The 1,153,433-nt window shown below is 49.1% G+C and overlaps 1 protein-coding gene and 1 pseudogene across 3 annotated transcripts; one reads left to right on the top strand and one right to left on the bottom strand.

Annotated features, from left to right (window-relative positions):
• Window positions 1–202,607: 202,607 nt before the first annotated feature.
• Window positions 202,608–205,611, bottom strand: LOC138481025 (coatomer subunit beta pseudogene; annotated as a pseudogene).
• Window positions 205,612–335,918: 130,307 nt separating this feature from the next.
• LOC138481024 (UAP56-interacting factor-like) lies at window positions 335,919–1,138,065 on the top strand. 3 transcript variants are annotated; one of them, XM_069612876.1, is made up of 10 exons: window positions 335,936–336,088; window positions 485,880–486,014; window positions 687,169–687,287; window positions 712,962–713,077; window positions 816,096–816,249; window positions 976,164–976,216; window positions 976,292–976,358; window positions 1,003,375–1,003,402; window positions 1,004,294–1,004,414; window positions 1,137,362–1,138,065. In XM_069612876.1, exons 1-9 carry the CDS (start codon window positions 336,019–336,021, stop codon window positions 1,004,404–1,004,406), a joined length of 855 nt encoding a protein of 284 aa, XP_069468977.1. In that variant the 5' UTR covers window positions 335,936–336,018; the 3' UTR covers window positions 1,004,407–1,004,414; window positions 1,137,362–1,138,065. The 3 variants fall into 3 exon arrangements, 2 of the variants coding, with proteins under 2 accessions (XP_069468976.1, XP_069468977.1); XM_069612875.1 differs by lacking the exon at window positions 1,003,375–1,003,402 and having other exon boundaries at window positions 335,919–336,088; window positions 976,292–976,366; XR_011274186.1 differs by lacking the exon at window positions 1,003,375–1,003,402.
• The last annotated feature ends 15,368 nt before the right edge of the window (window positions 1,138,066–1,153,433 follow it).

Raw genomic sequence — 1,153,433 nt, 5'->3', positions numbered from 1 at the left:
TGCTCCAGCACTGACGGGAGAAGCCACTGAAATTCTCCACACGGACAGAAAAAGAACATCCCAATCTCCCGACTTCCCCTTGATGGGAGGTCAAAATCAAGTCGGGAGGGGAGGCTCTGTGGGATGTACTGACCTACTCCGCTATGCTATGCGGCATTACCCTGCCAGTTAAGATGAAAGAAACTGCAACAATGGCGGCAAAACCCTTGTGCGCACCAAAAACCTACAAAAACTGCATTCTCAAGCCCACAAAAAGATGGATTCCCAACCAACCATCCATGGGGCATGTGTGGTGGAATAGAGCACACTCTGCAGAAAATGTGTCGGGGGACTCCATGACCAGCAAACAGGGTGCAGAGAGAGAAGCAGCACTCTGTAAGTGAAACCCCAAAATGGGCCTATAATTGACATTTGCTTTGTTGCTAAAAACTCCAAAATGCCTATAACACAACACTTTTCAACATTCAAAATCTTGCCTGGCGCTAAAATTCATGTTATCTATGGAAGCATTGCGAACATACAAAGTCCTAATGTGAAGAGCAAAACATTCATAAAAACAAACTGGATTGTCTGTAAACTGACAGCCTCTGTCAAAATCTGGGTGCAGTACCCTGGGCTACCTGAATGACAGCTGTCAGATGAGTTACTGATGAAACTTTAAAGGGATCTAAAACTAAAAAGTCTGCTGGATTAGCAAACATAGAAAGGATTTTTGCTAAAAGGAATATAGATCTCAGTTGCTTTTTATCCCACAGATTTTAAGGCCTTGAAAGCAGTGTATTTATGTTTGATGCAACAAATTTGGGTTTTGATGGGTTTAAGAAGTTAATTAGCCTGGCTGAGCTGCAAGAACTGGAAAAGCAGGTTTCTCCCAGGAGGCGGGCCTTCCTCTCAACAGAAACGCACTGGGAGATGTTAATTGCGGGTTAGCCCAGACTTTTTATTTTTTTATTTTTTTTATTGTTCAATCAAAATAAGATTTTTACAATATGATTCAACTTCAACGTTTTAAGAAGCTTATTATCATGCCATATTCGAAGTTTGGACACAACATCAAAGCAGATACAAGTGAGAGAAAAGAAGTGGCTGTATGGAATTTGTCTCAAGTTAGTGCTGCCAATCACAAGAATCTCTGTAGTCTATCAGACTAACTGGGGATGTTAACATTTAACAAATTATTGTCAATCGATTCTATCATGTTGGCCATGGCTAATTGCCATGTCGTCTTTTCCCCACCAATTAGTCTGCCCCACCATAAGTGTTCTTCTGGAAAAATGTGAAAAAAGCCTGCCATACGCAATAAGTACTGCTGCCTGAGTGAGGCGGTGGCAGAGCATTCCATGACTAGGTGCCGTAGAGTCTCTTTTGGTGGTTGTGTTCTATTTTCACAGAAGCGGCAGCTATTTGTTGGGGCTTGGCCTCGAATATATAGAATCTCATTTGTTTTGCAAAGGTTGAGACGTGCTCGCAGAATGAGGTTCCTAGCCTGTTTACTTGGAAATTGTCTTATGTAGCTTTGAGTGAGTTTCAGTTTAGCCGCAAAAACAATTGTTGTGCCCCAGTCGGCATCTTTTATTTTTCTTAAGATTTTGCATGGATTGGCAATGAGTTCTTCTTCATTTGATGTAATTCTCGATAGCACAGCTTAGTTTTCAGTTTGCCAGGTCTTTAGCATAACACAGTTTTTGTTATCCATTTCATGTCGTAGCATCGCAAAGATCTTATTGCTGTCAGGCATTCTGTATTTTCGATATAGCATGATGGTATTGCAAATCACTGTACATTCTAAAGATTGTAGACTCAGTTCTCGCCTGATCGCTACTCCTGGAGTGGCATTGGGTAGTCTTAGCACCTTGCGCCATAAGAATGCTTCCAGCTTAGCCCATATTTGTTTTGGAATCGTGGGCATTGCTTCCATTCCATATGTAATGGCAGGCACTACCTTCATCTTGTAGAAATTTATAGTGGGTACAAGAGAAAATTTCCCAAATTTGGTATCAATGGCTTTGGCCTGTGCCGCCAGGTTCCTGATCTTTGCATGTAGTTCCAATTGCATGGCGGACTCCTGCCTTGAACTGTCCATGGTAACTCCCAGGTATTTGAACCTTGGTACAATCTCGATTTTTATGTTACCTAGATACCACTGGAATTTGTTTTCTCTTTTTTCTTTTTTTTCATGATTTCGAAGAATCATGATCTTTGTTTTACTTATGTTAATTTCGAGATGGTTGATCGTGGTTGATCGTGGCATATGCTTGTAACGCGTTCAACTTGCGCTGGAGTCCTATTTCCATCTGGTCGAAGATTGTTAGGTCATCGGCATATAGAAGGTGGCCGATCTGTGTTGTCCCCAATTTTGGCGGGAAGGCATTTACTTTGTTTTCTATTTCTTGTAGATCGCCAATGTATGCCAAAAAGAGTACTGATGCAAACGGGCACCCTTGTTTCATTCCTCGTGAGCTCTTAATTTCTGATGACAAGTCTCCTGCTCGACTGAGTCGGACTTGCATTGAGGTGTTGCAATGCAGCGCTTGTATTGGAGCTAGTATGTCTTCAGGACAGTTCCAGATTTTTAGCTTATGCCATAGTAAAGGTCTTTCCACGCGATCAAAGGCTTGTGTGAAGTCTATATAGACTATCTACAGTTGCTGTTTTTTTTGCAGAGTTCTTGCTTTTAGCGTGCTACACACCAGAATGTTACATGTTGTGCCCGCGTTTTTCTTGAAGCCAGCTTGAAGATCATCATTACATTCGGCTGAAGCTGCCCAGGCTTGGAATTTGATCATCAATAATGAGGCATAGACCTTGCCCATCACATCGAGTAGCGCTATCGGGTCGAAAATTAGCCGGGTCCGTTAGGCTACCCTTCTTATAAATCGGGACTATGATGGCTTTTGTCCACGATTGAGGAATTGATCTTGTTTCAGTACACCGAGCAAATATGGCACTCAGCAGTCTGGCCCATTCTGCTGGATGTTTTTTTAGTTCCGCGTTGGTAATGCCATCTGGTCCTAGAGCACGTGAGTTTTTTAACTTCTTGATGATATCTAGAATGTCCTCTTCTTTTTCAAGGTTTACCCATTCGGCTTCTACCGTTTGCAGTTCTTTCGTGGTGTTTGTTAACGTTGATGTAAATACTGTTTCGAAATGGGTTTCCCAAGTCTGTTGGCAGATGTTATTCAGAATTTGATTGTCTAACGACGTGTCCACGTCTCTTATTAGTGACCAAAAGTCTCTGTTGTTATTCGTGATAATTGCTCTGGTTATTTTCTCCACGTCTGCTTGAGTGAGTTTGTTTCTATGAAATCTTACGCATGCTTTGTACCTGTTTTTGATACCTTTTATATCTTCAAACCCTTCTGACGTCAGGTGCTTACATGCTGCACGTAATTCTCGTCTATATGCACGCCTTTTTTCAATTAGCTCTTTATTATAGACGTGTTTTGTGGTTTTTCTTGATCTACACCCATACCCTTGTTTTTGTTTTATGTACGGGATCAAGAGAGGATGGTAATCAATGCTATTGCCTGATTCACAATATGCAGCTGCATGGTAATTTGCCGTCACATTACTAATGCCTGCGGCGCTTATTCTTAACCTTGTGCCCTGTGCAGTCGGTTCAATTTGTGTGCTGAATTGTGGGTTTTTTTTGGTTTTGAATTGCCACGTTTCCAGTAGGTTGTGATCACTGGTGGACGTACGCCGCACGTTGAAAGATTTGATGGCGTGCAGTAGCGGCTGAGAGACAAAGATGTAATCTATTGTCGAAGCGGAAGGTAAGCGCTCCCAAGTCGGAATTCTGCCTACTCCAGGAAATGCCTCAGCTAGATTGTACAGTCCACGCGAATCGGCAAACTTTAGCCATGCTGTGCCTCGTTGTGCGGATGCTTGTTGGGCAATTGATGTATTCTTTGTAACTGTGCATGTGGCATTTAGATCTCCGCACACAAGTATAGTTGACATAGGATGCTCAGCCATGGCTACTTCAATCACATCTTCACATAGGCTAATGATTTCTTTTGCACTCAGCATCGCCGGATTCAAATATGAATTGATGATAACCATCTGTCTATTTTCCATTTTGGCATTATTTACATCTTGCCAAGAAATTAGTACTGCTAGAAATGACTGATTTGCAGTTATGGCTTTTGTTATCGAGGCTCCGGATCCGTTACGGCAGGCTATCATTAGTCCTGAAGTTGGTCGCCCTTTGCTTCCTCTTGCTGCTGGAGCGAGACAGATCTGGGAGCTTTCCATCGTCGGCGCATGCTGGAGCCAGGTCTCCTGGAGACAAATGAGATCAAATTCTCCGAGATTTGGGCCCCCTAATGCCGTTAGGTGCGAGTGTCCCCTTGTATTCCAGGAGCACAGCGTAAAATCATTTTCTCCTTCCTCCGACGGGTCGCTTGTCGCTGTCGCAACCTGCAGGCATGGCTATGTCTTGCGATGTGCTGTAAGCACTTTCGGTAACCAGGCCCAAAGCCCAGTTTTGCTGTTGTCAGTTGTTTCTTTTTTGCTTTGCACTGTTGTAGTGTTATCTGTTGTTCGCGTGCATGTTCTTCTCATTGCTCTTGGAGTCTTGTTTGTCTGTTGCTGTTTTATCCCTAGAAACTACTTGAAGTACCGTTATTTGTGTTGAGGTGCTTGTCGCTATTTCTTGCATTGGGAGATTTATAATAACTTCGAGCATAGTTTCTCCCTCTTATTGTATCATGTGTTTTCTGTGAATTTTCGACATGCTCTTTATTGTCTGATTTGATATGATTGGACCTAGTAGCTCTTTCTGGCCTATTTAAGCCAGTATCTGTGTGCTTGTGATCTTGTTGCAACGATGCATCTTCAATGTGATATCCACAGTTGTAGATGTCAAGTTTGTGCTTTTGGATCTTTTTGTGCATCCTGAATGAATCCAGATGGAGCAGAGCAACTGCCCCGTTTCTGTTATGCCAGGGTTCCACGATTCTAATGTCTGCGGATTGAATTTCTTGTAGTTTATCAACTTGGTGAAGTATAGTCAAGACGGATCTTCTATTTAGGATGACATCTTCTTTGTTACAACTTCTTTGAGTCATCCTGGTGATCCATCTATGGTTCTTGTTCCTCTTGTCTTTGTTATGTGAATCGGCTTCTGATTTTCTTCTCGCGGGTGCTGGCGAGCGATTTCTGCCTAGGTCTCTTTGCTCTCTTTTATCTGATCGTATGTTACTGGATTTGTTGTTAGTCTTTTTTGCTATTTTTGCATCTTGTTTCTCATGCGACTCGTTATCTGATTTTCTCCTTGACTCTTGGTGTGAAGTTTGTGATTTACTTTAATTCAGCGAGTTAGTCGTCAACTTCTTTTGTGTGACTTCTCTCTTACTTCTGGATTTATTGTCGCGGATGCATTCAGTTCTGGTCTTATTTTGTGTCTAAGTATCGCTTTCCGTCTCAGTGTTGTGTTCCAAGGTGTGCGTTTCGCGGTGCCACCTTTCTGTCTCAGAAATTTGAAATCGATGTATCAGGCGATTTCGTTTTTCCTCAAGCGTTTCGAAATCGCGCTCTTTTGGTCCTTTGTTTTTGTTCAAGATTTTGTGTGCTTTGTGAACTGTACGCTGTGTGTTGTCGGTGGTTTGTTTAGGTTGAACTGACGTCGCGACGCTGTTGGTGTCATCATCCGGGTACACACTAAGGTTCATTAGTGTGTCTTCTATATCTGACCTCTCAGACGGATTCCTTATCATTATGGGTCTTTCTTCTTCTTCATTTTCTCTCATCATGTTGTCTATTACCGTTACTTGTCTGGCAATAGTCTTCTTTGGTGTCTTATCTAATGGCAATGAAGTAGCGCCCAGCGAGTGCCCCGTTTTCTGGGCTTTGCCTGACACTTGTTTATTAATGCAGTTCCTTTGAGGGATTACATTGCTGCGTACTGTGGTAGTTCCAGTACTCCCTTTATCCTTGTCTTTAGATGGATCAAAAATTGCATATGTAGGTTCTTCTACTACTGCATCAATTTTATTACTTGTCGATGCTTTACTTAGGACCATCATTATCTTGGCGGCCTGTTTTTGGGTGCTCACGGCTGTTTTATCTTTGGTACTGGGCCCTTCAATTGTGACCTTTCATTGTGTCGGTACTTCCACATTTTCAGGTCTATTCCTTTCAATGTTAGATCAATATAGATCTTAGTCTGTGTTCCCGCGTCATTTGTGTTGTTTGTCTTACATTTCGATTTGAGGTGAGTTGACTCATGCAGTAAAGCTGGGATTTTGTTCATCATGTCATCTATCAAATGATCTGTCGTTTCTTTGTTAGGTGCTGTTTTTTCTTCAGCCGTTACGTAACCCTCTAAATACAGCAGCTTGGCAGGATCGTGGCTAAGATTACTTGTTGATCTTTAACTGACTCATTCATAGTCTCATACAGCTTGCAGAATGGATTAAGGGCAATAGTGATGACCGACATTATACCTTGCAAGTCTATTTTCTTTGTTGCGGATTCTTGTGTTGAGGTTGGTGTTTGTGGGGTCATATATCTGCCGGGGAAATTTGAGAAATCACTATGCCTCCTGCTCGAAGTTTGTGGTAAACTCATAGGTCTACCTTTTTTCACTGGCGACATCGGGTGCTCCACCAATGTCTGATGTGCTTTCATTCCTTGTTGGTTTGGTGGTATTTCCTTTTCCCCCATAACTGGCTTATTCAGTGATTCCGCCATGTCTCTGACATAGGGACTGGAGGATGTGTTTCCTACCTCACGTCGTGGAGATATCAATTCTCTACTGATGACTACTGGAGAGCACTGTGACGGATAGTGTTGCTCCTGTTGTGGAGGTCTAGTGAGGCCCTCACGATGTTGCCTGGAATTCGGACCCTGTGACTGATCTGTATTATTAAGGGTTGCAGGAATTTGGGTTTCCAGGGTTGCAGGAATTTGGGTTTCCAGGTGGAGTATACCATTGGAGTTTACCTCACAGTCCTGTACTTGGTGTGGAAGGTTTGACTGATTGTCTCTATGTGATAACAAGTTGGTAATTGAGGCATTTGCCATTGATGTTCCGCTTTCGCCGGGGCTAGCGCCTAGAAATGCTTCTGTCATTGGTGCCACAATATCCTGTACATGCTCCGGTCCTTTCTTGATCGAGCAATCAATTCTTCTTTGTTTTGCTTGTGGCGTGTGTTCATTTAGTACGTCAAGCATTTCTTCATCAGAGACTTCGGTAAATCGTTTAGATTTCATTGTCAGCTGGTTTTCAAACAAATCTGTTAGCATTTGCCGTACATTATTTTTCCTTGTTGGTACAGCATAAAGAATGCTGTTTGCACTTGCGCTCATGTTTTGTTTTACATTCATGTTTTGCTTTGTGTGTTTCTTAGTAATGCTCTTTTTATTTTTTAGTTGTCCACTTTGTTTCCTGCTTTGTTTATTCTTGTTTAGGATCTTGGTCTTTCGAGTAGTAATTGCACCTGAGTCCCTAGCTCTCTTCTTTAGATTTTGAGCTTTGGATAGTGAACTGTGTGTGGAGCTTTCTAAGTACGCATCTTCTTGTTGCGTGTGTGAACGATTTACGCCTCGTGCTCCAACTTGGAGGTCATTATTTGGAAACGTGGCGTGTACTTGGGCAACCACGGCCAGAGTCAATCTACTTTCGTTTTCGTTTTCAGTTTTTGATGTTGTCATAACCACATCACCCTCTACGGGAGCTGCCATGGGGCTGCTCAATGTCGTCACACTCCCCAGCATGCAGCCGCGCCCAAGTTCAGCCCTTTGCCGTGAGTCATCCGACGTTCTGTCGGGCAGCTGCAGCTCGCCCTGAGCCCCATCCGAGACCGCTCCGGCAGGCGCGTGCTCAGTGCGGACATTCTCTGCCTCGCTCGTCCGAGTAGCGCGAACACTGCCCTGCCCAGACCCCCCTCCGGGAGATTGCAACACGACAGACCCGTCCGCGACATTCCACGGCGCACCACAATATTCTACCAGCTCGGCACCTTGCATAGATGCGGGCTTCACTCTCTCCGCACCCGCTCCGTCTGTTGCTGATAGGGTATTCAAACTTTCAGCTAAGGTATTTAAACTGCTTGGGGGTAAGATGATGTTATGTTTTCTTGCCGGCATGATGTTAGAGTCTGTGTGCTTCATTTGAGTGTTAAACATGCTGGGGATGTGAGGAGTGATTTGGTGCTTCATTACAATCCCTGTTCTTCCGTTTCCACCCCCTTTTTTCGAGCTGCGCAAGCAGCAAGCGTCCTCTTCCTCCATAGGGAGGGTGTGGGTGGTGAACAGTGCGTGTTTATGTGGAATAAGGCAAGTTCAGCGGGGAGTGAGCGCAAGTATTACAGTCTTACCGTGGCAGTTTCTCTAAAATGTCCAATGGCAGATTTCGGCTTCTCCCCCGGGCCACGCGGCCCCCTGCCGGACCACGACAGACCACTTCTTCACCACTTCCACTCCGTGCGCGCTCCGTGCTGCGAGTGGTGCTTTATGCTGTTGCTCCAAAATGCGAGTAGTGCAGCTCCTCCTTCCTCGCCAGAATGAATAGAAAGGGATGAAAGACTTCTCCTGAGCAGCCCACGACAGACCACTTCATCACCACTTCCACTTAGCCCAGACTTTTGTCTCTAGAAAGAGAAGGAACAATGACAGAGCTTCAGCCCAGGAAACTGGAGGTTTGAAGGTGGTCGTAAATGGCTCCAGGAAGGAACAAACAAGGAGGGGGATGCCCCTGGACTGCAGGGAGACAAAAAGGGGCGGACCATCTGTTGCCAAACATGAACAAAGAACAATTCTTAAAAGACTCATAACTTGTCATCCAAAATGGTGAAAAATATGACAAGGACAGAGTTGTGAATCTAATTTTCGGCTGCACGTTTTAAGAGGCGGCAAAACCGTGTAACATGTTCTGGACAGGAATGGCAATATGTGTGGTTTTATGCAAAAAATGTATAAATGTTAGAATTGTGAAAATGTACACGCACATCCCTATGTTAAACACACACATTTGTGGAAAGTTGCATAAAATTTGGAAATTGTGTTCATAGCAAAAAGGAAAACATTCTGTAGAAAGTTGAAACAAGACCCCACAGCTACAGGATTCTGAGCAACAGATGCTACATAAAATATGGCATCTTTGTGTATGATTTGTGCAAAGGTAACCAATGTAGAAATGTGTATTTAGTATAAATCCGATTTTGAGACCAGTGTGTAAAGGGAGGTCTCTGAGGACTGTAAAGCAAACCATAAAATGTGACATCACCCAGCCTTGATCCAATTACTCAAATGCAAGGTGGAGATGAATTTTGTATCCAATCCCAACTCACAGGGGCAAGCTTAGCTAAGCCGGCCCACACACCCACTTTGTGATGTCATTTTAAAACATAAATAGAGACAGCTGACAACAAACGGGGACACACAGATCCACTCACTTTCCTGATTCCGGCAAAGCACTCTGATCCAGCATTCTACATCCAGCTTTCACATCCTTCCAGATCCAGATGCCAAACTCTTGCCAGAAATAGAGAACTATTGATTTCAGCAAGGCCCAAATTCGCCAATTTATTCTCTCCACCCAGTGAAGCGCTGTGTGGTGTGAGAAGGCCTTTTGAACCAGTATCCTGAAATTCTCTAGGCTTGCCTGAGGAACTCGCTATCCAGCTGACTGAAATATTCACAAACAAGAAGGACAGATCCTGTGCAAAACCGGTGACCGGCCTAGCTGATCCAATCCCGTGCCTGAGGTGCTGTTCTTCCTAGACCAGATCCAATCCATGACCAGAACTGACAGTCCAATTTAATAACTTATTTTGTAAGTATTAATAGGAACAAATGTGACCCTAATATCTCTGCATAGTTTTATCCCAATCTCAATTCATCCTATCTTTAAATTCAGAATCATAGTGTTGTCAGAAACTTTCCTGCGCTGATTTTTCTCATTTGTTTTATGAAATCATAAGTCATTAGTGATTTTAAGTAAGAAACATAAATGCCAGAACGGAAACTAGAGTATCACACGTGAAGGGTTACGCTGGCCAAGTAACTGTGGAAATCCCTGTGTGACATTCTCTTTTTCATAGTCATAATCTAGTGCAAGCAAACCCATCTTTCATTTTCAAAGTGCATCTCTGTTTTCCATCCTCGTGCCTATTTTACAAAAACGACCTTTGCTAAAACCTCTTTAACTCCCTCAGTTTTTGTGATAGAAACTCTTACTTGTACCCAACATCTGTAGCTATCCATAGATCCCAAAACCGCATTGCAAAACCTGGTGATTCTCCCGTTATTGCGAATATCGTGCAAGGAAAGGTTTGCTGCGAATGACAATTCTGAGAAATTTTATACGTGTGAAATAGCTTTAATTTGTTTCTGACTTGTGCTTCAAGATTTCAAATGTTTTCTGCTGACTAAATCATTGCTTGTGCTTGTGTGCAACTGTTCAAAGTGGCTCCCATCGGAATGTATAACAATTTCAGTATTTTTGGTGTTTTTGCCCAGTCAATTCTAAATACAGTTTAAAAGCCATTCTTACAACTGAAAAGTTAATTCAGTTTTTCTCTTGTGTTTGAAGGGGGAACGGGGACTTGTATTCTGTTTGATTTGTGCTATTCCTGAATACCTGCTCTCCTCCCATCTCTTAACATTACCTATGGCAGGTTGAAGGGTGTTGCATGGGGAACCTCTAACCATAGTGCCATCTGTCCAAACCAACACAAAAGTATTCTTTTCTCTGTTGCATTTCTTTTTGTGTGCTCATTCCTTGATCCATAGTGTATTAAACATATTATTCTGTGTTCTATCACCCCATTGGTGATTGTTGTTTACCTATTAAAATATACTGTGATTACATTTTAAATACATAAATAAATATGTACCTTTGCAAACTAGCCTGATTCCTGGTTCAGTGTGACCGGGGGGGTCTCAGGAGAAGGGTGTGATATGAGTGGTATATCGTTCAGAATATTGAACTTATAGACAAAAATAAATAAGGGTTTCAATTGTGCACTACATGCTGGGCTTGACTTGGGTGTGTGCCGGATTGAAATCACTTACATAGTTGAGAAGGGAAACCTGCACTAGACTGGTGCATGCTGTACTTGTACCAGTGTGTGAGTGCATCTTGCATTGATCCTGTTTGTGCCAGAAATGTACCAATGTGAGTGAAGTGTGCACATGCCCTTGCATTCAGTGGCTCTGCGAATATTGTACTTGTGCATATTTCTGAGGGAAATGTACAATGACCCTGACATACTGTGCGAGTACCTGTTTCTACAGGACTTACGCTGACCCTGTCCATGCTGTACCTGTTTGTTAGGGAAGCTTGGCCGTGACCCTACACATACTGTGTATATTTGTGAGGGAAGTGTGTCTGGCCTTACCCATGCTGTCCATGTTTCCATTTGTTAAGGTATAACCACAAAAGTGACGGGTGGAAGGTTTTGAACGAATCTTAACCACTGGCATTGCTCTGGGCAACCTTCCACACCACTGTTTTTTAGCCTGTTTGTGCCATTGCAAAAGGATTCCAGCCATATGCAAATCAGTCACGTACTGCCACCAATGGTAGCAGCTGAGCCCGAACTGCTAGGCCAGGTCGCTCTGAATGGAAACACACGCAGCCCCAGACATGTTTCGGCCTTGTTGGACCTCCTCAGTGAGGTGCAGCTTGGGTCCTTATGGCGAAGCGAGCAAGGGACCCACGTCTGGGTATACCCCCTCTCACATAGTGAGACAAACTATAACCACATATGCAAATCAGTCAGGTACTGCCACCAATGGTAGCAGCCCAGCCCTAACTGCTAGGCCAGGTCCCCTCTGCACGGAAACACAAGCAACCCCAGACATGTTTTGGCCTTGTTGGGCCTCCTCAGTGAGGTGCAGCTTGGGTCCCTAAGGCGTAGCGAGCAAGGGACCCACATCTGGGCATACCCTCTCTCACATAGTCAGATAAACTATAACTAAAAAAGTGACGTGTGAAAGGTTTTGAATGAATCTTAACCACTGCCATTGCTCTGGGCAACCTTCCACACCACCATTTTTTAGCCCGTCTGCGCCATTGCAAAAGGGGTCCAGCAATATGCAAATCAGTCAAGTACTGCCACCAATGGTAGCAGCCCAGCCCAAACTGCTAGGCCAGGTCCCCTCTGCACAGAAACACAAGCAACCCCAGACATGTTTGGCCTTGTTGGACCTCCTCAGTGAGGTGCAGCTTGGGTCCCCATGGCGCGGCGAGCAAGGGTCCCACTTCTGGGCATACCCTTTCTCACATAGTGAGACAAACTATAACCACAAAAGTGATGCGTCGAAGGTTTTGAATGAATCTTAACCACTGGCATTGCTCTGGGAAACCTTCCACAGAACTGTTTTTTAGCCTCTCTGCGCCATTGCAAAAGCGGTCCAGCCATATGCAAATCAGTTAGGTGCTGCTACCAACGGTAGCAGCCCAGCCCAAACTGCTAGGCCAGGTCCCCTCTGCACAGAAACACAAGCAAACCCAAACATGATTTGGCCTTGTTGGGCCTCCTCAGTGAGGTGCAGCTTGGGTCCCTAAGGCGCAGCGAGCAAGGGACCCACTTCTGGGCATACCCTCTCTCACATAGTGAGACAAACAATAACCACAAAAGTGATGGGTGGAAGGTCTTGAATGAATCTTAACCACTGGCATTGCTCTGGGCAACTTTCCACACCACCGTTTTCTATCCCGTCTGCGCCATTGCAAAAGGGGTCCAGCCATATGCAAATCAGTCAGGTACTGCCACCAATGGTAGCAACCCAGCCGGAACTGCTAGGCCAGGTCCCTTCTGCACGGAAACACACGCAATCCCAGACATGTTTCGGCCTTGTTGGATCTCCTCAGTGAGGTGCAGCTTGGGTCCTTATGGCGAAGCGAGCAAGGGACCCACGTCTGGGCAAACCCTCTCTCACATAGTGAGACAAACTATAACCACATAGTGATGGGTGGAAGGTTTTGAATGAATCTTAACCACTGGCATTGCTCTGGGCAACCTTCCACACCACCATTTTTTAGCCCGTCTGCGCCATTGCAAAAGGGGTCCAGCAATATGCAAATCAGTCAGGTACTGCCACCAATGGTAGCAGCCCAGCCCGAACTGCTAGGCCAGGTCCCCTCTGCACAGAAACACAAGCAACCCCAGACATGTTTGGCCCTGTTGGACCTCCTCAGTGAGGTGCTGTCACACCGCTTCCTAGACCACGGACACACCTTTCCGCTCGCCCCTCCTTGTCTATCCATTCCCGCACTCCCCGACACTCGTGCATTATGTCCCCCACTCACGTCGCACACATCAGGGCACGGCATGGCATGTTTGGGGGAGCGGGTGTTTATCGCCCTTCACAGCGGTGGCAGATCAACTGGAGGCTCCGTCATTTCAGGAACTCACATCCCTTGCGGAGACCGGCGCCTCCCGGCGCTACACGGATCACGTGACTTTGGTTGCCTAGCAACATTGCAACGCTTTCGGTTCGCTTCACACGTGACTCTACGTGCGTCCCTTCCAGGGATGAAAGGAGTCTGTGAACCGAAGGCGTTGCTTCACAGCTGTTTCGTTTTGGATCACGTGACGTTCTCTCTTCGTTCAAGGACCTGCTCTGTTACCGACCCTCGCTTGCTTCACGGATTGCTCTTGCTTAACCCTTCAAGTACTCTTGGATTTGCCTGTTACCGACCCTCGCTTGCTTCACGGATTGCTCTTGCTTAACCCTTCAAGTACTCTTGGATTTGCCTGTTACCGACCCTCGCTTGCTTCACGGATTGCTCTTGCTTAACCCTTCAAGTACTCTTGGATTTGCCTGTTACCGACCCTCGCTTGCTTCACGGATTGCTCTTGCTTAACCCTTCAAGTACTTTTGGATTTTGCCTACTACGACCCTCGCCTGCTCCACGGATTGTTCTTGCTTAACCCTTCACTGGCTAGGACCTCGAGCCTGCAAATAGGTGGTTACCTGTTCTACCCTACAGCTCGTTCCAGCTACAGCTAAGAGACCCACGCCTTGACCCAAGATCTCACAGGTATTCTGGTATTTTGGGTTTATGCACATGGAGGTATTCGGGCCCTGTTTCTTTACTTAACCACTGTACCTTGCCTTACAGCGCTCAAGGGGTTCTTCCGGCTGTTCCCGCGTCCTGGTTTTCCGGACTTCCACCTGTGGCCTTAATATTCACACTGACAATATATCTATTATCGTCAGGGTGTTTCTTGGGGACAGAGGGGTTGTTCATACTCTACACGACCAACAAACTTCGTAACAGGTGCAGCTTGGGTCCCTATGGCGCGGCGATCAAGGGACCCACTTCTGGGCATACCCTTTCTCACATAGTCAGACAAACTATAACCACAAAAGTGATGCGTTGAAGGTTTTGAATGAATCTTAACCACTGGCATTGCTCTGGGAAACCTTCCACAGCACTGTTTTTTAGCCTCTCTGTGCCATTGCAAAAGGGGTCCAGCGACATGCAAATCAGTTAGGTGCTGCTACCAACGGTAGCAGCCCAGCCCAAACTGCTAGGCCAGGTCCCCTCTGCACAGAAACACAAGCAAACCCAAACATGATTTGGCCTTGTTGGGCCTCCTCAGTGAGGTGCAGCTTGGATCCCTAAGGCGCAGCGAGCAAGGGACCCACGTCTGGGCATACCCTCTCTCACATAGTGAGACAAACTATAACCATAAAAGTAATGGGTGGAAGGTTTTGAATGAATCTTAACCACTGGCATTGCTCTGGGCAACCTTCCACACCACCGTTTTTTAGCCCGTCTGCGCCATTGCAAAAGCGGTCCAGCCATATGCAAATCAGTCATGTACTGCCACCAATGGTAGCAGCCCAGCCCGAACTGCTAGGCCAGGTCACCTCTGCACAGAAACACAAGCAACCCAGACATGTTTTGGCCTTGTTGGACCTCCTCAGTGAGGTGCAGCTTGGGTCCCTATGGCGCGGCGAGCAAGGGACCTACGTCTGGGCATGTCCTCTCTCACATAGTGAGACAAACTATAACCACAAAAGTGATGGGTGGAAGGTCTTGAATGAATCTTAACCACTGGCATTGCTCTGGGCAACTTTCCACACCACCGTTTTTTATCCCGTCTGCGCCATTGCAAAACGGGTCCAGCCATATGCAAATCAGTCACGTACTGCCACCAATGGTAGCAACCCAGCCGGAACTGCTAGGCCAGGTCCCTTCTGCACATAAACACAAGCAACCCCAGACATGTTCCGGCTTTGGTGAGCCTCCTCAGTGAGGTGCAGCTTTGGTCCCTATGGCGCAGCGAACAGGGGACCCACATCTGAACATACCCTCTCTCACATAGTGAGACAAACTATCACCACAAAAGTGATGGGTGGAAGGTTTTGAATGAATCCTAACCACTGCTCTAGGCAAGCTTCCGCACCACCATTTTGTTAGCCCGTCTGCGCCATTGCAAAAGGGATCCAGCCGTATGCAAATCAGTCAGGTACTGCAACCAATGGTAGCAACCCAGCCCGAACTGCTAGGCCAGGTACCCTCTGCACGGAAACACAAGCAACCCTAGACATGTTTCAGCCTTGTTGGGCCTCCTCGGTGAGGTGCAGCTTGGGTCCCTATTGCACAGCGAGCAAGGGACCCACGTCTGGGCATACCCTCTCTCACATCGTTTGACAAACTAGAACCACAAAAGTGATGGGTGGAAGGTTAAGAATGAATCTTAACCACTGGCATTGCTCTGGGCAACCTTCTACACTACCGTTTTTTAGCCAGCCGTCTGCGCCATTGCAAAAGGGATCCAGCCATATGCAAATTAGTCAGGTACTGCCACTAATGGTAGCAGCCCAGCCCGAACTGCTAGGCCAGGTCCCCTCTGCAAGTAAACACAAGCAACCCCAGGCATGTTCCGGCCTTGTTGGGCCTCCTCAGTGAGGTGCAGCTTGGGTCCCTATGGCGCAGCGAGCAGGGGACCCACGTCTGGACGAACCCTCTCTCACATAGTGAGACAAACTATAACCACGAAAGTGATAGGTGGAAGGTTTTGAATGAATCTTAACCACTGGCATTGATCTGGGCAACTTTCTGCACCACCGTTTTTTAGCCCGTCTGAGCCATTGCAAAAGGGGTCCAGCCATATGAAAATCAGTCAGGTACTGCCACCAATGGTAGCAGCCCAGCCCGAATGTTAGGGAGAATTCTCATAAATGGCTATTTTCCCTTATCTAATGAGTCCCTCAGCAGCCTTGCTGGATTTCTAGGGTTTATTTTTTTTCACGTGGTAAGAGTGTGAGCCCTTTTTCCCACTCTTACATGTGTTTTACTGTGTGTATTTCTATTGTTTGTGTGATATTGGGCAGTGGAGCCTCACCTACTCCATAGCATCATTTTTTCATGTGCGTTACACAGCACCTTCAGTGCAGTGACAAAGGGTGGTCTATGAGACTTCCCCCTGACTCCATTTTCTGGGGCTGACTACTGTCCCCCAGAAAAGATAAAGTTGCCATTAACTTTATGTTAGTCTCTTTAAACCACAGACCCAGTACACGCCATCTTACTCTTTAAACCACAGACCCAGTACACGCCATCTTACATGGAGTATTGGAAAGGGTTCATTCGTATCCCTTTTTGTTTGTGTCTCTTGGAACATTGTTTCGCTCCCTTTACATTAAGACTTGGCTGGTAGCAGTGGTATCTACCCTATTTTTTATACCGCGGTTATCTTAAATAACTATGGTATTGTTTTAGGCTATTATATTAGCCTCAAACATAAACCCGCATGACCATATATATTTTATTATGGTTCCAGCTGGGCTTATTCGCCATTTATTTTTGTAAATGTCTTTCTCGTGTTTTAGTCTGCGTGCCAAACCAGGTTTGGTCCCTTTGTTCGACTTTTTTCGCAGGCTTAAGCACCAAGCCCTCCTTAAGGTGTCTGAAAGTCTGGGTAGGCAGGATGTGAGGGAGGGGTCTTACGTTTAAATTTAGGCTTAAGCAATACAAGCTGTCTTTTGATGTTGCTTGATGCTCCATCAGGCTGTAATGGGAGGGTTGTCGTGCTGCGTGTACCTTGATGTCAAATGATTTTAAGATTTGTATTTTGTTTTATCTCTGTATGATGTGGGTCTGTTATTTGAATGGTTGGTCTTGTGCTAAGTGATATCTGTGCCTGGATACTGTGTATGTGGTGATAAGCCCTACAAATACATTTTACCCCAACTATTACTAGTAAATTGATTAAAACGTTCAGCTAAATAGCACAGTAAAGCCACCATTCAGAAAACCTGCTGGAAGCAGAGCTTTCACCACATCTTTATTCAATCTCATGGCGGCCTGGCCGGGAAGCAATGCCACTGCCCCATTTTCGAATATGACCATAATGACATCGCAGTGGCAGTCATCAAACATGCAAAATAATTTGGTGGTTTTCCTGAAACACCATATAGTGCTTTCCACTTGCTTGATGATGGTTGGGTGGCTCATTCCTGTTCTCCTCTGCATGTCTGCAATGCCAAAGGAATTCCCTCAACGCGCCTGCAAATGCAATCGAACAAAGGGCATTTTTCTACCATCCCTGACATCTGGAAAGAGGACGGGAGGGGACTACCAGAAAGCACAGCTAGCAGTGGCTGTAGCAAAGCTACAGGCAGCCACAGCCACTAACACCCTCTCACGTTTAGTGTCTCGAGCATCGGTTTCTGCCACTACCTTTAGTGGAGGCTTAATGGATATGGATATAAGTGGAGCCACGGCAGAGACAGAGATATGGCAAGCATGGCCAGTAGTAGTTCCACATCCAAATTGGTGTTGTTCTGATCACAGAGGGCCAGTGGAGTTGGGGGAAGGAAGTATTTGCTTCCTTCAAACAACCTTTAAATAGACGCCCAGCTTAGAATACTGCCTCACAGAGCCACACATGTGTGTGTTTTGGGGGGGGAGGAGGTTGGGAAGGGGATGCCTGAGGTACATTATTTTAAATTCTACTGATGACATAGATTGTTTTTGTGTGTTTCTGTTTTTTTTTGTATATAATCAAAAGAAACAAATGATTTTTACAAGGAGGAAAGTCAAATCAGATCAAATCGAATGTACTTCTGCTTTCATGTAGATACGGAAGCTCACGCAGGCCGTTCAAGCAGCTCAGAGTAGTTTGCATGTTAGTGCGGGCTGTTAGAGCCCAAGAAGTCTAAATGTGACACAAAGTCAGAAGAAGCCGAACTTCAGTGCAGCACTTGTGGTACTTTTGGTATCTCAATGGATCAGTAGTGTCATGCTTGCTAAGAGGCGTCTTTGGCGTTTATTTTTGTAAAGGCAGCTTCCAGTAGTTTGCATGCCGCTACAGCCCAGCGTGCTTTTTCCCCGGAGATAAGGCGGCACCACCATGTATCTTCTTCCACCAGCACAGAATTAACCCATAGGGGTTCAAAGTAGGCTAAGCGCTCAGCGTTGAGAGCGTGGCAGTTTAACAGAAGATGGCGAACTGTCTCTGTCGCGGCCTCAGATTGACACAGTCTACATGTAGTTATACTGGCCTGACTTCTAATCCCCATGGTTGAGTCATGCTCTTAAGAAATAGCTTCGAAGCTTTCTGTTTGGGAATTTTACGCAGTAGGACAGTGGACATTTAAGCCTGTTGTATGTTGGTGGGAGATGTTTTAGGAATTTGATCGCTGTTGTTTGTTCACCTGTGGTGATCCAATCTTGGTTTTTCAGTTTTTCGGACACTCTTTGTGGGTTTCATTTCAAATCCTCTGAGGAGCATGCCACATCTTCCAATTTCTTTTCTTGACAGGTGATCCACTTCCTAATTTCCTCACATTTTGTTGATTCCAGCTCTTTGCCAATGATGTTAAAAATTGGAAGACCGTCTTGGATCAGTGGCTTTCTGAAAATAGCCAGAGAGGAGAGACTAACCGTTGCACCCAGCGAAAGTAGACCCAGCTCTCTTCTGACGGCTGCGATCGGGATAGAGTTCGGTAAACCCAGAGTCGTCTTCCAAATGTAACCCTCCAGCTTAGGCCAGATGGCGCTGGGCATGTTAATCTGGCATCCATGCCATATGTTAGTGCGGAGACTACTTTGCCTTTGTAGAAGTTGATTGCGGGAATCCATGAAAATTTGCGATCAATCATCTTCATTTGTGAGGTAAGGTTTTTCGCTTTCTCCCAGAGGTGCAGTTGCATTTTTATCTCCTGTGGTGACCCATCGATGAGAACTCCCAACTATTTGAAATGGTGGACAACTTCGATGCGGCAATTATTCACTGACCAGGACTGAGCTGATTTCTTCAGTTGGCGATTCTTGGCGAAGATCATGATTTTTGTCTTGGCATTATTTATTGTAAGATTGTTAGCGGCCATGTACTCTGCCAGATTGTCTAACTGACGTTGAAGACCTATTTGGGTCTGATATAGAAGGATCATGTCGTCAGCATAGAGGATACGGGACAGCACGGTGTTGCCCAGCTTCGGTGGGAAGCTCCGAACAGTCGCTTCAGATTCTTGAAAGTCTCCCAGACATGCTACAAAGAGGGCCGGAGCGACCGGGCATCCTTGTTTCACTCCTCTTTCTGTGGGAATTTCTTTTGTGAGAGAGCCTTGTTTATTCAAGCGGACACGTAGAATGGTGTTCGAGTGAAGAGCTATGATCGGCTGAAGGATGTCTTGTGGGCAGCTCCATACTTTTAGCTTTTTCCATAGGCGCATTCTGTCAACTTTGTCAAAAGCCTGCAACAGATCTATAAGAGCTGCATAGACGGTTGGCGCGCCCTGCTTTACCTTGGCTTTTAGAATACTGAGTATGAAGATGTTCACTGCTGTCCCGCCATACTTCTTGAAGCCCAACTGGAATTGATCTTCACATGGAGCAGTTTTGGCCCATCGATGGAAGTGTTCAAGAAGAAGCGTGGCAAATAGTTTGCCCATGATGTCCAGTAGGGCTATAGGCCGATAGTTTTCTGGGTCTTCTCTGCTTCCCTTTTTAAAGATTGGGATAACAGTGGCTTTTGTCCATGACGCTGGGATCATTCTGCTGGTTCTGCAGAGACTGAACAAAAGGCTGATGAAGTCTGTCCACTCAGCGATATATTTTTTTAGGTCAATGTTCGTGAGGCCGTCGGGTCCCGGGGCTCTAGATGTTTTTAGCTTCTGAATGGACGCATATATGTCTGCTTTTGTGGAGAGGTCAACCCAGGGAGTCCGGTTGGGATCCGGGCCCAGGGGCATGTTTGTAGCCGGAGTAGCAAAGCGCTCTGTGATGAAATCTACCCAAGATGATTCAGAAACGGAGTTGATCATATTTGACCTTGTAATGCCTTGCGAGATGTTAATCAAGGCCCAGAAGTCAGCTGATTTTTTGGACGACAGGGTTCTCATCATAGTTTCTGTGTCGTTTTGGTACAGTGATGCCCTACGTAGTTTGATCCACGATTTATAGCTTTTGTTTTCTTTTGCCCATAGTTCCCATCCCAGTGTGGTATTTTCAGCTTTAGCAGTGCATTTCATTTTTCTCAGAGCCTTTTTTTTCTGCTATGACTTTATCGTAAGTGTGGTTGAAAATGATGGGAGGACTCTTTCCCTCTTTCTGGCTGGACTTATGTTTAATCAAGAGTGGAATATAGTTGGGTCTCAGAAGTGTCTCAGCAGTTGTTGTGTCAGCCCCAACTGTAGCGTATTGCTGAATCATAGCTCTGACACTGGCGGCTGTCAGGCGTAGTCGGATTTGTTGGGGATTTGCCTCAACCGAAGTTGTGTAGCTGTTGGTTTCTTGGGAAACAGAAGACCAGTCAAGGGTGAGCATATTGTGGTCACTCGGAAGCGTTTTAATCACCTTGAAGCTTTCGATTTCTGGGCACATGGCGTTAGAAATTAAAATGTAGTCCAAAGTGGCCTTCGTGGAGCCTCTTTCCCAAGTTGGAATTTGCGGGTGCCAGTCTTTGATCCATGCAGCGTTGTGTATGTCCTTGTCGACATCAGTGTCATCCATGCTTGGCCTCTTGATTCCGTTGACAAAACAGCAGCAGATTTCAAAGGAGCTTCTTTTGGGTGGAGACAATTGGCATTCAGATCTCTGCATATTATGAAATGGGTGGTGTTCCACTCAATTGCGATTGCGTCTATAGTTTCGGCCATAGATTGGCAAAAGGCCGTAGATGACGTTCTTTGTGGGTTCCAGTAGGTAGTGATGACTGCCAGGGGGTCGCCGCCCATTGCTTAGTTGTTTCCGAAAAGTGAGTCCATTCAATGAGTGTTGCCAGTATCCCGTAGGATCTCACAATAGTTTTGACAATCTTCAGATTTTGGCCTCTTCTCACGGCGATAAGTAGGCCTGCCAAGGGCCAGCCCAGCAGGCCTCTGACCACCGGGGAAGTCTCGATCTCGAATCGTCCATGGATGGATGCTCTAGAAGCCAAGTCTCTTGGAGACAGAGAATGTCAAAACGTCCCAGGTCCTCACTGTAGGGATCAGTTAGGTGAGCGGGGCCTCTGGTGTTCCACGAGGCTAATGGCAGCGTCTTTGAAAGGGATAATTCTTTGGCTTCGTTGGGTAATTGCTATCTACTTCGGTTTGTGGTGAGCGCTCCTTTTAGCCAATTCCATGGTGCCCGAGGACGAGTCTTTGTTTGTCTGGGGCAGTGTCATGGAGTCTGATGGTCGGCGATTGATTCCTGTGGTTTCTGTAGCTGTTGAGTCTTCTCCGCTGCGGGGAATGATCTCGTATCCTTTCTCTTCTTTGGAATCCATGCTGTCTTGGGAAAGAAGATTGGAACGGGCTGTACCTGCTTCTATTTTGTGGGTCTCGAGTTGAAAAGACCTCCGGTGCATCTGTTGAGTTTTTTCGATGGTGGTTCTCTGCTGGTCTCCTCGTAGGAGTCTTCTGAGCTGATCTTCGAGCTTTAGTTCTTTCTTCACCGTGATGGGCCTTTTCCCTGTCTGGAGTCACCCTGAAGTGGGCCTTCAGCTCAGCTCTTCGAGTATGATGATGGTTCGTTGAGTTAGAATTGTCTTTTCTCTTATTGACTGAGTGGTCTTCCTGGTATCCTTTTTTGGGCGATGTGGCTGAGCTTTTTATTTCAGATAGAAAGAATCCGGCTGCTTTTAATTCAGTTCCAGCTTTCCTACTCAAGTGTTGAATTGCATCTGGTTTAGTATGAAGGTATGCTTTCGCCTTATTATCTCTGTGGTATGGCTCGATTAATTTGAAGTCATCCGTTTTCATAGTCTTTAGCTCCGATATAGATGCTATGATGTGTAGCACCGTTTGAGAACCATGTATTTATCTCCATTTGAAATCTGCTCAATTTTGAATATGCAAGTGGATTTGTCATTGTTAACAAACACTTGTGTTTTTCCTGGCGCTGTGTGCGGTATCAGAGGCTGCGTCATCAGGCTTCTGTGTGCAGATTCATTTATCAGAGCTGTGGGCCGTGCGTGCAATGGTGTTCTTGTGGATGAGGAAGGGCATTCGTCTTGCCTAGGTTGTCGGAGTGGAAGACCGTCCCTTTTTGGGGCTTTTGAGGGATGTTGGATTGTGGACTTCTCAATGAGGTTGATGTTCTGTAGTGTTTCCTTTTGTCCACTGTCCTCCTTATGCCTAGAGTCCGTGTAGAGGTCTCGTTCAGAGTGCTGAGAGACGTTGGTTAGAAGGCTGGGATCTAAGAATTCACTGGTTGTTTTAGGTGAGTGAGTTAGATCTATTGCTTGGACAGTAGTCGTTTGCACTGGGTCTGGAATGGCAGTGTCCTTTGCTAGCATGGACTCCAGTGTGGGCGCAGGCGGATCCGCGTTGAAATGGTGTCGAATTGGGGGGTTTGTTTGCTTCTTCTCTGCCAATTTGAGAGCTTTTTTCTCCTGCCCCTGCCTTTGTGGTTGTCCAGCAATGTTGGTGGACGTAGAAATGGTCTTCAAATGCGTTCTGTTCGGAGTTGGTGCGACTTTGGTTTTACTGTGAAAAATAGATGCAATTTCATCATTGCCTTTTGGCATGAAAGTCTGAGTTAATTTTGATTCTTGCTGCCCTAATGGAGCGGCTTTTGGGCTTGTGATGGATGTGCCGTTCACAGCTCACCTTTTGTAGGGCTGTAGGGGTGTTTTTGTAATCAGTTGGGCTTGTTTTTCTTAAAGGAGCACTTCCACGTAGAAAAGCAGCAGCTGAGCAGGAAAGCACAGAAAGCACGTCCTCTCCCTCTGGTGCAGACTGGTACTCTGCACGGTACTCCGCCTCTGTCATTTGTATTGCGAATCCTTCCTTATCTGGACATAGTTTCTAATGCAGCCTGTATATTGTGTGTGTAAGAGAGAGTGATTTAATTGTATCCTATGAAAATGTCTAAAACATGATGGTAAAACTGCAGCTTATGTACAGGGTGGGCAAGACATGCATTTGAAGTGGTGAGGATGCATCTGGGGCGAAGTGACTGTATAGTCAGGCGTCTGGACCACATCTATCGCTCGCCATCACAGACAAATACTCTATCCTCAGAGCTGATAGACCTAACGCTAGAGGTGGAGGGGCAGCGATCATTTCCAAATCCTCCCTAGACCTCAGACTAGCATCTACAGTCTCACTCACATCCTGCGAGATACTCATAGCCAAACTACAAACCTCCCCCACAACCACGATCACCCTCCACCTCATATATAGACCCTCAGGTCTCCCTGGGACCTTTTAAGAAGACATCACATCCCTCATCACCGAAAATTCCAAACCATCAGCACAAATCATGATCCTTGGGGACTTCAACCTCGGTTACCAAGACCCGAACGATGCACATGCTGCATCCCTAGCCAATGTCCTAACTGAACATGATTTCACTCAACTCATTGTACTCCCCACCCACCAAAAAGGCAGAACCCTCGATTGGGTAACAATCTACAACTGCAATTCAACCTGCAAAGACCCCCAACCCCTGGCATGGACCGATCATCATATGATCTCTTTTGAGGTCAACACCAATCAGGTACTGCCCAATAAACACCGCCTGGCACCAGCCTGTCCCACCAGGAATAAACGCAACATCACTGCGGAAGCCCTACTACCACTGGTCCTACCTACCCTCAATGCTCTCCCAGCCAACGCTGACTTAAACCTGCTGATCGACACCTTCAATGATTCCATGGCTAGGGCAATGGATACCGTTGCCCCCCTGAAAATACGCAAAGTCAAACATAAAGCTCATCTGAACTCATGGTACAGCCCTGAGCTCCAATTACTCAGAAAAGAGAAAGCCAAGGCACAACACACTTGGAAGACTAGCCCCACCGCGGAAAACAAAGCCAACCTCACAAACCTATCCTCACTTTACAAAAGCGAGATAATCTGCACCAAAAAAGATGTATACAACACCAGGATTGTTCAGGCAGGATCCTCCACCAAAGAATTATTTAAAATTCTGAAGCAACTAGAAAACCCTATCTCACCTCCAGACACCTGCCTGAAAGACAAATCCTGTTGTACCAGCATCCAAAACACCCTCAACAATAAAATTTCAGGACTCCAAACTAAAATTGAGGACAAACGCCAACAACTCTCCAATAACAAAGTCACCAACCCTAGCCTACCCACGCCTAACATTACTAGTTCGGGATTCTCGTTTAAGAGAGTCACCATCCCGGAAGTTCAAAAAATCATCACCTCCTTGAAACCCTCAAACTGCAAAGGAGACAGCTGCCCTGCACAGATCATAAAAGATGCAGCCAGAGAGCTCTCCCCCTTTATCACCAAACGTATCAATTTATCCTTCACCAATAACTCGATCCCTAGCAACTTAAAACAATCATGGGTTCTCCCACTCCTAAAAAAACAATCCCTCGACCCAGCCATACCCACCAACTACAGGCCCATCACCACAGTGCCCTTCCTACTAAAAATCCTGGACAGAGTTGCCTACATCCAAATTCAGGAATACTTGGAATCCACCAACTGCTAGGAATACGTCAATCTGGCGTCAGACCTCAACACAGAACAGAACCAGCCCTTGTTGATCTCAAAAGTCAGATTGATGAAATTAAGGATAAAGGCAAGGCCGCAATCCTACACCTACTAGACCTCTAAGCGGCCTTCGACCTGGTCAGCCACAAAATCCTCTGTAATCACCTTGCCACCGCAGCCCACTTCTCCTCCTCTGCCATCACATGGATACAATCCTTCCTAGCAAACAGAACCATGCGGGTCTTCTCTACAACAGCTGCAGCAGTCCCCATCACATGCGGGGTCCCACAATGATCCTGTGTATCCCCCACTTTGTACAATATATTTACAAAGCCTCTATTTGACCAACTGGACCGTCTGGGTGTCACCTACACACATTACGCAGATGACACCCAGATACTCCTCACCATCACAGGCAATTACCAAGCAGACGCCGCCCGGATCAACAAAATATTCTCTATCATTCAGACATGGATGGCCTCAAATGGCCTCTGCCTGAATGATGAGAAGACAGAGCTCCTCATCGTCGGCTCCCCCAACACCCTAACTAAACTCAATCCTAGCTATAATAACATCACCATCGACGGCCACACCATCCCTATTGCCAAAAGCGTGAAAACCCTTGGCTTCTATCTAGATGCCAACATCAACCTCTCCAAACACACCAATATGACTGCCTCAGCCGCTGCCTACACCGGCAAGCTCATTAGGGCCAGCAGACCATTCCTATCACCCAACAGCTGCCTCACCCTTGCCAGGGCCCTCATACAATCCAAACTTGATTACTGCAACAGCCTGTATCTAGGTGCTAACCAATCCGTACTCAACAAGCTGCAGGTAATACAAAATAATGCTCTGCGCGCAGCCCTCAACATTCCCAGACGAGAGCATATCTCTGCTACTAGGAAAGTCTGCAAGTGGCTATCCATACTCCAAAAAATTGATTTTAAAACCATCTGCCTCACGTACAAGTCCCTCAATCACCTAGCACCACCTTATCTAGTTAACAAATTCACCATGAAACCTGCTCCTAGATCTACCAGATCCTCCAACACTCCAACACTCTATGTACCACCAGGTGCCTTCCTGCTTCCTGCTCTTTTTCACCACTTAGCAAGCCCCGCCCACCTGGTGCTTTCCTGCCTGCTCTTTTTCACCACTTAGCAAGCCCCGCCCACCTGGTACCTTCCTGCTTGCTGCTCTTTTTCACCACTTAGCAACCCCCGGCCACCTGGTGCCTTCCTGCTTCCCGCTCTTTTTCACCACTTAGCAAGCCCCGCCCACCTGGTGCCTTCCTTCTTCCCGCTCTTTTTCACCACTTAGCAAGCCACGCCCACATGGTGCCTTCCTGTTTGCCGCTCTGTTTCCCTACTTAAGGAGCCCTCCAGCTTCTTTTCCTTTGCAGATGGGGAGCAGGTGCAAGTGGATCTAGGTCACCTGGCCTAAGCCCCGCGCACCTGGTACCTTCCTGCCTGCTGTTCTTTTTCACCACTTAGCAAGCCCTGCTCACCTGGTGCCTTCCTTCACCATCACTGTCTTGTGGCCAATGCTGGATTTTACTTTTATGGACTTCATTCATTCACGGTGCGTCACTCTTTCTCAACTCTCATGCTGGACTTCCTTTGCATCTTGTACTCATGGTGACCCTGAATCATGCTGTTCCCATCTTCATCTTGTATCCTGGCTTGCAACATTATGTGTTACTACTGACTTCTGCAATTGTATTCGCTCTCCACGCTTGCTTCTCCACTCTTGTTGACTGCTTAATCTCTTTTCTCTCCTCCTTTCCCTTCTCCCTTTTCCTATCTCCTCCCCTTACTTTCTTCTATGCGATTACTCTATCAGAATTGTCCCTGGACCTAATATGATAGCAACCTCGTCAGTTTCCTCCACCCTCCCATTACTGTTTTTTTCCTCCCCACCACCCCTACAGCACTATCTGAAATATCGTCAGGCCTAGCATGATAGTCGCTTGTTTTGTTCCTCCCCTCCCTTTCTGCACCCCTCTCCCTCACCTTTTGTTTTTCTCCGGCTCTACCAGAAATGTTGTCAGGCCTAGTACGGTAGTCGCCTGTCTGTTTTCATTTCCTTCCCACTCTCCCCCTCCCTTCCTTATCTATGTCTTAGCTCTTGCACTATCTGAAATGTCGTCAGGCCGAGTACGATAGTTAATTTCACATCCTTACTGTTCATGGCCTGTAAGAATGTGGTTGTATTTTCCCTTGTTCCCTCCCTTGCCTAGAAGCGCTTTGAAACACATTGTGTATAGGTGCTATATAAATAAACGATCATATCATAAACGATCATATGCTTGTCAGTGCCCAGATTCCACCTAAAAAGAGCTGGAGGGGCAAGCTTCACAGTACTTGGCCCCCAACTCTGGAACACCCTACCTCTCAACATCACGACTATCGAATCCTTCCAGATCTTCAGGAAGCAGGTCATCAGCTGGCTCCTAAACAAAGAGTAGCCCCTCTAACACCAGACCCTACACCCCCCTTGCGGTAACTGGTTTATGTGCTGTATTTTTATTGAAAATTGTATATTGTGCGTATTTATGTGCACTGTATATTGATAACTGCCTATATATGTATGCATTATAAGCATGTACGAAGTATGTAACACAAAGATACTTCTCAACGCTGTAACTGTATTCTTAAGCGCCCTTCTACCCCTGGGTTTGGAGCACTATACAAATAAAATAAACAAACAAACAAACAAACAAACAAACATGGGGCTAATAGTGGAGGCGCCAAAAATGATCTTTTGATTAGGGTGACAAAAATCCTTGCACCAGCCCTGATGTCCTACTCCCATCGAGCTTTCTTCCATAGTACTGATTGTTCAGACACTAGATTGAATGAAGAATGAAATGAAGTGCGAATCGGCAAGTGCAGTCTGCTGCACGGACCTATTTTCCTGTTCTATTGTTGCTGGAGGACTTGTGAGTGGGGAGCACTCAGAGGAGGAGTAGTGGGCTACTTACACGGTGACTAGCGCTGCTGACCCCGCACAGTCACATCTATCAGCCCGGCCAGGTCTTCCACGTTCCCCCTCTCCTGCACTCCAACTTGGTTATCACAGCTGCTGCTCCATTTCTGGTCAGCGCTTCCCTTCTCCAGCTGGGATCTTCAGCCTACTCGAGCTCCGAACACTCCGCCCCCAGACCGATGCTCCCTTTCTTATACGCACGCCTCACGCTCTATTTTTCAGCCACAAACGAACCTCTGCTCTCCACCTTGCAGCCGTACACTCCTCGAAGGATCACCCGCGCCTCGGTTCGTTCCCTGGCTATGCTTTTCCCTCAGAGCTTACATTTACTTCGGATCATTCAGGATACGCGGTGGGAGCAGTCACAGAGGCTGACCTACACCATCTGCTGCAAGCCATGCCCCCCAGTCCATAGTATAATTGTGCATTTTAAAGATGTATTGCTTTGGATTCTTGTCTAACTCAAAACCATCATAAACAGGAGGTGTTAAGTGAGCATTATGTGTAATAATGGGAACAGATTGACAGTATGCCATCAGTATTTTCACATAGGTTTTTATTGACATTTTCATACAACAAAACATTTTCAAAGTGTTAGGGAGAATTCTCATTCTGTGGCTAATTTCCCTTACCTATATAGTCCCCCAGGAGCTTTGTTGGATTTGAAGGGTTTGTTTCTTTTTCCTGCTAAGAGTGAGACTCTTTTTCCCCACTCGTAGGCATTTTTGCTATGTGTGTTCTAGGCTATTTTTGTGTTTAATGTCTATGGGATTTTCTCAACCCCATAGGAACCATCTTTATTCACATGTGTTACACAGCACCCTCAGTGCAATGACACAGGGGTGTCGTAGCGACCCCCAAACATAGACTCCATACCCTGGGACTGACTACTGTCTCCCAGGGCATGTAATGTCCCAATTGACTTTACTAAGTCATTTTTATGAACTAAACCAGCACAACCCATCTTACTATGGAAGTACTGAAAAGGGTTAATAATTTTTCCCTTATGTTCATTTTCGAGAGGGTATCGTACAGTCCCTCTCTCAAAAGTTTCTGGCTGGTGGCAGTGGGTACTACCGTAAATATTCGACCGCAAATATTTCCCTATGGGATTTTCCCATTGTTCGAAGCTACCACTTTTTCTGACAGCCTCTAACATACCGCTGATTACATTTTAATATTAACTTGACTCCGATAGGTTTTATTTGCCAGAACTTTAATATAACTTTTTTCTCGTGTCTTTCTCTAAACTCCTAACCCAGGTCGGGGATCCTTTGTTCGTCCTTTTGGCGGGTTTCTGCCAAGAAGACCTCCTTTCGGCGCCACTGACTCTGGGGTGGGTCCATTGTGTGGTAGGGGGAGTAGGACCCCCGGACAGGGTTGCCTCCGCAACCCATGTCGCACTCTATCCTGATAGGCTGGAGGGTCTCCCGCCAAGATGACCACTCCACTGTGTGAGTGACAGCTAGGCTGTATGAATGGGGATCTTTTTGCATGAAAGCAGGCTCCTGAGGACTGGAAGAGCAAGATGTTGCCACTGGAACTAAGAAGCCGAAGAGGAGAGAAGCCAAAGACACCTGCAACGACTGAACTACCGGTGAAGCCCTGCTGCAGCGTCTCACCACTTTTCTCCACGCGACGAGAGAAGATCTTCATCTGAAAGAGCCTTTTTCCCTTGAGCTGGTGGGGCCAACCAGTTTGCCAATCATCTTATCGGACCCGCCTTGGTCGAATCACCTGTACCCTGTACTCAGAAGCCGGATAGCCAGGCACCAGTCCACCCGGCCCGCGATTTAAAGGAGCGTACCTTTATTCGTCGGGCAGCACCGCGGCTGGTTTCATCCCTGGGTAGTGCAGTAATTCGAACCTTCCTCCACGAAGAGAGCCTCTCTTCCTCTGCTGGATCACCCGAACTGCAGGAACTACCAGGAACAACTGCCACCGCATGAGCCACTTCTTCATTTGAAGGTACATTGTTCCGCCAGGCCGCCCTTTCTTTGCGGTAGCATGAAAGGTGTTTTAAATCCTTTACCTACCTGTTGGGTTGGCCGCCCCTCTGTAACGCTCACCTGGTATCCACGGGGACGTCACTCAGCCTGTTCTGACCTCTTACAAACTCGAACCCTTCCCTGGAGGTTATTCGACTGGAGACTGGGCCTTAAACACAGGATTGGTAGAGTTTAACTCCCTATTGTCTCTGTGTGCTTGAACCCCTTCTTCCCCGGGGTCCAACCCTTCCCTTTGATCCACAGCTCACCTTGTTTTCTTGGATAGTGTGTTCTCCGTCCTGCTTTCAGCGCAGGGGCACGTTGATTGATGCAGGCTCGTTGCTGCCTAGTTACTTCACTGGCAAGAGTCTGACAGGTAAGTATAATGAGTCTTTTGAACAGTTCTCTAACTTCGTTCCTTTCCTTCCTTAGATGATGGCCAGCGTCCGGGGATGGCGGCGTGCTGCTGAGATGAGTAGCGCTGAAGGTGAGTGAGAGCGCGATGCGCGATGCACCCCTTTTGTATTTGCATTGAACTGAGTTCTTTTTCTGTGTCTTTTAGGTGCTGCAACGTTTTCAGCGTGGATGCCGGTTATGAAGAACAAATGCGGTGGGTAAGCGCAGTATGCGGCGCCTCTAGATGTTTCCACGCTAACCTGGAGTGTCTTTTCCCTCTTGCAGATGGATGAGAAGTTCCAGAGACAGAGTTCCCCCAGAGCGGCTGGGATTCAGGTAAGTGTTTGAAGCTCCTACAGTTTTTAAAAATAAGCAAAGATTTGCAGAATGCTTACTAATGCCTTTTTTCTGTTCTTTTCCCTTTTCCTTAGGAAGCGGCGTGCCGGGATGGGAATGACACTGCCGAAGATGCCTGCAGAACAGAAGGAGCGATGAATGATGGGCAGAAGCGCCGCAAGGTAAGGCTGTTCCTAACGGTGTTCTTTTTCTTGCAGGAGCTGAGCGCAGAAGAAAGATGCAGGCCTACTGGAGACCAATCCGAACACGGTGAGTGTCACGCTGCAGGTGCAGAAAACGCAAAGCATGTTTCTCAGCCTGGGTGTGGCTTAAATAGTCTCTGGGTATCCCAGGTGTCTCTGGACTGAACCACACCCAAAAGACTAGACCGCATATGCAGTTCTGGGAACCGAAATATGTGGGGGCATCCATCTTGTCCCCATCAATGCACTACAAGTCCAATCCCCAATGTTATCCTATGGGAGTGAGTGAGTCTGGTGCCACAAGCGCCAAGTCTGACTCCAAGTGGGTCTTTGGAGGGATGGAGAGGCCCTTGAGGGCAATGTAGGTAATCGTGGCCTGGTTCTAGCCTGACATCTTGGAGGGCTGGGGACATGAGGGGCAGGAATCATGACAGCACTCCCCCCAAGGCCCCTCTCAAGGTGGCTCTTCTGTCTGGTCCTGGTTTGGTTGGATGGTTTTGATGAAATCGTCTAAGCAAGCGAGGTGCATGGATGTACTCACAAGGCTCCTAAGCCCTGTCTTGTGGACCATACCCCTTCCAGTCTACTAAGTAGTATAATTTGGATCTGACGTACTTTGAATCTAGGATGTCCTTGACTTCGAATTCTGGCTCTCCGGCGACTACTACTGGCTGCGGTGGAGTTGCTACCCGGGTCCCAGGTTGAACAGGTTTAAGGGGAGACACGTGGAACACAGGATGAATCTGCATGTTTGACGGCAAAGTTAGTCTGACCGCCACAGGATTTATCACGGAGTTGACGGTGAATGGACCCAGGTATCTTGGACGGAAAGTTCGGGCTCCTTTAATGGACACGTGTTTAGACGCCAGCCAGACTTTGTCTCCCACTTGGTAGTTGGGGGCCTTTGCTCGTTGTTGATCAGCAAATGTCTTTTGGCGATTCTTAGCTTGAAGTAGGTGTTCAGCGGCCCTTTTAAAGGTTTGAGAAATGGTTGTGTGCAAGGTTTTGACTGCTGGCATTTCCAGGGTTGTAGGAACGTCCAACTCAGAAGTACGTGGGTGCCTGCCATACATGGTATAAAAGGGTGTCTGCCCAGTGCTGGTGTGTAGGGAATTATTATAAGCATATTCAGCTATCCATAATAGGTCGAACCAGCTTCCTTCAGCTTGGGGTAACATGCAACGCAGATACTGCTCGAGCGTCTGATTTGTCCTCTCAGTTTGACCATCTGTTTGGGGATGGTGACTGGTGGACAGCCAGATGTTGATCTGGGCCATAGAGCAGCATTTTCTCCAGAAGTTAGATACGAATTGAGTACCTCGGTCTGAGACCAAAACTGAAGGAAACCCATGGAGCCGGACGATGCCTTCAAGAAATACCTTTGCCAGAGTGGAAGCATTTGGGAGCTCCTTAAGAGGAATGAAATGTGCCATTTTTGAAAATAGGTCCACGACCACAAGAATAGTGTTAAACCCTTGACTGGGTGGTAAGTCAATAATGAAATTGAGGGACAACATGTGCCAGGGTGCTGGTGGGATTTCCAATGGCTGTAATAACCCAGCCGGTTTCTGCTTGGATGACTTGTTTTGAGCACACACTCCAAGAGATAGGATGAATTGGATAATGTCTTTACGCCACGTGGGCCACCAATAATTTTGTTTAACTTAGCTAGGGTTTTAGCGATTCCGGGGTGGCCCTCGATCAAGGAATCATGATAACCGGACATGACTTGTTCTTGTAGTTCTTGGTTTGGTAACAATACACGATTCCTGAAGTAGGGAAACTGATCTTTTATCATGTAATGTTCTTCTTGTGCACTCCACGCTTGTAATTGCTCCGGAATCATCAGGTTTTGGATTTCTTCATGTAATTCTTTCTGAGTTATGGTTGCTGTGATTCCTAGGAGCTTGTCACTCGGGATGATTGCTATTGGGTCAGGGGTCTGATACCCTTGCTCTTCCACCCCCATACGGGAAAAGGCATCTGCCTTCCCGTTTTTCACCCCTGGTCGAAATGTAATCACGTAGTCATATTCAGCAAGGTAAGGCTGTTCCTAACAGTGTTCTTGTTCTTGCAGGAGCTGAGCGCAGAAGAAAGATGCAGGCCTACCGATCCGAACACAGTGAGTGTCACGCTGCAGGTACACAACGCAAAGTATGTTTCTCAGCCTGGTTGTGGCTTAAATAGTCTCTGGGCTGAACCACACCCAAAAGACTAGACTGCACATGCACTTCTGGGAACCGAAATATGTGGGGGCATCCATCTTGTCCCCATCAATGCACTACAAGTCCAATCCCCAATGTTATCCTATGGGTATGAGTGAGTCTGGTGCCACAAGCGCCAAGTCTGACTCCAAGTGGGTCTTTGGAGGGATGGAGAGGCCCTTGAGGGCCATGTAGATGATTGTGGCCTGACATCAAATTCGTTAACCAAAGACTTGACTGCAGCTACAAGAACATTTTGCTCCTGGGCCCTTGCTCTGTACCACTGACTCTGGTACAGGCCTACTGACTCTGGCTACATTTGTTAGACCTGCCTTCTTTAGATTGATTCTCATCTAGAACTGTGTGGTGCACCTATTTCTTACAACTACCCTTTCCTTCCCATTTTTAAACCTTGTTCAATGCCATTTTGCTCAGTTTTCATTTAAGTATTGCCTATACTGATGCACTGTCTTGCTTAAACTGGTTCACAAACTTATGGGAAGTGTTGCTAGGGTGTGTAAGAAGGTATTTCTGAATTACTTGTGTTTTCCCTCTCTTGTGAGAAATTGCTAGAGCATCCCTTGTGTGTGGGTTTCACTGTGCCGTTTTGCTCAGTTTTCACTCTGGTTCACTTGGTCTATAATTTAACTTGGGAGTGTGTATATTTTTCCTTTGACTTAATTTAACTTGCTTGATGACTGTGATACATGTGTTTTATTAGAAGTGTATAAAATAAATATATAACTACTTTTTAACCCTTTAAGTGCCAAGGGCGAGGCATCTCGTCCTTGACAGTGCACACGCAGTGCCAAGGACGAGATAGCTCGTCCTTTTCGGCACCTTGTTTTGAGCGATCCCTGCAAAGCAGGGATCGCTCAAAACTGTAATCCAACCCCCGGGCTATGTGAGGGGGAGGTCCCCCCTCACTGCCAGGGGGCTGGATTACCTTCAGTTTCACGTCGGCGTGCGTAACGCATGTCGGCGTGAAACTTTTCGGCTGCTGCGGGGAAGAGAGAAGGTAAGAGACCTTTTTTGTCCGCCTCGATCTCTGGCTGTATTTCAAGCCGGAGATCGAGGCGGGTATCGTTGGAAAGGGGAGATTCTCCCCTTTCCAATGATACCCATTGTGTGGCATTGCTGCCCGCGGATCGGGCGCAGGGCGCGCGATCCGTGGGCAGCAATGCCACCGGATCAATACAGATCCGTTTGTGACGCAGGGGGAGGAGGGGGCTGCTTACTAGGTAAGCGCCCCCCCTCCCCCGTGGCCCCAAGGCATGGGGCCACAGCGGCAGAGACCCCTGGGGGCAGATGATCACTGCCCCCAGGGGTTAAATAAAAAATAAAAAATAAAAAATAAAAAAATCGAGGGATGGAGGGAGGTGGGAGGGGTTTTGGGGCCCTGGGGCCCACTGGACAACCAGGGATGGAACAAAAGTGGTGTCCCTGGAAAGGGGACTTTCTCCCCTTTCCAAGGACACCACATATGAGGCATTGCTGCCCGCGGATCGGGCGCAGGGCGTGCGAGCCACGGGCAGCAATGCCAGTGGATCAATGAAGATCCATTTGTGACGCAGGAGGAGGGGGGGCTGCTTACTAGGTAAGCGCCCCCCCTCCCCCGTGGCCCCAAGGCCTGGGGCCACAGCGGCAGAGACCCCTGGGGGCAGATGATCACTGCCCCCAGGGGTGAATACGGGTGGGGAGGGAAAAAAAATAATCAGAGGGAAGGGGGAGGTGGGAGGGGGTTTGGGGCCCTGGGGCCCACTAGACCACCAGGGATTTTGTAAAAAATGGTGTCCTTGGAAAGGGGGGGTTCCCCCCTTTCCAAGGACACCACATATATGAGGCATTGCAGGTCACGGATCGGCGCAGAGCGATCCGTTTGTGAGGGGGGGAGGGGGCTGCCTCAAGTAAGCAGCCCTCTCCCCCCTCCCGGCCCCCAAAGCATGGGGGCACATGCATGAGAACCCTGGGGCAGATGGCTGACCATCTGCCCCAGGGGAATGAAAAAAAAAAAAAATTGAAAGTATGTGGAAAGGGGGTGGGGGAAGGGGTGGGGGTGGGGGGTCACTAGCCACCATGGATTTTTTATTGAATGAAAGGGGGGGAGGGATGCCCCCCCCAACCAAAGCAGAAAGGGACACCCCTTGTAACCCTCCCTGGGGGCAGATATCTGCTCCTAGGAAGGGGCATCTGACCCCAGGGAGGGATGCATGAGGTGGGGCCCCCCTATCTGCCCCCAGGGTGGGTTGCATGAGGTGGGGCCCTCCATTTGGGGTGGGGGCGGGTTGAGGGCCACCCCCCGTTGCGGTACATCATGGCCCTCAGCCCCCCCTAAAAAGCAGCCTATGAATTTGCATTTTGTTTTTTGTTTACCCTACTGTCATGATCACTGCTTCCAAGGAGTCAGGAACAACCCAACATCCTTGGAAGCAGGCCCCTAACCGTTATCTTAGGCACCAGCCGGTCCCCACTGGGACCTTTTGGGCCTCGTCCTGGCGCCGGTGGCACCAGGCTCATCACAGTCATCGGTCCCGGCACTGGAAGCGCCGGGCTCATATTATGGATAAAGATGCTTGGGTGGACTTACCTGCAGCAGACCATGCTGCTTACTTACCAGCCACTTAGAAGTCCTCTGTGAACAGGAACTACTTTCTTACCTGGGTGAGGCAAGCTCCACTCCCTGGATACAGCACTGGAACACTTCTGGAACTGGAACTCTTTTCTTACCTAGGCGGGGCCGTGGAGGAAGATGCCTCATCACTCCAAGGCTATTTAAACCACACCCGATAGATGAAACGTGCTTCGCGTTATTCTGCATCTGCAGCAGAACGCTCACCGAGTCTGTTCCGGCCTTTCTTCTTTCGATCCTGAACCTGCAAGAATTATACTTACCATTCCTGTATCCAGTCGACAACAGCACCTGCAAGGACAAGAAACAACAGGTTAGCAAGGCAACCTTTACACGCAGTGCTTACTCACCTGATCCATCGGCTGCGGCCAGTTCTTCACGCTGCATCTCCGCCTGTGAAGACAAAAGCATTGTTGTTACTTACCGGCACTCCGCGAATTCCGGATTTCTTTACGCTGCACCACCGCCTGTGAAGACAAAAGCATTGTTATCACTCACCGGCACTCCGCGAATTCCGGATTTCTTCAAGCTGCACCGCCGCCTGTGAAAACAAAAGAAGAGACATTAGACAGGTATTTACTTACGCCCATCGCGCTCGCCACAATAAGAACGCATGCAAATACTCCAGCGTCTCTTCAGCACGGACTAAGCAGCAAGGGAAAAAGACAGTTAGAGCGCTTGCATTTACTTACTCATTTCCAGGCGCTTCACTCCATCTTCCGTCTCCAGAGTCCTGCAAGACAAAAGGGAAAGCATTATACAGAGTCCTGTTCAATATTAACGTGCCACGCACCTAAAGACTATAAAGACTAAAAAGGTGCCCAGAAACTCACCGCTCGTGCAGTTAACGACGGTAACGATCCTCTGAGTTCAAGAGGCCTATGTTTCACCAGTGAAGGAACTGGCAACGGCACCCTGCACCAGACGCAGATGGAGAGTCCAGCATTCACCTATCTAAGGTGAGCACGTGACCTGGGGGGGCTCTACGGAGAAGCTAGGAAGAGAGGGAGAGGGAGAGGAACATTCAACAGCCCAGACCTTTAACCCCCATATTCTTTTACCTACAGAAACCTCACCCTTCGGGTTCGACACACAGTGAGAAGAGGTTCGACCCCAGAAGCCAATCGAGTCCTGCACATCACTTTTCGAGTCACAGACACCTTCCTGCCAAGACCAGCGCCTCCGTGGGAATCAGGTGAGCGTTACAGAACGCGAAGCCCACCGCAAAACTCCTACCCAGGCGCAATGGAAACCTCAGACACTGATCAATTAGCCCAGTTGCTCGGGGAATTAAGAGCAGAAGTACATGCTGCTTGTCAGGAAACAAACTCTCTAAGAAGAGAGCTGATAATTTCCAAGGAGCGAACAGAGGACCTCGCTAGGCAAGTGCTACAAACGCAGGCAGGACAGACACCTTTGCCCGCTCCAGGAGGAAGTTATCCTTCTGCATCATCTTTAAATCCAGTGCAAATCAATCTACCCGGTAATGTGCCCTTGGCTCCGCCCGAGCGCTTTTCTGGTGACCCAAAGAAATTTGCAGTGTTCATCAACCAGTGCTGCCTACACTTCTTATGTCGACCAGCTACATTCCCAACAGATCAGACCAAGGTGGCTTTCGTGCTTTCTTATCTCAGTGGCAGCGCAGCAGATTGGTCGATCCCTTTAGTCACCCAGGATGATCCGGTTTTACATGATTTCCAGGCCTTCCAGTCCAGCATGGAGAAACTGTTCGCAAGACACACACAAGGGCAGGCCTTGGACAATGAACTTCTTTCATTACGACAGGGTAATCAAGACCTCTTGACTTATATCGTCTCATTTAACAGACTTTTAGTGGAAACTCAATGGCCCGAGGATAAGAGAATAACGCTTTTCTACCGAGGCTTGCGTGGAGAGCTCAAGGAAGTGTTAGCTCAAGTTGTGAATCCTCCACAAGAATGCTCAGACTATATTGACTTAGTTGTCCAATTGGACCACAGATTACAGAAGAGGAAGGCTGATCGTTCCAAATTTGATACCCGAGTGTTTTCTAAACTACAGACCTCTACTAGGGGAGCTGACACTGTGGAACCCATGCAAATAGGGGGCATGAAAGGACCTTTAACCCAAAAGGAGCGGGAAAGAAGAAGACAGCTGCAATTATGCCTCTATTGCGGAAACTCAGGGCACTTTCTTCGAGACTGTCCAGTGAAACCAGCTAAGAAGGCTGTAGGAGCCGCAGATACCTGTGCCACAAATTCTGAGCAGGGAAACGACCTAGCCCGACAAGTGTAGAGGTCCTCTTGCCGATCTGTCCCGTGACCTCGCATTTCGTGGTGCCCATGGTCCTCATTAGTCCTGATCGTCCGGATCGTTTGCATGCAATTGAAGCTTACATCGACAGCGGAGCAATCGGTAATTATGTGGACCGTGAAATGGTATCAAGGATGAACCTACCCCTTGTCCCTAAGGCAGTAAAAGACGTCATTACTACAGTGGATGGCACGGAGATCACCTCCGGACCAGTAACGCACGCCACCCAAGAAGTGACGCTAGTGAGCCAAGATGGACACCGGGAGAAAATCGTGTTCGATTTGATCAAGGCCCCTCAGTTCCAGATCATTCTGGGAATTCCTTGGTTAGAGAAGCACAATCCTCAGATCGATTGGCGAGCAAAGACGGTTCAGTTTCCAGAATGTTTTACCACTTGTTATCCTCGGCCTGAGGTTTCACTGGCGGCAATCTCTTCTGAGGTTCCCAAATTACCTCCCGAATACCAGGAATTCCAAGACGTCTTTCGGAAGGATCAAGCTAACACCCTGCCTCCTCATAGGTCGTACGACTGTCAAATAGATCTGATACCCGGAACAACTCCTCCTTGCAGTAGGATTTATGCCCTCACCGAGCCAGAGAATCTTCACCTCAGACAATATCTGGACCAATACCTAGCCAACGGGTTTATCCGTCCTTCAAAATCTCCAGCTTCCTCGGCTTTGTTCTTCGTTACGAAAAAGGAAGGAGACCTTAGGACTTGTATAGATTACCGCGCTCTGAATCAAATCACCGTTAAAAACAGATACCCGTTACCTTTGATCCCTGAACTCCTGGATCAAGTCAAAGACGCATGTATATATACAAAGTTGGATCTCAGAGGAGCCTACCACTTGGTACGAATAAAAGAGGGCGATGAATGGAAGACGGCCTTCCGCACCAAGTATGGGCTGTTTGAATATCAAGTTATGCCCTTTGGACTTTGCAACGCTCCTACCGCCTTCCAGTATTTAATAAATGATGTCCTTAGAGAACTCATAGATGTGTGTGTTGTTGTCTACATTGATGACATCCTCGTCTATTCATCATCTAAAGAAGAACATCAGAAACATGTTAGAGAGGTCCTCAAGAGACTACGTCAACATAACCTTTTTGCTAAACTCGAAAAATGCGTTTTTAACGTAACTGAAGTTGAGTTCCTGGGATTCATATTGTCACCGAATGGAGTCCATATGGATTCAAAGAAAGTCGATGCAATTATCAAGTGGCCTTCACCAACCTCTATAAAGGGAGTCCAAAGCATGTTAGGCTTCGCTAATTTTTAACGCAGATTCATTCCTGAATTCTCTCGAATAGTCCAGCCCATCACTGCTCTGTTAAAGAAAAACAAACGTTTTGAGTGGTCTACTGAGGCGGAACAAGCTTTTCGGGACTTAAAAACTAAATTCATTTCTGCACCTGTTCTAGAACATCCTCGTCCAGAACTCCCCTACATCGTAGAAACAGATGCTTCAAGTCTTGCTATGGGGGCAGTTTTATCACAAAGAGTTCCGGTCACACATCAATTACATCCTATAGCCTTTTGGTCCCGCAAATTCTCGGCTCCCGAGATCAACTATTCAATTACAGACAAGGAACTTTTAGCTATCAGATCGGCCTTTAAAGCCTGGCGGCATTATCTTTTGGGAGCCAGACACACAGTCACCGTAATGACTGATCACCGCAACTTACAGTATCTGAAGACGGCCAAAGCTCAGTCTTCCAGGCAGCTTCGCTGGGCTCTGTTTTTGGCGGAATTTGACTTTATAATTACTTATCGACCTGGCAGTAAAAATGGAAAAGCAGATGCCCTTTCCCGGATGGGAATAGATGAACATTTGACCAATCCAGAACCAATACCCATAATCCCTGAACAAAGGATTTTGGGTTTGGTCAGCGCTCAATCCTTTGAAGACATCAAGACCACAGTCAAATCACTTCTAACTCCGGCCGACTTACAGAACTGGCAATTAAGGGGAAAAGAATTTTCAGTGGATCAAGATCTACCTTTTTTCCGAGGACGATTATACTTACCCAGTGAGAAGATACAAAGACAGGTAATCTCCTGTTATCACGATTCACTAATGGAGGGTCACCCTGGCATAACCAAAACCATGGAAAAGGTCAAAAGACATTTCTGGTGGCCATCATGGAAAAAGGATATTAGAGACTTTGTAATCTCTTGCGGTGTATGCGCCCAAAATAAAAGTCTGAAGGAGAAACCAGCCGGCCTCTTACACCCACTAGACATCCCTCCCTGTCCATGGCATACCCTGTCCATGGATTTCATCACGGACTTACCTCCATGCTCAGGGTATAATACCATTTTAGTAGTCGTGGATCTATTCTCCAAGATGGCTCACTTCATTCCCCTGAAGGGCCTACCTTCAGCTTCAGTATTGGCCCGAGAATTCTTAGAAAACATCGTTCGGTTACACGGGTTTCCCTCGGTTTTGGTTTCCGATAGGGGAAGTCAATTCATCTCCCACTTTTGGCGAAGTTGCTGTCATTTAACACAAATAGATGTGAGACTTTCTACCAGTCATCATCCCCAGACTGACAGACAAACCGAGAGGACAAATCAAACTCTAGAGCAATATCTACGTTGCATGCTCCAAGAAACTGAAAACCCTTGGAAGGACATTCTTTGGATTGCTGAATACGCTTATAACAATTCGACTCATTCTGGAACCGGAAAGGCTCCCTTCTTCTTATTATACGGACACCATCCTAGAACCTCTAACCTGGATCCTCCCCAAGAATTCGAGGCACCTGCTGTGGATCACTTGCACTCGGAGATCACTCGTGCTTTTAAGGAAGCCACTGACCATCTGCAAAGAGCTAAAGCTCAATTCAAGAAAGGAGCAGATCAGCACCGTAAAGAGGCCCCTCACTACGCAGTGGGAGAGCAGGTCTGGTTATCCACTAAGCACCTACCTCTAAAAGGACCCCGCACTTTTAACCCGAGATACCTTGGACCCTATCTTATCTCTGCCATAATTAATCCAGTGGCTGTTAAATTGGAATTGCCTTTGCATATGAAAATACATCCAGTATTCCATGTCTCCTTACTAAAACCAGTACAACCAGGAACCCGGTTGACCGAACTCCCAGAACCTGTTTTAGTAGATGGAGAAATTGAGTTTGAAGTAAAGAACATCCTAGTCTCCAAAATCTCCAAATCTAAATTATATTACCTGGTTGATTGGAAAGGATACGGCCCCCAGGAAAGGTCTTGGGAACCCTCAGAACATGTCCACGCACCTCGTCTGGTCAAGAAATTCCATTTGAATCACCCCGACAAGCCAAAACCCCCGGAAAAAGACACACTTAGGAGGGGCCTTGAGGGGGGGTGCTGTCATGATCACTGCTTCGAAGGAGTCAGGAACAACCCAACATCCTTGGAAGCAGGCCCCTAACCGTTATCTTAAGCACCAGCCGGTCCCCACTGGGACCTTTTGGGCCTCGTCCTGGCGCCGGTGGCACCAGGCTCATCACAGTCATCGGTCCCGGCACTGGAAGCGCCGGGCTCATATTATGGATAAAGATGCTTGGGTGGACTTACCTGCAGCAGACCATGCTGCTTACTTACCAGCCACTTAGAAGTCCTCTGTGAACAGGAACTAATTTCTTACCTGGGTGGGGCAAGCTCCACTCCCTGGATACAGCACTGGAACACTTCTGGAACTGGAACTCTTTTCTTACCTAGGCGGGGCCGTGGAGGAAGACGCCTCATCACTCCAAGGCTATTTAAACCACACCCGATAGATGAAACGTGCTTCGCGTCATTCTGCATCTGCAGCAGAACGCTCACCGAGTCTGTTCCGGCCTTTCTTCTTTCGATCCTGAACCTGCAAGAATTATACTTACCATTCCTGTATCCAGTCGACAACAGCACCTGCAAGGACAAGAAACAACAGGTTAGCAAGGCAACCTTTACACGCAGTGCTTACTCACCTGATCCATCGGCTGCGGCCAGTTCTTCACGCTGCATCTCCGCCTGTGAAGACAAAAGTATTGTTGTTACTTACCGGCACTCCGCGAATTCCGGATTTCTTCACGCTGCACCACCGCCTGTGAAGACAAAAGCATTGTTATCACTCACCGGCACTCCGCGAATTCCGGATTTCTTCAAGCTGCACCGCCGCCTGTGAAAACAAAAGAAGAGACATTAGACAGGTATTTACTTACGCCCATCGCGCTCGCCACAATAACAACGCATGCAAATACTCCAGCGTCTCTTCAGCACGGACTAAGCAGCAAGGGAAAAAGACAGTTGGAGCGCTTGCATTTACTTACTCATTTCCAGGCGCTTCACTCCATCTTCCGTCTTCAGAGTCCTGCAAGACAAAAGGGAAAGCATTATACAGAGTCCTGTTCAATATTAACGTGCCACGCACCTAAAGACTATAAAGACTAAAAAGGTGCCCAGAAACTCACCGCTCGTGCAGTTAACGACGGTAACGATCCTCTAAGTTCAAGAGGCCTATGTTTCACCAGTGAAGGAACTGGCAACGGCACCCTGCACCAGACGCAGATGGAGAGTCCAGCATTCACCTATCTAAGGTGAGCACGTGACCTGGGGGGGGCTCTACGGAGAAGCTAGGAAGAGAGGGAGAGGAACATTCAACAGCCCAGACCCTTAACCCCCATATTCTTTCACCTACAGAAACCTCACCCTTCGGGTTCGACACACAGTGAGAAGAGGTTTGACCCCAGAAGCCAATCGAGTCCTGCACATCACTTTTCGAGTCACAGACACCTTCCTGCCAAGACCAGCGCCTCCGTGGGAATCAGGTGAGCGTTACACCTACTTTGCTTGGTGCAGATGGCCACATTAGTGTGGCTATCTGCCCCCAGGGTGCCCAAACCCTACTGCCCCATCTATTGGGGGTCCTGCCCCACCTTTTGGGGTGGCCCTCTCCCCCCTCACCCCAAATGGAGGTGGGGTGTACCTCACACAGCCGTTTGGAGGAGGCCCAGGGAGGCCTGCATGAGGTGTGTCCCCCAGCCTTTGGGGGTGGGGGGGGCACCCCAAAAGGTGGGGCAGGACCCCCAATAGATGGGGCAGTAGGGTTTGGGCACCCTGGGGGCAGATAGCCACACTAATGTGGCCATCTGCACCAAGCGAAGTAGGGTAAACAAAAAACAAAATGCAAATTCACAGGCTGCTTTTTAGGGGGGGCTGAGGGCCACCCTAAATTGGCAGCGAATGATGTACCGCAACGGGGGGTGGCCCTCAACCCCACCCACCCCAAATGGAGGGCCCCACCTCATGCAACCCTACCTGGGGGCAGATATCAGCTCCTAGGAAGGGGCATCTGACCCCGGGGAGGGATGCATGAGGTGGGGCCCCCCTATCTGCCCCCAGGGTGGGTTGCATGAGGTGGGGCCCTCCATTTGGGGTGGGGGGGGTTCAGGGCCACCCCCCTTTGCGGTACATCATGCGCTGCCGATTTAGGGTGGCCCTCAGCCACCCCTAAAAAGCAGCCTGTGAATTTGTATTTTGTTTTTTGTTTACCCTACTTCGCTTGGTGCAGATGGCCACATTATGGAGGGCCCCACCTCATGCAACCCTCCCTGGGGGCAGATATCTGCTCCTAGGAAGGGGCATCTGACCCCAGGGAGGGATGCAAGAGGTGGGGCCTCCCCTATCTGTCCCCAGGGTGGGTTGCATGAGGTGGGGCCCTCCATTAGGGGTGGGGGGGGTTGAGGGCCACCCCCCGTTGCAGTACATCATTCGCTGCCAATTTAGGGTGGCCCTCAGCCCCCCCTAAAAAGCAGCCTGTGAATTTGTATTTTGTTTTTTTGTTTACCCTACTTTGCTTGGTGCAGATGGCCACATTAGTGTGGCTATCTGCCCCCAGGGTGCCCAAACCCTACTGCCCCATCTATTGGGGGTCCTGTCCCACCTTTTGGGGTGGCCTTCTCCCCCCTCACCCCAAATGGAGGTGGGGTGTACCTCACGCAGCCTTTTGGAGGAGGCCCAGGGAGGCCTGCATGAGGTGTCCCCCCCAGCCATTGGGGGTGAGGGAGGGGGGGCCACCCCAAAAGGTGGGGCAGGACCCCCAATAGATGGGGCAGTAGGGTTTGGGGACCCTGGGGAAGATAGCCACACTAATGGGCCCATCTGCACCAAGCGAAGTTGGGTAAACAAAAAAAAATATACAAAATCACAGGCTGCTTTTTAGGGGGGGCTGAGGGCCACCCTAAATTGGCAGCGAATGATGTACCGCAACGGGGGGTGGCCCTCAACCCTCCCCACCCCAAATGGAGGGCCCCACCTCATGCAACCCACCCTGGGGGCAGATAGGGGGGGCCCACCTCATGCATCCCTCCCTGGGGTCAGATGCCCCTTCCTAGGAGCAGATATCTGCCCCCAGGGAGGCCTGCATGAGGTGTCCCCCCCAGCCATTGGGGGTGGGGGGGACCCCAAAAGGTGGGGCAGGACCCCCAATAGATGGGGCAGTAAGGTTTGGGCACTCCGGCGCCAGATTGGCACACCAATGTGCCCCTGTGCACAAAGGGGAGTTGGGTTACCAAAGGAAATAAGTGAAATTGTTGGAAGGTTTTTTAGGGGGGGCGGTGGGGCACCCCAAAGGGTTGGGAAAGTTTCTAAAGGAATGGGGCGTTAACCCCCCACCCCCTGCCCACAATGGAGTGGGTGCCATGTCATGCAGCCCTCCCTGGGACCAGATATCTGCTCCTAGGAACGGACGCCTGAGCCCAGGGAGGAGTGCAGGACAGCCTCCCCCTTATCTGCCCCTTGGGAGGGCTACATGAGATGGGCCGCCCCTCAAATTGGGGTGGTGGTGGAGAGGTGCAACCCCCTTCACGTTAGAAAATTCCACAGCGGTGTAGGGGGCCCCTCCGCCCCCACAAAAGGGCAGCCTGCCATATTGAATTGGGTTCTTCGTTTACTACACCTGCCTTGGCGTAGAGGGGCACATTGGTGTGCCAGTCTGGCGCCGGGGTGCCCAAAACGTACAGGCCAATGCAACAGGGGGGGGCCAATATGGGTGGTCTGGTATTTGGGTGGGCTGACACAGATAATTTATGTTTTGTTATTCCCTTTACAGGTCTTGAGCAGTTCAAGCTTCTCCCTTGTTATGTACGTATGAAATTTTGCTTATTCCAACATTTTATAGTGGGTGGAGGGCACATTGCTATTGGGATGGGGGTGAACAGGGCCTGTAGTGTTCTGTTGTGAAGGAAGTGGGTGCTCTGGGGAGGTATTGGGGTGGCCAGGAACACACTTGCCCGGGTTGCGGACAAAACACCCCCCAGTGCAGCTGAACAGTGCTGTTTCCCTGGGAGGGAAGTTTGCCACTTAGCCATCTGTGCAATGTTTTTTTTGTGTGCTGGGGGTTGCCATACACCCATTGGCTTATGCCAGTTTGCTATCACTGTGCAGTCCAGCCTTCTGTGGAGGTAGATGACTGAGAAGTTTCATGTATGTGGTGGAAGGAGCTGAAAAATGTACAGATATATGCCAGACAGTTTGGATGTGTTATTGGTAGGCAAAGCACTGAATGTAATTCTTTTATGTTTCTGTTGCAGTTGCGGCTACTGAAAAGCTTATGCTGACTTATGTAAGTACCACATATATTACTTGGTAATGTGCGGGTGGAGGGTTACTGTGGTGGGAGAAACTGTGGCTGCAGTGTAAGTGGTATGGGTGAGAAAGGGTAGTAGGGCGGTTCGGGGGCCAGTGATGGGAGTGCCTTGCATTGAGGAAGGTGGCTGCTTTGCAGAAGGAAAAATTGGCCGACATAAGTAGCAGCTCCTTTTTAAAAATGTTGCCGGTAGTAATGCAGATGGTCATTTTGTTCTGAGCATGGTACGCGTACTTGATACAGAGAACACTACTTTTACTGCAACGATCACCATTTCTGTGGTCCTTTTCCAGCAGTCGTCCCAGTGAGCCCCGCCAGGCTCCCCATCCTTTTGCAGGGGGAAAAGCTGTAACACAGGGTAGCTAGAGGGGCAGGAGGAGTGGGGGGTGAAGTCATTGGCCTTGGGCGTCCATCTCCCAGATGGATATTTTGTCCCTCAAAAGCAGCAGTGGGTGCAGGGTGCCCCGGCACGGTCCCCATCCCGTCCTAGAGGGGACAGCTGCAGTGCTGGCCAGGCAGAGATGTAGGGTGGTGGTGGTTGATGTGTGTGACCTTGGCTGCCTCTCTGCCTTGGTAGTCGAATGGCCCCAAGTTCACCAGTACTTTAGGAGCTGCGCCCCAATTTCTCACAATCAAAGTGTCCAAATTTGCATGCATGTGTAATGAATGGCGCACATTCTGTCAGAGTAACTATATTCGGAGAGGTTACAAAGCACCCTTGCTGCACAGGTCATATCCTCTGTCAGACTAGTCACCCTGCCAAAGTGTAATGGTGTAGCATGTGGAAGTCACCTTACCACCGTGCAGTGCAGGCGGTGGGCCACAGGAGCAGACAACCTTTACTGATTACAATTGCCCCAGCACAACTGTGTTATTGGCACAAGGTGACATACTGTCTTCTTCACCTCTTTCCCACCTCCTTCCCCTAAAACACAAGTGCCAATTACGTAATGACCTACTGTAAATTCACATGAGAGGTGCATGTCCGAATGGGTGAAGTGTGTGTCTGGGATTGTTACAAGAGCCATGTGTTCACACAATCAATCAGCTAGTTGGTAAACTGTATGTATAGGCATATTCATGGGGGTTCACTTGTTTCCATATCATAGTGACGATGAGGGTTGTGTAGATAATTGCCTACTCTTTCACCCAAAGGGCTGCATGATTTTCCGAGGGCCAACCATATCTGGCTCTCAAAGGGATGCCCTCCTGGTGCATTGGTTTGGGGTTAGGGGGAAGTGCTTTCACCAGCTCAGAGGAGCCATCAGCGATGTCCATGCAAAAGGAGATGCAACCCCCCCACCCTACAGTGGTGCACCTGGGAGGAAAAGATTTAGCGTCTGTGGGAGGGGAAGGGATACATGAGCTGCTAATGGAGGAACTGGAATGGATAGCACAGATGTTTCCAAACAGTGATGGTTTGGTGCCAGATTTCTGGGATTTATTTATTTTTATTTTTTTTCTGCAGGATGCCATATACCCACTTGTCTTATTTCCATTTCCAATCCATGTGCAGTCTAGCCTTCCGTAGTGGTAGATGACTGAGAAGTGTCAAGGAACTGGTGGAAGGAAGTGAAAAATGTACAGATAGTTGCCAGACAGTTTGGATGTGTAATTGGTAGGCAAAGCATTGATTTTAATTCTTTTATGTTTCCTTTGCAGTTGCGGCTACTGAAAAGCTATTGCTGACTTATGTAAGTACAACATTTATTACTTGGTAATGTGGGGGCGGAGGGTTACTGCGGTGGAAGGAATTGTGGCTGCATTGTCAGTGATAAGGGTGGGAAAGGGTAGTGGGGAGGGTCGGGGGCCAGTGATGGGTGTGCCTTGCATTGAGTAAGGCAGCTGCTTTGCAGAAGGAAAGGTTTGGCCGACATAAGTAGCAGCAAATTTAAAAAAAATGTTTCCAGTAGTTATATAGATGGTCATTTTTTCAGAGCATGCTATGCACACTTGTTACAGAGCTCATTCCTTTCACTGCAAAGTTCACCATTTCTGTGGTCCAATTCCAGCAGTGGTCCCAGTGTGCCCTGTCAGGGTCCCCATCCTTTTGCAGGGGGAAAAACTGTAACGCAGGGTAGCTAGAGAGGGGGGTGTCATTGGCCTTGGGCGTCCGTCCCCCAGATGGATATTTTGTCCTCCAAATTCAGCAGTGGGTGCAGGGTGCCCTGGCAGGGTCCAATCCCTTCCAGGAGAGGAAAGCTGTAGTGCTGACCAGGAAGCTATGTAGGGTAGTGGTGGGTGATGGGTGTGACCTTGGCCACCTCCCTTCCTTGGTAGTGAAGTGCCCCCAAGTTCACTAGTGGTCCTGGAGCTATGGCCGAAACACTCACATTGAAAGTGTCTGAAGGTGCACCCATTTGTGGTAAATGTGGCACATTCTGTCAGGGTACCTATATTCAGAGAGCGTACAAAGCACACTTCCTGTGGACTTCATATCCTCTGTGAGACTAGTCACCCTGCCAAATTGTAACGATGTAGCATGTGCAAGTCACCTTACCACCGTGCTGGGCAGGCGGTGTGCCACAGGAGCAGACAACTTTTGCTGATTACAATTGCGCCAGCACAACTGTGTTATTGGCACAAGGTGACATACTATCTTCTTCACCTCCTTCCCCTGAAAATAATGTGGCAATTATGTGTCGACCTACTGTTATCTTAAATGAGAGGTGGTTTCCGAATGGGTGAAGTGTGTGTCTGGGATTGTTACAAGAGTCATGTATTGGCGCAATTGTTGTGTAATTTGGTAAAATGTATGTGTAGCCATAATCATGGGGGTTTTCCTGTTTCCATTTCCTAGTGAGGATGAGGGTTGTGTGGATTTTCGGCCACTCTTATATCCAAAGGGCTGCACGACTTTTCCGAGGGCCACCTACATCTGGGTCTGGAAGGGATGGCCTTGCAGTGCATTGGTTTGGGGTGGGGGGGATGCGCCTTCACCAGCTCCGAGGAGCCATCATCGCTGCCCAAGCAAAAGGAAAGGCCCCCCCCCTGACCTTATAGTGGTTCACCTGGGAGGAAATGATTTTGCGTCTGTGGGACGGAAGGGGGTACGGGAGCAGCTCATGGCAGACCTTGAATGGATTGCACAGAGGTTTCCAAACACTGTGGTAGCCTGGTTCCAGATGATTCCCAGGATGGATTGGAGAACTCAAGGGAATAGAAGGGCCATCAACCGCTCGGTGTGGAAACTGAATGGCGAGTTCACTAGACTGACAGAGGGCAACACCAGAATACGGACCATTCACCATGGCAATATCAAAGGTGCTGTGATGTTTCACAGAGATGGGGTGCACCTTTCCAAAACAGGCATGGAGCTGTTCATTGGAAACATAATGGATTTTGCCCAGACGCTATTTTAGGGGGGGTTTGCCCAGTGACTGATGGACGCACTGGAAGATGTGAAAAGTGAATAGAAATGGTAGTAAGTATGTTGGCAGTGAGACTTCCACTTTCTAGCAATTGTTTGCATTCATGGCATGTCAAAGCATTCAGTATGTTTCTGCTACTTATTTCTTAGGTACCCATCACTACTTGCTTCAGCCTACATCAATTTGCTTGGCCTTGCAATAATTTTGTCCTTGTGAGCTTTCCCCTTACAATAGACACCCCTATTTGAATGAGCAGGTGTTTTTTGTCAAAAGTGTGCCAGCAGTTGCCCGGAAGGGCCAGCCGTGTACTTTATTTATCTTCCCTTTCTGCTTCTTCATTGCCTATGGCTTTTCAACTCACCCAATCTCTAATACGTTGCATGGTTCCTTCTCACCTCGATTTCCCATCCACAAGCATCCCATGGAGGAGGGCATGGTGCAAAGCATGTTGGCTGTTTCTGAATAGGTAGTGTGGCTGAAATTCTCGTCCCCACGCTTGTATTTCTGTACAGTTTAGCGGAATAGTACATTGTCCATAGATTTTTTGTTCTCTTTCTTTTAGGTGCAGGTGTGTTGTAGCTGTCTACCCACTTGTAGGAAAGCAGTCAGCTGGTCCTTAGCATTTCACGTGAGTGTTTGCAAAGTACTACTCCGTTTATTGTAGCGTGCAGGGAGTACATCATATTGCAGAGGGCTGCTACAGTTTGTGAGCAAAGTCTGGACCTTTTGGTGTACTTGTGTGGAGTAGGTTTGTGGCACTGAATACCACTTACTGTGCTATGTTCCATACTTTCAGAAGCACACATACTTCTTGTTTCAGTCTTCATCTGGTCTTTGGGCAGTGAAGGGTTCCATAGCGAAGGTACTCATGGCTTCTCGGCGATCAATGTCTGGTGCGGAGGCATTAGCTGCAGTGATGGAGTCTGGCTCAGAGCAAGGCACAGATGTGTACATGCATTCTGAAACAGATAGTGCTTCTGAGGGGCACGAGGGAAGTGATTGGGGAAGTGAGATGGCCATTGACGAAAGTCCCTCCTCCCACTCATCATCGTCATCATCTGATGATGAAGAGGAAGGAAGAGTGCGTCCACCTTTTCGCACACTTCCCACACGCAGGGGACCTGTAAGGGGGAGGGGACGTGCAAGACGGCCACGCAATGTGGCAGTTCCTGACATGACTCAAGAGTCGCTCTGGGTGCCTCCAGCAATGGCCCAGCCTGTTGTGCCCCCTTTCACTGGTATATCAGGGTGGACAGTGAATACAGAAGGGTTTCAGCCTATTGATTTTCTCAACCTTTTTGTTGATGATGGGTTCATTGCAGATGTGGTTCAGCAAACCAATTTATACGCTGCACAGTTCATGAGGTCTAGGTGTCCCACTCTGAAACCCCACTCCAGAGCACAAGCATGGGTACCCACAAACGATGTTGAAATGAGACAGTTTTGGGGTCTCATTTTGCTCATGGGAATTGGACACAAGCCGTCTGTCGCAATATACTGGTCTACTGTAGCACCACTTTATTGCCCGTTTTTTTCAGCTACAATGAGCAGAAATCGCTTTCAAGCACTGCACCCTATGTTGCACTTCAATGACAACTCGGCAGCATTACCCAAAACGGACCCAAACTTTGATAGGCTGTTCAAACTTAAGCCATTTCTGGACCACTTCACTCACCGATTTGCAGAGGTGTATGTTCCTAGCCAGAACATATCCATTGATGAATCGTTGGTGTTGTTCAAAGGTCGCCTTGTATTCAGGCAATACATTCCTAGTAAGAGATCACGATATGGGATTAAAATGTACATGTTGTGTGAAAGTACCACTGGGTATGTCAGCAGCATGAGAGTCTACACCGGTAAAGACTCTAGCCTAAACACTCCGGGCTGCCCAGCCCATTTAGGGACAAGTGAGAAGATTGTTTGGGATCTTCTCACACCATGGCTCCACAAGGGACATCATTTGTATGTAGACAATTTCTACACCGGAATTCCACTGTTCAAGGAATTGTTCAATGTGGGCACACTGGCATGCGGTACAATCCGCAGTAACCGCAAAGGCTTCCCCAGACAACTTGTGTGTAAGAAGTTGGCCAAGGGACAATGTATGGCATTGCGGCAGGATGAATTGTTAGCAGTGAAATTCTGAGACAAAAGGAATGTGTACATGCTAAGTACTATTCATGATGAAAGTACTTCAGCTGTCCCTCTGCGCAGGCAGACTCAGCAAGTGTTGAAGCCCAATTGCATTCTGGATTACAACAAGTACATGGGTGGAGTAGACAAAAATGACCAAGTGCTTGAGTCATACCACGCTGAACGCAAGTCGCGTTTCTGGTACAAAAAGTTAGCCACACACATTGTGCATATGGCAACGTACAATGCTTATGTGGTGTACCGTGCAGCTACTCCAGAAAACAAGCTCTCCTTTTTGGATTTTGAATTAGAAATTGTTCAATCTCTGGCTAATGTTCATGTACAAATTCCCTCCTTTCCAGAGATCGAAGATGTGGCTAGATTGCAAGAGCGACACTTTGGTGATTATGTTCCTCCCACTGCCACGAAGGCACAACCGTACCAAAATGCCCTTCCCAGCCTGCCCTCTGCTTTCAGCCTTGTTTCCTTTTGTATCATACAAAGGAAAATTATTGGGAGATCGACTGATTTCCGAAAATGCCCATCATTCCTTGAAAGGGACCCTTAGCCAATGAAATCGTGCATGTCTTGTAAAGGAATGGCACTCTTGCACCCTGCCCTGGAGGTGTACCTTCAATGAAAATGCAACAGGATGTCAACTCACTTCACTTGATTTAGCGTGCATTCACGAGCATCGCTAGTCCTGCTTCCTCCACTTGAGGCCTGCCTTGGAAAGGCAACCACAGCCGTAGCTTTCCCTTGAGGCCTGCCAAGAAAATGTACATCGGTCTAGATCCCTCAGCTCAAAGCGTGACTTGCAAAGGAACGCTAATCAGGCTCCTTCCATTGGAGGCGTGCCTACGAAATAGTAATCATTATGAGTCCCTGTAATTGAGTTGTGCCATGCGGGTCTTTCCCCTTTGGCGTGCTTTGGCAAGCGATGCTAGTCCTGCCCCCTCCACTTGAGGCCTGCCTGGGAAAGAGACATCACCCCCGGTACCTTTCACTTCAGGTCTGCCTCATAAGGAAAAGGCAGTCTAGCTCCCTCTGCGCGTGGTGTGCCTTGCAAAGTAACGCAATGCTTGTTTCTTCCAAAGCAGGCGCATCTTGGAAAGGAATGCCACTCCACCGCCTCTAGTTGAGGCGGGCCATGGAGAAGACGGGTGGAGCACTCTGGGTCACTCCCCTATGGGAGTGCAGCTTGCTCCTGTTCGGGATTCCCTTACAAAAAAAAACGTCTGGAAAACCCCATCCGCTTCCGGCGTACTTTGGACAGGAACCCAAATCTGGCTCCTTCCACCTAAGGTTTGGCAAGCAAAGAAAGGCCAGTCCTGCTCCCTCTACTCAAGCCGTGCGTTGTGGAAGACCAGAACACCATTCAGGTTCCCTCCACTCAAGGGGTGTCTTTTCAAAATAATACACGCCACTTTGGCTCCCTCCCTTGAGGTCTAAGTGTCATGAAAGTGGTACTTGGGCACCAACTATATGGCAGCGGTGTCTTGCGTACCTCGTAAGATCCTGCCTTGTTTATTGTTTTACTGCGAGTAATGTTATGTGTGGTGTAAGTGACACGTCTTCTGTAGGAATGAATTGGATATGATTGGTGTGTGAATTAGGTAAAGATACAAAGAACATACAGATGCACTTTCTGTGAATGGACTTTTCCAGCACTGCCGAAATGATTGTCATGTTGCAGGATGGCTGTTTTGTGTGGGTACGGTGGAACATAAGAATGTTTGCCAATAGTTGCTATGGGCATACTCAAAGCTGGTGTGGAAGATAGCGCCTGTAGGGCAGGGCAGCGAAGTAAGCCAGTATGCACTTGCTATCACTGTCCACATGTGATTGCCGGCACATAAAGTTTGCATGCAGACACAGTTGGTATGAAATTGATGCCAAATGATAGTTAAGATATTGCTAGAGACACAGTTGCATTGTACACACATGTCCATGTGGTATAAGTGTGTAGATATGCTCATGTGTAGATACACTTGCTCTGGTGCTAGTGATTTGGTAGAAGTGCAACTGCTGAAATGGATGCCAACTGACTGCAGACACGGAAGGGATACGAATGGCCAGTGATCCGGTGGGTGCCTTGTCGTGGCATCACTGCTCACAAGGACAAACCTTCTTGTGCAAAAGAACCGGGGGTGCAAAAGGAAAAGGGTAACCCGCTGGTAACCCCAAGCCTTTCGCCACAGCAAAATTTGTTCATGTGGGCAACCTACAGATTTGGGCCTAGGGTGTCGAAGCCAGCAAGGAAAACAGGGAACCCCATGCATTTCCCAAAAGAGGACACCCGTGGGAAAGCACAGAGGTCTAATTTGCGCGAAGCGGGCCAGAATTTATTACCCAGAACCCCAGACAAAGTGAACATTGAGTTTTTTCCCCACCAAATATCACACTTTGTCGGGGATTGTGGCTAATAAAAACTGGGGCAATTTGCGCAAGGCAGACCTCTGTGGATTCCCACGGGTGTCCTCTTTTGGGAAATGCATGGGGTTCCCTGTTTCCCTTGCTGGCTGCGACACCCTAGGCCCAAATCTGTAGGTTGCCCACATGAACAAAATGGGCAGTGGCGAATGGCTTGGGGTTCCCAGTCGGTTACCCTTTTCCTTTTGGGCCCCCGGTAGGTGCACCCACACATGTGAGGTACCGTTTTCATCGGGACACGGGTGGGGACGCGGGAAGGTAGGCCACGTGTTGTTGGCGGTGTGTTTCGGTGGGTGGCCAGAGCGAAATATCTGAGAATTGTCTTCATTTCCGGCCAATTTCAGAGACATTTCCCTGTGTCCACTCACCGAAACACATCGCCAACAGCAGATGTCATACCTTCTCGTGTTCCCACAGGTGTCCCGACGAAAAAGGTACCTCACATGTGTGGGTGCACCTACCTGGCTGGCAAGGGGCAAGCCGAAAACGCAAGCAACCCCCAGTCTGTTTGCAGAGGGGAATCTCAGCCATTCTGCCGACCGGCACAACATACAGATATGGGCCTCGGGTGTCCAAGCCACCGAGGAAAACAGGGAACCCCATGCATTTCCGAAAAGAGGACACCCGTGGGAATCCGCAGAGGTATGATTTGCGCACATCGCCCCAGAATTTATTACCCAGACACCCCCGCAAAGTCCGAAATGTGGGGAAAAAAACGCATTTTCCGCACATTTCGCTCGACGCACCCATCGAAACACGCCCCCAACAACACATGGCCTACCGTCCCGCTTTCCCACAGGTGTCCCGATGAAAACGGTACCTCACATGTGTGGGTGCACCTACCTGGCCGCCAAGGGGAAAGCCTAAAACACTGCTATCCCCCCCAAAGGGTTTGGGGAGGCAACCGACAGATTTAGGCCTGGGGTGCTTCAGCCACCAAGAAAAACAGGAACCCCCATGCATTTCCGAAAAGAGGACACCCATGGGAATCCGCAGAGGTATGATTTGCGCACATCGGCCCAGAATTTATTACCCCGACAGCCCTGCAAAGTCCGAAATGTGGGGAAAAAACGCTTTTTCCGCACATTTCGCTCGACGCACCCAACGAAACACGCCCCCAAAAACACATGGCCTACCGTCCCGCGTTCCCACAGGTGTCCCGATGAAAACGGTACCTCACATGCGTGGGTGCACCTACCTGGCTGGCAAGGGGCAAGCCGAAAACGCAAGCAACCCCCAGTCTGTTTGCAGTGGGGAATCTCAGCCATTCTGCCGACCGGCACAACATACAGATATGGGCCTCGGGTGTCCAAGCCACCAAGGAAAACAGGGAGCCCCATGCATTTCCGAAAAGAGGACACAGGGGCACATTTCGGACTTTGCGGGGGTGTCTGGGTAATAAATTCTGGGGGGATGTGCGCAAATCATACCTCTGCGGATTCCCACGGGTGTCCTCTTTTCGGAAATGCATGGGGTTCCCTGTTTTCCTCGGTGGCTTGGACACCCGAGGCCCATATCTGTATGTTGTGCCGGTCGGCAGAATGGCTGAGATTCCCCTCTGCAAACAGACTGGGGGTTGCTTGCGTTTTCGGCTTGCCCCTTGCCAGCCAGGTAGGTGCACCCACGCATGTGAGGTACCGTTTTCATCGGGACACCTGTGGGAACGCGGGACGGTAGGCCATGTGTTGTTGGGGGCGTGTTTTGATGGGTGCGTCGAGCGAAATGTGCGGAAAAAGCGTTTTTTCCCCACATTTTGGACTTTGCAGGGCTGTCGGGGTAATAAATTCTGGGCCGATGTGCGCAAATCATACCTCTGCGGATTCCCACAGGTGTCCTCTTTTCGGAAATGCATGGGGGTTCCTGTTTTTCTTGGTGGCTGAAGCACCCCAGGCCTAAATCTGTCAGTTGCCTCCCCAAACCCTTTGGGGGGGATAGCAGTGTTTTAGGCTTTCCCCTTGGCGGCCAGGTAGGTGCACCCACACATGTGAGGTACCGTTTTCATCGGGACACCTGTGGGAATGCGTGACTGTAGGCCATGTGTTGTTGGGGGCGTGTTTCGATGGGTGCGTCGAGCGAAATGTGCGGAAAATGCGTTTTGTTCCCCACATTTCGGATTTTGCGGGGGTGTCTGGGTAATAAATTCTGGGGCGATGTGCGCAAATCATACCTCTGCGGATTCCCACGGGTGTCCTCTTTTCGGAAATGCATGGGGTTCCCTGTTTTCCTCGGTGGCTTGGACACCCGAGGCCCATATCTGTATGTTGTGCCGGTCGGCAGAATGGCTGAGATTCCCCTCTGCAAACAGACTGGGGGTTGCTTGCGTTTTCGGCTTGCCCCTTGCCAGCCAGGTAGGTGCACCCACGCATGTGAGGTACCGTTTTCATTGGGACACCTGTGGGAACGCGGGACGGTAGGCCATATGTTGTTGGGGGCGTGTTTCGATGGGTGCGTCGAGCGAAATGTGCGGAAAAAGCGTTTTTTCCCCACATTTCGGACTTTGCAGGGCTGTTGGGGTAATACATTCTGGGCCGATGTGCGCAAATCATACCTCTGCGGATTCCCACGGGTGTCCTCTTTTCGGAAATGCATGGGGCTCCCTGTTTTCCTTGGTGGCTTGGACACCCGAGGCCCATATCTGTATGTTGTGCCGGTCGGCAGAATGGCTGAGATTCCCCTCTGCAAACAGACTGGGGGTTGCTTGCGTTTTCGGCTTGCCCCTTGCCAGCCAGGTAGGTGCACCCACGCATGTGAGGTACCGTTTTCATCGGGACACCTGTGGGAACGCGTGATGGTAGGCCATGTGTTGTTGGGGGCGTGTTTCGATGGGTGCGTCGAGCGAAATGTGCGGAAAAAGCGTTTTTTTCCCCACATTTTGGACTTTGCAGGGGTAAAAAAATCTGGGGCGATGTGCGCAAATCATACCTCTGCGGATTCCCACGGGTGTCCTCTTTTCGGAAATGCATGGGGTTCCCTGTTTTCCTCGGTGGCTTGGACACCCGAGGCCCATATCTGTACGTTGTGCCGGTCGGCAGAATGTCTGAGATTTCCCTCTGAAAACAGACTTGGGGTTACTTGTGTTTTAGGCTTTCCCCTTCGCGGCCAGGTAGGTGCACCCACACATGTGAGGTACCGTTTTCATCGGGACACCTGTGGAAACGCGTGACGGTAGGCCATGTGTTGTTGGGGGCGTGTTTTGATGGGTGCGTCGAGCGAAATATGCGGAAAAAGCATTTTTTCCCCACATTTCGGACTTTGCAGGGGTGTCTGGGTAAAAAAATCTGGGGCGATGTGCGCAAATCATACCTCTGCGGATTCCCACGGGTGTCCTCTTTTCGGAAATGCATGGGGCTCCCTGTTTTCCTCGGTGGCTTGGACACCCGAGGCCCATATCTGTATGTTGTGCCGGTCGGCAGAATGGCTGAGATTCCCCTCTGCAAACAGACTGGGGGTTGCTTGCGTTTTCGGCTTGCCCCTTGCCAGCCAGGTAGGTGCACCCACGCATGTGAGGTACCGTTTTCATCGGGACACCTGTGGGAACGCGGGACGGTAGGCCATGTGTTGTTGGGGGCGTGTTTCGATGGGTGCGTCGAGCGAAATGTGCGGAAAAATTGTTTTTTCCCCACATTTCGGACTTTGCAGGGCTGTCGGGGTAATAAATTCTGGGCCGATGTGCGCAAATCATACCTCTGCGGATTCCCACAGGTGTCCTCTTTTCGGAAATGCATGGGGGTTCCTGTTTTTCTTGGTGGCTGAAGCACCCCAGGCCTAAATCTGTCGGTTGCCTCCCCAAACCCTTTGGGGGGGATAGCAGTGTTTTAGGCTTTCCCCTTGGCGGCCAGGTAGGTGCACCCACACATGTGAGGTAGCGTTCTCATCGGGACACCTGTGGGAAAGCGGGACGGTAGGCCATGTGTTGTTGGGGGCGTGTTTCTATGGGTGCGTCGAGCGAAATGTAAGGAAAATGCGTTTTTTTCCCCACATTTCGGACTTTGCGGGGGTGTCTGGGTAATAAATTCTGTGGCGATGTGCGCAAATCATACCTCTGCGGATTCCCACGGGTGTCCTCTTTTCGGAAATGCATGGGGCTCCCTGTTTTCCTTGGTGGCTTGGACACCCGAGGCCCATATCTGTATGTTGTGCCGGTCGGCAGAATGGCTGAGATTCCCCTCTGCAAACAGACTGGGGTTGCTTGCATTTTCGGCTTGCCCCTTGCCAGCCAGGTAGGTGCACCCACGCATGTGAGGTACCGTTTTCATCGGGAAACCTGTGGGAACGCGGGACGGTAGGCCATGTGTTGTTGGGGGCGTGTTTCGATGGGTGCGTTGAGCGAAATGTGCGGAAAAAGCGTTTTTTCCCCACATTTCGGACTTTGCAGGGCTGTCGGGGTAATAAATTCTGGGCCGATGTGCGCAAATCATACCTCTGCGGATTCCCACGGGTGTCCTCTTTTCGGAAATGCATGGGGGTTCCTGTTTTTCTTGGTGGCTGAAGCACCCCAGGCCTAAATCTGTCGGTTGCCTCCCCAAACCCTTTGGGGGGATAGCAGTGTTTTAGGCTTTCCCCTTGGCGGCCAGGTAGGTGCACCCACACATGTGAGGTACCGTTTTCATCGGGACACCTGTGGGAATGGGTGACGGTAGGCCATGTGTTGTTGGGGGCGTGTTTCTATGGGTGCGTCGAGCGAAATGTGCGGAAAATGCGTTTTTTTCCCCACATTTCGGATTTGCGGGGGTGTCTGGGTAATAAATTCTGGGGCGATGTGCGCAAATCATACCTCTGCTGATTCCCACGGGTGTCCTCTTTTCAGAAATGCATGGGGTTCCCTGTTTTCCTCGGTGGCTTGGACACCCGAGGCCCATATCTGTATGTTGTGCCGGTCGGCAGAATGGCTGAGATTCCCCTCTGCAAACAGACTGGGGGTTGCTTGCGTTTTCGGCTTGCCCCTTGCCAGCCAGGTAGGTGCACCCACGCATGTGAGGTACCGTTTTCATCGGGACACCTGTGGGAACGCGGGACGGTAGGCCATGTGTTGTTGGGGGCGTGTTTCGATGGGTGCGTCGAGCGAAATGTGCGGAAAAAGCGTTTTTTCCCCACATTTCGGACTTTGCAGGGCTGTCGGGGTAATAAATTCTGGGACGATGTGCGCAAATCATACCTCTGCGGATTCCCACGGGTGTCCTCTTTTCGGAAATGCATGGGGCTCCCTGTGTTCCTTGGTGGCTTGGACATCCGAGGCCCATATCTGTATGTTGTGCCAGTCGGCAGAATGGCTGAGATTCCCCTCTGCAAACAGACTGGGGGTTGCTTGCGTTTTCGGCTTGCCCCTTGCCAGCCAGGTAGGTGCACCCACGCATGTGAGGTACCGTTTTCATCGGGACACCTGTGGGAACGCGTGACAGTAGGCCATGTGTTGTTGGGGGCGTGTTTCGATGGGTGCGTCGAGCGAAATGTGCGGAAAAAGCGTTTTTTTCCCCACATTTCGGACTTTGCAGGGGTGTCTGGGTAAAAAAATCTGGGGCGATGTGCGCAAATCATACCTCTGCGGATTCCCACGGGTGTCCTCTTTTCGGAAATGCATGGGGTTCCCTGTTTTCCTCGGTGGCTTGGACACCCGAGGCCCATATCTGTACGTTGTGCCGGTCGGCAGAATGTCTGAGATTTCCCTCTGAAAACAGACTTGCGGTTACTTGTGTTTTAGGCTTTCCCTTTGGCGGCCAGGTAGGTGCACCCACACATGTGAGGTACCGTTTTCATCGGGACACCTGTGGGAACGCGTGACGGTAGGCCATGTGTTGTTGGGGGCGTGTTTTGATGGGTGCGTCGAGCGAAATGTGCGAAAAAAGTGTTTTTTTCCCCACATTTCGGACTTTGCAGGGGTGTCTGGGTAAAAAAATCTGGGGCGATGTGCCAAATCATACCTCTGCGGATTCCCACGGGTGTCCTCTTTTCGGAAATGCATGGGGTTCCCTGTTTTCCTCGGTGGCTTGGACACCCGAGGCCCATATCTGTATGATGTGAGAGTGTTTCATTTCCGGTGTGAAAACAGACTTGGGGTTACTTGTGTTCTAGGCTTTCCCCTTGGCGGCCAGGTAGGTGCACCCACACATGTGAGGTACCGTTTTCATCGGGACACCTGTGGGAACGCAGGACAGTAGGCCATGTGTTGTTGGGGGCGTGTTTCGATGGGTGAGTCGAGCGAAATGTGCAGAAAAAGCGTTTTTTTCTCGACATTTCGGACTTTGCGGGGCTGTCTGGGTAAAAATTTCTGGGGCGATGTGCACAAATCATACCTCTGCGGATTCCCACGGCTGTCCTCTTTTCGGAAATGCATGGGGTTCCCTGTTTTCCTCAGTGGCTTGGACACCCGAGGCCCATATCTGTACGTTGTGCCAGTCGGCAGAATGTCTGAGATTTCGCTCTGAAAACAGACTTGGGGTTACTTGTGTTTTAGGCTTTCCCCTTGGCGGCCAGGTAGGTGCACCCACACATGTGGGGTACCGTTTTCATCGGGACACCTGTGGGAACGCGGGACGGTAGGCCATGTGTTGTGTTTGTGTGGTTTTCATAACGTTTTGACCCATTTGCTGGAGCCCTTTGTCTCACAACCCTTTCTTTTCCCAAATGTGACCTACATTTAGTCGCTGCTTTAGCCACCATACACTTTTGTAACCTGCACAAGTCACCTACCCTTGAAAAGGTCTGCCTGTGCTCTTTCAAAAAATGTATGGCTGCCGTTCCTCACCACATTGGTTTTCCCAATTTACACATGCTAAGTGCGTCTGGTCAGGCCGTGAGCATAAAACTCCTGCGTACCATGGCTCAGTGTTTGGCTTGTGATATTGCTTTTTTTGCAAAAACACTACAAAAGTGGTATGCTCTCCTAACTGCAAGAGTCGGGGGAATGTAGCGGAGCATTGCTTTTCTCAAAATTCATAGAAGCCATTGCCGTACCAAGCCAACCATGTCCAACACATACCTTTTTTTTCAGTCATTTTCCCGCTTTTCCCCCATTCGATGGCAGTTCCCCTACCTAGTTGTTGCCTGACCTATGCAAATCACCCCTTCCTAAACTTAGAATTTTGTCTACTTTTCAGAAATATATGCCTTTCTGTCCTCCAATTTGGCTTTCCTGCCCTTTTCTTCCATTCTGTCCATGCATGTCCAATTGGCAAAAATGGCAAAAATCGCCTACCTCTCACAAAACGGTTGATAACCCTATCAAAATAATTTTTTTCCATTTCCACTCAACCTGTTCCTGAAAGCCAACACATTGGGGAACTCAGCACAGCAAACCATTTATTCCTAGCTCTTACAAGGAAAAAACCACAGGCTTCTTTGTACATCATTTTATTGGTATTTTTTGAAAAAACCCCAAATTTTCGCACTTTTTCCTTATTTTCTCTCACCCCCCTACAGCAACCTGGGATTCCTGGGTGGCGTTACGACCGCCTACATGTGGGGAAAAAAGGAGCCAAATTTGGCCGAGATATCTCATGTAACAAAAAAGTTACAAGCCATTGAATGGCCACATACCAAAATCACCAAAAAAGGCTCTGGCACTGGGGAGAAATACCCATGGCACTTAAAGGGTTAATACAAAACTTTGGTCAGTGTTTCCTTGTGCCATAGTACTGTAGGCCTATTGTGTAAACCCTGAATACTGCTCATCTCCCTCTTGAGATAAGTCTGACTGCTCAGCCACGGCTACCAACTAAATCTTTGCGGTACAGACTGATACCAAAGGGGATTTATTGCTCTCACTTGTAGTCTTAATCTTCTGTAGTGCTCCCTAAGGGAACTGCACAGGATTCTGCCTAACACTGGTGTACAGCAGTGAGGATAAAAATATTGGATTTACATTTTAGAGTTCTGCTAGTACCTTGGTTCAAATAACCACAAGGCTAACTATCACAACAAGTTTATTTTAAACAAAAGTCAAAAATATGGAAAGTTACAGCCAGGAGACCCTCATTACTAATACTGCTGATTATTTAAGGGATCTGTGTAGACAGAAAAGTCTTCCTGTCAAAGGTAAGAAATTAGAAATGATTGATAGATTGCTAGAGAAACAAAGTCTGGATAGTGGTGCTGTAGTGCCCACTACTGCAGCAAATGTAGCAAACCTTGAGGAAAATAATTTTGAAAATGTTATTGTTGAAACAGATGAGGAAGAGGAGGACAATGTCACCCCCTCTGGCCCTCTACCTGCTCAAAGGCCTCAACCTATGGCTACTGGACCCTTACCAGGTCCCACATTAAGTCCTGAATTTATCTCACTAGAAAAAATTAGACTTGAACTAGAATTCAAAATAATTAGTGCCCAAACTGAACAGAGACATCAATAACTACGGCTCAAAGAAATGGAGCTCAACCTTGAGCTTAAGATGAAGAAATAGTCTTTGGAAAATGCTTCTCTCCCCGAATCCTCTAGATCTTCCAATCCAAAAATACCCCGGATGCCTAAAGAGATTGTGGGTGTGTATGAACCTAAGTTGGATGTATTAGATTGGTTAGCTATGTTTGAATACAATTATGGGCTCCAGGACATCACAGGGAATCAGTTGATCCCCTGGTTATTCTCTAGGCTCCCCCTGTTGCATCTGACATGGTAATGGCGTTGGGGGAGGTGGATAGGGTGGATTATGAATGTGTAAAGCTAGCTTTGATAGCTAGATTTGGGAAGACTCCTTCCCAGTACCTTAAGAGGTTTAGGACCCTCAAAAAGCATGATAGTACCCCTTGGGCTACTTGGGTGAATGAGTGTTTGAAGAACTTAGAGGGATGGATTAAGGGTTATAGAGTTAACACTTATGAAGGAATGAGAAATATTGTAATAATGGAGTCTATCTATGATGCCTGCTCTCCTGAGCTCAGACAGCACTTGGCTGATTCTAAAGAACTGGATTCTTAGAAGCTATCTAAGGCTGCTGACATGTGGGTTGCCAACAGGGCTACTCACAAGGATTCAGGGGTAATTCAGAAAAGGATGAGGTAAAGCAGCCAAAGAAAGACAACAAAGAGAATTCAAATAATTCCAATTCCAAAGAGGGCCCCAAACAAAATTCTAAGGGTAAGCCACAAGGGAAACCTAATCAGGCTAGTGCACCTTCTGGTCCCAGTCAGAACAAGCCACCATTCATAAAGACATTTGGAAAATGTTATGTTTGTGGCTCTACTGATCATGTGAAAGAGGATCCCAGATGTAAGGGTAAACCTTCAGGGGTCCACACTGTCTCCTTAGCCTGTGCTCCAGAGGAGGAAGTACATATGGCCAGTGGAAACTTTCAACTACTAGCTGAAGATCCCATTGGAGTCTCAGCTAGTGTATCTTTAGTATCTCTAGAGTTGTGGTAACAACAGAATTTAGATGTGTATAATTCTATCCATCCTAATACTAAAGAGTATTATAAAGACAGTGTCCTAGTCAATGGTGAGGAGACTCCTGCCTTTAGAGACACTGGGGCCAGCATAACTGTGGTGGACAAATCTTTTTTCAAGGTGGAGGATGTTGCTAAGGCACCCAAACGCCTCACCAGGTTAGCTGGAGGGCCTTTGCAGATGCTTCCCCAATTACCAGCTCTCATCCAGTGCAGTTAAATGACTGTCAGGATACCTGTGAGTGTACAATCTGAAGTACCAGGAAGGGTTCTGTTGGGCAATGATCTGAAAGACCTGGGAGTAGTGTCAAGTACTCCCAGGCCTCCTAGTAAGAGATTACAGGAGCTTACCAGACCTGCAAGGGAGAGGACCTTGAGGGGCTCTCCTGAGGAGATGATAGAAAAAGAAATCACTCCTACTCCACTGGAGTTACTAACTGCTATTTCAAAGCAACCAGAAGCAAAGGGGAAACCCAAGACTTCAAAGAAGAAACCAGACGAAAGCACTCCAGTGCTGCCAACCAGGAAATCTCCTAGGTTTTCAAAAATCACACATGTGATTCCTCCTCCAGCTGAGGCTGAGAGTGAGGTACAACCCTGTGTGGTTGAACTAGAGCCTGAGGACTCAGATCTAGTAGGAGGCCGGGAACTCATTGGAGATCTTGACCCTGTGGACCATCCTGAGCTGCAGTCTTTACTGGCAGAAGGTGGCCCCAACAGGACAGACTTCAGTAAGGAACAAAGAGAACGTCCAACTCTGGAAGGTCTTCGCCACCAGGCAGCTTCTCAGCTTGAAGGCCAAGAACCTGGGAAGTATAGGTTACACTGGGAGAATGGCCTCTTCTATAGTGAACCAACAGAGTCAATCCCTGGGGACTACAAAAGACTTGTAGTGCCTCAAGCAAACCGACTCCAATTCTTGCAACTAGCCCATGAGATACCTTTGGCTGGTCACTTGAATTTCAAGAAGACCAAGGAAAGGCTCTCTCTCTACTTTTAGTGGCCTAAAATGGGGGCTGAGGTAGATAAGTATTGCAAGAGTTGCCACATTTGCCAAACCTCTGGTTAAAGTGGCTCCAGGAACGTAGCACCTCTAGTGCCTCTCCCTGTGGTAGAAGTACCATTTGAGATGGTAGGAATCGACATTTTTGGTCCCCTTGATCCTCCAACTTCTTCAGGCAACAGGTTTATACTTGTTGTAGTAGACCATGCTACTAGGTTCCCTGAAGCAATTCCTATGAGGACTGTTACAGCTCCGGCTGTGGCTAAGGCCCTCCTTGGTATTTTTTACCAGGGTTTGGTTTCCTAAGGAGGTAATATCCGACAGGGGGTCAGATTTTATGTCCCACTACATGAAGGCCATGTGGAAAAACTGTGGAGTTACCTACAAGTTCTCAACAGCATACCACCCTCAGACAAATGGATTGGTAGAAAGGTTTAACAGAACCATGAAGAGCATGATAGGAGCTTTAGAGGACCCCCTTAAGAAAAAGTGGGCTATTCTACTGCCATGCCTTCTCTATGCATATAGAGAAGTCCCTCAGGTGGGAGTGGGTTACAATCCCTTTGAACTTCTCTATGGCCATCCGGTCAGAGGTCCATTGGCCCTGATCAAGGAGGGGTTGGAGAGTGCTCCTTCCCCCACCCCAGTAAGAGTCACTGACTATGTGATAGGACTCCGGAGGAGAATGTCACACATGATGGCTGAGGCAAGTGATAACTTGAAAGCAGGTCAGGCTTTGGTCAAACATTGGCATGACCAGAAGGCCAACATGGTTGAGTTTGCTCAAGACCAGCTAGTTCTTGTTATGGTTCCAACAAGGCAGAGGGCCTTGCAGGACAAATGGATGGGACCCTTCAAGGTTGTGGGAAAACTTGGAGAGGTGAACTATCTGGTGGATTTAGGCAATCCTAAGGAGGCTCCTAGAGTCTTTCACATCAACCGTCTAAAAGCTTATGTCTCGAGACCAGAACTGGGAGCTCTGCTTCTAGCTTCAGCTCAAGAGGAGGAGGAGAGTGAACCTCTATCTGACCTCCTCAGAGGCAAACCTTTAGAAAGGAAAAATAGAAGGAGTTAATCTCTCTTCTAATCTGACACCTGAGCAACAGGAGGAGTGCAAAATTTTGTTAAATCAATTTGCCTCCCTGTTCTCTCTAGCACCAGGCTTGACCCCTTGCGGCCAGCATGATATCCAAACTGGTGACTGTTTACCTGTCAAGAGCAGGGGCTACAGGATGTCAGAAACTGTAAGAACCCACATTAAAGGAGAGGTCAACAAGATGCTTGATCTCGGGGTAATAGAGCCCTCTACTAGTCCATGGTCTAGCCAAGTTGTGTTAGTACCAAAGGCAGGATCCAAGGAGTTGAGATTCTGTGTGGACTATAGAGCTCTAAATGCAGTCACTAAGACTGATGCCCATCCTTTGCCAAGAACAGATGAGCTGGTGGATAGACTTGGTTCAGCCAAGTTCCTCAGCACATTTGATCTCACGTCAGGCTATTGGCAAATAGCCCTGACTGACCATGCCAAGGAGAAAACTGCATTCTCCACCCGAGTTGGCTTATACCAGTTTAAGGTTATGCCTTTTGGATTAAAGAATGCACCTACTACATTCCAAAGGATCGTTAATCAAGTTCTGAATGGGATGGAGGACTTCTGCATGGCATACACTTGGATGACATCGCAGTGTTCAGCCCTACTTGGAAGGAACATGTTGACCACCTAGGATATGTTTTGCAGGCTCTGGAACAGGCCCATCTGACCATAAAGTAAATGCCAAATTGGTCAGAGTAAAGTGTCCTACCTTGGGCATGAGGTAGGAGGTGGTGAAATAAGGAGGCGGAAAGTGGGCAACAAGTGGTCTGTCGTGGAGTCGTGGGACAGTCTGCTTACCACTTTCATTGCTTGAGGAGGCGGAGACTCTGACCCACAGAGTCCAACAGAGACTATTTCAGAGCATTTACAGCGCGGAGCGCACGTGGAAAGTGGGCGACAAGTAGTCTGTCGTGGTCCGTCGGGTGCCGAAGGACGGAGGGGCCCTTCATATAGTATCTCCAGGACAACATTCCATCCCACCACCCACAAAACACAACTGACCCCGGTAAGCGGTGTGAGTGGAACTTGAACGTTTGTTCCCCTGCTAATGCACACACGACAGCAAACAAATTGATACTCCCACTTGCAATCACCCTCACATCTATTGTCACTAGTAAACTTGTCCACGCTCCAAAGAAAATGGCGACTAAAAATACAAGAGCTGTCTCATCTAGTCTGGAACCCGAGGAAGTAGACAGGCGTTGTCTCAGAAGCTCAAGACTGAGAGCTGATGGAGGTAAACCTCACGGTAATCCCCCAAGTGAAAAGGAAACGCACACTTCAATAAGTTTACAAGGACTTCATGCCAATAATAAATCTGTAGGTCACCCCAAACAGCCGAGCGGTTCTCTAAATCCATTAGGCTCAGCACTCACTACAGTTGGCAAACCATGCACTACCTACCGACCTAGAACCCGCAGAGATCGAGAGAAATTGAATGCAAGATGTATGCTCGCGCTGCTGCTCTCCCAAGCCCCCAGAGCGGAGAGCACAGTGCCACAGCCTAGCGTCTCGGCAGTCGCCTCGCTAACGCCCTCCAGAGGGAGGGCGGAGCGAGCTGGAGCAGCCAACACCGAGCCAGTTGGCGAAAAGAACTCTGGGGTCTCGCTGGAGGGCTTGGGTGGAAGCACAGCGGCAGGACACTGTAGCTCCGTGTCAATAATATATGCCCAAATTCACGCCGGAGCGAACAGCTTGCATGAGCTGATCATTGTCAATACACCAGATCTGTCACTGACAGATTAATCACTCACAGAGGCAACTTCAATACGAAATGCAAAAAAGAGAGCCAGGGAGGACAGCGAGCAGCAATCAAGACATAGGAAAACCAATAAAAAAAGAAATGGAGTTCGCCCTGAACGAAAAAGTACGCGCAAAAATGTAGATTTGCAAAATAAAAAAGGCAGAGCATTTATCACCACAAGCTCTGGATCTGCAACAAAACCAACCACAATGCGGATATTAACCGACTTCTTCAAAGCTCAGCTGTCAACAAAAAATAAAGACTATAGAGAACTTTCCGACGCTGAAATGCTTGCCGCTGTAAAGGAAAATTTCCCATGCCCTAAACATTGCAAAATTGATGACGGCAAAATTATAACCCAGGAATCTCTGGGGGCGCCGCAAACATCCTCATCGACAACAACATGTGAGGCTCCGCTAGAAGCATGACCAGGGATAAACACCTCTCACAGTCCTAACAGCGAAACAGCAGAAGAAATTCGCCCAGTCACTTCAAAACAACAGAATGCGATAAAGACAGTGATAGACGGCGAGGCTAATAGCGCCATCGCATGCAACGAGAAATGCACAAAGGAGAGGCGGATTGACCCCAATGAAGCCACAACTGGTCTTGAAATGGCCATTGAGAGTCCCAGGGCAGTGACTGAAAATAATGCTTCTGCCTTGCCACTCCCAGGCAGCTCTCCACAAGCGCACGATATGCAACAAAACGCGGGACATCTCCCTGCTGAAGAAAACCAAGGGGGGTGGCAACTTTAACACCACTGTTGGAAGCAGAGCCAACTGTAGAGAAAGCCTCTCCCATCACAATCTCAGATGTTGGAAGTCCACGATTGGATGAAGAAACACAACAAGCCAAGATCTTTGACAAAAGGAGAAACTCCCTAGAATTCCCCGGCATCAGCTCAGCTCACAAAACACACAGCCCTACCAACCAGTTCCAAACGCCAAGAAGAAGTGTCAGTGATCAGTTACAACCTCCTGGAAAGTGCCTCTCTTTGCAGTCTGTTCTTCCCATTCCTGAGACACCTACCAGGAAACCGGACGTGTTAAGTGTAATGTCCGCAGTTACAATAGCCCTTGTCCCGTTTTGTAAACTGTATGAGGCGATTAATGATACTACAAAGGACCAACAAACCATGTGAGCTATGATCCTGACAAAAGTAACTTATCTGGAGGGCTACATTGCAGCTAAAGAAGAGCATAACGCCCATGACAACATAGTGGACAACTTGGCGACTCACCTAATAGACAAAATTACAACAAAAATGGCAAACCATGTTGTCCATAACAACAAGACGAATACTACAACAACAACTAAAGACTTAGGTTCACAAACGGCAACAGTCATCGATCTAACTAGAGACAATAAAACGAAACTCACCTCTGGACAGAATCCTACAAGAACTTGAACTGAAGCTAAAGTAACAGCCAACATTTCTGCTACATCCAACACACCCACGGTGGTATTAGTCGTGGATAAAACAACTACAAGCACCAAGACTGACATTAAGGTTCCCGAGCCGGCATACCTAATTTTTGGAAAAGCAAACCAAAAGATCAAGGAAGCTCCGATTAACATCAGCAGGTCAACACACGATGATGCTGACCAATCAAAATATGCAATCGACACGCAGACCCAAGTGCAAAAATCGAGCAGTTCAAACAGTAATGCGGTGGTACACTCCACATGCAGCATGGTCCAGCAACCTGACTCAAATCACGTGGAACCAGATTCACCTAATTCAGTAGCAGATTTCCTAAGAGATGACGTCCTTATGAACGTCAGTGTCTATTCAGATGATGAATCACCACAACAACATCTGTCGTAAATCCAAAAGACAAGACGCAAAGACAATTCCTTGACACCGAAGCCTCATTAATCCTAAAAGGAAAAAAAAGAGAGGCATGCTGTGAATGAGACTTCGAAACACTAGAAGAAAGATGTAATCGTTTATCCAATCAATCACACCAAGGTAAAAACGAGAAGTCCCAAGACCATACCCCCAAACAACAACGAGAACTAGATGCAAAACGACCTGCTCCTCAAAATGAAAGACAAACTTCAATGAAACGGACCACGAAAGTCGTCGAAGCTTGCAGAAGTGATTCAAAGTTACAAACAAGGGCCAGAAAAGAATCGGATAGAGTCGCCAAGAAGGTCCACTATAGATCAAGAACAGACGTTCTCGAGAGACTCAATGACAAACGTTCAGAATCAAAGTGGACACTTAAAATAGAACAACGATCTAGCAACAAGGACGAAGTCACTCTAAACAGAAGAGCAGTCATGGCTATCTTTCGCCAGATCTCTAAACTAAAAGACATAAAAACAGAAGATCTGATCATTGTCGAACCTTGGCACGACAAGTACAAAGTGACAACACTTTTTCATATTGGTTCTCCCACAATTTATAAACAGATCTACAAAAGCAAATATGAAATCTACAGTCTTGGCTTTAACCTTGAAGGCACAATGCGTCAAGAAGATCACACAAAGAGAGAGACCAACAGGACAAATCAAAACAACGATGAATACACAACGCACATGAATGACTACGACAAAAACCATCAGTGCAAACCCGCCCAAGGGTATGAAAAACACGATGCAACGAACAAGAACCACAATGACCGAAAATCCACCAACATAAGACAGGAACTGCAAAAAAGCAAAGACAATTTGGGCCTCATCACGAGTTGGGCGGTAACGCCAGCGCTATAAGCGCCGGCGTTAATAGCCCTATCGCCAAACCCCCGGCACTAATAGCGCGGGATCACGGGTTTGGCAGAACGGGTATTGCCCATTCCCCACTGAGCCCATTCGGGAATTCCCCATTCCCCATTGAGCTCAATGGGGAATTTTCGCGCTCTTACCGCCAGCGGTAATAGCGCAAATTTTCAGCAGATTTCCCCCCAGCTCAGAGCTGGGGAGAAATCCGCCGAAGCCCTGATTTGGCGGACACTTAAATCCGGCGGTAATAGCGCTAGCGGCGGATTTAAGGGTTACCGCAAAACTCGTGATGAGGCCCAAAGTCACGACGGAAGAAAGTTCTAACCAAGGGGAGAGAGAACAGAGCTCAACAAGTAAACCGAATGCAACAATAAGGACCATTTTGCAAAAAGTGCAAAACAGTCCCACATATCAGCAACCGATTCACCACGCAGGCGATAAACAAGGAATCTGGGCCTGGGTGCCAAAAGCTCTCACAATGCATCGAAAAAAATAGCAATCTATCCACAGCGAGCATAAGCCAACATCAACGCCACAAGAAGAAGACCCTCACCGCAAAGTAAAGATATGCTTGTGGAACACAAGAGGGCACTCACATCTAACGGTACCAGGAGACGTCAACCTTCGGGAATATGATATCATATGTCTCCAGGAGACCTGGTTAACAAACCCTCCAACAATGGAGGGATATCAAATCACACTAGCTCCAGCAACTAAGGGTCATCTCGGACGGCCGATGTCAGGGCTCATGATCGCTTGCCGCACCGGATGTGGACTCTCAATCGGTCCAACCTTGATTGCAAACCTGTCAATCTTGGCAGTAAGTTTTACCTGGAAACAGGACAGAAGGTTGTTTGCCTGATATCTGCGCACAAAGACACAAATCAACTAAAATTAGCATAAAGTTTAATTGTAGAATTCTTGAACAGCCTTTGGGAAATTCATAAAGCAGCCTGACATGTGTTTCGAGCTGAGGTGCGCGTCATCAGAGGCTGGTGATTCTATACATGATTATACAAAGATCCAAAACATCAAAACAAAGCAAGGATCAACAAAGATAAAACATAAAAGGTTGGCATTGTTATACCAACAGCCACAGTTCCAAGCAAGGGGTACATGTGTGGCCGCACCCGCAAAATGTTAAATCACAAAAATCAACAAAGACAACGGATAAACATAATATGCCAACATGTGAGAGCATAAATAAAATTATAAACAATTAATCGAGTTGCATATTTTATGAAATAAAGGATATAGTAAATGCATCCATAATTACCAGAGTCGTTGCAAGATAAATAGTTTGGAAGAGAGACAAAAATAAAAACGAATTGACATCAATTAGTAGTCCAAAGACATATTCAACAATAGCATGAGAGGTAATGTCTCTCCCTCTCAATGGGCATACCAAAGAATCAGTTAACTGAAAAAAGAAGTACCTTATTTTTCTTGTGAATCAGCCTAGACTGAGGAATTTGTTGGAAAATATAACATGTAGTTAAAGAAAGTCCATGTAGGGTAAGACACTCATAAAATGGTGCTATCTAAAAAGGCATTACTGAGGATAAAAGTGCTTACCAATAAATGATTAGTCATCCAGATCAATAAATAACGTGGGCTTAACTGTTGGAGAAAGGCAAATAGATCCCATTCACTATGACTATTCGTCATTGCCACTGGTTTTTACTGTATCGTTCGACCTCTGGCATTATATAACATCATAACAATTGAGCGCGTTACGCGCGAGTAAACATACTACAACATGGCGGCTATCAAGAGCCAGCCACGCGAACAACCGCGTACGCTCCAGCTCTTGGCGTGAGCGCTGCACTGTTTATTTTTGGCGGTGTCAGCCGCGGAGCTTCGGCTCCAGTTTACATCGGCGGAGACGCTGGTGAGTGCAGGTCTTTCGCGTATGCCCCTAGACTTCTTATCAGTCTGAGGGGCTACGCATGTGACCAATCAATCCTCATTATATATCACATTGTTAGCTAATTAGCCTTTCTCTCTTTTTTCTTCCTTTCTGCCCCATTCAATCGTCTCTGTGAAAATTGCTTACTCACGTGGCATGCAGATCTCTCACGCATCGGAAGCGTTTAATTTAGGTATGCATTGCTTCACCTATTTTTGTACGTTCGCATCATGAACTTTACAGTGCTCAGTTGTATGCAATGACGAATAGTCATAGTGAATGGGATCTATTTGCCTTTCTCCAACAGTTGAGCCCACATTATTCATTGATCTGGATGACTAATCATTTATTGGTAAGCACTTTTATCCTCAGTAATGCCTTTTTAGATAGCACCATTTTATGAGTGTCTTACCCTACATGGACTTTCTTTAACTACATGTTATATTTTCCAACAAATTCCTCAGTCTAGGATGATTCACAAGAAAAATAAGGTACTTCTTTTTTCAGTTAACTGATTCTTTGGTATGCCCATTGAGAGGGAGAGACATTACCTCTCATGCTATTGTTAAATATGTCTTTGGACTACTAATTGATGTCAATTCGTTTTTTTTTTGTTTCTCTTCCAAACTATTTATCTTGCAACGACTGTGGTAATTATGGATGCATTTACTATATCCATTATTTCATAAAATATGCAACTCGATTAATTGTTTATAATTTTATTTATGCTCTCACATGTTGGCATATTATGTTTATCCGTTGTCTTTGTTGATTTTTGTGATTTAACATTTTGCGGGTGCAGCCACACATTTACCCCTTGCTTGGAACTGTGGCTGTTGGTATAACAATGCCAACCTTTTATGTTTTATCTTTGTTGATCCTTGCTTTGTTTTGATGTTTTGGATCTTTGTATAATCATGTATAGAATCACCAGCCTCTGATGACGAGCACCTCAGCTCGAAACATGTGTCAGGCTGCTTTATGAATTTCCCAAAGGCTGTTCAAGTATTATACAATTAAACTTTATGCTAATTTTAGTTGATGTGTGTCTTTGTGCGCAGATATCAGGCAAACAACCTTCTGTCTTATTTACATACCATTGGCAACGTTGGGAGGTTGCCCTCAACCGTTGCCTCAATCTGTAGCCCTTGCTCAACATATTTAACTGTCAGGGCGCCTGTATCTCACAATAATCCTTTTCTGCCAAATAAAAGGTTGTCATTACCTGGAAACAGACAAACAACACCAAAGACACAGTAAACACAGTACTCATCGCCAACACATATTGGAACCCAGCGGCAATCAGTGAGGAAAGATTTATCACAATGTGTGAACATGTAATTGACAAAGCAATGGCCAAGCTGTTAGTGACCTCCCTAATGATATGCGGCGATCTAAACGCAGTCTGCAAAACCCAGACAAGAATTTGTGCAAAAAACCAGCATTCGGCAGCTGAACAGCGAGGAAGAGCATGGCTTGATTTAACTCAATCACACGAATTGCACAATCTCGATGCCGCCTTCCCATAACCAAATAGAATACCTACTTGGGAACGAGCAGACTCGGTTGAGACAATCGACTACATATTTGTCCCCAAACTGCTGCTTTGCGCCACAGTCTCTTTTAACGTGTGACGCACAACTGCCAGCGACCACAATCTCTTGGAGACTTGCTGGCTAATCCCAAGTACAAAGAACCCCCGAGCAGGCATGCACATCGAGAACAATGTTCAGGGAACACGGCTAAAACTAAGTGTCACAGCAATCAAAGACCTAACGCATAGATACAAAGGAAACGTCAAGAGGGTAGAAACCAAAGCAGTCGACTACCAACCACTATTAGTGGCATACACACGTCTAAAAACAAGCTTGAAGACCACAAGTGCCATCAAAAATCACACTTAAAATAAACATCTGGTCAAGAGAAGACGTGAGCACAGAAGAGCCACGAGGATCATAAAAAATGCCATCCTAATGCAGAGGGCAATACCATACTCAAAGCCCTGAAATCAGAGTACAAAGCCTGGGTCCGAGTCCATCGAAGTAAACTCTATCAGATGGACGCAGAAAACATCACTAAATCACTAAGAACGAACAATGCCAGAGACTTTTGGTCCCTAATGAGAGCCACAGAAACCCCTTTGGAAAATTTGATAATAATAAAATAATAAAATAACAAACAACATCAGTCAGTTTACCTGGGAAACACATTTTGCTGAAGTGTTCAAATCTGTTACACCTGAATACACAGGGGAGCCCCAACACACTAACGTAAAATGGATCAATCTCGAAGATAAAGAAGATATTCTGGAGGTCATCAAAAAAATAAAAAACTCACAAGCTCCCGGTCCCGAGGGGATCACCAACTTCGAACTAAAAGCACACCCCGAAGAATGGGCTGACTTGATCAGCGAAATCTTGCGACGCTGTGCAGACACGAGTTCAGTGCCGAAATCATGGACTACAGCAGCGATAATTCCCATCTATAAAAAGGGAGACATAAAGGACCCTCTGAATTTTCGGCCAATCGCGCTGCTCGATACCATAGGGAAGTCTATGGAACCTTACTCCTAAGGAAATGTCAAAACTGGGCTGCAACTGCAAATTGCAATAACCATCTGCAAGCAGGCTTTAAAAAAAAAGCTGGGACAGCAGGTAACATATTAATTTTCAGTATACTGAAAAGTAAAGCCCACCAACTTGGTCAACGTCTCTTCGTCGTGTTCGTAGATTTCATGCAAGCTTTCGATCGCATTGAGAGGCACTGACTCTGGAGGAAACTAAGTGACTGGAATTGTCCAGAAGATATATTGGCTCCCATTCATGCCCTGCATCACAACACCTCGATGAGGGTGCGTCTAAGCCGAGAAGGAGAACTATCGGATGAAATCGCGATCACATGGGGAGTCAAACAGGGCTGCCCACTGGCTTCAGCTCTATTCTTAGCCTACATAGGCGACCTCCAAGAAAGCACAACCACCACGCATGCCTTTCCGCCTAAAATTGGAAAGACTGTGATTGAACGACTTCTTTACGCCGATGACCTTACATTATTCGATTAGACTCCAGTAGGCCTACAACGACAACTTAACAGTCTCCAACATTACGCAAGCAAAAACTTCCTTGACATCAACATAGGAAAAACCAAGGCCCTGATTCTGGAAAAAAAGAAAAAGAAAATCGAAGATCTAAAATGGTACCTTGGTTACTCAAAAATTGAAACCGTTCAGAACTTCAAGTACCTGGGGCTACATCTCGACAGTACAAAATGCGAAATCACCATGCAAACGGTACTGCAAAAAAAGATTAAAAAACTAGCTGCACAGGCGAAGGCAATTGATCGCAAATTTTGAAAATTTTTGTTGCAACCGACAATCAATTTCTATAAAATGAAAGTGGTGCCTGCTGTAACATATGGCACCGAAGCCATGCCAACCATTCCAAAGAACATCTGGACTAAACTAGAAGCCTCATTCTGGAGATCAGTGCTCAAGCTACCAAACTCTACCTCAGGAGTGGCAATAAGACGAGAGCTGAGTCCTCAGTCTATGGAGTGCCCAGTGGGCTGCAACACTCTAATGCTCTAGAGGAAGTGCAGAATGAACGACGGAAATGAAATGTTTAAAACGATTAAGCTCGAGATGGATGCAGGAAAATCAGAGATGTTATCAAATTGCCAAAAGAAAAACACCTTACTTCTCGATTCCATCGCCTCAGATGAAGATGAGCTCATCCATAATCCATGCAGAATCCTGCGTAAAATCAAGGAAGCAGATTGGGCAAAGACGACCGAACTAGCCGCTAAAAAAACTCACCTCTCATCTGCCTGTTAACACAAAGAAATTGAACGAGTTGCAAAATTTCATAAAGAGATTTCCAAACAAACAGGCACGCAACTTGATACTAAGGGCACGCCTAAACATATTACCAACGAATGAAATCTTGTACATTAGAGGTTTATCACTAACAGCCAGCTCCCGGAGGAAGGTAGGGCGGCACTTGCCGCATCAAGTAGGAGCTTCCCGGGTCGGCAAATCAATCTCTCTACTCCGGCTCCGGGCGAGGGGGGGGGGCGCCCTCCTTAGGAGAGACCTGTGCACAGACTGTGGGGGGAACCTGTTTCTATTCTCACCCGCCGAGCCCCGCAGCCCCGATGGTTCCCTTGTACCCTCTTCCTGAGACTACCCGGGCCCCCTGGAGAAATGACCCGTCTGAAGAGGGCCCGGAGTTTGCCCCCCCTCCACCAGATTCCAAGACTCTGTAAGGCTCAACTACCAACTATTCGTCTGGCCCCGCAGCAGAGCCACGACACAAACCTGCCCAGCAGGGGGTTAAAATTGTGGGGGGACCCTGAGTGCCCTAAAACAACCAACTCAGGGGTGGGTCGGACGAGCTCCTGCCTAGGTCAGAAGGAGTTATGGCCAGGAATCAAAAATCAGCCAAGCAAACCGACATAGCGACCCTACTATCTACTACCATGGGTGAAAAGTCCAAGAAAGGGGAGCGTAATGACACCACGGGTGCGTCCACAGACCCCCACAACGAGCCACCAACCGAGTGAGTGACGAAAGCTGACCTCCAGGAGCTCCTATCGGCCATAACTAAGGAGTATCACAAGGGCACAGAAGAACTGAAAGGTAAAATTGCGTCCCTGGACAAAAGAGTCGGGGAAGTCGAAACCAGAACAGAAGAAATCGAGACCACCCTGTTCGAGCAAAACTTCGAGATAGGGGAAGGGGCTGACGGACTCGCCTCACTAGAGGCCAGATGCGAAGCTCTCGAGAACAAGCAAGAAGAAGCTGAAAACAGGTCCAGGTGCAATAATATCCGCATGAGGGGCATTCCGGGCTCGGTTCCCGACGAAGAACTGGCCTCCTACGTCAACAACCTATTTCGCTTCATCCTAACGCTCCCAGATGGAGCCCCCCTGGAACTGGATAGGGTACACCGGGTTAGAGCCAGACAAAACGCAAACTCGGTGCTGGACGTTCTAGCGAGAGTTCACTTTTACAAAGTCAAGTAAGAAATAATGCACGAAGCCAGAAGCTCGGCCCGTATCGGCTTCCGAGATGCTGAAGTATCCCTTTACCAGGACCTGGCTGCGTCCACCCTCGCAAAGAGGAAAGCCCTCAAGCCCCTCGCCGAATGGCTGCGTGAGAGGAAAACAACCTACCACTGGGGCTTTCCCACAGCTCTAATCTTCAATTGGGAGGGCAGACCTCAGATAATCCCCTCTCCTAAAGAAGCTGAGCGATTCATGAACCCAGAGGCCGAGAAGGAGCCCCCCGCTGAAACTGCAGAGACCCCGGGGAGACCCCGTGAAGACCCCACCAGAGCTTGGAACAAAATAGCGGGGCGTTGCAGACCCCAAGGCCCACCGGGCAAGCCCAAAGGGGACAACAACCGCTGAGTGGGACGCCGATAGGCCTCAAGCTGACTCCATTAAATGAACCCTTTAGCCTCTACCTGAACTTTACTGATCAACAGAAGAGGCAATGCTTGCATCCAAACAGAGGTACTACACCGGTCCAGCCGAATGCCCCGTTGGTTGAAGGCTGGTCCGGAAACCTGGTTATTGTTGGGGGGGGGATGAGAGAAGGGAGGGAGGGAGGAGGAGGGGGGTGACCCTCATAAAACGGGGCACATGGCGGAAAACAATACTTGACGACAGGGAACAGGAAATCTCCAGGGAAGACTACGAAGCGTCCTACCTAGGACTTAAAGGATGGGTTCGCTAGACAAGACACTCTCTATCACGACGTGGAACGTGCAGGAGCTCAATGCACCAAGAAAGCGTAAATCAGTGGAGCACAAACTAGACCAACTGGCAACGGACATCGTCTTCCTCCAAGAAACCCACTTGATTGCAGAGGATGAAAAGCGTATACGTTTTCGACGCTACCTGAAATGCTACTTCGCCTCAGCTACACAGAAAAAGAGGGGTGTCGCTATCCTCTTAACCCAAAATCTCCCACTATCACAGATCACCATCAAAAGAGATCCAGAAGGCAGATTCCTGCTCCTGAAAGGCCTCTTAGTCGAACTACCGATCACCCTGATGGCAATCTACGGGCCGAACAAAGATCAGGACCAATTCCTCCGGAGCCTCCTCCCAGCCATCACGACCTTCGCCACAGGCCACCTGCTAATCGGAGGGGATTTCAACCTCTCCCCAGACCCGAGGGTAGATAAGACGCTCCCAGCCTCGAGGGAAGACTTCGGCAAATCCTTGGCTCTGGCGGAATTCCTGTGGGAAACCGAGACCATAGACATCTGGAGACTACGCTTCCAGGGAGAAAGAGATTACACATTCTTATTGTCATGAGCGCTACTCCCGAGGAGCCAAGATTGGCCCAGCGTCCCCGGAAGCAGGCTCATCATCCACACCCCCGGTTCCAGCAGACCCCTACAGGGGCCCTTTGGACCATGTCCTGGCACCTCTGGCACCAGGCTCATAAGGAACCACAGTCCGGGCGCCATGGGCGCCGGGCTCATATTCTTAAAGTGTGCAGTAGTGATTGGGTGGACTTAACCTGTGGCAGACCATGCTGCATACTCACCTAGAACAATCCAAGCTGGGTGAAGTCCCAGCCACTGGCTGGGAGGGACCAATCCTCTGTTACAGGAACTCTTTTCTTACCTGGGTGAGGCACCAAAGCACTTCTCCGCTATTTAAACCACGCCCGATAGAATTCACGTGCTTCGCGTTATTCTGCAACAGCAGCAGGACGCTCACCGAGTCGGCTCCTGCATTCCAGGTCCAGACACACCCTCAGCTTCTCGAGCAGCAACCTGTGGATGAAGAAAAGGCACAGGAACATCTACTCACCAGAATTCAGCCACAAGAGTCCAGTCTCCGACAACCTGCAAATAAAGACATAAGGTTAGAAAACGGGCAACACGCTCACAGCTGCGCTCGCTTACCTTATCCATCCGTGATCACACCGGAGTTCACCGCGGCCTTCGCTTCGGCAGCATCCCAGCACCTGGAAGACAAATGACATTGTTAGTGGTGTCCGAGCCGAAGGGTTCGCAACTCAGTTATACTTACGCGCTTCTTCACGCGCAGCAGCGGCAGCATCGCCCTCAGCATTTCGGCATCTGAAAGAAAAGAAAAGACATTATTAGAGGTGCCCATTTTGAAGTGGCCACAATTCAGTAATACTTACATGCTTCTTCATGCGCAGCAGCGGCAGCATCGCCCTCAGCATTTCGGCACCTGAAAGGAAGGAAAAGACATTATCAGAGGCGCCCATTTGGAAACGGCCACAATTCAGTTATACTTACGTGCCACCGCACGTGCAACAGCGGCGGCATCGCCCACAGCATCTCGGCACCTGAAAGAAAGAAAAGGACATTATAAAAGGGTGCTCCTTCAGAAGCGGCCTCAGATCTTCTATACTCACGAGCCTCTTCTTGCACAGCAGTGGTGGTGTCGCCAACAGCTCCTCGGCACCTAAAGGTCTATTACAAGCCACAAAAGGACACTGAGCCTAAACACTGAAATCATCCAGTGACGTAACTGGATTCCACGCGCCCCTGCACCAGAAGCAGGATGGAGAGCTCGGCTTTACTAAACCAAAGGTGAGAGTTCGTAGAGACCAGTCGAGAACCAAGAAGTGGGAAAAGCAGAAGATTGGTGGGAGAACTTATCCAACCAGCTTGTAATTACCCCTTTTTCTTCCACCTGCAGAAAACCCACCTTACAAGCCAGACAGTCAATATTCGGAGGTCCTGCCCAGAGCGTCTTCCGAGTTCTTCGCCTCATCATAGTCATAGAAGCAACTGTAGCAGTCCAGTTTGGGTCAGCGCCTCCGTGGGAATCAGGTGAGCGTTACAGAACACGAAGCCTACCCATAATCTCCTACCCAGGCGCTATGGAAACCTCCGACACAGACCAATTGGCCCAGTTGTTGGGGGAATTAAGAGCTGAAGTCCATGCTGCTCGCCAGGAAACGAACGCCCTTAAGAGGGAATTGATAATGTCAAAAGAACGAACTGACGATCTCGCCAGACAGTTATTACAGAGTCAAGCGGGGCAAACTCCTCTACCTAACTCAGGGGGGAATTATACCCAAGTTACTTCAACCAATCCCGTTCAAATCAACCTACCTGGAAATGTGCCATTGGCACCACCTGAACGCTTTTCTGGTGACCCTAAAAGATTTGCAGTGTTTATAAATCAATGCCGACTGCACTTTCTTTGTAGACCCGCAGCCTTTCCAACTGACCAGACCAAGGGAGCCTTTGTACTTTTGTATCTTAGCGGCAGTGCCGCTGATTGGTCGATCCCTCTGGTTACACAGGATGACCCAATTCTTCGGAACTTCTCAGCCTTCCAGGCGAGTATGGAGAGACTTTTTGCAAGACATTCCCAAGGGCAGGCCCTGGACAACGAACTCCTCTCCCTGCGACAGGGCAACCAGGACCTCTTAGCCTACATTGCATCTTTTAATGGGTTAATCGTGGAAACTAGATGGCCCGAGGATAAAAGGATCACGCTATTTCACAAAGGTCTGCATGGTGAACTTAAAGACGTCCTTGCCCAGGTCGTGAATCCTCCTCAGGACTGTTCGGAATATATTGATTTGGTGGTCCAATTGGATCATAGGCTCCAAAACAGAAAGGCGGACCGATCCAGGTTTGAAACCCGAGTATTCACGAAAACACAAAGCAACGACAAAGGGGTCAACACCGTTGAACCTATGCAGATTGGGGCCGTAAAGGGTCCCTTAACCCAGAAAGAGCGTGACAGAAGACGACAAATGCAATTGTGCCTCTATTGTGGAAACTGGACATTTTCTTCGAGAGTGCCCGGTAAAACCACCTAAGAAGACAGTAGGAGCTTCTGACAAGAACTCTAAAAAGCCTGAGCCGGGAAACGACCTCGCCCGACAAGTGTAGAGGTCCGCTTGCCGAGCTTAAAAACCAGTTCTTTGACCTCGCACTTCATAATGCCTATGGTCCTCGTAAACCCAAAGCAACCGGAACGTTTGCATGCTATTAAGGCATACATTGATAGTGGAGCAATAGGAAATTATGTGGACCGCGAATTGGCTTCCAGGATGAACCTACCTCTTTGTCCAAAGGCGGTTAAAGACGTCATTACCACGGTGGATGGGACCGAAATCGCCTCCGGACCGGTAACCCATACCACTGCTGAAGTGACGTTACTAGGCCAAGACGGGCATCGGGAGGTAATTGTGTTCGACGTGATCAAGGCTCCTCAATTCCAAGTAATCCTATGAATCCCTTGGTTGGAGAAACACAACCCTCAGATTGATTGGCGAGCAAAGACGATAATGTTCCCTGAGTGTGCACCAACCTGCTATCCACGACCCAGCATTGGCCTAGCGTCAGCAACGACTGACGGTCCACAATTACCTCAAGAGTATCGAGAGTTCCAAGATGTTTTTCAAAAGGAACAGGCTAACACCTTGCCACCTCACAGATCATACGATTGTCAGATAGATCTGCTACCCGGTGCAACTCCCCCTTGCAGTAGGATTTACGCCCTCACCGAGCCTGAGAACCTTCATCTGCGACAGTATTTAGACCAGTATCTGGCCAATGGCTTTATCCGTCCGTCAAAGTCTCCTGCATCCTCGGCTCTGTTCTTCGTACCAAAAAAAGAAGGTGACCTCAGAACCTGTATTGATTACCGTGCTCTGAATCAGATAACAGTAAAAAACAGATACCCCTTACCTCTGATCCCGGAACTCCTCGACCAGGTGAAAAACGCCTGCATTTATACCAAGCTTGATCTCCGGGGAGCTTATCATTTGGTACGGATCAAGGAAGGTGATGAATGGAAGACGGCATTTCGCACTAAGTATGGGCTATTTGAATACCAAGTGATGCCCTTTGGACTATGCAATGCGCCGGCCGCCTTCCAATATTTCATGAATGACGTCCTCAGAGAACTCATTGATGTCTGTGTTGTCGTCTACATAGACGACATTCTTATGTACTCATCTTCGGAAGCTGATCATCGAAATCATGTTAGGGCGGTCCTTGAAAAACTTCGCCAACATAAACTCTTTGCCAAGCTCGAGAAATGTGCCTTTCATGTCACCGAGGTCGAATTTCTGGGATTATTCTGACACCCAAAGGAGTCCACATGGACTCGAGAAAAGTTGACGCAATCCTCAAATGGCCATCTCCTACTTCCGTGAAAGGCGTTCAAAGCATGCTAGGCTTTGCCAATTTTTACCGCAGATTTATTCCAGAGTTTTCACGAGTGGTACAACCCATCACATCCCTCTTAAGAAAAAATAAGCACTTTGAATGGTCTGCAGAAGCTGAACAAGCCTTCCAAGAGCTAAAGGCCAAGTTCACCTCGGCGCCAATACTGAAACACCCACGCCCGGATCTCCCTTACATCGTTGAAACCGACGCCTCCAGCTTAGCAATGGGAGCAGTTCTATCACAAAGGGATCCAGAGACTAACCAACTGCATCCTGTGGCGTTTTGGTCTCGAAAGTTCTCGGCGCCTGAGATTAATTACACCATCATGGACAAAGAGCTTTTAGCTATTAAATCCGCCTTTAAGGCTTGGCGGCATTATCTCCTCGGGGCCGAACACACCGTTACGGTGATCACCGATCATCGAAATCTACAGTATCTGAAAACCGCCAAAGCTCAATCCTCCAGACAGCTTCGCTGGGCTCTATTCTTTGCTGAATTTGACTTCGTGATCACTTACCGCCCGTGCAACAAGAACGGCAAAGCGGATGCTCTTTCCCGAATTGGAATGGGAGATAACGTTGTCAATCCCGAACCCGTACCAATAATTCCTGAACAAAGGATCTTGGGTCTGATTTCTTCGCAATCCATCGAGGATATTGAGGCAAAAACTAAACAACTTGTGACCCCATCAGACTTACAGAGCTGGTTACAAAGAGGAGAGAACTTCACCGTAAACAATGACTTGCCTTATTTCCAAGGACGATTATTCCTACCACACGCCGATTTACAAAAACAGGTAATCTCCTGTTATCATGATTCATTAATGGAGGGTCACCCTGGCATCGCCAAAACCACAGAAAAAGTGAAGAGACACTTCTGGTGGCCTTCATGGAAAAAAGACATAAAGGAATTTGTGATGTCCTGTGGTGTGTGCGCTCAAAACAAGGGTCAAAAGAAAAGGCCGGCTGGTCTTCTGCAACCATTAGACATTCCACCGTGTCCCTGGCATACCCTTTCCATGGACTTCATCACAGACTTACCCTCTTGTTCCGGGTACAACACTATTCTCGTTATTGTGGATTTGTTTTCTAAAATGGCCCACTTCATTCCGCTAAAAGGCTTACCTTCAGCTTCAGTACTAGCCAGAGAATTCCTTGAAAACATTGTCCGGTTACACGGCTTCCCGTCGGTACTAATCTCTGATAGAGGAAGCCAGTTTATTTCTCACTTTTGGCGTAGTTGTTGTCGGTCAGCTCAAATCGATGTAAGACTTTCAACCAGCCATCACCCCCAGACCGACAGGCAAACCAAGAGAACAAACCAGACTCTCAAACAATATTTACGATGCATGCTACAACAGTCTGAAAGCAACTGGAAGGACATCCTTTGGATAGCTGAATATGCATTCAACAATTCAGTTCATTCGGGAACCGGGAAGAGTCCCTTCTACATCTTGTATGGAATTCATCCCCGAACCTCCAACCTCGACCCACCTCAAGATCTTGGAACACCCGCCGTAGATCAGTTGCACTCTGTTATTACCCAAGCTTTCAAGGAAGCGACTGCACATCTACAACAAGCTAAAGAAAGGTACAAAAAAGGAGCAGACCAACACCGAAGCGATGCCCCTCAATACCAGGTTGGGGATCAAGTCTGGTTGTCCACCAAACATTTATCGCTAAAAGGACCTCGCACCTTCAACCCCAAATACCTGGGACCATATTCAATTACGGCCATAATTAATCCAGTGGCCGTTAAATTAGATTTGCCAACCCATATGAGAATACATCCTGTGTTTCACGTATCTCTTTTGAAACCCATGCAACCTGGAACCAGACTGACCAGACCTCCAGAACCCATTCAGGTGAATGGAGAGCCCGAATTTGAAGTTAAAAACATTTTGGACTCCAAGATCATCAAATCAAAACTATTCTACCTAATCGACTGGAAAGGCTACGGACCCCAGGAAAGATCCTGGGAACCCTATGACTACGTCCATGCTCCTCGTCTAGTCAGGAAATTCCACCGAACCTTTCCCGATAAACCAAAACCCCCGGGGAGGACAAGTTTGGGAGGGGCCTTGAGGGGGGGTGCTGTCATGAGCGCTACTCCCGAGGAGCCAAGACTGGCCCAGTGTCCCCGGAAGCAGGCTCATCATCCACACCCCCGGTTCCAGCAGACCCCTACAGGGGCCCTTTGGACCAAGTCCTGGCGCCTCTGGCGCCAAGCTCATAAGGAACCACAGTCCATGGCGCCGGGCTCATATTCTTAAAGTGTGCAGTAGTGATTGGGTGGACTTACCTGTGGCAGACCATGCTGCATACTCACCTAGAACAATCCAAGCTGGGTGAAGTCCCAGCCACTGGCTGGGAGGGACCAATCCTCTGTTACAGGAACTCTTTTCTTACCTGGGTAAGGCTGGAGGAAGAATACGCATCAAAGCACTTCTCCACTATTTAAACCACGCCCGATAGAATTCACGTGCTTCGCGTTATTCTGCAACAGCAGCAGGACGCTCACCGAGTCGGCTCCTGCATTCCAGGTCCAGACACACCCTCAGCTTCTTGAGCAGCAACCTGTGGATGAAGAAAAGGCACAGGAACATCTACTCACCAGAATTCAGCCACAAGAGTCCAGTCTCCGACAACCTGCAAATAAAGACATAAGGTTAGATAACGGGCAACACGCTCGCAGCTGCGCTCGCTTACCTTATCCATCCGTGATCACACCGGAGTTCACCGCAGCCTTCGCTTCGGCAGCATCCCAGCACCTGGAAGACAAAAGACATTGTTAGTGGTGTCCGAGCCGAAGGGTTCGCAACTCAGTTATACTTACGCGCTTCTTCACGCGCAGCAGCGGCAGCATCGCCCTCAGCATTTCGGCATCTGAAAGAAAGGAAAAGACATTATTAGAGGTGCCCATTTTGAAGTGGCCACAATTCAGTAATACTTACGTGCTTCTTCATGCGCAGCAGCGGCAGCATCGCCCTCAGCATTTCGGCACCTGAAAGAAAGGAAAAGACATTATCAGAGGCGCCCATTTGGAAACGGCCACAATTCAGTTATACTTACGTGCCACCGCACGTGCAACAGCGGCAGCATCGCCCACAGCATCTCGGCACCTGAAAGACAGAAAAGGACATTATAAAAGGGTGCTCCTTCAGAAGTGGCCTCAGATCTTCTATACTCACGAGCCTCTTCTTGCACAGCAGTGGTGGTGTCGCCAACAGCTCCTCGGCACCTGAAGGACAATTACAAGCCACAAAAGGACACTGAGCCTAAACACTGAAATCATCCAGTGATGTAACTGGATTCCACGCGCCCCTGCACCAGAAGCAGGATGGAGAGCTCGGCTTTACTAAACCAAAGGTGAGAGTTCGTGGAGACCAGTTGAGAACCAAGAAGTGGGAAAAGCAGAAAATTGGTGGGAGAACTTATCCAACCAGCTTGTAATTACCCCTTTTTCTTCCACCTGCAGAAAACTCACCTTACAAGCCAGACAGTCAATATTCGGAGGTCCTGCCCAGAGCGTCTTCCGAGTTCTACGCCTCATCATAGTCATAGAAGCAACTGTAGCAGTCCAGTTTGGGTCAGCGCCTCCGTGGGAATCAGGTGAGCGTTACACTTATCACATGTACATCGAGGCTATTCGCGGATTGACCTCCTGCTCGCTGCTAACACCATAGCCCCCCGCATGGAGAACATCTAAATCGGACCCATTGCAATCTCGGACCACGCGCCAGTCACGATGACGCTGCTGCTGCACGGAGCACCCAAACTCACTCAGAGGCAATGGAAGTTGCAAGACTACATCCTCATCCGACCTAGCGGCCAGTTCTGACCTGGGGGAGGCGATTCAGAACTATTTCAGAGAGAACACAACCCCAGACACTCCAATAGCAACAGTGTGGGACGCCATGAAGCCGGTAATCCGAGGGGTGGCGATGGATTTGTCAGTGAGACTCAAGCGCCAAAACCTGCTGAAGCAACGAAAGCTGGAGGAAAGACTTGTAGAATTAGAAACCAAGCTCAAACAACGCTATACAAAAACAACGCAGCGAGAACTAAAAAGAGCAAAAAGGGAGCTGGAGATCCACTTAGCAGACCGAGCCGCCAGAGCACTGACCTATACGAAACAGTATTACTACCTCAACAGCAACAAAGCAAACCGGCTCCTAGCACATAAACTGAAAAGGCTCCAAACCAGGAACCACATCCAAACCCTGCTGGACAAAAAAGGCTCCCAGCACCACCTGGAACCTGAAAATCTTGAAATAATGGTGCAGCACCACAAGGAAATTATGGGAGGACCCCCGACGTCGACTCCAGCCATTACTCAATTCTTGGCCCCCATCCCAAAACCACAGCCATCCTCCGCACTTCTGGACATGGAGGGCCTAATCTCAGCGGAGGAAGTTAGCGAAACAATCCGCTACCTGAAAAACACAACGCCCGGGCCAGATGGGCTATCCTCAAAATTTTACAAGACGTTTGCGCACCTGCTAGAACCGCAACTAGCCAATCTATTCAACTCATTCCTCTCCACCGGCTCCATGACAGCATCAATGAACGAATCAATAACAGTACTGATCCCAAAGCCGGGGAAAGACCGAATGTTATGCGCATCTTACAGACCCATAACGCTTCTAAACAACGACGCAAAAATATTCGCCAAAATTCTGGCAAATCGATTGGCCCCCTCCCTCCCAAAGATCATTCACCCAGATCAAACAGGCTTCACCCCGGGACAGGGCACCCAAGACAACATCCGCAGAACCATCAACATCATAGAGTCAGCAAACAGACTGAGCTCAAGACTAGCAGTCCTCTCCTTAGATGCGCATAAGGCGTTCGATATGCTCAACTGGGGCTACGTGGAGGAAATATTACAGCATTTTGGCTTCGGCCCAAACTTCAGGAAATGGGTCCTAGCCATCTATCAAAGTCCTTCTACGAGCCGACGCCTCAACGGGGCCAAATACGGCAGCATATACAAAACCCGGGGCACGAGACAAGGATGTCCACTCTCCCCGCTCATCTTTGCCCTATCAATGGAACCATTCCCAGACAGGGTCTGCCGAAATCCATCAATACACGGCCTCACGCACAAAAGCAAAACCTACAAAATCGCCCTATATGCAGATGATGTGCTCCTCACACTCACCCGCCCGGCAGACTCACTAAGAGCTCTATGGCGAACTCTCGAGGAATTTAGGGCGGCCTCAGGATTCACTATAAACATATCCAAATCAGTGGTGTTGGGCATCAATATTCCAAATAAGTTGAAATCCAACCTCGAAGAGGAGTTCGGGATCCCTTGGGCAAGAAGCAGTATGAGCTACCTGGGAGTCCAGATACCCAACAAAACTGAGAAGCTGTATAAAACAAACTTCCCGGCACTCTTCAGAGACTTAAAAATCGACATCAACCGCTGGGAGAAACAAGAAATCTCCTGGTTCAGCCGAATTACAGCAATAAAGATGAACCTGACTCCACGGATGCTATATTACGCACAAGCACTGCCTGTGACGATCCGGGAGGAAGCCCTGCGAAAACTGCAAAGGGAGATCTTAAACCTCGTCTGGGAAGGGAAGAAGTCTTGTATCCCGAAACGCATCATGCTCCGAAGTACAGCTCTGGGTGGCCTGGGGGTCCCCGATGTAGCAAGGTATTGCTTAGCAGCCCAGTTGGCCCCCGCGTTTGCCTGGAAGCTCAGCAGTAACCGCCCCAGGTGGTTGCAACTAGAAGAAGATTGGAGTAAGGCCCCGCTAGAAGCTCTGCCCCACTCCAAAGAATCCAAAGGAACCCAAGAGTTAGGCCCCCTACCAGCATCAAGGAACACGGTTGCCAGCTGGAAAACTGCAGCCCGCCGGTGTAAATGTAGGGGCACAACGGGCCCCCTCACCCCAATCTGGGAGAACCCAGACTTCTCCCCGGGAGTCTCACCAAACCAGTTCACAGAGTGGAGAGCCGGTGGCTTAGAAACTATGGCAGATTTCTTCGAGAATGGGCGGCCTTTAAACTTTGAGGAGTGTTAGCAAAATTCAAGATCCCGGAAACGGAAAGGTTTCACTATACGCAACTGAGACACTGGCTGTCGAACCCCCAGGTCAGGAAACAGGGCAGCAGAGAGCTAACGGCATTAGAACTCACCCCCTCATCAAATCCCCCGAAAGGGAAAATCTCTGCACTGTATAAAATACTGGACAGAACAGACCCCACTAAAAAAGAACCATATATGTTGAAATGGGAAGAAGACATCGGAAGACCGATCGAACCAGAGGAATGGCACCATATATGCTCTTGAGCACAAAAAAGCTCAAAGTGTGTAACAAACAAAGAAAGTGTGTTTAAAGTCTGCTACAGATGGTACCGAACTCCGGTCATCCTAAATAAGGGCAACCCAGCGATCCCCGCCCAGTGCTGGAGAGGGTGCGCAGAACAGGGAACTCTGTTCCACCTCTTCTTGTCTTGCCCAAAAACCACCCTATTCTGGAAAAATACTCTGGAGCAGATCAAAGCAATCACCGGGCTTACCATTCCCTGGGACCCAGGAATCGTGCTGCTAGGGGCCACAGGAGACGGCCAATTCTCCCTCACAGGCTGCATGGTGGACCTATGCTCCCACCTCCTCACAGCTGCCAAGATCGCCATCGCCAGACTTTGGAAAAATCCGGAGGGCCCGTCCACGCACATGATGGGCCAAATGTTGGCAAATTGTTGCTGCCGAGAAAGTAACAGCCATCAGAGTAGGCAACAAGCCTAAATTCAAACGCATATGGGCCCCCTTTCAGGATTATGTGCAACAATTCACAGGGGTAGCAAGACAGCCCCCAAGTCTACGCTGGATAGAAACCCAAGACTGAAAATAAAACAAGGCTAAATCTAGGCTCGAGAAGCACCCCTGAGTCACAGGCAGCCAAGCAAACTAACCCCCCTAACTCCGCCGAACCCACTGCAAAGAGCCCGTCCTAAACATAGCTGGAGAGCCACACTGAGCCACACTGACCCTCTGAAACGACCCTAAGAACAAACTAAGCAGTCTTCTGTTCCCATTGTGTAGACAGCTCCATGTCCCCCCACTTCTCTTCCCTCTCCTCAGTTGTTATGAACAGTTTTGTTTTGTTTTTGAAGACAATGTATAATTTGCTAAGACTCAGTTACATCCAATGCCGCTTACTGTTATAACCAGTTTACCAAATATGTAACAATCTAAGAAACTGTATGTCTTGTTATGCCAAAATTAATAAAAATAATGTTAGAAAAAATCTTACAATAAAAAAAATAAAAAAATATAAGGCCTTTGCTCAGCAAGATTGAAGCTGTGCAAAATTGGACAACCCCTTCTACTCAAACCCAGGTGAGAGCCTTCCTAGGCCTCGCTGGGTATTACAGGAATTTCATTGAGAACTATGGATCCATAGCTTCTCCACTGAATGTAATCTCTTCTTCTAAATTCCCTAAAAAGATCAAATGGAATGAGGAGTGCAATCAGGCCTTTGAAAGCCTGAAGAAAGCCCTTTGTCAAGCTCCAGTTCTCAGAGCTCCTGACTACCACCAACACTTCATTGTACAAACAGATGCTTCCAATATAGGGATAGGTGCAGTACTCAGTCAACTGGATGGGAAAGATAGGGAGCACCCCATTTGCTTCATCATTAGCAAACTGAAGGAACCTGAAACAAGGTGGGGAACTATTGAGAGAGAATGTTTTGCCATTGTGTGGGCTTTGAAGAAGTTTAGACCATACTTGTATGGATCTACTTTCATCATTCAAACAGACCACCAACCCTTGAGATGGTTGATGCAAATGAAAGGGGAAAACCCAAAACTGCTAAGATGGTCAATCTGCCTCCAAGGTTTTGATTTTACCATTGAGCATAGGTCAGGATGTCACCACCAAAATGCTGATGGTCTCTCTAGGATGTTTATAACCGACTAGAGGTAAGAGACTCATCCAGGAGTGGATTAGATCCTCCTGTCCCTTAGTCTGGGGGGGAGGGGTGAGTGTTAGGGAGAATTCCCATTCTATGGCTAATTTCCCTTAACTATAGAGTCCCCCAGCAGCTTTGCTGGATTTGAGGGCTTTGTTTCTTTTTCCTGCTAAGAGTGAGACTATTTTTCCCACTCTTAGGCATTTTTGCTATGTGTGTTCTAGGCTATTTTTGTGTTTAATGTCTATGGGATTTTCTCAACCCCATAGGAACCATCTTTATTCACAAGTGTTACACAGCATCCTCAGTGCAGTGACACAGGGGTGTCATAGCGACCCCCAAACATAGACTCCATACCCTGGGACTGACTACTGTCTCCCAGGGCATGTAAAGTCCCAATTGACTTTTCTAGTCAATTTTTATGAACTAAACCAGCACAACCCATCTTACTATGGAAGTACTGAAAAGGGTTAATAGTTTTTCCCTTATGTTCATTTTCGAGAGGGTACCATACAGTCCCTCTCTCAAAAGTTTCTGGCTGGTGGCAGTGGTTACTACCGTAAATATTCGACTATGAATATTTCCCTATAGGATTTTCCCATTGTTCGAGGCTACCACTTTTTCTGACAGCCTCTAACATACCGCCGGTGCATTTTAATATTAACTTAATAATTATTACTATTATTATTATTATTATTATTATTATTATTATTATTATTATTATTATTGACTCTGGTAGGTTTTATTTGCCAGAACTTTAATATAACTTCTTTCTAGTGTCTTTCTCTAAACTCCTAACCCAGGTCGGGGATCCTTTGTTCGTCCTTTTGGCGGGCTTCTGCCATGAAGCCCTCCTTTCGGCGCCACTGAGTCTGGGGTGGGTCCATTGTGTGGGTGGGGGAGTAGGACCCCTGGACAGGGTTGCCTCCGCAACCCATGTCGCACTCTATCCTGATAGGCTGGAGGGTCTCCCGCCAAGATGACCACTCCACTGTGTGAGTGATAGCTAGGCTGTATGAATGGGGATCTTTTTTGCATAAAAGCAGAGTCCTGAGGACTGGAAGAGCAAGACGTCGCCACTGGAACTAAGAAGCCAAAGAGGAGAGAAGCCAAAGACACCTGCAATGACTGAACCACCAGTGAAGCCCTGCTGCAGCGTCTCACCACTTTTCTCCACACGACGACAGAAGATCTTCATCTGAATGAGCCTTCTTCCCTTGAGCTGGTGGGGCCAACCAGTTTGCCAATCGCCTTCCGAATCTCCCGTCCCCTGTACTCGGAGGCCGGATAGCCAGGCACCAGTCCACCCGGACCGCGATTTAAAGGAGCGTACCTTTTATTCAACGGGCAGCACTGCGGCTCGTTTCATCCCTGGGTAGTGCAGTAACTCGAACCTTCCTCCAAGACGAAAGCCTCTCTTCCTCTGCTGGATCACCCGAACTGCAGGAACTACCAGGAACAACCGCCACCGCAGGAGCCACTTCTTCATGTGAAAGTACATTGTTCCGCCAGGCCGCCCTTTGTTCGCGGTAGCACGAAAGGTGTTTTAAATCCTTTACCTACCTGTTGGGTTGGCCGCCCCTCTCTCTTAATATTGTCTTTTCAACTTCTGCATCCACCTTTTCAAATTCGTTAACCAAAGACTTGACTGCAGCTACGAGAACATTTTGCTCCTGGGCCCTTGCCCTGTACCACTGACTCTGGCACAGGCCTACTGACTGGCTACATTTGTTAGACCTGCCTTCTTTAGATTGATTCTCATCTAGAACTGTGTGGTGCACCTATTTCTTACAACTACCCTTTCCTTCCCATTTTTAAACCTTGTGAAATGCCATTTTGCTCAGTTTTCATTTAAGTATTGCCTATACTGATGCACTGTCTTGCTTAAACTGGTTCACAAACTTATGGGAAGTGTTGCTAGGGTGTGTAAGAAGGTATTTCTGAATAACTTGTGTTTTCCCTCCCTTGTGAGAAATTGCTAGAGCATCCCTTGTGTGTGATTTTCACTGTGCCGTTTTGCTCAGTTTTCACTCTGGTTCACTTGGTCTACAATTTAACTTGGGAGTGTGTATATTTTTCCTTTGACTTAATTTAACTTGCTTGATGACTGTGATACATGTGTTTTATTAGAAGTGTATAAAATAAATATATAACTACTTTTTAATACAAAACTTTGGTCAGTGTTTCCTTGTGCCATAGTACTGTAGGCCTATTGTGTAAACCCTGAATACTGCTCACCTCCCTCTTGAGATAAGTCTGACTGCTCAGCCACGGGTACCAAATAAATCTTTGTGGTACAGACTGATATCAAAGGGGATTTATTGCTCCCACCTGTAGTCTTAATCTTCTGTAATGCTCCCTAAGGGAACTGCACAGGATTCTGCCTAACACAAACCCCCTCCTCCCCGTTTCCCCTCCTACCCCCACCCCCTTTCTGTCTCGTCTCCATCAATCTCCTGTGTCCTTAATGTAACTTTTTCCCATTTGAAGTGACCCCTCCCCCTATAACAATCTCTTCATGATCCCTCCTCTACTTCCCCTGTTGTCCTACCCCATGCACCCAACTTGATGTGGAGAGTATGTGTGCTTTTGAGTCATATCACCCTGTCAAGGGTTTTGACCCATGTTGAATTATTAGACGGGGTAGATGTGGGGATGAGCTGTCGCCGCCCATCATTCTATCTCAGAACAAAACTAAATCAATAGACTGGGTGGATGTGGGGATGACCTGTCGCCACCCATCATTCCATCCCAGAACCAGGAAAACCGCGCAGTTGTGCGCACACCAAAATGGTTGTCTAACCTGCCACCCACCAGTGCCAGCATGATGGACCGGAAGCGCCAGGGGTGAAAGGTGGTGTGAAAGGAAAAATAACAGGCCTGTTAGCTTAAAAGCGCTTTAAAATCACCTTTGTTTCCCTGAATGCAAGCTCAAAATGCCTATTTTAAACATTACAAGATATTCAAAAATCTCAATGAACACCAGCAGACATTTGGCAGAATGTATTCATGTGTGCATACAAAATCTGGGAAGATAAAGAGCCCAAAACAATATTTATAACAAAACTGGCTGAGCTGTGGATGTCAGCAGCTTAATTGAAATTGGATTTAAAACCACTAAAATCGAAATGTTTAAATTAAATGAGTGACCTACTTTTGAGTGTCACATAGTTTGCAACTGTTAAATGTCATGGTTTTGAACTTAGAATCAGCATTCTAGCTGCATGTGTAAAAATTGTCAGTTTGATTTAAACTGGGAACAAACAGGACATTTAGCTGAAGCTTGGCTTAAAGAAATTGAATTCTGCCTGACAACTACCCCCGACAGGAGTTGAACTGGCTCAACAACTCTTCCCAGGCCTGGCTGCATCCTGCTGCCCCCACCAAAAGGAGATCACACCTCTCTGATTGAATTAAGGGAGGGGTACCTGCAAACTGCAGGAAGTTGAACAAAGCCCTGTCCTGGGCTCAGGCTAATGTTATATTGGGGGGGGTCGTAAAATGGCTTCCTCTTGGGAGAAACTGGGAGGGGCAGTGCCTGTGAGAGCCAGCTGAGCTTGGGGGAAGTGGATAAACCAGTTATTCCACCATGTGATGTGGGAAGCCACACCCCTTTTGACCAGGGCATAATTTTAAAAAGATAGATAACTCATAGTGCGGACTGGTCAAAATTATATAAATAATATCATTATTCTTGGGATTTTTCCGTGCACATTTTAAAAGGCATTAGGACTCTGTACCATGTTCTGAGGCAGAACCCCGCTATTTATTGATATTGCAGACACTGGCCCTCATTACAACTGAGGTGCTAAGTGCACCAACTTTACCACCATGGTGTAAACTACGTTTACACCATGGTGGATGGCGGATTTACCGCCCCATTACAAGGTGAGTGGGGCGGTAAATCCCCATTTCCCATTTTCCCTTCCCCATTCCCATTTTTGCCCCATAGGGCATAATGGGAGTGGGGAAGGCGCTAATTACGGCACCGTAAATTACGGTGCCGTAATTAGCACCAAGGTGCCTTAGCACCATGGAACTTAACGCCTGCAAAAAGCAGGCGTTAAGGTGGGAATCAGGCGTTAAGGGTTAACGGTGGCGTTAACCCTTAACGCCTGAGTTGTAATGAGGGCCACTGTGTTTAAGCTAGACAAACGAAAATTTACTGGAATGTGTGTAGAAGGGGGGTGTATAGTTGTGTCAAATCTGGAAAGGTTTAAAGGTCGTTATCTGGATGAAAAGGGGCTTTTGTCCATGTCAAAAGTGGACATGACATCGTACAAAGACAGGGATCGGATGGTTTGGTACTACAGAAAATATGTTAACTGGACCTATAATATTAGAAAAATGGTACATAGATAAATGTGTGTTTGGATCAAATATAGATTTGTATGCTATTTGACAGGGGAAGGATCCTCGGACCATAAAACCTACAGCATCACTCTGACTCACATTTCCTTCCCCCAATCAAGGGAGAGAGGAGGAATTGGCCAATGATAAGTGAGAGGGGCAGGTTTAGTTATGACCAACACACACACCCACTTTCTAAAGACATAAAAAGGACCACTGAAAGACAGGCAGGACATTCACTTTCCACTTTCTTGCGGGATGCTTTGCCGGGAGACTCCAGACTTCAAATCCATCAACCTCCAGAGACCAGAGATCGAGAGAGACCAGAGATCCAGAGAGACCAGAGATCCAGAGAGACCAGAACTGTGTAGTGCTGAGAGCAGAACCAGAGACCAGACCACTGTGAAGAACCGCTAGCAGAAGTCCAGCCAATCCTGACCCGATCGGTGACGAAGCCATTCCTGTCCAAAAGATAGTGTGAGTACTCTAGGACTGTGCCAGACTAATCTCTTAGTTTAAAATAATCTAATTAAAACTATTTTAACCTATTTAAAACTACCTCATAGGAATCGTGTGTGTCATTCTGTCCTTTTTAAAGCTGAAAACTGTCACCTGTCATTTTGAACTTTTAAATTTCAAATCCGAAAAACTACCTTCACAAAATCGTCCATATCTCCGGAACCATTTGTGCTAGGAGCAAAATTTTATCTTAAAGCTAAGATTTTAGGCTTTCCAACGAACCTAGAACCGACTTACTACTCCTTATAGGGCCTCCGTAATTACGCTCGACGCATGCGATTAAATTTGCCGCGATTTGACATTTTGCACAATTTCAGCCACGTGTAAATATCAGCAGCTCCTTGCTTTCCTTTATTAAAATTCGTTTTAACCTGCTAGTTACTCATAGAGCATTGCTAAAGTGAGCCTGAACTAATATAAACTAGATATCACCCACCCTGAACCCCCTATAGGGAATTAAAATCCTTTTTTGCATATCTTTCACTTAATTGCAACCACATCAAAGTATCTTGCCTGTGTTAAAACTCATACCTGTTTTCCTCTAAGCTTGCTAGGGGGGAACTGAATTATATTTGATTGCATTCCTGAGAACTGTGTGTTTTTTTTTTCCCATCTCCTTATATTGCATAAAGGGGGGGAGTGAATTGTCAAGGAAAAGTGATTAAATTGTCTTTTGTTGAAGCCATATCAAGTTATTTTCTGTACTGCATTTCATTCATCATTGCGTTTCTTTGAACCATATAAAGCATTCTTTCCCACCGTATTCTTCTGTTCCTATTCAAAAGTAACCAAGAACTGTGCTACTGTAGGATTACCTCTTGCTGATTACTGCTCATATTCACAAGTGTACTATCCATTATCAATTTATTTATAGAAGTGTGATATATATATAGATTGTTTAATTTTTCAAATAAACCTTTTAAATTTGCAAAACAAGCCTACTTCTTGGCTCAGTGGGGTCAAGGGGGATTCTAAGAGAGGGGTGTTATACAAGGGTTCATCATCCAGATTATAACTTGCCATAAAAATACATAAATAAGGGCTTCCCTTGGGCATCCCAGACAAGGCACTGACTTAGTGGGATTGCTTGATCAGAGTCACTTGCAAACCCCAACAGTCTCACTTTCCTCGGGCACCAAGCTCCTCTAGAGTCTTTCTGTAAGAATTTCAACAATAGTTTCCAGTCCGCCAAGAAGCCCTTGTGGTCTCCTTGTATATAGTAGGTAACCCATTCTAGCGATGCAAAGTGCCACACCTTTCCCACCCATTCTTGCTCCGTGGGAGCTTCCCTCGCTTTCTATTTCTACGCCACCACTAGGGCACCCGCCATCATTAGGATCACGCAAACCGTGCGTTGCGCTTTCAATGGTAGCTCCTCTAGACTTTCTCCCAGTCCCAAAATAGAGAGGCCTCTGCTTCCCTTCCCCATGACCCCCAGTGTCTCCTCGATCGCTTCTTGGATGTTTTCCCAGAAGGGTTGTATAAGAGGGCATTCCCACCATATATGACCCGATCTCCCATCTGCTCTGCCCTCCCTCCAACAGGTCTTGTGGACAGTACAGTAAAATGTATGGAGTCTCACTAGTTTGGGATACCATTGGCACATCATCTTTAGCCATATCTCCTGCAGCTGTATCGATCTAATGAGCTTAGGGATACTTAGGGATACTCGCCCACAGACGTCATCACTGTTCCTCCTCGATCGGGTGCCCCATAGATTCTTCCCACTTAGCCGTATATCGTCTAGCCCCCCGGTTCCTCACCTTGTTTGATGTGTCCGTAAAATTGCCCCTACCAGATGCTTATCCCCTGTGTCTCTACTAAGAAACTTCCCAAAGGGTGTTAATTCGCTTCTTGCCGACTTCTTTATGCCTGGATGTAATAGCCAGCGTCTCATCTGGGTATATCAGAATCTTTCCCCCTCTCCCACTCCAAAGTCTGCCTTGCATTGTATGTAAGACTTGATCTCCCTGCCATTAAACATGTCCCTTATCTTGTGGCAACCGCCTGCCTGCCAAATACCGAACCCTGACCCCGTGATCCCCAGGGCGAATTGGGGATTATAAAATATCAGGGTGAACTGGGACAGAAAGGTAGTCAACCCTGCACGTTTTACTATTTCATGTCAGGAGTCTCCTACCAAGGTCCCTATTTTACTACAATACATGTTATATGGTCTGTCCCTCTTGTGTTCCCAGAGCATTTCCTCAAGCGTCCCCCTACCACTGCCCTATCCATGTCTCTCCAGCGTTTGTTCCCATCGTCCCTTAGCCAGTCCCTGATCACTTTAATCTGTGCAGCTAGATAGCATGCCCTAAAGTCAGGCTCTCCTAGTCCTCCTTTATTTTTTAGCATGGACATCACTCGCCTCGTTATTCTAGGCTTTTTGCGATTCCATATAAAAGTTGAGGTGTATCTTTGTATATTTCTAAAAAAGGCTTTGGGCACAACAATTGGGAGCGTCATAAAATGATATAGGAGCTTCGGAAGGATCACCATCTTAAGGACATCAATCCTTTCCAACCAGGATATCGTAAGCGGGCCCCACTCACGCAGCAATTTCTTAATGGCCTCTCGCAGAGGGGGAAAGTTGGCGTGGAATGCTGCCTTGATATTTTTAGTGATCCTCACCCCTAAGTAGTTTATAGAGTTATCCGCCCAACTGTACGCGAAGGATTTTTTAGCTTGAATTCCCTATCCTCTGACACTGTCATGTTTAGCAGCTCTGATTTATGTATGTTGATTTTCAAGCCCGCCACCTCCTCAAATTGGCCTAGTGCCCTGGTCATTGCTTATTCCCTCTAGTGACCCGGATTGGCCCTGACAAGTTACCATTTATTGTCAGACACAAGGATGGTTCGGCGTAGTTCGCCTTTATCACGGACATAAATGTACCTCCAAACCCTATTTTTTCCATAGTATGGAATAGGAACCTCCACTCTACCCTTTTGAAAGATTTTTTTGCGTCCAGGGCAATTAGAAGGGCCGGGATATTTTTTTTGTTGACTTTCTCCACCAACTGTGCAATCCTCCTTGTGTTATCCCTCATTTGCCTGCCTCGAATAAAGCCTGCTTGGTCTATATGGATGAGATGTGAAAGAAGCTGGTCCAGGCGGGAGGCCAGGATTTTCGAGCATACTTTTGCGTCCATGTTGATTAGTGCTATCGACCTGTATGTGCCGCAAATGGTTGGGTTCTTACTGGGTTTTTGTAGTAATATTACCTTTGCTTCCTCCATGGTTGGCGTGAGCTTCCCACAGCCCCGAATTCATTAAAAAGTTGGACTAGATGAGGGATTAAACTTGCACTAAACGATTTATAAAATTCGGTTGTGAAACCATCGGGACCCGGCGATTTATTTATTGGCAGTGACCTTATAGCTTTACGGACCTCCTCTGTCATAATGTCTTGCTCTAGCTCGTCTGTCTCCTGTCCGGGTATTACGGGCAGGTCGCACTTGGCCAAATATTCTATTTGGGACTGCTCAGGTGGATTGTCTGGTTTATACAGATTTTTGTAATAGTTAGAGAACTCCAGGTATATGTTATGTATGTCCATGCTCTCTCCCCCCTTGCGTTTTAATCTTTAGAACGGTTCTAGATGGGGGGTGCTGTTGCGCCCAATTAAGATGGCTGCCCGATCGGAGTGCTCCGATCCCACGAACATCCTGAACTTGAATTAATCCTTTCTGGAGCTGTAACGAGAAGAAACGGCTTTACCAGCTGATGTCTCAATACCGGCGGCACATTTTGTGCAAGTTTGGCCCGAAAACGCGGATGCACTGAGGAGTTTGCAGCTCTCCCGATATCGACGGCTTGCCCAGCAGACCGCGAGCCGCCACAGAGATCCAGGAGAATCTCGCGCCACACCGAGGCTGCACCAGCAACACGAGGCAATGTGGGGGAGGAGCGCTGATCACCGCGCTGCAGCCTCGCGATTCAGGCTCAAAGGCGGACAATGTGAGCTGACGCCGAACTCCTGAGTGAAGGATTAGCCGCGGGTCTATCCACCACCCGAACAGCAGCTGGCCCTGCGCACCATCTCTCACGCAGGACCCCAGCTGGCTCCGGCTGCAGATCTGTCGCCGAACGGGCCCGCCAGCCGGCGCTGCGATAGCAGGTAAGGGAAGTGGAAGGTGTGTGGCCCCAGCATCACGGCAAGGCTCATGAGGCACGTAATAAGGGGAAGTAGGGATAATATCCCGTGCACACCAGCCGACACCCTGAGACATTAAAGAACGTGGGAGGACACGATTCACCCGTGAAGTGGCTCGTAACTATAAACTACTTGGAATCCCTGGAGGTGGATGATTGATGGTGCTGCCCCGATGATATTTGCCACTGCGGGGGGCCCATACAAAAACCTATTTATCCTGTAATCCCAGCTAACAGACAAGAGGACGAACATGATTCGTGGCCGGACACCATCAAGGCACCCCCGACACCATCGTCCTGAGTGTGCCCATTGGGGAACATCGTGGCGCCCCCCCGCCACCCAGGGAAAAGGTGGGCGGGAAGGGCCGCACTGCGGGGCAAGGCACGGCCCGATTGCATCAAGGAGCTGGCCATCCAGCACCACGAGAACCAGGGCCCTGTGAACGGGGACTACTGGCCACGTAGTGCAACACATGGGGGCCACTGGCTGTTTGTGTGGAGGCCTGCTGGCAGTGGTACCGGTGGAGAGCCATATTGGGGATGCACAAGACCAGAAGTGCAGGCGCGCCGCCGCTAACCACTGCACAGGAACTGGACCCTTATACGCAGCGCCCTGTGTTTAGCCCTGCTCCAATCTAATACTCAGGTGGGCTGCACCTATAGCAGGAGCAGCCCTGTTCTGCAGCTACACGGGCTGCCACGCATCCAAGGCACCGGATATCAGGATCCACGGGTCAGCTGATTGCTCGTTAACAAGGGATGGTACTATGCCTATTACGGGCCAGTTCATACGCTGAAGGACCCCCCGGCAGATAAAGCACTCAAAGCCCCTACATGTGCACTGCCTGCTACAGTAGCCTACAGAGACACAAAACAAACTACGCTGCTATCTGGACTACCACCAAGCAAAGCCCTGATCCCAAAAGGAAATACACCACCCTCTTGAACCTCCGACAAAAACCCAATACACACTGCCGGGGAGTGCCCTGAGGAACACAGCCTAGCTACAGAATACCCAAAGATCTGTGCAGCAACGACGCAGATCGACCAAAAGATTTAATATATTGGGGTCCACCGGATCGCAACATACAGACAGACACGCAAATCCGTACAGACTATACTATATCAGTATAGGCGACCAGCCAAACCCACGTCATCAACCCTACATCTGCACCGGTGACCCATGGGCCGCTACGAGAAGAAAAGCACAAGCGGGAAAAAAACTGGCCCAAAAAACTGGCCCAATGGACTCCTTTGCTAGCTCCCAACCCCAAGGGACGCCTGCCACCACAGGAGACGACAATCCTGCGGGGACATCACCTGACGCCAGAGAAGACCACTTAATGACCATGGTTCAGAACGGCGTCCTAGCAGTGAATGTCAAGTTGGACAATATTGTTTCGACAATCAGCTCCCTTAAGGCTAGAGTGGACAAGGAAAGCTCTCGAATTAGAGAAAATGTGAACAGGATCAGCGCAAATGAAGATGCGATAACACAACATAGCCGGGACATAACGCAATTGAAAGGAGAACTGCGTAAGACCCAAGCAAAATGCGAAGACCTCGAATGGAGATCTAGAAGAAACAATATCTGTATTGTCGGCGTACCGGAATCCTTCTGTAGGGGCCTGATGGAACGACAAGTAGAAGACCTTCTGAAAACTTTTCTAGGCATAGAATCCTTTTCTGACCATCTTCTTGTTGAAAGGGCGCACCGTACCCTGGCACCACCACCCAAACCTGGGCACCACCGCGCACGACCATCGTTCGCCTCCTTAACTACAGGGACCGAGACATGATCCTAAAGCTCTCCAGAGAAAAAGGCACCCTACAATATGAGGAAAGCAGAGTCCACATATACCCGGATTTCTCGACCAGCGTCCAAATGCAACGCAGATCCTATGAACAGGCCAAAAGGCTACTAAGACTGCGCCATGTCCCATACGCCCTTATCTTCCCGGCGGAGCTAAGAATCCAACATGGATGCAGGTTGCATTTCTTCGAGAACCCTGCGGAAGCCATATCGTACATAGAGGCGTCCATCCCCATTCCTCCCAAAGACCATGCACAAGACCAGAACAGGCCGCCGCGACCGGGCAATAATAACCCAGACCCAGCTAACAGAAATGGATTGACGGCGATATCCTTACCTGGGCCGTGAAGACTATCTTCTCGAGAACAATGGCTCTGATTGATATCGATTGAAATGGTTGGGATCGAGAGCCTCTACTGATGGGGGCCATGCGACTGCAACTAGCGACCCTCAGGAAAGTTCCACAGGTTATGGGGGAGGGGTTACATCATCGGGTTGGGGTTGATGGTGCGGGTGGGGGTGGGGGAAGGGCACAAAGTTTTGCCATAATTGGCAACAGTTTAAAAATGGAGAGACAGGTTGCATCGAGTACAGTTGTTAAGGCCAGCGGCATTTGCGAATCAATACACACATTGACATTAAAAGGAAACTATGGTACTGGGTGACAAGGTTATAACCGTTAAACTCCTTTCATGGACCATTCGGGGCCTAAACAACCCGATTAAAGCCAGAAAAACTGCAGTGTACATAACCAGACACAATCCCCAGATCATACTATTGCAAGAGACACATGCATTGGGACAGGTCTGTACCAATTTCCTTTCAAGATGGGACGCACTGCGATACTATACTGAATACTCCTCCCAATTTAGGGGAGTCCTTACCTTAATACATCCAAAGTTGGGCTTCTGTATTCATGATGCCAAAATTGACACACAAGGGAGATACTTTTTGGTCTGGGGAGAGTTGGCGGAACAGAAGATGGTTATAGTCAATACGTATGGCCCCAACATAGAAGACCCCAAATTCTACAACACTATACATAACATGTTAATTGAAGTGGAGGGTACGGCAGTGATTTGGGGGGGGGATTTTTTTTTGTAACTTCCTTTTATTGGTTTTACAACATGGAAGGAAATAAAAGAACATTCTCCAACTCCCCCCATCCCTCCCACCCCCCGAAGGCAGCACTGACGTGTCTGTAGTTCATTAAGACCATGAACCAAAACCCCCAAGTGACCAGTTTGCAACAGAGAAACAGTACCCCCCCAGCCCCCTCCCCCCCTGATACAGCTCTTCCTTGCCATAGTCCATTGCCTTCATAAAGCCGTCACCGACATTTACTGCAAATCAAGTAGACACAGGCGCTGGGGCCGCCAGCCAATTCCAAATTCATCCTTAAGGAATAGCAAGGTTTCCTCCCAGTCTCTCCCAGTCTCCTGCAAAAGCCTTTAAATTGTTGTCCTTTGCGTACGTTGCCCATTCTAAGGCCACAATTTCCCAAAGTTTCCGCAACAAATCTGGGAGAACCGGTACCTCCCTGCTCCTCCATCTCTGTGCTATTACTGACATAGCAGCCAATGTCAAAATCGCACTTGCCTTCCCCCGGGATTTAATCTCCCCCCCCACCTGCGCTCCTCTCAACTCCCAATAGGGTCTCCTCTGGGGGCCTACTGCCTCCCGGACCGAATGCTTGCTCCTGAGCCCTCTGAACCTCTGTCCAAAAAGACCAGATTTTTGGGCATGACCACCAGATGTGTTGCGCCGTTCCCTGCTCCCCACACCTTCTCCAACAGTTCCCAGAGGTATTAGGGTACATCTCCTTAAAATGGGCCGGTGTGTAATGCCACCCAAACAGAATCTTATACTACATTTCCTGCAGTTGGGAGGCTTTAACCAGTTTGGGGATTTTCCTCCATAATCTTTCCCACTCCTCCCGCCCAATGGACCTACCCAGGATCTGTTCCCACCTCTGCATATATTTCCATGGGCTCCTGCCAGGCGTTTCGTCCAAGATCTTGTATAACTTAGATATCAGAACTTTGGATCCATCATTCGAGAGGAGGAATCCTCTCAAACCGCGTTTTCTCCCTTGTTGCGGCGTGTTTGTTCACAGAATTCAGAACCCAGCAGCTTAACTGCGCATATCGAAGCCTCTCACCCTCCTTCACTCCGAACTCCCGCTTACAATCCTCAAAGGAGAGAATCTCCCCCCTCTAAACACATCTCCCAGCCACCTACATCCACCCTCCTGCCATTGCTTAAAGGTGCCTCGTTCCATCCCTGGAGTAAACTCCCCATTGCCAAACAAAGTTGTAAAGGGAGAGGGAAAAGTCGTGATACCCTTGTGCTTCACCAATCTGTCCCAGTTCTCCGCCATTAATGATGTGATGGTACTTTCGTACTGATGCCTGGGCCTATGCTGTTTTTCGGGAGCCACAGGACCTCGGCCAGACTGCGGTGCGCCACTGCTCTGTCCATTGCCACCCATTGCTTAGCCTGTGTGGCCTCACCCTCCGGCAACCAATCCCTAACGGGCCGTAGTTGCGTCGCCTCATAATAACGTTGAAAGTTGGGCAGTGCCAAACCCCCCTCCCGCTTCGCAGCCATCAAGAGTTGCCTACTGACCCGCGGTTTTTTCCCGTCCCACAAAAAATCTTTACTTAGCGAGTCTAGTTTCTTAAAGAAGACTGCGGGGACTGCCTGTGGTATTGCCTGGAAAAGATACAACAGGCACGGGAGGGTTACCATTTTAATCGTTACCAGCCTGCCTAACCACGAGATCGAGAGGCTCCTCCACCTACGGAAATCCTGCTCTATATCCTTTAACAGTGGTAGGTAATTAGCTCGATACCAGCCTGCCAGAGTCGAAGTTATACTCACCCCTAGATATTGGATTCCCCCCCGGGCTCCAAAGGAAAGGGGTAGCCCCCCCTTAGGGTTTCTTGCTCCTCGCCCTTTATAGTTAGGCTCAAGAGTTCCGACTTGGTAAGATTAATTTTGAGACCAGAAGCCTCACCGAAGGCCTCCAACAATTCCCTGCTCGCTCGGATGGACTCCACTGGGGCCATTAAAGTTAGCAGGAGGTCGTCTGCAAATGCTGCCACCTTTTGTTCAACCCCCCCAAATGGGATACCCTTAATCCCCTCCGCTTCCCTAATTGCCTGCAAAAGGGGCTCCAGATAGATTGCGTAAAGCGTAGGGGACAGAGGACAGCCCTGCTTAGTACCCCTGCTCACTCTGAAAGACCTGGACATAGCTCCGTTCACCGCTATCCTTATGCTAGGTGTCTGGTAGTTAGCCTGTACCATACGTAATAAATTGCCCCCAATGCCCATCTTCCTCATCACCTTGAACAGGAAGGATCACTCCACACGGTGAAAAGCCTTCTCTGCAGTGTCCGGGAGTGTCCGTTCTGTGAGCCTTTTCCACTAGATGGGCCACCCTCTGTATGTTGTCTGCTGTCTGCCGACCCTTTATAAACTCTGCCTGATCCGGATGAATCAGATCTGGAAGGAAGCCCTCCAGCCTAGCCGCCAGCACCTTCGTGAAGATCTTGGCGTCGATATTAATCAACGCAATCGGCCTGTAGGACGTTCGCTCCTCCGGATTCTTATTGGGCTTCAAGATAAGAGATAGTCTGGCCTCTTCCATGGAGGGGGTTATTGTCCCTGCGGCCCCAAACGTATTAAAAAGGGTAGTTAGATGTGGGACCAGAACGCTTGCAAAGGTTTTATAAAAAGCCGCAATATAGCCGTCTGGGCCTGGAGCTTTATTCAAAGGAAGACCCCTGATCACCTTCAATACCCCCTCTTCCCTGATCTCCCCGTCCAACCTCTCTGCAGCCTCCTTCCCCAACCGTTCCAACTCAACCTTCTCTAGGCACTCTTCCTGCAGACTATCCCAAGGGGTCTGCGACGTATACAAAGTTTCGTAGAAAGACACCAAGGCCTCTCGTATCTCCCCAGCCTCTGTGACTCTTTTCCCCGAATCTGCCTTTAAGGCCGTGATCGCGTTTTTGGATTTCGCTCCCCTGAGCAACTGCGCAAGGAGAGTATGTGCTTTGTTTGCCTTGGTGTAGAAATATTGGCGCACCCTCAACAGAGCCCCCTCTGCCCTCTTGGTCCTAAGGATCTCCAACTGACCCAATGCCCTACGATATTCCCTCATTGCAAGCCTAGACGGGGTCACTCCCGCCTTCCGCCTCGCCAATTCGACTTCCTCTTCCAGTCGCGCCTCCAGTGCCTTCAATTGCCTCTCACTGTGGGTCGCCGCCGCGATTAGTTCCCCCCTCAGCGTAGCCTTAAAGGCGTCCCATCTGACCTCTTCTCTTGTGTCCCCCCTTTGGTTTATGAAGAAGAAATCCCTAATCTTCTCCTCGATCTCCTGTCTGATTATCGGGTCCCTAAGGAGATGTCCTGGATACCTCCACGTCCAAACCCCTCTCTCCCTGGGCCCTAGGTCCATAATCATAGATACCACCTTATGATCCGCTATGCCAATTGGGCCCGTCACCACCTCCCGCACCCGATCCATCAAGCTTGAGGATACCCAGATGAAGTCGATTCTAGATTGGGATCCATGGACCCCTGACAGGAAAGTATAACCTTCCTCTTCCCCCTTAATCTCCTGCCACACGTCTCTCAGCCCTGCTCCGCAAATCCTATCTATTATATCCGTAGACATCACTGCCCCCCTTCCCCTATCAGGGTGTCCTGACCGGTCCCAACCTTTTTTCCAGGCTATATTGAGGTCACCTAATAAGATGATTTGGCCCCGGGCATTATCCTCTAGTTTGTTCAGGACACGCTTCAAAAAGTGCTCTTGGCCCGCGTTTGGTGCATAGACTACTGCCACAGTATAAAGACTACCCTGATACAACCCAATAGCTATTATGTACCTGCCCTCCTTGTCCCGTATAACCTCAGAGATCCTAAGGCCCACTGAGGTTTTGATGGCTAATGCCACTCCCCCACCCCCAGTCCCGCAGAGGCATGCAAAATCTGGTCAAATCCCCGTAGTTTAAGGTGCCCCTGGTCTTTAGGTCTAAGGTGTGTCTCCTGCAGCCCCAAAATGTCTGGATTCTCTTTTTTCGTAAATTGTTATAACTTTTTGCTCTTAAGAGGGGTGTTTAAGCCCCTCACGTTATGCGTTATCCACTTTAGCATGGGGTAAAATATTTCAGCAAGCTAAGCACTCTGCGATCCCCCGCGACCCCATCAGCCCAAGTCATTGGGTGCCGATGCCTTGCAGCCCTCCCCCCCTGGGTCTCCCACACCTCGCATGTCGTTGAGTAGATCCTCTGCCCACTTGGCCTTGATCCATGTTCCCCCCTCCGTTGCTCTTTGCCCCCCCAAGCCAACACCCCCCCAAAGGGCATGCCCTTCCCGCCTCCCTCACACCCCCCTCTTCGGGTAAACCCACCCTTTCTGATTCAGAGATGGATGCTCCCCCCCCTGCCAATTTCACCCGTTAGTGGCCCACCACCCTTAAAGCAAAGTGGAATTTAGGGTCCTTCCTGTGCAGACCCTCCCGCCTCCCCTGAGCCTTTCTTGTTGGTGTCCGTAGATGGTTTATTACTTAGGTTCACTCTCCTTCTCTTCTCTCCCACTGTTCACCAGGCCCAAGGCCTTGATTCCAGGCCAGTTACCGCCCCCCTCCTCCCCGATCCCGCAGGTGTGTCCTCCAAGTCCAGGCGCAGCATGCTCGCTCCTTCCTGTATTGTAGTTATGCGCCTCTGAGCTCCTTCCCACTCGAACAAGAGACCAAATGGAAAAGTCCATCTGTACCCAATCCCTTTCTCATTCAAAGCTTTGAGGACTGGATCCATTTGCCGCCTCTTCGTAAGCGTAGTGCTCGCTAGATCCTGGAACAGGGCTATACCCTGCCCTTGGTATTTGATAGGCTCTTGCCTCCTCGCCTTCCGGAGGACTGCTTCCTTTTGGGCATACCTAGTAAATGCTGCTAAGACATTGTTACGCTCACCTGGCTCCCACGGGGGCGTCGATCGGAACTGGGCCGCTGTTGTTTCCATCAGCGTGACGCGTAGCGCCGAGATGACTGACTGGACAGGCCCACTCAGCCTAGTTTGTCTGGCTCGCAGGAATATCCTTCTGCAAAGGAGAAAGGGGATTAACCACCCGTGGAATTGAGCGTTAACCCACCTTCTCCACCCCCCGTTGTCTTCCCACAGATCACTCTTGATATCTCCTCTTTAGTCTCACCTGATGGTTTGGACGGATGAGCTCTCCATCCTGCATCGAACGCAGGGGCGCGTAGATGACCAGTTACTTCACTGGTGTGGAGGAATTGGCGAGTTCCAGAGCGCTATTGACTCTAAGAATCCAGGCAAGACGCCGTGAGACGGTAGGTAGAAAGAGTTCAAAATGTCTGATCTTCACTCTGTCCGATTCCTTGCAGGTTGCCGGTTTGCCGTCACGAAGAGTTCCACGTGGCAACCGGTAAGATTTAGGTAAGTCTATTGTGGTTTTCCCCTATAGTCCTTTGTTTTCCCCTTAGGGGCCGGGGTACGGCGAAGATGCAGTGTAAGCTGCGCCGACCCGAGATGAGCTAATTACCCCCCTGTGGTAAATCAGGTAAGTCTTGGGGGAGTAGCTTGCCTTATTGTCCTTTTGTTTCCCCTTAGGGGCCGGGGTACGGCGAAGATGCTGTGTAAGCTGCGCCGACCCGAGATGAGCCAAGCACCCCCTGTGGTAATCAGGTAAGTCTTTGGGGGTAGCTTGCTTACTTGTCCTTTTGTTTTCCCTTAGCTCACCTTGTTGTTCTTGTCTCCCAAGGTGTCGGCGACCGGCCAGGAGATGCTGAAGATCGCGATGGAATGCGGAGATGCAGCGAAGGCCGGTGAGTTCAGCGCGGCGCCGCGAGATGCGAGGCGACGCATGTGTGACTTCTTGCTTCCAGCTCGAGTGCGTGATGGATCAAGGATTCAGGTAAGGATTACTGTGATGCTCCTGTTCTAACATCTTCTCCTTCTTTCTTCTTATTTCTAGGAGCTCCGGGCTTGAAGCGGGCGTGGCAGAAGACTGGAAGCTGCTGCAGGCACGGTGAGCGTTACGCTGCTGGATGCAGAATAACGCGAAGCGTGTGCTGCTGTTCGGGCGTGGCTCAAATAGCCTTGGAAGAAGTCCCAGGTAAGTATCCTTCCATAGCCCCACCCGAGTAAAAAGTAGTCCCTCAGGTAAAATAGTCCCTCCTAAGCCTCATTTGGCTTGAGGCCTTTTGCAGCATGGTCTGCACCAGGTAAGTATGCAGCATGGTCTGCATCAGGTAAGTATGCAGCATGGTCTGCATCAGGTGGGTTTTTCTACGATGAGCCTGGCGCCACAGGCGCCAGGACTGCACCCAAACAGCCCCTAGCTGGGGTCTTTGGGCGCGCTCAAAATGGCATGATGCCTGCTTTCGGGGTTGCTGGGCCTGATCTGGTTTCCCGGGGGCAGGCATCATGGCAGCACTCCCCCTCAAGGCCCCTCCTAAAATCATTCTTCCCCTTGGCTTTGGTTTGTTTGGAAATTCTCTGTGGAATTTCTTCACCAATTGCGGTGCATGCACGTGGTCACTAGGTTCCCAAGACCTTTCCTGTGGTCCGTAACCTTTCCAGTCGATTAGATAAAAGAGTTTTGATCTCACTCTTTTTGAGTCCAAGATGTTTTTAACCTCAAATTCGGGCTCTCCGTCTATGAGGACGCAATCTGGTGGTTTGGTTAGTCTTGTTCCTGGTTGTACTGGCTTCAAAAGGGACACGTGAAAGACGGGATGAATCCGCATATGAGCAGGTAGGTCCAACTTGATAGCCACAGGGTTAATGATGGCCTTGATGGAGTAAGGTCCTAAATACCTGGGGTTAAAGGTCCGTGTTCCCTTGAGTGGGATGTGCTTAGTGGCCAACCATACTTGGTCCCCTATCTGGTATTGCGGTGCTTCACTCCTGTGCAGATCTGCATCTTTCTTGTATTTTTCCTTAGCCTTTCGCAAATGTGCAGTTGCTTCTTTAAAGGCTTGTGTAATAACAGCGTGGAGATGGTCCACCGCAGGCATCTCTAATTGTTGGGGCGAATCAAGGTCCGAGGTTCGAGGATGGTGTCCATAGATGGTAAAAAAAGGACTTTGTCCCGTTCCCGAGTGTACGGAATTATTGTACGCATACTCGGCGATCCAAAGAATGTCTTTCCAAGTACCCTCAGACTGATGTAGCATACAACGCAAGTACTGCTCAAGAGTCTGGTTGGTCCTCTCTGTTTGACCGTCGGTCTGAGGGTGGTGACTGGTGGAAAGCCTAACATCTATCTGCGCCAGTTGGCAACATTTTCTCCAAAAATGCGAAATGAATTGACTACCCCGGTCCGAAATCAACACGGATGGAAAGCCATGTAGGCGAACAATGTTTTCAAGGAACTCTTTGGCCAGGACTAAAGCTGAAGGTATTCCTTTTAAAGGAATAAAGTGGGCCATTTTGGAAAAAAGGTCCACAATAACTAAAATGGTGTTAAAGCCATTGCATGGGGGTAGATCCGTGATAAAGTCTAATGACAAGGTATGCCAAGGAGTTGGTGGGATGGCCAAAGGTTGTAATAGTCCGGCGGGTCTTTTCTTTTGACTTTTATTTTGGGCGCAAATGCCACAAGACATGACAAATAATTGAATGTCTTTTCGCCAGGTGGGCCACCAGAATTGTTTCTTAATTTTAGCTTCAGTTTTTGCAATACCAGGATGACCTTCCAGTAAGGTATCATGGTAACGGGAAATGACTAGTTCTTGTAGTTCCTTTTGTGGCAGAAAAAGCCGGCCTTGGTAATAAGGTAAATCATTGGTGATAGAGTACTCCGGGCCTTTCTTTGCCCAGTCCTGTAAGGCACTTGGATCAAAGAGTAGCTGGATCTTCTCTTGAATGTCCTTCAGTGCCTGTACTGTTGTCAGGCCGAGAACTCTCTGTGCAGTTATTATGGGTATGGGTTCTTGGCTTGTGTCCGTTTCTCCCATTCCAATTCGGGACAAGGCGTCTGTTTTTCCGTTCTTACAACCTGGTCGATAGGTTATCACAAAATCGAACTCGGCGGAAAACAATGCCCAACGGAGTTGGCGCGAAGATTGGGCCTTGGCTGTCTTCAGATATTGAAAGTTTCGGTGATCGGTGATGACCGTAATGGTATGTCTGGCACCCAGTAGGTAATGCCGCCAAGCCTTGAAGGCGGACTTTATGGCTAGCAGCTCCTTGTCGGTAATGGCATAGTTTAATTTGGGAGCCGAAAACTTTCTAGACCAGAATGCCACTGGGTGAAGCTGGTTAGTTTCGGGATCCTTTTGAGAGAGGACAGCTCCCATTGCTAGACTAGATGCATCTGTTTCCACTATGTATGGAAGTTCTGGACGTGGGTGTCTTAAAATAGGGGCAGATGTGAATTTTGCTTTTAACTCCTGGAAGGCGTTTTCGGCTTCTTTTGTCCACAGAAAGCGTTTGTTTTTTCGCAGAAGCGTTGTAATAGGATGTACAACGTGAGAGAAGTCCGGGATAAACCTGCGGTAGAAATTGGCAAAGCCAAGCATACTTTGTACTCCTTTGACTGAACTTGGTGAAGGCCATTTAAGAATAGCGTCTACCTTACGCGTATCCATCCTGATTCCTTTTGGGGTCAGAATAAACCCTAGGAATTCCACTTCGGTAGTGTGAAAGGTGCACTTTTCTAGTTTAGCATATAGTTTGTGCTGGCGTAACTTTTCCAGAACTGCTCAGACATGTTTTACATGATCAGATTCTGACAAGGAGTATACTAGGATATCATCGATGTAAACGACAACACAAACGTCGATAAGTTCTCGGAGGACATCATTCATGAAGAATTGGAAGGCTGCTGGTGCATTACATAGTCCGAAAGGCATCACTTGATGCTCAAATAACCCGTACTTGGTGCGAAAAGCAGTCTTCCATTCATCGCCCTCTTTGACACGTACCAGATGATATGCCCCCCGAAGGTCTAGTTTAGTGTATATGCAAGCGTCCTTTACCTGGTCTAGTAGTTCAGGGATCAAAGGCAATGGGTATCGATTCTTAATGGTTATCTGGTTCAGAGCGCGGTAGTCTATGCATGTTCTGAGGTCACCTTCCTTTTTGGGCACGAAGAACAAAGCTGAAGATGCAGGGGACTTGGACGGGCGAATGAAGCCATTAGCAAGGTATTGGTCTAAGTATTGGCGCAGGTGAAGGTTTTCAGGCTCTGTAAGGGCATAGATCCTGCTGCAAGGAGGTTGTGCGCTGGGTATGAGATCTATTTGACAATCATACGATCTGTGAGGGGGTAAAGTGTTTGCCTGTTCCTTTTGGAAGACGTCCTGAAAATCTTGGTATTCAGCAGGTAGTTGCACGGCGGATGGAGTTACTGGGGCCAGGACTGCGTTTAAAGTTTTCTTTGGATAACAGGTGTGCGCACATTCTGGGAAGGTTATCCTCTTCTCTCGCCAATCAATACAGGGATTATGTTTTTCCAACCAAGGTATCCCCAGTATTACTTGAAACTGTGGGGCCTTGATTAAATCAAACACCATAGCCTCTCGGTGCCCATCCTGACCCAGCAATGTCATCTCAGTGGTGGAATGAGTTACGGGCCCAGAGGCAATTTCCGTTCCATCTACTGTAGTGATGACATCAGAGGTGGTCCTTCGGGTGAGAGGTAGATTCATCCTGGAAGCCAATTCATAGTCCATATAGTTTCCTATGGCTCCGCTATCAACGTATGCTTTTACCCCGTGCATGCGTGACATTTGCTCCGGATCTACAAGGACCATGGGTATGGTGAAATGCGAGGTCTGAGTGTCCTTCTTTAAGCTCGGCAAGCGGAACTCTACGCTTGTCAGGCGTGGTCGTTTCCCAAGTCAGTCTCCAAATGATTTTCATCTGCTGCTCCTATAGTTTTCTTGGGTGGTTTTACTGGGCAGTTCCGTGGAAAATGACCGGTAGTTCCGCAATATAGACATAATTGCATTTGCCGTCTTCTTTCTCTTTCCTTTTGGGTTAAGGGTCCTCTAACCCCTCCGATTTGCATGGGTTCTGAGGCATCTGCTCCCTTGGGACTGGCGTGGGTTTTAACCAACACCCTATTTTCAAATTTGGCTCGATCAGCCTTTCTGTTTTGAAGTCTATGATCTGACTGGACCACTAAGTCTATGGCCCTCATTAGGACCCTGGCGGAAAGGGGTTTACGCCAGCGTAATGCATGGCGTACCTTTCCGCCCTACTACGAGTTTCCGTAGCGCCATGGTGATTTTTACGCCTGCTTTTTGCAAGCGGAAAAATCCATGGCGCTACGGGACTTGATGTTAATTACGCCACCGTAATTTACGGTGGCGTAATTAACGCCTTCCCCACTCCCATTATACCCTATGGGGCAAAAATGGGAATGCGGAAGGGTAAATGGGGATTGGGGACTTACCGCCCCGCCAAGGTCGGAATGGGGCGGTAAGTCCGCCAACCCCCATGGCGGAGTTGGCAGCTTTGCGCCATGGTCCATGGTGCAAATTGCACCATGGACCTCCGCCAGGGTCGTAATGAGGGCCTATGTATTCTGCACAGTCTTGGGGTGGGTTCACGATTTGGGCTAAGACATCTTTGAGTTCTCCCCGAAGCCCTCGATGGAATAAAGTGATTCGCTTTACTTCAGGCCACCCAGTTTCCACTATTAATCTGTTAAAGGTTGCAATATAAGATAAAAGGTCCTGATTCCCCTGCCGCAAGGATAAAAGTTCGTTATCCAGGGCCTGTCCTTGGGAGTGTCGGGCGAATAATCTTTCCATGCTTGTTTGAAAACCCTGGAAATCCCGAAGAATTGGGTCATAGTGATTGACTAGTGGAATAGACCAATCCGCCGCACTGCCGCTGAGATATGACAGTACAAAGGCTACCTTGGCTTGATCGTTTGGGAAGGCTCCAGGTCTGCATAAAAAGTGCAAGCGGCATTGATTCATAAATACGGCGAACCTTTTAGGGTCTCCGGCAAAACGTTCGGGCGGAGCCAATGGAACGGTTCCAGGTAGGTTTATGTGCACTGGGTTACTCGATGGTACAGGAGCTGGGCTTGCCCCGAGTCCTGGTAAAGGTGTTTGCCCAGCCTGGGCTTGCAATAGTTGTCTGGCCAAATCATCTGTTCGTTCTTTTGAGACAATCAGTTCTCTTCTGAGGGCATTCGTTTCTTGGCGGGCGGAGTGCACTTCGGCCCTTAATTCCCCTAATAATTGGGCCAACTGATCAGTTTCAGAAGTCTCCATGACACCCAGGTGGGTGTTTGTGGGTAGGCTTTGCGTTCTGTTACGCTCACCTGGCTCCCACGGGGGTGTCGATCGGAACTGGGCCGCTGTTGTTTCCACCAGCGTGACGTGTAGCGCCGAGATGACTGACTGGACTGGCCCACTCAGCCTAGTTTGTCTGGCTCGCAGGAATATCCTTCTGCAAAGGAGAAAGGGGATTAACCACCCGTGGAATTGAGCGTTAACACACCTTCCCCACCCCCTGTTGTCTTCCCACAGATCACTCTTGATATCTCCTCTTTAGTCTCACCTGATGGTTTGGAAGGATGAGCTCTCCATCCTGCATCGAACGCAGGGGCGCGTAGATGACCAGTTACTTCACTGGTGTGGAGGAATTGGTGAGTTCCAGAGCGGTATTGACTCTAAGAATCCAGGCAAGGCGCCGTGAGACGGTAGGTAGAAAGAGTTCAAAATGTCTGATCTTCACTCTGTCCGATTCCTTGCAGGTTGCCGGTTTGCCGTCACGAAGAGTTCCACGTGGCAACCGGTAAGATTTAGGTAAGTTTATTGTGGAGGTTTTCCCCTATAGTCCTTTGTTTTCCCCTTAGGGGCCGGGGTACGGCGAAGATGCAGTGTAAGCTGCGCCGACCCGAGATGAGCTAATTACCCCCCTGTGGTAAATCAGGTAAGTCTTGGGGGAGTAGCTTGCCTTATTGTCCTTTTGTTTCCCCTTAGGGGCCGGGGTACGGCGAAGATGCTGTGTAAGCTGCGCCGACCCGAGATGAGCCAAGCACCCCCTGTGGTAATCAGGTAAGTCTTTGGGGGGTAGCTTGCTTACTTGTCCTTTTGTTTTCCCTTAGCTCACCTTGTTGTTCTTGTCTCCCTAGGTGTCGGCGAGCGGCCGGGAGATGCTGAAGATCGCGATGGAATGCAGAGGTGCAGCGAAGGCCGGTGAGTTCAGCGCGGTGCCGCGAGATGCGAGGCGACGCACGTGTGACTTCTTGCTTCCAAATCGAGTGCGTGATGGATCAAGGATTCGGGTAAGGATTACTGTGATGCTCCTGTTCTAACCTCTTCTCCTTCTTTCTTCTTATTTCTAGGAGCTCCGGGCTTGAAGCGGGCGTGGCAGAAGACTGGAAGCTGCTGCAGGCACGGTGAGCGTTACGCTGCTGGATGCAGAATAACGCGAAGTGTGTGTTGCTGTTCGGGCGTGGTTTAAATAGCCTTGGAAGAAGTCCCAGGTAAGTATCCTTCCATAGCCCCACCCGAGTAAAAAGTAGTCCCTCAGGTAAAATAGTCCCTCCTAAGCCTCATTTGGCTTGACGCCTTTTGCAGCATGGTCTGCACCAGGTAAGTATGCAGCATGGTCTTCATCAGGTAAGTATGCAGCATGGTCTGCATCAGGTGGGTTTTACTACGATGAGCCTGGCGCCCATGGCGCCAGGACTGACTCTATGTTTATGAGCCTGTCGCCATAGGCGCCAGGACTGCACCCAAACAGCCCCTAGCTAGGGTCTTTTGGCGCGCTCAAAATGGCATGATGCCTGCATGATGCCTGCTTTCGGGGTTGCTGGGCCTGATCTGGTTTCCCGGGGGCAGGCATCATGACAGCCATCCCTGGGCCTTGATTGAGACCCTGCATTACCCCTTCCCACTCTATGAATGCGGTGGAGCTCAATCGCCTACGGTGGCGTAATCCCCAAAATCTCTGCGAAGATGGATTGGGCTACACCTTTTAAGTCTCTATCCTGGACAGATTCCGGAAGCATTTTGATTCTGATGTTGATTCGACGGGATCTATTTTCCATATCCTCCATCTGGATCTCCAGATTGTGCATGGCTGCGTCGAGCCTCTCATTTGCTTCATTACTGGCCGTCACCTCTTTATCCAATTCTTGCAAGCCTCTCTCCAGAAGATCTGTCCTCTCGCCTTGCTGCCGCAGTTCCTGCTTTATTTCCCCCATAGCCGCATTTAGGTCGGACCTGAGGAGCTGAAATTGTTCCTGGAAGGTCTTTGTTAAGCTAGTGTGCAAAGTGTGGATCCCCCCCGAGATCCTGCCTCGTCATCGTAGCTGTGCCAACCTCTTCTGGCAGCGAGACATTCCTTGCCAAGTCCTCCCCCTCAGATCTGATTAGGCCCCTCGCCTCCTGCATCGGCCAAATGGTAGGAAGGGTGCCCGGGGCCTCGCCTAGCGCTGACTGCGCCCTTCTACTTTTGCCTTTGCTCTTCGTGGTCATGTTAACAGAGGGGGCAAGTGCGTAGCACACCTCCAATCCCACCAAATGCTCACAAGCAGGTGACCCAGCTTCCCTTCTTATATTCTGAACTCGATTGCCGGGATCTTTTAGCCTACCAAATTAATGTTCCACCTTCAGTGAGTTACAGGAGGACTCACCAATCTCAATGCCGTGCGAGGAAGGCCACTCGCACACGTCCAACCCAGGAGGCCAGGAACTCAGACAGGCCCCCGGGGCCAGGGAGCCAAAATCTTCTCTTACAGGCCTGAATCCCTTGCAGATCCTCAAGATGGAGCTCCCATGAGAGACTCCGACGCAGGGGCCTCCCCTCTCACTCGGGGGCACTCTTCTCAGTGCCCAGAGGGGGCACACCAACCTGCTCCCAAGAAGGTCAGTCCGCTTGCCGCTGCAGAACCCTCCTCCGCGCCGATCCCCCCTCCACAGACGAAAGGCACTGAACTGGCGAGGCCACACCAGCCACAAGCCGCTCACCGCTCCTGTGCGGGGCCCGCTCCGCCGCTCCCCGCGGTACCGCCTCTGATGTGGGAAGCGCCGCTCAGCGCCCCCCTCCAAGCCGCGTCTGCCTCTGCTCACTCTGCTCCCGCCGGCGCCCGCTGGTCACCCACTGCCGCTCGCCGGGCCCGTCCGAGCCCCGAACTGCCTCCCGGGGGGCCCAGCCGAGCTGCCCTTTGTCCCTCCGCCTCCTTTGTTCGGCGCGGGCCGGGCTACCTGCGCTTCCTTCCCCGCCCGGGCTCAAGGCGGGCCATTTCACCCTCAGCCTCTCAGGCCCTCAGTCCTGGGAAAGCCTCCTCCCGGCGAGCCCTGTCCAGGGCGTAGCTGCCCTCCACATGTGTCTCCGCCTCACCAGCAGGTGCGCCACAGCTCCCGCGGCAGTCCCCCTTGTCCTGGCGCCGGCCGCCGACAAGCCTCCGTGTATGCCAGGGGCTCGTAATCGCCTCTGCTCCCAGTACCAACGCTTCCCCTGACACGATGGCACCCCGGAGCCCAGATTTCAGCTCCGAAGCTCGCTGTAGATACCGGGTGGTGGGCCTCCTCCAGTATCGGTGGCTGGGAGCACCGCAGGTACGTCTACCTCCTACGGACGGCCATCTTGACTCCGGGGGGGAGATTTTAATACGATACTCGACACAGCTCTTGACAGGTCCACAACCTCACATAGAACCTTAACCAAAACCACATTAACTATACGACAGATAATGCAACATATGACCATGGTTGATATCTGGTGAGAATTACATTCCCAAGAAAAGCGCTTTACTTTTTATTCATCAGTGCATGATTCCGAATCCCGAATTGGTAACTGGCTTATTAGTTCAACACTCACAAACATGGTCCTGCACTGCGAAATGTAGCCCTGCACCCTTTCAGATCACTCCCCGGTATCAATCACTCTGGGTGTCAGCGAGGCTGTCCTGCGGGCCAGACGTTGGAGAATGCCCCCTGCCCTACTTAGGGACGGGAACGTTTGCGAATCACTACACATTGAGATAGAAGAATTTTTTCAACTGAATGAGGGTTCGGTAGAACGGTGAGCTACAGTATGGGAAACATTTAAAGTATGGGTACGCGGTGCAATCATGCCAAGGCTACAGGACTACTGAAAGCTGTTAGACAGGAATTGGACTCCATGGAAGCCAAACTTGAGCTCCTGGAGATTGAATATACCTGCACACATAGCAAAGAAGCCCTTTCAGACATCCACACAACACTTGCAGAACTTAATAAACTCGCTGCAAGGAAGGTCCAATACATGGCTGCCCCGGCCAGAGCTCGTAGATACGGGGAAAGCAATAAAGCAGGGAGGTTCCTAGCCCAGATGCTCAAGGCCGAGAACGGCCACCTCCCTATTGCGGCCATCCAGGCACCTGGTGGCGACATAGTAAACGGTGAACAGGAAATAAATTACATGTTTGCCGCGTTTTACAAATCACTATATTCCAATCAGGACATCAAAATCAAAGAAGAAATAACAGAGTACCTGCAAGTACTTGATCTCCCAACTCTGACCCCTGAAACACGTATGCTATTAGATACCCCCATATCACTTGAGGAAATCACGGAGGCAATGAAAGCATTAACCTCAGGTAAAGCCCCCGGATCTGACGGTCTAGGTGCCGAACTATACAAAGAATTCTGTCATGATGCCTACCCGCGGGGACCAGACCACGTCCAGCAACCCCAGAAACAGGCATCAAGTTATCCTAAGCAAGCCCAACAACCCCTGCTAGGGGCTATTTGGGTCCAGTCCTGGCGTCATAGCACCAACATTCTACAGCAAGCATCCAGGCCAGTGGCAAGACAATACAACATTACAACACCCGCCTCGAGTTTGGAGCTCCTAGAAAAATGGAGAAAGAAGGAGAAAAGGTTAGAACAAGAGCAATACCTTTAATCCTTACCTGAATTCCTGATCCATCGCGCCTTCGAGCTGGAAGAAAGAAGTTATTTTTATGCGCGTCGCCTCACCTGCTGCAGCGCCACGCTGAACTCACCGGCCTTCGCAGCATCTTCACATTCCACCGCATCCTCCTGCATGTACCCGCCGCACTCCGGCACCTAAGGAGAAGACAAGAACAGCAAGGTGAGCCAAGGGAATACACAGAGGAATATTAGTTACCCCCCCCATAGACTTACCTGATTTTACCACCGGGGGTACTATTCCTCTTCACAGGTCGGCGCAGCTTCCGCTGCATCTTTGCCAAACCCTGGCCCCTAAGGGGAAACAAAAGGACAGCAAGGTGAAACAAAGGGACTAACAAGGGGAACCCTCCTCACCACAATAGACTTACCTGATTTTACCACCGGAGGTATTATTCCCCAAGACTTCATACTTTCTCTCAGCGCCTGAATAAGGGAGAAAGCAACAGGTTACATATTGACATTATTTTATCGAACTGTGTTGGAAAATACAAATCCTTACCAGAATGCTACCGGTTGCCACGAGGAACTCTTCATTAGGGTCAAGCTGCAACCTGCAAGGAATCGGACAAAAGTGAAAGTCAGGCATTTGAACTCTTACCAACTTTATGCTCACGGCATCTTGCCGGGAATCTCAGAGTCAATATTGTTCTGGAACTCACCAATTTCTTCAAGCCAGTGAAGCAACTAGTTATCAACGCGTCCCTGCGCTCAATGCAGGATGGAGAGCTCATCTTTTCAAACCATCAGAAGAATATTCCTACGGTCCAAGCAAACGAAGCTAGGTGGGCCAGTCCAGTCCGTCATCTCGGCCCTACGCGTCACATTGGTGGAGACCGCAGCTGTCCAGTTCCGATCGACGTCTCTGTGGGAGCAGGTGAGCGTAACAGAACGCGAAGCCTACCCACAAATTCCCACCCGGGCGTTATGGATACCTCAGAGACTGACCAATTGGCCCAATTACTAGGGGAACTGAAGGCTGAAGTGCATTCCGCCCGTCAAGAAACCAATGCTCTTAGGAGAGAACTGATTTTGTCAAAGGAGCGAACTGATGACCTTGCTAGGCAACTATTGCAAAGCCAGGCAGGACAAGCACCCCTACCTGGTTCCGGGAGAAATCCAGCTCCTGTGTTATCGAGTAACCCTGTGCAAATAAACCTACTAGGAAATATTCCATTAGGTCCACCCGAACGCTTTGCCGGAGATCCTAAAAGGTTCGCTGTGTTTATGAACCAATGCCGCTTGCACTTTTGATGCAGACCTGGAGCCTTCCCAAACGATCAAGCCAAGGTAGCCTTTGTATTGTCATATCTCAGCGGCAGTGCAGCTGATTGGTCAATTCCACTAGTTACTCAGGATGACCCAATTCTTCGGGATTTTCAGGGCTTTCTAACGAGCATGGAAAGACTATTTGCCTGGCACTCCCAAGGACAGGCCCTGGATAACAAACTTTTTTCCCTACGACAGGGTAACCAGGACCTTCTATCCTACATCGCGACCTTTAATAGGTTAATAGTGGAAACTGGATGGCCTGAGGTAAAACGAATCACGTTATTTCATCGAGGGCTTCGAGGAGAACTCAAGGATGTCTTGGCTCAAGTCGTGAACCCACCTCAAGACTGCGCTGAATATATAGACTTAGTGGTCCAGTTAGATCACAGACTTCAGAACAGAAAGGCTGATCGAGCCAAGTTTGAGAATCGGGTGTTGGTCAAAACCCACGCTAACCCCAAAGGAGCAGATGCTTCAGAACCCATGCAAATCGGAGGGGTTAAAGGATCCTTAACCCAGAAGGAAAGAGAAAGGAGACGGAAAATGCAATTGTGTCTATATTGTGGAACTTCTGGGCATTTTCTACGGGATTGCCCTGTAAAACCACCCAAGAAGGTGGTAGGAGCTGCTGATAAAAGCCATATGGTGTCAGACTTGGGAAACGACCACGCCCGACAAGCATAGAGGTCTGCTTGCCGAGCTTGAAGAAGGATACTCAGACCTCGCATTTCATCATACCAATGGTCCTCGTAGATCCAGGGCAGCCATCGCGTATGCACGCAGTAAGGACATACATTGATAGCGGGGCCATAGGAAACTATGTGGACTATGAATTGGCTTCCAGATGAATCTACCTCTCTGCCGAAAAACCACCTCAGATGTCATCACCACAGTCGATGGAACTGAAATTGCCTCTGGGCCTGTAACTCATTCCACCGCAGAGATGACACTATTGGGTCAGGATGGGCATCGAGAGACTATTGTGTTTGATCTAATCAAAGCCCCACAGTTCCAAATAATACTGGGGATACCTTGGTTGGAAACACATAATCCTTGTATTGATTGGCGAGAGAAGAGAATAACCTTCCCGGATTGTGCACAAACCTGTTACCCAAAGGAAAGTCAGAACGCAGGCCTGGCCACAGTAACCACAGCTATCATGCAATTACCTCCAGAATACCAAGAATTCCAGGATGTCTTCCAAAAAGAACAGGCAAACATCTTACCTCCTAACAGATCCTACGATTGTCAAATCGATCTCATACCCAGTGCACAACCCCCTTGTAGCAGGATCTATGCCCTTACGGAACCTGAGAACCTTCACCTACGACAATACTTAGACCAGTACCTTGCCAATGGCTTTATTCGCCCATCCAAGTCCCCTGCATCTTCAGCTTTGTTCTTCGTGCCCAAAAAGGAAGGTGACCTCAGAACGTGCATAGACTACCGCGCATTGAACCAGATAACTGTTAAGAACCGATACCCAGTGCCTCTGATCCCTGAACTACTAGACCAAGTGAAGGACGTTTGTATATACACTAAATTAGATCTCCGGGGGGCATACCATCTGGTACGTGTAAAAGAAGGCGACGAATGGAAGACTGCTTCCCGCACTAAGTATGGGTTATTTGAATACCAGGTGATGCCTTTCGGGTTGTGCAATGCACCAGCAGCCTTCCAATACTTCATGAACGATGTCCTTCGTGCACTCATTGACGTTTGTGTTGTCGTATATATTGATGATATTCTAGTATACTCCTCTTCAGAATCTGACCATGTGAAGCACGTCCGAGCAGTCCTTGAAAAATTACACCAGCACAAACTATATGCAAAACTGGAAAAATGCGTTTTTCATGCCACAGAACTTGAATTCCTAGGGTTTATCCTGACCCCAAAAGGAGTCCGAATGGACTCACGAAAGGTGGACGCAATCCTTAAGTGGCCATCACCAAGTTCAGTTAAAGGAGTACAAAGAATGCTCGGCTTTGCCAATTTCTACCGCAGATTCATCCTGGATTTTTCACATATTGTACATCCCATCACAGCACTCTTGCGAAAAAATAAACGCTTTATGTGGACTGAAAAAGCTGAAAATGCCTTCCAAGAGCTGAAAGCGAAATTCACGTCTGCACCTGTATTAAAGCACCCGCGCCCTGAACTTCCATACATAGTGGAAACTGATGCATCCAGTCTAGCCATGGGAGCTGTCCTGTCTCAAAAGGACCCGGAAATTGGCCTGCTTCATCCAGTAGCATTTTGGTCCAGAAAGTTCTCGGCACCCGAGTTAAACTATGCGGTTACCGACAAGGTGTTATTAGCCATTAAATCCGCCTTCAAGGCTTGGCGGCACTATCTTCTCAGTGCCAGGCATACCATTACTGTGATCACCGATCACCGGAACTTACAGTATTTAAAGACAGCCAAGGCCCAATCGTCACGTCAACTCCGATGGGCATTGTTCTTGGCCGACTTCGATTTCGTAATAACCTATCGACCAGGTTGTAAGAATGGTAAAGCAGACGCCTTATCCCGAATAGGGATGGGAGAGGCAGAAGTGAACCCAGAACCAGTACATATAATTTCTGAACAAAGAATTCTTGGCATGACTACTCTACAGACACTATAGGGCATTCAGGTAAAGATCCAGCAACTCTTTGATCCTACAGCCCTGCAGGACTGGGTAAAAAAAGGCCCGGACTACTCTGTTACCAATGATCTGCCTTATTACCAAGGGCGGCTATTTCTGCCACACAAGGAACTACAAGAGCTAGTCATTTCCCGTTATCATGATACCCTAATGGAGGGGCACCCAGGTATTGCAAAAACTGAAGCTAAAATTAAAAGACAATTCTGTTGGCCCACCCGGCGAAAGGATATTAAATCATTTGTGGTGTCTTGTGGCATTTGCGCCCAAAACAAAAGTCAAAAGAAAAAACCAGCTGGACTCTTACAACCTTTAGACATTCCGCCTACACCATGGCACACCTTATCGTTAGACTTTATTACTGATCTACACCCATGCAATGGATTTAACACCATTCTAGTTATTGTGGATCTTTTTTCCAAGATGGCCCACTTTATTCCTTTAAAGGGATTACCTTCCGCTTCAATCCTGGGCAAGGAGTTCCTCGAAAACATTGTTCGCATACACGGATTTCCGTCCATATTGGTCTCTGACCGGTGTATGGGAGGATTGGTCCAAGAGACCCTCCTCCCCTGCTCCCTCTCCCCCTCTGTGAGGTCCATGGCTCGTCAGGGGTTCCCCCTGCCACCAGGGCCCAGGTGGCGGGTGGACCACTGGCTGAAGACATTGACCAAACATGCTGTATTTAGCTAGGCCCTGGAAACCATTTTGTGAAATCAAAATGGTTTGAGCCCTGTGCACCACAGCGCGGCCCCCACCCCTGGAGAGTCTCACTTGTCCCTGCGGCCGCAGCTCCCTGGCAGATCCGCTGAGAGCCCGTTCCCACGAACAGACGGACATGAGCTAGTGCTAGATGCAGACACTGTAACATTTCACCTTCCGCAGTGTATCACTGTTCCCAGTATGACCCGGCCAGCAGGGCCGGGGTAGAAAAGAACTGTTAAATGGTCCCCTGACAAAAGCAGAGCCCCCAAATACTAATGAGCAAACTACCTGTGATGAAACCCTTCTCTACATGACCTTTCTGACTAAAAACATGTAACCTCCATGAAGACGGCAGAATGTGTGTTTATATGGCATTCGGGTTGAAGTACCCACATCCCCGTAGCTATGCGCAAATGGTAAAAGTGTCCTGGGGTTTTCATGTTATATGTCTCACCGAGAAGACTGCACCCCAAGGTCCCATGCCATAACTGAACTAATGCTGCTAGAGTGCAAAGGAAGACAAATACAACCCTATTGGGAGCTCATGTAAATGGTGCACGAAAATGCACAGTATGTATGTCCAAGTTCACCATGTGTCACTGCCATCAGTCTTATTAGCCGGTTGTTCCTGCGTGCTCCACCAACCTTACTACTACCTCGCTTACCGCGCATGTATAGAAATGTAACAAAATGTTGTGGTTGTTAAATACTTAACATATAGGTAACGCATTTGAAATGGCCATGTAAAAGGCACTAACAATGTTGAAAACATAAACTTTGAAAAGACTCAATGAGTATTGTATATTATATGAATGTTTATGCCTCTTCCACTTAAATCTGCAACACACGAGGAAAATACCTTTGTGGGCATATCCAAGGCCATTCCCCCTTCCTCCCCATTGAAGCCTGCCAGACGGAAAGCATAGGCCTGTGCTGCTCTGCTCCACCTCCCCCTATTCGGCTGGAGCCGCTTCAAACATTCACATTCCCCCGCAGCACCCGGGGCCGCAGCCTGCCACCTGAATTATTTACAACCCAGCAGTAAACCCCGGCCATAAACGCAGGCCCAAAGGGGCCCTTTTTTAGGCGCCACGACCCACCGGCTCACCCTAGGTTAATGGCCCCTGTAAAAGTAGGACACCCAATATTATAGCAACACTACAGGAACACATTCATAATGACTTCTAATGGGACATGATAACTCGGACAGCTCGTCCCTTGCCCTGAGACCCAACCTCGCGACCTATGATACCCGGTCAACAAGACGATGGTAACCATGTATTGATGTATCACCAAAAGACCCCACTCTAGGTGCATTCCTCCTGTGTTGTGTTAACCTGTAGAATAACCTATTGGAAGATTTACCGGGGAAGATAATATTGCAATGTTGAATGAATGCGGTGTGCGTGGCCTTAGGGCAGAAAGCCAGGAAAGACGTTCATCACTGACACTGGTCACAGCTGGCACAAGAACACCGTCCGGATGAACCCAGCTACCCTGCCCGGCCCGGCCCGGCCCACGAGGGTAACCAGTGGCGTCCACCAACCACAGCAAACCACATCACAGCGGCACCTATAGTTAGTTGTCGCCACCCAATCCCCACGAACATGTGCCCCCTATAGTATGTAGGATCTTATGACGTTTTTTGTAAATATATACGCCTGTCTTTGCTATTGTCAGACAGAGCGCTCTCTGAGTTTTGCAGAGTCCTTTGCATGCCCTATTCTGATTGATAAACTCCCATTTAAGCTCACCCGCACTTTGTCTTAGCCTCATTGCCATCTTGGGAGAGTCCATTATTGTCTCTCATTGTGGGGAGGATTGTGCTATCTGGGGGACGCTCGCCTTCAGTGGTGACCCCGACATGATGATTATTTTTTCTTAACATATATATATATATCCCTACCGTCCCCTTTGGCACGAAAATCTCTGGTCGAAAAGGGATACGCACGGTGCACCGGCTCCGGAAGTCTGCCCGCCAACGGCGACCGGTACGCTCAGAAGTGCGCACTCAACAGAGAGAGGGTACGGGATCCCGGTTGAAAAATCCCCTTTGAGTACCGCTGGCCGGAGCCGGGGCTGACCGTTGAGCGTACCGCAACACTGCCTGGACGGACCCAGTTCGGAGACTCTCGGTTCAAGACGGGCACGTGAGTGTTAAGTGCGAGCGACCATAAAGGGAGCAGGGGAGGGAGGTCTCTTGGACCAATCCTCCCATACATTTCCCCCCTTTTGTTACTTAAGTAACGAATACTGTAACTCCCTCAACCTCTTGCGTTCTTCTTCTTCAGCTACAGCCTCATCCCAGGCAGGGGTACCTTTTATGGGCATCCATGTCCTGCACACTCCTCGCAGGCTTTCTCCCCTTCTAGCATACTCGTCCGGGGTGCAGGTCAGATATATACACCCTTCATCCTCGTTCAAATCCACCCACACCTCCTCATACCATTCAAGTATACGGGGCTCTTTAATTGTAGTGTGCCACAGCCTGTCTACTACATCTCCGCTGTGGTACCTAGGCACCATCTGGTATCTGGTGTGTTTTCTGTTCCTGTTTGTACCTCTACTTCCTGCATATGTTGTACTGTACCGCGAGCGTTGCCCATTGTCACCATCATCATTGCACCGTTTGGTACTGCGTTTGCACAACATCGAAGGCCCACCTGGCACATACAAAAGATAAAAAGGAGGAACACTACTGTCGGCATCAAAAATTTAACAGTAATTCCCAGCCATGATGGGACCCAGGAGAAGATGTTGTCGAACCATGTGCTTGCTTCTGCTCCCCCTTCCATTTTCGTTCTTTCTCCTAGGTTATGTACTGCTTCGATCACATGGGACAAGGAACCCTCATGGTCAGCCGCTTCTCTAAGCAACGAGCTGGGGGTAGATCTCTCTCCGCAGCAGGGGCCTCCCTCTGGAACAGCCTTCCTGCCTCCCTGAAACTTGAGGAGAACCATCTCCGGTTCCGGAAGCACCTCAAAACCTTCCTCTTCGCTTCTGCCTTCTCTCTCCCTCTCCCCTGCTAAACCTGCTTAACTCCCCACTGAATTCTGCACTAAACTTGCATCTCGGCCACTCTCAGCGACCTCGGTCCAGGACCCAGCCACTCTCCACTTGCACTGCCTCCCTGGCTCCCCCTGCACTGTGGGACTGTCACTGTATCCCTACAGCCCCCTTCCCTGCACTTCCCAGCACTTGCTCTGCACTTACCTCGCACTTGCCACCAGCTGGCCCTTTTTATATATTATTTATTATTTAATATTTATTACACTACTTACCTTGTACTGCACTTTCCCCCCCACCTCCTCCCCCTGCACTTTCTCCTTTTCCCCCTACCTCTGCACTTGCGCGATCTGAATGACACTTGGCCTAGTAGGATCGTTTGTCTGTCTTCCCCTTGTTTTCCCTCCCTCCCTGCCTCGTCGCGCCTTGAAACACCTGTGTATAGGCGCGTTACAAATACCATATCATATCATATCATATCATATCATTATCTGCGTCTTCGGAAGGTACGAAAGTGCAGCAGGCACTTCCAATTTTTCGGCAAACACCTCCGTCCATTGCTGTCAACAGGTCCAGATATACCTATTTTGCATGGTCATTAGCCGCAGTGCTCGCAGTTCCACCTTTATTACGTTAAATCCTTCTTCAGTGTCATTCGCCAGCTGGATCAGCTCCCAGCGTGTAATTTGGAGCCATTTTGCATTTGCTCGTGCCTGGATGCTAGGGATGAGTGAGGCAAAGAAAGTTTCTGCAGAGCTGAATAATCGATATCTATCTGGGATCTGTGCCAGCAGCTCTGATGATGCTTTTGATATGTAGTTCGATGATCGTTTGTTTCGTGACAGCATCTCCTCCTTGTTACCGGAAGACAGGACATATACTTGTGATTCTACAGTTGGCTGGGCCTCACTCTGCTGGGGGGTCTCTCGCATTCTCTTGCTCCCATCAATGTGGCTTTCCGGTATCATCATTAGTGCGGAATGTAGGGTAGCCAATGAGCAGCTGCCACTCCAAGATTGTGGGAGGTGCAGGTATGCCTGGTTGCCACATACCCAATAAGTGTCCATGAGGGCCGCTGTCCCCTTTCTCATATCTGGGATGGTTAGGGTCTTGTTGCAATTTTTGTTTACCCCCATGATGACTTTCCCGTCTGCCTTGAAATACAGTTCATAGTTTATTTCTTTCTGTAGCTTGAAGGGCTTTTCAATGGCCGTCACCCAAGTCAATTTTGAGATGTGCTCCTTCCATACTGGTGTGCATGTTTTTTCTATCCATTGCAATTTCTCTGGTGCCACACCTCGCCGCGCTTCAGCTTTGCACATTATCTCTTCATCTTTCCACTTGTTTTCTGAAAATAGTGTCCCTTGTATTATAAAAAATGGTTCTTCCAAACATATCACTCCTACCGCCTTCGGATAACATGCCTTCTCATTCTGCAGTATTTTAAAGGTTACCTCATGTGCCTGGAAGGTGTTCTTAATTCTGCACAACGTGAGATGAAGGAGACATTGGGCATCGACAATAGGCAACTCTTTGGGCAGCAATACTTTGGGTATACCTGAAGCATGGGGGATGAGGGAGCAAACATAACAGCTCTCATTTGTTGTTTGCTTAGCCGTTGCACTCATGTCCGCATACCATTTATTTGTCTGGTGGGGGTGTCGTGGGTCTTCCATTTTGTCCAGTCCCAACCCGTAATACTCGTCGTATTTTCTCCTTCCCGTCTCCCTTTTCCTCTTGTTATTTCTAAGATATCTCCCAGCTTCATGGGCGAGGAACAGTGTAGGCCCCCCCTTTCTCCCCTTCGCCCCCCTTTCCCCATTCATTGTATAATGCTTCGTATCTCACAGCCATCTTTTCATTCTCTTTCTTTATACTATCTAGCAGTGTGTTTTCTGTTGCGGGAGTGGACACGCTGGTGGGGGTGTTGTATAACCATGATATAACAGAGGGGTTGCGATCATTTAAACTGTGGGCATTGTAATTAGATGCTTTTGGCGGGGACGTTGTGCTGTTTCGCATTTTTCCCTGCAGTCTGTCATTTGGCGAGATAGAAACATTGGGCGGTGTCGTGTAATATCCCCATACAAGTTTAGATCCGTCCCACACCAAAAAATCACCTTCTTTAGTATTTACAGTTGTTGTTGCATTTGTCACATTAATCCCGTTGTTCCCTCCCCCTATTCACGCTCACTCATCATTTTCATTACTTTTGTTTGCTGTTGTCTGTGCCTCCCCATCCACCTCTTCCTGTACACTATTATATGCCTTTCGCACATCTGTCAAATGTATCCAGTACTTGAGCCCCTTTACTTGTACAGCGGTAGGGGTACAAAATACCACTTCGTACGGCCCATGGAATCTTGGGGCATTCCACCGGCGCACAAAGCTCCGGACATAAATGAACTCTCCTGGCATTAATTGTGCCTGTGCTTCATGTTCTGCAAGGGACACCGTTGTGTTTCCTTCTTCCCTTGTGAATTGTGGTGAGAGCTGCTTTGAGATTGCACGTGCTGCCCTAGTTAGCTTCTTCAAGTATTCTGTCAATTCATTTCACATTTTTGGAAAAAATGCTGTCAATTGGCGCAAATCGATGTGAGGTTATCGACCAGTCACCACCCCCAGACCGATGGTCAAACGGAGAGGACCAACCAGACTCTCGAACAATACCTGCGTTGTATGTTACATCAGACTGAGAGTAATTGGAAAGACATTCTTTGGATCGCCGAATATGCATACAATAATTCAGTACACTCTGGAACTGGACAATGCCCCTTTTATACCTTATATGGGCACCATCCTCGAACCTCAGACCTTGACTCACCGCAACACTTAGAAATGCCCACAGTGCACCATCTGCACGCTACGATTACACAAGCCTTTAAGGAAGCAACTACACATTTAAAACAGGCAAAAGAAAAATACAAGAAAGATGCTGATCGGCATAGAAGTGATACTCCACAATACCAGGTAGGGGACCAAGTATGGTTAGCCACAAAACATATACCTCTAAAGGGAACACGGACCTTTAACCCCAGATATTTGGGACCTTACGCTATTAAGGCCATTATCCACCCAGTGGCTGTCAAGTTGGACTTACCTGCTAATATGCAAATTCACCCCGTCTTTCATGTGTCACTTTTGAAGCCAGTGCAACCAGGGACAAGACTAACCAAGCCACCAGACCCTATCTTTGTAGACAGAGAACCCAAATTTGATGTTAAGAACATCCTGGACTCCAAACTGATAAAGTCAAAACTCTTTTATTTAATCGACTGGAAAGGTTACGGACCACAGGAAAGGTCATGGGAACGTTGTGACCATGTTCATGCACCCCGATTGGTGAAATAATTCCACTGAAATTTCCCAGACAAACCGAAACCACAGGGAAGAACGACTTTAGGAGGGGCCTTGGGGGGGGGGGAGTGCTGTCATGATGCCTACCCCCGGGGACCCAGACCACGTCCAGCAACCCCGGAAGCAGGCATCAAGTTATCCTAAGCAAGTCCACCAACTCCTGCTAGGGGCTATTTGGGTCCAGTCCTGGCGCCTATGGCGCCAGGCTGATATAGAGAGTCAGTCCTGGCGCAATAGGCGCCAGGCTCATAGCTTAAAACTTACCTGATGCAGACCATGCTGCAAACTTACCTGATGCAGACCATGCTGCAAGAGCTCCAAGCCAAAAGAGGCTTGGAAGGGACTACTTTACTTAGGGACTATTTTTTACTCGGGCGGGGCTGGGGTGGAATACTTACCTGGGACTACTTTGGCGGCTATTTAAACCACGCCCGAAGAGCAGCACACGCTTCGCCTTATTCTGCATCCAGTAACGTAACGCTCACCGTGCCTGCAAGTCTGCATCCAGCCTTCTGCCACGCCCGCCTCGAGTTTGGAGCTCCTAGAAAAAGGGCGAAAGAAGGAGAAAAGGTTAGAACAAGAGCAATACCTTTAATCCTTACCTGAATTCCCGATCCATCAAGCCTTCAAGCTGGAAGAAAGAAGTTATTTTTATGCGCGTCGCCTCGACCTGCTGCAGCGCCGCGCTGAACTCACCAGCCTTCGCAGCATCTTCACATTCCAGGGCATCCTCCTGCATGTTCCCGCCGCACTCCGAAACCTAAGGAGAAGACAAGGACAGCAAGGTGAGCCAAGGGAATACACAGAGGAATATTAGTTACCCCCCCATAAACTTACCTGATTTTACCACTGGGTGTACTATTCCTCTTCACGGGTTGGCGCAGCTTCCGCTGCATCTTTGCCGAACCCCGGCCCCTAAGTAGAAGCAAAAGGACAGCAAGGTGAAACAAAGGGACTAACAAGGGGAACCCTCCTCACCACAATAGACTTACCTGATTTTACCGCCGGAGGTATTAGTCCCCAAGACTTCATACTTTCTCTCAGCGCCTGAATAAGGGAGAAAGCAACAGGTTACATATTGACATTATTTTATCGAACTGTGTTGGAAAATACAAATCCTTACCAGAATACAACCGGTTGCCACGAGGAACCCTTCAATAGGGTCAGGCTGCAACCTGCAAGGAATCGGACAAGAGTGAAAGTCAGGTATTTGAACTCTTACGAACTTTATACTCATGGCGTCTTGCCGGGAATCTCGGAGTCAATATTGTTCTGGAACTCACCAATTGCTTCGAGCCAGTGAAGCAACTGGTTATCATCGCGCCCCTGCGCTCAATGCAGGATGGAGAGCTCATCTTTTCAAACCATCAGAAGAATATTCCTACGGGCCAAGCAAACGAAGCTAGGTGGGCCAGTCCAGTCCGTCATCTCGGCCCTACGCATCACATTGTTGGAGACCGCAGCTGTCCAGTTCTGATCGACGTCTCTGTGGGAGCCAGGTGAGCGTAACAAATTCCCTGACATACTAGCCCCAGTCTTACTGAAAGTTTGGGAAGAGGCAATGGAACGTGGCGTACTGCCAGGCACTATGCGAGAGGCAGTAATAACTGTTCTCCTTAAACCCTGAAGACCCCCTCAGGACATGGGTTCGTATAGACCCCTCTCACTTATTAACACTGATGCGAAGATTTTCGCAAAATTCCTGTCGACCAGGCTACTGCCCTATATGCCCATACTGGTACACACTGACCAGGCGGGCTTTATACCAACAAGGTCCACTGCCCTTAATATACGCAGACTCTTTGGAGTGATGGCACAAATAGATCCAGATGCGGTTGTGGCATCCCTGGATGCCGAGAAATCTTTCGACTCAGTCTCCTGGGACTACCTATTCCTGGTCCTCGAGAGATTCGGGTTGGGACGATACTTTGTGAATTGTGTTCGACTACTGTACACATGTCCGGGAGCGGAAAATACTATCCAATCAAACCATGTCCTCCCTATTTCACCTAGGTAGAGGCACAAGGCAGGGCTACCCTTTCTCCCCAATTTTATTTGCACTCACAATAGAACCCATGGCTGAATATGTCCGACAAAATCATGCACGCAGGGGTCTTCGTATGACCGGGAAGCCACAAATAGTCTCCCTGTATGCAGATGATACCCTACTATATATCAGGAACCCAGAGGAAAACTTAGCACCGATCATGGCAGAGATTGAGAAGTTCTCTGAATACTCAGGGTACAGGATCAACATTTCTAAGTCGGAGCTGTTCCCGCTTACGCCTAAAACTAGAGACATGTCAGATACACATATATTCAAATGGTCTCCTATGCACATCCGTTATTGGGGATCATGGTATCGAAAGACAAGAGTACACTGTACACAGAAAACCATGGCAAACTACTACAATCCCTCACAGTTAAATTACAACTCTGGAACAAGCTCCCTCTATCCCTATATGGGCGAATCTCGCTGCTTAAGATGGTTGTGCTATCCAAGCTCTTACACCTTTTTTGCAACATACCGATTTGGCCGGGCAGAACATTCTTTAACAAACTCAACACGCTAGCCACTACATTTGTATGGGGAGGGAAGACAGCCAGGTTGAAATGGTCCAAAATGACAGAACCTTTTGACAAGGATGGGATCGTGGCACCGGACTTCGAACTCTATTACCTGGCATCACAGGCACACTTTGCAAGACACTGGTTCGACCCGGAGGACACAGCGGCACATATCCCCCTGTAAAGATATGCGGCATCCCCCTCAGACCTACGTGCGGTGATGTACGACCCCAATCGAAAAGACACATACGAATACGACCTTGTGAGCACCGCCGCACGCGCATGGTTTATGATATATAAGAGAATCGCTCTTACAACCCCATATGATTCGGAGGTGCCGCTGTGGAACTTCCCGGGTATAAGCCCCACATTCGATAAAGCACTCCAGGGTACATGGGATCCACAGAGGCAGTTTGGAATGTGGGACATGTTCCCGGAAGGGAGGTATTGTGAATTAGACGATTTTGTTAGGGCGGTGGGTGGAGATCACCTCAAGCGATTCCAATTTCATAGGATGAAATCTGCCTTTGCAGCTAAATGGCCCTCGTTCCCAGAAGAACCGCCCACACATGAATGTATTGCAGCCATGACGGAACCGGAGGGCACAGGAAAAGCCTGTCCGCGCTATATAACCTTGTTCAAACACACTCCGAGCCATGCAATATTGTTAAAGAGGCCTGGGAACGGGACCTGGGTGTGGAACTATGCGAGGCCACATGGTTGAGATACTGTCAACTGACCAAACACGTTTCCATGAACTCGGGGCTGCATCTCATTTAGTTTAAAGTCCTAAACCAGCTACACTATACCCCGGCCAAGCTAGCTAAGTTTGTACAAGGCCACACGGGGAAATGCCCCAAATGCGATGCCTCTAATGCAGACTCTTACCATATGTACTGGGCTTGCCCATCGATATCTATATTCTGGGGGGAAGTGGCAGAGATTCTAGAAGACATTACGGCAATACCTGCTACACCTTCCCCACGGAAATACATTTTTGGGGATATCGGCAAGGCTGCAGTAACCACTAGACGATTGTTCAACTTGGCATGTGTGGTTGCGAAACGGAATATACTAAAATGTTGGAAATCTGTAGACCCTCCTAGGCGGCTGGACTTTCTGAAAGACCTATCAATGGTCAATGAGCTTGAGTAACAATTTATTATAACATTGCCATCGAGATGCCGCCCCAAGGACCTATGGGCACTGTTCAGACTGTATTTATGCGATATGATACCCGATGAAGATGATAATACGTCAACACCCTTCTAAGTACTGTCAAACAATATGAAAATATGTAACCTATAATGTAAATGTTCACTAATAATGTTGTGCTTTGATGTGATACGCCGACTGCCGGCCAGTTTAGTCTTGATGTAACTCTCTCTGAACAAAGCAAAAAAATTAAAAAACAAACAAAAGAATGGTTCTAGATTCTTCCTCCTTTCTTAGTAACCTTGCTAAGAAACGGTCTGTTTTATTCGCTTTTATGTAATATTTCTGTTTGAAGTATAACAGTGAGTGCTCTGCTGGCTTGGTTTATAGAATTTCCAGTTGACCCCAAATCACCCTATACTCCCTCCTCACTCCCCCACTCACCCCTATCCCTATGCAGGCCATCACTTGTTTTAATTTCTCTTCACTGTCCCTCTCCAGGACTCTACTTTCTCTATTCCGTCAGGCCTTTATTGCTATAATCCGTCCTTTAATCGTAGCTTTAAACGCATCCCAGAGCATAAATTGGCTCAAGTGCCCCTTTTTGTTAATTTGAAAGAACTCCTCTATATCTGCTCTTATCTCTTCCCTCAGAGTCTCATCTTTAAATATATGTGTGGGATAGCTCCACTTACAAATCCCTGGAGAGCCTATTCTCCTCTTTAGGGATACAGGAGCGTGGTCGGATAGTGCCATTGCTCCCACCTCTACCTCCAGGACCAAACCCAACAATGAACTTGACAGCCATATGTAATCGATCCTGGAGGAGGTCTGATGAACATGTGAGTGGTAGGTGTAACCTTTCGTAGATTCCCTCTTTTCCCTTCACACATCCACAAAGCAAAGCCTGGCGATCTTCTCAGTCAATTCTACCGAGGGCTTGCCCTGAGAGCCTACCGTACCCGCACTTCTGTTCACCCCCGGGTTCCAGGCCATGTTGAAGTCCCCCGATGGTATTATTTGACCCTTGGCAAACTCCTCCAGTTTGACCAGCATAGCCTGGTCGAACCTGTCTTGTCCGGTATTGGGAGCATAAATGGTAGCTACCGTTAGACTTCCCCTTTTCCTTGCAGGACTAAAGCAAGGTTTCTCCCCTGTGCGTCTTTCTCTGATGCTGTCACCGTGAGCCCAAGGCTGTTACGGATGGCTATCAACACCCCTCCTTTGTTTCCCGACTGTTTAGAATGAAAAATGTGGCGGTACCCCAGAAGCCTAAGTTTATGTTTATCTCTGAGTTGTATGTGAGTCTCCTGTAGAGTCAGCAGTTCTGGGATCTCCCTTTTTAGATATCACTTGAGTTTTTTCCGTTTCACATGCGAGTTTAGAACATTGATTTTGGTGAGGTAATGGTCAGATTGTTAGTCCTAACCATTGTTAAAGCACTTCAAGTTCGCTGTGGAATCTCTATACACGCAGGACACCTGGACGGGAGCCCTCCAACCTTCCACCTCCCCTTTCCCCACTACTCAACCTCCCCCTCTCAAATCCCCCCCATCCTTGCCTCTCCCTCCTGGGTGAGTTCAACCAGCCTCTAATCCCCCCCCTCACATTGCCCTCACAGGGATTTAACCCACTCTGCCTCCCAGTGTTGTCAAGTGCGGGTTCTCCCAAACCCATTTCGAGATCCAAGCTCCACCCCCCGGATGCTTTTTCAATGAACTGGCCTCCCGCCCAGGTTAGTCCAGTCTTGTGCTCTAAGAATCCCTGTTTTTTAGCATCTCAGCCGGCTGTGGAATCGTTTGAAAGGCCTCCTTGTTCCTCCGACTTTCGCTCTCTGGGCCCACGCCCCTCCATTGGGGTGTGTTTCTTCCTTGATGTTTTTGGTCTTGCTGTGGACCATTCCCAAGCCTTCCTAGGCCTTTCCCTGGTGATTCACCTAGGCCCTGGTCATCCACTTCAATCCCCAGGATTCTTGCTTCCTCATAACAGTATAAGATACAGTGTTGCCGACCTTCCCATTCGAACACCATACCGAAGGGAAATTTCCATGGGTATCAAATGTCCTTTTCCTGGGGAGCATTCACTATCAGTCCCATTTGTCTTCTTTTAAGTACGGTTATTTGGGATAGGTCTTGAAAAAGTTGCACCTCTGTGCCATTGTGTGTAATCGGTTGTGTTCTCCTTGCTGCTACGAAGATTGCTTCCTTCTAAGTGTAGTCATGAAGGGCGGCCAGAACATCTCTCAACTGTGCCCCTGGCTCCCTCCTTAAGGTCCTGGATACTGTCCATTTCTGTCAGGTTTGCAAATATTTGTAGTGTCTTTGTCTTGAGATCCTTGTCTGAATATTTGACCTTCTGGACCTATTCTCAAGGTCCTCTGCTTGTATCTCAAGGTTATGAGTTGCGTTTGCCAGTTGTTCCACCAGCTCCTCTGTTTTTCAGGCATCCTCTGCTAACTCCTGGAGTGCATTCCAATTTGTATCCACTCGCTCCTTAATCTTATTCATGTCCCCTTTTATTTTGTGTAATGCTGAAGCCAGGTCTTACCACATTTTGTCCATTTGTATTTGTACTGTCCCTGCAATCTTGTCCCCGAAGTCTTGGAAGTATTGCTTAAGGATGTCTTGAGTCACTGCCTGGTTTATAACTGCTGTCATTTAGGGCCCTTTGGGTGTCTGACTTTTCTGGACTTTGGCCACCTGTAACGCTCACCTGATTCCCACGGAGGCGCCGGTCTTGGCAGGATGGTGTCTGTGACTCGAAAAGTGAAGTGCAGGACTCGATTGGCTTCCGGGGCTGATCCTCTTCTTACTGTGTGTCTAACTCGAAGAGAGAGATATCTGCAGGTGAAAGAATATGGGGTTAATGATCTGGGGTTGTCGGGTATCTCTCTCCCTTTCCCTTCCTCGGGGTCAACGTGCTCACCTTAGATAGGTGAATGCTGGACTCTCCATCTGCGTCTGGTGCAGGGTGCAGGGTGCAGGGTGCCGTTGCCAGTTCCTTCACTGGATGAAACATAGGCCTCTTGACATCAGAGGATTGCTACCGTCGTTAACTGCACGAGCGGTGAGTTTCCGGACACCTTTTAAGTCCTTACAGTCTTTAGGTGCGTGGGCACGTTAATGTGGAACAGGGCTCTGTATAATGCTTTTTCTATTTGTCTTGCAGGGCGAAGATTGTGTGAAGAAAGCCGAAGTTCGAGCCAGAGTCTTGAATTGACGCGCTTGGAAATGCGTAAGTAAAAGGCCGGAGTATTTGCAGGCGCCCTATGGTGGCGGGCGTGATGGCGCGTAAGTAAAATACCTGTCTAATGTCTCTTCCTTTGTCTTTCAGGTGCAGGATTGCAGCGTTGAAGAAAACCGGAATTCCCGGAGTGCAGGCGGAGGAGCAGCGTGAAGAGATGGTAGCTGCCGATGGATCCAGGTAAGGAAAACGCTGCGCGAGAAGGTTGCCGTGCTAACCTGTTGCTTCTTGTCTTTGCAGGTGCTACTGAAGGCTGGATACAGGAATGGTAAGTGTTTGTTCTTGCAGGTTCAGGATCGGAAAGAAGAAAACTGGAACAGACACGGTGAGTGTTCTGCTGCAGATGCAGAATAACGCGAAGCACGTTTCATCAATCGGGTGTGGTTTAAATAGCCTTGGAGTGATGAGGCGTCTTCCTCCACGGCCTCGCCCTAGTAAGAAAAGAGTTCCTGTTCCAGAAGAGTTCCAGTGTTGTATCCAGGGAGTGGAGCTTGCCCCACCCAGGTAAGAAAGTAGTCCCGGCTCACAGAGGATTTCTATGTGGCTGGTGAGTAAGCAGCATGGTCTGCTGCAGGTAAGTCCACGCAAGCATTTTTATACAAATTATGAGCCCGGCGCTTCCAGTGCCGGGACCAGTGACTCTGATGAGCCTGGTGCCACCGGCGCCAGGACAAGGTCCAAAAGGTCCCAGTGGGGACCGGCTGGTGCCTAGGGTGAAGGTTAGGGGCCTGCTTCCAAGGACGTTGGGCTGGTCCTAGCTCCTTGGAAGCAGTGATCATGACACCACCCTCCAGTGGGATTTCGGCATCTCTCCTCCACATTTTCCTGGGATATTTCCAGTTTGAGCTTCTCTATGGGTGGAAACCCAGATATGTTTTAGACCTGGGAGAAAAGGGAGGAGGCCCTTTTATCAACTTCTCAAACAGCAAAGAAATTAAGAGCCCATAGGGCAGAGCTAAGAGAAATTGTAAAGTAATTCTGGGACTGGCCCAACAACAAAAACATGCTACCAGTAATACAAATGTCATACCCCGTGCCTTCTAAGGTGGACAATCCGTCTTGGTTCTCCTACCCAACTCAGAAAACAAGATGGTTTCCAAGTGGTATGGACCATTTAAAGTCTTTGGAAAAAAAGGCCCTCTAAACTATCTCCTCTCCCAGCCCGATAGAAGACAAAACGCACAAATCTATCATGTCAACTTGCTTAAGAAGTGGAGAACAGACCATAGTGGGAATACCAGTGTTACCATGGTTGCTCTCCTGACTCACTCCGATTGAGAAGGTGCCTTAATTTCCTCCGATCTATCACACTCCCAACAGACCGACGTTGACAACTTGCTTGCACAGTTTCCTGATGTCTTCTTAGAACAACCAGGCAGGGTTGCTAATTTTTTCATTGCATTCGAACCCTGGGAGGGAGAACTGCTCATCTAAAACCCTTCAGAATTCCTGAAGCCGGGAAGAAAATAAATGAAAAAGAAATAGACTCTCTAATCAACACCGACATGAAAATATTTGCTAAGATTATTGCGAGTAGGTTCCTCCCCATAATGACCCCCTTAGTTCACCCCGACCAGAGTGGTTTCGTACCTGGCAGATCCACAGCCCTCAGTATCTGCCGGTTATTCAATGTCATGTCCAGAATCGACCCCAACGCAAGCGCCGTAGCGGTCACCCTCGATGCCCAGAAGGCATTCGACATGGTTTTGTGGCAATATATGTGGGCTGTACTTCACAAAATGGGAATCGGCCCACGTATATCATATATCAAACTGCTCTATATAAACCCCGTAGCCAGAGTCCTTGTCAACTCTAGGGTCTCGCCCCCCTTTGCCCTCCATAGAGGCACCCGCCAAGGCTGTCCGTTCTCCCCGACAATCTTTGCGCTTGCTATTGAACCCATGGCTGACAGTGTCAGAAACAAACATACATGTAAAGGTATATGCCTGTGTGACACCCCGGAGATAATCTCATTATATGCAGATGATGTACTTCTCTATATCAGAGACCCGGCTGTCCACTTGGACCCGATTATAGGGGACATAACAAGAATTGGCACATTTTCGGGCTTCACCATGAATTATACCAAATCTGAAATTCTCCCGCTCACTGTGGCCATTTCTCAACCAGCATGTGAATTCCCCCTTCGCTGGTCACCAAAGGGTATCGGATACCTCGGGGTTCAGGTATCCCTTACTAAACCTTCACTATTGGCCGACAACTACGTGGCTGCGGTGTAGCTTGCGGAGGCCCGTATGTCGAAATGGCGCAACCTCCCGCTCTCCTTATCGAACAGACTGTCCCTAATCAAAATGATAATTGTCCCTAAGCTGCTCTACGTCTTTGTTAATGTGCCGATCTGGCCCGGGAGACGATACTTCAAGAACCTACACACTACACGTGCCCAATTTCTGTGGCACTCTGGCACGGTTCGTAAGAAGTGGCAACATATGACTCTTCCATATGAGAATGGGGGCTTCACTGCCCCAGACTTCGCTAAATACTTGACCGCCGCACAAGCCCAACATGCCACACACTGGTATACATTCACTGATCCTCCCCCACAGGTGAAACTGGAGAAACTAGCAAGTGAAGGAGTTAACACCCTCTCTCTTATTCTCCACCATACATTTCATACTGATGCCCCGGCTGACCACGTAGCAGCAACAACCATGGCTTGGAAACGAATACTACAAACACAACCTGACCACCACCCGTACTACAAATGGCTGCCCATTTGGCAGTTCCCAGGCCTCAGCCCCACGCATGACAAACTCATAATGATACACTGGTATGACTTGGATATCGAGCCCTGACCGACTTATACCCCGAAGGGAAGTTTATCACCCCGAAAACATGGCATCCCGGGCACTCTGGCTCTGCGCTGGAACTATTACAATACTTCAGGTTGAGAGCAGTAGTCCGCGCCTGGTGGCCCTCTTACCCCGACGAACCCCCAGACTCACCTGAAATCCACTATATAACCAACTCTGCTGGGGCTAGAGGTATAATATCCTCGCTATACAAAATGCTGATGGCTAACCCTAAGGATGCACCGCAGACGGCACGCGACATGTGGAGCGGCAAACTGGGCCTGCCCCTCACTGATGCAATGTGGAGAAAGATGTGCATACACACCCGTACGACCGCCATAAATGCCAGATATAGGTGTATACAATATAAGCTCCTGAATCGACTAGACTACACGCCGCACAGGGTGGGCAGATTCGCTCACAGCCAGGCTCACACTTGCCCTAGATGTAAATCTACAGATGCAGACCACATACATATGATCTGGGCTTGTGAATCACTGGGCCCATATTGGAAAGCCATTATAGATGCCCTCTCTGAAATAACAGCGTCCCACATCTCTCCTGAACCATTAGCTGTCCTGTTCGGACTGTGGGATGAGCCCGAATTAAGAAAGGTGTCCACGTTTTTGAATGTCGCCACCATGGTGGCCAAAAAATGCATATTGCAGTCTTGGAAGCCCCGCTCCCCCCCTTCATTTGAGATGTGGCTGAGGGCCCTCACCTGGACTCAAACGTGTGAGAAGGATTACATCAATACCCTCCCACTGACCTCTCGCCCCAAGAATGTATGGACCGAGTTTTGCAGTTATCTGAACGGCAAGGAGGACATAGAACTACTGTCATCCCCCCTCCAGATGAAGTGAACTTGGTCATTGCTGAGACTCACTGAATTGTAAAACTGAATATCTACCTTCATGTGTCTTCCCCATGTACTATATAACCATCCATGTACCTACAACTGTATATATCTTGTGCACTGCGTTGGTTGTCTGTTCTCTCATCATGCCAATAAAGAAAAGTTTTTAAAGAATTTTTTTTTAAAAAAAAGAAAAAGAAATAGAGGAGATGCTCAAGGTGGATATCATCAAGCCCTCTGAAAGTCCTTGGTCCTCCTCTATTGGGCAAGTCACAAAAACCAGATCAGTCTTGGCTGTTCTGCATAGACTTCAGAAAGCTCAACTCAATCTCAATATTTGATAACTACCCAATGCAGAGAATGATGATCTGATTGAAAAGTTGGGATCGCCTAGATATATAATCTAACAAAGATATTGGCAAGTCCCTTTGAATTTATCCGACCAAGAAAAAACAGCCTTTTCAATACTGCAAGGTCTGTTCCAATTTAAGGTTCTACCTTTCGGTCTCCATGGGGCACCAACCACTTCTCAGTGACTAATGGACCTAATCCTGAAACCATACTCAGAATTTTGTGGGGAATTGTTATACCCAGCCGCCACCGCTGCACCTTACCTTCAACAGGCTGGCGCCTGTACTCTCGCTGGTGCTCCTTTCCCTGGCTGCAGTGCTGGTTCTCCATATGGGCTTCTGGGCTGGGAAGATGAAGGCCCAATCAAAGGATTCAGATGAACGTACAATGCCACGTTTAGGACGCAGAATGCTGCTTACGCTCACAACGTGTTCTTGGCATAGTCATGGCAATGGAGACTGCTACCGCAATCCTCCATAAAAGGAAGACACGCTCTGGGCACGACACACATTAACGTTCTGTCCAAGTTGTTTCCTCTGTTCTGCTTGCTTTCTTGTCCTGCCTTTTCCTGCCTGACATTTACTTCCTTGGAAGGTACCGACTCTGCCTAGCCCCCTGTTCTTCATTCCTCCAGGCTGCTGTGCTCTCGACCTGGTATCCGCTCTGTTTCCTTCTCTGTTGTCTTCCCCCTTTCCACTCTCTGGAAAGATCCTGTTCTGTCCTTGACTTGTGCTTCTCTGTTCTGGCTATCCTGCAGGTGGTTCCTCTTCCCTGTTCCTCTGACCTCCTTACCCGGGATGGAAAGATTTCCTCATCTTCCCTCCTACTGCCATTCTGCATTCTTTGGCCTGACTCTGACCTTTCCTCCATTTAAAGTCTATCCTTACTTGGCTCATTTGGCTATACCGTCAGAGCCCTTAACACCTCCTGGTCCAGTGCTCACACTGTCTTCATACCACGGAAATACCAGAAGGTGAGCCTGTTTCCAACCATTCCCGGGTCCCATATTCTCAGTGTGGAAGAGGGCTGGTTCCTCCCACTACTCAATCATCCGAACGAAACCTGGAATCATGTCGGACCACCCCCACCATCAAGACACCAAGCACCCTGCACGGAAGTGATCAGATATTTAACAGGCATAATTAGATGACATTGTAGTTGCCAGGGATACTTGGTCTGAGCACATGCAGCACCTATATGGAATCACCTGTGCTCTTTCTTAGGCAGAATTATATGCAGTACCCTTTAGGAACACCACACACAATTAAGGGTATAAGTGACAGCACAAATTCGCCTTTGGTACAAGCCTGTACTACACAGTTAAAGTGGTACGATGGCTGAGCAGCCAGACTTATCTCGAGAGTAAGTGAGCAGCATCAATTAGTTACACAAAGGACAGCAATTACTATGATTCAGAGAAACACTGACTCAAGGTTTTCAAGTAAAAGAATATACATTTATTTCACTCTTCAGTTGTATAACATTTCACTATTATAAGCAGTTTAAAAATCACAATCTTAATACGCCACTCCCAATAAGTTCCAGACAAGTTAAGCTCACAAAATGAAGTGGGAGCAAAATGGCACTCTAGCAATTTAAAAGGGAGGGAAAAACAAAGATAATAGAAATTGAACCACACCAACAGGTAAGTACTCAGGGCAATTGAGCAAGAGGAACTATAATGATAGAATCAGGTAGAAAAGGCTTAGGGCCAAAGTCAATGGGTCAAAAGTCTTTTGCTCAAGATCACACAGTACAGGGTAGTTTAGGGTAAAGTTCGTGCCACGGATTCCGGATGAGGTTGGTTGGCAGAAAAGTTAGTTCAAAGAGGAAGGACAAGCCCTTGGTTTGGAGACAGATTTCAAACACTTTCACCGCGGCTGAACGAAACGAACAACCGGATTTGCACAGTACCTTAAAATGGAGAGGAAGCTGTAGCTGAGGCGGACGTTCCTGGTAGTTCCTGCAGGCTCACGGTTCCTGAAGCGACTGTCGGACTGACAAGAAGTAGGAAGACAGGAGGGTCCTGCACTACCCAGGGAAGAAACCAGCAGCAGAGCAAAGCAATGAATAAAATGTGCGCTCCTTAAAAACCGAGGAAGGTCCGACCTTCCTGGCTATCCAGCCCACTGTAGCTCTGTACAGCGAATTCGACCAGAGGAGGGGTCCTGGCTTGCAGTTTGGCGAACTGGTTGGTCCCACTAGCTCAAGGGAAGAGGTTTCCTGGAGGATCTTCTCTGTCATCGGATTCTGAAGATTCGGACCTGCAGCAGGGCTTCACCGGGCGGTTCAGTCGTTCTAGGGGTCCTCTTCCATCAGCTCCTCATTGGTTATTTCGTTCCAGTGGTGACTCTGCCTTTCCAGTACCAGAGACCTGCTTTTTATGCAGTTTTCCCTATTCATACAGCCTGGCTCTCAATCACCCAGCCAATCAAAGAGTAGTGCGACTTGGGTTACCAATGGAACCCATGGCAGGGGTCCTAACACCCCTCCCTCACATCCTGCCTACCCCGACTTTCAGGCGCCTTAAGGAGGGTTTCTGTGCAGAAGCCCGCGAAAAGACGGTGAACAAAGGGACCAAACCTGGTTGGCGTGCAGAGTAAAACACGGGAAAGACATTTACAAAAAGAAATGGCGAATAAACCCAGCCGGAACCGTAATAAAATATATATGGTCAAGCGGGTTTATGTTTGAGGCTAATATAATAGCCTAAAACAATACCATGATTATTTAAGATAACTGCTGTAAAAATAATAAGGTAGCTACCACTGCCACCAGCCAAGTTTTGATGTAAAGGGAGCGAAACAATGCTCCAAGAGACACAGACAAAAAGGGATAAAAATGAACCCTTTCCAATACTCCATGTAAGATGGGGTGTACTGGGTCTGTGGTTTAAAGTGACTAAAATAAAGTTAATGGCAACTTTACCTTTTCTGGGGGACAGTAGTCAGCCCCAGAAAATGGAGACAGTGGGAAGTCTCAAAGACAACCCTGTGTCACTGCACTAAAGGTGCTGTATAACACACATGAAAAATGGTGCTCATGGAGTAGGTGAGGCTCCAGAGCCCAAGATCACACAAATGGTAGAAACACACACAGCAAAACACATTTAAGAGTGGGGAAAAGGCTCACACTCTTACCAGGTGAAAAAATGAAACCCTAGAAATCCAGCAAAGCTGCTGAGGGACTCATTAGATAAGGGAAATCAGCCATTTATGAGAATTCTCCCTAACACTCTTAGAAAATTCAGCCTAATATCCAACCCACAAAAAATGTCATCTTGAACAATCTGCAGTGAAGTGCCTCTGATTTTCATCAGGAACGGCCTGATTCAAGCCCAAACCGAAAAAGTAAAGGCTGTCCAAATAACCCCACTCCACCCCACAAGGCCAAGAGAGATCTGCCTGCATTCCTAGGGATAACAGGCTAATATAAATGCTTCATCCCTAATTATTCCAGCATAGCCGTTAACCTGACCAAGAAATTAAAAAATGCTCAACTTCATAAACTCCTATGGGATAAAAAAACGATCGCAAGTTTTGAGGGATTGAAAAATATACTTTTTAACAAATCCGTCTTGTTAGAGAGTTTTTGTTACCAGTGGATGTGTCTAGGATGGGATCAGTTGCCGTACTGTCCCTAGAATACGAAGGAGTGGAAAATCCAGTATTACATACCAGTAGAAAACCTTTTCCCCAGGGAACAATCGTATGCTACGGTTGAACTAGAGGCCTTGGCTATAAAATGGGCTGCCACACACCTAGGATACTATCTTACTTGCAGAAAATTCAGACTTATTATGGACCGCTCCCCCTTGACTTGGGTGAGCTTACGAAAAGGACACCAATGCCAGAGTAATGAGGTGGTTCTTGGACTTGCAATCTTTTTGTTTTACTGTTGAACATCGAAAGGGACAAGAACAAGGGAATGTTGATTTCTTAAGCAGCTCTCCTATACATCAAGAAGGGGAAGCCTGAACACATAAGGGGAAGTGTATGTTACTAATTGAGGGAATTTGTCTCTTCTCACCGGGAGAGAATCCTCTTTAGAGGACAAGAACTCCCGTTCGTGTGAGGAACTCCTGAAGCCAATTCACTTGATGGCATACATGGGATTGTCTAAAATATCAAATAATTCTGAGTACAAAGGCTTGACCGAAGAGAAAGTTAAAATGTGCTATCATGGGGGGCGCTGTCGAGCAGCCAGGAAGATGGCTGCCTAATCTGCGAGCTCTAGTTCCACGGAATCATTATTCTGAATAAATCCTGGAAATATCCACTGTCGGGGTATACTGAAGGTAGCTGTGTGCACCAGATCAGACACGGCACCTGCAGCCCAAGGCTGACATTGAATTGCTGCCAGCTGGCAGTGCAGGGAATGTTCACGGGCTGCACTGGCTGATACGCGGCGTGACCTGCGCAGCTCCTTGCCAGCGCTGCCGTGGTTCTGTGCAGGAGACGACAGTCACGTATGCAAACTGCCCAGTGATCCTGCTGTCAGCCTGCTCGACTGTGATCTGGCCGGTGTGCTGTGACCAGAGCTGAGAGGGTGCCGCTGACCCCACACAGGGCCTGGGGACCTGCAATCCGCATCATCCGACTGTGGCCATAACATCGGTATTGATCTAACAAACGCGGCTGAGACCTACCCTACCCCTCCTGAAGGACGCTCGGCTGAGACCCTTGGTGTGGCGGGATTCCCTGGAGAGTGCCCCGGCTCCTCATTCCACCGGAATGCCCAAATATTTAAACTTGTGCAGGACCCACCTGAATCCCATCAGGTCATTCGGGGAGCTAGTGGCATCGGTCAGCGGAAACAGCTCTGAATTGGATTGTTTTTTTAAAAAAAACATTTTTTATTATTTTATAACAACAAACCAAACATTACAATAATTGGGACTTCCACTTTCAAGTTTAACAAGATAGCATTACAAATTACGTTCTTCAGTCCCGCTCCCTCCCACCCCCTTAACTTGAGCCACTGTGTCCATGTCATCAGCCTGTACTTCATCAGGCGGGTTTATCATCATCATATAATCTGTTTCATCATCACTGTGATCTGGCTGGGGCGGCCCACCATGGTCGCCACCAACTGCCTCCATTCGATTAGGGGTCCTACCTCCTTCTCTCCTCCCCTGCTGACCGCTTCGAACCAAGCAGCCGTTTCTGCCTCTGCCCATTTCATGAGGTCACCCCACCACAACTCTATCCTTGGTCTATGGGCTGCCTTCCAGCTCATTGCAATCCTCCGTTTGGCCAGGATGTATGCCAGGTCTTTCATCTTGCTCATGTGCCTCAGGTTACGTGGCCTAGGGAAACCCCCCAGCATGCATGCCCAGGCCGACTCCACCTCCAGTGTAATGCCTTTACCTTCCAAGCATATCTTTAGTTCTGACCAGAATCTTCCCACCTCCGGACACGCCCAAAACATATGTAACATCCCAGCTTCTTCCTCCCCACACCTGGGGCATCTCTGAGTCGTCCGGCCCCCAAACCTGGCGATCTTACTGGGGGTCAGATATGCTCTATGTGTGACATATAATTGGATCTGCTGGAGCCTTGCGTTCCGGGACACTTTCTTATCATATCTTTGGGCTCTTTCCCATAGCCCATCCGACATGGGCTCTCCCACCTCTTCCTCCCAGAGCTGTCTCACTTGGATCAATTCCTTCCCCACCTTGGATCCCAGAAGCTCATATATGCAGGATATCTCATGACCGCCCTCCGAGATATCATATATCATCTCCATAGTGGCATCCGGTTGTTCTGTAAGCACCAACACTGGCCACTTTTCTCGCATTCGTTTAACCATTCTGGAGTAGGTTATATGTTGCCCTTTATGCACCCTGGTGACCTCTATTAGTTTCTGGAATTCCAGTGCCTCACCTTCCTGCCATATGTCTCTCAGGGTGGCCAGGCCCATCGGTTCCAAGTATCCAAGTGCCTCCCTCTGGAACAGCCTTCCTACCTCCCTGAAACTTGAGGAGAACCACCTCCGGTTCCGGAAGCACCTCAAAACCTTCCTCTTTGCCTCCGCTTTCTCTCCCCCTCTCCCCTGCTAATACTACTGAAACTGCACTGAATCTGCAACTGGGCCATTCACCGTTCTCGGCCCAGCCACTCTCCCCTGCACTGCCTCCACGGCAACCCCTGCACTACGGGACTGTGTCTGTATCCATACAGCCCCCCTTCCCAGCACTTGTTTGCACTTACCTCGCACTTGCCACCAGCTGGCCCTTGTTATTTATCCTGTATGCTGTATGCTTATAACCCTGTACTGCACTTTCCCCTCTCCCTTTCCCCCATGCACTTTTCCCTTCCCCTCTACCCTTGCACTTGCGCGATCTGAATGACACCTGGCCTAGTAAGATCGTTGTCTGTCTCCCCTTGTTCCCCCCCCCCCGCCTCGTCGCGCCTTGAAACACTTGTGTATAGGCGCGTTACAAATGCCATATCATATCATATCATATCTACGGACCCCTTGTATCAATTGAGGGTCCTCTCTACATAGTGCTGCCAGTGGCACCTGCCTAGAGAACGGAGCCGAGTATCCCACCATCTGCCATGCCCTGTGCCACACCTCCCAACCATGCACCAACAGCCTTGCCATCTCTAGTACCTTTGGCTTGGACAGCCACACTACCTCTCTAAGGAAGTAGGGAGCCGGTTCCATGAACAACAGCCTGGTTTCAGCTGTTTCTTCTTCAGACAGCCACCTGGCCAGGTATTGCAGCTGTCCCGCCAAATAATATAACTCAAAATTCGGCAGGTTTATTCCCCCCTTATCACACGAATTCTGTAATTTCCAAAGAGCCACCCTATTCCTGGAGCTGTGCCATATAAAGCCCCTGCACAGGCTGTGGAGACTAGCGAAGAAGCACCTAGGGATCACATGCGGGATATTTATGAAAAAGTGTAACAGTCTGGGCAGGACTACCATCTTAAGTAGAGCAGCTCTCGCCATAATGGCCAGGGGTAGTCTGGACCAAAATCCCATGCTATTTTTAATGCCTTCTACTGCCTTTTCTGTATTGTGTTTATGTTCTTCTCCTGTCGTGTGGTATATGTCTATTCCGAGATATCGGAATGACTTGGTTCGCCAGGGTATTGGCAATATCGGCAGGCCCCTAGGTAGGGCAAATCTATATCTCCCCAAGGGGAACAAACTAGATTTCTTGGGGTTTACCGCTATGCCGGAGAGGATAGCATATCGTTCCATCACCTCCAGGATGTATTGTATGTTCTCTTCTGGGAAACGCAGATAAAAGAGTATATCATCAGCATATAATGAGATAAAATGCGAACCGCTTGCAGTGCGGATCCCTATTTCCCCATATTGTTGCCTAAGACAGACGGCAAATGGTTCCAACGCTAATATATATAACATGGGCGACCAGGGGCAGCCCTGTCTTGTGCCCCTGCTAAGTTGCCATCTGTCTGAGACAGTAGCACCCTGTCATGATGCCTACCTCTAAGGAGCCAGGCCGGGCCCAGCAACCCCATAGGCAGACATCATTTTCCCCAGGGAAGTCTCAGCGGGCCCAAGTCGGGGCCCTTTGGACTCAGTCCTGGCGCCTTAGGCGCCAGGCTCATAGCGGACCCCAGTCCTGGCGCCTTAGGCGCCAGGCTCATAGAAGAGGATATGTGTTTAAGTGCTTGGGTGCACACTTACCTGATGCAGACCTTGCTGCTTCATCCAGGCCCTCTTGAGGCCTGAATGGGACTACTTAACCTGTAGGACTACTTCACCACCCGGGTGTGGTCGGGGAAGGATACATACCTGATTGGTGGAAGGATACATACCAGGAACTTCTTCCAAGGCTATTTAAACCCCACCCGAACAGCCACACATGCTTCGCGTTGTTCTGCACCTAGCAGCTGGACACTCACCGTGTCAGCTCCTGCATCCTGACTTCAGCCACGCCTGCCAGCACCCTGGAACACCTGCAAGGGGAGAAAGGAAGAGAATAGGAGAAGAAAAGCCCTTACCTGCTAAATCTGCATCCCGGAGTCATTTCTCCAACGGCCCTGAAAAGGAAGACATCATTTTAAAGGCATTTCGTTTCGATCGCTGCAGCGCTGCATTTTACTCACCTTTGCAAGGCGCTTCCATCTTCAGCAGCGATCTTCCGGATTCAGCTACGCCCCGGCGCCTAGAGGAAAAAAGACAAGAACAAAGGTGAGAGGGAGAAAAGGAATAAGGAAAGCTTAGTTTCCTTTTAAGTCTTACCTGTTGGATTATTCCCACTGCATTTCGGGTCCTGCCGCTTCCTGGCATCTCCGGACCCCGGCCCCTATGGGGAAAAAAGACAAAGACATTGAATGAGCGAATGCAAAGACATTACCTAAGCGCTCATCCAGAACTGTTTCACTTCGGGTCGGCGCCATATCTCCGGCACTCCGAACCCCGGCCCCTAAGGGGAAAAAGACATAAGCATTAGCGCTTGCTGCAATTAGACAACGAACATTATTATTAAGCTTGAACTTTTGAACAGAACTTTTACAGCGCCTTACCTGAACAGTCAAGCTTACCTGAACTTCCATCAATCCTCAATCCAGTGAAGTAACTGGGTTTCAACGCACCCCTGCATCAGAAGCAGGATGGAGAGCTCATCCTTCCAAGCCCTAAGGTGAGGCTTCACGGGGAATCGTGGAGGAGGTATCGTGGAGGGTTGGAAGGGAGTGGGAGGCTTGAGCTTTGTTCCACAGTTGGTAATACTCCCTTTTCACGCACAGGAGGGTATCCAACGAGCCAGGGAAGCCAGAATAGAGGGGCCCTTCCTGTCCATCTTCAGAGTTCTGCGCCTTCGACGCCGCGCCTCCGTGGGAACCAGGTGAGCGTTACAGAACGCGAAGCCTTACCACAATTTCCCACCTGGGCGCTATGGAGACTTCCGAGACAGATCAGCTGGCCCATCTTTTAGGGGAATTACGGGCTGAAGTGCACTCAGCCCGCCAGGAGACTAATGCTCTCAGAAGGGAACTAATCCTATCCAAGGAAAGAACTGATGATCTGGCCAAAAGGTTATTGCAGGGCCAGGCAGAGCACACTCCTTTACCTGTTTCCGGAGATATTTCTACAACAATGGGTTCGAATAACCCGGTACAAATCAATCTACCTGGACACATGCCTTTGGCCCCGCCGGAACGTTTTGCGGGGGATCCCAAGAAATATGCCGTTTTTATGAACCAATGCCGTTTACACTTTTTATGCAGGCCCGGGGCCTTCCCCAACGACCAGACCAAAGTAGCCTTTGTACTATCTTACCTCAGTGGCTGTGCTGCCGATTGGTCTATTCCATTGGTAAATCAGGATGATCCCATTCTCCGGGATTTCCAGGGCTTCCAGGCCAGCATGGAAAGATTGTTCGCTCGACACTCGCAGGGACAGGCCCTTGAAAACGAACTGCTATCCTTACGACAAGGTAATCAGGATCTTTTGTCCTATATCGCCACCTTTAATAGACTAGTTATGGAAACCGGATGGCCTGAAAATAAAAGGATCACATTGTTTCATCGAGGCCTGCGCGGAGAGCTTAAAGAGGTTATAGCTCAGATAGTAGATCCACCCCAGGCCTGCGCAGACTACATAGACTTAGTGGTTCAACTTGATCACAGACTTCAAAATAGAAAAGCAGATCGGCTCAAGTATGAAACCAGAGTACCTATCAAGACCCACGTTAACTCCAAGAGTACTGACGTTTCCGAACCTATGCAAATTGGCAGTGTTAAAGGACCATTAACGCAGAAGGAACGAGAGAGAAGGCGACAAATGCAACTTTGTCTGTATTGCGGAACTTACGGTCACTTTCTTCAAAGTTGTCCAGTTAAACCACCCAAGAAGGTGGTTGGAGCCACTGATAACGAGTTATTGACACCTGTTTCGGGAAACGACCTAGCCCGACAAGCGTAGAGGTCCGCTTGCCGAGCTTGAAAACAAACTCTTTCACCTCGCATTTTGTCATGCCAATGGTGCTTGTGAACCCAAAACAGCCTCAGCAGTTGCATGCTATAAAAGCATACATAGACAGTGGAGCTATTGGAAATTACATAGACCGTGAATTGGCTTCCAGGATTAAGCTTCCTCTCCGCCCAAAAGTAGCCCAAGATGTAATTACTACAGTTGATGGAACCGAAATAGCCTCAGGGCCTGTAACGCATTCCACAGTTGAAATCACTCTGGTGGGTCAGGACGGACATCGGGAAGCAATCGTGTTTGATGTGATCAAGGCCCCACAATTTCAAGTACTTCTTGGAATCCCTTGGTTAGAAACACATAATCCGAGAATAGACTGGCGAGCAAAGAAGATAACTTTTCCTGATTGTGAACCAACCTGTTACCCAAGGAATCCAGCTATGGGTCTAGCCTCTGTAACTTCCACCCCTGTACAGCTACCATCTGAATACCAAGAATTCCAAGACGTTTTTCAGAAACAGCAGGCTAACTCCTTACCTCCCCATCGATCTTACGATTGCCAAATCGACTTGGTACCCAATGCACAACTACCTTGTAGTAGGATTTATGCTCTTACTGAACCTGAGAACCTGCATTTGCGCCAGTATTTGGATCAATACCTGGCCAATGGTTTCATTCGCCCATCAAAGTCACCAGTCTCTTCCGCTTTGTTCTTGGTACCTAAAAAGGAAGGAGACCTTAGGGCCTGTATTGACTACCGCGCCCTAAATCAGATAACGATTAAGAATCGTTACCCTTTGCCCCTGATACCTGAGCTTATCGACCAAGTAAAAGATGCTCGTGTGTACACCAAGCTAGATCTCCGAGGAGCTTACCACCTGGTACGTATAAAAGAGGGCGACGAGTGGAAGACTGCATTCCGCACCAAATTTGGGCTCTTCGAATATCAAGTAATGCCCTTCGGTTTGTGCAACGCACCTGCCGCCTTTCAGTACTTCATGAATGATGTTCTTCGGGAACTTATCGATGTTTGTGTCATCGTTTATATTGACGACATCCTGGTGTATTCCTCCTCAGAATCTGATCACAGAAACCATGTTAGGGCAGTTCTTGAGAAATTGCGCCAGCACAAATTATTTGCCAAGCTCGAAAAATGCGTTTTTCATACCACAGAAGTGGAGTTTCTCGGATTCATCCTGACACCTCAAGGAATCCGAATGGACTCGCGGAAAGTGGACGCCATTCTCAAATGGCCATCTCCTAGCTCTGTGAAGGGAGTGCAAAGCATGCTTGGCTTTGCCAATTTCTATCGAAGGTTCATCCCGGAATTTTCTCGAACTGTTCAACCCATCACAGCTCTCCTAAAGAAAAACAAACGCTTTGAATGGACTCTTGAGGCTGAACAAGCCTTTCAGGACCTGAAAACCAAATTCACCTCTGCACCTGTATTGAAGCACCCACGCCCAGATCTCCCTTACATTGTGGAAACCGATGCATCCAGTTCGGCCATGGGAGCTGTCCTGTCGCAAAGAGACCCAGAAACTAACCAACTACACCCTGTAGCCATTTGGTCCAGAAAATTCTCTCCACCTGAACTCAATTACGCAATTACCGACAAAGAACTACTGGCTATTAAATCAGCTTTCAAGGCTTGGCGTCACTATCTTCTCGGTGCAAGACACACCATCACCGTAATTACGGACCACAGAAATTTGCAGTATTTAAAGACGGCCAAAGCTCAATCTTCGCGACAACTCCGATGGGCTTTATTCTTTGCGGAATTTGATTTTGTAATTACCTATCGCCCTGGCTGCAAGAATGGTAAGGCAGATGCCTTATCCCGGATAGGCATGGAAGAACCCAATTCGAGTTTAGAACCTGTGCCAATCATACCGGAACAAAGAATTCTGGGCTTGACTTCATTGCAAACCATTGAGGACATCCAAGCTCAAGTAAAACAGCTTTTTGACTCTTCTGCCTTACTGGAATGGAGTCAAAAGGGTCCTCACTACACCGTTAAGGATGATTTACCCTACTTCCAAGAGCGGTTATTTCTGCCAAGTAAAGAATTGCAGGAACTTGTCATTACCCGTCATCATGAATCATTAATGGAAGGACACCCCGGTATCGCGAAAACAGAAGAAAAGATCAAACGCCACTTCTGGTGGCCTTCTTGGAGAAAAGACATTAAGTAATTTGTGTTGTCTTGCGGAATCTGTGCCCAAAATAAGAGTCAAAAGAAAAGGCCAGCCGGCCTACTTCAACCTTTGGACATTCCACCAGCAGCTTGGCACACCTTGTCAATGGACTTTATAACTGACCTGCCTACTTGTGGTGGTTACAACACGATTCTCGTAATAGTGGATCTATTCTCCAAAATGGCCCATTTTATCCCTTTAAAAGAATTGCCGTCAGCTTCCACCTTGGCCAAGGAATTTATGGAAAATATAGTGCGGTTACATGGTTTCCCTTCCATATTAGTCTCAGACCGTGGAAGTCAATTTATCTCCCACTTTTGGAAGAAATGTTGCCAACTAGCACAAATAGACGTGCGGTTATCCACCAGCCACCACCCCCAGACCGACGGACAAACCGAGAGAACCAATCAGACTCTCGAGCAATATCTGCGGTGCATGTTACACCAATCCGAGTTGAATTGGAAGGACATCCTTTGGATTGCAGAATATGCAACAATTCAGTGCATTCTGGAACCGGACAGACTCCTTTTTATACCCTGTATGGTCACCATCCTCGGACCTCTGACCTAGATCCACCTCTGACCCTGGAGATGCCTGCAGTAAATCACCTACATTCCACAATAACCCAAGCCTTCAAAGAAGCTACAACCCACTTACAGCAAGCCAAGAAAAAGTATAAAGAAAACGCTGATTTGCACGTAAAACTCCTCCTTACCAAGTAGGAGATCAGGTATGGCTAGCAACTAAACATCTACCCCTCAAGGGTCAGCGAACTTTTAATCCCAGATTCATTGGGCCTTACCCCATCAAAGCTATTATCAACCCAGTGGCCTTTAAACTCGATTTACCATCCAACATGCGGATTCATCCCGTTTTTCACGCATCTCTTCTAAAACCAGTACAACCTGGAACCAGACTGTCTGAGCCCCCAGGCCCTGTCCAAATTGATGGAGAATTAGAATTCGAAGTGAAAGACATTTTAGATTCCAAGATAGTTAAGTCGAAACTCTTCTATCTTGTTGATTGGAAAGGATATGGACCTCAGGAAAGATTTTGGGAACCCAGTAACTATGTTCACGCACCACGATTAATTCAAAGATTCCATCGAAGATTCCCGCACAAACCAAAACCCCCGGAGGAAAAGACCTTGGGAGGGGCCTTGAGGGGGGGTACTGTCATGATGCCTACCTCTAAGGAGCCAGGCCGGGCCCAGCAACCCCATAGGAAGACATCATTTTCCCCAGGGAAGTCTCAGCGGGCCCAAGTCAGGGCCCTTTGGACTCAGTCCTGGCGCCGTAGGCGCCAGGCTCATAGCGGACCCCAGTCCTGGAGCCTTAGGCGCCAGGCTCATAGAAGAGGATATGTGTTTAAGTGCTTGGGTGCACACTTACCTGATGCAGACCTTGCTGCTTCATCCAGGCCCTCTTGAGGCCTGAATGGGACTACTTAACCTGTAGGACTACTTCACCACCCGGGTGTGGTCGGGGAAGGATACATACCTGATTGGTGGAAGGATACATACCAGGAACTTCTTCCAAGGCTATTTAAACCCCACCCGAACAGCCACACATGCTTCGCGCTGTTCTGCACCTAGCAGCTGGACACTCACCGTGTCAGCTCCTGCATCCTGACTTCAGCCACGCCTGCCAGCACCCTGGAACACCTGCAAGGGGAGAAAGGAAGAGAATAGGAGAAGAAAAGCCCTTACCTGCTAAATCTGCATCCCGGAGTCATTTCTCCAACGGCCCTGAAAAGGAAGACATCATTTTAAAGGCATTTCGTTTCGATCGCTGCAGCGCTGCATTTTACTCACCTTTGCAAGGCGCTTCCATCTTCAGCAGCGATCTTCCGGATTCAGCTACGCCCCGGCGCCTAGAGGAAAAAAGACAAGAACAAAGGTGAGAGGGAGAAAAGGAATAAGGAAAGCTTAGTTTCCTTTTAAGTCTTACCTGTTGGATTATTCCCACTGCATTTCGGGTCCTGCCGCTTCCTGGCATCTCCGGACCCCGGCCCCTATGGGGAAAAAAGACAAAGACATTGAATGAGCGAATGCAAAGACATTACCTGAGCGCTCATCCAGAACTGTTTCACTTCGGGTCGGCGCCATATCTCCGGCACTCCGAACCCCGGCCCCTAAGGGGAAAAAGACATAAGCATTAGCGCTTGCTGCAATTAGACAACGAACATTATTATTAAGCTTGAACTTTTGAACAGAACTTTTACAGCGCCTTACCTGAACAGTCAAGCTTACCTGAACTTCCATCAATCCTCAATCCAGTGAAGTAACTGGGTTTCAACGCACCCCTGCATCAGAAGCAGGATGGAGAGCTCATCCTTCCAAACCCTAAGGTGAGGCTTCACGGGGAATCGTGGAGGAGGTATCGTGGAGGGTTGGAATGGAGTGGGAGGCTTGAGCTTTGTTCCACAGTTGGTAATACTCCCTTTTCACGCACAGGAGGGTATCCAACGAGCCAGGGAAGCCAGAATAGAGGGGCCCTTCCTGTCCATCTTCAGAGTTCTGCGCCTTCGACGCCGCGCCTCCGTGGGAACCAGGTGAGCGTTACACACCCGTTTTGACCCTTGCAATAGGAGCACTGTATAATATCTTGACCCACCTGAGATACCCCGGTCCCATTCCATAGCCTTCTAAAGTCGCCAGCAGCCAGGACCATCTTACTGAATTGAAGGCCTTAACCGTGTCAAGCGAGACAATCACCAGTTCACCCGGGTCCTCCTTTGATTGATCAATAATATGATGCAGTCTTCTATGGTTATCAGTTATGTTCCTAGCAGGGACGTAGCCTGTTTGGTCAGGATGTATCAGTTTACCAATGACTTGCTTAAGCCTGTTTGCCAGCACTGCCGTAAGGATTTTGCTATCTTGGTTAAGCATCGATAGGGGTCTGTATGACCCGCAATCTGTGCTAGGCTTACCCGGCTTTAAAAGCGTAATGATCACCGCCTCTCGCAGGGACTCTGGCAACCTACCATGCTCATACGCCTCATTCAGCATAGCCAGCAACGGGGGAAGCAGCTCTTGTTTGTAGGTTTTGTAGAATTCACTTGGGAGCCCATCTGAACCCAGAGCCTTACAAGTGGGCAGGTGTTGAATCACTACCTCAAATTCTTCTGATGTAATTAGAGCGCCCAGGTCTGCCCGCACCTCATCTAAGGTGGGCAAGCCTATATCTTCCAGCGTTTCCTGGATTTCTTGGTCCCTCGCTCTACCTGGGTCTTCATAGAGACGTTTATAGTAGTCCCGGAACTCCTCATTCACTCCCCCCTGGGTATCCAGGATCCGGCCTCCTTCCCCTATAATTTCCCTGATCACCGACCGAGGTGCCTCGCTCTTATATAACTAGGCCAGCAACCTTTCCGGCTTGTCTCCCCCCGCATGCTGTCTTTCTACATATTTCTTATAGCTTATTTTACATAACCTGTCCCAGTGTTCACTACTAGCTTGTTGTAGCTGTCTCATCCTGACCCCATCCTCCCTAGAGGTGCCTCCCCTATGCATGATGTCCTTCAACTCCTTCTCCGTTCCACGCAGATCTCGCTCTATACCTCCCTGGAGCCCTCTAAATTTTGAAATAGCCGCCTCCTGCAATACCACTGTAAATGCCTCCCACACAGTTCCCATAGATCGAACACTGCCAGTATTAACCTTCGAAGTACTCCGTGATCGCCTCCCTTAAATCCTCCCGGAATCCCGAATCCTGCAGAGCCTCAGCCCTGAGCTTCCATGTCAGAATCCGTGCCCTAGGGGGTTGGTGTCGCCACTCCAGAACCAGGGGGAGTGGTCTGAGAGCAGTCTGGCCTTATATTCCGTGCTTCCAGTATGAGGAATAAGGGCTGGAGGCGCATGAGAGTAACAAGTTTTGCCTCCTGAAACGAGGATGTTGCGTAAGGAGAGAAGACTACAGTTCCCAGCAGCCTGTGGGAGTATGTAGCCCATACACGGGCACGTGATAACGTGTGCGTTGTCAGCTGTAGGGAATTTGGGCAGCTGCAGTGAATTCGGGCAGCATAAAAGAGCCACAGCCCAGGAACAGGTGTGGCTTATTGTTTGTGGGTGCGGTTGGTGGTTGGAGCCGTACAGCGGAGCGCGGCAGGAACTGATGGACGGCGAAGCGCTGTCGGAATTGAGGACAAGCTGACTTTGGAATCGCAGACACTCACGTCCACAGGACTAAGCGAGTGGGCCAGCGGCTGATATCGGCATGCTACCTTTACTCCGAGAAGTCCCGCGGGGCTCTCGGAGTTCAGATAAGTGATCCCTACATTGCGGGGAGGGCCTATGGTCATTCATACGTACCTTGTAGGGAGTAGTATGTCTGCAATAATCCAACGGCAAAAGTCTGTGTCCTAAGGGGCATTAGCTGGGAAGAAAACCACAGAACTGTTATGTCGGCAGTAATGCTATAACGAGTGCTGCTAACTCGTGGCTCGCAGTATTGCTATAACGAGTGCTGCTAACTCGTGGTGATAGGACTACATGGTTTAGTTTTTATGTGAATCATCTTGCGCCTCCCTTTTCATGAATGTGATTACAGAGAAGAGTAGTCTATGGGCCTCATTACTAGGTGGGAGGTAAGGGATTACCAGCACCGGTAAGGGCGCCAGTGCCGGTAATCCCTTAGCTCCCTACTACGAGTTCCCTTTGCGGGTCCTTCCTTAACGCCTGGTTTTTGCAGGCGTTAAGGACTGCAATTTGCGGTACTGTTATTGCCGCCTTCCCATTGAGCCCTATGGGGGCTCAAATGGGAATGGGGAATGGCCCTGGTGAATGGGGAATTACCGGTCCCTCTGACCTCGGAATGGACCGGTAATTACTCCATTCACCAGGCCGGAGTCGGAAGGGTTTTGGAGGCAGCCATGGCGCTAATAGCACCATGGCTATCTCCAACCTCGTAATGAGGCCCTATGTGTTTATATGTTGCTTAAAGCTTGCCCAATGGGCCATGTGTATTGTGCTTCATATATGGGAGATACCCCATTGTCCTGTGTTCATTCTGCTTGCTATGACATGTGTTTGTTATGCTACCCTGTGCTGTGTATGCTTCATGTTCACACGTATTAAGGTGTGTTGATGTACAGTCTAGTTCTGTTCAGTTAGGTGACATTAGGCAGGTAACAGATAGGGAGGGTTTTTTCCTGGTGCTTCCCCCTCTCCCTATCCAACGTAGGAGTTCCCTAACCCTCTTTCCGGTGTACCTAACTTCCCCACCCCATCGACAACCTCTCCCTAACTCCTCTTCCCCCCATTTGCTGCCACGTGGTGTCCTGTGTACTAAGTCAGGCACCTGTGCCAACCACGGTGGGAGGGTCGAATTCATTCGGCTTATGTGGTTCGAGGGAGAGTGTCGATTTCTCTCCTCCATTATTGTGTGATTTTGACATCCCATGTCCTCCAACAGCTCGGAAGCGGCGAACACATAGTCCAGCCTCGTGTGCAGGTCATGTTGTGCCGCATAGTGTGAATATTGCCTATCTGCTGGGTGCTGCTGCCTCCAGACATTAACTAGGTCGAAGTCTCTCAGGAGGGTCTGTAGCACCTTTGCAGCTGGGGTGGGTTTGTCTAGCTTACTATCTGATCTGTTCATCTTGGGATTCAATACACAATTAAAGTCTCCACCCCACAGAATCCCGCCACCTAATAGGGGGCTAATTTTGCCATACAGAGTCCGAAAGTAGGCCACTGTATCCTGGTTGGGGGCGTATAAGTTTACGATACTCACTTCCCGGTTTTCCAGCATCCCCCTCACAACCATCATTCTGCCTTCTGGGTCTCCCGTAGCCTGAAGCAATTGAAATGGTACATGAGGTGCTACCCACGTGATAACTCCTCTTGCATAGGCCGAATATGTGGCTCCCGCCATGCTCCCCCTCCACTTCCTCTTGACCACCTCCAATTTCTCCCTGGTGAGGTGGGTCTCCTGCAATAATGCTATGTCAATTCTCATCCTTTTCAGGTACATCATTACTTTATTACGCTTCAAGTAACTGTTGAGGCCCCTGACGTTCCAGGTGACCACTCTAAGGCACCCCGACGCCACAGATACAATATCCTGCCCTCCCTCTCCGCCCACCCTCCCGCCTGATAAGATTCTCATTTTGGCTCGTCACCCCCTCCCTCTCAACAAACTCACCCTCCCCCCTTTCCCAACAACAAACCCCCACACACCACCCCTTCCCTCCCCCCACTCTTCCCAACCCCAACAAATGCCCAGCTCCATCCCTGGATCTCAGGCGACCCCGCATTTGGTTCTGCCTCGGTATGCAGAGGGCAGAGGCCCGGCAGGGTGTCACCGGACTACCGGTGACCTAACTAAGCTACTCTAAATGGGGGTATGAGGACTAGCTCTGCGAGGCTCCATTAGTATGTTAGAAGTCTCAGTGCTCACGGATCATGTCCTTTTATAGCATAAACATGCCCGCCCATGAGCTACAACTTTTACAATAATCAAGTCCCATTGTGTTAGGCTGTGACACCCTTTGGTGCCGCCTTCACAGATTACTTATCTCTTCCATCTCCTTCTCCCGCCCGGATGCCCGATTCCTGGGGCCAGCTCTGCGTGTCGAGCCACCCCATGGCTTCTTCCGGGGATTCGAAAAACAAGGTTCTGTTTTTGTGGAACAGCTTCAGCTTCGCCGGGTAGAGCAACATATACTTGTGGCCTGCTTCACGCAGTCTTCTCTTCACAGTCCCAAAGTTCATGCGGCTGCGCTGCACCAACAGGGTATAATTTGGGACAGCGGTTATATTTGACGTTCCCCTTTGTATTGTTCCACCCTTCCGAAAGTGTTCAAGGATTCTTTCCCGATCTCGATAGTTCAGGATCTTGGCAATCACCGGCCTAGGTGGGGTTCCCGGCGGCGGCCTCCTCATTAGGGCCCTATGCACTCTTTCCACCGCGAACCCCTGGGGCACCACTCCTCCAGTTATCTCCTGCAGTAACATGGATTCAATGAACTCTGTAGGGTTGGGTCCCTCAGCCCCCTCCGGCAAACCAACAATGCAGATATTGTTCCTTCGGGTGCGTCCCCACGCCTCCTCCGCCCTGCTTTCTAAGTTACCCACGCGTTGCACTAGGGCGTGAAGGTCCGCTTTATGTGTTGTACAGTCCGCTGTGTTCGGGCCCACCTCTTTTTCCAAATTCTCTGTGCGTTCTGCCAGCGACCTGACATCTTGCCGGAGAAGGTTCACTTCCTCCTGCACTGCACCGACTTTGAGCTCCACTGTTGCTTTCAATTCCATCATAGCCAGTCCCAATTTGGTCTCCCAGGCCACTTTCAGGTCCGCAACCGCGGCAAGGATCTCCTGGTTAGTGCCCATGGTGGCTGCGCTCCCAGTGAGGGTTTTGTCTTTGCTCTTGGCTCCCTCCGGGCCCGGTGGTGTTCTGGCGTATTCGTCCAGCGTGGGTTGCTTGCTTTTCGTTCTCAGAGGTTTACTGGACATGGCGTTGAGCCAAAGGCTTATGTACGAGCTTCTCCACCAGTCAGCCCCAGCAGGGTTAGACCACTATTAGCACCCAGGCACGTACAGGCTACACAAGAGGTGTCTTGGAACCACTTATTAGCTACAGGAGTGGGTTGTGTCCTCCCACGTACACCTGTAAGTCTTCACTCTGATCCAGCACCCACCCGTCCTGTGGGCCAGCTGGACTAGGCACCGTGTGTCCAGGCTGGCTGCGGGCCCGAACAGGTCTTCTGGCTCTCCTTGTGTGACCCTCGTGTGTCCCACTTTTTATGCCTGCACTCTCCGCTTCGTGCCCGCTGGGTGGTTGTGGTGGATGGGGTACTTGTATCCAAAAATCAGTCGTGCTTATAATCCCCACAGCACCCTTCTTTGTTCAGGGCCTGCCACCATTTAGGCCTATCAGCTGACCATTATAATATCACTTCCACCGAGGGGTGGGGGAGTGTTCAGAGCCCTTTGTTGTAGGTCCAACAGACTAGCTTAGGGGAGGGGAGCACCAGCGGCTCACAGTTTTATCAGCCCTCCACACTGACCTCCTGGAATCCAGTTGTAGTCGCTCGCCTTTTCGCCCGCTTCGTTTATCAATATACTAATCGTGAGCCTGGACCGCTGTAAATCTATTCTGTGCTACGCAGCAGGCTGCTGTCTCTGTAGCTTCGGTCGAACCACTATAAGGTCAGGTTGCTCCACCCGCCTTCTCTCGCCATAGGGTGCCGCGGCCGCTCCGCTGCTCGGGCCGAGAGGTCTGGCTGCTCGTTCCTCCCATGTGTGCTCCGGTGCGAAGCTCAACCCGGGGGTTTCTCTGTGCAGCCGCCGGGCTCCCCGCCGTACAAGCGTGTCCCTGGAGCCGCAATATTCTTTGGCGGGCGCTTCACGGTGCGACACCGCAATCCCTGGTCTCCGGAGATCAGCTGATGGGCTGGGGTCTATTGTTCACCCCCTCCAGCCCCAGGATGTCTGTGGCGCTATCTCGCTCGGGCCGCGAGGTCTAGCAGCCCCCACCGTGGCACGGATGCGGTCTTATGTGGTGAGTGGTGGTAATAGGTGATGCTGCTCGGGACTGCTCCTGCGTGGAGAATAGGGGGTGTGAGTATGCCAGCTTGTGCGCCTGATCCCCTTCCAGACCCCTTCTCCCAAACCGTGGTACCCGTATGATGCCCTGTCCCTGGAAAGCTCACCTGTTGATTAGTTTTGGCAAGCCCTCTGTCCTGCTGCTTCTGGCAGAGGCGCTTGTATGAACTGAACTGGACTGAGTTCCTTCACTGGTCCCTTGCACATGGTAGTCCAGTCCTGCTGCGACTAAGCCACTACACTTGAGGTGAGTTTTCCTGTTTGCCTTTGTCTTTCCTCATTTGTTTTTGTTGTATTGTAAAGTTTGTTGTTTTGTATTGCTATCTGTTCCACTTTAGATGTTTGCTCTTTTGTTTTCTTCCTGTTACGCTCACCTGATATCCACGGGGACGCCACATGATACTGGATGGGAGGCAGTGCGCTGTCCTGGACCCCTTTCTGCTTGCTTGTATGTTGGCTGGTGGACAGGTCCTTATTTTCTTGTGCGTTAAGCTCTCCGTCCTGCGTCTCAGTGCAGTGGCGCGTGTTAATTGTGGGCGTTCTGAGGGCCTAGTTGCTTCACTGTTCCTGTGCCCTTGTGTCGGGTCCAGTCCGGCTGTGACACCGACTTGTTTAATGCGCTCAGTCTTAGTTCCCTCTCCTGTCTTCTTTCATTCCCTGTGCTTTTCCGTGTTCCTTTTGCTCTTAATGTCTCTTTCTGTCTTCCACAGGGAATGTTGCTGCTGCAGAGCTGCAGTGCCGGATGGTTAAGGCTGAAGTAAGTAGTTAAGCGCGAAGCGCAGCGCTGCACAACGTGAGCCAGATGCTAACCTATATTCCTTTCTCTCCTTCACAAAGGAGGCAGCGCGCTCATGATCCGGAATGCAGTTTGTTCAGTGACCGGGTATGCAGGTAAGAGATTAATGGTGTTTTGCTTGTTTCTCCGTCACCATTGCAGATTAGCATAGTGCAATGTTAGAACCCGCTGTTAATGCTGTCCTTTACTTTGCAGGTTGCGGAGCACTCCGGAGATGGCGAGGCCACCGAGCGCGGACAGATGCCGGAGCTGTTACTCACAAGTAATTGCCCCTTTGTAATGCTGTTCTTGTGCTTGCAGGTTGCAGAATGCTCCGGAGATGGGTGAGCCACCGAGCGCGGACAGATGCGCAGGTGGATGTTGGAGGTGCTACTCACAGTTAAGTGTTTCTTAGTAATGCTGTTCTTGTTCCTGCAGGTTGCCGGTGGAATCCAGGTTGATGCTGCAGATTCAAGCCGCCGGGAGAAGCAGAGGAGCTGGAGCTGGACACGGTGAGCGTTACGCTGCAGGAGTGAAGAATAACGCGAAGCGTGAATTCCAGTTTGGGCATGGCTTATATAGCCAGCCACACCTGAAGATTCGACCACACCCAAAACACTAGTCTGCATGCTTCAGTTCATGGAACTGAGCTGCAGGAAGCACTTCCATGTTGGATTAAGGCCCAAAGTGGGCTTGCCTTATTCTTGATAATGAGCCTGCGCCAAAGGTGCCAGGACTGTCTCCATGTCTGCTGTTGCTGGGTTTTTAAGACCCTTGGAGTCGCTGTGTGGGGCTGTAGCCTCACTGCTGCCAGGGGGCTGTTGCAACTGAGGGGGTCAGGGATAGGGGTCATGACAGCACTCCCCATCAAGGCCCCTCTCACGGTATCCCTTCCGACTGGCCCAGGTTTGGTTGGATGATTCCGATGAAAACTTTTAACCAGGCGTGGTGCATGGAGATACTCGCTAGGCTCCCATGTCCTGTCCTAAGGGCCGTACCCTTTCCAGTCCACTAAATGAAAAAGTTTGCTGACCAACACCGACGAAGAGCCCCAACCTACCAAGTTGGAGATTAAGTATTTTTAGTCTCTCGACACGTGCCCATAAGAGGATCTCGAACATTTCCTCCCAGGTACCTAGGACCTTATACCATCAAGGCTATCATAAACCCTGTGACGGTAAAACTAGCTTTACCATCAAACATTCCACTCATCTATAGGGAGAGGTGGCCTGCAGGTCGCATAATGCTGGGTTCGATAGAGTGAGATTGAGAATTTCGGTTTTGGAGGGATTAACTTTCAGGCCAGCCACGCTCCCAAACTGCGCCAGTTGCACCTCGAGAGCCGGAATGGCCGTGCTTGGACAGGAAAGAGAGAGTATCACATTGTCGGCAAAGGCTGCGATTTTATGTGGTTCCCCTGCGAAGGGGATTCCTGTTATTAGGTGGTTAGAGCGTACCGCTTGGAGGAACGGTTCCAAATGGAGCTCATACAAAATCGGGGAGAGCGGGCATCCCTGTTTGGTACCTCTTCCAACAGGTATCGACTCCGACAGATGAGCGTTCACCACCAGCCTAACGATCGGACTTCTGTAATTGGCTCTGATCCTGTCCATGAATTTAGGGCCGAAACCCATCCGCAGCATAGCCGCGAAGAGGAATCCCCATTCCACCCATTCAAACGCTTTCTCTGCATCTATTGTCATGAGGAGAGCAGGGATTTCTCTTTTATGGACCTTCTCTACCAGATTGGCCAGCCTCCTGACGTTATCGCTAGTTTGTCGCCCTCTAACAAATCAGCTTCGGGACCAGATGGTCTAGCCTCTTAGCTAAAATCTTCACATGGATTTTAGAATCAACATTGATTAAAGCTATGGGACGATAGAAGGCACATTCCGTTGGGTCTTTACCCTTTTTATGTACAAGAACAACTTTCGCCTCCTCCATGGATTTAGTGACTGCGCTATCCCTACCCATTTGATTGAATAATTTGGTTAGTATGGGAATAAGGGCTTCCTTATGGCGCTTATAGAATTCTGCCACATAGCCGTCCGGACCCCGGGACTTAAGGGTGGTCAACTCTCTTATCGGGTCCCTTACTTCGTCCTCTGAGATATCCCTTTCCAAAGCTTTGCTCTCTTCCCGCGTTATGGAGGGTAGCTGCACCTTATCTAGGTACTTCAGCTGATCCGCCTGCTCCGGGGAATCAGACGAGTATAGGGCGGAATAGAAATTCGTGAATTCGGTCAGGATTTCCTCAGTCTTGGTAGTAGTACCTCCGCCCTGCATCTTAATCCTGGTTATTATTTTCCCTGCCTGCTCCTTGCGGAGCATCCTCGAGAGCAGTCGGTCGGCCTTGTTGGCTTTAATGTATTATTTCTGCCAAAGATACAACAGATTCCGCTCGACTGCCGAAGTCTGAATCAAGTCTAGTTGGCCCCGCACTTTTCTATACTCCCTTTTAGTCACCTGAGACTGATTTGGCCCCATTTTGCCCATTATCCCCCTTAAAGCTTCTCTAGGCGCGCCTCCTCTAATCTCAGCTCTCTGTCACGTCTCGCCTTGACTCCTATAATGGAGCCCCGCAGGGTGGCCTTAAAGGCATCCCACCGGACTTGTGGCGTTGTGTCCCCTTCAGGATTCTCAACAAAGAAGTGAGCTATTTCCTCCTCAATTTCGCGGGCCAGTACAGGATCTTTGAAGAGGGAAACAGGGTAGCACCATTTCCACGGCCTCACTGGTTTGACACCCACCCTCAAGGATATGTAGAGGGGGGCATGGTCCGACAACGTCGTAGAGCCCAACGAGATGTCCAACACCCTCCCCAGCAAGTTAAGTGATACCCAGATATAGTCAATTCTCAAATGAGAGCAATGGACATGAGAGTAAAAGGTATGCCCCCCGTCTTCTCCCAGCACCTCCCGCCAGGCGTCTACTAGGGCCAGATTGGCAATTTTCTCCCTCAGGGCCTGGGAAGGATTCCCCTGTGGGCTCCCCCTCCCGGGAAGCGATCCTTCACTGGGTCCCATGCCAAAATGAAGTCACCAGTAAGAACTATTGGGGACCTAGCAAACCTCTCTAACTTCAACAGGGCCTCTTGGAGGAAACTGTCCTGAGCAGAATTAGGGGCGTATAATGTTGCCACCGTAAGTTGGGATTCATTACCCTCAAGAGAAACCCCCAGGAACCTCCCCTGGTCATTCGCTGTCCTCCCCACTATACGTAGGTCCAGCCCATCCTTAAGGGCCAGCAGGACTCCTGCTTTCTTTACCGTTCGCATCGCCTAGAGCACCCTGGTATAGCCCCAAAACCTGACCCATTCCCCTGTCAGCCGTTCTAATATGGGTCTCCTGAAGCAGGTAAATGTATGGCCTTTCTCGCCTGATGTAGCGCTCCACCTTCTTACGCTTGATCGGTGAGTTTAGGCCGTTGACGTTGAGAGATAGTATTGTCAACGTGTGCTGAGTAGACATATCGGGTCAATAAACCAGAGAAAAATTTATGCCACTGAGGTCAGTGGAGCGGGTGGCATTTGCTAGGTGGACTTTCGTTTCCTAACGCTCTGCAGAACCCCTGTATGCCTTATGGACCCATACCTCTCTCAGACCACCCCTCCCCACCGTCTCCCCCTTTCCCCCTCCCTTCCCTGTGGGAGTGTGGGACGACTGACCTCGGTCCCCCTCAAATTAAACCCTCAAAAGTCATCCCATCGAATGCTCCCCAAGAGTTCCAACGCGGGATAACCCAATCCCATTCCAAGACGCCAGTTCCCGAACCCCCCTGCCCTCCAGAACCCGCACCAAGTTAAGCACATGAAACTGGCCTAAACAGTTGAACATTCTCTGCTGTCGTGCCCACCCCAGGCATCACACTTCTGCACTCCTGGGCTTCGTACATGGTGAGAAATCAGCTCTGCGACCCCAGATCACCCCCCGGGTGCTGATTCTGCGGGAGCGACTGGGTCGCATTTTTCTTAGACTTCTTCGAACGGGCCGTGGACCACTCCCAATCCTTCCAAACAGCTTTATGGGGTGACGGCTGGGGCGATGGCGGCGGGGCCTCGTCTTCAAGGCCCAACAGGGCAAGACCCTGGTCACATGTGGTAATCCTGTGAGCAGACCCTCGCCATTCAAAAGCCAAACCAAAGGGGTGAAGCCATCTGTAACGCACCCCTTGTGCTCTGAGATGGGAAAGTACTAGGCCCATTCTCTGTCGTTTATTTAACGTTACTTGTGCCAGGTCCTGATATAACGCGATCTCCGTTCCATTATAGGTGATACGTCCAGCCTTCCGGGCTGCTGCTAGGATTCTCTCCTTCACAGTGAAGCTATGCATTGCAACCAGAAAATCCCGGGGCCTAGTACCCGGGTCCGTACGTTTAGGGCCCACTCTATGAATCCTGTTGAAGACAATGTCATCTGACCCGGGTTCCTCTAGGATGTTGCTAAAAATGTCCTTCACTGCTTAGGGGAGATCTTGATCCAGGGTGGTCTCGGGGAGGGCCTTTATCAGAATGTTCGAGCGCCTACACCTGTTTTCCAGGTCCTCAACCTGGAGTTCCAAGTTATCAGTGGCGGTCGCCAGCGTATCCAGAAAAATCTCAGTTTTCCTTGCATCCTCGGTAATGTCCTGGATCGCCCTCTCATTTGTATCGACCCTTTCCTCTATCTTATTAATGTCCCTTTTGATCTCCTGGAGGCCTTCCGCCAGATCCTCCCTGAGGGCGTCCCTTTGCCTTCGTCCCGCCGTGGTGATCTTATTCACTATGACGGCTAGCAGGAGCTTCAGCGCTGCCTGGGTGACTGGTTGATCCAGCGCATTCGCGTCTGCCGGAGGGTCCGTTGCGGGGACCTCGGTAGAAGACGCTAGTTGGGTCTCCTCTGTATCCTTGGCCCATAGCTTAATGAGAGCATTGTCCTGCGGTCTCCTAGGGGGCCTTTGAGGTACCTGGGGATCCCTGGGCTTGTTCCTAGACGTGCTGCCGGGTGCTTCTGGTGACGTGATCAGCAGCTGGGGCCCCGGACACCCTCCAAGGCCAGACGGGTGTCAACAAGAGCCGTCCAAGCTGCCCAGGCTCCAGGACGCCCGTAGGCCCAGCTGGATATAGATTGATGCAGTTCCAAGGAGCCGAGGGTCCGAGGCTCCCCACCGCGCACGCCACACCTCCACGGGGCCCGCTGCGGTCCAGGTGAGTGGAAGACCGCAAATTATGGTGCTAGGCTGAGGCTGACTGGAGCACCCAAAGATCCAGGAGGCTGCACAGGAACCACAAGGCCACCCCAGCCGTTTCCAGATCGTGTATCTCCCTGCACCAACCAGTTCAAGCAATAAAAGGGGGAAGATGGGGGCCCTGGGGATCCGCAGCATCAGCAGCAAGAAGACGAGTGGCGGGGACCAGGCAGATCCCAAGTTATAATTGCTGCCTGGGGCGGAGGGGTGGCCCCCACTCCCCCCCACCGCCTTGGTGAGCGTACCTGTGATTCTGGTCCTGGGGGGGGCCACAGCCTCCCCCGTCCCTCTCCACCGGCTGCTCCAAGTCCTGTCAGCTAACCGGGGATGGGCAGGGCCGCCGCAGGCCACCTTCTTGGCCCCTCCGCTCTGCCCCGATGTCAGCGGCCGCCCGGGCCCCCAGCCAGGCACAGAGGCGAGGAGGAGCCTCCCAAGACCACCTCTCCCCGCCTCTCCCGAGGCACGGACCACCTCGCAATACCAGCGGGCGGAGGGGCGATGGGCTCCCCCTGCCCTGCAGCCGGAGCGTACCAGGCGTGTGGCAGACGCTGTGTTCTGATATCTGCCGGAGCGCCTCACGGACACACGCCGTCGATGAGCACTGCTTGGCCCTCCGAGCGCCACCGAAAAAGGCACTGAAGGCCCGGAGTTGCTCCTCTGCTGCTGGGGACCCCCGTCCCTGTGTTCCGTCACCTGGGGTGGGCTGCGCCGGTGAAAAAAACAAAGGAGTCGGGGCTCGGGGGCCGGAGGTCAGTGGCCGTGGTGTTCAAAGCATTGCATCCATCTTGGAATCGACCATCATGCTTTTTGAGGGTTCTAAACCTCTGAAGATACTGGGAAGGAGTTTTCCCAAACCTAGCTATCAAAGCTAGTTTCACACTTTCATACTCCATTCTGTCTACTTCTCCCATCTCCATTACAACATCAGATGCAACTGGGGGTAGCCTATAGAAAAGCCAAGGAATCAGCTGATTCCCTGTAATTTCCTGAATCCCATGGTTATATTCAAAAGTTGCCAACCAATCCAAAATATCAAGCTTAACCTCATATATACTTACTGCATCTCTGGGCATGCAAGGCCTCTTAGGACTGGAAGACCTAGAAGACTCTGGGAGAGAACCATTCTCAAGAGACAATTTCTTCATTTCAAGAGCATGTTGTAATTCCATTTCCCTTAGTTTAAGTTCTTAATGTTTACTTTCAGTTTGGGATTGGATTCTTTAGAATTCTAACTCAAGTCTCATCTTCTCAAAAGAGACAAACTCTGGACTCAGTATTGGACCTGGTAGGGACCCTGTGGCAAAAGATTGAGGCCTAAGAGCAGGTAGAGGTAAAGTGAGGCCTACATCTTGAGACTCCTCTGCCTCATCTAACTCTTCAATAACATTTAAACCAGACTCTGAAACATTATCTTCCTCATCATCATTTTCCACATTTTCATCAGAAGTAGGTACAGCAGACCTATTTCTTTGACTTTGACATTCCAACAACATTTCTATCAATTCATTCTTTTTGCCTTTAATAGTGAGGTTCCTAGCTTTACACATTTCTCTCAGCTGATCAACTGTTAAAATGACTAGGGTCCTGTATGTAGCTATCCATATCAGGGATGATAAAACAATTTATTTTCTAGTGGGGCTTAGCCTTGTTTAGTATCTGTGGTCCAGGAGAACAATCAAGAAGCAGTGAAGACTCATAGATATAGGGTATAGAGGTTACAGGCTTTATTGTAAATTGCAGGGAATAAGATAGGGCATTTGGGGAACAACAAGTAAGCACACCATCATAGCTTCATCTCCCATCCTGCAATGACTATCCGAACAACAAGTAAGCACACCATCATAGCTTCATCTTCCATCCTGCAATGACTAACCGTCACGTTTAGAACTCTCAAAGTACACAGAGTTCTAGCCACTCTTACATTCCATGGAATGCACTGCTTGGTGTGAGCCAATACTACACATCCCCTTTCCTTCCAAAGGTTACCAACAAACCTTTCCTTCACAACCCACAACATAAACTAAAGTAAACTAAACAGACAAACACAAAAAACACCAAGAAATACCAGATGAAATGCTAGAGGAACACATCATCATTATTAACATATGCAGATTAAAAAAACCTGCTAAAATGTTAAAATAATAGAAGAATAACATTCATAAGACCGGTAATAAAGTAACTGATAACATGTAACACCTTATATTGGCCATGCGATATTAGCCTCTCATAGAAAATACATATTCTAATATTTACCTCTCCTACCGATACTCGTAGCAAAATAAACATTTTGCAAAATACAAATACAAATACAGTATAATGTACTGTTGGGTCTACCCTACTGATTATAATATGTTGGGTCTACCCTATTAATAATAATATTTGCCCCTTGGTCCCTCCTACCTATATTGTTAGTGAAATACATTTACATTCACTGATACTGGTAATGAAATAACAATTTTCGAAATACACTACCCGTGAATTTGCATTTATAATATTAGGCCCTCTCCTACCGATATTGGTAGTGGCATACATTTACATTCACCTATACTGGTAGTGAAATAACAATTTTCGAAATACATTACCCGTGAATTTGCATTTATAATATTAGGTCCTCTCCTACCGATATTGGTAGTGGCATACATTTACATTCACCCATAGTGGTAGTGAAATAACAATTTTTGAAATACACTACCCGTGAATAACAGTTATAATATTGGTAGTGAAATAAAACTTTTCGAAATACACTACCCGTGAATTTGCATTTATACTATTAGGCCCTCTCCTACCGATATTGGTAGTGAATACATTTCCATTCATCTATACTGGTAGTGAAATAACAATTTTCGAGATACACTACCCGTGAATAACATTTATAATATTGGCCTTCATTTATTTAACATTGGCATTTATAATATTGGCCCCTTGGCCCCTCCTACCGATATTGGTAGTGAATAACATTTATAATATTGGCCCGTGAATAACATTTTATAACCTTGGCCCTCATTTATTTAATATTGGCCCCTCCTACGATATTGGTAGTGAATAACATTTATATTACTGGCCTTCATTTATTTAATATTGGCATTTATAATATTAGGCCCTCTAGTAGTGCAATAACATACATTTATAATATTGGCCCTCATTTATTTAATATTGGCATTTATAATATTTGTATGATATAGGTAATAATATATATATATATATATATATCCCTACGTTAATACTCTACTACTTATGATACAATACCCATTTGCACTACAATAAACATGGATGGAGCATATTCTGCTGTAAACATTTCTTAAATACTCCCGCATAACTAACACTTCACAATTTAGCATCTCCACACTGACATCAGTAATCAAACCGTTCTGATATATATTGGCACATTTGGTAATCTTCCATTCAACGTCAATCCTTGGATACTTGTTAATGTAGTAAATCCTACGTCCTACACGATAAACAACTTATACTGTGCCCGAGGGAACAATGTGTAAACCACTATATACTTGTACGTCGTATATCATACTTATCTGCACACGTGGTCATGCGACACCACAGAGATAGACAACATTCTCTTACAATTCTACTAAATTACTGTCTCATGTTCGATTTGACCATGTTCCAGTATAATCTAATGCAGATAGCAAGACAATTACCCTATAGAAATGTTTCATCTGATAAATAAAAAAAAACTGTTCTTCACATTCAAATATAATATTTTCATTTCACACTGGTGACCTTACTGGTTTGGTAAGGATAACCCTTAAAAGAAATGATGCGCAAAAGTGCCACATGATCTCGCCGAAATGACATTTTACACTGGCTTGTGGTCGATGTACTACAGACATAAATATAGACACTATGATATTACTTGAATTGAAATGCTAAAAGCACATTGTACGCAAAGTTTATGGCCAGATTGACCTAAAAAAAAACGTTAACACATATTCCCAATACCATTCCACAAGTGTCATTATATTCGTCATAAGATCATCACAAACCATGCAAAGCAACGGCATGTGTTGTTCATTCATTACATCAGAAAATCTGGAGCAGTTTTACTCCTCTGCCATTACTCAACTGCCGCATTAAAAATAAACCACATAAACCCTTACTTACAAATACAGATTTCTATGCCTGCACTTCATGTATGACTCAGATTGAATATTCTAACAAAATAAAAGTGTAAGCATCCTTTCTGAAGCTGTAATGTAGGATCACTACCATGAACATGATGTATCATATACTAATATATGCAACACTGCCAGTAATTCACAAGCAGTTGTGTAAACAGATACAACCAAGCTGTCTACAGATATTAAGATCTTGTGCTTATTTGTTAAAGGAACGCTTTAGTTTTGTAACTGTCGATAAATGGTAAAGCACTCGGCGCGCTGCATACATCATATTGCCAGTAGCACACTGCAGCTGTGCCACCAAAATATAATCAGGCTGCCTGCAGGAAATAAAAACTAGTGTACATAGGTGGCTTCACTGAGCGCGCTGCTTATTTTGAAACATAGATCATACGCTTTAAGTGGTGAATCATGTGACTCGGCGTTAGGCTTCCGTAATCAGACTTGCCGCGGCAGCACTCATTTAGATATCTTCAAACTTGTTGAGGCATTATTTATTCATGTATTCATTACCGTGGCTCTGCGTGTGGTGTCGTCACCGTATAGTTAATAAGAGGATGAGTCCTCTGTTTATTGTTACTGTTCAGTGGACTGCGTCCACGTGTTGCGGAGGGGCGGGGTTACCGCTCAAACGGCAAGTCTTGATTGTGTTGGATGAAGTAAAGAGGTGTTGCACCCCAGCTCCTGAGTCGGCTCATCTTTGGGATGAATGTGAATGCTGAATGGTAGCGTGAGGAGGTCCACCCAGAGAATACCACACTGCGATAGGATTCTGTAAACAGACTTGCTGTGGTTTGTTGTGTTTACATAAATAAATGTCATTAGGTAAACATAGAATGAACAAACACTAACAAAGCTATTTAGTTCTGAGCATGGAACTTACATATTCTATGTTCTGTTTATGTACCTCATGTAATGTTCCATGAGTATTCTTAGAGTGTTATGATTAGAGTGTTTTACATGTGAAGTTCTTAAAGAGTCCGTTGGGTCCTGCCTTCAGAGGTGGTGCCTGCTGTCGCTGGAGTTAATCTTCAATAAATAAGTTTGGATATATAAACTTGTATGGTGCGTCTAAACTTTACATTGGCGACGAGGATTTATACCAAGGACCGGGCGCCGCTCACGGCCTTCTTGCAGTTGCTGTGTCTTCTCCGCCGCCAGCGACAGCAGGTGAGGCGGATCGACGGCGGAGAAAAGAAGATGAGAAACAAACTTCGTGTTGAATTGGATGACTTAGTGAAAAAGGGGGTAATTGAGCCCATAACAGCAATGGAATGGCTGTCGCCGGTTGTACTAGTAGCCAAGGCAAATGGAAACCTGAGACTATGTGTGGATTTACGCAGCCTTAATCGGAACATAGTTGTGGAGAGACATCCTCTTCCTAACATATCAGAGACTCTTTCAACCCTGGGGGAACCGAAGGTATTCTCCATTATAGATTTGTCAGCGGCATATCATCAAGTTCCGTTGTCCAAAGAATGCCGGCATCTCACAGCATTCATCACTCCGGAGGGAGTGTTCAAGTACAATCGCATGCCTTTCGGTTTAGCCTCTGCAGCCTCTGTCTTTCAAAGCGTGATGGAGGAGGTGCTGAGGGGGTTAGGAAAAGTAACAGTGTTCCAAGATGACATACTAGTGTTTGCTGAGGATGAAGAGGAACATAATGAAGTATTGAGGGCTGTGTTAACGAGACTTAAAGAATCGGGCTTAACTGTGCAAAGGAAAAAATGCAAGATAGCAGTTAGAGAAGTAGATTATTTGGGACATAGAATTTCTGGCGATGGAATTGCTCCAAAAAAGTCTCTCATTGATAGCATTAGCAGTGCTCCCCAGCCACGTGATAAAGATCAGTTACGTTCATTCATGGGGCTGGTGGAGTACTATCACAAATTTGTGAATGGTTTTGCCTCCATATCAACTCCATTAAGAGAATTGATGAGAAAGAATGTTAAGTTTGAATGGTCAGGTGAATGCCAGGAAGCCTTCAGGAAAATAAAAGAGTGCATAATACAAGCACCCTCTTTGGGAGGTTTTGTGTCAGGAAGGAGAACTGTGTTATCAGTTGATGCAAGCAACATGGGGTTAGGCGCAGCATTATCTCAATTGGATTCTGGTAGGACAGAACATATAATAGCGTTTGCCTCAAGGCCATTAAAGGGAGCGGAAGGAAACTACTCCGTGATTGAGAGGGAGGCGTTAGCGGTCTCATGGGCTGTAGCACATTTCAAGTTTTATTTATGGGGTCAGACGTTCACGATAAAAACTGATCACAAACCATTAGTTCAACTCCTAGGTAGTGTAGAGTGGGCAAAGGGATCACCCAGAATCTCTAGATGGATGATTGAACTACTAGCTTATGACTTCAAGATGGTGTATATAGCTGGTAGAGACAATGTGGTAGCAGACTGTTTATCTAGACTACCAGTGGAGGGAAAGGATCCTGAGGAAGCACCATTAGAACAGGGTGTGAGTATTGCTGAGGTTGAATACAATGCCATAAGCAAAGATGAGTGGGAGATTGCTGATAATGAGGATTCCGTATTAAATCAAGTCAAGGCGTGGACTAGGGCAGGGTGGCCCCACAAAAACGAGGTAGAAAAACAATTCGAATGCTTCTATTGCATAAAAGATGAGCTAAATTTATCGGAAGATGGCATAAGACTCAGGAAGGGCACCAAGGTGATTCCACCTAGCAATGTTAGAGCCAAGCTGGTAGGTATAGCTCATCAAGGTCATCTAGGGATGGGAGGAACCAAAAGATACATCAGAGAATTTTATTGGTGGCCGGCAGTTGACAGCGAAATAGAGAGGTGTGTAAGGAATTGCAGAGAGTGTGAGAGGAGCGATAAAAGTAAAGTGGTGAGGGAAGCACCTATAAGACCGGTTAGTGTTCCGAGTGAACCCTGGAAAAAGGTGGCTGTGGACCTGATGGGTCCAATACAGAATTTAGGTGAGAACCTTAAATATGTGATTGTGTTAGTAGACTATCACTCAAAGTGGATAGAGTGGAAGGCAATTAGTGAAGCAACCACGGCCCAAATGATAACATTTTTTGAAGAGACATTTTACAGGGAAGGATTTCCCACGGAATTAATTTCAGACAATGGTGTTCAATTTTGTTCCGATAAAATGAAGGAATTTTTCAAAAAGTTTGGCATAAGGCATTACAGAACAGCACTCTATCAACCCAGGTCAAATGGGTTGGTAGAGAGAGCTAACAGGTTTATAAAAGGAGGAGTGCAATTGGCCATGGCGGCAGGTCTGGAATGGCAGAATGTGTTGAGGGAAATGGTTTGGAATTACTGCACGACGCCTCACATTGTCACTAAAGTTTCACCATTTATGTCACTCAAGGGCAGGCAGCCGGCAACAAAACTGTGTCCAGGGTGGCTTGACTTGGCCAAGAGTGTAAATATTGATAGAGATAAGATAGTTACATTGATCAAAGAAGCTCAAAATGCATACAAGGAAAGATTTGATTTAGAAAAGAAACCCAGAAGTGTGGTATGGAAAGAAGGTGAGATGGTGTATGTAAAAAACCCCAGGGTCTCTCCCAAATGTATTGAGAGTAAATTTATTGGGCCTAAGAAAATAGCGGTAGTGAGAGGGAATGTGGTTATAATGGAAGGTGGTGAGTGCTGGTCAATGTCAAAACTAGTTAAATGTAACAACAATGGTCAAGCAATGGAGAATAGAGAAAATAGTGAGGAAGATGATGATGGGAATGATAATGAGTTGGTGCAGCATCCTGGAGAAATTAAAGGGAGAGGTCAACAGGATATAATGACTGGTACTAGCACAGAAAGAAGGAGAGATAAACCTCTTTGGTTGAGAGATTATGTGCTAGAGTAAACCAAGTTATTGAAAGGGGGAAGGTGTGTTGTGTTTACATAAATAAATGTCATTAGGTAAACATAGAATGAACAAACACTAACAAAGCTATTTAGTTCTGAGCATGGAACTTACATATTCTATGTTCTGTTTATGTACCTCATGTAATGTTCCATGAGTATTCTTAGAGTGTTATGATTAGAGTGTTTTACATGTGAAGTTCTTAAAGAGTCAGTTGGGTCCTGCCTTCAGAGGTGGTGCCTGCTGTCGCTGGAGTTAATCTTCAATAAATAAGTTTGGATATATAAACTTGTATGGTGCGTCTAAACTTTACATTTGTTGCCGGCTGCCTGCCCTTGAGTGACATAAATGGTGAAACTTTAGTGACAATGTGAGGCGTCGTGTAGTAATTCCAAACCATGGGACACACTTTAAAACAATCCCCCTTCCCCTTTCTGCTAAGTGTCGAAGAGGCACCTCCGACTACTGAAATACCATAACTAAACTTTCCACACATAGAGGCACCCAGACCTCTCATACCAATCCTAACTCCCACATCCCACAATAGAACACACACTTAACTCCCTTACACCCTGCAATCACAAGACCTAGGTGTGCCTAAACACACACCACTTCCAACCAGGCTGAGTATATCTAATACTCGGGTAACTACTTCACAAACTCAGTGACCCCACTACCCCTCATTTGCCCGTGTTGAAAGTTCTCTTCACACAAAAACCTACCTCCGGGAGTACTACACTACATACATACCACTAGTGTATCACATATCACTAGAATCACTCACGTTATACTCATTACCTAATCTTCACATATAATGTTCCTAACATTGCACTTAATAACAATCTGGCTGTGCTGGGGGGACAGCACCAAAGAGAGACACCCACCGCCCCCCTAAGAGAAGTGATTCTCTCTCAGGTAAGAGCGCTGGATGGCTGTGAGGCGCTGCAGGCGCAGTGAGGGCAAGCGTGGCCCAGACAGAGGTGCTATAGAGGCAGTGGCGCAAGAAAGGCCCAGGCAGAGGCGCTGCGAAGGCACTGGAATCAGAGAGCAGCCATGGCTGTCAACAGGTGCTGCAAAGGCAGTGAGGTGCTGCAGAGGCCGTGGAGCGCAGTTATGTGCAAAGAGGTGCTGCAGAGGCAGCGAGGTGCTGCATGAGGCAGTGAACAGGGGCAGTGAAGTGATGCTGCAAGGACAGTGAGGCGCTGCAAGATGCAGTGAAGAGTCGCTGCATAAGGGGTGCTGCAGAGGCAGCAAGGCGCTGTATGGCACAGTGAGGTGCTGCAAATGTGAAGAGGCGCTGCAGATGTGAAGAGGCGCTTTGCTGAAGTATAGCGCTTTGCTGAAGTGAAGATGCGCTTTAGTAAGGGCAAGTGAGCCTCTATGTGATATGCTGCAGTGTGCACTGAGGTGCTGCAAGAGGCTGTCAAGCGCCATTGCAGAGTAAAAGTAATTGGACAGGAGGTCAAGGGAGCTGCTTAAAAGTGCCAGTGGAAAGTCAAGAGGTCCATTGGTTAGGAATGGCAGAGGCTGGAGTCTCAAGGAAGCGCTACAGGGAGCTGTGAGGAGCTGCAGTGGATTGGAGCTCAGTGTAGCGCTACAGGCGCTGTGAGGAGCTGAAAATTGAAGTGACTTTGGTTAAAGTTTAAATGAGAAAATGCTGTGTCAGGGAGTCACGTAGATGAACATTGCAGTGGTTGATGGGAGAAAGGTGCAATGGAAGCACCTTTGTTATGTGGCTGCATTACAGAAGGGGCTGGCTCCTAGTTTTGAAGTTTGGTGGTATTGGCCTGCCACGTGGAGGTTGCTGGGTTCAGTGTATTCAGTACAATGATTGCTGGTAGGAATATTGTGTCTAACAAGTTTTCTCCACAGGTGGACTTTAAAGCTTAAAATTTGATGCACTATTTAGTTTTTGCTTTGACACAAGTGTGATGTTGGATGAGTGTCAAAACAAATGTTTTTGGGAACTGGCTCTTTAACCCTACATTTTCCCACAGGCACATTATCAGTAAAGGTCCTGCAGGCTTGAATTTTGGACATTGATGGGGCGTTTCCTTTACTTGGTTACCATGTTCAATGCTCAATTGGCCTATATGGTATGTGTGTGGGGAATGGTGGTTGTTGACTCAGGTGCAATGTCAACGTTATAGTGTTTAGCTCTTGCAAGAAGAGTGTGGTTTTAAATTCAGCTAAAACAATGTGATATATATGGCAATGCAAATGTAAACTACTCACTGGTGATGTAGCAGGAGTAGGGAGTGGTGCTGTGCATGGATTTTTAGATCTAAGTGTATGATGTGTAGCTTCAGTGGATGGGTGTGAAGGGAGTCAGATGAGATATTAGTGTTATGAGTGTTGATTATTTCTTCATTAGAGTTATTAAGTTGATAACAGTGCTCATCATTAGCTGTTCCATGTAGGTAGATTAATATGTTCTCTCCACAGGTGGACTATTCATTTTATTCCACAGATGGACATTAATGTTAATAGATTTTTGAAGTGGTGACAAGGTCTACACTTTTGGAGTTGTTTTTCGTTATTGTGAAATGCTTTCTTTAATCTTTTGTGTTTCAGGTGGGACTTTACTGGACACATTTTATTGATGAAATATTGATCTTGTCACTCATATTTTACTGCTGTTCTTGTTGTCCCTATGGAGGGAAGATGTGTTGTGATTAACTTTGCATGCATCTGGAGCAAGTGACTAGAATCTTGAGATGGAATGCAGGGCTTAGAATGTTTATCTATGAGTGTGTTCCAGGTTTCTCAGTTGCAAGGATGTAAGCCCTGAGAGAGGATGCCGGTGGGTGTCCTATGTCCCCTTTTACTTACCTGACTCTAAGAACTGTATTTGATGTACCTGAACTTAAGTAAATAACTCAACAGTTCACTGGAGTGTCAGAGTCATTTATGGCCAGACTTTGAATTCAACAGACACCCACCGGCATCCTCTCTCAGGGCTTACATCCTTGCAACTGAGAAACCTGGAACACACTCATAGATAAACATTCTAAGCCCTGCATTCCATCTCAAGATTCTAGTCACTTGCTCCAGATGCATGCAAAGTTCACGTGTTGCGGAGGGGCGGGGTTACCGCTCAAACGGCAGTTCTTGATTGTGTTGGATGAAGTAAAGAGGTGTTGCACCCCAGCTCCTGAGTCGGCTCATCTTTGGGATGAATGTGAATGCTGAATGGTAGCGTGAGGAGGTCCACCCAGAGAATACCACACTGCGATAGGATTCTGTAAACAGACTTCCTGTGGTTGCATTCATTTATGTATCTTCAATTTATCGTTCGGCTTCTGTAATCATACTTGTCGTGGTAGTATTAATTTATGTATCTTCAACTTATCGTGGCAGTATTCATTTGTGTAGTTTTGCGTTGGGCCTCTGTAACCCAAGCCTCGTATATTCGAACTTATCATGGCAGTATTTATTTATGTAATGCTGCGTTGGGCTTCCGTAACCCAAGCCTTGTTACAGTTTTCATTGTTAAGGTGGTTACGCTCATTGTGCGCACAAAGGTGCTTCCCTTAAAAACCTTAGAATGTGGTGAACCAAAGTATTCTCCACTTCGCCAGCTCCCTGCAACATTCCAACCACGTCACCATTATGTTCACAGCTACCATACTGAGTGGAGCTCCGGCACTCCGACCACAACAACGGCATCCATTGGCAGCACGGTAGCATTTCAAATCAAGAATGCAGTTAAATGGAACACTGTTCAATCACCATGTTCACAGCATTGCATGATTTGCACTACTTTTGCGGTCAGTGATATCGAGACTGAAGTCACACTCATCAATGCCTTTGAATTTAAATGATACATGGTGTACTGAACAAAATCTGTTGCTCCCCTTCACTGTAATGCACAGCGCCCCCATTTATTTGCATATATGGGCAGTTTTCATTGCAATAATGTCTAGCATAGTCTCCAGAAACTACACTGACCTGTGTTTCCAATAAATGCTTTCTCGCCTGGATGTAGAACGAATTTCTCATTGCATTTTTATTTGTTCTACTTGTTATTAGATTGCTGAAATCTGCTTCTTCGAATTCATACTCAATATTCCGTAATTATCGTAGTCCTCATCTCTGATCCCGCTTGTCTTCAGTTTTGTATTTCAGAACGTGCTGAATATGAAATTTGGCATCCCATCCTCGTCGCCACTTGTAGTATCTGTGGTCCAGGAGAACAATCAAGAAGCAGTGAAGACGGGGGGGCGTGGCCAACGGACGTGGCATGAAGACGTGAGCTCTCGGTGCTCCTGAAGCCGGCAGCCGTATCCTGCAATATCCTACCAAAAAACTAAACCTCCATGTGAAGAGAAAGGTCTTTCCGAGTGTCGGAACATAACGTCTTTCGCACCCGGAGGTTCGAGTGTGCAACCGACAGCCAGTTCCAGAGAAATAAGCCACCAAAGAGTTGGAGCGACAGCGTCTTGGTAGACTCCAAGATGGCCGCCGGGCGCTGCTGAGCGCGAACCCAGGGACGCTGCAAATACTGATCCCCGAGGAAGTGGTGCTGCGGAGAGACGATTGCCGCTGCGGAGGGAGGAGACTGCCCTTCCTCCCCCTGCGCGGACCAGCTTATCGCCGGAGGGCGGGTGACTGAGGGAACGGACCGACAGAGAGAGGAGACCCGCGCCAGACTCCCCGCCCCCCCTGACCTGGTAAGGAGAGGCGGGGGCGGGCCCTGAATTCAGTCCATCTGCCTGGGGTGCGCTGCCGAGGAGGAACCCCCGCAGCACCCGCGGTCCCCTCTCGATGCGGGCTGGCCCCCCCGCCTGGGATGTCATGTCAGCCTGAGTGATTGCCGGCCGAGGGCTCCGCGATCCGAAAACTGAACTGGGATCCGTCCACTTTCCCGACGCGGGCTCTAAAATCGTATGAGCCCAGCCCACACGCTCTCCCATCCTGGGCTAATACGATTGCGGTCTATCTCCTACTGCTCAAGAGCCCGAGAGAGTGCTACAGCAACAATCACGCAGCGGTAGGAAAGTCAACCACTGCGGGGGGAACCGGGAGTTCCATAAAATAAAAGCGGGAGGGCGGAGAACGTCCCCCCACACCCTGAAGACCACAGGAACTGTGCGCTAAACCCTGGGCACACGCAGGACACTTTTGCAGCTCTGAGACGGGACACCACCATAAAGCAGGCTAGATGCATAGTCACTGACACGGATTGCAGTAAAGAGAATAATCATCTCCTGTCAAGTAGGCAAAGAAACCACAGTGCTCCAAGCAGTGAAGAAAAGGGCATGCCATAACATTAATGACAATCGGGAAGAGCCTGGAAACCATACTTGCTTTTAACAACACGGGAACATAGGACCATTTGCCTGAGCCGTTCACGCCCAGAGAACGTCGTGCCGGCCCGAACACAATGACCTTCTGAACAACTAAGCCAGTTTACCTCCGTGGCGTCACTGTCAGTTCCTCCCAACCGCAGAACGTGCTTTTCCTCGTAATATAAAGCCTGCTTCGCAAGATGGGAAAGGACAAGCCGAGGAAAACCTCCACACAAAGCAGGATAGAACAGTATGTAACCACTCTGCTGTCCCGCTCACCAGAGAGACCAGCACCAGCTGAATCTGGAATTATGGAAGAAGACATCTCCCTCAGGGATGTGATGGGCGCCATTGCCAGCTCCAGGACATCAATGGAAAAGAAAATGGACGCCATAGGGGCTGAGGTATCCCTGTTGAGGCATGACTCGCAGAAGCTGACTGCACGCACTGGAGAGGCGGAAGCACGCATATCGGAGACCGAAGACAATCTGCAAGGAGTTAACCGCCAGATAACCGGCATGTTACAACGTATAAAGTCCCTGGAGGGAAGAGTAGATGAAGGGGAAGGTCGATCACGGTGCAATAACGTCCGCATCCTAGGCCTTCCCGAAAAGGCAGAAGGAGAATGCATGGAGCTGTTCCTTGAAAGATGGCTATTGGATATATATGATGCTGAATCCTTCTCCAAATTCTTTTCTATCGAAAGAGCCCATCGCATCCCAACGGGCAGGATCACCCCGGGTGCACCACCGCGTGCAGTCATAGCAAGACTTGTGAATTATAGAGACAGGGATGCCATACTACAAATGGCAAGAACGAAAGAGTCCATCACCTTCAACGGCTTGAAAATCTCCTTCTTCTCTGACTTCACTAGGGAGGTCCAAAAAGCGCGCCAATCCTTTGACCCACTTAAAAAACGCCTCCAATCGTATGGAATCAAATATGGCCTGATTTTCCCTGCTCAACTTAAAATATATTACAAGGGCACGACAGTACACTTCACGAATCCCAAGGAAGCATGGGATTGGGCAGAAAAGCACATTGAGGGTGACTGGAGTGGAAGGAAGAAGATTGGAAACGACCGTAATAGGCCACATCCAGAAAGACCACCAGACAACGGCTCACCACAGCGACAGGTGGATGTGGCACAACAAGGAAACGCGTGATGGAAAATGGCAATGGATAAAACAAATGAAATCACGGGACATGCAAGAAAGCGAACCCAGACAAAAAGTGTCTCACATTGCAGGAAGAAAGTAATGGCTGACGGCTGATACCGTCCCGCCCCCTCTTTGGCAAGAAACGTACGCATAACAATAGGCAAAGTTCTAGATTGCCTAGATATACTGTTTAAGTAAAGTTTGAACTGTTAAAAGGGCGACAGATGCTTCGGTTGGGGATGAAATATGGGGAGGGGGAGTTTGGCACAAGTTTACAAGTTAGAACTACTCAATGAAATACTACATATTACAGAAGATAGTGATCAATCAGACAGCAATTTATGTTCCCTGCTGCAAATCAAGCGAGTCCAATGCCCCTGCTATAGGAGGCCTTATCGCCTGCTGGAACCATACACACAAACGCGACTCTTCAAGATAACAAGAACAAAACTTTAAAACTACTCACCTGGAATGTAAATGGCCTAGGAAACAGCCTGAAAAGGAGGCTAGTGAGACAGTTCCTGAACCGACACAGCCCGGACATAGCCTTCCTAACAGAAACCCTTTTGGCAGGTACATCCAACGCGCTATTTAAACGATCAAACTACCGCACAATCATACAAGCTGGTTTTACTATGGAAGCCAGAGGGGTATTGATGTTAATCCATAACAGGCTACCGCTCACCCTCACCAAAATAATACAGGACACCGGGGGCAGATTTACATATGCCACGGGCACGCTTTGGAACAGGACGATATCCCTTATGGCGATCTACGCCCCACCGGCTCTTCAGTCCAGACTTATGGAAGATATTACGCCCCTACTAACCAGCGACACCTCATATGTTCTGGTCCTGGGAGGAGATTTCAATGACGTCATGAACAATGTACAAGACCGTACGCATCTATGCAACAGAGCCCCCACCGCCGAACCAATCTGGCCACGTTTGTGGAGGCGTTTGGCATCAGGGATATGTGGCGTGGCCTACACCCGGAAGAAAAGGGGTACTCCTTCCACTTAGGAGTGCATGCATCGCTGTCACGCTTGGATTATTTCTTCATGCCTGCGACATTAACACACACAGTAACGCAAGCTGAATATCTTCTGCGGGGCATCTCGGATCACTCCCCCTACTCATATCACTTACGACGTGCAAACCAGCTCCTCCACCGATGTCGAGATTGAACAACTATTATCTAGGCTCTCCCAAACTAATAGAACGTATACAAAATGTCACAACAGAATACTTTGAGACCAATACGGGAACAGTAGAAAGTCCCGCCGTACTTTGGGAGGCATATAAACCGGTATTACGAGGAGAAATCATCTCCTGGACGACGGCCCAAAGGAAAATACACTTGGAATCACTGCATGAAGCAAAAATGAATGTTAAACAAGCAGAAGACGCACATCTTACCAACGACAATCCAGATACTAATAGAGCACTGATACTGGCTCAAAAGAAACCGCAAAATATCGCACTGGACAACGCCAAACAGGCACATAGTGCAATGAGAGCCAGAATATATGACACTGGAGACAAAGCAGGGAAGGTCCTAGCCTGGCTTGAGCGGAGGGACGAAGGACATTACCATGTGAGATCGATTGTGTCCCAAAACTTGGAATCCTGCCTCGCAGACCAAGACATAGCTGAGGAATTTGCAAAATGTTATAAGGAGCTATACAGGGCCTCCACAACTCCCCCTGATAACTCTATACTAGATGATATCACCCTTCCGATCCTCAATGAGATCCAAATTGCTGGTTTAGAAAGAGACATCACGGAAGATGAAATTGCAGTGGCTATGACCCAGCTCCAGTCTGGGAAGACCCCTGGACCGAACGGTTTCCCCATAGAAACCTGGAAGAAGATCGGCTGTAGCAACCTAGCTCCCCACCTACTACGCATGTTCCAACAGGCCCGGACAATGGGATCCCTCCCGGCAGACCTGAGGAAAGCCACAATAATTGTTATACCCAAAGTGAATAAGACTCCGGAGCAATGTGGGTCATATAGGCCTATCTCCCTTATTAATGTTGAAACCAAGATTCTGGCCACACTTCTAGCGATACATCTACAGCAAGTCATAACATCCCTAGTCCACCCGGACCAATGTGGCTTCATGCCAGGCAGATCCACGAGGATGAACATAAGAAGAATTCATTTAGCCATTGAGTTGGCCCAGACCCTCAATATTCCCCTTGGTGTACTTGCAATAGACTTTGAAAAGGCCTTTGCCTCTGTCCGGTGGGAGGCACTCTGGGCTATCATGCGAAAAATGGGTTTTCAGGAGCAGTTCCTATCCTGGGTCCAATTGCTATATGAGGCACCAATGGCTGAAGTCTGTGTGAACGGTTGGACCTCACGTCCCTTTGCATTGGGAAGAGGGACCCGACAAGGATGGCCACTATCAGCGCTGCTCTTTGCACTGGCCATGGAACCATTGGCTCAGTTGCTAAGAGAGATACCCATTGGAGTGGCATCCCGGGTGGTTTGGAATGGGAAGACAAAGTCTCATTATATGCAGACGACCTATTGCTATACCTGAGGGACCCCAAGACGACATGCCCGGTGGTGACACAGTTGCTCCAGAAATATGGTGCTTTTAGCGGTTTGAGAGTAAACTGGGCTAAATCTACACTATTTGCATTAAATACTCTAGGCAGTGAGGATCCTGAGTCATGCCCATATAGAATAGCTCCTGATCACTTCCAGTATCTAGGAATTAAGATCACGAGGAACCTAGACGATTATACACTGAATAACCTACAACCCATTACGGAGAGATTCACAGGGGATGTACGACATTGGTGGTCCCTGCCTCTGACACTATTAGGCCGAGCTGCACTGTTCAAAATGCTGACACTCCCCCGCTACCTGTATGTGCTCCAAAACGCCCCTTTATATATACCTATGAAAGAATTTCGGAATATAGATAACATACTCAGAAAACTCTTATGGGAGGGACGCCCGAGAATTGCCTTACAAACACTACAAAGATCAATATGGGAAGGTGGGATTGGCCTACCAAGACTACAGACATACTACTGGGCCAGTCACATGTCTGTAGTAAATGATGCGATGCACGCAGATCCAGCATTACCACATGTACGGGCATAGCCCCCCCCCTGGAGCTGTACAAAGCAACGCCCAGAGCGATTTCCCGAAACATTGCGGCACATACGCCCCGTATTTGGGTAGAATCACACATCTTCATAGGATGGGGAGACAAGGTCACACCAATCCAACCACTATGGAATAATAGGAACCTCCACGAAGTAGCCAAATTACCGAGATGGCCAGTATGGAGGGGATGTGGTATAGAGAGAGTGGGCGACATTATAACCAATGGCACCATCAGATCCTACGAAGAGCTGGCTATATCCTTTAACCTCCCAGAGACAGAAAGGTACCATTAGACGCAGCTCCGACACGCACTACAGCAACATCTCCCCACACTAGCTGACATGCCAGATACCACACCAATAGAACGCAATATAATAAAGGATAGCATTCAGGCTAAAGTCACCACAGTCATGTACAATGCCATCACCTCCTTCGCTACAACGGAGCTGGTGCGCCTCAAAACGAAGTGGGAAACCGAAGTTGGGGAGATATTACCGGAAGACTGGGTTCAGATACTGATGTTTCCCAGGGAGGTAGCCATTTCAACCAGACTGCGATTGGTTCAGCTAAAAATATTACATAGAATTTATTACCCGAGGGTAGCATTATACCACTGGGGCAAGATAGCGGAACCCAATTGTTTACGATGCCATAGTGAAGAGGGAACCTTCTTTCACACACTGTGGGAACCCCCGAACATCCGCGAGTATTGGCAGCAATGCTGTGACATCCTAACTAGAGTACTGCATAAAACAATCCCCAGAGACCCGAAACTGTTACTCCTTGGAGCGGACAGTGAAATTGACTTGTCAAGGTATGAAAAACTCTGCTTTATGACAACCACTGCAATTGCTAAAAGGAATATAGCACAACTATGGGGTGCTGCGGAGACGCCGCAAATAAGCCAGTGGATCACTGATGTACAGATTTGCATTGCCATAGAAAGGAGAGTGTTTAAAGGCCGAGGTTGTCCCGAAAAGGCGGACAAGATATGGTGCCAATGGGAAGACGAGGTGTGAATCATGTAACCGGACTCGACATGACACCCCTGAATGTAGAACGTGCTGGCAACAGGGGATCCTTCTTCGTAGTATAGCAACTCTATTGCGATTTTGTATGATTTGCTTGTTTGAGTGTACCACTGTAGGATATTATTGTTTTAGTTTGTTTTGTGTTTTGGTCCGTAAGGACCACAGTTTGTATGTTACAAAACCAATAAAATATAATATTTAAAAAAAGAAGCAGTGAAGACGGTATTTCTCGAGGGATTCCAAGATGGCGACGGATCTGTGAGGTCGCGCTTCCCGGAGCTCCCGCACAACCTTGGACCACTCGCACGAAAAATCTCTGTTGAAGCTGTATGTGCCCTCCCCTCAATTTGGCCTGTGTGGGGGAAGCTCCAGGCGGCGGGACGAGCTGGGAAAAGCTTGCAGGGGCCGCCGCACAGCCTCGGCTGCGGCCGCTTCGTTCTGTGTGAGAGGGTAGAGCCCCGTGCTTGGCCGCCTGCGCGGGCAGAGGCAGGCGTGGACCCGGGGGGTCTGGCCCGGGCCGAGGGGGCAAAGGAGACACTGCGGTCCCCCTGGGGGACCCCTGATCTGGGTCACCCCGGGCGCCGTGACTGCGGGGCAGCTGGACCCGAGGCACGGGTTTGGGGCGGAGGAGGTCGCGCCCTCTACACTGGTGGAGGAGGGGGCCGGAGGCACGGTGCACCCGACCCTGTGAGGAGGCCCGGCTGGGTGACGCCGGACTGAGAGTGCCATCGGCCCGGGGCGGACGCTCTCCATCAGACAAGATTGACCCGCGGTCGTGTGGAGCCCGCAGAGCGTTGGAAGGGCTCCGGGCATAGCAGGCCCGAGGCACGGGCATTGAAGCACGCATCCCGCCGCTAGGCGCGGGGGTCGGTCCCCAGCTCGGCGGTCTCTGGACTGAACACCTAAGTAAGTGCAGGGGGTTCCGGGGGGGCCGATGTAGTTGAGATATATTGAAGGTAGGCCCCTCCCCCCTGCATGCCCCCCCATCGGACTTGAGATAGTTGGCTCTGTGGGGCCCTCTGGTTTGGAGATTCCTTGGGGGGGCGCCCCCCCGGCAGAGCGGTGACCTGTCGGGGGCCTTGGAGGCCGGGTCCAGCTGCCCCTTCATCATTATTATCCGCAAGTCTTGCACCCCAGCGGCAGGACTCCATCGGGGGAGCGGCCTCGGGGGGGATCAGGCGGGCCCCCGGACTGATCTAGCGTTGGAGATTGGCACGCCGGACTGGGCGGGCCCGGTGGTGGTTGGATTGGCACCCGGCCCCAATTTGGAAAATTAGTGGAGTGTTCAGCCCACTTGGGGGACCCTTAACCCAGGCGACATGTCTAGAAATAAATCCAAAGATACCCCCGCCACTGCTAAAATGACAAAGAAGCATCAGGAGGGTTCTCTGACCCAGATCTGGGCCAGAGAGCTCGGTGACCAGAGACCTCAGGGGCCTGGAGACGGGTCCTCCCCGGACGCCTCGGCCTCCACTCGGGATCCGCAGGACCTGCCGGTCACTCAGGCCCAGCTTCGCTCCCTGCTTGGGGAAATCATGGAAAAAATAACAGATGCAGGGCAGAAGCAGATGGATGCGTTAAGAGAGGATCTGGCAGAGGACCTACAAGAAATAAAAAGAGACCTCAACAAAATAGAAGAGAAGGTGAACACCAATGAGAGGGCCCTACAGGATTTGGCGGAGGACTCACGAAAGGCGGACTCCCTCTTGGAGACCTTTGCGACAGCAACTCACAACCTTGAACTGCGTGCCGGAGACTTGGAGAATAGATCCAGGAGGTCTAATATACGGATTAAATCCCTGCCAGAAACTGTCTTAGACCAAGATCTGGCTGACACAATGAAATCAATAGTTGGACTCCTCATGAAACCTGATCAAAACGAAGATATTAAGTTCGACAGGGTTCATCGTGTGGGACCGATGCGTCAGGAAATGGGAGCGCGACCAAGGGATGTACTGGTGGCGTTCCACAGCTATACCCAGAAAGAGAGCATCCTTCAGGCAGCCGGAAGGCGGGACCGATTACCCACAACGGTTCAGAAATCCAGCTCTATCCCAAGCTGCCCTGATTAGGAGACGGCGCATGGCCCCGATCTTGGCTCATCTTAGAGAAAAGCAAGTGTGCTACAGGTGGCTCCATCCATTTGCTCTTAGCTTCCAGTGGCAGGGGAAGCAACAAAGAATCACAACCTGCGACCAAGGACTGGCTCTATTAGGCCTCGAAGACGCCCCACCTATGACAGGACCCACCCAGTCTGAGAGGGTACTACCACGGAAACCTTGGGAATGGTCGGAGGCAGGTCCTAAGAAATCAAAGAGGGAGCGTAAGCAATTTCATTCTGGTGCTCTGGCCCAGGCCCAGACTCTGGACCGGGAGGATACAATGGGGAAAGGGGCTCACAAGGTAAACAAGTTGCGCGTTCATAATCACTGTATTAACCCTGGGGAAGGCACACATAGATCTAAGATTAACGTGCAAAACAAAACTTTAATAGGCAATTGCCTACACATCCGCGGGATGCATTGGGAAGGAGGGAGGGTCCCGACATCTTGGAATGGGATGGGGAGTTCCTGCATTTTCAGACAGGGGTGTTCTAGGTAGGTTATTGAGTTCGGGTCTCGTAATGTTGTAACAAGGGGGGCTTGGTGCCAGTCGGACTCGCCTAGACGGAGGGGTGAGGGGGGGATCCAAGGTCTTAGTTGGGAGCAGTCGCGTAGTGGCCTGCGAGTGGACTGCGCACACTGAGGAGGGTTCGACGGGGGTGGCAGCGGGCATAAAGGAGTGAATCAGGCATCACCTCATCTCTCCTTATGGCTAACTCCAAAGTCCTTAGAGTGCTTTCCTGAAATGTGAACGGCCTTAATTCCCCGGTTAAGAGGAAGAAGGTGGAGAGGTTCCTTGGACGGGAGCATCCTCATGTTGTGGCTATGCAGGAGACACACGTGCACACTAGGGACGCCCACAGGATAAGATTCTGCGGGTACTCACGTGTAGTACAGGCGACTCACACCAGTAAGAAAGGGGGAGTTCTAATAGCCTTGAGGGATGGGCTGTACCTGACAATTGAGAACACTCAGAAGGACAACCAAAGCAGATACTTAGCAGTGATACTTCAGGGACAGGGGGAAGTCCTCACGGTAGCAACTCTATATGCACCAAATCAAGCTCAGGACCCCTACATACAAAACACAGTAGCCCACTTAGGGAAATTTGCAAGGGCAAATATCCTCTTGTTAGGAGACTTTAATTTAGCCTGGGACCCCGCCAGAGACAGGACATCCGCCTCATGGGGAGCACAGAGGGGACCTTCCGGGGACCTAGTTAAGAAAATGGATGATCTAGCCTTGGTCGATGCTTGGCGAGAGCTATACGGTGATGCTCCGGGGTTCACATTCTACTCACATGGCCACAGGTCACACTCACGAATAGACTATGCCTGGATTTCAAAGCCGTTGTTGGACAGAACTGTAGCTCTGGATTTAGGGGCGATTGCTCTGGGAGACCACGCCCCATTTACCATCTCCATATCCAGGCCAAAGGGGCCCCCGGGCATTTGGAAGTGAAGATACCCAACCTCGCTGTTTAGGGACCCAGTCCTGGTCAAAGAGATAGAAGAGGGAATTCTGGACTTCACTAATCACAATAACTGGGACGACACAAATCCCCAAAATTGGTGGAATGCCCTCAAAGCCACTGTAAGGGGAAGGATCGTAGCAACCAAGGCTCGAAGGGAACGGGAGCTGAGACTTGAGGAGTTAAAATTGGAATCCAGACTTAAAGAGGTCATGTCTTGTATGGGCAGCAGGATGACAGCAGCCACTAAGAGGGAATACAGGGTGGTGAGAGCTCAGTTAAACGTTATACAGACAAGCGCCGCAGAGCGTAACCTCCTGGCTATGCGACAGAGGTACTACATTAGAGGCAATAAGGCCGACAGGCTGCTGGCCAGGAGGTTAAGGAAGGAGGCTGGAGACAAGACAATCTTGAAAATTAAGGGGCAGTAGGGGGTCCTCCTTACTAACAATTCAGACATTGGAGGGGAATTTTGCAAATTTTATTCGGACCTTTGCAGATCAGGTGACCCTGCATCTGCGGAACAAGAGTTTTATCTCTCTCGGGTGGGGATCAGCAGCCTTTCACAAGATGAGAGTGATGAGCTCGATCGGCAGATCACAACGGACGAGGTTAGAAGGGTGATCAATACCTTGCCGTCTGGTAAGGCTCCGGGCCCAGACGGGTTTGTATCCGAATTCTATAAGACGCACAAGGAATCTTTGGTCCCAATCCTCACCAAACTCTTCAACTGTGTAGGGTCAACGGGTGTGCTCCCCAGCTCGATGAATGAAGCCAAGGTCGTCTTAATTCATAAGAAGGGCAAAGACCCTAACGACTGCGCTTCCTACCGCCCAATAGCATTGATAAATGTAGATGCTAAAATTCAAACAAAGGTATTGGCCAACTGCTTGGAAACAGTTCTCCCCAAATTAATACATAGTGACCAATCTGGGTTTATTAAAGGGAGGCAGACTTCAGATAATGTCAGACGTCTGGCCCACCGGATTGATAAGGCTCAGAAAAAGAGCGTCCCAGGCCTACTTTTGGCGATTGATGCGGAGAAGGCATTTGACCGGGTTGAGTGGGGGTTCCTGTTTGTGGTCCTTCCCAAAATGGGATTCGGCCCGGGTTTCATTACCAGGGTAAAGGCCAACTACCATAATCCTGTTATTCGTCTAGCAGTCAACGGACACATATCAGCCCCAGTTAGGGTGGGAAGGGGTACCAAGCAGGGTTGCCCGCTGTCACCTCTACTCTACGCACTACACTTGGAACCCTTCCTGCAGACAGTTCGGTCCACTGAGGACATCAAGGGGCTCCCGTTTGGTGGGGAGCTTCATAAGATAGCGGCTTTTGCAGATGACATGATATTTGTAGTGACCAAGCCGGTTACCTCACTGCTAGCGGTGGCAAGGGAGTTAAACAGGTTCGGCCAGGTGGCAGGCATAAAAATCAGCGCCCATAAGTCTGAAGCGTTACCCCTCAATCTGTCCCCAAGTGAGGTCCAGGACCTCAGCAAGGCTTATCCGTACAGGTGAGTTGGCTCCTCATTAAAGTATCTGGGAGTTTCCCTGACGCGGTCCGTGAGTGATCTCTATAAAGCAAACTTCCCTCCACTCCTTCAGAAGGTGAAGTCGAAGTTGGTGGACTGGGGACCCCTGGAGATTTCGTGGCTGGGGAGAATCAACGCCCTAAAAATGATAATCCTGCCCCTTCTCCTTTACCATTTCGTGGCACTCCCCGTACGACTCCCTTCGTCCTTCTTTAAGACCCTACAGAAAATAATCACTAGGTTCGTGTGGAGTCAAACGCGCCCGAGGGTAGCAGCTGCTCTTATGAAAGCTTCCCCCGGAAGGGGTGGGCTGGGAGAGCCGGACTTTAAGGTTTATTATCTTGCGGCTCAGATTAGAGTCATTAGGGACTGGCAGAGGGATGACAGGGGGAAGGTGTGGAGGCGGATGGATCGAGCAGTGGTGGGGAATGATTTGGAGGGGGTTTTGTGGGTCCCGAGGCAGGATAGGCCTTCGCGTATGTACTGCAGTGATATAACTTCAACCACTGGTGATGCATGGGATCAAGCCATTAACAGAGCACACATCACTACCTTCCCTTCTCCTTATACACCCTTACACAGAAATCCACAATTCACTCCAGCTCTTATCGATCCTTTGGCTTTTCTTCCTTGGTTTCAAGGCGGCTGTCGGATGGTACGTGATGTGTTGGACGGGGGAGTGGCGAAAAGATTTGAGCAATGTAAGAAGGAGTTCGGCATAGGGGAAAAGCATAGGTATTCTTACCTCCAGATCAGACACTGGGTCTCCCAGCGGGAGATTAAACAGGCGGCATCGCGCTCTCTCACCACCTTTGAAAAATACTTAGACACAGACTCCGGGGATAGGGGGGTGGTATTGTCCATCTATAAACTGATTAAAGGTCAGGAAACGCTGCCAGCAAGAAGTATATGGCCCTATGGGAGCAGGATGTGGGGGTGGCTATTGAGGAGCAGCAATGGGTAAAACTGTGGTCTCAGATCCCGAAACTCACCATATCGATCCAAATCCGAGAGATATGGCTGAAGCTGATGACGATGTGGCACTTAACCCCAACCAGGTTAAATAAAGTATACCCCAATGTCTCGAGGCTGTGTTGGAGGGAATGCGGCTCGGAGGGTTCCTGGGCTCATGTGTGGTGGGAATGGCCCAAAATTGACTCATTCTGGACTCAGGTCCATTAGGCCGTCGCCCATGTGCTGGGAATTCTGCCGAGCAAAAATAGGGGCTTGGCCTTACTGGGCCTGAACTACTTGTTTACATCTCCTTCCTCGAGAAGGGATTGCAAACTCTATGTAATAATGGTGATGGCAGCGGCGCTAGTACTGGCCCGGAGGTGGAAGTCGAGGGATCCCCCTCAGGAACACAAATGGGTGGCTAAGCTGTGGTCTCTGGTGGCGGTCGAATGGCTCACTTACTCTATTCAGGACCACCACATGCGATTCTTCTCGGACTGGGCCAGTATACTGGCTTTCCTGAAAGCGGGGGCCCGATGCGCGTGGTGCCCCAAAGCTATGGAACTACTGGGCATTATCAGCCCTCAGGACGAATCGGATCTGGGATGAGTTGGGTCACTTATCCACAGCTAATCAAAGAGGAAGTCGGCTTTTGATCCTGACTCCTGGAGATGCCCTGGTACTCTGGCCGAAAGACTTTAGAAGGGTTAGAACCTTGTGTGCAGTTCTTATACATATCAAGACTGGAAATTGGGGACCTGTTGGATCGGGAGGTGGGGAGGCAGGGGGGCTACGGGGGTTGTTTCATTTGATTCTGTTGAAATTCATTTGTTTTCTGTTGAAATTCACAGTTGCATTTATTGGAAAAGTTAATAAAAACCTATGGGAAAAAAAAAGAAGCAGTGAAGACTCGTAGATATAGGGTATAGAGGTTACAGGCGTTATTGTACATTGCAGGGAATAAGATAGGGCATTTGGGGAACAACAAGTAAGCACACCATCATAGCTTCATCTCCCATCCTGCAATGACTAACCGAACAACAAGTAAGCACACCATCATAGCTTCATCTCTCATCCTGCAATGACTAACCGTCACGTTTAGAACTCTCAAAGTACACAGAGTTCTAGCCACTCTTACATTCCATGGAATGCACTGCTTGGTGTGAGCCAAACCAATACTACACCTTGTGAGGGTTATTTGAACAAAGGTAAGAGCAGCACTCTCAGTGTAATAACTATACTTTATCCTCATCACTTGCCAGCAGTGTTAGGCAGAATTACATGCAGTACCTGTAGTATCGTGCATCACTTGTATCGCCGGAGCCTTGGGGAGCCAGGCACGCACGAGATATGAGGACGTCACACAGAATGTGACGTGTGCCTGTGACGGAGGAGAACGCGGCTATTCAAACATCAACGCCAGTATTTGGCAGCTGGTGGGGCCTGATGTAGACACTTATTTATCCCCTGCACAATAAATATATCAATCATAATCCTTACCGTGTCCGCATATGAGTAAGCGTCCGTGACACTACAAGTGGTGATGAGGATTCGGGCTCCACCGCCTCCTGAGGACCTGCGCGTCCGTGGTAGCTGTTCCTGCAATCATCCTCTCCAGGGGCCGCTCCGCTCCACCTCTCCGAGCGTTGCAGCGGCCACACTGCATGATCCCCGGTATCTGAGTAGCAACTCGCTTTCTACAGAGGCCGCTCCGCTTCCTCTAGCGTTGCAGCGGCCACTGCAAGTAAGTCTCCGTCACATACTGTTTCCGGATTGTAGCTCCGCCTCATTAAAGCCTGCCTATCTCAAATGTTCAATTTGACCGTAATACACGGTATAGAGGAGCACTAGGGGAAGTTTAATAGAACATTTATGGAAAGCAAGGTATAGAGGAGCACCGAAGGGGAATACATGTTTTAAGTGCAGAAATATATGTCTGAACATATACTTATTACAAATCTGAAGGAGGGCACCTCTAATTAGGTGCCTATTTAATGTTTCAAAGCACACAACAAGATAATACTGAAAATCATTATCAATTCACACTAATGATGCATGGATTTGTGCTGCTGCAGTAAAAAGAACCACAGCAGAGCTGAACTGCATTGTTCAATAAACAATAAGTCTTGCAATTATAGTCTGCCATGGCATTCAGTGGTGTTCCACCCCCCATGTTCTTCCTGTCAGACGTAGGAGAACCATCAATTCCATGGAAGAGGTGGATTAAAGCCTTCGAGCACTACTCGGGGGTGGTGTGTGGCCAGAACTGCAGCGTAGAAAAAAGAAAGTCACTTTTGATGCATTGCCTAGGACCAGCTGGACAAGAAAAATATGAAGACTTACCTGAACTATTGCCAGAAGAAAGTGCAGATCGGAATGAATATGAATGCTCAGTGAAAAAGATGAGCAAACACTATGAAAAAGAATTGAGCACTATCCTTGAACGTTACAAGTTTGGGAAAAGAGTTCAAGAAGAATGTGAAAGTGTTGAACAGTACATAACTATCTTGAGGAAATTGGCCAGGACCTGCAAATTCAATGCTCAGCTGGACGAGAGATTACGTGATCAATTTATGCTGGAATGCAGGAGCAGCAAGGTGAGGGAAAAGCTGTGGGCTGAAGATGACCCACGCCTCGATATAGTTCTGAGGATAGCCAAAGAAGTTGAACATACTGAGAAATGTGTTCAAGAACTAGAGAACAGAATGCAGTCTGTTGAAGTCAAGCATGACGTCACAAAGAGCAATTGCACCATGAACGCTAACAAAAATGATGAATCAATAGCCCAGGTGATAGATGTTGCCAGTGGAAAGAACAAGTGGGACAAAACTCGAAAACCATTGTGGAATGAGGATAGAAAAGGCAAAGGAGTACCCAAGATACGTGCGAGAAGGACGAGTTCTCCTTCACGAAGACAAAGAAGCAGTCCAAGAAGGAGGAGTACTGGCAAATGCTTTAGATGTGATGGCACAGATCATTGGGCGGATAATCCTGAATGCCCAGCTTTGAAGATCATATGCGGCAAATGCAAAGGCAAGGGCCATTATGCCAGCTGCTGTAGAGCACACAATACCTCCATGAATTGGATCGGCGATGATAATGGCAGCGATGACGGTGATGATGAGTGTGTATTTGTTATATTGGATGAAGAACATGAAGAGGAAATGGAAAGTCCTAAGGCTATGGTGTGTGTAGATGGAGTGAATATGCACATGATGATTGATTCTGGTGCCAAATACACCTTGATGCCGCAAGAGATGTGGGATAAAAGGAGACATGAATATTTACATGAAGCAGACGTAAGGCCGAGAGCCTATGGTGGAATTAAAATTGATGTTATCAGATGGTTTTGGGGTACACTTAAGTTTAAAGATAGGAGGGCCAATGGGAAAATCTACATTACAAGAGCTGGTAGAATTCCCTTATTAAGTTGGACTCATCAAAGTAAAGTTAAAGTGAAGTTAGATGCCAGTGCCGATGAATCGGTGATGAACATTGACAATGAAAAGTCAGGAGAACACGTGAGGATGAGTGGGACAAAGAACAATGAAGAAGTGATGAAAAGTGTTTTCAAGGATGAGATTGGATGTTTGCGAGGGTACTCACATAAAATCAGGATGAAACCTGATTGTGTTCCAGTAGCACAGAAGCTTCGCAGCATTCCTCTATCTATCAGAGAAGAAGTAAAAAAAGAAATAAAGAGCCTAGAAGAACAGGATGTCATAGAAAGTATTGACGCCAGCGAATGGGTATCTCCATTAGTTGTCCTGAGGAAGAAATCGGGGAAACTGAGAATATGTGTTGACATGAGGGAGCTGAATAAATGTGTAATTCCTGACAGACACCCACTCCCTAACATCCAAGAAATAGTTTCCACCATTGGTCCATTGAAGCATTTCTCCACTGTTGATTTGACCTCAGCATACCATCAAGTAAAATTACATAAAGAATCCAGGTGCATGACAGCATTTGTCACGCCAGATGGACTATATCAATATAAGAGATTGCCGTTTGGGCTCATATCAGCTGCAGCTGTCTTTCAGAAGATCATGCATAAACTGTTTGCAGAAGATCAGGGTGTTATATGTTTCCAAGATGACATACTAGTACACGCTATTGATCAAAGGACACATGATGAGAGGCTGCAATATGTGTGCAAGAGACTACGTGAAGCAGGAATGACTTTAAGTAAAGAAAAATGCAAGATTAATTGTTGCGAAATTGAATACTTAGGACATACTATATCGGCTGAAGGAGTACGACCAAGGAAACAACTATTAGATGCTATAGAGAATATGCCAAGACCCAAATCGAAGGAGGAAGTGCGTACCTTCTTTGGCATGGCCGAGTACTACTCTAAATTAATGCGTGATTTTGCCATGCAACCCATTCCACACCGAGAACTTTTGAAGAGGAAGTCCTTTGCATGGAATACGGAATGTGAAGAAGAATTTGGGTGGATAAAACATGAGTTGAATAAAGCACCGTCATTGAGGAATTTCAAGAGCAGAGAGAAAACCGTCATCACAACAGATGCCAGCAATGTAGGTCTTGGTGCAGTCGTTACACAAGAGATTGATGGCAAGGAGAGATTGATAGCTTTTGCATCTAGCCTGTCGGAAGGGGCGGAAAAAACGTATGCAGCCATTGAAAAGGAAACGTTGGCTATCAAATGGGCTGCGGAAAAGTTTTGAAATTGTATTTGGGGTGCAGAAGTAGAGTTCCGAACGGACCCCAAGCCATTGGTCCATGTCATAATGAACAAAGGTTTGGACAATGTTTCGAATCGCATAAAAAGATGGGTCATACTCCTGCAAGAATACAACTGTGTAGTGAAGTATGTACCAGGCACGAAAAACCGTGCTGCTGACTGTCTTTCAAGACTCACTAATGTTTCTGAGATAGATGATGAGGAAGATATGAAATCTGAAGTTGTACTTAATATTGAAGATCTATCCATATCGGAGAAGGAATGGTAAGAGGCAGAGGAATCAGACATTTAATTCAGAAAATTGAGACACATCATATTAAGTGATACTCCATTGGTCAAAACCAAGTATGAAGAAAATGGGCTATTAGAATTTTGGAAAGTTGCAAATGAACTCAAGGTGGAGAATAATAGAATTTATGAGAAATGACAGAATCATTCCACCCACAAGTCTGCGCCAAAGGATCATTGTGTTGGGCCATGAGGGTCATCAGGGTGTTGTGAAGACAAAGAGAAGGATACGTGATGAATTTTGGTGGCCAGGATATGATCTTCATATCGAGAGAATTATACGTGATTGTATCCTTTGTAAAGAGAGTGACAGAGGAGGTATGAATGAGAAATACCCCATGGTAGTTACAGACCTCCCAAGTAATGTATGGAGTGACCTGGGGATGGATATTTTAGGTCCAATTTGCAGTGAGGGTAAGCAACAATATTGTCTAGTAATCATTGATCTGTTGACTAGGTGGGTTGAAGTCATGATCAAGCCATGCATGACTGCCAAAATGGTAGTTGAATTTCTAGCAGGTCTGTGGAAGGGAAGGCTTGCCAAAAAGTATATTAACGGACAATGGGGTCCAGTTCCGTTCGAAAGAAATGCAAAAGTTTTGTACAGAGAATGCCATTATGCACAAAAGAAGTGCTATATACCACCCGCAGACCAATGGGGTGGTCGAACGTTTTAACAGGGTGCTCAAGGATGCGGTGAGATGGGCTTGGGCAAATGGTGTGAGATGGGAAGAAGCTGTCAGACAAAAGATTAATGCTCATCGTTTCACAACACACTGTACTACAGGTTTGTCGCCGTTTGAAATGAGTAGGGGCCGGAAGGCCAACACTAAGTTGACACCATCCTGGATGAAAAGAATTACTGTGATAAAGAAAGATTTTGGAGATGTGTGTGAGAACATCAGAACTATGCAATTGAAGAACAAGAAAGCCCATGATGGGTCCATAGGCGGTAATGGAAAAAAATCACCATTAATGGTTGGAGGTTTGGTGAGGATTAAGCTTCCACCTGTCTTGACAAATGGTCCGTGTAAGTGGTCAAAACCTGTCGTAGTGGTCGAAGTGTTTAAGCATGCAGTGAGGGTTAAGGATGGAAGAGTTTGGAATATGGAGAGAGTATGTGTATGGGATGTACCTAAAGTGAATGTGCCAAAACATAATGGTCATGAGTCAATGGTAATGGTGGTCCTAGTGATGTGGAAGAATGTTGTAGGGATGTAGTGAATAAGAAGAACTTACAAGGTGTTTCCTTGCCAAAGCCTAAAACAGATATCTCACGCAGATCAAGCAGAGGGAGAGTCATTCGTGATCCCCATGGGTTGACGGACTTTGTATGTGAACATTAAACCAATGAAAGACTTTCTATATGTTGAACATTAAATTTGTGTTATCAGATAAGTTAAGAAGGGGAGATGTGTAGTATCGTGCATCACTTGTATCGCCAGAGCCGCGGGGAGCCAGGCACGCACGAGATATGAGGACGTCACACAGAATGTGACGTGTGCCTGTGACGGAGGAGAACGCGGCTATTCAAACATCAACGCCAGTATTTGCCAGCCGGTGGGGCCTGATGTAGACACTTATTTATCCCCTATACAATAAATATATCAATCATAATCCTTACCGTGTCCGCATATGAATAAGCGTCCGTGACACTAACACTACACACAATTAAGACTACAGGTGTAAGCACAATCTCACCTTTGGTACAAGCCTCTACTACACAGTTATGTGGTAGCAGTGGCTGAGCAGCCAGACTTATCTCAAGAGGGATGTGAGCAGAGTCAAGATGTTACACAAAGGACTTGCAATCACAGTAGTACAAACAAACACTTACTCAAGGTTTCTTGGTAAAAGAATATACATTTATTTACACGTTAGTTAGAAAATATTCCACTAGTAAGAATCAGCTAAATATCACACTATAATACACTACAGTACACAACTAATACGTTTCTGAACAAGTTAGGCTACCCTGAAGTGGGAGCAAAATGGCACTTCAGTAACTTTCAAAAGGGGTAGAAAGACAAAGGTTATAAGAATCAAAACACAATTACTTTCAGAGGCATGGAAAATGGTTTCAGTTCACTAAAAGAGGCAATTCAATTTAATAGGCCTGAGCCAAAGTCAATGGTTTGGTGCCTTGGATAGGATAGCACAGTTCTGGTAGTAAACGGTTAAGTCTTTGCCAATGTTCTTAGTAGTTTGCCAGAAAAAGAGTTATATGTCGGGTTAGGATCGAGCAAGACTCCAAAGTTGGGAAAGTTTCACAAACTTTCACTGCGGCAGAAAGCATTTCCACACCGTGTTTGCACAGTACCTTATTGATAAAAAAAACCTGTAGCTGAGGCAGTTGTTCCTGGCAGTTCCTGCAGATCTTGCTGTTCCTGAGCTTCAGTCATGGGGACAAGAAGGAGGACGTCAGGAGGATCCTGCACTGCCCAGGGAAGACGCCACAAGCTTGGCTAAATGTCGGTTTTAAGGTGCGAGTGCCTTAAAGTCCACAAACTGGTATCCTTCTCACTGGCTATCCGGTTTACAACAGCACTCTGATGAAAATTCGACCAGTATGGAGACGGTGTCAGGTGGCTTGCCAGTTGGTTGTTCCCACCAGCTCAAGGGAAGAAGTTGTCCTTGAAGGGCTTCTCTGTCGAGGGAGTTTCAGGCAATTCAGACCTGCAGCAGGGCTTCACCGGGCAAACCAACGGTCCAGGAGTTGCAGCAGTCGTCTTCCTTCAGCTCGTCTTCGGTTCTTTCATTCCAGTGGTCGACTCTGCCTTCCAAGACCCAGAGACCTGCTTTTAAATTGTTTTCTCCCATTCATTCCAGCCTAGCTGTCACTCACCCAGCAGGATGGCTGTCCTTGCCGGACAGTCAGCCAGCCAATCACGCCAGAGTGCATTCAGGTCTCCTAGAAGACTAAGCACAGGGAGTTTTGGGCACCACCTTCACATCCTGTCTACCCCAAACACTCAGTCGCCAGAGGAGGGCTTCAGCACTGAAGCCCGCCAAAGGGCATCGAACAAAGGGACCAAACCCGGTTTGGCGCGCAGAGTTAAACACAAGAAGTGCCTTTCCTAAAAGAAACAGCAAAAAAAGATGACCGGAGTCTGTTTTTACAGAGGGGTCTTGGGCACCATATTGAAAAACAGGGCTGACCCGATTTTTAGCTCCCGGTGTTCGTGGTCGGGAAAAATCATGGTAGTTTGTTCTAAAACCACTGCCACCAGCCATTTCAAGAGGAAAGGGTAACGTTTGACTGTTACACGAGTGTTTAGACATAGGGGATGCCAGGCAACCCCTCCAGCACTCTATAGGAAGATAGTGTGTGCTGGGTCTATGAATTTAAAAAGACTAGCAAAGTCAATTTAACTTTACATGCACCGGGAGACGGTAGTCAGTCCCAGAGAAGGTATTTAAAGCTTGGGAAGTCTGAAAGACATCCCTGTGCCACTGCACGGAAGGTGCTGTGTGACACACAAGAAAAAGATGATGCCTATGGGGTTGTCTACAACTCCATATCCAAAGAACACAAAAGTAAAATACACATCAAAATACATGAAAGAGTGGGAAAAAAGGCTGACACTCTTTCCAGGTAAAAATTTTAATCCTAGAAATCCAGCAAAGTTGCTCGGGGTCTCAAAAGGTAAGGCAAATTAGCACATTCTTCAGAATTCTCCCTAACAGCCACGAGATATGGATGACATTCCAATCCACAGACGACAAAGTCACCAGCTGCAGTAAATGCAAATGATTCTTCATAATTCAGATATGCACAACTTAAATTCACGCTGGCTGTACACGTGACCCGGCCGAAGCAGACAATTAACATCGACTAGCGGTGGGAAAGAGAGCCTATCTCACGCTACGAGACCTAAGACTGCAACAGATATGTTACAATGTGAGACAAGTGTTGCGCCGAGAAGAGGAGCACTCTTATAGACCAATCATTCTTATTACCTTGAAAAGGTACATAGAGAGCTGTGAATCTTTGCAGATCCCAGGCCTGGGGATGTCAGCTGTAGCCAATCACAGTTTAGTATCCTAGGGGTGGGTAGCACCACACTGCAACATTGTTATAGATTGTAACTTGGGGATGGACTAGCCTAGCCACCTGACATGCAAGGACCAGTAGAATAACATGTATAGTGTCCACTATAGGTGGTGAGGTGCTCAACATCCAATCATGGAGCTCGATAGGTTTTCTGGAGAAGGCCCCAGGTTGTGATGTCATGTTGACGAAATATTGCACTAAAACCGGCCTGCGTGCCGAGGAAGTGGGTTGCTTTGCATGTATTTTCTTTGTCCCTGTGTTGATCCCTGTTGGTTTTGCCTATAATAAACCAGAGTTTGAACTTGCCATTGACTGAGTCCTATGTGTGTCTCGGAGGAGGGAGTTTGGCTCTCCAAGTCTGAGTATTCCAGTGTCCGTCTGGCATACCTTGGAGTTCTTCCCAACAAGTGGGACCCAGGGGCGAACCCATCATCCAGCGAACATTGGAAAGGAACTTTCATTTGTTAAAGGATCTTTTGGTTTTGTCATTTGAACACGTCAGGCCCCCGAAGGCAAGAGACTTTCAAAGGAAATGAGACTTGACCATCAACGGTCCTGAGAACTGCCATTGGAACTGTCATCTCGTGCTGAAGAAGCCCAAGACTGTACTGTGATCCAAACTCTCATTTTACCCCGTGCACAAAACGTGGGGAAGGGAGACCCAGGCTACCGCATGCTGACATTTTATTTGAGAAGACTTCTTACTTTTTTTGAAAACTATGCCACACCCCTTTTTGTAATAGTTGTGAGGTTTGGCAATAGGTTTCTTAGTATAAGTCTTTTATTTTGACACAACGTCACTAGGACTGCCTTATTTTTTATTCGATGGTCGCCACTTGCTGCCATCTTAGTTTTAGGTTTAGATTAGCGTTTTTCCAACCTGCATACAGCATTCATTGTTCAATAAACACCCTTGAACTGTGATCACTTGTGTCTGTCTTACTTGTTGTCAACATGAGTTTCCCACAGTACGTAGACCAAATATAGGTGTAATGTGTGTGTTAATTTCTTCCCAATATTTCGTCAGCCCCTGGCAATTCCACCATAGATGCCCCCAGCCCTCTAACACTCCGCATTCTCTCCAGCACCTATCGGAAATCGATGATCTCATTTTGTGTAAACGGACTTGGGTATAGTGCCATTGCTTCATTAACTTATACCAAAACTCTGTGACCTGAATCGACCTGGTGAGTCTGGGTATTTCATTCCATAACTTATCCCATTTGTTATCCAATACTGGCTACCCCAATGTCAGATGCCAGCAATGTTTGTATTTCAGTGGTATTTTGGGAATTGTGTCGGCCATAATTTTATGCAAATGTAAGATGAGAGCTTTGTTTCCCGGGTTGGATGTTATACATTTTTCGAATGGGGTTAGTTCTCTAATTGCTGCTTTCTTGTTTGGGGGAGCCAACATCCAATGCCGCATCTGGAAGTATTGAAATCGATCAGTCTCCTCAAATCCCAGTTCTTTTTTACATTGTGTAAAGGGTTTGGAGTCATTACCTTGAAACATGTCACGTAATTTATTGCAGCCAACCTGTTTCCATTTTACAAATGCACCATATTTGATGCCTGGGGTGAATTGCGGATTAGAGAATATCAGTGTGAGAGGTGAGGGGAAAGTCGTCAATTGGTATTTCTTAACCGCTGTATCCCAGACGTCTTCGAAACCAGGCTCATGATCAAACTCGTGTGCATATTACAGGTCAGAACTTGTTTAGGCAGCCAAAATGTGTCTATGAACTGTGGCCCACCCAACGCCCTCTCCATCTGGACCCATCTTTTCCCGGTATCTTCAGCGCACCAGTCTTTTAGGACCTAGATCTGAGCAGCGTGGGTGAACCTCAAAATATTCGGGAGACCCAGACCACCCATAGTTGTAGGGGTCATTAATGTGCTCAGAGCTAATCACGGAGCCTTATTATTCCATATACATTTAGAGATTGCCCTGTGCAGCTTTTGAAAAAAGGAGGCGGGGACCTGGATTGGTAGCGCTTGGAACATATAAAGGGCTTTGGGCCGGGTGACCATTTTTACTGAGTTAATTCTACCGAGCCAAGAAACCGATAACAGTGCCCATTTCAACAAATTGACCTTTAATTTCTTTTAACAAAGTGGGGTAGTTGCCCTCCTATTGTGGGGGTTATGGTCACTCCAAGCAATTAAATCCCTACTTGAGCCCATCTGAATTGTGTTTGTGGATGTAGAAGCTGCAAGTCATTAGAGGGGAGGGAAAGGTTTAACATTTCTGATTTGGTTACATTCATTTTTAAACCTGCGGCTGTCCCGAACACTTCCAGTTCCTGTACCACTGCTTGCAGTGTAATCAGGGGGTCAGAGGCCAGGAGCAATATATCATCTGCGTATGCCATAATTTTATGTGGGGTCCCTCCGAAGTCTATCCCATGGATGGTGTCTGTCTGTCTGATTTTCGGAAGGAGTGGCTCCATATGGAGTGCATATAAAAGCAGCGTCAAGGGACACCCCTGTTTGGATCTACGTTGTAGGGTGATGGGGAGAGATAATTGACCATTAATGAGTAATCTAGCACTGGGTTCTGTGTAATTAACCTTTATTTTGTCTATACAATTTGGCACAAACTCCATCCTTGCCAAGGTCAGAAAAAGAAACAACCATTCAACCCGGTTGAAAGCTTTCTCAGCGTCCAGAGATAGAAGGACCGCTGGGCTATTATTCTTTTTGACTTTCTCTAGGATATGACACGTTCTTCTTATATTGTTGTGCGTCTGGCGTTGTTTTATGAAGGCTGATTGGTCTGAGTGTATTATTATTATTATTATTTTTTTTTAAATATGAATCTGTTTAATATGTTATGAAACAGTCGCTCTAAAGTTAGAGTGTATACATTAGATAAAATGTAGCAGTAGGCTTTGCTGTATCTTGATATGGATGGGGCGCACTGTGAGAAGATCGGACAGAAGTGCCGTGGAAGAAGGGTTGAAAGTGAGCTATAAAAATCTGCCCGAATGAAGTCTTTTCTCCTACAATTACACAGAACAAAGTATGTAGAATGTTTAGAGTCCACCAGCAGAAACGTGGTCACAAAATAGTTTTGAATAAAACCAGTTGTTTCATACGCAGGATTTCTTCTGAGATAGATTGATTTTATCTCCAAGACTTAGAGCCATTCCCTGACTCTTTGCACGAATTCTTATGTGCCCAGTAACAGGGGCATCTGGTCCAAGGTGAATTGGCTTTTCAATGCTAACATTTGCAAGGGCATCTTCTCCAAATATGGAGCGAGCATAAAGATTGGCAGCCATAAAACCACAGTACCCAGAAAGTGCCTTTTCTGGGGTAAGGCATTTCATGTTGGTTGACTTAAGTATGTGTTGCAAATATTCATTCAGATCAATGATATTAGTGTTCACAGTTACTTTGTTTTCCCATTCAAACTCTGCCCACATCTGGCGGAACTCTGTATCAGTGCATGACGCAGGTTGGATATAGTCCATTATGTCAATATGTATATCACTTAGGACGAAACAATTTCTGTCACTTGCAGCTCCAGACACATCATAAACAATATTTCCAAAAATGATACCATTTTCAGTGGAAGCCACTTTAACGTTGGCCTTAATGTTAGCAAAATCATGAGGAGCAAGAGTTAAAGGAGAAGGTTTTTCCACTAGCTTCAAATAGCCTAGTGTGGCCAGTTCCAATGTGCAGCTCTGTAAAGTATCACTGGTCTGGTTGACTACAAGTACATCTAAGACAATGTCATACTGATTGACATGGACGTATGCTTCAGCATAGACCGGATCTGAGAAACCGGTAAGTTGAGTAACCTTGTTTAGTTTAGATGCCAGAGGATCAGCAGCTTCCTTTCTTTGTGTTGTACCCATTGCTGCCAGCAGACTCAGCTGGAACTGGTCTTCTTTAGATGACATTTCATTTTTAGCAGTGAGCTGCATGAAGGAAATGGGATCGTCTGCCTGCACAGTGACACTCCTCTTCTCTGACTCTTTCTTCTGAGAGAGTTTCTCCTCTTCTAGTTTAGCTGAAAGCATGTGAGAAAGAGATTGCCTGCATTCTTTGTTGAAGATGTCATTCATCAAAGGGGAACACTCTGACAAAACCTTCAGGCAGAGAGAGATACGGTCAATGTCGTCATCTGTGATTGGCTTCTTGGGGAGCGATGATTTTCCCAAGTGAAGAATTGTGGCCATTAGCAGCATGGCCTCAGCAACAAAAGAATTTTGTTGCTTCTTGTCTTGAACTAAGGCTACATAGCGTAAAGCAATCTTAGTCAATGTAGTAGCAAGAGAGGGTGCAACAAAGAAATCCCCTTCCAGAAGAAATCCTCGAAGTGGAGGTCTGACTTCTTCCTTTTTAGCTGGTCGTGAACTGCTTAGAGCACTCTGGGTAGCATAGGTGCCCATCTCTGTCACGAGTTTCTGGGCTGGACCAACTGTCACTTCCTCCTCTGGTTTACTTTCACCAGCTTCTTTCTTTATTTCAGCTTCCACTATAGGAATCTCTCCCAAAGATCTGCGGACCTCAGTCATCACACTTTGAATGTCATCCTTTGTGCTGCAGTACTCCCCAAGGATCCACAAAGCCCCGCGATACATTTTTACAGTCTTGATGGCATGGAAGACATCCAACATCTTTTCAACAATAAGTGGCCGGAGATTATCAAACAGCTGCTGCCTCATTATTATCACTGAGGATCTCCATCGACACAGTGATTACATTTGCAGCCATATCTGGAAACCGAACACTACAGGAGTGTAACGTTCGCACAAGCAGCTGCCTATATTTGTCAGTGTCTTCGTGTTCCGAGGCATTGTTTGTCTTAATCACTTCTTTCTTCAAAACGATCACCAGCTCTTCAACATTCCTGGAAGAAACAAGATCAAGGGCTAACTGAAGAGTTTTCTTGCGGACTTCTAAATCTGGAGTACTTAATACCCTTAGTATGTCCATAACCAGATCCTGGAGTATTCGTTCATGGGCAGGATGGTCCTTTAGCTCAATCAAGCGATCCAATACAATGAGTTTGACATTATTGTCACTCTCCTTAATAATCAAGTCAATATAACACTTGAGCAGCCGCCTTAATAGCCGTTGGTGCACTTGAGAGTGACCAGGGTTCCTGCAGCTTCATATTTCACTGCTGGGCTTGATGACTGCAGTAAATTGAATATGCAACGAATAAACCAAACTCGTTCAGATGGATTAGCATGGCAGACCTTGTAAATCAGTTCAACAATCACCAACTGCAGAATGTCTCCAAAAGTGTGCACTTGATCAATACAAGTGCTCAGATAATCCAATGCACGGTCCTGGTCCGCATGTATGAGCATCATGAAAGCATTTCTCTTGCAGCTGGCATCTTTTTCATTTACCAAGAAATCGTGGATCAGTTCAGGAGCATCCGGGATGAGGTTTTCAAAATTTCTGTAAATTGTATAGATTGCTAGGACAGCATTTCTTCTCACATAGCTGTGGCGATGTTCAAGACAAGCACGTATCGCTGGCATCAAAGGTTCCAGTAATTCTGCCTCTTTCATTTTACACAGAAATCGGAGGGTAGAGCCTCGAATGAATTCGTTAGGGTGTTGAAGATCCTTTCTGTAGGCATCGCAGACTAGAATCATTTCTTCCAAAAGTCGTCCATCTGGAGTCGTTTTAGGGACAATTTCCCAGAAGACGAGCAGAAGCTTTTTGATGTTGTGATCTTGCAGAGGTAGCACAAAACGAATGATGGTCATCAGAAGGCCCGGGAGCTCCTCTCCATTAAGGATCATGATAATTACCTTCTTCAGAGCTTCAGTCTTCGACTTCACATCTCCTTTTTCCAGGTCAGTTTTCAAGCTTATTTCAGATGGAGGCTTGGATTCCAGTGGGACATTGATAAGCGTGTAACATACATTTTCAGCGGCTGTCATGATGGCGGCGTTGTGCTGGGCTTTAAATGCCGTCTTTTATTGCGAATCTCGATGGGACTGCGATGCACTGCGTGTCCTGGGGCCACTGGTAACGACTCCTTCCCCTCCGGTGCTCCTCGCACTATGGTCTGTTCTGTGGCCTCTGGGTGATGTGGAAGCGGTCTGAGTGTATTATTAATATGGGCAATAAATCCTCAATCCTATTAGCTAAGACCTTAGTATACATTTTTGTGTCCCAGTTCATTAAAGTTATAGGACGGTATGACCCACAGCTGATCGGATCCTTGCCGGATTTCGGGAATAATACAATGTTTGCTTCTTCCATAGTGGGAGAAATGCGACCGAATACATACAGGAATTATATAGATGGGTTAGTCTAGGAGCTAATATATTCCGATACGTCCTATAAAATACAGCTATATATCCATCAGCACCTGGTGATTGGTTCAAACGGCAGGTAACATATGACCTTTAGGATTTCATCTTGAGTAATATCCAATTCCAGCTGAGCCTTATCTGCTGGTGCTAATTGGGGAAGAGCGAGACTGCCTCTAGATATGCTTTCTGAAGAAGTGGGTAAGGAGACTCTGACTGATATAGATTTGAGTAGAATGTGTGAAATCGTGAAATGATGTGGGGAGTTTCGGTGGTCGTCCCTCCTGAGGGGAGCTGAATCTTTTGTATAGTCTGGGATGCAGCTTTCTGCCGAAGTTGTCTAGCTAACAGTCGATCTGACTTGTTGGTTTTTACATAGTATTTTTGTTTAAGGCATAGCAGAGATTTTTCTGCTTTTTTTGTTTGAAGTAAGTTTAGTCTGCACACTTCTAAAGGCTTTTTGTGTAGACAGCCCCGGGATTGTTCCCATATTTTCCACTGCTCGTCTTAAGTCCTCCTCTAATTCTATTTCAAGTCCCATTTTTATTTTAACAAATATCTTTATTTTGGTTGCACACATGAATCCAGAATACAAAAACAGATCCTACATTCAACAAGTTTAGGCATAATTACAGACAAATAAAGGTTGACTGGGGTTTTGTTAGTGTCAACTTCTTAGGCCCTGCAACCAATTCAACTTGTAGTATGGATGTGTCGCATGTAAGGGTGTTGGAGGCAAAAACCCCACCTCTGTTTTTAATTGCAAAGAAACGTATTCCCTTCACAAAGTAGCTGCGCCACACTTGTTATTTTGTTGCAAAGTCTTTTTAATAGTCTGAAAATTAGATATATCTCCTAAGGGAGAAAAAACGCCCTATTGATTACACGTGTTTCTGCACTTCATGTGCCTTTCTCAAATCAGGGCAAACCCTGGAACCAGGCAGCCGACGTGAGGAGACAAATTCTCGAATTTGTAGGTGGGATTTGACCCCAAAAAACATTTGCAACATTTGAACAAGCTAACAAGCACAAACTAAGAATACACACACATGTGAACATGTCCGAACATGAATATTTGCCCTGATTTGAGAAAGGCACATGAAGTAGAGAAACATGTGTAATCAACAGGGCGTTTTTTCTCCCTTGGGAGACATATCTAATTTTTAGACTATTAAAAAGACTTTGCAACAAAATAACAAGTATGGCGCAGCTACTTGGTGAAGGGAATACGTTTGTTTATAATTACAGACAAGGTTTAAGGCACTACACAAAGTCACATAACCTCACAAACCTCATCTCTGTCCCATTGCCTCCTCCCTTCTCCACCCCTCAAGCGGCTTCAAGAGCTTTGCAGAACCAGTCTTGCCAGTTTAGGTTTATATGTCACTGCTGGGAACTCCCGATCGTAATCCAGGAAGGGAGCCCAAATGTCCGTAAATTGGTGTAGACGACCTTCTTTGTCCGCTGTGATTTTATCCCCCATCAAAATATCCCATACCTCAACCCACCAAAGAGGCAATGGCAGGGCTTCGGGAGATTTCCAACATCTAGCTATTGTAATCCGGGCCGCCAGCAAAAACTGAGATATTAATTTAGCAATTCTCTCAGAATATGGATAAACCTCTACCACTGGTGCGCCCAAAAGAAGACCCTCAGGGCTCATTGGGAGTTTGGTGTGGGTAACTGCTTCTATTATGGAAACTACCTCTTCCCAGACAGAGTTGATAAGCAGGCAATCCCAACACATATGAAGATATGATCACTGTGATCCACACTTCCGCCAACATAAGGATTTCCATGATGCTTGGAAATGGTGTAACTGGACTGCAGAGTAGTACCAGCACAACATGAGTTTCATGGCACATTCATTATTAGTAACACATCCAGAGGACGTATAGTTCCTAGCCCAAATCTCTAATCAAATCTCTAACCAGAACCAGCCCTCCAATGAGCGCCCTAAGTTATCCTCCCACCAGCACATATATACGGAGGCCGGTTCGCCAGCATGTCACCTTCAAGGAGTTTATATATCCTAGAGACACTTTTACCCTGGATGCCCTCCTGAACCGTCAGCTCAATGGCGCTCAGGTTGTGTTTGGCCCTCAGTTTCACAAATGGCTGTGTTATCCAGTGCTGCAGCTGCCCATAAGAAAATCTATCCGCTTCAGAAAGCTGGAAGGCCATTTTGCACCTGTTAAAGGTATATGGTTGAGCCCCCTCAAAGAGCTGGGATAGCGTTTGCAAACCTCCCCTCCTCCACCTCCAGAAAAAACCCCTGGCTGCATCCCTGTGGAGAATGCCGGGTAATAAAAGATCAGGGAATTGGGATTTAAGCCTCAAAGAACGTTTTTCTGCCATCGTGTCCATTCCCAGGCCTTCAGCATCACTCTGGTAGCGGTGAAGAGCTCTGGATGCCAATGTTTCTGCGCCGAGCGAGAATAAATGGCAGGGACCAAAAAGGGAGTGAGAGTCTAGTCTGTTCAATGGTAGCCCATTTGGGAAGGGGGCGGGAGAGGTCCAAGCCAGGAGATGTGAGGTCTGTGCCGCAATGTAATATTTATAAAGATCTGAAACCCCCAGCCCCACAGTCGAGCACCCCCCAGCATCACCCTTCTGGGAGTTCTAGCCCTCTTGCCCCATCAGACAAAGCACAGCACTTTACGTTGAAGATGGTGCCCGCCTCCCAGCCCTCACATCTACGGTCTGATTGGGCACGAGGCCCAAGCTGCTTGATCTATCCCTCTGTGCATACTCGTGACGGCCACTCCAACGCTGCTTCCACCAGGGTGAGAGCTCCCAGGGGCATTTTGTGTATTTTCTTCTTATTCTGTGTTACGTATTACTGCTACCTTAGCACGCTCGGCGGTGCTTCACCTCGAGGCCTCCCCTACTTCCTGGTCCCAGTGCCCGCCTCCCAGCCCTCCCATCTACGGTCTGATTGGGAGTGTCACCGCTGTTAACCAGCCTCCCCAGGGCAGCCCTCTCCACGTGCAGCCCCTGCGGCTAAGGGTCCCTAGGCAAAGGACGGCTCCAACATTGGTGGCTCCAGCCAGTGTCCGCAGGTGTCAGCGGGGAAGCCAGGGGCTGGCCCTCAACCAGCAGAGACTTAGCAAGGTGGGAGTGGGCCAGGTTAGTAACTAGATCCTGACTCTACCCTGACAACCCTGCCACATAGCAGATTCTCAGGTGTGTTCTAAAATGGCATTGTGAAAGTATTTAAAATTGCATTGTGAAGCCGTAGGCCTTTTCCCACTCTATACAGAACTCTCAGACCTAGGTGTGTTTTTCTCCTGTATCTTAACAACATTGTGTAAGTAGGGCCATTCTGTGGTTTACTTCTTACCAAAGCATTAATCTAGCAAATGTTCTACCATTGTCCGAGTGCCTGTCGTCTTGTCCAATCGTCGACTATTGTTTCATCTCTCCCTTTCTCGTCTGCTTCCTCCCCTTCCTGCGTCCTTCCCCAGTGTTCTCCCTGGCCCTACCCACCCCCCTCCATTTCCCCCTTTCTCTTCTCTCATATCCCCACCAACTCTATGGTGCTCATTGTCTCGCCTATCTTTTCTAACTGCTTCTTTATCGACTATCCTACTCTCCTCACTAAATCTGGTAGGAAGAAGTTTAAAAAGGATATCCTGGTCTCCAACCTAGGCCTCCCTATCGCTGACACCTATACCAGTGCCTCCTCTAGGCAAACCCTCACCGACATCCTCTTTTTCATTCCCTCGCCAGACCAATGACTCTTCATATGGTCTCTGTGCTTTCTCCTCTCTCTTCTTCTCCCATTAATGGTGCCACCCGGTGGGAGGCCCTCCTGGCCTCCTTCGACTCCTCTAAGGTCATCATTAATGTTTACCTGTATGGTACCGTCTTGGTACAAGGCCCTCAGGCCAATCTTCTCCTCTTTGATAGACGCTTCCCGCGCCTCATCAATTTCCTTCCTTCTTCTGCTGTCCCCTCTCTTCCCTCCATGGCTTCCTTGCCTCCCTCTGTTGTCTCCTCCTTGGCTACCTTGACCTCTCTCCCTTCCTCCTCTGCCCCCCCTCGAGCTCCTTCTACACCTCCACAGGGCGAACCTGTGATTTGTACAACTCCCCGGAAGTCTTTCAAGGACGGCAACCTTCTCCATATTGCCAATCTGAACTCTCGTTCAGCTGTCAAACACTCCTCTGACATCTGCCGCCTCCTGGAAGAACTTGACCTTGATGTCCTCGGTCTCACCGAGAGATGGTTCATGGACAGCTCTGTCACGAGCTTTGACACTCTCCTCCCTTATGGTTACAAGATCCAATCCGCGCCCAGGTCCAGACGCTCCGGAGGGGGTGTAGCACTGACCTTCCCTGAGTGTATTCCTGCCTCTGTCATTCCCATACAGGCCTATTCATCTTTCGAATGCCTCGTCTGCAGGCTCTGTCTCTCCTGGCCATTCCCTTACTGTGGCTACCATTTATTGGCCACCCGGTCAGATCTGCTCCTTCCTCTCTGAGTGGGCTGATCTCTCCTGCTCCCTCCTGGTCTCGACCACTCAACTCCTCCTTCTTGGAGACTTTAACATCCACCTGGATGCTTCCTGTCCTTCCTCTGGTCTCTTTCGCGGCCTCTGTGACTCTCTCTCACTCTCTATCCTCCCTTCTGGCCCACTCACTCTGCAGGGCACACTCTGGATGTGCTGATCTCTACAAACCTTCCCCTTTCTATCCCTATCACCACTCCTTTCTCCTGGAGTGATCACTTTCTCCTTTCCTCCCAGCTCACTCTCTCCAGTGCTGGAGTTGGCTTGACCAACTCAGTGCTGGAGTTGGTCAAGCCAACTCCAGCACTGCCACCTACCTTTTCGGTTATCCGACCCATGAAGTGTGTGTCAGCTGAGGCTTTTGCTGCCACTTTCTCACCCCCGCCCCCCCCTTTGGCTGACTCACACCCTGACCTAGCCCTCTCCATGCTCCACTCTGCTATCTCTGATACACTTAATGTTCTTGCCCCTGTCATGAGGATCCGCTTGAAGCCCAAAGCCAAGTGCAACTCCTGGTACAACTCAGACCTCGCTACCCTTAAACGCAAGTGCAGGGGCTCTGAAAGGAACTGGCGTGCTGCTGGTACATCCTCTGACAAACTAGCCTGCCGCCTGCTCCAAAGACAATACCGGCTCTCTGTCAGCACCAAGAAGAGAGCCCACATCCAAGTCTGCATCTCTGCGGCATCTAACAATTCGTCCAAACTCTTTAAAATCTACAAGGAGCTGGCCAATCCTGCTGCAGTCTCTACCTCTCCTGTCCCCTCCCAGGCCCTCTGCATGGCCCTGCCTTCTCATTTCATCTCTAAAACTCAGGACATCCTATCCTCTCTCTCTTCCTCTCACCCCCTCAACTCTCTGCTCTTCCTCTGGCCCTTCTTCGGCCACTTCTCCTCCCTCCTTCTCTTCCTTTGCCCTGTTCTCTGCAGATGAGGTTTCTAGACAAGTCCGATCTATGAAAGTCTTGTCAAAACAGGTTCACCCCTATTCCTCCAAAACCATCAAGGACCACATTGTCACCTTGGACCCTGCTCTGGCTGTCTTCTGCAACCACTCCTTCGCCACTGGGGTCTTCCCTTCCCTCCTGAAGCACTCCTTTGTGCACCCTCTTCTTAAGAAACCCTCTGCTGGCCCATCCTGCCCAGCTAACTATCGCCCAATCTCCATCACTCCTTTCCTGGGCAAACTCCTGGAAAAGCTGGCCATCTCCCACCTTAATCTTCACACTGAATCTGTTGGTTGTCTCCATGACCATCAGTCTGGCTTCAGAGCTGCCAGAAGCATGGGAACTGCTCTCCTGAACATCCGTGAAGACCTGCTCTCCAACCTTGATTCCAACACCCCCTGTGTCCTCATCTTACTTGATCTCTCTTCTGCCTTTGACACGGTCAACCATGCCATCCTGCTCAACCGTCTCCATGATAATCTGGGTATTACTGATCAGGCCTTGGCTTGGCTGACCTCTTTCCTCTCCGATCGACCCTCCCAGGTCCAACTTGGGTCCTTCCTCTCCTCTATCTCTATCTCCGTATGTGGTGTTCCCGAGGGGTCTAACCTCTCTCCCTGGCTTTTCAACCAATACCTGGCACTTCATGCCCACCGCATTGCCGCCCACTACCCCAACTTTCAGTGCTATGCAGATGACACCGAACTCATTTTCAGGCTCCCCTCTGCCACTTCCTCTCCATCTCTCATTTCTGACTGTCCGTCTGCTATCCTGGAGTGATGTGCCGCTCTTAGGGAGAATTCTCTGTTAAGGCTAATTTCCCAAACCTAGTGAGTCCCCCAGCAGCTTTGCTGCATTTTTGGGTATTTTTTTCTCCTGCTAAGAGTGAGACTCTTTTCCTCCCACTCTTAGACATGATTGGAGGTGTTCCTTTGACTTTGAATGTGTTCTATGGGTTATGGGGTCCTTTACCCCATAGGGTTTCATGTGTTTTTGATATGGGGGTTACACAGCACTGTCCATGCCGTAACCCAGGGGTGTCATAGCGACCCCCAAACACAGACTCCATACCCTGGGACTGACTACTGTCTCCCAGGGCATGTAAAGTCACCATTGGCTTTACTAGTCTTAAATTGTGAACAGAACCAGTACAAACCATCATATTGTGGACGTACTGGTCGGGGCAATTCGATTGCCCCGGGGTCTGTTGTTTGATGGGGCACTGTCCAGTCCCCCCCGACCGAGTTTTGGCTGGTTGCAGTGGATACTACTTTTTATATTCGACCGCGAATATATCTCTATGGGATTTTCCCATTGTTCGAGGCTACCACTTTTTAATATAGCCTCGAACATACCGCCGGTTTATTAATTTAATATAAATTCACCAGTTGGTATTTTCTGCCGAAACCTGGTTCCAAAATGGCATTTGTGTTCGCTTCTGTGACTCCAACCCAAGTCGAGCCCTTTGTTCCACTTTTTGGCTGGCTTCTGCACAGAAGCCTCCAAAAGTGGTGCAACTCTCTCTGGGTACCACAAGGAGTTTGGGAGGGGGTTTAGGCACCCTGGACTGAGTTGCCTCGGCAACTCAAGTCGCATTCTTGTGTGATTGGCCCAAGTGGTGAGCCGCCCGGCTCACCACTTAGCATGTTTGAGTGACAGCTAGGCTGAATGAATGGGGGTTTTCTGCATAAAAGCCGGGCTTTGGGGACTGGAACTTCAGAAGTCGCCACAGGACCTAAAGAATCCAAGGAGGGAGAAGCCGAGCCGACCTGCAACGACACCACCGGTGGAGCCCTGCTGAACCGTCTCACCACTTTTCCTAACACTGGTGTACAGCGGTGGGATTTGTATTGAGTATACATTTTAGTGTGCTTATAGATACCGTAGTGCAACTAACCACAAAGCTTAGCACTAAAGAAGTTATTTTCTAAACCTGTCAACTATGGAAAGTTATAGTCAAGAGTCCCTTGCTACAAAAACTGCTGATTGTTTAAGAGTCCTCTGTAAGCATAAGAATCTCCTGACTAAAGGCAAGAAAATGGAGCTAATAGAAAGGTTGTTAGCAAATCAAAGTCTGGATGGCGGTTCAGAGGAACCTACCACTCCAGCAACTGTAGATAACAGCAATGATATTGATATGAATGTTAGTATTGATAACTTTGAGTCAGAAGCAGAAGAGGAGGAGGAAGATGATACAGTTGTCTCCCCTGGGCCTCTACCTGCCCTGCCAGCTGTACCTACTGGACCTTTACCAGGTCCTACACTTAATCCCCAATATATGGAACTAGAAAAACTGAAGCTTGAATTAGAATTCAAAAGAATTAGTGCTCAAACAGAACAACCGCACCAAGAACTAAGGCTCAGAGAAATGGAGCTCAACCATGAGCTAGAAATGAAAAAATTGTCTGTGGAAAGTGCTTCTCTCTCCGAATCCTCTAGGAGTTCCAGTCCCAAAAGACCCCGGATGCCTAAGGAGTTGGTGGGTATGTATGAGCCTAAGTTGGATGTGTTGGATTGGTTGAGTTTGTTTGAATATATTCATGGGCTCCACAACATTACAGGAAATGACTTACTTTCCTGGTTGTTCTCTAGGCTCCACCCTGTTGCAACTGATGTGGTAATGGAGTTGGGGGAGGAGGATAAGAAGGATTATGAATGTGTGAAGCTAGCCTTGATAGCTAGATTTGAGAAGACCCCTTCCCAGTACCTTAAGAGGTTTAGGACCCTCAAAAAGAATGATGGTACCCCTTGGGCTACCTGGGTGAGTGAGTGTTTGAAAAACCTAGAGGGGTGGATTAAGGGTTACAAGGTGAACACTTATGAGGGAATGAGAAATCTTGTAATGTTGGAGTCAATTTATGATGCCTGCTCTCCTGAGCTCAGACAGCACTTGGCTGTTTCTAAGGAATTAGATTCCAGAAAACTAGCTAAGGCTGCTGACTTGTGGGTTGCCAACAAGGCTACTCACAAGGATTCAGGGGTCACTCAGAAAAAGGATGAGGGAAAGCAGCCACCAAAAGGGAACCAAGAGATTTCTCATACCTCCCAACCCAAAGAGGGCCCCAAACAACAAAATAACCATGGTAAGCCCCAGGGTAAACCACAACAGGCTTGTGTAAATTCTGGTCACAAACCAGAAGGAGGTCAGGCCAGGCCACCCTTTCAGAGAGCATTTGGAACATGCTATCTCTGTGGGGCCACTGACCACATGAAAGGAGATCCCAGATGTAAGGGTAAACCTACAGGGATCAGCACAGTCTCCTTAGCCTTCACTCCTGAGGAGGAAGTCCAAATGGCTAGTGCTCACTTTGAAGTCTTTGCTGAAGAACCTTTGGGTCTTCAAGCAAGTGTAACAGTAGAGTCCATGGGTCTGGGCAGTGATCAGAATAGGAGTGGGTAAAACTCCATACCAGCAAACTCTAAAGTTTATTATATGGACAGTGTTCTTGTCAATGGCCAGGATACTCCTGCCAGGCGAGACTCTGGGGCCAGCAGAACAGTAGTCGATGAAAGCTTTTTCAGGCCTGAGGATGTTGCTAAGGCACCCAAAGGTCCCACTAAGATGTCTGGAGGCCCTGTCCAAATGGTTCCAATTCTACCAGCCCTCATTCAGTGTTATGACATGACAGTGTTGATTCCTATCAGTGTTCAGACTGAGGTGCCTGGGAGTGTCCTGTTAGGGAATGATCTAAGAACTGTAGGAGTAGTATCCAGTACCCCCAGGCCCCCAGTATGGAGACCCAGAACCAAACCAAATTGGCTAGAGAGGCCACCTTAAGGAACCACTCTAAGCCTGTCGGAACCTCTACTGAGAACCCCACTGCAAGCCCTGGTGTTGGTAAGTTGACCTCTGACCCAGGCAGATTTCAGGGTAAAATGTTAGGGAAATGGGAGCCCCAACCAAGCTCCATCATTGTTCCCTCAGTTTTAGAGTCTGTGACTCCTCCTGCTTCTGAGGAAGAGGTGGATAGACCTACCGGAACCCTAACTAGGCCTAAGAGAACTGGTAATTCTCAGTGCTGGTGGAAAACCAGGAAAGAAAAGTCTAAGGCCAAAAACCTTCAGACTGTTGGACCTTCCACAGAAGACTCCAACTCAATTCCTAGTCTTACGGGGGAAACTCCTAAAGTAGGTAAGGGTAGATCTAAGAGGAAGGAGAAGCATGTACCTTGCTTATCTTCACCCCCTCCAACCAAGAGGCCTACAACCCAACCTTCTCCCAACAGAGAGGTGGTGAGGACCTCTGGAGGCCCCTCTAGATCTAAGGTAATCCTTTATAAGGACCCCTCAAAAAAGCCTATCACAGGTTCAGAAGTTGTACCAACTTCTGAGGGACTGGTCAACCAGATCCCCTATAACTTTAAAAAGACTGATGTTCCTCAAAGGGTTTGTAGGACATATAACTTACAAAGGAAAACCTTTGACTCTACCATTGGGCACAGGTCAGGGTGTCACCACCAAAATGCTGATGGTCTCTCTAGGATGTATGTCATCGACTAGAGGTATGAGATTCATCCAGGAGTGGATTAAATCCTCCTGTCCCTTAGTCTGGGGGGGCGAGTGTTAGGGAGAATTCTCTGTTAATACTTATTTCCCAAACCTAGGGAGTCCCCCAGCAGCTTTGCTGGATTTTTGGGGTTTATTATTTTCTCCTGCTAACAGTGAGACTCTTTTCCTCCCACTCTTAGACATGATTTGAGGTGTTCCTTTGACTTTGTATGTGTTCTATGGGCTATGGGGTCCTTTACCCCATAGGGATTCATGTGTTTTTGATATGGGGGTTACACAGCACCCTCCGTGCCGTAACCCAGGGGTGTCGTAGTGACCCCCAAACATAGACTCCATGCCCTGGGACTGACTACTGTCTCCCAGGGTATGTAAAGTCACCATTGGCTTTACTAGTCTTAAATTGTGAACAGAACCAGTACAAACCATCATATTGTGGACGTACTGGTCGGGGCAATTCGATTGCTACCACTTTTTAATATCGCCTCGAACATACCACCGGTTTATTAATTTAATATAAATTCACTGGTTGGTATTTTTTGCCGAAACTTGGTTCCAAAATGGCGTTTGTGTTCGCTTCTGTGACTCCAACCCAAGTCGAGCCCTTTGTTCCACTTTTTGGCAGGCTTCTCCACAGAAGCCTCCAAAAGTGGTGCCACTCTGTCTGGGTACCAGAGGGGGTGTGGGAGGGGGTTTAGCACCCTGGACTGAGTTGCCTCAGCAACTCAAGTCGCACTCTTGTGTGATTGGCCCAAGTGGTGAGCCGCCCGGCTCACCACTTAGCATTTTTGACTGACAGCTAGGCTGAATGAATGGGGGTTTTCTGCATAAAAGCAGGGCTTTGGGGACTGGAACTTCAGAAGTCGCCACAGGACCTAAAGAATCAGTGGAGGGAGAAGCCGAGCTGACCTGCAACGACGACACCACTGGTGGAGCCCTGCTGAACCGTTTCACCACTTTTCCCGACGACAGAGAAGATCTCCAATCCGGAGAGTCTTCTTCCTTTGACTGGTGGGGATAACCAGTTTGCCCGTCTTTTCGCCTTCCTGGACCATCTCGTGGCCGCCTTGCCTGTGCCAAGCACCCCGGCAACCGGAATACCACGGTTTGCCATTACCGCGAAGAAAAGGGTAGTACCTTGTAACCGGAGAACTCCGCGGCTGGTTTCTTCCCTGGCAGTGCAACGACCTTCATCTTTCCTCCACGTCGAGACCTCCTCTTCCTCTGGACGAAACACCAACTTGCACCCGCTGCCAGGAACAACTGCCCCCGCTGGAACGTTCTTTCCATTTCAGGTACTGTGTCCCGCCTGGCTTCCCTTGCGACAGATCGTTCGGGGTGACAGTAAATCCTCGACTTTCTAACCTGGGTTAGCCTGGGGCCTGTTAACTAACTTTTCCTGACTTGATCTCAATCTTTTATGAACTATCTACAAAGACTCTTTGGGCATAACCCCACTGTGTGATCCTGGACACATTTTGCTTGCTCTCTCTAAGAGTGGGCCTGGCATTTGAACTTCCTTGCTCTCCAGTAGACTTTGTCTAACCTGCCTCACTGTGGTTCTTTGAAAGGTATTGAAATTGTGTGCTTCCATAACTTTGCCTTTTCCCTCCCTTTTTCTATAACTTATTAGAGTGCCATCTTATGTTAAGCGCTCACCTCTGTCTGAAAATAAGTGGTGTTTCTCATTAAGACTTGTCTAATAAGTAATCAGGGTTGTATATATAATAGTGACTGTGTGTTGAATTTACTTACCTCTTTTTCTGCTAGTGTAATTTACAAGTGTGTCTTTAAATAAATAATTATATACTTTTACACCAAAGCTCTGGTCAGTGTTTGTTTGTGCTACTGTATCTCTGTACCTATTGTCTATACTCTATATACTGCCTAACTCATCTTGAGAGAAGTATGACTGCTCAGCCACAGCTACCAGGTAAATCTGGGTGGTACAGACTGCTACCAATTGGGTTTACTGCCAACCACCTGTAGTCCTAAATCTTTTGCAGTGGTCCCTAAGGGAACTGCACAGGTTTCTGCCTAACAGCCGCTAATGTTACTGATCGGCACACCTGCTCCATCCTTTCCTGTCGCTCTCTGGCCAGCCTCTCTAGGCCCTCTTCCTGCTCCCACCTGTGAGGCTAAAAACCTCAGGGTCATCGTCGACTCCACACTCTCTTTCTCTCCTCACATTTCTGACGTCTCTAAGAAGTCACACTACCAGCTGCACCTCCTCAGAGGTATTCCTCCTTTCCTCTCCTTTCCCCAGAAGCTCACTGTCTCCATGGTTTTGGTTCTCTCTAGGCTGGACTATTGCAGCAGCCTCTTTTTAAATCTGCCTGCTTCTACTCTCCGCCCTCTGCAACTCACCCAGAACAGAACTGCAAGACTTGTCCTTGGCCTCAAGCCCAGGGATCGTATCTCTCAAGGACTGAAATCTCTGCATTTGCTCCCAGTGGCTTTGAGGATTAAGTTCAAAACCCTGTGCATTGTCCACAAGGCCTTCTGGGGGCTGGGGCCTCAATACCTTCAACTCTCTCTTCCTAAATATCTTCCTTCTCGAGATCTTTGCTCATCTGCCTCCAACTCCCTCAGGGGGTCAGTCGCTTCTCCAAGCAACAAGTTGGTGGTAGATCTCTGTCTTCGGCCGGGGCTTCCCTCTGGAACAGCCTCCCTGCCCCCCTGAAACTTGATGAGAACCATCTCCGGTTCCGGAACCACCTCAAAACCTTCCTCTTTGCTTCTGCTTTCTATCCTCCTCTTCACTGCTGAACTCCTGGCTGAAACTGAAACTGCACTGGTCGCCTGGTCTCCCTCTAATCTCGAGCCCAGGTCCCCTCCCCCACCAGTTGCACACCTGCACTGCCTCCCTGGCAACCCCCGCACTTGTGGACTGTTTCTGTATCCCTACAGTCCGCTACCTGCACTTGACACCTGATGTCTGCAGTCACCCTTCCACTTGCCACCAGCTGGACGCACCTTCGACTTATTGCTTTTTTATTTATTCTATTTATTTTTACTGTTGATCTCATGTACTGCACTGCCCCCCCCGACACTTTTACCCTTTCCCCTTCGCCTGTACTTGCACAATCTCAATGTCACCTGGCCTAGTAAGATTGTTGTCTCTGTCTTCCCTCTGTTCCCCCTCCCTTGCCTCGTCGCGCCTTCAAATACTTGTGTATAGGCGCGTTATAACTGCCATATCATATGGTCAATAAACTTTTGTGGGATGTCTACTGGTAGTGACGTATACAAATGCAGGAATCAGGGGAGCAAGTTCATCTTCACTGCCATAATTCATCCCAATAACAAGATTTCCCGTGCTGCCCATCTCTCCAAATCCACCTCCAACCTTTTAAAGAGGGGTGGGAAGTTAGCACCAAACATATATTGTGGAGAGGCGGTAATCTGAACCCCCAAATACTCTATTGACTTTGTCTTATTTATTTTTATTTATTTATTTGTAGGGCGCCGAATGCCTGCAGGCATCGGGGCACCAACATAGAGACAGGGACGAGACAGATGAAAAGTGAAATACGGGACCCTTGGCTGAAAGCCGACCAATAATACATTCAGTTTATCTTCCTATGTGTCGAGTGGCTTTATTCATTTGAACAGGTGTGTTTTCAGCTTTTTTCTGAACACGAGGTGGTTTGACTCCAGTCTTAGGTTTAGGGGCTCCCACCCGATAGGACTAGAGGACTGCAAAGCACGCACCTCCCGTCTGGACAGACCCACCCCTACTGCTACTGATTTACTGTAGTTTATCTCAAAGACTTGCCCAAAGGATTTTAATTCCGCCAGCGCCTGAGGGAGGGAGACTTGGATGTTGGTTAATGTGAGTAACACATCATCAGCATAAAGGGACCTTATGCTGAGAGTCATGATTCTTGTCCCCTTTGATGGAAGGGTTATGTCGGAGGTGCTGAGCCAGTGGTTCCATAATCAGTGCACACTATAATGGAGAGAGAGGGCATCACTGCTGGGTCTCACAGGTAAGGGTGATCGGAGATGAGAGGTATTGGGCGAGACATAATTGGCCATAATCATTTCACAGAAGAGAGGGCCAAAGTGTAAAGCCTCCAAGGTCAATTCCATAAAGGACCAATCCACTTTATCAAACGCTTTAGTGGCATCTAATGCCAAGACAGCTAATTTCCGGTGATTAGTGGTTATTGTTTCTACTGAGTTTAGACCCCGTCGGATAGTATCCCCTTTTTTCACCCCCCAAACGAATCCCGTTTGATCAGAGTCGATAGATAAGTCCCAGTAGTATTGGAGATAGTCGATTGGCTAAGACCTTGGAATAAATATTTGCATCTATGTTTAAAAGGGAAATTGGCCTATAGGAAGCACATTCATTGGGGTCTTTATTAGGTTTCAGTAGCAAAATGGTGGTGGAGGATTGCATGGACGGAGCTGAGGAGCCTACCTCCCTAATAGAATTGAAGAGTGCCGTTAGTGGGGCGACTAACTGGGCTCTAAAGATTTTATAAAATTTGGTTGAAACCCCATCAGGGCCCGGGGCCCTATATTTCAGGGCCTTAATAACTGTGTCCACCTCTTTCACCACTATCAGGGCTTCCAACGCTGGGTTATCTTCCCCTGCAAGACCAGGAAGGGCGGCTCCTCCCTGTAAGGAACTCATGGTGGCAACAGTAAAGACAGACACAAGTGATCACAGATCAAGGGTGTTTATTAAATTTTATAGCTAGGTTGGAAAAACGCCTAATCTAAACGTACATTTTAGATGAGAGCAAGCTTCGACCATCGAACAATAATAAGGCAGTTCGAGTGGTGTCTTTGTCAAATAGTAGGGTCTATACTAAAAAACCTATTGCCGATCCTCACGCTAAATACCAAAAAAAAGAAGTGTGGGACAATGGTCATAAGAAAGAAGGAAGTGTTCACAAATAATAAGTCAGGTTGCAGTAGTTGAGGTCTCCCTTCCACACGTTTTCAGCACGGACAAGGTAGGATTTTGGAGCACAGCACACGTTCCAGCTTTCACAGCACGCGCCAAAAATTCCACTGTCAGCAATCAGGGCCTTTGGTGGTTAAGTCTCTTTTCTATCAAAAAGTCTCTTGTATCCGTGGACCTGATGTAGCCAAAATAATAAACAAAAGTTCCTTTTCTCATGTACATTAGGTGATGCCTTTTCACCCCTGGATTCCCCTCTTCCGTCTCAGATTCACAAAAAGTTCTTAATGATATCAGGACCGGTCGGTAGTTACGTTTTCTTGCTTCCGAGGGCCCGACAGGTTCAAAGTACCAAATCAATAGTTCAACCAAAGTTCTAGAGTTCTTCTCTGGTTATACATGGATAATAGCTCTTGACCCCTCTCGAACATCAGTTTCTGTCTGTTGGGTTCACTCTGGCATAGCATGCATTCAAAGTCTTTCCCTATTGTACTTTTCTTTGTTGCATTCATGGGTCGGTGGGTGTTGGCTTCTCACCCTTGGATCACCCTCTTCTGGGCTCTGGCCATACTCGACTATTCACCTCCCTCCGTCGGGTTCACTGTGGCTTTAAAATGCAATTTTGTCTGTGACATTCACAAATCTTAATTTCCTTTTAACCAGTTCACTGTGGACATCCATTGCCCAGGTTCATTCTTGTCAACACACTGTATATTGGGACCTTTTTAGACTTTGTCCTTTTTCCATTGGCATCCCTCTTTCTGGTTCATTCTTGCCAATTTTGTCAATCGCACACTTTCTCAACTAGTTCTTATGATGCAGGATTCACTTCCCTTAGTTTTACAATCTTTTGTCGGTCAAAGACTTTCGACTGTACAGAGGATTTTATTGGACCCATGTATGACCACTTTGACACCCTTTCTTGCCTTTCCCAAGGCCTTCTGGTACTGGTAGTCTCAACAAACGGGTAATCGCCCATAGTTTTCCTGAGTGAGCACCCATGTGGTGCCTGACTTCTCTGTTGCTGGTTTTCCCCCTTTTAGCATCAATAGCTCTTTATGCGTTCTCAGTTCAATTAGCCGTTTGCTACATTTCGTTTAACATAGTTTGGGTTCTTAACAACTCTCCCCTCGACTCACAGGCTGTGATAAACCGCTTTGCTTTCCTTCTCTTTGGAGTCAAGGTTGGTACTACAGAGACAAGCATTTCTCCCCGGCTTGGTTATCAGCAGAGGAGGGTCTTGTGTACCATTGAAATGTGCTGCAACACATGCTGGCTTTTGTTTGTGGTCTTACGATTCCTTCTGTAGAGGTTTCACTGGCCTTGGTCAGAAAGGGCAAGGTTGCTTCTCTCCTTGTCACCCTCTCGGTTTGAGCCGTGCTGAGTTAGCTCTCTCGTTGTGCGGTCTGCCTTGACCGTCTTGTGCTCTTGTGCTGCACCTTTTATCCCTGTGGGGAAGGGGAAGGGCCGTCAAGTGTGTGTGAGTCAGGTCAATTGCCTGACTTTGCATGACTTTGCCTGACCCTTGCGTTGGGACATATCAGATAATTGGTTTGGGTGTTAGTCCATCGTCCTCTGTGATATGCAAAAGTGTCCGTGTCGGAAAAGGGGGCATTATCACAGAAAATTATATTCTTTGTCCTAGGGGTGTTGAAAGTGAGAAGGGTGGGATTGGTGGGGTTTGCTAACCAAGTGTAAATTACCAGGATTATTAGGGTGGACAGCAGAAACAAGAGGATTCTCGGAGTTGGTCCCGAGAAATTCACAAGGAGGAAGGCAGGTAGATGTTGTATAGCCTCTAAAGTCCTCAGGGTTCTCGTCCCCTTCTGCCTCTTCCTCTGTATAATACTGTGCCTCACCTTGGGCCTTTCTCCAAGCACAACGCCAGGTTCCCCCATCCAGGTGACCCTTTCTCTTGTGTTCGCCCCTGGAGTTGGGGACCGAGAGTATCAGCCCTTCCCAGGCCACCTGAATAAGGTTCTCTCGAGGCTGACTTGGGAGAATACCCTCAGGTTTCCCACATACCCTTCCCTATGCTGGTTGGGTAGAGGTGTTTCACTGAGAGATCTCTCTGTGGGACATCCAGACTGCCGGCGCAAGCCATCCAGCATAGAACTCAATTTGATGTTTCCCTTAAGTACCCAAAGGTTATTGTAGCTGGGGCTTTCCATCTTTGTCTGGTTGTTCAGATCTTGTGGAGAGGGTTCCAAGAGTCCTCTCTTTTCTTTTCCCTTTTATTTATCTTTCCCTTTCTTGAGTTGCCATCAACTCTTTCTCTATAGCTTGAGGGTAGATGTCTATAAGATGGCCCTGATCTACACAAAATAGGCAAGATTCTGATTGCAAGGTTTTGGGCATTGCCAGAGATGTAGATATTTGGCAATGCCCAAAACCTTGCAATCAGAATCTTGCCTATTTTGTGTAGATCAGGGCCATATTACAGAGATCTGCCCTCAAGCTATAGAGGAAGAGTTGATGGCAACTCAAGAAAGGGATTGACGCTCTTGTGTTCTTATTCAGGGGGCTACGAAAAATGTCCAGGGTGTTATTAGTCTGTATGATTTCCCTTCCTAGGTTAACATAGGGTTCATGTTGCATCTTCCTACTTAGATATCTCCCCTTTTCTCTCCCTTGTTCCTCCCTATCGTATCCCTTTAAATAAGGATGGGATTCTGAGATTTTATTTTCAGTAGTAGGGATCTCTATGTTGCCACCTGATGTTTTCTTAGATGATATTTCTCTTAAGATTTCACACATGAGATTTCCCCTAAGTGTTTTCCAATGGGTTTCATATGATAGAATCCCAACTCTATCTCCCCTATGGATGTGTATGGGACTGGGGGAAAGGTTCAGGAAAATGAAGGTTAATTCATCCTCACCTGAAAAAAGAGGTAACACTTTTATTTTACCTTCTATGCAGGGTAGAATGTAAAAGGATAAACCCAAAGGATATTCTAATTTATCTGTAGAGATGAGAGCCTTGTCCTTTCCCTGTAACAAAAAATCCTGTGGGCAAAAAAGATAGTAGGTATTGCCCTCAACCTTATTTCGGAAAGGTGGAATGGCTGGAGAGGTCAGGGAGAAAAGTCGGACTCCCATTTTCTGTTCCAAGGGCTCGAAGGGTGATGTTATGCCTTCCATAGATCTCTCACCTCCCAAGGAAAAAGGGGCCTGACAAGGTCTGCCGCTTGACTCTAAGCTCTCTGAGCTACATTGGGGAGAACCGCCTAGTCGCTCTCCCTCCAACACTGTGGGTAGAGCATGGGAACCCACACTCATTCTCTTATATATAGGTGGATCCTCCAATTATTATCAATTGAATCATATCCCATTTATGATACCATATGTAAGGAACTCATGGTGGCAACAGTAATGACAGACAGAAGTGATCACAGTTCAAGGGTGTTTATTAAACTGTATAGCTAGGTTGGAAAAATGCCTAATCTAAACCTAAATCTCTAAGATCGGAGCAAGCTTCGACTATCAAACAACAATAAGGCAGTCTGAGTGGTGTCTTTGTCAAATAAAAGGGCCTATACTAAAAAACCTATTGCCAATCCTTACGCTAAATACAAAAAAAGAATTGTGGGATAATGTTCATAGGAAAGAAGGAAGTGTTCACAAATAATAAGTCAGGATGCGGTAGTAGGGGTCTCCCTTCCACGCGTTTTCAGCACAGGACAAGGTCGGATTCTGGAGCACAGCACACGCTCAAACTTTACCAGCACAAGCCAACTGCTCCGCTCTCAGCAATCAGGGCCTTCAGTAGTTAAGTCTCTTTTCTATCAAAAAGTCTCTTGCCTGCGTGGACCTGATTTATCCAAAATAATAAACAAAAGGTTCCTTTTCATATGTATATTGGGTGATGCCTTTTCAGCCCTGGATTCCCCTCTTCCGGTCTCAGATTCACAAAAAGTTCTTAATGATATCAGGAATGTTGGTAGTTAAGTTTTCTTTCTTCCGAGGGCTTGACAGGTTCAAAATACAAAAACAAAAGTTCAACAAAAGTTCTAGAGTTCTTCTCTGGTTATACTTGGGTGATAGCTCTTCACCCTTGAGTCCCCTCTTCCGGGCTTAGACCTCTCTCGAATATCAGCTTGTGCCTGTTGGGTTCACTCTGGCATGGCATGCATTCAAAGACTTTCCCTGCTGTACTTTTCTTTGTTGCATTCATGGGTTTGTGGGTGTTGGCTTCTCACCATTGGATCCCCCTCTTCCGGGCTCACACCCTACTCGACTATTCGCCTCCCTCCGTTGGGTTCACTATGGCTTTAAAATGCAATTTTGTCTGTGACATTCACAAATCTTAATGTCATTTCAAACAGTTCACTGTGGACATCCCTCGGCTGGGTTCACTCTTGTCAACACACTGTATATTGGGACTTTTTAGACATTGCCCCCGTTCCATCGGCATCCCTCTTTCAGGTTCATTCTTGCCAACTTTGTCAATCGCACACTTTCTCAAGTAGTTCTTATGATGCAGGATTCACTTCCCTTAGTTTCACAATCTTCTGTCGGTTAAAGATCTTTGACTGTACAGAGGATTTTACTGGATTCTTTTATGACCCCTTTGACCCCCTTTCTTGCCTTTCCCAAGGCCTTCTGGTACTGGTAGTTTCAACAATCGGGTAATCGACCAGATCAAAATCTTTCTTCTATGCCGCGTGCCATTTCGTTTTTTTTTTTTATTTCTTCACTAAAAAAAGAGAAATGTGTTTAGACGATTTTTGAATTATAGGGTACACATACAATTACACAGCGTTGGCCTAGGGAACATTGTTTTATTGAAGTATCAAGGATTTAGTGGGCAAAGAAATTGGATGTAATCAATGGATGATGGTACAATGTGTTGCAGTATGTTTATCCATAAGAGTATTAAAGAACTTGCTTTAACAGGAAGATTGACTTCAAGCAACGTACAGCAGTATGGTTTGATTACTAATAAATTGATTCCCCAGTTGTGTTTGTAATGCCGAGCATTTTGTTGGTATTTGTCTTGCTGCATTTGTCTCCACATTAGCTCTATGTTGGTCCTGATCCCACCAGCACATTGAGAGAGAGGGTGTTTTCATGTTTTGTTTTTGGATAAAACTTGCAGCACGGGGGATTTTATGAATGATTATTTCATTTCATATGGAGAATTTTATTATACACCATGTGGAGAACTTTTTCAGTGTTGTTTTAAATTTCAAAGCAGTAGGAACAGGAAATTTTAGGTTATTTTATCCCTTTGATCCATACACTTAAGGGAAGTGCTCATCAATGGGCGTAGTTTTTTTTATGCACTGTGTTTTCAAAAAGAATAAGTGAGTAACAGTATTGTCATTTACACCGTGATTGGTTTATAAAAAATATTATATTTTGTATCCTATCTCTGCCATGACGGTGTGAGAGGAGTAGGATGAGCGGTGTAGGTATAATGATTTAAGAGTGATTTGGGATTCAATTCCTAAAGTAATGTAGGATTCAAGAGTGACATAGGATTCAATTCTTAATGTGATGTGAGATTCAAAAGTTATATGGGATTGAAGTCCTCAAGTGATGTGAGATTTATTTCTCTCTTGTCCAGTTTTGGGCCATTGTCATGGCATATCAAGTCTAAATGTTGGGTACTTTCATCTATGGACTGACTACACGATTGTCATCCGAACCTGGCACTTCAGGGTTTTATTTGTGCTAGGTCTGCTTAAGGATTGCGGGATTGGACTAAATGCAGTATTTTACATTTGGATTAAATGTGTCAGGGAAATGCTGCCACAGGGGGTAGAGCAGCAGCTAGATTAGGGCTAAAAGTCCAGGATTGACTTCCAAATAGGCATTTAAAAAAAAAGAAGAGGATTTGCCTTCTAGATGGGAATTTCTAAAATAATGTTTTGGCCTGCCTTTTAATAGGCTTTTAAAAGAAAAGAGGATGGACTGCCTGCGTAGTTAGGTACCTTTGAAAAAGGATTTATGGATTATGCATTTTAGTTACATGCAATTATTTGGCTGATTGTATTTTTTTGTAAAGCATTTTTACTGGCAGTTTCAAATAAAACATCATTACCCCACCCTTCCCCCTCCCATACCACCAACTCCATCTTCCCCCAGCCCCCCCTCAGGCAGAGTCAAAGTTACATACTTCTATTGCAAAAATAGGCAACAAATATTCTTGCTTACATAATATTCAATATCCTAAGGATATGTGGACACCATTATTGTACAAAGTCACCATTTAGATAGTCCAAAACCACTGCACATTCTTATTGAAATGTTGTCTGTTCCCATTGGAGGTTGTATGTCATCCACTCCATTGGGATAAACCCCCACAATTTAACTAACCAATTTCTTACCCCTGGTGATCTTTTCTGCTTCCAGGCGCTTGCAATAACCAATCATGCTGCTATCACCATTAACATAAAATCATTGTTTTGGGTTTTAGTAGGTAGGCAAATCTCTGGATCGAACAAGCCTCACATCCATTCCCTAGGTGTCAATATCTCTTCAGGGGAAACCATAATTTTTATTTGGTTCGTAACCTCTTCCCAAAACGTCCTCAAAATTTGGCAATCCTACCATATGTGTCTCCAATCCCCTGCCAATCCACAGCCTCTCCAGCATTTTTCCACAGTTGTCTGGAACATTTTATGTAATCTCTCAAGGGTATAGTGCCATTGGTACATAATCCTATACCACGCTTCCCTGATTTGAATCGACCTTGTCAATTTGGGGATGTTTGCCCATAGATGTTCCCAATGATTTCTCAGAAAATTCATGCCTATAGTAGTCTTTTCCCACTAATGCATATATCCCCAAGACACCATTTGCCTATTACCTGTATGTGTGGTTATACATTTTTCAAACATGGTAAGCTCGCTCCATGCTGCCTCTCTCCCCCCTGACCCAGCTAACCGATTTCTCAATTGATAATACTCAAGCCTGTCCTTCTCTGAGAGGCCAACAAGCTGTTTACAATCCTCAAACGTACAAATATCTCCTCCCTGCATCATGTCCCGCATCTTTACAAGTGAGCGCTGTCACGAGTCTGCCACCCCTTTGCCTTTTCCGATTTAAGGGTCCCCGCCCTCCTTGCTTCTTCACTCACTGAGGCAGCTCCACACCAGCCAATATCCCTAATGCCAGCTCTTTACCCTTGCTCTGTGCATTTATATCCAAGTCCCGGGCCACCAAGCTTTGCCTCCTCCACCTCTGTTCCTCTTGTTGCTGCCAAGCACCCTCAGGGGATGCGCTTTTCGCTCTTTGATTCTTCGGTGGCACTCTGACGCGGAGAAACTTCACCTGCATTGTTCACCCTCACTGCTGGAGAAACGCCACCCGTGTTGTTCTTCCTCACCTCCACCGGGGTCTCTGATACTGTGCTTGCTCTCCCCTGCACGATCGGGGGGCTGCTTATCTCTCCACCTGATTCGCCTCTGTTTTCGCTGCCTCTGCAGTGCTTGCTTCCCGTGGTAGACACCATACTTTATGCTTGGGTGTGTCACTGATTTCGTGTGGGCTGCTCCTCTTCTGGGGGGAGATGGAGGCACCAGCAACCGCAGCGAGGGTCGACACTTTGTTATTTCTGCTTCTGGATACCTTTCCTTGCCCAGTCAGCATCCGACCCTCGGATGCATGGCCTGCTTCTTTTCCGGCCAGGAGCAGAGCAAAGGACAGCACGTCCTTATTCACCGGCAGCCACCTTGGAATCTGGCCGATTGTATTTTAGTTCTGTTGCAGATATGCTGTTAGATGTTGATAAGTTAGAATGTTTCATATCTGTAATGTTCTGTTACCGCTTGCTGCTGTGCGTATGGTGAGGATGTATCGGTATGAGTTGTATTATCTGGAATGATTGTTGCACAGAGCAGTTTGGTGCAGAGTGATGAGGACAGAACGTGATCTTGTGTTCGTTGTGAGTTTCGATGTTGGATGGGAATTGCTGATTTGGGTGTTGAGTGGAGGTGATTGTGTAGTCTGAGTCTTTGCGTGGGAGGGTGGGAGTTGGCGGAATACGTACCCCTTCTGTGTTTACTGTTCTAGGTGATGGGCAGTACCACCTTTCGTTAATGTTAGTGTGTGGACGTTTGTAGCTTGGTTTGTCCGCCCAGGTGTTACTCCGCGAGTTGTGATGCACCCTGGGCCAGTGGTTGGGCAATCCGTGTTACCCTCCGCTGTCATATTTTCCCCACCTACTAGTGTGTAGTTTGTTTCGTGAGTGCTTCCCTTGAGAATGGTTTGTGCTAGGGTGTGGCAGATCCTGTATCTGGGGGTGGCAGCCCTGGATGGTGTGTGTTGGGTTGTAGTGGTGGAATGCTGTGTTTGAATGCAATGCTGTTGTATGCTTTGACAGTGCTTCTGAGTGTGTCGCAAAGTGATTGTGTATGAATGTTGGTTTTGGTGGTGTATGACTTTGTGTATGAAGGGAGATGTTGTGATATAGTCTAGTCCTGGTCTGTCCTGCTGGTCATGGATGCATTCTAGTAGAATGTTGGTGAATGTTATGATAGACAGCTCAGGAGAATGTTGGGTGAGTTTTGTGTGTGAGTGTTCCATGAGTGTGTGGCTGAGCTGGTGTTGTTAGGATGGATGGTGGTTGTACTGCTGATCTGTGTATTGTATACTGTTAAAGATAGCGTCACGTGGGCGCTGCGTACCTGTTCGTCCAGTTAAGGATCTCGAAGAGGATGCCAGGCTGTCAGAAGTCCTGTGCAGATGTGGTGGATGACGCGGGGAACCAGCCCAGCTCCCGCCCGAATGGGGACCGGGTTTGAGCTGAACAAGCTCCCAACGCCATGGGGGCGCTCTCCCCTGATTTGCGTGGTGTCAGGACAGTGCTAGCACTGACAGGGGGAGCCTCTTTGTAGACAGTTCTGAGTCCACTGAAGACAACTGAATCCGGATGGTGGAAGAACCGTAGATCAGATGGCAATAGCAGTTGGGCCCACCAAGGTAATGTACCAAGGCAGGAGGAGGCAGAGCAGGCAGGAAGGCAAGGGACAGCAAGATGGAACTGAAGATCCCAAGACCAACTAAGTGGAGAACTAAGGGGAACCACCCCAGAGCAGGAATGGGATCCGGGACAGGGCAGCGAAAAGTAGGGGGAACCCCTTCCCAAGGACAAGGAGGAAGGAGAGAGAGTCAGGGCAGCACAACCAACAGGTGGGTACCAGGAGGGGACCAGGAACAAGGAAAAAACAGGAATCAGGCAACAGGTATCTCAGGTTTGATAGTAAATATATTCTCAACCTCCAAGTCACCCACCTCCTCCGCCTCCTCACCTGTGGATTCTTCGTCTGAGGAACTTCCGGAGGAAATCTGTCGTCTTTCTCGCCAGGAGTTGTTGGGCTTTTCTTTGCAGATTTTAGGGTATGCTCCTCTGGAAGCCACACTGCCTATTAGCGATAAGCTTGCAGTAGGGGCTCCCAGGGAGTCCACCCCACTTCAGGGAAAAGCCTTAGCAGAAAAACCCTGATGTCGATCCTCTGATGGTTGATAATGGAATGACCGAGTAAATACTCCTCTTTACTGTTGGTAGAACTTGAGAGCGTAGATCTTGAGAGCGTAGATCTTAAGAGCGTAGATACTACAATACCCAGAATGCACCGGACCCGGGAGAAAGATTAACCAGTTGCCGGTGAAACTTCAGGTAGGAACAGGAATAGCCGTGGATAAGGTAGGAAATACTCAGAGGCAAAAGGGCGGAAGAGGAGAGGAGGAAACCAGGAGACCGGCACCGAAGCACCGACGAGACGGCGGCAGAAATGCCAGAGGAGCGTTAAGAGTAACGCAGAAGGAGAAAAACAAAGGCGAAAAGCCTAGAGGGGAAAGTTCAACTGAAGGCAAAGAGCGGAACACTCGAGCAGCGTGTAAACCCGACGGTGAAAGCAGGGTTGCAACGCGCCGAGTGCTAGCTTCGACGCATCTTTAAACACGTCATCGCGAAGTCAGGGTGAAACACTAGAACGTTACACAGACTTCGCCAGAAGCGTAATCAACTCATTTCCTCCTCCATCGTTCCCACAGCTTCCAGGGGGCTCGAATCATGACAAGGTAAGGTAAAGAACAAGGAACCGGCAAAGACACGATCCAAATCAAACCGCTTTGAGACGCGGTTTCAATGAATGGCCGGGCTCCTTATATAGGACTACCAACACCTGGGAGGCTTGGAACGCAAGCCGTGCTGTCTCCCAGGCATTGGTATGCCCAAAGAGAGGCTTGGACCGCAGGTCCGTCCAAACCGAGTGCCCTGTGCACCGCGCATGCACGGAGAGCAGGACACGGCCGCCCACGCATGTGCTGATCAGCGCGCACAGAGAACCCGGAAGCGCCCGAGACCCAAGACAACCCCAGACCCCCCAGACGGAATCGCGGGTACATCCGCCAGGATGGGGCGTGCCGCTTCAGGTAAGGGGACCCCAAGGCAGGCGGCGTGACACTATGCCCCCTCCCAGAAAGACCCGGGCCCCAGGCTTCAAAGAATAACAAAGGAAAAGGTCACGGACAAGACGGGGTGCATGCACATGACAGCGCGGCTCCCACGTGCGATCACAAGCAGCGTATCCCTTCCAATCAACCAGGAATTGGATCACACTCCGACAAATCCGTGAGTCACATATTTCCTGTACTTCAAACTCAGGGACCCCCGCACCTCAACAGAGGATGGACGTGGACTGGAGCGCCCAAAGACATCCTTCACAAAGGGTTTCAAAAGGGAGACATGAAACACAGGATGCACTCGCCAAGATTGGGGTAACACTAGCCAAAAAGCCACTGCGGACAAGCGTTTGGAAATCCTGAAAGGCCCATAGAATCGGGGCGCTAACTTAGTGGGCAAATTGCGTACTGGCAGGTTCTTGGATGACAACCAAACCAAATCACCCACTTGGAAATCAGGTTCGGCGGTCCGACCCTTATCTGCTTGCCTTTTCATGCGCTCTCGTGCGTCTGCCAGGGTACTCCGGGCCAAGTTGTGTTGCTTCTGGATGTTGAAGACCAACTGATCTGCAGACGAAACAGCGCTGGGTAGTGCAGGACAAAAAGGAACCAGCTTGGGATGTTGTCCGGCCGAACAAAAAAAAGGGCTGACACCGGTGGCAGCATGAGTTGCGTTGTTATAGGACACTTCAGCCAGATCCAGATACTTCATCCAGTTGGATTGAGTGGTATTGGCAGAGCAACGTAGGTACTGCTCCAGGGTTTGATTAGTTCTCTCTGTCTGACCATTAGTGTGTGGGTGATAACCAGAACTCAAAGCTCTGCGGATGCCAAGATGATTGCACAACTGATGCCAAAACGAAGAGATAAACTGTGATCCACGATCTGAGATGATCTTCTCCGGCAACCCATGTAACCGGTAGATGTTGTGTAAAAATGCCAAAGCCATCTGGGAGGAGGTAGGGATTTTAAGAAAAGGAATAAAGTGTGCATACTTCGTGAAACAGGCCACTACCACCATAATGCAAGTGTAGCCCTCAGAAGGTGTAAGCTCGACAATAAAGTCTGTGGCGATGGTATGCCATGGGTAGGGCGGTGTGTTCGGTAGGCCGAAGCAGTCCCAAAGGCTTTCTCCTGGGCGTCTTGGTCTGAGCGCAGATAGGACAACTCTCCACATAGTGTTTAATCTCCTTGGCCCAACCGGGCCACCAGAACTGTCTAGAAACCAGCTCCTGGGTAGCCTTGATGCCACGAGGGCCACCAACTTGTGAATCATGGAACCCATGAAGTATGTCCAACCGAAGGGAACTTGTTGGTATGTACAATCGATTCAAAAGGAACAAGAAACCATCGCGTTCTGTGACTTGTGGTCGTTTCAGAAGGTTAGCTCGATCCGGGTCAACCAGAGTTTCTTGCAAGATTCTCTGCAGGTGAGGAGATATCGCCAGTAGAAAATGCTTGGGAGAAATCAATGGGGTGTTCAAACCAATATCTTCCTCTTCTTTCTCCAGAGAGCGAGATAAGGCATTTGCCTTCAGGATCTGAGCGCTGGGAATGTAAGTAATCCTGAAGTCGTAGCGGGAAAAGAAAAAAGCCCATCGGGCTTGACGAGTGGTGCGACACTGCAAAGATCGCAAAAACTGCAAGTTGTGATTATCTGTACGGACTTCTACAGGAAAACGACCACCAAGCAAATGGTGCCTCCACTCCTCAAATGCCGTCTTGATGGCCAGAAGCTCCCTTTCTATGACTGCGTAATTCTGTTCACTAGGAGTGAGTTTTCATGAGAAATAGGCCGATAAAAATTGGCGAATCCCAAGAACCGCTGAAGAGACTTCAAATCGTGAGGTTGTTTCCAGTTTCGGATTACTTGTACCTTATTGGAATCCATGTGTATTCCTGCATTGCTGATCACATATCCCAGGAACTCCATATTATTCTGATGAAACAAAAAAATTTCAGCCTTGACGAACAATTGATTTTATAATAGATGTTGAAGTACTTCTCAGACATGGGAGACATGTTCCTCCAGATTGTCGGAAAAGACCAGGATATCATCCAGATAAACCCAGACCGAGATACCAATCAAGTCGCTGAAGATGTAGATCATAAACCGTTGGAAGACAGCCGGGGCATTACACAACCCAAAGGGCATTACCCTGTATTCATAATGCCCAAATGGAGTCTTAAAGGCTGTCTTCCACTCATCGCCCTCTTTAATTCTGACCAGATGGTAGGCTGTGCGGAGGTCTAATTTGGTGAAGACTTTGGCTGATCGCAAGGACTCCATGATGTTCCGGATCAAAGGTAATGGGTACCTGTCCTTAACGGTGATGTCATTCAGTTGGCGATAATCGATACATGGCCGTAGGGTGCCTTCCTTCTTCTTCACAAAAAACAGCGGGAATCCCACGGGGGATTTGGAAGGTACGATGTATCCTTTCTTAACACAATCGTCAAGGTAGTCCCGGAGTACCTGTCTTTCGGACTGAGTCAAGGCATATACCTTCCCATGAGGAATCACCGGAATCAGATCAACGGAACAAACAAAAGACCTGTGAGGTGGAAGGGGTATGTCTCCGGACTCAGAAAACACAGTCCTCGGGGGTGGCGCTGTGGAGCAGCCCAAGATGGCTGCCTAGCCTTTCAGCTCTGTGTGGTCTCGGCACTCATTTGCTCGCATCTGCGGTCCCCGACATTGTGCAGGACCATCGACTGGCCGTGCTGCTTTCACCAATGTACTGAGCATATTGTGCAATTTTGGACTCGATCTGTCCCCCTTAGACCTGGTTGGCGCCCTTGTTCGCATTCCCCCCGCCCCTGAAGCTGCTGAGGCGGCGGCCTCCTGCATCCCGCTGTCCCCAGAAATTGCTGCAACTGCAGGGGAGACCCGCTGCAGACGCCGCGACCTGCCGTGAACTGCTGGCCCGTTGTTGGGCGGGCGGCGCTGCGGCCGCTTCCAGCTGTGCCGGCGTTCTGCGTGGCCTCCCCCGACACCAGAAACACGGAGGACTTCTACGCCCCGTGGCTGCGGCGGACCAGGTGAGCGGTGCTGGGGAGTGCGGGTGGCGGAGCCTCTGCCTGCTGCGGGTGACTGTGTGGGCCCCCGCTGGGTGCCATTACTGCCAAAAGACCTGTCCTGCCAGCTTCCGCATCTCTCTCCAGGCCGTAACTGCTCCCCTTAACCATCTGAGCCCCGCGGACTCCCGAGCGGATCGAGGATCCTCCTGCCGCGCCTGACCGCGATCCATCTGCGGCCCTCGGTGCCTGGCCCCTAAGAGTGGCAGAGAGCGGCTCTTGACCCCCCCAGTCTGGTGGACCCCTGAGTCGGGCGCTGCGGACCCCCCAGGCGCAGTGTGGATGGACTGTGCACCTCTGGCGCAACTATCAGCGGCCTACCCGCCTACTGGATGCATCATACGACTGCCCCCCAGCAGCTGTGACATGCCCTGCATTGCGCACTCCATCATAACCCCGATACAGCCAGCTCTTTAGGGCCCGGGGGGCCCGCTGTTACTGGGGCATCGGCTTGACAACCCTCAACCAGGCCGCGCCCAGTGATTGTTTCATCTCTGCACCTCCTTCCTATGAGCCTGCGCCACGTCCAGACTTCTCCCTTCCGAGGGCTCCCATGACCCCACTTGCCCGCTGGCATCATTACCAACTTTGTACGGGCCCCTCCCGGGTCAGACCTCGCCGGCCCCCCTGCTTCCCCGTGTGAGCCGCCTGGGACGAAAGCGCAAGACCACCCAGGTTTGCCCATCCGATGCTCCATACACTGCCTGCGTGTCTCCAGGGGCCTGCTCCTTGCTACGGCCCCCATCTCATCGAGCTTCCTCATCACTTGACCACTACACTCCGGACGTGAGGGACTTCCCCCCCCCTCACCTGCCCCGGCTATCCTCGGTGCGACTGTCTGCTGACCCTGCCTGCCAGCCACGTGCAGCCTGAACACATGTGGATGCCGCGCACACCAACCATTATAGCATTGTTCCTCCGCCAGTAACATTCTTCTGACTGCAGCGGTCCCCCAGTTGCCCTGAGGTGCCTGCCGCGACAAGCAACACTACGGTTGGCTCTGTCTGTCCCTGCTGTGATCTGCACACTCTACTGGAGCCGTGTCATAGGTGTGAGGCCTCCGTTCCTACCTGGGCCTGCACCTTCCCCACATCTTCATCCTACTCATAAGCATGCCCTCTCTGCACCCGGGCCTACTACAGCAACAATGCCTACCAAATCCAAGACCGCTGCCCAAGGGGGTACGATTGACAAGTTCACTAAAGTGGTCCCTCGGGATGAGCCAGCCCATGCGTCATCATCACAGGACGAACCAGACCTGAACCCCCACCAAGTGGTCGGAACACCTGACCTCACCCTACTAATGGAATCCATGTCTGAAAACTTTGCCTCCTTCCACGAAAAACTAGACAAAATGAATGCTAATGTTGCTTCGCTAAAGACGGGATCGAGGATCACCCAGGCCGAAAATAGAATCTCGGCAAATGAAGATGGTATTCACGCGCTCCAAGACACTGTGGCCTCCCTAACGCGTGACATGAAAAATGTTAAGGTGAAATGTGATGATTTGGAATCTCGCTCTCGTAGAAATAACCTGCGCATTATCGGAGTCCCAGAGAATGCCCTCAAGGGGCAGATGGAAGACGCAGTGGAGAAACTACTTAAAGACCTGCTGGATAATCCTGCTCTATCACCATATTTCACAGTCGAGCGGGCTCACCGGGCCCTATCGCCGCGCCCCAGACCTGGTGACATCCACAGACCCATTATCGCCAAGATACTCAATTACCGTGACAGAGACCTCATCCTCCGTCTGTCGCGAGAGAAGGGAGACCTGCGATTTGAGGCCCACACCATCACAATCTTCCCAGACTTCTCGCTGGCGGTGCAGGAGGAGAGGCGTCAATTCCTAGGCGTTAAGAAGCTGCTCAGGGAGCGCAACGTCCCATATGCCATCCTGTTCCCGGCACGGCTAAAAATCACTCATGATGGCAAGATCTATTTCTTCACTGTCCCAGATGAGGCAGTGAAGTTCATCGAGTTACAAATACCTCTACATGGGCCACGAGGCGACCACGCACCATAAGCAGCATGGCCCATGGTGTTACATCGTGTCCACTGATCCTTGCCTTAAGATGTGTTGATGGCAACCTCACTGTGTCCACTCAGCAATTATGGCCTCCTATCATATGTATTTGGGCCGCAGACTAGCTCCTAAACTGTACACTCCGCCTTCTCCCCGTCTTGGTTCTCGGAGCTAGCCCCGTGCCCTACACTTTCCTGCAATGTCAACCAACCAGAGTGCACGCCCTGGTTTCAGAGGCTGCTTGCAATACCCGTTTACCGCAGCAACACATTCAGGACAGCACATGCTGCCCCGCACCAAGTTCAAGATGCCGGCCGCACGGCACCAGCGCTCCCCGTTCCAGTTGCAATGTTAGCTTTCAATTAAATTTTGTTCCTCTTAATGACTGGCCCTTGTTGGGCTGGGATGCGGGCCTATCCACGTTGGGTCTGGCCCTCTGACCTTTATCTCCCGGATGGAGCATGCCCAAAGGGCGACATTTGTGTTCTGGGATGGGTGGTCTACACTGCATGTTGGGTTTGGGCAGTGAGGGTGGGGGGTGGCAAAGTTGGGGCTGGGTTAATAGTAAAAAACATGGCAGAGAGATACACGACTTCGACTCAACATAACTGTACATACGGCAAATGCAAAATGCAGAAAGGTAATGAATACTACTGCAGGGATGTTCCATAATGTGAAACTATGGCCCTTAACATCATGACATGGAATATCCGTGGTCTGAGTAATTTCACTAAGGCCCGCAGGATAAATGCCTATGCCCAGAGGCATGGCACTAAAATCCTCTTTCTCCAAGAAACTCATGCCCTTGGGCGCCTAGCGACATACCTCGCCCCCACATGGGGCAACAATAGATAGTATACGAAGTACTCAACCCAGTCCAGGGGGGTCCTAACTTTAATCCATAAGTCAGTACAGTTTTCACTGCGCACCAGCCACATTGACCCTGAGGGCAGATATGTAATACTTCATTGCTCACTTGCTAATATTGAATGCCTCCTTGTGAACACATATGCCCCTAACTTTGATGCCCCAGATTTCTTTGATGTCATCACACCACGCTTCTGAAGTATATTGGTATTCCCATCATATGGGGCGGGGACATGAATTTAATTCTAGATAACGACCTGGACAGATCCGGGACGGGCCGCAGAGCCCCATCACGCGCGGCCCATAGATTACACGCCTACATGGACACACTAGGTCTCAAGGATGTATGGAGAGCTCTCAACCAACAGGCTAGAGAGTACACCTTCTACTCATCAGTACATGATAGCCTCTCCAGGATTGATCTTTTTCTCATATCAGGCTGCATGATGGGCAGGGCCACAGAGACCAAGATATTGCCGCGCACATTATCGGATCACTCACCGGTAACACTTCGTATAACACTAGGACATGACCAGCCCCCCGGCTCCCCCTGGAGATCTAAATCAGAGGTCCTCCAAGACATCGTTTTCAGAGCTGATATCCTAGCTGACATCAACACCTTCTTTGAATGCAACAACAGGCAAGACACCTCTGATGGGGTACGTTGGGAGGCATTCAAGGTCTTCATCAGGGGGATGTGCATCTCTAGAGAGGCTGGGGTCCTCAAAGTCATAAAAAATAGCTTGCAGCAGTCGGAAGCAAAGTTAAAAGAGCTTGAGAGGGAGTACGCCTCTGCCCCTTCCCCGACCATACTGGCACAGATCAGAGCGAAATTGGAAACATTTGAGGCTCATGCTCACAGAGAAGTTCAGTACTACGCCTGTCCTGTAGCGGCCAGGAGATATGGTGAGGGGGATAGGCCGGGTAGGACTCTGTCCAGACTGGTCCGCACTGAGGGGGGCAGAAATCGCATTGACTGTGTCAAAGACACAGGTGGCACCCTGTGCTGGTCCGACCAAGACATCCTTGAGACATTCACCGCATTCTACATGACCCTGTATGGACCTCAGCAAGAACACAGCCTGCAAGACACTGACACCCTGCTAGATCAAATCCCCATGACCCTCCTCTCCCGCGCGACTAGCGACCAACTTGAAGCTCCAATCACCCTTGACGAGATAACCACAGTCATCTCGAACTGCCCTAGGGGCAGGGCACCAGGCCCGGATGGCCTAACTTCGGAGTTTTATCGGGAACATGTAGCCATCCTGGCACCCAGACTCCTGGAGGTGTGGAACGAGTCATTAAAGTTGAACAATCTACCCCAATCCATGCGCGAGGCGCTTATAACTGTGCTACCCAAGCCGGGCAAACCGCTGGACGAATGCGGCTCCTACAGACCCCTTTCCCTAATCAACACTGACACGAAAATATTTGCCAAGATTATTGCTAATAGGTTCCTCCCCATTATGACCCACTTAGTTCATCCCGACCAGAGTGGATTTGTACCCGGCAGATCCACCGCCCTCAATATCCGTCGCTTATTTAACGTCTTGTCCAGAATTGACCCCAACGCAAACGCCGTGGCGGTCACTCTCAATGCCCAGAAGGCATTCGACATGGTGTCATGGCAATATATGTGGCCGGTGCTCCACAAAATGGGAATTGGCCCACGCATGAGATCGTATATTAAACTGCTCTACACAAGCCCCGTGGCCAGAGTCCTAGTCAACTCCAGGGCCTCGGCCCCTATCGCTCTCCATAGAGGTACCCGCCAAGGCTGTCCGTTCTCCCAGATACTCTTTGCGCTCGCTATAGAACCCATGGCTGACAACGTTAGGGACAAACACACACACAAAGGTATACGACTTTGTGATACCCCCAAGATCATTTCACTATATGCTGACGCTGTGCTTCTCTATATCAGAGACCCGGCTGCCCACCTGGACCCGATATTAAGGGACATAACTAAAATTGGCACTTTCTCTGGCTTTTCCATAAATTATACCAAATCTGAAATCATTCCGCTCACCCCGACCACTACACAGCCTCCCTGTGAATTCCCCCTCCGCTGGTCACAGAAGGGCATCAGATCCCTCGGGTGCAGGTGTCCCTCACTAAAGCTTCACTTTTGGCCGACAACTACGTGGCTGAGGCGCAGCTTGCAGAGGCCCAAATGTTGAAATGGCGCAGTCACCCACTCTCCTTGTCGGGTAGACTGTCTCTAATCAAAATGATAACTGTCCCCAAATTACTCTACGTCTTCGCTAATGTACCGATTTGGCCTGGAAAGCGATACTTCAGGAACACCTGCACACTGCATGCGCCCAATTTTTGTGGCACTCTGGCGCGGTTCGTAAGAAATGGAAGCATATGACTCTCCCTTATGAAAATGGGGGCTTCACCGCCCCCGACTTCGCTAAATACTGGACAGCCGCGCAGACCCAACACGCCACATACTGGTACACGTTCACCGACCCTCCCCCGCGTGTGAAGCTCGAGAAACTAGCAAGCGAATGAGTCAACATCCTCTCTCTCACACTCCACCATACATTTCATGCCGAGGCCCCGGCCGACCCCGTAGTGGCTACTATCAGGGCCTGGAAACGCATTCTGCAGACACAACCCGGCCACCACCCATATTACAAATGGCTGCCCATCTGGCATTTCCCAGACCTGAGCCCTACACATGATAAACTCCTAATGAAACACTGGCACGACTTGGGCTACCGGGCCCTGACCGACTTCTACCCCGAAGGGAAGTTTATCACTTCGCAGACATGGCGCACCGGTCACCCAGGCAATGCGCTGGAACTACTACAATACTACAGGTTGAGGGCGGTGTTCCGTGCCTGGTGGCCCTCATACCCCGATGAGCCCCCAGACTCGCCTGAGATTCACTACATATCCAACTCGGCCGGGGCTAGAGGGATAGTGTCCTCGCTATACAAAATGCTGATGGCCGACCCTAAGGATGTGCCACTTACGGCACGTGATACGTGGAGTTTGGAATCTCTGCTCTCTGCTCTCCACGTTTGAAAAGTGAAAGAAAATCGAGCAGGAGGGCATTTTTGAATGCTGCACCGCTTTTGGACTAAAAGCCTGCTGGTCCTTTAAGAAAAATCCTGATCCTTTGATCACGTGATGTCCTTAACCCGCCCTCCAGGAATAGTAAAATACTCTGCTTCCTGCGCACCCTGCGCGCGCGCGCGCCCAAGGAAGTACAGAAAGTACTGTTGGCTGTTTGGAATCTCTGCTCTCTGCTCTCCACGTTTGAAAAGTGAAAGAAAATCGAGCAGGAGGACGTTTTTGAATGCTGCACCGCTTTTGGACTAAAAGCCTGCTGGTCCTTTAAGAAAGTAAATACAAACGAACTTTTTTGAAAACTGTTGTGCTAACACAAGCACTTTGTTTGTAGGTTTGTGCATGTACTGTGTAGGCTGTGTAGTTTGTGTAGTCTGTAGAACCGCCCCTTTTTGGCAGTGTATATTAAAGTCTTTTTTTTTTTTCTCACTGTAGGATCCTGATCCTTTGATCACGTGACGTCCTTAACCCGCCCTCCAGGAATAGTCAAATACTCTGCTTCCTGCGCATCCTGCGCGCGCACCCAAGGAAGTACAGAAAGTACTGTTGGCTGTTCGCTGGTGAGGCTGGGTTGGCTGGGTTGACTCAATTGAAAATTTATGTTTTCTTTGAAGTTTAGAAGGTTGATATGAGTAAGTAAGTGTTTGCTATACCCTGTACTCTGAATTTATTGTGAAGACTTAGCTTCCCGTTGTGTCTAACAGTTGACACGTGACTATTTGGCTGTGCCTCCCCCAGTTAGCCTTCTCCCAACAACTCTACATTAGGAGTAGCACCCGCGCTTTCGTGTGCGTGCATATGTGTTAGGGATTTCAAAAGGGTTGTTTTAGCTGCTAGAGCGGGTGAGTGGTGAGGGGTGAGGCTTGATTACAAGTGTTGACTTGTTTTGTGTACAAATTCATTGTGTAAGTGGCTAGCCATGGTTGATCCTAGTGAAGTGTTGTGAATTCCTCCACTAAATTGAGTAAATGTTTACCTTATGCACAGGCATGCCGTCAAAAGGCGCTAGAAATGATGATTTTGACACTGTACTGGTTACTCCCAAACGTGCTAATAGCATCCCGAGCGCTCCACGCAGGAACGCATCACGTTCCAGATTGATATCCAATATGCCGGATATTCAGAAATTCTACCAAGAATGCCCGTCTTTAAGTGTTTCAACAAAAGTGGTATCTAATGGCGTGCGGGAAGTTCAAAATCTAACTGATAAGGTGGAGGGTGAGGTAAATACTGCAATAGATTTATGCTCCCCCTCTGATTCCCTGATGATGGCCTTCTCTCAGAAGGACCTTTTGGGTGAATTTGTCGTGCCGGCAAAATCAGGGCCGGCCTTATCGCCCGCATTAAATGAAATAACCACTGTCCAGATTCATATACCGGTAACTGCCTGCCCTCAAGATGGTTTTAAAGGGGCGAAAGGAGAGACCGTCGAGATTGAGGAATTACAGAATGGATGTGGGGATATGTGTGTAGAGGAGGCTAATGGACCTCTTGATTCGAACATGAATATTCAGAATATGCAATCAGGCGAACTGGATGAGGGAGATCACCTATCGCAATCCCCAGTGATGTTTCCTGACTCACAACATGAGTCCTCAGTACTTTCAATTTCTTTTACACATCCTACACCACGACAAGGCAGGTCTAAAGAAATGGATATAAACGAAGGTGGAGGGAAAGTCGCACCATTAGGGACAGAAATTACTTTGCAGGCCATGAATACTGCCCTTTTTACACTGGCCAAACAATATGAATCTTTAGACTCTCGTCTTACAGATCAAAACTTTTTATTGAAAGAATTGGTTGAATCAAGATTGATAAATGATCAACGGGAAGTAAGGAATGTGCCGCCAATACAAGGGGACAATAAACAAAATGAAATCATACAAACTCAAATAGTAGAGGCTGTGCCAGCGATAATGCGTTCTGATAAAGAAGAGCAAGCCAATGAGGTGAAGGCAATAGTTACAAAACCAAAAAAGAAAAAATGTAAAGAACAAACAAATGGTTTTGCAATGCATCATGAAAAAGGTGAGGAAATTCTAGAGATAAGTGATCAAAAAGAACAAAATAAGGTAAATATCAATGTTCCGGAGCATAAGGTGGTCACATCAGAAACTCCAGTTTATAACATATTCTCTGCTCAGAATCTGCAGTTACATTCTAAAAAAACTACTCATAGGTCTAAATCATTAACACAAAAGAAAGAAAAGAATCAGAAAATAACGAAGCTGCAGAAAAGCAAAAACTCCAGGCAATTTATAAAGTTATTAACCTTGCCTGATAAACGAGTACAGGATAAAAGTGCGGCAATTGTGAGAAAATATGTGGCAATAGCTAAAATAAAGGGCCTTTCAACGCAACACACTCAGGTTGCGATGGAAAAATCGGATACCCCTCAATCTGAACTAGTTTGGTGCTAGAAATTGGCAAAAAGAACGGGGAACAGGAGGGGGTTTAAAGAATCGAGGTTAGAACTGGTGAGGTTGAACAATCTTCAGAAGTCGGACGACTTGCACTGCTTTGTCAAGAGAAATATCTGACATTAGAAGAGCGCAGAGAAGAAATTGAAAAATCACTACGGCAATATTTGATACAACCGGTAATGACCCCTAAACACATGGCTGAAAACCCCCCAAAGTGGTTGAAAGAGGGGAGAATGAATGTGCCCTTGAAGGCTCCGTTGAGTCATGTGGAATTGAATAGGGGGGGTGCCGGCAGGCAAGTTGAGGTGAGGTTACCTCAGATCCCCTGTGCCCAGAACACTCCCGGCATTAACAGAACTTTTAATGGGAGATACAGTGAAAAGAATGAGAGAATGAACGGCAGAGATGGTAATTGTAATGACTTGACCCATGTAAGTTTGATAATGCAGTACGGGGGGGGGGGAGTTTGAGGTGTACGATCTAAATAGATCATCAGTTCTAAACATTCTGGGAAATGTTCCACGGCTACAAAGTGTGAAATCATCTGATATAGCTCAAATTGAATTCATTCATGAATATGATAGAACGGTGGTTAAGATCTGGATGACATCTAATATGGTAAAGGATACGATTTGGCAGGAAAGAATGGAAATCTATCAGATGGGGTTCACGCTGCTAAATTTGGCTGAGAATACGCAGAGAATTTAACGAACTCAATCGAAATCGTTCAGCATGCCTGAAGGTAAACCTTGGAACCAAACCCAGTTTCAGTCTCGTATTCCAATATGCCTGTCAAACAATCATGAGTAGTGACCTTTGCAGCTAATGATGTAATGCAGAGGAGATGATAGCTAAATAACATCACAGAAAACCAACTTGTAAGGTCAGCATCTTGGAATACGAGAGGTAATGCGCATTTGTCCTCCTCTTCTTGGGTACAATTGGAACAATATGATTTATTAATGCTCCAAGAAGTATGGTTGGAATCTGTGCCAGTCTGGGAAAATCATCAATTGGAATTGATAACAGCGACTAGTAAAAATCGTGGTAGACCTAAGGGGGGGTCTTTTGGTGGTACTTAAGACTGGAAATGGATGGAAGTTGATGCCGTGGCACTCCCCAAACAAGCATATTCAAGTTGTAAAAATTACTTATGGCAAGAAAAACATAGCCTGTGTGAATATCTACTGGAATCATTTCGATATTAAAGATAGTAGCTTTTTAAAAGATATGGGGGACTGTTTAGACTTAATAGCAAGAGATGCCACGATAAACGACACTATTGTGGCGGGTGATTTGAATATGAACTGTTTGAAGAGTGACAGAGGCAAACTATCCGCAACTGCTAGGCAATGGAACTTGCTAATGAGTGAAAGAGGTCTAAATATGGTAAATGGTGCAATATCTGAAGACATTCCCCCTAAGCATACTTAACAGAACCCCTGAGCTGACGACCTCCACCAGCGCGCTTTGGGACTTGGCGCCGGGGTGAAGTGGCATCGCCCGTCAGAGCGGACCCCCGTCTGAAACTGGATCGGAACCGACACCGGCTCCCGGGCTCCTGACCTTCGCCGTGTGTGGGCCGCCCCAGCTGGTCCAACTCGCGCATCGCGCCCAACACACGGGAGCTCCCGCATCGCTGGTGTCCCGCAACACTGCTGCACAACCTGAATCCCGCAGACGGGGCTATACGAGGGGACACACGCAGCCACCTCCGGGAAGCAGAGATAACGGAGGAACCGCTGCCGTGGCACTCCGCCCCACAGGCTCCCCCGGAGGACACGATTTCCAGCCGAAGCAGTCAGAGGCCCTGAAGCTTAAGGTGCGTGAGACCACACAATACCCCCGAGTGGGCCCCTAACCACCGCCGCACCCTTTGGCCGCCTGCACTTGGTTCCTCGGTTGGTCTGCCTTGGGCACATAATTGGCCCCGTGCGTTGGGGGGAGTCAATCCCCATCCCCGAGCCTTGATTCACCGAGGGGCCCCAACTTTCACCCTAACGGCATCCCAGCAATTTAGCCCTGTTATCTTAAGATGGCCACCAAGAACAAGGCTAGGACTGCCACCATGGACTCCTTTGTCTCAGCCAAGGCAAAGACCTCCACCCAGGCCAGAACTAGCCTCTCCGAAATTACTCGTCCAAACGAAGGGGAGGCCAACGATAATCACTCTCAGATATTGGACGCCATTGCCTCATTGAGAACCCATATAGACTCCAAAATCGACGAGTTCAAAATTGATATACAACTCATTCGACAAGATGCCCGCAACTTGGCGGAGAGGGTGACGATCATGGAGAATTCCACAGAGGAAACGTCCGGGGCCACCTCAGCCCTGCAGACCGAAGTCTCAGATCTAAAGAGGAAGGTAGCCTTCCTAGAAGAAAGGGTGGAGGAAGCCGAAGGCCGGGCCAGACGGGGGAACATCAGGATCCTGGGTATCCCGGAGGGAACCGAGGGCTCGAACACCACATCCTATGTTGAAACCCTCCTGTTACAAGAGATTGGGGCCGGAAAGCTGACTCAAGGCTTTGCGGTCGAAAGGGCCCATAGATCCCTCCAGAGACGCCCTCCCCCCGGCTCGCATCCACGGCCAATAATAGCTAAGATATTGAACTTCCAAGATAGAGAAACTATCCTACGACACTCCAGGGAAATAGGTCCTATCGAAAGGGGGGACGCTAAAATCACTATATACCCCGACTACACTCAGAAAGTACAGAGGGAGAGGAATTAATTCGTCCCGATCAAAGCAAGGCTTCGCCAACTGAACCTCAAATACAGGTTGCTTTACCCCTAGCGCCTAAGAGTCGTTCATAATGGGCGAACGATATTTCTCGATAACCCGGAGGCGGCCAACATGTGGCTAGAAGACAATAACTTCGCTGACGGCAAAGATGCCCCTCGGAAAGTAGACTAAATCCCTGAGCCCTTTCGCACCGCCTACATGAGCCCATAAAGTGCAAAAGAACCGCTAGCAACCGGACTCCATTAGGTAATCCAATCAACAGTTTGACTTAAGGAAACGGCCCTCGCCCGGCCCTGCCGCCTCACACCAACCCTACCCCCAGCAGAAAACCCAATAGGGCCAGTTCATCGCCCGACCCAGCTCGCGCCCGATTCCCGGATGGGTTCAGACGGCTCGAGAGCGCCTGAGCACCGCGACAGTGTTGAAGTCGCTGGGCGCACCAGTTTGAGTTATGTTGTTAGTTCTATTAGTTTCGCAGTCTACGCATCATTAATGTTGGTAAAATACAAGATGGTGGCAAGATACGACCCAAGAGTCCATGTTCCGGGGGCCCCCCGCCTGCAGAGCGCCACCTGTGGTTCGTTGTGCCACCAGGCCAAAGGGTTGAAACCCCATGCTGAAACCGAAACACTGACCCGATGGCGTCACAACTTATCGTGATGACATGGAACGTGAGGGGAATGGGCTCGTACCTCAGAAGGAATCGCGTACAGTCCTACCTCAGGAGGAAGAAAGTTTCGATCGCAATATTACAGGAGACCCATCTCATGGAGGACGCTATGTCCAAATTAGCAGTCCGATGGGAAGGGACTATGAGAGGGTCTCCATACTCCAAATATGCGAAAGGTGTACTAATATGGGTGAACCCGAATGTGCCTTTCCAGCTACAAGGATGGGATTCCGACAAGGAAGGAAGATACGTATCAATGTGGGGCACCATAGAACAGACCCCGATCTGCCTCACTAACACATACTTTCCACAGCATGGAATCCCGTCATACCTAAGTGCGTTGAGCGCTAAACTGGCACACCACCGAGGTCGAACCTTCATATGGGGGGGGAGACCTCAACTGCATCATGGACACAAGTATGGACAGATCACGCCCTCCTCCCCAACCAAGCAATCCCGCATCTAGCACTTTGAAGTAAATACTCGACCAACTTAATCTGGTAGACATCTGGAGAGTACAACACCCAGCAGCCAGAATCTACTCACACTACTCAGCCCCACACAGCGTCCACACAAGAATTGATTATTTGTTTGTCGATAAGGAACAGACACCACTGGCTACATCCACAGAATACTTGGGGAGATCTATCTCCGACCATTCCCCGCTGGTCATGCAATGGCAACTAAGGGGACCCAAACCCCCGATCCCCATGTGGAGGATGCCCACCACAGCATTAGAAGACCCAGAGTTCAGAGAGGACCTCGCCGAGAGGTTAGAGGAATATGTCGAAATCAACAAGGGATCGGTGTCTACCTGGAGCACATTGTGGGAGGCCATGAAGGTGGTTACCAGGGGAGAAATCATATCAAGAGCTGGTGGCACCCGCAGACAACTACAGTCGACACTTGAGGCTCAAGAATCAGAGATCACACGCCTGGAGTCCACCCCTGACATCTCCCCAGAGATCGAGAAGAACCTGAAAACAGCCCGTAAAAAATGTCGGGAATCATGGGACAGATTGGAGAAATTTGACTTTGCAACATACACCGCCAGATCCCACAGAGAGTCGGACAAACCGGGTAGATTGCTTGCTTGGCTCTGCAAGCGAGAACACCCCAAACACCTACCAACGGAGATAAGGGACGAAGAAGGAGTATCACACAAGACGCAAATGGAGATCAATGAAGCTTTCGCCAAATTCTACTCTAAATTGTATGCCCACGAATCCCAGTTGCCCACCGCAGAATTAATAGAAACACTGGAGGAGATAGGCCTCCCCCAAATCTCCAGAGAGCAGAGAGAGGAGCTAGACTTGGAGATTACTCCTGAAGATGTGAAAGTGGCCATCAGGTCGCTCGCTAATGGCAAGGCCCCCGGCAGTGATGGTCTCCCGCCTGAGTTTTACAAAACGTACAAATCCATTCTCACCCCCATCCTGCACGAAGTTTATCAGGAAGCCTACACAAATGGTATCTTGCCCAACACCATGAAAGAGACTATAATCATCCCCATGCTTAAGCCGCACAAGTCACCCACCGATTGCGATTCTTATCGACCTTTGGCCATGCTAAATTATGACAGTAAGATTCTCACCTCTATACTGGCCAACAGACTCGCTAGAGTGGTAGGATCCATAATCCATGAAGACCAAAATGGATTCGTCCCAGGACGCAACACCACAGCCAACCTAAGGAGGCTACAACACATCATGGCCGAAACCCATGACCGAGAGGAAGACCTGGCGATACTGTCACTCGACGCCATCAAGGCCTTCGACTCCATCTACTGGGAGTGGCTTGTGGAGGTTTTAAGGAGCTTCGGTTTTGGTGGGGGCTTCATTAGATGGATCCAGGTACTTTATAATTCGCCAATGGCCAGGGTTAAAACAGGCAGAATTGTCTCGGAATCCTGGGCAATACAAAGGGGCACGAGACAGGGGTGACCACTCTCGCCCATGCTGTATATACTGGGTCTGGAGCCGATAGCCATATATTTCCGTCAACAGTTTTTTGATGCTGGCATTAAGGTGGGCAATGTCTACAATATAATCTCATTATATGCGGATGATGTACTTCTATACTTGAGGAACCCCGAGGCCAATGCACCAACAGTACTAGGGGTACTCGACAATTATGCAAAATACTCAGGAATACAATTCAGCAGACACAAATCATCTGCATTCCCCCTAGCCAGACTACGGGGCATTGCAGAAAACAACCTCCCGCCTACTGGGATAAAGTGGCAACTCGACAAGTTCCGGTACTTAGGAATCAATTTGGGCCACACTCTGCAACTCACGCACGAGCACAACACTGTAGTTGCAGTAACCAGCCTTCGGCGATCAATCAGATTTTGGTCCAAACTACCACTGTCAATGGTGGGCAGAGCGGCGATTGCTAAGATGATAATTCTTCCCCGATTCCTGTACTTCTTTGTCAACATTTGCCACTACGTTCGCCCGCCCTTCTTCAAGACACTAGAGGCCATTATTAAGGACTTTTTGTGGGGTCCCCGCAGGCACAAACTGACACTGGCCATGCTGTCTCTCCCACATAAAGAAGGTGGAATAAAACTCCCAGATCTCCAGCTCTACTATTTGGCTGCCCAGCTCAGTCACATCACGAAGTGGCTGTCAGACGAAACATCGGCCGAATTGGGACTACTGAGGCAGTCTCCCACAAACTTAATCCCCAAAGAAACTCTATGGTTCCCTCCTCGGCTACCCTCCGAAACCCCGCTGGCAAATATGGGCCAGGACCTGCCACATAAGGCAAGTGAAACATCCGTACTCTCCAGATAACCCCATAATGGTGGATGTGTGCAAAACGGAGGCGGAACTCCCCACTCCAAGTAGATGGGAGGAAGCAGGCATATACACATGGGGAGACTTGTTCACAGATGGGGAATTTAGGGACTTTGAGTCGCTACAAGACATTGAAGGACTATCCAAGGGCCAGTTCCTCTGGTACCATAGGATCAAACAGATCGCCAAGAAGCAGTGGAACAGCTGGCCAGAAGAACCCACCCCAGACCCGCTGCTACAGGAATTGCACGACCTTTCGGATGGATGGAGACCAGTTTCCAGACTTTACAACAAGCTTATCGACAAACCTAATCCCAAAGGACAGGCACTGAAGGCGAGATGGGAAGCAGATCTTGAATCCCCACTTACCGACAAGGAATGGGAAAGAGCATTGATATACCCCAAGAAAGTGTTGCGGAATTCCAGATTCGGACAAATACAGCTGAATGTCCTCTACCGGACATATATGACTCCCCACAGGGTTGCTTCATTCAACAAGAAGGTATCCCCGGCATGCCCATGGTGCGGGAACGACAAGGCAGACATGATCCACATGTTCTGGACCTGCACTAAAGTGATGTTACTCTGGTCCAAAGCTAAACAATCCTGCATAGAAGCTGGAATGGAAAGGTACGACTGGACACCCGGAGAATGCCTACTAGGTATATACCCTAGACCAAGCAAACTCAAACATGTGGTGAAACTGATGGACATCTCATGCATATTGGTCAAAAGAACTATAGCGATGGCCTGGAAGACTCCGGCAGGCCCCAGGCATGCACGGTGGTTGAACGAAATGGCGTGATGGACGACTGCTGAAACCAGGGCCTGGCAAGACAGAATCACAACCAGCGGAGACGTCACAAGCGGCACTCTGGACTCCTGGAAGGCCCTTCTGAGCGATATGCGCTTCAATGCAGATTACAAGCCTCCCTGAAGAACTACAGCGTCCTACAGAAACTGATTCCTAACACCAACACAGAGAAGAAGTTAATCGAAACAGTCCCCCCTCACTTCCTGAAACACTAGAACTTTATTTTAATTTGTCACCTCATACCCCATATACAATGCCACATGTAGACTGTCGTTGTTTCTGTTGTTCTTATGTTGTTTTTTCTTTTTTTATTTTTTCTTATTATTACAGTTGCAAGTTCGTACTGTTTCGTTATTATTTCAAAAAACTAATAAAATACTTTAAAAAAAAAAAATCAAGGGGGGAACTATCTTCCAGCATTGCATTTATTCAAACATAAAAGTTTTAATGGGGGGCAGAATGATCATAAAACTCGTAGACATGTGAGTGATAATGAGGTGTCCTTAAGAAAAACACAACTCAGGAAGGAGATACGTAGAATTACGACATGGGACCCTGTACTACGTAAAGCAGCAACTATTAAATTGAAGAACTCATACAAAAATTGGCTAAAACATCATCGAGCCCATATGATTTCTCAAGATGCAAAAATCATGCTATATTCACTGACAACTAAAAGCTCTGCTTTGATTTGGGGTTTGATAAAAAGTGTATATGTTCCTGTTCAATCGATTAGCCAAGTCAATGCTGTGCCGGAGGAAGTTTGGACAGAGTATTATTCATCTCTATATGCAAGTAGTGTTTGGGCAAAACATTTACCAGGCCAGGTTCCTAAGGGATTAGTACAACTTAAAATCATGGAGGAAGATAGATTATACTATATAAAGAAATTGAGCTCTTCAAGATCAATTGGCCCTGATGGGCTTTCAAATTCCATGCTAAAAGACCATCCGGAAGCATGGGTTTCCATTCTGCATGTAATATTTGATCAAGTAATATATACAAACAAACTACCAGCCTCATGGCAGAAATCGATACTAATCCCTATATATAAAAAAGGGGATAGAACGAACCCCAGAAATGATAGGCCGGTGGCATTATTGGATGCACCTGGGAAAGTGTTTGCCCATTTTGTGTTGGAAGAATTTAACCAGTGGACCATCAAATCTGGAATTAATGATCCATTTCAGACAGGCTTTCACCCGGGCTAGGAACAGCAGTTAATCTACAGGTCCTTCATGCCATCAAAAAACACGAAATCCAGATGAATCAAAACTTATACATGGCGTTCATAGATTTTGAAACCGCCTTTGACTCTGTGTCTAGGCCCCGGTTATTTAGGAAGTTAGAACTCAGGATGTGTCCAGAACATGTGAAACACTGGATTCAGGAGTTTCACATGAATACCTCGATTCAAGTGAGAATTTCACTTGATGGCACCCTAACTCGCAGCATTCTTACCTATAGAGGGTTGAAGCAGGGGTGCCGAATGGCTTCATCCTTGTTCAATTTCTATATTGCAAACATAGCTGAGGATTTTAAGACCGTGGTGGCGGACTCTCCACGGCTGGCTGCAAGTGTGATCCCCTGGTTGTTTTATGCAGATGATTTGGTTCTGCTATCAAAAACAGCCAGGGGGTTACAGAGGCTGTTGGAAGTAGTAGGAACGTTTGTCAAACAAAATGAATTAAGTATAAACTTGGCAAAGTCAAAGACTATGATGATTGAAAATAAGCACAAGAGAAAGATTGCTCATCTCTCATGGTTTTTGTACGATCAGCGGTTAGAAGATGTCAAGGAATATAAATACCTAGGCCTCAATGTAAATACTACTGAGGCGGACACACCTTATTACAAGGAAATCAGACAAAAAATGAAAACAGCCAATGCCCAGGCTACTTTGTTGAATCATAAATATGGAATGTTTTCATGGAAACCTATTATCATTTTTTACTGCCAGAAAGCAGTACCTACAGTAATCTATGGTGCTGAAACGAGATCCTGGAGAGATGATAGGTTTTGGTCTGTGTTAGAGGGTACTTATTGGAAAGCGCTATTGAAGCTTCCTAAATCGGTGTCAATATATCTAATTCGATATGAGCTCGGGTTGACATCTCTCTACACAATGTTTATGTGGAAACTCTGCGGCATATATCGCAAATGTCTTATCTCAATAGCAGAAAACTCAATCATGTACATATTGTCAACATATATTCTAACGACTGAGCACCATGTGATGGCATTGTGGAGGCGAATGGTTCGAGAATTTTTGATAAAAACTGATGTGTCTGATAATATGTTGATCACTAATCCAGTGAAGGCAAAGACAAAAATTCTATTATGGGATTGGTGTAACACCTATGACCAATGTATAATTAGTAAACATGGAAATGTGTATAAGGTAGAGATAAAAAAAGTTAAGAACAGCTGAATCATATGTAATGAAATTCCCGGGTGCAAGACAGAGACATGTTCTTGAGATTTAGGTTTAATATCTGGCACAGGAGGGATGTATTAGCAAAATGGAAACTAATCCCTGAAAAGATGAGTTATTGTAGATTTTGTAAAATTACTGGAGTGAGGGAAACATTATATCACCTAATAGTCATCTGCCCCTCTCTAATCAAGAAAAGAACTGTGTGCTTTACACCTCATTTTGAAGATTACACACTATTGTCGAAGGAATCACTGTTATGGTATTTATATAATACCAGACTGACCAAAGACAGAATTGCTATAGTCAACTCTCTATTGGCCTTGAATTTAACTAATGACAACAACAGATTCAATGTTTTATGTGTTTTGAGCATGGTCGATAAGCAATATTGTGTTAAACCAATGCCTTGGTCATGTTAAATGTATTTAACTTTGCTTTCGGTAAAGGGAGTCAGCTGCTGAAACAATGAGAATAAATTGTATTATAAGGGCAAAGAAGGGGGGAAGGAATTTCTAATTTAGTTTTCCTTCTCACTTCTCTCTCTTTCCGTTATCTTTCTGGAGGTTGTATTGTAAATAGAGAGTTGAATTTTTGTTAGTTAGGGTCATTAAGGATTGTTCTTGATTGTTCATGAGTTAAGGGTCGATTTTTAATCGCTGGCCAAGGCGTGGATTATGGTTCTTCTTTCTTTTTTAAGTTTTAATCTATGTTGTCATTTTGTCAAGGCGGAATTGTAATGTTTTAATTTGGTATGTATTTTATATTGAAAAGTTGATTTATCAACTGTAACAATAAAACAAACAACAACAAAAAATATTTGTGGAGTGATGAGCTGGGCCTCCCCATCACTGACGCAATGTGGAAGAAAATGTGCATACACACCCGAACCACCTCTCTAAATGCCAGACATAGGTGTATACAATATAAGCTCCTGAATAAATTATACTACACTACACAAAACCCAAGGTTTGTGTAGTGTTATGTACGAGCGTTTCCGCGCGGATGAATTAGTGTTTTCAAACGAAGGTACCCTTTTGACTTTTACAAATCGTGTGCCGCTTTTCTTTGTAGGCTTCTGTGGGTAGCTTCACATTATTGAAGTTAATGTTTGTATTCCCAGTAGATTAGCCTATATTTTGAAGAGTGAGCAATTTTGATGTGCACTAGAGGCGACTGGAGTACAAGTTAGCAGGCCACTGGAACACAAGTTACCAGGCGAACCCAAACGAGGTTTGCAGGTATGTCCACAACAATAATAATAATTTTTAATTTATTGAGTCATGACATATTTGGAGCAGGGATGAGTATAACGTGTGAGATATGGCACTAAACAAAAGGAATTTATGTTTTTTGTGCTTTATACCATTGACCATAAAATTAGTAAAGGGTATATATGGTTTGCCGAAAGTTGTCCTACATTTTTGAGGCATGCTCTTGGTTTATCGGCTGAATTCAGGCATTCAGCTAGCATTTGGACTTGAATTGTGGGTTAACAGATGAATCTGATGGGTAGAGAGATAGATTTGATTGTTTTCTCCCGCAGTCCAACACAATTGCGAGTACTACTGAATGAAGGGAGACAGTAAGCTATTTTAACCACGTTTTATTTGTTTGTTTTTAGAATCTGTTAATGTTCATCCCATCCTGATGAAGACTTATATATTTTGTCAAGTCAAAACTATTTACCAACTGGGAAGCCCGTGTTTTAAAGAAGTACTACATTTATGGGCACTAATAGTCAATACTTTGTCTGGAATGAACTATTGTTAACTGTATATGTGAAATGAATTGTATATTCCTCTTCTATATCGTAAAACCATTGAATGTTTCAGGGATTTATTTAGATTGAATGAATGTATGGATGCATGTTTTATAGGATGTTTTTACAACTAAAACTGATTAAAATGTTTAAGGATTTTTTACATTCAAATCAAAATAAAATTAAATAATGATTTGATTTTCCTAGCTTTCTGCTTTCCCTCTCTAGTTAGTCTCGCTTTCCTGGCATCACTTTGTGTTTCATTAGATTATACTACACACCACACAGATTGGACAGGTTCGCACACACCCAGGCTCGCACCTGCCCTAGATGTAAGTCTCCAGCTGCAGATCACATACATATGTTCTGGTCCTGTGATGCGCTGGGCCCATACTGGAAAGCCATAATAGACGCTCTCTCAGAAATTAAAGCACACCATATCCCTTCAGAACCTCTAGCTATATTGTTCGGCCTGTGGGATAACCCTGAATTGAGGAAGGTGTCCAGGTTTCTGAATGTTGCCACCATAGTAGCCAAAAAATGCATACTACAATGTTGGAAGCGCCGATCCCCCCCTTCGTTTGAGATGTGGTTGGGGGCCCTCACCTGGACTCAAACGTGTGAGGAGGACTACATCAATACCCTCCCGCTGACCTCTCGTCCCAAGAATGTATGGACGGAATTTTGTACATATCTGAACAACAAGGATGACTTAGAACTTCTGCCTTCCCCCCTCCTGGTGAGGTAAACTAGCCCATTGTTGAGCCGCAAAAATGTGTATAATTGTATGTCTGTCCTTGCCGGTATTTCCCATGTATTGCATTACCACCCATGTATCTGCTACCTTTTTCCTTCCCCTGCTCTATCCTGTGCATTGTGTTGATTGTAAATTCTCTCGTCATGCCAGTAAAGAAAGATTTTTAAAAAAAAGAAAACACAGTCCTCAGGTCAGCATACATATGTGGAATCTGGGACAAAGAACACAGACCCGATGAGTCCCTACCAGAAGTAAGAGGGGTTGAGGTTGGCCACTCCAAGGATGTACCGGAACTGCAACATTCTTGAAGGCAAAGAGCAGAGGTAAACACTAGAGTGCGGGACTCCCAATTGATCGTGCGATTGTGTCGTAGAAGCCAAGGTAGTCCCAGCACCACTTGATATGAAGGTGACCTGATAACATAGAGCGCTATTCTTTCCTCATGTCCCTCGATTCGTAATAGCATGCCGACTGTATGCAATCGTATGGGGCCGGAAGCTAAAGGAGTACCATCAATAACCTCCACTGGTATTGCAGTTCTTCTGGTAAGCAATGGTATGCCGCTGTTGGTGGCAAATTCCTCATCAACATAATTTCCGGAAGACCCACAATCCAATAAACCATGGATATCGACTGTCTTATCAAGCCACGTAAAATTGATCTTCAAGATCATCAAGATGGCCGGCTGCATGGGTGGAAGCACAGAACTGGAACAGGAAAGGTCTGGAAGCAAGAAAGGACCTGTCGTAGCCTTTCCAGTAAACGACTGTTAGGCAGAATCCTGTGCAGGGACCACTACACACAATTAAGACTACAGGTGGTGATACAAGTTTTACCTTTGGTACAAGCCTGTACTACTATGTCAGAGTGGTAGCAGTGGCGGAGCAGCCAGGCTTATCTCAAGAGTATATTAGCAGTAGCAGAGATTACACAAAGAGACCACAATTACTGTGAATCAAGCAAACACTGACTCAAGGTTTCAGGTAGAAAAAAAGTACATTTATTTTTAAACCATTCGTTATAAACACAACACTTCTATTAAACTTCAATAAAAACCACAGGTTAAATATACTACACCTAACCAATTCACTTTGTACAGTAAGTCTCAAGGTAAGTACCCTGTGTTGGAATGAACCGGTGTTAGGCACAAAAACACATTCCCGCGTATCTCTGACATGAAATGCTACCGGGGCAAAAACACACTTAGCACCTGAGATACCCAGAGGGAGTTGGAGGCAAAAATGACAGGCAATATTTTGGTTAGGCAGGCAGAATCAAGAAACACTCAGAGACAGGAGTTCAAAAGTCAAAGGGCCGGAGCCAGGGTCGAAAGTCACCAGGGCCAGTTGCTGAAGATCACATGGTCCGACAGTTCACGATTCAACGTAGCCAAAAGTACTTCAATATTGTCAATGTTCGGAAGCAAAAGTTATAAGAAGGAGGGAAGACAAGGGCAAGCCTTGGAAATGAAGAAGAAAGGGATTCACCCAGTTTCCTCAACAGAACACAGTACCTTGTTCCAATGGTGCAGCTGGTGCCCTGGCAGTTGTTCCTGTTGGTTTCCCACAGACCCACCATTCCTGGAGCTTCATCGAGAAGGAGGATGTCTGAAGGGGGTCTGCACCACACAGGGATGAGGCCAGCAGCAGCGACACGGAATAAAAGGTGCGCTCCTTAAAAACAGGAGAGGCTCTTCAGGTGGCTATCCGGACCACTACAGCAGGGTGCAGCGATTTCGACCACGGAAGAGGATCCTTTGGCTGTAGAAGATGAGCTGGTTATCCCCACCAAGCTCAAGGGAAGAAGACTCCGGACTGGATCTTCTCTGAGTCGTTGAAGGGCAGATAGCTCAGGACTGCAGCAGGGTTTCACTGGGACAGGGTAGTTGCAGCAGCCGGCGTTCTCTCTGCTTCTCTTCAGTTCCTTGTAGTTCCAGTGGCGACTCTCTGACTTCTAGCCCAAGAGACCTGCCTTTTATGCGAAAAACCCCCATTCACACAGCCTGGCTGTCAATCACCCAGCAGGGGGGTTGTCCAGCCCGGACAACTACCCTGGCTAATCATGACAAAGTGCGACTTTGGTTTCCTAGGATACCCCGTGCAGGGGGTGACTACACCCCTCCCTCACATTCAGCCCAGCTAGACACCCAGGCGCCTTGAGGAGGGCTTCTGGGCAGAAGCCCGCGAAAAGACAGTGAACAAAGAAGGCAAACCTAGTTTGCCGCGCAAAGTAAAACAAAAGAAGGGCTTTAACAAAAAGAAATGGCGAATAAACCCAACCGGAGCCAAGAGAAAGACGATTTGGTCAAGCGGGTTTATGTTCGAGGCTAATATAATAGCCAAGAACAGTACCGCATTTATATAATATAATCGCGGTAGAAAAGCTAGGGTAGATACCACTGCCACCAGCCAAGTCTAAATGTTAAAAGAGCAAAACAATGCTCTAGGAGGTACAGATAAAAAGGGATACGAGTTAACCCTTTCCAGTACTGCATGGAAGATGGGGTGTACTGGATCTGTGGTAGATTGACTAAGTAAAGTTAATGGTAACTTTACCCTTTTCTGGGGGAAAGTAGTCTCCTCAGAAATGGAGTCGAGGGAAGTCTCAAAGACAACCCTGTGCCACGGAACTGAAGGTGCTGTGTGACACACACAAAGAAGGGGGCTACTGAAGTGGTGTACTTCAGAGTCCACAATCACAAAAACAGATAGAAACACATAGGAAAACAGATGTAAGAGTGGGGGAAAAGCTCTCACTCTTGCCAAGTGGAAAAAAATAAACTCCAGAAGTCCAGCAAAGCTGCTGGGAGGACTCGCTAGGTGAGGGAAATTAGCCATAAATGAGAATTCTCCCTAACACTGGCCCCCCCAGACTAAGGGACAGGAGGATTTAATCCACTCCTGGATGGACCTTATACCTCTAGTCGGTTACAAACATCCTAGAGAGACCATCAACATTTTGGTGGTGACTTCCTGCTCTGTGCTCAATGGAAAAATCAAATCCTTGCAGGCAGATTGACGATCTGAGTAACTTTGGGTTTTCCCCTTTCATTTGCATCAGCCATCTCAAGGGTTGGTGGTCAGTTTGAATGGTGAAGGTAGATCCATACAAGTATGGTCTAAACCTCTTCAGTGCCCACACAATAGCAAAGCATTCTCTTTCTATTGTTGCCCACCTTGTCTCAGGATCTTTTAACTTCCTGCTGATGAAACAAATCGGGGTGTTCCCTACCTTTCTCATCCAATTGACTAAGGACTGCACCTATACCTACATTAGAAGCATCAGTTTGTACAATGAAGGGTTGGTGATAGTCAGGAGCTCTTAGGACTGGAGCCTGACAAAGGGCTTTCTTTAGGCCTTCAAAGGCTTGATTGTACTCCTCATTCCACCTGACCTTTTTAGGTAATTTGGGAGAGGAGATGACATTCAAGAGAGAAGCTATGGTCCCATAATTTTCTATGAAGTTCCTATAATACCATAATACCCAGGGAGACCTAGGAAGGCTCTCACTTGGGTTTGAGTAGTAGGGGTGGCCCAGTTTTGTACAGCTTGTACCTTGCTAGGCAGTGGCCTTATTTCACCTCCTCCTACCTCATGTCCAAGGTAGACCACTGAACTCTGACCAATTTGACATTTGCTTGCCTTTATGGTCAGATGGGCCTGTTCAAGAGCCTGCAATACATAACCTAGGTGTTCAATATGTTCTTTCCATGTAGGGCTGAACACTGCAATGTCATCCAAGTATGCCATGCAGAAGTCCTCCATCCCATTCAGAACTTGATTGACCATCCTCTGAAATGTAGCAGGTGCATTCTTTAATCCAAAAGGCATTACCTTGAATTGGTAGAGGCCAGCTGGGGTGGAGAATGCAGTTTTCTCCTTGGCATGGTCTGTCAGGGCTATTTGCCAATAGCCTGACGTTAGGTCAAATGTGCTGAGGTACTTGGCTGCACCAGGTTTGTCCACCAGCTCATCTGTCCTAGGCAAAGGATGGGCATCAGTCGTGATGACTGCATTTAGAGCTCTATAGTCCACGCAGAATCTCAACTCCTTGGATCCTGCCTTTGGTACAAGCACAACTGGGCTAGACCATGGGCTAGTAGAGGGTTCTATTACCCCGAGTTCAAGCATCTTGTTGACCTCATTCCTTATGTGGGATCTGACATTGTCTGACATTCTCTACCCCCTGCTTTTGACAGGCAAACAGTCACCAGTGTGTATGTCATACTGGCCCCAAGGGGTCAAGCCTGGTGAAAGTGAGAACAGGGAGGCAAACTGATTTAACAGTAACTTGCACTCATCCTGCTGGTCAGATGTGAGACTGGAAGAGAAATTAACTCCTTCCACTTGCTCATCTAAAGGTAAGCCTCTGAGGAGGTCAGGTAGAGGTTCACTCCTCCTCCTGGGCTGAAACTATAAAGCAAAGCTCCTATGTCAGGTCTAGAGACATAAGCCTTTAAACGGTTGGTGTGAAAGACTCTGGGAGCCTCCTTAGGATTGCCTAAGTCCACCAAATAGTTCACCTCTCCAAGTTTACCCACAACCTTGAAGGGTCCTGTCCATTTGTCCTGCAAGGCCCTCTGCCTTGTGGGGACCATAACAAGAACAAGCTGGTCTTGAGTAAACTCAACCATGATAGTCTTCTGGTCATGCCAATTTTTGACCAGAGCTTGACCAGCCTTCAAGTTATCACTTGCCTCTGCCATCTTGTGTGACATTCTCCTCCGGAGACCTATCACATAGTCAGTCACTCTGACTGGCTTGAGGGAAGGAGCACTCTCCAACCCCTCCTTCATCAGGGCCAATGGACCTCTGACTGGATGGCCATAAAGAAGTTCGAAGGGACTAAATCCTACTCCCTCCTGAGGGACTTCTCTATATGCAAAGAGAAGGCATGGCAGTAGAAGGTCCCACTTTCTTCTAAGGGGTTCTTCTAAAGCACCTATCATGCTCTTCATAGTTCTGTTAAACCTCTCTACTAGTCCATTGGTTTGGGGGTGGTAGGCAGTTGAGAACTTGGAGATAACTCCACAGGTTTTCCACATGGTTTGCATGTAGTGGGACATAAAATGTGATCCCCTGTCAGATATCACCTCCTTAGGAAAACCTACTCTGGTAAAAATATCAAGTAGGGCCTTAGCTACAGCCGGAGCCGTAACAGTCTTCATAGGTATAGCTTCAGGAAACCTAGTGGCATGGTCCACTACAACCAGGATAAACCTGTTTCCTGAAGTTGTGGGAGGGTCAAGAGGACCAACAATGTCAATCCCAACCCTCTCAAAAGGAATTCACACCACTGGGAGAGGCACTAAGGGTGCCACATTCTTGGATCCACTCTTGCCAGAGGTTTGGCAAGTGTGGCAGCTTCTGCAGAACTTGTCTACTTCTATACCCATTTTAGGCCAGTAGAAGTGCAGAGATAGCCTTTCTTTGGTCTTCTTAAAACTTAAGTGACCAGCCAAAGGTACCTCATGGGCTAGCTGCAGAAACTGGAGTCGGTTCACTAGAGGTACTACAAGTCTTCTGTGGTCTCCAGGGGTTGACTCAGTTGGTTCACTGTAGAAGAGGCCATCTTCCCAGTGAAACCTATACTTCCCAGGCTCAGTCCCATTGAGCTGAGAAGCTGCCTGTTGGTGAAGACCTTCCAAGGTAGGACACTCTTTGTCCCTTACTGAAATCTTCTCTGTTGGGTCCACCTTCTGCCAGTAAAGACTGCAGCTCAGAATGGTCAACAGGGTCAAGATCTCCTACCAAGGTAAGATCCTTGTCTAGATCTGATTCCTCAGTATCTAGTTTGACCATACAGGGTTGAACCTCACACTCAGCCTCAGCTGGTGTGGGAGTCACAGGTGTGACTTTGGACAGTCTCGGAGATGTCCTTCTGGGCACAGGAGTGCTTGCTGGTTTCTTGCTGGCAGACTTAGGTTTCCCCTTTGTCTTTTCTTGTCCTGCAATGGCAGTAAGTAAGTCCTGTGGACTTGGGGTGATAGCTTCCTCGATCATGTCCCCAGGAGAGCCTCTTGAGGTTCTCTCCCTTGCAGACCTTGTGAGCTCCTGCTTCCTTCTGCTGGGGGTGCTAGACACAACTCCAAGAGTTTTAAGGACATTACCCAACAGGACCCTCCCAGGTATGTTATTTTGCACACTTACAGGTATTCTGACAGTCATTTCATTACACTGAATGAGATCTGGAAACTGGGGAACCATTTGCACAGGGCCTCCAGCTAACTTGGTTAAGTGTTTGGGTGCCTTAGCAACATCTTCCACTTTGAAAAAACATTCATCAACCACAGTTATGCTGGCTCCAGTGTCTCTGATGGCAGGGGTCTCCTGACCATTCACAAGAACACTATCTTTATAATACTCTTTAGTATTATCTGGGATTGAGTTATAGACATCTAAGTTCTGTTGTTGCCAAAGACCCAGGGACACTAAAGAAACACTAGCTGAGACTCTCATGGGCTCATCAGCTAGTAGCTGAAAGTTTCCACTGGTCATAGGTACTTCATCCACCTGGGAGAAGGCTAAGGAGACAGTGTTGGTCCCTGAAGGTTTACCCTTACACTTGGGATCTCATTTCACATGGCCAGGCAACCCACAAACAAAGCATTTTCCAAATGCTTTCTGCAATGGGGGTTTGCCCTGGCCTCCATCTGGTGTGGAACCAGGTGGTACACTAGCCTGATTCGGTTTACCTTGTGGCTTACCCTGGTTATGTTTGGGGCCCTTTTTGGATTGGAATTATTGGAATTCTCTTTGTTGTGTTTCATTGGCTGCTTCCCCTCATCCTTCTTCTGAGTAGCCCCAGAATCCTTGTGAGTAGCCCTGTTGGCAACCCACAAGTCAGCAGTCTTAGCTAGCTACTTAGGATCTATCTCCTTTGAATCAGCCAAGTGCTGTCTAAGCTCAGGAGAGCAGACATCAAAAATAGACTCCAACATTACAAGATTCCTCAAACCTTCATAAGTGTTCACTTTGTAACCCTTAACCCAACCATCTAAGTTTTTCAAACATTCACACACCCAGGTAGCCCAATGGGGTACCATCATGCTTTTTGAGGGTTCTAAACCTCTTAAGATACTGGGAAGGGGTCTTCCCAAACCTAGCTATTAATGCTAGTTTGTGCATAGGATGATGCAGGGTTAGGATGCATGTCCCAACTACTAACATCATGGAATACACAAGGCTTTGCACATTTGTTCCGAGAAGGAAAATCACAGGACATACAAAGTATGTTTATCTGTCTCCAGGAGACTTGGCTCCGGAAGACCCCTTCATGCAACGGCTACACAACTTACTTAAATGCTGCCGGTAAAAACCAAACCGGACGTCCCTTCTCTGGCCTACTGTCAATGATAAAAAACTCCTCAGGCTGGGAAGTGATTGGAATTCAAAATCCTAACCTATTCGTACAGGCTATTACTCTGCAATCATCAGCTTATGCTCTGTTGGGAAATCTACATAAACAACACCTTCTTCTAATAAACACTTATTGGAACCCTGCGATGATTTCAGATGCAGAATATCTGGCGTCTGTAACTGTGCAAATAGACAGTTGTTATGCCTTATTCGACGAGCCATTTATCTTGATCTGCGGTGACTTAAATTATACCTGGTTCGACAAAACTAAGGAATGTCGTTCAAATGTCACATATCAAATTCCTACGGAAGTCTCTGATTGTGGCACCAAGTGGGCGTACGAACTAACAACACGCAATTGCTCAATGCTAAATGGATGTACCAGAGGCGATATTCCTGCAGCTGCAACGTGGCACTGGGGAGATATAAAGAAAACAATAGATTATATCTGGGTCACTGAAAGTTGACATGTCCTTATCTCAGATCTACATGTAAAAAAATCTACAACAAGTGACCACGACGCACTCATTTTATCATGGCTGACCCCGCATAATACAAGCAACTCAAGCTACACCGTGCAATTAGACATTAATAACACTCATAATCGTCTGCGGATAAATAGCAAACAGATCGATAAATTGACAATGGAATTTATTCACTCATGTTCCCTCAGGGTACATATAGAATATGTGGCTCTATTAAAACAGTATACCATCACAAACAAGATCACGCCCAGAGATTATATCCATCCGTTTAGCCCAGAGTTATATGAAGCAAAAAAATAATTATCGAAAGATTTGAAAACACTAAGGAAAGCTGGCGGCAACAATCTAAGGCTGCTAATAACGACGATGCGTCAACGCTATCGAAATTGGCTTAAGTCCTTCAACATCATACGTGGCCAAGAACAAGCCGAATTAATGCTCCGCTTACTGATCCAAAAAGATAGCTCAAATATATGGAAAATAATAAATAATGGCCACTTAAATCAAACCAACACCCTAGCGAATGGAGTGAACGCAGACACCTGGGTGAAACACTACAATGCGGTATTCAACAACGACCACGCCGACCCTCTTCCAAATTCTACACCAGAAGAGTGCAAATGGGACGTCATCAAATCCTCTGCTGAAATCGAAAAGGCAATTCAAAAACTAAAGTCTTCTCGTGCTGCAGGCCCCGACGGGATATCCAATAATATGCTAAAAGCAAATAAAGAAAATTGGGCACAATTTATTAAAGCCTTATTCGTTCAAATTGCCCAAACATCAAAGATCCCTGATTCATGGACTAATGCGATTGTCGTCCCGGTATTCAAAAGAGGTAACCGTGACGACCCAGCAAATTATCGGCCCATTGCGTTGCTAGATAATATGAGCAAGATATTTGCCACTTTCCTGCAAAGAAAAATCTCGCGATGGGCAGAAAACAAGATGATCCACGATGTGAGACAAACTGGATTTACACAAGGAGTTGGCGTGGAACTCAATTTGTTGCTATTAAATCTGGTCAAATTAGATGCAATAAAACACAAAAAAGATTGTTTTTGGCTTTCATCGACTTAAAATAAGCCTTTGATAGCATCAATCGGAAGCTCTTGTGGCAGAAATTGAAGAACTGGGGCTGCCCAAATGAGTTACTATCCCCGCTGATGGCACTCCACGCTAACACTAGCATTCGTGTGCGCCTAAACACAGCAGGCGAACTATCAGAGAATATAAAACCTACAAGAGGTGTAAAACAGGGTTGCCTCCTTGCAGCCCTGCTGTTTAAACTCTTTATAGCCGATTTACCTGAGGCACTCGCACAAACACAGTGTTTTCCTCCAAAAATAAATGGAACCCATGTAAGCCATGTAATCTATGCAGATGACATTGTGCTGATTGACAGCACAAAAATAGGCTTACAAAGATTATTGTCAGCCTTACAGATCTATCTAATGGCAAACCACTTAACTATAAATGTGAAAAAATCGCAAGTGATGGCTTTAGGACTTAAAACCAAATCGAAAAAAGCGATTTTCAATTGGAAACTAGACAATGAGTCATTGACCAAAACTGACGCGATTCGATATTTGGGGGTTTCCTTTAATATCTCGATCAGAGAATGGAGTTGGACCAATGATGTCCAATGTCGTATGCAAATGTTTGCTTTGCAAGGACGAAAACTGCATACAAATTATGGAAAATTTTCCCTCCAACCATTAATGACCTTCTACCTCCAAAAAGTGACCCCGACGGTATGCCTTGGCAGCGAATCAGGGTGGAATATCAGTGCAAGTTTTTGGGCCCAATTAGAAGGTTGTTTTTGGCGCAAGGCTCTCCATCTTCCACAATGTGTCTCAATGGTGGCACTGAGGCACGAATTGGGTCCTGTATCTCTACACACTACCATACTGTGGAAATCTTTAGCACTTCTAAGGAAAATGCGAATATCTCCAGTTTCAAAAGCCTATCTCATTCTAGCGAACAAAAATCACGACACAACTGCCTCACTGATAAATAGTTGGGAGGAGAAATTACTAGCCATTCTGAATGAGGCTGACACAAAAATGTCCTTGGTCATAAAGCTACCACAACTGGCAAAAGAAATATTTAAACAATGGAAGTGGATCATAAACGCTGAACAACACACTGCATCAGCTTCGGCTTTAGACTTAGGCTTGAGCTCGCAAAAAATTGATGAATTGCCAAAGTATCTGACCCAATTTCCTTCTAATTACCATCAGAATCAGTTTTTAAGAGTACGCCTCAATCTCTACAATACAAAAGAGCGGCTGATGAAAATAAAAGATCCCATGACAAAGAATGACACATGCCGCTTCTGTCAAAAAGAGACTGAATAAACCAAACACCTGATAATCGAATGTCCACAAATCACTAGGCAACGTTCTCTGCACCTAGAACGCTATGCCCCGATAAATGGTAACATGGTTGAATGGTGGAGCCATCTGATTATGGGGACTAATGTACAGCTAACCTGCAGTGTGATTAACTTTATGGACACGATATTACCACCACCATCGAAAACATAGGAACCACCAATGGTATAGCCCCAAAATCTGCGAAAAAATAACCCAAGTCTGTACAACCATAGATGTGAAATGTCGAAGGACTTGGGTTTTGGGGATTAGGAATGGAAATGACAAAAAGTTTGTTTTCTTTTACAAAACTAAAAGTCAAATAAAAAAATAAAAAAATAAAAAAATGCTAGTTTCACACACTCATAATCCTGTTTATCCTCCTCCCCCAACTCCATTACAGCTCACTTGCAACAGGGGGAAGCCTAGAGAAAATCCAAGGAATTCCCTGAGATACCTTGAATCCCATTATTGTACTCAAACATTGCTAACCAATCCAAAACATCAAGTTTAGTCTCATACATACCAATCATTTCCTTTGGCATACGGGGTCTCTTAGGGCTTGAAGACCTAGAGGACTCTGGGAGAGAAGCATTTTCTAGAGACAGTTTCTTCATTTCTAGCTCATGGTTCAGCTCCATTTCTCTGAGCCTTAACTCTTGATGTTTCATGGCAGTTTGTGCATCAATACGTTTCACTTCTAATTCAAGTCTCATTTTCTCAAGTGCAATAAACTCAGCAGTAAGTATAGGACCTGTGGGGGTCCCTGTGGACAGAGGTTGTGCATTCTGAGCAGGCAAGGGAGTTGCATGGTTTCCTAGCAAGGACTCATCTACTTCTTCACAATTAACACTCTCAGAATCAGAAACATCAACATCCACATTGGCTGGAGTGGTAGGTCCTTCTGACTCACTCTCCAGACTTTTTCCCATTAACTTTGCAACCAGTTCAGATTTCTTTCCTTTACCAGAGATATTCTTATCCCTACACGTGGTTCTCAGAACCTCAGCAGTATAGAGTAAAAGACTCTCTTCAGTGTAGTTTTTCATATTTGACATGCTTTCTTAGTTAAATAGAATTAGTGGTGTTAGCCTTGTGGTTACTTGAACCCAAGCAACAGCAGCACTCTAAGTGTAATCACTCTACTTCCAAATCCTCACCGCTGTACACCAGTGTTAGGCAGAATCCTGTGCAGTGCCCTTAAGGACCACTACACACAATTAAGACTACAGGTGGTGATACAAGTTTTACCTTTGGTACAAGTACTACTATGTCAGAGTGGTAGCAGTGGCGGAGCAGCCAGGCTTAACTCAAGAGTATATGAGCAGTAGCAGAGATTACACAAAGGGACCACAATTACTGTGACTCAAGCAAACACTGACTCAAGGTTTCAGGTAGAAAAATATAAGTACATTTATTTTTAAACCATTCGTTATAAACACAACACTTCTATTAAACTTCAATAAAAACCACACATTAAATATACTACAATTAACCAATTCACTTTGTACAGTAAGTCTCAAGGTAAGTACCCTGTGTTGGAATGAACCGGTGTTAGGCACAAAAACACGTTACTGCGAATACGATTGCGATAACTTTTTGACAGTTCGGTCTACTAAACAAACGCGTATCCGTGACATGAAATGCTACCAGGGCAAAAACACACTTAGCACCTGAGATACCCAGAGGGAGTTGGAGGCAAAAATCACAGGCAATATTTTGGTTAGGCAGGCAGAATCAAGAAACACTCAGAGACAGATGTTCAAAAGTCAAAGGGCCGGAGCCAGGGTCGAAAGACACCAGGGACAGTTGCAGAAGATCACACGGTCCGACAGTTCACGATTCAATGTAGCCCAAAGTACTTCGATATTGTCAATGTTCAGAAGCAAAAGTTATAAGAAGGAGGGAAGACAAGGGCAAGCCTTGGAAATGAAGAAGAAAGGGATTCACCCAGTTTCCTCAACAGAACAGAATACCTTGTTCCAATGGTGCAGCTGGTGCCCTGGCAGTTGTTCCTGTTGGTTTCCCGCAGACCCACGATTCCTGGAGCTTCATCGAGAAGGAGGACGTCTGAAGGGGGTCTGCACCACACAGGGATGAGGCCGGCAGCAGCGACACGGAATAAAAGGTGCGCTCCTTAAAAACAGGAGAGGCTCTTCAGGTGGCTATCCGGACCACTACAGCAGGGTGAAGCGATTTCGACCACGGAAGAGGATCCTCTCGTTGTAGAAGATGAGCTGCTTATCCCCACCAAGCTCAAGGGAAGAAGACTCCGGACTGGATCTTCACTGAGTCGTTGAAGGGCAGATAGCTCAGGACTGCAGCAGGGCTTCACCGGGATGGGATAGTTGCAGCAGCCGTCGTTCTCTCCGCTTTTCTTCGGTTCCTTGTAGTTCCAATGGCGACTCTCTGTCTTCTAGCCAAAGAGATCTGCCTTTTATGCGAAAAACCCCCATTCACACAGCCTGGCTGTCAATCACCCAGCAGGGGGGTTATCCAGCCAGGACAACTACCCTGGCCAATCATGACAAAGTGCGACTTGGGTTTCCTAGGATACCCTGTGCAGGGGGTGACTACAACCCTCCCTCACATTCAGCCCACCTAGACACCCAAGTGCCTTGAGGAGGGCTTCTGGGCAGAAGCCCACCAAAAGACAGTGAACAAAGAAGGCAAACCTAGTTTGCCGTGCAAAGTAAAACACAAGAAGGACTTTAACAAAAAGAAATGGCGAATAAACCCAACAGGAGCCAAGAGAAAGACGATTTGGTCAAGTGGGTTTATGTTCGAGGCTAATATAATAGCCAAGAACAGTACCACGTTTATCTAATATAATCGCGGTAGAAAAGTTAGGGTAGATACCACTGCCACCAGCCAAGTCTAAATGTTAAAAGAGCAAAACAATGCTCTAGGAGGTACAGATAAAAAGGGATACGAGTTAACCCTTTCCAGTACTCCATGGAAGATGGGGTGTACTGGATCTGTGGTAGATTGACTAAGTAAAGTTAATGATAACTTTACCCTTTTCTGGGGGACAGTAGTCGCCTCAGAAATGGAGTCAATGGAAGTCTCAAAGACAACCCTGTGCCACGGCACTGAAGGTGCTGTGTGACACACACAATGAAGGGGGCTACTGAAGTGGTGTACTTCAGAGTCCACAATCACAAAAACAGATGGAAACCCATAGCAAAACACAGCTAAGAGTGGGGGAAAAGCTCTCACTCTTACCAAGTGGAAAAAAATAAACTCCAGAAGTCCAGCAAAGCTGCTGGGGGACTCGCTAGGTGAGGGAAATTAACCATAAATGAGAATTCTCCCTAACAACGACAGGTCTCATAGTTTCCCCCTTTCTTGATAGGGCACCGAGGACAAGTACCCAGATAGTGACCAGCAGCTCCACAGTATAAACACAGTCGCAGACTTCTCCTGCGCTTCTTTTCTTCATCAGATAACAGGCCTTTTACTGCACCCAATTGCTTAGGCTCTGGAGTAGAATCCGAAGGTGCTGGCATACCAGTTGGTAGAGTCGGCAGCCTGGGGTACACCTTCTCAAACCGACGTCTCTCACCTCTTCTCTCGGCCAATCTCTATCCACAATACTTGTTCAATAAGTTTCTGAAGATTATCAGGTTCAGGAATGTGTAACAACTCGTCCTTGTATTCCTCTCTTAATCCCTGGCGAAACAGGGTCTTCTGTGTTATCTCTGGCCATTGGGAATCAGTTGCCAGTTGACGGAAATGACCGATATAGGTGATTATATCGGTATTGGCCTGTTGACTATCCATCAATTGGTTCTGCGTTGTGGAGGACAGATTAGGAGACTGGAAAACTTCCAGGAATGCCTTTTCAAAGGCCACGAAATCACTTTGAATGGGACTATTAGTAACAACCAGGGGTGTAGCCCAAGCATTTCCAGACAAGTTGCCCAGTATGTAGCCGATCTTGGCCTTATCATTTTTGAAATGAGTTGATCGGTAGAGGAAATGTATCCGACAATGGTTGTAGAATTCACCCACACGTCTGGGATCACCATCGAATTTGATTGGTGCGGTGTGAGCCATGGTGCTTTCGGACTGTGGAATAGCTCCAATGTTCTGTGTCACCATTTGGCGTAATGTTACATTCTCCTGGTGGAGTGCAGTCATCTCAGCACGAAGAGCTTGAACCTCATTACGAAGACCCTGGTCCTCTTCCATCTCAGAGTCCGAAGAATCCGAAGGCAGGCGTCTCAATCTGTTAAAGATAGCGTCACATGGGCGCTGCATACCTGTTCGTCCGGTTAAGGAGAAGAAGAGGCCAGGCTGTCAGAAGTCCTGTGGAGATGTGGTGGATGACGCAGGGAACCAGCCCAGCTCCCGCCCGAATGGGGACCGGGTTGGAGGTGAACCAGCTCCCAACGCCACAAGTGATTTGCGTGGCGTCAGGACTGCAAGCACTGACAGGGGGAGCCTCTTTGTAGACAGTTCTGAGTCCACTGAAGACAACTGGATCCGGATGGTGGAAGAACCATAGATCAGATGGCAATAGCAGTTGGGCCCACCAAGGTAATGTACCAAGGCAGGAGGAGGCAGAGCAGGCAGGAAGTGGTCTGGTCAGCCTTGGCTCTTACCCCTTCATCCTTCCCACTCTCCTCACCTGTCTCGTAGTCTTCCAATTCCTCAGGGTTGAGGTGGCGACGTGTGCAATAATCTCTCCTCTCTTTAGAAGACGTTTGCCTCCCATGAGAGGAAGCCACAGTGTGCTTGAAACAAGCAGTCCTGGGGCTCCTCTCCCGTACACAGACGGCAAGGGAAAAAGCCCCACAGGCAGAAAAAACCCTTTGCACGCAGGGAAACACGAATTCCAGGAGTCTTCCGGTATAGTTGGTAGGAGGTTTTCCACGGGTTGGAGATAGGAGATCTTGTATAGGGAGACCGTGGCTCAGAGGAGGAGGAGAACAGAAGCCGCGAGGAGCGGCCGCAAGAAACCCAAATGCAGAGATGAGGAGCGGAAAGAGTGACTCGTTCCAGGAAACCTGAGCGAGAAGAGTAGCAGCAGGACTGCAAGGTAGGTAGCGAGCGGGAAGAAAAAAGAAAGAGAGGCGGCTCGCAAGGAAGCGATCCAAAAGGGAGTGACAGAGCGGCTTAGGAGCCGTGAAAGCAGAAAAACTAGCGTTATTCACCCAAGAGCAGCAAAGCTGGTAACTAGGGGGTTGCAACGCGGCGATCGCTGGGAGAGGAGTGGTGAAGTACCTCCCAGCGACCGCCATCTTGGATGACAACTAGACCGACAACGCACATATGATGAAACAACGTGCTGGGACTACAGCCTACGCCGGAGCCGCCAACGCGGAAGCAACCGCCAATCGGCTCGGCGGCGTATGACAGTATGCCCCCTTCCAGTGCAGAGCACTCCAGGCTCTCCAGGGAAAAGTCGATGAAATCGACTTAACAACAGAGGGGCATGTATGTGGGAAACGGCTTCCCAAGAGTCCTCCGACTCAGAGTATCCCTTCCACGAAACCAGGTATTCCAAACGTCCCCTGGAATATCTGGAGTCACGAATGGCAGACACTTCGTATTCCTCTGTATTACTAGAACCCGGGACAGTCTGTCGGGGAACTGATCGCTGGTAAGGGTTCGGGACAAAGGGCTTGAGAAGAGAAGAGTGAAAAACAGGATGTATGCGACTGAGAGTGGAGGGTAATTTTAACCTGTAAGAGACAGGGTTAATCTTGGATAGGATAGAAAAAGGTCCCAAAAAGTGAGGTGTAGCTTAGAAGGGTGAACCCATCTCGGTAAGAATTTAGTAGAGAGCCATACTTTGTCCCCTTTCTTCCAATCAGGACAGTCTTTCTGATATTTGTCTGCCTGTTCCTTATTTCGTCTCCTACTCCTCTCCAGACTGTGTTTGGCAATCATATGGGCCTTGGCAATGTATTGGAGTACTGCTTCAGCTGTGGGAGAATTGGTAGGAATGGGAATAATGGGAAAAAAAGATCGAGGATGTACTCCATAAGTACAAAAAATGGAGTAAGACCGATGGCTGAGTGTGTGGAGTTGTTTTACGTAAACTCCGCTGTTGGCAATAATGACAACCAGTTGTCTTGGTATTGGTTGCTGTAGCATGGCAGATACTGCTCCAAGGTAGCATTTAGTCGTTCCGTCTGGCCATTAGATTGAGGGTGGAACCCAGAAGAAAGAGCTCTTTCAATTCCAACTCGGGAACACAGAGCCTTCCAGAAGTTTGAGGTGTACTGACTGCCTCGGTCCGAAATAATCTTGTCTGGTAAGCCATGCAGTCGAAAGATATCACGTGCGAATGTCTCCGCCATCTTGGTAGCCGTAGGTAAGCCCGCTAGTGGAGAAAAATGTGCCAATTTGGTTAAAGTGTCTATCATCACCATAATGCATGTACAAGAATCAGACTCTGGTAGGTCTATAATAAAGTCCGTAGAAACGAGTCCCCATGGACGCGTAGGCATCTCAGATTGGGTTAACAATCCTAAGGGTTTACCAGATGGGTATTTAGCTCTGGCGCAAATCGGACAGGCTTTGAGGTATTCCTTGATGTCTTCTTTTAACTCAGGCCAGAAGAACATTCTAGCAACGAGGTCAAAGTTGTTGTGTACTCCTCTATGGCTAGCTGTTGGTAGGTCGTCACACCAACTAATAATCTTTCCGCGCCAAGGACCGGCAAGAACGTACAGTCGGTTGCCATAAAACACTAAGCGGTTTCTCTCGGTATAGTTCCTCCCTCGTTTTGGCATTTCGGACGTCAAAGTGGTCTTGACTTCTTTAAAGAAGGTATTAACAAGTCCCAGGATCTTGTTCCTTTTAAACATGTTTTCCTGGGGAAGGGGGATACCATCGCCAGAAGCATCCTTCCGAGACAAAGCATCAGCTATCCTGTTGGAGGTACCGGGTAGGTATGTGATATGGAAGTCTTATTGGGCAAAAAAGTAGGCCCAACGAGCTTATCTTGAGTTGACACACTCCATGTTTTGCAAAACTTTCAGATTTTTGTGGTCCGTTCTAATGAGAAAAGGATGCCGTGATCCCATGAGTAAATGTCGCCAATCTTCACAGGCCTGTTTTATAGCGAGTAGTTCTTTCTCCATAACCGAATAGTTCAGTTGGCTGGAAGACAGGGTCTTTGATAGATAGGCTACGAGATGTTCAACTCCCTCGTAAGATTGTAAAAGGACCGCCCTTATGGCCATAGCAGATGCGTCAGTCTCAACGATGAACTGCCGATCTTGGTCAGGATGGCGAAGAATGGGAGCGGAACAGAACAACCTCTTTAATATCCCAAAACTTCGTTCTGCCTCTCGTGACCATTCGAAAGAGCCTATATTCTTCCTGAGTAGTTTTGTGATGGGAAGAACAATCTCCGAGAAGTTGGGAATGAACCTCCTGTAGAAATTAGAGAGTCCGAGGAATCTTTGCACTTCCTTGACATTGCCAGGAGAGGACCAACTGAGTATAGCAGTAACCTTGTCGGGATCCATGGAAATTCCTTCTCCAGAGAGAATGTATCCGAGATAGGGAACAGATGAGACTGCAAAGACGCATTTCTCGGGTTTGACCAAGAGTTGGTACTGTTGAAGGCGCTCCAGGACCTGTTTGACATGAAGGATATGTGTTTCCAAATCTGATGAATAGATTACAATATCATCCAAGTACATAATGACTGTCACCAGTAATAGATCAGAGAATATTCGGTCCATAAACCGCTGAAATATAGCCGGTGCATTCACCAAACCGAACGCCATTACTCTGTATTCGTACAATCCGAAGGGGGTGCGGAATGCAGTCTTCCACTCATCCCCTTTGGCAATACGAAGCAAGTGGTAGGCGTTCCGGAGATCAAGTTTGGTGAATACGCACGCCCCTTGTACGGCCTCTATAATCTCCGATATAAGCGACATGGGGTAGCGGTCTCTGATGGTAACCTTATTAAGGCCCCTGTAGTCTATGCATGGCCGCAATTCGGTGGAATCTCTCTTCTTAATGAAAAACAGAGAATCTCCTGCAGGAGACTTGGAGGGCTGTATAAGACCATTTTGCAAGTTGGCAACCAGATAGTCCCTTAAGACCTGTCTCTCCGTTTGGGTTAAGGAAAACATTCTGCCAAAGGGAACCAGGGCATTAGGTTCCAGGTCCAGAGTACAATCCTCCGGTCTGTGTGGAGATAATGTAGCAGGTCTCCCTTCCTTGAAGACGTCTTGATAAGGTAAACAATATTGTGGTAAGGCGTGAACTCCCACATGATCAATTGTTAATACTATCATGGTTTGGTGGTCATCCTTGTTTGTTTCTGGGAAACAGTGTAGTCTACAAAACGAAGAACAAAAGCTCAACTGATTACTGATCCGGTTTACCTGAGGATTGTGTTTTCGGAGCCAGGTAATTCCTAGTATGATAGGAAAGTGAGCAGCTCGTATGATATCGAATTTAAGGACTTCCGTATGTTTAAAAATGGTGACTCTTAGTTCTTCAGTGGTATGGGTTATAGGTCCCGAAGAGAGAGGAGACCCGTCCACTCCCTCTACCTTCTGATCTTCTTTGCGGACTAACCTGTGAAGGCCTACCTTTTCTGCCCATAGAGTGTCCACAAAGTTTCTGGCAGCCCCACAATCTAGGAGAGCTAGAGTCTCTATGGAATCAGGAAGGTTTACTGCAGGGCGATGTCTGCGACGTTCAGCTCAGCGTTCTTGAAGTCGATATTCTATCTGTAATGCAGTCGATAGTAGGTCTGCAAAGGTCGGTGGTCGAGAGGACCTGGCGAGCTCGTCTTTGGTCTCTTCCTTTAAGCCCCTTCTGAATATGGCGTACTGAGCTTGCTCAGGCCAACCCGCCCCTGCAGCCAGGGTTTTGAAATGAGAAATGTAGGTCAAAACATCTGAGGATTCTTGTTGAACATCCAACAAGTCCTCGCAAGCGGTGAAAGTAAGTTCAGGCCTCTCGAAGGTCTGTTTTAGCAGAGCCTGGAATCCAGAAAAATCATGCAATACGGGGTTGGCGCTGGTCACCAATGGGGTGGCCCACTTAAGAGCATTGCCCGTCATGTTTCAGATCAGGAATCCAACCCTAGATTGGTCGGGAGCAAAGGCGCGAGGTCTAAATGTAAAATATACCACACAGTCTTCCAGAAATTCCTTAATCTTCTTGGGAGAACCATCAAATTTTCCCGAAGGGAGCGACATGATTGGCAGTTCAGCGGGCGGAGATTCGCGAGCAGTGGCTAATTGCTTAAGTACTGCGTTCTCTGCTTTAACTGTCTGCAATTCTTGCGACATGCTCTGAACTGCTTTCCAGAGTTCCTGGATCTGTTCCTCTGCAGACATTCTGGGGCCAATTCATAGAATTCGGCGCACAAGTGGCGCACGCGGCTGGCGCACAGTGTGCGCGTGCGGTATTCTGCGCCAGCCGCGTGCGCCGAAACACATTCAGGCGCACAGCGTATTCATGGATTCCAACATCCACAACCAGCCGTGGCGCAGAGTGGCGCAGCGACCCTGCAGCAGCGTCAGTTACGCCCCCAAGAACGCCCCTTGCGCAGGGAAAAGCCATCAAAATCCCCAATCCAGCGCAAAGGGCAGCAGCAAACGCAGAGCGGGGAGCGTGTATTTCAGGGGTGTGCGAGAAATTCTACACGCGATTGGCCTGGGTACGTGTATTACAGGGGTGCGCGAGAAAATCTACACGCGATTGGGCTGGGTACGTGGATTTCAGGGGTGCGCGAGAAATTCTACACGCGATTGGCCTGGGTACGTGTATTACAGGGGTGCGCGAGAAATTCTACACGCGATTGGGCTGGGTACGTGGATTTCAGGGGTGCGCGAGAAATTCTACACGCGATTGGGCTGGGTACGTGGATTTCAGGGGTGCGCGAGAAATTCTACACGCGATTGGCCTGGGTACGTGGATTTCAGGGGTGCGCGAGAAAATCTACACGCGATTGGGCTGGGTACGTGGATTTCAGGGGTGCGCGAGAAATTCTACACGCGATTGGCCTGGGTACTGTCATGATTACGGGGTTCCCTCGCAAAAGAATTTCCAAGAGTTCCTGGTTGGCCGCTTACAGTTGCTGGTCTAAGAATAGGCAGGTTGACTCTTCCTCATCACTCAACATGGCTGCCTGTAGTTACAACCTCTAGGTGGGCCAGCAGTCTAGTTTTCTGTCACTCGGGAGTATTTAAGCCCCGCCCCTTTGCTCAACGGCGCTTCGCGTCTTCAGCTGTCTCAGCGAACGCTTACCGCGGTTCAGCCCTCTGACAGGAATTCCTCAGCTTCCCTAGTATTCCATGGAAACCCTTTTCTGTAGTGCCCTGGAATAGCTTTTCCCGTCCAGTCCGCTGTCCCAAGTTGTGAATTCTGTGTAAAGTTGGCTTTCTTCAGTGCGGTGTTGGCGGTTACGCTTTTCCAGTTGGCGTTTATTGTGAGGAGAGTTTTCGAGGCGCACCTCCCAGTTCTGTCGCCCCTGTTGTTTTCACAGCAAGTATCTTTCCCTTTTAGTTCTCGCTATAGATTAATGGTTCCTATAGTAGCAACTGCTTTTCACACATTAGTTCTTTCGCGCAAGTGAATGTTCAAACCATATTCACCTCACAGAAGTTAAGAGGGTTGTGTGGAGAATTGTTTCTAGGAACATTAGTGTTCGTTTTTTCTGTCGTCATCAGGTACACTAAGTTTACGCATTTTGGAACCAAAAATGTTGCGGGTTGTGCACTTCAGTTTTTAGACACATTAGGGTGTTTCTGCATTTAGAGGGTTAGTGACACCATTCCTGTCTGACACTGTTAGGAAGTGTACCCCTTTAGACATTTCTGGAAGTTTAAGGATAATTCCATTCTCCTCACGTCCCTTCTTCAGAACACGCACCCCTGCGCAGAAGCAGGATGGAGAGCTAACCAAATCACCAACTAAGGTAACCGAAGAATACAGTTTATTTTGAAGGTGATTCTTTTTTCCCTATTTTAGGAATCACTTAGTTATTGAGTGTGGTAATTGTTTTCATGTATAGATAGAGAGTCCAATTGGGATAAGATAACAGCGCACCCTGAGAAGTTTCCGAATATCAAGTGGTGTCCCCGAGGAGTCTAAGGTAAGCGTTACAGAACGCGAAGCCCGTCATAAAAAATACTCCGCCTGGGCATCATGGGAACTTCTGAGGTAGATCAGTTAGCTCAACTACTGGGAGAACTTAGAGCTGAAGTCCATGCAGCCCGGTCCGAAACCGGCGCTCTTAGAAGGGAACTGGGAATCAATAGGGAACGAACTGAAGAGTTGGCTCGCCAGTTATTACAGAATCAGGCGGGACAGGTTCCCCTTCCCCAAGGTAATGCCCAAGCTTCCTCTTCTACATCGCCCTCAGTTCCGTTCCAAGTGGTAATTCCAGGAAATATTCCCTTAGCCCCTCCTGAGAGATTCACGGGGGACCCGAAAAGGTTTGCCGTGTTTTTAAATCAGTGTAGACTACATTTTTTGTGCAGACCTGGGGTTTTCTCCACTGACCAATCAAAGGTTGCTTTCGTGTTGTCTTATTTGGGTGGTCATGCAGCAGATTGGTCCATTCCTTTGGTTAATCGGGATGATCCCGTGTTGCAGAACTTTTCAGAATTCCAGAGAGAGTTAGAGAAATTGTTTGCTCGCCATTCACAAGGTCAGGCATTGGACAATGAGTTACTGTCACTCAAGCAGGGCAATCAGGAGCTGCTTGCTTACGTGGCTACTTTCAATCGATTAGTGGCAGAAACTAATTGGCCTACAGAAAAGAGAGTGACACTGTTTTATCGTGGTCTGCGCAGTGAGCTGAAGGATGTTCTCGCTCAAGTTGTCAATCCGCCCGAATGTCTCACAGAATTCATAGACCTGACAATCCAGTTGGATCATCGTCTTCAGGATAGGAGAACGGATCGAGCTCGTCAGGACAGTCGACCCTTTGTAGTCCGCTCCCGAGAACCAACGTCGAAGTCAGGATTAGATGTTCCCAATGAACCCATGCAGTTGGGCGGAATTCGAGGCCCAATTTCCCAAGCAGAGAGAGAGAAGAGACGACAGTTGCAGTTGTGTTTGTATTGTGGCAAGGCCGGTCATTTTTTAAAGGATTGTCCAGTAAAACCTTCACGGAGGCCTTTAGGAGGAATCAATCCGGATAAAAAAGAACAGACGGCGGAAAACTCCAGTGCCCGACAAGTTTAGAGGTCCGCTTGTCGAGCATGGAAAAGGTTGCAGCGACCTCACACTTCGTGTGTCCTATTGTCCTTTCTTGCCACAATAACCCCACACAGAGGCATGCATTGGTTGCGTACATAGACTGTGGGGCCATTGGCAACTACATGGATCAACATCTGGCTAGTAAATTGGGATTCCCCTTGAGGAATAAGTTGGAAGCTGAAAACGTCTCCGGAGTGGATGGTACACCTTTGGTGTCAGGTCCCGTGACCCAGTGCACTGACCCCCTCTTAATGCTTTGCCAGGAAGGACACAGGGAGAGGATCTCTTTTGACCTGATTCAAGCTCCTCAATTCCAGATCATCTTGGGAATACCTTGGTTGGAGAAGCATAACCCTGTGATCGATTGGTGTTCCCGGACATTGAAGTTTGACTCCAAGTGCCAAAGTATGTGTTTTTCTGCAGAAGGTCCAAAGGACGCCAGGCAGTCTGAGATGACTATCTACACCACCTTGGGTCTCATAGGTTCATTACCAGTAGAATACAAAAAATTCCAGGATATTTTCCAAAAAGAAAAACAGGCAGAAATTTTGCCCCCTCACAGACCCTATGACTGTCAAATTGATCTCATTCCAGGGGCTCAGCTTCCTTGTAGCAGAATTTATGCCCTCACTGAAAAAGAAAATGCTCATCTAAAGGCTTATCTGGATCAATACCTGGCCAATGGGTTTATTAGACCGTCCAAGTCACCGGTGGCATCTCCTCTCTTTTTTGTGCCCAAAAAGGAAGGGGATTTGCGAACCTGCATAGATTACAGAGCACTGAATCAAATCACGGTGAAGAACCGCTATCCTCTTCCCCTTATTTCGACCTTGCTGGATCAGGTGAAGCAGGCACAAATATTCACCAAGCTTGATCTAAGAGGTGCCTATCATCTCATTCGAATTAAGAAAGGTGAGGAGTGGAAAACCGCCTTTCGGACACGATTCGGGCTCTTCGAATATCAAGTCATGCCCTTCGGGCTTTGCAATGCTCCTGCTGCCTTCCAGGCCTTTATGAATGATATCTTCAGAGATCTACTGGACATCTGTGTGGTGGTCTATGTGGACGACATTTTAATTTTCTCTGCAAACCTGGCGGATCATGTAAGGCACGTGACATCGGTGCTTCAAAGGCTCCAAGACAATTCTCTGTATGTGAAATTGGAAAAGTGTCATTTTCACGTCCCTGAGATTGAATTCTTGGGGTTCATTCTATCTTCTAGTGGAGTCAAAATGGATAACAGAAAGGTTGATGCCATCCTGTCTTGGCCTGCTCCAACTTCTGTCAAAGGAGTTCAGAGTTTTCTGGGATTCGCGAATTTCTATCGGCGTTTTGTTTCTGATTTCTCTGGCCTAGTTCATCCTATCACCTCACTACTTCGAAAAAACAGGAAATTTGAATGGACTAATGAAGCTGATGAGGCATTTAAGAAATTAAAAGAGCAATTTACTGCTGCACCTGTTCTACAACATCCAAGACCTGATCTTCCGTTTGTAGTCGAGACTGATGCCTCTAACGTGGCTATGGGAGCCGTATTGTCTCAGCGTGATCCTGACACCCAAGAATTGCACCCCGTAGCTTTCTGGTCAAGGAAGTTCGCTGCTGCAGAATTAAATTACACCATTACCGATAAGGAGTTTTTGGCTATAATTTGTGCCTTGAAGGAATGGAGGCATCACTTGCTGGGCGCACGACACACGGTGACCATCTTCACCGATCATCGGAACTTGCAATACTTACGCTCTGCAAAGGCACAATCTTCAAGACAGCTACGATGGGCCCTCTTTCTAGCGGAATATGACTTTGTTATTACTTTCAGACCAGGAGTGCGAAATGGTAAGGCTGATGCCTTGTCTCGAATGGGTAATGGAGAAGAAGCCTATGTGCCAGTGAATCCAGTGGAGATCATTTCTGGAGAAAAGATCCTGGGAGTAATGAACACAACGGACTCTGCCTTTGAAGAGTTAAAAAGGGAAATTCAAAACCATCTTACGCAGGATGAATTGTTGAACTGGGAGTCCAGAGGAGTAGGCTTTACAGTGCAGGAGGGTCTTCCCTTTTATCAAGAACGGTTATACTTGCCCACGCCTCAACTACAAGAAAGAGTGGTTACCAACTATCATGACGCTCTTTTGGAAGGTCACCCCGGAATCAAAAAGACCATGGAGAAAGTTAAAAGATCTTATTGGTGGCCTACCTGGAGAAAAGATGTCATTCAGCATTTGAAAACTTGTGGTAACTGCGCTCAAAATAAGAATCAAAAGAGAAAACCTGCAGGCTTGCTTCTTCCATTGAGTGTGCCACCAACCCCCTGGCACACCATCTCCATGGACTTCATCACCGATTTACCTCCTTGTGAAGGGTTTGACACGATCATGGTGGTGGTGGACTTGTTCTCCAAAATGGCACATTTTATCGCATTGAAAGGATTGCCGTCAGCCTCAGTTCTGGCAAAAACCTTTTTGGAGAATATTGTGAAGCTGCATGGCTTTCCTGCGGTGATAATCTCTGATCGAGGTAGCCAATTCGTCGCCAAGTTTTGGAGAAGATGTTGTGAATTGGCCAAAGTTGATGTACGTTTGTCCACCAGTCATCATCCCCAAACTGACGGTCAAACTGAGCGAACCAATCAAACTCTAGAGCAGTACCTCAGATGTATGTTGCATCAATTGGAGAACACCTGGCTAAATGTTTTGTGGATAACCGAATATGCATATAACAATTCTGTTCATTCCTCCACTGGTTTGAGTCCTTTTTACACCTTACATGGCCGACATCCACGCACCTCAGCTTACGATCCACCTGAACCGTTAGAAATGCCAGCAGTAAAATCCCTGCATGAGAAAATCACCTCAGCCATCGCTCAAGCTCGAGAACAATTATCCATGGCCAAAAAATCCCAGAAAAAATTTGCAGATGACAAAAGAAGTGTTGCACCAGAGTATGAGGTGGGGAATTTGGTTTGGTTGGCCACCCGAAACCTGACCTTGAAGGGAGCTAGAAAGTTCCTTCCCCGCTTCCTGGGACCTTTTGCAATTGAAAAAATCATCAATCCCGTGGCCATCAAGTTAACCCTTCCAAAGAACATGAAAATCCATCCAGTATTTCACGTCTCTCTTTTAAAGCCTGTTAATCCAAACACACGAATCTCCGAAGCACCAGCCCCTGTGGTCATTGATGATGACCAACTAGAATACGAGGTCAAGGCCATTTTAGATTCCAAAATTGTGCGTAATAGGCTATTCTACTTAGTGGATTGGAAAGGTTATGGCCCTCAAGACAGAACTTGGGAACCCTGCGAGAATGTTCATGCCCCTAGGCTACTCAGAATGTTTCACCGCAACCACCCATCCAAACCAGGGAGAGGGAATTTCAGTTTTGGAGGGGCCTTGGGGGGGAATACTGTCATGATTACGGGGTTCCCTCGCAAAAGAATTTCCAAGAGTTCCTGGTTGGCCGCTTACAGTTGCTGGTCTAAGAATAGGCAGGTTGACTCTTCCTCATCACTCAACATGGCTGCCTGTAGTTACAACCTCTAGGTGGGCCAGCAGTCTAGTTTTCTGTCACTCGGGAGTATTTAAGCCCCGCCCCTTTGCTCAACGGCGCTTCGCGTCTTCAGCTGTCTCAGCGAACGCTTACCGCGGTTCAGCCCTCTGACAGGAATTCCTCAGCTTCCCTAGTATTCCATGGAAACCCTTTTCTGTAGTGCCCTGGAATAGCTTTTCCCGTCCAGTCCGCTGTCCCAAGTTGTGAATTCTGTGTAAAGTTGGCTTTCTTCAGTGCGGTGTTGGCGGTTACGCTTTTCCAGTTGGCGTTTATTGTGAGGAGAGTTTTCGAGGCGCACCTCCCAGTTCTGTCGCCCCTGTTGTTTTCACAGCAAGTATCTTTCCCTTTTAGTTCTCGCTATAGATTAATGGTTCCTATAGTAGCAACTGCTTTTCACACATTAGTTCTTTCGCGCAAGTGAATGTTCAAACCATATTCACCTCACAGAAGTTAAGAGGGTTGTGTGGAGAATTGTTTCTAGGAACATTAGTGTTCGTTTTTTCTGTCGTCATCAGGTACACTAAGTTTACGCATTTTGGAACCAAAAATGTTGCGGGTTGTGCACTTCAGTTTTTAGACACATTAGGGTGTTTCTGCATTTAGAGGGTTAGTGACACCATTCCTGTCTGACACTGTTAGGAAGTGTACCCCTTTAGACATTTCTGGAAGTTTAAGGATAATTCCATTCTCCTCACGTCCCTTCTTCAGAACACGCACCCCTGCGCAGAAGCAGGATGGAGAGCTAACCAAATCACCAACTAAGGTAACCGAAGAATACAGTTTATTTTGAAGGTGATTCTTTTTTCCCTATTTTAGGAATCACTTAGTTATTGAGTGTGGTAATTGTTTTCATGTATAGATAGAGAGTCCAATTGGGATAAGATAACAGCGCACCCTGAGAAGTTTCCGAATATCAAGTGGTGTCCCCGAGGAGTCTAAGGTAAGCGTTACAGGTACGTGTATTACAGGGGTGCGCGAGAAATTCTACACGCGATTGGGCTGGGTACGTGGATTTCAGGGGTGCGCGAGAAATTCTACACGCGATTGGGCTGGGTACGTGGATTTCAGGGGTGCGCGAGAAATTCTACACGCGATTGGCCTGGGTACGTGGATTTCAGGGGTGCGCGAGAAATACTACACGCGATTGGCCTGTGTACGTGGATTTCAGGGGTGCGCGAGAAATTCTACACGCGATTGGGCTGGGTACGTGGATTTCAGGGGTGCGCGAGAAATTCTACACGCGATTGGCCTGGGTACGTGGATTTCAGGGGTGCGCGAGAAAATCTACACGCGATTGGGCTGGGTACGTGGATTTCAGGGGTGCGCGAGAAATTCTACACGCGATTGGCCTGGGTACGTGTATTACAGGGGTGCGCGAGAAATGCTACACGCGATTGGGCTGGGTACGTGGATTTCAGGGGTGCGCGAGAAATTCTACACGCGATTGGGCTGGGTACGTGGATTTCAGGGGTGCGCGAGAAATTCTACACGCGATTGGCCTGGGTACGTGGATTTCAGGGGTGCGCGAGAAATTGTACACGCGATTGGCCTGGGTACGTGGATTTCAGGGGTGCGCGAGAAATCCTACACGCGATTGGGCCTGTGCGAGTGGGGCAGTGTATTACGGAGGTGTGCGGGAAGTTGAAGAGGTGAATTGCCAGTGTGGGTCCTCCCAGGTCTCCCCTCTACCCCCTCCACGACCTCTGCAGGCAGCCCACACCACAGGGGACTACCCTGCACCCCTGGTCATGTCCCGCAGGCAGCCCATCCACCATGGGCATGCCCCCCAGCCAAGCCACATGTCCCCTTGCACCCCCACCCCCAGCAGGCCCCCACCCATGTCTCCCAGCACCCCCACCCCTCCAGTCACCAGGGGCAGCCTCCACAAGGCCCCCACCCATGTCTCCCACCACCCCCACCCCTCCAGTCACCAGGGGCAGCCTCCACCAGGCCCCCAACCATGTCCCACTCATGTCCCCTTGCACCCCCACCCCCCAGCAGGCCCCACTCATGTCCCCTTGCACCCCCACCCCCCAGCACTGTGGGGCACCTGCCACCAGGCCCCCAACCATGTCCCCTTGCACCCCCACCCCCCAGCAGGCCCCCACTCATGTCCCCTTGCACCCCCACCCCCCAGCACTGTGGGGCACCTGCCACCAGGCCCCCAACCATGTCCCACTCATGTCCCCTTGCACCCCCACCCCCCAGCACTGTGGGGCACCTGCCACCAGGCCCCCAACCATGTCCCCTTGCACCCCCACCCCCAGCAGGCCCCCACTCATGTCCCCTTGCACCCCCACCCCCCCCAGCACTGTGGGGCACCTGCCACCAGGCCCCCAACCATGTCCCACTCATGTCCCCTTGCACCCCCACCCCCCAGCACTGTGGGGCACCTGCCACCAGGCCCCCAACCATGTCCCCCTGCACCCCCACCCCCCAGCACTGTGGGGCACCTGCCAGCAGGCCCCCAACCATGTCCCCTTGCACCCCCACACCCCAGCAGGCCCCCACTCATGTCCCCTTGCACCCCCACCCCCCAGCACTGTGGGGCACCTGCCACCAGGCCCCCAACCATGTCCCCTTGCACCCCCACCCCCCAGCAGGCCCCCACTCATGTCCCCTTGCACCCCCACCCCCCAGCACTGTGGGGCACCTGCCACCAGGCCCCCAACCATGTCCCACTCATGTCCCCTTGCACCCCCACCCCCCAGCACTGTGGGGCACCTGCCACCAGGCCCCCAACCATGTCCCCTTGCACCCCCACCCCCCAGCAGGCCCCCACTCATGTCCCCTTGCACCCCCACCCCCCAGCACTGTGGGGCACCTGCCACCAGGCCCCCAACCATGTCCCCTTGCACCCCCACCCCCCAGCAGGCCCCCACTCATGTCCCCTTGCACCCCCACCCCCCAGCACTGTGGGGCACCTGCCACCAGGCCCCCAACCATGTCCCACTCATGTCCCCTTGCACCCCCACCCCCCAGCACTGTGGGGCACCTGCCACCAGGCCCCCAACCATGTCCCCTTGCACCCCCACCCCCCAGCAGGCCCCCACTCATGTCCCCTTGCACCCCCACCCCCCAGCACTGTGGGGCACCTGCCACCAGGCCCCCAACCATGTCCCACTCATGTCCCCTTGCACCCCCACCCCCCAGCAGGCCCCCACTCATGTCCCCCTGCACCCCCACCCCCCAGCACTGTGGGGCACCTGCCAGCAGGCCCCCAACCATGTCCCCTTGCACCCCCACCCCCCAGCAGGCCCCCACTCATGTCCCCCTGCACCCCCACCCCCCAGCACTGTGGGGCACCTGCCAGCAGGCCCCCAACCATGTCCCACTCATGTCCCCTTGCACCCCCACCCCCCAGCAGGCCCCCACTCATGTCCCCCTGCACCCCCACCCCCCAGCACTGTGGGGCACCTGCCAGCAGGCCCCCAACCATGTCCCACTCATGTCCCCTTGCACCCCCACCCCCCAGCAGTGCAGGGGCAGCCTCCACCAGGCCCCCACCCATGTCCAACTCATGTTCCCCACCCAACATGTCATCACAATCCAGAACCCTGGTCTCTATGGTCAGCCCCCAAATGCAAAACACCCACCCGAGTATTGCATCCACCCACTCATAATTTGCAATCACATCACAGAACACCAATTGGAAGTTCCGAAACAAACACATGTCCCTCACATACACCCAATGGGTGTCAGTGAATCTCAAAACACATAACATGAAATGCATGAAAACAATGAGATACCACACATTGAAGTTCAACAAAAAAATAATGTATTAAAGGAAACATGAATAGAATCAAAAATGAAGAAACAGAAATGTGAATGTAAAAAAATGAAAAGAAGCATGTCCGTTCAAAATAAAAAAAATAAAAATATATTGAAATCCAAAGTAATGTTCTACAAAGTCAATGTCCACAAAACAAAATCCAATGGGAAATAAAAATAAATGCCATTGATCCATGGAGAATGTTAAAAAAGAAAGTATGTACAAGTCTACAACTATGTACAATGCAAGAAGCCAGGGTCCATTATCCCAACAAAATAAAGGAAACCTATCTAACTACACTAACTAATAAAAAAAATATATACAAAAATGTGGCCAATGTCCAAAAGGTCCAAATGAAACAAAAACAAAAATGAAACCTAACACTACCTACATAACTATGTACAAGGGCAGCGGGCTAGTTCCACGGCTCACTTCTGGATGTGCCGGGCCAGGGCATCATCGAACTCCTCCTCAATGTCCCGGAGGAGGTCCTCCTCCATGGCCCCGAGGGTCCGCAGGGCCGTCGACGTGTCCACCTCCAAACCCCTGCGGATTGCCTCGAGGCACTCGGCCCGCCTCAGGGCCCTCTGCATGGAGTTCTCCGCCCTGACCATTGAGAGCCGTGCCTCTTCCGCCCGCTGCCGCTCCGCATCTATGGCGTGGCCCAACCGCTGCCACACGGAAGACACTTTTTGTCCTCCTGGTGGAGTGCAGTCATCTCAGCACGAAGAGCTTGAACCTCATTACGAAGACCCTGGTCCTCTTCCATCTCAGAGTCCGAAGAATCCGAAGGCAGGCGTCTCAATCTGTTAAAGATAGCGTCACATGGGCGCTGCATACCTGTTCGTCCGGTTAAGGAGAAGAAGAGGCCAGGCTGTCAGAAGTCCTGTGGAGATGTGGTGGATGACGCAGGGAACCAGCCCAGCTCCCGCCCGAATGGGGACCGGGTTGGAGGTGAACCAGCTCCCAACGCCACAAGTGATTTGCGTGGCGTCAGGACTGCAAGCACTGACAGGGGGAGCCTCTTTGTAGACAGTTCTGAGTCCACTGAAGACAACTGGATCCGGATGGTGGAAGAACCATAGATCAGATGGCAATAGCAGTTGGGCCCACCAAGGTAATGTACCAAGGCAGGAGGAGGCAGAGCAGGCAGGAAGTGGTCTGGTCAGCCTTGGCTCTTACCCCTTCATCCTTCTCCTCACCTGTCTCGTAGTCTTCCAATTCCTCAGGGTTGAGGTGGCGACGTGTGCAATAATCTCTCCTCTCTTTAGAAGACGTTTGCCTCCCATGAGAGGAAGCCACAGTGTGCTTGAAACAAGCAGTCCTGGGGCTCCTCTCCCGTACACAGACGGCAAGGGAAAAAGCCCCACAGGCAGAAAAAACCCTTTGCACGCAGGGAAACACGAATTCCAGGAGTCTTCCGGTATAGTTGGTAGGAGGTTTTCCACGGGTTGGAGATAGGAGATCTTGTATAGGGAGACCGTGGCTCAGAGGAGGAGGAGAACAGAAGCCGCGAGGAGCGGCCGCAAGAAACCCAAATGCAGAGATGAGGAGCGGAAAGAGTGACTCGTTCCAGGAAACCTGAGCGAGAAGAGTAGCAGCAGGACTGCAAGGTAGGTAGCGAGCGGGAAGAAAAAAGAAAGAGAGGCGGCTCGCAAGGAAGCGATCCAAAAGGGAGTGACAGAGCGGCTTAGGAGCCGTGAAAGCAGAAAAACTAGCGTTATTCACCCAAGAGCAGCAAAGCTGGTAACTAGGGGGTTGCAACGCGGCGATCGCTGGGAGAGGAGTGGTGAAGTACCTCCCAGCGACCGCCATCTTGGATGACAACTAGACCGACAACGCACATATGATGAAACAACGTGCTGGGACTACAGCCTACGCCGGAGCCGCCAACGCGGAAGCAACCGCCAATCGGCTCGGCGGCGTATGACAGTATGCCCCCTTCCAGTGCGGAGCACTCCAGGCTCTCCAGGGAAAAGTCGATGAAATCGACTTAACAACAGAGGGGCATGTATGTGGGAAACGGCTTCCCAAGAGTCCTCCGACTCAGAGTATCCCTTCCACGAAACCAGGTATTCCAAACGTCCCCTGGAATATCTGGAGTCACGAATGGCAGACACTTCGTATTCCTCTGTATTACTAGAACCCGGGACAGTCTGTCGGGGAACTGATCGCTGGTAAGGGTTCGGGACAAAGGGCTTGAGAAGAGAAGAGTGAAAAACAGGATGTATGCGACTGAGAGTGGAGGGTAATTTTAACCTGTAAGAGACAGGGTTAATCTTGGATAGGATAGAAAAAGGTCCCAAAAAGTGAGGTGTAGCTTAGAAGGGTGAACCCATCTCGGTAAGAATTTAGTAGAGAGCCATACTTTGTCCCCTTTCTTCCAATCAGGACAGTCTTTCTGATATTTGTCTGCCTGTTCCTTATTTCGTCTCCTACTCCTCTCCAGACTGTGTTTGGCAATCATATGGGCCTTGGCAATGTATTGGAGTACTGCTTCAGCTGTGGGAGAATTGGTAGGAATGGGAATAATGGGAAAAAAAGATCGAGGATGTACTCCATAAGTACAAAAAATGGAGTAAGACCGATGGCTGAGTGTGTGGAGTTGTTTTACGTAAACTCTGCTGTTGGCAATAATGACAACCAGTTGTCTTGGTATTGGTTGCTGTAGCATGGCAGATACTGCTCCAAGGTAGCATTTAGTTGTTCCGTCTGGCCATTAGATTGAGGGTGGAACCCAGAAGAAAGAGCTCTTTCAATTCCAACTCGGGAACACAGAGCCTTCCAGAAGTTTGAGGTGTACTGACTGCCTCGGTCCGAAATAATCTTGTCTGGTAAGCCATGCAGTCGAAAGATATCACGTGCGAATGTCTCCGCCATCTTGGTAGCCGTAGGTAAGCCCGCTAGTGGAGAAAAATGTGCCAATTTGGTTAAAGTGTCTATCATCACCATAATGCATGTACAAGAATCAGACTCTGGTAGGTCTATAATAAAGTCCGTAGAAACGAGTCCCCATGGACGCGTAGGCATCTCAGATTGGGTTAACAATCCTAAGGGTTTACCAGATGGGTATTTAGCTCTGGCGCAAATCGGACAGGCTTTGAGGTATTCCTTGATGTCTTCTTTTAACTCAGGCCAGAAGAACATTCTAGCAACGAGGTCAAAGTTGTTGTGTACTCCTCTATGGCTAGCTGTTGGTAGGTCGTCACACCAACTAATAATCTTTCCGCGCCAAGGACCGGCAAGAACGTACAGTCGGTTGCCATAAAACACTAAGCGGTTTCTCTCGGTATAGTTCCTCCCTCGTTTTGGCATTTCGGACGTCAAAGTGGTCTTGACTTCTTTAAAGAAGGTATTAACAAGTCCCAGGATCTTGTTCCTTTTAAACATGTTTTCCTGGGGAAGGGGGATACCATCGCCAGAAGCATCCTTCCGAGACAAAGCATCAGCTATCCTGTTGGAGGTACCGGGTAGGTATGTGATATGGAAGTCTTATTGGGCAAAAAAGTAGGCCCAACGAGCTTATCTTGAGTTGACACACTCCATGTTTTGCAAAACTTTCAGATTTTTGTGGTCCGTTCTAATGAGAAAAGGATGCCGTGATCCCATGAGTAAATGTCGCCAATCTTCACAGGCCTGTTTTATAGCGAGTAGTTCTTTCTCCATAACCGAATAGTTCAGTTGGCTGGAAGACAGGGTCTTTGATAGATAGGCTACGAGATGTTCAACTCCCTCGTAAGATTGTAAAAGGACCGCCCTTATGGCCATAGCAGATGCGTCAGTCTCAACGATGAACTGCCGATCTTGGTCAGGATGGCGAAGAATGGGAGCGGAACAGAACAACCTCTTTAATATCCCAAAACTTCGTTCTGCCTCTCGTGACCATTCGAAAGAGCCTGTATTCTTCCTGAGTAGTTTTGTGATGGGAAGAACAATCTCCGAGAAGTTGGGAATGAACCTCCTGTAGAAATTAGAGAGTCCGAGGAATCTTTGCACTTCCTTGACATTGCCAGGAGAGGACCAACTGAGTATAGCAGTAACCTTGTCGGGATCCATGGAAATTCCTTCTCCAGAGAGAATGTATCCGAGATAGGGAACAGATGAGACTGCAAAGACGCATTTCTCGGGTTTGACCAAGAGTTGGTACTGTTGAAGGCGCTCCAGGACCTGTTTGACATGAAGGATATGTGTTTCCAAATCTGATGAATAGATTACAATATCATCCAAGTACATAATGACTGTCACCAGTAATAGATCAGAGAATATTCGGTCCATAAACCGCTGAAATATAGCCGGTGCATTCACCAAACCGAACGCCATTACTCTGTATTCGTACAATCCGAAGGGGGTGCGGAATGCAGTCTTCCACTCATCCCCTTTGGCAATACGAAGCAAGTGGTAGGCGTTCCGGAGATCAAGTTTGGTGAATACGCACGCCCCTTGTACGGCCTCTATAATCTCCGATATAAGCGACATGGGGTAGCGGTCTCTGATGGTAACCTTATTAAGGCCCCTGTAGTCTATGCATGGCCGCAATTCGGTGGAATCTCTCTTCTTAATGAAAAACAGAGAATCTCCTGCAGGAGACTTGGAGGGCTGTATAAGACCATTTTGCAAGTTGGCAACCAGATAGTCCCTTAAGACCTGTCTCTCCGTTTGGGTTAAGGAAAACATTCTGCCAAAGGGAACCAGGGCATTAGGTTCCAGGTCCAGAGTACAATCCTCCGGTCTGTGTGGAGATAATGTAGCAGGTCTCCCTTCCTTGAAGACGTCTTGATAAGGTAAACAATATTGTGGTAAGGCGTGAACTCCCACATGATCAATTGTTAATACTATCATGGTTTGGTGGTCATCCTTGTTTGTTTCTGGGAAACAGTGTAGTCTACAAAACGAAGAACAAAAGCTCAACTGATTACTGATCCGGTTTACCTGAGGATTGTGTTTTCGGAGCCAGGTAATTCCTAGTATGATAGGAAAGTGAGCAGCTCGTATGATATCGAATTTAAGGACTTCCGTATGTTTAAAAATGGTGACTCTTAGTTCTTCAGTGGTATGGGTTATAGGTCCCGAAGAGAGAGGAGACCCGTCCACTCCCTCTACCTTCTGATCTTCTTTGCGGACTAACCTGTGAAGGCCTACCTTTTCTGCCCATAGAGTGTCCACAAAGTTTCTGGCAGCCCCACAATCTAGGAGAGCTAGAGTCTCTATGGAATCAGGAAGGTTTACTGCAGGGCGATGTCTGCGACGTTCAGCTCAGCGTTCTTGAAGTCGATATTCTATCTGTAATGCAGTCGATAGTAGGTCTGCAAAGGTCGGTGGTCGAGAGGACCTGGCGAGCTCGTCTTTGGTCTCTTCCTTTAAGCCCCTTCTGAATATGGCGTACTGAGCTTGCTCAGGCCAACCCGCCCCTGCAGCCAGGGTTTTGAAATGAGAAATGTAGGTCAAAACATCTGAGGATTCTTGTTGAACATCCAACAAGTCCTCGCAAGCGGTGAAAGTAAGTTCAGGCCTCTCGAAGGTCTGTTTTAGCAGAGCCTGGAATCCAGAAAAATCATGCAATACGGGGTTGGCGCTGGTCACCAATGGGGTGGCCCACTTAAGAGCATTGCCCGTCATGTTTCAGATCAGGAATCCAACCCTAGATTGGTCGGGAGCAAAGGCGCGAGGTCTAAATGTAAAATATACCACACAGTCTTCCAGAAATTCCTTAATCTTCTTGGGAGAACCATCAAATTTTCCCGAAGGGAGCGACATGATTGGCAGTTCAGCGGGCGGAGATTCGCGAGCAGTGGCTAATTGCTTAAGTACTGCGTTCTCTGCTTTAACTGTCTGCAATTCTTGCGACATGCTCTGAACTGCTTTCCAGAGTTCCTGGATCTGTTCCTCTGCAGACATTCTGGTGCCAATTCATAGAATTCGGCGCACAAGTGGCGCACGCGGCTGGCGCACAGTGTGCGCGTGCGGTAGTCTGCGCCAGCCGCGTGCGCCGAAACACATTCAGGCGCACAGCGTATTCATGGATTCCAACATCCACAACCAGCCGTGGCGCAGAGTGGCGCAGCGACCCTGCAGCAGCGTCAGTTACGCCCCCAAGAACGCCCCTTGCGCAGGGAAAAGCCATCAAAATCCCCAATCCAGCGCAAAGGGCAGCAGCAAACGCAGAGCGGGGAGCGTGTATTTCAGGGGTGTGCGAGAAATTCTACACGCGATTGGCCTGGGTACGTGTATTACAGGGGTGCGCGAGAAAATCTACACGCGATTGGGCTGGGTACGTGGATTTCAGGGGTGCGCGAGAAATTCTACACGCGATTGGCCTGGGTACGTGTATTACAGGGGTGCGCGAGAAATTCTACACGCGATTGGGCTGGGTACGTGGATTTCAGGGGTGCGCGAGAAATTCTACACGCGATTGGGCTGGGTACGTGGATTTCAGGGGTGCGCGAGAAATTCTACACGCGATTGGCCTGGGTACGTGGATTTCAGGGGTGCGCGAGAAAATCTACACGCGATTGGGCTGGGTACGTGGATTTCAGGGGTGCGCGAGAAATTCTACACGCGATTGGCCTGGGTACGTGTATTACAGGGGTGCGCGAGAAATTCTACACGCGATTGGGCTGGGTACGTGGATTTCAGGGGTGCGCGAGAAATTCTACACGCGATTGGGCTGGGTACGTGGATTTCAGGGGTGCGCGAGAAATTCTACACGCGATTGGCCTGGGTACGTGGATTTCAGGGGTGCGCGAGAAATACTACACGCGATTGGCCTGTGTACGTGGATTTCAGGGGTGCGCGAGAAATTCTACACGCGATTGGGCTGGGTACGTGGATTTCAGGGGTGCGCGAGAAATTCTACACGCGATTGGCCTGGGTACGTGGATTTCAGGGGTGCGCGAGAAAATCTACACGCGATTGGGCTGGGTACGTGGATTTCAGGGGTGCGCGAGAAATTCTACACGCGATTGGCCTGGGTACGTGTATTACAGGGGTGCGCGAGAAATGCTACACGCGATTGGGCTGGGTACGTGGATTTCAGGGGTGCGCGAGAAATTCTACACGCGATTGGGCTGGGTACGTGGATTTCAGGGGTGCGCGAGAAATTCTACACGCGATTGGCCTGGGTACGTGGATTTCAGGGGTGCGCGAGAAATTCTACACGCGATTGGCCTGGGTACGTGGATTTCAGGGGTGCGCGAGAAATCCTACACGCGATTGGGCCTGTGCGAGTGGGGCAGTGTATTACGGAGGTGTGCGGGAAGTTGAAGAGGTGAATTGCCAGTGTGGGTCCTCCCAGGTCTCCCCTCTACCCCCTCCACGACCTCTGCAGGCAGCCCACACCACAGGGGACTACCCTGCACCCCTGGTCATGTCCCGCAGGCAGCCCATCCACCATGGGCATGCCCCCCAGCCAAGCCACATGTCCCCTTGCACCCCCACCCCCCAGCAGGCCCCCACCCATGTCTCCCAGCACCCCCACCCCTCCAGTCACCAGGGGCAGCCTCCACAAGGCCCCCACCCATGTCTCCCACCACCCCCACCCCTCCAGTCACCAGGGGCAGCCTCCACCAGGCCCCCAACCATGTCCCACTCATGTCCCCTTGCACCCCCACCCCCCAGCAGGCCCCCACTCATGTCCCCTTGCACCCCCACCCCCCAGCACTGTGGGGCACCTGCCACCAGGCCCCCAACCATGTCCCCTTGCACCCCCACCCCCCAGCAGGCCCCCACTCATGTCCCCTTGCACCCCCACCCCCCAGCACTGTGGGGCACCTGCCACCAGGCCCCCAACCATGTCCCACTCATGTCCCCTTGCACCCCCACCCCCCAGCACTGTGGGGCACCTGCCACCAGGCCCCCAACCATGTCCCCTTGCACCCCCACCCCCCAGCAGGCCCCCACTCATGTCCCCTTGCACCCCCACCCCCCAGCACTGTGGGGCACCTGCCACCAGGCCCCCAACCATGTCCCACTCATGTCCCCTTGCACCCCCACCCCCCAGCACTGTGGGGCACCTGCCACCAGGCCCCCAACCATGTCCCCCTGCACCCCCACCCCCCAGCACTGTGGGGCACCTGCCAGCAGGCCCCCAACCATGTCCCCTTGCACCCCCACACCCCAGCAGGCCCCCACTCATGTCCCCTTGCACCCCCACCCCCCAGCACTGTGGGGCACCTGCCACCAGGCCCCCAACCATGTCCCCTTGCACCCCCACCCTCCAGCAGGCCCCCACTCATGTCCCCTTGCACCCCCACCCCCCAGCACTGTGGGGCACCTGCCACCAGGCCCCCAACCATGTCCCACTCATGTCCCCTTGCACCCCCACCCCCCAGCACTGTGGGGCACCTGCCACCAGGCCCCCAACCATGTCCCCTTGCACCCCCACCCCCCAGCAGGCCCCCACTCATGTCCCCTTGCACCCCCACCCCCCAGCACTGTGGGGCACCTGCCACCAGGCCCCCAACCATGTCCCCTTGCACCCCCACCCCCCAGCAGGCCCCCACTCATGTCCCCTTGCACCCCCACCCCCCAGCACTGTGGGGCACCTGCCACCAGGCCCCCAACCATGTCCCACTCATGTCCCCTTGCACCCCCAACCCCCAGCACTGTGGGGCACCTGCCACCAGGCCCCCAACCATGTCCCCTTGCACCCCCACCCCCCAGCAGGCCCCCACTCATGTCCCCTTGCACCCCCACCCCCCAGCACTGTGGGGCACCTGCCACCAGGCCCCCAACCATGTCCCACTCATGTCCCCTTGCACCCCCACCCCCCAGCAGGCCCCCACTCATGTCCCCCTGCACCCCCACCCCCCAGCACTGTGGGGCACCTGCCAGCAGGCCCCCAACCATGTCCCCTTGCACCCCCACCCCCCAGCAGGCCCCCACTCATGTCCCCCTGCACCCCCACCCCCCAGCACTGTGGGGCACCTGCCAGCAGGCCCCCAACCATGTCCCACTCATGTCCCCTTGCACCCCCACCCCCCAGCAGGCCCCCACTCATGTCCCCCTGCACCCCCACCCCCCAGCACTGTGGGGCACCTGCCAGCAGGCCCCCAACCATGTCCCACTCATGTCCCCTTGCACCCCCACCCCCCAGCAGTGCAGGGGCAGCCTCCACCAGGCCCCCACCCATGTCCAACTCATGTTCCCCACCCAACATGTCATCACAATCCAGAACCCTGGTCTCTATGGTCAGCCCCCAAATGCAAAACACCCACCCGAGTATTGCATCCACCCACTCATAATTTGCAATCACATCACAGAACACCAATTGGAAGTTCCGAAACAAACACATGTCCCTCACATACACCCAATGGGTGTCAGTGAATCTCAAAACACATAACATGAAATGCATGAAAACAATGAGATACCACACATTGAAGTTCAACAAAAAAATAATGTATTAAAGGAAACATGAATAGAATCAAAAATGAAGAAACAGAAATGTGAATGTAAAAAAATGAAAAGAAGCATGTCCGTTCAAAATAAAAAAAATAAAAATATATTGAAATCCAAAGTAATGTTCTACAAAGTCAATGTCCACAAAACAAAATCCAATGGGAAATAAAAATAAATGCCATTGATCCATGGAGAATGTTAAAAAAGAAAGTATGTACAAGTCTACAACTATGTACAATGCAAGAAGCCAGGGTCCATTATCCCAACAAAATAAAGGAAACCTATCTAACTACACTAACTAATAAAAAAAATATATACAAAAATGTGGCCAATGTCCAAAAGGTCCAAATGAAACAAAAACAAAAATGAAACCTAACACTACCTACATAACTATGTACAAGGGCAGCGGGCTAGTTCCACGGCTCACTTCTGGATGTGCCGGGCCAGGGCATCATCAAACTCCTCCTCAATGTCCCGGAGGCGGTCCTCCTCCATGGCCCCGAGGGTCCGCAGGGCCGTCGACGTGTCCACCTCCAAACCCCTGCGGATTGCCTCGAGGCACTCGGCCCGCCTCAGGGCCCTCTGCATGGAGTTCTCCGCCCTGACCATTGAGAGCCGTGCCTCTTCCGCCCGCTGCCGCTCCGCATCTATGGCGTGGCCCAACCGCTGCCACACGGAAGACACTTTTTGTCCTGGGTCCTCCTGCCCTCCGGCCGATGCCTGCCCCTCCGATGTCGAAGGCCCCGAGCCTTCATGGCTCCCACCATGGTGCTGCTGCTGCTGTGCCTCTGCCCCTGCACTGCCTCCTGCTGCCTGCACATCCTCCGCCGGCTGGGGTGCAGTCGTTGACGTGGCCACCCCTGCTGGACGTCCGACTCCCGACTGTGGCAGGGATGCCTCCTCCACCAGCCTGGCCGCACCGTCAGAGGCAGCTCCACAGGGCACCCAGGTGACTGATGGGTGGGAAGATGGCACAGAGGACGACTGGCGCGTAGGGGGTCCAGCTGAGGAGGGGGTCGTGGCAAGCCCCATCAGACGGAGGAATCCGGCCTGGGTGACCTGTCCCAGCAGGCTGACGTGGTCAACGAGCCATTCGAGATGACGTGCAGTCTCTTCATGAAAAGACTGCAGGTCACCTCGCATGGCCCGTTGACGCAACGCCACACCAGCCAGGACAGGCTCAACCCGGGCCTGGATAGCCACGTCCGCAGGCAGAGGAAGGCCAGTTGACGTCAGCTCATCCCCTGCCTGAAAACTGGTCTGGACATAGGCATCCCTGCTGGTGCAAGATGATGCAGGGACAGGATTGCACACAGGCACCTCCACGGCGGCCTGTGCTGCCTCCTGTCCCTGGTCCTGCACTGCACCACTAGCACCAGTGGGATCCCCACCCCCAGACCCCGTCTCTGGTGCTTGCACGGCCTCCTCCTCCACCAAACCCCCCACCAACCTGGATGACTCTGTGCCATCTTCCCCCGTTGGGCCCTGTGGGGTCCCAGCTGCCCCTTCTGCTGCCGAGGAGTCCAACTGCAACCTCCGCCTCTTGGACCTCCCCCCGGCAGCTGCGGCCTGGGACGCGGCACCGGACTCCTCACTCCCCGACGAGATGACAACATGGGAGGGGAGCCGGGCCTTGCGTCTCCGGCTGGCGGTGGGATCCCCGCTGCTGTGCTCCACAGCACCTTCTCCGCCCTCTTCATCAGTTGACGCTGCAGACAGGGAGAAACAAAACACACGCATCAGGGCAATGTACAATGGACACATACACACATGACAGTTGTACATGAGTGGCATTGGCAAACCTCAGACATGTCATCACGATCCCCAACACACGTCATTACAACTCGCACACACGAGCCATACCACAGCCATATCGCAACTGCCAACACCATCCATACACATACAACAGCATGAGCAGCCAAAGGTGAGCCAGACATCACATGCAACACAGGAAGTGCACCACACATGTACACACACCACCACACTTGCATGCATGTGTACACCTCTGCCAAGTGTCGCAGTGTTCAGACGGGCATCCATGTCACATCTGCCCATCAGGCTTCCACATACCGCTGTCACATGCATCCATGTTGCATCACTGTTGCACCCTTGTCAAATACACACACATGCACATGTACACAGCGCTGATACATGCAGCTGAAAACAACATACATGCGTGACATCACGGACATGTCTACTCACATAACCATTCATACAAACTTGTGTGCCCACACAACTGCATTTGGCATGCAAGCCCACACACACAGGCACCATCCATGTCTCACACATTACAGCCCTCGCATGTGTCAGCCCCACGGACCTGTACACCCGCACCCATACTCGACCCCATACAAACAGATGTGCAACCTGCACACTACTGAACAATCACCACACGCACTGCTCACAATCAGGATGCATGTACACTCACCGCTCGACTCCAGACGGGTCTGCCTCTCAAGGACCTGGACGTGGAGCGCTGGGGATATGTGTTCCAGGACCCCCATCTGTTCTTCCGACAAGTGGCCCCGGCGCCCCTTGGCATCCGCTGCCTTCAAGAGGCGCCGGGCCTTGTTCAGGGTCCTGGACCTGAAGTCCTCCCAGCGCTTCTTGACATGTTGGAAGTCGCGGACTGCCACCCCCTCCGCGTTGATGGCAGTCACGATGTCAGTCCAGATCCGAGTCCGTCCTTCCTTGTCGGCGCGGGAACTTCCGAAGAGGGCATCATACTGCCCCAGGACTTGCTCCACCAGGACACCAACTTCGGTGGCACTGAAGCTGGTGCCCCTCTGCCTCTCTGGCCGGGGGTTGTCAGTGGTCACAGATGGAGTTTGCCCCGACATGACAACCCCAGAGGCAGGAGTGGGTGGGCAACTGGGTCCTGGGGCTGGGCTGTGGAGCGATGGAATCCCAGTCGGGAGTCTTTGGTTCCAGCAGGGGTGGTCACACCAACAGCACCCCTGGCTGATGTGCAGGCAGCAAATGGCAGGGCACGTGGGCAGCAGGCAGTCAGGCAGCAGCAGATGGCAGGTGGGAGCGTGCTCGGGGCTCTGGGGGGCAGTAGTTCGGCCTTCTGGGCAGGAGCGTGGTCTTCCGTGTGCTTACGCGTGGCCAGCTTGATACGGAGTGATTTGGCACATGAAAATTCTGCACGTCAGCGTGTAATTCGAGGAAAGGCCCTTAGCGCGTAAGCGCGTCTGCACGCATACGCATTTTCATTGGACCAAAGGCCCTCAGCGCGTGAGCGCGTCTGTGACGTGACGTGCGAGGGAGTATCCCTCATTGCACGTGATGACAGAACACACGTGGATTTCAGCCAATCGCGTGTGAAAGTTCACGGCACCCCGGAACACACGTACCCAGGCCAATGGCGTCACGTACCCAGGCCAATGGCGTGTGGAACTACCCGCGCACCCCGAAACACACGTACCCAGGCCAATGGCGTGTGGAACTACCCGCGCACCCCGAAACACACGTACCCAGGCCAATGGCGTGTGGAACTACCCGCGCACCCCCCGAAACACACGTACCCAGGCCAATGGCGTGTGGAACTACCCGCGCACCCCGAAACACACGTACCCAGGCCAATCGCGTGTACGCTCGCTCCCCTCCGATCACACGCGATGACACCCGAATACGGGAAACCAACGAGTCCGCCCACACGGAGGCGTCCCGCGCCCGCGCACAGCATAAAAGTGCGCGCAAACAACAAACGCGTATATACAGCGACGATGAATGCCCCATTTGTTGCTGCACTGATTGTGGGACACCGCAGGAGGAGGAGAATAGCCAGGGCACGCATTTTTGCACCACGGACAAGCCTTTTTGGGATGCCTGATGACCAGGTCTATGGCAGGTATATGTTTCCACCCCATATCATCCTAGACCTGGTCAGGGAGTGGGAAGATGACCTCACATCCCCCACCCTTTGCTCCCAAGCATTGAGCCCCTTGGAGAAGCTGCTCAATGTCTTGCATTTTTTGGCCACTGGGTCGTTTCAGCGGACCACTGCCATAGTGGGGGGGGTCTCACAGGCCACGCAGTCACGCTGCCTACACCAGGTACTGGCAATCATGACAGCGCGCCCCTCAGTCCGCAGGCACATATACATGCCCAGAACACCCGCAGAAAGGCAGGCCGTTGTCCTGGATTTTTTCAGGGTGGCACACTTCCCCAAAGTGCTCGGTGCCATAGATTGCACCCATGTGGCCCTACGTCCACCTAGGGCCACTGAGCACATCTACCGAAACCGCAAGCACTGGCATTCCATCAATGTACAGGTGGTATGCGATGCAAAGGGAATCATCACCTCTGTCTATGCAAACTACCCTGGCTCCACCCATGACAGTTTCATATACAGAATGTCCGCCCTGAGCCGGGCCCTGGAAGCTGGGCAGCATGGCGACACATGGCTCCTAGGTCAGTACAAATGCCCTTGCACATGCATGCAAGTCACACACAGACAAATATCCCAACCCTAATAATCTCAATTATTATCACCTCCCCAGGGGACAGTGCCTACCCTCTGAGCAACCACATGATGATGCCAATCCGGAACCCCACCACACCACCCCAGGTAAGATACAACGCCGCCCATATTGCAACCAGGGGTATAGTGGAGCGCACATTCGGAGTGCTCAAGTCACGTTTCCGCTCCCTTGACCGCTCTGGTGGGCAACTACTCTATGCACCACCAGTAGTGTGCAGGATCATTGTGGCAGCATGTGTCCTGCACAATGTTGCAACACGGCAGGGCGTCCCGGTGGACATGGTGGTGCCCCCACATCCCCAACCACAGGCACAGCGCTGCCCATGGGAGGGGACAGGGCACGTGGCGAGGAAGCCCGGACCCAGCTTGTGGCCACATTTTTCACCTAAACTCCCACCCCTGCGGAGTGCACACAGGCCTGGCACATACCAGGTGTCAATCGATGATGACAAAGTGACAGTCAACTGTCACAACCCTACCACCCTGAGATAGTTGCCATGGAAGTGCCACATCGTCTGCATCCCTAGCTACTTAAACACAAGCTATCCTGTGCAACCAAAATGCACACAAATGACATGTGACATGACATGGGCCATACACAAGTATTCCAAGGCCCAATGAGGCAGGGGGGGGGGAACAAGGGAACACAGAGAACGGTACTACTAGGCCAGGTGTCATTGAGATTGTGCAAGTGCAGGGGTAGGGGGAAGGGAAAAGTGCAAGGGGAAGGGTGGGGGGGAGTCCAGTACAGGGGAAGTAGGCCAAAAGAATAATACATAGGTCGCCTGGTGGCAACTGCAAAGATAAGTGCAGACAAGTGCTGGGAAGGGAGGGCTGTAGGGATAGAGAGACAGTACTGCAGTGCAGGGGTTGCCAGGGTGGCAGTGCAAGTGGACAGTGGCTGGGCCAGGGACCGAGGTTGGTGAGAGTGTCCCAGTAGCAGCTCCTGTGCAGTTCCAGTGAAGAATTCTGCAAGGGAGAGGCAGAGAGTAAGCAGAAGCAAAGAGGAAGGTCTTGAGGTGCTTCCAGAACTGGAGATGGTTCCCCTCAAGTTCGAAGTCAGCAAAGGAAGTCTGTTCCAGGGGGAGGGCCCTGCTGCGGAGAGAAACATACCCCCAGCTAGTTGCTCTGAGAAGCGGATGACCTGGACATGCAAGGTGTGCATCACACACACCTGCAAAACAGGCCATGGCCATCACTGTCATGTCACTCAAACCCTCCCAAACATCAACATGACATGGCAAGCAATACCCATACACTGACGCAGTAACAATAAGGTACACATTGCCATGTCCTAAATGTACAGTGGCATCGGACAATGATGCCTGACCCGGAATCAGATGAAATGACAGACCAACAAAATGTCCCACCCAAAATAAGTCGTTTCCAAATGCATTGCAACAGTCGTAGACGTAACATCACAATGAATGCCTGTCTATATGCACATTATGCATTGCAAAATCAACACTGCAGCTCATGTGTGCAGTGTCCCACTCCTGCATCACACTGCTCAGCGCACAGCACAGTGAACAGCCATTGCGTGTGATGCACACCCTGAGCATCACATCTAAGTGACAGACTACATCAAACATCAAATTTTTGGCATGTACTGGAACCATAATCGGTCACAGAACATGTGCTGCCGGGACACAGTGGGCACCAGAAGGCAAACAGTGTACACGTGGATATGCAAGGGTGGGAGTACATGGAGTACATCCGAGTGCAAGTGTGTGGTTCTGCAGGGACATGCACTCCACATATGCATGTGCACTCAAGTGACCATCAGTGTTCCCTACACATCACATGTGAACATCCACCATGTGTAAACCCCAGCATGTCAAACCACAACTATCCCCTCGCACCTGAAAGGAAAACACAACACATGAACAGGCATTGATCAGCAGAACACAACATGTACATAGGACAACAACATTACAATGTCAGAGTTCCCATCACACTGCAGGGCAATGCAACTATCAACAACAACCCCCCCCTCCCGCGCAAATGACCATGACCCGCTGAACAACTGCACCTGGGTCATGGAGCCTCCAACCCTCATTTCCACCTGGCCACAGGATCACCTTTACCCTTCGTGTCCATCTCCCACCTTGTGTGTAAAAAGATGCCTGAACCCTCAGAATCCACACTCATTTACAAAATCACAAAATCCAAGGCATGAAAACGAACCCAAACACCCTCCAGTAGATGACTTGACGTAGCAGTACCTCACAAACGCCAAGTACTACCACAATGATGCAACAACCAAGGTAGCACAGCAGAACAATGTCACGACAGGATGTGAGACATGTGTGGTACATGACATAGGATGATGCACAATGAATGGATGTGTACTGTCACAGGTCCCCTGTACAGGCGCGGGAGTCTCATGAAACAACCACCCACACCATGTCCCGGGTGCCTGCAAGGTCAAACTCACACAGGCCCCTGAGATCATGGTGGGGAATGAGGTTCAGGGATATGCAGTCGGGACAGGTGTAGACACACTGGATGACTGGAATGAGTGGCAGGTGAGGGGAGGAGGAATGACACATGAAACTAGGGAATGCACAAAAATGTACAACCTGCATGAACACATACACAATCCAAACAAACTTGGACATCATTGTCATGACATTCTGTAGTCCAGGCTCAGGAGTGGTACGAACCAACCACCCCCTCTAGGGTTTTGGCGCCTGCAAGTTTGGGGCTTACACAGGCATCCGCAACCCCAGTGGGGAAAGAGGGTCAGGGAACGTTGCTTGGATAGGCACGGGAAGCAGGAACACCGGGTAGAGGGTACAGGTTTCATAATTGCATAGGATCACGGGTGATTAGGGAAAAAAACATACCAAATAGGACCACACATACATCCATGCATCAGTACACTCCCCAGCAAGCCTATGCAGGGCAGTTTGTAAGGAAAACAACAAGACACTTAGCTCTGGTTTTGAGTGCTGGCCTCCTGCCTGCGCACTCTCAGGGCCGGTTACAGGAGCACTCCAATGCTGCAAAGAGAGACACAGTCAACAACCTGTATGTGCCAATTACACAAAAACACAACACAAAACATGCCCCATAGCAACAAACTACTCTACAAACAGACAATCAGTGCTCGATGCTTCGTACCCATATATAACATCACCCCTGTGACGGGTCATACACAGTCAATGCAGTGAGTCAGGCGCTGGTGGGTGCGTGGCAAATGGAACACCAATGTGTCACAATTCACACAACATGCAATGTTCCCTGGGTAAGCAGACAGACCCATATGGCAAGCCATGACTACAGAGCAAGTTGCGTACCACCATGACCAAAACAAAGTTGGCAGTGCATTTATCATGAAGTACGTGGAATAGACATGCACTGCACCCAAGTATGTCCCTTGCTGTATGTCCCTGTGAGCTGCCCCTTTCCATGTCTCTGAAGGCTACATGGTTGATACAAGTGCCTCAATGAACCTTGGTGTACCGCAGGGTATGTGCCACTGCCCCTGCATGTGTCCCAGACAACCCTACTATCAACAGCCATCAGTCCACAAACACATCTGAGCTGCATTGTGTGCTTCAACACCAATATTCGTCTAAGCTCACCCTCAGTGCTGTGACTAAGCCTGCATGTGCAACTCGCCTGGTGCAAGCTTTGCTGTGTCGTGGCCCCCCTGTGATGCTCACCTTGCCTGGAGTTCCTTGGAACATGTCAGCAGTTCTAGGATGTGGGTCTGCAATCACTGTGGCTCTGCTCGTGCACACATGTGCATGTGGGCACCAACAAACGGGTCAGGCATTCCGTCGTCCAATGGGCCATGTCTGCTGCCAAAGGTGCTCTGGTGCCTCATCCCCCTGCAGAAAGTGCATGGAACAAATGATTAATGCATCGAAGTGATCTGTGTGTGTCTCATCAGGCATCTCATTACTTGACCATGTCAGAGAGTCACATCACAAATCACACCATCAGTCCGTCTTTGACTTCCAAAGTGTGGAACACTATCTACAGCATGAATTGCAACAGGCACGTGTACAGGAAAGAAATGAGACATAATACACAATGCATAGCAATCAATGTCCACATTAATCATGACACACCCCATCTAGCAAAAGCTGAACAGTGGACAATTACACCTAAATCATCCCCACTAGGGGTGTCAACACAAGTCACAAAGCACCAGACATGCCACAGATATGACAGTCCAAAGCCCTTGTGTAAAATTCTGTAACACCGAACCATCCTTGCGAGCCCATGGATAAGGGAGGCAGGAGTGGCATATGTGAGTCAAGGAACCCAAGCAGCAAACACATACACAAGACAACCATGAAGGGCCCAGCTGGAACAGACAGTGGATGCCTTCAAAAACCACAAGGCACCGCACTGTCACATGAAAGCACAATAGACTACAAATTTTAAACTAACTCAACTATTAACTAATTACACTAACTATGGAAAACCTACATTACCTATTTAAACTAACTATCAAACAGAAACTTAACTAACTAAACTAAACGAAAAATCAAAAATGGCCACATACGACCCGGGGGGGAGGGGAGGCACCCAGGAGGGGGGAGGTACAGGGTGCTGCTCAACATCCACATGCGATGATGCCGAGCCAAAAAAAAATACCTCCATGGGCTCAACGCCTGCACAGCACGACCTATGTGGGAGATAGATGGTCGTCCGAGTCTGGCTCATCCTGGTAAGGAGGACGTGGCACAGTAGCCTGGCCACGCCTAGCCGCAGCTTGCCCCTCGTCGGCAGCAAGTCTGCCGGACAGGTGAGCCTGGTTCTGTGTGGCGATGTTACATAGGTCTGCATGCAGAACCTCACGTGATACACGTGCTTCCTCTTGCAAGGTAGCACGTGTAACACGGAGTTCCTCCTGCAAGGCCTGGCTGGACAACCGCTGCACCTCCCGGCAAGCCTGTAGCTCAGCCGAGATGGTGCGCTCAAGCTGTGCAAACCTCTCCTCTGCCTGCTGCCTCTGGGACATCATAAGGACACCCAGAGTGGATCTGAGGGAGGCATACTCCTCCCTCAGGGCATCCATGTGCGCCTCTGCGTGAGCAGCAATTGCTTGACGCAGAGACGACATTTCAGCCTGGCGTGTCCTGTCTGAGGCCGCCATGCCCAGCCTGAGCGAGCGGGCCGTGGACCGTGCCGCCTGCTGCTGGAGAAGCACCTGCCTAGCAGGGGGGAGCACAGATCGGGCCACACGCTCCATGCTGTCAGCGATGTTCTCCATTGCTGCCCCCTGCCGTTCGGAATTGGCAGTCATGTCTTGCTCCCACTCAGTATACAGCGGTTGCGCGCGGCGACCGCGTTGCCGGGCTTGACCCCTGCGGGACCCAAGGACCGGAGGTCCTCGCTGTGTTGGCACCGCCTGCGGCTGCACGACTACATGCCCCCGTCGACGTGATGTCCCAGGCACATCAGTGACTGGTGTGGAGGGTGACCCTGCGTCCCGATCCACCACGGGCGGAGGAACCAAGACTGTCTGATCCCTCAGTGCAGGTGTCGCAGACAGAGGAGTGTCCACATCAGAATCACTCACCCCTGACACATGGACTTGATGGTCATCCAACTCAACATGGACGTCAGAGTCGTCATCAAGGCTGGACTCATAGGCAGCCAGAGACAGGATGGACTGCAGCACTTGGGGGTTTTCGTGGCCTACCACCCCACGACCCCCACTAGTGCCGGGTTGATGTGGTCTTACCAACCCTGTGTCTGGCGTGACAACACCATCCTCTGCATCCATTGCGTCATCACCTGAAAAATAGAGAGGAAAAGGTAACTACACATGTCAGAAGCACACAACACACACACACACCGACAGCAAAGGCATCCGGCAGACATGTGACACACAACATATGACCTGGCATGCATGCTGGGTCTACTTAGAATAGCCACTGTGATCAGACCTGTTGAAAGGTGGCAGTTTGCATGGAAGTGGGTCTATGCAGTGCTGAAAATGTGTACGCCACTCACTACCTACATGTACAAGCACTCCATGGTGTGTGCCAGGAAATGTGAAGGCAGTGCAATGTCAAATTCAGACATCACGTGCATTGTGTATTCAATGTGTACCATGTCTAGCAGCCAAGCACCCCTCCACCCCAGTACCAAAGCAGGGATGCCTAGCATGGTATCAAAAGGCTGCCCATACACCTGTGTATTGACAAGCAGTGTTGACTGGCATCAACAGCTTAATGTGAATCAAATTACAACACTGCTAATGATGCTGGGACAGTGGGCAGGACACATGATGGAAGATCCGGAGGCCAGCCACGTGTAAAGAAGACACGACAAGAGTTGGACAGAGTCATTGGCCATTGAACAGGCTGAGGCCTGTGAGCCACACAGATTGTCATTGCCTAAACATGTGTGCAACGCAGGACTGAGCCACAGTTGACATGGGGAGGCCGATAATATGGCAGGCAATGTATGTAACCAAGGACTCATATTACAGTGCTCATCCAGTCAAGGACACATAGGGGCATGCGTGCAATGCACATGGAGCATGAATGGGCACTCATGTCCCTGCGGGACATCTGACCCATGCACAGTACAAGTGGGATACCCTGCATCGAGTACTAAGGCTGTACCACACGGCATATGTCTGGCAGTCTCTAAGCTGGAAGTTAGCATCTACACAGGACACATGAACAAGAAACTACACATTGGCAAGAATGTAGCAGACCAGTGCAAAGGTGGAACTGGGGTGCAGAGTGGCGGAGGAGGGGCAAGGGAGCATGCCCACATGGAGTCCCGCATGCAGGCAGAGGAGACATGCATGACGGTAGCATTGCATTACTTACACCTCAGAACCATGTACACGTCACATGTAGCAGCAATCATGCACAACACATCCCACAAGTGAAACACACACGTCCTCAACAACTACGCTTTAACACTCACTGGACTGGGCATCAAAGTCCAGCATCTCTCCCACACCTTCGACCAATTCTGGTGGTATGAACTCCGCAACGAGAGCCTCATGCGGAGTGAGTTCTTCCTCCTCTGGTGCAGGCCCACCGCCAGTCACCAGAGTCAAGTTGTAATTTGAGGCACGCTTAGCCTTAGTGCTGCGCTTGATGTCATTCCAGCGCTTTTTGCACTCCTGCGCTGTGCGCACCTCATGGCCGAATGAACTGACATGTTCCGCAACATGCTTCCAGTGGGTGTCACGTTGGGCAGCCGTAGTCTGACTATTGGCACCCACTAGCATGTCACGGCTGTGTCCCCGCACGTAGTCCACGAGGAAGTCCAGTTCCTGCTTACAGAAAGGCTTCTTCCTCGACGTGCAGGAGGTCGTGGCTGTGTGTGGGGTCCCAGCCTGTGCTGCAGGTGCAACCTTCCTCCTCTTGGACTGTGGCGCAGACCCTGGCTGGCTAATGCCGCCCTGACCAGTATGGCCAGTGGGTTCGGTGGATTGAGCCGAGGGAGTGGCAGGTGGAGGGATGACCAAAGGCCTGACTTGTGTCAGTGGCAGCTGGGTGCCCACTAATGGACCCTGCGCAGCAACATCAGCTGTGGCAGGGTCATTGACCGCAACGGTCCTGGTTGGCAGACTCACAACCGGGGTGCTGTTGGGTGCATCTGCCCCTGCACTTGCCAACACCCGGCTGTTCGGGGCAGCAGATGACATGACTGCCCCAGGGACACGTGTCTTGGTCTGAGCAGCCCGGCGTGCCCCTATGGTTTCCCCCCTGGCCTGTTGGAGATCTACCAAGGGCTCTTCAAGTGCCAACGCAGCCTGCGCTGGCAGACCCTGAGCCTGGGTGGCGGTGTCCACAGCTGCACCTGCAGCTACCGCTACCCTTGGGCCCGTGGCAGTCGATGGAACGGACTGCTGGGTCATACGGGTGCCAGTGCCAGATGCAGGAGCTGCATCCCCCGGAACCACAGGGGGTGGTGGCATGGCTGCACCGACACATGGCACAACATTGTGCTCAAGTGGCGCACCCCTGCCTCTTCCCCCTGTGTGGCTGCCCTGGACACCCTGGACACCCTGGAGTCCCCCTACTCCCTGGTCACCACGGCCACGTCCCCGACCACGCCCGCCACGAGGAGTACGCCCAGCTGAGGCGCCCCTCACCTTTGGTGGCCTCCCAACCATGGCACAGATGTAATAGTGCTGGCACAGATGGAGTGGTGCCAATGGGAGGTGTACACCACAATTGTCCTGGGCAATTGGGGTGAAGGGGGTGGGAAGCAAGATGTTAACAGCCCCCCTGCACCTGCAAGGCTGTATGTGACCCCGGTGATGTGGTGACGGGTCACGCAACGCTCAGGCACCCCAAAACTGCAGTAAAACCGTGCACGCAACCCTGCAGCCTACGTGCGTGGATTTGACCTCCCGCAGTACGCGGTGGCACCCAGTAACACGAATAACGCGTACGCGTGGGACACGCAGGCTACGATGACATCGCAAATGGGTGCAATACACAGGGGCACCCGCAGTGGGAAAAGGAGCGTTTGCGACTCACCGTCTGACTAGCGCGATGCAGAAAAACACGCGTAGCCAATACCCCCGCCAAAAGAAGAGATACGTCCTTGAGAGCTGTGAAGTAGATGGCGCGCGAAACAACTGGAAGCAGCAACACACGTCGGTCTCCACGGAAGGCACGTACAGCGAACTGCTGGGCCCGCTCACCTTTAACCCGTGCTGAGGGAAACGCACGCGCGCGTCACGTCACATGCGGACGTGCAGTTTTTCATGCGCGATTACGCGCATTACACGTGGACGTGCAGTTTTTCATGCGCGATTACGCGCATTACACGCGGACGTGCAGTTTTTCACGCGCGATTACGCGCATTACACGCGGACGTGCAGTTTTCCACACGCGATTAGCCTGGGTACGTGTGTTCCGGGGTGGCGTGAACTTTCACACGCGATTGATTGTAATCCACGTGTGTTCTGTCATCACGTGCAATGAGGGATACACCCTCGCACGACACGTCACAGACGCGCTCACGCGCTGAGGGCCTTTGGTCCAATGAAAATGCGTATGCGTGCAGACGCGCTTACGCGCTACGGGCCTTTCCTCGAATTACACGCTGACGTGCAGATTTTTCACGTGCCAAATCACTCCGTATCAAGCTGGCCACGAATACACACGGAAGACCACGCTCCTGCCCAGTAGGCCGAATCACTGCCCCCCAGTGCCCCGAGCAGCCTCCCACGTGCCATCTGCTGCTGCCTGCCTGCCTGCCTGCCTGCTGCCACCGTGCCCTGCCATTTGGTGCCTGCACATCAGCCATCTGCAGGGGTCCAGTTGCTGTGTCGACCCCTGCTGGAACAGTAGACTCCCGACTGGGATACCATCGCTCCACAGCCCAGCCCCAGGACCCAGTTGCCCACCCACGCCTGCCTCGGGGGTCGCCATGTCGGGGCAAGCACCATCTGAGACCAGTGGCGACCCCCAGCCAGAGAGGCAGAGGGCCACCAGCTTCAGTGAGAAGGAAGTTGGTGTCCTGGTGGAGCATGTCCTGGGGCATTATGATGCCCTCTTCGGAAGACCACGCGCCAACAAGGAAGGACGGGAGAGGATCTGGGACGATGTAGTGGTTGCCATCAACGCGGAGGGGGTGGCAACCCGCGACATCAAGCACATCAAGAAGCGCTGGGAGGACTTGAGGTCCAGGACCCTCAATAAGGCCCGGCGCCTCGCGGAGGGGGGCCGGGCACGCCTGAGTGACATCCAGATGAGGGTCCTGGAACGCGTAGACCCAGCGCTCCACGCCCAGATCCTTCGGAGGCAGACCCATCTGGAGTTGGCCGGTAAGTGGCCAAGCATTACTGTGTGAGACAGGGCATGTTGCAGTGTGCTGGTTGTCTGATACCTGCCTGTATGTGTGACATAGGCCATGTACGTATGTGTGTGTACAGGGACATCATGGTCAGGCACGTGAGTACAGTGATGTGTGAACCACATGGTTGGTGCATGTGTTCTATTGCAACATGGGGGGCTCTGTGCGGAATGGACACATGGAAGCATGGCAGTCTCTGTTCCTGGACATGGGTGGGGGTGAGGGATGGGTGCTGGTCCCATGTACACGTATGGTGCCCATGTGTGTGTGTCTGAACTGCGTGCCTGTGACTTGTAACTGCCATGGATGCATGACACATGTCTGTGACAATGTTCTGATTCACTGATGCAGCCTAGTCATCCTTGTATCCACTGCGTCTGTGGTGTACGAGGCCAGATGGATGGAACTACGGTGAGGTGTGTGCATGTGATGGCAAGACCCATGATGCATGTGAGTCTAAAACCAACATTGTATGAATCATGAGTCCCTTGGTCATGTATGCCAATGTCCATGGCATGCGCCATGCCTGTTACTGTATGTGTTTTGCCTGCACTGACCCATGTGTTGTGGCGGGACATGATGGAAGTGATGTATGACAGTGCCACTCATCTGCTGTTGCTTCCTGTCTAGGGGACCATTGTACAGTACCCTGATGCTTGTGTTCTATGTCTCCCTCTACACAGTGGCAAGTGAAGAAGAGGGCGGAGAAGGCGCTGTGGAGCAGAGCGGCGGGGATGCCACCACGGCTGCAGTGGAAGGGGTGGGTGAGCCCCCACAGGGGCTTGCACCGGCGGAAGACGGCGTGGAGACATCCAGGTTGGTGGTTTCCACAGAGGGGGAGGAGGCCGCTACTGAGCCACACATGGGGCCTGGTGGGGGCATCCCCGCTGGTGCAAGTGGTGCAGTCCAGGGCCAGGGGCAGGAGGCAGCACAGGTCGCCGTGGAGGTGCCTGTGCATGTCACTGTCCCTGACACTATGACTGCACCACCATGCACCAGCAGGGATGCCCCATCCCAGGGCCGTCCGCAGGTAGGGGAGATGTCCATGTCATCTGACACTCCTCTACCTGCGGACGAGGGGACCCCTGGGCGTGTGGAGAGGGTCCTGATTGGTGTCGCGTTGCGCACGGCTGGCATTCGTGATGAGGTGCATGCGTCCCGGGAGGAGCATGCACATCATCACGAAGAGCACCGTGCGTACGTGAACCATTTGGGAGCCGCCATGGTCGGGGGTTTCCTACATGTGTGTGGCCTTCTGGCGACCCTCTCCTCCTTTGTGGAGGCTATGCGCCAGTCGTGCTCCATGCCGTCTTCCGGCCCAGATGCCACCAGGGCCCCCTGTGGACCTGCCCCGACCAACGCAGCCAGCTCGGTGGGGACCCCATCCCTGCCACAGTCGGGAGTCGAAGGTCCAGCAGGGGTGGACACACCAGCAACTGTCCCCCTGCAGATGGAGGATGTGCCGGCATCATCTGGCAGGGCACGTGCACGACGGCATCGGTGGATTCCATCAGCCTGGATGCCGTCGTGCTGGCAGAGGCAGTGGCGTCGGAGGCAGCAGCAGGCTCGACGTGGGAGGCATCATGGCTCGGGGCCATCAAGATCAGAGGGGCAGGCATCGGCCGGAGGGCAGGGAAACCCTGGGATGGCAGTGTCTTCCGTGTGGGAACAGTTGGTCCAGCGGATAGGTGCGGAGCGGCAGCGGGCGGAAGAGGAGCGGCTCACCATGGTCAGGGCGGAGTTCTCCATGCGTCGGACGTTGAGGCGGGCTGAGTGCCTCGAGGAAGCTCGCAGGGAGTTTGAGGTGGACACGGGGTTGTCCCTGCGAGACCTCGGGGCCAGGACAGAGTCCCGCCTCCGGGACATCGACATGGAGTTCGAGGATGCCCTGGCCGGCAACATCACAGAGTGAGCCGCAGGACTTGCCCGCTGCCATTGTATATAGTTCGTTAGTTAGTTAGTGTTAGGTTTCCTTTATTTTTTAAGTTTTTTTTGGACCGCTCGGACAATGGCCACTTTTCTGTATATATTTTTATTATTAGTTAGTAGTAGTAGGTTTAATTTATGGTGTTGGGCTCATGGACCCTGGGATATTCTTGTACATAGTTTGATGTTTGGTAAACATTTGTTGGATTTATATTTGTGTTCACCATGAGGCAATGGTTTTTCCTTATTTTTCCCCCCATTATTTTGCTTTGGACTACATTATTTTTTGGATTCCTTTGTTTTTTGATTTTTTCTATTTGTTCTCGGACATGGACCATTTGTTTTGTCATCCCCATTGTTGTGTGTTTTATTTCTTTACTTCATTTTCATCTTTAATACATATATTTATTACTTACATTTGTGGTATTTTCTCATTGGTTTCATGCATGTCATGATATGGGTTTTGACATTCACCATTCACTTACACCCATTGTGTATGTGTGTGTGAGGGACATGTGTTCATTTACATACTTGCCATTGGGGTTGTATCATGTAATTGCATCTACTATGTGGGTGGATGCAATCCTTGCCTGGGTGTTTGTGCTGGGTATGCTGCCCATTACTGCCATGATTGTGTTTCGTCAGGACCTGGGGGCAGGGGGACATGAGTGGGGGCCTGCTGGGGGGTGGGGGTGCAAGGGGACATGGTTGGGGGCCTGCTGGCAGGTGCCCCACAGTGCTGGGGGGTGGGGGTGCAAGGGGACATGAGTGGGAAATGGTTGGGGGCCTGGTGGCAGGTGCCCCACAGTGCTGGGGGGTGGGGGTGCAAGGGGACATGAGTGGGGGCCTGCTGGGGGGTGGGGGTGCAAGGGGACATGGTTGGGGGCCTGCTGGCAGGTGCCCCACAGTGCTGGGGGGTGGGGGCACAGGGGGACATGGTTGGGGGCCTGGTGGAGGCTGCCCCTGGTGACTGGAGGGGTGGGGGTGGTGGGAGACATGGTTGGGGGCCTGGTGGAGGCTGCCCCTGGTGACTGGAGGGGTGGGGGTGGTGGGAGACATGGGTGGGGGCCTGGTGGAGGCTGCCCCTGGTGACTGGAGGGGTGGGGGTGGTGGGAGACATGGGTGTGGGCCTGGTGGAGGCTGCCCCTGGTGACTGGAGGGGTGGGGGTGGTGGGAGACATGGGTGGGGGCCTGCTGGCAGGTGCCCCACAGTGCTGGGTGGTGGGGGTGCAAGGGGACATGAGTGGGGGCCTGCTGGGGGGTGGGGGTGCAAGGGGACATGGTTGGGGGCCTGCTGGCAGGTGCCCCACAGTGCTGGGGGGTGGGGGTGCAGGGGGACATGAGTGGGGGCCTGCTGGGGGGTGGGGGTGGTGGGAGACATGGTTGGGGGCCTGGTGGCAGGTGCCCCACAGTGCTGGGGGGTGGGGGTGCAAGGGGACATGAGTGGGACATGGTTGGGGGCCTGCTGGCAGGTGCCCCACAGTGCTGGGGGGTGGGGGTGCAAGGGGACATGAGTGGGGGCCTGCTGGGGGGTGGGGGTGCAAGGGGACATGGTTGGGGGCCTGGTGGCAGGTGCCCCACAGTGCTGGGGGGTGGGGGTGCAGGGGGACATGGTTGGGGGCCTGGTGGCAGGTGCCCCACAGTGCTGGGGGGTGGGGGTGCAAGGGGACATGAGTGGGACATGGTTGGGGGCCTGCTGGCAGGTGCCCCACAGTGCTGGGGGGTGGGGGTGCAAGGGGACATGAGTGGGGGCCTGCTGGGGGGTGGGGGTGCAAGGGGACATGGTTGGGGGCCTGCTGGCAGGTGCCCCACAGTGCTGGGGGGTGGGGGCACAGGGGGACATGGTTGGGGGCCTGGTGGAGGCTGCCCCTGGTGACTGGAGGGGTGGGGGTGGGGGTGGTGGGAGACATGGTTGGGGGCCTGGTGGAGGCTGCCCCTGGTGACTGGAGGGGTGGGGGTGGTGGGAGACATGGGTGGGGGCCTGGTGGAGGCTGCCCCTGGTGACTGGAGGGGTGGGGGTGGTGGGAGACATGGGTGGGGGCCTGGTGGAGGCTGCCCCTGGTGACTGGAGGGGTGGGGGTGGTGGGAGACATGGTTGGGGGCCTGCTGGCAGGTGCCCCACAGTGCTGGGGGGTGGGGGTGCAGGGGGACATGAGTGGGGGCCTGCTGGGGGGTGGGGGTGGTGGGAGACATGGTTGGGGGCCTGGTGGAGGCTGCCCCTGGTGACTGGAGGGGTGGGGGTGGTGGGAGACATGGGTGTGGGCCTGGTGGAGGCTGCCCCTGGTGACTGGAGGGGTGGGGGTGGTGGGAGACATGGGTGGGGGCCTGCTGGCAGGTGCCCCACAGTGCTGGGTGGTGGGGGTGCAAGGGGACATGAGTGGGGGCCTGCTGGGGGGTGGGGGTGCAAGGGGACATGGTTGGGGGCCTGCTGGCAGGTGCCCCACAGTGCTGGGGGGTGGGGGTGCAGGGGGACATGAGTGGGGGCCTGCTGGGGGGTGGGGGTGGTGGGAGACATGGTTGGGGGCCTGGTGGCAGGTGCCCCACAGTGCTGGGGGGTGGGGGTGCAAGGGGACATGAGTGGGACATGGTTGGGGGCCTGCTGGCAGGTGCCCCACAGTGCTGGGGGGTGGGGGTGCAAGGGGACATGAGTGGGGGCCTGCTGGGGGGTGGGGGTGCAAGGGGACATGGTTGGGGGCCTGCTGGCAGGTGCCCCACAGTGCTGGGGGGTGGGGGTGCAGGGGGACATGGTTGGGGGCCTGGTGGCAGGTGCCCCACAGTGCTGGGGGGTGGGGGTGCAAGGGGACATGAGTGGGACATGGTTGGGGGCCTGCTGGCAGGTGCCCCACAGTGCTGGGGGGTGGGGGTGAAAGGGGACATGAGTGGGGGCCTGCTGGGGGGTGGGGGTGCAAGGGGACATGGTTGGGGGCCTGCTGGCAGGTGCCCCACAGTGCTGGGGGGTGGGGGCACAGGGGGACATGGTTGGGGGCCTGGTGGAGGCTGCCCCTGGTGACTGGAGGGGTGGGGGTGGTGGGAGACATGGTTGGGGGCCTGGTGGAGGCTGCCCCTGGTGACTGGAGGGGTGGGGGTGGTGGGAGACATGGGTGGGGGCCTGGTGGAGGCTGCCCCTGGTGACTGGAGGGGTGGGGGTGGTGGGAGACATGGGTGGGGGCCTGGTGGAGGCTGCCCCTGGTGACTGGAGGGGTGGGGGTGGTGGGAGACATGGTTGGGGGCCTGCTGGCAGGTGCCCCACAGTGCTGGGGGGTGGGGATGCAGGGGGACATGAGTGGGGGCCTGCTGGGGGGTGGGGGTGGTGGGAGACATGGTTGGGGGCCTGGTGGAGGCTGCCCCTGGTGACTGGAGGGGTGGGGGTGGTGGGAGACATGGGTGGGGGCCTGGTGGAGGCTGCCCCTGGTGACTGGAGGGGTGGGGGTGGTGGGAGACATGGTTGGGGGCCTGGTGGAGGCTGCCCCTGGTGACTGGAGGGGTGGGGGTGGTGGGAGACATGGGTGGGGGCCTGGTGGAGGCTGCCCCTGGTGACTGGAGGGGTGGGGGTGGTGGGAGACATGGTTGGGGGCCTGCTGGCAGGTGCCCCACAGTGCTGGGGGGTGGGGGTGCAAGGGGACATGAGTGGGGGCCTGCTGGGGGGTGGGGGTGCAAGGGGACATGGTTGGGGGCCTGCTGGCAGGTGCCCCACAGTGCTGGGGGGTGGGGGCACAGGGGGACATGGTTGGGGGCCTGGTGGAGGCTGCCCCTGGTGACTGGAGGGGTGGGGGTGGTGGGAGACATGGGTGGGGGCCTGGTGGAGGCTGCCCCTGGTGACTGGAGGGGTGGGGGTGGTGGGAGACATGGGTGGGGGCCTGGTGGAGGCTGCCCCTGGTGACTGGAGGGGTGGGGGTGGTGGGAGACATGGTTGGGGGCCTGCTGGCAGGTGCCCCACAGTGCTGGGGGGTGGGGGTGCAGGGGGACATGAGTGGGGGCCTGCTGGGGGGTGGGGGTGGTGGGAGACATGGTTGGGGGCCTGGTGGAGGCTGCCCCTGGTGACTGGAGGGGTGGGGGTGGTGGGAGACATGGGTGTGGGCCTGGTGGAGGCTGCCCCTGGTGACTGGAGGGGTGGGGGTGGTGGGAGACATGGGTGGGGGCCTGCTGGCAGGTGCCCCACAGTGCTGGGTGGTGGGGGTGCAAGGGGACATGAGTGGGGGCCTGCTGGGGGGTGGGGGTGCAAGGGGACATGGTTGGGGGCCTGCTGGCAGGTGCCCCACAGTGCTGGGGGGTGGGGGCACAGGGGGACATGAGTGGGGGCCTGGTGGAGGCTGCCCCTGGTGACTGGAGGGGTGGGGGTGGTGGGAGACATGGTTGGGGGCCTGCTGGCAGGTGCCCCACAGTGCTGGGGGGTGGGGGTGCAAGAGGACATGTGGCTTGGCTGGGGGGCATGCCCATGGTGGATGGGCTGCCTGCGGGACATGACCAGGGGTGCAGGGTAGTCCCCTGTGGTGTGGCTTGCCTGCAGAGGTCGTGGAGGGGGTAGAGGGGAGACCTGGGAGGACCCACACTGGCAATTCACCTCTTCAACTTCCCGCACACCCACGTAATACACTGCCCCACTCGCACAGGCCCAATCGCGTGTAGGATTTCTGGCGCACCCCTGTAATACACGTACCCAGGCCAATCGCGTGTAGATTTTCTCGCGCACCCCTGAAATCCACGTACCCAGGCCAATCGCGTGTAGCATTTCTCGCGCACCCCTGAAATCCACGTACCCAGGCCAATCGTGTGTAGATTTTCTCGCGCACCCCTGTAATACACGTACCCAGGCCAATCGCGTGTAGATTTTCTCGCGCACCCCTGAAATACACGTACCCAGGCCAATCGCGTGTAGATTTTCTCGCGCACCCCTGTAATACACGTACCCAGGCCAATCGTGTGTAGATGTTCTCGCGCACCCCTGAAATCCACGTACCCAGGCCAATCGCGTGTAGATTTTCTCGCGCACCCCTGTAATACACGTACCCAGGCCAATCGCGTGTAGAATTTCTTGCACACCCCTGAAATCCACGTACCCGCTCAATCGCGTATTTAACTTCCCGCGCACCACTTTTTTGATGCGCTGGGACTCTACCGCCTGCCTTCGTGTGGCGGCCGTGTTTCAGCTTGTGCGTGTCTTTGGCTGTGCGTGGCTTTGCCCTATTCGATTCCATGAATACGTGTGGTTCGAGTGCGTGTGGGCGTTCCGTCTGCTTCCCTGCAGTACATCCCCAGTTACGCCCTTATTTTCGCGTGTTGTTCCCCATTCCGCGCGTTACGCCCCATGTCCCGCCCACTTTCTGGTGTGTGCGCTGCGGTTGTGCGCTTTCACTGTGCGCGTCGCGCACGCCTTTCACGATGTTGCAGTGACGTGTGCGCCATTCACGGGTTTGGCGCACATCCCGAGGAAGACACGCGCAGGGACTTCCATGAATCGCACGCGTGCGCGTGCGCCTCTTTTTTTCCGCTTGCGCCTGCTTGCGCCTGCTTGCGCGTAGATTTTCGGCGCACGTTTGTTCCATGAATCGGCCCCAAAGTGTTTTCTTTATTGACGCCATCAAGCGTTCCGCCTGCCATTCGCCTGTGGCCACCGTGGTCTTATCTTAAGGTGCTTGAAACCCAGGTGTTTCGCCAGCGCCTCGAATTCATGGTCGTTGAAGGGCGGGCCATTATCTAACTTGATCACTCTTGGGATGCCCCATTCACTGACCACTTCATCCAGGGTGGCTGCTACCTGAGGGAACGCTGTGGTAGCGGTTCTCTTAACGATCAGGAAGCGAGAGTATGATATGATATGATATGGCATTTATAACGCACCTATACACAAGTGTTTCAAGGCGCGACGAGGCAAGGGAGTAGGAACAGAGGGAGGACAGACAACGATCCTGGAAAGGGAACCAGTCATGGCAGCGTAATTGTCTTTTGGTATTTTCAGCTCCTCAGTGTACTTCATGAGCAGTTCGGACAACGTCAGACCTGAGAGCGGCAGGTATGATGATGCGGCAACCTCTCAGAGTATATTGTCGTCCTTTACAGCTAGCTCAGACTGCACCCTTGCCAGTCTCTCCATTTCCTACTTGCACACCCTCGGGTGAGCCAAAATCGCCCTTAGGTAGTCCTTCCATTTGTTGGTATTCGTCAGGCTGATGGCAAGGGAGGTCGTTTGGTCGGCAGCCGACGCGGCCGCAACCATGTCCAAGGACAGCACAGAGGGGAGCGAGCTGGCAGCCACATAGTCGATGTATGCCATGTCACCTCCGTGGGTGGCGGGAGAGGTAGTCCATCGGGTTCAGGTCGCCCCCAGGCCTGTGCACAATGTCGTAGTTGTACTCCTGCAGTCTGATGCCCCAAAGCTCGATCCTCTGGGGCATTTTGGTGCGTGGGTCGCCAAACAAAGACAACAGCACCTGATGATCAGTGATCAAGGTGAACTTCTTGCCGATAATAAAATTGTGGAAATGCTCAAAGGCCCAAATGGCGGCTAAGCCCTCCTTCTCGGCCTGCGAGTAGGCAGACTCCGGCGTGGACAGGGCCCTGCAAGCATATGACACGATGTGTCTAGGGTTGATGTCAGCTCTGCTCGTCTGTGCCAGGTGGGCACCCAGGCCAACAGGACTAGCATCCACTGTTATTTCCGTGTGCGAGGAGGGGACAAAATATGCAAGGCGATGGCCCTCTGTCACGGCTTTCTTGATGGACTCGAACGCCTGTTGGCATGCGGGGGGACACTCGAACACGGCCTCCTTCTGTAGCAGTTTCCTGAGAGGTTCAGTAATCGAATAATAAACGTAAAGTGTGTCAGCGGAAAAAAACAAGTTATGGAGGAACCCGTCTATGGAACTAGGAGGGGGGCACCCAAATTCAGAACCACAGATCAAACCATACCAAGAGCAAAGAAATTTAGAAACCATAAATGTTTTATTTGTATTTCATTATATGTTTAAAATATACATATTGAATCGTGTTTCGAGCTCATTATCTGAATAATACCATTTAATTAGAAAATTGAAAAACACAGTACTTTTCTAAAAACACGACTGATGATTCAGTCAACGCTAACTTGATGTAGCCAAGCAGTGACGGCTACATCAAGTTAGCGTTGACTGAATCATCAGTCGTGTTTTTAGAAAAGTACTGTGTTTTTCAATTTTCTAATTAAATGGTATTATTCAGATAATGAGCTCGAAACACGATTCAATATGTATATTTTAAACATATAATGAAATACAAATAAAACATTTATGGTTTCTAAATTTCTTTGCTCTTGGTATGGTTTGATCTGTGGTTCTGAATTTGGGTGCCCCCCTCCTAGTTCCATAGACGGGTTCCTCCATAACTTGTTTTTTTCCGCTGACACACTTTACGTTTATTATTGTTGTTACTTCCTCTTTGTCAGCGAAGTAGAGGTTCTCCCATCTCCTGTTTCACTAGGTTCAGTAATCGAGGCATAGTGGGGGGATGTATCTCGCACAGTATCCAGCGATCCCCAGAAAAGACCCAACATCGGCCACTTGCTGTGGCTCATTTAGTTTGGTAATTGTGTCGACCTTCTCCGGGTTGGGCGTCATCCCCTCTCCGCAGAATATGTGTCCAAAAAACTTCAACTTGGACTTACTGAAACAACACTTGTTAATATTGAGTGTAAGGCCTGCAGCCTGGGCCGCTGTACAAGCGGCAAGGAGTACAGCGTCGTGAGCCTCTTTAGATGCTCCGAAGATGAGAATCTCATCGCTGTAATTCAATGCACCGGAGATCGGCCTGATGATCGGCCTCACGGCCTCCTGGAAGATCTCTGCCGCTGAGGAGATTGCAAAGTTTAGCCTCCAATATCCGAACAACCCTTCATGGGTGGCGAACGTTGTTATCACTCTTGAGTCAGGATGCAGTTCCAGTTAATGGTACCCCTGTATCAAATTAAGTTTGGAGAACATTCGGGCATTGTTGAGTTGCACAATCATGTCTTCAATGCAAGGGCCGGGGTGTCTCTGCCTCTGGATAGCAGCATTCGTCCATCCTCATGTCGACACACAGACACAGCCTCCCAACCTCTTTTGGCAAAATGACCAGAGGTGAGACCCACGGCGTGGGCCCCGTGGCGGGCTCAATGATGCCATTGGAGAGTAGCTGGTCGAGCTGTCTGGAAACAGCCTCTTGAAGATGGAACCCAACTCTCCTGGGGTGTTGTGGGACCGGTCTCACAGATGGGCCTATGTGCAGCCAATATCGCCCGTCGGTAGTCCTTCCATTTGTTGGTATTCGTCAGGCTGATGGCAAGGGAAGTCGTTGGGTCGGCAGCCGACGCGGCCGCAACGGTGTCCAAGGACAGCACAGGGGTGAGCGAGCTGGCAGCCACATAGTCGATGTACACCACGTCACCCCTGTTAGGGAGAATTCTCATTCTATTGCTAATTTCCCTTCCTATAGAGTCCCCCAGCAGCTTTGCTGGAATTGAAGGGTTTGTTTTTTTCTCACGCTAAGAGTGAGACTCTTTTTCCCACTCTTAGACATTTTTGCTATGTGTGTTCTAGGCTATTTTTGTGTTTAATGTCTATGGGCCTCATTACGAGTTGCCCGGTAAAACCGGGTTCATTACCGGCATGCCCAAATGAGCGGGTCCGTCCTCTTATGAACCCGCTAATAGCAGGTGATTACGAGTGCGCGAGCACGCGCGCCCCCCCATGCCGGTAGTGGCAATACCGCCATGCCGCCAAAGGGCCTCCAACTCCCCTATACCGACATCGCGGGACCCGCCCATAACGGTACCGCCTCATACCAACCCCTAAATACCGGCATGGTAATACCGGCATGGTAATACCGTGTTTGCAAAAAAACTGACCCGGAAATTACGTCATCGCGCAGGAATGGGAAATGGGCTGGCAGCCATCTTTAAAAACACAATCCATTGCCATCCTCCATAACCACCAGCCGATACTCGGAGAGCACAGTGGAAATCCATAGAGGATGTCAAAGGCTACCAGGAAGACCACCCCCCGGCTGCGTAAACAGCGTTACTCAGACGTAGAGCTCACCATATTAGTGGACACTCTAGCTGCACATGCAGAGACAATACAATCCCACGACAAGAAGCGGGAGGTGCAGCAACAAAAGTGGCAAATCTGGCAGGAGGACGCCCGCAAGGTATCAGCCGTAGTGTGAGGGACTGCAGGAAGCGGTGGGATGACCTCCGGTTGAGGGTACGCAATATCATGGCCACCAATCGGAGGGAGGCCATGGCCACAGGCGGGGATGCCCACCCCCCTGCCAAATTGATGCCCTGGGAGGAGACGGCCAGCAGATTCATCAGTCCTGAGTCCACCGAGGGATTATGCGAGATGGAGACGGGTGCGGCATCAACCGCGGAAGGAGGTGAGTGACCCTGCAGATCCCTGTAGGGGAGACCATGAAGTAGCACAAGTGAAGTGGTAGAGAGTCTAGGCAAGGCAATGCATTTCCCAACACCCACATGACCATACCCAAATACAGATGGTGGGACAAACACTGCGACACTGAAATGCATGCTGAGTGCCCATCCCTTAACCAACACACAGCCAACACACCTGGAGCTTGCCCATGTGATACTTCACACAAACCCAAAATCAATGGCATGCCACCTGCCATTAGTGAATGCTTACATGCCCCCTCTGAATACCCTGCGTGACACACCTGTAAGACATGAAAGCATGATCAAATGAATAATGAACAGCACCGCCACTGCCATGTCACACCATCACTGATGCCCTGCATCTCTTCTACCCCCCAGGCACTGATGAGGAAGAAGCAACCCAGGAGACAACTGCGAGGGCATCCACCTCACACCGTAAGAAGAGGGCAACCACCACCACCACCTCCGCTGGAGACAAGCAGGCCACACCCACACCTCTCCAAGGGGAGTCCCTGAAAGCACCCGCCTCCACTGGGGAAGAACTTGATGCCAGTGTGGAGCCTGAGGGAGACACTGAGGTGACATGCCCGGCCACCCCACGCCCCATGCCCACCCCTTCGCCCCAACACCTGCAGTCACCCACCTGCAGTGAAGTTGATCCCTGCCTCTGTGACTGTGACATACCCACCTCTGAGGAGTCCAGTCCCGAAAATGTCATCCACGTGACTGCACAACCCACCACTCCAGCCCCCTCCAGAACTCTGGAGACACGATTGTCGATGGTGGAGGCCCAACAGGAGGCCATGTTAGACCTACTCCGCCAGTACATAGCAGACGGGGAGGAAACCAGGCGGGGTATTGCCACAGCAATTGCAGGGACCACAGCGGCCATCGAAGCAAACACAGCCGCTGTCAATGCATCGGCTCGGCTAATGAGGGACTGCCTGGGGGCGGTGACACAGGTGCTGACTTCAATGCTGCTTCATATGCAGCGGCCACGGCTTGCAGGAGGTGTGGAACCTGCCAGCGAATCACCTACTACCTCCACACCAGCTTCATCTGTCCCCACCAGCCCAGTGCGCCACACATGTAGGAGTGCAAGGCACACTGAAATGCCGCCTCTGGACAGGAAGAAGTCCCGGAAGTAGTGTGGGGGGACAATGGTAGTGGGACACAAGGTTGGGGTGAAGGGGTGCATCTTGTGGAGTCTATTGGGGGTGTTGGTGTTTGTTGGGGGGTCAGGGAGTTTGTTCGGGGGGACTGGGAGTTTGTTGGGGGGTCAGGGAGTTTGTTGGGGGGGTCAGGGAGTTTGTTGGGGGAGTCTGGGAGGGGGAGTGGTCACATTTTTGCTGTTGTAAATAATACACACGTTGTGATAAGAAAAATCCATGGCTGGACATTGTTATTTTTGTGTGCATCCATTTAATGTGGTACAGTGTTCAGTGCCCAACTCCCAACATTCCCTGTGTGCATTTCCACATTGGCCCAGTGTCTGACTGACACGAGTATTTCATAGTCCCTGTATTTCAGAAGTATTTGTGAATTAGTGCTTGGCGTACAGCATAGCCATCCCGTGCATCACGTACTGGCAGGGGGGCTACTTCACCTCCGTCTCCATCCTCATCATCCTCACCCGGCCCATGCATGTCAATGTCAGGTGGCAGTAGTACATTTTTCCAGACGCACATGTTGTGCAGCATGACACAGGCCATGGTGATCTTTGCCACCTTCTCAGGCCTATATAGGAGTGCCCCACCAGACCTGCTGAGGCAGCGGAACCGCCCCTTCAACAGGCCAAAGGTCTGCTCAATCACAACACTGGTACGAGTGTGCACACAATTGTACTCCTCCTCATGGATGTTCTGCGGGTTACGCACAGGGATGAGTAGCCACGGCCTCAAGGGATATCCTCCATCCCCTGCAAGCAGATTCAAATAGGTGTGTGTCACTCTGAACTGCCACATTCAGGGAGCACAGTCATGGCGGCAGCTATTTGGTGTGGCCATGCACATGTCCCTGTAAGCATGAAAAAATGTTATCTAGGTGCAATCTATACTGTCATGAGGTGTGGTAGTCTGGATGGCGTTCAATAGATGATGCAGGGTGTAATCATGCATGCTGAGGCAGATATGCTGTGGTAGTGCAACAATGTTTTGACTCCAATTCATGCTGTTCATTATTTACTATGCATGGTCACACTGCCCACATTGTCACACTTGCCATCCTGTTAATTCATGCATTGCTTGCCATCACCAGGGTTGCCTGGTTGTGCCTCTTACTTGTTCTCATCGATATGCATTATTTGTGAGATGTGGCCCAGTGAAGTGTCATGTACCGTTTGGCTGGGTCAGGTGAGGAGTGTTTAGCTCTGCATTCATTCTCCACTCACTGGCTATTGCCACCCAGGTGTACTATTAACCCCCCCTTTCCCACCCTGGAGAAGTATCCCCCCCTTTCCTACCCGGGTGCAGTAGCCCCCCCTTCTGCATCCGCACACATGAGTACTCCACAGCATGGCCATGGGCCTGTTGTGCAACTCACCGAGCAGCCAGGCACGTGGTCCGGCATGTCGCTCCATGTGACGGGGTAGCGTGGAGTTGCGCAATGGGTGATGATCTTGCTGGAGTCACATACCATTTGCACATTGATGGAGTGGTATTGCTTGTGATTGCGGTACACCGCCTCTATGGCATGGGGGACTACCAATTCCACATGGGTGAAGTCGATGGCACCAACACAATTGGACATGCCTGCCAGTGCATGGAAGCCTACTTTGGTTTCGGCTATCTCCTGGGCAGTCCGTGGTAGGGATATGTGGGTGCTTGCGTGCTTCAGGAGGGCATCCAGCACTTGGTTCAGCATGCGTGAGAATAGTGGTTGTGAAATGCCATGCAGCTGGCCCACTGTGTGTTGGTAGGTGCCTGTGGCCAGGAAGTGTAGCACAGACACCACCTTTAGTAGTGGGGGGATGGCAGTGCGTATTTGTATGTGGCTGGCAATGTCGTTCTGTATCATGTCCACTATGGTGGTGATGGTGTCGCGGTCCAACCGGTACAGGGTGTTGATCTGCTCAGGGGTTAGGTTGAATGGGCTGGGTCTGGTGCGAGGGATTGGTGGCTGCCTACGAGGCGCTGGTGGCTGAGCTGGTGGTAATTGCTGGCCCTGTCTCACCCTCCTTCTCCTCCTGCGTCTCCTCTGTGCTGCCTGTTCTTGCTGCTGTAGTTGTTGTTGTTGTTGCTGTTGTTGCTGTAGTTGTAGCAGTATAGGCATGTCCTCCTGCGCCATGATTGCAAATGCTAGTGGTAGCATTTTGGTGTAGGAAGGGGTGTGGTGTGTAGGTGTGCCCCTTTTGTACTGGGACACTCTACATTGCCTAGACCTGTGTGGGGGGTTGTGGTGTGTGGGTGTGCTCAGTTCATACTGGCACAGCCTCCTTTGACTCCACCTGTGGGGATTGTGTACACCAGCTGCCTTGTATCTTGGTTGCTGTTTTCGGGTGGTCCGCGATGCCTATTTTGCCGGCATCATGCAGCCCGTTATTACCGGGTTCGCGATGCCGGTATTTGCATGTTTGCGTGGGTTGTAATTGGCACCTATTACCGGCATGACGGTATTTCCTGCCCGAAGAGGCGCCTGTACGCGCCTATGCCGCTATTTACGGCACAGTAAATAATGGTGCCGTTAATACCAGGTTTGTGGGTCAGAATGCTACGGAACGTTAAATGATGCCGGTATTTACATACCAGCATCATTTTTCCCTTACCGGCATGACTCGTAATGAGGCCCGATGGGTTTTTCTCACCCCCATAGGAACCATCTTTATTCACATGTGTTACACAGCACCCTCCGTGCAGTGACACAGGGGTGTCGTAGTGACCCCCAAATATAGACTCCATACCCTCGGACTGACTACTGTCTCCCAGGGCATGTAAAGTCCCCATTGACTTTACTAGTGAATTTTTATGAACTAAACCAGTACAACCCATCCATCTTACTATGGAGGTACTGGGAAGGGTTAATAGTTTTTCCCTTATGTTCATTTTCGAGAGGGTACTGTACAGTCCCTCTCTCAAAACGTTGTGGCTGGTGGCAGTGGTTACTACCATAGATATTCGACTGCAAAGATTTTCCTATGGGATTTTCCCATTGTTCGAGGCTACCACATTTTCTGACAGCCTCTAACATACCGCCAGTGTATTTTAATATTAACTTTACTCCGGTAGGTTTTATTTGCCAGAACTTTAATATAACTTCTTTCTCGTGTCTTTCTCTAAACTCCTAACCCAGGTCGGGGATCCTTTGTTCGTCCTTTTGGCAGGCTTCTGCCAAGAAGCCCTCCTTTCGGTGCCACTGAGTCTGGGGGGGATCCATCGTGTGGGAGGGGGAGTAGGACCCCTGGACAGGGTTGCCTCAGCAACCCATGTCGCACTCTATCCTCAAAGGCTGGAGGGTCTCCCGCCAAGATGACCACTCCACTGTGTGAGTGACAGCTAGGCTGTATGAATGGGGATCTTTTTCCATAAAAGCAGGGTCCTGAGGACTGGAAGAGCAAGACGTCACCAGTGGAACTAAGAAGCCGAAGAGGAGAGAAGCCAAAGACATCCGCAACGCTGCAGCGTCTCACCACTTTTCTCCACACGACAAGAGAAGATCTTCACCTGCAAGAGCCTTCTTTCCTTGAGCTGGTGGGGCCAACCAGTTTGCCAATCGCCGTCCCGGACCTGCCTAGGTTGAATCACCAGTACCCTGTACTTGGAGGCTGGATAGCCAGGCAGCAGGCCACCGGGATCACGATTTAAAGGAGCGTACCTTTTATTCCTCGGGCAGCACTGTGGCTGGTTTCATCCCTAGGTAGTGCAGTAACTCGAACCCTCCTCCACAATGAGAGCCTCTCTTTTCCTCTGCTGGATCCCCCGAGCTGCAGGAACTACCAGGAACAACCGCCACCGCAGGAGCCACTTCTTCATTTTAAGGTACATTGTTCCGCCAGGCCGCCCTTTCTGCGTGGTAGAGCTAAAGGTGTTTGAAATCCTTTACCTACCTGTTGGGTTGGCCGCCCCTCTCTTTTAACATTGTCTTTCACCTTTTGCACCCACCTTTTCGAATCGTTAACCAAAGACTTGACTGCAGCTACAAGAATCTTTTGCTCCTGGGCCCTTACTCTGTACCACTGACTCTGGAACAGGCCTATTGACTCTGGCTATATTTGTTAGAACTGCCTTCTCTAGATTTCTTCTCAACTAGAACTGTGTTGGTGCACCTACTTCTTATTTTTATTTATTTATTTTTTTTAAACGGTTTTTATTATTTTTTAAACCAAACAAACAATACACACCAAACTAGCAGCGTTATTTGCAACAAAACACATGAACATCAATAAATGAACACCACTGCACCCCCAATCCCTCCCCCCTCAAGAGCTTGTTTATCTTCCTCATTCCGTATCTGCTGCGTGTGGCAGGGTATCGCTTTCTTCTGAGACTGCAGAATCCGTTATTGTGCTAAACAGTCCTGTTATTAACACTCTCCATGCTAGCAAGGTACTCACTTCTTCTTCCCCACACTTGCTACATGCCTCCTGCCATACCACCGTTTCAGCCTCCGCCCATTTTTGCAAATCCCGCCACCATACCTCGACCAGTGGTTTATGGCACTGCTTCCAGCCCATGGCAATCCTTCGTTTTGCAAGCACATATGCCAAGTCCTTCAGTTTCCCAACATGTTTAGTATTCCGTGGTCTGAGGTAGCGGAATGAGCCAACCGCCCATGGTACCGACAACACTGGCAACCGCTCCAGAGGGGTTCCTCTGTAGCTACCCAATGGGAACATGCTCGATTTTTGGGGGTTCACCGCTATGCCGGACAGTTCAGCATACCTTTCCATTACCTCTAGAATATATTGAAGATTTTCCTCCGGATATTTCAGATATAATAGCAAATCGTCAGCATATAAGGATATTAGGTGTTTCTCTCCCCCCACCTCAATGCCTATCATGGCATATTGTTGTCTAAGGTACACTGCTAGGGGCTCCAGGGCCAGAATATATAACATCGGGGACCAGGGGCACCCTTGTCTGGTGCCTCTGCTAAGTTGCCATCTCTCGGATATCACCGATCCTGTGCGTACCCTAGCCAGCGGTTCACTGTACAGCAATTTCGCCCACCTAACATAGCCCGGCCCCATCCCGTATTCCCTCAGGGCCTCCAGCAACCATGGCCACCTCACTGAATCGAAAGCTTTGACTGCATCTAGGGACACAACCGCCATTTCACCCTCGCTCTTGTTCCCCTCTTCAATCACCCGGTGGAGTCGCCTATGGTTGTGGGTTATATTCCTGTTGAGGACATAACCTGTCTGGTCCGGGTGTATCAGTTTACTAATAACTCTACGCAGCCTATTGGCCAGGACCGCCGTCAATATCTCGCCGTCCTGGTTCAACATTGACAAAGGCCTATAGGAGCCGCAGCTATGCCCTGGCTTGTTGGGCTTAGGAAGCGGTATAATTATCGCTTCTCTAAGCGATTCCAGCAGCCGGCCCACGTCAAAAGACTCATTGAGCATTTCTAGCATGGGGGGGGGGGGGAGTACCTCTTCTCTATATGCTTTATAAAACTCGCTAGGGAGTCCGTCCGCACCCGGGGTCTTACAGGTGGGCAACTGCTTCACCACCTCCTCCAATTCCTCTAGAGTAATCGGTGCGTCCAGCTCCTCCCTTTCTTCGGCACTAATCTTAGGTAATTCCATGTCTCTTAAAGTTTCTCTTATCTCCTCTCGATTGCCCCCCCCTTTGTCATCATATAATGCCCTGTAATAGTCTGAGAATGCCTCATTGACTCCCTCTTGGGTGTCCGCTACCTCCCCATCCTCTCTGGTTATCGTCCTAATCGGGGGCCTAGGGGTTTCGCTCTTATATAACCACGCCAAATGACGGCCGGTTTTATCCCCACCTGCATGTTGTCTCTCAACATACTTCTTATAGTTAAGGTTGCAGAGCCTTTCCCAAAGCTCTGCACACCGCTGCTGCAGTTTGAGTACTAGTTCCGCATCCCCTCCTGCCCTATTGATTTCCCGTTCCAGTTCACCTTCGGCTTCCCCTAACTCCATTAGGACCCCGCCCTGTAGGCCCTTTGATTTAGCAATAGCAGCACCCCGCAATACCACCTTAAAGGCTTCCCACAGCGTGCCCGCTGAATCCACACTGCCAGTGTTTTCCTCAAAATAATGTGTGATCTCATCCCTGATATCCTCTCTGAAGACCGGGTCCCTGAGCGCCTCAGCCCGGAGGCGCCACGTCGGTATCCGCGCTTGGGGCGGCAGTACTATTTGGGTGGTCTCTATCACCACATCTGGCGTGGCAAAAAAATAATCAAGTCTCGTATGCAGTTGTTGCGGGGCTGAGTAATGCGAGTACTGTGTTTCATTAGGATGTTTCAGCCTCCAAACATCTGCCAGCCCGAAGTCATCGAGCAGTGTCTGCAATGCCCTGGCCGCTGGGGTGGGCCTATCAATCTTATCATCGGATCTGTCTACCTTGGGGTTGAGCACACAGTTAAAATCCCATCCCCAAATAACCGCTCCCCCCCATACACGCACCCAGGTTGGTACACAGAGTCCTAAAATATGCCGCCGTATTTTGATTGGGGGCATACGTATTTATAATGCACACCTCCCTATTCTCCAGCAGTGCCTTCAATATAACTAACCTCCCCTCCGTATCCACCACCTCTTGTGTAAATTGGAGCGAAATGTGCGGTGCCACCCAGACCAACACTCCCCTAGCGTAGGCAGAATACGGAGAACCTACTACAGTACCTCTCCACTTCTTCCCCACCAGTTCCAACTTTTGCCGGGTCAGATGCGTCTCTTGCAACAGTGCAATATCAATCTTCTGTCTTTTCAAATACATCATGACTTTGTTCCTCTTTAAGTAACTGCTGAGTACCCTGACATTCCACGTTACGATCTTAAGGTCCCCCATAGATCCTGAGTGTTCTCCCCCCTTCCGTGTAGCGAATCCCACTTACCCACGCGATACAGATACAGCCCTCTAACTTTTACTTGTAGCTTCTTGTACAAACTCAAACTCCCCATAACTATATACACCACAAAATCCCCGCTTCCCTCCCCACCCTCTACCCATCCCTTCCCCAACACCACACACCCCAACTGCTGCCCAGCTCCATCCTCAGAACTCAGGCACTCCCACATCTAGCCCTGCAAGCACCAAACAATGCCCAGAGCTCAGTAGGGTGAAGTTGCCCTAATAGCCACTTAACTAAAGTTACTAAGTGGGGTAAAGAGATCCGCTCTGCAAGGCTCCCCTAAATACAGTAATAGTAACAGTGCTCATAATATCTTGTGCAACAGTCTGACCTTCTCTCCCAAAGGCCGCGCAAATGACTATAATCAAGTCCCATGGATCTATACCGCGCCATCTTGTGGCACCCTCCTCGTGCACTACTTATCTCCTCCATCTCCTCTTCCCGTCCGAACGTCAGGCTCCTGGGGACATCCCTGCGTGTCGAGCCATCCCATGGCGTCCTCCGGAGTCTCAAAAAACAAAGTTTTGTGTTTATGAAAAACTTTCAATTTTGCCGGATACAGCAACATGTATTTATGGCCCGCCTCTCTCAATCTCCGCTTTACCGTCCCAAAGTTCATGCGGCTACGTTGCACAGTCAGGGTATAGTCCGGGTAGGCCGTGATGTTTGCCGCTCCTCGTGTAATCGTTCCTCCCTTGCGGAAGTGTTCCAATATCCTCTCCCGGTCCCGGTAATTAAGGATTTTGGCTATTACTGGCCTAGGCGGGTTTCCTAGCGGCGGCCTCCTTGTTAGAGCTCTATGCGCACGTTCCACTGCAAATCCTTGAGATAAGGCTCCTCTGGGTATCTCTTGCAGCAGCATAGACTCAATGAACTCTGTAGGATTGTGGCCCTCCGATCCCTCCGGCAGGCCCAGAATGCGAATGTTGTTTCGTCGGGCGCGTCCTTCTGTCTCCTCCGCTCTGCTCTCCAAGTTGCCCACTCTCTGTACCAGGGCATGCAATTCGGCCTTATGGGAGGCACAATCCGCGGTATTTGGGCTCACCTCTTTCTCGAGGGTCTCCGTGCGCTCCGCCAAGGCCCTGTGTCATGATCTCTGCTTCCAAAAGATCAGGACTTGCCCGACTCCCTTGGAAGCAGACCCATAACCCCGGTTCCGAGTGCCAGCCAGTCCCAATTGGGACCTTTTGGACCCTGTCCTGGCACCAGTGGCACCAGTGGCACCAGGCTCATAAAGATGCCCAGTCCCAGCGCTGGAAGCGCCGGGCTCATAATGCTTGGGTGGACTTACCTGCAGCAGACCATGCTGCTTACTTACCTGCCAGTTGAACCCCTGATCCTCTTCTGTTTGGGACTACTTTTCCTGTTGGGTGGGGCAGGAGCCACTCCCTAGGTTCAGAACACTGGAACTCTTCTGGAAAGCAGGAACTCTTTTCTTACCTAGGCGTGGCTGTGGAAGGAGACACCTAAGCACTACAGGAGGCTATTTAAACCACACCCGATGGATGAATCTTGCTTTGTGTTATTCTGCATTCTCTGCAGCAGAACGCTCATCGTGTCTTCTGCTTCTGATCCTGGGCCTAAGGGAACAAAGGCTTACCATCCTGGAATCCAGTCTTCAGCAGCACCTGTAAAGACAAAGAAAGAACAGGTTAGCACTACGGTCTTCAGTGGCAGCGCATCTCTTACCTGGTCCATCGGCTGTCACCAACGCCTCGCGCTGCATTCCGGCATCTGAAAGACAAAGGCTTACCTACTCTTCGCATGCTCCGGAGGTCTTCGCACTGCATTCCGGCATCTGAAAGACAAAAGCTTACCAGGTCTTCGCACGCTCCGGAGGCCTTCGGCGCTGCATCCCGCATCTGAAAGACAAAAGAAGGTGCGTTTAAAGACATTGGGCAACTTTATTACTCACGTGCCATTACTCCTTCCCACGCCGAATCCAGTGGGTATTCCAGCACCCTTCAGCTTCTCTAAAGCTCCGAACTTGTACCTGCAAGATAAAAGGGACAGTTAGTGCGCATCGTGAAGCAGGCTACAAGCGCTTACTTACGTGCTTCCAGGCGCTTCTATTCCTCACGCGGGTTCGATCCTCAACTCTCATCAGCCCGCCATCCGCCATCGCCAGAACCCTGCAAAACAAGAGATATCATTACAAAAGACTTTTAAGACATTTGAAGTGCCCAGAACTTACCGTTCGTGCAGTTAACGACGGACAGCAGTCCTCTGAGGTCAAGAGGCCTGCACCCTTATCCAGTGAAGAAACTGGTTACGGCACCCTGCCCCGAGGCAGATGGAGAGCTCGGCGTTCACTTACCTAAGGTGAGGGCGTTAACCTTTGGGGTTCTACAGGAGAAGAGAAAGGGAAGAGGAGAGAGGCACCCAATAAACCCAGTTCATTAATCCCATATTTTCTATCTGCAGACATCTTACTCTTCGAGTCAGACATACAGTGCACAGAGGTCCAGCCCAAAGAGCCAACCGTGTGTTACACATCACCTTTGAAGATACGGCATTCACCCAGTCAAGACCGGTGCCTCTGCGGGAATCAGGTGAGCGTTACACCCTGACGTCCTGCCGGAGTAGATTCACTTCCTCCTGCACCTCACCGACCTTAAGGTCCAATGCCGTTTTCAGCTCAGTTACGGCCAATTCAAGTTTAGCTTCCCAGGCGCCTTTAAGTCCGCAATCGCAGCTAGGACCTCTTGGTTGGTACCCGTCGCCGTCATGCCGCCTGTAGGCGACTTGTCCTTACTCTTGGAATTTTCCGGACCAGGGGACGTCTTAGCGAAGTCGTCCAAGGTGGGCTGCTTCGCCTTCGGCCTCACCGTTCTACTAGACATGACCCAGAGGACCTGTGTTCTGCACAAGTTACAAATGCGCACACAGTAGGCCTCTATCGCTCGATCATAGTGCGGCCTGCTCCTTCCTTTGTTCCGGTCGTTGGTCGGCCATTTTGTGTCGTCTTTCGTCTCCGGCGCTCCTTATCTTTTTTGCACAAAACTCCACCGCCATTCCTCCCACGCCTTCCAAAAGTTCACCAAGCGCGGTCAGACCATTCACACACCGACATGTGTGTTTTCAGAAGTCATAGGCACGTCATTATGCACTATTCCGCCAGGATCATTTCAGGATCTCGGGAGCTCCTCCAGATCACATCCTCCTACATGGCCCTCATAGCCACGCCCCCCCGCACCTACTTCTTATAACCACCTTTTCCTTCCCACTTTTATAACCTGTGAAGTGCCATTTTGCTCGGTTTTCATTTAAGTATTCTTTATGCTAAAGTGCTGCCTTGCCTAAACTGATTCACAAACTTATGGGAAGTGTTGCTAGGGTGTGTAAAAAGATATTTCTGTATAACTTGTGCTTTCCCTCGCTTGTGAGAAATTGCTAGAGTGCCATTTGTGTTTGGTTTACTGTGCCGTTTTGCTCAGTTTTCACTCTTGCTCAAACTTGTCTACAATTTAACTAGGGAGTTGTGTATACTTTCTTTGGCTGAATTTAACTTGCTTTATAACTGTGATAAATGTGTTTAACTAGAAGTGTGTAAAATAAATATATATATTCTTTTTAATACAAAGCTTTGGTCAGTGTTTTCTTGTGCCATAGTACTGAAGGCCTATTGTGTAAACCCTGAATACTGCTCATCTCCCTCTTGAGATAAGTCTGACTGCTTAACAACAGCTACCAACTAAATCTTTGTGGTACAGACTGATACCAAATGGGATTTATTGGTCATACCTGTAGTCCTAAACTTCTGTAGTGCTCCCTAAGGGAACTGCACAGGATTCTGCCTAACAACCCCAGCGGGTGACCGGAGGGCCCGCAGGATGGTGGGAGAGGTAGTCCGCCGGGTTCAGTTCACCCCAGGCCTGTGCACAATGTCGTAGTTGTACTCCTGCAGTCTGATGACCCAACGCTCGATCTTCGGCTGCATTTTGGTGCGTGGGTTGCCAAACAAAGACAACAGCGTCTGATGATCAGTGATTAAGGTGAACTTCTTGCCGATAATAAAATTGTGGAAATGCTCATATGCCCAAATGGCGGCCAAGCTCTCCTTCTCGGCCTGCAAGTAGGCGGACTCCAGCGTGGACAGGGCCCTGCTAGCGTATGCCACAATGTGTCTAGGGTTGATGACATTTCCGTGTGCCAGGAGGGGTCGAAATGTGCAAGGCGATGGGCCTCCATCAGGGCCTTCTTGATGGACTCGAACACCTGTTGGCATGCAGGGGACCACTCGAACAACGGCCTCCTTCTGTAGCAGTTTCCTGAGAGGTTCAGTAATCGAGGCATAATGGGGGATGTATCACGCACAGTATCCAGCCATCCCCAGAAAGGACCGAACATCGGCCACTTGCTGTGGCTCTTTTAGTTTGGTAATTGTGCCGACCTTCTCCGGGTTGGACGTCATCCACTCTCCAGAAAATATGTGTCCAAAAAACTACAACTTGGACTTACTGAACCGACACTTGTCAATATTGAGTGTAAGGTCTGCGGCCTGGACCGCTGTACAAGTGGCAAGGAGTGCAGCGTTGTGAGCCTCTTTGGATGCGCTGAAGATGAGAATGTCATCGCTGTAATTCAATGCCCCGGGGATAGGCCCGATGATCAGCCTCACAGCCTCCTGGAAGATCTCCGCCGCTAAGGAGATTCCATAGTTTAGCCTAGGATATCGAAACAGCCCTTCAAGGGTGGTGAACGTTGTTATCACTCTTGAGTCAGGATGCAGTTCCAGTTGATGGTACCCCTGTATCAAATTAAGTTTGGAGAACATTTGGGCATTGTTGAGTTGCACAAATATGTCCTCAATGCAAGGGCCCGGGTGTCTCTCCCTCTGGATAGCGGTATTTGCCATCCTCATGTCGACACACAGGCGCAGCCTAACGCCCTCTTTTGGCACAATGACCAGGGGTGAGACCCACGACGTGGGTCCCGTGGTGGGCTCAATGATGCCATTGGAGAGTAGCTGGTCGAGCTCTCTGGAAACAGCCTCTTGAAGATGGAACCCAACTCTCCTGGGGTGTTGGGGGACCAGTCTCACAGATGGGTCTATGTGCAGCCAAAATCGCCTGTCGGTAGTCCTTCCATTTGTTACTATTCATCAGGCTGATGGCAAGGGAGGTTGTTGGGTCGGCTGCCGACACAGCTGCAACCGTGTCCAAGGACAGCGCAGGGGGAGCGAGCTGGCAGCCACATAGCCGATGTATGCCACATCACCCCCGTGGGTGTCCTGAGGGCCCGCAGGATGGCAGGAGAGGTAGTCCGCCGGGTTCAGGTCGCCCCCAGGCCTGTGCACAATGTGGTAGTCCTACTCCTGCAGTCTGATGCCCCAACGCTCGATCCTCGGCTGCATTATGGTGCGTGGATTGCCAAACAAACATAACAGCACCTGATGATCGGTGATCAAGGGGAACTCCTTGCCGATAATAAAATTGTGGAAATGCTTGCAGGCCCAAACGGCGGCCAAGCTCTCCTTCTCGGCCTGCGAGTAGTCGGACTCCGGCGTGGACAGGGCGATGCTAGCATATGCCATGATGTGTCTAGGGTTGATGTCAGCTCCGCTCGTCTGTGCCAGGATGGCACCCAGGCCAAGAGGACTAGCATCCACTGTTATTTCCGTGTGCCAAGAGGGGTCGAAATATGCAAGGCGATGGGCCTCCGTCAGGGCCTTCTTGATGAACTCAAACGCCTGTTGGCATGCGGGGGACCACTCGAACACAGCCTCCTTCTGTAGCAGTTTCTTGAGTGATTCAGTAATCGACGCATAGTGGGGGATGTATCTCGCACAGTATCCAGCCATCCCCAGAAAGGACCGAACATCGGCCACTTGCTGTGGCTCTTTTAGTTTGGTAATTGTGTCGACCTTCTCCGGGTTGGGCGTCATCCCCTCTCCGGAGTATATGTATCCAAAAAGCTACAACTTGGACTTACTGAACTGACACTTGTCCATATTGAGTGTAAAGCCTGCGGCCTGGCCCGCTGTACAAGTGGCAAAGAGTGCAGCGTTGTGAGCCTCTTTGGATGTTCGAAGATGAGAATGTCATCGCTGTAATTCAATTCCCCAGGGATAGGCCTGATGATCAGCCTCACGGCCTCCTGGGAGATCTCCGCTGCTAAGGAGATTCCGAAGTTTAGCCTCCGATATCGGAACAACCCTTCATTGGTGGCAAACGTTGTTATCACTCTTGACTCAGGATGCAGTTCCAGTTGATGGTACCCGTGTATCAAATCAAGTTTGGAGAACATTTGGTCATTGTTGAGTTGCACGAACATGTCCTCAATGCAAGGGCCCGGGTGTCTCTCCCTCTGGATAGCGGTATTTGCCATCCTCATGTCGACAAACAGGCGCAGCCTCCCGCCCTCTTTTGGCACAATGACCAGGGGTGAGACCCACGCGTGGGCAATGATGCCATTGGAGAGTAGCTGGTCGAGCTCTCTGGAAACAGCCTCTTGAAGATGGAACCCAACTCTCCTGGGGTGTTGTGGGACCGGTCTCACTGATGGGTCTATGTGCAGCCTGAACGGTGGGCCCTTTAGTCTTCCCAAATCCGTACACAGTTGAGGGAATCTTTCTATGTCACGTTTGGTGATGAGGCCTTGGGTTTCGCTGGTCGCGACGGCTGTCACAGTGTCCTCGTGCCTCTGATTCATTGCAGCTGAGGTTATCACATCGTCAGCACCGACGTGAATGTCAATGAGCCCCAGCCATGAGGCTGTGTAATAGCTCCGGAGGCGTCGCCCTTTTGTGGGACACCGGATGACGTGTATGGTTGTGTCCATTTGCTGTCCTTTGAGGAGGAGTCAGCACTTGAAATGGCCAATGGTCTGCAAGGGTTTGGCCGCACCCCACTGGAAGATTCTGGATTGGGTCATCTCTAGCGCTGGTTTATCGGGGATTCTCAGGTACTCTTGCTCCCCCATGATGTTCACAGTGGCGCCAGAGTCCACCAGGAAGTAAAAAAGGCAGTTACCCATCTTGACTGGGATCCGCAGAGCCTCCTTGGCTTCCTCGCTGTCTTGGATGAGGTTGATATATTCATCCTGTGCTGACAGGTCGTAATACGAGGGGCCTGGGTTGGGCCTGGACGTGCACTGACTTTCTTTCTCTAGGTACCCTTCAGGGGGTTTGTCGTACTCGTCTGCCAGGTGGGACGGCTGTTCATGGTACCCATAGGCTTGTGGATAGTCTGGATAATGGTATTCGTCAACGGCACGGACATACCGCCATTGATTGGGCTGGTAGAACCTCCATTGAAAATAATGAGCTTGCGGTGGCCGGTACGGAATTCTAGTGGGCACATGGGGTCTCAGGGTAGGAAACGTCCTCCCTTCCCTTCAGACAGATTGGAAGCGGCCCTCTCTCCCACAGTTGGCACACCTTTGCGACAGCGCAGGACAGGAGCCTGAGTGGGGGAACGCCATGCTGCATCGTTAGCACTGTCTCTGTTGTCTGGGCGCTGGCAGGTTGGGTTGTCTATATGGAGTGACACCCCTGTCCCCCTGCCGTGGGACTGGCTGTTGAACTGCAGCAATGAGTTCAGTCGTGTCATGCTTTAGTGCTGGTGCGCCTGCTGTCGTCTTGGGCTGTGGCGACCTCAGCGCTCTGTGTTTCCCCACTGCAGAGCTTCTTGGCGTGGTGGGTGGGGCGGACTGCACCGAAAGCAGGATACCATGTGGGCTGGGCCTGTCACTGGAGAAATGAGACGTGGCGGGAATCGCCATCTCTGGAGCGCTGTGCGGCTCTGCGGGGGATGAAGCGGCTTGGTGGGATCACTGGTCGCATGAATTGGAGGATACGTGGTGGGATCATCCGCGGAAGGAGGACTCCGGCTCGCGGGGAGAGATCCTCGTCGCCAGATGTAGCCTGGACTGGGCCTTCATACATGAAAGAAGGATGCGGAGCCGGGAACACAACTTTCTTTATTCAAACTACAACAGGAACTGGCGTATCCACGCCAACACTCCTCCCTCCAGCCCTTCATCATCAAACACACTCCTTAGCCCAGCAGGCGTGTGCCTTAGGGGGCTGTAACATATATCTGTAGATCTATACGATAAAGCTACCCTGGAACTACAGCAGAGGCTCCATGACTGGTGTGTGTACGAGACATCCTCTATTTACAACACGGCACCCTGCTTAAAAACACTATCCATTTCCACCTTCTCATTGAAGGTGGTAATGAGTAGAAAGGGGTGTCATTTCTGGAATACCTTGAGAAGCGATCAAAGAATGTCACTTTCTCCATTGCTATACTCCCAATTAGGTTGGACTTGCAGGAATACTGCCGCAGTGGTGACATTTACGACCAAACGGGCAGTATTGAGACAAAACGTCCACCCAACTGATAATGAGGCTCTTCAAATGATAAAGGATTTATAGGATTGAGATTGATACCAGAGTTCTAGCAGATGGTAGTTAGTTTTGCCAGTAAATAGGTTCAGTATGAGTGTAATACGCACCCGTAGTAGGCATGGGGGTCTGGAGGTGGGCTGCCTTGAATGTGTGCGCATGCGCATGCAGTCACAGCCTGTCAGAGCGGGTCCGGGTGGAGGAGAAGATCTGGACGTGCGTTGGGTAGACAGTTGAATAATTTCCATCCTGCACCGTGAGGGTAATGGAGATCAACGGCTCCGATCCGGTAGACGGGCAATTGAAGGCAGACACTGAGATCGACATGTCTCTAGGTACGTTGCGCTTAGAACTTCACTATCCTTCAAAAGTTAACTGTCTTCACAGGGGCGTGGGGGCGGGCTGCTGGCAGGTGCGTGTCTGCCGCCGCTTTTCGACTGACTGCGACTACCACGATTCCCGAGGGTGGCGGGAGTACGTAAGTAGTAGTTTTCTTTCTCTTAAACTTCATGATATATTGTAGCGGCGAGACCTCGCACTGGGATCGAAGGCAGCTATAAATAGAGGGCGCAGGGTGCCGGAGAGGCTGCGTCACCGGCGGGGGGAGGGAACCTCGTGCCGGCTGCTACAAAATCGAGTGCCGGTAGCCGCCCGCTCGCTGTCCCAAGGAGGGAGGGAGGGATGGAGGGAGACACAGATCTCTGTGGGCAGCCCACTGACGGGGTTCAGAACCCTATCTGCGGATCTTGTTTATGAATTGGAATTGTTTGAGTTAGCGCCGTGAGCCCATGTTACATTGAGGCACGAGGGGTAGGCACGATTGTCGGAGTGATGCCTATCATATAATACAGTGCTAGCCCAGCGGTTCTAGAAGAGCCGAACATTGTATCGCATTAAACTCCCTCATCAATTCCATAGCTTCTAAAACAGCGGAATTAAGAGTCATTTGTAGAACCACCACAATTTTGAGGGATACTGCAACGCAGAAGTACACACTACTCCAACTCAGCCTGTCCCGCCACTCTATAATAACCACTCCACCCTTCCCATATCCCACCCCTAAATCCCACAAACCTCTCATCACTCTTCACGATTCCACCGCAAACCACAATACTCCTCCTCCACCCCACACCAACCCAGGTACTTACACCGCCCCCACACCATACCACTCCCCCACATCACTCTACACTACCCAACAACCCCCTTACACACCATCCGACTATATACTGCCACGCTACTCCATCACATCAGTCTACACCCCGTATCCCATTCCAAACAATTCCACATCACACCACTCTCTTACACTCAATCAGACACAACTTCACCTCACATCCTTACTCTACACCACTACATCAATAGTCAACAACACCCTACTCCATTCAACCCCACAGCACGCCATTCTATGTTAAAACCCTCCACCCCACTTCACCTCACACCACTTCAGACTATTCCACATCATGCCACTTAACTCCACACCAGTGCACTCTGCAGTATTTCAACCCCACGTCTCCACCCCATTCTTCACCACTCCATCCAAAACCACACCACTGCGTACACACTGCTCCACATCACTCTATACCATACCAGTCCACACCACACCAACCTATATCATCCCAAGTCACTCCACCATCACTTAACACCACCCTATTCCATATCACAGCTCCCCACACCATAATACCCTACCCATACCTCTTCCTCATCATTCCTCACCATTCCACCCACCCCCTCCACAGTCTACTCCCCTCCACCCACACCATTCTACACCAATCCACACAACTTTGTACACACTGCTCTACCCTACACAACTCTGCCCCACTCCACACCTCCCTCATGACTGCACCCCAGCCAACACCACCACACTCCATTGCACTCTACGTCCCCAGTCCCCCTTCACTGCACACCACTCGCTACCATACCGCTCTACCACACCCCAGCAAATTCACACAGCTCTGCTCCACCCCATTCTACACAACTCCATCCCAACCTTTCTGCCCGTCTACACCAACAAACCCACCCCAGCTCCCTTCTCACTCACCCTACTCCCTTCAACACTAGCTCACCATTAAAATCACCAAGCTTACTCTAAAAGTTCCAAACATACCTGCAAGTTAGTGTTTCCAACACGTAACTTTACTTATACACATATACTTTTTACTAACGATCTACTATGTTTTTATTACTAATGTGATTTGTCTGCAAACACTAACTTTCAGCCAAGTCCAAGCATTTGCTGCATTCGTACCCATACATTGCATGCATCTCTGTCTGACTAGCGCAGCCCCTTTATTTTTCAAGATGTATTGGGACAGCTAAAATGTATTAGAAAAAATATCCAATGTTGAAGATTTAATCTCAAAACCCAATGAAATCTAAAGTTATTATATAGAATTGGATTATACAACATGAAAAACTACAGAAATGTATATAATTATAAACATATGAGACAACTCGATAATTTACCACATTACTTAACCATCTCTCCAGATGGAAGAATATGCACCACCTTTTTGAGAACAACCCTTCCACCCAGTTCTTCAATTCCCCCAGTCATGGAGGATCTCAGTTTTTCCCGCAGCGACGTAAACAGTTGCTGAAAATTGTAAGCCTCCCTTCCATCTCTCTTAGACAGTCTTTGAGGTCTTCTTTGCTAAAATCCATTTCACCAGCTTCCAGAGTATCCCTTTTCTTCCCCTCCGCAGTGCCCTTCTTATTGAGTCCTGAATTTGTTTCTCCACTTTCTTTCCAACACTTCTCAAACTACCCCTCCTGTTCAACCCGAGGTTGCCCCCTTTTATCCAGGGTAACTTTTATCTTTAGTTTTTGGAATCAGGATTTATTCAGATGTCCACTCACGCTCACTGTATTTATAATGTGTGTCTCTGGTGGTACCCACAAGTGCTATTGAGTAAACAAATATATCACATCCTTGCGTTGCTTAAACTTCCAACATCTGTTCCCATTTGCATTACGATTGTCTCGCTGCCTGCAGTATTAGTCTTTGTCCTGATCCTTTCCTCTACACCTCCACCTCAGTGCCTTGGGCAGCTATCCTGCCAATACATCCAACAGCAGCTTCCCAGTCTCTACGCAGCATCACCCCCTTTCCGCGCTCAGCTCGCGGGCCTCCGAGCCCTGCCCCTCCTCTTCCAGGCTCTGTGCAGCTACCCAATCTTCGATAGGAGCAATCCACTCCTAACACAGCCTTGCTCATTCAACCACTGGGGCAGCACCGTCCTCCAGATCCCCTCTTACCGTCAGAGGGATGTACCTCCACTGTCCCCAACACTCTCTCCCGATGAGCGCCCGTTAATTTCAAACAGGGGCCCTCTCTTCTCCCTCTGACCACGGTATCTCCCCTTCAGATACTGACACCACCGTAGTCGGGCACTCCGTATAGCCACATCTACACAGTCAAAGCCATTTACTTTGATTCACAGCTGGTGATTCCTTCGGTCCCACGTAGAACTAGGGGCTTTACTTCTTGTTTGCTGCTGACTCTCTCAGCACAACCCCGTGCTTCTCAATAGGAATCGCGTACATTCGGGAAATGATTTACTTCCTCACTCTAATAAAAAAGGCACTTCGGGACGCCTCTCACCTCCTTCTCCTCCTGCTGCAATTGTCCAGTTTGTCTTCCGGGTGTAAACTCCAATTATGCTCACGATCACCGGCTTGATCAAGCACCCCCCCTTGGTGTCGATAAAGCAGGGAAGCCCGCTCCAGGTCGCTGTCCCTCACCTCCCAGCGATCACGCGTCAGGACTGCCTCTTCTTATTGCCATATTCCACTTGTCCCTGCGTTCTGTCCCGACACTCTGCTGCCGTTACAGTCGGACTCTCCACCATCAGCATCCGCATCCAAGGGTGACGCCCTTTTCCCCCTCAGTTGGCGAGATCCTCACAACACTTAGAGGGAGATGGTGGCAACTTCCACTCGATGTCCTCTATTGTGCACACGACCTCCGGCGTTTCTCCCTGATGCCCAGCCCAACTCCAAACAATGAAGGTGGGCTTTCTTTCTTTTTGGCCCGGTGCAGAGCCAAGGACCTCACGTCCCTACTCACCAGCGGCCATCTTGGAATTGTCTTGCACTTATTTTGATCAATGTCTTATAAATAAAGGTGTTGTGACATCTCACATGCAGTTGGCGACTTACAACTGTGAATTTAACCCACGTAAACAATATTGAGATATATATTGTATAACGCCATTCTGCCCAAAGATGGGAGACTTTTGGTCCATGTCGCCCAGCCCTATGACCTAGCATTGTTGGGGAGTCTAGATAGTGGGACGTTGTCAAGCAGGTAATGAATACTTGCTTCACCGCTGGGTATGCCACTTCGGTATAGGGCTACGTAAACATTTTTAAATACCAGGTTGGGGCCATATGAGTTAATTCGTAGTACGTACCTCTGTAATGCCAAGTAACAGTGTGTTATTGCATATCGACCATCCGGGTCTGAGTGTGAACCTAATAGTGTAAACTTACAGATTTGTGTATCAAAGTAAGGACCCCTCTGGACTGTGATGGAATAATTTGTGTAGCATCTGTTAAGCCCCCGCGCCTTGGCAAAACCCGAACATACCACTCCCACTGCATGTGTCTCTTGTAGAATGAGGACATTTGCTTTGTGTCTATTTACATAGGCTGTCATCCCCCTAGATTTAGAGTAGGTGCCAAGTCCACAGACATTCCAACACAGTATCCGAATGCCTGTCATTTTCCTGGGTCCCGGAGTGGAAATGGTCAGGACATATCTGCAACCCGTAATGATCCATAGGTTGTGAAATAGTTCCCGATCATGTTTCGTGTCTGCCAAGGCAACTTTTTTACAATAACTTTCCCCAAATATAATGCCTACCCCTTCCTCATCTCCCTCCCAACTAGGGTGATTTCTACCCTCCCAAACCCCAACATTAACCCCCTCGCTGACATGGCAAACTTCAATGGGGGGGTTCACCACCTTTGCCTTGCTGCTGCTTTCCTCCGTTGCCAACAGCCACCACCACCCTTCAGGAAACAAAGAATTAGTTGAAAAATGGTTGCCTCGGCAGTACCCCGCCCAATTGACTCGCTAAACTACCATAAACAAAGTCAAAGTTTCGGTTACCCAAACATGTCCCTGCCTTCCGCTCAGTATCTTCTTTGGCTGCTGGTTGGGCGATACTCGCCTTTGGATTTCTCATGGAGTGAGGATATTACTGTGGGAGCTTTGGGCAGCCTACCGAGGGAGTGGCACATTGGCCTTCATGAAGGATGCTGCTTTTTCTGTCTTGGATCCGCCTAGCTGGGAACAACATTGGGTATGATATCGCTGTTTCTCCAAGCAGCTTTTTGACCCTCATGAAAGACTGTCGTTCTGCCTGGATAGCTGTGGAGAAATTCGGGTACATGTGGATAATGACGGATTCAAAATCCAGCGGGCCCTGCTCTCTTGCCAGCAGCAGGATAGTGTCACGGTCTCTATAATTAAATAGTTGTGCAATGACTGTTCTCGTAGGTGCCCCAGGCTTCGGTTTTGTTGTTAGTGACCTTTGTGACCGTTCTACCAGGAATGTGTCAGAGAGTTTCAGGTTTCCCAGCAATTCTTTAAGTAGGGTCTCATTGGGCTTTGCCCAAATTTATCCAGTAAACCCACAATGTGTATATTATTCCACCTAGAACGGGATTCTAGGTCATGCACTTTTGTAGGGCTTGCCTCCAGTCTTTAGACATCGTGGTTTTTAAGCGTCTGCAGATCATCTTCAGTTGTACTAATTCGAGCTTCTGTTTCCGTACCTTTCGCATTCATTTGCTCAATGTTAATATTTAGAGTTTTGGTGTTATATGTTATGCCTTCTAGTTTATCATTTACGGATGCAAATCCTGATAGCATATTTTCCAGTGTTCGCCTGATGTCTGGAGGATCTGTCTCTCTTGGTGTCAATGTTAAGTGTAGCTCTGGGTCAGACTCTGTCTGGGGTTTGCTGGTTTGACGCGTGAACACCTCCATGGTGGTTTGATTTTTGGAGCCACCCGCTCCGTTTGTCATGGCGGCCTCCTAGTATGTAGGCATGCGGCCATTATATTCACCTCAGGCATGATATAGGGTTCCAAGCAGCTCCTCTCTCCAGCGTGTCACAATCTTAGAAGGACTGGTAAGGTACACAGCATACTTAAGGTCTTCCTGGGGGATCTGGCTATGTGCCCTCAGGATAGGGGTGCATCAATCAGCAGTGTTCCGTTCCAGGCTGCTATTTGTGCCCATGAGTGTAAGACCTCACTGTACTGTGCTGCAGCTCTCAAATCTGGCACCTCTATATAAGTAAAGTAGCATGGCCCAGATTCTGTCCTTAGTTGTGCTCTAGGCTCCTCCCAGTCTACCGCACTCCTCGGTACACCAAATCTGGCATCTTTAAAAAAACAAAATCTTTTTAAATACAGGGTACACAGTCATTAATAAAAGAAAAAGAAACCGGGGTGCGCTGTTGGACGCCGACAAGTATGGCCGCCTGAGAGTGTAGCCGCGCTGTAATATCAAATCCTTCCTATTCATCCTGCAGAACGATACCATTTGGGCGAGCAAGCTGCCCGGAATCCGAAAGCTGAAGCCTTGAGGTGCCTGGGGCTATATTTGGGTCCCTGAACTGCCAACGGTTCCGGAGATATCCGTCATCTGCTGAGCGGAATAACGGTCCATGGGAGTGAAAACACAGGCCGCGCTGCCCATCCCCCACCCGTGGCTCAGCTACATCCAGCCGCCTCATCAGGGCCGCGGTGGGAGATCAGCAGCAGACGCTACCTCTGTCTGACCGCAACACAGAGTTGACCTTGGTGGACAGCTGCAAGGGGAGTCCGGCGGCGAGCCCATCGGTACCGACGAAGACCTCCGGCAGGGACATTAAGTTCTGACATACCTCTCTGCACACTGATATAATACGGGCCCCCCTCCCCGGCGCGCACCGTGTGCGCTGTTTGCGAGCGGTGAGGCGACCTGGGTCGAGGGGAGCCCCGCAGTCACAACTCTCTCCCTGAAAGGTAAATTCGGCGTGCTATACACATCAGTTATTGGTTGGGGGAAGAAAAGACCGGGCCGAGCCCCGTAATCGTGACCGCTGCAGTCACACTCATCAAGAGGCTGCCAAAGGCTGTCAAGCCTTGGTGTGAGTGTTTTTTCAATCGTTTTTGGTGAGCACTGTGTGCTAATCTGGTGGGTGTGTCTAGTGTTTTTATGGCCTTTGACCCTGTTTTTCAGTGCTGGCCTGCATAGAGAGGGTGCAGTGTGTGGGTTGTAGTCCTTTGTTTGTGTCTGGCCTTTTCCCAGTCCCACCCTCCCCTCTTGCAATTGGTTGGAAAAGTCAGGTGTGTTTGTGCCTTGGCTCAAGCAGCCATTTTCCACTTGCCTTGTGGACTGCCATGAGGAAGGATGTGGCAAGAAAACCAGTTTGAAAGCAGCTTTAGGGGCTGGTTAATGCTGAATGAGTAGTTTCACAATGATTGTAATCCGTTTTTGGCCTGCTTTATGTGGTGTGAGTGTTTTTTCAATTGTTTTTGGTGATTACTGTGTGCTAATCTGGTGGGTTTGTCTAGTGTTTTTGTGGCCTTTGACCCTGTTTTTCAGTGCTGGCCTGCATAGAGAGGGTGCAGTGTGTGGGTTGTAGTCCTTTGTTTGTGTCTGGCCTTTTCCCAGTCCCACCCTCCCCTCTTGCAATTGGTTGGGAAAGTTAGGTGTGTTTGTTCCATGGCTCAAGCAGCCATTTTCCACTTGCTTTGTGGACTGCCATGAGGAAGGATGTGGCAAGGAAACCAGTTCGGAAGCACCTTTAGGGGCTGGTTGATGCTGAGTGAGTTGTTACACAATGATTGTAATCCGTTTTTGGCCTGCTTTATTTACTCTATTGGAGTGGTGTGAGTGTTTTTTCAATCGTTTCTGGTGATTACTGTGTGCTAATCTGGTGGGTTTGTCTAGTGTTTTTGTGGCCTTTGACCCTGTTTTTCTGTGCTGGCCTGCATCCAGAGGGTGCTGTCTGTGGGCTGTAGTCCTTTGTTTGTGTCTGGCCTTTTCCCAGTCCCACCCTCCCCTCTTGCAATAAGTCAGGTGTGTTTGTGCCTTGGCTCCAATAGCCATTTTCCACTTGCTTTGTGGACTTCCATGAGGAAGGATGTGGCAAGGAAACCAGTTTGGAAGCAGCTTTAGGGGCTGGTTGATGCTCAGTGAGTAGTTTCACAATGATTGTAATCCGTGTTTGCCCTGCTTTATGTACTCTATTGGACTGGTGTGAGTGTTTTTTCCAATAGTTTTTGGTGATTACTGTGTGCTAATCTGGTGGGTTTGTCTAGTGTTTTTGTGGCAGTTGGCACTGTTTTTCTGTGCTGGCCTGCGGCCAGAGGTTGCAGTCTGTGGGTTGTAGTCCTTTGTTTGTGTCTGGCCTTTTCTCAGTCCCACCCTCCCCTCTTGCAATTGGTTGGAAAAGTCAGGTGTGTTTGTGCCTTGGCTCAAGAAGCCTTTTTCCTCTTGCTTTGTGGACTGCCATGAGGAAGGATGTGGCAAGGAACCCAGTTTGGAAGCAGCTTTAGGGGCTTGTTGATGCTAAGTGAGTAGTTTCACAATGATTGTAATCCGTTTTTGGCCTGCTTTATGCACTCTATTGTAGTGGTGTGAGTGTTTTTTCAATCATTTTTGATTGTGAATGATAGCAATACCACGCTTAGTTAGAATTGCGAACATTAGCCTGCGCCGGACCCAAGATTATGCATATTGGCAATGCCGCACTCAGAATTGTGAACATTAGCCTGCACCAGACCATGACAGAATTGTGAAGGTTAGCCTGAGTCGCTTCTAGATTGAAATACAAATGTTGGCATGTCCCACACTTGAGTGGAGCTGTGAACATTAGCCTGATTTGCAGCTGGATAGAAATGTAAATGTTAAGATGCCCCACACGTGTATCACTGTTTACCCTGCTTTCCTGTTCCCCATGCTGTTGCTATATATTTGTATCCCCCCTCCTTTTGCTGTAAGCCCAGCCCCCTGTCTCTGTGTCCGTGTGTTGCTCTGTTCCCTGCCATCCTGTTCACGTGCCTGCTCTCACGAGCTTTAAAGATAACCATCATATCACTACGCTTACTCTCTACTATACACCATCATTCAACTAGAACACCGCTATACCCCTGATTAATTCGGCCAGCTGTTCACATACGAATACGACCCCATGAACACCTCATCACCCTAATAGAACGTAGCTAGCCGAGCACATTCCGGCCTAGTTGCTCTCACATACGTCCTTTCAGGCCCAGCGCAGCCAGAGCCCAGTCTGGGTGTCCACCCACCAGACTGCACACATCCAACTGATATCTTCAGCACCACACCTAACGCTAGGATGCAGCTACCATCCGGCAATTACATCAGCTGCACACATATCTGGTGCACCCTACGACACTATCTCTCTACTGACCAGAACTACGGTTCCCGAGGGCGTTCAACCTACAAGCGCTTTGAGGTCATACCAATGATATATATAGAGCACTATATAAATGCCAAATAACATAACATAACTTCCCCCAAACTGTCCATATCGCATGGAATATGATCACTTCTGCTATTTGCCGAGCCAGGTGACGGTTGACCTTTCTGAATATCTAACCCACAACTTAAACCCAGTCACCGAATGGTTTGCTAATGATGCCTGGCACTGGGCATTGCTTCCATTGACCTTACTGGGCAGGGCGGCCTGTTTCACAATGCTTGCACTGCCACGCTTTTTATACGTCCTACAACATGCCCCTCTGCGAATCCCCGACCTGGAGTTCCATAAAATAGAGGGTATTCTCGGGGGTCTCCTCTGGGGAGGGGGACATCCACGAATCTCCCATCAAACATTACAACTTTCTATCTGGGAGGGTGGGATAGGATTACCACATCTTCAATCGTACTATTGGGCTAAAGCCTTCTCGGGTGAAGTGACAGGAGTAAGGCTTTCGATCTTGCCCACTGGGCCTTTTTGGCACCCACCTGACATTGTCATAGGCATTCCTATTTGGGATGAACCCTGCCAGATCTGGATCTATCAATCCTGGCAGCGACCTCTCTAACCTCCTAGCCAAAATGCCCATAAATAATTTTGCATCACCATTGATCAGCGAGATGGGTTGATCTTTGGAACACAGCTGAGCATCCTTTCCCTGTTTGGGTATAATAGTGAACTGGGATTCTTCCATTGGGGATATTAGCTGTACTATTTCCCTAATGTGATTAAAGAGCCCCTCAAGTTTAGGAATCAATGCTGATGCAAATGTCTTATAGGAGCCTGCCATAAACTCGTTGATTCCGGGTGGCTTCAACCTTTAATGGCCTCTCCAATTTCCTCTCAGAAGATTGGGAGCTCCATTAGGTCCGGTTGTACCTTTAGTCTCCTCAGGGGGCACCTTGTCTACATAGACTGATTACCGATCTAATTGGTGGGGCTCAGCTGAGTAGAGTGCCTTTGAACAATCCCCTCTTCTCCTCCTTCCCCACCATAGACCCATCCTTCTTCCTAAGAAACTGTATGGACGTTTTCTGTGTTTGCTCCTTAAGCTGCTAGGCCAACTTATTGCCTTTTTGCAAAAAAGTGATGTTTCGCTCTCAAGAGTGGCTTCAGCCCTTGCAATAGTCGGTGTGTCGAGCTGCCACCTTGCCAGTGCCAACTTCTTATATGTTCACGTGCAGCCTGACGTCTTATGCTCCTTTTCCAGTTTTACCACCTCCTTCCTGAGTTCGCCCTCAACTTAAAATCGTATTTTGCGATTTTTGCCCAGCTAGCTCCAGAAATGTGCCCCTGACCACTGTCTCCAACTCGCACAATGTGCCTCACAATGTGTCCCCTGGCTTGTTCTCCCTAAAGAAATCATCCATTGTCTCTATCTCTACCCTGTACAGGGGATCTCTAATTATATTGTCCTCTGCCTTCAATCCTGTACCCCCCTTCTATCATTACGCATCACCAACCACAATGGGGCGTGATTGGATAACAATATAACCCCTATCTCTGCCTCCTCCACTTGCTCCCATAACTCCTGTGTACACAAAATGTGGTCGATCTACAAATCCAACCTATGCAAATGGGAGTGGAATCGCCATCATTGGGGTGCCTCGTCCCCCACACCACAGGTCTACCAGTCCCAGTCTAGCTATTTTCCTGCACAGTTTGGCTGACATGGCCCCCCGCCCCTGCCCACTTCTTCCCAGCGGACCTATCCATGCCCCCTTTAAATACAAGATTGAAATCGCCAGCCAGTATTGGCTCCCCCTGCCCTCTTTCCAAGAGCCCTTGACATTCCATTAGGCTTCCTGCCCCTGGTTAGGCCTGTAAAGTGCCATAATTGTGACATCTGCCCCTGAGCTTCCCCACCATAATGAATCTCTCCCACCCCCTTTTACTCTTTAGCTGAAACCATCCTAAACTGGGAATTCCTTTTTTTTAATCAAGATAGACCCCCCCAATCGCTTCCAGGTAATAATGGCATGCACCTGCACTGAACAATTCCTGATCCCCATCCTATGTAAATCCCTACTTTTCCGGTGTGTTTCCTGCAATAAGATCACTTCTGGCTTTTGAGAGTACACCTCACTCATTAGTGTGCCCCTCCTTGTAGGGGAGTTAAGTCCCATCACATTAAGTGACCAAACTTTAGATGTGTCTAATCCTGTCGGGGCTGTTCATCAGTTTCTGCACTTTCTTAAACCCCCCCACCACCCCCTCATCCCTATCCCTTCCCCAACATTATTGCAGTCTCTGCCCCTGACCCTTATCAATGCAGGATCGGACAAAACTACCACCTCTCCTCTGCACCAACCACAATTATTTAAGGGTCTGCCACCTTCCCGTTGCCTCATTGTGCCTCAGGCGCACCGCTCCTTGGCGAGCTCCCTCATCTGCACCTGGCAGCGAGAAGAGTGCTTGCAGGGGCCTAGACTTCCTGCCACCCCGGTCTCTTCTACTGCGGTCCTCCTTTCACACGTCTGGGTTTCTACCGCCTCCTCACTCCACTGCAGCTCCAAAGTTCCGCGCCATCTTCCATTTGGAAGCTCCTTCACTCCGCTGACCTCTTCTGCTCTGTCGCGACCTCTGCTGCCTACAACTCGCACCTCCTCAGGGGTGATCCCACTGGCCTTCTTTCCTCTGTCTTTTGGGGGCCCAATATTCTTCCCCTAAGAGGGGGATTTCTCAAAATACATACTGTGATCAGTGGAACCACACCCTACAAGATGAATACTTTTGTATTTTGCATTCAGCGATACCCCCTTAGTTTGCTTCATTATGCACAACCAGGCCTCTTCTGAGATCTCAGTTCCTAGATCATTTTCTCATATTAGTTTGGTAACTGCCCTATTCTGTGCAGTCGCGGACCTCACTTTGCCATATATCTGAGACACCAAGTGACCCCTCCCCTTGGGTGTAATCATGTCATGTAAGATTTAAAAGATGGGTGGTTGCTGCTGGAAGGAAGGACATTTCTCCCTGAAATCATTCCTGAAATGGAAATACATAAACCCATCTAATGGTGAAGTTTCATCTTTTCCTTTGAACGCTTCCGATGATAAAGTCCCTCCTTGTAGTAATCACCCGGTGTGCCAATGGCAAGTTTAGTTACTAAGTGTAAGACTTTTTCACGTGTAATCCCCATCCCACTGACATATATGGCCAGAATTGGAGAATATAATGATTCAACTCCCATAGCATCCACCATCTTCTTCAAAGCCGCGCAGGTACAAAAGACATTTACCACCTTCGGTTTATGCTTAATGCGCTCTATTATCGCTGTGCCAAGTAGAGCGGGGGTCACTAGAGCTCTTTCAATCTGAACATGTGGTTGAGAGAGACATGTTTCATACCAAAAGGAATGGACATGGGCCTGAGCCGCTCAGTATTACTTTTCAAAATCCGGGAGTTGCAGACCTCATTTTGTGTTTGTTTGTGACACAATATTCCACTACACTCTGGGTTGCATCCCAGCCCAGAGAAATTCCAAGACTTCCAAGAAGTTGTGTAAAAATTACATTGGAAGATGGAATGGGATGTTCAAAAACAGATGAAGTAATTTCAGTAGGATGACAATCTTTATCACTGCGATGTTACCCATTAAAGGACAGCGGGAGACCCTGCCATCTCTGCACCTTATCCTGGAGTGCATCCACAGCTGTACTGTAGTTTTCCAGGAATGGCACCTCCGGATTTTGAACTTCAATGCCCAGGTATCTGGCATTTCCAACTCTCACTTAAACCGAAAGACATCAACGAAAACCTTTGTATGTGAAGTTAGTGGGACAATCATTGATTTACTATGATTAATTCTCAGGCCTGAGAACTGCTTGCACTGTCTCATTACTTAAATTATCACTTTGAGTGAGTATAATTGAATCCCTCTATGTAGGTGTAGGTCTTGCAGTAGGGCCACTAAAGGCTCTGTGGCTAGAGCAAACAGCGGGGATAGAGGGTATCCTTGCCTTGTCCCTCTACCCATTGACAGGGGATCTGACGCCGTGGCATTCTCAGCTATCTTCGCAGTAAGTTAGTTGTATAAGAGCCACCATGGAAATCTTGAACCCAGCCCCATTTGCCGGTCAATTAAGAAGAGATACCGCCATTCGACTGAGTCGAATGCCTTCTCAGCATCTAACAGGACGGACACTGCTGGAACGTCCTGATTGAGTATATCGAAGTCCAAAGAATCTGCATCAATACTGCATGTGGTATTTCTTCCGGGAACAAATCCTGATTCGTCCGCTATGACCAGGCTCTGTATATATGGGAAGAAGCCTATTTTCTAGCAATTTAGCATAGATCTTATTATCAACGTTATTCAGTGATATTGGTCAGTACGATGCACACTACTCTGGTGGTTTCCCTTTCTTATGTAGCAAGGTTATCGTAGCCTCCCTGTAATTTGGGGGAAATGCACTTTGCCCTCCAGATTCTGCATACATCTGAAGAGGGTGTGGTGCTTAGATGTTTGCATATGTTTTTATAAACCATCTAGGCCAAGATTTTCTCAAGTTATGTCCCGTTGATGGCTTCACTTTGATCCTGGGTCATCCAAAATAGTTCTATCTCTTTCAGGTATTGTTGTGTACTTGCCTCAGAGTGTGATTTCCCTTCGTGCCGTACAGGACGCAATACAATTCTCGAAAACCTCTGGTATGTCTGAGGTCTCATATTTATACTCCCCATCCTGGTTTTTAATGAAGTCTCGGATGTCAGCATCCTTGACAATAGTGCTCCCGGCTTTTGGCCTTCCCCATATTGCCTTCTAAGATGTACCGTGGGGCGTATGTGTTAAGAGTGACCCTGACATCTTCAATGTGACCAGTAACCATCAATGCCTACCCTCTTTCCGAACCTCCTCAGTCAAAACCCAATAGAGCTGTGACTACGTATTGCATGTGGAGTAAGGAGTAGTACCTATGACATCCCCATTGTGAGGCCCATCTGCTTTCCGTGGACTTTATCGGATGCGTCTCTGGCTATATTCTAGCTCATCCAGAGATGCCACTTAAGAAATGAAGGAGAAAGTCGGGGATTGTCATGTACATCGTCCCCATGACTTTTCCTGGTCTTGGCCCTGTGGGCTGCAATTCTGAATGATCCAGGGGCATCAGTCGGGGTGAAAAACAGAACCATCCCATCATATTCTACCCATAGTTTAGTGTTGGGGAGAATTCTCTGTTTAGGCTGAATTTCCTAACCTAGTGAGTCCCCCAGCAGCTTTGCTGGATTTCTGGAGTTTGTTTTTTCCATCCTGCCAAGAGTGAGACTCTTTTTCTCCCACTCTTGGACGGGAATGTGGGTAATTCCTTTGAATGTCAATGTGTTCTATGGGCTATGGGGTCTTTTACTCCATAGGGTCTCATATGTTTTGCTATGTGTGTTACACCGCACCCTCTGTGCCGTAACACAGGGGCGTCCTAGCAGACCTCCATCATAGACTCCATACCCGGGGACTGACTACTGTCTCCCCGGGCATGTAAAGTCACCATTGGCTTTACTAGACCTAAATTTACTAACAGAACTAGTACAAACCATCCTATTGTGGACATACTAGTAGGGGTAATTCGATTACTCCTAGGTCTGTTATTCGAGGGGGCACTGTCCCGTCCCCCCTCGTCGAGTTTTGGCTGGTGGCAGTGGAAACTACTTGTTATGTTCGACCCCGAATATAACCCTATGGGATTCTTCCCATTGTTGGAGATTGATAATGTTTCTCGTTAATCTCTAACATACCTCCGGTCTACTGATGTTATTTTCTGCCAGAACTCGGCTTTTTAAAATGGCGTTCGTGTTCGTCGCTGTGACTCCTAAACCAAAGGTTGAGCCCTTTGTTCCACTTTTGGCAGGCTTCTGTACAGAGACCCTCCAAAGTGGTGCCATTCTGTCTGGGTTACCACAGGGGTGTGGGAGGGGGTTTAGGCACCCTGGACCGAGTTGCCTTGCCAACTCCGGTCGCACTCTGGTGTGATTGGCCCAAGTGGTGAGCCTCCCCGCTCACCACTTAGCGTGTTTTGAGTGACAGCTAGGCTGAATGAATGGGGCTTTTCTGCATAAAAGCAGGGCTTTTGGGACTGGATCTTCAGAAGTCGCCACAGGACCTAAGAATCCGACGAGGGTAAAGCTGAGCCGACCTGCAACGACGACACCTCCGGTGGAGCCCTGCTGAACCGACTCGCCACTTCCCGACGACAGAGGAGATCTCCCTGCCGGAGAGTCTCTTACCGTGACTGGTGGGAACAACCAGTCCCCTTTGCTTTTTCTTCGCCTCAGGACGCAGTGGTCGAATTGCCCGTGCAGAGCACCTCGGCAACCGGAAAGCCACTACCCCTGTACCGCGACCAAAAGGTGGTGCCTTGTGACGGAGCACTCCGCGACTGGTCTCTTCCCTGGTGGTGCAACGATCTTCAACTTTCCTTCGACGACGAGATCATCTCTTCTCTTGGCAAAGACCGGACGTGCATCCACCACCAGGAACAACTGCCCCCGCCGGAGCTGTCTCTCCACAATCAAGGTACTGTGTCCGCCTGGCTTCCCTTGTTGCCGGCTAGAGTGAGGTGTCTTAATCTTCGCCTCTCCATAGGGTCATCTCCAAGCTTTCTCTAGCGTGTTGTTCTGAACTGGTCCAATCTGCCGATAACAATTTGCTTCAAAGACTCGAACGCATTTCCACTAAGATACTTTTTGGGACATATCGCCTCGCCTCTTTCCGAGTGGGCCTGGCCTCTGAACTTTATGATCTACCGTGGTTCTTGTCTTCTTGCCTTGCATTTGTCCGTTAAGTATTGGAACCGTGTTGATTTCGTAACCTGCTTATTTTTCTCTCCCGTCCTAACGAATACTAGAGTGCCATCTAGGTTGAAGCATACGCCTCTGTCTGCAAATAAGTGATGCTGGTAAAACCTAGACTTGTCGAAGTATTAGGGGGATTGATCTTTTTCTTCGTAGAGTAATTGTAAATGAAGTGTTTGCCGTAATAGTGCCAGAGTGTTTTCTATAGATGTGTCGTTATAAATAAATACCTTTTATATCTTTACACTAGGGGTGTCACAGTATTAGTTTTATGACGGTACGATAACTTTCTTGCCAAATGACGGTATATCCTGGTTATCGCGGTATAGCAGGTGGAGTTAACTAATCTTAACAAATATTTTCTAAAAGGTCATAAATTGACAGATTTATCATCACAAACAAAACCAGGCACCCAGGGCCAGAATTGGGCTTTTCAACATACTTTCCACTGAAATGCCTTGCTTCCACCAAACACACGTGTGGAGAGGGGGTGTGGTCCTGCTGCAACTGGCAAAGCAAATTGAATAGCTTTTCTTAAGTGGTCATTTAGGCTTTTTGCTCCCCCACTGGCTACTGGTGAAGATGAACATGTTGCCATCTTGATAACCTGCATGCCACAGATCAATGGAGGCTGATGGTAGCATACGCTTGTGCACATACACACGCACTCTCTCTTTACGTTACAGCCTTTAGTAAAGGGCCAAAAGGTGTTCAGTAATCACGGACATGTTACCCTTTGGTATGGCAGCAGGGAATACCGACAGATCAGTGAATTTCGCAGTGTGACTTATTATATGTAAATTCAATGATAGAACCAGGGAAATCCCCCGTTGCCATATGTTTAGAGAACATTATCCATTATAAATATATAAACCCCAAAACTGCCACCCCAAAGTAAACCCTTTTCCTTCTTGGCACTGTATCTATTCTTCCTATTGCTAACATATTGATTTTGTGTCAAGCATGTGTTGTTTATGGAATAGCATTAAAAACTGCTCTAACTGAAACTACTTGGCAGACGGCACATCCAACAGTGCAAGACCAAGGCCCTCATTACAAGTCAGGCGGTGGACCATGGTGCTATTAGCACCATGGTCCATGCCGGATTCCGCCATGGTGGATGACGGAATTACCGCCCCATTCCAAGGTGAGTGGGGCGGTAATTCCCCATTCACCATTTGCCCTTCCCCATTCCCATTTTTGCCCCATAGGGCATAATGGGGATGGGGAAGGCGCTAATTACGGCACCGTAAATTACGGTGCCGTAATTAGCACCAAGGTCGCTTAGCGCCTTGGACTTTAACGCCTGCAAAAAGCAGGCGTTAAAGTGTGAATCAGGCGTTAAGGGTTAACGGCGCCGACGGCGCCGTTAAACCCTTAACGCCTGACTTGTAATGAGGGCCCAAGACTGCGCAGCACTTGCTTACTGCAGCCTTTCCAAATCGGATTGAAAAGCACACTTAACGGTATGAACGGTATAACGGTATAAACAATGTGATGGTTATTATTGTTCAATTAAGTGGTTCACGGTAGTATTAACGGTATACCGTTATACTGTTACATCCCTACTTTACACTGAAGCCTTGTTGCGTGTTTGCTTGTCTTACGGTGTAGAATTGCCCTATTTTGTATACTCCACATACTGCCTAACTCTTCTTGAGGGAAGTCTGACTGCTCAGCCACAGCTACCAAGTAAATCTGTGTGGTACAGACTGCTACCAAGTGGGTTTACTGCCAAACACCTGTAGTCCTAAATCTTTTGCAGTGGTCCCAGAGGGAACTGCACAGGTTTCCGCCACATTTAGCGACATATAACATAGAGTATTGGATGTTTTTGTCCCAAAGCATATGCTTCACACCTGCAAAGGTTCATCCTGTAAGCCTGCACAGCTGCAGAAAAGTCTGAGAAAATTATGAAGGCGGCCTCCATCGTCGCTATGTTTGTAATACAGGTATGACAGTCTCAGAATTGCATCTCAGGCCCGATAGTCAATCTAGCAATTATGGGTTGAGGCGGAGCGCCTAGTATGAGCGCCTGGTATGAGTCTAAACTGTCGAGACCTTGTGCGCCTGTTCTACAACAAACAACTGGGAGAGCTCACTCTGGGAGAATATAGTTTTACAGATTTTCTCAACAAACTCTTCCATCCATCCATCCTGGTACCTGTGTTTCTCGTATCCCCACCACGCATATAATATTCTGCCGCGCCTGCCCGCCCTGCTGTGTCTTCATTTTTTGCTCTTGCCATCTTGGCAGCCGCCGCCAGTGCTTTCATCTTTGCACGTGTTGTTCCCGAGGTGTGAGATCCGATTCTCTGCCTCATCAATCTTGGCCCCATGCTTATCAAGGCACAGCTGAAGGTCAATTTTGGTATCAAGCTTACCGATAACACGTTTTAAGATGGAGCATAATGTCATTCACGCCCATCTCGTAGTCTTCTGATGCATCCATCGATTCTCTGGCTCCCTCCTGATGCAGGAAAGCACTGCTGGGTTCTTCGGCCGTTTCGCATTTCCCCCACCCCCGTTTTGAATTAGTGTTTACTGTGATGAATCCAGTGGAGTCATCATGGATTCCCCGGCGATGACCTCCTCCCATGTGGTTCTAATTTCCTTCATGTAGAAATCTTCCAAATGGAATCATTGCGAAGGATTCTCCAAGTACTATGCATCAGGGACCATCAATAAACTTCAATTCCCATAACCACTGAAGTACTGAGATGAGGAGGATACAGGAATTGATGCAGAGCAGCAGGAGCTTCAAGCTCAGTGAGATTGTAAGTTGTTTAGTGCAAGCACCTGTACGTGGGACCTTTTTAAAAATGGTAACCAAACTATGAAAGAGGGCTCAGAAAACACGTGGCATCTCCATTGAAGGCATGCGGAAGCTGGAGGCACAAGCCGGTGTGGTGGAGCAAAGAGGCTTGCCAGCAGAGAAGGAAAGTAACATGGTGCGAGTAGGGTTCCTGGACATCCGGCAGAAACAACGTTATCCTTACCGGGACCTGAAGGGAAGCAGGAGTGCAGAAGCGGAGCCGCAGGAGAAGCCGGAGAGACGTCCAAGCCACTCAGGGTGGGAAGCAAGCGACAAAGGTACGCTGCGTAAGCAAGACTGCAGACGTTCCACAGAGCCGACGAGTCAGCCTGAGTAGAGTGGTCACCTTGGGGCGTTTTGGCGTCTGCGCCAAAGACAATTTGAACATTATGAAGTTACGGAAAGTGAAACAAGAAGATTGCGAATCGAAAGGACAGAGTGCCAACCCAAACCCCCAATGACAAATGAGTGCATGAAAAGCAGATGTGGGGAGGCTTAAAAGAACAGTTAAACAAGTAGATAAACCAAGTTGAGAAGGGTTTTTGTTGCTTCGATGTAAAGAGGAACTATAATATGAAGTCCTGGCAAACATACACCAGGCAGTTGGAAGTGCATAAAGATTACTGGCAGAGGAGTATACCCTTCAAATTGAAAACCTAAATACGAAGTGTCAAACAAAGGCAGTATTTGTTGAACAAAGAGTGAACTTTTTTAAAAGAAGAACTTGCAAGGCTAACAGTTTTTTACTAGGGCTAACCAGCCTTTTACCTAACAAGATTGTTGTGGGCCAAGAAAAAGACAAAGAAACTGTTGGACCAAGAGACATTTGTGATACCAGTGAAGAATCCAGGGGAAGGGAATCACCCTCTGCAACGAAGGTCTTTTTCATCTTGCACAACATTTACGTTGGAGCCATTCTATTTTTTAGAACACTTTTGCAAATACTTGGTTAAAGACATTTCCCTTCTCACATTAATATTTTGTTTGTAGTGTGAGGGTCAGGATGTAACGTTTGTACACAAAGACGGCTTTTAATTTCAGACATCCTGACCGATCCTTTATCTTGATTTAGGTAGGGAAACTCCTCTTGGAGCAGGGTCAGAGAGGCATTTTTCCAACACGTTTAAGGTCTTTAACCAAAAACATGACAACTTTGTGTCCGGCTTACATTTCTGACCCCTGACATTAAGTTGGCTTTTATTCCCTTTGCCCATGTTGAAGCCGTACCACCGGTGGAGACATGGATGCCAGCCACCAGAACAAAGGTGCAGTGTTGGAAGTCAACACTCTGTGGGCTGAGTCTCACCTGCAGCCGCGTGATCTTGGGGGCCTGGCTAGTCTGTTACAATTCGGTGCATTTTGTGGCTGCAGGTCAGATTTCAGAGGCACAGCATAGAAGGCATCACCCCCACCCTTGTCTGCCTATTCCAGCTAGCCCTCCTAAACCACGTTTCTCTAGTGGTGCCCGCCTGATGTGCCTTCTGTTCATGCAGAGCCGACTGGTCACTCCGGTATGCCTTTAACTGTTACGCTTCAGCCACTTATCAGGCTTCATTTGTGCCAGGCGGGGGCTCCCCCTTGCCATCTCCAACTCGGCACCCGCTGTCTGAGACACGTGGGCTGGATGCCGCACCCGTCCGACACTGCCGGCCTGCATTCTCAAGAGTTTAACCTCTGTTCTGTTAAGGAACAGAGGCTAAGGACCTCCTGCAGGTCGTACAGTCCACAGCTTCTTTCCTCCTGATGCCGCCTGTCTCATACACGTGCCGCCCCTCTGGAACCGTGACCCGATACCAGATGCTGACTTGCCCGCTGCTACACCCCTTACGGTTTCCGCTTTTCACCTGCTTGATTCGGGAAAGTCTCGCTGCGCTCCGTCTGCTCCTCGGCTGCACCTCAGTTAGGCAAGTCCACCCTGACCAAGGTGGGCCATCTCCCTCACCCCACCAGACTTCAGCACAGGCTGCGGCCTCCTGGCCCAGAAAGCCCAGAAGCATGCCGATTAGACCACTCCATCTGGTTCCCCGGGACCAAAATCTCAGGGTTGCGGTGTGACCATTTCAGGGTTGGACAGGATCTACTTGGGGGGTCGTTACGCCTGTTGTCTGCAGGATATATACAGGATAACACAGCTGGTGAGCTGAGCTCACTCATGAGCCACTGTACTGTATTGTGCTCTCAATCTTGCCCCTTCTCTTAATCTATTAACTTGGAATATATGTTAGGTTAAATACTCTAAAAAGGCCAAGAAAACTATTTTGTACATGAAGCACCACAGAATCAAAATTGCATTTATACAAGAAACCCATCTAACTAAAGCAGGGGAGTCAAAGTATGCAAAAGGATGGAGACCATAGCGGCTTCTCCTCGCTCTTCATACTCCTGGGGAGTGGCAGTGCTGATGCACTTTAATGTAAGATTTCAATTGAAGGGAATCATCGCGCTTAAAGAGGGTACAAAATTAATAGTTATAGGTGAAATTAAAGGGTTTTGGGTCACTTTAATAAATTGCTATGCCCGAATGATGACACTCTGTAGTACTACAACTGGATGATGAACTGATTGGTGAAAGTAATATCCGCCACAATATTATTGGGAGGAGATCTTAACCAGGTATTTGACATGCACAAAGACCGATCGAAGGGATCTCAACTAAAGCTGTCCAGATCTGCATCAGATTAATCAAATCTGTGTACCTTATGGCCTGATAGACCTATGGTGGCTCAGACACCCACATTTTACAGAATTCAAATTTTACTCCCCACTCCTCCAATGACCCTATTACTGGAATCTATTATATATTGATGTCTGACACCAAGGTGGGGTCTGTTACTGAATGTACAGTCCTACCTCGCACTTGGACAGCTCGCCGGTGTTCCTCAAAATACAGATGAAAACACTTGGAAGTTGACAACATATGCCCTCTCTGGTCCGCTGTTTAAAATCGAATTACTGAAGGAAACCAGCAAAGATGAATATTTATTTTAATACAAATGAGCACACTGTCATATCACAAGTGGTGCTGTTGGAAACAATTATTGTCATGTGCATTGAGCAGGTACCCTTCATACAGAAAGCTTGTTGTTCAAGCAATAAACAGATTGACCATATTAATTTGGTTTGATCTGTTCTATGAATTAGTATTGATTATGTTCAATTGAGGATGTGTCTTTCTTTCTCTTTCTTTAGAATGATAAATATCGTTAAGTTGATTGGATACACCGTTTTATGTCCACATAAGTGTCCGGAAATCACGTCATCATTGAATGTCCAATGCAATTAAGTTGTTTTAAGGGCACGAAACATGAAAGACCAGTTTGGACACAATGGGAGCAGTCTTATGTGTGTTTTCCTATTGTACTTTTTGTGTCCTCGTGATTATTTTACGTATGTGTAATAGCAAATGTCTTATGTGATTTTGGACCCATCTTGTGTAGATATACATCTTTTTAATTGTGTTCTTTTTGTTTAATCTTACAATTATAACAGATTGAGAACGATATAACAATGCAGATGATAATACAAACAGTAATGAACATAGTCTGAATGGAGACAATCATACCGAACAATCGGAGATCGAGAAAGAAAGGAGAAAAAAAACACAAGGAAGGCAAGGGAGCTTTTCCGCTAGCTAGCCACAAACCATAAATTACATTATCTTTTTTTTTAAACATATTTTTTATTATTTTTCAACAGAATAAACATCATCACAAGTGTTCTCCCCAACAGTCCTCAGTCCTCTCCCCTCCCTTACCACCCCCCTGGAAGAGTTCGGGTCCTCTGTGAGCTCCTATTTGGGAACTTTACGTGTTGTATATGTCCGATATTTTAATATTATGTGGGCACCATTGTTCCACATAGTCTGAATTCAGGTATTCTAGCACTGGTCCCCATTCCCTCGTGAAAGAGTTGTTCTGGTCCTGGAGGTGGTTCGTGATCTTTTCCTTGGTCATTTGGGACCACACCTTATGCAGCCAGGTGTATGTCAGTGGTGGGTCCCGCTTCTTCCAACTTTGGGCTATTGTTGCCCATGCCGCGATGACCAGACCCATAAAGCTCCTCCATTGTGGTTTGCGAAGTTTCTTGGCATAAGGGTCTTTGAAACCACATAACCACACTCTCGCCCCCATTTGGCCAGCCTCAGGGAATATTTTTGTCTGTACTTCCTTCCAGAAGCTCTTTGCTCCCTGACATTCCCACCAGATGTGTCTCCAGGTTCCTACGTCCTGGCATCCCCTCCAGCAAAGGTTTGACGCATTCGGGTACATTGACCCCAGCCTCTCTGGGGTATAGTGCCATTGGGTGATTATTTTCAGCCACATTTCTCTGGTTTGGACAGCCCTGGTGAGTTTGGGGATGCTTGTCCACAATTTGTCCCATTGCTGCCTGGACATTTCTTCTCCTAGTGTGGTTTCCCATCTTCTCATGTATGTCCATTTAATTTCTTCTTCTGGTGTGGAGATGAAGCTATACAGCGTAGACACCAGTTTTTTATCTCCTGTGTTGGTTATTAAGTACGTCTCAAATGGTGTTAAGTCCCTAGTGGCCACCTGGAATACTTCTGGTGTACTCAGCCAGGTCTTTAACTGTTTGTATTTATATCTGTCTGCTTCTGTTAGCTTCCACATACTTTTACATTCCGCAAAAGACCGTATTTCTTTGTCTTGGATCAGTTCCCTGATTTTCCTACATCCTGCTGCTTCCCACTTCTCAAAGCCGCTGGGCTCTTGTCCTGGTGGGAACTGTGGGTTCCTGTAGATAGGGGTGAAGGGAGCCAGAGAGGTGGTCATGATTGCCTTTCTAGTTTGGACATCCCAGGCATTTAGGGTTGATCTCATGACTTTGCTTACTCGAAGGTTCAGGTGTCTGTGGTGTTTCTTCTTCCACAGTAGGTCCTCAAGGGGGGTCCTAGCTACTGCCCTATCTTGCGTTATCCAGATTGTCTGTTGGTTCTCCCCCAACCATTCCTTCAGGACCCAGAGTTGGGCAGCTTGATAGTATTTCGTAAAGTGGGGAAGGGTCATTCCACCAGCCTTTGTCAGTGCTGTAAGAACGGCTCTGGCAACCCTCGGGGGTTTCTTGTTCCACACAAATTGTGATATAGTTTTTGAGAGAGCTTTGAAGAAGGAGTCAGGGACTGAGACTGGGAGAGCGCGGAAATAGAGTACCCGGGGGAGTATGTTCATTTTAACTGACTGGATTCTTCCCCACCAGGAGATCCTAAGCGAGCACCATCTTTCTAGGTCCTTCTTGATTCTAGCGAGTAGGGGGGTGTAGTTACTTTTATAAATCTTATCCACCCTTTGTGTGAGTGTCACCCCTAGATATTTGATGCCCTCCTCTACTGTTTTTAGACTGAGCTGGTCCGCCTCTGCTTCTAGTGATTCTCTGTTCCCAGCTAGGAGCATAATCTCTGATTTATTCCTATTGATCTTCAGGCCTGAGATCCCCCCCAAATTCCTCAAGTGTTTCTATGATTCTAGGTAAGGAGTTCCCCGGGTCCTCTAAGGCAGCCAGCATGTCGTCCGCGTATGCTATGACTTTGTGTTGCCTGCCCGCCATCTCTATCCCTTTTACCTCCTCTAGTTCCCTTATCTTGATTAGAAGGGGTTCCAAAAATATGTCGTATAGCAGAGGTGAGAGGGGGCAGCCCTGCTTCGTACCCCTTGAGATCCGCACCCTGTCTGTGACTTCTCCGTTTATGGCTATTCTTATCTCTGGGGAGTTGTAGTTAGCTCTTATCATATTTATAAACTGTTCATGAACCCCATGTGCTTCAGTGTTTTGAAGAGGATAGACCACTCAACGCGGTCAAATGCCTTTTCGGCATCCAGGGAGAGTAATATTGCCGGTGTTTGGGTAATGCCTATTTATTTCTATCAGATGGGTTACTCTTCTTATGTTGTCGTGTGTTTGCCTACCGGGGATGAAGCCTGATTGATCTGTGTTTATTAGTGTCGTGAGTAGGGGCGATAGTCTGGCCGCCAACACCTTCGTGTATATTTTGGCGTCCAGATTTATTAGAGCTATCGGACGATATGAGCTCGGGAGAGTCGGGTCTTTACCCGTTTTATGGAACACGAGGACTTTCGCCTCATTCATTGAGGGAGTTACGTTACCACTGTATTTGAATGTATTGAGAAGCCTTGTCAGGACAGGGAGTAATGTATCTGTATATTTCTTGTAAAACTGGGCCGTGAAGCCGTCTGGGCCAGGTGCCTTTGAGATTGGGAGGCTCTTTATTGCCTTACTGACCTCTTCTGTAATCCTGGCTTCCAGGGCCTGCTTGTCCTCATCTGCTATAGTTGGTATGGGGATGGATTGTAGAAACCTTTCTTGAAGCACCTCATCAGGGTGCTCTGTTGCATAAAGCTCTTGATAGTAGGCTTTGAACGCTTTCCCTATGTCCTTTGTGTTCGTGTGGGGAGTCCCTTGTGCGTCTTTGATGTTCAGTATCGTCCTTGTTTTCTGATTTTCCCTGAGTTGCCTCGCTAGGAATTTGTCTGCCTTGTTGGCCCTGATGTAATACCGTTGTTTCAAGTAAAGGAGGGATTTCTCAGCTTTTTTGTTGCGGAGCATCTCTAATTGTCCCTGTACATGTTTCATTGCTTTCTTGAGGCTCCTTGTGGGATGGATTGTGAGCTCCCCTTGAATTTCTGTCAGTTTCTTCTCGAGAGTTTTTTCCCATTCTTGATGTTGTTTGTCTTTGGTGGCCTTTTGCGCTATTATATGTCCCCTGGTTACTGCCTTAAAGGTCTCCCGTACTGTCCCCAGTGGGACTTCTCCGTTGTCATTTAACTCAAAGAATTCCTTAATTTTGTCCCTTAGGTCCTCCCCCAGTACTTGGTCCGTTAAGATGTCGGGTGGCATTCTCCATTTCCAGAGGCCTCTCCCCTTACCGGGGGTTTGAATGTCTAGCCATAGCGGGGCATGATCTCATAGCGCTATTGAACCCTTCTCAACCCCCAGGATCTTTCCAACCAGTCCCACTGACACCCAGAGATAGTCAATCCTCGACATTATGTTGTGCACGTGCGAGTAGTATGTGAATCCGTTGTCTTGACCCTTCAGTTCTCTCCAGGCATCCCGTAGTGCCATTTGTTCCATCCTTTAAGTTGTTTGGATGGGGACCCATACACCTGCTTCCCCCCGCACTCCTGTCCAGGCTGGGTTGCCATGCCAGGTTCAGATCTCCGCCCAGTATTATTTCTCCTTTTGGGAAAACCTCAAGTTTCCCCAGGGTGTCTCTAAGGAAACCATCTTGCCCCGTATTCGGGGAGTAAATTGCCACTAGAGTGTACCTACGACAATCTATTGACACATTAACAAAGGCGTATCTCCCTTCCTTGTCCACTCGAGTATCTAAGAGGTTTGCCACCAGGCCCACTTTTGCTGCAATCATCACGCCTGCTCTTTTATCCCCTGCGTTCGCCTGTGCCCAGATCGTGTAGCCTCTGAGGTGTACTTTCTTTCTGTCCGCAGACTTGATATGTGTTTCCTGGAGGAGAAGAATGTCTGCCTTTTCCCTCCTCACCAAGGCCTCCATTTTTCTGCTTTTCACCGGCGAGTTCAGCCCCCTTACATTTTGTGTATAGATTCTGAGCATCCCCATCCCGTCTAATTTTCTGCTTTTGCTCTCGTTCCCACCTATTGTGACCTCTTCCCTCTTCTGGAGATCCCCCCCCCCCATTCCCCACCCCACACAACTATAAACCAAAATGTAACTTTTATCCTGAGGGCCAGGGCCCCTATGGATGCTTGGGCGTTCCGCCCCACGCTCCCTGCCCTCTCGTGACTCTGGATTAACTGTGCGGGGAGTCCTAAACCCCGCGTCATCCTCTGACCTCCGCAGTGTTGTTCCCGGTTCCCCCACCGGGCCACTGAATACATGGAGTTCCTAGGTTAGCTTATTCTTCTTCCTCCTTATCGTCCCTCTGACGGATGATCCGTCCTACTCTGCTGTGTCTCTTTAAAGGTCCCCTGAGGGATTACACCACCTTCCCCCATCCATTTGATTTCTTTTTTTGTCACACCTCCTCCCATTCTCTTAACCTCTTGTGCTGATCTCCTTTTGACCTGTCAGATCTCGCAACTGTTTCATCTGATTTCATGTCCAGTATTTGGAGGCCTTCTGCACAGGTGGTCACTCTCCTCTGCTTGCCCTCCCACTCAAATAGTAAACCAAAGGGGAATGTCCATTTATATCTTATTTCTTTCTTCACCAATTCCTTCACCAGCGGGCCCATTTCTCTTCTTTTTAGGAGAGTTGCCGATGCCAAATCCTGATACAGTTGGATTTCGACTCCATTCATCCTTATGTGGTCTAGCTGCCGCGCTTTCCTAAATATCAGCTCCTTTTGTGGGTAGGATGTGAGCGCCGCTAGTACGTCCCTTGGTCTTTCCCCTGGGGCACCCGTTCTTTTCGGCCCCACTCTGCGGATTCTGTCAATCCCTATGTCCGCTGAATCTTGAGCCTCGACTATGTCTCTGAACACCTCTTGCATCGAAACCTTGAGATCTTTATCCGACACCGTTTCAGGCACAAACTTGATGTGGATGTTGGATCTGCGAGAACGGTTCTCCAGATCCTCACACTGGATTTCTAGGTTATGGATGAGCCTGTCCAGATGTTCTTGTGTTTCGCTGCTTTGTTTCACCTCCTCTTCTACATTTTGTACTATTCTCTTCACAGTGTCTGTCCTTTCCTCCAATTTAGCCACATCAGTTTTCAGCTCCTGCACCACCTTCTCATTGTGGCAAATTGGTCCTGGACTGTGGACATGAACCTGTCCTGTAGCTCTGCGAACCAGGACCGCATATCATCCTTTGAGGGCGGGAGAGCGCTCTGGTTTGGGGCGTTTGTGTCCATTGTGGGCTCTTCAACTGCCCTGTCTTTTGTGTTTGCCCCTGGATCCGAGGACCACATTTGGAGCAGACTCGCATCCTGTTTGTGGGATTGTGGGGTGGGCTGTGTGGTACCCCCTTCCCCCTTTGCGCGTGACATTTTCCTTGCTTATGAGGGTCTGGTGCCCCACCCCGCACACTTCACCGTGGGACAGTGGTGTAACTGTTTATGTGAGTCCCTTCGTGTCTTCTGGTGATGTTTTCACCTAGTATGGTATTCCTTTCTGGGCCCCTGTGCCCCTTCGGTGAGGCCGGGTCTGGGTCCTGTGGGATTGGGTAGAATTGTCTATCTTGGGGTCTCACTTGTTATGGGAGTAACAGTTGTATTGCCCGTGGAGCCGCGATTCCCCCCCTCTGCTTATTTTCCTTCCGTATTGCTGTGTGGAGATGGGGAGGGGGGGCGGCCAGTGCACCAGGGGAATCGCGGGGGGTCGCCCGCCGGCGCGCTCACCTCTGGCTCTGTGGACTCCGCCGTTGGTGCCTGCAGCGTCTCCCTCTCATCCCGTGTGTCCCGGCCTGCTGGATTGTCTGCGTGGCGTGTCTCAGCTCGGCCCGTGCTCCGGTGCTTCCACTGTCTTGGTCTGTCCCAAGTCGCACCTTCGCTCTTCCGCACCCCTGAGCCGCCTCAGGCTCCCCACTCCGACAGCGGGGGATGAAGGCCTCCCCCGGCGCTCGATCCTGCCGTTGGCGCTCCGCAGCGCCTCCCCTTCGGGCTTCTCAGTCTCTCTCGGAGGGGGAAGGGCGGCCGCTTCTCTCGGCGGGCCGATTCCCCGGAATGGGCGATGCCGGTCTATCTCCGCCCGGTATCGGATTTTAGGAGCTGGGGTATTGTGGCGGTAGGTCCCGTATCTGTTTCTTCGGAACTGCGCTGTTGTCGTGCTTTTTTGTTTTGGGCCCGGCGGGAGCGCAATCTAGACGCCGGCGGCCATCTTCACATCATAAATTACATTATCTGCAAGTAGAAACAAATACTAGAATTAAGGACAACCGGGAACAGACGGGGAGATCAACAAGACACAAATGGAAGGTTGGGGGGAGGGGATGCTCACACATGTAATATCTGAAATCATTAATTTACAGACCAAGAATCGTGTTCTACTTACTAGATTTCTATCAGTTCTTGCTGTGAGCAAGTGATTTATGAATAAGGATTTTTATACTGCACACTTTTCAGTCAATTTATTTCAGGACCAGGTGTGTTTGGTGTTTAGAAAGACGTCGGACATTGTGTCTCTATATAGTGTTTCCCTTTCCTTTAGTTAATATGTAAAATGGGTTGTACCTAGATTTTAGGAAGGGAAGTGTCGATTCTTGAGACTTGGTATTTCTGCGATTATACCAGTGTGTACTATCCTGGGTTGAGATCCCATTCTGTTCTATTTAAAGTATCAACAGGGTCTCCACTGTCCCACTGTATGCGCCCCACCATAAAATCAGTAGTTTCACCGTGTCAGTTCTGAGAGAAGCTGTACGTTTCTGCTGTGGGTGTTTGTATATCGCTAGAAAGTTTAACCAAATACAGGTTGTAACGAGAAAAGGAATAGAAGGGTACTATAGAAAGGTCCCACTAATAAACCATTTACAGCAATGCAGGAGCCAAGACCTTGGGTATCTTGGTCCCTGATCTGGCTACAAACATAACTTCATCAAAATGTTCTGTTGTGTTTTAACAGCAAGGGGGCATGTGATGGTCCTCCAGATGGTACAATGAGTTGTGAGGAGCCAGGAGTGAGACGCGGACACAGGTCTTATAGTGATTGGCATGAACATTTATTAAACAATAAAGCGGTTGGAAAATGTCTCACTGTCCCCAATGGAAGAGGTATTTCCCTACCTCAACAAAGCTAAGGGTCTTTCAAGTGTTGAAGTATAAAGCAAAAATGTCCTCTGTCTGAAATCCTATCCTAGGCCTCGCATTCTAAAACTAACTCTTAAGGGGAGAAGGATATTGTCTTTGGCTTGGTAAGTGCGCAACTGTTCTAGTTCAACACAAGGTATAACTCCAACAAAAGTACCAAATGGATAATGGTGGCAGTTCCAAAGAGATGGACTCAGTTCCCCAGGATTCTCTTCACCAAAACAAAAGTTCAAAGAATAACCAAGTTCTTTATAGCTCAAGAGGATAATTCCCTCCCCTTGTGTTGCGTTTCACTTGAGGAAATTATAGCTCATGAGGATAATTCCCTGCCCTTGTGTTGCATTTCACTCCAGAGGAAATGACTTCCTTCCCCAGGCCTTTTTCCACATTCAATACAATTCAAGTCTTAAGGGCATGAGTCTTCCTTATGATTCTCTTTCCAAGATAACGCAACTTGGGTGCGGGTCCCAGACTTGCAAAGCACCTGGCATACTCCCCTGCCAGGTATTTTTGTACAGTTCCTTTACACAATTTGGGTACAGGTCCAAGACTCGCAAAACACCTCTCTTGCCAGGACTTTCTTTCAGTACAAGGGGTCATGGGTCTTCCCCCAGTTACTTTATGGCTAAATACTGTGCCGATGAAGATGGCACTGATTCCAAATAGAATTGACTCTCTTCCTCACTCTTGGCAACAATTCACTCTTTCAGGGTCTCTTTGCCTCATTGTCAGTGTCCTCTTCTCCCCTCTGGGTTTGCCGACATTATGTGTTCTCTCAATCCAATCGTACACATTTGGGTACTTGTCTGGGTATCCGCTGGACTCGTGCGGCTTTCCCCAGTTAGCAGCAAGGATCATTGTCCCTCCTTGCACTGGAATGAAGCCCGTCCTGGCTTCCAGTTCCCGCCCTGACTTCCTTCTTCGTCTGGTGTTTCCACACTCAACAGGCACCGCTTCACTACGCTCCAGACAGTCTGCACCCCTCCTCTCGCCAGCTCTGCGGCCATGGCTCTTTCCTGTCTGCTTCCTGGTCTGTCCGACCAGCCAGGAGTGCTTGGGTTGGCTCCCTCTTTCGCTGCCTCCACTTGACTGCCCTCTGGGTTCACTCCTGGATTGGGACACTGTCTGCCCTACACTGTAATCTGCGTCTCTTGCCGGTCTCCAAGCCGACACTTGGAAAAGGAAGGTTTAATCCATTTTCTCGCAGCAGCTGATCTTTAAACTGCTGCCTCCAGGCTGACAAAGGTCTTGGACCAGTCACATTCTTCACACCACTAGACTGCACATTATGGTTTGCACTCTTTCTCATGGCAGTCCTCTTCATCGTCTTAGTACATGTTGTTTTACTAAGTGAAACATTTTCACAAGTTCTGTCAACCGCTTTTGCAGGATGTTGAAGGGGATTCTCACAATATCCCATTAAGGCATGGGGAATGGAGGGGATATCCCTACAAGGAAAGGGGTGAATACCATGTCTCATGAGATACCTGTCCATCCCTTTGAGGATCGCCTCCCCTCATGTTATCCTTCCTCGCATAGCCACCCCCAGGGTCAGTATCAGATGCCGACTGCTGTCCCCTGGCCACATGAGGAGAGGCTACCTCCGGGAAAGGAGTGATGGCATCATCAGAGTACAAATCAAGAGGAAAAATAGAACAAAAGAGGAGAAAAAAATTACCTAGAGTCTCTCACAGAGATGTGTGGGGCCCTACCCATAAAGAATCAAGCAAGTATACTTATCAGAGACCGCCTCTATACATAACTTGGGCAGGTGAACAGAGCCTCTGTCATCGTTGGCGTTATTGCCTTTAACTGTCCCCTGAAAGTTCTTTAGAAGAGGGTCGACCACTCATTCTGAGGCTCAGGAGCAAGTTCATGGAAAATTAGTCCACTTGTTTGGGTGCTGTTGCACGATGCTGGAGGAGGACGTGTTTTTCAGCAGCTCCGTAGGAGCCGAGAATATCCTGGTCATTATCCTGCATTTGTCGGTTGGCCGATAACTAATCCTGCTGGTGGTCGGTGCAGCATCTCACAGGAAGCGGAGCAGTGCATTCCCTGGTGGGATTGGGGACGGAGAACCTCCGCGACGCAGCGATCGCTCCGCACGGACCACTTTTTGTTGTCTACCTGCAGAACCGTACGGGGGACTGCCCGACAGGATGTCACGGGCCACCTCCGGCAGCGGAGTGGTAGAGTATAACCGGCGCTGGAGAACCCAGGCCACTCGATCACGCAGCCCGGAGTCCTGGAAACTGCACCAAAGGCGGCGGTGTGGGCCGCTATTCTGAAGCATCTGACGGGCTGCTGGGGAAAAAGGTGCTCCGACCCAGTGTGGCCTCCTGCTGCATTGGGACCTGGGTCTAATCGGACCCTGAGCCATGCATCCGACTGGAAGAAAGGCTGGACACGTGAGTGGGAATCCGCGGAAGACCTTTCCTTAGTGGGCCTGGGCAACGCTCAACACTTGGAAGCCCAAACCAAACGGACTGTACACTGGCACGTGAGGGACCCGGAGCACCCCATGCACTGATCCTATGGAGACCGGGATACCAGCGGAGGCAATCCCCGGATGCAGCTGCTCTATCCGAACGGTGAAGAGTGGCCACTGCCTTGATATGTCATTTATAACGTGCTTAATAGCCAGAGGTTGCAAAGCGCGGACCCGGGGATCGAACCTTTGGTGCTACGTGCCGTTTTGCGTCCAAGGCGAGCACGTTGCCCCTGAGCTATCCCCAGGAACACCCTCCAGCAAACCCGGACCCCTGTGCAAAGCAAATCATGGATGCACCCAAAGATGCTGGAGTGACAACGAAGTGGACTCAGCTGTGCGCTACTGGCGGGGAGACTAAGCTTGGCTGGTAAGGACTGTCGCTGAGCCCATTGGGAGGGTGCATTAAAACCAGACTGCCCCAGTGCGCTGGGGGGGGGGGAATTGGAGCTCGGAGGGACTCCAGGTTGGGAATCTGCCACTACGCAGGGAACAGCCTGCAGAACATGCTGGCCGGAACATACGTTTGATATATATGCACACTGTGGTGCCAAAGTGGTACTGGCTGTGAGACATTTCTGGGCCCTGCGACACTGGCCGCAACCAATACTGTGGTGATATTTGTTTTACCTAGTCAGTGGGTAGCCCCCCCGCCATCCCCCTCTGGTCCAGGAGCGCCAGGTTGCCACAACACATGACCCTTAATTAGATGAGCGTAAACGCTGAACAAATCATACTGCTTGACACCCTGACAAGGCCACAACAACGCTTGATATTATACCCGCCACACCACTGGAGATTTAACTATCTCGGCGACTTACTACCTCTGTGCACAGAACAATAGTTCTGCTCCTCAGTACTACACGCATCATGGTCAAGGATACATTCGAGAAGACCTCCACCGAGAGCAGGATGGAGCAATATGCGACGAATATTACTCCTGTTCCCACTGAGCAAACACCGCCTGGCGACACGGTGGCAATGGAAGAAACCATCTCACTAAAGGATGTGATGAACGCCATAGGTAATTCCCACACTTCCATGGAAAAGAATATGGATGGCATCACTGTTGCTTCTGCGCCATGACCTCCAGAAGCTATCCTCTCGTACAGGAGAAGCAGAACGTCGCATCTCTGAGGCTTCATACTGTGGAACAGATGTTCAGGGTGATGGCACGCCTGAAGACAATGGAGGAACATGTTGACGAAGGTGAGGGTAGATCACAGCGTAATAACGTGCGCATCCTAGGACTGCCCAAGTAAGCATAAAGGCTGAACATTGAGCTCTTTCTTGAACAATGACTGGTGGATATGTTTGTACCCAAAACATTTTAAAATTTATTTTCCATTGAAAGGGCTCACCGCATGCCATCGGGGCAACCCACTCCAGGTGAGCCACCACGCACGGTTATCGCCAGGTTATTAAACTACAGGGATCGTGACGCATTGCTCAAATGGCCCGGACAAAAGTCAATCGCCTACAATGGGTCCTGGATTGCTTTCTTCCGGGATTACACCAGGGAGGTGCAACATGCTAGACAGTCCTTCGATCCTACTTAAGAGGTGCTTAAATTCCATTAACGTCAAATATGACCTGTTGTTCCCGGCGCAATTTATCATAAGGGCACCACAGTGCATTTCACGGATCCCCGAGAGGCTTGGAAATGGGCCGAACAACATCTGGAGGGCGACTGGGGGCCGGAAAGAAACCAAGTGAGTAATAAACCTCAGCTACACCCAGAACACCCCCTCAGGGACAGGTGCCGGCGCCGCAGGAACCAGACCCAGCTTTTCCATGGACAATATTTAACCGAAATGCACTGGAGGAATACTGAGATAGTAATGACACTGCACGTTGACAAGGTCTGGCCAATGGGCAGACAAACTCCTGGGCTCTGAAAGGCTGGGCAGTGGAGCTGCCGAGGCACAAACAGTTGCAGTGCAGCTCAGTGCAAAAGTTTGGTTGGGTTACTACGGTTGACTTGTCTTTGCTATAGAATGCATCATGGATTGTGATTTTATTATTTATTTATTTTTTAAAATAATTTTATACAAACAATACAAACCAAACAAGCAGTGTAATTGTAACAATTCCATTACACATCCTTTTATCTTAATCACTGCTCCCCCAAAACCACCCCCCTTAATGAGCCTATTTGTTGTTCTCATTCAATGTCTGTTACATGCAGCAGGGTCTCATTTTCTTCGGAGTCTGTTGGGTCTGATATTCCTCCAAACAATTCTGCTATTTGTGATTTCCATGCCAACAAGGTGCCCACCTCCTCTTCACCAATCACACTGCTCGCTTCTTGCCATACCACTGTTTCAGCCTCCGTCCATTTCTGCAATTCCTTCCACCATACATCCACCCGTGGCTTATGGCATTTCTTTCATCCCATGGCAATCCTCAGTTTTGCGAGCACATACGCCAGATCTTTCAGTTTCTCAACATGCTTAAGTTTCCGTGATTTGGGGAACCTGCCCAGTAACAGGCCCAGGCCATGTCTATGACGAGCGTAACCCCCTTATCTGCCAATTTCTGCGCTACTTCTCCCCAAAAACACTCAATTATTGGGCATGACCAAAACTTGTGTGCCATGTCAGCGTTTTCTTTACATTTAGGACACGCTTGTCTTCCAGTATTTCGGAACTTAGATATCCTCAAGGAGGTCATGTATGCTCTATGCGTTATATACAGCTGTATTTGTTTTAGTCTGGCGTTTCTCAACACCTTTTTGTGATAGCCCAGGGCACGCTCCCATACCCCATCCTCCACCGGGGCTCCCACTTCAGCCTCCCAGTCCAGTCTCAGATGTATCAATTCCTTCCCAACCTTAGCCATCACCATCTCATATAATCTAGAGATCTCCTGCCCCCTTCTGATATGTCATATATTGCTCCCACAACTGCATCTGGTTCCTCTGTCAAAACTGTTTCAGGCCAGGTTTTCCGAATCATCCGCACCATCGTATTATACGTGACATATTGGCCCGTATGTAGTCCTGCCTCTTCGTTAATTTCTTTAAAATTCTTGATGGTCCCCTCCTGCCAAACATCCCCTAGCGTTACCAACCCCACCGATTCCCAGTAGGTCCTAATAATCACCCTCATCTGTTTATCCCCTCCCGTCAAAGCAACCAGCGGTATCTGCGGGAGGCATGGGCATGGATCCTCCATCAACCGGCATGCCCGACGCCAGATTTTCCACCCAAGCATCATCATCCCAGGGCGCTCCTTCATTTCGGTTTCAGGCAACCAAATAATTTCCCTCAAATAAAACGGGGCACAGTCCTGTCCAAAAGACCTGTCCTCAGGGGTCACTTCGTCAGAGAGCCACTTAGCCACATACTGTAGCTGACCCGCCACATAGTAAACCTCAAAGTTAGGCAGTCTGATACCTCCTTTTTCATAGAAGTTCTGCAATTTCCGTAACGCCACTCTATTTCGGGTACCATGCCACAGGAAGTCCCTACACATACTATTCAACTTACTTGGGTATCATATATGGGATATTACTAAAGTAATGCAGGAGCCTAGGTAGGACCACCATCTTGAGCATAGCCCCTCGTCCCATCATTGCCAAGGGCAGCTTTACCCAAAACTTCATGCTGTTCCTGATTTTCCCAATGGCTATTTCTGTGTTATGTCTATGTTCCTCTTCCACGTGTGGTACATGTCTATGCCAAGGTAACGAAAGGAGCTAGTCGCCCATGGTATTTGTAGTACCGGTAACCTATCTACAGGTGTCCCCTTACAGCTACCTAGCGGAAATATGCTAGACTTTTCGGGGTTCACCACTATACCTGACAGCTCCGCATACCTCTCCATCACTTCAAGTATGTATTGGAGATTTTCTTCCGGGTGTTGCAAGTACAATAACACATCGTCTGCATACAAGGATATCCGGTGTCGTTCTCCCCCTACCTCAATACCTGTTTTTATATCATACTGTTGCCTGAGGTATATTGCCAGGGGTTCCAGGGCTAAAATGTAAAGCATCGGGGACCAGGGTCACCCTTGCCTGGTGCCTCTACTAAGTTGCCATCTCTCAGATATCACCGATCCTGTTCGGACCCTGGCGAGCGGCTCACTGTACAGCATTTTCGCCCACCTGATGTAACCTGGCCCCACTCCGTACCCTCCCAAGGCTGCCAATAACCATGACCACTTGACCGAATCAAAAGCTTTTACTGCGTCTAAAGACACCTGGTTCAGCATCGACAAAGGTCTATAGGAGCCGCAGCTATGCCCTGGTTTGTTAGGCTTGGGAAGCGGTATTATGATCGCTTCTCTGAGCGACTCCGGCAACCTCCCCATCTCAAACGCTTCATTAAGCATGTCTAGCATTGGGGGAGAACTTCCTCTCTGTATACTTTATAGAATTCGCATAGAACCCATCTGCTCCTGGGGTCTTACTGGTAGGCAACTGCTTCACAACCTCCTCTAACTCTTCCAAGGTAATTGGCTCATCAAGCTCCTCCCGCTCCTCTTCACTGATCTTGGGCAGTCCTATGTCTTCTAACATTTCATTTATCTTTTGTTGGTCACTAACCTTGGCCAATGCCCTTGTCATGTCCAGACTGGACTATTGCAATGCCTTATACTCAGGTGCCAACAAGTCGGTCACTGACAAACTCCAGAGATTACAAAATAACGCTCTTAGAGCAGCACTGAACATCCCATGCAGGGAACATATCTCCAAACACCGGACAGAAGCCCATTGGCTAAAAATAAAGGACAGAATCCTACTTAAAACTATTTCCCTCACTTCTAAATGCCTCAACAATCAAGCACCCTCCTACCTAGCGGAAAGAATCAACTGGAGACCCTCTAACCGACTGACGAGATCTGCCAACACCTTCCTACTGGAAGTCCCCAGATTCAAACTCACCACAGCGGGCGGTGCTAGCTTCCCAGTTAGAGCTGCACAAGCATGGAACATACTCCCTTCTGACCTTAGATGCCCCTTACCCTACACAAGATTCAGATCCTACGCTCTCAAATGGCTGCACAACAATGACATGCAACGACCCTCACCCTAGCGGAAACGACACAACCTGCTAAAATGTTACTCTTATATGCTTAACCCTTGTTATTTTATATGCATTGTACCACCCACTGTATGTGACCACTGTTTTTGCTGTGTTAGCCTGTGTCAGGCTTTGTAACTAAGCTTCGAGTCCTCTTGTACTGCTGCGCCTAGATGCCCAAGGGCTCGGAGCGCATTACCAAATAAATAAACAAACAAACAAACAAACCCCCCTCCTCGTCCCCGTATAGCACCCTGTAGTAATCCGCAAACTCCTTGTTAACCCCTTTTTGGGTGGCCACTACATCCCCATCTTCTCTAGTTATGGTCCTAATTGGGGGCCTAGGGGTCTCGCTTTTGTATAGCCAAGCCAAAAGGCGGCCTGTCTTATCCCCACCCGCATGCTTCATCTCAATATACTTCTTATAATTGAGGTTACAAAGCCTTCCCCAGTGCTCTGTACATTGCTGCTGTAGTTTGAGTACCAGCTCCGTGTCCACACCGCCACTCTTTAATGCCGTTTCTAGCTCGTCTTCCGTCCTCTGTAGGTCAGCCAAGACCCCACCCTGTAACCCCTTTGACTTAGCAATGGCCATCCCCCGCATCACCACCTTAAAGGCTTCCCATAAAGTGCATGCAGAATCAACACTACCAGTATTCTCCTCAAAGAAGTTAGTAATCTCCTCCCTTATCTTCTCTAAAGACTGGATCCTTAAGCGCCTCTGCTTAGAGGCGCCATGTAGGGATCGTCGCCCTCGGGGGGCAATATTGCCATCCGAGGATCAGAGGCGAGTGATCCGAGAGGACCCTCACTTTATATTCGATTTGAGTAATCTCTGCCATTACGTCTGCTGTGGCAAAGACATAATCAAGCCTTGTATGCAGTTGATGCGGGCCGAATAATGCGAATATTGCTTCTCATTAGGATGTTTCATTCTCCACACGTCCGTCAAGCCAAAATCCACTAGCAGTGTCTAAAACGCTTTTGCCGCCGGGGTGGGCCTATCCATCCTGCTATCAGATCTGTCCACCATAGGGTTTAACACACAATTAAAGTCCCCACCCCAAATCACCGCACTCCCTACACACATACTAAGGTTGGTGCACAGAGCTCTGAAGTATGCCGCCGTGTTTTGGTTGGGGGCACGCGTATTTACAATGCATACCTCTTTGTTTTCCACCAGCCCTCTCAATATGACCATCCTCCCATCTGTCTCAACCACTTCTTGTATTGGTTGGAACGGGACATGCAGCGCCACCCAGATTAGCACTCCTCGAGCGTATGCGGAGTATGGCGAGCCCACCACAGTCCCCTTCCATTTTTTCCCAACCAGTTCCAGCTTCTCCTGCGTCAAGTGCGTCTCCTGTAATAGTGCAATATCTATTTTTTGCCTTCTCAGATACAGCATGACCTTATTTCTTTTCAAGTAACTGTTAAGGCCCCTGACATTCCACTTTATTATCTTGAGATCTCCCATAGGTCGTTGATATTTTCTCCCCTGATTTCCCGCCGTTCCCGCCCATTCATGTAATGCAAATACAACACTCTGACTCTTCCACATAGGCTCATGATAAAACTTAAACTCCCCATAACCATATACACACTCAACTCCCTGCCTTCCCACCCTACCCTACCCCCGCCCATCCCTTCCCCAATAACACCCTCCTCACCTGTTGCCCAGCTCCATTCCTGGATCTCAGGCACCCCCACATCTAGCCCTGTCTAGCACAAGCTTCTACTCAGGGTTCAGTAGGGTGAAGCCGCCCTAATGGCCGCTAAACTAATATTGTATCGGGGTAGGTTGCCTACGTTCTGTTGCTCCTATTTCAAAAATATTATGCTTTATAGTGAGGCTATACAGTTACCATTTGCATTTTCACCCACTATATTCCAGTCCATGTCGAGCACAAGGCTCGACGTTGCTCAATGTTCAGCTGGTCTCAATTTCCCTTTATAATTAGGATCCCCCTCCCACTTACCCCCTCAGTGTCCGTGTGACAAGGTCTTCACTCGTCGTGCTCCTGCCAGTCACGATCCGCTTCTTGTTCCGGGCAACCCTGCAGGTCCAGCCATGTCACCACGTCCTCCGGGGTATAAAAAAAAAGCGCTCTGCTCTTGTGTAATCCTTTCAATCTTGCTGGGTACAGAAGCATGTATTTAATTCCTGCTGCCCTCAGCCTTCTTTTGACGGCGACGTAACTGTATCTCTGCCTCTGCACCAGCATTGTATAGTCCGGGTATGCTGTGATGTTGGTGGATGCTCTATCGTTCTGCCCTTGTGAAAATATTCCAGGATCTTTTCTCTATCTCTATAGTTCAGGATCCTCGCGATGATCGGTCTCCGCGGGGCCCCCGGTCGAGGTTTCCTCATTAGGGCGCGATGCGCCCGCTCCACCGTGAATCCCTGCGAAAGCTTATCTGCTCCAATCCCTTGTAGGATCATGTTCTCCACCTAGTTTGTGGGGTCCTGGCCCTCTTCCCCCTCCGGCAGGCCGACCACACGTATGTTGTTCCTCCTCACCCTTCCTTCCGCGTCTTCCACACTATTTTCCAGATTAGCAACCTGTTGTTTTAATACATGAACTTCCTTCGCATTGTTCATGCTAACATCTGTGTTGATCTTTAGCTCACTTTCCAGACCACTAGTTCTCTCTGCCAGCGCCCTGACATCCTGAAGTAACAGGGTAAGTTCTGTTCCCACTGCATCAATCTTGTTCTCCAGGGCTGTCCTTAAGTCCGCCATTGCCAAGTCCCATTTAGCACTCAGCTCCGTTATAGCCCCCAGGATCTGGTGCTTATCCCCCTCTGGGGTGTCTTTCGCAGGAGTCACGACCATGCCCTGCACCGATGTTGAGGGGGTCTTCTGCGTTTTCTTGAAGACCACCATCGTGAGTTGCTTGGTCTTGGCTCTCTGTCCTTTCACCGACATAGTGCTACCCTTGTGTGGCTCCGGCTTAGTGCAGTTGTTGCGATGTCTTCAGTTCGTCGGTCGTCTGGATCTCAATTTTCCCACTCGCATTCAATATGGCACCTAGATTTGTCTTTCAGGTGGGTTGTAGCCTCACACGTATTATTTAACATCCGTAGGCCTTGTTGCCCCAAGTATCCACTGCTGCCTCCTCTTGCAGTCAAGTCGCCTAGGCACTGGTGCCAGTTAGAGGAATACATAAATGTTGTACCCCCCTGGCATCCTAGGCCTTCTGGGCCTTTTTTAATAGTTTATCTGGTGCATCCACCTCTGATTGCAGTGATAGTATATTGCCCCGCACCGTGCGGGTTTCTCAGCTGGACCATCTATTAATGTTCATTTATGAGCCTGGTGCAGGTATAATCACCCGGCAGCAAAACCAGCTAGCACGGTGTGCAGCGCCTTCCTCAATCTTCCCACACCGGCACCTCAAATGCGGCTTGTGTCCCGCTGCGGTGGCTCACGCACTGCCGAGCCCCGCAGTTCCTGATGTCCCCAGTGCCACCCGACGCCAGCCCAGCCCGCATCAACGGAAGTTATTGCCGTCTGTATAGTCGGGGACTCCCTGCCCGTGTGTGCTCACGGCTTATTTCGCACAGCTGTTCCTTTCATTCGTCGCATGTCTCAGATGTGCCAGCACTGTTTATCCTGCGCGCGGCTGAGCTCCGCGTGTGCATGCCGCTTCGGTGTGATCCGTTTATATTTGAAAGCGGTCTCATTCATGAAGCACCGAAGTGCTGTCCCGTCCGCACCGAGCAAAGAGTTACTGTAACATTACCCGCCGGCGGTCCGCGTATTCCGCTTCATGTAAGCGGCAGAGCCAGCCTCTCTCTTCTATTGTTGCAGGCTCTCGCCGTTCGCAGAGCTTCTTGCGGCGAACTTGTAACACATTCTAGTCACCACCGCCTTCCAGCCCGGGAGTGTCAGATTAATCCCAGTCTTTTCGGGGAATGCAATACTTGCTCTCCAGGCAATCGTCCGCAGCCGTGTCATGCAATCTCGGGGATTCAGTTTCGTTTCTCCTCTTTGTTCGCCGCCATCTTAGCAACAAAGTAACCACACAGCCGCGTCAAACAAAGTATGTAAAGCTCGCAATCCTCAGGCACAATGAACTTCTTTCTTGAGATACACACAGCATGCAGCCTCCAACGCCTGATCCCCGAATTTCCAGGCGCTCGCTACAGTTTCAAAGGGTCATCAGGAGCCCATCTCGAAGCATGTCCTATTCCATGGCTAGATAGTCATGCCCCCCTTGTATGTTCTTGATTGATGCTGATGGCTGATTGTTTCGGCCATCAACAGCGGTTTGGGCGACAGATGCTACGGGTTGGGGCGGAGTATAGGGTGGGTGGGGGCTGGATTATGTTTTTGTTCTTGTCCTTACACTAACCCGTTCGATTCAGCCACACATTCACTTGCCTGCGCCACTATGTTTACAAATATGATATTTCCTGCATGTCCTCTGACAATTGAATACACCTTCTGTTTCTGGGTTCACAATGGCCAAAGATAACATAAGACCTCTGAGGCTCACATGGAATGTTAATGGTCTAGGTTCAGGGAACAAGCGACGTCTGGTCACACAATTTCTCAACAGACGCTCCCTTGACATTGCCTTTCTCACTGAAACTCACCTGGCTGGTACAACATGCACACTTTTTAGACGAACAGACTATCGAATCGCAATTCATGCTGGTTTCTCTATGGGCTCTAGGGGGATTTTGATCCTGCTCCATAAACGGCTTTCCTTCACTCTATTTTGTGTGCTGCTACAAGGCGAGATATGGGGAGAAACTACGACCATACTCGCAATATAGGCCCCCGCTCCACTCACCGCAGAGCTACTAGATGGCATATTACCTATACTCACAACCCATCGAGCAGACCTATGGGTCCTCGGTGGGGACTTCAATGACGTCATGTATGTGGCACTAAATCGCACACACATGCGTGGGAGGAATCCTAAAGCATGCATGAAGTTAGCAGCCTTTACCACTGCACTTGGTTTAAGTGATGTGTGGTGAGAACTCCTCAAGGCTGGACTACTTTTTTCTCCCAACACCAGATACACATAGAGCGGTCACTGCGTCTGCTTCCCCAGGGAATCTCTGATCACTCGCCCTTAATATTGGAACTAAAAATGAATAGACCCACCCCTCGCATGGCGATTTGAACTAGTACTACCTTGGCTTTCCAGAGTTTGTTGACCACATCCGAGACACAAAACAATTGCCTATTTTGAAATACTTTAGACCGCCCAGAAGTGATGTGGGAAGCGTATAAGGCGATGATCCGAGGGGAGATGTTCTCTTGGATATCTGCCAATAAAAAGGCGCACCAGCCAAAAGTGACAGATGCAGAAAGAGCAATGATTGAAGGGGAGGAAAAACACATACTTATCGGATCGCCCGAAACGCACCAGCCCCTCCTGACCGCAAGAGAACACCTCTGGAATGTTGCCCTAGACAATGCTAGGCAGGCCCATTCAGAAATGCATACATGTATTTATGAAACAGGGGACAAGGCCGGCAAAATACTGGACTGGCTGGAACGACGAGATGAGGGACACCGCCATGTCAGGGGGATTTCAACTGTACAACCTGGGCTGGTGCAGTCGGACTGCAACATTTCTCAAGGTTTAGCGGATTACTATGCTGAATTGGAACCCTGGGCCGGTGAATACGCCTTTCCTGTTCGTCAATTTGCGGTCTATAAGAATGTGTATAGCTTGATTTTTGATCAAATTTGATCTTTGCTTGTTTTGTAGCTCGGAATGTGGAGCATTAACAGTGCTTCACCCCCTCTAGTTGTCGTCTTTAAAATAACATTTGCCTACAAATAGCATGAGTTTTTCATTTTGTTTAAATGCATGACGGCTGGGGGTCGCAGTGAAGTCAGAGAGGGACCCCTTCACTTGTCCCTCACTCGCAGGGCCGGCCGGTGCCCTGTGAAAATTGGCACCCCCTCCACAGCCACCCCTGGTCGGCACCCTATTAAATGCACCTGCTGCTGCAGGCACATTTAATAGGAAAAGGGCGACTGCCGCGCTTCTCCCACTATGCCAGCTCCGGGGAGCCCTTGAAAGACTCCCCTGAGCTGCCGTGGTAGGGGGGTAATGTTTCCCTGGTGGGCACGGCGCCCCGGGCGGTCGCCCGCCCTGTCCAGAGGCCAGCCCTGCTCACTCCCCCCCCCTTCCCCATTCCGTGAGCCTGAGCAAGCACCTCAGGCTATGCCCCCTCCCTCCTCACTGTGCACTCAGTCCCCCCCTCAACTATCCTTTCTCTGCTGTACCTCGCTCTTCTGTGGTCCTCGCTTGGCATCCCTGTACTCCTCCGGTCTCCACTCTGTACTCTGTGGCACACTCACACCTGTTAACTCCTCCCTCTGAGGGCATGTTTCCAACATCCCTACTGTGCCCCTTTATAAACTTAAATATTCCACGTGAAACAAATATTTTAAAAATTTTACATAAACATTTTGTCTTTTTGGCCATGGGTTCTAATGGCGCCCTCGCCCTCGGGCTGTACCGTTGTTATGGGCCCTCATACATTGTTAAAGGCCTTTGCTTCGCTCAGGCCATTAACTCTGTCTGCAGGGCCCGTAACGCCCCGTACGGCCCTCGCTGCAGGTCTATAAAGCTATATTATACAAGAGCCCGACGACACCAATTAATAACAGAACAGCGCTGGGTGGTATTACGCTCCCCTGTCGATCTGTCTCAAAAAGCACAGCTGGACAAAGAAATTACAGAATTCGAAATTGTGGCATCCATTTTTCATTTACACTCTGGCAAAACGCTGGGTCCCAACAGAATCCTTTCCCCTGATAAAGCTAGCATTGTAGTTATTCCTAAACAGGGGAAATCTCCTGAACTTTGCAGCTCATATATAGACCAATTCCAATGATTAATAGCAACGAAAATCCTTGCAGAAGTACTTGCTGCCAGACTGCAAATGGTGATCTCTTCTCTAATTCGCTCAAATCGATGCAGGTTTATGCCGGATAGGTCGATATGTATGAACATCCGCAGACTACATCTGATGCTGGAAAGGTCACCAGTTCTTCGTGAACCCCTTGCACTACTAGCTATTGACTTTGAGAAGGCTTGGGAGAGCCTCTGTGAAATTATGCGCAGGATGGGATTTGGAGAGATCTTTTTTGGGTTGGGTACAATTACTATATGAATCTCCACTGGCAGAAGTTGGTCAACGGGTGGCCTTTCAAAACGTTCCCGTTGGTAAGGGGGATGCGCCAAGAATGCGCCGTTGCTATTTGCAATGGTTATTGTACCCCTTGCCGCACTGCTCGTCATACGGACTCGTGAACAGTATTCTGATGGCCCGAAGGTGCAGAGGATAGGGTATCGCTGTACGCAGATGACCTCTTGATATACTTAAGTGATCCGGTCTGCTCCTGCCCAGTCATTTATGACTACTGGAGCAATATGGGGTATTCAGTGGGTTCCAAGTTAACTGGAGCAAATGTATTTTCTTCCCGACGAAACGGATTGCACACCCACGCCCCCCCATACCGCATGCCCCCAACTGTCATAGCGCATGGAATATGATCACTTCCGCTACTTGGGGATCCAGGTGACGGTTGATCTTTCTGAATATCTAACCCACAATTTACATCCAGTCTCCAAATGGTTTACTACTGATGCCCGGCACTTGACACTGCTTCCATTGACCTTACTGGGCAGGGTGGCCCTTTTACAAATGCTTGCACTGCTACGCTTTTTTAAACGTCCTACACATTGCCCCTCTGCGAATCCCCGAGTTGGAGTTCCATAAAATAGAGGGTATTCTCCGGGGTCTCCTCTGGGGAGGGGGGACATCCACAAATCGCCCATCAAACGTTACAATGTTCTATCTGGGAGGGCGGGATGGGATTACTGTCAAGACCGGTGGGGGGGTCTGTACTTCCGCTCTCTATATGGTAGAGGAGAGGCACAGAAGACCCCAGCCAAGATTCTCGATTACGGTAGCGATGGACGAGCAATCAAGGCCTAGCTTCTCAGGAGGTGATGCAGGCTGGTTCTTAAGTACAGGGTATCCCCAAGCCCCCACAAAGGAATGTCCACACACTGTATTACTGAAAACACAGTCTTTATATAATTAATATTCAAGGGTTATGTACACTTATCACAATAACGCACTTTGTGCTCAGGAAAATCAGCAATGGTAAATATCTACAATTCTAAAGTGGTACCACTAATATTAGACCTCATTAAAGTGCATTCACAATACTGTTAAAATGGCACACAGATCAATAAGAAGGAAACCAGCAATAGAGAGAGGAGAGATAACAGAGGGTTGAAACAATAGGCAGAATACTGGCCCCTACCACTGGACACAGTTCTGTGTGGAGATCCCCCCACCTGGGCAACCTGTAAAATAAAGGGATATGACACAAGCCCAGTCCATATATTGTTCAACAGTCTTATTCTCTCCTACAATGTTTTTACCCCCCCAATGTACCTGGTGGAGTCGAGTTCTTCGAAGAGGCGTCGACAGATCCTTCTTGAATGACCCCCTTTTAAGCAGGAGTCACGGATCGTCGAGAGGCGTAGAGAAACGTCGAAGACCTCGGGGTTCGGCGACGGGGAATCGACGGCCCTTCTTGAATGCCTTCCCTTTCAAGCGGGAGGCACGGGGCGTCGAACGTCCGTCGACGAACGAGGTAGAACGATGTCGAAGAGGCGGCAGCTTCGTCCGAGCGGTGCTCGTCGGCGTCGGGGCGTCGGCGTCCTGCACGGCGGAGGTGTGCGGGGCACCTCGATGACAATAGTTCTGGACCGCAAAGATTGTAGAGACGGGAGCCCAGCAAGGGCGTCGAGTCGCTCGAGTCTTTGGGATCGTGAGGTGGCGGGAAACCCACCGGCGGATTCTCCTCGGCGCGTTGGTCGTCCTCGACTTTCTCCGGCGGGACAAAGCGGCCGACGATGCGGACGAGGGAGTCCTTCAAGGCAAATGTTCTTAGGCAAGGAGCGGACGGCTCCGGTCGTCGGCGGCACGGCGTCAAGTGGTTCCCACGGCTGGGCAACACAACTTCGACGGGCCTCCAGCGGTTACACAGACCTGCGAACCCTGGTCGACGGCAATGGACTTCGACAGCGTCGATGTCCGGGTGCTTCACTTCGATCTCCTCGGCGGTCCCGTCTCGGGTCGGCAGCCTTTCGAGGGTCTGACTTCCAGGGCGCTTCGGCGAAGATTCAGCGGTGCTCGATGGTCCCTCGGAGCACGGGAAGAGGGCGCCTTACCAGGTCCTCTCTCGGGTCAGTCCTCGACGATTTCGACAACCTTCAGTTCCGTCGAAGCAAATGCCACAGCAAGTCTTCTTCTTCCAGCTGGACGTCGAGGATCAGCAAATCCAGTTACTCTTGAGTGGAGACTCAGCTTCTGAATGCTTCTGAACAATTTCCAGTGGTGAGAGGTCCCCAGATATACTATTCTGTCTCTCATCCACACTGCTGGCACACACACAGCAGCCAATCACACAGAAGGGCATTCATGCAGTCAGTCAGCCAATCAGGCACACAGTGCATTCAGGCCACACTCCTCCCTTTCAGACACTCACAACAAGGAATGTGGATTGGGACAAGTACCCAGCCATTCAACACTACACACTGCATTCAGGCCAGTTTCGGGCAGGGCTGTCTCAGTCTTTGTCTCTCATGCCAGAAACCAGACAACCACAACAAGGAGTGTATATTGGTCACACACTCCATTCACCCAGGTCCCACCCACAGGAGGTACCCATAACATACAGTCACTGGGAAGGCTCCAGTCAGTCTAGCTGGGCCTTTACAACAACACCATATATGGAACTTCCACCCAACAGCCAGTCAGGGGGAAGGGACAGAGTCAGGGCTTCCCAGGACTTTGGGAAAAACAAGATAACAGGCAATAGAAAGCAAGAGGCCACAGGGGCCATCTTGTTTCCTATCAGGAATCAACTGATTCCAATGGCAGGGCCTGGGTATCCCAAAATGGAGGACACCCAGAGCACCTGTCAAATTCAGCATGGAGCTGCCACCAGCCCATACCCTGCTCTGTGGGCCACCCACAGGTGCCCAAAAACATACACTAGGGGCACAGGGTTGTACCCCTACCCATGGGTGCCATAAGGGTATCCCATGGGTCTGTTCACCAAACCAAAAGAGAGCTGCACTGCCAGGAGTCCCTCATGGACTCCTGGGCAGAAAACATGACAGAACACACGGTAAAAACAGAAAAAGGACAAGGATTCAGAGGCCCTGTCCCTCAGATGCATTTCCGGCATCACAGTCGCCCCCCCCAGACTGAGGTGGAGGGTGCCTAATCTCCCACGGGATAGACACCCTCATCCAGACGGTCAACATACCTTCTGGAAAGGCCATCTGCATTATCGTGACTCTTCCCTGGTCTGTGCTCTATGGTGAAGTCTAGCCCTTGTAGGCTAATCGACCACCTGAGCAATTTCGGATTCTCACCCTTCATCTGCATAAGCCACTTCAGGGGCTTATGATCTGTTTGGACCTTGAAGGTGGACCCCGTAAGGTAGGGCCTAAAACGCCTAAGGCTCCAAACTATACTAAAACATTCCTTTTCAACAGTAGCCCACCTAAGTTCTCTACCCTTGAGTTGTCTACTGATGAATATGATAGGATGTTCTCTCCCTTTGTCATCTAACTGGGACAAGACAGCTCCAATTCCGGTGTCGCAGGCATCCGTCTGGACGATAAAGGGTCGGCTGTAGTCAGGCGCACTCAACACAGGTGCCCTACACAGACTTTCTTTCAAGCCATCAAAGGCCCTCTGACAGTCTTCAGTCCAATTAACCTTCCTAGGCTGTTTGGGTGAAGTTAGAGCTGTCAGGGGTGCAGCTATGGTTCCATAGTCTGCCATGAAATTGCGATAGTACCCAGTGAGGCCCAAAAAGGCTCTCACCTGGGTTTGAGTAGTGGGAGTCTCCCAGTTCTGTACGTCCTGTACTTTACTGGAGAGAGGTTGGATTTGACCCCCTCCTACCTCATGACCAAGATAGGTAACTTTCCCCTGAGCTATCTGGCACTTGGTGGCCTTGATAGTGAGGTTAGCCCTTTTCAAGGCCTGCAACACCTTATCCAGATGTGTCAAATGCTCTTCCCAGGTGGAACTGTAGACGGCAATGTCGTCTAAGTAAGCCACACAAAAGGCTTCCAGCCCACTGAGCGCATGGTTGACCAATCTCTGGAAGGTGGCAGGGGCATTCTTCAACCCAAAGGGCATGACCCTAAACTGGTAGAGTCCCTCAGGTGTGGAGAATGCCGTCTTTTCCTTGGCATGGTCCGTCAGAGCTATTTGCCAATAGCCTGAGGTAAGGTCAAAGGTGCTCACAAATTTGGCAGCACCTATAGTGTCCACGAGCTCATCAGCCCTGGGCAATGGGTGCGCGTCAGTTTTGGTGACGGCATTGACTCCTCGGTAGTCCACACAGAACCTCCAATCCTTGGTACCCGCCGGGGAACTTGCCTTGGGGACAAGGACCACTGGACTGGACCAGGGACTGGTGGAGGGTTCAATAACACCCAGATCCAACATCTTGGCGACCTCAGCCTGGATGTGGTTTTTGACGGTATCTGACATACGATAGCTCCTGCTTTTGACAGGCACACTGTCACCAGTGTCAATTTCGTGCTTACACCACGGTGTAAGGCCCGGTGTCAGTGAAAACAGAGGGGCATACTGCTGGAGCAAAGCCCGGCAGGCCCTCTGCTGCTCTGTTGTCAAATCGGGAGAGAGTTGTACTCCCTCCACTGAGCCATCCTGAGGGTTGCTATGCAGCAAATCAGGAAGGGGCTCACTCTCATCCTCTTCTTGCCCTGAAGCTAGCAAGAGACATGAGACCTCTGCTCGCCTGTGGAAAGGCTTGAGCCTGTTGACATGGAATACCTGGGGGGCTACCCCAGAGGCTCCCATGTCCACCAGATAATTGACTTCGCCCATCTTGGAGATGATCCTGAAGGGTCCAGTCCACTTGTCTGCCAAAGCTCTAGGCTTGGTAGGCTCCATCACAAGGATTTCCTGTCCCGGAGTCCAATCCACTTGCGAAGCTTTCAGGTCATGCCAGTACTTATTCAATTCCTGGCTGGCCTTGAGATTTGCTGTTGCCTGACCCATCATTTGTGTCATCCTCCGCCTGAGGCCTAACACATAGTCCCCCACTTGCTTGGCGGGACCTGGAGGGGTGGCTTCCAAGCCTTCTCGGATCAAGGCGAGGGGCCCCCTCACGGGATGTCCAAAGAGTAACTCAAAGGGGCTGAAACCAACACCCTCTTGAGGTACCTCTCTGTAAGCAAACAGCAGGCATGGCAGGAGGAGATCCCATTTCCTCCTTAGGGGCTCTTCCAAAGCACCTAGCATGCCCTTGAGAGTTTTGTTAAATCTCTCAACCAGACCATTGGTCTGGGGGTGGTAAGAGGTGGAGAACTTGTAGGTTACCCCGCACTCTTTCCACATGGTTTTCATGTAACTAGACATGAAGTTGGATCCTCGGTCAGAGACAACCTCCTTGGGGAATCCAACACGGGTGAAAATGCCCAGGAGAGCCCTGGCAACCACCTTGGCAGTAACAGTCCGAAGGGGTATTGCCTCAGGGTACCTGGTGGCATGATCTACCAAGACCAGGATGAACCGATGTCCACCTGAAGTGGGAGGGTCAAGGGGACCGACGATGTCGATGCCCACCCTCTCAAATGGTGTGCCAACCACTGGTAATGGCTGCAGTGGGGCAATGACCCTGCCTCCAGTCTTGCCAGACAACTGACAAGTTGGGCAGGTCCTGCAGTGGGACTCCACCTCTACTCCCATCCGTGGCCAGTAGAAATGGGCAGAGAGCCTCTGCTTAGTCTTCTTGGTCCCAAGATGACCAGCCAAGGGCACCTCATGCGCCAACTGCAGTAGGAAGGGCCTGTAAACCTGGGGTACCACCAACCTCTTGCGGGCACCAGGTTCGGGCTTAGTGGGCTCACTAACAAGGAGCTCACCCTCCCAATAAATCTTGAATGTCCTAGGCACTTCACCTTGTGCCTGGGACAGGGCCTGTTTCCTCAGGCCCTCGAGAGAGTGGCACTCTCTCTGTCCCTTACAGAAGTCTGCCCGGGAGGGTCCCCCTTCAGCTAACAAGCATTGAAGGTCGGGATGATCCTCCGGGTTGAGAACCTCTCCCACAGGAGAGTCTTCTGTCTCTTCTCCCACAGGAGTTGAGTTTGGGTTTTCCGCTGGACCCAGCCCGTCCGGAGCATGGATCCCATTGGGTGCTGTCGGAACAGCAGGAAGAGAAGGTGTTCCCTCCACAGAGGTGGCCTTCTTGGTCTTCCTTCTTCTTGCCTTAGGCCTCGCCTTTGGCTCGGATACCTGACTCACAGCCAGACCCGGTGTCACCTGTGACCTAGTGACTGCAGCAGCAGTCATGGGAAGACCATCCGAGATCAACCCCAACTCTACTAGATCATTTCCTAACAGAATGTTAGCAGGGACATTGTCCTGAACCAGGACAGGAAGCTTTGCTGTCTTGTCTCCAATCATGAGTGTGACTAGGGCTACAGGCGATAATTTGGGAGGCCCACCAGCTAACCTGGTGGTTTGCAGAGGAGCACCTTCATAGTCCTCTGGCTTGAGCAGGGTCCTGTCCACCACTGTCATGCTTGCCCCAGTGTCTCTCAAACCAGTAGAAGGCTGGCCATTCAAGAGGACACTTCTCAAAAATCTACGGGTGTTCTGTGGGATAGTTGCCAGTACTTCTGCGTACTGGTCCCAGGCCCCAAGGGACACTAAGGAAATCTCTACCGGAGCACCAAATGTGATTCCTGTAGAGGAGGGGAGGACAGTGGCCTCCACCTCAGCCACGGGGTAAGGGTAGGTCAGGCTGACAGCCTGTACTCCAAGTGCCTTACCTTTACACTTGGGGTCACCCCTTTTGTGATCCAGAGCCCCACAATCCCAACAAGTGCCAGGAGTGCGGGGTACGGTACTGGAACCACTGGGAACCTGCTTTGCAGCAGGTGGACCACTACTCTTATTCCCACCCACAGAGGACTTATCCCCACCAGATTTTTGGGTCTTAGGAGAGGAAGGTTTTGGTTTACCCGACTGTGATTGCTTTTGGGACTCCTCAGCTTTCTGAGAGGTCCCCTTTTCTTTGTCCTTGTCCTTCCCACTGGAGTCCTTAGGGGACACCCGGTGGGAGACCCACTTGTCAGCCAACCTAGCCAGCTTAAAGGGGTCCAAAATGTTCTGGTCAGCCACATACTGACGCAGCTCTGGTGAACAGGCTTCAGAAAAATGCTCAAAAAACAAGAGGTGGGACAACTCAACAAAAGTTTTCACCTTGTAACCGTCAATCCACCCCATCATGTTCATGTGCGCAGTACTCACCCAGTCAACCCAAGACACATTCTCTCTTTTCTTAAAATCCCTGAACCTTTTAAGGTATTGGGTAGGTGTCTTGCCAAACTTGGCAATCAAAGCAGACTTCATACACTCATACTGACCCCTTTCCTCCACACTCAGCTTCAGGATACAGTCATATCCAGTTTGAGGCACTCTGCTTAACAAACACTTAGCCCAATCTCTTTTATCTACATCATGAATTGCACAAGCCATTTCAAACGCTTCAATCCATTGGAGGATATCTGAACCCTCCACAAACACACCAACCAAATCTTTCATAAACTTGGTGGCTGGGGACCTGCCACTCTCAATTGGTCTAGCTGAAGTCTCCACTCTAGCTCTCTCTAGCTGGATTCTCTGACATTCAGTGTCCTTGTCTTTGAGCGCAAGATCCCTATTCTTGAGTTCCACTTGCTGTGCCAGCTCCTCTTTCTTAAGCTCAGCTTCTATTTCCAACTTGCGATATTCAAAGGCCAATTTCATCCTTAATAACTCAAGTTCCATGGAATTGCTGGGGTTTGGAACAGAGGCAGCAGGAATGGTGGCATTCCCAGAAACAGATTCAGTGACAACCCCAGGGGCAGAGTCCTCACTGGTTGCATCCCCCCCTTCATCAAGGGTTTCACCATCAGTCTGGTAGTCCACCAGGGCAGCTATCAGCTCAGCCCTAGACTTATCCACAAAGTCCAACTCCCTGGCTTCACAAGCACTCTGGAGAGCCTCTAAGCTCATCCGAGTCAATTTACCATTTGCAATGGGCTCCATTGCCTGTAATGCAGTTATTTGGTACACACCCAAACCTTAATCTAATAAAGTGCGGATATTTTGTAAGTGGCACGGTTATACACTGAGTCTTAAAACCATAAGCATCCCACCGCTGCCACCAGCTTGTCAAGACCGGTGGGGGGGTCTGTACTTCCGCTCTCTATATGGTAGAGGAGAGGCACAGAAGACCCCAGCCAAGATTCTCGATTACGGTAGCGATGGACGAGCAATCAAGGCCTAGCTTCTCAGGAGGTGATGCAGGCTGGTTCTTAAGTACAGGGTATCCCCAAGCCCCCACAAAGGAATGTCCACACACTGTATTACTGAAAACACAGTCTTTATATAATTAATATTCAAGGGTTATGTACACTTATCACAATAACGCACTTTGTGCTCAGGAAAATCAGCAATGGTAAATATCTACAATTCTAAAGTGGTACCACTAATATTAGACCTCATTAAAGTGCATTCACAATACTGTTAAAATGGCACACAGATCAATAAGAAGGAAACCAGCAATAGAGAGAGGAGAGATAACAGAGGGTTGAAACAATAGGCAGAATACTGGCCCCTACCACTGGACACAGTTCTGTGTGGAGATCCCCCCACCTGGGCAACCTGTAAAATAAAGGGATATGACACAAGCCCAGTCCATATATTGTTCAACAGTCTTATTCTCTCCTACAATGTTTTTACCCCCCCAATGTACCTGGTGGAGTCGAGTTCTTCGAAGAGGCGTCGACAGATCCTTCTTGAATGACCCCCTTTTAAGCAGGAGTCACGGATCGTCGAGAGGCGTAGAGAAACGTCGAAGACCTCGGGGTTCGGCGACGGGGAATCGACGGCCCTTCTTGAATGCCTTCCCTTTCAAGCGGGAGGCACGGGGCGTCGAACGTCCGTCGACGAACGAGGTAGAACGATGTCGAAGAGGCGGCAGCTTCGTCCGAGCGGTGCTCGTCGGCGTCGGGGCGTCGGCGTCCTGCACGGCGGAGGTGTGCGGGGCACCTCGATGACAATAGTTCTGGACCGCAAAGATTGTAGAGACGGGAGCCCAGCAAGGGCGTCGAGTCGCTCGAGTCTTTGGGATCGTGAGGTGGCGGGAAACCCACCGGCGGATTCTCCTCGGCGCGTTGGTCGTCCTCGACTTTCTCCGGCGGGACAAAGCGGCCGACGATGCGGACGAGGGAGTCCTTCAAGGCAAATGTTCTTAGGCAAGGAGCGGACGGCTCCGGTCGTCGGCGGCACGGCGTCAAGTGGTTCCCACGGCTGGGCAACACAACTTCGACGGGCCTCCAGCGGTTACACAGACCTGCGAACCCTGGTCGACGGCAATGGACTTCGACAGCGTCGATGTCCGGGTGCTTCACTTCGATCTCCTCGGCGGTCCCGTCTCGGGTCGGCAGCCTTTCGAGGGTCTGACTTCCAGGGCGCTTCGGCGAAGATTCAGCGGTGCTCGATGGTCCCTCGGAGCACGGGAAGAGGGCGCCTTACCAGGTCCTCTCTCGGGTCAGTCCTCGACGATTTCGACAACCTTCAGTTCCGTCGAAGCAAATGCCACAGCAAGTCTTCTTCTTCCAGCTGGACGTCGAGGATCAGCAAATCCAGTTACTCTTGAGTGGAGACTCAGCTTCTGAATGCTTCTGAACAATTTCCAGTGGTGAGAGGTCCCCAGATATACTATTCTGTCTCTCATCCACACTGCTGGCACACACACAGCAGCCAATCACACAGAAGGGCATTCATGCAGTCAGTCAGCCAATCAGGCACACAGTGCATTCAGGCCACACTCCTCCCTTTCAGACACTCACAACAAGGAATGTGGATTGGGACAAGTACCCAGCCATTCAACACTACACACTGCATTCAGGCCAGTTTCGGGCAGGGCTGTCTCAGTCTTTGTCTCTCATGCCAGAAACCAGACAACCACAACAAGGAGTGTATATTGGTCACACACTCCATTCACCCAGGTCCCACCCACAGGAGGTACCCATAACATACAGTCACTGGGAAGGCTCCAGTCAGTCTAGCTGGGCCTTTACAACAACACCATATATGGAACTTCCACCCAACAGCCAGTCAGGGGGAAGGGACAGAGTCAGGGCTTCCCAGGACTTTGGGAAAAACAAGATAACAGGCAATAGAAAGCAAGAGGCCACAGGGGCCATCTTGTTTCCTATCAGGAATCAACTGATTCCAATGGCAGGGCCTGGGTATCCCAAAATGGAGGACACCCAGAGCACCTGTCAAATTCAGCATGGAGCTGCCACCAGCCCATACCCTGCTCTGTGGGCCACCCACAGGTGCCCAAAAACATACACTAGGGGCACAGGGTTGTACCCCTACCCATGGGTGCCATAAGGGTATCCCATGGGTCTGTTCACCAAACCAAAAGAGAGCTGCACTGCCAGGAGTCCCTCATGGACTCCTGGGCAGAAAACATGACAGAACACACGGTAAAAACAGAAAAAGGACAAGGATTCAGAGGCCCTGTCCCTCAGATGCATTTCCGGCATCACAATTACCACATCTTCAATCGTACTATTGGGCGAGCCAGATGATGGTTATTTTTTTTATTTATTTAACGCGATTTTATGGTTATACATTGGACAACCTTTGATCACATGTTTTGACTTCATATTTAGAGAATAAAGAAAGAGAGAACGAAAAAAGATAAGATGGATACAGAGACCTCAGCATTGTATATATGTCATGTAGGCTATAACAGTTTCCTCTAGTTCAATTTAGATAGGTGATTCTTTATGATGATTAAGAGTTTGATCAATGCTAAGGTTGTTGATGTTTTTTCATTGGCTAGTAGCATTTTCCACCACATGTTAATGTTAAAGGACATTTGTACCGCACACTATCACCACCAGAGTGGTCTCCTGGCGCTCTGGCGGTTCTGAAAGAGGAGGGGAGGTTGAGTTAGTGGGAGGAAGAAGGAAAAGTGCAAGGGAGCAGTGATGTGCTGTTGGCGGCCTCAGCCCGGTGGGTCCGTTGGCTGGGTCTGGGGTGTTTGCGGCCGGTAGTCGTCGTGTACTGTTGTGCAAGAATGTGTGTTTTTGTTTTGTTGTTTGTTGTGCTGTAGGTTTTGGTTGTGTTTGGTTTGGAGTTTAAGAGGTGTATGCAGATAGGGAAATGTGTTAGTAGGGTTGGTTAATTTGCGTCTCTATCCTGAATTGAGGCGCTCGGCTTGCGTAGTCTCCCTTGATGCGGCTCTGTCCTGATCTGGGTCCGACTAGCATATAAGGTTCCTTACTCCTCTGGCCCCCACCTCTCTCATAGCTCCCCTTATCCTCTCTTCCTGCTCCTGTGGCCTGCCAATGTCCACAGGTATTGTGGTGATTGCCAATATCTTGACAATTCCACACCACTGTGGTCCCTGGCGGTAACTAGGGGCAGGCGAAGAGTTGGTGGGATTGTCTGGGGTAGTGGACTCCGTCTTCGTGTGTGCCGCCTGTGTTTATCTGGAGTCACCCGTCCAGGTGCCGTGGGAGTTATCCTCTCGGGTCGGGGATGTCCGTCTCCTTTCCGGTTTAGTCATCCTTTTTCCGGTTTTGGTTTCCATATTTAGTCTGTGTCTGTGATACATGTCCTTTGGTCTATATCCATATTTTTTGATGACATCACACATTATCAATGTTCTTTGATTCTCAAAAGTTGAACAGTCCATTATCAGATGCTGTAGATTTTCAACTGATTTTCTTTCATTACATAGACGGCAAGTTTTTGGCCCTGCTTGTATGGTTTTGGACCATGTAGTTTCTTTAGTTTGAATCAAATTTAACTTGAATTGTAGGAATTGATCCCGAAAGAACCAATGAGGGAATATTTTCAAATGGTTCGAGATTGAATGTGGTTTCTGACTGATTTCCCATATCTTTTGTACCTGCGTCTTTGCTCTTCGGTATTGAACCAATCCAATGAATAAAGTTTCTTTTTGATTTTTATCTGGATTGTTGATTAAGGTTTCATTGGTTTCTTGTAAGGAATGTATAATGGTTAGACACTTTTCTTCCCATTCAATATTGGCTCAGATCTAGTTGCGAGTGCTTTGTGTAAATGTAAGAAGCCTCCTTTTGGTTGATCATCTTTGCATTTCCTGTAAAATGCAAGCATCTTCCATTCCACAATTACCGCTAAGGAACTCGGACCCAATTCCATTCTTATTGATTGTATTAGGGTTCCTTTTGGAAGTCTCAACACAGTTTTCCAAAAACGTCCTTCCAGTGGGGCCCAGTTTTTCATTTCGAAATTGAATGATGTCTCGCGCCATATGTCAGAATGGGAATGACTTTGGCTTTGTAGAATTGAATCAATGGTATGAGACTGTAGTTGCAGTATCTTTTTAGCCAAATTTGCCGTTTTCTTGGTCAAAGCTTGTTGTGTCGGTGCATCTATTTTGCTAGTATTCAAGCAGGCTCCCAGGTAAACAAACAACTTTACTACTGGAATAGTAGTTCCCAGTAACGACCAGCTTAGATTTATAGATTTTGTCTGATGTCGCAAGCCCATGGGTAAAATGGCTGATTTATTTTCGGGTTAATCGTGAGGCCATTAGTTTGTAGGTAGTTTTAAGAGTATTCAGTTGTCGTTGGAGGCCTAATGGGGTCTGGTCTATGAGGACCACAGCGTCCGCATACATAAGCCTATTAACTTTTGTAGTGGCTATTGATGGTGGAAAGTGCCTAATGTCTTCAAAGCTATCACCGGCATCTGAAGTGAAGAGATTGAATAGTTCGGATGCCATAGGGCATCCCTGCTTCAGTCCTTTCTTAGTTGGTATGGATTTAGTAAGAAATCCTGTCTTGTTGAGTCTGACTTGTATTGTGGTGTTTTGATGAAATGCCTGAATTGGGGCTAGTATGGATTGGGGATAACTCCATGGTTGTAATTTTGCCCAAAGTCGTGGTTGTGATACTGTCCAATGCTTGCGTTAAATCAATAACCGCAACGTAGATTTTATAGTTCGCATTTCGCTCCGTTCTGGTCTTCAGTAGATTTAGAATGAATATGTTGAGGGCCGTTCCGATCCCACGAACAAATCCTGCTTGCCATATGTCTATATGATTGGATTTCTTTGCCCAATTGCGTAGTGCCTTAAGAATCAAAGTGCCAAAGATCTTAACAGGGGCATCAAGTAATGCTATAGGATGATAATTTGATGGTTCAGCTCGATCGCCCTTTTTGTGAACAGAGACTATAATGGATTTCTTCCAAGATGATGGAATTTGGTTGACATTAACAATGTGAGTGAACAAGATCGAGAGAAAATTTGCCCATTCGGCAGCGTCTGTTTTCAGTACTACATTGCTGAGGCCGTCTGGACCACAAGCTCGCTGTGTTCTTATTTTTCAATGTGGACAGCGTGGTTTCTGCATCTTTTTGTATTAAGACCTTTTTGTATCGCCGTGTCCAGTTTCGATAGTGTAGGTGAATTCTATGTTTCTGGATCAAAGCTGTCGAGGTTCTGTCATGTTTTAATGCATTCAATTGCTGCCTCATCATTTTCTTTTTTTTTTGTTGCAGTTTGAGCTTCAAAATTGTGGGTCCAATGTCGATACATAATTCTTGTTCCTTTTTTTGTTAATGTCATAGTTTTTTAATAGGTTTATGTATTCAGGTGTGTCAACTGACCCTTTCACTTGTGGTGAATGAATTGAGGTTATCAGAGCATCGGTTAGCTTTGGTAGTTTTGACGATGGTATTCTCAGCCGATTTTTACCCATGGTTACTTCAAGACATAATGGATCCATATGATCATCTCTGCGAGAGATTGGGAACAATGTCGCTGATAACAAGTTGTGATCGCTATCTCGCATTTGGATTACTCACATGTTGTTGTTTGAAGAGATCAATGGGTCTGAGATGAATATATAGTCTAGCATCTGCCCGTTTGTGGAGCTTTCCCTTGTTATTTGTGCTGGGGAATCATCCATAGTTGAACCATTGAGAATTGACATATTTCTTTCTTCCATAGCCATGTTCCACTGGATACCTCTTCGTTCAGCCGCACTGGCCAGTATATTGGCCTTGGTGGGTTCATCATTGATGTTTAAACATTTGCAATTTAAGTCCCCACACAAAATTCAATTTGTGTTCGGCCAATTTTCTTTGCAGTGATCGATCCATCTTTCTACTTGGCCCGGAAAATCCACGCTAATTAATGTATTCAGGTTCCAATATAGGTTACACATGGCAAGTGTTTGCTCTCCCTTGTTGTTGTTATTTGTTAATGTGCCATAAGTATCTGGATTAGACTGGTTGGGTTCAATTCTGCCACAAACATGGTTCTTGACTAGGATTAGGAGACCTGACATAGGGTGACCTTTGACGCCTTTGGGTGCAGGATTTAGGTAAGTTGAATATCCTTCCACAATTGGTAGTTCACAAAGCCAGGTTTCCTGTAGACAACATATATCATGTTCTTCAATGTTGTCATTCTGCTGAGTAAAAAGATGTAAAAAAACCCTAGTGTTCCATGATGCAATCGCTAGGGGTTTATTAGCGATTGTCAGCCTGGCCTATGGCATTTGAATTTTGTCCGCAACTAGATTCATTAGCCATTTCGAGTTATCCTCGGTGCCTTTAGCAGGTAATCTTTGGTCCGGCTTCCTGATGGACCTCAACCCTGGGTACATTTGATCTAGATCGACTTCTTCGGCCTTTTGTTCCTGAAGATCTTCCTTGACGATTTGAGTCTCGATCTAAATGAGATTTTGATCTCTCTCTATGACTACACATACCTCTTTGGTTCTTTTTTCTTGGTGAGCTTCCTCAGCGTTCTGTTTGTCTGATCTAAGGGAGATTTTGATTTCTCTCTGTAGTTGGACCGTCTATAATGATTGGCCGATCTTTGTTCTGGTGTTCTATGCCTTGAGGAGCGACGATAATGGTCACGTCTTTCTCGTGAGTACGTGTGAGTGCCCTCATTGTTATGTGTTTGTTTCTTTCAGCACATTTCTTCTTGGAGATTGCATTCCTGTCTTCAATGCAATCTTACTCGATAAATTTGTTGGCTTGGATATAATTGGCTGATCAATGACTGGGCAGTGGAGCTGCCGAGGCACAAACAGTTGCAGTGCAGCTCAGTGCAAAAGTTTGGTTGGGTTACTACGGTTGACTTGTCTTTGCTATAGAATGCATCATGGATTGTGATTTTATTATTTATTTATTTTTTAAAATAATTTTATACAAACAATACAAACCAAACAAGCAGTGTAATTGTAACAATTCCATTACACATCATTTTATCTTAATCACTGCTCCCCCAAAACCACCCCCCTTAATGAGCCTATTTGTTGTTCTCATTCAATGTCTGTTACATGCAGCAGGGTCTCATTTTCTTCGGAGTCTGTTGGGTCTGATATTCCTCCAAACAATTCTGCTATTTGTGATTTCCATGCCAACAAGGTGCCCACCTCCTCTTCACCAATCACACTGCTCGCTTCTTGCCATACCACTGTTTCAGCCTCCGTCCATTTCTGCAATTCCTTCCACCCGTGGCTTATGGCATTTCTTTCATCCCATGGCAATCCTCAGTTTTGCGAGCACATACGCCAGATCTTTCAGTTTCTCAACATGCTTAAGTTTCCGTGATTTGGGGAACCTGCCCAGTAACAGGCCGTGTCTATGACGAGCGTAACCCCCTTATCTGCCAATTTCTGCGCTACTTCTCCCCAAAAACACTCAATTATTGGGCATGACCAAAACTTGTGTGCCATGTCAGTGTTTTCTTTACATTTAGGACACGCTTGTCTTCCAGTATTTCGGAACTTAGATATCCTCAAGGAGGTCATGTATGCTCTATGCGTTATATACAGCTGTATTTGTTTTAGTCTGGCGTTTCTCGACACCTTTTTGTGATAGCCCAGGGCACGCTCCCATACCCCATCCTCCACCGGGGCTCCCACTTCAGCCTCCCAGTCCAGTCTCAGATGTATCAATTCATTCCCAACCTTAGCCATCACCATCTCATATAATCTAGAGATCTCCTGCCCCCCTCTGATATGTCATATATTGCTCCCACAACTGCATCTGGTTCCTCTGTCAAAACTGTTTCAGGCCAGGTTTTCCGAATCATCCGCACCATCCTATTATACGTGACATATTGGCCCGAATGTAGTCCTGCCTCTTCGTTAATTTCTTTAAAATTCTTGATGGTCCCCTCCTGCCAAACATCCCCTAGCGTTACCAACCCCACCGATTCCCAGTAGGTCCTAATAATCACCCTCATCTGTTTATCCCCTCCCGTCAAAGCAACCAGCGGTATCTGCGGGAGGCATGGGCATGGATCCTCCCTCAACCGGCATGCCCGACGCCAGATTTTCCACCCAAGCATCATCATCCCAGGGCGCTCCTTCATTTCGGTTTCGGGCAACCAAATAATTTCCCTCAAATAAAACGGGGCACAGTCCTGTCCAAACGACCTGTGCTCAGGGGTCACTTCGTCGGAGAGCCACTTAGCCACATACTGTAGCTGACCCGCCACATAGTAAACCTCAAAGTTAGGCAGTCTGATACCTCCTTTTTCATAGAAGTTCTGCAATTTCCATAACGCCACTCTATTTCGGGTACCATGCCACAGGAAGTCCCTACACATACTATTCAACTTACTTGGGTATCATATATGGGATATTACTAAAGTAATGCAGGAGCCTAGGTAGGATCACCATCTTGAGCATAGCCCCTCGTCCCATCATTGCCAAGGGCAGCTTTACCCAAAACTTCATGCTGTTCCTGATTTTCCCAATGGCTATTTCTGTGTTATGTCTATGTTCCTCTTCCACGTGTGGTACATGCCTATGCCAAGGTAACGAAAGGAGCTAGTCGCCCATGGTATTTGTAGTACCGATAACCTATCTACAGGTGTCCCCTTACAGCTACCTAGCGGAAATATGCTAGACTTTTCGGGGTTCACCACTATACCTGACAGCTCCGCATACCTCTCCATCACTTCAAGTATGTATTGGAGATTTTCTTCCGGGTGTTGCAAGTACAATAACAAATCGTCTGCATACAAGGATATCCGGTGTCGTTCTCCCCCTACCTCAATACCTGTTTTTATATCATACTGTTGCCTGAGGTATATTGCCAGGGGTTCCAGGGCTAAAATGTAAAGCATCGGGGACCAGGGTCACCCTTGCCTGGTGCCTCTACTAAGTTGCCATCTCTCAGATATCACCGATCCTGTTCGGACGCTGGCGAGCGGCTCACTGTACAGCATTTTCGCCCACCTGATGTAACCTGGCCCCACTCCGTACCCTCCCAAGGCTGCCAATAACCATGACCACTTGACCGAATCAAAAGCTTTTACTGCGTCTAAAGACACCTGGTTCAGCATCGACAAAGGTCTATAGGAGCCGCAGCTATGCCCTGGTTTGTTAGGCTTGGGAAGCGGTATTATGATCGCTTCTCTGAGCGACTCCGGCAACCTCCCCATCTCAAACGCTTCATTAAGCATGTCTAGCATTGGGGGAGAACTTCCTCTCTGTATACTTTATAGAATTCGCATAGAACCCATCTGCTCCTGGGGTCTTACTGGTAGGCAACTGCTTCACAACCTCCTCTAACTCTTCCAAGGTAATTGGCTCATCAAGCTCCTCCCTCTCCTCTTCACTGATCTTGGGCAGTCCTATGTCTTCTAACATTTCATTTATCTTTTGTTGGTCACTAACCTTGGCCAATGCCCTTGTCATGTCCAGACTGGACTATTGCAACGCCTTATACTCGGGTGCCAACAAGTCGGTCACTGACAAACTCCAGAGATTACAAAATAACGCTCTTAGAGCAGCACTGAACATCCCATGCAGGGAACATATCTCCAAACACCGGACAGAACCCCATTGGCTAAAAATAAAGGACAGAATCCTACTTAAGACTATTTCCCTCACTTCTAAATGCCTCAACAATCAAGCACCCTCCTACCTAGCGGAAAGAATCAACTGGAGACCCTCTAACCGACTGACGAGATCTGCCAACACCTTCCTACTGGAAGTCCCCAGATTCAAACTCACCACAGCGGGCGGTGCTAGCTTCCCAGTTAGAGCTGCACAAGCATGGAACATACTCCCTTCTGACCTTAGATGCCCCTTACCCTACACAAGATTCAGATCCTACGCTCTCAAATGGCTGCACAACAATGACATGCAACGACCCTCACCCTAGCGGAAACGACACAACCTGCTAAAATGTTACTCTTATATGCTTAACCCTTGTTATTTTATATGCATTGTACCACCCACTGTATGTGACCACTGTTTTTGCTGTGTTAGCCTGTGTCAGGCTTTGTAACTAAGCTTCGAGTCCTCTTGTACTGCTGCGCCTAGATGCCCACGGGCTCGGAGCGCATTACCAAATAAATAAACAAACAAACAAACAAACCCCCCTCCTCGTCCCCGTATAGCACCCTGTAGTAATCCGCAAACTCCTTGTTAACCCCTTTTTGGGTGGCCACTACATCCCCATCTTCTCTAGTTATGGTCCTAATTGGGGGCCTAGGGGTCTCGCTTTTGTATAGCCAAGCCAAAAGGCGGCCTGTCTTATCCCCACCCGCATGCTTCATCTCAATATACTTCTTATAATTGAGGTTACAAAGCCTTCCCCAGTGCTCTGTACATTGCTGCTGTAGTTTGAGTACCAGCTCCGTGTCCACACCGCCACTCTTTAATGCCGTTTCTAGCTCGTCTTCCGTCCTCTGTAGGTCAGCCAAGACCCCACCCTGTAACCCCTTTGACTTAGCAATGGCCATCCCCCGCATCACCACCTTAAAGGCTTCCCATAATGTGCCTGCAGAATCAACACTACCAGTATTCTCCTCAAAGAAGTTAGTAATCTCCTCCCTTATCTTCTCTAAAGACTGGATCCTTAAGCGCCTCTGCTTAGAGGCGCCATGTAGGGATCGTCGCCCTCGGGGGGCAATATTGCCATCCGAGGATCAGAGGCGAGTGATCCGAGAGGACCCTCACTTTATATTCGATTTGAGTAATCTCTGCCATTACGTCTGCTGTGGCAAAGACATAATCAAGCCTTGTATGCAGTTGATGCGGGCCGAATAATGCGAATATTGCTTCTCATTAGGATGTTTCATTCTCCACACGTCCGTCAAGCCAAAATCCACTAGCAGTGTCTAAAACGCTTTTGCCGCCGGGGTGGGCCTATCCATCCTGCTATCAGATCTGTCCACCATAGGGTTTAACACACAATTAAAGTCCCCACCCCAAATCACCGCACTCCCTACACACATACTAAGGTTGGTGCACAGAGCTCTGAAGTATGCCGCCGTGTTTTGGTTGGGGGCACGCGTATTTACAATGCATACCTCTTTGTTTTCCACCAGCCCTCTCAATATGACCATCCTCCCATCTGTCTCAACCACTTCTTGTATTGGTTGGAACGGGACATGCAGCGCCACCCAGATTAGCACTCCTCGAGCGTATGCGGAGTATGGCGAGCCCACCACAGTCCCCTTCCATTTTTTCCCAACCAGTTCCAGCTTCTCCTGCGTCAAGTGCGTCTCCTGTAATAGTGCAATATCTATTTTTTGCCTTCTCAGATACAGCATGACCTTATTTCTTTTCAAGTAACTGTTAAGGCCCCTGACATTCCACTTTATTATCTTGAGATCTCCCATAGGTCGTTGATATTCTCTCCCCTGATTTCCCGCCGTTCCCGCCCATTCATGTAATGCAAATACAACACTCTGACTCTTCCACATAGGCTCATGATAAAACTTAAACTCCCCATAACCATATACACACTCAACTCCCTGCCTTCCCACCCTACCCTACCCCCGCCCATCCCTTCCCCAATAACACCCTCCTCACCTGTTGCCTAGCTCCATTCCTGGATCTCAGGCACCCCCACATCTAGCCCTGTCTAGCACAAGCTTCTACTCAGGGTTCAGTAGGGTGAAGCCGCCCTAATGGCCGCTAAACTAATATTGTATCGGGGTAGGTTCCCTACGTTCTGTTGCTCCTATTTCAAAAATATTATGCTTTATAGTGAGGCTATACAGTTACCATTTGCATTTTCACCCACTATATTCCAGTCCATGTCGAGCACAAGGCTCGACGTTGCTCAATGTTCAGCTGGTCTCAATTTCCCTTTATAATTAGGATCCCCCTCCCACTTACCCCCTCAGTGTCCGTGTGACAAGGTCTTCACTCGTCGTGCTCCTGCCAGTCACGATCCGCTTCTTGTTCCGGGCAACCCTGCAGGTCCAGCCATGTCACCACGTCCTACGGGGTATAAAAAAAAAGCGCTCTGCTCTTGTGTAATACTTTCAATCTTGCTGGGTACAGAAGCATGTATTTAATTCCTGCTGCCCTCAGCCTTCTTTTGACGGCGACGTACCTGTATCTCTGCCTCTGCACCAGCATTGTATAGTCCGGGTATGCTGTGATGTTGGTGGATGCTCTATCGTTCTGCCCTTGTGAAAATATTCCAGGATCTTTTCTCTATCTCTATAGTTCAGGATCCTCGCGATGATCGGTCTCCGCGGGGCCCCCGGTCGAGGTTTCCTCATTAGGGCGCGATGCGCCCGCTCCACCGTGAATCCCTGCGAAAGCTTATCTGCTCCAATCCCTTGTAGGATCATGTTCTCCACCTAGTTTGTGGGGTCCTGGCCCTCTTCCCCCTCCGGCAGGCCGACCACACGTATGTTGTTCCTCCTCACCCTTCCTTCCGAGTCTTCCACACTATTTTCCAGATTAGCAACCTGTTGTTTTAATACATGAACTTCCTTCGCATTGTTCATGCTAACATCTGTGTTGATCTTTACCTCACTTTCCAGACCACTAGTTCTCTCTGCCAGCGCCCTGACATCCTGAAGTAACAGGGTAAGTTCTGTTCCCACTGCATCAATTTTGTTCTCCAGGGCTGTCCTTAAGTCCGCCATTGCCAAGTCCCATTTAGCACTCAGCTCCGTTATAGCCCCCAGGATCTGGTGCTTATCCCCCTCTGGGGTGTCTTTCGCAGGAGTCACAACCATGCCCTGCACCGATGTTGAGGGGGTCTTCTGCGTTTTCTTGAAGACCACCATCGTGAGTTGCTTGGTCTTGGCTCTCTGTCCTTTCACCGACATAGTGCTACCCTTGTGTGGCTCCGGCTTAGTGCAGTTGTTGCGATGTCTTCAGTTCGTCGGTCGTCTGGATCTCAATTTTCCCACTCGCATTCAATATGGCACCTAGATTTGTCTTTCAGGTGGGTTGTAGCCTCACACGTATTATTTAACATCCGTAGGCCTTGTTGCCCCAAGTATCCACTGCTGCCTCCTCTTGCAGTCAAGTCGCCTAGGCACTGGTGCCAGTTAGAGGAATACATAAATGTTGTACCCCCCTGGCATCCTAGGCCTTCTGGGCCTTTTTTAATAGTTTATCTGGTGCATTCACCTCTGATTGCAGTGATAGTATATTGCCCCGCACCGTGCGGGTTTCTCAGCTGGACCATCTATTAATGTTCATTTATGAGCCTGGTGCAGGTATAATCACCCGGCAGCAAAACCAGCTAGCACGGTGTGCAGCGCCTTCCTCAATCTTCCCACACCGGCACCTCAAATGCGGCTTGTGTCCCGCTGCGGTGGCTCACGCACTGCCGAGCCCCGCAGTTCCTGATGTCCCCAGTACCACCCGACGCCAGCCCAGCCCGCATCAACAGAAGTTATTGCCGTCTGTATAGTCGGGGACTCCCTGCCCGTGTGTGCTCACGGCTTATTTCGCACAGCTGTTCCTTTCATTCGTCGCATGTCTCAGATGTGCCAGCACTGTTTATCCTGCGCGCGGCTGAGCTCCGCGTGTGCATGCCGCTTCGGTGTGATCCGTTTATATTTGAAAGCGGTCTCATTCATGAAGCACCGAAGTGCTGTCCCGTCCGCACCGAGCAAAGGGTTACTGTAACATTACCCGCCGGCGGTCCGCGTATTCCGCTTCATGTAAGCGGCAGAGCCAGCCTCTCTCTTCTATTGTTGCAGGCTCTCGCCGTTCGCAGAGCTTCTTGCGGCGAACTTGTAACACATTCTAGTCACCACCGCCTTCCAGCCCGGGAGTGTCAGATTAATCCCAGTCTTTTCGGGGAATGCAATACTTGCTCTCCAGGCAATCGTCCGCAGCCGTGTCATGCAATCTCGGGGATTCAGTTTCGTTTCTCCTCTTTGTTCGCCGCCATTTTAGCAACAAAGTAACCACACAGCCGCGTCAAACAAAGTATGTAAAGCTCGCAATCCTCAGGCACAATGAACTTCTTTCTTGAGATACACACAGCATGCAGCCTCCAACGCCTGATCCCTGAATTTCCAGGCGCTCGCTACAGTTTCAAAGGGTCATCAGGAGCCCATCTCGAAGCATGTCCTATTCCATGGCTAGATAGTCATGCCCCCCTTGTATGTTCTTGATTGATGCTGATGGCTGATTGTTTCGGCCATCAACAGCGGTTTGGGCGACAGATGCTACGGGTTGGGGCGGAGTATAGGGTGGGTGGGGGCTGGATTATGTTTTTGTTCTTGTCCTTACACTAACCCGTTCGATTCAGCCACACATTCACTTGCCTGCGCCACTATGTTAACAAATATGATATTTCCTGCATGTCCTCTGACAATTGAATACACCTTCTGTTTCTGGGTTCACAATGGCCAAAGATAACATAAGACCTCTGAGGCTCACATGGAATGTTAATGGTCTAGGTTCAGGGAACAAGCGACGTCTGGTCACACAATTTCTCAACAGACGCTCCCTTGACATTGCCTTTCTCACTGAAACTTACCTGGCTGGTACAACATGCACACTTTTTAGACGAACAGACTATCGTATCGCAATTCATGCTGGTTTCTCTATGGGCTCTAGGGGGATTTTGATCCTGCTCCATAAACGGCTTTCCTTCACTCTATTTTGTGTGCTGCTACAAGGCGAGATATGGGGAGAAACTACGACCATACTCGCAATATAGGCCCCCGCTCCACTCACCGCAGAGCTACTAGATGGCATATTACCTATACTCACAACCCATCGAGCAGACCTATGGGTCCTCGGTGGGGACTTCAATGACGTCATGTATGTGGCACTAAATCGCACACACATGCGTGGGAGGAATCCTAAAGCATGCATGCTTTACCACTGCACTTGGTTTAAGTGATGTGTGGTGAGAACTCCTCAAGGCTGGACTACTTTTTTCTCCCAACACCAGATACACATAGAGCGGTCACTGCGTCTGCTTCCCCAGGGAATCTCTGATCACTCGCCCTTAATATTGGAACTAAAAATGAATAGACCCACCCCTCGCATGGCGATTTGAACTAGTACTACCTTGGCTTTCCAGAGTTTGTTGACCACATCCGAGACACAAAACAATTGCCTATTTTGAAATACTTTAGACCGCCCAGAAGTGATGTGGGAAGCGTATAAGGCGATGATCCGAGGGGAGATGTTCTCTTGGATATCTGCCAATAAAAAGGCGCACCAGCCAAAAGTGACAGATGCAGAAAGAGCAATGATTGAAGGGGAGGAAAAACACATACTTATCGGATCGCCCGAAACGCACCAGCCCCTCCTGACCGCAAGAGAACACCTCTGGAATGTTGCCCTAGACAATGCTAGGCAGGCCCATTCAGAAATGCATACATGTATTTATGAAACAGGGGACAAGGCCGGCAAAATACTGGACTGGCTGGAACGACGAGATGAGGGACACCGCCATGTCAGGGGGATTTCAACTGTACAACCTGGGCTGGTGCAGTCGGACTGCAACATTTCTCAAGGTTTAGCGGATTACTATGCTGAATTGGAACCCTGGGCCGGTGAATACGCCTTTCCTGTTCGTCAATTTGCGGTCTATAAGAATGTGTATAGCTTGATTTTTGATCAAATTTGATCTTTGCTTGTTTTGTAGCTCGGAATGTGGAGCATTAACAGTGCTTCACCCCCCTCTAGTTGTCGTCTTTAAAATAACATTTGCCTACAAATAGCATGAGTTTTTCATTTTGTTTAAATGCATGACGGCTGGGGGTCGCAGTGAAGTCAGAGAGGGACCCCTTCACTTGTCCCTCACTCGCAGGGCCGGCCGGTACCCTGTGAAAATTGGCACCCCCTCCACAGCCACCCCTGGTCGGCACCCTATTAAATGCACCTGCTGCTGCAGGCACATTTAATAGGAAAAGGGCGACTGCCGCGCTTCAGCCACTATGCCAGCTCCGGGGAGCCCTTGAAAGACTCCCCTGAGCTGCCGTGGTAGGGGGGTAATGTTTCCCTGGTGGGCACGGCGCCCCGGGCGGTCGCCCGCCCTGTCCAAAGGCCAGCCCTGCTCACTCCCCCCCCTTCCCCATTCTGTGAGCCTGAGCAAGCACCTCAGGCTATGCCCCCTCCCTCCTCACTGTGCACTCAGTCCCCCCCTCAACTATCCTTTCTCTGCTGTACCTCGCTCTTCTGTGGTCCTCGCTTGGCATCCCTGTACTCCTCCGGTCTCCACTCTGTACTCTGTGGCACACTCACACCTGTTAACTCCTCCCTCTGAGGGCATGTTTCCAACATCCCTACTGTGCCCCTTTATAAACTTAAATATTCCACGTGGAATATTTCCCCCCCAAAAAAACAAATATTTTAAAAATAAATGTTTACATAAACATTTTGTCTTTTTGGCCATGGGTTCTAATGGCGCCCTCGCCCTCGGGCTGTACCGTTGTTATGGGCCCTCATACATTGTTAAAGGCCTTTGCTTCGCTCAGGCCATTAACTCTGTCTGCAGGGCCCGTAACGCCCCGTACGGCCCTCGCTGCAGGTCTATAAAGCTATATTATACAAGAGCCCGACGACACCAATTAATAACAGAACAGCGCTGGGTGGTATTACGCTCCCCTGTCGATCTATCTCAAAGCACAGCTGGACAAAGACATTACAGAATTCGAAATTGTGGCATCCATTTTTCATTTACACTCTGGCAAAACGCTGGGTCCCAACAGAATCCTTTCCCCTGATAAAGCTAGCATTGTAGTTATTCCTAAACAGGGGAAATCTCCTGAACTTTGCAGCTCATATATAGACCAATTCCAATGATTAATAGCAACGAAAATCCTTGCAGAAGTACTTGCTGCCAGACTGCAAATGGTGATCTCTTCTCTAATTCGCTCAATCGATGCAGGTTTATGCCGGATAGGTCGATATGTATGAACATCCGCAGACTACATCTGATGCTGGAAAGGTCACCAGTTCTTCGTGAACCCCTTGCACTACTAGCTATTGACTTTGAGAAGGCTTGGGAGAGCCTCTGTGAAATTATGCGCAGGATGGGATTTGGAGAGATCTTTTTTGGGTTGGGTACAATTACTATATGAATCTCCACTGGCAGAAGTTGGTCAACGGGTGGCCTTTCAAAACGTTCCCGTTGGTAAGGGGGATGCGCCAATAATGCGGCGTTGCTATTTGCAATGGTTATTGTACCCCTTGCCGCACTGCTCGTCATACGGACTCGTGAGCAGTATTCTGATGGCCCGAAGGTGCAGAGGATAGGGTATCGCTGTACGCAGATGACCTCTTGATATACTTAAGTGATCCGGTCTGCTCCTGCCCAGTCATTTATGACTACTGGAGCAATATGGGGTATTCAGTGGGTTCCAAGTTAACTGGAGCAAATGTATTTTCTTCCCGACGAAACGGATTGCACACCCACGCCCCCCCCATACCGCATGCCCCCAACTGTCATAGCGCATGGAATATGATCACTTCCGCTACTTGGGGATCCAGGTGACGGTTGATCTTTCTGAATATCTAACCCACAATTTACATCCAGTCTCCAAATGGTTTACTCCTGATGCCCGGCACTGGACACTGCTTCCATTGACCTTACTGGGCAGGGTGGCCCTTTTACAAATGCTTGCACTGCTACGCTTTTTTAAACGTCCTATACATTGCCCCTCTGCGAATCCCCGAGTTGGAGTTCCATAAAATAGAGGGTATTCTCCGGGGTCTCCTCTGGGGAGGGGGGACATCCACGAATCGCCCATCAAACGTTACAATGTTCTATCTGGGAGGGCGGGATGGGATTACCACATCTTCAATCGTACTATTGGGCGAGCCAAATGATGGTTATTTTTTTTATTTATTTAACGCGATTTTATGGTTATACATTGGACAACCTTTGATCACATGTTTTGACTTCATATTTAGAGAATAAAGAAAGAGAGAACGAAAAAAGATAAGATGGATACAGAGACCTCAGCATTGTATATATGTCATGTAGGCTATAACAGTTTCCTCTAGTTCAATTTAGATAGGTGATTCTTTATGATGATTAAGAGTTTGATCAATGCTAAGGTTGTTGATGTTTTTTCATTGGCTAGTAGCATTTTCCACCACATGTTAATGTTAAAGGACATTTGTACCGCACACTATCACCACCGGAGTGGTCTCCTGGCGCTCTGGCGGTTCTGAAAGAGGAGGGGAGGTTGAGTTAGTGGGAGGAAGAAGGAAAAGTGCAAGGGAGCAGTGATGTGCTGTTGGCGGCCTCAGCCCGGTGGGTCCGTTGGCTGGGTCTGGGGTGTTTGCGGCCGTTAGTCGTCGTGTACTGTTGTGCAAGAATGTGTGTTTTTGTTTTTTTGTTTGTTGTGCTGTAGGTTTTGGTTGTGTTTGGTTTGGAGTTTAAGAGGTGTATGCAGATAGGGAAATTTGTTAGTAGGGTTGGTTAATTTGCGTCTCTATCCTGAATTGAGGCGCTCGGCTTGCGTAGTCTCCCTTGATGCGGCTCTGTCCTGATCTGGGTCCGACTAGCATATAAGGTTCCTTACTCCTCTGGCCCCCACCTCTCTCATAGCTCCCCTTATCCTCTCTTCCTGCTCCTGTGGCCTGCCAATGTCCACAGGTATTGTGGTGATTGCCAATATCTTGACAATTCCACACCACTGTGGTCCCTGGCGGTAACTAGGGGCAGGCGAAGAGTTGGTGGGATTGTCTGGGGTAGTGGACTCCGTCTTCGTGTGTGCCGCCTGTGTTTATCTGGAGTCACCCGTCCAGGTGCCGTGGGAGTTATCCTCTCGGGTCGGGGATGTCCGTCTCCTTTCCGGTTTAGTCATCCTTTTTCCGGTTTTGGTTTCCATATTTAGTCTGTGTCTGTGATACATGTCCTTTGGTCTATATCCATATTTTTTGATGACATCACACATTATCAATGTTCTTTGATTCTCAAAAGTTGAACAGTCCATTATCAGATGCTGTAGATTTTCAACTGATTTTCTTTCATTACATAGACGGCAAGTTTGTGGCCCTGCTTGTATGGTTTTGGACCATGTAGTTTCTTTAGTTTGAATCAAATTTAACTTGAATTGTAGGAATTGATCCCGAAAGAACCAATGAGGGAATATTTTCAAATGGTTCGAGATTGAATGTGGTTTCTGACTGATTTCCCATATCTTTTGTACCTGCGTCTTTGCTCTTCGGTATTGAACCAATCCAATGAATAAAGTTTCTTTTTGATTTTTATCTGGATTGTTGATTAAGGTTTCATTGGTTTCTTGTAAGGAATGTATAATGGTTAGACACTTTTCTTCCCATTCAATATTGGCTCAGATCTAGTTGCGAGTGCTTTGTGTAAATGTAAGAAGCCTCCTTTTGGTTGATCATCTTTGCATTTCCTGTAAAATGCAAGCATCTTCCATTCCACAATTACCGCTAAGGAACTCGGACCCAATTCCATTCTTATTGATTGTATTAGGGTTCCTTTTGGAAGTCTCAACACCGTTTTCCAAAAACGTCCTTCCAGTGGGGCCCAGTTTTTCATTTCGAAATTGAATGATGTCTCGCGCCATATGTCAGAATGGGAATGACTTTGGCTTTGTAGAATTGAATCAATGGTATGAGACTGTAGTTGCAGTATCTTTTTAGCCAAATTTGCCGTTTTCTTGGTCAAAGCTTGTTGTGTCGGTGCATCTATTTTGCTAGTATTCAAGCAGGCTCCCAGGTAAACAAACAACTTTACTACTGGAATAGTAGTTCCCAGTAACGACCAGCTTAGATTTATAGATTTTGTCTGATGTCGCAAGCCCATGGGTAAAATGGCTGATTTATTTTCGGGTTAATCGTGAGGCCATTAGTTTGTAGGTAGTTTTAAGAGTATTCAGTTGTCGTCGGAGGCCTAATGGGGTCTGGTCTATGAGGACCACAGCGTCCGCATACATAAGCCTATTAACTTTTGTAGTGGCTATTGATGGTGGAAAGTGCCTAATGTCTTCAAAGCTATCACCGGCATCTGAAGTGAAGAGATTGAATAGTTCGGATGCCATAGGGCATCCCTGCTTCAGTCCTTTCTTAGTTGGTATGGATTTAGTAAGAAATCCTGTCTTGTTGAGTCTGACTTGTATTGTGGTGTTTTGATGAAATGCCTGAATTGGGGCTAGTATGGATTGGGGATAACTCCATGGTTGTAATTTTGCCCAAAGTCGTGGTTGTGATACTGTCCAATGCTTGCGTTAAATCAATAACCGCAACGTAGATTTTATAGTTCGCATTTCGCTCCGTTCTGGTCTTCAGTAGATTTAGAATGAATATGTTGAGCGCCGTTCCGATCCCACGAACAAATCCTGCTTGCCATATGTCTATATGATTGGATTTCTTTGCCCAATTGCGTAGTGCCTTAAGAATCAAAGTGCCAAAGATCTTAACAGGGGCATCAAGTAATGCTATAGGATGATAATTTGATGGTTCAGCTCGATCGCCCTTTTTGTGAACAGGGACTATAATGGATTTCTTCCAAGATGATGGAATTTGGTTGACATTAACAATGTGAGTGAACAAGATCGAGAGAAAATTTGCCCATTCGGCAGCGTCTGTTTTCAGTACTACATTGCTGAGGCCGTCTGGACCACAAGCTCGCGAGGTCGATAGCTTGTTGATGATTTCCATGATAGTTTGACTAGATGTGTCTATTAGATGCCATTTTTCCACTGATTTTGGTGCTGAGAATGGATGTTCATTTTTGTTCATGAGGCATGGATGTTCAGTTTTATCCGAGAAGGAATTGAAGTGAGCAATCCATTTCTCCAGCCCTATAGGTGTCATAAGCATTGAATCTTGTTCTATTTCTGAATTGTTAATAATTTTCCACATCTCAGCTGTGTTCTTATTTTTCAATGTGGACAGCGTGGTTTCTGCATCTTTTTGTATTAAGACCTTTTTGTATCGCCGTGTCCAGTTTCGATAGTGTAGGTGAATTCTATGTTTCTGGATCAAAGCTGTCGAGGTTCTGTCATGTTTTAATGCATTCAATTGCTGCCTCATCATTTTCTTTTTTTTTTGTTGCAGTTTGAGCTTCAAAATTGTGGGTCCAATGTCGATACATAATTCTTGTTCCTTTTTTTGTTAATGTCATAGTTTTTTAATAGGTTTATGTATTCAGGTGTGTCAACTGACCCTTTCACTTGTGGTGAATGAATTGAGGTTATCAGAGCATCGGTTAGCTTTGGTAGTTTTGACGATGGTATTCTCAGCCGATTTTTACCCATGGTTACTTCAAGACATAATGGATCCATATGATCATCTCTGCGAGAGATTGGGAACAATGTCGCTGATAACAAGTTGTGATCGCTATCTCGCATTTGGATTACTCACATGTTGTTGTTTGAAGAGATCAATGGGTCTGAGATGAATATATAGTCTAGCATCTGCCCGTTTGTGGAGCTTTCCCTTGTTATTTGTGCTGGGGAATCATCCATAGTTGAACCATTGAGAATTGACATATTTCTTTCTTCCATAGCCATGTTCCACTGGATACCTCTTCGTTCAGCCGCACTGGCCAGTATATTGGCCTTGATGGGTTCATCATTGATGTTTAAACATTTGCAATTTAAGTCCCCACACAAAATTAAATTTGTGTTCGGCCAATTTTCTTTGCAGTGATCGATCCATCTTTCTACTTGGCCAGGAAAATCCACGCTAATTAATGTATTCAGGTTCCAATATAGGTTACACATGGCAAGTGTTTGCTCTCCCTTGTTGTTGTTATTTGTTAATGTGCCATAAGTATCTGGATTAGACTGGTTGGGTTCAATTCTGCCACAAACATGGTTCTTGACTAGGATTAGGAGACCTGACATAGGGTGACCTTTGATGCCTTTGGGTGCAGGATTTAGGTAAGTTGAATATCCTTCCACAATTGGTAGTTCACGAAGCCAGGTTTCCTGTAGACAACATATATCATGTTCTTCAATGTTGTCATTCTGCTGAGTAAAAAGATGTAAAAAAACCCTAGTGTTCCATGATGCAATCGCTAGGGGTTTATTAGCGATTGTCTGCCTGGCCTATGGCATTTGAATTTTGTCCGCAACTAGATTCATTAGCCATTTCGAGTTATCCTCGGTGCCTTTAGCAGGTAATCTTTGGTCCGGCTTCCTGATGGACCTCAACCCTGGGTACATTTGATCTAGATCGACTTCTTCGGCCTTTTGTTCCTGAAGATCTTCCTTGACAATTTGAGTCTCGATCTAAATGAGATTTTGATCTCTCTCTATGACTACACATACCTCTTTGGTTCTTTTTTCTTGGTGAGCTTCCTCAGCGTTCTGTTTGTCTGATCTAAGGGAGATTTTGATTTCTCTCTGTAGTTGGAACGTCTATAATGATTGGCCGATGTTTGTTCTGGTGTTCTATGCCTTGAGGAGCGACGATAATGGTCACGTCTTTCTCGTGAGTACGTGTGAGTGCCCTCATTGTTATGTGTTTGTTTCTTTCAGCACATTTCTTCTTGGAGATTGCATTCCTGTCTTCAATGCAATCTTACTCGATAAATTTGTTGGCTTGGATATAATTGGCTGATCAATGACGTCAAAGCCCAATGTTCTTAATTGTGACGTTTCTTGTTTCAATAATTGGGCTATAAAGGAGTTGTGGGATGGATAAGTGCTCTGTCCAATCTTTCTTTATCCATGAATTCTACTCTTTCTATATCATTAGATGTCATTGGGCCTCATTCCGAGTCCGGCGCTAATGGAAAAACGATGGCGGCAAAGTAATTCCGCCATCCTTTTCCGCCGTGGACTATTCCGACCATTCACACCGTAATTACCGCCGCCGTAAAGTACGACGGCGTAAATAGCGGACCAGTGTTGCGTGCCCGACACACCACGTCGGAAATAACGCTAAGGCGTAAACCAGTGCTGATCGCAAGTAAAGCGGACACGGTAAAAACGGCCTCCACAAGGGCGCAAAGTACCTTAACGCCATGGCGTAATTACCGGCATCGCAGAGAAGGTGTTAACAACCCTGAACAGTGCCAGAAAGAGGAACAGGTGCACCCAATCAGCACAGGTGGAGTCCATAGAGTCAGGCACAGCACAAAAGGAGCACACCCACACACCACACCCCCTCCCACACCAAGATGATACCAATTCTCGCAGCATTCATGGAGCTGGAGGCCCTGCTTGCAAGGCAGCAACGACGACAACATCAACAACAGCAACCACAGCCCCCACCACAGAGGATACACAGGAGGAGAAGGAGGCAGAGACAGGCCCAGCATGCCCTACCGGTGCAGCCACCATTACCACGCCGTCAGCCCCCAATTCCACGCATCAGACCCACCCCCTTCAACCTCACACCAGAGCAGATACACACCCTGTACCGGCTTGACCGGGACACGATAACCACCATAGTGGCCCTGATACATAACGACATAGTGAGCCTAATAGAAATCAGCACTGCCATCCCCCCTCTACTAAAGGTAGTGTCTGTGCTCCACTTCCTTGACACAGGGACCTACCAGCATACAGTGGGGCACATGCATGGCATTTCACAGCCCATATTTTCCCGGATACTCAACCAAGTGCTCGATGCCCTCCTCAAGCACAGAAGGGACTACATATGCCTCCCCCGGACTCCCCAGGAGACATATGATACCAAAGCTGCCTTCCATGCACTTGCAGGCATGCCAAATTGCATAGGTGCCATCGACTGCACCCACGTAGAATTGGTGGTTCCCCATGCCATGGAGGTGCCGTATCGCAACCGCAAGCAATATCACTCCATCAACGTCCAGATGGTGTGTAATGCCAGTAAAGCCATCACACAATGCAATGCCCGATACCCCGGATCAACTCATGACTCCTTGGTCCTGCGCAACTCTACACTACCACGCTACATGGAGCGACATGCTGAACGACGTACCTGGCTGCTTGGTGAGTAACCGGAATGGGCCATGGCAGTCCATTGGGGCTGTGAGTAGGCTGTCAGCATACTCCACCCGGGTGGTAAAGGGTGGGGTAGAGAGATGCATAAGGGTGGGACAGTCAACGCCATTGTACGATGTAATGGGGTGACTGTATCCTGGGACATGTGTGCATGGCCAGTGAACACCTGCTGCAATGTCAGATTAGCCCAATTCTCCACCATGATTGCACGAACACTTACCTTCATTCCACTCTCATGCAGGTGATGCTGGCTACCCATTGAAGCCGTGGCTCATGACCCCGGTCCGCAACCCACAAAACAGGCACCAGGAGGACTACAATAGATCTCATACCCGTACACGGGTGGTGATAGAGCAGACCTTCGGCCTTTTGAAGGCACGATTTCGTTGCCTCAGCCGGTCAGGTGGGGCCCTCATCTACAGCCACGAGAAGGTGTCCAAGATCACCATGGCATGTGCAATGCTGCACAACATGTGCATCCATCGGAACGTGCCACTGCCCCCTGACGTGGGTCTGCTACCACCAGAGGAGGAGGAGGAGGAGGAGGAGGAGGAAGGAATGGCAGGACAGCATCACGGGGCCGATGCACAGGAGGGACGTCACGTGCGACAAGCATTGATTGACCAATATTTCTGAGTCACAAGTCAGCTGAGGGGGTGAGGATGACAGGACATTGGGCACTGGGTGTGGGGATACATGTACTACATGCACTGTGAGACATTAAAAGACACATGCACAATGATCAATGTCCACTCTGTTTTCCAGGATACACCAAACTGTGTATTGTATAATCATGTGAAAACGTGTACAAATAATCCTCCACCCTCACCCCCCTCCCCCCCAACTCCCACGCACACCCTCACCCCCCTCCCCCCCAACTCCCACGCAAACCCTCACCCCCATCCCCCCCAACTCCCACGCACACCCTCACCCCCCTCCCCCCCAACTCCCACGCACACCCTCACCCCCCTCACCCTCCCCCCACAACAGCCCCACAATGGTCCCATCAATACTACATAGGCCACATGTGTGTGGCTTCATAGTCAATGGGCATGCCCCGAGCATGAGGAATCATTTTCGCATTGTGCGTTGTGACCTGCGGACCGGGCTGGTCTGCGTGGAGGAGCACTGGGAGGGTGGTTCCTCCTGCTGGGGCTGAGGTCTGGGGGTTGCTGCCTCCAGGGCATCAGCAATCCTGCCGAGCACCTCACAGAGCCGGTTTGTTGATGTAGTGATGACCTCGCCCAGAGCCTGCAGGTCATTGTGATGCACCAACCCTGATTCCCGGTTGTCCCGGAGAAACTCCTCAATCATGGCCGTGAGGTTCTGGGAGTGCACAGCTTCTGCGGCCGATGTGGGGGATGTGGTTGGCAGGCTCGGTATTGGGCCTGCAGGCCTCTCAGGTGTTTCGCCAGGGGAAGTGGGCTGATGTGAGACAGGTGTTACCCCTTCGCCTGTGAGACCTGGCCCATCACTCGACCCGGAGTCGCTGTGTGCAACCTGGCTGTATGATGGTGACTCAGGGCTGTAGACGTTGGTCTCCTTCACGTTGACCACGGAATGGGATGTGGGGCTGTCTGGCACACTAAGGAGGCACATGGCAGCATTCTCCCCTGACATGCTGGATTCCTCAGGGTGCAGCGTGGGGCATGTTTCCGGCGGAACTGCAGCCATGTCCAGGTGCGCTGGTGGGGGTTGTGTACCCTCCATGGGGGTTGCTGGAGCAGGTGGTGTAGTATGGGCCTTATGTCTGCCAGCAGGTATGCGCTGTACCCTGCCCCTGTCCCGGGAGGTACTTGGCCGGGAGCCTTCCTGCTCCTCACTTTCATGACCGCTACCTGTGGGGGGCAAGAGAGAGACAGCATGATCATTGATCTGGGGGTCATCATGACTTCAAGCCTATGGTAACACATTGGGAGAGCAGCGTCTTGGTGATATTTTGGTTGGTGAGTGAACTTGGCTTGGATGGTAAAAGCATACTGTTGGCGGGGTCAATCATGTTGGCGGAGTACTGTGGTGAGTGACATTGACCAGCTTTCTGTGTGGAATGGCCAATATGGGTGTCAGCCTTGCACCTGACATCATCCTGGGTCCCACTTGTTACGACATGGTTGCAGGGGGGAGGGGGGCTACGAAGCAAACATGATGTGACTCTTTGGCCGGCCCTTTGCGGTGAATTACATTAGGGATGCATGTACTGTTTGGACTCATGACACTCACCTGCATCAGCGGATGAGGGATCACCGCAATCCATTTCGCCCACACCTTCGATGGCTTCTGTGCCCATCATCTCCGCACATGTTTCCTCCCAGGGCATCATTTTAATGGGTGAGCCTGGGCCTCCTCCTGTCTCCAGGGCCTGCTGACGGTTTGCTGACATGATGGCCCGCACCCTGAGACGGAGGTCATCCCAGCGTTTGCGGCAATGCGTTGTGCTGCGGGGGGTGTTCCCAACGGCGCTCACCCTCTGTGCGACCAACTCCCATATCTCCTTCTTTCTGAGGATGGTGGGCCTACGCATGTCGCTGCAGAATACGATATCTGCATGTTCATGCAGAGTGTCGACCAGGACCTGTAACTCATCCTGGGTGAATTTTTCTTTTCGGATGCGCGCAGCGCCCTTTTTCAGAACTTTAGGCATGATGATCTTCTCTGTTGTATATTTGGTCGATCTGAGTCCTGTATGGAGTCCTGTATGTCCTGTATGGAGAGGATTGCAATGGATTGTGATTTTAAATATGGCCGCCGTGATGCTTCCCGTTCCTGTGCGATGACGTTATTTCCGTTTCCGGTATTTAACGGTGGCCGTAATTTACGGTTAGCGTAAATTACGGTCTCCGCTAATTACGGATTCCATCGAAGGCGATGGTGTTAAATGCGTCTAGGTTTATGGCGGTAAGGGGTTTGACGGGACCTTTTGCGCTATGCCGCAAGGGTGTTTACCGCCATGGCGGAATACTCGTGCACGCGAAGTCGGAATATGGTGGAAATAGCGCCTTCCGACCACATCGTACATGGTATTTACGCCATGGCGGTAATTACTGTTACTTACCGCCGGACTTGGAATGAGGCCCAATGGCCCGAGCGAGGGAACATGATGTAGAAGTCTAATGATGTTTGCATGATTCAGGATGAGACCATCCTCTTTCAATTAATAGTCCATCTGCATACTGAACTGATTGATGTTTCGTTGTCGAGTCTTGTCGCTTGACTTGTGGATCTTTAGATAATTTCAACAGTGATAAGTGATAATGGTGTGTAGGAGCTGCGTTTGAAGTTTTATCATTAGCTGCTCCAGTAAACTGAACGGGTGTCAAGTTTTCTTCACTCATTAATGCCCCAGAATCGAGTTCAGATGCCTGTGGTTTTTTCGGTTTTGCCTTGGTTGGCTCATGTTTGCGTTCTTTATCTTCTGTGATGTCAGAAGTGATTGACTGCGATGTTTGAAGTGATGTCGCTGCAGTTGTTGATTTCGCTTCATTGTTTTCAGGCAATCTTTACACATACAGGGCTCCTCAGCACTAGGTTTAGAAAACCTCATTGGCGATTGACTCCATTGCACCTTTCCTTGAATCGAAGGGCTATCCATCTCGTTGTCAGATTGTGAGGATGCTATGAGTGTACCGTCAGGTTCTGCTTCACCGTCGTCACTTTCGCTATCTTCTGTAACGGAGTATGTGGACAGCTCCATTAGTTCCGACGTTTCATTTTCTCTTGTTTATTTTCTTGCAGTTAAGCTTTGGCAAGTTTTAGATGGTGACCTCAAGTTTGCAAGTTTGATTTGTTGACTTTTTGGAAGTAACTTTGTTGCGTTGACGACGACCGAATTCACCTCTGTTTCAATTTGTTGCAAGTCTGTGTCTGGCTTTTTAGAATTTGTATTGGTGATCTTGGTCTCGTCATTCTTGATGATTCCTTATTTTGTCGCACTTTGGTGAAGCTTTAGAAGATTGGTCTTTGCAGGAGCTGACTCTTTTTTTAGTCTTCGTAACTTTTTTGAATTTTGGCAACATTTTTGGTTGATTCGATTTTGTGGCTGTTGTACCCTTTACGAAAATCGAACATATCTGTGTCGTCGAGATGTGCGTTTCGGGTTCCGCTAAAATGCCATCATTTGAATTTGTGACTGATGTAATATCATCCGGTAAGACAATGTCATCGTTTGAATTTGTGACTAATGTACTATTATTCGGGCCCGACACTGGTGCAATAGGAATCTCGGGGTCAACATTCAATTTGGATGACGAGTCGATAGGTGTCTTTAGAGGTCCAGTATTGTTCACATGGTTGCTAGTTGAGTTTAGAGTCAATTCAAGCCGTTGTGTCGTTGGTGCCTCTAAATCAAATGGATTCTTCATTGATGTGAATGTTTTTCAGTTAAGGATTCTAAATCAACTGAGCCCAGTCGTCGTTACAGATTTCGGTTCTCTGTCTTTAATCACTGGGTCCAATATTGAGTGAATCAGAGTAGTTATTTTTGCTTCACTCAAATCCATTTCTTTTTGTATTGAGGTAATAAATCCTTCTACAAAGATCATCTTGGAAGTCAACATTACAAGGACTGTCGTCTGGTCTTTCATTTGTTCGGCCATTTGCTCATGAAGTTTCATGTACAGAGCCATATTAGTCAGTGTAGATACAACTTGAACATTTTGGTCACTGACAAGTTGAGTTTGAATGTCATTTGGCTGTTAATGGATTGCAGTTTGAGTTGCTACATCTTCGGACTTGGTTGACATTATTTGCTGCTGCTTCAGACGTGCGGCTTCCACATTAGCATTTTGTTCCGTTTGTTGATTGTACTGTTATGACGGTTTCAAGATGTTAGCTCCTTGTAATTCCAAACTAGTAGTGGATTCAAGCAGCAGCTAATCAGGAATCTCATTATCCTGTTTGCTACGATTTTGGATAGCATGTCCTCGGAAGTATTAGAATTACTTCTGTTAAATTGTTGGCGTTCATAGGAGTGAACCTTTTCGGCTTCTGCTCCCACAGGCTTCCAAATGGACCTTTCAGGTAAGTAATATGGCATGGAAAGTTGTTTCCGTGGTATATTATGTCTGTTTTATTTTGCCTCCAGCTATTCCTTAATCTTTGTCTGTGATGGTAAAATCACCATTAAAGGCATTGGACAGGTTGGCGATGGCTTTAGCATACGAGCTCGGAACACTTGGAGAAGTGTGTGTATGTAATGGTAAAGATAGTGTTGATGTTGAGCCATAATTCACAGTGTGAGCTGCCGCATCTGCAGATTTGTTGTTGCCGCCTTAGGTGTTGTATCAGATGTTGTATTAAAATTCTGTTTGCTTGCTGTTACAAGTTCATTATTTAATGGATTTTCATGAGTCAATCCATTAAGTGGTTGTGGAGTCTGAGTTTCCATGCTTTGTCTCTTCTCATTTTGCTTCATGTCTAGCAGGTCGCTCTCTCTCAATAAAATCGCAGGTTTATGCTGTTCATTATCACGTTTGCATTTCACATCCTGGCTCAGGTGCGATTGCCACCCCCCTGCACTTCTTCCTGTGCGCATGATTTATAACGGGCAGTACTTTGTGGGGGGCAAATCATTCTGAAGTTGTTACATCCTCGCAATTTCCTGATTCTAGTTCTAACGATTTGCACGGCTGGTGGGGCGGAATATATGGCATCATGTCTGGCGATATTGTGGTGGCAATAAATATTGCTTCAACGTTAACAGGACAAGGTGGCTGGCCAATTTTCTTTAGCACGTCACTCACCTTTATGTTTGTTGTTGCATCTGGGGGGCTTCTTGCATCCACTGGCAGAATGCTCGCGGGTTCCATAGAATACGTCAGTGGTTTCTCACTCAGGCGGGGTGAAGCCAAAAAGTGTGTGAAGGTGTGGAGAGCTCACAGGAGCTCACACCCTGGCCGAACACTCGGCCAAACACTACGCCACGCTCCGCTTGTGGCGAGTGTCTTGGCTAGTTTGGCTCCGCCTCCTGACAATGTCCAGCAAGAAAAGACCTCCGGGTACTGGCACGGGGCAACACCGTTCCTCAAAGGGGCCAAACACTCGGCCAACCACCGATGAAGGTTATTAACAACGTCCTTCATGGAGACCGGGAACTACCACACATCTGCGCAGAGATTAAAGGGCTACAGGATATGTCACTACTCAGGAATCTATACCAATCCCTGGGTATATGGTCCCCCCCCCTTTCCCCCAGACGATGGCAACACACACAGCAATAATATGGAGGGAATTCCACAAATATATGGGCTGGGACAAAAAAGTGACCCCCGGTACAAACCCTATGGGGGAACGGTAATCTGCTTGAAATAAACCGACTGCCGGGTTTGGTCGAAGTGGGTGGAGGCTGGGATTGTGACAGTAGGTGACATACTTGCAGGGGGGAAAAGTGACCCCTTTCAAAGAGATGAGCTATAAATACGGTCTCCCTGGCACAGAGCATTACCATCATCTTCAACTACCCACGCACTGCACACACATCCTCCTGTAAACACAGATCTGCCAGAATGTACACCGCTGGAACGAAAGTTCTGTTGGACCGCATACCCCCCAAGGTTTCTTACACAATGTACAACGTTATAACCGCCTTCGTAACACCAGAGTTGTCTAACCATAAATCGAAGTGGGAGGTGGATGTGGGGACCATAATACCGCAGGATTGCATAGTGGCATTGATGTATCCACGTGAGATTGCAATATCCTCCAGACTGTCTGATGCAACTCAAAGTGCCATCGAGAAGTCTTAAAACATGCAAATAATGAATCCTTCTATGTACTGTGCATTTTGCTCAAAACGCCTTCATCACTGCAAGTTTGTGTTAAATATTTTGGAACCAAATGGTGATGATCCCTGGTCACATTCGTTTTGTTAGGTTTAAGAATTGGGGTCCTATGTGCTCTTTCAATTACATACTCACGTGGATTAGATTTTTGCAGTTAATCTTGTAGCATGGTAAGCAGGAAGCATTCCATGTCGGAGCCTTCAATATTTTCTGACATGCTCACCACCCTATGTTTCTTCTAGAACGGTTTTCCTGATCCTCCATTTTGGCGTTGAGTCTCTGTATTTCTTTAACAGCTGAATCCAGTTCCGATGCAAGAGCTTATTGGTTATCCTCTACTGCACATTTGCATCATTCATTCTCTTTGGTATGCTCGGCCTGTAGATTGATGAGGTTGTTTATTACTTTAATTTCCTTCATAATGTCTTTTACTGTGGTGTACATTTCCTGTGTACGTTGATTCAATGTTTTCATTTTGGATGAGATTGCTTGTAGTTGCAAGGAAGTGTCAGTTTGATTGACCTGCATAAGTTCAGAGATCCCCTGCTGCCCACTTTCATGTTTGACGAATTTAAGGCAGTAGGGTGCGCGGACCTGCTCATTCGCCGTAGCAGGCCTGTAGCACCACAGATCACTACGTCAACAGATCTAGATATGCAGGAATAGTGCAGCCCATTACACCTCTAAGATGTGACAGACCTTTTTCTCTCAAATTCTAGCACCATTGAAAATGTCACGCCGCATTACGCTTGCACTCAGTGCCTAGGCTTTATAGCTTCTTCCATGTTAAAGATATCTGGTATCCAGACGGGCTCCAAAGCAGGTCCAATGACTTGTGTTCTGCCTGACTGCCAGACAAGCCTTTCAGTTCCCACATACAGTTGTCAGTCGTTATGGTGATTCCTAGAAGCGCATGATGGTCACAGGCCCTTTCTCGGCCCTCGTCCACCCTTGATCCAGGATCTAGTATGGGCACTCGCCTGCCACAATTGATGCCTCCACGCCTCACCATCACTTTATATAGCCAGTGCTTTTTGTACCCCGGTCCGTATCGAGGACTTGTCTAGCAGGGTCACTGCTGCATACATACTTCTCTTCACTCTGGTAATCAGTTTGTGGTTTGCCCCTTGGTGCCATTTGTAAGCCACCATCCACGGCCTTAAGCTACCGTGCTCCTGTTTAACACATGGGGCTTATAGAGGGGTGGCGTCCTGGCGGTTGTGGCCTGTCCGTACCAGGCGTCCTCGCCTTTTATCAGGACGCTGGCCGCATTGCAGATGTGTCCAGCTCTCGAGACTTGTTAGAACGGCGCCCCGGTGGCTTTGCCTTATCCACGGCTGACCTCTTCATCTACTACTCAGGTGCAGTCTGTGTGTCGCCTAGCTGCGGCACTCCACACTGTTCGGCACCTCTCTAAGTCGACCTCGGTCCAGGTCGTGGCTTCTCCAGGTTGCGGCACTAACCCGGAGGGGTGATCTCCTGTGTTTCTCCAGTTGGATGGACATTTAGCGGATTATCATTTTAGAACGCACGTCTGCCGTTCAAGAGCTCTAACAGTCGGTGGCCATCTTGCCCAGGCTCTTGAGTACCCACCATCACCAGTTGGAGAGTATTTGTAAGGAATTGGATTGAGAGAGATTTCCAGTTTGTTACCAACCACTCTAGGGAACATGCAATAATCCTTGTATATTGTAGGAATAGGTAAAAAACAAAAGGTCTGTGATACTCTAGAGGTCTTCCATTGCAAGGTACAGGGCCAGTTAAAACCTCTGATTGCTTACTGGCCTCCACTTTTTGGGAAATTGTTAAGCACAATTTCACCTTTGTTACAAGCCCGTACTACACAGTAAAGTGGTAGCGATGGCTGAGCAGCCAGACTTATCTCAAGAGTTTAAGTGAGCAGTAGAACACGTTACACAAAGGACCAACCAATACAGTGATTCAAGTAAACACTTAATCAAGATTTCTTAGTAAAAGAATATACATTTATTTACTCAATCATTTTTATAAAACATTACACTAGCATAAGAAGCTCAATATCACACACTAATACACCACAAAAATCCAACTGTTAAGTAATTAAACAAGGTTAGCTCCAAAATGAAGTGTGAACAAAATGGCACTTCAGTTACTTAATAAAGGAGGGAAAAGACAAGGTTATAAGAATAGACAGCCCAAATACATTAATAGGCAGGGCAAAGGGTTTCAGTTAAATACAACCAGCAATTCTTCTCAACAGGCCTATGCCAAAGTCAATGGTTCATAGTCTTTTGTATAGGATAGCACAGTTCTGGTAATATAACGGTTAAGTTTTTGCCACACATTTTTAAAGAATTTGGCTAGGCGAAAAGTTTGACGAATGTTTAGTCGTAGTTGGGGAAAGTTTCACACACTTTCTCGATGGCCGAAAAGATTTCTGGACCGCGTTTGCACAGTACCTTTTTTAAATGAAGAAAGCTGTAGCTGAGGCAGTTGTTCCTGGCAGTTCGAGCAGATCTTGCTGTTCCTGTGCTTCAGTCGTGGGGACAAGGAGGACGTCGGGAGGTTCCTGCACTGCCCAGGGAAGAGGCCAAAAGCTGTAGCAAGACGTTGGTTTTAAGGTTTGAGTGCCTTAAAGTCGCCCTGGTTTCCTTCCCTCTGGCTATCTGGTTTTCAACAGTACTCTGATGACAATTCGACCAGAATAGGACGGTGTCCAGGTGGCTTGCGAGATGGTTGTTCCCACCAAAATCAAGGGAAGAAGTTCACCTTGAAGGGCTTCTCTGTCGTCCGAGTTTCAGGCAATTCGGACCTGCAGCAGGGCTTCACTGGTCGTCCAGGAGTTGCAGCAGTCCTCTTCCTTTCTCTCCTCCGGTTCTTTCGTTCCAGCGGTCAACTCTGCTTTCCTAGTTCCAGAGACCCGCTTTTAAACAGTTTCCCCCATTCATTCAGCCTGGCTGTCACGCACCCAGCAGGGTGGCTGTCCTTGCCGGACAGTCAGCCAGCCAATCACACCAGAGTGCATTCAGGTCTCCTAGGAGACTAAGCACAGGGAATTGCGGGCACCTCACTCGCATCCTGTCCACCCCAGACACTCTGGCACCAGAGGAGGACTTCAGCAAAGAAGACCGCCAAAGGGCACGTACAAAGGGACCAAACCTGGTTTGGTGCGCAGAGTTACACACTAGAAGGACTTTTCCTAAAAGAAATGGCGAAAAAAGATGAACAGAGTCTGTTTTTACAGATGGGTCTGGGGCGCCATACTTTTGTGTTTCTGTAATTTTTGCAGAAGTTGTATCTTTTAATTTTACCAGGCTCACAGACAATATAGGACAGACATTGGTTCAATTTATGTCTGCTCTAAACAGAGGCGGCCCTTAATTAGCTTACTACTTCTCCTTTGATGTCTTGCGGTCATGTGACCGCAGTGCGTTGGAGACGTCAATTTTCGTGCTCGGAGCCATTCGGGCTTTCGTTTAGCCGTCATAAGCTCTCCCAGCACGCCCTTATGGTGTGGCCACTACCTATTTGCATGCAACTTCGAGCGCATGCGCAGCATTCCAGGAACACTTCGGGGCAGCACGGAAAGTCATTGATTCCATCCCTCCGAGAGGCCGCACGTATTTGATACGGTGAGTGCCTCATGTTCGGGTTGTCATGCCGGGTACAGCCTCTGCCGGCGACCCAGCACTGCACCTCGTAAAAATACATTTTTACGTCTTGCAGCTGGGCCTCCGTGCCTCTCTGATTTAATTACATGCCAAGTAGGCTCTCGTTTCTAGTGTTTAGCCACATTGTTCGGGCTTAGCCTTTGCTTCAATTCAGTGCATTTTGTTAGCTTCTTTCCCTCTCTTGCCTGTTATAGCTGCACCTTGTTTGCTCTACTTGGGGTTGGCCCTGGTTTTCTATTCCCTGCGAGGGGCGAGGATGCATATTTGTAGTGTTTTCTCTGTGATTGGAGTCTTGTTCTCATTTTATTTTACATCAGTAAGTGCAGCACTAACCGGCGCTTCCGGGGCTGCTTTCTGTCTTTTCTGATTTGCAGCCCACTGTTTCGGTCACCCCGACAGACTCTGCTTTGTCTGCCTCCATCAAGCAATTAAAGCTTTGGACATTTTTGAGCCAAATGGAGATCCCACGAGGTGAGGCCCGGTTTATTCCACTTTTTTCTAATAATGGCCGGTTTCATACAGGTTAGGTCTCCCACTTTGTGGATTGGCTCATTTAGATTCTGTTATTGTTTAGGATATAGCTTGAAGTCCTGTTGGGTGGTCGCTCCACCTCTTCCATTTGCCGAACACAGCAGGTGGTCGCTTACTAGGTCAGTAGGCCAACTGTTTTCTATTGGTTTGGGCACTGGCCTGCTTCACACTTTAGTAGGTTCTCCCTGGTTCTGTCGGTTCATCACCACTCGGCACGGTTCTAGATTGGGTGTCACTAACCCTTGGCTCTGGGGTTTAACCCTGTCGTTTAGGGGTGCCAGTATACTAATTCGCACTGTGGTATATTTGGCCCCAAATTGTTGTTGCAAAATGTAGGGTTTTTTGAATCCTTATTATTTTTAGTTGGCAGGCAGCTCGCATTTAAAAGGGTTTGTTATGTATTATTCTACAGCCATGTTCTTGTGTTTTTTTTTTTTTTTTACAGTGTGGTTACATCTTCCTCCTGATGAAGATGTTGTTTAAATCAACACCCTACGTCGAAACCGGTTGAGAAAAACCTTAAAGGGACGTGATCCTTGTATTTCTTCTTTGTGATCCACCTATTACAATAGATTGTGATCTAATAAATTCTATTGTGTGTTTTATAAATACAAAAATAATGAATGTCGTTGTGGGGAGTAGTTATGAATTTTCCCTCCTCATATGTTTTTAGTATTGTCCTTTTGTCTTTTAGCAATTTGGATGCATGTCACTGATTGTTGTGTTTTTAATGCTGCACCATGAATGGAAAGTGTCTGATTAGCCTATTTCAGGCATATTTTGCTGCTGTTCTGCTGCTGTTTTGCTGTGTTTAAAATGTATAATAGTGTTTAATAATTTGTGATTAATTCACCATTTTTTCAATTTCTGTATCATTTCAAATACATTTTGATACATTATAAATATTTTTCTCCGGACAATTTTTCCGGTTTTGATGAGATTAAACAAATTAGTCTTAGCCGATAGGGAAGAGTTGGAGGCCCAGATAACATAGTAGGAAGTCCGAGAATTGATAGTCATTATCTCTCCACAAGGCATCGGATGGCTTTCCTGCGATTTCTATTTATTTTTTAACAAAACTTACATTGAAGACTTAATCCCGGTGTTGACTTCGTTGTTTAATACTTTTAGCAGAGAGGGTACTATTACGCTCTTGATGGAAGAAGCAAAGGTGGTACTTTTCCCAAAGCCGGGACCCAATGTGGATTTTATCGACCTATAGCTCTCATCAATATTGATGGTAAGCTCTATACCAAAATATTAGCAACCAGATTGGGAAGACTAATACCTTGTTGATTCACCCCGATCAGTCTGGGTTTGTCATGAGTAGGCAAATATTTGACAACACTAGATGGGTGCCCCATTTGATAGAAAAAATAAATAGGGCGGAATTAACAGCAGGGGTAATGACGCTTGACGTTGAGAAGGCGTTCGACCGGGTCGAATGGTCTTTTTTATTTCTAACAATGGAAACTATGGGATTCGGTTCCGGGTTTTTACAAATGCAAATTATCAGACCCTAGTTTTGCGATTAGCTATTAATGGGGATCTCTCTGAAGAGATTCGAGTAATGAGAGGGACTAAACAAGGGTGCCTGCTATCGCCGATACTGTATGCATTGTACCTTGATCCATTGTCTAGAAACAGGGTAGAGGAGAAATTAAAGGGATTCCAATTGGGAGAGAAGTTCATAAAGTAATGGCTTTATGGATATAAATATATTTATATATATAAATGGATACACCTTCCCTATCAATTTTGACAGCAGAGTTGAAACAATTTGGTGAGGTGGCGGGCCTAAGAATTAATATGCAAAAATCAGTGGTGATGAAGTTTCTAGAAGGGAAAATCTCAGGGGAAAGAGGTCCATGATAATCATTTCATAGTAGCAGAACGGGGTATGCGATACCTATGCATACAATTATCAGACTCGCTGGAATCAATGTAGAGAACAAACTTTGACCCTCTCCTGGGGTCAATTAAAGAGTGGCTTAAAGAACAGAACTTTTTGTAATATCATGAACGGGAAGAATAAAGGTAATCAAAATGATAAGGGTCTTCTACTTTTTCCAAGCACTACCGATAAAGGTGTCCTTGCAATACTTGACACTGTACGAGATAGTGAGGGATTATATTTGGCAAAGTAAGAAATCTAGGGTAACATGGAAGATATAATTGCTCCAGTACAAAAGGTAGCATGGGGGTACCAAACGTTCTAACTTATTATCAGGCTGCCCAGTTGCGGGTCATTAGGGAATGCTTTAAAGGGGACTTAGAGAAACTTTGGGTATGAATGGATAGGGCAGTAGTTGGTTAAACCCTCCAGGAAGTATTATGGTGTCAAAAGCAGGATCGGTCCGTCAACATGTATAAAAGCTAAATAACAGCGTTAATCGCCCAGAAATGGGATATAGTTGTGTGACTAGCAGGAATCATGGTTTCCTCTCCTACCTCTTTTTCGCAATCACCAGTTTGCTCTGGGACTAGAACAGAATGCATTTAAGAATTTGGGGGGGTAAGCAGGATGTTTAAAGATGAGACATATGTTTGAAAACCAAGAGATAAGATCTTTAGAGCAATGCAAACAGGCATTTTTGTTGAATGATCTATATTGCCACTAATGCCGGGGATAGACCTATGGTGTGGGCATTGTATAGCATTATTGGAGATGATTCCAATCAAAAGCAATGGGGATACATGAAACGGTGGGAGAACGATACCGGTTTTGTAATGACAGAGACCCAGTTGTTGGAGGTTTGTAAGGTAATTCCAAAATTGATGCAGCAATTCAAATACGGGAAATGTGTGAAGTGATCGTTCAATGGCATCTTATGCCAGAGAAATTGCATACGTTTTAGAAAAATGTAGCCGATTGTTGGCGGGCATGTTAAGAAATAGGTACCTGGGTTCATATATGGTGGTAGTGTCAGAAAATCAAACCGTTTTGGGGAAAGATTCATAAAGCAATGCATGAGATTTTTGGCCTCCAGATACGGAGAGGCATAGGGGAGTCGATGCTGGGGTTGGGTGACGTATTGGAGATTTTAACTGAAAGGCGAGAAAGGAAAGCATACATGATATTGTCGGTGGCTGCAGTGTGACTAATTGCGCAAAAATAGAAACAAAACTGAGGCCCGAACAAAACAAGAGTGGCTTATGAAACTCTGGCACTATGTCACTTGAGTGGGTCCCATATGTACTTGAGGGGGAACAAAAGATTAAAGAATGGAGTTTGTGTTGGACTTTTTGCACAAGGACCTTGTGCCCGCAAAGGCTACGGCATTTGGACTTATTCATAAAGGCACTCTTATCTGGACTGTAAAACTAAGTTTACACTGAAGAGGTGGGTGCCCGAGGGTTTTGCAAGAAGGGTATTGGGGGTTTTGGGGTGGTGAAGGGTGATTTTAATTAGATGCTCGATTATTTTATGTTTGTTAGTAAAATTCTAATCCGATTTTAAAAAAGATACCCTAAAACATCCTCCCAGGTTCCATCTCTCATAACCTTCCTATAGCAAGCCTGGAGTAAAATCCTAGTTTCCCTTAATTGGTGAGAAGGGCAAAGGAAAGTTGGCATCAATTTCCTCTCTGGTTATTGCATCCGAGCCACCAGGTTAGCTTTCGTTATCTGGTTCATATAAAGGTTCTGTGAGTGATTATTTTTTAGGTAAATATTGCTGGGACCATATGTTTCCCTGCAATGCTATGTTGTATAAAAAACATTTTTTTTCTCAGACTGTTCTCATCCACTGCGGACTGACTTGCAGTTGAAAAGCTAAATTATAGTATTTCTGTATGTCTGGGCATCCCATCCCGCCCCTTGGTGACAATAGAATCTTTTTACTTCAAGAGCACCTCCTCAAGATGAATTCAATGCGTATTTCCTGCCATTTTCTTAAAGTTCCATTCCAGGATCCTCTATTGAGACAGTGAAAAGGATCTAGTATCTTTGGGAGAATATTCATGTTTATAATTGCTATTCTACCTCACCAGAAAATGCTGAATCCCGCCCACTTTGCCAGGTCCTGTTTCAGGGAGCAATATAGCTCTGGTTAGTTTGCATTGTAAAGATAGAGTTTCGGAGTTAGGTTTTGTTCCTGGATATCTGATAGCACTGTCCACCTACTTCAGCTGTTTCCCTCCGTATGTCGTCCAGTTGGTCGCCCCTCATGTTAGAATTTAGAATTTCCAAATTTGTTTCATTCACCTTGAAACCATCTAAATTGACGAAAACCCTCAGTTCCTGGAGCAATATTGGTAGTGACTCTTTGGATTGCAAAATTGACAAGATTGTATCAACTGTGAATTAAGATTCTGTGTTCTCCCTATAATTATTCCTTTGCCAAATTAGTCCTTCTTTCCCGCCAGTGGTTACATCATTGGGGCGAAGAGTACAGGTGACAAAGGACAACCCAGCCTTGTCCCCCTGCTTTGTTTCATCGTCTTCGACAACTTTACATTGATCAAGATTCTTGCCCTCTGAGCCTTGGAATTTGTAAGAATCATGCTTTGTGCGGTAAGGCCAAAGTAGTATTTCTTTAATGTTTTCTCTATAATCCACTCTGTAAACGCTTTTTGAGTGATACATGCTAAAAATATTGAGGATATTGGGGATCTCTGGTTTGGCTTTCAGCTGTTGTACCCATCTGATATCGTTAAATGTGCCTCTTTTATTAAACCCATTGGTCAGGAGCTCTTGGATCTGCCAGACACTCATCCAATCTATCCTATAAAATGTGCATAAAGAGTTTGATGTCCAGGAGAATTGACTGTCTTTAAGATTGGCAGTGCTTTAGATTTTTCCCAGCTTTAGTAATTATGACTATTCTAGCTTCCCTCATTGTTTCAGGGATATTGGTTCCTTGTTGAAATGAATTAAAGCTTTCCGTCAAGGGCTTTACAATCCATGGTGCCGTAATCTTATAGAATGAGGTTGTAAGAGCATCTGGGCCTGGGCTCTTGTTGTACTTTAGGTTCTTAATCACCCTTCATACTTCATCTTCACTAATTGGGGATTCTATACCCCCCTCTTTGGCCTTTGCCAGAGCTATGAGATTTGTCTTAAAAGCTTCATTACCATGTTCTGTCTCATGAAGGTTCTTATGAAATGCCCCAGTTTTGTGTTGGTCACTAGTCCCACCCCTCACGTAATCGCCCACTATTGACTCAACGTATATATTCAGCCTTTGTGTTTGTGTGCTGATAATTGCCCCCTTTATTACTCTGTGTGCAGAAGACTTGCTTCAGATACAACAGCTGGTTTTCAGTTGTATTTGTATGTAATAACTTGAGCTGATTCTGTGTTGTAGATATTGTTTTCCTACTTACTATGCCAGGGCGCACTGCCTTCCTTGGCAAGTGCAATCACGGCAGCGGCCGATTCCGCGCCCTTGTCCCCACTCCATTATTGGATTATATCCAGCTACGAACATGACAGGGTCAGACCGTTTCACATTCGCTTCCTCCTTCGGACCCACGTGTACAGGACGCCAAAGGGTCCTTTCTTTTAAACCAATGCTGGTCACATGATTCAGTGTACAACTCGGCAGGACTATTTAAAGCATTGCAAAACGCAGTACTCCCATTCTCGCAACAGTTCCAGAAACCCTATGGACGCCGACACATGACCTTGGATTGTAAAGTATCTTTCACGTTTAACTTTCAGTTATTTAGGTGTTTAGTTTCCTTATTCCAAGACATTGTTGTATGGACTTCTATGTTGACAAACTGGCATTGGATTTATTACCTTTTCTTCAGAGCTCTTCATTATAAATTGCCAGGTTTTGTTTTTTCCTACATTCAATTGCATTACCTACTCCACTACTACCTTTACTGCTGTACTTGTATTTATCCCTTTGTATTGTCATCCTCCTACAGCTCCCGTCTTCCAGATTTCCCACCAAGATATCAATAGGAGGTCTGTCGCATGGCACTTCCGCCCGGGGGAAGCCACTCCATTGTGTAGTAGAAAACCTACCAGTGGATTGTGTTCTTACTGGTGGGCAGTGTACTTCTACATGCTCCAGAGACCCTCTGCTCACCGTGATCCTTGACAGATTGCGAGAACCTAAATATCTCTCCTGAGCATAGAATCGTTTTAAAAAGAAATGTCCATCCCTATGCGAAAACTTCAGGTAAAATTTATAACTTCAATGCAGGAAAACAGTCCTATTCCAGTCTGTCAGTCTTACAAGGGACAGTAGATAATCAACTTCGACCAGTATCCCTTGGGGATTAGTGATAGGTACAGGTGGTGCTTCAGGTTCCATGAGTAACACTGTCAAAAGTGAGTGTCGTCCCCTATCTCCCCAGCTACACTACCAGCGATGACCCAATCCCAGAGTGCTCCTTCTCCTCCCATGCCTCCTTAGTATGGAGGTGATCCAAAGGACATTCAAGCCTTCCTCACGCAATGCCGTTCTAATTTCTGAATAGACCTCAGATTTATGCCTCGGATCAGGCCAAAGTGGCCTTTATGTTATTTAATCTTGAGAAAACTGCTCTTGCTTGTGCTACCCCTTACATTGATTGTAATAGTCCCTTATTGAATGATGACATGCATATGGCTTCCACAACACAGCTACCCACCTTTATACGCATACTTCACCACCTAACTGATCCCCCCCCCCCCCGCTGCACCCACACCTTGACTGTATATTCTATATTATGACTGTTGGGCCTGACCATTTTCAACTGTATATGCTCCATTGTACCAATCAACTCTATTTTTTGGTATATCCTTTTGGGACCTTTTGGTATCATTGTAGATTATGCTGCAGCAACTATGTTTATCACTGAATGTAACTGTTTATCAATGCATGTATGTATATAACTACCCTGTAACTAAGATTTTAAGTATCTTTGTAATTTGTAATGCTTACGCCCAGCTATCTTAGGGTTTTGGTTTGCGCTTTATCAAATAAACAAACAAGGAGTTAAAGACCTGTCTTAATTCATCTAGACAGATGTATAGAGTCTTATAAAATACATATTTTGATTGTTGTATACATAATATTTAAAAACATACTAAAACATATATGAACAATATACACATTTTTTAGCAATCAAAGAAATGTATCACAAACACATACTACCTCAAAGGAAATCTCATGTTATACAAATAAAAAGTGAGGTTAGTATTAGAAAAGTGAGGGGTATAATGATGGCTATGTCGTGACCCCCTCAGTTTATTATTGATCTTGTCTGTCAATACTTAGTAGTGTTTCTGGATCCAAAGGGAAAAAATTCTCAAATGAATCTAGTTAACATGCTCCTTTGGGTCGGTCTTCAGGACACTTCTCAGTGGTATAACATGATCAAAAATGACCTTTTGTATGACAGATGTTCTTATTTACAGAGCATACTTTAATTTATTTCTTGCGCATGAGGTATCGCATTCGGGTAAGATATCATTGCGGTTACCCGGGCAGTGGCAGTTATGGCGCACTGCAACACGCTCAATAAATCTTTAGCGGCTATTCGCTCTTGTTGTAATAGAGTTTTGTTTAGTCTCCCCGCTGAACCATTACACTTCCAGCACAGACTTTATTGGCCCAAGATCTTAAGTCCAAAGGAGCATTATCGCAGATTTCTTTCATGCAGAAATATGCTCTTTCCTACGGTGTAGCCCTTTGTTAATCAATCGGTCCGTCCGTAGACTGTGCAAGCCTTGAAATCAAGATTTGCTTTTGCGTTTGTTCGCCGCGTATTTTCGAAACGTAAATTGAATTATTACACAGGGCTTTTAGAGGCCTTTCAAACTGTTTGGTCGCCAAGGCGTATAGTCAGTCAGTAAGGAACAAACTCCTTGATATCCGCTAAGGTAATGGAGATCTTCTCCATTATGTTGCCCAATTCAAAGGCTTAGTAACCTAAACAATTTGGCTAGAGGATGCTCCGATCACAATATTCCACAGAGGGTTAAGAGAAGAACTCTTAAGATGCACTATGCCATGTGGTAGACCTTCCCAATCAATTGGCAGACTATATTTCCCTAGTTATCAAAAGTAGACAGACACAAAGTCCGGAAAGGGGAAAGGAAAAGACCCAATTTACGACGATACATGCCAGATGCTAATGATCCTGAACCTATGCAATTAGTTAATCTCAGGGGTCCTGTATCCTCAGAAGAAAGAGAGGAGATCTCATCTAAACCTCTGTTTTTATTGTTGTGATTCCAACCATTTTTTTTTCTTTGAATTTGTTTTTATTTTCAAAAAGCCATTACCAACTTAAACATAAAGAGAAACAATAATGTTTTTACCTTGGAACCCCCCCATCCCCTCCCTCCCACCTTGACCAAGTCCATTCAGATCTGTGTGTGCAGGATTAATGCAGACTGTCCAAGTCCTCCTAGGAAGGGCTTTCCCCTTTCCCATAAAATAGGGTCGTTGTGATGGCCACCCATTGCATTAGGTCTGCAGAGGAGTCTACCTTTTGTTGTCGGTGTGCTGTTCCCATGCCCCCGTTTCAGCTGTTGTCCATCTGCGGAGGTCTTCCCACCATATTGCAACACTGGGGGCTCTGAGGCACTTCTGAGCCATAGCAATTCGACGTTTTGCTAAAATGTACATTAAGTCCTTAAGTCTGTTCAGAGGCCTATTCTTTTTGCCTTTGTGGTAAGAGCCTAGGTAACACGCCCTAGGTCTTTGCACATCCAATGTAATGTCTGCCTCCGCCACTCTTGCTTCGATTTGCTTGCAGAAAGCTTGGATTGCTGGGCATCCCCAAAACATGTCATCCCCACACTGGGTTCCAGGCATTTGGGGCACGTCGCGGCACATGTTCGGCTAAATTTTTAGATAATGTCCGGAGTGAGGTATGCCCTGTTGAGTACATAAAATTGTATAAGGTGCAAGCGGGCGTTTCTAGAAACATTTTTATGATGGCTTGTGATGGTGTCCCATTCCTTGTCTTCAAACTGTGTGTTGAGATCGAGCTCCCATTTACTCTGGCTCTTAAGGTCTTGTTGCGCAGTACAGGTGAGCAGTTTCATAGAGCCTTGAGGTTTCATGCCCTCCCTCTGCCGTATTTAACAGGTTTTCTATGTCCTCATGTCCAGTGTCCATCTCCGGCCAACGTTTTGTGAGTCTTTTCACCACAGCATTGTGTAGGAGGAATTGTCCAGTTGGAATCCCTGTGGCCTCCTGGAGTTCAGTGAACGTGAGAATGCCCTGCTCGTCTACCAGGTCTCCCAGGGTGGCAGCGCCGTGGGCCTCCTATGTGGTAATTACCTTCCGGTCATCTGGCCTGGATGTCATGATCACACTGATCGGGATCTGTGGGGAATAAGGGTCAACCACCCCGGTGGCTTTGCAGGCTCGCTTCCAGATCTGGATTCCTAGGCAAATTAAGTATGCCTCTAGGTGTTTGGGACCTGCTTTGATCCAGTGTAGGTCTCTGAGTAGTCTACGGGAGTTTGTGGGCAGCAGAAGGCGGGTGTCGGTTGTGGCGTCGTTGGCCATCCACTGGATCACGTGATTCAGTTGCCCCGCTATGTAGTATAGCTCGAAGTTAGGGACCTTAAGGCCCCCCTCTGTCGTATGGCCTTTGCGTTGTTTCTAGGGCGACTCTGTTTCTGCCTTGTGCCCATAAGAATTTCCTGCAGAGTTTATTGAGATCCCTAAAGAATGGCTGCGGGATATTGTATGGTACATTGGTGAAAAAGTAAAGGAGTCTCGGTAGAGCCACCATTTTGAGGAGCCCTGCTCTGCCCGCCACTGATGGCGAAAGCTTGCTCCAGAAGTTCATTGACTTGGCCAGGCCGTCCTTCGCCTTTGAAGTGTTTAGCATGTGCTCAGTTTTGGGGTCTCGGTGGATCCTGATGCCCAGGTATTTGAAGGATGTGGGTTCCCATTTGAGGGCAAGGGTCGGGAGGCAGTCCACATCTGTCCTACTTAAGGCTGCTAGGGGGTATATGCAACACTTGTCATAGTTGATTTGGATAACGGTGCATCTGTGGAACCCTTATAGTGTTTCAATTATGGAGGGTTATATGTGTTCTGGGTCTTTCAGGTAAAGAAGCATGTCATCCACATACATGGAGACTAAGTGGGTTGTTCCCCTCTATTACTATGCCTCCGTCGCCATATTCCTGTCTGAGGTAGGCCGCTACTGGTTCCACCGCTAAGATGTAGAGCATGGGGGGAAAGAGGGCAGCGTTGTCTTGTACCCCGGGAAAGGCTCCATTTGTCAGAGAAGGTGGTGTTCGTACGTACCCTGGCCGTGGGGGGTCTGTATAGGTGAGATCAACCCACTTAAGGAAGGACGGCCCTATTCCCATCTTGGCCAGCGTGGCATGGAGCCATTTCCATCGGACTGAGTCGAATGCTTTGGAGTCGTCTAAGGACGCCACCGCACATTTGTCTAGATATCTGTCAGTGCTGTATATGACATGGTGCAGCCTTCTTAGGTTTTCTGTGATAGAGCGGCCCTGCACTTACCCTGTTTGGTCGTGGTGAATTAAAAACGGGATGGTCTTTCTCAGTCTCCCTGCCAGTAGCACTGCCAGTATGTTGTTGTCCACATTGAGCATGGACAGCGGTCTGTATGAACCGCATTCAGAACTTTCTTTATTGGGTTTTAACAGGGGGATGATGACCGCCTCCCTCATGGTGTTAGGCAGGCAACCCAGTTCATATGCCTCGTTGTACACTTGGGACAGCAGAGGGGCTAGTATAGTCTCGTAGGTCTTGTAGAACTCTCCTGGGAGTCCGTCGGGTCCAGATGCCTTCCCAGAAGGGAGCGATCTAATGGTGACCGCAACCTCCTCGGGGTGGTGGGGCCTTCTAAGGTCTCTGCTATCTGCCATCAAGCTGAGGTAACTTGATGATGTCGAGGACGTCCTCGATGTCTGTGTTGGTGGGTGGTGCTGGGTCGGAGTATGGAGCTTGATAGTATTTTTTGAACTCTAGATTAATCTCCTTTTGTGTGTGGATAATCTGGCCATCTGTACCTTGAACTACGCAAATGGGTTTTCTGGGGATTTCGTGTTTATAGGGCCACACTAAGAGTTTCCCTGGTTTATCGCCTAGGGAATGAGTCCTTTCGAAATGTTTAGCATAGCTTAATTTCCCAAGTGTCTCCCAGTGTGTTAGGCAAGCTTGCTTGAGCTCTATTGCTTTGTTCATGCGGGCAGGATCCTGTGGCGTTATTTCTTCCAAGTCATTTAACTCTTCCTCAGCGCGCACTAGCAGGGATGTGGTGGTTCTCAGGGCCCCTCCCGTGGCGGTGATCATTTCCCCTCTCAATACTACTTTGTATGCCTCCCATGCTGTGCTTATGTGTTGGACACTGTCTAAATTGGTCTGCCAGTAATCTGACGTGCTTTGTCTAATTTATTCGCAAAAGGCCTTATCTAGCAGTTCCTCACTTCTGAGTCTCCATGTGGGCACTGGGGTTCTAGGCGCGATGACCATCCACATGGTCACTAGGGGGAGTGAACGGACAGTACCCTGGCCAGATATTGCGTGTCTTCGAACAGGTCTAGGTGTTCCTCACTGTTGAAAATGCAGTCTATTCTGGTGTGAAGAGCATTAGGGGGTGAGTAAAAGGAGTAGGCTCTGGTGTCTGGGTGCAGTTCTCACCATAGGTCTTTCAAGGCGAACTGGTGAGCAAGGGCGTTCAGTATTTTGGCAGGCGGGGAAGGGCGGGCGTGTTTGTTGTCTGATCTGTCAATGTGGAGGTCCTGGGTACAATTGTGGTCGCCCTCCCAGATAATGAGGCTGTCTCTGCATGGGCTGAGACGGGTGTGCAACGAGCGGAAGAATACTGTGGCGTCGTGGTTCATTAAGTTATTAAGTGCTAATTAGACTTAGGTCTTTCCCTTCGATGGTGCCTTGTATTAAGACCATTCTGCCTTCGTTGTTGGTTGTAGTAGAGGTCAGGTTTATGGCGACGAAGGGGCTATCCAAATCAAAACACTTCTGGCGTAGGTGGAGTAAGAGGAGCCCACCAGGGTTCCCCTCCAAACTTTGGCCAGTGCCGCAAGCTTGGGGGCGTTTAGGTGGGTCTCTTGTAGAAGGGCAATGCCGACTTTGTTGTTTCATAAATGTATGGACGCAATGTTGTTTGACGTAGCTGTTTAGGCCTCTGACATTCCAGGGCATTATTCTAATTTTGTCTGCCATGATCTAATTGTAGTTGTGTAGATGAGGGTGGCCCTGGGGGTAGCTCTGTCACCTGGGTTGACAGGTAAAGTTGTTTTGGGAGGACAAGGTGTGTACCACAACAGTTCAGTGAATGGTAGTCTTGGTGCCTTACATATATAACTTTAACTGAGTCCCCAGAGTGGGGGCTCTTTTCATATTGAACACTAAACGTTAACTTAACCTTTGATATAACTGGTCTAGCGAGGTTCCCCTCGTTCTGACTATCCCGTTTCTGCTCCATTCGCCCTAGGTCTACTGGTGCCCTACGGGCGGGTAACTACCCAAACTGTTCCTGGGGGTACGGGCGGGCCTATCTCAGATGGTGTCAAATAATGAACCCTTCGTGTCTGGGGTGGCTCCAATCAAGTGAAGGTAGCCGCATTTCGTGGCGTAGTTCGTTGAGTCTGGTGTACTCTGCCTGGGGGTGCGGGAGTGATGTGTCATGGTGCAGTTTGTCGTGGTTTCCTCTGTTGTGGTTCCAGGTCTGGGATCTGCTCTTTGTCCCTCCAGTCGGTGGCGTCGACAGGTGTGTCGAAGAAATAGGCTTTGTTGTTGAGTAGGACCTTCAACCTAGCCGGGTACAGGAGCATGTAGCGTAGGCCCGCATTTTTCAATCTAGCTTTGGTGTGGGAGAAGTGGGCTCTGCTTCTTTGGACCTGCAGGGTATAGTCTGGGTAAATGGCGACCCTAGCAGAGTCTTTGTATGCAGCCGCCTGATGTTGAGAAGGCGAGGATAGTTTCCCTGTCTTTGTAATTAAGCACTTCGGCTATTATTGGTCTGGGTGGGCATCCAGGGGGTGGTCGCTTGGCGAGGGATCGGTGGGCTCTCTATGGTGAAGCCCTGGGAGAGTTTTCCGGCTCCGATTTCCTGTAACGGGAGGTCCTCGACATAGTTAGTGGGGTCACTTCCTTCAATGCCCTCGGGTAGGCCAATGACTCTAATGTTATTTCTTCGTGCCCTCCCTTCTGCCTCGTCAGCCCTATCCTCCAGGTTTTTCACCTTTTGTGTCAGGGCATCCACCTCCTTCAGGAGCTGGGTCTTCGATTCGGTATTGTCGCGCACTTGGGTCTCCAGGGCCTCCGTTCTGCTGGCGATGGAGCGCACATCTTGGCGTAATAAATTCAGGTCAATTGCCACAGCGTCAATTTTGCTCTCCATGCTGCGAATTTGCCGGTTCAGGGGTCTCAATGCTTGGCGACTCGTCACAGGAGGTGCTTGCATCGGGTCTGAGCCTGGCAGAGGCTGCAAAGTTCTCCATGGTGGTTTGTTTATGCTTGCTGTGGGTGCCTTTTATGGTCATTGCTCGGGGGGCAAGTGTGCCCGGCTGGTCTTTCATCAATCAGGTGGTATTAGTTGTGTGCCTCATGCGATGGCAGGGCCGCTTAGGGGCCTATAGTGGCCCAGCTTATCGCTAGTTCCTTCCTTGGGGGCAACTTGGGGGGGGGGAGGAGTGAAGGGGGGAGTTCCACTTGCTGCCAGGGGTAAGGGCAACGTTCCGGCGTTCGGTGCTCTCGGGGCACGCTCCTCTGAGCCTGCTTGTGGAGTGTTCAATAAATGCTCCACAAATTCTCAACAGAGGGCCGGGGCGGCTGGCCCCCGACTCCTTAACTCTGATTATATCAGGCCACACGTTCGTCCACTCAGTGCAGGTCAGTGGTGGCCCTGCTGCATTGCTATAAATGGCGTGGCGCCTAGCGCACCTTCTCTCACGGGGTGTGGTGCACAGTTCCCAGCTATGTGACCTGTGGTCCAGGGCTCCCGCAGGGGCTCTCATGTGTACTGGCTACTCAGTGGCATTAGCGGGGCCCCGCGCCACAGGCCCGGCGCTCCAAGTCTGTAGACACTGGTGGGGCTTGTAGGGGATTCGGCCAGCAGTCTGTGGTTTATGGTCTCTAGTGAGCCAGCTGCCTCTCCCCGGGACCGGCACACTACGCAGTATCGCTTGCGTGCAGGCGAGTGCCAGGCGCTGTCTGAGATGGCCCGGGGCTTGTGCAGCGGCAGGGGTTGTTCGTATCTCCCCCCCACCCCTCCGGAACTCCTTATCCTCACTTGCAGGCTCCACTGCGGTGCTCACGGGCACACTCGCCCGGGTTCTGGTCGCCTCTGTGCTGTCACAGCGGGAGGGGGGGGGGATATGATGGCAGGCAGCTGTGTGGTTCCGATGTGGCCGCCCCGGGATGCTGTGTGGGGGCCGCGGAGTGCGCTGTCCTACCCTCGTAGGGCCGTACCTTCCCGCCACGTAGTGATGCGCCTTCGGGTGTCTGGCGAGGCTTGTCAGATCCCCGGCCCCGACTTCTCACCACCTCTCGATGCGTCGCGCCGGGCGGCCTTGGCATTCACTGCCTTCCCGGCGACGTCGCCGGAGCTTCGCCTCAGCTACTTGTTACTCTTAGTTTGCGGCCCGCCTGGTGGGCGTCTGCCCCGGTGCCTTCCTCCAACGGCGGTGCAGGGGCCCCCAGAGGTGGGGCACAGATTTGCGTGCACGGTGTGCTGTGCTTGCTGCCTGTGACCTAGGGCGGGCGTTCGCCTCTGCAGGCCCCCGAGTGCTCCTGGGTCCAGGCGGGCCCGTGACACCCACAGGCTAGGTGCTGGGTCTTGCGAATAGCCGGATCACTCCGTGGCCGCCATCTTCTCCCGTGCGCAGCACCCTCTCTCTTGGTGTGGCCACTCAGCGGCAAGTCGGAGGAACTTCAGACTTCTGCCGCAGGTGCCCAAGCAGTTATTTGCAAATGTAGAGCTTTTCGGACAGTTTTCTAGTTAAATAGCTTACGTTCACGGCTAATCACTGGTCACATCGAGCGGAGCGACACGAAGCTGGACTTCCTTACATGGCGGCTAGCCACGCCCCCGTGATTCCAACCATTCAGTATGTTCTTGTCCCAAGAGAATCACTGCATCTTAGGGAAACCAACAGGCTCTCCCTCAATAGGGAAAAGTAGAGCGAGTCTTAATAAGATTGATTCCCGTTTTGTCGTCGGTCCATTATCACCTACCTCTTCTGCAAATTTGTACATTCTTGTAGAACTATTGGAACAAGGTCAACAATGGAAAGAAGTTGTTGCTCTAATAGATTGTGGAGCCACAGGTGACTTCATTGATATCGCCTTTGCTTACATCCATGGACTTTCTTTAGTAACAAAAAGACTGTGGAACCCATTCTTTCCGTAGATGGTGCTCCATTGATATCCGGTCCCTTGACCTTAAGAACCAAGCCTCTTTCAATGTTATGTGTGAAAAGACATGATGCCGCTCCTCATTTTCAGATTATTCTAGGACTACTTTGGCTACGTTCTAACCCTCTCACTGATTGGAAGAAAAACATATCGACCTTCCAAGGACATCAATGTCCTCCCTCTTGCATTTCAAAACATAAGGAAGTGTCATTGGATCAGCTGACACTTACTCCCACACAAATACAAAGAGTATTGCTGCTCCCCGATGGATATCTGGACTTCGCCACTGTTTTTGACCCAAAAGAATCAGAAAACTTACCACTCCACCGGAAATACGACTGTCATATAGAATTGATACCCAGAGCGAAGATCCCTTATGGATGAACTTATGCTTTATCTGATAAAGAAAATGTGATTCTAAAGTTATATATAGAAGACCATCTCAAAAAAGGTTTCATACAACACTCAACCACTCCTGCTGGAGCACCAATCTTCTTTATCCCTAAGAAAGATGAAACCGCAGTCCGTTCCTGCATAGACCATCATCGACTTAACGCCATCACCATAAAACAGATATCCCTGCCACTCATACATGTACTATTAGACCAAGCCCAATGTAGTAGTTAAATTAGATTTACGGGGCACATATAATCTCATAAGAAGGGCACTAGGAGAGGAGTGGAAACCAGCTTTCAGCATACTGTATGGACATTATGAATACCTAGTGATGCCTTTCGGACTCTGTGATGCACCTGCTGTGTTTCAGTATTTCCTCAATGATATCTTTAGAGATATATTGGATACTTGTGTATTTATTTGGAAGACATTCTTGTTTTCTCATCCTCTAAATTGGAGCACATTCTTCATGTACGTGAAATATTAATGTCTGAGATTCCATCGATTATACGCTAAGTTATCAAAATGAGCTTTCCATCAGACTTGTACTTCTTTTTTTTAACCAACTTTATTTATTCAAACACGATCATTTTCAAATATTGTGTTGGCCAAAAATTTGATTCATTTAACACATAGCATTTGCTAAGGCCACATCTTAACCATTGGTGTTACAGTTTGTAGGTGTAAATTTGAACATTAGCTTAACTTTGACTACAATCATTCAACAACCTTTCCCCTCTCCCACCTCCCGGTTCCCCAATGGCATGGATCGGTCCATCTGTTTTCCGAAGGGATTGTTGTGTTCTGGCTAGTTAGTTCTGGCATGGAAGCAGAGTTTCTGGACTTGGCTTGTCAGTGCTCAGTTTTGGATCGCTCTTAACCGGTTTGGCCTAAAAAAATATGCTTCTGTCTCCGACATAGTCAAAGAAGGGGGTCCCAGATTGCTCAAAATTTGAGGTACTTGCCGTCTTTGAGGGCCCCTACCTTTTCCATGACCATTACGTTCCACATATTCACCCACATGCATGCTGTTATTGGGCCGTCTGGGTTTTTCCATGCTTGTGCCAGGGTCATTTTAGCTGCCATTAGCAGGTGGGTGAGAAGTGTTGCGTTGTTGACAGTTGGCGCGTGTACATCTTCGACCGTAATACCCAGGAGTATGACTTTTGGTGCTGCTGGCAGTTAGTTTCCTGTAATTTCCTTTATGTAAGCCAGAACTTCCTTCCAGTACATGGCCACCTTGGGGCAGGACCACCCACATATGGTACAAGTCACCCTTGCCTCCTCATTTCCTCCAGCACGTGGGTGGGTAATTGGGGTTCATCCTGTGCAACCTTAGGGGGGGATCAGGTACCACCTAAAGCATATCTTGTGTGCGGTCTCTCTAATGGCTGTGCATCTGGAGGATTTCTGTGTACTCATGCCTCACTAGATTGAAATGGATCCTCGCAAGATCTCTGCCATTGTTGATTGGCCAGCACCCTGGTCGTTCAAAGAAATGTAACGTTTCCTTGGATTTGCAAACTTTTATAGAAGATTTATTCCAGAATTTTTCATCTTCTATTACCATTGACTATACTTCTCAAAAAAGGAGTACCTTATGTGTGGAATTCCGACACAGCTAATGCTTTCACTGAATTAAAGGCAAGCTTTACTTCTGCTCCGATACTAAGGCTTACTGATACCAATTTTCCTTTCATAGTAGAAACTGATGCCTCTAACTATGCCTTGGAAGCGTTGTTGGAACAACAGGACCCGATTACTGGTGCATCCTACAGTCTACTTTTCACGCACATTCAATGCAGCTGAAAGAAATTGTGGGATATTTGAGAAAGAACTACTAGCCATTGAAGGAGCTCAGCATCCTAGTACTGTCATGACTGACAACACCGCTTCCTTAAAACTACCAAAGCAGTAAGCCAGAGGCCAAGCAGGTGGATGCATTCCTTTTCCTTTTCCAGGTTTGACTTTACAGTTACTTTTAGGCCAGGATCCCTTAACACCAAGGCAGATGCTTTATCTCGGTCTTACCAAGACATTGGCGATGCCGTCCATGATATACCTTTCTTCTCACCTGACAAGGTGTTGGGGAGAATTCTCATAAATGGGTGATTTCCCTTACACAATGAGTCCCCCAGCAGCTTTGCTGGATTTCTAAGATTTATTTTTCTCACCTGGTAAGAGTGTTAGCCTTTCTTCCCACTCTTACATGTGTTTTGCTATGTGTATTTCTACTTTTTGTGATATCTTGGGCACTGGAGCCTCACCTACTCCATGGCACCATATTCTCCCATGTGTGTTACACAGCACCTTCAGTGCAGTGACACAGGGTTGTCTTAGACTTCCCACCGACTCTGGGGCTGACAACTGTCCCACAGAAAAGATAAAGTTGCCATTCACTTTAGTCACTTTTATCACAGACCCATTACACCCCATCTTCCATGGAGTATTGGAAAGGGTTAGTTCTTATCCCTTTTTGTCTGTCTCTTGGAGCCTTGTTTCGCTCCTTTTACACTAAGGACTTCATTCCGAGTATGGTGGTAGTCATGGCGCTATTTGCGCCATGACTACCTCCCGTACCGACTCCGACTTGGTTCAATGTGGACTTACCGGTGTAGTCCGACCTTTGCGGGACTGGTAAGTCCCCATTGAAAAAGCCATTCCCCATTCCCATTTCAATGGCAATGGGGAAGGAGCTAATAACGGTACAGCAACTTGCGGTACCGTTATTAGCTCTGAAGTCCCTTAACGGGTCCCGTCCATAACGCCTGGTCAGACCTGGTGTTAAAGGAGGGACCCGCTAAGAGACCTTGTAGTAGGGTGGTAAGGGATTACCAGCAACGGTCTCCTTAGCGGTGCCCGGTATCCCTTACTGCCCTACTCGGAATGAGGCCCTAAGACTTGGCTGGTTGCAGTGGTATCTACCCTATTTTATTTTTATACTGCAGTTATCTTTAATAACCATGGTATTGTATTAGGCTATTATATTAGCCTCAAACATAATCCCGCTTGACCATATATATTTTATTACGGCTCCGGCTGGGTTTATTTGCCATTTCTTTTTGTAAGTGTCTTTCTCGTGTTTTACTCTCCGCGCCAAACCAGGTTTGGTCCCTTTGTTCATTGCCTTTTCGCGGGCTTCCACACAGAAGCCCTCCTTTAGGCGCCTGAGAGTCTGGGTAGGCAGCATTTGAGGGAGGGGTTTTAGGACCCCTGCCATGGGTTCCCTTGGTAACCGAAGTCACACTCCTGTTTGATTGGCTGGGCGACTGTCCTTGCCAGGACAGCCGCCCTGATGTGTGATTGACAGCCAGGCTGTATGAATGGGGGAAAAACTGCATAAAAAGCAGGTCTCTGGGACTGGAAGAGCAGAGTCGCCACTGGAATGAAAGAACCTACGAGGAGCTGATGGAAGAGGACCCCTACAACGACTGAACTGCCCGGTGAAGCCCTGCTGCATGTCCGAATCTTCAGAATCCGATGACCGAGAAGATCCTCCAGGAAACTTCTTCCCTTGAGCTGGTGGGACCAACCAGTTCACCCAAACTGCAAGCCAGGACCCCTCCTCTGGTCGAATTCACTGTACAGAGTAACAGTGGGCCAGATAGCCAGGAAGGTCGGACCCTGCTTGGGTTTTAAGGAGCGCACCTTTTATTCGTTGCTTTGCTCTGCTGCTGGTTTCTTCCCTGGGTAATGCAGGACCCTCCAGTCTTCCTACTTCTGATTAGTCCTACAGTCGCTTCAGGAACCGTGAGCCTGCAGGAACTACCAGGAACTTCTGCCTTAGCTACAGCTCCCTCTCCGTTTTAAGGTACTGTGCAAATCCGGTTGTTCGTTCGTTAAGCCGCGGTGAAAGTGTTTGAAATCTTTCTCCAATCCGAGGGCTTGTCCTTCTCTTCTCTTTGAACTAACTCTTCTACCAACCAACCCTGTCCGGAAACCGATTGTCCTGTTACTTACCTGTTGGTGTGATTCAATTTCTGTTAACTTCTGTCTTTCCCTCCCTTTTAAATTGCTGGAGTGCCATTTTGCTCCCACTTCATTTTGTGAGCTTAACTTGTCTGGAATTTAAGGGAAGTGGTGTGGTGTATTGAGAGTGATTTTTAGACTGCTTATAATAGTGTAATGTTATATAACTGAAGAGTGAAATAAATGTATATTCTTTTACTTTAAAACCTTGAGTCAGTGTTTGCCTGAATCATAGTAATTGCTGCCCTTTGTGACTATTTGATACTGCTCACTTACACTTGAGATAAGTCTGGATGCTCCGCTACTGCTACCACTATAACTGTGTAGTACAGGCGTGTACCAAAGGTCAATTTGTACTGGCACTTGTAGTCTTAATTGTGTGTGGTGTTCCCAAAGGGTACTGCATATAATTCTGCCTAACACAAGTTCATCATTGCTCTGTATGTACTGTTTCTTCCTTATGAAGATACCTTAAGGAAATCGTAAACCCCTTTACAGAAGAAATTATTCTTACAGGACACCCTACACAATCATGAACATCAAGGGTTGCTCTTTCGAAAAAAAACGGATTATGGTTACCCACTCCTCTCAGTCAACAAACCATGCGCCATTGGTGTCATATTTCAGCTGCTGCGTACTTCGGCATACAAAAGACTATTAAAAAAAATCACTAGATATGCTTGGTGGAGTTCCAATGCCAAAGGATACTATGGATTATGTCATCACGCGTGCTATATGTGAAGACCTCCTGACAGAAACCCATGGGGCTTTTACATTCCTTACCTGTTCCCAACAAACCTTGGCAATCTGGTTCCAGGGATTTTATAACTGACTTACCACGGGATAAGGGTAATACCTTCATCCTCATGGTCATTGACTCATTCTCCAAAATGTTTCGTAGACATGAAGGGAGTAGCATCGGCTTCTGTTCTAGCCTTATGCTTCCTCCAATATATACAGGTTACATGGCCTTCCACAGAACATTGTAACAGATCGTGGTTCACAATTTCTATTCTCACTTTGGAGAGAGGTTAGTAGATTACTAGGTGTACCTCTTGACTACTCCTCTACTACTACTCAAAGTGATGGTCAAAGTGATTGAGCCAACCAAACCATAGGCCAATATCTGAGATGCTATTTAACTGACCTAGACCTGGATGGGTAGACATGCTTTCTTTGGAATTTGCTTAACGATTCCTTTTATACTGCTATGCAGACCACCGCTTTCCATTTGTCATATGGGCAACATCCTACATCTATTACTCTTGATGTACCCAGTAGTCCAGTTCCAGCTGCCCAAGATTATGTCACTTGGCTCTTATCAGGGTTTACCATTGCCAAGATACATTTGCATAATACAAAAATGAAAGTGCAATTATTTGCTGACAAAAAAGGAGGCCTTCCCTGAATTATGTTATAGGGGCTGAAGTCTGGTTGTCCACGGAACACATCCGCATAGCAACCAGTAGTAAAAAGTTGAAACCCAGATTCGTAGGCCCGGTCGTATCATTAATCCTGTAGCCATGGAATTAAACCTCACTTCTCAGTACAAATTACATCCTGTTTTCCATGTCTCCTTATTGAAACTGGTCATTGGTTCCCAGCTGTATCCCAGTGACATAGGAAAGGGCCCACCTGCATTTAGTCCCCAAGAAGAGTATGAGATACAAACCTTATTAGATTCCCGAAAATATAGAAATGGAGTACAATATTTGGTCCACTGGAAAGGTTATGCAAAAGACAGATCATGGGTATCTTCCACAGATATGCTCCTATTCTTCTTAGGAGATTCCATAACAAATATCCAGATAGACCGGGATCTGTTATCCCTCGTGTGAGTATGGACTTTAGAGGGGGGAATACTGTTGGGGAAACCCTGTAGACATCGTTTCCCTATTTACTATTCCAGTGCGCACTGCCAATCATGGCAGCGGCTGATTCCACACCCTTGTCCCCACTCCATTATTTGATTATATCCTGCTATGAACATGACAGGCTCGAACCGTTTCACATTCACTTCCTTCTCTGGACCCACGCGCACATTACATCATAGGGTACTTTCCTCGAAACAAAGCCGGTCACATGAATCAGTGTACAACTCGGCAGGACTATTTAAAGCATTGCAAAACGCAGTACTCGCGTTCTCGCAACGGTACCATAAATCTTTTGGACCCCGGACCTTGGATTGTAAAGTATCATTCACGTTTACCTTTCAGTTATTTCAGTATGTAGTTAGTTTCCTTATTTCAAGACATTGTTATATGGACTTCTATGTTGACTGTTTTTGGATTTATTACCTTTTCTTCAGAACTCTTCATTATAAATTGCCAGGTTTTGTTTTTACCTACACTGAATTGATTATTTCTATAGTGCCAATACACAACGTGTTTCAAAGTGCTTCAAAGAGGGAAGTAACATGGGAGAATACAATTACATTCTTGCAAGTCTATGTAAAAAATAACTATCAGCCTGGCGACATTTCATATAGTGCAGGGAATAATTAAGGAGAAGAGGGGAAGGAAAAAATGAGACCAAACCAGCAGTAACATTACTATGCCTACGACAATTGATGTAGTGCATGAGTATACAAGAGTAGGGGAGGCGGAGGAGAAGGGTGAGGAGTGAGGGAGAAGGAGAGGAACAAAATAGGCGACTATCAAAAAAGGTAAAACGACTATTCAGAATAGTGCGGGGGGAGTGGCAGGAGGGAAGGGGGAGACAGACAAGCTGCTATCAAAGGTCACGGGACAAATGATAAGAGTAAGGGCTAATCCACGTAAGGGAAAGGGGTAGAGGGAGAGGGTGGGTGGCTGTGAAGGATAGGCGGCTACGATTACTATGCATGACGGCAATTGAGGTAGTGCCAGCCTTTAACAAGAAAAGGGGAGGGAAAGGAGGAGAGGCAGGGGATGAGAAAGACCTGCGGCTACGATTACTGCCTGACGGCAATTGAGGTAGTACTGGAGATTTATAGGAGGGAAGGGGTGAGGAGGAGGGAGTAGAGAAGGGAAGGAGGAGAGGTTGCGGGGGGCAAAGGGGTTGGTGGGGGAATAAGAAAAGTCATGGAAGTCATAAGGGGGCACAAAGACTGTCACGGGGGTGACAATGCAGCGTACCGTGGTCGACAGGGCCTTTGTCGTGGGCCTTGGTGCAGTTGGGCCGGCTCCTGCCTCTGGTTGCCTTGATTGGCTTAAGAGCCACAAGCAACTAATGGGAGGGGGGGCAAGGCCAGACCCAGGCAGGAATTAACTAATAGAACGGCCATATTGGAAGGCCAAAGTTATTGCCAAAGATGCAGGAGTTCTGAGGAAAAAGGTACAAATGTGCTGGTTGTGCGCAGCATAAATGCTCAGTAATTGCATTACCTACTCCACTACTACCTTTATTGCTACCCTTGTATTTATCCCTTTGCATTGTCCTCCCCTACAGCTCCTGTCTCCCAGATTTCCCACCTGGATATCAATAGGAGGTGTGTCCCGTAGCACTTCAGCCAGGGGGAAGCCACTGAATTGTGTAGTAGAAAACCTACCAATATTTGTGTTCTTACTGGTGGGCAGTGTACTTCTACATGCTCCAGAGAGACCCTCGGCTCACCGTGATCCTTGACAGTTAGTCTCCCAAATTCCTAGGTTTTCTTCCTTCCTTTGACTTCCCCTAAAATCGGCTTCTGCTGAAATAAGTTCCCCTGTCACTGACTTTCAGAGCTTAGCAACATGTGCCTGTATATATCTCCTGGGCTCCGTTCAGAGACAAGTCTTCCTTTTTCTTCAAACTAAATCTTTCAAAACCACATTCTTCACTCTCCACACACCCGGTTTCATGAGTGTCATTATTAAACTCCTACCCCTATCACAACTGAGCTATAATCACTATATGAGCATGGAACAAAATAACTATCTGGAGATGCAGTAAAGTAAAAAATGAACAAAGACAGTAAATCCTTGTGATGTGATGCACATGCATGAATTATGTGTAATCTTTCACGTTTCTATTAATGCTATCTCCAAGCCTCAACTAGATTATGTGCTTTGAGGGCTTCTTTCAACTGAGCCGATGCTGTCCCTATCCCCCAGTTTTGCGACATGTGATCTAGCTTTCGGTTCATGATCAAGTTCATATCTCTTGCTATTATGCTTATTCTTCAGCAAGGTTGGGATACGTTTGGGCATAGAATGAAGCAAAGGTGTATTCCTCACATCTATTTTCACCTCTTACCAGATTCTATCTTGCTTCTGTATCACTTCTGTTTACCCTTTAGAATTGGGAGGGACTCTTTGTGGACTAGAAGCACAACCCCTGTCCCTATAGTTCATGCGGATAATGTAAATGTACTGGGTACTTTTTATGCCAACTCTGGCTTGATCTTGTGCCAAAAGATGAGTTTCTTCAACCTCTACTACATGGATTGGGTCTTTCAGGAGCTCCTGCCATACATGCATCCTTTTATTTTGGAGAGTTAATATCTTTGACATTCAGACACCTAATCTTGTGACTTATGGTCACCCATCAAGATATACATTTAATCATGTTATCAACTATGGACCTATGCAGACTCACCTTCGGTTGCATACATTTCACAATGCCCTTCATACTGTATTTCAAGGCGCTTTCTGTAAAATAAACGGGTCCTTGTTTTTTAATGTAGGCATGTTCAGTTAAGATATTGTTGAGGTGCCGGATCCTGGGCCTCCCCCTTTAGGATCAAAGAAAAATAACCAATCAAGAGCTCCACTTTTTCATCCTCTTCACCTTTCAATGCCTTTGTCTTAAGGTAGATTATTTCATTTCTGAATGTTCCTGCCTTCTGTTTATGTGCCAATACAATGCTTGCTTTGTTCCCTCTTATGCAATATGCTTGCTTAGCTTTCAGTGGTGCTTGGGAAGTTTTACTTTTGTGAGGTGGTCCTCCAATTTATCTATGTCTATTCTCAGCTCTGTAAGGAGACTTTAAAGTGTTCTGTTGTTCCTGGCGTTCCCCGACTTGGACCCCATTCTCCAGTTGTTTTCCTCCCAAATTCTGTGTTTTTTTAGATGAGCTGAACTACTAATCCGGTCACTGGATGAGTGCTCTAAACTCATCCCATAGAGTTGACTTATTAACCTTAGAAGAGCAATTTTTCTCAGAAGTCCGGGTCTATTACACCTTCCATAACATTCAGACTGTACCTCTGTGCCTGCAGGAAATCTGGGTGCAAGAAACAAACTGACTGGCATGAGGTTCATCGCCTGGAGGCAGCAAGACTTATCCTTGGCCTTGAGCCCAGGGACTGCATCTCTCCTGCACTAAAAAGGTTAATCGCAGGAGGGGCCTCCAAGGCATCAATCTCAAGAATGTGTCATCAGCAGAGCAGGACCTCTGGCTCCTCCAGATAAATTGGAGAAACTTGTGGTCCTGGTGGGCCACCGGAATTGTCAGATATGCGTCCTTCAGATCTAACCGAGCTAACCAATCCCCTTTCCTGAGCAGATCTGCTAGCAGGTGGACACCTTCCATCTTGAAGTGCTTGTAGACTAACCAGCTGTTGTACTCCTTCAGGTTTATCACAGGTCGCACCTTGCCCTTCCTGTGCACTAAAAACATGTTGCTCAAGAAACCTGAGGAATGAGGCTGCGCTCTCTCTATGGCCTGTTTCTGCGCTAACTCTCGCAACTCTTTGTCTAGCAAGGACGCTTCTGCCTCTGAACAATGCAAGCGCGGAGGGGGTCTTCTCTGCTTGGGGGTAACTCACAAAATCTAACCTGTATCCCTCTGCTGCCTGCAGCACCCAAGCGTCTGTGGAAAGCGTTTGCCAGTTGTGCATGAAAAGCGCGGTTCTGCCCCCTACTCGAGGGTATCTCACTGTGCGCTCTCTCACCTGATTAGTTAGACTGGTGCCTGGAGTATCCTCTTCCTCTTCTTCCTCTAAAGCCTCGGCCTCTATTAGGGAAGAATGCGTCTTGTTGCCGCGATTCTCAGTACTGGGCTCTCGGCTCCTGTGGCCTTCTGGTGGAGTTAAACTGGTTGGTTGAACAGCCCCTGAATCGACCGGCCCCGGCAAAAACTCGCCCGGGAAAAACTTTCTTGATAGCTGATTGTGCTTTCTCGAGGGCCGTATAGGTTCCTACGAACCTGCTCATCTCTTTCACGAAAGTCTCTCCAAAGAGCAGACCTTGAGCGCCTTCTCCCGCTTCGTATGCGGCCAAGTCGCCTAATTTGTTATCTATCTTGAGTAATGTAGATCGTCTCCTTTTCTGCTGAAATTGCTGAATTTGCATTACCTAAAAGGCATACGGCACGTTGAGCCCAATTGGCTAAGACATAAGGATCCACCGGTTCTCCGGTGTCCTTGGCCCTCTTGCGAGGTCCATAATCTTCGCCATGGGCCCCGTCAGGTCTAGAACTTTATCCTGGCATGACCGCCAGTCTCGGTCCATGCCTTTCCTTACGTCCTTATTCGCTTTAGAAACGAATGTGAGCATTCTTGGGTCTAACTCCGGAGTTTCAGCGACCTTTCCGTTCAACTCCGGTCTGGGGCATTCTGCTCTGAGCCGAAACCTTGTATCCTTTTCTAGAGGTTTTCGTATTTTCTGCACCATATAAATCGCTACCCTCGGTGAGGAGGTCCATTCGGTGGAGCGCGGGTGCCTGATCGACTCCGGCTCAAACATATCAGATATGTCTTCGTCAGGGGTAGCCTCCACTGCGCTGGCTTTACTCTTTTATGTTTTGGGTTGTTTCAGAGGTTCCTCTGTGCCCTAAAGGCTCTCGTCTTCTTCACACCCATCCGACGAGGAGCCTTCGTTCCCCACATTATCTGCCCCTGGGTTTGGGGGTACGAGGCATGGCACTTCTGATTTCGCTAAGAAGGCTTCCTTAAGTCTATAAAAGCATCAGCTGCCTCCTGGGGCTGTTCCTCTTGTCCCCTGATAGAGCCTGGGGGGTAGAAGAGTGTCTCCTCTTCCGGGCTACCTTACAACCCCTATTAATATTTTCCAGTGGTCTTGTGGAGGTCCCTTCCCCTGGATCTTCCTGCTCGCCAGCTTAAGTGCCTAGTATCCCCTCCAGGATCTGGAGTCTGTACCTTGAGCTACAGCTCTGACCGGAGAGTCTCCCAACACTCTCTTGAAACTTAGAGAGAGGTCGCTCTCCTCTTCTTGCATAGCCTTCTCCTGGTCATAGTATTCCTCCCAAAAGATTTCTCCCTGATCACTTGCCATAATGTAGTATTGAAAGGCAGGCCTTCAATGAGGCCAAGTGTGAATAGGGTTTATGTAGTCTCACTCAATTATGTGGGAGTTTCTAGGAGGATCTCTCCTTCCGTATAAAATAAATAGCCACAGGATAAATTGTTTTTTTTTTTATTTATTTTTTTTATGAGGTTTGCCTCTGGAAAGTGGCTGTAGAACGTAGCGGTGCGGATATACCGCGAACGCAGAGACTTCGGATGGGAGGAATGTGCCGGCGTTCACTCGCAACAAATTCGACTGTTAACTGATCGAAAACTTGCTGCGCGCATGCGCAACACGTACACTCTGGCTAATCCACGGCGCCACCACCGTGTTCAGGAGGCCGGGCTCCCGCGGTCTTCCGAGGAGAAATACGAAATAGATTAATAGTGAAGAGGCGGGTGGGCACCTAGTGCGAGCGATAACGCTCGCGGGGCTCTGCCTTCCCCAAGCCTTCCTACCTGGAAAACGCGTTCGAAACGAATGACGCGACTTTTATGAAATACTCTCAAATGTAATTTTAAATTGCCAGACGCGTGCGGAAATTGTCATTAGATTTACAAAGGTTATGCGCGCAGACCACAATGCGGTATGCTCTTATGACAAGTCACACACAATCATTCATACGGTTAACGTGAATAGCGTTCAAGGCTAGCACCTAGGCAGAGGAGGACTTATACTGGGAAAGGGAGTCCTATTGGTAGTTCATACTGAGGCTGGGACTACAGGATGCCTGGAGCCTCATGGGACTTGTAGTAGAGACATAGCTTAAGCTATTAGAGGATCCAGGTTGGATAAAGTAGAGTTTTGTTTACTTTTATTGTTTAAAAAAAAAAAAGAAAAATGAGTGAACATGATTTGAAAAGCTGTGTTTTAAGCAGCATTAAAGAAGAATAAGCATAATGATCGCCTCCGGTCTTGTTATAGAATCGCAGGAGGGGCCTCCAAGGCATCAATCTCAAGAATGTGTCATCAGCAGAGCAGGATTGAGCTTGTGCTTTGGGTGTTGGCTTGAAACCTTTAATATGTGGTAGATGCTGTAAATTGACTGTATGCCCCAGCTCCTTAGAAGTATGGGTTTACTCTCAGCTACCCTGCAGGACCCTACTTTCTCACGTTCATCGGAAACACTTGTCTGTCAAATCAGCACAGGCCCTCACGGAAGGACGCATTCTGTCTGACATTTAAGAGAAAAACAAACATGCAAAAATGATAACCACGGCTCAGGTGCACACAGAGAAACAAGTGTATAGTCAATCAAATGCCCTAGGAAAAAAAGTGACCTCAACATGTTTCTAAGTGAGATATAAGAAGAAAAACATGAGCATCACAGAACGATCGTTAAAGTGTCAATGCTAAACAGGTGGGTTTACTCCTATGTCCCGTCCCCTTTCTTCCATACTTATGGGACATCTCTCCGTCCTGTGGGACGCGACCGGAGCACTTTGTAAAAAGCATCCACATTTTTTTCAAAAATTAGTCCTCCCTCTGTTTCCTGCGCGGGCCCCGGCACGCGGCTGTAACCCCGCCCACCTTGGCTCCGCCCCGCGCATCGCCCATCAGTCCTTTTCTCCGCACGATCGGGGCCAGACGCACTTGCATCCTCGGAAGATTTTCTTCCCTTTTTCCCTCTCTGGCTCTCGCTAGCGTTCGTTTACTAGTCTGTCTATGTCTTTTAAACTAGATTTTCCAGACTGTTCATCGTGTCGCCGTCGCTTCGCGAGGCGGATCCCCATCCTCTTTGTTTAGAGTGTTTGGGTACGGAAAACCGTTGGGACTCCAGTTTTTACTGTGACTCCCTTTCGGTCCGGGCACTTCAACGTCGGTTGGAGGAGGTGTTCGGACAGATTCCTCCTTCGCATTTTCAGGCGTTCATCGACGAGAAGAAAAAACGCCCGGTAAGTCCTTTAATTTTCAGAGCACCTTGGCCGGGGGATACCTTCCCGGGTTCCTCTCAAGCCGGGAGGGGCGTGGATCGCTCTGTTACCGGGGTTCGCCCTGAGGTGCCTGTCGGGCCTAATAATTCTACCAGAGTTTTCTCCGAGGGTCTCCGTAAGGGGCCTGTGAACACCGGAGTACGCTCCGAGGCCCCTCCTGTGGGGGCTGTTTGTAGACCCAGTTCTACTGAGTCGTGGGGTACCGGAGCTTGCTCTGAGGCCGCTCTTTCGGCTTCCCTCAAAAACAAAACCGGGATGCGCCCCGAGGTCTTGGCTGGGCTTGAGGTTACCGAACGGATGTTCGAGGCCCGTGCCGATAAGGCTTCTACCGGGCCTAGGTCCGAGGTCCCTCGTACAGAGGCTAAGGATACCAACAGTTCTGAGGGGCCGGGCAAGGCCCTGTCGGTGACAGCGCACCGTTCCCGCTCTTGTGATGACACCAGATGTGCTGAGGGGGCAAAGAAGAAAGTTTCTTCTTTTACCGGCAGTGCCGAGGCTCTTCCTTCGAAGGCTCAGTTGGCGGTTGGTATGCCTCAGAAAAATTCCAGGCCTCATAGTACCGGCTCTGCCGAGGTTCCTTACGTTAAGGCTAAAATTAAGACCCCTGACCCATCGACGGGGACCCCTGCCTCACTTCCTCACGTACCGCAGTTCCCCTCAGATGAGGACAAAATGGCGGCTGTTCCCGCCACAACCACGGCAGCCATTTTAGATACTATCCCTACAACTACGCCATCGGTCCCTGGTGTATGGTTCGGTCCTTTGGGTGAACCTAAGGTCCCTTGTGCGCATCCTTACCGGCCGGTTTATGATTGGAACGCCCGGATGCCTCTTCCGCACAATGTTTCGTTGCCCGCGGGGGCGGCTCCCTTGATTTATGTGGATACGTCGGCGGAGGGGCCGTTGTGGCACCCTTCCCCGTTACGTCCCTGGATTTGTCCACCTCATGAGAGGCCTCCTCAGGTTCCGAAACAATCTCCTGAGGACACCTTTTTCGGTAAATTTCAAGCACTTATACGCACCGATCCCATGAGGGAATATTTCAAAGGGCTTTTCAAGGAGATATGTCAACCCGCGCCTACGGCTCCACCCGTTCCAACAGTGGTTTCGCCGGCGCCTCCCTTGCCCGTGGTGCCTCCCCCTGCACTTCCGCCTGTGCCACCATTGTCCCCAGTGGACAAGGCAGTGCCTGACACGGCTCAGCAGGATCCTGACCTGTCAGATGACCCTCAAGGCGATCAGGACAACGAGGACCTTCCCCGCTCTACCAGAGCTTTCCATGACCGGGTACTGGACATGATGAGTTTCTTAGATGTTCCGGTGCCCGAGGCACCTGCTCCGCAAGAGGGCGTGCTTTCTGGGGCGTTCACCTTGTCTCCTTTGGAGCGTACCGGCCTGTTCTTGCAGAAGGACGTTCTGGCCGAGGTCCGAAGAGTTTGGGAAAAGCCACACTCGGGACTTTTTGTAAATAAAAAGCTTGACGTGAGGTACAGGCTACATTCCTCGGAAGAAGTGGCCTTGTCTTGTCCGCCTCCCTCCTCCACAGTGGTGGCTGCGGCTACGTTGCAATCCAGACCTGCAGCATCCTCCTCCGCGATGGCTACTCAGGTCTTGGAAAAGGAGTACAAGCTCCTGGACTCCCTAGGGAGGAAAATCTTTGCCAATTCGGCCTTGCAGCTCAGGCAGGCCAATGCAGAATTGATTTTGGCGGGAGCGAACATGCAGATGTGGAGAGGTCTGTCGTAGTTTGAGGAGCACATTCCTGTTGAGAAGTTGGAGGATTTCAGAGGAGGCCTTTCCGATGCCAGGGTCTTGTCCCAGGATCTCCTGGAGGCTGCGGCTCATCACGTAGACACCTCAGCTCGGGGTCTGATGCTTGGGGTTGATAGCTCGCGGCAAGCGTGGCTACATGCCACTAAGTTCTCAAAGGAGGTGCAAGACAAGGTTCTGGACCTTCCATTTGATAAGGAGCTTTTTCACTCTTCTACTGATGTAGAGCTCACCAAAACCAAAGACAGCACTCAGACGGCCAAATCATTATGTTCTGGTTAAAGCTCCCTTCAAGGCTCAAAGGCTGTTGTCGCAAGGTCGACCTTCCTCTGGTTTTAGGGGCTTCCTCGACCGCAAATCTCGCAGAGTGGATACTCCTGCAGGGAATAACCGCCGAAGACAACAGCGTACGCGGTATTTCTCCCGCTCCTCAGCCTTCTCATCAGGTTCAGGTGGCACCGCCACCGATAAACCTGCCAAATGAGGGTTTTCCGCGCTCGCACGAGACCCCGGTGGGAGGACGCATTGCGTCTCATTGGGAGGCGTGGCAGGCCATCACAGAAGACAGATAGGTCTTGTCAGTCGCTCGAGCGGGCCTCCGCTTACCTTTACCCCCTACCCCATCCCTCAACCCTCCTTTTCAGCTGTCGGGCTCACCCTCCCTCAAGGCCGAGGTTCAGAAACTTCTGCTCCTCAGAGCTGTGGAACCCGTTCCCCTGGGGGAGCGAGGGGAGGGCTTCTACTCCCGGCTGTTTACGGTGCCCAAACCCAACCAGGCTGGCCTGCGCACCATCCTAGACCTTTCCCAGTTCAATATTTCCCTACCCCAAGAGAAATTCAAGATGATCATGCCTGGCCAGATTCGCTTCTCTTTGCAGTCGGGCGATTGGCTCAGCGTGGTGGATCTTCAGGATGCGTACATGCATATCCTGATTTGGAATCCACACAGGAGATACCTCCGTTTCTCTTTGGGAGAAGAGCACATCCAGTTTCGGGTGCTTCCTTTTGGCCTCAGTTCGGCGCTGCGTGTCATCACGAAGATGTCAGTGATTGCGGCCTATCTTCGTCTCCAGGGTATCCATGTGTCTCCCTATTTGGACGACTGGCTCCTACGCAGCTCTTGTCCGTTGGCAGCATCGGGCAACCTCCAGTCTCTCCTTCAGCTCCTGTTCCATCTTGGGCTGTCGGTGAACTGGCGGAAATCCTCCCATGACGGTCTCACAGGACCTGACTTTCCTGGGTTTTCGTTGGAACACGATAGACTGCCGAGTGTATCTGACCGGGGACAGAATGGTGGATCTGTTGGCCACGTGTCAGATGTTTACGCAGTCGGAGAGCATGTCGGCCTGGTGGTTCCAGAGGCTTCTGGGCCTCATGTCCTCTTGTGTACTGGCTCTTCCTCTTGCTCGTCTCAAAATGAGACAGACCCAGATGGCTCTTCGGAGTTCCTGGCGTCAGGCTGTAGACCCGGATTCCAAGCGGATAATGATTCCAGATTCCATGAGAGTGGACCTGGACTGGTGGTCATCTCTCAGCAACCTGTCAGTGGGCTTGGGGTTCGGGGACCCAGCCCCCATGGTGACGATCACGACAGACTCCTCCCTTTTCGGGTGGGGTACGACGTTGGATCTTCTTCAGGTCTCGGACCTCTGGTCACCTCAGGACAATCTCCTGCACATAAATCAATTGGAGCTTCTGGCGCTCAAGGCGTTCAGACCTCTCATTGTCAACAAGGTGGTCCGCATAAGAACGGACAATGCAGTGTCAATGTACTACATAAACGAGCAAGGGGGAACAAAGTCTCCCCCTCTCGTGGATCTGTCCATCCAGATTTGGGAGTGGGCCGTGCTTCATGGCGTCTGGCTGCTTGCAGTGCACATCCCGGGTCGGCTGAATGTCACCGCGGATGCCCTCAGCCGGTGGACAGTGGTCAGCTACGAGTGGGAGTTGAAGGCGGAGATCCTCTCTTGGATTTTCTCACGTTGGGGTACACCGGAGGTGGACCTCTTCGCCACGGCGGTAAACAAGAAGCTTCCTCAGTACGCCTCCAGAGGGGGGCTGGGAGCCTCCTCTCTGGGGGACGCACTCAGGATCCCATGGCACAACATGAGAGCTTACGCCTTCCCGCCTCTTCCTCTGGTTCATCGAGCAATTTGGAAGTTGAAGAGCTCTGTCAACTGTTCTCATCTCCTGATAGCTCCGTGGTGGCCGGCCAGGTTTTGGTTCTCAGAACTTCAACACCTGTCGGTGTGTCCGCCGATCAGGTTACCAGTAACTCCCGATCTTCACCAAGGGGAATAGCAGATGTGGCACCCCTCCCCACAATCGCTCAACTTGGCGGCATGGTGCCTGAGTTCACGGCTCTATAGCATATGGGTTTGTCTGCGGATAACATGCACATTATCAAGGCAGCCAGGAAGCCCTCGACCAGATCCCAATACAAGAGTAAATGGCTCAGGTTCTGTCATTGGTGTTTGGAGAAAGAATTGGACCCAAGGGTCGCGACGATTGACACAGTGCTGTCCTTCGTATCCTCCCTAGCAGAGTCAGGGGTTCATGTCTTGTTCTGCAGGACTTATCTCTCGGTGATTTCCGCCTACCTCTCTACAGACCGGTGTTCTTATTCGTTAACTAACCCGGTGGTGAAGAGACCTTTTGCTGTTTTGACACGCATCTACCCTCCGGTTCGTAGTCTGCACCCGCCTTGGGACCTAAATGTAGTCCTGGCGGCGCTGTGCCATAAACCCTTTGAGCCGATGGCTACGGTTGACCTCATGTATGTGTCCTGGAAAGTGTCCTTTCTGGTAGCCGTTATGTCAGCGAGGAGAGTGAGTGAGCTCCAGGCATTGTCGGTAGAGCATCCTTTCTTGGTCTTTCACAAGGACAAGGTAGTCCTTCGGACAAACCCAGCTTTCCTACCAAAGGTAGTGACCGAATTCCATCTGAATTCGTTGATTTCCCTTCCGGTCTTTTTTCTGAAACCTGCTTCGGAGGCGCAAAGGGTTCTACATTGCCTGGATGTCCGAAGAGCTCTTAAGTTCTACCTGGACAGGACTTCCGAGCTTCGGAGCTCTTCCCAACTGTTTGTGACCTTCGGTAAACCCCAGGGCAGGCCGGCGTCTAAGGCATCCATTTCCAGATGGATTGTTGCCTGTATCACGGAATCTTTCACCGTCCAAAAGCTGAAACCTCCTAAAGGTATCCATGCACATCAGGTGTGAGGCAAGGCAGACGCGGTTGCTTTTCAGAAGTATGTTCCCTGGGAGTCCATCGCTAAAGCGGCTACTTTGGCCTCCCCATCTGCTTTCTGTAAGCATTACTGCCCCGATATGAGCTCTAGAGCTGACGCTCAGTTCGGCCAGGCTGTGTTGAAGAACCTGTTTCAGTAAGGGGTATTTCCATCCTCCCATAGTTCCTGTAAGGAGTGCTTGGGAATCTCCCATAAGTATGGAGGAAAGGGGACGGGACGTAGGAGTATTACCAGGTTACTCACCGTAGTGACCACCTTACTCCTAGTCCATAGTCCCCTTTCCTCCATACGCCTGCCCGCCGTCCCCTCTAATAAGGTTCCTCTGTTATTGCTAATGGGTCTTGACCCTGCGATAGAAAAGGACTGATGGGCGATGTTTTTTACAAAGTGCTCCGGTCCCGTCCCACAGGACGGAGAGATGTCCCATAATTATGGAGGAAAGGGGACTATGGACTAGGAGTAAGGTGGTCACTACGGTGAGTAACCTGGTAATTCCCTGCCATAAAGCATATTGGATATATGGAAGACGCAGTTTGAAATCTGCAGCATGACCTTGCTGAATTAACAGATAAGGTTCTTACCTTGGAGGCTCAATGGTTAACGATGCAGTTAAAACAGAGACATTGGAAAACAGGATGAGATGTAATGTCAGTTTGGGGTGTCCTAGTACACCTCTCTGATGCTGACTGCAAGGCATTAATGAAAGACATGTTCCGCGTTCAATAGCCTTACCACGCAGAGATGGAATTAGACAGAATGCAACCAGTTTGCAGAACAGATAAAGTGCACGAAGATTGGGTCCCAGGAGTCCACTTCTTTGTAGTTAAAGAAGGCATCATGGAAACAAAAAGAAAACAATCTATCTTGTTGAGAGCAGAGATGCCTACATAGAATATTCCAGGATATAACTTCCCCTTTGCTTCCCAAGAGGAAGACCCTAGTGAGATGGCAAGGGAGATGAAATACAGATGGGGCTTTTCTTGTGCACTCAATTTCATAAGAGGGATAACGTTTGTCTATTTCAACAGTGCATGAAGCCAGCCTACTTCTTAATCCGAAGGAGCAGGATATCTGCCGGATGACTATTCTGGGTCCTGGGGTCTCCAAATCTCACACCACCAGTAGGTAGAATGAGCAGGCTTTGGGGGTAGGGGGTGTAATAGAGGAGGACCACTTAAGCCTTCTAGGTCCAGATGAACAGTCCTATGTACTAATCAATGGGTGTCCACAACAACCCCTTACTTTTCCATGGTTCGTAACTCCCTTTTATTACATGAGCTTCAATGGTTAACATGTACAGGTTTACATCTCTATACCAGCTATCCTATTAAATGCAGTTGCATAATGACTTCACAGCAGAGATCACCCTACGGCCCAATTGATGCATTCCCACTCTACTGAACACTCGTTAGGTGCATGTACTTCTAAAATGTTTCTATGCCCTTATGTGTGCTTCAAAGATATGACTATGCTGCAGTGGGGCTATTTGTTCCTGGGCCTCCGTGAACAAAGTCACTGGTTGTTTCCTCTAGCCTACCCCAACTTGAAGAGGAATTCCTGCAGAGAGGAGGGTTAGTTTCTTTTCCAAAGGTTGTATTGGATGTTAATTGTGGTGGTGTAGCTGAGGGTGAGAACCATGACACTAGTGGACATGGAATACCATTGCTGGCACCAAGGTGATTTAAACATACAGTACTATGAATGGTCTTTAGCAACATACCTTAAAATACGTATCCTTAATATTCAGGGGCTCAAGTCCCACATAAAGAGGAAGTGCTGCATGAAACCAATCCAAGACCTAAAAGCAACCATGGTCCTTTCCCAACAAGACTCAAAACGTGCACTTGCCACTAGCCTGCTGTGTGCATTTTCTTATTTTTTAAATATTTTATTGCATTTTATAAACCACACTCAACAAATGACAAACTTTATTATCATTGTCAACGGCATCCATGTCCATAATCGCAACCAACTCTACATAAACCCCCAAACTCAAACTTAGCCTTATAACTTATCTAGTCATACCTTGGGATCATCTGCCATCCCTTGCATCACATATTGCAACTGGCATACGAGAAAGTACAGCTCAAAGTTTGCTATCTTTAGTCCCCCCTCCCCCCCTGTTCGTACAGCCTTTGTAGTGTGCTCAGGGCTACCCTGTTCCTCCTCTCCTGCCACAGGGAACCCCTACACATCCTATCTAGGTCTCGGAAGTACCGCCTCGGTATATTGTATGCAACATTCCTGAAGCAGTGCTTAAGTCTCGTCAGTGCAACCATTTTTAACAACGCTGCTCTACCCATCACTGACAAAGGCAATTTACTCCGGAACCCCATGGACGCTACCAATTCGGCTTTAGCTTGCACTGTGTTAATTTCGTACTCCTGCTCAGGGTCGTGATGAATATTGATAACCAGATATCTAAAGGAGTTCTTAAGTCCTCCTCCACTCTCTTCGCAGTGGCGGCCAGTGGGAACAGGCATGACTTCTTTTGATTCCTTTTAATTTACTAGAATTATGCAGCACATCCGAAATGTATGGCAGATTCGTCTCCGGATTACTCGCATATAGTAACACGTCATCCGCGTACATGGACACCACGTGTCTCACCCCGCCTAGTTCTATGCCTGCAACGCCATATTCCTGCCTCAAATGTACCGCCATGGGTTCGGACGCAATGATTTGTAACATCAGGGACACTGGGCACCCCTGTCTCGTGCCTCTATACAGTTGCTACGCCTCCGAGTACGTACTCCCTGTCCTGACTCTGGCCATTGGACTAGTGTATATTAACTGTACCCATTTCATGAATCCCGGGCCAATCCCCATCCTCCTCATGGTGGCGTATAACCAGTTCCAGTGTACAGAGTCAAATGCCTTTGTCGCATCTAAGGAGGCCATTACAAATTCTGAGGCGTGACCTACCGTACTATATATTACATGGGGCAATCTTGCAAGGTTCTCCGAGATGTTCCTCCCAGGTACATACCCCGTCTGTTCTGAATGTATCGGCACGTGTATGACCTTTCGGAGTCTGTTAGCCAGGATAGCCGTGAGGATCTTGCTATCTTGATTTAGCAGCAACAGCGGTCAGTAGGATCTACAATCTGTACTTTATTTTATCTGTTTTGAGTAGCAGCACTATCAAGGCTTCCCTCATGCTTCCCGGTAAGATATTATTTGCATACGCCTTGTTGTACACTTTAGCCATTAACGGCGCCAGGCTTTGTAAAATTCGCTCGGGAGCCCATCTATCCTTGGCACTTACCCGTCGGCAGCGTCCTAATGGTAGCTACAACCTTCTCCGGAGTTATGGGTGCCTCCAGAGGCTCTGCCTGGAGAGCATCCAGCCTGTGCATTATCTGATTGAGAACTTCCTGAATGTCCTCCTCCTTGCCGCCCTGTGGGTCTGCATATACCGCTCTGTAGTACTCGGAGAACACCTGATTTATGCCTGCTTGCCTATTCACCTCCTCCATGTCTATGTTCCGAATGGAGCATATTGGTGACCTAGTGTCATCACACCTGCACAGCCTGGCTAACATACTCCCAGGTTTATCCCCTTGCGCATGGCTTGCTTCCAGTTATTTTGCATAATTATACTTCACCAGACTGTCCCATTGTACCAGGCCTCAAATGCAATTACCTTGTCTAAGTGCTCCCCATCTATCAGAGCTCCCCCTTCCCGCGTCTTCAATTTCTCTTCTATCTTCCTCAACTCACTGACGATGACTTTTTGCACTCCCCCCGACTCAGCTATCATTTTCCACCCAGATGACCACTTTGTACGCCTCCCAAACTGTACCCACCTTCTGCACACTCCCTTCATTCACTGCAATATATTCAATTGTACTTTTACTGGCATGCTCAGCAAATGCTGTATCCTGCAGCGATTCACTCCTCAACTTCCAAGTGGGTATGGATGGCCTCAGGGCGAACACTCTCCACCTCGCTACAAGCAGTGAGTGATCTGATAATATTCTAGCTAAATACTACAGCTCTGAAAATTCAGCTTCATACTCCACACCAGTAAACATGTAGTCTATTCTTGTATATATCTTATATGGTGCTGAATAATGAGTATTCCCTGTCCTCCCCATGTTTTGCCCTCCAGAAGTCCGCTCAGTTAGAAGTGTTCTAGTAAGGAGTTCAATATCTTGGCTGGAGAAGACGGCCATCTATGCTTTGCATCTGATCTGTCTTTGGTGGGGTCTACCATACAGTTAGTCTCCCAAATCAAAATTCCACCCAAATAGGGTCTTAGTCTTGCATACAGAGATCTAAAAAACACAGTGACATCAGGGTTTGGAGCATAAGTATTCACAACACAGATTCCCCTTTTTTTCAATATCCCGTGTAACATGGCGATCCTTCCTTCGTTATCTGTTTTCACTGTCCGTACTATGAATGGTATGTTGGGGGCTACACAGATGAGGATCCCTCTTGCGTTTGAGTATGTGGAGCCCAACATCACCCGTCCCTCTCCAGATTCTTTTGCTTTTGTGCATCTAAGTGCGTTTCCTGTAACAGTGCTATCCCCACTTTATTCCTATGGATATACATGCTCACTATTCTGCCTTTCACGTAATTGTTAAACCCCCTGACATTCCAGGTCCTGATTCTAATGGTGCCAGACATAAATGACTATGTCTAGGGTTTCAGTGAGCCCACCAACCTGTGGCCAATCTCATTAGGAGTTTGATGCAGTCTGTAATTATAGTAATAAGGCTCCCCTCACCCACCTCTCCCCTCTGCCCCCAACCCCACACAAACCAAACCTCACTATGCCATGCATGCTAGGACTACCCTGTTTCTGCCTCATTCAACCTGGTTGCAGGACTGGTCTCCTGGTGCCCTACGGGCGGGCCTTGTACAGTGGCCCTTAATGTTTCTCAGGTGGGGCGGGGGGTGGAGGTTCTGGGAAGGCAGTCCCTCTACTGGGCTCTGTGACTCTCAATTTTGCTCCTATAACTTGTCGCATCACTTACTGCTTCCATATTACTAGTACGTTCCGCTAGTCATATGTTCATGTTCCCGAGTATTGCTATTGCATCCCACCACCCCAGGCATCACACCCTCTCTTAGACACGCTGACTCTGCTGCGCTGCTTCTGGGATCTGAGCTCTGTCCATCCACTCGTGCGCCTCGCCCGTTGTCTTAAAGAACAAGGCCTTGCCGTTATGGATCACTTTCAATCTGGCAGGATATATCCGCATATATCGTAGGCCCGCCTTGTTTAGCCTGACTTTTGTTGGTATTAACTGGGCTCTCCTCTTCTGTACATGAAAGGTGAAGTCTGGGTATGTTGAAATGTTTGCAGATGCCCTTTGCCTCGTCCCTCCCGACCTGGAGAAGGCCAGGATCTTTTCTCGATCTTTATAGTTCAGCACATTGGCTATCACAGGTCTCGGTGGTGCAACTGGTGGCAGGCGCCTGACAAGGGAATGGTGAGCTCTCTATCGTGAACCACTGCGTAACGTCTCACGCCCCTATTTCCTGGAGCAGCATATTTTCGATGTCGGTCAGATCCTTCGTTCCCTCGGGCAGCCCAACAATTCTGCTGTTAGTTCTGCGTGCCCGCGCTTCCGCCTCCTCCGCCCTGTCTTCTAGCAGTTTGACTTTCTGTTGGAGTAGATCAATGTCCTTAGACGCCTGTATTGCGGTGGCCATGTTCTCCTTGACCTGCTGCTCCAGCTTCCCAGTGCGCTCTGCAATGGCACGGACGTCTTGACGTAACAGTCCCACATCTACCCTTACAGCGTCGATCTTCGCCTCTAAATTGGTTTGCAGTGCAGCGATGGCTGCAAATGTGTTGCTTCACCTCTCCAGCCATGTCACTGGGGGGGAGACGCTTGCTCCTTCCCTTTTTTTTTTTTTTTGGCTGCTTTCTCCTTGGCAGCTAGGTGGTCCCTTAGCCTGCTTGTTTTTGCTTTTGATGGACTTGGTCGACTGTTCTTCCTAGTTGTCTCACTGCACTTCTCGTACACTCTGATGCCCAAGGGGTCGTGTTCTGGTTATAGTTAGCAGCGTCTTATCTGTTGCGATATCCCAGGCCCCCCGCGTCCCTCGTATTTTGCTACACGCTTCCTGGTACCGCAGACTGTTACAGGTCTTGTAGGTCCAGTTAACTGCAACATCGCTGTGGACTACTTTGCTGTAGTGGGGGCTGCCTTATTGGGTGTCCTGCTGAGTCTCTGTAACGAGAGGCCTGGTCCGCAGCATACGTCCCGTTTTGCCTCCCTACCTGATGCAGCGGTCTGGTTTCGCAGGTGTGGCCCTACATTTCCGTGTCTCCGTAGGGGGCTATTCACGGCGCACCTGCGGCGCCTATCCCAGCCTGGCGCCCCGCTCGCCCATGGTCTGTGTTTGGTGGGGGGGGTCCTCTCCCAAACTTATCAATGATTGTCTGCTTTCTGGGCCCCTTTTGCCCCCAACTCCTCACCTCTCGTGTGGTCTTCGCAGGGGGCTCCTCCCCTCACACGGTCACGCCCCCTAGCAACGTCGTTGATTCTGATCGCTCCGCTCAGGCAGTTTCTCCTCTTGAAGCTCACTCCCGCTGGCGATGTTTACTATCCTTGGCGTGTGTTTTGCCTGCCTGGGCAACCCGTCTTTGTCCACCGGTCCTGTCACGCCACTGGTAACTGTTATCCTTTATTCGCGGGACCCAATTCTCATGGCCAGCCAGCTCTCTGCCTCAGATCCTTCATTTCGCTTGTTCACCGCTGCACTCTCCATGCAAGGTTCTGGGGCCTCTGAGTGTGACGTGGCGCTGCCTCCTTTGCCAATCCTGCAGCTTCACTTCCGCACAGGCGCTCCACAGGGAGCCTTTCTCATCGCACAGCCGCCATTTATCAACTTGCTACGGTGCTTCTGCACACCAGAGTTTTGTGCAGATCCAGGTCCCCTCCGGCAGTCACGCTCAACATGGTGCGTCGATGCAGTTTCATGTTGCTATTCCCTTATTTCTGCATGTTTTCTCTCGTCTGTCTGACGTATGGAGCTCATTATCGATCGTATTCACAGGAGCTCGTAGAGAGCACTTCCACCTCACATGGCTGCTTCGCCACCCCCTGCCCCCTTCTGTGTGCATTATGACGAATCGAGGTATTCGTCACAGGCCTACCGCGCACTTGAGGGCTGTATCTGGATCCCTACAGCCCTCTGCCTCCTTGCCCTTACCCAGAGCCACGTTGCCCTGGCTGCACATACTCAGAGCATTGCTGTCCTGATCCTGATTGCACTTCCCCTTCCCACTACCCTAGCACTTTCTCCCTCCCCGCTCCACTTTGCATCTTGCACTTGCACAATCTGAATGACACAAGGCCTAGTTAGATCACTTGTTTTGCCCTCCCCTTGTCTTTTCGCGCCTAGAAACACTTGTGTACAGGCGCGTTATGAATTACTTGTATCATATCATTCTACCGCCGGGGGGGGGAACACCCTGTGAGGCTTTGGAGGTGAACCTGCTCGGCAAGATCCTCCCTAGGGTTATCGGGAAGTTGGACTTCACTGGGATTGACTGCCCTCTAGGGGACAATGACTCCCGTTCCCATGAGTAACTCCCTACGCAAACCAACCGCCTGCATACATGGGTCTGCCTTTAAACAGTAAAGTGTTTTTTGTTTTATTGGCTTCAGGTAATGTTGGACTGGCTACAACATCCGAAGAGAAACGTAAGGCTGCGTGGAATGCAAATCGGCCCGTAAAAGGTACGAGCAAATCCTGACAGGGGAGAGACATGCGTACACAGGGGAAGCCATCTGATATAGGTCCACTTTGGAGCGGTGGAGCTTTGTGATGCTGCAGAGCCCGAGAGCTTGCAAGCAGGAGATCGCTGAACTAGGACGTCGAAGTCTCAGCATTGTAAGCAGTGGGAAAACCTCTGCATGGACAGAACTCAGGAGACCGTCTCGAGAGCTGGCGTGACCACGAACAGGTCATGGTGGGTCTCGAACCCAGAACACAACGCTGATACCCAAATCGGAGGGAGGAGAAAAACCTCCCACTGGCAATGTTGCGCTGAAGACTGAGGACTAACTGATCAAGAAAGGCAAGCCTCTGAGAGGCGAGAAACGTGAGGCGAACAAAGAGGAAAGCAGATGCATGCCAGCGCCGAGCCCGCAGAATACGCCCACACCAACTGAAGGTACCCGGGTGATTCTAAACAGGGTGAGGCCATAGTGACTTTTTGATCTAACCGCAAGGAACTTTAATATTGAGAGTGAAAGCTTGAGAAGAGACGGAAGCCCTATTTATTTTTAAACCTTTTTATTGGCGTTTGTAAACATATACTGGCACCGTACATTGCGTGCATTGTCACAAGTATATATTGAGCTTGATTGACAGTTTGCCAGAGTTACACTAGACAAACAAATCAAACATTGCAACAATTCTCCATGCATGTCAACTTGGTCTCTGCGTTACCAGTATTTTGGCTGGGCTCTGGGAGGGACCAACAACTTTTGAATCGTGCACTGGTGGGCCACAGGAGCCAAGTTCCCACTTGGGCTGAGGCTGGTAGAGCCTGTGAGAGCGGTGAAAGGATTAGCACGTCTAACTATCTATGCAACACTGCAAGCTGTGACAGGGCTCACAGTGGCTCATCTGAGGGGTGAAACCTATCCCACACCAGTTGCTTCCATGACTTGTTGGCTCCGCCCGCAGCCGTGTCCATGCTCTGCGCCGATTTGGCTCAAACTTTGGTCTCGGCTTCAGCCTCCAAGTCTCTATGCCAGCGTGAATATTGCGGTCCCCCAGCTGATCTCCATGATATGGCGATGCAACGTTAACGAGGATGCATGCCAGATAATGATATGCTTGTTTGGTGTTCCTCGGGTATGCCCCAACAGGCACTCCATTGAATTCCAAGAATATCTTGTGACCCCATCCTTCCTACATGCTTGTTCCACTCGGGACCAGAGATGTGCAACACCAAAACATGTGTACTAGATCCGCCCCATCTCCCCGACACCAGGGACTGGTTGGCTGTTTACTTCTACTGAATTTGGCTACTTTACTGGGCGTCATATAGGTGCAGTGAAGCACATTTATTTGGATCGGCTTAAAATGGGCATTCCTGGATACCTCTTTGGGATTCGAAGGATTCTCTCCCACTCCTGCTCCCCAATCGCCACTCCCAGGTCAGATTCCCAGCGTTCTTTCAGTTTAAATCTCTGGGGATTGGGTCTATCAATTAAGGCAACATATAGTCTCGACACTGGCTGCCAACATCCAGAGTGCATTAAATCCAGCAGCACAGTTGCCACCGGTTCCTCTGGCCACCCAGACCATCTCTGCTTAGCCACACTTGTTCTCATATACTGCCGGAACTGCCCCCCAGGTAGTCCCGTTTGCTCAACTATAGTGCTTAACTCCTTAACCATTTGTGAACATGTCGGGCCAGGTAGAGACTCACCAGCCCTCCAAGCGCTGTGCCTCTGCAAGATCATCTCTGTTCCTGCTTAGTTCCGCCGCTATCGGTGCATACAGTGAGTATGGGCAATCTATCTGCAGTAGTTTCAGTTTTCTATGCCACACCTTCTTGCCCAAGCTGACTAATAAAGGTATAGATCCCAGGCAGTTTGGCGGTAGCCATGCCACATCCTTGAGGTGGGCCGGAGCCACCAGCTGCGGTAGTAGCCGTGTCTCAGACATCACCTTGTCAGATAGCCATTTCACTATAAAACTAAGTTGGGCCGCTAGGTAGTAACATTCTAAATTCGGGAGCTGTACGCCGCCTTCCTTATAGGGCAAACACAACGTTGAAAGGGAAATCCTATGTCGTGATGTGCCCACACAGGAATTCCCTGACCAGAGTCCAGTAGGTGGAAAAAGGAGACATTAATATAGTGATGGCCATTAGCAAAGAAGTACAGGAATCTAGGCAGGACAATCATTTTTACAATCATTACTTTGCCCATTAAAGAAAGTGGGAGCCTAGACCAAAAGGCCATCGATCTTCTCAACCCTTGCACCACTCTCAGTGTGTTGCATGTGGACTCGTCTTCAGACGTGTGCATAAAATGTACTCCCAAGTATCTAAAGGAATCCACTTCCCATGGGAGCCCCATCTTTGGCAAAGCCTCAACCGCAATCCTGCTAATGCAAAAATGCAAGACTTCTGTCTATTAAAAGATATCCTTGACAATTTAGCAAAGTTGTCCAACACTTCAATGATTATTGGCGGATTGTGTTGCGACTCCCCCACATACAACAGAGCATCGTCAGCATACAGTGAGAATACGTTTCTAGCACCACCCACCAAAATGCCCGCCTCTAGGAATTTCTGGCGCAATTAGACAGCCAGCGGCTCTAGTGCCAATACATACAAAATGGGTGATAGCGGACATCCCTGTCGTGTTCCCCTTTGAATGTCCCACTCTGCACACCTGCCTCCCAGATTTGACTGTGGCAGTCGGCTCTGTATATAGGATTCTTATCCATTTTATGAACTGTTGACCAAATCCCTACAGTACTTCAAACAGCCATTCCCAAAGAAACAAGTCAAAAGCTTTGATCGCATCAAGCGATACCACCATGCATTACTCGGGACATTCATTAGTCTGTGGATGATGTGCTGCAGTTGGCGCAGATTCAGGGCGGTGCTTTGACCTGGAATGAAGCCTGTCTGGTCACTATGTATCAGACCCGCAATCACTCTACAGAGCCGCCCTGCCAATATCTTTGTTAGTATTTTCATATCATAATTAAGCATTGCCATGGGCCTGTACGATTCACATCTGTCTACAGGTTTCCCTGGCTTTGGTATCGGAACCACCAGAGTTTCCCCGCATAGTTGCAGCGAGTGTACCATTAGTGAAGCTTCCTCAACTACCTTAAGCAACACTGGGGGCAGTGTAAAGTTATACATTTTGTAAAATTCAGGAGGTAGTCCATCACTTCCTGGTGTTTGACTTGTAGCAAGTGAAACGATTGCTCCTCGCACTTTTCTACTGTGATGGGTTAGTCTAATGCGGCCTGTTGTGTGTTTTCTAGCTTGGGAAGCACCATTAATGAGAGGGCCTCTGTCAGATCTTCTGGAGGAACCTACTCCACATGCCTGTACAGTTGTGAGCAAAGCCGAGCCAAAATATCATTAATTCTGACCTGTGACCTACATACACGGCCATCTTCCACACACAGCGCGGTAGTCAGTTGTCTGGGGTGTCCCCCCGCCCCTCCTACACAGCCACGATGAAAGCCTTCCCGGCCTATACCCCTGCGCATGCGCTCTTGTGGTTCTTGCAACGTGATCGAATTTGGATAACCCTTCTTACGCTTCAAGGCAGAGGTATCGGGTTTTGGCTAACTCCTCTTCGCTCGATTGTAGACCCAACTTCCGGGCCTCCATGTCTCGTATATCATCTTGTATATTTTCCAGTTCAGCGCTCGGTGTCCTTTGGATACCTCCAGCACTAGCTATTACCTCACCTCTTAACACCACCTTTAGGGCTTCCCAGACAGTACCCCATTCCTGTACACTTCCCACATTATATTCTAAAAACTGTCAGGGTCTTCTGCAACTTGGCTCTAAAGATTTGGTCCGTTAAGGCCTCTGTTGGCACACGCCACATCGGGATGGGGGGCCTCAGGCTTCTAGGATTCCAGGCAACCACCAAAGGGGAGTGGTTCGATATTGTTTGCCCTAGGTACTCTGCCCCACATATGTCTCATCTGATATTGTCCAACAAAAATATAATCAATCCTGCTGTGCAAGGCATGTGGCGAAGAATAGAATGAGTTCCCCCTACTATCAGGGTTCAGTTCTCTCCATCTACTAAATCCAGGTTGTTCAATGCCACATTCAGGGCAGCAGATACAGAAGACAGACCCCCCCTCGCTCCTGTGGAGTAAAGTATCTGTCAAGCACAGGATCTCTAGTACAATTAAAATTGCCACCCCATAAGAAGATATGCTCCCGTTGGTGTGCAACCCGGGAGCACAATGTGTGAACATGGGATGCTGTGATTCGGGAAATAAGAATTAACAATACACACCTCCAATATGATCAGTTTTGCCCCGTAGGATGAGGTACCTCCCCTCCTTGTCTGCCTCCATCTCCAGGAGCTGCAATGGCAGATTACCATTTATCCAAGTAAACACCCCTCTACCATATTTCGAGTACGCCGCCCTGTATTCACCCCTGCCCCCCGACACCATCCAGCGCTCCCGGACCCTTTGCAGCTCCAAGCGTCCGGTGGGTCTCCTGAAGCAGGGCAATAGATATCTTTTTCCTTGTAATGCTTTTTCTTGCTGCATAGGTATGTGCCCAGCCCACGCACATTCCAGGTTAATACCTTAATGGATGTCATAGTCCAGGTATCTGTAAACCAGTTTCTGCACAAAATCAACACCACCTCCCTCCCATTTCCTAGTAAACCAGAGGTCCAGCTTCCGCCTTTGAAGCCCCTTTACCCAGCTCTCGCTCAACCAATTAAACCTCATTTGAGGCGTGCATACCAGAATGCGTGGAGAACATAGAACCGTTAACATAACAAACCAAGCAGTACTAACACGCCCAGCCAGTGCATAGTGTGTGCAGTACTCTGGTGTACCCGTACCATTGTGGCCTATCCAGGCCAGCATGTGTCGGGTAAAGGAGGCCGGCAACAGGCCGGCCACCAGCCCTTGCGCGAGCTGTTCAAACAAGACCATTGATGGGTGAACAAACATTGCCCCCGTCTTAGGCAAATTGCTTGTTCGGACGGCCACAAGTCCTTTTAACACACACACAGCCAACAGCAGTTCTAAAATCAATTCTAACAGGTGCGCCATTCTAGAGGGTAACCTTTCGATCATAAACACAACCCCCACACCCGCCTATACCCCATGCCCTCTACAACCGCTATTGATACACGGGGTGTCGGGCAGCGTAACCTCCAAACTCCTTCAGCCCCTAGCAGTAATGACGCCCACAGGGTGCAGGGTTAGGCTCATCCCTGTCTGCCAAGTTATGTTCCAAGCACATGTTAGCAGCTGCAGGGGTTTCGAGGAAGTGTGCCCTGCCCTTGTAAATTATTTTACGCTTGGCAGGATATATAAGCACGTATTTCATCTGAGCCTCGCCTTGACTGGCACAAAGGAGTTCCTGGCCCTCTGGACTGCCGGCGTGTAGTCCGGGTATATGGCGACTTTTTAATTGTCTCGCTGGAGCTCCACACCTTCCATGGAGTGTTTCAAAATCACCTCCCTGTCTCAGAAGTTCAAAATCTTCGCAATGACAGGTCTCGGATGGGGGGCTTCTGTAGTGAGCGGTGAGCCCGCTCCACCGCAAAACCCTGCGATAGGTTCCCCGCCCCTATTTCCTGCAACAATAAATTCTCCAGATATTCAACCTGATCGCGAGCTTGGCGGTAACCCTTAAATGCGGTGGTAACGCTATTACTGCCACATTTTAAGGGTCCGCCAAATCACAGGTTTGGCTGCATTTACCCCCAGCTCGGCACAATTACTGCGCAGTAAAACTGCTGACGGTAGTTGCACTGAAAATTCCCCATTGGGCCATTTCCGAATGGGCCCAATGAAGAATGGGGTATTACTGTTCCGCCAAACCTGTGATCCGGCGCCAATGGTGCTGCTGGGTTTGGCGGTAACGCTATTAGCTCTGGCAGTATCGCAGCAGTAATACTGCCTGGATACCACCCAAGTGATGAGGCCTATTGAGTGGGATCTCTGCCCTCCAGACCCTCCGGGAGCCCCAGCAGGCTTACGTTCCGTCAAGCTTTCCCTTTGGCATCTTCAACCCGCAGCTCCAAGGCGGTGTTCCTTCGAAGGGATTGTGTCCTCCGACGTATTCCTCATCTTAGATATATATCCTTCCAGCTCTGCTGGCCTCGGAAAATTTTTTCTCCAGAGGGCGCTGCGCGTCGACGTCCCTCGAGTCGATGACCCTCGACAGCCGCCGTATCGACGCTCGACGTCATCCTGCCTATAAAGGCCGCGCGCAGCGTCCGTTGCTCAGTTCCGTTTTTCCGCGCTACTCGGTGCCTCGGAATACCGTTGCTCAGTTCTTAGTAATATTTACTTCAAGTTATTCGAATCGTACTCGATGGCTTCCTCGTCGGAACCGACAACCCCTCGATCTGGCTTCAAAAAATGTCGAGATTGTGGAAAAAAGATGTCGTTGACCGATCCTCACAGAAATTGTCTGTGGTGCTTGGGAGCCGAACACCAGTGTTCGGAGTGCGAGGACTGTATGTCCATGACAGCTAAGGCCCTGAAGGAGCGTAGGGGGAAGCTGGAGAAAGGTAAGACTTTTAAAGCTTCTTCTTCTTCGACGAAGTCGAGACATTCGTCTCCTCGTCACCATTCACGCTCCAGGTCTCGGAGTGGGTCTCATCACTCCTCGAGATCGAAACACTCGAAGAGAAGACGTCGAAGATCCCCTTCTCCGTCTTCCTCTTCCTCTGTTTCGCCAAAAAGAATCCCTTGCTCCACGAAACATAGTTCCCGGGCTGAATGGGAGGAATTCAGAAAAAACATGATGAGCGTCTTCGAGAAAGCGGCCTCGACCCCCTCGAAGACTGCCGAGAGCGATGCTCTGGTCGAAAGACCCGAAGGTCAAAAACGCCGCGAGTCGCAGTACCCGGCGAAAGAAACCTCTCGAGCGCGTCTCGAACCCTCGAGTAGGACCATGACCTCCAAACCTTCCTCGAAGGTTCCGTCGACGCCGTCGACGAAGGTTCCGTCGACGTCGAGGTCTTCGACGCCGTTGTCGAAGGGACCTTCGACACACAGGTCTGTCGACTCGACGCCGGCCTCGACGCCGAGAAAAGTCACGATGACCACACATCCAGTGACGATTCCCAGGCCCTCGACGTCGATGGCGTCGATATTGTCGAGTAAAATTCCAATTCTGTCGAGGTCCTCGAGGCCTCCACCTCTGTTTTCGACGCCACGCTCGAAGCCTTCGACGTCGGCGTCGACGACATCGATGTTTTCGAGGCCAATAATGAAAAGTTCAGCACCCTCTGCCTTGGAAATGGGATTTACTCCCTTTATTAATTCAGAACAATTGAGAACTATATCCTCAATTTTAGAAGAGGGTGATTTGTCAGAACAAGATGAGTTACAGGGACCTGTAACCCCAGTTAGAGAGGAATTTTCCTCTGAAGAGCGCAGATTAAAGGATCTTCATGATTCTTTACATGAGGCAAGTGGTTTAGACACTTCCCCTGAGGTGGATTTTTCTAAACCAGACCCGGGGGAGCATGCTGAAACCCCCTACAGAGCCTTAATGGCCAGAATTACAGAGTTCATGGGGTGGTCTACACCTTCACAATCTTTCCAGCAAGATGACCTCACGGATATTCTTGACAAAGGCCCACAAGAGGACCCAGTGGTGCCCTTTCATAAAGCTCTTCAGAGAAAGATCATGACAAACTGGGAAACCCCAGATGTAATACCAGCAGTAAATAAAAAACTGTCTGCAAAGTACAGGGTATCTTCCACAGACCCAGAGTTCTTGTCTAAACATCCATCCCCAGAAAGTCTGGTGGTACAAGCAGCATCCTCTACCGACGTCAAGACGGCTTATCCTACTGTCCCACAGGACAGGGACGATAAAAAATATGATGCTATGGCTAAGAAAGTCTTTTCAGCATGTAGCATGGCGTTAAAGTCTGTTAATGCTACTTGCACCCTTGCTAGGTTCAGCCATACACTTTGGGAGTGTGCTTCTACAGCGGCTGACTGCATCCCGGAGGGAGAAGAAAGGGATGCGTTCCTGAATATTATACAGGACGGTAAAGACGCTATGTGCGAATCCCTCCAGACGGGCATTGATTCGGCTGACAGTATCAGCAGAGCAATGGCGGCAAGTACATCAACCAGGCGGTTCGCTTGGTTGAGAAAGTCGGGTTTTGCCCCAGATGTGCAAGCCAGGCTCTTGAACATGCCATTTGATGGCTCTTCTTTGTTCGGGAAAAAGGCGGATGACAGTTTAGAGAAACTGCAAACTTCAAAAGCAGCAGCAAAATCCCTAGGAGCTGCAATCCGTCAGACTCCTTTTCGTCCCACAGGAACCTCTGCGAGGGGCAAGTCCTTTCGCTTCTACTCCTCATTCGGAAGAGGTAGAGGAGGACCGGCTCAAAGGGGTCAAAGAAGAACTACCCGAGGTGGACGGGGTAGATATTCTAAAGCCGCAGCAACAGCAGGTGCCTCTTTACCATCGGCATCTGCATCAGCCGCCCCAAAACCACTCTGAGGACTTCCCTCACAGGACACCTGTAGGAGGCAGGTTGACTCAACATCTGGCGGAATGGCAGGCTATCACGTCAGATGCTTGGGCATTGGAATCCGTTGCCCAAGGTTACTGCCTACCTTTCCTACGTATACCTCAGAGTCCTCCACCGGGGATCAGCTCTCAGAAAGCTCCAGATCCGCTCCTCTTGCAGGAAATTATAGACCTGCTAGAGAAAGGTGCCATAGAACCGGTACCTGTAGCGGAGAGGAACAAGGGCTGGTATTCCCCTTACTTTCTCGTTCCAAAGAAAGACGGAGGACTGAGACCCATCTTGGACTTGCGAGAATTGAACAAATTCCTCAGGAAAGACAAATTCAAGATGGTCACTCTTTCTCAGATCCTCCAGGCCCTTCAGTTCCAGGACTGGTTGGTATCTCTGGACCTTCAGGACGCTTATTTCCATGTGCCTATCCATCTCAAACACAGGAAATACCTAAGGTTCGCAATTGGCAACTCTCACTATCAATTTCGAGTACTGCCTTTTGGGCTGACCTCCGCCCCGAGGGTCTTCACCAAGTTAATGTCGGTAGTGGCGGCAAGTCTAAGGAGGGAAGGGATTCACGTCTACCCCTACCTGGACGATTGGCTGATCAGGGCTGTTTCTCCGGAGCAAGCTCAGATCCAGCTAAATCACGTATGCTACTCCCTTCACAAGCTGGGCTTCTCCCTCAATTTAAAGAAGTCTCAAATGATACCATCGCAGAGACTCCAGTTCATAGGAGCGATCCTGGATACTTCCCTGGGAAAAGCCTCACCACCAGAGGTGAGGGCTCAAGATATTCTACAGATGGTTACCAAGTTCCAACTTGCCCAACGTCTCCCAGCTTTCGACTTTTTGAGGTTGCTAGGCCTCATGGCATCCTGCATTTTCCTTGTGCCAGAGGCTCGCCTGAGAATGAGATCCCTCCAGTGGGCACTGAGGACTCAGTGGTCACAATTCTCAGGGAGAATGACAGATCTTCTTCAGGTTCCCGGCAGGGTGGCTCGAGACCTTCAGTGGTGGGCCTGTCAGGAGAACATTCTGAAAGGAGAACAGTTTTGGCAACCCTGGCCGGAGATAACAGTAGTCACGGATGCCTCACTCACGGGGTGGGGAGCCCACGCCAACGACTTGACCATCAGCGGTCGTTGGTCTCCATCGGAGTCCAGACTACACATCAACCTGTTAGAGCTGAGAGCCATCAAACTTGCGTTGAAGGCTTTCCTGCCAGTTGTACAAGGGAAGAACGTCCTGATAATGACGGACAACACGGTGGCCATGCATTACCGCAACAAAAGAGGAGGCGTAGGATCACTACCCCTGTGCAGAGAGGCGATGCAGCTCTGGTTTTGGGCAATCCAAGAAGGAATCTCTCTATCGGCAGTTCACCTAGCCGGAGAGAAGAACTTGACAGCGGATGCTCTGAGCAGGCAGAACACAGTCTCTCACGAGTGGGAGCTAGCTCAGGAAGTCCTTCAAGAGATCTTCGCCCTTTGGGGAACCCCTCAGGTAGATCTGTTCGCCACCAGCCTAAACAGGAAATGCGACCTGTTCTGCTCAAGGGAATTTCCCCCGAGAGGAGCTCTGGGAGACGCGTTCATAGTGGACTGGGAGTTTCCGCTTCTGTACGCGTTCCCACCGGTCCCTGTCATTCCTCAAATGATCAGGAGGTTGAGAAGATTCCGGCGAACCATGATCCTAATTGCCCCGGATTGGGCCAGGAGAACGTGGTACCCGGACCTTCTAGACTTGTCCATCTGCCCTCCATTTCGACTTCCTCTCAGAGAGAACCTACTCTCACAGAAGGGAGGTCAGGTTCTCCATCCAGACATCAAAACCCTCAACCTTCACGCTTGGCTTCTGAACGGCTGAGGTACAAGGATTGGGACCTCCCTGATGATGTTATGGAGGTGTTGCTTTCGGCAAGGAGGCCAGCAACAAAGTCTTTATACCGCTGCCGTTGGAACAGATTTTGCAGCTGGTGTAGAGAACAGAATATCGACCCATTTTCATGTGGTACACCAATGGTTTTGTCCTTCCTACTATATTTGGCAAATTCAGGCCTTCAAGTTGGCACCATTAAGGGCTATCTCGCAGCGCTATCTATCTTTAAGCGTACTGCGGAGGAACCATCCTATTTCAAATTACCTTTGGTAATACAGTTTCTAAAGGGGTTAACCAATGTTTATCCCCCAAGACCATTCCAAGTTCCCCTATGGGATTTAAACTTAGTATTAACTTTCCTGATGGGGACACCTTTCGAACCTCTCCATTCTTGTTCGTTAAGATTCCTTACCCTTAAGACTGTTTTATTAATAGCACTTACATCTGCTAGAAGGGTGAGCGAATTACAAGCTCTTTCTTGTAAACCCCCTCATACAATCTTTCACAAAGACAAAGTTGTCCTGCAAGTGAAGCCTAATTTCCTCCCAAAAGTAGTCTCTGAATTCCATATCTCTCAGAAGATTATCCTACCATCTTTCTATCCTCCTCCTCACCCGGGGAAAGAGGAAGAGAGGTTACACAGACTAGACCCTAGGAGGGTTTTAAGTTTTTACATTAGTAGACTAGCCAGGATAAGACAGGCAGACCAGCTGTTTGTAGGCTACGCAGGTCACAAGCTGGGGTTACCAATAACTAAGCAGACCATTTCCAGATGGATCATTCTAGCCATTCTGGAATGTTATAAACTGGCAGGGAAAGAGTCCCCTCAAAACCTTAGGGCTCATTCGACCAGAGGTATTGCAGCTTCATCGGCCCTCAAAAGAGGCGTGCCGATTAAAGACATATGTGCGGCCGCTACATGGTCGTCTGTCCATACCTTTACACGTTTTTACAATCTGGATTCCTCCTCTAGTCAAGAGACTAGGTTTGGAAGGGCTGTACTGCATTCTATTCACCAATAGAAGACAGCGTGAAGTCAGTACTCCCTCCTCCGAATATAGAATACTGCTATGGGAGCCTATCTAAGATGAGGAATACGTCGGAGGACACAATCCCTTCGAAGAACAAGTTACTTCTTACCTTGTAACGTTCTTTCGACGGGATGTTCCTCCGACGTATTCCTCATCGACCCTCCCATCCATCCCCGCAGTTTTACTTCCCTTGTTGTTGCAGCTTACGCTCCTTCAGGGTGATTAGTCTAGTCCAAACAGTAATACTGTGGGCTACAAAACGGAACTGAGCAACGGACGCTGCGCGCGGCCTTTATAGGCAGGATGACGTCGAGCGTCGATACGGCGGCTGTCGAGGGTCATCGACTCGAGGGACGTCGACGCGCAGCGCCCTCTGGAGAAAAATTTTTCCGAGGCCAGCAGAGCTGGAAGGATATATATCTAAGATGAGGAATACGTCGGAGGAACATCCCGTCGAAAGAACGTTACAAGGTAAGAAGTAACTTGTTCTTCTCTCCAGATCACACACCCATGTCTCCAGGTCTTTTTTTGCTTCTCTCGATTCCTTCAGTTCGATTTCGGCCATTGTAACTCTTTCCGCTAGTTGCCGGACATCTTACCGCATCAACTTTACGTCTAATTTGATACATTTTTTTCTTTAATGAGAATCTCAGCGCAGCTATTGCGGCCAGTACCAGATCTTCTTTAGAGCCTGCATCTGATGCACCTGCCTCAACTTGCGTTGCAGGCGCACTCTGTGTAAGTTACCCGTGTTGGCGAAAGAGTCCATGCCTGTGGCTTTACTTTTACCTTTGGTTGGGGACATTATTTCAAGAAAGGCCAGAGCCGACGTAGCAGCAGGTCCCAAGCAGGGAGGATCCAAGCACTCCACCGGCAGCAGTAAAGCGGGCTGATTCCACCTGAGAGCGTCGTGACTTTGTTGCTTCACTTTTGCCTCAATATATCTGGTCCTCCAGCTGCGCATGACGCCTAAGATTGTCGAAACCCACCAGCCAGGTAAGGGCCCCTAATGCAGTCTCCGCCCCCCCCGTGAGGCTTGCTAAGCGCACTTCCACTGTCCCAACACTGCAAATATAGCAACCAGCGATTGCCAGCCACCCATGTGCATTGTGTCCTGGCTGCCGCAGACAGCTGTTTACCCACTCTTAGTTAAAGGGCTGGTGTCAGGCAATGCCTACTCAGTGCCGCGACCTCTGAATGCTTGCTTCACCATACTAGAATATTCAGTACCTCCTTTCCTGTAGTGCAGTAGGGAAGGCGTCTGTGTTGCAAAGACCTGTAAGTCTGAGTCTGTCGCCAGCCTGTTGGCCGTTACAATCAAGGGCGAACCGCCTAAGGGTAATAAATCTGGGCATCAGCGAGTCGGAGTCCCAGCAATCAAAGCCGGCTTCAGATTGCTACTTACAAGGGTGGATCGGCACTTTTAAATGTTTGGGGCTCCAATGGTATTACATGCCCAGGTCCTAACATCCAGAGGTCTTAGCAATTACCAGCCCACAGCAGCCCAACCGCTCCTATAATCTATCTCCTGCTCCGATCATCCGCCCACTCAAGAGGCTTCCTGGGAAGTCTTCACTGCACCTGCTGCGTGCACGCCCAGGCTGCAGCACCAGCACCCTCCTACTCCTTATGGCCAATCCAGGCTACTTGCGTGCACATATATAGGCCCTCATTTCCACTTCCACGGCCTTCGCCGTTCACCAAGCGCTCAATGTGTGGGTCGCACGTGGATTCAGTGGTCACAGCAGGGGGGAAGAAAGCAAGTGTTCCTGTCCCCCTCCTACCTTGGATCAGCGCCTCCCGCCAATCAAGCAGCACAAGTCTTTTTGCCACCTGGCTGCCACACTCTTCTGCTACAGCCCAGCACTAGGGTAATGGGGTATCCACGGCGCTGTTGGGTATCGGGTTCCCCCCGCCAGCGCACGGCACTCCCGCAATGTGGTCTGGGCTGCGGTAGGGCCGCAGGCAAGTCACCATCTTCCCTGGATGCCTCAGGGCAATCCGGGCTCAATGGGAGTGTGTATTCCTAGGGTAAGGATCTCAGCTCCTCACGCCTCACCGAATAAATCCGCTGCAGGTCCTGTTAACGGGGCAGGCGCTCCCTAAACTGCTCGTACCCCAAGCCACCACTCGGGCACCCGTCATCCAGTTGGTGGGCCTCTGCTCCTTTCCAGGTGGTCCCGCCGGTCTTCCTTATATTGTAGGCGCACTGTCAGTCGTGTTCCTCGGATCGGCTCAGCACCCCTCCAACCAGGCACTCGCCAACTGATGTCTCCATGGTCCATACAGCACACAGGCAAGGATGCAATATGTGCCCCAGACCTGCCTGCAATCTCCACCAGTCATTCAGTATGTGATCCCAGCAGCAACTCCCTGCAGTAAGTTCTCCACAGCCTAACCCCCCACACAGGGCGCTCAGTTATGGTGTAGTCATGTCTCTGCACCTGCAGCCGCCATCTTCCTCCGCATGGGGCAGATTTTCTGGCAACAACTACTGGGGTATATCTGTCCGCCCTGGATCGGAACAGACACTGCTGCAAGCTGTTGGTTTCTTCTGTAGGCTGGTATGTTTATACACGATCAATGTTGGTATAACCGCCGAACAGCAGGATCTATGAAGGATCATGACGGGAGCTCCGTGAATGCACAACCTCCCCACATGGGCTCAGGCCACACCCCTCGAGAAGGAAGCCCTATATGAAGAGACTTAGAGGGAGTTGATACTGCCACACTTTCCGTTGAATCCTATGGGACTCAAATGGGGACTTACATGTTTCCGGCGCCTGACTTCCAGGAACACCGGGGTCGTAATCCCCTGGTGTTTCCGTGGAGCTAGGTGCCGAAAAAAATCACAACTCAGGCGGCAGCCTGCAGGATTTACCGGCACGGGTACCGCCTGAGTTGTAATGAGGCCCATTGACTGGATAATACAATTTGAAGTAAAGAGAAAGCCGGGAGGTCTGGCTAAAGTGAAGATACCACATTTAGTAATTGTTTCTAAGTGGTAGAGGCAGATAGGTTTAGAGTCTTCGACAGAGGACGTTTTTGTTTTGACTCCTGATGAACACCCTTTATCTAGTTTGATTAGGCTGGGAAAACCCTGCAGTGGTAGGAAAAGCTAGGCATTATATTACTTTTTTAATAAAAGAATGCAAATGTCCATATTTTGTTATTTTTGTGTGTTTATGGTTAAAATAAACCTTTACAAAATCGAGATAAATTGCATAGAATTACACATATAAAATTCAAAATATATCAGATATGCATTTCAACTTAATAATCAAAAGAAAATTAATTTAGTTTTCTTCATAAAATACACAAACATTGAACTTGGTATAACTTCCAATTTCAAATAACAATCACTAAAATACATTTTCAATTTAATATTCAATGCATAAAAATTACAGAGCGCTCCCTATTCGTTACACCCCATCAGTTTCACAGCTAATTATAAAGTTGTTGGTAAGTTGGCTTCAATCTTCAATGGTTTTTAGTAGCTGTACTAAGGCAAAGATTAATGGATTATAATTTCCTATGGCAATCAGCATCAGACTCCTTCTGGTTCGATATATGGTGTCCGGGCTGCGATGTCCTCCAATTGATTGAGTACCCATGCTGTGAGTCCGAAGGCCAGAAACCACACCATAGGTACCAACCAGTCAGTGGATTCTGACATTCAAAGCATTGAAGTTCTGATCCCTCCTAATGAAATAAGGTTAATGCCTTTGGGGCTTACTCTTGCTCCACCTCCTCCCTATCCCCTGGTTCCTACATCAGATTAGTCTGGTAGGTGGGAGCCTCAAGACACAGATTCTGGAGTTTATTTGGTGGGTCCCACCACCATTTGTGGAACGTGCCATCTGAAATCAGGCCTCCACCTGCTGAGCTGCCACAGTGGCAGCCTGCCCCGTGTCGAGGAGGTCTGCAGCCACTCAAGGCCATTGCCCACACAACATGGTGAGCGCACAAGACTCTGGAGCGCGACTAGTGTCCACAGCTGAATTGCCAGCCTCACCTGTGTGCCCTATGGTGTAGCGCAGTTGTGGAGGCTTCACCTCTGAACAGCGCTGTCCAAGCATGTCTTCAGCGCCGCACACATATATTCCCATCTTTGCCCTTGAAGCAATCCTCTGCATCGAGGAGGGTCTGGCAGCGACAACCTTCTCGGACATGAGTATTCTTGCATGTGTCCTAGACAAACGTCTGCATTGTTATCTTACATTCATAGAAATCTTTAAAATGGGGCCCTTTTTAAAAGGGTAAGATGAAGAGGCAGATACAAGGCTTGCAAAAGTTTAAGTCTAATTGTTCCATTATGAGTACCGTCATGAAGGTTGGGACCTCAACTAGGGCCTTTTAACATCCAATGTAGACCGAAATCGCCCATTTGAAAAGATTCAAATAGTTTTCTATAGCCCAGATATAGCACTCTGTAAACGCCTAACGCATGATTCCATATCTAGGTGACCCCAGTCAGTACTACAGTATGTGATGGAGACACAGGTGAGAGACTGGGAAATGTGAGAGAGAGTCTTGTAGGGCTGGGTGATTCCACCCACTGCAGTGCTGACAACGAAGGCTATATACACTGAGAAAACTGCGGGCGCCCTCACAGCTACTCCACTTAGATCCCCTTCTCAGGTGACCAGGGAAAGGCCATCGCTTTTGGATCCCGACCCTGGGAGTGAAGAAGTGAGGGAGGATCACCTGGGTGAAGTGTCCTTAGGGATTGGAGAGAGGATGGCCCTGAGGGAGACACAGTCCTTCCTCTTCCATAATGAACCCCTAGTCCCATAGGCCTTTGTGGGATGTTACCCCGTTTCCTTTGGTCAGGGTGGTGTCAGAAAGAATGATGAGCCTTGAAGTCATAGGAGAGTGAGAAAGAAGAAGGTGCACACAGGCGAGACATGGTATCCCCCTTTCCCTATTGACAACCAACCTAACCCTTAACCTTAATGGGCTATTGTAAGCCAGCTCCCCTCAATTCCCCTCATGTGACACTTGACAGTACTGTGACGAGGAAGAGGTGACTAAGAGTGATGAACACTATGCCAATAGTACTGGGACGAGGAAGATTCCTGTGAAGTGTTGTGAAGGTCAGGCATGTGCCCTTAGTCAGGCAAGCCCAATTGGGAAAGCACACATGCAACCTGTTAAAGGGTTGCAGGTGTATAAAATGAGAGGTAGAGAACACCACAGAGAGCGACAGGGAGGCCTGTGTGGGGAATACCAGCAGGGGAGCTTGTTTGAGAGGAGGCAAGCCATTAGAGGGAACTGCTGTATGTCGATCTGCCATTTGCAGAACAACATTGACGCTGTGGGCTGCAGCTAGAGGTGGTCTTGCGAAGCGTGGGAGCTGGGGTTCCTTGGGGCAGACTGAAGACTGAGAATGGAGCCGTGTGGAGATCCCGTCCCTTCACCTTTGAACAAAAGTGCTTGTTCTCCTGTATTGGAAAGCAGACACAGGAGTGTCTCGGGGGCAGAAGGTGGACTCTTAACATCAGAAGCAGAAGTGTGTATGCTCCGCGTTGCTGTGAAAGTTATCGATGGGACCAGTGAGTTTCTGACAATTGAAAAACCTGGTATAACTTGGTGCGCGAGTGCATTAGCCAGAACATTTCCATTGTTGAAGTTTGAGAGGGAATACTTTTGTATCGGAGTGGTCGCATGTCTCAGAATGTTTTCGAAAGTGTCCGGTTGTTGGAAATTTAAACTTAAGCAGAACAAATGCATATTGAATACCAAACTGAAAAGAACCTTAAGAATAAGCAAAACAAATGCATGTTGAATTCTAAACTGAATGGAACTTTAATATTAAGCAAAATAAATGCACATTGAATACCGAACTTAATGGAGACTTAAAAATTAAACGGCATGAATTCATATTGAGTGCCAAATTAAATGAAACCCTGAAGTTAAGCATATTAAATGCAGAATGGATTCAAACTTCATGAGCCAAGCAAATAAAGAGATCAACCAGGATGCCCATGTGAAAACAAACTATGGAGAAGGGTGCAAGTGTGACAGTCATAAGAAGGTGGAATTCGAACAAAATACCCTCCAAGTTCGCTTGATTTTGCTGTTTGATGTTCAGCCTTGTAAAAATCATATATTTTGATTATATACAAGTAAATAAATAAATACCCTCCAAGTGAACTTTTATGACTGAATGCAGTGCGGAAGACCAAAGACTGGCAAGAGGGGTGTGACGTGATGGCAGAACCACAAGGTTAACAAGGAAAAGGCAGAGGAGTGTAAATCTGCGCATAAAAACCAAGCCGCCAATAAAGACTGAGTGAAGGTGACTTGGTACACAGGAGCCAGTACCAACAAACCAGTGTGGGCTGAAGAGCCCAGGGACATTGGTTGCGCAACCTGTGATGGGTGGACCGTTCGGTCTGACAACTGCACATAGACCAGTGAGCCCTGAATGCGGAGGACTTTTTGGTGGTGAAGTTAGTCTTGGGGAAGGCAACCCTGAGAATTGTGGAACTACACTACACTACTTGTCTTGCGAACGGAGCCTCAAAACCTTTTTTGTGTTTGAACTATGTTGCTTGGAGCTTGGGGAAGAGAACCCAGAGGATTGTTGAGAACTCTCACCTTGAACTTGAGCAAGGTAATCTGTGGAACTATGTTACACTTGGGGAAGGGGAGCTGAAAGAGAGCCGCGAGCTGGAAGAAACGCAGAACTTTGAGTTAAACACTATTGCATGTATTATTGACATCCCTACACATGGTTTAGCTTTATTTGTGGGGGCAAGTATAGGTTTTGGACACAGAATTTTAAGTGTAACTCTTTGACTCAGACTTTCCTTGGTTTCATTCAGGTAGCGAAATCCCACCTTAGGATAGGGCAAAGTAGCCCTTCCACAATTCTGACATTTGATTTAACTTTAAGTCTGTCTGTGTCTTGCTTCATGATGCCTTCACAACACCCAGAACCTAACAAAGCCAACAAGCCCCTCCTCCTCTTTTCCACACCCGCATATCACTCACATACTACATACGCCCAAATGCCAGCAAAACTACACACAAACGCACGACCCATCGCTAACCACGCCGCAAGACCAAACCGTTGCAAACCACCCAGACACTGGATGCTACGCCTCCAGACACAAGCCCAGTGCCCACAACCGAGCACACCCAAAAAGCTGACAGTTTCTCCTGGTTCTGCAAACATCAACAGAAGACCAAAATTTCCATCATATACCTGTTGCCTCACTAACCAATCCCACCCACGTTTCTTACAGAGCCACGTGAGTGTGTGGAGACCATGCAAATGGCAGCAGTGCGCGGTATAAATTAGACTGCTAGTGGCAGCATGTGTGGGTCACAAGCTGAAAGTGGCACACTTGAGGGAAAGATTACTCACAAGCATGGCCTGGGAGTCGGACAGTAGACACAATGGCATTTGCACAGTTCTTCTCTGCTGCATGGCCTAGGGAGCAAACCGCTAGTAGACGAGGGATCCAAGCAACTTCAAACTCTCTCAAAATTACTACAACTCTTTTATCCACTCTGGTACCACTCTGTCACACACAGTACCTCACCTGCACCTCCTCCAATTATGTGGATTCTTCTGCCCTCTTCATCTTCCATCCACTTGATCTTACGGTCCACCTCCAAACCTTCTGACCTCACCTTAACACCTTTCACTATATCTCAATCCTTCAGGTCTCCTTCTGGCCTTCGTCTCCCCCTCCATTGGTTCCTTGCCTCAGCTGACACAGTTTCAATCTCGGTCTTCCCTTTTCCTTGTTTGCCCCCGCCCCTTATTGCAAGCGGCTCTGACTGTTGCTGTTCGGGCTACTTTCCTGGAGTGGCAGTAAACTGGGCCTTGTTTTTGCTGGATTGTTACCAGAGTCAGAAAGTTAGGGTTGGTTTCTATGCAGTCTGCTTCTCTCTACCGTCATCTGAGCCCTTCTGATGCAACATAATGTTAGTACTTGTGGTTCTGAAAAACTGCGGCCAGCATCAATGGTGCAAGGCATTGGGTGATTGAGACTGTTAAAAAGATCAGGGTACAGTTAAGGGATTCAGGGACTAGGGCACTCCCAATTGGAGACCTTTATAAAAAATCTTAACCTCACTGCAGGGATTGCCTGCCCAGACCACCATCCTACAGGGAAGCACAGGAATGGAGACTCAAGGGCGGAGATGTGGGAAAACAAGGCAGACCCCCTAGAAGCCACTATGACCTATAACCAAGGTCTAGCTGGAGCTAGACCACAAGAGTAATTGAGACGCCTTCTGGGGTTTATATCGTGGACATTGGCGAGACCTGACCTCGATAAAGGGGAATGGAACCAAGGATCTTGCTTGGGGCTCTAAACAAGACAATGTGGCAGACATCAGAGAAGGGATAGAGCCAACAGCCATTATAGAGGTTGTATCCTACACATTGAAAATTCACATACGCCTACTGAAGGCTAGATCCTAGACCCTGGCAGCAGCTAGAGACTAAGACAGAATAACAAGGTCATGTTAAGCCTAAGAGATGTGGCCTAGGAAGGCAACCTGGGGCTAGTCCATGATAAGGGGAATAAACATTTGCTAGTATGCTCAAGCTAATGCCCTGTTGAGGAATTGATAAATGCTTACTGGTACGCTCATGTTAATACCCTGACATGGGGGTGGAGGGAATATTTTTCTTGGTAAGTTACCCAAGGCAAGGGGGAATATTTGTTGGTAGGTGTGTGCTTCCTTCATACTAAAAAGCATAGTACGACAACCTGTGGCTAGAAATAACCTTGCCAAGGAGTCTCCTGAAGTGAAGGAAGTCCAGAAGAATGGTGCATGCTATATTCCTATCCCCAGAAGTCCTGAAATGAGGACTTGGACGGAGGGGAGAGAGTGAGGGTTGGAAGGGGAATACAGACTGGCTTTGCATAAAACATATTGATGTGTAATACAAAATGTTGTCTACCTGTTAAAACAAAAAGTAATACATTGTTTACAAAAAAAAAGTCCGGAAATGGGCTGAGTGATATGACCAATAGAGACTTTATATTAGATTATAGAAATCCTGTCTATACACCTGTCTAATTATCCGTCCTGGCAATTTGGTAATAGCATTCATTTTGAGTTACAGGTGAAATCCCTAGACCCTTTAGGCTTCCTCCTTACCCATAGGAATTTGGAACCAGAAATTCAATCCAAGGATCCTAACCTGGACATTTTGGATCCATGGTGCTTGAGATCCTTGTGGTCTCTTAGACAATAACACTGTGACACTTTTTAATCCCATCCTGACCACTGTTTGATCAGGAAAGGGGAAAAGGAGACTTAGAGGGAGGATGATAATGATAGTATGAGTGAAGTAGGAGTGAAAATTAAGTGCTCAAGAGTGAGGCCTAAACAGTGGGGGGGGGGGTTAATACTTGGTGGGAGGGACAGAAGGGGAAAGCTGGGGCAATAGGATATAGACCCAGGTTAAACAATGACTGCATGCTTCAATCATTTTTAAAATGCTTTTGTTTTTAACTCAGATGACATAATACAACTTCATAAGGAAGAAGAGAATGATCCGCAGGATGCAGAAGCTATTGTGCAACCCAAGAACATTTTACTCTATACATTTGGCAGTCGGGACAAAGGTTTTCATGTTCAAGCAAGTTTGCAAGGTATGCACAGCTGCATTTCAGTTTGTTCTCCAAAAAAGCACTGCCCTGTTCGTTTTTTTTTTCATTTGTTGATGTACCCTTGATAACAACCCACCCCTTCTCATAAGCACTAGTCAGTCTACCAAAGTTAGGTGAAAGCATCCTTTAGTTGCTAAAGTTCGAATTGACCTTTCCTCTGTAACTCCATAGCAGCTGCATTGCCCTGCTAGGTAGCTGCCCTCCATTCTCCTTTTATAGGAAAGGCTGCAAATGGTACAGTAAAAATGACTACAGGTAAGTGAGTTTCATGTGTGCCTTAGGCATATTGCTTTATGTAACTGATTCTTCAAATATAGAACATCTGTGTTTTGTAATAAATCGTTTTAAGTCCTTTTAATGACGCAGCATAGTTGAAGACCTGACTCTTGGTCTTTCTTTTTTTAAATTGTCTTTATTCAAGTGATACCACCAGAGCAGTACAAGGTTTTGTTCAATTGAGCTATATGTTCAAATTCAGTCTTACATGACATTCAGTAATAAAAAAGCCTTGGGTGTCAAGTGACCATCAGTTTTTGTATTTCCCTTCACCCTCCATCCCTCCATTCACCCCCATCAACAAATAACTAACTAGGTTTGGGTTGAATCCCATTAAGCGGGAACCGTCATACACTTTTATTTATTTAGTTAACATTTATAAAGCGCTCACACAGCCCGCAGGCATCGAGGCGCTGTTACAGGAATTGTTTGTTTTTCTTAGTTGCGTAATTGTGTCTTTTTTTTTTGTCTTAGTTACGTATTTATAACGCGCTTAAACACCCAGAGGTTTCTAAGCGCGGACCCGGGGATCGAACCTGTTGTTGCTTCGTGTTGTCTTGCTTCCAAGACGCGCACGCTGCCGCTGAGCTATCCTCCTGGGGCGGATCACACTGTATTTGATCATAGGTTCAGTCTTTTCCATTTCACACGATGGAGAAACCTTTAAGCACCCCTGGTCTGAAGAACTGTTGCTTTGTCTTTAACATGATCATAAGGGGGAATCATATTTTGAGAAACTTCAGGTAGACGCCCTGTGCCAGAGCGCACATCTTTTCCATTGCCAGAACCCCCCAAATCTTGACCCGCTACAGAGCTACCACCAGTCATTTTGGCCGCTGTCAGCAGCTACGTGATCAGAGGCGCCCTGGCTCCACTTGCAGAGTTTGTTTTCCACTGCTACCCTCAACAGAATCACCTTAAGATCTTCTGAAAGGCAAACCCTGCAAGGAAGGCATGGTATCAAAGTAAGTCGGACACAAGTAATCCCAGTTCAAGGGTGTTTATTAAACTGTAAAAATGGGCGCCATAAACACCCAATCTAAACCTAAATCTAAGATGGGATCAAGCTACCGCCATCAAATAATAATACAGTCCTAGTGAAGTCTAGTAAAATAAAGGCCTATGCTAAAATGAAAACTATTGCCATTCCTTACCTCTAAATACAAAATAGTGTGGGGATAATGTTCACAAATCTTAAAAGGATAAATCTGGATGCTATAGCCGGGGTCTCGCTTCCCCAAGTTTGAAGAACTGGACAAGGCGGGACTCTCGAGCACCGCACACTTCTGGGCTTCTCCGGCCTGAGTTTACAGTTCCTTTTTACAATATATCGGGGCCTTCTGTGCCCAAGTCTTTCATGCAAAGTCTCCTGCTACAGAGGGCCTGATGTATCACAAACCACAAAAACAAAAGCTCTTTCTATTATACTTCACGTTGGGCGTTTACTCTCCACCCGAGGATCCCTCTCAGCCGGACTCCGATCTCCTTCCCATCATCCTCCCTCAATCAAGCTCAGACCAACAACTCACTGTGGGCATCCCTCAGTCGGGTTCACGGTTGTCATCACAATGCAGTTCACTTCGCTTTTCTTTTTGTTTTTGTGTTTTTATTGGCATTTCAAGTATTGTATAAATAAACTGTAATGCCAACCCCAAACCGCCACTTAGTGTCCATCAAGGATCTGAGTTTATGTTATACCCAATATTCACAGTTTATGGGGGCACCGCGCCCCAATATAGTCATCCTGCAGGAATTGCAATACCATTGCCCATTCTTTCATAAAAGCCTGATGCGCGCCATGTATATTATGTCATCCATTCCATAGTTACACAGTTCCAAATGTTCACAAACCAATCATGAACGAGAGGAGCATCCTTGTCTTTCCATTGCTGTGCTATCACCACTAAAGCTGCTAACCGTGAAATAGTCTGTGCTTTTCGGACATGTTTTGGCCATTTCTTTGCTTCCGTAGTGGCGATTCCCAGGAGTGGCTTTCGTATGTACTTGTACCCCTTTACTGAATATATTCTGCATATGCTTGTTTGTTGTTCCCCAATATTCCAATAATTTAGGGCATTCTAACCATGTCTCCAGTCACCTTTCTCATTGCAGTCCCTCCAGCATCTATCAGTAATCAGTTTCATTTTGCATCGTCTGTGGGGTATAGTGCCATTGTACCATAGCATTGTCTGTAGAGATTATGTACATTTTGGAATTTCCTTCCATAGTACATGCCATTCTTCTCCAGATACAGTTATTCCGATTATCTGTTGCCACTTCTGAACATATTTCAAATTCTCCAGCATTGGATCTTTCATGGATTCACATGCTTAGAATATTCCCCGTCGTCAGGCTGGGAATCCCCGGTACATTATATAGACCCTTTCCCGTAGGAAAACTTTTTCGACGCTTATGCGTCCTATCCACCTCGTTTTGTATCATGCGTGCCCGCACCGTCAGGACGTCATGATATAAATACAGGACCCGCCCCCGCGCTCCCTCAGATTTCAACCGTCTTTCAAAGTAGTGGGATCCTCGTGATTACTGCTAGTGGAAACTAGGTTGTTTTTTCTGTTTCGCTTCGGCGACGTTCAAATTCTGGAGAATTATGTCTGGAAAAGCGTTATTTCGCCCTTGTGCGACATGTGGCCTCAAAAAAGTTTATGAAGGAGATGCCCACATGGATTGTATCTACTGTCTCCACCCGCACCACACGGCGGATACATGTGAGATATGCCAGGGTTTCTCCCAAAAAACCCTTAAGGACCGTAAAAGAAGGCTGGTCGACTGGCTTAATGACGGAGCGGGTGCCTACCCGGCTTCGGAAGTTGGCTCCACGGCCTCCAGGAGCAAGTCGGAACCTCCATCGAAAAAGGTACGGCCGGCGGAAAACCGCGCTGAGGACAAGCATAAGGGGAAGCATGCTGGGTCTTCCTCATCACATAAAAAGCCCTCCTCCTCCTCATCATCTAAGACGGAGAGGCAAGCGCTGTCAAAATCCTCCTCAGGGGACCGTCCTAGGTCTTCCGTGAGTCGAGACGCTTCAGCCGGGAAGTCGGCATCGAAATCGGCGACGAAGTCTAAGGGCTCGACGACGACTACTTGCTCGTCGACCTCGGTGTCATTGACGATGCCTATTACCGTTCAGGCAGCAGCGGTTGGGATTCCTTCGTCGACGGAGACTCAGTCTATGGCTTGGCTGCCAGAGGTCTATGACCCGATCCCCCCTGAAGTCTTACTGCAGCCAGACACGGCCTGCTCGGCGGAAGGAGAAGGTGGCATGGTTCTGCAGCCATCGGATTTGGGCTTACGGCCTTCCACGTCGGCGACGACGACGAGTGCGAGTGGGGGTATGGTACCTATATCATCAACGTTACTGACCCCCCAGACAGTTTTGTCTCTGGATGTGCTTAATACTCTTCAGAAGCTCCTGCAGCGGCTGGATACGCAGATCCCTCAACCTGGGACTTCATCGTCAACTTTTTCTGTACCTTCCGTCGACGAGCAAACTTGTGCGGCTCGCTCGACGACTAAAAACCCATCGGCTCCCCAGGTGGTAAAAGATCGTCCTCGAGCGCAGGAGGAGGGTGAGTTGTCGGAGTCCGATTCTATACTGGGTGACTCAGGGTCAGACATTTCCCTGTCACCGTCGAGGGACCCAACATGGAATTCGGATGTAGAGGTAGAGTCTACGAGGAGCCAGACACAGCCATCTCCTCCGGATGATGTGGGAACCTTCCATGCAATGATGGGAAAAGCGTGTTCCGAGTTCGGCTTGATTCCTGAGGAGCAGAAGAAAGACTGTTTCCTTTTTGACCATATGGGTCAAAGGAGGAAATCAGTATTTGCCATCCCAATTCTGGACCACGTTTGGCAAGAAGGTCTCAAGACGATGCGCCATCCGTTCTCGGAGCCGGCTATAAAGGGCGGATTGAGAAAAAGTTTAAAGCCCCGGAGTCCACTCCAAAATGTCTAACGTCACAACCTCTGTCAGACTCGGTGGTGTCGGCGGCAGCGGCTAGGAAGGCCAGGGTACAGCAAAAATGTTCAACTCCACCAGAAAGCGAGGCTAGGAGGCAAGACGCCTTTGGAAAAAAGGTGCTCTCGGTCGGCGCGACAACGGTAAGAGCAGCCAATTCCTTAGCGATCGTGTCACGATACGATAGAGAAATGTGGCACAAACTAGCCCCTATCCTAGAACATCTGCCAGACGAACACCGGAAAGCAGCCATGTTAATGGTGCGGGATGGCGAAGAGGCTTCGAACCACGCAATTAATATTGCAGTTGACCTAGCAGAGTCTGGTTTCAAACAAATCAACCATGGCGTAGTACTTCGTCGACAAGCGTGGCTCAAATGTACTACTTTCCGTCCTGAAGTCCAGTACAAAGTCCTTGACATGCCATGTGAAGGGGAACACCTGTTTGGAGAAAAGGTTGATGAAGCGTTGAAGGGGATGAAGGAAGACACGGATACTGCTAGGTCCCTCAGCGCCCTCCAAACGGGTAGAAACTTTCGCTCTTTTCGCCCATTTAGGGGTGCTTCTGGAAACTCCCGCTTTGGAGCCTCTAGGGACCGTGGATTTAACAGGCCCTCGTACTCTTCACAAGGGTTCAGACGAGCGTCCCAGTCGGCACGTAGAAGCAGAGACTATCAAGCTTCCAGGCGGCGAGGCTCGGGTCCCTCGTCGACGAAGAACAAGCAAACCAGCAACCAATGATGGCCTTCGGAACGTCCTGGGGGGCCGAGTCTCTCATCACTTCGACCAATGGAAATGCATCACCACAGATCGATGGGTTCTGGACACGATTCGCATGGGTCATGCGCTACAATTCAAAGACAAGCCTCCACGTCTTCCGCCTGTATTTTCGACCCAGCCCCACCTCCGAATCCCACGACAAGAGGCTGCGCTTATGTTGAGAAAAGGAGCGGTAGAGAGAGTTCCTGTGGCACAGGAAGGACACGGAGTTTATTCCCGGTTCTTCGTTGTCAAGAAGCCAAATGGAAAATGGAGGCCCATTCTCGACCTGAGGGTACTCAACAAATGGCTAAAGAGCCTAAAATTCAAAATGCTAAAGCTCCAGGAGGTTATCAGGTCGGTGCAACCCATGGATTATCTATCGTCACTAGACCTTCAAGATGCCTATTTTCACATCCCAATACGCCCACGACTCGGGAGAAAGCATTTTCAGTTCAAGGTCCTCCCGTTCGGGCTCAAGTCCTCCCCCAGGACGTTCACCAAGTGCTTGGCCCCTATAGCGGCCCATTTAAGGAAGGATGGTCACCATGTCTATCCATATCTAGACGACTGGCTGGTCAGAGGGTCGTCCAGGGAACAAACACGAAACAGTCTAAGGGCCACAATGTCCCTCTTACAGGAACTGGGCTTCGCAATAAACTTCAACAAGTCCTCCGTAGAGCCTTCGAGGACCTTGGTCTTTCTAGGAGCGGAGTTTCATACACACACAAGCCTGGTGAGACCATCCAGCGAAAGGATTCAGAAACTTCAAAGCAAGGCGTCGGAATGGAGATGCGGTACCAAGGTGTCGGTGCGCAAATACATGTCCCTGCTAGGGACCATGTCGTCCTGCATTCCGTTGATAAGCAACTGCCGTCTGTTTATGAGGCCTTGCCAGGAATTTCTAGCGGACCGCTGGGCGCAGAGCCAAGGTCGCTGGTCCGACAGACTGGTCGTCGACGAACAACTAGTACTAGTACAAGCACTCTGCTGGTGGAGAGTGTCTACTCATCTAACGAAAGGAATGCCTCTACTGGAACCGGAGTTCCAAAAGACGGTGGTGACGGATGCATCGCTGAGTGGATGGGGAGCTCATCTGGATACGTTACAGGTACAAGGCCAGTGGTCGTTGCGGGAGTCCTCCCTGCATATCAACCTGCTAGAACTGAGAGCAGTGCGATGGGCTCTAAAATCTTTTCTTCCTCAACTGAGGGACTCGGTGGTGCGTGTCATGACGGACAACACCACTACGATGTTCTACTTGAGAAACAAGGAGGGACACGTTCCAGGTCCCTATCGACGGAGGCACAGAAAATCTGGCATTGGGCCCTGCAACACAACATGCAAATCTTGGCGTTCCACCTGCCAGGCGTGAGAAATGTGGAAGCCGTTGCCCTCAGCAGAGAAATGAACGAAGTTCACGAATGGGTGCTGAACGACCAACAACTACAACAAGTATTCAAGAAATGGGGACATCCTTCCATAGATTTGTTCGCGACGAAGAACAACAGGAAATGCCATCAGTACGCAAGCAGATGGCCTCAGCAGGGCTCACTGGGGGATGCGTTCTCCTTCCCATGGACGAACAAATTCCTGTACGCATTCCCTCCATTTCCCCTTGTCCGGAGGACGTTGCAATGGATCCTCAAGTACCCATGTCGGGTAATTCTGGTGGCCCCGTACTGGGCCAGACAGGTGTGGTTTTCAGACCTGCTACACTTAGCGGTGGCGGAACCGATGAGATTCCAGAAGACCCCCGACCTTCTGTCTCGACAGGAGGGTGTCGTTTGGCATCACGACCCGGACAGCCTCAAGTTGACGGCCTGGCTCCTGACTTTGCCGAATTCGGTCGGCTAACGATTCCGGAGGACTGTCGGCGTATCCTGCAAGCGGCAAGAGCACCTTCCACAAACGCCTCATACGCGTACAAATGGAGAAGTTTCTGTCAGTGGTGTGAGGATCAACCAGGTTTGGCTCCGCAATCGATTAAGCCGGAACAGCTCCTTCCATACTTGCTGTTCTTAGCTCAAAAGGGCCTATCGGTATCGTCAATAAAAGTACACCTGGCCGCCATTTCCAGGTTTACTCGTCAACGGCATTCGGCACCATTGTTCAGCGACCGCCTGATTAAGCACTTCCTTAAAGGCCTCTTTCGGATTTTCCCTCCAGAGAAGAAATTTCCGCGGGGTGGAGCCTCAATCTGGTCTTAACGTCTCTTATGAAGCCTCCTTTTGAGCCAATGTCATCATCGTCTCTAAAGTTTTTGTCGTGGAAATTGGCCTTCCTGGTGGCCATCACTTCAGCCCGACGTATTTCAGAAGTTCAGGCTCTAATGGTAGACCCACCATACTTACGATTTTTTAAGAACAAGGTAGTCCTAGCCACTAACCCACAGTTCATACCGAAAGCTCCTTCGGTGTTCCATAAACACTCCTCTATTGTGTTGCCTACGTTTTTTCCGGAGCCATGCTCGGGAGCGGAGCGCACGTTACACACATTGGATGTAAAAAGGGCTCTCAAGTTTTATCTTCATCGTACGCAACCGTTCAGAGAAACGAGACAGCTGTTCGTGGCCTATGGTTTGGGTGCTAGAGGAAAAGCCATTTCAAAGCAAGGACTGTCAAGATGGGTGTCATCTACCATTTCGTACTGCCATTCCAGGGCAGGGAAGCCTCTTCTACGACGGCCAAGAGCTCATTCAACTAGAGCAGCGGCATCGTCGACGGCACTGTGGGCCGGAGTCCCTCTGGGGGACATCTGCATGGCGGCTACCTGGGCGGCTACACACACCTTTACCCGCCATTACTGCCTGTCGCAGCAACATGCCGAAGATACCCGGATGGGACAGGCGGTGCTTCGACACCTATTCCAATAAGGTAAGCCCCGGCTGAGGGGTTGCATCCTGTGGAATTTATGACTGTATGTGGTTCGTTTTCCTATGTTAATGATTACTGATGTATACATGATCATAGGGAACGGGCTTTGCGAAGAAAATATATGGGTTTGCATGCACGCCTCCTCTTTGGGGGTGGTACTGCTATGTAATCTATTCTAAGCATGTGAATCCATGAAAGATCCAATGCTGGAGAAGGGAATAGTTTCTTACCTGTAACTCCATTTCTCCAGCATTGGTATCTTTCATGGATTCACATGCGCCCACCTGCCTCCCCTGAACATGCAAACCGGTTCCCCCACTACTTTGGGGGCCGAAATCTGAGGGAGCGCGGGGGCGGGTCCTGTATTTATATCATGACGTCCTGACGGTGCGGGCACGCATGATACAAAACGAGGTGGATAGGACGCATAAGCGTCGAAAAAGTTTTCCTACGGGAAAGGGTCTATATAATGTACCGGGGATTCCCAGCCTGACGACGGGGAATATTCTAAGCATGTGAATCCATGAAAGATACCAATGCTGGAGAAATGGAGTTACAGGTAAGAAACTATTCCCTTCTCTTCTCTGACCTCTTCTTGTATTAGGCGGTACAGAATAGATATGAGTGTTCTCCCCTGGGTTTGACGCTAAACATTTCTCAAATGCCGTGAGTGGTCTTGTAGCGGCTGCTTTATTCGAGGGGATCAAAAGCCAATGTCTTATTTGCAGATATTGGTATCTATCCGTTTCATTCAGCCCCAATTCTGTCTTACATTGATCAAATAATACATATTCCCTGCCATGAAACAGATCCTTAATTTTATTACAATTCCTATCTTTCCATTTAGTAAAGGCCCCCTCATCCATGCCCGGTTGAAATTGCGGATTGTTCAAGGTGAAAAGGGGGAAGAGTATGTCGTTATTTTGCAGTAGTGCACTACTTTGTCCCATATATTTTCTACCAGATTCGTAATTTGACTGGCATGCATATTTTTGGGGCATTCTTGTTTAGGGAGCCATAGCAGTGCTGCAATTTGGGGGCCACATGTTGCTTTCTCCATTTCAGCCCATATTATCTCGGATGATGTGGAGAACCATTCCCTCAACAGCCGTAGCTGTGCTGCCTGGTAATATTTTATGAAATTAGGAAGTCCCAGTCCTCCCCCTTCTGATCGCATCATAGAGTTTTCATAACTACCCGTGGGGTTTTATTGTGCCTTATGAATTTCAATATCAGGCTTTGTAGCTCAGTGAAAAAGAATTGCGGTATATATTGGGAGGGCCTGAAACGAGTACAAAATCTTGGGCAGTATTGACATTTTAACTGCGTTTATTCGCCCCAACCATGATATTGTTAATGGGCTACATTGTGCCAGCAACTGATGGATTTCCACCAAAATTGGGGGTAAATTTGCTTTATATATGGATTGTATTGAATTTGTTAGGTACATGCCCGATAATTAATTTTATCTTTTGCCCAAGTGAATTTGGTGTCCAGTGACACTTGTGCTACTAGTGGAAGTGTAAGAGTTATATTCGGCATCTCAGATTTTATGAAGTTTATTTTTAAGCCTGCTACCCTTCCAAACTGTGCCAGTTTCTATGTAATCCCTCAGCCGGCTCTGTTACCGTTATAGACCCATCAGCATATGCCATTATTTTATGCTGCTCTGATCCAAATGGTATCCCCTTAATTTGGCCAGATTGATTGGTGCTAAAAAGTGTTCTAAGTGAATTGCATACAAAAGAGGAGAGAGAGGACAGCCCTGTTTCATTCCACTGCTTAACGAGATTAGAGTGGATTTCTATCCTTTTATATCTAGTCTTATCCTGGGTTCATTATAATTAGCTCAAATCATATTTATAAAATTGGGGCCAAATCCCATGTTCTCTAATGTTTTAAATAGAAGGGACCATTCCACCCTATCAAACACTTTCTCTGCGTCCAAAGTCAGAAAAATCGCTTGCTGTTGTTTTTTAGTAGTTTTTTCAATCAGGTGGCATGCCGTCTAAGGTTGTCATGTATTTGACGCCGTTTAATAAACCCAGATTGGTCCGGATGAATCATTGAGGGGAGTATATTTTTTTTAATCTATTGGCTAATATTTTAGTGTATATTTTTGCATCGAGAGTCCTCAAAGAAATGGGACGGTATGACCCACATAATGTAGGATCTTTGTTTGGTTTTGGGAACAGAATCATTTTAGCTTCCCTCATGGAGGGTGTAATATTACCCGATTCTTTGAATGAGTTAAATCAGTTCACTAATATAGGGCCAGTACTGTTTGGTTAGTTTTATAAAATAAGGCCCAATATTCATCTGGACTTGGGGTTTTATTTAAAGGGAGATTTCTAATTACCTGGGATATTTCATCTACCGTTATTTCCCGATCTAAGTTTTTGCATTCAACTGGCGTTATCTTTGGGAGTCTGACAGAGTGTAGGGTTGTATATTGTGCTTTTTCATCAGGTTCATCCGATTTATAGTGTGCAATAAAATTCCTCAAATTGTGAGCATTGTGGGGTCGATGTAACTAACTCCCCCTGGGTATCCTTCACTCCCTTGATTATACGTAAAGCGTGATTTTGTCGCAATTGCCTAGCTAATAACCGGTCAGCTTTATTCGCTTGCATATAATATTTTTGTTCAGCGTATAAGAGCCTCTTTTATGCTTTTGATGTTATCATAAAATGGACTCACCCCCTAACATTCCTATACGCCTTTTTAATAGCCATCCCTCCATCGGTTTACATTTTTGTTCATAATGTCTTTAAACTCTGCTTCTAACTCTGACTCCATAGCGGTTCTTTATGTCTGGGGGCCTCTTCAGATATATGGATCCCACAGAACGTTGCTTTAAATGCATCCCATAATATGTTAATTTCCGTCTCACCTGTATCGTTTAGCTAATAAAAATTGATCATGTCCTTTCATTTATCCCTTATTATTGTGTCGCGAAAGAGAGGTTGTTGTGCAAGTCCAGGACCATAGCCCCTGAGCTCGCCTAAGAAGATAAAACTCCAATTTTAAGGGCGCATGATCTGATATTGATATGGGGAGAATTTCTGATTTAGCGACATTGCCCATCACTGTTGCGGATGTCCAAATGTAATCAATTTGTGAAAATGATTTATGGACATAAGAGTAATGTATGCAGTTCCATGCGTTGTAACCCAAACATCTACTATTGCTAGTTGTTCTATCTGCCTGCATAGTTCGTGAGGGGGGAGGATGGCCATATTTAGTTTTATTAATTCTATCCCCATGTGGATCCCACGCCAAGTTAAAATGGCAGAATATCAGCCGTTCCCCAACCATAAACATTTCTAATTCTGCCAGTGTCTTCGTCAAAAATCTGTCCTAAACCGTATTTGGGGCATAGATCGATGATAGAGTTAGCGTGGTAGGGCCAAGGTCAGCCACTATAAAAAGATAACAGCCTTCCTTATCCACCTTAATTTTGTTTATTTGAATAAGAACCCGCTTCCTTATAGCTAGTAGCACGCCAGCCGTTTTGTTCTTTCCATTAGCTTGAATTATTGTGAGATAGGGTCTTAAATGAAGTTTGGCTTTGTCCTCCGGTCGGATATGAGTTTCCTGCAGAGCCAATATTTTAGGGCGGTGTCATGTTAGGAATCTCTGGGGTATTTAGCCCCTGAATATTAAGAGACATGTAACTAAGTGACATTTCTACCTGTACCTTCTGATATTAAGACTTGCCTGTATCCTTGACTTCAAACCCTACTGCGTTTCTACATGCATTTGCGGTTTCTCCCCCATTGTTCCCAAAACTTTGATCCCTCCCACCCAAACCCCTAATGCCCATTCCCTCCCACAACCCTGGTGCTACCCACTGTACCTAGAGTACCTTTCACCACTGCATCTCCACCTTGGATTGCTACTTCCTCCAGGGATCCCCATAGGGTATCCTAAAACCCTCTTCACCTCCACCCCACGGATTCTTTTTTTAAATGTTTTTATTTATACCTTTTTTCAGGAAAACAAATTAATCCAACAGTAGTAATGCAAGGGTAAGGACCTCATATGTCAATTCATCAAATTTTCAGTTCAGAATACCTTCCCTCCAGTCCATCTCGATTCAGCAAAGCATAACGTTGCATTATCAATACATCAGTTCAACTTTAACTAGATCATGAACAAGTCATTTATCAACAATCAATTGGAGAACAATACAGTCATGAACAAACAGAACAGCGGAAGAAAGGAGAAAAAAAAATATTCAATAAGTGGAGCCTGTGCAATTCATAGTAATATCAGCTTAGTGCAAGTTCGCAGTTTCAAGTCTGTCAGGAGTTCATAAAGTGCCTCATCAGCTCTGGCCTGAAATATATCTGCTCCCTATCCTCGACATAGTCCAAAAATGGAGTCCAGATCCGTCTGAACCGCGATAGCTTCCCTTCTAGCATAGCAGTGAGCTTTTCAAGACCCATCAACTCCCACACCTTCATCCACCAGTATGCCACCTGTGGTCCCTCCACCGCTTTCCGAAATCGCGCCCTGGTGATTCGTGCCGCAGTGAGTAATTGTGCAAATAGGGCTGCTCTAGACCCCGTCATCGGGAAGGACCCATCTTCCGGCACGTCCCCCAGGACTAGTACACGCGGGTCCAAAGGAAGCAGCGTGCCCGTAACATCCTTGATCTTAGAACGGACCTCTAACCAATAATCCTGGATGACCGCACAGTGCCACCACATATGCCCTAGATCACCTTGTTCTCCACACCCATGCCAACATGTATCCGGATACCCAGGGTTCATGGCATGCAATCTAGTCGGCAGGAAGTACCAGTGGAAACCTATCTTAATTGCATTTTCTTTTGCCAATGTACATCTGGAGCTCTTGTAGGCCCTATACCATATGCGCTGCCACGCTTCCTCTGGGATCTCAACCCCCAACTCTCTTTCCCACGATAACATGTGGGGGAGCTTTTCACCCTCAGACATTTTCTAGAAGGCCATAACAAGCCGCCAGCCTATGAGAGCTCTGCCCCTCAAGAATTCTCAATTCTATACCAAATGGCACTCTGCTGACAGCCTGGCGAGTTTCCCTATTAGTCAGCCAGTGTCGTAGCTGTATGTACCTAAACCGTTCCTCCTCCGGCAGCCCAAAGTTCTCCTAACACTCCTGGAATGTCAGTGGTTCCTGGTCTACATATAGGTCCCTAAGCCTCAATGGTCCATTTGATTCCCACCTTTGGAATGACCTGGGAGCTAATCCTGGCGTAAATGCCGGATTTTGTGCCACAGGGGACAGCGGACCCAAACCCAGAGTTCTCCCTCTTTGCACTCTCGCCTTATCCCAGCTTTGAAGCGTAGCAAGCGTTGTGGGCAGAGGTCCCCCTGATAGTTTTGCACCTCCTTGGGCAGGAAAGGGAAATGTACTAACAGCAATGGAGAGGCTTCCTGCTCTATGTCCTGCCATTTAGGAGTTTCAGTGGAACTCCCCCAGGCTAACATAGGAGCCACCTGTCCCGCCCTATAGTAACGCTGAACCGAAGGCAGACCTATGCCCCCCTGTATCGCCTTTCTCGTCGAGTTTATAGGGTATTCTAGGCCTCCTCCTTCCCCACACAAAGCGTCCTATCTCCCTCTGCATATCTATAAGATCTCTCTCGGGAATCTGTATCGGCAATGAGTGGAAGGCATATAGGAGCTTCGGGATAAGCAACATCTTTCCCGCACTCACTCTGCCCAACCAGGACATTTCCTGTAAATCCCATCGACAAAGCCATTCTTTAACTTCTCTAAATAGCGCTGGCATATTCGCCTTAAATAGGCCTGCATAGGTCGGGGTCAGTTTAATCCCTAAATAGGGAATGTTTGTAGAAGACCAGGGAATGGGAAAGGCCGCCCGTATCTCCGCCAGACTCTCCGGGGCCTCAGTCAATGACATACCCACCGAAACTTGCATTCACCCAAATCCTGAAATTTTTTCAAAACTGGACAATAGGCGCATTCGGGGCGGGATGGACTTAGTTGTGTCCTTCAGGAAGCATAGCAGGTCATCAGCGTATAACGCTATCTTATTGCATTGTCCTGCGAATTCAAAGCCCATGATCTCCCCATTTAAACGGATATGTTGTGCTAAGGGCTCTAAGGCCAATGCAAAAACCAAGGGGGACAGGGGACAACCCTGCCTAGTGCCCTGTATAAACGGATCGCTGGGGTCATGTTCGCGTTAACTTTAACTTTAGTGGAGGGAAACTGATAATTGGAAAGGATTAGCCTCAAGAATCTGGAGCCAAAGGCGAATCCCTCTAGCACCAACGGTAAGTAACTCCAAGACATACTATCAAAAGACTGATGGGCATCTAATGATAGCAGCGACAGTTTACCTGGCAGTTTAAGGGCCAGAGCTATCAAATCTATCGTCCGACGTATATTATCTTGAGTCGAACGATTCTGTATAAACCCCGTTTGATCTTTTTCCACTAGCGCCGGAAGAACCTCCCCAAGGCGCCCTGCTATCACCCTGCTTAGTATTTTCGCATCCGTATTTAGTAAAGTAATTGGCCGGTAAGATGCGCATTCGACCGGGTTTCAAAATCAAAGTCGTAGTGGAATCTGCCATTGACTCTGAGATCAATCCCATTGTCCAGATATTATTAAATAGTTTTGCTAAATAAGGGGAAAGCTCAGCCCTGAAGATCTTATATAATTTATTCGAGAACCCATCAGGTCCTGGAGCCTTACCCAGAGGAAGGGAGAGAATCACGTTTTCTATCTCCTCCCTTGTAATTGGCTCCTCTAAAAGCTCACGGGTTGCTTGAGGCAACTGTGGCAAATGCGCTTCTCGTATGAACCCCTCCGCCATACTAACATCTGTCTGGTGGGTTGCAGAGTGAGCCCTAAAGTACTCCTCCACTACACAAAGTTTCTCCCTCTCAGATGTGACCCTCTTCCCTGCCCCATCCACAAGTGCCTCTATCCTATTGTGGCTCGCCCGTTGTTTCAACTTGGCTGCTAACAGCCGATTGGCCTTGTTACCCTTAGAATATCATACCATACGCCGCGCGGCTTATATGATGGGCCTCGAGGGCTCTCTGGGCTATCCTCACCTCTCGTTTCCGACGCTGAGTAGGTCTACACTTATGTGCCTCTTCCCTCTCCCGGAGCTCCAACTCCAACTGGGCTTGTATTTGTTTCCTGGCTCTACCTTTCTCTGCAGAGTAAGCAATTACCTGTCCCCGGAGCACAGCCTTCGCTGCATCCCATATCTTTGTATACGGCAGTGCCTCTGTCTCCTTCTCCTTAAAGTAAAGGTTAATAGCCTCTGAAATACATGAGCGGAACTGGGGATCCTCCAGGAGGAATTCATTCAATTGCCAGGATCATGGTGGTCTTGACTGGGCCTGAAAAGAAGCCAACGTGAGTAGGACCGGGGCATGATCTGACAATGCCTTGGGCAGTATATCTATGTCAATTGTTTGAGCTAGTAACTTATCGGACACTAAGAACATATCTAACCTGGAAAATCCCCTCTGCACCGCAGAATAATGTGTATTCTCGCTCTTCTGGATGACAGAATCTCCATGCCTCTTTAAGGGAATGTTCCTGCAGAAGCATGGTAAGTGCCAAAAAATTATTTTTATCAGCGCTAGTCGGGGGGAGAGTTTTATCCATCAGAGGGTCAATTACAGCGCTGAAATCACCCCCAATTATTATGTCACCCTCCGCATGTTCAAACAGCATCCTTGAGACAGATTTAAAAAACATGTCCTGCTGTGTGTTGGGCGCGTATAGAGAGACCAGCATCACCCTCCTCCCCTGCAGATTGGCTACTACCCCACATCCTTCACCGTCTTACAGACTCCTAAAGAAATTCCTTTGCGAACCAGGATGGCCACCCCCGCTCTTTTGCTCCCTGAAGAAGCGCAAAATTTTGTGGGATATAGTTTGCTATTAAGCCGGAATTCATCCGACGAGAGCAAGTGAGTCTCCTGAAGAAACGGGATTGAGGAGTCTAAGGTGGCCATGCGGTGCATCAGTGCTTTTCTTTTAAACGGAGAGTTCAACCCCTGAACATTCAGGGAGAGACAAGTTGGGGTGGTCCTAGTTTTATCATTATCGCCCTCCAGTAATCACCCCTTTTCCTTCTCCCCTCGAGTTTACTAGATACAAATGCCCCTCCTCCATTCCCTCCCCATCCTCTTACCCCTTCAGACTTAAAGGGTCCCATCATAACCAGGAGAAAATTCCTGTCTATCGCCCACTCCACCATATGTTTGCCCCCTGCTGTAACTCGGACGTTCCAAGAGAGCTCCCATAACACCTCAGACCCTGCAGACCAATGCAAATCTCACTACAACCTTTGATGATCAGGCTCCCCAAAAGACATAAAAAGAAAAGAAAAACAATAACCAAATTTAGATTATCAAATGCTTGCCAAACTCGTAACTAACTGATACGAACAGTAACCCTTCCAGGGTAACAATGTTGGGCGTAATCCGTGTGACGGGCCCCAACCTCCAGCTCCCAAGAACATACCCGCACATCCCCTTATTTGCGATAAGCGCGCATCCTATGAGCAGACATATACATCTCTTTACAACCTTGCTCCATCTTTACATGTTCTATATCGCCCATGCCAGGATCTGATCCAGGCGGATCTCTTATCAGTGTTCCTGCGCTGCCGTCGTATTCAATCATTTCAGGGTCCGCACCCTGTCCCATCTCTGCAGATACCAAATGGCCATGTGCGGAGCCAGCGAATGTATGGCAATATTAGCCCAGTTAATTCAAGCGGACATCCCCCCCCTATGGGGGGTCTGTGACCATGTCCCCTCACTTCCGATCAGTCATCCCGCTGGTCTCTTTCCTGTGTATATGCAATTACGTGCCACTGGGTAGAGCACCCGGCTATCATCTCTCACCCAGTTAGCTGTGTTTCCATCATCTCTTTAAACTCCCTGTTGAAGCGTATGAGCTCTTCATATTAACTTTCCCCATCCATTCCAGGGGGAGTGCTGACCCCCTGCACCATGACCTCCGGTATCTTGCGTGCCTTGACCAGTGTCCAACCCCTGGGTCTTCGCCTCTTATCCCTCACCGTAGGGCCAGTCACCAGCTCTCCCTCGGCAATAGTCCCTGTGCCGCCGATTTCGCCCGCAACACTTCGCAACCACTCCTCTGCCTCTTCCTCAGAGCCAATGCTGTAGGGGCGGTTCTGGTATTCGAACAGTAGACTACACGGGTATCCCCATCTGTAGCAGATCTTTTTCGCTTGCAGCCAGGAGGTGATTTTCTGGAGGTGTCGGCGGTTCGCCAAAGTGTAAGGAGAGAGGTCCAGAAACCGTGAAATGGCAGAGCCGCGGAATTCCACCTTTTCCGCCTTCCTTGCCGCCACCATTATCTCCTCTTTTTGCCGGAAGAAGTGGACCCTAGACAAGACATCGAGGAGGAGGTTACGCTTTTGCTGGATAGAAGAATATACTCGGTGGGTCCTGTCCAGGATCAGTTCTTCAGTTCCGGGATTTTCAACAAAGTCTTAAAGAGATCCTGCACATATTCTGCGAGTTCCTGGTCCTGAACCTGTCACGGCACCCCTCGGATTCTGATGTTGTTTCTTCTTGAGCGGTTTTCTAAATCCGCCTGCTTTGCCGCCATCTCCTCCAGTTTGCTCTCCACATTCTGTATCCTTTTGGCGAGGTCCTCATTATCCCTCTCGTGCTCACATGCCATATTCTCCAGCTCATCAACCCAAGTCTCGAGTCCACTCAAGTTGGAGCTCATCTCCGCAATAGACCGCGCCAGCGAGTCCTTCGAGGATTGAATCTCCATTGTTATTGCCGTCGTAATATCTTGCTTGGTGTTCGCAGCATTCCTTCTAGTTCTTGTCTGAATAGGGCCGGGTCGAGGGCTGAGTCAGACCCCTGTGAGGCATGGACCTCCGCCACAATCGTTTCCATTTCCTGTGGAGTAGGCGTTGCTGCGGTCAGGTAAGTTGTTGTTTTACTCCCTCTGTTCTTATTTCCTGGCTTGGGCATCGCCGGGGAGAAGTTACTCAGGATAATGAAGCGCACCTCGAGGTTCCTTTAAGAGCCGTGCTCGAAGGCGTGTGTCCCCACTACACTATCTTCTCATTCCGCATCCAAACGCTACCTTACTTCAGGGTCTCCTTTTCATAATGTCTAGTCCATCTTGTCAGCTTCCGGGTTGGTTTCAAACTATTGTATTTGTGTTTATAACCAGAACAGCCAGCGGTTCCTGTCTTCCGCGGTCGCACCGCTCCTCAACCCCAGGCGCAGGCACACCTCAACCCCACAGAGTCAGCAGCCACCTTCCCCTGAGCCGAAGCCGACAGCCCGCAGGCAAGGGGAGGAGCGTCCCGGTCCGATCCACGCCTCAACACTCCTCTGCCATACCTCCCCGGGCCACTCGCTCCAGTGCCCCTTCACTCTCCAGGGCTCTCACTCTCTGATCAGCCAACCCGCCAGTCCTCGCCGTCCCGCTCTTCCAGCCTCCACTCTTCCAACAGTCCGATCCGCCCCTTCATTCCGGCTCCATTTATGCCATGCTCACAGGGCGTCGCAGGGTGTTAGGAAAGATTTCTTAATTGTGGGTAATTTTCCTTCCATGTGGCAACCCCTAAACTTGGCAGCGATCGTTTCTTGTGTTTTGAGCTCCTTTTGGCGTTTAAACGCGTTTCTCGCGCTTAGCCCAAAATGGTGGCCTGGCTCCCAAAATGGCCAGACCACGAGGCTCCTTTGTCCTGTCCGCTGACCGTCTTGCTCCCATCACCTTCCCCAGGTCGAGCTGACCCGGGGCCTTCCTTATTTGGGCATGTACTTTCCCGCGAAACAGATGCTTTCGCGGGCTTCTACAGGCCTTGTGTGTGCCTCCAGGATGTGGGCTGGGATGTCTGGTCCCAATACACATCCTGGGTGCCAGAGAGTCTAGGGTGGTGTGAATGCCTGGGACCACCGTGGTCCGTGATAGGTCCACGTATGGTGTGAGTGTTGATGAGCGGATCTCCCATTGGGTCCCTTCCGTTTTGGCGCAAAGGGAACCGTGGATAAGAGGGGGCTGGAAACGCCACTACCATGTTGATCTCCTGAGTTCTCACGAACGAAGGAATACAGGAGCCAAGTATCCTGCAACCACGAGGCTGAACCGAGGAATCGCTGGTGACCCGCTGAAGGACTGCTCCTCTGCACTGCTGTCACCTTGTGAAACCCTTTTTACCTCTGATCGAACCAGAAGGCCTGTACTGGTACTTCGACCCTTGGAATAGCGGGAACAGCTATTCTCAGCATCTTCACCATCTCCTGCACGTAAGCCTTCGGAAGTGTCTCTGGGCCATCCAGCAGACTGACCAGCCTACCCAGGAGTCTTGCTCTGTAACCGCCGCTAGGTTGTGTTGTATTTCGAGTCCTTGTCACTCTCACACGATTCGTACACTTGGCATTCCCAGGTCTGAAGTGAGTAGTGTACATTTGGCTGAGATGCACACGGCCGCTCCGTTGCCCTGCTGTGGTAACAAACTGTGCGGGTTCACTTTGTTTGGGACATCTTTAACTCAACTCTGCTGCTGCAGAATCTACACGACGACGAGACGTCCCCTGCTCTCCTGAACTTGCCAGCACTGAAACTGACGCGGAGAAGCCTGGGTCTGCTTGCATCGGGGACCGGTGAGTAGCATAGCTAGGAACTGGTCGCCCTCCTGCAGGAGCCCATAGCTTTTCCCCGCTGTGTCAAAACAGCACGCCTTTCCGTACTCGCGCTCTGCTTCTGCCCACAGTGGAGGCTGCGCTTGAGTCGCGGAACTCTGTTCTTCTTCATTTGTGCACCAAACTGAAATGCCTGATTCCCGCGAAGAGACTCCCCTTTGTGCCCGTTGGCACCAGCGTGTGCAGGTACTTTTGAGCACAAGGCTCCACTCTTCGTAGGACTTGGACTTCCTTTTAGTTAGGTGCCTCTGAAGGCGGACTGGGTCTAATCATTATTTTGCACTGCCTGTTTTTCCTCCCCTTCTAGGTGGACTACACATTTCGTGCATCTAACGCTTTAGACTCGTTTGTATTTGTATATATATTGTATTGGTTTGGTATGTGTTGGTTTACTAGAGTTTTATTGTGATTTCTCGCTACGGTCATTATTGCAAAGGCCTTGGAATAAATGTGTATATATTGTTAATATAACACCTGTTTGGAGTAGTTTGTAAGTGTCCTTGCTTTGTGTGCTCATTGCGCGCTTTCAGTCACCCTCACCCCTCTTGAGACCTAGTCTTGACCGCCGCGATCGCTACCCTGATTGGTCTGGCTTGTCCAGAGGTTACCCTGTTCCAAGTAATTAGGTTGGCCTTCTGAACTTCTGCGCCGCCAGGACAGAGTTCAGAAATCCGTCTTAACACAGGGCGCCGCGGCTTCTCCCCATCCCCCGCAGACACTCACTTCACTCCTCGCCTCGGGCTGCGCAATCGATCGGCAGTGCACAATGCACAATCCCTTCTCCGGCAGTTGCTCTCCACATCGGTGTCCCTCAGCTCACAGTAGAGTAGTGTACCTCTCCCAGTCTTCAGGCGCAGCTTACTTCTTCCCGGCCGGACTGAGCTTCAACTGCTCCCGCACGCCCGCCATATTGCGCGACATCGGTCTCCCTCCACTCGGCCTCAAACTCGGGATAAACAGCTCACAAGCGACTGCAAGCTATACCTCAGTCGCCGCCGCACCACCGGGTACTCCCACAGCTTCCGTGTCGAAATTTAGGGGATTAAAGGGAGCTTAAAAACGTATACATCGGGCCCGTCTTCATGGCGCCCTGCCTTGCCACGCCCCTCCACCCCACAGATTCTTAAACGGGGTAACTCGTTGCGCAGCTTGTAATTCTGAAATCATTGAACAGCTTCTGTGTTTCCCAGTCAAGCGTATGGTTTCTTGTCGAGAGATCATTTTTTGGGCGTATGTTGCGGACCGCTAAGGCGAAGGCCCTTACGATCCCATTGTGCCCCATATGCTGTATACATCTCCCATCTCCAACGTCCCACGCTGACCCGACTGTTGAATGCATTGAGGTGGGGGGGTAAGGCATTTGTAGCAGGCGACTTCGAGGGGTTTCAGATTCTTCTTCATTTTTTAGCAGGTCCATGCCTTCTTCTCTGGTGTTTATTCTGTGTTTCCCATCTAAGGTAAATACCAGGCCAAACGGAAATGTCCATCTATATCTTATCTTTTGTGCTTGTAGCATTTCACCACTATTTGCATGACTCTACGCTTCTGTAGTGTGATGGGAGACAGATCTTGAAATAGCTGAATGAGTGAGCTGTTGTATGTAAAAGAATCCAACTGTTTTGCGGCCCACAATATTTGTTCCTTTTGCGGGTAAACTCGTTCTAGTCGTACTATTTCTTCCTATGCTACGCCAAGCAGTTCTTTGAAGATCAATGTTATTGCTTCCTTTAAATTGGGGTTCCCGACAGATTGGGAGATTTCTAACTCGAACATTAGATCTCTGAGATCTATTTTCTAAGTCTTCACATTGAAGCTCCAAATTATGAGTAGATCTCGCGAGATGTTCCAACAATTCTTCTGATTGGCTGCTGTCTTGAGGTAGTTCCTGTATGGCCCATTCATTTGCATCTGTGCATTCTGTCAGGTCTTTCTTGATGTCTGCGAGCACCAGTTTTATCTCAGATGAAAAAGCTGTAAAACAAGTCTGAAATGTCGCTGTGAATGAACTTTGAAACTCTTGGAAGCTTTTAGTGAAGTCTTCTTTAGCGCCTGCCATTTTGCGTATCTGCGGCACTTGTGGGAGTGCCTGGGTTCTGGGGCTTCGAGGTTCTGGCCCAGATATCTTGTAATGACTTAATTTAGTAGGTTGAGGAACCATTCGGGCTGTCGAAACCACTTTTTTCTTTGTTCCCGGCATAAGATAGCTTCTACATACGGGTCTCTCCCGAACGTCCTAAATGGTTTGTGGAGTTAATTAGAAATGTATCTGGTTGCCAGGTGCCAATAGAAGTGTCGGGCGCGTAGAGAGCGACTTTGCTCTGGGTTTGCTTCCCTAATGCTCCAAGTCCAGAGATCTGCAGGTATTCTATAGTCTATCCAGATAGTAGGTCCTTGAATATTTGTTACAGCAAAACAGTGTGCAGAGAGGGATATACATCGCCTTGTTATGGGCAGTCTGAGGCACTTCCTTGTAATTCTTCACTTATTCTGTACAGCAGGTAAGCCAAGATTGCATGTTTGGCCAGGAGCATACGCTCCATATGTGTAATACCCTTAGCACCTGTAAGCTGCTAGTGAGAAAGTGTCAGTGTATAGGGTAAGCAGTCTGCTATAGCATAGTTCTCCAGTCAATATGCTTTAGTTTAGATTGTATCTTAATTTCCAATTTTTGTTTTTATAGGCAATTATGGGTCTTCACCCTCCCCTGCTATATTGCTTTGTGTGCCAGGAACATTTCACTGCCTTCTTAACATGCAGGAACTAGTTATTCCACCGGCATATATTACATCAGCAGAACTGTCTAGCAACGTTGTTTTGCTGTGGGGGTTAATGGAAAAGTCTTGACGTGTTGCTGGCAACCCGGTCCTCTCCCACATTATGAACCGTTTCGCAGTGCCAAGATGCATGTGATCCGATCAGCTGTTCATTTCCCGAGTCTCGCTGCTCGTCAGGCTGGGATCATCTCATGGTCACTGTTCTCCTCTGTCTCAGCAGCAGGACGGTAAATATGGATTGAATGCCACTTACGCGCAGTATTATCTGGGAGAGTGGAGGGCAGAGATCAGGCCGGACTGAACCTCATCTTCTATCAGCACAGTCTCAGTCCGGGTCTTGTTTTTGTGTCCACTGATAATGCTGGAGATTACCACGTCCTCCTGTGAAACGGGCGTGCCCACATGAAAGTTTACTGCCACTGCCTCATTTAACATTGATAACAATACTATTAAGGTTATGCGCGAGGTCAAAACTCTGGGTTTTTACCTTGACTCAGCTCTCACCCTCAAAAAGCAAGTGAATTCCCTCGCCTCCTCAACCACCTACACGTGTAAACTCACCCGTGCCGCCAGACCCTTCCTGTCCAGTGCCAGCTGCCTCACCTTGGCCAATGCCCTTGTCATGTCCAGACTCGACTATTGCAACGCCTTATACTCAGGTGCCAACAAGTCGGTCACTGACAAACTCCAGAGATTGCAAAATAACGCTCTTAGAGCAGCTCTGAACATCCCACGCAGAGAACACATCTCCAAACACCGGATTGAAGCCCATTGGCTAAAGATAAAGGACAGAATCCTTCTTAAAACTATTTCCCTCACTTCTAAATGCCTCAACAATCAAGCACCCCCCTACCTAGCGGAAAGAATCAACTGGAGACCCTCTAACCGACTGACGAGATCTGCCAATACCTTCCTACTGGAAGTCCCCAGATTCAAACTTACCACAGCGGGCGGTGCAAGTTTCCCAGTTAGAGCTGCACAATCATGGAACACACTCCCACCCGACCTTAGATGCCCTTTACCCTACATAAGATTCAGATCCTACGCTCTCAAATGGCTGCACAACAACGACATGCAACGTCCCTCACCCTAGTGGAAACGGCACAACCTGTTATAATGCTGCTCTTTTTGCGTTTAAACTTGATATTTTATATGCATTGTATCACCTACTGTAACCAACCACTGTTTTTCTGTAATAGCCTGTGTCAGGCTTTGTAACTAAGTTTCGAGTCCTCTTGTACTGCTGCGCCCAGATGCCCACGGGCTCGGAGCGCATTACCAAATAAATAAACAAACAAACAAACAAACAAACACCACTGTTTTCAGGCCCCGATCTGCATTATTCTTATCCCTCTTGACACCGGAGCCACCAGATCTGTATTGGGTGCTTCAATTCCGGGAGTTTCTGTTAACTTCAAGCCATAAGCTGTGCATGTAGTAATGTAGACATGACGAGCTCTGCCTGCGCACGTCCTCAGTGCTTGGCGACCATCTTGGAATCTCACTTCGTTTTTCAATTCACATCATCATCTTGTAATATTCAAGAATCTTGATGTCTTTTTAAACAATCCTCTGAGTTACCTTTGCTCACTTTACTTAGTTCCCCCTCGTACAGGCTCAGACCTTCCTTCACCTGCCTCCCAAAACATTTGCCTATTCACACAGGCCTCCGAAGGGCGGTTACTTCTCGCTGGGTCACCCCATGATTCTTTGGCAAGTGCAGGTTTCACAAGTTTCATGGCGTTCCCCTCAGTAACACAGTTTAATTATTTTTCACAGTGTATCAGACTCAACTGTACAAGGGATTTAGGTTGAACCTTGTATGACACTTTGACTTCTCACGCCGGCCTCGCCTAGGGCCTCTTGGTTTTTGTGGTTTCTCTCATTTCAACACATCCTTGTTCAGGAGCGGGACATTTGTTAGTCTTTCGAATGAGCGCCCACTCACTCTAATTCTAATACCTCAGTTGTTCACCAAAGACCCTTGTCTATCTTCTAAGCAAATGTTGCCATTGCAATTTTGAGCTTAACACAGTCCGGTCCACTATCCGTTTCCTCCGACTCACCGGCTGTGCTGGAGTCAAGGACGGTACCATGGCAGCAAGCTATTTTCCCAGCCGTGGCTATCAGTGCGGGAGGGCCCTGTGTACCGTTGACATCTGTCACACTAATCGCCAGCTGTAATTCCTGGTCTTACTGTTCTTTTATCGAAGGCTTTGTGGTTCAGGGTTGAAAAGGGCAAGGGCAATTCCCTCCTTATCGTCCTTTCGGTTTCTACAGTTTTTCTCATGTTTGAACTGCCATCCCGGAATAGCTGCTTCCTCATGCGTTCGGTCTTGCTCAAAGTGTGCTCTCGTGCTCCACCTTTTATCCCTGTGGGGAAGGGAAAGGGCCGTCAGGTGTGTAGTTATCTGCAATTGCCTGACTGTGCCTGACGTTTGTGTTGGGACATGCCGGGGAAACTGCTCTGTTAGTCTGTTGTCTTTTGCAGTGTGAGAAAGTGTTTGTGTAGGAAAAGCATGAGGGGGGTAGAGTTTTTAAATATCCTACCGGTTAGGATGGGTAAAAGGTGTTTTAAGGAAGGGAGTACTGTGTCTCACCCTTTGGTGTCCAACTTCCACTCCCTTAAGATTCCCCCCCCATCCAGGTGATCCTCCCGCACGGATCCTCCCCAGGAACTGGATCCAATAGCGATAGACGTATCCTGGCCACCCGGATTATAGATCCCCGGGGACTAGCAAGTGAGACACCTTCAGGTTTCTCACAACCCCAACTATGACCTTAATATGCCCCAAGATCACCTTCCAAAAAAAACGGTGCCTTCGGGCAGGACCACCACATGTGTCCCAAGGTTCCCACCTCCCCACATTGCCGCCAACACATGGGTGAGAACTTGTCATTTTGTGTATTCGCTGTGGAGTCGGGTACCATCTATAACAGATCTTGTATGCAGCCTCCTTGATAGCCGTGGTGCTCAAATGTTAGACCACAGGGAAAAGTCCATGTGTACCGGATATCTCTGTGCATAAGCCAGCTCATGACTAGCCGCAATAGTTTCCTTTTAATCAGTGTAGAGTCTTGGAACTTGACTTGCTCTTGCGTGCGCTCTGCTTTCATGAGCAATTCTTTGGTCTGAAAAAGGTGTACTCTCGTCAGCACATCAGGGTGCAGATTCTTTTTTTTTTGTTGGTTGGTTGTGTATACCCTGTGTGGTCCAGCATGATGTCGTCCATGGCGTCACCCAAAAGTTGTCAAAACAGGCCAACACATAGCCCTCCAATTCTGCGTCGAACATACAAGGGTATTCCCCGGAGCCTGTTGTTGGTCCTCCTGGACCTATTTTCAGAGTCCTCCTGCTTATTGGTAACCAATTCCATATGTGGTTCGAGTGCAGTCATCCTACATGCTATTTCATCTTGTTCAGGCCCCAGCTTGCACAAGGCTGTCTACGTCTCCTCTACTCGCCTCTCCACTGCCAGCAGTTGCTTGTTAAGATCAGTGATTGATTTCGTAAAGTTGACAGCAAAGTCTTTAATTTCTTTTTTAATTTCAGCCAGCATATTTTGTAAATCTGACCTCCTTGTGGGTGGATCCTCAGCCTCGGCCTGTGCGCTCTGTGCTGGTGATATGTGGACCTTTGCCACTGTCTGTTGTGCCCTCTAAATGGTTTCTTGCCCCTGCATCATGGCCTATTATGTCACCTGAGAGCACAGCTTTCTGTTTGCTAGACTGCTTGGACATGTTTAGTTTTGCTGCAGCAGGCTAATGTACACTCCACGTTTCTTTTCTCTTTATCTTCCTGAATTGGTATGGTAGGCTCCCACCCCAGGCTACAGATCTCCCTGAGATATGGGGGGTTGACCTATCCCCTGCCATGCTGAGCCCCACCGAAGAGGAGCGGCGTGGGGTTTGGCTCCTTTTGTATGGCAAGCCACAAGGATTTAAAGTGGTGCAGCCTGCTGCTTCTTCGCTGCATGGCTCTTTGTCTCAGAATTCTGAGATTAAAACGTTTTATATCATTCCAGGCCCAGTCAAGTCAGCCTGTGCATGCCAGTAGGGCTCCGAACTCCAGCTCACTCCTTAACGCACCATCTGTTCCGCTTCTGCACCTCAATCGCCGTCCTCTGCTTGCCGGGGGTTGTAGGCTACCACACAGACCTGCCGTTCACGGGCCGCACCGGGCCTTTGCTGCTACGTTAGTAGCTCGCCAGCCATCATGGGAGAGGGTCGGTAGGAACCCGCTAAGGCTCTATCTCTGGTATTCCTGCCCCAATTTACTCCCGGCTTGTAGCTCTTGTTGTGGGGGGGGGGGGGGGTTCTGACCCCAGCCTGTTGAGTCAAGGTCAAATGGGCCACATTTGGGGGGTTTTGGGTGCCCACGGTGTGGGCTCATGCCTACGAGCACACAGACAACATCCAGCTCAGTCGTCGGCTAGCCACGCCCCCACACTTGGTCTTTCTAAAGTGCAGGATCTACAGAATCGCTCCTGTATGGAAAGGGGAGGGGGTAGGGTCCTGGAGGCAACCAAGATATCCATGTAGGAGCAAAGGTCCACCACCATGCTAGTAATCTTAGTATATCCTATTGAAGTGCATACAAGATCAAACAGTAACAAAAAAATGATTTACTTGGATACATCGGATAGCACCCTGTTCTAGTGCAGTGATTCTTTAGAATTCCAAATCAACCATATTTCTGTTCAGTTGTAAAGTCTTATTTATTGAATATTGGCATCAACTTATTAATTCCTATTGCATTGATTTTCCCAACACATGTTTAGAGCCACGTGGTTCTTCAGGGCTATACAACTTCATTGATAGTATTTGTAAAATTTCACATATTTAACATCAATCAAACAAATCAATCAAACAAGTTAACAATGGTTTGTGTTCCACTCTTCTACACGTTTTAACTAAGCTCTTGGATTTTCACGTTCTCTTTTCTCTCCAACTTTAAAGTTTGATTTCCACCAGACGTCGTCTATTACAGCCACTTTTTTCAGATAGCGCAACATAATAACAAGGAGAGGATAACAAAAAGAATAAAGATGTTAAATGTATTTATGTATATATGAATATATGTATATATGTATTTTATATATATATATATATATATATATATATATATATATATATATATATATATATATATATATATATATATATATATATTTCTGAGGTTTGTGGCATCTGCTTAGATCGCATGCTATGCATAGGCCGACATCTATCTGCGGAGTATTACAGTTTTTGTTTTTGAAACTCAAAGGGATGTCAACAGGGCGTGCCAATAATACTATCCCTAGTGTAACGTCTGTGCCCATGGTACACGCGTCGAGGTCCATCAGATTGTTTTTTTCCGGGATCATAGTCGGACTCATATCGTAGAGTTCCTTCTTGGCTGACGCTATTATTTAGAAAAAGTTTGATTCTAGTATTTCTTTCTGTCCTTTGGATATCTGTTGACCGCAAGATCTTCGGCGACGGCTTCAAGGACAAGTTTTCAATCATCCATGACAGCAACACCCGCCTCGACGATCCTTTGTCTTCGGCCTCTAAAGGTCCCACCGGACCTCGGCCCTGCACAGTAGGGGGAGGTTTCATGGTCTCATTAAGAGAATGTATATTCATTCCCCTTTACTCCCAACTATTTTACTAGGCTGTCACCTCCATACATCATGGAAAACACCTTTTTAAATGTTGCCCTTTCTATAATAGGAAGTTCCCCTGGAAATACTTGAACCGGTTTTGCAATCTTTGTCTCCCCAAGGGTTGACAACGAGGGACATTGCAAGTCTTGGAAACTGTTCAGGCCGAAAACCCTAAAGGACCGCAAGACCAAATGCGGGGCCATGCAGGCTCAGGTTGCCATGGGCGTCGGAGCCTCCAGCGATGACAGCATCAACATCTTAAGTGATGCCAAGAGTGTCCTCTGGGCCATCGCGGTCACGATCACCACGCAACATGCCCCCTATACAGACGGTAAAGTCAGTTTCCAAGACTGCGTCTAAACCTACGAAGTCCTCAGACGCCAACAACCGGTCATCGAAAGACGTGTCGACAGCCTCCAAAAAAAGCACAAAGAGCTGAAAGATGAGGCGAGTTATTAAAGAAACACGATCCCGACCTGTTAAAGTCCCGGTGGAAAAAGTCCAAGCTACTAAAAGCAGGGATTTCACTAGCCCAGAAGGCGCTCTTTCAGGGGCTATGCACCGTAAGAAACCCCTTGTCCCAGAAGCCCCACCTACACCTGCTACTCCTACTCCTGCTCCCTCTGTACTGCCAAGCTTCTCACAATGGACATCAAAACAATTTATTTGACAAACTTATGAGGAGGATGTCCTGTTTTATTAATTTCTTTGACGACCACCCCGAGATCCTCTTAAATCTTCAGGGATCCTCAGAGTGGGGCAGCAGTCACTCAGCCAGCCACCAAAAAAGCATGCCTAGACTCCACGCAGGCTTCCACCTCGCATCAGGACCTAAGGCAAGACACCTATTACCATACCATGCAAGGCTTCCAGGACCCTGGCACATGCACAGACCAGAGGACGAAGGGGACACAGTTGACCTGGACAAATATTATCATGACGATGATCACACGACCCACCAGTGGCTGACTCCCCGGTAGGCAACCAGTTAAAATATAATGAACTGCTCCTAAAGGCTGCCGAGCACTTCAAAATAGACACACAAGAAACCCAAGTCAACACAGACTTCGTGGAGGATGTCCTTTAGGATAAATCGGCAAACCAATTTATTCCCTGGGTGCAATCGGTACAGAGACCCATCCAAACCTCTCTGCCGACACCCAATTTAACACAGGCGGTCAAGCCGCGCATCATGAACATGTTCCGACCAGCCCCCTCACGCCCCTTAAAGCCTGACTCTTTAGTAGTTACTACTACAAGCAAGAGGGTGGGAACCCCTCTAGCCTGTGCTGATGCCCCTCCTGACAAGTAGAGTACATAAATCTACACCCTGACTGGAAGGTGGCTTCCTCGGAAGCCTACCAAACAAGGGTAGCTAATAACACAATGTTATTAGCCAGTTCTAATTGTCACAAGTGGGATCAAACCGTTCAACAGACTCTGTCCCAGAGCCCCTCGGAACACAGCTCTCGCTCACCATCGCAGAGGGGGAACAAGAAGCCAATTGCATCCTCAAATAACTTGGACGTAGCAGACAATGCAGGGAGAATCGTGGCAGAAGGCACACTGATTAAAACGCCACGCATGGCTACGCCAATCAGGCTACAAACTAGAAACCCAGGCAACCCTCCTAAACATGCCCATTGAACCCACCCCTTTGTTTGGCAAAGCAGTGGAGGATACTCTGAAGAGCCCGAAAGAGAAATATGACACCCTGAAATCCTTAGGGCAGCTCACTGACAAACCCTTTGGGCAAAAAGGAGGCTCGAACAATCAGCGTTTCAGAGGACAAAACTCCCAACAAGCCTCAAATTACAATGAAGGTTGCCAAGGTTCGTTCTGGGGTTCGTCCCAAGGGCAGTCCTTACAACTGAGGCCAAAGAAGTTCTCGCAGTAGGGGCAGATCAACCCCTCTAAGCAATTACCACACGCTACAGGTTCCCTCCCATGACACTACAGGAGGTCGTTTTTCCCACTTTACCCGAGCATGGGAGGGGTCACTTCGGACAAGTGGGTACTTTCCACCGTGGTGTGGGGGAATTGCATACAGCTGATCCAAACACCAGCAAACCACCTGCCAAGACAAAGACGTGCCTCCCAGAAAGAACAACATATCCTGTTGGAAGAGGTGAAGGCACTGCTTCTAAAGGATGCCATAGAAATCGTCCCAGCAAACCAGGTAAAGAAGGGTATTTAATCAATGTACTTCCTTGTGCCGAAAAAAGACTTAACAATGTGCTCTGTCCTAGACTTGCGCCCTGTGAACACCTGTCAAGCTGCAAAAATTCTGCATGACAACGTTACAGGAGGTAATCCCACTGCTAAAGCCGGGGGATACATGGCAACCTTGGATATGAAAGATGCATACTTTCATAATCCAATATTCCCAGTGCATAGAAGGTTCTTGCATTTCAAAATGGAGAACCAACACTACCAATTCAAGGTACTACCTTTCGGAATAGGCTCTGCTCCAAGGGTATTTACCAAGGTGCTAGTGGCAGCGCACCTACGCAGATAATCAATCCCAGTGTGCACTTTTCGAAGGGATTGTGTCCTCCGACGTATTCCACATCTATGACAGATAATCACCACAGCTGTGCTGCTTTGGAAAATTTTTGGAGTCCTACGTCGATTCGCTGTCCCTCGAGGGCCTCTTTCAAGCCGACGTCACCATATTTTATAAGTAGGACGCACCACACCCGCAGCCTCAGTTCTGTTTTTTTCCGCAAACGTTTTTCGCTTCGGAATCTCGGTGCGCCTCGGTTCTTCTCCTGATTGCATCGGTTCTTCGAACTTGGTTGTTTGTGAAGTATCATGTCTTTGTCGTCTTCTACCCAGCGGTCAGGCTTCAAGAAGTGTCAGGACTGCGGTTCCAAGATGTCGCTTACAGGCCCGCACGACGTCTGCCTCTGGTGCCTCGGCGAGGACCACGCCACCGATGACTGCAATGAATGCCAGTCTTTGACGTCGAAGGCCTTGCGGGAGCGTAAGAAGTTGACTGTAGGTAGGGTTTCCAAACCCCGAAAGTCGAAATCTGCTGGGCTTTCGACCGACGATTCAAGGGGCAACTCTCCGCGTCGGCGTAAGTCCAGGGGGTCTCGGTCCCAGAGTGGTTCTTGCCATTCCTCTGCCTCTTCTAGGCTCTCTTGTAAGCGCCATCACTGGTCGCCTTCCTCGGCCGAGGACTCTGCCAGACGGCGGGTAGCTTGTCCCAACAAGCATTCATCTCCGGCGGAATGGGACGCGTTTCGCAAGGAAATGATGGCGATTTATGAATCGCAGGGCTCCGTTCTGTCCGCGCCTTCGAGAGAAGCCGGCAAGGAACACGCTAGGGCCACCGCTCACACGCCTTCAGGCTCGGGCGGTCAGCACGATCATCGGGAGTGGCGAGGTCCCGATCGGACAAGGTGGATCGCTCTAGCCATGCCAGCTCCAGGTTCCCTGTCCTCAACGCCCTCGAGACCGTTGGAGCCTGTGAGGTCTTCTAAGAAGACATCGGTGCCATGTCCATCGAGGGACTCTCGAGGCTCCGGCTCCGAGGAAGTCATTGGCGCCGAGGCCGTCGAAGGACACGCTTGAGGCTCCGGCTTCGAAGCCGTCGGCGCCTCGCTCGACCTCGATGCCTTTTGTGGAGGCTTTACTGGAGGTACCCTGGAGGACGGTGGAAACTCTGAGGAAGGCCCTGAGTAAATCAGTGAGGCCCGTGTTTGAACCTTTTTCTGTGCCCTCATCCAGGGATTTATTCCAGCCTATGGATTATATCTCAGAGGTGGATGAAGGGTCAGATGTGGAAGGGTTTGTCCCTCCTGAGGTTGTTGTGTGGTCATAGCCAGATGGAAGACCTGCGTCAATCCTTGCATGACGCCAGTGGTCTGGACACCTCCCCGGAGGTTGAATTTGGCAGGCTTGAGCCTGGTACACACGCTGAGTCTTCGTAAAGGCGTCTCATGTCGAGGGTGGCAGAGTACTTGGGGTGGTCTGCTCCACCTGTGGATTTTCTGCAGGAGGACCTGACGGATATTTTGGACCAAGGTTCACCCACTGACCCGGTGCTGCCATTTCATATGGCCTTACAAAGAAGGGTTGCGGCGGCTTCGACTACTCACGAGAGTCTCCCGGCAGTGAATAACTCGTTGCCGAAAAAATACCGTCCAGCCAGTGGCGACCCTGGCTACTTGTCTTTGCACCCCACTCTGGAGAGTTTGGTGGTGCAGGCTGCGTACCCTAGCATCCCTCCTGATGGGGACGACAAGCGCTTCGACGGTTGGGCGAAGAAAGTGTTTTCATCTGGGGGTACGGCTTTAAAGGCAGCTAAATCCATTTGTGCCTTGGCAAGATTCACTCTCACTTAAGTGTATCTTTGGCGGTTGAACATATTCCCGAAGGGGAGGAACGGGATGGTTTTCTTGCCCTCGTTCAGGATGGTAAAGGATGCCATGTGTGAATCTGTTCAGTCGTGTCTGGATGTGGCAGACTGTGTCAGCCGGTCCATGGCGGCGAGCACCGTGATGCGCAGGTTTGCGTGGTTGCGGAAGTCGGGGTTTGCTCCTGATGTATAGTCCCGGCTTCTCAACATGCCCTTTGATGGTGACCATCTTTTTGGCAGCAAGGCTGACGAGAGCCTTGAGAGGTTGCAGACCCCCAAAGCTGCAGCGAAGTCGTTGAGTGCTGCAGTTCGTCAACCTCTGCCTTATCGTCCTAGGGGACAGCAATTGAGGGGAGGTTCCTTTCGATACTGGTCGTCCTTTGGTAGATCGAGGGGAGCTGCCAGTCAAGGGGGCCAACGTAGGAGTACCAGAGGTGGAAAACGAGGTACTCGAGGTGCCAAAGCCGCTCGGGCAGTTGCCTCTTTGCCCTCGGGCACTGCTGCAGCCGCTTCAGCTCAGTCATGAAGCCATGTCCCATGGTTCGCCGGTTGGGGGAAGGCTGGCGCAGCATCTTGTAGAATGGCGTGCCATTACTTCAGATGTGTGGGTTCTGGAGATCATAGCCCATGGCTACTTTTTTTTTCCTTTCTGGCAGAGGCCTTACGACAATCCACCAGGGAAGCTCTCTTTGAAGAGTCCGGATCCGCTCCTTGCGCAGGAAATCAAATCCCTGCTGGAGAAAGGCACCATAGAACTGGTGCCTTTAGCGGAGAGGAACAAGGGAAGGTATTCCCCATATTTTTTGATCCCGAAAAAGGACGAGGGATTGAGACCCATCATGGACTTGCGTGGTTTGAACAAGCTCCTCAGGAAGGACAAGTTCAAGATGTTTACTCTCTCTCAAGTCCTCCAGGCCCTTCAACTTCAGGACAGGTTGTTGTCTCTGGACCCCAAGGATGCTTATTTTTATGTGCCGATTCATCCCAAGCACAGGAAGTACCTGAGGATCGCGACTCGCATTTTCAGTTTCGGGTCCTGCCGTTCGGATTGACCTCCGCCCCATGGGTCTTCACCAAGCTAATGGTGGTGGTGGCAGGGTATCTCAGGAAAGGGGGATTCACGTCTACCCCTACCTGGACTATAGGTTGATCAGGGCACGCTCTCCCGAGCAAGTCCTGGATCATCTGTCCATCACCTGCCACTCCCTTCACAAGCTGGGATTCTCCCTCAACTTAAAGAAGTCCCACTTGACACCTACCCAGCGGCTCCAGTACATCGGAGCAGTGCTCGACACATCCCTGGGGCTGTGTTCGCCTCCCCAGGTGGGGGCTCATCACATTCTGCAGATGGTGCACAAGTTTCAACATGCCCAGTGTCTCCCGGCGTTCGAGTTCTTGAGGTTGCTCGGCCTAATGGCCTCTTGCATTCTCCTGGTGCCAGAGGCCAGGCTGCGGATGAGATCTCTGCAGTGGGCTCTCAAGATGCAATGGTCGCAGTCCTCCGGCAGGATGTCGGATCCCGTTCAGGTGCCGCCCTCGGTCGCCCAGGATCTTCTGTGGTGGGCCGTCGAAGGCAATCTGTTGAAGGCTACCCTGGCCGGAGGTAACGATCGTGACGGACGCATCCCTCACGGGGATGGGGAGCTCATACCAACGAGTTGACAGTCAGCGGTCGTTGGTCTCCAGAGTCCAGACTCCATATCAATCTGTTGGAGCTAAGGGCTGTCAGGCTAGCCCTGAAGGCTTTTCTGCCGTCTGTGCGGGGGAAGAATGTCCTGATTCTGACGGACAATACAGTGGCCATGCACTACCTCAACAAAAAGGGGGGGGAGCAGGGCCTCTCCCACTGTACAGAGAGGCGATGCAGCTCTGGTTCTGAGCCATCCAGCAGGAAATTTCGATCTCAGCAGTTCATCTTGCCGGAGACGAAAACGAGGCGGCGGACGCTCTGAGCAGGCAGAGCACGGTCTCTCACGAGTGGGAGCTGGCTCAGGAAGTTCTGGAGATCTTCACCCTTTGGGGGACCCCACAAGTGGATCTCTTCGCCACCAGTGTCAACCAGAAGTGCGATCTGCTTGCGGGAATTTCCTCCAAGAGGAGCCTTAGGGGACGCGTTCGTAGTGGAGTGGTCCTTCCCACTGCTGTACGCGTTTCCTCCAGTCCCCGTCATGAGGTTACGGAGGTTCAGTTCCCAAATGATCCTCATTGCTCCGGCATGGACCAGGAGAGCGTGGTACCCGGACCTTCTAGACATGTCCATCTGCCCTCCATGCAGTCTTCCCTACCAAGACGATCTGCTCTCACGGGAGGGGGGTCGGGTTCTCCATCCAGAGGTCAAGTCTCTCAACCTTCATGCTTGGTTTCTGAAAGGTTGAGGTACAAGGATTGGGACCTCCCTGAAGACGTGATGGAGCTGTTGCTTTTGGCCAGAAGGCCCGCAACAAATTCCCTGTACCGTTGCCATTGGAGAAAGTTCTGCGACTGGTGCAGGGTAAAGAATGTGGATCCTTTTTAATCTGTCTTTTTTGCTTTTGTTAGTCCACAAGGGCCTGCAAGCGGATACCATTAAGGGTTACCTGGCGGCACTGTCCATATTTGAGTGCTCGTCTGAGGCGTGTTCTTATTTTAAGATTCCTTTAATTTCTCAGTTTCTGAAAGGGCTAACTAATGTGTTTCCACCGTCACCTTTCCAGGTGCCAAGTTGGGATTTGAACTTGGTTCTGAAATTTCTAATGGGAGTTCCGTTTGAGCCCTTACATTCTTGTCCTTTGAGGCTGTTGAACTTTAAAACTGTATTTTTGGTTGCGGTTACTTCCGCTAGCAGAGTGAGTGAGTTGCAGGCACTCTCCGCCAAGCCACCTTTCACGGTGTTCCATAAGGACAAGGTTGTCCTAGGGGTTCGTCCTTCTTTTCTTCCGAAGGTTGTGTTGGAATTTCATTTGAGCCAGGTCATTCTTCCGGCGTTCTATCCTCCACATCCTGGTAAGGAAGAGGAGAGGCTCCAGAGGTTGGATCCTAGGAGAGCTTTAAGTTTCTACATCTCACGCATGTCCCGGGTCAGAGTGGACGATCAGTTCTTTGTAGGATACGCTGGAAGGCATTTGGGTCAAGCTGTAACTAAGCAGACCTTGTCCAGATTGATTATCTTGACAATCTCTGAATGTTACCGTTTGGCGGGTAAGATCCCTCCGGTGGGTTTACGGGCCCATTCTACCAGGGGTGTGGCTGCCTCTACTGCTCTGCAGAGGGGTGTTCCCATTCGTAACATTTGTGAAGCAGCCACATGGGCCTCTGTCTAGACTGTTGCAAAACACTACTCCCTAGATTCTCTCCATGGGCATGATTTGGCCTTTGGCAAGGCATTCCTCTATTCTGCAATTTGAATGGGCATTCTAAAATTCTATATTCTTTTCCCACCTCCATACGTTGGTACTGCTTTGGGAGTCTGTCATAGATGTGGAATACGTCGGAGGACACAATCACTTTCTTACCAGGTAACATTCTTTCGATGGGATGTTCCTCTGACGTATTCCACATCGCACCCTCCCAGCCTGCTCCTCTACAGAATTTCTTATGCGATTGCAGCTTACGTTTCCGCAAGGCTTTCTGTAGTCATACTGGCAGAAGATTGGTGGCACACGTTCAGGGAAAAAACTACAACTGAGGCTACGGACGTCGTGCGTCCTACTTATAATATCCGGTGACTTCGTCTCGATGGAGGCCCTCGAGGGACAGCGTATCGACGTCATCGGCGTAGGACTCCCGGCCGAAAATGTTCTGAAGCAGCACAGCTGTGGTGATTACCTGTCATAGATGTGGAATACGTCGGAGGAACACCCCATCGAAAAAATGTTACCAGGTAGGAAAGTAATTTGTTCATCTGGATGACTGGATGATAACCGCGGAATCCCCCCAAATTTGCAAGCAAAATACCCACATAACAATTAATCTCCTGTTCCAATTGGGATTCTCAAAACGAGAAAAAATCAAGACTTGTTCCAAGCAAGACCAAACCGTTAAATTCTTTAAATAAATATTATTTTGCATAATCATAGAAACTTACAGGCTTGCATTGACATACATCTTGTTACACATCAATCGTAGTCGCCTGTTCCTCCCTTCCTCCCCAACCACCCCCCACTGCAACCCTGGCCTACTTTGCGCCCATTGGTTCCACCAGCTTCCGTTTCTACACCCTGCCACTTCCCTGGTGTCCATACCCTCTTGTACAGGCGTGTTCTGTTAGTCTTTAGTGCCCTCCACCGAACTGGCTAAATCCTCTATCAGCCGCCTTCATGCATCCACCCCTACCCTCTCCTTATTCTGTGTCCCGGCCCATTGCTTCTTGCCACACCACAATCTCCGCATTGGCCCATTTTAACAGGTCCTTCTACTACACCTGTACTGCTGGCCTCATGTGTGCTTTTCATCTCATCGTTATCCTGCGTTTTGCTAGTATATATACACTAGATCTTTAAGCTTACTCATGTGTCTAGCCCCCTTGGGCCTCAGGAAGCCCCCTAATAAACAGGCTAGGGGAGATCCGATATCCCCTAATAAACAGGCTAGGGGAGATCCGATATCCAGAGTGATCTCTGCCTTTGCTAATACTTGGGCTACCCCTCTCCCCAGAATCTACCGATCTCTGTGCAGGCCCACAGCATATGCACCAGATCTGCATTGACTTCTCCACACACGGGCATGATTATGTTGCTGCCTGATTGAACTATTCTGTCCAGGGTAAAATATGCTCTGTGGGTAACATAATTGAATCTTTTGAGCAGTGCATTTCTGAACACCTTTTTGTGGTACGCCAGAGCTCTTACCCACATTGTATCTCACATAGGTTCCTGTAAATCCACCTCCCAATTCTGCTTCGTCTGCCCTAACTCTTTTCTGGCCTTGGTCATCAATAGCTCATATATCCGCGATACTTTGGCTACCATCTGACACATCATAAAATGTCTCTTGTCTCATGGGAGTGCAGGGGTACCTCCATCTCTGGCCATCTGCGTCACAGATTCCTCAGCAGGCAGGAGTGAGATGTTGCCCCTCGTGCACCCCAGTGTCTTCTATAAGTACCCTAAATTCTGTGGGCATCCCCTCCTCCAAAACCTCTCCCACTGTCGCCACAGCCCTGGGGTCCCAGTATGTCCTAACATTTAATCTCAGTTGTTGGTTTACCCCTTCCAGCTCAACCAGCGGAATCTGCGGGCAGTATGGTATAGTGTTTCCTAGCAATTAACGGGCCCTACGCCACATTACGCACCTCCAATCGCAACAGCAAGGATGAGCGAGTTACGCAAAGGGTCAGATATCCATATCACTTTGTTCAGGAAATACGGGTTACTCACAGCCTATAATAATCGTGATTCGTGTGTTTGTTCATCAGGCAGCCATTTGGCCACATATTGCAACTAGCTAGCAACAAAATATGCTTCAAAATTAGGCACTTTTATTCCCCCTTGTTCGTGCGGGTTCTGAAGCTTCCATAATGCTACCCTGCACTGTGAGTTATGCCACAGGAAGCTCCTGCACATGCTATGCAGTTTCATGAAAACATTTGGTATTTCATTCGGGACATTTGCAAAATAGTGTAGGAGTCTCGGTAACACCATCTTCAACAATGCCGCCCTCCCCATCATGGACAACGGCAATCTGGCCCAAAAAGACATGGAGTTTTCAATTCTGTTTGTAGCCCTCACTGTGTTCTGTGCGTACTCTTTCTTAGGATCATGATAAATGTCAACCATCCACAAAGTACCTAAATGTATCTATTTCCCATTTAATTGGTAGCACTGGTAGCTTGCACACAGACGTCCCATTATATCCCCCCAAAGGGAACAGACTAGACTTCTGTGGGTTGATTTTTTTTTTTTTTTCTTTTTCCAATACATTTGTATTAACCATTTTCAACAAAAGCATCACAGAGTTCAAGAAAACCAAACGAAACAGCCCCTTCCCTCCCGAATTAGCCCCCCACCAATCCCCCCATCCCCCTTTCCAGATCCGACAGGTCTTCAAAGAACATAACATTGACATATGAATTGCACGCATAATGTTTATCATTGTAAAGTTTTTCGGCCAGGGTGCCTCGGAGAGACTATGAATCAGGATCCAAAACCAAAAACCCATTAGGTTCGTTGCACCAGATGACCCCAACTTTCACAGGTCAGATTCGTCCTGAGGGCTAATAATTCCCTGAAGTTCCATAGCTTTGGGACACCAGGCCTGTCGGGCCCCCACTTTTAGGTAAGTTAACAAGTTGGCCCAGTCCGAGGCGAAACGCCTGTGGTGGCCCTGAATAGAGTAGGTGAGCCATTCCACCGCCACCAGTGACCACAGCTTGGCGACCCATTCGTGCTCCTGAGGGGGAACCCTCGAATTCCACCTCCGCCTTATTACCAGCGCTGCCGCCATTATCATTATTACGTGAGTTTGCGGTCCATTCTATTGGGGAGATTCGTCAACAGGCCGTTCAAGCCCAATAAGGCCAGGCCTCTGTTTTGGCTCAGATGAATTCCCAACACCTGGGCGACGGCATGTTGTATCTGTGTCTAGAATGATTTTGGGACAGTCCCACCAGACATGAGCCCAGGAGCCCTCTAAGCCGCAATCCCTCAACAGTCTCAACACATTGGGATAGACCTTATTTAACCTAGTAGGGGTTAAGTGCCACCTCATCATCAGTTTCATCCAAATCTCCCCAATTTGAATCGATCTAGCGAGTTTCGGGATCTGAGACCACAAATGTACCCATTGCTGTTCCTCAATAGCCACCCCCACATCCTTCTCCCATTGAAACATATACTTCCTCGACTGCAGCATTTCCTGACGTTTAATGAATTTATAGATAGACGATACCACCCCCTTCTCCCCGGTGTCCGTATCTAGGTACTTTTCAAAATAGGTAAGGAGCGCAAGCCCGCCTGCTTAAGCGACTGCTGAGACCCAGTGCCTGATCTGGAGGTAGGAGTATCTCTGCTTTTCTCCTAAGCCAAAGTCCTTCTTACATTGTTCAAATTGTTTCACCCCCCACCCCCCACCAACATATCCCGTACCATCCGACAACCGCCCTGGACCCAAGGAAGGAAAGTCAGCGGGTCGGCACCTGCTGGCGTGAACTGTGGGTTCCCATGTATGGGCGTATACAGGGAAGGGAAAGTGGTGATGTGTGCTCGATCCAACCTGAATGGGGGGGAGGGCCCACAAGGGGGGCCCCGTCTTCACTATGACCTTTCCTTGGATCCCCCGCCCCCTCCCACACTTACTTGGCAGGCCGCCCGAAGAGCAACGACATCGGCGGAGAGATGCGCGGACCAGCCCCGGGCCGCTCCCAGCCACCTCTCCACAGGCCTGCTTCGCCCGGCCCCACACCCGGCGAGCCCTAAGCGCCAGTCCTCCGTGTGTCCTCCTCTTTATCTGCCTGCCAGCCACCAGGCTGACGCCGTGCTCCCCCTGGCACCAGCCGGCTGGGCCTCCAGTCCGGGTCCAGGCACCCCGGGTCTCAGGTCCCCTCCCGCACACACAGGGGGCGCCGTCGTCCTTCCCAGCGTGCCGTCCCGACGCTTGGTACACCTATGCACTGCGATCCCCGGTGGACGCGATGGTGCCGCCACCTCCTCCACGGCCCGCGTCCTTCCCCCGGTGCTGCGCCCGGCTCTTCCCGCTCAGGCGGCCGAAGTCGGGAGTCGCCGCTCTGCTTCTGGGCGAGGTGACCGCCGCCGAACAGTTACGGCAGCCACTGCAGCCTTGTTGCGGGAAGATTCTGGTCTTCTGGGAGCTTCCTCAGCCGATTCGCGGGGAGGGCACCTGCGGCTTAGACGCTGCTTCTTCATGCTGTGATATTGCAGGGATACAGGAGCTCCGGGCAACGCGACCTCACAGATCTGCCGCCATCTTGAAATAGCCTCTGTGGGTTGATTTTTAATGCCAGACAAGGCAGCATACCGCTCCATCACATCTAGAATATATTGCAAGTTTGTCTTGGGGTGCTGCAAATCAATACAATGAGATAGTGCCTCCCTCCCGGGGTGACTATGCCGTCCTCTCCATATTCCTCCCGTAAATAGACTGCTAGCGGCTCCAATTCTAAAATGAAAAGCATTGGGGACCGTGGACATCCCTGCCTCGTGCCCTTGCATAACTGCCACTGTTCCGAGATAATTGTGCCTGTTTTGACCCTTGCTATTGGTTCATTATACAGCAATCGCACCTATTTAATGTATGTGGGCCCAATACCGAACCTATCCAGAACTGTTAGCAGCCAAGGCCATCTGAGTCAAATGCCTTGACTGCGTCTAGCGACACCATTGAGAACTGCTGTTACTCCCTGGGTGCATTCTATTATGTGATGTAATCTCTGCAGGTTGTTGGTGATATTTCTGTGGGACATATCCTGTCTGGTCCAAATGTATAAGTTTGGCTATGACCAATTTAAGCCTATGCACCATGACTGCTGTAAGGATCTTCCCAACTTAGTTCAGTAACGAAAGGGGCTTGTACGATCCAGTCTGTATCTGGCTTATTCAGTTACAGAAGGGGGACGATAATCGACTCTCCTAGGGACCTGGGCAGTATACCGGTGTCTAACGCTTCGTTCAGCATTACCACCCTTCGGGCCAGGATTTCCTTTATAGAATTCACTGGGAAGCCCATCCGCCTTTGGACCTTTGCCTGTCAGTAGGTCTTTTATCACATACTCTAATTCTTCTGTCGTGATGCAGATTTCCAACCTTTCACTCTCCTTTGTTTAGTCGGGGGAAGATTGATCTCTGACAATGCTTCTTGTATCTCTGCCATATCACACGCTGAGGTTTCTTCATACAATTGTTTATAATAATCACAAAAACATTCATTCACCCCTTCTTGCATCTCTCTCCTCAGTTCCCACAATTGCTCTAATTGTCTCACGCTTACTCTTGCTCTTGTAGAGTCAGGCCAGCAATCAACCACGGTTTCTCTCCTTCTGCATGTTCTCTGCACATATTTCCTGTAGCTTAATTTGCCTGATCTGTTCCAGTGTTCCCAACACACATGTTGTAGGCTAGAGACCTCTTCTAGGGACCCACTTCCTGTCTGTGCTATGGCTTCCAGTTTACCTTCCGCTTTCTGTAAATCCTGTAAAATGACATCTTGCAACCCTTTTGACTTTGCTATGGCCGCTCTTCTCACCACTACTTTAAAGGCCTCCCACAGTGTTTCTGCAGATTCAAGAGTACCAGTATTATGCACAAAATATTCTTTCACCTCTTCCCTCAAATGTTCACGAAACCCTGTGTCTCTGAGTGCCTCGACTGAGTCTCCATGTCGGAATCCTAGCCTGGGGAGGAAGGGCCTGCCACGTAACTAATAGTAAGGCATGATCTTAGACTACCCTTGCTTTGTATTCCGCCCTTATCCCCTCCACAGAGTTTCTTTTTTTTAAAAAACTTTTATTTTTGGCGGCAGAAGGTTACATGGTACAAACAGCAAGGCCTCAAGCATGGGCACACGTTACAAGGTGGAGCAATACATAAAGCATAGTACAATGGTAACAGTAGTGTCAGGCATTGGTCACATGAGATTTATACAAGTATGTGTTTATATAGTAGGGGTGGTTACGGAAGGAGTGGGGGATAAGCCGGAGCTGGAGGTGTTCGTGCTTCTACTGTTAAGGTATGAGTTGAATTCCATCCATATGTTCTTGGGGCGAGAGGTGGCAGGGAGCATGGATATGAATTCTTCCTCACAATTGCGTGACCAAGTAAGCATATGGAGCCACTTCCGGTGGGCCGGAGGGAAGGGACTTTTCCAATTTTGAAGAATGCATTTTTTGGCTATCATACAACCAATATTAAGGAATCTAGCTGAACATCTAGTGTCATCGGTCCTCCAGGCACCAAACAGGACGGCCAGCGGATCCGGGTCAATTACCGTTTCAGTGATACCCTCCCAAAATCCAAGCAGTTTGTTACAAGACCAGAACATGTGTAGGTGATCAGCCTCTGTCGCCCCGCAGCGGGGGCAGGGGTGCGCCGCAGTACGGGCGAACCTCGAGGTTCTATACGGAGTATAATAAAGTCTATTTAGAAGTTTGTACTGCATGGCGCGAAAACGGAAATTGAGGGAGACTCTTTGGGTGTGTAGGCACATACCCTCCCAGGCCCCATCCGATATTACCAGGCCCAGGTCGCTGGCCCATTCATCTCGTGCCCTGAGAGTGGGAGTGGGAGTAGGGGAAGCAGCCTGAAATATCTTGTAAAGTGAGGAGACCACTCCACGGGCACCACCTGAGTTGGCAATGTATGCGATGGCCGAGTTGTCTGGGGGCTCGTCCGGGAATGTGGGCCATTTGGAGCGAAACGCGGCCCGCAATCTATAGTATTGGAGGGTTTCCAAGGCGGTCCCGGTGTGTCCCGGTTTCCAAGATCGGGGGTCAATGAACCTGCCTTCGGGATAGAAGTCCGTCAGTGCTTGGTATCCCAGCTTCCCCCAGTGTCGGGCCAGCGCTGCATCGTGAGTTGGTTCCAGGCCGGGAAAGGCCCACACAGGAAGCCACTTGTAGTACGGGGAGGCTCCAGGTGTCTAGAATAGCAGGCGAGCCCAGGCTAAAAGAGTCGTATTGAGAGGGTCAATGGGAGAGTCGGGTGTGTATTGACGATGCAGTATGATAGACATTAGATCGGTACCAGCAGTTGCCAGTTTTCCCAGTTTGACATGGGGACGCACCGGTGTACCAGGATACCAGTGAGTAGCATGTTGGGCCTGAGCTGCGTGCCAGTAAAGTGATAGATCCGGAGCCGTGAGTCCCCCTAGTTTGTATGGAAGTGTCATGTCCATCCACTTTTTGCATACTGCGCCCGAATGCCAAAGGAACTGCGCAAATAATGTGTGTAGCCTGGCAAAATAGTCCTTACCAGGCCACACGGGTACGTTGCTAAACGTGTAAAGAAGTTTGGGGAGCAGGATCATTTTAATGAGGGAGAGCCGTCCAGCAATGGATAGTGGAAGGGTACGCCACCGGAGGACTTTAGTCTCAACTATTCGTGCTACCGCAGAGTAGTTGTCAGCAAGGAGGGTGGATTTAGCTAAGGATATGTGTACGCCCAGATATCTAACACCATTCGGTGACCAACGGAGGGGGTATTCAGAGGTAGGTTGCTGGGTGGATTTAGTGAGTGGGAAGATCTCTGATTTGGAATAATTAATAGTGAAGCCGGAGTGAGTGCCAATGCGGGTAATATCCCTCAGTATTGAGTCAAGGTGTGTCGCAGGGTCTCTGATATATAACAAAACATCGTCCGCGTATCGAGATATAATTTCGGGGCTGTCTTTCAATCTTATTCCCTTGCGGGCGTGATGAGCACGGACATAATCTGCCATTGGTTCTATTGCTAAAGCGAACAGTATTGGAGAAAAGGGGCATCCCTGTCGGGTACCTCTGAAGAGTGTGAAAAGGTCAGATGTTAGTGTATTGGTTCTAACCCGCGCCACAGGAGAGGTGTATATCAATTGATGAACCTAATCATGTTTGGGCCAATGCCCATAGTCTCCAGCACCAGCCAAGTGTATTTCCAGGAAACCATATCAAAGGCCTTTTGGGCGTCCAGTGTGACCGCCACCGCTTGTACATCCTGATCAATGCGGGCCATCACGTTAAATAGTCTTCTGATGTTGTGGGAGGTGGACCTTCCAGGTACAAAGCCGGCCTGGTCCTCATGGACCAAGTACGTCATAATGGGCAGAAATCGGTTCGCTATAATTTTTGCAAAGATCTTTGTGTCAAGGTTCATAAGGGAGAGGGGCCTATAGGACCCACATTCATCATCCGGTTTGTCAGGCTTGAGCAGCACTGTAATGGCTGCCTCGCGCATGGAAGGGGGGAGGATAGAGACTCGGAGCGATTCATCCCAGACCTCAAGTAGCTTGGGGGCGATTATGGAAACGTGTTCTTGGTAGAAATCGGCGGTTAGGCCGTCAGGCCCCGGGGCTTTGCCTTTGGGTAGGTCGGAGATGGCTGTTAACTATCTCATCCAGTGTAATTGGGGAGTCTAGTCCGTCTCGAGTGGTGGAGGAGATCTCTGTGGTGGGGATCCGGACGAGGAGTTCTCGCATATGTTGTTCAGTGTGCTCAGCAGGCTGAGAGTAGAGGGACCTGTAGAACTTGGTGAATGTGTCTAGGATTTGTTGGTCAGCCCATTGAACATTGCCCTGTTCATCTTTAAGAGAGGTGATTTGCGTTCGACCAGATTCCCATTTGATTAGTGTCGCTAATGTTTTCCCAGGCCTATCTCCCTCACCATATTTCCTGGCCGCTTGAGGGCGGCCAAGGAATTGTATCTCGCTGACGGCGAGTTTGTTGAATGCCTGGAGTTCATCGGAGATCTGGGCAAGTGTGGCAGGGTCGGCACCAGAGGCACCTTGCAGTTCCAATTGCTTCAGTTTGCTTTCAGACCGACCCAATGCTGTTCTAATTGATTTCAACACCCCAGCTTCCCGGGAGATTGACATTCCCCTGATATATACCTTGAAGGCGTCCCATCTTACTGCAGCAGAAGTGTCCCGGAGAGTGTTTTGTTCGAAGAAAGACAGAATGTCAGCAAGTATTTCAGCCTTAAATACAACATCTCGCAGGGCATCGGATTTGAAACGCCAGGTACTAAACGTCGGAACAGGTATCCCCAGTCTGGCTGAGAGTGTAATTGGGGCATGATCAGACAGCGTGCGAAGCAGGATCTGGGAGTCCACCACCCCTCCCATGACTCCTTTTGAGACAAAAAATAGGTCTATCCTAGAAGAGCTATCGTGCACTGATGAGTAATAAGTGTAATCCCTAAGATGGGGGTGTAGCATTCTCCAGGCATCGCAGATGTCGAGGGTCTTAATGTGAGAGTGCAGTCTGCGTGCAGCGCTGGACAAAGGCCGGGGAGTAGTTCCAGTTCTATCTAGGGCCGTATCAAGGATAAGATTTAAATCTCCCCCCCAAAGGATCAGTGTGCCCACATATCCCAGCAGTATGGTGGTGATTTTATCAAAAAAATCGGGAAAGTCCACCTTCGGGCAATAGGTATTGACAAGCAGATATTCTTTGTTGGCCAAAGTACAGTGTAGTATTACATAACGTCCCTCGGGGTCTGTGTAATTTTTGTGCAATGTAAACTTAATGGATTTATGAATCATGGTTAGAACCCCCCTGGATTGAGTGGAGTAGGAGGTAAAAAATCTAGCAGGTCCCCATGCCGGGGCCATGGTTCTAGGAATGTGGCCATTGGAGTGTGTCTCCTGTAGGAGCAGTATTTTGCAGCTCTGTCTGTTGGCATAGGCCATGATTTTACGTGCCTTGGTGTGATTGCTTACCCCACGGACATTCCATGACATTATGACGGTAGCCATTGCAGTGACTGATACCCCATTATGCAACACGTATTCTCAATGAACGTCTAGGATCCAACAATAGTGTATGCCCCGAAGCTTGAAGATAAACTCGCGATCGCGGCCCATTAGTGCTCGCCCCATGTAACCTCGTGTGCCTTTGTAGATAACACCCGGTTTCCCCTCCCCCACCCTCACCACCAACCCATGATTAGCAGTGTACACCCCACCCATCCCAAACAGCGCACAGTCGGATCGACCCCAACATGATCCAGCCTGTGCAAGAGCCCAACAGGGGCAAACCCAGAACAAAGGTATAAGAAGCAGTGCAATCGCAGTGGGGTGCGCTATTGCCGTGTGCTAGCACGCTTGGGACCCAAAGGTGTCCGTGAGAAATTAAACAGTGTTCGCGGTTTAGTAATGCATGTCACAGCATCTATATATAGCCGTGTCGGCCTAAGTGTGAAACAGAGAAACGTTACATTCGACGAAGACAGGAAGTCAGCATGGTCACGATGAGTAGTTCAACAACATGAAAAATTAACAGTGCATATCTGAGAGTTTAGGTACAGTGAGTACAGCCCGGAGGGCATGGGAAATATAACAGCAGGGTAGTTGTGGGGGAGGCCGATGGATGGTGGAGCCGTCAGACCGCTTGAGCAAACGACGAGCAAGGAGAACAAGTTTCGGACTAAGTTCAGTCATTCTCCACCACATCTTCAGCAGGTGGATGAGGGGGAATGTGTGCCTCTATGAATTTCACCGCTTCCGAGGGCACCGTAAAGAAGTAAAGTTTGTTATTAAATGTGAACTTTAGACGGGCAGGGAATAGGATGGCGTATGGAATGCTTCTCTCCCTGAGCAGTTTCTTGACTCCAAGAAATTGGCGACGTTCCTGCTGAACTGCGATTGAGAAGTCAGGGAAAATTCGGATCACCTGCGAGTCCAATCTGAGCTCACCCTTCTCACGTGCGAGGCGGAGGATTTGATCCCAATCTCTAAAACTCAGAATTTTTGCAATAATGGGCCTCGGAAAGTCTCCCGGTTTGGGACGTGGGGCCAGTGCCCTATGGGCCCTTTCGATGGTGAAGAAGGGGGACATATCCGGGTTGCCCAACAGGTCTTTCAGGAGGTTCTCGACAGCCAGTTCGAGTCGACCCTTCAGCGCATTTTCCGGGACCCCAATAATGCGTATATTGTTCCTCCGTGATCTAGATTCGAGGTCATCACATTTGGCCCTCACTAATTTCATGTCCGTGACAAGGGTGGATACCGTGCTCTGCAGTGTGGTTATATTGTCCTCATTGGAACTGATCCTGTTTTCAGTTTCGGTGATTCGCGTCCCTTGTTGGTCTAGTTTGGTCCTGAGAGATGCCACATTAGCATTGATGTCATCTAGCTTCTCATGAAAAGCTGCAAAGTTTCTAGCCATTGACTCCATGACGACCGTCAGGTCCGTGGGGGGGCCTTCTGCAGAGAGTGGTACTTCGATCTGGTCGCATGATGTATGGGCCGAATCGGGCCTCGGGGTGGCCTTCGCAAATTTGTCCATGGCCCCTGTCTTACTAGTGTTCCTGGACCTGTTGGACATCGTGTGTGGCGTGTGGTACAGAGTGTTCAAAGTGGTTAGTCTCGTGTGGGTATCGTGTACCCTGAAGCGGGGCGGTGCAGTGACAAGATGGAAAAGGCTGCTCTCCTGTTGGTGGCGTAGGCAAGGATAATAAATGTCCCTGAGCTAGAAATCCAAGTGCCGGGGGTGGTGGCTAAAAAGTTCACCCTAATGGAGCACAGCGCAGTTCTTAGGGCGGCAGTCAGACCAGGGGGGTTTGCAGAAAAATACTGCACACAATGGCCTCCCCAACTCCTCACCTCAGGCTCGGTTCACATCCGTGAGCAGGAACAGGATAGTGGCGTCTTCAGCGGAGTCTTCAGCGGCATCACACGCAACCGATGATCCAGCCCCCAGCGGTGACCAGAAAGGCCTCCGGGCCGTTAGGCGCGGAGGGAGCGTTGTCTCCGGGGCGTGCTGCGGTATCACAGAGGCAGCAGGGGGAGAGCCAGGCAAAGGCGGCGCACGAGCCGCGGTCGGCCGCCAGGAGTACCAGATGTCAGGCGCCGGACTTCCGCGCTGGATCCGTCCACGCGCATCAGCGTAGGCAGCACAGGCGGCCCCCGCGCAACGAACCCGGTCCCAGCCACAAGGCAACCGGGCGCGGAGGGCCAGATAGAGAGCCAGATAGGGGGATGAACCGCTGGGCCGCCAGCGGCCACGGGCGTCAATCAGCGCCGCCGCTCTCGTCGTCCACCGGCAGTGCGAGGGCACAGCTCGGCCCAACACGGGGGCAGCGCCAGCGGCCGAATACAGGGTCAGAAGGTCCGATTCGGGGCCAGATTTCACGGGCAGGTGGCCCCGAGTGCCAGCAATGTGGGAGCCAAATCTGGAGACGGGGCAAAGTAGCAAACCGCAGATGGAAGCAGATGCAAGGCGGCAGCACACGGAGCTGAAAGGCTAGGCAGCCATTTTGTCGGCTGCTCAACAGCGCCCCCCTCCACAGAGTTTCTTAACCCACAAACACATAATCTAGCCTTGTAGGGAGGTTATTGGGAGCGGTGTAATGAGAGTATACTCTGTCATGCGGTTTCCTCGTTCTCCATACATCAGCTAACTTGAATGCGTGTAACAGCATCTTTAAAGCTTTGTCATGTCCCGGTTCCCTCCACGTAGACATCAGGGCATCTCTCACAGACCCTGGAGGCTGCCCTGGCGCTTATCCCAGCATCAGACTGGCTGCGGCCACAGGCGAACTTCAATTCCCAGGAGTCCTGGTGGTAAACTGCCACGTGACGCGCACGCAAGGTATTCTCTGCATCCTCCAGCACAGTGAGTATTTACATCGGCGCCAGCCGCGGCGTGGTGCTCCTTAATCGTAGCGGTTGTTCCTCGGAGTGCTTCACCTGCTTCACCTTGCATTTTCTGCGTTTGCTTGGCTACTGACCTTTGGATTGTTTATTGGACCTTGTCTTTGGAGTACCCTTTTTACTTCTGGCGCTAGTTTCCCTTGGACTGCTTCCCTTTAGTTTTCCGACCTCTTTCTAGCTCCACTGCTTCTCTACTGGTTTGTCCTGTGTTTACAGCACTTTTTTCATTCATTCCTGCATTGCATTCCTGCTCCGGCGGCAGTGCTGCCTTCTGAACTTGGAAGCTCTCCCACAAACTTGCTTGCCTCCTACTCACAAAAAGACGTTTCTTGCCCTTGCTTTTGCCTCACGGGTGATTTCGAAGGACGCTCTGCTGCACACCTATACTGGATTCCACATCAGATCTACGACTTGCTTTCTACGGACGGTTTGATGCCATTTCCTTCTCCTTTAAGTAACCTGTTGGATGCTCTGCTGCTGTGGCTGAATAGCAGGTTACGACCAGGATCATCGTTGGACTTCTTTGGTGTGATGCTCTGCTGCTTTTTTCAGGACTTCTGGATTCCCTTAGCTTGCACTCTCGTGCCATTCTTGTCAGATTTCAACCCCACAGACATTCTTCTTGGGACTTTGTTTCTCTACCTTCATTAACAACGCTGCACTCCCTCCCGGATTTCGAGTAGGTTTCCAGCCTCGCCATACCACACAGCAAGTAAGAGGTTACGGAGGGTGGTGCAGTGGGGAGTTTTCTGTGTCCTGTGACCAGTCATTGAAACCATTGTATTGTTTCTTTCCTTAGCTCTGTTGCTGCTCCTGCCTTTTCACTTAAGCCCCTAGCCTTGCAGGTGTGTTACAATCCTGCAGGCTGTGCGCTCTTGAAGGGGTGGGTATTTTTCTCATCGAGTTTCCAGAGCGCCCTGTCCCTCTTTGGGTTGTGGTCCTGTCCCACTTCCCTTGGAATATGACAATTTAGCTGAGGGGGCTTGGTGAACAAATTTACCATCTGATCTATCCGGCTCCAGCGTACAATTAAAATCCCCCTCCACCATATCTGCGTGCAATCCCTATAAGGACCTATTTTGGGGATATAAGGGTCTAAAATAGGCTGCCGTGTCCCAATTTGGAGCATACGTGTTAATCACGCATATTTCTTTATTTTCAACCATTCCTCGTAATGCTATCATCCTGCCATCAACATCCAGGTAGGTCTGGAGGACCTTGAATGGGACTGTTGGCACCACCCATATCGGGACCCCTCTGGCATATGCTGAGTATTTTGAACCCAGGGTCAATCCTCCCCATTTCCTCGACAAGGTATCCTGTCTGTCTTTAGCCAAGTGAGTCTCCTGCAGGAGGGCTATATCTGTTTTCTGCCATTTCAAGTATGCCATTACCCCATTCTTTTTAATGTAGCTGTTCAAGCCTCTAACATTCCAGGTTGCTATCTTAAGTTCCCCCACTTATTCTAGCAGTACTCGTTCTCAATTCCACAATATCATGTTTTGTATGCCACCTCTGTGCGTATCTGTAGGCCAACTCCCCTCTAACTACCCTAACTCCCTCCCCAACAGTTCCCAAATGTTTGCCCAGCTCCATCTTCAGAGCTCAGGCATCCCCGCATCTCGCTCCTACCCCTGCACTAGTGCTGGTGTTCAGATCGCAGCAGGAGGATACTGAACTACTGGTATCCTACCTATATAAACTACGTGGGGTATAGTGTGATTCCTTGGTGCGGCCCCAGTGGTTCCTGCATTTAGCTACTTATAATGACCAACGCTATGATCTTCGTTCTGATACTGGATCATTCCATAATCAGACCTTCCAGGATTTTGCGGCATGAAAAGGCCAATTTTGCAGCGCAAATCTTTATTTATTGCGTAATTTTTGCGGGACATTTTGTATTAACTGGAGGGTGTAAGATTGCCACATTGCAGAAAATGGGCAGAGCGCAAGACTACAAGAGAGCCAGGGTATCATTATTATGTATCTTTTGTATTAATTTAATAGGAAGAGTCCCAGATGTCTCTGGCTGGGCAGAACAGTGTTTGATTTAGCTACATTTTTGGTTTAATGTGCATGCCCATTTAACAGTATTAACTCAGTTGATCATTATCAGTTGTAAGGCTGAAAATATTCCCCTTCTGTGTTCTCCAATCCCGCAAAAACCCACACACCTCGCTCACCAACACACATCTCGCCAACTCCCCATCAAAACTTGTATTGCTGAACCTCTCACTCTGTCATACAAATACTCACGTGCTATGTCTCACTGTTGAGTCACAATTTGCACTATCCAGCCCCTGCCACACTCCAAATCATACTCCCAACTCACACCTTACACTCTACAACTCCTCCCGCAATATACAGTCCTTCATTCTTTTGTGCTGCTTCTGCATCTTGCATCCTTACTCCCATTCTATCGTGCTCTTCCCTCATCCTTTTTCCCAATCTGCAGCTCGGTGCCTCTTTCCGGCGAACCGCTTCCTCTCTGCTTTCTGGCTCACTGACCACACGCTCCTTCTACTTTCTGTCCCTCCGCTCGCTCTCAGATTTCTGGCCTACCGCGTTACTGCTTCCTCTGCTCTCTTGTGCACCGCTTCCTCCTCTGGCCCACTGCTCTCCCTCTGCTTTCTTGCCTTTCACTTCACATCTCACCCATCATTCTCCCTCTCTCTCTGCCCTTTCCCTCTCATAGTGTAACCATTTTTTTAAAATATAGATTTTGACCCAGATCCTCAAAAAATGGGGCATTTAAAAATCGAGCCGAAGATATGCTATTTTTAGACAACCCATTTTTGGAAATGAGCAGGTCACCTTATTCTCAAAGGTGACCGGCACATTTCCACAGGCTTGAGCTGTAGCGCAAATTGTGCGCTGGCCAGCTGCCTTGAATGGTGTTCCGGGTTGTTTGACCGAAGTGTAATTATTTGCGGCATAGTCAATTTCGCCACGAATTGATTTGCACTTCAGCCAAACAACCCAAAATGTACCTTTCACCACCACCCTACGCCCTCCCCTACTTAACTGCTTGGTCGCTGCCGCTTCCCCTGCAACCCTGCAGTGTCAGATCCGTCCCTCTAACGCGGGTCGGATCATTTTTTCCTGTCCCCGCCTCCAATTGTGAGGAAGTGGGGGGCACCCCTGCAACTCCATAGCCCAAAAATACTGAACATGGGGAGCGGGTGACACCCCCGCAACACATATTCGGTATTTCTAAAAATCGATCGAATAGTACTGGACGAAATAGATCAAATTGTACCATTCGATTTTTTTTTTTTTTTTTTTTAATTTTTTTTTGTCGAAATGCAAGAGACACAGCAGCGGTTCATACCTTAAAAGAAATGCATGGCAGGGTCAGGAAAGACCCTATCATGCAGTGGCAGCCCCACATCCCGTGCGCGTAGGGTTGCCTACAATTTCTGCACATTTAAAAGTGCATCTTGCTTGGAAATGTAGGATGCTCTTTTAAATTGGTAGAAACGCCACTTTATTTGATCAAGGAGGTGAAAAAGGCCATCTGAATGGCCGCGCATATAAAATGTGCCCATTCATGTTTCCCTTGTGGACTGGGCTGCACTTTTTTTGGGCGCAAGTGATGAGATGTGTTAGCGCATTTCATTTCTTTTTTTTTTTTAAACACTTTATTTTTGGATCAGAGGCATACAGAACCACAAAAAGAAACAGTAGAGTAGTTAAGTTATCGTTACTGTACAGCCTCTCTCATTCTGATATTGTTCAAAGGTGGTCGAAGTCTCTTAGCCTTTGTTCTCATTTTGCATTTTTCGGTTCCTTTACCCATTTCCCACCTCCCCCCTCCCTGCTTTAACCATAACTTCAAAAATACTGAGATCGACTTGTGTGAGGTCCATGGATAGGGTTTGATTTGTGTTTGTTCCCTCTTTCTGTTGGTGGAACCTATGATGTGTGTTCCTGAGAAGACTGGGTTTGAAGTATTGGGCCGCTCTGTCGCTCACCCACTCGTGGAATGGAGTCCAGACAATCAAGAATTTTAGGTATTTCCCGGCACTGAGTGCGCATATATTCTCCATGGCCATCACTCCCCAGACCTTAACCCACCACCATGCTGTTATGGGGGCCCTCTTCGTTTTTCCAGTTTTGCGCGAAGGTCATTCATGCCGCTGTTAGCAGGTGAGTGATGAGAGTGGCTGTCGCCCCTGACATTGCATATTTGGCGTCTATAGGGACACCTAGCAGGATGGTTTTCAGGGACCTCGGGAGTTCGACGCCGGAGATGTCTTTTATGTGGCCCAGTATTTCCTTCCGGTAGGTCACTGCTTTAGGGCATGTCCACCACATGTGAATTAGGTCTTCTCCTCTCCACAATTTCTCCAACAGTTTGGCAAATACGTTTTAGTGATCTTGTGCAAGCGGTATGGGGGCATGTACCACCTGAGGCACAGTTTATAGGCAAATTCTTTAATCGTGGTGCATCTGGAGGTACCATGCGCCCGTGACCATATTTTGCACCATTCTTCTTCCGTTATGGACTCTTGCAGGTCTTTTTCCCAGTTCACTTGGTATGGGAGGCGGTCTGTCGTTTGAGAGGAGTTTGTAGAGTCTGGTAACCCCTTTTTTGTCTGACCCTCCTGCAGGGTTGGCTCTAGGCCAGACGGCGGTCATGTACCCGCCCTTTTCACTGTCGGATGGGTTATCCAATGCCTTAGTTGCGCATATCTGTAGCGCTCCCTTTCCCCTATGCCAAACTTCTTCTGACCGTCTTTGAAAAGTAGTGGGGAACCATCTTTGTACATCTCCGTAAGGGTCAGGGTCTCGGCTCTGGTCCAGCCCTCCCAGTCTTTTTTCTGGAGGCCCGGGTCGAAATCCGGGTTGTGCAGTATAGGTGAGTATGGGCCCAGACCTTGTGGGGTGCGTTTCTTTTTCCTGGCCGTATCCCAAATCTGTAGTGACCATTTTGTTGATTCCAGGAGAGCTCCACCTCTTCCTCGGTGTTCAGCTCAGAGCTAGCAATGTGATCTGAGAGGTTGACCTGATTGATTCTTCTATTCTGCCCCATCCTTTATGGTTCTCCGGTCTGGCCCAGCGAGGCATAGGGGCTAGTCGTGCAGCTAATGTGTATATTTCCACATCTGGTACTCCCAGGCCCCCTAGGAGTGGGGGACGCATTAAGATACACTTCTGGATCCTAGGCTTTTTACCTTGCCATATGAATTTGAGGATTGCGTTTAGCAATTCTCTAATCTTGGTTGGAGGGATGGGCACCGGAATTGAGCCCAGCACATAAAGGAGCCGTGGGAGGATGGTCATATTGACTGCAGTGATGCAAGCGAGCCACGACAATTCCTGAGACTCCCATTTGAGCATATCGTCCTGTAGTTGCTTCCATAATGGGGGCATGTTCGCCCTGTATAGCTTGCTTGGTTCTCTGGTGAGTCGTATTCCCAGGTATTAGAGTCTTCCATCCAGGTTAGCGGGAATTACTTCTCTAGCATTTCGATCACTTCCCTCTCTGCCATGATGTTCATAACCTTTGATTTGGAGAGGTTTATGGAGAATCCTGAAACGTGCCATCGCTCTTGGCATTGTGTCGCCTGGATCTCTCATGTAAAGAATGTCATCCGCGTATAGGGTTATTTTATGGGATTCCGAACAGAAGGTCACGCCTTTGATGTTGGCTTCTTGTCGGAACAGCGATGCATGATTCCATTGCCATCGCAAATATTAAAGGAGAGAGAGGTCACCCCGTCTCGTGCCTCTTCTAATCTTCAAGGGTTCCATTTTCTGACCATTGATCATGAGACTTGTCAATGGGGTTTGATAATTGGCTAGCACTATCTTGGTGAACTCCGGGCCACAACCTAAGCGTTCCAAGATTAGTCAGGTATCTCCAGTCCATACTATCAAATGCCCGGGAAGCGTCCAGGGCAACCACTGCAAACTCTTGTGTCTTTCGCCCCGCATCTATAACGTCTATTGACTGTAATATTGTCCTGTGTGTGGCGGTCCATGATGAATGCCACTTGATCATCGTGTATTATGTATGGGAGTACTTTCATCAGTCGTGTGGCGAGGATATTTGCATAAATTTTTGCATCAGTGTTCAGTAACGCTATGGGAACGGTAGCTCGCACAGTTGTAGGGATCCTTTCCAGGCTTCAAGGGTAGTATTGTTGTGGACCTTTTCATGTCAGGTGTTACCCTCACCTCTTCTCTGATAGTGTTATATAGCTTTGTCAATGGTCCAAGTAGTGCAAAAAGTCTTGTAGTACCCATTGCTGAAGCCATCTGGGCCAGGAGTTTTATTTGCCGGTAGAGTTGAAAGGGAGTCACTGACCTCCTGCTCCTGGATCGGGCTTCCGAGGCTGATTCTGTCTTGTTCCGTTATCTGGGGCAAGAGGAGAGAGCTTACATAAGACATTTGCTGCGCTGAATCCAGTTTCTCGTTACATAGGAGTGCCTCATGGAAATGTTTCATTATCTTTATTTTATCTGGCTCTGCTGTGTGTGGTTTCCCGTGTTCATCGTTCAGTTGTACTATGTAATTACGGGCTTTACATTTCCTCAATTTTGTAGCTAAAAATCTGTTTGCCTTACCCCCGTGGATGTAGTAGGACTGTTTCGTGCGAGTATTGACTGGGCCATCTGGTCCGCTGTAAGGTTCTCCAGTTGGGCTCTGATTTTCCGAAGTGCTCATAGGGGTTTCCTCGAACGGCAGGCTTTGTGTTGAGTTTCCGCATTTTTCACCTGCGTTTCTAGCCGTGTGTCACTATTGCTCTTTCTCTGTAATATGCCGCTGCCTGTGACATAAACTCTCCCCTGATCACTGCCTTCCCTGCATCCCATATCGTCCCCCAACTAGTTTCCCCATTATTGTTCTCATTAAAGTAGTTGTTTATGGATGTCTCGATGTGTGCTCTAAGTGCTGTGTCTTTTAGTAGAATTTCATTTAGCCTCCAAGGTGGCTTACTCTTGTGTTCTCCCTCCAGTCTACTCCCACCATCACTGGCGCATGGTCTGAGTGATATTCCACCCCTATTTCTACCCCGGTTATTTGTGGGATTAACGTAGCTTAGACAAGGATCATGTCTATTCTGGAATATCCCAGGTGTACTGCTGAGAAGTGGGTATATTTTCTGTTATCCCCTTGAAAGAATCGCCAAGTCTCAATGACGTCCATTTCCCTGAAGAACCGACCCAGGGCCTGTCTATTTTTCTGGTCTGCATTTGTGGGGGGGTGGGGGGGAGTGTTTTATGCAACAGTGGGTCCATAACAGTTAAAGTCTCCACCAATAATTTGTTGGCCCTCGCACCAGCTACCCAATTTGCCCAGTAAGTTTGTTATGAACACATCTTGACGTTCGTTAGGAGCGTATATGGCCAGGATTGTGTACACTACTTTTGATCAACCCCTGTAGACCCAGGTATCGTCCCTCCTTGTCTCTGCAGAGTTGTTGTTTTTTTTTACAGGCTAGGGCCATACCGATTAGTATGGCTACCCCCCTCTTTTTCCCTCCGCTAGATGCAAAGTATTGCTGCGGGAAGGTCTGGTGAGCCATGCGCTTTTCATCTTTAGGGAGATGTCTCTTGCAGGATCCCTATTTCTGCCTGCATCGTTTCCAGCCTATAAAGGATGACCCGATGTTTAATTGGAGAGTTCAGCCCCTGTACATTCAGGGAAACTATCTTTGATTCAGCCATATTTATTCTGGAGTAGGAAATTTGCCTCTTTTGACGTTATGGCAGGTTGTGCTGGTGTCGGTTTGTCCTGATCCACTGGGCCCTTCTCAGTGCTTTTTAGTCTCACTTTCATGTGTCGATCTCCAATAACTTTCCCAACTCCCTTCACACCCCACCCACCCACCCCTCCCTTGTATTCCCATCAACCCAGATTCCCTAGAATCCCCCCCTTTAACCACTCAGGGCATTGGGTCGTCCAACTATTCACAAGGGTCGAGAAGCCCGAAATTTCCGGGTCTCGGATTGGATTCCATAGATTGGCATTGCCTTTCTCCGCACCGGTTGCTTTTAGAATGTTTTTGTATTGTAATGATTAACTCCACAGTTCATAATAGGAGTGCGTACAAGGATACAGTGTAGTGCTGCTATTTCTCCTGGTGGCATTGGACCATTTGTGGACCTCTTAGCTTTGGTTCTCTCCTAGGTCTGCTTCTGTGCGCCGTAGTCAATTCCCATGGGTTGGGCCCTGTGGCCTGGGAGTTTCGTGCTGTGCCATTGTCTGGGCGGCTCGGATCGTCTTCCAAATTTAGTAAGGTCTGACCTTCCTCACATGTCATGATTTGTGTCTGTCTGCCCTCCCAGTTGAACAGCAGGCCGAAAGAGTGTGCCCATCTGTAGGGGGTTCGTTTGTCCTGGAGGGCTTTTGTCACTGGGCGCATGAGTCTGGGGTTGTGGAGCGTAGAGAGCACGAGATCCTGGAACAATTTGATCGTATTGCCGTTGATAGTCAGGTCAGTGATGGATCTAGCCGCCTTCAGGATGTTTTCTTTTGTAGTGAATGAGGTGAAAGCAACTAGTACATCTCTGGGGCGGGCACCTGGGTCGCTCCTTCTGGGTCCTACTCGGTGTATCCTATCAAACCCAATTGAGTCTGGCGCTGGATCCTGTAAGATGTTGCTAAAGGCCTGCTGTAGTGTCTCACGAAGGTTGGTATCTGGGATCTATTCGGATAGGCCCTTGACCCGTATGTTGGATCGTCTCAATCTATTTTCAAGGTCCTCTGCCTGTAGCTAAAGATTGTTCGTGGCCGCTGCTATTTGGTCCAATAAGAGGCTAGACTGCTTGGACTCCTCAGTTAAGTTGGAGAGGCCATTTTCTACAGTGTCAACTCGGTTGCCAAGTTCATTGACCTCTTTTCGGATCTCCTGTAGGGAGGCTTTTATGTCTGGCCTCCATGCCCTTCAGGCAGGCCATCAATTCTTCTTTGTCCATTTCCATGGCTTTCAGAAGTGATTTCGGGGCTAGCTCAGTTGGTTCCGGTTATGCTTGCAGGGGGGGTCTGATCCTGCTGCTTCGCCTTCCCCAGTACTTAGCCAGGTGATTTTCCTGTCTCCTTGGCGAACCCTTTGCTCTCGGTGGGGTGCTTTTGGTTCTGGTGTCCGGCATCTGAACCAGGGTCCTGTCTCTTCTCTTCTGGGTATACCCTGCTGGGCGGGATCTCAATGCTATATACCTTTGGGTTATCGAACTAGTGGAGGTTAGGATCGATGAGTGTGTTTACAGTTCTATGCTCGTGTTGGGCCTCTTTTCTGTAAATCAGATGGGAGGATGCGCCAAGGGCTTCCCCAGTGCGCCGGTTTCGCCAGACCGTTAACCTGTGCGGTTAGGTTTGGTGCGTGGGCAGGTTCCATTTGTTGCTGGCACAAGGTAGACAGTGCAGGGCCCCGCTGGCTGAGTTCTATTTGCTTAGCTTGTCCGTTTAATCTGGCTTTTCTCCCTGTCCCCCCAGGAGCTTGAGGGTACTTAAGGGTGTTTGGGGCTAACGTGGTGTTCCAGCCCTGTGGACCGTGCCACCAGAGGGGTTTATTTGGTTTCACACCCCACTTTATTGTGCTCGGTATCCGCACTGACAGCTTCTCCGCCTCGTGGGTATGTGTGTAGTTTAGACCCTTGCGGCTGTTATTTTGTCACGTACCTTGCACAGTGCGGACTTGGCCGCCGAGACTCTCTGGCACACCGTGTGACCCCGTGGGCAGGCGGATACAGCCGTTTCCTGGGGCTGATGCAGGAACGGAAGAGGGGCTGGACGTCTAGGAGCGGGATGGTAGTGGGCTTGTGTGTTTCTCCTGACGGCCGTTGCCCGCTGCTACTCGGGTAGCCCCCTCATGCTGCCACCTCCCCTCCCCCACCTCTTAGTAATCTGCCTCCGGCGGACTGTTGTGGTCTGCTAAGTCGCTGCGTCAGGTCTGTCTCGTTTGGCCTGTTGATCCTCCTGCAGCTTTCTCTTCACACCGGAGCGTGCCGTGTCTTCCTGGCACCACTCTGAGTCTCTGCCTTCACTCCCGGCTCCAGGGTGCAAGCCTGCTTTTTGGGGGGCCTCCGCGCAGCGGGAGCTCTGCCGCACCTCCCCACCTCCTCGCTGCTCCCCGTCCACAGCCGCCCGCAGGTCTCAGTCAGGCTGCTATGCAGGCTCCTTTCTGTGGTGGATTACGCGCCTTTCTCTGGGGCTTATCTCAGTCTAAAAGGCTCTGGGTGCTCTTGGCTTCCTCCGGGGCCTCGGCCCGCGGTTTTGCCCTTTTCCTGGTCTGGGATTCACTCTTTCTCATCTCTTTTAGCCCCTTGGCTGGTAGAGCTTTGCGTTAGGCAGCCGTTTTAGGACGGAGCCGCCATTTTGTTTTTTGGGAGGGGGTTTGCCGTTGCTCCCGTGCTGTGCCTAACCACTTCTTGGGCAGGTAAATGCGTTTTTGGCGGGCGTGCGGGGCCTTATGCGGTGGCAGCCGCTTACCTTCTTGTGCACTGCTGCTGCTGACCTCCTTTGCGTGCCACCACCCAGGGCCCACCGCCTTGGCCGCAGACAGCTCGTTCCTCGTCCTCGCCGGTTCAGCTGGCTGTTCGGGTCGCGCGGCCCGAGCACGGCCTGCTGTTTCTCCCCTGCCTGTGCTTTGTGGGTTGTGCACCAGCTCCACTAAGTGAGAGCCCCGGATACTGCCATTCTGATCTTGGCGCCTGTCTGGTTTGGGAGCTGCTCCTTCTTTCTCCGGACGTCCATCTCCACACTTCAGGCGAGGGCTGCTCTCTTGGGAACGGCAAGTCTCCACGATGTTCCAGCCCTCTCGCTCGATGCGGACCCGGGATGCACACTGTGCGCACTTCAGGGGACGGGCTCTGCGTTATTGGCCTGCACTGCACTTGAGGGCCCTTCTCTGTGGTCCTTTTCCCTGCGGGATGCCGCGGTGAGAGCCTCCGGACCGCTGGCAGTTGCTGCTCCCAGCGGCGGTCTCGCTCTCCTCGCTGCTGCTCTTCAAGCTCCGGGCTTGCAGTGATTCTTCGCGCATTTCATTTCTTGCGTAAAAAAAAAAAAGTAGAGAACCTGGCACACCCTGAATGTTTTTTTTTAAACAGTAGTTTGTGCAGATCATTTAAAAATGATTATTTTTTTTTTTTTAAAGATGCTCTTTTTGCACAAAACGGCAGTTTTCGCAGCATTTTGCACAAAATGGCAGTTTTCGCTGCATTTTGCGGGATTGCAAAATAGCTATAAGATGGAGGGTCTGCATAATGGCTACCATGCAGTTAGAATGTGTGTTATCTAAACAATATAGGTTCACTTACCGCTCCCGCCTCCCGCCTCCCGCCTGGTCTCCATTCTCTGTCGGCATGTTCACTGTCTCCAACCACTTGTCTGCATCTTCCTGAGTCTCGAAGACAGCTCGGTCTTCGTATAGGACCTTCAGTCTTTCCGGATACAGCAACATGTATTTGAGATTAGCTGCTCCTAACCTCCTTTTGACTGCCACATAGGTCATCCTTTGTTTTTGCACCTAGAAAGTATAATCGGGGTATGCAGTGATGGTCGCTGATGCTCTGCAGATTGTTCCCCCATTGCAAAAGTGTTCCAGGATCTTCTCACCTATGCAGTCTCTCGACTGTAAATCCCTGGCTAAGTGTTCCGGCTCCTAGTTCCTGCAGCAGCATAGTTTCAATGAAGTCTGTTGGATTTGGGCCTTCTTCCACTGTGGAGCCCGACTTGCTTGCATTTTTCTTACTCCCTGTGATCTTCCCCCTCTTGCGGCAGTCCCCTTCAGTGGTGTTCCTTTCATGCCTTCAAGGAGGGCGTGCTTCCTCTAAGCTCCATGTGTTAGGTCTGTTATCCTTTCCAGTCAACCACCAATTTTCCTGTCCGCCTCGTAATTCAGATGCCGCCGTCTTTCTGACACTAGGGACCTTGTGGGTATCTGCCACCCCTATGCTATTGTGCGCCCACCGGGGCCCTGCGCTACTGCGGCGTGATGTGCTCTGTGATGGCTGATAATGTGTTTCCTTGTGGCCTTGCGGCCAGTCTGGGGGGGGTGGCTATTACCCAGTGCCGGCCTGATCCTACCAATGCCGTCTGCTCCCCGTCTCCGTCAGCCTTTGGGTTGCCCTTGCATGTAGTCTTATACAATCCCGTGCCAGTCTGTATCTGTCCTGCACACAAGAATATAGCCGCTATCTTGGTTGTAATGTATTAGCCCTTTTCTTGCTCATGGGTCAGGATGTCTTGACCCACATATGGTCACAGGCTCACTGTGCAACTGTTGCACTGCTTTCCGCCATGTCATTTGCACTATTGACCTCCCCCCAATTCGGGTGCTTTTCCCGTGTGCGAGCAGGTTTTTGCCAGCTTGCACTCTTGCGGTCGTGCTCCATGTAATGTCTTGCTCGTCCCGTGACCCTCCTCTTAGTAATTCCCTCCAGTGTTGTGCTCCTTCACCCACTATGCTGTGCTCTGTACGCTGCTCCGGCGCGTATTGGAGACTTGCGTGCTTTACTCCATCAGTCCTTCTCGCCGTAGGAGCCTTGTATGCGTACCGCCTCTGCTTGCTCCCATCCCATGCAAAAAAGTATCCTGGGCGATAAAATATTATTACATGCCTGTCTCTATCGCGTTGCGGCTAGCAGGCACCCTCTTCGTGCTTCCCTTTGTTCTAAGGCGCACCGTCCTGGTCCTGCTACAATGTATCTAGTGTCCACTAGATGTGCTGGTGCGCCGGCAGCGACTACTGTAAATCCGAAAGGATCTTTTTTTGGCCATGACAGTGTCGGCCTCAGGGCTTCCATTCTGCTTCAGTTGTTTCTTTGTTTACACTGGGTGCACCAACTTTACTCTCGGCTGCCCGGCACCCACTTGTACTTCTTCCACTCGATGTTGTGGAGATCTTATTGTGCTGCTCTGATGTAGTTGTGCATGCTATTGCCGCTGTAGGGACATCCACACTTCTCCCTTATATACAAATTGCAGGTCTTCATGCAAGCGCTTGCGTCTTCTGTTCTGACCGAGGTCTATTCCAGCCTCCGTGTCCGCTCTTCTCGTCTTGTTAGCTGGAGCTTACCAGAGGTGCCTTTTGTTCTGTCTGGCCGCCATCTTGCTTACTCTTCCGTCGGACGCCTATCACGTCTCTGGCTCGCATCTCCCAGAGTGGGCATTATATCGAGTCTGATTTGTAACCGGTCTGTTCCTCTCAACTTCATACGCTTGTATAAGTGTTTTTGCACGGCGCTGCTCTCTGGTCATGGTGTTTTCCAAAATCATTAAGGATCTTCAGGAGCCCACGGAATCGCGTCCTTTCACATGGCTCTGTAGCCATGCCCCCGACCAAACAGTTCTTAGGAGCTGTCATAAAGACAAGAGGGTCTCGTCTTTCCGTCAAATGAAAGAGTGCAAAACCTACTGCTGCAAATACCTCTGTATCTAGCCGGTCGCCAAATAACGATACGCAGAGCAATGCGCTTGCTCAGGATGATGGCATCATGCATTTACCTGGTTTCACACGCACGGCTAAGCATGGGTACATGCAAGAGTGGTTATCGAAACAGTGGTCGTGGGCAGTGGGACGATCTAGTGGTGCTTTTGCTAACCTTAGTACAAACAGTATGCTGGTCGACGGAAAACCTTTTCACAATCCTACAGTGCAAGCAGTTGTCACAACACTCATCACTCACCGGGTGGGGAGCCCATTACCTTCACCACACAGCGCATGGCCTCTGGACACAGATCACAGCCCAAAATCGCATAAACCTTTTGGAACTGCTAGCAGTGCTCAAAGCTTTCCAAGTGCACCTGTCAGGTCAGACAGTACAAATCCTCACGGACAGCACAGCTGCCATGTTGTATATAAACAAGCAGGGGGGCACACACACTCTCCAAGTCTGTCCAAGCTAGCACAAAACATTTGCAAGTGGGCACTGAAGCTGGGCATGTGCATAACATCACATGTTCCAGGGGAACTCAGTTCTCTGGCAGACTCATTAAGCAGAGAGCTTCTACCCGAAGAGCACGAGTGGCAGCTCGACAGAAATATCCTAAACAATAGCTTCTCTCTTTGGGGTTACCTCCCACCCCCTTTAGACTTGTTCGCCATAAGCCAAAACACGCAATGCCCAGACTTCTCATACAGGTTTCCCCCCAACACAGGTTGAAGGGGAATGCCCTGTGGATGAACTGGTCAGGCAAATCAGACTTGATACATTTGCCTTCGCTTCTCCCTCCCCCCGACTACGCTACTCATCAGGGTGGTGAACAAAATGCACCAGGAACAAGTGACAATAATCCTAGTTGCTCCTGTGTGGGGGAGACCACCTTGTTTCCGACATCTGCGCAAACTGTCGATGGTGATCCACTTAAACTCACGTGCCCCTACAACATGCTTACCTACAACCTCAGTCTATGAACTTGGCAGCTTGGCTCCTGAAGTCCTAGAATTTGGCCATTTAAAACTATCTCAAAAGTGTATGGACATCCTCAAAGAGGCACGTAAACTAAACACCAGACACTGTTTTTATAACAAATGGAAAATATTTGCAATATGGTTCCAATCAAAGGATATAAACCCTATTTAATACTCCCACACACATTCTTCACTACATGCTCTACTTATTAGGCTCTGGCCTAGTATTTAACTCCATTGTTCACCTAGCGGCTCTGTCCGCGTACACCACTTCACAAAACAAGGTGTCCTGGTGGAAAGTCCCTGTTAAGGCTTTTATGGAGGGAGTAAAGAGCCTTAACGCCCAGTTTCCAACCCGCCTCCAGGTTGAGATCTGTGTGGTGCTCTCAAAGCTCATGGGTCCTCCCTTAGAGCATATGCACAAATCCAGCCTCCAACACCTAACTTCCAAGACCGCTTTCCTAGTAGCCATCATCTCCATAAGAGGGGTTAGTGAGCTACAAGCTTTGTCAGTGTAAAACCCTTTCTTTGTTATCCACAAAGACAAGTTGGTTCTAAGAATACACCCTAGGTTTTCACCTAAATTAATTTCCAAGTTCCATGTTAACCAATCAATTGAACTACCTGCTTTCTTTCAAAATCTTTCAAGTTCAGATGAGAAGAACCTCCATACACTGAATGTAAGGAGGGCGGTTTTATACTATGTAGATGAAACAAAACCGCTAAGAAAGACAGATCAACTGTCTCCATGGCACCGGGCAGGGAAGGTGATCACGTCTCAAAAAACGCTATCTCCAGATGGATAATGAAATGCATATAGCGCTGCTATTCCCTATCGAACAAAACTTTGCCTTTAACACCAAGAGCTCACTCTACCAGAGGTACAGGAGCTACTTTGGCTTTTATTGCAAACATCCCTCTAAATGTCGTTTGCAAAGCAGCTACATGGAGTTCCATACATACCTTTACTCAGCACTACTGCATTGACGCACATTCTAAAGCCGATTCACAGGTGGGTCAAGCAGTGATAAAACATCTATTTGCTACCATACCTTCTCACAACCCACCTCCTTCTCCTGAAACTGCTCGCTAGTCTAAGCATTGCATGTGATCTAAGCAGATCCACAAGCCTCAGAAGGGATACATTACTCACTGTAATTGTATTTCTGATGCTTGTATCTGCTTAGATTCACATGCGCCCACCCTTCCTCCCCATGGAGTAGAAGGTGGATATGTTTTCTGGCTTTATCAACTCTCATCTGCTTTTACATCTGTACTCACTCTACACTTCATGCTACCTCATGTCGGAAGCAAAACAATCTGAGGAACCTTGTTGCATGAAGGACCATGGGTACAGGGGACGTCACACTAGGGCTAGTATTACTGGCACTCCTGTCGACGTCCCTTTTTGAGTTTCAAAAACAAATGTAATACTCTGCGGCTACCACTAGATGTCGGCCTATGCATAGCATGTGAATCTAAGCAGATGCAAGCGTCAGAAATACGATTACGGTTAGTAATGTATCCAATATATATTCTACAATATAATGTACCACCTAGACTACTTCAACTGCAAACTTTAAAATTATCATATTTTTTGCATTCATTCCAATTCCATTATATATACTGAATTTCTCCAGCATTGGATCTTTCATGGATTCACATGCTTTGAATATTCCCCGTCGTCAGGCTGGGAATCCCCGGTACATTATATAGACCCTTTCCCGTAGGAAAACTTTTTCGACGCTTATGCGTCCTATCCACCTCGTTTTGTATCATGCGTGCCCGTACTGTCAGGACGTCATGATATAAATACAGGCCCCGCCCCCGCGCTCCCTCAGATTTCAAACGTCTTTCAAAGTAGTGGGATCCTCGTGTTTACTACTAGTGAAAACTAGGTTGTTTTTTCTGTTTCGCTTCGGCGAAGTTCAAATTCTGGAGAATTATGTCTGGAAAAGCGTTATTTCGCCCGTGTGCAACCTGTGGCCTCAAAAAGGTTTATGAAGGAGACGGCCACATGGACTGTATCTACTGTCTCCACCCGCACCATACGGCGGATACCTGTGAGATATGCCAGGGTTTCTCCCAAAAAACCCTTAAGGACCGTAAAAGAAGGCTGGTCGACTGGCTTAATGACGGAGCGGGTGCCTACCCGGCTTCGGAAGTTGGCTCCACGGCCTCCAGGAGCAAGTCGGAGCCTCCATCGAAGAAGGTACGGCCAGCGGAAATTCGCGCTGAGGACAAGCATAAGGGGAAACATGCTGGATCTTCCTCATCACATAAAAAGCCCTCCTCCTCCTCATCATCTAAGACGGAGAGGCTAGCGCTGTCAAAATCCTCCTCAGGGGACCGTCCCAGGTCTTCCATGAGTCGAGAACCTTCAGCCGGGAAGTCGGCATCGAAATCGACGACGAAGTCTAAGGGCTCGACGACGACGACTTGCTCGTCGACCTCGGTGTCATTGACGATGCCTATTACCATTCAAGCAGCAGCGGTTGGGATTCCTTCGTCGACGGAGACTCAGTCTATGGCTTGGCTGCCTGAGGTCTATGACCCGATCCCCCCTGAGGTCTTACTGCAGCCAGACACGGCCTGCTCGGCGGAAGGAGAAGGTGACACGGTTCTGCAGCCATCGGATTTAGGCTTACGGCCTTCCACGTCGACGACGACGGCGACGAGTGCGAGCGGGGGTATGGTACCTATATCATCCACTTTACTGACCCCCCAGACGGTTTTGTCTCTGGATGTGCTTAATACTCTTCAGAAGCTCCTGCAGCGGCTGGATACGCAGTTCCCTCAACCTGGGACGTCATCGTCACTTTTGTCTGTACCTTCCGTCGACGAGCAAACTTGTACGGCTCGCTCGACGACGAAACACCCATCGGCTCCCCAGGCGGCGAAAGATCGTCCTCGAGCTCAGGAGGAGGGTGAGTTGTCGGAGTCCGACTCTATACTGGATGACTCGGGGTCAGACATCTCCCTGTCACCGTCGAGGGACTCAACATGGAATTCGGATGTAGAGTTGGAGTCTACAAGGAGCCAGACACAGCCGTCTCCCCCTGATGATGTGGGAGCCTTCCATGCAATGATGGGGAAAGCTTGTTCCGAATTCGGCTTGATTCCTGAGGAGCAGAAGAAAGACTGTTTCCTTTTTGACCATATGGGTCAAAGGAGAAAATCGGTATTTGCCATCCCAATCCTTGACCACGTGTGGCAAGAAGGTCTCAAGACGATGCGCCATCCGTTCTCGGAGCCAGCCATAAAGGGACGGATCGAGAAAAAGTTTAAAGCTCCGGAGTCCACTCCAAAATGTCTAACATCACAGCCTCTGTCTGACTCGGTGGTGTCGGCGGCAGCGGCTAGGAAGGCCAGGGTCCAGCAAAAATGTTCAACGCCACCGGAAATCGAGGCTAGGAGGCAGGACGCCTTTGGAAAGAAGGTGCTCTCGGTCGGAGCGACGACAGTAAGAGCAGCCAATTCCTTAGCGATCGTGTCACGATATGATAGGGAAATGTGGCACAAACTAGCCCTTATCCTAGAACACCTGCCAGACGAACACCGGAAAGCAGCTATGTTACTGGTGAGGGATGGCGAAGAGGCCTCGAACCACGCTATTAATATCGCAGTTGACCTAGCAGAGTCTGGTTTCAAGCAAATCAACCATGTAGTAGTGCTTCGTCGACAAGCGTGGCTCAAATGTACTACTTTCCGTCCTGAAGTACAGTACAAAGTCCTGGACATGCCATGCGAGGGGGAACACCTGTTTGGCGAAAAGGTTGATGAAGCGCTGAAAGGGATGAAAGAAGACACGGATACTGCTAGGTCCCTCGGCGCCCTTCAAACGGGTAGAAATTTTCGCTCTTTTCGCCCCTTCAGGGGTGCTTCTGGAAACTCCCGCTTTGGAGCCTCGAGGGACCGTGGATTTAACAGGCCCTCGTACTCTTCACAAGGGTTCAGACGAGCGTCCCAGTCGGCACGTAGAAGCAGGGACTATCAAGCCTCCAGGCGGCGAGGCTCAGGTCCGTCGTCAACGAAGAACAAGCAAACCAGCAACCAATGACGGCCTTCGGAACGTCCTGGGGGGTCGAGTCTCTCATCACTTCGACCGATGGAAATGCATCACCACAGATCGATGGGTCCTAGACACGATTCGCATGGGTCATGCGCTGCAATTCAAAGACAAGCCTCCGCGTCTTCCTCCTTTATTCTCGACACAGCCCCACCTCCAGATCCTACGACAAGAGGCGGCGCTTATGTTGCGAAAAGGGGCGGTAGAGAGAGTTCCTGTGGCACAGGAAGGACAAGGAGTTTATTCCAGGTTCTTTGTTGTCAAAAAGCCAAACGGCAAATGGAGGCCCATTCTCGACCTGAGGGTCCTCAACAAGTGGCTAAAGAGCCTAAAATTCAAAATGCTAAAGCTCCAAGAGGTTATCAGGTCGGTGCAACCCATGGATTATCTATCATCACTAGACCTTCAAGATGCTTATTTTCACATCCCAATACGCCCACGACACAGGAGATATTTAAGATTCGTCGTCGGGGGAAAGCATTTTCAGTTCAAGGTCCTCCCGTTCGGGCTCAAGTCCTCCCCCAGGACGTTCACCAAGTGCTTGGCCCCTATAGCGGCCCATTTAAGGAAGGATGGTCATCATGTCTATCCATATCTAGACGACTGGCTGGTCAGAGGTTCATCCAAGAAACAAACACGAGACAGTCTACGAGCCACAATGTCCATCTTACAGGAACTGGGCTTCGCAATAAACTTCAACAAGTCCTCCGTAGAGCCTTCGAGGACCTTGGTCTTTCTAGGAGCGGAGTTTCATACACACACAAGCCTGGTGAGACCATCCAGCGAAAGAATTCAGAAACTTCAAAACAAGGCGTCGGAATGGAGATGCGGTACCAAGGTCTCAGTGCGCAAGTACATGTCCCTGCTAGGGACCATGTCGTCCTGCATTCCGTTGATAAACAACTGCCGTCTGTTTATGAGACCTTGCCAGGAATTTCTAGCGGACCGTTGGGCGCAGAGCCGAGGTCGCTGGTCCGACAGACTGGTCGTCGACGAGCTACTAGTTCAAGCACTCGGCTGGTGGAGAGTGTCTACTCATCTAACGAAAGGGATGCCTCTACTGGAACCAGAGTTCCAAAAGACGGTGGTGACGGATGCATCGCTGAGCGGATGGGGAGCTCATCTGGATACGTTACAGGTACAAGGCCAGTGGTCTTTGCAGGAGTCCTCCCTGCATATCAACCTGCTAGAACTGAGAGCAGTGCGATGGGCTCTGAAATCTTTTCTTCCTCAACTGAGGGACTCGGTGGTGCGTGTCATGACGGACAACACCACTACGATGTTCTACTTGAGGAAACAAGGAGGGACACGTTCCAGGTCCCTATCGACGGAGGCACAGAAAATCTGGCATTGGGCCCTGCAACACAACATGAAAATCTTAGCGTTCCACTTACCAGGCGTGAGAAACGTGGAAGCCGATGCCCTCAGCAGAGAAATGAATGAAGTTCACGAATGGGTGCTGAACGACCAACAACTACAACAAGTATTCAAGAAATGGGGACACACTTCCATAGACCTGTTTGCAACGAAGAACAACAAAAAATGCCATCAGTACGCAAGCAGATGGCCTCAGCAGGGCTCGCTGGGGGATGCGTTCTCATTCCCATGGACGAACAAATTCCTGTACGCATTCCCTCCATTTCCCCTTGTCCGGAGGACGTTGCAATGGATCCTCAGGTACCCATGTCGGGTAATTCTGGTGCCCCCATACTGGGCCAGACAGGTGTGGTTTTCAGACCTGCTACACTTAGCGGCGGCGGAACCGATGAGATTCCAGAAGACCCCCGACCTTCTGTCTCGACAGGAGGGTGTCGTTTGGCATCACGACCCGGACAGCCTCAAGTTGACGGCCTGGCTCCTGACTTCGCCGAATTTGGTCGGCTAACGATTCCGGAGGACTGTCGGCGTATCCTGCAAGCGGCAAGAGCACCTTCCACAAACGCCTCATACGCGTACAAATGGAAAAGTTTCTGTCAATGGTGTGAGGATCAACCAGGTTTGGCCCCACAATCGATTAAGCCGGAACAGCTCCTTCCATACTTGCTGTTCTTAGCTCAAAAGGGCCTGTCGGTGTCGTCAATAAAAGTACACCTAGCAGCCATTTCCAGGTTTACTCGTCGACGGCACTCGGCACCATTGTTCAGCGACCGCCTGATTAAGCATTTCCTTAAAGGTCTCTTTCGGAGTTTCCCTCCAGAGAAGAAATTTCCGCCGGAGTGGAGCCTCAATCTGGTCTTAACGTCTCTTATGAAGCCTCCTTTTGAGCCAATGTCATCATCGTCTCTAAAGTTTCTGTCGTGGAAATTGGCCTTCCTGGTGGCCATCACTTCAGCCCGACGTATTTCAGAAGTTCAGGCTCTAATGGTAGACCCACCATACTTACGATTTTTCAAGACCAAGGTAGTCCTAGCCACTAACCCACAGTTCATACCAAAAGCTCCTTCGGTGTTCCATAAACACTCCTCTATTGTGTTGCCTACGTTTTTTCCGGAGCCATGCTCGGGAGCGGAGCGCATGCTACACACATTGGATGTAAAAAGGGCTCTCAAGTTTTATCTTCATCGTACGCAACCGTTCAGAGAAACGAGACAGCTGTTCGTGGCCTATGGTGTGGGGGCTAGAGGAAAAGCCATTTCAAAGCAAGGACTATCAAGATGGGTGTCATCTACCATTTCGTACTGCCATTCCAGGGCAGGGAAGCCTCTTCGACGACGGCCAAGAGCTCATTCAACTAGAGCAGCGGCATCGTCGACGGCACTGTGGGCCAGAGTCCCTCTAGGGGACATCTGCATTGCGGCTACCTGGGCGGCTACACACACCTTTACCCGCCATTACTGCCTGTCGCAGCAACATGCCGAAGACACCCGGATGGGTGTTAACGATTTCCTATGTTAACGATTACTGATGTATACATGATCATAGGGAACGGCCTTTGCGAAGAAAGTATATGGGTTTGCATGCACGCCTCCTCTTGGGGGTGGTACTGCTATGTAATCTATTCAAAGCATGTGAATCCATGAAAGATCCAATGCTGGAGAAGGGAATAGTTTCTTACCTGTAACTCCATTTCGAGGGGATTGGGTCCTCCGACGTATTCCATATCTATGACATGTAATCACCACAGCTGTGCTGCTTCGGAAACATTTTCGGCGTCTGCGTCCTGCGTCGATGACGTCGATGCGCCGTCGTCGAGGACCTCCTCCGACGTCCGACGTCATCCGATGTGATAAGTAGGACGCACGACGCCCATAGCCTCAGTTCCGTTTTTTCCGCGAACGTGTTGCTTCGTGTTTCTCGGTTCTAAGCCTCGACTCTTTGGAGTTCTGTTCTTTCTGGTTCTTCGAACCTGTTCGTTTGTGAATTTCCTTCGGCGATGTCTTCCACTTCGTCTTCAACCCCGCGTCCGGGCTTTAAGAAGTGCGGGGAGTGTGGGTCCAAGATGTCGGTGACTGACTCGCACGACGCCTGCCTCTGGTGCCTCGGGGAGGCCCACGACACGGATGACTGTGTCGACTGCCAGTCGCTCACGTCCAAAGCCTTACGCGACCGTAAGAAGAAGTTGTCGGTAGGTTGGGTGTCCAAGCCCCGGAAGTCGAAGTCGGCGGGGCTTTCGACGGATGATTCGAGGGGTGACTCTCCGCATCATCGTCGGAAGTCTCGTCGGTCTTCTTCTAGGAGTGGGTCTCGCCACTCCTCGGCCTCTTCGAGGCATTCTCGGAAGCGCCGTCACCGGTCGCCTTCCGGGTCCTCTTCCGAGGATTCTGCACGGCACGTCGGTTACCCCACCAGCCGTGCGACGCCGGAAGAATGGGCTTCCTTCGGGAAGAAAATGTTGGCGATTCTTGAATCGCAGGGTACTCAGCCGTCCGCGCCCCCGAGTGGGGTCGGCCGTGTGAGGTCGAGAGACGCCGCTCGCAAGAGTGGTCGGCACGAGTCACGGGAGCGGTCCCGTTCGGACAAGGAGGCTCGTTCTCGCCGTACCCGTTCCAGGTCCCGGTCCTCGACGCGTTCGAGACCGTGTGCTCCTGTGAAGTCTTCGAGGAAGACATCGACGTCTGAGGCGTCGAGGGCGTCGACAGGCTTTCTCGAGGCTCCGGCTTCGAGGGCCTCGTCGAAGCCGTCGACGATCAGGTCGTCGAGGGACACGCTCGGGGCTCCGGCTTCGAGGGCTGTGTCGACGCCGCCGATGCTGGAGGCGCTGCATCTGACGTCGACGCCGATTTCCTCGACGTCGACGCCGATCCTCTCGGCGCCGTTGCCGGTTTTCTCGGCGTCGGCGCCAATTCGCTCGACGCCATCGACGCCTTTCGTGTCGGAGGTGCCCCGTGTCACGGGTGTACCCCCTAGGAAGGCTCTGGTTAAGAGCAAGCACTCTCGGGTGCCTTTTCGCCACCTGGAATATATTTCGGAGGCGGATGAGGATTCTGATGGCCTGGTTCCTAGTCTGGTGCCAGATGAAATTGTCTCGGGCCATAGTCAGTTTGACGATATGAGGCAGTCACTGCATGATGCCAGTGGACTGGACACCTCTCCGGAGGTGGAATTTTGTAGGCCTGAGCCTGGCTCCCATGCCGATTCCTCGTACCGGCGCCTTATGGCTAGGGTGTCTGAGTATCTGGGATGGTCTGCTCCCCCAGGGGAGTTTGTGCAGGATGATCTGACGGACATCCTTGATGTTGGTCCCCCAACTGACCCGGTTCTGCCGTTCCATATGGCTTTACAGAGAAGGGTGGCGGCGGCTTGGACTGCTCCGGAGAGTCTCCCGGCGGTGGGCAGATCCTTGTCGCGTAAATACCGTCCAGCCAGTAGCGACCCCTGCTACTTGACCAGGCACCCCACTCCGGAGAGTTTGGTGGTGCAGGCGGCCACGGCCCCGGCAAAGCAGGCGTCGTACCCTACCATCCCTCCTGATAGGGACGACAAACGTTTTGATGGCTGGGCGAAGAAAGTGTTTTCTTCTGGTGGTATGGCGCTTCAGGCGGCCAACTCCATTTGTGCCTTGTCACGTTTCACGCACACTCTGTGGAACTGTGTTGCGTTAGCGGCTGAACATATTCCCGAAGGGGATGAACGGGATGGTTTCCTTGCTATGGTCCAGGATGGTAAGGATGCCATGTGTGAGTCCGTTCAGTCGGGTCTGGACTTGGCTGAATGCGTCAGTAGGTCCATGGCGGCGAGCACCGTGATACGCAGGTTTGCGTGGTTGCGGAAGTCGGGGTTTGCTCCTGATGTGCAGTCCCGGCTCCTCAACATGCCCTTTGATGGTGAACACCTTTTTGGCAGCAAGGCTGACGAGAGCCTTGAGAGGTTGCAGACCTCAAAAGCTGCAGCGAAGTCGTTGGGCGCTGCAGTTCGCCAACCTCCGCCTTTTCGTCCTAGGGGACAGCAGTGGAGGGGTGGTTCCTTTCGCTATTACTCTTCCTTCAGTAAAGCGAGAGGAGCTGGCAGTCAAAGAGGCTATCGCAGGGGTACCAGAGGTGGACGACAGGGTACCCGTGGTGCCAAGGCCGCTCGGGCAGTTGCCTCTTTGCCCTCAGGTAACGCCGCAGCCGCTCCCACTCAGTCGTGAGGCCATGTCCCATGGTTCGCCGGTTGGGGGAAGGCTGGCGCAGCATCTTGTAGAGTGGCAAGCCATTACTTCAGATGTGTGGGTTCTGGAGATCATAACCCACGGCTACTGTCTTCCTTTTCGGCACAGGCCTCGCGACAATCCACCGGGGAACCTCTCTTTGCAGAGTCCGGATCCGCTCCTTGCGCAGGAAATTCAAGCCCTGCTGGAGAAAGGCGCCATAGAACTGGTGCCTGTAGCGGAGAGGAACAAGGGATGGTATTCCCCTTATTTTTTGGTTTCGAAGAAAGACGGGGGATTGAGACCCATCATGGACTTGCGCGATTTGAACAATCTCCTCAGGAAGGACAAGTTCAAGATGGTTACTCTCTCTCAAGTCCTCCAGGCCCTTCAGCTTCAGGACTGGTTGGTGTCACTCGACCTCAAGGATGCTTACTTCCACGTGCCGATCCATCCCAAGCACAGGAAGTACCTGAGGTTCGCGGTTGGCGACTCGCACTTTCAGTTTCGGGTCCTGCCGTTCGGATTGACCTCCGCCCCGAGGGTTTTCACCAAGCTCATGGTGGTGGTGGCAGCGCATCTCAGGCAAAGGGGGATTCACGTCTACCCCTACCTGGACGATTGGTTGATCAGGGGGAGCTCTCCCGAGCAAGTCCTGGATCATCTATCGATCGCCTGTCGCTCCCTTCACAGGCTGGGCTTCTCCCTCAATTTAAAGAAGTCCCATTTGACGCCAACGCAGCGGCTCCAGTACATCGGAGCAGTGCTCGACACTTCCCTGGGGCAGTGTTTTCCTCCCCAGGTGAGGGCTCTTCACATTCAGCAGATGGTGCACAAGTTTCAGCTTGCCCAGACGCTCCCAGCGTTCGAGTTCTTGAGGTTGCTCGGCCTCATGGCATCCTGCATTCTTCTGGTGCCAGAGGCTCGCCTGCGGATGAGATCTTTGCAGTGGGCACTCAAGACGCAATGGTCGCAGTCCTCCGGCAGGATGTCGGACTCGATTCAGGTGCCGTCCTCGGTAGCCCGGGACCTTCTGTGGTGGGCCGTCGAAGGCAACTTGATGAAGGGGGCTCCATTTTGGCTTCCCTGGCCGGAGGTGACGATCGTGACGGATGCATCCCTCACGGGATGGGGAGCTCATGCCAACGGGCTGACAGTCAGCGGTCGTTGGTCTCCGTCGGAGTCCAGACTCCATATCAATCTGTTGGAGCTGAGGGCCGTCAGGCTAGCCCTGAAGGCTTTTCTGCCGTCTGTGCGAGGGAAGAATGTCCTGATCCTGACGGACAACACAGTGGCCATGCACTACCTCAACAAAAAGGGGGGGGCAGGGTCACTTCCTCTGTGCAGAGAGGCGATGCAGCTCGAGTTCTGGGCCATCCAGCAGGAAGTTTCGATCTCGGCAGTTCATCTGGCCGGTGCCGAAAACGTGACGGCGGACGCTCTGAGCAGGCAGAGCGCGATCTCTCACGAGTGGGAGTTGGCTCAGGAGATTCTCCTGGAGATCTTCGCCCTTTGGGGGACCCCTCAAGTGGATCTCTTCGCCTCCAGTGTCAACCGGAAGTGCGAAAGGTTTTGCTCGCGGGAATTTCCTCCGAAAGGAGCCTTGGGAGACGCGTTCGTGGTGGAGTGGTCATTCCCGCTGCTGTACGCGTTTCCTCCAGTCCCCGTCATCCCGCAAGTGCTGCGGAGGTTACGGAAGTTCGGTTCCCGGATGATCCTCATTGCCCCGGCGTGGGCTCGGAGGACGTGGTACCCGGACCTTCTCGACTTATCCATCTGCCCTCCACGTCGTCTTCCCTACCGAGACGATCTGCTCTCACGGGAGGGGGGTCAGGTTCTCCATCCAGAGGTCAGATCCCTCAACCTTCACGCTTGGTTTCTGAAAGGTTGAGGTATAAGGATTGGGACCTCCCTGAGGACGTGATGGAGGTGTTGCTTTCGGCCCGAAGGCCGGCTACAAAGTCTCTGTACCGTTGCCGTTGGCGTAAGTTCTGCGACTGGTGCAGAGTTCAGAATGTGGATCCTTTTGCATGTGACATCCCCATGGTTCTGTCCTTTTTACTTTCTTTGGCCCACAGGGGCTTGCAAGTGGGTACCGTTAAGGGTTACCTGGCGGCGCTGTCCATCTTTAAGCGCTCGTCTGAAGAGTGTTCTTACTTTAAAATCCCTTTGATTTCACAGTTCCTGAAAGGGCTCACTAATGTGTTCCCTCCGTCACCTTTCCTGGTGCTCGGTTGGGATTTAAACCTGGTTCTTAAGTTTCTTATGGGTGCTCCGTTTGAGCCTTTACATTCTTGCCCTTTGAGGCTGTTGACTCTGAAAACTGTGTTTTTAGTTGCGGTTACTTCCGCTCGCAGAGTGAGTGAGTTACAGGCACTTTCAGTTAAGCCTCCCTTCACTGTATTTCACAAGGACAGGGTTGTCCTTAGAGTTCGTCCTTCTTTTCTTCCGAAGGTAGTGACGGAATTTCATTTGGCCCAGAAGGTTGTTCTTCCGACATTCTATCCTCCTCCGCATCCTGGTAAGGAAGAGGAGAGGCTCCATAGGCTTGATCCTAGGAGAGCTTTAAGCTTTTATGTTTCACGCATGTCCCGGGTCAGAGTGGATGATCAACTCTTTATTGGTTACGCTGGTAAGCGTTTGGGGCAAGCTGTGACGAAACAGACTTTGTCTCGCTGGATTATTTTGGCCATCTCGGAGTGCTACCGTTTGGCGGGTAAGGACCCACCGGCTGGCTTGCGGGCCCATTCTACCAGGGGTATGGCTGCGTCTACTGCCCTGCAGAGGGGTGTTCCTATTCGCAACATCTGTGATGCAGCCACCTGGGCTTCAGTACATACATTTGTACGTCACTATTCCCTTGATTCCATCCGAGCACAGGATCTGGCCTTTGGCAAGGCGGTCCTTTGCTCTGCTATTTGATTGGCTATTCTACATTTTGATTCTAAATTCTTTCCCTCCTCCTTGCTTTGGTACTGCTTTGGGAGTCTGTCATAGATATGGAATACGTCGGAGGACCCAATCCCCTCGAAGAACAAGTTACTTTCTTACCTGGTAACGTTCTTTCGATGGGATGGTCCGACGACGTATTCCATATCGCTCCCGCCCGGCCTTCCCAGCTGCAGAATTTCTTTTGCGATTGCAGCTTACGTTCCGCAAGGCTTTGTGTCTGACTGGCAGTTGACTTATGTCACACGTTCTGGGGGAAAAAACTACAACTGAGGCTATGGGCGTCGTGCGTCCTACTTATCACATCGGATGACGTCGGACGTCGGAGGAGGTCCTCGACGACGGCGCATCGACGCAGGACGCAGACGCCGAAAAAGTTTCCGAAGCAGCACAGCTGTGGTGATTACATGTCATAGATATGGAATACGTCGTCGGACCATCCCATCGAAAGAACGTTACCAGGTAAGAAAGTAACTTGTTCTTCTCCAGCATTGGTATCTTTCATGGATTCACATGCGCCCACCTGCCTCCCCTGAACATGCAAACCGGTTCCCCCACTACTTTGGGGGCCGAAATCTGAGGGAGCGCGGGGGCGGGGCCTGTATTTATATCATGACGTCCTGACGGTACGGGCACGCATGATACAAAACGAGGTGGATAGGACGCATAAGCGTCGAAAAAGTTTTCCTACGGGAAAGGGTCTATATAATGTACCGGGGATTCCCAGCCTGACGACGGGGAATATTGAAAGCATGTGAATCCATGAAAGATACCAATGCTGGAGAAATGGAGTTACAGGTAAGAAACTATTCCCTTCATTGTTATTAAAGTGCCAATTCCAGGGATCAATATGATTGGATAAGCAGGAGCTAAAAGCAGCTCCAAGGTATCCAGCATAAAACGGAGGCCAGGAGCTACCAGTGGGGAGCAAGGAGCTAGTACATAGCTTTCTGAAAATCCACATAAAATGAAAGCATATCATTGTGGCCATCATTTATGACCCCTATGTCCTATAGGCGTGTCCTAATGTTTATTTATAGTGTCCCAGATGCACAGAATTATATTCCGATAGGTGTGCTTGTTTGGTATCAGTTGGCCTGGGCAGCGTAAAATTGCTCCTGATAGAGGATGGTATCAAGGTAACTGGGCTCTACTAGGCTAGTTGCCGAGATAAATAGCTCCCCTCAATTTCGAACCCTGCATTAACAAGGGAGTGTTGTACCTGTATTATGATTTTTGTGTTCCCATCCAATTAATCGCGTCTGTATGTTCTCTTTAGTCTTTCTGTGTTTTCCTGAATTGGAAAGCATAGGGTTGATGCTATTTGAGTGCAGTCTTGGTTGTAACCGTACTGACATTATATATCTAGTTTATGTTCGACTAGCTTTCTTCTTGTCCTATTATTATAGTTCTTAATTTCTTATTCTTTGCAGTATTTTAGATAGCATGGTCGTAGGCATCACTAGTATTATCATTTATTCCATTCATTTTTCATTTGTCTTCATCTTGCTTAATGTCTACAATCGGCCATACAGATGAGGGGTGTTTCAGCTACTTTTACTGCATAAAAATAGGCAAATGCTCCAAAATAATTAAAATGGGGAGTAAAAATACTCCCATTAAAAATGGGAAATGGACACATAGGAGCTTGTACCTTTTTGCTTTCACCCAATCAGATCCATGGATGTGTTCATGTAGTTCTACAGGAAGAAACAACTATTATGAAAGACAGCAAATGTATCTTTAACCCCTTAAGTGCTAAGGACCAGTATGCTCATACTTTTTCCATAGAATTAAAGTTCAGCAGATAAGGGGTTAAATGTACATGAATAACTTGTGCAAAGAAGTATTTCTCACAAAAATATTTGTTTTACAGTTGAACATATTTTTAACTCCATTTTACGTAATGGGGCTACAACCTCATCGAGCTAAGGACAACCCATATATTTCAATATTAGGTTCTATTAGTCCGATCATTGTATTCAAGGATATTAATCAGATGGGTTTTGACGCCAGCATCGGTCATCACAAGGGACTCAAACCCTATAGTCTCCTCAAAAACGGAAACTTCCCAAGTGGTGTGACCAGAGTGCTACACCCTTGTCCTAAACTGCTGTTGCTGAAATTCGTATTCCATCCAAATTATGTTCAAATGATGAGGCACTATATAGATGTCAATTTCATTTAATAGATAGCCAATGTGAGTTTCCACCTGAAACAACCAGGTCTTCTTCAGGGCTAATCGATACCATGTTTCAAAACAGAAGTTATAGTCATATACATTGCACACATTAAAAATATTGAATACATTACCAGAATTTGACATATTCAATATACAAAAAAGGGCTAGCGTTGGTTCACATGCCCCCTAAGTCGCACTCTTATAATAAACAGCACTTCCATAATCAGTGCTGATCCCAGTGTCTTCTAATTGCACCAATTTATTAAAGAGTACCACATGTTCATGCATCCACCACCAGCACAACCTGGGGGGGCATGTGAAATAACATTGGCCTGTTTTTGTATATTTTCTCCTTCCCTCAAACTTTAAAACTCTCTTTGGTTCCTGGATGTGGTTATGTTTGATTCTACATGAGGCTACCACCGTCAAATTCTGGTAATGTATCGAAATTTTTATCTGTGGGACACATGCGTTAGCTATCAAATGAAATTGACATTATTTATATTCAATGGAAAAACTTTGTTAAAGGGACGTTATGGTTAAGTTGCACTAAGAAAAACCTATGAAATTCAGTAAAAACACGTTGTTAAAAGGACGTTATGGTTACAAGTAAAATCGAAAAACCCCTGAAATTCGCCAGTTATGGTAAGCTAAGCAACCATAACTCGTGCCACCACTGTGCACTGCTAAGACTAACACCCAGGACATCAAAGATGACATCACAAATATCATTAATATCACATGTCTATCCCCTTCTTTTTTGTTCACTGCCATATCTAGGCCAGGTGGGTTTATTTACTGACAGTCAGAAACTTAACTTTCAAAAGGTATTACATTTATAGATATTGCTATTCGAAGGGATTGTGTCCTCCGATGTATTCCTTATCTTAGATATCTCTTTCCAGCTTTGCTGGCCTCGGAAATTTTTTCTCTAGAGGGCGCTGCGCGTCGACGTCTGCCGAGTCGATGTCCCTCGACAGCCACCGTATCGACGTCGGCGTCATCCTGCCTATAAAGGCCGCGCGCAGCGTCCGTTGCTCAGTTCCGTTTTTCCGCGCTTACTCAGTGCCTCGGAATATCGTTGCTCAGTTTCGTAGAGAATTAATCCAATTTCCTCGAGATATTCGATCCATACTCGATGGCTTCCTCGTCGGAACCGACGACCCCTCGGTCCGGCTTTAAAAAATGCAGAGACTGTGGAAAAAAGATGTCGCTGACTGACCCTCACAGAGTTTGTCTGTGGTGTTTGGGAGCTGAACACCATTGTTCGGAGTGCGAGGACTGTATGTCCATGACAGCTAAGGCCCTGAAGGAGCGTAGGGGGAAGCTGGAAAAAGGTAAGACTTCTAAAGCTTCTTCTTCCTCGACGAAGTCGAGACATTCGTCTCCTCGTCACCATTCGCGCTCCAGGTCTCGAAGCGGGTCCCATCACTCCTCGAGATCGAAGCACTCGAAGAGGAGATGTCGAAGATCCCCTTCTTCGTCGTCCTCTTCCTCTGTTTCACCTAAGAGAATCCCTTGCCCCACGAAACATAGTTCCCGGGCTGAATGGGAGGAATTCCGAAAAAATATGATGAGCGTCTTCGAGAAAGCGGCCTCGACCCCCTCGAAGACTGCCGAGAGCGATGCTCTGTCCAAAGACCCAAAGGTCCAAAACGCAGCGAGTCGCAGTACCCGGCGAAGGAAGCTTCTCGAGCGCGTCACAAACCCTCGAGTAAAGCAAAGACCTCGAATCCTTCTTCGAAGGTTCCGTCGACGAAGGTTCCGTCGACGCCGAGGTCGGTGTCTTCGACGCCGTTGTCGAAGGGACCTTCGACACACGGGTCTGTCGACTCAACGCCATCCTCAACACCGGCGTCGACGCCAAGGAAAGTCACGGTTGCGGCGCACCCAGTGGCTATTACCAGGTCTTCAATGACGATGTCGTCGAGATTGTCGACATCCTCAAGCAGAATTTCAATTCTATCGAGGACCTCGAGGCCTCCGCCTTTGTTTTAGACGCCACGTTCGAAGCCTTTGGCGTCGACGACATCGACGTTTTCGAGGCCGATTACAACAAGTTTGGCACCCTCTGCCTTGGAGATGGGTTTCACACCCTTTGTGAGTTCAGACCAATTGAGAACAATGTCCTCAATTATGGAAGAGGGAGAACTATCTGACCAAGAAGAGACATTTGAGTTGCAGGGATCTGCAACCCCAGTTCAAGAGGAGTTATCCTCAGAGGAACGCAGATTAAAGGAACTCCATGATTCCTTACATGAGGCAAGTGGTTTAGACACTTCCCATGAGGTGGAGTTCGCTAGGCCAGACCCGGGGGAGCATGCTGAAACCCCTTATAGAGCCTTAATGGCCAGGATCACAGAATTTATGGGGTGGTCAACACCTTCACAGGCTTTCCAACAGGATGACCTCACGGATATTCTTGATAAAGGTCCACAGGAGGATCCTGTAGTACCTTTTCATAAAGCTCTTCAAAGGAAAATCATGACGAACTGGGAAACCCCAGATGTCGTCCCGGCAGTAAATAAAAAACTGTCTACTAAATACAGGGTATCTTCTGCAGACCCGGAGTTTTTGTCAAAACACCCATCCCCAGAAAGTCTGGTGGTACAGGCAGCATCTTCTACTGACATCAAGACTGCTTACCCTACCTTCCCACAGGACAGGGACGAAAAAGAATATGATGCTATGGCTAAGAAAGTCTTTTCGGCATGTAGCATGGCGTTAAAATCTATTAATGCTACTTGCACCCTTGCTAGATTTAGCCATACACTTTGGGAGTGTGCTTCTACAGCGGCTGACTGCATCCCGGAGGGAGAAGAAAGGGAGGCGTTCCTAAATATCATACAGGACGGTAAAGACGCTATGTGCGAATCCCTCCAGACGGGCATTGATTCGGCTGACAGTATCAGCAGAGCAATGGCGGCAAGTACAACAACCAGGAGATTTGCTTGGTTGAGAAAGTCTGGTTTTGCCCCAGATGTGCAAGCCAGGCTCTTGAACATGCCATTTGATGGCTCTTCTTTGTTTGGGAAAAAGGCGGATGACAGTTTAGAAAAACTGCAAACATCAAAGGCAGCAGCAAAATCCCTAGGCGCTGCAATCCGTCAGACACCTTTTCGTCCCACAGGAACCTCTGCGAGAGGCAAGTCCTTTCGCTTCTACTCCGCATTTGGAAGAGGTAGAGGACGACCGGCTCAAAGGGGACAAAGAAGAACTACCCGAGGTGGACGGGGTAGATATTCAAAAGCCGCAGCAACAGCAGGTGCCTCTTTACCATCTGCATCAGCCGCCCCAAAACCACTCTGAGGCCTTCCCTCACAAGACATCTGTAGGAGGCAGGTTAACTCAACATCTGGCGGAATGGCAGGCTATCACGTCAGATGCTTGGGCATTGGAGACAGTTGCACAAGGTTACTGCCTGCCTCTCCTACGCATACCTCAGAGTCATCCACCGGGGATCAGCTCTCAAAAAGCTCCAGATCCGCTCCTCTTGCAGGAAATTTTAGACCTGCTAGAGAAAGGTTCCATAGAACCGGTACCTGTAGCGGAGAGGAACAGGGGCTGGTACTCCCCTTACTTTCTCATTCCAAAGAAAGACGGAGGACTGAGACCCATCTTGGACTTGCGAGAATTGAACAAATTCCTCAGGAAAGACAAATTCAAGATGGTAACTCTTTCTCAGATCCTTCAGGCCCTTCAGTTCCAGGACTGGTTGGTATCTCTGGACCTTCAGGACGCTTATTTCCATGTGCCAATCCATCTCAAACACAGGAAATACCTGAGGTTCGCAATTGGCAACTCTCATTATCAATTTCGAGTGCTGCCATTTGGGCTGACCTCCGCCCCGAGGGTCTTCACCAAGTTAATGTCGGTAGTGGCTGCAAGTCTAAGGAGGGAAGGGATTCACGTCTACCCCTACCTGAACGATTGGTTGATCAGAGCTGTATCTTCGGAACAAGCTCAGATCCAGCTAGATCATGTTTGCCACTCCCTTCACAGACTGGACTTCTCCCTCAATTTAAAGAAGTCACAAATGATACCATCGCAGAGACTCCAGTTCATCGGAGCGATCCTGGACACTTCCCTGGGAAAAGCCTCGCCACCAGAGGTGAGGGCTCAAGATATTCTGCAGATGGTTACCAAGTTTCAAAATGCCCAACGTCTCCCAGCCTTCGACTTTTTGAGGTTGCTAGGCCTCATGGCATCCTGCATTTTCCTAGTGCCAGAGGCTCGCCTGAGAATGAGATCCCTCCAGTGGGCACTGAGAACTCAGTGGTCACAATTCTCAGGGAGAATGACAGATCTTCTTCAGGTTACCGACAGGGTGGCTCGAGACCTTCAGTGGTGGGCCTGTCAGGAGAACATTCTGAAAGGAGAGCAGTTTTGGCAACCCTGGCCGGAGATAACAGTAGTCACGGATGCCTCACTCACGGGGTGGGGAGCCCACGCCAACGACTTGACCATCAGCGGTCGTTGGTCTCCATCGGAGTCCAGACTACATATCAACCTGTTAGAGCTGAGGGCCATCAGACTTGCGCTGAAGGCTTTTCTGCCATCTGTACAAGGAAAGAATGTCCTGATAATGACGGACAACACAGTGGCCATGCATTACCTCAACAAAAGAGGAGGCGTAGGATCACTACCTCTGTGCAGAGAGGCGATGCTGCTCTGGTTTTGAGCAATCCAAGAAGGAATCTCTCTATCGGCAGTTCACCTAGCTGGAGAGAAGAACTTGACAGCGGACGCTCTGAGCAGGCAGAGCACAGTCTCCCACGAGTGGGAACTAGCTCAGGAAGTCCTTCAAGAGATCTTCGCCCTTTGGGGAACCCCGCAGGTGGATCTGTTCGCCACCAGTGTCAACAGGAAGTGCGATCTGTTCTGTTCAAGGGAATTTCCCCCGAGAGGAGCTCTGGGAGACGCGTTCATAGTGGACTGGGAGTTTCCGCTTCTGTACGCGTTTCCACCGGTCCCTGTCATTCCTCAAATGATCAGGAGGTTGAGAAGATTCCGGAAAACCATGATCCTAATTGCCCCGGATTGGGCCAGGAGAACGTGGTACCCGGACCTTCTAGACTTGTCCATCTGCCCTCCAATTCGACTTCCACTCAGAGAGAATCTGCTCTCACAGAAGGGAGGTCAGGTTCTCCATCCAGACATCAAAACCCTCAACCTTCACGCTTGGCTTCTGAAAGGCTGAGGTACAAGGATTGGGACCTCCGTGATGATGTTATGGAGGTGTTGCTTTCGGCAAGAAGGCCAGCAACAAAATCTTTATACCACTGCCGTTGGAACAGATTTTGCAGCTGGTGTAGAGAAAAGAATATCGATCCCTTTTCATGTGGTACACCAATGGTTTTGTCCTTCCTACTTTATTTAGCGAATTCAGGCCTTCAAGTTGGCACCATCAAGGGCTATCTCGCAGCGCTATCCATCTTTAAGCGCACTGTGGAAGAACCATCCTATTTCAAGTTACCCTTGGTAATACAGTTTCTAAAGGGGTTAACTAACGTTTATCCCCCAAGACCATTCCAGGTTCCCCTATGGTATTTAAACTTAGTCCTAACTTTCCTGATGGGCACACCTTTCGAACCACTCCACTCTTGTTCGTTAAGATTTCTTACCCTTAAGACTGTTTTATTAATAGCACTTACATCTGCTAGAAGGGTGAGCGAGTTACAAGCTCTTTCTTGTAAACCCCCTCATACAATCTTTCACAAAGACAAAGTTGTTCTGCAAGTGAATATGAACAAAAATGGTACCAGGAGAACAAGAGAGACTGAAGAAGGTGGGCAGACAAATATGAAGCTCAAATCGGTATATTCATTTTATTAAGATTTGTCTAAAAAAACACATAGACGCATATTAATTTAATTAATTCTAAAAAGCATTTTACTAGTCATACATCCATACATTCACTCTCTAATGCAATATTTAAATAATATATTGAAATGCTAAGAAATTACAGAAGCTGATCATTTCATTAAACCACTTCTTTTCCATTGTGCTGTAAATCATTCACAATGTTATTAATCACAGTTCATTCCCAATATAATATCGACTATTGGTGCCTAAGACTATTGGTGCCTAACAATATCAATCTTCTTTACAATAAAAGGCTTCCCAGTTGGTTAATAGTTTCGACTCGACAAGTTATGTGTGTCTTCATCAGGATTGGATGAACAATAGCAACGTTCTAAAAGTAAACAAACATACAATTAAAACATTGTTAAAAAACATACTGCTGTCAACCTTCTATCAGTAACTCTCTCTCACGATTTGGACCAATCATTAACTCTAGAACACAAATTGTCTCTGATCCCATCAATACTGCTCAATGCAGCCAGCTTAAATGAAACCTACCAAATCAGTCCATTTTCATATACCCATATACAGTACCCCCAATTTCATTTAGGGCTCCAGGGTTCAGAAAGGATACAAACTCTTCCCATATTCATAATTAATAGCACATATCCTTTTAAGTGCTAAGTGCCCTCTCCATAACACCTACCGCCCCCACTGTGATATGCTTCAGAATTCAAATACATGTAAGAAAACATACCTGCGAACCTCATTAGGTTCGCCTAATAGCTTGTATCCCAGTGGCTTCTGGTATAAGTCCAGTAAGGCTGGGTTTTCACAAAAAGCAAAATCTGTGACAAGAACACAGGAAACAATAAACCAAACTTATTAATGCCACACAATGGAAAATGCCTATACTAATCTCTTTGTAGGAAGATATAGATGGCGAGAGTTCTATACCTAAACTGTTCCGTTCCAAACACAGGTCAGAAACACTGGAGACTAGGTCAATTCTTGCTCCAGCCGAACGGGAAGAAAAATAACTCTTCTCAAGTTTTCAAAAAACCATCTAGGAAACAAATTAAATCCTCTTAAAACTAGCGAAATGCGGCTATGGCATGTATACCATTGCGGGCAAATCCGCCATCTCCTTAATGCGAAAAGCCTCTCACCTTCGTTGTAGTAACGCTATCCAAATGGAGTAGCACTTGTCTCCCTTCTATCCCGCAGCACAGTTTGTACGCTCGCGGTCATGAAAAGAACAGAAAACACCTCGTCGCTAACGGGCGTGTACTCTGATGCGTGAATCTGTAAATCAATGAATAAACAGATCCCGTCAGCAGCAGCCCCAATAAACCGTACGGTAAACAAACTCCTACTTCAAACCCGCTTACCTTGTTTGCAGCAGTCGGAGCCCGCAGTCTAAAGCCGTGTGCCTCTGAAAGCAGAAGGACAGAGCCACATCCATCATGGTCCCTCTTTTATTTCCACATTTTTGACATAAACACAAAGGAAAGACTAAAAAACGACATTGTGTCCTACATGACATAGACACAAAAGAAGGACTAGAAAACGACAGTGTGTCCTACATGACATAGACACAAAAGAAGGACTAAAAAACGACATTGTGTCCTACATGGAAAATAAAGTAAAGCAGACCCCTAGGTGAATTGGGGTCCCAAGTTAAACTGTACCGATGTTTCAAAGCAATATAGTCTTTCGTGGGGAATTAAGACTCACCATAACTGCCCTACAGTACCTGTAGTGTAATAATAGTGAAAAAATGATAATGAAAAAAGGGAAATCAATTCCATTCTTCTCGTTGATTCAGGCCCCTCTCTAGACTATTGGTATGGTATATCCACCATTGTTCTTTTTGCGCTAGGCGTGCAGCCGTATTGGCCGCATCAGTGCCCAACACTTTCTCAACTGCCCACCATTTCAAATCTTCTGGCCTATGTCTCTGTTCCAAAAAATGCATTGTTAGCGGAGCATTCTGCTGGCCCGTTCTAATCTTAGATTTGTGCTCACTTATGCGTAATTTGACAGCTCTGGATGTCTTCCCAATGTAAGCCTTTTTACAAGGGCATATGATAACATATATTACGTTGGTACTGAGGCAGGTGGTATGGTGCCTCAGATCCCAGATTCTTTCATAAATCTCAATCGAGGCAATGGCCGAAGTACTGGCACAGCTCGAACAGTTGCCGCAGGGATAGTGTCCCTTAATGGGCAGCATACCCCAAGCGGCAGTGATGGTAGGTTGACTATCTTGTGCCGTATTCCTATCGGCTTTGGAAACCCAGTTCTTAATGTTTCTGCCTCTTTTAAATGCATAAATGGGTTTGGCCAATTTCAGCATATTGAGCTGAAGTAGATGCCAATGATTGGATATTATCTTCTTGATTTGATTATGTTGGGTGTTGAACGTGAGAGCACATACTAGTTGGTCTCCCCCCAGCTTCCTTTCTTTGATGTCCCTTTTTAAAAGGACATCTCTATGCTGGTACCTTGCACGTTTTTTCGACTGTGTAAGTAATCTTTTGGGATATCCTCTCTCTATCAACCTTTCCTCGATAACAGAAGCTTGCTTATTAAAATCTTCTATTTTAGTGCAATTTCTCCTAGCCCTCAGAAACTGACCGTAAGGGATATTTGATTTCAAAGACTGGGCATGAAAACTTTCGTGGTGCAGTATAGTATTCCTATCGGAGTCCTTTCTGTAAAGGTCCACTGCAAGTACATTTATATCCACTTTGATAAGGAGGTCTAAAAATGCGATCTCCTTATTACTCGTTTGCATAGTAAACTTCAAATTAGGATTTAAGTTGTTAATCCAAAGGAAGAACGCATTATAGTCCCCCTTAGTGCTGTCCCAGATGATAAGTATGTCATCGATGTACCTCTTATACAATTTGAGAGCTGATCTAAACGGGTTCGCATCTATCAAAATGTTGGATTCCTCAAAATCCCACATGTAAAGGGTGGCATAATTGGGAGCAAATGATGCCCCCATAGCCGTCCCCTTAATCTGCATATAATATGCATTCTTAAATCTAAAGAAGTTTCTAGTAAGAGCAATTTCCAATAATTCAACCAGGAACTCACTAGGGACAGAGATAATATCGGTCCTAGATTGTAAAAACCTATTCATAATCCCCAATGAGTCCCCCTGGGGGATGTTAGAGTATAGCGACTCCACGTCTAAAGTAATAAGCATATCGTGGTCGCTATCGAAAGGAAAAGCCTCCACAATTCTAATGACATCAGTAGAGTCAGATAGATAGGTAGGAGTGTTTTTCGCCAAAGGTTTCAAAAAGTGGTCCAAATATTGTCCCACGGGTTCAAGGATAGACCCACTAAGGGAAACAATCGGTCTCCCAGGTGGTGCAGCCATGCTCTTATGAATTTTGGGCAGCATATAAATCAAGGGAGTCCTGGTGTTCTTAGGGACAAGGAAATTAAATTCCTTCTGAGTGATAATTTTCCTTTCTAAAGCATCCTTGACCAAACTTTCTATTTCTTTCAATATCCTCTGCGAGGGGTCTCCCTGCAGTTTGACATAGACCTCTCGATTGTTCAATTGTCTCATGACCTCACAGTCATATTTGACAGCATCCCACACTACAACTCCACCTCCTTTATCAGCTTTCTTGATGACAATCGATCTATCTGATTGTAAATTCTTTAAACCTACCCAATCATCTTTGCTGAAATTAAAGCATTTGGTATCTCGTCTCTTTTTCTCTTTATTTCCCCTCATGAATCGATTGAAAGGATGGCCAATACTCCTTTTAAACCTCCTTCTACCTTTACTCCTTCCCTTAATATGATTTCTAAAGAAACTGCCATATTTGAAAAGGCAGTACTTCGAGACTTTAATGCTCTCTATGATAATTGCCTCGATTGAGATTTATGAAAGAATCTGGAATCTGAGGCACCATACCACCTGCCTCAGTACCAACGTAATATATGTTATCATATGCCCTTGTAAAAAGGCTTACATTGGGAAGACATCCAGAGCTGTCAAATTACGCATAAGTGAGCACAAATCTAAGATTAGAACGGGCCAGCAGAATGCTCCGCTAACAATGCATTTTTTGGAACAGAGACATAGGCCAGAAGATTTGAAATGGTGGGCAGTTGAGAAAGTGTTGGGCACTGATGCAGCCAATACGGCTGCACGCCTAGCGCAAAAAGAACAATGGTGGATATACCATACCAATAGTCTAGAGAGGGGCCTGAATCAACGAGAAGAATGGAATTGATTTCCCTTTTTTCATTATCATTTTTTCACTATTATTACACTACAGGTACTGTAGGGCAGTTATGGTGAGTCTTAATTCCCCACGAAAGACTATATTGCTTTGAAACATCGGTACAGTTTAACTTGGGACCCCAATTCACCTAGGGGTCTGCTTTACTTTATTTTCCATGTAGGACACTATGTCGTTTTCTAGTCCTTCTTTTGTGTCTATGTCATGTAGGACACAATGTCGTTTTTTAGTCCTTCCTTTGTGTTTATGTCAAAAATTTGGAAATAAAAGAGGGACCATGATGGATGTGGCTCTGTCCTTCTGCTTTCAGAGGCACATGGCTTTAGACTGCGGGCTCCGACTGCTGCAAACAAGGTAAGCGGGTTTGAAGTAGGCGTTTGTTTACCGTATGGTTTATTGGGGCTGCTGCTGACGGGATCTGTTTATTCATTGATTTACAGATTCACGCATCAGAGTACACGCCCGTTAGCGACGAGGTGTTTTCTGTTCTTTTCATGACCGCGAGCGTACAAACTGTGCTGCGGGATAGAAGGGAGACAAGTGCTACTCCATTTGGATAGCGTTACTACAACGAAGGTGAGAGGCTTTTCGCATTAAGGAGATGGCGGATTTGCCCGCAATGGTATACATGCCATAGCCGCATTTCGCTAGTTTTAAGAGGATTTAATTTGTTTCCTAGATGGTTTTTTGAAAACTTGAGAAGAGTTATTTTTCTTCCCGTTCGGCTGGAGCAAGAATTGACCTAGTCTCCAGTGTTTCTGACCTGTGTTTGGAACGGAACAGTTTAGGTATAGAACTCTCGCCATCTATATCTTCCTACAAAGAGATTAGTATAGGCATTTTCCATTGTGTGGCATTAATAAGTTTGGTTTATTGTTTCCTGTGTTCTTGTCACAGATTTTGCTTTTTGTGAAAACCCAGCCTTACTGGACTTATACCAGAAGCCACTGGGATACAAGCTATTAGGCGAACCTAATGAGGTTCGCAGGTATGTTTTCTTACATGTATTTGAATTCTGAAGCATATCACAGTGGGGGCGGTAGGTGTTATGGAGAGGGCACTTAGCACTTAAAAGGATATGTGCTATTAATTATGAATATGGGAAGAGTTTGTATCCTTTCTGAACCCTGGAGCCCTAAATGAAATTGGGGGTACTGTATATGGGTATATGAAAATGGACTGATTTGGTAGGTTTCATTTAAGCTGGCTGCATTGAGCAGTATTGATGGGATCATGGGCAAGGGAACACCCACTTGGACTCAGAGACAATTTGTGTTCTAGGGTTAATGATTGGTCCAAATCGTGAGAGAGAGTTACTGATAGAAGGTTGACAGCAGTATGTTTTTTAACAATGTTTTAATTGTATGTTTGTTTACTTTTAGAACGTTGCTATTGTTCATCCAATCCTGATGAAGACACACATAACTTGTCGAGTCGAAACTATTAACCAACTGGGAAGCCTTTTATTGTAAAGAAGATTGATATTGTTAGGCACCAATAGTCTTAGGCACCAATAGTCGATATTATATTGGGAATGAACTGTGATTAATAACATTGTGAATGATTTACAGCACAATGGAAAAGAAGTGGTTTAATGAAATGATCAGCTTCTGTAATTTCTTAGCATGTCAATATATTATTTAAATATTGCATTAGAGAGTGAATGTATGGATGTATGACTAGTAAAATGCTTTTTAGAATTAATTAAATTAATATGCGTCTATGTGTTTTTTTAGACAAATCTTAATAAAATGAATATACCGATTTGAGCTTCATATTTGTCTGCCCACCTTCAGTCTCTCTTGTTCTCCTGGTACCATTTTTGTTCATATTACTTGGTGTTACCTCTAGGTATCAGTGAAAGTTGAGGTTCCCACTTTGGGTTTGTTGTTCTGCAAGTGAAGCCTAATTTCCTCCCAAAGGTGGTTTCTGAATTTCATATCACTCAGAAGATTACCCTTCCATTTTTCTATCCTCCTCCCCATCCGGGGAAAGAGGAAGAGAGGTTACACAGGCTGGTCCCAAGAAGGGCTTTAAGTTTTTACATTAGTAGACTGGCTAGGAAAAGACAAGCAGACCAGCTGTTTGTAGGCTACGCAGGTCACAAGCTGGGGTTACCGATAACTAAGCAGACCATTTCCAGATGGATCATTTTAGCCATTTTGGAATGTTATAAACTGGCAGGAAAACAGCCCCCTCAAAATCTTAGGGCTCATTCGACCAGAGGTATCGCAGCTTCATCGGCCCTCAAAAGAGGAGTGCCGGTTAGAGACATATGTGCGGCTGCCACATGGTCGTCCGTCCATACCTTTACACGGTTTTACAACTTGGATTCCTCCTCCAGTCAAGAGACTAGGTTTGGAAGGGCAGTATTGCACTCTATTCATCAATAAGAGGAAGCATGAAGTCAGTACTCCCACCTCCAATAACAGAATACTGCTATGGGACCCTATCTAAGATAAGGAATGCGTCGGAGGACACAATCCCTTCGAAGAACAAGTTACTTCTTACCTTGTAATGTTCTTTCGATGGGATCGAAACTTAGGCAGTGTGTGCAGTATACATGATGAAGGTGCAATATTCATAATTTTGCCATGTAGAACAATGAAATAACTGCTTTCTTATTAGAGTTTTGCGTACTGTGAAACTTGTAATAAGTAGCTAATAAAACCCACTTAATACATAACTACATTATTACAGACAAAACACAAAGACAACAACACATACAAATATGAGTATATACAGGGACAGAGAAGTAAGCAAAAAAGCAGAAGTAGTAGCAGAAAGAGTTCATAACCTAACTGATTATCTTTATGCAGAGAAATGATTGCTCTGTTTCAAAGCTGCTACTTACTGTATGTATGTGTATCAAATGATGTCAGTGAACCCTAAGGAAAGGAGTGTGAGTACAATGAAAACAAATATGAGCATATACAGGGAAGGTATAGTAATAAAAATAAAACTATGAGAAAGTGCTGATAACTCGAATGATTATCTTCATGCACAGAAAGGATTGCTCTCTTTCAAGCCTGTGTCTTCCGCTATAAATATGTTTCATATGATATGACTTGACCCTAAGTCTACAAATATAATACCTTTTCAATTTTTACTTCCTGACTGTTACTGAAGAAAACTATGTGGCTTAGATATGTGTTAGTGTTAGCAGTGCACAGTGGCACGAGTTATGGTTGTTTATCTTAACCATAACTGCTGAATTTCAGGAGTTTTTCGGTTTTACTTTGAACCATAACGTCCCTTTAACAAAGTTTTTTTTACTGAATTTGATAGGTTTTTAGTACCGCAACTTAACCATAATGTCCCTTTTAACAGTTTTTTCATTGAATTTCATAGTTTTTTAGTAGCACAACTTAACAATAATAACTTTGCCTTTATGTACATGTAATATGGAACATACTGAACCCTTTCTACTGAATTTGACTGTCCGCGGACATGTTCAAACAACAGTACCACCACATAAAAACTCTGGGGGGGGGGGTATGTGTAATTGTTATATCATAACATAGGAACATTTAACAAATTCACAAAGCAGCACACATACAAAATATATGTAGTAATACTTAAGAAATGTAACCCATATATGTAACACACTAACCATTCATTTTAATACAATATGTTCTAAAATGGAATATACCAAAAGAAGATAAAGTGGCTTCCAGCATAATTACCTCACAGACACTCCACAACTAAGAAAGAGCAAGACCAGACGTACAGACTACTCATCACATACTTTCCTGAAATAGTAAGTGCACTTCATTTTACTCATATATTTATAAACTTTCTGTATTAGATAAATAAAATATATTACTTTTTTGTTTGCTCACAGAAATGTGTAGTACTCTGGAGTGGCTAGATGAGCCTTTCCCACAAGACGAAATGTCAGAAGATAGTGCACCTAATGGTACACACTCTACTATATAAACCAATTAATAAATATTATTTTGTATACATTTAACATACTTTTTTTTTTTTTTTTTTACAGACCATACAAAAATTGCCACTACCACAGAAAAAGAAGCTGTGGATAACACTCTGTAAGACATTAACCAAAAAATGGACCAACTTTTTGGAAGATCACCTAAAACTACCAACAACATACCATTGTCCCACCTGTACTTGTCCCCCCTCACCATATCCCACTCATTTAACCCCAAACCCTCTCCATGGACCAAAACGTTTTGATGACATTTCCATCCCTTCTTCACCTGATCCCAATTATGTTGAAATCCCTAATTCTCCTGTTTTTGTTTCCGTTGCTGCCCCACCTTCTCAGTCATAAATTGGTTATATATGTCAAATAAAGTTACTTTTTTATATTGTGTTGTAATTACTTTCAGTTCTTTGTGTTAAAACCAATTAAGGTGTCCATGGACAGCGCGGTTGTTCGGAAATGTTCGTAAATAAACAAAAATGTAAGTGTCCTGAGGACACTATATCTGTCCGTAATGTTCTCATGCAAGTTGAAACTGTTCTAAGAACACTCGTACTGTCCTGAATTGTTCGTAAATAAACAAAAATGGAGGTTTGCTGGTGATGCTATGTCTGTCCGTATTGTTTGCAAGTAAGTTAAACTGTGCTAAGAACAAACAGCTGTCCGTAACTGTTCGTTTTACGCGTGACGCACTTTTAATTAGTTCAGGACCCAAACACTGTCCGTAGAACATCAACACGCATGCGCAAAACAATGTCCGTACATTGGGTGTCCTGCGAACATGCTCAAGAAGCAATCATGTGACCGCGTCCACGCTGATCGCGTGTTCTGAATGCGGACACTCTTCGTATCCCCGAACAGTTTAAAAGTACATTTCCAAGTAATCCACAATATTTCTCATTAAAAGCTCACCATACCACAAATCCCACATACTAATCCTAAGTTTCCACATAGTTTTTGTGACGTTTTGAACCTTTTTGGTGTCCGATCTGTCTTGCGGATGGCACGCGTGTCCGTGAACCGCGTACAAGCACCCCTATAAAAGACCACGCCCTAGAGCTCATTCTCATGGTGTTTCTGGCTATTCCACAGAGCACACTGCATTCTGCTGCATGCTTTGCAGATTTTGAGATTTCCATCTCCAAGACGATGACATCCATGGCTCCACTATTGCCACCTGCTGCTACATCTGCCTCAGTACCACCCCCACCCCCTCCACCACCTCCCCAGGGGCCTGAAGAGGGGAACAGGAGTGAGGATACAGAGGAGGAAGAAGAGGATGACGAGAATGAGGTAGAGGAAATCCCTACTACCCGCCCTCGGCGTGTTTCTGGGGTGTGGCGGTTGTTTACCGTTCATGGGAATGTTCCTAAGGCTTGTGCGAACCGTGTCACCTGCAATGAGTGGTACTCAGTCGCGGGAGGCAAGGTGCGTACAGCTTTGGGACCACGACCATGAAGCGACACCTGAACTCATTCCACACTGGGGCCATTCGCCAGGTTGTACCTTGCGAAGAGCGTAGGAGGTTGATTGCCTCTACTTCATCCTCCGTTTCTGATCCTGTCACCACAAGGAACACCTCTGTGGGACAGCGTCTTCCTCAAGCTGCCTCACAGGCCATACAGAATTCTGATGACCCTTACCTTTTGAGGGTCACAGTTGTATGTATGTACTGTGACACAGTACTCTGCAGGGGGGAGCGACTTCCGAGTGCTTTTGAGACTATCGTCTCAGAGCACGAGAAGACCTGCTCACTACCCAAATAAAACCCACTCTACATCTTCCTCTCGCAGCTCGCCCTTTCTTATCCCTGTGGTTGGTGTCCCCACCTTTACCCTCCTTTCCCCTTCTCTCCTAGTGTGTCGTGTATAAAAAACCAAAAAAAATACAAAATAACAAAAATATAATGAGGCTCTTTTCAGAGCCGCCTTTCACAGTTACAAAATAGAAGTGAAGATAAATAAAGCAGGGCCCTTTGTATATCTTAAAAGTCCGCTGACAGTTTGCGAACATAAAAGAATTGGGGTGCACCCTATTGTAACCATTGCGTTTTTCTCTGGGAGCAAGTGGTGGCTCTGAAAAGAGCCTTTGGGAGGTGTTTGTATGTCAAAAATTATAAATACTTAACACCTACTTCAAAATGGATGCTTAATTTCTAAAAAAGGTCGCAATGCATTTTGTACATTTCTCAGAAAAATCTGATTGCCAGCATAAGTAAGATAGACTCCATCTCTGCGAAAAATGTATGTACTACGAAATATAATATTTTCATTGTGAAAAGAGGACATGCCAAAATCTCATAGGAAGGCACAAACAGCCTTATTGACATTACGCCTTGCTTTCTCCATTTGTGGACTAAATGAGAAAGAACAAAGCCACATTTGTTGCTGCGCAATCCGTGAAAAAATTACTTTGGAGTTTGGAAACATGTCCATGATCTTCTGAAGTCCTTTCATTGCAAATTGCAAAGAAATTCCAGACACATGTCCTAAACTGTTCCCTCCACAATGAATTACAATTATGTCTGGATGTTCCTCTATCTTCAAAGTTGCACAGAGAGGTAGCAAGTCCAACCACTTCATTCCACGCACTCCATCCCAGTGCACTTCCACATGTGGGAATCCAAGATCTATAGATACTCCACAGCTTTCTGCATGCACCTTCAACCAATGTATCCACGAGTCTCCCAAAATCCACACAATCTGTTTTTTGAAACACTCAGCCATAGCTATCTGTTCTTCTCTCAGCAAAAAGAATATCTGAGAAAACCTCTCCTAGCACAATACACTCACTAAACTTTACTGACCAATCCCTTGCTACATTCAATCTCATTTGCATGCCTCCCCACCCCAAATTCCCCGGATGTAATACGCGGTGTCCTAGAACTACCGCCATGTCCGCGAACATATCGTAACATGGACAGCCCTTCTACCATTTCCACTTCACTCTTTGTACCATTCCCTCATTGGATGTAGCTAAGAAATCACATGACCATCCACCAATCAAATCCAAGACCTCTACATGTAACTGCATCATCATAGATCAGCAATGCAAATGTACGGTGAGTCTCATACCATTGGCAAGCACAATCTACGAGAAATACTATGCAAGTCTCCAAGATTTCTACTTGCAGCTTCGTCCATATCCATATGCATGAACACAAACCGCAGGTATGCATGTTTTCTATACAGTACATGAACACATTTTCTAACTGACTTTTACCTTGTATAATCTGTAAAATGAATCTACGATCATTTTTTCATTGTCCTAAAATGAACTGTGACTTACAAACCTTTATACCGTTTAATTTCTTCACACACACGCAAATAATGTTAAACCAACATTTTTGAAATAAAATATATAGACTACATATAATCAAACAAAATTACATGCACACTCTATGATCAAATCTCAAACAATAATATTTGTACAAACACATTGGTTTTAATTTTTTCAATTTATATAATTACTTACATTTACATAGGACAAGCAAGCTATGACATTGACTCACTATTACGTGGAAAAGCAGGCTATGACATTGACTCACTATTACGTGGAAAAGCTTAATTACAGTAATAGTGGTATACAGTGGTACATTATGAATTTCACAAGCCATAGTAAAGATATTTTCTTTCCTACAGTTAGTTTTAATGGTTTTGAGGAAGGCGCTGAACATTTCAATTTAGAAAATCTATGTCTAAATTAAAAACAGTGCTATATACAAACCAAATTACTAATTTCTTTCTTTTACAATTGCAGTGAAGACCATTCTCCAGAAAAGAAGCAGCCGAATTTGAAGTACAAAGAACAACTAAGAAGCAAACTGCTCATTTTAGAAAAAAAGTAAGTAAAATGTTGCCATAATATTTGAATTATTACTCAAATACACTGTAAGGTTAATTCATGCTATTTCTGTGACTAAAAATAGAGATTCTGTACCATTCTGACCAAAAATCCCCCGCTTTAACAGTGATTTACTGGCAGAATGGCTCACAACTTCCTATTTTTCGACACACAAATGACCCAACTCAGCTGCTAGAATTTAGATGTTGTTGAACAAACAACTGTTTTAATTGTATAGCTTTAGATATACTATTTATACTTCTCCAAACCACTGGCTTACTTTTTTCTGTCATCTGAACCCCAGTTTAGTAACACATTAATTCAAGAATACCCATCCCTAGTAGTTGTACTTCCCAAAGCACAATCACACACCATTACATACATCTTTATCATCTTACTCAAACACTCATGCACAAAACACACATGCATTCCAGAACACCCCAACCCATACCTTCTGTATTTATTTCAACAGACCCTAAAGAATGCCTACCAAAAAGCAACTCCGTAGAAAGGAACGCAGAAGTAGAGCAAATGAAAAGAAAACTCTCCAACATAAACATCCATCTATAGCAGAATTTGTAAAAAAGTTGAAACACAACAGCTAATACAGTCATGTAGTGAAACAGAAGAAGTTTCTAGTACAAAAACTTTGCCTCCTCTATCAAAAAGTAAAATAAACCAAAAAACAATTAACAGAAAAGAAACTATCACTACAAATAAAACTTCTTCTATAAATCTTGATGTAGTACAAATAAGCATACCAAGAAAAGTATTTTAGCCAAAATGTTCCGTCACAAAGTCCTTCAAAATCTTATGAAAACAGTAGAGAAACCAGGTTCAACACTTCAAACCTATCGTAGAAAAGTAATCTTAGAAGCGTTGATAGACAGTGCAATTCTTCTCAAAAGAAAGTTATTTTAGTGTTAAACAGAATAAAACCACTAACAAAACTAATAACTAAATTACAAAAAAGACTTCTCAATAAACGAAATGTCAACAGAAATAACTTCTTAAATATCTGTGGAGGTGAATGGAGTCACACTACAAGCACAGAACCATACTTTAATGAAGAAGCGTACAAACAAAAGCAAACACATATAATTGCCATACATAGCAGTGGTCGAGGTTATGAAAAAGTTAATAATACCATAATGGAACAAGAAGTACTCTTTACAAAAATATGCCCTGAAAACAGATTTACCCCTCCATTCAACTGAATCAGAACATCTAGTGTACAAATGGCCATGCACGTCAACGTGTAACATTCCCAAAAAATGTTCAAGTCTTTACGCCAATTCCTCAATCAATATGTGAAAAGCAAAGACAAAATCAAAATTAAACTACTGCAAAATATGGATGCTTGTCCAGTACGCAAGTACACAGGACTACAAGGACATTCATTGGCCTGCATTACAGGACCTACTTGCAAAACAACCTTCCATGATATCAAAAGGATATCAACACATCATGCAAGTATAAGAAATCTAGTTTATAAACTGTACTAAGCTAAAAAGTCCTGCTTTAGCACTAGCCAATTTAAATAACATTCTTCTACATGGTACAGCAAAAGACCTACTAAAAGAAATCGACTAAATCCAGACAAAATATTTTGGAAATGAATCCCACTTACAAGATGAATTAGCTGTAAACCAACTTCGTAACAATTCTGCACATGGCAACCTTTCACTACACACATACAAAAAAGAAATACTAACATTTGAAAGTGCATCAGCTGAAGTACCAAACCATGTGTGTGTATGTTGCTGCAGAACTTTTTATAAAAGTAACACAAAAACTTTAGACCTATTATACAAAATAGAAGACAATGAAGAATCTAAATGGTTTGAATTAGCTCTCTACCTTATAGCAGAAAACAAATACGAAATAACTGACCCCATAATACTTTGCAGTTACTGCACTACAACACTTCAAAACAACCAAACTCCTTCTCGTGCTATCACAAATAACTTGGAATTATATCCACTACCAAAACCCCTTCAACAATTTATTTTATATGAGAGCATCATAATTCAAACAGTGCACCCATTTCAAGCAATAATACGCCTTCAACCAAAAACTGCAAAATGACCTCCCTCTGAATTAGTGAAAGGTATTCGTGGAAAAGTAGTGTATTTACCATTAGATCTAAAAGAAAATGTGCACACTATAGGAGTGCAAAGTCCAATGCAACAATCTTTAATTATCTTGGTAAATGGAGTACCTACAAAAGACAAATAAATTTGGCAACAACTGGTAGATTTACATAAAGTTAGAGAAGCCCTGCAATATCTTAAAGAGAATAATGAATATTACAAAGAAATTAATATTGAAGAAAACTTGAAAGATACAACTGAAATAATTCAAGAGGCACAAGAAGCTGGTCAATTTGAGCTCCTAGGTCCTGCTACAATATCATACACTTTAGACCATTATACAATTCATCCTTTGCACTCTAATGACACCATAGAAGATGCACTGGAAACATACCAAATGCGTCAAACAAAAGGATCACCAATCAGCATATGGGAAAAAAGTATCGAAGCACGTGCTTTTCCTCTACTCTTTCTGACTGGCAAAGGAGGAAGATACGATGATAGACCTATTCAAATATCAGCATCAGAATATCGCTCATTACGAATGTATTCTGAAAATCCCAGATTTCGACAAAATGTGGAAAACGTATTCCACCTACTCTTTGAAAGTGAACTAGCAACTTTATGTTACAGAGTTTCACACATATTAAAATCAGGATCAGACTTTCAAAATATGACAGCTACACAATTATTACAAAAAGTTCAACAAAAAGATGAGGTTTTACAAGCAAATCTTACAAATCTATTAGCAAATATGCGTGGTACTAAAGAGTACTGGTTTCGACGTCATGGAGATGTACGTTATATGATCAGAAACCTTGGCCCACCCACTTGGTTTGTTACATTAAGTTGTGCAGGATATGCATGGGAAGATTTACATGCTTTCCTACGCATATCAAACGAAAAAAAAACAAACATAGATATACTAATACCTGGAGAACTATGTTCTCAGGATCCTGTTAATGTTTCAAGATATTTTCACCATCGCTTCATTGCTATGCTATATTTTATTTGTAATAAAACTGTTCCTCCCCTTGGAGAAGTGCAACACTTCTTTTGGAGAAAAGAATACCAAGCCAGAGGAGCACAACATGTCCACATGCTTTTATGGATTAAAGATGCTCCTAAATTTGGTCAAGACAGTGATGCCACTGTTTTACAGTTTATTGAAAAATGTCACTTGTGAAATTCCATCAGAATCCACAAATAGTGATCTTCATGCAAAAATTTTACAATTCCAAAGACACAAATGTGGCAAATATTGTTGTTGCAAATACGAAAGCAAAGGGAAATACTACACCAAATGCCGATTTGGTTTCTCTAGACCAGTTACAAATACAGGTCAAGTGAACAACCTCATGTCTTCAGTTAGACATAGTGTTAAAGGTAAGTCACCTAAAAATACATATTGCATAAAAAGAAAAGAAGAAAAATATATCAATGATTACAATGCAATCATTGCCCACTTATGGAATGCAAACATAGATGTGCAGTACATTGCAGACAATTCTACTGCAGTTGCACGAAATGTCACAGCATACTTAACCAAAGCAGAAAAGACAGAGCTCCAAGACCTCTGGAATGACCTGTCATCAGATAAAACAGTGTCTCAGAAATTATACAGCTTGGGCATAAAAATGCTGTCCCATAGAGAATGTGGATCCTATAAAGCAGCTGATCGATTAACTGGTACTGCATTGTATGGTAAATCTGCAAATATAGTATGGCTAAGTCTTGGTCCAGCTAAATCTAGAAAGAGTTCTAAAATCATACGAAGATATAGAAACAATAGCCAAACATGATCCCAACAGCCAAGACATTTTAAAAAACAAATTTATTGGACACATACTACCCAAACAGGAGTACCACTTTGGAAACCGTGTGTCTATACCACATAGCCCAAAACTACACATACAGAAATAATATAAAACCTGATGAAAAAAACGTAAATACAAAGTGACAAACTGTGAAGGCAGCTTAGTAAAACTCACCAAACCAAATTTCATTAATCATATCAAATTGTTATTAAAGACTCCTCAACATAAAGAAGTATATTACATGTCCCTGCTACAACTCTTTAAACCATGGAGAAAAGAAGAAGAAATACTAGATAACTATGACTCATATGAAGACGCTTTCAAAGCAAATGAAAGCAGTATAACTGATGTAAACCTTGCACAGTACAAAACAATGTTGCACAGTGAACAGCAACATGAAGAAGAACTCTAGGCCCAACTAGATAGGGACACTCCTGACAGTAGTCAACCTGTCACAGGAAGCCAAGAACCACCGGGAGACCCACTAATAACAAATGAGGCAGAATTAGCTATGATAGAATTAGAAAACACCATGCATCAGTATGAAGATAAAGAAGACTTAACTATACTACAATCAAAGCTAAACAATGAGAAACGTAGCATTTTTCAGGAAGTAACAAAAGAAATTGCACATGGTGTAGAACATGAAAACAAAGAATGCACCTGTCAAAATTACAAACCTATACTATTGTATGTCAGTGGTGAAGCTGGTTCTGGCAAAACATTCCTAATCAAAATCATCAGTAAGTTCCTTCAACAATTGACAAACAACAAACTGTCAGCTGTTGTCACAGCCCCCAGAGGTTTAGCTGCCTACAACATAGGTGGTGTCACTTTACACCGATTACTACTCCTGCCAGTAGAACACCAAAACAAATTAGATTATTACAAACTTTCTGCAGAAGCTGCAATGGAACTACGCAGAGTATTGAAACAAATGAAAATGCTACTAATAGATGACGTGAGAATGGTGTCCAACCTAATGTTGGCTTTGATTCACCTCAGATTACAAGAAGTACTCAAAACAAACTATGAAGAGCTAATTGCAGGAAAACACATTATAGTTTTCGGAGATCTTCTTCAATTGACACCAGTAAAAGGTGAGCCTATTTTTAAAACATTAGGACACAAACTCTGCCGTAAAACTGTTGGCAGCATAGGAAATGTCAACCTTTGACAACATTTCCAATACAGAGAATTAACAGAAAACATGCGCCAATCTGCAGATCTCACTTATGCCAATTTCTTAAAAAGTATCAGAGTTGGTATACTTTCTAAAGAAGCAGAAGCAATATTGAAAACCCGGCGCATTCATGCACTTTATGGTGATAATGCATGTGCTACAGATGTTATGGAACAATTAGCCCACAAAAATGTCAATTGTATGGCCTTAATGCCAACTCTTGCAAGCTGTTTCAAATTCAATGAAATAATGTTAAGTAAAGAAATGCAACAAATAATGGAAATTAGCGCCACAGACAAACTAGATGTACATGGAATGACACTACCCATGTGTGACCAAGCCACAACAAGACTAAATAGTTTAGAAAAATCAATCTCAAACACAGCAGGCTTGGAAAAGATATTAAAATTATCCTTAAATTGCAGAGTAATGCTGAAACGTAACCTTGACGTGGACCAAGGACTAGTTAATGGAGCACTGGGTACAGTTGTTGGCTTTCAAACATACCCACTTGACAACAAAATTCAGTTTGTCAATATTCTCTTTGACAAACTTTCAGAAGTAAAAAGAATAGGACGCTCAACAACTCGATTCCTTCTCTTCAAAGACATGTATGTACGCAGAGAACAATTTTCTCTAACTCTTGCATACGCAGTCACCATTCATAAATCACAAGGTCTTACCGTAGACAAAGCAATGATAGACATTGGTAACACAGTCTTTAAAGAAGGAATGAGCTACGTAGCACTATCACGCTTACGTACACTTGACGGTCTATTTCTAATCAACTTTGATACAAGTAAAATAAACGCTGATATTCCTTGCATTTTAGAATACAATAGACTTCGTTCACTATACACTCCCCATCTAAACACATATTCTGTTCCACAAAAAGTAAAACATTATAAAAGACAAATAAATCAAACAGAAAAGCAACAGGATGTCACTGCAAATCCTCCAAAGAGAGTAAAAGAAAGTAATACTTCATCAAGTGCTACAAGCAAAAAAGAATCAATTAGGGAAAGTAAACCAGGTACTTCTTCAAAGAAGGAAGACAAACTCCAAAAAAAGCAGTCAGATACAGAACTACCTGGTCCATTTAAACTCTCAAATATAGTTGGTGTAAGTTGCTACGCAAATGTAGCAATGAATATTCTATTTCAATTACCACCAATTGTTGAGAACATTTACTTACACAGTACAGACCCATTGTGTTTGCCAATGTTAGTACTTCACAGAAACGCAGCAAACCATCCTGACAACACATGTAGTGTTTATGGAAAAGACAACAATTGGACTACTGTGCTGGAATGGTGAAATTCACTATAAACTCACAGGAAGATCCACAGGAATTTCTAATGTACTTACTATTAGTACTGGAAAACAAAAACATACCTCTAAATGAAATCTTCCATATTTCATACATGTGGAAACATACATGCACTCTCTGCAACAATGTGACAAAAGAATAAATCCCCACTGAACGCTTTGTGTATATATCAATACCTAATTGTAAATCCGTTCCATTTCAGCAACTTGTACAAAATGCAAACCATGGTAGATTATGTTTGACCTGCAATTCAGATAATCACTCCACGTTAGTAATACAAACACGTAGTAAATACGTAATACTAATGCTTCTACGTTACAATGCAGATGGTACCAAAAACAACTGCAAGCCGACTGGATTCACACATGGTCAAATATCACTTGGTAGCAAAACCTTCAAAACAATAGGTATAATCTACCAGGTAGGAGCCACAACCAATTCAGGGCACTACACTGCATATATAAAAAAAGAAATGTGGATGGTTTGAATGTAATGGTAGTACCATTACTCTAAAGCAGAGATTACCAGCAAATCTTACAACCGCTTATTTAATGTTCTTAAAACCAAAATTTGATAACTAAACTGTACTTAAACCTTAAGTACACCTGTAGTAAAAAAATATAAACTGTCACAATATTCCAAAAGCTATCTAACTGCCCAAAGATGCTACAACAACTAATCAGATAAATTAATACCACTCAAATAGAGAAAAAAACAGACAGTTAGAATATACCAATTGGTATCTAACTGTCCCAAAATTTAGAAATATCCAAATAGATAAATCAATACCACGAAATGATATAAAGAAATAAACAGTTAGAATACGCCTACTGTTATCGAACTGCTCCAAAATTTTACAATAGCCAAACAAATACCTAATATCTTACTGCTCCCAAAAACTGGAACAATCCAATGTATAAAGCATTAGCCAGAAACAAGTAAACACTGAAAACAAACAAACAAATAAACTGAAGCATAACACAAAAAGTTTTTTTTTTTTTAATCCAACATGCATTTTTTTCTCCCACAGACCCAATGATTTTAGCAACAAACACAGAAACGGAGCTAATTGCACAGTACTCTGGTTTGTCATCTACTAAATGAGGGTAAAAAAAAAGAAGAAAATGTTGATTGTACAATGTAATAATAAGTCTTTATAAAATACTAATACTAACATGCTATTTTCTTTTATCACAGAAATGAACAAGAAAAAAATGGACTCCCGTTACTAAACCAAATAGTAAGTATAACATGATAAATACAACCATCGCAGCATATCACACCCATACTGGCTTATAACAATGTTCCTTATAAATTTGTTTTTGACCCAAAGTTATAAGCCACTATGAGTGTGATATGCTGCGGTGCTTGTGACCAGAGCATAGACTCTTGGGTGCATGGCATATGAGTGTGATTTGCTGCGGTGGTTGTGGCCAGGGCATAGAGTCTTGGGTGCATGGCCAAATGGCCATGCACCCAACATTCTATACCCTGGCCACAACCACTGCAGCATATCACACCCATAGATTCAAGCATTGCAACCATTTTAATGTCCGCGGACACAAGGAAGTTCCTAGAACACATTCAACTTGCCAGAGGACGATACGGACAGCGTCCTCGGGACACCCCCATTTTCTTTATGTACGAACATTTCAGGACACCGCAAGTGTTCTTAGAACACTTTCAGCTTGACAACGAACAATATTGACAACATCTTCAGGACATCCCCTGCGAACATTCCAGGACCCCACGAGTCTTCTTAGAACACTTTCAACTTGACACCGAATCCATTCTGCTTATTTACGAACATTTCAGAACAGCCGTGTTGTCCGCAGACAAATCGAACACAACAAAAGCATCTACCCCATAAAAAAATACAACATTGCACCTATCTCATACTCCCCCACCCTCCCCAAACACTCTTACACACCAACACACTCCACACAATACAATTTTTAAACCAAGTTTCACCTCGCTGTCCGCGATCATCCGCGAATGCAAGATGTCGGGCACCACCAAAAATCTGACACGCTCCACGCCCCACGCCGTCCAATCAGCGAACACGTCGGATGTCTGCGGACATCGCGGAAGCCGCTCAGCCAATCAGGACACTGTCCGCGGAGCGAACCGGGAAGTCCGTCCGCGAAGCGAATGGAGATATCACTAATTCTTTTGCCTTACATTTTGATCATTTTTAAAAAAACTACTGGATGGATTTACACCAGATTAGCAAAAGCACGCTTTCGGGACCAAGCCCCCGCTCCTGCCGCAATTTTGGTGTAAATCAGTCCAGCGGTTTGGGCTGTAGGCGTGCGCAAAGTTTTTTCCCATTATGTCTATGGGAAAAAACAAAAGTTTTGGGAACCCCCCTATAACTTTGCCCCCCCTAGACCAAACCTCTCTGCACAAAGATTCAGAGTGGGCCATTTACTCTTTTTGCAAAGTTTGGTGAGGATTCGTCCAGAGGGAGCGAAGTTACAAGCCACCCAAAAAATGCTCTTCCTATGGAAACACCAACTTAACCAGAACTACATGGACGCTACTGCGTCCATGTAATATATATATATATTCCTACACACACTAGCTCGCTGCCACAGGGTGTGTATGGAGGGTACCCCTTTCCAATTTTGCCCCAAGTGCAACCGCAAGTACCCTTCGGTTGACAGACCCGCCACGTGCAACCTCTGCTTGCCAAGGGACCACCCTGAGGCGAACTGCAGAATGTGTAGTCGGTTTAAACCTAAGACCCTAAAGGACCGTTCGATCAAACGTTGGGCCCACCCCGCCAGGCGACAAGAGGCCATGGCAGCGGAGGGCGCATTCAGTGATTGAAGCGACGCTGTGCTTTCGGACGGCGAGGGCAACATGGCGTCGAGACAACCAAGCCCAAGGCCACGACCTCGGAAGGTTGTCCGGCAGCGCAGCTATGGGGAAAACCCCCGGCGACTCGAGCGCTACCCACAGCACTTCCACTAAACACGCGAAGGACAACCGAGACTCGACGCGCATATCGAGTTCTCGGAAAGAGGCACACAGAGAACGGTCCACCGAATCGGTGTCCTCTGGGCGTTCTCGATCAAGATCGCCGCATGACACCAGGCACCCATCCACTGTTGCCAAAAGTGCCTCGCTCCATAAGGTAATGGAGGTTCAATCGTCCGAAGACGAAGCCGACCTCTATCCCCAAGCCGCACTCCAGGAGTCGGTGTCTGCAGACCGAGTGACGGCTACTCCCGAGTCCCGACCTCCACACTCTAGAGATAGGGACACTACCCCCGAATCTCGATGCCAGACTTCGAAAGGCTCCGAAGGAGCGAAAACACCGGGGAAACACTCTTCCACCCACGGGGAGGGGGGAAAACAGCAGAAGAAGCACTCTCAACCTTCTTCAAGTCAGTCTTCTACACCACACAGACAGACAGGTCACAGTCTTCTGTTAGTTTACCCAAGACCCCTGCACAAGGCCATAGGTCCAGTCAGGATAGAAGAGGGAAACTCTCCCAGGAAAGAGTAATCCCCAGCTCTTAGGAATGGTCTAGTGAGGACATAGACAGAGTTATGTCTAGGATGTCATCCCTGGCAGACTTCTATGCCAAGAATCCTGAGCACTTACACTCCTATACCCCTGACGTGGCTACACCCTCAGGGTCTAGGGACCCGGTACCCCCAAGTAAGAAATCCCGGTTTGGAGCACCAACTCAAAGTCGGTCTTCGGACCCCTTCTGTATACAGCCTTACTCTTAATATAATGAGGATCCACTTTTGATTGGTCTCCCAACGTGCCCAAATCTGGATCCTCAAACTGGGATGGACTACTATGGGGATGATGAGGACCAAGAGGAGGACGAGGATGACCCAGAAACCTACAGGGTAGACCCCCAGTAGACAAAGAACCTCCGGTTACCGACTTCCCGGTCGACAACCAAACTCTCCTGAATGAGGTGTTGTCCAGAGCGGTAGAACACTTCCGCATAGATACCCAGGGTGCACAGGAAGAGAGGGATTTTGCCGAGGAGCTAGTGGGAGAAAGGAGACCTGTTGCCCAGGCCATCTCTATTCTCAAATCTATACAGAGGAGAATAGACCCTTCCCTTTTAAATCCCAACTTCACCAGGGCAGTAAACCCCAGGATCGAAAAACTATTCAGGGCAGCCCAGTCGGACCCGCTGTACATAAGGGGGCAACTGAAACCGGACTCCCTGGTAGTGACTAATACCTGAAAGAGGGCGGGAACGCCCCTATCATCGTCTGAAGCTCTCCCCGACAAGGAGAGCAAAAAGATCTATGGTTTGGGTAGAAAGGTAGCCTCCACTTCCGCCTACCAGGCAAGGATTGCCAACTCCACCACCCTACTGGCGAGTTACAACTGCCACCAGTGGGAACAGGTCACGGTACTCATCGACTCCGCCCCGGAAACTTTTAAAGGCCAGTTGGCACAGGTTGCGTCGGAGGGAAGAGCCGTGTCGGGTTGCATCCTTAAAGCAACCTTTGATGCCGCGGATAACGCCGGCAGACTGATAGCAGAGAGCTGTTACGAAGTTCGTTGGTCGTGTAGAGTATGAACAACCCCTCTGTCCCCAAGAAACACCCTGACAACACCAGAAATACTGTCAGCGTGATTATTAAGGCCACAGGTGGAAGTCCCCAAGCCAGGACGCGGGACAGCCGGAAGAACCCCTTGAGCGCTGTAAGGCAAGGTACAATGGTTATGTAAGTAGGAAAGCAGGACACAATCTTCCCAAATGCAAATACCAAAACACTGGAATACCTGTGAGGACTTGTGTCTTTCCCAAGGCTGAAAGAGGCGTGAACCTCCAGACTGTGGCTGGACAAGGCTGTAAGGTAGAGCAGGTAACCACCTATTGTAGGACCGAGGTCCTAATGAAACACGTGATCCGTAGAGAACTCCAGGCAGTCTGAGGTCAGAAAACAGATGATTCAATGTTCCAGAGCCAATGAAGGGTTAAGCAAGGACAATCCGTGTAACAAGCGTAAGTCGGCAATAGGCAATCCAAGTTCCAGAGTCAATGAAGGGTTAAGCAAAAACGATCCGTGGAGCAAGCGTAAGTCTGCAATAGGCAATCCAAAGTTCCAGAGTCAGTGAAGGGTTGAGCAAAGACGATCCGTGGAGCAAGCGTAGGTCAGAATAGAACAGGTCCTTGAACGAAGAGAGAGCGTCACGTGATCCTAGTTGAAACAGCTGTGAAGCAACGCCTTCGGTTTTCAAACTCCTTTTATCCCTGGAAGGGACGCACGTGACAGTATCACGTGAGAAGTGAACCGAAAGCGTTGTAGCGTTGCTAGGCAACTAAGAGTCACGTGATCCGTGACGCGCCGGGCAGCGCCGGTCTCCGCGAAGGATGTGAGTTCCTGGAGTGAAGGAGTCTCCACTTGGTTTGCCACAGCCGTGAAGGGCGATAAACGCCAGCTCCGCCAAACATGCCATGCCGTGCCCTGTTGTGTGAAACGTGAGTGGGAAACGAAGTACATGGATCTGAGCGTGTGTGCCGGGGAGCGCGGATAGAGGTAGACGCGGAGGGGTGTGTCCTTGACTTAGTAGGAAGCGGTGTGACAAGAGCACTGTTATCAAAAGGCATGCTTGGTTACGACAATCTGGGTTCAAACCCGAGACACAAGCATTGTTAATAGACAAACCGGTGGAGCCTGATCTACTGTTTGGCAAGGCAGTAGAGGACGCGCTAGAAAATGCCAAGGATGAGTACGAGACTCTCAAATCCCTGGGCCAATTAACCAACGAACCCCCAAATCAAAGAGGAAATGGCAATTTTCATCACCCACGTGGCCAAAATTCCCAGAGAGGCTCCAACTATTCCCAGGGGCAGGGTACACCATGGAACAACAACCAGCAGTGTACCCAGGGTTATGGCAGGGGTAACAAAAGAGGACGTTGTAAGGGTAGAGGCAGCCCCAGTAGAGGCGACACGCCTCCCCCAAAACAGTGACGTTCCGTTCAGGGTCCCTTCTCACGCATCCCCAGTAGGGGGACGCATTTCCAACTTCACCCAAGCTTGGGAAGGGATCACATCAGACAGATGGGTGCTGTCCACAGTGTCCGCAGGATACTGCATAGAACTGTTAGAGCGTCCCCGAAACCACCCTCCACGACAGAGTACATTCATTAGACCACCAGAAGATCCTCCTCGAAGAGATCGCCAATCTTTTAACAAAGGACACGATAGAACTCGTCCCGGGACACCAAGTAAACAAGGGTATTTATTCAACTTACTTCCTTGTGCCAAAAAAAGATTTGACAAGGTGCCCAGTATTGGATTTACGGCCTGCAAACAAGTATGTCAAGCCCCAAAAATTTCACATGACTACTCTCCAAGAGGTAATTCCCCTCCTAAAAAAGGGGATTGCATGGCAACATTGGACATGAAAGATGCCTATTTTCATATTTTCATATTTCCATGTTCCCAACGCACAGAAGATACTTGCGCTTCAAGGTGGACAGTCAGCACTACCAGTTCAAGGAACTGCCCTTCGGGATAGCTTCGGCTCCAAGGGTATTCACCAAGGTACTGGCGGTGGCGGTGGCACACCTACGCAGGGAGGCAATCCCAGTGTACCCTTATCTGGATGACTGGCTCATCACGGGGGGGACCCCAGTAGTTTGCAGAGCAAACATTCAAAGAACGATCGACCTCCTCTTCGAATTAGATTTCTTCATAAACGAGAAAAAGTCAAGTCTGGTGCCAAGCACCTCCAAACAGTTCCTAGGAGCTGTCCTAAACACACGAGGGGTTGGCCTTTGCATCAGAGGAAAGAATTTGGAATATACTGCTGCAAATTCCGCAATATCAGGCCCGTCGCCAGTTAACGGTATGCAAAGCAATGTGTTTGTCAGGCATGATGGCGTCATGTATTTACCTGGTCCTCCACGCGCGCCTGCTCATGCGTCCCATGCAAGAATGGTTGGCGAAACAGTGGTCTCAGGCAAGTGGTCAGTGGGAAGATCTAGTGGTCGTTTCGCCAACACTTGTACAAAGCCTTCACTGGTGGACAAGAGAAAATCTGTCCAAGGGGAAACCCTTTTACGATCCCGAGATACAGGCGGTGGTCACAACGGACGCATGCCTGGGAGCACACCATCTCCACCACACAGCTCAGGGTCTCTGGTCTCACTGAGTGGCCAAGAATCATATCAACCTGCTAGAGCTTCTGGCAGTATTCAGAGCACTTCAAGCGTTCGAGCCCTACCTGTTGAACCTGTCAGTGCAGATCCTGACGGACAGCACTACAGCCATGTTTTACCTGAACAATATGGGCACTCAGACGGAACATCTTCCTGTCATCTCAACATGTTCCGGGGGATCTCAATTCTCTGGCGGACGCTTTGAGCAAAGATCCCCTCGCAGAGGAACACGAATGGTGTCTACACAGAGAAATCGTATAAAATATCTTCTCAGTGAGGTTTCCCCACTATAGACCTATTTGCCCAAGCGAAAACTAACAGTGCCCAGGATTCGCATCCAGGTTCCCCCAACCAGACACCCAGGGGAACGCGCTGTGGATGAACTGATCAGGGATGTTTGCGTACGCTTTTCCACCAACACCTCTCATCAGGAAGGTGGTCAACAAGATGAACAGAGAATAGATGACGCTCGTCCTAGTTGCTCCCATGTGGGCGAGACAACCGTGGTTCCCACACTTACGCAGACTAGCGGTGTGCGAACCCATCAAATTCGCGGGCTGGTACAGCCTACTGTCCCAGCACCAAGGTCAGAAAGTGCATCCTCAACCCAACTCAATGAACCTGGCAGCATGGCTCCTGAGGTCATAGAGTTTGGACATCTCAATTTACCGCAGAGATGTATGGACATCCTAAGAGAATCTAGGAAGCCGAATACGAGGCACTGCTACTTTGACAAATGGAAAAGATTTGTTATCTCTTGCCAGAATAAGCAAAGCAACCCAGTTGATTGCACTCCTTCCACAATTGTCACATACATGCTCTACCTGCTGGACGCAGGGTTGGTTTTTAACTCGCTAAAGGTGCACCAGGCAGCTCTGTCAGCATACACCACCTCCCATAACAAGGTGTCGTGGTGGAAAGTACCAATGGTTAAAGCCTTCATGGAAGGAATAAAGAGACTTCACCCTCAAATTTCTAACCCACCACCAGGATGGGACCTTAACGTGGTGCTATCTAAGCTCATGGGCCCCCCATTCGAGCCCATGCATAAAAGCAGTCTCAAACACCTGACTTATAAAACGGCCTTCTCAATAGCTATTACATCAATAAGAAGGGTCAGTGAAAATCAGGCTGTCAGTGCAGGACCTTTTCTTTACGGTTCATAAAGATAAACTGGTTTTACGTACACACCCTAGGTTTTCACCTAAATTTATTCCTAAATTCCACGTGAACCAGTCCATCGAGCTTCAGGCTTTCTTCCAAGACCCACAAAGCTCGGCTGAGGTGAAACTACACACCCTAGGTGTGCGTAGGGCAGTCCTATACTATGTGAACAAAAACAGACCGCTAAGGAAAACAGACCAACTGTTTGTCTCCGTAGCTACAGGCAAAGAGGGAGATCGCGTCTCTAAAGGTGCCATCTCTAAGTGGATTGTGAACTGTATCCAGCTGTGTTACTCCCTTTCTGAAACAACCTTGCCCTTCACGCCAAGAGCCCACTCTACAAGAGGCATTGGGGCCACTCTGGCTTTCATTGCAAATGTACCCCTTGACACCATTTGCAAAGCAGCTACTTGGAGCTCTATTCACACTTTTACTCCGCACTACTGCATTGACACCCATTCCAAGACAAATACTCAAGTGGGACAAGCGGTTCTAAGACATTTATTTGCTCAAAACCCTTCTCACATCCCACCTCCTTTTCCTAACACTGCTCGCTAATCTATGCGCAGCATGTGATCTAAGCAGATTCCACAAGCCTCAGAAGGGATACATTACTCACCATAATCGTATTTCTGATGCTTGTATCTGCTTAGATTCACATGCGACCCACCCTTCCTCCCCTCTGAGGCGCATGGATGCTTGTAGTCTTATCTATCTGCTTGGATTATCTGTACTCGCGCTACTCCTCATGCTACCTCATGTCAGAAAAAATACCATCTGAGGGTCCTAGATGAGGTATCATGGGTACAGTGGACGTCACACTAGGGATAGCATTACTGGCACACCCTATGTCGACTCCCATTTTTAGAGTTTCGAAAAACAAACTGTAATACTCTGCAGCTTCCACTAGATGTTGGCCTATGCACAGCATGTGAATCTAAGCAGATACAAGCATCAGAAATATGATTATGGTGAGTAATGTATTATACCAACCAGACGGTCAACAAGTCCTCATAGTGTCCAGTTTATTTAATGACCATAAATAGTAAAAAAGAGAAACACGGTACGACGCGTTTCGCAGCGTCCTTGCCACTTGTTTACATACAAATGTAAAAGCACCCAGTGGCAATACTAATTCATAGAATTCGGCGCACAAGTGGCGCACACGGCTGGCACACCATCGCTTGTAAAACTCCCCACGCACCCCCGAGAATACACGTACCCCGCTTGCGCCAGGTAAATTGCGTGTAAAACTCCCCACGCAACCACAGAATACACGTACCCCGCTCGCGCCAGGTAAATTGCATGGAAAAAGTCCACCCTGGGTGGATGGGCTGCCTGCGGGGCATGGGGAGGTTGAATGGGCTGCCTCCAGGGCATGGGGAGGGTGGATGGGCTGCCTGCGCGTATACCGGGGGTGCGTGGGGACTTTTACAAGCGATTTGGCATTGTGGGCCCTCCTGGGTGTGCCCTCCCCCCCCGCCCCCTCTCCATGCCCTGCAGGCAGCCCACACCACAGGTGACTACCCTACACCCCTTACCACATGGCACCATGCACTTGTAAACCCCGACTCTTGTCCCCCACCCACCCACCATTGACGACGTGCACCTGCCAGCAGGCCCCGACTCGTATCGTTCCCCCTCCCCCCCAACCCCCCACCACCACCATTTACGGGCACCTGCCAGCAGGCCCCGATACGTGGCCCACCAAACACCATGTTCTAACAATAGAGACCCATGGGCCTAATGCCTACACAAATGCATGTGCCCTGCCTGTCGATGCCTGCACGTTGTCCTCCTGCTGGGGTCCAGTTGTTGGGGTGGCCACCCCTGCTGGACCTCCGACTCCCGACTGTGGCAGGGATGTGTCCTCCACCAGCTTGGCCGCTGGGTCAGGGGCAGCTCCACAGGGTGCCCACGTGATACATGGGCTGGAAGATGGCACAGAGGACGACTGGCGCATAGGGGGTTCAGTAGAGGAGGGGGTCGGTAGAAGGTCCAGCACACGGAGGAACCCAGAACTGGTGACTCGTCCTAGTAGGTCGACGCGGTCAACGAGGCATCCGAAATAACGTGCACTGTCCACTCGGGAACTCTTCACCATCCCAAATGCCAAGTTGACGCAACGCCATCCTAGCCAGGACAGGCTCAACACGGTCCTGGATTGCCACGTCTGCAGGGAGAGGAAGGCCAGTTGTTGTGTGCGCATCCCCTCCCTGAAAACCGGTCTGGACGAAGGCATCCCTGCTGGTGTGGGATGATGCAGTCACAGGATCGGGGACAGGATTACACACAGGCATCTCTGTGGCCGCCTGTGCTGCCTCCTGTCCCTGGACTGCACCACTAGCACCAGTGGAATCCTCCACTCCAGGCCCCGTGCGTGGGCCTTCGACGGCCTCCTCCTCAACCAAACCCCCCCAACAACCTGGATGACTCTGTGCCATCTTCCTCCATAGGCCCCTGTGGGGTCTCAGCTGCCCCTTCTGCTGCCGAGGAGTCCACCTCCGCCTCTTGGACCTACCCTCAGCAGCTGCGGCTGCGGACACGGCACCAGACTCCTCACTCCCCGAAGAGATGACAACATGGGAGGAGAGCTGGGCCTTGCGTCTCCGGCTGGCGGTGGGATCCCAGCCGCTGTGCTCCACAGCACCGTCTCCGCCCTCTTCATCAGTTGACGCTGCAGACAGGGAGAGATAGAACACAGGCATCAGGGCACTGTACAATGGTCTGATACACAAATGACAGTTGCACATGAGTGGCAGTTTCAAACTTCACAGATGGCATCACACTCCCCAAAACTTCATCATTTGAACCCACAGCCATGCACAAATTAACAGGAATGATGCAGCAGGCAGCACCATCCATACACATACAACATCATGAGCATCCAAAGGTCAGCTTGATGTCACATGCAACACGGGGAGGGCCAAACACATGCACATCCGCCACCAGACATACATGCATCTGTACATCTCCTCCACCTGTCAGTGTAAATCATCGGCAACTATGTCACATCTGCCAATCAGCCTCCTACATGTCGGTGTCACATGCATCCATGGTGTATCACAGTGGCACACATGTCAAATACACACACGCACATGTACACCGTGCACGTACATGAAGGTGGAACCAGCATCCATGTGTCACACCCCAACCATGCCATAGTACATACACATAAATGTAAACGTGTGCACCCACACATGCACTTGGCCATCATGCATTTGAACACATACACCATTGATGTGCCTCACACACGACTGGACTCAAATGCGGCAGGCTCATGTCCCTATACATACACATCCATACATGGGCCTTTCAAGACATATGTCCAACCTGCACACTCCTGGCACACCTCAACATGCACTGCGTCCAATCAGTATGCATGGACACTTACCGGTCGACTCCGGATGGGTCGGCATCTGAAGGACCTGGAGGTGGAGCGCTGGGTGTATGCGTTCCAGTACCCTCATCTGGATGTTGGTAAGGCGGACCCGGCACCCCTCTGCATGCGCTGCCTTTAAGAGCCGCCGGGCCTTGCTGAGGGTCCTGGACCTGAAGTCCTCCCAGCGCTTCCGGACATGTTGCATGTCGCGGGCTGCCACCTGCTCCACGTGGATGGCAGCCACAATGTCCTTCCAGATCCTCTTCCGTCCTTCATTGTCGGCACGTGATCTTCCGAAGAGGGCATCATAATGCACCAGGCCTTGCTCCACCAGGATACCAACTTTTGCGGCAATGAAGCTGGTAGCCCTCTGCCTCTCTGGCTGGGGGTTGCCAGTGGTGTCCGATGGTGTTTCCCCTGACATGCCAACTAGCGAGGCAGGTGTGGGTGGGCAACTGGGTCCTGCTGCTGGGCTGTGGAGCGATGGTACTTCAGTCGGGTGTCTTCTGTTCTAGCAGGGGTGGATACAGCAACTGGACCCCTGCAGATGGCTGACGTGCAGGCACCAAATAGCAGGGCACGTGGCCAGCAGGCAGGCAGACAGCAGCAGATGGCAGGTGGGAGCTGGCTCTGGGCTCTGGGGGGCAGGAAAATGGCCTTCTGGGCAGGAGCGTGGTCTTCCGTGTGTTGTCGTGTGGCCAGCTTGATACAGAGTGATTTGGCACGTGAAAAAACTGTACGTCAGTGTGAAATTCGAGGGAAGGCCCTTAGCGCGTAAGTGCGTCTGTGACATGACACGCGCAGGCGCTCCCCTGTCACGTGTTGAAGGTCCCACGTGGGTTTCCATCGCTCTGTATGTGCTTTTTGTGGAAAGCGGTGCGTGTGTTTTCCAGGTGTTGGGGTTCACACGTGATTACTTCACAGCGGCTACAGTGCGTGCTTCTGTTGCCGTGGGTGTTGGCTACGCGTTCTTCTTCTACACGCAAGACAGTGAGTCGCACACGCTATTTTTCCCACTGCGGGTGTCCCTGTTTGTCGTGTACCCCTTTTTTTCCAGCCATACTAGCCTGCATGTTTTTTTTGGGTTCCTGGCTGCCACAGCGTACTGTGTGTTTTTTTTACACGCACGTGGGCTACAGGGGTCGCTTATCTCTGCTTGCTTTTATGGGATGCCTGTGCGTTGCGTAACATTTCTCCTAGGGGGACACAGAATGGGACATTCAACTTAGCTGTATCTACAAGGTTGTTGTTTGCGCACACTTTTGTAATGCGCAGGGACGCTACCGCCTGCCTTCGTGTGGTGGACGTGTTTGGGCCTGTGCACGGCTTTTGCCGTGCGCGGGTTTCCCGTATTCGATTACATGAATACATGTTGTGCGTGTGGGTGTTCTGTGTATTTCCCTGCAGTACTTCCCTCCTCCCCCCCCCAGTTACGCCTTCTTTTACATGCGTTGTTCCCATTCCGTGTGTTCCGCCCCCTTTTTGGTGTGTGCGCGCTAACGTTGTGCGCTTTCGCTGTGCGCGTCGCTCATGGCGTTCTGGATGTTGCAATGCCGTGTGCGCCATGCACGGATTTGGCGCACATCCCGGGGAAACACGTGCAGGCCCTTCCATGAATCGCACCCGTGCGCTTGCTTTTTCACGCTTGCGCCACGATTTTCGGTGCACATTTGTTCCATGAATCGGCCCCCTAGTCTCTATGGTTTACATTTTACAGTGTTCCTTTCTCTTTCAGTAAAACATTGGATAATACAGCTGCAATTTTGGAAAGACTTTCCATTGGTTTGATTTGTGTATTTAATCATGCATCTGTGGTATATGTTCATGAATGCGAGAGGGAAGGATATTTTTATAAATCAATCAAAAGGCAATTTCAGAATGTTTTTAAATATTTCAATGTTTTGCCCATTTAATTGTAACCATACATTGTGTTTACTAAGCCTTAGTTCGGCAAACATAGATTTCAGATTTGACCAAGAATAGCGGTAACGCCATTTCTAAAGTGCTTAGTGCATACAATTTATAGCTGCCATACTCGTACCACACATTCTAAAAGTGCTTGGTGCAGGAACTTTAAAATTGCCAATATATTTCCTGTCGAATAAATCATAAGTAAACTCAAGGGATATTTACACTTCGATAAAAAAAAAAAGGGGGTGGGCACATGGCCAACATGCTGAAAGTGCTTAATGCATACGGTTATATAGTTGATATTGCATTTCTAATTGCTTTTAAGAAAATACATAGTGCATATACTTCATAACGGTCTTCTTCAATACAATAAAGTGCATTATGCCTAAAATTAAAAATATTTCATATCTCTAAAGTACAAAATACGAACTTAATTATCTCCTTAATGCACAGTATTAATTTAAAGCATGGCCCCACATAACTGTCATGAGCACTACTCCCGAGGAGCCAGGACTGGCCCAGCGTCCCCGGAAGCAGACCCTTCTTCCACATCTCCGGACCCAGCAGACCCCTAGAGGGGCCCTTTGGACCGTGTCCTGGCGCATTTGGCGCCGGGCTCATATTGATAAACTGTGTAATAATGCTTGGGTGGACTTACCTGAGGCAGACCATGCTGCATACTTACCCAGAACAATCCAGTCTGGCTGAGTCCCCAGCCATCAGGGCTGGGAGGAACTATTTCCTCTATTCAGGAACTCTTTTCTTACCTGGGTGGGGCCGGTGGAAGAACAGACACCTGAAGCACTTCTCTGCTATTTAAACCACGCCCGATGGAATACACGTGCTTCGCGTTATTCTGCATCAGCAGCAGGACGCTCACCGAGTCGGCTCCTGCATCCTGGCTCCTGACACGCCCGCCAGCACCCGGAACACCTGCAAACAGACAAGAAAAGAGAAGGCGAGCATTAGAAATTATACTTACCGGAATCCGGCCTCAGCAATCCTACCTCCGACGATCCTGCAAAGGAAAGGTACAAGATTAGCAGCGCTCTCAAACGCTTGCAGCCGCGCTGCCTTGCCTTACCCATCCGTGGCCTCGCCGAACTCCACCGCGGCCACGACGCCGGCAGCATCTCGGCACCTGAAAGACATAAAAAGACAGTCATTAGAGGTGCCCGCTCTAAAGCGGGCACATTTCTTCCACTTACTTACGTGCCTCATCACGCGCGACAGCGGCTGTGTCGCTGGCAGCATCTCGGCACCTGTAAGCAGAAAAAGACAATCATTAGAAGTAAGCAGTCCCTTTTCTTTCACTTACCTTCCTCCACCGCGGCCATGACGCCAGCTACATGCCAGCACCTGCATAAGAGGAATACATGGTGAGCACTAACTAAGCACGGAGAACAAATACTCACCAAGAGACTTACCTGCTTTAGGTTTCTGAGCCCCGGCTCCTGTGGAGAAAAGACACTCATACTTACGGCTACCGCAGGAGAGACGAAAGGACACAGTGTCCGCAACTATTTCCCATCCAGTGACGTAACTGGATTCTACACACCCCTGCACCTGAAGCAGGATGGAGAGCTTATCTTTACAATACCTAAGGTGAGAGCTCGCAGAAACCAAGTTGGGGGTCAAGAAGAGTGAGAAACGGGAGATTGGTGGGAACACATATCCACCCCAGCAGGTAATCAATCCCTTTTCTTCCACCTGCAGAAAACTTACTACAAGCCAGGCAATCCAAATTCGGAGGCCCTGTCCAGAGCATCTTCCGGGCCCTGCGCCTCACGATAGAAGAAACGGTAGCAGTCCAGTTCGGGTCAGCGTCTCTGTGGGAATCAGGTGAGCGTTACAATAACATAATTCCACATGATTCAATTCAAGGTAGTATATTGGCCAAGAATTGGAGTGCGCACCTCACCCCCTCTTTTTTAGATGGTTCAATTCAACTACATAGATTATATTGTATATTTACCACCTCAACAACATATAGAAACCAATGATAATGGTTCATTATATTACTTCATGAAGAGACTGACTGTACTGACTTAACAAACCTTTACTGAAATCAATCAAGAAAACAAGAAGAAATGTTGAACTCTTTGCAGCCTTGTGGCATCCTGTAGACAAGTTTTTAGTTAAAGCTTGTGATTTTACTATGTTGTACGTTGGGGATGCGGAGATATGGTGCTCTCTCACTGAGGCTGCCAAATCTGCTGAAGAAATGCAAGCGAGATTAAGTAGAATCACCATTTAATGTTCTGCGCCTCCACAAATGAGTTTAATTAAACTTTGCAATAATGGTCAAATATTACAAGAATATCATGCATATCAACAAAAACACCTACAATTTGCAATTTACAATGCAGGAAAACAGACAAAAATAACATTTTTGGAATTGTATGTAGAGAACAATACCATTCAATCCACACTCTGCCAAATCCTCAGCTGGAAATACTACTTTACATGCAACAAGCAACCATCCGCAACCCATCAAATCTAACATTCCGTACGGAGAATTTTTAAGAATAAAAACTGCACACAATCAAATGAATTGGTCAAACATATTGAACAAGCCAAACCAAAAATTCAAGATAGAGGCTATGATAACAAGAGTCTTAAAGCATTTGAAAAAACATTCAGAACGAGAACTGAATTACTACAAAATAAAGTCAAATCAAAATCGACAATCCCCAACGAGGTTAGATTCACTACAACGTATAATTCGGAGGCACAACGGCTCAGAAAAATACTATCCAACCATTGGCCAATTCTGACAGGTGATGAAGATTTAAAAGAACATTTGAGCAACACCCCATGCATAGCTTAGCATAAAGCCAAAAATCTCAATCTATTATGCCCATCTCATTTTCAACCAAAGAAACCACAAAGAGGATTAACACAACTATGGAACTCGCAGCACTTGAGAGGTAATTACAAATGTGGCACCTGTACAATGTGCCCCTTTTCTGCAAATGGCAAAACCAGCTTTAAATTACCGAATGGAAGAGTACAAATAAGAGAATTTATAAACTGCAATTACAAATTCGTAGTCTTTGATTTTATGTATCTGTCAAAAGCTCTACATAGGGAGCACAATCCGACATCTCAAAACAAGGATTACAGAACATTTGAGAAATTTAAAAAAATAAAGACATCAAGTACCCACTGACTCATTTCCATCAGGAGCACAGGAATGAAAACCTTGCGCAGGTCAAATTCTTTGGTATTGAAAAGGTCATAAAGCCAGCAAGAGGAGGAAATGGGGAGAAAATCCTTAGACAATGTGAGGCAAATGGATTTGTTTAGCGGATTGTTGCTTCACAGGTTTAAATTCAGACTCGGAAATGATCCCTTTTTTATGACTACCAACCCATTTCATGTCATCACTTTGAATGTTTCTTAGTACAATAGTTTATGCATATCTTCCTATTTGAGGTTAGCTATTAATGTGATGTACTATTTCAAATGTTTCAAAATGTAGAAATGACACATTGCTTTGATTCGTTTTTATCAGCAATAGGTTATCGGCACATGGACTTCTTTAATAACCAACGCACACAAGTGTTAAAAAATCAGCATTTTTAACAATAACATTAGAGAATCTATTCGATAGCCCGTAATTGCCCAATCAATATGGTAGACGGCGTGATGACGTGGCGACGTTGCAAAATAATGCGCTGCATCATCATGCTGACATAAATAGGCAGCCATTTTGTTTTCATTTTGCTAACAGCCGCGGTTATCATACTGGCGTGATTGACTTGCCCATTTATAACCAGGAGCATTACAAAATCAGAAATTCAGGCAAGACTCACCTTTAAACTTTGTGAAATGGATCATATTATCACTACACATTTTGTAATTTAACGTTCAGTTAAAACCAATAATGATACTATGATGGCAATCAGTACTTTGTGAAATCCCTCAACAGGCACAAATCAAGTACTCAGTGGTATATAAATTAGAAAAAAGGAATTGCGCATTCAAAAAAATAGAACAATACTATTAATGATTTTCGATAAAGGAAAAATCACACATCTAAATTTTATCACGTTCAACAAACAGGTGAGTAATTTTGCTTTTTGATCACCTGTTCTGATGGCAGCCATGTGCAACGGAAACCCATGATTTAATTTGCATCATATGACGTTTGTCTCTTCCGTGCCTAACATTTTACAGCATGGTTTCAATATTAGTAAAAGATACGTTGTGACGTTAGAGAAATACACTCAAACACGTTATTTTATTTATTCCCAGAACCAAATTGCAATGTCTGAATGCTAGATTCACTGTCCTGAGGAACCAAATTGTTTTGGAGAAACATGTGTCGAGAATATTTGTAAACTTATGTATCCTGATGTGAAGTAACATCAAAAAGGTTGATACTAAAGAAAATAAAACGTAAATAATTTGCAACAAAGAATGAATCAATGACCATTATTGCAACGTTTAATTGAACTCCTTGTGGAGGCGCAGAACATTAAATGGTGATTCTACTTAATCTCGCTTGCAATCAAGAAAACAAACCTGAGTAATTAATAAAGTGCATAGTGCTACCTAATCTCATAGACATGTCTCTGAGATACTGATTGTATTTGTTATCCTTTCAGGCCTCAACAAAATATTAATTAGTATATACAGGACAACTACAAACAGACTAAAACCACAGTCAAACAATTAATCCCACATTATCACAATCTGCTAAAGTTTTTACCAAAAAAGTTCTTTAAATGAAACACAATTACATGAGAAAAACAGCTGACTAGTCCAAATTCATATTTTGTGCAAATGGGCAATTCTTTTTTTATATATATACCCATTCACTGGAAAAACTTTAATTAAATGTATTGCAACAAGTCATGACCGGCTGAACTACGCGTGTTTCCGTTGATTTCCTCCATAATGCCATTTTGTATGTTTTTATTTGTTTATTTGAAGTGCGCCATAGTACGCAGGCATCAGGGCGCCGTTCCTCAGAGGACACTTACGAAACAGAACGAGAATCAACACCATTAGTTAAACAATGTTTTAGCTTTCTTCTTAATTGGACAAAATGTTCTTCCTTTCGGAGTAGCTCGGGGAGGGTGTTCCACGCCATGGGTGCTTTAACAGAGAAAGAGATGCCTTTGCCTCTTGCTCTTTTCACCCGTGGGACTACAAGCATATTTGCTGTACTAGAGCACAGTGCTCCGTTCTGCACATGCCTGGTTAGCAGATGTGTAGGTGCCTTGCCAAACGGGCATTTATGAGCTAATGCAAGGATATTCAATCGGATCCTGTCTACAACCGGCAGCCAGTGGAGCTCTCTCCTAGAACTAGAGACATGTTCTTTCCTGGGAATGTTACAGACCGTTATTACGTTATATTGAATGATCTGGAGTCTGGGGGTGCAAGCAAGGAGAGTATACTCAAAGAGCACATTGCAGTAATCCAGCCTTGGCATGATAATTGAGTGAATCAGAGTTTTGCAGTTTCTGCAGGAAACTAGTGGGTTTATTTGGCGAAGGATTCTTAGGTGGTACTGGTCATTTTTAACAATGCTATTTACATGCGCATCAGCACTCCTAAATGCTTCTACCACTTTACCTGGGGTGTTCCCTTTATTTACTACTGGGATCTGGGTGCTATCAATCCAAAACTCTGCATATGCTGCGTCTAGCTTGTTTCTTGCTAGGTTTGTACCGAAGATCATGAGATCTGTTTTTGACCCATTTAGGCACATCCAGTGTTTTGCCATCCACTCCTGGAGGGACGAGCCGATGGCGGCTAGATTCACTGAATCAGTCTCAGTCCCCACTAATGTCCATAAGAAGCTGAAAATCATCTGCATAATTAGTAAATTGCAGGCCCCTAGTTTTAAGCTGGTCACACAAAGGCTTTATGTAAAGATTGAAAAGGGCTAGGGACATACATGCGCCCTGTGGAACTTCATATTTGATCGGGACTGTCTTGGAGCATGCAGTGCCCCAACAGATATATTGCACTGTCTCACTAAGGAACAAGCTTATCCATGTGACGCCGTCACTGGAGCAGTTCCTCACAGTAGCCAGCATTTTGAGTAAGGAGTGATCCAGCAGATCAAACGCAGCCAAGTCCAAGGATCAGCAGGCCAGTTTTACTCCCCTCTAGTCTTTCCAGCATGTGTGCTTGTAGATTGAGCAAGTCGCTTTTAGTCCCAAAATGACTCCTAAAGCCTGATTGACTGGGATGTAGAATGGCGGAAGCTTCCAACTGGGTCTGTAGTTGATTGGATGCAATGTTATTGTGAATCCCTTCTCTTCTAATGTATGTGCTCTTGGGCTTTGCAACGGCAATGCGCCGAGTAAAACCAGTCATACCTTCCCCATGCTCTGAATTTCAAGGGTTTTATTGTGTGAATGCTGATCAACTAAACTTTAACTCGTTTTCAGTGAATTTCAAGGGTTTTGTTATACAAGCGTTTCTTTTCTGCTCCATTACGGCCTTGTCCACTGTATGTTAAGAATCCTGCAGAGCCATCACTAAAACTCTGCCTAAACCCTCCTCTCAGGTGGCCAGGGGAGGGCAGACGCTGCCTGATACCAACCCTGGGTATTGTGTACTGGATGCAGGAGGATCACCTGGGTGGAGATGAGGCCAACGGTAGTTGGGAGATTCTGTGGGATGAGACGCAGTACTTTTCCTCTGAAGGGAATATTCTTACCACTATGCAAGAGGTGGTTATGGCTTATTGTCATTTCAATATCTCTCAACCTCATTTTAATATATCTCAACCTCCTGTTAAAACTAAAATGGTAAACCCTAAGGTTCCGAAGACACCCGTGCTGAAGAGGGGGAGGGTCTCCTGTGTGCCTAAAGCCATAGAAGTAAAAGTCTGGAAGTTGAAGCAGCCTGCAACCGCAGTGGTCCTAGAGCCGGTGAGTGAGGCTTGGCATTCAAGTTCACTTTAAAGCTCTTGCTGGTAACTGTAACGAGGCCATCGGGGAGGGGGGGGGACTGCAGTTACGACCGCGGTAACGACCGCGGTATGCAGACGGCCCTTTTGGCCTCGCTGTAGCGCTCTGACCTCATCTCCAGCACTCTGGCTCCACCAGCTTTGTTGACTCTGAGGTCTGAGACTACCAACGGCGCACAGCGTTCGGCGTACAGCACAATGCTCTACGACTGGATAGCTAACTGTCCCGGAGTGAGTACGTGTTTCATCAGCCACATGCTCTGTATTCCAATAGGCTGCTGGTGGCACAGGCTGGAAAGTGATCCAACGCCAGCGCTTTTTGGGGGTCTAAACATTTGTCCTGGATCCTTGCCTTAACGGCTCTTTTAATTCCTCTATGTTCCATATCAGTCACGGGGTCCTGCACTCCAGCAGGCACAAACACAGGCATAGATATGTCTATGGAAGCTAACACCGGCCTCACGTTGGGGCTGGAAACACCCATTACCCAGCTTGAAGTTATGAGCAGGGAAAAACTCTTTATACACCTCCATTGCCCCTCATAGGAGTGGCAATAGGTTTTCAGAAGTGCTTGCTTTAAGTGCTAAGCAGAGACAGAAGCTCCAGCAGGAACAACTCCTTCTCAAACCTTTTGAGTATCATCAATGATTGTGAGAATGTTTTGAAGCATAATGACCTCGCTTACTCCCTCCCACTCATGCCTAAGCTCCTGCATTCTAAGGCAGTTAACTCCTATGATCTTTGAATTGGAGATGGTACCTATCCTCTGAATAAGGAACTCAATAAGCAGGAATACTACAGCTCGTTGGGCGCTCAAGATGGATTATCTCTACAATCCTTAAAAGGAACGCAGATGGGGGTTACCCTTGTAGCAAGCATAGAAACATCAGTCAGGTGGAGACACTTAAAGGCCCAGATGCTGTGCGACCTGGCGGCCTGCTGTAACATGGAGGATTTCCAGGGACGGGTGGCATCTGTGGGCCCAAAATTGACCTCTCCATCTTTGCCACATCTACAAATGTTTACTCAAACTGAACCAGAACCCAAAGGTATTGAAAAATCCACTGAAACTTCTCATGACCTCTATGGTGTCCATCGGGGCTGCCAAATGGATCCTATAGAATCTCCTCCAGTTTTATCACTGCAGGGGAAGTCTGTTATGCCTGCCCCTAACCCGGTGGGTGAACCACCACGGGAGGTTGCTCATCCGTCAGGCCATAAATCACGCCAATCATTGGCCAAAATGAGCGCAGGGGCGAACAGCAAAAAAAAACAGGTGACCTCGGGCAGTCTTTACACAAGGAAATCACAAATGCCCAATATCTAGAATGCAACTACCAAAACCAATGTCATGGATCAAAGGAATTTTTTGATTAGTAATGTCACTAAACTGGATGGGAAAGAGTCTAGAGAATCACTGTGAAACAACAAGGTGCTTGCTTGGTTACGATAAAGTACAGGCCCTGTTGTGGTCAGAATGTCTGACCTTAAGATCCTATGCAGGATAGATTTGAGTGATTGGTGCTCCGAACATGCCTGCGACTGTTTTAGTGGGCTGTGGGTTAAGCACCTTAACCCTTTACCTCAGAGCATACTCTGATGTATTCTGGTGAAGAGTTAACTTCTTGAATAAATGACCCCTTTCTTGGTTAACCTGCACGTTTACAAGTTAGATTACTTATCGTTTTGTCGACAGTATTGCTTCCTTTATAATATGTAGTTTGCCCCTTCTTCTATGTTTTATGTTCTATATTTTTGTGTGACTGTTATGTTGCGCCATCACGCCTTCGGGTCCATTGGTCGCGGTACAAATGTAATAAAGTAAGGTAACCAGCTCTAAAGTGGCTCGCGTAAGTGAAGAAGCAAATGGAAGTTGTTCATTGTGGAAGCTGCCTTTTTTACAAGGTATACAGTTTTTATAGTGAATATTTTATATAGAATGAACATTTGATGCTTCTGAATCTGCTAAGAATCACATGCTCTGCACATAGTCCGACATCTAGTGTTAACCGCAGAGTATTGCATCTTGTCTTTTGAGGATCGAAAGGGGACTTTGACATGTGCGTGCCTGTAACACTATCCCTAATGTGAAAATCCCTCACGTGTCGAGGTCCCTCATATTGGATTGTTTTTTTCGCCCAGCTAGCTGGTCGTTTTATGCGAAGCTCTTACAAATTGCAAAATTATATTCTTTCCAAACCTTTGGTCGTTTATATATTATTCGTCCCCTCTTTGGCGATTTATTTCTCAACCACCGCTGAAGACAGCGGAAGAACGGACTTCGACGGCTGGTGCTCCGGTCGACACTGTCGACCGCGTGGCCGGGCCTTCTGGCCGACCTCTACAGGAGGTAGAGGGGGACCCGGGGGTCTCTTTCTTTATCAAGAATGTCTTTCCTTCTCCCCTCTCTTTGCCCCTTTGGTTTTGCCGTCGCTATAATGCACCTGATCTATAGACAGGACACCATTTAAATGTTGACCCTTCCTGCAAGGGGTGGGGGGAGAGTACCCCTGGACGGACACGCACCAGAGGTGCAAGAAGTGTCTCACTCCCTTGCATCCCAAATCAAGGACCGTCAAGTTAAGCGGTGGGCGGGCCGACGCCATGATGCAGACCGAGGGTAGCCCCCCCATCGCCGCAGGCGCCGAGAGTGATGAGGTAAGCGACAGCCGTGGCTCTGATACGGATGCCATCGACCTCTCATCAGAGCTATCGCGCTCCGAACCGTCCGTCTCCACCAGGCAGGACGATAGTTCTGCTATGGGGAATATACACCCTAGCGACAGGGACCACCCGCTACTCATAGAAGCACACAACCCCCAGTACCGCTTCGACAGATACGTCAATGGGTACGCCGAGTTCCTCGATGGCACCCGCCGATCCACGCGGTCGGCAGTCCTCCCCGCAGCCGCATAAGAAGCATGCGTCCGGACACTCTGCAGATAAGGGCACCATCACCAAAGGTTACAAGGCCGTCGGGACACCTCCTAAGAGTGTGCCAACGCATAATGTTCTGGCTCCGTCGAAATCTATGACGAAGCTGTTTGAACAGCCTAAACCCCTCCACAAGAGTCTCGCAAAGATCGCTTTGATCGCCAGTAAACCCAAGGACAAGTCGAAAGATACGTCCACATGGCGAGAAAAGCAGGATGAATATTCTTATCCAGCACTTATCCAGTACTCCCTCAGAAAAATCTCTGCGTTCTAGGCAGGTAGATCCCCAGCAGGAGCCCCTCCACCCCTGGTCCCCTCTGGCTCCTCTTTATGCACCAGGGAAAAAATGTGAATGCTGTATGAATAGGCTTGCAAAATGTGTGGACTACTCTGAAAGGTTCACGCCCAAAAGGCCTAGTGAAGAAGACCTTTACCCCTCAGTGGCCAAATTCCAGTGAACCTCTGGCCCTATTCATGAGGAGGTCTTTGACCTGACGGCTCAAGAGGAAGTTCCTCATGACCCCTATTTGCAAGAAGATTATCCCTTTGAGGAGGTTCCCACTGACCAGGCCCCAGATTGGGGGGGGGGGGGGTGAGCCACTGGTGGACAACCCACAATGGCTGTCACCTACTCAGACCATGGATCCTCAATCCTCTCCACCTCTGCATCAGGCATCTCCTATACATGATCAGATGGTGTTTAACGTCATTCTGAAAAAAGCAGCCGAACATTTCCAGATAGTCACGCAAGAGGCGGTGCAAAACTCAGATTTCGCGCCAGCCAGGCTAGCCCTTTACTGAACTCCATTAAAAGGTGCATCGCCCCTTTCTTACTAACAACTTCACAGACCAGGGCTGTGAACCCACGGGTGGAGAAACTTTTTCGCCCCTCCCCTTCTGACCCTCTCTATATTCTGGGACATGCCACCCCAGATTTTCTTGTGGACACTACAACAAGGAAGAGGGCAGGGGGTTACCCTTGTCCACAGGTGAGGCACCGCCGGACAAGGAATGCAAAAAACGGTATGCCTTAGGGAAGCGAATTACTACTGCTGCAGCATATTCCACCCGGATTGCCAACAATACCACTTTGTTGGCCAGCTATTCTGATGTTCAATGGCACCTGCTACAGGAGTGCCTGCAGGAGGTCCCCGAACCAGTACGTTCTTGCCTGCTTACAATTGTAGCAGAGGGTAATCAAGTAAACCATAACATCCTTAAAAACACCTTAGATGCTGCAGAGACAGCAGGTAGAACCCTGGTCCAGCGTACCCTTTTGAAACGACACACCTGGTTGAACTCAGGGTTCAAGCTGGAGACACAAGCGTCTCTCCAACAAACCTGGTGGAGGATTCGAACCTGTTTGGCAGTGCTGTTGATGAGGCGCTAGAAACTGCCAAGAAAGAACACAAGACTTTGAAATCTTTGAAACAAATCACTCAAAGGCCTTTTCAACTAACATGGGGCGGTGGGGAATTCTCGGTGCTACTTTTGCAGACGGTCCTATTCTCGTTCCCCACATAACCAATATGGTACGGGTAACTCGTGGTCCTCAGGACAAGGGTCTTCTGCCTCAAATCAGTATCCCCCTAGAGGACCATGCCGTGGAAAAGGAAGCGGTTGCAATGCCATCCCTATAGGCTCCCCGGCCTCCAGTCAGAAATGACTCTCATATCCCGGTTCCCTCCCATGCCTCCCCGGTCAGGGGACGTATAACCACATTCTTACACGCGTGGGAGTGGATTACCACAGACCAGTGGGTGCTCAAGACTGTCACCCACGGTTATTGCATCTAGTTCAGCTGGCCACCTCGATTCAGACCACTGAAATCCAGGCGTCTAATACCCGGAACACCTCAGAATCCTGCTGCAAGAGGTCAAGATCCTGCAGGAAAAGGGAGCAATTGAAGCTGTCCCTGTTCTACAGGTAAACAAGGGTATTTATTCAGTGTAGTTCCTTGTACCCAAAAAGGATCTCGCCATGTGCCCTGTGCTAGACTTGCACCCATCAAACAAATTTGTCAAACCACAAAATTTTAGGATGATAACGCTGTAAGAGGTAATCCCCCTGCTAACGAAAGGGGATTACATGGCAACACTGGACATGAAAGATGCATAATTTCATATTTCAATGTTGCCAGCACACAGGAAATACCTAAAATTCATGATAGAAAACCAACACTATCAGTGCAAGGACCTCCCCTTCGGCATTGCCCCAGCCCCAAGAGCATTTACAAAGGAACTGGCAGTTGCAGCAGCTCACCTGTGCAGGCAATCCATCCCAGTATATCCTTACCTCAACGACTGGCTCATAAAAGGCGATTCCTACGGAACATGCCTGTCAAACACCCAAAAGACGATAGATCTACCCTTTAGCCTGGGATTCTCCATAAACAAGAAGAAATCCAGCCAAGTAAAGCAATTTCTGGGGTCCCTTATTCAGACAGAAGACAGCCTTGTCTTCCCCTCTAACGAGAGGGTTCAAAACATGCTGTTTCAGATCCCTCAGTATGTATCTGGTAGAGAGGTGACGGTACGAAAGGCCATGCCCTGTTAGGAATGATGGCGTCCTGCATATACTTGGTCTCTCACGCATGTTTGCACATGCACCCCATACAGGAGTGGCTCAACAGCCAATGGTGTCAGGCCAGCGGACAATGGGACGATCTAGTGGTTGTCTCGCAGCCCTTGTTCTCTCTGCAGTGGTGGTCGAGGGAAAACCTTTTGAAGATGAAAACCTTCACCACACCTCGCAGTAGAAGACACACACGACAGATGTTAGGCAGAATCATATGCAGTACCCTTTGGGAACACCACACACAATTAGGACTACAAGTGACAGTACAAATTCACCTTTGGTACAAGCCTGTACTACACAGTAAAGTGGTAGCGATAGCTGAGCAGCCAGACTTATCTCAAGAGTAAAGTGAGCAGTATAAGAAGTTACACAAAGGACAGCAATTACTATGGTTCAAACAAACAGACTCAAGGTTTCCGAGTAAAAGAATATACATTTATTTACACATCATTTTGTAAAACAGATCACTAAAGTAAAGCGGCAGAAAATCACAAACTTAATATACTACACAACACCCAATGAATTCTGGACAAGTTAAGCTCAAAATGAAGTGTGAGCAAAATGGCACTCCAGCAGTTTTAAAAGGGAGGGAAAAAGACAAGGTTGTACACAATTAAGCAGCACCAACGTCAATCTAGAAAAGGCTTACTGCAATAGGGATTCAAATCAAAAGGCCTGGGCCAATGTCTATGGTTCAGAGTCTTTGCAGAGGATCACACAGTTCAGATTAGTTCGCGGTTAAGTCTTTGCCAAGAGTTTGAAGCGAAGTTGGTCGGAAGAAAAGTTACTTTAAAGAGTAGAGAAGGACAAGCTCTCGGATTAACGAAAGATTTAAAACACTTTCACTGCGGTCGGACCGAACTAACGACCGGGTTTGAACAGTACCTTAATAGAAGAAGAATGCTGTAGCTGAGGCAGAAGTTCCTGGCAGATCCTGCAGGCTCACGGTTCCTGAAGCGACTGTCGGACTGACACGAAGTAGGAAGACTGGAGGGTCCTGCACTGCCCAGGGAAGAAACCCAGCAGAGGTAAGTGACGAATAAAAGGTGTGCTCCTTAAAACCCGAGCAGGGTCCGGTCCTCCTGCTATCCGGTTCACTGTAGCTGTACACAGCAAATTCGTCCAGAGGGAGGCCTGGCTTGGAGTTTGGTAAACTGGTTGGTCCCACCAGCTCAAGGGAAGAAGATTCCTTGCAGATCTCTGCCGTCGAAGTTTGGCGTTTCGGACCCGCAGCAGTGCTTCACCGGGAGGTTCAGTCGTGGTAGTGGTCCTCTTCCTTCAGCTTCGGTTCTCTCGATCTAGCTGCGACTCTGCCTTCCAAGTCCCAAAGACCTGCTTTTTATGCAGCTTTCTCCCATTCACACAGCCTGGCTGTCAATCACACAGCAGGGTGGCTGTCCTGGCGGAACAGTCACCTAGCCAATCAAACAGGAGTGTGACTTGGGTCTCCAAGGAGACCCTGTGCAGGGGGCCTAAAACCCCTCCCTCACATTCAGCCCACCCAGACTCTCAGGCACCTGGGGGGCTTCTGAGCAGAAGCCTGCCAAAGGATGGCGAACAAAGGAACAAAACCTGGTTTGGCGCGCAGAGTAAAACACGAGAGAGACCTTTACAAAAAGAAATGGTGAATAAACCAAGCCAGAACGAAATAAAAGTAAATGGGGTCCAGCGGACTTAAGTTCGAGGCTACTAACTTAGCCTAAAACGGTACCAAGGCTATTTTCATAGTCCGCGGTAGAAAAAATACAGTAGATACCACTGCCACAGCCAAATCTTAAAGAAGGGGGAACGAAATAATGTTCCATGTGAGACAGACAAAAAGGGATAACTATTAACCCTTTCCAGTACTCTATGTAAGATAGTTTGTACCGGGTCTGTGAGTTTAAAAATACATTAAAGTCAATGGCAACTTTACATGTTCTGGGGGACAGTAGTCAGCCTCAGAAAATTGAGTTTAGAATGGGAATTCTGAAAAAGACAACCCTGTGTCACTGCACTAAAGGTGCTGTGTGACACACAGTAGAAAGATGATGCCTATGGAGTAGGTGAGACTCCATAGTCTATGAACACAAAAATGTAAAACGCACAGCAAAACACATGTAAGAGTGGGAAAAAAGGCTTACACTCTTACCAGTGAAAAAAATGAATCCTAGCAATCCAGCAAAGCTGCTGAGGGACTCAGTAGGTAAGGGAAATTAGCCATTTTGGAGAATTCTCCCTAACAACGGATGCATCTCTTATGGGATGGGGAGCTCACCTCCTTCAGCAGACGGCGCACTGCGTTTGGTCACCAGCGGCAGCATCCAACCATATAAACCTGTTGGAGATGTTAGCGGTGTTAAAAGCTTTGAAGGCTTTTCAGACACAGTTTCAGGGAAAGACAGTACTGGTCCTCATGGACAGCACCATGGCCATGTACTACATGAACAATCAAGGGGCACTCACTCTCCAGTGCTATCCAAACTGTCCCAGAACATTTGGAAGTGGGCTCTCAAACACAAGATGTTCCTACTGTCTCAATCCTCTGATAGACGCGCTGAGCAGAGACTTCCCACTACCCTTAGAGTACGAATGGCGACTACACGAAGACATCGGGCTTCATTACAAGTTTGCCGGTCCGGTAACAACGATGCCGGTAAGCTAAGAGTTCTGCGAACTGGTGCCTTTCACCCCGCCAGGTCACCTGGCGGGCGGACCGGTAACCCACGCACAAACCTCGACAGATGTATCCGCACCATTCATGAATGGTGCCGGTGCATCCGGCCTCCCCATTTCCATTGAATCCAATGGGACTCAAATGGGAATGGGGAGTAATAATTACCGGCACCCGGCAATGGGGATTTACTGGGAATGCATGCCCCGGTAAGTCCCCATTGCCGGGTGGCAGTAAATTCATGACTCTGGCGGCAGCCATGACAGTATTTATGGCATGGCTACCGCCAGGGTCATAATGACCCACATCGTCCAAAGTTTTCACAGCATGGGCCTTACCAGAGATCGACTTGTTCGCAACTCTGGAGAACTCACATTGCCCAGATTACGCCTCCAGGTACCCTCAGAACCGATCCAAGGCGAACGTTCTCTTGACAACATGGTCATGGAAATTTGTTTACGCCCTCCCCTCACCTCCGCAACCTCCCCTCCCCCGACTCCCCTACTGAACAAGATTGTGCACAAGATGTGCCAGAACCAGTCACCATGATACTGGTTCTCCCATCTGATGGAGATGTCTCTCTCTCCTCTGATGAAACTACCTTGCCCTTACAACATGCTGTCTCAGGACAAGGCGGGGGGAACACTTCATCCATGTCCGCAGACTGTCAACTTAGCGGCCTGCGTCCTGGGGCCATAGAGTTTAGGCATCTCCAACCTCCCCAGAGATGCATCGATGTACTTAGGGAGGCAAGAAAGCCTAATACCAAACCTTGCTACTCCAATAAATGGAAACGCTTTGTCATCTGGTGCAATTCCAAGAGCATCGATCACATTGACTGCTCTCCTACTCATATTGTTCTATACCTGACCCACCTACTAGACCCTGGTCTAGTTTTTAATTCCCTGAAGGTCCACTTAGCTGCACTTTCAGCCTATACCACGTCCCAGCGAAAGGTGTTGTGTTTGAAGATCCCAGTAAGTAAAGCTTTCATGGCTCGAGTTCAAAGAATTCATACCCCCATTTCTAACCCAGCTCCCGGATGATACCTAGATGTGGTATTAACCGAATTTATGGGGTCTCCCTTTGAACCTATGCACAAGGCAAACTTCAAAGCACTCACAAGACTGCCGTCCTAGTAGCAGACACTTCAGTAAGGAGTCAGTGAACTACATGCACTTTAAATTCTAGACCCCTTTGTCACAATTCAGAGAAGGTGGTTCTGCGCAATCACCCACGGTTTGCGCCCAAATTCATTTCTAAGTTCCATATGAACCAGTCTATAGAACTACCCACATTCTTCGAGACCCCCACTAAAGTGTCAGAAAGAAGCCTACACACACTGCATGTGTGCAGGGCAGTCATGTACTATCTGGAAAGAACTAAACCACTAAGGAAAACAAACACGTTTTTCGTTTCAGTGGCGGCTGGTAGAGAGGGTGACACGGTCTCTAAATCGGCCATCTCAAGGTGGATTGGCAATTGCATCACACTTTGCTACACACTTGCCAAGAGAGATCTGCCCTTCAAGCCTCAAGCACACTCTACTTGGGGCACTGGGGCTTCCATAGCATTCATTGCAAATGTTCCTCTCGAGTCCATTTGCAAAGCGGCAACCCGGAGTTCTGTACACACCTTTACAAAACGCTATTGCCTAGACACTCACTCTAGGTCTGAGTCTCAGGTGGGACATGCAGTACTAAAATACCTTTTCACTACTGTTCCTTCTCACACCCCACCACCAACTCCGGGTGCTGCTCGTTAGTCTATGCACAGCATGTGATTCCAAGCAGATTCACAAGCATCAGAAGACATGCATTACTTACTGTAATAGCATTTCTGATGATTGTATATGCTCAGATTCACATGCGCCCACCATTACTCCTCGCTCGGATGGAAGAAAGATGGACATCTTACTACTTCTCTCTTTCTGTACTCACTCACGATGGTCATAACCCTCACAGCAGAAAAAATATAATCGGAGGGACCTCGACGCGTGAGGGATTTTGGGTACACTTCATGTCACGTTAGGGATAGTGTTACAGGCACGCCCATGTCGACATCCCCTTTCAATCCTCGAAAGACCAGATGCAATACTCTGCAATTACCACTAGATGTAGGACTAATGCACAGCATGTGACTCTAAGCAGATACAATCAGAAATGCTATTACGATAAGTAATACATGTCATATCAGATATTTTATGACAAAACACTTTATATAGAATGCATTTAGTGGTGCGGTAAAGGGTTAAATATTTTTGGGAAACGGTTGGGGTTGGTTTTTTGGGGTGGGCAACGGGTTTGTTGGGGGTGGGCCCAAAAAAGTGCATTCTTTATAAAAACCTTTCTACAATGGAAATGTATCATGTGCACTTCTAGTACAAGCCATTGTTCTCGCGTATTAAGAAAAGCCTTTCTTTTCCTATTGTCAAACTGTTAACCACTGTTAACTGTTATAGGAGCTATTACAACATCAAAGGAAGTTTGTGTGTGACCAATTCTGATTCCTGACTGGAGGAGAAGAACAAGTTACTTACCAACTGTAACGTTCTTTTGACTGGATGTTCCTCCTTTGTATTCCTCATCTACGATCATTTGTATCTACAACTTCGCTGCTTTGGAAAAAAGAATACGGCACAGGGCGCTGTGCACAAGGTCAAGCCCCTCAGAGTTCGCCGTAGGATATCGACGTCACTTTCGGCATAAATAGCTTGTGCCGTGCACGTTGGCTTCAGTTCTGTTTTTTCATTTGTTACATCGAGGAACCAGATGGGCGTGCTTTAGAAGGAAAGCTCTTCACAAAAACGCAAGTGTAAACCCATAAATGGTACTGCAGGGTAGGATGGGTGGGGCGATGAGGAATCCGTTGGAGGAACATCCAGTCGAAAGAACGTTAGTTAGTAACTTCAAATGGATTGTGTCCTCCCACGTATTCCTCATCTATGATAGACTCCCAAAGCACTAAGAGAATTGGAGGTGGGAGTACTATTTAACTCCTTTCATGAACAGAATGGAGTACCGCCTTTGCGAATAGACGCTCCTGGGAGGATGAAGAGTCTAAGCAGTAATGCTTAACAAATGTGCGGATTGAGGTCCAGGTTGCAGCTGAACAGATGTCTGTCACTGGGACTCCCCTCCGAAGAGCCGCAGAAGTAGACATGCCCCTCGTGGAATGAGCTTGAAGCCCTTCCGGCGGATCTTTCCCCGCTAATCTGTAACACTCCATGATGGCTAATGTAATCCAACGGGATATAGTTTGCTTTGTGACTGCAAATCCCAATTTGGGACCTGTGTAACCAACAAAGCTGGTCATCTTGACATAATTTTGACATTCGCATTATATAAAAACTCAGAGTTCTTTTTGGATCAAGTCTGTGTAGTCTCCATTTTTTACCCAAATGAGGAGGAAGGTAGAAAGCTGGGAGTATAATTTTCTGCGACAGGTGAAAGTCAGACTACTTATGGCAAGAAAGATGGTATAACTTTAAGTCTGACTTTGTCTTTATGAAAAATAGTATGGGGCGGTTTACGTGAATCTGCAACTCGCTTACCCTGCGGGCTGATGTTAATGCCACAAGAAGGGCAATTTTAAATGTCAAGAGCCTTAAAGGACAGGAATGTAAAGGCTCAAAAGGTATGCTTGTTAGACTTCTTAAAAAGAGGTTTAAATCCCAAGCCGGGACATGAAATGGTACTGGTGGGTACACGTTAGTGAGCCCCTTGAGAAACTGGATGACCAATGGCATTTTGAAATATGAAACCTCCTCAGAGGTGCTCTTAAAAATTTCAAGCGCAGCTAAATACCCCTTTATTGTACCAACCTGGAGCACGAGATTGTCCAGATGTAAAAGGAAAAAGAGCACCACAGGAGTGCCACATTGAAAAGGGTTCACATTCTTATCCCTGCACCATTTACTGAACTTGTTCCAACGACACCGGTACAAAGATTTGGTTGCTGGCCTTCTGGCTGAAAGCAAAATCTCCATTACGTCGCCCGGGAAGGTCCCAATCCTTATATCTCAGCCTCTCAGAAACCATGTGTGAAGGTTGAGTGTTTTAACCTCTGGATGCAGAACGTGACCTTCCTCTTGCGAGAGAAGATCCTCTTTGTGGAAGACTTATTGGAGGGCAGATAGACATGTCCAGAAGGTCCAGATACCACTTTCTCCTGGCCCAATCCGGAGCAATTAAGATCATTGATTTCCCGAACTTTCTCAACCTCCTGATTACATGAGGAATCACAGGGACTGGAGGAAACTTGTACAGAAGCGGAAAATCCCAGTTCACTACGAACGCGTCCCCTAGAGCTCCTCTTGGGGGAATTCCCTTGAGCAATACTGTTCGCACTTCCGATTCACCTCAGTCGCGAACAGATCCACTTGAGGGGTTCCCCAAAGGGCGAAGATCTCTTGAAGAACTTCCTGAGCTAGCTCCCACTCGTTAGACTGTGCTCTGTCTGCTCAGATCGTCCGCTGCTGTGTTCTGCTCTGGCTAGGTGAACTGCCGACAGAGATTCCTTCTTGTATTGCCCAGAACCAGAGCTGCATTGCCTCTTTGTACAGTGGAAGTGACCCTACGCTGCCTCTTCTGTTGAGTTAGTACATGGCCACCGTGTTGTCCGTCATTATCAGGACATTCTTTCCCCGTACAGAGGGCAGGAAGGCCTTCAGTGCTAGCCTGATTGCCCTCCGCTCCAAAAGGTTGATGTGTAGTTTGGACTGCGATAGAGAAAAACGACCGCTTATTGTCAGACTGTTGGTGTGGGCTCCCCACCCTGTGAGTGAGGTGTCCGTCAATAATGTTATCTCCGGCCATGGTTGCCGAAAAGATTCTCCTCTGAGGATATTGTCGTTGCAAGCCCACCATAGAAGTTCCTGAGCAACTGTGCTTGGAACTTGCAGAAGATTCAACATATTCCCCGAGAATTGGGACCACTGTGTCCTGAGGGCCCATTGAAGGGATCTCATTCTCAGTCAGGCCTCTGGCAGCAGAAAAATGCAGGATGCAATGAGACCGAGCAACCTCAGAAAATCGTAGGCCGGCAGATGCTGGGAATTTTGGAATATTGTTACCATCTGCAGAATGTGAAGAGCTCTCCACTTGGGAGGCGAGGTTTTCCCCGAGAAAGTAGCCAGGACTGCTCTGATAAATTGGACTCTTTCGGATGGTATCATATAGTACTTGTTGAAATTGAGGGAGAAGCCCAGTCTCTGTAGGGAGTTGCAGGTGATAGTGAAATGTTCCTGGGCTTGCTCGGGGGAACGAGCCCTGATCAACCAATCGTCCAGGTAAGGGTAGACGTGAACCCCCCCCTCTCCTGGAACTCGCTGCCACCACCGCCATCAACTTGGTGAAAACCCTTGGGCGGAGGTCAGCCCGAATGGCAGAACTCGAAACTGATAGTGAGAACCGCCAACCTGAAGTTCCAATGATACCAACCAGTCTTGGAGTTGGAGAGCCTGAAGGATCTGAGAAAGGGTAACCATCTTGAACTTGTCCTTCCTGAGGAACTTGTCCAAGTTTCTTTTTTTAATTTTATTTATTTTTTATAAACTTTATTTTGTGTTTTCAACTCAAGAGCCTTAGTTCCATTCATGCATAAGAAACCAAATGTAACATTCTAAGCAATTCTCTTAAAAAATTGTATCTTCTCGAGTAAGTCCTTGAGTATAACAGTTAAACAGTTTACCCCCCCCCCACCCCTTTCCCCCTTTTCATCATTCACAGTAATGTTCGATTGAGATCGCAAGAAAAATGTTCACATGTAATTCGGTGCTTACAACTTTAGGGCTGTCCATGTTTCATAAGATGGAGACTTTATGCAGGATTCTGGGTTTCAAATACATTTGTTCTGTCTTTAGTGAACTCATGAAGAGGCATCCACGTATTCAAGTATTTGGGGTATGAGCCGTATGCCAGTGCTGTCACCTTCTCCATAGCCATAACACCCCACAGCTTGACCCACCACATGGCCTCAACCGGCCCCTGCTTATTTTTTGCACATGTGTGCTAAGTTGATTTTGGCTGCACTTAACATGTGGGTTATGAGCGTAGCTCTATTCCCAGTGTTTGCGTAGATGCCTTCAACCGCCTCCCCCAGCAGTCTCACTGTTGGATCCATGGGGAGCTGCACCCCCTTATTTCCTTAATGTGACTCAGGATTTCGTTCCAATATGCCTGTGCCCATGGGCAGGTCCACCACATGTGAATTAGGTCTCCTGTGTCGCCGCAGCCTCGCCAGCATAATGGGGAGTAGCTAGCGTTAATAGAGTGTATTCGCTGCAGTGTCGTGTACCATCTAAGATTTAACTTATAGGCCGCCTCCTTGGTCAGAGAAAAAAATAAGCAGGGGCCGGTTGAGGCCATGTGGTGGGTCAAGCTGTGGGGTGTTATGGCTATGGAGAAGGTGACAGCACTGGCATACGGCTCATACCCCAAATCTAGGGCTTTTCGTTGTTCGCCAAATTTGCCCCCAGGTCTCCAAGGGAATAGGTTTACCCACATCCTCCTCCCATTTCCTCATATATGAGTGGGTTTCTTCCGGATCCGCCCCACTAAGCAGTCGGTATATTCGCGACACTCCTTTTTCAGGTGTCCCCTCCTGTATCGTGAGTTCTAGCCCTATTGGTGTCTGTTAGGCAGAATCCTGTGCAGTGCCCTTAGGGACTACTACACACAATTAAAACTACAAGTGGTAATACAAGTTCACCTTTGGTACAAGCCTGTACTACACTGTTAAAGTGGTAGCAGTAGCGGAGCAGCCAGACTTATCTCAAGAGTAAATGAACAGTAGCAGAGATTAACTGTCCAACTGGGGTCTTTCTATCTTCCTCTCCACCTGTGGGGTTCCCCAGGGGTCTAACCTCTCACCCTGGCTTTTCAACCAATACCTGGCAACTCTCGCTCACTGCATTGCCATTTTCTGCTCAAATTTCCAGTGCTACGCTGATGACACTCACTCATTTTCCAGCTGCCCTTGGCCACCTCCTCTCCCTCTCTCATCTCTGACTGCCTAACTGCCATTCAAAATTGGTGTGCCGCCAATGATCTTTGTCTGAATGCCAGCAAGACGGAGAGCCTCCTCATCGGCACACCATCTCCATCCTTTTCCCCTCACTCTCTGGCCGGCCTCCCTTGGCCCTCCTCCTACCCCTACCTGCGAGGCTAAGAACCTTGGCATCATCTTTGACTCCACACTTTCCTTCTCGGCCCAGATCTCTGATGTCTCTAAAAAGTCAAACTTCCGACTGCACCTCCTCAGAGGTATTCTGCCTTTCCTCTCCTTCCCCCAGAAGTTCATGGTATCCCAAGCTCTGGTTCTCTCTAGCTTGGACTTTTGTAACAGCCTCTTTCTAAATCTACCTGCCTCTACTCTCCGCCCTCTACAACTTATCCAGAACAGGACTGCCAGACTTGTCCTTGGCCTCAAGCCCTGGGATCGTATCTCTCCAGCTTTGAAATCTCTCCATTGGCTCCGAGTGGATGCAAGGATTAAATTCAAAAGCCTCTGTATTGTCCACAAGGCTTTCTGGGGCCTGGGTCCAAAATACCTTCAGCTATCCCTCCGCAAATACCTCCCCTCTCGAGCTCTTCGCTCCTCTACCTCTAACTTCCTCAGGGTCAGTCGTTTTTCAAAGAAACGAGCTGGGGGTAGATCTCTATCTTCGGCTTGGGCCTCGCTCTGGAACAGCCTCCCTGCCACTCTAAAACTTGAGAACCATCTCCGGTTCCGGAAGCACCTCAAAACCTTCCTCTTTGCTTCTGCCTTTGCTCCCCTTGTCCCCTGCTGATCTGCTCTCTTGGAACTGTGCACCTGGCCACCCTCTGTCCCCTGGGCCCAGGTACCTGCTCACCCTGCTACCTTCCTGCACTGCCTCCTGGCCACCCCTTGCACTAGGGACTGTATCTGTACCCATACAGCATCCCCCATTTTTCTTCTATTTCTGCACTTATTCAGACTTACCCAGTCTGCTGTCTTAAACACAGCACTTGCCACTTGCTGGCTGCACTACCACAGTTTGCCTCAATTTTCTATTTATTTTATTTATCTGCGCTCCTCGGCTTCTGCACTTTCCACTCTCCCCCTTCCATGCACTTTTTCCCTTTTCCCTTTCCCATGCACTTGCGCGTTCTCAATGTCACTGGGCCTAGTAAGATCGTTTTTATGCTGTGCTGTGTTCTCCCTTGTTCCCCTCCCTTGCCTAGTTGCGCTCTGAAACACTTGTGTACGAACGCGGTACAAATAAAATATCATATCATATACATAAAGGACCACAATTACTGTGACTCAAGCAAACGCTGACTCAAGGTTTCAGGTAAAAAATAGAAGTACATTTATTTTTAAACCATCTGTTATAAAACACTTCACTTCTATAAATTCGAAACCACGCGTAAAATACACTACGCACAACCAATTCCACTTGTGCCAGTAAATTCAAGGTAAGTACACTAGGATTTGACAGACCGATGTTGTGATACTAATGGGTACCCGCGGATAGAAATGCTCACGAAGTTAAAACACACTTTGTACTTTAGAATTTCAAACAGGGGAAAAGTGAATAAAAATCAAAGGCAATACTTTTTCAAGGCAAGGAGACTCGAGGACTTGTTCAAAGATGCAGATAAAAGTCAATAGGCCTGCGCCAGTGTCAATGGAGCAGATGCTCAGTTGCCGAGGATCACACGTTGAACAGTTAGATATTCGAGATGCCAAGAGTTTGTAAAGGTGGTCAAATGGAAGGAAAAGTTATAAGGAGGGAAGAAAGAACAAATCTTCGTGAAGGAAAAGGGTTCACCCCGATACCGGCTCGCCAGACGGAGAGAATGACCAAGTGTGCACAGTACCTTATTCCGTTGGAGAAAAGCTGGTGCCACGGCAGTTGTTCCTGGTAGTTCCTGCAGACTCTCGGTTCCTGCGGCTTCAGTCGTGGGGACAAGGACGTCTGGAGCGATCTGTACTACCCAGGGATGAGGCCAGCAGCAGCGAAAAAGACAACGATGAATAAAAGGTGCGCTCCTTTAAATCAGGAGGGGGCTCTTCTGATGGCTATCCGGACCACTACAGCACAACAGTGATTTTGACCGAGGAGAGGATTCTCTGAAGAAAAGACGAGCTGGTTGATCCCACCAGGCTCGAGGGAAGAAGACTCCAGACTGGATCTTCTCTTGTCGTTGAAGGGTAGATAGCTCAGGACTGCAGAAAGGCTTCACCGGGACTCGGGGTTGCAGCAGCCGTCCTTTTCTCTGCTTCTCTTCGGTTCCTTGCAGGTCCAGTGGCGACTCTGACTTCTATCCCAAAATCCTCCATTCACACAGCCTGGCAGTCAATCACTCAGCAGGGGGGTTGTCCAGCCCGGGCAACCACCTTAGCCAATTAATACAAAGTGCGACTCGTTTCTCCAAGGAGACCCTGTGCAGGGGGTGACTACACCCCTCCTTCACATTGAGCCTACCTAGATACCCAGACGCCAAAGGAGGGCTTCTGGCCAGAAGCACACCAAAGGTCGGCGAACAAAGGAGGCAAACCTGGTTTGCTGCGCAAAGAAAGACCCAAGAAGGATGTTAACAAAATGAAATGGCGATTAAACCCAACCGGAGCCGAAATAAAAAGTATTTGGGCTAGCGGGTTTGAAGTTCGAGGCTACTAAAATAGCCTAAAACAATACCACGTTATGTAATATAACTGCGGTAGGAAAATTAGGGTAGATACCACTACCACCAGCCAAGTCTTAATGTTATGGGAGCGAAACAATGCTCCAAGAGGTACAGATAAAAAGGGCTAAGGATTAACCCTTTCCAATACTACATGTAAGATTGGGTGTACTGGATCTGTGGTTAAATGACTATGTAAAGTTAATGGCAACTTTGTTTTCTGGGGGACAGTAGTCAGCCCCAGAAAATGGAGTTGTGGGAAGTCTAAAAGACAACCGTGTGCCACTGCACTGAAGGTGCTGTGTAAAACACAAGAGTGTGGATCCTGAAGTGGTGTACTCCAGAGTCCACAATCACAAAAACAGATGAAATACATATGGCAAAACACAGGTAAGAGTGGGGGGAAAAACTCACTCTTTTAAAGTGGAAAAAATTAACTCACAGAAATCCAGCAAAGCTGCTGGGGGACTCACTAGGTAAGGGAAATTAGCCATAGAATGAGAATTCTCCTAACAGTGTCCAGGACGCTCCCTCTTTTACCTTGCGTTTGTGACCCAATGCCTGATTTGTGATATCTTTCACTCTCCGGGATAGGGAATTTTTCTTTACATCCCTCAAATGTCAGAGGAACCCCATCTATATAAAATTCTTTTAATGTCAGAGCTCCCTCCCAGTGAGACCAGAAATGGGGTCATGTGCCTAGTGTGAAGTCTGGGTTATAGGCCATTGGCCTGAGTGGGCCTCCCCCAATCTTTATCTTCCCACTACGTAGTGCTTTATACCAGTACCATAGAGTGGCTTTGGTTTTTTCAAGCAGTGTGTCCTCTCTCCCTCTGTCTAGAGCACAAGAACCCCAGCTACTCCAATGGGATCTTCATTACCGCCCCCTCCAAGGTTACCCATCGATTTTGGTTTTCTCGTGGAGCCCACTGTAACATTGGCGCCACCTGTGCCGCCCACAGATATCTACAGAATTCTGGCACCCCCAACCCTCTGATTGCCTGGGTTTGGAATAAAACCTTTCTAGGGACTCTGGGCTTCTTCCCTTTCCAAATAAAGGCCATAACTTTCTTTTGTAAATTCTAGATCGCCGGGGTCGGGATTCGTAGTGGAAGTGCACTTACTACGTACAAAAACCTGGGGAGAAGGGACATCTTAACTGCAGCTATACGTGCTGACCAAGACATTTCTTGCATATCCCATCTCCTGGGGTCTTCTGTCAAGGTTTTCAGCAGTCCTGGGATATTTGTCCCCTAGAGCCTCTTATATGTGGGTGTTAGGTTTATGCCCAAGTAGGCTATGGGCCTTTGACTCCACTTTAATGGGTAACATCTCTCCCTTTCTCCAGTATTGGATCTTTCATGGATTCACATGCTTAGAATATTCCCCGTCGACAGACTGGGAACCCTCGGTAAGCTTATAAAGCCTTTTCCCGTAGCAAAAAGTTCGACACTTTTGTGTCCTATCTATGTCGTTTTGGGCTGCGCACGCACGCCCCGCTAGGACGTAGTGGTATAAATGCCCCGCCCCCGCGGCTCCCTTCAGATTTCAACCGTCTCCAAAGTGGGAACACCTTGTGTATTTTCTACTTGGTTAGGTTGTGCTGTTGCGGTTTTTTCTCCTAATGTCGGGGAAAGCACGGTTCCACCCGTGCGCTACGTGCGGACTAAAGGTCTACGAGGGGGGCGGACATATGGACTGCATTTACTGTCTGCATCCTCATCACTTGGCTGACAAGTGCGACATATGTAAGGGCTTCTCCCAGAAGACTCTTAAGGATCGGAGTCGCAGACTTGTCGCATGGTTGAACGACAGAGCGGGGGCATACCCGCCTTCGGAAGTGGGCTCCACACGCAGCGCGGCCTCGGTGTCAAAATCTGCAGGGGCCCCGCGCCGCTCATCGTCATCGGAACTACCGGTAAAGAAATCGCGACCGGTGGACAAGGAATCGTCAGTAGGCCATTCCAGGGACTCTTCTTCGAAGAAGGCCTCTTCGTCCTCATCTTCAGCGAGGAAAGGCAAAGAAAAATCTAAATCCTCCTCGGGCGATAGTCATAGATCGACCTTGAGTCGAGAGACAAAGAAACGCAGGTCGAGTTCGGAAAAGGCGGGAGCAACTCATAAGCCTGCGCGACCACCGCCGTCGTCGACGGTTGGGAAGTCGTCATCTACTTCTCCGCCGCCGTCGCAATTAACATCAACCGGTCCTGGATTGCAGGAGACGACGACGTCGACGACGGGGCCAACTATTGCTTCGTCGACGGACACCCCTCAAGAGGCCTGGCGTCCAGAGGTCTACGACCCAATTTTGCCGGACACTCTTCTACAGCAGGAGGCTTTGTCGGTATCCTCGGGAGACGAGGGTGAAAGGATAGCTGCTCCTGCAGACCTGGGGTTACAACTTACCACACCTTTCCCCGGGAGCATTCCGGGCTCTACCCCTCCGGCTCAATCCGCTGTCGTTCTTGTCATTGGATGTTTTGTCCATGCTGCAAACGCTGCTGAAGACACTGGATGACAGACTGCCCCGAACAACTCCAGCCAGGTCAGTCGTTGACGACCCGGGCCCGTCTCACCGCCCTCCACCTTCAACCCCCGTGGCAGAGCCTCCGGTGGCAAATCTCTCGGCCCCACGCCGCGAGGAAGGGGAACTGTTGGATACGGAATCAGGCAGCAGAGCGTCGTCGGTGGTCTTCCTTTCCCCCTCCAGGGATCCGACTTGGGAGTCCGATGCGGAATTGGAAACCCCGAGGAGCCCGGCTCAGCCGTCTCCCCCAGACGATATCGGGTCATTCCACAACATGATGGCCAGGGCTTGCACGGAATTTGCCCTGGCCCAAGAGGAAGAGAAGGACTGTTTTCTTTTCGACCACATGGGCAAAAGGAGGAGGTCAGTGTTTTCAGTGCCCATCTTAGATCATATGTGGAAGGAAGGTCTTCAGACCATGCGTCACCCTTTCTCAGAGCCAGCGGTGAACGGTCGCCTAGAGAAAAAATTCAAAGCCCCGGACTCTACTCCCAAGTGCCTTTCCTCTCAACCAACACCTGACTGTGGTATCGGCGGCGGCGACGAGAAAGGCAAGGGCTCAGCACAATTGTACGACCCCTCTGGAAAGTGATGCTAGATGCCAGGATGCGTTCGGCAAAAAAGTCCTGTCGGTAGGTGCTACCACAGTGAAGGCGGCCAATTCGCTCGCCATAGTTGCTAGATACGACAGGGAGATGTGGCATCGGTTGGCGCCCATACTCGAACACCTTCCAGATGAACATCGAAAAGCAGCTATGTTGCTGGTCAGGGAAGGTGAGGAGGCTTCGAATCACGCCATTAACATCGCGGTGGACCTTGCGGAGTCGGGGTTTAAGCAAGTGAACAACAGCGTAGTTCTCCGACAGGCTTGGCTGAAATGCACCAGCTTCCGACCGGAGGTGCAGTACAAGGTACTGGATATGCTGTTTGAAGACCGGCGAGAAGGTCGACGAAGCCCTGAAGGGCATGAAGGAGGACTCAGACACGGCGCGTTCCTTGGGGGCCCTCCAGAGTGGTCGAAGTTTGCAGTCTTTTCGTCCCTTCAGAGGAGCATCGGGGAATTCCAGATTTTCATCGAGGGACCGACCCTTCGGTGGGCCAGCTTATTCCTCTCAGGGATACAGGCGAGCTTTGCAAGCGGCTAAACGTTGCCGGGACTACCAGGCCCCCAAGAAAAGAGCAAGTTACTCGTCGATGAGGGATAAACAGAGTAAAGACCAGCAATGACGGGCATCAGAACGTTCTGGGGGGCAGAGTATCATCCCATCTGGGCATGTTGCTGCAGGAAGTAGCACTTATGCTACAAAAAGGGGCTATAGAACTGGTCCCGTCGTCACAAAGGGGTCAAGGGGTTTATTCCTGATACTTTGTGGTGAAAAAGCCAAATGGAAAGTGGCGTCCCATCCTAGACCTGCGCGAACTAAACAAGTCGCTGCAAAACACAAAGTTCAAGATGCTCACGCTCCAGGAGGTGATCAGGTCAGTTCAAGAAGGGGATTTTCTGGCGTCTCTGGACCTGCAGGACGCGTACTTCCACAGACCGATGTGTCGGCGACACAAGAAGTACCTAAGGTTTGTGGTAGGGCGGACTCACTACCAGTTCACAGTTCTTCCCTTTGGACTGAAATCTTTCCCCAGAACGTTCACGAAATGCCTGGCTCCGGTGGCAGCCTGGCTGAGAAGGCAAGGCCACCATGTATACCCGTATCTCGACTACTGCAACGATTGGGGTTTGCAATAAACTTTGAAAAATCCTTGTTAACGCCGTCCAAAACCTTGGTGTTTCTGGGTGCACAGTTCGAGACCCAGTTGGGGTTAGTCAGACCATCCCTCGACAGGATCACCAGGGTCAGTCGATTGGCAAGTCAGTTGAAAATCAATTCCAGACTGTCGGTGAGAAAATAGACATCAATCCTGGGAGCTATGGCGTCCTGCATTCCTCTTGTGCCCAACTGCTGCCTTTTCATGAGGCCAGTGCAACAGTTTTTGGCGGACCGTTGGACGCAGGCTCAGGGCCTCTGGTCAGACTGGCTGACCGTCGACGACAACAAGCTCCTATCAACTCTTTGGTGGTGGAAGAAAGTTCAGAATATTTCCAAAGGGGTACCCCTACAGGAGCCGGAGTTCCGATCCACCGTGGTGACGGACGCGTCCCTAACTGGCTGGGGAGCGCACATGGGCACTCTGCAGACACAAGGCCGTTGGTCTCAGAAGGAATCTCTCCTGCACATCAACGTTCTGGAATTGAGAGCGGTCCGCTGGGCCCTGAGGGCCTTACTGCCTCACATCAAGGGATCCACAGTGAGAGTTCTGACGGACAACACCACAGCAATGTTTTACTTAAGGAAGCAAGGCGGTACGCGATCCAGAACCCTCTCCACTGGGCTCTGAAACACGATATATCCATCGTAGCTCATCACCTGCCAGGAGTGAGGAACGAGTAGGCGGACTCGCTCAGCAGAAATATGGAGCAGATTCGCGAGTGGGAAATAGACACCGATCAATTGTCGAAGGTCTTCGAAAAAATGGGGGCGACCTCAACTGGATCTCTTCGCCACGAAGGCGAACAGGAAGTGCGAGATGTACGCCAGCAGCTGGCCACAGGAAGATTCGGTGGGAGAAGCGTTTTCCTTCCCGTGGACGGGCAAGTTCCTCCACGCCTTCCCTCCGTTCCCTCTGATACGGAGAACTCTGCAGTGGATACGCAGATACAGGTGCGAGTCATCTTGATAGCGCCGTGTTGGCCGAGGCAACCATGGTTTTCCGACCTGCTTCATCTGTCAGCGGATCGCCCGATAGCGTTCCCGAAGGTGCCCAACCTCTTGTCCCGGGACCAGGGAACGGTGTGGCATCACAACCCGAGCAGCCTCAACCTCACAGCTTGGCTCCTGACTTTTCAGAATTTGGTGCCTTGAACATTCCCTCGGACTGTCGGAAGATATTACAGGCTGCGCGGGCCCCGTCCACCAACAAGTCTTACAGGTGTTAGTGGAGGAGATTCTGTATGTGGTGCCAAGAACAGGCAGGAGTGGAACCTCTGAGGGTTACTCCGGAACAGATTCTCCCGTATCTACTACATTTGACGAAGAGTGGTTTATCTTTTTCATCACTGAAGGTTCATCTGGCGGCCATCTCCAGGTTCACAAGAGGGAGGAAATCAACGCCCTTGTTTAGTGACAGGTTAATGAAACACTTCATGAGAGGTTTATTCCGGATGTTTCCCCCGGTTAAGCGGTTTCCACCCTTAACATGGTACTTGTAGGGTTAATGAAACCACCCTTTGAGCCAATGGCCACGTCGTCGATGAAGTTTTTATCATGGAAAGTGGCTTTTCTAATTGCCATAACATCGGCTAGACGGATCTGAGAGTTACAGGCATTGGTCATAGACCCTCCATATCTCAGATTTTTCAAAGACAAAGTGGTCTTGTCTACGAGTCCTCTTATCATTAAACATTCATCCATTGTCCTGCCCACCTTCTTCGCGACTCCCTCATCAGCTGCGGAAAAGGTCTTGCATACCCTGGATGTCAAGAGAGCTCTAAAATTTTACCTTCATCGAACTCTACAACTTCGATCTACGCTGCAACTCTTCGTTGCATATGGGCCTTCGACAAAGGGGAAGGCAATCTCAAAACAAGGACTGGTCCGATGGGTCTCGTCGACGATTGCCTTCTGTCACTCAAAAGCGGGAAAACCGCTACAAGGACGTCCAAGAGCTCATTCGACCAGGGCGACTTCGTCGTCGACGGCATTGTGGGCGGGTGTTCCATTGACAGACATTTGCAGAGCGGCAGCATGGTCAGTGCCCCATACATTCACCAGCCACTACTGCCTCAACCGACAGCATGCGGACGAGATTCAAATGGGACGAGCTGTCTTGCGACATCTTTTTCAATAAGGTAAGCCCTTCTCTTTGAGGAGGGTCTATGCTGGTTTGGATATCGCATGGAGGTAAATGCGTGTGTTTTATGTATGCTTTTTTGGCTTATATAAATGTTACTCGGTGCAGTACTGTGGCATATTGTTTCGAATCCTATTTGATTATGATTCGCCTTTTGCAGGATGGGGTGGGTGCTGGATTGCATTTACACCTCCTCCATTGTTTCAAGTTCACGGCTGTGCATTCTAGTCTAAGCATGTGAATCCATGAAAGATCCAATGCTGGAGCAGGGAATAGTTTCTTACCTGTAACTCCAGCATTGGTATCTTTCATGGATTCACATGCGCCCTCCGGCCTCCCCAAAATGCAATCATCTTGTAATTTTTGTTTCACCCCGTTCCACTTTGGAGGGGTCGAAATCTGAAGGGAGATGCGGGGGCGGGGCATTTATACCACTACGTCCTAGTGGGGCGTGCGTGCGCGGCCCAAAACGACGTAGATAGGACACAAAAGTGTCAAACTTTTTCCCATGGAAAAAGCTTTATAAGCTTACCGAGGGTCAGTCTGTCGACGGGGAATATTCTAAGCATGTGAATCCATGAAAGATACCAATGCTGGAGAAATGGAGTTACAGGTAAGAAACTATTCCCTTCTGCCACCCGCTCTGGGTCCTCGTTAATGTTGAGAGCTTTGGATTTAGGGTAATTAATATGAAACCCTGAGACTTCCGCAAATTCCTCTAGTAGTGTGACAGCTTAAGGGAGTGAGTGCTCCGTATCCCCTAGAAATGGAAGGATGTCATCTGCGTAGAGGGCTATTTTCTGAGTTCCACAGTTTCCCCTCTCCGCCCGTACCCTCTGTGCTAGGGGCTCCATGGCCATAGCAAAGATTAATGGTGATAGTGGACACCCTTGTCTAGTACCTTTGCGGGTCGGAATGCTTTCGGTTAGTTGCCCATTGATCATTAGTCTTGTGGACGGATTTACAAAGTTGGCTAGTATCATACAGGAGAAGATCGGTCCACAACCAAACTTCTCCAGGGTTAGCCGTAGGAAGCTCCAGTCCAGACTGTCAAAGGCCCTGGAGGCATCCAGAGCTAATATAGACATGGGCTGGCCCGTCCTCTGTCCCCATTCAATGGTGTTTATTGCCCTTCGGATGTTATCATACCAGTGACGCCCCTTCACAAAGCCCGCTTGATCCGGGTGGATGATTTTCAGGAGAACTTTAGCCAACCTTTGCAACAATAGAAGAGTAGATCTTTGCATCCCCATTTAACAATGAGATAGGGCGGTAGCTCGCGCAGTCCGTTGGGTACCTATCTGGTTTCAGCAGGAGCACTGTGGTAGCTAGGCTCGTATCTCCTGTGACACGTCCGGTGTCCCTTATGTAGTTAAATAGGTGTCAGCGGGCCCACCAAGACATTTTGGAATGTTTTAAAATGAGCTTTGCAGAGGCCATCTGGGCCCGGGATGTGTTCCCTTTCAAGGTATTGACCTCCCTTACCTCCCCTTCTGATATAGGGGCTTCTAGTTCTTGCCCATCGCTTTCCGTGATTTGCGGCAGATCTATTTGTGCTAGAAATTCTGTTTGTGCCTCTCTTTGCAGGTTATCCCCTGATAAGTTAGTGGAGTAGAACAAGTCCATAATTTCCGCTATCCCACTTTCCTTTTTTTCCAGACCTTCCCCTGGGCCCTTAAACTGGCTGATGCGATTGCTGTCCTTTTTGTTTTTTCAATTTGGCCACTAATAGCCGATTGGCCTTGTCCCCTTTCATGTAGTACAACTTTTTCGTTCGGAGAAGTTGTGCGGATTCATCCGCGTAGTGTGCTTCTAAGGCGGCTTTGGTCTGTTTTAGTTCACGCCAGGCTTTCTGCGATCTTTTATCTTCGTATTGGGCTTCTGCTATTTTTACTTTGGTTTCTAGTTCTTGCCTCTCCCCTTCCTTCCTCCTCAGGAAGTTTGCAGTATGTGCAATGAATTCACCTCGGACTACTGCTTTACTGGCGCCCCATATTGTTCCCCAATTAATCCCTGGTGTAGTGTTTTCTTCGAAGTAATTCCTTGGCACCTGTTCTATGTCCGTTCTGAGTGGCAGGTCTTTTAGAAGTAGTTAATTTAGGCGCCATGGTTTACGGGTCTGCGGCCTCGGACTCTGCATCTCCATCACTGAGACCGTTGCGTGGTCCGATATGCACCGTATCCCTATTTCCACCCCTGTGATTTATGAAATAGCCGCATCAGAGACTAGGATCATATCGATCCGGGAGAACCCTTTATGTACTGCTGAGTAGAAGGTATAGGCTTTTTCTTGGGGGCGGAAAAACCTCCAGGTTTCTTTTAGTTGTAAGTCTAGAAGGAATTGGGCTAAGGCTTGTCTATTTGCATTATCACTGGGGGATGCTGGAAGGGTTTTGTCCATTTGGGCGTCCATTACGCAATTAAAATCGCCCCCTATTAGGATCTGCCCCTTCCCCATTCTGCAATTTTCGGCAATGGCTCCAGCAAAAACCGGTCTTGCTTATCATTGGGAGCGTAGATCGCTACCATGGTGACCTGCTGGCCCATCAGAGTCCCCCCACCCCCAGCCCCCCACACCCAGGATCGGGTACCTCCCTGCAGGGTCTTTTTTGACAAACTGCTTCTCAAAACGAACCCCCTTAGCAATAAGAATTCCCACCCCTCTTTTTCGTCCCGCTTGAGGCCAGGAATTGTGTTGGGAAGGCTGTGTCTTAATCTATGTTAATCGTCCGGGAGCAGATGGGGTTTCCCGCACCCACACCACTGAGGCTTGTTGTTCCATGAGCCTCCTCATTATTGATCTCCTTTTAATTGGGGAGTTTAGCCCTTGAATGTTTAGCGTAACAAATGTTAAATTAGCCATGGTCAAATTTGTTTTGCTCCCACACCAGCCCGCTCCCATTTTCACATAGGCCCTCCAGTGTTGCACCTTTGTTGGTCTTGTTCTCAACCGCAAATTGTGTATCATTTAGGTTCCCTCCCGCCCCCCAACTTTTAACTTTATCTTGGTATAAGTCCGGAACCTCCATTACTCTATGCATGGATAATGTTAACAAACCAAAGCCATAGACAGCGCTTTGCTCTCCCGTGCAGGCTCGTCATGTCGGGTCCTTAGCCTTGGTCTCTCTGTTGCGGCACTTTGGGCGAGGCCGCACTTGTTTCCATCCGTCGTCCTCCCCAGCGTCGCCTTCCCCAAGGTGATCTGGAGGATTCTCTGCTGCAGCACTGCGCTCCTCTTCGTTCTCCTCCTTCATGAGCTTGGCCATGTCTTCTTCCTTTGTAACTGTGTACCGCTGCCCCTTCCACTCGAACCCAAGTCCAGTTGGGAAGATCCATTGGTACCTCATTTTCTTGTTCCTCAGCCAGTCTGTTACCACTCTCAAACGTTTCCTCTGCTGTAAGGTTGCTTGCGCCAGATCTGGATACAGCTGGATGGATGCCGCCCAGAAACAAATGGGTTCCGCCATGCGAGCAGCTCTCATGACATCTTCCTTTAGTTGGTACATGTGTACTCTAGTTAGCACATCTGGAGTCAGGTGTTGGTTGATTTGATGGGTGGAGTAGACCCTATGTGTTCTGTCTAGGACTATATCTCTCTTCCCTTCTCCTGGGCCCAGAATCTGTCGGAATAATTCTGTCACTGTTTGAAGTTTGGAGATCGATTTTAGAGATGCCTCGGATCCGTATGTTGCTGCTTGATCTATTTTCAGCATCTTCCTGTTTGCTTTGGACTCGGTCCATCTGCTGCTCCAACTCTTGAACTCTCCTGACCAGCTCGTTCTGTTCGTGTCCCTGATCCGCTATTGCCGTCTCTGCCTCGTCTACTCGCTTCTCCACAGCCGTGATTCCTTTGTTTTAGCTCTGCTATTGACCTGGCCAAGTCCGAGGCAAGTCCGAGGCGCTGTTCTTAATGTCCTTCTTTAACTCCTGTAGCATCGCCAGCAGATCTGATTTGCATAATGGAGGATCCTCTTGCGCCAGTGTGTTTTTTGAGGGAAGGGAGTGCACCTGAGCAGCCGTTTGTTGCTGATTGTGTTTTTTGGTTATCTGCGGCTTGCATGAGGGCTTTGATGTCCCCCGACGATCCTTTCTGCTTCTGACCCTGTTTGCCCATGATGTTCTCTTCGATTGGCATAGAGGAGTTCCTAGGTTCTCCAGCATGGGGTCTGGCATGGATTCACATGCTCATGAATATTCCCCGTCGTCAGGCTGGGAATCCTCGGTAAAGAAAAATCAGTATCAGTTTCGTTTCTGATCTGTCTTTCGTAGTAGTAACCAATCGGTGATCTCTGCGTCATACTGACCACAGCCAATGACTGCCCTCTACCTAAGCCCCGCCTCTGGCAGCCATCTTCAGATTTTTACCGCACGTTCAAGTGTTGGGATCCTCGTGCTATTGCTCTCGAGCGTTGGTGCTTTTTTTTCGCGTTTTTTCTTAGGAAAATTTTCTCTTTTTCGGTCATAAGAGCCTCAAGCTCCACCGTTTCTTTATCCGATCAACGAGGACCCGTGTCGGATTCTTCTACGCCCCTCAAGGGTGAAGATTTCGTCGAGCCACGCTTTTGGAGGACTCCAGAAGCTTCTCAGGCCCATCTCGGACATGGCCCAGGAGAAGGGAAGCTCGACGCCCGGAAAGCTGTTCAGGGTCTGCCCTGGATGCCAGCTTCAGAATGTCTTCAAGGAGGACGAACACTCCCTTTGCCTTTACTGCCTGCATGAAGACAAGACGCACGTGGAGAAGGACTGTGCGTTTTGCGGCAATATGTCGGAGCGGACCATGAAGGACCGCCATCAGCGTCTCGCCAACTGGCTGGAAGGAAAGAGTTCGTCAGGCGAGAAGAAGAAGTCTGAGCGGTCTTCTAAGACCTTTGAGGGCGCCCCGGCAACGGGGGTCCAACAGAAGGCCAAGTACCGCGAGTCCGCTGGCACCGGGAGCGCCGAACGGTCGGGCTCTGCAGGCGCCAGGCAGGGCGCATCCTCCCCGGTGACATCAACCACGAGCCAACGCTCTGGCTCGGGTAAGAGGAAGGCCGAGCACCCGGCGAAGCTCCTCGAGAGACCCCGGTCGTGCTCGAAGGCCCCATCGGAGGGGGAGGAGGTGGTGACCCTCCCCCCAAGGAGAAGGCGGTGAGCGCACCTAGGGTGGTGAAAGCCTTTATCCATCCGGCCAAGGCCTCTATCGAGACAGTCGCGGCGGCCCTGGCTCAGCCTGTGGAGGCTACACCAGTGGTGGCGACGTCGGGGCCCAGGATCTCCCTGCCACCGCGGAGGGAGTCCTCTTTCATGCCCATCGACAGGACCCCCGTGAAACCTCCGACGGAGAAGAAAAAGGGGGGGCAAGAGGTCGTCGTGGATTCGGCCTCAACCTCTGAGGAGGAGCTGATCGAAGTCTTAGGCCACGGCTCTGGCGTGGAAGAAGACCATCCTGTCGGGAGGGACGCCGACTTGGGAGACGACGAGAACGTCGAGGGTGCCGACGGGGCTCCTGATTGCCCGTCGGAACCCCCTCAACCAGTGCCGCAAGACAACTCGGCGGCCATCTTGTTGGCTATACAGTCCTTATGCTCGGAGATAAGGATGAGACTGCCGTTACCACCAACGGAGGAACCGCTCCCGACGGGGGACCCGGAGCCAGGCCCTTCTGGGAGCCCTCCTCCTAAAAGAAGGATTCATCCTCCACCTCCTTTTCAACCTTCGCGCCCTGTTCAGCCCTCCTCCCCGTCCACGACACGTGGGGATGATACGGGGACTGACACGGCCGCGACGGGTACTGACGACGAGGTTTACGACGAGGATCTCCCGTCGTCACCTCCCACCCGGGCTTCCCCGTCCGACGAGATTGGATCGTTTCACGCCATGATCGCCAGGGCATCCGAGCTTTTCCAGCTCTGCCCGGAAGAGAAGGAAGGTTTCCTTTATCAACCGCGCGAGACCAGGAGGAAGACGGTCCTCGCTGTACCTCTACTGGACGATATCTGGGATGAGGGTCTCGCTCTCCTCAAGAACCCATCCATAACTCCGGCTAGAAGGGATCGGTACGAGAAGTAGCGGGTCCCGGACGCGGCCCCCTTGTGCCTTCGGGCACAGCCGACCCCGGACTCGGTCGTCTCCGCGGTGGCCAGGAAGAAAGCGGGGGGGGGGGCGCGGCCTCTACATCAACCTCCCCGCCGGACGGCGAGGGAAAGAAATTGGACACGATGGGACGCAGAGTCATCTCTTCGGCAGCGACGACGATTAAGGCTGCCAACGCTACGACAGGGAGTTGTGGTACAAACTCGCCCCCCTGCTGGACTTGCTACCAGACGACAAGAGGGCGGAGGCCCTAGAGATCTTGCACGAAGGAGAAGTGGCGTCGGACCACGCCATTATGATAGCGACGGACATCGCGGACACTGGATTTCGCCAGTTGGGCAACGGCGTGTGCCTTAGGCGGTGTGGATGGCTCAAGGCTACTGACCTCCGTCAGGACGTGCAGACCAGAGTCTTGGACATGCCCTTCGACGGGAGCAACCTGTTTGGGAAAACAGTCGACGATTCCCTACAGGCCATCAAGGCGGACACGGAGACGGCCCGGGCTCTTGGTGTTCTCCAGCAACGACGGCCGCCCTTTCGGAGCGGTGGAGGCAAACAGGGTGCCTCCAAAGGTTCCAGCGGCGGATTTTCCACCTATCGTCAAGCGGCCCGTTCGTCATCACAGGAAGCCTACAGGGGACGAGGCAAGTCGGGCGGACCCCGCCGTCGTCGCTAAGGAGGACAAGGCGGCAAATCCTCGTTGAAGCAGGACTGAACCGGCCGTGGGGTCGGGCCCCCACCGAAGCACCCCGGTGGGAGGCCGGCTGACGAGCTTCATCAGCGTGTGGGAGTCCATCTCCACCGACCGTTGGGTGCTGGACGCCCTGGCTCAGGGTCACGCGCTCGAGTTTCTAAAGACGTGCCCGCGCGTCCCCCCTGTGGCCAGGAAGGAACATCACGTCCCTCAACTTCTCTTGGAGGTAAGGGCGATGCTCAGGAAGGGCGCCATCCAGCTCGTCCCAAAGAGGCTTCGGGGCTCCGGAGTTTACTCAAGATACTTCCTCGTGAAGAAGAAGACGGGAGGATGGCGTCCCATCCTGGACCTACGATGACTGAACAAATTCATCAAGGCACAGAAGTTCAGGATGGTCACCCTCCAACACGTCCTGGGTCAACTGGAGGAGGGCGATTTCCTGTCGTCGTTGGATTTGGAGGATGCCTACTTCCATATCCCCATCCTAAAGGGATACCGAAAGTTTCTCAGATTCGTGGTCCAAGGGCGTCACTACCAGTTCAGAGCCCTTCCCTTCGGATTGAGGTCGGCACCCAGGGTGTTCACCAAGTGCCTCGCACCTGTGGCGGCGCGGCTGCGCCTGGAGGGGACCCATGTCTACCCCTACCTGGACGACTGGCTCATCCGGGCGAAGACGAAGGAGCTCGCCGTGGAGCACACGGCAAGGACTGTCCAACTACTCCCGGACCTGGGATTCTCCATAAACTACGCCAAGTCCCACCTGGTGCCCGCGCAAGACGCGCTGTTTCTGGGAGCAAAGCTCGACACAGTGTCGCTTCTGGCCTCTCCGTCGGAGGAAAGGACGAGGGCCATCTTGGGCAAGGTGCAGCGGATGCTGGTTGCGGACGCGGCCAGGGTGAGGTCCATCAAGTCCCTCCTCGGAATGATGTCTTCTTGCATTTATCTCATCCGCCTGTGCAGGCTCCGGATGCGCCCGTTGCAGGAGTTCCTGGACGCACGCTGGATCCAGACGATGAGCAGCTTCGAGGAGAGGATCACACTCGACGAGAGTTTCCGACGAGCGATCCGGTGGTGGGGCACCCGCGCACATCTGACAGCGGGCATGGACTTCCAGAACCCCGGCCACCAGGAGACAGTGACCACGGATGCCTCCCTGGAAGGGTGGGGAGCGCACACCGAAAATCTGCACGCGAGAGGCCTTTGGCTTCCGACGGAGAAGTCCCTCCATATAAACGTCCTGGTTCTCCGTGCAGTGTTTTGGGCCCTCAGGTCCTTTCTTCCGTCCCTCAAGGGCAAGGTGGTGAGGATCTTCACCGACAACACCACCACCATGTTCTACATCAGGAAGTAGGGTGGTACCAGATCCCCAGCCCTGTCCAAGGAGGCGCAGGATCTGTGGCATTGGGCCGTTGCCCAAGGGATGTTTCTGGTGCCGTTTCACCTGGCAGGAATAAAAAACACCATCGCCGACTCGCTCAGCAGAGAGCTGCGCTCGTGCCACGAGTGGGAACTACGGCAGGATCTAGTGGACCGCCTCTTCCGACGGTGGGGCACACCCCAGATCGATCTGTTCGCGACAGCGACGAGCTCCAAGTGCCGGAGGTTCGCCAGCAGGTTTCCCCAGCCGAGGAGCATGGGCAATGCTTTCTCGTTCCCCTGGGAGGGCCTGTTTCTATACGCGTTCCCTCCATTGCCGCTGCTGATCCGGCTCATCAACCAGCTCAAGAGGTCACGGTGCAGGATGATCCTCGTCGCACCTGCGTGGCCGAGGCAGATATGGTTCCCGGACCTTCTGGACTTGTCAGCGTCCCCGTCAATTTAAGCTGTCAGTGGACGCGGATCTTCTCTCCAGGGAGGGAGGCGCCATCCTCCATCACGACCCGAAGTCGCTGAACTTGCAGGCCTGGCTCCTGCAGCGTTAGAGTTTGGAGGCTATGACATACCGGCCGACTGCAGAGAGGTTCTTGCAAAGGCCAGGGCGTCCTCAACTCTTAAATGCTACGGACACAAATGGAAGAGGTTCTCTGTCTGGTGCCACGCACAGAGGATTAACCCTCTACGGATTACGGCTCCCCAAGTACTGCCGTACCTACTGACGCTGGCCAAGGCTGGACCGGCGCACGCGTCCATCAAGATTCATCTTGCTGCGACCTCCGGATACACCAGAACCACGGGGCGGACGTCTTTGTGGTCTCATCGTCTGGTGAAAGAATTCATGAAGGGACTGTTCAGATTGTTCCCGCCGGTGAAGGCTCCGGCCCCGGCGTGGGAGCTCAACGTGGTGCTGACCAAGCTCATGGAAACTCTGTTCGAGCCTCTGCACTCGGCTCCGTTGAAGTTCTTGTCGTGGAAAACAGCGTTTCTTGTGGCCATCACCTCCGCACGACGGGTGGGAGAGATCCAGGCCCTTTCCTGCAAGCCCCCGTACTTGACTTTTCACGACACGAGGGTAGTGCTCAGGACGCACCCCTCCTTCATGCCCAAGGTGCCGTCGGACTTCCACCTCAACGAGCCCTTGGTGTTGCCTGTTTTGTTCCCGTCGCCTTCGTCGCCGGCTGAAAGGACTTTGCACTCGCTGGATGTGGCTAGAGCGCTGAAGTTCTACGTGGACCGCACAAAGTGTTTTCGGAAGACGTCACAACTCTTTGTGAACTTTGGACCTGTCAATCGGGGGAAGGCTCTCTCGAAGGCTTCCATTTCCAGATGGCTCTCCGGCTGTATCATGTACTGTCATCGGTTGACAAACCGACCGCTGCCTGGCCGACCGAGAGCCCATTCCACCAGAGCGATCGCAGATACCACGGCGTTCCTATCTGGTGTGCCCTTGCTGGACATCTGCAGGGCTGCTACGTGGAGGTCGACGCACACCTTCACGAAATTCTACTGCGTCGATCGGGATTCCAGGGAGGAGTCCAGGGTCGGCCAAGCAGTGCTGCGCAACCTGTTCGCCTGAGGTGAGCCTGGTGAGGAGGTAAGAATTGCTTAATGTTGAGTTTTGGATATAATGCTTAATGTTGAGCCTTTGCCACCTCCCGTGGTTGTGCATGTGTGTACTGCTATGTATTCTTTTATTCATGAGCATGTGAATCCATTCCAGACGCCATGCTGGAGAAGGAACAAGTTACTTACCTGTAACTGTTGTTCTCCAGCATGGGTCTGGCATGGATTCACATGCGAACCCTCCCGCCTACCCCTCTGCGGCTCTTCACTTCGTCATACTGCCACTTCACGTGCTTCCAAATCTGAAGATGGCTGCCAGAGGCGGGGCTTAGGTAGAGGGCAGTCATTGGCTGTGGTCAGTATGACGCAGAGATCAGTGATTGGTTACTACTACGAAAGACAGATCAGAAACGAAACTGATACTGATTTTTCTTTACCGAGGATTCCCAGCCTGACGACGGGGAATATTCATGAGCATGTGAATCCATGCCAGACCCATGCTGGAGAACAACAGTTACAGGTAAGTAACTTGTTCCTTTGTTCTGCTACTGATCCTGGCCCTGTGTTTTCATCACCGGTTCCAGCAATAGTCCTCTCAGATTCGCTACTTTTAAGTCTTCAAGGACCCTCTGTTGGCTCCTGGAAGTAGGGGGGCGTCTCCTCGCTCTATGCTTTATGGCTCCCAGATCCACCAATTGTGAATTGTGCCTCACATGGTATGCTTTCATTCAGCGCAGGCACCAGTATTGTGGTGCACTCCGCAGATAGCAGGGCTCAGTATCTCCTATCCTTTGGCTTCAGAGGGGTCCGCTGTCTCAGACATTCATCCAGTTCCTGTAATGGTGCAATGTCTATAGGGCACTGTTTGTGCAGCACCTGCATAGGTGCTGTGCTTGTAGGGCCATTCCCACCAGCATGTCGGGGCTTTCTTCCATTAAATTGCTCACAGCCCTCCTCCATCCACGAGTGTCTGCATCTGCGTGTGCCATCCAGGGCTTTCTTACATTAGCCCCTCTGCTTCTGCCTGCAGCGCGCCCCTCTCCAGGCCTCCTCACCTCAGGCAGATGACTGTATTGCAGCTCTCCCTCCCGTAGCAGGCATTCCAATCCTCCTCTCTCCGCCCTACTCCAGAACTCTGGGGGAGGAAGGCCACCCGACACCCGTAGTTCGCAGGGGCAGCAGTCCCCGCCGCGGCCTCCCACCCGCACCATGTCCGTGGCGTCTGTCCCAACCCCCTCTCCGGAGGCCGACTCAAGCCGCTCTCCGCCTCCGCATCTGGCTCGCAGGCTTCTTCTGTTGCTCCTCGGCCTCTGCTGCTGTAAAGGCGAGGGGGGGGGCACCGCAGCCCACCATGGACGTTCTCCAGTCCAGGTAACCGCGCTCGATTTTCATGCGGCCAGGATCACCCGATGCAGCACCGCCGCTCTATTTGAAGGCGCCGACTGGGGTGCATGTCTGTCTTTTGATGCAGGCGTGCATCTCAGAGGTTCTCACCTTTCGTTGGGTTGCGGTCGCCATCTTGGTGGGAGGTCCTGTCTGCGCCACAAAACTTTCTTTAACTTCCTCGAAACTGCCCCTCACCATCCCATTCTTTCTTCATCGGCGCTCTAGACACTCCTTCATACATGGGACGGTTTCTTTAATTTTTTAGGTGCTTTTTAAGGGGATTTTGAGCCTCAAGATGGAGAGGGGACACAGAGTTTACCAAGGAGACAACCGTCTACATCCCCAGCTGGCCACGCCCCCTGTTCAAGTTTCTTAAGTCCATGATGGGTCTCAATCCTCCCTCCTTCTTTGGAATGAGAAAATAAGGGGAGTACCAGCCCTTGTTCCTCTCCGCTACAGGTACAAGTTCTGTTACACCTTTCTCTAGCAGGGTTAAAATCTGCACAAGGAGCAGATCTGAAATGTTGGCAGAGCTGGCTCCTGGTGGATGATCTAGAGGCCTTTTCAGAAAAGGAAGGTAGTAACCTTGGTCCACTGTTTCCAGTGCCCAAGCATCTTAGGTAATGCCCCGCCATTCCTTCAGATGCTGTGAGAGTCTGCCTCCCACCGGGGTTTTGTGGGATCAGGCCTCAGAGCGATCTAGGGGTGGCTGCAGCAGTGGCTGAGGGCAAAGATGCCACTGCTGAGGCTGATTTTACACCTTTTCCTCGTCCACCTCAAGGAATCTTTCTTTGTCCTTTCTGCACGGCATGTCCTTCCTCTACCAGATGAGGGGTAGTATCGAAAAGAACTACTTCTCCAGGAAGATGACCCCGATTAGAAGCGCTGAGGTTGCCGAATGGACGCCCTGGAGGTCTGCAGCTTCTCCAAACTTTCGTCCGCCTTTCTGCCGAACAACCCAGAACTGTGGAAAGGCATGTTAAGAAGTTTGGCCTGCACGTCTGGTGCAAAGCCTGACTTTCTTAGCCACGCAAATCTGCATAGAATTGTGCTCGCAGCCATGGATCCGCTGACACTGTCAGCTGTATCCAACCCTGACCGGAGGCACTCTCCCATCGCCTCTTTGCCGTCCTTGACAATATTCAGAAAGCCTTCCCTTTCTGGAATGTTCAGGCGCCCAGTCCCACAGCGTATGTGTAAACCTGGCCAGGGTACAAGTGACGTTTGTGGACTTTAAGGCCATACTGTCAGAGGTAAAAACCTTCTGGGCCCAAGCATCCACTTTCTTATCCTCCCTATCAGGGGGGATAGAGGGATATGCCGACTGCCTAGACGCAGTCACAGCTTGGATCACCAAACTTTCAGGTGTGGGGTGTTTCCTGAGGTAATCGGGATCTGAAGACTATGGTCTGTATTTTCTGGTGAGATTTCTATCTATGGCAGAACTAGATTCGGGTGTTTCCCAGTTTGCCTTTCTCTGCAGAGCCCTGTGGAAAGGCAGACCTGGATCTTTCTGCTGTCCCTGATCCAGAATATCTGTCATATTGTCTTGTTCAAAAGTAGGTGAAGACCTACTCCACCCCATAAAACTCGTCACTCTATTCATGAGGTGTCTGTACCCAGAATCGGCGGGATCCGTAGGGTCAGGTTTAGAGAACTCTGGAGATGTGTCAATACCACTGGCAGAGTGAAAAGAGTCACAGAGATCGCTCAATTTTGATATTGGATCAACAAATTCCTCAGGTACACCGCTAGAGCTATACCTGACTCCTAAAGGGGAAATATCTTCTTCTGAGGCACTCTCCTCAAATATGGAGGACATTGACTTAAAAAAAAATTCCTATCTCGGGATAGGTGTATATAACTTTTCTTTCGAAGGGATTGTGTCCTCCGACGTATTCCTCATCTTAGATATCTCCTTCCAGCTCTGCTGGCCTCGGAAAAATTTTTCTCTCTCTAGAGGGCGCTGCGCGTCGACGTCCTCCGAGTCGATGTCCCTCGACAGCCGCCGTATCGACGTCATCCTGCCTATAAAGGCCGCGCGCAGCGTCCGTTGCTCAGTTCCGTTTTTCCGCGCTTACTCAGTGCCTCGGAATACCGTTGCTCAGTTCTATAGTCAGATTAATCCTATTTACCTCGAGTCATTCGATCCGTACTCGATGGCTTCCTCGTCGGAACCGACAACTCCTCGATCCGGCTTCAAAAAATGCCGAGATTGTGGGAAAAAGATGTCGTTGACTGACCCTCACAGAGTGTCTGTGGTGTTTGGGATCTGAACACCATTGTTCGGAATGCGAGGACTGTATGTCCATGACAGCTAAGGCCCTGAAGGAGCGTAGGGGGAAGCTGGAGAAAGGTAAGACTATTAAAGCTTCTTCTTCGTCGACGAAGTCGAGACACTCGTCTCCTCGTCACCATTCGCGCTCCAGGTCTCGGAGTGGGTCTCATCACTCCTCGAGATCGAAGCACTCGAAGAGGAGACGTCGAAGATCCCCTTCTCCGTCTTCCTCTTCCTCTGTTTCTCCAAAAAGAATCCCTTGCCCCACGAAACATAGTTCCCGGGCTGAATGGGAGGAATTCCGCAAAAATATGATGAGCGTCTTCGAGAAAGCGGCCTCGACCCCCTTGAAGACTGCCGAGAGCGATGCTCTGGTCGAAAGACCCGAAGGTCAAAAACGCCGCGAGTCGCAGTACCTGGCGAAGGTAACCTCTCGAGCGCGTCTCGAACCCTCGAGTAGGACTATGACCTCCAAACCTTCCTCGAAGGTTCAGTCGACGCCGTCGACGAGGGTTCCGTCGACGCCGAGGTCGATGTCTTCGACGTCGTTGTCGAAGGGCCCTTCGACACACGGGTCTGTCGACTCGACGCCAGCTTCGACACCGGCGTCGACGCCAAGAAAAGTCACGGTTACGACACACCCAGTGACTATCCCCAGGTCCTCGACGTCGATGGCGTCGAGATTGTCGAGCAGAATTCCAATTCTGTCGAGGTCATCGAGGCCTCCGCCTTTGTTTTCGATGCCACGCTCGAAGCCTTCGACGTCGGCGTCGACGACATCGACGTTTTCGAGACCGATAATGACAAGTTCGGCACCCTCTGCCTTGGAAATGGGTTTTACTCCTTTTATGAGTTCAGAACAATTGAGAACTATGTCCTCAATTTTGGAAGAGGGTGAAGTGTCTGAACAGGAAGACACATTTGAGTCGCAGTCTGAAGAACGCAGGTTAAAGGATCTTCATGATTCCTTACATGAGGCAAGTGGGTTAGACACTTTCCCTGAGGTGGAGTTTGCTAGGCCAGACCCGGGGGAGCATGCTGAAACCCCCTATAGAGCCTTAATGGCCAGAATCACAGAGTTCATGGGGTGGTCTGCACCTTCACAATCTTTCCAACAAGATGACCTCACGGATATTCTTGACAAAGGCCCACAGGAGGATCCTGTGGTGCCTTTTCATAAAGCTCTTCAGAGGAAGATCATGACAAACTGGGAAACCCCAGATGTAGTACCAGCAGTAAATAAAAAACTGTCTACAAAGTACAGGGTATCTTCTACAGACCCGGAGTTTTTGTCTAAACACCCATCCCCAGAAAGTCTGGTGGTACAGGCAGCATCCTCTACCGATGTCAAGACGGCTTATCCTACCGTCCCACAGGACAGGGACGATAAAAAATATGATGCTATGGCAAAGAAAGTCTTTTCAGCATGTAGCATGGTGTTAAAATCTGTTAATGCTACTTGCCCCCTTGCTAGGTTCAGCCATACACTTTGGGAGTGTGCTTCTACAGCGGCTGACTGCATCCCGGAGGCAGAAGAAAGGGATGCGTTCCTGAATATTATACAGGACGGTAAAGACGCTATGTGCGAATCCCTCCAGACGGGCATTGATTCGGCTGACAGTATCAGCAGAGCAATGGCGGCAAGTACATCAACCAGGAGATTCGCTTGGTTGAGAAAGTCTGGTTTTGCCCCAGATGTGCAAGCCAGGCTCTTGAACATGCCATTCGATGGCTCTTCTTTGTTCGGGAAAAAGGCGGATGACAGTTTAGAGAAACTGCAAACTTCAAAAGCAGCAGCAAAATCCCTAGGAGCTGCAATCCGTCAGACTCCTTTTCGTCCCACAGGAACCTCTGCGAGGGGCAAGTCCTTTCGCTTCTACTCCGCATTCAGAAGAGGTAGAGGACGACCGGCTCAAAGGAGACAAAGAAGAACTACCCGAGGTGGACAGGGTAGATATTCAAAAGCCGCAGCAACAGCAGGTGCCTCTTTACCATCGGCATCTGCATCAGCCGCCCCAAAACCACTCTGAGGACTTCCCTCACAGGACACCTGTAGGAGGCAGGTTGACTCAACATCTGGCGGTATGGCAGGCTATCACGTCAGATGCTTGGGCATTGGAAACAGTTGCCCAAGGTTACTGCCTGCCTTTCCTACGTATACCTCAGAGTCATCCACCGGGGATCAGCTCTCAGAAAGCTCCAGATCCGCTCCTCTTGCAGGAAATTTTGGACCTGCTAGAGAAAGGTGCCATAGAACCGGTACCTGTAGCGGAGAGGAACAAGGGCTGGTACTCCCCTTACTTTCTCATTCCAAAGAAAGACGGAGGACTGAGACCCATCTTGGACTTGTGAGAATTGAACAAATTCCTCAGAAAAGACAAATTCAAGATGGTCACTCTTTCTCAGATCCTCCAGGCCCTTCAGTTCCAGGACTGGTTGGTATCTCTGGACCTTCAGGACGCTTATTTCCATGTGCCTATCCATCTCAAACACAGGAAATACCTGAGGTTCGCAATTGGCAACTCTCACTATCAATTTCGAGTGCTGCCATTTGGGCTGACCTCCGCCCGAGGGTCTTCACCAAGTTAATGTCGGTAGTGGCTGCAAGTCTAAGGAGGGAAGGGATTCATGTCTACCCCTACCTGGACGATTGGTTGATCAGGGCTGTTTCTCCGGAACAAGCTCAGATCCAGCTAAATCACGTGTGCCACTTCCTTCACAGACTGGGCTTCTCCCTCAATTTAAAGAAGTCACAAATGATACCATCCCAGAGACTCCAGTTCATAGGAGCGATCCTGGACACTTCCCTGGGAAAAGCCTCGCCACCAGAGGTGAGGGCTCAAGATATTCTACAGATGGTTACCAAGTTCCAACATGCCCAACGTCTCCCAGCCTTCGACTTTTTGAGGTTGCTAGGCCTCATGGCATCCTGCATTTTCCTAGTGCCAGAGGCTCGCCTGAGAATGAGATCCCTCCAGTGGGCACTGAGGACTCAGTGGTCACAATTCTCAGGGAGAATGACAGATCTTCTTCAGGTTCCCGGCAGGGTGGCTCGAGACCTTCAGTGGTGGGCCTGTCAGGAGAACATTCTGAAAGGAGAACAGTTTTGGCAACCCTGGCCGGAGAAAACAGTAGTCACGGATGCCTCACTCACGGGGTGGGGAGCCCACGCCAACGACTTGACCATCAGCGGTCGTTGGTCTCCATCGGAGTCCAGACTACACATCAACCTGTTAGAGCTGAGAGCCATCAGACTTGCGCTGAAGGCGTTCCTGCCAGCTGTACAAGGGAAGAACGTCCTGATAATGACGGACAACACGGTGACCATGCATTACCTCAACAAAAGAGGAGGCATAGGATCACTACCCCTGTGCAGAGAGGCGATGCAGCTCTGGTTTTGGGCAATCCAAGAAGGAATCTCTCTATCGGCAGTTCACCTAGCCGGAGAGAAGAACTTGACAGCGGACGCTCTGAGCAGGCAGAACACAGTCTCCCACGAGTGGGAGCTAGCTCAGGAAGTCCTTCAAGAGATCTTTGCCCTTTGGGGAACCCCTCAGGTAGATCTGTTCGCCACCAGCCTAAACAGGAAATGCGACCTGTTCTGCTCAAGGGAATTTCCCCCGAGAGGAGCTCTGGGAGACGCGTTCATAGTGGACTGGGAGTTTCCGCTTCTGTACGCGTTCCCACCGGTCCCTGTCATTCCTCAAATGATAAGGAGGTTGAGAAGATTCCGGCGAACCATGATCCTAATTGCCCCGGATTGGGCCAGGAGAACGTGGTACCCAGACCTTCTAGACTTGTCCAATCTGCCCTCCAATTCGACTTCCACTCAGAGAGAACCTACTCTCACAGAAGGGAGGTCAGGTTCTCCATCCAGACATCAAAACCCTCAACCTTCACGCTTGGCTTCTGAAAGGCTGAGGTACAAGGATTGGGACCTCCCTGATGATGTTATGGAGGTGTTGCTTTCGGCAAGGAGGCCAGCAACAAAGTCTTTATACCGCTGCCGTTGGAACAGATTTTGCAGCTGGTGTAGAGAACAGAATATCGACCCTTTTTCATGTGGTACACCAATGGTTTTGTCCTTCCTACTATATTTGGCAAATTCAGGCCTTCAAGTTGGCACCATTAAGGGCTATCTCGCAGCGCTATCCATCTTTAAGCGTACTGCGGAAGAACCATCCTATTTCAAATTACCCTTGGTAATACAGTTTCTAAAGGGGTTAACCAATGTTTATCCCCCAAGACCATTCCAAGTTCCCCTATGGGATTTAAACTTAGTACTAACTTTCCTGATGGGTACACCTTTCGAACCGCTCCATTCTTGTTCGTTAAGATTCCTTACCCTTAAAACTGTTTTATTAATAGCACTTACATCTGCTAGAAGGGTGAGCGAATTGCAAGCTCTTTCTTGTAAACCCCCTCACACAATATTTCACAAAGACAAAGTTGTCCTGCAAGTGAAGCCTAATTTCCTTCCAAAGGTGGTTTCTGAATTCCATATCACTCAGAAGATTACCCTACCATCTTTCTATCCTCCTCCTCACCTAGGGAAAGAGGAAGAGAGGTTACACAGGCTAGACCCTAGGAGGGCTTTAAGTTTTTACATCAGTAGACTAGCCAGGATAAGACAGGCAGACCAGCTGTTTGTAGGTTACGCAGGTCACAAGCTGGGGTTACCAATAACTAAGCAGACCATTTCCAGATGGATCATTCTAGCCATTCTGGAATGTTATAAACTGGCAGGGAAAGAGCCCCCTCAAAACCTTAGGGCTCATTCGACCAGAGGTATTGCAGCTTCATCGGCCCTCAAAAGAGGCGTGCCGGTTAAAGACATATGTGCGGCCGCTACATGGTCGTCTGTCCATACCTTTACACGTTTTTACAATTTGGATTCCTCCTCCAGTCAAGAGACTAGGTTTGGAAGGGCTGTACTGCATTCTATTCATCAATAGAAGACAGCGTGAAGTCAGTACTCCCTCCTCCGATAATAGAATACTGCTATGGGAGCCTATCTAAGATGAGGAATACGTCGGAGGACACTATCCCTTCGAAGAACAAGTTACTTCTTACCTTGTAACGTTCTTTCGACTGGAAGTTCCTCCGACGTATTCCTCATCGACCCTCCCATCCATCCCCGCAGTTCTACTTCCCTTGTTGTTGCATCTTACGCTCCTTCAGGGTGATTAGTTTAGTCCAGAAAGTATTATTGTGGGCTACAAAACGGAAATTAGCAACGGACGCTGCGCGCGGCCTTTATAGGCAGGATGACGTCGACGTCGATACGGCGGCTGTCGAGGGACATCGACTCGGAGGACGTCGACGCGCAGCACCCTCTAGAGAGAGAAAAAATGTTCCGAGGCCAGCAGAGCTGGAAGGAGATATCTAAGATGAGGAATACGTCGGAGGAACATCCCGTCGAAAGAACGTTACAAGGTAAGAAGTAACTTGTTCTTCTCTGCTAAAGTCGTCAAAGAACTCGACTGAATCGTCAAATGTGTCGACGGTTTACCCGATGACGCAGTGGTCATCAAGGTCTTCCCGCAGTGGTCATCAAGGTCTTCGGCATTGAAGTAATCGACGACGATGGCGTAGACTAAATCGGCGAGATCATCGATTTCTTCGTTGGAATCTGAGATGTACTCTATTCCCAGACCGAAAATCTTCGACGCCTTTGTGTCGGGGTCGATGATGTCGAGATTGACTTACTACTTGCCGAAGTAGTTTTCGACCTGCCTGCGTCGTCCATCGGGGTGACCAGGGTCTTGCTCTTGCGAGGCTCCTTTTGAGAGGGTCGAGGCCGCGTTCTCAAAGATTCGAATCATTTCTGATCGAAATTCATCCCATTTTCTGGGAGAATCCGACTTGGTCGGACAACGAACCAGCTCCTTGGAGGAGTCTGAAGAACGACGAGACCTATGGCGTCTCTTTTTTGATCTCTTAGAGGAGTTCGAAGAATGTTCTGAACGACTCCTCGATCTGGACCTCTTCCCGTGTTTGTCGAGCGGAATCCTTGATTCCTCTGATATTTTCACATTCTTCGAAGAGCCCTTCGAAGCATCACGACCCACCACAAGCTTACCATTACATTCGCGAAGAGCTTTCTCCATCGACTGGCAGGAGCCGCAGTCGCCGGTCCGGTGGTCGGGACATAAGCAGCAAAGACAAACTCGGTGGGGATCTGTGATGGACATCTTTGCCCCACAGTCCTTGCACTTCTTAAAGCCCGACTTAGGGGTCGAATGAGTGGATGAAGACAACATATTCTCTCGAAGAAAAGACGAAGCGCGCCGTGTTCTCAAAGCAAAGCTCGGAAAAACTGAAGCCAACAGGCGGGGCACAAGCTATTTATGCCGAGAGTGATGTCGACATCCTACGGCGACCCTCGAGGGACATCGACACCTCGACCTCGTGCACAGCGCCCTCTGCCAAAAAATGTTTTCCGAAGCTGGAAATACGAAATATCATAGATGAGGAATACGTGGGAGGACACTATCCATTCGAGTGTCTCTGTGATAAGACGTGGGAATACAGACTTTCTCCAGCATGGGGTCTGGCATGGATTCACATGCTCATGAATATTCCCCGTCGTCAGGTTGGGAATCCTCGGTAAAGAAAAAATCAGTTTTGTTTCTGAACTGTCTTTCTACTAATAACCAATCACTGGTCTCTGGGCTCATTCTGCCCCCAGCCATTGACTACCCTCTAGTTAAGCCCCTCCTCTGGCAGCCATCTTCAGATTTTTACCGCACGTTCAAGTGTTGGGAGTCCTTGTGCTTAGCTGTCGAGCTTTTACTGCGCGTTGCATTTTTTTCAAAGTTTACTCTTATTTTTTCGGTCAAATCGAGCCTCAAGCTCCACCGATTCATCTTCCGATTAGCAGGGACCCGTTTCGGAAATTTCTATGCCCCTCAAGGTCGAATTTCCGTCGAATTTCACTTCTTGGAGGATTCTGGAAGATCTTTGAGCCCTACCCCACGTGGACATGGATTAAGACAAAGGAGACTCGACGCCTGTTGGATCCAAGCTGTTTAGGATCTGCCCAGGATGTGGATTACAGAACGTCTTCAAGGAGGATGAGCACTCCCGGTGTCTCTACTGCCTGCACTCCAACAAGTCGCACGTGGAGGAGGACTGTGCGTTCTGCAAGAACTTGTCCGTCCGGACAATGAAGGACCTTTGTAAATGACTTGCTGACTGGCTGGAGGCGAAGAGCCTGGCAGCAGGTGAGAAGAAGTCTGAGCGGTCTTCTAAGGCCTTTTGAGGGCGCTCCGACGACGGGGTCCCAACAGAAGGCAAAACACTGCAAGTCTGCGGGCACCGGGAGCGTCGTTGGTTCGGGCTCCTCGGCTTCCACTTCCCGTGTGCCTTCTGCACATGTCAGCGTCTCCTCCAGTCAGGCTGCCGACGGGCATAGATCTTCTCGCCAGGGAAGGAGGCGCGATCCTGCATCATGACCCAGGATCGCTGAACCTACAGGCCTGGCTCCTGCAGCACTCGAGTTCAGAGGCTACAATATCCCGGCGGACTGCAAGGAGGTGCTTGCCAAGGCCAGGGCTTCCTCGACTCTTAAGTGCTATGGACATAAGTGGAAGAGGTTCTGTCTGGTGCCGTGCACGGAAGATCAACCCTCTACGGATCACGGCCCCTCCCGTGGTTGTGCATGTGTGTACTGCTATGTATTCTTGTATTCATGAGCATGTGAATCCTGGCCAGACCCCATGCTGTTAGTGTTAGGCAGAATTATATGCAGTACCCTTTGGGAACACCACACACAATTGAGACTATAAGTGACGGTACAATTTCACCTTTGGTACAAGCCTAAACAGATAAAGTGGTAGCAGTGGCTGAGCAGCCAGACTTATCGCAAGAGTAAGTGAGCAGTATCAAATAGTTAAACAAAGGGCAGCAATTACTACGATTCAGGCAAACACTGACTCAAGGTTTTCAAGTAAAAGAATATACATTTATTTCACTCTTCAGTTGTATAACATTACACTATCATAAGCAGTTTACAAATCACACTCTTAATACACCACACCACTTCCCTTAAATTCCAGACAAGCTGAGCTCACAAAATGAAGTGGGAGCAAAATGGCACTCCAGCAATGTAAAAGGGAGGGAAAGGCAAAAGTTAACAGAAATTGAATCACACCAACAGGTAAGTACTCGGGGGCAATCGAACAAGAGAGACTACAATGATACAATCAGATAGAAAAGGGTTAGGGCCAAAGTAAATAGGTCAAAGGTCTTTTGCTCAAGATAATAGTTCAGGGTAGTTCGCTGTAAAGTTCGTGCCACGGATTCCGGACAAGGTTGGTTGGTAGAAAGGTTAGAGAAGAAAAGGACAAGCCCTCAGATTGGAGAAAGATTTCAAACACTTTCACCGCGGCTGAACGAAACGAACAACCTGATTTGCACAGTACCTTAAAACGGAGAGGGGAGCTGTAGCTGAGGCAGAAGTTCCTGGTAGTTCCTGCAGGCTCATGGTTCCTGAAGCGACTGTCAGACTGATCAGAAGTAGGAAGACTGGAGGGTCCTTCACTACCCAGGGAAGAAACCAGCAGCAGAGCAAAGTAACGAATAAAAGGTGCGCTCCTTTAAAACCCAAGCAGGGTCCGGCCTTCCTGGCTATCCGGCCCACTGTAGCTCTGTACAGCGAATTCGACCAGAGAAGGGGTCCTCACTTGCAGTTTGGGCGAACTGGTTGGCCCCACCAGCTCAAAGGAAGAAGTTTCCTGGAGGATCTTCTCTGTCGTCGGATTCTGAAGATTCAGACCTGCAGCAGGGCTTCACCGGGCGGTTCAGTCGTGGTAGTGGTCCTCTTCCGTCAGTTCTTCCTTGGTTCTTTCGTTCCAGTGGCGACTCTGCTCTTCCAGTCCCAGAGACCTGCTTTTTATGCAGTTTCCCCCATTCATGCAGCCTGGCTGTCAATCACACAGAAGGATGGCTGTCCTGGCAAGGACAGTCACCCAGCCAAACAGGATTGCGACTTGGGTTACCAAGGGAACCCATGGCAGGGGTACTGAAACCCCTCCCTCACATCTTGCCTACCCAGACCTTCAGGCGCTTTAAAGAGGGCTTCTGTTCCGATGCCCGCAAAAAGACAGTGAACAAAGGGACCAAACCTGGTTTTGCGTGCAGAGTAAAACACGAGAAAGACATTTACAAAAAGAAATGGCCAAAAACCCATTCGGAACCGTAATAAAACATGTATGGTCAAGCGGGTTTATGTTTGAGACTAATATAATAGCCTAAAACAATACCATGATTTATTTAAGATAACCGCAGTATAAAAATAGGGTAGATACCACTGCCACCAGCAAAGTCTTAGTGTAAAGGGAGCGGAACAATGCGCCAAGAGACAGACAAAAAGGGATAAGAATTAACCCTTTCCAATGCTCCATGTAAGATGGGGTGTACTGAGTCTGTGGTTATAGTGACGGTTATAAAGTTAATGGCAACTTTATCTTTTCTGGGGGACAGTAGTCAGCCCCAGAAAAATGTAGTCGGTGGGAAGTCTAAAAGACAACCCTGTGTCACTGCACTGAAGGTGCTGTGTAGCACACATGAAAAATATGGTGCCCCGGAGAAGGTGAGGCTCCAGTGCCCAAGATCACACAAAGTAGAAATACACACAGCAAAACACACGTAAGAGTGGCAAAAAGGCTCACACTCTTACCAGGTTAAAAAAAAAATCCTAGGAATCCAACAAAGCTGCTGAGGGACTCAGTAGGTAAGGGAAATTAGCCATTTATCAGAATTCTCCCTAACAGTTAATTACCTGTAACTGTTGTTCTCCGGCATGGGTCGGGCATGGATTTACATGCAAACCCTCCCGCCAACCCATCTGCAGCTCTTCTCTTGGTCCTACTGCCACTTTACATGCTACCAAATATGAGGATGGCTGCCAGAGGAGGGGCTTAGGTAGAGGGCAGTCATTGGCTGGGGGCAGTATGACCCAGACACCAGTGATTGGTTATTAGTAGAAAGACGTTTCAGAAACGTAACTGATTTTTTTCTTCACTGAGTATTCCCAGCCTGCAGGGAATATTCATGAGCATGTGAATCCATGCCAGAACCATGCTGGAGAACAACAGTTACAGGTCAGTAACGTGTTCCTTTCCTACAATTGAAGTTGAAAATATACTTTACAGAGTGGTTGCGTATACCTAAAGTTAGTTTGGGTGATTGTATGAAGACTAGAACAAATAACCTGTAAAGCTGAGTGTTGAAGCAGGGGAGAAATGTTAGTCTGAAGCAGAGGCAGGTGATCTTTGTGGAAGGAAGGCGGACTGGAGAGGCAAAGAGGCTGCCCTTTTCTTAAAGCAGAGGATCGAAGATTGCCTTGCCTACCTGTAGAGGCCAAAGTGTCTTGTGCTTAAAATGCCTACCTATTTTAATATATGAAGTTGTGTACAAAACTGTCAGTAGATGTTATATTGAAGTTGATTGGAGCAGTAGCACACTGTGCAACCAAGGAATTGGTTTCTACAGTAATGGTAGTTGAATGGTCGTGAACAATAACCCAAGAAGAAGCATCCTGACAATTATACTAGATATACTGCAGAGGTTATGAACACTTGTAGAATTGTGAATGAGTAACAAATCTATTTTCTGAACTTTGGCAAAGCAAATCTTGGAAGGAAGACATGCAGGATTCCCATTGATGCTAAATTGGAAAGGGATCTTTTCAACTTGAAGAGAAAGAACTGTTACCAGTGGATTGTTTGAACTTGTATTTCATTTGGAACGTAAAAGTACTGTTTCAAGACTTTATTCTTCTATTTTAACATTTGGGGAAATTGATCTTAAACAATCCTGGGGAAGGGATTTACCCAGGACAGATGAAGGGCATCCAAATCACTGGTTGTTTGTTATTCATATATTTATGTTAATTATTTGCTTTATATGTTTTTAATGTAGGGCCAGTTTGTTTCTGTTAGGAGTGACTCCCTTAGTTCTTAGACTATCTAGGGGACCCCCTGATAGAGTAGGTTTAGCGACAATTTATTTGCATTATTTTCGTAAATAAAATGTTTAACCCTGAACAACATGCAAGCAGTTGTCCGCCTCGTATTTCTGATCACTGAAAATGTCCTCCCCCACCCCCAATGTTTCTTTTGGCAATGGCCATTGGCCAAAGCCTTTGGCCGTGTCCCATGCACATGTTCCCCCTCTCTTTTGAGCCCACTAACCAGGGCCTTCGTACAGTGGGCACGGCCAAAGGCCATGGCTGGTGGCCTGTTACAGATTTAAAATGTACAGAGCGCACGGCCATAGCCTGTGTCCTTAGACCATGGCCAGTGGCACTGAAAAAAATGACCATATAACAAAACCAGCGAAATTCAAGGAGAAAACTTCACTCAACGTGCAGTTAAGGTGACTAAAGTTAATGCAACAAAACCCTTGAAATTCAGGGCATTGAGAAACTCTGGACCAGCTTAACTTGGCGCGTACCCGTTGCAAAGCCCAAGAGCGCATACATATATTATAAGATAAGGCATTTACAATGCCATACAAAATGGCTTTATGCCGTATATTGTATTATGGGGGAAATAAATAGGAACGCGCCAAGTTAAGCCTTTTAAGAGTTTTCCAGTGCTTGTTTGGTTGCATTATGTTTAGTCAGCTTAACTGCACTTAGTTTATTTTAAAAAATATATTTTTATTGTGATTTTGCATAAACAAAAAATTATAGTCCCTCCCCTTCCACCCTCTGCAGTCGCCTCCCCCTTATGGTGCTCCTGAGACTTTTATCCATTCGAGTTCCACCTGGTGTACAGCCCCATACCAGACTGCATAACACATGATCACAGCAGTTCAGCAATAACCGAACATAGCCTTCCACTCCCCCACTCCTGAATTCCCTCACCTGCATATTCTATTCCCCTGACCATGCTACTCTTGCCTCCCCGTCTCTACCTCTATGCCATTCCCCCCTCCCCTCCCTTCATGAGGCTTCAAATCTGCTGCGGAGCATAACTCGTTCAACATCTGGCTCCAGTCTACCGAAACCCCTTCCTCCTGCTCTGAGTACTTTATTTTTGGATCGTATGCACATATTCTGTTTCTGTTTCATAACAGTATAAAATGGCATACGTCCACTGTTCAAATGAGGGAGAGCAGCACCTACCCCACACCATGGCTCCTCTCCTCTTAGCCAGCAGTAACAAAAGACCAAATATCTTCCTGACATGCTTAGGCAGACTTAGCGTGCATCCTAACAACGCCACAATCTGAGATCGTTCCCCCCAATACCTTGCATCAGTTCGAACACTTGCTCCCAAAAGCCTGGATCCGAGGACCGTCCCAGGCCAGGTGTAGAAAAGATGCTTTGGCAACACTGCATCTTTGGCACGATTCTGAAGCCTCAGGGAAAAATCTATGTATGTCTTTCGGGATCAAGTAAAACTGGTGCAAAAACTTGAACTGGATCAACTTAAAATTGCTGTTGATAGCTACCTTACGGGTTTGCAGACAGCAGTGTTTCCAGATTTCATCCGACAGAGGGGCACCCAAAGCACATTCCCATTTAGCCTGAGTCCTCTGCCCACCTGTGCCCTCATCAATTATAGCAGCATACAACCTAGAGACAATCCTGGATATAGACCCTGAGCTAATTAACCGGTCCAAGACCGGTGCTACCTTAGGTTCCTGGGGGAAGGCTGCACACTTTTCCTTTAATCCAACCCGCAGTCTAAAATACAGAAAGATATCCAACGCCGACACCTCCCCCTTGGCCTTGAAGTCCTCCAGCGTGAGAAAGTGCCCATCTAGGAAAAATATCCTGCCAACATGTGAGGCTCAACCTGTCCATACAGTGGACACAAACCTTCTCCCCGTGAATGGAATCTCAGGGATATGTTTAATTGGGAGAAGTGGGGAATAAAGTAACCCATTGCTGGCCACTCCTTACATTTTCTTCCAGGCACTATAGGTGAGCTCAACCATATTCTGTGGCTTGGACATACGCTGCAGAGAGGTGAGAATGACAGCCCTCAGGAGCGAGAGGGTGACAATCTCCCTCTCTATTTGCATGTGTGCTCTGTCTGGAATGAAGTTGTACCAATACGGCAGAAAGGATGCTTGTGCTGCCGTCCAGTAAGCTTCAAAATCTGGAAGGGCAAGGCCTCCCCTCTTCAAAGCGGCCACCGGCTTTTCCCAATGCACGCAAACCTGCTTCTCCTGTCAGATAAAGTTTATCATGGATTTCAGTGATTTAAAGCATTTAGCCAGGATTAAGATGGGTACATTAAGGAATACATAGAGAAATGTGGGCTGTATCACCATCTTAATTATCAATATGCCTATATAGAGACAGCGGCAGGTTTATCCACCTCTGTAGAAGTGCCTCTGCGTGTGCCGTTTTTCCCCATAGTTTGTTTTGATCGAGTTCTTCAGGTGACCTGGCCACCATCACCCCCAAATATCGAGTGGTATCAGCGTGCCATTGGAAGTATAATTTTTCATGGAATCTCTCGGTCCCGCTCGTCAAGGGGAACAGCACAGATTTCGAAGGATTGACATGGAGCCCAGAGAAGCGGCAAAAAAACAGAATTTCCCTCGTAACCAGTGCTAGATTTACCTCTGTGTCTTTGAGAAAAAGGATCAAATCAGCATGAGTGAGATGACCAGTTTATGCGTGAATAGTCACACCCCCTTGTCTATATGCCTGGAGCTAACCATTTTTGCTAAGGACTCGACCGCGATTGCGAATAGCAAGGGTGACAACTGACATCCCTGTCATGTACCCCTCTGCATCGCAATTGGATCAGAAAGTCTGCAATTCACCCGGAGACGTGCTTCAGGACACTCATACACTAAAGAGACCATTCTTAGAAAATCCTCTCCCATCCCCATGCGTTTCAAAACACTGAAGAGGAATGACCACTCAGTGGTGTCAAACGCCTTCTCAGCGTCGACAAGGGCCGTGACCACAGATGGAAGCTGGTCAAGGATCGACCAGAGACCGAAAATTCAGCAAAGCCCCTATGACGGAATGAACCCAGCCTGATTGGACAGTATGCATTTTGGCATAATCGGGGATAGTCTATTAGCCAACACCCTGGCTAGAATTGTACTGTCCAAGTTTATCATTCTGCAATACTTTTAACTCTGCATCCTGCCACCTGTGTCCATCTTGTATCCAGTGCACTACAGAAGTCAATGTCTATCCACCGTTTGGCAGGAATCAACATAAACTGTGCCAGCTGATTTTGTGATTCATGGCTCTGTAGCTCCAAACACCCTCACCCCAACCCCCTTCCCTGTCATTCCACGTAAACCCATCTTTCGGGTGACACTTGGAAGCGGAATTCCGCAGCACATTAATCTTGGACATAACTGCCTCCCAATATCGCCCAATAACCTTGCATCCCCCAGATCATGTGACAGGCCCTGCTGGGCCCATCCCGCAGCGCTGGCAGTCCTGACTGAGGGTGTCATTCATAGCATGAATCTTGGCTGGGGTCACGATCTGTGCGGTATGTTGAACTGAATAAGTAGAAACTGAGCATTCCTTGAGACCTTTCGGACCTGCCCCCAGACCTTTTGACTATTCCTCCTGATATCTGGCAACCCATATTCCTTTACCACTTTACTTTTAACCCCAAGTCCTTCAGAGGGTGCTTGCTCCGCCCTGCGTGTTCAATACGAGAGATTTTGGCACGCCTCTGTCCCGATCAAGCATCTGCATCAGCTGACTCGCACTCGGCTCCTCCGGCATCTCACCACATATTGCAGCCAACCTCTTAGTCACCACCCCATTTGTTAAGAAATATCCCTTGCAACCCCCATACTGTGTGCTTCCTTCTGCAAATGCCCTCAACCTTCCATACTCAAAGAAGGCTCCCATTGTCCGGCACCTCTCCTCCCGCAGCCCCATAATCCCTACACTCCCAAGTACCTGTCGTAACTTCGGATCTGCACTCCATGGCCGGTATGCACTACATAGTCCTCTAACATGCAACCTTCCAAGAATCTTTTTCCATACTGCCCATACCCTCTAAAACATAGTTTTCGCTTCTTTGCCCCCTACTGTACCCCACATCAATTCCACCCTGCTCCGATGCCGGAAGGGTCCCCATCGGCCCCCCTCAACAACTCTCCCGTGGCATCCTCCCACGCCAACACAGCCTGCAGCTGCGCTGCCATAAAGTATAGCTCATAGTTGGCCAAGTTAAGACCCCCAACCAATGGCAGAAGCCGCAGTCACCGGTGACACCCTTCTCCCTGCATTCCGTAGCATATCCCCCCACTTTCTCGTCCAGCATCTTAAAGAATGCCTTTTTGATCACATAGGAAATGTTAGCGAAATAATAGAATAGCCTCACCATTTTGGAAAGTGCTACCCTCCCCTTCAGTGATAACGGCAGCTTCTTCAAGAATTGAATTGGGTCCCCTATCTGTGACAATGCCATCCCTGTGTTATTCACAGACGTATCCTCTATATCGTGAACAATTTGGATTCCCATATACTGGAACGATTTCCCCTCCCAACGTATGCCCCATTTCAGGACGGTAGCAAGATCTTGGCTCCTAAGACCTCCAGGCAGCCCCTTTGCCCCATTATTTATTCTATTTTTATCGGATTTGGATCTGCATCATTTGTCATCCCAGACAAATCCTCCTGTTATCGGGGTAAAATATGCTGCATTCTATGATGATAGTTCTCATTGATTTAACACACGGGTGTTGTATTGTGCCTGTCTGAGGTGAGGTTGCTTGAGATGTCATGTGGAATGTTTATGTGTGGATGATGGAATATTCTGAGTGAGTGTTCTGTGTAGAGGCGGTTACAGCTGGCTGGCCCTGGGTGTTGGGAGCCGGTGTTGTCACAGCTTATGTCCTTTATGTCTTCATGTGGATATGTAACGTTTCAGGGTTGGCCAGGTCTTGGGATGAGAGCCCAGTTGCTTGTTTGTGGCAGTAACAGGCAGATGGATGAAAGTATTTTTGTTATTGGTACATGGAATGTAGTTTGTCAGGGTGTGATGTTTTGATGGTTGGGTTTTGCCATGGAAGTGTCTGCCTGCCAGTTGAGTGTTACGTGTGCGTATATCTTGGAAGATGGTAGTTGTGGTGTTCTGGTATGTGACTTGTTCTGTGCATGTATGGTTTAGTAAAGGAGGAGGTGTGTTGTATTGTGCCTGCCTGAGGTGAGGTTGCCTGAGATGTCATGTGGAATGTTTATGTGTGGATGATGGAATATTCTGAGTGAGTGTTCTGTGTAGAGGCAGTTACAGCTGGCTGGCCCTGGGTGATGGGAGCCGGTGTTGTCACATCTTATGTCCTTTATGTCTTCATGTGGATATGTAACTAAGAACTTGGAAATAAACTTACCTGAAGAAATCTTAAAGAGCCTGGAACCTGCTTTTTAACAACGGGGGCCTTCAAGAGTCATTACATTATACGGTTACGTTTTTTTTTTCACATGCACAACCTGAAATTGAACTGAGGAAAAAACAAATATTTGAATTTACAAATTCAAAAATGACATTTGTGTGGGCAATAAATGTCTACACCTGAGCGGTGAACGAAAATAATTGCCTAGAAATTTTGTTTCATCGAAGTGGAACCTGGTCTCATCATATTAACAGGACACTAATACGAATGTAGGTCTTGAGTTGCTTTTATTATAAGTATGGTGGTAAGAGAATGAACTAATGTATGAGGGTTATGGAAATTAAAATACACGCTTCGAATGGATTGTCCTCCAACGTATTCCTCATCTTTGATCTGTAATGTCCAGCTTCAGCTGCTTCGGAAAACTTTTTCGGCAGAGGGTGCCCTGCATCAATGGCGTTGAGCCGATGTCCCTCGAAGTTCTCCATCGCGGGTGACGTCATCGGAAGGTATATGTAGCACACGAGGCGCCTGTTGGCCTCAGTTCTGTTTTTCTGCGACCGTGTTAGCTTCGATAACAAAATACAAAGCGCCTCATTTTGTAAGGGTTTGGTACGAAAGTCTTAATCTTCGACCCTGTCAACCCCGAAGTCCAGCTTTAAAAAATGCCGGGACTGCGGGTCCAAGATGTCTGTTCCCGACCTGCCCCATATCTGCTTGTGGTGCCTCGGGAAGGAACACGATTCGTCGAGTTGTTCCAAGTGTCAGTCCTTGAGGGAATGGAAGGGGAAACTCCAGGTAGGAAAACTCCCCTAAAGCCAGACCCGTCAAGCCTTCGACTGATGAGTCGAGAGGTGATTCTCCTCGGCGGAAGAAGGCCGAGCACTCTAGGTCCAGGAGTGGCTCCCACCGCTAGTCGGAAAAGGCATCGGAGGTTGCATTTGTCGACTTCTTCGTCTGACGCCTCCCCCGAAAGGGTAGCTTGCCCTACACAAAAATCTATCCCAGCAGAATGGGAAGCTTTCCGATCGGAAATGCTGAACATTTTTGAAAAACAAGGTCGTGCTCCTACCGGGCCTTCGAGGGAAGCTGGTAAGGATGGATCTCGCCCGAAATCCTGCACGCCCTTGAGCACGGGAAAACAGCCTGACAAGCATCTGGAGCCCTCAAGGCCCGATGAGAAGCACAAGGAAAGGTCGAGGTCCTCGACACCATTGAGCCCTTTGACGCCAGCGGTGTCTTTGACGCCCGCCAGGCCCTCAACGCCAACACCAACGTCGACATCGACGCTGAAACCTTTGGCGCTAAATCGACGCCAAAACCTTCAACGCCATCTGCCCCACATACGCCGGCTGTTACATTGAAGCCAAGCGCCCCTTCTTTGTCGGCGCCAATAAAGCCTTCGATGTCATCGAAGCCTATGACTTCCAAACATGAAAAAATGTATGCTCCTCTTCCCAAGGACTTTTTCAAGTCACCCACTTCAATTTATGAAGATGAGGAACGCTCTGAGGAAGATGCTCCTTTTGGATTGCAATGACAATTTAGTCTGCAAGTGGAGTTGAAGACCTGAGCCTGGCGGACATGCAGACACTTCATACAGACAACTCATGTCCAAAGTTGTAGACTACATGGGATGGAGTAGACCACCACTCCCTTATGAACAAGATCTAACCGATTTTCTTTTTTTTTGGATAAGGATCCGCAGACTGACCCTGTTTTGCTCTTCCATATGGCATTTCAAAAAAGGGTGGCTAGAAATTGGTAAACTGCAGAGGCCAATCCGGCAGTTAATAAAAATCTGACAAAAGAATCCTGCCCCTCCAGTAGTAACCGCGACTACCTGTCAAAACACTCCACTACGGAGAGTCTGGTGGTGCAGGCAGCTACAGTTACGTCAAAACAGGCAGCGTACCCTACCCTCCCTCCTGATGGGGAGGACAAGTGTGTAGATGGATGGGTAATTAAGGTATTTTCTGCAGGGAGCATGGTACTGAAATCTGCCAACTCTACCTGTGCCCTGGCAAAAAGTTTTGTACACTCTGTGGGATTGCATTTCTATGGCGGCAGAGCACATTCCCAAAGGGGAAGAAAGAGATTGCTTCTTAGCTATTGTTAGGGACGCAAGGAAGCTAATTGTGAATCCATTCAATCAGGACTGGCTACTGCAGATAGCATCAGCAGATCCATGGCTACCAGCACTGTCATGTGCAGATTTGTGTGGTTGAGGAAGTCTGGTATTGCACTGCATGCGCAGTCTAGGCTTCTCAACATGGCTTTTGATGGGTCTTATTTTTTTGGCAACAAAGCTGACGAGAACCTTGAGAAGTTGAAGACCTCGAAGGCGGCAGCCAAGTCTTTATGCACTGCTGTTGGGCAACCTCCGTCTGTTCGTCCTAGTGGACAACCTTGGAGGGGTAGATCTTTTTGCTACTACTCAGTTGGAAGGGCGAGAGGAATGGCCTGTCAAAGTGGCCAGAGAGGATTTCCTTGTGGTGGACGAGGTAGAGGTGCTAAACCAGCTCAAGCAGCAGCCTCCTTAACATCACCCTCTGCAGCAGCCGCCACAAAACCACTGAGTTCTTGAGTCACAGTTCACCAGTGGGGGACATATTGTCTCTGCATCTAGAAGAATGGCAAGACATTACTTCGGATGCTTGGACTCTGGAAACCGTAGCCCACGGTTACCACCTTCCTTTTGTAAGAAGACCTCAGAACAATCCACTGGGGAACTGCTCTTTGATGGTTCCGGATCTGCTACTTGTGCAGGAAGTTTTAACCCTGCTAGAGAAAGGTGCTATAGAACCAGTAACTGTAGCTGAGAGGAACAGGGGTGGTACTCCCCATATTTTTTTGATCCCCAAAAATGATGGAGGACTAAGACCCATCTTGGACTTACGATATTTGAACAAGTTCCTCAGGAAGGACAAGTGCAAGATGGTCCCACTTTCTCAGATCCTTCAGGCCCTCCAACTCGAGGATTGGTTGGTGTCATTGGACCTTCTGGATGCTTATTTGCATGTGCCAATCCATCTCAAGCACAGAAAATACCTGAGATTCGCAGTTGGCGGTTCTCACTATCTGCTTTGAGTTCTGCCTTCGGGGCTGACCTCTGCCCGAGGGTTTTCATCAAACTGATGGCAGTAGTGGCAGCAAATCTCAGGAGAGGGGGGGGATTCATGTCTATCCCTACCCGGACGATTGGCTGATCAGGGCGTGTTCTCCCGAACAAGAGTTGCATCATCTCAGTCACCTGCCACTCTCTCCACAGACTGGGTTTCTCACTCAATTACAAGAAGTCCCACATGGCACCAACAGCTCCAGTACATCGGAGCTGTACTAGATACGTCCTTGGGAAAGAGCTTGCCACCCAAGGTGAGGGCTCAAGACATTCAGATGGTTACCAAATTCCAGAGTGTCCAGACTATTCCGACCTACAATTTATTTGAGGTTGCTCTGCCTGATGGCAGCCTGCATTTTTCTGGTTCCAGAAGCCCCCCCCAAGAACATCCTTTCAATGGGCTCTAAGAACACAATGGTCCCAGTTCTCAGGAAAGATGTTGGACCGACTTCAGATTCCAAACAGGGTCTCACAGGATCTTCTGTGGTGGTCCTGCGAAGAAAATATTCTGAAGGGAGAACCCTTTTGGCAGCCATGACCGGAGAGTACAATAGTGATGGACGCCTCACTCACTGGGTGAGGAGCCCAGGCCAACGGTCTGACGGATCAGCGGTCGCTGGTCTCCATCGGAGTCCAAACTACATATTAACCTTTTGGAGCTGAGGGCAATCAGGCTAGCGGTGAAGGCCTTTCTGCCCTCTCTACAGGTAAAGAATGTATTGATAATGACGGACAACACAGTGGCCATTTACTACCTCAACAAGAGAGGTGTAGGGTCACTACCACTGTGCAGAGGCAATGCTGCTCTGGTACTGGGCAATTCAAAAAGGAATCTCTTTATCAGCAGTTCACTTGGCCGGAGAGGAGAACACGGCAGCAGACACTCTGAGCAGACACAGCGCAGTCTCTCGAGTGGGAACTAGCTTAGGAAGTCCTTCAAAAGATCTTCACCCTTTGGAGGGAACCCCTCAAGTGGATCTGTTTGCGACCGGACTCAACATGAAGTGCAAAACTTACTGCTCCAGGGAATGTCCTCCAAGAGGATCTCTAGGAGACTAGCTTGTGGTGGACTGGGAGTTTCCACTCCTGTATGCGTTTCCTCCAGTCCCTGTCATGCCTCAAGTAATCAGTAAGTTGAGGAACTTCAAGAAACACATGATCCTAATTGCCCCGGATTGGGCCAGGAGAACGTGGTACCTTTTGGACATGACCATCTGTCCTCCAATATGTCTTCCAGAAAGAGGATCTTCTCTCGCAAGAGGAAGGTTGGGTTCTCCATCCGGAGGTCAACACTCTCAACCTTCATGCTTAGTTTCTGAAAGGCTGAGATATAAGGATTGGGACCTCCCGGTTGACGTTATGGACGTGTTGCTTTCGGCTAGAAGACCAGCAACAAAATCTTTGTACCGTTGCCGTTGGAATAAGTTCTGCAACTGGTGCAAGGAAAATAATTTAGATCCTTTTCTGTGTAGAACACCGGACGTTTCATCTTTACTTCTATGCTTGGCCAATTTGGGGCTCCAGATTGGTACCATTAAAGGATACCTGGCGGAGTTGTCAATTTTTAAGCGCTCGTCAGTGGAATGTTCCTATTTCAAAATACCCCTGGTGACTCCATTTCTGGGTTCCGATTTGGGACGTAAATCTGATTTTAAAATTCCTAATGTGTGCACCCTTTGAACCCTTGCACACTTGTCCGCTAAGGTTATTAACCTTTAAAACTATCTTATTGGTTGCTCTCGTATCAGCGCGCAGAGTCCTATACAGTCTTCCACAAGGACAAATTTGTCTTGAAGGTCACACCTTTGTTTTCGTCGAAAATCATTTTGGATTTTCATTTGAACCAGAACATTTTTCTGTGGTCCTTTTACCCTCCACCTTACCCTGGTAAGGTGGGAGAAAGACTTCATAGGTTAGAGCCTAGAAGAGCACTAAGCTTTTACATTTCGAGAACATCCAAAATACGGTTTGATGATCAGCTTTTCATAGGGTATACAGGACACAAACTAGGTCAGGCTGTTACCAAACAGACCTTATCTTGGTGGATCATTTTGGCAGTTTTTGAGTGCTACAGACTGGCAGGGAAAGACCCCCCCTTACCACCACTCCTTGAAGGTTTGCGAGCTCATTCCACCAGGAGCATGGCTACATCTACACCCCTTCAAAGGGGGGGGGGCTATTAATATTTGTGATGCTGCAACATGGTCATCAATACACACATTTACAAAGCATTATTCTCCGATTGCTTCCCATTCTCAAGAGGTTGCTTTTGGCAAGGCAGTACTTAGTTCTGCCCTTGAAAATGCTTAATTTATAAATTCTACACCCTCTTCCAATCATAATACTGCTTTGGGAGTCTGTCAACGATGAGGAATAAGTTGAGGACACAATCAATTCGAAGAACAAGTTACTTACCCCTGGTAACGTTCTTTCGAATAGATGTTCCTCCAACATTTTCCTCATCGCCATCCCAACCTACCTCTCTGTAGAATTTCCAATGCTATTACAGCTTCCATTCCACCAAGGCTGAGTACTGTCATGCCCGTATTTATGGGCATCTTGACTAAACAAGGAGGGGAAAAACAGAACTGAGGCCACACATGCTACATATACCTACTGATATGGCCTTCGAGGGGCAGCGTCTCGGGCGCAGCGACTCGACGCAGGGCGCCCTCTGCCGAAAGTTTTCTGAAGCTGGACATTACATGTCAAAGATGAGGAATACGTTAAAGGAACATCCAGTCGAAAAAACGTTACCAGGGGTAAGTAACTTGTTGTTCTGTACTGTGTGGCTGTGAAATATGGGGCGGTTCCAACTGTAGTAGAGTGGCTGTGGTGCAGAACAAATTCCTGAGAAACATAGCAGGGGTTGGCCCCAGTGCATCAGGATACGCATAACAAGCAGAACTTGGCATACAAAATATTGCAGTCCTTGCTGAGTCCAAGTTTCTGGGATTTTATCTGAAAGCAAACAAATTCGATATCCCTAATCCAATTAGACTAAATGCAGTGCAGGAAATGATCTCGTTGCCAGTTAAAGAGAAATACCCATCGTATAACTATGGGAATAATTTTATAAATAAGTGGGGTATCGAACTTGGTCAAATAAATTGTCGGGCTGATTTTGAAGACTATCCTTAGGGATAAGGCAACAAAACTTTAACTTGCTTGTACAATGAATCTCGTATCTTCTTGGCAGCACTGTTAAAGACGGCGACTTCTCTCCACTGGCGTCCCGGTCTACAGCTTTTTCCTGTGTCCCTCCGTCTGTGGCATTCAAACTTTGCTCTTGGTTCCTCAGGGGCAGGCTTGGCCATGTTTTGTTAGTCATATTTATAAAGCGCACGTACGCCGAAGCATCTTGGCACTAAGGCAGTCCTAGTGGCGTCTTGTCAAATAAAAGGGCTTATACTAAGAAAAACCTATTGCCGATCCTTACAACTTGTCCTTTTTTTAATTTGTATTTTGGGAAATCAGTCGTCCGTCTCCAACAACTACTGCTTATGCTTGTTTCCATTGGTATTCTTCATTGCTCCATCCTTCCTCCTTGGCACAGTACTGAACTGATGATCATCAGAGTTCAGTGCCACTATTCTCCAGCATGGGGTATGGCATGGATTCACATGCTCATGAATATTCCCCGTCGTCAGGCTGGGAATCCTCTGTAAAGAAAAAAATCAGTGACCCAAAAATCTGTATCAGTTTCGTTTCCGATCTGTCTTTCTTAGTAGTAACCAATCACTGATCTCTGGGTCATACTGCCCCCAGCCAATGACTGCCCTCTTCCTAAGCCCCTCCCCTGGCAGCCATCCCCAGATTTTTACCGCACGTTCGAGTGTTGGGAGTCCTCGTGATTTAGCTCTCGAGCTTTTACTGAGTTTTCGCGCTTTTTCAGGAGATTTTCTCATTTTTTCAGTTTAATCAAGCCTCAAGCTCCACCGTTTCTACTTGCGATAACAGGGACCCGTTTCGGAATTCTTCTATGCTCCTCAAGGGTGAAGTTTTCATCGGGTTACGCTTCTTGGAGGATTCCAGAAGATCTGAGGCCTACCTCAACGGACATGGCCCAGGACAAGGGAAGCTCGACGCCCGGATCCAAGCTGTTCAGGAGTTGCCCGGGATGCGGATTGCAAAATGTTTTCAAGGAGGACGAGCATTCGAGATGTCTCTACTGCCTTCATGAGGACAAGACGCACGTGGAGAAGGACTGTGCGTTCTGCAAGAACCTGTCGGAACGGACCAAGCAGGATCGTCGTTCCCTGGCTGGAGAGGTGCACAGCAGGTGAGAAGGCGAATAAAAAGTCTGAGCGGTCTTCTAAGTCCTCTGAGGGCGCCCCGGCGATGGGGGCCCAACAGAAGGCCAAGCACCGCGAGTCCGCAGGCACCAGGAGCGCCGAAAGGTCGGGCTCTTCGGCTGCCAAGCAGGACGCGACTTCCCCGGCACGATCAACCACAAGCCAGCGCTCTGGTTCAGGGAAGAGGAAGTCCGAGAACCCGGTTAAGCTTCTGGAGAGGCCCCGGTCGATCTCGAAGGGAGCTGAGGAGGAGCGAGGCGATGACCCTCCCCCCAAAGCGAAGGCCCAGGACGCACCTAAGGTGGTGAGGGCCTTGATCCACCCAGCAAAGGCCTCTATCGAGGTTGTCGCAGCGGCCCTGGCGAAGCCGGCAGACTACGCCAGTGGAGGCAGCCTCGGGGCCCAGAGTTTCCTGGCCACCGCGGAGGGAATCCTCTTGCCAGCCCTTCGTTAAGACCCCCGTGAAGACCCTGGTGGAAAAAGGGGGGGTGGCCCGGTGGCCATTACGGACTCGGATTCAGCCTCCGAGGAGGATCTGGTGGAAACCGTGGAAGGCCTCAACGAGAGGTTCGAAGGCCAAAACGAAAGGTTCGAGAAGGTTCGATCCCAGGGGCAGGTTCCTGCTGATGTGATCGAAGATAGCGACGACGAGGGCCCAGTGGAGCAGCCATCCCGCCCGTCGCAGCCATTGCCCGAGCCCCAGGATAGCTAGGCGCCCATTTTGTTGGCGATCCAATCCTTATTTACTGAGATAAGGAGTAGGTTACCATGGACCCCGACGGAGGATCCGGAACCAGGACCGTCGGGAAGCCCTCTGAACAAGCGGAGGAGAGTCCACCCCGCACTGCCCTTCGTGCCCATGAGTCCTGTGGACCCCTCATCCCCCTCGCCGGACTCTCAGGATGATACGGCGACGGATACAGCGACTGGGACGACGACGGCGGCGATGATACAACGGACATTCCTTCATCACCCCCCCCTCGGGCCTCTCTGCCCGACGAAATTGTCTCTTTCCACACCATGATAGCCAGGGCATCCAAGCTCTTCCAGCTCTGCCCTGAGGAACAGAAAAAGGAAGGCTTTCTTTACCAATGACGGGAGGCGAAGAGAAAGACGGTCCTCGCGGTACCGTTGCTCGACGACATCTGGGACGAGGGGCTGGCTATCCTGAAGAACCCTTCCACGACACCCGCCAAAAGGGACAGGTACGAGAAGAAGTACCGGGTCCCCGATGCCGACCCCTGGTGCCTCAGGGCCCAGCCTACGCCGGACTTGGTCATCTCGGCAGCGGCCAAGAAGAAAGCGGCGGGTGCGACGGCTTTTACTTCCACTTCCCCGCTGGACAGCGAGAGCAAGAAGTTGGACTCCATGGGACGACGAGTCATCTCGTCGGCGGAGATGATTAAGGCGGCCAATGCCTTAGCGATTGTGGCCCGTTACGACAGGGAGCTTTGGTTCAAGATAGCTCCCCTGCTAGACTTCCTACTGGACGACAAGAGGGCGGAGGCCCTACAGATTCTGCAGGAAGGTGAGGTGGCGTTGGATCACGCCATAACTGTGGCAACGGACATTGCCGATACCGGATTTCGCCAGCTGGACAACAGGGTTTGCCTTCGACGACGAGGATGGCTCAAGGCGACGGACTTTCGTCAGGACGTCCAGACCAGAGTGTTGGACATGCCGTTCGACGGCAACAACCTGTTTGGGAAGACGGTGGATAAGTCCCTCCAGGCCATCAAAACCGACACAGGACAGCCCGACCCCTAAGAGTCCTTCAGCAACGGCGGCCCTTTCGGAGCTCCGGAGGCAGACAGGGGGCCTCCAAAGGATCCATCGGTGGCTCTTCTATGTACCGCCAGGTGGCCCGCTCCTTGTCCCAGGAGGCCTACAGAGGCCGCGGCAAGCGAGGAGGGTCTTGCCGCCGTCAAGGAGGCCAAGGCGGCAAGGCCTCTTCCAAGCAGGACTGAACCGGCCGTAGCGTCGGGGCCCCCACTGAAGCACCCCGGTGGGAGGCCGGCTGACCCAAGTTCGTCAGCGTGTGGGAGTCCATCTCCACCGACCGTTGGGTGCTGGACACCCTGGCCCGCGGACACTCGCTAGAATTTCAAAAGAAGTGTCCTTGCATTCCTCCCATGGCCGGGAAGGAGAATCACATCCCTCAACTGCTGTTGGAGGTAAGGGTGATGCTCAAGAAAGGTGCCATCGAGCTCGTCCCCAAGAGGCTCCGGGGCTCCGGAGTATACTCAAGGTACTTCCTCGTCAGAAAGAAGACATGGGGTTGGCGCCCCATCCTGGACCTGCGTCGGTTCATCAAGTACATCAAGGCACAGAAATTCAGGATGGTCACCCTCCAGCACGTGCTGGGACAGCTGGAGGAGGACGACTTCCTATCATCATTGGACCTGGAGGATGCTTACTTCCACATCCCCATTCTAAAAGGACACAAAGTTCCTCAGATTCGTAGTCCAAGGGCGTCCCTACCAATTCAGAGCCCTGCCGTTCGGATTGAAGTCGGCACCCAGGGTGTTCACCAAGTGCTTCGCACCAGTGGCGGCGCGGCTGCGCCTGCAGGGGATCCACGTCTACCCCTACCTGGATGACTGGCTAATCCGTGCAAGGTCAAGAGAACTCGCCGTCGAACACACGGCGAGGACCGTCCACCTGCTCATGGAACTGGGATTCGCCATCAAATACCCCAAATCCCACCTGGTTCCTTCGCAGGTGGCACTGTTTTGGGGAGCGTAGCTAGATACAGTGGAGTGATTGGCATCTCCGTCGGAAGGAAGGACGAAGGCCATTTTGGGCAAGGTGCAGCGCCTGTTAGCCACGCACGTGGCCAGGGTGAGGTCCATCAAGTCCCTCCTCGGGATGATGTCCTCATGCATCTACCTTATGCCCCTTTGCAGACTACGGATGCGTCCGCTACAAGAGTTCCTCGACGCCCCCTGGATTCAAGCGGCGGGCAGCTTCGAAGACCGGATCCTGCTCGACGAGGAGTTCCATCGGGCGATTCTATGGTGGGGTACCCGTGCGCACCTCACGGCAGGCAGACTTTCAGACCCCGGCGTATCAGGAGACGGTGATGACGGACGCCTCCCTGGAGGGATGGGGGGCCCACACTGGAGATCTCCACGCAAGAGGCCTCTGGCTCCCGGAGGAGAGGTCTCTCCACATCAACATCCTGGAGCTACGAGCCGTATTCTGGGCGCTCAAATCGTTCCTCCTGTCCCTCAAATGACAAAGTGGTGAGGATCTTCACCGACAACACCACCACAATGTTCTACATCCCGAAGCAGGGAGGCACCAGATCCCCAGCCCTATCCAAGGAGGCCCAGGATCTGTGGCACTGGGCCGTCGCCCAGGGATGTTTCTGGTTCCCTTCCATCTGGCAGGAATAAAAAAACACCATTGCCGACTCACTCAGCAGGGAGCTGCGCTCGTGCCACGAGTGGGAACTACGCCAAGACCAGGTGGATCGGCTCTTTCAACGATGGGGCAAACCCCAGATCGACCTGTTCGCGACGGCGACGAACTCCAAGTGCCAGAGATTCGCCAGCAGGTTCACACAGCCGAGGAGCTGGGGCGATACTTTCTCGTTCTCTTGGGACGGCCTGTTCCTGTACGCGTTCCCTCCGTTGCCGTTGCTGCTCCGTCTCATCAACCAGCTCAAGAGGTCCAGGTGCAGGATGATCCTCGTCGCACCGGCGTGGCCGAGACCGATCTGGTTCCCGGACCTTCTGGACTTGTCAACGTCCCCACCTATTGTTAGGGAGAATTCTCTGTTTAGGCTGAATTTCCTAACCTGGTGAGTCCCCCAGCAGCTTTGCTGGATTTCTGGAGTTTGTTTTTTTTCTCCTGCCAAGAGTGAGACTCTTTTTCTCCCACTCTTGGACATGATTTATGGTGTTCCTTTGACTGTTAATGTGTTTTTTGGCTATGGGGTCCTTTACTCCATAGGGTCTCATGTGTTTTTACTATGTCTGTTACACAGCACCCTCCGTGCAGTGACACAGGGGTGTCATAGTGACACCCCACCATAGACTCCATACCCTGGCACTGACTACTGTCTCCCAGGGCATGTAAAGTCACCATTGGCTTTACTAGTCCCAGAAACCAGTACAAACCATCATATTGTGGACATACTGGTCGGGGCAATTCGATTGCCCCGGGGTCTGTTAGTCGAGGGGGCACGTCTCCGTCCCCCCTGATCGAGTTTTGGCTGGTGGCAGTGGATACTACTTTTTACATTCGACTGCGAATATATTCCTATGGGATTTTCCCATTGTTCGAGGCTACCAACTTTAATTATTTAATTCTCATAGCCTCAAACATACCGCTGGTTTATTTATTTAATATTAATTCGCCGGTTGGACTCGATTCTAAAATGGCGTTTGTGTTCTCTTCTGTGACTCCTACCCAAGTCGAGCCCTTTGTTCCACTTTTGGCGGGCTTCTCCACAGAAGCCTCCAAAAGTGGTGCCACTCTGTCTGGGTACCACAGGGGGTGTGGGAGGGGGTTTAGGCACCCTGGACTGAGTTACCTTGGTAACTCAAGTCGCACTCTTGTGTGATTGGCCCAAGTGGTGAGCCGGCCGGCTCACCACTTAGCATGTTTGATTGACAGCTAGGCTGAGTGAATGGGGGTGTGCTGCATAAAAGCAGGGATTTGGAGACTGGAACTTCAGAAGTCGCCACAGGACCTGAGAATCCGACGAGGGAGAAGCTGAGCCGACCTGCTACGACGACACCACCGGTGGAGCCCTGCGGAACCGACTCACCACTTCCCGACGACAGAGAAGATCTCCCGGCTGGAGAGTCTTCTTCCCCTGACTGGTGGGCACAACCAATTTACCTTCTTTTCCTCGCATCCCAGGACGTCTTGTGGTTGAATTGCCCGTGCCAAGCACCCCGGCAACCGGATAGCCACTTACCACTGGACCGCGAATAAAAGGACCGCTCCTTTTAACTGAGAACTCCGCGGCTGGTTTCTTCCCTGGCAGTGCAACGGACTCCTGTCTTCCTCCCCGACAAGATCCTCTCTTCCCCCAGACGAAGCACCGACTTGCATCCGCTGCCAGGAACAACTGCCCCCGCTGGAGTATTCTCACCACTTTAAGGTACTGTGTCTGCCATACCTCCCTTTCTAAAGATTGCTACAAGGTAATAATAATCCCTTAACCTTCTGGACTGGGCTGGCCGCCTTGACCATCTAACTGGTCCCTTTCTTTTGGTCCAACTCTTCCTGAACCTTTTCGAGACTTTTGTGCACTTTTCAACCGTGTGACCTTGGACACATTTCGTTCTGATCCTCTTAAAGTGGATCCGGCTTTCTGAACTCTAACTTCACGGTTTGACCCTGCCTTCCTCTCTTGCTGTGTTCTTGTGAAAGTGTTGGGATCTGTTTCAATTTATACTCTGCCTTTCTCTCCCTTTTAAACCGAATTATTAGAGTGCCATCTGCGTTAAGCGCTCAACGCTGTCTGAAAATAAGTGGGGCTTTACCTAAGACTTGTCTAATATTCTTTAAAGGGAGTGTATATCTTTTAGTGACCGTATTTTTGAACTGCTTAATATTAGTGCCTGTGTGTTTTATTAGATGTGGTTTTTAAATAAATAATTATATCTCTTTTACACCAAGCTCTGGTCAGTGTTTGCTTGTTCTACTGTGTTCTTTTGACCTATTGTGAATACTCTGTACACTGCCTAACTGTTCTTGAGGGAAGTCTGACTGCTCAGCCACAGCTACCAAGTGAGTCTGTGTGGTACAGACTGCTACCAAGTGGGTTTACTGCCAAACACCTGTAGTCTTAAATCTTTTGCAGTGGCCCCAGAGGGAACTGCACAGGTTTCTGCCTAACACCTATCAAGCTGGCGACGGACGCGGATCTTCTCTCCAAAGAAGGAGGTGCCATTCTTCATCACGACCAGGAGTCGCTGAACTTGCAGGCCTGGCTTCTGCAGCACTAGAGTTTGGAGGATACGATACCCCTGCTGACCGCAGAGAGGTTCTTGCAAAAGCCAGCGCGTCCTCAACTCTCAAGTGCTATGGACATAAGTGGAAGAGGTTCTCTGTCTGGTGCTGTGCACAGAAGATAACCCTCTGCGGATTACGGCCCCTCAAGTATTGCCGTACCTACTGTTGCTGGCCAAAGCTGGACTGGCTCACGCCTCCATCAAGATACATCTGGCTGCCATCTCCCGATGCACCAGAACTACAGGATGGGCGTCATTGTGGTCTCATCTCCTGGTGAAGGAATTTATGAAGGGACTATTCCGATTGTTCCCGCCGGTGAAGGCCCCTGCCCCGGCGTGGGAGCTCAACGTGGTGCTGACCAGGCTCATGGGGGGGCCCCATTCGAGCCTATGCATTCGGCGCCATTGAAGTTCCTGTCGTGGAAGACAGCATTTCTCGTGGCCATCACCCCTGCACTACGAGTGGCAGAGATCCAGGCCCTATCTTGCAAGCCTCCATACTTGACTTTTCACGACACGAGGGTGGTGCTGAGGAAGCACCCCTCCTTTATGCCCAAGGTGCCGTCGGACTTCCACCTCAACGAGCCATTGGTGTTAACAGTTTTCTTCCCGTCGCCTTCGTCACAGGCCGAGAGGACTCTGCACTCGCTGGACGTAGCTAGAGCGCTGAAGTTCTACGTGGACCGCACGAAGAGTTTTCGGAAGACATCACAGCTGTTTGTGAACTTTGGACCTGTGAATCAAGGGAAGGCTCTCTCGAAGGCTTCAATTTCCAGATGGCTCTCCGGCTGCATCATACACTGTCACCGGTTGGCAAACCGACCGCTGCCCGGCCGTCCGAGAGCCCATTCGACCAGAGCGATCGCTGCTACCACGGCGTTCCTGTCTGGTGTGCCTCTGCTGGACATCTGCATGGCTGCTACGTGGAGGTCAATGCACACCTTCACAAGATTCTACTGCGTCGATCGGGACTCCAGGGAGGAGTCCAGGGTCGGCCAAGCAGTGCTGCGCAACCTGTTCGCTTAAGGTGAGCCTGCTGAGGAGGTAAGAGATGTTTAATGTTGAGTTGTTGTATTGTTTATGTTGAGCCTGTTGCCACCTCCCGTGGTTGTGCATTTGTATACTGCTATGTATTCTTGCTGGAGAACAACAGTTACAGGTAAGTAACTTGTTCCTTCTTCATCTCCGTATTTTCCTGTCACTTGGTTTCTTCACCACTACACAGATAGGTAGGTGTGGGGGGAGGGAGGGAATATAAGGAACTCATGGTGGAAACAGTAAAGACCAACACAAGTGATCACAGTTCAAGGTTGTTTAATAAACTGTATGTAGGTTGGAAAAACACCTAATCTAAACCTAAATCTAAGATGGGAGCAAGCTTCAACCATCAAATAATAAAGAGGCAGTCCTAGTGGTGTCTTGTCAAATAAAAGGGCCTGTACTAAGTGTTAGGCAGAATCCCGTGCAGTGCCCTTAGGGACCACTACACACAATTAAGACTACAGGTGGTGATAAAAGTTTTACCTATGGTACAAGCCTGTACTACTATATCAGAGTGGTAGCAGTGGCGGAGCAGCCAGGCTTATCTCAAGAGTATATGGGCAGTAGCAGAGATTACACAAAGGGACCACAATCACTGTGACTGAAGCAAACACTGCCTCAAGGTTTCAGGTATAAAAATATAAGTACATTTATTTTTAAACCATTCTTATAAACGCAACACTTCTATTAAACTTCAATAAAAACCACACGTTAAATATACTACAACTAACCAATTCACTTTGTACAGTAAGTCTCAAGGTAAATACCCTGTGTTGGAATGAACCGGTGTTAGGCACAAAAACACATTACTGCGAATATGATTGCGATCACTTTTTGACAGTTCGGTCTATTAAACAAACACGCATCCGTGACATGAAATGCTACCGGGGCAAAAACACACTTAGCACCTGAGATACCCAGAGGGAGTTGGAGGCAAAAATCACAGGCAATATTTGGGTTAGGCAGGCAGAATAAAGATTTTCCATAATAACTTACTAGAAATTCTTGATTCTATTAAAGACACGGAGGCGAGCATTATGCTTCTCTTTCTTTTATTAATATATAAATAGAAAGCTCAGCAGCAAGTGTTAATGCACCTTATTGAAAGCGCAGGAGTGCGTGGCAGACAAAAGGTGCATGAAAAAACACAAATAACTTAGTAAACCTTAACAAAACAGTGTAAGTCCAAGAAAAACTCCATTTCCCAAGATGCTTCAGGAAAGGTCCAGCAAAGGGTCACTAACATGTGACTTAGTCCACCAATGAATAACTGGCTGTCCATATAAACAGTCATACAAATTATGTCACTTCCTCTTTCGAAAGCTGCGAACTTGAAAAACGGAGAAAAGAAGGGCTGTAGCTGAGGTCATCTCGAGACTGAAGCCGAAGCAGAGCTGATTAGGCAATCAGGAGGGCTTGTCTGGAGCCGCTGTCAGAGAAAAGAAAGTAACTAGAATTAGTTTCTGCATCAGAGAACCCTAGTTCCCCAACGGGGGTGGGAGAGAAATAGTGTGTTAACTTGACATACATAAGTCAGTCCAATAAGCAGTAACATTCCCAAACAAGTCGCACAATTATAACCCAAAGGTGGTAGCGCTGTTATTTCTCTTGCTGGGCGGGATAATGCTCGCCTCCGTGTCTTTAATAGAATCAAGAATTTCTAGTAAGTTATTATGAAAAATCTTTATTCTATGTCAAGACCGGAGGCTCCCATTATGCTTGTTTAAAGCTTACTTACCACAATAGATGCTGGTTGTTCTAGCGGTTTCAGGTAGAATTCCTTGAATATTGATTCACCTGACCAATCCGCCATTCTCATGATATCTTCTAGGCGTACTCCGACCTGAAATGCTTTGGAAGCCATGGCTCCTCTAACGGAGTGGGCCCCGAAATGCTTGAGTCAGAGTCCAGCGCACCCAGCGTGCTAGGGTTGGAGACGAAACTGCCTTGTGCGGTTTACGCAGGGCTATTAGCAGTTGCCCGTTAGGGGAAGTCCTAAGCGGGGCAGTCTGCTCCTCGTAAACTTTTAAGCATTTAACTAGGCAAAGCTTAGGTTGATCTTTGAAAGCGGGGTACGAAATAACCCTCGAGTTACATTTCGTTCTCCTGTGCAAATGGAATACCACCCCATCAGGAGAAAAGGTCCTGCCCGCCAGATCGAGGGCTCTAACGTCAGAGACCCTCCTGCAGGAGACTAAGCAGAGCAGTGTAGTAAGTTTGCCTGACAAGGCAGTCCGAGACAGGTCCTTGTTATGCGGCCATGACAGAAAAAGATTCAGAACCTTGTTGACGTCCCAAAGCTTATCATAGCGAGATGGGGGCGGAATTGTAAGTCTTATTCCTTTAAGGAGTCTGCAGACGAGCTGATGCTCTCCAGCTGGAAGCCCTTGAATGAGATCATGCCCGGCGGAAATAGCCGAGCGGTAGGCGTTAACCGTCCTATAGGCGAGGCCTCTTTCAACTAATGAAGCCAGGAAATTTAGGATTTCCTCTATAGGTGCTGAAACTGGATGTGAACCGTTACTATGGCACCAGTTACTCCAGGCGTTCCAGGAGTTAGAATATCTCTTGAGGGTAGCAGGGGCCCAGCTTTCCTCAATGAGGTTGATTGCCATGGCTGAAATGCCGGGAATCCTCCACCTTGACCTGAAATCCTCCAGGCTGCTATGTTCAGTGAACCGTTGAGGAGAAGGGGGTGACACTGTCCTGACGGATCCAGAAGGAGATCCGGAAATTGGGGTAGAAGGATTGGAAAATCCGAAGAAAGTTCCAGAAGAACTGGATACCAGGTCTGAGAGGTCCAGACCGGGGCTATGAGGACCAGGTCCGTATGCTCCTGACGGGCCTTCGCCAGGGTCCTCGCTATCATTGTAAATGGAGGAAAGGCATAGTGAATCCCCTGGGTCCACTGCTGTAGGAATGCATCGGTCGCAGCTGCTGCTGGGTCCGGTCTCCAACTATAAAAGATGGGTAGCTGGGAGTTGAGACGGGATGCAAAGAGATCTACAGACATGGGGCCCCATGTTCGCTGGAGGCGGAGAAAGACTTCTCTGTCGAGCCTCCAGTCGCTGAAATCTGTGGAGTGACGGGAGTGCCAGTCCGCCACTACGTTTGTGAGCCCTGGGAGATATTCTGCTGTCACCGAGATCTGATGTTCCAGACAGAAATGCCAAAAGTCCTTGGCTAATTCCGCTAGAGGTCTTGACTTGGTCCCTCCCAGATGATTGATGTACCGCACTGCGGAGATGTTGTCCATCTTTAGTAAGATACAACAACTCGCTTTGCCTCTGGCAAAGGAGCGCACAGCGAAAGAGCCGGCGAGAAGCTCCAGACAGTTTATATGCATTTTCAGCTCCTGAGGTGACCAGAACCCTCCTGTGGCTACAGAGCCGCATCTCGCTCCCCAACCGGAGCAACTGGCGTCTGATTCTATGATAATATCGGGGGTGGATCCGAAAATGGCTCTGCCGTTCCAAGCTTCCATATGAGTGAGCCACCAATTGAGCTCCGTGCGCGCAGAGGTCGACAGTGTCAGACGTTGAGAGTAGGAGAGGCTCCGTCTCAGATGCTGACCCTTGAGCCTTTGCAATTCTCTGTAATGAAGAGGACCGGGAAAAATCGCTTGAATGGAAGACGACAGGAGACCGATTACTCTTGCTAACTCTCGAAGAGATATGAGGTCTCTCTGTAGAAGTCTGCGGATCTCCCTCCGTGTCGCATGTATCTTGGCCACGGGAAGATGAAGTTGCGAGTTCAAGGTGTCCACCAAGAATCCGAGAAATTCTAGATTCTGGGATGGACGGAGTACAGATTTCTCCCAGTTTATGAGGAAACCAAGACTGTGCAGTAGGTCGATGGCTATTCTGGCCTGATGCACTACTAGGGCTTGAGAATGAGCCATGAAGATAATGTCGTCTAGATAGACTATTAATCTTACTCCCAGTTCTCTCAAGCGAGCTACTATGGGTCGCAGAAGTTTGGTAAAGGCCCAAGGCGCTGAGGAGAGCCCGAAGGGTAAACTAGTGCACTCCCAGTCTTGGTTTTTCCAGGAAAATCTGAGATAGCTTATGTGGGCCTGGTGAATAGGAACTGCTAGGTAAGCGTCCTTCAAGTCCAGGCGCACAAGCCAATCGTTTGGCCTCAGGATGTCCCTGAGCATGTGTATCCCTTCCATCTTGAAGTGATGGTAGACAATGAAGTCGTTGAGAGCTCTCAAATTTATAACTGGGCGTACTTTTTGCTTCCTGCGAACCAAGAATATGGGACTGAAGAACCCGCCTTGGCTTGAGCAGGGGTGAATCGCTTGTTTTAGATGTAGACTGCGTATTTCGCCATCTAACGCTTCCTCGTCTGCTATGGACATAACTAATGGTGCAGGACGAGTGGTTTGGTGAGGTTGAGTGAAAAACTCTAAGCGCAGGCCGCGCGCTGCGTCCCTGATCCATACATCTCCTGATAAGGAATCCCATGCCTGTGCAAAAAGAGCTAACCTCCCCCCTATGGGTGTCTGTGGCGCAGGCGCTGTTATGGGTACACTGACCTGTAGTTTGCTGTTGGGCTGGATATCTTGCACTTCTTCTCCATCCACGACCTCTTCCCCGCCCTCTTGAGGGGAAGAAAGTGTCTGAGCGGTCCTGCCAAGAATTGTATTGGTCCCGGGATTGCTGAGGTCTTCGATCAAAGGCGAAGCGGCCGGAGGAGCGACCTCTGCCTCGTCCGGCCCTGGAGAAAACCTTAGTAGCAAAAACCCTTCTGATGGAGGCTTGAGCCTTATCCAAGGCAGTAAAGGTGCCGACGAATTTCGACATTTCTTTCATGAATGGGTCTCCGAAAAGCAGACCTTGGGCTGCTGCTCCTGATTCTGTATCTGCTAGCTCAGTTAGTTTGCCGTCAATTTTGTATAAAATACCTTTACGGCGTTCAGCCGAGATGGCGCAACTGGCATTACCCAGTAGACAGAGGGCTCTTTGCGCCCAACCTGAAAGGATTGTTGGATCGATGGGATCGCTGGAATCAATGGCCGCCTCGGCCAGGTCCATAATCTTGGCTAGAGGACCAGTAATGTCCAGGACTCTGTCCTGACAGGACCTCCAAGCGCGGTCGATACCCTTTCTCGGGTCTTTCACATTCTTTCCTAGAAATGTGATCACCTTGGAGTCTAGCTCCGGGGTGAGGGCTATTTTTCCAGGAATATTGGGACGGGGGCATTCTGCCTTTAATCTGGCCCTTACTTCCTTATCCAGAGGCTTGCGCAGTCTGTTCATGATGTAATTGGTTGTTCTGGACGAAGGTTCCCAGTCAGAGGATCTGGGGTGCACAAGATCTTCTGGAGCAAACATCCCGCTGGAAGTGGGGGGTTCCTCCGTTACCTTCTTGGGGATGGGGACTGCCACAATCCCAGAGGTAGAGGGTCGCGACCCTATAGTTTGAGAATCCTCATCAGAGGATGAAAGGGGATGGTAGTTATCATAGACCCCTCTATCTTCGTCATCAGTGCCCTGTTGTTCTCCCTCCGGGCTTGAGGGTCTAATACCCCTGTTGTCTTCCTCGGGGTAAGAGGGTCTTTCGAGGGAAGGGGTGTCCTTCCTGTCCATGAAGGCTTTTTTAAGCCTGGAGAAGGCGTCTGAGACGGCAGCGGTGGCAGGAGTAGGCTGGCTCGGGGGGGTCATGGAGTCTTTGCTCCTACGAGCCAGAGTACATCCCCCATCTATAAGGTGCTTTCTTTTGCGGGTTTTCTTTCTCCCAGTTGGGGAGGTCTCCTGAAGATGCTCCTCCATACTGTCTAGGCGCTGCTGGATAGGTAGGAGCATCTCAGATACTGCCTTCTTGATGGTGGTCTCCACTGAGGATCCCAGCACCTTTTTGAGGCTGTCTGCCATTGCCACCTCATCTATGTGATACTCTTCCTCCTCATGATCAGACCAATCCTGATCTGCCTGGGGAAAGTACTGAGCTGCCATAATAATTTCAAATGCACCTCTTTTTTTTTTTTTTTTTTTTAAATATAAATGCTCTCTTTGTGGGCAACAGACAGTCTTCTCTCAGCCCACTCAATTACAGACAAGGAAAGTGTGGAGCACGATACCTTGCTGCAGAGGAAAAACAATCTGTTCTGTGGAAGTTATCTGAGACTTCCTTCGATCTCGTTTTCTTTCTTTTCTTTTTTTTTTTTTTTTTTTTTTTATCGTTGAAACGAAAGGAAAGGGGCTCGTAATTGCAGCTGGCGCTCGCTTTCAAACTCCGTTGTAAAGGCAACGGAAATGACAAGCGAGCGCCAGCTGCTTGAGGAAAGGACTCAGGGAGCAGAGGCTCCCTCTAGTGGCCACGGAAGGCCACCGCGAGCGAAATGCTCTCCGTGTGCGGCCTTCCCGGCTCTGTATCAGTGAAGAGCGAGCCGAAGGCCGCGCACGGAGGGGTGAATAAATTAACAGAGCCGCTCGCGAACGCGAGGGCTCCTGTCAGTTGCAGAGATCCTCTCGCGGCAGCGAAGCTGCTAACGCGGAGGATCGAGTGAAACTGACAGAAGATGAAGCGCGTTACGCGCGCGTATACTAATTATAGCAACGAACGCTAAATAAATTATGTAAACATCATTCACATTATTATAATATATTTAAATTTAAATTTCTAAAAAATTTTTTTTTTTTATGAACAAGGAGATAAAAAATGGGTACTTATCTTTGCTGTGAGCAGCAAGAAAGAGGAAGTGACATAATTTGTATGACTGTTTATATGGACAGCCAGTTATTCATTGGTGGACTAAGTCACATGTTAGTGACCCTTTGCTTGTCCTTTCCTGAAGCATCTTGGGAAATGGAGTTTTTCTTGGACTTACACTGTTTTGTTAAGGTTTACTAAGTTCTTTGTGTTTTTTCATGCACCTTTTGTCTGCCACGCACTCCTGCGCTTTCAATAAGGTGCATTAACACTTGCTGCTGAGCTTTCTATTTATATATTAATAAAAGAAAGAGAAGCATAATGGGAGCCTCCGGTCTTGACATAGAATCAAGAAACACTCAGACAGGAGTTCAAAAGTCAAAGGGCCGGAGACCGGGTCGAAATACACCGGGGCCAGTTGCCGAAGATCACACGGTCCGACAGTTCACGATTCAACGTAGCCAAAAGTACTTCGATATTGTTAAAGTTCGGAAGCAAAAGTTATAAGAAGGAGGAAAGACAAGGGCAAGCCTTGGAAATGAAGAAGGGAATTCACCCAGTTTCCTCAACAGAACACAGTACCTTGTTCCAATGGTGCAGCTGGTGCCCTGGCAGTTGTTCCTGTTGGTTTCCCGCAGACCCATGATTCCTGGAGCTTTATCGAGGAGGACGTCTGAAGAGGGTCTGCACCACACAGGGATGAGGCCGGCAGAAGCGACACGGAATAAAAGGTGCACTCCTTAAAAACAGGAGAGGCTCTTCAGGTGGCTATCCGGACCACTACAGCAGTGTGTAGCGATTTCGGCCACGAAAGAGGATCCTCTGGCTGTAGAAGATGAGCTGGTTATCCCCACCAAGCTCAAGGGAAGAAGACTCCGGACTGGATCTTCTCTGAGTCGTTGAAGGGCAGATAGCTCAGGACTGCAGCAGGGCTTCGACGGGACGGGGTAATTGCAGCAGCCGTCGTTCTCTCGGCTTCTCTTCGGTTCCTTGTAGTTCCAGTGGCGACTCTCTGACTTCTAGTCCAAGAGACCTGCCTTTTATGAGAAAACCTCCCATTCACGCAGCCTGGCTGTCAATCACCCAGCAGGGGGGATGTCCAGCCCCGGACAACTACCCTGGCCAATCATGACAAAGTGTGACTTGTGTTTCCTAGGATACCCTGTGCCGGGGGTGACTACACCCCTCCCTCACATTCAGCCCACCTAGACACCCAGGTGCCCTGAGGGCTTCTGGGCAGGAGCCCGCCAAAAGACAGTGAACAAAGATGGCGAACCTAGTTTGCCGCACAAAGTAAAACACAAGAAGGACTTTAACAAAAATAAATGGCGAAAAAACCCAACCGGAGCCAAGAGAAAGACGATTTGGTCAAGCGGGTTTATGTTCGAGGCTAATATAACAGCCAAGAACAGTACCATATTTATCTAATATAATCGCGGTAGAAAAGTTAGGGTAGATACCACTGCCTCCAGCCAAGTCTAAATGTTAAAAGAGCGAAACAATGCTCTAGGAGGCACAGATAAAAAGGGATAGGAGTTAACCCTTTCCAGTACTCCATGTATGATGGGGTGTACTGGATCTGTGGTAGATTGACTAAGTAAAGTTAATCGTAACTTTACCCTTTTCTTGGGGATAGTAGTCGCCTCAGAAATGGAGTTGAGTGGAATCTTACAAAACAACCCTGTGCCACGGCCCTGAAGGTGCTGTGTGACACACAAAAAGAAGGGGGCTACTGAAGTGGTGTACTTCAGAGTCCACAATCATAAAAACGGGTAGAAACACATTGCAAAACCCAGGTAAGAGTGGTGGAAAAGCTCTCACTCTTACCAAGTGGAAAAAAATAAACTCCAGAAGTCCAGCAAAGCTGCTGGGGGACTCACTAGGTGAGGGTAATTAGCCATAAATGAGAATTCTCCCTAATGGTGACATAGAAGAGACAACAGACCATCTAGATCATTGCAGAAGGAACTGATTGGCCCCTGAGTGTGGTAGATCAACAAGAAAGCTAGAAAATAGGGCTTTAAAAATGAAGTATAGGAATACTCAAGAGGAAAAACTTGTAAGAGAAGATGAAACTGGGGCAGGGGTAAAAGTAGAACGATTGAGTATGCCAGTCCCACCCTCATGGCCATTAAGGAATGTGCTGATGTTTTGTTTGGAAACATCTCGCACATAAATAACTCCCTGTTTTAAAGGCTTAAGCATTCCAGGTTTTCGAAAGTAATCCTGGATTACACCTTCTAAAAATAAATCCTTTACTGTATCCGGAAAATTGTTCCAGTTATTGACATATCGCCAATGTCTTCTTTCTCTTAAAGATTCTGGACAAGGCTGCAAAAATCCAACTACAGACCCAAGCCAAGGCATTTATTAGGGGACAGGCATTAGGCTTTCACCCTTAAAGTAGCACAGAGAAGGCACTGACCGATGTGAAAGATCTTTGTAAGATCCTGTATGTGACGGAATGGGTCTCCTGATGCAGCTGGATTTGTAATCCGCATTTGATTTGTTGAAATTCTCCCATCTTTTTACAATGTTTAAAGATAGTAGACCAGGTATCCGATCAGGCTGTAGTTTTGAGGTTTTATAAATTCAAGTCTTTTTTTGTAACCAGAAGCACTTTCAGAATTTAAATGACTACATGTCAGATTCAGAGATTACTTTCATTGGGTCTAAAAATGATTATTGCAATGGCTTGTATACAGGAACCACCAAAAAGGCTATTCAACATATGCAAACTTTGCAAAGCTTAGTTGCCCATATTGTCAGAAACTGGTATAGTCTTGATCCTATTACTCCAATTATAAAGAGTTTTCACTTGTTCCTCACTGGACCTTTATGGTAAAGCTCCCCTGTACTTTAATCTAAGGGTGTACAGCCCTCAACAGAGCGTTGTCCAAAAACTACCTTTACTCAGAACATAATAAAATATTGGATGCGTGATTGGTGATTTTGTCCCATAAGGGACTTCTTAGTTTATAGGAAAATGGAGGCTGTTCTGCCCCTCCCATTAGTGCTCTTTCTGAGCTTTCTTATCCCTCCGCCCACCCCTCTAACCACAACACCCCTAAACCTGTTATGACCTAGAGTGGCACAGGCAGGCATGGGTGGGGGGGGTAAATCTACTGCATTCATCATGGATCTGTGTTCTTAACTGGTTGGAAGGGATGGGGGTTGCACATAGGAGTTGAAGCAGTGCTGGTGACTGCCTTCAGCTGCATGACCCTGGGGAGGTATCTATTTACGAACATATGTTTGTTAGTCTTAACATATGTTTGTAAAACAGGGTCATCTGAGACTAAAATAGGTGTATAATTGTAGGAGCTGTGCATTTCAGGTCCCAATTGGCATATGGTGGTAGTCAAGGAACATGTGCGATTATGGACTCACCTCACCTGGACTGTGCTTGGCATACAATATAATGAAACCCATTTGTTTCACTGTTGCTTCTTTTTTAAATTATTTTTTTTAGGTGTGAGCCGTCTTAGGAGAGGTCTGAAGCAGGGAGGATACAATGGTTCGCAGTGGAAGACTACCCAAATATCTGGAAGTGGATTGAGTCCACTAAACCGCCATGCTTTCGTTCAGAAGGTAGGTGAGAATATTCTGTTTTTGCAATTTTGTTTAGATGTAACAAACATATTTGATGCAACATTAACAATCGCTTTTTTTAATTGCATTTAAACTGTTTGTTGGACCTTCAGTAGCACATTATATGTACAGGGTGCACAATTCAAGTTATGTGCTACTCTTCAGTATCCCAATACTAATTTTAGGCATGTACAATTATTATTTTTGTCTTCAAAACTTTTATTTAACCAAGGATGCAGTGCATAAAATAGAAGCATCAACAGTGGTTGGGCGACAATCCCCTCAGTAATACAGCATCAAATCCCCCACCACAGCAAATGATCCACCCCCATGAGAAAAGGTGAATCCAACAATCCCACATCATAGGTTCACTCAAGAGAGTAACTATGTAAGAGGGCCGATTTAAAGGTCAGATACAGAATATTCTGGCAATGATCAACAAATCCACACTTTAATCCACCAGTGAGCAAGCAATGTTTCATCAAGGCGGTTCCATTCCCTTCCTATAGTGATCCTAACAGCCAATAGAAGCTCAGTAACAAGTTTAGCTGCGTATCCTCATTTAGGGTTAACATCCTCTACTGGTTTTCCCATTGGGACAACCAGTGGGTCAAGTGGTAAGACCACTCCAGATACTTCCCTAATTAGGACCAATATAGTTTCCCAGAATGTGTGACCACCACATGTGGAAATAACTCCCCTGAAGTACCAGATCCACGCCAGCAGACCGGATCTACTTCTGGATTCATTTTGTGTAGCGCTATAGGCCGCAGATACATCTGTAACAGAATGTGTACACACACTTAGACGTGGTACGATTCCTAGTACAGATTTCTTCCCAGGCATCATCGGCTATAGGGTGAGCCACATCAAATTCCCAATATGAGGTACAAGATGGTTTAGTCCATAGTCAACCAACACCTAAGTTTATAAAGAACAGGGATTTTGCCCCGTTCAATTCCACCGATTAGGGTAACATCCAGTCCCACCAGAGCAGGGATCGAAATTCAGATTGGAGAAGCAGGAGCTTAAAGCTGCTCCTGGGTATCCTGCATTAACCATGGAGCTACCCCAGGGAAGCGAGAACCTAGTACATAGCGTTCCGCAAATCTAACTTCCACTTAAGATGCAAACTAATAATTGTGTCAGTTAATGAAGACCCCCTTATGCTTTAAATATTGTATACTGATGTGTCCTAGTGTACATTTATAGATTGTCCAAAATTTAGAGTTAATTTCACATGGGTGTATTTGTTCTGCATCTATTGGCCTGGGGAGCCACCTGTAGCTCCAGATAGCTTTTGGTGTCAAGCTAACCAGGCTCTTGTAGGTTACAAGCAGGAGCTAAATAGCTCCCCTCAATTTCGAACCACCCAGAGTGTATATCGTTCAGTTCCTCACTGTAGGGTGAGACACGGAGTACTGATTTGGGGTGCACCTGAACTGATCATTGTTACAGCAAATTTAGATGTACAGTCAGTAAATGATGGAGGTGATTCATTCTGGTATAACTGAGATAGTTGCATAAGGCTCTTATTGATCCAATATGAAAAACTGTTTCCAGTTAATACCATTGAGAAATCTGGTTTACCAAAGACTGAAGAAAAAGGTTCCATAGCCGGTGTCTTCCCCAGTTTCTGAGGCGATAACGCCAGTAAAAGAGTGATATCTGTGGATGGTAAGAGAGTGAAAGTGCAGTAAAGTTCAGTCTGGTCTTTAAAGGGTGCATATACTAGTTTACAGCGAGTATTTGTCTGTTCAAGGGCAACCCATCTAATAGAGGAGGTTGGTGACCTGCATGAGAAAATATGGGAAACCTGGGCAGCAAGTATACCTCATGTGATGTTGTGTTCCTATGTCCCCACCCAAACCCCCCCCCCCGGCCGCATCTGTCACTCGTCACTAACATTCTTGGAGATCCTAGATTTCTTACCTGCCCAAATACATTTCTGGATCTTGCATTGCAATGTTAGTAGTGCCGTAGTTGGAAACTTAACAGGAAGGGCTTGACAGAAATACCAGAATCTTGCCATCACTAACACTCTCGACATTCTTGCCCCAGTCATGAGGATCTGTTTGAAACATGCTTCCAAGCGTAACGCCTGGTATGAACTAGCAGCCCTGAAACGCAAGTGCAGAGCTGTGGAATGGAAATGACAGACCTCAGGCTAACCCTCTGACAAACTGGCCTGTTGCCTTCTCCAAAGGCAATGCCGACTCTCCATTCGCTCCAAGAAAAGGCCCCACATCCAGGCTTGCGTCTCTGGTGCATCCAACAACACGGCTGAACTCTTTAAAAACGGCAAGGAACCCTTCCGCATTCTCCACATCACCTCTTCCCTCTCAGGCCCTCTGCAATGCATTGGCCACACACTTCATTGAAAAGAATCAGGACATCCTGAGCACTCTCTTCCCTTTCTCCCTCCCCTCCCCCTAACCCTGTGTCACCTGCGGCCTCCCATCCCCTTCTGCCTTTCTCTTCTCCTACTCTCCCATCACATTAATTGAGGTCAGTTGTCCGCTCAAAGAAGGTCTCCAAACAGGTCTCTCCTTGTTCTTCCAGAACTATTAAGGACAATATTGTCTCTCTTCTCCAGCATGGGGTCTGGCATGGATTCACATGCTCATAAATATTCCCCCGTCGTCAGGCTGTGAATTCTCGGTGGTAAAGAAAAATCAGTATCAGTTTTGTTTCTGATCTGTCTTTCTTAGTAGTAACCAATCACTGGTCTCTGGGTCATACTGCCCCCAGCCAATGACTGCCTTCTCCCTAAGCCCCGCCCCTGGCAGCCATCCTCAGATTTTTACTGCACGTTCAAGTGTTGGGAGTCCTCGTGCGATAGCTCTCGAGCTTTTACTGCGTTTTGCGTTTTTCAAAGAGTTTTATCTCATTTGTTCGGTCAATCGAGCCTCAAGCTCCACCGTTTCTACTTCCGATCAACGGGGACCCGTTTTGGGATTTTCTACACCCCTCAAGGGCGAAGTTTTCGTCGAGTTACGTTTCTTGGAGGATTCCAGAAGATCTGCGGCCTACCTCGTGGACATGGCCCAGTACAAGGGAAGCTCGACACCCGGATCCAAGCTGTTTAGAAACTGCCCTGGATGCGGATTACAGAATGTTTTCAAGGAGGATGAGCATTCGAGATGTCTCTACTGCCTTCACGAAGACAAGACGCATGTGGAAAAGGACTGTGCGTTTTGCAAGACCCTGTCGGAACAGACTATGAGGGATCGTCGGACCCGCCTCGCCAGCAGGTGAGAAGAAGTCTGAGCGGTCTTCTAAGTCCTGTGAGGGTGCCCCGGCGACGGGGGCCCAACAGAATGCAAAGCACCGCGAGTCTGCGGGCACCGGGAGCGCTGAAGGGTCGGGCTCCCTGGCTGCAAGGCAGGGCGCACTCGACGCCATCAACCACGAGCCAACGCTCTGGCTTGGGGAAGAGAAAATCCGAGAACCCGGCTAAGCTTCTGAAGAGGCCCCAGTTGATCTCGAAGGGTTCAGCCGAGGGGGAGCAAGGCGGTGACCCCTCCCCCAAGGTGAAGGCCTCAAGCGCGCCCAAGATGGTGAAGGCCTTAAGCGTGCCCAAGGTGGTGAAGGCCTTGATCCACCCAGTGAAGGCCTCTATTGAGGGAGTCGCGGCGGCCCTGTCGAAGCCTGTGGAGGCTAACCCAGTGGAGGTGACCTCGGGGCCCAGAGTTTCCCTGCCGCCACAGAGGGAATCCTCTTTTCAGCCCATCGATAAGACCCCCGTGAAGACCCCGGTGGAAAAAATCGGGGGGGAAGGGGGCGGTGGCCGTCACGGACACGGATACAGCCTCTGAGGAGGAGCTGGTTGAAGTCGTGAAGGGCCTCAACAAGAGGTTCGAGGAGGTCCGGTCCCACGGGGGGAACCCCGAGGAGGCGGACGAAGAGTGAGACGGTGGCGCCGACGAGACTCCCGTAGAGGAGGAGCAACCGTCACAACCATCGCAGCCAGTGCCCGAGCCTCAGGACAACTCGGTGGCCATTTTGATGGCAATCCAAACCTTATGCACGTAGATAAGGACGAGATTGCCCCTCACCCCAACGGATGACCCGACAGAACCGGGCCCGTTGGGATGCCTTCCGAACAAGCGGAGGAGAGTGCACCCCTCCGCCCGCCGTTCCAGCCCTCGTGGCCTGCTCAGCCTTCACCTCCTTCCCCTGAGCCTAGGGATGACATGGGAACGGATACGGCCACGACGGAGACGACGGGATGGGCCTTCCATCACCACTCCCTCGGGACTCCCTGCCCGATGAAATTGGTTCCTTCCACGCCATGATTGCCAGGGCATCCAAGCTTTTTCAGCTCTGCCCGGAGGAACAGAAGAAGGAAGGTTTCCTCTATCAGTGGCGCGAGGCCAAGAGGAAGACTGTCCTCGCGGTACCATTGATTGACGACATCTGGGAGGAGGGACTTGCTCTCCTGAAGAACCCGTCCATGATGCCTGCCAAGAGGGACTGGTACGAGAAGAAGTACGGGATCCCCATTCCGCCCCTTTGTGCCTTGGGGCACAGCCGACCCCGGATTCGGTCGTCTCGGCGGCGGCCAAGAAGAAGGCGGCTGGGGCTTCAACTTCGACCTCCCCACCGGACGGCGAGGGAAAGAAGCTAGACGTCATGGGACGACGAGTCATCTCGTCTGCGGTGACAATTAAGAGGGCCAACGCCCTAGCGATTGTGGCCCGCTACGACAGGGAGCTGTGGTACAAGATCGCTCCCCTGCTGGACTTCCTACCGAACGACAAGAGATCGGAGGCCCTGGAGATCCTGCAGGAAGGTGTGGTGGCGTCGTACCACGCAATAACGGTGGCCATGAATATCGCTAACACCGGATTCCGCCAGTTGGGCAACGGTGTTTGCCTTCGACGGCGGGGATGGCTCAAGGCAACTGATTTCCGCCAGTGTTGGACATGCCCTTTGATGGGAACAACCTGTTTGGGAAAACAGTGGATGAGTCACTTCAGGCCATCAAGACCCACACGGAGACGGCTCAGGCCTTGGGAGTGTTGCAGCAACGACAGCCCCCCTTTCAGAACGCCGGAGGCAGACAGGGTGCCTCCAAGGGATCTGGCGGCGGCTCCTCGACTTAACGCCAGACGGCCCGCTCCTCGTTGCAGGAGGCCTACAGAGGACGCGGCAAGTCAGGAGGATCTCGTCGTCGCCAAGGTGGCAAGGCCGCCTCCAAGCAGGACTGAACCGGCCGTAGCGTCGGGGCCCCCACCTGAGCACCCCGGTGGGAGGCCGGGTGGCGAAGTTTGTCAGCGTGTGGGAGTCCATCTCCACCGACCGTTGGGTGCTGGATGCACACTCTCAAATTGCTAAAGTGCCTCCGCATTCCCCTGTGGCCAGGAAGGAAAATCACGTCCCTCAACTGCTGTTAGAAGTAAGGGCGATGCTCAAGAAAGGTGCCATCGAGCTTGTCCCGAAGAGGCTCCGGGGCTCCGGAGTATACTCAAGGTACTTCCTCGTCAGAAAGAAGACATGCGGTTGGCGCCCCATCCTGGACCTGCGGCGGTTAAACAAGTACATCAAGGCGCAAAAGTTCAGGATGGTCACCCTCCAGCACGTGCGGGGACAGCTGGAGGAGGGCGATTTCCTATCGTCTCTGGACTTGGAGGATGCTTACTTACTTCCACACCAAGTGCCTTGCACCAGTGGCAGCGCGACTGCGGGGGATCCACGTCTACCCCTACCTGGACGATTGGCTCATCCGGGCAAGGACAAGAGAACTCGCCTTCGAACACACTACGGAGACCGTCCACCTTCTCACGGACCTGGGATTCTCCAACTACTTGAAATCCCCCCTGGTCCCGTCGCACTGTTTCTGGGAGCCAAGCTACATACAGTGGCGCAATTGGCCTCGCCGTCGGAGGAAAGGACGAAGGCCATCTTGGACAAGGTGCAGCGCCTGCTGGCCACGGACGTGGCCAGGGTGAGATCCATCAAGTCCCTGCTCGGAATGATGTCCGCATGCATCTACCTGGTGCGCCTGTGCAGGCTACGGATGCGTCCTCTACAAGCTACGGATGCGTCCTCTGCAAGAGTTCCTCGACGCCCGTTGGATACAAGCGACAGGCAGCTTCGAAGACAGGATCCCGCTCAACGAGGCTTTCCGCCAAGCGGTCCAATGGTGGGGCACCCGCGTGCATCTCACGGCGGGCAAAGACTTTCAGACCCCGGTACACCAGGAGATGGTGACGACGGACGCCTCCCTAGAGGGATGGGGAGCGCACATCGGAGATTAGGCCTTTGGCTCCCGGAGGAGAGGTCATTCTACATCAGATCAGCATCCTGGAACTCTGAGCAGTGTTCTGGGCCCTCAGGTCGTTTCTCCCGTCGCTCAAGGGCAAGGTGGTGAGAATCTTCATCAACACCACCACGATGTTCTATATCCGGAAGCAGGGAGGCACCAGATACCCAGCCCTGTCCAAGGAGGCCCAGGATCTGTGGCACTGGGCTGTCGCCCAGGGGCTGTTTCTGGTGCCCTTCCATCTAGCAGGAACAAAGAACGTCATTGGTGACTCACTCAGCAGGGAGTTGCACTCGTGCCACGAGTGGGAGCTGCGTCAGGATCAAGTGGATCGACTTTTCCAACGATGGGGCAAACCCCAGATCGACCTGTTTGCAACGGCGACACACTCCAAGTGCCAGAAGTTTGCCAGCAGGTTTCCCCAGCCGAGGAGCATGGGCGATGCTTTCTCGTACCCCTGGGACAGCCTGTTCCTGTATGCTTACTTGCCGTTGCTGCACCGACTCATCAACCAACTCACGGTGCAGGATGATCCTCGTCGCACCGGCGTGGCCGAGACAGATCTGGTTCCCGGACCTTCTGGACTTGTCAGTGTCCCCCCCCCCCAGTCAGACTGTTGACGGACGCAGATCTTCTCTCCAGAGAAGGAGGCGCCATCCTCCCATCACGACCCGGATTCTCTGAACTTTCCAGCCTGGCTCCTGCAGCACTAGAGTTTGGAGGGTACGATATCCCGGCGGATTGCAGGGAGGTGCTTGCAAAGGCCAGGGCGTCGTCAACTCAAGTGCTACGGACACAAGTGGAAGAGGTTGTTGGTCTGGTGCCGTGCACAGGAGATTAACCCTCTGCGAATTACGGCCCCTGAAGTGCTGCCGTACCTGCTGTCGCTGGCCAAGGCGGGGCTAGCTCACGCTTCCATCAAGATCCATCTTGCAGCGATTTCCCGTTACACCAGAGCTACGGGACAGTCATCCCTGTGGTCTCATCACCTGGTGAAGGAATTTATGAAGGGACTGTTCTGATCATTCCTTCCGGTGAAGGCTCCGGCCCCGGCGTGGGAGCTCAACGTGGTGCTGACCAGGCTCATGGGGCCACCATTCGAACCTCTGCATTCGGCACCGTTGAAATTTCTGTCATGGAAAACAGCGTTCCTTGTGGCCACCACCTCCGCACGACGAGTGGGAGAGATCCAGGCCCTGTCCTGCAAGCCTCCATACTTGACTTTCCACGAGACAAGGGTGGTGCTGAGGACGCACCCCTCCTTCATGCCCAAGGTGCCGTCGGACTTCCATCTCAACGAGCCCTTGGTGTTGCCAGTTTTCTTCCCGTCGCCTTCGTCGCCGGCCGAGAGGACTTTGCACTCGCTGGATGTAGCTAGAGCGCTGAAGTTCTACGTGGACCGCACAAAGAGTTTTCGGAAGACATCACAGTTTTTTGTGAACTTTGAACCTGTGAATCAAGGGAAGGCCCTCTCGAAGGCTACCATTTCTAGATGGCTCTCTGGCTGCATCATGCACTGTCACCGGTTGGCAAACCGACCATTGCCCGGCCGTCCGAGCCCATTCGACCAGAGCGATCGCTGCTACCACGGTGTTCTTGTCTGCTGTGGCCCTGCTGGACATCTGCAGGGCTGCTATGTGGAGGTTGACGCACACCTTCACGAAATTCTACTGCGTCGCCCAGGATTCCAGGGAGGAGAGTCGTCCAAGCAGTGCTGCGCAACCTGTTCGCCTGAAGGTGGGCCTGGTGAGGAGGTAAGAGTTGCTTAATGTTGAGTTTATGTAATGCTTAATGTTGAGCCTTGCCACCTCCTGCGGTTGTGCACGAGTGTACTGCTATGTACTCCTATATTCATGAGCATGTGAATCCATGCCAGACCCATGCTGGAGAATAACAGTTACAGGTAAGTAACGTGTTCCTTGCCCCTGACGATTTCTACAATCACACTTTTACTACTGGGTCGTTCCCCTCTTCCCTCCTGCGCTCTCTTGTGTGCCCATCCTGAAAATAATTCTGCCGACCTCTTGTGTCCGCTTAACTACTGCACCATCTCCATCACCCCTTTCCTTGGGAAACTCTTGGAGAATCTAGTCTTCCTGCAACTGACCCAGCACACTGAGCTTGTTGGTTGCCTACACACGTATCAGTCTGCATTCCGAGCATTCAGAGGCATGGAAACTGCTCTCCTGAACACCCGTGAAGAACTGCTCGCATCTCTCGATTCTTTTGTTTTTTTGAACTTTGTTTGCTTGACAGTACAACAGGGACATAGTTGAACAGTGCGTTACGAAATAAATACCCTCTCAACGGTATAATCACAGATGTTCTAGTACCGGTATCTTGCATATTGTAAATGCATGGGTTTTGAAATGGGGGCCAAATGACAGACATGCTGGCAAGTGTTACAGTTCGAGGCATGCAGGGGCATCGGCATCTCCGGTGTTGTCAGTGTTCAATGACTGCAGGTCGGGACGAAAGTGGAGGGGGGGGCATGTGCCCGTTGGTCTTCTGGCAGCTGATTGAATAGCGACCCATCGTTCCTCAATGTCAGAAGCCCATGTGATGGCGTGAAGCCATTAGTCCACAGTGGGGCTACTAGGGCGCAACCACACCAACAATATGCAGCGTTATTGCTAGTAACATACAAAGTCCAGCCAACCTCTTATAGCTGCGTCAAAGCTTTGAAAACTCATTTGGCTTCAGTCTCCATAATCGTCCTGTCCCGTGCTTCTCTTTACTGGTTTCCAATATGTTTACAGTAATTACTACCCGGACCACAGGGTTACGTTGCATACAAACACTAACTTCCTCATATTGAATTTTGCTTCTTGGAACCCATCTATTATGTATCCCCTACTGAATATCTGGAGAGAGTGCACTTTTGGGCGCCTTGCTGGTATTGTGGAGTGCACTACCTCGGACCTAGCGCGACCCTCGTTCTGCCAGAGTTTAGTTCACTTACTAACCTTCTTGTTTGTTATATTATACCTTTTTTCTTTCCTTCTAGACTTTGCCTTCCGTACCCATTTCCTCATAATCTTCTCCACTAACCTGTTCATAAATAACTTGGTAAGAAAGTCCTGTTTACCCCAAAAACCACACAATCTTAGCGGGCTCTTTCACTTATGGTCTTTTCTCGTGTCTTACATTAGGTGCCTGAATCTTGCTTACTCTTAATCTTCATCAAGCATCATTGAACATGTTAATAATATATACTGGGAGAGTATTCTACTGTAGTTTTGGCTTACACTAACCGTTGTCTTTTTCCCCTTACAGCTTGATACTATAACGGTGTGTGCTACTCGCTCTTTCGCTTGATCCACTCCTCTGTCTGGTCCTGATTGGAAGACAGCAGAGGGGCGTATAGAGAGGGAGAGCTCCCTCTTCTAGGGAGGCCTAAATTGAGGAATATAACCCAGGCTCTTCAATCAAGCTGATCAGACCGGAAGTTACAAATCACTTTTCCCTGGCTCTACATCGATCCGAGCTGGTGAGTGTCGGTGTCGTATCCCCAGCGGTGATTACCAGCCCCAACACAATTTCCTGCCGGAGCCGGGAGGTGCACTAGTCCGCTGGGGCCAGGTGTGGCTCAGGCACAGTAAATCATCACGGCAGGGGAGCCTCGAACAGGTGGTCCACGCAAGAGACACCGTGTGGGCTCAGCGGTCCCTGGCGCCTGCTGCTCAGCACAGGAGCGGGCCGCAACAGCAATGGGTCCGGGTTGCCGATCAAAGGTTCTCTCGCGGCCCAAATTGGATCGGCAGCTAGCCAGGGGCCTCAGCTGGCCATAGCTTGAAGTTTGCTGCAATTTGTGCTCTGCAGGGTAATATTTGCGCCGTGCGAGATTGCCGGGCTGCAGAAATTGGACTCAAGCGACCAATTTGGATAGTGTGCAACAGCGCCCCCTGCATCTCTCGATTCAAACTCTCCAGTTGTTCTCATTCTACTTGATCTCTCCTCTGTTTTTGAAATGGTCAACCACTACATCCTCAAAACAGCTCCACGATAACCTGGGCATCTCGGAGTGGGCACTGGACTGACTGACCTCCTTCCTCAATGGCGGTCCCGCAAGGGATATCCTGGGCACTTCTCAACCCACCTCTGTCTTCACCTGGGATGGTCCCCATGGCTCCAACCGTTCTCCCTGGCTTTCTAACATCTATCTTGCTCAGTTTGCACCCCTAATTTCCACTTTCTCCCCTTACTTCATGTTATGCAGATGAGACACAACTCTTCTTCATACTTCCCTCTGATCCTCTCCTTACTTCCTCCATCATGCCTGACTGCATATCTGGCATCCAGTCCTGGTGTGCCTCTAATGACCTCTGCCTTAACGCCAGCAAGACTGAGATCCTTCCCATTGGGACTCCTGCTCCCTCTTTCTTCCCCTCACTCTGGCCACTCTCTATGCCCCTCCCCCCTCTCCTTAATCTGAAGCCATCTTCGACTCCTTTCCTTCCTTCCTCGCATCCAGGTCTTGGTAAGAAGGCCCACTTTCAACTCTACCTCCTCAAAGGAATCGTTCCTTTCCTCACTTTTCTCCAAGTAGCTCAATGTCTCTAGAGCTCTGGCACTCTCTAGGCTGGACTACTGCAACATCCTCTTTCTCAAGCCACCCTCTTCCTCATTACGTCCCCTCCAGCTTATCCAGAATAGGGCTGAAAGACTTATCCTTGGCTGCAAGCCCAGGGACTGCATCTCTCCAGCCCTAAAATCGCTCCACTGGCTCCCGGTTGTTGCAAGGATCAAATTCAAATCCCTCTGAATCATCCATAAGCCTGTCTGGGGCCGGGGACCACGCTTTATACATCTGGCGCTCACCAAATATTCTCCCGCCAGATCTTTGCGCACTGCTGGCACCAACACTGCGTGTCAGGCAGTTCCCTAAACAGAGAGCTGGAGGCCAATCTCTTTCCTCTGCTGGCTCCCTCCTCTGGAACAGCCTCCCCCTTCCTCTCCATCATGAGCCGGATTTCCTCAAATTCCGAATACTCGAGAATTTCCTTTTCACCTCCTCCTGCCCCCTCTTTTTCCCTTGCTAAACCCCACAGCCGCTGTGATTGGTGACCAGGGCCCTTAAGTGTCCTTCTGGGTCCCACCACCCCAACCCCTATAGCCTTCAACCGCTGCCTACTCCTAGCACTTGCCTTTGGGCACCCACTGGCTTGTGCTATCTCACAGGCCTGCACTTATTGTATTAGCAGTCGTCCGCTCTTACCAAGTGATCTCTGGCAGGCACTTAACAGCTGCTTGCAACTTACTCCCTAGCACTTACCTCCGTGATACACCTAGCACTTACCCCCCTCATCCCTTCTCTCTCCATGTACGTTCTGAATGCTCACAAGGACTAGTAGGACCACCTCTCTTTTTCTTCATTGTTATATTTGCCTATCACTCCCATGTTCCCACCGCGTTACCCTCTGGGTGCTTTGAAACACAATTTACTTGATGTATAAGCGCCTTACAAATGCACAATAAATAATGGATTCATTTTAACTACAGTAATCCACCCCATTCATAAGAGCTATTGTTTGCTCTATCTTTGTCGGTCATTTGCCCGGTCTCTGAGCTATCCAGGGAAGTTAGAACTATAGGTCGCTTGGTGGGAAGAGGTATGCACTCCCAGTTAATCGATTAATCGATGGAATTGGTTACCCAATTCAACGAGCAGAGGTGCTGCAGTTCTACTATAGTGTTATGGGTGTAGAGGAGTTCCCAAATAAAGCCTGCACTCCAGTCGCCCATTTTGAAGTACTAGGAACGTTCACACCAAAATATGTGACGTATGTGTTAGGCAGAATCATGTGCAGTGCCCTTAAGGACCACTACACACAATTAAGACCACAGGTGGCAATACAAGTTTTACCTTTGGTACAAGCCTGTACTACTATGTTAAAGTGGTAGAAGTAGCTGAGCAGCCAGGCTTATCTCAAGAGTATATGAGCAGTAACAGAGATTACACAAAAGGGACCACAATTACTGTGACTCAAGCAAACATGGACTCAAGGTTTTAGGTAAATAGATATAAGTACATTTATTTTTTAACCATTTGTTATCAACATGACACTGCTATTAATTCAAAAACCACACATAAAATATACTACAACTAACCAATTCACTTTGTACAGTATTACTCAAGGTAAGTACCCAGTGTTTGAGTGGACCGGTGTTCTGAAACACCAGGCTCAAGGGAAGAAGACTCTGGTCTGGATCTCTTCTTAGTCGTTGAAGGGTAGATAGCTCGGGACTGCAGCAGGGCTTCACCGGTACGGGGTAGTTGCAGGAGTCGACCTCTCCTCCACTTCTCGTCGGTTCCTTGTAGTTCCAGTGGCGACTCTCTGACTTCCATCCCAAGAGACCTGCCTTTTATGCAAAAAAACCCCATTCACGCAGCCTGGCTGTCAATCACCCAGCATGGGGGTTGTCCAGCCTGGACAACCACCCTGGCCAATCATGACAAAGGGCGACTTAGGTTTCCTAGGATACCCTGTGCAGGGGGTGACTATACCCCTCCCTCACATTCACCCCACCTAGACACCCAGGCTCCTTGAGGAGGGCTTCTAGGTAGAAAACGAAAAAGGATTTGGTCAAGCGGGTTTAAGTTTGAGGCTAATACAATAGCCTACAATATTACTATGGTTATATAAGATAACCGCGGTAGAAATGTAGGGTAGATACCACTGCCACCAGCCATGTCTAAATGTTAAAAAGAGAAACAATGCTCTAGGAGTTACAGATAAAGAGTTAACCCTTCCAGCACTCCATGTAAAATGTGGTGTACTGGATCTGTGGTTAAATTTGACTAAGTAGAGTTAATGGTAACTTTAACCTTTTCTGGGGGACAGTAGTCGCCTCAGAAATTGAGTCGGTGGGAGTCTGAACGACAACCCTGTGTCACTGCACTGAAGGTGCTGTGTGACACACATAAAGGGGGCTACTGAAGTGGTGTCCCCCAGAGCTCACAATCTTAAACAGGTAAAAGACACATAGCAAAGTAGGTGTAAGAGCGGGGGAAAAGCTCACACTCTTACCAAGTGGAAAGACATAACTCCAGAGATCCAGCAAAGCTGCTGAGGGACTCGCTAGGTAAGGGAAATTAGCCATAGAATGAGAATTCTCCCCAACAGTATGACTAGCAAATAAACCAGCAGAGAGCCGCAGTAGGGCTCTGCCCAGTACCTATCAGAAGAGCAACACCTATTGAAGTACCAATACCCAGAAAACCATGGACAGTAAGGTATCCATTAAGGAAACCATACCAGCAAATGAGACGAAATAAAGAGTGCCCAAGTACTGTTCCGGAAGAAACCAAAAAGGTCTTAATGGAAGACGAATGGTGACGTCACTAGGACCGGACAGTGTCACAGATAGAAGAAATAACGACCCGACAATGACAGAGACTAAACGCCGTGAGTAAGGCTATTGTGGACCTAGACAAAGGAATGAGTTCCAAAACGTAAGAGTTAAGCTGTAAGCAAAATGAACACAGTCGATCAGTTTAGACCTGCAAATATGCTTGGAACCGCAAGAAAGCTAAGAAAACAGTGCGGCTTGCTATGCTAAGTAGAAAAATAGTGCAGCAAGAGCCATTATGCATAAAACTACCTCAAACGAATTACTTTAGTATAAGTATATTCCACTTTGCAAATTAAGCAGAATCAACCCAGGTTACTAAAGGCCAAATGAGCAGAGATTTAGATTTAACAAAACGAGAAGAGATGGCTGAATCGAAACTCTGCAGAAGCAACTTGTGCCTGGGAAGCCAAGGTCATACCAATAGACGAGGCGAACAGTAGCTACATATAATTGAAACTTAAGAACCGAATATCCTGTCTCTGAAAGGTCAAGATAAGGAAGTGTAGGCAGGTGGCAGAGCGAAATAAGAATCAAATGTACAAATTGAGAGAAACGAGACAAATTCACGGTGTGGGAAGCACTGTTACGCTCACCTGGACCCCACAGGGGTGTCGATCGGACCCGGACAGCTGCGGTCTCCGTCAACGTGATGCGTAGTGCAGAGATGACTGTCTGGACTGGCCCGCCTAGTCTTGTCTGCTGGACCCGAAGAAGTATTTTCCTGCAAGTGGAGACAGGGATTAGCCACCTGTGGGTTTTAGTGATGGCCTCCCAACTGTTCTCGCTCTCCCCCACTAATCACCTCTGATATCCCCTTAGTAACCTCACCTTATGTTTGTAAAAGATGAGCTCTCCATCCTGCGTGTCTTGCAGGGGCGCGTAGATACCAGTTACTTCACTGGTTTGAAGGCGTTGGGAGAGTTCCGGTAAGCATTGACTCTGAAGTCCCAGGCGGGATTGGTAAGTATCAAGTTCAAAGAGTTCAATGTGCCCGATGTTCACTCTTGTCCCCTTCCTTCCTTAAGTTGCAACTGAGTTCATGAGAAGAAGGTCTCGTAGCTGCTGCTGGCGTTCAGGTAAGAGTCTGTGTTACCCAACGCTGTCCGGTAACTATTGCATGCGTTAACGTGTTGTTTTTCTCCCTCTTTACAGATGCGGCATATGAAGATATGGAGAATAATACCGCTGGTGGTAAATCAGGTAAGTCTATGGTGGTAAGAGGTATTTGTTGATTCCCTTGGCTCACCTTGTTATTCTTGTGCCCCTAGGTGCTGGAGTACGGCAAAGAAATGATGGAGACAGTGCCGGATCGAAAGATGCTGTGAGAACTGGTAAGTATGGCGCCGTGCTGGAGCTGGCGAAGCGACGCGTGCAGGACTGATGTTCTTTCCATGTCGGGAGATGAAATCGATCCGGAATCAGGTGAGGAATTTGAAAAAAGTTTGTTTTCTAACTTTGTGCTTTTCTTCCTCTTTATTCTAGGAGCTCCGGATTCGAGGCGGGCGTGGCAGAAGACTGGATGCTGGCTGCAGGCACGTGGGCGTGGCAGAAGACTGGATGCTGGCTGCAGGCAGGTGAGAGTCACGCTGCTGGATGCAGAATAACACGAAGCATGTGCTGCTGTTCGGGCGTGGTTTAAATAGCCTCCAAAGTAGTCCCAGGAAAGAAGTTCCCCAGGACCACACCCGAGTAAAAAATAGTCCCTGTAGTAAAATAGCCCCATCCAGGCCTCACGTTGGCTTGGATTTATTTGCAGCATGGTCTGCATGAGGTAAGTAATGTCTATGAGCCTGGCGCCTATGGCGCCAGGACTGATTTTTATTATGAGCCTGGTGCCTACGGCGCCAGGACTGAACCCAGACAGCCCCTAGCTGGGGCTGCTGGGGTTTTTGTAAATGTCTGGATGCTTGCTCCCGGGGCTGATGGGCTTGATCCGGATGCCCGGGGGTAGGCATCATGACAAGCACGTGACCAGCCGAGCGAGAAGAAGCACGGGTTCACACCTACGCTTGGCATCCTCCCAAGCAGGGATATCAGAACTTTTCCAGACAACCACAGTGAAATAATTGACGTAGTTGCTGAAGTGATGATTGATTGTAACCATAATTGGAGAATGGCTGGGTAACTAAGGACCACCCCGCACCTGGCCGACCATTCTGTGTGCTGCTAAGCGAAGTGGAAGAATATGCATGGGGTTGGTGCCAACCCAATCAAAAGGGACCAAATAATCTAGGGTCCTATAGTTAGTAGAACCAATAAGACGTTGTACTTTTTGTGATGTCTACAGTAGTAATTTTCCCATATACAGATATAGTACCTATATTAAAGTTACCTTTTCGTAACCAATAGAATTGCATATTAACTTTTGAGTTACACGTCCATTATGAAGAGTTTTGAGTATAAATGTTACAACTTGTGTGAAGTTCGTTGGAGTTGAAGCGAGAAGGACGATCGCTTCACTGCTGATTTCCATGACTCCCCGTTTTTTGTACTTGTCATTAAACTGACTCCCTTGCCAAACCATTGAGTTGTCCTTATTGATTGGAAATCCACATATGTCATCCGCCACCACGGCAGCAGCCGAGATTGGCGGATACTTCCGCGTTGGAGTTGGCGACGCAGAGGTAGGGTGTTTTAGTCCTTCCTCTGTGTTTTTGCTTGCGGCTCCACTAACGTAGCGCCGCTGGGAGTATTTAATCCTCCTCCCGGCTGGACGTTGCGTTGCAACCCCACACTTGGATGTTTCCTGTTCCGGGTTTCCTCGCTCCCAGCTTCTGCCGTCCCACTTCAGTCCGGTCAGAAGTTTCTTGCGCTCCTGTGTTTGTATTTCATATGAAGCTCACCTTCTCCTTTATTTCCCGACCGCTGCCCTGAGCGGTTCGCTTCTGTTTCCTCTCTGGTGGCTTCGTTCCTTCGGACACCGCTTTTTTTCTCTTCCCTCCATTCTTTCTCCTCCCATTTTTCCTTCTGTTTTCTCCCGGTCCGTACACCCTTCCTTCTACCTCCTCCTGTTCGGCCCACCTTGGATTCAGCATACTCCAATGTATTGCCTCGTCTCCACTTGCTAGGTATTATAGACTTCCTGCAGAACTGCGACTCCTTCGCTACAGCTCTGTTGAACTTTCTACTTGGCTACCGGCATTTTCAACATAGCCCTCCAGCCAGCGGTCCGCCTTGTCATCAGGATTGGAAAAGAGTATACACTCTGCCAAGGGTTTTTTCCCCGAATTCGGGTTTTTCCCTTATTCCGGCTTGATTCCGGAAGGGAAGTCCCGGGACAGCTGTTTTCCTGTGGTCACTGTGGCTTCCCTCCGTGACATGCATGTTCATCTAAAAAAAAAAGGAGAGACTACCTTGCACGGCGATGCCTACAAGAGACCGACAACTCCAGCAGCTCAGGTGAGGAGAGTGTGTTAGTAGGGGAGGAAGGAACCAGAGTGCAAACTACACCACAAATTACCCCTTTCTCAGTTTTCCAATATAATTTTGTGAGTTTTTAATTGTTCTGGTTTTTTTCCTCAAATGACAGTGCCCTTTGTGATAACATGTTTTGATGGTATCTGCGTCTTTCTCAAATCGGGGCTAATCGTTTTACAAATTAAGGTTAACATTTTGCAAAATCATAAAGAAATACCATTTACATTGCGTATTATATACAGTTTAACACACATATTCATATATATGGTATTGAAAAGCAGCCATAGTATGTATTTTTGTAATTTAATCAAACATTAAAAAAAAAAACATTCAAGAGATTGGCCGTTGAGGGACGGGTAAAGGGTAGGAGTGTTTAGGAATGGTAGAAAACATCAAAAAATGTTTTTGCATCGTGAAAAAATAAAAAGAAAAGATGAAAAATACGTTAGTTTATAAGGGTATAAGCCTTAACATCGTTAACATACACCATAATAACTTGTTTCTTATTCCTTTGCATTCACTTAACCTTCTTTGGAATAAGTGGTTTGTATGGTATTAAGGTTTTGGAGCTTACCCAATTTCACTTGTCCACGTTTCTACTGTCTTTTGTGTCTAGTCACGGGTTAAATCCCAAGCTGATTAAAAAAATAATAAATACATGTGTATCATGACATGTCCTTTGAAAACAATGTTCTGTTTGCAAACTGTCCGGAAAAAATCCCAATCTTACTTGATGGTAGACCTGAGGTCTAAATGCAATGCACTGCGTAATCCGCATGTTATGTTAAATTGTTCCTAAAGTCCTCTATAAGGACATAGATTTTTTTTTTTTTTTTTTAATTCTTTTTTATTAGGCAGCGTGGCAGCAAAACAACAGGCGAACAGCGCCCAGCAGGTACAGACTGACAATACAAATCATGATACAGTCATACGGAGATTGCACATTAAATGATTCAAAAACAGAATTACAAACGACATGCGGGGAGGGGAGACTGATCAAAATAATATGGGAGGAGCTCTCAGACTAGTGAGAAAGAGCAGGTGGAGGGGAAGCAACCGGAGTCATGTCAAGGTCGGACAAGTAGGAGCGGAACCTAAGCCAGATGTCCCTAGGCCTGGAGTGGGTAGGTTGCATGTGAGACCAAGTTTCCTCGGAGTCAGAGGCCCAAGTAACCGCCTTTAACCATTGGGCATGTGTGGGGGGAAAGGGGCGAAGCCAGCAGAGCAGGATGGACCGAACCGCTAAGAGCATGCAGAGGCCAGTCAGTTTTTTGGAGTTACGAGGGAGACCAGGGAGGTCATGGAAGAGACACAGGACATAGATTTTAAATGCCCGATTACAGTGTCTTTTAATCATGCAAGCGGCCACTTGGTCCTTTAAAGTTTCCCTATGTTTTTTTATGGCGGCACTAAGAAAGCACTCAGTTTTTTGTAAACAAACATACATTTGGAGGCCCCATTACGGTGTCTTCTAATCATGCAAGTGTTTCCCCTTGTTTTTATTTTTCAAAAGCAATTTGATTAGCATGGCGGCACTAAGGAAACACCCAGTTGGTTCAAAATGCTTTTAGCATCTATAATAGCATTACTGTTTAAGCCACGAGCAAGTCACGTGTTAGCGCGTGTATCTAGGACAAGGTGTTCCCTGGGGAGCCCCTCATGCACGCTTACCTTCCGTTTCGTTCTCGTGCAAATGCGCCCTCGTGAGCTCCGCTTCCCTGCCGAGCTGCATTCTGTAAATACTTGTGTTGCCTAGCAACAGAGTCCTGCTACCTTTTCCACTAACGGCAGCCATATTTTGGGCTCAAATCATGGTTGGATGAATATATCTAATTAATGTCAATTTAAAGTGTCTTTTTGTTCGAGTGATTTTGGTAAAAATGCACTTCGATAACTGCTTTTTTGAGCCTAATTGGTCTATTGAGTAATTAATAAAGGAAATGAAAATAATGCTACCTCACGTTGTCGAGTGTTCTTGTTTTACTTCAGTTTCTATTATGCCGGCCATGTTTTGTGCAATGTCAATGTTACTCAAAATAGACTTGTAACTTTAAAATAACGCTAATTTCGTGTTGCTTTAATTTACACTTTTAAATTTATCTTGCTTTATTTTGCACTTTTAAATTTATTGTACTTTGATTTACATTTTTTAATTTGTGTTGGAGATGTTTTTTCGCTATTGTCTATTTTTGTTTTAAATAAAGCGGAGCATGTGGGGTACCAGTTTCACCCTGATTGAACAAATTAGTTGGGAAAATTACCATTTCTTCTAAGCAGTCGTGTTGTATATAGGTCCCTTATCACCTAATTGTATGAATTTTATAGGGTGTTTCATTTGCATAGTCTATTCAATGTTAGCCCTCTAGGGTCTCCTGTCACCCAATACCATACAATACCATTTCTTCAGGTATTTTACATCACTGGTTCAAACTTGTTGGTTACCCATTACAAAAAAGAGGCCATTTCGTGGTTGGAGTTCAGGCCCCTCTCTACTGAGCGAAATTTACAAATCAATTTCGCTTCTTGTCTAAGCTTTATTTCCTGGTCTCCGCCCCTTGGGCCTAATACCACTCTCTTAAGACCAATAAATCTCAGCAATTTATTGTCATTTAACTGGTGATTCCTTTGCCAGTGTTGGGCTAGTCGAAAGTTTGTATCTTGACTTCCAATGTTCGATAAGTGTTCTCTTATTCTTGTTCTTAATTGCCGGATGGTACTTCCTATTTAGATCTCTTGACATTGGCAAATTATCGCATAGACTACATATTTTGTTTTGCAGTTAATTTGATCCTCTATTATATGTGTTATTCCATATTTGTCTTTGAAAGTTGATGCGCTGTTGGATGCATATTTACACATTGAACATATGCCACATTTGCGAAAACCTTTAGGTAGTGGTGGAAGCCATGTTGTCGGATTGACATTCTTGATCTCTGGGAGAAAAGACGGACTTAAAATGTTCTTAATTGTTTTAGCTCTTTTGTAGATCATGGATGGGCTGTCTTCAATATATTTCTTCACGTTAGGCCCTAATTGTAACAAATGCCAGTTTTTCTTGAGTATTTTCCGTAGAACAACATTATCAGCACAATAGGTGGTGATGAAGCTTATTTTTCCTTTTCCTGTTGAATCCAATTTATGGGTAGTTAAGGTACTTTCCCTATTAAGTTGTGTGGCTTGCTCCTGTTCTTTTGCTATGGTTTTCTTTCCGTAGCCTCTTGCCCTGAATCTCCTTGTGAGTAATTTACATTAATTTTCAAAAGTTTCTTGTTCTGAGCAGTTCCTACGGGCTCTGATAAATTCACCCTTTGGTATGTTCCTGATCACTAGGTTCTACTGGCAGCTGGTGGCTAGTAAGGTTGAGTTAGCTTTTTTGATGTTCTTTCTACCATTCCTAAACACTCCTACCCTTTACCCCTCACTCAACGGCCAATCTCTTGAGTGGGGTTTTTTGTAATGTTTGATTAAATTACAAAAATACATACTATGGCTGCTTTTTAATACCATATATATGAATGTGTGTTAAAACTGTATATAATACGCAATGTAAATGGTATTTCTTTATGATTTTGCGAAATGTTAACCTTCATTTGTAAAACGATTAGCCCTGATTTGAGAAAGACGGAGATACCGTCGAAACACGTGTTATCACAAAGGACACTGTCATTTGAGGAAAAAAGCCAGGAAAATTAAAAACTCCCAAAATTATATTGGAAAACTCAGAAAGGGGTCATTTGTCTTTTTTTCTCAGAGAAACCTGGGCGCATGGGTTACATGTTAAAGTAACTACATGGATTTTCTTCTTAATTAAACTGAGTCGAGGAACCTGATACTCGTTACTATTCAATGAGACCGTGTATAAGGAAACCTATATAAAAATATACTTAAGGGCGCTGAGGTCCAATCAAAGGAACACCCACCCAAAAGGTTCCTCACTTATTATTGATTGGTGTTGGAGTAATAAATCTGCACCCCCATCCATCTCAAGGTTGCAGTTATCTCATCTTAAAGTACTTTTGAGCAAACCTCGGCTCTATGGGCCGGCCGGGGGATCTCTGAGTACACGGGGTACAAGGACACCCAAAGCAGCATATTTTTGATCACAGCTAAATCCTATACCTCCTCAAAGCATGCCAGTTCAGTCAACCCGGCACTGAGGGAGAGGACTGTTAGCATGATGTCTGCATAGAGGGATATTTTGTAAGGGACCCTGTCAACCACCACCCTGTGTATTTTCGGATTGCTCCTCATCGTTTGGTAAAATCTCTCGATGAGTGCAAATATCTAGGACAACAGCATCCCTGTATAGCACTCCAGGAGAGTCCAACAGTGTTGGTATAACCACGGTTAACCCGTATCTTAGTAGTTGGAGAATGACAGTTGGCTAGAACCATCCGCTGATCCATTGGCCCAAAGGACTGTAAGACTTCCAGCAGGAGGACCAGCTTACTCTGTCGAAAGCCTTTATAGTGTAAAACACTAAGACCCCAAGTTATAGGCCATCCCTTCTGGCGATGTTTATCAGATTCAACACACACTTGATATTGGTTGTGCTTTGCTCCGGTATAAATCCTGACGGTCCAGGTTAACCAGCACGGGTAATACCTTTGCTAATCTTATTTTAGAAGACAGTTTAGTATAGATTTTAGTATAGATTTTTTTATAGGATAATGGCTCTCTACGACGGACATTCCTGCTGGGACTTTCATAGGACAGTAGTAGACTTATTGAGGGAGGGATTTTCCCAGACACTTGGAAGGAGTTAAATAGTTAAGTGGTTGAAAGGTTTTATGAAGGGTTTTATAAAAGATGGTGGAGAAGCCATTGCTTCTGGGAGTTCTAATTTTTTTAAGGGAAGTAATTGCAGCATCAACCTCATCTCCAATAGGAGCGACCAGAGCACCTTGATCATCGGCCGAGAGCTTGGGGAGATTGATAGACTGACTACAGATTTGTAGGGAGTGGGGAGAGATGACGTCAGACATCTCTTCAGAGATTCAGCTTTCCCTGTTCAGTGTGTAGAGCCACACCCTCAGTGTCTACCAGCCCTGTAATAGTAATCCTGCTTTTTATAGATTTTAGTTTTCGGACCAGAAATGTATTTGCCTCATTACCCTTGGCATAGTAGGCCCTTCGGGTATAGATAACAGCATGTGATGTTCGCCCGACCGGGTGAGTTTAGTTTGTTTCGAGCTACGCGTAGCCGCCTCAGGCCTCTAACGGACCCTAATTGTTTAACCGTTCAGCTTCGAGAACCTCCTGTTCAAGGGTTTCCCTAAGTGTCAGTAGCGTTTGGTATGTGCAGCAGATTGTGCACTACATTTTCCCCTTATGACAGCCTTCATAGCATTCCACAGTATTGAGTATGAGGTTTTGCTGTCTGAATATTCCTGAAAATAGTTAATAGCTTTGGCAACAGCATCCCTGTTTGCCATGCTCCCAAGAGCAGGATTGTAAAGCTTCCATGGTGGTTTATGAACAAGGAAAGTCTATGTACCTGCATATCCAGTCCTATGGGGAATACATGTTGTGACATGAACATTTGGAAGGCAAGGGACCAAAGAGGTCCTGTATCTTTGTAAGAAATATGTGTTTGTGCTCTTCATGTACTAGTCGCCCCTTCTTCTCTCTCAGTAGTTTCAGGAAGGAAAGAGCATGTTTAAAATTGCTGACTGGGGAGGGTGAGAATTCATACAAATTAGGATCCTATACCAGGTTGAAGTCCCCTCCCACGATAAACTGCTCTTCAGCAAATGGGATTGGTTCTTTGAGGGAACTGGCTACGAAAATGACCTATTTTTCATTCGAGGGATATAAGGAAATAATTGTCAATAGATGCCCAAACAGTAATCCTTCAAAAAGAGTGGGTGCCTGGAAAGACAGTACCTCCCTCCACCGGGATACTTATTACTAAAAAAACACAGCAATTCTGGAAGGTACTCTTATTTAGTTTGACCTATCATGACAACGCCTTTTCTCCACTTATCCACATACACATTCAGATTGTACACTGTGCCTTTTCTGAAGAACAATTGTCAGGAATAGTTTATTTTTAACCAACACATTTATCAAATATTAAAACAATATACATATCACAATTCTGTCACACTAAAACATCACTTAAACCATAATATTCTCTTTGACTTACTTTGTAAACACAAAACTAATTTCATTAAAGTGCTGGGGTTAATATGTGACACCTTTCAATAGCAGCAGGGTCACACATGATCTCCTCTGGTCGGCCTGCAAGGTCAACATTATGAAGGGAGAACCTTTTTGGCAACCGTAGTTATGGACTCAGAGTGGGAAGCCCACACCAAAGATCTGACAGTCAGCGGTCGTTAGTCTCCATCGGAGTCCAAAGTACACATCAACCTTTTGGAGCTCAGGGCAATCAAACCTGCGCTGAAGGCCGTTCTGCTCTCTGTACGGGGAATTAATGTCCTGATAATGACGGACAACACCGTGGTCAAGTACTACCTCAACAAGAGAGGAGGTGTAGATCCACTGTGCAGAGAGGCAATGCAACTCTGGTTCCGGACAATTAATGGAGGAATCTCAGCATTTCACCTAGCCGCAGAGGAGAAACTGAGGCGGACGCTCTGAGCAGCCTAGCTCAAAGTCCTTCAAAACATCTTTGCCCTTCGGGGAACCCCTCAAGTAGACCTGTACGTACGCGACCAGTGTCAATGTGAAATTGCGAACTGTCCTGCTCCAGGGAATTCCCCCAAGAGGAGCTCTAGGGGAAGCGTTTGTAGTGGAGTGCGAGTTTCCGCTCCTGTACGCGTTTCCTCCAGTCCCCATTATTCCTCAAGTCATAGGCAGGTTGAGAAAGTTCGGGAAATCCATGATCCTAATTGCTCTGGATTGGGCCAGGAGGTTGTGGTACCTGGACCTTCTATACTTGTCTATCGGCGATCCAATGCGTATTCCACAGAGATGACCATCTCTCGCGAGAGTAGGGTCAGGTTCTCCATCCAGAGGTCAAGACACTCCACCTTCAAGCATGGTTTCTGAGAGGTTGAGATAAGAGGATTGTAATGGAGATTTTGCTTTCGGCCAGAAGGCCAGGAATGAAGTCCCTGTATCGGTGCTGTTGGAACAAATTCTGCAGCTGGTGTAGGGAAAAGAATGTGAAGCCTTTTCGGTGCGATACACCAATGGTGTTGTCTTTCTCATTGCATATAGCTAATCTGGGGCTCCAGATTGGGACAATCAAGGGGTACTTGGTGGTGCTTTCAGTCTTTAAGCGCACGTCTGAAGAAGCTTCATATTTGAAAATGCCACTGATTATTCAATTTCTAAAAGGGCTCACAAATGTGCTCGCTCCAGTCCCATTTCTGGTCTCGGTTTGGGATTTAAATCTCGTGCTGACATTTCTCATGTGTGCTCCCTTTGTGCTGCTTCAATCATGTCCGTTGACTCTTGACTTTTAAGACCATTTGTTTTGACATCAGCCCGCAGGGTGAGCGAGTTACAAACCGTCTCAAGTAAACCTCAATGTAAGACTTTTTATAAGGACAAGGTTGTCCTGACAGTTAAACCTACTTTTCTTCTGAAAATAGTATCAGATTTTCACACCCCTTCCGAAAAATTCTGCAAGCATTTTATCCACCTCCACATCGTAGTAAGAAAGAAGGCTACACAAGTTAGACCTTAAGTGTGCTTAGCTTTTATACATCACAAATGGCTAACATACGACAAGATGACCAAGTTTGGTCTGGCAGTCACTAAACAAACATTATCCAAATGGATAATCCTAGGCATATCCGAATGCTACAGGCTTCCAGGAGAGGATGACCCATAAGGGCTGAGGGCTCACTCCACAAGGGGCATGGCTACGTCTTCTGCCTTGCAAAGTGGTGTGCCGATAAATGACATTTGCGCGTAGGCCATCTGATCTACCATTCAATAATGCCTGGACTCTAATTCAGGCCAGGAGGGAGGATTTGGAAAGGCGGTTCTGCATTCTGTCCAGACAAAAAGTGAATAGTTTTTTTGATTCGAAAATATTTAGTCCTTTCTTTGGGAGTCATAAAGATGAGGAATATGTGGGAGGACACAATCCATTTGAAGAACAAGTTACTTACCCCTGCTAACTTTCATTTGACTGGATGTTCCTCCCACGTATTTTTCATCGCCCCCTCCAAACCTACCCCGCAGTAGAATTTCCGTGCATTACAGTGCGTTCCTTCAGCCATTAATCCTGCGTGAAGAAGGCAAACAAAAAAACGGAACTGAAGTAACGGACAATGCATGTGCAATTTACACCTGCAATGACGTCGACCTCGAGATGGAGGCCCTCAGGGACAGCGCCTCTGTTGAAAAATAAATTCCGAAGCAGCTGACGCTGGAAGGGAATATAACTAGAGATCTAAAGATGAGGAATACGTGGGAGGAACATCCAGTCGAAAGAACGTTACCAGGGGTAAGTAACTTGTTTGATTCTCCAAACCTGGGGAGCAATGCTTGACTTGGCGTGAACTAATCGCTGGCTGAACCCTAGTTTTGCCAGAGCTTTGCATAGCTACAGAATGGTTTCAAAATGTATGTGGATGTGCTATATTTCATCAAAATTACTTGTTTGACTGGTTCAGAATTTTTTTGACCGGCTTACTTTGTTTATATAACAGAATGAAAAGCCGTTTGTGGAAGGAGCTAACAACTGGCAGGAAAAAATACCGCGAAGACGGCTGCAACCGAAACGTACATTTCGATTACCAGTTGTTCCAACAGGTTTACCCAAAAGGTACAACAATTAAAGTGGTGAACGTTTATTTCTTGCCTATTGTATTTGTAAGAGAACTTCGAGGGGATTGGGTCCTCCGACGTATTCCATATCTATGACATGTAATCACCACAGCTGTGCTGCTTCGGAAACTTTTTCGGCGTCTGCGTCCTGCGTCGATGACGTCGATGCGCCGTCGTCGAGGACCTCCTCCGACGTCCGAGGTCATCCATTGTGATAAGTAGGACGCACGACGCCAATAGCCTCAGTTCCGTTTTTTCCGCGAACGTGTTGCTTCGTGTTTCTCGGTTTGAACGCCTCGACTCTTTGGAGTTCTGTTCTTCTCGGTTCTTCGAACCTGTTCGTTTGTGTTCATCCTTCTGAAGATGTCTTCTACTTCGTCTTCGACCCCGCGTTCGGGTTTCAAGAAGTGCGGGGAGTGTGGGTCCAAGATGTCGGTGACGGACTCGCACGACGCCTGCCTCTGGTGCCTCAGGGAGGCCCACGACACGGATGACTGTGTCGACTGCCAGTCGCTCACGTCCAAAGCCTTACGCGAACGTAAGAAGAAGTTGTCGGTAGGTCGGGTGTCCAAGCCCCGGAAGTCGAAGTCTGCGGGGCTTTCGACGGATGATTCGAGGGGTGACTCTCCGTGTCATCGTCGGAAGTCTCGTGGGTCTCCTTCTAGGAGTCGGTCTCGCCACTCCTCTGCCTCTTCGAGGCATTCTCGGAAGCGCCGACATCGGTCGTCTTCCAGGTCCTCTTCGGAGGGCTCTGCCCGGCACGTCGCTTACCCCTCGGGCCGTGCGACGTGGGAGGAATGGGCTTCCTTCGGGAAGAAGATGTTGGCGATTCTTGAGTCGCAGGGTACTAAGCCGTCCGCGCCCCCGAGTGGGGTCGGTCGTGTGAGGTCGAGAGACACCGCTGGCAAGAGTGGTCGGCACGAGTCACGGGAAAGGTCCCGTTCGGACAAGGGGACTCGTTCTCGACGTACCCGTTCCAGGTCCCGGTCCTCGACGCGTTCGAGACCGTGTGCACCTGTGAGGTCTTCGAAGAAGGCTTCGACGTCTGTGGCGTCGAGGGCGTCGACAGGTTTTCTCGAGGCTCTGGCTCCGAGGAAGTCGTCGATGCCGTCGACGCTCAGGTCGTCGAGGGACACGCTCGGGGCTCCGGCCTCGAGGGCTGTGTCGACGCCGCCGATTCTGGAGGCGCTGCATCTGACGTCGACGCCGATTTCCTCGACGTCGACGCTGATCCTCTCGGCGCCGATGCCGGTTCTCTCGATTCGCTCGACGCCTTTCGTGTCGGAGGTACCCCAGGGCACGGGTGGACCCCCTAGGAAGGCTCTGGTTAAGAGCAAGCACTCTCGAGTGCCTTCTTTTCGCCACCTGGATTATATTTCAGAGGCGGATGAGGATTCTGATGGCCTGGTTCCTAGTCAGGTTCCGGATGACATTGTCTCGGGCCATAGTCAGTTTGACGAGTTGAGACAGTCACTGCATGATGCCAGTGGACTGGACACCTCTCCGGAGGTGGATTTTTGTAGGCCTGAGCCTGGCTCTCATGCTGATTCCTCGTACCGGCGCCTTATGGCTAGGGTTTCTGAGTACTTGGGTTGGTCTGCTCCCCCAGGGGAGTTTGTGCAGGATGATCTGACGGACATCCTTGATGTTGGTCCCCCAACTGACCCGGTTCTGCCGTTCCATATGGCTTTACAGAGAAGGGTGGCGGCAGTGGCTTGGACTGCTCCGGAGAGTCTCCCGGCGGTGGGCAGATCCTTGTCGCGAAAATACCGTCCAGCCAGTGGCGACCCCTGCTACTTGACCAGGCACCCCACTCCGGAGAGTTTGGTGGTGCAGGCGGCCACGGCCCCGGCGAAGCAGGCGTCGTACCCTACCATCCCTCCTGATAGGGACGACAAACGTTTTGATGGCTGGGCGAAGAAAGTGTTTTCTTCTGGTGGTATGGCGCTTCAGGCGGCCAACTCCATTTGTGCCTTGTCACGTTTCACGCACACTCTGTGGAACTGTGTTGCGTTAGCGGCTGAACATGTTCCCGAAGGGGTTGAACGGGATGGTTTCCTTGCTATGGTCCAGGATGGTAAGGATGCCATGTGTTAGTCCGTTCAGTCGGGTTTGGACTTAGCTGAATGCGTCAGTAGGTCCATGGCGGCGAGCATCGTGATACGCAGGTTTGCGTGGTTGCGGAAGTCGGGGTTTGCGCCTGATGTGCAGTCCCGGCTCCTCAACATGCCCTTTGATGGTGAACACCTTTTTGGCAGCAAGGCTGACGAGAGCCTTGAGAGGTTGCAGACCTCAAAAGCTGCAGCGAAGTCGTTGGGCGCTGCAGTTCGCCAACCTCCGCCTTGGAGCAGTGGAGGGGTGGTTCCTTTCGCTATTACTCGTCCTTCAGTAAAGCGAGAGGAGCTGGCAGTCAAAGAGGCCAACGCAGGGGTACCAGAGGTGGACGACAGGGTACCCGTGGTGCCAAGGCCGCTCGGACAGTTGCCTCTTTGCCCTCAGGTAACGCCGCAGCCGCTCCCGCTCAGTCGTGAGGCCATGTCCCATGGTTCGCCGGTTGGGGGAAGGCTGGCGCAGCATCTTGTAGAGTGGCAAGCCATTACTTCAGATGTGTGGGTTCTGGAGATCATAACCCACGGCTACTGTCTTCCTTTTCGGCACAGGCCTCGCGACAATCCACCGGGGAACCTCTCTTTGCAGAGTCCGGATCCACTCCTTGCGCAGGAAATTCAAGCCCTGCTGGAGAAAGGTGCCATAGAACTGGTGCCTGTAGCGGAGAGGAACAAGGGATGGTATTCCCCTTATTTTTTGGTTTCGAAGAAAGACGGGGGATTGAGACCCATCATGGACTTGCGCGGTTTGAACAAACTCCTCAGGAAGGACAAGTTCAAGATGGTTACTTTCTCTCAAGTCCTCCAGGCCCTTCAGCTTCAGGACTGGTTGGTGTCACTCGACCTGAAGGATGCTTACTTCCATGTGCCGATCCATCCCAAGCACAAGAAGTACCTGAGGTTCGCGGTTGGAGACTCGCACTTTCAGTTTCGGGTCCTGCCGTTCGGATTGTCCTCCGCCCCGAGGGTTTTCACCAAGCTCATGGTGGTGGTGGCAGCGCATCTCAGGCAAGGGGGGATTCACGTCTACCCCTACCTGGACGATTGGTTGATCAGGGGGAGCTCTCCCGAGCAAGTCCTGGATCATCTATCGATCACCTGTCGCTCCCTTCACAGGCTGGGCTTCTCCCTCAATTTAAAGAAGTCCCATTTGACGCCAACACAGCGGCTCCAGTACATCGGAGCAGTGCTCGACACTTCCCTGGGGCAGTGTTTTCCTCCCCAGGTGAGGGCTCTTCACATTCAGCAGATGGTGCACAAGTTTCAGCATGCCCAGACGCTCCCAGCGTTCGAGTTCCTGAGGTTGCTCGGCCTCATGGCATCCTGCATTCTTCTGGTGCCAGAGGCTCGCCTGCGGATGAGATCTTTGCAGTGGGCACTCAAGACGCAATGGTCGCAGTCCTCCGGCAGGATGTCGGACTCGATTCAGGTGCCGTCCTCGGTCGCCCGGGACCTTCTGTGGTGGGCCGTCGAAGGCAACTTGATGAAGGGGGCTCCGTTTTGGCTTCCCTGGCCGGAGGTGACGATCGTGACGGATGCATCCCTCACGGGATGGGGAGCTCATGCCAACGGGCTGACAGTCAGCGGTCGTTGGTCTCCGTCGGAGTCCAGACTCCATATCAATCTGTTGGAGCTGAGGGCCGTCAGGCTAGCCCTGAAGGCTTTTCTGCCGTCTGTGCGAGGGAAGAATGTCCTGATCCTGACGGACAACACAGTGGCCATGCACTACCTCAACAAAAAGGGGGGGGCAGGGTCACTTCCTCTGTGCAGAGAGGCGATGCAGCTCGAGTTCTGGGCCATCCAGCAGGAAGTTTCGATCTCGGCAGTTCATCTGGCCGGAGCCGAAAACGTGACGGCGGACGCTCTGAGCAGGCAGAGCGCGATCTCTCACGAGTGGGAGTTGGCTCAGGAGATTCTCCTGGAGATCTTCGCCCTTTGGGGGACCCCTCAAGTGGATCTCTTCGCCTCCAGTGTCAACCGGAAGTGCGAAAGGTTTTGCTCGCGGGAATTTCCTCCAGAAGGAGCCTTAGGAGACGCGTTCGTGGTGGAGTGGTCATTCCCGCTGCTGTACGCGTTTCCTCCAGTCCCCGTCATCCCGCAAGTGCTGCGGAGGTTACGGAAGTTCGGTTCCCGGATGATCCTCATTGCCCCGGCGTGGGCTCGGAGGACGTGGTACCCGGACCTTCTCGACTTATCCATCTGCCCTCCACGTCGTCTTCCCTACCGAGACGATCTGCTCTCACGGGAGGGGGGTCAGGTTCTCCATCCAGAGGTCAGGTCCCTCAACCTTCACGCTTGGCTTCTGAAAGGTTGAGGTATAAGGATTGGGACCTCCCTGAGGACGTGATGGAGGTGTTGCTTTCGGCCCGAAGGCCGGCAACAAAGTCTCTGTACCGTTGCCGTTGGCGTAAGTTCTGCGACTGGTGCAGAGTTCAGAATGTGGATCCTTTTGCATGTGACATCCCCATGGTTCTGTCCTTTTTGCTTTCTTTGGCCCACAGGGGCTTGCAAGTGGGTACCGTTAAGGGTTACCTGGCGGCGCTGTCCATCTTTAAGCGCTCGTCTGAAGAGTGTTCTTACTTTAAAATCCCTTTGATTTCACAGTTCCTGAAAGGGCTCACTAATGTGTTTCCTCCGTCACCTTTACTGGTGCCCGGTTGGGATTTAAACTTGGTTCTTAAGTTTCTTATGGGTGCTCCGTTTGAGCCTTTACATTCTTGCCCTTTGAGGCTGTTAACTCTGAAAACTGTGTTTTTAGTTGCGGTTACTTCCGCTCGCAGAGTGAGTGAGTTACAGGCACTTTCAGTTAAGCCTCCCTTCACTGTATTTCACAAGGACAGGGTTGTCCTTTGTGTTCGTCCTTCTTTTCTTCCGAAGGTAGTGACGGAATTTCATTTGGCCCAGAAGGTTGTTCTTCCGGCATTCTATCCTCCTCCGCATCCTGGTAAGGAAGAGGAGAGGCTCCATAGGCTTGATCCTAGGAGAGCTTTAAGCTTTTATGTTTCACGCATGTCCCGGGTCAGAGTGGATGATCAACTCTTTATTGGTTACGCTGGACAGCGTTTGGGGCAAGCTGTGACGAAACAGACTTTGTCTCGCTGGATTATTTTGGCCATCTCGGAGTGCTACCGTTTGGCGGGTAAGGACCCACCGGCTGGCTTGCGGGCCCATTCTACCAGGGGTATGGCTGCGTCTACTGCCCTGCAGAGGGGTGTTCCTATTCGCAACATCTGTGATGCAGCCACCTGGGCTTCAGTACATACATTTGTACGTCACTATTCCCTTGATTCCATCCGAGCACAGGATCTGGCCTTTGGCAAGGCGGTCCTTTGCTCTGCTATTTGATTGGCTATTCTACATTTTGATTCTAAATTCTTTCCCTCCTCCTTGCTTTGGTACTGCTTTGGGAGTCTGTCATAGATATGGAATCGTCGGAGGACCCAATCCCCTCGAAGAACAAGTTACTTTCTTACCTGGTAACGTTCTTTCGATGGGATGGTCCGACGACGTATTCCATATCGCTCCCGCCCTGCCTTCCCCGCTGCAGAATTTCTTTTGCGATTGCAGCTTACGTTCCGCAAGGCTTTGTGTCTGACTGGCAGTTGACTTATGTCACACGTTCTGGGGGAAAAAACTATAACTGAGGCTATGGGCGTCGTGCGTCCTACTTATCACATCGGATGACGTCGGACGTCGGAGGAGGTCCTCGACGACGGCGCATCGACTTCATCGACGCAGGACGCAGACGCCGAAAAAGTTTCCGAAGCAGCACAGCTGTGGTGATTACATGTCATAGATATGGAATACGTCGTCGGACCATCCCATCGAAAGAACGTTACCAGGTAAGAAAGTAACTTGTTCAATGGGAGCACAAACTGCCTCCTGCTCCTGCAATGTGTGCATATCGGACATCCATTATTGATCTCTAGAAACCATGTCGGAAAACAACCCGAGGTGCCGGATGTGCAAACCTTCTTTGCCTGGACCTATTTTTCATAAAGAAGAGCAAAAAATGTATGCGAATCATAGAAGCCTGCAGGGTACATAGAATTTTTGTATTCACCTGTCTGCATTTGGTTCCTATTTATCAAAATATAAAAAAATGACTCATTCTTTGAAACACCATTTCACATAAAAGACAAAAATAACAATTCACCTCTAACTTCTGACCTACTTATATACATACAATTTATAAAAAATGTATCACAACATGGGTTTGGGTAAAGTGTCACTTGAAAACACATATTTTCCTCATCAATTACTCTAGGTTCTGACAGCTTTCAGAATTGGTGTTTTTTTAAATTTTTTTAAAACTTCTTTTTATTATTTTCACCGTAATACACATAACTGAACAAGCCAACACCAAAACCAAGATAACCCCCCCCCCCCCTCCCCTCCCAGCCCCCTCCACAGCATCCCCGGGTTCTCCCCCTCAGTCAGTCCTTTTCCCACCCCCATAACCATAGATATCCAGTAGCTTGAGTCTTTGAGGGGCACCATTGTTCCCTGAATTCCCCTCTCAAATAGGCCAGCGTCTCTCCCCACTCCGCTGAGAAGTTCTCCAATTTGTTGTTGACTGCATACGTAACCCATTCCATCGAGACAATGTCCCACATCTTCCTTAGTCAATCTTATTCTGTCGGGATCGAGGGAGACTTCCACCTCTGTTCTGTGCAATGAGAGCCATCGCCGCCAAAGTAGAGATCACTTTCGCCTTGGGATGACTTTGCCTCCCTCCCACTTCCCCCTGACCACCCCTACCCGAAAGTATCTCCCGTGGATCATAACGGCCGCCCTCCCCCAGATGCTGGGTTTGGGCCCGTGCGAGATTGCTCCAGAAAGGCTGGAGCATTGGACAATCCCACCATATGTGTGCCGCAGTACCTTCTCCCCCACACCCTCTCCAGCACTCCCCAGATATAGCCGGGTAGATCCCGTGCAAACGGGCCAGGGTTTAATGCCAATTGTATATATACTTATACCATGCCTCTTGTCATTGCACCGCTTTTGCCAGTTTCGGGATCTGTCTCCACAACCTCTCGCCAACCCTTAAGCCCTAAACTGACTCCCGATTGCTGTTCCCAGTTCCTTGTATACGCCCAGGAAGGTTCCGAGCCGCTAAGCTCTAGCTGCTTATAGAGGTCGGATAGTAGCCCCTTAGATCCCTCGTGCGTAAGAAGAAATCTTTCAAATTGAGTCAAATCCCGGGTTGCAGCCTTTCTTACCTCTGCAGACATTACCCAGTGCCTGATCTGGAAATATCGGTGTCTCTCCTGCTCCCCTATCCCGAATTCCCGCTTACAGTCCTCAACGTTTTAAAGGAATGGTTCGGTCAAAAAAAATGTATTGTCCCTACGGGTCGGCCATGTGTTTTTAAGCCTAAGTCGCTCGATTTTAGAAAAATTTCCTATGGACCTTACCCGAGTTTTCGTCCATTAAACACACGAAAACAGGCAGTAGGGCGCCGCCATTTTGTGATAATCCTATCACTTGCCGCATCGCCCTGGCTGACTTGCTTTTGCGGCACTAAATCATATCCCCCGCCCCTGAGCCTGACATTATCAAAACATTCATATTCCCCGCCTCTCTCTGTGACGTTACTGTGCTGCGTAGGCAAACGCGCCCAGTCGTCTGCTACGCGGCTTCAGACAGAACCCGGAAACCAACACAGATCAACTCACAACACAGCGCGCCACAATTCAGAATATGAAACTGTACTTTCAAATCAAACAGCAACACGGTACATTTGGTAAAGTACATTTATTTAACATTAAATGTTTATAGAATATTCAGCAATTGGCATATTAAATCGGAATGTGATTTTTTTTTTTCTTTTCTCTCTATCCGCAAATCCTGTTCCGTTTTATCGTGAGTCACGCGCTGTTCCTTTATGGTACACAGGGTGTTGGTTTTCGTTAAAAGAAGCACTTTGGTCGCACAATGAACCGCAAGGCTGTTTCCATCAACTAGGCACTAGGCCAGCGTAAAGGTTGATATGTTGCTTCTAGCCGCTGGTACCGCGTAAGGGCATATGGGCCCTTGGCGATCGTCCCATAAGATCGTCAAAGTGGTGCAGTTGTTTACGATAAACTGCAGCTGGCAGTTGAAAAAACCATCTGCCGGGGTCTGAAACTGGTGGCAGTAGCAGTAGGGTAGGATATACCTGTTTTGAAAACATAAAAATTATAATTAGTCTCGCCAGCCGATCTTTATTAATATTCATTTTATTTATTACGGCCGATCTGAAACTATTTGCTTTCAAGGATAGTGCAATGGAGTATGTTCGGCTCTAAAATCAATGTGAAAACTAACGAAATAAATCGAGGTTAACACACAATGAGAAACAACTGTTTGTCTACATGCGTGTGGAATGTGGACCTGCATGCCCATGTGCCCGGTACAAAGACGATCCCACAAACGTTTTACTTGCTCTTCATTCATTTATTCATCCATTCATTAATTCTTCATTCCGGTATAAAAGCGTCTAAAGAGTTGCTTACATTATATTTGCAATTTCCATTGTCTCTGCGTAATGCAGTCCGTAAATCCCACTGTGCTCTTGACAATGATTTTTCGTATACTGAACTAACATGAAACTCGGTCTAGTTTCAGAATGTTCTGCCTTATCGTCTTTTACGTTATTGCACCCCTCCTTCAAATGAAGTCCTTTCGGCATGGTCCCTGTCTCTCAAGGTCAAAAAACAATAGAACCTTATACTGCCAGTGCGAGTTGTGGGCCTCTTCAGGCTGCCAGCTGAAAATCAAAGCCGCTGACCTTCACTCTAAATGAGCATACATTCTTACTTTGAAACATCCCGTGTAAAGTCATCTTTGAGAACTTGAATTTTCGAATCCATCTATGTACTAGGCCTCAATGTGCAAATGCGAACTGGCTTCTCTCCCATCTGCAACGGCTCGCTTGGCACGTTCTGAGGCCCCCAATTTTGTCCTTGTTGTCCGCGAGCTTTGCAGCCCTAGAGAACCATAACTATGGAGACATTGTCTTTTTGGGGGAAGGTCAGGGAAAGTATAACGTACCTGAGGAGTTGAGTTGAAAGTGAGATTTATTGTTTGCTTTATTATTTGCAATATGTAATCCTCCCCTCGGTTAACAGTGTGCAGCATTTACATGAGATTGCGAAACTTTGTTACAGCAACAAAAATATATACATACACATATTGACAAGGTCAGCGATATGAAGTGAATAGAGAGAGAAGTCAAAGATGACACCCAGGTTGTTCGCCACCCAGGATGGTGAAGGGAGGGGTTAGGGTTAGCATACTTTGTATGTACACTGTACAATAACATTTATTTACAAAAAGACAATCATATTACAATTATTTAAACTGGGATTTGTACTTCACAACCAGCTCTGCTTTGGGTGGACATGGTACAGTGGCAATGTTTGGTGGCAATGCATCAGTGCTCTGCACAGAAACGTTCATAATTCCATATCTGTGCTTCTCGAGTACAGCAACAATAAGGCTTTTTACAAAGTCCAACTCTATTTCCTCATAGACTGGTTTGATCACCCATTGCTTACTACTTTTAGAAAACACCCTAGTGTAGCGAGGCATCCTTACATTACCTGTAGTCCTAGATTGTTCACGGCAGAGATTCTCGTTATGGGCCAAGACCGCAAAGAGAGTCCTATGTTTCATGCCCTGTATGCTGAAATGCAAGCACTTTGGCCTGTACTTTAGGCACATATTGTGGAACACCTCCAAACCTCCTGTGTGACAGAATTCCGTCAGTCCCCTCATATCTCTTGATAGAGTTTTATCGAAAACAATCTTCTCAATGGCTTTGTGTGTCGGTGAAGATGGAATCAACCACTTCTTCTTCCTTGCCTCCTCTGGGGACAAAGGGCCATGTTCACATTGGTGGAAATGTAGGTTTTCTGACCAGCGGTGAACGTTGGTACAGTGGTGCATCAGTGACCGCCATTTTTCAAGTAGTATTTCCACTGACCCTTCTCAAGTTTTGGAGCTCCACCAAAGATGGTTTCTGATAGACTGGGACCACTGAGAAATACTTTCCAAACCTTTTGTTTTCCCTGCAGTCGAGATTTTCTTATTGATTGATTTAGCAAGATGCCATACATCAAATTGATGTTTAATATGTGGGAACTGCTCTCTCATTGTCTTGGCAATTGAAACGTGTCTGTCCGTGGCTATGAGGTCGATGTGCATTCCCCTCAATTGTAGATATTCCACTGATTTTATAAAACCTAGTTTCTCCATGGCCACTGAGGATGTACATTGTGTTACCTGCATGACCACCGAACTCACAATTGTCTTACTATCCATGTCCTGAAAGTGGTAGGTGCAGTACTTGGCAGAAAATCCAGGGCTGTCGCACTGTCCATCGCCGGCTAGCCTGAATTGTTTCCCTTCGAATGTACTTGCTAGAGACAATTGTTCAATTTTCCAAGCATCACTAATGGCCGGAAACAGATAATCATGTTGGTATTAGTAGTACTGCGTTTTAGAAATGAAATTAAGTCCCACAAACTGAAAGAAAGACTTACTTTCTACAACTGGAGCCACTAAAAAGTGATGCAGCTGCACACAGTAGATTGCGTGCTGGCAGTTTCCCCAGCATCGGTTGTGCAGACCATCAGAACGTATGATTTAATCTACAGGCGGCATGTATTGTGACGTTACTGCCTTGTTTTTGATGAGTCGCATGAATCAATGGCTTCCCACATACTTTCCCTCTGATGGAATGCCCACATTTCAGCATACTTATAATATCCATCAAACAACTGTCGAATACTATGTATTTGCCCTCTTTCATTAGACTGTCATCCGGCATCACACTTGTTTCGGACTGCATCGTTGAGGACATATCAGCAGCATTGAAAGAAATATTGCCGATATCAGGTTCTGATGCGTCGGTGAATGCTGCTGCTGGTTAATTCTCTGTCATTTCAACATCTGTTACTTCAACATTGATGGGTGAACACAACAATGTCGACAGCTTTTTTGGTGGCAATTTTTTGGCGGGTGTAGATTGTGTGAATTGATCTGCGACTACTTCCGAGCTATCCTCAATACATTCAGTATCATGATCTTGTGGTGTTGCAGTCGCACTGTAGCAATGGTCCATTACAACATTACTGGATTCTCCGGACACATTCAATTCATGTTCTGGCCATTGGACATGAGCATCTCTAGTCTCAACACGCGGCGTCTGAATTAATATTTCCTCTATAGTGGAAATGGTCTGGCAAGCAACATCTCTTTCGCTTCACTGTCTGTGTATGTACAGTTCGTACACCCACAGGTAACTAGAGGACAGATTGGAAAAGGGATGTTCAGTTTAAACACAAGATAAAGTATAGTACAATTGACTGGAAAAAACATAAAATAGTCCCCAGCACAAAAAGTCTAAAGTTATCAACTGTTTGTAACTAACCTTATTTTTATTTCTTTTCTTTGCAACTTTCTTGACTCGACCTTCAACATCTGCACGCTGTAGTTCCGATTCGTTTCCGCATCTCTTCCCTTCCTCTTGCGCTGCAACAACTATATTTTCTGTATCCGCATAGACAGCGCGGAATGAGGCTCCATCGACTCCCTGAAACATAGTACTTTCATTACTATGTATCACAATATTGCTAACATAAAACACACGTGAGGACCAACACACAGGTACATCTCAATAGCTCAACACGAATTAAACATTGTGTAGAACAATCAAACGACAAGTATTCAAGCTCTGATGACCTAGTTCCATGGAACTGTCAGTATCCATACCTCTGGCTCTGCATGAACTGCCATGAATGATTGTATTGGAGAGGAGGCATCAGCAACTCCCTGAAACACAGTACTTGCGTTAGTATGGTTTTCAATATTGTAAACATAACACACACTTGGGGTCGACGGCACAGGTACATATAAAGAGATAACCACAAATGATGCATTGTCTAATAGAATCAAGGTATATTTAAATATGATCAGATTTAATCGACTCATTTCTCCGATTTCTTTACATCTGCATCATCTAAATGGGATCTTGTGATTGTAGTGGAAGCTCCATCGTCTCCCTGAAACACCGTACTTGCGTTAATAGGGAAGAAAGTATAGCAAATGGAATCACGTTATATGATCACGCTTGATGGAGTTGTCAGTATCCATACCTCGTGCTGCTGAAGAATATCTATGGATGTTGTAAATGTGGTACGCACTTCCGAAATCTGTCGCGACGATTCGTATCCGCATGGTCCCGCTTCCACTTCCCCTGGAATTACTTGAATGTCAGGCTCCGCATCAAGTGCAGGGGTTGACGCTTCAACAACTGCCTGAAACATAGTATTTGCATTAGTAAGGATTACAATATTGAAAACACAACTCACACTTGGGGTCGACCGCACAGGTACATATCAATGGCTATCCACGAATGAAACATGGTGTAGAACAATCAAACGACAAGTGTTCCAGTCCTGATGATCAAGGTCGATGGAGCTGTCAGTATCCATACCTCGTGCTGCTGAAGAACATCTACTGCTGTTGTCAATGGCTTCAGCATCTCCCTGAAAGAGAGTACTTGCATTAGTATGGATAACACTAATTATAACTGAAAATAAACACCAGGGGACGACAACTAAGGTGTATATCAATTGGAAAGCACTAACCAAACAATTGGTAAAATAATCACAAGATACATAAAAACTATTACTTGACATGCATAAAACAAGTCTGTAGCGGAACAGCCAAGTATGATTACCTGATACGCGCTAGAAGTGGTTGATAACTGCGGGCACGTCACAGATGTAGAATGTTCTTGCTTCAGATTCAGTGGATAGTCAAGCAGTTGTAAAGGTAAATTGTTTGATAATGAAATGCAAATATTAAAAAATTGCCATGTAAACCGACAGAATACTTGAGAATAATGCTATTGAAAATGCACAATATAGCACAGTTCCCTGTGCCCATAAATAGATTTCCTTTGGGGGTTATAAAATCGAAAATTAATTTATTGGTAAATGTCATTATTCAAACGGCTATACACTCATATCAATATTGAAAGTATTACAAGGGACACAGCACCTAAAATATCAATTAATCAATTCGGCTACCTACACACTACCGCAAGGCCTAAAGCTAAATCTGGACACTTGACTCACCAGTGGCGGAATGTGGACGAATAGAGTTGGAATAGCGTTTGTGAGCAATTTTCGTGTCGTTCGCCGTTTATTCGTCTTTGTTACCCAAGATGTGGCGTACATGTTCGAGGAAAAGTGCCGGCTGCAGATGCGGTATCGATCACCCCTCTTGTCCTCAAAGACTTGCTCGACTCTACTTTCAAGCTCTTCCGGTGGATATCCGCAATGTCTGACCCATTCTCTTATTCGATCAACAGTTTTAGGGAATACATGCATTGTAGTGCCTTCAGATTTAGCATGGGTCTTTGAAGGGCAACTGCTAATAGTACAGGCAGGCATTGTTGAAAATTCTGAAAAGTAAATATCTAGATTATTATAAAACCTTGATGAATAAAAATGTCATAAAAAAGTAAATGAACCATACCATGTTCAATGCAAGGTTTGTTTTGGTCGCCGGAACTATACCAGTACGGCTTAGTATTTGCATAAGTTACAGAAATTTTTTTAATGATGTGACTAAACTCTGAACATGTGACTCGTCCCTTGGATGTTCTGTCTTGCACGAGAAGGAAACATGCTTACATTATAGACTGGACCCCTGAAGGATGCAATTCGATGACAATTGACACAGATGAAAATAAATAGATCTATTGATAGCATAACAATTGAAACTCAAGTCAATAGCATTGAGACCAATGACCATAGCACTATTGGGTACTGTAATCGCAAATAGATAGAAATGTAAAAATGACCACAATATGACTAGGATACATGGCCTTACCTTGACCAACAAACAGTTGGATTCAGCAGGCCGAGCAGTATGTTGTAGGAGAACAGGTAGATGGCCACAGGTAGCACACTGACGAGTTTGCTCGAAGCGGTCACAGATAGCACGACGACGAGCAGATTAGCATAGATCTCAGTGCTTCTCAGGTAGAAGGTTCAGGAGTTGACTTTCAAAGCACAAAGATGTTCTCATGAGACATATCAAGTGGTTTATAAAGTATTAGATACAGGGGTGTGTTTGTGAATGAATGACGTGTGTATGTCGTGGTATTATGTGGTTTGCAGGGGGGCAGCCTGCCTCAGGGGAGGCCTGCCTGGAGACACGGGGTCTGAGGAGGCCATGTGAGCGATGGCCCCTGGGCGTGGGATACCTTTTGAAGTGTACATGCTGTTTGGCACCTTGGCCGTTTGCGCCGGTGACAGCTGCCTATGCCAGCGCTCATCCCCGGGTGCGAACCGCCTTTGAAAGAAGGGGGTGGGATGGATGGGCCGGTGGGCGTGCAGGCAAGTGTGTGGGAGTGAGGGGCCATCAGGCCCCTCTCATCCTTTACTTCTCAGTAGAAACTCGGACCAAGTGCCTCCAGTAGTGGGTTCGCCCCTTGCCCTTATATGATAACTTTGGTTGACATTCACGTAGATGGGACCACTGAGCAGGACACGGGGCATCCATTTTTGTAACCCCTTTCCACTCCATCATGGTGACCAGGCCTCACTGCGCAGAGCACATGGCCCCCACCCTTGTTACCACTCTGACTGGAAAACTCCAGAGGTATTTGCAACAGCTAATAAATGTAACACATCACTCTTCCTCTGAGATCACTGTCCTGCATGTGAACCAGCCTGAACTAAGCACATAGCTCGTTCATCTCCACAAACGTGTCCTTGCCCACGCACCCTCGCCAGTGGAAACTTACTGCCATTCTGACCCTGTGTCCCTGCAAGGTATTCTTTTATGTGCCAAACCACTGACCACGCCATGATGCCCACCTAGCAGATCCCCAACTAACATTAGACCCCTACTGCAGTATATCGTTGCCTATCAATAACAAATGCCATATATCGGAGATTCTTGTGAGCACAGACCCACACTTCAAACAGTGTATTATAGTGGTCAAGACCCTTAACTTAAGGCCTGTATAATCCAATGTTAATTGATAGTATAGATATATGTGTGACTTTTATAGAGACATAACCAACTGAAAGACTTTGAACAAGTGTTATTTAGTGCATGCTTTATTGAGAATGTATTATGTTAGCTTGGATAGTGACCACCCTGCTTCACAGCGACCTGACCGTCACCCATTCGGAGCACAGATGTCTGACGTCCATCCTTGAATGGAGACACACTTGATTCATTTAAAAAATCGAAACAACCGTTGTTAAAATATATGTGGTGTTTTATTTTGTATCTTATTTTGATGACACAAAAATACAAGACTTTACACATTGTACAGGTCAGGTTGCAGCACAGTGAGAGAAAATCCCCTGTACTGACCGCTGTCACTTGGGAAAGTTTCTCTTATGGCACAAACGGCACAGGCGGGTATTACTCTTCGAACGAACGCGGTGTCCAAGCCTCCCGTGAAGCCACCATGTAAAGGAACGATGGGCCACCAGCCTGTACCACCTGTGAAAAGGAATGAAACAAACTGTTTTTAAATGACCAAGATAAGTTTAATAAACGTTTGTTGTCAATGACAATTCTTGTAACTAATGGCATTCTGCTCGGACAAATGCTATCTAGACACTGCACACTATTGAACGGCTTTCATGCGTTACAATGATATGTATATGTAATTTTGGATATAGTAGAAGACCATGAAATAGGAGTGGCATGACAAGCAGAGTATACTTACTCGTTAGTCGGATTACGAGGACGAACAGTTGCGCGAAGTTCGTGCATAAGCACCATCATTAACCTCAACACGGACCGTGTGAGGCAGTCTGCCCTGAAGTCTGGCAGCTCGGTGATGCATTGCGGTTGTGGCTCGCCTTCCGAAATGTAGGCCACGCATCCTGGGTTTTCACAGCAGCAGCAGTTCTCGTCCTTGGTTGGCATTAGCTCGCACCGATTGCATGTGCTCCAGGTGGAAACACCGTCCATGCGACTAGGTCTAGGCTCTTCAGCTGTTGAATCGTCCTCCCAACTGCCGTCCGAAGACCCATCGTTTTCGCGTGTTTCCCTTTCCAGTAGTTCCTCCTCTGTATACTTGGGCTCGTATATGTAGGGCATTATTGTAGCCATTGTGTGTTAAACAAACTAAAATAATTTATAGCGGTGGTACTGGTATCTGTTCACACGGGCTACAAGCAACAAAGGTAGCTGACCAGAGCACAGAAACGAGTCACAGAATACTCAAATTAACACAGGAATGGAATCGAAAATCTGCTGCTGTGTGTTGTGAAATGGTCTGTTTATACTTATTGAGGAAAGAGGCATCCTGCCATTTCCATGGCGACACGTCATTAGCTGAAGCGCAGCGAATGTTGACACGAGACGTGCTTTGGTGTTGTGAAATGGGCGGTACGCGTCTGCTGATGAGTCTCAGGGGCGGGGGATATGATTTAGTACCGCAAAAGCAGGTCAGCCAGGGCGATGCAGCAAGTGATAGGATTATCACAAAATGGCGGCGCCCTACTGCCTGTTTTCGCGTGTGTTTAATGGACGAAAACTCGGGTAAGGTCCATAGGACATTTTTCTAAAATTGAGCGACTTAGGCTTAAAAGCCCATGGCCGACCTGTAGGGACAATAAAATGTTTTGACCGAACCATTCCTTTAACTCCTGTCCGGCTGAACATGTCCCTCAGGGTACTGCAACCCCCAGTTTCCCAATTCCGAAACGTTTTTAAAGATCGGGGCTCATAGTTTGCCCCAAACCAGCACGATAGCAAGGGCGTTATCCTGACCCCAGAGTAACTAAGGCCAGCCGGATTCCACTTAAATGGAGAGAGTGCCCTCAGCTCTTTCGCTTCTCCCACCCCCATAGACAGGTTCATTAGTTCCGACTTCTGTAGGTTGACACGCAGCCCTGACACCTCCCCAAATTTGGCAAGTAGTTCTATGTTCGCCTTCGGATTTGTTAGCGAGAGCAGAATGTCATCCGCAAAAGCTGCTACCTTATGCTGGGCCCCCCCGAACGGTATCCCCAAATGTTGTCCGCCTCTCTTATTGCCTGAAGAAGCGGTTCCAGGTATATTGGCTAAAGCAACGGAGAGAGGGGACACCCCTGTTTTGTCTCCCGCCGCAATTGAAATTGCTTAGACATCTCTCCATTCACCAAAATACGCGAGGTGGGATTTTTATAATTGGCAGCGACCAAGTTTATGAACCCCGACCTTAAGCCCATTTTCGTCATCACCTGAAATAGGAACGACCACTCCACCCGATCGAAAGCTTTTTCAGCGTCAAGCGCCAACAGGATCGCCGGAGTGTTTGTTTTACGGGATTTCTCTACCAGGTGGGCCACCCTCCTAATGGTATCGGGAGTTTGCCTTCCCAGGACAAATCCTGCCTGGTCTTGGTGGATAAGGGAGGGCAGATGCCTTTCCAGGTGCCTCGCTAATATCTTAGTGAACATTTTTGCCTCAGTGTTAATAAGAGCGATTGGGCGGTAAGAGGAGCAGTCATCCGGGTCTTTCCCCACTTTATGGATAAGGGAGATTTTGGACTCCACCATTGTAGGGGTGATCCCGCCTCCGCCGCGAAACATGTTGAATAGTTCTGTTAGATGCGGGACCAGCTGGTGAGAGTACGTTTTATAAAAGGAGGCCGGGAAGCCATCAGGCCCGGGGAACTTATTGAGGGGAAGAGACGCGATGACGGACCGCACTTCGTCCTCGGAAATAGGACGGACCAGCTCTTCACCTTCCTCTTCCGACAGGTGTGGTAGGAGCAGGTTCTCCAGAAACTCTTTTTCTGATGTTTGTTAATCTGCTTAGAATCACATGCTGTGCATAGGTCCGACATCCAGTGGTCACTGCGGAGTATTGCATTTTGTTTTTCGTAGTCGAAAAGGGGACGTCGACAAGGCGTGTCTGTAACACTATCCCTATAGTGACGTGCGTTGTACCCACAATCCCTCACGCGTCGAGGTCCCTCAGATTGTATTTTTCCGCCCAGTTTCTGGTCGCCTTTCGCGGAGCTCCTAGAGAGACATTGCTATACTTACCACGGACCTCGGTCCTTTTGTCATAACTTAATATACTGATAACGAACCCTCCCCCTCGACGTTAGCTGTGAAGCTGTTTCTCCGCCGAACTGATTTTTGACGGAGAGGAAGAGCGGAGGAGATACTTCGGCGCTGCCGAACACGTGGCCTGGCCTCGACGGCCAACTTACAGTAGGGAGAGTGGGGGTTAGAACTTTGTCTCTTCTCTTTGAGAATGTCTTTCTTTCTCCCTTTTCTTTCCCTTGGGGTTGTTATCGCCAGCTATTATTGCCTCAGCTATGGAGAGGACACCATTTAAGTTTTGCCCACGCTGCAGGGGCAAATATACTTGGAAAGATAAGCACAAGCTCTGTAATCGTTGCTTACCCCTCGATCACATAGAGAACAGCTGCGCAGCCTGCAAGCTCTTAAAACCCAGGACTCTTAAAGAACGTAGGGTTAAGAGGTGGGCGGACTACGCGATGTCGAAGTCAGTTTCCTCACCCGCTGTCGCTGTTACTGAAAGTGACGAGGAGTGCGATAACTCGACGTCCGTTACGGAAGTCATGAACCCCCAGAAGGAGCGCTCCCGCTCCTCGTCGTCCGTCCCCGGCCCCGACGGGCTCGGCTCACGCCCTGCTTATGGGGATGAACACCCCGGCGACAAGGACGCACACAAACCCCATAAGGCTAAACACACTACCCACGGCTCTTCTTCGTCGAGAACGAAGGATCCATCAGCGCCGAAGGGGACGCAGGGCACTCCGGCGTCTACCGCAGACCGTAAAGGTCACAAGCCCCACCCGCAAACGCAGCCGCGACCAGCGATTGGGCTTCCATCTAACACGGGCGCTACCCCAAAAACATCTGACGCAACGCTCCATAGAGCGACCGTCGAGGTACAACGCGCAACGCACACAACGTCGACACCAGAGCCCTCGACGGAAAAAATCGTGGCCGAGAGCCTAGCGAGAATTGTCGCCGAAGACAAACGTACGCGGACGACGAAACAAACGTCGAATACCGCGTCGAAAAAACATAAAAGTAGCCAGGAACTGCCCCTTTCTCCAAAGGACGCTTCCGAACTACCTGAAGGCTTTTCAGAAGGAGACGGGAACCTCTCGTCGACGTTGTGGGAGCGTTCGAAACGATTCGAAGGCGAAAACACTAATTTCCCCCCTCTAGACTATTCAGGGGTACCCCATGAGACCCTTGAAAGTCTCCATTCTTGCATGGAGAAAATGGAAAGGTTTCTAGGAAACCAAGACCCACCCACTCACAAAAGACAAAGAGAATGGCCACAGGATGACCCTAGAGTCAAGATTCCTAGGCTGGTTGACCTCACTGAGGAGGAGCAATACCTCCAAGAAGATGAGGAGTGTTTGGGTGGAGAAGAAGAGGTAGAACTTGAGGAAAAGGGGTTCGAAGAAGATCCTTACACCACTGCTACAGGGTTTGAAGAGGATACAGCTACCTCGCAGCCCTGGCATTCACCGTCAGTGCAGCCTTGGCAATCCCCATCAGTACATTCAGACCCTGATGCCTTTCTCCCTTCTCCTCTCAAGGATTCACATGGGAACTCCTCTCCCATAGATGACCAACCTTCCCTCAATGCGCTATTGCGCAAGGCAGCAGCGCATTTTGAGATTGATACAGGGGAAACTCTTCCAGACATTGACTTTGTAGAAAAAGTCATCAAAGAAAAAGCCCCTGTTAGCCAATCTATTCCACTCCTGGCTTCTATTAAAAGAAGAATTTCTCCTTCCCTTACTAACCCAGCTTTAGTAAGAGGGGTCAACCCTAGAATAGAAAAGCACTTCAGCCCTTCATCCTCTGACCCTTTATACATCAGAGGACACTCTATTCCGGACTCCCTTGTGGTTACCAACACAAGAAAAAGAGCAGGGGTGCCACTATCCACTAGTGAAGCACCTCCAGACAAAGAAGGCAAAAAACTCTACGCACTGGGGAAGAGAATCACGACCTCCTCCGCCTTCTCTACTAGAATTGCTAATAACAACTCACTTTTAGCTAGCTACGCAGATGCACAGTGGAACAAGCTGCGCAGCGAAGCAGAGGAAGCACCTGAACCTCTGCGTTCTCGCCTGCTAGCTATAATATCAGAGGGCACACTGGTAAACCAGGGCATCGTTAAGAACTCCCTAGATGCCGCTGAGACGGCTGGCCGCTCCCTAGTGCAGGGAATACTTCTCAAGCGCCACGTTTGGCTACGCAATTCAGGTTTTAAGCCCGAAACCCAAGCCTCCCTCATAAATAAACCCATTGAACAGACGCATCTGTTTGGGAAAGCAGTAGATGAGGCCCTAGAACATGCTAAAAAAGAGTTTGATACCATCAAGACTCTTGATCAAATTTCTAGGCCCCCTAACAGGCGAGGCTATGGTAATAAACGCTCCTTTCGTGGCCAAAGACAGCAGCAGAACCAACAACAACAATATTACTCTGGCTCCAACTGGCCCACTAACCAGGGTAACACCCAGTTCAGTCAAAGAGGCCAACGCCGTGGCAAAGGAAGAGGTCGTGGCTCCAGCCCCAGAGGTTCCACGCCCAATACCAGCAAATGACCCGAAAATTCGGGTCCCCTCCCATGCATCACCGGTCGGGGGCCGGCTAACATCGTTCCTTTCAGCATGGGAGGGAATCACGTCAGACCGTTGGGTATTATCCACCATAGCCCACGGATACTGCATCGAGTTCAACGGTTCCCCGAAGTACAAACCCCCACGGAACCGACGCATGACACCGCAACACCTCTCCATTCTTCTTCAAGAGGTGAAAGAACTACTGAAAAAAGAAGCTATAGAGCCCGTCCCCCTATCACAGGTAACAGAAGGTATTTATTCAGTGTACTTCCTTGTACCCAAAAAGGACTTAACCATGCGCCCTGTATTAGATCTGCGCCCAGCGAACATATTTGTCAAACCCCAAAAGTTTCGTATGGTGACCTTACAGGAGGTAATCCCACTGTTATCACAAGGGGATTACATGACAACACTGGACATGAAAGATGCATACTTTCATATTTTAATGTTGACATCGCACAGAAAATATCTCAGGTTCAAAATAGAGGACAAACACTACCAGTTCAGAGTACTACCCTTCGGGATAGCATCTGCACCAAGGGTATTCACGAAAGTACTGGCAGTGGCAGCGGCCCACCTGCGCAGATTATCCATCCCGGTATACCCTTACCTCGACGACTGGCTCATAACAGGGGATTCTTACGAAACATGCTTCTCCAATACCCAAAAGACCATAGACCTTTTGTCCCAACTGGGCTTCTCCATCAACGAAAAGAAGTCCAGCTTAGACCCCAGTCAAACCAAACAATTCCTAGGGGCTCTAATTCGAACAAAGGACGGCCTCGTATTCCCCTCCAACGAGAGGGTCCAAAACATGCTGTTTCAAACTCCCCATTATGTAGCAGGCCGAGAGGTGACGGTACGCAAAGCAATGCGCTTGCTAGGGATGATGGCGTCATGTATTTATTTGGTACCTCACGCACGCCTGCGCATGCGCCCAATGCAAGAGTGGCTCTACAGCCAGTGGTGTCAGGCCAGCGGACAATGGGACGATCTAGTGGTGGTCTCGCAGGCCTTGGTTCTCTCGCTACGGTGGTGGACAAAAGAAAACCTGTTATTAGGGAAAACTTTTGCCACACACGCAGTGGAAGCCACTCTAACCACAGACGCATCCCTTACAGGATGGGGGGCTCACCTATCCCATCAGACGGCCCACGGAGTGTGGACTCCGAGTTTAGCATCCAAGCATATAAACCTGCTGGAACTACTAGCGGTGTTCAAAGCACTGAAAGCCTTTCAGGATCACTTACAAGGAAAGACAGTGATGGTCCTCACAGACAGCACCACAGCCATGTACTACCTCAACAAGCAAGGGGGCACTCACTCTCCAGGACTGTCCAAGCTGTCCCAGAATATATGGAAGTGGGCTCTCAAACACAACATGTTCCTACTATCACAACATGTACCAGGGGAACTCAATCTGCTAGCAGACAAACTCAGCAGAGACTTCCCCCTGCCCGAAGAGTACGAATGGCAATTGCACGAAGACATCGTCTTAGACGTCTTCACGCAATGGGGATTCCCGGAAATAGACCTGTTCGCAACCCTGGAGAACTCACAATGCCAAAGTTACGCCTCCAGGTACCCCCAGAACCAGTCCAAGGGGAACGGTCTGTCGATTCAATGGTCAGGGAAATTTGTTTACGCCTTTCCCCCGACTCCCCTTCTCAACAAAGTGGTGCACAAGATGCACCAGGAGCAGGTTACCATGATACTAGTGGCCCCAATGTGGGCCCGCCAGCCATGGTTCGCTCACTTGATGGAGATGTCCCTATCTCCCCCAGTGAAACTTCCCTGCCCGTACAACATGCTGTCACAAGACAAGGGCAGAACACTGCATCCATGCCCTCAGACCATGAACTTAGCAGCCTGGCTCCTGAGATCATAGAATTTGGACATTTACAACTCCCACAGAGATGTATGGACATCCTCAGGGAAGCCAGAAAACCTAATACTCGACACTGCTATTCTAGCAAATGGAAAAGATTTGTTATCTGGTGTAGAGGTACTAGCATCAACCCAGTTGACTGCTCTCCTACTGACATTATTCTATACTTGACCCATTTACTGGATTCAGGTTTAGTGTTCAATTCCATTAAAGTCCACCTAGCGGCACTTTCTGCATACACCACTTCCCAACTTAAAGTGTCGTGGTGGAAGATACCAGTTATCAAAACCTTCATGGAGGGGGTAAAGAGGATACACCCTCCGATAGCTAACCCAGCTCCCGGATGGGACTTAAATGTGGTACTTTCCAGACTCATGGGCCCTCCCTTCGAACCCATGCACAAGGCAACTCTTAAAGATATCACCCTTAAGACTGCTTTCCTAATAGCTATCACCTCCATTAGGAGAGTAAGTGAACTACAGGCTCTTTCTGTACTAGACCCCTTCGTAACAGTTCACAAAGATAAGGTGGTTCTACGCACACACCCAAGGTTTGCACCTAAATTCATCTCGAAATTTCATGTAAACCAAACTATAGAACTACCAACGTTCTTTCAAAACCCTTCCAACTCGGGAGAAAAAAGTTTGCATACACTAGATGTACGCAGAGCTGTCATGTTCTACATGGAAAGAACCAGACCACTGAGAAAGACTAATCAGTTCTTTGTCTCGGTGGCAGCAGGAAGAGAAGGAGATGCGGTCTCAAAATCCACTATATCTAGATGGATTGTTCAATGCATCACTCTCTGTTACACTCTTGCTAAGAGAGAACTACCCTTCAAGCCAAGAGCACATTCCACTCGAGGCACTGGGGCTTCCATAGCATTCATTGCAAATGTTCCCCTTGAGTCCATCTGCAAAGCGGCTACCTGGAGTTCTGTGCACACCTTTACAAAACACTACTGTCTAGATGCACACTCTAGATCTGACTCCCAGGTGGGACAGGCAGTATTAAGACATCTTTTCTCTACTGTTCCTTCTCGTAACCCACCGCCAACTCCGGGTACTGCTCGCTAGTCTATGCACAGCATGTGATTCTAAGCAGATTAACAAACATCAGAAGACAATGCATTACTTACCGTAAAAGCATTTCTGATGGTTGTATCTGCTTAGATTCACATGCGCCCACCCTTCCTCCCCGCTCGGATGGAAGGAACATAGACTTCCTTTTATATCTCTCTTTTCTGTACTCACTCACGTCTATAAGGCTCCCTCAGGGCAGAAAAATACAAACAGAGGGACCTCGACGCGTGAGGGATTGTGGGTACAACGCACGTCACTATAGGGATAGTGTTACAGACACGCCTTGTCGACGTCCCCTTTTCGACTACGAAAATCAAAATGCAATACTCCGCAGTGACCACTGGATGTCGGACCTATGCACAGCATGTGAATCTAAGCAGATACAACCATCAGAAATGCTTTTACGGTAAGTAATGCATTGTCATGCGGCTGAGGGTGCGGGCCCTGCGAAGAGTACAACGCTTCATAAAACTCCACTAGCCTCTCCCGAATCTCCTCAGCCCTTGTAAGTCTCCTTCCTTCAGTATCTTTGACGGCCAGTATAACCTTCTGCTCCCTCTGACCCCTCAGAAGGCGGGCTAAAAGGGAGCCTGCTTTATTTGCCTTGGCGTAGAATCCTTGCTGCACCCTCAACATAGCGTCTTCCGCTTTTTCAGTCCTTAGGACCCCCAATTGTCCCTCCACCAGCCAATGCTCCCTGTAAGTCTTTCTCGTGGGGGTCTCTTGTACTCGTGCCCTGGCCGCCTCGACCTCCCTTTCCAATTGAGACTCCAACTCCCTCAGCTGCCTGTTTCTCTCCGCCTTCATAGCGATGAGCTCCTCCCTCTTAAGGTCGCCTTGAAGGCGTCCCATCTCATACTCTAACTGGTATCCGAGGCATTGTTTCTCTCAAAGAAATCCTGGATCCTGCCCCCGATCTCCTCCCTCAGCATCTGATCCCTTAACAGTTCCCCCGGAAACTTCCAGCTCCAGACTCCTGGTCGTCGCTTCCCGAGATGCATGGTCATCTGCACTACCTGGTGATCAGCTATCCCCAAAGGGCCCACCTCCACGACCTTCACTTTTACCACCAAGCTAGCAGACACCCAAATGTAGTAAATAAGTGACTGAGTTTTGTGGACGTCAGACAAGAAGGTAAACCCCTCCTCTCCCCCCCCTAAGAGCTTGCCAAACATCCCTTAACCCGGCTTCCTCCCATCTCTCCTTTAATTGGGGAGACGCCACCGCGCCATCTCCTACGTTCTCCCGCCGTGATCTGTCTCGCCCTCTATCCCAAGCAAGGTTGAAGTCCCCCATCAATATCACTTGCCCTCTCGCGAAGTCCTCCAGGGTACTCAGTGTCCTGCAGGAACTGCTCCTGACCTACATTAAGGCCGTACACTGAAACGATGGTGTAATACACGCCTTGTGCCTCCCCCCCTAACCATAATGTACCGTCCCTATCCCTAAAGATATCCTGGAGTCTAAAGTTAATCCCTTTCCCGAAGGCCAGGGCCACCCCCCCTTTTTTTGTTGGGCCTGATGCGAACAATAACTGTGGGAAGCCTTTCAAGCGCAGGCGGCCCTGGTCCTGCCGGCGCTGGTGGGTCTCCTGCAGCGCCAGCACATCCGGCTTATGGGATCTAGTAAATTGCTCCAGTATTTTCCGTTTAAGGGGGGAATTCAGCCGCCTCACGTTATGCGTTAGCCACCTGAAGGTCCCAGTGAGGTCCCTGGCCCTTACCTCCGCTCCCCACTTGCCCTACCCAGAAAACACCCGTCAGTACTTCACCCCGCTTCTCCCGCAGCGGGCGCATCAGACTTCCCTCTCCTTCTACCCTCCTCCTCGCTGTCCTGCCATCTTCCCAGGCTCGCCCCTTTCCAATGATAGCTATGGTCCCCTCCCCACCCTGCAAGGACTGGTCTGAAGGACTGTCTCTTTCTGAGCGTACCTGGCAAAGGCTGCCACCACATCCCTTGGCCATGGTGCTGCTCCTTTCGGAGCCCTCCCCACCCTGTGGACCCGGTCTAGCTCAACCTGTTCCGGGGAGTCCATACCCAGAATGTCCGCAAAGATAGTCTGGATCACTCCTTTTAGGTCCTTATCCTTAACCGATTCCGGCAACAGTTTCACCCTGATATTAATTCTACGAGACCTATTTTCCAAATCTTTGACCTGCGCCTCCAGATTCCGAGTGGCCACACTGTCGACCAAATGTTTTGAAAGAAAAAGACGCAAAGGGCCTCATTACAAGATTCACAGCAAAAAGTCATCCTTACCGGCATTGAGGCAATACCACGTCCGAGTAGCTTTGACACCGCTAATAGCGGCCGATTACGAGAAGGCGTGCACACGCGTAGCGGCATGCCAGTAACGTTCGTACCGGAATGCTGCTAACGACCCTAAAACCCCCGTTAGCGGCATCATGTAATGCACTGACACCTCCTCCGCCTCCGTCCACCCCTAATTAACGGGCACCAGCAATACCGGGTCCGTCAATACTGGAACCGGAAATAACGGCATTGCGCCGGAACGGGAAATGCAACGGTGGCCATCTTGAAAAACACAATCCATTGCAATCCTCCACACACAGGACCTGGACCTCCAAAACACCAGACACATCTTGACCCAAAGCAATCAAGAAAGGTGCCGCCTGTCAGCGCAAGGTGCGCTTTTTTGGAGACGAACTGAACATGTTGGCGGACACATTGGCAGAGAACGCTGATGTCGTTTTTGCTGCAGACCTCAGGCGACCCACACAAATACGGAAAAAGGAGATATAGGAGGAAGTGGCCAGGAAGGTCAGTGCGGTCGGCACCACCGCCCGCATGGTAATAGACATCAAGAAGCAGTGGGATGGGGAGACCACCAGGGGGCGCATAGGCAATGGCTGCCTAGTGCCAAGCTCCCGCCAGGACCGGGCCTTTTAGTGGGATTGAGCCCACCCCCAGACCCCTAGGCGGAATAGCTGAGTGGTCATTGATCGGTGACCCCCCCTAGAGACGTCGGCACGAAGGAGCGGATCTCGCCGTCCCCCGGGAACCGGAGTTCGGGCCGCATCGGAGCCGCGGCCGAGCGACCGAGGACGGGGAGAGGCCTGTGGACGGGCGGACCCCAGCTGGTGAGCCCGGCTGCCAGCCGGATTGCAGCTCCCCGCCGACCTAGACGGGGCCGGCGAATGGAATCGGCCGTCAACGCCAGACGGAGGAGGGTAGGGAGGCCGCGGCAGCGAGGCGTCTCGCTGATCGGGCCCCCTCCGGACAGACCCCGGCGGACACCACAAAGAAGCGGCCCGCGCCCTCCCCTGCCGGACCCCGGCGGTCGCGATAGGGAAGCGGCCCGAAAAGACGAAGCACCTGACGGGCGGGAACAGCCCCTCTCGCCGCAATGGGCCGGGAGGAACTTATCAGCGGCCCCGAGCCCAGCACCCGCGGCCTGGAAACGACGCCGCCTCTCCCTTATTCCCTCAGGAAAACAGCCGCAGGAAAGGGGAGCACACCCGGGAACAGCAGCCACCGTGGCCACCCCCGCAGCACGCACCGCCCGGGCGCGGTCGCGGCACACCCCACCCCCACCAACACAGGCCCACTAGGGCCCCGGCCTTACCGCCGAGCCCAGCGCAAACACACTGGGGAGAAGAGATTGCACCCACCCAGCCAACGAGGAACCCAGTGAGCCCGGAGGCACGGATAACAAGCCAGCTTTAGCCCGCTCCTGCTTAATAAGGTGGTGGCCCCCGGTAACATCCCCGGGGCGTGTGCCCGCCTGATGACCCCACCCCCCCCCGGGTGGAGAACTCTGACAGCAAACGGAGGTTGGAACACGACGTCGGCAGCCCCCCCCCCCCTCCCCACGGGACCGCACCAAGACGAGGAAGCTCTCGGTCCGCGACGGACCCCGAGGGGGGCACAGAGGGGGATCGCATGAACTGGCTAGAGTCTCTACAAACGTTTAGGTACAGGGAGACGGGGGATCGCAACAACAGCTACACTGTTACGCTCACCTGGTTCCCACGGGGGCGTCGACCGGAACTGGGCCGCTGTTGTTTCCACCAGCATGACGTGTAGCGCCGAGATGACTGACTGGACTGGCCCGCTCAGCCTAGTTTGTCTGGCTCGCAGGAATATTCCTCTGCAAAGGAGAAGAGGAATTAACCACCCGTGGAATTGAGTGTCAACCCACCTTCCCCACTCCCGTTGTCTTCCCACAGATCACTCTTGATGTCCCCTCCTTAGTCTCACCTGATGGTTTGGAAGGATGAGCTCTCCATCCTGCGGCGACCGCAGGGGCGCGTTGATGACCAGTTACTTCACTGGCGTAGAGGAATTGGTGAGTTCCAGTATTGACTCTAAAGTCCAATTGTTCATAAAAGTTCAAATGTCTGATCTTCACTCTGTCTGATTCCTTGCAGGTTGCCGATTAATCCACTCGAAGATTTCCAAATGGCAATTGGTAAGATTCAGGTAAGTCTATTGTGGTTTTCCCCTTAGGGGCCGGGGTACGGCGATGAAGCAGAGTTGACTGCGCCGACCCGAGATGAGGTGAGTACCCCCGTGGTAAATCAGGTAAGTCCTTGGGGGTAGCTTATATAGCCTTAGAGAGTCCCCTTGCTCACCTTGCTGTCTTTGTCTCCTTAGGTGTTGGAGGGGGGCCGCGAGATGGAGAGAGCGTGATGGAATGCTGAAGTACCGTCAAGCAGGTGAGTTCAGCGCGGCGCCGTAGGAATGCGAAGCGATGCTTCAAAGACTTCTGTCTTTCAGCTCCGTGGCGAAATGGATCAGGATTCAGGTAAGGATTAAAGTTAAAACTCCTGTTCTAACCTTTATCCTTCTTTTCTTCTTGTTTCAGGAGTCCCAGGACTGAAGCGGGCGTGGCTGAAGACTGGAGCTGCTGAAAACACGGTGAGCGTTACGCTGCAGCAAGCAGAATAACGCGAAGCACGTGTGGCTGTCCGGGCGTGGTTTAAATAGCCTTGGAAGAAGATCCAGGTAAGTATTCTTCCACAGCCCCACCCAAGTAACAAAATAGTCCCTTCAGTAAAATAGTCCCTCCTAAGCCTCATTTGGCTTGAGTCTTCATGCAGCATGGTCTTCCTCAGGTGAGTATGCAGCATGGTCTGCTTCAGGTAAGTTATCAATAATGAGCCTGGCGCCCATGGCGCCAGGACTGCACCCAAACAGCCCCTAACTGGGGCTTTTGGGCATGCTCCAAGTGGCATGATGCCTGCTTCCGGGGCTGCTGGGCCTGGTCTGGTCTTCCGGGGGCAGGCATCATGACATACACGGGCTCCAGTGACCCGACCCACTCGGGAAACATGACGGAATCCTCGACGGCGATGGAGAGGGGCTTTGCCTCCATCCTTCAGGAAATTAGGAAAATGCGATCAGACATCGCCCAGAAGTTCGAAAAAATGGACCAGAGGGTGGACAAAGTGGAGGAGAGGCTCCTACGGGTAGAAACCAACCAGTCCTTGTCAACGGCACAGGAAGTCCAATTTGACATGAGGCTCTCGGCCTTGGAGAAAAGGGATGAGGAGAAGACAGTTCGATGACTTTGAAAGCAGGGAAAGGAGGAATAACTTAAGATTTTTTGGGATTCCGGAAACGGAGGGGGAGACAGAGAGAGACCTAACCCGAGTTGTGAAAGACATTATTACCCTTCTTTTCGCAGAGGAGATGACCACGGAACCCACGTTCGACAGGGTGCACAGAGCAGGGGGCAGGGCGGGGAACCCCCGATCTGTCCTAACCCGATTCCACTACTATACGGAAAAGACCAAGGTTTTGGAAGAAGTGAGGAAGGCAGGGGTGATCACGTACAACAATGCCCAGATCACTATTTTTCAGGACCTCTCCCCCTACACCTTGGCGAAGCGCAGAATGTGCCGTCCCCTGACGCAGCTACTCAAGGAGAAGGGGGTGCGCTACAGGTGGGGTATCCTTTCTCCCTGTCCTTCCAATGCATGGGCCAACGCACTACGTTGGTCACAGAAGAGGATATTAGAGGAGCCATACGCGAATACGTGGTGGACCCAACCCCCCGAAGAAGCCCGATCGGCCCGGAGGCACTGGCCAGGGGTGGTCCAGGTCAGTCGGGACCTAGGAGAAGGAAGACAGCCTCACGAAAATACAAAAAATTGAACACCCCGCCTCCTGCCCTGGAAGGAGAGCAAATGGACTCGGAGGGCTGACGGCGGGAGAGCCCTGATAAGTTGCGGGACAGGTATGGAAGTTCGTGAGGTCCTAGTGATGACTCTGTCCCCTGGAACAGCAAGTATACATTGGGCAACTGACGGGAAGAGGCCGGGGGGGGGGAAAGGGGGGCTCAAGGAGATGAGCATTGTACTGTGGGCCTGGCCAGGGGAGGTCAGGCTGGTGGTCCGGCCACATGCCAGCGATGGCGGAACTTACTGGCTGGACGTCGGGTAGGGGGTTGGGGGGTTCTTTCAAGTTGGCAGGGGTAGTTCCTTCAGGGAGGGGGGAGGAGGGGATGTTTGGGGTCAGTTTTAGGGCCCCTGGGGAGGGAGGATGGGAGAATCCAAGCAATCTAGAAGCGAGACAAATGAAGCGAGACAGGACTTTTGACATGATGTGGGTGGCCAGCCGGAAGAGTTGCATAGATAATGGCTGATGGCTTGCCGGCCCTGGGGGTGGGCACCTTGAATGTGCGAGGTCTGAATACCCCCACAAAGAGATCCCTGGTTTGCAGGGAGTTTAGAAGAGCTAAGCTAGACCTGCTTTTCTTGCAGGAGACTCATTGGGCCCGGGGGAAGGAACCCAAGATGAGGGGAGGAGGAATCGGCGAGATTTTTTGCGCATCACACAGGTCTAAGAAGAGGGGAGTGGCTATTTTGCTAGCAAGGAGCGTAGGCTTTGAGCAGGAAGCAACCCTGAAGGACCCCGAGGGCCGCTACCTAATGTTAAGGGGCTCACTACAGGGAGCCCCCTTAACCCTCGCAGTTGTATATGGTCCAAATGAAGGCCAAGCCCAGTTCTGGGAGGAAGTAAGGGACAGGTTTAAACTCTTAGTTCATGGTAAAATAGTGGTAGGGGGAGATTTCAACATGGTCCTAGATCCGTCCTTAGATAGGAAGCGACTTGGCCCTCCAATCGTTAGACCTGCGGATGAGGCCACGGCACGCAGCTTCCGAAGGGTCAACACCGAGCTGGGCCTGGTCGACACGATTCCGTCCCCCAGGTCTGACGTCCCCTCGTTCACGTACTACTCGGCCATTCACACCTCATTCTCCAGAATCGATTACATTCTGGTGGACGAGACGCTTTGTCCACACGTCTCGGGCTACAGTGTTGACTCGATCCCTTGGACGGACCATGACATGGCCCGCATCACTATAGCTGAGGGCTGGCCGCTGGAAATGCAATGACTCCCTTCTCAAAGATGAGGTCATTGCACAGGAAGTGCTAGATGCTATAACGGAGTTCTTTGACTTGAACGATAATGGGGAAGTCGGCATACACACACTGTGGGATGCCTTCAAGGCGACCCTACGAGGCGTGCTCATCAAAATAGGAGCCCAGAAGAAAAGAGAAAGGGAGGCCCGGGAAAAGACTGTAAGGGATAAGATAGCCCAGCTCCAGCCTGGTGGCCCTCCTGAACGGCTGCTCAAGCGTGACCAGATCACTGCCCTGGAGGACTATAGACTCCAATTAAAAGACCTCCTCCTGCACAAAACGGAGAGGAGCCTCCAGATGGTGAAACAAAAATATTACGACAAAGGGGAAAAGGCAGATAGTATCCTAGCCTGGAAACTGAGGGAAGTCCAACGTAGCAGAATGGTCAAAGCGGTGAAGGACGCCCAGGGGACGATAGGCTATGATTCTCCCCACATAGGAGAGGCCTTCCGCCACTACTATGAGAAACTATATACCTCAGAATATGACGGGGGCGATGCCCAGATAGAGGGCTTCCTGAAATCTATTCAAATCCCGGCCTTAACAAATGAAATGTCGGATAGAGGGTCCGGTCACTGAGGAGGAGATAGATAAAGTGATTTGCGGGATGAAGGTGGGAACCTCCCCGGGGGAGGATGGTTTTACAGTGTTCTTTTACAAGAGGTTCCCCTCCAGCTTGGCCCCGCATCTGGCGAAGGTCTTCAGTTCTGTCCTCGAGGGAGGTATTCTCCCCGACTCCATGATGGGAGCCATTATAGCAGTACTGCCCAAGGAGGGTAAAGATCCCGCAGAGTGCTCCTCATACCGCCCAATATCATTATTGAACACGGATGTCAAGATCTTGGCCAAGGTGGTGGGGAGGCGGATGGAGGGGATAATGCCGAGGTTGGTTCATGGGGATCAGGTGGGCTTCATAAGAGGGAGACAGGGGTCGGACAATATCCGAAAAACAATAGATCTGTTCCACTTCGCGCAGGAATCTGACCTGGACGCATGCATCCTCTTCCTAGATTCCGAAAAAGCTTTCGACAGGGTGGAGTGGAGATACATGGAACTCCTTCTCCAGAAAATGGGCTTCGGGTCGCACATCAGGAGCTGGGTATCGGCAGTCTATAGAGCCCCCACAGCGAGGGTCCAGGTGAACGGGAGGTTGTCCGAGCCCTTCGTACTTTCCCGAGGGACCAGGCAGGGTTGTCCCCTCTCCCCCTTGATATACGTCCTCACGATAGAACTGTTAGCTATAGCGATCAGAGCGCATGCGGGCATCAGGGGGATTAGCAGAGGAGATGTGGAATTTATGCTATCCCTGTTTGCGGCCGACATCCTTGCCTATGTGGTGGACCCGGCCGCCTCGCTCCCCCCATTTTTGTCCCTGGTGTCCACATTTGGCCGCTTCTCCGGACTGAGAATCAACATAACCAAATCAGTCCTGCTCCCAATGAAAGTACGAGACCCCGAGCTGGACCCTCTGGACAGGTTCGAGGGAATCACGGTGGGAAAGACCTTCATCCGATACCTGGGAGTCCTGCTAACTAGGGACCTATCTAAACTAGCCTCCACCAACTATGACCCTATAATTGCAGGGATCAGGTCAGATTTCAGGAGATGGGACAAGATGATCCTGTCCTGGTACGGCCGGATGACAGCGGTCAAGATGAATGTCTTACCGAGGCTTCTGTACCTGTTCACAGCGCTCCCCACCATCATCCCAGAGCAGACCTTCAGGGTCCTACAAAATGCAGTCCAAGAATTCATATGGCAGGGGAAAACCCCGAGGACCGGGAGAGCGACCCTGAAATTGCCAAGGGAGGAGGGGGGGTTTGGGCTCCCTGACTTCCGCCTGTACTTTCGGGCTGCACAGTTGAGGGTCCTCTTGGAACACATGAAAGAAGGGATGGGGACATATTGGTCTTACTTAGAGGACATGGATGCCCACCCCCTGAAGGTCAGGGACCTCCTGTGGGCCCCATGCAAATCTATCCCAGGGAAGTTAAGAGGTCACCCGACCCTGGGAGTTCTTTGGGAAATTTGGAAGGAGGGTCCACAGACAGCCTACCTTACTTCATGGCCGTCCCCGATGTCATCCCTTTGGGGACTCCCCCTTGACCTGGGCAGGAGGGGGTTTCGGAATTCCCAGATTTGGTCTGACTTGGGGATGGAATGGGCTGGGCAGATGTTCAGGGATGGAGAGTTCCTCTCATACGAGGACCTGAGGGAGGCACTCGGCCAGGGGTCCCTAACCATTTTTGAATACCTCCGTCTCAAGGGCATACTGTGTGACCAACCGTGGGGCCAAAATTTGAGGAGGCAGCTGACTCCCTTTGAAAAGTTCCTAGATACAGCGACCTCGAGAAAGGGCGCGGTGTCGAACATGTATAAAATCTTGAACACTTTCAACCTCCCCGGGAGAAGGGGCTTCCGCTCATTCTGGGACGATTTGGTGGGGGGAGGTCATTTAAGAAAACACCTGGTCAAGAATTTTCAAAATCGCTTTCCATGGGAACTTGTTCACCGCAGATATGGAGCATAACTTCAAGATATTGCAGGGGTGGCATAGGGACCCAGTGAAACTGTCTAAAATGTTCCCAGGTGTTACTCCGATGTGCCCAAGGGGGTGTGGCCAGAGGGGATCCAGGAAGCACATGTGGTGGCTTTGTCCGAAAGTTCAGGTCTTCTGGGGAAGCGTACGGGCCTGGATTGCGGAGGTGTCGGATGAGCCTCTCCCCCAGGACCCTTTGTCGATGTTGTTGGGCGTGCCCCCGGAAGACATGGAAATACACAGATATCCAAGGATGATGGAAACAATGCTGCGGGCGGGGAGGGTGGCCCTGGCACAGAAGTGGAAGAGCCCGGAACCCCCCTCTAAGGAGGAATGGCTGAAGAAAGTAAAGAATATGTTCTTGATGGACAAACTCACAGCTATGGTGAACAATGACTCGGGGCCTTTCATGGCTAATTGGTATGGGGTGCAACAATCTTGGGGATGGGACGTCCACTGATTTGAGACACTGGCCCGCACCGAGTGTGGGGGAGGGCCCGGAGTCCAGCTGGGTTCGCTTTGAATGCCCACGACCCGGGGAACGGCAACGTCGACCTCAACCGGCAAAAATGGTCACCTACCACATCGTCTCCTGTGTACAGGAGAGGACAAGGCAGCTCATTGTCTCTCACGTTTGAAGTTATATCAGGATTGCGGGGGGGTATTGTTGGGGAGGGGGGAGGAGGGAAGGGGGGGCTTAAGGGTTGAACGGGACAGTCAATCGCTTTGTGTGCCTTATGGGTTACTCAGTCCGGTTTGTATAATTAAGAAAATGCCAATAAAACCAAAGTTTAAAAAAAAAAAAAAAAAAGAAGCAGTGGGATGGCCTACGCCTCCGTGTGAGGAATATACTGTCCCGCAATCAGAGCCAGGGGCTAGCAACAGGCGGCAGGGCCCACTCCCCCATCAAGCTCACCAGATGGGAGGAGACATGCGCTAGTACCATCGCCATGGAGGACATCGCAGGGGATCGGAGATGTGGAGTGTGGATTACCATCATCGGCAGATGGAGGCGAGTGTCCCCACAAACCATAGAAAGCCAAAGCATGATATTGGCGAACTAATGTGATAGTGACATAAGGCAATGCATAGGCCAACACACACACATTGACACATCCCTGGCCATTGCTGTCCCTAGCACCATCACATCAACATGCATGCTGCATGCCAATTCCATACCTGATACACACCCCACAAACAGCAAAACAGCATGTGTCACACTACACGCAAACCACAACACCACGGTATGTCACACAGCATACACCACCTCAAACATGTGAGAACCTGACGTATGCCTAAATGACCCCCCCCAAATAGCAAGCGCCCTGTATGCCACAACTCCAAGATTGCAATGCATCACATGGGAACAACTGCACAACCATCACTGATGCCGTGCCTCTCTCTCTGTCCCCCACAGGCACAGATGCTGACCGCGATGGCCAGGATACTGCGGTACAGGCCAGGACACCGGCAACAAAGGCCAGGGCCAGGGATGATGGCACCAGGCCATCGACATCGAGGGCCACTACGAAGCACCAACTGCCACCCAAAGCAACACCATCAGGACAGGCCAAGGCACAGGAGCGGCAAACAGGTGCGAAACCGCAAGAGGAAAGAGGAACACTGGATGTATCAACTTGTCTGGAGGCAGAGGGAGACAGGACCCAGCCTGCCGCCAACAGCTGCCTCCCCGATGGACCTGCCTCAGCGCCCCAGAGTGGAGTTGAGGGAGAGGGCCAGGTCGAGGAGTGCTTACATGAGGACGGCAACCTGTCCGGGGATGGTGCACGCACACCAAGCCCCCAGACTCACCTCCACACACCCCACAGGGCACCCACCAGCACCAGTCAGGAGGACAGGTGAACCAAGAGGTCTGGAGCCCACCAGAGGACAGTCCTGCATTGGGCCCCTCGGCAGATGCCCCTTCCACCTCCACAGCTATTTGGGACGTAGAGGGGAGCATGTCCCGAATGGAGGGGCGGCAGCAGCAGCTCACGGACCTTGTGAAGCAATATGTTACGGACGGTGCTTTGACAAGGCAGGAGGCACGTGAGAACACTGCGGCCATGACAGGGGCCATGGACAGGAATACCAAGCTGATATGCGAGGGGCTATCAGCAGTTACCCAGGTCCTGGCCAGGATAGCACAGACCTTGGAGGTGCCACGTCCTGCACCAACAGAGGCTCATGCAAGCACAGCATCATCTTCCTGAACACCTGCCAGCTCTACCCAAACGAGCCCAATGCGTAGATCAACACACCACGCGGCGCTCAGATATGCAGCCTCCGGAGGCCAAGAGAGGCTGCCAGTAGCAGGGGCAGCCTGCATGTGCTGACTCCAGTTGCATACAATAACATGCATTGCACATCATGTGTGGGGTGATGTGGGGAAGGGGTGTGCGGGGTGTTGTGGGGGGAGGGGGTAGGGAGTGTGTGGGGGTGTCATGGGGAGGGGGCTGTGGGGGTGTTATGGGGGAGGGGAGAGAGGGTGCGGTGGAGGGCCAATACACTGTTTGATTATACTGTTTAATACACCTGTTGTGTGGAAAAAAGATATCACGAGTGGACATTGGTTATTTGGCGTGTGTTCATTCAATGCATTAGTGTACAGTGCCCATCCACCACCACACCCTGTGTCCATATGCACACAATCCCAGTGCCCAGAGTACAGCCACCATTGCACCCTCTGCATCCCTGTCCCACATGAAAAATTGTCAACCACTGATTGGCACACTGCACGTCCATCTGGTGCATTGGCTACACATATGCGCAACTATCTGGCCTGTTCACTACTTGGCCAAGACATGGTGTAGGGCATGTGTGACATACAGGACTGAGGGCCCTTGACATCGGACTCACCACACAACCAGATGGAGTGAGAGGAAACATGACGTGACATGTGAGGGTTGTGTGGCAGGTGATGTCATAATATTCAGGTCAGCCAATGTTTGTAGCTTTAGGATGATGTGTACCATGTCACATGTACTTTGCACTCATGCTTGCAGCCCTTTCGTGACACCATGCACATGTCCCCTGACGCCTGCACACATTTCGGTGTGCCACTATGTGTTTGGTGGTATGCTCCACAGGTGTAGGTAGCGTTCCCCTAATGATGCAGGGTGTCCACTTGCATACTGGTACTCATGTACTGTGGATGGCTACCACTGAAAATGCACTTATATAGGTAATGTTGACTACTTTGTAGGTGTGTTTATATGCAGTGTTGGCACAAGTATGTATTTAATTTTTCATACGTCTGTTCACGTTGCCATGTTGGCATGCAGCGCTACTGTGGTGGAGGGCCAGTGACAATCAGTGGATTCTCTGGTTGGAATGTATTCATGCGCTCTCATGGATGCATTACCGGTGTGGTGCTTTGATGCGGTCATGTACATTACGCTTACTCAATGCATGGTGCTGTATTGTGTTGCAGGGGGTACTGTGGGATGATGTGCAATGGACATGTTGAGGGGTGTGGGCTGCTTGCAAGTTTGACATATTGGCATTGTTGTGCCGCTATGGTAAGTGGGTTGACATTCAGTGTCATGTGCAGGTTGGGATGTTTAGGGGAGAGTGTTTTGCACAATGGGGAGTGTCCTGTCACTACCACATTCTCACCCAGGTGTAGTTTGCATCTCCCCCACCCTCCATACACTGCCATGGGCCTGTGAGCAGACTCCTCCAGCAGCCAGGCATGTCGCGCAGAATGTCTCTCCATGTGGCGGGGTAGCAAGGAGTTCCGCAGCACGATAGCATCATGAGTTGATCCGGGAAATCGGACACAGCAATGTGTGATGATATTGCTGGAGTCACATGCCATCTGCACATGGATGGGGTGGTATTGCTTACAAATGCGGTACACCACCTTCATGGCATGAGAGGCCACCAATTTCACATGGGTGCAGTCGAGGGCACTGATAGAATGAGACATGGCTGCCAGTGCATGGAAGCCAATGTATTTGTCATTCACCTCCTGGGCAGTCCGTGGTAGGGATATGTAGTCCCTTGCATGCTTCAGGAGGGCATCCAGCACTTGGTCCAGCATGCGTGATATACAGGGTTGTGATATGCCATGCAGCTGCCCCACTCGGTGCTGGTAGGTGCCTGTGGCCAGGAAGTGGGGCACAGTTACTACCTTCAGTAGAGGGGGGCTGGTGGTGCGGATTTAAATTCGGCTGACTATGTCATTGTGTATCATGTCCACAATGGAGGTGATGGTGTCCCGGTAGTACTGGGTGTGTATCTGCACAGGGGTTAGGTTGTAAGGACTGGCCCTGATGCAAGGAATTGGTGGATGCCTACGTGGAACCAGTGGCTGCACTGGTGGGACTTGCTGGGCCTGTCTCACCCTCCTTCTCCTCCTGCGTCTCCTCTGTTGTGCCGGTTGTAGTTGTTGGTCATGTATTGGCAATGCAGGCATGTCCTCCAGCCACGAATTAGCAACAGCAAGTGGGATCATTTTGGTGTAGGAAGGGATGTGGTGTGTGGGTGTGCTCCTTTTGTGCTGGGCCAGGCTTCATTGCCTCCACCTGTGCTAATTGTGTGCACCTGTGGCAGTTGGGTACACAGCAGATTGCCCTTAACGTGGGGTCCGGCATCGCAGTAACCCTAATTACCACCTTCTGGATACAAGTAGGTGCATGTCCGTGTGACTTGTAATGTCCTGTTAGCGGCATCCCGGTATTGCCGGCCTGAAGAAGCCCGAGCCCGCGCACATGCCGGTACGGAGGGGCATGGTCTCAGTGGTGGCGCTAATACCGGGATGTCTACTCCTAATAAACCGGACCGGTAAACGGTGCCCGTATTCCCTTACCGGCATCGTTTTTGCATTACCACGAATCTCATAATGAGGCCCAGTGTTAAATAGGTGGAAGTGACAAAATATCAATGTGTATGTCTGGTTTTAAGCCCTAATCAATTGAATTGGGCTATGCACTTAATGTGATTTATATGTATTATGTTTAGTCCTGTGTTCGGTCATTAGTTGAACTAGGTTATTTGGGTACTATTTCTTTTAAAAAATTCATTGAGTGAATGTGAGTGTTTACCTTTATGTAGTATTCTGTTGAACAATAACATTTATATTTTTGTATACTAAGGTTTGTGACTGTAGATATTGAACAGTTGCTCTGTCCAACACAAGTGGTCTTGATCCTTTTTCTATAGAGATCTATGTGAGCGTGGATGATCAAAACCATACCAGCTCCCCTCGATTGTGTATTATTCTTTTGTAAGACATCCTGACGAGCACCCTTTTGACTCCTCCTTTCTTTAAGAGTAGGGCTGAGCAGTGTATGGATACTAAAGGTTTTTGCATTCAAATAAAAGACAAGTTAACCAAAATGCTACCTTGTCCTTCTCCTGATCCTGATTTACAGCAGAAAGCATGTAGATTTTTTTTTTGTAAAAAAATAGAACAGCACCCTGGATACAAAAACACCCTATTACATTATGACAGCTAGCATCGCCTCAATCTGAAAATGAACTTACCTTAAGGACAATTCCTCCGTATTAGGAGAAATTGTTGCTCTAACCAACAATTCGAGCACCATGCGGATGAGCTAACGGCGAGACTAAAACAAAGGGGGTACCCTCGAAAGGTATTTAAGAATGCGATGAAAAGGGCAAAGTACACGCCAAGAGAAACATGCTTGACCAAAAACACCAAAGAGAAAGAAGATAAAATCACTTGTGTCACGACTTATAGTCCCCTAAGTAATTTTATCAAGAAGACGATTCTAAGACACTGGCCACTGATTACCACGCCCGACTTCATTTTGGACAAACCGAGATTCGCCTTAAAAACAAAAACAGGAACCTAAAACAAATGCTAGTCCATACCTTTGAAGAACAGAACAATAAAGACGACCAACTAAACTTTTGGGGCCTGCCACGAGTCAAAGGGCATTTCAAATGCGGACGCTGCTCAGTCTGCCTCCTCATCGAGAATCTGAAAACTATCCCTCTAAAAAACATCTGGAGATGTGCAGAATTCACCAACTGCAACACACCATGGGCGATCTACGGGATACTCTGCCCTTGCAAAATGCTATACATAGGAAAAACTAAAAGACCGGTGAAACAACGCATTTGCGAACACCGCTCATGCGTCAAGAATCAGGTTACCGATAAACCTTTGGTAGAACATTTCAAGAAGAAACAGCACATACATCTGGACATCAGATGGTTTGTTATACCAACGGTGCCTATGAAGAAACGGGCAGGCGACCAAGACCTAGCCCGAGACGCCTGGAACAACGGTTTGAATATTAGCATCGAATGGAATCTCTTCTCCTGAGACCAAACAAGAAGTACCAATCTGAATTATGTAAACTCAGGAAGAGAAGTTATGCCGTTGAGACCAGAACGACGGGTTAAAGAAAAATGACACACTGAGCCTTAAGAATTCTGGGAAATTGAACATCCAAATACGGTGTAGTGTCAGCAAAACCCCTGTTCACTAACAGTGATGCACGTAAAGGACACAGTCTAATGCCCATTGTGTCTTAAACACACAGGGTGCGACAAGAGGGAGAAAACCTGAGACACTGAGATGGAGGATATTAATATTGGTACCGATGCAGAAACTACAATACTAGCCAGGTAGCATGGGTACCTTTTTAAGTACTTTTTAGGACTTGGTGTCCAGATTGAACAGACTATTGAATATAAGTTGTAGTGATAATGATAGGGTGTCCCTGCACAAACTGAACACCAATACGGTCTGCAGTACTGTAACTCAAATTGTCTGATTGTTGTGTTGTTTCAGCCATTTGTGATGTGTCTGACCATGATTATACCTGATCCTCCCAATCCTCGTCTGTGTTGGCGATAATCAATCTTCTCCAATATCTCAGACATGCGGAGTTCCTCAGGGCTCCTGCCTATCGCCTCTGCTTTTCAATCTTTATATTCGTCCCCTTCTTGACCTCTTAAACAAATTAGGAGTGCAATACACAAACTACGCTGATAACACTCAGGTGGTCATACAGCTAAGTGGCGCCTATAGCAGCGATACAGTAACCATCAATAAAATATACAAAGCCATACAAGATTGGATGGCCTGCAATTCACTTGCCCTGAACGACAAAAAAACTGAACTCATCGTGGCATCTAAAAACACCCGGGCGAAACTCGACTCCAACTATGCTAGTTTCCACATTGCCGACAATACCATTCTCGTCCAGAAGAAAGTCAAGACCCTAGGCGTCGTTCTTGACGAAGAACTTTCTATGAAGTCCCATGTCTCCAGCATTAAATCTAGCTGCGGTCTTATAAATAAAAGAATAGGCTATATTTGTAACGCTCACCTGATTCCCGCAGAGGCGCCGGTCTTGACTGGGTGAATGCCGTATCTTCAAAGGTGATGTGTAACACACGATTGGCTCTTTGGGCTGGACCTCTGTGCACTGTATGTCTGACTCGAAGAGTAAGATGTCTGCAGATAGAAAATATGGGATTAATGAACTGGGGTTATTGGGTGCCTCTCTCCTCTTCCCTTTCTCTTCTCCTGTAGAACCCCAAAGGTTAACGCCCTCACCTTAGGTAAGTGAACGCCGAGCTCTCCATCTGCCTCGGGGCAGGGTGCCGTAACCAGTTTCTTCACTGGATAAGGGTGCAGGCCTCTTGACCTCAGAGGACTGCTGTCCGTCGTTAACTGCACGAACGGTAAGTTCTGGGCACTTCAAATGTCTTAAAAGTCTTTTGTAATGATATCTCTTGTTTTGCAGGGTTCCGGCGATGGCGGATGGCGGGCTGATGAGAGTTGAGGATCGAACCCGCGTGAGGAATAGAAGCGCCTGGAAGCACGTAAGTATGCGCACTAACTGTCCCTTTTATCTTGCAGGTACAAGTTCGGAGCTTTAGAGAAGCTGAAGGGTGCTGGAATACCCACTGGATTCGGCGTGTGAAGGAGTAATGGCACGTGAGTAATAAAGTTGCCCAATGTCTTTAAACGCACCTTCTTTTGTCTTTCAGATGCGGGATGCAGCGCCGAAGGCCTCCGGAGCGTGCGAAGAGCTGGTAAGCTTTTGTCTTTCAGATGCCGGAATGCAGTGCGAAGACCTCCGGAGCATGCGAAGAGTAGGTAAGCCTTTGTCTTTCAGATGCCGGAATGCAGCGCGAGGCGTTGGTGACAGCCGATGGACCAGGTAAGAGATGCGCTGCCACTGAAGACCGTAGTGCTAACCTGTTCTTTCTTTGTCTTTACAGGTGCTGCTGAAGACTGGATTCCAGGATGGTAAGCCTTTGTTCCCTTAGGCCCAGGATCAGAAGCAGAAGACACGATGAGCGTTCTGCTGCAGAGAATGCAGAATAACACAAAGCAAGATTCATCCATCGGGTGTGGTTTAAATAGCCTCCTGTAGTGCTTCGGTGTCTCCTTTCACAGCCACGCCTAGGTAAGAAAAGAGTTCCTGCTTTCCAGAAGAGTTCCAGTGTTCTGAGCCTAGGGAGTGGCTCCTGCCCCACCCAACAGGAAAAGTAGTCCCAAACAGAAGAGGATCAGGGGTTCAACTGGCAGGTAAGTAAGCAGCATGGTCTGCTGCAGGTAAGTCCACCCAAGCATTATGAGCCCGGCGCTTCCAGCGCTGGGACTGGGCATCTTTATGAGCCTGGTGCCACTGGCCCCAGGACAGGGTCCAAAAGGTCCCAATTGGGACTGGCTGGCACTCGGAACCGGGGTTATGGGTCTGCTTCCAAGGGAGTCGGGCAAGTCCTGATCTTTTGGAAGCAGAGATCATGACAATATTCGACCATCCATCTCGGAAGAAAACTGTGCCCTTCTGTCCACTGCACTGATCAATTCTAGATTGGATTATTGCAACAGCCTCCTAGCGGGCACCACAGCCTCCAATATCCAATCATTACAAGTGGCTCAGAACAATGCTGTTCGTAATATCTTCAATCAGTCCCGTCGTACACACATTTCCATCTTTAGGAAAAAACTTAATTGGCTTCCCGTTAAACATCGGATAACGCACAAGATATTGACTACGACCCACAAATGCCTCAGCCTCTGTAGCCCCACTTATTTGTCAGCCCGCATTAGCATTAAATCTAACGCGAGGAACCTTCGTTCATCCTCTGCCACTATTCTCAAGCATCCAAAATACAGGACAGCCAAATTTGGAGGTACCACTCTTGACGCTCAAGGTCCCCTTCTATGGAACAAACTCCCAGCCCAGATGCGGCAGAAGAATTACCCTTCTAATTACACCTCTAAAGAAATTACACCCAAACCTTGTAGAATGGGCACGAAGCCCATCTGGTGGTTCTTTTCCCGCTAATCTGTAGCATTCAACTATGGCTAATATGATCCAGTGGGAAATGGTCTGTTTTGTTACAGATAAGCCTAATTTTTGACCAGTGTAACCCACAAACAGTTGGTCATCTTGTCTCAATTTAGCCATCCTACAGATGTAAAAACTAAGAGCCCTCTTGGGATCTAATCTATGTAATCTCTCCTCTTCTTTGCCCAGGTGAGGAGGAGGATAAAGAGTTGGAAGTACTATTTTTTGAGACAAATGGAAGTCCGAGACTACTTTTGGCAAAAATGAAGGTTTAACCTTAAGGACTACCTTATCTTTGTAAAAAATAGTATATGGTGGTTTGCATGAGAGAGCCTGAAGTTCGCTAACCCTGCGGGCTGATGATAGGGCCACAAGGAGGACAGTTTTTAGAGTTAAAAGTCTCAATGGACATGAGTGCAGAGGCTCAAAAGGTATGCAAGTCAAGAATTTTAATACTAAATTTAAGTCCCAGGTTGGTACATGAAAAGGTACTGGAGGGTATACATTAGTGAGCCCCTGTAAGAATTGAATTATTAACGGTATTTTGAAGTATGAAACCTCTTCCGAGGAGCGCTTGAAAATGGACAGCGCAGCAAGGTATCCTTTTATTGTTCCTATCTGGAGCCCCAGATTAGCTAGATGTAGCAGAAAAGAAAGCACCATTGGGGTGCCAAACTGAAAAGGGTCCACATCCTTGTCTTTGCACCAGTTACTAAACCTATTCCAGCGACATTGGTACAAAGACTTTGTTGCTGGTCTTCTGGCCAAAAGCAAGATTTCCATTACGTCATCCGGAAGATCCCAATCCTTGTAGCTCAACCTCTCAGAAACCATGCGTGAAGGTTGAGTGTCTTGACCTCTGGATGGCGAACCCGACCTTCCTCTTGCGAGAGAAGATCCTCTTTTTGCGGAAGACGTATTGGTGGGCAGATGGACATGTCTAGAAGGTCCAGGTACCACGTCCTCCTGGCCCAATCCGGGGCAATTAGGATCATGGTTTTCCTGAACTTTCTCAACCTCCTGATTACTTGAGGAATCACAGGGACTGGGGGAAATGCGTACAGCAGTGGAAACTTCCACTCCACTACGAATGCGTCTCCCAGAGCTTCTCTTTGAGGAAATTCCCTTGAGCAGTACTGATCGCACTTCCGGTTGATCGCGGTGGCGAACAGATCCACTTGAGGGGTTCCCCAAAGGGCGAAGATCTCCAGAAGGACTTCCTGAGCCAGCTCCCACTCGTGAGAGACCGTGCTCTGCCTGCTCAGAGCGTCTGCCGCCGTGTTCTTCTCTCCGGCTAGGTGAATTGCCGACAGAGAGATTCCTTCTCGTATTGCCCAGAACCAGAGCTGCATTGCCTCTCTGCACAGTGGCAGTGACCCTACACCTCCTCTCTTGCTGAGATAGTACATGGCCACTGTGTTGTCCGTCATTATCAGAACATTCTTTCCCTGTACAGAGGGCAGAAAGGCCTTCAGAGCTAGTCTGATTGCCCTCAGCTCTAATAGGTTGATGTGTAGTTTGGACTCCAATGGAGACCAACGACCGCTGATTGTCAGATCGTTGGTGTGTGCTCCCCACCCCGTGAGGGAGGCGTCCGTCACTACCGTTATCTCCGGCCATGGTTGCCAAAAAGACTCTCCCTTGAGAATGTTGTCGTTGCAAGCCCACCATAGAGGATCCTGAGCAACTGCACTCGGGACTTGCAGAAGATCCGACATATTCCCTGAGAACTGGGACCACTGAGTTCTGAGTGCCCATTGAAGGGATCTCATTCTCAACCTGGCCTCTGGTACTAGAAAAATGCAGGATGCCATAAGGCCGAGCAACCTGAGAAAATCGAAGGCCGGTAGACGTTGGGCATTCTGGAATTTTGTTACCATCTGCTGGATGTGGAGAACTCTCACTTCCGGAGGCGAGGCTTTTCCCGATGAAGTGTCCAAGACTGCTCCGATAAACTGGAGTTTCTGGGCTGGTATCATGTGGGACTTCTTGAAATTGAGGGAGAAGCCCAGTTTGTGGAGGAAGTGGCAGGTGATCGAAAGATGTTCCTGAACTTGTTCTGGAGAACTTGCTCTGATCAACCAGTCGTCCAGGTAGGGATATATGTGAATACCTCCTTTCCTGAGACTTGCTGCCACAACCGCCAACAGTTTGGTGAAAACCCTCGGGGCGGAGGTCAACCCGAATGGCAGAACTCGAAACTGATAATGAGAATTGCCAATCGCGAACCTCAGGTACTTTCTGTGCTTTGGATGGATTGGCACATGAAAGTAAGCATCCTGAAGGTCCAATGATACCAACCAATCTTGGAGTTGGAGAGCCTGAAGGATCTGAGAAAGAGTCACCATCTTGAACTTGTCCTTCCTGAGGAACTTGTTCAAGTTTCTCAAGTCCAAGATGGGTCTCAGTCCTCCGTCCTTTTTTGAGATGAGAAAATATGGGGAGTACCAACCCCTGTTCCTCTCCGCTACAGGTACCAGTTCTATGGCACCTTTCTCTAGCAGGGTTAAAATTTCCTGCAACAGGAGCGGATCCGGAATTTTGACGGAGTTGGCTCCCGGTGGATGATTCTGAGGCCTTTTTAGAAAGGGGAGACAGTAACCTTGGGCTACTGTTTCCAGTGCCCAAGCATCTGAGGTAATGCCCCGCCATTCCTTCAGATGTTGAGATCTCCTGCCTCCCACTGGTGTTTTGTGTAACAAGGTCTCAGAGGGATTTGGAGGCGGCTGCAGGAGTGGCTGAGGGTACAGATGCCGCTCCTGAGGCTGATTTTGCACCTCTTCCCCGTGTTCCACGAGGAAAGTTCCTTTTGCCCCTTTGAGAGGCCTGTCCTCTTCCTCTACCAAAAGAGGAGTAGTATCGAAAAGAACGACCCCTCCAGGAAGATGAGCCGGAATAGGGTTTTAGAGGCTGGCGCAAAGAGGCGCTAAGTGATTTAGCTGCCGCTTTCGAGGTCTGAAGTTTTTCAAGGCTTTCATCAGCCTTTCTGCCAAAGAGGCTCGAGCCATCAAAGGGCATGTTGAGGAGTCTAGCTTGCACATCCGGTGCAAATCCCAACTTCCTCAACCACGCAAATCTGCGTAGCACAACGCTTGCAGCCATGGATCTGCTGATACTATTAGCAGTATCCAGTCCAGTGGAGGCATTCCCCCATTGCCTCCTTCCCGTCTTTGACTATATTCAGGAAGCCTTCCCTTTCCTCGCCTTCCGGAATATGATCAGCCGCCGCTGAAATACAGTCCCACAGGGTATGGGTAAACCTGGCTAGGGTACAGGTGACATTTGCCGACCTAAGTGCCATACTGCCTGACGTGAAAACTTTACGTGCCCAGGCGTCAATTTTTTTATCCTCTCTATCTGGAGGGATAGTTGGATAAGCAGTTTTTTTTTAAGTGGATGCTGCTTGAATGACTAAACTCTCTGGAGTCGGATGTTTATTCAACTATTCAGGATCCGATCCAGCTGGTCTATATTTTCTTGGAAAAGTGCTGTCTGCAGCAGCAATGGTTTCTGGTTTCTCCCAGTTTTTCTCCACAGTCCTTTGAAGGGCTCTGTGAAAAGGGAGAACAGTATCCTTCTGAGGTCCCTTGACGATAATATCCGTCACGTCATCTTGTTCAAAAATGGGTGAAGTATTACCCCAACCCATGTATTCAACTAGCCTGGTCATAAGACCCCTGTACCCAGTATCAGCATGCTCTGCAGGATCAGGTTTGGCGAACTCTAATTCTGGGGATGTGTCAACTCCACTGGCAGAATGTAGAGTATCACTCAGGTCTCTCATTCTAGATTCCTGGTTAATAAGTTCTTCAGGAACGTGTCTTGTACCATAAGTAACTCCCAAAGGAGTAACTTCGTCTTCTTCTGAAGCAGACTCTTCATAGATTGCAGACATAGATTTGAAAAAGTCTGATCTGGGCAAAGGAGTGAATCTCCTTTCTTCCTCTTCCATCTGCTTCGAAGGAAATGGCAAATCCCTCGAAGTTTTTGAGGGTGTCTTCGAAGTCTTAGAAGTTTTTGAAGATGACTTTGATAATGGCGTCGATGACGCATTTGGCTTTGGTGTCGAAATTATCGACGTCGAGGGCGTCGACGAAGTTGTCGAAGTCTTCGACGATTTGTGTTTCTTGGCCGGCACTGGAGCGGTGCTCGACTCTCAAAGTTTCTTCGACGGTTTTACGTCGACTCGAGGTTTTTTGTATTCCTCAACGCTACTGGTCTTAGCCATAGTAGACTTGGATTTCCCTTTGTCGTCCAATGGAGCAACATTAGGGGTATGGCTTTTTCGAGGTTCTTTCGAGGGGGTCGAGGCCGCATTCTCGAAAACCTCCATCTTTTTGCAGAATTCTTCCCACTTACTGGGAGAATCCGATTTAGTCGGACAACTAATTTCTTCGGTCGACTCTGAAGAAGAAGATGATGAAGATCTATGTCTCCTCTTCATTTTTTTCAATGACGACGAAGAATGTCTCAATCTACTCCTAGATCGAGATCTCTTCGAGTGCCTATGGCGATCCGATCCCTTAGAATCAGTCGCTTTCTTATGTTTTTTTGACGAAACCTTTTTTGAGGCCTCCCTCCCCACCGACAGTTTACCTCTCCTCTCACGAAGAGCTTTTTCGGTCATCGATTGGCAGGAGCCGCAGTCGTCGGTTCGGTGACTGGAACCGACACACCAGAGACAAATCCAGTGGGGATCGGTAATCGACATCTTAGACCCACAATCTGCACACTTTTTAAACCCAGTTCTGGGTGTCGAAGGTGTCGAAGAAGATGACATTTTCTTCACAGAAAATAGAAGCGCGCCGTTCTCGATAGTGAAGCGATCGGAAAAATGGAACTGAAGCAACGGGCATGGCTCGAGCTACTTATACTATCGGTGACGTCGACAGAGTACGGAGTACGCCGAGGGACAATCGACGCCACGACCTCAAGCACAGCGCCCTCTGCCGAGATTTTTTTTTTTCCCGAAGCAGCGAAGCTGGAGATAACTATTTATCACAAGATTAGGAATACGTGGGAGGACACAATCCATTCGAAAGGACCTGCTCAAATATCCCTCTTTACATTTCATTAACGTAGGACAAACCCCAGCCAGAGGTCCCAGGCTGCACAGCCCGAGAGGGGGAGGGTGGCTAAAAACCATCAAGTAGCAAAGCAAATGGACATCTCCACCCTGCTGGTGAACCCCAATACGGAAAAAGCAAAGAGGAGGTGATCCAACACATTGACCCAGGGAGAAGACCCAGAACCCACCAACCTTCCCCCTACACAAGCAGTAACCAAGGCAGATCTCCAAGACCTATTAGCAGCTATGACTAAAGAATATCAAAAGGGTACTTACAGAGGAAGTAATGAGGAAAATCAGTGTTGTGGACAAACGGATGGATGAGATGGAAAGCAGAACCGCAGAGACTGAGACCACACTATGCGACCAAACCTTTGAAATTGGGGAAGGGGAAGACAGAATCACAGCACTGGAAGGTAGGTGCGAATCCCTGGACTCAGAATCGCTCCCGAAACATCCGCCTGCGGGGCATTCCAAACTCGGTCCCCGACACGGAACTAGGCGACTTCACGCAGGACTTATTCTGTTTTATCCTAACTCTACCCGACAGCGCCCCATTCGAACTGGACAGAGTGTACAGAACCGGATCAAGATAAGGATTCTCCACACCCCCAAATGTACTGGCAATAGTACACTTCTACAGGGTCAAGGAGGAGATAATGCAGGAAGCGAGAACTTCCACACGCATCCAATTCAGAGACACATCCATTATGCTGTACCAAGACCTAGCAGGAACTACGCTCTTGAAGAGGAAAGCCCTAAAACCACTAACAGAATGACTGAGGGAAAAGAAAGTGCTGTATCGATGGGGGTTTCCAACTGCATTGAACTTCACCCTGGAAGCAAGTCATGGCAAATCCACACCATGAAAGAAGCGGAAATACAACTGAATCCTGTTGGGGAGAATAAAGACATCGAAAAGAGAACGGCACACCACGAAACCAAGCTGAGAGTCACTGCAAAACCCTGGACCCAGGTGGACCTCAGGATTAAGGGCCCGACCCAAAAAAGTAACAAAGGAGACAGAGACTGAGCTAGATGATCTCCCCAAAATATGATCACGGCCCAGTGCTGAGGCCGCATGGCTAGTTCTCCAAAGGATCCTAGGGCGTCCACCCACAAGTAGGCAGCCACCCGTCATGCAAGGCCTTGAGTATTCCCCACCCGAATCATCACTACCGAACAAGGGGGAGAAAGACGCAAATAGAGGTGGAGACACCAAAGACATCTGCAATGGCCACTTAACAGAGCACAACTTAAACTATTTGCAAGTACAATATTTTACCCACGTTCGCAAGAGGCCCAGTTGGCCTCTAGTAACGTCCGTATGTGGGCTTGAGACGTTTGCACTGGAGGTTGAGGGGTGGGCTCAACAACTTGCTTTACTCGAGGGGGAAAAGTTGGGGAAAGGCGGATTCGAGGGGATGGACAGGAGCAAAAGGCAGAAGCAAGGAATCACCTAATATGCGAGGCAGTATGGTAAACAAGGGGGGCAACCTTGGATACACTCCGGGACAGCAAAGCATAAAAGCTGAGAGTAAATATGGCAGCTGACATTAGCAAAGAAATACGCATGGTAAAATGGAATGTTCAGGGCCTTAATTTCCCAGGCAAAAGAAAGTCTGTTGAGCGCAGATTAGCCCAGCACTCCGCCGGCATAGTGTGCCAGCAGGAAACACCTCCTGGAGGCGGACGAGAAGCGGATCCACTCTGTGGGATGTTTTAACCCACTCATCCAAGCCCTACAACAGAACTGTGCATTACTGGCAGCGGAAACATCATAATGGCAGCCGGAAAGCATGCTGCTCACCAGAGATCATTCAAAAATGCGCAGTAAAAATCTGAAAAATAGGCTGCCACCCACTTTTGCCATGTCAGTGAACACAGGAGATCACTGCCTAAAACCACCATTGGGATACCCACACTGTAGCCTGAAACCACTTGGAAATAGCAATACTGATTGCCAAAACCAACCCAGAGCCGTTTGGGAATTAATTTTCTTGATCGTCAAAATTGCTAAAATCATGGCTCACAAAACCACCAAAAGGATACAACTTCTTGTTGGGTGTTCTACATTACTCTACTGCAAGAATCCACATCAGTACAATATCAGCAAGAATCATATGTTATTAGGACAAAATCCCATGTTAAAGACATTTGATTTAAAGACAGCTGTCAAAAATGGGTGCAATACTGGTGCTCGCCACTGACAGGTGCTGGCGATTCCTAATCCTGACAGGAGAGCTGTCTTGCAGAAGCTAAATAAGCCAAAGCAGAGAAGTCTATCAAAATGCCATATAGAGTGCCACAGATTGATTTAATGTGGAAAAAGACTTGATTAAAGATATGTTGCTTATTTTCAGTTTATAATGTTATTTTTTTTTCACAAGCAACGAAGTTGCAATTGACTAGAAGGCAGTGTGATGCAGTTCAGACTTCAAAAGGTTTGCTTTCATGAGAATCCTTCACACCTCAGAACTCCACACCAGAAGGCAGGATATCACAGGGTCCTGTTGATTAAGAGGGAGGAGATTTCCCTGCAGCCTGGAAGAAGGAACAATGGGGGCTTTGGGACTGAATAGAATATGCCGATTTTGGGTGTGCCTGAACAACACTGCTCTGAGAGAAACAAGACATGTGACCTCTGAGTCAAGCTAGATTCTAGGGGCGGAGACAAACCAATGGGTGAATTCAATTGAGAGCAAATGTATGTTTTATAAAATTGCTTTAACAAATTATGCCAAGTGGACAAAAATGTCAAACCTTGAGATTCTTAAAATGAAAAATTGCCTCACAGTTTGAGACCAAGCTGAAATCCGTACGATGTTCTGACACCAAACCCTGGGATTTATTAATATTGTAGACCCTGTTTATACTAGAAAATTGAAAACTTATAGTAATATGCGCATAGAGGGTGTGTACCTCCGTGTACGATTTGGTGCAAAACCAATATTGCGAAACCCACTAAAATCGTAAATAAGTTGTCATTTCTGAACCCAAGCTCTTAGAAAGAGCAGGGTTGAACAGAGAACTGTCTTATTTAATCTGTGATATGTACATGTATTCTCAACAACTTGTGTACCTTGGAAACATGTTTGATTATGAAAAATTGTTTTTCTAAGTAAATGCAAAGGGGAGTGTTCTTTCCGCAAGCCATAAACATGACACCTGATGACATAGGATGACTCACTACTCCATTCTCCAGTCAGGGCACAGAGAATCCTCTAACCTATCAAATCCTTAGTGGGTGGCGCCTAGAAAGTCAGCCTCCACACCCCCTTTGGAAACACATAAAAAGAACCACTGAGACCCAGATAGGGACACTCATTTTTCCACTACTCATCGATTCCTGCACAGCACTCTGCCCGACCATATCCAGACAAAGACTCCAGACAGATTCCAGAACCAAAACTCTAGAACCTTGGAGAAGCAGAGGCCTAATCCACAAGCTGAACCCTTCTCAGCAGGCCTCAGAATCCAGCAACCTAACCAAACTATTCAACAGCCTTGCCATGCTGTTACCGACTGGCTAGAACCCTGTGCCAGAACCAGATCCAGACCCAAAAAGCAGCGCTGTATCCAGAACCCGCTTGATCCAGTCCAAGAGGCCAGACCAGACAGCCGTGCTGTGCTGGGAGTAGAACCAGTGCCTGAGACCGTCCTGTGGCGAGTGAAGTCCAAACCTGACCAGATCTGTGACGAGGTCCATTCTATTCCAAAACTAGGAGTGAGTATCCAGTCTAAGAACTGTACAGAACCAATCTCTTAGTCTAAAGTAATCTTATCCCATCCATTTCAACCTGTTCAGAACTGCATTCAGAATTTTGTGTCCATCCTGTGATTTCAAATCTGTAAAAGCGTCATCTGTCATTCTGAAATCTTGGCTTTAATTTTGAAAATCTACCTCCACAAAAACGTCCTTATCTTTTGAACCGCACGTCCTAGAAGCGAAATTTAACTGTCATTTTAAAGCTAAGATCTCCTTATAGGTTTTCCGTAATCGCGATTTACGCACTCGGAAAAAGTGCAGCGAATTGAAAATTAGCTTCATTTCACCACTTGTAAAAATAGCTGCTTCTTGCTTTCCACTGCTGAAATTCGTTTTCAATCTGATAATCATTCATGTATTATGGCCAGTGTTGACCTGAACTAATCCAAAGTAGCTAACACTTATCCTGAATCTCCTTTAGTGAATTAAAAACATTTTAGCATATTTTTCACATTCAGTGCAACCACATTCAAAGTATTTTTTGCCTGTTTGAAATCATACCTGTTTCTCTAAGCGTGCTGGGGGAAATGGAATGGAACTGCATTATTAATTGTATTCTTGAAACCTGTCTCCTCATTTCCATTTCTTCATATTGCATAAGGGAGTTTGGGGGTGTGGGGGGAGTGAGTTGTCACAAGGGAAAAGTGATCATATTATCTTGTGATTGAAATCATATCAAGTTTATCCTGTGCTGCATTCTTTCATATCTTGCATTTCCTTGAAACCATACAAAGTATTCTCTGCTACCTTATCCTTTCTATACCAACTCCTCATTGATTAAAGAGAGTGTTGACCACTATTATATTCATAAGTGTGCTATCAGATATTATTTTGTTCATAAAAGTGATATAGATATATTGTTTAATGTTTCCAATAAACCTTTTAATTTGCAAAACAAACCTACTTTTTGGCTCAGTGAGGTCAGGGGGATTCAAAGAGAGGGGCGTTATATAAGGGTTCATCATCCAGATTTAAGAACTTGACATAAAAATATATAAATAAGGGCTTCCATTGGGCATCCCAGACTAGGCATTGACTTAGTTGGATTGCTGGATTGAAGTCACTTACAACTCCCGATAGAGAGGGCGCTACACTTCGCTACAGCAGACGAGAAAAAGAGGTGTAGCCTAACTATTTAGCCGGGAATACACCCTCACACAAGTGACAGTAAAATGAGACCCAATGGGGAGATACCTATTGGTAAAGGGACTAGATACCTATTGGTAAAGGGACTCCTTCTGAAGCAACCACTAACTGCGGCCTCAATTTACTGCCCGAAAAATGCACAAGACCGCTTCCTCTGCAACGTTCTCCCAACCATAATCACATTAACAGAAGGCCACCTCCTGAGGAGTGACATACACCTAGTCCCAGACACACAGAGCGATAAAACGCTGTCACCCACAAGGGAAGATTTTTCAAGGCAATAGGGTTAGCTGAATCCATAAGGGAAACCGGAGCGGTAAATACCTGGAAACTCACCAATGAAGGTGCCCATTACTACACATTTTACTCACACGTCCACAAGGTATTCTCCAGAATAGACCTAATACTGATGTCCAGAAGAGGTCCAAATCCATTCTAGAGCATGTCAAAGCACGCCCCAGTAACGGCCATTGTGAGAATACTAGGCCTCCTAGACCCCCTCAAAGACACTGGAAACTACAAGACTCCATACTACAAGACATAGCAATCAGCAGTGAAATATTGGAAACTCACCTGTTACTTTAGGGAAAACACTGCAGTGGGGTGCACTGAAGCAATGGTCTAGGACGCAATGAAACCAGTGGTACGAGAAGCACTGATTAATTGCGCTGCAGCACAAAGAAGGAGGGCGGGGGTCATCTACAACAGGCCAGATTAGAGGAAAGGATAGCAGAGCTGGAAAAAAGCTTCAAAAGTCACCAGTCCACTAAAATAGGGAGAGCGCTCAAAAAAGCAAAATCCACTCTGGAAATGCATTTAGCCGATAAATCAGCGGGAGCACTAGCGTACACCAATCAACTCTACTACATGAACAGCAACAAAGCAAACCGATTGTTAGTATGCAAACTAAAAAAGCTACACTCAAAATAACATCCAAAAATTCAAAGGACCAGATGGGAGGACCTGGTATGCGAAGGGAGACGAGGTGGAGGCAACGACCAGCCATCACAGGGAAATTATGTCGGGAACCCCAAAAGAGAAACTGGCACAAACCTGCTACTTGAGAGCCACCCAGAAAGGGGGCTGCACCCCAATTAGACTCCCTGGAGTTCCCAATTACAACAGAGGAGATAGTTGAAGCAATAAAAGGCCAAAAAAAGGCAGCCCCTCGCCCCGATGGGCGCTCAGCTCGAATTTTATAAAACATTGGCCCACATCTTAACCCCCCAATTTATGACTATTTAATTCCTTCCTAACAGGCAGCATCACTCCCTCTATGGAAGTATTTTTAACAGTGCTCATCCCAGAGCCGGGCAAGGACCCAGAGTAATGTGCCTCTTACCGGCCTATTACACTAATGAACTATGACGCCAAGATCTTCTCGAAGATCCTAGCAACTAGACTGGCTAAGGTCCTCCCCGAACTAATCTACCCAGACCAAACAGGGTTTATCCTGGGACACAGCACACAGGACAATATCAGACACTCCCTAAATCTAATAGAAAGTGCAACCAGGACGGACAGAATTATCGGTTATCTCACTGGACGGACATAAGGCATATGACCCATTAGACTGGGGGTACATAAGCGAAACCCTAATCCACTTTGGGTTTGGCCAGAGATTTCGAAAATGGACCCTAGCCAACAATCAACATCAAACTACCTCCCTGAGAATGAACAGCATCAGATCAGACAAAATTAACATCTCTAGAGGCACACACCCAGGATGCCCACTCTCACTACTAGTATTTGCACTCTATGGAACCATTTGAGACTAAAATATGAGAAAACCCACACATACAGGGCTTGAAAGTGGGCTTTGTAGCTACTACAAAGCAAGCATGTATGCAGACAACGTCCTTCTTACCCTTCCCAGGTAGACTACTCGCTGGAGGCCCTGTGGCAAGAGATCGAGGCATTCGGCAAAGCATCAGGGATTAGGGTTAACTACGCTAAATCCAAGGCCTTTGGCATTAATATCTCGTAAAAACACAAACACTGGCAGGTAGGCACCCCGCCCCCTCGGCCTAATCCTGCATCAGCTACCTGGGGGTATAGCTCCCAAATAAAATAGAGCCAGTATTTGGGCTAACTGCCCACAATTATTCAGTGAAATGCTCAAATATTTAGAGCGCTGGCATAAACAAGGTGTCATGGCTAGGGAGAATTAGGGCCCTGAAAATGAACTTGGTCCCAACTATCCCAGAGAGAAAACTACAAAAGCTTACAAAAGAGGCTACTGAAATATTTATGGGGCAAGGAAAAACCACAAATAGCTAGGCGAATCATGCTCCGAGGCATGGGCGGTCTGGGAGTGCTGGACGTCTCCAGATACTGCCTTGCAGCGCATCTCTCACAGGCCTTCGCGTAGCAGATGACCACCAATCAGCCCCACTGGAAACAATTAAGGGGAAGCTTGGACTCGGGCACCGCCCGCAACCCTCCCACACATCACAAACCCTGGGGTCCCCCAAACTTAAGCCCACTAACATCTACCAGAAACACAGTGGAATGAAGAACGGCCAGGCAGCAAATAGGGCTGCAAAGGAACCCCGGGACCCCTGTCCCCGATATGGGAAAACCCTGATTCCACCCCCAAGACGTCGCCAGAAAGCTTTGAAATATGGAGGAAAGGTGAACTAAGCCGTGTAGCAGACATTTTTGTTAGCGGAACCACACTAACATTTGAAGCGTGCAAAATGAAATTTGGGGTTACAGAGGCCGAAAGATTTGGATATGCGCAACTCAGGCACTGGATGTCACAGAGTACTACTAAACACGGGGGTCAAGGAAATAATCGCATTAGAGCACACCCTTACAGCATCAGCCCCCAAAGGGAATATCTCGATCCTCTATAGACTACTCGACAAATCCAACCCCAGCAAAAAAGAAACTACATGCTCAAAAGGGAGAGGGATTTAGGGCGAGAACTAGGGGACGGATTTGGACTTGAATCCACAAGAGCTCTAAATGCATCACGAACAAGGAGGGTGGTGGTAAAGGTGTGCTATAGGTGGTATATAAACCCAGAAATCCTGAACAAAAGCAACCTAGCAATATCACCACAATGTTGGAGGGACTACACGTCCACAGGCTCACTACTGCACCCATTATGGTCATGCCTGAAGTACACCAGATTCTGGTGGGAGGTATTGGAACAGATTTGACTAATCGCAGGGCTGACAATCCCAAGGGATCCGGGGATAGTTCTGCTGGGGGACACGGGAAAAGGAGCATTCCCACTGACAGGACAGTTAGCGAACCTATGCACACATCTGCTCAGAGCATCTAAAATCACCATAGCGCAGTTGTGGAAGCAACCCGAAGGCCCGGCGCTCCCCATGTGGTGGACGAAATGTTGGGACACAGTAGTTGCTGAAAAAATAACAGCCACTCGAGGGGGGAAGCAGGAGCAGATTTCACAGCATATGGTAACCCTTTCTAGACTACGCGGAGCAGTTCCGGGGACTGGTGCGCCAACCCCCAGCGCTTTGGTGGGTAACAAAACATAACCAGGGGGAAAATCTCAGAGCCACAGCTACTTCTGGGCCCCTCTCGCTGTAACAAGCTCAGAGAAGATCAGAAACAAGGTCCACCACAACCCACCAATGTCCCCTTCCATTAAAGGCCATAATATAGGGTTTTGTGCGTAATACCACCTGTATGTTGACAAATTGTATACATGTCTACTGCTGCTCCCCTATGCAATCCCCTCGATTTGTTTGTTTTTGACAGTTTAAATTGAATTAAATTTATTGTAAAATCCTAATAAAATGACATCTTGAAAGAAAACATATATATATATATATATATATATATATATATATATAATACATTACTCACCGTAATCGTATTTCTGATGCTTGCATCTGCTTAGATCACATGATGTGCATAGGCCGACATCTAGTGGAAGCTGCGGAGTATTACAGTTGGTTTTTCGAAAATCGTAAAGTGGCGAACTAGGGCGTGCCAGTAATACTATCCCTAGTGGGACGTCCACTGTACCCATGATCCCTTACGCGTGTACTACCCTCAGATTGTATTTTTTTCTGACATGAGGTAGCATGAGGAGTAGCGTGAGTACAGAGTATCCAAGCAGATAGATAGATAAGACTACAAGCATCCATGCGCCTTCTCTCAGAGGGGAGGAAGGGCGGGCGCATGTGAATTTAAGCAGATACCAGCATCAGAAATATGATTACGGTGAGTAATGTATCCCTTCTGAGGCTTGTGGAATCTGCTTAGATCACATGCTGTGCATAGATTAGCGAGCAGTGTTAGAAGGAGGTGGGATGTGAGAAGGGCCATCAGCGAACAAATGTCTTAGAACCGCTTGTCCCACTTGAGTATCTGCTTTGGAATGAGTGTCAATGCATTAGTGCTGAGTAAAAGTGTGAATAGAACTCCATGTAGCTGCTTTGCAAATTGTGTTAAGGGGTACATTTGCAATGAAATCCAGAGTGGCCCCAGTACCTCTTGTATAGTGGGCCCTTGGAGTAAAAGGCAATGGCCCTCATTACGACCCTGGCGGAAATCAAAAAACGATGGCGGAAATGCAATACCGCCATCGAATAGCGCTCGGTGCGACTATGACCCGTCACCGTAAAGTACGATGCCATTAGCGACACCGTAGTGAACGCCAACGCTAACTGCACCAAGTACGCGCGCGCGCGCCATGCCAAACCGTAATCAGCACCATGGCGCAAGGGTACGCGAATTCCGACCCTAGCGGACATGTACTTAACGCCATCAAGCACGGCGGAAAGTACCATTCCGCCATGGTGAGAAGTACGGCATCGCGAATCAACCGTAAACGGCCCCACTGAGTGCCTGTACACCGCTCCCTGGCCACATAGTACAACTCCCCGTAGGTGCAACGATGCAACCAGTGAAATGTACAAGTCACCCATGCATGCCAACGAACAAAAGAATCACAAGAGGGGCCAATGGGAGCTGCAGGGCACAGATGGCACGAATACAGAAGCTATACCAATGGACATGACCCCAGTCTCCCACCAAGAAACGCACGCAAACACAGGCACCTGTGACCAGCAATATTCCGATAATCACATCATTCCACCAATCCACCTGGCTGACCGGCATCTGTTACACAAAACCTAATCCCCCGCCCCTGAGCATGACATCATCCAAACAGTCATATTGGCAGCCCTCACCCCTGACCTCACTGGGCTTCGTAGGCAAACGCGCCCAGCACAGTACCACGCAACTATACTCCGAAGCTGGAACCCAATGCAGATCTCCTCACAATACATCGCTCCCCAAATAGGAATATGCCACATCACTTGCAAAGAAGAACGCTACACGGCCCATATCAGAATAGAAATTTAATGCACAACAAATTCACCAAGCCCATACAGCCATTAGGCCATGAACTCCAAAACACATTTCACCATTGTGGGCTGCATCCGCAAGAAATGACCAGCTACTTCTTGTGTGACGCCCTGTTCCTTCATGGTACACAGGGGCTACATTCCGTACGAAAAGGCAACATGGAAGCGCCTAGAACCGCAGGGCCGTCCCAATAGGGAGGCACTAGTCCAGCTGAAAGGCCGAAATGTTGCTCCGAGCCACTAGTACTGCGTAAGGGCATGTGGCCCATTGGCGATCGTCCCATAAGATCGTAATGCTGCTCCACTGATTAACACGAAGCAGCAGGTGTCGGGAGTAAAACCCATCTGCAGGAGTGGCATACAGATGGCAGTGGCAAAAGGGGAGGAGATACCTGTCAACCAAAAGAAAAGAAAAAGAAAAGAATGGCCATCAGAACTACATCCGAACAACTCACCTCAATGATCACACTAAATCCACAGCCATATGCATGCTAGCCCACTCCAAAGGATCATCACCACCCCAAAACCACTTGCGACTCATAACTATCCATATCGAGGTGAAAACACCATCACAAACGAGTGTACCTGTGCATGCGTCTGTGAAAACAGAATCCATCAGATGGGATTGGTAACGTGCATGGACACAAGTGTCTGAAGGCGCGTCGAGACAGGGAGGGCTCAACAAGGCCAGATAGACGATGGTCCCACTATGGCAGCCCTGCATCACATAGCGCAGGGGAGGCGGACAGATTCCAAGAAGCCCTGTACATGGCAAACACCGTATCAAATCATCTGCCCATGCATCCATTCATCATTCCCTCATCCCGTAATGATAACGCCTGTTACCATACTCACATAACATGTGAGAATTCCATTGAGTCTGTGCGTTATGCAGCCTGCAAAATCCACTGTGCCCCAGCCCGTAATTCCAGTGTTGTGAAGTAACATGTATTTGGGAACGTCCGGCCTCATCATCCACTTCGCTATTGCGCATCCCAAACTATTCATATCAATCATTGCATCCTCGCCATGGCCCCTGTCCCAAGGACACTGAACAATAGAACGTTATATTTGCAGTCAGACCTGTGGGCATCTCCTCGCCGCTAGCTGAAGACCGAAAGCGCCGCCCTTCGAATTCCTCATTTGCAACATCACGTCGAAAAGGCATCTGTGGCCGCTTGAAATCACAAATTAATCCATCTAGTGCGGCTGTGTGTGAAAATGGCAACTGCCTTCACTCACAAATGGGAGGCCCCGCGCGTCGGTGAACCTCGGTACAGTGATGCATGAGGGTCCACCGTTACTCGAGTACTACGTTCCACTGACCCTTCACAAGTCTGTTCGCGACTGCAAAGAATGCATGTGAAACAATGGGACCATAGCCGAATGAACATATCAACCAATGTTACACGGCCATCGGGTACTAATACATGATTGCAATAGCAAGATGCCATTCCTCGAATTGCAGCGCTGTGTGCGGGACGTGCTCGCCCAAAGGGGAGAGCAGCTTGCACAGGTGGAATGAATCACCACAGGTGGAGGCCATACAGCCTGAAAACACATAAATTGCACACCCAGTCTCCTCCCACAACCACACCCACTCCGAAATGCTACCGGCAGGACTCGCGATGTTGGCCCTGGGGGACCTGATAGCACTGCAAGTACTCCAACTCCAAGAAGAAGACGAACACCAACTACAACCGGCCGCACGGAGGAGACGCAGGAAGAGGAGGAGGGCAAGGCAGGGCCAGCAAGGGCTGCCAGCACAGCCACTACCACCACGCAGGCAGCCCGCAATCCCACGCCTCCGAGCACATCCGTTCAACCTCACTGATGAGCAGATCCACACCCTCTACCGTTTGGACCGGGACACCATAGCCGCCATTGTGGACATGACACAGGCTGACCTTGTCAGCATGATAGATAGCCCAACCGCCATCCCACCCCTACTGAAGGTGGTGTCTGTACTCCACTTCCTGGCCACAGGCACCTACCAGCACACAGTCGGACAGTTGCATGGCATTTCTCAGCCACTGTTCTCACGGACACTATTGCAAGTGCTCGATGCCCTCCTGCAGCACGCAGACGACTACATCTCTCTACCACGCTCGGAGCAGGAAATTACCAACACAAAAGTGGGATTCCATGCACTTGGCGGCATACCGGGTTGCATTGGTGCCATCGACTGCACCCATGTGGAATTGGTCGTCCCACATGCCATGGAGGCCCAGTACCGCAACCGAAAACAATTTCATTCACTGAATGTACAAATGGTGTGTGACTCCAACAGGATCATTACACATTGTTGTGCCCGATTCCCTGGATCAACCCATGATTCTATGGTCTTGAGGAACTCCACAATACCACGCTACATGGAGCGACACGCAGGGAACAGATCCTGGCTACTCGGTGAGTCTCATTTCATGCATGATGATGTGGGGTATGTGATGCGGCAATGACCTGGCAGGAAGGGGGGGGGGGTGCGTACGTAGCAATGGCATTCCACATAATTCGTTTATCGTCCACATACAGGTGATGCCGGATATCCACTGAAGAGATGGCTCCTCACACCAGTCCGGAACCCACGGGACCAGCATGAGGAGGACTACAACCATGCCCACTCACGTACCCGTGTAGTCATTGAACAGGCATTCGGCCTACTGAAGACTCGTTTCCGGTGCCTCAGCAGGTCTGGCGGGGCACTCCTGTACCGCCATGAGAAGGTTGCAAAGATGGTGATGGCATGTGTCATGCTCCACAACATGTGCGTACGTAGAAATGTGCCCATGCCCCCTGACGCAGAACTGCAAGCACCTGAAGATGGTCATGATGAGGGTGGGGATGTGGCAGCACCTCAAGGAGTCTGCGAGGCACAGGAGGGCCGTGAAATTCGTCAGCATCTCATAGATGCATGCTTCTAGCACTCACGCCTGGTGGCTGATACATGGACACGGGACTCGTGGCACTCTGTGTGTCTGGTACATGCACAATATGGACTGTACGCCTATGATGGCCTAGTACACAAAGATCATTGTCCACACATCTCATTGTTTGATCGTGCATTGTTTATGGCATATGTGATATCATGTTGAACACCCTATCGACCCGCCACCCAAGTGAGCCCAACACACCCCCTCCACCCTCCTACCTCCCCCCCGAACACCAGTGTCCAAAGATGCTCATTGTCAGTGGGCAGTCGCTATTGCAAGCCCCTCTGCGGGTATCAGGGGCACCCCTGCCTGTGGAGCGCAGGTTCCTCCCAGATCTACGTTGGGGGCTGCCCTGGACGGAACTTGCAACGGATGATGTCTCTGCCTGCTCACGTCCATGCATGTCCCTAAGGGTTTGTGAGAGCTCAGTGAGCACACGGCGCACTGCGGCAAGTTCGGCACATACGTCTTTGGACGTCGCATGCAGTTCCCCCCTCAGGCTCTCGGTGCTTCTCTCCATTTGGACTCTCAGGCTCTCGGTGCTACTCTCCATTTGGACTCTCAGGCTCTCGGTGCTACTCTCCATTTGGACTCTCAGGCTCTCGGTGCTACTCTCCATTTGTGCCCTAAGTGTCTCAGTTGATGTTTCTATGTCTGCCTTAGTGCCCCCACATCCAGCGGCATGGTCCTTGAGGAGCGTGGCCAGTTGCTGCTGTTGCACGATTAGCTGGTCGAGGGACTGTTGCCTCTGCTGGGCCATGGCCATTTGCGGTGGTGTCACAGAGGGGCTGTTCGCCTCATGTTGCCCTGCCACAGGGCTTGTGGGGGATGGCCAGTCGTCGTCTTGTGGGTGCCCCTGCGTGGTATCCTCATGGTGTACGGGATGGAACAGACAGGGGGATTGGGACAGGTCATGGATGGATCTGACTTCGACATCCCCGTCTTCTGTGTCGGAGCATGCTGCCATTAATGGGGTGTCACCTATGGTGCTGCTGCCACCAGAGGCAGTACCTTCTGTGGCATCCATTGGGGGGACCTGTGGTGGTGCCGTTGTGGGCATGCTGGCTGCTGGGGTGCCTGTTGATGTTCCCTCCTGTGTGCTGCCACTTGATTTGTGCTGCTGCCGTGTCTTGATGCGTGCAGCTGAGGTGGAGGGTCTTTGGCCGTCGGTCTTGGCCCTCTTTGCAGGTGTGCTGGTAGGGGTGTCCTGGAGCTCGTCGTTTGGATCGGACCCTGTGGTGGAGTAAAGGAGGGCGAGCGTTATTAATGGGTCTGTGGGAATTGGAATGGCAATGTATCACATGCATTGGGGTGGTACCTGAGGGTGATTTGGGTCGGGGCCTTGGAGGTGCTTTCATTTGTGTGTGGAGTGAGGGTGCAGTTGTTTGGCAGCCTGCAGTTAGGGTGTGCCTGCTGCACGTGTAGTGGGTGTTTTTGGGGTTTTTACTTATTTATGTATTTATTGTGTGTTTTAAAGTGCGCTATCCGGCCAATGTGTGTGGACGTTCTCCTGGCCATGTGTTGCTGTTGCGCTATGTGGACACATGTGAGTCACATGATTGGACATTGTGGATTTGGCATGGTTTTATTTGGGCCACCTACCTGATTCTCCGGATGTCTGCACTCCTTTCTCCATCCCTCCGACTCCCTCTATGCTCTCCATTCCAATGGTGGAGGCACAGATTTCTTCCCAGGGGGTCAACTTGATGGGTGATTCCGACCCTCCCCCGGTGGCTGTGGCAATGTTGCGGTTGGCAGAAAGTATGCTACGGACGCGTATCCGCAGGTCGTCCCACCGCTTCCTGCATTGCTGTGGGTTGCGGGGTGCGGTCCCCACCGCACTTACCCGCTGTGCCACCAGGGCCCATATGGCCTTCTTGTTCGCAAGTGCCGTCCTGGTCATTTGCGTGGAGAAGACGGCGGCGGCATTCTCCTGGAGGGTCTCTGTGAGTACGGTGAGTTCCTCACGGGAGAAGTGGACCTGCCGCTTGCGGTCGCACGCTTTCTTCGCTACTTTTCCCATTTTTCTTGGTTTCACTAGGGTGGATGACGGGTTGGGATGTGTCTCAGGGTGGTGTTTTTAGTGGTTGTGTGTATTTTGTGGTTTTATAGGTGTACGGGGTGTTGTTTCCCGTTCCGGGCCCATGTTTTTACTTCCGTTTCCGTATATTTACGGTCGCCGTACTTTCCGGTTGGCGCTCACTGCGGTGTCCGCTATGATGGGTGGCGGTATTGCACCTAGGGCGCCGTACGGCGGCGGTGTGGGCCGTTTTGGGCTCATTTCCGCCATCGCGGACTTTGCACTTCCGCCATGGCGTGGTGCTCGTGCCCGATGGGTCGGAATGGGCCGCACTTTGCTCCATCGTGCAATGGCGGAAACGCTATTTACGCTGTGGCGGTCCGGTCAGTCGCTTTCCGCAAGGGTCGTAATGAGGGCCAATGTCTTATCTGAAAGGGAGTAACACAGCTGGATACATTTGACGATCCATTTAGAGTTGGCACCTTTAAAGATGTGATCTCCCTCTCTGCCTGTTGCTACGGAGACTAACAGTTGATCTGTCTTTCTTAGCGGTCTGGTCTTGTCTACGTAGTAGAGGACCACTCTTCTCACATTTAGTGTGTGTAGTTTCACCTCAGCAGAGCTTTTGGGTTCTTGGAAAAGGCCCAAAGCTCAATGGACTGCTTAACATGGAATTTAGAAATAAACTTAGGTGAGAACCTAGGGTGAGTTCGTAGAACCAGTTTATCCTTATGGACAGTAAAGAAAGGATCTTGCACTGACAGTAGCCATTACATCCATAAGAAGGCTCAGTGAAATTCAGGCTCTAAGAAGGCAGTTTTATAAGTCAGGTGTTTGAGACTAGCTTTATGCATGGGTTCAAAGGGGGGTCCTATGAGTTTAGCAAGCACCACATTAAGGTCCCACCCTGGTGGTGGGTCAGAAATTGGAGGGTGGAGTCTCTTCACCCCTTCCATAAAGGCTTTGACAACTGGCACCTTCCAACATGACACCTGGTTATGGGCGGTGGTGTAGGCTGACAGCGCTGCCAGGTGTACTTTGAGTGAATTAAATACCAACCCTGCGTCCAGTAAGTGGAGCATGTAGGTGACAATGTTGGAAGGAGTGCAATCAACTGGGTTGATTTGTTTATTCTGGCACCAAATAACAAATCTTTTCGACTTATCAAAATAACAGTGCCTTGTGTTAAAATGTTCTTGATTCTTTTAAGATATCCATACATCTCTGGGGTAAATTGAGATGGCCGAACCCTATGACTTTAGGAGCCATGCTGCCAAGTTCAATGAGTTCGGTTGAGGATGCACAGTTTGTCCTTCGTGCTGGGAGTGTAGGTTGTACCAGCACGGGAGTCTGATGGGGTCGCACACAGCCAGTCTCTGTAGGTGGGAACCATGGTTGTCTCGCCCACATAGAGGCAACTAGGATGAGCGTCATCGATTCCCTGTGTATCTTGTTGACCACCTTCCTCATCAGAGGAGTTGGTGGAAAAGCGTAGGCAAACATCCCTGACCAGTTCATCCATAGAGCGTTCCCCTTGGAACTTGGATGCGAATTCTGGGCATTGTCTGTTTTCACTTGTTGCGAATAGGTCTATAGTGGGGAAACCCCACTGAGAGAAGAGATCTTCTACGACTTCTTCGTGTAGACGCCATTTGTGTTCTTCTGGGAGGGGATCTCTGCTCAAAGCGTCGGCTAGTGAATTGAGATCCCTTGGAACATGTTCAGACGACAGGTAAATGTTCCGTCTGAGTGCCCATATCCAAATTTTCTGGGCAAGCCTGGACAGATTTGGCGAACGAGTGCCCCTTGTTTGTTTATGTAAAACATAGCCGGCGTGCTGTCTGTTAGGATCTGCACTGACAGATTGGATAGGTGGGGTTTGAACGCCCGAAGCGCTCTGAAGACTACCCGAAGTTCTAGCACGTTGATGTGATTCTGAGCCACTTTTTGAGACCAGAGACCCTGAGCTGTGTGGTGAAGGAGGTGTGCTCCTCATCCTGACAGTGACACTTCTGTTGTGACTACGGCCTGCATTTCTGGATCATAAAAGGGTTTCCCCTTTGCAAGATTCTCTTGTCCACCAGCGAAGACTCTGTACTAGTGTTGGCAAAACGACCACTAGATCCTCCCACGGACCACTTGCCTGAGACCACTGTTTCGCCAACCATTCCTGCATGGGTCTCATGCGCAGGTGCGCGTGGGGAACCAGGTAAATGCATGATGCCATCATGCCTAGTAAACACATCGGTTTGCGCACGCTTATCTGGCGACCAGACTGATAGAGGAATTTGCAGTAGCAGATTCTGAATTCTTTCCTCTGATGGAAAGGCCAACCCCTCTTTGGTGTCTATGACAGCTCCTAGGAACTGTTTGGAGGTGCTTGGCACCAGGCTTGATTTTTTCTCTGATTGAGAAGCCCAAGTGGAAGAGGAGGTCGATTGTTCTTTGAATGTTTGATATGCAAATTACGGGGGTTTTCCCTGTGGTGAGCCAGTCGTCCAGGTGAGGGTACACTGGGATTGCCTCCCTGCGTAGGTGCGCCGCTGCCACCGCCAGTTCCTGGTGAATACCCTTGGAGCCAAGGCTATTCCAAAAGGCAGCACCTTGAACTGGTAGTGCTGGCCGTCTACCTTGAAACGCAAGAATCTTCTGTGCGCTGGGAGCATGGAAATATGAAAATAAGCATCTTTCATATCCAATGTTGCCATGTAATCTCTTTTTAGTAGGGGGATTACTTCCTGGAGTTTAGTCATGCGAAATTTTTGTGGCCTGGCATACTTGTTTGCAGGGCATAAATCTAATACTGGGTGCATCGTTATATCTTTTTTGGCACAAGGAATTAAGTTGAATAAATACCCTTGTTTACCTGGTTGCCCGGACGAGTTATATTGCGTCCTTTGCAAGAAGAATGGCGATCTCCTCAAGGAGGATTCTTTGGTGCTCCAAGGAGTGCATCTTCTGTCTTGGAGGATGGTCGCGGGGGGCATTCCAGTAGCTCTATACAGTATCCCTCGGACACTGTAGACAGCACTCATCTGTCCGAAGTGATCCCTTCCCATGCGTGGATGAAGATGGAAATGCGCCCCCTACTGGGGATGCATGGGAAGGGACCCCGAGCGGAACGTCACTGTTTATAGGGAGGTGTAGCACCTCTACCTGGGCGACCCCTCTTTTGACCTCTGGCGAAACCTTGGGTAGCCTGTTGGTTGCCGCCCCACGAGGTTCCTTGGTTCTGGTAGTAATTTGACCCTCTGGGAATTTTGGCCGTGAGAGCAACGAAAATTATTATTTCCCCGCTTGTTTTTTGGGCTTATTTGTTAATTGGCCAAGGAACTTTAAGGTGTCATATTCGTCCTTAGCTGTTTTCAGCGCTTCCTCCACTGCTTTCCCAAACAGGACATTAAGTTCTACCGGCATGTCTATGAGGGTGGCTTGGGTCTCGGGTTTACAACCCGACTGCCTTAGCCAAGCGTGTCATTTAATTACAGTGCTTTCTGCTGTTAGGGAGGATTCTCTTCTATGGCTAATTTCCCTTATCTATAGAGTCCCCCAGCAGCTTTGCTGGATTTGAGGGGTTTCTTTTTTTCTCCTGCTAAGAGTGGGACCCTTTTTTCCCCACTCTTAGGCAGATTGCTAGTGTGTGTTTCAGGCTATCTTGTGTGCTTATGGTCTATGGGGTTTTTCTCACCCTCATAGGATTCATCTTTTTCATGTGTGGTACACAGCACCCTCCATGCCGTACCACAGGGGTGTCGTAGCGACCCCCAAACAGACTCCATACCCTGGGACTGACTACCGTCTCCCAAGGCATGTAAAGTCCCCATTGACTTTACTAGTCAAATCTTATGAACAAAACCAGTACAACCCATCTTACTATGGAGGTACTGGAAAGGGTTAATGGATTTTCCCTTATGTTCATTTTCGAGGGGGTACCGTACAGTCCCTCTCTCAAAAGTTTGTCTGGTGGCAGTGGTTACTACCAAAAATATTCGACCGCAAATATTTTCCTATGGGATTTTCCCATTGTTCGAGGCTACCACTTTTACTGACAGCTGGAGTGTTCTTCCTATTTCAGGTACTGTGTCCCGCCTGGCTTCCCTTGCGACAGATCGTTCGGGGGGGACAGTAAATCCTCGACTTTCTAACCTGGGTTAACCCGGGGCCTGTTAACTAACTTTTCTTGATTTGATCTCAATCTTTTGTGAACTATCTACAAAGACTCAAACCCCACTGTGTGATCCTGGACAATTTCGCTTGCTCTCTTTAAGTAACTAGGGATATATATATATATATATATATATATATATATATATATATATATATATATATATATATATATATTAGTGACTGTGTTGAATTTACTAACCTCTTTTTGTGCTAGTGTAATTTAGAAGTGTGTCTTTAAATAAATAATTATATACTTTTACACCAAAGCTCTGGTCAGTGTTTGTTTGTGCTACTGTATCTCTGTATCTATTGTGTATACTCTATATACTGCCTAACTTATCTTGAGAGAAGTCTGACTGCTCAGCCACAGCTACCAGGTAAATCTGGGTGGTACAGACTGCTACCAATTGGGTTTACTGCCAACTACCTGTAGTCCTAAATCTTTTGCAGTGGTCCCTAAGGGAACTGCATAGATTTCTGCCTAACACCCGTGCCGAGGCCAGAGGCCTTCCAAGGCCCAAAGTCCGTCGAGTAGTCCTGACGGCTGTTCTTCCTAGGTCTCAAGTACCAACGTCGATCTTCGACGTAGGGTTGGAGAACAGCGATTTTTTGATCATTATATAATAAATGGCTAAACGCCAGGGAACTCCGCGATTATGCTTCCGGAAAGTATGGTGGAAAAAACCAATCTGAGGGTCCTACAGGCGCGAGGGATCATGGGTACAGTGGATGTCACACTAGGGAATAGTATTACTGGCACGCCCTAGTTCAACACCCCTTTTCGAGTTTCGAAAAACAAACTGTAATACTCCGCTGTCAGACTATGCACAGCATGTGATCTAAGCAGATTCCACAAGCCTCAGAAATAAATATAAATATATAGATATAGATATATATATGATACATTACTCACGTAATCGTATTTCCGATGCGTGTTTCTGCATAGGCCGACATCTAGTGGAAGCTGCGGAGTATTAGTTTGTTTTTCGTAACTCGAAAATGGGCGTTGACACAGGGCATGCAAGTAATACTATCCCTAGTGTGACGTCCACTGTACCCATGATCCCTCACGCGTCTAGGACCCTCAGATTGTATTTATTCTGACATGAGGTAGCATGAGGAGTAGCGCGGGTACAGATAATCCAAGCAGATAGATAAGACTACAAGCATCCATGAGCCTTCTCTCAGAGGGGAGGAAGGGCGGGTCGCATGTGAATCCAAGCAGATACAAGCATCAGAAGTACGATTACGGTGAGTAGTGTATCTCTTCTGAGGCTTGTGGAATCTGCTTAGATCACATGCTGTGCATAGATTAGCGAGCAGTGTTAGAAGGAGGTGGGATGTGAGAAGGGTCATGAGCAAATAAATGTCTTAGAACGGCTTGTCCCACTTGAGTATCTGTCTTGGAATGGGTGTCAATGCAGTAGTGCTGAGTAAAGGTGTGAATAGAGCTCCAAGTAGCTGCTTGGCAAATGTTGTCAAGGTGTACATTTGCAATGAAAGCCAGAGTGGCCCCAATGCCTCTTGTAGATTGGGCTCCTGGCGTGAAAGGCAAAGTTTTTTCAGAAGGGGAGTAACACAGCTGGATATAGTTAACAATCCACTTAGAGACAGAGATCTCCCCAAAGTGTCCCGAGGAAGCATTTCCAAGATGGCGCCATGCTACGTGCCGATGTAAACCTGCCTACGCAGCAAAGATACGAGATTGTGAACGGACGCCGGCTAAAGGGGATGAGAGGTGCGGGGAGCGGGCCTGGGACGTCCCCCAGCGCGGGGCGGGTGCAGGTGGACAGTAAAATACGGTGAAGCGCAGAGCGGGGCTCCGCGGAGGTTGTCCGGGAGAGGAGGGCCGCCTTGCCGACATCCGTCCCGCTGAGAGGAGTGGCGTTCTTCCCGCTCATCCGCCAGGCGATCCGGTGGAGAGAAAGTGTCACGCCTGAAGAGGACGCATACGAGGACAGTCCCGCTGGAAGGGGCAGCGATCACGGACGAAACTCCCTTGAACGCGCCTCATACGGCACACTGCTGCGCCACCGCGTGAGAGTAAGTGAGGAGTCTGCACAAGGAAGGGCTGGAGGCGCCTCAAACCAGGATTTATCCCCGTGCCAACCCCTAACTGGCCCCCAGCACACAGCCGCCCAAATCGAAAGGCGAAGGTGTTTATTGGACGCCGGACACATTGGCGGCACATGTTACGCAGAAACTCCCGTGCAAAGACCTCTGACATGGGAAAAGAAAAATCTAGAAAAACCAGTACTCAAAGCAAAATTGACCAATTCACCACTGCCGCAGCGAATGCGCTGGTGGAGCAAGACTGCAGCGAAAACAATGGAGGAGGAAAAAGGAGCAATCTCTCTGAAGGACATTATGGCGGCGATCGCCGATTCCCGTGCCTCCATGGAACAGAAAAATCGATGGAATAAGCGTGGATGTCTCGCTACTACGTAACGACCTTCAAAAGTTGATGTCCCGCACCGGTGAAGCCGAGCAGCGCATATCTGGGACGGAGGAAGGACTGAGGAACCTGCAGCAGCAACTGCATAGGACTACGGCCCGCCTGAAGGTACTGGAAGCGAGAGTAGACGAAGGAGAGGGCAGATCGAGACGGAACAATGTACGCATTCTAGGCTTGCCTGAGAAGGCCGAAGGTGACTGCATGGAACAGTTCCTGGAGCAATGGCTCATCGATCTGTTCGATAGAAAGAGTTTCTCCAAATTCTTCGATAGAACGAGCTCACCGAGTGCCCACTGGACGTCCCCCGCCTGGGTCCCCGCTGCGCACGGTGGTGGCAAGGTTCCTATATTACAGGGACCGGGACGCATTGCTGCAAATGGCACGCACGAGGGGCTCGATAGCCCACAATGGCTCCAGAATTGCTTTATTTCCGGACTATACAAGAGAAGTGCAAAAGGCGAGGCAATCATTTGAGCAAATCAAGAAACAGCTGCGCTCTCTGAATGTCAAATATGGGCTTATCTTTCCAGCCCAACTGAAAGTTTTCCATAAAGGGACGACGGTCCACTTCACTGACCCTAAAGAGGCATGGAGGTGGGCAGAACTACACATAGATGTGACTGGAGACCGAATCGAAGAAACAGACCCGCGCACACTGGCAATCCTCCAGCCAGAGACCCCCCCTCCCCCAGACCATCCACTGAACCGTGATGACATTATGCCACCAATTGAGGGGGAGGGCTGAGAGGGGAGACAAGACAGCAGCAATCACCCAAGTGGCGGGCCACAGGACGGGGGATCGGCATCCAATGGAAGCAATGCAGCAAGGTATTTGACACGGATGAGGAAACATAGCGGCCGTTTCGGACGCACGCACCCCCCTAGTTACTTCGGAACAGTTGTAGAAGTTGTAGGGGTTGTTAATTGTTGTCTGAGCAAACCGTTGGCGAGCTCGGACTGATGTTCGGGCGACAGATACTTCATGTTGGGGAGGAGTATGGGGAGGAGGTAGGGGAGTTTGAAGTTGCATCAGAAGTGGTTTGTTTAGTTTTTTGTTTTAAGATGGCCCGTGGCTCCACTCGGGCACAGAAGCTACAGCATACTTTAGGTCGGGATCTGGCTCCCACCAGAGAGACAAGGTTCACTACCACAGGACACACACTGCACAACCCGTCACACCCAATGCCTATCCGATATGATGGAATCCAACAATAGGAATAACACCAAGTCCATTAAGATTATGACCTGGAATGTGAACGGGCTGGGTAGTAGCATTAAGAGGCGCCTTGTTTTACAACAACTAAATCGATATGCGCCAGACGCAGCTTTCCTAACGGAAACCCACTTAGCGGGCACAAACTGCAACCTCTTCAAGCGAACAAATGACAGCATAGCATTGCTTTCAGGCTTTTCCATGGGGGCCTGGGGAGTTCTGATCCTAATACACAAGCTGTTATCCGTTGCACAGGACACAGGGGGCAGATATGTACATATAACCGGGACACTCTGGGAGCACACCAAATCCATGTTAGCCAATTACGCACCACCAACCTTATTTACCTCCCTAATTGAAGACTTAACACCTGTAATTACTGCAGATCCCTCGAATTTGGTGATAGTGGGGGGAGACTTCAATGAGGTAATGAACCTGGAGCCTGATCGCACACGTCGGCGCGAGAAACCCCTCCATGCGTACCAAATTAGCCACATTTACGGACGCCATGGGACTGAAAGATGTGTGGAGGCACCTACACCCTGGCACGAGGGAATACTCGTTCCTATCTGGGGCACATGCCTCATTATCAAGGCTTGACTATTTCTTTCTGCCAACATCCGAAATACACATAGTAAGTGCAGCGCAGTTGCTACCCAGAGGCATATCAGATCTCTCCCCACTCATGATAGAAATTAACACTGATAGACCGACCCCCCCCACCTACCTGGCGGCTAAACGGTTACTACCTGGGTTTCCCAGAGCTGTTGGAGCATGTACAAAAAACTACAGAATCGTACTTTGAAGTGAATGAACACTCTGTGGGCAGCCCAACAACCGTATGGGAAGCATATAAACCGGCATTAAGGGGGGGGACTTATCTCCTGGATCGCGGCCCATAAGAAAAGACAAGCTAAATCAATCCAGGAAGCAGAATTGCGAGTGCAGAGGGCAGAGGCAGCTTATATATCCCAAGGCCAACCAGAATCTCTCTGGGCATTGCAACTAGCACAAAAACAACTACAGAACGTCGCCCTAGATAGCGCCAAACAGGCATACACAGCAATGCGGGCCAGAGTGTACGAAACCGGGGATAAAGCGGCCAAAATGCTGGCATGGCTGGAGAAGCGAGATGAAGGGCTCAGACATGTCAGAGCGATTAGGACACAGGGGGACACACTGTTAACGGCGGATCGGGACATCGCGGAGGGGTTCACCTCCTATTACAGGGAGCTCTACAAAGCACGACCTCCCCCATTGATACCACAATCCTAGCGGGAGTCACCCTTCCCTCTCTAACACCCGAGCAAACTGCCCTCCTAGACACAAACATCACGGAGGATGAGCTGTCCGCAGCCATGGCGGACCACCAACCCGGTTAAACCCCGGGGCCCAACAGCTTCCCGGTAGAGGTGTGGAAAAAAAATAGGCACAAACATAATTACACCACATTTACTGAAAATGTATGACACTTCCCACAGTGAGGGATTCCTCCCATGAGACCTGAGACAAGCCACTATAGTAGTAATACCCAAAGCAGACAAACCTCCGGATAGATGCAGTTCATATAGACCGATTTCTCTCATCAACACCGAAACCAAAATCCAAGCGATCCTCGTCGATTCACCCGGATCAATGTGGATTCATTCCACAAAGATCCACGCGCATGAACATACATCGTTTACATACGGCGATAGAAAACGTGCCTACCATTCAGGGCCCAATAGCCCTGTTGGCGGTAGATTTTGAAAAGGCGTTCGACACGGTGAACTGGGAAGCGATCTGGGAGATAATGCAAAGAATGGGATTTGGGCCCCAATTCATGAGCTCGGTCAAACTACTGTATAAATCACCAATAGCAGTCACAAAAGTAAACGGTTATGTATCAAACCCCTTTGAAATAAAAAAAGGAACCAGACAAGGATGCCCACTGTCAGCCATGATATTCGCGATAGCAATCGAGCCACTCGCAATAATATTGAGAGGCAATGAGACATGGAAGGGCTTCCGCTGGTCAGAAAGCTGGGAAGACAAAGTGTCCTTATATGCGGATGACTTGCTTGTATACCTGCACGATCCAGTACGATCCTGTCCCATAGTGACCGGATTGCTACAAAAATAAGGCACCTTCAGCGGCCTGCAGGTTAACTGGGCTAAGTCCAGCCTGTTCCCGCTGGGGCAGGTAGGTAAAGCGATACCCCAACAATGCCCCTACCAGGTGGAAAGGGAGCAGTTCAAGAACTTGGGTATACTCGTCACAAATAATCTTAATGATTATGTCCCCAGAAACTTACACCCAGTGATGACAAAACTCGCGGAAGACTCCCAACACTGGGCATCCCTCCCCCTGACGCTACTACGCAGAGCAGCGCTCTTTAAAATTATGTCCCTGCCCCGACTCCTATATATATTACAAAATGCCCCACTTCACGTCCCCCCAAACGTATTCGGGAAAATAGATCAATCAATCCGGAAGTTGCTGTGGAATGATGGCCCCCCCCCCCACCCCCCGCATAGCACTTGCCACGCTCCAAAGATCCATTTGGGAGGGCGGAATAGGGCTTCCCCGAATACAGACATACTACTGGGCCAGCCAATTGACAATTGTGAATGACCAATTGCACGGGGACAAATCCGCTCCGCATAACTGTTCATTAGAAGCTGGCACTCCTGAAAACCCTGTCATGCAATATCTTTATAGGAAAAGGGCCCGACCAAACACCTCCAATATGCGGACACATATAACCCAAATCTGGACGGAGACACACAAATTTGTGGGATGGGGCAATAAGCTGTCACTAGCCCAACCGCTGTGGAATAACAAATCTCCCGGGTGTATATAATCTTCCCAAATGGCCGCTCTGGTCCCAACATGGAACACTTACATTGGGTGATGTCGTGAGAGAGGGCACCGTAATTCCATTCACGGAGCTGGCGATCAGCCTCGCACTTCCCCAAACCGAACAATACCATTACACTCAGCTGCAACACGCACTACAGGGCAATCTCCCTGACATGACCGCATTGCTGGAATTTACCCCAATAGAAAGGAACTTGTTCCCAGAGCGAATCACTCAAAAAGTGATGTTGGTCCTATATAGTGCCATAACCTCCTTTGGCACGACAGAATTGCGAGCACTACAGACCAAATGGGAGACTGATGTGGGTGCAATACTACCGGAAGAATGGGTCATGGCTCTGATGTTTCCTAGGGAGGTAGCCATATCGTCAAGGCTTAGGCTGATTCATTTAAAGATACAGCACAGAGTATACTATCCTAGAGTGGCCCTCTATAAATGGGGAAGGATAAATGATCCAACCTGCCTGCGATGCAAAACAGAGGAAGGCACCTTCTTTCACATACTGTAGACATGTACACACATTCGGCAGTTCCGGGGCGCATGTTGTAACAAATTATCTAGAGTCCTAGGCAAAGAGATTCCCAGAGATCCTAAGCTGCTACTGCTGGGAATAGACGATGAAGTTGATCTGACAAGATATGAAAAACTGTTTGTGTTCACCACTACCGCACTTATCAAAAGAAATATTGCTCAAAAATGGGGGTCGGAGATGACTCTGAGTTATGGACGACAGACGTAGACATCTGTGTGGCAATGGAGCACAGGGTATACACGGCCAGAGGATGTCCGGCCAAGGCGCAGAAAGTATGGCAAAAGTGGGAAGACGCCCATTGAAAGGTGACTTTGTATAAGCGGACAGGAAGAGAGAATGTGGCGCCCCTCGACATCCAGGGTACCATCAAAGCGGGGGAATCGAATGTACCTCCTGCAAAGGGGCAGTGAACTCAGATTTAAAATGTTGTCTGAAATGATGGTGGGAAACAATCAATGACCTGTATCGACAGTGTGCTTATGTTGTTTGTTTGTCTCCAAATCAATAAAATGTATTATCAAAAAAAACAATCCACTTACAGATGGCACCTTTAGAGACGCAATCCCCCTCTTTGCCTGTAGCTACGGAGACAAACAGTTGGTCTGTTTTCCTTAGCGGTCTGGTTTTGTTTACATAGTATAGGACCACCCTACGCACATCTAGAGTGTGTAGTTTCACCTCAGCCGAGCTTTGTGGGTCTTGGAAGAAAGCCGGAAGCTCGATGGACTGGTTCACGTGGAATTTAGAAATAAACTTAGGTGAGAACCTAGGATGTGTACGTAAAACCAGTTTATCTTTATGAACTTTAAAGAAAGGATCCTGCACTGACAGAGCCTGAATTTCACTGACCCTTCTTATCGATGTAATAGCTACTAAAAAGGCCGTTTTATAAGTCCGGTGTTTGAGACTGCTTTTATGCATGTTCCATACTGGTGGTGGGTTTGAAATTGTCTCTTTACTCCTTCCATGAAGGCTTTAACCACTGGTACTTTCCACCACGACACCTTGGAATGGGAGGTGGTGTATGCTGACAGAGCTGCCAGGTGTACCTTTAGTGAGTAAAAAACCAACCCTGCGTCCAGCAGGTGGAGCATGTATGTGACAATTGTGGAAGGAGTGCAATCAACAGGGTTGATTTGCTTATTCTGGCACCAGATAACAAATCGTCTCCATTTGTCAAAGTAGCAGTGCCTCGTGTTTGGCTTCCTAGACTCTTTTAGGATGTCCATACATCTCCGCGGCAAATTGAGATGTCCAAACTCTATGACCTCAGGAGCCATGCTGCCAGGTTCACTGAGTTGGGTTGAGGATGCACTTTCTGACCCAGGTGCTTGGACAGTGGGTTGTACCAGCCCGGGAGTTTGATGGGTTCGCACACCGCTAGTCTGCGTAAGTGTGGGAACCACGGTTGTCTCGCCCACATGGGAGCAACCAGGACAAGCGTCATCGATTCTCTGTTCATCTTGTTGACCACCTTCCTGATGAGGTGTTGGTGGAAAAGCGTACGCAAACATCCCTGACCAATTCATCCACAGGGCGTTCCCCTGTGAGTCTGGTTGGGGGAACCTGGATGCGAATCATGGGCACTGTCTGTTTTCGCTTGTAGCGAATAGGTCTATAGTGGGGAAACTCCACTGACAGAATATATCTTCTACGATTTCTCTGTGTAGACACCATTCGTGTTCCTCTGGGAGGGGATCTCTGCTCAAAGCGTCCGCCAGAGAATTGAGATCCCCTGGAACATGTTGAGATGACAGGAAGATGTTCCGTCTGAGTGCCCATATCCACATTTTCTGGGCAAGCTTGGACAGATTTGGCGAACGAGTCCCACCTTGCTTGTTCAGGTAAAACATGGCTGTAGTGCTGTCCGTCCGGATCTGCACTGACGGGTTCAACAGGTAGGGCTCGAACGCTTGAAGCGCTCTGGATACTGCAGGAAGCTCTAGCAGGTTGATATGATTCTTGGGCACTGAGTGAGACCAGAGACCCTGAGCTGTGCGGTGGAGATGGTGAGCTCCCCACCCCGACAGGCATGCGTCCGTTGTGACTACCGCCTGTATTTCGGGATCGTAAAAGGGTTTCCCCTTGGACAGATTTTCTCTTGTCCATCATTGAAGACTTTGTACAAGTGTTGGGGAGACAAACACTAGATCGTCCCACTGACCACTTGTCTGAGAACACTGTTTTGCCAACCATTCTTGCATGGGACGCATGCGCAGGCGCGCGTGGGGGACCAGGTAAATACATGACGCCATCATGCCCAGCAAACGCATTGCTTTGCGTACCGTTATCTGGCGACTGGTCTGATATTGCGGAATTTGCAGCAGTATATTCCAAATTCTTTCCTCTGATGGAAAGGCCAACCCCTCTTGTGTGTTTAGGACAGCTCCTAGGAACTGTTTGGAGGTGCTTGGCACAAGACTTGATTTTTTCTCGTTTATGGAGAAACCCAATTCGAAGAGGAGGTTGATCGTTCTTTGAATGTTTGTTCTGCAAATTACTGGGGTCTCCCCCGTGATTAGCCAGTCGTCCAGATAAGGGTACACTGGGATTGCCTCCCTGCATAGGTGTACCGCCGCCACCGCCAGTAACTTGGTGAATACCCTTGGAGCCGAGGCTATCACGAAGGGCAGTACCTTGAACTGGTAGTGCTGACTGTCCACCTTGAAGCGCAAGTATCTTTTGTGCGCTGGGAACACGGAAATATGAAAATAAGCATCTTTCATGTCCAATGTTGCCATGTAAGCCCCCTTTTTTAGGAGGGGGATTACCTCTTGGAGAATAGTCATGCGAAACTTTTGGGGCTTGACATACTTGTTTGCAGCCGTAAATCCCATACTGGGCGCATTGTCAAATCTTTTTTTGGCACAAGGAAGTAAGTTGAATAAATACCCTTATTTACCTGGTGTCCCGGGACGAGTTCTATCGCGTCCTTTGCTAGAAGATGGGCAATCTCTTCGAGGAGGATCTTCTGGTGGTCTAATGAGTGTGCAATTTGACGTGGCGGATGGTCTTGGGGACGCTCCAACAGTTCTATGCAGTATCCTGCGGACACTGTGGACAGCACCCATCTGTCTGATGTGATGTGATCCCTTCCCAAGCTTGGGTGAAGTTGGTAATGCGTCCCCCTACTGGGGATGCGCGAGAAGGGACCCTGAACGGAACATCACTGTTTTGGTGGAGGCGTGCCGCAGCCTCTACTGGGGCTCCCTCTACCCTTACCACGTCCTCTTATTACCCCTGCCATAACTCTGGGTAGACTGCTGGTTGTTGTTCCATGGTGTACCTTCCCCTGGGAATAGCTTGTTCCTCTCTGGGAATTCTGTCCGCGTGGGTGATGAAAATTGCCATTCCCTCTATGATTTGGGGGTTTGTTGGTTAATTGGACTAGGGATTTGAGAGTCTTGTACTCATCCTTGGCATTTTTCAGGGCGTCCTCTACCGCCTTCCCAAACAGTAGATCTGCCTCCACCGGTTTGTCTATCAATGATGCTTGTGTTTCGGGTTTGAGCCCAGATTGGTGTAAACAAAGCATGTCTTTTGATAACAGTGCTTTCTGTCTTCAATCTGCCGGCGTTATCCGCGGCATCAAAGGTTGCTTTTAAGATGCAACCGGACACGGCTCTTCCCTCCGACGCAACCCATGCCAATTGGCTTTTTAAGGGTTCTGGGCAGAGTCTGAGTGCTGTGACTTCCTCCCACTGGTGGAAGTTGTAACTCGCCAGTAGGGTGGTGGAGTTGGCGACCCAAGCCTGGTAGGCAGAAGTGGAGGCTACTTTCCTACCCAAGCCATAAATCTTCTTGCTGTCCTTGTCAGGAGGAGCTTCGGACGATGACAGGGGTGTTCCCGCCCTCTTTTGTGTGTTCTTAACTACCAGGGAGTCCGGTTTCAGTTGCCCCCTTATGTACAGCGGGTCTGATTGGGCTGCCCTGAAAAGTTTCTCTATCCTGGGGTTTACCGCCCTAGTGAGGTTGGGATTTACAAGGGAAGGGTCTATCCTCCTTTGTATCGACTTAAGGATAGGGATGGCCTGGGCAACAGGTTTCCTTTCTCCCACTAATTCTTCGGCAAAGTCCCTCTCTTCCTGTGCTCCCTGGGTGTCAATGTGTAAGTGTTCTGCCGCTCTGGACAGAACTTCATTCAGGAGAGGTTGGTTGTCGACCGGGGAGTCAGTAACCGGGGGATCTTTGTCTACTGGGGAATCTATGCTGTATGTTTCTGGGTCGTCCTCTTCCTCTTCTTGGTCCTCATCATCCCCATAGTAGCCCGTCCCAGATTGGTCTCCCAACATGCCCAAATCAGGATCCTCAATTGTTAGGCAGAAACCTGTGCAGTTCCCTTGGGGACCCCTGCAAAAGCTTTAGGACTACAGGTGTTGGCAGTAAACCCACTTGGTAGCAGTCTGTACCACCCAGATTTACCTGCTAGCTGTGGCTGAGCAGTCAGACTTCCCTCAAGAAGAGTTAGGCAGTATGTAAAGTATACACAATAGGCACTTAGACACAATAGCACAAGCAAACACTGACCAGAGCTTTGGTATCAAGGTATATAATTATTTATTTAAAAACACACTTATTGAAACCCTCCAGCACTATTATTGTAAATCACTCTAAACGCAGTTATTATTATTATATATACATCCCTTATTCCTTATCAGACAAGTCTTAGTTAACACCACTTATTTCCAGACATAAGTGAGCGCTTAACTATAGATGGCACTCCAATAAGTTAACAAAAAAGGGAGGAAAAAAAGCAGAATGTAGGAAAATACACCACACTAATACTTAGGAACCGTTAAGCAAGGCAGGAAAGTCAAAAGTTACTTGTGAGCCAAAGTCCATAGGCCGGGCCCACTCTTGGAGAGAGCAGGGCACAAATGCACTTAAGATCACACAATGACAACAGGCTTAAAAAGTCTTGCAGGGAGTTCAGAAAGGTTTTAGTTAGGCTCATAAAAGTTTAGCCAGGGTGTCCCAGGCTAAACGAGGTTCAAAAGCCAGGGGCTAAATCTGGCTTTTGCAGTTGGTTGTAAATCTGACTGGCACAGTCGGTTGCAAGGGAAGCCAGGCGGAACACAGTACCTTAAGTGGAAAGGATCCTCCAGCGGGGGCAGTTGTTCCTGGCAGCGGGTGCAAGTCGCGGCGTCGTCCAGAGGAAGAGAAGATCTCGACGTGGAGGGAAGCTGAAGGTCGTTGCACTGCCAGGGAAGAAACCAGCTGTGGAGTTTTCTGGTTAAAGGTACTACCCTTTGATTCGCGGTAGTGCTAAAACGTGGTATCCCGGTTGCCGGGGTGCTTGGCACAGGCAAGGCGGCCACGAGATTCTCCAGGAAGCGAAAAAGGAAGCAGACTGGTTATCCCCACCAGTCGAAGGAAGAAGACTCTCCGGGCTGGAGATCTCCTCTGTCGTTGGGAAAAGTGGTGAGACGGTTCAGCAGGGCTCCACCGGTGGTGTCGTAGCAGGTCGGCTCAGCTTCTCCCTCGTCGGATTCTTAGGTCCTGTGGCGACTTCTAAAGTTCCAGTCCCCAAAGCCCTGCTTTTATGCAGACAACCCCCATTCACTCAGCCTAGCTGTCACTCAAACATGCTAAGTGGTGAGCCGGCCGGCTCACCACTTGGGCCAATCAGGACGGAGTGCGACTTGAGTTGCCTAGGCAACTCAGTCCAGGGTGCCTAAATCCCCCTCCACCCCTCCTAACTACCCCAGACAGAGTGGCACCACTTTGGAGGGCTTCTGTGGAGAAGCCTGCCAAAAAGTGGAACAAGGGGCTCAACTTGGGTTGGAGTCACAGAAGCGAACACAAACGCCATTTTAGAACCGAGTTCTGGCAAAAAATACCAACCGGAGAATTAAAATTAAATAAATAAACCGGCGGTATGTTCGAGGCTATAGGAATTAAATAATTAAAGTTGGTAGCCTCGAACAATGGGAAATCCCATAGAGATATATTCGCGGTCGAATATAAAAAGTAGTATCCACTGCCACCAGCCAAAACTCAATCAGGGGGGACGGAGACGTGCCCCCTCGACTAAATGACCCCTAGGCAACCGAATTGCCCCGGCCAGTACGTCCACAATATGATGGTTTGTACTGGTTCTGTTCAGAATTTGAGACTAGTAAAGTCAATGTTGACTTTACATGCCCTGGGAGACAGTAGCCAGTCCCAGGGTATGGAGTCTATATTGGGGGGTCACTATGACACCCCTGTGTTACTGCACTGATGGTGCTGTGTAACACACATCACAAAAACACATGAAGCCCTATGGAGTAAAATACCCCATGGCCCATTAAACACATCTAGAGTCAAAGAGAAACACTCAAATCATGCCCAAGAATGAGGGTAAAACAGTCTTACTCTTGGCAGGAGAAAAAATAAACCCTAAAAACCCAGCAAAGCTGCTGGGGGACTCACTAAGTTAGGAAATTCAGCCTAAAAAGAGAATTCTCCCTAACATCAATAAAGGGTGGATCCTCATATTGAGAGTAGGGCTGTATACCGAAAGGATCCGAAGACCGTGTTGGTGCTTCAACCTGTGACTTCTTACTTGGGGGAATCGGGTCCCTAGAACCAGAGGGTGAAGCCCCGTCAGGGGTATATGAGAGGAAGTGTTCAGGATTCTTGGCATAGAAGTCTGCCAAAGACAACATCCTAGACATAACTCTGTCTATGTAGTCACTAGACCATTCCTTTGAGTTGGGAATGACTCTTTCCTGGGAGAGTTTCCCTGTCTTGTCCTGACTGGACCTATGTGTTTGTGCAGGGGTCTTTAAAATGACAGAGGACTGAGACTTGTCCGTCTGTTTTTGACTGTCTGACGGTTTCTGAGGTGTGGAAGAAGGTACAGAATGCTTCTTTAATTGTTTTCCCCCCTCCCCGTGGGTGGAAGAGTGTTTACCCTGTTTATTCGCCCCTTCTGAGCCTTTCAATGTCTGGCATCGAGGTTCAGGGGTAGTGTCCCTATCTCTAAAGTGTGGAGGTTGGGACTCGGGAACAGCCGTTAAGCGGTCTGCTGACGCCGACTCCTGGTCTGCGGCCTCGGGATAGAGGTCGGCTTTGTCTTACGACGATCGAACCTCCGTTACCATAGGGAGTGAGGCACTCTTGGCAATAGTGGATGGCTGCCTGGAGTCATGCAGCGATCTAGATGGAGAACGTCCAGAGGACATCGATTTGGTGGACCGTTCTGTGTGCCTCTTTCCGAGAACTCGACGTGCGCGTCGAGTCTCGGTGGGACTTATGTTTGGTGGAAGTGGTGTACGTAGCGCTTGTGTCGCTGGGTGTTTTCCCCATAGCCGCCCTGCCGGACGACCTTCCAAGGTCGGGGACTTGCGCTTGGCTGTCTCGACGCCACGTTGCCCTCGCCGTCTGAAAGCACGGCGTCGCTGCCATCGCTGAAGGCGCCCTCCGCTGCCATGGCCTTTTGCCGCCTGGCGTGGTGGGCCCAACGCTTGATCGAACGGTCCTTTAGTGTTTTCGGTTTAAACCTACTACACGCTCTGTAGTTCGCCTCGGGGTGGTCCCTCGGCAAGCAGAGGTTGCATGTGGCGTGTTTGTCAACCCAAGGGTACTTGCGGTTGCACTTGGGGCAAAATTGGAAAGGGGTACCCTCCATACGCACCTTGTGGCAGCGGGCTAATGGTTGTAGGAATATATATAGAAGATGTACCTATATATTAAAGAGTGTAGAGTATGTGCCACCCCCCACTCTCCCTACTTGCAGGGCCGAGGCCAGAGGCCTTCCGAGGCCCAAGTCCATCGTGCAGCTGTCGACGGTTGATTCCTTCTCTGGGCCGACATCGAGTGTCGAACTTCAGTGGCTCGACGTTGGGGTGGAGAAATGGGGAAATATTAAGATATTTTAGCAAAATTGTGGCTAAGGCCAGGAACTCCGTGGGATGCTTCCGACCAGTATGGCGGGAAAAAATAATCTGAGGGTCCGAGACGCGTGAGGGGTCATGGGTACAGTGGACGTCACACTAGGGATAGTATTACTGGCACGCCCTGTGTCGACGCCCATTTTCGAGTTTCGAAAAACAAACTAATACTCTGCAGCTTCCACTAGATGTCGGCCTATGCACAGCATGTGATCTAAGCAGATTCCACAAGCCTCAGATAGATATATCTATCATGGCCACGGTAGTGGCCATGTAGTTATGGTTAAGTTGCTGTTTCCATAGGAAGAGCACTTTTTGGGCGGCTTATAACTTCGCTCCCCCTTTGTAAAAGATGTATATGGCCCACTCTGAATTTTTTTGTAAAGTTTGGTGAGGTTTATTCCTGGGGGGGGGGCAAAGTTGTAGGGGGGGTCCCAAAACTTTTTTTTTCCAATAGACATAATGGGAAAAAACTTAGCTCACACCTACAGCCCAAACCGCTGGACGGATTGACACCAAATTTGCAGCAGGAGCGGCGGCTTGGTCCCGAAAGCGTGCTTTTTAAAATTTGGTGTAAATCCATCCAGTAGTTTTTTTAAAAATGACAAAAATGTAAGTGAAAAAATTAGTGATATCTGTCTGCTTCGTGGACACCATTCCCTGTTCGCTCCGCGGACAGGGCGGGGATTGGGCAAGCGGCTTGCGTGATATCCGGACATCTGACGTGCTCTCCCATTGGCTGCAGTGAAGCGTGCAGTGCATCGTATTTTCAGAGACGCCCGTCATCTTAGTTTATCGTTTGCATATTGGCATCTGTGGCAAGCACTGCGGTGACTTCGCAAGTGATTATCACAACGGAACAAGCGAAAGTGAAATTTTGTCATTCCGATGCGATAAGATCAGAGGACAGCGGGGCCTCCAATGGGGCTGTGTGAAGCTCATGTGGATTACACTTCTTGAACGTCCCAGGCTGCTGTAGACTTGCAGGAGACACGCCATCACCACACGGTGGCCTGCGGAGGACCGAGGAGCAGATATCCCGTTCCCCCCCACTCATGCCCCGTGTCTCTCTCCCGTTCCCCCACCCCTCGCTCTTGCCCCGTGTCTATCTCTTGTTCCCCCCCTGCTCATGCCCTGTGTCTCCCCTGTCCCCCCCGACCCCCTGCTCAAAAAATATATTTATTTATTTGAGGCTTGTGGAATCTGCTTAGATCACATGCTGTGCATAAACCGACATTTAGTGGAAGCTGCAGAGTACTACTGTTGTTTTCGAAACTCAAAGGGATGTCGACAGGGTGTGCCAGTAATACTATCCCTAGTGTGATGTCCACTGTACCCATGATCCCTCACGCATCGAGGTCCCTCAGATGGTTTTTTTCCGCTATGCTAGACGGACGCCTGTAGCGGAGTTCTTCTTTCGGCGTTAAGCCATTGACTTATTTCAATTATCAATAGTTAATTCTTTCTATCATTTTCTTCACCAACCTCCGAAACATCACACCGTTGAAGACAGAGAAACTGCCCGTCGAAGGACTACCGCGACGGACCGTTCTGCCTTGGAACCCCCCCCTATAACTTTGCCCCCCCTGGACCAAACCTCACCAAACTTTGCACAGAAATTCAGAGAGGGCCATATACTTTTATTGCAAAGTTCGGTGAGGATTCGTCCAGGGGGAGCGAAGTTATAAGCCGCCCAAAAAGTGTTCTTCCTATGGAAACAGCAACTTAACCATAACTACATGGCCATATATATATATATATATATATATATATATATATATATATATATATATATATATATATATATATATATATATATATATATATATATATTTCTGAGGCTTGTGGAATTTGCTTAGATCACATGCTCTGCATAGGCCGACATCTAGTGGAAGCTGCGGAGTTTGTTTTTCGAAACTCGAAAATGGGCGTCGACACAGGGCGTGCCAGTAATACTATCCCTAGTGTGACGTCCACTGTACCCAAACCCAAAACCCAAGCATCATTAATAGATACCCAACCAGGGGCTACGCCAAATAGTTTATTGGTTAGTTGGCAATGGTTAATAGATACCCAACCAGGGGCTACGCTGAATACAAATCTAGTCTTGGTTCTTGAATCGAGCAAAGAGTTAAAAATTAGAGCCGATATGTTTTGTGGGGTTGCAATATTCACAGAACACATCTGCTGAACAGATATTCTGGAAAACAAAATGAATACTTTTAAAAGGATGCTTTTAGTGAAGCAATCCAAAGTATGTGGCCTCATTGCTCTGCCAGGTCAAGGTTTGTGTAGACATATGTTCTTCTGAATGTGCCATTACTGGCTGGCCAGAATACATACATCAATACCATTTGAGTGAACTCATCTTTTTTCTTATCTTTTCCATACAAGCCTTTTGCTCTGGGTACAAACAGCTGTGTGTATTCATCTCTTTTAATGGCTTAGTCACTAATTAATGATGGGGTCTGTTTTATATAAAGACTCTTGATGGAGAGGGCGCTAGAGGGCCAACCAAGATGGCCTCTTCCCCGTAAACTCTCGGCTACCGTCCGCATGAATCCTGTTTAATCGCGGCAATCCTGAGGCGGAATCACAAAATTCGCAAGAAATACACTACTCTAGCGCAGCACCTCATCCCTGCCGAAAATCCGGAGAAAATCGGTCCCGCCCTCCGCGAGATAGCCACAGCGTGGTACGAGCTGCACAACCGCGAACCGCGTGGGCCCCTGGAACACCGGCCCGCCGGCATCAATCCTCTGTAGACGGATAGGAGGGGCGGCAGACCCACCCGTGAGACCTGCCGAGACCAGCAACAGCGGGCAGGTGACTCCAGAGAGCAGCACTGCAAGAATTGCTCGGGACGATGGCGCCGCTTCACAGGCCCTGTGAAGCAGCTACACGGCTTACATCCAGCAGAAAGACGGTGTCGGAGCGGACACCCGCAGGTGAGAGGTGGGAGGCGGGCGAAGGCACACAGAGGCACGCAAAACAAGCAGGGCGGCAAGCCTACACAACGACTTTCCGCGCGACTGGGTCCCAGTCCCTTCTTGTGCGGCACGCAGCGGCAAAATCAGAACTTGAGCCGAAGAGGGATAGATTCTAAACCCCAGCACGACTGCACTGCGACCCTTCATCCGTGCACGCTCCGACAGCGCCTCATATAAAACCCAAAAATCGGACTCTCCGACACTGCCGTCCACAGCACGGGACAACCAGCCGAACTACACCCATATACCCGCAAAGACCAAGATGGGGAAGCCTGACAAGTCCCAGAGAAGACTCAATTGTGACGCGGGCCCAGCACCCAAAGCGCCCAGGCCGGACCACCGCCCCGAATCCCCGAATAATCCATCGGAGGAAGAGCAACTGCAACAACGGACATTAGGGAAATCCTGATGGAACTAAAAGCTGGGATAGGTGGCCTGGACAGCAAGATAGACTCGCTCTCGTCCAAGGTGGACCTGCTGCAGCACCGCCTCGATAAACACAGTGACAGGCTAGACTCCGTCGAACAGAGGGTATCGGATCTGGATGAAGGCACATCAGCACTCACCACCCGAGTCTCCACGCTCGAGGGCCAATGAAAACCATACTGGCCAAAAATGAGGACTTGGAAGGTCGCTCCAGACGAAATAACATAAGGATAGTCGGAATCAGAGAACAACAACTACCAAACAGAATGGAGGAGCACATCAAGAAACTATCACTGAACTATTTGGCCCCGCAGTTCTGTCTCAATTATTCGTGGTGGAAAGAGCCCACAGAATCCCTGCAACAAGACCTGTTCCGGGAACTCCTCCCCCCCCGATCATCGCCAAGCTCTTAAGCTACAAGGACAGGGAGGCGATCCTAAGAATGGCAAGAGAAAAGGGCAAACTCGACTTCGATGGGGACGACATACAGTTTTACCCGGACTTCTCGCTGTCAGTCCAAGCCCAAAGGAGGTCGTTCACCCATGTTAAACACAAACTGTGCGCCAACCAAATCATGTATTTCATGCTCTTCCCTGCGAGGCTTCGCATTCAATTTGAGGGAAATACCCACTTCTTCAACTCCCCTGAAGAAGCCACACTGTTCCTCGACAGGCAGAGATATAAATCCGCAAACCAGAGCTATAAACAGAAAAAGAGCGGGAAGAGTCCCGCCTTGATGAACACCTGCGCCACTGATCCAAAGCAAAAAGGAAACAAGTCATCAGGTCAATCTTTGGGCCTAAACCTCGGAAGGCGACCTGCGCCCCGTGCACAGCACGTCTTGTGTTCTAGTTGGGGGGGGGGTTCCAAATGGACGAGTTGGGGGTTGTCCGTGTAAGGAAAATCGTTTTACTGTTGTTGTAAGTGTACGCCATGGCCCAGCCGCGGGCCTCGCCCCGGGCCCCGCCCCGGGCCCCGCCGCGGGCCCCGCCGCCGCCCACCGCACGCCCTCCCGCCTGATGCAGCTCCTATGCAATCCAGCCGACCAAAATGTCGGGACACCACCGAGGAGTGGCCCACCGTTACTCCCTCAAACGGACTCTGTGTAAAACATCATCGTTCCAATTCAAAGTAGCAACCTGGAACATTAGAGGGGGCAACATCCCAGCCAAGACGCGAAAGATCCTGCAATTACTCAGACGACACAAGATCGAGGTGGCAATGATTAAAGAGACACATCTTCTACCTCAAAATGAACACCTGTGGGCCCGCATCTGGGGATGCCACTGCTACTTCTCTTCATGTTCATCCTATGCCAGAGGGAGTCGCAATTCTTCACACTTCGCTAGGGGTTCGCTTGATCAAAACGCAAAGAGAACGATGGAAGGGCACTTTTGGCTCGGGGCATGGTGGAGGGAGAGGAGGTGGTTTTCGTCAACGCCTACGCCCCCAACACAGACGGCGCAAACAACTTTGACTGTGTGCTGTCCCGCCTTGCGCAAGTGCGCAACGCAACCATAATCTGGGGAGGCAACCTGAATACTCATCTCGACCCACAGAAAGATAAATCACAGCCAACAACCGCGCACCCGTCCAAGGCCAGCCTACAAGTGCAGGAGATCTGCAAAGCATTCGACCTATCAGATATATGGAGGATCCAGAATTGTGAAATCAGAGACTACACATACCACTCAAGTGTACGTAATACGAACTCCCACATCGATTATCTGCTAGTCTCCGCACATAGCAAATGGTAATGGGGCAGCTGCCAAATACTCCCCAAAACCTTCTCGGACCACGCCACGGTAATACTCTAATGCTGCTTACCGACTACCAGACCACAGCCCCCCAATGGCGCTTCAAACCCAGATCTCTTGCGGATCAAATATTTGCCACTGAACTATGTGAGAAAATCAGCACCTTTCTTGAAATCAACCATGGCACCGTCAACTCCGCCGGAGTGCTGTGGGACTCACTCAAATGCTATGTAAGGGGCGTCTGTCTAGCCAAAGAAAACGGAATCCTGAAACGTATCAGACGTGATCTAGGGACCAGCGAAACCCACCTGAAAGAACTGGAAAAGCAGCAAGCCGCTAACAACTCAGACCACATCCAAGCAATGTTGAAAGAAGAACTTCTCAACTTCAGAAACCTAGCAGAACGAGAGTTAAAATTTCTGGGCCACAATCATAGAATTAGACAATATGGCAAAGGCCAGAAGCCTGGGGCTCTTCTTGCACATCCCATAGCTGCAGACGGGAGACCAACAATGGTGGACAGTATCCGAGCACCGAAGGGAAATATGTTGCAAAAAGAAGATATAGTCGAAGTATTCAGGGCATTCTACCAAGATCTATACAGTGCCGGGCGCCCAGAAGATACCGAGGCGATCCGGAACTACCTCAACGACACAGAACTGTACTGGGTGGAGAGGGAACTCTGTGAGCCGCTGAACGATCCCATTACTCTAGATGAGATCCAAGAAGCCATTAAAAGTCTACCGCCATCCAAAGCCCCGGGGCCTGATGGGTTAACTGGCGAGTTTTATAAACACTTCACCCCTCTCATAGCCCCCCTTCTTCTAAATGTCTTCGAAGAAGCGATCGAATCTGGCATTCTCCCGCAAACACTAAGGGAAGCCAATGTAATCCTTCTACACAAAAAAAGACAAACCACCCGAAGAATATAAATCCTATCGCCCAATATCATTAATTATTCTCAATAATAAAATCCTGGCAAAGATCCTCGCAAACAGACTACTCCTGCTAATGCCTGCACTGGTACTCGCTGACCAGGCAGGATTCGTGCCTGGCCGAAACACTACATTTGGGATACGTAGAATGTTAAGGGTTCTGGCAGCACTCGACCCCGAAAAGGCATTCAACTCCGTCGAGTGGCCCTTCTTGTTTGCCATGCTGCAGCAGCTCGGACTTGGGAAACAGTTTATTAAGCTGGTCTCACTTTTCCACAATCAGCCCCTATCAGCAATCACTCTCGGGTCGACTCGCTCGGCATATATTAATCTACAACGCGGCACCAGGCAGGGATGCCCACCATCTGCCATGCTATTCGCCCTTGTGATGGAGCCCCTAGCAGCGGGCCCCAGGGAACGCCAAATTCAGAGAGGGCTCAAAATAGGACCTCACCGTCTGATAATATCCCTCTATGCCGACGACATAGTCCTGTACATGCAAAACCCCAGCGAAAACCTTAACCCGATTATGCCTGAAATAATAAGTTTGGGTTGGTATCAGGGTTGAAAATCAATCTAAATCAATCGTTTTTCCCTTAAACACAAAGACCAAAATATTTAAAGACGATTTCAACTTCCATTGTGGAAAAAGCTCACGTCCGATACCTAGGAATCCTAATGTCCCTGAACCACCACGACATATTCAAAGACAACTACGAAAGCACACTGAAAACACTAAGGGATAAGGTGAACAGGTGGAAAACTCTCCCACTCACCCTCTGGGGAAGAGCCTCACTGTTAAAAATGGTAATTCTCCCCAAACTCCTGTATCTGTTTTCCAACATCCCCATCCTGTTGACTCTGCGCTGCCTGGGTAATCTGAGAAGTCTGGTTCTAGACCTCATTTGGTTGGGTAAACCCGTAAGGGTGGCGTACACGTCCATCGTACTCCTTGTCACCAAGGGAGGCCTAGCTCTACCCGATTTAGAACGGTACTACTGGGCAGCACAAGCCCAGTTCCTCAGTCATTGGTATAAGCCCCAGTTCGTAAAACCACACGTACAGGTCGAACGGGGACTAGCCTCACCCAACTTGCTGAGGGCCGTGATAATCAGCAAGCAGGCTGTGCCACACACGACACTGAATATAGTGCAATCTACTTACACAATATGGCGGAAAATGGCCCAAAAGTACAAGATACAGTTCAGATACTCTCCTCTACTACCCGTTAAATTCATCTCCGGGGTCCCACTCACTGCTGAGAAAGTGTTTCTGAACTGGGCGGACAAGTGCAAAATAAATACACTAGGTGACCTTTTCACACAAGACATCTTCCTAACACCACAGCAAGACAAGGAGAAAGGTAGCACCTCCTCCCTTGATATTTTTATGTACTTCAGAGTTCGGTACACTCTTCAGGCCCTCATTCCATCGTTCCCACAACAACCACCCACTTGGCAGCTGCTGCACGGAGTAATTCAGGCACAAGGGGAGGGCAAATTGGTCTCATCTATCTGCAAAGCCCTGCTCATGGACACTCTACCATCAAACCACAAAACGAAAGCAAGGTGGGAAAACACGCTACAAACACCCATCCTAGATGAAGACTGGGACTATATCTTACAACAGACCCAAAAAGTGTCACTTAACTCCCGCTTCAAAGAAATCCACTTCAACTTTCTGCACCAAACTTATCATACCCCCAAAAAGAGAAACAGACATCACCCTGAGTCGAACGCATCTTGCGACAGATGTGGGACACCTGATGCTGACTTTCTGCACCTGGCGTGGAGCTGCCCAACAGTGACCAAATTCTGGTCAGATGTGCTCGATGACACTGAAGCAATAATCGGCGAGAGGGTGGTGCACTCCCCACTGGTGGCACTCCTAGGGTTAATGAGACCCTTATCCTCGCACGTTAGAAAACTGGCAAGCATGCTATTGGTACTGGCACGAAGAAGATAAGCCATGGCGTGGGGACGTGGTGCACCCCCCACACTAGCGAACTGGAGGAGAGACATTCTCTATTGCCAAGAAACAGAAACAGAAACGGAATTCATAAAGACACTGCCCCTCCACGCGAGACCTCCGGATATTTGGGGCCTGTACATCTCACACCTCCTCTCCGGCACCGTGCCACCTGAGCCACCTGATCAGCCACCGCAAACTACACCCCAGTGAACCAAAACCAATAGAAGCTTGTTGCGTATTGAGACTGTCGGTGGGTGGGGGGGGGAAGAAGATTAACACCTCTACATTTCTACAGAAGATTAACCCTCTACGGATTACGGCTCCCCAAGTACTGCCGTACCTACTGACGCTGGCCAAGGCTGGACTGGCGCACGCGTCCATCAAGATTCATCTTGCTGCGATCTCCCGATACACCAGAACCACGGGGCGGACGTCTTTGTGGTCTCATCATCTGGTGAAAGAATTCATGAAGGGACTGTTCAGATCGTTCCCGCCGGTGAAGGCTCCGGCCCCGGCGTGGGAGCTCAACGTGGTGCTGACCAAGCTCATGGGACCTCCGTTCGAGCCTCTGCACTCGGCTCCGTTGAAGTTCTTGTCGTGGAAAACAGCGTTTCTTGTGGCCATCACCTCCGCACGACGGGTGGGAGAGATCCAGGCCCTTTCTTGCAAGCCCCCGTACTTGACTTTTCACGACACGAGGGTAGTGCTCAGGACGCACCCCTCCTTCATGCCCAAGGTGCCGTCGGACTTCCCCCTCAACGAGCCTTTGGTGTTGCCTGTTTTCTTCCCGTCGCCTTCGTCGCCGGCTGAAAGGACTTTGCACTCGCTGGATGTGGCTAGAGCGCTGAAGTTCTACGTGGACCGCACAAAGTGTTTTCGGAAGACGTCACAACTCTTTGTGAACTTTGGACCTGTCAATCAGGGGAAGGCTCTCTCGAAGGCTTCCATTTCCAGATGGTTCTCCGGCTGTATCATGTACTGTCATCGGTTGGCAAACCGACCGCTGCCTGGCCGTCCGAGAGCCCATTCCACCAGAGCGATCGCAGCTACCACGGCGTTCCTATCTGGTGTGCCCTTGCTGGACATCTGCAGGGCTGCTACGTGGAGGTCGACGCACACCTTCACGAAATTCTACTGCGTCGATCGGGATTCCAGGGAGGAGTCCAGGGTCGGCCAAGCAGTGCTGCGCAACCTGTTCGCCTAAGGTGAGCCTGGTGAGGAGGTAAGAATTGCTTAATGTTGAGTTTTGGATATAATGCTTAATGTTGAGCATGTGTGTACTGCTATGTATTATTTTATTCATGAGCATGTGAATCCATGCCAGACCCCATGCTGGAGAAGGAACAAGTTACTTACCTGTAACTGTTGTTCTCCAGCATGGGTCTGGCATGGATTCACATGCGAACCCTCCCGCCTACCCCTCTGCGGCTCTTCACTTGGTCATACTGCCACTTCACGTGCTTCCAAATCTGAAGATGGCTGCCAGAGGCGGGGCTTAGGTAGAGGGCAGTCGTTGGATGTGGTCAGTATGACGCAGAGATCAGTGGTTGGTTACTACTACGAAAGACAGATCAGAAACGAAACTGATACTGATTTTTCTTTACCGAGGATTCCCAGCCTGACGACTGGGAATATTCATGAGCATGTGAATCCATGCCAGACCCATGCTGGAGAACAACAGTTACAGGTAAGTAACTTGTTCCTTCTTCTACCCCAACCATGCTATCCACTGATGTAAATGCTACTTTACCTGTGTCTAGGACCCTAGAAAATGTGCCGCCCACTACTTTGAATGTGAATACCGCAATGTGCAATTCTTCTACCATAACCATGCTATCCACTGATGTAAATGCTACTTTACCTGTGCCTAGGACCCTAGAAAATGTGCCCCCCACTACTTTGAATGTGACTACTGCAATGTGCAACTCCACCACAGCCGTGCTATCCACTACCACCAATGCCACCCCTGAACACCACCTCAAATGTGCCCTCAACGCCCGATCCATCAATGCTCATGCCCTAGACATCCACGACCTTATCACCACCGAAGATCTAGATCTTCTAATGGTCACTGAGACCTGGCTACATGAAGCCTCAGGCCCCGCTCTATGCCTCGCTCTCCCACAAGGCTATGCCATCACGAGACAAGATCGCCTGACCACAGGAGGCGGTGTCGCTCTCATAGCCAAAGACTCGATCACCATCAGAAAAATAGACAAAACTATCAACAATAACATCGACTGCCTTCAATTGAAACTCACTATCTCACACCACTGCACCATCACCCTACACCTCATCTATCGGCCACCAGGCCCTTTGGGAGACTTTCAGGCCTCCCTCACCCACCTCCTGGCTGACAACCTAAAAAAGTCATCCAAAGCCATTCTCCTCTGTGACATCAACCTAGGCCTAAATGAAACCAAAGACCCTGCTGCCAAATCACTTGACGCAGCTTTAGCCACTCTAGGATTCGCCAACATCATCACAGACCCCACTCATGCCCTAGGCAGATCATTAGACTGGATAGCCCATCACAACTGCCCCCTCACAGTCACAGGCAATACCCTCAACCCGTGGTCCGACCACCACACCATCACCTTCAACATCCCCACCTCCACCCCACCTCCCCCAACCCTTACCATCAGCCCTCACAAGAAGTGGCCGCCAACTGACCAAAGAAAGACTCTTACCCTTCCTACAGTGACCTGCCTTTAGACCCCACTTCTCCAACGACCCAGAAACTCTTGCCAAGAATTACAACTCTGCTATCTCGGCAGCAATCAATGCTATCGTCCCACTTAAACCGCGCAAAACCAAACCTACCAGCCACACCAATGCTTGGTTCACCCAAGACCTTCTCAAATTGCGCACTGACAAACGAGCAGCATTAGCCCAATGGCAATCATCCTGTGATGATATAGACAAACTTAACTTCAAATCCCTCGCAAACGATTATAAGAAAGCCATCATCAAAGCCCAATCATTTGAAGATAGAATCTCTGAGGCCAAATCAAACTCCAAGGAAATGTTCGCCATATTCAAGGAACTTGAGACCCCTACACCCACCCCCCAAAACTTCACCAAAGATAAAGCATGGTGTGATGTGTGATGACATCCAAACAGCCATGTGAAACAAGATCAGCTCTCTCCAAGCCAAAATTCTGAACACCAAACTAGCTCTCCCCACACACCTACCCCCCAAACCCCCCCTTTCCTCAGCCTCAGAGGCCCCCCTACCTTCTCCTTCAAAACCATTCAGGAGAAAGACATGATCAACATCATGAAAAACATCAAACCCTCCAATTGCAAAGGAGACCCCTGCCCCGCCTCCATCATCAAAGACTGCGCAGACACCCTTGCCCCTTTCCTAACAGCATTCGTCAATGCCTCCTTCACCACAGGGAAAGTCCCCTCATGCCTCAAGGAAGCATGGGTCCGACCTCTTATAAAAAAAAACCTACACTTGACCCCACCTCCCCTAACAACTACCGCCCCATCACCACAGTCCCATTCCTCCAAGATTCTAGACAAGGCAGCCTACCTGCAGGTCCAGCACTTCCTCGAAGAGCATAACCTCCTAGGACTGAGACAATCCAGCTTTCGGCCTAGGCACGGGACAGAGACCGCCCTACTCGACCTCAAAAACCAAATGGATAACGCAAGGGACCAAGGCAAACCTGTCCTGCTCCTCCTCCTCGACCTCTCTGCAGCTTTCGATCTTGTAGATCACGACATCCTTTGCCATCACCTCACCTCCACAGCCAACTTCTTCCCAAGAAGCTACCACATGGATCACCTCCTGACTCCAAGGTAGGACCATGCTGGTCTTCTCTGACCTAGCCACTGCGTCACCCACCATCATGCTATGTGGTGTGCCCCAAGGCTCCTGCCTTTCCCCTACCCTATACAACATCTTTACCCGCCCCCTCTTCCTTATCCTCGACGCCATGGGCATCTCATACACCAACTACGCTGACGACACTCAGATCCTTCTCACATTAACAAATGACTATGACACTGACTGCGCAACTCTCAACAGCATATATAACACAATCCAAATGTGGATGGCCATCAACGGCCTTTGCCTTAACTCCGACAAAACTGAGCTCCTACTCGTAGGTTCTCCAGACACCCTCAAGAAACTTGACGCCCAGTTTAGCCACTTTACCATTGACTCAATCAGAATTCCAGTACTGGACACGGTAAAAACACTAGGGGTCTATCTTGACTCCAACTTGTCCATGACCAGACAAGTAAATGCAATCGCCTCCTCTGCGGCTTACCATGCAAAACTCCTCAACGCAATTAGGCCGTTTCTGCACCAACATAGCCAGAGCCATAACTGGTTCCCGGCTAGACTACTGTAATGTTGTCTTCCTAGGGACCTCTAACAAAAACCTTGAGGCTGCAAGTCATCCAGAACAGCGCCCTGCGTGCTGCACAAGGCATTGCCAAGAGAGAGCACATCACTGCTGCCAGAAAAGCGCACCCACTGGATCCCCATAAAGGAAAGGATCTTATTCAAAGCGTTAAGCATCACCCACAAATGTATCCACCTCTCAGCCCCAGCGTACCTATCCCAGAGAATCCACCCGGCCGCCTCCACAAGACCCACCAGGACACCCAATGCCAATATGCTCTCCGTACCCAGGGTAAAAAGAACTAGAGCAGGTGGCGCCAGCTTCCCCTACATTGCTGCTTTTCATTGGAACACCCTTCCCACCTCTCTGCGAGCTGAACCCTCATTAATTGCTTTCCGCAAAGCCATGAAAACTACCTTGTTCACATAACCAACCCCACATGTTTAAACTTTAATGACTAACATGTATGATGTACTATGGTGTATGATGTACTATGGTGTATACTCCTTATCGCTTAACACAGGATCTTGCCTCACTGTAACCCATGGCACTACCTGTACCTGTAACTAAGTTCCCCTACAAGTAACAGCGCCACAATGCCCCTGGGCTGCCTGCGCGCTATATAAATGTAATAAATAAATAAATCCATGGGTTAGTGTTCTAATGGGAACTGGGATTGTGCCTTGCACTTATGGTTTGAGTCATGCTGCCCTTACACGTCCACTCTCACCTCTCCCTTTCTTCTGTAACTGCTTCACGCTTCCCTCCTTTTCCCATTCCATCAGCAATTCTCCTTATCTTGCCTCCACCCTTTAATGTTACTTCTATCCACTCCACTATACTACTACTTCCTGCTTCTTCTCTCGGTATGCTGTAACCTCTCTTCTCCCCCCTACTACTCTCCTCCTCCCACTACTAAACACCCTCTTTTCACCGTCTACCATTCAATTCACATTCACTCCTTACACTAACCTCTCATCCCTCATACAACTGCAGGACCACTTCCACTCCTAAGTCAATACCTCAGCCGCTCCACAAATCTCCTCCACAGACCACTGCCCTCCTTCCTTCTACTTGTCCTTTGGTGGTCCTCCGCTTCCACCTCTGACCTCACCAGACCACACCAGCTCTTCCCACTATGTATTTTGCCCTTTTATAGTCCTCACTTTTGGGATTGGTCCCCTGTCCCCGGCCAATCCGGTCTTGTCATTCCCTCCCATGATGTGTATGTGCAAGAAAGTCTTCTAAAGGCTCCTAAGCCTTTCTAACTTTCTCCGGGCTAACTTGTTGAATACAGAATCTGGTGGCCCAGGAAGACCAATGTTCACGTTTATGTTCAGGTACCTATTTGAGTGGGTACCTCTTCCCTTTTTGTTTGCTGGTGCTCCATGGTGGGGCTTCCGTGCTCATTTGCAGGCTCGAGGTCTTGACCTTCTGTGCAGCCGCCTTGGGACGTGGCTTTTTTCTCATTAGTGCAGTGCTGGTGCTGTCGTCATTCTTCAGTGACTTTGCTTTGATTACCCTCAGTGGTTCTCTCTCATTTTGTTACCATTTGTGTCACAGTAATGGTGCTGGTTTCTCTCTCTGTTTGTGCTGTTTTCTTGACATCAGATGCAGGCGTTCTAAAGTTAATAGACAACGGCAAGTATCTACTCCATGAGGTAAAGGTTGAAATAAGGTTCTGCCAGCAAGAATGTATGCACATTGAGTGAGTGGGGAAGGAATTGGGACTCTCTTCTGCAACCATCCACCTCCTGGATAGGGCTGGCTCTGGATTGCTGCTTGGCAGGCCTTCTACCACTGACCGAGGGTTGTTTCCTGTTCCTTTTTGACGAGGCCATGGTACTGGCCTTGTCACATGAGACTTACATTTTAATCTACATGAACCTGTGAACATGTTTAGGTTCAACAATGTTCATTGTTCTTAATGAAGACCAGCACAATGTAACCATTTTTTCTGATGTTTATTAATCTGCTTAGAATCACATGCTGTGCATAGTCCGACATCCAGTGGTCACTGCGGAGTATTGCATTTTGTTTTTCGTAGTCGAAAAGGGGATGTCGACAAGGCGTGTCTGTAACACTATCCCTATAGTGACGTGCGTTGTACCCACAATCCCTCACGCGTCGAGGTCCCTCAGATTGTTTTTTCCACCCAGATATTGGTCGCCTTTACGCAGAGCTCCTCGAGAGACATTGCAAATTCATTTACTCGACCTTTGGTCGTTCCTTATTAATATCAATTACATAGATCCCTCCCTCGACGTAGCTGCGAAGCTGTTTCTCCGCCGAGCAAGAACTTCCGACGGCGGGGACGAGACGGAGGAGATCCTTTGGCGCTGCCGAACACGGGGCCTGGCCTCACCGGCCAAAAGATAGTAGGGAGAGTGGGGTCGTGGGACATTTCTTGTTTCTCTCTGAGAATGCCTTTCCCTTTACCCTCCCTTTCCCTCAGGGTTGTTATCACAGCTAAATATTTCCTCGGCTATGGAGAGGACACCCTTTATGGTTTGCCCGCGTTGCAAGGGCAAGTTCACCTGGAAAGACAAGCATAAACGGTGTAACCGTTGCTTGACCCTCTATCACAAGGAAGATGGCTGAGCGGCTTGTCAGCTTCTTAAGCCTAAGACTTTAAAGGACTGCAGGGTCAAGAGGTGGGCGGCCTACGCCATGTCGAGGTCCGATTCCTCACCCGCCGCCGCAGAAAGTGAGGAGGAATGTGATAACCCGACATCCGTTTCGGAAGTCGTAGACCTCTCTAAGGAGCACTCGCGCTCCTCGTCGTCTGTCCCCGGCCCCGACAAGCTCGGCTCACGCCCTGCTTATGGGGATGAGCACCCCGGCGACACTGACGCACACAAAAAACACTCCCATAAACACATAACCCACGGCTCTTCTTTGTCGAAGACGAAGAAACCATCAGCGCCAACGGAGACGCAGGTTCCTCCGGCGTCCTCCTCAGACCGTAAGAGTCTTAAGCCCCCCTCGCAACCTCAAACGTGACCAGCGACTGGGCTTCCCCCAGATAAGGGCGCTACCCCCAAACCACCAGACGAAGCGCTCCGTCAGAGCGCCCGTCGCCGTAGAACATGCGACGCCCGTAACGTCAAGACCAGAGCCCTCCACAGACAGATTAATCATCGAGAGCCTGGAGAGGATCGTTTCCACCGGTAGCCAGAGGCGGACGGCGAAAGATACGTTGAATACCGCTCAGAAGGCTAGAGAAACCCCGAAAAGGCCGGAAGGAAGGCAGGAACTGCCCCCTTCATCTAGAGGGACGCCTAGCCTGCCAGAAGGCTTTTCAGACGGCGACGGAAACCTTTCTTTGACGTTATGGGATAGGTCAAAGCGTTTTCAGGCTGAATACCCTATTTCCCCCCTCCCCCCAGACCACCCAGGGGTACCTCATGAGACCCTGGACAGAGTCCAGTTCTGTATGGAGTAGATGGAGAGGTTTATGGAGACTCAAAACCTTCCAACACCCAAAAGGGCAAGAGAGGGACCTCAGGAGGACCCCAGGGCTAAATTCTCTAGGCTGTTTACATCCTCCCAAGAGGATGTAGATTTATATGACCTCACTGGAGAGGACCCCCACTTTCAGGAGGAGGACGAATTTTTAGGCAACGAAGAGGAACAAAACCTAGAGGAGGAGGGTTTTGAAGATAATCCAGATATAGGTGAGGGGAGCTTCGGAGAAGACCCAGAGGAAGGTGCTTCACAGCCCTGGCAGTCCCCCAGCGTTTTCGGACCCTGATGCCCTAAACCTGTCCCCTCCCAAGGACTCACCTAATAGGAACACGTCACCGATAGACGGTCAACCTACTTTTAATGCACTACTACGCAAGGCAGCAGCGCATTTCGAAATAGACACTGGGGAGATTTCTCCTTACATTGACTTTGTGGAGAAGGTAATCAAGGATAAACCCCCTGTCAGCCAAACCATTCCCCTCCTCGCCTCAATAAGGAGACGAATTATCCCTTCACTATCTACCCCCGCATTGGTCAGAGGGGTCAACCCGAGGATAGAAAAACTATTCAGTCCCTCTCCTTCAGACCCGTTGTACGTCAGGGGCCACTCTGTACCAGACTCCCTAGTGGTGACAAATACAAGGAAAAGAGCAGGGGTCCCGCTGTCAACCAGCGAGGCACCACCACATATAGAGGGTAAAAGATTGTATGCCCTAGGGAAGAGGATCACAGCCTCTGCTGCTTTTTCCGCAAGGATTGCAAACAATTCCTTGCTAGCAAGTTACGCAGATGCACAATGGAGCAAGCTACGTAAGGACATCGAGGAGGTGCCAGAACCCCTATGCACACTGCTTCTGGCCACGATTACTGAAGGGACCCTAGTCAACCAAAGCATTGTGAAGAACACTCTGGATGCTGCAGAAACGGCTGGCCGTTCCCTAGTCCAAGGGATACTCCTCAAACGCCATGTCTGGCTGCGTAATTCGGGGTTTAAACCTGAAACGCAAGCATCTCTAATCAACAAGTCTATAGAAGATGCCAGCCTCTTTGGGAAGGCGGTTGATGAGGCACTAGAAACGGCAAAGAAAGAGTTTGACACCATCAAAACCCTAGACCAGATTTCTAGGCCTCCTAACAGACGTGGCTATGGCAATAGGCGCTTTTTTCGAGGCCAACGCCAGCAGCAATACTCTGCAAACAACTGGTCCTCTAACCAAGGTACCAGTGGACAATACAACCAGAGAGGACAACGCTGTGGCAAAGGGAGAGGTCGGGGTTCCACCCCTAGAGGTTCCCAAGCCACCAACACCAAATGACTCAAAGTTCCGGGTCCCCTCCCACGCATCGCTGGTCGGGGGCCGATTAACATCCTTTCTTCCAGCATGGGAGGGAATAACATCAGACCGCTGGGTACTATCAACCATAGCCCGTGGCTATTGTATAGAATTCAACAGTTCCCCAACGTACAGACCCCCAAGGGGACGACGCATGACATCAGAACACCTCGCCATCCTTCTGCAAGAAGTGGACCAGCTACTGGAAAAAGGGGCCATAGAGGTCGTGCCTCTATCTCAGGTAATGGAAGGTATTTATTCAGTGTACTTCCTTGTACCCAAAAAGGACTTAACCATGCGCACTGTAATAGAGCTGCGCCCAGCGAACAAATTTGTCAAACCTCAAAGGTTTCGTATGGTCACCTTACAGGAAGTGATCCCCCTGCTATCACAAGGAGATTACATGACAACACTGGACATGAAAGATGCATACTTTAATATTTTAATGTTGCCAGCGCACAGGAAATACCTCAGGTTCATGATAGAGGGCAAACACTACCAGTTCAGAGTGCTACCCTTCGGCATAGCATCAGCACTGAGGGTATTCACGAAAGTACTGGCAGTGGCAGCGGCCCACCTGCGCAGGTTGTCCATCCCAGTATACCCTTACCTCGACGATTGGCTCATAACAGGGGATTCTTACGAAACATGCCTCTCAAATACCCAAAAGACTATAGACCTTTTGTTCCAACTGGGTTTCTCCATCAACGAGAAGAAGTCCAGCTTAGACCCCAGCCAGATCAAACAATTCCTAGGGGCTCTAATTCGAACAAAGGACGGCCTCATCTTCCCCTCCAACGAGAGGATCCAAAACATGCTGTTTCAGATCCCTCAATATGTGGCAGGTCGAGAGGTGACGGTAGGCAGAGCAATGCGCTTGCTAGGAATGATGGCGTCCTGTATTTATTTGGTACCTCACGTGCACCTGCGCATGCGCCCAATGCAAGAGTGGCTCGACAGCCAGTGGTGTCAGGCCAGCGGACAATGGGACGATCTAGTGGTGGTCTCGCAGGCCTTGGTTCTCTCGCTACGGTGGTGGTCGAAGGAAAACCTGGTAATAGGGAAACCATTCGCCACCCCCGCAGTGAAAACCACTCTAACCACAGACGCATCCCTCACAGGATGGGGGGCTCCCCTATCCCATCAGACTGCTCACGCAGTGTGGACTCCGAGCGTAGCATCCAAGCACATAAACTTACTGGAGCTACTGGCTGTGACCAAGGCACTAAAAGCCTTCCAGGCACACCTACAAGGGAAGACAGTGATGGTCCTCACGGACAGCAACACAGCCATGTACTACCTCAACAAGCAAGGGGGCACTCACTCTCCAGGACTGTCCAAGCTGTCCCAGACCATCTGGAAGTGGGCTCTGAAACACATGTTCCTACTGTCACAACATGTACCAGGGGAACTCAATCTGCTAGCAGACGAACTCAGCAAGACTTCCCTCTGCCCTCAGAGTACGAATGGCGGTTACACGAAGACATCGTCTTTGACGTTTTCACACAATGGGGATTCCCAGAAATAGACCTGTTCGCAACTCTGGAGAACTCACAATGCCAAGATTAAGCCTCCAGGTACCCCCAGAACCAATCCAAGGGGAACGGTCTATCGATTCCATGGTCAGGGAAATTTCTTTACGCTTTTCCCCCCCGACTCCCTTTCTCAACAAGATTGTGCACAAGATGCACCAGGAACAAGTTACCATGATACTAGTGGCCCCTATGTGGGCCCGGCAGCCATGGTTCGCTCACTTGATGGAGATGTCTCTATCTCCTCCAGTGAAACTTCCCTGCCCGTACAACATGCTGTCACAGGACAAGAGCAGGACACTGCATCTATGCCCTCAGACCATGAACTTAGCAGCCTGGCTCCTGAGATCATAGAATTTGGACATTTACAGCTCCCGCAGAGATGCATGGACATCCTCAGGGAGGCTAGAAAGACCCATTTACTGGACACAGGTCTAGTGTTCAATTCTATTAAAGTCCACCTAGCGGCACTTTCTGCATACACCACTTCCCAACTTAAAGTGTCATGGTGGAAAGTCCCAGTTATCAAAGCCTTCATGGAGGGGTTAAAGAGAATACACCCTCCGATAGCAAACCCAGCTCCCGGCTGGGACCTAAGTGTGGTACTTACCAGGCTCATGGGCTCACCCTTTGAACCCATGCACAAGGCAACTCTTAAGGACCTCACTCTTAAGACTGCTTTCCTAATAGCTATCACCTCCATTAGGAGAGCAAGTGAACTACAGGCTCTTTCTATTCTAGACCCCTTCGTAACAGTTCACAAAGATAAAGTGGTTCTACGCACACACCCGAGGTTTGCACCGAAATTCATCTCGAAATTCCATGTCAACCAGTCAATAGAAGTACCAACGTTCTTTCAAAACCCTTCAAATTTGGGAGAAAAAAGCCTGCATACACTTGATGTGCGCAGAGCCGTCATGTTTTATATGGAAAGAACTAGACCACTAAGAAAGACTAATCAGTTCTTTTTCTCGGTGGCAGCAGGAAGAGAAGGGGATGCAGTCTCAAGTCCACTATATCTAGATGGATTGTTCAATGCATCACTCTCTGTTACACTCTTGCTAAGAGAGAACTACCCTTCAAGCCAAGAGCACACTCTACTCGAGGCACTGGGGCATCCATAGTATTCATTGCAAATGTTTCCCTTGAGTCCATTTGCAAAGCGGAAACCTGGAGTTCTGTACACACCTTTACAAACCACTACTGTCTAGATGCTCACTCTAGATCGGATTCCCAGGTGGGACAAGCAGTATTAAGACATCTTTTCTCTACTGTTCCTTCTCAGAACCCACCTCCAACTCCGGGTACTGCTCGCTAGTCTATGCACAGCATGTGATTCTAAGCAGATTAACAAACATCAGAAGACAATGTATTACTTACCGTAAAAGCATTTCTGATGGTTGTATCTGCTTAGATTCACATGCGCCCACCCTTCCTCCCCGCTCGGATGGAAGGAACATAGACATCTTTTTATATCTCTCTTTTCTGTACTCACTCACGTCTAGAAGGCTCCCTCAGGGCAGAAAAAATACAAACAGAGGGACCTCGACGCATGAGGGATTTTGGGTACACCGCACATCACTTTAGGGATAGTGTTACAGACACGCCTTGTCGACGTCCCCTTTTCGACTACGAAAAACAAAATGCAATACTCCGCAGTGACCACTGGATGTCGGACTATGCACTGGATGTCAATCTAAGCAGATACAACCATCAGAAATGCTTTTACGGTAAGTAATGCATTATCTTATAATTCCTTTTTGTGCTCTTAGACAAAGCTCTTGATTTAGATCGTATTACACTGCAGTTGCACTGTAATATCTTAACTAAACATCAATACATACCTTCTTTCTGTATGTACGCAAAATAACTGTTCCTCTCTACACTGTTGCTTTTTTATATTAGAACTGTACCACAAACCAGAAGACCAGCCCACCTGCCGCCTTACAGAATACAAAGACAACCGAGATATCCTCCTTTAAACAGAATACAAAGACAGCCTAGGTTCCTGCCATTGCACAGAACACAAAGACAATCAAAGTTCAACCTGAACAGAGCGGTCAGTCCTTCTTACCCTTGGAATGGTTATTTTGATAGTGCAGTAGTATGTGCCGGTTTCATGTATGTATGTCATCAAAATGCATTTTGGAAGAATGGTTTGCAATCTGATAATCACTCTTTGACGAATCAAGTTTTATCAAACCTTGCACTAAATCTGGGGTTTTCTAATTTTTGCCTTGCAAAAAGAGTAAATATTTTTTAGAAGTGTAACTACTGACTACACTACAAATAAGTGATCCCTCTTTGTGCATTGAAGAGGAATGGTGTCTTATAAAAGCTACCCCCTGTGTGACCTACTCAATCAGGCATTTGACATTGCAAAGCAGCTTGTTTGAAAGTGTTGGATATTCGTGTATTGGCTAAAAAGCTTGCAAATATTCAGTTTCCCAACATGATTTGGAGAAGACCTCATCTGACAAACTGTTGCATTGGAATACATTTGAAGACCGCAGTATGGTTTGCTTTGACTAACTATAGTCTGTTGTGCAAAGTAGAGAAAGTTCTAAAAAGGTTTTACAAGTCTTCTTTGCTCCATCGGACCCGGGGAAGACTGATTAGCCAATCAAACTGTCTTCCCCTGGCTCGATTGTGTAATCACTGCCCACTCCATACAATGATTTTTGGGCTTCTCCTGCATCGCTGCTTTCACATGCAGAGCAAACAACCCCGGTAAGCCTAGCCCTAACACTCTTCTCCCACCCACGCACTAACCACTACCGCTTCGCTCTGGCATACCTTAACTCGTGCTGGCGGGCCGTTACCAGCCATGTTAGCCTCCTACTGAGGTCATGAAAACCATGTTCTCCAGCATGGGGTCTGGCATGGATTCACATGCTCATGAATATTCCCCGTCGTCAGGCTGGGAATCCTCGGTATAGAAAAAATCAGTATCAGTTTTGTTTCTGATCTGTCTTTCTTAGTAGTAACCAATCACTGGTCTCTGGGTCATACTGCCCCCAGCCAATGACTGCCCTCTCCCTAACCCCCGCCTCTGGCAGCCATTCTCAGATTTTTACCGCACGTTCAAGTGTTGGGAGTCCTCGTGCTGTAGCTCTCGAGCTTTTGCTGCGTTTTCGCGCTTTTTCAGGAGATTTTTCTCATTTTTCGGTTAAATAGAGCCTCAAGCTCCACCGTTTCTACTTCCGATCAACGGGGATCCGTTTCGGAGTTTTCTACGGCCCTCAAGAGTGAAGATTTCGTCGAGTTACGCTTTTGGAGGATTCCAGAAGTTCCGAGGCCTACCCCAGACATGGCCCACGAGAAAGGAAGCTCGACGCCCGGGAAGCTGTTCAGGACCTGCCCTGGATGCCAGCTTCAGAATGTTTTCAAGGAGGACGAGCATTCGTTATGCCTCTACTGTCTCCATGAGGACAAGACGCACATGGAGAAGGACTGCGTTTTGTGGGAACATGTCGGAGCGGACCATGAAAGATCGCCACCTCCGTCTCGCCAACTGGCTGGAAGGGAAGAGCCCGTCAGGCGAGAAGAAGAAAAAGACGTCAGAGCGGTCTTCTAAGTCCTGTGAGGGTGCCCCGGCGACGGGGGCCCAACAAAAGGCCAAGCACCGCGGGCACCGGGAGCGCCGAACAGTCGAGCTCCTTGGCTGCCAGGCAGGGCGCATCCTCCCCGGCGCCATCAATCACGAACCAACGCTCTGGCTCGGGTAAGAGTAAGTCAGAGAACCCAGCAAAGCTTCTGGAGAGGCCCCGGTCGATCTCGAAGATTCCAGCAGAGGGGGAGCGAGGCTCGGACCCTCCCCCCAAGATGAAGGCCCCAGGCGTACAGAAGGTGACGATGGCCTTAATTCACCCTGCTAAGACCTCGATTGAGGATGTCGCAGCGGCCCTGGCTCAGCGTGTGGAGACTACGCCAGTGGAGGTGACCTCAGGACCCAGCGTCTCCCTGCCACCGCGGAGGGAGTCGTCTTTCAGGCCCATTGAGAAGACCCCCACGAAGTCCTCGATGGAAAAGGTGGGGGAGGGGCAGGTGGCCATCGTGGATACGGACACGACCTCTCAAGAAGAGCTCATCGAAATCGTGGAAGAGGCCCAGCCCATCGGGAGGGATCCCGACGAGGGCGACGACGAGAGCAACGGTGTTGCCGACGAGGATCCTCAAGAGCCCTCGCGTCTGTTATTTCCGGTGCCGCAGAACACTTTGGCGGCCATTTTGTCAGCGATTCAGTCCATCTGCTCGGAGATAAGGACAAGGTTGCCCCTCCCCCCGACGGAGGTACCTGAGCCAGACCCGACGGGGGAACCGGAGCCGGGACCTTCGGAAAGTCCACCGCATAAGAAGAGGAGGACAACATCCTCTGCCACCTCTCCCACCTCTGCGGCCCGCTCTGCCTTCCCCCCGGTCTACTACCCACGGGGATGATACAGGCACGGACAGGGCTACCACAGGTACAGATGACGACAGAGGCGACGACGGGACGTGTCCCCCAACGCCCCCTGCTTGGGCGTCCCCGTCGGACGAGATTGGATCCTTCCATGCCATGAATTCCAGGGCATCCGAGCTCTTCCAGCTCTGCTCAGAAGAGAAAAAGAAGGAAGGGTTCCTTTACCAACGGCGCGAGGCTAAAAGGAAGACGGTCCTCGCCGTGCCACTTCTTGATGACATCTGGGATGAGGGGCTCGCCCTCCTCAAGAACCCTGCCACGGCGCCGGCAAAGAGGGACCGATACGAGAAGTACCGGGTCCCCGACGCTGCCCCCTTGTGCCTTTGGGCGCAACCTACCCCGGATTTGGTCATCTCGGCGGCGGCAAAGAAGAAAGCTGGCGGGGCATCGGCCTCGACATCAACTTCCCTGCCGGACGGCGAGGGCAGGAAGCTGGACACGAAGGGACGACGGGTCATCTCATCCGCAGCGACGACTATCAAGGCGGCCAACGCCCTGGCTATCGTAGCCCGCTACGACAGGGAGTTGTGGTTCAAAATCGCCCCTCTGTTGGACTTGCTTCCGGACGCCAAAAGGGCTGAGGCCCTTGAAATCTTACAGGAAGGTGAGATTGCTTCGGACCACGCCATCACGGTGGCAACGGACATCAGACAACAGCGTTTGCCTGAGACGACGAGGATGGCTCAAGGCCACGGATTTCCACCAGGACGTACAAACCAAGGTTTTGGACATGCCCTTTGACGGGAACAACCTGTTTGGGAAGGCGGTTGATGAGTCCCTTCAGGCCATCAAGACAGACACGGAGACTGCCCAGGCACTGGGTGTGCTCCAACAATGACGGCCGTCCTTTCGGAGCTCCGGAGGCAGACAAGGTGCCTCCAAGGGATCTGGCAGTGGCTCCTCCACATACCGCCAAGCGGCAAGATCTTCGTCCCAGGAAGCCTACAGGGACGCAGCAAGTCAGGTGGTGCCCGTCGTCATCGACAGGGGGGTCAAGGAGGCAAGGCAGCCTCCAAACAAGATTGAACCGACCATGGGGTCGGGCCCCCGCTGAAGCACCCCTCTGGGAGGCCGGCTGGCGAGGTTCATCTCCACCGACCATTGGGTGCTGGACGCCCTGTCCCAAGGGCACACCCTCGAGTTCCAGAAGAAGTGCCCTCGCGTTCCACCCGTGGCCAAGAAGGAAAATCACGTCCCTCAACTACTGTTGGAAGTAAGGGCGATGCTCAAGAAAGGTGCCATCGAGCTTGTCCCAAAGAGGCTTCGGGGCTCCGGAGTTTACTCAAGGTACTTCCTCGTAAAAAAGAAGACAGGAGGATGGCGCCCCATCCTGGACCTGCGACGACTAAACAAGTACATCAAGGCACAGAAGTTCCGGATGGTCACCCTCCAGCACGTGCTGGGACAGCTGGAGGAGGGCAATTTCCTGTCGCCGTTGGACTTGGAGGATGCGTACTTCCACATCCCCATTCTAAAAAGACACCGAAAGTTCCTCAGGTTCGTGGTCCAAGGGCAGCACTACCAGTTCAAGGCACTCCCGTTCGGATTTGAAGTCGGCACCCAGGGTGTTCACCAAGTGCCTAGCACTGGTGGAGGCGCGGCTGCGCCTACAGGGGATCCACGTCTACCCCTACCTGGACGACTGGCTCATCCGGGCAAGGACAAGGGAGCTCGCCGTGGAGCACACTGCGAAGATCGTCCAGCTGCTCACGGACCTGGGGTTCTCCATCAACTTTCCAAAATCCCACCTGGTTCCGTCGCAAGTCGCCCTGTTTCTGGGAGCCAAGCTCGACACAGTGGCGCGGCTGGCCTCGCCGTCGGAGGAAAGGACCAAGACCATTCTGGGCAAGGTACAGCGTCTGCTGGCCACGGACATGGCCAGGGTAAGATCTATCAAGTCCCTCCTCGGGATGATGTCCTCCTGCATTTATCTGGTGCGCCTTTGCAGGCTTCGGATGCGCCCCTTACAAGAGTTCCTCGACGCCCGCTGGGTCCAGTCGACGGGCAGCTTCGAGGACAGGATCCCTCTCAACGAGACGTTCCGTCAGGCGATCCGGTGGTGCGGTACCCGCTCTCATCTGTCGGCGGGCACAGACTTTCAGACCCCAGCTCACCAGGTGATGGTGACGACGGATGCCTCCCTGGACGGTTGGGGAGCGCACTCCGGAGATCTTCACGCGAGAGGCCTTTGGCTCCCGGAGGAGAAGTCATTCCACATCAACATCCTGGAGCTCTGCGCAGTGTTCTGGGCCCTCAGGTCTTTTCTTCCGTCCCTTAAGGGCAAGGTGGTGAGGATCTTCACCGACAACACCACCACGATGTTCTACATCCGGAAGCAGGGCGGAACCAGATCCCCTGCCCTATCCAAGGAAGCCCAGGATCTGTGGCATTGGGCCGTTGCCCAAGGGATGTTTCTGGTGCCTTTTCATCTGGCAGGAATAAAAAACACTGCCGCCGACTCACTCAGCAGAGAGCTGCGCTCGTGCCACGAGTGGGAACTACGCCAGGATCAAGCGGATCGACTCTTGCGACGATGGGGCGAACCCCAGATCGATCTCTTCGCGACGGCGACGAACTCCAAGTGCCGGAGGTTCGCCAGCAGGTTCCCCCAGCCGAGGAGCATGGGCGATGCTTTCTCGTTCCCCTGGGACGGCCTATTTCTTAATGCGTTCCCTCCGCTGCCGTTGCTGCTCCGTCTCATCAACCAGCTCAAGAGGTCCTGGTGCAGGATGATCCTTGTCGCACCGGCGTGGCAGAGACAGATCTGGTTCACGGACCTTCTGGACTTGTCAACGTCCACACCAGTCAAGCTGCCGACGGACGCAGATCTTCTCTCCAGAGAAGGAGGCGCCTTTCTTCACCACAACCCAGAGTCGCTGAACTTGCAGGCCTGGCTCCTGCAGCACTAGAGTTTGGAGGGTACGACATCCCGGCCGACTGCAGAGAGGTTCTTGCAAAGGCCAGGGCGTCCTCAACTCTCAAGTGCTATGGACATAAATGGAAGAGTTTCTCTGTCTGGTGTCGTGCACAGAAGATTAACCCTCTGCGGATTATGGCCCCTCAAGAATTGCTGTACCTACTGTCATTGGCCAAGGCTGGACTAGCTCGCGCTTCCATCAAGATACATCTGGCCGCCATCTCACGATACACCAGAACTACGGGACGGGCGTCCTTGTGGTCTCATCGACTGGTGAAGGAATTTATGAAAGGATTGTTCCGATCATTCCCGCCTGTGAAGGCCCCTGCCCCGGCGTGGGAGCTCAACGTAGTGCTGACCAGGCTCATGGGGGCCCCATTTGAGCCTATGTATTCGGCACCGTTGAAGTTTCTGTCATGGAAGACAGCGTTTCTCGTGGCCATCACCTCCGCACGACGAGTGGGAGAGATCCAGGCCCTATCTTGCAAGCCGCCATACTTGATGTTTCACGACATGAGGGTGGTGCTGAGGACGCACCCCTCCTTCATGCCCAAGGTGCCGTCGGACTTCCACCTCAACGAACCCTTGGTGTTGCCAGTTTTCTTCCTGTCTCCTTCGTCGCTGGCTGAAAGGACTCTGCACTCGCTGGACGTAGCTAGAGCGCTGAAGTTCTACGTGGACCGCACGAAGAGTTTTCGGAAGACATCACAGCTGTTTGTAAACTTTGGACCTGTGAATCAAGGGAAGGCTCTCTCGAAGGCTTCCATTTCCAGATGGCTCTCCGGCTGCATCATGCACTGTCACCGGTTGGCAAACCGACCGCTGCCCGGCCGTTCGAGAGCCCACTCGACCAGAGCTATCGCCGCTACCACGGCATTCCTTTCTGGTGTGCCCCTGCTCGACATCTGCAGGGCTGCGACGTGGAGGTCGACACACACCTTCACGAGATTCTACTGCGTCGATCGGGACTCCAGGGAGGAGTCCAGGGTCGGCCAAGCAGTGCTGCGCAACCTGTTTGCCTAAGGTGAGCCTGGTGAGGAGGTAAGAATTGCTTAATGTTGAGTTTTGGATGTAATGCTTAATGTTGAGCCTTTGCCACCTCCCGTGGTTGTGCATGTGTGTACTGCTATGTATTCGTTTATTCATGAGCATGTGAATCCATGCCAGACCCCATGCTGGAGAAGGAACAAGTTACTTACTGTAACTGTTGTTCTCCAGCATGGGTCTGGCATGGATTCACATGCGAACCCTCCCGCCTACCCCTCTACGGCTCTTCACTTGGTCATACTGCCACTTTACGTGCTACCAAATCTGAGGATGGCTGCAAGAGGCGGGGCTTAGGGAGAGGGCAGTCATTGGCTGGGGGTAGTATGACCCAGAGACCAGTGATTGGTTACTACTAAGAAAGACAGATCAGAAACGAAACTGATACTGATTTTTTTTTCTATACCGAGGATTCCCGGCCTGACGACGGGGAATATTCATGAGCATGTGAATGCATGGCAGACCCATGCTGGAGAAAACTGTTACAGGTAAGTAACTTGTTCCTTCGCACCGAGGTAAGGGTGCACAGCCAATCCGGTGGCTGGAATAGCGGGTGAGAATACACATTCCCCGCCCGCTGTTCCAGCCAACCAAGGCTCTTCCCCGGGTGGCTCCATGCTTTCATTAAATTTTTTATGTGGGGAGGCAACAGGTAGCTTCTCCCTGTTGCCTCCCCACCCCCCAAAACAATCCCTGCTCCCTCCTAGCTCCCGACTCCCCCCACACCCCCTTCACCTGCTTGCTGGACTACGAGCTTTGTGCTCCAGTCCTGGGGCTCCTTTTTTTTTTTCTTGAGTTTCTTCTGGGGAAAACAAAAGAAACCATTCACACCACGGTTAAACCCCAGGGTGCGAATGCCTTTCATGCCCGCTGTGAGGGGGTGGAACTGGCCTTTAACGGGCCCGAGCCGAGGCCCTCATCGCTCGGGTCTACCATGGCTCTGGTTTACGGGCTATTAAATGCCATGACTGCTCCCCGCATTGGAGAGGCTACATAAACTCTAAGATGGAAATGTTATAGTCTCGTTGAATATCAGTGGTATTTTAAGATTGTTCTACCCACACCTGAGTATCCTCTCCCCACACCAGAGTATCCTTCATCTGCTCACTGCTCCACGTTCTAGCATATACCACAGGTTATAGTAAGCATGGTTTTTGGCTTCACTACTGGTCCACCACGTATTCCCTTGTCAATTTTAAGTTATTCCACTCCTTTAATTGCAGTTAACCAAAGCTCACCCTCATTGTCTTTGATCCAATCTGATTAGTTGCAATGTGCAAATCAGTGGTATTTTGAAATTTCTTTGAATGAATGTGGGTGGTACATTGTGTTGATTAACCTCAAGACTGAATGGAAGTGGTGGAATGTCGCCTCAGTCATTCTAGTCAGTTGGTGGCCTTGCTAGGGGATGCTGCCCATTTCTTCTGTGTACCACTGGCCTACTGGAATAGAGTAGACCAAGCTGCTACTTGTACTTGGGACCACCATTTGAGTTGCGCTCAGTACCTGATAAGTTGGCTATCTTCACATTCTGCCAAGACCTTAATTATGCTGGGCGTCAACCAGTGATTCTTCGTATGCCTGATTTTTATTGCCATTTTCTCTGAGGCAATAAACCAGATGTCCTGCCTGTTTACTTCCTAAGCCTAATGAGGCCCAATGGGGTTCTGTTGGATATTTGTATAATTTGCCACTTTAAATAGATAGGCATAGGGCCTCATTACGAGTCAGGCGTTAAGGGTTTTACGGCGCCGTAAACGGCGCCGACCCTTAACGCCTGATTACAAGGTCCCTTTGCGGGATGGTGATTTTAACGCCTGCTTTTTGCAGGCGTTAAAAACCATGCCGCAAAGGGACCTTGGTGCTAAGTACGGTGCCGCAATTTGCGGCACCGTACTTAGCGCCTTCCCCATTCCCATTATGCCCTATGGGGCAAAAATGGGAATGGGGAAGGGCCATGGCGGAAGGGGGAATTACCACTCTGCCAACCTCGGAATGGGGTGGTAATTCCCCATTCCGCCATGGCGGAGTCGGAAAGTTACCGGCATGGACCATGGTGCTAATGGGTCGTAATGAGGCCCATAGTCTTTTTTTTTTTTTAAACTGATGGAATTCCTATTGGCCCTTCCTTGGGCAACCTCTTTTTTTTATTTCTTTTTTTATTCCAGCCATCTCCTTGGGCTCATCAGTGTCCTTTCAGCCATCTCCATAGGCTGATCATTAGTTCCTTATTGTCCAGCTCTTTGAGCCATACTTTTTTTTTAATCATATGCGTGGGTCGGTCATCTCCTCGTCGCCAATTGTTGTGATCCTGATTTCATGCATATCTTCCATAACATTAATGATGACGCTGAGACATGGATTAGGTCTTACTTCTTTTAATGTCTCATATTAACTGCCTTACAGCTGTCCCCAGCCCTACCTTCCACATTCCATTCTCCAGGCTCCCTTGCCTACATTCCACATTCTATTCAGCTACAACATCCCCCCCTTACTTATCATCTGAATTCATCATACCCAACTGTTCAAGGTGTCCACAATTCACAGTCTACTTCTGTTAACTAATAGACCGTTGAATAATACACAATACTCCCATCAGAACCAGGCCTCTCACATTCCTGTGTCATTGAATCGCCTCTGTTATTCTCTTGTGAAGGTTCCTTCCTCACAAGGCACATTGTGATGTAAAGTTAATGCTGTGACAGTCAACCAGCGTGCTTCCACTGACAATATACCCACCCTGTACACTTTTACCTTGGCATCCCTTTTTTCTTGGTATCATTGTATGGTACAGCATAACCAATGTGTTTCTCCTTATTTCCAGTTCTGTTTGAGTTTTTTTTTAATGCAGTCTGTGCCTGAATTTCTCCTTCTCAGTTATTCCTTAATCTGCCTCCATGTTCTCCACTCAGCTGGTTTATTGTATCTGGAATGAGTTGTGTTGTCATCGTTATTCAGTCACAGTTTATCACATCCTGCTCTCCATACAGGTAGTGAGAGCTACTGTCACTGTAAACTCATTACTGCTGACTTCAGGAGCCTCCCTGTTACACCCCTCACACTTTCCACTGCATCCTTCACTTCATCATATCTCCCCTTTCCTTCTCTTTTTCCTTTTTTGTTTTTTTTTTAGTCTTTCTTCATTGAGCTTTTGCAGGCTGTCATTATTGCTTTGTTTTATTTTGTGATGTATTCCACGACTTTCAAATTACTCTGTCATTGCGGAAGCAATCTCCAAAATTCTGAACATCCATCTTGTATTACATACCAACATGCATATAGACGGCTGTCACCCATTTGAGAAGCACGTTGCCAATAACACACAAGTTCATCTGCCAGAGATGAGAAAATGGAGTCATTTGGCTTTCCATCCACCAACATTTGACATTTCGGAAATGTATCATAGAAGTTTGAGAAAGAAGTTGACACAGAGAAGGGAAAGCAGCATTCGAACTCGTCTCCTCTCCCCCAAGTGGATGTTTTTTTGTGAACCGCTGGATGTCTTTGAGTGGGGATGAAACACACGTGAGGAACTCCAGTGTTTGTGCAGTATTTTAGCAGAGGAGTTCTTTGGCATGAAAGGGCTCAACTTCTCAGTGCTGGCACTTCTCATATTGTAGTCCTTGCACAGCCTGTGTCTATTAAAGTATTGTTTGAGATTATTAAAGTGACCTAGACTGTGGCTTGCCATCTGTTATATTTCATCACTGTTTCTTCCTTCTTTTGATGTTTCTCCTCCAACTCATCCTGGAACATTTCATGGAAGAGCGAAGCATCCCCTGTTGCTACGCCAACACCTTTCACATTAAACTGCAGCCCTCTTCTCTCCATGCCCCCCCCATTTTTAAAGTTCTTTGTGGTTAGACCGTCTTTCATTTGGCTTTACTGCCTTGACAGACTCTCTTTGATATAATTCTCTTCTCTTTGTACAACAGCATTTACATTTGCACCCTTTGTATTCCTTTCATTTCCCATTATTGCTCATTTTAAATTGGCAGTTTTGCCCTGCGTTGAAACAGTGCTGCTATATTGACTTCTTTATTGTTCAGGAGCAAGTGCCACTATTTTATCCTCTTTCACACTTCGTTCCTCCCTCTTTCCTGCTCTGATGTGGTGTGCATTATTACATCCTCTATCACACTGCATTGCTCTGCCAACCTTTCATTTCCTTGTCATTTATTTCCTCTCATTTCATTCTCCACTATTCTCTTTATTTTGTATTATTTCCATTGAATTCGCTTTTCATTTCATTTTCATTTGTATTTTGAATCAGGTGACCTTTTGCCTTTAATTACTTTGCTATGTTTTCTTTTCAGATTACTGCATTAATAGATTGAACACACTAACACCAAACACGCACGACCTTTACAGTTCAGGGTCCATAACAGTTCACCAGCTGTGCCGCATCTTCACATTGCAGCAATCTTAAGTTTTCAATTTGTACCCTCTCTTTATTTAGCAGGTAGTCCTAATGCTGATTGCACCAAATGGCAGGGTTTGAGTCAAAGTTGTAATTTTTAGTTAGGCAACACATAACTCAAAATGGTGTATTGGCATTAATGTAAACGAAAAATACATGTTACTGTTCAAAACACGGTGGCAAGTTTTCAACGTTTTGTTTATTTGCCAGATGATCGAGTGCAGTGGACTCTCATGTATTCCAACATTATTTCCCTTTCTTCATGTTAACCTGTTCAAGTTGGCAGGAACACTGTTAGTAAATGTAACATTACAGTTTCCTTTAATCTTGTAATGTTATCATGAAATGTTATCTTTCATCACAATATTGTAATATTTGATTGTTTGGGCTGTATACTCCAGATAACAATAGCATTTTGTTTCTAACTTCATTCACCTCATTTCATAATATGGTTAGGAAATTGCTTGTATTTGCACTTGCTGGGTTGCCATGGTAACCTTTATGACTTCACTCAATGTGGCCATGCTTCCTTATGACCATTATCTTTTCAAGCAAAACAAATACAAAACAAAACAAAACACTAGTCCTGCGCTCAGTGAGGTTTGTTTACATTCAATTTTAATTTAAAATAAAATGCTTTCCTGATGGAGCGGCTCTTTCCATTAATGAATATACAGCACCATACACTGTGTTACTTAATAAATTGCAGGTTTCAATGGCCACACACCAGCTTACTATTAATCACAACCATACACACGCTGCATCGGCATAAATTCATAAAAGCCAGCTTAATACATTGCAGCATAATGTTCATTTCTCCTTTGGGTTTGTTTACTCTATGGGCTTAAAAGCGCAGCGCATCTTACCTTCTCCATGACTGCTGCAGTTTTCTTTTCCCAACTGATGTCACTTCCAACTTTGTCACGTTACCTTTATTTTGCTTGTTCCTTGTTGTTTTTCTTTATTTTATCTTTTTGTGCAACCTCCTCCTCAGGTCACTTTGGCCCCTTCCTTGGCCAATATTTCTTTTGGCCCCCTCCTTGGGCAATCTTTCTTTTCCTTTGGCCCTCTCCTTGGGCAACATTTTTTTCTTAGGCCCTTCCTTGGGCAACCTTTTCCTTGGCCATCCCTTGGGCAACCTTTTTTCCTTTGGCCCTTCCTTGGGCAACCTTTTCCTTGGCCCTTCCATGGGCAACCTTTTTTTTTCCTTTGGCCCTTCCATGGGCAACCTTTTTTCCTTTGGCCCTTCCTTGGGCAACCTTTTCCTTGACAACCTTTTTTTTTTCTTCTTTGGCCCTTCCTTGGGCAACCTTTTTTTTCCTTTGGCCCTTCCTTGGGCAACCTTTTTTCCTTTGGCCCTTCCTAGGCCAACCTTTTTTCCTTTGGCCCTTCCTTGGGCAACCTTTTCCTTGGCCCTTTGCTTGGCCAACCTCTTTTTTTTTTCTTTGGCCCTTCCTTGGGCAACCTCTTTTTTTTATTTCTTTTTTTATTCCAGCCATCTCCTTGGGCTCATCAGTGTCCTTTCAGCCATCTCCATAGGCTGATCATTAGTTCCTTATTGTCCAGCTCTTTGAGCCATACTTTTTTTTTAATCATATGCGTGGGTCGGTCATCTCCTCGTCGCCAATTGTTGTGATCCTGATTTCATGCATATCTTCCATAACATTAATGATGACGCTGAGACATGGATTAGGTCTTACTTCTTTTAATGTCTCATATTAACTGCCTTACAGCTGTCCCCAGCCCTACCTTCCACATTCCATTCTCCAGGCTCCCTTGCCTACATTCCACATTCTATTCAGCTACAACAGGTGGTAATTCCCCATTCCGCCATGGCGGAGTCGGAAAGTTACCGGCATGGACCATGGTGCTATTAGCACCATGGTCCATCCGCCAGGGTCGTAATGAGGCCCATAGTCTTTTTTTTTTTTTAAACTGATGGAATTCCTATTGTATGATTGCACATTGTTCTTATTTGTGTTTGGTTTTATGGCTTATGCCGAATACTCCATTTTGATGATGATAATAGATAAGTTCCGGAACCCCAAAACAGTCCCTGGAATGGGTAAAGGTGCCTGACAGTGAGGCCCCATCCTCAGTCTTTTTTCCATGTGTTAAGGTAGTGAAGTCGAAAACGAGTGGATTCATTGGATCTTGGTAGGCAGAAAATAAAGATGGTGACTTCTTATTAGCTGCCGCTCTGGAGTGTTCAGTCTGCGATTTAGTGTTTTGTGATTATGACTTCATATAGGTTAGTTACCCCCCATTTCTATAGGTCAGTTACCCCCATTTCTTTTCGGGCACAGACATTTGTCTAAATATGGGTCATGTTATGCACTTGTCTATAGGACTCTGTCCTCCCCTTCAAGAGCAACACCACTCAAAACCTGGGTAGTGGTGCGGATTGCCTCTGATTTTCCAGTGCTGTTGGGGCACGCACCCTCTGCATCAAAGTTGGCAGGCTCTACTTTCATTTTTAATTTCCTTATTTTACGACACATGAGCCGATGCAGTCTACAAAACTCACAAGATAAAATAATACAAAGTGAGTATCAAACAGAAAAGGGTTGGCATATAAACTGCTGGAGAGAAGTGGAAAAGAAAGGGATCCTGGTCACACATGTTCCTATGGTAATAGGAATGTAGCATAGAATGGGTTGTAAGTGGTTGTGACCATCCTAGGCTGACATGTCAGAGAACATGTTTGCGACTCCATTCCAGGCCAGCAACCTTTGGAACTCTGTCCTGGCTCACATCTGACTTCCACTACCACCTTACCTTCAGAAAAGTATTAACCTGGGGATTTCCATCTGTCATCAAGCTCTTGGCCCATTCTCCTAGTTATTCTCATCTTTCGCCAGGATACCGTAGAGCGAACGTTTTGCTTTATAAGTAATAAAAAACTTGATATAGGACGTTGGATCACCAAGAGAGGACGGCGTTCAGGAAGATATTGAATTTTTGACATATGATTGGAGATTTTAGACATTGGTAGTATTTTCCTTTCGTTGAACATATGCAATCCTAGCAGAAGTCTATGTATATATATTTCTGAGGCTTGTGAAATCTGCTTAGATCACATGCTGTGCATAGGCCGACATCTAGTGGAAGCTGAGGAGTATTTGTTTGTTTTTCGAAACTGAAAGAGGCGTGGGAACTAGGGCGTGCCAGTAATACTATCCCTAGTGTGACGTCCCATGTACCCATGATCCCTCACGCGTGTAGGACCCTCTGATTGTTATTTTCCGCCTTACTAGTCGGACGCATGTTGCAGAGTTCCCTTGGCATTTGCTAATTATACCTAATATTGTTAAAGAATTTCTCCGTTATCTTCCATCCTACGCCGAAGATCAGCATCCGTGAAGATCTAGGGAACCAGCCGTTGAAAACTACACAACGGACTTTGGGCCTTGGAAGGCCTCTGGCCTCAGCTCTGTACAAGTAGGGAGAGTGGGGGGTGGTCATAACTTTCCCACATTCATTTCCTACACATACACAGCCAGGCTTACACATATGGAGAGTAATCCTTTCAAATTCTGCGCTAAGTGTAACAGGAAGTTCCCCTGGGTAGATGAGCACAATGCGTGCAATCTGTGTCTCCCACGAGACCATCCCGAGGCTACGTGTCGAGCTTGTAAGCTCTTCAAGCCAAAAACACTCAAGGACCACTCAAAGAAGCGTTGGGCCCATTCTGCCAGGCAGCTAGACGCCATGGAAGCCGAAGAGTCGTTCAGCGATGGCAGCAACGCTGCCATATCGGACGGTGATGGCAGCGGCCCAGTTATAGGGACAACACCCGGCAGCAGAAGCGCAACCCACACCACATCCTTTAAACACATCAGCACCAGCTATGACTCGGCACGCGTGTTGAGCGATCGGCAACGGACGGCACCGAGAGAGCGGTCCAACGATTGTGTCCTCTGGGTGTTCCCTTTCACAAAAAAGGTGCCGCACTCCCAATAGTTCCAGAGACTCGATTGTCAGAAGATGATTCCGACCTCTATGCTCCCAAGTCAAAGCGCGTAGCATCTACTCCCGAGATTCGGCGCCCTCCAGCTACTACCACCGAATCACGACGCGAAGCGTCGAAAGCCTCGGAAACCCCTAAAACCTCCAGAAAACATTCCTCTAGTCATGGGAAAGGGAATAAACAACACAAGAAACCTTCAGAAAAACAAGACTCCTACAGTAATAGGGAAGTCCAAAGTCCCTGACACTACTCGTAAGAGTAACATTGTCCCTCCCACTCCTCATGATATGGGCATGGATGAGGAACCAGAACAGGAGAGGGTCCTTCCCTGTTCCAGGGAATGGAACACAGCTGATATTGATAGGGTGATGAGAACGATGTAATTTATGGCAGACTTCTATGAGAAAGACCCTAACTATTTTCATAGTTATGCTAATACACCCGCTACCTCTGCCCCTTCGGGATCTAAGGCCTCTCAGCCCCCTGCTAAAAGACTCCACTCTGAGGTACACTCAGAGTTTGGTCACTGACCCTTTTGGTGGTTGAATCTTACCACCCCGAATCATACTGCGAGGAGACAGAACCACAAATGGTAGATGACCAGACAGGGGTCTTATTACGGGGATGACGAGGACCAGGAGGAGGAGGAGGATGATGAGGATGAGGCTCCCTTATTCCGAAAGACCCTCCGGTGCATGATTCACTGATAGATAACCAGCCACTTCTCAACGAGGTACTAGCTAAGGTAGCAGCCCATTTCCATATCGACACACAAGGTGTGCAAGAACATGGGGATTTCGCGGAAGAGATCCTAGGAGACAAAAGAGCCATTACCCAGGCTATTACAATATTAAAATCTATCCAACGTAGGATTGATCCCTCGCTGGTAACCCCAAATTTGACTTGTGCGGTTAATCCACGAGTCGAAAAATTATTTTGTGCTGCACCCTCTAATCCTATGTACATTAGGGGTCAATTAAAACCCGACTCCCTGGTAGTTACAACCACCAGAAAGAGGGCAGGTACACCTCTTGCTTCTTCTGAAGCACCCCCTGATAAAGACAGCAAAAAAATATACTTTCTGGGTAGGAAAGTGGCCTCTACTTCAGCCTATCGGGCACGCATCGCCAACAGTGCCTCTCTTTTGCAAGCTATAACTGTCATCAATGGGAAGAGGTAGATGCCTTAGTATCCTCTGCATCTGAGCCCCTAAAAGGGCAGTTCTCCAGCATGGGGTCTGGCATGGATTCACATGCTCATGAATATTCCCTGTCGTCAGGCTGGGAATCCTCGGTAAAGAAAAAATCAGTATCAGTTTCGTTTCTGATCTGTCTTTTGTAGAAGTAACCAATCACTGATCTCTGCGTCATACTGACCACAGCCAATGACTGCCCTCTACCTAAGCCCCGCCTCTGGCAGCCATCTTCAGATTTTTACTGCACGTTCAAGTGTTGGGAGTCTTCGTGCTTAGCTCTCGAGCTTTTACTGCGTGTTTCGCGCTTTTTCAGGTGAATTTTCACATTTTTTCGGTTAAAAGAGCCTCAAGCTCCACCGTTTCTACTCCCGTTAACGGCTACCCGTTGCAGGATTTTCCTACGCCCCTCAAGGGTGAAGATTTCGTCGAATCAACTTCTTGGAGGATTCCAGAAGATTTGCGGCCTACTTCGAGATGGCCCAGGATGCGAGTTCGTCACCCGGACCCAAGCTGTTTCGCAGCTGCCCTGGATGTGGGCTGCAGAATGTGTTTAAGGAAGACGAACATTCGCGATGCCTCTACTTTCTTCATGGGGACAAGACTCATGTAGAGAAGGACTGCCAGTTCTGCAAGAACTTGTCGGAGCGGACCGTCGATCCCGTCTCGCCAGCTGGTTGGAGAAGGGCTCAACGGGTGAGAAGAAGAAAGGGTCCGAGCGGGCTTCTAATTCCTGTGCGGCCGCCACCGCGACGGGGGCCCAACACCAGGCCCAGCGCTGCGAGTCCGCTGGCTCCGGGAGCGCCGAAAGGTCGGGCTCTTCGGTCGCCAGGCAGGGCGCACCTTCCCCGGCACCGTCAACCACGAGCCAGCGCTCCGGTTCGGGGAAGAGGAAGTCTGAGACCCCGGGTAAGCTTCGGGAGAAGCCTCGTCCGATCTCGGAAGAAGGGGAGCGAGGCGTCGCCCCTCCCCCGAAGGAGAAGGCCCGGGACGCACCGAAGGTGGTGAAGGCCCCTACCCAGCAGGCAAAGACCTCTATTGAGGCGATCGCGGCGACTCTAGCCAAGCCGGCAGAGACCCCGCCAGCGGAGACCGCCTCCGGGACTAGAGTTTCCCTGCCGCCAAGGAGGGAATCCTCTTTTCAGCCCATCGTCGTGGCCGCCATGATGGAAGAAGCGAGGGGGGGCACGGTAGCCTCCTCGAGCTCGGAGTCAGCCTCGGAGGAGGAACTGACCGAGGCCGTGAGGAACCTCGAAGTCCAATTCGAGAAGGTTCGATCCCGTAAGGAAGATCCTCGGGAGATAACCGAGGAAGACGACGATGGCGAGGAAGAGCAGCCTTCCCTTCCGGCGCAGCCGGAACCTAGGCCTCAGGATGGCTCGGCGGCCATTTTGTCTGCGATCCAGTCCTTATGCTCTGAGATAAGGATGAGATTCCCACGGCCCAGGCCGGAGGACCCGCAACCCGGCCCGTCGGGAAGTCCTCAGAACAAACGACGGAGGGCCCAACCCTCTCCTCCGTTCGCCCCCGTAAGGCCTACAGTTCCCTCCTCATCCTCCCACGAGTCGGGAGATGACGGTGCGTTGGGCTCGACGACAGGTTCTGAGGGCGACGACGACGGAACGGGTCTCCCGTCGCACGGGCCTCGCCGCCCGACGAGATTGGCTCATTCCACGCCATAATCGCCAGGGCGTCCGAATTTTTCCAGCTCTGCCTGGAGGAGCAGAAAAAGGAAGGTTTCCTCTATCAGCGCCGGGAGGCCAAGAGGAAGACTGTCATCGCGGTGCCTCTAATCGATGACATCTGGGAGGAGGGCCTGTCGGTTCTCAAAAACCCCTCCACGGCACCAGCCAAACGGGACCGGTACGAGAAGAAGTACCGGGTCCCCGAATCCGCTCCCCTGTGCCCCAGGGCCCAGCCAACGCCAGACTCGGTTGTCTCGGCGGCGGCGAAGAAGAAAGCGGCGGGGTCAGGAGCCTCGACGTCGAATTCCCCGCCGGACGGCGAGGGAAAGAAGTTGGATGCCATGGGGCGGCGGGTCATTTCGTCGGTGGCGACGACGATCAAAGCGGCCAACGCCCTGGCGATCGTGGCCCGTTACGACAGGGAGCTCTGGTTTAAGCTGGTCCCCATATTGGACTTCCTGCCGGCCGACAAGAGGTCCGAGGCCCTGGAAATACTGCAAGAGGGCGAGGTGGCGTCGGACCACGCCATAACGGTGTCAACCGATATTGCCGATACCGGGTTCCACCAGCTGGGCAACGGTGTTTGCCTACGACGACGGGGTTGGCTCCGGGCGACCGTCTTCCGTCAGTACGTCCAGACCAAGGTGTTGGACATGCCGTTCGACGGCAGCAACTTGTTCGGGAAGGCGGTGGACGAATCCCTCCAAGCCATAAAAACGGAAACGGAGACGGCCCGCGCCCTAGGAGCCCTTCAGCAACGACGGCCCTTTCGGAGCTCCGGAGGCAGACAGGGTGCCTCCAAGGGATCAAGCGGTGGCTTGTCGTCCTACCGCCAGGCGGCACGCTCCTCGTCTCAGGAGGCCTACAGGGGTCGCGGCAAGCAGGGAGCACCTCGCCGCCGTCGGCAAGGTGGCCAGGGCGGCAAGGCCACCACCTCCAAGCAGGACTGAACCGGCCGTGGTCTCGGGCCCCCACCGAAGCACCCCGGTGGGAGGCCGGCTGACGAATTTCGTCGGCGTGTGGAAGTCCATCTCCACCGACCGTTGGGTGCTGGATACCCTGGCAAGAGTACACTCTATTGAATTCCTGAAGAAGTGCCCTCACGTTCCACCTGTGGCCAGGAAGGAAAATCACGTCCCGCAACTGCTGTTGGAAGTACGGGCGGTGCTCAGGAAAGGCGCCATCGAGCTTGTCCCGAAGAGGCTCCGGGGTGTACTCAAGGTACTTCCTTGTCAGGAAGAAGACGGGCGGCTGGCGCCCCATCCTGGACCTTCGTCGTTTGAACAAATGCATCAGATCACAAAAGTTCAGGATGGTCACCCTCCAGCACGTACTGGGACAGCTGGAGGAAGGCGACTTTCTATCGTCGTTGGACCTGGAGGATGCATACTTCCACGTTCCCATCCTCAAAAGTCACCGAAAGTTCCTCAGGTTCGTCGTCCAGGGACGCCACTACCAATTCAGTGCACTGCCATTCGGATTGAAGTCGGCCCCCAGGGTCTTTACCAAGTGCCTAGCACCAGTGGCGGCGCGGCTGCGCCTGCAGGGGATTCACGTCTACCCCTACCTGGACGACTGGCTCATCCGCTCAAGGACGAGGGAACTCGCCGTCGAACACACTGCGAGGACCATCCAGCTACTCACGGACCTGGGATTCGCCATAAACTACCCAAAGTCCCATCTGGTGCCGTCGCAAGTGGCCCTGTTTCTGGGAGCGAAGCTCGATACAGTGAGGCGCCTGGCGGCCCCGTCGGAAGAATGGATGAAGACCATTCTAGGCAAAGTGCAGCGCCTGCTAGCCACGGACGTGGCCAGGGTGAGGTCCATCAAGTCCCTCCTGGGGATGATGTCCTCTTGCATCTACCTGGTGCGCCTCTGCAGACTACGGATGCGCCCTCTTCAAGAATTTCTCGACGCCCGTTGGATGCAGGCAACGGGCACCTTCGAAGACAGGGTCCCCCTCAACGAGGTGTTCCGGCGGGCGATTCAGTGGTGGGGCGTTCGAGCGCACCTCACGGCGGGCAAGGACTTTCAGACGCCGGCGTACCAGGAGACGGTGACGACGGACGCCTCCCTGGAAGGTTGGGGCGCCCACACCGGAGATCTCCAAGCAAGAGGCCTCTGGCTCCCAGAGGAGAGGCTCCTGCACATCAACGTCCTGGAACTCTGAGCCGTGTTCTAGGCTCTCAAATCGTTCCTCCCGTCGCTCAAGGGCAAGGTGGTGCGGATCTTCACGGACACCACGACAATGTTTTACATACGGAAGCAGGGAGGCACCAGATCCCCAGCCCTATCCAAGGAGGCACAGGATCTGTGGCACTGGGCGGTCGCCCAGGGGATGTTCCTGGTTCCCTTCCACCTGGCAGGAGATAGCAACACCATCGCCGACTCGCTCAGCAGGGAGCTGCGCGCGTGTCGCGAGTGGGAACTGCGCCAGGATCAGGTGGATCAACTCTTCAGACGATGGGGCAAACCCCAAATCGACCTGTTCGCAACAGCGACGAACTCGAAGTGCAAGAGGTTCGCCAGCAGGTTTCCCCAGCCGAGAAGCATGGGCGATGCATTCTCGTTCCCCTGGGACGGCCTATACCTGTATGCGTTCCCTCCGTTGCCGTTGCTGCTTCGACTCATCAGCCAGCTCAAGAGGTCCCGGTGCAGGATGATCCTCGTCGCACCGGCGTGGCCGAGGCAGATCTGGTTCCCGGACCTTCTGGACTTGTCAACGTCCCCTCCCATCAAGCTGTCGGCGGACGCGGACCTTCTCTCCAGAGAAGGAGGCGCCATCTTCCACCACGACCCGGCGTCGCTGAACCTGCAGGCTTGGCTCCTGCAGCGCTAGAGTTTGGAGGCTACGATATACCGGCCGATTGCAGAGAGGCTCTTGCAAAGGCCAGGGCGTCCTCGACTCTCAAATGCTACGGTCATAAGTGGAAGAGGTTCTCTATCTGGTGCCGAGCACAGAAGATCAACCCCCTACGGATTACGGCCCCTCAAGTGCTGCCGTACCTGCTATCGCTGGCAAAGGCTGGGCTAGCCCATGCCTCCATTAAGATTCATCTGGCGGCGATCTCCAGATATACCAGAACCACAGGACGGACGTCCCTGTGGTCCCATCGACTGGTAAAAGAGTTTATGAAAGGACTGTTCCGGTCGTTCCCGCCGGTGAAGGCCCCGGCCCCGGCGTGGGATTTTAACGTGGTGCTGACCAGGCTCATGGGGCCCCCATTCGAGCCGATGCACTCCGCACCGATGAAGTTTGTGTCGTGGAAGACTGCATTTCTGGTGGCCATTACCTCCGCACGACGAGTGGGAGAGATCCAGGCCCTATCCTGCAAAGCACCGTACTTGACTTTCCATGCCTCGAGGGTGGTGCTTAGGACGCACCCCTCCTTTATGCCCAAAGTGCCGTTGGACTTCCATCTTAACGAGCCCTTGGTGTTACCTGTTTTCTTCCCGTCTCCTTCGTCGCCGGCCGAGAGGACTTTGCACTCGCTGGATGTGGCTAGAGCGCTGAAGTTCTACGTGGACCGCACAAAGAGTTTCCGGAGGACATCACAGCTGTTCGTGAAATTTGGACCTGTGAATCAAGGGAAGGCTCTCTCGAAGTCTTCTATTTCCAGATGGCTCTCTGGCTGCATCATGCACTGCCACCGGTTGGCAAACCGACCGCTGCCAGGCTGTCCGAGAGCCCATTCGACCAGAGCGATCGCTGCTACTACGGCATTCTTATCTGGTGTGCCCCTGCTGGACATTGCAGGGCTGCTACGTGGAGGTCGACGCACACCTTCACGAGATTCTACTGCGTCGATCGGGATTCCAGGGAGGAGTCTAGGGTCGGCCAAGCAGTGCTGCGCAACCTGTTCGCTTAAGGTGAGCCTGGTGAGGAGGTAAGAGATGCTTAATGTTGAGTTTTTTGTATTGCTTAATGTTGAGCCTTTTGCCACCCCCCGTGGTTGTGCATGTGTGTACTGCTATTTATTCTTATATTCATGAGCATGTGAATCCATGCCAGACCCCATGCTGGAGAAGGAACAAGTTACTTACCTGTAATTGTTGTTCTCCAGCATGGGTCTGGCATGGATTCACATGCAAACCCTCCCGCCTACCCCTCTGCGGCTCTTCACTTGGTCATACTGCCTCTTCACGTGCTACCAAATCTGAAGATGGCTGCCAGAGGCGGGGCTTAGGTAGAGGGCAGTCATTGGCTGTGGTCAGTATGACGCAGAGATCAGTGATTGGTTACTACTACGAAAGACAGATCAGAAACGAAACTGATACTGATTTTTTCTTTACCGAGGATTCCCAGCCTGACGACGGGGAATATTCATGAGCATGTGAATCCATGCCAGACCCATGCTGGAGAACAACAGTTACAGGTAAGTAACTTGTTCCTTGTCCCAAATTGCAGCAGACGATAGGTCCATATCTGGGTGCATCCTAAAAACAAATTTCGAAGGGATTGTGTCCTCCGACGTATTCCTCATCTTAGATATCTCTTTCCAGCTCTGCTGGCCTCGGAAAAATTTTTCTCTCTAGAGGGCGCTGCGCGTCGACGTCCTTCGAGTCGATGTCCCTCGACAGCCGCCGTATCGACGCCGACGTCATCCTAGCTATAAAGGCCGCGCGCAGCGCCCGTTGCTCAGTTCCGTTTTTCCGCGCGTACTCAGTGCCTCGGAATACCGTTGCTCAGTTTTGTCAGGTTATACCTATTTACCTCGAGTTATTCGATCCGTACTCGATGGCTTCTTAGTCGGAACCGACAACTCCTCGATCCGGCTTCAAAAAATGCCGAGATTGTGGGAAAAAGATGTCGCTGACTGACCCTCACAGAGTTTGTCTGTGGTGTTTGGGAGCTGAACACCATTGTTCGGAGTGCGAGGACTGTATGTCCATGACAGCTAAGGCCCTGAAGGAGCGTAGGGGGAAGCTGGAGAAAGGTAAGACTTTTAAAGCTTCTTCTTCGTCGACGAAGTCGAGACATTCGTCTCCTCGTCACCATTCGCGCTCCAGATCTCGGAGTGGGTCTCATCACTCCTCGAGATCGAAGCACTCGAAGAGGAGACGTCGAAGATCTCCTTCTCCGTCTTCCTCTTCCTCTGTTTCGCCAAAGAGAATCCCGTGCCCCACGAAACATAGTTCCCGGGCTGAATGGGAGGAATTCCGCAAAAATATGATGAGCGTCTTCGAGAAAGCGGCCTCGACCCCCTCGAAGACTGCCGAGAGCGATGCTCTGGTCGAAAGACCCGAAGGTCAAAAACGCCGCAAGTCGCAGTACCCGGCGAAGGAAACCTCTCGAGCGCGTCACGAACCCTCGAGCAGGACTATGACCTCCAAACCTTCCTCGAAGGTTCTGTCGCCGCCGTCGACGAAAGTTCCGTCGACGTCGAGGTCGATGTCTTCGACGCCGTTGTCGAAGGGACCTTTTCGACACACGAGTCTGTCGACTCGACGCCAGCTTCGACACCGATGTCGACGCCAAGAAAAGTCACGGTTACGACACACCCAGTGTCTATCCCCAGGTCCTCGACGTCGATGGCTTCGAGATTGTCGAGTAGAATCCCAATTCTGTCGAGGTCTTCGAGGCCTCCGCCTTTGTTTTCAACGCCACGCTCGAAGCCTTCGGCGTCAACGACATCGACGTTTTCGAGGCCGATTATGACAAGTTCGGCACTCTCTGCCTTGGAAATGGGGTTTACACCCTTTATGAGTTCAGAACAATTGAGAACTATGTCCTCAATATTGGAAGAGGGTGAATTGTCTGAACAGGAAGACACATTTGAGTTGCAGGGACCTGTAACCCCAATTAGAGAGGAATTTTCCTCTGAAGAACGCAGGTTAAAGGATCTTCATGATTCCTTACATGAGGCAAGTGGGTTAGACACCTCCCCTGAGGTGGAGTTTGCTAGGCCAGACCCAGGGGAGCATGCTGAAACCCCCTATAGAGCCTTAATGGCCAGGATCACAGAGTTTATTGGGTGGTCTGCACCTTCACAATCTTTCCAACAAGATGACCTCACGGATATTCTTGACAAAGGCCCACAGGAGGATCCTGTGGTGCTTTTTCATAAAGCTCTTCAGAGGAAGATCATGACAAACTGGGAAACCCCAGATGTCGTACCAGCAGTAAATAAAAAACTGTTTACAAAGTACAGGGTATCCTCTACAGACCCAGAGTTTTTGTCTAAACACCCATCCCCAGAAAGTCTGGTGGTACAGGCAGCATCCTCTACCGATGTCAAGACGGCTTATCCTACCGTCCCACAGGACAGGGACGATAAAAAATATGATGCTATGGCAAAGAAAGTCTTTTCGGCATGTAGCATGGCGTTAAAATCTGTTAATGCTACTTGCACCCTTGCTAGATTCAGCCATACACTTGGGGAGTGTGCTTCTACAGCGGCTGACTGCATCCTGGAAGGAGAAGAAAGGGATGCGTTCCTGAATATTATACAGGACGGTAAAGACGCTATGTGCGAATCCCTCCAGACGGGCATTGATTCGGCAGACAGTATCAGCAGAGCAATGGCGGCAAGTACAACAACCAGGAGATTCGCTTGGTTGAGAAAGTCTGGTTTTGCCCCAGATGTGTAAGCCAGGCTCTTGAACATGCCATTCAATGGCTCTTCTTTGTTCGGGAAAAAGGCGGATGACAGTTTAGAGAAACTGCAAACTTCAAAAGCAGCAGCAAAATCCCTAGGAGCTGCAATCCGTCAGACACCTTTTCGTCCCACAGGAACCTCTGCGAGGGGCAAGTCCTTTCGCTTCTACTCTGCATTCGGAAGAGGTAGAGGACGACTGGCTCAAAGGGGACAAAGAAGAACTACCTGAGGTGGACGAGGTAGATATTCAAAAGCCGCAGCAACAGCAGGTGCCTCTTTACCGTCGGCATCTGCATCAGCCGCCCCAAAACCACTCTGAGGACATCCCTCACAGGACACCTGTAGGAGGCAGGTTGACTCAACATCTGGCGGTATGGCAGGCTATCACGTCAGATGCTTGGGCATTGGAAACAGTTGCCCAAGGTTACTGCCTACCTTTCCTACGTATACCTCAGTCATCCACCGGGGATGAGCTCTCAGAAAGCTCCAGATCCGCTCCTCTTGCAGGAAATTTTAGACCTGCTAGAGAAAGGTGCCATAGAACCGGTACCTGTAGCGGAGAGGAACAAGGGCTGGTACTCCCCTTACTTTCTCATTCCGAAGAAAGACGGAGGACTGAGACCCATCTTGGACTTGCGAGAATTGAACAAATTCCTCAGGAAAGACAAATTCAAGATGGTCACACTTTCTCAGATCCTCCAGGCCCTTCAGTTCCAGGACTGGTTGGTATCTCTGGACCTTCAGGACGCTTATTTCCATGTGCCTAACCATCTCAAACACAGGAAATACCTGAGGTTCGCAATTGGCAACTCTCACTATCAATTTTGAGTGCTGCCATTTGGGCTGACCTCCGCCCCAAGGGTCTTCACCAAGTTAATGTCGGTAGTGGCGGCAAGTCTAAGGAGGGAAGGGATTCACGTCTATCCCTACCTGGACGATTGGTTGATCAGGGCTGTTTCTTCGGAACAAGCTCAGATCCAGCTAAATCACTTGTGCCACTCCCTTCACAGACTGGGCTTCTCTTTCAATTTAAAGAAGTCACAAATGATACCATCGCAGAGACTCCAGTTCATAGGAGCGATCCTGGACACTTCCCTGGGAAAAGCCTCGCCACCAGAGGTGAGGGCTCAAGATATTCTACAGATGGTTACCAAGTTCCAACATGCCCAACGTCTCCCAGCCTTCGACTTTTTGAGGTTGCTAGGCCTCATTGCATCCTGCATTTTCCTAGTGCCAGAGGCTCGCCTGAGAATGAGATCCCTCCAGTGGGCACTGAGGACTCAGTGGTCACAATTCTCAGGGAGAATGACAGATCTTCTTCAGGTTCCCGACAGAGTAGCTCGAGACCTTCAGTGTTGGGCCTGTCAGGAGAACATTCTGAAAGGAGAACAGTTTTGGCAACCCTGGCCGGAGATAACAGTAGTCACGGATGCCTCACTCACGGGGTGGGGAGCCCACGCCAACGACTTGACCATCAGCGGTCGTTGGTCTCCATCGGAGTCCAGACTACATATCAACATGTTAGAGCTGAGAGCCATCAGACTTGTGCTGAAGGCGTTCCTGCCAGCTGTACAAGGGAAAAACGTCCTGATAATGACGGACAACACGGTGGCCATGCATTACCTCAACAAAAGAGGAGGCGTAGGATCACTACCCCTGTGCAGAGAGGCGATGCAGCTCTGGTTTTGGGCAATCCAAGAAGGAATCTCTCTATCAGCAGTTCACCTAGCCGGAGAGAAGAACTTGACAGCGGACGCTCTGAGCAGGCAGAGCAGTCTCCCACGAGTGGGAGCTAGCTCAGGAAGTCCTTCAAGAGATCTTCGCCCTTTGGGGAACCCCTCAGGTAGATCTGTTCGCCACCAGCCTCAACAGGAAATGCGATCTGTTCTGCTCAAGGGACTTTCCCCCGAGAGGAGCTCTTGGAGACATGTTCATAGTGGACTGGGAGTTTCCGCTTCTGTACGCGTTCCCACCGGTCCCTGTCATTCCTCAAATGATCAGGAGGTTGAGAAGATTCCGGAGAACCATGATCCTAATTGCCCAGGATTGGGCCAGGAGAACGTGGTACCCGGACCTTCTAGACTTGTCCATCTGCCCTCCAATTCGACTTCCACTCAGAGAGAACCTACTCTCACAGAAGGGAGGTCAGGTTCTCCATCCAGACATCAAAACCCTCAACTTTCACGCTTGGCTTCTGAAAGGCTGAGGTACAAGGATTGGGACCTCCCTGATGATGTTATGGAGGTGTTGCTTTCGGCAAGGAGGCCAGCAACAAAGGCTTTATAGCGCTGCCGTTGGAACAGATTTTGCAGCTGGTGTAGAGAACAGAATATCGACCCTTTTTCATGTGGTACACCAATGGTTTTGTCCTTCCTACTATATTTGGCAAATTCAGGCCTTCAAGTTGGCACCATTAAGGGCTATCTCACAGCGTTATCCATCTTTAAGCGCACTGCGGAAGAACCATCCTATTTCAAGTTACCCTTGGTAATACAATTTCTTAAGGGGTTAACCAATGTTTATCCCCCAAGACCATTCCAAGTTCCCCTATGGGATTTAAACTTAGTCCTAACTTTCCTGATGGGCACACCTTTCGAACCACTCCATTCTTGTTCGTTAAGATTCCTTACCCTTAAAACTGTTTTATTAATAGCACTTACATCTGCTAGAAGGGTGAACGAATTACAAGCTCTTTCTTGTAAACCCCCTCACACTATCTTTCACAAAGACAAAGTTGTCCTGCAAGTGAAGCCTCATTTCCTCCCAAAGGTGGTTTCTGAATTCCATATCACTCAGAAGATCACCCTACCATCTTTCTATCCTCCTCCTCACCCGGGGAAAGAGGAAGAGAGGTTACACAGGCTAGACCCTAGAAGGGCTTTAAGTTTTTACATCAGTAGACTAGCCAGGATAAGACAGGCAGACCAGCTGTTTGTAGGTTACACAGGTCACAAGCTGGGGTTACCAATAACTAAACAGACCATTTCCAGATGGATCATTCTAGCCATTCTGGAATGTTATAAATTGGCAGGAAAAGAGCCCCCTCAAAACCATAGGGCTCATTCGACTAGAGGTATTGCAGCTTCATCGGCCCTCAAAAGAGGTGTGCCGGTTAAAGACATCTGTGCGGCCGCTACATGGTCGTCTGTCCATACCTTTACATGATTTTACAATTTGGATTCCTCCTCCAGTCAAGAGACTAGGTTTGGAAGGGCTGTACTGCATTCTATTCATCAATAGAAGACAGCATGAAGTCAGTACTCCCTCCTCCAATAATAGAATACTGCTATGGGAGCATATCTAAGATGAGGAATACGTCGGAGGACACAATCCCTTCGAAGAACAAGTTACTTCTTACCTTGTAACGTTCTTTCGACGGGATGTTCCTCTGACGTATTCCTCATCGACCCTCCCATCCATCCCCGCAGTTCTACTTCCCTTGTTGTATCTTACGCTCCTTCAGGGTGATTAGTTTAGTCCAGAAAGCATTATTGTGGGCTACAAAACGGAACTGAGCAACGGGCGATGCGCGCGGCCTTTATAGCCAGGATGACGTCGGCGTCGATACGGCGGCTGTCGAGGGACATCGACTCGAAGGATGTCGACGCACAGCGCCCTCTAGAGAGAAAAACTTTTCCGAGGCCAGCAGAGCTGGAAGGAGAGATCTAAGATGAGGAATACGTCGGAGGAACATCCCGTCGAAAGAACGTTACAAGGTAAGAAGTAACTTGTTCTTTGATGCAGCAGGTAACGCTGGAAGACTGATAGCCGAGGGCACGGTTATAAAGCGCCATGCTTGGCTGTGTCAGTCGGGGTTCAAACCCGAAACTCAAGCCACTCTCATAGACCTGCCGGTAGAGCCCAACGTTCTATTCTGTAAAGCAGTGGAGGAGGAGGCCCTAAAGACAGCTAAAGCTGAGTATGAGACATTAAAGTCTCTCGGCCAACTCACAAATAAGCCCTCAGGTCAATGGGGAAACAGTAATTTTCGTCGCTTTCGCAGCCAAAATTCACAGAGGGGTTTTAACTACTACCAAAATCATGGAACTTCATGAGGCAACAATTAGTTCCAAACATCTCAAGGCTCCCCCAGAGGGCAGCTCAGGGGCCACACTAGAGGCAGAGGCAGCCCCGCCAGAGGTGGTACGTCACCCGGTAAACAGTGACGTTCCACTTCGGGTCCCCTCTCATGCATCCCCAGTAGGGGGGCGCATTTCCGCCTTCACCCACGTATGGGAGGGGATCACTTCGGACAGATGGGTGCTGTTCACAGTGTGCGCAGGGTACTGTATAGAACTACTAGGGCGCCCCCACGACCATCCCCCACGACAGAAGGTACACTCGTTGGAACACCAGAAAATCCTTCTCGAGGAAATCACCATTCTGCTTGCAAAGGAGGCAATAGAAGTCGTCCCGGGCAGCCAGGTAAACAGGAGTATTTATTCAACCTACTTCCTTGTGCCAAAAAAAGATCTAACAATGCACCCAGTTTTAGATTTGCACCCTGTAAAAAAGTATGTCAAGCCACAAAAATTCAGAATGACTACATTGCAAGAGGTAATCCCCCCCCTACTAAAAAAGGGGATTACATGGCAACATTGGATTTGAAAGATGCCTATTTTAATATTTCAATTGATTAGGCGATGGAATAAGGCCATCCTGAGCCTCAGATAACAATTCCTTCATTTTGGATTTGGCTTTGCTTGCCAAGTTAGAGGTGCAGATTTCTTTGGTCTGCATATTATTAGGGCAAACGCCAATAGTGGCCGTTTTTTTGGGTTTTTTTTTTAATTCTTGTTTGGAGATAAAGGATGAAGTAACAGCGCACGACTTTCCTCCAAAAGTTGATCTACATCAATAGCATCATCTTCTTGCGAGGTAAGCAAGTCGATTTTTGGTACGGCAGTAGTATCCGTCTCCACAGCAGATGAATAGTGTGATAGTTTTTCAGTGCGTTTTTTGGCTTTCAGGAGAATCTTTCTTAAACACCTTGAAACAAACATAGATTTTTCATTCTTAACTCATTCATTATCGTCATCTTTAGCAGACTCTTCGATGATCTTTATCTGGCGGTGAGAGCGTTGAATCTGGCTGGGAGGCACTCGTTTTTATGTTTAAGGCAATATAATATCCTGTTTAATAGAGTCAATGTCATTGTCAGCAGTGACAGAATTCACAGCAGGCTCCGTTCAGGGGGAACATAGATTCTCAGCCTTAACTTCCTCCAATTTCTCATTCGCATTGGGGATACAGCACTGGGTCTCTTTTTCAACAGAAAGGGGTTTCAAAATAACCTTTGGTTGCTGATGACCACTAATCGCACAATGGCATGACACAAAGGGTAAAGACTCTTTGGCCATGATAAAGCCCTCATGGCGATTAAGTTTAAGCAGTATATAATTTGAGGTGCATTGCATTTCTCGTAGCTCCATGTGCGTAAAGTCATGGCCTTTATCAAGAAGGTCCAGTATCCTGATAACTGGAAAGGAATATGAACTAGAAGGCGGGGTTAAGTGTGGTATTTCATAGCCCTCTTCTGCCTGCAGATCAATATGGCTGGATTTGGGCTTAACCTCGCTACATATGGGATAATATTTCTGCGATGATGGCAAAGCCTGTAAGCCCTTCTTTGGCTTAAAGGAAGGACACGGACTGGCATAAGATAATTCATTGTGTTGCTCGGCAGCAGGGTGAGGAAACATCGGAGGTATGAGGTTTGCAGCACGATCATACATCAATTTCTTGTCTATTAGAGGCGTCAGTTCGCCGGTGGAGACCAAAATTAATTAATTTAATTCATAAATAGGGGCAATTCCGTCAGCTAAATCCGCAACATCATCTTCTGATGACGAATTATTCAACAAATCGTTTCTACTGGAGGATGGGGAATTCAAACCACATTGAGCGTATATAGCCTTATCTGCAATCGTGACCGCATTTGTTATAGATGCAGCGTTGAAGCCCTCTGGGCAGTCGAGTGGACCAGCGGTCCCAGCAACAGCTGCGACCATGGACCGCTCGTGAAGCCCATGCTTAGCATTGCAGTTCTCTGACGAATTCTGCATTGAGCAACCCTGAAGTGCAACATTATTATTACCATCAGAAATGGAAAAATCCCCCAACGTAGCTGGAACTGAATAAACAGTGATCCTGCTACATATTAAAGCATCGACATTTACACTCTTGCTACAAGGCATATCTGTGAGACGGCCGCTACGTAGGGCAGATGCCATAGCAAGACCAGTAGCACGAAGTCACACAACCTGTTTACAGAAACAGCAAGTTTTTTTTCCAACATTGTTTTTATTGTTTTGGCATAACAATATACACATATTACGAGCATTACTTGAATTTACATTTGTTAGAATGTGTAAGAGAAGAAAGGCGACAAAAGAAAACATCAAGAAACATAACTGAGATATTGTCAATCATGAGATTTCATCGGAGTTAAAGTCCAACGTAACAACTGGGGGGGGAGACGGGGTCGTCCAAGAGTGACGGCGGGGGGGGGGGGGTGTCTGCTCTATTCCGCGTTGGTGAAGCGTCAAGGTTTCGAAAATTCCTATGTAGCTGGGTGTAGGATGGGTTCCTTCTGTGGCGACTCTCCTGGGTTCGGGACTCCAGTCTGTTTAGTCTGTAGTGACTTGGGGGTGCTCAAGGGTCTGTTCCACTTCTCGGCCCTCGATTCTTTTTCCCGCTTTTCAGTCCTGGACTTCCATCCAGGGCATCGTCGGGGGGCTGTCTCGCCAAATCAGGGAATTGCTGCACGAAGTCTAGGAAGGGGGCCCAGGTATGTTCAAATTTGGGCTTGTTACCGAGTCTAACGGCCGTCACTTTCTCGGTTGCCACAATGTCCCAGCATTTGGACAGCCACATTTGCGTAAATGGGCCCTCCGTGTTTTTCCAGAGTCTGGCGATGGAAATTTTAGCGACAGTGAGGAGGTGGGAGCAGAGATCCGCCAGGGCGCCTGTCAGGGGGAATTGGCCATCTCCAGTCGCCCCCAGCAGCACAATTCCTGGGTCCCAGGGTATGGAAAGTCCAGTAATTCCATTAATCTGGTCCAGGACCTTTTCCCAGAACTGGGTGGCTTTCGGGCAAGTCTAAAAGAGATGGAACAGGGTTCCTCGGTCCGGGCATCCCCTCCAACACTGGGCAGGGATGGCTGCGTTGCATTTGTTTAGAATTTCGGGGGTACGGTACCACCTGTAGCAAACTTTAAATGCGCTTTCTTTGTTAGTCACGCACTTTGAGCTCTTTTGTGCGCGAGACCAGATGTTCTGCCATTCTTCAGGTGTAATCGGTATGCCGATGTCTTCTTCCCATTTAAGCATGTAGGGCTCTTTTATCGTGGGGTCAGTCCTGTCCAGAATTTTGTACAGGGTGGAGATTTTCCCTCTTGGGGGGGGGCTTGCTGACATAGTGTGCTCTAGCGCAGAAAGCTCTCTGCTGCCGTGCTTCCTGACTTGCTCGTTCGACAACCAGTGCCTTAGTTGTGTGTACCGGAACCTTTTGGTTTCCGGGATTTTGAGCTTTACTTTGCACTCCTCAAAGTTTAGTGGGCGACCATTCTTGTAGAAGTTTGCCATGGTCTCCAGGCCCCCAGCTCTCCACTCCGCGAATTGGTTTGGTACGATTCCTGAGGAGAAGTCGGGGTTGTCCCAGACCGGAGTAAGGGGACCCATTGTGCTCCTACATTTCCACCGGCGGGCTGCCTTTCTCCAACTGGCTACCGTATGTCTGGTTGATGGTAGTGGGCCCTCATTTAGGAGGCCCTTGGGTTCTTTGCTGTGGGGCAGCCATTCAATCAGGGTTTTGCTCCAGTCTTCTTCAAGCTGCAGCCACCGGGGGCGGTTGGTTTGGAGCTTCCAGGGGAAGGCTGGGGCCAGCTGGGCTGCCAAGCAGTACCTCGGGCAACACTGCGGAGCATGATGCGTTTTGGGATTCTTGACGACTTTCCTTCCCAGACGAGGTTCAGCACCTACCCTTGCAGCTTACGCAGAGCCTTCTCCCGGATCGCCACTGGCAGTGCCTGAGCGAAGTATAGCCGCCGCGGGAGTTAGGTTCATTTTTATCGCCGTGATCCGGCCAAACCACAAGATATCCTGGGTTCTCCAGCATCCAATGTCTTTTTTCCAATTCTTTAAAGAGTGCCGGGAAGTTTGACTTATACACCTTCTCGGTTTTGTTGGGGAGCTGGACTCCCAGGTAGTTGATACTGCTTTTTGCCAGGGGGATCTGGAGCTCGGCTTCTGGTGTGGTTTTGATCTTCTTTGGGATGTTGATGCCCATGGCTACAGATTTGTGGATATTTACTGTGAACCCCACGGCTGCTCGGAATTCCTCGAGGGACTGCCAAAGTCCTCTCATAGATTCCGTGGTTTGGGTGCGCGTAAGCAGCACGTCGTCCGCATATAATGGTATTTTGTATGACTCCTCTTTGACTGTAAGCCCGTGTATTGATGGGTTCAGACGGATCCTGTCCGCAAATGGCTCCATTGATAGGGCAAAGATAAGGGGGGAGAGTGGACATCCCTGCCTTGTGCCTCTGGTTATTTTGATTTTGTCGGATTTGACTCTGTTTAGTCGCAGTCTTGTGTGGGGATTTTGGTAAATGGCCAGGACCAACTTTGCAAAGTTTGGGCCGAAGCCGAAATGTCTTAGGACTTCCTTCAGGTACCCCCAATCCACCATGTCGAAATCCTTGTGCGCATCCAGGGAGAGGACTGTCATCTTTGAGCCCATCCTTTTTGTTGACTCTATGATGTTGATGGTTCTACGGATGTTGTCTAGGGTTCCCCGCCCCAGAATGAAGCCTGCTTGGTCCGGGTGGATGATCTCTGGAAGGAGCGGGGCCAGCCTGTTCTCCAGGATTTTATTGAAAACCTTCGCGTCCTTGTTTAGGAGAGATATGGGCCTGTATGATGCACACTGCGTAGGTATTTCCCAGGTTTAGGGATTAGCACTGGTATGGATTCGTTCATGGATGCAGTAGTGGAGCAGGTGGAGAAGAACAAATTGTATAGACTTGCCAGGTGGGGTGCCAGCAGGTGAGCAAACTTCTTATAGAATTTCGTAGTCAGCCCGTCAGGCCCGGGTGTGGTGACGGATTGTTTCGCTGACTTCTTCCGCCGATATTGGGCCCTCCAGATCGGACATCAGGGGGGAAGGTTGTGGATTTGGGATTGGGGCTAGGAACTGAGCGATGGAGGGGCCTGGGGTTGGGGGTCCCGCCATGATTTCCTCCTGTGTTGGACCTTTATCTCGAGCTTTTCCGGGTCTAGTTGGTGTAGGGAGCCATTTTTATCCAGCAGGGCTTGGATAAGGTTTCTGGTTTGGAGCTTTTTCAGTTTGTGAGCTAGGAGCCGGTTCGCTTTGTTGCTATTGAGATGGTAAAATTGTTTCGTATAGGTTAATGTTCTGGCAGCCCGGTCTGCTAGGTACATCTCCAGTTCTCTCTTTGCTTTTTATAGTTCGCGGTTCGTTGTTTTCGTGTAGCGATGTTTAAGTTTGTTCTCCAGTTCGACTAGCCGCTCCTCCAGCTTTCGTTGCTTCAGCAGGTTTTGCCGCCTGAGTCTGCCTGTGGCGTCCATTGCCACCCCTCGGATCATCGGCTTCATGGCGTCCCACACTGTTGCCGTTGAGCAGTCTGGGGTTGTGTTCTCAGCGAAATAGTTTTGGATCGCTTCGGTGAGGTCAAAGCTCGCCGCAATGTCGGCCAAGATGTGGTCCTGTAATTTCCATTGCCGGTGGGTGGGTTCAGGGGCTCCGTGGAGGAGCAGGGTCATTGTGACCGGCGCGTGGTCTGAGATTGCAATGTGACCAATTTGGGTTTCTTCCACGCAGGGAGCAATGGGGCTAGCGACTAGTAAGAGGCCAATCCGCGAATACCCACTGTGGACCTGCGAGAAGAAGGTATAGTCTCTCTCTCCCTGGTTGCGCAGTCTCCAGATGTCTATAGTTTCGGTTTCCCGGAGGAATTCGGCCATGGCTAGGGATCTGCTGAAGTCTTCCCTAGAGGCTGGGAGCGTCTTATCCATGCTAGGATCTGGAGGGAGGTTAAAGTCTCCCCCAATTAGTAGGTGTCCAGTGGAGAAGGCGGTGAGGGTAGGGAGGAGGTTGCAGAGGAACTGGCCTTGGTCTTTGTTTGGACCATAGAGTGCTCCTAGGGTGATTGGCAGTTTGACTAGGAGGCCTTTTAGGAGCAGGAATCTCCCTTCAGGGTCTCTTTTGACGGTGATCTGGGTTAGTGGCAGGTCTTGGCTTAGCAGGATTGCGACTCCTCTTTTTTTCTGTATGGCTGAGGCGAAGTAGCATTTTGGGTAGCTGCGAAAGCGGATCCGCTTTTCATCTGCTCCGATAAGGTGGGTTTCCTGGAGAAAGACAACATCGGCTGCAAGTTGGTCCAGTTTGTGTTCTACCGACTTCCGTTTTCTTGGCGCTTTGAGACCCTGAACATTCCAAGTCGTGATGAAGAGTGATTTTATTTAGTGAACCCATCCTTTGAAACCAGGGTAGTTCAGCTCATGGTCTTCCCTAGAGGTTGAATGATTCGAGTTTCTCGGTGCCTTCATATAACAGTCCCCCACCCCCCACCCTGAGGGGCTCCCCCCTCCCCTCCCTCGCCCCCCAAACAATAACAAGGTTTACGGACCAGCCTTCGACCAACGGGGCACTCGGCCGGACCGGTGCAACAGCTTCGATGAAGACATGGCATGCCTCTTCCGTCGACCGCTAAAATACAGGTTGAGGATATTCGGCCTTCCTCCAAGGGAGGGGATGGAGCTCCATCTCCGGCTTCGTGAGAGTGGTTCCCCTCAATTTAGGAGAGCAGATGGGCCGCCTGGGAGATTAAGCTTGAGGGGCATGAGCCAGTAGTTAGTTCGTTCAGAGGAGCAACTCGGATAAGTTCGATTCTATTACCATCTGGGTCAGTAATCCGTTCCGGAGGGAGCGCAGAGCCTCCTCCCTGTATCAAGGCTGTGACTGGGGGGGGGGGGGGGGGTTCTTCCTTATAAATTGTTGTCCCTTTTTGTTTTGCTCGGCAAACCTCGGGGTCTGCGGCGGCCCGATACCCTGGCCCATGACTCGGGGAGGGGGGGCCTCTGTGGGGTCTCCCCGAGGTCTCACCAGCCCCTTCGGGGGTCTCCCCCTCGGCATCCGGGTTCATAAAGCGCTCGGCTTCCTTGAGGAAGGGGATTAGTCGCGGCTTGCCCTCCCAGTTGAAAATTAGAGCTGGGGAACCCCCAGCGGTAGGTCGTTTTCCTGACCCGTAGCCATTCGGTGAGTGGTCTGAGGGCTTTTCTTTTGGCGAGAGTGGCTGCTGCCAGATCTTGGTACAAGGATATTTCGGCATCTCTGAAGCTGATGCGGGCTGAGCTTCTAGCTTCCCTCATGATTTCTTCCTTGTAGAAATGGACTCTTGCTAGTACGTCTGGCGGGGAGGTTGTCTTTTGTCTTGCTCTGACCCTGTGAACCCTGTCCAATTCCAGGGGGGGCTCCGTCTGGGAGCGTAAGTATGAAGCGGATTAAATCGTTGACATAGTGGTCGAGTTCTTCTTCGGGGACGGAGCACGGGATTCCTCTCAGACGGATGTTGCGCCTGGATCTATTTTCGGCTTCTTGCTTGTTTTCCAAGGCTTCGCATCTGGCCTCCAGTGCAGCAAGTCTGTCCGCCTCCTCTCCAATCTCAAAGTTTTGCTTGAACAGGGTTGTTTCTATTTCTTCTGTCCTGGTTTCGACTTCCCATACTCGCCTGTCTAGGGACGATATTTTGCCTTTCAATTCTTCTGTCACTTTTTGGTATTCCTTGGTTATGGCAGCTAGAAGCTCCTGGAGGTCTGCTTTGGTGACAGTTTGAGCTGGCATCTCCGTATTGGTCGGGAGGTGCTCCTGCCGTGTCGTGACACTCTCCTTTCTTCGACTTCTCCCCCGCAGGGGTAGTTAGCAGGGTTGCTATGTCGGTGTGTTTGGGTGTTTTCGAGTTCCTGGACATTGTTCTTTGTATGTGTAGCGGGGGAACAGGGCTGCCCCCCCACCACCGAGGGCTGTTTTTAGCTGTTCACCAGGGGGGCCTGGGGGTGAGCCAGCCCGCCCTGGTGCTCTGCTGTTAGGAGCTTAGGTTTATTGGGCCCTTGGGTGTGTTCTTTAGTTATTGCCTGGGGGCTCTGGCGGGGAGCTGTCGGGCCGCCAGTCCTGTCCAGCCTGCCCCACCTCCTCCAGGGGCCAGGCAGAAGCTCTGAGTGCAGGACTAAGGTGTGCTAAGGTCCGCGGTGCCAGATGAGGGAGGAGGGGCACCGCCTCCCATGCAGGTTCGGGTGAGGGGCCCGCTTCTGTGGTGGATCGCTGTGGCCAGGGCACCGCGTGCCCACCCTTGGGAGCTGGAGGTGAGAGGCAGGAGCGAGGGACCCTGGCCGACTTTAGAGATTGCGGCAAGTGCCGCCCTACCTTGCTCCGGCTCGGGCCCTGGCCCATGTAGAATCTGGGGTTAACTCCTCCCCGGCTCCGGAGCTCTGCCGACCCCGGATCGTGAAGGGATGGCTGCTCCCCGCGTCCCCGCCCTGCCGGCGGGGGCCTGCCAGGAGGGGGAGAGGAGGCGGAGGAGACCCGCACCGTCACTCTCTGTGGCGGACCTTCTTCCGTCGCTGCAGGGCCGACTCCGCGCTTGGTCTTTCAGCGCTGCTGTGCCCCCAGTTGGGAGCAGCTCCCACGCTGCTCTCGTTGCTGGCTGGACCAGCCGCCGCCCATCAGTGTGCTGCTCCCACGCGGGGGTTTAACGAGTTGCTGCTCCGTTCCCTCGGCGGGAGGCTGTCCCCTCATAGGAGCGGACGGCTCAGAGTTGCTGCCAGGGGTTGAGGAAATCGGAAGGGGAGCTGCTGGACACCACGCCGGTTATCTCCGTGATGGGGGTTCATCCACGGCTGGTAGCTAGGCCTGCTCCCGGGCTCTCGATGCAGCGCTGCCTGCTTGGGACCCTCTGGTGGGTTCCCGTGGGTGAAGGGGGACACCCACCATGCCACCGCTGGGTCCTATTGCTGGGAAAGCGCCAGAGGAGCCCCGCCGCTCCACGCCTCGAAGGAGTCACTCGCTGCAGGCTCTCGGGCGTATTCCCACGGCTCCTGCTCTGATCAGGTCGTCTTCTGGAGGAAGGTCGGGCTGCGTAGCACAGCGGGCCGCCATCATGGGGTCGCTTTGTTGCCACGTTTTCTCGTCGGGCTGCCTTGGCAGAACACGGCCTCCAGCCGGGTTAGGGCATCGATTTCGGAGCAATAGCTGGAGCAGCCCCAAATCTCTGCCGGGCGCCGATTTTGCTTCCTGGAAACTGGATTTTACCGGGGCATTTTTGTTTACACGCGGTCGCGGCCGGGAGCTCTCACAGGACCAAACCGCTCACCATGGCGCAAGCCACGCCCCCCCAGAAACAGCAAGTTTAAGTTTGAGAGGAAGAGAGTAAGAAGGGGAAGTCCACTCACCCACCACCCTAACAGCCCAGCCACTTGTGAATCCACTTGCGATGCACGTGCACAGTGGTTTTAGCGTCTTTCCTGTTTCTTGGGGGAGGCGTGGTAGTAGGCGCTGCAAAAGGATGGCTGATGGGTGTGGCTGATAGCAAGAGGGTGGAACAAACTAAAAAGGAAAGTAGAATTAAGAAAGTTATGGAATTTCAGAGGAGAACTCTCCACATACGACCTCAGTCATAAGCTTAAGCACTAACAACATAAGAAGCACACGCTTGAAAAGGAACAATTACTTAAGTCCACAAGTCCCAACACTAGACAACGCTCGGCCCTGCGGAACAGCAAACTTCTCCTTGCCGACTCATGGCCGTTGAAGCAAGGCAGCAAGAAACTAAATCAGCAGCACGGCAGCCCACCAGCCCAGCCACTTTTGAATCCACTTCCACACATTTCACTCGGCTCATCCACCGAAACACGCCGTTAACATCACATGGCCTACCGTTTTGCGTTCCCACAGGTGTCCCGATGAAAACGGTACCTCACATGTGTGGGTGCACCTACCTGGGCGCCAAGGGGAAAGCCGAAAACACCCCCAACCCCAAGTCTTTTCAGACAGCTGAATTTCACGATTTTTCCAGACAGGCACACCATACAGATATGGGCCTCGGGTGTCCAAGCCACCAAGGAAAACTCGGAACACCATGCATTTTGGAAAAGAGGACACCCGTGGGAATGCACAGAGGTCTGAGTTGCGCGAAGCGGCCCAGAATTTATTACCCACAATCCCCGACAAAGTGTGATATTTGGTGGGGAAAAAACAATGTTCACTTTGTAGGGGGTTCTGGGTAATAAATTCTGGCCTGGAACCCCCGGCAAAGACCCACATGGGAGAAGGGTGCCCAAGGCCAGGGAAATTACCGCCGATTTTTCTGGACCTCTGGCTACTCTGCTTTGCAGCTTCTCCCCACCAGGGAGTCCTGGCAGTTTGCCAATACCTCCCCAAAGGGAAAAGCTGTAATGCTGCCCAGCCGCAACTCCAGGACGGTTGAAGGTGATGTCCCTGGCCTTGGACATCCATGTACCATGTGGGTGTACCGTCCCGTAAGCACAGCAGCAGCTCCAGGGAGCCCTGGCAGGATCCCCATTCCTCCTCGGAGGTGACATCTGTAACGTAGCACAGCCAGAGGTGGAGCCTGGGCTTGCAGACGGACAAACCACATGGGAGGGATCCGCTCCCAGGGAAACACCAATGTTCTGCTGGCATGGGGGTCAATTTGTGGCCTGCCCCTGCAATTGTCTCAGCCCACCAAAATATCTGCCCAGATGGCCCATTCCTGCCCACACCAACAATCCAGCCCCAGTCTCACCCACCCCACTGACAGTGGGCCCCCTAACCATAGAATAATAAAAAACAGTACTCACATAACGTTGCGGCTGCTTGTGTAGAAAAAGCTGTAAACAAAACAAAAAACATGTTACCTACAGTCACACCAGCAAAAACAAATCAAAACTTTTCAAGCATGCCCCCCACCCTTGCAAGCCATCCCTGGTGGTCTACTGAACCTCACCCATCCCCCCCAGTGAAAACCAATTTGCCCCTTCCTACGGGCAGATATCTGCACTCAGGGAGGACTGCATGAGGTGACCCCCCACACTCCATTTGTTTAACCTCATCCCATGCTTCCTATTCTTTGTACATATGTCACACACGCAATTACACTCCCCTGCCTTGCAAGGTAACGCATTATAAAACTCAAATATTAATTTTCCATCTAAGGTTTTGGAGTACTTTAAGTGTGTTGAAGAAGGAAGTTGACACAAAGGTGGCATGGTTTTGGTCATAAAATTGTATTACTCTTACGTCCCATCCCCTTTCCTGCATACTGCATGGGCGTCCCTATCAAGGGACGTGAGATGTAACCTTTTTCACCAGAAAAAACCTTCCGCTTTAAATTTAGAGGCGTGCAGGGTTGCAGCCCAGCGAGCATGCGCTGCCTTGACACAGCCCTCCGCGCACAACACCTCAGTCCCCTTTTCCGCATCGACGGGAATGGGCCCAATTTACCAGTGCTCCTGGGTTTGGCTTCAGCCATGTAATGGCGAGTCGGAGTCAGCACGTCTGCATCGATCTGAACTGATATGGTGTTAGCAGAACGAAATAACATCCCGGTCTCGATTTGCTATCCATTTTGTGGAAGATGCCTGTAGCTCTTTGAAAGCAGACGGCATCACAGACCTGAGTTAAGGCATGTTTCAACACAAGGACATCCAAACCCGAGTGCCATACAGAGTTGGTGTTGTCTATAAAGAAGACTTGATACCAAACAGATTCCTGTGCCCAAAGGGAAATAATTCATACCTTTGTTGACATGGTGTTAAGCTTGGACTCCAAATCGCCACATTCACACTGCTTGAAGAACAAGATTAATAGCCTAATCTAGAACAGCCTAAAGTTAGTGTTTGAGGCTGTTTTTTTGGTTTTTACAGTTTTTTGTTGTTGGTTCCCCTGAGGAAGTCTACAGACAATTGAAATAATTCGTTTTTGTGAGATAGACGAAACATGTTGGGTTATACACACTGAAAAACAAACAGTGTTGCGAATTGTCATTAGATTGAGATTGCTGTCTCCTACAGGCACATCATTATTGCACTGTGAAATTAATTGGTGATAACACTACACTATTGGTTTTAGTTTTGTATAGGAAGGGTGTGGTTTTATGAACTTTTTTTTTCTAAATATATATTTTATTCAATATTAAACAATAACAGTAGCAAAAACAGAAAAGGAAGAAAACAAATCAAACAGTAGACAACGGAATTAGCACAAGATTGTGAAGACACAGTTCATTATAGTGGAAGAATGGATATTAAAAGGTGAAATTTAGTATGCAGCTCATTCGTGGCAATATTCTGATAGGGAGGCGATAGTGGAGGGGGATATTTCTAGGTTGGGCCGGGCTATAGTTATGTGGAGTTCAGTTCAACCAGCGGACATTGGGCGGCTTCAGTGTGAGGGCAGGGTAACGGTCCGCATAGTCCATAAATGGGGCCCAAGTGTTCAGGAAAGTATTGAGGTTGCCCAGACGGGATGCAGTGACTCTTTCCGCAACAATGATGTCCCAGCACTTAGCCTACCAAAGTGGGATGGAGGGGCCCTCTTGGTGCTTCCAAAGTCGGGCGAGGGCGATCTTGGCCGCCAATAGTAGATGGGTGCAGAGGCGGGCTGCGTTTCGTGACATCGGCAGGTCCCCCTCCCCCCGAGTCTCCCAGTAAAATGATTCCAGGGTCCCATGGGATATTGAGGCCTGTTATTGCTCGGATATGTGTCAGAACACCCTTCCAATAATGCGCTGCTTTTGGGCAGACCCATAGGAGATGGAAAAGCGACCCCTCTTGTTCACATCCCCTCCAGCAGTTCGGTGAGGGCCGCACACCCGCTTTGTACAGTTGGGACGGTGTAATATAGTACCGAAAGCACACTTTATATCCTCCTTCCTTATTAGTGACTCACTGGGTGCTCCTGTGAAGACTTGTCCAAATTTTGTCCCAGGCCTCGGGGTCCAGGGGGCTCCCCAGATCGCGCTCCCGGTTCAGCATGTACCTTTCCTTTGATTCCGGGTTGGTTTTTTCCAGGATTTTGTAGAGGGTAGAGATCTTTCCTCTTGGAGGGGATGCCGTTAGTGATAGTTCGAGGGGTGTTAAGTCCCTGGAGCCTCGTTCTCTGACGGAGCGTTGCGAGATCCAGTGCCGGATTTGAGTATACCGGAATCGTTCCTCCTTGGTTATCTTGAACTTCGCTTTACAGTCCTCAAAGGAGAGCGGCTGGCCTTCATTTAAAAAGTCTGAGATTCTGTGGAGGCCGCCCTCTGACCATTTGACGAAGCTTCGGCGGGAAAGGCCGGGGGAGAAGCCCGGATTGCCCCAGATTGGGGTCAGCGGGCTAAGCGAGCTTTTGATTCCCCACTTTCTATTTGCAGCTTTCGAATTGTCCACTGTATTGCAAGTTGCTGGAAGCGGAGATATTGCAGGCAGGGTATTCTGGGACTGGATGTGGGGCAGGTCTGATAAGGGGGACGTGCACCATGCTTCTTCCAGTTACAGCCAGGCTGGGGCGATCCCCTGAGCAAGTCCAAGTGAAGGCGTGCGCGAGTTGAGCTGCGTGTCGATATCTAGCGATGTCCGGGGCCCCTAGACCTCCGAGCTGTCGGCTGCGGGTCATGATTTTCCTGGCAATATAGGGTCTTTTGCCTCCCCAAATGAATTTCATAATATCGCGCTGCAAAGCTACAAGATCCGCTTCCGGCATATGAGTTGGGAGCGCGTGGCAGTGATATAGCACTCTGGGGAGCAGGTTCATTTTTACCGCGGCAACCCGGCCCAGCCACGAGATCTCCTGTTTGTCCCATCGTTTCAGGTCTAAGCGTAGCGTTTTAAATAACTGAGGGAAGTTGTGTTTGTAGATTAACTGGCTGGATTTGGGGATGTGAACGCCCAGATACTCCAGCGAGGTGTGAGCCCACGGGAATGGCAGATCGGGACATAGAGTATTTGCCTGGCGCCTTGGGAGGTTGATCGGGAGGACGGAGGATTTATCATAGTTCACCTTGAACCCGGAACATGCACCAAATGCTTCTAATTCTTCGAGTAGAGGTTGCAGCGAGCTGGTTGGATCGGTAATTGTGAGAAGTACATCGTCGGCATAGACCGCCACTTTATGTTCAGTCCCGCCCACCGTGACCCCTTTAATATTGGGATTCAGGCGGATTCTCGCGGCAAATGGCTCCATCGATAAGGCAAACACTGAGGGAGATAGTGGACACCCCTGGCGGGTCCCTCTGGATATAGAGATGCTCGTCGATTTCCTCCCATTGACTCGGAGTTGCGTTGATGGATGTGCGTAGCATGCCATTAGCCAGGTTATAAAGTTGTGACCAAGGCCCATGTGAGAAAGAGTATTCCGAATGAAGTCCCAGTTCACTAGATCAAATGCCTTATGTGCGTCGAGGGAAATTAGTAGGAGCGGAATTTTCATTCTGTTCGTGGACTCGATTATGTTGAGTGTGCGCCTGATGTTATCATGAGTTCCTCTGTCAGAAATAAAGCCTGTTTGATCTTTGTGAGTTAGCTCGGGGAGAATCCTGGCTAATCTAACTGCTAGAACCTTGGAATAGATTTTCCCGTCGGTGTTCATTAGGGCAATTGGCCTATGTGAGGCCGCTTGCTCAGGGTCCTTTCCCGGCTTCTGCAGTAGGATAGTAGTTGATTCGGCCATGGAGTGTGTTACCTTTTTTTGTGGATAGAAATTAGTTGAATAGTACTGCTAATTGTGGGGTCAGGATGTGAGCAAAAGATTTGTAATACTTGGGCGTGAGCCCGTCCGGGCCTGGTGCGGTGTTTTTAAGTGATTTGATTGCTTCTAGGATTTCCTCTGAGGATATTGGGGCTTCTAGGGAGTCTAAGGGGGAGGAAATCGTGGGGGTGTGAAAAGATTCCAGATAGCGTTGCTGTTGGGCTCTATCCTCCGGAGATGTGGGTGGTCCTTGCATGACTGCTTTATGGTGGTCCAATAGGGTTTCGATTATGTCTGGGGTAGTAAATTTGCTTAATCCATCTGGTCCTTTAAGGCTAACTATGTTGTTTCTGGTGTGGGTTTTCCGCAATTTGTACGCTAGCAACCGGTTCGCCTTGTTACTTTTATGATATTAAAATTGTTTCGTATATGCCAGAGCCTTCGCTGTGCGGTCGGCCCAGTGCATCTCTAGAGACCTTTTTGCCTTTTTAGCTCCCTGTCCGCCTTTCTAGAGTATTTAGTCTTGAGGTCATTTTCAAGGTAGGATAGTTTGGACTCTAGTGCTTGTGTGAGGATTTTGGAGACTCGGAATTGCTCAGAGGCTGCACTAATTAGTACTCCCCTTATGACTGGTTTCATGGCCTCCCATAACAGCCCAATTGGGGTTTCGGGGTTCTGATTTTCCTCAAAATAGTTGATCAATGCTTCTTCTGCCTCGCCCCTGATCGCCTGATCTAGTAATAAGGTGTCGTTAAGGTTCCAGAATCTAGGAGGGGTCAGGGCCTCCCAAGATAGAGAGGTCTGCCGAGACTGGCGCGTGGTCGGACACGATTCTTGTGTGGATTTTGATATTACTAAAGCATTGGTATAAGGTGCTGGTGGCAAGTAGTACATCAATTCGGGAGTGACTTCCGTGTGCGTTTGAGAAGAACGTGTAATCGTGAGTGTCGGGATTGGCTACCCTCCATATGTCGACCGTGCCTGACTCTTTAAGAAGTCTGGCAAATGCAAGGGCTCAGGAGAAGTCAGGGTGGGATGGGGGAAGGGACTTGTCCTTTGTGGGGTCGGGGACTAAGTTAAAGTCCCCCCCGACTAGGAGATACCCTGTGGTGAAGGTTAATAGCGGAGGGAGTAGCTCATCTATGAATTTGACCTGATTTGCATTCGGGGCGTAGATCCCCGCAATTGTGATTGGCTGCTTTGCAATGAGGCCTCGGATAAAAAGGTATCTGCCTGATGGGTCCTTTTTGACTGTGGGGTTGGATAGAGGGAATTTGTCTCTTAGTAGGATCGCCACACCTCGTTTTTTTTCACCACTAGAGACAAAGAAGCCCTGTTTAAAGCGCCTGAATTTGATTTGGTGTTAGTCGGCTGGCAAGAGATGCGTCTCCTGAAGAATTACTATATCCCCGTTTAAAGCAGCCAGCCTGTGCTCCACCGATTTGTACTTCCTGGGGGAGTTAAGGCCTTGGACATTCCAGGTCAGGATGCAAATCTCCCTAGCGTTGTTCGGGCCTAATAGTTCTGGGTGTGAAGCATGTGTTGCGTGAGAGATTTATGCAAGAGTTGTAGGGCTTTAGAGTCTTCCTAAGGGGGCATGTTGGAGTGCTATAATTACAGATGTCTACGAATAGAACTAGAACTGTGAACTGGGGTTTCAGGGGAGTTAAGCAGTTCCCATGGCTCAATATTGCATTCCTTCCCCCCCAAAACTGTGAGACTGAGACCATAAAGCTCATTCGTGGGGTTACTGGTGGACCCCGACGTCGGGAATTGCATCCCGCAGATGAACAGAAAAACCGCCCAGGGCGTGGGGAGGTAAGCCAAGGGCTGTGTAGAGAACAAGGGCCTGGAGCTGTGCACCAGAGTGTGATTCCGACGGTTTTCCCCGGGGTGCCAGGCCTTGACCAAGTACCTTCCGTGTGAGATGAGGGGAGGATGGAGAACTGAGAGAGGTTGGAAGGCGCAAGGGGTCGCCGTGCGGAGAGAGACATTGGTCTGGCGTGCTGGCCATAGGAAGATGTGAGGGCTTCTGATCAGTCCGGATTGCATTGCCTCCGGGGGCCCCGCCGCCCGCTAGCACGGGACCAGTGATTGGAAGTAGGCGAGCGGGGTTGGGATTGAGAGCAGGTTGCATGGTCAGAGTCCACATTTGCTGATTTTATTCCCAAAAATTGATCTGCCTCTTTGGGGCTCCGGATTTGCTTGCGCACCCCCTCCCACTAGAAACTCAGAGATGTGGGGTGACCCTATCTGTATTGTATTTTCTTTTCTTGAAGCCATGCCGTGAGGATACGAAGGGCTTTTCTTTTCTGGAGGGTAATGCTTGCAAGGTCTTGGAACAGTGCGATGTTTGCGCCTCTGAAAGTGATTTGTTTCGAAGACCTGGCCTCTCTCATTATTTCCTCTTTAACCTTGAAAAAGTGAATCCGGGCGAGAACATCTGGTGGAGAGGAAGAGGTTTGCCTAGGTGCTGTGTGATGGACTCTGTTGATTTCCAGCAGGGCACCGTCGGGAAGAGTTATAATGAACCTGAGTAGGTTGTTAACGAAGCTCTCGAGATTTGCGGTGGTGATTGAAGCGGGGATTCCTCGGATGCGAATGTTATTGCGCCGGGAGTGATTCTCACTGTCCTCCTGCTTATACTCGAGTGCGTCGGATCTGGCCTCTAAGGTTGCTATTCTATTCAAGCCGTGCTCCAGTTCAAAGGTGTTATCGCATAGGCCATTCTCCACCTCTTCGGTGTGCTTCTCCACTTCCTCCACTCTTTTGTCTAGAGATGCAATCTTTTTGGTGATCTCCTCTGTGCCTTTATGGATCTCCTTGGTGAGGGCTGCTAGGAGGTCTTTTAAGTCTGTTTTGGTAGCAAAATGCTTAACCTGTGGGTGCTCCGGTGAGGAGAGAGCGCTGGAGTTGCTGTGGTGGTAGGGTCGGTTTTGCTCGCCTTATTTTGGCCCGGGTTGGACATCATTGCTGCGATATCTGCTTGTTTTGCCGCTTTCCACTTTTCGCCATGGTTTCACCACGTGGTGGGGGCGGATGAGGGACGGCTGCTGTAGTATTGATTAACAATGTATGCAGAGATGCCAGGTATAGCCCAGCTGAGCAGGGATGGTGCCAGGGAGGAATGGCGAGCTCCACCTTACAGAAAGTCAGGTCAGCCGGTGCGAGCGAAGAGGATGAGCATAAGATGGCTTTGTGAGCTGCGCAGCGGCTTGCCAAACTTTGCGGTCCTAATAGGAGGACCCGGGAGGTCAGGATCCGCTGGCGAGGAGGAGAAGTGATTGGCGTGATAGATGGGGTCGAGACCCCGCGGAAGTCCGGCTGGAGGCGGAGGAGTGGGTAAAGGAGATCAGCAGGTCCGGAACAGGGCTGCAAAGCAGGGAGTGGATATGATCCAGGCGAGCTTAGAATGTCTATTGGAGGATGTGGAGATAGCTGTGCCAGGTGCTTCCCCAAGGAACTCCAGAGTAGGGTAGGGTGCACATGTGCTGCTGTCCCTGGCTTCAAGGGGTTGTTGATGTTAGCTTGTGTGTTCACGGGCGAGGGTAGTGCCTTAGGTGCTACTGCTCCCTCAGGAGTAGGTTTAGGCGTAGGGTCCCTCCAGGTGGGCCCCAGCTCCTGCGCCGACCCTGGGGTCCACTGGGGCGGCGGGCAGGGGGCGCCAACGGGAGCATGCGGAACCAGAAGGAGGGGGGGAGCAGCAGGGCCGTCTCAGTGCCGGGCAAATCTCGTGCAGGGGAGCTCCCGGGCCGCTGAATCCCTGACCGCCAAACAAGGGCTTGGCGTGTAGGGAAATGCTGCAATTGGGCTAATTGGTGCCCGGGAGTTGGTGATTAGTCATGGGCAGGCGCCCCCCATAGTGGGGTGCTATGCCGATCCAGGGCGGGTCTTCTCCAGGCCCACACTTGGATGTATGCAGAAGCTTGAGGCGAAGCGCTGGGTGCACTCACCGCAGGGGCTCGGTGCCGATGTGCTGCCTCGCCTTGGGTCCTGATGGATGCCGCCTGGAGTCTGCAGGCTGTGGAGGAGATTCTCCTGGTCCGCTTGTAGAGATGGGCGACAGGACTGTGGGCCGCGTTGGGTGCTAGGGATGGGAGCGTAGGAGCGCCCCTCCCCCACCGGGGCCTCGATGTTGCGTGGGTCCGCAGGCCAGCGACGTGTCTGGGCCACGGCGGAGGTCTTGGCCGAAGGGTCACGCGAACTTCTCCAGAAGCCCAACGCAGTGTGTGGCGTGCGTTGGGGAGCCGCCGCCGCGCCTGGCTGGGTGGAGGTGTGAGGAACCGGAGCGGGGCCTGGCGCCTCCCGCTTTGCAGGCAGGGGGCACCGCGGGTGCAAGTCGAGAGCTCTCCTGGTGGGTCCCGGCCTCCACCCAGCTGCTCAGGGATCCTTGGGGCGGGCTGCACTGTGCATTCGGGTGTAATCTCCGGGGCCGGCTCGGTGCTCTGCGGCAACAGCCCAGGCAAGAGGCGATGCGCCCGCGTTCAGCCTCGGCTGTATGCGGTGGCTTCCCCCTCAGTAGTACCGGCGAGGATCTCCGGCTGCCCGCGTTATAGGGCACACCTCCAGGGCTCGGCTCGGGGTTCACACGCTGGCGCTGCTCAGTGGGGGTCGGATCCGAGGCCCCTCATAGCCCGCGGATGGTGGATGTTGCTGGCTGGTGTTAATGGAGGTTTGCCCCTCCCCCATTTCGGCTGCGATCGTTGGGGAGCCCGTTCGCCATTTTGGCTTACTCCATGCTGAGCTGTTGGGAGAGCGCGAGGCTCTCCCGGCCACAGGGCTGCTTCGTGCCGCCTCCAATCCTGCTCATCAGAAGCAGCAGGCATTCATCGTACGGGTGAGCCAAAGGGCGGCTCGGTGACGGCTTCAATCCGCGGGGAATTCACTCCGACGATGGGGCATTCCAGGAGCACTTAAGGAGCCATGCCGTACGGTCGGCTCCCGGCCACGCCCCCCCTTTATGAACATTTTATGTACGTTTTTTTTTACTTCGAATCATTTTTAGGATGAATTTTAGAATATGCAATATGCTAATATTTTAGAATTGTGCCTCGTAGAGTGGTATGTTTGTAATATTTGTATATATCAATTTTTCGCAATATGTGTGTCCTCTTTGACATAATAAAGGAAACATGATTTAAAGAAATTTAACGACTCTGGACCTATTTGGTACATGGCCCTAGTCATGTATACTATGGACTGGAGAGTAAGAGTGAGTAAGACTGTGTGGTTCTTTAGTTTTCGATTGTCCCTAGGCGACAAAGGGCTGAACCTAGCGGTCCATAAATTAGCCCGATCCAGTCTCTTTATTGTTTAATGTTTTTCAGCCATGTAATTCCATGCACGGATACTTCTTCTTTGTCTTTTTTATCTTTCTTTATCATTCAGGTACTCGGTCCTCAGGCGTCACGCTACTCCCCGGCGCATGTCGACTTCCACATGGTTCAGCAGGTGTCCATCCTGCAACGGGCTCTTCCCAACTTCAGATCCCCACACCCTCTGCCTACGTTGCCTTGGCTCAGACCACGGTTGGCAAGCTTGTTCAGTGTGCAACGCCCTGTCATCGAAATCGCTGAAGAACAGATTAGCCAAGTGGAGGGAGCTCTTCCAGAAGTCGCCTCCAGAGGACCTCAAGAACTTTGTGAAACATTGAGCCCAGCCCAAGGTAGGGCCTCCTTTTTCTCTAAGGACTCGCGCGCGTGGGAGGGACCGCTCAGGTCTTTTTACCAGCATGTGCACTGAGGCTGCTTCAGCTACCGACCTTCGGGCCGAGGGATCCTTAGATCCTCCCGGTGACAGTGTTGAGGGCCCGGAAGGTTCTTGTACCGGATTATCATCCCAGGGACTCCACCATTGTACCGGCAGTATGGCCTAGGGGTTATGCACTAATACCACTTCAGCTGTGTGCAGCGATTTCGACCAAGAAGAGGATCCTCTGCCTGTGGAAGATGAGCTGGATGATCCCACCAGGCTCAATGGAAGAAGACTCCAGATTGGATCGTCTCTTGTCGTTGAAGGGTAGAGAGCTCAGGACTGCAGCAGGGCTCCACCGGGACTCGATAGTTGCAGCAGTCTTCTCCGCTTCTCTTCGGTTCCTTGCAGTTCCTGTGGCGACTTTGACTTCCAGTCCAAGAGTCCTGCCTTTTATGCAAAAATCCCCCATTCACACAGCCTGGCTGTCAATCACACAGCAGGGGAGTTGGCCGGCCCGGACAACCACCTCGGCCAATCACAACAAAGTGCGACTTGGGTTTCCAAGGATACCCTGTACAGGGGGTTACTACACCCCTCCCTCAAATTCAGCCCACCTAGACACCCGGGCTCCAAAAGGAGGGCTTCTTGAGAGAAGCCCGCCAAAAGACGGTGAACAAAAAAGACAAACCTGGTTTGCCGCACAAAGTAAAACACAAGAAGGACTTTAACAAAAAGAAATGGAGAATAAACCCGACCAGAGTCAAAAGAAAGAGTATTTGGTCAAGCAGGTTTATGTTCGAGGCTTATATAATAGCCTGGAACTTTATATAGTATAATCGCGGTAGAAAAGTTAGGGTAGATGCCACTGCCACCAGCCAAGTCTAAATGTTAAAAGAGCAAGACAAAGCTCAGAGAGGCACAGACAAAAAGGGATAGGAGTTAACCCTTTCCAGTACTCCATGTAAGATGGGGTTTACTGGGTCTGTAGTTTTAAATGACTATGTAAAGTAAATGGCAACTTTACCCGTTTTCTGGGGGACGGTAGTCCGCCTCAGAAAAATGGAGTCAGTGGGAAGTCTCAAAGACAACCCCGTGTCACTGCACTGAAGGTGCCGTGTAACACACATGAAAGTGGGGTTAATGGAGTGGTGTCCTCCAGAGCCCACAATCACACAAACAGTAGAAATACACATGGCAAAACACAGGTAAGAGTGGGAGAAAGGCTCACACTCTTTCCAAGTGGCAAAAGTAAACTCCAGAAATCCAGCAAATCTGCTGGGGAACTCACTAGGTGAGGGAAATTAACCATAGAATGAGAATTCTCCCCAACACTGATCAGCAGGTCTGATTGTGATACTGGTATCTGTAAACAATGGTTTGATTTGCGAAAGTTCACCTCGATTCAGATTCTGATGTTTGGGGTTTCTGAATCACATTTTGTTCACATCTGCTAGCACCATTCTCCGGCATGGGGTCTGGCATGGATTTGCATGCTCATGAATATTCCCCGTCGTCAGGCTGGGTATCCTTGGTAAAGAAAGAATCTGTTACAGTTTCAGTTCAGAACTGTCTTTCTCCTAACAACCAATCACTGGTCTCTGGGTTATACCGCCCCCAGCCAATGACTGCCTTCTACCTAAGCCCCTCCTCTGGTAGCCATCTTCAGAATTTTACCGCACATTCAAGTGTTGGGGAGTCCTCATGCTATAGCTCTCGAGCTTTACTACATTTTGCGATTTTCCTAAGAGTTCTACTCTTTTTCCGGTCAATCGAGCCTTAAGCTCCATCGATCCATCTTCTGATTAACAGGGACCCGTTTTTGGATTCTTCAGCGCCCCTCAAGGGTGATTTTTCATCCAGTTTCTTCTTGGAGGATTCCAGAAGCTTCTTCAAGTCCTACCCGGGTGGAGATGGCAGAAAAGGAAGACTCAAAACCTCTGTTCAGGATTTGTCCAGGATGCGGGCTACGGAACATCTACTTGGACGTAGGGCACTGTGTGCCTCTATTGCCTGCATTCAGACCAAACGCACGTAGAGGATGACTGCGTTTTGCCAGGAGATGGCCCCTGCTACGGTGAGTACCGGCAGCATGTCTCACCCAGCCACAAGAAGAAATCTGAGCGGTCTTCTAAGACCTTTGAGGGCGCCCCGAACGGAGAAGCGTCAGCGTGTGGAAGACCGGCTTCACCGACCGTTGGGTGCTGGACGGTCTGGCCCACGGACACACCCTGGAATTCCAAGGAAAGTGTCCGTGCATACCACCCGTGGCCATGCAGAAAAACCACGTCCCTCAGCTTCTTCTGGAGGTGTGGGCCATGCTAAAGAAGGGCGTGATAGAGCTCGTTCGAACGAGGCTCTGTCCTGGACCTCCGCCGTCTGAAAAAGTACATCAGATTCCAGAAGTTTCGGATGGTCACCCTTCAGCACGTGCTAGGACAGTTGGAAGAAGGGGATTTCCTATTGTCGCTGGACTTGGAGGATGCCTACTTTCACATCCCCATTCACAAGGGACACCAAGTTTCTGTGCTTCGTGGTTAAAGGGCAACATTATCAGTTCAAGGCCCTTCCCTTCGGATTGAAGTTGGCGCCAAGGGTTTTCACCAAGTGCCTGGCGCCAGTGGCGGCGCAGCTGTGTCTACGAGGGATCCACGTTTACCCCTACCTGGACGACTGGCTCATCCAAGTGAAATCGAGGGAGATCGCCGTCGCAAACACGGCGGAAACCGTCCAGCTGCTGACAGAGCTGGGGTTCTCAGTGAACTATGCAAAATCTTGCTTGGTGCCATCGCAAGACGCACTGTTTTTGGGGTCTCGACTCAACGTGGTGTCATGCCTGGTGTCCCCATCGGAGGAGAGGATAGCGGCCATCCTGGGCAAGGTACAACGGCTGTTGACCCTGCAGGTAGCAAGGATGAGGTCCATCAAGTCCCTTTTCGGCATGATGTTGTCATGCATACACGTCATTCGGCTATGCAGGCTGCGGATGCGGCCACTGCAAGAGTTCCTCGATGCCCGTTGGATCCAGGTATCGGGAAGCTTCGAGGACGAGATATCTCTCAACTAGAATTTCCGTCGATCAATACGGTGGTGGGGAGTCTGCACGCATCTGTTGGTGGGAGTGGGCTTCCAGACCCCACCTCATCTGGAGACGGTCACGACGGACGCCTCCCTGGAAGGATGGGGCGCGCACACCGGAAGTCTCCACGCAAGAGGCCTGTGGCTACCGGAGGAGAAGTCAAGGGCAAGGTGATTCGGGCCTTCACGGACAACACCACCAAGATGTTCTACATCCGGAAGCAGGGGGGCACCAGATCCCCAGCACTCTCCAGAGAGGCGTAGGGCCTATGGCACTGGGCCATTGCCCAGGTGATGTTCCTCGTCCTGTTTCATCTGGCAGGAGTGAACACCATCCCAGATTCCCTGCTCGTGCCACGAGTGGGAGCTTCGGCAGGACCAAGTGGATCTTCTGTTCCGACGATGGGGTAATCCCCACATCGATCTGTTTGCGACGGCGATGAACACCAAGTGCCAGAGGTTCGCCAGCAGGTTTCCCCAGCCGGGGAGCATGGGGAATGCATTCTCATTCCCCTGGGACGGCCCGTTTCTCTATGCGTTCCCTCCATTGCCGTTGCTTCTGCTTCTAGTCAATCAACTCAGACGGTCCCAGTGCAGGATGATCCTCATCGCACCGGCGTGGCCGAGACCGATATGGTAACAAGACCTTGTCTTGTCAGCGTCCCCTCCAGTCAAGCTTCCGGTGGTTGCAGATCTTCTCGCCAGAGGAGGTGCAATCCTGTATCACTACCCAGGGTCGCTGAACTTGCATGTCTGGCTCCTGCAGCGCTAGAGTTTGGAGGATATGATATCCCAGCGGATATGCTTGCCAAGGCCAGGGCTTCGTCTACACTGAAATGCTACTGACATAAGCGGAAGAGGTTCGCAGTCTGGTGCTGTGCACAGAAGATCGACCCTCTACAGATTGCGGCTCCACGTGCTGCTGTATTTGCTGTCGCTGGCCCAAGCAGGGCTGGCGCATGCTTCCATCAAGGTTCATCTGGCGGCGATCTCCCGCTACACCAGAATTCCGGGGTGGTCGTCGCTGTGCTCACAACGCCTGGTGAAGGAGTTCATCGAAGGACTTTTCCGTTCGTTCCCACCGGTGAAAGCTCCAACCCCAGCGTTGGAGCTCAATGTGGTACTGACTAGGCTCATGAGTCCACCGCTCAAGCTTATGCATTTGGCACCACTGAAATTCTTATCGTGGAAGACAGCGTTTCTTTTGGCCATCTCCTCTGCACGACTTGTGTTCACTAGACAAGGGTAGTGCTACGGACACACCCCTTCTTCATGCCCAAGGTGCCGTCGGACTTTCATCTCAACGAGCCCTTGGTGTTACCTGTTTTCTTCCTATCGCCTTCGTTGCCGCCTGACAGGACTTTGCACTCGCTGGATGTGGACCGCACAAGTTCTACGTGGACCGCACAAAGTTTTTGGAAGACGTCACAGCTGTTTGTGAATTTTGTACCTGTGAACCAAGGGAAGCCCCTCTCCAAGGCTTCCATGTCCAGATGGCTCTCCGGCTGCAACACCCATTGTCACTGGTTGGCAAACCGACTGTTGCCTGGCCGTCCGAGAGCCCATTCGACCAGAGCGATCGCTGCTGCTACGGCGTTCCTGTATAGTGTGCCCCTGCTGGACATCTGCAGGGCTGTTATGTGGAGGTCGTCGCACACCTTCACGAGATTCTACTGCACCGACTGGGATTCCAGGAAGGAGTCCAGAGTCGGCCAAGCAGTACTGCGCAACCTCTTCGCTTAAAGGTGAGCCTGGTGAGAAGGTAAGAGATGCTTAATGTTGAGCCTTCCCACCTCCCGTGGTTGTCCATGTGTGTACTGCTATGTATTCTTTATTCATGAGCATGTGAATCCATGCCAAATCCCATGCTGGAGAAGGAACAAGTTACTTACCTGTAACTATTGTTCTCCAGCATGGATCTGGCATCCTTCTCTGCTCATCTGGCTCAATCGGGTGTAGAGGTAGACACGTGCTGTATTTATCTAGCGGCCTTTGGGGCCTACAAGAACTCCAGAGACGACAGATTCTCCTCCATTCTGGTGATAAAAAGGCAATTTGTGGGTCTGACCAGATTATATCTGCCTGTCAAACATCCACAATTGGTTTGGGACCTTAACGTGTGGTGCTGGGTGCCCTGGCACACACCCTTCAAACCCATGGCGTTAACAAGCATCAAGCTGCTTACTATTAAGACTGACCTACTGGTTGGCCTTACATCAGCATGCCGGATCAGCGAAATTCAGGCCCTGGTGGCTTCGGAGCCCTATACCACTTTCATCGAGACATAGTGGTGCTTAGGACACATCCTGCCTTTCTCCCTAAGGTAGTTTCCACCTTTCACCTTAACAAGGAGATTGTTCTCCCAACATTCAACAGTGAGATGAGTCTCAGGGTATTGCACTTTCTGGATATCAGGCATGCTCTGAGATTTTATCTGGACAGGACAAAGCGCTTCCGTAAGTCGGATGCCTTGTTCATCACTTTTGGGAGGGTCAAAACCAGGCTGTCAGGCCTTCAAAGCTTCTATAGCAAGGTGATGGCCATAAAGGAGGCATATGAGGAGCAGCACAGGGCTTTGCCAGCAAACCTGCACGCCCACGTCATCAGAGCCAAGGCTACGGCTGTCCATCGACGTTTTCAAGGCCGATTACAACAAGTTTGGCACCCTCTGCCTTGGAGATGGGTTTCACACCCTTTGTGAGTTCAGATCAATTGAGAACTATGTCCTCAATTATGGAAGAGGGAGAACTATCTGACCAAGAAGAGACATTTCAGTTGCAGGACCTGCAACCCCAGTTCAAGAGGAGTTATCCTCAGAAGAACGCAGGTTAAAGGATCTCCATGATTCCTTACATGAGGCAAGTGGGTTAGACACTTCCCCTGAGGTGGAGTTCGCTAGGCCAGACCCGGGGGAGCATGCTGAAACCCCCTATAGAGCCTTAATGGCCAGGATCACAGAATTTATGGGGTGGTCAACACCTTCACAGGCTTTCCAACAAGATGACCTCACGGATATTCTTGATAAAGGTCCACAGGAGGATCCTGTAGTGCCTTTTCATAAAGCTCTTCAAAGGAAAATCATGACGAACTGGGAAACCCCAGATGTCGTCCCGGCAGTAAATAAAAAACTGTCTACTAAATACAGGGTATCTTCTGCAGACCCCGAGTTTTTGTCAAAACACCCATCCCCAGAAAGTCTGGTGGTACAGGCAGCATCTTCTACTGACATCAAGACTGCTTACCCTACCGTCCCACAGGACAGGGACGATAAGAAATATGATGCCATGATAAAGAAAGTTTTTTCGGCATGTAGCATGGCGTTAAAATCTATTAATGCTACTTGCACCCTTGGTAGATTCAGCCATACACTTTGGGAGTGTGCTTCTACAGCGGCTGACTGCATCCCGGAGGGAGAAGAAAGGGAGGCGTTCCTAAATATCATACAGGACGGTAAAGACGCTATGTGTGAATCCCTCCAGACGGGCATTGATTCGGCTGACAGCATCAGCAGAGCAATGGCGGCAAGTACAACAAGCAGGAGATTTGCTTGGTTGAGAAAATCTGGTTTTGCCCCAGATGTGCAAGCCAGGCTCTTGAACATGCCATTCGATGGCTCTTCTTTGTTTGGGAAAAAGGCGGATGACAGTTTAGAAAAACTGCAAACATCAAAGGCAGCAGCAAAATCCGTAGGCGCTGCAATCCGTCAGACACCTTTTCGTCCCACAGGAACCTCCGCGAGAGGCAAGTCCTTTCGCTTCTACTCCGCATTCGGAAGAGGTAGAGGACGACCGGCTCAAAGGGGACAAAGAAGAACTACCCGAGGTGGACGGGGTAGATATTCAAAAGCCGCAGCAACAGCAGGTGCCTCTTTACCATCGGCATCTGCATCAGCCGCCCCAAAACCACTCTGAGGACTTCCCTCACAAGACACCTGTAGGAGGCAGGTTAACTCAACATCTGGCGGAATGGCAGGCTATCGCGTCAGATGCTTGGGCATTGGAGACAGTTGCACAAGGTTACTGCCTGCCTCTCCTACGCATACCTCAGAGTCATCCACCGGGGATCAGCTCTCAAAAAGCTCCAGATCCGCTCCTCTTGCAGGAAATTTTAGACCTGCTAGAGAAAGGTGCCATAGAACCGGTACCTGTAGCGGAGAGGAACAAGGGCTGGTACTCCCCTTACTTTCTCATACCAAAGAAAGACGGAGGACTGAGACCCATCTTGGACTTGCGAGAATTGAACAAATTCCTCAGGAAAGACAAATTCAAGATGGTAACTCTTTCTCAGATCCTTCAGGCCCTTCAGTTCCAGGACTGGTTGGTATCTCTGGACCTTCAGGACGCTTATTTCCATGTGCCTATCCATCTCAAACACAGGAAATACCTGAGGTTCGCAATTGGCAACTCATCAATTTCGAGTGCTGCCATTTGGGCTGACCTCCGCCCCGAGGGTCTTCACCAAGTTAATGTCGGTAGTGGCTGCAAGTCTAAGGAGGGAAGGGATTCACGTCTACCCCTACCTGGACGATTGGTTGATCAGGGCTGTATCTTCGGGACAAGCTCAGATCCAGCTAAATCACGTTTGCCACTCCCTTCACAGACTGGGCTTCTCCCTCAATTTAAAGAAGTCACAAATGATACCATCACAGAGACTCCAGTTCATCGGAGTGATCCTGGACACTTCCCTGGGAAAAGCCTCGCCACCAGAGGTGAGGGCTCAAGATATTCTACAGATGGTTACCAAGTTCCAAAATGCCCAACGTCTCCCAGCCTTCGACTTTTTGAGGTTGCGAGGCCTCATGGCATCCTGCATTTTCCTAGTGCCAGAGGCTCGCCTGAGAATGAGATCCCTCCAGTGGGCACTGAGAACTCAGTGGTCACAATTCTCAGGAAGAATGACAGATCTTCTTCAGGTTCCCGACAGGGTAGCTCGAGACCTTCAGTGGTGGGCCTGTCAGGAGAACATTCTGAAAGGAGAACAGTTTTGGCAACCCTGGCCGGAGATAACCGTAGTCACGGATGCCTCACTCACGGGGTGGGGAGCCCACGCCAACGACTTGACCATCAGCGGTCGTTGGTCTCCATCGGAGTCCAGACTACATATCAACCTGTTAGAGTTGAGGGCCATCAGACTTGCGCTGAAGGCGTTCCTGCCATCTGTACAAGGGAAGAATATCCTGATAATGACGGACAACCCAGTGGCCATGCATTACCTCAACAAAAGAGGAGGCGTAGGATCACTACCTCTGTGCAGAGAGGCGATGCAGCTCTGGTTTTGGGCAATCCAAGAAGGAATCTCTCTATCGGCAGTTCACCTAGCCGGAGAGAAGAACTTGACAGCGGACGCTCTGAGCAGGCAGAGCACAGTCTCCCACGAGTGGGAACTAGCTCAGGAAGTCCTTCAAGAGATCTTCGCCCTTTGGGGAACCCCTCAGGTGGATCTGTTCGCCACCAGTGTCAACAGGAAGTGCGATCTGATCTGTTCAAGGGAATTTCCCCCGAGAGGAGCTCTGGGAGACGCGTTCATAGTGGACTGGGAGTTTCCGCTTCTGTACGCGTTCCCACCGGTCCCTGTCATTCCTCAAATGATCAGGAGGTTGAGAAGATTCCGGAAAACCATGATCCTAATTGCCCCGGATTGGGCCAGGAGAACGTGGTACCCGGACCTTCTAGACTTGTCCATCTGCCCTCCAATTCGACTTCCACTCAGAGAGAATCTACTCTCACAGAAGGGAGGTCAGGTTCTCCATCCAGACATCAAAACCCTCAACCTTCACGCTTGGCTTCTGAAAGGCTGAGGTACAAGGATTGGGACCTCCCTGATGATGTTATGGAGGTGTTGCTTTCGGCAAGGAGGCCAGCAACAAAGTCTTTATACCGCTGCCGTTGGAACAGATTTTGCAGCTGGTGTAGAGAAAAGAATATCGACCTTTTCATGTGGTACACCAATGGTTTTGTCCTTCCTACTCTATTTGGCGAATTCAGGCCTTCAAGTTGGCACCATAAAGGGCTATCTCGCAGCACTATCCATCTTTAAGCGCACTGCGGAAGAACCATCCTATTTCAAGTTACCCTTGGTGATACAGTTTCTAAAGGGGTTAACTAACGTTTATCCTCCAAGACCATTCCAGGTTCCCCTATGGGATTTAAACTTAGTCCTAACTTTCCTGATGGGCACACCTTTCGAACCACTCCATTCTTGTTTGTTAAGATTTCTTACCCTTAAAACTGTTTTATTAATAGCAGTTACATCTGCTAGAAGGGTGAGCGAGTTACAAGCTCTTTCTTGTAAACCCCCTCATACAATCTTTCACAAAGACAAAGTTGTCCTGCAAGTGAAGCCTAATTTCCTCCCAAAGGTGGTTTCTGAATTCCATATCACTCAGAAGATTACCCTTCCATCTTTCTATCCTCCTCCTCATCCGGGGAAAGAGGAAGAGAGGTTACACAGGCTGGACCCAAGAAGGGCTTTAAGTTTTTACATCAGTAGACTGGCTAGGATAAGACAGGCAGAACAGCTGTTTGTAGGCTACGCAGGTCACAAGCTGGGGTTACCGATAACTAAGCAGACCATTTCCAGATGGATCATTCTAGCCATTTTGGAATGTTATAAACTGGCAGGAAAAGAGCCCCCTCAAAATCTTAGGGCTCATTCGACCAGAGGTATCGCAGCTTCATCGGCCCTCAAAAGAGGCTTGCCGGTTAAAGACATATGTGCGGCTGCCACATGGTTGTCCGTCCATACCTTTACACGGTTTTACAACTTGGATTCCTCCTCCAGTCAAGAGACTAGGTTTGGAAGGGCAGTATTGCACTCTATTCATCAATAAAAGGAAGCATGAAGTAAGTACTCCCACCTCCAATAACAGAATACTGCTATGGGAGCCTATCTAAGATAAGGAATACGTCGGAGGACACAATCCCTTCGAAGAACAAGTTACTTCTTACCTTGTACCGTTCTTTCGATGGGATGTTCCTCCGACGTATTCCTTATCGACCCTCCCATCCATCCCCGCAGTACTACTTCCCTTGTTGTTGCAGCTTACGCTCCTTCAGGGTGATTAGTCTAGTCCAGAAAGAATAATTGTGGGCTACAAAACGGAACTGAGCAACGGATGCTGCGCACGGCCTTTATAGGCACGACGTCGATACGGCGGCTGTCGAGGGACATCGACTCGGCGGACGTCGACGCAAAGCGCCCTCTAGAGAAAAATTTTCTGAGGCCAGCAAAGCTGGAAAGTGATATCTAAGATAAGGAATACGTCAGAGGAACATCCCATCGAAAGAACGTTACAAGGTAAGAAGTAACTTGTTCATCTCAACTTATTAACAGAAATGCCTTGTATGGGGAGCCCAGGGACCACCTCCAGCCGCTCCTCGTCAATCACCTTGCAGTCGTCTTTCGCATATTAAGGCGAATACTTGCCACAGAGAAGGGAACCAGTTTGTCACAGCTTAACGAACTGTACTGCTGTCGGTCCTTCTAAGCTCTCTACAGAGGCGCACGAGTTCTTCAGCTTGACGATTCCCACCGGATCAGGGGGGAATGCTGCCTTCCTGTTCCACATCTTCCGGTGCTTTGGGTGTTTTAGCTAAGGCCCAATCTCTGGGCTTTCGCCTCTTGTCCTTCGGCGTGAAACTGAGAGCCGACCTCTTCTCCACTTCAGCACCCTTGCCACCAGACTCACTAGCGACATCTCGTAGCGACCCATCTGCTTCTCCCTCGGAACCAATGACGTAAGAGCGATTTTGGTATTCAAACAGTAATCTGCACGGGTATCCCCATTGGTAGCGGACCTTTTTCGCTTGCAGCCAGGTAGTTACTTTCTGGAGGTGCCTGCAATTTGCCAGAGTGTATGGTGAGAGGTCCTGGAACAGTGATATGGCAGAGCCATGCAATTCCACCTTTTGCACCCTTCTTGCTGTCGCTATTATTTCCTCTCTTTGCCGAAAGAAGTGAACTCTAGTCAGGACATCAGGAAGGAGGTTAAGTTTCTGCTGAATAGAGGAATACACCTGATGGGTCCTGTCCAGGATCAGTTCATCGGATTCCCCCAGGTTCAACAAAGTTTTGAAGAGATCACGCACATATGCAGCAAGTTCCTGATCCAGAACCTGCCTTGGCACTCCCCGAATCCTAATATTATTCCTCCTTGAGCGGTTTTCCAGGTCCGCTTTCTTGGCCGCCATTTCCTCCAACCTGTCTTCCACATTCTGAACTCTTTTGGTGAGGTCATCATTTTCCCGCTCGCGCTCACATACCAGGTTCTCTAATTAATCGACCCTGGTCTCAAGGCCAGTGAAATTGGAACTTATTTCTGCGATAGACCGTGCCAAAGAGTCTTTTGAGGACTGGATCTCCAATGTTATTGCCTGCGTGATGTCCTGCTTAAGCGCCTTTAACATTCCCTTGAAGTAATGTCTGGATATGACTGGGTCAAGGATTAGGTCAGACCCCTGCGAAGCATAGACCTCCGCCGCAATCGACTCCATCTTCTGCAGTGTAGGTGTTACTGCGGTCAGGAAAGTTGTTATCTTGCTCCCTCTGGTCTTGTTTCCTGTCCTGGGCATAGCCGAAGGGAGATTGCTCACATCAATAGGGCATCCGCGGGGGCTCCCTTAAGAGCTATGTCTGCAGATTGCAGCGCGCTGAAGGGTTGACAACCCTATAACGTAAGGATTAGGAATGCCAATACCTCATCCAGCACCATAGTGCCTATATACACTAAAGCATTATTTATTGCTCCAGCTAGGCTGCCAATGCTGTTCCTTCAGGGGTTCATCTCCCCAACTGGGCATCAGCACATTGCTTCCAACATCAACAGTGCAATCAAGTGGTTCTCTCACTCCCCTCCACCTCAGCACTCATCACCTCCACCTCTCGGTGTTCTCCAGCATAAGAAAGCAAGGGGCTCCCAGCAGCATACCCCGTGCCGCCTCCATCCGTCCCTCCTCAACAGGCAGCCCGAGGGGGGGGGGGGCGGCTCACTCCAGGACAGCCCGCACCTTGCCTCTCCCCTGACGGGCTTCTCCGGGCCGTCCGATCTCAGCGCACGCGGTTCACCTTTCTGCCACGAGGCCGCCTGCACCTCAAGCAGCCGACACACGGGTCGCTGCGGGGCTCACCGTCCCGACCTCCACTCCTCCTCTGACGGGCTTCCCCGTGCCGCCTGCTCGCCTGCAGGGAATCCGCTTTCTCGCCCCAAGCAGCCAGCACTGCAGGCAGCGAGCTCACGGACCGCTGTGGGGCTCAGCGTCTCCACCTCCGCTCCTCCTCTGACTCGCTGGGCCGCCTGCTCACCCTCTACGCGGCACACTCAGCTTTCCCCTCGGGCGATGCTGCAAGCAGCGGAGCACAGCTCTCACGCCAATAAGGCCTCTCTGCGTCGGCAAACTATGCCTCCCCTCGGGGCCTCTCTCTCTCAGCTCAGCTCCTCTTCCAGATCCTGCAGTCGCTTCCCGGTCCCACAGCCGAGCCTGAAAACAGCAACTCCAGTGCGCCCGCCATCTTGCGCGCCTTAGGCTCCCCCTTATAAGGCTCCAAACTTTGGGAAATACAGCTCCCAGGCAGTCGTAAATTCGTCATCTGATCGCTGCAGTACTGCCAGGCATTCCCTGCGACTTACTTGTATGAATTCAGGGGATTAAGGGCATATATCCGCTTTTAAGTTGGTGCCCGTCCCGGAGCTTACAGCAGGCACGTCTACATGGCGCCCAGCCTGGCCACGCCCCCTGCCTTCCTTTTCTAACGCAACCTCAAAGCAGTCCACCAAGGAGACACCCTTTGAAGTTTTCAGACCCGCTCCTACAGCAGGAAGTTTTAACCCTGCTGGAGAAAGGTGCTATAGAACCGGTACCTGCGGCGGCGAGGAACAAGGGATGGTACTCCCCATATTTTTTGATCCCCAAGGACTGAGGACTGAGACCCATCCTGGACTTGAACAAGTTCCTCAGGAAGGACAAGTTCAAGATGGTTACCCTTTCTCAGATCCTTCAGGCTTTTCAACTCCAGGATTGGTTGGTGTCATTGGACCTCCAGGCTGCTTATTTTCATGTGCCGATTCATCTCAAACACAGAAAATACCTGAGGTTCATAGTTGGCGACTCAGTTTTGAGTCCTGCCATTCGGATTGACCTCCACCTGAGGGTCTTCACCAAACTGATGGTAGTGGTAGCAGCGCACCTCAGGGGAGGGGGGGGGATTCACGTCTACCCCTACATGGGCGATTGGATGATCAGAGCACGTTCTGTCGAACAGGCACTAGATCACCTGAAAGTCACTTGCCACTTCCTCCACAGACTTTGCTTCTCCCTCAATTTCAAGACATCACAAATGGCACCTTCTCAACGGCTCCAATATATAGGAGCTGTATTAGACACACCCCTGGGAAAGAGCTCGCCTCCTAGGTCGAGAGATCAAGACATTCTTCAGATGGTTTCCAAATTCCAAATGCCCAAAATCTTCAGGCCTACGACTTCTGAAGGTTACTCAGCCTCATGGCATCCTGCATCTTTCTGGTGCCAGAGGCACGTCTGAGAATGAGATCCCTTCAATGGGCTCTAAAGACTCAGTGGTCCCAGTTCTCAGGTCGAATTACGGATCTTCTCCAAATTCCGAACAAGGTTCGTCAAGATCTTCTATGGTGGACTTATTCAGAGAATATCCTGAAGGGAGAACTTTTTTGGCAACCATGGCCGGAGGTCACAGTAGTGACGGACACCTCTCTCAAGGGGTGGGGAGCTCATGCCAACGATCTGACAATCAGCGGTTGTTGGTCGCCATCGGAGTCCAAACCACACATCAACCTTCTGGAGCTGAGAGCAATCAGACTAGCGCTAAAAGCTTTCCTGCCATCTGTTGGGGGGAAAAAATGTCCTGATAATGACGGACAACAAAGTGGCCATGCATTATCTAAACAAAAGAGGTGGTGTAGGGTCACTACCTCTGTGCAGAGAAGCAATGAAGCTCTGGTATTGGGCAATCCAAGAAGGAATCTCTTTAACGGCAGTTCACCTAGCCGGGGAAGAGAATATGACGGCAGATGCTCTGAGCAGGCAGAGCACGGTGTCCCACGAATGGGAACTGGCTCAGGAAGTCATTCAAGATATCTTTGCCCTTTGGGGAACCCTTCAAGTGGATTTATTTGTGGCCGGAATCAACTGGAAGTGCGAAAGGTATTGCCCAAGGGAATTTCCCCCGAGAGGAGCCCTGGGGGACGTGTTCGTGGTGGAGTGGAATTTCCCACTATTGTATGCGTTCCCTCCGATTCCCGTCATTCCTCAGGTCATCAGGAGACTGAGATGCTTCGGAAACCACGTGATCCTAATTGCCCCGGATTGGGCCAGGAGAACGTGGTACTTTCTAGACATGTCCATCTGTCCTCCAGTACTATTTCCTCAGAGAGAACCTTCTCTCTCAAATGGAGGGTCGGGTTCTCCATCCAGAGGTCAAAACGCTCAACCTTCACGCTTGGTATCTGTAAGGCTGAGATACAAGGATTGGAACCTTCCAGATGACGTCATGGAGGTGTTGCTTTCGGCAAGAAGGCCAGCAACAAAGTCTCTATACCGTTGCCGTTGGAAAAAGTTTTGCAACTGGTGCAGAGAAAAGAATGTCGATCCTTTTCTATGTTCTATTCCGGAAGTACTGTCCTTCCTCCTGACCCTAGCACATAGAGGTCTAAATGTTGGAACCGTTAAAGGTTATCTTGCGGCGCTTTTCCATCTTCAAGCGCTCGTCGGAAGAATGCTCCTATTTCAAAATTTCTCTGATAGTGCAATTCTTAAAAGGACTCACTAATGTGTTTCCTCCTAATCCATTTCAAGTGCCAATTTGGGATCTCAATCTGGTACTAAAATTCTTAATGTGTGCTCTTTGCGCACTTGTCCATTAAGATTACTGACATGGAAAACTGCTTTTCTAGTTGCTTTAACATCTGCAAGAAGAGTGAGCGAATTGCAGGTACTGTCTTCTGGGCCACCCTATACTGTGTTCCATGAGGACAGAGTTGTGTTGAAGGTTAAACCCTCATTTTTGCCAAAAGTGGTATCTGATTTTCATTTAAGTCAGAGAATTGTTTTACCCGCATTCTATCCTCCACCTCATCCTAGTAAGGAGGAAGAAAGGTTACACAGGTTGGATCTGAAAAGAGCTTTAAGCTTTTACATTTCTAGGATTTCTAAGCTTAGAGTGGCCAATGAACTGTTTATTGGCTTCACAGGAAAAAGATTGGGTCAGTCAGTGACAAAACAAACAAGATCACGCTGGGTTGTGCTTTGGATTTCAGAATGGTACAGATTAGCACAAAAAGATCCACCAGAAGGTTTAAGGGCTCATTCCACCAGAGGCATCGCCTCTTCGACGGCCCTACAAAGAGGTGTTCCTATAATGTCCATTTGTGAAGCAGAAACTTGGTCCTCGCTGCATACTATAGCCTGGATGCTTCCCAGTCTAAGGAGCTGAATTTTGGTAAAGCAATACTATATTCAGCCCTCTAGGGGTATCTTAAAAAAAAGAAAATAATAAAAATCGAACCCCTCCTCCACAGAAAAATTGTCCATACTGCTTTGGGAGTCCCTCTAAGATGAGGAATACGTTGGAGGACACAATCCACTCGAAGAACAAGTTACTTACCAACTGGTAACTTTCTTTCGATTGGATGTTCCTTCAACGTATTCCTAATCGCCCTCCCAACCAACCCCTCTGTAGATTTTTCCGGGTTATTGCCACTCTAACTCTCGCAAGGCAAATACCTGTCTGCCGGCACAGTCTACAACAATGAGAAATCAATGAAGGTAAGAAAAACAGAACTGAGGCCAACGGGTGCCGCGCGTGCTACTTATACACCCGATGACGTCACCCTCGATGGAGGCCTTCGAGGGACCATCGACTCGACGACATCGACGCATGGCGCCCTCTGCCGAGAAAAGTTTTCTGAAGCAGCTAAAGCTGGATGGAATACATCTAAGATGAGGAATACGTTGGAGGAACATCCAATCGAAAGAACGTTACCAGTTGATAAGTAACTTGTTGTTCTCCAGCGTTGGTACCTTTCATGGATTCACATGTGCCCGCCGGCCTCCCCTGAATGCAAACTTGATATGCCCCTACTACTTTGGGGGTTAAAACCTGAAGGGAGCTGCGGGGGCGGGGCTATTTATACTGTACGTCCTATTGGCTCATGCGTAAGCGGCCCAAAACAACGTAGATAGGACACAGAAGTGTCGAGTTTTTTCCAATGGAAAAAGTTTTAATAAATATACCAAGGGTTCCCAGCCTGATGGGGAATATTCTAAGCATGTGAATCCATGAAAGATACCAACGCTGGAGAAATGGAGTTACAGGTAAGAAACTACTCCCTTGCAATATATAATAATTGCCACACAATTCTTTCTATATAAACCCATGTCAGAGCCAACTCACAAAAGGGGGTTGGGTCTAGGTTATGTCTACTCGAGTTTCGGGCAACTAGACGGTAGTACAATTTCCATCTAGTGCTCCTCATCAGGACACATGTTTTTTGAAAAAAAGAAAGCAATTGGTCAACAACAATTCAAGTTGGTGTAAATATAAAGTTTAGTCCAATGATTGATATGTAGATTCTTCCAGCTTGCAATTTTCAAACCTTCTGTAGGTCAGATGTGTTACCAATGACTGGCAGATGTAAACACACCGGATGTGCTATTGCGTGGATGCCCATGCGTCAGGGAAAAGGTCTGTGCCATGTGTCTGCAAGGAGGCTTGACCATGCGTGCTGTGTCTATTTGGTGCGCTATTCATTCATCAGTTCTATGGTCTTGCCCTCGATAACAGACTCCGACTCCATCTTGTCCAAGCTGTGTTTCCTCCTTTCCAGCTTCATTTTAGGCATGTCACTTTTTCTTATTCGTCACAGGGGTTGGGACTGCGCCCCTCTGCACTTAGGTACTGCTGTGTGAATGTCTGAGCAATTAATTAGATCTGGAATAGAAAAGTCACTTTTTTGCAACCAATAAAAGGAACCCAAGTCACTTTCTTTATTATACGTTTTAAAGAGCTTTTGTGTTTTTAAAAGTACATTGATTTTAATGCTGCAGCTACAAGACTATTGCACACTAGATTAATGCAGTCCAGTACTAATTTTCCTAAAAAGGAAAGGGTTCTGCTTTGGTTGAATCAAAAAAAGAGGGGTTGTGCGATAGTTGTGAATAGTGTAAGAAACCAACCTGCACTTTTCGGACAATGGTTGCGCTGATATTCTGAACCAAAACAGATTGGCTAAGATTCTTTTTTTTTTTATACAAACCATTACAACATAAAACAGAACACAGGAAAAAAAAAACATTCCAATAAATAGAGTAAAAGAGAAAAAAAACATTTGTTTTGGACACTCAACGTAATGTCATATTCGCCTAAACCCATACAGAATATTGCAAATCAACAAGTTTTAAGATCATTTGGGTTAAAAAAAACTGGCTACCGCCAGACCTTCGGATGCATGTTCAGAATATAGGCATTTACGCCAGAGTGAGTCGTGGTCTAACCAGTTTACTCCCAAGAACAGTTTACCCAAATAAGACATTCGCTGGACATTCGGTGATGGACATTCTAAAATTAAATGTCAAGTTGTTTCTTCAATTTCCATGTTCTTACAGAATATGCAGCATGCCCCCTCAGCATTTACCATGCCCTGCCTATTCAAAATCTCAAGGGTTGGGAGCAAGTTCAAGCGAAATCGCATGAGTTCTCAAATCCCATCTTTCTACGGAAGAGGCTGGGAAACTATCAGATAAGAAGCGGTTTCTCCTCTTTTTTGTGTTCATGCCTTAGATGACTCATAGAAGAGTAACTGTGAAACTTATCAACATTGTGAACCCAATCTGTGTCATACAAAGGAGTCTTAACCCTTAATGGGTTCTCTGTAAATGTTACCCTGCCTACATTCAGGCTCTTTAAAACTGCTTCACAGTACTCCTGCAAAGTAATGAGTAGATTTGCTCGCCCTCTCCCATATGTCCGGCCCATAGAGGGGCTCACTTCCTCATACAGGGAGTCAGGAAGAGGAAAGAGCAATTTTCAGTACAACTTCAGGGTCTGCCACTGAACCAGAGCCTTGAGGGTGGTAAGCCCCAGATCAAATCTGATGGCAGCGATTGAAACACAATTAGGGACTCTCAATATCCTCCTCAAAGTTTTAGCTTTCAAGCGGTCCAACCAATTGTGAATCACCTTAAAATGGAATTCCAGTCCATATATAATTTTGGGGAAAAATGTCCCTTCATAAAATTTTAGCACAGGCATGATAAAATAGCGGCTGAATTTTGATTAGATAGAAGGGCCGCTTTCTGGCCAAAAACGTGTCGAAGGTTGTTGTGGGCTGGAGCGGCAGAAGTCGAAAAACCCAAATAGACCATATTTTCGTTTTCATTGGAGTAATGTATAAACCGTTGTCTTCAGCAAACTTGGAGATGGCGGCCAGTAGTCTTCTTCCCGTTCTTGAGTTGTCAAAGAACAAAAAAAAAATCTGCATATGCTAGCCACTGAATTTTAATATTGAACATAGGTTGGGGGCGTTTTGCTGGACCAGGATAGTTCTTACCACAAGCCCATTGATGTTGGTTGAGTGGGCTTTCCGAAAGCCGGTCTGAAATTTCGAAAGCTTATTAATCGAAGTGGCCCATTCCTCTAGTTGGATTAATAGGGTTGCAAAGATTTTACTGTCCGAATCCAAGAGCGAGATGGTAATTTCTCGGAACAGATCTTGCACCCCTCTTAAATATAGGGTCAACAAACGCAGTCTGCCACGATGGGGGAAAGGTGTTCAGCTTAAAGGCATGGTCTAGTAAAAAAATGTATTTAAAAAATAGATAGGCAACACAAAATAAATACTAGCATTCTCTTTTTTAAAACTTCCTATGTAAAATGTTGAGCTATTCAAGCTCAAAATTCGCAAAAGCAAGCACATGGGCGCATCCATTTTGTGAAATGGATGCCCTCCTGTGCTGGCTTTTGCTTTTGCGGCACTAATGAAGGAAAAGCCAGCCAGCTGTAGTAAACAAAAGCTACCGCTGGGTGGCTTTCCATTCATTAGTGTTGTACGCGGAGGACGGGGACCGGAGACCAGAGCAGGAAAGCTGCAGCTGAATCTCGAAATGCTATTTATTTTTTTTAAAAAAATAAGCACTAGCTGGGGGTTTTTTTCTAAGTTTTCCGGGCTGGAGGAGCCCGGAAAACTTAGAAATAAAACCGCAGCTTTAAAAACGTATTTATGTTTGCGGTCGCTTTTGAAGCAACTGCAAACATAAATACAACGTTATTGTGTTGGAAAACGCTGAAGTTTTTCTTTCCAAGTTTCTCAGGCTCCTCCGGCTCGGGGAGCCCGAGAGCCCCAAATGGGAAAGCAGATTTAGGCAGAAACGCAGCATTTAGCATTTCCCATTTGGGGCTCTCGGGCTCCCCACGGGGAGCCCGAGAGCCCCAAATGAGAAATCAGCTGTAGGCAGAAACACTACGCGGCATGTAAACACAACTGCGTTGTGTTTCTACCTGCTGTGGCTTTCACTTTGGGTCTCCGGTGCTCCACCGGAGACCCAAAGTGAAAGCCACAGCAGGCAGAAACACAACGCGCAACGCGGTTGTGTTGGAAAACGCTGCGGTTTTTCTTTCCGAGTTTCTCAGGCTCCTCCGAGCCAGAGGAGCCTGAGAAACTTGGAAAGAAAAACCGCAGCGTTTTCCAACACAATAACATTGTATTTATGTTTGCGGTCGCCTCAAAAGCGACCGCAAACATAAATACGTTTTTAAAGCTGCGGTTTTATTTCTAAGTTTTCCGGGCTCCTCCAGCCTGGAAAACTTAGAAAAAAAAACCCAGCTAGTGCTTATTTTTTAAAAAAAAAAAAATAAATAGCACTTACCGAGATTCAGCTGCAGCTTTCCTGCTCTGGTCTCTGGTCCCCGTCCTCCGCGTACAGCACTAATGAAGGGACAGCTGGCTGGCTTTTCCTTCATTAGTGCCGCAAAAGCCAGCACAGGAGGGCATCCATTTCACAAAATGGATGCGCCCATGTGCTTGCTTTTGCGAATTTTGAGCTTGAATAGCTCAACATTTTACATAGGAAGTTTTAAAAAAGAGAATGCTAGTATTATTTTTTTTATGTTGCCTATCTATTTTTTAAATAAAATATTTTACTAGACCATGCCTTATGCTATTGAACAAAATCGCTAAAGTTTTTGTCCAGTTAAGTCTGCCGTTAGGGTATTGTTAGTCAGTCCGTTTGGCCAGGCTGCCCTTGAGGGCTTGCATGAATTAATCAAATCGAAAACTGTTCCTGCATCTACCATCACCCGAAAGCTCATGGGGTCTACCAGAGAATTCTTTAAAATAGGGAATTCCTGCTTGGCTTTCCCCACCGAGTAAAGATCTGGAAAAAAAACGGACCCACTTGGTCTCCATCACTGTAGAGGACTGTGAGAGGATAAGGGGGACATCTTTACCGTTAATGAGTGACCAGAATGCCCCTGCATCTTTATTGGCTAAGATTCAGTGAGTTTGATTTACTGGTTTGACCTTTTTCAAGTTATTACAAGTGTTATTTGTGGTTGACAATTCCCTGCATGACTAATATCCCCGTTTCTCTACTTGGATGTGTTCCCCCTTTCCTCCAATGGAAATTGTTTAGTCTCCTTTTGAAGCCTGTGGGAAAAAGGATGTTATTTTATTTTGTCCTACGCTTGTAACTACATTTGTCTTTGAGTTAACGTCCTCGGTCATCGAGTATAATCAGTCACTAGAGAAGTACCAGTGTCGTGTTTCCGATGCGACGTGTTGCCCCATTCTTCATTCCCAAATATTTCATTATGAGTGGTAGTCTTCTGGCAGGAAAAATGCAACCTTGGTTTCGATAAAACATTTTTTAACCTATATTGTGGTCTCGCTTTTAAAAGGAGCGATATAAATTAGAAAAAAATTGTAACTAAGGCGAAGATAAATGGAGCATGTTTATCTTTGAGGCAATAGTGACCTCTAGTGGAAGGTTTAAAACAGAATATCTTTCAAATAGGCTTCAATGAGAGAGAACGTCTTTTCTAGAGAAAAAATAGTTTTACGCCTGGAGATTATACACCAGAAATGGGTGTGAGAATGTGACCCAGTGAAACTTTAAAGCATCTTAACAAACAATAACTATACTTAAAGCTAGCACAATGCCAGTAATGAATAACCTGGTTACTCACTACATAGAGAACGGAGAAACAAGATTCTTACAACCATGCAATCCGATTGAGATATGGGTACCCCATCTCTCTCTCTCCGCTCTGGACTAAGGCAGAATGCAAGGACAGGTTGTCCCTGTTGACTCCAATTCTCCTGTCCCACTAACCTTGTTTTCTCTCTTCGCTCGCATCATCGCAACTGTCCATGACCTTACAGGCCATGCTTTCTCACCATACTCCCCAAGAACCTTTCCATTTTCTCCTCTTTCTCTCAACCATTGACCTTGCTTTCCACTTCTCCACTGAAATCCCCAAAAGGACACCGTGTGAACCCTTCTTTCTCTCCCATACTCTCCCTTATTGCAGTGTCCCCCCTCCCCACCTTGTCGTCTCTAGGTCGCATTTCTCAAACAACCCAGAGTGACTACCACCCATCTTTCAACCTGCCAATACATTCTGTGCTCCATTTGATCCGTTTGCACCGCAAGTTGTTAAGGAACTTGCACTGTGATATCCGCTCACCTCTCCGCTTTATTCAACCTATCTCGCACAACTGATATCTTCCTAGGGTGTTACGAAATGCTAAGAAACCAACTGCTGATCCCAACACCTCATTTTACAGACATCTCGAATCGATCCTTTCCCACCACTCTAAAATCCTTGTGAGGGTTGTCTTCAACTGCATAGTTTACTCACTGCGCCCCTCCAACTTGGATTCTGGTCCAAACACTGACTATGCTCATCCACATGATCCATTAGTTCTTCACTGCCTACCATGGACCTCTCATCCATACTCATCCTTCTAGAACTTGCTACCTCCTTTGACACCATGGCCCATCCTCCTGCTTGTAAACTGTTCTCCTCTTGGTTTCAAGGACACTGTACTCCACTGGGTGTCTTGTCTCTCGCACCACTTCTCCATCACCTCTCCATCACCCCTTCTAGTGGGTGCACCACAATGATTAGTCCTAGAGCCACTCCTTTTCACCTTATATATAACTTATTTGCACTGAAAAATAATACTTTCCCTTTAAATGGGTTGCTGGTGTGGTGTGTAACCGGCCCACGCTGACTCCCCCCATGCTTGCTTTGGCCTTCAGCCCATTTTCTTTTTGAAAGGACTGGAACCTTTCGCACCAGCAACTTTTACCAAGCTGCCTCAGCTTTCGTGGTGTAGGTCAGTGATAAGCAGTTTTTATACCTGCATTTATTGAGTCAGGAACTTGCCCGCAGTGGACAAGATTGCCTCATGTGGCTAGGCTCAGGCCACAAGTGGGAAACATGCGTTTCCTCCAATACAATTAGGTCCTGCGCTTTCTGTTGTATACTCAATTGTTGGAAGGTCCCGTACAGGGATCTCCTCTGTGTTGTGTGCCGGACTTCTAAACTGGATGCCGAAGATCTTCTTGTTCGGCTGAGGTAAATCTCCTTTTTTCGCAGGCACTCTACCCTTGTACCTTCCTGATTGTTTTCGGTTGGGAGGTGCACGCCAGATCCTCCTCTTCCCACCGGGGTTGGCTCAGAGACCGTCAAAACCTTCACAGGTGTGTTCACCAAGGGCCTTATTAGGCCTAGGACACAATGACTGTCGAAGAGGGCAGAAACTACTAGAGATATTGTATGAAAGTACGAAAAACGTATTTCCCCAGTCACCAGATGGTTCTAGTAACCCTTGTTAGCAGGGACTTCCCAGAGGGTTGGGTGAAACTTTTTATGTCTGGTTTCATGCCGACGAATAAGAGATGTGTGCCCCACTTAAACAACCTATCAAATTTCCGAAATGGCTGAACAACCATCAATGTAGATGGCGCCCAAAGAACATGACACACCATCAAGGCCCTCATCAAAGGAACCTTGACACAGATGTGCTACCCAATGGGGTCATCCACAGGCAAGGTGGCTACTAATTTATCTCCAGAGGCTTGGAATCTCTGGTACCCATACTGCAGATGGTCCCTCGTGGCGCATTCCTTCCGTGACCTGGTTGGCATGTGACAGGCTGGCCTTCAGACTATGGACCTTGTTCTTCGACCCCAGTGGGATCATGGACTTTACAGCACAGGTCAACTGTGTTGGGTTCCGGCCACTTCAAATGTGGACATGCAGTGGTTGCCTTGTTGCACTAGTCAGTTGCCACACAGGATGATGTATTTTTCAACCGCTTCCAATCCCTTGAGGTCGAAAACAATGGCTGGTTACTTTAAGGGCCTCATTAGGGAACTGCTTCTGGAGACTCCAATTGTACCCATGACGGTGACCGCTCCTATGACTGTCAGCTCCTACACCGGCTCCTGTGCGATTCTCACTAGTGGTTCCGGTGGCTCCTCTGACATTTGTTTTGCTGCAGCAATCTCCCCAACGAACCCCTATTCCATATTCTGCAACAGGTTGTTAGGGAGAATTCTCATTCCATAGCTAATTTCCCTTACCTATAGAGTCCCTCAGCAGCTTTGCTGGATTTGAAGGGTTTGTTTCTTTTCTCCTTTTAAGAGTGAGACTCTTTTTCCCACTCTTAGGCATTTTTGCTATGTGCGTTCTAGGCTATTTTTGTGTTTAATGTCTATGTCTTCGTGCAGTGACACAGGGGTGTTGTAGCGACCCCCAAACATAGACTCCATACCCTGGTACTGACTGTCTCCCAGGGCATGTAAAGTCCCCATTGACTTTACTCCTCAATTTTTATGAACTAAACCAGTACAACCCATCTTACTATGGAGGTACTGGAAAGGGTTAATAGTTTTACCCCTATGTTCATTTTCGAGGGGGTACCGTACAGTCCCTCTCTCTAAGGTTTCTGGTTGGTGGCAGTGGTTACTACGTAAATATTCGACCGTGAATATTTCCCTATGGAATTTTCCCATTGTTCGAGGCTACCACTTTTTCTGACAGCCTCTAACATACTGCCGGTTTATTTTTATATTAACTTTACTCTGGTAGGTTTTATTTGCCAGAACTTTAATATAACTTCTTTTTCGTATCTTTCTCTGAATTCCTAACCCAGGTCGGGAATCCTTTGTTCGTCCTTTTGGCAGGCTTCTACCAAGAAGCCCCCCTTTCAGCACCACTGAGTCTGGGGTGGGTCCATTGTGTGGGAGGGCGAGTAGGACCGCTGGGCAGGGTTGCCTTAGCAACCCATGTCGCACTCTATCCTGGTAGGCTGGAGGGTCTCCCGCCAAGGATGACCACTCCACTGTGTGACAGCTAGGCTGTAGGAATGGGGATCTTTTGGCATAAAAGCAGGGTCCTGAGGACTGGAAGAGCAAGACGTCGCCACTGAACTAATAAGCCAAAGAGGAGAGAAGCCAAATACATCTGCACCAACTGAACCACCGGTGAAGCCCTGCTGCAGCGTCTCACCACTTTTCTCCACACGACGAGAGAAGATCTTCATCTGCAAGTGCCTTCTTCCCTTGAGCTGGTGGGGCCAACCAATTTGCCAATCGCCTTCCAGTACCTGCCTTGGTCGAATCGCCAGTGCCCTGCACTTGGAGACCAGATAGCCAGGCACCCGTCCACCCGGACCGCGATTTAAAGGAGCGTACCTTTTATTTTGTTTGGCAGCACCGCGGCTAGTTTCATCCCTGGACAGTGCAGTAACTCGAACTTCCCTCCACGACAAGTCTCTCTTCCTCTGCTGGATCTCCCGAACTGCAGGAACTGCCAGGAACAACCCCCACCACAGGAGCCTCATCTACTTTTTAAAGTACTTTGTTCCGCCAGGCCTTCCTTTTCGTTTGATAGCGTTAAAGGTGTTTTAAATCCTTTACCTACCTGCTGGGTTGGCCGCCCCTATCATCTAATATTGTCTGTCACCTTCTGCAACCACCTTTTCGAACCGTTTAACAAAGACTTGACTGCAGCTACAAGAACATTTTGCTCTGTACCACTGACTCTGGCACAGACCTATTGACTCTGGCTACATTGGTTAGAACTGCCTTCTTTAGATTGCTTCTCAACTAGAACTGTGTTGGTGCACCAACTTCTTATAACCCCCTTTTTCTTCCCCTTTCTAAACCTTGTGAAGTGCCATTTTGCTCAGTTTTCATTTAAGTATATTCTATATTGATGCACTGTCTTGCTTAAACTGGTTCACAAACTTATGGGAAATGTTGCTAGGGTGTGTGAGAAGATATTTCAAATGGATTGTGCCCTCCCACGTATTCCTCATTTTGTGATAAATAATCTCCAGCTTCGCTGCTTCGGAAAAAAAAAACAATTCTCCGCATAGGGCGCTGTGCTCGAGGTCGTGGCGTCGATTGTCCCTCGACGGGCTCTGTACCGTGTCGACGTCACCGATGTTATAAATAGCTCGAGCCGCACCCGTTGCTTCAGTTCAGTTTTTCCGATCGCTTCGCTATCGAGAACGGCACACTTCTATTTTCTGTGAAGAAAATGTCGTCATCTTCAACGCCTTCGACACCCAGGGCTGGGTTCAGGAAGTGTGCAGATTGTGGGTCTAAGATGTCGATCACCGATCCCCCACCGGATTTGTCTCTGGTATCTCGGTTCCAGTCACCGAACAGACGACTGCGGGTCCTGCCAATCTATGACCGAGAAAGCTCTTTGTGAGAGGAGAGGTAAACTGTCGGTGGGGCGGGAGGCCTCAAAGAAGGCTAGGTCAAAAAGACACAAGAAAGCGACTGATTCTAAGGAATCGGATCGCCATAGGCACTCAAAGAGATCTCGATCTAGGAGTAGATCGAGACACTCTTCGTCATCATCGAAAAAAATGAAGAGGAGACGTAGATCTCCCTCATCATCATCTTCTTCAGAGTCGACCGAAGAAATTCGTTGTCCGACTAAATCGGATTCTCCCAGTAAGTGGGAAGAATTCCGCAAAAAGATAATGGAGGTTTTCGAGAACGCGGCCCGACCCCCCTCGAAAAAGCCATACCCCTAAAGTTGCTCCATTGGACGACAAAGGGAAGTCCAAGGCTTCCATGGCAAAGACCGGTAGCGTCGAGGAATCCAAAAAAAACTTGAGTCGACGTAAAACCGTCGAAGACTCTTCGAGAGTCGAGCACTTCTCCAGTGCCATAGAAGAAACACAAGTCGTCAAAGACTTTGACGCCTTCAGTGTCGATAATTTCGACTCCAAAGCCAAAAACATCCTCGACGCCATTATCGAAGTCATCTTCGAGGACTTCGAAGCATGGGGTCTGGCATGGATTCACATGCTCATGGATTCACATGCTCATGAATATTCCCCGTCGTCAGGCTGGGAATCCTCGGTAAAGAAAAAACCAGTATCAGTTTCGTTTCTGATCTGTCTTTCGTAGTAATAACCAATCACTGGTCTCTGCGTCATACTGACCACAGCCAATGACTGCCCTCTACCTAAGCACCGCCTCTGGCAGCCATCTTCAGATTTTTACCGCACGCTCATGTGTTGGGATCCTCGTGCTATTGCTCTCGAGCGTTAGTGCTATTTTTCGCGCTTTTTTCACAAAAAAACTTCGATTCTTTCGGTCAAAGAGCCTCAAGCTCCACCGATCCTACATCCGATCAACGGGGACCCGTGTCGGATTCATCTGTGCCCCTCAAGGGTGAAGATTTCGTCGAGCTACACTTCGGAGGAATCCAGAAGCTTCTCAGGCCCGGTCTCGGAGATGGCCCAGGAGAAGGGAAGCTCGACGCCCGGAAAGCTGTTCAGGGTCTGCCCTGGATGCCAGCTGCAGAACGTCTTCAAGGAGGACGAACACTCTTTCTGCCTTTACTGCCTTAATGAGGACAAGACGCACGTGGAGAAGGACTGTGCGTTTTGCGGCAACATGTCGGAACGGACCATGAAGGACCGCCATCAACGTCTCGCCAACTGGCTGGAGGGTAAGAGCCCGTCTGGCGAGAAGAAGAAGAAATCCGAGCGGTCTTCTAAGACCTTTGAGGGCGCCCCGGCGACGGGGGCCCAACATAAGGCCAAGCACCGCGAGTCCGCTGGCACCGGGAGCGCCGAACGTTCGGGCTCTACGGGCGCCAGGCAGGGCGCACCCTCCCCGGCACCATCAACCACGAGCCAACGCTCTGGGTCGGGTAAGAGGAAGGCCGAGCACCCGGCGAAGCTCCTGGAGAGGCCCCGGTCGAGCTCTAAGGCAGAGGAGGAGCGTGGCAGTGCCCCCTCCCTCAAGGATAAGGCGGTGAGCGCACCTAAGGTGGTGAAGGCCTTGATCCATCCGACCAAGCCCTCTATCGAAACGGTCGCGGCGGCCCTGGCTCAGCCTGTGGTGGCTGCACCAGTGGTGGCGACCTCAGGGCCCAGAATCTCCCTGCCTCCTCGGAGGGAGTCTTCCTTTGTGCCCATCGATAGGACCCCCGTGAAACCCTCCGTGGGGAAGAAGGGGGGGCAGGGCGTCGTCGGAGATTCGGCCTCAACCTCAGAAGAGGAGCTGATCGAGGTCTTAAGCCACGGCCTAGGCGTGGAAGAAGGCCAGCCCGTCGGAATGGACCCCGACGCAGGTGACGACGACGACATCGTCGAGGATACCGACGGGGCCCCTGCCCGCCCGTCGGATTCCCCTCTGCCAGCACCGCAAGACAACTCGGCGGCCATTTTGTTGGCCATACAGTCCTTATGCTCCGAGATAAGGACGAGGCTACCGTTACCGACGGAGGAACCTCTCCCGTCGGGGGATCCAGAACCGGGACCTTCTGGCGTTCCCCCTACCAAGAAAAGAAGGATCCATCCACCACCTCCTTTTCAACCGTCGCGCCCCGTCCAGCCCTCCTCCCCGTCCACCCGAGGGGATGATACGGGGACTGACACGGCAGCGACGGGTACGGACGACGAGGCATACGACGAGGATTTTCCGTCGTCGCCTCCCACCAGGGCTTCTCCGCCCGACGAGATCGGATCTTTCCACTCCATGATCTCCAGGGCTTCCGAGCTTTTCCAACTCTGCCCTGAGGAGAAGAAAAAGGAAGGCTTCCTTTATCAGCGGCGCGAGGCCAAGAGGAAGACGGTCCTCTCAGTGCCTCTGTTGGACGACATTTGGGATGAGGGCCTTTCCCTCCTCAAGAACCCTTCCACGACGCCAGCTAGAAGAGACCGGTACGAGAAAAAGTACCGGGTCCCGGACACGGCCCCCCTGTGCCTCCGGGCGCAGCCTACCCCGGACTCCGTCGTCTCCGCGGCAGCCAGGAAGAAAGCGGGGGGGGGGGTGCGGCCTCCACATCGACTTCCCCGCCGGACGGCGAGGGAAAGAAATTGGATGCTATGGGACGTAGAGTCATCTCGTCGGCAGCGACGACGATTAAAGCGGCCAACGCCTTGGCTATCGTGGCCCGCTATGACAGGGAGCTCTGGTACAAGATAGCTCCCCTGCTGGATTTTCTGCCGGACGACAAGAGGGCGGAGGCCCTTGAGATCCTGCAGGAAGGTGAGGTGGCCTCGGACCACGCCATCACCGTGGCGACGGACATCGCCGACACCGGGTTCCGCCAGCTGGGCAACGGCGTTTGCCTTCGACGTCGTGGATGGCTCAAAGCTACGGATTTCCGGCAGGACGTCCAGACCAGAGTCCTGGACATGCCCTTCGACGGGAACAACCTGTTTGGGAAGACAGTGGACGATTCCCTTCAGGCCATCAAGGCGGATACTGAGACGGCCCGGGCCCTTGGAGTCCTGCAACGACGGACGCCCTTTCGGAGCGGCGGAGGCAAGGGCGCCTCCAAAGGTTCCGGCGGCGGTTTCGCTTCCTACCGTCAAGCGGCCCGCTCGTCGTCGCAAGAGGCCTACAGAGGACGAGGCAAGTCTAGCGGACCCCGCCGTCGTCGCCAAGGAGGTCAAGGCGGCAAGGCCGCGCCCAAGCAGGATTGAACCGGCCGTGGGGTCGGGCCCCCACCGAAGCACCCCGGTGGGAGGCCGGCTGGCGGGCTTCGTCAGCGTGTGGGAGTCCATCTCCACCGACCGTTGGGTGCTGGACGCCCTGGCCCGGGGCCACGCGCTCGAGTTTCAAAGAAGGTGCCCGCGCGTCCCCCCCGTGGCCAGGAAAGAACTTCACGTCCCTCAACTTCTCCTGGAGGTAAAGGCGATGCTCAGAAAAGGCGCCATCGAACTCGTCCCAAAGAGGCTTCGGGGCTCCGGAGTCTACTCGAGATACTTCCTCGTGAAGAAGAAGACGGGAGGATGGCGCCCCATCCTGGACCTGCGACGTCTGAACAAGTTCATCAAGGCGCAGAAGTTCCGGATGGTCACCCTCCAGCACGTCCTGGGTCAGCTGGAGGAAGGAGACTTCCTATCGTCGTTGGATTTGGAGGATGCCTACTTCCACATTCCCATCCTAAAGGGGCACCGCAAATTCCTCAGATTCGTGGTCCAAGGGCGTCATTACCAGTTCAAAGCCCTTCCCTTCGGACTACGGTCGGCACCCAGGGTATTCACCAAGTGCCTCGCACCGGTGGCGGCGCAGCTGCGCCGCGAGGGGATTCACGTCTACCCCTACCTGGACGACTGGCTCATCCGCGCCAAGACGAGGGAGCTCGCCGTGGTCCACACGGCAAGGACCGTCCAACTCCTCACGGACCTGGGATTCTCCGTGAACTACGCCAAATCCCACCTGGTGCTCGCGCAAGTCGCACTGTTTCTGGGAGCCAGGCTCGACACAGTGTCCCTTCTGGCCTCCCCGTCGGAGGAGAGGACCAGGACCATCTTGGGCAAGGTGCAACCGATGTTGGTGGCCGACGCGGCCAAAGTGAGGTCCATCAAGTCCCTCCTCGGGATGATGTCTTCCTGCATCTACCTCATTCCCATGTGCAGGCTCCGGATGCGCCCGTTGCAAGAATTCCTGGATGCGCGCTGGATCCAGACGACGGGCAGCTTCGAGGAAAGGATCAAGCTCGACGAGAGTTTCCGACGAGCGATACGGTGGTGGGGCACCCGCGCGCATTTGACGGCGGGCATGGACTTCCAGACCCCAGCCCACCAGGAGACCGTGACCACGGATGCCTCCCTGGAAGGGTGAGGAGCGCACACTGAAAATCTGCACGCAAGGGGACTCTGGCTCCCGACGGAGAAGTCCCTGCATATCAACGTCCTGGAGCTCCGTGCAGTGTTTTGGGCCCTCAGGTCCTTCCTTCCGTCCCTCAAGGGCAAGGTGGTGAGGATCTTCACCGACAACACCACCACCATGTTTTACATCAGGAAACAGGGCGGAACCAGGTCCCCAGCGCTGTCCAAGGAGGCGCAGGACCTGTGGCATTGGGCCGTTGCCCAAGGGATTTTTCTGGTGCCGTTTCATCTGGCAGGGATAAAAAACACCATCGCCGACTCACTCAGCAGGGAGCTGCGCTCGTGCCACGAGTGGGAACTACGGCAGGATCTAGTGGATCGCCTCTTCCGACGGTGGGGCACACCCCAGATCGACCTGTTCGCGACGGCGACGAACACCAAGTGCCGGAGGTTCGCCAGCAGGTTTCCCCAGACGAGGAGCATGGGCGATGCTTTCTCGTTCCCCTGGGAGGGCCTGTTCCTCTACGCGTTCCCTCCCTTGCCTCTGCTAATCCGGCTCGTCAACCAGCTCAAGAGGTCACGGTGCAGGATGATCCTCGTCGCACCTGCGTGGCCGAGGCAGATATGGTTCCCGGACCTTCTGGACTTGTCAGCGTCCCCGCCGATCAAGCTGCCGGCGGACGCGGATCTACTCTCCAGGGAAGGAGGCGCCATCCTCCACCACGACCCGAAGTCGCTGAACTTGCAGGCCTGGCTCCTGCAGCGCTAGAGTTTGGAGGATACGACATACCGGCCGATTGCAGAGAGGTTCTTGCAAAGGCCAGGGCGTCCTCGACTCTTAAATGCTACGGACACAAATGGAAGAGGTTCTCTGTCTGGTGCCACGCACAGAAGATTAACCCTCTACGGATTACGGCCCCCCAAGTACTGCCGTACCTGCTGACGCTGGCCAAAGCTGGTCTGGCACACGCGTCCATCAAGATTCATCTTGCTGCGATCTCCCGATACACCAGAACCACGGGGCGGACGTCCTTGTGGTCTCATCGTCTGGTGAAAGAGTTCATGAAGGGACTGTTCAGATCGTTCCCGCCGGTGAAGGCTCCGGCCCCGGCGTGGGAGCTCAACGTGGTGCTGACCAAGCTCATGGGACCTCCGTTCGAGCCTCTGCACTCGGCCCCGTTGAAGTTTCTATCGTGGAAAACAGCTTTTCTTGTGGCCATCACCTCCGCACGACGAGTGGGAGAGATCCAGGCCCTTTCCTGCAAGGCCCCGTACTTGACTTTCCACCACACGAGGGTAGTGCTCAGGACGCACCCCTCCTTCATGCCCAAGGTACCGTCGGACTTCCATCTCAACGAACCCTTGGTGTTACCTGTGTTCTTCCCGTCGCCTTCGTCGCCGGCTGAGAGGACTTTGCACTCGCTGGATGTAGCTAGAGCGCTGAAGTTCTACGTGGACCGCACGAAGGGTTTTCGGAAGACGTCACAACTCTTTGTGAACTTTGGACCTGTCAATCAGGGGAAGGCTCTCTCGAAGGCTTCAATTTCCAGATGGCTCTCCGGCTGTATCATGTACTGTCATCGGTTGGCAAACCGACCGCTGCCTGGCCGTCCGAGAGCCCATTCCACCAGAGCGATCGCAGCTACCACAGCGTTCCTTTCTGGTGTGCCCCTGCTGGACATATGCAGGGCTGCTACGTGGAGGTCGACGCACACCTTCACAAAGTTCTACTGCGTCGATCGGGATTCCAGGGAGGAGTCCAGGGTCGGCCAAGCAGTGCTGCGCAACCTGTTCGCCTGAGGTGAGCCTGGTGAGGAGGTAAGATGCTTAATGTTGAGTTTGATGTAATGCTTAATGTTGAGCCTTTGCCACCTCCCGTGGTTGTGCATGTGTGTACTGCTATGTATTCTTTATTCATGAGCATGTGAATCCATGCCAGACCCCATGCTGGAGAAGGAACAAGTTACTTACCTGTAACTGTTGTTCTCCAGCGTGGGTCTGGCATGGATTCACATGCGAACCCTCCCGCCTACCCCTCTGCGGCTCTTCACTTGGTCATACTGCCACTTCACGTGCTTCCAAATCTGAAGATGGCTGCCAGAGGCGGTGCTTAGGTAGAGGGCAGTCATTGGCTGTGGTCAGTATGACGCAGAGACCAGTGATTGGTTATTACTACGAAAGACAGATCAGAAACGAAACTGATACTGGTTTTTTCTTTACCGAGGATTCCCAGCCTGACGACGGGGAATATTCATGAGCATGTGAATCCATGAGCATGTGAATCCATGCCAGACCCACGCTGGAGAACAACAGTTACAGGTAAGTAACTTGTTCCTTCTCCAGTGCCATAGAAGAAACACAAGTCGTCAAAGACTTCGACGCCTTCGGTGTCGATAATTTCGACTCCAAAGCCAAAAACATCCTCGACGCCATTATCGAAGTCATCTTCGAGGACTTCGAAGACCCCTTCCACAACTTCGAAGGATTTGCCAATTCCTTCGAAGCAGATGGAAGAGGAAGAAAGGAGATTCACTCCTTTGCCCAGGTCAGACTTTTTCAAATCTATGTAAGCAATTTATGAAGAGTCTGCTTCAGAAGAAGACGAGGTTACTCCTTTCGGAGTTACTTATGGTACAAGACTAGTTCCTGAGGAACTTATTGACCAGTAATCTAGAATGAGAGACCTGAGTGATAGTCTACATTCTGCCAGTGGAGTTGACACATCTCCAGAATTAGAGTTCGCCAAAGCTGATCCTGCAGAGCATGCAGATGCTGGGTACAGGGGTCTTATGACCAGGGTAGTTGAATATATGGGTTGGGGTAATACTTCACCCATTTTTGAACAAGATGACATGACGGATATAATCGGTAAGGGACCTCAGAAAGATCCTGTTCTCCCTTTTCACAGGGCCCTTCAAAGGACCGTAGAGAAAAACTGGGAGAAACCAGAGACTATTGCTGCTGCAGATAGCACTTTTCCAAGAAAATATAGACCAGCTGGAACGGATCCTGAATATTTGAATAAACATCCGACTCCAGGGAGTTTAGTCATTCAGGCAGCATCTACTTCAAAACAAACTGCTTATCCAACTATCCCTCCAGATAGAGAGGATAAAAAAATTGATGCCTGGGCACGTAAAGTTTTCACGTCGGGCAGTATGGCACTTAAGTCGGCAAATGTCACCTGTACCCTAGCCATGTTTACCCATACCCTGTGGGACTGTATTTCGGCGGCGGCTGCTCATATTCCGGAAGGCAAGGAAAGGGAAGGCTTCCTGAATATAGTCAAAGACGGGAAGGAGGCAATGGGGGAATGTCTCCAGTCTGGACTGGATACTGCTAATAGTATTAGCAGATCCATGGCTGCAAGCGTTGTGCTACGCAGATTTGCGTGGTTGAGGAAGTCGGGGTTTGCACCAGACGTGCAAGCTAGACTACTCAACATGCCCTTTGATGGCTCGTGGCTCTTTGGCAGAAAGGCTGATGAAAGCCTAGAAAAACTTCAGACCTCGAAAGCGGCAGCTAAATCACTTAGCGCCTCTTTGCGCCAGCCTCTAAAACCCTATTCCGGCTCATCTTCCTGGAGGAGTCGTTCTTTTCGATACTACTCCTCTTTTGGTAGAGGAAGAGGACAGGCTTCTCAAAGGGGCAAAAGAAACTTCCCTCGTGGAGCACGAGGAAGAGGTGCACAATCAGCCTCAGGAGCGGCATCTGTATCCTCAGCCACTCCTGCAGCCGCCTCCAAATCCCTCTGAGGCCTTTTTGCACAAAACAAGGGGAGGCAGGATCTCTCAACATCTGAAGGAATGGCGGGGCATTACCTCAGATGCTTGGGCACTGGAAACAGTAGCCCAAGGCTACTGTCTCCCCTTTCTAAAAAGGCCTCAATCATCCACCGGGAGCCAACTCCGCCAAAATTCCGGACCCGCTCCTGTTGCAGGAAATTTTAACCCTGCTAGAGAAAGGTGCCATAGAACTGGTACCTGTAGCGGAGAGGAACAGGGGTTGGTACTCCCTATATTTTCTCATCCCAAAAAAGGACGGAGGACTGAGACCCATCTTGGACTTGAGAAACTTGAACAAGTTCCTCAGGAAGGACAAGTTCAAGATGGTGACTCTTTCTCAGATCCTTCAGGCTCTCCAACTCCAAGATTGGTTGGTATCATTCGACCTTCAGGATGCTTACTTTCATGTGCCAATCCATCCAAAGCACAAAAAGTACCTGAGGTTCGCATTTGGCAATTCTCATTATCAGTTTAGAGTTCTGCCATTCGGGTTGACTTCCGCCCCGAGGGTTTTCACCAAACTGTTGGCGGTTGTGGCAGCAAGTCTCTGGAGAGGGGGTATTCACATATATCCCTACCTGGACGACTGGTTGATCAGAGCAAGTTCTCCAGAACAAGCTCAGGAACATCTTTCGATCACCTGCCACTTACTCCACAAATTGGGCTTCTCCCTCAATTTCAAGAAGTCCCACATGATACCATCCCAGAAGCTCCAGTTTATCGGAGCAGTCTTGAACACTTCCTCGGGAAAAGCCTCGCCTCCCGAAGTGAGAGCTCTCCACATCCAGCAGATGGTAACGAAGTTCCAGAATGCCCAACGTCTACCGGCCTTCGATTTTCTCAGGTTGCTCGGCCTAATGGCATCCTGCATTTTCCTAGTACCAGAGGCCAGGTTGAGAATGAGATCCCTTCAATGGGCACTCAGAACTCAGTGGTCCCAGTTCTCAGGGAATATGTCGGATCTTCTGCAAGTCCCGAGCGCAGTTGCTCAGGATCTTCTATGGTGGGCTTGCAACGACAACATTCTCAAGGGAGAGTCTTTTTGGCAACCATGGCCGGAGATAACAGTAGTGACGGACGCCTCACTCACGGGGTGGGGAGTACACACCAATGATCTGACAATCAGCGGTCGTTGGTCTCCATCGGAGTCCAAACTACACATCAACCTGTTGGAGCTGAGGGCAATCGGACTAGCTCTGAAGGCCTTTCTGCCCTCTGCACAGGGAAAGAATGTCCTGATAATGACAGACAACACGGTGGCCATGTACTACCTCAACAAAAGAGGAGGAGTAGGGTCACTACCACTGTGCAGAGAGGCAATGCAGCTATGGTTCTGGGCAATACAAGAAGGAATCTCTCTATCGGCAATTCACCTAGCCGGAGAGAAGAACATGGCGGCGGATGCTCTGAGCAGGCAGAGCACGGTCTCTCACGAGTGGGAGATAGATCAGGAAGTCCTTCTGGAGATCTTCGCCCTTTGGGGAACCCCTCAAGTGGATCTGTTTGCCACCGCGATCAACCGGAAGTGCGATCAGTACTGCTCAAGGGAGTTTCCTCAAAGGGGAGCTCTGGGAGACGCATTCGTAGTGGAGTGAAAATGTCCACTACTGTACGCGTTTCCCCCAGTCCCTGTGATTCCTCAAGTAATCAGGAGGTTGAGAAAGTTCAGGAAAACCATGATCCTAACTGCCCCGGATTGGGCCAGGATAACGTGGTACCCGGACCTTCTAGACATGTCCATCTGCCCTCCAGTACGTCTTCCGCAAAGAGAGGATCTTCTCTCGCAAGAGGAAGATCGGGTTCTCCATCCAGAGGTCAAGACACTCAACCTTCACGCATGGTTTCTGAGAGGTTGAGATACAAGGATTGGGATCTTCCAGATGACGTAATGGAAATCTTGCTTTCGGCCAGAAGACCAGCAACAAAATCGTTGTACCGATGTCGCTGGAACAGGTTTAGTAACTGGTGCAAAGACAAGGATGTGGACCCTTTTCAGTGTGGCACCCCAATGGTGCTTTCTTTTCTGCTACATCTAGCTAATCTGGGGCTCCAGATAGGAACAATCAAAGGATACCTTGCTGCGCTGTCCATTTTCAAGCGCTCCTCGGAAGAGGTTTCATATTTCAAAATACCGTTAATAATTCAATTCTTAAAGGGCTTACTAATGTATACCCTCCAGTACATGTACCAACTTGGGATTTAAATTTAGTACTAAAATTCTTGACTTGCATACCTTTTGAGCCTCTGCATTCATGTCCATTGAGGCTTTTAACTTTAAAAACTGTCCTTCTTGTGGCCCTATCATCAGCCCGCAGGGTTAGCGAACTTCAGGCTCTCTCATGCAAACCACTATATACTATTTCTTATAAGGATAAGGTAGTCCTTAAAGTTAAACCTTCGTTCTTGCCAAAAGTAGTCTCAGACTTCCATTTGTCACAAAAAATAGTACTACCAACTTTTTATCCTCTTCCTCACCTGGGCAAGGAAGAGGAGAGATTACACAGACTAGATCCCAAGAGGTCTCTTAGTTTTTACATCTCAAGGATGGCTAAATTGAGACAAGATGACCAACTACTTGTGGGTTATACTGGTCATAAATTAGGCTTATCTGTAACAAAACAGACCATTTCCCGCTGGATCATATTAGCCATAGTTGAATGCTACAGATTAGCGGGAAAAGAACCACCAGATGGGCTTTGTGCTCATTCTACAAGGGGAATGGCTACTTCTGCGGCTCTAAAGAGGGGAGTCCCAGCAGACATTTGTGCAGCTGCAACCTGGAAAACAATGCATACTTTAGTTAAACATTATTGTTTGGATACTGCCTCCTCTAATGAGGGTTTATTTGCCAAGGCAGTTCTGCATTCTGTCCACGAAAACCTCCAAAATTGATACTGCTATGGGAGCCTATCACAAAATGAGGAATACGTGGGAGGACACAATCCATTCGAAGAACAAGTTACTTACCAACTGTAACGTTCTTTCGACTGGATGTTCCTCCCACGTATTCCTCATCGACCCTCCCATCCTACCCCACAGTACAGTTTTACGTTTCTTACACTTTCCTCTCACGAAGAATGTATCGGTCAGGGGGCACCCCTGGGTGTTCCTCCTATATATATTTCATTGAAAAAACAGAACTGAAGCAACGGGCGCGGCTTGAGCTATTTATACCATTGGTGACGTCGACACAGTACGGAGCCCGTCGTGGGACAATCAACGCCACGACCTCGAGCACAGCGCCCTCTGCCGGGAAAAAAATCAAAATAAAATTTTCTGAAGCAGCGAAGCTGGAGATAACGGATTATCACAAGATGAGGAATACGTAGGGGGAACATCCAGTCGAAAGAACGTTACAGTTGGTAAGTAACTTGTTCTTCTGTATAACTTGTGCTTTTCCCTCCCTTGTGAGAAATTGCTAGAGTATCCCTTGTGTGTGGTTTTTACTGTGCCGTTTTGCTCAGTTTTCACTCTGGTTCCCTTGTTCTACAATTTAACTAGGGAGTGTGTATATTTTTTGTTGACTTATTTTAACTTGCTTGAAGACTGTGATAAATGTGTTTTACTAGAAGTGTATAAAATAAATATATATATGCTTTTTAATACAAAGATTTGGTCAACGTTTCCATGTGCCATAGTACTGTAGGCCTATTGTTTAAACCCTGAATACTGCTCATCTCTCTTGAGATAAGTCTGACTGCTCAGCCACCGCTACCAACTAAATCTTTGTGGTCCAGAAGGATACCAAAGGGGATTTATTGCTCTCACCTGTAGTCCTAATCTTCTGTAGTGCTCCCTAAGGGAACTGCACAGCATTCTGCCTAACACAGCTCCAACTAATCCGTTCCAGGATCCTTCCATGGCTCCAGACCTGGCTCGGGCTTAGCCTTTAGAGCCTGACAAGGATTCCTCATGTGAGGTGGAGGAAAAGATCCTACTCTACAGCAAGTCTCTTCATGACTGGATGGGCGGATCTGCATAATTACTTGGGGCTTGCGCCCCAGAAGATGCTAAAGCCCCACACCTTGCTCTCCAGTACTAAAATGATTCTCATGGTACAGTCCTCTTTCCACCAGAGATCTGTCTGACCGGCCATCCACAACCCCATTGGCAATTGTCAACTGCAGCTCTGTACACTAAGCCAGTAGGATGTAACACTCCTGCTTTTTCAGCTTCCCTGTTCAGGAGGGACGACAAACATCTGGTAGCTTATGGCCGAAAGGTTTACACCAATGCTCGTCTCCTCATGTTGCAGTGAAATGCTCACACCCACTACCTGGAAAGCAAAAGCTGTGTAGGGACTTGGGTGACTTACTAGCTGAAAAACAGCAGGCCTTCAAATTCGCAGTTTCAGAGGTCAACCTTATTGCACATGATATGCTTGAGTCCCCAGTACACTATAGCCACAAAGCAGTAAAGGCGTGGCACTCCATGACTTAACTCATAAGGTTCACCTTCCCTTTCATGGCCAAGATCTTTTTCGCACCTCTATGGAGGAGCAAATCATCAAGCGCAAAACATTCACCCAGTGTGCCAAATCCTTAGTGGTAGGTACCAAAGCAGGGCCAAAGCCCTTTCATCAATCTTCATGACTTTTGTGTGTTTCTTAGCTGTATCACCCCATTATTTCGCAGACAAAAATGGCAAATTTCAAACTGTGCATTTTAACGCATCTGAATGTGGAGGGTGGGTTAGGGTAATACATATTGTAGGTGGACTATACGGGAAGCTGTGGGGAGTCCCCCCGCATATAATTGCGTGAACCTAAAATTGCAATATTTTCAGCCGCACAAGTTTGTTTTTGTTGAAAAAAAGCATATCCTTTCTTGGATACCATGGCAGAAAGACCAGACACTCAGATTGCTCCCCTAGTATCCACAGGAAGAATCATGCATGGCTCTTGTGATGGTGCAGGAAGTGCGTATGCAGCGTCATGCAGCGTCATACACCGCCTCCCAGACGTCCCAAGCAAGAGCGCAAATATAAATAAAACTCTTTAGTAAAGATTTTTAGGCATTTTGTTATTTGAAAAACCGGCATGTTATTTTGTAGATTATGGACACAAGTAGAATAGTTAGTTTTACAACACATTTCAGGGAACTTGTTTAGCTGCACTTCAGGTAGCCTTAGGTTGCTAACTACACAGACAATATAGAAAACAAAGAAGGGTGCATGTATAGCTAAACAGGGTATTTATCAGAACAATAGTTTTGTTTATTTGTAGCATTGAAGCACAGGTATCACCATTTTGAGACAAGACCCCCCATTCGAAGGTGCCCAATTTATTTGTTTTATTAAGTTTTCCTTTTCATTTGTTTGGAAAATACTGGACCGCCAAGGTCAGGAAAGAAGGGAGGATACAATGGTGTTAGCTGAAGCTTTGAGAATCAGCTGTTTCCAGGACTCTAAACTAGATATGCAACAATTCTCCAGCATGATTCACATGCTCATGAATATTCCCTGTCGTCGGCCTGGGAATCCTCGGTAAAAGAAAACAGTTTCACTTTCACTTAAAAACAGTATTTCTCCTCTGGGTCATACTACCCCATCTAATGACAGTCCTCCCCCTAAGCCCCTCCCCTGCCAGTCATCTTCAGATTTTTACAGCTCACTTCAGTCTTGGGAGTCCTCAAGTTTGCTCTCCTAGCTATTGTACGTTTGTGTTTTTGATGGAAAAAGTTCTTTTTTTGTTTCAAAGGAGGCTGTGTGCTCTTTTCTTCATCTTCTGACAGCAGGGATCTGTTGTTGGTGAGGTTTTGCGCCCCTCATGGGCGAAGATCATCGAGGACTCAACAAGGTCTTTGGGTCTTCTTTGCACCCTCCGACCATGAAGGAGAAGAGAAGGTCCCTCTTCAGGCCCTGCACCAAATGAGGGCTACGGAATGCGTTTATGGAGGACAAGCACCTGCAATGCCTCTAATACCTGCACACGGACCACAAGGAAGTAGAGGGCAAAATATGCCTCTGTTTCTCCAATAAAACAGACATATTAGGCTGGCGGCATGGCTTAATGCCAAGGCCCCTGACCTGTGCTCTGAGCAGGGTCATGCCTCACCCAGGAACGGCCGGTCTGAGGAGTGGTTTTCTAAGTCCTTTGAGGGTGCCTCATCCGTGGAGGTCCAAAAGAAGGCCAAGAGCCGAAAGTCTGAGTCCACCGGGTTTGCCGCCGAAGCAGATCCCGAGGTGGATAGGGTGCGATCAGCATCACCTACCGCCTCCATTGCCAGCCGACAGTGAAGCTCCTCTTCAAAAAGGAAGTAATCTACCCTGGCTAAACTACGTGAGAAATCTGAGAAGCCGCTGACGGAGGAGAAGAAGTCCGAACAGCCCATGCAGGCTCAGCCAGCACAGGCTAAGACCTTGTCTCCGACTCAGTCGATGACTACGACTGCCACGACATGGCTCAGTGTCCCTACCACCAAATCGCAACACCGCAGCAGTGAATTTGGCAAAGTCTGCAGGCACGCCAGAAGGCGTGAAACTGGCTCAGACCCACTGGGGGGACAATGGGAGGGGGAGAGGGGCAAGAAGGCCCCTAAACATTCCACAGCTGACACCCGAGGAAACCAAGAAAAAGGGCTTCCTGTATCAGAGGCGCAAGGCCAATAGGAAGACAATCATGGCAGTGCCCTTTATGGACGATGTTTGGGAAGAGGGCTTGGCCCTCATGAACAACCCTTGCATGGCTCCAGCCAAGCGGGATAGGCTGGAGAGGAAATATAGGGTGCTGGACTCTGCACCCAAGTGCCTGAGATCGCAACCATTGCTGGATTCGGTGGTATCGGCAGCCGCAAGGAAACGGTCGGCCAACCCGTCCTCGTCGTCTACGGTCCCTCCGGACAGTGAGGGGAAAAGGATGGACGCCATGGGAAAGGTGATTTACGCGGTGGCGTCCACTATCGAGGCAGCCAACGCACTGGCGATCCTGGCCAGGTACGACGGAGTTATGGTACGAGCTGGGCCTGATTCTGGAGTTCCTCCCCCGACAATAAGATGGAGGCAATCGCTCTTTTCCAGGAAGGGGAAGTGGCGTCTGATCATGCCATCACAGTGGCATGGGACCGACACAGAGTTCCAGCAAATGGGGAACGGTGCCTGCCTTTGTCGACAAGGTTGGATGAAAGCCACAAATTTCTGTCAGGAGGTCTAAGTGAAGGTGCTGGACATGCCCTTCGACTGAGAGAATCTGTTTGGGAAGTTCGACGAGTCCCTTCAGGCCATCAAAATGGATACGGAGACGGCCCGTTCCCTGGGCCCTCTCCAGCAGCATCGCTCGAACTTTCGCTTCTCCAGGGAAAGTCAAGCAGGTCTTCAAAAGGTTTCTCCACATCGTACCGACAGCCTTCCAGATCCTCAATGCAGGAAGCCTACAGAGGCCTTTCCCAGGCTTACAGTAGCGGAGGACAGCGTTGCCGTCTCCCGAAGGACACCAGCGCCAAAGCAAGCCTGAACCAACCAGTTTTGTCAGGCCCCCACCCATGCATCCCTGTTGGAGGCCAGCTGAAGAGGTTTGTCAGCGAGTGGAGAAAGATCACCACCGACAGATGGGTGCTGGACGCTGTTGCCCAAGGAGTTTCAATGCAGGTGTCCGCGGATCCCACCGGTTGCCCGTCAGGAGCAGCAAATCCCAAAGCTCCTGGAAGATGTACAGGCAGAGCAGCCAGGCTTATCTCAAGAGTATATGAGCAGTAGCAGAGATTACACAAAGGGACCACAATTACTGTGACTCAAGCAAACACTGACTCAAGGTTTCAGGTAAAAATTACATTTCTCCAGCATGGGGTCTGGCATGGATTCACATGCTCATGAAAATCCCCCGTCGTCAGGCTGGGAATCCTCGGTAAAGAAAAAACCAGTATCAGTTTCGTTTCTGATCTGTCTTTCGTAGTAGTAACCAATCACTGATCTCTGCGTCATACTGACCACAGCCAATGACTGCCCTCTACCTAAGCCCCGCCTCTGGCAGCCATCTTCAGATTTTTACCGCACGTTCAAGTGTTGGGATCCTCGTGCTATTGCTCTCGAGCGTTAGTGCATTTTTTCACGTTTTTTCTCAAAAACTTCGATTTTTCGGTCAAAAAGAGCCTCAAGCTCCACCGTTTCTTCATCATATCAACGGGGACCCGTGTCGGATTCGTCTACGCCCCTCAAGGGTGAAGATTTCGTCGAGCCACGCTTTTGGAGGACTCCAGAAGTTTCTCAGGCCCATCTCAGACATGGCCCAGGAGAAGGGAAGCTCGACGCTCGGAAAGCTGTTCAGGGTCTGCCCTGGATGCCAGCTTCAGAATGTCTTTAAGGAGGATGAACACTCCTTTTGTCTTTACTGCCTACATGAGGACAAGACGCACGTGGAGAAGGACTGTGCGTTTTGCGGCAATATGTCGGAGCGGACCATGAAGGACCTCCATCAACGTCTCGACAACTGGCTGGAAGGGAAGAGCCCGTCAGGCGAGAAGAAGAAGAAATCCGAGCGGTCTTCTAAGACCTTTGAGGACGCCCCGGCGACGGGGGTCCAACACAAGGCCAAGCACCGCGAGTCCGCTGGCACCGGGAGCGCCGAACTGTCGGGCTCTACGGGCGCCAGGCAGGGCGCATCCTCCCCGGCACCATCAACCACGAGCCAACGCTCTGGTTCGGGTAAGAGGAAGGACGAGCACCCGGCGAAGCTCCTGGAGAGGCCCCGGTCGAGCTCGAAGGCCCCATCGGAGGGAGAGCGAGGCAGTGTCCCTCCCCCCAAGGAGAAGGCGGTGAGCGCACCTAAGGTGGTGAAAGCCTTAATCCATCCGGCCAAGGCCTCTATCGAGACAGTCGCGGCGGCCCTGGCTCAGCCTGTGGAGGCTACACCAGTGGTGGCGACCTCGGGGCTCAGAGTCTCCCTGCCACCGCGGAGGGAGTCCTATTTTATGCCCATCGACAGGACCCCCATGAAACCTCCGACGGAGAAGAAAAAGGGGGGCAGGAGGTCGTCGTGGATTCGGCCTCAACCTCTGAGGAAGAGCTGATCGAGGTCTTTAGCCACGGCGTTGGCGTGGAAGAAGACCAGCCCGTCGGGAGGGATCCCGACGTAGGAGACGACGATAACGTCGAGGGTGCTGACAGGGCCCCTGACCGCCCGTCGGACTCCCCTCAACCAGCGCCGCAAGACAACTCGGCGGCCATTTTGTTGGCTATACAGTCCTTATGCTCGGAGATGAGGACGAGACTGCCGCTACCACCAGCGGAGGAACCGCTCCCGACGGGGGACCCGGAGCCAGGCCCGTCTGGGATCCCTCCCCCTAAGAGAAGGATTCATCCTCCACCTCCTTTTCAGCCATCGCGCCCTGTTCAGCCCTCCTCCCCGTCCACGACTCGTGGGGATGATACGGGGACTGACACGGCCGCGACGGGTACGGACGACGAGGTTTACGACGAGGATCTGCCGTCGTCACCTCCCACCCGGGCTTCCCCGCCCGACGAGATTGGATCGTTTCACTCCATGATCGCCAGGGCATCCGAGCTCTTCCAGCTCTGCCCGGAAGAGAAGAAGAAGGAGGAAGGTTTCCTTTATCAACGGCGCGAGGCCAAGAGGAAGACTGTCGTCTCCGTGCCTCTACTGGACGATATTTGGGATGAGGGCCTCGCCCTCCTCAAGAACCCATCCACGACGCCGGCTAGAAGGGATCGGTACGAGAAGAAGTACCGGGTCCCGGACGCGGCCCCCTTCTGCCTTCGGGCACAGCCGACCCCGGACTCCGTCGTCTCCGCGGCAGCCAGGAAGAAAGCGGGGGCGGGGGGTGCGGCCTCTACGTCGACTTCCCCGCCGGACGGCGAGGGAAAGAAATTGGATACGATGGGACGCAGGGTCATCTCGTCTGCAGCGACGACGATTAAGGCGGCCAACGCCTTGGCTATCGTAGCCCGCTACGACAGGGAGCTGTGGTACAAACTGGCCCCCCTGCTGGACTTCCTACCGGACGACAAGAGGGCGGATGCCCTAGAGATCTTGCAGGAAGGAGAGGTGGCGTCGGACCACGCCATTACGATTGCGACCGACATCGCTGACACTGGATTTCGCCAGTTGGGCAACGGCGTGTGCCTTAGGCGGCGTGGATGGCTCAAGGCTACTGACTTCCGTCAGGACGTGCAGACCAGATTCTTGGACATGCCGTTCGATGGAAACAACCTGTTTGGGAAAACAGTGGACGATTCCCTTCAAGCCATCAAAGCAGACACGGAGACGGCCCGGGCTCTTGGGGTTCTCCAGCAACGGCGGCCGCCCTTTCGGAGCGGCAGAGGCAAACAGGGTGCCTCCAAAGGTTCCGGCGGCGGATTTTCCACCTACCGTCAAGCGGCCCGTTCGTCGTCGCAGGAAGCTTACAGGGGACGAGGCAAGTCAGGCGGACCCCGCCATCGTCGCCAAGGAGGTCAAGGCGGCAAAGCCTCGTCGAAGCAGGACTGAACCGGCCGTGGGGTCGGGACCCCACCGAAGCACCCCGGTGGGAGGCCGGCTGGCGAGCTTCGTCAGCGTGTGGGAGTCCATCTCCACCGACCGTTGGGTGCTGGACGCCCTAGCCCAGCGTCACGCGCTCGAGTTTAAAAAAAGGTGCCCGCGCGTCCCCCCTGTGGCCAGGAAAGAACATCACGTCCCTCAACTTCTCTTGGATGTAAAGCGATGCTCAGGAAGGGCGCCATCGAGCTCGTCCCAAAGAGGCTTCGGGGCTCCGGAGTTTACTCAAGATACTTCCTCGTGAAGAAGAAGACGGGAGGATGGCGTCCCATCCTGGACCTACGACGACTGAACAAGGCACAGAAGTTCCGGATGGTCACCCTCCAACACGTCCTGGATCAGCTGGAGGAGGGCGATTTCCTGTCGTCGTTGGATTTGGAGGATGCCTACTTCCATATTCCCATCCTAAAGGGACACCGAAAGTTTCTCAGGTTCGTGGTCCAAGGGCGTCACTATCAGTTCAGAGCCCTTCCCTTCGGACTAAGGTCGGCACCCAGGGTGTTCACCAAGTGCCTCGCACCGGTGGCGGCGCAGCTGCGCCTTGAGGGGATCCACGTCTACCCCTACCAGGACGACTGGCTCATCTGAGCCAAGACGAGGGAGCTCGCCGTGGAGCACACGGCAAGGACCGTCCAACTTCTCATGGACCTGGGATTCTCCATAAACTACACCAAGTCCCACCTGGTGCCCGCGCAAGACGCACTGTTTCTGGGAGCGAAGCTCAACACAGTGTCGCTTCTGGCCTCTCCGTCGGAGGAAAGGACGAGGGCCATTCTGGGCAAGGTGCAGCGGATGCTGGTTGCGGACGCGGCCAGAGTGAGGTCCATCAAGTCCCTCCTCGGAATGATGTCGTCTTGCATTTACCTCATCCCCCTGTGCAGGCTCCGGATGCGCCCGTTGCAGGAGTTCCTGGACGCGCGCTGGATCCAGACGACGGGCAGCTTCGAGGAGAGGATCACACTCGACGAGAGTTTCCGACGAGCGATCCGATGGTGGGGCACCCGCGCACATCTGACGGCAGGCATGGACTTGCAGACCCCCGGCCACCAGGAGACAGTGACCACAGATGCCTCCCTGGAAGGGTGGGGAGCGCACACCGAAAATCTGCACGCGAGAGGCCTTTGGCTTCTGACGGAGAAGTCCCTCCATATCAACGTCCTGGAGCTCCGTGCAGTGTTTTGGGCCCTCAGGTCCTTTCTTCCGTCCCTCAAGGGCAAGGTGGTGAGGATCTTCACCGACAACACCACCACCATGTTCTATATCAGGAAACAGGGCGGAACCAGGTCCCCAGCCCTGTCCAGGGAGGCGCAGGATCTGTGGCATTGGGCCGTCGCCCAAAGGATGTTTCTGGTACCGTTTCATCTGGCAGGGATAAAAAACATCATCGCCGACTCACTCAGCAGGGAGCTGCGCTCGTGCCACGAGTGGGAACTACGACAGGATCTAGTGGACCGCCTCTTCCGACGGTGGGGCACACCCCAGATCGATCTGTTCGCGACGGCGACGAACTCCAAGTGCCGGAGGTTCGCCAGCAGGTTTCCCCAGCCGAGGAGCATGGGCGATGCTTTCTCGTTCCCCTGGGAGGGCCTGTTTCTATACGCGTTCCCTCCATTGCCATTGCTGATCCGGCTCATCAACCAGCTCAAGAGGTCACGGTGCAGGATGATCCTCGTCGCACCTGCGTGGCCGAGGCAGATATGGTTCCCGGACCTTCTGGACTTGTCAGCGTCCCCGTCAATCAAGCTGCCAGTGGACGCGGATCTGCTCTCCAGGGAAGGAGGTGCCATCCTCCATCACGACCCGAAGTCGCTGAACTTGCAGGCCTGGCTCCTGCAGCGTTAGAGTTTGGAGGATACGACATACCGGCCGACTGCAGAGAGGTTCTTGCAAAGGCCAGAGCGTCCTCAACTCTTAAATGCTACGGACACAAATGGAAAAGGTTCTCTGTCTGGTGCCAGGCACAGAAGATTAACCCTCTGCGGATTACGGCTCCCCAAGTACTGCCGTACCTACTGACGCTGGCCAAAGCTGGACTGGCGCACGCGTCCATCAAGATTCATCTTGCTGCGATCTCCCGATACAAGAGAACCACGGGGCGGACGTCTTTGTGGTCTCATCGTCTGGTGAAAGAGTTCATGAAGGGACTGTTCAGATCGTTCCCGCCGGTGAAGGCTCCGGCCCCGGCGTGGGAGCTCAACGTGGTGCTGACCAAGCTCATGGGACCTCCGTTCGAGCCTCTGCACTCGGCTCCGTTGAAGTTCTTGTCGTGGAAAACAGCGTTTCTTGTGGCCATCACCTCCGCACGACGGGTGGGAGAGATCCAGGCCCTTTCCTGCAAGGCCCCGTACTTGACTTTTCACGACACGAGTGTAGTGCTCAGGACGCACCCCTCCTTCATGCCCAAGGTGCCGTCGGACTTCCACCTCAACGAACCCTTGGTGTTGCCTGTTTTCTTCCCGTCGCCTTCGTCGCCGGCTGAGAGGACTTTGCACTCGCTGGATGTGGCTAGAGCGCTGAAGTTCTATGTGGACCGCACGAAGGGTTTTCGGAAGACGTCACAACTCTTTGTGAACTTTGGACCTGTCAATCAGGGGAAGGCTCTCTCGAAGGCTTCCATTTCCAGATGGCTCTCCGGCTGTATCATGCACTGTCATCAGTTGGCAAACCGACCCCTGCCTGGCCGTCCGAGAGCCCATTACACCAGAGCGATCGCAGCTACCACGGCGTTCCTATCTGGTGTGCCCTTGCTGGACATCTGCAAGGCTGCTACGTGGAGGTCGACGCACACCTTCACGAAATTCTACTGCGTCGATCGGGATTCCAGGGAGGAGTCCAGGGTCGGCCAAGCAGTGCTGCGCAACCTGTTCGCCTAAGGTGAGCCTGGTGAGGAGGTAAGATTTGCTTAATGTTGAGTTTGATGTGATGCTTAATGTTGAGCCTTTGCCACCTCCCGTGGTTGTGCATGTGTGTACTGCTATGTATTTATTCATGAGCATGTGAATCCATGCCAGACCCCATGCTGGAGAAGGAACAAGTTACTTACCTGTAACTGTTGTTCTCCAGCATGGGTCTGGCATGGATTCACATGCGTACCCTCCCGCCTACCCCTCTGCGGCTCTTCACTTGGTCATACTGCCACTTCACGTGCTACCAAATCTGAAGATGGCTGCCAGAGGCGGGGCTTAGGTAGAGGGCAGTCATTGGCTGTGGTCAGTATGACGCAGAGATCAGTGATTGGTTACTACTACGAAAGACAGATCAGAAACGAAACTGATACTGGTTTTTTCTTTACCGAGGATTCCCAGCCTGACGGGGAATATTCATGAGCATGTGAATCCATGCCAGACCCATGCTGGAGAACAACAGTTACAGGTAAGTAACTTGTTCCTTATTTTTACACCATCAGTTATAAACACAACACTTTTATTAACCTTTAAACAAAACCACACGTTAAATATACTACAACTAACCAATTCACGTTGTACAGTATGTCTCAAGGTAAGTACCCTGTGTTTGAATGAACCACTGTTATGAACAAAACACGATACCGCGGATACGGTTGCAGTCACTTTTTGACAGTTCGGTCTACTAAATAAAAGCGTATCTGTGACATGAAATGCTACCGGGGCAAAAACGCACTTAGCACCTGAGATCCCCAGAGGAAGTTGGAGGCAAAAATCACAGGCAATATTTAGGTTAGGCAGACAGCATCGAGAAACACTCAGAAACAGGAGTTCAAAAGTCAAAGGGCCGGAGCCAGGGTTAATTGACACCGGAGACCTGTTGCCGAAGATCACACCGTTAGACAGTTCACGATTCAGCGTAGCCCAAAAGTACTTTGATATTGTCAATGTTCAGAAGCAAAAGTTATAAGAAGGAGGGAGGACGAGCCTTGAGGATGAAGAAAAGGGATTCACCCATTTTCCTCGAGCAGAACACAGTACCTTATTCCAATGGTGCAGCTGGTGCCCTGGCAGTTGTTCCTGTTGGTTTCCTGCAGACCCATGATTCCTGGAGCTTCGTTGTGAAGGAGGACGTCTGAAGGGGGTCTGCACCACACAGGGATGAAGCCGGCAGCAGCGACAACGAATAAAAGGTGCACTCCTTAAAAACAGAAGAGGCTTGGCAGGCGGCTATCCGGACCACTACAGCAGTGTGCAGCGATTTCGACCACAACGGGGACCTCTGTCTGAAGATGAGCTGGTTATCCCCACCAGGCTCAAGGGAAGAAGACTCTGGACTGGATCTTCTCTTAGTCGTCGAAGGGTAGATAGCTCAGGACTGCAGCAGGGCTTCACCGGGACGGGGTAGTTGCAGCAGCCGTTGTTCCCTCCGCTTCTCTTCGGTTCCTTGTAGATCCATTATTTATGCGCAAAACCCCCATTCACACAGCCTGGCTGTCAATCACGCAGCAGGGGGGTTGTCCAGCCGGGACAACCACCTCAGCCAATCATAGCAAAGTGCGACTTCGGTTTCCTAGGATACCCTGTGCAGGGGGTGACTACACCCCTTCCCCTCATACAGTCTACCTAGACACCCAGGCGCCAAGAGGAGGGCAAAAGACGGTGAACAAAGAAGGCAAACCTAGTTTGCCACGCAAAGTAAAACACAAGAAGGACTTTAACAAAAAGAAATGGTGAATAAACCCAACCAGAGCCAAAGGAAAGACGATTTGGTCAAGCGGGTTTATGCTTAAGGCTGTTAAAATACCACGTTTATCTCATATAATCGCGGTAGAAAAGTTAGGGTAGATACCACTGCCACCAGCAAAGTCTAAATGTTAAAAGAGCGAAACAATGCTCAGGGAGGTACAGACAGAAAAGGGGTACAGATTAGCCCTTTCCAGTACTCCATGTAAGATCGGGTGCACTGGGTCTGTGGTAAAAGTGACTATGTAAAGTAAATGGCAACTTTACCTTTCTCTGGGGGACAGTCAGCCCAAGCGAAATGGAGTAAGAGGGCAGTCTAAAAGACAACCATGGGTTACTACACTGAGGGTGCTGTGTAACCCATACAAGAACAGGGGCATCTGGAGTGGTGTGCTCCAGTGCCCAAGATCACACAATGAGTAAAAACACATAGGCCAAAACACATGTAAGAGTGAAAAAGGATGTACACTCTTACCAGGTCGAAAAAATAAACTCCAGAAATCCAGCAAAGCTGCTGGGGGCCTCACTAGGTGATGGAAATTAGCCCTAGAAGGAGAATTCTCCCTAACAGAGGACACCTACTTCCACGTCCCCATTCACAAGAAACATCGGAAGTTTATACGTTTCGTGGTGCAGGGACCGCACTACCATTTAAGGTTATACCTTTCGGCTTGAATTCGGCCCCCAGAGTGTTCACAAAGTGCCTGGCACCAGTTTCTGCCCCTCTACATCTACAGGGCATAAACGCTTACCCATACCTGCACGACTGGCTGATTCTCGCCCACTCGCGGGTACTGGCCGACGGTCACACGGAGATGACTGTCCAGCTGCTGACAGTTCAGGGATTCTCCGTCAACTATCCAAAGTTCTGTTTAACGCCATCACAGAGCGCACTGTTCCTAGGTGTCAGACTCAATACGGTGTGTTGCCTGGCGTCGCCATCGGAGGAGAGGATAGCAGCCATTCAAGAAAAGGTGCAACAGCTGTTGCCGACGAAGACGGCCACATTGCGGGCCATCAAGTCATTACTGGTCATGTCGTCCTGCATCTACCTCGTCCGGCTCTGTATTTTGCAAATGCGACCCCTAGAGGAATTCCTAGACGCCCGCTTGATACAGATGTCCAGAAGCTTCACGGACAAGATCTCTCAACGACGAGTTCTGTCGGCCGATAGGATGGTGGGGCGTCCGCTCCAACATCGCCCAGGGCACGGGATTTCAAAACCCCCCATACCAGGAGACGGTCACCACAGACACCTACCTGGAAGGCTGGGGAGCGCACAGCTGACGTCTGCACGCCAGAGGCCAGTGGCTGCCGGAAGAGAAGGATCTTCATATTAACCTTCTGGAGCTAAGGGAAAGGTGGTGAGGATTTTCATGGACAAACACCACCACCATGTTTTACATCAGTAAGCAGGGGGGCACTCGATCCCCTGCGCTCTCCAAAGAAGCGCACGACTTGTGGCGCTGGGCCGTTGGACAGGGGATGTTCCTCGTCCCTCTCCACCTTGCGGTAGTCAAGAACACCATTGCAGCAGGGAACTCCGCTCCTGCAACGAGTGGGAGCTTTGTCAGGATCAGGTGGACCACCTATTTGTCAGATGGGGAAGGCCCCAGATCGATCTGTTTGCGACGGTGGCAAACTCCAAGTGCCAGAAGTTTGCCAGCAGATTCCACCGACCGAGGAGCCTGGGGGACGCATACTCCTTCCTTTGGGAAGAATGGTTCCTGTATGTTCCCCCCCCACCCCCACTCCCCCTCCTGCTACGAGTCATCAACACACTCAGACAGTGTCCGTGCAAAATTATTCTCATCGTCCTGGCGTGGCCGAGGCAGATTTGGTATCCGGACCATTTCAACCTGTTAACATCGCCTCTGGTCAAGCTGCCACTGGTTCCGGTTCTTCTCACCAAAGGGGGTGTAATCCTTCATCACAAACCAGGATCACTGAACTTGAGAGCTTGGCTGCAGCCCCAGAGTTTGGAGGGTGAGAGTTGCCTGCAAACTGCAGCCAGGTCCTCGCCAAGGCCAGGGCGCTGTCAACTTTGAAGTGCTACGGTCACAAGTGCAAGCGTTTCGCTACGTGGTGCAGGTCTCGGAAGATTACCCCTCTGGGAGTTACGGTCCCGCAGATTCTTCCATACTTGCTATGCTTTGCCAAGACCGGTCTGGCGTATGCCTCTAATAAGGTACATCTGGCAGGTATCTCCTGCTTCACCAGGTCTCCAGGAAGATCTTCACTTTTGTCCCATCGACTCGTCAAAGAATTTCTCAAAGGACTTTTTCGATCTTTCCCGCTGGCGTGAGAACTCAATTTGTTTCTGACTAGGCTCATGTGGGCCCCCTTCGAGCCTATGTATAAGGCCCTCTCAAGTTCCTCTCGTGGAAAACGGCTTTCCTTGTGGCCATCACGTTTGCCAAGAAGGTAGGTGAGATCCAGGCCCTATCCTGAAAGCAACCATACCCGACTTACCACAATTCGAGGGTGGTGCTGCGTACGCACCCCTCTTCATGCCGAAAGTTCAGTCAGAATTCCACCTCAAGGAGCCTTTGGTTTTACCTGTTTTTTCCCGAAACCTTCGTAACCGACAGAAAGGGCCGGACGTTGCTTGTGCCCTGAAGTTCTCGTGACGCACACAAAATTTTTTCGGAAGACCTCACAACTGTTTGTGAACTTTGGTCCTGTGAACTATGGCAAGGCCTTGTCCAAGGCTTCCATTTCAAGGTGGCTCTCCAGCAGCATCACACAGTTGTTGGTTGGCAAACCAACCTCTGCTCGACCGTCCGAGAGCCCACTCCACCAGAGTGATCCCAAGACGACGGCGTTCCTGCCTTGTGTGCCCCTGCTGGACATCTACAGGGCTGCTACGTGGAGGTCCATGCACACCTTCACAAAGTTCTACTGTGTCGACAGGGATTCCAGGGAGGAGTCAAGAGTCGTCCAAGCACTTGTACGCAACCGGTTTGCTTGAGGAGAGACTGTTCCAGAGGTAAGGATTAATGCTTCTGTTGGGCCTTGCCACCTCCTATGGTTGTTTAATGTTGTAATGCTATGTATTCGTTATTCATGAGTTAGTGAAGCCATGCCAGACCCCATACTGGAGAAGGTTTAAGTTACTTACCTTTAACTATTGTCCTCCAGCATGGGTCTGGCATGGATTCAAATGCTGTGAGGCTGGAAATGCATTGAAGGGACAGGGCCTCCCTGTCCTTGACCTACTCCCTTATCAGTGTTCTGTGTTATTTTCTGCTCACGAGTCCAGTTGGTACCACTGGCAGTGCTGCTCTTGCTCTTTTTGGTTGTGGTGAACAGAGCCCTTTGGGATACCCTTATGGCACCCATGGCTGGGGATACAACCCTGTACCCCTTGTGTGTGTGTTTGGGCACCTGTGTTGCCCACAGATCAGGGTATAGGCTGGTGGCAGCCTCATGCTGATGTGATTGGAGCTCTGAGTAGCCTTCATTTTGGGATACTCAGGCCCTGCTATAGGAATTAGTGGATTCCTGATAGAAGGCAAGATGGCCCCCGGGGCCTCTTGGTTTCTATTGCCACTTACATTGTTTCCCCAAAGTCCTGGGAAGCCCTGACTCAGTCCCTTCCCCTGACTGGCTGTTGGCTGGAAGAACCATATATGGTATTGTGGGGGGGGGAAGTCCAGGTGAGACTGGCTGGAGCCTTCCCAGTGACTGTATGTTGTGGGTACACCCTTGGGGTGGGACCTGTGTGAATATAGTGTGACACACAATGAATGAGACAGCCCTGCCTGAAACTGACATGAATATGAATGCAGTGTAGTGTGCTGAAAGGCTGGGTGTTTGCCCCAATCCATATTTCTTGTTATGGGTGTCCGGGCGGAAGTGAATGGCCTGAATGCCTGTGAGCCTGATAAAATGCCCTTCTGTGTGATTGGCTGACTGAGCCTGAGTGAATGAGGGACAGATGAGTATATCTTGGGACCTCTCACTTAACAATTTGTTCAGAAGCGGATGTCGAAACTTGAAGCTGATCCTTGAAACCCAGCTGGAGGAGAAAATTGCTGCTGCATTTCCTTCGATGTAATCCAAGAGCTGTCTAGTCTGTCGAGGACTGATCCAAGAGGACCTGGCTAGCATACCTCTCCGCGAGCTACGAGGACCTTCGTGCAAAAAGTGCTCTTCATCAAAGCACCGTGGAAGCCAGTTCTGGGAGTCTGACGTCCAGAGAAAGGGTCCCCTGAGTGTCCCGAAGAGAGAGCGCCTGCACATCAAGCGTTATCTAAGTCCATTGGTGTCGACCAGGGTTGGAAGATTTTCGTGACCACTGGAAGCCATGTCGAATCATGTCGCCCAGAAGTGGGGACACCTTGATGCTGTGCTGCTCGACGCCCGGAGCCAAGAAAGCTCCACCTTGCCTAAGAACATTTAAGAGGGCTCCCTTGCCCTCACCGCCGACCACTTTTTATCCCACCGTGGAAAGCGAAGGTCGTCGGCTGCAGAGGAAAGTCCACCAGTGGGTTTCCCGCCACTAGAAGCCGACAAAGACGTCCAGAGGATGCTGATGGAATGAAGATCCAAAGTCCAGCCATGGTCGAGTCCTGATCGCCAAAGCTATCCCGAGGTACGTGCTGCAGCACCGAAAGAGCAGAGGACCGCCGACCGCGACACCTGATATCCATCACCGTCGAAGGCCTTTCAAATCTAGAGTCTTATTTGAGGAACCGAACACTTTGCATCAAGGTTTACTGCACGCCTCATTTTTCCAGGACTTCCACCATCGAGGAAACAATTGATTGTTGAAGAGCACAAAGGCTGAAGCTGCTGTACCACCGCAAGTGTTCTACTTTTATTCGAAGATCTCGACGCCCAGTGTTTGTTTCAAAGGGGGTCCATCCTCAAAGGATACCGTCGAAGACACTTTTCCACTTCAGGTACATTGGGGTGGTTGAACTTTTTAACCAAGAAGCATGGCTTATTGAGCACTTATGGAATGGTCTTTTTAATTCATTTATTACAGGTTGCCCAGGTGGGGACGGGGGGCTCATTCAGAATTGTGCATCTATCTCCAAAGAACGCATTCTGCCATTGCTTAACTTCAACCTGCCTCCCTTATTATCCATGTTGATACACCTTACTGAATGATTTGTATGCTCTATTATAACTGCCAGCAGTTGATGCATTTTAAAGGAATCTAAAATCTAAGTGTGGTACCACATAGAATTGTATACGTTTGCCAGAATAGTATTACCAGAGTACAAAGTGTTATTAAATTGTGTATATACATCTGAAGCTTTTACAAAAGGAACTGTTTTAACACCTAACATAGTGTGGACATTCCTTTGTGGGGGCTTCGGAACTCACTGTATTTAAGAACCAGCCTGCATCACCTCATGAGAGCTTGAGCATTGGTTGCTCGTCCATAGCTACTGGCACCCCCCTCTCTTGGGGAATGTTTTCTGCATCCCTACAGTCCCACTACCAGCACTTACACTGATGTCTGTACTTACCCTTGCACTTGCCAACTGCTGGCTGTACCTCGACTTATTATTCTTTTATCACATGTACTGGACTGTCTCCCCCCCACCCCCCGAACTCCTCCCGTCCCCCCTTCCCATGCACTTGCGCGATCTGAATGACACCTGGCCTAGTAGGATCGTTGTCTGTCCTCCCTCTGTTCCCCTCCCTTGCCTCGCCTTAAAACACTTGTGTATAGGCACGTTATAAATGCCATATCATATATCATATAGAGAACACGCGTGAGAGGATAGGAAAAACGCTGTTGCTGAGGAATTGTGTAGCGTGTGGAGAACAGCACCACTTACAGATCCTGGTTAGCCCATTTAACCACTCTCCACCGCCCCCCGCCCATCATTGATCTCTCAACCTTGCCCGACTCTCTAATGGAAGCCGGCTTCACCACGGCTCCAATAGATTCCGCCCGAACAACTGCGCTGGCAGTCACTGCGGACATTAACACTGACCGAATAGTTACTAAACCGATAGAAACAACTGATTCACAAATAAATAGTGGTCCCAATAACCAGCCATCCTTCTCTGACCACCTTGCGCCTTCTGTCTACCCTTGGTTAGTCCGTCGACAGACTCCCTCTATCCAAGAGAGACATCAAGCACTTCTCTGCCAGCTCAAGCCAGCGGCGCGTCTTGTGAGTACAGAGAACCTGCAATCATAACATCGGTTCGCTTCCACCTGTCTGTCATTCCAAGTTCTGCAAATCTTTCGCAGTCCCCCAGCATGTCGGCCACTCCTCTCACAACTCCTCCGCCCTCCATTTCCTTTGCCAATCCCACGCCCTGAAAGAATTCAGCTCTTCCACGTTCCCTCCCCTCATCCCTTTCTAACATGATCCTAGCCTCCCGTTTGACCTAATGGCAATGAATACAGCACTTTTCTCTCTTACGAAACGGTTTGAAAATTTAGATCAAAAAGTAGCTTCCCAAACATCTCTCATCCTGAATCCGCAACAACAAACTATCTAATCGCTACCTCGATTGAGCTCAGTGCAGACCCATCAAATACCTGGTCTCCTGCTCCCTTGGCTGATCCCATTCCCCCCAATTGGTTTCACTCTCCCCCTCCAGCATAGATCCCACTCCTTGCCCCAAAGCAATCATTTCCATTCCGATTGAACAGCCTCCGGCAGTTTAATCCCCCGATGCACCTGCTTTCACCATATTTTCAAAATCCAAGAAAAGAATTGTTGAACCGTTTCAAACCTTTAAAAAAAACAAAGAATATCAAAGCGAACACCTCTCGATCACAAACTAGCTCTAACATTGTTTACGTTCCCCATCGTTACCTAAGAACCAAGCTGAAGCAACTAAAACTACAATCACTGAGAAATATGCCACCATAGCGCAAAACAAAAGAGCTACAAATAAACAAATCCTGATTGTGCAATTGCCATATGCACCCCTTGACCAAGTCGAGCTTCAGGAAAAAACAGCATCTCATTGTCCCCTCTAGCTCCTTCCATGCCAGCACCAGCGCCCCTTGCCATTAATACACTATCTTCCTCGATAGCTGACATTCGTTTTCAGACATTAGAACAAAAACGCAAGCAAATTGCCAATCAGTAGCCCTATTTTTCACTTCATCCCATGACAATTCTGCTCACTCCCGCGACAAACTAACAAACCCACAAATACAAGAATTTCAGTCACTTTAAACTATTAACAAGACTAGTTTAAACACTCAAACTACAAGCACTAAAACTACTGACTTGTCTAGACAAGCTCGAACTTCCATTCATTCTACTCCTTTTCATCAGCTAATAATAGTGTTGAGCCAGTCCTTATGCAACGTATGATCTCCATAGGACTAGTCTCCTGACTATCTTTGGAGATATACTTAGTCTGGAAGACCTGCCCTCGTCAGACATTAATCAAGTGGAGGTTCTAACTAACTCAGATTTTCTCTGTAGCAAGACTGTGGATACAATCTGGCGTGGTACACAACACTATATGGCAAGCTAGAGCCTCTTTGTTCGAACTGGGCTTCCTTCTTTCTCAAAATCATTCCTCCGACACCCTTACCTATTCCAATTCGGCTAATGAGTGCTCCCAAACGAAAAAAAAAAAACATGCCCTTTCCACTAATGAAAATCGCATGTTCGCAAACGCTCTCCAATCTTCCACGGTAAATAGACAACAGTGAGAGAGGTGGACCAGCTATTCGTCCAATCTGCAACTGATAAATAACCCAAGCAAGATTCCCACGCGACTTTCACCCTCGACAGCTGGAATACACAAGGGTTCAAACACCTCCAGAACTCATTTGAAAATAGTCTTAATAATTACGATATTGTCGCCTTACAGGGGATATGGTTATCCCAACCACCTGTTTGAGACTGTCATAACATCTGGAAAACCAGGCAAAACCCATGGCTGGTCTGCTCATTGCAACTAAAATATCATCCGGACTCCAGCATGAACCAAGCATGAACCAAGTTCATAAAGTTGGCCAAGATCAAGACCCCTATTGGCACTATAGCACTGGTAAATATATATTGGAACCACACCAGTATAAAAGTTTACCCTTCCTTTGAAGATATGGACAATGTTCTGAATTTGATTACACTAGACTTATGTGTAACCCACACCATCTTTGCTGGTAATTTCAATTTACACTGCCCGTCGACCACAAAACCAAACTACGTCAACATCACCCATGATTCGATGCGGATCTACCCTTATGACCAACAGACAACTGGTCATGATCAATGGGGCTCTTCCTGGCGATATACCCCCAGTATCACTTGGAAAGGCCTCAATCATGACGATATCAACTATATATTCACTGACAGGAACCTGTTTTCTATCCTAGAATACTTCCAAGTAGTCTCACAGAAACAGTGATCATGAGATGCTTCTCTTAACCTGGAAATGGCCTATCAGTCCCTTCGAAAAAGCACATAGTAACAAGGGCACCCTTGGTTTAACTGAGGGTCGTAATCGATTTCTCTGGACACCAATACTATTAGAAAATATTAACTATCTAGTAGCCAAAATTAACCCTAGCTTGGCAACTGACACACTGTTGAAACACTCTTATGTTGCGGCCCTCCAGATCTTCAGAGTTTCACTCTAGGACGACAAAATCCACTTTCAAACATAAACACACTCTTGACCATGAGTTACAGGAAAAGAAAGTCCTGTTTCACCGATCTAAAAGATTGGTCTGCCATCTGCCTCCTGATTCTAGGTCTCAAGCAACACGGCTTCTTCAGACTCAATACAAAAACTGGATAAGAGCTTGCAAAGCATGTTTAATGGAGAAAGATGCAGAATGCATGCTTTGCACCCTCTCCACGAAAAACTCTGCTTCTATCCGGAGCCTACTACATCAGGCTAATCATGTCACGCAAATTCCTACGCAAATAAATGCTGTTTCAGAGCAGACATGACACTCCTACTATTCCTCCTTGTATGCTTCGATTGATGCAACTTCAACGGCCTTAGACATAACCCCTATGAATAACATGACCCTTGCTTTTGATCAAGGGGACATTTATATCAAATAACAAAATGTAGCTCATCTAGAGCTCCAGGACCTGACGGGCCCAGCAACGCCATGTTCAAGACTCATCCTGAAGCATGGGCAAAAATCTTCATGACAATCCTCAGAGGTTCTTACCTCACAAACTATACCACCCTCCTGATGAAAGTAGATAATTGTGGCAATTTTTTTTTAAAAAAAAGGAGTTCTGCAATCTCCAGCCAATTATGAGCCTTTCGCTCTGCTTGATGCGCCAGGCAAACTATTCGCACGTCTCGTTTTGGCGGACTTCAACCAGTGGATAAATACCCAAAATAGGCAAGATCCTTTTCAAACTGGCTTTGTGACAGGCATGGGTACTGCCATCAACTTGCAACGATCAGTGCTGTTAAGATGCATAGCTTCCAAATGAAGCAACCCATTATAAGACCGCTTTTGATTCAAATTCTAGAGGGTAATTGATAACTAAACTGGCCAATGTGACCTGTCCACCCTCAATTCTAATGTTAATTAACAATTTCACACACAACGGTACCTCTGCTGGACTCTGGATGGAAAACTAACCTCTCCTATATCAACTTTTAGAGGTTTAAAGCAAGGGTGCATCTTGGCCGCCACCCTATTTAACTTTTTCATTTCAGATCTAAGACAAAATCTTGTGGACCTTGTGTCTGACTAGCCCATACTAGGGCAACCAACTTTACCATGGCTCTTTACGCGGATGACTTGGTCCTTTTATCTAAAACACCAAAAGGCCTCCAAAATGAGAAATATGCAAATAACTTCTTGACCATCAATTTAGAAAAAAACTAAAGTTTTAAGTTGTGGAAAGAGGCAAAGTGAGAAGAACTCCTATCACTGGGCCCTGCATGGATTACGACTACAACTGGTCTATGAATATCGATATTTGGGAATTAACATCAATAGTCACAGCTCGGAGCTTCCATATGTTGCACAGCTTAAAATAAAATGGCCACTGTGGCAGCACAAGCGTGTATTATTCATGCCAAATATGGAAAATTCTCCTACTTGGCTGCTCTTAAATTCTATAATCAGAAGGCCGTGCCTACAGTGCTGTACGTTGCCGAGACCAAAGTGTGGAGACCCGAATCGTTCTGGCTGTGACTAGAAGGAATATTTTGGAAACTTGTCCTCACTCTACCTCTTTCTCAACCCATGTGTATCATAAGACACAAACTGGGTCTGTTATCCCTATATAGCTCCCACGTGTGGATATTGTGCTCGCTATACAGGAAATGCATGTTCTCTTTCAATTCAAATTCCTTGCTACATGCACTGTCAATCTATCTAAAATCCTCAGACCATCAATTCATAACAACGTGGAGGCAACAAACCATCAACATCTTTAACTCAGCTGTCATTTCTGTCGAACTTCTAGTTAAGAGCACGACTCGCGCCAAGCAAAAACTGATTCAATATGACTGGATTCATAGCCGGCAATTGTATTTCACATATGCAAATTTCAAGAGCAACCCTTTTGCCTTGAAAAAGTATTCGACAACCAGAAATGTACTTAGTTAAATTCCCATCTTCTGCCTACAGAAGCATCTTCTTACGCATTAGACTTAACCTTTGGCAAACAAGACGTCCTAGCCATGCGAAAGTTAATCTCTACATCTGGAAATGTATGTAGATTCTGCAAATAACCAAAATAAACCAACTCTAAAGCATTTTCTAACAGTATGCCCTATGCTCATGCCAAAGCGAATCTTATGTTTGTCTCCCCATTTTAAATTTCTTAGGATTCTAACATGAGAAATACTGTGGCTTAACATATTGGCTCTCAGCGCATGACAATTCAAATTACTGAGGTTAGTTTTTTCTATTCTTAGATATTACTTAAATTGTACAACAGTTTTCTCATCAGTATATTTTAAATTTGGGGATGCATTGCTAGCTATGTTTATTTCAATTGTTCTTTCATTTTCTAAATTGACATTATTTGTAATTTCATGTAACTGTCGAATTAACATCATGTATTGAAAGGTTGATAGTTTTCAGCCATGACAAAAAGAGAACGTTGGCAACGATGCTCTGTGCCTCTACCATGCCATATAGAGGGCAGAAGTATAGACGCCCCCCTCCAGTCTTTACATCTGCAAACCCTCCCTCTGTGGCTCTTCTTGGTCATATTGCCACTTAACATGCTTACCAATTCTGAAGATGGCTACCAGAGGAGGGGCTTAGGGAGAGTACTGTCATTGGATGGGACAGTATGACCCACTGGACAGTGATTGGTTTAGAGGAGAAATACAGTTTCTCCAGCATGGGGTCTGGCATGGATTCACATGCTCATGAATATTCCCTGTCGTCAGGCTGGGAATCCTCGGTACAGAAAAATAAATCTTTCAGTTTTGTTTCTGATCTGTCTTTCCTAGTAGTAACCAATCACTGATCTCTGGGTCATACTGCACTCTCCCTAAGCCCCGCCTCCGGCAGCCATCCTTAGATTTTTACCGCACGTTCAAGTGTTGGGGAGTCCTCGTGCTATAGCTCTCGAGCTTTTGCTGCGTTTTCGCGCTTTTTCAAAGAGAATTTCTCATTTTTCGGTTAAATTGAGCCTCAAGCTCCACCGTCTTTACATCCGATCAACGGGGACCTGTTTCGGAGGTTTCTACGCCCCTCAAGGGTGAAGATTTCGTCGAACAACGCTTTTGGAGGATTCCAGAAGTTTCTGAGGCCTACCCCGGACATGGCCCAGGAGAAAGGGAGCTCGACGCCCGGGAAGCTGTTCAGGGCCTGCCCTGGATGCCAGCTGCAGAACTTATTCAAGGAAGACTAGCATTCCTTATGCCTCTACTGTCTTCACAAGGACAAAACGCACGTGGAGGAGGACTGTGCGTTTTGCGGGAACATGTCGGAGCGGACCATGAGGGACCGCCATCTTCGTCTCGCCAACTGTCTGGAGGGAAAGAGCCCGTCAGGTGAGAAGAAAAAGAAGAAATCCGAGCAGTCTTTTAAGTCCTGTGAGGGCGCCCCGGCGATGGGGGCCCATCAGAAGGCTAAGCACAGCGAGTCCGCGGGCACCGGGAGCGCCGAACGGTCGGGCTCCTTTGCTGCCAGGCAGGGCGCATCCTCCCCGGCGCCATCGACCACGAGCCAATGCTCTAGCTCGGGTAAGAGGAAATCCGAGAACCCGGCCAAGCTTCTGGAGAGGCTCCGGTCGATCTCGAAGATTTCGGCTGATGGGGAGCGAGGCGGGGAACCCTCCCCCAAGGTGAAGGCCACAAGCACGCAGTCGGTGACGAAGGCTTTGATTCACCCTGCCAAGGCCTCTATCGAGAAGCTTGCGGCACCCCTGGTGCAACCTGCAGAGGTTACACCTGTGGTAGCGGCCTCGGGGCCCAGAGTCTCCCTGCCACCTCGGAGGGAGGCATCTTTCAAGCCCATCGAAAGAACCCCCACGAAGCCCCCGGCGGAGAAAGAAGGGGGGGGCCAGTGGCCGTTGTGGATTCAGACACAGCCTCCGAGGAGGAACTTGTCGAAAGTCCCTGAGAGGCACGACGCGGGCATGGAGGAGGGCCAGCCGGTCGAGAGGCATCCCGACGAGGGGGACGACGAAAGCGACGGCGGCACCGACGGGACCCCAGACCAACCATCACGCCCGTCGCAGCCAGTGCCGCAGGACAACTCGGTGGCCATTTTGATGGCAATTCAATCCTTATGCTCTGAAATAAGGACTAGATAGCCTTTACCCCCGACGGAGGAGCCGGAGCCAGGCCCGACGGAGGAGCCAAGGGCAGGCCCGTCGGGAAGTCCACCACCCAAGAGGAGAAGAACACATCCTCCTACACCCTTCCAGCACTCGAGGCCTGCTCAACCCTCCTCCCCGGTCCACGGGGATGACACGGCCACGACGGGCACGGACGATGATGGCGGGGTGGACCACCCGTCACCCCCCCCCCCCCCGGGCTTCCCCGCCCAATGAGATTGGATCCTTCCATGCTATGATCTCCAGGGCATCCGAGCTTTTCCAGGTCTGCCCGAAGAAAAGAAGGAGGGGTTCCTCTATCAACGTTGAGAGACCAAGAGGAAGACTGTCCTCGCGGTACCTCTACTGGATGACATCTGGGACGAGGGCTCTCCCTCCTCAAAAAGGGACCGATACGAAAAGTACCGGGTCCCCGACGCAGCCCTTCTATGCCTTAGAGCACAGCCGACCCCGGATTGAGTCGTCTCGGCGGCGACCAGGAAGAAGGCGGGGGAGGCATCGACTTCACCGCCGGACGGCGAGGGAAAGAAGCTCGACGCGATGGGACGATGAGTCATCACGTCGGCGGCGACGACAATTAAGGTGGCCAAAGCCCTGGCTATCGTTGCCTGTTACGACAGGGAACTTTGGTATAGAATCGCTCCCTTGTTGGACTTCCTGCCGGGCGACAAGAGGGCAGAAGCCCTGGAAATCTTGCAAGAAGGCGAGGTGGGGTCGGACCACGCCATAACGGTGGCGACTGACATCGCTGACACCGGTTTCCGCCAATTGGGCAACGGTGTTTGCCTCAGACGGCGTGGATGGCTTAAGGCGACGGATTTCCGCCAGGACGTACAAGCCAAAGTGTTGGACATGCCCTTCGACGGGAACAACCTGTTTGGGAAGACAGTCGTAGAGTCCCTGCAAGCCATCAAAACTGACACGGAGATAGCCCAGGCCGTGGGAGTTCTCCAGCAACGACGGCTGTCCTTTCGGAACACCGGAGGCAAGCATGGGGCCTCCAAAGGTTCCGGCAGCGGCTCCTCTACCTACCATCAAGCTGCCTGTTCCTCGTCGCAGGAGGTCAAGGCGACAAGGCGGCCTCGAAACAGAACTGAACCGACCGTGGCGTCGGGCCCCCACCGAAGCACCCCGGTGGGAGGCCGGCTGGCAAAGTTCGTTAGTGTGTTGGAGTCCATCTCCACCGACCGTTGGGTGCTGCAAACCCTGGCCCAGGGGCACGCCCTTGAGTTTCTAAAAAAGTGTCCTTGCGTGCCACCCGTGGCCAGGAAGGAAAACCACGTACCCCAGCTGCTGCTGGAAGTAAGGCCGATGCTCAAGAAAGGTGCCATTGAGCTCATCCCAAAGAGACTTCGGGGCTCCGTGGTCTACTCAAGATACTTTCTCGTAAAGAAGACAGGAAGTTGGCGTCCCATCCTGGACCTGCGGCGACTGAACAAGTACATCAAGGCTCAGAAGTTCCGGATGGTCACCCTCCAGCACGTGCTGGGACAACTGGAGGAGGACGATTTCCTGTCGTCGTTGGACTTGGAGGATGCCTACTTCCACATCCCCATTCTAAAAGGACACCGGAAGTTCCTCAGGTTCGTGGTTCAAGGACGGCACTGCCAGTTCAAGGCCCTCCCGTTCGGATTAAAGTCGGCACCCAGGGTATTCACCAAGTGCCTAGCACCGGTGGCGGCGTGGCTACGCCTACAAGGGATCCACATCTATCCCTACCTGGACATCTGGCTCATCCGAGCAAGGACAAGGGAGCTCGCCGTAGAACACACAGTGAAGACCATCCAGCTACTCACGGACCTGGGGTTCTACATCAACTTCCCCAAATCCCACCTGGTCCCTTCGCAGGTCGCCCTGTTTCTGGGAGCCAAGCTCGACACAGTGGCACGGCTGGCCTCGCCGTCCGACAAATGAACGAAAGCCATCCTGGGCAAGGTGCAACGCCTGCTAGCCACGGACGTAGCCAGGGTAAGATCCATCAAATCCCTTCTCTGGATGATGTCCTCCTGCATCAATCTGGTACGCCTGTGCAGACTTCGAATGCGTCCACTGCAAGAGTTCCTCGACGCATGCTGGATCCAGGCGACGGGCAGCTTCGAGGACAGGATACGGCTCAAAGAGACCTTCCGACGAGCGATCCGATGGTGGGGCACCCGCATTCATATGACGGCTGGCGCCGACTTTCAGACCCCAGCTCACCAGGTAACGGTGATGACGGATGCCTCCCTGGAAGGGTGGGGGAGCGCATACCGGAGATCTCCACGCGAGAGATCTTGGCTCCCGGACGAAAATCAGCTTCATATCAACATTCTGGAGCTCCGTGCAGTGTTTTGGGCCCTCAGGTCCTTTCTTCTGTCCCTCAAGGGCAAGGTGGTGAGGATCTTCACCGACAACACCACCACGATGTTCTACATCAGGAAGCAGGGTGGAACCAGATCCCCAGCCCTGTCCAAGGAAGCCCAGGTTCCGTGGCACTGGGCCGTCGACCAGGGGATGTTTCTGGTACCTTTTCATCTGACAGGGATAAAGAACACAATCGCCGACTCACTCAGCAGGGAGCTGCGCTCGTGCCACGAATGGGAGCTATGCCAGGATCAAGTGGATCGACTCTTCAGGCTCTGGTGCAGACCCCACGTCGATCTCTTCGCGACGGCGACAAACTCCAAGTGCCAGAGGTTCGCCAGCAGGTTCCCCCAACTGAGGAGCATGGGCGATGCTTTCTCGTTCCCCTGGGGCAACCTGTTCCTCTATGCTTTCCCGCCGTTGCCACTGCTACTCCGGCTCGTCAACCAGCTCAAGAGGCCCGGTGCAGGATGATCTTCGTCGCACCGGTGTGGCCGAGACCGATCTGGTTCCCGGACCTTCTGGACTTATCGGCGTCCCCACCAGTCCGACTGCCCCTGGACGCGGATCTTCTCTCCAGAGAAGGAGGCGCCATTCTTCATCACGACCCGAAGTCGCTGAACTTGCAGGCCTGGCTCCTGCAGCACTAGAGTTTGGAGGATACGATATACCGGCCGACTGCAGAGAGGTTCTTGCAAAGGCCAGGGCGTCCTCAACTCTCAAGTGTTACGGACACAAATGGAAGAGGTTCTCTGTCTGGTGCCGGGCACAGAAGATTAACCCTCTACGGATTACGGCCCCTCAAGTACTGCCGTACCTACTGTCGTTGGCCAAGGCTGGACTAGCTCACTCCTCCATCAAGATACGTCTGGCTGCCATCTCCAGATACACCAGGACAACAGGACGGGTGTCCTTGTGGTCTCATCGCCTGGTGAAGGAATTTATGAAGGGACTATTCCGCTCGTTCCCGCCGGTGAAGGCCCCAGCCCCGGCATGGGAGCTTAACGTGGTGCTGACTAGGCTCATGGGGGCTCCTTTCGAGACTATGCATACGGCACCGTTGAAGTTCCTATCGTGGAAAACAGCTTTTCTTGTGGCTATCACCTCCACACGGCGCGTGGGAGAGATTCAGGCCCTATCTTGCAAGCCTCCATACTTGACTTTTCACGACACGAGGGTGGTGCTCAGGATGCATCCCTCCTTCATGCCCAAGGTGCCGTCGGACTTCCACCTCAACGAGCCCTTGGTGATACCAGTTTTCTTCCCGTCGCCTTCGTCGCCGGCCGAGAGGACTTTGCACTCGCTGGATGTAGCTAGAGCGCTGAAGTTCTACATGGACCGCACGAAGAGTTTTCGGAAGACGTCACAGCTTTTTGTGAACTTTGGACCTTTGAATCAAGGGAAGGCTCTCTCGAAGGCTTCCATTTCCAGATGGCTCTCCGGCTGTAGCATACACTGTCACCGGTTGGCAAACAGATCGCTGCCCGGCCGTCCGAGAGCCCATTCGACCAGAGCGATCGCTGCTACCACGGCGTTCTTGCCCGTTGTGCCCCTGCTGGACATCTGCAGGGCTGCTACGTGGAGACCTTCACGAAATTCTACTGCGTCGATCGGGATTCCAGGGAGGAGTGCAGGGTCGGCCAAGCAGTGCTGCGCAACCTGTTCGCCTGAAGGGCCTGGTGAGGAGGTAAGAGTTGCTTAATGTTGAGTTTATGTATTGCTTAATGTTGAGCCTTTTGCCACCTCCCGTGGTTGTGCATGTGTGTACTGCTATGTAATCTTATATTCATGAGCATGTCAATCCATGCCAGACCCCATGCTGGAGAAGGAACAAGTTACTTACCTGTAACTGTTGTTCTCCAGCGTGGGTCTGGCATGGATTTACATGCGAACCCTCCCGCCTACCCCTCCGCGGCTCTTCACTTGGTCGTACTGCCACTTTACGTGCTACCAAATCTGAGGATGGCTGCCGGAGGCGGGGCTTAGGGAGAGGGCAGTCATTGGCTGTGGGCAGTATGACCCAGAGATCAGTGATTGGTTACTACTAGGAAAGAAAGATCAGAAACAAAACTGATACTGATTTTTTTTTTCTGTACCGAGGATTCCCAACCTGACGACGGGGACTATTCATGAGCATGTGAATCCATGCCAGACTCATGCTGGAGAACAACAGTTACAGGTAAGTAACACTTTCCTTTTTTAATTGAAAGTGAAACAATTTTTCTTCTTTTACTGAGGATTCCCACCCTGACTGGGAATATTCATGAGCATGTGAATCCATGCCAGACCCATGGTCTTTGCCTCCCTTTCCTTTCCACTTACGGCCTCGTACGTGCCGGAGTGATCGCCCACACAGCGGACGGGGGCAGCGGACACGCTGTCAACGCACCGAGGGCACTCTTTAGGCAAGCCAGTCTGTGCCTGTCCGTGCACGGGATGTGCAGGATGCACAACATACTGTAGGCACTACTATTGCAACTTGTAGGATGGAACGCAGCGCTCTGCTTTCCTTTGCCCCATCTAATACCAGATGGCCGGTAGGATTTACAATATCTCCCGCCACTAAGATAGCTAAACAACCTGCTGCTCTGCAGTGTGCCCTACTTAACACACGCTCCTTAGTTGCCCACACTATGGAATGCTATGATCTGTTATCTAATAACTGATTTGATCTACTCTTTTTAACCGAAACATGACTGAGAGACGCCTGGCCCTACCATTGTTCAGGCTCTCCCTGCCAATTACGAATTGCCCATGTGGATCGTATGCCCCCCCATCCTGGTGGTGGCGTGGCCCTGATCCATAAAACCAACTACAGGATTGCTAGTTAAGTTCATAAGCATTCCTTGAAAATGGAATGCATTATACCCGTATTTCTGTTACGTCCAGCTTTACCCTAACAGTCGTGCTGGTTTATCGATGATCTGGGGTTGACACTACGTTTTTATGCTGGGTTTCCGGCACTGGTGCTGGAGCTGCAAATTAAATATCCCGATTTGATCACTTTCGGTGACTTTAATCTACCTGCCAATCCGGCTTTGACAGAGCAGGTCTCCAATTTTATGGCTCTGATGGCAGACTTAGGACTTCTTCAGGGGGTAAATGCTCCTACCCATCAATGAGGCAATATTTTAGATCTTATTATTTTTGCCCCATTGTCCTCAGCTGTCATTGCTGCTCCTATCCCTGTAATGTGGTCAGACCACTTTATGGTGCCTTTTTCCATCCCTCTCAAAGCGGTTTGGGGTGTCCAATCTGGAGTTGACTACCTCTTTACAAATACACTGTGGTCCTGTTGCGAGTTGCTCCCTGGCCACATTGGAAGCCTCTTTTACTGCTACTGCCGATGCACTAGCTCCCAATTAGCCATGAAAGCAGTGAAGCCGTCCCCCTGAACCGTGGTTCTCGCAGGAACTTAGGGGAAATAAACTATGTTGTAGGCAGGCCGGAAGAAAGTGGCATCTGTTACTCCTTTGACTCTAAAGCCATCTATCGCATCATTCTCACTGCCTACCATAAAGCGATGGTGAGTGCAAAGAGTTTATTTTAGCCATGTGGTGGAGAGAGCTATTAACAAATCGAAAGCCCTATTTCATTTGGTTCAGTCACTCTCTACGCCAGAGAAAGGACGGGCTGCAGTGCCGCCCTCTCAGGATTTGTGCGACTTTCAACTTTCTTTGTGACTGAAATTGCCACCTTTCGTGATAACATAAAATGTGAGGCTATGGCATCTTCAGTCGACGCAGATTTACTGGAACTACCTCCGGCTAAGGGGTTGTGGTCTACATTTCCCATTTTTTATAACTCTGATGTTCTGTCAGCTATTCAGCGATTGAAATCTGCCTCCCCTGCAGACGCCATACCTTTGGCTATTCTACAGGAGTCCTCTGCTGACCTAATCACTCCTATTACTTCGGCAGTTAACACCTATTTTGCCACTGGAGTGATCCTGCATTCACCTAAACACGCTTTAGTAATTTCTCTGCTTAAAAAGCCTTCTTTGGATCTGGAAGTATTGGCCAATTATCTGGAGGCACTGGTATCACCCCCTCACCTTCTCCCCCCCACCCCTTCTGTCTACTTTTTTGGAGTCCTCCCAGTATTTTTACATGTTTCAATCTGGTTTTCGGCCTGGTAGAGGTACCGAATCTGTCTTAAACTCAGTACTGGATGACTTGGTGTGCCTGGTAGATCAGGGTGATGTCGGAGCAGTCCTGCTACTTGAACTCTCGGCTGCTTTCGACACAGTTGACCATCTTCTCCTGATTTCCCGGCTCTCCGAGGCCGGCGTGTCTGGCCAAGTCCTGAACTGGTTTACGGCTGTCTTGGCAGACCGCTCCCAATTGGTGTCTCTTCTTCCCTTTCACTCTGCCCCAGCCTCACTTTACTGCAGGGTTCCCCAGGAATCAGCACTGTCCGCCCCCCATTCTATTTAATATTTATATTAGATATCGTCTGCTCCTCATTCAGTCGCATGGGTTCTGTTATTACTCTTATGCTGATGACACCCAGATTTTGGTCCGCTTGGACCTCACTAAATCTGAGACAGCTACCCGCCTGAGAAAGTGTCTTGTGGAGCTGGGGACATGGATGACATCAAATTGGCTAAATCTAAACGGCAGTAAAACAAAGTTCCTGGTTTTAGGTACTACATCTCAGCTGGTTTGGACGGCCGATTTTTGGCCCACATGCCTGGGCCCTCTCCCCACGCCTGTCCTGTCGGTCAGGAATTTAGGGGTGAGGATCTCTGCTACTTTGGCCATGGATGAGCAAGTTGCTGCAGTCTGCAAAACTGGTCACTTTAAACTCTGTGCTCTCCTGAGGGTTCTCCAGTTTTCCCCACAGCATGTCAGGCTGCAGTGGTTGCAGCTCTGGTTCTTAGCACACTCGATTACTGTAACTCATTTATCTGCCGCAGCCTGTCTATCTGATTAGGCGCCTACAGTTACTCCAGAATGCCGCTGCCAGATCCATTCTGCGCCCCACTTTTGGAGCCCATATGACTCCCCTGCTCAGGAAACTGCACTGGCTTCCTGTTGTTGACAGGATTATATGTTTAAGTCCATGTGAATGGTTCATTGGGCCTTCTACGGCATGGCAGCAGAATACCTGCAGGCCAAATGTATTCCCTACATGCCTATTCGATCTTTGTTCTTAATCGGCACTGCGGGTAGCAGTTCCCTGGTTCAGGTTAGCCTGAAAAGGGGGGCGCGCTTTCTCAGTTGCTGCTGTCAAAGGCTGGAATGACCTTCCTTTTGCTCTCTGGGGGACCTTAAACCACCTTGCGTTTCGTCGGAAACTGAAAACAATGTTATTTTAGAAACAGTGATATCACACGTATGCCTCACTCCTCCAGCGCCATGATGCCTTCAGGTATACGTGCGCTTAATACATTTGGTTAACATAACTTAACCCATGCCGGAGAACAATAGTTTCAGGTAAGTAACTTAAACCTTTTTTTGTTCCAGTTGATAACTAGATGAATAGAGCTTTGATCGCTAGATGCACGAGGATCTATGTAGTAATATTGCCAAAGATATAAAGCTAAGCTCTCTACAGTGCCTTTAACGACAAGTTAGTGCCATTGCACCCATGGTACAATGTATTGGTGCGACCAATAAATACACAAAATTATTTTCTGCGCACATGACCTTCACCATGTTTTTCTGAAACAGCTATTCATCCCATGACTTAATTAGAAAACTGCACCTGCGTTGGCAACATGTATCGAGGCAAGAGTTGCAGAATTAGCTATTCATGGTTAGGGAACGGTCTGGGATCATTGGGCCCCGAGCATGGGAAGTGAGATGGGAGGATTTGTTTTTGTCTTGCTGCCAAGTTTCAATCCCTCTGTTCACATGAATTGCTAATTGGGTACAAGAAGTCTTAAACTTGACAGAAATCCTGGAAGACACACTGTTCAATCTAGGGTGTTCCATCAACATCAAGAAGTACATCATCACTACAACCCAGAGGCTCACTGTGGGCTTCTTATGGGACTCCAACGTAGCTGCAATTTTTCTGACTCCACAACGAATTAGCCATTGGTGTAACAGTGGCCCATTTTCGGACCAGACTGGTCGCCTTGGCTGGTGAGTTCCAGAGGCTCCTAGCATTGATGGCCTGCATGCTGTGTGCAACATGGGCATGCTACGAGATGCCACAACTTCACCTGTCGAAAACATGCAGCCAATTTACACGTTGTCAGTCTGGCATTCCAATTCCATATTGGATGCCTGTAATGGGGCGATCAATCTAGACAACGTGACTCGAGGTTGGTGTTGAGTGAGGTGCGGGGCAGGAGGCTACCTTTCTGGAGATTCCTCACTCGTGCATTATCCCTTGCTGGGTGAGGCACAACTCTTAAGTGCCCTCAAAGTAACACAGGCTTTGGTCAACCCAAGACACCTGGAGGTGTCAGTATGAAAGCGTGTTCAGTAGTTCTAAAAGGTGTACTTCCTTGGGAGAGATCCCATGGGAAATGATTGAGCTATTCTACCCAAGATGATTTTTTTTATTTGAGTCACGAATACTCTGGAGTTGCATACAGGTGTACTTGTTTGCAACATAGAATGACCGCAAATGTCCTCACTTTACCTCCTGCAATGGGGACTTCCAGAACACAATGTCAATTGGACTGCTTTATAATGGCATGGTATATCTCTTAATGACTGCCCCCCTCTGATCCCCAGAGTGATTGCTAAGTTTGAGGAAAACAGGAACAGCACTCTCATCCTGATGGTTAATTTCTGTCCAGCTCGTTTTGGTTCTCAGACCTCACGAGACTGTGCTTTGTCAGGCCCATTCTGTTGTCTGACTCGCACAATCCTCCATGCCCCCCCCCCAATTGATGAGCATAAGGGCCTGCTCCTTTAAGAAATGACAATGGGCCACTTGGACATTTCATCAATATTACATCCATCATATAGGCAGCCAGGAAGGAATTCACCTCCTCACAGTATATGAGCATTTGCAAGATATTCTGTCATTGGGATAACCACATCAATCCATTATCGTGCTCAATAAATGACGTTCTTGCATTACCTTTACATGGCAGCTACCTGTATTTTGGAATTTTGCAGCCTTATCTGGCAGCTACTGGCATCCACTGCAACTCTTTACGTTTTGTCTTTCTCGGCATCTAATCCATTGATTGGAAGGCCTGGAAGGTTGTGTACTCTAGTCAAGTGTTTATATGATATGGGACTTGAGCCTTGTTCTATTGGCTTTGGCACATAAACCATTTGTACCTGTGGGCGATGGAGCTCGTTCTCCAACGGCTCCAGGGCTCCGGTCTATTCCAGATACTTTCTGTTAAGAAAGAAGATGGTGGGTTGGATATCCATCTTGGACCTATGCCGCCTGAACAAGTACCTGAAGCCCTAAAAATTGAGGATGGTCACGTTGCAGCACATGCTCGGCCAACTGGAAGAAGGGGATGTCTTGACGTTGGACCTGGAGGATGCTTACGTCCATATCTTAATTCAAAAGAAACATTGAAAGTTCCTACAGTTCGTGGCGCAATGCTAGCACTACCAGTTCAAGGCCCTGCCATTCAGTTTGAAATCAGCCTCACGGGTGTTTACAAAATGCCTGGCCCTGGTGGCGGCCCATCTGCATCTGCAGGCAATACACATATACCCATACCTGGACGATTGGCTGATACACGCCCGCTCTCAGGAGCTGGGCGACGAGCACACAAAGGGGACTGTCCGACTACTGGCAGAGCTGGGATTCTCTGTGAACTGTCCGAAGCCCTGCTTGACGCCATCGCAGAACGCTCTATTCCTCAGCTCCAGACTAAACATGGTGTCTTGTCTGGCGTCGCCGTCTGAGAGGCTAGCGGCCATTCAAGGGAAGGTGCAACGGCGGTCATCGGCATTGACTGCCATGGTACAGGCCATGGTACAGGCCATCAAGTCTCTGCTGGGCATGATGTTGTCCTGCATCTACTTCGTCCGTCTCTGCAGATGCGACCCCTACAGGAATTCTTGGATGCACGTTGGATACCCTCTCAATGAGGAATACCGACAGGCTGTAGTGTGGTGGGGGTGCGCTCCCACATCACCCAGGGAACATGATTTCAAACCCCTCCATACCAGGAGACTGTCACCACAGACGCCTCTCTGGAAGGTTGGGGGATCACACCGGACATGCACTCCAGAGGCCTGTGGCTTCCAGAGAAGGATCTGCACATCAACATCCTGGAGCTACGGGCAGTGTTCTGGGCCCTCAAGTCTTTCCTACCGTCTCTGAAGGGCAAAGTGGTGAAGATCTTCACGGACAACACCATCATGTTCTACATCAGGAAGCAAAGGGGGGACTCAGTCCCCAGCGCTCTCCAAGAAAGCTCAGGACCTGTGGCACTGGGCCATCGGACAACTTGGCAGGCATCAAGAACACCATTGCAGACTCCCTTAGCAGGGAACTGCGCTCCTGCCATGAGTGGGAACTTCGTCAGCATCAGGTGGACCGCCTGTTTGTCAAATGGGGCAGACTCACCGATTGATCTTTTTGCCACGGCGGTGAACTCCAAATGTCAGAAGATTGCCAGAAGATTTCATCAACCGAGGAGCTTGGGGGACTCCTTCTCCTTCCCGTGGGAAGGCCTGTTTCTGCACGCTCTCCCCCCCACCCCACCCCTTTTCCTCTTGCTACAAGTCATCAACACACTCAGACAGTGTCGATGCAAGATGATACTCATCGCCCCGGCGTGGCCGAGACAGATATGTATCTGGACCTGCTGAGCCCACCAGCGTTGCCTCCAGTGAAGTTGCTGGTACTTACAGATCTGCACACCAGAGAGGGAGGTGCAATCCTTCATCACGACCCAGGATCGTTGAACCTGAATCATGGCTCCTGCAGCCTTGGAGTTTGGAGGTTATGAGCTGCCTGCGGACGGCAAAGAAGTCCTTGCCAAGGCCAGGGCGTCATTGACTCTAAATTGCTACGGCCATAAGTGGAAGCGTTTTCCTACTTGGTGATGGTCACAGAAGCTTACCGCTCTGAGGGTCACGGTTCCACAGATCCTTCCATACTTGCTGTCTTTGGCAAGAGCTTGACTGGCGTATGCATCCATCAAGGTATACCTGGCAGCCATCTCCCGCTACACCAGGTCTCCGCGAATATCCTCGCTGTGGTCCCACAGACTTGTCAAGTGACTTTTCTGATCTTTCCTGCCGGTGAAGTCTCCTGCCCTAGTATGGGAACTCCACGTAGTTCTCATGTGGACACCTTTTGAACCTATGCATCAAGCCCCACTCGAGTTTCTCTTGTGGAAAACGTTTTTCCTTGTGGCCATCACCTCTGTGAGATGTGTGGGTGAAATCCAGGCCCTATCCTGCATTCAACCGTATCTGACTTTCCACGAATCGTGGGTGGTATTGCATACGCACCCCTCATTCATGCCTAAGGTTCCATTGGGTTTTGCCTGTTTTCTTCCTGAAACCTTTGTCGCCGGCGGAGAGGGCCTTGCATTCGCTGGACGTTGCATGTGTGCGGAAGTTCTATGTGGCACGCACAAAGTTTTCGGAAGACTTCTAATTTGTAAACTTTGGACCTGTGAACCATTGGAAGGCTTTGTCCAAGGCTTCAATCTCAAGATGGCTCTCCTCCTGCATCTTTTACTGTCATCGGTTGGCGAACCGACCGCTGCCTGGCCGTCAGAGCCCACTCCACCAGAGCCATTGATGCGACGTCAGCCTTACTTTCTGGTGTGCCCCTGCTCGACATCAGCAGGGCTGCAATATGGAGGTCCAAGCATACCTTCATGAAATTCTACTGCGTCGACAGGGATTCCAGGGAGGAGCGAGTCTGTTCCAGGGGTAAGTGTTAATTGCTTCTGTTGAGCCTTGCCACCTCCTGTGGTTCTGTAATATGTACTGCTGTGTATTAGTTATTCATGAGCATGTGAATCCATGCCAGACCCCATGCTGGAGAAGGTTTAAGTTACTTACCTGTAACTATTGTTCTCCAACATGGGTCTGGCATGGATTCACATGCAAACCCTCACTCCTGCCCCTCTGCAGCTCTTATTGGTCATACTGCCACTTTATGTGCTTACCAAATCTGAGAATGGCTGCCAGAGGCGGATTTGAAGAGAGGACTGTCATTGAATGGGGGCAGTATGACCCAGAAGACAGTGATTGGTTTAGAGGCGAAATACAATTTTAAAGTGAAAGTGGACCTGTTTTTTCTTTCACAGAGGATTCTCAGCCTGACTGGGAATATTCATGAGCGTGTGAATCCATGCCAGACCCATGCTGTAGAACAATAGTTACAAGTAAGTAACTGTTAGGGAGAATTCTCATTCTATGGCTAATTTCCTTTACCTATTGAGCCCCCCAGCAGCTTTGCTGGATTTCTGGAGTTTATTTTTTCCACTTGGTAAGAGTGTGAGCTTTCCCCCCACTCTTACCTGTGTTTTGCCATGTGTATTTCATCTGTTTTTGTGATTGCGGACTCTAGAGTACACCACTTCAGTAGCCCCACACTTGTGTTACACAGCACCTTCAGTGCAGTGACACAAGGTTGTCTTTTAGACACCCCCGCCCGACTCCATTTCTGGGGCTGACTACTGTCCCCCAGAAACGGGTAAAGTTGCCATTAACTTTACATAGTCATTTAACTACAGATCCAGTACACCACATCTTACGTGGAGTATTTTTTTTATTTTTTATTATTATTTGTATATGTTCAAAAGAACTTTACAAAAAAAAGTTGAGAGAAAAAAACCAAGTGCAGTAACTACACAAGGGTGGGACCCTCATCCCGCTATCTTCATCAAAGTATGTTGGAGTATTTTGGTGGTTGCTAGGAGCCAGGTGGTTCGGTCTCCTCCGATCAGTCTTTGCCAGCAAATATCTTCGTCCCACCCACACTCGTCTAGGCTGAGGTGCTTTACTTAGGCCAATCTCAAATCTAACGTTTTCGGGCATGACAGCAGTAGATGCTGGATGGTTTCCGTCTTGGCTTTGCACAATCGGCACGTGCTGGAGTCTGATAAACCTCTAATGTTTTGGATTTCGTTGGTTTCAAGCAGGTTCAATCTAGTCCTCAGCATGAAGTTTCGAGCCCCCCTGCTTGGGAATTATTGGAGGTACTGCATCGGCTCGTTGAGTTTGGAAAACAAAGGAGGCAGATGGAGAAGAAGTTTGTTGTTGGTTGCTAGATCTTGAGTATGAATCCAGTCTAGTTCTTTCAGCTTCTTATAGACTCTCGACGGATTTGTAATGAGATCATCCTTTGAACACGTGACTGACTCGAGTATGGACATGTTTTTTTCTTTCCAGATAGTTGGCATTTTTACCTTGCCAGATTGGAGTTCTTTGTTTAACAGACCGTACATTTGGTCACTCTCGTCCGTGATGCATTTCCTAAATAGCCTAAGAGCGTTTAAGTTGACTGTTGCTGTTAGTGACACTAGACTTAGCTCCCGGCGGATTGCGGCTATTGATGTGGAGTTCGGCAGACCAAGGACCGTCTTCCAGAACATGCTTTCTAGTTTTTGCCAGGTTCTTGCTGGAATCGTTGGCATGGTCTCGGCTCCGTAGGTGATCGAGGGGACAACTTTTTTCTTGTAAAATTCGATTACAGGGATGCAAGAGAATTTTCCAAACTTTAGATCGATAGCCTTTCCTTGAGAGGCTAGTTTCTTTAGTTTGATTTGAAGTGCGTTCTGCATAGAAGACTCATTTTTCGAGGAGTCTATCTGGACGCCTAGGTATTTGTAGTCAGTGATCCTCTCGATCGCGTTTTTCTCAAGGAACCATTTGAATTTTTCTGAACGTTTGTTCTTCTTCTGACCGGCTTCCAGTATCATGATTTTTGTTTTCTCTTTGTTTATTTTTAAGTTGTTTTCAGCAGTGTAGCTCAAGAGATTGGATAACTGTCTCTGGAGGCCGATCTGGGTCTGGTCCAGTAGGATTAGGTCGTCGGCGTATAACAGATGACTTATTTTCGAGGATGCGAGTGACGGTGGGAATGTGTGCTCCAGATCTTCTGAGGCCCCGTAGTCACCAATGTATGCGAGGAACAACGCCGGAGCTAGAGGGCATCCCTGTTTTACCCCCCGTCCTATCTGGATTTCATCTGATAGGGTGCCTCTTTGGAATAAACAAATCCTGAGAGTGGTGTCCGTATGAAGGGCTTTAATTGGTTGCAGTACCTCCTGTGGGCAACTCCACCCCTCCAGTTTTTTCCACAAGCGGGACCTATCAACTAGGTCAAAAGCCTGGGAGAGGTCAGTGAAGGCGATGAAAATCCGAGATTTTCTCTCCCAGACCTTGCTTTTCAGGGTGCTGATTGCTAAAATGTTTGCCGCCGTGCCCATGTTTTTTTTAAAGCCCGATTGGAACTTGTCATTGCACGGGGCCGATTCTGCCCAAGATTGGAAACGATTCAGAAGCAGACTACGGAAGACTTTGCCAATGCAGTCCAAAAGTGCTATGGGACGGTAATTTAGAGGATCAGTGATGTCCCCCTTTTTATAGATTGGGACAATGATGGATTTTGTCCTTGAAGGCGGCAGAAATTTCTGCTCGGAGCATTTCTTGAAGATGGGCGCTATCAGCGAGGCCCATTCCGGTCGGTTTGCTTTCAGGGCGATATTTGAGATCCCGTCCGGGCCCGCTGCTCTAGAGGTCTTCAATTTTTTGATGTGATTACTGATTTCTTGTTGATCATCCAGTTTGAGCCAGTCTGACATCTGGGATGGATTGTCCAATTGAACAGTTGGGGCAGGGGCTTGGGAGACGGTAGTGAAATGGGTGATCGATTTATGCTCCGGCATAGCATTGATGGTCAAGTTGTTGTGCGAAGGCGCCGCAGATTTCAACAAGGACCAAAATTCTTTGACTTTGTTGTCACAGATAGCTTTTACCATGGTTTCCGCATTTTGTAAATAAAGTCGGTGTCGATGGTCTTTCACCCAAGTTTTATAGGTTGAGATTGCCGACTTTAGTTTTTCTTTGTTCGACGGATGGTTTCCCAGCTGTCTCTTGAGTTTGCGAAGTTCACGTCTTTTTGCCACCAGTGTGATGTCGTAGGTGTGGTTGGGAAACATGGAGGACAGAACTTTCTGTTTTGATTTCACCACGTGTTTAAGCAGCAGGGGCACGTAGTCCAAGGAATTGAGGCCCTCAGCAATTCCATCCCCGTTATATTTAGCCAGCAAAGCTGTGACCGCTCGGGTTGTCAGGTTTAGGCGGTTTCCACGGGCGTTTGGTTCCACTTCCATGGCGTACGGTGTGGGCTCTTCGAAGTGGTTTGCCAGGGACATCGTCAGCTGGTTATGGTCGCTGGCTGTGGTTTTTCAGACTTCAAATGATTTTACTTTTCCCAGGAGGGGTCTGGATGCATAAATGTAATCTATGGTCGCGTTTAGTGATCCTTGTTCCCAGGTTGGCAGACTCTGGTCATTTGGGAAAACAAAATTCAGATTTTCGAACTTTCTTGAGGACATTAAAGAAGACCATAGACACCCTCTTTTCACTGCTGCTGTTGTTTATGAGGTTGCATCTGGCATTCAAGTCCCCACAGATTATGATTGAAGAGACCTGGTATGTTGCTTGAATTTCATCAACCAAATTTTCCATCATTGACAGGTAATTCTGGTGGTTGATGGCAGCTGGGTTCCAGTAGGTATTGATCAGCGCTATTTGCGATGGACTGGAAAAGGGTTTTTCGACCCAATCAAGTACTACTGCCAAGATTGAGAGGTTAGATTGGAGAGTGGACTTGAGTGTCAGACCAATTCCCTGCCGGCAGACCAAAAGGAGACCCGATGTCGGACGTCCCAGTACCCCTTTGTTGGCTGGGGCCAAGATGGTGTCGTAGCCATCCATAGCCGGAGTTTGTCTGAGCCAGGTCTCTTGGAGACAAATGATGTCAAATGAGGCTAAATTTGCGTTGCCCGTTGTTGTGAGGAGGTGTAAGTGACCTCTCGCGTTCCATGAGCAGAAGTGTAGAGAAGATGAAGAGTGGTCGACCTTCCGATAGTCCGAGGACCCAGCAAGCCGACCTGCCGGTTGCTATTTTTTCGATTGAGACAGAACCTTTTGGAGCCAGGCCCACAACCCCTGTAGTTTGGCAGCTGATTTTGAAGACGTGCTAACACTCTCTTTGGATTCTCGGGTTGTTGCCCTGTTTCTCTGCGCAGTGAGCACAGTCGTGCTCAAGTTGAGCGAGTCTGGATTTGGCTGTTGGGTTTTCGGAGTCTTGAGATCGGTGGTCTTTATTGGCTTGTCACGCCTGGGTTTGTCTTGTAGTTTGACGCAGGGGCTCGCCTGTGGCTTGGAATGTAAGTTGACCACGGTTCGGGTGAATTCAGTGGTTCTTCTACGATCCGCTCCCTTCTCTTTTTCTGGGGTTTTGTCCTTGCGAGCCAAGTTCCTTTCCGAATGGCCCTTCTCCTGACATTGGAGTTTGAGGTTTGATTTGCACGATGTATCCTAACGCAGCCAGATCAGTAGTTGTTCGAGCAATTTCCGTTTTGATGCGCTTTGACGCTGCGTGGATGTAGGCTTTCTCTCTGTCATTTGAATGGTATGGATCCACTATTTTTAAGTCTGTAGACTTTATTTCCCAAAGGGCTGGGATCAGGTTGAATAGCGAGAGTATCCCTCTTCTGTTCAGTATTATGTCGCCATCATTTTCAGAATGCTGTTTGAGCTTGATGGGGGACTCCCTTGAGGAGTAATTTCCTTTTCGGTATTGCTCAGTTCTTGAGGTGAAGTGGGGCTGCGAGTGCTGCCCCTTTTTGTCGGTTGACTTTAGCTCTAAAGACTGTTGGAGGTCTTAGAGGCTGACTTTTTACGAGTTGGCCTCTCGCAGGCTGTTGGTGATGTAAACGACATCACTCGAGAACTGGGAGGGCTACGTGGGCTGGTGGGTTTCCGTCGTTGGAGAATTTTCCTGCGCTCTTCCAGAGTGGTAAATTTGTGAGCAGATTCCTCTTCCGATGATTCATCGATGATTTCTTTCTCGAGTCTGTTTCCGCAGTCAAGTAGAGGGGCTGGCGAATTTAATGGCTGGTGCTTTTTCCCACTTTTGTCCGGCGATGAGTCTTGAATATCGTCTGGGTGCTGAGAGATGTTCATCAAGACCTTGTCTGCCAGGAAGTCATCTGGTGTTCTGGGAGAGACGTTTGTCGCCTTTGGTTTTCCTTGGTAGGAAACCGGATTTTGAGCCGGGTTTCCCGCTTTCTCGATTCTTTTGGTTGAGCATGTGCTTTGTTGCTTGACTGGCTTAGATTTCTGAGTTTTAGGTTCTCCCCCTGGTGCTGACTTTTCTGATCTCAGACCTGTAAACAGGGGGTAGGAAGGGTCTTCCACCCTCACTGGCGTTTTCAGGGTTAGCGGAGCATTGAAAATGTCATCTGTGATGTCGATCACCTCGTGAATTTCGGGATTTGCCGAGCCGAGGCCCGATGAATGATGGACGGCGGCGCTGGAAGAAGGAGATTGGAATTGCACTGGCGGGTTTAGACCTCCTGGTTTAACCCCCATAAAGGATGTTGAGAGGTTGTTCTCAAGTTCTTTGTGTTCTTGTTCCACGTCCAGCCTTAGGCCTTTGAATTTATCATCTAAGGCTGCGATGTATCCTTCGAGAAAAATTAATTTCAAAAGCATTGATGCTTGGATCGAGGTGTTGTCTTTCAGATTTTCGTTAATGCCTTCGTAAAGTTTGATGAATGGGTTCATTGCGATTGTGACTGCTGACATTATTGATAGAAGGTCTCTCTTGTGTTGCGTTGGAGAGTCCGTTGGCGAACCCTGAGGGAGGGGGCGCTGTTTGGGAACTGATGAAGGTAAATAACTCTTGTTTAGGAGCCGTCTCACTACAGGCGAAGATGATAGGTCTGGTGGGCCACGGCTGGGTCGCCCCGCGGGCTGCGGTTTAAGGAGGTGGTCAATTGGAGCGCCTTCCTGCCGGGGGCCGTCTGGATGATCCTTGTTTATCCGGGATGGGCCTGCGTCATAAGTTGAGGTTTCGGGCTTCTGTCCATTTAACGACACTGCTGGCCTCTGGATTTCAAGGGCTGGTGCCTGAGGGGACTGTGCCCCTGCCTGCCCTGAAGTTCTGGGGTGGTCTTTGGTTGTCGGCAGGATTGAATTCAAGGAACCTTCAATGTGGGCTTGCATGGCTTTAGGTTTGGCAGGTGCGGGGGTTTCCAAAGGAGAGGCTGTTGTCATCTCACTGGTAAGCTTGTCAGAGGGTAAAATGTCTCGGCCATTTTTTAGTGCGGTTTGAGTCCCCCGACCGGGGTTGGTGCCCGTGTCTGTTTGTTTTGACGTTTTCTCCTTTCCAGATGCAATCCGGGGCGCCGGGCCAAGGTGGGGGCCCGAATCAGATTGCTTTGGTGATTCCACCTGCAAGGGCCGATTTGGAGATGGTGGGTCTTGTTTGTTGTTTGCAGAATTTTGGGACTGGGCACGCTGATCTGACGATAAACCTATTTTTCTTGCTTTTTCTGGAGGTTGACCGGTTTTAATCGCTTCCAAGATTTCCTCATCGGTAAGATCAGCTTGCCTGGAATGAGAATCTGGGGCGAATGCGTGAAAGAAGTCAGTTATGAGGCTAGCAACCGATGGTTTTACTGATTCTGGGATGAAAGGTTTCTTAGGTGGTTGACCATTTGTTTTATTTTTGGGCACCTGCAGCCTGTTTGTGCGTTTTTGTTTTTTGTTAGCCGTATTTGGGGGTACTTTCTTTCTGGAGGCTCTAGAGATTTCGGTGTCGGGGGACTCCACCTCTTTTCTACTACGTTTTTTGTTATTTGGCACTCCTGCCAGGGGGGTCAGAAGCGGGGGGTGGGGGCTTTCCCAGGCCAGGGACCTGAACTTCATTTCCTGGGGTAACCAGGACCCTGCAGTCGATTTCTGGACGACAAGGGGAGCCCTCTGGGATTTGAGGAGCTTTGAGTGGCGGGCTGGAGTGCACTTGAGCTACTATTTGTAGCGTGTGTTTGAGTCCTGGATTTGCTGTGGGGATTGTTGAATGCTTTTCTGGTCCTCTCTCGTCCCCAGATGGCTCTTGCACTCCGTTTGCCTGTGAGATCGCTAGGTGGGAATCCTGCTCGGAGGGGAGCGTGACCTTGGGTCCGACGAGCCCATCCGAGTGCGGGTCACGTGCTGCTGGGGGAGGAGAGATGGAACCAGGCTCCTCCCCCGGAATAACCCGCGGCTGCGTTGCCTCGCACAGGGCCTTTCGCGGGGCAGCCATAGCCGAGGGCGGGGGTGCAGGACTTCGCTCTACCCCCAGGCTAGCCCGTGGCGTCTGCTCCACGCTCCTCACAAGCGCGAGCCCCCCCCTGCTCACGGGCCTCGATCCTCCCTCCGGAGGCCATTGGGTCCTGGAGCTGTGAGGGTGGGGGCTGCGGTCGAAGAAGCACTGGCGAGGTGCAGAGAGTCTCTGGATCCGACACTGGAGGTAGGGGACCAGGTGCGTGTTGACGCGTGTCCACTGCTTCTGTGGGGCTTGTTTTTGACAAGATGGTTGGTGATTTGAAACTTTTTGCTGCAGATTGGTCAATAAAATCCGCCCGTTTTAAGCGGGCGTTCACTGTTGTTGCTGTTGGGGTCTTTAGATGATTATGTGACGGACCCGGCAAATGTTGTAAATGTGCACCACTTTGTTGTGAGGCTTTCGCAGCGAGGCGTGGGCACGCGCTTCTGAGCAGGCGGCCCTCCTCTGCTTCCACGGGTTCGTGGTCCATGTCTATAGAGGGCAAGCACACTGACATTGAAGCCATTTCAGCCATGCACAGACTGCCACAGACTGCAACTCTGCAGCCAACTCTGCGGCCGCTCCGCGGCTGAATGAGGGTTTTATGGGTCCATCCACAAATGGAAGGCAGGAAACTGTAGAGGGACTCTGGTCTCAGAGGAGCAAAATGGAGTGACTGCCACAGACTGCAACCCTGCAGCCGATCCGCGGCTGAATGAGGGTTTTATGGGTCCACCCACAAATGGAAGGCAAGAAACTGTAGAGAGACTCCAGTCTCAGAGGAGCAAAATGGAGTGACTGTCATAGACTGCAACTCTGCAGCCAACTCCGCGGCTGAATGAGGGTTTTATGGGTCCACCCACAAATGGAAGGCAGGAAACTGTAGAGAGACTCCGGTCTCAGAGGAGCAAAATGGAGTGACTGCCACAGACCAACTCTGCAGCCAACTCCGCGGCCGCTCCGCGGCTGAATGAGGGTTTTATGGGTCCAGCCACAAATGGAAGGCAGGAAACTGTAAAGAGACTCCGGTCTCAGAGGAGCAAAATGGAGTGACTGCCACAGACGGCAACTCTGCAGCCAACTCCGCCGTGGAGTATTGGAAAGGGATAATTCTTAGCCCTTTTTACCTGTACCTCTTGGAGCATTATTTCGCTCCCTTAACATTAAGCCTTGGCTGGTGGCAGTGGTATCTACCCTACCCTACTGCGATTATATTACATAACGTGGTATTGTTTTAGGCTATTTTAGTAACCTCAAACTTTAAACCCGCTAGCGCAAATACTTTTTATTTCGGCTCTGGTTGGGTTTAATCACCATTTCTTTTTGTTAACATCCTTCTTGGGTCTTTCTTTGCGCAGCAAACCAGGTTTGCCTCCTTTGTTGCCGACCTTTGGCGGGCTTCTGACCAGAAGCCCTCCTTTAGCGTCTGGGTGTCTAGGTGGGCTGAATGTGAGGGAGGGGTGTAGTCACCCCCTGCACAGGGTCTCCTTGGAGACCCAAGTCGCACTTTGTGTTGATTGGCTGAGGTGGTTGTCCGGGCTGGACAACCGCCCTGCTGAGTGATTGACAGCCAGGCTTTGTGAATGGGGGATTTTTGGCATAAAAGACAGGAATCTTGGGCTAGAAGGCAGTCGCCACTGGAACTTCAAGGAACCGAACAGAAGCGGAGAAGAAGACGGCTGCTGCAACCCCGAGTCCCGGTGAAGCCCTGCTGTAGTCCTGAGCTATCTACCCTTCAACGACAAGAGAAGATCCAGTCCGGAGTCTTCCTCCCTTGAGCCTGGTGGGATCAACCAGCTCGTCTTTGCTGTGCTGTAGTGGTCTGGATAGCCATTAGAAGAGCCCTCTCTTGATTTAAAGGAGCGCACCTTTTATTCATCGTTGTCTTTCGAGGGAATTGGTTCCTCCGACGTATTCCATATCTATGATGGGTAATCACCACACCCGTGCTGCTTCGGAAAATGTCCTGCGTCAATGACGTCGATACGCTGTCCTCGAGTACCTCCGTTGAGCCGACGTCACCGGATGTTATAAGTAGGACGCACGAGACCCGTACCATCAGTACCATTTTTTCCGCGAACATGTTCGCTTCTGAGATCTCGGCGCGCCTCGGTTCTTCTGAGTTTCTATCGGTTCTATCGAACTTGTTGTTTGTGAAGTCATGTCTTGGTCTTCTTCCACTCCGCGGCCAGGTTTCAAGAAGTGTCGGGACTGCGGTTGCAAGATGTCGCTGACGGACCCGCACAACGTCTGCCTCTGGAGGGCCACGCCACGGATGACTGTGACGATTGCCAGTCGCTTACGTCGAAGGCCTTGCGGGCACAGAAGAAGCTTTCTGTCGGTAGGGTTTCCAAGCCCCGAAAGTCGAAATCCGCTGGGCTTTCGACCGACGATTCTAGGGGCGACTCTCCGCATCGTCGGCGGAAGTCCAGGGTCTCGGTCCCGGAGTGGGTCCCGCCATTCCTCTGCCTCTTCGAGGCACTCGCGGAAGCGCCGTCACCGGTCGCCTTCCCCGTACTCGTCCGAGGACTCCCCACATCGGCGGGTTGCTTGTCCCAACAAGCACTCTACTCCTGTGGAATGGGATGCCTTTCGCACAGAGATGATGGCTATTTTTCAATCGCAGGGCTCTGTTCTGTTCGAAAGAAGTCGGCAGGGAACGTACTAGGGCCACCGCTCGCACGCATTCGGGCTCAGGTGGTCGGCGCGATCATCGGGCGCCTTCGAGGTCCCGATCGGACGAGGTGGATCGCTCTAGTCATGCCCGCTCCAGGTCCCGTTCCTCAACGCCATTAAGACCGTCGAATACCTCACAGGCTCCGAAGAAGACGTCGACGCCATCGGCGCCATGTCAGTCGAGGAACTCTCTCGAGGCACTGCCTCCGAGGAAGTCATCGGCGCCGAGGCATTCGAAGGACATGCTTGGGGCTCTGCCTACGCTAGACGACATGCTTGGGGCTCTGCCTACGCTAGACGTAGACGCTGATTCTGTCGACGCCCTCAACGCCTTTCGAGGATGCTTTATCGGAGGTACCCCGTGCTGCGGTGGAAACCCCGAGGAAGGCCCTGAAGAAGTCGGTGAGACCTATCTTTGAGCCTTTTTCTGTGCCCTCCTCCAGGGATTTATTTTAGCCTCTGGATTATATTTCTGTGGTGGAGGAAGGGTCTGAGGAAGGTTTGGTTCCGGATGAGGTTCCTGATGAGATATTGTCTGGTCATAGCCAGATTGAAGACTTGCGTCAGTCTTTGCACGATGCCAGTGGTCTTGATACCGCCCCGGAGGTTGAGTTTGACAGGCCTGAGCCTGGTACGCATGCTGACTCTTTGTACATGCGGCTGATGTCGAGGGTGACGGAGTACTTGGGGTGGTCTGCGTCACCAGTAGATTTTCTGCAGGATGACCTGACCGATATCTTGGACCAAGGTCCACCAACTGACCCGGTACTGCCATTCCATATGGCCTTTCAAAGAAGGGTGGCAGCCGCTTGGACTGCTCCAGAGAGTCTCCCGGCAGTGGGTAAGTCGTTGCCGAAAAAGTACTGCCCAGCCAGTGGCCTACTTGTCCATGCACCCTACTCCGGAGAGTTTGATGGTGCAGGCGGCTACGGCCCCAGCAAAATAGGCGTCGTACCCTACCATCCCTCCTGATAGGGACGACAAACGTTTTGACGGTTGGGCGAAGAAAGTCTTTTCTTCAGGGGGTATGGCTTCGGAAGCAGCTAACTCTGTGTGTGCTTTAGCACGTTTCACTCACACTCTGTGGAATTGTGTTTCATTGGCGGCTGAACATATTCCTGAAGGGGAGAAACGGGATGGCTTTCTTGCCCTTGTACAGGATGGCAAGGATGCCATGTGGGAATCCGTTCAGTCGGGTCTGGACGTGGCAGACTGTGTCAGCTGGTCCATGGCGGTGAGCACTGTGATGCGCAGATTTGCGCGGTTGCGGTAGTCGGGGTTTGCTCCGGATGTACAAGCCCGGCTTCTCAACATGCCCTTTGATGGTGACCATCTTTTTGGCAGCAAGGCTGACGAGAGCCTTGAGAGGTTGCAGACCTCCAAAGCTGCAGCGAAGTCGTTGAGAGCTGCAGTTCGCCAACCTCTGCCTTTTCGTCCTAGGGGACAGCAATGGAGGGGAGTTTTCTTTCGATACTACTCTTCTTTTGGTAGATCGAGGGGAGCTGCAAGTCAAAGGGGCCAACGTAGGAGTACCAAAGGTGGAAAACAAGGTACTCAAGGTGCCAAGGCCGCTCGAGCAGTTGCCTCTTTGTCCTCAGGCACTGCCGCTGCCGCTTCAGCTCAGTCATGAGGCCATGTGCCATGGTTCGCCGGTTGGGGGAAGGCTGGCGCAGCATCTTGTAGAATGGCTTGCCATTACTTCAGATGTGTGGGTTCTGGAGATCATAGCCCACGGCTACTGTCTTCCTTTCCGGCAGAGGCCTCACGACAATCCACCAGGGAATCTCTCTTTGAAGAGTCTGGATCCACTCCTTGCGCAGGAAATCAAATCCCTGCTGGAGAAAGGCGCCATAGAACTGGTGCCTGTAGCGGAGAGGAACAAGGGATGGTATTCCCCCTTATTTTTTGATTTCAAAGAAAGACGGGGGGATTAAGACAAATCATGGACTTGCATGGTTTGAACAAGCTCCTCAGGAAGGACAAGTTCAAGATGGTTACTCTCTCTCAAGTCCTCCAGGCCCTTAAACTTCAGGACTGCTTGGTGTCTCTCGACCTCAAGGATGCTTACTTTCATGTGCTGATTTATCCCAAGCACAAGAAGTTCCTGAGGTTCGCGGTTGGCGACTCGCACTTTCAGTTTCGGGTCCTGCCGTTGGGATTGACCTCCGCCCCGAGGGTCTTCACCAAGCTCATGGTGGTGGTGGCAGCGTATCTCAGGAAAGGGGGGATTCACATCTACCCCTACCTGGACGATTGGTTGATCAGGGCGTGCTCTCCCGAGCAAGTCCTGGATCATCTGTCAGTCATCTGCCACTCCCTTCACAGGCTGGGCTTCTCCCTCAACTTGAAGTCCCACTTGACGCCAACCCAGCGGTTCCAGTACTCCGAAGCAGTGCTCGACACATCCCTAGGGCAGTGTTTTCCTCCCCAGGTGAGGGCTCATCATATTCTGCTGATGGTGCACAAGTTTCAACATGCCCAGAGTCTCCCGTCGTTCGAGTTCTTGAGGTTGCTAGGCCTCATGGCATCCTGCAGTCTTCTGGTGCCAGAGGCCAGGCTGCGGATGAGATCTCTGCAGTGGACTCTCAAGATGCAGTGGTCACAATCCTCCGGCAGGATGTCGGATCCCGTTCAGGTGCCACCCACGGTCGCCCAGCATCGTCTGTGGCGGGCCGTCAAAGGCAATCTGAAGAAGGGGGCTCCATTTTGGCTACCCTGGCCGGAGGTGACGATCGTGACGGACGCATTCCTCACGAGATGGGGAGCTCATGCCATCGAGTGGACAGTCAGCGGTCGTTGGTCTCCATCGGAGTCCAGACTCCATATCAATCTGTTGGAGCTGAGGGCCATCCGGCTTGCCCTGAAGGCTTTTCTGCCGACTGTGCGAGGGAAGAATGTCCTGATTCTGACGGACAGCACAGTGGCCATGCACTACCTCAACAAAAGGGGGGGGGGCAGGGTCACTTCCTCTGTGCAGGGAGGCGATGCAGCTCTGGTTCTGGGCCATCCAGCAGGAAATTGCTATCTCGACAGTTCATCTGGCCGGAGACGAAAACGAGACGGCGGATGCTCTGAGCGCGATCTCTCATGAGTGGGAGATCTTCGCCCTTTGAGGGACCTCACAAGTGGATCTCTTTGCCTCCAGTTTGAACCAGAAGTGCGAAAGGTTCTGCTTGAGGGAATGTCCTCCAAGAGGAGCCTTAGGGGATGGGTTTGTGGTGGAGTGGTTCTTCCCACTGCTGTATGCGTTTCCTCCAGTCCCAGTCATTCCGCAAGTGCTGCGGAGGTTACGGAAATTCTGTTCCCGGATGATCCTCATTGCTCCGGCATGGGCCCGGAGAACGTGGTACCCGGACCTTCTCGACTTGTCCATCTGGATCCAGTGTAACTAAACTACAACTGAGGCTATGGGCGTCGTGCGTCCTACTTAATAACATCCGGTGACGTCGGCTCGACGGAGGTAATTTGTTCTTCCCTCTGCCCCCTGACCTCTGCGAGGTATTCTCCCTTTCCCTCTAATGATGACGTGCCCTTTTTTTCAAGTATTTTAATCTCATCCAGGAGCCCATGTTCAATGAGGGATCGCTCTTTTTGTCCGCGCTCCCTCTCTGATCAGTATTCCATGCCAGGTTGCCTTCCCCGCTTCCCACGCCATTCTCTTTCCTACTTCCACTGTGGGATTTGTGATAAAGAATTCCCTAATCTTTCTGTAGCACTTCCCGAAACACTGGATACTTTGAGTGTTTCGTTGCACTGCCATCTAGAACCCCTAGGATTCATTCCCAGCCAGCCTAGGTCCAGCATGACCAGATTATGATCCGACCACAAGATAGTATGAATTGCCGCACCCTGAGCCACATCCCAGAAGTCCATCGAAATGTGCAGGTAGTCTATCCTTGTGAAAGTTCCATGAGGGGGTAAAAAGAATGTGTAGGGGTGAAGGTAACGGCAGATGTCCCTTAGACCATATAAGTCTAGTGTCTCCCATCTCACCATAAGCAGTCTTCGGGAGTCCTTGCTCTGTCGCGCGTCCCTTTCCTGTCCATCTCCGCACCCACCCAAGTGTTGAAATCACCTCCCAGAACCAGGTGCTCTGTGCTTTCACATAGGTGCGAATGCTTCCTGAGACCAGAAGGGCTCTTCCCCTCACATCCGACCAAACCTTCGATACCACCAACCTGAGTGCCCTACGAACCAGAATGCCCACCCCACTTTCTTACAGGGGACAGAGCCCCACAATTCGTGTCCCACTGTGCCATTAGGGAACCTTCGTTTTTCCCCCCTCATATATTTCGTCTCCTGTAGAAAGGATATCCAATCCTGATCGCCTAAATTCTGTGGCCACCAAGGATCTCTTTGTCTGGGAATTGAGGCCATTAACATTCGGAGTAGCAACCCACAGGGAGCCCAGTTACTGCCCTCCATCTGGGTCGGCCATCATGTTATCCCACTATGGAAGCCCCATCTCTTCCACTTGCTATGCCACAGTGTCAAAATGGGAACATCGTCTTGTGTCAAACTCCAACTAACTTCGAGACAACCTCCATACACCCACCGTTCCCCCGAGATTTCCCCTGCTGCCCACCCACACGATCCTTCCTCGGATGTTGTTAGCCATACAATGAGAATTCTCCCTAATTTCCCTCACCTAGTGAGTCCCCCAACAGCTTTGCTGGATTTCTGGAGTTTATTTTTCCACTTGGTAAGTGTGAGCCTTTTCCCCACTCTTACATGTGTTTTGCTATGTGTACTTTTACTGTTGGTGTAATTGTGGGCTCTGAAGTACACCACTTCATGAGCCCCACTCTTTTTGTGTTACACAGCCCCTTCAGTGCAGTGACACAGGGTTGTCTTTTAGACTTCCCACCGACTCCATTTTCCGGGGCTAACTACTGTCCCCCAGAAAAGGTAAAGTTGCCATTAACTTTACATAGTCCCTTTAACCACAGATCCAGTACACCCCATCTTATATGGAGTATTAGAAAGGGTTAATTCCTAGGCCTTTTCATGTGTCTCCTGGAGCTTTGTTTCGCTCCCTTAACATTGAGACTTGGCTGGTGGCAGTGGTATCTACCCTAACTTTTCTATAACGTGGTAATGATTTAGGCTATTTTGGTAGCCTCGAACTTTAAACCCGCTTGACCAAATAATTTTTATTTTGGCTCTGGTTGGGTTTAATCGCCATTTCTTTTTGTTAAAGTCCTTCTTGTGTTTTCCTTTGCGCGGCAAACCAGGTTTGCCTTCTTTGTTCACTGTCTTTTGGCGGGTATCCCTGGAATCCCAAGTCACACTTTGTCATGATTGGCTAAGGTGGTTGTCCGGGCCGGACAACTGCCCTGCTGGGTGATTCACAGCCAGGCTGTGTGAATGGGGGATTTTCGCATAAAAGGCAGGACTCTTGGGCTGGAAGTAGGTCGCCACTGGAACTGCAAGCAACCGAAGAGAAGCGGAGAAGACGGCTGCTGCAACTACCAAGTCCCGGTTGAGCCCTGCTGCAGTCCTGAGCTATCTACCCTTCAACGACAAGAGAAGATCGAGTCCGGAGTCGTCTTCCTTTGAGCTTGGTGGGATTAACCAGCTCACCTTCCACAGGCAGAGGATCCGCTTCTTGGTCGAAATCGCTGCACACAGCTGTAGTGGTCTGGATAGCCACCTGAAGAGCCTCTCCTTGAATCTTCTCATTTTTTCGACTCCTTTCAGTCTGGCTTTCGCCCGGGGAGGGGAACGGAATCCGTCCTGAACTCGAAACTGGATGACCTGGTATGTTTGGTGGACAAGGGTGGTGTCAGAGCAGTCCTACTTTTGGATCTGTCGGCTGCTTTCGACACTGTCGATCATTCCATTCATGCTCGTCTGCTATGTTCTCAATCTGCACGTCTTCTTATCACCCCCTGTTATCTCTCTCGTGTGGGAGGCTGTGCCTTTTCGGTGACGGAAGCTAGAGCCTGGAATGAATTGCCTATGGCCCTCCATGCAACTGAAGACCACCTTACCTTTCGCCGGTTGCCTAAAACTACTTTGTTCTAGGCTGTCTCCTCAGTGACTGTATCTTCTCACTGGTCTTGATTCCCTTTCAGTAGCTAGCGCCAAGATCCCTCTGGGTGTACGTGCGCTTTATCAAATTCATCTAACATAACATAACAAAGGAGTGCACCTTTTATTCACTGTTGCTTTTGCTGCTGCTCGCTTCATCTCTGGGAAGTGCAGATCACTCCAGTCGTCGTCCTTCTTGTCCCCACGACTGGAACTGCCAGGAACAACTGCCGTGGCACCAGCTCTTCTTAACTTGAATAAGGTACTGTTTCCGACCTCGAGGAACTAGGGTGAATCCCTTTCTTCCTCACCAAAGGCTTGTCCTTATTTTCCTTCCCTCTTGTAACTTTTGCTTCCTCTTGTGACAATAACCAAGTACTCCTGGCAATCTCGAATCGTGAACTGCACTAACCATGTGATCCTCGACAACCGGAACCCTGTTCCACTTGACACTGGCACAGGCCTATTGACTTTTATTCACTTGTAGGAAAGTGTCCCCTGATTCTATCTGCCTTGACAAAAGTATTGCCTATGATTTTTATCCCCAACTCTCTTGTGTTGATTCATGTGCTAAGTGTGTTTTAACTCCGGTAGCATTTCTTTCTGTGGGTACGCGCATCTTTAGTAAGACCGAACTGTCATTACTGTCAAAAAGTGATCGCATCTGTATTCCTGGTAACGCTGTTTATTTCATAACACCGGTCCGTCAAATCATAAGGTACTTACCTTGAGTTGTTCTGCACAAAGAAAATTGGTTGTGTGTAGTGTATTTTATGTGTGGTGTTAATTTAATAGAAGTGAAGTGTTTTGTGAACAGATGGTTTAAAATAAACGTACTTTTGCTTTTGAACCAAAAACCTTGAGTCAGTGTTTGCTAGAGTCACAGTAATTGTGGTCCTTGGTGTAATCTCTACTACTGCTCATTTGCTCTTGAGATAAGTCTGGCTGCTCTGCTATTGCTACCACTTTAACAGTGTAGTACAGGCTTGTACCAAAGGTGAACTTGTATTACCACTTGTAGTCTTAATTGTGTGTAGTGGTCCCGAAGGGCACTGCACAGGATTCTGCCTAACAGGGGTCCAGCCTCCACTGCTGTCTCCCCAGTCCCTGGGGGAGGGCCGATGCGCTCCCACCACCCCAAGGTCTTGCTGGGTTGTCCCACCAGGCCCAGATAGTCAGGTTGTGGGGTCAAAGGTTGACAATACAGTCTATCCACGTGTCCTCCCAGTAAGGGTGTCAGTCACTAGTCACCACTCTAGCGAGGCGGGGACACGCTCTGGCGTCGGGGGCCCACACCTCCCTATGCCCGGGAGCACATCACACACTTTGGGTGAACGAGGACTTCCTTGGGGGCCCTCCGGTGTCTCCTTTGGGCCCACTCCTGAAGCCTCCTCCTGGTGGTTGGGTCATGCGTGACCTACAGGCCCCCCCCTACTGTGGTGTGTCCGGGTGTTGGCTTCCTCCCTTGTCTCGTGGGCCACTGAGGGATTTGAGGGTGCACCCTTTCTGGCCTGATCGTATAGTGATGGCCTTCTGGATCCACGCAGATGGGTGCCGGGGGCGATGTGCCAGTAGCCCTTGTTATAATGGTCGCTACTGTGTGCTTGGGCGGGGCCCACCCGGGCTGGACCCACCCATCTGTGAGTCGCTGGGCCCAAGGTGCGGATCTCCGCACTTGAGCGGTGTCCTCTGACGAATGCTGGGCCTCAGCTGGTCTTCCTTGAGTTCCGAACTGTGAACGTAGCGGGTGGCGAAAGTTACTTTCACTTCCTGCTGTCCGCACGGCAGCTCTGATCTCCACTCCTAGGGCACCGATCGTGCCCGTTTCTACTCCCTGGGTATCAGGGGTGCAGGTTCTCGGTCCACTCGTCCTCGCTGAAGTATTCCTCTGTGGAGGTCGGGAAATGGGGGCTCAAGCCACTTTCTGGACCTCGCAGGCCATGAGGGCACGTTTAGGCATCCGTGCGTCCCCTGGTGGCCTCTTGCTGGTGATATTTGATTGTGCCCAGATAGGCCTACAGCGTTTAATGGTTTTAGTGCATTTGTACATACTGACTCAAGATGAATCCAGCAAAAACCAAGATTATGCATTGTAGAAGAAAAAAGAAAAGTACATATTTCCAATGGAAAGTAGGTGTGGTGACCTTGGACAAAATGGAATCTAATCCACCTAGGATTGCCGATTACTGCTAAACCACAAAAAACAGAAATGAGAGTAGCTGAAAAATGGAGCAATATCGTTGCCAAATCAGTTGAGTTGGGTTGATGCCAGGTATGGCACATTTTCTGTGATTCCTAATGTCAAATTTTATGAGTGGAACATTATCTTCAAGATTTTAAACGGAATGAGATTCAAGCTTTGCCCACTCTTGAATTTCTGCCCTACCTGGAAAGGGTTGATAAGTAGGAGATCCTTGCGGATCCCGAGCTCAGTGCCTTTAGTTGCTATTCGGTATGAGCTCTGTATCAGTTAAATGCTTACCAGAGCTCATTGGAAATTGGTCTTATTATATAACAAAATTGTGTCCACTGGAAAACTCCTTATTCGAAGAACTGAAGAGAAGCGGAGAAGAAGACGTCTGCTGCAACCCCAAGTCCCGGTGAAGCCCTGCTGTAGTCCTGAGCTATCCACCCTTCAACGACCAGAGAAGATCCAGTCCGCAGTCGTCTTCCCTTGAGCCTGGTGGGACTAACCAGCTCACCCTTTCTTCAGTCAGAGAATCCTCTCCTGGGTTGAAATCACTGCTGTGCTGTAGTGGTCCGGATAGCCATCAGAAGAGCCGTCTCCTGATGTAAAGGAGCGCACCTTTTATTCATTGTCTTTTTTGCTGCTGCTGGCCTCATCCCTGGGTAGTACAGATCGCTCCAGACGTCGTCCTTCTTGTCCCCACGACTGAAGCCGCAGGAACTGTGAGTCTGCAGGAACTACCAGGAACAACAACCGTGGCACCAGCTTTTCTCCAACGGAATAAGGTACTGTGCACATTTGGTCGTTCTCTCTGTCTGACCATCCGGAATCGGGGTGAACACTTTTCCTCCACGAAGATTTGTCCTTTCTTCCTTCCCTCTTATAACTTTTTCCTCCATCTGACAATAACTAAGTACTCTTGGCATCTCGAATCTCGAACTGTTCAACGTGTGATCTTCGGCAACTGAGCATCTGCTCTATTGACACTGGCGCAGGCCTATTGACTTTAATCTGTATCTTTGAATGAGTCCTCTGATTCCCTTGCCTTGACAAAAGTATTGCCTGTGATTTTATCCACTTTTCCCTTGTTGGTAATTCTGAAATACAAAGTGTGTTTCACACCGGTGTGTCAAATCCTAATGTACTTATCTTGAATTTTCTGGAACAAGTGGAATTGGTTGTGTAGTGTATTTTACGTGTGGTTTTCGAATTTATAGAAGTGAAGTGTTTTGTGAACAGATGGTTTAAAATAAATGTACTTATATTTTATACCTGAAATCTTGAGTCAGTGTTTGCTTGAGTCACAGTAATTGTGGTCCTTTGTGTAATCTCTACTACTGCTCATTTACTCTTGAGATAAGTCTGACTGCTCCGCTACTGCTACCACTTTAACAGTGTAGTACATGCTTGTACCAAAGATGAACTTGTCACCTTTAGTCTTAATTTTGTGTAGTGGTCCCTAAGGGCACTGCACAGGATTCTGCCTAACAGGCATGGATTCACATGCTCATGAATATTCCCCGTCGTCAGGCTGGGAATCCTCGGTAAAGAGAAAATCAGTTTCAGTTTAGTTTCTGAACTGTCTACTAATAACCAATCACTGGTCTCTGGGTCATACTGCCCCCAGCCAATGACTGCCCTCTACCTAAGCCCCTCCTCTGGCAGCCATCTTCAGATTTTTACCGCACGTTCAAGTGTGGGCAGTCCTTGTGCTGTAGCTCTCTAGCTTTTACTGCATTTTGCGTTTTTTCGAAGAGTTTACTCTTATATTTTCGGTCAATTGAGCCTCCAGCTCCACCGATTCTACTTCCGATCATCGGGGACCCGTTTTGGAATTTTTCTACACCCCTCAAGGGCGAATTTTCATTGAGTTTTCACTTCTTGGAGGATTGCGGAAGATCTTTGAGGCCCACACCGCGTGGTCATGGCCCAGGACAAGGGAAACACGACACCAGGATCCAGGCTGTTCAAGAGCTGCCCTGGATGCAGATTGCAGAATGTCTTCAAGGAAGATGAGCACTCCCGGTGCCTCTACTGCCTTCACAATGACAAATCGCATATGGAAAAGGACTGTGCATTCTGTCAGAACATGTCCGACCGGACAATGAAGGATCGTCGTACCCGACTCACCAACTGGCTGGAGGGGAAGAGCGCAGCAGCAGGTGCGAAGAAGTCCGAGGGGTCTTCTAAGACCTTTGAGGGCGCTCCGGCGACGGGGGCCCAACAAAAGGCAAAGCACTGCAAGTCCGTGGGCACCGGGAGCGCCGATGGTTCGGGCTCCTCGGCTACCATGCAGGGAGCGATTTCACCGGCGCCATCTACCACGAGCCAATGCTCTGGCTCGGTGAAGAAGTCTGCGAACCCGGGTATGCTTCGGGAGAAGCCCCGGTCGATCCCGACGGAGACCGCCAGGGGCGAGCGAGGCTGCAACGCTCCCCATAAGGTGAAGGCCTCAGGCGCACCAAATGTGGTGATGGCCCTGATTCACCTGGCGAAGGCCTGTATTGAACGAGTCGTGGCGGCCCTGGCGAAGCCTTTGGAGGTTTCCCCAGTGGAGACTACTTCCGGGCCTAGAGTTTCCCTGCCACCACAGAGGGAATCCTCTTTTCAGCCTATCGATAAGACCCCCATGAAACCCCGGGTGGAGAAAGGGGGGGGGCACGGTAGTCGTAACGGACACGGTTACCACCTCTGAGGATGAGCTGGCTAGCATCCAAAGGATCCTGGACAGAGTTCAAGGAGGCCAGGGCCCACGGGAAGGATCCCGACAAGGCTGACGAAGAGAGCAACGGAGGTCCCGACAAGGGAGACCAGGCCGTGGAGGACCCCCTGCCACAGCCGTCGGTCCCGTTGCAGCCGTTGCCTTTACCACAGGACAACAATTCAGGAGCAATCTTGATGGCTATACAGACACTGTGTACGGAGATAAGGACAAGGTTGCCCTTACCCCCAGCGGACACCCCAGCGGTGCCTCGGCCGTCGGGGAGCCCACCGAACAAGCGGAGGCAAACCCTACCGCCTCTCCCTTCCAGCCTTCACCTCCATCCCCTCCACCAAGGGACGAGACGGGAACGTCGACGACTGGGACGGACGAAGACGGTGGTGACGGCCGGACGGAACTCCCGTCGCCCCCTGCATGGGCCTCTCCCCTCCCCCCTTGACCCTCCACCCACCCCCGACGAAATTGGCTCCTTCCAAGCCATGATCGCCAGGGCATCGGAGGAGCAGAAGGAGGGCTTCCTCTACCAACGACGGGAGGCCAAGAGGAAGAATGTCCTCTCAGTCCCATTGTTGGACAACATCTGGGACGAAGGACTGGTGCTACTGAAGAACCCGTCCACGGCTCCTGCTAAGAGGGATTGGTACGAGAAGTAGTACCGGGTCCCGGACTCCGTCCCTGTGTGCCTCAGAGCACAACCGTCCCTGGACTCGGTCTCCGCAGCGGCCAAGAAGAAATAGGCGGGGGCGGTGGCACCAACTTCCACTTCCCCACCGGACGGCGAGGGGAAGAACCTGGACGCCATGGGACGATGGACCATCTCGTCAGTGGCGACGACCATTAAAGCGGCCAACACCCTTGCAATCGTGGCATGCTACGACAGGGAGCTGTGGTTTAAGATCGCTCCCCTCCTGGACTTCCTTCCAGACAAGAAGGCGGAAGCCTTGCAAATCCTACAAGAAGGTGAGGTGGCTTTGGAGCACGCCATCACGGTGGCCACGGACATCGCTGACACCGGCTTTCGCCAGAGGGGCAACAGCGTTTCTCCAGCATGGGGTCTGGCATGGATTCACATGCTCATGAATATTCCCCGTCGTCAGGCTGGGAATCCTCGGTAAAGAAAAATCAGTATCAGTTTCGTTTCTGATCTGTCTTTCGTAGTAGTAACCAATCACTGATCTCTGCGTCATACTGACCACAGCCAATGACTGCCCTCTACCTAAGCCCTGCCTCTGGCAGCCATCTTCAGATTTTTACCGCACGTTCAAGTGTTGGGATCCTCGTGCTATTGCTCTCGAGCGTTAGTGCTTTTTTTCGCGCTTTTTCTTAGGAAAATTTTCTCTTTTTCGGTCAAAAGAGCCTCAAGCTCCACCGTTTCTTTATCGATCAACGGGGACCCGTGTCGGATTCTTCTACGCCCCTCAAGGGTGAAGATTTCGTCGAGCCCCGCTTTTGGAGGACTCCAGAAGCTTCTCAGGGCCGTCTCGGACATGGCCCAGGAGAAGGGAAGCTCGACGCCCGGAAAGCTGTTCAGGGTCTGCCCTGGATGCCAGCTTCAGAATGTCTTCAAGGAGGACGAACACTCCCTTTGCCTTTACTGCCTGCATGAAGACAAGACGCACGTGGAGAAGGACTGTGCGTTTTGCTGCAATATGTCGGAGCGGACCATGAAGGACCGCCATCAGCGTCTCGCCAACTGGCTGGAAGGAAAGAGTCCGTCAGGCGAGAAGAAGAAGAAGAAGTCCGAGTGGTCTTCTAAGACCTTTGAGGGCGCCCCGGCGACGGCGGTCCAACAGAAGGCCAAGTACCGCGAGTCCGCTGGCACCGGGAGCGCCGAATGGTCGGGCTCTACGGGCGCCAGGCAGGGCGCATCCTCCCCGGCGCCATCAACCACGAGCCAACGCTCTGGCTCGGGTAAGAGGAAGGCCGAGCACCCGGCGAAGCTCCTGGAGAGACCCCGGTCGTGCTCGAAGGCCCCATCGGAGGGGGAGAGAGGTGGTGACCCTCCCCCCCAAGGAGAAGGCGGTGAGCGCACCTAGGGTGGTGAAAGCCTTGATCCATCCGGCCAAGGCCTCTATCGAGACAGTCGCGGCGGCCCTGGCTCAGCCTGTGGAGGCTACACCAGTGGTGGCGACCTCGGGGCCCAGAATCTCCCTGCTACTGCGAAGGGAGTCCTCTTTCATGCCCATCGACAGGACCCCCGTGAAACCTCCGACGGAGAAGAAAAAGGGGGGGGCAGGAGGTGGTCGTGGATTCGGCCTCAACCTCTGAGGAGGAGCTGATGGAAGTCTTAGGCCACGGCTCTGGCGTGGAAGAAGACCATCCTGTCGGGAGGGACCCCGACGTGGGAGACGACGAGAACGTCGAGGGTGCCAACGGGGCTCCTGATTGCCGTCGGGACCCCCTCAACCAGTGCCGCAAATCAACTCGGCGGCCATCTTGTTGGCTATACAGTCCTTATGCTCGGAGATAAGGATGAGACTGCCGTTACCACCAACGGAGGAACCGCTCCCGACGGGGGACCCGGAGCCAGGCCCTTCTGGGAGCCCTCCTCTTAAAAGAAGGATTCATCCTCCACCTCCTTTTCAACCTTCGCGCCCTGTTCAGCCCTCCTCCCCGTCCACGACACGTGGGGATGATACGGGGACTGACACGGCCGCGACGGGTACTGACGACGAGGATCTCCCGTCATCACCTCCCACCCGGGCTTCCCCGCCCGACGAGATTGGATCGTTTCACGCCATGATCGCCAGGGCATCCGAGCTTTTCCAGCTCTGCCCGGAAGAGAAGAAGGAAGGTTTACTTTATCAACGGCGCAAGACCAAGAGGAAGACGGTCCTCGCTGTACCTCTACTGGACGGTATCTGGGATGAGGGTCTCGCTCTCCTCAAGAACCCATTCACAACTCCGGCTAGAAGGGATCGGTACGAGAAGAAGTACCGGGCCCCGGACGCGGCCCCCTTGTGCCTTCGGGCACAGCCGACCCCGGACTCGGTCGTCTCCGCGGCGGCCAGGAAGAAAGCGGGGGGGGGTGCGCGGCCTCTACATCAACCTCCAACCTCCCCGCCGGACGGTGAGGGAAAGAAATTGGACACGATGGGACGCAGAGTCATCTCTTCGGCAGCGACAACGATTAAGGCTGCCAACGCCTTGGCTATCGTAGCCCGCTACGACAGGGAGTTGTGGTACAAACTCGCCCCCCTGCTGGACTTCCTACCAGATGACAAGAGGGCGGAGGCCCTAGAGATCTTGCAGGAAGGGGAAGTGGCGTCGGACCACGCCATTACGATAGCGACAGACATCGCGGACACTGGATTTCGCCAGTTGGGCAACGGCATGTGCCTTAGGCGGCGTGGATGGCTCAAGGCTACTGACTTCCGTCAGGACGTGCAGACCAGAGTCTTGGACATGCCCTTCGACGGGAGCAACCTGTTTGGGAAAACAGTCGACGATTCCCTACAGGCCATCAAGGCGGACACGGAGACGGCCTGGGCTCTTGGTGTTCTCCAGCAACGACGGCCACCCTTTCGGAGCGGTGGAGGCAAACAGGGTGCCTCCAAAGGTTCCAGCGGCGGATTTTCCACCTATCGTCAAGCGGCCCGTTCGTCGTCACAGGAAGCCTACAGGGGACGAGGCAAGTCGGGCGGACCCCGCCGTCGTCGCCAAGGAGGACAAGGCGGCAAAGCCTCGTCGAAGCAGGACTGAACCGGCCGTGGGGTCGGGCCCCCACCGAAGCACCCCGGTGGGAGGCCGGCTGGCGAGCTTCGTCAGCGTGTGGGAGTCCATCTCCACCGACCGTTGGGTGCTGGACGCCCTGGCTCAGGGTCACATGCTCGAGTTTCTAAAGAGGTGCCCGCGCGTCCCCCCTGTGGCCAGGAAGGAACATCACGTCCCTCAACTTCTCTTGGAGGTAAGGGCGATGCTCAGGAAGGGCGCCATCGAGCTCGTCCCAAAGAGGCTTCGGGGCTCCGGAGTTTACTCAAGATACTTCCTCGTGAAGAAGAAGACGGGAGGATGGCGTCCCATCCTGGACCTACGACGACTGAACAAATTCATCAAGGCACAGAAGTTCAGGATGGTCACCCTCCAACACGTCCTGGGGCAACTGGAGGAGGGCGATTTCCTGTCGTCATTGGATTTGGAGGATGCCTACTTCCATATCCCCATCCTAAAGGGACACCAAAAGTTTCTCAGATTCGTGGTCCAAGGGCGTCACTACCAGTTCAGAGCCCTTCCCTTGGGATTGAGGTCGGCACCCAGGGTGTTCACCAAGTGCCTCGCACCTGTGGCGGCGCGGCTGCGCCTAGAGGGGATCCATGTCTACCCCTACCTGGACGACTGGCTCATCCGGGCGAAGACGAAGGAGCTCGCCGTGGAGCACACGGCAAGGACGTCCAACTACTCACGGACCTGGGATTCTCCATAAACTACGCCAAGTCCCACCTGGTGCCCGCGCAAGACGCGCTGTTTCTGGGAGCGAAGCTCGACACAGTGTCGCTTCTGGCCTCTCCGTCGGAGGAAAGGACGAGGGCCATCTTGGGCAAGGTGCAGCGGATGCTGGTTGCGGACGTGGCCAGGGTGATGTCCATCAAGTCCCTCCTCGGAATGATGTCTTCTTGCATTTATCTCATCCGCCTGTGCAGGCTCCGGATGCGCCCGTTGCAGGAGTTCCTGGACGCACGCTGGATCCAGACGACTGGCAGCTTCGAGGAGAGGGTCACACTCGATGAGAGTTTCCGACGAGCGATCCGGTGGTGGGGCACCCGCGCACATCTGACGGCGGGCATGGACTTCCAGAACCCCGGCCACCAGGAGACAGTGACCACGGATGCCTCCCTAGAAGGGTGGGGAGCGCACACCGAAAATCTGCACGCGAGAGGCCTTTGGCTTCCGACGGAGAAGTCCCTCCATATCAACGTCCTGGAGCTCCGTGCAGTGTTTTGGGCCCTCAGGTCCTTTCTTCCGTCCCTCAAGGGCAAGGTGGTGAGGATCTTCACCGACAACACCACCACCATGTTCTACATCAGGAAGCAGGGCGGTACCAGATCCCCAGCCCTGTCCAAAGAGGCGCAGGATCTGTGGCATTGGGCCGTCGCCCAAGGGATGTTTCTGGTGCCGTTTCATCTGGCAGGGATAAAAAACACCATCGCCGACTCGCTCAGCAAAGAGCTGCGCTCGTGCCACGAGTGGGAACTACGACAGGATCTAGTGGACCGCCTCTTCCGACGGTGGGGCACTCCCCAGATCGATCTGTTCGCGACGGCGACGAACTCCAAGTGCCGGAGGTTCGCCAGCAGGTTTCCCCAGCCGAGGAGCATGGGCGATGCTTTCTCGTTCCCCTGGGAGGGCCTGTTTCTATACGCGTTCCCTCCATTGCCATTGCTGATCCGGCTCATCAACCAGCTTAAGAGGTCACGGTGCAGGATGATCCTCGTCGCACCTGCGTGGCCGAGGCAGATATGGTTCCCAGACCTTCTGGACTTGTCAGCGTCCCCGTCAATCAAGCTGCCAGTGGACGCGGATCTTCTCTCCAGGGAAGGAGGCGCCATCCTCCACCACGACCCGAAGTCGCTGAACTTGCAGGCCTGGCTCCTGCAGCGTTAGAGTTTGGAGGTTACGACATACCGGCCGACTGCAGAGAGGTTCTTGCAAAGGCCAGGGCGTCCTCAACTCTTAAATGCTATGGACACAAATGGAAGAGGTTCTCTGTCTGGTGCCACGCACAGAAGATTAACCCTTTACGGATTACGGCTCCCCAGGTACTGCCGTACCTTCTGACGCTGGCCAAGGCTGGACTGGCGCACGCGTCCATCAAGATTCATCTTGCTGCGATCTCCCGATACACCAGAACCACGGGGCGGACATCTTTGTGGTCTCATCGTCTGGTGAAAGAATTCATGAAGGGACTGTTCAGATCGTTCCCGCCAGTGAAGGCTCCGGCCCCGGCGTGGGAGCTCAACGTGGTGCTGACCAAGCTCATGGGACCTCCGTTCGAGCCTCTGCACTCGGCTCCGTTGAAGTTCTTGTCGTGGAAAACGGCGTTTCTTGTGGCCATCACCTCCGCACGACGGGTGGGAGAGATCCAGGCCCTTTCCTGCAAGCCCCCGTACTTGACTTTTCACGACACGAGGGTAGTGCTCAGGACACACCCCTCCTTCATGCCCAAGGTGCCGTCGGACTTCCACTTCAACGAGCCCTTGGTGTTGCCTGTTTTCTTCCCGTCGCCTTCGTCGCCGGCTGAAAGGACTTTGCACTCGCTGGATGTGGCTAGAGCGCTGAAGTTCTACGTGGACCGCACAAAGTGTTTTCGGAAGACCTCACAACTCTTTGTGAACTTTGGACCTGTCAATCAGGGGAAGGCTCTCTCAAAGGCTTCCATTTCCAGATGGCTCTCCGGCTGTATCATGTACTGTCATCGGTTGGCAAACCGACCGCTGCCTGGCCGTCCGAGAGCCCATTCCACCAGAGCGATCGCAGCTACCACGGAGTTCCTATCTGTTGTGCCATTGCTGGACATCTGCAGGGCTGCTACGTGGAGGTCGACGCACACCTTCACGAAATTCTACTGCATCGATCGGGATTCCAGGGAGGAGTCCAGGGTCGGCCAAGCATTGCTGCGCAACCTGTTCGCCTAAGGTGAGCCTGGTGAGGAGGTAAGAATTGCTTAATGTTGAGTTTTGGATATAATGCTTAATGTTGAGCCTTTGCCACCTCCCGTGGTTGTGCATGTGTGTACTGCTATATATTCTTTTATTCATGAGCATGTGAATCCATGCCAGACCCCATGCTGGAGAAGGAACAAGTTACTTACCTGTAACTGTTGTTCTCCAGCATGGGTCTGGCATGGATTCACATGCGAACCCTCCCGCCTACCCTTCTGCGGCTCTTCACTTGGTCATACAGCCACTTCACGTGCTTCCAAATCTGAAGATGGCTGCCAGAGGCGGGGCTTAGGTAGAGGGCAGTCATTGGCTGTGGTCAGTATGACGCAGAGATCAGTGATTGGTTACTACTACGAAAGACAGATCAGAAACGAAACTGATACTGATTTTTCTTTACCGAGGATTCCTAGCCTGACGACGGGGAATATTCATGAGCATGTGAATCCATGCCAGACCCATGCTGGAGAACAACAGTTACAGGTAAGTAATTTGTTCCTTGCCTTCGCTGGCACGGTTGGCTCAAGGCCACCGATTTCCGTCAGGATGTTTAGACCAGGGAACTGGACATGCCTTTTGACGGGAGCAACCTGTTCGGCAAGGCAGTGGACAATTTGTTGCAGGCCATCAAGGCGGACACCGAGACGGCCCAGGCCTTGGGTTCTCTCCAACAACGGTGGCCGCCCTTTGGGACCTTCGGAGGCAATGTGGCTCCAAAGGATTCGGCAGCATTTCCGCTTCGTACCGCCAAGCCGCCCGCTCCTCGTCGCAGGAAGCCTACAGCGGACGTGGTAAGGCCGGAGGATCCCGTCGTCGTCGCCAAGGAGGCCAAGGCGGCAAGGCCGTGACGAAACTAGATTGAACCGGCCGTGACGTCGGGCCCCCACCTGAGCACCCCGGTGGGAGGCCAGCTGGCAAAGTTTGTCAGCGTGTGGGAGTCCATCTCCGCCGACCGTTGGGTGTGGATGCCCTGGCCCACGGGCACACCCTGTAATTCCAAAGGTGTCCCAGTCTACCACCCGTGGCCAGGAAGGAAAACCACGTTCCACAGCTGCTTCTGGAAGTACGAGCAATGCTAAGAAAGGGAGCCATAGAACTCGTCCCAAAGAGGCTCCGGGGCGCCAGAGTATACTCGCGGTACTTCCTCGTCCGAAAGACCAGCGGTTGGCGACCCATTCTGGACCTTCGCCGCCTCAACAAATACATAAAGTCCCAGAAGTTCCGGGTGGTCACCCTTCAGCATGTCCTGGGACAGCTGGAGGAGGGTGATTTCCTGTCGTCGTTGGACTTGGGGAACGCGTACTTCCACATCGCCATACTCAAAGAACACCGAAAGTTCCTGTGATTCGTGGTCCAAGGGCGACAATATCAGTTCACGGCCCTGCCCTTTGGGTTGAAGTCTGCACCAAGGGTCTTCAAGTGCCTGGCACCGGTGGCGGCGCGGCTACGCCTGCAGGGGATCCACGTATACCCCTATCTGGACAATTGGCTCATCCGAGCAAAGTCAAGAGAACTTGTCGTCGATCACACAGCGAAGACCGTCCGCCTGCTCACGGAACTGGGATTCTCTATCAACTTCACAAAGTCCCACCTGGTATCGTCGCAGAACACCCTGTTCCTGAGAGCCAGACTCGACACAGTGGCACGGTTGCCGTCTCCATCGGAGAAGAGGACGAAAGCCATCCTGGGCAAGGTACAACAACTGTTGACCATGGAAGTGGCCAGGGGGAGGTCCATCAAGTGCCTGCTCGGCATAATGTCATTGTGCATCTATCTCGTGCGCCTGTGCAGGTTGCGGATGCGGCCACTACAGGAGTTCCTCGACACCTGTTGGATGCAAGCGGCGGGCAGCTTCGAAGACAGGATCTCCCTCAACGACTTTCCGCCAAGCGATCAGGTGGTGGGGCACCTGCGCTCATCTAGCGGCAGGCATGGACTTCCAGACCCCAGTACATCAGGAAACGGTGAAGGCGGACGCCTCCCTGGAAGGATTGGGAGCGCACTTCGGAGATCTCCACGCAAGAGGCCTTTGGCTCTCGGAGGAGAGGTCACTACACATCAACGTCCTGGAGCTCCGAGCCGTGTTCTGGGCCCTCAGGTTGTTCCTTCCGTCCCTCAAGGCCAAGGTGGTAAGGGTCTTCACCGACAACACCACCACAATGTTCTACATCAGGAAGCAGGGGGGCACCAAATCCCCAGCCCTATTCATGGAAGCGCAGGACTTGGGGCTCTGGGCCGTTGCCCAAGGGCTGTTCCTGGTACCCTTCCATCTGGCAGGAATAAAGAACACCATTGCCGACTCACACAGCAGGGAGCTGCGCTTGTGCCACGAGTGGGAACTTCAGCAGGATCAAGTGGATCTCCTATTCCGACAATGGGGCAATCCCCAGATAGACCTTTTCGCGACGGCGAGGTACACCAAATGCCGGAGGTTCGCCAGCAGCTTTCCCCGGCCGGGGAGCATGGGCGATGCCTTCTCATTCTCCTGAGACGGCCTGTTCCTGTATACGTTCCCGCCTTTGCTGCTGCGACTCATCAGTCAACTCAGGCGGTCCCGGTGCAGGATGATCCTCGTTGCACCGGCGTTGCCGAGGCAGATCTGGTTCCCGGACCTTCTGGACATGTCATTGTCCCCCCGATCAAACTACCGACGGACGCAGATCTTCTCGTGAGGATCGCTTAACCTGCAGGCCTGGCTCCTGCAGCACTAGAGTTCGGAGGGTACGATATCCCTGGCGGTTTGCAAGGGCGTCCTCGACTCTCGTGCTATGGACGGAAATGGAAGAAGTTTTCTGTCTGGTGCCGTGCACAGAAGATTAACCCTCTGCGGAGTACGGCCCCTCAAGTGCTGCCATACTTGCTGTCGCTGGCCAAGGCAGGGCTGGCGCACGCGTCCCTCAAAATCCATCTGGCGGCGATCTCCTGCTACACCAGAACTCAAGGGCGGTCGTCGCTGTGGTCTCACCGCCTGGTGAAGGAGTTCATGAATGGACTTTTCCGCTCGTTCCCGCCGGTGAAGGCTCTGACCCCGGCATGGGAGCTCAACATGGTGCTGACCAGGCTCATGGGCACGCCATTCGAGCCTCTGCATTCGGCACCGTTAAAGTTCCTATCGTGGAAGACAGCGTTTCTTGTGGCCATCACGTCCGCACGACAAGTGGGAGAGATCAGGCCCTCTCCTGTAAACCTCCGTACCTGACATTCCCCGAGACAAGGGTAGTGCTGAGGACGCACTCCTCCTTCATGCCCAAGGTGCCGTCGACTTCCATCTCAACGAGCCCTTGGTGTTACTGGTTTTCTTCCTGTCTCCTTCGTTGCCGGCTGAGAGAACTTTGCACTCGCTGGATGTGGCTAGAGCGCTGAAGTTCTACGTGGACTGCACAAAGAGTCTTCGGAAGACATCACAGCTGTTTGTGAACTTTGGACCTGTGAACCAAGGGAAGGCCCTCTCGAAGGCTTTGATTTCCATAAGGCTCTCCGGATGCATCATGCACTGTCGCTGGTTGGCAAACCGACCGTTGCCCGGCCGTCCGAGAGCCCATTCAACCCGAGGGATTCCTGCTACCACGGTGTTCCTGTCTGGTGTGCCCCTGCTGGACATCTGCAAGGCTGCTACATGGAGGTGGACACACTCCTTCACGAGATTCTACTGCGTCGACTGGGATTCCAGGGAGGAGTCAAGAGTCGACCAGGCAGTGCTGCGCAACCTCTTCGCTTGAACCTGAGCCTGGTGAGGAGGTAAGAGATGCTTCATGTTGAGTTATTGTAATGCTTCATGTTGAGCCTTGCCACCTCCCGTGGTTGCATGTGTGTATTGCTATGTATTCATGAGCATGTGAATCCATGCCAGACCCCATGCTGGAGAAGGAACAAGTTACTTACCTGTAACTGTTGTTCTCCAGCATGGGTCTGGCATGGATTCACATGCGAACCCTCCCTCCAACCCATCTGCGGCTCTTCTCTTGGTCCTACTGCCACTTTACGTGCTACCAAATCTGAAGATGGCTGCCAGAGGAGGGGCTTAGGTAGAGGGCAGTCATTGGCTGGGGGCAGTATGACCCAGAGACCAGTGATTGGTTATTAGTAGAAAGACAGTTCAGAAACAAAACTGAAACTGATTTTTCCTTTACCGAGAATTCCCAGCCTGACGGCGAATATTCATGAGCATGTGAATCCATGCCAGACCCATGCTGGAGAACAGTTACAGGTAAGTAACTTGTTCCTTATATGAATCTGATTGGATAGCCACAATAGAAGCTTTGCATAATTGAGTCCCCTACATCTGGAGCACAAACAACTGGAGGTAATAGCCCCATTCAGCCCTACAGATAAGTGTTGTATTGGCCACATTTACTCTCTAGAAATTGGCATACTCCCAAAAAAGAAAAATGGGGAGTAAAAAATACTTCCAGCAAAAAAATAGGAAACTGACTCGAAGCTTGTACCCCTGCTTTCACACACAAAGCACCATGGATCTGTTGGATCAATAGTGCCACAGTAAGAAACTAGTATTGTTGCTGCCTTAGCCGAAGATCTAACCCTGTATCTTTTAATGCACATGAATAGCTAGGTGCAAAGAAATACTAATCACCAAAACATTCTGTTTTATAGATAACACATTTGTTTATGGGAAAGCACAGTGCATCGTTACAGAAAATACTTAAATGAAAACTGAGCAAAATGGCATTTCACAAGGTTTAAAAGTGGGGAGGAAAGGGTGGTTATAAGAAGTAGGTGCATCAACACAGTTCTAGTTGAGAAGCAATCTAGAGAAGGCCGTTCTAACACATTTAGCCAGAGTCAGTAGGCCTGTGCCAGAGTCAGTGGTACAGGGCAAGGGCCCAGGAGTAAAATGTTTTTGTAGCTGCAGTCAAGTCTTTGGTTAACGATTTTGAAAAGGTGGATGCAGAAGGTGAAAGACAATGTTAAAAGAGAGGGGCGGCCAACCCAACAGGTAGGTAAAGGATTTAAAACACCTTTAGCTCTACCGCGAAGAAAGGGCGGCCTGGCGGAACAATGTACCTTTAAAATGAAGAAGTGGCTCCTGCGGTGGCGGTTGTTCCTGGTAGTTCCTGCAGTTCGGGGGATCCAGCAGAGGAAGAGATGTTCTCGTCGTGGAGGAAGGTTCGAGTTACTGCACTACCTTGGGATGAAACCAGCCGCGTTGCTGCCAGACGAATAAAAGGTACGCTCCTTTAAATCGCGGTCCGGGTGGACTGTGCCTGGCTATCCAGCCTCTGAGTACAGGGTACTGGCGATTCGACCAAGGGAGGTCCGGGGATGCGATTGGCAAACTGGTTGGCCCCACCAGCTCAAGGGAAGAAGGCTCTTTCGGATGAAGATCTTCTCTCGTTGTGTGGAGAAAAGTGGTGAGATGCTGCAGCAGGGCTTCACCGGTGGTTCAGTCATTGCAGATGTCTTTGGCTTCTCTCCTCTTCGGCTTCTTAGTTCCAGTGGCGACGTCTTGCCCTTCCAGTCCTCAGGACCCTGCTTTTATGCAAAAAGAGCCCCATTCATACAGCCTAGCTGTCACTCACACAGTGGCGTGGTCATCTTGGCGGGAGACCCTCCAGCCTATCAGGATAGAGTGCGACATGGGTTGCGGAGGCATCCCTGTCCAGGGGTCCTACTCCCCCTCCCACACAATGGACCCACCCCAGACTCAGTGGCGCCGAAAGGAGGGCTTCTTGGCAGAAGCCCGCCAAAAGGACGAACAAAGGATCCCCGACCTGGGTTATGAATTCAGAGAAAGACACAAAAAAGAAGTTATATTAAATTTCTGGCAAATAAAACCTACCGGAGTAAAGTTAATATTAAAATACACTTGCCGTATGTTGGAGGCTGTCGGAAAATGTGGTAGCCTCGAACAATAGGAAAATCCCATAGGAAAATATTTGCAGTCGAATATTTACGGTAGTAACCACTGCCACCAGCCAGAAACTTTTGAGAGAGGGACTGCGCGGTACCCTCTCGAAAATGAACATAAGGGAAAAACTATTAACCCTTCCCAGTACTTCCATAGTAAGATGGTTTGTACTGATTTAGTTCATAAAAATTGACTTGTAAAGTCAATGGGGACTTTATAGGCCCTGGGAGACGACAGTAGTCAGTCCCAGGGTATGGAGTCTGTTTGGGGGTCGCTACGATACCCCTGTGTCACTGCACAGAGGGTGCTGTGTAACACATGTGAATAAAGATGGTTCCTATGGAGGTGAGAGAAACCCCATAGAGAATAAAAACAAAAATAGCCTAGAACACACATAGCAAAAGAGTGGGAAAAAGAGTCTCACTCTTAGCAGGGGAAAAAAAACAAACCCTTTAAATCCAGCAAAGCTGCTGGGGGACTCTATAGGTAAGGGAAATTAGCCATAGAATGAGAATTCTCCCTAACACTAATTGATTGACGCTGCTAAAATAATTTGAAGATCTGTTTGCACTAGGGAAGGCGGAGACTGAGGCACTACTGTCTTGCAGGGCGAATGACCATAACCGTTGTGGCCGTTGCTGCCTTTTTAAATTCCTTGCAGTTAGAACACATGAATTAGACACATTGGATGATGCTGCTTTGTAATTGACTGAGGTTTCATAATTCATAGTACTGTGGGTAACGCTTTTAGGCAGGTTAGCTAGGTCCACAAAGAGAATTTTAAAGTCTTACTTTGTCATAAATTGTATGTGGTTTGAGATTGTTCTTTTTGTTATTCTATTCCTTCCTTTTTCTTAAGTTTTTAATTGGTGTTTGTTAGGGAGAATTCACAGCACCCTCAGTGCAGTAACACAGGGGTGTCATAGTGACCCCCAAACATAGACTCCATACCCTGGGACTGACTACTGTCTCCCAGGGCATGTAAAGTCACCATTGACTTTACTAGTCTTAAATTGTGAACAGAACCAGTACAAACCATCATATTGTGGAAGTACTGGTAGGGGTAATTAGATTGCCCCGGGTCTGTTTTTCGAGGGGGCACTGTGCAGTCCCCCCTCGTCGAGTTTCTGGCTGGTGGCAGTGGTTACCACGCGAAATATTCCACTGGAATATTTCCTATGGGATTTTCCCATTCATTTTAAACGCACCACTTTTTTGGTGCAATGTTAAAGATACCGCTGGGTTATTTATTTAATATTTATTCCCCAGTTGGGTCTTTTTGCCAGGACTCCATTTTAAAATTTGTGTTCGCCTCTGTAACTCCAACCCAAGTCGAGCCTTTTGTTCCACTTTTGGCGGGCTTCTGCACAGAAGCCACCAAAAGTGGTGCCACTCTGTCTGGGTCTACAGGATGTGTGGGAGGGGGGTTTAGGCACCCTGGACTGAGTTGCCTCGGCAACTGAAGTCGCACTCTTGTGTGATTGGGCCAGTGGTGAGCCGCCCGGCTCACCACTTAGCATGTTTGAGTGACAGCTAGGACTGATGAATGGGGGTTTTCTGCATAAAAGCAGGGCTTTGGGGACGAACTTCAGAAGTCGCCACAGGACCAAAGAATCCGAAGAGGGAGAAGCTGAGCCGACCTGCAACGACGACACCACCGGTGGAGCCCTGCTGAACCGCCTCACCACTTCCCGACGACAGAGAAGATCTTCATCCCGGAGAGTCTTCTTCCTTTGAACTGGTGGGGATAACCAGTTCACCCTCTTTTCGCCTTCCTGGATCGTCTCGTGGTCGAATCGCCCGTGCCAAGCAACCCGGCGGCCGGATAGCCGCGCTTCACCACTACCACGAATAAAAGGGTAGTACCTTTTAACCGGGATACTCCGCGGCTGGTTTCTTCCCAGGCAGTGCAACAACCTCCAGCTTTCCTCCACGTCGAGATCTTCTCTTCCCCTGGATGAAGCACGGACTTGCACCCGCTTCCAGGAACAACTGCCCCCGCTGGAGCTTTCTCACCATTTCAGGTACTGTGTCCCGCCTGGTCTCCCTTGCAACAGACCGTAAATCCTTGACTCTCTATCCTGGGGTGACCTGGGACCTGTTAACTAACTTTCTCTGAACTGATCCAACTCTTTTTGAACTATCTGCCAAGACTTTTAAAGTATAATTTAACTGTGTGATCTCGGACACATTCCGCCTTGCTCTCTCCAAGAGTGGGCCTGGCCTATGAACTTTCTTGCTCTACAGTAGACTCTGCCTTTCCTGACTTGCTGTGGTTCTTTCAAAAGTGTTGGTATTGTGTACTTTCCTAATTCTGCCTTTTCCCTCCCTTTTTAACTAACTTATTGGAGTGCCATCTTAGGTTAAGCGCTCACCTCTGCTGGAAAATAAGTGGTGTTTTAACTAAGACTTATTCAATAAGTAATCAGGGATGTATATATATTGATGGTTACTGTGTTTGAACTTGCTTGCCATATTAGTGTTAGTGTATTTTACAAGTATGTTTTTAAATAAATAATTATATACTTTTATACCAAAGCTCTGGTCAGTGTTTGCTTGTGCTACTGTATCTTTGTACCTATTTTGTATACTCTATATACTGGCCCTCTCTTCTTGAGAGAGGTCTGACTGCTCAGCCACAGCTACCAGGTAAATCTGGGTGGTACAGACTGCTACCAATTGGGTTTACTGCCAACACCTGTAGTCCTAAGCCTTTTGCAGTGGTCCCAAAGGGAACTGCACAGGTTTCTGCCTAACAGTGTTAGAATCTTTTAATGAACTTTTATAGAACCTTTGCTATGCCTATTTATATATGTTTTGAAGTGTTTCACTATGTGAATGTTACATCTGTGTGTATCTATCACTTAATGAATTGAAGTATGTCAAAGGTTAAACTTTGTTGGATTTAGCCATGTTTAATCTGGTCCCAACCAGTAGGGAAGGCTGGAGCGAACATTACCTACATGGTGATTCAGGTTCTCTTAGTCCTTGCTCTCCCTCATTTACAAACCCACCCATCCGTCCCCGGTAAAAGCATATACTTGATCACAATCTTTATTAAGCGAAATCAGGAACTGGGTGTGGGCAGTTAGTGACGTAGGGGTGAAGGTTGGGGCTGGTGCGCAGTGGTACGCACACGCTTGGATAGTCCCATCACTTACAGGTTTTTAAGGGACAGCTATCATTTGGAGTCAGCAATTTCCGTCTTGCCTGCAGATGCAGGCGTCCCAACCAGTTGTGAAGGCGAGAGAGCAAGGACTAAGAGAACCTGAATCACCATGAGGGTAATTTTTTCATGTTTCTTCTACCCATTCCTTTTAAGATTTCTTGCTTCCTGATATACTTAACTATTAGCTGCTAGTCGCAGTAAGTCTCACTGTTAAATCTGGTACACAGAGAAAGGTTTCTAGCTCCCTGGATGAGCCAATTGTACGTCCAGGAGAAGCACTTGCCGTTGAATATGTGCTGTGTCAGTAAAAAATAGCTTTGAAAACTTGTTCGGTTTGCAAAATTCAATGTGTTAGAGAAATCACTTTGTTTAAAACGTATTGGAGATGGGCTTCCTCTGGTGTTTTTTGTCATCGCGGGAGTAGATATTATAAATATATTTATATATTTTCAATAATCATGTGTAAATGAACATGAAGATGCACTTTTTGACACTTACTTTTTATGCATCCAGTTCCTGCAGAGAGCATCATTGAGAAGCCCAATAGAGGGAACAAAGACAGGAAGGTAATTTGCTGTTTTCTTAGAGATTGTACATTTAATAATTGTAACCTCATGGAATTAATAGGTATGTACTTGCAGGTGGCCATCGACTGCAATTTCTGGATCTGTTTTAACTGTTTCAGTACCTAATCCCAAAGCAAGCCAGGTAAGAAAGTAAGTATACATTTTTTTCTACAGCAATATTTGTATTTTCCAGTGCATCAGTTTCCTTGACCATATAGTGATTTTTCTTTTTTTAAGAAGTTAGCAATGCATTTAAGCATCTGCTAATTATGAGTTTTGAAGGACATTTTGCCAATCTATATTTGCAGTACAACATGACAGTCAATCTTTTCTTACCTCCTAGTCTCCTTCATGATACAGACACCTTACATAATTGAGGTTTCAAGTCCCCCACAAACACCCTTTGTTTAGCAGCGCTTAGTAAAGAAATGGCCACTGTAGGCCCCACCTCTCAACTGGTTATGATCTATAACCCCCCATTTCCCACAGCTCATCCTGTTATGTTTGTCATGCAACACATAAGTCACTAGTAGGTCCTGCTTTGGCTGGGATTTCCTTTTGATAATTTCTTGTTCTTCTATTCAAAAGAAGTAGTGGCACTTGGGGACCACTACCGTTTCGTTTAATGAAATTTTACCAAATACACAGACCTGCAATGTCTCAACATTTAATTTTGGCCATCAGCACACAGGTACGACTCAAGATTTTCCTTCAGGATCACTGAAAATGTATACTCCCAAGCATAAGATCTCATTTGTCATTCAGATATTCCCCAGTGTTTTCGGGGAGAAAATGTATGTGCAAAAAGCCAGACCCAAATCATGCTACTTTGCAAGTAATAGTACTGCAGTAAGTTGGTTCTTTCTCCAGCATGAGGTCTGGCATGGATTCATATGCTCATGAATATTCTCCGTCAGTCTGGGAATCCTCAGTAAAAGTAAAAACAGTTTCACTTTCACTTGCAAACTGTAGTTCTCCATTAAACCAACCACTGTCCTCTGGGTCATACTGCACCCATCCAATGACAGTCTTTTACCTAAGCCCCTGGTCTGGTAGCCATCCTAAGATTTTTACCACACACTTCAGTGTTGGGAGTCCTCGAGTTTGCTCTGCGAGCTACTTCTATGTTTTTTTGTGTTTTCGATGGAAACCGTTTCTATTTTTTTCAAAACGAGCCTTCTCCATCTGCCGACAGCAGGGATCCATTGACAGTGAATTTCAACGCCCCTCAAGGGCAAAGATCATCAAAGTTTCCAGAAGGCCATCGGGCCTACTTCGCCCACTCTGACCATGACTAAGGAGAAGGAAAGAAGATCCCTCTTAAAGTCCTGCACCAAGTGCGGGCTACGAAACGTGTTTGAAGACAAGCACCTGCAATACCTCTACTACCTGCGTCCGGACCACAAGGAAGGAGAATGCAAGATATGCCTCGGTTTCTCCAAGAAGACGAAGGATGGGCACAGTATACTGGTGGCGTGGCTGAACGTCAAGGCCTCTGCCCTGTGCTCTGTTAGACAGAATCCTGTGCAGTGCCCTTAGGGACCACTACACACAATTAAAACTACAGGTGGCAATTCCAAGTTTTACCTTTGGTACAAGCCTGTACTACTATGTCATAGTGGTAGCAGTGGCGGAGCAGCCAGGCTTATCTCAAGAGTATATGAGCAGTAGCAGAGATTACACAAAAGGGACCACAATAACGGTGACCCAAGCAAATACTGACTCAAGGTTTCAGGTAAAAAATAGAAGTACATTTATTTTTAATCCATTTGTTATATACACACTTGTATTAAACTCAATTAAAAACCACACGTTAAATATACTATAACTAACCAATTCACTTCGTACAGTAAGTCTAAAGGTAAATACCCTGTGTTTGAATGAACCCGTGTTACGAACAAAACGTTAACGCGAATACGATTGCTATCACTTTTTGACAGTTCGGTCTACTAAATAAACGCGTATCCGTGACATGAAATGCTACCAGGGCAAAGACACACTTGGCACCTGAGATACCCAGAGGGAGTTGGAGGCAAAAATCACAGGCAATATTTTGGTTAGGCAGGCAGAATCAAGAATCACTCAGACAGGAGTTCAAAAGTCAAAGGGCCAGAGCCAGGGTCGAAAGACACCGGGGCTTGTTGCCGAAGATCACAGTCAGACAGTTCACAATTCAACGTAGCCAAAAGTATTTCGATATTGTCAATGTTCGGAAGCAAAAGTTATAGGAAGGAGGGAAGACAAGGGCAAGCCTTGGAAATGAAGAAAGGGGATTCACCCAGTTTCCTCAAGTAGAACACAGTACCTTGTTCCAATGGTGCAGCTGGTGCCCTGGCAGTTGTTCCTGTTGGTTTCCCGCAGACCCATGATTCCTGGAGCTTCGTTGTGAAGGAGGACGTCTGAAGGGGGTTTGCACCACACAAGGATGAAGCCGGCAGCAGCAACGAGGAATAAAAGGAGTGCTCCTTAAAAACAGGAGAGGCTCTTCAGGTGGCTATCCGGACCACTACAGCAGCGTGCAGTGATTTCGACCAAAGTAGAGGATCCTCTGGCTGTGGAAGATGAGCTGGTTATCCCCACCAAGCTCAAGGGAAAAAGACTCCGGACTGGATCTTCTGAGTCGTTGAAGGGAAGATATCTCAGGACAGCGGCAGGGCTTCACCGGGACGGGGTAGTTGCAGCAGCCGTTGTTCTCTCCGCTTCTCTTCGGGCCCTTGTAGTTCCAGTGGCGACTCTCTGACTTCTAGCCCAAGAGACCTGCCTTTTATGCGAAAAACCCCCATTCACACAGCCTGGCTGTCAATCACCCAGCAGGGGGGTTGTCCAGCCCGGACAACTACCCTGGCCAATCATAACAAAGTGCGACTTGGGTTTCCTAGGATACCCTGTGCAGGGGGTGACTACACCCCTCCCTCACATTCAGCCCACCTAGACACCCAGGCGCCTTGAGGAGGGATTCTGAGCAGAAGCCCACCAAAACACAGTGAACAAAGAAGGCGAAAATAGTTTGCTGCACAAAGTAAGACACAAGAAGGACTTTAACAAAAAGAAATGGCGAATAAACCCAACCGGAGCCAAAAGAAAGACAATTTGGTCAAGCGGGTTTACGTTCGAGGCTATTATTATTATTATTATTATAATAGCCAAGAACAGTACCACGTTTAATCAATATAATCCCGGTAGAAAAGTTAGGGTAGATACCACTGCCACCAGCCCAAGTCTAAATGTTAAAAGAGCAAAACAATGCTCTAGGAGGTACAGATAAAAAGGGATATGAATTAACCTTTTCCAGTACTCCATGGAAGATGGGGTGTACTGGATCTGTGGTAGATTGACTAAAGTTAATGGTAAATTTACCCTTTTCTGGGGGACGGTAGTCGCTTCAGAAATGGAGTCAAGGGAAGTCTTAAAGACAACCCTGTGCCATGGTACTGAAGGTGCTGTGTGACACAAAAAAAGAAGGGGGCTACTGAAGTGGTGTACTTCAGAGTCCACAATCACAAAAACAGGTAGAAACAGATAGCAAAACACAGGTAAGAGTGGGGAAAAAGCTCTCTCTTACCAAGTGGAAAAAAATAAACCCCAGAAGTCCAGCAAAGCTGCTGGGGGACTCACTAGGTGAGGGAAATTAGCCATAGATGAGAATTCTCCCTAACAGCCTTTGACGGCGGGGATGGCTCAAGGCAACTGATTTCCGCCAGGACGTGCAAATCAGAGTTTTGGACATGCCTTTCGGCGGGAACAACCTGTTTGGGAAAACAGTGGATGAGTCACTTCAGGCCATCAAGACCGACGTGGAGACGGCTTGGGCCTTGGGAGTGTTGCAGCAACGACGACCGCCCTTTCGGAACACTGGAGGCAGACAGGGTGCCTCCAAGGGATCCGGCGGCGGCTCCTCGGCGTACCGCCAGGCGGCCCGCTCCTCGTCGCAGGAGGCCTTCAGAGGACGCGGCAAGTCAGGAGTATCTTGTCGTTGTTGCCAAGGTGGCAAGGCCGCCTCCAAGCAGGACTGAACCGGCCGTAGCGTCGGGCCCCCATCTGAGCACCCCAGTGGGAGGCCGGCTGGCGAAGTTCGTCAGCGTGTGGGAGTCCATCTCCACTGACCGTTGGCTGCTGGATGCCCTGGCCCGTGGGCACACTCTGGAATTTCTAAAGAAGTGCCCCTGCATTCCTCCTGTGGCCAGGGAGGAAAATCACGTCCCTCAACTGCTGTTAGAAGTAATGGATATGCTCAAGAAAGGTGCCATCGAGCTCGTCCCGAAGAGGCTCCGGGGCCCCGGAGTATACTCAAGGTACTTCCTCGTTAGAAAGAAGACAGACGGTTGGCGCCCCATCCTGGAGCTGCGGCGGTTAAGTACATCAAGGTGCAAAATTTCAGGATGGTCACCCTACAGCACGTGCTGGGGCAGCTGGAGGAGGGCGACTTCCTATCGTCGCTGGTCTTGGAGGATGCTTACTTCCACATCCCCATTCTAAAAGGATACCGAAAGTTTCTCAGATTTGTAGTCCAGGGGCGGCACTACCAATTCAAGGCCCTGCCATTCGGCTGAAGTCGGCTCCCAGGGTGTTTACCAAGTGCCTTGCACCAGTGGTGGCGTGGTTGCGCCTGCAGGGATCCACGTCTTCCCCTTTTGGACGATTGGCTCATCCGGGCAAGGACAAGAGAACTCGCTGTCGAACACACAGCAGAGAACGTCCAACTTCTCACGGACCTGGGATTCTCCAACTACTCGATATCCCACCTGGTCCCGTCGCAGGTTGCACTGTTTCTGGGTGCCAAGCTCGATGCAGTGGCGCGATTGGCCTCGCCGTCGGAGGAAAGGACAAAGGTCATCTTGGGCAAGGTGCAGCGCCTGCTGGCCTCGGATGTGGCCAGGGTGAGATCCATCAAGTCCCTGCTCGGAATGATGTCCTCATGCATCTACCTGGTGCGCCTGTCCAGGCTACGGATGCGTCCTCTACAAGAGTTCCTCGCCGCCCCTTGGATACAAGCGCCGGGCAGCTTGGAAGACAGGATCCCGCTCAACGAGGCTTTCCACCAAGCGGTCCGATGGTGGGGCACCCGCGCGCATCTCGCGGCGGGCAAGGACTTTCAGACCCCGGTACATCAGGAGACGTGACAACGAACGCCTCCCTGGAGGGATGGGGAGCGCACATCGGAGATCTGCACGCGAGAGGCCTTTGGCTCCCGGAGGAGAGGTCACTCCACATCAACATCCTGGAGCTCTGAGCAGTGTTCTGCACCCTCAGGTACAAACAGGTCTCCCGTCCCTCAAGGGCAAGGTGGTGAGGATCTTCACCGACAACACCACCACGATGTTCTACATCCGGAAGCTGGGAGGCACCAGATCCCCTGCCCTGTCGAAGGAGGCCCAGGATCTGAGACACTGGGCCGTCGTCCACGGGATGTTTCTGGTGCCCTTCCATCTAGCAGGAATAAAGAACGTCATCGCCGACTCACTCAGCAGGGAGCTGCGCTCGTGCCACGAGTGGGAGTGCGTCAGGATCAAGTGGACCGAATTTTTCCAACGATGGGGCAAACCCCAGATCGACCTGTTTGCGACAGCGACGAAATCCAAGTGCCAGAGGTTCGCCAGCAGGTTTCCCCAGCCGAGGAGCATGGGCGATGCTTTCTCGTTCCCATGGGACGGCCTGTTCCTGTATGCGTTCCCTCCGTTGCCGTTGCTGCTCCGACTCGTCAACCAACTCAAGAGATCCCGGTGCAGGATGATCCTCGTCGTACCGGCGTGGCCGAGACAGATCTGGTTCCCGGACCTTCTGGACTTGTCAGCGTGCCCCCCAGTCAGACTGTCGACGGACGCAGATCTTCTCTCCAGAGAAGGAGGCGCCATCCTCCATCACGACTCGGAGTCGCTGAACTTGCAGGCCTGGCTCCTGCAGCACTAGAGTTTGGAGGGTACGATATTCCAGCGGACTGCAAATATGTGCTTGCAAAGGCCAGGGTGTCCTCAACTCTAAAGTGCTACGGACACGAATGGAAGAGGTTCTCTGTCTGGTGCCGTGCACAGAAGATTCACCCTCTGCGAATTACGGCCCCTCAAGTGCTGCCGTACCTGCTGTCGCTGGCCAAGGCGGGGCTAGCTCACGCTTCTATCAAGATCCATCTTGCAGAAATTCCTGTTACACCAGAACTATGGGACGGTCATCCCTGTGGTCTCTTCGCCTGGTGAAGGAATTTATGAAGGGACTGCTCCGATCGTTCCCGCTGGTGAAGGCTCCGGCCCCGGCGTGGGAGCTCAACGTGGTGCTGACTAGGCTCATGGGGTCGCCATTCGAGCCTCTGCATTCGGCTCCGTTGAAATTTCTGTTGTGAAAAATGGCGTTCCTTGTGGCCATCACCTCCGCACGACGAGTGGGAGAGATCAGGCCCTTTCCTGCAAGCCTCCATACTTGACTTTCCACGAGACGAGGGTGGTTCTGAGGACGCACCCCTCCTTCATGCCCAAGGTGCCGTCAGACTTCCACCTCAGCAAGCCCTTGGTGTTGCCAGTTTTCTTCCCGTCGCCTTTGTCGCAGGCCGAGAGGACTCTGCACTCGCTGGACGTAGCTAGAGCGCTGAAGTTCTACGTGGACCGCACAAAGAGTTTTCGGAAGACATCACAGCTGTTTGTAAACTTTGGACCTGTGAATCAAGGGAAGGCTCTCTGGAAGGCTTCCATTTCCAGATGGCTCTCCGGCTGCATCATGCACTGTCACTGGTTGGCAAACCGACCGCTGCCCGGCCGTCCGAGAGCCCATTCGACCAGACTGATCGCTGCTACCACGGCGTTCCTGTCTGGTGTGCCCCTGCTGGACATCTGCAGGGCTGCTACGTGGAGGTCGACGCACACCTTCACAAGATTCTACTGCGTCGATCGGGACTCCAGGTAGGAGTCCAGGGTCGGCCAAGCAGTGCTGCACAACCTGTTCACTTAAGGTGATCCTGGTGAGGAGGTAAGAGATGCTTAATGTTGACTTGTTGTATTGCTTAATGTTGAGCCTGTTGCCACCTCCCGTGGTTGTGCATGTGTATACTGCTATGTATTCTTATATTCATGAGCATGTGAATCCATGCCAGACCCCATGCTGGAGAAGGAACAAGTTACTTACTTGTAACTGTTGTTCTCCAGCATGGGTCTGGCATGGATTCACATGCAAACCCTCCCTCTTTCCCCTCTGTGGCTCTTCACTTGGTCATACTGCCACTTTACGTGCTACCAAATCTGAGGATGGCTGCCAGGGGAGGGGCTTAGTGAGAGGGCAGTCATTGGCTGGGGGCATTATGACCCAGAGATCAGTGATTGGTTTCTACTAAGAAAGACAGATCAGAAACAAATCTGATACTGATTTTTTCTTTACCGAGGATTCCCAGCCTGACGACGGGGAATATTCATGAGCATGTGACTCCATGCCAGACCCATGCTGGAGAACAATAGTTACAGGTATGTAACTTGTTCCTTACCCAATTTTCCCAACTGTCTCGTTCTGGTCGAATTACACGTTCAATATCGGATGATTTTATAGCATGTAGCTGTGGAATACTGTGTAATTTTTCTAAGAGCCAGGTCCTATTCATATATGGGCTCTCCTCCAGTGTATTTTTCTCAATAATTTGTATGCTCTTACCCAAAATACCATTGTCAGGGTCATAATGTATTTGACCATTAGATAAGGAAGTATTTCCCTTTAAATTATTTTTGCACATTGCCAACCTTTCCATTTCCATTATATATATATTTTTCCTGTATTATAAGCGACTGTGCTACCTTACTGATAGGAATATTTAAGCATCTTACATCATTTCCCCCTTTTTCTGTTTCATTTTCCATATCTTCCTGCTCAGTGGTTCCCTTTCAACCATTTATCTAAGCCACCCCCTCTTTTAGGGGGAAGGTTATTGTTATCACTTAATTTTTTATGATCTTCTATGATTTCAAACCTTTCCCCGCCCTCCACACATTCTGTATCCATGGGGGCCGTCTCTGCCAGGGCAATACTATTTCTTTTTATACTTTTCGTCTTACTAACTTTCCCCAAATTGCCCTTATTTTTGGTGCCTTTATTCTTTTATTTGCATCTTGTGTTTCTTTGATCCATATATTTGTTTCTGATCATCTTCAATACAAACATCATTTTCTTGAATTTTCATATTCTCAGCTTGGTTTCCCACAAGCCCAGATCCCTCCTTCTCTTGAATATTCGATTTCCCCTCCTTGTTTTCATTTATCAAACATAATTCACTCAGATTTAATTTAGCTTTCGGGTTCCATTTAGTTCCTCTATCATCACCCCCAAAGCTCTTGTATTATCTATCGTTTGTCACCAGATTTGTAATCACATTTTTTTAATTCATTAGATGTGTGCATATACCCAACAGTATATCTATAGTTGTTAAAGCATCCAATTTAACATTTAATTTAAGTGATTTTTTTTCCCAGTGTATTTCCTGAGTCAGAATGTAGTGTGCTTATATCATCTTTGTCTACCTCTTCCCAGGACTCATCTCCTTCATAACTTTCCACCTCCTCAGAGGCAAATTTCTCCAAGTCAGGGGTAGCCGACAAATCCATACCAATAACATTTTCCATATTTACAATATTACCAGAACTTGTATCATGTGTGATACTAGGGCCTGGTTCAAGTCCCATAGATTGTCATCTGAAATCATGTACCAGGTTCAACAAGGAGTTATCAATCATTGAGCTATTTGATCATTAGGTTTGGTATTTTCAGGATTTTTGGTTGCTCCAGAACCGGAGTCCCATTGATTCGGTGGTTAGTATTTTTATTATTACTACCATTCTTTACTTTACCCCCCAACCCCTCAACTGATTTTGTTTTGATTACTGGTCTATTTCCTTTACCCGTTTTCATTTTTTGATTGTGTGATCTTAACTTAGGTGCCATCACTAAGAGCAGTCAAATAAGAGATTGCATATAACAGATGGCCAACAGGATGGACGTGGGTCTATAAACACACATTTTAAAATATAGTGTTAGCCTAAAAGGTCCTTTTTTTAAAAAAAAGAGTGAATTTCACTATACACTTATAAACAAGAAATTTGCAAGAAGCATTTATCATATAAAGTGCACAGTACAGGATTATTAGGGCTAGCACTACAAAATGTAACTTTAAAAGCGTACTTCAAGATCAAAGTGCAAATGCAATGTGACCATAAGTAGAGTAACGGATCTCGTATTATTACAGGTCTTCACAGAGTATACCTAGCATGGGATATAAAGTATGTATATAAAGACGTACTTCAAGACCAAAGTGCAATGTAACCATAAGCAGGGTAACCAAACTTGTATTATTATAGATCTTCATAATATATACCCAATAGGGCTTTATAAAAATGGCAGATGAATGCTGTATAAATTCAAAACCATATAAAATATTAATAACAGAGCCACTAAGCAGTGAAAAATCCTGGCTACTCTTCAGATCCAATAGCCAGAGAAGAAATGTGTTATTTTACAAGGAGTCAAAAAAGCTTACATCAAATGATTTATCCCAGAAAGCCACACTTCGACCAGTAACAAAGTGAAGGGGGGGAGAAAGAGAGACACCCTTGCAGCCCCCTATTCAGTTGTAATCCTTCGTGTGTAGCCGTGCGAGATGGATATTCAGTAGCAAGAGCGTATTTCCCGGGAGAAACAAGGGGCAACCGAGGAGGCAGGGCACGCCTGACAACTTAAGGAGCTGTCCCAGTCTGACTCCGCCCACCCCCCGCCCCTTTCGGTTTCCAACTATCAATAGATCAGCAGACTCTAATATGCTTTAATTACAAGAGATTCAACCCCAGTTCCCATGTAGTGGCACCCGCGAAGTTTGTCGAGTATAAATCACATATGGGAGACACCCACTGACACTTTCTATCAGGTACCAATGATTGTGACTGTTTAGGAAATACTCGAGCCAAGAAAAAGTTACCAGAAATGTATTTCCTTGTCCACAGCCAGCGTCCATCCAAACAGCCCAAACAGTTATGCAAGTGCCCTTTTCTCCTCCGGGCTTATCGCTGCAAGGACGGGTTGGCTGCAATTAAATACTGCTTGCTTCCACGTAACGTGATTGAAAGAGGCTCCTTAAAGGGACCAGTGTCCCAGCAAATACAGCGCTGCCTTCCTCGCACTGCACAGTACAAGCGACACACAGCAGCCCAAACAGTTATGCAAATGCCCTTTTCTCCTTCGGGCTTATCCTCTCAATCTTTTTACAGAACTCTCATATACTTAAACACATTTCTTTCTGCTACTTGGGTGGTTACTAAATTTCTGCTGCAGCCTAAACCTATATATACGAATTGCAAGAATTATTTTTCCAACTTTATTTGATTTTCAAAACATCAAACAATGGTGTCATCTGTGGAGAATTCTGTGGATCCCCCACAAACACCCTGCCTAAAGTCTCCTCCCAGGTGGCCAGGTGAGGGCAGACGCTTCCTGATCCCAATCCTGGTAGTGGGGTACGGCGGGAGGATCACTTGGGTGGAGACAAGGCCCAGGGTAGTGGGGAGAGTTTGCAGGATCAGACACTGTATTGGTGCCAACTAGACACCTGCGGGCTCTAAGTTGGTCCTGTGCTCACAAACCGTCTGGTTGAGGCTGCATTGGAAGAGAATGGAGAAAGCTGGCAGTCTTTCCAGGTGCACTTGATTGTCAGGAATGAATGGCTGAAGTCATGTATTTTACCCGAGGCCCGTGTGCAGAAGCAAGCCGGGGAAAGCTGGAGAAAGGAAGACTCTTCATTAATGAGGCCCAATCCGAAACACCCCTGCTGAGGAAAGGTGTGGATCATGAGTGCCTGTGGTAGCAGTAGCAGAGGAAAAGAAGTCAGGAAGTCGAGGCAACTTGTAGTATCTGTAATATGTGCACTGGTAAATGAAGGACTGAACTCCACAGCAGCAGAAACTCCTTGCTGGTAACTGTAACCAGCTGAACTTCATTCGCACTGAAGGTAAAGTGAGTTAAAGTCTTCATAGTTCTTGGAAGTCTTGTCAAAGGGAAATGTATCACATGCTTATCCAGGAGTAATTGAAGTGCTTGCGTGCGAAGAAAGCTTTTTTTCCCCATTGTTACTATAAAATCATTGATCGTCGAAGTCGCATGTCTCCTATAACAGGGAGAAAGGTTGCGGTTATGAACTCATAAGTAGTAGCAGACTTTCCCATTGTGTTACAAAGAAACATCACGTCAGACAGGCTGTGTATGCAATATTATGTTTCCAGGCCATTGTTAAAGACGGAAGCTGTCTTTTGGAAAGGGAACGCAAGTAGCAAGTGGAAGTTCACCATCAATAATTCATTGTGTGCGCCTAAAATCGATTGTGTAGTGAACATTATCTTAAGTAACATCCTACTTTTAAGTATTACAGAAGTTGCTGAAGTTGTTAAATTTATAAGCAGAACAAGCTTTGTCCAAGCCAATAGGCAGAACCTTGTTGTGTAAGGATTGGCTTTGCAGAAGGACTGTTATGATGTCATGTGGAGGGTTTATGCCTGAGTGATGCAATGCATGGGTGAATGTTCTAACCTGGTCAGTTGTTCAGCCAGAGGCCTGGGTGATGGGCTGCCAGTGTTTTATATGTCCTACCTGTAACTTGTATGTAACCTGATTGACTGCTTTTAATGATACCAATGAAGCTGGTAATAAACCTAGCAAGTCAACCTAAGAAGGCTGGGAGTCACTTCACTACAATGGCGACGAGTTGGTCTTTTAAAAGAAGAATCTATGCGTGAAACAGATGTAAAGCTGGTGCCCTGCTGCGGGGGGTGCAGGAAGGAAGAAGAGGACAACACTGCCCCCAAATGAAGTAAGGCCCATCACCCAGGGTGGCAAAGTACTGCAGAGCTGAAAAAGGGAAGCCAACTCTTAAGTTGAAGAAAGGGGAGTTTTTTTCCATCAGCAGGAGAGAGGCAGAGCTGGGTCCCATAAGCAGGAGAGGGAACAACAGATTGGTTATTAGCTGGATTATTATGATCCAGGGACATCTTTATGGAGTCATCTTCCCAGTTTTGGGGTGTCAATTAATGGAAGATGCATAGCGCTTGGATGCTGGGCATGAATTGCATGGCAGGTAAAGCGAGTCTCATGTGCAGGAGAGAGGAGTCTGATGGTCTGGAGAATAACTGCTGCTCCGGTTATGTGCACTGAAGTCTAACATCATAGCTGGGCTTATGTGCATGTCATTACTGCACTTACAACTACGGGAGACTGTCCCATCTGTGCATTGGAGAGTTCGAGCTGGGTGGTACATAGGTCTGGTGGTCAAAGGATTGGAGTGGTTGGACAAACCTGCAATGAGTACTAATGCAGGAGATCGGAATACGTAATGGAGATTGGTAAAAGCTGCGCAGTTTGGCAACATTGTGGACACATCTGCACGATGGAGGTGTTTGGACATGGTACGGCTTGGGACAGATCCATGGAGCCTGGATTTGGGTAAAACACAGGACATGGTACGGCATGGGACAGATCCATGGAGCCTGGATTTGGGTAAAACTACATATGCTTTAAGCTATGGAGCTATGGACATGGGTAAAATGGTTGAAGTTGCTTGCTCTATGGATTGAAGGAAAATGTGCTATGCTGAGCATCCTAGTGTGTATTTTGCTTATGTGCTTATCTGTGTTTCATTTACTTTGATGCACATAGATGGATTGCAGGCTGATATCTGGTGTTTTGTTTTTAAGTATGGATGGGTATGGTTTGGATGTGATGAGTGTGTTTTAGATTTAACATTCGAAGGGATTGTGTCCTCAGACGTATTCCTTATCTTAAATATCTCTTTCCAGCTTTGCTGTCCTCGGAAATTTTTTCTCTAGAGGGTGCTGCGCGTCGACGTCCGCCGAGTCGATGTCCCTCGACAGCCGCCGTATCGATGTCGACGTCATCCTGCCTATAAAGGCCGCGCGCAGCGTCCGTTGCTCATTTCCGTTTTTCCGCGCTTACTCAGTGCCTCGGAATATCGTTGCTCAGTTTCGTAGAGAATTAATCCAATTTCCTCGAGATATTCGATCCATACTCGATGGCTTCCTCGTCGGAACCGACGACTCCTCGGTCCGGCTTTAAAAAATGCCAAGACTGTGGAAAAAAGATGTCGCTGACTGACCCTCAGAGTTTGTCTGTGGTGTTTGGGAGCTGAACACCATTGTTCGGAGTGCGAGGACTGTATGTCCATGACAGCTAAGGCCCTGAAGGAGCGAAGGGGGAAGCTGGAAAAAGGTAAGACTTCTAAAGCCTCTTCTTCCTCGACGAAGTCGAGACATTCGTCTCCTCGTCACCATTCGCGCTCCAGGTCTCGAAGCGGGTCCCATCACTCCTCGAGATCGAAGCACTCGAAGAGGAGACGTCGAAGATCCCCTTCTTCGTCCTCCTCTTCCTCTGTTTTACCTAAGAGAATCCCTTGCCCCACGAAACATAGTTCCCGGGCTGAATGGGAGGAATTCCGAAAAAATATGATGAGCGTCTTCGAGAAAGCGGCCTCAACCCCCTCGAAGACTGCCGAGAGCGATGCTCTGGTCGAAAGACCCGAAGGTCCAAAACGCTGCGAGTCGCAGTACCCGGCGAAGGAAGCTTATCGAGCGCGTCACGAACCCTCGAGTAAAGCAAAGACCTCGAATCCTTCTTCGAAGGTTCCGTCGACGCCGAGGTCGGTGTCTTCGACGCCGTTGTCGAAGGGACCTTCGACACACAGGTCTGTCGACTCAACGCCATCCTCAACACCGGCGTCGATGCCAAGGAAAGTCACGGTTGCGGCGCACCCAGTGGCTATTCCCAGGTCTTCGATGACGATGTCGTCGAGATTGTCGACATCCTCAAGCAGAATTCCAATTCTATCGAGGACCTCAAGGCCTCCGCCTTTGTTTTCGACGCCACGTTCGAAGCCTTCGGCGTCGACGACATCGACATTTTCGAGGCCGATTACAACAAGTTTGGCACCCTCTGCCTTGGAGATGGGTTTCACACCCTTTGTGGTTCAGACCAATTGAGAACAATGTCCTCAATTATGGAAGAGGGAGAACTATCTGACCAAGAAGAGACATTTGAGTTGCAGGGATCTGCAACCCCAGTTCAAGAGGAGTTATCCTCAGAGGAACGCAGATTAAAGGAACTCCATGATTCCTTACATGAGGCAAGTGGTTTAGACACTTCCCCTGAGGTGGAGTTCGCTAGGCCAGACACGGGGGAGCATGCTGAAACCCCTTATAGAGCCTTAATGGCCAGGATCACAGAATTTATGGGGTGGTCAACAACTTCACAGGCTTTCCAACAGGATGACCTCACGGATATTCTTGATAAAGGTCCACAGGAGGATCCTGTAGTACCTTTTCATAAAGCTCTTCAAAGGAAAATCATGACGAACTGGGAAACCCCAGATGTCGTCCCGGCAGTAAATAAAAAACTGTCTACTAAATACAGGGTATCTTCTGCAGACCCGGAGTTTTTGTCCAAACATCCATCCCCAGAAAGTCTGGTGGTACAGGCAGCATCTTCTACTGACATCAAGACTGCTTACCCTACCGTCCCACAGGACAGGGACGATAAAAAATATGATGCTAAGGCTAAGAAAGTCTTTTCGGCATGTAGCATGGCGTTAAAATCTATTAATGCTACTTGCACTCTTGCTAGATTTAGCCATACACTTTGGGAGTGTGCTTCTACAGCGGCTGACTGCATCCCGGAGGGAGAAGAAAGGGAGGCGTTCCTAAATATCATACAGGACGGTAAAGACGCTATGTGCGAATCCCTCCAGACGGGCATTGATTCGGCTGACAGTATCAGCAGAGTAATGGCGGCAAGTACAACAACCAGGAGATTTGCTTGGTTGAGAAAGTCTGGTTTTGCCCCAGATGTGCAAGCCAGGCTCTTGAACATGCCATTTGATGGCTCTTCTTTGTTTAGGAAAAAGGCGGATGACAGTTTAGAAAAACTGCAAACATAAAAGGCAGCAGCAAAATCCCTAGGTGCTGCAATCCGTCAGACACCTTTTCGTCCCACAGGAACCTCTGCGAGAGGCAAGTCCTTTCGCTTCTACTCCGCATTCGGAAGAGGTAGAGGACAACCGGCTCAAAGGGGACAAAGAAGAACTACTCGAGGTGGACGGGATAGATATTCAAAAGCCGCAGCAACAGCAGGTGCCTCTTTACCATCGGCATCTGCATCAGCCGCCCCAAAACCACTCTGAGGACTTCCCTCACAAGACACCTGTAGGAGGCAGGTTAACTCAACATCTGGCGGAATGGCAGGCTATCACGTCAGATGCTTGGGCATTGGAGACAGTTGCACAAGGTTACTGCCTGCCTCTCCTACGCATACCTCAGAGTCATCCACCGGGGATCAGCTCTCAAAAAGCTCCAGATACGCTCCTCTTGCAGGAAATTTTAGATCTGCTAGAGAAAGGTGCCATAGAACCGGTACCTGTAGCGGAGAGGAACAGGGGCTGGTACTCCCCTTACTTTCTCATTCCAAAGAAAGACGGAGGACTGAGACCCATCTTGGATTTGCGAGAATTGAACAAATTCCTCAGGAAAGACAAATTCAAGATGGTAACTCTTTCTCAGATCCTTCAGGCCCTTCAGTTCCAGGACTGGTTGGTATCTCTGGACCTTCAGGACGCTTATTTCCATGTGCCAGTCCTTCTCAAACACAGGAAATACCTCAGGTTCGCAATTGGCAACTCTCATTATCAATTTCGAGTGCTGCCATTTGGGCTGACCTCCGCCCCGAGGGTCTTCAACAAGTTAATGTCGGTAGTGGCTGCAAGTCTACGGAGGGAAGGGATTCACGTCTACCCCTACCTGGACGATTGGTTGATCAGAGCTGTATCTTCGGAACAAGCTCAGATCCAGCTAGATCATGTTTGCCACTCCCTTCACAGACTGGGCTTCTCCCTCAATTTAAAGAAGTCACAAATGATACCATCGCAGAGACTCCAGTTCATCAGAGCGATCGTGGACACTTCCCTGGGAAAAGCCTCGCCACCAGAGGTGAGGGCTCAAGATATTCTACAGATGGTTACCAAGTTTCAAAATGCCCAACGTCTCCCAGCCTTCGACTTTTTGAGGTTGCTAGGCCTCATGGCATCCTGCATTTTCCTAGTGCCAGAGGCTCGCCTGAGAATGAGATCCCTCCAGTGGGCACTGAGAACTCAGTGGTCACAATTCTCAGGGAGAATGACAGATCTTCTTCAGGTTACCGACAGGGTGGCTCGAGACCTTCCGTGGTGGGCCTGTCAGGAGACCATTCTGAAAGGAGAGCAGTTTTGGCAACCCTGGCCGGAGATAACAGTAGTCACGGATGCCTCACTCACGGGGTGGGGAGCCCACGCCAACGACTTGACCATCAGCGGTCGTTGGTCTCCATCGGAGTCCAGACTACATATCAACCTGTTAGAGCTGAGGGCCATCAGACTTGCGCTGAAGGCTTTTCTGCCATCTGTACAAGGAAAGAATGTCCTGATAATGACGGACAACACAGTGGCCATTCATTACCTCAACAAAAGAGGAGGCGTAGGATCACTACCTCTGTGCAGAGAGGCAATGCAGCTCTGGGTTTGGGCAATCCAAGAAGGAATCTCTCTATCGGCAGTTCACCGAGCCGGAGAGAAGAACTTGACAGCGGACGCTCTGAGCAGGCAGAGCACAGTCTCCCACGAGTGGGAACTAGCTCAGGAAGTCCTTCAAGAGATCTTCGCCCTTTGGGGAACCCCTCAGGTGGATCTGTTCGCCACCAGTGTCAACAGGATGTGCGATCTGTTCTGTTCAAGGGAATTTCCCCCGAGAGGAGCTCTGGGAGATGCGTTCATAGTGGACTGGGAGTTTCCGCTTCTGTACGCGTTTCCACCGGTCCCTGTCATTCCTTTAATGATCAGGAGGTTGAGAAGATTCCGGAAAACCATGATCCTAATTGCCCCGGATTGGGCCAGGAGAACGTGGTACCCGGACCTTCTAGACTTGTCCATCTGCCCTCCAATTCCACTTCCACTCAGAGAGAATCTGCTCTCACAGAAGGGAGGTCAAGTTCTCCATCCAGACATCAAAACCCTCAACCTTCACGCTTGGCTTCTGAAAGGCTGGGGTACAAGGATTGGGACCTCCCTGATGATGTTATGGAGGTGTTGCTTTCGGCAAGAAGGCCAGCAACAAAATCTTTATACCGCTGCCGTTGGAACAGATTTTGCAGCTGGTGTAGAGAAAAGAATATCGATCCCTTTTCATGTGGTACACCAATGGTTTTGTCATTCCTACTTTAATTAGCAAATTCAGGCCTTCAAGTTGGCACCATCAAGGGCTATCTCGCAGCGCTATCCATCTTTAAGCGCACTGCGGAAGAACCATCCTATTTCAAGATACCCTTGGTAATACAGTTTCTAAAGGGGTTAACTAACGTTTATCCCCCAAGACCATTCCAGGTTCCCCTATGGGATTTAAACTTAGTCCTAACTTTCCTGATGGGCACATCTTTCGAACCACTCCACTCTTGTTCGTTAAGATTTCTTACCCTTAAGACAGTTTTATTAATAGCACTTATATCTGCTAGAAGGGTGAGCGAGTTATAAGCTCTTTCTTGTAAACCCCCTCATACAATCTTTCACAAAGACAAAGTTGTTCTGCAAGTGAAGCCTAATTTCCTCCCAAAGGTGGTTTCTGAATTTCATATCACTCAGAAGATTACCCTTCCATCTTTCTATCCTCCTCCTCATCCGGGGAAAGAGGAAGAGAGGTTAGACAGGCTGCACCCAAGAAGGGCTTTAAGTTTTTACATTAGTAGACTAGCTAGGATAAGACAAGCAGACCAGCTGTTTGTAGGCTACGCAGGTCATAAGCTGGGGTTACCGATAACTAAGCAGACCATTTCCAGATGGATCATTTTAGCCATTTTGGAATGTTATAAACTGGCTGGAAAAGAGCCCCCTCAAAATCTTAGGGCTCATTCGACCAGAGGTATCGCAGCTTCATTGGCCCTCAAAAGAGGAGTGCCGGTTAGAGACATATGTGCGGCTGCCACATGGTCGTCCGTCCATACCTTTACACGGTTTTACAACTTGGATTCCTCCTCCAGTCAAGAGACTAGGTTTGGAAGGGCAGTATTGCACTCTATTCATCAATAAGAGGAAGCATGAAGTCAGTACTCCCACCTCCAATAACAGAATACTGCTATGGGAGCTTATCTAAGATGAGGAATACGTCGGAGGACACAATCCCTTCGAAGAACAAGTTACTTCTTGTCTTGTAACGTTCTTTCGATGGGATGTTCCTCTGACGTATTCCTTATCGACCCTCCCATCCATCCCCGCAGTACTACTTCCCTTGTTGTTGCAGCTTACGCTCCTTGAAGGTGATTAGTCTAGTCCAGAAAGAATTATTGTGGGCTACAAAACGGAACTGAGCAACGGACGCTGCGCGCGGCCTTTATAGGCAGGATGACGTTGACGTCGATACAGCGGCTGTCGAGGGACATCGACTCGACGGACGTCGACGCGCAGCGCCCTCTAGAGAAAAAATTTCCGAGGCCAGCAAAGCTGGAAAGAGATATTTAAGATAAGGAATACGTCGGAGAAACATCCCATCGAAAGAACGTTACAAGGTAAGAAGTAACTTGTTCTTCTCCAGCATGGGGTCTGGCATGGATTTACATGCTCATGAATATTCCCTGTCGTCAGGCCGGGAATCCTCGGTATAGAAAAAATCAGTATCAGTTTCGTTTCTGATCTGTCTTTCTTAGTAGTAACCAATCACTGGTCTCTGGGTCTAACTGCCCCCAGCCAATGACTGCCCTCTCCCTAAGCCCCGCCTTTGGCAGCCATCCTCAGATTTTTACCGCACGTTCAAGTGTTGGGAGTCCTCGTGCTGTAGCTCTCGAGCTTTTGCTGCGTTTTCATGTTTTTTCAGGAGATTTTTCTCATTTTTCGGTTAAAAAGAGCCTCAAGCTCCACCGTTTCTACATCCGATCAACGGGGACCCGTTTCAGAGTTTTCTACGCCCCTCAAGGGTGAAGATTTCGTCGAGTTACGCTTTTGGAGGATTCCAGAAGTTCCGAGGCCTACCCCAGACATGGCCCAGGAGAAAGGAAGCTCGATGCCCGGGAAGCTGTTCAGGACCTGCCTGGATGCCAGCTTCAGAATGTGTTCAAGGAGGACGAGCATTCGTTATGCCTCTACTGTCTCCTTGAGGACAAGACGCACGTGGAGAAGGACTGTAAGTTTTGTGGGAACATGTCGGAGCGGGCCATGAAGGATCGCCACCTCCGTCTCGCCAACTGGCTGGAAGGTAAGAGCCCGTCAGGCGAGAAGAAGAAGTCCGAGCGGTCTTCTAAGTCCTGTGAGGGCGCCCCGGCGACGGGGGCCCAACAAAAGGCCAAGCACCGCGAGTCCGCGGGCACCGGGAGCGCCCAACGGTCGGGCTCCTTGGCTGCCAGGCAGGGCGCATCCTCCCCGGCGCCATCAACCACGAGCCAACGCTCTGGCTCGGGTAAGAGGAAGTCCGAGAACCCGGCGAAGCTTCTGGAGAGGCCCCGGTCGATCTCGAAGATTCCGGCAGAGGGGAGTGAGGCTCGGACCCTCCCCACAAGGTGAAGGCCCCAGGCGTGCATAAGGTGACGATGGCCTTAATTCACCCTTCTAAGACCTTGATTGAGGATGTCGCAGCGGCCCTGGCTCAGCCTGTGGAGGCTACGCCAGTGGAGGCGACCTCAGGATCCAGAGTCTCCATTCCGACTGCGGAGGGAGTCATCTTTCAGGCCCATCGAGAAGACGCCTACGAAGTCCCTGTTGGAAAAGGAGGGGGAGGGGCAGGTGGCCATCGTGGATACGGACACGACCTCTGAAGAAGAGCTCATCGAAGTTGTGGAGGAGGCCCAGCCCATCGGGAGGGATCCCCACGAGGGCGACGACGAGAGCGACGGTGTCGCCGACCAGGTTCCTCAAGAGCCCTCGCGCCCGTCGTTTCCGGTGCCGCAGGACACTTCGGGGGCCATTTTGTCAGCAATTCAGTCCTTATGCCCGGAAATAAGGACAAGGTTGCCCCTCCCCCCGACGGAGGTACCTGAACCAGACCCGATGGGGGAACCGGAGCTGGTACCTTCGGAAAGTCCACTGCATAAGAAGAGGACGCATCCTCCGCCACCTCTCCCACCTCTGCGGCCCGCTCTGCCTTGCCCCCCTGTCAACTACCCACGGGGATGATACAGGCATGGACACGGCTACGACAGGTACAGATGACGATGGAGGCGACGACGGGACGTGTCCCCCATCGCCCCCTGCTCGGGCGTCCCCGCCCGACGAGATTGGAGCCTTCCATGCCATGATTTCCAGGGCATCCGAGCTCTTCCAGCTCTGCCCCGAAGAGAAGAAAAAGGGTTCCTTTACCAAAGGCTAAAAGGAAGACGGTCCTCGCCGTACCACTTCTGGATGACATCTGGGATGAGGTGCTCTCCCTCCTCAAGAACCCTGCCACGGCGCCTGCAAAGTGGGACCGGTACGAGAAGAATTACCGGGTCCCCGACACTGCCCCCTTGTGCCTTCGGGCACAACCTACCCCGGATTCGGTCGTCTCGGCAGCGGCAAAGAAGAAAGCTGGGGGGGCATCGGCCTCGATATCAACTTCCCCGCCAGACGGCGAGGGCAGGAAGCTGGACACGATGGGACGACTGGTCATCTCATCCGCAGCGACGACTATCAAGGCGGCCAACGCCCTGGCTATGTAGCCCACTACGACAGGGAGTTGTGGTTCAAAATCGCCCCTCTATTGGACTTCCTTCCGGACGCCGAAAGGGCTGAGGCCCTTGAAATCTTGCAGGAAGGTGAGATTGCTTCGGACCACGCCATCACGGTGGCAACGGACATCGCTGACACCGGTTTCCGTCAGTTGGGCAACAGCGTTTGCCTGAGACGACGAGGATGGCTCAAGGCGACGGATTTCCACCAGGACGTACTAGCCAAAGTTTTGGACATGCCCTTCGACGGGAACAACCTGTTTGGAAAGGCGGTTGATGAGTCCCTTCAGGCTTTCAAGACAGACACGGAGACTGCCCGGGCACTGTGAGTGCTCCAACAACGACGGCCGTCCTTTCCGAGCGCCGGAGGCAGACAAGGTGCCTCCAAGGGATCCGGCAGTGGCTCCTCGACGTACCGCCAAGCGGCAAGATCTTCGTCTCAGGAGGCCTACAGGGGACACGGCAAGTCAGGTGGTGCCCGTCGTCGTCGACAGGGAGGTCAAGGAGGCAAGGCGGCCTCCAAACAAGATTGAACCGACCGTGGGGTTGGGCCCCCGCCGAATTGCCCCAGTGGGAGGCCGGCTGACGAGGTTCGTCAGCGTGTGGGAGTCCATCTCCACTGACCTTTGGGTGCTGGACGCGCTTGCCCAAGGGCACACCCTCGAGTTCCAGAAGAAGTGCCCTCGCGTTCCACCCGTGGCCAGGAAGGAAAATCACATCCCTCAACTACTGTTGGAAGTAAGGGCGATGCTCAAAAGTGCCATCAAGCTCGTCCCAAAGAGGCTTCGGGGCTCCGGAGTTTACTCAAGGTACTTCCTCGTAAAGAAGACAGGAGGATGGCGTCCCATCCTGGACCTGCGACGAGTGAACAAGTACATCAAGGCACAGAAGTTCCGGATGGTCCCCCTCCAGCATGTGCTTGGACAGCTGGAGGAGGGCGATTTCCTCTCGTCGTTGGACTTGGAGGAGGCGTACTTCCACATCCCCATTCTAAAAAGACACCGAAAGTTCCTCAGGTTCGTGGTCCAAGGGCGGCACTACCAGTTCAAGGCCCTCCCGTTCGGATTGAAGTCGGCACCCAGGGTGTTCACCAAGTGCCTCGCACCGGTGGCGGCGCGGCTGCGCCTACAGGGGATCCACGTCTACCCCTACCTGGACGACTGGCTCATCAGGGCAAAGACAAGGGAGCTTGCCGTGGAGCACACTGCGAAGACCGTCCAGCTGCTCACGGATCTGGGGTTCTCCATCAACTTTCCTAAATCCCACCTGGTCCCGTCGCAAGTCGCCCTGTTTCTGGGAGCCAAGCTCGACACAGTGGCGCGGCTGGCCTCACCGTCGGAAGAAAGGACCAGGACCATCCTGGGCAAGGTGCAGCGTCTGCTGGCCACAGACATGGCCAAGGTAAGATCTATCAAGTCCCTCTTCGGGATGATGTCCTCCTGCATTTATCTGGTGCGCCTTTGCAGACTTCGGATGCGCCCCTTACAAGAGTTCCTCGACGCCCGCTGGGTCCAGTCGACGGGCAGCTTCGAGGACAGGATCCCACTCAACGAGACGTTCCTTCAGTACCCGCTCTCATCTATCGGCAGGCACAGACTTTCAGGCCCCAGCTCACCAGGTGACAGTGACAACGGATGCCTCCCTGGAAGGTTGGGGAGCGCACTCTGGATATCTTCACGCGAGAGGCCTTCGGCTCCCGGAGGAGAAGTCACTCCACATCAACATCTTGGAGCTCCGCGCAGTGTTCTGGGCCCTCAGGTCTTTTCTTCCGTCCCTCAAGGGCAAGGTGGTGAGGATCTTCACCGACAACACCACCACGATGTTCTACATCCGGAAGCAGGGCGGAACCAGATCCCCTGCCCTATCCAAGGAAGCCCAGGATCTGTGGCATTGGGCCGTCGCCCAAGGGATGTTTCTGGTGCCTTTTCATCTGGCAGGAATAAAAAACACCATCACCGACTCACTCAGCAGAGAGCTGCGCTCGTGCCACGAGTGGGAACTACACCAGGATCAAGTGGATCGACTCTTCCGACGATGGGGCGAACCCCAGATCGATCTCTTGGCGACGGCGACGAACTCCAAGTGCCGGAGGTTCGCCAGCAGGTTCCCACAGCCGAGGAGCATGAGTGATGCTTTCTTTATGTGTTCCCTCCGTTGCTGCTCCAGCTCATCAACCAGCTCAAGAGGTCCCGGTGCGGGATGATCCTCGTCACACCGGCGTGGCCGAGACATCTGGTTCCCGGACCTTCTGGACTTGTCAGCGTCCACACCAGTCAAGCTGCCGTCGGACGCGGATCTTCTCTCCAGAGAAGGAGGCGCCATTCGTCATCACAACCTAGAGTCGCTGAACTTGCAGGCCTGGCTCCTGCAGCACTAGAGTTTGGAGGGTACGACATCCCAGCCGACTGCAGAGAGGTTCTTGCAAAGGCCAGGGTGTCCTCAACTCTCAAGTGCTACGGACATAAATGGAAGAGGTTCTCTGTCTGGTGCCGTGCACAGAAGATTAACCCTCTGTGGATTACGGCCCCTCAAGTATTGCCGTATCTACTGTCATTGGCCAAGGCTGGACTAGCTCACGCTTCTATCAAGATACATCTGGCCGCCATCTCACGATACACCAGAACTATGGGACGGGCGTCCTTGTGGTCTCATCGACTGGTGAAGGAATTCATGAAGGGACTATTCCGATCGTTCCCGCCGGTGAAGGCCCCTGCCCCGGCGTGGGAGCTCAACGTGGTGCTGACCAGGCTCATGGGGGCTCCATTTGAGCCTATGCATTCGGCACCGTTGAAGTTTCTGCCGTGGAAGACAGCATTTCTCGTGGCCATCACCTCCGCACGACGAGTGTGAGAGATCCAGGCCCTATCTTGCAAGCCACCATACTTGACCTTTCACGACACGAGGGTGGTGCTGAGGACACACCCCTCCTTCATGTCCAAGGTGCCTTCGGACTTCCACCTCAACGAACCCTTGGTGTTGCCAGTTTTCTTCCCGTCGCCTTCGTCGCCGGCTGAGAGGACTCTGCACTCGCTGGACATAGCTAGAGCGCTGAAGTTCTACGTGGACCGCACGAAGAGTTTTCAGAAGACATCACAGCTGTTTGTAAACTTTGGACCTGTGAATCAAGGGAAAGCTCTCTCGAAGGCTTCCATTTCCAGATGGCTCTCCGGCTGCATCATGCACTGTCACCGGTTGGCAAACCGACCGCTGCCCGGCCGTCCGAGAGCCCACTCAACCAGAGCGATCGCTGCTACCACGGCATTCCTATCTGGTGTGCCCCTGCTCGACATCTGCAGGGCTGCGACGTGGAGGTCGACGCACACCTTCACGAGATTCTACTGGGTCGATCGGGACTCCATGGAGGAGTCCAGGGTCGGCCAAGCAGTGCTGTACAACCTGTTTGCTTAAGATGAGCCTGGTGAGGAGGTAAGAGATGCTTAATGTTGAGGTTTTTTTTTGTATTGCTTAATGTTGAGCCTGTTGCCACCTCCCATGGTTGTGCATGTGTATATTGTTATGTATTATTATATTCATGAGCATGTGAATCCCTGCCAGACCCCATGCTGGAGAAGGAACGAGTTACTTACCTGTAACTGTTATTCTCCAGCATGGGTCTGGCATGGATTCACATGCGAACCCTCCCGCCTACCCCTCTGCGGCTCTTCACTTGGTCATACTGTCACTTTACGTGCTACCAAATCTGAGGATGGCTGCCAGAGGCGGGGCTTGGGGAGAGGGCAGTCATTGGCTGGGGGCAGTATGACCCACAGACCAGTGATTGGTTACTACTAAGAAAGAGAGATCAGAAACTAAACTGATACTGATTTTTTTCTATACCGAGGATTCCCGGCCTGACGACGGGGAATATTCATGAGCATGTGAATCCATGCCAGACCCATGCTGGAGAACAACAGTTACAGGTAAGTAACTTGTTCCCTCTTGAGGATTTGCAGTTTAGGGTCGCAGCAAGCGACATGGACTTTTGGTAAGGAGTAAAGTTTATGGTATGGTCCAAAATGAGTATGGAAGTCGGTGTTTCCTGAATGGTTAGTTTTGACTTCTTTGAGGATTTTCAGCATTTATGTTGTCCCATGACAACATGGACTTTTAGTTGACAACATGGACTGTTATCTGACAACATGGACTTTTAGGATTGGATTTGGGTCGGGTTCATGACATCTAATGTTTTAGAGACTAGATGTAACTTTTTGAGGATTTTCAGCATTTAGGTCGCTAAATAGCGACATGGACTTTTAGGAATGGATTTGGTTTGGGCTTCATGACATATATAGTGTCTTAAGAAATGCATCCAAACTAATGCTGAAAATATTGCAGTGTGAACTACATATTGTGTAATATGTGATGTATGGAGTAGGGTATGGAAGATCTGTATGGATCCGGGCAGTTTAGGCATTTTGGGGGTAGCGCCTTCAAGTATCCCTTGTATGGGTGTTGATATGGTTGTCTGGTGATTGAGGGGGTAGCGCCTCCCATGTTTTTGGCTTTGGGTGAAGCTTATATGAAATTTATAAGTATGGTTGCTGATGGTGTGAATGCCAGGTCAGCACGTTTTACCTCTCAATATGGTTGCTGGGGGTAGCGCCTTCAGCCTAACATTCATTATGGATGTGGCTGGGTATGCCACAAGGGTATTTGAGAGGTAGTGATATGGTATGGTATCTGGGGGTATCGCCTACAGTTTGGTGGGGCGTGATTGTGATGAGTCACGCATGGTTAAACAGAGTACGTGTGTTACTGGCGGTAGCGCCACTAGTTCTGTCGGGGCGTGACTATAATAGGTTATGCATGGTTATTCCATGTATGGCTGTGTGAGGTGGTAGCGCCACCAATTGTCGGGGTGTGACTGAAGTTAGTCATGCAAAGTGATTTGTTTGGTATCTATGTGGTAGCGCCCTCAGTAGGTGTAGGGTTATGTGTACGGGTGGTAGCGCCCCCGACTTTGGTATGGGCATGTCTGTGGTATTAGGCATTGCATGGTCAAACACTACCCCGACTTTGTGGTTGATTTACCACAAATAATTAGATTTTTTTCTCTGTGCACATGTAGTGCGGCTGTGTTTAGCTGTACTGTGTGCGCGCTTCTATGACTCTTTCCACCCTCATCAGGGTCCGAAGTGTGACAGTGATGTTGGTTGTTGGTCCTGGTGTGCCTGGCCAGTGCATCGCGTATGAGGGGAGTGGTAGAGTGACAGAGCACGTGTTGTGTGCTAGCCCTGATGATGCGGGTTGGTGTCTGTGGAGATGTTTTGTGTAATGTCTTGCCCTGTTATCGGAAGAGGGGAGATGTGTTGTGTAACGCTTTTCTGTGTGTGATGTGCAATGTAAAGGGAGGAGATGTGTTGTGTATGGCTTGGCTTTGCAGAAGGAATGTTGTGATGTCATGTGGAGCGTTTATGCCTGAGTGATGGAATGCATGGGTGAATGTTCTAACTTGGTCAGTTGTTCAGCCAGAGGCCTGGGTGATGGGCTGCCGGTGTTTTATGTGTCCTACCTGTAACTTATATGTAACCTGATTGACTGCTTGTAATGATACCAATGAAGCTGGTAATAAACCTAGCAAGTCAACCTAAGAAGGCTGGGAGTCACTTTACTACAAACCTCCCACAAGGAAACAGCCAAAATATGAACTGGAGTATGTTGTCTATCAGTTGTTGAAACTGATACTAACCCAGGGTTCTCTAATATTAGGGTAAGGAAGGCTTATGAAACGTGGAGAGGCATTACAGGTTTGTGGTAAACCCTGGAGACACAGATGCATATGAAGCTGGTAAGGGAGCTGGGTGCTTGTAATAAGAAACAATTATGCATCAGAAAAGCTGACATTGTGGCAGTCAGAAACTGAAGCAGATTTTGTGGTAGCTAAAAGACTTGGGAGAATTGGCAAAGAGGCTGACCTTTCTGGTAGAAGTGGAAAGAAGAGTTCCGTGCCAACCTGCAGGAAGATTCTTGTTTAAGTTGCCTAATAACATTTCCACAATATCCCGTTGTAGCAGCAGATGATGAACTGTGGTTGTCTTGAAATTAGTCAGAACTGTTACATGTTGAAGAAGTTGAAGTAGAAGCTGTCTGCGAGACAGAGAAGCCTGCTCTCGCAGTAACACTGATAAAAGGAAGTTGTCACAGAGAGCAATTTCCTTAAAAGATATATTCTGACAAAAAGCATACAAGACGCTGCAGAAAGGAAAGCTGTATTAAAGCGTAAGTGGCATTTTTTTTTTGTTTGAGCTTTATCCAGGATTACCGTTGGTGCTGTATTCTTTATGGAACTTTAAAAAAAAGGGAGCTTTTCATCCAGAGAAGATGAAACCGTTACCTGTGGATTTTTGTTTGAGTGACTTTTTATTTATTTGGGAACTTTTCAATAACTTATTTGAGACTTTGTTTACTTTTGGCGAAATTGACTTTGGACATTTCTACAGGAGAAGAATCTGCCCAGATCAAGCAGAGGTCAATCAAGACCTTCATTGTTTGATAATCTTTTATTTATTTATTGTTTTAGATTGTTTAGTGTGAGGGCTAGATTTGGATATGCTCAGAGGTTTTCTTCAAGGATCAGTCAAGACCCTTTTCCTCGTCCACAAGGCTTTCTGGAGGCCGGGGACCACACTGCATCCAACTCTCTTCCAAAATACCTTCCTTCTCGAGCCCTTTGCTCAACTACTCCAAACTCTGAGGGTCAGCCGCTTCTCCAGGCAGAGAGTGGGGGGTAGATATCTCTCCTCCGCAAGTGCCTCCCTCTGGAACGGTCTCCCTGCCCCTCTCAAACTTGAGCCGGACCACCTAAAGTTCCAGAAGCAGCCCAAGACCTTCATTGTCTCCTCTGCTTTCACTTGCTCTCTCACCTGCTGACCTACCTGTTCTACTGCGCCGACTGATTGCTCGGCTACCCTCCTAGGCTCACTGGGTACCAGGCTCCTCCATGATTAGTCTCCCCTGCACTGCCTCCGGGCTGTAACCCTATAGTCCCCCGCCTCCTTGCACTTACCCAGAGCCGCGCTGCCCTGACTGCACTTCCCCCTCCCTGGCACTGCCTCCCTCTCCCTTTCCCTGCACTTTGCATTGTCACACTTGCACGATCTGAATGACACAAGGCCTAGTAAGATTGTTTGTCTTATCCTCCCTTTGGCTTCCCTCCCTTGTCTTGTCCCACCTAGAAACACTTGTCTACCGGTGCGTTATAAATGACATATATCATAATTCACAAAATCCAGCGATGCGTATCTGTGCTGTGGCCTTGATGATGTCCTCCATGTTAATCTGAAGTACTTGCTTGAAATGTCACTCTACAAGTAGTAACTGGCCAATTTAAGTAACTGCATAACATTTGTCTTTTGATAGAGCCTACACACCAGTTAAGCGAACCTATACACCAGTTAAACGAACCAAGCCATCTGGATTTGGCCCTCTTCAGTCAAAGGGAGTGCCGCTCTGCTTCAATTTTAAAGCAGTAGCCAATCAGGTAATGAAGAACACACAAAGTAAAACGGTTATTATGATGGTTGATGTAGAAAACATGTTTTCACATGTAATGTATTATATCTATTTAATTTTTGTCCTATTTTCACAATCTCCCAACATGTCAGATATCATGGAATCGTGAATGAAAACTGTGCCCTTCTATTTCTGCCTCTGGATACTAAAAACCCAGAAAACAAACCTTGACAAGCATTGCTAGTGGGAAGAAATTGGGCGACAAAGAAGACCGCTCGAGATCAAGACTTCTTCATTCATGACCAAACCCAGGAAGGGATGGCTGTTCTCTCAGGTCCAGAAGACTGTGAATGCTTTCCAGTCATAGAGGCTTCCACATGAAGTACCAGAATGGTAGATAATACTGAAACCCCAGTCCAGCCAAAACCTGTTCAGACTGCTGAAGGTTTAGTTTCAGATTCCATCAGATAATGCATTACCGCACCAGATTCCAAAATGTTTTATTTAGGAAATCTATCTTACTGATAGGAACTACATCTGTGATCAGACTCCCAGTAACTGGTTACCAAAAGAGACATTGAAAGACTGTGCTGGATACAGAGAGGGATTCCGCTAGCTCCTGCGATCTCCTCAGCCACGATGTGTATATGATATATGGCCAGTGCCCAGGGGACTCCTGCAATAACCCTCAACCTAGACTATCAAAACCCAAGCAACTTGTCACTTTGAGGACAAGTTAATGTAGATGACAAATCCAACTTCTACCCTGAACCTAGTAGTGCTTCAGCTTATATGTATATGGAAGTGGAGGATACACAGGGAAAATATCACCTTTCTGCCCACATTCCAAAGATGGTACTACTGTAATAGCTTTAGGGTGCAGAAACAGCACCATTCAACAAGAGCTTGTATCCTCATACCTATACTTGCAACTCAACTAACCCAGATAGGTTATTTGTTTGTGCACATGGGGTTCAATAAAGTTACCTGCCTATTGAGAGGAATGCCAGATGAGACCACCAGGAAATGTGGTTCTTTGTTTTACTGTCATTCCCACACTAAATGAAGCACTTCCTGTATGCAAATCATTTCTAAGATTCATCCTCTGGTTCAACTGTACATGATAACTCAGTAGGAAAAGAAGGGGAAAGGTTACAAAGACCTGACACTGAGCTGTTATGCCAGCAGACAAACGAAGCATGTTGCCAGATTCTGTCCTAAGCTGCCCCACAGTTAACTTTGGAATTAGAAGAAAAATATGTAACGGAGGGCGTATGTAGCAGTACAAATGAGGTCAAATCAAAACAAAAACAATCCCCACAGCAAGGTCTGTTACATAAACCTACTGTTTTCACTGTCTGGGGACCACAAGACAATATTTTATAGTATAGAAGAAAACAGTTCAAATTCACATTTTAATGGGAAGGAAAGGTGTAACGCACAAAAGTTATATCATTAAGAAAAATATTTTTATTATAGAAAAAAGACATAATTCTCATTAAAGCTGTGTTAAATAATACACAGATTAAGGAACAACCCTAAAACCAGGTTATCAAAAAACAGGGCGATTACATACACAACATCAATGTAAAAATAAAAAAAACAACCATACCACATTAACTAAAAAAACATTTACCATACAAATATCAGTGAAAAATTCATTTGTTGCAATCTATATATAACTCAACATGTTTCTGTCTGTTGACTCTTAGATGTCTGACATTCATCAGGGGTAGCTCTTCTTAAAATTCTACAGTGATCGTCCCCTCCAGTCCTGGTGGGCATGGATCTGAACGTGATCCCTAATGCAATCTATAAAAACATACAACCATATTAAAAATTGTGTGTGCACCAACATTTCCCAAGATTTACCTACTTTTAATGTCATATGTCAACAGTACACAAACACGGAAGCCTGAATTAATAAAGCCACCCGTACCTAGACCCCATTCAGGAACCCTTAGCACCAAAAATCTGCTGTAAACATCTATACCTTGGGATCTGTGTATTCCAAGGATCCAATGTCGCCAATAATGCAGTCACATCCAGCCGGATATCAGCCGCTTATAATAGTAATCCTTTTAAATGGATTTGAGTAAGAACACACTAGAGAAGAAAACATAACGACACACTGTGTCACACTATAATCATACCGGAGTATAAAAAGTCAAAACACCCCCTAGGAACATGCTTGCACATACCTTGCAAAATGCGGTAGCCAAATGTGTTCCCAAAAGAGAACATACTTGCCTTGGAACTGCAGGAAAATTATTTGTTTAAATAATAGAGTTAGAACTTGACACAGTGGCCGTTTCACGTTAAAGACTGATTATTCTCCTCAAAGGTTTATTCTCTTTTAGGAACACATTTGGCTACCGCATTTTGCAAGGTATGTGCAAGCATGTTCCTAGGGGGTGTTTTGACTTTTTATATTCCGGTATGATTATAGTGTGACACAGTGTGTCGTTATGTTTTCTTCTCTAGTGTGTTCTTACTCAAATCCATCGAAAAGGATTACTATTATAAGCGGCTGATATCCGGCTGGATGTGATTGTATTATTGGCGACATTGGATCCTTGGAATACACAGATCCCAAGGTATATATGTTTACAGCAGATTTATGGTGCTAAGGGTTCCCGAATGGGGACTAGGTACGGGTGGCTTTATTAATTCAGGCTTCCGTGTTTGTGTAATGTTGACATATGACATTAAAAGTAGGTAAATCTTGGGAAATGTTGGTGCACACACAATTTTTAATATGGTTGTATGTTTTTATAGATTGCATTAAGGATCAAGTTCAGATCCATGCCCACCAGGACTGGAGGGGACGATCACTGTAGAATTTTAAGAAGAGCTACCCCTGATGAATGTCAGACATCTAAGAATCAACAGACAGAAACATGTTGGGTTATATATAGATTGCAACAAATGAATTTTTCACTGATATTTGTATGGTAAATGTTGTTTTTTTAGTTAATGTGGTATGGTTGTTTTTTTATTTTTACATTGATGTTGTGTATGTAATCAACCTGTTTTTTGATAACCTGGTTTTAGGGTTGTTCCTTAATCAGTGTATTATTTAACAAAGCTTTAATGAGAATTATGTCTTTTTTCTATAATAAAAATATTTTTCTTAATGATATAGCTTTTGTGCGTTACACCTTTCCTTCCCATTAAAATGTGAATTTGAACTGTTTTCTTCTACACTATAAAACAGAGGGCGTATGTAACAGCCTGAATTCTAACACCATCCCAGAGTTCCCCTCTTAGTCCATGCCCCCTCTCCAAGCATGTTAAAGTAGCCTCTGACAGTGTGGACTATAGTAGTGCTCCTCTTCACTTTTCTGTAAGATCTTTTCGAATGGATTGTGTCCTCCCACGTATTCCTCATCTTAGATATTTTCTGCCAGACTTGCTGCTGCTTCGGAAATTTTTTGGCAGAGGGCACTGTGCTTGAGGCGCAGAGTCATAGTCCCGCGAGGGCCGCCTGTTAGGCAGAAACCTGTGCAGTTCCCTCTGGGACCACTGCAAAAGATTTAGGACTACAGGTGTTTGGCAGTAAACCCACTTGGTAGCAGTCTGTACCACACAGATTCACTTGGTAGCTGTGGCTGAGCAGTCAGACTTCCCTCAAGAAGAGTTAGGCAGTGTACAGAGTATTCACAATAGGTCAAGAGCACACAATAGAACAAGTAAACACTGACCAGGGCTTGGTGTAAAAGAGATGTAATTATTTATTTAAAACCACATCTAGAAAAACACACAGGGACTAATAGTAAGCAATTAAGAAACACGGTCACTAAAAGATATACACTCCCTTAAAACAATATTAGACAAGTCTTAAGTAAAGCCCCACTTATTTTCAGACAGCGGTGAGCGCTTAACGTAGATGGCACTCTAGTTCGTTTTAAAAAGGGAGAGAAAAGCAGAGAACAAATTGAAACAGATCCCAACACTTTTACAAGAACAGAACAAGAGAGGCAGGCAAAGTAAAACCGTGAATTCAGAGTCAGTAGGCCGGATCCGCTTTAAGAGGATCAAAACGAAATGTGTCCAAGGTCACACGGTTGCAGTGCACAAAAGTCTTGTAAAGGTTCAAAAAGCAGTTGGACCAAAGAAAGGGACCAGTTAGATGGTCAAGGCGGCCAGCCCAGTCCAGAAGTTTAAGGAGTTATTATTACTTTGTAGCAATCTTTAGAAAGGGAGGCCTGGCGGACACGGTACCTTAAAGTGGTGAGAACACTCCAGCGGGGGCATTTGTTCCTGGCAGCGGATGCAAGTCAGTGCTTCGTCCGGGGGAGGAGAGGATCTCGTCGTGGAGGAAGACAGGAGTCAGTTGCACTGCCAGGGAAGAAACCAGCCACAGAGTTTCTCAGGTACAAGGAGCGGTCCGTTGATTCGCGGTTCAGTGGTGAGTGGCTATCCGGCCGCCGGGGTGCTTGGCACGGGCAGTTCGACCACAAACCTGTCTGGGGTGCGAAGAAAGGTAAACTGGTTGTGCCCACCAGTCAGGGGAAGAAGCTTCTCCAGCCGGGAGATCTTCTCTGTCGTCGGGAAGTGGTGAGTCGGTTCTGCAGGGCTCCACCAGTGGTGTCGTCGTGGTAGGTCGGCTCAGCTTCTCCCTCGTCGGATTCTCAGGTCCTGTGGCGACTTCTGAAGTTCCAGTCCCCAAAGCCCTGCTTTTATGCAGCATACCCCCATTCACTCAGCCTAGCTGTCAAACATGCTAAGTGGTGAGCCGGCTGGCTCACCACTTAGGCCAATCACACGAGAGTGCGACTTGAGTTACCAAGGTAACTCAGTCCAGGGTGCCTAAACCCCCTGTGGTACCCAGACAGAGTGGCACCACTTTTGGAGGCTTCTGTGTAGAAGCCCGCCAAAAAGTGGAACAAAGGGCTCAACTTGGGTTGGAGTCCCAGAAGAGAACACAAATGTCATTTTAGAATCGAGTCTTGCCAAAAAATACCAACCGGAGAATTAATATTAATTAAATAAACCAGCGGTATGTTCGAGGCTATGAGAATTAAATAATTAAAGTTGGTAGCCTCGAACAATGGGAAAATCCCATAGGGAAATATTCGCGGTCGAATATAAAAAGTAGTTTCCACTGCCACCAGCCAAAACTCGATCAGGGGGGACGGAGACGTGCCCCCTCGACTAACAGACCCCGGGGCAATCGAATTGCCCCGACCAGTACGTCCACAATATGATGGTTTGTACTGGTTTCTGTTAATAATTTGGGACTAGTAAACCCAATGGTGACTTTACATGCCCTGGGAGACAGTAGTCAGTCCCAGGGTATGGAGTCTATGGTGGGGTGTCACTATGACACCCCTGTGTTACTGCACGGAGGGTACTGTGTAACACACATAGTAAAAACACATGAGACCCTATGGAGTAAAGGATCCCATAGCCCATAAAACACATTACCAGTCAAAGGAATACCATAAATCATGTCCAAGAGTGGGAGAAAGAGTCTCACTCTTGGCAGGAGAAAAAAACAAACTCCAGAAATCCAGCAAAGCTGCTGGGGGACTCACTAGGTTAGGAAATTCAGCCTAAAGAGAGAATTCTCCCTAACACCGCCGTCCAGTGTCGACATGATCCGTCGTATAAAGGGCTTGAGCCGTGCCCGTTGGTCTCGGTTCCGTTTTTCCGAGCTTCTGCTTTGTGTTTCGAAACGGGGGGTCAGTTCTTTCATTAAAAATGTCTTCATCTTCAACTCCTACCACACCCAAGACGGGTTTTAAAAAATGTCTGAAGTGTGGAAGGAAGATGTCCATTACCGATCCTCACCGCAACTGCCTTTGGTGCCTCAGCCCTAACAATCGGGTCGACGAGTGCGGTTCGTGTCAGGCGATGTCGAATAAGGCTCTTAAGGAGCGCCAAGGTAAGCTAGCGGTGGGAGAGGAGTCTTTTAAGTCTGCAAAAGGACTTGGGAGAGTCGAGTAGAAAATCTCGACACGAGTCGAGGCGGTCGAGGTCGAAGAGTCGCTCGAGGAAGTCCTCATCTTCTAAAAAATCGGAGAAGTGACGTCACAGATCTTCTTTCTCTTCTTCCTCCTCGTCTGAGAGAAGATTTATTTCATGTCCTTCAAAGCATGATTCCCCTAAAAAATCGGAGGCCTTTAGGGCTTCAATGCTAAACATTTTTGAGAAGGTGGCCCTGACCCCCTCAAAACTAAACACGCAAAATCCGACAAAATGTCGAGGGTATCCTCGGAGAAAGATTCTCCGGCGCATCATGAGAGAAAACAAAAACCTCTGGTGCATAAATCGAGGTTGACAAAGGACAAAATGACGTCGATGTCGAGTATCGACTCGACGCGTCCTTCGACGACTACGTCAAAGCCATTAGCTAAGAAGGCGTCAATACCTTCGGCCACAGTGTCGAAGCCTCTCTCGACGACATCGAAGCCTCCCTCGATGACCTCAAGAATTCCCTCGAATATATCGAAGCCAGCGTCTATTCCATCGCCGCCTTTGTCGAGGAAATCTTTAATACCAATACCCACAGCGACACCTATGGCTAAATCTAGATGAATGCCACCAGCTTTACCAGATAGTCTTTCATCCTCAGCCCAGGCAGGAATTCTTTAGATCCATGTCCTCTATCTTTGAGGAACACTCCTGATGAAGATATTACATCAGCTGGTGTTAAATTTGGGACAAGGGACGTTCCTGAGGAACTAATAGACCCAAATACCAACATAGCTGACCTTTATGACTGCCTTCAATCGACCAGTGGCCTAGATACCTTCCCTGAGGTAGAATTTGAAAGACCAGGCCCTGCAGACCATGCAGAACCTGGGTATAGGAATCTCATTGGAGGGGTCATCGACTCGGGTGGAAGACAGTGTCCCCGAGTTACGACCAGGATGACATGACAGATATTATTGATGAAGGGCCACAGATGGACCCGATCGTTCCTTTCCACAAAGCTCTGCAAAAAAGTAATGGCGAATTGGGAAAACCCAGAATCTTTACCAGCTGTCAATAAAAAAATGTGTGGGAAAGTGCAGACCTTAATCTTCAGATCCAGAATATCTGTCTAAGCATCTCTCACCTGAGAGCTTGGTGATTCAAGCTGCGACTGCAAATAGGAAATCAGCTTATCCTTCCATGCCACCTGACAGGGACAACAAGATCAATGCTTGGGCGAGGAAAGTCTTTACTTCGGGCAGTATGGCCCTTAAATCTACTAATGTAACTTGTACTTTAGCTAGATTTACATACACCTTGTGGGACTGTTTGAACGCAGCGGCTGAACACATCCCAGAGGGTGAGGAACGGGATGGTTTCCTGGCGATAGTAAGGGATGGAAAGGAGGCTATGGAGGAATGCCTCAAGTCAGGACTGGACACTTCTGATAGTGTGAGCAGGTCCATGGCGTCTAGCATGGTTTTACGCAGATTTGCTTGGCTGAGGAAATCTTGTTTTGCATCTGATGTACAGTCCAGGTTATTCAATATACCTTTTGACGGCTTGAAGCTGTTTGGCAGCATGGCGGACGAGAGTTTGGAGAAGCTGCAGACCTCGAAAGCGGCAGCTAAATCACTCAGCGCCTTGGAGAAACTGTCTCTTTCATTTCTACTCCTCTTTTGGAAGATGGAAGGGGCAGGCCAGTCAGAGGATCTCATCCCCAAGAAGGACAGAGGATTGATATTGGACTTAAGAAATTTGAACAAATTCCTCGGGAAGGACAAGTTCAAGATGGTGACCCTTTCTCAAATCCTTCAGGCTCTTCAACTTCAGGACTGGCTGGTATTATTGGACCTACTGGATGCTTACTTTAATGTGCCAGTCCATCTCAAGCACAGAGTACCTGATGTTCGCAGTTGGTGGATGTCACTATCAGTTTCGAGTTCTGCCATTTGTGCTGACCTCCGCCCGAGAGTTTTCACCAAGCTGATGGCGGTAGTGGCAGCCAGTCTCAGGAGAGGGGGGATTTGCATTTACCCTTATCTAGACGATTTACTAATCAGGGAAAGTTCACCCGAACGAGCCCGAGAACATCTAACCATGACCTGTCACTTCCTACACAAGCTGGGCTTCTCCCTCAATTACAAGAAGTCACAAATGATTCCAAGCCAACGACTCCAATTCAACAGAGCTGTCCTGGATACATCCTCAGGGAAAGCCTTGCCTCCCGAGGAGAGAGCTCACCACATTCTGCAGATGGTAACAAGGTTTCAAAATGCCCAACATCTGCCGGCTTTGGATTTTCTAAGGTTGCTAGGCCTCAAGGCATCCTGCATCTTTCTGGTGCCAGAGGCCAGGTTGAGGATGTGATCCCTTCAATGGGCCCTCAGGACTCAATAGTCCCAGTTTTCGGGAGAGATGTCAGATCTTCTGCAAGTCCCGGCCAGAGTGGCCCAAGATCTTCTATGGTGGGCTTGCAATGAAAATGTCCTCAAAGGAGAACCTTTTTGGCAACCATGGCGCCGGAGATAACAGTAGTGACAGACGCCTCACTGACAGGGTGGGGCGCCCATGCCAACGATCTGAAAATCAGCGGTCGTTGGTCTCCATCGGAGTCCAAACTACACATCAACCTTTTGGAGCTGAGGGCAATCATACTAGCGCTGAAGGCCTTTCTGCCCTCTGTACGGGGAAAAAATGTGCTGATAATGACGGACAACACAGTGGCTATTTACTACCTGAACAAAAGAGGAGGCGTAGGATCACTCCCACTGTGCAGAGAGGCAATGCAGCTCTGGTTTTGGGCAATCCAAGAAGGAATCTCTCTATCGGCAGTTCACCTGGCCGGAGAGAACAACACGGAGGCAGATGCTCTGAGCAGGCAGAGCAGTCTCCCACGAGTGGGAACTAGCTCAGGAAGTCCTTCTAGAGATCTTCGCCCTTTGGGGAACCTCTCAAGTGGATCTGTTTGTGACCAAAACCAACCGGAAGTGCGAACAGTACTGCTCAAAGGAATTTCCCCCAAGAGGAGCTCTAGGGAACGCGTTTGTAGTGGACTGGGTATTTCCACTCGTATACGCATTTCCTCCAGTCCCAATGATTCCTCAAGTAATCAGGAGGTTGAGAAAGTTCAGGAAGACCATGATCCTAATTGCCCCGGATTGGGCCAGGAGAACGTGGTACCTGGACCTTCTGGACATGTCCATCTGCCCTCCAATTCGTCTTCCACAAAGAGAGGATCTCCTCTTACAAAAGGAAGGTCAAGTTCTCTATCCAGAGGTCAAAGCTCTCAGCCTTCACGCATGGCTTCTGAGAGGCTGAGGTATAAGGATTGGGACCTTCCGAACGACGATGGAGATTTTGCTTTCAGCCAGAAGGCCAGCAACAAAATCCTTGTACGAATGTCGTTGAAAGAAATTCAGTAACTGGTGCAGGGATAAGGATGTGGACCCTTTTCAATGTAGCACTCCCATGGTGCTTTCTTTTCTTTTACATCTGCCCAACTCGGGGCTCCAAGTTGGCACTATTAAAGGATATTTAGCAGTGCTATCTATCTTCAAGCAGTCCTCCGAAGAAGTTTCTTATTTTAAAATGCCTTTTAGTTGTTCAATTTCTTAAAGGGCTAACAAATGTGTTCCCTCCAACACCTTTTCAAGTTCCTATCTGGGACTTAAATTTAGTTTTACATTTTCTTATGCGTGCCCCCTTTGAACCTTTTATGTTCTTGTCCTTTAAGGCTCCTAACTTCTAAAACTGTTTTTCTAGTGGCTTTAACATCAGCCCGCAGGGTGAGGTGAGTGAGTTGCAGGTGCTCTCTTGCAAGCCGCCTCAAACCATTTCCCACAAGGAAAAGGTCATTTTGAAGGTCAAACCTATTTTTCTTACCTAAAATAGTTTCAGATTTACATCTGTCGCAAAAGATCACTTTACCTTCCCTTTACCCTCCTCCGCACGCTAGTAAAGAGGAGAAAAGATTCCACAGGCTGGACCCAAAAAGGGCTCTCAGCTTCCATATCTCTAGACTAGAGAGATTTAGACAAACTGACCAGTTGTTTGTCGGTTACACTGGACACAAATTGGGCCTTGGAGTGTCCAAACAAACTTTATCCAGTTGGATAATTCTGGCAATATCGGAGTGTTACAAATTATCTGGGAAAGAGCCTCCAGAGGGGTAAAGGGCTCATTCAACCAGGGGCATAGCAACTTCTACGGCTCTTCAGAAGGGTGTTCCGGTGTAGGTCATTTGTGCGGCAGCCACCTGGTCATCCATGCACACCTTTGTAAAACATTACTCTTTAGACACCACTTCTTACCAAGGAGGTCTTTTTGCAAAAGCCAACCTTCATTCAGTACATAATTAAAAATTCTGATACTCCCTCCTCCAAATTACAACTGCTTTGGGAGTTTATCTAAGATGAAGAATACGTGGGAGGACACAATCCATTCGAAGAACAAGTTACTTACCAACTGTAATGTTCTTTCAACTGGATGTTCCTCCCACGTATTCCTCATCGACCCTCCCAACCTACCCCTCCGTACAGTTTTTAAGCTTTTTGCACTTGTACTTAAGAGCCTGACATCCTTCGATGTCTGATACAACTGATGCGACCATTAACACTGGAAAAAACAGAACTGAGACCAACGGGCGCGGCTCAAGCCCTTTATACGACGGATGAAGTTGACACTCGATGGCCCTCGAGGGACTACGACTCTGCGGCCTCGAGCACAGCACCCTCTGGCGAAAATTTTACGAAGAAGCAGCAAGGCTGGCAGACAATAGCTAAGATGAGGAATACGTGGGAGGAACATCCAGTCGAAAGAACGTTACAGTTGGTAAGTAACTTGTTCTTCTACTGTTGTAAACGAGGTTGATGTCAAGGCTTTGGTGTATAAGTATGGAGGCTCCGTTTATAGTTCAGCGAGACACTAGGATGGCACAGGCTTATGTAAATTGTCAGCTTTCCCCACACTGTCTCTCCTGTATGCCAGTTAACACGCTCATGTAGATTTACTAACAAAGACCCAGAGGCGCTGACAAGGAACACTGCAGAAGCACCAACAGTGCAGCAGATTTCTGAATGCCAAAAGGGGGCCTCGTAGAGTTATGCAGGAAAGCTTGGAGCCATAAACTTTGCCGAATAGGGATGCAGCATAACAGTTCTCACTGCAGGATCCAACATGCCATATAGAATTTTGGTGGACATTCACCGATGTTGGGGCAAGACCAATTTTGCTCTCATTGTTAAATGTTGTTCTTTTGTATTCTGTTGTTCCACTGTACAGCGCCTTGGTGTAAAGCGCTATATAAATAAATCAATCAACCCAGAGACCAGAAAATGCTGCAGCTATAGAAGTCTGAGCTGCCGAGGAGCTTGCAGTGGAAATTGGGACATGTCTCATCTCAAGATGTCTGCCAGGTATCTGCCACAGTGCGGAACAGAAAACTCTACACAAGGATTGCAGTTCAGCACCTTCTGTATTTTTAATACAGAATCAGTTGAATAAACACCTATGAGTGGAACAAAACTTGATGGATAACTTTGTTTAATGGTATTAGGTTGTAAGTGCAACAAAACCGATTCATGGGTCTGCTCTAAAATAGCCTAGCCTAGTCTAGTCCACCTCCCTAGTCTAAAAGAAAAAAGTTGCAGGGATATTCACCTTGTTGGCTAGCCACAGGTCGCTTTCAGAGGGTAATCATACTCAAGCACTGTATTAGTTACTACTTGAGTTGCTTTCTTGGGTTGGATATTATCCTTGAATTGGTTCTTGGCTGGTGGGTTGCAGCCTTCCTAGCCTCCAGGGCTGTACACAGCACATGCCTACCAGAACAAACTCATGATTACGTGTTGACTTGGGGAATACCCAAATGATTAGCTAGCAGGCATTTTTCCCCATTCCCACACACCTTCTTGCTTTTCAGATTCAAGTAAAATACCGGCACCGCCTTGGAGTAAATGGGAATTACCACCCTATTCCAAGTTGGCGGGGCAGTAATTCCCCCTTCCCCCAATTGCCTTTCCCCATCCCCATTTTTGCCCCATAGGGCATAATGGGAATGGGGAAGGTGCTAATTACGGTACTGCAAATTGCGGTACCGCAAAGGGACCTCGTAATTAGGCGATAAGGGTTAACGGTCACCGGTGCCATTACCGGTGACCGTTAACCCTTACCGCCTTCCGTGTAATGAGGCCCATAGTGTTACTTGGCTCCTTCCAGGCCCCCAGTGAGCACTCCGGCAGGCTTGCACTCTGCTCCTTCCCTTCATCATTCACTGGCCTTTGCCAGAAACTGGGCTAGAGGTTCCAGCAGGCTTTTACCAATCTGAATTTCGAATGCAATGTGTCCTCCAACGTATTCCACATCTTTGACATGTAATGTCCACAGCTGTGCTGCTTCGTACATTTTTTGGCAGAGGGGGTCCTGCGTCGATGGCGTCGGGTCGATGTCCCTCGAAGGTCTCCGTTGAGGGTGACGTTGTCGGATGTTATATGTAGAATGCACGGCGCCCGTAGCCTCAGTTCCGTTTTTTCAGCAAATGTGTTTGCTTCGAGAACACGGCGCGCCTTGTGTTATCTACTTCGATAATGTCTTCTTCTACCCTACCGACCCTGCGGTCTGGCTCAAAAAAATGTCGGACTGTAAGTCCAAGATGTCCATCACGGACCTGCACCATATCTGCTTGTGTTGTATGGGTGAGTCACGACACAGACGACTGCTCGAAGTGCCAGTCGTTGACTGCTAAGGCCTTGCGGGAGCGTAAGGGGAAATTGCAGGTAGGTCGGGTATCCAAACCCCGTAAATCCAAAAAGACTACTCGTCTTTCCACTAACGACACGAGGGGTGACTCTCCCCGTCGGAAGGAGTCCAAGGGATCTCGGTTCCGGAGTGGTTCCCACCACTCATCTGCCTCGTCGAGGCACTCCTAGAAGCGGCGTCACTGTTCTTCTTCCCCGTACTTGTCGGATGATGGCTCTACGAGAAATGTGGCTTGTCCCACTAAATCCTCTACTATAGAGGAATGGGAGGCTTTCAGGGAGAAAATGCTGGATTTTTCAATCTCAAGGCACTGTTCCGTCCGCGCCTTCGATTGAAGCCGGTAGGGAATGGTCTCGGGGCAATGCTCACGCATGCTCGGGCCTGGGCAGTCAGCCGGATAAACATCGGGAACCGTCAAGGTCCTGTTCGGACAAGGCTCTGGTAGATCGCCAGAGACGTGCCAGATCCAAATCGCGGTCTTCGTCCCCAACGAAACCGTCGAAGTCTGGGAAGGTGTCGAGGAAGGTGTCGAGGAAGGCGTCAGCACCGTGTCCATCGAGTGCGGCTGTCGGGGCTTTGCCCTCGGTCAGGCCCTCTGAGCCTTCGGCGCCCTTGTCGACGCGAAGCCGTAGGCGACCTCGACGGCATTGGGGCCTAAAGGCCAGAATTTGCTGTTGGAGGCCCCTGTGGCTGTGGATCCTTCGAGAAAGGCTCTAAGACTGTGAAGCCTGTTATTGAATCCAGGTCTGCTCCTGTACCTAGGAAGGAGTTCTTTAATTCTCTGCAGAACTTATGAGGATGAAGAGAGGTCTGATGTGGAGTTGGAGCCTTTTGATAGTCCTGGTGAAACTCCTGACATTCTTTTCTGAGGACAGTCAGATGGAGGATCTGCGTCAGTCATTACATGATGCCAGTGGCCTTGACACATCTCCTGAAAAGGAGTTTGGTAGGCCAGAGCCTGAGGCTCATGCTGAATCCTCCTATAGGAGGTTGATGTCTAGAGTTACGGAGTACCTACGGTGGTCTGGCCCTCAAGTTGAATTCGATCAGGATGACCTGACAGACATTTTAGATCAGGGTCCGTCCACTGACCCAGTGTTGCCTTTTCACATGGCGTTACAGAAAATGGTGGCTGCTACTTGGATCACCCCAGAGTCTCTTCCGGCGGTCAACAAGTCGTTGACTAAGAAATACTGCCCATCCAGTAGCGACCCCAGCTAACTATCCACACACCCCACTCCTGAGTTTGGTGGTTCAGGTGGCCGCGGATTCTCGATGCAGGCGGCGTACCCTACAATCCCACCTCATAGGAACGATGAGCGCTTTGATGGATGGGCACGCAAGGTATTTTCGGCTGGGAGTATGGCACTGAAATCGGCCAACTCCACCTGTGCCTTAGCAAAATGTTTGCACACACTGTGGAATCGTCTCTGGCGGCTGAGCATATTCCCGAAGGGGATGGGTTTCTTGCTTTTGTGCAAGATGGCCAGGATGCCATGTGTGAATCCCTTCAGTCTGGATTGGACACGGCTGATGGTGTTAGTCGGTCCATGGCTCCGAGCACCGTGAACGCGCAGGTTTGTGTGGTTGCCGAAGTCGGCGTTTGCACTGGATGTGCAGGCCTGTCTTCTCAACATGCCCTTTGACAGTTCTCATTTGTTTGGCAGCAAAGCTGACGAGAGCCTTGAGAGTTTGCAGACCTCCAAAGCAGCTGCTAAATCTTTTGGCGCAGCTGTGCATCAACCTCTGCCTTTTCGTCCTAGGGGACAGCAGTGGAGGGGTGGTTCCTTTCGTTCTCCAGCATGGGGTCTGGCATGGATTCACATGCTCATGAATATTCCCCGTCGTCAGGCTGGGAATCCTCGGTAAAGAAAAAATAAGTATCAGTTTCGTTTCTGATCTGTCTTTCTTAGTAGTAACCAATCACTGAAATCTGGGTCATATTGCCCCCAGCCAATGGCCTCTCCCTAAGCCCCGCCTCTGGCAGCCATCCTCAGATTTTTACCGCTTGCTCAAGTGTTGGGAGTCCTCGTGTTTAGCTCTCGGGTTTTTTACTGCGTTTTCACGCTTTTTGAGGAGATTTTCTCATTTTTTCGGTTTAATCGAGCCTCAAGCTCCACCGTTTCTACTTCCGATAACGGGGACCCGTTTCAGAATTCTTCTACACCCTTGAAGGGTGAAGTTTTTCGTCAAGTTTATACTTCTTGGAGGATTCCGGAAGATCTGTGGCTTACCTCAACGGACATGGCCCAGGACAAGGGAAGCTCGACGCCCGGATCCAAGCTGTTCAGGTGCTGCCCTGGATGCAGATTACAGAACGTTTTCAAGGAGGACGAGCATTCGCAATGTCTCTATGCCTCCATGAGGACAAGACGCACATGGAGAAAGACTGTGCGTTCTGCAAGAACCTTTCGGAACGGACCAAACAAGATCGTCGTTCCCGCCTCGCCGCCTCGCTGGAGAAGGGCACAGCAGGTGAGAAGGCGAAGAAGTCTGAGCGGGCTTCTAAGTCCTGTGAGGGCGCCCTGGCGACGGGGGCCCAACAGAAGGCCAAGCACCGCGAGTCCGCGGGCACCGGGAGCGCCGAAAGGTCGGGCTCTTCGGTTGCCAAGCAGGGCGCTACTTCCCCGGCACGTTCGACCACGAGCCAGCGCTCTGGTTCGGGGAAGAGGAAGTCCGAGAACCCGGTCGATCTCGAAGGGGGAGCGAGGCGCTGACCCCCCCCCCCCAAGGCGAAGGCCCAGGACGCACCTAAGGTGGTGATGGCTTTGATCCACCCGGCAAAGGCCTCTACCGAAGTTGTCGCTGCGACCCTGGCGAAGCCGGCTGAAATTACGCCTGTGGAAATGCCCGCCGGGCCCAGAGTATCCCTGCCACCGCGGAGGGATTCCTCTTTCCAGCCCATCGCTAAGACCCCCGTGAAGCCCCCGGCTGAAAAAAGAGGGGGCGGCGGTGGACATTACAGACTCGGAATCAGCCTCTGAGGAAGAACTGGTGGAAACCGAGAAGGGCCTCAACGAAAGGTCCATAGGCCTCAACGAGAGGTCCTTAGGCCTCAACGAGAGGTTCATAGGCCTCAACGAGATGTTCGAGAAGGTTCGATCCCAGGGGGCGGTCCCTGCTGACGTGATCGAAGATAGCGACGGCGATGACGAACAGGGCCCAGTGGAACGGCCATCCCGTCCGTCGCAGCCATTGCCCGAGCCCCAGGATAGCTCGGCGGCCATTTTGTTGGCAATCCAATCCTTCTGCATCGAGATAAGGATGAGATTACCACAGACCCCGACAGAGGATCCATAACCAGGCCCGTCGGGAAGCCCTCCGAACAAGCGGAGGAGAGTCCACCCCGCTCCGCCCTTCGTGCCTGCGAGACCGGTGGACCCCTCATCCCCCTCACCGGACCCTAGAGAAGATACGGCGACAGATACAGCGACGGGGACGGACAATGACGGCGGCAATGACATAGCAGACATCCCGTCGTCACCCCCCCCCCCCTCTCGGGCGTCTCCAGCCGACGAAATTGGCTCTTTCCACGTCATGATAACCAGGGCATCCGAGCTCTTCCAGCTCTGCCCTGGAGAACAGAAAAAGGAGGGGTTTCTGTACCAACGACGAGAGGCCAAGAGGAAGACAGTTCTCGCGGTGCCTTTACTCGACGACATCTGGGAGAAGGGGCTTGCTGTCCTCAAGAACCCTTCCACGACACCAGCCAAGAGGGACAGGTACGAGAAGAAGTACTGAGTCCCCGATGCCGCCCCCTTGTGCCTCAGGGCCCAGCCCACGCCGGACTCTGTCGTCTCGGCAGTGGCTAAGAAGAAGGCAGCGGGTGCGGCAGCTTCAACTTCCACCTCCCCGCCGGACAGCGAGAGCAAGAAGTTGGACTTTATGGGACGACGAGTCATCTCGTCGGCAGCGACGACGATTAAGGCGGCCAATGCCTTAGCGATTGTGGCCCGCTATGACAGTGAGCTCTGGTTCAAGATAGCTCCCCAGCTAGACTTCCTGCCTGATGACAAAAGGGCAGAGGCCTTAGAAATTCTGCAGGAAGGTGAGGTGGCGTCAGATCATCGCGCCATAACGGTGGCAACGGACATTGCCGATACCGGATTTCGCCAACTGGGCAACGGAGTCTGCCTCCGACGACGAGGATGGCTCAAGGCGACAGACTTTCGCCAAGACGTCCAGACCAGGGTGTTGGACATGCCGTTCGAAGGCAACAATCTTTTTGGTAAGGCGGTGGATGAGTCCCTACAGGCTATCAAGACCGACTCGGAGACAGCCCGGGCCCTGGGGGTGCTTCAACAGCGGCGGCCCTTTCGGAGCTCCGGAGGCAGACAGGGTGCCTCCAAAGGATCCAGCGGTGGCTCCTCCACTTACTGCCAGGCAGCCTGCTCCTCTTCTCAGGAGGCCTACAGAGGTCGCGGCAAGCAAGGGGGTTCCCGCCGCCGTCACCAAGGAGGCCAAGGTGGCAAGGCCGCCTCCAAGCAAGACTGACCTGGCCGGGTTGTCGGGCCCCCACCAAAGCATCCCGGTGGGAGGCCGTCTGACGAAGTTCGTCAGCGTGTGGGAGTCCATCTCCACCGACCATTGGGTGTTGGACACCCTGGCCAACGGGCACACGCTGGAATTCCAAAAGAAGTGCCCTCGCATTCCTCCCGTGGCCATGAAGGAGAATCGCGTCCCTCAACTACTGTCGGAGGTAAAGGCGATGCTCAAGAAAGGTGCCATCGAGCTCGTCCCCAGAGGGCTCTGGGGTTCTGGAGTGTACTCAAGGTACTTCCTCGTCAACAAGAAGACAGGCGGTTGGCGCCCCATCCTGGACCTGCGTCGCTTAAACAAGTACATCAAAGCGCAGAAATTCAGGATGGTCACCCTCCCGCACGTGCTGGGACAGCTGGAGGAGGGCGACTTCCTATCGTCTTTGGACCTGGAGGATGCTTACTTCCACATCCCTATTCTAAAAAGGTACAGGAAGTTCCTCAGATTCGTGGTTCAGGGACGCCACTACCAATTCAGGGCCCTGCCGTTCGGATTAAAATCGGCACCCAGCGTTTTCACCAACTGCCTGGCACCAGTGGCGGCGCGGCTGCGTCTGCAGGTGATCCACGTTTACCCCTACCTGGACGATTGGCTAATCCGGGCAAGGACAAGGGAACTCGCCGTCGAACACACGGCGAGGACCGTCCGGTTGCTCACAGAGCTGGGGTTCGCCATCAACTACCCCAAATCCCACCTGATTCCATCGCAGATAGCACTGTTTCTGGGAGCAAAGCTCGATACAGTGGGGTAATTGGCCTCCCCTTGAGAGGAGAGGACCAAGACCATCCTGGGCAAGGTGCGGCGCCTGCTAGCCACGGACGTGGCCAGGGTGAGGTCCATCAAGTCCCTCCTCGGAATGATGTCCTCATGCATCTACCTTGTACCCCTTTGCAGACTTCAGATACGTCCGCTACAGGAGTTTCTCGACACCCGCTGGCTCCAAGCGAGGGGCTGTTTCGAGGACAGGATCCCTCTCGACGAGGAGTTCCGTCGGGCGATCTTATGGTGGGGCATCCGTGCTCACCTCACGATAGGCACGGAATTTAAAATCCTGGCATTTCAGGAGACTGTGACAACGGACGCCTCTGGAGGGTTGGGGGGCCCACACCGGAGACCTCCACGCAAGAGGCCTTTGGCTCCCGGAGGAGAGGTCTCTCCACATCAACATTCTGGAGCTCTGAGCAGTGTTCTGGGCTCTCAAGTCGTTCCTTCCGTCCCTCAAGGGCAAAGTGGTGAGGATCTTCACCGACAACACCACCACAATGTTCTATATACGGAAGCAAGGAGGCGCCAGATCCCCAGCCCTATCCAAGGAGGCCCAGGATCTGTGGCACTGGGCCGTCTCCAAGGGGATGGTTCTGTTTCCCTTCCACCTGGCAGGAATAAAAAACACCATCGCGGACTCACTCAGCAGGGAGCTGTGCCCGTGCCACGAGTGGGAACTGCGCCAGGACCAAGTGGATCGACTCTTCCAACGATGGGGCAAACCCCAGATCGACCTGTTCACGACGGCGGCGAACTCCAAGTGCCAGAGGTTCGCCAGCAGGTTCCCACAGCCGAGGAGCATGGGCGATGCTTTCTCATTCCCTTGGGACGGCCTGTTTCTATAGGCGTTGCCGTTGCTGCTCCGCCTCATCAACCAGCTCAAGAAGTCCAGGTGCAGGATGATCCTCGTCGCACCGGCGTGGCCGAGGCAGATCTGGTTCCCTGACCTTCTGGACTTGTCAACGTCCCCACCAGGCAAGCTGCCGGTGGACGTGGATCTTCTCTCCAGTGAAGGAGGCGCCATTCTCCATCACGACCCACAGTCGCTGAACTTGCAGGCCTGGCTCCTGCAGCACTATAGTTTGGAGGGTACGATATCCCGGCTGATTGCAGAGAGGTTCTTGCAAAGGCCAGGGCGTCCTCGACTCTAGTGTTACGGTCATAAGTGGAAGAAGTTCTCTGTCTGGTGCTGTGCACAGAAGATTAACCCTCTGCGGATTACGACCCCTCAAGTGCTGCTGTACCTACTGTCACTGGCCAAAGCTGGACTGGCTCACGCCTCCATAAAAATACATCTGGCTGCCATCTCCCGATACACCAGGACTACGGGACGGGCGTCCTTGTGGTCTCATCGCCTGGTAAAGGAATTCATGAAGGGACTATTCCGATCATTCCGGCCGGTGAAGGCCCCTGCCCCGGCGTGGGAGCTTAATGTGGTGCTGACCAGGCTCATGGGAGCCCAATTCGAGCCTATGCATTCGGCGCCTTTGAGCTTCCTGTCATGGAAGACAGCGTTCCTCGTGGCCATCACCTCTGCACGACGAGTGGGAGAGATTCAGGCCCTATCTTGCAAGCCTCCATACTTGACTTTTCATGACACGAGAGTAGTGCTGAGGACGCACCCCTCCTTCATGCCGAAGGTGCCGTCGGACTTCCACCTCAACGAGCCCTTGGTGTTACCAGTTTTCTTCCCGTCGCCTTCGACGCCGGCCGAGAGGACTTTGCACTCGCTGGATGTAGCTAGAGCGCTGAAGTTCTACGTGGACCGCACGAAGAGTTTTCGGAAGACGTCACAACTGTTCGTGAACTTTGGGTCTGTGAATCAAGGGAAGGTTCTCTCGAAGACTTCAATTTCCAGATGGCTCTCCGGCTGCATCATGCATTGTCACCGGTTGGCAAACCGACCGATGCCCGGCCGTCCGAGAGCCCATTCGACCAGAGCGATCGCTGCTACCACGGTGTTCCTGTCTGGTGTGCCCCTGCTGGACATCTGCAGGGCTGCTACGTGGAGGTCGACGCACACCTTCACAAGTTTCTACTGCGTCGATCGGGACTCCAGGGAGGAGTCCAGGGTCGGCCAAGCAGTGCTGCACAACCTGTTCGCTTAAGGTGATCCTGGTGAGGAGGTAAGAGATGCTTAATGTTGAGTTGTTGTATTGCTTAATGTTGAGCCTGTTGCCACCTCCCGTGGTTGTGCATGTGTATACTGCTATGTATTCTTATATTCATGAGCATGTGAATCCATGCCAGACCCCATGCTGGAGAAGGAACAAGTTACTTACTTGTAACGGTTGTTCTCCAGCATGGGTCTGGCATGGATTCACATGCAAACCCTCCCTCCTTCCCCTCTGTGGCTCTTCACTTGGTCATACTGCCACTTTACGTGCTACCAAATCTGAGGATGGCTGTCAGAGGCAGGGCTTAGGGAGAGGGCAGTCATTGGCTGGGGGCAGTATGACCCAGAGATCAGTGATTGGTTACTACTAAGAAAGACAGATCAGAAACGAAACTGATACTGATTTTTTTCTTTACCGAGGATTCCCAGCCTGACGACGGGGAATATTCCTGATCATTTGAATCCATGCCAGGCCCATGCTGGAGAACAACAGTTACAGGTAAGTAACTTGTTCCTTATTACTCCTCGTTTGGTAGAGCGAGGGGAGCGTCCAGTCAAAGGGGCCACCATAAAGTTCCTTGTTGTGGCCGGGGAAAAGGTGCCAAAGCCGCTCAAGCAGCTGCCTCTTTGACTTCAGGTGCTGCCGCAGTCCCTCCAAAACAGCTATGAGGCCAGGTTTCATTGTTCACCGGTTGGGGGCAGACTGTCTCAGCATCTCGAAGAGTGGCGAGCCATTACTTTGGATGTGTGGGTTCTGTAAACAATAGCCTACGGCTACTGCCTACCCTTCCTAAATCGGCCTCACGACAATCCACCGGGGAAGCTCTCTTTGAAGATTCCGGATCCGCTCCTTGTGCAGGAAATTTTGACCCTGCTGGGGAAAGGCGCCATAGAACCAGTGCCTGTGGCGGAGAGGAACAAGGGCTGGTATTCCCCATATTTTTTGATTCCCAAGAAAGACTGAGGACAGAGACCCTTCTTGGACTTGAGTTGCTTTAACAAGTTCCTCAGGAAGGACAAGTTCAAGATGGTCACTCTTTCTCAGGTGCTTCAGGCCCTTCGACTTCAAGATTTGTTGGTGTCACTGAACCTACAGGATGCTTATTTTCATGTGCTGATCCATCCAAAGCACAGAAAATACCTGAGGTTTGCGTTTGGCTACTCGCACTTTCGGTTTCGGGTCCTGCCATTCGGGTTCACCTACGCCCGAGGAGCTTCACCAAGCTCATGGTGGTGGTGGCAGTGTATCTCAGGAGACGGGTGGGGGGGGTTCACGTCTACCCCTACCTGGACGACTGGTTGATCAGAACGCATTCTTCCGAATAAGCCTTGGATCATCTAAGCCTCACCTGCCACTCCCTTCACAAGCTTGGCTTTAGGGTTCGGACTGGGGTTGGGTTCTCCATACAGAGGTCAAGAGACTCCACCTTCACGTATGGTTTCTGAAAGGTTAAGATGTAAGGATTGGGACCTCCCAGATGACGTGATGGAGGTGTTTCTTTCGGCCAGACGTCCGGCAACCAAATCCCTGTTCCGTTGCCATTGGCGTATGTTTTGCGACTGGTGCAGAGGACACAATGTCGATCCTTTTCAGTGTTCCATTCCAATGGTAATCTTACGTCCCGTCCCCTTTCCTCCATACTGTACGGGCGTCCCGTCCAAGGGACGGGAGACATAACCTTTTTCACCAGAAAAACCTTCTTCCCCTTTAAATTTAGAGCGCACAGGGGTGCGGCCCAGGGAGCATGCGCTGCCCAGACTCTGCCCTCTGGCGCCACAGCCTAGTCCCCTTTTCCTGGTCGACGGGAACGGGCTGAATTCATTCACCAGTGCTTTGGGTTTGGCTTCGGCCATGTAATTTCACGCGCGGATCCCTAACTTTGTGTTTTTTTTGTCTTATCTATCATTCAGGTCCTCAGGCGTCACCTCCTCCCCGGTGCATGTGGACTTCAACAGGGTTCAGCAGGTGTCCATCCTGCAATGGGCTCTTCCCAACTTCAGACCCCCACACCTTCTGCCTACTTTGCCTTGGCCCAGACCACGGTTGGCAATCATGTTCGGCGTGTGACTCACTGTCCTCGAAGGCGCTGAAGAACAGACTAGCCAGGTGGAGGGAGCTCTTACAGAGTTCGCCTCCAAAGGATCTCACGAACTTCGTGAAGCATCGAACCAGGCCCAAGGTAGGGCTGATATTTTCCAGCGCATCTCGCAAGGGAGACTCCTTCCCAGGGACTCTCCTGCGTGGGAGGGTCCGGCCAGGTCCTTCTACCAGCACGTGCACTGAGGCTGCTTCAGCTACCGGCCTTGGGGTCGAGGGATCCTCGGATCCTCCTGGGCGCAGTGTCGAGGGACTGGAAGGTTCCTGTACCGGGTCTACACCCGAGGGGCTCTGCCCTTGTACCGGCACCATGGCCGAGGGGCTATGCCCTAATACCGGCAATACATCCAAGGGGCGCCTAAACGCAGCTCTACCGGCTCCTGGATTGAGGGTGTCACACCTACCGGGCCAAGGCCCGAGGAGCAGGGTAGGCCTTGTGATCCACACGCAAGAGTCTTGGACGAGGCTGGGCCCAGCGGGCCGGGCACCACGTTGCAGGCACGTGGCAGGCAGCTTGACAAAACGGCTGCCGCGCCAGAAAGAGGCACCCGTCTGACGCCATTCCAGGAGTTCGGCAAAGAAAGAGTGTCAAGGTGGGACTGGCCTCAACCAGTAGGTGGCCTACAGTGTACCTTTTCATTTGCGCAGGACAGCTTTCCTTTGCGTCTGTATGGACATAGTAGGCAGCGGCTCCAGCAGCCCCCAGCTACCCTGTCGGTACCCCCTGCCACCTCTCTTGCCAGTGAGGAGGTGCACTTCGAGAAGTTCATCTGCCTCATGAGGTCTCCTCAGATGGGGGTTATCATCAGAGGCGCAGTCGGGAAGTCCTCCCCGCCATGCTAGAGGCACCACAGACGCCTCCATCGGGCCCCAGTGCAGCCGCCTCCTACGGCTCTGCAGCGAACTATGCAACCTCTGCTGCCTCCTCAGCCTCTGGCTGCGATCCCTGTACCCCAGCCTCTTGCGCCATCTACTCCTCCTCCACAGGATCCTCCAGACCCGCATGATACGGACGAGGAGGAGGACCCGGACACGCCATCCTCAGCCAGGGCCGTCCACAAACGTCTTGCTGGCCTGGCAGAGTACCTGGGCCTCCCCCGACACGAGGTCGATCAGCCGGCAGAGGGGGTTCTGGCAGAAGTCCTCACAGGATGCTCCTCTGCCAACACAGGGATTCCACTGCAAACCGATGTAGTCTCCCTAGCCAAGAAGGGTTGGCTTAAGCCCCACTCGGTCCAGCTTGTCAATTGACGCCTGGACGTCAAGTACAGACAGATGAAAGGGGATACTCTTGCTCTCGACCCATCCTCAGACTCATGAACACTGTGGCGGCTCTCCTCCGAGCGCAGGGCCTCCACATCTACCCATACCTCTGACTGGCTCGTCAGGGCTACCTCTTCGGAAGCGGTTCACCACTCTTCCGATGCCCTTATTGAAAAAACTGCACGATCTGGGCTTCTCGCTCAACCTCAAGAAGTCACAGCTGCAGTCTACGCAAACTCTGACGTTCCTGGGACTTATTTGGGAATCCAGATGGCCACTGCCCACTTTCTCAGCATCGAAGTGACCTCTGCATGGTGGTACCAACATCTCCTGGGTCTACTGGCAGCGGTCCTGTTGGCCGTGCCGCACACAAGACGAAGGATGAGAAGAATTCAGCTGCACTTCGCGGCCTCATCGAATTGGCGCGTGGCTCGCAATCCGCGATCATCAAAGTTCCTCCATCTGTCCACCCGGACCTAACATGGTGGTCCAGGGACTGCAACCTACGGCGCGGCAAGCCCTTTTGGCTGACCTCCCCGCAGGCCACCATCACCACAGACTCCTCGCTCGAGGGCTGGGCAGCCACCCTGGACTATCTATCGGTCCACGGCACCTGGACTCCACAGGAGCGGGAATACCACATTAATTGGTTGGAGCTGAATGCCATCTAGCTAGCGCTCAGAGCATTCCTACCACTTCTCAGGGGCAAGGTTGTCCTCATCCAGACAGACAACTCAACCAACATGTACTACGTCAGCAAGTAGGGAGGCACCAGATACCCTCATCTGTGCAGACTGGAGATCAGCATGTGGGAAAGGGCCCTGGAAAACCACATTTACTTCTCGGCAGTGCACCTCCCGAGGGAATCCAACCTGGAAGCTGACAGGCTCAGCAGGCTGGGAGCGGACAATTACGAGTGGCAGCTAAATGACCTTGTTACTCAGATCTTTAACAGGAGGGCTCACCCCCACGTGGATCTCTTTGCCACCTGGCACAACAAGAAGTGTCCCCAGTTTGCATCCTGGCAAAGTCAGGACCCCGGCTCTCTGGGCGACGCATTTCACCTCCAGTGGACCAGCATGAAAGCCTACGCCTTTCTGCCCACTCCCTTGATCCACAAGGTAATTTGCAAAATCGAGTCTCACCGACTCCTCATCATTCTGATAGTTCCATGGTGGCCGACCAGGCCATGGTTTTCGGAGCTCCTCAGCCTCTGGGAGGTGCCCCCGATATACCTTCTGACGGGCCCAGTACATCATCTAGCGGAGCAGGGTGGCAGAATCATTCACCCTGTGCCAGGAAATCTAGCCCTCACAGCTTGGTACCTGAGCAGGTAACGCTTCGGCACCGTAGTCTCTCACAGGCTTATCTGGAGATCATACAGGGCGCCAGGAGCAAAGCCACCAGAGCCCAGTACAAAAGCAAATGGACCAGATTCTGCCACTGGGCAGACTCCAAGGGAATTGACCCCCTGGTCTGCAATTTGGACGACGTGCTCTCCTTTTCGCGCACCTTGCTCATTCGAGCATACAGGTGGACACCTGCCGCACATACCTTGCAGCCATTGGGGCTTACAGGAACTCTGGCGAAGGCATTTTTTCCACCTCCAAACCTATTGTCGGGAGACATCTGACGGTCTCGCTAGGCTCTACCCGCCTGTCAAGAGACCGCACCCTGTGTGGGACCTTAACTTAGTCTTGGGCGCCCTGGCGCACAAACTATTTCAGCTACTGGCATCCGTGCTGGTCACCATCAAGACTGCCTTACTAGTCGGTCTCACCTCGGCTCGCAGAGTCTGCGAGATCCAAGCGCTGGTCGCCTCTGAACCACAAGGACAAGGTAGTCATGCAGACGCACCCACCATTTCTGCCCAAGGTTCCATCTGCGTTTCACTTGAACAGGGAAATAGTCCTTCCTACGGTCTTTCCCGAACCCAAGATGAAGCACACAGTGATGCTCTGCCTGGATGTCAGGCGTGCCCTAAAATTCAGCTTGGACAGTACCAAAGGCTTCCGCAAGTCGGACACCATGTTTGTCACTTTCAACCAGGCCTCCAAGGCTTCCATATCCCGCTGGATGGTCTCTGCCATCAAAGAAGCGTACGAGGGCCAGCATAAGCCGCTTCTGGCCAACATGCATGCCCACGCGGTCAGGGCCAAGGCAACGGCCATCGCATTCCAGTGCCATGTCCCCAGGCAAGTCATAAGCAGGGCGGCTGTTAGGCAGAATCCTGTTCAGTGCCCTTAGGGACCACTACACACAATTAAGACTACAGGTGGCAATACAAGTTTTACCTTTGGTACAAGCCTGTACTACTATGTTAAAGTGGTAGCAGTAGCGGAGCAGCCAGGCTTATCTCAAGAGTATATGAGCAGTAGCGGAGATTACACAAAGGGACCACAATTACTGTGACTCAAGCAAACACTGACTCAAGGTTTCAGGTAAAAACTATAAGTACAATTATTTTTAAACCATTTGTTATCAACACGACACTTCTATTAATTCAAAAACGACACGTAAAATATACTACAACTAACCAATTCACTTTGTACAGTATTATTCAAGGTAAGTACCCTGTGTTTGAATGGACCGGTGTTACGAAACAGAGCACGTTACCGTGAATACAATTGAGATCACTTTTTGACAGTTCGGTCTACTAGATAAACGTGTATCCGCCGCAAGAAATGCTACCGGGGTAAAAACACACTTAGCACCCGAAATACCCAGAGAGAGTTGGGGGCAAAAATCACAGGCAATATGTTGGCTAGGCAGACAGAATCGAAGAACACACATAGACAGGAATTCAAGCGTCAAAGGGCCGGAGCCAAAGTCAAGTGACACCGGGTGCCTGTTGTCGAGGATCACACAGTCGGACAGTTCACGATTCAACGTAGTCAAGAGTACTTTGATATTGTCAATGTTCGGAAGCAAAAGTTATAAGAAGGAGGGAAAAGTAAGGACAAGCCTTACAGAAGAGAAATAAGGATTTCACCCAAAATTCCTCAAACAGGACACAGTACCTTTCTCAAAGAACGAAGCTGGTGCCACGGCAGTTGTTCCTGTTGGTTTCCCGCAGACCCACGCTTTCCTGCAGCTTCAGCACGAAGGACGATGAGGGGGTCCGCACCACACAGGGATGAGGCCGGCAGCAGCGACAATGAATAAAAGGTGCGCTCCTTAAAAATAGAGGTTCTTCAGGTGGCTATCTGGACCACTACAGCAGTGTGCAGCGATTTCGACCACGAAGGCGACCTCTGGCTGAAGAAGATGAGCTGGTTATCCCCACCAGGCTCAAGGGAAGAAGACTCCGGACTGGATCTCCTCTTAGTCGTTGAAGGGTAGATAGCTCAGGACTGCAGCAGGGCTTCACCGGTACGGGGTAGTTGCAGCAGTAAACCTCTCCTCCACTTCTCGTCGGTTCCTTGTAGTTCCAGTGGCCATTCTCCGACTTCCATCACAAGAGACCTGCCTTTTATGCGTAAAACCCCCATTCACACAGCCTGGCTGTCTATCACCCAGCGGGGGGGCGGGGAGGGGTTGTCCAGCCCGGACAACCACCTCAACCAATCATGAAAAAGTGCGACTTGGGTTTCCTAGGATTCCCTGTCCAGGGGGTGACTACACCCCTCCCTCACTTTAAGCCCACCTAGACACCCAGGCGCCTTGAGGAAGGCTTCTAGGTAGAAGCCCACCAAAAGACAGTGAACAAAGTAGGCAAACCAGGTTTGCCGCGCAAAGTAAAACACGAGGAGTTTAACAAAAAGAAATGGCGAATAAACCGCACCGGAGCCAAAAGAAAAAGGATTCGGTCAAGCGGGTTTAAGTTCAAGGCTAACACAATTGCCTACAATATTACCACGGTTATGTAAAATAACCGCGGTAGAAATTTAGGGTAGATACCACTGCCACCAGCCATGTCTAAATGTTAAAAGAGCGAAACAATGCTCTAGGAGGTACAGATAAAAAATTGTTAAGAGTTAAACCTTCCAGCACTCCATGTAAGATGGGGTGTACTGGATCTGTGGTTAAATTGACTAAGTAAAGTTAAGGTTACTTTACCCTTTTCTGGGGGACAGTAGTCGCCTCAGAAATGGAGTCGGTGGGAGTCTGAACAACAACCCTGTGCCACTGCACAGAAGGTGCTGTGTGACACACACAAAGAAGAGGGGCTACTGAAGTGGTGTACTCCAGAGCCCACAATCACAAAAACAGGTAAAAACACATAGCAAAATACAAGTAAGAGTGGGGGAAAAGCTCACACTCTTACCAAGTGGAAAGAAAAAGTCAAGAGATCCAGCAAAGCTGCTGAGGGACTCACTAGGTAAGGGAAATTAGCCATAAAATGAGAATTCTCCCTAACAGCGGCCACTTGGGCTTCTCCCTCGGCTCTCTTCAAGCATTACTGTTTGGATGCCGGCTCTAGGTCTGATGCGGTTTTCGGACAGACGGTTCTCAGGAACGTATTTGCTTGAGGAGGGTCTCCTCTCCACCCTGGGGCTACAATCAGTTGTAATCACCCATACAGTGTGGAGGAAAGGGGACGGGACGTAAGAGTAATTAGAAGTTACTCACCGTAGTGACCAACGTACTCTTAATCCATAGTCCCCTTTCCTCCATACATCCCACCAACCTCCCCCCTAATACTGGTGTCATTAGGCCATGTTAAATCTATTGTCGACGCGTCAATGGGGACTGAGGTATGGTGCCGGAGGATGTAGTCAGGGCACCGCATGCTCCCTGGGCCCCACACCTGCGGCCGCACCCCTGCGTGCCTCTAAATTTAAAGGGGAAGAAGGTTTTTCTGGTGAAAAAGGTTCTGTCTCCCATCCCTTGGAAGGGACGCCCGTACAGTATGGAGGAAAGGGGGCTATGGACTAAGAGTACGTTGGTCACTACGGTGAGTAACTTATAATTTCTTCCTTGCTTTCTTTGGCCCACAAGGGTCTTCAAGTGGGTACCATTAAAGGTTACCTGGCAGCGCTATCTATTTTCAAGCGCTCGGCTGAAGAATGTTCTTATTTTAAGATTCCTTTGATTACCCAGTTTCTAAAAGAGCTCACAAATGTGTTCCCGCAGTCCCTTTTTCAGGTGCCGGTTTGGGATCTGAATTTAGTCTTGAAATTCTTGATGGGTGCTCTGTTTGAACCTTTGCACTCTTGTCCTTTGGGACTGTTGACCTTCAAGACGGTTTTCTTGATTGCAGTTACATCTGCTCGCAGAGTGAGCGAGTTGCAGGCACTTTTATCTAAGCCACCCTTTACTTTGTTCCACAAGGGTAGGGTTGGACTGAGGGTACGTCCGTCCTTCCTACCTAAGGTAGTGTCTGAGTTTCATTTGAGCCAGAAGCTGGGACTTCCTGCTTTCTATCCTCCTCCTCATCCGGGTAAGGAAGGGGAGAGACTCCATAGGTTGGATTCTAGGAGAGTTTTGAGTTTTTGTATTTCGTCAGAGTGGAGGACCACATTTTTGCGGGTTTCCACTGGTCACCGATTGGGCCAGGCTGTTACCAAACAGACCTTGTCCAGGTGGATTATCCTCACCATTGCTGAGTGTTATAGATTGGTTGTTAAGGACCCTCCTGAGGGTTTGCGAGCTCACTCCACCAGGGGCATGGCTACATCCTCAGCCCTGCAACGGGGAGTTTGTGTTAAGAACATTTGTGATACTGCAATGTGGTCTTCCATCCACACCTTTGTCAAGCATTACTCCGTGGATACTTTCGATGGTCCAGATATGGCCTTTGGTAAAGCAATGCTTTATTCTGCCATCTGATTGGGCATATATAAATTCGTCTCCTTCCACCAATCACTAATACTGCTTTGGGAGTCTGTCAAAGATGTGGAATACGTTGGAGGACACCATTCAATTGAAGAACAAGTTTCTTACCAACTGGTAACGTTCTTTCGACTGGATGTTCCGACGTATTCTTAATCGCCCTCCCAGCCTGCCCCTCTGAAGAATTTCCTGTGCTATTGCAGCTTGCGTTCCCACAAGGCTATGTGCAGTCGAGGAGGTATTGTGTGCATTGTGGAGGGAAAAAACATGAAATGAGGCTACGGGAGCAGTGCATTCTACTTATAACATCCGATGACATCACCCTCAACAAAGGCCTTCGAGGGACATTGACCCAACGCCATTGACGCAGGACACCCTCTGCTGAACAATTTCTGAAACAGCACAGCTGTGGACATTACATGTCAAAGATGTGGAATACGTTGGAGGAACATCCAGTCGAAAGAACATTACCAGTTGGTAAGTAACTTGTTCTTTTTTCTAAGCTTTGACATGGACCGAGCTGCACTGTTCAGAAAAGTACTTTTGTTGCTTTCTTTTGCACTTTCTATTCCTTCTTCCTTAACTCCTACACAGTTTGCCTACTTTTATACTGTTTCAAGACTCAGAATTGTTCCAATAATGCTGAGGTTGGTTGCATCATTTCCTCATTGTCCCTAGGTTGGAGGGGGATGAGTTATCCCTGCTGAGCTAGCTCAAGTTTGTCACAGCCAAGCACTTCGAGGTTAGCTTGAAGGAAAAGAGGGGGCAGCGAGTATGGCAGTATGAGGTCATGGTCTGCCAATATGTGTCCCAGTTTGGCAACACTACTTCCAAGATGGTGATTGTTGATCACACAAACCTCTCCCCAAAAATGTGGTTCCCTACTACTCTTTTCCATTGGACTGTGCTTGTGTGTATATTGCAGCTGTGCTATGAGCAATATATTTATATTGTGGAATGTTTTCATTCAATGATTTTAGTCCATGTAACACGAGGGTGTTCAAGACAATGCATTCTCATTTAACGTCAATGTTATTAGTCCAAGATGACTGCTACTCGAGAGACACATATATATATAATATATATATATATATATAATTCGAATGGATTGTGTCCTCCCACGTATTCCTCATCTTGTGATAATCGTTATCTCCAGCTTCGCTGCTTCGGAAAAAAAAATTCTTGGGAGAGGGCGCTGTGCTCGAGGTCGTCGCGTCGATTGTCCCTCGACGTACTCCGTACTCTGTCGACGTCACTGATGGTATAAGTAGCTCGAGCTGCGCCCGTTGCTTCAGTTCCGTTTTTCTGATCGCTTCGCTATCGAGAACAGCGCGCTTCTATTTTCTGTGAAGAAAATGTCGTCATCTTCGACACCTTCAACACCCATGACTGGGTTCAAGAAGTGTGCAGATTGTGGATCTAAGATGTCGATTACCGATCCCTACCGGGGATCCAGTCACCGAACCGACGACTACGGCTCCTGCCAATCGATGACCGAAAAAGCTCTTTGTGAGAGGAAAGGTAAACTGCCGGTGGGGAGGGAGGCCTCAAAAAAGGTTTCGTCAGAAAAACATAAGAAAGCGACCGATTCTAAGGGATCGGATCGCCATAGACACTCGAAGAGATCTCGATCGAGAAGTAGATCGAGACATTCTTCGTCGTCATCGAAAAAAATGAAGAGGAGACATAGATCTCCCTCATCTTCTTCATCAGAGTCGACCGAAGGAATTCGTTGTCCGACTAAATCGGATTCTCCCAGTAAGTGGGAAGAATTCCGCAAAAAGATGATGCCGGTTTTCGGGAATGCGGCCTCGACCCCCTCGAAAAAGCCATACCCCTAAGGTCGCTCCATTGGACGACAAAGGGAAGTCCAAGGCTACTATGGCTAAGACCAGTAGCGTCGAGGAATACAAAAAACCTCGAGTCGACGTAAAACCGTCGAAGAAACCTCGAGAGTCGAGCACCTCTCCGGTGCCGGCCAAGAAACACAAATCGTCGAAGACTTTGACGACTTCTTCGACGCCCTCGATAGTTTGGACACCAAAACCACATACGTTATCGACGCCAATATCGAAGTCATCTTTGAAAACTTCGAAGACTTCGAAGACACCCTCGAAAACTTCGAGGGATTTGCCATTTCCTTCGAAGCAGATGGAAGAGGAAGAAAGGAGATTCACTCCTTTGCCCAGATCAGACTTTTTCAAGTCTATGTCTGCAATTTATGAAGAGTCTGCTTCAGAAGAAGACGAAGTTACTCCTTTAGGAGTTACTTATGGGACAAGACAAGTTCCTGAAGAACTTATTGACCAGGAATCCAGAATGAGAGACCTGAGTGATACTCTACATTCTGCCAGTGGAGTTGACACATCCCCAGAATTAGAGTTCGCCAAACCTGATCCTGCAGAGCATGCAGATGCTGGGTACAGGGGTCTTATGACCAGGGTAGTTGAATACATGGGTTAGGGTAATACTTCACCCATTTTTGAACAAGATGACATGACGGATATTATCGTCAAGGGACCTCAGAAGGATCCTGTTCTCCCTTTTCACAGGGCCCTTCAAAGGACTGTGGAGAAAAACTGGGAGAAACCAGAAACCATTGCTGCTGCAGACAGCACTTTTCCAAGAAAATACAGACCAGCTGGATCAGATCCAGAATATTTGAATAAACATCCGACTCCAGAGAGTTTAGTCATTCAAGCAGCATCCACTTCGAAACAAACTGCTATCCAACTATCCCTCCAGATAGAGAGGATAAAAAAATTGACGCCTGGGCATGTAAAGTTTTCACGTCAGGCAGTATGGCACTTAAGTCGGCAAATGTCACCTGTACCCTAGCCAGGTTTACCCATACCCTGTGGGACTGTATTTCGGCGGCGGCTGATCATATTCCGGAAGGCGAGGAAAGGGAAGGCTTCCTGAATATAATGAAAGACGGGAAGGAGGATATGGGGGAATGCCTCCAGTCTGGACTGGATACTGCTGATAGTATCAGCAGATCCATGGCTGCAAGCGTTGTGCTATGCAGATTTGCGTGGTTGAGGAAGTCGGGATTTGCACCGGATGTGCAAGCTAGACTCCTCAACATGCCCTTTGATAGCTCGAGGCTCTTTGACAGAAAGGCTGATGAAAGCCTTGAAAAACTTCAGACCTCGAAAGCGGCAGCTAAATCACTTAGCGCCTCTTTGCGCCAGCCTCTAAAACCCTATTCCGGCTCATCTTCCTGGAGGGGTCGTTCTTTTCGATACTACTCCTCTTTTGGTAGAGGAAGAGGACAGGCCTCTCAAAGGGGCAAAAGGAACTTCCCTCGTGGAACACGGGGAAGAGGTGCAAAATCAGCCTCAGGAGCGGCATCTGTACCCTCAGCCACTCCTGCAGCCGCTTCCAAATCCCTCTGAGACCTTGTTACACAAAACACCAGTGGGAGGCAGGATCTCTCAACATCTGAAGGAATGGCGGGGCATTACCTCAGATGCTTGGGCACTGGAAACAGTAGCCCAAGGTTACTGTCTCCCCTTTCTAAAAAAGCCTCAGAATCATCCACCGGGAGCCAATTCCGTCAAAATTCCAGATCCGCTCCTGTTGCAGGAAATTTTAACCCTGCTAGAGAAAGGTGCCATAGAACTGGTACCTGTAGCGGAAAGGAACAGGGGTTGGTACTCCCCATATTTTCTCATCCCAAAAAAGGACGGAGGACTGAGACCCATCTTGGACTTGAGAAACTTGAACAAGTTCCTCAGGAAGGACAAGTTCAGGATGGTGACTCTTTCTCAGATCCTTCAGGCTCTCCGACTCCAAGATTGGTTGGTATCATTGGACCTTCAGGATGCTTACTTTCATGTGCCAATCCATCCAAAGCACAGAAAGTACCTGAGGTTCGCGATTGGCAATTCTCATTATCAGTTTCGAGTTCTGCCATTCAGGTTGACCTCCGCCCCAAGGGTTTTCACCAAACTGTTGGCGGTTGTGGCAGCAAGTCTCAGGAAAGGAGGTATTCACATATATCCCTACCTGGACGACTTGTTGAATAGAGCAAGTTCTCCAGAACAAGCTCAGGAACATCTTTCGATCACCTGCCACTTCCTCCACAAACTGGGCTTCTTCCTCAATTTCAATAAGTCCCACATGATACCATCCCAGAAACTCCAGTTTATCGGAGCAGTCTTGGACACTTCATCGGGAAAAGCCTCACCTCCCGAAGTGAGAGCTTTCCACATCCAGCAGATGGTAACAAAATTCCAGAATGCCCAACCTCTACCGCCCTTCGATTTTCTCAGGTTGCTCGGCCTCATGGCATCCTGCATTTTTCTTGTACCAGAGGCCAGATTGAGAATGAGATCCCTTCAATGGGCACTCAGAACTCAGTGGTCCCAGTTCTCAGGGAATATGTCGGATCTTCTGCAAGTCCCGAGCGCAGTTGCTCAGGATCTTCTATGGTGGGCTTGCAACGACAACATTCTCAAGGGAGAGTCTTTTTGGCAACCATGGCCGGAGATAACGGTAGTGACGGGCACCTCACTCACGGGGTGGGGAGCACGCACCAACGATCTGACAATCAGCGGTCGTTGATCTCCATCGGAGTCCATACTACACATCAACCTATTAGAGCTGAGGGCAATCAGACTAGCTCTGAAGGCCTTTCTGCCCTCTGTACAGGGAAAGAATGTTCTGATAATGACGGACAACACAGTGGCCATGTACTATCTCAACAAGAGAGGAGGAGTAGGGTCACTGCCACTGTGCAGAGAGGCAATGCAGCTCTGGTTCTGGGCAATAAGAGAAGGAATCTCTGTCGGCAATTCACCTAGCCGGAGAGAAGAACACGGCGGCAGACGCTCTGAGCAGGCAGAGCACGGTCTCTCACGAGTGGGAGCTGGCTCAGGAAGTCCTTCTGGAGATCTTCGCCCTTTGGGGAACCCCTCAAGTGGATCTGTTCGCCACCGCGATCAACCGGAAGTGCGATCAGTACTGCTCAAGGGAATTTCCTCAAAGAGGAGCTCTGGGAGACGCATTCGTAGTGGAGTGGAAGTTTCCACTGCTGTACACGTTTCCCCCAGTCCCCGTGATTCCTCAAGTAATCAGGAGGTTGAGAAAGTTCAGGAAAACCATGATCCTAATTGCCCCGGATTGGGCCAGGAGGACGTGGTACCTGGACCTTCTAGACATGTCCATCTGCCCTCCAATACGTCTTCCGCAAAGAGGATCTTCTCTCGCAAGAGGAAGGTCGGGTTCTCCATCCAGAGGTCAAAACACTCAACCTTCACGCATGGTTTCTGAGAGGTTGACATACAAGGATTGGGATCTTCCGGATGACGTAATGGAAATCTTGCTTTCGGCCAGAAGACCAGCAACAAAGTCGATGTCGCTGGAATAGGTTTAGTAACTGGTGCAAAGACAAGGATATTGACCCTTTTCAGTGTGGCACCCCAATGTTGCTTTCCTTTCTGCTACATCTAGCTAATCTGGGGCTCCAGATAGGAACAATAAAAGGATACCTTGCTGCGCTATCCATTTTCAAGCGCTCCTCGGAAGAGGTTTCATATTTCAAAATACCGTTAATAGTTCAATTCTTAAAGGGGCTCACTAATGTGTACCCTCCAGTCCCTTTTCATGTACCAGCCTGGGACTTAAATTTAGTTTTAAAATTCTTGACTTGCATACCTTTTGAGCCTCTGCACTCATGTCCATTGAGGCTTTTGACTTTAAAAACTGTCCTACTTGTGGCCCTATCATCAGCCCGCAGGGTTAGCGAACTTCAGGCTCTCTCATGCAAACCACCATATACTATTTTTTATAAAGATAAGGTAGTCCTTAAAGTTAAACCTTCATTTTTGCCAAAAGTAGTCTCGGACTTCCATTTGTCACAAAAAATAGTACTTCCTACGTTTTATCCTCCTCCTCATCTGGGTAAAGAAGAGGAGAGATTACAGAGATTAGATCCCAAGAGGGCTCTTAGTTTTTACATATCTAGGATGGCTAAATTGAGACAAGAGGACCAACTGTTTGTGGGTTACACTGGTCAAAAATTAGGCTTATCTGTAACGAAACAGACCATTTCCCGCTGGATCATATTAGCTATAGTTGAATGCTATAGATTAGCGGGAAAAGAACCACCAGATGGGCTTCGTGCCCATTCTACAAGGGGAATGGCTACTTCTGCGGCTCTAAAGAGGGGAGTCCCGGCAGCAGACATTTGCGCAGCTGCAACCTGGAAAACAATAAAAGATAATCGTTATCTCCAGCTTCGCTGCTTCGGAAAAAAAAATTCTTGGGAGAGGGCGCTGTGCTCGAGGTCGTCGCGTCGATTGTCCCTCGACGTACTCCGTACTCTGTCGACGTCACCGATGGTATAAGTAGCTCGAGCCGCACCCGTTGCTTCAGTTCCGTTTTTCTCATCGCTTCGCTATCGAGAACAGCGCGCTTCTATTTTCTGTGAAGAAAATGTCGTCATCTTCGACACCTTCGACACCCATGACTGGGTTCAAGAAGTGTGCAGATTGTGGATCTAAGATGTCGATTACCGATCCCCACCGGGGATCCAGTCACCGAACCGACGACTACGGCTCCTGCCAATCGATGACCGAAAAAGCTCTTTGTGAGAGGAAAGGTAAACTGCCGGTGGGGAGGGAGGCCTCAAAAAAGGTTTCGTCAGAAAAACATAAGAAAGCGACCGATTCTAAGTGATCGGATCGCCATAGACACTCGAAGAGATCTCGATCGAGAAGTAGATTGAGACATTCTTCGTCGTCATCGAAAAAAATGAAGAGGAGACATAGATCTCCCTCATCTTCTTCATCAGAGTCGACCGAAGGAATTCGTTGTCCGACTAAATCGGATTCTCCCAGTAAGTGGGAAGAATTCCGCAAAAAGATGATGGCGGTTTTCGGGAATGCGGCCTCGACCCCCTCGAAAAAGCCATACCCCTAAGGTCGCTCCGTTGGACGACAAAGGGAAGTCCAAGGCTACTATGGCTAAGACCAGTAGCGTCGAGGAATACAAAAAACCTCGAGTCGACGTTAAACCGTCGAAGAAACCTCGAGAGTCGAGCACCTCTCCGGTGCCGGCCAAGAAACACAAATCGTCGAAGACTTTGACGACTTCTTCGACGCCCTCGATAGTTTGGACACCAAAACCACATACGTTATCGACGCCAATATCGAAGTCATCTTTGAAAACTTCAAAGACTTCGAAGACACCCTCGAAAACTTCGAGGGATTTGCCATTTCCTTCGAAGCAGATGGAAGAGGAAGAAAGGAGATTCACTCCTTTGCCCAGATCAGACTTTTTCAAGTCTATGTCTGCAATTTATGAAGAGTCTGCTTCAGAAGAAGACGAAGTTACTCCTTTAGGAGTTACTTATGGGACAAGACAAGTTCCTGAAGAACTTATTGACCAGGAATCCAGAATGAGAGACCTGAGTGATACTCTACATTCTGCCAGTGGAGTTGACACATCCCCAGAATTAGAGTTCGCCAAACCTGATCCTGCAGAGCATGCAGATGCTGGGTACAGGGGTCTTATGACCAGGGTAGTTGAATACATGGGTTAGGGTAATACTTCACCCATTTTTGAACAAGATGACATGACGGATATTATCGTCAAGGGACCTCAGAAGGATCCTGTTTTCCCTTTTCACAGGGCCCTTTAAAGGACTGTGGAGAAAAACTGGGAGAAACCAGAAACCATTGCTGCTGCAGACAGCACTTTTCCAAGAAAATACAGACCAGCTGGATCAGATCCAGAATATTTGAATAAACATCCGACTCCAGAGAGTTTAGTCATTCAAGCAGCATCCACTTCGAAACAAACTGCTATCCAACTATCCCTCCAGATAGAGAGGATAAAAAAATTGACGCCTGGGCATGTAAAGTTTTCACGTCAGGCAGTATGGCACTTAAGTCGGCAAATGTCACCTGTACCCCAGCCAGGTTTACCCATTCCCTGTGGGACTGTATTTCGGCGGCGGCTGATCATATTCCGGAAGGCGAGGAAAGGGAAGGCTTCCTGAATATAATGAAAGACGGGAAGGAGGATATGGGGGAATGCCTCCAGTCTGGACTGGATACTGCTGATAGTATCAGCAGATCCATGGCTGCAAGCGTTGTGCTACGCAGATTTGCGTGGTTGAGGAAGTCGGGATTTGCACCGGATGTGCAAGCTAGACTCCTCAACATGCCCTTTGATAGCTCGAAGCTCTTTGACAGAAAGGCTGATGAAAGCCTTGAAAAACTTCAGACCTCGAAAGCGGCAGCTAAATCACTTAGCGCCTCTTTGCGCCAGCCTCTAAAACCCTATTCCGGCTCATCTTCCTGGAGGGGTCGTTCTTTTCGATACTACTCCTCTTTTGGTAGAGGAAGAGGACAGGCCTCTCAAAGGGGCAAAAGGAACTTCCCTCGTGGAACACGGGGAAGAGGTGCAAAATCAGCCTCAGGAGCGGCATCTGTACCCTCAGCCACTCCTGCAGCCGCCTCCAAATCCCTCTGAGACCTTGTTACACAAAACACCAGTGGGAGGCAGGATCTCTCAACATCTGAAGGAATGGCGGGGCATTACCTCAGATGCTTGGGCACTGGAAACAGTAGCCCAAGGTTACTGTCTCCCCTTTCTAAAAAAGCCCCAGAATCATCCACCGGGAGCCAATTCCGTCAAAATTCCGGATCCGCTCCTGTTGCAGGAAATTTTAACCCTGCTAGAGAAAGGTGCCATAGAACTGGTACCTGTAGCGGAAAGGAACAGGGGTTGGTACTCCCCGTATTTTCTCATCCCAAAAAAGGACGGAGGACTGAGACCCATCTTGGACTTGAGAAACTTGAACAAGTTCCTCAGGAAGGACAAGTTCAGGATGGTGACTCTTTCTCAGATCCTTCAGGCTCTCCGACTCCAAGATTGGTTGGTATCATTGGACCTTCAGGATGCTTACTTTCATGTGCCAATCCATCCAAAGCACAGAAAGTACCTGAGGTTCGCGATTGGCAATTCTCATTATCAGTTTCGAGTTCTGCCATTCAGGTTGACCTCCGCCCCAAGGGTTTTCACCAAACTGTTGGCGGTTGTGGCAGCAAGTCTCAGGAAAGGAGGTATTCACATATATCCCTACCTGGACGACTGGTTGATCAGAGCAAGTTCTCCAGAACAAGCTCAGGAACATCTTTTGATCACCTGCCACTTCCTCCACAAACTGGGCTTCTTCCTCAATTTCAATAAGTCCCACATGATACCATCCCAGAAACTCCAGTTTATCGGAGCAGTCTTGGACACTTCATCGGGAAAAGCCTCACCTCCCGAAGTGAGAGCTTTCCACATCCAGCAGATGGTAAAAAAATTCCAGAATGCCCAACCTCTACCGGCCTTCGATTTTCTCAGGTTGCTCGGCCTCATGGCATCCTGCATTTTTCTTGTACCAGAGGCCAGATTGAGAATGAGATCCCTTCAATGGGCACTCAGAACTCAGTGGTCCCAGTTCTCAGGGAATATGTCGGATCTTCTGCAAGTCCCGAGCGCAGTTGCTCAGGATCTTCTATGGTGGGCTTGCAACAACAACATTCTCAAGGGAGAGTCTTTTTGGCAACCATGGCCGGAGATAACGGTAGTGACGGGCACCTCACTCACGGGGTGGGGAGCACGCACCAACGATCTGACAATCAGCGGTCGTTGATCTCCATCGGAGTCCATACTACACATCAACCTATTAGAGCTGAGGGCAATCAGACTAGCTCTGAAGGCCTTTCTGCCCTCTGTACAGGGAAAGAATGTTCTGATAATGACGGACAACACAGTGGCCATGTACTATCTCAACAAGAGAGGAGGAGTAGGGTCACTGCCACTGTGCAGAGAGGCAATGCAGCTCTGGTTCTGGGCAATAAGAGAAGGAATCTCTGTCGGCAATTCACCTAGCCGGAGAGAAGAACACGGCGGCAGACGCTCTGAGCAGGCAGAGCACGGTCTATCACGAGTGGGAGCTGGCTCAGGAAGTCCTTCTGGAGATCTTCGCCCTTTGGGGAACCCCTCAAGTGGATCTGTTCGCCACCGCGATCAACCGGAAGTGCGATCAGTACTGCTCAAGGGAATTTCCTCAAAGAGGAGCTCTGGGAGACGCATTCGTAGTGGAGTGGAAGTTTCCACTGCTGTACACGTTTCCCCCAGTCCCCGTGATTCCTCAAGTAATCAGGAGGTTGAGAAAGTTCAGGAAAACCATGATCCTAATTGCCCCGGATTGGGCCAGGAGGACGTGGTACCTGGACCTTCTAGACATGTCCATCTGCCCTCCAATACGTCTTCCGCAAAGAGGATCTTCTCTCGCAAGAGGAAGGTCGGGTTCTCCATCCAGAGGTCAAAACACTCAACCTTCACGCATGGTTTCTGAGAGGTTGAGATACAAGGATTGGGATCTTCCGGATTACGTAATGGAAATCTTGCTTTCGGCCAGAAGACCAGCAACAAAGTCGATGTCGCTGGAATAGGTTTAGTAACTGGTGCAAAGACAAGGATATTGACCCTTTTCAGTGTGGCACCCCAATGTTGCTTTCCTTTCTGCTACATCTAGCTAATCTGGGGCTCCAGATAGGAACAATAAAAGGATACCTTGCTGCGCTATCCATTTTCAAGCGCTCCTCGGAAGAGGTTTCATATTTCAAAATACCGTTAATAGTTCAATTCTTAAAGGGGCTCACTAATGTGTACCCTCCAGTCCCTTTTCATGTACCAGCCTGGGACTTAAATTTAGTTTTAAAATTCTTGATTTGCATACCTTTTGAGCCTCTGCACTCATGTCCATTGAGGCTTTTGACTCTAAAAACTGTCCTACTTGTGGCCCTATCATCAGCCCGCAGGGTTAGCGAACTTCAGGCTCTCTCATGCAAACCACCATATACTATTTTTTATAAAGATAAGGTAGTCCTTAAAGTTAAACCTTCATTTTTGCCAAAAGTAGTCTCGGACTTCCATTTGTCACAAAAAATAGTACTTCCTACGTTTTATCCTCCTCCTCATCTGGGTAAAGAAGAGGAGAGATTACAGAGATTAGATCCCAAGAGGGCTCTTAGTTTTTACATATCTAGGATGGCTAAATTGAGACAAGAGGACCAACTGTTTGTGGGTTACACTGGTCAAAAATTAGGCTTATCTGTAACGAAACAGACCATTTCCCGCTGGATCATATTAGCTATAGTTGAATGCTATAGATTAGCGGGAAAAGAACCACCAGATGGGCTTTGTGCCCATTCTACAAGGGGAATGGCTACTTCTGCGGCTCTAAAGAGGGGAGTCCCGGCAGCAGACATTTGCGCAGCTGCAACCTGGAAAACAATACATATCTTTGTTAAACATTATTTTCTGGACACTGCCTCCTCTAACGAGGGTTTATTTGCAAAGGCAGTTCTGCATTCTGTCCACGAAAACTGAAATGGTACTCCCACCTCCAAAAATTGATACTGCTATGGGAGCCTATCACAAGATGAGGAATACGTGGGAGGACACAATCCATTTGAAGAACAAGTTACTTACCAACTGTAACGTTCTTTCGACTGGATGTTCCTCCCACGTATTCCTCATCGACCCTCCCATCCAACCCCACAGTACAGTTTACGTGTTCTTACACTTTCCTCTCACGAAGAATGTATCGGTCATGGGACACGCCTGGGTGTTCCTCCTATATATATTTCATTGAAAAAAACAGAACTGAAGCAACGGGCGCGGCTCGAGCTACTTATACCATCGGTGACGTCGACAGAGTACAGAGTACGTCGAGGGACAATCGACGCCACGACCTCGAGCACAGCGCCCTCTGCCGAGAATTTTTTTTCCGAAGCAGCAAAGCTGGAGATGACGATTATCACAAGATGAGGAATACGTGGGAGGAACATCCAATCGAAAGAACGTTACAGTTGGTAAGTAACTTGTTCTTCTGAGGATTGTGGAATCTGCTTAGATCACATGCTACTTATAGGCTGACATCTAGTGGAGCTGCAGAGTATTACAGTTGTTTTCGTAACTCGAAAAAGGGACGTCGACAGGGCGTTCCAGTAATATTATCCCTAGTGTGACATTCACTGTACCCATAGTCCTTCACGCGTCGAGGTCCCTCAGATTGTTTTTTTCTGCCATCATCGATTAATCACGCAGTTCCTATTCGGCTAATGCCATTGATTGAAAATTAGAGTTAGTTACTCTTTCTATCCTTTAAATCACTGACTTTTGACAACATCTTCGTTGGTGAAAAGGACGAACGTCGGACAAATACCTCCATACGACGCACCCCTTTAGCCTTGGAGGGCCGCACCGACGCTTGGCCCAAACAGGAGGGAGAGTCGGGGGTAGACATTTCTTGGGGCTCTAAGAGACTGCATATTCCCCTTTACCCTCTCTATTTTCGTCTTGCTGCCCTTCCATCCAAGTATGGAAAAAACACCATTTTAATTCTTCCCTAGTTGCAATAAAAAGTTCCCCTGGAAAGACCAACACTGGGTGTGCAACCTTTGTCTTGGATGGGACCACAACCAGGGCCATTGTCAAGCTTGTCAGCTCTTTAAACCGAGAACACTCATGGACCGAAAAACCAAGCGTTGGGCCCAACACGCCATGCAGGCCGAGGCCACCTTGGACGTGGAGGGTGCTTCCAGCGAGGCCAGCATCGCCGTCTTTTTGGACAGCGAAGGTGATCGGGAACCGATAGATTCCCATGTGCTAGCCCCCTACCCCAATAGACAGGCTGGCGGCGCTGTTACGGGGACGAAACTCGGCGGCAGTAGCACACACAGTGCAACTCACACCAAGCACATACCCGATGGTCGAAAGTCGACGATGCCATCATCGACACGGCCATACACAACGTCAAGGGGTAGGTCCACATGCTCCCTGTCTTCTAGGCACTCAAGATCTCGATCGCCACACGATAGGCTCCCAAAGTCGCACGACAAAGGTGACGCGAACGCCGTGTCCAAATCAGCGGCCGAAAGCTGAGCGTCGGTAGACGCAGCTTCGGACCTCTCAATGGTCATGTGAAGACATTGATAGGGTAATGCGTATAATAACTTTCATGCCAAGTTTCTTTGAAAAGAATTCACAGGCATGACACAGCCTACAAAACACACCAGCCACTACTGGTGCATCGACTTCACAACCCCCAACAAAGAGGCCACGTCCTGACACCCTCTTAATTAGTCCTCAGCAAGAGCCCGGTCAATATGGTCTTTATGATCCCAATTGACACTGAGCAGGATCCCAAGGGTGGGGAGATCACTATTATGACGGGGATGATGACAAGGACGTTTACATCCTACCGTCTCCCGATCACCTTGACGCACCAGTGGCAGACTCAGCGGTGGACAATCAACCTCAGTTTAACGATATGCTCATAAAAGCAGCAGAGCATTTCCAAATCCAAACCCAGGAGACGCAATTGGATAAGGATTTTGTAGAGGACATTTTAGGGGACAAAAGCTGTTACCCAGTTTATACCCCTTCAATCAATACAAAGGAGAATTCAGCCCTCACTAGAAACGCCAAGCCAGACGCGGGTTGTGGACCCAAGTATTGAAATGATGTTCCGCCCTGCACCCACAGATCCACTTTACATAAGAGGTCAAATGAAACCAGACTCGTTAGTAGTGACCACTACATGAAAGAGGGCAGGAACACCGCTGGCCTCATCTGAAGCTCCCCCTGATAAGGAAAGCAAGACGCTTTACACTCTAGGGAGGAAAGTGGCCACTTGAGTGGCCTTTCAGACAAGGATTGCTAACGATACCACAGTATTGGCGAGTTACAACTGCCATAAGTGGGATGAAGTTGCAACTCTAATGGCATCAGCACCTGAACCTCTCAAATCCCAACTATCCCTTGCATTGGCGGAAGGAAAGGCGGTGCCGAACTGCATCCTAAAGAATAACTTGGATGCTGCGGATAACACTGGCAGAATCATTGCAGAAGGGACAATATTAAAACTCCATGCATGGCTTCGCCAGTCGGGATTCAAACTGGAGGCACAGGCAACACTCTTCAACATGTCAATAGAACTCCATGTCCTATTCGGTAAAGCCGTTGAGGATGCATTAAAATCTGTCAAAGAAGAGTATGACACTCTTAAATCATTAGGCCAGCTAACTAATAAGCCACCAGGCCAAAGAGGGGGAAACAATTTTCGTCGCTTTCGAGGACAAAACATGCAAAGAGATTCCGGCTATGGCCAAAGTCAGGGCTCATCCTCGGGAAACAAAGGGGCCAGCGTATAATCTCGTGGCCGGGGGATGTCCTCCACTTCCAGAGGTGGAGCAACACATCCTAAACCAGAGGTCTTCAAACTGTGGGGCGCAACCGCATCCCAGGGAGGGCGCGAGAGCCCAGCATGAAATGTGTAAAAAAATAAAAAAATAAAAAGATTGGAGGAAATGGGCACGGGCAGCTCGCAGCTCACATGGTCAGACTGGACCATACAACGGCCTTAGGCACCAATGAAAAAGTGTCCAGCAGTTGCACATGTATATTTAGTCACTGACTGTTTGAATAGTACCCCCAAATGTATTCAAATGTAAACAAATTGTGATCTTTAAAGAAGGTTTACTCAGCAATAATGGTCAAAACTACTAGCTGCATAGTGAAGTAACTCCTCAAACTGGCCCACATTGGCCAAAAAGTGGCCCATTTTGACTGGCCTACACTAGCATTTTGCATTTTTGGTACCGTCATCGCCCTATAGGCCAATCCAAGTCTGGCGGCTCATCCATGATGGGTGAGGGGGCGTCCACGCATTGGCCCCCTCACCCATTATGGAGGAGCCGAGGAGCCAGCCTAGTCAAACACTGAGCACTCCCTTAGCTGCTTTTTCCACCTGAGGGAGTGCTCCTGGGCTGGCTGAACTGTCAAAGGCGAACACTGTTTGCCTTTCACAGTTCAGTTCCCCAGCCGTACATTATCACTGAGCTATGCAACCCTGGGGGCGTTTTGCTTCGCCAGCCTTGCATAGCTCATTGGAAATGTTGGCTGGGGCACTGCATGTATGTATGTGCGAGAGGGTGCTCCTGCGCCTCCTCGCACATATGGTCAGCGCAAGCTGGAGCGGGGCATTTTAGCAACCACGCGCAAGCTGCTGCAGAAGGTACGTTTATGGTGATTTATTTTTTATATTAAATATGTATGGATGCGTGTATGATTGTTATGGGACAGTGGTGGGAGCAAGATGGGCGGGAGCACTGGGATAGTGGTGGGAGCAGGGTGGGGAGAGGCCAGGGTCTGTACTGGGAGTAGGGTGCGGTGATGGCGTGCAAACGTTCATCTGGCACATTTGGGGGGGCCCGGCCTGCCCAAATTTTGCTCAGGAGGGGCCCAGGCCAAAAAAGTTTGAAGGCCACTGTCCTAAACAATGACCACACGCTTCAGGTCCCCTCCCATGCCTCTCCAGTAGGAGGGCGTATGACACACTTCACCCACGCATGGGAGGGAATCACCTCGGACAAGTGTGCTATTAACCGTGGCGGGCGGTTATTGCGTGGAGTTACTTCAGCGACCCTCAAACCACCCCTGCGTCAAAAACCAACCACGAAGGAGGAGCAACGCTTCCTTCTAGAGGAGATCGCAATGCTACTGCTTAACAACGTCATCTAAATAGTACCAGCGAATCAGGTAAACAAGGTTCCGATGCTTGTTAATCTGCTTAGAATCACATGCTGTGCATATGGTCCGACATCCAGTGGTAACCGCGCAGTATTGCATCTTGTCTTTCGGGTATCGAAAGGGGACGTCGGCATAGCCGTGTCTCTAACACTATCCCTATCGTAACGTGTGTAGTACCCAAAATCCCTCACGCGCCGAGGTCCCTCAGATTGTTTTTTTCCGCCCAGATAACTGGTCGCCTTTTCTACATCGGATTTTCTACATGGTCGGGCCCTCTGGCCGACCTATACAGTAGGGAGAGTAGGGTCGGGGTGGCCATATTGTTTAGTATGTCTTTCCTCCTTTCCCCTCTTTTCCCTTTCGGTCTGGTCATCCTTCCCTTTTGCTATGGAAAGGACTCCTTTTAGGTTCTGCCCTAAGTGTAGGGTTAGATATCCTTGGAAGGACGAACACAGGACGTGTAACGCCTGTCTCCCCCTAGAGCACGACGAGAAGCGGTGTGCGGCGTGCAAACTCCTTTGGCCCAAGACCCTCAAGGAGCGCCATGTAAAGTGGTGGGCCGCGTACAGCATGTCACACGTGGAGCTCCCCTCCCCCACCGCCACACCAGCCGAAAGTGACCGGGGTACTTCGGAAGACCAAACGTCCAACGCGGATGTTATAGACCTTGAGGCGGATACTTCTAGGTCCGCCACGCCCGTCCCTGACCCTTCCAGGCTCGACTCTGGTCTTGCTACAGGGACCACACCTGGCGACATGGGCGTACAATCGCACCGTAACATTAAGCACACAACCCCTAAGCCAAATTCAACGGTTACGTCGAAAAAGGCGAAGGCGCCAACGGGGCCGCTGAAGTCTTCGTCGGTTCCCTCTGATCGTTCCGATCCAAGGCCTTCCCCCGCATTCGCAGCAGCGCATAGCGACTGGGCAAACAAGAAAAAAGGGTGCTACTCCTAATACTACACACGTCGAAGGTCGGGATCCCGACATCTTGATGAGTTCCAAGGCCTCGGTAGGCCCAAAAACTACGGTTAGGCCTCTACCCGGAAACCCGTCCGCTAAGCCTTCTGGTGACACGGACGGTCTTTCCGCTGCCGACAAGTCATTGGAGCCTTGGTCTCTTGACGATTTCGCGACTATCCAAAGTAGCATCGAAAGGATCACAGCGGCTGTGGGTCTTACCCCAGTTCCGCCAAGGATTATGAGCCAATCCACGGAAACAATTTTGTTGGATTGTCTTCCCGGTTACGATAGGATTTACGTAGATAGTCAAGAGGCTCTCTCCGACACCCTTAGAAGCTCTCGTCGACGCCAAGGTGCGGAGAATGTCACTTCTCCCCGCGCCAGCCCGTTTGGGTCCTCTAAATGGACTACAGAAAAGTTTGAATGATGTATGGATGGGCTGGAGCGGATTATCGCCTCTACGAAACAAGTACGGGTAGACCCTAACCCTCAAGTTCAAATGGATCAGTCTCAGGTTTTTCAACAGGAAGACTTGATCCAGATGGATACGTATAGAGACATATATAGTGCAGAAGAGGAAGCGTCCTTTCTCAAACTATGAGGATCAACAGGACACAACAGACAACGGGAAGGAGACCCAGCAGGAAGATGAAAACCCTTGGACACAAGATCAGGACGCTGATATTGTGATCCTGGACTCGCCTCCCTCCACCCCGACTCGCCAGGCCGCCCCTGTGGATGACCAAATGGCTGTCAACTCCATGTTGAAAAAAGTGGCAGAATCCTTCCAAGATTGCCACCCAAGAGGCGGTACCGGAGCAGGATTTTGTGGAGGATATTATCAAAGAAAAACCTCCAGCGAGTCAATCCATCCCCCTCCTTAACTCTGTACGGAGACGGGTAGCACCATCTTTGGTTACACCTGCTCAGACAGGCAGTGAACCCAAGAGTCGAAATTATTTCAGCCTTCTCCTACCGACCCTCTGTATATCAAAGGGCACGCCATCCCGGACTCAATGGTCGTGACTACCACTCGAAAGAGGGCAGGGGTAAGGGGTACCACCGGACAAGGAGTCTAAGAGGTTGTATGCCCTGGGCAAACATGTCACTTCAGCAGCTGCATACACCGTTCGGATTGCTAATAATACTATGCTATTAGCAAGCTACGCTGATGCCCAATGGAACTTGCTCCAAGAAAACCTCCAGGAGATTCCAGAACCAGCCAGAACAAAGCTTCTCGCCATTGTTGCGGAGGGAAAACTGGTTAATCAAAATGTGGTCAAGAACACCCTGGACACTGCAGAAACAGCAGGCAGGTCTCTTGCGCAAGGCACTCTCCTAAAAAGTCATGCATGGCTGCGGACATCAGGCTTCAGGCCTGAGACTCGGGCCTCTCTTATTATTAAACCCATTGAAGAGACTAACCTCTTCGGGAAAGCAGTGGATGAAGCGTTGGAGACGGCCAAGAAGGAGCACGAGCCTATAAAGTCTTTGCACCAGATTACACAGTAACCCTCTTCCTAGAGGAGTAATAATTCTCGGCGGTCCTTTCGAGGGCAAGCCCATGCCGGCCAGAACAACTACGGCATGGGTAACTTCAACACGAGTCAAACATCCGGAAGCCCTACCTACTACCCCCAAAGGGGACAGAAACGCGGCAAAGGTAGAGGCAGGGGCCCTAATCCCAGAGGAGCCTCAGCCTCTGGTCAGAAATGACGACCAAGTCCGGGTCCCCTCCCTTGTCTCCCCGGTCGGGGGGCGATTAACATCTTTCCTCAAGGCATGGGAGGGGATAACTTCAGACCAGTGGGTCTTAAAGACGGTCGCCCACGGTTATTGCGTGGAATTCGCCCGACCTCCACAGTTCAGACCGCCGCGATCACGATGCCTTTCACCGGACCATCTGCAGATCCTGATCCAAGAAGTGGAAGCTCTGCTGGGAAAGGACGCCATAGAAGCCGTCCCGATTCTTCAGGTAAATGAGGATATCTATTCAGTGTACATCCTTGTACCCAAAAAGGATCTCACCATGCGTCCTTTTCTAGACCTGCGCCCAGCGAACAAGTTCATAAAACCCCAGAAGTTTTACATGGTAACTGTTAGGGAGAATTCTCATCTATGGCTAATTTCCCTCACCTAGTGAGTCCCCCAGCAGCTTTGCTGGACTTCATGAGTTTATTTTTTTCCACTTGGTAAGAGAGAGCTTTTTCCCCACTCTTACCTGTGTTTTGCTATGTGTTTCTACCTGTTTTTGTGATTGTGGACTCTGAAGTACACCACTTCAGTAGCCCACTTCTTTGTGTGTGTCACACAGCATCTTCAGTGCCGTGGCACAGGATTGTCTTTAAGACTTCCCTCGACTCCATTTCTGAGGCGACTATCGTCCCCCAGAAAAGGGTAAAGTTACCATTAACTTTACTTAGACCATCTACCACAGATCCAGTACACCCTATCTTCCATGGAGTACTGGAAAGGGTTAATTTGTGTCCCTTTTTATCTGTACCTCCTAGAGCATTGTTTCGCTCTTTTAACATTTAGACTTGGCTGGTGGCAGTGGTATCTACCCTAACTTTCCTACCGCAATTATATTAGATAAACGTGGTACTGTTCTTGGCTATTATATTAGCCTCGAACGTAAACCCGCTTCACCAAATCGTCTTTCTTTTGGCTCCGGTTGGGTTTATTCGCCATTTCTTTTTGTTAAAGTCTTTCTTGTGTCTTACTTTGCGCGGCAAACTAGGTTTGCCTTCTTTGTTCACTGTCTTTTGGCGGGCTTCTGCTCGGAAGCCCTCCTCAAGGCGCCTGGGTGTCTAGGAAGGCTGAATGTGAGGGAGGGGTGTAGTCACCCCCTGCACAGGGTATCCTAGGAAGCCCAAGTCGCACTTTGTCATGATTGGCCAGGGTAGTTGTCCGGGCTGGACAACCCCCCTGCTGGGTGATTGACAGCCAGGCTGTGTGAATGGGGGTTTTTCGCATAAAAGGCAGGTCTCTTGGGCTAGAAGGTAGAGAGTCGCCACTGGAACTACAAGGAACCGAAGAGAAGCGGAGAGAACAACGGCTGCTGCAACTCCCCTTTCCTGGTGAAGCCCTGCTGAATCCTGTACTATCTTTCCTTCAACGACTCAGAGAAGATCCAGTCCGGAGTAGTCTTCCCTTGAGCTTGGTGGGGATAACCAGCTCATCTTCCACAGCCAGAGGATCCTCTTCCTTGGTCGAAATTGCTGCACGCTGCTGTAGTGGTCCGGATAGCCACCTGAAGAGCCTCTCCTGTTTTTAAGGAGCGCACCTTTTATTCCTCGTTGCTGCTGCCAGCTTTATCCCTCTCTGGTGTAGACCCCTTCAGACGTCCTCCTTCACAACGAAGCTCCAGGAATCGTGGGTCTGCGGGAAACCAACAGGAACAACTGCCAGGAGACCAGCTGCACCATTGGAACATGGTACTGTGTTCTACTTGAGGAAACTGGGTGAATCCATTTTCTTCATTTCCAAGGCTTGCCCTTGTCTTCCCTCCTTCTTGTAACTTTTGCTTCCGAACGTTGACAATATCAAAGTACTTTTGGCTACGTTGAATCGTGAATTGTCTGACTGTGTGATCTTCGGCAACAGGCCTGGTGTCTTTCGACCCTGGCTCCGGCCCTTTGACTTTTGAACTCCTGTCTCTGACTGATTCTTGATTCTGCTTGCCTAACCAAAATATTGCCTGTGATTTTTGCCTCCAACTCCCTCTGGATAACTTGGGTGGTAAGTGTGTTTTTGCCCTGGTAGCATTTCATGTCACGGATACGCGTTTATTTAGTAGACCGAACTGTCAAAAAGTGATCACAATCGTATTCGCGGTAACGTGTTTTGTTCGTAACACCAGGTAATTCAGACACAGGGTACTTACCTTGAGACTTACTGTACAAAGTGAATTGGTTAGTTGTAGTATATTTAACGTGTGTTTTTATTTCAGTTTAATAGAAGTGTTGTTTATAACGAATGGTTTAAAAATAAATGTACTTATAATTTTTACCTGAAACCTTGAGTCAGTGTTTGCTTGAGTCCCCGTAATTGTGGTACCTTTGTGTAATCTCTGCTACTGCTCATATACTCGTGAGATAAGCCTGGCTGCTCCGCCACTGCTACCACTCTTACATAGTAGTACAGGCTTGTACCAAAGGTCAAACGTGTATTGCCACCTGTAGTCTTAATTGTGTGTAGTGGTCCCTAAGGGCACTGCACAGGATTCTGCCTAACAGTAACACTGCAGGAGGTGATCCCATTGCTGAAACAGGGGGACTTCATGGCAACATTGGATATGAAAGATGCATACTTTCATATTTCAATGTTGCCAGCGCACAGAAGATACCCAAGGTTCATGATTCAGGACAAACACTACCAGTTCAAGGTACCCCCCTTCTGCATCGCCTCAGCGCCAAAGGTGTATTCCAAAGCCCTGGCAATGGCAGCAGCACACCTGCACCGCAGACTATCAGTCCCAGTTTACCCTTACCTCGACGACTGGCTCATCACGGGGGACTCGTTTGATGCTTGTTTTTCAAACACCCAAAAAATAGTAGATCTCCTTCAGCCTGGGCTTTTCAATCAACGAAAAAAATCCAGTTTAGTCCCCAGCCAAGTAAAACAATTTCTGGGAGCGCTAATTCGGATGGAAGACGGTCTTGTCTTCCCCTCCAGCGAGAGGGTTCAGAACATGCTCTCTCAGATTCCTCTATATCAGAGGTCGCCAAACGGTTGATCGCGGGCGACTAGTAGCTCGCCTGAGCCTCTTCAGTCGCCCGCGCTGGAAATACTGAAAAAGAAACACTTTTTTAAGTTACATTATTCAATGCTGTGTTTTTGCGGTTATTTTTCTTGATCAGGATCCGAACCCTGGTCGTCTCAATTGCAGGCAGGGAGCTTGGCTGCTGTGCCACATGGAGCTGCTTGTAATTTCCCTGGCAGATGTCAATATCACGTTCTGCTTCTGCAGGCCGCCTGTAGTACCAGAGTTGGCCTTGTGCGCCCCCGACACTGTCTTGCTTAAGCAAGTTGCTCTTTGCCAGAGATGTCAGAGGGGTTGGGGCAGGATCAGGATCATTGTGACCACGCAATGAAAATATCACAGTAGCACTGCTGCTCGCCTGGAAATGTTCAAAATAATATTTAAAAAATGGTGCCATTTCTTTCATGTGCACCTTTCCAAACACCACACTGTTCATTTCCACTTTAAATCACTTTCATGACACAGGTACACCCACTTTTAGTACATTAAGCGATCCATAGACACGCTGTACAGTAGGAGCCTACCAGGGTAGCTCAGCAGGTTGACAGACCGATGCTGAGATGTTATATATTCAAAACAAAATGCCGTACCATATCATGTCATAAGTGTTTCAAGGCGCGACGAGGCAGGAGAGGGGGAACAGAGAGAAGACAGAAAATGATCCTACTAGGCCAGGTGTCATTCAGATTGTGCAAGTGCATTGGAAGGGGGAAGGAGGAAAGTGCGGGGGCAAGGGGAAGGGGACAGTGCAGTACATGGCATAATAAATAACAATCAGTAGTGTCCGGCCAGCTGGTGGGAAGTGCAAGGGTAGTGCAGACATCAGGTGTCAAGTGCTAGTGGTGGAACTGTAGGGGTAGATAACAGTCCCTAAGTGTGGGGGGTTGGCAGGAAGGCAGTGCAGGTGTGCGACTGGGGGGGGCTGGTCTTGAGAGCAGGGGGGTTGCCAGGTGACCAGTGCAGGTGACCAGTGTAGTTTCAGTATCGGCCAGGAAGTCAGCAGGGGAGAGGAGGAGACAAGGTAGAAGCAAAGAGAAAGGTTTTGAGGTGCTTCCGGAACCGGAGATGATTCTCCAAGTTTCAGGGAGACGGGGAGGCTGTTCCAGAGGTAGGCCCCAGCCGAGGAAAGAGATCTACCACCAAATCGTTGCTCGGAGAAGCGATTGACCGTGAGGGAGTTGGAGGTGGATGAGCGAAGAGCTCGAGAAGGAAGATATTTTGGAAGAGAGAGCAGTGTGACAAGCATATAACATCTTTATAAATATAACCTGTGCTAAAACACAGAGGGGCACACAAATAACAGAGTATGTGTGGTGTCTGACAAAAAAAACATTTCAACCAAAACTAGTGAACGCAAGCAGCATTTTCCAATTTGGAAATTATTATATTTTTTTTGTATGGAAGTGTGAAATGCGCATTTGGAAAACAATAGTGTGCCTAGCATGTAGAAAGCCTGCATAAAACGCAAAGGAAGGGCACAAAAATTACAGGATATTTGTGTGGTAGTCCAACAAATATCTGTGTTTTTGAGACAGCTACTAATAAATAATAATGCAACAAAGAGGTTTTTGAAGTTCTTAATATAATCGTGAAGGCATATGTTATTCCATCTGTTTATAGAGAGGAAATAATTGGGACAAAAAAATATTGGTAAAAATTCAGAGGTTTATAAATATCCCCACCCGGATATCGCCCGCTAGTAGCTCTCCACTGTTGGCCTCCACTACAAGTAGCTCTAGCTAACGTAAAGGTTGGAGACCCCTGCTCTATATGTAGCCAGTCGGGAGGTGACGGTACGCAAAGCCATGCGTTTGCAAGGGATGATGGCGTCATGCATATACTTGGTTCCCCATGCGCGGCTGCGCATGCGTCCCATGCAAGAGTGGCTCAACAGCCAGTGGTGTCAGGCCAGCGGACAATGGGAAGATCTGTTAGTTGTCTCGCCAGCCCTCGTTCTCTCTCTGCAGTGGTGGTCAAGAGAAAACCTCTTGAAGGGAAAGACCTTCACCACCCGTGCAGTGGAAGCCACTCTTACGACAGACTCATCTCTCACGGGGTCGGGGGCTCACCTGCTAGAGCAGACAGCACACGGAGTGTGGTCCCCTCAGGTAGCGTCCAATCATAAAAACCTACTGGAGCTACTAGTGGTGTTCAAAGCATTGAAAGCCTTTCAAAAGCAACTGCAAGGGAAAACAGTGCTGGTCCTAACCGACAGCACTACAGCAATGTATTACCTGAACATACAGTGGGGCACTCACTCTCCAGGGCTATCCAAGCTGTCCCAGAACATCTGGATATGGGCTCTCAAACACAAGATGTTTTTGTTGTCCCAACATGTTCCAGGGGAACTCAATCTTCTGGCAGACGTGCTCAGCAGAGATTTTCCTCTGCCAGAAGAATACGAATGGCGACTGCACAAAGACATTGGGCCTCATTACACGGTAGGCGGTAAAAAATGTGATTTACCGTCATGGCGCTATTAGCGCGTCCGCCATCGTAGGAGACCGCTAATAGCGTTCCATTACGAGTTAGCGGACACGCGCATAGGGCCATGCCGATAAATGACCCTACCGCCATGGCGCAAAAGCACCTTACCGGCTCCGACCAAAGTGCTGATAGCACCTCCACCCTCATGCTGCACGCTATTAGCGGTCACCGCTGTTAGCGGTCACTGCTATTAGCGGTCACCGTAAAACACCGGAACCGGAAATAGCGTCATCGCACCGGAACGGGAAAGAGCCCGGCGGCCATCTTTAAAAACACAATCCATTGCCATCCCCTGCACTCAGGACCTGCAGCAACACTACGACTGGCAAAACCACATCCCACAAGAACAAACAATGCCCAAGGCCCTAAAGAAAGCCGATGCGCGCCAGCGCAAAGAACGCTTCTCAAACGAGGAATTGAAAATGCTGGCAGACACCCTGGCTGCAAATGCAGACGTAGTGTTCGCTAGCGACATGCGGCGCCCGGCACTCCTGAGAAAAAAGGAAATCTGGGCTGAGGTGGCGCAGAAAGTCAGTGCGGTGGGCTCCACCCCCCGCACCGTAAAGGACGTGCGCAAGCGGTGGGATGATCTGCGCCTCCGTGTACGCAGCATTTTATCGGCCAACAGGAATCTGGCCATGGGCACAGGAGGCGGAGGTGGATCCCCGATGAAGATGCAGGAGTGGGAGGAGACATGTGCCAGCACCATTGGCATAGAATCCATCGAGGGAGTGGGCCGAATGGAGTATGGTGTGGCAACAACGTCAGACGGAGGTGAGTGACCACGCAAAACACAGCAATGCTAAGCATGAGTCCCTCCCCCAAATGTGAAATGGGAATTAGCTAATGGATGGGGTCATCACACACACATGTACACAACCCTGCATATATGCCCTGCACATCCCCACACAACCACATGCATGCAGCACCTCACACACGTGTCACCCTGACACATGTCCGGATGACCCACCCATCTGGCCAACAACCTGCAGGCCCAAACTAGATGTCCAAATCCAAAGAACTGCAGCAACAACAACATATGCATGATGCACGTTGACCCATCACTGATGTTATCCCTGTCTTGCTCCCCCACAGGGTCACAATCTGACAGTGAGGAGCTGGACTCTGCAACGCAGGCCCCACCACCCAAAAAGCAGGCCAAGGGAAAGGATGCAGGCACCAGGCCCAGTACATCGAGGGGCACTGGGATATCTGGAGTGGCCCAGCGTTCAAAAGCCACACACGCAACGACCACACCAAGGGTCGAAATGCCATCCGACACTGTGGCAGCACCCCCACCACCCACCCCCACCACTCAGGAGCCAGTGCCAGAAGGCACGCCGTCCGCAGCCAATAGCTCCGTCGGGGAAGCAGCAGCCACGGCACCTATGAGTGATGTGGACGACCCATGTCCGACACCGGAAGGGCAGCGTACACCCAGCACCCAGCTGTCCCCACTCCACAGCCCATGCAACACATCCAATGGCAGCATCCATGAGGTGCATGCCGGAGATGCAATGGATGGGTCATTCAGTCCCGTGGCGAGCTCACCTGATGTCGGCCACATGCAGCAAGCTGCGCCGAGGAGTAACAGGGGCAGGGCCGCAGACGACACCATGAGCCTGATACGCCAGCGCCAGGAGGAGCTCAATGCCCTGGTTGCCCGGCAAGTGAGCGAGGCTGCCTCGACCAGGGAGGAGATCCGGGTGTTGTCAAGGGACATGAAAGCTGCCATGGACAGCAACACGACGCGCCTATGTGACGAGATGGCTGCTGTGAGGCAGGTCCTAACGCGCATTGCTGAGGCGATGGAGAGCATGCGTCACTCACAGGGAGCAGATGAACCAGCCACCCCCTCGTCTACTAGCTCCGACCAGACAACCATCCTGCGCAGGTCCAGCCGGTCCTTGCGGCGGTCAGACTCACAACCCCCCAATGGTGGTAGTGGAGGAGGGAAGTAGGGCCAGCCTGTCCCTGTTGACACTTGGGAACTAATGCAGCACTGATGTGCACACCATGTTCGGTGGAGTTGTGGGGGGAGGGGGGTGAGGGTGTTTGGTGGAGTTGTGGGGGGAGGGGGGTGAGGGTGTTTGGGGGAGTTGTGGGGGGAGGGGGGTGAGGGTGTTTGGGGGAGTTGTGGGGGGAGGGGGGTGAGGGTGTTTGGGGGAGTTGTGGGGGGAGGGGGGTGAGGGTGTTTGGGGGAGTTGTGGGGGGACGGGGGGGAGGGTTGTTGGGGTGGAGGGTACATGCACGTTTGAATGTCATAATGCTCAATACACACGTAATGGCATGGATAATAACATGACTGGACATTGATCATTGTGTATGTGTGCTTTATTGTTGAAGGGTGCACTGTGTTTATGTCCTCCATACACCCCGTGCCCTGAGCTGAACACCAATTGCACCCTCCTAATCCATGTGCATCAGAAACAATGGTCTATCAGGTGCTGCCGCACAGCACGTCCCTCATGGGCATCGCCACCTGCATGACCTGCAGCCCCCTCTCCTCCATCCTCATCCCCGTCATCATCCTCAGACGGTGGTCGCAGTTCTATGTCAGGGGGCATTGGCACATTCCGTCTGATACACATATTGTGAAGCATGACACATGCCATGGTGATCTTGGCCACCTTCTCATGCCCGTACAGGAGTGCCCCGCCCGACCTGCTGAGGCACCGGAAGCGTTCCTTCAATAGGCCGAATGTCTGCTCGATCACCACGCGGGTACGGGTGTGTGCATGATTGTAGTCCTCTTCGTGCCTGTTCTGTGGGTTCCGCACAGGGGTAAGGAGCCACCTCTTCAGGGGATAACCTGCATCACCTGCATGGGTGCAACAATGGGTATGTGTAAGTGTCTACATAATGTGGAGCGTGCACATATCACACAAACAAACATTGCATATTCAACGACATCCACAGATCCAAGCACGCATGGCAATCAGGGTAACTGCAATGTGGGAAGGTGAGGTGGTCCTTGCAAGTGGACATGCACCATGCATGCATACGGCAGGGATTGCCATGTCCCGCCTGAATTTAAGTGATTTGTGTTTCCTGGCCCTGGCAACGTTAGTGCCACACTGCTAGTACACTGCCATTCCTTAGTTGATGTCCCCATGCTGTTTGATGGCAATTCTGTGGTGGGGTATGGGTGTGCCTCACCACAATGGCTACAGGGGATCCATTTGTATGCACTCATGTGCGCGGACCATTTCTGATGTTGTTCAGCGTACATTTCAGTTGTGATTTTGATGTGCATGTTGCTGATTTGTGTAATGGGGGGAATGGTGTGTTGTGCGGTGTGCATGTTGTTTGGAATGGCCTGTTTGGCGTAATGGATTGATATGTTTGTCGTGGCACTCACTTCCAGCATGTGGTTTTGTCTCTGGTCCATTGTGGGCTGCCTCACTGTACAGTGATGCAAATATGTATGTCCATTCTTCTCATGTCACCAGTTCACGCCCAGTTGGAGTATGCATCCCCCCCCCCCATTCACGCCCAGTTGGAGTATTCATCTCCCCCCCCCCATTCACGCCCAGTTGGAGTATGCATCTCCCCCCCCCCATTCACGCCCAGTTGGAGTATGCATCTCCCCCCCCCATTCACGCCCAGTTGGAGTATGCATCCCCCCCCCATTCACGCCCAGTTGGAGTATGCATCTCCCCCCCCCCATTCACGCCCAGTTGGAGTATGCATCTCACCCCCCCCATTCACGCCCAGTTGGAGTATGCATCTCACCCCCCCCATTCACGCCCAGTTGGAGTATGCATCTCCCCCCCCACTCACAATCCACATCACACTGACATGTGGTCGGCCTGCTACTCACCAAGTAGCCACGAACGTTGTCCAGCATGTCGCTCCATGTATCGTGGTATTGTCGAGTTCCGCAGGACCATTGCATCATGGGTTGAACCGGGATATCGGGCACAGCAATGTGTGATGATCTTGTTGGAGTCACATACCATTTGGACGTTGATGGAGTGGTATAGCTTTCTGTTACGGTACACTGCCTCATTGGCATGTGGGACCACCAGTTCTACATGGGTACAGTCGATGGCCCCGATGCAACTTGGGATGCCTGCCAGTGAATGGAAGCCAACTTTGGTGTTGGAGATCTCCTGGGCAGTCCGTGGCATGTATATGTGTTGACTTGTGTGCTGCAGGAGGGCATCGAGCACCTGGTTCAGTGTGCGTGAGAATACTGGTTGTGATATGCCATGCATCTGACCTACCGTATGCTGGTAGGTGCCTGTGGCCAAGAAGTGGAGCACTGTTACCACCTTCAGTAGAGGGGGGATGGCAGTACGGATGTCAATGAGACTCACAATGTCGTTGTATATCATGTCTACTATGGTGGTGATGGTATCCCAGTCCAGACGGTACAGGGTGTGTATCTGCTCAGGGGTTAGGTTGACTGGACTGGCTCTGATCCTGGGAATTGGTGGCTGCCTCTGTGGTATCACTAGGTGCACTGGTGGTGCTTGCTGCGCCTGTCTTGCCCTCCTCCTCCTCCTCCTCCTCCTGCGTCTCCTCTGTGCTGCCTGTTGTTGTAGCTGCTGCACTGCAATCATGTCCTCTAGCCCATGTAATGCTGCTAGTATTGCATCCATCTTGGTGTGGGAATGGGTGTGGGGAGGGGTGTGGTGTGCTCTTTTGTGCTGCCAGTCTCCATTGCCTCCACCTGTGCTGATTTTGTCCACCTGTGGCAGGTGGGAACTCTGCTGTGCTCTTTTGACGTGTGGTTCGCGATGCCGGTATTAGCGCCTTGCCGGTAAGGGTTCTTTGGGTCTACTACATGCCGGTATTGCCATGTACGCATGGCTCGTGATGCCCTGATATTAGCGCTATGCCGCTATTTCCGGTCTGAGGGGGGGCGCGCTCACAGACTTGCCGCTAATAGTGCCACCGTACTTAGCGGTGCCGCTAATAGCGGTATGTCCGGGTCGTGATTGGGGAGGGGATTTACCGATACCGGTAATCCCTTACCGGTAACGGTATGTCCCTACCGCCTACCGTGTAATGAGGCCCATTGTGTCCAACATCTTCGCAGAATGGGGTTTCCCAGAGATTGACCTGTTCGCTACTCAGGAGAACGCCCAATGCCAAGACTACGCCTCCAGGTACCCACAGGACCGATCCAAGGGGAATGGTCTCTGGATAACTTGGTCAGGGAAATGTGTCTACGCTTTTCCCCCCCGACTCCCCTTCTCAACAATATAGTGCACAAGATGCACCAGGAACCGGTTACCATGATACTGGTGGCCCCCAGGTGGGCCCGCCAACCCTCGTTCGCTCACCTGATGGAAATGTCCCTCTCCCCACCAGTCAAGCTGCCCTGCCCGTACAACATGTTGTCTCAGGACAGGGGGGAGACCCTACACCCATGCCCACAAACTCTGAATTTAGCAGCCAGGCTCCTGAGATCATAGTTTGGCCACCTGCAGCTCCCTCAGAGGTGCATGGATATACTCAGGGGAGCAAGAAAGCGTAATACACGTTATTGCTATGCCAGCAAATGGAAACGGTTTGTCTTCTGGTGCAATTTCAAAGGCATCAATCAATTGTGTTGTATCTAACCCACATGTTGGACTCTGGGTTAGTCTTCAATTCCCTAAAGGTTCATCTAGCTGCGCTGTCAGCCTACACCACATCACAGCAAAATGTTTTGTGGTGCAAGATACCAGTAATTAAAGCCTTTATGGAAGGGGTTAAGAGGATTTATCCTCCCATCTCTCACCCAGCGCACAGGAGGTTCATGCGTTTCAAGATGGCAAACCAGCACTACCCATTCAAGGTGCTACCCTTTGGCATAGCAGCCGCTCCAAGGGTATTCACCAAGGTACTGGATGTGGTGGCAGCGCACCTGCGCAGGGAGGCAATCCCAGTGTACCCCTACCTGGACTGGCTGATTACAGGAGAGTCTCCCCTAATTTGCAGGCAAAGTACTTAAAGAACTATAAACTTTCTCTTCCAATTGGGCTTCTCAAATGAGAAAAAAGAAAGCCTTGTACCAAACTCGACGAAACAGTTCCTAGGAGCTGTCATAAACACGGAAGAAGAGTTAGTCTTTCCATCAAAGAAAAGAGTCCAAAACATGCTACTGCAAATACCTCAGTATATAGCCAGTCACCAGGTAAGCGTAGGCAAAGCTATGCATTTGCTTGGCATGTTGGCATCTTGCATTTACCTGGTCCCGCACGCTTGCGCCCCATGCGGGAGTGGTTTGCGAAACAGTTGTCTCAGGCAAGCAGTCAGTGGGATGATCTAGTGATCGTTTCGCCAAAACTAGTACAAGACCTTCGCTGATGGACAAAGGAGAATCTGTTGAAGGAAAATCATTCCATGATCCGACAGTGCAAGCAGTAGTAACAGACATGTCACTTTCCGGGTGGAGGGCAGATCACCTTCATCTCACAGCACATGGTCTATGGACTCGCATCACGACACAGAACCACATCAACCTGCTGGAATTTCTAGCGGTATTCAAAGCACAGCTGACAAATCAGGCGGTACGGATCCTAACCAACAGCACCACTGCTAATGCTCTACATCAACGAGCAGGAGGGCACACATTCTCCAAATCTGTCCAAACTAGCACAGAAAATATGGACATGGGATCTCAACGGAGGATGTTCCTATCTGCCCAACACGTTCCAGGGGAACTCAACACCTTAACAGACTTGCTAAGCGGAGATCCCCTACCACAGGAACACGAATGGCGACTAAACACAAATGTCATATACCACATCTCACAGTGGGGTTACACCACACTAGACATGTTCGCTACAAGAGAAAACAAGTAGTTCCCAGACTTCGCGTCCAGGTTTCCCCATCCAGACTCTAAGGGGAACGCCCTATAGATGAGCTGGTCAGGGAAATTTGCTTCCGCTTTTCCCCCAACTCCTCTAATGAGCAGGGTGGTGACCAAGATTCACAGAGAACAAATGACGGTCATCCTAGTTGCTCCCATGTGGGCAAGACAGCCATAGTATCCACATCTGCGCAAACTGGCGATGTGCGATCCCATCAAACTCCTGTGCCAGACCAATCGGCTGACCCAACACGGGGGAATAACAGTACACCCTCAACCTCACTCAATGAACTTGGCAGCATGACTGGCAAGTTCATTGAGTGAGGTTGAGGGTGTACTGTTATTACCACAGGTGTGTATGGATATCCTCAAGGAGGCACGTAAACCAAACACCATACACGGTTAATTCGACAAGTGGAGGATATTTGTAATTTGGTGCCAGTCTAAACAAATAAAACCAGTAGAATGTACTCCATCCCACATTCTAAACTATATGCTCCTTGTTAGACTCCGGGTTAGTATTCGACTCTATAAAGGTTCACCTGGCAGCTTTATCAGCTGACACCACCTCTGTGATGGAAAGTTCCTGTCGTTAAAGCATTCATACAGGGAGTAAAGAGACTCCACCCTCCAGTTTCAAACCCACTGCCAGGATGGGATCTCAATGTAGGACTCACAAAGCTCATGGGACCTCCCTTTGAGCCTATGCATAAATCAAGTCTTAAACACCTGCCTTCTTGGTGGCCATTATCCATAAGGAGAGTAAGTGAACTTCAAGCATTGTCAGTGCAGGACCCATTATTTGTCATCCACAAGGATACATTGGTTTTACGAACACACCCTAGATTTTCACCTAAATTACTTTCCAAATTCCATGTGAATCAATTCATTGAGCTACCAGACGACTTACAGAACCCAACAAGCTCAGCTGAGAAAAAACTCTATACACTACATAGTAAAGGACCACCCTCTTTACATTTAAACAAGACCAGACCACTCAAGAAAACAGACCAACTGTTTGTCTCCGTAGCACCAGGCAGAGAAGGAGACCGAATTTCCAAAAATGCCATCTCCAGAAGGATAGTCAGATGCATGCAGCTCTGTTACTCATTATCAAGTAAGACACTGCCTTTCACACCATGAGTTCACTCCACAAGGGTTACAGGAGTTACTTTGGCTTTTATCGCAAATGTTCTGCTGGACACCATTTGCAAAGCAGCTACATGGAGCTCAGTACACACTTTCACTCAGCACTACTGCATTGACTCCTTCCAAAGCAGATACACTGGTCGAACTAGCGGTTCTAAAACATCTATTTGCATCTAGAGTCTCACAACCCACTTCCTTCTCCTAACACCGCTAATCTATGCAGAGCATGTGATCTAAGCAGATTCCACAAGCCTCAGAAGGGATGCATTACTCACCGTAATCATATTTTTGATACTCGTATCTGCTTAGATTCACATACGCCCACCCTTCCTCCCCTTGGAAGAAGGTGCATAGATGCTTATTGAGCTTTATCTGATCATATCTGCTTTAATACACATACACTCGCGCTACACTTCATGCTACCTCATGTCAGAAACAAAACAATCTGAGGGACCTCGATGCGTGAAGGACCAGTGGCAACTGTGGTACTGTCCACTTCCCATGGATAGCACTTTTTCCGACTCTGTATACCTGCTGACAGAGCTAACGGGATTCCTCTTGGTTTATTCCAGTAAATGAACCGCTATTGAAGTCGCACATTTTTCAGCTCATCTGATGACACGCATAGAGAGCCAAAGGTTAGGAAATCCGGCGAGATTCAGGTAAGTTATCTACTCGTCTGGGTTTTTTCCTGGTAAAGAAGCCACAAAAAGCCTACCGGTTTCAGTGGCATAGACAAGGTAGAGGCCACATTCATCAGGGCTGGGACAGCTGCAAGCAACTTTACACGGGCCGGCATCACCTTTTGGATCTCTGACTCAAGCGTAGAAGATTCCAGAGTATAAGGACCTCATGCCCCATTGGGAAGTACATAACTTATCCTTCCCAACCACATGGATACTCGTGGGGACCCCCTTAACTAGGTAGGCTCTCCTGGCATTATCCAACTAATTACCCACTTGTCGACACAGCACTCTTTAAGTGTCTGCCCAGCCTGATGAATGTGGCCTCTACCTTGTCTATGCCACTGAAACCGGTAGGCTTTTTGTGGCTTCTTTACCAGGAAAAAACCCAGACGAGTAGATAACTTACCTGAAACTCGCTGGACTTCCTAACCTTTGACTCCCTTACAAAAGATGGGAATCACTAAAATCTGTAAATGGACTCTGGAAAAATAATGAAAAAGCCCAGTACAGAAGAAAAAATATGGGAGACCTGAATTCTTAGGACATTTTGAAACCACTGGATACTATTTCTTAAGACAAATGAACACAAGTATCCAATAGAAATACATATTTATGTATCCTCTTTTTACACTCTGTGGATAGAGAAACCTAATTAAAAAACCTTTTTTTATTTCATCTATGAAGCAGTTTTTAAAGAAATCCCAAGTACCTCACAAGAGGGCGAACCTAAACTCAAAATTAAATATTTTACCATAATATCCCCCGCAGAACCGATCGCCCTCAGTCTTCTAATGTGCGAATACATAAGGGTACGCTCAGGTATGAGACCCTCCCCTTGGTCCTTTTGTGTCAAGTGACGAATAGAGAGCCTTCATTTTGTGTGGAGTTCAGTATTTGCTCCTACTAGTGAGTATTTTTTCATTACAGATTGAGTCCATAATGAGTTTTGCATAAACTCTTTTTCAAGATATATGACACACATTATTAACTCCAGGGTCTCTTCAATCGCAGTGCGGGACGCGATTTCCCTATATGGGACTCCTGTGCCCGCATTGATCCATTAGTGCCCACATGTGGGGACTACACCACCACAATACATTTGTGAGTATGCAGATATTTGCATACTTTCGATCTAGGTGTTTGTTTTGTTTCTCCACTTTTGAAGCACGTTTTGCGGCATTTATGTAATGTAGAAGTACACTAGTCACCTATGTATATTTGATATGCATGATCCGATGCATTTGATATTGGAATGAACTTCAGTTGCATGGTCTTTGTAGGTTTGATTTAATGGTTGGACATTGTATGTTGATTCTTTAATATGAGAGTGTAGCTTATGTTTTTTAATCAGAGTAATTAATACAGTCTTATGTACTGCTTTGCCCAGGTATTTCATCATCTCGCCCTGAGGAAGGCAGCCATTATATATGGGTGTCGCTGAAACTAGTTTGTGCAGTTGAACAACATTTGCCTGGATATTGACAGGCCTCAAGTGACAAAATTGAATTATTGTCTTAAATCTGAATTGTCAAGCTTCTTTTTAAATACTTTGTTCCTGGTGGTGATAATCAATCACACATTGGTGAATGAACATGTATGCATAATACAGCTTTTTAAGTCCAACAGTGAAAGTGGAATGCTTGTTGATACTTTATTCCCACCTTAATAATACATTTATCAGCTATTTTTTTTATTTTTTTATTTGTGTATAATCTTTTTAGATTTTTACAAAACAGTTTTTTTCGTCATTACGAAGTAGATGGACTCTTTGGTCGTCTAGACTATGCAGAGAGATCTGGGACGCCGTCTAGCTAATGGATACAAATTCGCGTTGGCATCAATGAGGGTTGGTTTTTTCCATGGCGATGATTAGAAGTTTAGCCGTCGGAATTAACCATCTAGTACGAGCTCCTGTGATTAGACGGTTCCACCACGTATCTTCATCGTCTACGAAAGAGTTTATGCGCAGAGGGCCAAAGAAGGCGTCCCTTTCTTGTGCAATCGCCGGGCAGGCCATCAGTAGATGTCTTGTAGTTTCTATTGTTTCTGAATTTTTGCAGAGTCGACAAGTTTTGTCCTTAGATGCTGCTCTGATAGCTAAAATTTCCTGGGTGGGTAGTAGGTTGAGACGAGCTTTTAGTAGAGTTTTCATTAACAATTTACTAGGATACTTTGTGCAGTACTCCATAGGCTCTCTAAGCTTGTTGGGAGCAGGTGGCAGATGGCTTAGCAGTTTGTTTGATACTGCTTTTTCGTTTGTGTTTATCCAATCTAGCCATTCCATTTTCGATTTGATTCTTAAAGGATTTTGGAGTAGATCTTCTTCTGAACACGCGATCTCCTGCAATGTTTGTTGTTGAATTTCAACCCAGTGTTTTAACATCTGGTTGTTTCCTTTAGTAATTTCTTCGTTAATCATGCGGTATATTTGGAGGCTCTCCGGGTGTCGAATCTTTCTAAATAGTTGCATTGTGCTTTGGGCCACTATTGCAGTCAAGGCGAGCAGGCCAAGTTCTCGCCTTATTGCAGCAGACGATGTGGATTTTGGAAGACCAAGTACTGTTCGCCAGATAAAGCCTTGCAATTTAGGCTAGAGAGTGGACGGGATTGAAGGTGTTGCATCCATGCCGTATACCAGGGACGGAATTACATTTGCCTTGTAGAACTGGATTACAGGTAACAGGCTAAATTTGCCATATTTCCTATCAACTTCTCGGAGCTGGGCTGTTAGGTGTTTAGTCTTTGTCCATAAAGATTGTTGCATACTAGATGCGTTCTTAGAGCTGTCAATTTTGACCCCAAGGTATTTAAACGCCGAGACGACTTCAATTTTTGACTTGAAGAGGAACCACTGCAGGCTTTCTTTCTTCCTATTTCTCTTTTTCTGCATGATCAAGATTTTAGTTTTTGATTCGTTTATCTCCAAATTGTTGTCCTTGGTGTACTGTGCGAGGTTGTCCAGTTGGCGCTGGAGTCCGACCTGTGTGTGGTTGAGGATTATCAGGTCGTCGGCATATAGAAGTTGATTGACCCTTACGTTGCCGACTTTGGGAGGAAATGACCTGATCGTATCTTGAGAATCTTTAAAGTCACCTAGGAACAATATGAAAAGAGCGGGCGCCAGCGGGCAGCCCTGTTTCACTCCACGATGGGAAGGTATATGATCAGATAGACCTTGGTTGTTCAGACGGACAGACATGCTGGTGTTCGAGTGGAGGACGATTATGTGAGCCAGGATTTCATCGGGGCAGATCCATGTCTTTAGTTTATTCCATAGTTTAGGCCTATCAACTCTGTCGAACGCCTGAGATAGGTCGACAAATGCGAGGAAAACTCTTGGTGCGCCCGACAAGACTTTGTCTTTAATGATACTCAGGATCATTATATTGGCTGCAGTGCTAGCGTTTTTCTGGAATCCAGTTTGTAGTGGGTCAGTAGAGGGAGAAAGCCGTGCCCATTTCTGAAAGTAGCTCAGGAGGATTGTGGCGAAGACCTTACCTATGACATCCAGCAGGGCTATAGGTCGATAGTTGGAAGGGTCCTCTCTGACGCCCTTCTTGAAAATGGGGACGATAACTGCCTGAGTCCAGGAGTCAGGTAGTGTCCTTCGGTTTTTGCAGTCTTTAAAGATCAGACTCAATACCGCTGACCAGTCGTCAGGATATTCTTTTAGATCAGAGTTTGCTAACCCGTCCGGTCCAGGGGCTCTTGATAGTTTCAGCCTTTTGATGACTTTTTTTATCTCGTCTTCGTCTGAGAGGTCCACCCATTTTCCCTCTAGCAGTCTCGTTGGAGGGTCGATGGACGTTAGAGGTGAGTCAAAGAGTTCTGAGAAGTGTTTGACCCAGTTTTCTTCGGTGACAGAGTTAATCATTTGGGTTTTGGGATGACAGTTTGTTTGGTTGACCATAGACCAGAAGTCCCGAGATTTTTTGGTGGCTAAAGCCTTGAGCATACTCTCTGCATCTGATTGGTAGAGGTCACATCTTACCTTTCTCAGCCATTGTTGGTATTTTCTCCTCTCAGTATGGTAAGATTCCCATGAGGTTGCTGTGTTCGACGCAGCTGCTTCTTTCTTTAGTTTCCTTAAGGATATGCGTTTGGTTACCAGGGTAGCATTATACACATGGTTATGGTTAGACCTTAGATCATTGGTGAGCTTCCGTGGTTTTTTAAAAGGAAGGAGCAGAGGAATGTAGCTGTCTCTGAAAAATGCGTCTTTCACTTCAATATGAGAAGTTAAGCTTTTGTAGTTATCAGTCAGAGTTTTGATGTCTTTGGAGGACATACACAAATGGTTAGCCTGGGAATTTGTCCTGATCGATGGTTTGTAAAATAGATGGTCGCGCACACTGGTGTTACATTTAAGGTTCAGTAAGTTGTGGTCGCTGGCCTTTGTTTTAATTATTTCGAAGGAGGTTATGCGCTGGTAGACCTTTTCAGAGACAAAAATGTAATCGAGGGTGGCTGATGAGCTATCGCGTTCCCACGTAGGTATCAGCATTTGGTCGCTCATAACGTTGGCTGCGTTGTGGAGGATCCTGGAGGTCATTAATGCTAGCCATAGTTTTCCCCTTGACTCCGCCAGAGTGTAGGGAGAAGCTTTTGTCTTTGGCGCGGTTTGGGCTACACAGTTTGCATTTAAGTCCCCACATATAAAAATGTTTGGGGTTTGATGTTTAATTCTGATTTCGTCAATGATATTGGCGGCTTCATCGCAGACATTTTCTGGTGTTTTTTGAGGGTTCCAATAGGCATTGATGATAGCGAGGGGCTCTCGAGAAGGTTTTCTTTCCACTGCGATTTCGTCCGTCCATGTGGCAAGGACAGCCAAGAATCCATAGGTTGCTTCTATTTTCTTGATGATATGTATGCCTGAGCCTATGCGGGTAGCTGTTAATAGGCCAGATGACGGGCGACCCAGTGGGCCTTTGTAGGCTGGAGAGATCTCTATGCTGTAACCATCCAGTGCCGGTTTGTCCAACAGCCAGGTTTCCTGGAGGCAGAGGATGTCGTGTACTCCCAGGTTGAAGCTGTCAAGTTCAGTTAGGTGCATATGGCCTCTGGTGTTCCATGAGGCAATGGAGAGAAGCGATTTTTCCTGTGCTTCTCGTTTTGGACGCGACAGGGGGGTCGGTGGACTGGCACCCCCTGTTTGCTGCTATCTTTTGATACCCGGTGTTAGGGCATCCCGTATCCATGACCAGCTGCCCTTTTTTGGCACGACGTCTGAGGTAGTAGTGGGCAGGTCTAATGTTTTTTTTCTGCTTTCAACAGCGTGTTCCGGGGAGGATCGATGATCTTGATATCGAACTCTCGAAGGGTGTCGGGGAGTTTGGTGTCTCCCTTTGTCGTTGTGGTTTCTATGCTCTCTTCTTGTTAGGGTTCTCCCATTTCTGGAAGGTCCATATTTCGATTTATCGGGTATGTTTGTTCGTTCCCAGGCTGATATGGTGTAGTTTTGGATGGTTTCTCTCTTTATCAGCTATTGTGATCCACAATGTGCACATGTTATTTTATGACACAGCAATTATGTCTATATATTGACCTTGATTGACACGCCTTCTTTACAGATTTATATTTGACTCACATTATATATGTTTACCCAAGATTATCTTTGTGTTGGATTGTTTCATATATACCCTTGATACGGGGTATAGGTGGGGTTCTTTTCTCTAGATAACTTGGATGTTCCATTGGCCAGAATTCCCACTGATTGCCAATCCCTAACAAGATGTTAATTTGTCAAGTATTTTCTCTTCTAATCACTATTCTTGGGTGTTGTGGCTCCCCTAATTGCCTCATAGGCTTAGTGCTCTGCCTTTTAGTTGTGGATAAACGCTTCGTTCCCATGGGCATTTATCCCACCACCATCCTGACCAGAATAAACTTAACATATTTGTCACATGTACTTTTGGTTCACCACATCACACTATTTTAAGGTGTTGATATGAAAAAACAAGATATGTGTGCACTATTGGCAGTCATTGCGTAGTCCGGTTCGATAGCACAGCGAGTAGAGCGCTCGCTTTGACATCAGTGCAGCCACCAACATGTGAAAGTGCAGATTCCAGTATTCCCATTGAGCACCGCAGTTGGGGCTCAGGGCTGTATTTGTTGGATTGGTGGGAAGCATGTATGTTTTTGTACAGTACTCTGACCTCTGTGTTTCTATCTGAAGTGAGTAGGGTAAACCCAAAAACCGATAGATAAAAAAATCACTTCAAAGGGGTCAATAATAAGTGCACGGTTTGCGAGGAAAACGAAATACAGCCCGGATTGTGTCAGTTCCGTAGAACTGAAAGCTGAAACTATGTTCGACCTGCCCTTCTAGTGTCAAAGCTTAATTACAAATAATGCGTGTGCAGAAATGCCAAACCAAAAAAATACTGACACTAAATAACCAGTTTGGGGGGCGGGGAGAGAGAATGAGACAAAGAAAGAAAATATGTTCTGCCTTTTAAGAGTGCAGGCACATGCTAAGTAAAGGAAAACAAGCCTTGAATGCCCAGCATGGTAGCAGAACCTAGATTTCCTTTACTGAATAAAGCTATATGTTTCGAAAAAAAACACAGGATATATCTGGAAGAGCTGCTACAACGGCAATTCATGTCCTGTCATCCTTCAGTGCTTTATATTTGAAGTGTTCTTTGTATAACTTATTGGTAGGAACTATATCTGTTCAGAAAAGTAAAAAGGAAGTGGTTGCTAAGTGGCAGTAGTCTGCTTGGCTTTTGGTTGTGTGATATTTATTTCCTCTTTTTGAATTATTGCAGCGCTCAATTAATATCCTGGAATAATCGGGTTGCTGCGCCTTTACGGCCTGGTCTGGGACGCTTTGTCGAGCGGGCAAGACCCACCCACCTCTGAAAGTTCAAAACAATGCAGGAACTGCAAAGCAACCGCAGTCTGCAGTTCGCAGACTGCCACGGAAATGGCATTTTTGGAGTGACTACAAATTAAGTATGTGAGTACATTTTGCAACTAGCATTTAACTTTGCCTTTTAAACGAACTAAGTATATAACATTCGCTACGTGTTGAAAGGGGGCCTCCGGTGACTTGAAGGTAGCCCGGGGAGGAATATGGAGCCCTGCGCACGGCAGCTTGGAGACTGCAGAGGAGAACCCCTTTCATCTGAGCAGAGGCTAAGCAGAGGCCTCATTATAACTGGAGCGTGCAGTCTGCATTTGAACGGCTGCATACAGGCTCGGAGGCCGGGGGGAGATTAAATAAGTCATCAGTAGCGATAACGTTTTCCTAGAACCTACCAGCACTAATTAAACACAGAAAGCAAGGCGGATGATAGACCATCCCAAAAAGACAAACACACCTGGCTATGACCGGAGGGTCATTATGCCTCGGTGAAATACCTCTTGACGGGGGGGGGCAAGTAGAAACGGACAAGGACCCTTGCTTTGATCAGGAAGATGGAGGGCAGGGGTTGGCCCCAACTGAAGAACGGGTCCTTATACCTCCTGGTGATGAGGGGGAGGAAAATCAACAGCAGAGGCCATGTCCCATTGATGTCCGGGTAAAAATTGGAACGACAACGATATCTTAGAAAAAGAGGCAGAGGGAGCCAAAGGCGATCTAAAAGCGCCCCAGCCCTGAATGGCGTAGAGCCCCGGGAACCATCGCATAAGTTAATGGTTGAAGCGCACGCAGCGCAGGATGGCTGCGTGTCCATCATAGACGCTGGTAACTCTGCAGGTGGACTAAAGTCAATTGCATATTCGGACCCAACAGCTATCACTGAAGCAACAGAGGTCTATAGATTTGGGAAATCCGACCACAATGGCCAACTAAAAAGCACGCTCAGCAGTCATTGAAGTCTCTTTGGAAATCCAGAGGTCTCGCCCCAGTTAATCCATTATCCAAACAACGATTCTTCTATCGTAAGGCCGAAGAAACTGTTTTGCGTGGGGGAAACGAGACATAAGACTTGGGCGAAACAGTGAGGCATGATTCACCCGCCTGTTCTTCTCATGAGAGGGTAGACAGGGTTACGGACCCAGTATTGCTTGAACATCAAACTGGTGTGATTACTATTGAAAGTCCTGGCAATAGCCTTACAAAAGGCACCGAGGGATGTTGGACAGCTGAAATGGAGAGACCCCAAAAAAGAACTACAGAACAGCCGGACTCATGTGGGTCTTCCACATTGTACAGAAAAAAGGCAAAAGTGACTTTATAGAAAGTCAAACCGTGGAGCCCACTGAGTGGCCTGAATAGAAAATGTTTAAGACCTTTTTCACTCATGGAAGTGGCGTAAAAGCACAGAAAAGTCCTTCTCAGATGAAGACCTTTTGTTAGACATGGCGGCCACGCAAGTGGAAGAGCAGGTTTCGACCAAGTCGTCAGTTGAGACAGGCCTAATTGCGGCCCTCACGTTAACTCTGCCGCCTTTCATGAAGCTGCATGAAAATCTGAGCAACCAAATCTGAGATGAAACAACTGATGGCTAGGCTTCATTCGAAGCTCCTATTGGTGGAAGGATTTGTAACGGCTATCCAAGGAAACCTGGACAAAAATAAGGAGGAAATTACCAACATTCTTCTTAGCTTTATTGACCAGATTATAAAGGGAAATAAAGATGGTCGGCCATGGAGCAACTGAGAGACGGGTCTAAAAGTCAAGAATATATCATAGAGCTCCCCTTAAGTCTCACAAACCCCAAGCTGACGGTAGGTGATCAGGTTCCTATAGTAGGGCCAATGGTGTTGAACACTTTGCGAGACTTAGCATTAAAACCAAGGGGACATTTTTTCCTAGACACAGAGAAAGGTCCCGACTCCAACCCCAGCCGTCTAGAGATTACAGTAGATGAGGGCTGCTCTCCTCCTATGGACCTCACTACGTCAAGTTAGCCTAACCAAGGCCAACCATTGACCTCCAGGGCAACAGTCACGAGCATCCCAAAGAAGAAGTTTGAGATATTTGCCAACTGTCGGAAGGGAAGACAAGGAGTGCAAACATAGATAAATCGCCTCAAAGCAAGAGAGATGCTTTAAAATAAAAATTACAGAGAGGAGACAAGTGAACATCACAAAGTCTTATCCTCAAAATCTAAAGCAAACTCAGTCCCAACCCTCACAAAAGGAACTGCCGACCCTGAGAAATTTAACTCTTCCCAATAATATTAGGATACTCGCACAGGAGGCAAAAGGGAAAACTGATATTCCCTTGATAGTGGATGCCATCAACCCTAATATCGGAGGATTGTGAGGTGGTCTGGAAAAACCAACTCGTCAAATAGAGGTACTTTCCGAGGATGAAGAGCATGTGGACCTAATCAACCTCTCGACTTACGCTTCCCAGGATAAAGAGGGAAATTACTATCCATGAAGATGTGGAGGAGGAGACTCTTCCACATAGGTGCCCTTCCTAAGGAGACTCAAGCGAATCGTAGAGCAATAGTGAGGACTGTTAGGAAAGATTTCGTAATTGTAGGTAATTTTCCTTCCATGTGGCAACCCCTAAACTTTTTGCTGTTGTTTTACACCTTGTTCTCGACTTTGCCAGAGAAGTGCAGCCTTCTGCCGCACTCCTCTGGGCTTTCGCTCCTTTCTTACGGGGAAACTGACATGCCCTTAAGACAGTCAGTACCGGGAAACGCTGTTTTCCGTAGTTTCTTTTATCATGTTGCGGCTTTCGTGCAACATGCCACAAGAGGGCACTGTAAGCTAAGTTACAACTCTCTTGGGTCTCTAGCCTTCTACAGGCCCTAGATACTCGTTTAGGATTGTAACTGATCGGTGCAAGTGGTTCACGGACGGGAATGGTGGCAGCGATCGTTTCTTGTGTTTTGAGCTCCTTTTGGCGTTCTAAGCGCGTTTCTCGCGCTTAACCCAAAATGGTGGCCTGGCTCCCAAAATGGCCAGACCACGAGGCTCCTTTGTCCTGTCCGCTGACCGTCTTGCTCCCTTCACCTTCCCCAGGTCGAGCCGACCCGGGGCCTTCCTCATTTGGGCATGTACTTTTCCGCAAAACACGGATGCTTTCGCGGGCTTCTACATGCCTGGTGTGTGCCTCCAGGATGTGGGCTGGGATGTCTGGTCCCAATACACATCCTGGGTGCCAGAGAGTCTAGGGTGGTGTGAATGCCTGGGACCACCGTGGTCCGTGATTGGTCCACGAATGGTGTGAGTGTTGATGAGCGGATCTCCCATTGGGTTCCCTCCGTTTTGGCGCGAAGGGAACCGTGGATAAGAGGGGGCTGGAAACACCACTACCATGTCGATCTCCTGAGTTCTCACGAACGAAGGAATACAGGAGCCAAGTATCCTGCAACCAAGAGGCTGAACCGAGGAATCGCTGGTGACCCGCTGAAGGACTGCTCCTCTGCACTGCTGTCGCCTTGTGAAACCCTTTTCACCTTTGATCGAACCAGAAGGCCTGTACTGGTACTTCGACCCTTGGAATAGCGGGAACAGCTATTCTCGGCATCTTCACCATCTCCTGCCAGTAAGCCTTCGGAAGCGTCTCTGGGCCATCCAGCAGACTGACCAGCTTACACCGGAGTCTTGCTCTGTAACCGCCGCCAGGTTGTGTAGTATTTCGAGTCCTTGTCACTCTCACATGCTTCGTACACTTGGCGTTCCCAGGTCTGAAGTGAGTAGTGTACATTTGGCTCAGATACACACGGCCGCTCCGTTGCCCTGCTGTGGTAACAAACTGTGCGGGTTTCTTCGATTGGGACGTCTTTTACTCAACTCTGCTGCTGCAGACTCAACACGACGACGAGACGTTCCCTGCTCTTCTGAACCTGCCAGCGACTGAAACTGACGCGGAGAAGCCTGGGTCTGCTTGCATCGGGGACCGGTGAGTAGCATAGCTAGGAACTGGTCGCCCTCCTGCAGGAGCCCATAGCTTTTCCCCGCTGTGTCAAAACAGCACCCTTTTCCGTACTCGCGCTCTGCTTCTGCCCACAGTGGAGGCTGCGCTTGAGTCGCGGAACTTGTTCTTCTTCATTTGTGCACTAAACTGAACTGCCTGATTTCCCTCGAAGAGACTCCCCTTTTGCCCGTTGGCACCAGCGTGTGCAGGTACTTTTGAGCACAAGGCTCCACTCTTCGCAGGGCTCGGACTTCCTTTTAGTTAGGTGCCTCTGAAGGCGGACTGGGTCTAAGCATTATTTCGCACTGCCTGTTTTCCTTCCCTTTTAGGTGGACTACACATTTCGTGCATCTAACGCTTGAGACTTGTTGTATTTGTATATATATTGTATTGGTATGGTATGTGTTGGTTTACTAGAGTTATATTGTGATTTCTCGCTACGGTCATTGTTTTAAAGGCCTTGGAATAAATGTGTATATATTTTTAATATAACACCTGTTTGGAGTAGTTTGTAAGTGTCCTTGCTTTGTGTGCTCATTGCGGGCTTTCAGTCACCCTCACCCCTCTTGAGACCTAGTCTTGACCGCCGCGATCGCTACCTTGATTGGTCTGGCTTGTCCAGAGGTTACCCTGTTCCAAGTAATTAGGTTGGCCTTCTGAACTTCTGCGCCACCAGGACAGAGTTCAGAAATCCGTCTTAACAAGGACGAAGATGTCGAGGGAAAGTGTACCCACAGCAGAGAGAACGGAGCAAAAAGGCGAAAGATCTTTCATAGGAGTATAGAGACAGTAAGCCCTGCAAGAAGGAGGGAACAATTCATTGGCACTGCTGTGGGAAACAACAATGTTTATCAAGGTAGCTCCCATGCCACGGAGAACGGTAGCGACCAGTACGAGTCACGCTCACTCTTCAAGACGTTGGAGCAAAGAAGAAATGAATCCCAGAGGCCAACAGGAGGACATGGTCGAGTGAAAAGTAAGCAAGACAGGTCTAGTGAGACATTTAGACTGCTACTGGAAAGGGTGTTGTACGTAAAAGACAATCTAATTTTAAATAGAGCAAATGTGTTATGCCTTTTCCATAGTATCCCCGCTCTAATGGGGATTCAGTCCAAAGACTTGCACTTGATAGTTTCCAGGAGATCGTCTGGACAAAGCAGTGATCTATCTGTCTTCATTCGGGAAAAAATAACTATTACTGGGGGAGGAGGGGAGATTACTTCCTATGGGCTTTGCCCTATCGAATTATGATATAAAAGAGCAGACTCCATAGAGTACCCAAGGGTGGAAGCAACTCGGCACCGGTAAGATTACCTGCGAGAAGCCCCATCCAATACCAGCAAGATAAACGAAGGGCAAAAATGTATGTTACGCTCACCTGGTCTCTGCGGGGGCGTTTGGGCACGGTTGGAGCCCTCCCTGGACTGGACTCCTCTGGTTTGGGCTCTTCCCTCCACTGCGGTATTGTAGACTGCTCAGGTTGCTGGGTATACCCCTGGGAGAAGGTAAGAGGCAATGAGAATGCTACAGTGGAATAGCGATCCCCCTCGAACCCTTCCTCCCAAAATGGGATGAGCATGCGTTTTCCCATACAACCTCACCTGTTGTATTGTAAGGATGAGCTCTCCGTCCTGCTTTCTCTCAGTAGGGGTGCTGTTGATAGACCAAGTTGCGTCACTGGTCCTTATTATATGTGGTGGCCCAGACTGGCTGCGACCAATCCTGCCTTGAAGGTATGTGTTTTAAAACGATGATTGTCTGTATCCTTTGTGGTGATTTTCCCCAATGATTGTCTGTAACTTTATAATGTCCTTTCCTTCCCCTTTAGGTATGAAGAAGGCCCGTGGGTACGTGGTGATGGAAGAAAGTCCAAAACGTGGCCAATCCGGAGAACCTATAAGAGGTAAATTGGGTTTCCGGATGATGCGCTAAGTTTGCGAGTTGCACAGCCAAGCGTTAAAAGTTTATGCAATTGCTAACCTTGTGCTTTCTGTCTCCTTTGCAGGTCCAGCTAGTCAGCGCTTGTTGGCATGCAGTGCTCTGAACTCCTGTCGGCTGCCAGATGGAAGGATCCGCGAGGATGCTGAGCCGGGGAAGATGTCGCTGTGTTGTTGGGCGTTCGGGACAGGTAACAAGGCGCTGCAAGAGTTGGATTCGCGGAGACAGGTAAGATGCGTGTGGTAGCTGCAGAGTTGGAAGCGGGTAACAGTGCTTCAAGTGATGGCATGGCTGTCTCGGGTAAGATGCAGGATGGGTTCTGGAGACAAAAGATGCTTGTGCTGAAATGGAAACAGGTAAGGATCTGTAGGCGGCGGTAAGCGTTACGCTGCTCCAGCAGACTAACGCGAAGCGCCAGCATGCGGGTGGGGCTGACTTATATAGCCTGGCCCCAGCCACTCCCTTTAGGCCCCAACTTGCCACTCCCCCTGTCTTCTGCACATGCTTCCAATGCTTTGTATGGCCACGCCCGGCCTGGGTGCACGTGCTTTAAGCATACTGTGTGCAGAGCACACTTTTAAATGAGTTTGGCGCCATAGGCGCCAGGACTGGGTCCATTGAGACCCTGCCGGGCATAATGTGAATGGCCCTTGACCAGTGGCCATGACAGCACTCCCCCCTCAAGGCCTCTCTCACGGTTGTCCTGTCCCTTGGTTTGGTGGGATTGTCCCGGTGAAATTGTTTGAGTCGCGGAGAACGGACGAATTCAGCTGGCTCCCAAGTGTGATCCTGGCGCCCGTAGCCCTCCCAATCGATCAAATAGTATAGTTTTGAGCGCACTTTCTTGGAGTCCAGGATACTTTTAACCTCATACTCAAGTTCACCTGCGATGATCTCTGGTTCTGGTGGTGTTGAAATCAGAGTGTCCGGTTTCACTGGCTTTAGAAGAGAGACATGAAAAACTGGATGGATTTGCATGTGGGCTGGTAAATCCAATTTCATGGCTGCAGGGTTCACAATGGCTTTAATGGGATATGGTCCGAGGTATCTTGGCCGGAAGGCCGAGGTCCCTTTTAATGGAATGTTTTTGGATGCCAACCATACTTTATCCCCAACGTGATATTGCGGGGCTTCTCTTCTATGTTGGTCTGCAAATTTCTTTTGCTGTTCTTTGGCTCGGTTTACGTTTTCGGTAGCTTCTTTAAGAGACTCAGTAATAATGTTTTGCAATGATGTGATCGCTGGCATCTCCAATTCGTCAAGTGGATCAAAAGATGTTCTTGGATGCCGACCATTCATTGTGTAAAATGGGGTCTGTCCAGTACTGGTATGAATAGAGCTGTTGTATGCGAATTCACTTAACCAGAGAAAGTTTTTCCAGGATCCTTCTGTTTTCTGCTACATACACCTCTGGTATTGTTCCAGATTTTGATTTGTCCTTTCCGTTTGACCATCGTTTTGGGGATGTGACTCGTGGATAGACGAAGCTCTATTTGGGCTAGTTTACAACATCTTCTCCAAAAGGCTGAAACAAATTGAGTTTCCCGGTCAGAAACTAGTACGGATGGGAAACCGTGTAACTTTACAATTTGTTCCAGGAATACTGTGGCCAGAGTAGCAGCAGTGGGAAGCTCCTTCAGTGGAATAAAATTAGCCATTTTGGAAAATAGGTCTACCACGACCAGTATTGTATTGAACCCATCGCAGGGTGACAGATTGCTAATGAAGTCCATAGACTATGTATGCCATGGCGTTGGTGGTACTCCTAATGCCCTCAACAACCCTGCAGGACTTAATTTCTGGGATTTGTTTTGTGCACAGACACCGCCAGTTGTAACGAACTGGGCAACATCCTTTCTCCAGGTGGGCCACCAATAGTTTTTATGGATCTTGGCTCTAGTTTTTGCATTTCCAGGATGTCCTTCCATCAACGACTCATGATAGTTCGCTATTATCTTGGTTTGTACATCCTTGTCTTGAATATATAGTCTCCCTTGAAAGTATGGTATGTTATCTTTGATGGAGTACTGGTCCCTCTTACTCAACCATTCCTTTTGGGCTATCTGATCCATCTGTACTTGGAGATCAGACTTCATGTCTTCCCAGCAGGTAGTTGCAGCAATTTAATGATGAATCCCTTCTTTGGGAAGAATGGCTTCCGGTTCAGATGGATTAAAGGCGTCTTTGTCCTCTCCCATATGTGATAGGGCGTCTGCCTTTCCGTTATGCACTCTAGGTCTGTAGGTTATTACAAAATCGTTCTCGGCAAAGAATAAAGCCCAACGGAGTTGATGTGAAGATTGAGCCTCAGCTGTTTTTAAATATTGCAGGTTACGGTGATCTGTGATAACTGACCGTGTGTCTTGCCCCTAAGAGGTAGTATCTCTAGGTTTTGAAGGCTCCTTTGATTGCCAGGAGCTCCTTGTTGGTGATTGCGTAATTCTTTTCAGGTGCAGAAAACTTACGGGACCAGAATGCTATGGGATGAAGTTGCCCCGTCTCTGTGTCCTTTTGTGATAGCACAGCTCCCATGGCAATACTGGAGGCGTCCGTTTCTACCACATATGGTAGGTCAGGCCGAGGATAAAGTATAGGTGCTGAAGTGAAAGCTTGTTTTAATTCCTGAAAGGCGTTCTCTGCCTCGGAGGACCAAAATCATGTCTTATTCTTTTTTAGAAGAGATGTGATTGGATGGACGATCTGTGAAAATCTTAGAATAAATTGTCTGTAGAAATTAGCAAACCCAAGTACACTCTGCGCCCCTTTGATAGAAGTTTGGGATGGCCACTGAAGGATAGCCTCCACTTTGCGTGTGTCCATATGAACTCCTTGAGGAGTAAGCATGAAGCCCAAAAATTCGACCTCTGTGACCTGGAAGGAGCATTTTTCTGATTTGGCAAACTGGTAACCGAGCGCCTGCCTTCACATCTTTAAACATTGTTCCAGGAGTCCCGGGCTCACAAGGCAGAGCAGCAGGGCCATCATGCCTTGCATTGGAGAGCCACAACCATGGCTTTCCCCCTCCCCCCCATCAAGGGAAAGATTTGTGCTATGGAGGGAGTTGTTTCCAGTCACCTGCCAGCAAAATCAAGTGCGAAAAAAATACAAGTACCAGAATCCTCAGAGCTAATTAACTTGTCGCACCTGAAACAGAAATGCAGACCCGCCTGAAAAAACACAGAAACTCAGCCTCCCTGAAGATTGATGAAGTCATGAAAACGTGCGTTAGGAGGAGAAGCTAAAGACTGGTAACAGGGCGCCTGCCTTCACATCTTTAAACATTGGCAAACAGTCAGTGCTGACAAAGCTATTCCAACACCGCTGTTACATGGCCAACATGATCTTACTTGGACTGTGAATAGGTCAGGATATCGTCGATGTAAACGAGGACGCAGACATCCAACAGTTCATGGAGTACATCCTTCATAAAGAACTGGAATGCCGCCGGTGCATTGCACAACCCAAAGGGCATCACCTGATACTCAAAGTCCGTATTTGGTTCGGAATTCTGTTTTCCACTCGTCGCCTCTTTTAACACATACGAGGTGATAGGCCCCCAAAGGTTTAGTTTTGTGTAGGTTCCAGCACTCTTCACCTGATCGAGTAATTCGGGGATGGGTGGCAGAGGGTATCTGTTCTTAACAGTTGTTAACAGTGATTTAATTTAATGCCCTGTAATCAATGCACATTCTGAGGTCGCCTTCCTTCTTGGGTATGAAGAAGAGCTGAGGAAGCAGGGGACTTTGATGGACGGATGAATCCGTTAGATAGGTACTGATTTAGGTAGGTTCTTAGATGTTGATTTTCTTGCTCCGTTAAAGCGTATATTCTACTGCACGGGATTTGAGCCCCGGGTACCAGGTCGATCTGGCAGTCGTAAGGTCTATGTGGAGGCAAGGTATTTGCTTCTTTTTGGAACATGTTTTGATAGTCCAGACACTCCGGGGTTAAGGCACCGGCAAGACCCAGGAGCGTTTGTGCCTTGACTTTGTGGTTTTGCAGGTCCTTATTGTAACCAGTTTTGGTGCATTCTTGCGGCAAGGTCAGCACTCGCGTTTTCCAGTCTATCCTGGGATTATGGGTTTCCAGCCACTGCATTCCTAGGATCATCTGGAATTGGGGTGCCCCAATAACATCAAAGGAGATGTCTTCCCGATGACCGTCCTGACACATCAGCATAACCTTATCGGTGTGTTGCGTTACTGGCCCAGAAGACAATTGAGAGCCATCCACCGCGGTAACGTTTTCCGCTTGTAGTTTCTGCTGAAGAGGGAGGCCTCTTCTTGCAGCTAAATCCTGATCGATATAGTTACCTACAGCTCCACTGTCAATATACGCTTCCAAAGCGTGTACCCTTGATGGTTGCTGGTGGTGGACTATGAGTACCGGAATTACTAGGTGTGAGGTCTGTACTACTTTCTTCATTTCACTCGACAAGTGGACCCCTACACTTGTTGGGCGCTGGAGGTTTCCGGGGTCTGGTCTTTTTCATCATTGCTGTTATCTGTTGCACCTACTAATTTCTTGGGAGGTTTTTTTTGGGCAATCCAGAAGAAAATGTCCTGCCTTGCCGCAATATAAACAAAGTTGTTGCCTCCTTTTTTCTCTCTCTGCCTTGGTTATAGGGGCCCGTAACCCCCCAATCTGCATGGTTTCGGTTGTTTCATGTGTCTTGACTTGATTGTCCCTGGGTCGCATATAAACCGACCTCCCTTCAGTGCTTGTGCGGTCCATTTTTCGATCTTGTAACCTATGATCCAGTTGTACCGTCAAATTACTATATTCTGCACAACACTCGGGAGGGTTGACCACTTTGGCCAGTACGTCCTTTAATTCCTCATAGTCCTCAATAGAATAATGTGGTCCTCTTTTCTTTGGGCCAGTTGGTTTGTGCAATGAGGCGATTAAAGGTGGCTATGTACGGGGACGTGGCTTGGAGCGCCATCGATGTGGTCGCTCCTCTGAGGCCGCCCGTGGGATGCCTGCCGCCGCCGTCAATTCCCGGCAGTTCAAAGCGGGTTTCCGTGTCGCCAATGCCATCTAAGGCGACCGGAACCGACATGGCACAACCTGGCCAAACCTAACCTTCAACCGAAGAGGCGTTCTACCAGAATTCAGCGTCCGAACTTCTCCCCGTCTACAGCCGAAGAAACCAAGATTGCCGCCAAGCCGGAACCCAGCAGCACACTCCGTACCTGGTGGTAACGGGGCCTTAGAGCGTCGGGGAGTTGGAGAGGGGGAGCAGACTCCAGCACAGAGCCATCCGATTCATATCAAGGCTGCCCGGAATGCACACGAGTGCATCCTCGGCTGCTGGGACCCGAGTACCAGACGCACACTTCGAGGGACCGGGAGAGCGGGCTTCCACCCCTCCCCCCGCTACGCGGAACGAGTCAGCGACAGCCGACATCATTACAGAACCGCACACGGGAGGTTCACAGAGGGACCTGGGACCTCCATCAGCGAAGGACCACCGATGAAGACTTGAGGAGGGGCGGGGAAGCAGCAAGAGAACTGCTTTCATCCAGAGAGGCCTCGAGCCCGTGGGCCTCATCACAGCGACATACCCCCCCCACGCAACAGTCGGCCATCCTGCACCATTCCCGACTCACTGAGACCCCCCCCCCACACCAACGCTTCCTGGGGCCCCTGCCCACTAGCCCAGATCTGGACCAGAGAGGGGGTCGAGAGCGATACAGCATGTCTAGGCAAACAAAGGTGAGCAAGGGCACAGATATCTCCGCCATGTTTACTGCACCGGAGAAACCCAAGAAACAAGATCCTCCTAAACTGACCCCACAGAAGCCACAAGAGGACAGGGGCGCCCTCGCTACCAAAGGAGACCTGATAGCCTTCATGGCGGATATTAAATCGGAGTTTCGCGCCTGCCTCTCGGAACTCACCGCTAAAATTGAACAGACGGATCAAAGGGTCACAGAAATCGAACAGAGGCTCGGAGAAATCGAGGACCATTCTCAGGACCACACTACCACGTTGGGGGAAGTGCAAAGATCCATCGATTCCCTGCACCACAAATGCGAGATCCTGGAGTTCAAACATGAAGACCTTGAAAATAGGGCACGTCGCAACAACCTCCGCATTCGGGGCATCCCAACCTCTGTCCCCGACAGCAAGTTAGCGGATTACGTGGGAAGCTTCTTCGAGGCCCTACTCCCGGATCTGGACAAATCTCAGCTCCTGCTGGACCGGACCCACAGACTCCTCCCGCGCCGAGGGACAGATTCGGACCCCCCCCCCAGATGTTATTACCAGGGTCCACTTCTTCACAACCAAACAGGCAATATCAGCGATCAGTCGCCAAGGAGAAGAGATCACTTTTCAGAGCACCCCACTTCAAATATACCAGGACCTCTCACCACTTACTCTTCAGAAAAGAAGAGTACTCCGGCCTCTGGCAGTGTTCCTTCAGGAGCAACAGATCCGTTACAGGTGGCTGTTTCCGACAGCTCTCCAGTTTACATATAAAGGCACCCTACGCCGAATCAGCCACTTGGAAGACGCAGAGAAAATCTTACATCCAGCCTCGCCCCGAGATCCTTCCACGCCAAACCCGGAGAGGACCGAGGACTCTGGACCGCCTCCCTCCCCAAAGCCCAAACGCACGTCTTGGTCGTCAACCCAGCGGAGCAACAGAAAGAGATGCACGAGGACGCTTCCACGGTCCCAGGTTCTGTCAGCAATTTAGCCTGGACGCAGGTGCCCTTACCTAAATTAGGACCCGCCACCTTTGTCTCGAACTAAGGAACCTTGAAGGCAGTGGCGACGGGTCATACCCATGGTTCATACCCACTCCAAGGATACTTTCCAACCTTTGTTCCTTGGAAACCCACAGTACACAATACGTGATGGGACAGTTGGCCCTGTTGGCCGAGGGTACGCCCGTACTTACAATGTCGGTCTACCCTCCAGTTAAAGTTGCGGCCCCCGTTGGGGTTCCGCGTTAAAACCTCAAGAGCAGGATGATATCAAGAGATTCCCCAACAGACATGGCAGCTGAATCACCGCCCCACAACCCCCCCCTAACCCAAGGAAAGGAGAGTGAGACTTCAGCGGAACTCCAGACGCTTCGGGTCCTCTCCCTGAATGTTAATGGCCTGAACTCCCCTAACAAGCGAAAGGCAATTCTACTGAAACTCCGGGACGAAGACGCAGCGATAGCCATGCTCCAAGAGACTCACTTGCTGCCGGTAGAGGTGACCCGGCTCCGGTCCCGGTTATTCCCGCTCCAATTCTTTGCCTGTGGCACAAACAAAAAAGGAGGTACGGCGATCCTCTTCAGGAAAGACTTGAACCCACAGATTCTGGAAACGAAAATCTGCCCAGAAGGCCGATTTACAGCAGTCAAATGCCTCCTAATGGGAGATCTATATACTCTTGTCTCGGTGTACGCCCCTAACACTGGACAATCACACTTCTATGACTTCTTGGGCACATCTCTCGCTAGCTTTGTGGAGGGCCAAGCAATAGTCGGTGGGGACTTCAATGGGGTTCCCGACCCCACCAAAGACCGGTCACACCCCCCGACTCCAAGCGACTTCACCCAAGCACTTAGCCTCCTCCGACTCTTCAGGACCCTGGAGATAATAGACTCATGGCGGGTGTTCCACCCTGACGAAAAAGATTTCTCTTTTTACTCATTCGTCCATCGCACCTTTTCAAGGATCGACCTGTTCCTGATCTCCCCGCAAACTTTCCCCTCAGTCAAAGAAGTCTCCATCGGCACAAGAGCGATATCCGACCACGCCCCAGTGCTCTTGGAACTCCGGGTTCAGAACCCTAACCTCAATAACCCACGAAAATGGACGTTGTATGACCCGATCCTTAACGACATGGCTAGCAGAGACAAGATCGCAACAGGAATAAGAAATTTCTTTAACGAAAATCCAGCCTCGGACACCTCGTTAGCGAACAACTGGGACGCCATGAAGGCAGTTATCAGGGGCTCCCTAATTGCCCAAGGTGCGGCCTACCACCGAGACAGGCGTCAGACCCGGACGGCTCTAGAGAACGAACTAAGAGAGGCCGAGGCACTCCACAAGGAGAAAGGCTGGTCCCCCAAAACGCAACGGATCATTCGTACGGCAAGGAAAAAACTGGAAGCCCACTATGCGGAACAAACCGCCCAACTAATGGCGAACGCGAAAAAAACAGCCATATTACGGGTAACAAGGCAAACAAGTTCCTGGTGGCCAAGCTAGCCAAGCAGAGATGCGTCAACGCGATCACTGGTCTGCGTGATCCCAACGGGGTCACACTATACTCAGAGCCCGAAAAGCAACGACTCGCAATAGATTATCTGACCCAAATCATGAAGGCAACCCCACGAAACTTATCACAACAGAAGGAATACCTGCAGCAGGCAGCAGTGCCCCGTCTCTCCGACGCAGCGAGAGACGAACTGGAGGAGCTCATTACAGGGGAGGAAGTTGAGGAAGCCATCAAATCACTTAAAACAAGGGCCCCCGGCCCAGACGGCTTTTCAACCAGGTTTTACAAACTATTCAGAGCACAACTGACCCCCCACCTGGTTACCCTATTCAACTCCTTCAGGGAAACGGGAGCAGTGACCCCATCGATGCAGGAATCAACCACCATCCTCCTGCCCAAACCTGGAAAAGATCCAAGAAGCATAACGTCCTACAGACCGATCGCACTTTTAAACATTGATGCGAACATATACTCAAAAATTCTAGCAACCCGCTTAAATCGCATCTTGCCGAAGATCATCCACCCCGACCAGGCAGGTTTCATCCTACACCGGACAGCAGGTGACAACATCCGGAGAACCCTGAACCTGGTGGACCTTGCCTCCCGGAACTCCCAAAAATTAGTCTTAGTGGCTCTCGACGCAGCTAAGGCATTTGATAGGGTGGATTGGGCATTCATGAGACACACCCTAGGGGCCTTCGGCTTCGGGTCAACTTTCCAAACGATGGTTCTAGCCAACTATAATAGCCCTAAAACAAGCCTGAGAATCAACGGACACAGCTCGGCTCCAATCCCCCTATCATGCGGAACCCGGCAAGGCTGTCCACTGTCACCCTTGCTTTTCGCACTCACCATGGAGCCCTTTGCACAAAAGATCAGGCGAAACGACCAAATCAAGGGCATACAAAGTGGCCCCAGGCATCACAAAATCGCCCTATACGCGGACGACATTCTGCTCACAATCTCGGAGGCCCACTCATCTCTAAAACACGCGATCCGAGAAATCGCCAGCTATGGCGAGGTCTCTGGCCTCACCATAAACTTCGATAAATCATCCGCCCTGGGTATCGGCCTCACCCCAACAGAACGGAAACCACTGACTAAGATGTGCCCGATAACATGGGAAAGGGGAGCCATCCCCTATCTAGGGGTCCACATCCCGGCTGACCCAAGAGACACATACAAAGCCAATTTCCCCCGACTCTTTAAAGAACTGGAAGGCGACTTGAAACGCTGGGAGACCCAAGAAATCTCACTGCTCGGGCGCATCACTGCATGCAAGATGAACCTCCTTCCGAGGTTCCTATACACCTGTGCCTCCCTACCAGTAGCGATCCCCACACCAACTCTTCGAGGGATCCAGAGAAAAATGCTGAACTTTATCTGGAAAGGTAAGAAAGCGAGAATCCCTCTCAGAACTATGCTGGGGAGTTCCAAACTGTGAGGATTGGGGGTCCCAGACTTGCAGGCCTACAGAGTGGCAGCTCAATTGGCACAGGTCCAGGCATGGCAAACGACAAACCGCCCTAGATGGGTAGAGTTGGAACAATCACGAGAGCCCCTGCCCTTAAGATTCCTACCACACATCCCGCCCCCCCTCAGAACTCAATGGGGAGATCTCTTGCTATCAACCAAACACACCCTTAGCTCCTGGGACTGGGCGCTAAAGGGAGTGCCAAGAGGACTGAGCCCACGCTCCACGCTCTTCCATAATCCAACGTTCGCACCGGGAACGAATCCTCACAATTTTCGTAACTGGATTAAGGGCGGGCTGGGGTGGGGAGACCTCTCACATTCGCCCAATGCAAGGAGAAATTCCAACTCCAGGAAAGGGATAGATTCACCTACATTCAATTACGCCACTGGTGCTCACATCCCCAAACTCTGCAAGCAGCGACACGCCCTCCTACTGCCCTAGAACTCACTCTGGGAGACCTTCCAACCCGCAGCAGAGTATCCACCCTATACAGGCGCTTCCTAAGTGACTTCCTGACCACAAAAACCCGCTGCATGGCCCAATGGGAGGCGGACCTGGGTCGCCCAATAGAGGATCAAACCTGGGTGGACATATGGACCAGAACACACACCTCGTCCACCTGCATTACCAATAGGGAATGTGCGTACAAGATCACGCTGCGGTGGTACTACCCGCCTCTCAGACTTCACCATATGAACCCCCAGGTGGATCATTCTTGTTGGAGAGGATGCGGCCACCCAGGCTCCTTCTTCCACATGTGGTGGGTTTGCCCAAAGGTCCAACAATTCTGGAAATCATGCCTGGGGTCCATCACACATTACCGGAACAACGATTCCCCTGGAACCAGAACCAGTTTTGCTGGGAGCTCCAATCCCCGGGACCTACCCGCGCTCCGGGACCAGAGCGAAACTACTAACCCACTGCCTACTAGCAGGGAAAACTGTGGTGGCCCGAGCTTGGAAAACCCCGGAAGGCCCTCACATAGCCCAATGGTGGACCAAACTTTGGGACATTCTGGTAGCGGAGAAGGTGACGGCAGCACAAGCGGGAACTCTCCATCGTTTCCAGAATATCTGGGCCCCAGTGCTGGAATTCGACCAGCGCTTCCCCGCCCTGACCTATAAACCTACCAGGGCCCGCTGAATCCTGAAAAACCAAGAGATCCCTGAGGAAGATACATAGTTGCTGAGGCGCAAACTGGACAGCCCAGGAGGGAAGATTCCGCCTACAAGGCCTAAGGGACGGAGGGACCAAAGGGAGGAGGGAGGGAGGAAACTCAGGGGGGGATAAAGGACTGGGGATCAACATGCCTAAATAATCACTGCTTATAATGTTTGTAATTGTCATCCTGCCTTGATTTAAAATAAACAAAGTTAAAAAAAAAAAAGTGGCTATGTACGTCAGCAGATCATGGCTTCCCTGTCTTAGGGACAACAGTTCCTTATCTAGGGCCTGTCCTTGGGTGTGTCTCGCAAACAACTTTTAAAATTCCTGTTGAAATTCCCCAAAATTGTGAAGTACAGGATCATCCTGCTTAACTAATGGTATGGACCAGTCTGCTGTGCTGCCTCCCAAATATGAAAGTACGAAAGCAACTCTGGCACTATCGTTAGGGAAGGCCTCAGGGCGGCACAAAAAGTGAAGACAACACTGATTCATAAGTATAGCATATTTGTTGGGGTCACCGGTGAACTGTTCGGGTGGGGCCAAAGGTACAGCCCCCAGGAGTACCTCTTGAACTGGTGGTGCTGACTGTGGCAAAGGGGTTGGTGCAATTCCAGGTAGGTTGAAGCACCTGTCTTGCCAGTTCGTCAGTTCGTTCTCGAGCGACAATTAGATCTCTTCTTTGGGCATTTGTCTCTTGTCTGGAGGCATGCACTTCAGCCTGTAGTTCCCCCAGCAATTGGGCCAACTGGTCAGTCTCTGAGGTGTTCATAACGCCCAGGCAGAGATTCGGAGAGGCTTTGCGTTCTGTTACGCTCACCTGGTCTCTGCGGGGGCGTTGGGGCACGGTTGGAGCCCTCCCTGGACTGGACTCCTCTCGTTTGGGCTCTTCCCTCGACTGCGGTATTGTAGACTGCTCGGGTTGCTGGTTATACCCCTGGGAGAAGGTAAGAGGCAATGAGAATGCTGCAGAGGAATAGCGATCCCCCTTGAACCCTTCATGCCAAAATGGCATGAGCATGCGTTTTCCCATACGACCTCACCTGTTGTATTGTAAGGATGAGCTCTCCATCCTGCTTTCTCTCAGCAGGGGCGCCGTTGATAGACCAAGTTGCGTCACTGGTCCTTATGCGTGGTTGCCCAGACCGGCTGCGACCAATCCCGCCTTGAAGGTATGTGTTTTATAACCCTGATTTTCAGTATCCTTTGTGGTGATTTTCCCCAATAATTATTGTCCGTAACTTTATAATGTCCTTTCCTTTAGGTATGAAGAAGGCCCGAGGGTACGCAGTGATGGAAGCGAGTCCAAAATGCGGCCAATCCGGAGAACCTACAAGAGGAAAGTTAGGTTTCCGGATGATGCGCTAAGTTTGCAAGTTGCGCGGACGAGCGTTAAACTTTTATGCAATTGCTAACCTTGTGGTTTCTGTTTCCTTTGCAGGTCCAGCTAGTCGGCGCTTTATGGCAAATGGTGCTCTGAACTCCTGTCGGCTGGAGAATGCTGAGCCAGAAGATGACGCTGTGCTGTTGGGCGTTCAGGACAGGTAAGGATGCAAGGCGCTGCAAGAGTTGGATTCGCTGAGACAGGTAAGATGCGTGCGGTAGCTGCAGAGTTGGAAGCGGGTAGCAATGCTTCAAGCGATGGCGTGGCTGGTCTCAGGTAAGATGCAGGATGGGTTCCGGAGATGAAAGATGCTCGTGCTGAACTGGATACAGGTAAGGATCTGTAGGCGGCGGTAAGCGTTAAGCTGCTCCAGCAGACTAACGCGAAGCGCCAGCATGCGGGTGGGGCTAGCTAATATAGCCTGGCCCCAACCACTCCCTTTAGGCCCTGCCTTGTGACCCCAACTTGCCACTCCCCCTGTCTTCTGCACGTGCTTCTGTATGGCCACGCCCGGCCTGGGTGCACATGCTTTAAGCATACTGTGTGCAGAGCACACTTTTAAATGAGCTTGGCGCCTGAGGTGCCAGGACTGGGTCCATTGAGACCCTGCAGGGCATAATGTTAATGTCCCTTGACCAGTGGCCATGACGATGGATCATGGGTTTATCCATCCGACTCGTGTCGCCTCTAAAAAAAAAAAAAAAAAAAAGGAAAATCTGTATAGTAGTCGGAAATAATCACTCAGTAGAAGAGAAAAGAGACCACCATGAACAGGACGAAGCAAGTTGGGGCTGGCAGGGGCCTTGGCAGCAGGAAGTTTGCAGGCATAGCACATTAAGTTGAAGGTGGAAATGTCTAACGGAACACTTCTCCAACCGACGGTACTTTGTAGCTGGAACACCAGAGGCTTTGCACACCTTTTTTGGAATGAGGCCCTAAGGTTTAATGACTTTTATATCATCTGTTTACAAGAGATGTGGTTGTGGAAACCCCCTATCCTGGATGGCTTCACTATTTACCTAAACCCGACAGAGAAGGGCCCAAGTGGTAGACCAATGGTGGGACTCTTGATGGCACTAAAAAACAGCCAGGGCTTTAAAGTAATCTCTGAAAGCCAGCCATCACCCCTTATACAGGCGATAACAATAAGGATGGGAACCTGTCAAAGAGAGCCTGTGAAGACTGTATTGATAATTAACATGTACTGGTATGTTGCCTCACCTAAGGGAGGTGGCCTCGCAAGTTCAGTCTTGGACCTTATAGATGAGGTAATGGGTAGCTGGTTAAAATTGGACATCGTGTTATGTGGCGTATCTCAAAATCCATTGCTTCGATGCCAATTCAAGACTGATTGAAGAGCATATTCCATCAGCCCCTCCACAAGTATTAAGAGGTCTTCAACAGAGGAATGATTTAGCCCTAAGAAACATCTTCTTGGCTAATGGGCATATTACTGGGGACATACCAGCAAAGCCAACATGGAATAGGGGCCAGGAGAAAAAAGAACTAGATTACATATTTGCCTCAGACAATCTGCTTGGTTACCTGTCCAACTTGGTGGTGTTTGATACTGACCTCAGCGATCAGAACATTGTAAAATTAACAATCCACGGATGGACCACCGAGCCAGTTATTAAAAAAACAAGCAAAGCTAGCAGTCGGCCCAGGTAGAAATAGATTGAAGATACGGCCTGATCTTACTAATCACTCCGGAACATCCCAAGGAGGGAATGCTCCTCCTATGGCTAGTCCCTATCTTAAAGCCTTTGACGAACTAACCAAAAATGTGGATTCACTGTCTGCCACAAATTTGACGTTGTTGCGAACAAGAAAAAGGAGCTAAAAAAAGGAGTCAGAGCAAACTTCATAGAAAACACAAAGGAGTCGAAGGGCAGTTCAAGGTGACTGAAACACTTCAAAAACTGGTTAAAAGGTCACAAGTTCATAATGCTCCAGTAGGATGCTGAACATTTTTCAAACTTAGTGGCCTTGAAAGACACATCTGAAATGTGGAAGATTTTGAATGGCATAAATGCCCCACTGGCATCCTTGATCTCAAATTTGCTACCATCACAGATATAGGTGAAGCACTTTAGAACACTGTTGGTAGTGAGTCATGGCTAGGCAACGCGTCATGCGGCAGCGTCTGCTGTAAGCTCTGTGCGAGGGTGCCCATTTGAGTGGCATGCGGTGCCCTAAAAAATAGAAATGAGCTCGGAAAGCTTGTCGGAAGGTTCCCAAATCTCGCGGAGTCCGACAAGGTGCTCTTCGGTAGAGGGGAGCAGGCTTTTGAGAGAAAGTTTCTCCTGCACTGCCGGCGCACAAGATGGCAGGCGTTCTCCCGACGCTGTGCAGCCGAAGTGATAGAGGCAGCAGAAGGCACGAAACACCATGGAGTGCGGCTGCGATGTCCCGGAGTGGACCGCCGATGTGGAGAAAGTGGCAGACAGTGGTCCAGGCGCATAGACACTGTCACAAGAAGAAGCAACAATAGTGAAGCAGTCGGGGCACTGCCTCGCCTAGTTCAGTGAGCCGAAAGCAGAGGAACGTTCGGAGGAGGTGAGCGGCCGCTGGAGCTTATGGGGAGAGAAGATGCTGGTCCGGAGGATCTGAGATAAATGGTCTCGGCGGGTAGAGGCATCCGCTGGCACTGTCTGATTGCGCTCACCTTTGTCTTCCTTGGGCGGACCGGCGAGGATTCTGTGGCTTTAGGTCTGCTGAAAGAACGCGAAGGTGGGGGGACTGGTTGTCACACGGGTCTTAGATGCTGGGCAGGCTCATGGTGAGAACGCTCGAAGTTCGGTTGTCCTGCTGGCGTTAGCCCCGGAGAGTGAGAGGTGTAAGGGGGGGGGGAGTTGGACGGCGCCCGGAGTCACGATGCAGGTGACGCATCCTGTTCGGTGCGTAGACCCACGGGGATACAATCACACCCGCTAAAATAGCTTTGCCCCCACTGGCGCAACGTCTGGGATTGGAGTGGTCTGGGGGCCCAACAGGATTGCCTACTGGGGTGAACGCAGCATAGCAGAGACAGTCCCCCCCCCTTGCACCCTGGTGCACCCTTGTGGGGGCTGGTGCGCCGCTTGGTGGAGCAGGACAGGCTCACTAGAAGCTTGGCAATGCCTAGAGTTGGACAGAAGCAGAAGGGACGCGAGATCACAACATACCTGATGGCGGGACATTCAGGAAATACAAAAATGCAGTGCGCAAAAGCAGACCCCACACATTCAGCAGGAGGTTAAGCCCTTGGCAGAGCCATTTCTCTCAAGGCAGTACTTTGAAGAGTTGATGAAATCCCTCAAGCGAGACATAACACAAGACGGCGGATTGGAAAATCGATCTCGAAGAAATAATATCCGCTATGTGGAATTCCGAGAAAGATACCAGACCAGGACCTTGCAGAATACGTCAGGGCTCTCTTTTTTGTGGAATCTGATGATTTGATTTTAGAAGGGACTAACCGGGTCTACTCCTCAATCCAGCAGAGGCAAAACCTTCTGCCCGATGTCCTCGCCAGGGTCACTCTTTTCACGTGAAAGAAGAAATGATGGCTGCAGCCAAAAAAGCCAAACCGGTGAAATTCCCTGGCTCCACGCTGAGTCTGTTCCAAGATCTTCCTCCCTCCACTCAGGCAAGTTGTAGAAGGCTTCAAAAGGTTACGGCCTGGCTGCAAGAAGAAAAGGTTATTTATCGGTGTAGATTTCCATGCAAACTGCTTTTTGAATATCGCAATCGATCTTACATAATTCGCCCAGAGGAAGAGGCGAAAAAGCTAATGCTGGGGCCGGATGAAGGGGAGGCCGACACAGAAGCCAGGGCCTCTGGAGACCGGTCTCGGAGTCCTACACCGAAAGATGCGAATAGGAAACCTAAAGGTTGGGGTGCGATGAAGGGAGCCCTGGACAGTACAAAGGAGAGCGCAGATTCCTCGTGACTTTGGAAAGCTTTTCATGAGTAATAATCTCAATGGAGTCCACACAGGTAACTGTTGACTGCAGGCTCATATGTAAGTCAGGTGCCTACAGGTCTAGAAATATTCAAGGCCCTGGCTCGCAGGGGGAAGCTCCTGCTTCCACAAGGGGGTGGCTGGTTGGCCCCGACAATGTATTAAGGCAAACTCCCAGGCACTGCTTGAGGCTCTCAAGTGTTGGTCATGATCAAACTGTTTCTCCATAACAAAGAACCACTTGATATCATCATTGGGTTGGTACAGAGAGCAGACCTAGTCATCAGTTGAAATTGTACTTTATACACCAAGGTTCCTTCCCAGGGAACAGTCATTTTGAAGGCAAAAGGTGAAAGGTAAAGACTGGTATATATGGGTGCCCAATACACGGATTGCGCCCGCCATAGTGATTCTGAGTGGGTTGTTGTTCAAGTTAATGAAGGCTTTTAAGGCCTACCAATTAATTGTTTTGTGTTTTATTTTTTGCGATCTAAAAGTTCCCTTATGGGGCTTAAATTATAGGTTTTGATATGTTTATCAGTCTTACCGGAAATGCTATTTGGTCTGCACTGTTGGCACTGCAGAAAGGATGGCCACCTTGCTGAAACATGGCTAATCCTGGGGGCGGTATGTCTCGTGTGGTCCACTGAAACCTGGTACATGTTACATGGGCAATGGGGAGAAAGCGAGAGAATTTCTTGGGGAAACTTTTGTGGGAAACCAGATGTGTTGGATGTGCATGGGGACCAGATGGACACCGGAATGGCAATTCCGAATATAAGCTGCCTCTCACCCTGAATGTACAGGGATTAAATTCTCCACTAAAGCGGAAAGCTTTATTTCATAGTTTGGCCACACTCAACCACACTATATTGTTTCTCCAAGAGACTCGTCTCTTACCCTCTGACGAATTCCGACTCCATAATAAATGTTATCCTGCCAAATGTTGTGCTTCCTCAGGGCTGAAGAGATGCAGAGTAGCCATTCTGTTTCGAAAGGGGCTCCTCCCACTAAGGGTTCATAGGACCTTGCGAGATAGAAAAGGCAGATATATCTTAGTAGTGGCTACACTACAAGGGAAGAGAGTGACCCTATTATCGTTGTATGCGATTAACTCTCAACAAGATTTGTTTTTCACCTCCATATCTAAGATAATGTTTGAACAGGTTGAAGGGGATCTCATATTGGAAGGGGATTTCAACGCAGTGGTTAACCCGTTGGAGGATAAGTCTCCGCCTCCAACTTCAGCACACAAAAATAATTTTTTGGCACTCACAACACTCCTCCGAGAATGTTCACTTATAGAGGCTTGGCGATTTTTCCACCCGGGGCAGCGAGACTACACTTTCTTTTCTGCGGTACATAGAAGGTTCTCTAGGCTGGATAGGCTTTTTATTTCTGATAAACTTATCCCCCAAATAATCGGCATAGAGATCCTCCCTAAGGCTTTGTTGGATCACGCTCCTGTGATGTTAATAGCTGACCTAGATGAAGCCCTAGAGCCCACACGTACGTGGCGGCTGAATTAACTCCTCTTAGGGGATTCCCAGTTCGGCTCCTGCATCACAGACACTATAACCCACTATTGGTATGAGATGTGACAAAAGTAATCCGAGGTCAGATTATAGACCAGACAGTGGAAAGGGGGAGAACCAAAAGGCAAATTCAATCTCCACTGGAATTGGAACTCCAAAAGAGAGAAGAGGTACATAAAAATAGGGCTTCTAGACACGCACTTGGGGATGTACGGGTAGCTCAGAAAGCGCTTGAAGCTCATCATGAGTCGGGCGGCCTATGGTTTAATGCGTATTAAGCAGCACTACTACTCGAAGGGAAATGAGGCCAACCGACTCTTAGTGGCTAAACTAAAAAAACAAGCGCGGCGTAATCATATAGAATCCCTAAGGGATACGGATGGGAGTCTGGCTTATTCAGAGACAGAGAAACTCCAGGTAACCAAAACATTCTTCACAGAACACTCTGCTAGGCCACAAATGACGATGCATGGTAATAAGGCACAATAACTATATACCCAATGACACGTCAGTCATGAGGTTCGTTTGCCAAACAAGTCTGGTTTTATTGAGAGTATCTCAGTCAGCGGACTGGGTCTCAACGTCTCACGACGTGTTCCCAGACACCGTGAGATGCGAGAGAGAGCGAACAGCGCTCAAGCAGCAATATATATACATCATCCTTTGCTAAAGATATTAGACCTGCCCTCATACATGTCATACAGGCTAGGGTTCAGTAATTGACAATTATGACACGTTATGACAAGTCTTCATTCAGTCTAAACATTAGTTATTCTAGCAAAGGATGCAGAGACAGTTGTCTGTTATGAGGAACATGGAGCTCTGGCTCGGTAAGGATATCTTGTTCCATACTACGTTATCTGTTTTCTACGGCTCATGAGCTAAGGGTCAGACAGTTCTAAAGCAGAAAATACCATCTTCCGTGAAGGAGCACAGCTAGAAGAATATATTTCATGTTTAACTGCCTTTTACAATGGTGCTTACAAGACAAACCGGCACCTGGACTACTGATTAGGCGCGGCTTCAAGGACTTAGTGAGAGGGAAAACAATGTATTTGTGCACAGTTCTGCATTCCTGTCTGGTTACCATTTCAGAGTTCAAGCCGTGGCCTCGAACTGTGTGCGGATCTAAAGCACAGAATACAAAAAAGAAAATGGCCAGCATTACACAACATGGACTCCCTATGGTTACATTCAGGTTTCTCGGATTGCGATGTTTGTCACATGATGCGATTCGCTTCTGGTCAACATATTATACGTATCGTTCAGTTATGTGATAACTTTTTCGGTATAACAAATCCTCCTTTTGGCCTTAAGCTAATAGCATCAGCCAAACATCGCGTCTTCATCTGACCAGGTGTCCAATTCTGAACTACCCATGTCGCTATCATCATCATCAGAAATATTGATTGCCATAAATTCTTTAATTATTTCATTTTCGTGTTTTGCGCCATCATTTATCATACGAGGTGGAGGCTTCGTACTGATTACATGTACACACTCATTTGCAATTTGGGAGCAAATGGCTGGCAGGCATTGTATGCCACAACAGCAGAATATGAGGATCCCAAATATAATCAAGATTGCAATTAGCTTCCATTCCCAGGATTGTAACAGTTCCCAGAACCATGAAATAATATTTAGATTCCAACCACCTGTGGGGACATGAATTTTGGAGCTTAGGGCATGCATTTTCTTAATTGCTTCAAATATCTTAGGGGAGGAGTCACTTACAAATACACAGCACGCTGATCCCACTAATTTGCATACACCTCCACGATCAGCCAAAATAATATCAAGCACCATTCTATTCTGAAGTACAACTAGTCTAATTGCTTTTTGTTCCAGTGTCATATTGTAAAGTATGTGAGTGGTTCCATTTATTGTTTTCTCCAACACCCTGGACAGTTTTCTTGTATTCCATGAGTTTATTGCTTGTCCCCAAAATGGTATAATGATTTTGCTATATCCCCAACAATTTGCCCAGCAGTATAATCTCGTTGTGGCCGAGATCTACATATTTTTGCTATTTCAAAAGTTTTGGCAAGAAATACACCAGGTAAAAGTATCCCTAAATAACAGGTTGCTTCCCAGTTTCTAGGTAACCATGGATAAGCCTGATCTCCACATACAAAATAGACAGAACCTCCGATATATAATGGTTTCTCTTCTTGTTCAAGTACAGCAGTATTCATACGTCTAGTAAATGTTCCCAGCGTGTGGGAACCCTTTTTCCCGTAAGCAAAATGGGACAGAATGTGGACTATGATTAATAGTATAGGAGGGAGGCATGACGTCTTTGTTTCCAACCAGAGCCATTTTAAAAGTAATTAGGCTCTCTAGGCCGTATCAGTCCCTATCTACTGGACTTGTTGTTGCAGTGTCCATTCTGCTTCTGTTTGTAAACACGGAACAACCTAACGGTTCTAATACCAATCTTTCAAATTCATTTATCTTCGTTCCATTAAAGTTTCCAGTAACACTATCATTCCATTTTCCGAAAAATAGAGCTCTTAATGATGCATAACGGGCAGTATTAAGCGGTAAAGGATGTATATACCAACCCATTCCTCTTTCCCCCTGCTGGGGTAAATGAGAACATACCCAACAGTTGGACCTGTTCAAAATAGCATGGGTCATATTCATAATCAGTAGTAAGGTGTTATTATCGTAACCTTTTCTGTGTTTCACCTCTCGTGACAGAAGAGTACGGAAGCACATGAGCTGTGGTGCTCATAGTGGGAGCATTGGTAGCTGACAATAGAGTGTTTAAGGGATGCATAGTATCCAAGTACCAAAACATTGGGATTAATGTAATTAAAATGCAAAGAGGTATCATAATCAAAAGCAGGTTAGTTTTACGAAAGCAAGTCTTTCTTGGGGCAGATTTAGGGGCCGATTCATGGAACAAATGTGCGCCGAAAATCTTGGCGCAAGCTGGCGCAAGCGTGAAAAAACTGGCGCATGCGTGCGTTTCATGGAAGTCCCTGTGCGTGTTTCCCTCAGGATGTGCGTCAAACCCGTGCGTGGCAAACACGGGCGCACACGTCATTGCAACATCCCGAACGCTGTGCGCGATGTGCACAGGGAAAGCGCACAACGTCCGCGCACACACCAAAAAGGGGGCGGGACATGGGGCGTAACACGCAGAATGGGGAACAACGCGTGAAAAAGGTGTAACTGGGGAAGTACTGCAGGGAAACACATGGAAGGCCCACACGCACGCGAACACGTATTTATGGATTCGAATACGGGAAACCCACGCACGTCAAATGACGCGCGTAGGCGTCAACACATGTCATGGTGCATGCTTCCAAACCCCTGAAACTGGTGAACCCATCCCTGACACTGGCATCCTTAAGGGCTTATCAAGCCCCAAATAGACTCTCCTGGACTCAATCCTGGCACCGCTGGCGCTAGGCTCACAGTAGGTGTTGACTTCATGGAACTATATTCTCAGTTTAGGGAGCCTGAGCCTTTCAGTGCAGGGTGGGGCTTGTGTTATGATTAAACTATTTGTCCCAAGTATGCACAGGGAAGAAACATAAGACCACTTACCTGGGCTTCAGGTATGAAAGAGACTGGAGTCGGAAGTTTGCCTGGTGTTTCTGAGAGCTCCGTGTAGTCCCTTGAAGAGAATAGGAATACCCCTGAGAACTCCTCGATGGGCCGGCTCTAGGCTTGGCCTTTGAGAAGCTCAGAGGGAAACCCTTGTGGGGAATAAAACCCTTGGATGAGCTGCTAGTGTACGTTGTCTTCCTGAGTTGACCAGGCGTGGGAGGCTGGTCTACTTATTCTTCGGGCTGGTTTAAAGATTTGGCCTCAGGACTGAACTGTAGCAAGTAGATAAGAAAATAAATAAAGTTAATCCTAGTAAGCCTGCCGGAGTAGAAGGAATCCTAAGCTAAGACTCTTGGGTCTTACCATGCGTGAGCATGAAGAATGCGGAATGATAAGGAATCTCCCTTGGGTTTCGCAAAAGGTAAAATTGTACTAAAGAAACAGAAAAAGACAGAGGATAAGTTGTAGAAAATTAGACTCAACTCTAAGATGGGAGTATTAGCATTAGCCAAGGGAAAAGCCTACCCTTTTACTTTCAAGCCTTTTTGAGCCAGCCTGGAAGGATGAGCTGGTTTGCCTGAGATGTTCCAGAGAAGGAATCTAGCTGTAATTAAAGATTCTCTGTAAATAGCGGGCCTCCGACAATCGCGAGGGTGCCGTGAGGAATAGATAGTACACAGTTAATTACCTAGAGGTTCCCTGGAGGGGAGCGCGAACTGTGCTTTCAAAGCACGGGGCTTACACACACACTGGCGTAGTTTGCCCAGATTTGGCTTCGGGAATGAACATGAAAGGTACCCAGCTGATTTCTATGAAGCAAGAAAGGAATTTATGAATAAGGCGCAAGAAATGAATAGAGGGATATTTCGCAGTTCTAACAAAACGAACTTAGGAAACGTCTGCTGGCTCGTACGAGAGTAGCAACGCGTCTTCCTTCTGGGGTTGCCAGGCAATAAGAGAGTATACAGGAAGTGATAACAGAGGCTTGCGAAGCTTCCTGGGAATGAACAACTATCCTGTGTAGTATGATCGGGTTAGGTGCCGAGGCGGTGGCCATCTTGGAATCGGGAACAACTAGACAGCACCGTAGGTTATTTCTAAGTGCAGAAGCGACGGCCATGTTGGAATTAGGCCGGAATGTGAAATTCGTATTGGTGACCATCACAGCTTGGGACTACTTTACCTGAAGAGGCAGGATAAGGTTATGAGGACTATTTGCCTGGAACTACTTGCAAGGCTATTTAAACCGCACCCTGCAAACAGAACACGCTTCGCGTTATTCTGCACTCTTGCAGCGTAACGCTCACTGTGTCTGTTCAGCTCTTGCACCTCTTCTGCCACGCCCGTCCAGAGTTTCCCATCCATCGACACATGTGAAAAGAGAAGAACAGGAGTTATTAAAGCGTCGAAGGCCTTACCAGCAGTCTAACATCCCGGCCTCGCCTTCCGCTTATTCACAGACCGCCGCATCTGCAGAAGAAGCAGAAAAGAAGGTACCCACGCGGGTAGCTACACTCACCTGGGGTCGGCATTCTCCAGGAACTCCATCGAGCGGTTCTTCCATCATCCTGAATTGCACCGCACCTCGACATCTTCCAGGAAATCCATCGAGCGGTTCTTCCATCTTCTTTCTGGAATTGCACCTCACCTGCTGAACAGAAAAGACACAGCAGGTTAGTCACGCACAGCAAAGGAAAGCTATTCAAAAGACCATTTAGCGTCGCAGCGCACATCGCTGTACTCACCTGCAGGAATCCTGCTCATCATTGTAAGGAGAGTCAGTCCATTATCCGAAAACCGCTCAACACCACGCCTGAAAGAAAAGAACGAACATTAGTTAAACTTGAGCGAGAAAGACTTTGTGCAGCTATTCCAAGAAGCTATTGGGATAGAGACTTGCCTGTTTACTCCAGTTCTTCCAAATCGGCAACCTCCATCGGATAAGTGAAGTAACTTGATCTTTGGAAAGACTGTACAAACCGGGCCCCTGCCAGAGTGTGCAGGACGGAGTGCTCACTTTTAAGTAACCCAAGGTGAGCCAAGGAAGAGGGGGAAATCGGAAGGAGGTGAAGCCAAAACCAGCTCCATTCAGTTGGCTAATATCTTGTTTCGACTTTGCAGGCAAACGCCTCCTGAGGTAAGAACGAAGGGAAGATGCGGGCTGGCATCCTCATTTTAACCGCGCAATGCCAGTGCAGACATTATGCCCCTTGGAGACCAGGTGAGCGTGACACGTCTGCCACACGAAGGCAGGCGGAAGCGTCCACGCGCACAGTATAAAAGTGCACGCAAACGACAAACACATATATACAGCTACGATGAATGCCCCATTTCTCGCACCACTGATCGTGGGATACCGCAGGAGGAGGAGAATAGCCAGGGCCTGCATTTTTTTTTTCCTTCCGGACCAGACATTTTGGGATGCCTGACGACCACATCTATGGCAGGTATAGGTTTCCACCTCGTATCATCCTAGACCTGGTCAGGGAGTGGGAAGATGACCTTACGTCCCCCACCCTGTGCTCCCAAGCATTGAGCCCCTTGGAGAAGCTGCTCAATGTCCTGCATTTTTTGGCCACTGGGTCATTTCAGCGGACAACTGCCATGGGGGGGGGTCTCACAGGCCACGCAGTCACGTTGCCTAAACCAGGTGTTGGCAATCATCACTGCACGCCCCTCAGTCCGCAGGCACAAATACATGCCCAGAACACCCGCAGAAAGGCAGGCCGTGGTCCAGGACCTTTACAGGGTGGCACACTTCCCCAAAGTGCTTGATGCCATAGATTGCACCCATGTGGCCCTACGTCCACCTAGGGCCACTGAGCACATCTATCGAAACTGCAAGCACTGGCATTCCATCAACGTGCAGGCTGTATGCGATGCAAAGGGAATCATCACCTCTGTCTATGCAAACTACCCTGGCTCCACCCATGACAGTTTCATATACAGAATGTCCGCCCTGAGCCGGGCCCTGGAAGCTGGACAGCATGGTGACACATGGCTCCTAGGTGAGTACAAATGTCTGTGCACGTGCATGCATGTCACACACAAATACCCAAACCCTAATAATCACAACTATCATCACCTCCCCAGGGGACAGTGCCTACCCCCTGAGCAACCACATTATGACGCCAATCCAGAACCCCACCACACCACCCCAGGTAAAATACAATGATGCCCATATTGCAACCAGGGGCATAGTGGAACGCACATTCGGAGTGCTCAAGTCACGCTTCCGCTCCCTTGACCGCTCTAGTGGGCAGCTACTATATGCACCCCCAGTAGTTTGCCGGATCATTGTGGCAGCATGTGTCCTGTACAATGTTGCAACACGGCGAGAGGTACAAGTGGACATGGTGGTGCCCAAGGAAGGGGACATGGCACGTGGCGAGGCAGCCCAGACCCAGCTTGTAGCCACATTCTTCACCTAAACTCCGACCCCTGCGGAGTGCACACAGTCCTGGCACATACCAGGTGACAATCGATGATGACAGAGACAGTCAACTGTCACAACCTTACCACCCTGAGAATGTTGCCACGGAAGTGCTACATTGTGTGCATCCCTAGCTACTTAAACGTAACCAATCCTGTGTGACCAAAAGGAACACATGCAAGGTGTGTATCACCCCCCCCTGCAAAACAGTCCATCACAATCCCTGCTATGTCACCCAAACCCTCCCAAACCACATCACCCTCGTCTGCCACACCATGACATGGCATGCAATAGCAAAAGGCAAACATATGACCAATAAGATACAAAGTCATAAATGAAAACTGGCACAAGACAATGATGCCTGACATGGAATCAGATGAAATGACTGACCAACAACCTCCCACACATACAAAGTCAGACACAAATGCTTTCCACCAGTCGTAGCATGAATACAACGCTGAATGCCTTTTCACATGCACATTGGGCATGGCAAAATCCTGACTCCCGAACCTATGTGCTGTGTGTCTCCTGCAACACACTGCTCAGCACACAGCACACTGAGCAGCCATTGTGTTGCAGATGCACCTTGAGCATCACATGAAAAGGACAAATCAAATCAATAACCATATGACGCATAACCATATGACGCATGTACAGGATACCCAAATGGTAATAGATCATGTGCTGCAGGGACACAGCGGGCCTGAGAATGCAATCTGTGTGCACCTGTGGCCATGGAAGGGTGGTTGTACGTGTGATCGATCATTGTGCAACTGTGTGTGTCATTAGGGACATGCCCTCAATATATGCATGTGAAATCAAGTGACCCTCAGTGTCCTGTACACATCACATGTGAACATTGCCCATGTGAACACCCCAGCATGTCAAACTACACAAATCCCCTGACACCTGAAAAGTAAAAACACAGGAATAGGCATTGACCACCACAACACATCATGTACATAGTACCCCACAATTACAATGTCAGAGTGCCCAAAACATTGTAGCCCAAGCCAACTGTCCAACAACAAAAGGCCCTCCCTCATTTACACATCACCGTGACCTTCTGAACAACTGTCTCTGGGGTATGTAGCCTTCTTCCTTCAAGTCTACCTGGCTACAGGATCACCCTACCCCTTGGTCTCCATGTTCCAGCTTGCGTGTCAATAGGGTCCAGCCTCCTCAGAGGCCACCTTGACTGGTTAAAATACCAAATCGCAGAACAACTCCAAATAGCCAAACCTACAAACCAGGGAAAAAGCCTGTAGGCACCAAATACCCCTGGAAGAGTCTCCAGTAGATGACTAGAAGTAGCAGGAAATGTCATTGTACATGTACAAGCACAATGATGGAACAACCAAGATAGCACAGTTGAACAATGGTCCAACAGGATGGGTACCATTTACGGTACCTAACATACAATGAGGAAGCAACAACCGATGGGTAGTGTCACAGCTCCGGTGTCCAGGCGCAGGAGTGGCATGAATCAACCACCCCCTCCGTGGTCTGGGTGCCTGCAAGGTCAAACTTACACAGGCCTCTGAGACCCCGGCGGGGAAGGAGGGTCAGGGATATGTGGTTTGGACAGGCATTGTTATTCAGGATAACCGGAAAGAGGGGCAGAAGAGAGGAGGTGGATTTGCAAGGGAAAGCAGGCAAAATAAGACTATTCCCAAAAACACATACTCAATTTGAGAAAACATGTTCATCATGCACATTCTACCAAATGAGTCAAATGCAAGCCAAAGAGAGACTTATCTCTGGGGTGAGTGCTGGCCTCTTGCCTGCGCACTCTCAGGTCCGGTAACAGTAGCAGTTCCATGCTGCAAAGAGAGGGTGAGTTACTAATCTGAATGTGTGTTTACAACACACACACAGCACCATCCATGCCCCAAAGTAAGTGACTTCTCCACAAACACACACCCCTGTCTGCTGCTTTGTACCCATACGTTGGCTTGGCCCCCTGATGGTCCATACATTGTCAATGCAGTAAGGCAGGCGCATGTGGGCGCGTGGGAAATGGAAGACCAATGCGTCAATCACACATGATACAATGGTCCCTGGGTGAGCTGCTAGACGCGTATAGCGAAGTGCAACTTGAGTACAAGTTGTGTTCTGGCAGCCGCAGATTTCAATAGGTAGTGCACGTGGCAATTTGCACATGTAAATGACATGCACTTCCCACAAGTCTGTGCCTCGCTGGGTGTCCCTGTGTGCTGTACCAGTTTCTGGCTAGGAACGCTACTGCCCTAATAACTCTGCATCAATGGAGCAGGGGGGACTCGAGGATATGTTTGATGGCCCCTGCGTGTGGCCCTTACAACTTGTAAAGCCACTTGGCATTTAGCCCTCAACGCATGTCAGCTGTACTGTCCGCTTCTCCAACAATGCCTGTCAAAGCTCCCCAGCACTGGTGCTACTCGGCATGCATGTGCAAGTGGCGTGGTGGAAGGTTGTCTGCGTTGTGGGCCTTGTGCTGCTCACCTTGCCTGGAGCTCCTGGATACACGTCTGCTTCTGTCGGACGTTTGAGCACAAGCCCAGTGCTTCTGCTTGTGCACACATCCACACGTCTGCACCACCGAACGTGGCCAGTTTCCTTGATTACTCGTCACTATGTCTGCTGGCAAAGCTAGTCTGGAGGCTCATCTTCCTGCAGAAAGGGCATACAATTAAGTAATAAGGCTGGAAAGTTCCCTGCGTGTGTGTCTTCATGCTGGTTGTCACTGGACAAGGTTACAGACCTATATCCAAACTCCGTCCACCATCAGTGTCACTTTGACAGGCCAAGGGTGCAGGCTACTGTCTACAGCATGAAGTGCTCAATCACATATACAGCCAAGAAAATAACATACACCGCAATCCACATCAATTAATGGAGACATCCATCACATACTCGCCCTAATTGATTACAGACATGTGGTGGATAAAACGCAACCAATCCCCACTAGGGGTGTTAACACAAGTAGTACAGCAGCAGACAGGCCACAGTTATGAAGAAAGTCCAAAGCCCTTGTGTAAAATGTCCTAGTGAGCCCATGGATAAGGGAAGCAGGAGTGGCCTATGTGAGTCAGGACCCCAAGCTGCAAACACATACATGAGACAAGCTTGAAGGGCCCAGCTGGAACAGACAGTGGATGCCTTCAAAAGCCACAAAGCACCACACTGTCACATGAATGCACAATAGACAAACAATATTAAACTATATTAACTAATTAAACTAACTATGAGAAACCTACATAACCTAATTAAAAGAACTATCAAATAGTTAATATTCACTAACTAAACTAAAAGGAAAAATCAAAAATGGCCACATACGACCCGGGGGGAGGTCCAGGGTGCACCTCAACACCCACATGCGATGATGTTGAGACAGAAAAAAACTACATGGGCTCAACGCCTGCACGCCACGACCTGTGTGGGAGATATCTCATCTTCCGAGTCTGGCTCATCCTGAAAAGGAGGATGTGGCACAGGAGCCTGACAACGCCTAGCCGCAGCTTGCCCCTCTTCGGCAGCAAGTCTGCCGGACGGGTGAGCCTGGTTCTGTGCAGCGATGACACGTAGGTCTGCATGCAGAACCTCCCGTGATACACATGCTTCCTCTTGCAAGGTAACACGGAGTTCTTCCTGCCTGGTCTGGCTGGACAACTGATGCACCTCCTGGCAAGCACGTAGCTCAGCCGAGATGGTACGCTCAAGCTGTTCAAACCTCTCCTCTGACCGCACCCTCTGGGACATCAAGAGGACACCCAGAGTGGATTTGAGGGACTCATACTCAGCCCTTAGGGCCTCCATGTGTGCCTCTGCATGAGCAGCAATTGCTCGACGCAAAGACACCATTTCAGCCTGGCGTGCCCTGTCTGAGGCTGCCATGCCCAGCCTGAGCAAGCGGGCCGTGGACCGTGCCGCCTGCTGCTGGAGAAGCACCTGCCTAGCAGGGGGGAGCACGGATTGGGCCACACGTTCCATGCTCACAGCGATGTTATCAAGTGCTACCCCCTGCCATTCTGAATTGGCAGTCATGTCTTGCTCCCACTCAGTATACCTCGGTGGCGCGCGGCGACCGCGTTGCTGGGCTTGACACCTGCGGGACCCAAGGCCGGCCGTCCTCGTTGGGTTGGCATCGCCCGCGGCTGCAGGACTACATGCCCCCGTCGACGTGATGCCCCAGGCACATCAGCGACTGGTGTATAGGGTGACCCTGCGTCCCGATCCACCACAGGTGGAGATCCCACCACTGTCTGGCCCTTGAGTACAGGTGCCGCGGACAGAGGAGTGTCCACATCAGAATCACTCACCCCCGACGTATGGACCTGATGCACATCCAACTCGACATGGACGTCAGAGTGGTCATCTGGGCTGGACTCATTGCCAGCCAAAGACGAGATGGTCTGCAGCACATGTGGATTCTCGTGGTCTACCACCCCATGACCCTCACTTGTGCCGGGTTGCGGTTGTGATAACAACCCTGTGCCTGGCATGACAACACCATCCTCTGGCTCCATTGCATCATCATCTGCAAAATTGGAAGGAAAAATACATTAGTACACATGTTAGAAGCACATAACACACACACACATCACACAGACAGCCAACACATGAAGCAGACATGTCACACACAAAAGAGAACCTGCCATGCATGCCTGGTCAATTTGACATAGCATCAGTGAGTAGGCATGTAGAACAGTGTTACACGGCTCAGAAGTGGGTTGATGCAGTGCAGAACATGTGTACGTTATTATCTACATGAACAAGTACAAGTACTAAAAAACGTGAAGGCAGTGCAAGGGCAAGTTCAGGCATCAGGTGCAATGTGCATGCAACAGGTTGCATGGCTACAAGCAAACGCCACCCCCACCCTGAGTGAAAATGCAGGGATGCCTTGCATGGTAGCAAAAGGGTGACCAGAGACCTGTGTATTGGCAGAAAGTGTTGACTAGCATCAATGGCATCATCTGAGTCAACTGACAACACAGCAGATGATGATGGGACAGTAAACAGGACACATGACGAACCCTCAATAGTACACCCATGTGTGCAGAAGCCACTACACCAGTTGGACAGAGTCGGTGGGCCTGAAACTGGGGGAGGACTGTGCCCCACTGTCCTGGTAAGCCTTGGCTCTTACCCCTTCTTCCTCCCCACTCTTCTCACCTGTCTCGTAGTCTTCCAATTCCTCAGGGTTGAGGTGGCGACGTGTGCAATAATCTCTCCTCTCTTTAGAAGACGTTTGCCTACCACGAGAGGAAGCCACAGTGAATGCTTGAAACAAGCAGTCCTGGGGCTCCTCTCCCGTAGACAGGCGGCAAGGGAAAAAGCCCCACAGGCAGAAAAAACCCTCTGCACGCAGGGAAACACGAATTCCAGGAGTCTTCCGGTATAGTTGGTAGGAGGTTTTCCACGGGTTGGAGATCGGCGATCTTGTATAGGTAGACCGCGGCTTAGAGGAGGAGGAGAACAGAAGCCGCGAGGAGCGGCGGCAAGAAACCCAAATGCAGAGATGAGGAGCGGAAAGAGTGACTCGTTCCGGGAAACCTGAGCGAGCAGAGTAGCAGCAGGACTGCAAGGTAGGTAGCGAGCGGGAAGAAAAGAGAAAGAGCGGCGACTCGCAAGGAAGCGATCCGAAAGGGAGTGACAGAGCGGCTTAGGAGCCGTGAAAGCAGAAAAATAGCGTTATTCACCCAAGAGCAGCAAAGCTGGTAACTAAGGGGCTGCAACGCGGCGATCGCTGGGAGAGGAGTGGTGAAGTACCTCCCAGCGACCGCCATCTTGGATGACAACTAGACCGACAACGCACGTATGATGAAACAACGTGCTGGGACGACTGCCTACGCTGGAGCCGCCAACGCGGAAGCAACAGCCAATCGGCTCGGCGGCGTATGACACCCCCACACTGTGACACCCTAAACTTGTGTGTGTGATGCCAGCGTGGGCATGGGATGGCTGAAGAAATGCCATTAATTGTTGCTCATCCTGTACACGTACTACAATGATAGTCCAGTCAAGGACACACAGGGGCATGCATGGAATGCACATGGAGCATGAATAGGCACTCATGTCCCTGCGGAGCATCTGCCATCTGCACAGTCCAAGTGAGACACCCTGCATGAATGGAAGAGGATGTACCCCACTGCATGTGTCTGGCAGGTTGGCTGGTGGAAGTTAGCATGTACACAGGAGGCTTGAACAGGCCATTGCAGTATGCAAAAATTATGCACACCAGTGCAATGGTGTAATTGAGGTGCAGGGGGAGTGGAGGGGCAAGGGGGCATGCATACATGGAGTACCTGCATGCAGGCAGAGGACACATGCACGTCAGTCATGCAATGACATAGTCCCAGTGCTGAGAGGAAAGACACCCCTGGCTACATGCAGAAGGGCCAGTGAGCTGGAACATGGACCGGAGGGGCATCTGGGTGACTAGCATGTGAGTAGGGTGCAAGTGTGGTGATGAGGACAGTCCCCGTCTGCTCTACATGTCCACCACAGCAAGCACGCATCAGTGAAGCATTGCATGACTAGCACATGAGAACCATGTACACATAGCCTGTAGTGGCAGTCAAGCACAACACATCACACAGGCAAACCACACATGGGCTGGACATACACACAACAACACTCACTAGACGGGGCATCAAAGTCCTGCATCTCTCCCACTCCTTCGACCAATCCTGCTGGTATGAACTCCGCAACGAGTGACTCGTGTGGAATGAGGTCATCGTCCTCAGGTGGTGGCCCACCGCCAGTCACCAGAGTCATGCTGTAATTAGAGGCACGCATGGCCTTAGTGCTGTGTTTGAGGTCATCCCAACGCTTTTTGCACTCGGCACCTCATGGCCGAATGCACTCACATTATCTGCGACATGCTTCCAGTGGGTATTCCGATGGGCAGCCGTAGTTCGACAATTCGGCATGTCACGCCTGTGGGCCCGCACATAGTCCACAAGGGAGTCCAGTTCCTGCGCACAGAAAGGCTTCTTCTTTGACGTGCAGGAGGCTGTGGCTGTGTCTGGGGTCCCAGCCTGTGCTGCAGATGCAACCTACCTCCTCCTTGGATAGTGGCGCGGACCCTGGCTGGTGAATGCCGCCCTGATCAGTATGGCCAGTGGCACCGGTGGATTGAACCAAGGGAGTGGCAGGTGGAAGGATGACCGAAGTCCGCTCAACATCCGCTGTGCCAGGGTCATTGACCGCGACTGTCCTGGTTGGTAGACTCACAACCGGGGTGTTGTTGGCTGCATCTGCCCCTGCACTTGCCAACACCCGGCTGGTCGGGGCAGCAGATGACATTACTGCCCCAGGGACACGTGTCTTGGTCAGGGCAGCCCTGCGTGCACCTACGGTGTTCCTCCTGACCTGCTGGAAATCTTCCATGGAGTTTTCAAGTGCCAACGCAGCCTGCGCTGGCAGATCCTGAGCCTGGGTGGTGGTGTCCACAGCTGCACCTGCAGCTACCACTATCCTTGGGCCCATGGCAGTCGATGAAACGGACTGCCGGGTCACATGGGTGCCAGATGCAGAAGGTGCATCTCCCGGAACCACAGGGTGTGGTGGCATGACTGCACCAACACATGGCACAACATTGTGCACTAGTGGCGCACCCCTGCCTCTTCCCCCTCTGTGGACACCCTGGACACCCTGGAGTCCCCCCTACTCCCTGGTCAACCCGGCCACGTCCCTGACCACGCCCGCCATGAGGAGTACGCCCAGCTGAGGCGCCCCTCACCTTTGGTGGCCTCCCAACCATGGTGAAGGGGGTGGGATACAAAATGTTAAAAGCACCCCTGCACCTGCAAGGCTGTATGTGACCCCAGTGATGAAGTGATGGGTCACGCAACGCTCAGGCATCCCAAAACTGCAGTAAAACTGTGCACGCAACCCCGGTAACCCACGTGTGTGGAATTAACCTCCCGCAGTGTGCGGTGGGACCCATGGACACAAAAAACACATACGCGTGGGACATGCAGGCTACTATGACCTCAAACGGGTACGCGATACACAGGGGCACACGCAGTGGGAAAAATAGCGTGTGCGACTCACCGTCAGACTAGCGTGATAATGAAAAACACACGTAGCCAATACCCCGCCAAAAGAAGAGATACGTCCTTGATCCGCTGTGAAGTTGTGATGGTGCGCGAAACACGAAGTAGCAAAACACACGTCGGTCTCCACGAAAGGCACGTACAGCAAACTGCCGGGACCCGCTCACCTTTAACCTGTGCTGAGGGAAACGCCCACGCGCATCACGTCACTTACGCGCGTAGGCCCTTTCCTCGGATTACACGCATTAACACGTGGACGTGCTGTTTTTCACGTGCTGAATCACTATGCACCCGTTACAAGGGAAAAGCCTGCGCGCCTAACGTCAGACACGCTTACATGCTAGGGGCCTTTCCTCGAATTACACGCTGACGTGCACTTTTTTCACATGCCAAATGACTCTGTATGAAGCTGGCCACGCGACAACACACGGAAGACCACGCCCCTGCCTAAAAGGCCATTTTCCTGCCCCTCAGAGCCCCAAGCACGCTCCCACCTGCCATCTGCTGCTGTCTGCCTGCTACCCACGTGCCCTGCTATTTGGTTCCTGCATGTCAGCCATCTGCAGGGGTCCAGTTGCTGTGTCCACCCCTGCTGGAACAGAAGACTCCCGACTGGGATTCCATCGCTCCACAGCCCAGCCCCAGGACCCACTTGCCCACCCACACCTGCCTCGGGGGTCGCCATGTCGGGGCAAAGAACATCCGAGACCACTGGCGACCCCCAGCCAGAGAGGCAGAGGGCTACCAGCTTTAGCGATAAGGAAGTTGGTACCCTGGTGGTGCAAGTTCTGGGGCATTATGATGCCCTCTTCACACCATCACGCGCCAACAAGTAATGATGGGAGAGGATCTGGGAGGATGTAGTGGTTGCCATCAACGCGGAGGGGGTGGCATTCCGCGACTTCAAGCACGTCCGGAAGTGCTGGGAGGACTTCAGGTCCAGGACCCTCAGCAAGGCCCGGCGCCTCTTGAAGGCAGAGGATGCAGAGGGGTGCCGGGTCAGCCTGAGCAACATCCAGATGAGGATCCTGGAACGCATAAGCCCAGCTCTCCACGTCCAGATCCTTCAGAGGAAGACCCGTCTGGAGTTGAGCGGTAAGTGGCCATGCATTGCTGTGTGAAACAGGGCATGTTGCAGTGTGCTGGTAGTCAGCTACTTGCCTGTATGTGTGACATAGGCCATGTATGGATGTGTGTGTGCAGGGACATCATGGTGCTGCATGTGAGACCAGTCATGCATGAACCACATGGATGGTGCATGTGTTCCAATTCAACATGGGGAGCAGAATGCAGAATGCACACATGAATGCATGCCTGTCTCTGTTCCTGGACATGGATGGGGTGTGAGAGATGGGTGCTGCGGTCATGTATATGTATGGTGTACATGTCTGTGTCTGAGTAGCGTGTGTGTGACTGTCATGATGCCTACCCCCGGGGACCCAGACCAAGTCCAGCAACCCCGGAAGCAGGCATCAAGTTATCCTAAGCAAGCCCAACAACCCCTACTAGGGGCTATTTGGGGCAAGTCCTGGCGCCATAGGCGCCAGGCTCATAGATTAAAACTTACCTGATGCAGACCATGCTGCGAACTTACCTGATGCAGACCATGCTGCAAGAGCTCCAAGCCAAAAGAGGCTTGGAAGGGACTACTTTACTTAGGGACTATTTTTTACTCGGGCGGGGCTAGGGAGGAATACTTACCTGGGACTACTTTGGAGGCTATTTAATCCACGCCCGAAGAGCAGCACACGCTTCGCGTTATTCTGCATCCAGCAGGGTAACGCTCACCGTGCCTCCAAGTCTGCATCCAGCCTTCTGCCACGCCCGCCTCGAGTTTGGAGCTCCCAGAAAAAGGGAGAAAGAAGGAGAAAAGGTTAGAACAAGAGCAATACCTTTAATCCTTATCTGAATTCCTGATCCATCGCGCCTTCGAGCTGGAAGAAAAGTTATTTTATGTGCGTCGCCTCGCCTGCTGCAGCGTCACCGGCCTTCGCAGCATCTTCACATTCCACCGCATCCTCCTGCATGTTCCCGCCACACTCCGGCACCTAAGGAGAAGACAAGAACAGCAAGGTGAGCCAAGGGAATACACAGAGGAATATTAGTTACCCCCCATAGACTTACCTGATTTTACCACCAGGGGTACTATTCCTCTTCACGGGTCGGCGCAGCTTCCACTGCATCTTCGCCGAACCCCGGGCCCTAAGGGGAAACAAAAGAACAGCAGGGTGAAACAAAGGGACTAACAAGGGGAACCCTCCTCACCACAATAGACTTACCTGATTTTACCGCCGGAGGTATTATTCCCCAAGACTTCATACTTTCTCTCAGTGCCTGAATAAGGGAGAAAGCAACAGGTTACATATTGACATTATTTTATCGAACTGTGTTGGAAAATACAAATCCTTACCAGAATACTACCAGTTGCCACGAGCAACTCTTCATTAGGGTCAACAACCTGCAAGGAATCGGACAAGAGTGAAAGTCAGGCATTTGAACTCTTACGAACTTTATACTTACGGCGTCTTGCCGGGAATCTCAGAGTCAATATTGTTCTGGAACTCACCAATTCCTTCGAGCCAGTGAAGCAACTGGTTATCAGCGCGCCCCTGCGCTCAATGCAGGATGGAGAGCTCATCTTTTCATACCATCAGGTGAGACTATAAGAGGGGACATCAAAGGTGATCTGTGGTGACAACAGAGGGGGTGGGGGGATTTACGCTCAACTCCACGGGTGGTTAATTCCCTTTCTCCATTTGCAGAAGAATATTCCTACGGGCCAAGCAAACAAAGCTAGGTGGGCCAGTCCAGTCCGTCATCTCGGCCCTACGCGTCACATTGGTGGAGACCGCAGCTGTCCAGTTCCGATCGACGCCTCTGTGGGAGCCAGGTGAGCGTAACAGTGACTTTGAAACGCCATGGATGCATGACACATGTCCGTGACGATGTGTTGATTCACTTATGCAGTCTAGTCACCCTTGTATCCACTGTGTCTGTGGTGTACGAGCCCTGATGCATGACCCTCCGGTGATGTGTGTGCATGGGATCAGTATGAGCCATGATGCATGTGAGTTTGAAGACAACATTTATGTCAATAGAGGCCCTTGTACATGGATGCTGATGTTGATTGCATGCGCCGTGCCTGTTTCTGAATGTGTGTTGCCTGCATTGACCCATGTGTTGTGGACGGACAGGATGGAAGTGACGTTTGACAGTGCCACTCATGTATTATTGCTTCCTGTCTAGGGGACTATTGTACAGTACCCTGATGCTTGTGTTCTATGTCTCCCTCTATGCAGCGTCGAGTGAAGAAGAGGGCGGAGACAGCACTGTGGAGCAAAGTGGCGGGGATGCCTCCACCGGGCGGCGACGCAAGGCCCAGCCACCCTCCCAGGAATTGCCATCATCCAGGAGCGGGGGGACTGGTGCTGCGTCTGCCACTACGGCTGCAGCAGAAGGGCCGGGTGAGCCCCCACAGGGGCTTGGGATGGCAGAAGACGGTGCAGGGCCATCCAGGTTGGTGGTCTACACAGAGGAGGAGGCTGCTGCTACTGAGCCGCACATGGGGCCTGGTGGGGGTAGTACCAATGGTGCAGTGTTGCAGTCCAGGGCCAGGAGGCAGCACAGGTCACCGCGGAGGGGCCTGTGCATGTCACTGTCCCTGACCCTGTGACTGCACCAGCAGGGATGCCCAATCTGCAGGCAGGGGGGTGGCCCACGTCATCTGGCACTCCACTACCTGCGGACGAGGAGACCCATGACCGTATGTGGTCCGTCCTGATTGGTGTCGCGTTGCGCACGTGTGTCATTCGTGATGATGTGCGTGCTTCCTGGGGGGACCACGCAAGCCATCACGAAAAGAGCTGCGTGGCAACATGGCACAGTTGGGAGGGGCCCTGGTCGGAGGGTTCCTACATGTGTCGAGCACTCTGGCGGCCCTCTCCTCCTCTGTGGAGACTATGCGCCAGTCGTTCTCCCTGCCATCTTCCGGCCCAGATTCCACCAGGACCCCCTGTGGACCTGGCCCGACCAACACAGCCAGCTTGGTGGAGATGACATGCCTGCCGGAGTCGGGAGTCAGAGGTCCAGCAGGAGTGGACACCCCACCAACTGGAGACCAGCAGATGGAGGATGTGCCGGCATCATCGGGCAGGGCACATGGACAGCAGCAGTAGGCTCAAGGTGGGAGCGATGATGGCTCGGGGCCATCAACATCAGAGGGGCAGGCATCGGCCGGAGGGCTGGGGGATTCTGGAATGGGAGTGTCTTCCGCGTGGCAGCGGTTGGGCCAGCAGATAGATGCGGAGCGGCAACGGGCGGAAGAGACACAGCTCACCATGGTTAGGGCGGAGTTCTCCATGCGCAGGGCGTTGAGGCGAGCTGAGTGCCTCGAGGCAACTCGCAGGGATTTGGAACAGGCCATGACTGCATCCCTGCGAGACCTCGGGGCCAGGGCAGAGGCCCGTCTCCATGACATCGACATGGAGTTCGATGATGCTCTGGCCCGGGACATCACAGAGTGAGCCGTAGGACTTGCCCGCCGCCATTGTATATAGTTAGTGTTAGGTTTCCTTTCTGTTTTTATTTCTGTTGGGGCGCTTGGACAATGCACCACCTTTTTGTATATAGTTCTTCATTAGGTAGGGTTTTTTGTAGGTTTTATTTCAATGTTTGGGCTCATAGACCCTGGATTTGTACTTTCTAAATAGTTCTACACTGGATTTCACTTCTTATTTTTTATTTTTCCATGGATCAATGGTTTTGTCTTGTTTTTTCACTATGGATTTGTTTTGCCGGACTGACACTTTGGACACGTGCTTTTGGATTGATTTGGATTCTGCTTTCCTACAGTTTTATTTTATATTTTGGACATGCAGCTTTTTGATCATTATTTCCATTCTTGCTTGTTTCATTTCATTCCCTTGCTTTTGTGTTTAATACATTTTTATTTCATACTTCAATGTGTGGTATTCTCTCTTTGGTTTCATGCATGTCACGATGTGTGTTTTCTCATTCACATGCACCCATTGTGTGGGTGTGACGGAAATGTGTTGATGTGCATACTTGCCATTTGGGATGTATCATGTGATGGGGATTTCATTGTGGGGTAGATGTAATACCTGGTTGTGTGTTTGGAGTGGGTTGGCGTGGGGTGTGATTTGGGTGGCCGTAAGGCCCATGATTGTGGATCGTCATGACGTGTTCGGAGGGGGAGGGGGACATGAGTTGGGGCCTGCTGGCAGGTGCCTGTCACTGCTGGGTGGGTGAGTGGGGGTGCAGAGACATGAGTTGGGGCCTGCTGGCAGGTGCCGGTCACCGCTGGGTAGGTGAGTGGGTGGGGGGACATGAGTCGGGGCCTGCTGGCAGTTGCCTGTCACTGCTGGGTGGGTGAGTGGGTTTGCAGGGACATGAGTTGGGGCCTGCTGGCAGGTGCCGGTCACTGCTGGGTGGGTGGGTGAGTGTGTGGGGGGCAGGAGTCGGGGCCTGCTGGCAGGTGCCTGTCACGGGTGGGTAGGGGGACATGAGTCGGGGCCTACTGGCAGGTGCCTGTCACGGGTGGGTAGGGGGACATGAGTCGGGGCCTACTGGCAGGTGCCAGTCACTGCTGGGTGGGGGTGCAGGGGGACATGTGTCGGTGCTCACTTGTGCATGGTGACATGTGGGCTGGCTGGTGGGCATGGCCAGGGTGGATTGGCTGCCTGTGGGGCATGGCCAGGGTTGCAGGGTAGTCCCCTGTCTTGTGGGCTTCCTGCAGGGCCTGAGGAGGGGGGAGAGGGCACACCTGGGAGGACACACACTGCCAATTCACGTTGGAGCACCCCAGGAATACAAGTTCCCCTCCTGTGGCAGCGAAAACGCGTGTAAAACATCCCGCACACCCCTCAGAATACACGTACCCTGCTTGCACAAGGCCTTTCACGTGTAACACATCCCGCGCACCCGCAGAATACACGTACCCCACTCGCACAAGGCCTGTCACTTGTAAAACGCCCCGAGCACCCCATAGAATACACGTACCCCGCTCGCACTAGGCCTATCGCGTGTGATATTTCACACACACCCCCGAAATACACGTACCCTGCTCGCACAAGGCCTATTGCGTGTAACACGTCCCGCGCTCCCCCAGAATACACGTACCCCGCTCGCACAAGGCCTGTCGCGTGTAAAACGCCCCGACACCCCTCAGAATACACGTACCCCTCTCGCACAAGTCCTATCACATGTAACACGTCCCGTGCACCCCCAGAATACATGTACCCCGCTCGCACAAGGCCTGTCGCGTGTGATACTTCACGCGTACCTCCGAAATACACGTACCCCGCTCGCACAAGGCCGATCGCGTGATACTTCACACGCACCCCCGAAATACACATACCCTGCTTGCACAAGGCCTCTCGCGTGTGAAACGTCCCGCGGACCCCTCAGAATACACGTACCCAGCTCACACAAAGCCTAATGCGTGTGATACTTCACATGCACCCCCAGAATACACGTACCCCGCTCGCACTAGGCCTATCGCGTGTGATACTTCACGCGCACCCCCGAAATACACGTACCCTGCTCGCACTAGGCCTATTGCGTGTAACACGTCCCGCGCACCCCCAGAATACACGTACCCCGCTCGCACTACGCCTATTGCGTGTGATACTTCACGCGCACCCCTGAAATACACGTACCCCGCTCGCACTAGGCCTATCGCGTGTAAGGCTCCCCGCGCACCCAGAGGATACACGCAGGCACCCCATCCACCCTGGGCTTGCCCCACAGGCAACCCACGCCACAGGGGGGTGATTTTTCTACAGTATTTACCTGGTGCGAGCGGGGTTTGTGCATTCAGATGGGTGCGCAGGGACTTTTACACACGTTTTCGCTGCCGCGGGGTACCTGTATTCTGAGGGGTGCACAGGGACCTTTACATGCGTTTTCGTGGTTGGGTGGCTGTATGTTGGTCCACTGGCCTTTGCACCATGTACTGGATTTGTGCGCTGGTCATGGTGCACGGGGCGGGGTTGGGGGAGTAACTGGCGCTGCTGCAGGGTCGCTGCGCCACACTGCGTCACGGCTGCTTATGGATGTTGTAATCCATGAATACGCTGTGCGCTGAAATGGGTTTTGGCGCATGCGGGTGGCGGAGACTGCCGCACGCGCACACTGTGCGACACTTGTGCGCCAAATTTTAGGAATTACCCCCCAAATGTCAATGTCTATATCAACTATATCAACGACAGCATTGGTGCAGGCGGCAGCAGGAGTGAATACAGGCATCGTCTATTAAGTTTATTTCAGGAAAAGTTTCTCAACGTCCGTCGGAAAAGTTCTCCACAGCAACACACGTTAGCAGCAAAAGGTTCAAGCGAATTCACGTCAACCTGCTTAAGATGGCAGCAGCTGATAGATAACTCCACAGAGCTCCAAAAAGGCAGGAGCAAGTATCAATTTTATAGTGTCAGTACCATTTGCCCCCGCTTGTTCACGCCAGATTGCAAAGGCCTTCACTTTCAATGATTAGCACCGGGAAACCACGTGCCAGAGCTCTCAGCCGATACAGCTCATACGCTCCTTTTTCCCAGACCTCCATTCCAAGCTCTATCCGTGAGCTAGAAACAAAGGCGAAACAAAAGCTGATTACTTCCGATTTCGTGAACGTAAATTGTACCTTACAACTCCAGGTACAGTATGATCGATGAACAATGCACTGTCATCTCCAGATGCAGGATCAGTACCAATTCGTGATGATGAGGCAGCAGTCGAACAGTGTTGAGGCAACACTGGTCTTTCAATTTTTATTGCAATCTCCCCAGGCCCTTTCTCTGGCTCAGGAAGGAATTCTGGCTGGAATTTGGCGGTGATGTCTTTGTGATCAGGCACAGCTGTCTTGCCTTCGACGTCCGGATTATCGATCTCTTTCTCATGTGGCAGAGGAAACGGAATTATTTTCGTGTGTGTGTTGCGTGGATCCAATGTTTTCGACCATTCACTCGGATTGCAGTCTGCATGGCCAGCAACACCTGGACAGGCCCCTTCCAGCGTGGTGCAAGCAAAGATTTCCTTTCAAAATTCTTCACCAAAGTCCAGTCTGCTGTTTGCAGACAACGTCCTGGGACCTGTATATCTGACAGAAAGAGCCTCCTGCAACTGCTGATGAATCAAACACAAGTTTTGAGTCAACTTTTTACAGTAGTCAATAAGCAATGGATACTCAACATCCCTCAATCTTTTCGGACGTGGCTGGTCTCCCCATTAGAATTTCATATGGGGAGAGGCCAGTCCTTGCCTGCACAACTGTGCGCATACACAGCAAAGCTAGTAGCAATGCATCTGGTCATTTGAAATTGCTCCCTGAGCAAATCTTAGTCAATTTATTTTTCAAGATACCGTTTTGGCGTTCTACCAAACTGGCACTTGTTGGGTGTCTAGCTGAATGGAATGGCTTATTAATTTGGAGGCCTGCACAAATTTGCAATATCACGGCCGCTATAAAATGCGGACCATTCTCTGACCATATGACGCGGGGTAGTCCGAATCTGGGGGAAGTATTTTTTTAGCATGGATTTTGCTGTGGACGTGGCTGAACAATCTTTCAGGGGATAGCCCTCCACCCATTTGCTAAATACACAAAATACTATGAGGACATATTTATAATTTTGAAACTTCTCAATTTCTATGAAATCAAAAGGGATGGCTTTGAACGGCATAGATGGTGGACCAAGACTTCCTACTGCTGTCACTGTTCCCTTCCCATTGTAATGTTGCAAACAAGTCATGCAATTCTTAACCAATCTTTCAGCAGTCTAATTTTTGTATTATACCAAACAGAATCAAGGTGCTGAGACATTTTTTTCGTACATGTGTGTTGGACTGTGAGCCATAGTAACCATTTGAAAAAAGGACCTAGGCAATGTTGCCTGCGGTGTGGGCCGCACACCCTAATATCCCGTTGGGATTCTTTGAATTTTATACTATCTTGGTATTCCAATAAAGAAATTGTTTAATGCGTAAGTTGTCCAATTTATTCATTAATCTTCAAAAGTTATTATCATTGCTTCTCTATAAGCAAAACATCATCATGATGGCCAATGCATTTCGGACTAAATAGTCCTTCATCGGGGCCTTATCTAATCAACATCGTGGTCCAATTAAAAAAAACATCCATATTGATTGGATTATGAACATAATCAAAAATACATTAGATTAAGTGAAACATAATAGGTCAAAAATGCAAAACATTATAAACCAAAAATGTACATTGTAACACAACAGGATACCCACATACATAGATACAAGACATGCACAAACAGAAGAGAAAGGAGAAAAGAAAAATAAGACAAAGTATACATAATAAGTCATCATTAGACATGTCTTACACCATGCTGTACAATATAGCCATCGTTTCTAACATGTGTTTACCACTTTGTCAAATACCACATTTCATGTTTGTGATGGTGTGTATGCACTGATATCTACATGTGCTTCATGCAAGAGTAATCGTGCTTCCTGAGTGGTTGTATGCATATATTCATCGTGATAGAAATAATGTCAGTTTTAGTGACGTGATATTGAATACTGGAACCGTGAGTGAGCGCAATATAGAAAAAGTGATTCTGTCATACGACTATTATCTGACCTTTAGCGATGTTTGTTGATGTGATTTCTTGCATTCCAAATAGCGGCAAAGCCGCTGTAGTTCGATTTAAAGCGTACACCTGTACACATAAAGTATTGTTACTAAACTAGCATACAGACTGGAATGACCATGTCTTCGGACAGTTTCACGTACCTTATGTGTCTCACTGAACCGTCTGATGCTGACTAACACTCCTTTGCTGTATGCTGGCTAAGTGAACACGGTGCCGCGCTGTGAATACGAGGCTCCGGTTGCTGTGGTAACTAACTCACTCAATATGGATGCTTGACCATACTGAGGCGCCATCTTGTGAGGGGCACTCAGATAACTAACGGTCTAACGTTGCCTCTTAGTCCAGAATGAGAGACTGCATAGTGTTGGGATGTCTAAAAATGTAAGTGTAAGTGTGAAAGTCACGTTACTGATCAAAAAAAGAGAGAAATTTACTGTCATATCTGGAGTGGGTAACTTCAGTACGAACCGCCGTGTGAATGCGCCACGGATCACACTGAACCCTTGAAAGAGATCGGAAAGATACAAGTAGTAAAAGGACGAATGGGCAATGTGCAAGTCGGAAGGAAATCTGGACTGCACAGAATCCATTAACCACAAAAACTAATGTGAATGCTGGTCAAGAGTACGGTAGTGTACCTGGTATGTGGTATCTTTAAATGTGGTTACGTTGTACACATATAAAAACAAAATTACAAAATGGATTAAAAACCAGAAACAGAAAGAGGAGGGGGGAGAGGAAGAGGCTCAGGACCGGGAGTTCAGACGTGACATCAAGCGCGGACAACTTAGTAGTTAATATCTCCAGCAGAATTCTCAGCGATCAAGAAAACATAGTATTACAGAAAGGTCTTAAATTTGTACCTACCTACGGTACGAATTTGTTTAACACAAAGGTTGAGTTACACAAACTCACACGTAAATTAAAACTGAAAGTATTTTTTGCTGAGATTGAAAACGAGCAACAAGACAAAAGAAATTTAGAAGAACTAGTCGAATTTAAACCAAAGAGCACTTTTGTTGCTCCCATCACAGTTCCATCGATAGACATTTTTGAGAAAATGGTTCTCACTGACCTTAAGAAAATACATTTTGGTACACCTAAGTACAATACTTAAGCAGAGGCGAAATGTCCATTATCAAAGAATTGTATACAGACGAAAAGATCACTATAAGGCCAGCAGATAAAGGAGGTGCATTAGTAATCCAGAACACAGAGGATTACAAAAAGGAATGTATGCGACAGCTTACTGATCGAACTATTTATGCAAAAATAGATCATGATCCGATCAATAGAATCAGAACTGACTTAAAATCTATACTCACAAGAGCGGAGGAATTAGGTATGATAACAAGCAAAACCAAGCAATATCTGCAAAATTCCCGACCCAAAACACTGCACTTTTATTTACTCCCAAAGATTCATGAGAGTTTGATCAACCCGCCAGGCAGACCAATCGTGGCAGCAACAGGAGTACTACTACAACCTTTGGGTACTTGCATTGATTATTTTTTACAACCGATCATACAAAAAACAACCGCGTATGTTAAGGACAGTACTCATTTCCTGAATTTCTTGGAACAGATTCAGTTAGAAGAACATGACATCTTATTCACCATAGACGTCAACAGTCTTTATACCAGCATACCTCATGACCTCGGCCAATCAGCAGTAGAATGGCTCGTACTACAGGAAGGCAACATAGGAGCTTACAAAGAATTTATTTTGACTCTACTCAATTTTATCTCCATGAATTCTTACTTCTCTTACGATGATGAATACTACCTTCAGACACCTGGCACTGCGATGGGGGCCCCCATGGCTCCCTCATATGCCAATGCATTTATGTATTGTTTTGAAACCAAACACATCCTGGAAAAAAAAGAATGGAATGATTATTTGAAAACATGGCTACCATATATTGACAATATCTTCGGGATATGGAAGGGTACCCGAGAGTCATTGAAAGATTTTTTCACCTACATCAATGAGATTGACCCGCGAATACAATTTACAGCAGAAATAGGCAATCCTAACATTCATTACCTCGACGTGGAGGTTAAAGTTCAACAGATTACCTCATTGTACACAAAACCAACAGATAGGAATAACCTTCTACACCGTATGAGTTTCCACCCGCAGAATATGGTACGCAACTTACCATACGGTCAGATGCTACGCCTCAAAAGGATCATTAGCGATCAAGAAGAACTTAACCAAGAACTACACAAACTTCAGGACAAATTACTCGCTCGAGGGTATAATCATGAATTAGACAAAGCTGCATCAAAAGTAGCAGTCAAGACCAGAGCTAGTACACTTTAACAAAGAGCAAAGAAAGAGGCTCCAACAATAGTTTGTGTCCAAATTCTCCACCCAAGTGCACAAATAAAGAGATGCATCACTAAATATTGGGCTATACTTACCAGTGATGAACGCACCACAGAACTATTTCAGACCAAGCCAGTGTTTGCATACCAACGTACCAGCAATTTACGTTACCTTCTGGTTAACACCAAAAGCAACAAGGACACACATCAGAAGCATAAACAACAAGGAACACATCCGTGTTTGAATTGTCACATCCGTGTTTGAATTGTAACAACTGTAACAGTATCATCAAGGGAACCACTGTATCAGTTCCCCATTCTGGAGAAAAAATTCCACTAAAATGCTTTGGTACATGCAATACTGAGAACTGTGTTTACTGTATACGCTGCCCATGCGGTCTATACTATGTAGGAGAGACTGGACGCAAGTTAAAAATCCGAATGAATTAACATAAATCCTGCATACGCAACAAGAACATAAACTCAGCAGTTGCTAGACACTTTAATCAGCAAAACCATACAGTAGCACAATTAAGGTTTCAATTACTAGAGGTATTGAATTTCAATCAACCTGGTATTGACCCTAAAAGAAGAAGCCAACAGAGAGGCCTATTGGATAGACCGGTTGGACACATTAGTACCTAGAGGAATGAATGAGGAATTTGATTTGAACTGCTTCCTGTAAAGTTAATAACTTTTAAATTGAATTACCAGTTTCTGTCATGCACATGTGTGCTTTCATGATCTTACCTGCGAGATATATTCCATATTTGATCTTGATTACTTTCTGTTTCTGGTTTTCAATCCATTTTGTAATTTTGTTTATATGTGTACAATGTAACCACATTTAAAGATACCACATACCAGGTACACTACCGTACTCTTGACCAGCATTCACATTAGTTTTTGTGTTTAATGGATTCTGTACAGTCCAGATTTCCTTCCGACTTGCACATTGCCCATTCGTCCTTTTACTACTTTTATCTTTCCGATCTCTTTCATGGGTTCAGTGTGATCCGTGGCGCATTCGCACGGCGGTTCGTACTGAAGTTACTCACTCCAGATATGACAGTAAATTTCTTTCTTTTTTTGATCAGTAACGTGACTTTCACACTTACCCGTACATTTTTAGACATCCCAACACTATGCAGTATCTCATTCTGGACTAAGAGGCAACGTTAGACCGTTAGTTATCTGAGTGCCCCTCACAAGATGGCGCCTCAGTATGGTCAAGCATCCATATTGAGTGAGTTAGTTACCACAGCAACCGGAGCCTCGTATTCACAGCGCGGCACCGTGTTCACTTAGCCAGCGTATAGCAAACGAGTGTTAGTCAGCATCAGACGGTTCAGTGAGACCCATAAGGTACGTGAAACTATCCGAAGACATGGTCATTCCAGTCTGTGCATCTAGAATGTATGCTAGTTTAGTAACTATATTTTATGTGTACAGGGGTACGCTTTAAATCGAACTACAGCGACTTTGCCGCTATTTGGAATGCAAGAAATCACGTCAACAAACAACATCGCTAAAGGTCAGATAATAGTCGTATGACAGAATCACTTTTTCTGTATTGCGCTCACTCACGGTTCCAGTATTCAATATCACGTCACTAATACTGACATTATTTCTGTCACAATGAATATATGCATACAACCACTCGGGAAGCACGATTACTCTTGCATGAAGCACATGTAGATATCAGTGCATACACACCATCACAAACATGAAATGTGGTATTTGACAAAGTGGTAAACGCATGTTAGAAACGATGGCTATATTGTACAGCATGATGTAAGACATGTCTAATGATGACTTATTATGTATATTTTGTCTTATTTTTCTTTTCTCTTTTCTCAACTGTTCGTGCATGTCTTGTATCTATGTATGTGGGTACCCTGTTTTGTTACAATGTACATTTTTGGTTTATGTTTTGCATTTTTGACCTGTTATGTTTCACTTAATCCGATGTATTTTTGATTATGTTCATAATCCAATCAATATGGATGTTTTTTTTAATTGGACCACAATGTTGATTAGATAAGGCCCCGATGAAGGACTATTTAGTCCGAAATGCATTGGCCATCATGATGATGTTTTGCTTATAGAGAAGCAATGATAATAACTTTTGAAGATTAATGAATAAATTGGACAACTTACGCATTAAACAATTTCTTTATTGGAATACCAAGATAGTATAAAATTCGAAGAATCCCAACGGGATATTAGGGTGTGCGGCCCACACCGCAGGCAACATTGCCTAGGTCCTTTTTTCACGTAGTTCACATTTTTTGTGCTGTCACACGGTAGCACAAGTTAGTGGGCTGCACCCCACAAACAACATTGGAGTACTCATCATCTGCTTCAAGATTTAGCTAATTAGCAGTGCCCGCTCAATCCCTATCTGTTCCATAGTAACCATTGCCATCACATTGGCATTTGGCAACATCCATCTGTTATTTTGTTTGTCCACCCAACAACCCTCAGAATCTAATGCTGCTGGACCCTCGGACCATTGTTTTATTTCATCTGGAGTGGCTTCTGCTTGTATTTCTTTAACTGTTTTAAATCCGTCCTCTATCATGCGGGACACTCCTTCTGTTTCGACATACATTTTTGTGTGCAAATCAATGACAGTTTGTTTTGCGATTCGGTCTTTAAATGCGTTCCCTTTCCTACATTACACTTTATCTTTTTATGTGCTTCACATTTCATTATTGCTAATTGCTTGGGAAGCGCAAGTGCTGACAAGTCTCACTATGGAAGTGCCGTGTTGAATTTTGGTTCGATGCGACATGAGGAAACCCCTTTCAGCCCATAATCGACCAAAATTGTGGACCACCCCAAATTCATACTGATTGTCATGTATATATGTTTACACTGAGGTTTGCAGAAGTTTCACGTGCTCTGGTTAATGCTATTATTTCCGCAGCTTGTGCTGAGTTATGTGGGATTTGTTTGCTCTCTACAATAGTTTTCAGTGTTGTAATGGCATAAGCAGCAGTTGATGTGCCATTCGGTAATTTAAAACAAGAGCCGTCACAAAACAGTTCTCCATCTGGCTCTTTCCGTGGAGTATCAGTTAAATTAATTCTTCCTTTTGTCTCTTGCTCAGTAATCATTAAGCAATCATCTGAGAATTGTTTCTCACCCCCATTTTCATTGGGAGGGGGCATTAACTCGGCCAGATTTAGAGCGCAACATCTCTTAATTTGAATCTGCGGTGCAAATAGGATAATTTCATACCTTGTTAGTCTGGCGGATGTGAAATGTTGCCTCTGCGTTCTATTTAAAAGAACGTCTACTGAATGAGGTACCATCACTGTTAAGAGTGACCTAAAACCATACCCTCAGTTTGTTTTACTGACGCGGCGGCTGCAGCAACAGCTCCCAAGCAACGTGGCAAAGCACATGCAACAGGATCCAAGTTCAAGCCGTGGCCTTGCACCGTGTGCGGATCTAAAGCATAGAATACATTTGCAAAGCGTTAAAAAAAAGAAAATGGCCGGCATTACACAAAATGGACTCCCTATGGTTACATTCGGGTTTCTCGGATTGCGATGTTTGTCACATGATGCGATTCGCTTCTGGCCAACATATTATACGTATCATTCGGCTATGTGATTACTTTTTCGGTATAACAACTCAGCTCCTCACCACACCGATCCACTGCTAGCTTGTAAATTTATACGAGAGGCGCAACTTCCTCCGGTTTCTCCGGAGCTATGTGGGCTTTTGGAAGAACCGATCATGCTGAAAGAGACGGATGCAGCTTTTCGATCCCTTCCTCTAGGTAAGGCTCCGAGGCTCCGGACGGCCTAACAAATACATTTTATAAAACCTTTAAGACTGTGCTTTCCCCCTACTTCACAAAATGTTGTTTGGGCAGCGGGCACAGTGACTAAATCAATGGCTGAATTGGCCACAACACTGCTTCTGAAACCGGGGAAGGATCCTGTGGATTGTGCTTCTTATCGGCCTATTGCGCTGTTAAACACAGATGCAAAACTGTTGGGTAAAATAATTGCGGGTGGTTAGGAGGAATACTCCCATCGCTGATGAGGAATAACCAAACGGGGTTTAAACGTAACCAATCAACAAACGATAATGTCCGCCAAGCTATAGACTTGATTGCCTTGGCCCGAAGATCCCCGGGAGACTGTCCTTATTATCTTTAGATGCCCACAGGGCGTTTGACAGCATGTCCTGGGGGTATTTGGAAGCAGCATTAGAAGGGTATGGATTTGGCTCTTGGTTTTCAAAATTGATTCTCTCGAATTTTCAAATTCCTTCAACTAGAGTTAGAATGAGTAAGAGTTGATTGTTTTAGGTAAAGGCACCAGACCGGGCTGCCCCCTGTCGCCTCTTGTCTTCGCCTTGGTGATGGAGCCCTTGGCCCAACATATCCGACTCCATCCAGAAATTCTTGGCTTTGAAGTGGCGGGGCAATATCATAAAGTGGCTTTATATGCGGATGATTTGCTTTGTTTCTTGAACGATGCCCCCAGCTCTATTCCGCCTCTTATGGAACTCCTAGCTCGGTTTGCCTCGATCTCTGGCTTTGAGGTGAATCCAACCAAATCTGTAGGAATGGCTTTAACTGAAAATCCCTCTAGTTTAGATGACATAGAGGCAACATTCCAAATTCCATGGTCTGCTACGGATATCTCTTACTTGGGAATAAAACTGATCCCGACTTATGCTGCCCTTTATAAGGCGAAAATCCCTGCTCTACTTAAGGAAGCCAAAGAGTGGCTTCATCGCTGGGACTCTCAGGAGATTTTGTGGTTAGGCCGGGTTAGCACGGTCAAGATGTCCCTTGTCCCGAAACTTCTTTATGCATTTCATTCCCTGCCAGTACTTATTCCCGAGAATGAGCTCATATGTTATCTGAAGGGGGAAAAAACCAAGGGTCCCTTGTAGGCTCCTCACAAGAGGGAAAATGGTGGGCGGGTTGGGTCCCCCCTCAATTTCGCGCTATTATAAGGAAGCTCAAGTAGCAATGTTGTTAACTTGGGGAAACTTATTGGAGCCTCCCAAATGGCAAGAGATTGAACAGGTGATGGCTCCGTTCCCCCTGGCTCATTTTCCATTTCTCCCCAAGGAGGTTCAGAGATACCGAGGGGAGTTGCTACCCAACAGATTAGCCACACTCCGAAGTTGGGGCAGGGCATGCACACAGAGGGGTATTGTGTCAGGTTTGGGCCCATTTTCCCCCATCACCCAGAATCCTGCATTCACCCCGGGCCTAGGTGCCAGATCAGGTTTTGTACGATCGTACCGAAAAAAAAGGTCCGACCATACAAAACGACCGAAAAATACTACCACCAAAGGTTCGAACACCAAACGTTTGACCCTTTGGGGGTAGCATCGCAGGTAAGTAAAAAAAAAAAGACTGCAGGGTTCTCCCCCGCAACACCCCGCTCACTATACTGTGTGGCATAGTGAGCGAGGTGTTGCGGGGGAGAACCCCGCCGCACACCCGCAAAAAAAAAGAAACGGGGGCTGCAGGGGTGTCCCCCGCAACACCCCGCTCACTATGCCACACAGTATAGTGAGTGGGGGTTGCGGGGGAAACCCCTGCAGCCCCCGTAGTATGTAAGTGTGAAAACCCGGTCGGTATAGAATTTAAGGTTCTAGAGGGAGAGCAATCCCACAAATTATCCACATGCTACAGACTTTTAGAAAATGCTCCTTTGGAGGAGAAACTCCCTTCTATGTTGACTTGGGAGAGGGAACTGGGCTTAGCAATCGCAGGAGTCGTGGCAGCAGATTTAGCATAGGGCCCAGAAGAGTTCACGATGTACCATAGTGAAGGAGAACGCCATTAAAGTTTGTTTCAGGTGGTACTTGCCTCCAAGTAGACTTCACGCAATGCATCCAGGACATCCAGGTACAAGTGGATCTAGGTCACCTGGCCTAAGCACCACCCACCTTCTTAGCCCTGCCTCTTCCTTCCTGCTCTTAACTCTTAGATCAAGGGTGTCTCTCGCCCAGGCGTCCAAAGCGAAGGGCAGTCAAAGAAAAGGGCAATTCCTGTTTGGACCTGTTCGGACCAGGAGGATCCAGGGTCCGGCCCCCTGCTAAGACAGCAGGTAAGCATGCACCAACATGTGTTTACACCCTCTGTCCCAACAGGCCATCCCCACCCTCTCTGGTCCCCCCGTGTTGTTTCCTTGTGCCCCCCCCTTCCCACACACAGGAGTCTGTCCTGATGCATTCTGGTTTCACCATCACCGTTTTGTGGCCAATGCTGGATTTGACTTTTATGGACTTCATTGATTCACGGTGCGTCACCCTTTCTCAACTCTCATGCTGGACTTCCTTTGCATCTTGTACTCATGGTGGCCCTGAATCATGCTGTTCCCATCTTCATCGTGTATCCTGGCTTGCAACATTGTGTTACTATTGATTTCTGCAATTGTTTTCACTCTCCCCTCTTGCCTCTCCACTCTTTTTGACTGCTTACTCTCTGTTCTCTCCTCCCCTCCCCCTTTTCCTATCTCCTCCCCTCTTCCCCCTACTTTCTTCTATGCACTTACTCTATCAGAATTGTCCCTGGACCTAGTATGATAGCAACCTCGTCTGTCGCTCCCCCATCCCCTTACTGGTTCCTCCCCCCTACGTCCAGCACTCTCTGAAACGTTGACAGGCCTAGTACGATAGTCGCTTGTTTTGTTCCTGCCCTCCCTTTCTGCACCCCTCTCCCTCACCTTTTATTTTTCTCCGGCTCTACCAGAAATGTCGTCAGGCCTAGTACGGTAGTCGCCTGTCTGTTTCCATTTCCTTCCCACTGTCCCCCTCCCTTCCTTATCTATGTCTTAGCTCTTGCACTATCTGAAATGTCGTCAGGCCGAGTACGATAGTTTCACATCCTTACTGTTCATAGCCTGTAAGAATGTCATTGTATTTTCCCTTGTTCCCTCCCTTGCCCTGAAGCGCTTTGAAACACATTGTGTTAGGCGCTATATAAATAAACTATCATATCATGTTGGCATGGGTGTGGGGAACGGGGGATTTGGGCCACATGTGGTGGCACTGCTCAGTTATTCAAACATTCTGGTTGGAGTTGAGGTCTAAAATCAAAGAAATCACGGGATCTCTGCTCCCCATGGATCCAAGAGTGTTGGTATTGAGAGATGCACCAGAAGATGGGTCCTTTCCGATGACGGGACACAGGGCAGCCCTAATCTCTCAATTACTTATTGCTGCCCGAATCACAAGGCCTGATTTTGGAAAGCTGTGGAGGGACCACATATAGCATACTGGTGGGTAAAAGCATGGTAGCTACTAGGCCTGGAGAAACTTACAGCCATGTTTAAGGGGAAACTCCCTAAGTTAATGAGAATTTGGAGCCCATTTTTGGACTATGTTTCGGACAGAGAGCATATATTTTTTCAACCGCAACTTATGAGACACTTCATGAATGCTTGATGCTGACTTTATGAATTGATGGCTTACCGACTCCCTTTTTTTTTGTTGTTTCTCTCTCTTGGTTGTACTTCTCCTCCAACATTCTTGCCAAAGATTTAACTTTCCCTCCCATCAATTATTGTTGAATAATGAACTTTAGGAATATTCATGTGTGTTATGAAATTGAAAGAGGCACTGTGGAATGAAAAGGGAAATGAATTGGGAAGGAGTATGAATTGTTATACATCGTTATGTTATGCATTTATATGTATGAAAACTAATAAAAATAATTTTTTCAAAAGAACACTTTTTAAAGTCGGATAATCCAGAAATCACTGAGGAGAGCCCGGCAAGAGCCTGGACTTTTTCGACCAAGAGGAGTGCGATCTTGACCTTAATTCGGAAAGCTAGTAAGCTGCAGGTCCCGATGGAATTACGAATTTTAATGTGAAAGAAAGAACAGGTTAAATGGGTTAACAGGATGTGCGACCTCTTTGGGAAAATCAAGAGTGCAGAAAGAATATTAGCGTCTTGGACAAGTACCATAATTGTGCCAGTCTTTAAAAAGGATGAAAGGTCCAATCCTAATAATTATAGGGCGATCGCCTTACTTGATGTAATTGGCAAAATCTTTGGATCATTGATTCTAGATTCCCTCACGACCTAGAGCAAATAGTCAAAACACTGCGACCAATAGCAAGCAGGGTTCGTGAAGGGGATAGGGACTGCTCTGAATCTTTTTTTGATTAACATCCTAAAGTCCAGAGCTAAGAGGAAGAACAGCACTGAAATAAGTCTTGTGTCAATCGACTTGGCGCAGGCTTTCTGACACTGTTGACAGACAAACCCTATGGGCGAAGTTAAAAAACTGTGGCTGTCCGCACGAGGTTAGACCGTACTGGAAATTTGCCAGAACCCATTTGTATGAAGCAAGGCTGCCCCTAACCCCAGGTATGTTCAATGTATTCATATCAGACATCAGGAATGCCTTCAAAAACATCAGAAGCTTTCCACCACGCATAGCTGGAGTACCTATCAGTCGCTTACTTCATGCAGACGATCTGATTCTTTGAGATCAGACTCAGGTGGGCCTACAAAGGCAATTGGATGCATTGGTGTGCTATGTGGAGTCCAATGGCCTAAGAATAAATGTTCAAAAATCTAGGATCCTGACCTTTGGCTGAAAAAAAGGGCAAAGAGAATTCCTGGTACGTAAATGGGGAAAAGATCTTGAAAGTGGCTTCCTTAACGTACCTGGCCATGTGCCTAAATGAGAGCGCCGTCGACGCCCAGAGGGGAAACCCCGCTTCAAAGCAAGTCAAGGAACTTAGCAGCCCAGGCACGGTTGATACAGGCATGGCATTGCAAATTCATTTTGTCTCCAGTGAATTCATTTTACCATCTGAAAGTGTTGCCAATCTTGATTTGCGGTGCGAAGGCATCCTTCACTATGTCCGCCGGGGTCTGGCCTAAACTCAAAGGCATTTTTTGGAGAGGAGTTTTATCTTTACCTAATTGTGTCCCTATCCAGGTCATAAGGGCAGAAATGGGACTTTCCTCATTGTATACCCTTACAGTGTGGAAAACCTAGTGATTTTTCCATAAGTGCTTTATGGAAAATACTGAGGGAGGTTTTGTAGTCCTAAAGAAAGCCATGATTAACACAACCGACCAGTTATTGTTGGCCTGGTTGTCGGCTTGTATAGCTATACTGACGGACATGAATGAATCTGAAGCTAGCTTCTTGGTGAACCCAGCACTGGTAAAAATGAAGTTATAGGACCTGGACTGGATAGAGACACTGTAGAACAGGAGAAATTCTAAGCTCTATGGGAACAACTTCCCGGACATACGGTCCAGGGCCACGGTCCCAAGCTATTTGTCTAGATTACCTTGTCTAGGTACCTGCGTGGTCAGTTCATGCGCTTCCACCTTATTCTGATACCAGTGATGGAAGTAGAAAAGGAGAAAGAATTGCAAGACGATCAATGCAGACTATGTAAATCCAAAAGTGTCCTTGTACCACTTAACATTGATGTGCCCTGGCCTGAGAGACGTAAGGTCAAAGTGGCTGGGGCGTTTTTTTTTATCCCTTAACAACTCTTTCAGCAGAATGGTGGATCCGGTTAATGCTAGGAGAACGAGTTTCCTTAACACTGGCATTATTAGCCTTCTTGAACGAAGCATTTACGGTTATTGAGGAACTTAACTAGCGGAAAGTCGAATCTGAAGTAGCATAATGGATTTCCAGCTGAGGCTCTGTAATAGCCCATTTGAAATATTATCACATGTGAGACATTGGGGGTTGCCCCTGGTAAATTGATTGCACAATGTGAATTGTGTTTTTTATTATCTTTTAAGTTAACTGTTTTGTAATAAAAGTTTGTTTTTGAAACCAAATGCTAATAAATAAAAATGAAAAAAGAAGCTCCCTTACATGCCCATTTTATTCTTGGTGTGTATGCTGGCAATGAAAGCATATGCAAGTACTTGGACGTGAAAAGTACAATTCCATGGCACTGTCCTTTTCAGAACTGCTGCACCTGTCTCATTAAAAGTAAAATAGTTCTGCTTTTGAGTGGGTGACATCTTGCCATTCTTAGGTTTAGGTATAATGGAATAGAAACATGGGGTTGGTGGGCGTTTTTCCAACAGTGGGAGCTCTGCCTCTTTCTAGGGACTATAATCCCTTTGTCAAAAGCACGCTCAAACTCCTACTGTACAAGTTCATGCCGTTTTAGCCAATCTGACTTGTGCACATGTCTTATGAATGGGGTTGCTAGTCAGCGTGTTGGCTCATGCAGTTGCCAAAACACCCACTGCTGCTTAGAAGCAAATGAATCCGTGTTTCGAGACGGATTGTTAGTGGAAATCCAAATGTTCTGCCTTTACTGTCCCTTTAAAAGTATGGCAACCCTGTTTAAATGTGTTAATACGTTTATTAAATGAATTGCAGCCCTCCTGTGAAGTGTCTGTACAGGATGCTTACACTATTCATTATGCAAATGAGTCTAGATGACACAAACTCATATTTATTGCTTCCACACTCATTTATTGGGACTCTTAAGTACCACCTCCTTGAAACACTTGCGTATCGGCGCGTTATAAATGCCATATATCATATGGAGTCCTTCAGCCTGACATCTAGAGATCTACAAGCCTAAAGTGTGTTTGTTGAGAGTCCCATGCTGGCGATGTTATTAAGGATATGCACATTTTTCTCAATGCCAGTCTTTTAACTTGCTTCTCAAATGTGGATGCTTCTTCTTAAGAGAAGGTGTTTACAGTGAGAACAATTGGAAGGCATTTTTAGCTCTGCTTCTTGCAGTTTTCCAGCTCCCGCACTGATGGCGTTCCTAGCTAAGATTAATTTCGAGCTCCACTCCATGCGAGTGCTCAATTGAGACGCCATCCTCAAATAATTAACTTCTGCCATACTATAGGTGACGTGGTTTGTGTATTGCTCGTCAGCGGCAATGAGGCTTTTTCAGATCATTGAGAACACCAGGAATTAATGTGGAAAATGCCACTGATTAAACGGATAGAACTAAAACGGTCTAAAGAAAATGGGTTCCGCTAACCAGTGGCCGATTTAAGGAAAGTGTGACATTGATGCGCTTTAGGAACAAATGTTCCATGTATTGTAAGTTCTCTTTTGTACTGCTCAAGTTGTGTATTTAGGGGTATTGCTGGCTGTAAAAATTCTGGTCACCTCACCAGGTTTTGCTGACAGTAATTTATCCAGGATCACTCGACGTGTTCAAGTGGAAAAGCCTCATTTTCGCCTCTCGTGTTAATCCCTTCCAAGATGTTCTTCTCTGCTCTTCCATCCGCTCCCTCATCTCCTTCCATAATCCCCATTGATTTCACCTTGCCATCGCTACTCTCCATCTTTCATTTGTCCCCATCCTACTCACCTTAGATCTACTACTCTCATTACCTTCCATTCGCTCTCCCTTTCCCCACAAGGAAAACTGCCTTTGCCACAGCATGAAAAATGAACTCTTCACGGCAGACCCCTAGCAAAAGCCTGAGAGGTTAATTATAATAACCATACCCCGAGAATACAAGTTGTGTACCTTTTTATGATAAATGCATAAACTGACCTGGAAAAAACCCTGCACAAACCCAGACTCAAAGAGGAGCAAGACAAGTAGTGAGGAGACACCAATATACCAGTCTTCCCATCTGCTCTCCCCTTTCTATTTCATCCACACGCCCTTCAAATTTCATATCCACCCACCTTCCATCCACTTCTCCTTACCACAGTTCCGGGTTACCACCACTCCACCGTAACCCCACCATGTCTTTTTGGCCTGACTGGGGAGTTTGGAGAATGATGCCTGCTTTTCTGAGTGAGAACTGAACAAGGCTTGCAACCTTTATTCCATCTCTGCTACAGCGCGCTCCTACAATATGGCCATCAACACTGTGGTTACACCCAGTTGGCCACTGAGGAGGAGCTTCGGGTCTGGGCATCTTGTTGTGAAAGATAGACACCCCCAGAATACTGCAGCATGTAATGGGACATTTTGTGGCTCAATAAATGGCATTTTGAAGCACAAAATTGTATTTTTGCTGCATATTTACAGAACATTTTTAACTGAGTTGAGGGTGTCAGGAATGCTAGCATGCTGGAAACGGAGCCAGGATGCAAGAACAATTGGAAATGTAACCAATAGCATCACTGCGTTATACGCGTTTGGAAACAGCATCGCCTACTTTCTATGATACAAGTGAAGAGTCACTATTATATGTGGAGCAAAACTAGTCTATTAAACCTTAAGTGAGGCTTATTTGGAATAGTGTACACTGCGAACTGAAAAACGTCTAGACAAGTCTGGCAGGTCTTGCACAGTGAGATTAAATGATTTTGATAGGATCACACCCTTTGTTAAGGTGTTGAAGCCGAAATTCAAGTTGGTACACATATGTATTAATGTTAGGCTTTGAAGAGCAAAAATAAGTCCGTTTTATACAGATGACTTTAGGAGTGCTTACATCACATGATAAAACAATCTGATAATATATAGCTCAATGTAGAAACATGTTGATCAAAAGGTGCATTGGGGTCAGTTGTTTTGAATACTAAGTTGCACAGAAGGGACCACGTCTGTTTGCAATTTAGTGCAAAAGGTTCCCTGCATACAATGTTAATTGTTTCACCATCTAGTGGTAAAGTAAATAATAAAACACAAGCGAAATCAACTTTACCCTTCACTTTTCTACTATATGCTTTTACCACCACAGGAATCCATGCTGTTGAAAATTTAAGCAGATTTGACAGGCGGATCTGGAAGAGTAAGCAAAGGTTTTAAGTTTGCTCTGCTCTCCAATTTCAGCTGCCAAATTTGACAAAATCCTGTGACATAAAAGGTGTTGGTAATCGCTTTCACCACTTTTCCACTCCGTTGTACATGCAGAATTTACCCCATCTGATTGCTGCTTTATTATCCTTATCGTGACTGGAAGCATAGAAGTTCCAGTAGGCAAATTAATAAGAACCTACAAAGAATCTAACGACACAAATAAATAAAATGCATGGCAAGGTCATTGTTTCACACTGCTTGCCGCTTGTTCTGTAACCCCATGATATATAATCTCCCGGTTCTATGAAGAATTATCGAATATTTTTTGCCGACCTACAATTTTGGCATTCTTTTTTTTTTTTAATGACTTTTCCACTTATTTGACCCGAAATTCCAGGGGATGTGGGCGGGCCCACGTGTCTGTGGGCCACCCTCCCTTTAACTCTCCCTTTATTACCCCAATCCCATATACACCTTACCCCATTTTAACATCTGTATTTTGCGGCAAAAAATCTGTCTGGGGGGGGGGGATCAGTAAAAGATGGATTAATCAAAACTGTAGGTAGGCAAACGTGTGCTAGACCAATCTGCAAACAATCGTAGCTTATTAAAACCTTATCGAATCAGAGAAAAAAAGCCACAGTAATGGTCACTGATATTTATCTATTAACATAACTACTCACCGCCCATTTTAAAGGTCTTAGCAAGCAGGCCTTTAACAAAGATAAGATCTCTGTAGTGGGCCTCGTGCAGCCCTGGCTGTTTGCCTTTTAATTGAGATCGGAAGGGCCCTTGTCCGAGTGCTAAATGCGCCTCTACAAGGAGCTCATGATTTGATACTGTTTTCTCTTGCGTAGTATTTTATGTAAGCTCCGTATTCTGCAGTTTTTAATGCTTCGCTGATTTTCGTACATGTTAAAGAACATTATAGGTGATGCTAAAACTATGGTATTCGTGTGCTTCAGTTGCTATAAACTGAATACAGAAATGTCTGTATATCATTGTACCATTAATCAAACCTTTGTTTTATTGCAGACTCCTTTTACTTTGAATGAGAGATTTTCAACGCTGAAGGCTACACGAAAATATACAGCAGTGACGAACGGGGGACGGACAGTGACACTTGTTTAATGTTCAAGTTGATCCGCGGTTAATTTGACATTACATATTTAATTTGCAAAACGAAGGTTTATTTATGTTTTCTTTCCAAGTAAAGAACATACCACTGTTTAATAGACTATATAGTATTACACTTTTCTGAATTAAGGGTTAAAAATATTAATGTTCTGTGTACTTAAACCTATACTTTTTCTTTGTTGAATGGTAAGTGGGATTTAAAATGCAGAGAAAATATGGGATGGCAAAGGCTGAAAATATTGAAACAGCTTGCAGGCCCTCACTAAAATGTCAAGAAATTGTTGACTATAAGAATATAAATGGATATAATGTTCAAATTTCTGTTGTAAACCAAGCTACATGGTTTAAGAAATCTCAAAAGTACTTGTAACTCAGTATGCCACCAAAATATGCGCATTGGCACAGATCTTCAAGTTTTCCTTGTTTTCCTTATGTTGTCCATTGAATACTGAGAAATACAATGGTAATGTTACATTTGTACACTAAAACATACTTGACCGAGGAATTACATATTTTAACTGTGTAATCTACAAATATGATAATGATTGCATTTTGTGAGTTGATGGGTTGAATGATGGCATTAAAACGGATAGTGTCTTCAATTGTCTAAGATTCAGTTGCTGAGCATGTTTTGATGCAGTGCCAGAGAACTTCTGAAGGAAGATTGGCATTTCAGAGGGTCAGAGTTTGAAGAGCTGACAGTTTCTCAATATTGATATCAGTTGTGCTCTAGTGTCTCTGTGGAAAGGTGGATTGTGCACATAGACCACTCTGTTTTCTGAGTCCTATGGGTGCTCTTTGTCTTTTCTCATCACACAGGTTGTAAGCACTGATAACCAGATGTTGCTTCAGTGCTTGCACATCAAGTTAATTATTTAAAGCATAAAGTAACAGAACCATCACACACATAAGGCTGGCATGTATCAGTCATTTTTGTAAGTGGGAACTGAATCCGAAAATGTCATTGACCGTTTTTGTGCCTCTATATTCTGCACTACTAGTTATTTTAAACCAGTGTTAATTTGGGCTAGCTGGCATCTAGTTCCTTCATTCAAGCCTATACTTGGTTTGATCACTGTAATCTGCTTCTTGAATTGCACCTCCTAAAGCGTCCCCATCTAAATGGGGGCTTTCATTTAATAATTTCCTTCTAATTGCCCTTTTTATACTGGTCATCGTTTCACGTTTCCTCTGTTACATTGATGGACCGTGCAACCGTGGGCCATTGACGTTGATGCAAGGAAGGGAAAACATGTCCTAGAGAAAATAAAGGATCATTGTAATATTTTGAACAGATTGTTGCTGGTCCTTCACTTGGCAGTGGGATTATTTCAGGGACAGGATTGTGGTATTCTACAAGCCTTGTACTTTTCTCATTGGGGATCTGCGACTTGCATTTTCTTTTCTAATCCTTCCCACTATATACCTCCAGCTGTTGCTCTTTACATCCTCCCGTTAATCGTCCCCTCTGGATCGTAAAATATGCTCTACATTTTCTCGAACTTCTGAGATGTCTGCTGACACCCTTGTTTTTTGTACACATCTATTACTGCCTTGCCAGTCTCATTGGCACAGCCCTTATGTAAAGCATCCACCCCAAGACACAGTTCCTACTACCCTTGCCAACCTATGACGGAATTTGATTAAAGAAAGTAGATCCCGGTCTCTCTTCTGCCCTTGTTAAAATGTTTTGCCCCACCCGATTCTGGGTCAAATATTGGGTTCCTGCAACCCACGATGCACAACTTCTTTGTTTTGTCTGTATTGACTGCATTGGATTCCTGAATGTCATCCACAGACAGACAAGTGCGTTCATGGATACCCTCTTGGTCAGTTCACAGTATCTCGCCCAGGTCTGTTTCCCAGGAGGCCTTTATTTTGTTTACCGACAGAGTTTTAGCCTGTATAGCCGTGTACAGTCCAGAAACACTAGTTCCTGACCGTGTGGACAAGGCCATGAGACATGGGTGTGGTGGGGGCTCGTCTGGGAACAGTGGCCATCTAGCCTTGAAGGCCATTCTCATTCTGTGATATTGTAGAACCTTCAACTGGTCTCTCCCCATCTCTATTTTGAACTCTTCCAGTGTTATAAATCTACCGTTGGGGAAAATGTCTTTGATTTTTAAATTCTCCTTCCGGGTCCCATGTCTTCTGTACATCTAAATCGTATGAGGGTGCTATGCCAGGGAAGTTCCAGAACGGGGCCTCCGAATAATATGGTGTTTCCAATCCAAGCCTACGGTAGATCTTGGACCATGCGTGTACTGTTGCACTGACTGGATCAAATGGGTATTCATCTTTGCGTTTGTCTTTGAAGATGATGGACCTCAAGTCGGTTGGGCGTGCTGCGTGTTTCTCTAAACAGATGTGTGGTGAAGTGTCCTGGTCATCGTACCAGTGTGACAAACTGGGCCTGTGCCACCAGGCAATATAATTCGAAGTCTGGGGCAGCGATGCCACCCTTATTGTAGGGTTCCACCATTTTCCCCCATTTCATTCTGGCCGCCGCCCCCCCCCCTGCACCAGACAAACTCAACAACCATGGATCTAAGAGTATCGAAGAACTGTTTACCAGGCCACAACGGTATATTAGTGAATATATATAATAGCTTTGGTAAAATAACCATTTTCAATATCGCAACGCGGCCGGCGAACGAAATGGGAAACTTAACCCATAGACAGAGTTTGGTGGAAATCGTATTTAATAGTGAGTCATGGTTATCAGAGTACAGGGATGTCCTGTCTCCCAACACAATAATACCCAGGTATCTTATTTTAGTAGGAGACCACTGTAAACCTTGTGTGTTGCTTGGGCATCTAGTGGCAGAGGTTAGGGGAAAGATTCCGGATTTGGAACAGTTGGTTCTATATCGAGTATTCTGCAAACTCGTATATGGTTTCCATTGCTGGCCCCAGGTGCACATTCGGCTGTCGGATATACAATAGAGTGTCATCTGCGTATAATGATATTGACTGGGTCAGGCCAGACATCTTTATACCTCTCTGCCCTTGGTGTTTTCTAATAGCTGCTGCGACCGGTTCCATTGTAAGGGCAAACAGTATGGGAGAGAACGGGCAACCCTGTCTCGTACCCCTTCCCAGTCCAAACCATTCAGACATGGTGCGGTTTGTAAGTACCCTGGCACCCGGGTTGGTATATAATAGCCTTACGCATTTTAGAAAGTAGGGGCCTAGTCTAAATTTCTCGAGCACCATAAACGGGTACATCCATGACACCGAATCAAACGCTTTTTCAGTGTCCAAGGATACGGCCACTGCCTGGGCTTCGGGTTTGATCTGGGCCATGACCCCGAACAGCCTTCGGAGATTCAGTGCCGTTGACCTGGTGGGAATAAATCTGCACTGGTCTGGGTGTACCAGCGTGGACATGTTGGGTAGGAGTCTCGTGGCTAGGATTTTAGCAAATATTTTTGCATCGCTATTAATTAAGGATAGGGGCCGGTAAGAGGACATCTCATTCGGTGGACGCCTTGGCTTCAGGAGTACCGTTATTATGGCCTCTCTCATGGATGTAGGAAGGGTTCCCAACTCCATGGCCTCCTCCCACACAGACATCAATACCGGGGCCAGCTCTAAGTGGAGCTCCTTGTATAACTCGGCTCCCAGTCCGTCCGAGCCGGCTGCTCTCCCATTGGCTAATGATTTTATTGCCATCGTTATCTCGTCAATTGTTGGGGGCTGATCTAACAGTAATTTATTCTCCATAGACAATGTCGGGAGTGTAATATTGTCCAAATAATCTCTGGTGGCAGTAGCTGATTTCAGGTCATGGTTAGCATATAATTCTGATTAAAAATAGGTGAATTCTCTATTTATGCTTTCCTCACTTGTGGTGACTGTGTCATCCCCCCTCCCCCTATTATTCTGGAAATCGGTGTATGATGTCTCTCGGCCTTCAACAGGTTGGCTAGGGTTCGACCTGCCCTGTTCTCTTCGCCATATCAGCGTGCTCTGATTGGAGTTGCCATATATAGTAGTTCCCTAGTGGCTAGTTTATTAAACTCTTGTAGGTTACTATTGATATCTGCAAGGATGCTGTCTTCATGTGTGGTTGCACATCTCGTTTCTAGCTCCCCCAATCGTTTCTCTACTTCCGCCAGTTCCACCCTGACAGACCTCAACAGCCCCGTGGATTTAGAGATCAGGATCCCCCTCACCCATACCTTAAAGGTCTCCCATAGAGTTGCATATTTATCGACTGAACCCTTGATGGTTTCAAGGAAGAATTCTACCTCTGTATGTAGCGCATCTGCTACTGCTGGATCCTTAAGGATGTCAGGTGGCATCCTCCATCTCCTGACCAGAGGTTTCATATTTCCTAATGTCATATCTAAAAGGATGGGGGAGTGATCTGATAGGGTGCGGGGAAGTATTTGCTATTATCGATTTGGTTCATAAGAGATGCGGACCCCAGCCAGTAATCTATGCGAGATTCGGTGTCATGCACTGAGGAGTAGAACGAGTACTGTCTGGTATGCGGATGTAGTGTTCTCCAGGCATCCACCATTGTTAGTTGCGATAGGATGTATTGTAAGACAACGGATGTTCTTGTGGGGTTTCTGTGTTTAGAGGTGGAGCGGTCTAAAGTAATATCCAAGATGGTATTAAAGTCCCCTCCCCACAATATCTGCTCGCCCCCAGAGAGGCCCATCTCGTGAACCACATTTGTATAAAAATCAGGGTCATCCACATTTGGTCCATAGGTGTTCACTAATATTAGTTCTTCCCCAGCAATACTGCCCCACACTATGACATAACGACCCTGAGAGTCTATTTTGCTTTTCACAAATCGGAAACCAACGGAGGAGTGGATCAGGGTGAGTACTCCTCTTGCCTGTGAAGAGTATTCAGTGTAAAATCTGTGCTGCCCCCACCCTCTCAAGAGCTCAGCGTTGACTCTCTGGAGTGCATGTGTTTCTTGTAACATGATCACCTGGGGGTGGTGTCTGGTGACATATGCTCCCACCTTGCTCAATTTAGCGTGATTTGTTCAGACCCTGGACATTCCATGTGAGAAGTTTTAGTTTCAGCCCTTGACCCGTCGCATTAGTGTGTGCCATGTCTGCAAATGTTCAGTGTGTCTCTTGTTTTATTGACTCTCGGAGGCGCTTCATGTGCTCCGGCGCGACCACAATTTTTAACTTGTAGGACCCCTCCAACTGGATCCCAGAACCTCAACCCCCACCCCCATTTCCACATAGCTCAACGGAGCTAAACATCTTGTAACATTTTGGCCACTGACCCACATCATCTCCCCCAACTTGACGATGCTGCCCTTCAATTTTCATTTCCTTAACCTGAACTTTCCTGAGGGTCGCCTGTTGTAGCCATCTGGCTAGCCCCCGGTGGAGGCTCACGGCTCGATTAACCAGAAGTCTTTGTTCAGACCATCCATGCTAATGTAGCTTTGTTCTTGTGGCGGTAGGCAAGTTGCTTTTTCAATCTGTAGGGTCACGTCTCTCATCTCCCGGATGCGGTCTCGCATTTTGGTCGATCACTCGATTTCCGGGAGGCAGCGGGATAGAAGCTTCCACATACGCCATAGCTTCTGTGGGGTTTTCGAAGAAGTGAGCTCTTTCCCCATGTTGTATTCTCATTTTCGCCGGGAAGATGAGAGCATATGGTACGTTGCGCATTCACAGTTGTTTTTTAACCATTTCATAGGACTTTCTTTGTGTTTGTATATTGGCCGAGAAGTCCGGTTATATGTGGATTCTGTTTTGCTCATAATGTAAAGTTCCTTTCTCGCGGGATAATCTAAGTATGGTATTTCTGTCCCTGTAGTTAAGGAGACGTGCGATTATGGTGTGGGGGGAGCCCCTGGCTTCGGAGGTGGTGCTAGGGTACGGTGGGCTCTCTCAATTAGAAAGCGTTCCCAGGATGTCTTTTAACAGATTTTCCACTTATCTTTCCATGGGTCCCTTACCAAAGGTTTCCGAAACTCCGACAATCCGTATGTTGTTTCTCCTAGATCTTGATTCGAGGTCTTCACACTTATTTTGAGTTTTATGCAGTTCCGTTTTGAGTTGGGCTATGTCACGGCTATGTTGTGAGATCGCATCCTCATTCGTGCATATCCTGTTCTCCGCTTCCGAGATGCGCGCACTTTCTTTCTCAACTCGTACTTTCAGGGATCCGATGTCACCACTATATCGTCCAACTTTACATTCACCGCCATGAAACCATTCTGCACCAGTGTTGCCGGGTGATCCAGTGGATCTCCCTCCTGTCTATCTGGTGCCTGTAGCGCCCCCCCCAGCCGACCCGTGCGACTGCGAACTGGTGAAGGTATCCATTGGGCCGGTCTTTTTCCCTCCCGTGCCCTTCTTCTCGCTGCGGCCCATGTGTTGTAGCTTACAATTTAAGGGTGGACTGTGTTCTCCCATGTAGCACCACCAACGTGATGTCACACAGGGGAAGCCGGCGGGGGGTATTTCCCCCTACGCCCGCCCCTGCTCCGGATGTTTGCACGTGCAGTGAGACTGCCACTTCTTTTGCGATCAGATCCCGCCCAGGTTTATCCCCAAGTCTGTTTGGATTATTGCCTTATTAAGGTGCCTAGTAGCGTTCTTAGGGTAGATGGGGTCTCGCCTGCAGGGGCTGTTTGTGTGTGTCCGTTATATTTAGGACATGCTAGGATTGCGGGCAGTTGTTCCGAACTTGAGGGCTTACATTGACCCAATAGTTGACACCGCGGGAGGTAATCGGGGTTTAGCTTATTGCGCTTCCGGGGGATCTCCACTGCAGTTTATGATGTAAGGCTCCCGCCGCAGTGACTCCTTCTGTGGGTCGTTTGTTAGATGTAATCTTTCTACAGGCTTTTTTTTTTTTGGGTGATGGTGGCAAGGGCACCCCCCCTGCCCGGTTTCGCCTCACTTACTTGGTGTGGGGGGGGCGGCGTCCACTCTCCCCATGCATCTCCAGCCCGCCCCTCACTGCGGAGCCATGCGTGGCCGCCACGTGGAGATGCAGACACGGGGCAGGTCCCCCGCAGCAGCCGCAGCACCCCCAGCCGCACGCCCGGCGGGAGCGGTACACAGCCTCCGGCTATTTTCTCTCCCTCGGTCCTCTCAGTCTCCAGTTGCAGGTCTCGAAGTGGCTGGCAATGGTGTCGATGCTGCTCCGGGGCGAGGCGGCCACTCGGCTCCCCCTCTGGTCTTAGGATGCCGCGAGCAACGTGGCGCCCCTCCCACCAGCACGGTTTGTATCTGGTGTTCTCATGGAGCCGCCGAGTGGCCGTGCAGAAGCCTCCCGGCCGCTTACAGCTTCGGTGGCAATATCTCGCCAATCCCGCCACAGATTTGCGTAGTTTTTCGGGGGATGTGCCTGTAGCCCTCCGACACCTGATTCTTCCTTTTTGGTACATCTGGAGCGGCAATTAAAGGATTTATTTGAAAGAAGGGTTGCTTCGCGCCAGAGCTCTCCCCTAAGGCAGCCATATTCGATGTGCGCAACAGCGCCCCCCCTTATTATATAATAGTTTTAATTTTAGTTGGACTACACTTCATTGATTTCTTTGCAGCAGTGGATAATGCAAGGCAGTCTGCTTTAAGACAGCATTAACTTAATCGGTTAATGCTTGGCAGTCCAGGGACTGATGTTAATTCTTCACAGGAACATGGGTAATGCTGGGCAGTTTTTGTGCTCCATAAAAATGTGCGAGGCCTTCCCAGAAAGTGTATGCACTGAAAGACATGCACACCCACCTCACCTACAGGGCCTACATCACTGAGAATCAAGAGAAAGGTCTGCAAGAAAATGTCTCCCCAGAGAGCGAGTAAAAAAAGAAGCCGTGCAGAGAGCATAAAAAGAGCGCATGTGGAAAGGGGAGAAGGTACCCTTACCAGCGATAGTATGGCAGAAGAGCGCATTGTTGCAGACTTTAAAATTTTTTGACGTTACCATGCCATCTGAACAAAATGAGTAAGCTTCCCAATCCAAAGCACCTCTGAGATTGCTCTGAGCACAAAGATACAGCACACAAATAAATCCTAGCTTAATTGTTAGATGAATTGACACTGCTTAGCTGGCTAGAGTTTAAATGCTTAGCACTTCCAGGTAAGCTCGAAGGAAAGAAGAGGGATGGGGGAATAGCAGAACACTTTATTTCTCCAGCATTGGATCTTTCATGGACACACACGCTGTGAATATTTCCCGTCGTCAGGCTGGGAAACCTTGGTAACTTTAACATAGCGTTTTACTATGGAAAACTTCGACACTATTGTGTCCTATCGACATTCTTTTGGGTGCTTTAGGGCACGCCAATAGGGCGTCCACTATAAATAGCCCTGCCCCTGCGGCTTCCCTTCAGATTTCAACCGTCTCCAAACAGTTGGGATCACCTCGTGTTTGCACGTGCTTTGTTGTGTTGGCCAGTATGTCATCTGTGGCCCAGAAAAAATCTCTTTCGGCCTTGTGCTACCTGCGGCCTTAAGAAGGTATTCGAAGGAGATGGGCATATGGACTGCCTCTACTCCCATCACTCGGCGGATGCCTGCGAGATATGCCAGGGGTTTTCGCAGAAGACTTTGAAGGACCGTAACCGTCGGCTCATATCTTGGTTAAACGAGGGCACCTACCTGGCTTTGGAGGTGGGTTCATCCCGGGGGAGCCAGTCTTTGGGGAGACCGGCGAAGGCCTCTGAGCACCGCCGTGCGGCGTCGGGGGAACCCCCCGTTAAAAAGCCAGACAGAGTTGCCTACGTCAGAAGTGGGGAGAGGTAGCAAGTCATCTATGTCCAGATCACATAATTCGAAAGGGGCGAGTGGTTCCTCACTTTCCAAGGCAGATCGGCCTGACAAGTCCAAGGGGTCTGGTGGTAGGCCCAAGAAGTCGAAGGTGTCGGACAAAGGACGGGCGAAGCCGAAGGAGTCTTCCTCGAAGCACTAGTCGTCCAGGGATCATCAAAAGTCTTCGTCCAGCCGAGAGTCTTCAAAACACTGTTCCGATTCATCGTCCAAGAAAGCCGGGTCTCCGGTGAAGGCTAAGACAGTGGAAGCCGTAGTTCCGACGACCAAGTTGTCGACGGATATTCCCTCGTCGTCAGTGGCACTGCAGTCTGCAGTTCCGTTGTCGACGGTGGTGTCGTTGGTGCCATCCACGACTCTGACAGACTGTGGGCCGCTGCTGTTGTCGTCGACGCAGATGGAGTCGGAGGGCGTGTTACCGACGGGTGGACCGTGGCAGTCTGCCGGCTTTGGGCCCATGCTTCCTGTGGAAATTTTGCAACAAGATCCTGCTGCGTATTCTGTTTCCTCAGGGATGGAAGAGGAACAGTTCCGCTTTTTGATCGTTCAGTTCTGGCTCTGCAGAGTGCAAGGCCGTCGAGTGGGGTGGGGGCTGGGCCACCCCTTTACCTGTTGGCTAATCAGCAATCTCTGCTGTCTTTACAAGTATTGAATACGCTCCAGTCTCTGATGCGGCAACTGGACGCAAGTCTGCCCGGCTTCAGAGTCCGGCAGTGCCGGTGGTCGGCGGTTTGCCTGGTGAGGGCCCCTTGGAAGTCGCCTACGGCACGGTTGCCGATGGGGAGAGCGGCGTCCAGAGCCCGTCCAGAGTCATCTTGAGGAGGGGGGATTACCTGAGTCCGAACCAGAGAGTTCTCCACGTGACACCCTGTCCATGGTATCTTCGTCGCTGATGAAGGACGATGCCTGGGACACAGATCCTGAGGTAGAGCAGCACATTATTCTGGCACAACCATCTCCACCGGATGATATTTGAGCATTCCACGCCATGATGGCAAAAGCGTGTCAGGAGTTTGGGCTGGCGCTTGAAGAGGAACGTAAGGATTGCTATCTCTTCGACCATATGGGAAAGCGACGGACGGTGGTCTTTTTGGCGCCAATTCTCGACCGCGTGTGGCAGGAGGGCCTGCGCATGATGCGCCATCTGTTTTCTGAACCTGCAGTTAAGAGTCGGCTGGAAAAGAAATTCCAGTCGCCTGATTCTACCCCTAGATGTGTCGCAGCCCGCGCCAGAGTCTGTGGTGTCGGCGGCAGCCATCCGTAAGGCCAGAAGCCAACACAAATGTGTTACGCCCCTGGACACTGAGGCCAGGAAACAGGACGCGTTTGCGAAGAAGGTCCTGACGGTAGGGGCTACCACTGTGAAGGCTGCAAATTCCTTGGCAATTATGGCCAGATGTGACCCGGAAATGTAGCACCGACTGGCCCCGATTCTTGACCATCTTTCGGAGCAACACCGTAAGGAGGCAATGCTGTTGGTACATGGGGGGGGGGGGCCTCCAACCACAGCATCAATATTGCAGTGGACCTTGCGGAGTCAGGGTTTATGCAAATTAATAATGGGGTGGTGCTCCTATGGCAGGCTTGGTTGAAGTGTACGGATTTTTGTCCGGAAGTCCATTATAAGGTCATTGATATTCCTTGTGAGGGTGAACACTTGTTCGGCGAGAAGATTGATGAGGCCCTGAACGGTATGAAAGAGGTTCTCGAGACGGCAAAGTCTTTGGGATCCCTGCATGGTGGCCGCAATTTTCGCTCTTTGAGTTTTTTGTGGGGCCTTGGGCAATGCCCGGATTGCCGCCTCCAGAGATCAGAGTTACGGACGCTCCAGCTACTCATCTCCAGGTAATCAGCGATCAGTCGCGTCAGCTCAGAAGAGCAGGGACTTTCAAGCTCAGCGTAAGAAAGGTTTGCAGGCCTCGGCTGCTAAAGGAAGGCAGTCGAAAGCTCATCAATGACTGCCATATGGACAATCTGCTGGGGAGCAGGGTGGCGAACCATGTCGACGAGTGGCAACGGATAACATCAGATCGCTGGGTGCTGGACACGGTTCATCTCAGCCACTCAGAGTTTCGGCATCCTCCAGTCCCTATTCCACCAGTGTATGGGGTGCAACCACATCTTCCGATCGTGCAGTAGGAGGTGGTGCTAATGCTAGAGAAAGGGGCGATAGAACCAGTTCCGGTCGCGGAGCGAGGCCAAGGGGTGTACTCCAGGTACTTCGTCGTGAAGAAACCCAATGGAAAATGGAGGCTGTTAGGCAGAATCCTGTTCAGTTCCCTTAGGGAGCACTACAGAAGATTAAGACTACAGGTATTAGCAAGGAAAATCCCCTTTGATGTCAGTCCGCACCACAAAGATTTAGTTGGTAGCTGTGGCTAAGCAGTCAGACTTATCTCAAGAGGGAGATGAGCAGTATTCAGGGTTTAAACAATAGATATTACAGCACTATGGCACAAGGAAACACTGACCAAAGCTTTGTATCAAAATGAGAATATATAGATTTATTTTATACACATCTAGTTCAACGCATAAATCACAGTTGATAAAGCAAGTTAAGTTTAGTCAAGGAAAGTATATACAACTCCCTAGTCAATTGTAGGCAAGTTTGCGGTAGAGTGAAAACTGAGCAAAACGGCACAGTGAAAACCAACTACAAATGGCACTCTAACAATTTAGCGAAAGGGAGAGAAAGCACAAGTTAAACCGAAATATCTTCAGACACCCCCTAGCAACACTTCCCTGAAGTTTTGTGAACAAGTAATGCACAGTAATACTTTAGCAGAAAGATAAGTAATTGAAAATTGAGCAAAATGGCACTTCACAAGTTAAAACAGTAGGAAGGAAGAGGGGTTTAGAAGATTCAGGAGCATCAACACATTTCTTATTGAGAATCAATCTAGTGAGAGCAGATCTAACAAATCAGCCAGAGTCAATAGGCCTGAGCCAGAGTCAGTGGTACAGGACCAAGAGCTTAGGAGCAAAAATGTTCTTGTAGCTGCAGTCAAGTCTTTGGTTAACGAATTGTGAAAAGGTAGATGCAAGGCGAAAGACAGTGTTAGATGAAAGGGCGGCCAACCCAACAAGTAGATAAAGGATTCAAAACACCTTTAGGGCTACCACGTAGAAAGGGAGGCCTGGCGGAACAAAGTACTTTTGAATGAAGAAGTGGCTCCTGCGGTGGCAGTTGTTCCTGGTAGTTCCTGCAGTTCGGGGGATCCAGCAGAGGAAGAGAGGCTCTCGTCGTGGAGGAAGGTTCGAGTTACTGCACTACCAGGGATGAAACCAGCCGCGGTGCTGCCAAACGAAAAAAAAGGTACGCTCCTTTAAATCGCGGTCTGGGTGGATGGCTGCCTGGCTATCTGGCCTCCAAGTGCTGGGCACTGGCGATTCGACCAAGGCAGGCCTGAGGAAGCAATTGGTGAACTGGTTGGTCCCACCAGCTCATGGGAAGAAGGCTCTTGTGAAGATCTCCTCTCGTCGTGTGGAAGAAAAGTGGTGAGACGCTGCAGCAGGGCTTCAACGGTGGTGCAGGTGCTGAAGATGTCCGTGGCTTCTCTCCCCTTCGGTTCCGTAGTTCCAATGGCGACGTCTTGCTCTTCCAGTCCTCAGGACCCTGCTTTTATGCAAAAAACTCCATTCATACAGCCTAGCTGTCACTCACACAGTGGAGTGGTCATCTTGGCGGGAGACCCTCCAGCCTATCAGGACAGAGTGCGACATGGGATGCAACCCTGTCCAGGGGGCCTACTCCCCCTCCCATACAATGGACCCACGCCAGACTCAGTGGCGCCGAAAGGAGGGCTTCATGGCAGACGCCTGCCAAAAGGACGTACAAAGGATCCCCAACCTGGGTTAGGAGTTTAGAGTAAGACGCGAGAAAGAATTCATATTAAAGTTCTGGCAAATAAAACCTACCGGAGTAAAGTTAATAATAAAATAAACCAGCGGTATGTTAGAGGCTGTCAGAAAAAGTGGTAGCCTCGAACAATGGGAAAATCCCATAGGAAAATATTTGCGGTCGAATTTATATGGTAGTAACCACTGCCACCAGCCAGAAACTTTAGAGAGAGGGACTTTACGGTACCCCCTGGAAAATTAACCTAAGGGAAAAACTATCAACCCTTTCCAGTACCTCCATAGTAAGATGGGTTTTACTGGTTAAGTTCATAAGAATTGACTAGTAAAGTCACTGGGGACTTTACATGCCCTGGGAGACAGTAGTCAGTCGCAGGGTATGGAGTCTATGTTTGGGGGTCGCTACGACACCCCTGTGTCACTGCACTGAGGATGCTGTGTAACACATGTGAATTAAGATGGTTCCTATGGGGGAGAGAAAATCTCATAGGCATTAAACACAAAAATAGCCTAGAACACATAGCAAAAATTCCTAAGAGTGGGAAAAAGAGTCTCACTCTTAGCAGGTAAAAATAAACAAACCCTTAAAATCCAGCAAAGCTGCGGGGGGACTCTATAGGTAAGTGAAATTAGCCATAGAATGAGAATTCTCCCTAACAGAGGCCTATTCTAGATCTTCAGGCGTTCAACAATCTGCAACGCCTGAAGTTCAAGATGCTCACCCTTCAAGATATCATCCGCTCAGTGCAACCGGGCGAGTTCCTAGTGTCATTAGATCTGCAGGATGCCTATTTTCACATCCCAAGGAGGGAAAAACATTGCAAGTTCCTGCATTTCGTGGTCGAAGATGTTCACTATCAGTTCCGGGTCCTTCTGTTTGGCCTGAGGTCTTCCCCCAAGACGTTTACGAAGTGTTTGGCTCCGGTGGCTGCCTACTTCCACGGGGAGGGTCAACATGTGTAACCCTATTTGGACGATTGGTTGGTAAGGGGTTGGTCGCAGGAACGGGCAAGGGAGTCTCTCATGGCGACCATAGGCCTTCTGTAACGGCTGGGATTCGCCAGCAACTTTGACAAATGATACTTGACGCCGTCCAGGGAATTGGTGTTTCTCGGGGTGCAGTTTCTTACCCAGGACAATCTGGTGAAACCTTCCAGCGAGCCAGTGGACATGTTGCGGTCCAAGGCAGGCGAATGGAGAAGGGGTACAGTGGTCTCGGTCAGAGGTTGCATGCCGCTGTTGGGGGGCCATGGCATTGTGTATCCCCCTCCTTCCCAAATGCTGTCTGTTCATGAGGCAGGTGCAGGAGTTCCTCGCAGACGGGTGGTCAGAGTCAGGGATTATGGTCAGACAAGCTGGTGGTCAACAAGGGCGTGGTGGATGCCCTTCGGTGGTGGACTTGCACGCCCAATCTCGTAAGGGGCATGCCCTTGCTGGAGCCGGAGTTCCAATTCACGATCGTGGCAGACGCTTCTGGTTCCCGTGGACGGGCCTCTTCGCGTATGCATTTCCCCTGATTCGGAGGACCATCCAGTGGGTTGCGGAAGTACTGGTGCAGGGTGATTTTGGTGGCCTTGCTCTGGCCCAGGTAGATGTGGTTTTCATATCTCCTTCACCTGGTGGTGGAAGAGCTGTTTCGGTTGGGAGCGGATCCGGAGCTCCTGTCTCAGGACGATGACAGGGTTTGGCATCATGATCCGGCATCTTTCAGCTTGGCGGCGTGGCTCCTGACCACTCTGAGTTCGGCCAGCTAGGGATCTCCCGGGAGTGTCGCAGGATTTTTGAGGCGGCAATGTCTCGTATGGTCATAAATGGACAAGGTGCTGTGCCTGGTGTGAGGGTCACCCTGAGATACAGCCATTGTACGGCTCAGGTTCTCCCATACTTATTACACCTTGTGAAAGGGGGCCTGACATTCTCCTCCATCAAGGAGCATTTGGCTGCGATTTCTAGGTTCATGAGAAGGCGCCATGCTGCTCCTCTGTTTAGTGATCATTTGGTGAAACATTTTCTTAAAGGACTGTTTCGGACTTTTCCCTCGGAGAAACGGTTTGCACCGGTGTGAAGCCTCAATATAGTTCTTTCGGCTTTGATGAAATCTTCCTTTGAAATCATGTTGATGGCTTTTTTGAAGTTCCTCTCGTGGAAGGTGGCGTTTCTGGTTGCGGCCAGACGGGTGTCGGAACTGCAGGCACTGGTCATTGACCCGCCTTCCTTGAGGTTCATGAAGGACAAGATTCTCCTGGCTACTAACACGCATTTTATCCCGAAAGTGCCGTCGGCGTTTTGCAAACGTGCCTCTATTGCCTTACCCTTGTTCTTTGCTAATGCATCTGTTAGGCAGAAACCTGTGCAGTTCCCTTAGGGACCACTGCAAAAGGCTTAGGACTACAGGTGTTGGCAGTAAACCCAATTGGTAGCAGTCTGTACCACCCAGATTTACCTGGTAGCTGTGGCTGAGCAGCCAGACTTCTCTCAAGAAGAGTTAGACAGTATATAGAGTATACAAAATAGGTACAAAGATACAGTAGCACAAGCAAACACTGACCAGAGCTTTGGTATAAAAATATATAATTATTTATTTAAAAACACACTTGTAAAATACACTAACACTAATATGGCAAGCAAGTTCAAACACAGTCACTACTAATATATATATATACATCCCTGATTACTTATTGAACAAGTCTTAGTGAAAAAAACACTTATTTGCAGACAGAGGTGAGTGCATAACCTAAGATGGCACTCCAATAAGTTAGTTAAAAAGGGAGGGAAAAGGCAAAATTAGGAAAGTACACAATACCAACACTTTTGAAAGAACCACAGCAAGTCAGGAAAGGCAGAGTCTACTGTAGAGCAAGAAAGTTCATAGGCCAGGCCCACTCTTGGAGAGAGCAAGGCGGAATGTGTCCAAGATCACACAGTTGATTTATACTTTAAAAGTCTTTGCAGATAGTTCAAAACGAGTTGGATCAGTTCAGAGAAAGTTAGTTAACAGGTCCCAGGTCACCCCAGGATAGAGAGTCAAGGATTTACGGGACACCTTGAACGGTCTGTTGCAAGGAAGACCAGGCGGGACACAGTACTTGAAATGGTAAGAAAGCTCCAGCGGGAGCATTTGTTCCTGGCAGCGGGTGCAAGTCGGTGCTTCGTCCAGGGCAAGAGAAGATCTCGACGTGGAGGAAAGCTGGAGGTCGTTGCACTGCCAGGGAAGAAACCAGCCGCGGAGTTTCCCGGTTAAAAGGTACTACCCTTTTATTCGCGGTAGTGGTGGAGAGTGGCTATCTGGCCGCCGGGGTGCTTGGCACGGGTGATTCGACCACGAGACGATCCAGGAAGGTGAA

Source organism: Ambystoma mexicanum, chromosome 5p (genome assembly GCF_040938575.1).
Source record: "Ambystoma mexicanum isolate Mex_15411 chromosome 5p, UKY_AmexF1_1, whole genome shotgun sequence".
Lineage (NCBI taxonomy): Eukaryota > Metazoa > Chordata > Amphibia > Caudata > Ambystomatidae > Ambystoma > Ambystoma mexicanum.
The sequence above is the reverse complement of the archived record's forward strand: the minus strand, read 5'-3'. Positions and strand labels throughout refer to the sequence as shown.

Excerpts from the sequence above, each read along its gene's own strand:
- LOC138481024 (XM_069612875.1), top strand. The coding sequence starts at position 336,019 with ATGGAGATCAACGGCTCCGATCCGGTAGACGGGCAATTGAAGGCAGAC. Across the intron at positions 486,015-687,168 it reads TGTTCAAGCAAGTTTGCAAG|GTGTGAGCCGTCTTAGGAGA; the intron begins GTATGCACAGCT and ends TATTTTTTTTAG. Across the intron at positions 816,250-976,163 it reads AGTTCAACCTGAACAGAGCG|TTCCTGCAGAGAGCATCATT; the intron begins GTCAGTCCTTCT and ends TTATGCATCCAG.